Source organism: Chrysoperla carnea, chromosome 2 (assembly GCF_905475395.1).
Source record: "Chrysoperla carnea chromosome 2, inChrCarn1.1, whole genome shotgun sequence".
Lineage (NCBI taxonomy): Eukaryota > Metazoa > Arthropoda > Insecta > Neuroptera > Chrysopidae > Chrysoperla > Chrysoperla carnea.
In genome coordinates, this window is record NC_058338.1 from 74,934,577 (window position 1) to 76,061,659 (window position 1,127,083).

The window sequence follows — 1,127,083 nt, forward strand, 5'->3', positions numbered from 1 at the left end:
TAGTGACTGAATATCACATTTTGATATAAGATAAGTGTGTACATCTCGATTTATAAAAACATTTAATCCTGTAATGTGAATTTAAAAACAGTTAATTATGTTTATGGGAGTCGCATGAATATTTCACACGTATCAGATTCTTATTTTTTTAGTTTATATTTATTTTTTGAAACAATTAAATTAATATTATAATTTCTTTTTCAGATATAAAAGTTTGCGTTCATGTTTTGGAGAAAGTTACACATCTACCGTGATATTAAAAGGTTAGTAGTCACTTTTTATAAAGAAAAACAGAATCTTTTATGCATAAGAGCACTAGAATCACCTAACAAGTGTGATTTATGTAAAGAATATAAATCTTTTTAACAACAATAAATCTTTTTTACTTCTTGAATTATTTGAAAATAATTTAAATTCACTTTTTAAATTAAATTTTCGATAATTTTGAATAAGATTATTTGAGCATTTATTTTAAAGTTCTTGTCTCTCATCTGTACGGATCTAATTTAATACGGTTTTGTTCGAAACATACGCTCATAATTCAAAGAGTATGAGTCAAAAAATAATCATTGTGGCTATTTAAAAACTTATCCTAAGCTAAACATAAAAAACCATCATCAGATCAGATCTGATACGTGTGAAATATTCATCACTCTAGTTAAAAATAATGTAAAAAATGACGTAATTCGTTTTAATTTTACCGCTTTTCAAATTGGTAACCACAAATTTTTGAATGTCTAAAAATTTTATAAAATATAGTTGTTCGAATTCATATAGATTAGAGTTATTAGTTAAACTTAAAATTACTTTGTAATACAAAAACCATTCATGTTTTGTACAATAAAGTACTATAATTTAATATCTGCTATAAAATGGTTTAAAAAAAATTCTTTCTGATATCGAAAAAACTTGGTCAGAAGCTTTTAAATAAAGTTTCGGATAAAAATAACATTAAGAAATTGCTCAAACCATTCCAATGATAATTTGGACTACCCTGTTCTAGAAAAATATTGGTTTTGAGGCATAAAATTGTATGATAAATGCTCCATAAAATTTTGTTTGGGTTATGGAAAATCACCACCTCTTGCTTTATTCTTTAGCTTGACAAATGGCTAAGAAACCTGATCCACTGATATTTAATTTGCGTTTCTCGTATAAACTAACAGTTACTTGCCATAAATTAGAAATCGTAAAGTTAATTTTACGACTAATATTTTGTTTATTCGAATATATTCAATTATTCAATTTTGATTAATTTTTTTCCAGATATTTGCTCAAAAAAATTGGCCTTCTAATTTTAAGATAGTACAAAACACAATCAAATTTAACGAAGAAAAAATCCAGAAGTTCCTTACGTATATATTTCGATAAGACAATAATTATGTTATATATTATAAGAATTTTAATAAAACGAAAATTTCATTAAGAGAAAAACCATAGAAAAATAAAAATTGTGTTCTTTCCACTCACACAAATCAGTGGTGATACGAACACGATCGCCGCTATTGAAAATCACAGCGTGACAACATATCAACAACCTCTATGTCTTTGGCAATGCCATTTATCGATGATGACTTACTGTGGTGTCCGGACAACGATGGCAAAATGGTCGATTTGTCGTCCTGTCTTCAGGTAAGTATCACCTACTTTTAACAATTATTTCACTTTCAGTGTTCAACGTATGCAAGTTTCTAACTAATATGCAAAGGAAGTTGCCTATACACAATAAATTGCTTATATACAAATTCATGTAAATACTGCCATCTATATATGAACTTAGTTATGGTTTGATTCTTAACTTACCATGTTTCTACTTGTTTATCATAGATGGCAGTAAACGATAGTTAATTTTGATAGTAATATGAATTTTGGTTGTGTTCTAGGATTCTGTTGCAGTGGGTCAACAGACCGTGGCGATGGCGAATTTGGGTGAACTTACCCAATCAGACTTAACAAGCCTATCAACAGGCTTATCTGAAGAAAATGAACAAATAAATGACACAGAAGATATATTTAAACAATTGAATGATACTAATTTCGAATTTATATTTAATGATCTCACCAATGGTAACCATTCAAATGGTGTGGAGATAAAGGTAATTCCCATATATTCCTTTATTTTTTTTATTTTAAAAGGAATTATTTGCCGCTAATACAATCAAAAATTATTCATAATATGTGCCTATTTTAAATTTCGTTATAAAATCAAATGAACCGCTTAATCAGCCATAGTATACTTACAAGCAATGTTACTCAAAAAACCGATAGATGTCATCAGTAAAGCTATATTTAAAATATTTGAATTTTAATATCTGCATTAAAAAAATCCTATAAAACTTACTGGGAAATGCTTCTGAAGACCGAATATCCTGAGTAATTTTAAAACAGTGACAGTCAAAAAATTCTGAACATACAAAGGGGTTTATTTTTGACAAAATATGTGCCTAAAGACAAGAATCACTGAAAGGTTTTTTTACTATTTATATTTATTTTATTACTATACTTATTCAATAAAATTCCACTTAATAGGATAAAAGAAAACAACAATTTCCTTTTGTCAGTTTTATGAATAGGATGAAATTCTTTTGCTAATAAAAATAAGAAGCAATTTTCTATTTACACTCCTATTGTGTCAGATTAGAGTTCCCGATAGGGTAAAATTCGAACACTTTTATTTCAATTGAAAATGTTTTTGATTCAGTTTGGGGTGGAATTCTTATCTCCTTCATTATGAACTGGAACTTTAAAATATACTAGTACATATTTAGAAAAATTATTTAGTTGATATTGTAAAAGTTTAGTTAATTTAAATCTTCGACAGCATTTATTAAAAACGAAATAATTCTTGATCTCCAAAACCTTAGCGTCATAATTGCTTTTCGTGCATATCTTGGTCAATATACATTTTCGTTGATAGTAAGTACTGCATGCCTGAAAGAAAATTTTAAATTACAAAAATAAAAAATATATTAATATTAAGAAATATTATTTTCATATTTTTCGCATTCCCTATCACGATATTATTACATTAATTCAATACACGTTATCAACGGAAATGCAATTCCAGAAATTTTAAAATTTCGCAACCACTTTGTGGTAAAACATAAACACTTTGAGATCTGGAACGAAATAATTAATTTTCTGCCCTTTATTAATATATTTATTCAATAATTGATTCAATAATCAAACCAATTTATCAAAATTTTAATAAATTACGTTTTATTCTGATTTCAGCAAGAAGAAAATAACAATAACCTGCCAAATCAACAATATGATCAAAATGTGCCTACATTAAACAATATTAGTGATAATACAAAAAGTTTATTATTAGAAATGCGGACTGTCTCAAAAAAGTTTACAATAGCTGCCGCGAATCCATTATTAGCTGAAAAATTAGCGTCACCTAGTGTACAAATACAACAGCAACATTCACCCATGACACAAACCTACAATAACAGTTGTAGACAACAACCAGATTTAGCATTGTTGGGAGTTAAAATTGAAGCAGGTAGGTGGCACTACTACATATATATATAATTTTATAGAAAAGCTTTTTCCATGATATTGTTTTTTCGAAATACGAAAATCTGAGCTTATTTATAAATTATTTTTTGCAATCTAATATTGTTTTTAATAATTTTTGTGGTTATTTTTCATCGATTTTCAAGAAATTGATATTAAAATCTTGGTGATTAAAGATGATATCCCGTTATTTATATATATTTTTTTATGAGTTTGATATGTCTGGGTTTCTATAATACGAGTCAAGTCTCAGTGTTGTTTGTTTATTGGTTTCTTTACTACACAACCAAACCAAACAAACCAGACATCGCGTTTGTTGCTATTACTTTCGTTTTCATAGAATTCACCAACATTCTGAACCACTATACTAACATTTAATATCGGTCAATAAACCAGACACATTATTATTTGTTATATCATGACTGTAATAATGGTTCTTTTTTATGAATTTTGGTTTTAATATTCTTCTTATAAGCTGCTGTATGTTTGTTAGTAAATACAACTCCTTTATTTGTACTAGTAGACCGTGAGCCCATATAACGAATCAAAATATTCATTATCTTTTTGTCTGTCCTTCTGAGACTTAATTTAAGAAGAGTTTTTCAATTGTTGTTTTTTGTCTTCCGTATATGTTAAAAGAAAATTATTGTTAATAGAATACGTGAAAAAATTACAGAAATCTTACAAGTGATAAGAAGGGTTGGGAAATCGTTTTGTTTTTTCAAACTTTAACTTTTTCTTTTCTTTTTCGGTTCTTTCCTTTATCGTATAGTGCAGAAAAGTACAACAGTCGAAAAACACAGTTCACTTGAGTCATAGCTCAAAATCCCTTATCAAACTTTGCTAACCCTCAAAAACGGCAGAAAAAGATGAATTATGGAAATTTTAATTCATAATGGGCTTACGGCCTATTAGTAAATATAAAATATATATTTATAAAATTGTTTTTTTGGAATTTATTGATTGCAATGTACAGTTAGGAATTGTTTTTGCTTTTGATTGACTTTGAAATGAGAATTTTTTGTATACATTCGTCCAATTATTGTAAAAAATACAAGGGGGTGTATAAGCAAGTATACAGTTTTAAGAGCTTATAGATTTTTTCGATTAGTACGTGTTAATAAGATCATGTAATTAGTCCATTTTCGTGATGGCCGACAGTCCCTCCGCCAGTGAGCGCGATATCTCAAAAACGAGAAGAGTTATCAAGTTGACAGTTTTATTAAAGGCAATATAAGTCACCTGGGTCATGGGTCCTTATATCAAACTTTTAAACCGTAACAGATAGAACAGTGATTCAAAAAAAATTTTCCTTATTTAAAAATAAACTTCCATGGGAAAAAATTGTTTCGTAAATATCTTTGTTTTCCCGTGAGGGTCCAAAATATGGAAAAATTTACTTATCTATTTACTCAAAAACTCTTAAAATGAGTTATTGATTTCAATTTTTATTATATGATACATATATACACCAAAAATCGAAAAAATTCCTAGATAAATTTTAGGGAAAAATTGGTCACGATTTTATTCTACATTAATCTTTTTGTTGTTTTTAAACTTATATATTTTATAGAAATAATATAAGAACTGATATTCAATACTGCCTATATAGGGTATTTCGACCATTAGCTCAGTCAAATATTTATTTTTATTTATTTAATATAAATTGCATTTATAAAAATAATAAACTGCGATTTCAAATTTTTAATAACGATAAAGTCATTTACCAATCGCATCACCAAAAGTTAAGAAAGCTCTCAGTTTATTGGATGATGATATAAATAAAACTGACTTAATTCAAGGTCATTATTTACATTCATATATTTGTTTATCATAGGTTATCTCAGATCATGAAATAATTATAAACATGACGAACCCCCGAGTGTTTCCCTGTTACAAAACTTGACATTAATTAAACTTAAAATTTTGATTTATTCTTTAATCGTTTTAACTGTTTTTGTAGACATAATCTTTACAAAAATTATTTTTTAAGTTTAAACGAAAATTCCAGAATAAATCCGTGTCTATTCGAATAAATAAGTGCGTTTTGGTGTTATTTAATGGAAATTTTTATATGATAACAAAAAACTGCTGATTTCTATAAAAACATGCCGTGAGTAAAGTCTGGTGCTACTCTTGAAGTCCACAAGAATAACTTCCCATCATAATTAAAAGTTATAAAAATGTTATGAAATTCTTTTCGGATCATATTGCCGTTAATACGCTTAGATCGATATCTTAACGAAGCCGATATCTTTGTTGTTCGGGCGATATCGACGACGATAAAAATATCTACGGGCGTACGTACGTACACGCACACACACACACACACACACATACACATCTTCTCCAAATTGGTTCTCTTGTCCTAATTATGAAACGTAAAGATATGATGAAAATTTTGCTTTCGAAAATCGGACCCATTACAATACCTTTCCATATTGTACTTCCTATATTGAAGTTAATGAACAGTATTTTTCTCTAACTAGCAACTTTTTACACTTTTTCTAGCTAACTGGTAACCGGTAATTATACTTTGTATTTTTTGTAACAAGTATAATTTTTCAAAATAAAAAAAAATACAGATTATAATCATTTTGGTGAAAGCGTTCGTTAGATGTTATATTCTTACAATTGGACATGTTATTAAATGCATTGACTTGCGCTCCCACCAAAATGAATAACCAAGCAAAGAAAAAGAAGGTTATCTTTGAGTGGTACTATCTTTATAAATTTTCACGATATGGCTTAATTCCAATATTTCCAAGGAGAATATTCAGCTACGATTTAATTCGATGAAAACGAAGGCTAGTAGAAATCACTCGTGATGCTATTGCAATATTCGTTGTATAATTGGAAAGGATCTTAACGGTTGCTTGCACTTTTCGTCCAACCCACATCCTACATCATATCAAAATAGTTTACTGTCGACATAAGTTCATTATTTAGTTCGTTCTTTGATAACATCTACTAGTCGGTCCGTGCGGAAGTCCGAAGTGTGGTACCGGTGGCTAAAAACAGGCTAGGAAAATAATATATAAGTAATACAAAATATCAATAGTAATTTACTTTCTTTTTATTGTGCATAAAAATTTGTCTCTCCCCATTTTTTTGACTCTTCATAAATCAACTCGGCGATCCTTATGGCACCCTTCTTCTACAAATTTGATCTTTCTCCGGGGCTAATGGTTAACCTGTCATTGAATTCTTTTTTGATGAGTATATCATGATAATTCCTAAATAAAACTGCGGATTTCCTACATTTTCCAAATAAAATATTCCAATTCAAAACATAAAATTGCACATACTTTTTTATTTAAAAAAAATATTCCATATTGTTTTCAATTCTTAGTAACAATTGATGAATTCATAAATTAAAAAAAAATAAAATAAAATTTCATAACTTTTATAACCTCATTAAAATATAATAACATTATTAAAATATTATTAATTTTAATTCATATGTGAAGTCAGTGTTCTTAAATTTATTATCTACGTAACAACAACAATAATAATAATAATAATATATTAATTGAAGTCATCACAATTGTTGTTAAAAAATTATTATTTTTATTATTTAAACTAAATATAATATTAATAATAACACTACCGAAAAATATTTTATAATAATAATAATATGTAAACTTGACCTGGATTAATACTAAAATACTTATTATACAAAATCATTTTATTTTTAATATTAATTATTGTATTTATTTGATAATTATATTTGAATTTATTCAATCAAATATGGAAATAAATTGTATCAATAATATATGTATTATAAAAAATTATAATAAAATTAGAAAAGGTTAATTATAATTTTGATAAAAGTATTCCGTATGGTGTGCCAATTGCTGGATTCCTCAAGTATAAATTTGCATAGACATCAAGTGTGGATCCCGACAAATTTTTGGAGGCTCAAATTTCTTCAAGATATTATCCTTTATATACTATTTAAATATCGGATACTATACGTCCAATTGCCTTTATGTTTCGATTTTCATATTTTTGAAGCCAAAATCAATCTAGATATTTTTAGATTTTTATATATTTTTTAGGCCTTAATTATCGTAAATGATATCGTAATTTTGTAATGGAATGAAAAGTTTCTGAGGAATCAAGTGAAGAAATAAATCGCTCCGAGATATCACGTTTCTGCAACCAATTTATATATCGCTGAACTTTCTCGCCCAATCATTAAAACAACCCTACTTTGTTTTATTTTTGGATAAATATTATTTCTCTGGAATAATATTTATATTCAAATCTCTGATTTTTTAGTATTTCTTAGAAAAAATAGAAGAAAATCACAAACAAATATCTGAGATATTCCATTGATGCTCCGAATAATGGCTAGGAAACAGTAAGTTATTTGTTAATTACTTAAAACAGCAAATTTTTTTACTTCTTGGAGGAAGCAAGGGCTTCAGTTTGAATTCGCGCATCTGTAAAATAGGGCCATGTTTTTCGTTTTAAAAAACAGGTGTGAAGTAATTAACAAAATAAAAATTAAAAATGTTTTATTTATTTTTTTTTTTTTGGTTCGAATTAATTGAAGAAATATTACAATTTATATATATTAAAATCATTTAAATAAAAAATTTATGTTCATGTTTATATTTATTTATATTTGCAAAATTTTTACATCTGTATGGACGCAATTTGTTCTTTTTGTTTCGATGCAGTATACATAGTGTAAGTGGAAAAGAACAGTGATATTTCAGAGCTATACTATCCTTTTTCACTTAAACTCAGTGTAAATAGTTTATCTATACAAAAGGGTACAAAAAGAACATATTTTTAACAATTTATTGTGTATAATGTAATAATACTATAGCAATGTTTTTGTGGCAAAAAAAAAATCAATAAATTAATAATATTTATGATTTACAAAATAATAATAAATATTTTTAATGAATTTTTTTAAATTAATGATTTTAAAAGTTCCCCCTTTGTTGCATTTAAAATATTAATGATTTACTTAAAAAAATGCATTAACTAAATAGTAAGAGCTTTGTTTTAGCATATTGTACCACGGATCACTCCCTAATGTACCCTTAAGCCTTTACCCTCACCGATTATAACTGCAGGTACTTTCTTTGATAAGTAATTTTTACTGTGTTCACTTCACTGTAAGGAGAGCGCCTTAGAAAATATGTGATTGAAAGCCCTATAAGTTTCCTTGAGCGTCCAGTAACACTTTTTCAGTAAGACTAATTTTTTTATTGACTCGAGGGTGAATACAACTTTTTTCAAATTCTAATTTTATTTTACTCTTGAAATAATGAATAGCAAACAACCATTCTCTCGTTTGCTCACCCTTCCATCAGTTAACTTTGTTTTCATCATATACATCAAACCTAGATAAGCGAGAGTTCAATGGAGCACAATCTCACTTTCGCTTATAGAGGTTTCTCACTAACCCGAGTTTCTCGCTAATGCAGGTACATGGGTAGCGTTTCTCTCTTATAGAGCTATGCAGCAATAACAAGTCACAGAAAGTACGAATGTAGAAAAGTATAGCTATAGTTCCTCCTAAATAAAATAAATAAATAAAGCTCGACTGTCGTTTATAGAGTATAAATAAGTAGCAGTCTCACTTACGTAGGGCCATGGGGGAAAAACGACTCTCTCTTACAGAGGTTTATGTTTCTCGCAAATAGAGGTTTTGGGAGCTTAAAATGACGGATCTTGACTATTACTCTCACGTATAGAATTTTCTCATTTATCCAGTTCTCACTTACCCAGGTTTGACTGTAGTCGTATAAATAATGTTTGTCCATGGTACAATATTTTACTCTAATAGGATTATAATTCTTATTACACAATGTATGAATAAAGATATTGATTGTGACACATTATCGATTAAAAACAATAATTTAAATTTAAAAAAATAATATTTGCAATAAAGATGTGTATTACATATACTTGCATACATACATACATCTTATAAATTATGAATATACAGGGCTTTCCATATTTTAGTTTTTAAGATAATCGTCAAAATTATTAAAGAAAAATTAATTATTAATTAAAACATAATTTTAACAAAATTTAAAACAGCTATATCTCTGCTAATCACCGAATTAGAAAACGTGTACTTACTAATTTTGGAATCTATTTCTCGAAAATTGTTATCACTACTTCCCGCTTTGTACGGAAGGTTAAAAGTGCGAAAAATTTTATTTCTAAATTTTATATTTATTTTATAATATGTTATTTCTAAGTTTCTGAACATGCTAAAATTAAAAAAATTATTTTACAACCAATCTGTTGAAATATTAGAACGTTTGTTTATTTTTCTTGACTAAAAGCTACTAAAAATTTCTATATTTTCATTAAAAATCCTGTATTTTCTGATATAATAAGTGCAGTTCAAATTTGTCTTATATCATTCGAAAACTTACTCTATACCACTTTTCGTATTTAAAACATGTCAAAAATCATATATATGGATGTTAAACAAAAACGTAATACGACTTCAAGTGATTAGTTTTATATTTTCTGGAATAAACCACTCGGTTAAGAATGGAATAGTATTTCATTTAAATAATTGCCTCGGCTGGATATGAAATAGTGGCAATCAAACTTTTCGTACGTTTAATTAGAGCCTCTATTTCTCTTAGTCACTGTAATTCTGCCTTTAGAAGCCTTAATTGTTTCTGAATGTATAAATAGCATACAATTTAGTAGTCGGGTAGTCGAGCTAAACTGAGTTTCAGCAGGCGGTTAATACATAAATGTATGTTGAGAAACCAGAGTAATTCACAACAATGCTGTTTAAATATATGAATAAACATTAAAAATAGCCTACTCTCTCGATCTAATCATGACATAGACAACTGTTAATTCTTTTTTTTGTACTGTCAATGATTTTCTCAATAACATGTAAATTTCTGGATCTGAACTTCTTTTGGATCTCAACACTTACTTCAAGAAAATGACTGATTAACAATTAAGTATAGCAATTAGGAAGTAAATATTTTTTTACTTAAAAACGTTTACGTACTATCATGCAACGAACATATTTTCTTACAACTGGTACTGTATACTTTGTTACTGTGCATCCTTTATATATTATATTCTTCATAAAATAAATTATTATATTAAAGTAAATAAAATGCATTTTAATAATAATTATCTTTAATATAAAAAAAAAACAGGTCAATTACTTTGTAAAGATCACTTAACCTTCCTTGTGTTATCAAATATGCCAACCATATACATATACATATAATACATTTTATTATACATTTTTAATTTTTTTTAAATATTATTAATGGGTATTATTAACAAGGAAAAGTATTTAAAATTTAAAAAATATGTTATATAAAAGTTATTATTATATAAACTTTTAATTATTTATATTTATTTATAATTATTATAAAAATTAAGACTTGCCTGAGCTTCAATTAAAAAAGATTTTTAATTGATAATGATCAAATGATCAAATATGCATTAATTATAAAATTAACGCTTTTAAAAGTGTATTTCTGCATTAAAATTTAAGGGTTCTGCAATATAGAAAAAAAATTACAAAAAAATCAGCATTAGGTTTTTTACGGAACTTAATATTACTAACAAAATTATTTGAGATACTCATTCAATCTGATACAAATTTGTAGATATAAAGAAATTAATTTTTTTATTTAATTTTAAATAATTATTAAATTTATTATTGCGTATGCGGTTTTTGAATTAATAACAACTTTTTATATAATAAATTTAAATTTAAATTTCTTTACTTTTTTAAAAATAAATCTGTAGGAAATTTCAATGCCATTTGCTTCTTTTAACTAGTGCATTCATAAATGGAGATTTGGTTACGAAATATAAAATTGTGGGAAATTTTAAAATAATCTGAAATACAAAAAAATCTGTTTAATTAATTTATTAATACTTAATTTCATCTTTTTCTAAGAATTTTAATTTAAAAAAAAATACCTTTTTCTTAGTAAGTTCTTTTATGTTAAAATAGAGTTGAAGTAAAATGGAAAGAATATTATAAGCTTATAATCTGGCAAATAATCAGTCAAAAATTGACTTGTCCAAGTTTATTGTTTATGTAGGATGAGCCATTACGAACGTATTCGGCCAAAATAATGAGATGATTAACTATATTAGCAAAAAAGTGCGCAGAAGTTTTTCGATCGTTTGTATTTCATTGAAAAAGTGAGCTTTTACTTGTATAACTTAGACTTATCCACTATTCAAATAGTGAGTAGTTCCTTCAAATAATATAAGGAATGATGATTTTGGAAAATTTTGGAAAAAAATTGTAAATATTTATAAAATTTGTACGTCATTTGAAGTATTTTCAAAATATTTTAATTCATAAAAAAATGTTTTTTCGATATACAATCAATAATTTTTTTAACTTAGTAACTAAATTATCACTAATAAAAAATATTTTATATAGAAATAAATATCAATTTATTGTAATTAAAAAAAAAATCAATAATTTTAAAATTAAAATAAATTATTATAATCAGGTTTCCATTAAGAGAGTCCAACATTTCAGTTAAATAAGTTGTATGCCTACCATATATTTTTAATTTCTTTTTTATTTGAATGAAGAATATTTCATAGCATTATGTGTTATTTAAAATACCAGATAAATGGTAAGGGCAACATTGCTGGTCAACGTGATGTATAATATCGTAAAAATCATTATGCAACATTACATAAAATGTTTTAGAGAGATTTTTAGCAATTATTAGTTGTTGATGATCAGATTTAAACTACCACGACAGAGAAAAGATATGATGATCTCCAATCAGCTCGACAGATTTTCTTGAAACATATCTAACACACGTGATCAAATTAACTTTTAAAAATAAATTAAATTTACTAAATTTTTAAAAACCCCCGATAACTTTTTCGGATACGGAATCCTAAGTTTGGAGACACTCTTTATGGAAAACCCTAATATTATTTTTAAACATTGTATATGGTAGTATATATTAAGTTAATATGTAAGAATGCATTTAATAACAGGAAAAGCACAGGTTAATAGGTCTTTCATGTTTTTATTCAATTCTGAAAGGTTGTATGACGGACCAGTATGATTGCCCCACCCTGGATAATATTTATCACACTCATATGAATGAATACAGATTATGCATATTTTATTATTAAATTTTTATTACATTTTGTTAATCTAACAAAAGAAACTTATTTCTATAATTAAAAATAATATGATCACAATATTTATGAATATTGTCTCGCTATGGGCATAGTTTCAGAAGTTGTTATTGTTTTTATAACGAACATTTTTTATATTTAAACCTTTGTTCTTCTCTAACGGTTTGCTAGTTCTATCTCTACCGATCCAAACCTAATGGACTTATGTTGCTAACGTAAATTTTTACGTCCGAAGCACGCTATAAAAATTTCAAGTTGATATCTCTTTTCGTTTTTGAGTTATAGTGGTGACAGACGGACAGACGAACAGTCGGTAATAACTAATTAGATGATTTTATAAACACCAATACCAAAATTTTTTTCATAGCATCAATATTTTTAAGCGTTACAAACTTGGGACTAAAATTAGTATACCATATATATTACAAATATATATGGTATATAAATTTGATATAAACCTAAAGCTGGTTTATACCAACCAATTCAAAAAACGAACCACAAAACATTATCATCGTTGACAATAAAGTATGAAACCACAAGTAATAAATATTTTTGTTTTTACAATGTTATTGAAAGTAAAAGTTACCACTCCATTCAAATCGGGCGCACATGTGAATGATGTTGTATGTATGTACATTATGAATGCTAATAATAAAAATATTATGGATGCAGTCTGAATCAATGATGCTAATCAGCACTTGCAGATTATTTAAAAAAAAAGTGTTCCCCACTTCCATGTAGTCAGTTCCACAAAATATTATAATGTAAGAATAATTATTATTCATAAAACCACAGCACAAAGTGATGTACAGTTCAAGACATTCAAAAAGATTATTTCTAAAGTTTTTACTTTAAAATTTTGCACGGAATTCAAATTTATGGTAGTACGATCACCAAGGCAAGTTTAGACTTGTGGTTGAAATTATTTGTACGTTATTTTCAACCTTGATGAAGAATTTTGTTATAATTTCATGAATAAGGACGCAAAATAAGAATACAATTTTTCGATATATGCCTTGGTTTTTGAAATATCGAAAATAATTAAACAAAATTTTCATTTTTAAATATTTTGAAAATTACTCCAGATATCGAAAAATTTTATTTTTACTTTTCGTCTTATATTGCCAAGTTATAACAAATATTGAAAATATATATATTTGAGTCCACACTAACGTGTTCATACATCCTTAATTATTTGGGCACAACGGATAGTTTTGGAGAAATCTATAAAAAAATTTCATCCATCTACCGTTTTCCCATAAAACCAATATTAAATATGCCTACTTGTGAAGTCATATTTATTTAAATAATCAGACAAACCACCCCCGCCCCCTTAAATTTTCAGAATTAATTTAGACTACGTCCAACTCCGTATTAAAAAAATCAAACCTTTTATCCAAAATTGCCCTAGCGCACGTGCATCCTTAAGATCTGTGGCTAACCTTTGCGTACCCTCAGATCAGGTTTTGGCCAAAGAGAGAAATTTTAATAATCACAATAATTACTGTCTATCCTGGCTTGTAATTTCCTTAAAAATACTACTTCTCTATTCTCGGAAAGTAAACGTAGCAATTATAGAACACCCTATAAAGAGACTCCAAGCAAAATTTACTACAATTAAATTTTTGATAAATTGAAAATCTTTAACATAATTTGACAAAGCAGAAAAATTTAATATTTATTCATCATTTGAAGCCATTTATTGAGGTCATAAATGTGGGTCATACAAACCACAAGAGCTAAACATATATATTATTTGAAATAACAATCTAAGAGAGCCTATAAACAGATTCAGCCGCATGTTTATGCTACACCACCAATAGCAACAAGTAATCGCATCTTCTTAGTCAAATAAAAAAGTATATAAGTAATGAAGACCATCAGCCTATAATCAAGCGAAATTTTTGTGATTCATCTTGTATGTCATTTAGAAACAAAAAATTTGATTTTAACCATTACTCGAGTAACAAGTTTATATAGTAATAACATAAATCTGCACCAGCCCATTTCCTGGGCAAAAGCCTCGCTCAGTGTACTCCATTCCTTTTTGTTTTTAGCCAATCTCCTCCACTCCCTACCCATGAAAGCATTGATCTTGTCTCTCCATCTACATGATGTTTGCCTTTTTTTAGCCCCCGAATCAAAAAAAGGGGTGTTAAAACTTATAGACCGCTATGTGTTTGTGTATGTGTCTGTCCGCCTGCCTGTCTGTGGAGTCGTAGAGACTAAACGAAAAACAAGACTTTTGTTGTTGTTACATTTGAAAGGTAATTTAATGGAGAGTGTCCTTAGATATGTTTTAACTGCGAGTTTAGGGTACAGTATTCGAAACATCTAAAAAATAAGCTCTGATGCTAAAAATCGGTTCAATTTGAAGAAGGTTTTAAGGAAAAAGGTAATGTAATGGAGAGTTTTCCTAGGTATGTTTGAAGTGCGAGTTTAGGGTACCGTATCCGAAAAATGGGTCAGAGGTTCTTTAAACTTTGTAAATTCCACTTGTTAGTCAATCTACTTCACTGTCTAAGCGCAAAAGCAGTGGTTGCAAGGTGCCAAAATTATCGAAATGTTCCAAGAAATATATTGACAGTACAATACGTGAAAAAATGGGAGGAAATAATTGCAATTATAAAAAACAAAACCATTTTTCAACCCATTCTATAGATACAAACCGTTTGCCTTTTTTCACGTACTGTGTTGTTGATAACCTTTTAACTTTACTTGGCAGACAAAAATGATTGAGAAAAACACGAAAATTATAATAAATAAAATAACTCACGTTTCATAAATCTGAAACTCGTGTCACGGTTAAATCCTTAATTTTCTTTATTCACAAATTTACCTTTATCATTCCTCAAAACGGTAGACTTAAAGTATGATAGAAATTTTGGCTTCATTATAGGCTTACGATCCAATATTATAATTGCATATTCACATAACATTATTATAATTTTATTATATTACACAGCTTTGATGATGATGAATTCATTAAAAATTTTAAATGGTAATGTTTTAATAAAATGATTTATTCATTCATTCAAAAATTCTGTTTAATATAAACAAAAAAAAAACCGCGTCTATTTACATTTAATTATTTTTTTTACTCAAGCAAGATAAGTGTTCTCTTTCAACACTGTTATCTGTTCGGCAAATAGATAATTTTCCAGTGCATAGAAAAATCTATTTAAACTAGTCCCCAATTCGAAAAGTATAGTGGTTAAAGTCCTTGCCGATTATTTCTTCAGGAAACCAAATTTCAGCTTGTTTCGTCGCAAATAAAAAAACAGTTGATAATATGCAGACGAAATTTCATTAAAAATTTTTTTAACACAACTTATTTCTTTTTTGAATATTATGAAGAATAATTTTTATTATAAAAAAAACAAGTCGCAGTGTTAATTGTTTAAATACCTTACATATGCTTGACTGTCAGTGTGTCAATTATATTATTCATTTTTCAAATCATTAAATTACACAAAATACAATGACTGAAAGTTACTTTTTACGTCATGGATACTCAAATTTCAGGTGGCATTTTCATTTAATTTTTGGAGTTATTACAGAGAAACATGCAGTCAAAACTTTGTGTGTGCCATCAATATTTCTAAACGTTTCAAACCTCAAAATTAATTTTATACTTCTGTTGTAAAATGGGATCGTAATGTATAAACTTCATCAAAACTTAAAAGTTATACAATTTCAGGAAAAGCACTACGCAGCTCCTTCTATTTAGGAAAATTACCATAATGGATTTCTTTACTCAACTAAATCAATATGCGAATCGTGTGAAAGCTATTGAATATTCTATTTTCTGCTGAAAATTGTCTTTAAAATGGAAATTTTTCTTTAGACATTTTACAAAATTGTTTTTACTACTTGGGGTAACATTTTGCTTGGTTTTTTTTCTTATTTTAGTAAGAATTTGCACAGTACTAATATAAACATTAGTAAAAAAACCGATTACGCAAATCTATTTTAAAGAATAGCATAAAATAAAAATTGTAGATGATTTTTTTTTGTAAACCATATAATTAATTTCCATTTAGATTCAACACAAAGTAAAGTATTTAACTATTTATGTCAGTAGTAAATAATATAAACTGACTTAAGTTACTTACTGTAATTTAAGTACCTTTATATTGAATCAATGAGTCTGTACACAAAAACTGTGTATTTCTTAGTTTAGGAAATATACAAGTGTACTTTAATTTATTGTTTATGTATATAACAGTAAAGATCCGAAGATACGAAAATCAGCTAATAATGGATAATGAATGTGTTTCTTAGGTGTCAAATATCATTTGTAACGCATGAGTTAGTGGCGAAAATGTTTCTATTTGTTAATAAATAATAAATTTTTAATTCAATAAAACAATCAATGTTAAAGTTCAATTAAAAATTAGTAATTTGGCAACTTGTATGACGTAAATGTGTCGAAAAATATTACACATGTATGTATAACGTATACGTAATTCAAGTTGCCTATTTATGAATTTTGTAAGTTAACTTTAAGATTAACCGTTCCATTGAATTAACAATTTATTGTTTATTAACAAATAGAATTATTTACGCCATGCGTTACTAACGATATTTGACACCCAAGAAACACATTCCTTGAGGTTTTAGCAAATTGCGAGCGGTTCCTTTCATTTTCCCTTTTTTGTAACATCTTTAACTGTACTAATTATCTGTTTTGCATATTTAGTTTGAATATTCTTTGATCACTCAACACTTGATAGCTTCTCCACTTAATTGGCCTCTGCATGTTCTTTGTTTCATACGTGGTTACTTTTTCCTTCGATAAATAGTTGATTGTTAATTTTTTGATATACCTTGAAGACTTACAAAAAATATTTATTTTTATTAATTTGGTGGAAACGCAAGGAAGTAACTGATTTTACAATTACCAAAATAGAGTTGCTTTCATTTTTTGTTACTATTTTTCAGGAGAGGTTTAACACAACTGGACAAATAGCCACTAAATTCTTAAGCATTGCTAAATCCCTAAAGTCATTGACAAATTAACTAAAAAAATTATGAATATTCTTAAATATATATTTTCATTTATATCCTTGAGTGTTTTTTTTATATTTAAATCCCATCTAATTTTGCTTCGTATTTAAAGCACCTCATTTCTTTAAATCAAACCTCAAAAATTCGCAATAAGATTGGGTGATTCTTTGGGGATCAACTATCTACTATCTATTTTTTTTAAATATTGGTCTTTAAAATGGCTAAATATTATTAATATTTTAAAAATTAACCACAACAGAACCATTAACAGACTCCCAAAATTGAAGTGAAGACACTTAAGTAATTTTTATATAATAACATATTATACTGAGTGTTTTTTTTTTGTTAGTTATTTCAAAATGAAGCAACTATTATAGTTAATTTTATTATTATCATTTAATTGTGTATTATTTTATTGTTCTGTTAAGTCTTTTAGGTGTGATTGTGTAACAATTAACACTAAAAAAATTAAACAAAAATAAAATATATTGCGTTATATAGCTTTAATAAAATAAACATGGCATGTAATATATAAGACAATAATTATTATTTAGTTCCTCTAAAACTAAAACTAAATCATAACAAAAAATTTTGAATAATTGTAATAAATTCTATTTTTTTATTGAAATACTTAGAAGAAAACACTTACTTTGAAGTCAATTGTAAAATGGGAAACTTTTTCTGAAAATAGTTTGAAATAGATCGATATTTAACCCGATAATAGATATCGGTTAGAACTCCTGATGAGCCTTACATAACTTGTAGGGATTCCTTCAAGTAATTTGAATTGGTTGTCTGTAATCCCAATCGCTTTTTATACCAACACAAAATAAGTATTTGATAAATGGTGTAAAAGTTATACAAGTAAGCCAGTTAAATCTACAAAGAGTATTAGTTAACAGTCTGTCTTGCACTAAAATATATTAAAAACGTTTTAAAAATAATATTTTCGGAAGTAATATTGATATGAGTTGCGTCACGATCAGAGTCCCGAATTTTTTTTTATTTTGTATAAATTCCAGTCTAGAGTGAAATTTTAAGTGAAAGACAGATGAATGAAAATTGTAGTAATTTCATGAAAGAAAAGAAAGAGGTGTCGTGGAACACCGAGTAGGAACATTATTCCTATTGTACCCTTGGTACATTATTAATATAGCGGTTACTTTTTTTATTTACAAGATATTTTTCTGAAAATTCAAGGTATTAATTTTAGCAATCAAATACTTGTTTGATTCTTTAAAGAATTTAATTTTATAGTTTTTAATGTATAAATTAATTGTAGTATTATTTAAAAAAAGACATACTTCTGATTTAGTAGTCAACCTAATATGTGCGCACATTACGTTTGGCTTGATCAGGATATTTATAACGAAATACTATTAAAATTTCATTGTACTTACTTTAAATTATCTCTGTTATCTTCACAACTCATTTTTTTAAATAATAAAACATAAAATTTTGACTTGAAATTTATGGCAAGCTGAATCGATTGGAAAAGGTTTAGTTTCCTAGGTAGCCTACTACTACTTTTTGGTTTTGTTTTTTGTTGCCTCCCAACGAGCAAACAAATCATAACGATAACGTGCGATAAGGAACTATGTTCCAAAAATAAAAAGTTAGCCAATTCGAAAATTAATCTATACCTATTATTCAAATCTCAAATATTTTCTCATTCTATAATTATTTGAAAATATTTATTTTGACAAATTTTTTTATAAAATAAATATAAATCAATAGGTTAGGCTCTCCTGACATAAAAACAGATGTTGATCTAAAAAAATGAAAATAAATGCGAATAAATTAAGAATAAATAGCATACCTTGAATGGATATTTGTTTTAATTTCATAAATCACAAACAATTCATATTAGTGTTTTATAATTATGGTTAAAAAAAATTCATTTAATAATAATAATTATATTATTGTCTTTAATAAGAATGTGAAAAACAACTTTTCTTATAGATTTTGATGTAAAACAACAAATTAATATACAATTATATTATATATAGACGTACGTACCTATTAAACGTATCATAAACTGTAGAAAAAATTTTAATTGATTCAGTAGTTGAATTAATAAAATATATATAGATTAATCATATAAATGTTTTTACATGTGATTTTAAAGGTATAACTTGTTTAACGCGATGTTTACAAGCACGAGAGCTTTATATAAATATATAATGTTTAAAAATTACGGCACTATTTTAGGTATTCTCTGCGTCAGAAAATCTGCTCAATCAAGTTAATTATCCATATTTATTAAATCAGTAAAAGTTCTAAGGTTTTGTTGATATGTATATCATATGTATATCACCAAATATATTTTCGCGAAAAAAGTATGGTACCTTTTATACATTTGCTCAGTGTAGATTTTGTGACACAGAGATATGTACTTCAAGCATATAATAAACAAAATATTTCAGTATAAAATTAATTTATTTAACCGATCAGAATCGGTGTTACTGAGGCTTCCACTTTGGGATTTCGACTAAACGGATAAATTCCGGCCTAGCACACAATAGTCTAATGACGATAAATCAGAAGGATAATATCATAAATTTTACTGGTCTAGAGATAAACGAACATTTTTTTGTATATTTTATGCCAGAGAACACACATTCAAAACAATGAATTTGGTTAGATTTAAAAAAACACGGTAACTCAAAAACGAAAAGAGATACCATGCTGAAATTTTTATAGTGTGCTCACGACGTAAAAAGTGCGTATGAGTTCGTAAATGAGCAACATTGGGTCTTGGGTCCGTATCACCCATCTTGTAAAAAGTTGGAGATAGAACAAAAGTTTAAAAGTAAAAAATATTTCTTATAAAAAAATAAACAAATTTTGTTTGAAAAATTGTTTCGTAAACATCAGTTAGGAAACACTGATGTGAGGGCGTAAAATAGGACAAAACTTTGTTGTCCATTTTCTGCAAAACTATAAAGGATAGGGAGTTTTAAAATTTGCAGGTATATTCAAGTAATGGTCTTGTAAAACATTCAGGAAAAACAAAAAAAAATTCTAGAAAACACTTTCGAAAATTTTCAAAAAAGGGTATTTTAACAATTAACTCAGTCAATTGCTTCTTGCTTATTTTTGCAACTGATATCACTAATAAAAGCTAAAATCCAATATAAACTGGCTGAAATGTGAGTCATCAGGGAGACATTTTGTACAACATATGCTACTATTGTTCTTGTCATGTTTTTTATAACTTTGGAGCTAAACATGACAATGATAATAATAATGCCAAATATTTTCCTTCAACTATAATGACAAGGCTATGATATCATGATTTCCAAGTAGAAACAGATATTCGGGTAGATTTGGTAAGTTTGGGGTAGATTTGTTAAATTTGCTCATTCAGCGTTATAGTAAGTTGAGCTGTATATTTGATTCATTTTTAATTTGCATGAAATAAAATTGTATTAATAATTATATATTTACACTTTTATTTTAGAAAATCACATCAATTTATTGATGGATATTCATATAAAAAAGAAAAGTTTTTCTAGTTATTTTACTTTTTATTAACATTTTTTAAATAAAACAGAAATTATCTGGTTGGTAGTAGGAGATAGAACAACTTACTTATGACTTTCTTCTTCAGTGATATTTTTATTAGAACAGAAAATAAAACATTACATTAGATTAATCACTTTTCTTGGTTCATTTCATAAATTTCTTACAATAAACATCTGTAAATAAGAGAAGTCCTGTTATAGCCATTTTTTCACTAGTGAAAACAGTGGCGGTTTTTATGGACACACATTTCCTCTTTCTTATTTTTATCTATACATAATCATTATCCATATGTCAATTAAAGATACCGCATCAATAACAATATGTTAAGATAGTATGAACTTCGGAAATTAAGTTTTTTCCTCACCGTTTACGGTTTTTTCTTACGTTTTTAAAAAAGTACAATCAGTTCGAATAGATTAGATATAAACTTATTTTGCTGGGAGTATTGGTGTCGGGAAGCTAGTAAGACACATTTTAAAACAGTTAATTTACCAAACTTTGTGCTACCTATACAATCTTTTGCTTAAACGTCAATTTTTCTTTTCTCAAATTTCTGTGTTATATAATTTTGTAAATAGCTGAATGTCACTGTTCATTTATGAAATATGTTTTAGCTAATCTGATATGTATTACAATCGTGAAAGTTTGGATGGATGGATAGATGTTTGTTACTCATTCACGCAAAAACTACCGAACGGATTTGGATAAAATTTGGCACAGGGATATATCATAGTCTGGAATAGGTCATAGGCTATTCCAGAGCTATAGGCTTCTTTTTCTTGTCAAATGTATGGTTCTCGTCGGATAGATTTGTTTTAATTTTTCATACAGCAAAGTATCGGCATGATTTTTTGCAAGTAGTGGTAGTTACGAGGTCAGAAAATGACATGTTTAATAATCTTACTTCTATCAAGGAAAAATGCACGGTTCCTATGGGATAGCATACAGTAACTATGTTTTTTAAACGATTTTGTAAAAATTTATGAAATAAATTTTTTACGCATTTTTCTCAGGAAACTTTGGTTAATTTACACAGTAACGATAAAAAATCTAAAAATCTTTTTAATCACGGGTAACAACACTTTCTTTTAATTGCGGGTTATATCGCTTGGTGCAGCTATTAATAAATAAAATAAACTATAATCAGCATTATGGGTCACGAAAAAATATTGTAATTACGACGATATTTTTATTATTTCATTTACAAAAATTTCCTTCAAATGTTTTTAAACTTCCAGCAGGCGAAAAAGAATTGCTTTATATATCTGTCGGCGCCTGAAGCATTATATAAAATTGAAAACATATATATTATTGTATTCCGACACTGATCCCGTAATGGAATGAATATTTATTGTATAATTAATAATAGGTTATGGGCCATGTGTAGTATTTGAAAATCAACTCAAAATAACTGGAAAAAGGGGCTGTTTTCAAGGTCGTGTCTAATAACTCACTAATTAAGCGGGATGATATCCAATAAAGAAGAAAGAATTTTCTATATGATTTGTCTCGCTTTTCTATATCGTCTTGTTGATTAATTTAGCTTTAATAAGGGCAATTTTGTGGAGGAAAAAGTTGTTAGTTACGAGCTTGACAACAGAATCTCAAATCTCTAGCTCTTCTAAAATAACTGCCAAATACCACGCTTGATTTTAGACCTAAAACAATAAATTGTTAATAAAAATAGTGATTTGAAAACTCGATCAATGTCGAACTGTAAAGTGGTGGAACATATGCCTCTATATAAAGTATTATTCATTAATTATGTTGCTGAACAAGTTCTATAATCTAAAAATACTTGTTTTTTTTTTTTTTTTGCAAATATACAAATATAAAACAGAGATTATTGTAAAAACTAAATAGGATTTCCTTTAGTGACTTCCTTAAGTAGAAGTGAAACTGATGCATACAATTCAACTCTCTCTACTACTAAGTCATAAAATTATTATGATTGTTGTTATTATTATTATTATTCACTTGTTACTTTTGAGTTCTGAAGATAAAAGTCAGCAAGTCTGTTTCACTTACTTAGTTACATACTTAAGCTAATAGTAGTTCAACTGAAGCAATGTACACTCTAAGTCAAAATAAACGTAAAAGTTGAACCATTCTAAGTGATATTACTATAACAGTACATGAGTACATGTAATTCACATATAATGTTGTTGCTAATAATATCACTCAGAGTGGTAAAGCACGTTCACTTTTTGTGACACAGAAGTATCTTATTATTTAAAAAAATAAACGAATATCATTAAAAAAAAACAATTTTAAGAAACCACCGGCACAAAATCAGATCTGATCGATTCGTTTGTGACATCGTTGGTCCTAAACGGATGAACCGATTTTGATTTTTTGTTTAAAAGGTGATTTGATGTTGATGGGGGGTGTTCATAGTTATGTTTCAAGAAAATTTCTTTAGACGTTTGAGGATCGTCGTTCTTTTTCTAGTTGTTTCGAGTAAATAATAAGAAATTCTGTACTAGAGACAAAATTTGAATAATTTATCACTGATATAGAAAATACCGAACATTTAACAAAATCGTATGATAGATTCACTAATTTGAGATATGTGGTAGTGTCACTTGGCAATAAAAAGGCATATTTTAAGCCTATTTCTGACGACAAAATGTGTGGCTAGAACAATTCTCTATACCTTCAAACTACTTAGGCAATAATGAGTCATTATTTTTCCACGATAAGAAGCATATCAACGCTACACATCCTGGGAACTTAAAATATACCCGTTTTTTAATAAATTGTTTTAAATTTTAGTCTATCCTGCCAGAAAAGTAATGAATTGTTTCGACGCAATAATTTTCTTGCTTTGCTAAGATAATTATCGTCACAAATATAGGAACGATGGAAAAATCATTCGTATTTCTTCTACTACTAATGTATATAAAAACAGGAGCGAGTAAATTTTCTATAATACTTCAACATCTCGAAATTAATGGTCTAGATGTGATGTAATCAATATTGAAGAGTCGTATTATCTAAAAATCAGGGTTTTTTTCTCACAAATATAACCATCCAAAAGCCTAAATATATTTTATTTTATAAATGGATCTATGTTGTTCTCCCCGTCATGATATCCGATTTTTAACAATATAGGATTAAATCGCATTGATTATTGACGGAGCATTGGAAGTAATAATGATTGTTGGTAAGTAGAAATATGATCCATTAAAATGACTTGCTTGTTTTTTATTGTATACAAACAAACAGACCGTCATGCCATTTGTATTTAATCAAAGTTTAATGTACAGGATGCGCAATAGAAACGTACACATTTAAAATTGGAATGAATTTATAGATACAATTAATTAAGGTTGTTGTCGTGGTACAATATATATATAAATATTATGGAATATGCGCGCTGTAAAAGTATACGAGCTTGTAGCGATCCTAAGTGATCCATAATATTTAAGCAAGCTTGTACTTGTGGAGATGTTACACATACAATATTCATGTGTACGTACACAACACCTATCCTAACACTCTTCTGTCTGACTCGCTACTATGTATACTCGCTACTACTTCTTTCTGTCTGACTCGCTACTATGTATACTTGCTTATAAATTGTTGAAATTTAAACCATTTTAAAAAAATAACTAGACGGCCAAAATTAAAAAAAAATTTTTTTTTAGTATCGAAACAAATCAATTAATAGACTGTTAGGTTTTGGAAAATATCTGACAGTTAGTTTGTTTTTTATAAATTAATAACTGATGCAAAAGTATAAAGAGTGTATACCATACATGTTAAATATCGAACTTTTAATTAAATTTATCTCGGATTTTAGACGGTCAATCAGATTAAAATTTTAAGGGTAATTGTATCATCACGTCTTTAGTAAGTACACAAAAATTTAGAATTTTCTGACGTTACTCAAATATGGCGACAACAACCTTATTTTGAATGTTTTGACTTAAGATTTTTAAGGTATTTCTAACGACATGCAACAAGAAGTAGTTTTGCATGAAAATGTGCAAATAGATAGTTATCACGACATGAAGCTGTAATCAAAAATTATTGAAGCATGAAAGTCTCTATTAGCTGCTATAAATTTTCAGTAAGTTGTCAATATTTATCACGTAACTCCATACTATCCATCCAGAAGACAGATAAAACATTTTTGAACTTTTTTATTCACATTTTGGCTATAATAAGTTAGTCTGCAAATAAACCTAATTAGAGATGCTTTGAGCTTTAATAGAATATAATTGACCATTTAATTTGCGAAAAAACATAAAAAAAAATTACCTTAGGATAGTTTCGTTGAGGCTTTGAAAGATTTCCTTCCCTAATACAACTACTATTTAAAGAACTAAATTTCTAAGACATCGTATTCTCTCTTATGTCGTTAGAAATACCTTAAAGTGTTGGCGTGAAAGACTTTGTTTCGTCCTGAACTACCGTATTTCTGTTTTTCGACTACAAAGGAGGGTTTCCTTTAACCTCTATATTACATTCAAAAACCAGTAAACATGGTGGGAGGGTAATTTGGTCTGCAGAACAGAAATCTAGCAATAAATAAATAAATAAAAAGAGCCATTTTAATGGAACGAGGTATTGAAATCAAATACAAAACTATCCTTTTATAGTCGAATCAAAATAGAAATAAACTATTTTCAGCTAGAAACAAAATCTGCTCGACCTCATGTTTTGAGATTCTTAAATATTAAAATTAATTTATTTGTTAAAAATGATTTCAATAAGTGTTCGCTACTTTTGCGCCACCTTGTACATACATTCAAAGTTTTGATTGAATATATACAAATAAAGTAACTATACTTAACCACTACTCTTATTTCATTTCGATTCCAACTTCTCTTTTTTTTTCTCAATCTTTATAAACCATCTCACTTTTACAACAATCAAATATAATTATGTCATCACATTTTACAATTTTTACTTAATAATATTAATAATATTATTATTATTATTGTTGTAGCCATGACCTGGTTAACAACCAACTAATTTTGTTCTTATAGCTATAGTTTATGTACTGCATACATAAAAAAAGTGAAAAGTAGTAGGATTTTTATTCAGATTGTATGCGTCGATTGTTATACATATACAACAGTTTCACTGTTTGTTGTAAACTGTGATTGTTACCGATTGTATGTATAATTGCATTGTTTGTAAGATGTCCGATGTACGAATGTTTGTTCAACATATCCAAAAATGTCGATAATAGAACTACAATTGGTGCCAAATGCTAATGCAATAGCATATTTGAAAGAGCCATTGGATAAACTTGACATAACTAAAATCACCACTTAAAAAAAAATTCAAATATCTTTTACCTTCGAGTAAAATGGCCTAATCTAGATAATCTACAATCGGGTGTTCTACTATATGTTTGAAAAAATACTTCAAAATGTTGTTTTTCCTAATAAAAAGCCACATAAAAATATATTTCGGCAAAATAAACTTTCTTGCCATAAAATTCAATTAAATTTTAAAACTTGTATTCTCGCAAAAACGTTGTCAGCCATTTTGGTGACGTAATATTGGTACAAACAACAGTCGTGTATGTTATTATTATATGTATAAAAAAAAGTTGATGCTAACATAACCTACAATTACTATGAAAGCCATCAACAAATTAGTAATTAATGCATCATGGCGGCTCGTATTTTTAGCCACGTGACAAACCGAAAAAAAATTACGACTTTTAATTTTAATATAATAAAACAATAATGTGCTTTTATGACTCAAAATAAAAATATTTAAGTATATAATTTCTATCAAATTTCATGATTTATTTTTCATTAAAGAAAGTACATTATTGATTGAAAAGCTTCTTAAAAATTTTATATCGGGAAATTGGCGGTGATCTGAGAAGTGAAGCAATCCAGTTGATGATGAAAATGTACAAACTTAATCTCATATTCTACTATGTTTTAAAACTGTCGAGATCTTTTGAATTTTCGAGAGGGGGTTTTAGAAAACATATACAGCCTTTCTTTAATTTAAGCCAATGTGAATAGCATAATATTTTTGAATTCTTAATCACAGCAATTTGAAGATCAAAAGGGAATATATTCAAAGAGTTAGTTTAAGTCTTTAAGAAAAACATATCAGAAAGTAACTATCTCGTGAAACCCGGGTTCTATATAATAAAAATATTTACAAACCCAATTCTGAAAGTAGTAGTAGCGATTTTCAACGAGTTTCTAATCTCATTTTGTATTTCTTAAAATGATTCATAACAAATGTTCGATGTTTATTTTATTTTAAATAAAATCATTAACTATCCTTCCTTCCGATTGCATTTGTTGCCATTGGCTATTATTTATATAGAAATGGATGTTGTTGTTCTTTTGTCTTACTAGAATATTCTATGATTAATTGTTTGTGTGTTGTTTGCTATGGGATTCGGATATCACGTTCTTTAATACCTACCTTTTCCTGTTTTTATTTTGTAATTAATTAAGCTATACCTTCTGGATAAAGACAGATAATATTTAAAAATTAAATTAAATTAAAAAAAGATAACACCGTATCTTTATTGCGAATATCGAGAGCTTCGAGTGAATTTTATACACCGTCCGGCAATACGTTTTCGGCAAAGTTGAACTTCGTCGACTCAGATGTCACGGGAATCATCGTCCAAAATATTTCATTTTATCGAGAAAGAGGCAAGCTTAATTTGATAAAATATTGCGATGATTAAAAATTCGATCTATAATATATATATTCGAGCGTTCAATCTGTTATGACGCGAACCTTGGCTTCCGCACTTCTATATCCTTTTCATCGCAGATATATCTTCTTTCAAATAAATTTGTTTCGCAGCATCAGTCAGTTCGACATCGTCAAAATCCAGGTTTTCTGTTTGAAGTACTCGATTCAAAGACAAAATTAAAGAATGTACCTAGCTCAAAATATGCATGGTGCATAGATATCTGATTCGTCAGTGAAAATGAGTCTCATAAATGGGTGCATTTACAGGACTATATTGTTAGTTCAAAATTTATGTGAGCAGATTCTCAATCTGAGGGGTTTTAACCCCCAAAACCCCTCCTTTGCGCACGGGCCTGATTTGAACAATTTATGCATAAAAACATTAAATTAACTACACGATAATACTCAATGCTAAGAATTATTATTACACACATAAAATATTTATTTTTGAATACTAAAAAACCAAACTAAGAATCAGTTAAGAATTTTGAAAAAAAAAGAAAATATTTTTTAACATCCTTCTAAATTTGTTTACTAAAAACATTTAGAGATATATGACTTCCCCCATCGACACATCCTTAAAACACACTTGAAATCATCATTATATCTCTAATTTGTTCTTTTTGCGTCGGTATACTTCTTGTATTTATTTGTAACAAATACCGCGTTTTTTTTTTAAAGAAACATATTATAATGTGTACATAACCTAAATTGCATGTGTCAAACATTAAGTAAGGTTAAAATGCCATTAGTTTTCTAATAAATGTTCATTTTTTTAAATGGCTTTAGTTATTTTTTTTCAAACCCCTTTTTGCAATCAAAATAATATGTTGACAATGTCTTCACGAGTTTGTTTTTATTTTACAGGAAATATAAATAATTCAGAATGTTTTTTATGAGGCGTAAATGTTAACAAGTTTAGGTTATGTTCGGTTCAGTGTTAAGTTGACTATTTAAATTACTGATTAGTTTTTTAATGACTTTTTTAAAAAAAAGTTTTAAATGTGCTTCAAGCCTGTTTGGCTATGTCGCGATCGAACTACTAGTATAAATTGTACCTAAATTGTAATTTAAATAACTTATGATGTCGTAACATATGGCTTCTCATTTTCCGGTAATATCGAAATATTAATTAGTTAAAATGTCAATATTTTTATCAGTAGCGCTCATAAAATTGATAACACATATTTATAACAAATTTTGATAAGAAGTATTCCGAATAATTCTTCTATTCTAAAATTTTGGCCTGGTTATGTGAATCATTTTATCGATTTTTTTTTATTTACCTTGCCATAACCATAGATACGAAATGCCAAACATAAAAAATATTATAAATATATGTCAAATAAATATTGTTTTCTAATTTTAGAAAATTCTAGACGTCACTTTTTGAAATTTTTGGACACATAATTAGAAAATTTTTAACACAATACAATTTTGACACCATGGAAACCAAAAATAATACACACTCAAACCGGATGTTTAGCGACGATGTGAGTTCTTTTTAAAAAGGCTAGATAGAGTATCTCTCACCTGGAAAATCCAATAACAACTTTTGAACGGTTATAATTGGCCGATCCATTATCATACCCCGTAATAAAGGATTTAGGGAATTTAAAATTTTGCGTCTTTTTACCTTCAAATACAAATTCTATATAATTTAATAATAATAGAAAATAAAAAGAAATGAAAAAAGAAAGCAAGTGTAAAGCTTTGATTAAATGACATTGTATCCGGATTTCCGCGAATATAATAATTATTTTCCAGATATTTTCCTTGGAGTATTTTTAAATCCCTTTCATATTTAAACCATTTCTAAGTAAATGAAGAGCAACCAACAGTTAACAACTTCTATTTGAGAAATTATTATTAACACATATAGAGAGATTGAAAAATAGCTATGCACTTCATAATAAATAGTTTTATTCGCCGAAAAGATGAGTGATTATAAATCCTCGGGTTATAGAGCCATATAGGTCAAGTAGATCTTGATTTCGTAGGATCCATCTTGTTATTCGTAAGAGATAGAACAAAAGTTTAAAATGAAAGAAATGTTTCTGTTACTAATAAAAGAAGTTTTGTTTGAAACATTTTTACTCAAATAATTTTATATTTCCCAGAGGGTTTAAATTAGGAGAAAACCTAAGTTTCCATTTTCCAGTGAAACATTTTGGCGATAAAGGAGGCTGTTATGACTAATTTGCAATTCCTTACATGTTAATATTATAGAAATGTCAAATTAAAATTATTGAAAAACACTAATTTATTAAACTTAATTCATTAAAAATTGTGAAAATAAGAAATCAAATTGCACAAATATTATTTTTCAAAAGTAAATTATTATAATTACTTTTAAATTTGTGAGACAATAATATCAAATTTTCAATGTAAGTCATAAATGCAATCCATACAATTATATATGTATCCACACTATTCTATAATTAAAGTAGTGTATCGTTACTATGGAAATGCCTCCAATAAAACTCACGCACGGTGCGAATAGACTATTTTAGCTATTAATTGGGTCAATTGCTTATTTTCACTTGTTTTTTCTTTTTTTTTTTTTGGTTTCTTGATTAATGTCAGTTTACTACCAAATACAATGCATGACTCCATTGGAATAAATAGTGGTGGCTTATCAAATCTTACTGGGCGTAAATAAAGGAATGTTTTTAGATAATATATTTATGAATCAACTATATTTATAGACCACGGTACTTGTTATTTGATATATGTATATAAACAATTCACAAAACGTAAGTTTATTAATTGTGTAGGTTGGAACGCTTTGCTGTTGTTGATTGTTCTTAAAGCAGGTATTTCCTAGTTGCTGTTTACAATGTTTTAACATTTATTTTGTGGTAATATACATATATAGTTTAAATATGGGTACATGTACACTACAAACCAGAAAAAATGAATTAACTGTTAATGAAAATGTTATTTTGATATTTGGTGCGTTGAAAAAGATAAATGTGTAACATTGTTATAGCAGGTCAGAGACTTGGTTCTATCGATTTAAAATTGAGTTGGTATTACTGACCTGAATTTTCTTCCCATGCAGGGCTTGTAGAATTAGGCCGGAAAAAACGAGAATAGCCCGGAAATTATATATCAGGATATTTTCGATAATTTCTTTTGATTAAAAAAAATTATAAAATTGCGATCATAATGGATTTTTTATCAAAAGAAATCATCGGAAATATCCTGTTATTTAATCCAGTTTTTCCCGGGAATGTGTTTTCTTTCGTGTTATCAATTTTACATCCAATATGTTAAAATGACCTTTGTTTTATGGCACTTTAGCCCATTTTGGCTCAAAAAAGTCAATTTGAACTATTGCGTCAAATTTTGTTAACAAACTCAAACATGATTCGATTCATGAGACTCAAAACTAGACAATAAAGCTTCCAAAAGTTCATTTTTATTATATATGACTCTTAACACGTTTTTCTAAAAATTACAATTACCCCAGTACAAAAAAGGAGTAGCTTTCTTATTCTTTAGTGCTTAATTTAGTGTTTATTTTTTAGAAGTTTATTGCTTAGTTTTTAATGAATCGAAATCTTTTTGGATTTTAAAGATCGGTTAGCGTAAGTTACGATAATACCTCGTACTAATGTGAAAAACGAGATTTCGAGAAAAACGAATTTAAAACTTTTTTAGTTTAGAAACCGGTTAGAATCATTCGGAAGTATACCATTACTCTGTTACATGGCCATAACTTTTTTTTTCTAGCTCGAATTTCTTCATAAAATTTGTAGGAGAGTATTTCTATAATATTAAAGAACATTTTTATGTTTTTTGAAAATTTTAAATGGCAAACTCTTCTTAAACACGTATCTTTTATCAAATGAGATAGCGAAATGAACACTGACTTGGAACTTGTATCAAGTATAGAAAATAAACTTGTTCAAAATTATTTGAAAAAGAGTTTAGAACACACTTGAATACGAATTTTTTCATGTTGTCTAACTTTTTTTTGAATAAAAAACACCTTAAATACTATTTTTAGTGAGTATGACGACTCAGTATGTACCTACATTATCTGTTTGTATATATAATATGAGTATTGTATATTTAATCCAAAAACAGAGAAAGTGGTATTGGGCACGAGGCTAACCCCTATGTGGTAATCGTTTATACAATTATTATTTAAAGTTTTTATTATATATTTTAAGTACATTACCGTTTTTTTATTTACCAAATACATATTTTATCTTTACAATTAATAACGGACATACTTTTAGTAGTTTTTTTATTTTAATTTTGATTTTTGATTTTGACTAGAAAATTTTGATGAAACAGATGTTTCGCTGTCGAATTTAAATAATTTTAATTGATAATAGAAATACCAAGGCAATTGGAATTTTTATGTGTTTATCTAGTGAGGAACTAAGACGTTCACGAGTTTTAATTGCAGGAATCGTTCAATGAGTTATCAAAGAAGAAAAAACTGCGAAGTGTTATTAAATAAGAATCAGGAATGGAAAACTTGATTTTCTACAAAAAGTTTTATATTAAGTTTCTCGAAATTTTGCGTAGTTTACGAGATATTTGGAAAAAACCAAAAGGATTGCTTATTTACCCCTACCTTTAATTTGCACCCTCTAATTAAATAGCACTTCGCAGTTTTTTCTTCTTTAATAACCCATTGAACTATTACTGCAATAAAAATTTATATAATATTTCCTCAAATATCCCCAAGTTTCAGAACAAATAGTTTGGTTTGGTATTCATATCGCCAATGCCAAAAATTTTATTTCAATCCAGATTGGTTTTGCTTTACTAGCGATGTCGGAGAGTTAATAACCGGTTATTTTTTACTTAAATGCTTGTTTAATTGCGGTGTTCTTTAATTATGTTTTTCATATCGGATCGTGCTTTAGAAATAACTAGCTCTTTTCCTAATTCTTTGAATTGCTAAAAGAATGAAATTCGAATTTCTATATCGACCTTTTAAATTAATAAATCAAACAAAAACCATGCAACAACATGACAATGAAATTTTCTTTTGAAAACTCAAAAACGAATGTTCTTGTCAAGAATGAGTACGGGAATGATATTTCTCTAGAGAATTTTTTTCTCCAAGGAATATTTGTTATAAGTATTATCCCCGACTTCTATATAAGTAAATCTGGTAACAAATAATAGATTTTCATCAGGATCATCTGGTAGGCAAATAATAGATGGGGAAATTTTTTCATAAAGATAGTAGGGTACCGTTTTTGGAGTACCTATACAATTCGACAAATCGTATGTATAATCGCTTTCAATGTATATATTTAAACACCAAAACTCCATTCTATGTATCAACAAGAGGTAATTGAATGTTTATATAAATAAATTAATGCCAGTTAAAAAGTATGCCATATATGGATCGATACGAAGAAAAACCACATTTTGCACAATAGTGGAACTTGCACACAAAAAATAAAGAACGGTTTGCACAGGTTTATATTACTTCGTACATTCAAAATTTCAAAATACACACACATATATATTCACACACAATTTTTAAACTATATTACGAAATTTTATTATATTTTTATAAATAAAAGGTCTAGAGTTAAGCGAGGAAAAGGGACTGGTTTTTAGAGGTCCACATCTTTGAGTTGTAAATACTTTTTTGTTTGATAGCCGATTTGATAGCAGATAGTTGCTTTGTGTTTAGTTCGGTTTGTAATTTCGTAATAATTAAACTCACGCCAGAGGAACGCTCACGAATAATTCAATTTTTTATTTTTATAAAGTATACTAAAATGTTTTTATTGCTTCAAAAGACGTCCGTTATCGATTTCAAACATCGTGTGAAATCATTTTGTGGATAACATCAAGAACTACGATAATAAGAAAGATTTAAAGGTACAAATAGAAAGAAAGGAAAATAACACTTGGTGACGTCATAACCTGCAATTGCCAAAGAGGCTACATATCAATCTATTTTAATTTTGATTTCATATCTTGTCATCTATTCTCGCACATTTTCAAATTTTAACGAAAGATACATTGAAATCGACATCAGGGCCTGTCTAAAAAATTACCAACAGTTTTGAAATGTCTGTTAAATACTATATCTGGTCCTAGACTTAAATATAAATTTTTGAGAATAAAACACGTTTTATTTGTTGGTGTATAATTGAAGTTGTTTTTGTTTCTTGTTGTATGAGATTTTACCTTGGAATCAATACAATTTTTAGGAAATGATTTTTTACTCTTTACAAATTTATTTAGTAGGTAGAGGTATGGTATGAATTAAATGTTGTGTGTACCAAATAAAGTTAACGTATTCATGTTAAAACAACAACGCGCACTCATTGAAATTCAGGGTAAAAGATTGGAACAAGTTATTTCATATAAAGTTTGTTCCTTCAAAATTCAATAAACATTTTTTTTTCAATTTTGATATATATATGAAAAACGGCCATTAAAATACGCTCAAATTTATGGGGTTCAAATATTAGTGGTAGCTCCGAAATTCGAAATCATGAGAATTGAATATTTATTATCTTGAAATGAATGCATTAGACCATTAAATGGATCTGGTATATCTAATTTTTCGGTCAAAGTTACTTTAGAAAATGGTTTTCAATAAAATCGAGAAAAATAATTCTTTTCCTTTCTTTGCAATTTTTCAAAGGCATATACTTTAAAAAAATCACTTGCCTCCGATTTTTATAAAAACAAGATTTTGTACTAATTTATTCCCAACGATACAGTTGATTAAAATACACTTAAATTTTCGGAAATCACTATTATAGTTCTAAAACTCGAATAGGTGAGAATCAAAGATCCTACAATATCTTAAATTAAATAGGTCAGACGATTAATTAAAATTGAGTTTGGTAATTTTTTAAAAAATTATCTTAGAAACAATATTCAATAAAGTAAATAATTTTAAGAGTAAATTTAAATTATACATACAGATATCTGTAATTTAAAATCAAAACATTATTACAGTTTATTTACATTTTTTCCCGTCGCTTCCACCAAATTATAAATTGCTATAATATTTTCAATTTCAAATAGGTATATGCTTTCGAATAGAATAATGTTTCAGTATTAGTTCTCCATTCAAGTAGTTTCATATTGAACGTTTGAAATCATTAAGGAAACTTAAGGTGTTCGATTTGTGTATAAAAATTATGTTCGTAAAGTGTCTACGAAGTTTAAGCTTAATATATCATATATAACCATATATAATTGTCTAACATATTTAACTTGATGTTAAAAATTACATCAATATTAAAATTAATTTAATTTAAAATTAAAATTATTTAAAATTTATTTATCCGATTTTGTAATAATATTAAATCAATTACGCATTAATAATTCTTATAAATTTTTGGTAAAATGTAATTTATGTTTGTATTAATTTATAAATATTAAACTTTAATTAATCATATAAATATATTATTAATTATGTATTCTGGTTAAATTTAAAAATACTTCCCATATTCCGATTCAATAATCACGTATGTTGCGGTATGCTACCGAAAATTTTTTGGACTTTGAAACAAGTCAAAAATTTGTGTAAACGTTGTTCTATTGTGGTAAAATAATAAAGAGCCAGCTGGATATTGGAAAACATTTCTTTTATAAGTTATGGCTCCAACCAATTGTGTGGGACCAAAGTCGACAGTGTCGGGTAATCGACCCTTCTAATCTTTATAATATTCTTCAATCGTTTAATTATCTTCATTTTAACAAGCGGGAATCAAGATTACCTTTTTAAAAAAATAGGAAATGCTTAATATGCTCATTTTATCCGATGATTTTGACTACTTCAAGTTCTCCTTTAAGACTAAAAAACTATATCTGAGAAGAATACTGCGAGAATATTGAATATTCTAATAAGTATTACAAAATTCCCGTGAACTCTCCTAGTTCAATTTCTCTCTAAAAAATTGATACAAATTTACCTAAACCAATAAACCTAAGAAATCGAAAAAATATTGGATTAATGATGGCAAAGATTTTAATTATTGAATAATATACAAAAAACAGAGAAGACAAATTATTTTTTTTCAACTAAATTTATTGAATAAAAATAAAAAGCTTTCAATAAATCAGCTTTATTATTAAAGCTTGGAAATTCATAAGTCTTAGATTTTGCTTGATTAAACACATAAAGAATGCAAATTGAAAACAAGACTGTTTTACAATAAAAAATAATATGAAAAAGTAGGTCGTAGTATGTTTTGAAAGTTAAATCTTTTATAATTATGTCATTGTCAATTTTAATTCATAAATTTTCCAGAATTAAATATATTTTAAATTTATGATTCATTATAATTGAATTACTGGAAATTTTTATTCCGAAGAAATCGTCACACATAGTAAAACGTAAAGTAACTATAGTTAAAGTAAAATATTGTTTATAGCATTTGAGCCCTAATTGCACGTGAAAATCACGTAATTTACAATTAGCTGGTTGGACTGAGAAGATAATGACAAAAAAAGTGTAAGCAATTTGCATTCTCTGGAATGACATGTCGTTCAAAATGTTTAAAGTACGAACAACTTAAATGAAAAACCTTTTACATTTCTTAATTGCAATGTTTTATTTTGGAAAAATTTATATGCAAACTTTTATTATGGAAAATCCTTATCTTATTGATGTCATTGCCGATCCAATTTAAAACTAATAACAAAAAATATAAACAACAATTTGTTTTCAATCGTTTATCGATTGCTTGAAATTGTGAAATACAAAATTTTATTCAAATTCATAAAAAACTATAAAATCGAAATCTATAAAAAAACATCTTTGTTTTTTAATTAAATAAACCACATATTTTTAAAATCTCTGGGGGTAGATTAAAATATGAATTTCGAAAATGTTAAATATTTTTACAATATGGGGGTAATTTTTTGTGTGTTCAGGACGCAGTTGTGTCTCATGATTTTTTGTTGGTTTTAAAATTGTAATTAATCTTAATGTTAATTCTTTTAGAGAATAGCACGTGTTTTGTGGAACGAATTTAAAAAAAAAATAAAGTAAAAATCTCACGAAAACGTAATCAGTTATACAAACAAAATTAATTGAATTTTTGGGGTGATGATTTTTTTTTAAATTATGCATGGTATTTTAGGTCGTTGATAAATCGATTTTACAGATATTTTATTTTAACAACTGTTTATATATTATGCTTAGTTTGGCGTGTTTAATTATGCGGCCTTAATTTGACAAGATTATCAATAAATGTGTTATCAAAGAACCTACCTTATTGGTTTAACATGTTTTAAAATTATGATTGTTGATATTGTCATCGTGATCAAAATTGTCTCTCTTTCTAGGATTGTTAAATGGTAGTACGGTTCTAAAGAAATTTCAAGCTGAAATCATTTCCTGAGTGTTACATTCATCGAAATCGAATTTTCGACGGTATTTTTGCCTGCAAGAGTTGAAAATTGGTTTTAAATTTAACAATTGCACTTTTTCAACCTGTTGGACATTTTAAAATTTTCTGCCTTTGGCCCCGTACGCTCTTATTTATAACGTAGCAGCATTTACAGAAAGCAAACAACAAATATCATCGAAAGATTCGAAAGTCGAAAAGCTACGAACAGTACAAATCACAATTTAAACTTCAAATTTAAGTTTATAAGCAAACTAAGCATAACCAATCCTCTAATTGGCAGACAAAATCATGAAAATTTCGCTTTGTTATGGAATCACATTTTATGAAATATTAATTTGTGAGATGAAATAGGCATTTAAAAAAACATATAATTTCAACGGAAACTGCGTTACTTTCAAGAATATTTAGTAAATAATTTTAATAAAGTAACAAGATATTTGCATTTCCAAAAAAAAATTTCTAATAAAAAATACAAAAACATCCTTAACATATCCGTTTGAAAAACCGGATGCCTTTGAAAGTATTATTAACCCAAATAAAATATTATTTAATCCTTTAAAATAAGATGGTATACCAAAAATTATGTTAAATTATTTAATTGCAAAATTAAGTAAGTAAATATTGAAAAATTTGATTAATTGAAAATATAAAAAAGAATGTTATACCTTAGGCAATCTATACAGATGATTAAAATCTTATACACGAGCGATGAGAACTCAAATTCCCATAATTATCATATAAAAAGCAAAAGTAATATTATGTATTTTGAGATCATAGACTTATTAAGAATGGATTTATTTTGAATATTTTAATTCAAATATCATTGATCTTATATTGAAAAATTAAAGGGAAATCTACAAGTAAACAGGATTGTTTACATCATGTATGAATTGGGTAGTGCCTGACACTTAATTTGTCACATAACTCATCAAACTGGAATGATCTTTCTAGAAGACAACGGAATTAAGTCTGGCATCTAAGGTATCTGTGTGAAAAACAAAAATAGAACATGATTTCCATGCAACCGTGGTGTGGAAATAATCGCTCACTTCCTTACGGACAGTCAATGTGGATGGTTGATACCCCAGTGCAGTTTTAATGAATAGTTTTTAATTATTGTTAAAAAAAGTTGATTGTAAATAAATATATATTTAGAAATTGTACCCTTGTCTTAAAGTATAGTAAAGTCTTCTAAGGATTCACCTAGTTGTGATTAATTGTATCGAACCTACGAGAGCTAGAATGCTACAGTATCATAGAAAATCTTGAAAATCGCCACCTGAAGCGATAAAAAAGTTTCTTATCACTCCTGTTTTTTTTTTTTGGTGGAAGTGCTAATTCAATTTTATTTTTTATATTATTAGCTATTCGCATATGACGGTCAGAGTAATTACATGAACTTTTCAGTTACGAAGCACTCTATACCTCTCGCTTTTTATAATATTTTATGTCACTTTATTTACTATTCAAATTATACTATTTGTATAATTTGGCTTTCCTCGTGATTAATAAACAAACCAAAACCAAGCAAATATAAACTTATTAATTAATACAATTCTATGCTTATTAGTTCAATGGTATTCCGTTCTAATTCCGTATATAGAATTATATAATAAATAATTTATGAATAAATATTTTATTATTACTTATTATTTAATTTTATTTATATTTAATTTGGACCAATACCTACTTAAATGATTAAACATATTGTACCTACTAATGTTAAAGATTTTAGATTCAAACAGGTTATGTGGTGTGGCTTTTACCTGTTCATTTGCTATCATTTATTACCTTCAATAAGACAACTATTGTTTGTAATTTGCACAGTATGAAAAATGAACAGTGTGAATCAAAAATTCTAATTCTAATCTAGACGTGCGAAACTCGAACTAATATTTTAAGCAACTGGGAAATTAAAAATATGAAAATTCTTTAGATACTTTTGCCGAGCCACTTATCCGCATTTTAATACGATGAGAAATATTGATGATACGAACAAAATTTTGGTATTGTTGTTCATAAAATCAACCTAAATAGTCAATTTCCGTCTGTCCCTCTGTCTGTCTGGAAACACGATAACTTAAAAACGAAAAAATATTTAGAACTGAAATATTATAGCTTGTTCAGGACGTAAAAAATTAGTTCGTAATGAGTAACATAGGTCAATTGGGTCTTGGGTTCCCCTTACCCATCTAGTAGGTAAGTCGTAAGAGATAGAACGCTGACCAGAAGCTCATCGTTTTTTAAACTTATATCTGATTGACAAAACAACACACATAACTTCACAAGGTCCAGGAATTCGATCCAGGGTAATCGATACTCTCGATACAGGGTACTTTAACAACAATAAATTTCTAGCTTAAACAATTTAAACGTATTTTACAAAAATTTTCAGATAGTTTTAAATTTGAAAAACGGTAAACTCGAAAATCAATATATTTCATTCCGAAATGGACTCGGTGAAGTCGTGGAGAAAATCTACTTAAACAGCTAAAAATAAACTAATAAATTTTTTAATAGAACATTTACAATAAATTAGATAAATGAATAAAAATTATAGCAAAAATAAATATTATAGACATAATTATTATAAAGCAGCCGCCATAGGCTATGTATACAATCGGACTATAATAAAGGCCATGAACTACATGCATATCAAAAACACATCTTATGTTACCTACCTACAACAGTGAAACAGACCATTTACGTATTAAAATGTTAAGACATACCAAGCAAACCATATGTGCAATAATCTTAATAAAACATTTACTTTATTTTTATTAGTAGGATATTTTATTAAATCAATGGCTCCAGGACCGCACTTTGAACCTCCCCAAGACGCATAAAAAATTTCAAATAAAAAAGTTCGAAAACATTTATTTATCTTCGCAAACATTTATTTATCAATTGCAGTGGAGGGAGATCATTCTCCTAAATGAAACTGATCCAAATTAGATAAGGTACAAGTCTGTCTTATCAGCCTCATGGGTCTGAGCACTACAATTAACATTGTTCGTGATTTTTCTTTTGAAAATGTTATCGATGTGTTTGTTTGAAATACCGTATATTTTTTATCCAGAGTATAATATGGATCTGACGATTTCATTCGACTTTTCACGTTTATTGGGAACAAGTTCTCATTATCAAGTTTAGTTCAGAGCCCTATCAATCTAAATGCGGCTCTGAGTGATTCTCAATCAAAGCATTTAATGAGGTCATATACTTAAAATTGCAGTTGGATATATTTTTACTCAAAATGTTTCCTTTTCATCTTTTTGACCAAAAAGTAAAAAATAAAAGTTGTGTGTGTGTGTGAAGCCTCGACTAATACACTGTTCGACAAAAATTATACCCCATTTTACTTCAAGCTCATTTACTCTTACCATGCATATAATCAAAAACGTTTTGACAATATTGTAACGGAAAGACATCATTTTTTCGACCCCAATTATGATTTTTAACCCCAGAACCAAAAAAGGGGTGTGATAACTTTAACCTCTAGTGTGTCTATTCGTCTGTCTATCTGTCTGTGGCATCGTAGCGCCTAAACGGTAATTTAATGGAAAGTGTGCTTAGTTATCAAGTGTGAGTTTAGGGTTCCGGAACAACTAGAAAAAAAAAGATGATTCTCAAAATCGTTTCAGTCCTATCTCTAAAAAAGCTCCAAGGAAAAAGATAAATTAATGGAGAGTGTTCTTAGATACGTTTTAAGTGCGAATTTAGTGTTCCATACCCGAAAATTTGTCGGGCTTTTTGTAAATTTTGTAAATTTCGCTTGTTAATAAACTTTCCTAATGTAATTTCATTTAAAAAAAGTTATTGACGATTTTAAATTCATTCACACGTTTAAAGTTCTCAAGGATTCCACAATCTAAATCATTTAAATTTTATCATATAGATTATAGATAATTAGATGAAGGATAAACTTGTAAACTATTCTACAAATCCGATAACAATTTTTTTTGTATCTTTACCTCCATCCAAAACCCAACTGATAACAAATCATTTATACGGAGTTCATTACCATATATTCAATATAATTAATTGTATAATAGTATCGTATGTCCGTTCATTGTTCCGTTTTGCATTATTCAATAAGGAAGTATATAATATTTTTATAATAAAAATAATTGAATATTATGACCTCGGAAGTAAATCTACATTTTGGTTATAATATTTGTCCTTTCAACAGTTTATTACACCTGTAAATAAGTATGGTTTCTTCATAAAAGAAATGATCACATGCGATTAAAATCTTTGTACATGCGATTTTTTGTTTGATTAAATTGTGTGTATAATTAAAAAAGGTTTAAACTGTCAAAAAATTTTTTTTGTAAATAAATTATTTATTTATTTATGTTGCATATAATTTATTTATTATGATTATTGTGAAATTATAAAAAAAAGTTTTTAAACTTCTATGAGCTATGCGTCTCTTAGCTTGCTAGTTCGAACCGAATTTTTTTAAATTATGACGATCCTTTTTTGTAATGTTTCAAGGTGTTTCTTCTATTTGGAACAAAACTCTCCGCTGGAGGAATATGAAAAATGTGAACCTAAAGCTTGCTTATTAGTTATTTTCCACTATCATTTCATGAATTTTTCAGGCCTTGCTCTTAAAAGCTCATACAAATATAAGTCATACAAAAATTTACATCAGCGGAAAAGAGGTTTCAGTTTAACACGAGAAAAATGAAACTCGTTTAATATTCATCTTCGAAATCATTAGAGGGCGAAATAAAGTGAATATTTTTTCATGAAATTTTTTTATTATTTTAAGAACGATTTATCAACAGAAAAAAAATGCATGATTACATATTACTTCGACGCTATGGGATACAAATCCTTCACAAGTGTTCAGAAAAACCAAAAGAAACTCGGTCACACACAATAGCAGCAATTAATTAATTATAGAAAAATATAATCTTGAATGAATTTTACACAATATTTTTCGTAGAATTTCAACCTTAAATTACAGTGATTAAAACATGGGCGAGTCGCATTTATTAAAACTAAAATTGCAGTAAATCAAAACATAGTAAAAATATCAATAATAATAGGCCTAAGGTCAGGCATAATATTTGGCATTTCAGAATGACTTGAAATTTGAAAGGTAGTTGTTATGGTCCTTTATAACAACTTTTTCTCTGTTTTCATAGACGTTCCTCTTTTTTTATTACAATAAAATGCAATAATTATTTTGTCTTATACTTGAAAAAAACTATCAAACTTCATAAAAAGAGACGAAATACGAAAATGGCATTAAACAATTATCTAGCAAGAACACTAGTTAAATCCAAAGCCCATAGACATAGAAAATGGAGTGCCTTCTCGATCTAGCTGTCAAAACCTTATCTAAGCAGAGGCTCCAATATCCTCTCTTAGGGTTGAAGGCAGAGCCTCTCTTAGGGTTGAAGACAGAGCCTCTCTTAGGGTTGAAGACAGCCGCGATTTTTATTCAATTATCTTCTGATTTACGAATAGTCCTCAACGAATTACTCATAAACTATAAGCGTGGCACTTCGTTAAAACTTCCCAGGCTTTCTGAAAGAGAAGTCTCAGGCTTTGCAAATTTCAGTAGAGAACAAAGTGGTTTTTCAAGACCTTGACAACAGCGTCTAAATATTCCAATCGTTCTGAAATGACTGTCAAATAATACACCTTGGCTCTAGAGCTATAATAAGCCAATACTATTATAAATAATAAGCATATGATTAATAAATGTTTACATATTAAAAGTTCCCTATTAATAATTTATTATGTATTGAGTTTAAAAAAAATTACGTAAATCTTCTATTGTGACCGAAATATTATTGTCGTTGTTGTATTGCATTTAAATTATTAATTATATTAAAGAAAAAGAATCATGAGCAGCATAGTTCCATCACTAGAGTTATATTTCCCCTTCAGTAGATGAGAGATATTTTTGTATTTACCGCTTTTTTAACGTATTAACGTTAAAAAATATTGCAATGAAGGAACAACAAAGAACGGTAGAGAAACTTGCTCTACACATCTACTCTTTCAACTCCAGTGCCAAGGCAGACCTCTACCAAAAGCAAAAAAAATTATATTTTTGAAAGAGCTCCCGTTGGGAATAAAAACAACTTAAGTCATCTACGGGTCACAAAAATTTTATAGCTCTATTTGAAAGAGCCATAAAGATGAACAAGCTTTAAAAACGTAGAAAAATGTTTTTTTACCGCGTAGATTCCATTTAATTGCTGAAATCAACCGCTACTTTTGTTAACATTGTTCTGCCTAGATAACAAAATATAATCGTGTTCGTATTTATAAAACTCACGTACACCTTCTCGTTGACCTACCTTCAATATAATGCATAAGTATATATTTTCGGGGAAAATATGACTAAAAAGAGTTTTAAAAAAATTATTCCTTTTACGGTGTGACTTTTGTTAGTCACTTATTATAAAATTTTTGTGTATTCTATATAGATTTGCATAACTTATATTGAAAGTGAAGTTTCAGTAATTTCAAATATGGTCTCTTAATTTCGTCATCAAAAATTTAATTTAATAAAAATAAAAATCGATCAATTTTTAATTAATGTGAGAATCGATGAAAATTTACCAAAGAAAATACAAGGCCATAAATAAACTTGAGACATTATTAATTTTTTAATATTATTTTCAAACTAAATTTTTTTTGTTTTTATTTCCAGGTAAGTCGTGCACATTATTTCCTAGCGGAAGAAAATTGTAAGTCTATTAATATTCAATAATATATCATCTGGTGACTCAGATCCAAAATGCTAGCTCGGATAGAATAAAGTATAACTAAGCTTGGAAAGTTTGAGGTCTAAGTCTTATTTTCTATGATACAACTCGGCTTTATCGAACACATCAGCTCCAGTTTTGAAGAAATTTACTATGTAACAGATATCAGAAATAATAATGTAAATTTCAAAAACAACGGTTTATTTAAGAAAACTTATAGAAATTTTAACGAATAGAACGAATTTATAAAAGTAGCTCAAAGAAATCCAATGTTGATCCAAGTTTAAAGAAATTCCAGTTGAAACACACACAATATAGAGGTACTGAAGTAAAATTTTTTTCTAGAAATCCATGAAATCAAAAGATTTATGATTTAATTTACGATAGAGTAATAATTATAGTAATATATCTTAGATAATTTTTATTTAGATATAATTTTAAGCATTTTTGTGTGCTAGTGGATGTTGTAACCGGACATACCAAATAATAAAGACTCTTACTAACTAACTGCTATTTGTACTTAAGTCATGCAAGTATATATGAATTGTATTGTGTGTGTTTAAGATAGTTTATTCGTGAAATGACTCTTCTTAAGAATTCAATATTTAAATGTAAGTCTGTAGAATGAAATATTTTTCAAAATGTAGTTAGTAAACATGGTAGAGGTATACCTAGGTTAGGTTGGATTACATTGGCTGGCCACGTAGGACACACTTAGGCTATAGAGCCCATTGAGATACCAAATATGTTTTTTACCACCATCCTGCTGATAATTTCTTTTATCAGCTCCTCAATTTCAGAGGATGAGTGATCCTCCTTCATGCATATACCATGCACTACACCAGTCCATCACAAATATTAATCGAACCCGCTACCTTAAGCATATCGCGGACGGAATTGGTTACGCCTTAACCAACTGAGCTAATAAAGCGACTAGAGGTATACCTACCGAGAATAAAAAAAAGATACTTTTCTATATATCTCGAAAACGGTTCTTATTTTTGAAACATTAAATTATGACGAATGTTTTGTTATCAAGAAAACGATTGTTGCCCTATTTGTTGAAAAGATAAGCAAAAAAACACAACTTATAAATTTGTAGTTGTGTCTTTCTATTAAGTATATGTATAGATACAATGTATTAGTATTGTACACTGATGTCACAAATATTAAAAGAATATAAGAGCATGTTTTTAGGAGTTTGAATATAACGACTGAACTACCAATAAGTCATAATATTATCATATACTTTATTACAATATCTTACATAGTAAAAGTGAGAAAGGTGTGTTGTTTTATTTTATTATATTTATAGTTAATTAATGTATACAGAGTGACAATTAAAAGACAATTTCTGGGTCAATAACGTTGAATTTTGTAAATGGTGAATTTTTCAAACACTGTTCTACCACGAAAATCTCCGAAAAAATATGATAAATAAGAATGAATCAAAGCGTCAAATTTTATCTTAAAGTTTGAAATACCCGTATCACCTTATTATCGAAGTCATTTTACTCCGATATGTATTTTTATCGTAGTACCCCCTCGATATCAATGTCTAGAAAGAAATTTTATCAACAAAATTCTGTAGTAGATTTTCAAGGTAAACGAATGGTACTTTCGAGTTTTCTGCTTTGAATATAGAGAAAACAGGGCTTTCCATCTTTCCATGTTTAGAATTGTTTTTTCGAAAACGAAGCATACTGCAGAAACAGGTACGTTGTTCTTTCGAGTGTCAAACAAAATGTCTTTTACCTTTTTTCCCTCACTGAACATTCATTAGTTTCAAGATTGCCACGTAATTAAAAATTTTTTGTTTCCCTTTGTTAGAAGTTCCCGATTATGCAACTTTTCGCAAAGAAAAAAGTCATTATGCACGACCTTGACTGAGGTGTCTGAAGACTCTAGACGTTTTGAATGTCTACAACATCATTTCTAGTCTACCTTAAAATATAACACTTAAAAATTTTTATACCATGCATATATGTATCATGCAAGGTTTACTAAGTTTAGTCCCAAGTTTGTAACGCTTCAAAATATTGATGTTATGACCAAAATTTTGGTATAGGTGTTTTTAAAATCACCTAATTAGTACATTTCCCGTTGTCTGTCCGTGTGTCCGTTTGTCCGTCTCTCCGTCAACACGATAATTCAAAAACGAAAAGAGGTATCAAAATGAAATTTTTACAGAGTACTCAGGTAAACAAAGTGAGGTCGAGTTCGTAAATGAGCAGCATAGGTCAATTGGGTCTTGTAAACCGATCTTGTAAACCGTTAGAGATTTTTTAAAAAGTTTAAATGTAAAAAATGTTCCTTATAAAAAACAAAACTTTTGTTTGATACATTTTTTCGTAAACATCACTGTTTACCCGTAACGGGGTAAATAAGGCGTAAATTGTAAAGTATGTATTAAATAAGGAATATTAGTTATATTAGTTATGTATGTGTGACATGTATGTATGTGCAATGTGATAGAGTAATCAACACTGTTTATGCATGGTATTTCTACAATTAACTCAGTCAATTGTTTGTTATCACTTGTGTTTCATAATACTGAGTCGCAGGCTTCTAAGTTTTCTAACTAGGGTTGTGTTTATAAGTTTTGAAACCACAAATCAATACTCTTTTCATTATTGTAGCGTAATACTCTATTGTATAGACTTGCGATTGACACACTGTACTTTCCATAAGAACGTGAGTGTATATAGTAGATTCAATTTATGAATACCGTATATAATGTAAAAGATTTCTGTAAGAATAAAATAAAAATATTATTTCTAGTATATTCATAATCGCTTACAATCGCTTGTAGTAATAACAACATCATAATATATCAAGGGCACTCATAAATATGTGTATTTTTGTCTGTGAATGCAAATATTTCACAGGTACTTTTCATGTTATTTCGTGATTTTTGTAAGTTTAAAAACTACACACACACAACATATAAACAAATATGGTCAGCAATATATTATTCTTTAATGTTTTGAAATATTTGAATCGTATGAAGGCGTGAATATGTGTCATTTCCCAAAAAAATACAAATCAATTTAAATGGTTTTATAAAAACATGTGTTCCTGTATCCTTAGGTGTTATACGACCTAGATTCTATTAAATAACATGCGACAATTGATTCGTGTTAAAAAGGCTGTATGTTCTATTTTTGGCTCGGAAAATTAAAATTTCCTACAATTTTTTGTAGTAAACGCGCAAAATTTTCATTGTTTTTTAGCCTCCTCTCAAAAACAATATAATAAAGCTAGTAAACTTGATGCTTTCGGCATCGGTGTGGTTATTCAAGCCGATGAAGATTAGAAATATTTTTGATACCAAAACTTAATTACGTATTTTATTTTTCAAGAAAATTTTCAATCGTCCGATATCAGTATAAACCATTTCCAAATGACTGAAAACCATAAAACCAAATTTGACCCATTTTAAACCAAAAACAAAAGGTAAAAGACTGAAAAACAATGGTAAAACTAAAATGTTTGAGTATGTCAAAATTTATTCAACAATATGCCGTAGATTTTTCTGCCAAACATCTTTAGAATTTGAATTAGGATATAAAAAAAAATGAGAAAATAAAGTAAGGATAATTCACATATCATGCAGTTATTTGAAATTGCACAAACTAAAATTCCTCCACTTATTCCGTTTATTCAACAATAATTTGCCAATTGTTAAGTTTGAAAAGAATTTTTCTATCAAAAATTACCAGTTTAATTGATTTATGTATGCTACTGAAAAAATAGCCCTGAAGTACATTCTCAATTTGTGGCACCATATGGTTTTTAATTCATTCCTTAAAGCAAATTTTTCTGTTGAAATTATTCCTTCCGTGTGCGAAGATAATATTTTATTATTGCATATTTTATTATTCATATCAAATAAAAAATATTTGAAATTTTTTAATATTTTATCTCATCTTTTGTTACAAAATTCTTTAACACATTTATCTTTGAGAATGCTCAATCTAGAGGCATGTTTAATAAAGTTCTTAATGCAATGTCAAAACTCAATATAGTAAAAATCGGCTCTAACGACGAAAATAAAAAGGACCTGACTGAATTTCTACATAAACATATAAACGATATCGTTTCAAACAACTTAGCGATTGTAGAAACCAATATTCATTGGAAATATAAGTAAATATATCGGCTATAACGACCAACGCATGTAAAAACTGTATCCTGAATCCTGACTGACTTTTACATAGTAATATTTTAAAATAAAGTTATTTTTAAAGAGACATTTTTGTAGGGGTTTTATCGTGATGTGACCTGCATTATGGGAGGTATTTAAGACTATAATTAAAATTGCACTCGATTATTCGTATGCAGTAAATCACTATATTATTATAATATGTAATAAACGCGACATACTCATTACTTCTAATACATACAAACACATATAGAGTATAAACTTATACATATGACTCGTAAAGGTGCTTCCGTCCGTTTATACTGTGATATTGCATCAGTAGTTTATCAATATATGTGCTACTGTCAATGTGTATAATAAAGTATCCTATAGGACGACTAACACATTCAGACAATCTGTTATTACCATTACCTATTTCGTGAAACTATGTTCCTTATCGCACGTCATGATTTGTTTCGTGGTTGGGAGTTAAAATCACAAAAAATACAGCCGAACCTCAAAATCCGACATGTAGGTTATCTAGGAAACTAAAATCGATTATCTACCTTTTTTAATGGATTCAGCTTGCCATGAATTTTGAGAATATGCCAAAACATTTTACAATCTGTCAATTTGTATTTTTTGTCCAAATTTTAGACTTTTTCATTCTAAAAAAAAGAGTTGTGGACTATCAAAAGATAAACATAATAGTGATAATTTAAAGTAAGTACAAGGAATTGTATCTTATGTCATATTAAATATCCTGATTAATTAAATTGTTGTGATTAATTAAATCGCACGATCTTAGAGGCCAATTAACTGGTCCATTGCGTCATAAAAATAAAAAATTCATAAAAACGATTTGCAAGCGTTGCTTTCTGTTGTCAAATCGGTTATTAAATAAAAGTAAGAGTGTTGCCAACTTAAAGACGCGAACCTCTATAAGAATACTTTATTATCTAGATATTTTATACTTTACTCAAAAGAATACGGTAGGCTAGGAACTCTGCATAATCAACTTTACCGGTAACATATACTGTATGTATGTGTTAAGACTCATAAGACTCCACTCATAAACACCAGCAATATAATAATATGATAGTTTATATATGTATTAAATTTATGCAATATAAATAAATAAATATAATGTGTTTATCTTTGTTTTACTGACATAGAATATAAATGCAATAGAATGAGATAGGTGTAATAAATAAATAAATAAATTATTTATAAATATATAGTCAGTGGTCCTTGACCGCATAATCTGAATATAGAAATACTACATGTATATTATAATAATGTTATATATGTTTAAACATTGTTTCAAATATACGGTATGATTATTGAAAATTTATATTGTATAAAGCTAGCGTACATTTTAATAAAGAAAAATTGACAAACATCCACCCATCCGGGGAGTCGAACGCGGGTCTCTGGGACTTATGCCAAGCATTTTAAGCAACTGGACCATATGTGCTCTAGGTACAATATGTAAATTCTTGTAACTCATAATAATTTGTACTTTTTTTTTGGATCTATGTTCCTTTACGCAAAAAGACTGCAACAGACACCAAAAACTGACATCTAGATTACCTAGGAAACTAAAACTTTTTGAATTGATTCACGTTGCTAAGAATTTTGAAAAAATGCCAAAATCTTTTTATAGTTGTCAATTTGTATTTTTTGTCAAAAGTTATGTTTCATCATTTAAACAAATTGAGCTGTGAAAATTATCAAGTTAAAGGATGCAGAGTTAATTTAAAGTGAGTACAAGGAAATGTTTATGTTATGTCATAATAAATATCCTAATCAAACCAATCGTAATGTACTCACACATTGGGTTGACTACTAAATCAGAAGTATGTCTTTTTAAACTAATACAACTATTATTTCATACAGTAAAAACTAAAAGAAGCTATAAAATAAAATTCTTTAATCAAACAAGTATTTGACTTCTAAAATTAATACCTTAAATTCTAAAAAAAGATCTTATAAAGATCCACGACACCTTTATATTTTTTTTTTGATTTGCGTTTGGTTTTGATTTACCTTGCCTTGTTAGAAATAGTTCCAAAAATTGTACACTAGATTTATACCTATTAAAAGGGTTGATGAAAATTGGGAAAAATTATATTTTCTATCACGCTATATAGGCTGAATGTACGTAAAGTCTTCGCTAATCTTGTGAAAATTGACTTAAATTCAATTTCAATTTTCTGCACAAACTTTTGCAAGCTGATTGTTGCAGGGAACTGACGCGAATTTGGAAGCGCTGACCTGTCAAAAAATATACCGTTTTCTGTATTTTTGCAATAATTTTTCACAAAAATGACTTGTTAAATCGGTTCTTTAAAATCTTTTTTTTTCTGACACTACAAGCACTAGATATTATTTCATGAAAATTTAACATTTTCAACACCGTGTTTACATTCACATTTTTGGTCATAGATCATAGATCAGGATAAATCAAATTATTTTTGTTTACATTTGTGATTCGAATTAAATAACACTTGATAAATTTTCCATCATGCTTAACTAGTTTGATTTTCTAAAATTTATGAATGAAATATTTATCAGGTGATTTTTAAAAGATTTTTTTTGTTAAACATTTTTGGATAAATAAAGCCAATTTTGATATTGGCGTTAAAGAATTTCAAGAATGGATTCGCAATAGCTTAAATTATCCAATTATTTTTAAGTCAATCAAAAATTTAAAGTTGTTTCTCGAACAGAAGTGTAATTCAAAAATATTTCTTCATAATTCTTTATAATTTTGCCAATTTACATATTAAAAAATATTTCAAAAAACAGAAGCTAGATTTGCATTTGCTACTGAAAATATTGCCCTGAATCTAAGTATATTTTGCATATAGATGGTACCATATGGTTTTTAACTTGTTCTTAAAGTTAATTTTTTTTCAAAAACAGGTAATTATTCCTTCCGTGTATACTTTATATTTAAAATGAATCATTTTTTGGAATTTTGAACCCATTTAAATATATATGTAAGAATATACGTTCTTAGAAGATAGAAATTGAATTTTTCCGCATTTATTTCACAACATTCGATTGTGCGTGTATTTCATGGAATGTGTTGATCAATGTCTAAGCCCTATAGCTTTGTACCTGGAGGATTTTGTATTTGTCTGTGTATCGAATACCTTTTTAAAATTTTAGTAATCAGTAAACTTATTAACAATTTATTATGTAGAAGAATGGCGACATAAACTGTCGTCAATCAAAAAAATGGATCAAGTGTGTGTATTACACACATTAAAGGGTTCCGTATTATGACCTGTGAGAGGAATGACAAAGAAATATCTTAAATATGTCTCAATAAAATTCCAAATAACTTTGTTTTTCAAGTGAATATTTCACGAAATGTATGCTCTAAAAAAATTTAACTAATTAATATCCCTGCAATAATTAACGTATGCTGAAAATAGTACTGTTATTAATATATTTTTTGAGAATTCTTCATTTATAACTTAAAATTCATAGAGGAAACACATTTGTATTTCTCCGGGAACTTTTATTTCCTAAAATATTCTCTTTATGCAAAAATGTCTCATATCCAATCATAGCAAATACAAAGCTCAAGGATAAAAAAAAAATAGAAGCAAAAATCTTTGACTAATACTTTTCGAAGTATCGCATCATGTTAATACTACTATCGACATTTTTTTTCAGATTTCTATATCGCATGGCGTAAAAGTTAGGGGAAGAGCTGATACAATTTTTGAATTGTTTAGACCTTCGTGTCTGGTGCTATATTTATATCAGAAGAAAAGTTGCAATACAACTATATAGCTGTTTATAAAAGTTAAATAAATGAACAGAAAATGGCGTTTTTTATCTTAGAAAACGGAACCCTAAAAAGAATTCTTTCAAATTCACGATTAAATTTCATCTTAAAATTTTGATTAATAGCATAATATAATGTGTTGAAATCCGAAATAAAAAAAAAATACTATTTATAATAATTCGTTCCAATAAATTTATTGAATGCGTAAACTAATTAAGTGGTAAATAAAATACCATCCGGAAAAACATATATTGAAAATAGTTTTCATAATAACATCCTAACCTAAATTTTTCTTGGAAACATATTTATAAAAATGTCGTCTACATGATGTTGTAATTTGTGTTACACTTTATTATTAAACTAGATGTTATCCATTCAGCTCGCTGATGAAAAGTAATTTTGAAAATTAATGTAAGGAATAGTTGAATATACAAAAGTATACAATATACAAACAGCACCCTCTGCTTTCAATCTTTTGTTTCCAGAAATAGCGAACAATATTTCCCCCTAAACCCTCTAACACCCTCCTTCCCAAATCTTTCTCTTCGGTGGTGGTGTCCTCTGGTTTCGACTTTGAGCCTCAGTGCTCTAATAAAGCTTTAAGTATCCCTCAGAACATGATCATCAGAATATCAGAATATAAACCAGGTCATTTTATAGAATTATTTGTTAGTTTTAAACACTAAACAAACCGAATTTATGTACACGTAATAAATGGCCATACAGAAAATTTACGGAAAATAGATCTGCGCGTGTTCAAATTTTGTATGTAGAGCTCTCAATTTTAGTCGTATCGTAATGGAATTTTTGTGGTAGGTAAATTGAAACAGAGGATCGGATTAAATTTTTTTACTTTAGATGAAGAATTCTCATTTCATGAATAGAAAAGGGAAGTTAGTTTTTAAAAACTAGTATGCTAAATATAAAAGTTTAAAATTCCTAATTAAACAAAGAGGAAGATACCCTCTAGTGATGTCATACGTGTGTAAACTAAAAGGAGATGGGCAACCTTTAAATGCAATCTTCGATTACTCATTACTTCTTTGTTTTTTAATCAATGTTAATTACACTTTCAAATTATGTCATAATATCAAGTCTAGTTTTACATTTTTATAGGTAATATGGCAAATTTGACATCAGGATTATCGCCTGATGGACCAACTGAAGTAAAAAAGGCGTTAGGATACTCACGCGGTTATTCTATCGTGCTCGTAAATTTAACTTTAATTGAATAAGAATTTCAAGTTTTGAGGTGATACTTATATATAATTTTTCAGTACAAAACTTTATCCCAACTCCCAGCACGTTTCACTCCCGTAGGAATTGATTTAAAACAAAATAGCCTGAGTCCATCTTCATAGTTCAAGGTAATCAACATAGTAAATTACATGAAAATCGGGTCGGTTCAATGGTGAAAGCAAAGAAAACTGACAGACAGACATACTTTCTTTCGCATTTATATAGTATTAGTAAGGATTAATTCACCTGACATAAGTTTCAGTGCAGTTAAATTGTTTTGGCTCTAAAATGATATTATTTATTAGTAAATGAAATAGAAAATAAAGATATAAAAAAACAAAACAAACAAACCGATTTACTATTTTCTATTTTACACTACATGTTTTAGAATCTAAAGTTCAAGATTGCAATGGCCTTAATTAATTTATATATACAACAAATTATTTATCTTATGTACTTAAAATTATTACATCATATACTATATAACGATTTGTGTATAAATTAGTGAAGTAAGTGTGTATGTTTTCATATAAAAACTACACACAAAAAAACCGGATTTGGAACGGAATTATATGTTTGGCGTACATTTCTCAACAAAATTTTGTTTCCATTTTTTATCGTTTTAATAATAGTTTTATTACAAAGCCCATCTGTACTTATATCAGGCATGGGAAAATGTTACTCAGAGAAGTCCTTAACACTTCTGTAACTAAATAACGAGCAAGACAGCGACAACCTAACCATTGCCAACCAATAATACGAGTAAGACAGAGAGACAAAATTTTTTTCTACCTATCTCATTACTATTAGAGAAACTGATATAGGTAGTAGAGTCGTATACCTGCCTCGCTTCCTCCTCCATGAGCAATGCGGACTTGCATAAAGAGACACACAATAAAGTTTATGGCACTCAATAAAGTTATAACAATGATGACTTAAAATAACTCGCCCATGCCTGCTTATATACTTTTGAAAGTGAGAAGGCTTGTTTGTGTAGAGAGATATTGTTTGTACCCTTTTTGTTTGATGCACTGAGAAAGTGCGTTTATGAGGAAGAGGCGGTTTTAAAGTATATGGCCCGACAAATTTTTTTCTTTCTGCTCCACCATCTAGAAATTGATGCATATGTTCGTTTTTATTTATCATTTGAATGAGACGATGCATTTATCTAAACATATTTCAGTTAATGGCATCCTTGATATTATTTTTCTTACCTTTAAAAATATATTGACATCAATCACACTGAGAAAATGCAAAGAAGAAAGGTCATCAATTTGTATTTGAATAAAATAATATAATTTCAATATTATTATTTAAATATTTTATTCGAATTTTGACAAGGGGGTGCATTAAGTACGGAGCAAAGGAACGTGTGGCTTAGTTTTGAAAATTGTCTAGAAATTCTTGTTTTCAATGAAAATGTTCGAACAATCTCCCATATTACAACTCAAAATTTTCGCATTTCCGAGATCCACCAAATAAAACTCTATGGTGATCTTTTACAACAAGTTAGAATCATGACAGTTGAAGTCACAGCCTATTTAAAATATTACATTTTAAACTGTCCATTTCTATAACATTTCCGCTCCATTCCCATTGTTTTTCTTGGGAGAGTTTCCGCGTTTCCGCTTTTCTTCATGACCCAGTATGGTTTTACTTTGACGTCTCGAATCTAAAATAAAGTTTCTCGAAAACGCATTCAGACTCGCCCCTTTTCACCTTACATGCTGTAATTCTTATTGCCTAGATTTTCATCCATATTATTCTTCAGCCTGCGCAGCATGATTGATATCTTTATTTCTCTGCCAACCTCTTTTGGTGCCACAGAGCAACCTGTATTTATTGCATTTTCTACTTGTAAAACTACTAAGCTATTTTCCTTGATTTTTACAATTAAATTGCCTACAAATTGAAACAATTTTTTAACAAAATTAGAATAAATTTTTCAATAATTATACGAAGCGTAAAATATTTATTTTATCACAAATAACCTAAATTATTCTATTATCTTTTCAATTAATTGAAAATGTAAAATAATTGTTTGGAAAAAAAGTAATTATAAAAAAAAATTGTCATTTTTAATTGCGTTTCTTTATAAAATAAAAAATTCTTAAACTCATTTTAAATCAAACAGTGCAAAAAAATAAACCAGACATTTTTCTAAACTCCTTTCAAGTAATGGTATCCTTGATACGATTTTTCTTACCTTTTAAAATACATTGACATCAATCACATTGAGAAAATGCATATTATAAAGTTACGTCATCAATAGTTTTATTCGAATTAAATAATAAAATTTGCAATTTTAATTAAAAGACAATTCTGTAAGTAGTAATAAAAATGAGTTTTAATTGTATTTTTATTATCCAGACTTTGTCAATGGTTTTCCATTAGGAGTGTAAGAACTTAAAACTTAATTGAAACAAGTATTTAGGTATCCTTTGTTTTTTTTTTTTTATTTTAAAGATTATATCATGGAAATTCTTGGTGATTCGACCACACAGACCAGATTCGACGGTACCTACTAATTTTAAAGGGCTCTGGATCGGGCCTTACTATTCGATGAAGTTTGTGTGTTGTCTGATTAGTTACTGAATGAGTTGATTTAAAAAATTTTTACAAACCGAATTCTCATTTCAGATCTTTGACGAGAGTTTTAAAGATCTTTACTAGAATGTAAGAAATGAACGTTTAAAATTCCTAATTAAACAATGAAGAAGATACCCACTATTGACGTCATACGTGGGTATTACCATAGAAATTTGATATAATACTTTGTTTTGATAAAAGGAGATGCGCAACCTTTAGATACAATCATTGATTGCTTATAACTTCTTCGTTGTTTAATCAGTTTTAATTTAACTTTTAAATTTTGTTATGGTATGAAGTCTAGTTTTTACATTTTTTAATATGGCCAATTTGACATCAGAATTATTCCTCCCTTAGTCAAGTTAAAACAATGAAATTTCCGGGCTAATTGAACAAAATTTAAAGTATAATTTTTCACGAGAACAGTTGTATATAAATACAATTATTATGGATTAATTAACAAATATGAATTATGCAAAATATATTATTTATAATATTTAGCTCATCAACAATGATCAATCAGTGGAATCGCATTATTTCTTCCTCGTATCAATTGACACAATTAATTTGACCTTTGTTTAAAAAAAAAAATAACAACGTATGATTTTATTATTATTATATAATGTCTCAATGTTTGCTATTCTACATAATAATATGCAATAATTATTATTTATTATAATTATAAATATGGTGTTGAATGTTCGATGTGTGATTATTCATCTCCCGTCTTAGTTTAACAGTTATAGGACGTGATTTTCTGTAACAAACCATTCGGATTTTATAGCACAATAGTGTATGAAATTTCCTATAAATACTACATTTCTCAAGCCGTAAATTTTATATATTGTTCTATATAGATGTCAAACATAAAGCTTGAATACAAACAATTGCTAGGGTTAATGGTTGAAATACTCTGTATATAAAGTGTTGAATATTAGTACTTGTATTATTTTTGTTATAAATTAGAATTTCGAAAATTTTAAAAAGTATTTTATGTATTTTGTTTTCGTTTTTTCGAGAATTTTTGACAAGACCATTAGTTGAAGCCCCTGCAAATTTTCAACTTTCTATCTTTTATAGCTTCGGAAAAAATGGACACCAGAGCTTCGTCCTAATTTGCGCCCTCGCAGGTAAACAGTGATATTTACGAAAAATTATTCAATCATTTTACTCTTTTAAAATGATCATTTTTTATATTTAAACTTTTGTTGTATCTCGAACGACTTACAATACCCAATTACCTAGGATGCTCATTTACGAACAAGACCTCACTTTTTACGTCTTAAGTACTTCTGCGTTTTACGTCCTAAGTAAGTGTTTACAGACAAAAGGACAGATGGATAACCGGAAATGGACTAATTAGGTAATTTCATGAACACTAAAAAAAAAATTTTGGTCGTAGGATCAATATTTTTAAGCGTTACAAACTTGGGATTAAACTTAGTATACTTTAATATATATTACATACATACAGGGTATAAAAATTTGTTATAAATTGGATAATATAACTAATAACTAGTTATAAGTCGAGATTGTGTCACAAATTTGATTGGCTGAACATGATGAAACTCCTTTATAAAGCCAATTTGATTGGTTTATAATGGGTGTGGTAATGAAAATGCTTGCGATAATGAACTGTTTATCCCATGCAAAATGAGTGGCATAAATAGTTCTCATCTCTTAGGCTTTGATAAGTCTTATTTACCGGCGCTCATTTCAAAACATTTTTCCCAACTGTTCGGTAAATATCGCTGCTATTCATCTAATATAGTTGATTTTTCTACAGGTTTCTCATATGATAGTAATCAACGTCTATAATCTATGATATAAACAAATTAACAATCAAATCTATGAAAAAAAAACCTAAACAAACCAGATAAAATAAAAAATAAAAAAACCTATGAATGTATGTGCGAATAGATAAAATTGATGAATAATAATAAAATTAGCCTACATAAAATAGTTGATGTCCATGACTATAAATAATTAATTATTAATTAAATGAAACAGAATTATAATTAATTAAATACATTATATTTATGTGTTCAATCTATTAATAATAATAAAATTATTATTATTCATTGATATAATATTTATTTTTTATAAAGAATTGTATGAATAGAGCTTACAAATAAATCCCAAAGTTTCAGAACTTTTACCGTTTAAAACACGAGATAATTATACCTACCTACGTTTCCAATATTGACCAATTTTACGTCAAAATTAATATCTCGTAAAATTAATATCTAAAATTTTTTTTATTTATTATTGTTATTATTATTAATAATTCTGTATTTAAAGCCTAACGGCTTTAATGTTTTGACCATCGAAATCGCGAACTTTGCAACTTGGATTCTCACAGCTAACATTATTCTGATTCAGTGAAAAAAATAGGCCAAATCTGTTGACAAGTTCACTCATGCTGGAAATACCTTAATAGATAATAATTTCATTACAATTTTATCTTCAGAAAGCTTGTTCTAGTGACGTCAATTTAATTTGAATGTAGTTCATGATTTTGGTATCAATCAAGTTCATTAAGGGATTTGATAAGCGTTTATTTATTAGTAAAGAACCTTGAAGCTTAAGTGGCAAGTGTGGTAAATTTATTGAAGATTGATCGAGCTTTTCAATTCTCGTAGTTTTTTTTTCTTCCGCGAATGTTTACCGATAAAAGGGTTGAACATTTTTTTAACAATTGCATTCTGTATTGCCTGAAAATTCGTTACTTTCAACCCTTTTGTCAGCTGGAAACTGATTACTATTTTTTGCACACCGTGTTTCTTTTGATTAAGCTTCAAGTAAATTCAATACACCACAACCCATGATTAAATCCTCGATGTTTTTTTATTACTAAACATATCTTAACCAATTATCAAAATTAAATATACGTTTTTTAAATTTTGCTAAATTCATATTTCTAAAAATTCTTCATAGATTTGTAAATTGACTATTTCAATATTTGATAAAAATTACTATACTTCTTTTGTGGACAAGCTGTATAAATAATATTTACAAAAAAAAAATATAAAACGGATATGTATATTTTTGCAGATATTTAAATAATCATTCAATATATGTTTTAAATATCTGTGTTGTTTATTTACACACACACACAAAAACACTACAAATTGAAACAGGTAATTGAATTGAATGATTGACTATAGCAAACCAATAAATATTATTGATAGTGAAAGTAATATTTTTGTTGTATTGAGTCCCAAATAATTCACATAATAACTAGGTACTTACAAACTAATATTTGTTTTACAAGTAAAGAGTTTATGGTCGACTATACAATATATCGTATTATATTGTGTAATACTATGTAATTATTAAATCTGTACGTACAATCCTTATCAAAAAAAGTGGTGTAGGGTGATCTAAGGTTAATACCGGATAATTCTGGCGTACAATTGACCATATTACCCATAAAAATGTAAAATTCGACTTGATACCAAGACAAAATTCGAAGGTGAAATTAAGATTGATTAAAAAACGAAGAAGTTATATGCAATCAAAGATTTCATTCAAAGGTTGCGCATCACCATTTAGCAAAATAAAGTTTTATATGTAATCTCTATGGCAATACCCACGTTTGACGTCACTAGAGGGTATCTTCATTGTTTAATTAGTAATTTTGAACTTTCATATCTTACATTCTAGTAAAAATCTTTAAAATCCAACTTCACTTTTTTATTCGTGAAGTGGGAATTCTTCATCTGAAGTAATGAAAAAAATTTAGTCTGATTCCCTACTGGTCAGAGAGTTTTTCTTCAAAGGAGGATTGACAACTTGTTGGTCATAGTGTCATTTCTTGAAGAATGAATGGTAATTGAAAATTCGAAGTTATTAACTGTAATGCCATAATCACTATTATTGAGTTCTGAAAAAGTACAGCCGTCGAACTATTTCAATATTAAATTCTCCCTATCGCCTTGATCCACTCTTCACGAATAAAACCAATGCCAAACTAACTTAGGATATCGAAATCATCTGCCTTCTTTTGGGATATCAAGACCAATTTTAATATAATGTTATCAAAGATAGTGGAAGACGCAAAAACTGTTGAAATGGTCGAATTTCGCAGACCTGTACTTTGTAATATGTAAAGGGTTTTCAACTGAACAGATGATCTAAGAGACGGTATAAGGTCGATCTTCATCCATTTGATAACCAATTTCGATTGGTATCAGAAGAACGATAATTCAATTACGAAAATAATGGTATAGGTTTCCCTAAAAAAACATCGAAAAAATTAATTTAACTTTAAATAGCCATGAACACTTTTCGATAGAAAAACTATGATAGGGGCGTTGCAAAATCAATAAAATTTCATAAAAAATATGTCTCATCTGGTTATCAGATTGGTGAAGATCGACCTTATACCGTCTCTGGTTCTCTGATCACTAATCGACTAACTTAAATCATGTGTAATACTTTTTTTGATTCCGATAGTATTTTAAATTGTGTTAATGTGTTGTTAAAAATGCGTTCATTATTTAATGGTGCCTTTATTACTTACAAAATGTGTTACTACTGATGAAGTCATGATCAATCGAACATGTAATGATTGTTCACAAGAATAATTATTTCTTTTTAAGGAAGAAATTTTTATAATTATAATTTTTGACCTAGTAAATGCAATTTTTTTTTTGATGTTTAATTAATTTAATTTTCGATTATGTCATTCCAAATATTTGTTAAGAATAGAATTCGAACTGTAAAAGAAGAATTTAGAAAAATTCAAAAAATATTTGACGATTTAAGTCGTATATCTGATTGGGTTTTTTATTTAGTGTCAGTTTGAAAATTTAGTAATAGGTATTTTTAGAATATTTCTTATTAAAATTTTTCATTCTTACAAGGAGTAATTAAATAAATTTTATATATTTTTATTATGAAATTTATTATTTATAAATTAGTACCGATATTAAGAAATCCTTTGAAATTTATTTTAAAAATATAAACAAAAGGAAGCCTTTTCATTATATACTTTCACTCATAGATATAGTAACAAAAATCATTTATTACATTATATTGATAATATTCGATTTAAAATAACAACAATTTCCTGTATTTATGTGTTAAAATTACTACTTATAAAGTAATATAAATGTTAATTAGAAATTTGTTTCACTTATTTAAATATGAAGATTATGTTAGGTTAGATATATAGGGGAAAGTCGATTGCCTCAAAAATTTACTTTGTAAAGTTATTTACAGTTTGAATGAATATCTTTTACAGAGATATCATTTTCTTATCAAATTAACAGAGACAAAAAAATAATTTTCCCCAAAGTCTGTCATTAGTTCGATTTAGCCAACGAATGATACCAATAATTTGAAAAATCTATTACATTAAATTATTAAAATTTTACTGTTTTCCCTGCAGCTGGACAATGATACACTTAAGTGAAATATACAAGTGGTACGATTTAAAAACTAGAAAATTTTATTAGCACAGATTAACAAAGAATTTGCAAACTTAAGCACATCTAAAAAATAATTAATAAAAGTTAAGTTAAAATAATTGAAACTGTACATTAGGTATGTTTACATTATACTATTTATTTAAAACATAAGCAGGGCTTTTACAAAACAATATAAAATTTTTTATCAAGTTTCGTTAAAAAGAATTATCTCCCATGAACCAATTTTTAATACATGGAATTTCAAAATTATGAAAAGTCTATCTACTGCTATCCAATTACGACAGTCTAACTATTCTATGAGAAACCTGGAAGTGATACGATTTAAATACCGATTATATATATATCCCACTATCCCCTATATAGTTGTTAATTACCAAACACCAATTTAATGGTGAATATTCTTGTCAAGAATTATTAAAACTAAATTTAATTTATAATGTTATATTAATGTAGTAAAAAATATTTGCTTTATTATTAAATTAGTAATGGTGTGAAGTAATGTTCAAAAGGTAAATGCCGGTAGCGATTATGAAAGATGAATTATTGGAAAGATTATTGAAATGCGGATAAAAATCCACTATAATGTTTCAGCTAAGAAAAACTGTTTTCCTCCAGTGTGTAAATTTGACTAGCGTCACAAGGTCAATACTATTGAAGCAATATTTTTGATTCGAATCCGCTGAAATAAAGAGTAGAGTCTAAGTGAATCATGCCTCCAGTAAATTTGTTGACGAATCTTCAATAAAAATTAAATTGATCTTATTTTTTTTAAATGTTTTTTCTTTCAAAACTATTGTTTCCATATATTCCAAACTATCCATTTATCGTTAGATATCGATACTGACTAAATAATATTGATCATGTGAGTTGCACAGATCGTTTTATTGTTTTTTTCATCAATTTTTTTGTCTCAATATACTAAGGAAACAATTGAAAAATACAGTCGAATCTCGATGAGCGAAAATTTGTGGAACAACACTCTCTTTCACTAAACCAGTTTCTCGCTTTTACCGGTACAGGAGTGGTTTTACATACTCATACAGATTTTAAACAAAAACATTATAAGTTAGTTTCACGAAAGTAATAATGGGTCATAAAGGTTCACAAGAGAAAAAGAGAACTTAAGGAAGTTTTGGGTGGGGGTGAAATGGTGAGACCTGGCAATTTTTCCAGGCCTTACTAAACCAAGTTTGACTGTATTTATTTGACTAAGCCCTTTTTTTTCTCATGATCTTTGATCAGTTGTTGACTTCAAATGCTTTTAATTAATCAAAAAAATAAATAAAAACCAATTTTGCAATTCACACATGCAAAAGAAAACAAACAGTGCAATAACAATATATTTAAATAACCCATCCTTAAAATTACAGAAAAATTCTTAAAAAAACTAACTACTTTTAAAGTCATAAATGATTTTTTAACACCCTACTTAAGTATGTGGTATGGTTCATTACTTAAAGCTAATCATATGTTTTTATTAACTACATGATATGTGTTTAAGTAAAAAATCAAGTAAAATATTTAAATTTGTTTACAAACTATGTTAATGCTATAGTAGCAACATGTGTACAGACGTAATTTGACACAAACCACATACTTAAGTTAAGAATAAGGTCATTATCAATTTATAAGCCCTTATTTACTTATACACATAAAAATATATTAATGCCCTTATATGTGTTGTTGAATCATATGTTATACTGCATAAGCAAAGTGGTCCGTCAAATATGTTGCAGCATACAACAACTACATAACTGATTTAAATAACAAACTTTAAGTGTAGTCCTTAAAAAGTTGAGCAAGGGCGATATTGAGAAAGCTGTGCCTCTTTTTACAAGCTTTTGAAACTATGTTCCTTATCACACGATATTTGTTTGCTGGTTTGGGGTTAAAACCAAAAATAATGCAATAGACACCAAAAACCGACATCTAGATTACCTAGGAAACTAAAACTTATTTAATAAAGGTTGCCATGAGTTTTGAGAAAATGTAAAAATCTTTTTATAACTGTCAGTTTGTATTTTTGTTAAAATTTTATGGCTTACCATTTAAAAAAATTGAGATGTGATAGTTAGCAGAAGTTAAAGAAAACAGAGATAATTTAAAGAAAGTACAAAGCTATTTTTATGTTATGTCATAATCATTACCCTAATCAAACCAAACGTAATGTACTCACACATTGTCTTGACAACTAAATCAGAAGTATGTCTTTTTTAAACTAAATATTATAATTATTCCATACAGTCAATTCATCAACTAAAAAAAGCTATAAAATTAAATTCTTTAAAAAATCAAACAAGTAATTGATTTGACAAAATTGATACCTTAAATTTTCAGAAAAATATCTTGTAAATAAAAAAAAAGCACTACATTTATAATGTACGAAAGGAATATACTTCCTACCGGGTGTGCCTCGATACCTCCCGATCTTTTTTATTTAACTTGCAATGATATACGTATGTATGTAACTATGTATGTTCGGATGGAATCTTGCTTTTCTTTCAAAATTTTGAAGGATAGAAATCAAAATTGTTTTGGATGAAATCTGTCGAAAAGAAAAATTCACAAAATTCCCAAATTATTATGATCCCCAAATAATACCGAAATAAACTTTTTAAAATTTACATATTTTTTCTAAAATATTATATTTTAAGGGTGCAGCCTAAAGTAGATATTATCATTATCGGCATATATGATTGGATGTAATGTTAAAAACATGATGCAAAACATGCCACTTAAACACGCATTAGCGCCATTAAGTACATTCCTTAAATAATTTAGCCAACAAATAACATAATTATAGATAGAATTTTTTGTTTGTTTTGTTTTTGTTCATTTTTTTTCGGGGGTAAACGCATATTAAATAGTGTTTATTAATTGTATTCGCCTGTTAACAATATGGGTAATTTTTTCAAGTACCGCACCTGCTAAAAATATGTACAGGATGTTATAGGTTTGAAACGAAAAATAAAATATCTTAAATGAACATTTGGTCAAATCAATTTTTAGTGGTCCGAAATTTTATTGAAAACCTACTAAAAAAAAAAGGTTGAACAGGCGAAATTTCCGAATTTCAAGATAACCTTGGCGGAAAACAGCAGATATTTTAGTGTCGGGTGTAAATTTTTTTTTATATTTGGCATGATAGCTCTACAAAATAATGAATTTTAAAATTGTCAAGAAATTAAAATTTTTTACCTTTCTCAACATTTCCTACAAAACAAGTTTAATTTTCATCAAATATGATGACGAAACATCTCGATTAAACTAGAACTAAAACAAACAAAAAAAGTGTAAGAATTGATCTGCACATTTGGGTATGACATCTGATTTTGAGCAGATTTGATCTACAACACTCGCATTTCTTATCAAAATTAAAGCTATATATTTTTGTATAATTATTAATTTTGAAAATTTTGAATCTTAAACTTTAAGTTTTGTTCGCTGAAGCAAATTTGAGTGAATATAATTGGCTCATGATTTCACAATAAAATCAGTGACAAAATTATTTATTTTCATATATTAAAAATAAAATCAAACAAAAATTAATTTCGGAATTATTTCTTGAAGCATGCTGTAATTTTTTTTTAACATATGCGTTTAATGGCATTCTTTTGATTCTATTTTTTAACTATATTTTTGCACTATTGGGAATTATAAAATTGTTAAAATTTTGTAAGAAACGTGGGAAATATTTTTTAACTAGTTTTTTTTTTTTTTTTTTTAAGACAAAATAAAGATTTCTGTGATTGAGACATGCATATAAAAATAAATTTTGCATGACAAAAAAAAATTTTTCAACATCATTTAATTTTTCCTGATGTGTGCTCATTAATAAGAAATTTTAATTATTTTACGTAAAACTTTAGAAATTTTATTTCTTTTAGTATATAAAAAATTATTAATTTACAAATTTATTGACTGTTAAATCAATAAATCATCTTTGCTGGCAACTGACTCTACAAAGAATATAATTTCAATGTGAATCGTGTAAAGAATCTTAAGGATGTACGAGTGCCAGGGCAATTTTTTTTATATAAGGCTTACTTTTCTTTATATGAAGTTGGACTAAGTCTTAATCAATTATGAAAATTTTAGGGGGGGGGGGGAGATTGTCCGATTATTTAAATAAATAAAGTCATATTTATCATCGGAAAACGATAGATAAATGGTATAACCTTAATAAATTATTGAAAACAAAAAACTCCCGTTGTCCCCGAATTGAAGATGAATGCATCAGCACGGTAGTGGGAACACAAATTTAAAAAATATATTTTTTCAATTTTGATGGTGAGTTATGTTAGAACTTAAGTCGAAAAGTAAAAATAAAATTTGTCGATATCTGGAGTCAATCTCAAAATATCGAAAATTGAAAATTTTGTTAAATTATTTTGCGTTCGATATTTCGAAAACCAATGCTTTTTATTTTTATTTTTCGTCTACATTCAAGTTATAACAAAATTCATTATCAATGTTGAAAATAAGGTACAAATTATTTCAATCACAAGTCTAATCTTCCCGTAAATAACTATTTAAAAAAAAAATTTAATAAAAAACATTTAAAAAACAAAAATTTACTTAAAAGTACAAAAACCCGAAATCATATTTTTCATTTGGTACACGATACATACAAACGTTAGTTCTAGAAACGATTTCTATCCCTGATACAATAAGTGCGTGATTAGGGCGGGTCAGTGTTTTATTCGATAGAATTTAGTATACGTATATGCGTGTATATATATATATATATATATATAGTATGTAAGTCTGAAGTTTCGGTATGTCGGCAGTATATAAATTTGACCTTGACTTTCGTTCGTTTTTCTACTTCACCCATATTCATATACACACACATAGAAATGTTTTCTAACGTAACCGAATACGAATTTTCAAGTTCAAGATTACATTGCGTATTATTATATATAATATTGATTATACAATCAAACACCAATTTTCGCTATTGCCGGGAAATAATTTTAGATAAAGTAAAGTAATCCATGCTTTTCTATTCTATTAACTTCCCAGAGGAAGATAATCTAATGGAGCCGATTTCGAAAATCTCTACTTTTACATATTTCCGCGGTTTCAAGGTCGCAATATCCGAATCAAACCTTTTCTATGTGATGTCTGTGTGTGTGTGTGCGTACGTATGTGCGTATATTCGTTCGAATTCTCTCGCCTCGATTAACTCGCGAACCAGTTTTGACATTAACCCGTGTCTGGGCTTATTCGACGCGTAATCGAGAGAAGTAATCGCGTATTTAAGAGCTGAAAGAGTTTTCAGCAGATTTAGTTGAGCCGGTTTTTAATGGTAATAGAAAAACTGTAAAAAACTGAATAAACAGAATCTGAAAAGTGGATAAAACATATCATTTATCTATGGAGATAATGATCGTTCGTGATGGATAAGCTGCGGTACATGTTCGAAGAATAATCTATAAAGGCTAACAAGACCATTTTTTTAATGTCTTAATGTTAGTCGTGTGGACTACAGGGGTCGCACTCACACGACTTTAGTACCAACTGACTATGTACTGTCAATTTATTTGTAGCTATATTTCCAGCCATGTAAAAAAATTTGATTAGATTTTTCCAAATAAGGAAAGAATCAAATAATAAGTACATAGCTGCCCAAAATATTAACGTAAAAGGGCATAATATGTCTTTTACTTCAAACCTTTAAAAATCAAAAAAACTTAGCCTAAATGAGAAAAGACACCAATGTGTAGAGTAACATTCGAAAACTATCAAAATTTTTTGTAAGCTGGCTGAACGCTTGCTTGTTATGGGATTACTTAAGGATTAGTACTGTAGCCCTCCGATACAAATCCTCCATCTGTGACTTCGAATCCAAGTTCGTACATCATGTTTTAAAAGTATAAAATTTATGTTTCTTCGGTTCTTGCAATTCTCGTTTGGAAAATTATCCAAAAAAAGGTTTTAGACGGTACAAATATTTTATGCCACCCTTAAAGTATATCAACTTTGGGTAGGCAGACGTAGCAACCGTTCGTTGAACATCAGACATTATAAGGCTATACGAGAGATGTTTATGTGGTACAAACACTTTTACTGTGGCGGTGGTGTATTTGCCACTGTTTCTCGTCTCCAACATAAAACGATTCCAAGGTCGTTACAATGACTACCGCTCCCAACCTTTATATTCTATGTTGAACTTTTATTTAATATAATAAACTTTATCAAATGGCAAATATTAATCAATTTCTTAGAATTTAATCTGGGTATTAATTCTTCGAAATTATTAATCTAGCAATTTAATCAAAATTCGTAGGATTCGTCTTCATTTAGAAAAAAATTTTAACTATACACATTTTTACAAAAAATTTAAAAAAATCTTGGAAAGTGATGTCAGGCATAGGCAATAATAAGAACCAAAAAAGGACCAATTTTCCATATTTTTAAGAATCACGTATTTATAACAGAATTATTTTTTGAGGCATTTACCAATACGAATTGACATCATAGCCTAAGTTTATCTTAAATGTACTGTGTTTTTGATATAATCATGGATAAATAATATTCCAACATATATGATATGGAATTATAATAATAAAAAAAAAAAATATTTGGATATTTTCCAAGAAATGTTTAATAAATACTAAATTATAAAAATCCCATGCTTTAACATGCCGATTTCAGAATTAATCCAGTATCCTTTCAGCAAACAATTTGCTTGTTAAATATTTTGTAGACAAGGCTTTTATGTATTCTTTATTAAAAAAGTTGCTAAACGTCATGGTAAATATATTAAATTTTCATATCGTGAAATGTTATTTATACCAAAGAAAATTTTGTATAAAACTACAGATAAATATTTTATTATATATTATACAAACATATACTTTAATTTTCGATGTAAAGATTTTATATACAGAGTGTGACATCTCGGTTACCCGAATTATTATACCCTGTATATCTTAAATATGTATCATCTTTCAAGATATACTAAATTTAGTGCCAATTTTGTAACGCTAAAATATTGATCCTTCGAACAAAATTTTTATAAAAGCGTGCATAAAATGACTTACTTAGTCCATTTCCGTTTGTCCACCCGTCTGTTAGTGAACACGATAACTGAAAAACGAAAAAGATATGATTATAGCGTGCTCAGGACTTAAAAAATGAGTTTGAGTTTGAAAATGAGCAACATAGGTCAATTGGGCCTTGGATCCGTACGACCCATCTTATAAACCGTTAGAGATTGAACAAAAGGTTAAATTTCGTATAAATAACTGTTTACTCGTCAGGACGCAAATTAGGACAAAACTTAAGTGGCAACTTTATCTAAAACTATAAAAGATAGGGAATTAGAAATTTGCAGGTAGCTTCAACTAGTGAATATCAGTTATGAAATATATGAAAAGCTGAAAATTCTAGAATATACTTTAGAAAATTTTGCGAAAACCAAAACAAATGGCGGTCGAAAGGCTGTCATAACTGTGTTGGTTTTTTAAAGTTTACCAATTTATTAAAAATAATGACACTGACATTCATTATTTTCTACATAGGGTATTTGAACAATTAAATGATTTGAACAATTAACATTTGGTTAAATTGATGCGTTACACTCTGTATTTTTAAAAATTGATTATATTTCAAAGATTTATAAACAGATATTTTTGATACCCCTATATTGTACACATATAACAGGATTGGCTTTGAGTATAAAATTTAAAAATATAAATTTTTATCAGCTCCTGATACAAATGCAAGTAATTATTTTAATATGGTTTGATTTCAACGTTAGGCCATTGAATACGCATGGTAAGAACGTGGGTCTATTATCATTTTTAAAAAGGCACAATATTTTGTAAGCTTTTTTGGTATTCCTACCCCGTTTGAAGTATTAAATAATTTAATATAATATACGCTTTAAATTACTTCAAAATTATTTGTGTAAAGATATCTTTATTGTTTGCTGTCTTTGATGAATAATTAAACAACGTATGAATTAATTAAAGACATACCCACACCGACAAACTATCTGCTATTAATAATTTTGTTTTTAATGAACTGTTTGTTATTTTAAATTAAATATTATGTTTATTAATATTTTTGGGTAGAATGGGGAGACATTTTATGATCTCAGAAACTAAGGGAAAAAATGACGAGTAAATACCTTTCGAAAAGGGGTCGAAAAGGAGGGAGGAGAGGAATGATTAGAGGTGTGAATTTGATATTGATTTTTAGGATATTTCTTTCCTTATAAAAAACCAACAATTTAAAAAAATGCGAATTTGAAAATCGATTTGCTTTGGCAGAAAAAAAAGCTTGGGCTAAAGTTGTTTCATCCATTCGACTTTTGTGGAATCAAGTTGGTTTTCTAATAAAAAATGTTTTTTATTAGAAATAACTTTCGACCAAATTTACCTCTTACTTCCTACATGGGGGAAATTCGATTATTTTTGAAAATACTGATATTATTTTCGAGTAATTAACAAACTTGTTCCTAGCCAAAAAATATGTAAAAATATGAAAAAATAGAAAATTGTGGGATCAATAAAATACACGTAAACCTATGCTTCCAGCTTAAAATGTGGCCAGGTCTTTAAAATACTTTTCCAGGTTCTGTTAAAAATCAGTTTCGTTCAATCACTGCTAAAATTTCAAACGCAGAAGGAAAGTATTTTTGTTGTTGCTAAAACTGAGCGACTTAAGAGTGACAAAAAGAACAAATTTTGAGTGTTTTTAGACAATATCAAAATTATATACTTTTTTTTTTGTAAAATACTTTCATCAAACACTTAAGACAGATTTAAGCCTTACAATGTACTCAAAGGTTTAATCTTATGTTTAATTTGAAATACTTTCTCATGAAAATTTTTCGAGGTGGCAAGTTCAAAAATATTATAGATAAAATTTTATATTAATCAACTTATTATAAAGAAATTTACAGCTCACCATTTTCTTTTAATAAAAAGTGTCTATTCGAATATTCGAAATGGTTCGACGTAGCACAATATATATATATATATATATATATATATATATATGTGTGTGTGTGTGTGTGTGTGTGTGTGTGTGTTATACTACAGTATATCTATATAATAAATGGAGCTATCAAGATGACCTTGGTGTCTCAGAGGCCCTGCCGACAGTGCCTGTAATACATTTATAAGAGCGTCGTGTTTCCCGGCCCGACCTACCTCAATCCGGGCGAAACAATTTAGCTGTACTGCCTACATATTTATTTGTACATGGCTGTGTGAGTGTTCTATCGGTTGTGACTACACAATAAAATCTCCTTTTATTTTCTCATACCTTTTCTATGTCGTTATTTACGCATGATATAGTAAACGTCTAGAACATTCTATATTTTCTTCTTTCTTTGAATCGCTCTATTTTATCGAACAATGTAAAACTCGTTATATTCGTAAGGAAAAAGGCAATTGTTTTTTTAAATCAGAATTATTCTTTATACGCTTATTAAACAATTCTTTATGATTAAGGTAACTAACGTAAAGTTTTTTTTGCAATCTAAATTTTTTTGCACCACAACCTAGCAATATTCTGAATAAATACTATTTAAAAAGTAACAATTTTCGAAAGTTTCCTTTTTCCCTTCTATCAATCTACGCAAACAGTACAGGTCATACAAAGTTGGAAGCTGCACAAAAAAGGCATTGATCGTTCTAATAAATTTAACATCATAAAAATAGTGGAGTAGTATCAATCCAGATGGGAAATTTTGTAAAAGGAAGAATCTTTGCTAAAATGAGAAAGTATTAAACCTTACCATGTATTTTCAATTGGCCGTTTGTAACACAAAGTAATCAAATCTATAACCGAGAATATTTTTTAATAAAACAAATTTTTCACAAAATTTTAAATTTCTCAAAAGGAGACGAAACTTTTCTAAAATAGTTTCTCCATTAAATAAATTTGGCGCCTTATAGTGGTAATTAGGTATTTGCAATTGGTTTTCTTCATTTGCAATTGGGATAAGTTTGTCTTATTTGCAATTGGGTTGATGACTGATAGCGAATTTTCAAAATTACCCATAAAATTGTAAGAAATTATAAGTAATAAAGTTAAATTAAAATTGATTAAAAACTAAGAAGTTACAAGCATTCAAAGGTTGTTGCTCGTCTCTTTTTGCAAAACAGAGTAGAATGTAATCTCCATGGCGATTATCAACAATGACATCACATTTGAATATCTTTCTCTCTGTTTAGTTAGTTGTTTTAATCGTTCATATTTTGCTTATTTCCAAAGATTTTCAAAAGCCAACTTCACTTTTCTGTTCGTATAGTGAGAATACTTAATATGAAGTGAAAAAAATTTTATCACCCCCATTGTACGAACTTTCATGGAGAAAGAAGGAACTAATCCTAAGTACAAAATTTATATACTTAAAAAACATTTCCATCTCGTAATTTTTTATATAAATAATTTTCTATTTTTGTTCCAGGTATGTTTCTTTGGATATTACTTCCCTAAAGTTTTTCAAATTTTTTGAATTGAATGTAAGTTTAATAATAATTTTACCATTATCTATTCTAGAATTTGAAAATTCTGATTTATAGCAAAGGTAAATTTGTCATACCGGAAATTCGGTATACTAGAAAGATCATGAATATCATTATAAATAATATCAAAGATAATAAATGAGAAGATCTCTAAGATATTTAATAATAAGAGTAATTTGTAAAGAAATGGACAAGAAACAATAGACAGGAAAAATAGAAAATATTTTATAAAAAAATTGCACTACAGGCCTCAAAAGCCCATAGAATTAAATTTTCTTATAAATTATTTTCCATTTTTTCCTGTCTATTACCATTTCTTTCCAGTTCCTTAATTCCAATCTGTCGGATGCCATTAATTTTCCATATCACGTATAGTATACAAATTTTTGTCGATATTTACTAATAAAACCAATAATATAAAAAAAAGACATGTTACAACTAGTCACTAAGCAACAACGAAACGAAAAAAGGATTTACGTTGTAAGTTTCACCTTCAAGTGATATTCATACTATAAGTTTGAAAATAATAACGAAAATGAAAATAATAATTTTCATAACAATCTTTCTTCTTTTTTTTTCTGGCTTGCTATCTACTCTAAGCAATCGCAAACTTTTCATATTAATGTTGATTTTATATTAATAAATATATCATCAGTTTCTAGGTTTCTAGGTGAAATTGTTGCTAAAAACAGAAACAATATTATAACATAGAAGACTGTAATGTGTCACTTGTACAGAAGGACATTCTCTGTTGTTTTTTTTTTTTTTAAATTTTTTGTTAGAGAACGGTCAGCACTAAAAGTTAACTTCCGTGACAAAACTTTGAAAGATTTTAATTGATGTCCTGCAATTTTTAGAAACATTTTCGAATTTCACATTGCTGTCAAGACGCAATATCATTTTAAAAATTTGTTAAATGCCTAAAATTTCGACATTGAACAGATCATGATTGACAAATTTTAAACAGTTGAACAGATATTCATCCCACCAAAAAAAACATAAACAAGAACCTTTTCATATAATCATTCTTCAAATTAATTTTGGAAATTGATTAAATGGTTTGGAAGCTATGATGCACAACATTTTTCTGTTAAAGTATCGCCAATTGGTAGCTGTTGGCCTACAAAAGGCACAGCAGTTTTAAACCAAGCGAAACTAAGAATCATTTGAATACGCCTAATTTATTTCGCTACCTTTTTTATCGAAGGCTACACCCTGTTCATTAAATCCTCATTATTTTATTTCAAATTTCTTCTTTATTTATATTAATTTATTTTCTAATTTATTATTCTAGTTTTAAACAAAATTTTCTATATTTGTTGTGCCAAATTTGTGATAATATCAAATTTGTATACTCCGCTATAATTAAACACAAATATATTATGATTTATAAATAATGATGTTGTCAGATAGAACGACTGCAAAAAATATCTAGCAATTGCATATACTTACTTTTCTTTTTATACAACAAATATTTTTTCGGTATCAAAAAGCGCAAGTTCTGTCTTGATCTTCGACAGTATTATAACCTTTAATCTTCGCCTTTCAAGGCTACACTACTTAAATATAATTTTGAAAGCGCAAAGAATTAAGAATTGAAGCTCATTACTAGAGAATCATTCCAAAAACAAAATTTGAAATAAGAAAATACAAAAAAATATGAAATATTTAATAAAAACTAATTTTGGTCCTGACCTACGCCCTCCTTCCTTATTGATTCTTAAATAAGGTAAATATTAGTTACCTCTTAGTAGGGATTTATACAAATCATTTATTATTAATGGACAGATAGGCGTTTGTTTACTTAATAATTTAAAAAAATTGAAACTCTTATGGTATGAAATGATGCATTAAAGCAAAAAAAGGATATAATTTGAATATTAAACTGTAATATTAAAAAAAAAAATAATTTATTTTAATAAAAGACTTTCTAAAGTGATGGGAAATCAATCAAAAATCAATTTTTATAGAATCAAAATATAATTTCAATTTGAAAAGATACAAATTGAAAATTAATCATTTTACAATCTGGATAAATAAGTTTCTAAAAATAAAATTTTGTGGATATATTTAATATACCTGACTAGCAAATAATGAATTGTATATTATAAAATTTTATACTAAAAAAAAAAAAAAAAAAAATGGGTACATTTACCTTCCACTAAGCTAGAGCATATATAGTACATACACAATTTGAAAGGAAAAGTTACATTTTATAATGTTTTATAAAGTACTGAAAGCTTTAAGGAGCTTAAAGTATCATATATTGAAACTGACCGTTTTGTCATAAATGCATGTAAGTACACTAGACAACATTTTACTTTGTATCTAATGAATGGCAAAAATGTAGATGCGCTGGGAAGGTTAATATCATTTTCTATAATAACAATTTAATATTTTTAAACCAAGATCCAATTGCCAGCTGTTTAAGGCGTGTTCCGCTTTAAGCAAAAATTAATTTAATGAATAGTTGTGATGGACTAGTATAAAATACTCAATCTCTCAAAATAACTAAGGAGTAGAAAAAAAAATAGGTAAAAAGCACAAGGGGTAATTCCATGTACCTCAACCTGCCTTTAAGGCAAAATTGGGACGACTGAACTAGCCTTTTAACCGATCTACATTAGGACGTAACACTATTTACAGTTTAGCGAATCTCAATGCAAAGATTCTTCTCATTGGAATTTTGGAGAATTGATGAAAATAACTTTGATAAGAAAGAAAAGTTTTGTAAAAAATCTGTTATTATTGCCATTTTCTTTGACTGTAAGTTTGTATTTTCAGCCGTTCTTCAAAGACTTCCAAATTCTATGCCTGGCCCGTGACCAATTATTTCTATATAAACACATAGACTATTAAAGTAGATTGTCAGTAAACTTACTTTTTTACAGAATAAAATAAAATTTTGAGTAGATGTTAAAAATAAGCTTTGATTTTTTTACTACATTGTTCAAAAACAACTTTATAATACCTTAATTTATGACGAATTTTTTGGAACCAAGAAAACCATTCTTGCACCTCTAAAAGATAATAACAAATAGTGTAAATAGTAGAATGTTTTTATGAACTTAACCATAACGGATATTATACCTTAAAAAATACGCTGTTCTTATTTAAAACGAATCACCCATTACAAATGAGAGTTTCCTTGAACTCTATATAAAATGTAATACATTTGTGTTAGTATTTAACTCATCCCAAAACTGTCTGCTAAAATAATCACAGACACAAACATTCACACATATACAGTATGTCCAATTAAGTTAAGCACCATATGGACAAATTTTCTATAATTTGTTTTATGTAGAAGAGTGATTCTTGGTTAAAGTCCTTCAAAGCCTAGATAGCAATATGAAATAATCAAATATACATTTTTTTAATTCGTAAACGAAGTTTTTCGAAATATGTAAATGTAAAATCAGTTTTTTCATGGTAGATAGATAATATTGAATATCATCTGATCGTATGTTTTCAATTAGATCAACTTTTCTTAGTAAAGATTGTCGATATTGTAAAAAATAAAGGTGAGGAAAATTGACATTTTTCGACAAATCTCGTATACCAATGCAAAAAGTTCATATCGAATTATTTCATTTTGCGTTTTAGACCATGCAGGACTTTTAACCTGGCTTTTTTAAAAATAACCTTCTTCATAAAAAAATAGTATTCAAATTTTTATTCCGGCTGGTGCTGGTTTAATTGGACACACTGTATATAGAAAATTTTAACCATTTTAGGTATAGCGTAGTGGAAACGAACAGACATAGAGGAGAAGCAATAGCAGTAGTAAATATTTTAAAGCTCAAACCAAAATGTAGGAGAGAAAGCTCCATATATACTGAAAACTCACTGACTGGGCATGTTATATACCTCTATATTTGTATGTATATAACGACGCCAGACAGGCGAATCGATTTTTCTGTCGTTTTCACTTTTTAACAAACGAACTCGAAACAGTGTAACACCATATTGGTCTCCTATGCCCTCCTCACCCACTCATTCTTTTTATTTTCTGTCATGAAGTTTTTTGTGTAGGTAAACAATTTTTTTTTCGCAATACATTTGTGTGCTATTTCACGAATTATTTTGTAAGCTTTTAAATTTTATTTTTTCTTGCAAAGCTCTATGAAAACCTTATTGTTTGATGTTCTTTTGGGCTTGCTTTGTAAATATTTTTTTGACAAGTGGATTTGATTGGATTTTAAAATAAATTAAAATAAAAGCTTTTAAGTTTGAATAAATAGCAAAATTGTTCGATGCAAACCTTTCCTGAAATCGCTGAATTTTTTTATTTCGTACTTTTTTCTGCACAAAAATGATGCCAATTATGAAAAACATTTTTTATTTCAAATTTAAGAAAGATAGAAAATAGAGTGAGGGATGTCGTGGACACCCGGTAGGACCTATATTAAATTCGCTAAAATTTATGTATTTTTAATTGAAAAAAAAACTTAATTTTATTTAAATTAAAAATGAAAGGATAGATTTTGTGTGTGAGGAGTAGTCACCGCAATCCCAAGACCACGGCTTCATTGAGAATACTATTAATATTTCAAAATAATAAACTATAAACAAGTGTCGATCGTCTAGTCCCGTCCGACAAACGAGTGAAAAGAAACATGCTTAAAAAAGTTGGCAAAATTCAATACATATTCAAACAGAGTTTAAGATCATTTTAAATTCTGAAAAATAGGAAATTACTGTATCGGTTCACTTCAGCACCGTACAGAGATACTCGGTGTTGGCCAATTTTTAAGTATTTTGGAGTTTGGGTATATATGCATATAAATATGGGAAAGAAATTATGCATCTAGATAGTAAGGTTAATTCCGTAAAACGACAAACTTCATTTTCTATCTTTATTGCCTCCTTTTAACTATCGAAAACATCTGGTCAATTGTTTTTTAAATACAAAAATCACTTGATCAGCGTATTGGTCCAAAAATACCAAGTCTATACTGATTGACTGTCATAGACAGAAACAGATGCATATTCCAAAAACATATAGAAAAGGCTCAAAGCAAAGTAAAAACCTTTGAAAATAAGTGAGGTCCGTCCCCAAAGAATAATAATTACGGTCAGCATATTCGTACTGATGATGACTTAAAAGGGTGAATTCGATAAAGGTATCAATTTATGAAAACTACTGCATAGTTCGAAATTCTAGAAAATTTGTTCTTTTATAGCTTGTTGGTATATTAAAAAGTAAGATATATAAAATCATGAAGTATATAAAACTCTTTAACGAAACATTGACGTCAAAATCCAGACATATCTATCTCACTTCAATCATACAACAACATTAGACAGATCCTTGTCAAACGTATATATGCATTGATTAGTCCGGTGTATGAATATATATTTCATATATAAATACCGCATGTCTAAGGATATGTTGGCATATAACATTTTTGACTCTAAATAAATATGTAGAAATTTACAAATAAATCCAAAACTCAAATATGAACTATAAAAACCTGCGAATTTTTATACCATGTATATATGAAATATACCTAGTATATTAACTTTAGTCCCAAGTTTGTAACGCTTAAAAATATGGATGCTACGAAAAAAATTTTGGTATAGGTGTTCATAGAATCACCTAATTAGTCCAATTCCGTTTGTCTGCCTGTCTGTCCGTCTGTCATCACGATTACTCAAAAACGAAAAGAGATATCAAGCTGAAATTTTTATAGCGTGTTGAGGATGTAAAAAGTAAGGTCAAGTTCGTAAATGAGCAACATAGGTCAATTGGGTCTTGGAACCGTAGGACCCTTTTTGTAAACCGTTAGAGATAGAACAAAAGTTTAAATGTAAAAAATGTTTCTTATAAAAAAATAAACAACTTTTGTTTGAAATATTTTTTCGTAAACATCACTGTTTACCAGTGGGATCGCAAATTATGCGCAAATTGTATAGTATGTATGTTATGGCTATATCAGTTATACATGTGTGACATGTATGTATGTGTAATGTGACAGAGTAATCAACACTGTCTATACATGGTATTTCAACAATTAACTCAGTCAATTGTTTGTTTTCACTTGTTAAAATTTATCTTTGAAACAAAATATGAGTACCAAACGAAAATTATTGCCAACTCTAAAAACAGTCAATTATACGAGAATTTAACTAATAAATAATAACTAGTTTCCTATTTAAATAAGGTCTGCTAGAATTTTTTTCATTATCATTCCTCCCGATTCATCCAGTATAAAAATACTTTTACATGTATTAAAAATATATTTTCATATAAGTAATATATTTGTCAATAGTTTTCCTTGAAAATCATTATTTGAGTTTACTTATCGTCTACATTTAGAAAATAAATTGTTTTCGGCAACGCATTTCATTATCATATCAAGGACTTCTCGGTATAACACATACAAAAAAATGTAAACATAGAAAAAACTTTCTCACGTATGTTGGAATTTCGATGTTTTTCCTGGTATGTATGAAGAGAATAATGAGTGTTAAACACGCTATATCAGTAATTGCGTGATATCTTAAATAGGAAAATTTAATTTTCGATAGCATTGATTTGTAGTAGATACTTATAAAGCATATATGATGATAGCGTTATCAAACGAACGCTTTACAAAAACATTTTTTTAATCATGCTGCTGTTAAACACTACTAACTTTTAATATATTAATGTATAGTTAAATATAGGATGCTTTAAAAACACAGTGACAAAGAGAGGCTACAGGGAACGTTAAAACAATCATTCTTAGCCCTTAAGTGTCATCCCGAGGGTGAAAAGTTTTACTCACCATTATAAATTTTGGTATAAAATTTTGTCACGCTGTATCTCGAAAACGAACCTCTAATACATGTAATTAATCACTGACACATGGGTATACTGTTTGTATTTAAGTTGAACTTGCAAGTTTGACTATTTAATACCGAAATATTTTCATTATTGCATTGGTGTATTTTTTTTTAAACTAGAAGCTGTTTGTATTTGAATAGAGAATTACTCGAAAATACTTTTTTATTAGCTTTTTCTCTGAAAATTATACGGTTTTACTTTTCCTTTGTATAATGACCAAGAAATATACAAATTTTCAGCTATAATATAACCATATCATATGGATAACCCAATAAAAAACGTGAAAAATATCTTTCGGTGCCAATTTTAAGTACTTTACCATGTCACGAATATAATTTTTTATGGACATATTATATTCAAGTTCCTAACTTCCATTTGAAAATGCCATTTCCTTTCTATAAAAAATGTTTTACAATATACTAAATAAAAGTGCTCGAATTGCATGTTTACGATACGTAATACGAATAGCGTATACGAGTGAAAATGACAATTAGGAAAGAAAATACCAAATTTTCCCGAAACTAATTTCATTATTGGGAACCTACATCGTCAAAACGGAACGACTTTGAGCAATGAAAGTATCTTTATTTCGAATTGATTCTGATCACTACATTTCGTTGAACCGGATGTAGTGGTCGTACATCCGGTATACATCCGACCACTATATCTGAGGCATATTCGCATAATGTATTCGTATAATACTTATAAATTTAGCTAATAACACTCGCGGAAGTGGCTTGATGTTATACAAATATATATATCGTTTTGTTTTATTACTTTTTATATAAAATACAGCTTTTTTATAATAGAAAAAAATCCTTATTTCTAGAAAAAATTAATATCGTAAAATAAGAGCTTTTTTTTACTTTATTTTATAAAATTTTTTATATGTAGGTATGTGTATCTCTGTAGTAAAATTTGTCTTATCTAAAGCTCACGAATTTCTTTTTTCTTAGGTAAAAAGAGTATACACTAACAAAAAAATTCGAATGTTTCTTTATCGATGTAGACGGACATTAAACGAAATAGATATCACAGGAAATGAAATTTTGTATACATTATTGTGTTCATCAGACAGGCGTACAATTTTATATAGTAAAGGGGAAATGAATTTCGAAATGAATTATGAATCAAATTAATTAAAATTTATTTTTCTCTAAAATTTAAAAATAATAGATTTCTGCTTTACCAATTAAAATTACTTAATTGGATCGGTGAAAAATAAAAACTTTCTAATAAAAGCTATAATTTTCACCAGATTATTTTGAAATTGATGTAACGTTACTTTAAAATTTGTTTAACAAATACTCAATAATAAATTATATTTAAGCTTGTAAAATGTCATTTTCAGAATTCATTATAAAAAAAAGATTTTTTAATAAGGTCTTACTTTATTTTGTGACTATTTCATTAGATTTAAACGCAAAAGACTACTATGCTTAAACGAATATTTCCATAAAAAATTGAAAGTAAATTTGAAAGATAAACAAAGAAAATTAGCTATTTGTTTATGTGATTAATGCTGGAAAGTTTTTATACTTTTATATTAAATACACAAACATTTAAAGCTTTTATGATTCATACGTAATATAAACTATGAGTGCTTTACTCTTACGTAATCAAACAACAGCTTTGGAGCTTTAGTAGTTTTCACATAAAATGTATTTTCATTAGAATACTCAAGGTATTTTATAATCGTTGTGTACTGAATGTAAAAATATTACATTAGTACATGCTGTCATAAAACATATAAAAGTTAAACTTATTTCAAGAGAAAACGGGACTCTTTTTAAGTTTTAAAAGAACAATTATTTTTTTAAACAGATCTTGATAAAAGTGTCCTTATACTGGTAAAAATTTTTTTGATAGGCAGAAAATGATGAAAGTGCAATCAAAACTAAGCTGCCGTTAATGGATATACTGGTTGTTTAATTTACATCGTTGTATAATACATCTCCCACGAGTATAAAAGGGTACGTTTATATACATTAAGCAATGTGTACAAAAAAGAGGTGTTATAGGTATTTTTTCTTGCTATGTGCTGAATGTAGCTTCGATACGCTTTGAGTTCTACATAGCACACACAGCAGATGTAGAACCATCGTACAGCTTAGAGGGAATCGAAGCTACAACTCTTGCAAGAAACATGTAACATCTATAACACCTCTTTCTTTCACTTATTGCTTAACGCATGTACTCTGTCATACTCGTGGGAGAAGCCTTTGCCAAGATGTAAACTAAACATACTGTATAATTCCCCGACATGTATATAACTTAAAACTAAAATTGATCTAGCTAAATTCAAAGGTTCCGTTTACAAGTTGCTTGATTAATCATACTGTAAGCTGTGCCTAATAGGTCTGTCAAACGCTCTAATCTAGATAGCTCTACCTTAAACATTTGACAAAACTACCGCAAAAGTAGCATTGCGCTTACAAGTCAAACACAGTCAGAGCCTTCTTTACTATCTAAATAGAGATTTTGAAAAAAAATCTGACAATATTTTTAATAGAGACAGCGTGAAAACTTAGCCTCCTGTTACATCAACTCTCGGTAATTTATACCTCAAAACATAAACATTTGATAAATTTTCCAAATATATAATTTACTGACATTTTGATAAAATTTGTACAAGAATAAACATTTAGATAAATTATACTTGAAAATTTTTATCTACTTTCATTTATAATAATGTCACTCATAGATTCATATCTTTGTTTCTCTTTATGTAGAGTTACTCGAAACAGTTGAATATAAAATTCCTCTTTTATTTTCCACCCATTCCACATAATATAAAATTGTATGTAAAATTTGTACACTGTGTTTATGTTAAATTTTATCTAAGGAATGAAATATTATTCAAGCGTTTGTGAAACTTATTATACAAATATATTATTATACCATGTATATGAAATATACCGAGGTACACTAAGTTTAGTCCCAAGTTTGTAACGCTTAAAAATATTGATACTATGAACAAAATTTTGGTATAGGTGTTCATAAAATCACCTAATTGGTCTGTCGTCAGTCTGTCGTCTGTCCGTCTGTCATCACGATTACTCAAAAACGAAAAGAGATAGTTTATAGTTTAAGTGGCATTTCCTTCGAAAGCTAACGATTTTCGAAAAAATGTTTTAAACAAAAATTGTTAGTTTTTTATGAGGATCAACTGTCTAATTTAAAGTGTTATTCTATCTGTTACCGTTTAGGATCTAAATTGGCCCCGAAGAACTAAGCCCAATATCTGAGGTCAGAACATGATGACTCCCATCAAACTTTGATTGGTTTACTACAAATCGAGATATTTAGGCGTATAGATTAAAATGGCCCACCCTGCATATACGCGTTGAATTTAGAACCTCCCTCCTTTTTCGTCGGTTTAAAAGTGTTGTTCGTTGTCTTTCTATATCTTTTTAGAATACTTTACAATAAACAAATAGTATGTATAGTTATTGAAATAAATACCACAATACTCGAAATAAAATTGTATATTATGTAATTCTATTTAAAAAATGCAATTAAAAAACATACAACAGAATTATATATCGCTAAATATCAATATTTCGATTGCAATGCAATCCTCGTCAGTAGCTAAATTTATGCATATAACACATTACAAACATTTTTCACAAAGTTAAAAATAAATATGTAAAATATTACCAACAATTACAGTAGTAACACTTATAAAAAATAAATAAAAACCACCAAATTTTTTGTAACAGCTCACAAACTTAAATTATATACTTACGATGATCGTGTTGCAATCGAAATATCGATATTTAGGGAAATGTAAGCCTGTTGTATGTTTTTAATTGTATTTTTTAACTAGAATTTCTTAATATACAATTTTATTTCGAGTATCGTCGTATTTATTTCAATAACTATGTCTCAACTCAAAGTCAACAAAAATTCATCCTTAAACAGTATGTATATAAATGTGTACGTCTAACATATAGTTATCAATTTATCAGATACCCTTGACAGAGGTGGTTTTCATTTCGATCGATACTAGACGCTTCTCATACATACCGTACAAACAAAACAAGCCCGGAAAGGGAAAGTACCTCTACACAGTTTTATGTTTATGTACATTCAGCTTATGATGCCTACGACGCCACCAAGCTCTCTAAGGTTGAGGTAGGACACAATATATTTTTAGCTAATGCGCATGTGTTAAAATATGTTTTCTCTTCTATAACTACCAAACCAATTCACTTTCTCCATCCTCTAAACAAATATATGTATGTATGTGTGTTTGTTGTGAAAGTGACCGTCTGTGACACCGAATTTATCTACCAAACTCATTCTATCAGCTTTTTTCCCGTGGAAAATACTGAGCTCGTTATATAGAAGTGGGTTGTATTTAGTAAATTTGTCAGTGGTGGGTTTTTACTTTTATTGATGTATATATTCCTCGGATTTTATGACTTTTTTATGATTACTAAAGAATTCTGTTTAAGGGTACCGTTATCTAACAACCAAACACCCTTTTTTTTTAAATTCTAATGCAGTTATTCTCAACCGATTGAGCTGTAGCTTTCTCATACACGTTTAGTTTGGATAACAATACATGGTCAACTAAGTGACGTCATTGTACAAACATGAAAGGGTTTGCTGAGAAGAATACGAAATTGGATGATAATGCATTTTTATCCCTAGTTTCCAATGACTTCCTCCATATTTGTTATGCATTCCTTTTTTAGTTTTAAATTAAAATTTTAGCAAGCAGCTATTGCACTAAAATGTAGAAAATAATTTTTGCTATGGCTATTGTTAAAAGCTTGAGGCGCACCGAATCAAACTCGATATTTTAAATTGAGCAGCTTTTACAAAAAGTCATGTAAGAGTGACTCATAGAAATAATTGCAAAAAAAAATCTTTGCCTTCCATACCAATAAATTACACATAAATTTTCCAAATTTCAAAAACTTTAAGTAGCCTTTTGTATGAAAACTACTTATTATTTAACGAAATTTGTAACAGTACCTCGAAATAAACTAACGGATTCAATCGCTTTCTATTGCACGTGAATGAAAGTAAAATATCTAGTTTTTATGAAAAGGACGTCTTTATGGTCCAGCAGGAGAGTTGTTGTCTAGTAATCTAGCCATCAAATAAAATCGTTAAATCGAATTAGGAGTACTTATATTAGTAGGATTCATTTTCAGGAAAAAGTTGGTTGTTGTTTTTTTTTTTTTTTGTGTGCCGTCTTTGGTTTACAGACAAATATTATCTATTTTTATGGCCAGGACTAAATAGGTATAACTTTCCAGTTTATCAACATGGCTATACTTATTGACAAACAGACTTCATTGTTACGTTCAGTTACCCACTATCGTATCGATTAGAAAACATTACAACACATTTTCTTTATAGTGCCATCTTTAAATCTATCAGAGATGGTGTATCTCCGCGTCTTTATTATATAATCATGAATTGTTTTTCTGTATTTGCTATATACTTGAGATTATTCCTATTTTATGATTATTATTAGAGCAGAATAAATTTTATTTTATTATTATATATGGTGAGTCGCATTTAAGATGAAGACACCATCATAATTTCGTTATATACAGGAATATCGATTTGAAATTTTACACAGCCTTACAAGATGATGGGTCAAATATGGAAAAATACTGATCCGAGATCTTAACTTTGAACTCAGCCCACTACAAATCGACAAATAGGGCCTTGCCGATTCTTAATATTTTGCCTAGCTTCAGAGATGGTTAGAGATATGGAAAAAAATTACTACAAAAAGTTGATTAGAATATTTGTTCATACCCATATACCGATTTTCATGACGAAATAAGCATTTTTAATTTTTTCATTATTTTGGTCCACACTCCTCTCTCTGGTCCAATTATTAATTTTATTGAAATATTTGAATTAAAATGTGGAGGTCACCAGCCATAATTTTCTAAAAGAGTAGAATTAAATGTTCATTTCTGGTGAGAATATTTTATCAGCATAAATTTATTGTGACACTCTATACTTATATTCATGGAATCAAAAGAAAAACCCTTGAAATTAACAGGAGGAGTATTCATTTTAAAGAAAATTATTTTAAAATAGGTATAAATCATTAAAATGGTAAATAATTCGTTCAGTAGTATTAATTTTAGCTTGTAAAACGAGGCGTGCTTGGTATAAGAAGAATAATATCTTTTTGCAAAAATGGCCTAAAACCATCTTTTAGGATGAATTTTAAAACTTGATATCAGTTTTACACCCTATATTATGTATCAAAAAGTATATCTTCTGATTTTAAATATGATTTTAAAAGTTTCAGTTCAAAATAATTAAATTAACGATTCTATTTTATGTTTTGTGTTTTCTAAGTTTTATGTACTTAGAACATATTGTTGTTCTCAAACGTTAATTTTTTTATGGTTTTACCGCTGTTATTATAGAGATGTTAAACAGTTTTTTCGATAAGTCTCTGAAAAAGAAATTAATAATGCGAGGAAATATTTTATGAATAGAATTTATTAACAAAAAGTTGCCACCTCTAAACTGGGAGTTTATAAAAAAATTTCTTTGTAAGTAAAATGTAAAATCAGTTTGTCATTCTATTCGCTGATGAACAGAACAATTTATATTTTCCAAAAGAATAATAAACATTGACCTAAGCAATAAAGTCTCGATCAAAGGAAATGTCTAGTAATCGAAACACTTTTCGACCATCTGCACTGCCTACACCATTCTCTTCCAATCACTCAAAAATGATCTTGTTTATTTGTATATACATCTAATATGATTCCTTGTAATGATTCTAAAACACAATAGCATTATTTTATTTACAAATAAAGTTTCCCATACAATTCCAGTAATTGAAACATATATTCTGTAAACGGAACATACCTGGTTTTTATCGAGTCCCGATTACTTATCTCAGAGTTGGATATACATACAAAAGAATATCAGCTGATAAAATATCGACAAATATATTTGCTACAAATTTGCTTGCGATACTTGAATGGAAATTGCTTCTTTAATAGTGGAAACCGAAAAATTTTGTCGGTCCACTTTAAATTGAAAATATCTAGTTATACTTAGATTGAGAATTGAAAGCTTGAAAAGCAATTTTATAAATTTTCTATGTTCCGAATACTTTCAAATCTTAGTTAGTGACCCGATTTTTATGTCCACGATTATAATTCACCTAGTTGCAGTTCTAATTAAATGATGACTAGAGCAATACATACAAAAACAGTATTATACAATTTGAACATTTGAAAAACAAAAATTTTTACATCAAGGTTAATCTTCAGAAAAAAAAGTAACATGAGATCATATGTAAATAAAATGGGTCGTGTAATAATATTTATTATCAAACCAGTCTTAACAATTAAGAATTAAATGATTTTTCTTGAAGCAGTTCCGTTTTACCTGTAGATACCACCACCTCCAAACATAGGTACATTCCCATACCAAATCAATAAAGAGTTTTTTGAGAGGAAGTTATTATATTCACCTCGAAAATCGAAATCGATAATGAAATGACGTCTTTACGTATGGAGTGCCTGGAAAAGTTTGGCTATCCCCGAAATTTTGATAGGTAGGAGCACTCTATGATTTTTTAACACCAATACGTTCACAGTTAAATTGAGAAAAGAAAAACGCGCTTGCACAAGAAAACAAATTTTAGTAAAATATAAGAAATTTGTTGGAAATATCTCAAAATTATTATCATCAGAGGCTTTTGCAAATCTAATGTTTACGAAAAAATTTACGATTTTTATGAACCCGATTTTTTTTTCAGATCAGCACTTTAATCAATTTAGCTATCAAAATGCTCGAGTCTTGTACAAATCTTCCATATCTTGAAGAGATATTTATTACTTAGATTTGTGTTTGCACTGTTAGGAAATGCTGCACTTTTTTCAATGGAGATAACTAGCGTTTTACTTTGATCTGACATGTCTAATCAATAACAATTTTTACATCAATGCTATCTATATATATGTCGAATATACGCGGAAGCGAAATAATTAAAAAATAAGTGCCAAGTACGAGATATTACTGATCTGAAATCTAAGCATCATACTCAGTACCAATAGTTTACGGGTTACTTTTTTGTAATTCAATAAATAATAATCTATTACATATTATGTATTCAACAACATTAGCGCCGCCATTCGACTTAATTTAGAACGATGTCAAGGTGGTCTACACTTTAAATGGTTTTTTTTTTTTAATATTTAATTTACTTATTACAAGAGGTTTGTTTTAGTAAATTTTTGAATTTTTATTGAACCTGCTTTGCAAATTTAAAAAAAAATTTGTTTAATTCAATATTAGTTTTTGGGAGCTGCGTATTTCGTAATTCGATTTTTTTTATTCATATTTTGTAAACAGGAAATGCAAAATAAAATTAATTTGTTGAGTTTTTTGTTAATTTTTTTTATTTGATTAAGTTTTTATATTCATGATTTTGTTTCGATTAGAAAGTAGACGCTCAAAGTGCAATTTTTTTTAAATTTAAAAACTTTAATGTTTATAATTATGTACTTATGTAATTAATTAAAAAAAACTCAATATCACGACTCATCGTCTGAGCAATAAATCGTCAAAATTATTCTACTAAATTAAAAAATTTGTATTTTTAAATTTATAATCAAATTAGCTGTGAACTATCAGCTTTTCTTGGCAACATCCCCACTTTTACCCCTCCCCCCAATTCCTCTTGCGTAGGGGTTACAGTTTTGTAATGTTCACGTCATGCTCTTTTGATACCCCACTTAGGTAAATTTGAAAATATTTGATAATTACTGGAGTAAATCTAAGCAAAAAAAGGCTGTTATATGGATTAAAAGTTCGAGCAGCGAAACTTTGGGGTTTTACTTTTCACATCAAAATAAGTATTTTTTGAAATTTTTTACTTTCCCGGAGTGGTGCAACATGTTTAAAAAACAAAATGGCGTCAAAAATGAAATTTTTTTTCAGAAATTTTATCATTTTTATTTTATATTCGCAAAAGGAGACATCGGTGCATATCCAAATTTGGTAGGTTTGTAGTCAATGTTAAGAACTACTCCTCATATTTTTTTGGTGGGGTTTCGTCCCTTCCCCTCCCAGTTATATATATATGTATACATACATATGTTAAAACAGTTCATTTGACTGTAACTTGAAAAATATTCGATTGATTTTAATGAAACTAATATCAATAGTAGGTTTTATTACTTACAACTTTCGGTTAAAATTTTAGCGAAATCCGTTAAATAGTTCGGCCAAAATTTCCAATTTAGGGAATTGTTTAAAATGGCTGCCATTTTATGCCATTTTGTCCTACGAGGTTAAATTTTTTTTTAAATTGTAGCATTTTTTATTATCTTTCGATTTTATAATAAGTGACTTACCCGTAAAATGACTCCTTGATCCATATTTTTGCGAAAAACGGAAAATTTAACACTTTCTGGAAATAATTGTTTGGGGGGTGTATGGACTGGCTTTGGGGGGTGTTTTTTGCTTTGGCATGAGAAAACTATTTTTAAAAGAGGTTTATATGGTTTAAAGCAAAATTTTTAACCCCCGCGCTGTAAGGGGGAAGGGGTGTATGAAATAAATGTATCTTAAAAGATTTTAAAAAGAGGTCAAAATAGTTTAAAATGCTAAAGTAACCCAAAATTTTAGCTGTATATATTAATATAGCACTTTTTACAACATCCACCCCTTCCGCTCCCGCTTTCATATTTTTTGCAAATTCAAAATTTTTAGGACGTATAAAGGGGTTTTTGGGGTCGCTGATCTCGAATTTTGCAATAGATTATCAAAAACAATTGTATAATTTTTAGGGGGTGTACTTATTTGGGCCAAAAGTTCGAGATCAGCGACCCCAAAAACCCCTTTATACATCTTAAAAATTTTGAATTTGCAAAAAATATGAAAGCGGGAGGGGAAGGGGTGGATGTTGTAAAAAGTGCTATATTAATAAAAGCATCTAAAATTTTGGGTTACTTTAGCATTTTAAACTATTTTGACCTCTTTTTAAAATCTTTTAAGATACATTTATTTCATACCCCCCTTCCCCCTTACAGCGCGGGGGTTAAAACTTAAAAATTTTGCTTTAAACCATATAGACCTCTTTTAAAAATAGTCTTCTCATGCCAAAGCAAAAAACACCCCCCAAAGCCAGTCCATACACCCCCCAAACAATTATTTCCAGAAAGTGTTAAATTTTCCGTTTTTCGCAAAAATATGGATCAAGAAGTCATTTTACGGGTAAGCCACTTATTATAAAATCGAAAGATAATTAAAAATACTACAATTTAAAAAAAAATTTAACCTCGTAGGACAAAATGGCATAAAATGGCAGCCATTTTAAACAATTCCCTAAATTGGAAATTTTGGCCGAACTATTTAACGGATTTCGCTAGAATTTTAACCGAAAGTTGTAAGTAATAAAACCTACTATTGATATTAGTTTCATTAAAATCAATCGAATATTTTTCAAGTTACAGTCAAATGAACTGTTTTACCATATGTATGTATACATATATATATAACTGGGAGGGGAAGGGACGAAACCCCACCAAAAAAATATGAGGAGTAGTTCTTAACATTGACTACAAACCTACCAAATTTGGATTTCATTTTTGACGCCATTTTGTTTTTTAAACATGTTGCACCACTCCGGGAAAGTAAAAAATTTCAAAAAATACTTATTTTGATGTGAAAAGAAAAATCCCAAAGTTTCACTGCTCGAACTTTTAATCCATACACAAGGCGTAATTTCACTCTACTAAATTCAATTTCTTGCTCCACCTTTCTACCTCCCAAAGGTTAAAAATAGATAAAAACAATCTTTAAACTTGGTTGTATATCTTGTCAATATTTGAGCTTAGTCGATGCGCAACTTTCTAAGTTTTTGAAGCACATTCCTTTCAAGTCCTATTTCAACCCCTTAATTTACTATATTATGCATGTATTATACATAAAAAAAACTTCCTCTTGAATCAATCTATTTATTAGAAAAAACCACATTAAAATCCGTTGCGTAGTTTTAAAGATCTAAGAATACATAGGGTTGAAGGACAGACAGGCGGAGCGATTTTGTTTTATACTAAATACTGATACTTATTTTAGCGCTGGAGATTTCTCCATTTTTGGACTCGATCAATGGATATCGAGTCAATTGCACTTAAAATAAATCCCATTAACATTAAGCTTAAAAGAAACTTTTAACAAAAAGAAAACCGACTTCAAAAGAAAAACTTATCCAATAACGATAATATAATGTAGTTAAAATTATTGTTATTTTTGGAGTCGGTGTCAGCCAAGGAAGCAACTCTGACAGAACAGTTTGCTACATTAGCTTGGCTGACACCGACTCCAAAAATAACAATAATTTCAACTAATCAATTTATTTTGTGATTTTTAGTGAATCTGAAGTACACTAAATAATTTGTCACTTAAAAAAGAATCATCGAAATCCGTTGGAGTGATATTCAGTTATTCGTCCTCTTGTGGTGCATACTTAATGCAAATTTATGACTTTTATGGTTTTCTCATAAATACCGTTGTCAGAACTAGACCAAAATGCAAGCACCAGCTTTCAAATAGATAAAGAATCATCAAAATCGATTAGCCCAGTCGAAAGTTTTGAGGTAACACAAATAATAAAAAAAAAATACAGTCGAATAGAACCTCCTTTTTGTTTGTTTGGAGTCGGTTAAAAATAGGAAACAAATGAATCAGTCAGTAACAATCTCCATTAGAAGCAAATAAAAAAAATCAATACTATATTTATAGATTCGACTTCATCTACTTTATATGTTGGTGATTGTGAGGAAGTAAAGATTATTCTAAAAATATTATGCACAGATTGCAATAAAAATAAAAAAGTTTGATACACAGAAGTGCATTTAAAATAAAAATAAATAAAAAATTGATGCGTCAATGTTGTTTTTTTTACACAACAGGCAGGAAGATAAAATTCTTCATATAGCTGCGAAATGAGGTTATGTGTATACTACATTTTCAATTTTTAAATGTATATGTGATTTAAAAATATCTATCTTGTATGCATTATGGATAAATATTGGGTGGCGCCAATAGAGAATATTCATTAAATTTAAATTTGGTTCAAATATTTTTTTTCCGTAACTTTATTGGCTGCACATTTGAACTAAACCATTATTTTTGTAATTGATATATTTTTAATTACATAAAATTAATTAATAAAAAGTACATATATAGTGAGAGAAATTCATATTTCTAAAACGGAAATTCCAATTTTAAAACGGACGAGATGTCATATTATGTTTCTTATCAGACTTATTGACATACTGTATAGTGTTAATTACTTGTTTGTATGGTATTACCATGGATATATACTAAAATTACTACATCCGTGGGTATTATACCTGTAGTAAACAGTACATTGAACTGTCATCAAATGACAGATCAAATATTATTTCTTCATCAACAGAGAGCGCAAAAAGGACTGCGTTTAAACATTTCAAAATTATTCTCTATTTTAAATATTTTTTTACAATTAATTACAGCATTTTAAACAGTATTTATATTTTTTACTATGTTATAACGGTGTAAACAATGAATTAAAATTATTAAAAAAAACTACATGAATGTTCCCTATTGTAGTAGATAATCCTAATTAAAAACGCAAGTGAACCTAAAATTGTCTTGTACGGTAATTTATAACGAAATAAAAGCTGCCGTAGTGCATGTTGCATTTTCCATACCTATTTACAATGTGCGTATTTTGTTATTCCTCAGCCTATCTATCCTGAAGATAGAATACTTAGACTTCGAAATCCGTATACCATAAGCTTGGAGATACTGAAACAAATTTCCAAACCATTTGATACAGTATGACGTCCCGTGAATAAGTTTAATTACGTAATTCTTGAGAGGAAATGCTATCTGCACTGATCAGGGGAGAATAATCGATAATAGTGCATCTAAGGTATCCGCCCTGGCCCAAATTACTGTCAAAATGTAAACTAAGAGCAAATTATTATTATATTATTAAGTCAAGACAAATTTTAAATCATAATTTTCGTTTTTTTTCGAATTTTAGAGATGTAGATAAAGTTTTGTACGATATAAGTGTGATAACGCCTTATTAACGTACTTCTGCGATTGGCAAACTTGGGCTGAAGCACTCGTAACGAAATTTCACACGCGTATCTACGTTAATAATGCTGTTATCCTACTAGTATCGGACATAACTATTATTCAGTATATTGGTCTTCTGAATTTGGCGTCGCGTCACCCTGTTTTTATTTTATTGGATTGCTAAGATGAAATGATTTTTTTTTCTGCTGTATTTTTACTCAGTTACCGCATGCACGTCTTTTCACCCCCTTATATATCTATCTAAATTGCATACATATATTATTATTTACACTAAAATGTTATATGTATGCAATCTCAATCGGTTCTCGATGCTTATGTCGGTATTAAAAATAAAAATTGGAATAAATAAAAACTAAAAAAGAACGAAGATATATTTGAGATGCTCTATAGAATATTGTGCTACTTACCAGTAACCATCATTTTATGTCGCTTTTTGTTTTTTTGCAAGACAAGACCGCCGTAAATATTTTATGTAACGCGAAGTATCACGAGCTCAATTTACAAAATCATCATTTTAAAATTTAATAATAGAAATCGAATAGATGTATCCATTTGATCAGCGTAATTTTTTTAAAACTTTTTTCAGCCAATTTAATTTATTACGTTTGTAGCTGTAGGCCGTTAGATTGCCGTCCAACAGCATTGAGCATAGCTGTGCTTTTGAAAGACGTCTTGCCCAACTTTAATTCCACAACGATCTTAAATTTGATGTTCTATTGTATTTTGTTATTTAATTAGAAGATAAAACGAAATCCTATAAGAAAAAAATGGATAAAAATTTTATGTTATTCTAAGATAAATCGAAAAATTCCATAAATGTTTTGTTCGACACTCGATAAAATTGGATCTTTGTTGTCCGATATCCGGAAAATTAAAATGTAAGGTTGAGTTTCGAGAAGAAATTTTTACATTCGTTTTTCTTTATATTCTCATTAGATTCGGGTGGCGCCAAAAAATTTTTGACTGCACATGGCCACCTGAATATCCCTCTTGTTCAGTGCAATTGGTCTACCTAAAAGGCCCTCAAAATTTTTTCTTTTTCCAAGAAAAATGTGAAAAAAATTGAATCGCATGGTATAAATATAAAGTTTGCAATACCTAATTAACTAAAATTAGTAGTTGTGTTTGTATATGCAAGTTATGTGAGTCTATCCAAAATATTTTTAATTTTTTTTAAATTTTATTTTGCATACTCATCGATATATTTAGAATTTTTTTCGAAAACGAAAATATCGTATTATTGTGAAATAAATGAATGCAGTTTGCAGTTTTTACAAGAGGAAAAAGCTTTTAAATAAATTAAATTTAAAATTAATTTTCATATAGATTGATGCCAATTGGATTCATTTGATTTGTTATATATGTTTGACAATAATAAAACATTAAATTGAAATAAATTTTACCTTAAGGTGGCTGGTGCCTTAAAAAAAACATCAAAATTCTTTGACACATTTTAAAATAAAAAAATTTAATAATTTAATTAAGATTAATAAAAGACAATTTTACCCTATTTTCCATTTTGTTTAAATAGATTCATACTTTAATTTGTTAAATTCACAATTAATACAAAATTGTTTCAATGAAAAAATCTGACGTTCGCACAAACAGATTTAATAATTATGAAAATATTTACATTTTCCGTTGACGTTTGTGTGAAAAACATTTTTATAATTGTTTACCTAGTGTAGATAGAAACAATTATTACTTTATTAATAAATATGAAGAAAGATAAATTATTATGTTAACATTTCCGGAATCCATACGTCAAAACACTTCATTAACCACTTATACTAATATGTTTATGAATTAGACCATTTTCGATCATCAGATGAGCTGCAATTTAATATAAGCATTTTTGAGTACTGTGGGTGAGCTAATTTTAATTTATAAGATTGTTTTTTGGCTAGTAAATCACCCCAATAAGGCGATTTTTCATAAAGAAACAACAAGAAAGTTTTATTACCATATTGCAAAAGTAAATGTTTAATAGAAACTAAAAAATTGGTCCTGATTTTTCGAATAAAATTAGAAAATTTAAAGTTTTTATAAATTCATATTTACATAAACTTTCATATATAAAAATTTTAAAAAAAATTGAATGCTTTAGCAATAAATAAGTCTATGAAGTGAAAAAAGTGACCTTACATGTTTGATTTTCGATCTAAGAAAATTTTAAACATTATCATCCATTAGTAATTTAATAAATATTCATTTTTTTTGTATCCAAAAACAAATATCGTCAAAGAAGGTAATCTTCCAATAAATAACAGTTTAAAATAAACACACTTTTGCAGCTTGCTGAACTAAAAAGTAAACAATAGTTTCTAGAGGTTCAAAAACAAAAAAAAGATATTCCAATTATTGTAAATATTTAGACAGATTTTAAAAGTAAAGTCTATTTTTGTAAATTCTAGAAATTATTTTCTACTTTTTAGTTCGCATAGTTACAAAAGCGTGGTATTTTAAGTTTTTTTAAACAGTTATTTATTTTCTACTTATTAGTTCAACTAACAACAAAAGCATGTTTTTTAGCTTCTATTATTTATATTTAAGCTTCTAAACTATTATTTATAAATATTATGGAATGTTATCTGCGCTTCTACCATATAATATTTTTTAGTTAATCGTTAATCCTGAACATCCTGATTAGGATAATCGGGCAAACTTATTAAATTATTGTATTGTCATCGGTCCGTAATAAGTGTACGAAGTTTCAATTCAATTCGATATTTTGAAGTCCAAAGATTTCCTTACATAGATATTACCAAGCTAATAAAAGAGTGTTAGAAATAATGGGTCCATTTCAATGATAATTAGCTTTTGATCTCCGTTCATAAATAATTAAGAAAGATACCATTAATCAGAATTTAAAAAACATGGAACATTAATGATTTATATAAAAACTATAATAATAAATTAATGTCATATAAGGAAAATTTTATTTTGAAGGAAAATCCAATTAGTTTTATCTACCTTCCATACATTTACCTAAAAATTAAGAATTTTTAATTTTTAAAAGTGCACGGTGTTGTAATCAAATAGGAAATTCCGTATTGATTTACTGACCCGAAAGCTCAGTTGAATCATAAAAAAAGAAGCAGACAAATATTAATTGTTTATTGAAAACATTTACAAATTCGCAAAATATGAAGTTTTTAAATTCCTAGTTCCGCCGTAAACACTTCATATAAAACTCTTTTCGCATGAAATAGACAAGCAATAATCTTTGGAAGTTGATGGCCTTTCGTTTTTCAGAGTCCATTGAGGCAACTAAAGGGAGTTTCCTCCTCCTCCTCTTAACTGTGATAGCTCCTGAAATAATCGTGATACACTTCTAGGCCCAATCGTTCATCGTGCCTGCTGTATAGCGAGTGACTTGTTATAGCTGAGACAGTTTTGCCTATTAGCTAACATTTGTGGAAAGCAATTATTGAAAAACATCATCCACCGCCAAATCGTTATTTACTAAAGGAAAAAATTCAATTTCATAACGCGACGAAACAAACTCAAAAACAGAGAAATACAAAACATACATCGAAAATATTATTCTAGAATATACCGTCCGTACTCAAGACTTGGTATAGTAACTGAGGTCATGGACAATTTCACCAGACGAAACTACCCCTACGCAATGTACACGCATACAAATATATATGCTGTGCGTATAACAAACACCACACCCATCAGAAGGGGTTTTTTTAAGGGTAGTGGTTGTGAATGTATATAACTATTTGTGTGTGTATATATATGCGTTCATGCTAGACAGACGCATTAGGTGGAAAAAACTTTTGGAAGACAAATAATACAAAATGAATCAGGTTCTTCGAATTATTTCTAAATTACAGATATTTCCAAAATCGCTCAAAAATAAAAGCTTTTGTACTGGATAGGCAATATTTGATCAAATCGCTAAATGAATCCGATTTGTATATTTTGTAGGTCAAAATTACTCGATAAACCAAATTTTATCTAGTTCCGAAGCTACTTTTACCCGACAACTATTTTTGATTCTCAACTTTTAAAAGAGGAATTATCCCTTTAAAAATTTAAAAAAATAGATAATGCTTTTCTGCTTCCCATTAAAGCCAAATTGCAATAGTAGTTTCTGAAGAAGAAGGTGGTATCCCTGAGCAATATCTTACTTAGAATGATATCTCAGAGTCTTGAAATAGTGAAAATAGTGACTATTCAATATTTGCTAGCGAGAAACCACTATTTCAAATAATGGTATACTTTTCACTAGCAAATAGTGAAAGGCGAATAGTCGTCGCCAATTTTGGGTCTTATCCTAAAAACAACTCATCTGATCAATAAATGAACAAAATTTTTGTTTATTTTTGATCAAAATTACGTTATATATAAAGTTTCATAAAAACCGAAACCATTTTTTGTGTGAGTTTCTCAAAATTTTCTTCAAAAAGTTGAAAAAACCGGAAACTTTTTTTTGCCTCCACTTTAACTGCCTCTATTAGTCGAATACTTCGTGAGATATTGACTAGAATGCGAAAGGCGATAGTTTGGAGCAATAAATTACAATCTATATCTATTGCAAAACCAGCAAATTTTCGTGCTTTTTCAAGTAAAAATTCAGTTTTAGGAGGCAACCAAACGAAATAAAAAGAAATCCAATAAAAAGGATATAATTATTCAAAAACCCAACTTGTATCAACTGCTATAAAAAAAACTCTTGGAGCATATTGTCATACATATAATAAGAATTATAATCCAACAACCCCCACAAAAACACCATATTTTCCCTTTCCCCATACTTTCTTTACGTTCTGAATATAAAGGTCATCACATTGAACTAAATATATAAATGTTCTAGTAAAAAAAAACACAACCACCTTATTATCGTTCCTCTTTATTACAACCTCTTATACAGTTTTCGTTTAATGTTTTTCTGTTTATTGAAGCGAAGCGAGGAAAATTTTTAAAGCCTCTCAAGTATAATATAAAATTTTTACACAATTATTATAAACTTGACTAGGGTCAGTACTTGTGATATATTATTAATAGCACATTATGATGCTAGAATATTAAAATAATTTATCTATTTTTGATTTTTATTTGTTTTTGGTTCATTAATACGCTTCCTGTTTTAATGGAAAACGCAAATTATGTAGTACGACATTTGGGAATCACTAGAGGCAAATACTCTGCCAATTTTATTATTATGATTATTTTATTTTTACTGCATATATTGAGTTTCTCCTAATTTTACATTAAGTTTACTAAAAACTACCTTTATTTTCTTAAAAATTTACCAAGAATCCACTAAAGAATCAACATTTTTAAAAAGCGACAAAAAGAATATTTGAAAAAACTAAAAAAACACGCTTTTGTAACTAGCTGAACTAAGAGGTAGAAAAAAATTCTTTAAATTTCAACAAATCATTTTATCGTAAAAAAGCGTGGGGTGCTAAATTTCAATTATTATAAATATTTTATAGAAAGATATTGGTATAAATAAAGTCATTATAAAATATCTTAAAAAGAGCCGATACGATAAAATGATTTTTTTAATTAAAGAGAAAAAAATACTCGAACCAGGACTCGAACCCGGACCTCTTTTTTTGAATTTAAAGAAATTTTTTTACTTCAGCTATTTATATCTTTCTTATCTTTTAGTTCAGCTATTAACAAAAGCGTGTTACTTTGGTTTTTTAGACTATTATTTATTTATCAAAAATGAAGTACAAATATGGTGGGAGCGCAAGTAAATGTATATATTTTCAGATATGAAAATCGTTAATCCCGAAGATCCTGATCAGGATACTCAAATAAGTTATTATTGTATTGTTATCGGTCCTTGATAAATATGCCAAATTTCGAGTTAATTCGACGTTTTAAAGGTGGTCAAAGCATGTTCAAAGTTACTGTTACATACTAACATACTAACATACGTATGTAGCTAATAACAAAAGCGTCTTAAGAAGGCTGATACATCAATTATTTTCTCATTTGAAAACACTCTGATGTTGAGAAAACGTTGTTATACAAAATATTTTGTCTTACAAACATTTTGAATGGCTTCAAGCTGACAACAGTATCAGTTAAACAAGTTTATAAAATAAATCCTTTTTTTCAATTGTTTTCTTCGATATTATCATACACAGATCTAATATTTTTCTTCATGTGTCAATGTGTGTCGTACATAATCCATAACTTTACGAAATTTGGATCGTAGCAACATAATTAGAAAATGATCGAAAAATTATATTAAAATCATCCTTCAATTTTCTATTTATAAAAGACATCGTAATTGAAAAATAATTAATTTTTTTCGGAAAATTGAAACACCAAATCCAGGACTGTGTTCTTTTTTTATTCTTGATATTTGTATAATATATATACTTTTAGTGTGAAAGTCCTGATAACCTTGATGTTGGCTGGGAAAATAGTCTGTATTATGAGCTATATACACACCGTCTGTACATGGAGCTAACTACTCTTTACCATGCAGTAGAATGAGTGCGCCGACATATAGGGTGGCAGTGGTGGTATATTTTCGTATTTGTCCTTCACCCCTGAATATCATGGCAATGTCCTCGATCATGATATTACAACACAGCCTAGAGATGCGTTTTACTGTTGAGGTGGGTTTTTCATTGTGAGATAGAATTGTGAAAACATGTTGTTATATTGACTCGTTAGACAAAGAGTGATTTATACATTTTGTATAACACGCTCTTTATTTTCGGCTTACATTTTCTACATCTTTCGGTAGACTGATGTGAAATGAAATGGGTATAGTATAATTCGTTGCCTTATCACAGACACGAAAGAACTTACGAAGGATAATAAATTGATAAGAATAAGTTTTTATGGTCTAGACATATAAAATTTTCAAAATATTGTGTATTGTTACGACTTTCGACATTTTTGTTATGTAAGGTCGTAATTTTTGATATTTTCGTGTATTATGACAATCAGTTCATTCACTTTGAGGGGTGTATTTGGTATTGATATTGTAATTACGTTAATAAATGATAATAAAAGTCATATTATTTTATGGTTTAAAGCATTATATATTATGGTAGGTCGTAAAATATAAATATATTAATGCTTTCGAGAAAAAAACAAATCGAATTATTTATGACATGATGTTTAAAGTTTAGGTCAAAGTTTAAAACTTTGATGTGCTTAGCAATTTTTATGAGTATTTTGATGCTATTTTTGAAGAATGATCGATCCTCGAAATAGCTAATAGGGCATTTATACATGTCTCGAGTGAGCTGTTTTTTGTTTGATCAAAATTCTAAAGATGAGAGAACAAATTCTCGACTTGCATAAAAAATCTTTTCGTATTGATGGTTATAAAAACATCAATAATAATCGAAAGACTTTGACGTTTAAACTTGTATACAAAATTTAGTAAACAAAGAGATTTGCGATCACAAGACGCATACATTCGTTTCAATATCACATAGTTTATGCTCAATTTTTCACAGAATTTGTTTTTTTGAATTAAAAAAACTATTTAGAAACAGAGGTATGAACACATGTCAATACTTCTATATTCAATGAGTTCACCGTTATATTACGGCCGATAAATAATGAAACCGCTCTCCCAGGACTATACCTAGCCTAACAAACTAACCATCTATAACTTATCTACTCTTAACTTGGCAAAACAGATCCTTGTAAATCTAAATTATGTATTCTTCTTGTGGGTTCACTATAAATCCCCAAAGTAATATAAAGGCTTTCTTGATAAATGATTTATTTTCTTTAATGCTGGATGACCCAGAAGCAAGAAGTATTTCATTTCGAAACATCATCTGCCTTGTTCCAACAGCGCTATTTCATTGAACCATTGAAGCATTTGTTAATGAAATAGGTATATATAATTTTATTAATCGTGTCATTTTATATATCAAAAAGAAGCTTTCGAGTCTTCTTTGAGCAGCATAAATTCTTCATGGAAATCTTAATCCTTGTGAAAAATAAACAATATTATATGCGCTATTTTTTTTTTGTGTACATTTTTAAAATTCAATACAAATAAATTATTATGTTGGAATAACATAATGATTAAAATGAGATAGAAACTGTTATTGTAAGAAATAACTATGTAAAGAATGCAATTTCGTATATTCACTTACTACGGTTGTGTACAAACAATGATGAAAATGAAAATCACTTTTCTCTGTGGTGACCTACAAAAATGGATATCGATGTTTTATTTAATATTGAGAAGCAATAAATTAAATAAAGTTCATATGTTGTATCTTCTGAATAACATCATACTTTTTTACGTTATGTTCTCGATGCTCTTGGTCTGACATATTTAGTCTTGATCTTTCTTCATACATCCAGTCTTGTTCTTGCTTTTACAGAAAGACTCTAGATTCACAATTTGTCGTAAATGCTTACTGTATTACATGCTCCTCCGAAATTTAATCCGAACACATTGACTAATAAACAGAACCAGTAGTCTCGTCGTGGCTTACGAAAAATTTAATTTTTAATATTTCTTAAATGTTTGTATTTCGTATCTGGGAAAGAGTGATAGTTTTTCAATTTAAAACATAGGTTCCAATTATAATAATAAATATTTTGACAGAAATTTTAATACAACTTAATGTAAAAATGGAAAAAAAAAGAAGTCTTCATCTTGGTCGTGGCCTTACAAGTCTTGCAAGACGAAACCAAGACTGAACACCAAAACTGATTTAACCCATCACTATCTCGAATTTAATTCCAATTGACTAATTTTTTGATCACTTCAGTGAAGTTGGTTTTTGAAAATCTTTAGTAGTATACAACTCATGAACATTTGAAATTCCTAATTAAACAAGGAGGAAAATTATTGACAAGAAGTTTATTGACGTCATTGCACGGTAACACCATATAGATTATATATAAAACTTTGTCATGCTAGAAAGAGATGGACAAAAATCTTTGAATGCTCATAATTTCTCTATTTTGTAATCAATTTTAATTTCATTTTCAAATTTTGCTATGGTATCAATTTTAATTTTACATTTTTATGGGTAATATGGCAAATTTGACATCAGGCAACTACCGTATTGAACTTCTAACCGATATTAATATATTTATCGAACATCGGTCAGAGGCAATTTTGATTGAATGAATACATAAAGTGACTTATTTCCAAGTTTATATTCATATGAAGTATATTAAAAAATAAATGAATCTGTTTCAAGAAGAAGATCATTTTAAAACTAGATTTTATATACATATTAGAAGACAATAATAATTATTGAAATAATAAAACTGTTGTTATTAATTAATTTATTGATTGAAATTAATATCTCTTTTCTAATTAATGTGTCAGTTCATTAAATAGATTTCATTTCCATATCATATCCAATTATTATTAAAATACCTACATATCTTTTTTTCTAGATACAAAGGTACAAAAAATATTGATAGTAATTAATTGTTATTAAATAAAGGAGAGTAATATTTTCCTTCTAAGCTTTAATCGTTTCTATATCATTTTTCGAGAGTAAATTCGCTGTATTTTGAAAATTTTTTTGATTATACCATAAAATCAGGAATCTTTTAATTTATTATATAAATGCACTCCAATTTTGTTTTCATAATTGACAAAACAGATTAATTTCGTAAAATGACGTTTATTCTCATTTGAGATTTAAATTTCCATAGTTTAAAAAATTTATAGATAAGAGTAAATAAATTCAAAACTTTTAAGCTGCAATCATGTTGAATTAAGGCAGGAGTTTTCATTTAAGGATGTGCATTTGATCTACTCTCTTTCATGTGATAAATCTAAGTTCTAATTTCTTGCTATCTAGGCTGACCGTTACTTGTAGCGAAAGATATGAGGAAAACACGTACACACTGGGCGACACTGAACCTTTTAGATACCCCATCTTCGAGATTGTTAGGATTACTATTCGATAAACTGCTAACCGCTTGCATCAAAAGAACTGTAAGAGTTTGAAAGTTTTTTTTCCCTTAAATCTTCTTATAAAGTAGAGATTTACAGTTTTGGCAGCGTGCAAAAAGCCCTGTAGAAACGGTGTCACAAATTTTTCTCAGGAAATTTTGGAATTTACCACTCTTTGATCATTTTCGACGTAAAAAAACTTGCTTTTACCTTACATACCATCTAAAAATTATAGTTTCCGTGCATAATTAAATATATTTGGAAATATAACTGGAATACCCATAATACACAATTTGCGCATAATATGCACTCTCACGGGTAAACAGTGATGTTTACGAAAAAATGTTTCAAACAAAAGTTGTTTATTTTTGTATAAGAAACATTTTATATTTAAACTTTTGTTCTATCTCTCTATCTAACGGTTTACAAGATGGGTCCTACGGATCCAAGACCCAATTGACCTATGTTGCTCATTTACGAAGTTGACCTCACTTTTTACGTCCTAAGCACGCTATAAAGCTAAACACGTTAAATTTCAGCTTGATATCTCTTTTCGTTTTTGAATTATTGTGATGATAGATGGACAGACGGCAGACAAACAACCGGAAATGGACTAATTTGGTGATTTTATGACCACCTATACCAAAATTTTGTTCACAGCATCAATATTTTTAAGCGTTACAAACTTGGGACTAAACTTAATATACCTTGGTATATTTCATTTACATGGTATAATAATATTGTTTGTCTCAATAAATATGAATTTTTTACCTTCCATTTAAATTCATTACAATTCTTACAGTTTATTAATTTCGTTTATATTATATGAATCTCTATTTTATAAATACATGCATTTGTGTGCATTTATTTGTAATCTTTCTGTAATTTGTAATAATTTTCCATTTTAATTAATTATTATTAAGTGTTTTTATGTAAAATAAAAAGTTTATGACAGACAACAACAACTATTGGTTTAGCAAGTAAAGAACCAGTCAATGAAAATATAGATCTAGTACTTTCAATTAAAAAACTTTCAATCACTGTTTCGTTTTTATCATCTGTAATATGAATGAATGAATGATGTATCAAAATCGAAACAGAAAACTTTGTGTATGATTGCAAATTATGATGGGGGAAATGCATAGAAGTTGTTCATTTTAACAAACTCTTCTTAAGGATGTACGAGCGCCAGGGCAGTTTTGAATAAATGGCTTGTTTTTCTCTATATGAAGTTGGACTGAAGTCTAAATCAATTCTGAAAACTTAGGGGGTAGGGGATCCCGATTATTTAAATAAATAAATGACTTTAAAGTGGGCATATTTAACATTGGTATTTTGGGAAAACTGCGGTAGATAGATAATATGTTTTCATAAATTTCTCTAAAACTAGGTGGAAATCAAAAAAAAAAAACTATATGTATTAAAGTTAAAACTTTAATAAATTATTGAAAACTTTAGCTTTCAATTATTTATTAATTTAGCTTTCGATATTTCGAAAACCATGGCATATATCGAAAAATTTTATTCTTATTTTTCGTCTACATTCATGAAGTTATAACAAAATTCATTCATCAAAGTTGAAAATAAGATACAAAAAATTTTAACCACAAGTCCAAACTTTCCTTAGCGCTCGTATTTCTTTATGTGTTTAACACTTTCCCACGATTCTTTATTATCGTTGTTTCACAGTAGCTTTTTTTAAATTTTACAGTTATCAATAATAAGGTCTAAAAGCAGGCGCTAGATAGAGTTGAGTGTGCAAAAATAGAGGACCCCATTTTGTCAATTGATTCTTGTTCAGAAAAGCTTATAGATGAATATTCCGGATATCCGAAACCCTAGTGGTCCAATTTTTGTATAACCCTTCCCCTCCATAGAAACAGTCAAATTTTTGAACCAAAGCTATCCAAAGTTATTTTGAGTAATTTTGCGCCCAAAAATCTATTTGTGATTATATCATAAAATTGACCATTTTTGAGTTATTAACAGTTTAATGTTTGGAAAAAATCCAGAAAAGTTATTGTCAAAGATGAAAATTAATGCAAATAAATCTAATTTTTGAGTTAAAGAGAATTGAAAAAAATACACATCAAGTCCTGGTTCGAGTGTATTCTTTTCAATTCCCTTTAATTAAGATTACTAGACAAGATATTTGTCAACATTTAGTTTACGCTGTATGCATCATATTAAAAATCATCAATTATAATCAAGATGATGTAAATAAATATCGTACATGATTAAAAGTAAACAAAAACAAAAAGTAATAAATTTTTTGAGCTGTCCAAAATCTGAAAAGCATTCGTTATAAAGTTCTGATGAGTAATTACGTTGTTTGATTCTAAAGCCACAATATATCCTGCACTATATATCTCTATGAATGGAACTGATAAACAAATTTTTAAGCTGTAAATAAGTAAAAAAGCATTGTATCAGTAAATTATTAAACAAGTTCATTTCATCTCACTCCTGATAGATAAAATTGTTACTTTTCGAATAAGGAGACTCAAGAAAATTGACATATTTCTTAAATTAAAAATATTTCACAACATATTAACAAAAATATCAGTTCTAAAAATACATAGAACACACGATATACACTTCATAATTCTTTATAAAAATATAATATTATCTAATAAAATAATATTTATAATATTTTTGCGTGCATATTTTAAATAAAAGAATGTTTTATTAAAAACCGCAAAGCATTTTTCATTATAAACATCTGATATGTAGTTCGTTATATTATGTATTTGTATTCATCGATAAAAAAATAAACAGTATGGGTACTTATGTTTTTTATATTATTAGGTCAACAACAATTATTTTTATTAGTATTTTGCAATACTTTCGTGTTTAGTTATTTTAAATTTTATCATTACACTTTAAATATTACGGTGATCAAATATATCACAATGAATGATAGAATTATAATGATACAAGTATTATTAAAAAGTTTGACATTTGGTCGTGAAAAAAACGTAAATCTTTATAATTCTTTCAAGCCACTCTGATCCAATGGTTATTTTCATCATTTTTCGCGAGAAATCACAATTTTTTATGAAATGATTGTTTTCTCTTTTTTTGTTAAATACCAATATTTAAAAAATATCTTGGATCACTATGGTTCTACCGTTCTCATATGTTATTTGTTTCTTTTGTCCCGGTGTAGTACAGTAAATGTAAAAAAATACACTAAAAACTGTAAATTAGAGTACCATAAAGAACACCTTGTGAACTGTTTTACACCGTATACACTGAGTTAAAATGTACAAACTGAGATATAATTGTACAAGGATATTTTTAATCGACTTCAAACAAAAAAGGAGGAGGTAATCAATTCGACTCTATTTTTTTTAATGTGTGTTACCTCAGAACTTTTGACTGGGTGGACCGATTTTCATGCTTCATTTCATTTTGGTCCAGTTCTGACAACGGCATCCATGAGAAAACAATAAAAGTCTTTAATTTGCGTTAAGTATGCACGACAAGAGGACGAATAAGTCAATATCACGCCAACCGATTTCGATGATTTTTTTTTTAGAAAAAACTAAACATTTTTAAACTTTTAACAAATAGAAAATCGACTTCAAAAGACAAACTTTTCCAAAACAAATTAATATGCACTAAAAAGTAAAAAAATAACGAATATATAATGTAGTTAAAATTATTGTTATTTTTGGAGTCAGTGTCACCCAAGTTAATGTAGCAACTGTTCTGTCAGAGCTGTTTCCTTGGCTGACACCGACGCCAAAATTAACAATGATTTTAACTACATTATTTTATCGTTCTTTTTTTACTCTTTAGGGCATATTAATTTGTTTTGGAAAAGTTTGTCTTTTGAAGTCGGTTTTCTTTTTGTTAAAGGTTTTTTTTCTTACTTCAAGTAGGGTTTCTCCTACTCCAAGAATATCGCTTACTTACTTCTTATACGCACAAATTTTCCTAGAAGAAATCGTTTATTCTCTGATAGTATTCAAAAAGTTAAACATGCTACGTTAAAGTTAAACATCCTACGCACTAAAACGTTCTTCAACTTTTCCAGAAATGTATTTTAAATATTATAACTAATCCACAATTTTTGTTTGCTCTAGGTAAGTGGTTTATTTCGACCATTGAAATGTTTATTTTGTTTATTTGTAAGTATTTTTATCAATTTAAAATATTTCATTTCGAAATTGTGTTACGATTTTTGCATCAAAAAAAAAAAAAAAAAAAAAATTCGTCAAGGGATGCGTTTTGTGTCTACAGGTCTACAGCAATTTTATACGGGTAATATTAATTTCAAAGTACCGGAAATATATATAATGCATATAAGTTATTTCCTTTCATAATAATACGACCAATATATTTTCAATAAAAAAGTGTGTTAAATATTTTCAACTTAATACAATAAAAATGAATTTAAAACAAAAAAAATCCAACGCCATACAGTAAACGTGACATTCTCAATACACTGCAAATTAGATTCACGCTCGGCAAATATAAAAATCAATTTCATATTTGATTTTGAAATTGAAATATGCAAATTTCTGATTAAATGAAATCTTGTCTGAAATAATTATAACAATTTTTTTTCTTATTTATTCCCAAAAACGTCTTGAAATAAAGAATGCAAATGTTTCTCTTTTTTGTTTTAAGCCATTTCGTCTTCTTTTATTAGGGTATATTTGATTAAAATTTAAAGTTTTTGGGAAATAATATAATAAACCATGTGCTGAAAAAAAATTTTTTATTTCCACTGACAAACTTTAAGATTTATTGGTTGCGGAAACATTTGACATACGATGCGATGTTGTGAGTTTGAAACGGACTAAATATATTAATTCTGAAAATCCCTAAATCCACTTTAACTAGTTTCGACGTGGCGTCTATACATACGGTACCTCACATAACTGAAAATTAACAAAATTTTGGCAAAATAAACAAATAGACGAATTATTAGTAATTTATACAAGAAGATTATATAAGGAAACTTAAAAAAGGGTTTTGAAATTCTAACAAAAGCGATAGTTATATTTAAACAATAATCGGAAATATTTTCAAATTATTAAGTAATTTATTGACCTTAACATACAAAAATAAATCTTTTTATTTTTATGAAATATTTCACAATCCGTTAAGATTTGAAATAGATATTATGGACAAAATATTACGTCAAGATTATGTTAGAACACGAACATCGTATATAAGACAATAATACGATGAACTTTGACATGAATTTTGTTTATTTTTATATAGTATTATATTTCTGTTTTGGTGGAAAACTTTGTCTTTTTTTTTATAAAAACTATGTTTATTTTTAAATTCCAGAAAGTTTAAATTGGAATTTTAACACTACTTCAAAGAATAATTACTGTAGTTTTTTATAATTATATTTTGAAATATATACTACGCACTATACACCTAAAAGTTCGCGAACTTTTGAACATTTCGATAAATTTACTAAGAAAAACTAAGAAGATAAACTCAAAAATAACAAGATATGGCAATATAGAGATTAATAGGCCATTGCGTGGATTGTAAATGTATTGCCAAAGATGATAAGGACATAACCACTTTATCTAAAAAAAGGCAGCCAGATTCAAACTAAAAAACTGGCGAATAACAAATGACAACTTGTACAAGTACTACAAAAAGGGAGAAAAAACAATAAAAAATCTGCAATGCCGATACTCGTCACTAAAACCCGCCTTCTAAATTTATGATACAAAGTCTTCTAAATGATCTGAAATAATAATAATAAGGAGCCCGCTAAGCCCCACTGGCTGGGTAAAGGACTCCACCATGAAGTGCCTTTTTACTATTCTTTTCAATTCTCGATTAGCAACCTCTTGTAAATTTTTCCATATCATCCATCTCTTTTGCTGGTCTCCCTTGTCTAGTCATACGGCATCCAGACAGTGTCCACCGCTCATCAGTCTTTCAAAACACGTTTCCAGACCAATTCCATTTTCCCTGGGTTTTGGCTTGGAGCACGCTGGTCTACATGCATTTTTGGCGGGTTATATTTGTTAAACTTCGTTCCGTGAGCAAGTATAAAATTTATTATATTGATGAGTGAACCGTGTACCGGAAGTACACGGATCTGGAAGGTGGCAAAAAGGGCAAGCGAGAAAACAAGAAGCTTTGCTAACCGCTGGGAACGTGTACTACCATTCAACTTATCCTAACAAAAGCACATGATCTATAAAGCATAAATTTTCTGTTTGTTTGTAATTTACCATAATAAAATTGTAAAATAAAAAATTATAATAGTTTACAATTGAAAATAAAATATGTCAGAACACATATAACAAGTTTTTTTCATTTAATAATACTTTGTTGCAGACTGCTTGTTTGTTTGTATATAAGGAAAATTTCTAATATTTTGCTTTCTATCACTTGAATATATCTCACACACAAATAGAGACAACAAGTGATAAATTTTTTTTTAATGTATTTTACTACACATCGCTTTTATATTCTTTATTAGTTCAAGTCCATCCACTTTCAATTACTTACACATATAATAATAAACAAACAAATAATATTGAAGTGTTTCATCTTCGACAACAGACCGTGAGCCCACAAGGAAGTGAAATTTCCATGATTTTTAAAGTATGTATGATATTTGAAAAAGAAAACAAATTATAGTTAGGTTAGTTGAGGTTAGAGAGGCTGTCCTGGGGTGGGACACACTAAGACCATAGGGTCCGTTGTCATACCGAAAAAGGATTGGCCCATCCCCGGCCACTACTCCATGAATCATTTGAAGTTTAAGAACAGCAAGATAGTTTTGACGTTCACGGACTTTAGTTCGGAGAGGTCGTCAAAGAAAGGCTGGCTCAAGTAAGTCCATCTCCTCATGAAAAGAGCTGGGCAGTGACAGAGAAGATGATACATTGTCTCCTTCTCCTCACCAATGTGACAGCTCCTGCAGTAGTCGTGATACACTTCCAGGCCCAAGCGTTCAGCATGCCTGCCGCCCAACCAGTGTCCTGTAATAGCCGCAGCAACTTTGCGAACAGAGGCCCTTGAAAGTGATGTAAGATTTTTGGAACGCCTGCGATTGTACTCAGACTATGATCCTTTTTAAGATATCCTCTTTGATGAGCAACAATGCAGTTCGCAAATGGAACTCCCGGATATTTATTGATACTTGTGCAGCAGCATTGTGCCATTTCTGGCAAGGCAATTTCCTGGAATGTCCCTGTGTCCCGATACCCATAACAGGTTTACATTCATTTGTTCCGCCAGCTCATTTAAGAACGTAGGGCAGTCCTGTGCTACCTTTGACTTCAAAGATTTTATTACATTGGCAGTTGATTAGTTACAAATGAAGATGATAAAAGCGTGTTAAAAAATTAAGATTTTAGGCAAAGAACACATAAAAATTTCACGTGCATTTCAATTATTTTGTATACATAAAAAATACGTGACTCTTAATCGCGACTTTGGTGTCAAGTTTATATAAATTGAGTTTTTCGGTTATTGATTTTGGCTTATCGTTTAGGTTCGCTGGAAATTCGTAAATGTTGAAAGGCTTGAAAAATCGATTTGTGTTTTACAATGGAACTCCCTTTTCAACTCTTGCAATGTTCTCAAGTTTCTTGTCTTACTATTATTGTGTAGTAAATTACTTCCTTTTAACATACGTGGGAGACAAAATAATTTTTTTTAAATACCAAAAAAACTCTTAATTTTCTGTTACTTTCAAACTTACTTTAATCAATCTTCAAAGAGGCAGAATTTCCTATTTTAAATTTTACACTCGATCCAAAATTAAAATCTCAATTTTCCATTACTTTCAAACTTACTATAATCAATCCTCAAAGAGGCAGAAGAAAAGAATGATGGAAATTCAGTATCATGATGGGTTCACGGTCTATATACAAGAAACTACATTCAATAAATAATGCACAAGTTCTCATGAAATCAAGAACAAATGATATTCTTAACTGTAACAAATGTTTATAGATGTACAATGTACGTATACAGAGTGATCTAGAAAGAACCATAGAAATAATAAATTAAAGACAATGGCTGATATTTCAAGTTTTTATTTAATTTTCAATAAAAATTCAATTTTTATGGCAAGCATTATCTGATTTTCTCATCGCTTTCACCATATTTGATATACTTCTTTTTTTTAGTTTTAAATTGAAAATTTTGATAAAATAGTTTTTAAGCGACAAACTACACTTTTCTTGTACTAAAATGTAGCAAATAATTTTTTTTGTCAATCTGTCATACACGACTATTTGTATAGGTATAGAGAAAATTATTTAACAGTCATTTCAGAGGTGTTGAAAATTTGAAAATAGTTTTCAAGGTCATTCTTAACAAAATATACTTTTTGGAATATAAAGGGTGTCCTAAAATAATGACAAATCAATACATAGTCGAGAAAAAAATAATTGGAAATTTGACACACAATGCTCTAAGCATGTAACATTGCTTAACATTATTGTATTTGAAATAAAATCAGGGATGCTACAGATATTTTTTCGATACGGTGTGATGGTACATCTGTATCTTTGCCGCTGGTTTTCGTTATTTATATATATACCATAATATTTAATAATGAAGGGTCTTTAGTACACACTTTCAAATTTATGGCAATTTTTGGCAATATTCAGAAAAATATCCTTTTTTATATATAATTTCGTTATGTTGTCTCTAGGAAAGAGAGTGTATTGATAATCATTAGGCAAAGGTTATTTACCATTTTATCAAATACTGCTCTTTCAACTTGGACCCGTATAGTTACCAAAAGATTATCTTATTTGCTCATGCAAGCTGCAAATCCAAGATAATTGTCAACTATTATGAAAACACTCTGTATATTTTATGTGACGTTATATATTTGATTTGATGACTTTCTTTGTCGTACAAAACAAACAGTTATTAAAAATTTTCTTTTTATTATTATTAATAAATATTATAAATATTTTAAATCAATTTCTTTTCCTTTCATATAAAAATCAAGTAAATCATATCAATAGTATATTCTATCATACATTTAACGTTTACCTTTACCAATCATTAATATTTCATATTAATAAATTAACTTAATTCAAGCGCAGACCGGATCGGAAAAAAGTAGTAAAAATTTTTTTTTGAGGACGAAAAAATATGAAAATTTTATGAAAATGCTTAGAGCAGAAGTTCATACCTTTTTACTTTTACTGCTATTACTTTTAAGTCTGAAAATTATTCTAGGATATCGTGCGTCTCCGTCATGTAAGGCTTGGACGACATCTCAGAAATTACTCATTTAATCATCAACAATCTTTGTGTTTTTTTTTTTTTTTTTGGTCATAATTACTCTAAAAAATAATTTTTATCTAAGTACAAATCATTCAAAAAATACAATAAACGATACTCATTTAATCGTCCTATCAGTTGATTGAGATGTTTTGTGTGTCACAAATTTACTATAAATAACATGTGAAAACAAACCATTGACTGAGTTAATTGTTGAAATACCATGTATAGACAATGTTGATTACTCTATCAAAGTACATATACATACATGTCACACATATTACTGATATTCCCATATAATACACACTATACAATTTGTGCTCTCACGGGTAAACAGTGATGCTTACGAAAAAATGTTTGAAACAAAAGTTGTTTATTTTTTTATAAGGAACAATTATTTTATTTAAACTTTTATTCTATCTCTAACTGTTTACAAGAAGACCCAATTGACCTATGTTGCTCATTTACGAACTCGCCCTCATTTTTTACATCCTAAGCACGCTATAAAAATTTTAGCTTGATATATCTTTTCGTTTTTGAGTAATAATGACGGACAGACAGACATAACCGGAAATGGACTAATTAGATGATTTTATGAACACCTATACCAAAATTTTGTTCATAGTATCAATATTTTTAAGTGTTACAAACTTGGGACTAAACTTGTATACCTTGATATATGTCTTATACATGGTATAAAAATTTCCCAGTTTTTTTAATTTTCTAAACAAGAAAAATAGATAATTTTGTATCTAATAAGTTACAAAAACAATATAGAACAACTACACTATTGATCAAATTCAATTCCTATAAAGTTGTTTTTATTCATTAAAATTACACATCAAATTTACATAATTTCATATAATTTATATGCTTTAAACCACAAATATGTTGCAATATTTCTTCCAATGATATTTACACAGAAAACAGAAACAAAACAAAAAATTAACAAAAGTTGTAGAATTCTTTGAAATCATAATGAATGTGTAAACCGTTTACTGTTTACTATTGATTAAATCATTACACAGACGGTGAAAAAATTTCCTTTTTTCATAAATTATAGAATACTTTTTCTTATATTTCAATTTTATTGAATTTCTAAGAAATGCCATTTCACAAGTGGCTTTTAGAAATTAATTACAGAACCACATTAAATAAAGATGAGAGCATGAAAATTGAAGACCAAAATTTTCAAATTTCACTCAAATTTGGTCAAAAATATTGAAACTTATATTTGTACCTATAAATATTACACGGAAGATCTAAAAATATTGCAGAAATTTCCTCCGTTTTAGAAAATTGAAAACTACACAAGACTGTATAAAACTCTATGCCATTTGCTGTATTTTTCACCATGCATGATAAGAGAGTATTTACGAAAGACATTTCCCTAGGATTTTTACATGCAATAAAAACAATGATAAACTGCAGTTCAGTTATAATATTTCCGCCCTTTCTTTCTTCTGAAATAGTAAAAATTAATTGAGATTTCCTCAAAGACAGAAGTCTGAATTTTGGTAAAAAAATAGCAATAATGATAGGCCTACATAGTGCATTCATTGTTTTGATGCATTTTAAATGATAATTTAAATGTGCATTAATGTGTATAAAAAAAGGTTTTTCCCATAGGAATATGAATGACAATATTTTTTTGTTTACTTAACTACACAAAAATTAAAATTAATAATTATAAAAATATATCTTTTGTATGCCTTCATAAAGCCATGGCTTTGAAATCATGTGCAGAAAACTATAATTTGTATCAAAAATTTGATAATCTCCGTTTATTGTCATAAAAATTATTATTAAATGCAAAAAAATATTTTGTCATATATTATTATTATTAAGTGGGAAACATAACCACCAAATGCATGGTTCTGTGCATCTCTGTAATAACCTTCGCGGAAGCTTTATGACATCGATTTGATAACATAGCTGATAGAAGCAGATGACTTTAGGTAGCAAATTTAAACTGAATTTAATGTCTATTATATGAGATATAATAACTTTTTCGAAATTAAGATTAAATTTTTAAAAATAGATATAGTAGAATATAATCTATGCAACTTTATTATAATTAAAATGTTAACCACTAGATGTCATGACTAAAATGGTCAGTTGTTAGGTTAGGTTAGGTTGTATTGGCTGTCCACGAAGGACACACTTAGGCTATAGAGCCCATTGTGATACCATGTGTTTTACCACCATTCCGCTGATAATTTCATTTATCAGCTCCTCAATTTCAGAGGCTGAGTGCACCTCCTTCATGCATATACCATGCACTACACCAGTCCATCACAACTATTATTTAAATTTACTTTTGTTGCGACGGCGGGAATCGATACCCTTGGCATACCGTGGACGAAATTGGTTCCTTAACCAACTGAGCTACCAGGATGACCAGGTCAGTTGTTAATTTGTGATAATAATTCAAACAATGGTGGCATTATTATCACAAATTGTGGCATTCACAAGTGCCGTGAAGAATAGGTAAAAGTAGCGTTGGAAAATAAATTTATTTAAAATCACAAGTAAAATAGACCTTCCATGGGCAAGCCTTATTTATTGAATATTTACCCGTGAGTAACTTCTGAGTTTTAGTTGCTTTATAACTTTTGATACTTGATAGTAAGTTTAAATCATAAACTCGAATTTAGCTATGGAACCCCATTTACAAAATTCGTAAAATCATTTTTTTTTATGAACAAAATAAATTATCATAGTGAAATATTTTTTAAACCTTAAAATACAATAATTTTTTTTTTTAATTTTTTGTGAAATGAAATGGGCATTCAACTTGTGTTGTGCATATAGTCCTTTATATTTTAAACAATAGAAATACACATAAAAAACCTTAATTACCTACGCCGAATAATATGTTTTTGATGTTTAAATTAACATGCATTTATCCAATACTCCAGTAAATTTAGAGCAATCGTAATCATTCAAAACGATCGCAATAATTAATGTCTGTAATTAGATGAAAATAAATAAAATAATGTTTTTCTAAAAAATAATTTTTCAATAAAATTTAGACCTTAATAGTGGGTGTAAAATCCATTTCCGAAAGTTGATTAAAAAATAATTGATTAATTAAAAATAAAATTTTTGGCCACTTTGCAATATTCCATTATTTTTCCTGTGAGAAGATTGTATAATAATTATTGTATGATCATAAACGGTCATATTCTTCACTTCCTGTTAGCCGAGAACTGGAACGATCTGAATATAAAGATAAAATCAGAACAAAAAAAATGCTAAAAACTTTAGAAAATTCTGAACATAGCTAGAAAGTGAAAGTGGTTCTAAGAATATTGGAAGATTGAAAAGTTTACATATTTCCACATTATTGCATGATCATGAACGGCCATTCTCTTCACTTCCTGCCAATAAAAGCCAGAGTTAAAAGATTCCAAAAAAACTGCCAAATTTACCCCAAAAGTGGAGTCAATATTTAAGGAATGTTTTGAATTTCCATAGAGTTTTTATTTTTTCTATAGAACTAAAAGCTATCCTCGAGGTTTATTGCTAGATCTAGCATGACTTTAGGTAAATATGAAGTATAAATTTTCGATTTCGATTGTTTTAGCCTGAATAATTTTGAGATCAAGGGTTTTGTATTGCTTTTAGAATAATATAAAGTACCTCGTAGGTTTATTTTATCCCTGAAATTAAATATTATTATTCGTTTAGAAAAGTTTTTTTTAATACTATTTTGATTGTACTAAAAAAATAAAAATAATAATTTGGGAACCTGATCCATCATACATTTAACAACATTGATCATCACGCGACCGTAATAATATGAATACCAGTATAGCACATCACCAAATAAAATAAAAATATTTAAACAATCATATAATGAACAAAACATTAAATTATTGTGGTTCTTTTAGTTTATTGGTCTGTTAGGATGTTTAAAATGCATAAAAGTGTCGAAGCTCATAACATTCAGCTGTTTAAATCATATATCTATTAAAACCAGTAAAAGTGTCATATAGCTATTAAAATTACACTTCTACCTTTAAGTAAACATTCTATACTAAATTTAAGGATGATGATAAGTACAGCTGATTGGCAGGAAGCCTTTATGCTGCTGGAAAGGTCTCATTATAAATAATTTTATTTAAGTTCACATAATATAAGAAACGTACAGCTCTAGTCACTTCAAATTCGAAAGTACAAGACAGAAAATGCCTACATATCCCACCTCAAAACGGAAGAAGATGTTGTATTCAGTATGAATAATACAAGAGATAAAAGCAAATTACAACGGTACATACATTCAGTTAATTGTGTAGCCCATATTTAGAAGATTCTACAATAGTGTCAGTCATATTCAGCTATTATACGATAAAACTTTGATTGTCTACACTTATGCGAATATTTCTGTTAACTCAAAGAAAAAGATATCTTTCTGTATTTTTTTTCTTCACATTTCGAAAAATGGACATTATTTTCTATTTATTTACATCAATTGTTTGACTTTCTATCTAGCTAAATTATAAAATGAGATCAAAAGCTAATTTTCAATGCAATGAAATTTTCCAGTAATTTTTAATGTTTTTTTACTGAAATAAAAAATCGTGAATAGGGAATATTCATGTATTTTTTTTATATTTTTAATTCATTGTTTACATCGTTCTAACAAAGTAAAAAAATATAAATACTGCTTAAAAATGTTGTAATTAAGAATAAAAAAATATTTAACATACATAATAATTCTGAGATATTTAAACGCAGTTTTTTGGCGCTCTCTGTTGATGACGTATAAGTACGTGATCTGTCAATTGGTGACAGTTCAATGTATAATTTACTCTTTAAAAAAATGAATTTACGTCACAGAATTTACACTCGTTATTGTTAAGTTTTCTAATAAAACTCCGTAGAATAGTATAATTTAATGAAATACCATATAAGATGTAAGTAATTAATATCATACAGTACGTCAACAAATTTGACAAGCCCGTACTATGATGTCACGTCCGTGTAAAAATTTGAATTTCCGTTTTAGAAATTTTTAAATGCTCTCACTGAATTTGTACTTTTATTAATTAATTTTAAGTAATTATAAAGGTATTAATTACTAAAGAAATGGTTTAGTTGAAATGTCCAGTCAAAAAATATTTGAAATAAATTTAAATTTCATGAATATTCCTATTTGTAAATTAATTAGGTACAGTCGATTGGCCTAGTGGAGATTACACACAGTTTGGCCTGCCGCATGCCCTGCTCAAAGTCGCAGTAATCAGGATGGGCTTGCTATGAGAATGGCAGGCTCAGGTGAAAGCAGCGGTTGAGACGACCCCTCTCGTGCCAACGAGTCTGCTGCTTCATTCCTTTTAACTATACATTGCCTTAATGTCCGATCATCATTAAACCATTTAAAATATCCCAACATATTTTATCAAAGTACATAAACAATGTCGAATTTTGTACCAGAAATATATGATAAACATTTTTTACGTTTAGTTTGTTTACGTATATTGTTGGGTCCCTCCTACATACAGTTCGATGATATTTAGTCACTGTACAATAATACAATAATATCATTATTATCAAAACATCATCATGGAGTTGAAGATACTCAAATATAAAATAATATAGTATAGTGTAGAGGTACCTCTTTCACAGTATTGAGTATAACATTATGTCTAGACATGCAAACAAATTGTTGATGTGCGAACAACGAACATTGATCACCCAAAAACATTGTATTATTATGTATATACGGATGATTCATAAATTATATTACAGAAACCACACTGACGGGCGGACACGGATCGCCTGTTTTTTTTTATAACAAAACAGTTTTTTAGAAATATACAAAGATATTGTAATAGTATTTTATCTATGGAAATATATCATATCTTTTTTTGGTCTGAAAATTTTTCATTATTCTAAAAGCTATATCAAAATTCATTCAATTCAAAATTCAAAATTTCATGTATAAAAGTATGGAGTAATTGAATCGTGCAGAAAAGTAGATTTCGCTTCGATACATTAAAGTATTTTGGATTTTCAGCCAGTCTTGCAATCAAAATGTGTAAATGTGAAAATATTTAGGTACTTCTTATGCTTTAATTTTTAGGTATTTAAATACTTATTGGCACTATGTTCCTTATTGCACGATATTTGGGAGTTAAAACCAAAAAACTGCAACAGACACCGAAAACCGACATTCTAGGAAAATGCAAAAACCTTTTTATAGCTGTCAATGTATATTTTTTGTCAAAATTTTATATTTTATAATTTAAAAAAATTGAGATGTAAAGTTATCAGAAGTTAAAGAAAATAGAGAGAATTTAAAGTAAGTACAATGCAATTTTATATAATGTTATAATGGATATCCTAATCAAACCAAATGTAATGTACTCAAATATTGGGTTGACTACTAAATCAGAAGTATGTCTTTTTTAAACTAATCCTATAATTATTTCATACAGTTAAAACTTAAAGTAGATAAAAAAATTAAATTCTCAATCAAACAAGTATTTGACTTCTAAAATTAATACCTCAAATTTTCAGAAAAATATCTTGTAATTAAAAAAAGTAAGCGCTACATTTATAATGTACCAAGGTACGAAAGGAATATAGTTCCTAACGGGTGTCCCGCGACATCTCTCGATCTTTTTTAATTGGCGAGAAACATTCATTGATTGGCGTGAAACTTTATAATTTCTATAAGAATTCTTAAATATTCATTAAAATGGTGAAAGAAAAATTGCAACTTTTCTTATTCCACTGTACCTGGATGTGAAAAAGGAAAATTGTACATAACAGTCTTAAAAATTGAGATCGTTTACTTTAATACTGTTTTTTTTTACTGTGAGGAAAAATCGATTTTTTCAAACGTATACGGAAGTAAATACTGATTACTTCTTTTTTAAATCAGAAAATATCAGTATGTTTAATAAGCGAATTGATAACCGCCAATTGTTTTTTAAATATAAATTGTGTTTTCCTAACAAATTTAATTAAAGGAAGTATCAAGAATCGAGAAAGAAATTTATTGTAAATAAGTATTTAAAAGATATTTGCCAAAATTTTAAATTTTTATAAAGCTAAAAAACTAATGAATATTCCAACGCTTGAACTATCTGTATATTCTATATGTCACTTTGACCTTAGATCTATATGGTAATGCTTTTTCGAATTTCATAATACGGACAGATAAAAATGTAAATACATAGTTTGTTCTGTCATCAGTTTTTTAATTATTTACAAATCATATTACTAAAGTTACATGCTAATTTGAATGGAAAACAAAACTAGATTTTTCAAACTCAAAGCAGATTAAAGTAGTTTTTTTAGTATACGATAAGACTTCTACATTTTTTTTTTTGACAAATTAAATCAATCTGGAAATATTTGAGAAATTCATTTATCATAAAAAAGGTTAAAGCAAGAGTTCAATGTCATAATAATTTACTAATTCTTATACCTCAGTTAATACAATTTAATATCCAGACAGGAAATACATTAAGATATCGAGCTTAAATATAAGTCAATTTAATGAATAGTTCAGTAGAATCCTGATGCGGATTACATGTCGAGAGCAACATTCATTACAGTGTTAAAAGCTTCACTTCGGTTTTGAAAAAATAATTGAATTTTCTAGGGCTTTCGCTATTCGATTCACACAAATATTCATGAATCCATCAACCCGATTAACCAGACGGTAGCCCTTAATGTGCAATAAATCTTTGATTATTTTTGTCTGCTCTCTTGGAGGATTGATAAAGATTTTATTTGTTATTCTTATAACACTTTGACAAACTTTTCACAGTTTGACCAATAATACATCAATAATAAAGATCAATTTGGTAATAAAACAATATCACTTCAGATGAAGAATTTTCACTTCACGAATAAAAAAGTGAAGTTGGTTTTTAAAAATATTTACCAGTATGCAAAATATGAACGTTTAAAATTCCTAATTAAACAAAGAGGAAGATATCCACTAGTGACGTATACGTGGATATCGCCCTGGAGATTATATAAAAACTTTGTTTTACTAAAAGAAAAAAGGCAACCTTTGGATGCAATCTTTGATTGCTTATAACTTCTTCGTTTTTAAATCAATTTTAATTTCACTTTAAAATTTAGTCGTGGTATCAAGTCTAGTTTTACATTTTTATGTGTAATATGGTCAATTCGCAATCAGGATTATCCCAGATTGGTCCTTTAACCGCGACTTAAATGGAAAATTAAGTTTTTTCGAATTTCGTGGCTTGACGATTTTTGTTTCTTATGCGGTATACGTGAAAAGAGATTCATTGAAATTTCTGATATTTGTTTTTACTTATTGTGTTGCCAATGATTTTCTCTCAAAGCATACTATAGGCTAGGTTAGGTTAGGTTATATTGGCTGTCCACGAAGGACACGCATAGGTTATAGAGCCAGCCCATTGTGATACCATATGTGTTTTACCACCTTTCCGCTGATAATTTCATTTATCAGCTCCTCAATTTCAGAGGCTGAGTGCACCTCCTTCATGTATAGACCATACACTACACCAGCCCATCACAACTATTAATTAAATTAATTTTTTTGTTGCGACGGCGGGAATTGAACCCGCTACCCTATGCATACCGCGGACGGAATTGGTTACATCCTAACCAACTGAGCTAATAGGGCGACCTAACATACCTATAGTTGTAAACAAAACTCGGTGACTTACTTTTTTACTAAGCTTTATAAAAAGACGGTTATAAAGATTCATCAAAGCTAAACTCTTCATTAAAGGCTCACGACTTTAAATCATGACCCGTGAAATTTTGCATCGAAATTTCTCTAGAGTATTCAAATATTACTACAATTATGTGGATATTAACTACGAAAAGAGTATAAAATTCGCCCAAAAATGAATAAACAAACTTCTTCCAAGAATAACAAATCTAATTGTTATTTATTTTGTAGTAAAATAATGATATTGTTATACGAAGAGAAGCAAAAGAGTAATAAAAAAAAATCACATACCGGAAAATAATGCCACTATGTTGTATATTTTGTCTGAATAGAATGTATGTTTGTATGTACATAATTATTATGCATTTCCGGTTGGGTATTTAGCAAGTACACTCTTGGTACTTACTCACAAACATCAAAATGATAGTTTTTTGTTTGTTTGTGAAGTGGATAAATTATTACTCTGTGCACTAAAACGTCATCCATTACAACCAATTTTATTTTTGTTTTATTTTGAATTGTTTTGTAGACAATTGTTTGGGGTTCCGTATCTAAAAAGTACCTCTTTATACCTTTTAAAGTGAAAAGCATTTGAGGAATTCTTTCGATAGCTTGAATATCTTATAAAATCAAATGATGATATTTTTTAGTTCGAAAATATTTTTTAATCATTATAACTAACAAGTGAAATTTACAAAATTTGAAAAACTGTTGGTAAATTTTTCGCGTACGGATAAACTCGCACTTGAAACATATGTAAGAACACTCTCCATTAAATTTGCTTTTTTCTTAGAGCCCTTTACATACTGAACAGATTTTGAAGATTATCGCCTATTTTTTAGTTGTTTCGTATACGGTACCCTAAACTCGCACTTGAAACATAGCTATAAACTCTCCATTAAATTACTTTTCAAACTTTTTGGTTTTTCGTTTAAAAACACTACGACTGATATTTTTTCCATCTATTCAAAATTTACGAAAAAAATGTTGTCTCGGCCTTTTGATTCTTTTGGGTAGCAAAAATATTTTTCATTCGACATTTGAATGAGTGGTTTTCGAAATATTGTCAGAAATTACTTCAGAAATATTTTCTTTCTAAGTGATTGTTTTGACGTCGATAGAAATATTGTTTGATTGTTATTATCGCCCCGAAAAATCGCATTCTTTTAAAGATTGGACGAACAATTTCAGAGAAATCGCCTGTCAGCCTATTCAAATAACAAACACATCTCAAACTTTTGAATTGCCAAATAAATTGGAATTTTGTTTTTTTTAGGATTTTAATTACCCAGGATGTAATTTTAATTTCTTATTACTAAAATACATTTTTCATTTTATTTTCTATATCTTGTTTTCTCCAATACTTAGAAATTGAAGTTAATAAACTAATTAATTTAACATAAAAGTAGCTTACGCGCAATAATGATTGATAGACAATAATCAATCAATTGAATCAATAGATCTGCATGTCACCGATAAAAACAAACTTATGTGTAAACTGAGGGCAGATGGATGTCTTTGTTTTGACAAACATTATAATTTTATTAACTTTACAAAGACCTTCAATTTCTCGATACTATTTACTATACAATTTAATAATAAAATATTATGATAAATTCTCAAAACGGAAGGAATAAATGTTTATGAAATTAAATTAAATAGAAATGATTAATAATTAATATATTTTATATCAAAGATCGTACTAAGAAATCCTTGAAAGATTTAGAATCAATTAATACAAACGATCTTTGACATCAAATTAAACGAATTAGATTGAATTTATATTGACCCTGAATCAATAATTCGAAAAAAAATAATAATTGAAAATTGTTTCCGATATTTTCGTACTATTTTGTACATCTTTACGAATATTCAAATTATATTTAAATTAGAAATATTCAAATAATAGCTTCTGCCCGTGTTTTTGTCCTTAAATAACTGGCAAAGATCGTTTAAAATTAAATAATGATGTGAGTGGACTCTGTTATAGATGTGATCTGAGAAACGGAGGTTAAACCCCATTATTATTTCTATTATTATTATAGGGGAAATGTTTCTTAGAGCATGGGTAATTTATTTTTTTCCAAAAATGCGAATCAGAATTTCATAAATGGAACAGCTAATAATCAATAACATAAAACACTTTTTTTAAAGTACATATAATAGCTTTTCGCTTAACAGTAACTTACGCAAGCATTATAAGACGACATATAAATATCTGCACCTTTCTTTCTACCCTTTCTGTTACCATTGTATGTAGGAGGACAGCCAGAATGGTATAATAATACAATATGATACCAAAAACCCGTTGAACAGCTAACGATATGTTTTTTTTTTATTAATTCTGGTCAAATGAAGAATGTTGCTTGAGCCAACAACGAGGAAATTGTGACACCAAAGCTCCCAAATAAGTAGCCTCATTTCATTAAGAATTAAAAAAGTACCCAAATAAGTAGCCTCATTTCTTACCGTTTTTAGCAATGATCAGAAGAACTTTTAAAGATGAGTACTTCTAACAGCAATTTTTTTTACAAAATATAATAATTTTTGTTATTGATATTCCAATGGTTATTTGAATTTCTACTTTTATTTCGATATCGTCAAAATCCGCAGATTGTCTATCTATTGGCTGTTTCTATAATTCAATATAATACTGTAGTCAATGAAGTTCAGAATAGTGAAATTTGGTTTTTTTTTTCACTTAAAAAGTGAGACCTTTGTTGCCGTAATCTAAAAATGCTGATGTGTAGCTAGCTGCAATACACATATATTTATATAGAAATTCTTCCATGACTTTATAGCTCTTTTGGAAGACGCTAAGAAAATATGTTGCAAGATATATTTGTAGTGTTTTAATTTAGCGTTGCCTGCCTTAACGATGAAAATTATTTAACAGACGGGTAGTTGCTTCAGTGAATTGATTTTAATTCGTAGCACTTTGTTCTTAGTGTATGACAAGTGAAATTTACAAAATTTATAAAACCCCGACAAATTTTTCGCGTAAAAAAATCTAAACTCCTACTCAAAACATATCTAAGAACACTCTCCATTAAATTATCTTTTTCCTTAGAGTCTCCTCCAAATTAAACCGATTTTGAGGTTCATCACCTATTTTTTAGTTGTTCCAGATACGACACTCTAAACTCGCACTTGAAATATAGCTAAGAACACTCTCCGTTAAAATATCTTTCAATCGAAACAAAAAAATCAAAATCGGGTCATCCGTCTAAGCGATGCCACAGCCAGACAAACAGACATACAGACACACACATATAGCGGTCAAACTTATAACAACCCTTTTTTTTGCTTCGGGGGTTAAAAATGACCATCACACATCAGTCATCGAATTTTTAAAGACAATTGTATTATTTATAGATAATTTATTATTAGCTTAGAAAAAGCTATAATATACGATTCACATCGTGAAGTGACTGAGTGAGTATATACAAAAAACACTTTTCTGAGCATGAGTTTATTTTGTGCATTTTAAAATCATACTCACATACTCGGCATATAAATATATATATACACATTGTTGTTTGTATAATATAATGATGACTCAAGGTCAAACGGGAGTTTGTTGGATGCAATCGTGTAGGAGGTCGCCGATCTGATGCGCGCGAATAACGTTGATCATCATTATTATTTAAAAAACAACATGCACGCCGGAAGATTGTTTGCAACTTAATCATCGCAACACAAATAATATTATAATGTAATAATATGTGCAATGCATATAGCTTTGGTTCGTTTGTTAAAGGCCTCTTTTCAAAATATAATCATTTTGATTTTGTATTGAATCATAAAGATATAAAAAATTAGAAGAATAACTCTATCAAATAATTAATTCATAACGAGAGAGAAAGTGAATAAAAATTTAAAACTCTTTTATTAAATGAGTAACGTTTCGGTAATTTTCTTTAATCTTTTTCAAGCTTTTTACGCGGTTAAAATTTTTGTGTGGATATTACTATCTCAGTATCGGTGTAAACGCCATATTGATTAGACCATTGAGGGATTAGTAACATTAGCAATAGTTATGACGGATGAGTCAATGCAGAATAGGTGTCAGGCCCATACTGGTTGGCGATATCCCAATAATTCTGGTGGATAGCCCTATTCAACGTTTACTTATGCTAACATAGATACTATAGTATCTGTCTCCATACCAGAATTGTAGTAAACGCCATGCATTTTTTACCGAGTACCCTTGTCTATCTTGTCTATCTGTATCTTTCGTGTCTATTTTGTAGTTGAACATTATTAGTTTAATAAATGAGTTTTTAATGTTATCCATGTTTCTGTGAAGTTAGTTGCTTTGAGATGGTAAAGTTGTTCTTACAATCTCGCTACAAACAATAAAATGGCTTCACTCAAATTTCTACTTAACTTCTAGGATAAGGAATATACTTGTATTCCCATACTGCCTGTGTATTTTATGGGTAAGACAATATTGGAAGTGTGGATATAAAATTATCAATATAATCCCTAAAGGCACCTTTCTGTTTCAGCAAAATTTTAAATTCCGCCGACGTCCAATCGCAGTTACTGATACTATGGGAATAAACAGTTATTATATTTTTATGATAAAAACAGGGAAATAACTCGTTTAACATACATATAAATTAAAATACATGTATTTTTCCAAGCAATTGCACGTCACAATGCGATAGCAACTGATGATCTAAAAATGACTCATTGAATATACTGAAATTGGTGTATTCATTCAAGTCAAAGATCTATGATGCCATAGGCACAACAGAAATCTGATAAATACTTCAAATAATAACACCGAGCTTTAATGCTCGATAAGTTTTTGAGAAATCTTATTAAATACAAAAATTTCGTTGCATATAATTTATGTAAGAGAGGTGAAATAAAATTATAATAAATTTTAAAAAGTCCACTTTTAAGTTAGACTACATAAATATTTTAAAACATTTCCCAAATAAATATTATAATATGTTTCGAAAAAGAGAATAAGAATTTAGTGTTACTGTTTTTTTTTTAGTAAAACAAAGAATGCAAAAACAAAAAATTCTGCATATATTCATTCCAAATAGTACTACAAATCATTTTTGTGAAGCCATGATAGAATAAAGTGCCCATCCTTAATTTTAATTCTTTTTTATTTATTATCAAGTTTGTCATAAATTATGGTTTTTGTAGATATATTTTTAAATTCAAATTCAAAATTTTATTTAAATAGTTTTTGGTTTATAAAAATTGCAGAATGGTCAACAATAAGCGTTTGTTGAACTTTAATGAGCAACCCATAAAATAGCCCTTCATGTTAACGGCAAAAAGATATTATTTTAGAAACAGTTTGAATGATTTCAACCATTTCTGAAGATAATTATAATGATTTTTTTACAATTTCATAAAAATCCTCGAGAAAATCAAATCAAATTCGTATTATTAATCTCAGTTTCAATTAGACCCATCATCTCGACAATTAGTAGGCCAGACAAAAGTATCTAAGGGCAGTCATGGAACATGTAACTGTGCGAATGGGTTAGCCTTTTTGGTATTCGATGTGTGAAAATTGAAACATCATTTCGATGAAAGTAGCTAAAACCAGAAGATGATAAGCTCTTTCGCATCTCCTCCACCGACTTGGCAAAGTGTTTAGAAGAATAGAAAATAATGAAGTTCAAAAAACACTCCAATCTTTCATAGACTGTTTTCCAATTAATAAAAAACACACAGTGGAACATAGAAAAAATTTCGAACACTTCAAGTTTTTAATAATTTTTGGTAGCATTTTGAGAAATCCTGGTAATTTTCAAGTATAATTTATTTCTTTATTTTTGTTTAACATAAAATGCAGCTGTAGCCTTTTGTAGCTTGTGTCTATCTAATGCATTTTATAAAGAACACAATCAAGTTTATAGTTTTAATGAACCCAGAGGTGTTTTTGGTTTTTTGATATATAAAACAATGGCCTTGATAATGAAATCAACTAATGACATTTTTTTGCAAACAACTCAAGTCTTAAACTATAAATTATTTTATTCGATTGTATATATAAAAAAATATGTGTATCAATATTATAACCAAGGTATAAAGCTACCATTATTGTTTCGAACTGTAGAAAATTCTAAAAGAAAATTTATTTATTTTTTTAATTCAATAATTGTAACCTGGAAGAGGAAAATTAAAAATTTTCTGGACCCATTACTTAAAAAGGACAGCTCTTGGTGTTGTTAGATATCATAATTTATAAAACCGCCATAGCTTGCCGTTGTTAGACATAACCATAACGTGAGCTCAAATTTTTCGATTTACACAATCGTATTCAAAACTTTTGTGACCTTTTCGATTCTTAATTATTCAGGCATGATGAACATGGCTGATTTAGATTGCAAACCAGTGTTTACAAGGAGTGTTCTTGATTTAGATGTTCCATTTTGGTTTCAAAATGGAGGTGATAAAACGACCAGGATAAATCCGGGCATCTATAAATAAAATTTTGCATTGAAATACATTTTCACCTTGATTATCACAACGATGATTAAATATGAGCTTATCAATAGAGCAATGAAATTTTTATTTTAAAAATTTATCATTTAAAAAAAAAAAAAAAACGTCTAATATATTTTTTATTGGCACAGAAAATTTATGTTTTTTTTTTGTAGATTAATAGAACATTAATTTTAGTTTTTTGTCTTCCGCCTATTAATCAATACACAATAATTTGTTTAATTCAAGGTGAAATAGTCTTTTTTGAAATATATTAATGAATTTTTAAAATTTACAAATAGTATTAAACGAATTAAAACAACAAATGTTATATTTGTATTACTTTATTTATTTTTGCATAATCCACTTTTTTTTTTTTAAATTTTTCAAAAGAAGAGCATTTAACGAAATTTTGCTTTTCCTTAATATTCTGATTCAAAATTAGATTATTATCAAATACATCTCGCAAATGCTCCATCACAACAGAATACATTTGTCTCAATGATTGAGAAGAAGCAGAAGAAACTAAATCCAAATGAATGACCGTGTGGAAAACCCAAACAAACCAAACTTAAACACAACCTGTTCCAAAATTTGTCCCAAAATGATAATAGACTTTTAGAAACTTTATAGAAACTCACTTGGAGGCCTGTGGTCCATTGTGAAAGGATAAGTTTTGTTAGAGTGGCTGCCTCAGAGTTATGATACAAAAAAGGGCTGGCGTGCCTACCGCCTTCAGTGTCCCGTAAAAGCCGCAAAAATTTTGCGAATAGACACCCTTGAAACCGATATAAGATTAACGCCCCATTATGTTGCGTTATTTAAAAATAAAAATCCCTTGACCAATCTTTTTGCTTTGATGCATTTTGCATAGTTCACTTTTCGGTACAAGAAAAAAAAATTCCTCACCCGAAGAAATAAAAAAACCGGAATCATCATCTCTATTCTTGAAACTCTGTCACAATAAATATATACATCTACAAAACTGTCATTTTTAATTAGCATTTAAATTAATTACCATTTTTCTTTCGCTTAAGTCAAGTTAAAAAATGATTCAAAACATGTACCGACTAAAACAAAGATTGAATACTAGATTCGTTTAAAATCTATGCTATATGTATAATAAAACTTCTATTTATAGATCAAATTATATGTAATATATAATTGTAGTTGATTTAAATCTATAGAAAATTCTACAACAGGTGAACCTGATGGTTAAATGTAGCTCTGCTACCCCGATCGTAGAAATTATAATTGCACTGATTCATTAAATTGATTATTAAATCAATGAAGGCTTGAAGTACAAAATTTAAAAAAAAAAAACTCGCTACGTAAGCGTTAAAGTGCAGTGACCGCCCTGTATTTTCTTACGAGTTACCTATTTATTATTAGACTGGGAGATGGCACAGATTTCTCATTCGTTGATTTTCTCGCCTATGTCTCCAAGAACAGTCAAAGCCATTTTATTGGCATGGCTTTAATAATTGTATACTGGTTGGAAATACAAATAAGCAGAATAGAACCTTGAACAAAAAACAATCGAGCACATAACTTTTCTACCTACTTTATTATAAACGATCACTTCACTGGGAAATTTCAACTTTAAAGGCTAATTACACGCATTATAGTCTTCTGTTCACAATTTCGTCGATTCCAATTTTAAAAAAGTTAAATTTCCAAAAATCCTTACTTAGTGATCACTTGCAATGTTCGATGATATGTCTGTCCTTCATTTGCCCGTCAGTTAATTTTGAATATACAGACAGAAGATTTTGTAATTTTAGTTGCTCACGTGTTTATCGGAACTTGAATATATCCAAATAATCCTACCACCAAGTAACCATTAATCTATTATTAGTGCTTTATATGCCTGAAATTAGAAAGAAACTAGCAAAATAATAAACGAATTTCTATAATTTCAAATCAAGTCCAAAGGCATATTTTAGCTTGCACTAGCTGTATAATCGATGACATTACCTATATTATAAGAAAAAAAACAGTAATTATATAAAATACAAACCTGTTACCTTCTCATATTGTAAACCGCAATCACAGATACAGTCATATATAAATAAAAGCTAAGTAAAAATGCATTATATCTACTGTTAGACCACAGTAATTGTACTTGTATTTCTTTTGTATGCTTGAAAATAATTCAATTGTAAATACTCGGCCATCACTTTGTTTCAAGTTTAATTATAAAACTACTTTAGGGTGTTAGTAGATCATATTTTTTCGATACTGATATATTCTTTGCAAGACCACCATAGCGATATCCTTTGCCATACGAACATAAATAAAACTATATGATCTAACAATACAAAGTATGAAATTCATTACTGTCTGAAAAACGTTGATCGGGTTAAAAATAGCATTGCAAAAAAATAAAGAAGTAATATAATAAAATAATGTTATAATAATATTATTATAGATACTTAAAATAATACAATCGTAATAATATTACTGGGTAATCACAAGGTAGCATATTATTTATTTAAAATTCACTCACGCGAATGATGCGATAGCCATATAATCACTATCTATGATCTATCGAATTTTTCCTTTTCTGAAAAGTATGTTTAGTATTTCGTTTACTACATTTATTTGGGAAAAATATATCTGTTCCGAAACGTGGCTTCAAGAATATTTGAAATATATTAGAATAAAGCCAGACCCGTGCACAGGAATTATTCAAGGGCGGAGTTCAAACTATTGTACGCTATGTTAGATCATTAAGTCAATAAAACCGAGAAATTCTTTTTACGAGAAAGAGAACATATAATTAGGTCAAAATGTAATATCAGTCACTATTTTTCAAAAAGTTAATTCTTCAAGGTACAGAAAAAAACTTTTCCAAAACTCTGTGCGCATCGATCTCTACAACGCGTTGTATATTGAGCGAGGCCTAAACCGATCTAAGGTTATTGTTTAAGACGACGCAGGGTTGACAAGAAGCGTTCATTCGTCTCTGTTGTCACACGCAAAACTGCCGGAACGTGAAACATTTGGTAGGCATTCAGAAATGCATCTTTGTTGCAGAGATCGAGTGCTTCAAAAATTGAGAAAATGTTGATTATTCAAAAATCGACCTATAATCTTCAACTGAGTCAGTATATTGGAACGTTGAGTCGTTTTAGACCCGAACCTTAGCTTCCGGAATTCGGAACTTATGGTATTGAAAATTTTTCTGAACTCGCGTTTCCTCAGCCAGTTAGATAACTATGCCAAGATCCAGGCTTTCTGTTTGAACTACTCGACCCAAAAAAAAAAATTAAAGTACTTATGTACCGAGCTCAAAATATAAATGGGTGCATTTTTCAGGATTAAATTGTTAATTTAAAGTTTATGTGGAAAGTTTCTCAATGGGAGGAGTTTTGACTCCTAAAATCCCTCCCGTGCGCACGAACCTAGAATAAACCAGTTAAAAACACCAAATAAAATTCATCAAACTGCTTGGAAGAACGATTTCATGAATCAATTGAAAAGTTTACCCAACGATTACAACTCACGTAATGCACACACAACGCAAGATTGCGCTCTTGGAAAATGCGTAATTGTTTTAAGACACCATCCAATCGACTGACATGCTACTTCAAAGATTTGTTATCATAATGAAAAGAGCTCCTCAGTATAATGTTCTAAAATTCATGATTTAAGTCAAACAAAGCCATCGTGTAAGCAGACTTAAAAGAATAATATTAAAATAATTATTATAAATATGCATAATGCAATACTAGTTTGATATTTTTTATTTTTTTGGTTTTATTACAATACTTATTACACACAGGAAATATAAATTGAATGGATAAATATTTAAAACCTTTTTTGAATAAATCTGTTTGACGATTTTATTATTATATTATGAAGAAAAATATTAGCGCGGCAGTGTTCGTTCATACAATGTACAAAAACAGTGAAATATTTAAAAAGAGGCATTATCAAATGTATACGCAATAATAAGATACTAGCTCGACCCGTAAAGAATTCCGCTGCCGTAGTTACTGTAACCCATACGTACCCTGTACCCGTGCCTAGATTAGGTTAGGTTGGATTACATTGGCTGTCCACGAAGGATACACTTAGGCTATAGAGCCCATTGTGATACCATATATGTGTTTTACCACCTTTTCTGCAAATTATTTCATTTATCAATTCCTCAATCATTTTCAGAGGTTGAGTGCACCTCCTTCATGCACATACTATGCACTACACCAGTCCATTACAACTATTAATTAAAATAATATTTGTTGAAAAGGCAGGAATCGAACCCGCTACCCTAAGCATACTGCGAACGGAATTGGTTACGCCTTAACCAACTGAGCTACTAGAGTTTACCCGTGCCTAAAAACGTAGAAATGTGGTGAAAAAAATATGAATATTAGGAGAACATGTATTAAAAATAGTAATTATATGTCTAGCTCTAGAGTATTAAGAGAGTATCTGTATATACTAACATGTTTGTCTAATAATGTTTTAAGTATTATATGCTTAAAGTGTTGTGAGAGCATCTGTAAAAACTTACATGTTTGCCTAATAAACTTGTTTAAATTTATGATATTTATTCGTTCGAATTATTTGTCTAGCTCCTTTTTTCTTAACTTTTTTATAGACTGTGAGTATATTTTTGGTCAAACCTAGACATAATAAGCTTGAAAATGATGGTGAATAATGGAATTTGATAAAGGAATAAGGAAGATAAGGATAGGACAGAAAAAAACTTGCTAGAATAATAATATATAAGATTTACTTGCTTTGTAGCCACCGTAGTACATCATTTAAACCACGGCGTAAAAACTTAATATTCAATGAATGCTTAGAAATGTTTACGTCGATGTTTCTTCGAATTTGTTTTAATAATATGTATTTTTCTGTGACGGATAATGACTTTAATAGTAAACATGTTCATATTAATTTGTGATCAGTTCATACAATAGTATTTCTTTGATGTATAAATTTCATGATCAAAATATTTTCCTTTTTTTCCTATCTACAAAACAAAATAATAATGTGTTGAGTTAAAAAAATTGCTTCATTTTTCTAGAACAGCCCTAGAATATATATTTTGCTTCCCCAGTTGATTAAGGCTGTTATATACAAATTTTAAACATTCTTTGATTGGCGTGAAACTATATAATTTTTTTAAGGAATTTTAAGAAGAATATATTCATTGATGGGAAAAAAAATGTATAGAGAAAAATGGTTTCCCTGATAAAAATGGTTAAAATAACAATAAAACTTCACTCACGATTGGGAAATGTTATAGGTATTCATATTCTATCAGCCCTGGATACTTTTATTTATCGAAAATCTTGTTAATTTTCACAATTTTCATTTTTACTCTCAGGTACAGTGGAATAAGAAAAATTAGAGGCATGAAAGCTGACATATGATTTCAGGCACATGGCCACAGCGGGTGACTATCCACAAAAAATATTGGCATAAGGGTTGTGAAAATCATTCAATATTTTTACACACAATTTAGTTTTTGCTTAATTCGCTTTTACCTCTCCCGGACATCGAAGCGAGCAAATGGAAAATCCAATTTAATTGAAAAAAGATGTATGAAGCTGCATAAATCAGCAAATAATATGTCTAAATGTTTTCACATACGAACAAATCTTTTTTTAAATACATAAAGTCATAATACCATTATATACATATTATATTATATATTATATTATAATATATATTATATGATACCGGGTGTTTTTTTTTTGATGACATATGCTTGAAACTCGAAGAATAAGTTTTATTGATAATAATGCTTCAAGCAAAAATGTTGGAAGTATAGGCGCACACCTTACGCAGGCATTAAACGTAGGTTTTCAGGCACAATAAAAAGTTCGCTATACTCTATAACTGGTTATATTTCCGCAAACCGTACAGTTTTAGCATAAATAGAATGAATAGTATAATTTTTCTTGCGGAATCTAGACACTCCTAGAAAAGTTCCAATAAAAGTTGTTTGTTTTTATATAAGAACCAGTTTTGTTCAAATTGAATGATGAAACTCGCAAAAAATTGGATTAGAATTTGCTATAAATTAAACCAAATTATACGGTTTATAAAAATATGTTTCAAACAAAAAATGTTAACGTTTTTATAAAGAACAACTTTCTAATTTAAAGAGTTTGTCTATATTTGCCAGTTATGCGTGAGGTTTTAATTGAACCTGAAAACTTAGACCAAATTCAATCAATACTTGTATAGGATATTTTGCAGCAAAGACACCCAGTATATAATACATAATATATGGTATGTATGCCATGTATTTTAATTTAGTAATATTAAAGGGTTACTCTTGAATCGATCTGTGTGCAATTTTATTAAACATCAAGACTTATATTTATACAAACATATGTATGCATGGAAGAATATGTTCTTTTTGTATAATAATACATACACTAATATATAAGTAGAATACGATAGTCTTTTTACACTGTTATATTGCAATTCTTTTCACAGTGTACTACACCAAGCTGAAAAGAACAGATGTTATGTATTTATAAAACTGACAAAATAATTTATATATCGTGTCTTAGAAATAAAAACAATTTTTAAATCATTAATTAAAATTAAATACTCTTTGTTTTCAATTACTTAACAAATATATTTATTAATTTGTAATTTATTTTCTATGGTGAGTAAGTAATAGACGCCATTGTATAAATATGTACGAAGCAAAATCTTTTTCGCACTTTAAAATTATGTTATGACGTTTTTATTAATATTGACTAAAATTTAAACGATAATTGTTTAATGTAATGTATGGTGTAGGAAAGCGTGAAAAATTTTTTTGCTTACGTTCACATAATTATTGTGTCTAGATTTGAGTTAGGAATCTTTTATACTTCGACTAGTTTGATTTAGAGTATCTCCTTTGCTCCTGAAACCCGGTAGCTTTAATTAACTTTAAGATATCCTGTGCGTCTCTTCCATTATTTCTCTTGAGTGGAAATAAGTTCATGCCAAGTGTTAGTATCACTTGGGGGAGAGATCGTCAAATTCACAAAGAACGTATATTCCAGATTTCTCTTCTTCACGACAAAATTTGCAGAAATTTTCCTTCTGAGATTGATTCTCGAATTATTTTTGCTTAGTTGCGAATGCTTTGATGCCTTTTATGAAAGCTTTTACATGATCTAGTTCGTAAGTGGTTGGACCCGAGTACAAAACTCTCTATTACTTACTTTTTACGTCCTAAGCACGCTGTAAAAATTTCAACTTGATATATTTTTTCGTTTTTGAGTAATCGCGATGACAGACGGGCAACCGAAAAGGAACTAATTAGGTGATTTTATGAACACCTATACCAAAATTTTGTCCATGGTATCAATATTTTTAAGCGTTACAAACTTGGGACTAAACTTCGTATATTTCATATACATGGTATAAAAATCATTCAAAATTTTGGAAAATATAATTCTCTGCGAATTTCTCGAACCTTGCAGTGTTATTTATGCACACTACCTCATCAGAATATTGATACTAATTTTTTTTTTTACTTTTTCAGGTAAGTGGTTTGTTTGTTTTTTTGACAATGTTAAGAAATAATCGAGTCAACAAATATTTGTAAGTTTTTATCAATTTAAAGACCCACCCATCTTTAATTTTTATAAGTATTTACTTACTTTTTCAAAAGTACGCTAGAAGTACACGATAAGAAATGCATGCCGTTTATTACAATGCTGATATGATATAGGGACCGATACTCAAAAAGTATCTGAAAATACTATATGTAATATAGCCGTAAGATCCATAGCTAGGGCGTTATTTACAATACTGTATTATAAATAATTATAGAAAATACTAAATTCACTAAAATATCAATTTGGTGGAAGCGCAATGAAATTTAATGATTGTTAGTTTAGAATTATTTTTGTAGTCTCAAACAAATGAAGTAAAAATATTAGCAAACGATTTTGTTTAACAGTTAGTGATGAGCTAGACCAAGATCAAGACAAAAGCCATAGTCGAGTCTTGTAGAGTTGGATCTTGGTCTTGGTAATTCGAGTCTTGTTTTTGATCTTGTATCAAACATGTTTTGAGCTTTTAAGTTTCAATTGAGTCCTATTATATTATTTCAGAATTTTTGGAGTCATACTTTATAATCATTTCCATTATACCGAAAGTTAATAGATTATTTACTGTTTTTTCTTTATTTTCTACTATATTTTGTCTTATATTGTCTTAACCTCTTACAGTGCTTGAAAATGATTTCAAAAGTAAATGCAGATTTATACGAATTCCATATCGTCTTCAGTAACCTCGGACGAATACCAGCATTAAAAATAACAAAATTGTAATCTAAATCGGCATTTGACCAAAACTCTCTTTAAGCCTCGGCTATGAGGGGAGTTGCACGGAACGATTAAGATCTAGCGTCGTTTATTTTTAAAGGATTTAGGAAAAAATAAACCGAAAAAAAATCTGCAATATTGTCCCATTTTTTAATGCAAGGGTTAAAAACTTCAAAAACCAATTAACTCTATAGTCGACAAACGCAACCCAATCAACTTTTAATTACAACAATACTCAGGATCTTTAAAAGTTTCATTCTAATTTTTCCGGGTCTATTTTTCCAATTAACATGTTTAACAGTTTGGTTCGAATACGAGACTGAAGTCTCTTTATCCTTACAGCATAGAAAATAATATTCGATGCCACCATGAAAATTTGCCACGGTTAATTTTCGACAACCGAAACTCCAAAATGAAAAAATCAAGTAGATTGTTTTTATTGGCCACTTAATATAATTAATAACAATTTCAATGTTGCTTAGTTTTTTAATAGTGTATAGAGTTAGTTATAAGTATATAGTTTGCTTGATCGCTCACTACACTGCTGCTCGCCATATAAAATACTCAACACAGTTTTATATATATTTTTGTATATATGTTGTATATTAAATAAAGACTGGTTACTAGTTTTGCTCGATGGTATGCAACGTATAGCCTTGAATGCGTTCGCTGCACTTGCACTTCCCTTGTCGCGTCATTCTAACTAACTACTAATACATACAAACATACATACACACATAATACTTTATATATAATATATCTATCTACTATAATACATCGCATCGGCTAATAAATATATGTTTATCTTTTTTTATTTTACTCATAATAATATTTTAAAATTGTTGGTTCTTTGTTTCAACTTTTATTTTTGCAAATATTATTTTATGAGACACTCTCACTCATATGTGATGTTTCTTTTTTGTTTCATCTTTTTTTTTTGCAATCGTTACTATGTAGAATAATCAAGAAAAATATAGTTAATAGAATTGCTCTTATCTGCAAGTATCACTTACTTTGGAAAGTAATAGTGATAATTGTATTAAAACCTTGTATGTGGTTTCAATACAATTAGTACTGTCTCTTTGAAGACGAGCATGAAACTTTTTCTACTACAGAAAATTCACGAAAAAGCTGCGCTTTCTTTCACAAGGCTTTTTAAAAACTTTTAACTGTGCCATAAGCTTCTGAAGACACACTATCAGATCAATTAATAGAATCATAATCCATTCGATGTTAGGAGAAACCAATTATTCCATTTTTAATTATCTGTAAATAAAAATATGGTACACTTAATAAGCCGGAAAATGTGGAAAGTGATGGAATAGCCCCGATTTCAAAAACTCTAGTTTTGACGTGTTTCTAAGACCTTCAGAAAGACGTAGACGTCTGCGTTACTATGAAAAATTAATTTGTCTAAAAGAAAATTAGGGTAGTTTTCCCACTCCCAAATAACAAACAATGAAAAAAATTTAAATTGTTCAAAATTTCACCTTGGAAATCGTTTTCTGGAAGATTTTGGGGCCGCTGATTATAAATCCATGAGAAACTTATAAGTCAATGAGAAACTAAAAATGGTTGAAATCCCATTAAAAAGACTTCCAAAAGTGACAAAAGTATTTTCCGGATTATTTACTGTATTATTTAGTATTATTGTTCTTTGATAACGTAGATATCGAAGGTACCTGAATGTAAGATATTGTTATCTGTAAAAAATAAGCTTAAAGCAGTATTTTTCTTTTGCTTTAATCGGAATGGATCTCAGATTTAGTTTATGAAAATCGTATAACGTGTTTCTTTCCCTTTTGTATAGTCAATCTTATAAAAAATATAAATTTAGAAGCCCTGGGAAGAGTGTAAGATGTTTTTTTCTACATTAATAATTTCAAGATATATATGTTCTTGTGTTTAGATAGAATATAGCTTTTGAAATTTGTTCCTTCAAATTAAAATAGAATTTTCGAATTCGTAGACATGTTACAGTAAAATCCATAAAACGTATCTCAAAACAGGACTATGAAGATAGACTTAATCTTGGATTCAGCAGGAGTTGAATATATAGATGGATATTAAGAAGCCATAGTAATTTACACCAATAATTTGCAAGCATGTGAAATAACAGTCTAATTAAAATAGCCCACTATTAAAATGGTCTTTAATTTTCCTGCTTTTGATTGTCATAATTGACTGTTTGACGTCATTTTTAATTTTCTCAATATTCGTTTACTGCAGATCTTCCATAGATTAAACAATTTTCAATACTAACACGGATTAAATGGTAGTAAAACAACAATGCAGTCGTCGATCACAAAATTTTTAACCAGTATGAACTTTTAAAAATGCACTTTATTATAAGAACTGCTTAATTTCTTTACGGTATCCAATCTTCACAAATTTTTTAAAGAGTAGCGAATAAATATTTAGAAATGATTTTTTTTTAAATTTGCTCACTAAAATGAATCGTTTACAACAATTTGTTTAGATGTAATATCAAAGCAAAACAAAAAAATAAACAACATATTTATTATAAAACCACAGTTTCTAAGAAATCTGTATACCAAACAAAAATAAATAATTACCTTCATGACTGCATATAACATAATATGCACACACATATTATATACAAATACATTTTAAAATTATTCAACAAAATGCTAATGATTTGATACTTTATATAAAATGTATTAAATAAATACTAAATCTGATAACACAAGAGCTTATTATTTCTGTTTACCAATAAAACTATTCGTTCAATTATATTCAATGCAAATTTAAATTATGATATTTCCTCTTGGCAACCCAATGTTATTTAAGGCAAAATATTCATGTATTTATTTTACAAAATAAAGTTTTTAACATTCTTTTTACAAATAATTTAAACCTATACTAGAAATATTAGTAATACAACAAGTGAAATTTACAAAAATTAAAAAACCTCCGACAGATTCATGTAAACCGATTTTTGGAAACTTAGCTATAAAATGTTCTCGATCAAGTCGGTTCGACCGTTTAGGAGCTATGATGCCACTAAGAAACACATAGACGCACAGATAAACACTTTATAACACTTCTTCTTAAATCAGTATCAAAGTGATGGTCAAGGACATGAGATGATATGAAATGGATACTTAGAGAGCTATCATTTTTGTGCCAATTTTTGGGAACAATTTAATTAAAATTGAAATATTTGAGTTGACTTTGTTCTTTTGAATTATTGTTTTGAATTACCTAATTAGTTTACCATTTCACTTTTCGAAATGAACTGAGTCAGGTTTATTTGGCCATTCGTTTCCATAGTAATTATTTATATGTTAAAATTATATACCATGCCTTTTCGAAACTGAATTGGTTATAAGGTTGCACTTGATACATAGCTAAGTATACTCTCCGTTAAATTACCTTTCAAAAAATGAAAATCGGTTCATCCGTTTAAGTGCTACGATGCCACAGACAGACAAACACACAGACACACACACATGGCGGTCAAACGTATGACACCCCCTTTTATTAGTTCGGGAGTTAAAAAGAATAAAAGCAAGCATTTATTTGCTACACTTTCGTAGTGTATTAAGAGCCAGGAAAAAAATATTATCAGAATTTAATAAAGATGATTCTTTAACGATTGGTTACAGTAGTTGTGTGCACCCACATACTACAGTCAGTCAAGCGAACGGTAGAGCAGGGATCGCATATATGCTATCAAATCGATGATTAAGATTTCCGTGGTACTTAAATGAATTTACTACAGCTGAAAATTGTTATACAGATTGTTTATTACATATACATAACAATTATGTCAGTCAGTCAATTAAATGATAGAACAGAGCTGGTCAGTCATCCCTAATGTATGTACAATAAATAATGCCACCATGGTGCTTAAACTTACTTTTACATATAGGAGCATCTATTCCAACATGATTCCTGGTTGATCATTTCACCCGAAAAAAATATAGCATGGACTTGTAGTTTAAAACATATCTAGATTAGGTTTTGTCGTGCTATAAAACATTTTTAAACCAATAATTATTATTGTGGGATGCAGAAACATTTCCGCGTATTCTTTACAGTGGATCGGGTGACAACTAGGTGTTAATAGTTTTATTTAATCAATTTCCCTAGATACTAGTTTCGAAAACAATAGAAATAAATAATTAAAATTTCTTATTTATTATATGTTTCGGTAAATTCATGTTTATGGTATAATTGTTATATAATTGTAAAAAAAATTCCCATGACACAAAAATTAATTTTTATAAACAATTAATTATTATTTTCAAAAATGTATTATTATGGTGCTATCGAATATATTAAATTAATTTTTAAATATTAGCATACCTTTATATCACTCTTAAAATATTTTTATCGAAATGGTACTGATATTGATATTGAAAATTTGTTATGCATCGTACAAATAGAATGAATTGTTTGAATAATTCTCAAGAATAATCATTACTTTAACAGTAGGTGAGGTTAGCTTATATTGGCTGTCCACGAAGGACACACTTAGGCTATAGAACCATTGTGATACCATATATGTGTTTTACCACCTTTCCGCTGATAATTTCATTTATCAGCTTCTCCTCAATTTCAGAGGCTGAGTGCACCTCCTTCATGCATATACCATGCACTACACTAGCCCATCACAACTATTAATTCAATTAATTTTGTTGCGAGGGCGGGAATCGAATCCGCGACTACTTTAACAGTACAAACAATATGAAATAAAACAGAATATTATTTACGTTAGGAGCTGACTTTGACCCAATACTATTAATAACAAAGTGACAAATACAAATTTAGATTTATTTAAGTAAAGTATGTAACTGTCTAAATACGTTAACAAATTAGGATCCATGCAGGCAGACTGCTAAGGAAAACTAGCTATAATTGCACTTAACTTTAAACAAGATTAAGTTATATGTTCCGGAGCAAAAATTCATTGACACCGTCAATGATTGTCTATTCAATAAAAACTGTAGAAAAAATGAATACAAATTCTTAATAAACATTTTCAGAAACTTTGTATTGGTACCATTTAGGAGACATGGTACAATTTTTATTTAATCAAAATAGCCTGTTTAATTAATTACAATATTGTATGAAATTGATCTTATCAAATAGTAAAATAATCATAATCATATAAAGACGTAAAAAAAAATTTTGTAAAAATGGTCTCCGTCTAAAATATGAACTCATCATAGAAAACGGCAATTTTTTGTCTAGATTATGACAAAACCATTCGGTATGAATTAAGCAGCGTTTAATAGAGCTTAGCAAAAGTGTTTTAATAAGCGCATATAGCTATCGATTAGATGCAAGGAATAAATTTTTTAAACTTCAAAAATTGAACGGTATTTATATTACATATTTTTACATTCATTTTTAATCTATGACCAACAAATTACATAACAAGTGTATAAAATTTCATAATAATAGTTACAGACACGAGCCAAGAAAAAACTGATAATTATTGTCAAAAAAATAACTATTTGCTACAAAAAAAAATAAATATTTCAATTAAATTAAATTTTAAAATACACACAAGTACATTTATAAAAAACTATACGTAAATGAAAGGACATGAGGTCGTTAAACTCATTTGAATATAATAATTTTATTCTTGTTTATAAAAAGTTTTCTAAAAATTACTAAATTCAAGGACAAAATATTATAATTTTACTTAAACTATGTGTGTTATACACACACTTACTTACGCATAGGCATAAGTAAAGTATATACTTTACACATAGAAAGTATAGTAGTATAACTACTATAACATAAGTCTGATTATGTATGTATGTTAGTCTAAAAATTTAAACAGCAGCGTTTATACTCAATTTAACTGTGTATCGTTTTTTCCATCTATTTTGTCAAAACAAAAATCAATTAAGATTACTGTGGCGAACGAAATATGACGTCTGTCGAAATAGAAAATTTTAGAGCCAAATTTTCTAGAGATTTCGAGATGTGTAAACGAATCAAAAAATCGTTGAATGTAACATACAAGAAAATCTAATAACATATAAGCGCTTGTTGAGGAATCACAGTCTTAATAGACGTGTTTTTGAGATGTAAGTTTCAAAGTTCAAACTTTGGCAATTATACATGCATATACGAGTGTATACAGGGTGTTTATTTAAATTGACATTTTTTTCCAATAAAATACGAATCACCTACACAAAATATAGGGTCCCATTTGAAAAAATGAAGTTGCCCACCATTTAACCTAGAACGTATCCACCAACAAATAAACATGAATTCGAAAATGAGCGAGACTTTCAAAACAAAGATCAAACTTTTGTTTGAAACAGTTTTTTGTATTTGACTTATTTCTTTGCAAATGTCAAGTTAAAAAAAACCTATATATGGCGTACAATTCGCCTGAGTAGAAGGAATCTATTGAAAGATTGTATTCTAAAATTAAATCTCTGTTCAGCAGCAATTGCGAACTAAATGTAGCTAGTAATGAAAATCTAGTTCATTTTACTGTTTAACAAATATTTTCCGAGAAATTTCCTTCTTTCGTATACGGTATTTAGGACCACTTCTCAGAAAAAACACAACCAATCATCAAATTAAGCGGATTTTTTATGTTATGGTATAACCCGAAATCCTATACGGAGCCATATATTTTAACATATATTTTAGAGTTTTAACTTATTATTTCACTACTTATCGAGTCGTAAAATTACTTGCATATTAATTTTTTGAAATCTTCTAATTTCCGTAACAATTTCTGATCAATCAGATATCCTCTGATAACTCTCATCTGTTTCGGCTTTTAGGATCAAAAGAAAATCCAAAATACAATAAATGCAAGATTTAAAAATTTTTAAAACTATTTCCTTTATGAAAAATTAGAAAAATGATTGCTAACTTCATAGACATTTATTATATAAAAGTTATTTTAGATTACTGTATAGAAGTATATTTTTAAACGTTTGCAAATATTACGTTTAGTATAATTTAAATATAATAATAATAATGTAATCTGAAGCGTTATTTGAATAAAGTCTTGAAGTATATATATATATGTAAAACAAGTATATAAATACTTAATAAAAATATTTTCCAGGTATTTCCTGTTACCTATTTCTTGTTCTAAAGTCTATTCCACATATGCTTATAAGTTATAACTTAATTTCATATGTTATACACGCTTTTATGAACTAAAAGAGTATGGTTCTGTTCCTATTTGTTTTTAATCAAATTAACATGCGCTTCCACCAAAATTATTTTTAAGCGGTATATTTTCTTAAATGAATGTGTTTGAGTCAAGTAAATCCTTAGAAAGCTTAATATCGTATTGAATTTTTCATACTTTTGTTGTATCTTGCCATAAGTTTGTAGATACGCGTTTCCATCCTAGGCTTTGAGCTTGAAACTGATAGTGATGTCTTCGGTCAAATATCCTGACTCTTGAAATATAAATTATCGAAAGAATAAAGTACAATTGAACAGAATGAATTTTATTAGTCAATCGATAATATATAATTTTGAATATTTATATAATCAATAGTAAATCAAATGTTGTGCGCTTTGCAAGCTATCGGGCTATTAAAACAAATTAACGGCATAATTGGGGATAATTCTGATGTAGAATTGGCTATTTCACCCATAAAATTGTAAAACTAGACTTGATACCATGACACAATTTGAAAATGCCATTAAAATTGATTAAAAAACGAAGAAGTTATCAGCATTCAAAAAAGGTTGCATTCAAAGATTGCCCATTTCTTTTTAGGAAAGCAAAGTTTTATATGTAATCTCTATGACGATACCCTCGTATGACGTCACTAGTGGATATAGTCCTCCTTGTTCAATTAGGAATTTTAAACGTTCCTATCATGCATACTAGTAAAGATTTTCAAATCAACTTCACTTTTCTAATCGGGTTTAGCCCGATCCCCTATTACTAATGCAAAGTAATATATATTTTCTACTCAACTAGCAACGATTATGAACTATAGATAAATCCTGTTTATCCAAACCTTAGAAATCGCTGGTCTCATAATAGTAGAGGCTGTGGTAATAAAAACGGTTTTATCGCGATAGCTTTTGTATTCGGCATTTCAAAAATGAAATTCGTTACAGTAGTAATAACTGTAATTAAAAGTCTATAGATTACACCATAAATTACGGAAATCGGGATGGTAATATTATTGGCATTATTAACAATACATTTGCCATCAGGAGCCTCAAAAAAGATAAATATTCGAAAAAACTCTAAATTGATTTAAGACAGCAAAAATGTAATCTTTCTCTACAGTATTATTGTAATTTTTCCTAATAAAGGTTAGTTTGCTCGAATTATGACCCTGCTCCTGCCAGTCTTAGGGAAAATCACTAATGACATCAAGTAATCAATATGACAACCATAATCTAAACCTTAAGGAAACAGTGGCGGTCAATGAAATCACTAAACCATTAAAATAGTGAATTATTTATTACTGAACAGTTCATTTATACATTTGAACAATATTGTTGTAAACTGCTATAGTTTCTTAATATACATCCTTTTATTAAACGATTGCTGAAACCCATTTAAGCTTGTTATTGTACTACTAGTTTATCCACTAGCTCTAGCATTGCAAAATGATTTTCTAATAAATAGTAACAAATATCACATGAAATTAGCAAGATCTAAAATGATTGCAAGTTAATGAAATTTATATTAAATTTTTCTAATAAATAACGTCATAAAAATGAAAAAGTATACTACAATTTGATCCTCCGCTGTATAAACGATTTAAAATTGACATATCATACATTTCTAGAATAGAACTTCCGCACTTGAAACATTACTTGTAATATAAAATTAGACATACAAATATTTCATGATCAGAGACGGTTTTTATAAATAGAAAACTCGACATCAATAATAATGTATCAGACTTAATTTTTTTTTTTCAATCTACATGTAGAGTGTGTTAGAGGACTTTAATAACGTAGCACATAGTTACTTAAGTAAATGTTACTTAATATATATTATAATATTCGCTTCCTACTTAAATACACAAATAAATAAAGACCACACAACAAAATTTTGGTAAGAATATTATTTCAAGTTCAAAAATAAAATCATTATTAAATTTTAAATAGATTTTGCTATTTCAAGATTTTTATTTAGAATGTCAAGGTAGCTGAATTGATGTATCTCGTCGTTTTCTTCATTCTTATTTTAAATGTGATGTTTATTTGCACGCTGACAACGTATACAATTTCAAAAATTATGTACACGATAAAATGGTTTTTTTTATAAAGGCTCGTGCGTAACAATTCTGTAAAATATTAGTTGGTTTTGCGCCACGATATCCTGTTTACAGTCTGTCAATGGACAGTCTAAGTCTAAGCAATACTGATTGATCGTAAAATTAAAAAACACATATGTCAAATTCTCTGACGTCTTTGGAAATTTTTCAAATAGGTCTTGACTTTTGGAAATAAAGTTCATTTGTTTTTTATCTTCCAGCCATAAATCTTTTTCAATGGTCATTTCGTCCATGTATTAAAAAGCAGGGTTTCGATAAAAACAATGAATCGGGGAAACAATTTCAATTTTTAATTTTAGGAAATCGTTTTGAGAACTAAACCTATTATTTATAAGATGCCAACAAATTCTGTTCCAACAAAATTCCGAATTTTCGCATCAATTTTATGTTCATCATGTTAGTATCAATAATAATAATATTTTCACCGTCTGTGAAATGAGATATTAAGAATCAAAATGTGCATAATTACCATGCTGGTAGTATACTGATAATTAAATAAAAATATAATTTCCTATATATCTCGAAAACGGTTCCCACCATTTTTTTAAACGGTTTTATACATTACTTTATTACGAATTTTTTGGTACCAAGGAAACGGTAATTGTCAAAAAAACAAGTGTGTGTGTGTGTGTATGTGTGTGTGTGTGTGTGTGTGTGTATAAAGTACATGTACAGAGTATATATACAATGTCCTAGTATGGTACACTGTTGTTACAAATAGTCCACGAATAAAACAGCATGTTTCTATGTCAATATCCATAGCATTTTATAAACTACGGAATTTACTATTTTATGTAAGTTTTAATTATTTATTTAAAAAAGTTATTTTGTGAAATTGTTTCTTAAGGTAGTACCTACACGAAAGTGATATTCCAAGAATTTCTCAAAACTCAGAATATAAAATATTTAATTCATAATACACTTGCTGTTAAAATTAGAAGATGATTTACCATGCCATACATGAGATATTAGCAATTAAAAGTGACGCAATTTGTACGTGTACATGGGAGAAGTGTATAAAAATACACAAATTTACAAATATTATATTTATTTACCAATGAATGACGTCCACCATCTCTATGAAAAACTAATATAATGTAGAATACTATATTTAGAAAATATATAAATAAAAATAAAAATTATTTACCATATAGTTTCGATAAAAAACTTAAATAAATAACTCGTTTTAGCGATATTTTTTTATGGAGAGGATATAATAACTAATGGTAAAGTTATATATCATAGTATGTGTGTGTATACGTATAGAAGATTTGTTAGGGAGGAACTACAGTCTTGTGAAAATAATATATGGTATATGTATAATAGTCATAGCACAGTTAATGCACTGAATGATAGTATTAGTCCAAAACTTTTTGACTGGACGGTCGCGGAGGAACTACCTTAAATAAAATTTTCTCTACTGAATATTTTAAAATTAGAATATATCATTTAATTTTTAATAAGTTACAAAAATTTTCTTGATTTTTTTCTTCGAAAATTAAATGATACGATGAAATTACTTAGAAAATATTTTGGCAAATACAAAATAATTCATTACTTAAAAAATTTCGTTAATTTGTTGTTGGAGTCCAATTTAAATCTTTAATTTTTCTGATTATAGAATGGGGATAGAGGATTGTGCGATTTTGAAAAGACTGTAATATAGAAATCATTCAATTTTTCTTTTTCAAGTCCTTTTGTTACCATCTTAAACTACACAAAAAATCATTTTATAAAATTGCATAAATTAAATTTTTAAGTCAATTGTATTTCAAATTTTAAAAAAGTTTCTTAAGAAAATTAGTTGCATATAACACTAACAACTTTCGATCTTTTTTTGTTAGTACCTCAGTTAAAGAGTTATAGAGGAGAAAAAGAAAGAGACGCTGTATAGGTATAACCGAGGTTCAACAGTTGAAGAACGAAACTGAAAGAACGTAGTTTACAATAGGTGATTCAAATCTAACGAAATGTGATAAACAACTTAACCGCCTGGAAGAAGGTTTACACTTGAATGGATGTCATCCTACTGGAGTTATTTTTGGAACTCAGTTACATTTGATCAACTTTCTTGAATACTTTATTTACGTAATTTAACAATTGAAGTTGCTGAAGGTACAATTGACTTATTTTGGTTGAACATACACTTCATTACACTTACATACGACTTTTTCTTACATATATAATTTTCTTTTTGAGAAAGGGACCAAATTATTTTGGAAAAATTTCTTGGTTTTTGTTAAGTTAGGAATTTTTGAGAAAGAAAATACAGGAAATTGATTATTAAAAACATAGTTATAAATTTTTTCCAAAATATTATAACTTAATTTATATTTGCGTGATATTTAATCTCAAAAATTTTGATAAATACAATTTTAGTAATTATTTGTATGTTTGATCTTTGATATAAATGATGCCATGATTAAATTCGTGTAAGCTTACTGACCTGTTAAGGACTTGTTTTCAATTATAAATTTTATTAATATACTTTATCTAATATTTTAAAGTAAAACTAAATCACAAATTTCCTTTAACTTGAACATTTAGAGCAAATTTTTATAAAGATTAGAAATTATTTAAAACCATTTAAGTTACTCTCAGATATTATCAGAATCAGATCAATTCCACACACAAAAATTTATAAGAATGAAAAAAAAAAAAGCATTTTACAATTTTGGAATTTATGTTTTTTAATTGATTTGATTGCTTAATAAATAACACTTATATTCTTTCTTAATATTAAGAAAAAAATATCTTATTTTGTCCTAAGAACATATCAAATACAATTTTAAACTTTAACTTATATTATTATTCTTTCAAAGATAATTTCTAATGCGATATTTATACAATTCTACGATCAATTTAGAATTCAAAATTTAAACGCATTTTTTTGTCTCAATTATATGTCTGATCATATTATACGAAATTTACCACAAAAATTGATTATATATGCTTAAACATTTTATAAATAAACAAATAATAGTGGAAAAATAATATTGTCGAAAAAAAAAATACTCCCTCTTTTTTTTGAAACGTACCCACTACACAAATGTGAATTTCTAATCTCTCTAAACACATAATAAATATTACTTAACTTTTTGGGAGTAAATGTGGTCGTTGGTAATTTACGCATATTTTCAGGTAATAGATAATCGGAGAGTTAAAAAAAGGCAATTAGACATGGCTTATTCCTTCCCTTCTATTACTCTTGGGTTGTTTTAAACGCTTTGTCCGTTTTAATGTCATATGTTTTTGCAGCTCCATATCTGATAAATATTTACTGTAACGTATAAACCACGTAATCAAGAAAATTTTTGTAAAATTTGAAAGCCTTCGAAACATTTTTTTTGCGCCCAATGTCAAAAAGTAAGTGCATTCTAACTATGAAAGCACTGAAAAAATTTAAAAAAAAAAGGTTTTAAATAATTTATCAGATCAGTACAGACAGGCGTTTCAAACTTAAGGCATCTTAAGCCATTATTTGGCTATATTTTAAATGAACGAAAGGTGTCGTGAGATACCCGATAAGAACTATGTTCCTATTGTATCTTCGTACATTATAAATTTAGCGCTTACTTTTTTATTGACAAGTACTTGTTTTTTTTCTTTCAAGAATTTAATTTTGGCTACTTTTAATTTTTACTTTATCAATTAAATGTAATATTAGTTTAAAAAAGACTTACTTCTCATTTAGTGGTCAACCTTATATGTGCGTACCTACATTTGGTTTAATCAGGATATTTATTATGACATAACATAAAATTTCCTTGTACTTACTTTAAGTTATCTCTATTGTCTTTAACTTTTGATAACTCACTTCCAAATTTTTTCAAATGAAAAAACTTAAATTTTGATAAAAAATACAAATTAACAAATTATAAAAATATTTTTGCAAATTCAAAATTCATGGCAAACTACAAACAAATCAGAATGATAACGTGAGATAAGTAACATAGTTCCAAAATTGTGAATGGGAGTGAAATTAAAAACAAATATTAGAATAAGGGATCAAATTATTAATATTACGGGATTAAACAAGAAACAAAAGGAAATTAATGTTTATTTTTGAAGATGGGATTAAACAAGAAACAAAATGAATGTACTTTTATTTTAATTTTTTTTAACATGAATAGTTTGAATCCTGATAAAAAGTGCCATATTTACTTGCTATAGTAATTTTATCTCTCATTTGAAGCATACTTGAGTATTATTAGTGAATTTGATACACATAGATTACGTATTTCTAATACACAATCTAAGTAAACTAGTAAGAACGTTGATATAATTTTAAAAACAATAAATTTATTTTACATAACAAAAAAAAAAAAATATTATCATTTTTTTTCAAATACTACAAAAAATTTTTTTGGCAAAAGTGTATTGAACTATCTCAAGGTTAAGGATATTTTTTATTTAAAATAAAAAAATACCGTGTATTTGTTTAAAAATATAATACTTATACAATTGAAAAACGCGTGTGTTGTGTGATTGATTGTTTAATGAAAAATAACTATTTTCTTTTCATTTCAAACAGACTTCAAAACAAACGAATAGGGAACCTCCTTTTGTATATTTTTTTCTTTCTTATGAATATCATTTTTTGACTAACAGCCTAAAAAATCAACTTCGTTTGCTATGATAAACCATTCATTCTATAGACAAAATCAATAATTTCCTATAAATTATTGTGCTCTTTGATGAATTATTTTTCTTAACAATTTTGCTTATAAAAGATACTTAATCGTCATGAATAGCAAAAATTTTCAAATTGTGTCTTAGTCTACACAATTGCAAATAAAGTCAGTAACAAATAAGTAAAATAGGCGAATGATAGGTTGGGTTATATTGGCTGTCCACGAAGGACACATCTAAGCTATAGAGCCCATTTTGATACCATATATGTGTTATACCACCTTTTCGCTGATAATTTCATTTATCAGCTCCTCAATTTCAGAGGCTGAGTGCACCCTCCTTCATGCATATACCATGCACTACACCAGCCCATCACAACTATTAATTAAATTAATTTTGTTGCGACGGCGGAAATCGAGCCCGCTACCCCAAGCATACCGCGACGGAATTGATTACGCCTTAACCAACTGAGCTAATAGGGCGACTAGGCGAATGATAATGTAAGCAAAAAATTTTAAAACATAAAATTGTTTTTTAAAACGCTTATACTTGAGTTATTTTATCGAGACCAATATTTAAAAAACACATAAACAAACATTTTTAAAGCACATAGTTTAGTTTAAGTATTTCGGTCTTTTAATTCTGATTTAAAGTATCTTATATTTATCAAAAATATAAATTCGAATCAATTAAATTGTACTATTAGGCTCGAAAACACACTTAAAAAATTGTCCTCGATAAAACAACTCAGGTATAAATCAGAAAATTTTTCTTTCAAAATAAGCAAACCTTAAATTCTAAAGAAAATAAAGAAAAGAGAAGAAAGAGCTGAAAAATTCAAAAATTCGTTTGTAACAAACTGTTGTCTACATAAATTCGAAAACGAATTCTCTTATTAGATACCTAAAATATACGTATTTATTGAAATCGGTTATCAATATTGTTAAAAAGTTTCTATATCTTGCTTGTCAGAAACCCACGTGTGTTTTCTACTGCGGAAATTTGTTTTTATGTTGTTTTTTTTTTTTTTAAATGATTTTCTAAAGAAAATTTGTCATTTTGTAAATGTGTAGGTAGATTTAGTTTGAATCAACACGAATATATTAACAAAAAAATTAAATCACTAAAAAAATTAATTTTTAATTATTCATATTTCAATCATTACCAAATAAAGTGGGTGAATATTATTAAGCTTCGCAATTTAAGTAAAACATCCATCTAATTTGTGCTTCTATCGAATTAATCTCAGTAAAAAAAAGAAAACAAGTTCCTATTGTCATTATATTTTGTTTAAAAAGGTTAGCTTCGCGAATTTTCTCTCGTTTAAGAAATCCGACCAACTTCAGAAGTTTTGCTTCCATCAAATGTCATCGGTCACATTACTTTATGTAAAATTTAAGAAATTATCAAAAAAATTTTCAAATTTTAAAATCCATACGAAAAAAATATTTCGAAATTTCCCTCGTAATTTTTTTTAACTTATATAGAATGTTCGATTTACATCTAGGCATATAAATATCACGAGTATGACAGAGTACATGCGTTAAACAATGCATCTAAGTAAGAGGTATTATAAGTGTTATATGAAATTGCAAAAGAGACTTGTATCGTGGCTTATCTGTTGTAGTTCATCCAGTGGCGGATTTAGAGATTTGCCGCCCGTAGGCTATTCAATTTTTGCCGCCTCTAAATTTTGATATCTTAGTTCACAATCATATCAATTATCTATCAATAAAATTGCAACTTTATGATTTGTGCTCCATTATCCTCATTACATCAACTTTTCCCGTATGGTTAGTATCATCGAGAACTATGGTACCGTGTTAGATCCTTGATTATTTTTACAGCAAAGAATTATCAAAAAACAATATTTTATGCAAAAAATATCTCAAACATGTACCAATTTTAAAGTAAGTTAAGGTATGTGTTAAAACTATACAATACTTATGTAATAGGAATAAAGCTTACACAAAAAATCTAGATTTGGCGAACGTTGATAAATATTTATTATTACACTTACAGTTACAAAACAACACAATAAATATATCCTTTCTTAATTATTTGTTAGTATTATAATTCAAGTCAAATTATAAAAGCATTACAATACTATTTTGCGACACTTTGAATTCGCAAAATCATTTATTATATCGTCGAACGAAATCTTGTTTATTAGCTCTGACTCTATGCACAAGAGAGCTAAAGCGTTTAGCTTTTCTTGACTTAAAGTCGATCGGAGGTAGTTCTTTACTCTCTTCAAGTAAGAGAAGCTTCTTTCACCTGAACAATTTGTCGCTGGTGTACAAAGAGCCATACGAAGTACTATATCCAAGTTTGGATAAATGCTTCCTAGATTCTGATCTCGCAGGAATAAAGACAGGCTTTTTAATGATCCAGAAATTGGTTTTATTGAAATTCTTTCAGATGAAAGGTAGCTTTGAAAGTGTACGCATTCCTGAACTAAGTCTGTTTCTAAATCATTAGGATACATTTTTTCTAAAAAACTGGCTTTTTCCGTCAGAACTGATGGTAACAACTCACTTATTTTGGTAAGAAATGAAAATTTCTTCGTTAAATCCGTGATAAGCCTCTTGTCGTTTTGCTAACTCGGATATGAGTCTGTCTATGACAACGAGAAATGTGTTAACCCTGAAGTAATCACTCGCAGCTATTCCAATATCTTCATCGGGTGTATCGATATTTGTATCAAGATTGAATTGTGTAAGGAGATCTCATAATTATTAGGTACACGGAGAAAAAATTATAGTAATTATCAGTGAAGAAAATATGTAAAAATAACTAAATTTCGACTATAATATGGAATCGCTATTGCGATATTCTAAAAATTCATGATCATTACATTATAATCAAAAGCGTTTAGCAATTGTTTATGCAGAGATTTTGAGATATTTATTATTTAGCACTGTATATAGGACTATATTTCGGTTTTTGTTGAATATTTTAATTCCTCTATAATTTTTGAAATTCGTATTTTGTGTGTGTATTATAATTTTTTCTAAATTTTGTCAATCGAAATAAAAAATTTATGAACTAAATTTGCCGCTCCTTAAAATTTGCCGCTCTAGGCTCCAGCCTACTCAGCCTGCTGGTAAATCCGCCACTGAGTTCATCTATTCAACTAAGAAACTCCCACTCTCCAAGAGTCTTACCACTATCTCAACGCATATCGAAGCTTCAACACATGTATATAATACCTCTCACTTATATGATTGCTTAACGCATGTATTTTATCATACTCGTGATATTTATATACCTATAGATGTAAATCGAACATTCTGTATATTGACATGTGTTTAAAATAATCAGATAGTTAAATTGCTCTGGAGTAATTTGAACAGCATTTCGGAAAGCCAGCTTCTCTGCTCAGTATATCTGACGTAAGAAAGTCGAATCATCGAAACACATAAATTCAAAAAATTTAGTTATAAAACAAAACATTATTAAAATAACAGCCATACTAAAATGATTTGTTAATTATAATTTATATTACTAAACGATTTTAAAAAAACGTCTGAAATAATAAATGCCGTCTTGAAAATAACTTTTCCGTGATGACGAGCTTGGCTCTTTAGCCTTCGTCGTATAAAAATATTTTAAAATACTTTTAATATTGAAACTGATTTGTTTATGTTAATTGTCACGAATTAATTAAACGAAGGATGATGCAATCTTGATTTCAATTAATCTGATTAAAACAAATCAATTGAAATTTAAAATATTGAGAACAGGAACATAAAAACGATTAACACGTGTTCGTACTACAACAGTTTAATAAAAAAAACTTTATAGTAATTACAATTGAAAATAAGATAAAAATTGTGTCAATTTATGTTTGTTAATCAATCATTCAATGTGTTTTTATCAAAGAGAATCACTTTTGAATAATTACTAAAAATTTTATTCAAACAAAAATATTTTTTATTAAAGTATTACCCATTGACATCCTTATTTTTTTCTTTTCGTCATAGATTTGATTTTACCTAAACTAGTTATATTTGCGGCTTCAACTGCTATTTTAAATCATTGTTCAAACTTTACGAAAAAATATATAATAATATATTTTGATTAAATAAATAATTTTTATTAATAATTACTAGTTAACACTAATTAACTCAAGTGAAATTTACAAAATTTAAAAAACTCCCGTCAAATTTTTCAGAACTTTTAAATAGTACTTGAAACATATCCAAAAACACTCTCCATTAAATTGCCTTTTTCCTTAAAGCATTATCCAAACTGATCCAATTTTGAAGATCATCGTCAGTTTTTAGTTTTTTCGAGTACGGAAACATAAAATAGCATTTGAAACATAGGTAAAAACACTATCCATTAAATTACCATACAAACGAAACGAAAAAAATCAAAATCGGTTCATGCGTTTAGGTGTTTCGATGGCACAGGCAGACACACACACACACACACAGAGGTCAAACTTATAACACCCGTATTTTTTAGTTCTGGGGTTAAAAATAAATATCTTTACCCAAGAAACATAAAAAAATTGTTATATATTATTACGATAAATTTAAGGATGCCGGGAAGAGTTAAGAAGTTCAATATTAATACCCATTTCTTGTTACCCTGTTATGACTCCACGGGCCCAATTGAGGGTTAAATAAAGTATTGAAATTGAAAATTTTTCAATACTGATTTATCATTATCGCCACTATGTATTGATAACAAAATATGCAAAAAAATTGAAAAGAGATAGAATTTTTAAAGAAATTGCGTAAACCGAATAAATAATTTCTAAGCTATGACCACGCGACCTTTATAAAATTAGCGGCTTAAGAATGAAATTTTCAGGAGTTTTACAGCCTTACTATTTTTACACTATGAAACAGGAATTTTGAGTGTCGTGAAAGCCTTAAAAAAAATGTAAAAACCTAAATTTATTTAATTAATATTTCTAAGGTAAATTAAAATCTTTAAAGGGCTAAAACGTGAATTTTAACTAACGTAAATGTTTCAAAGAGCTACCAAAGTGAATTGCGCACCTCTGTGTTGTTATTGAAGTCGGTTGAAAGAAAAGTACAATAACAAATTTTTATTTATTCTATAGAAAGTTGAATTTATGTTATTATTTAATTAATATGTTTAATTAATTAAATATCCGATATTATTTCGTTAATTTCCTATTTAAATTAATATTAGGAAATGATTTTAAATAAATTGATATATTTTTTATTCATTTTTATACAATATTTTGTTATATTTAATTTGACATTTGAAATTTAGGTAAATAACCTAAATTGACATTTTTTATTAAATTATATATCGCTCATGTTTAAAAAAAAAAAAAAATTGCTAAAAAATTTACTTAAAAACTGAACGTTTTTGTTAGTATTTCGCAATATTAAAAATGCAGTTTAATTAATTTAGACATTTATTGGTAAAAATATTTACTTTTCACAAATACTCTCTAAATTATTAGCTGCTGCTAGTCAACAATTTGTAAATTTTCCGTTGTCTGTGTATACATAGACAATTTTTGAATCAAAGTGTAAAAAAATTTGAACAAGTTAATCATAACCCAAAATAAAATTTATTAAAAAAATATTGATTATTTGAACAGGAACAGTCCCTTACTATTTTCACAAAATTACCTTCAAAATTGTGTATAAAGAATAATTCTCAGAATTTATTTAAAGTATTATTACATAAAATGAAACAATTTTCGGGTAGATTCTACTTATTGTGCTCAGAATATTGGAATGGACGAAAATCTATGAATGTTTTTGCTCAATTCCAGTTCCTACTACGGTTATTACACACAAGAGGCTAAAAATAGCTCATGTTCGTAATTGGTAGGTTAGGTTAGGCTAGGTTATACTGGCTGTCCGCGAAAGACACACTTAGGCAATAGAGCCTATGCATTGTGATACCATATATGTGTTTTACCACCTTTCCGATGATAATTTCATTTATCAGCCTCAATTTCAGAGGCTGAGTGCACCTCTTTCATGCATATACCATGCACTACACCAGACCATTACAACTATTAATTAAATTAATTTTGTTGCGACGGCGGGAATCGAACCCGCTACCCTAAGCGTTCCGCGGACGGAATTGGTTACGCCTTAAAAAACTGAGCTAATAAGGCGACTTCGTAATTAATAAATGATAGAAGAAAATTTATATTATATCATTATTCTTTATAAAAAATGAAACGAGAGATTTCGATTTAAATCGATTTCCGGCGACTTTTTTAAGTTTACGGACAAATTTAAAGTATTAGTACAAGTTGATTTATTTTTTTTTAGACTCTTCTGCCTTCTGGTGGGCCTCTAACCAAATTCTGGTGGTGAATCCTCTAAACATTGAGTTTTCTATAGGTATTAAATTTGTAATAAGTCTATGAAATATATATTTTTTTAAATATAATCATAATCAAACAAATATTCTAATTAAAACAATAAAATTTAAATAATTGCATTTTATTTAAATTTTTTGAACTAGTATACCATTAGGTATTACTAAAATATTATAACAATAAATAAATAAATTTAAATATTTATATTGTATTTATGATTGTTTATTCATTTAATAATAATATCAACTTAATTTTAACTACAAAATTTATTCATATTTATTAAATTAGATAAAATAATTAATAGTTTTAAATTGCATTTTAATTTACACGTGATTTACTTAAATCATTTTAAAAAGACAGACTCACTTAAGGAAGAATGCCAGTAAACCCACTTTCCCGCCTTGTTAATAAGATAAACAAAAAACAATCCATATGGAGCTGCGAGTGTATAATTTGTATATGTATACATTTGAAGTATAAGTATTATATATAGTTACATGTCTGTGGTTATAAATAATGTAAGTATAATATGGCAGCATGCGTTGATGAATTTGTCTCTATAACGGACATTACACCTTAAATAGATTTAATTATATCTATTTAATGAGATTCTTGAAACTTATTTTATTTATTTAGTATACTAAGGTATTGAAAATAGGTTAAGTAAATCAATATAGGTAACTACTATGATAGAAGTGTTTAAAAATCAATAAAATTTAATAAAAAATATGCCTCATCCAGTTATCAGATGGATGAAGATCAACCTTCTACCGTCTTTTATACTATTATGTTTATGATATGACAGATTTTAATGTAATGAAACCGATATTTATTTTTAATTCTTTAAAAAAATGCGTAAAATAACTAAAACTAAATACTTTTTATGGGCTCTTTAAATACAATCTAATAATCTGAGACGGTTCCTTGAAATTAGTCAATTATAATGGTTTAAAAGATAGATTTTTGACCTAACTAATAGAATTTCTTTGTTCGTTTGCTTTTAAAATTTAAGCTTAATACATCTTTGTCATTCTTTAGTTATTGTTCCTACGGATGAACGTTTTTTCATCGGAAAAGTATATAAATTTTTACAAAATTTTCAAGTCCGTATGTCCATTGGAGTATTTACATAAAATAAGTATGACCGTGATAAGTTACGTTTCAAGAATGTTACGCGTAGCCACACATTTTATAGGCACGTGCGAAGGTTAAAATTGAGTAAAAACTAATAAATTATTTACAAAATCCATTTAATAAAACATAAAACAATATTATATAACATTATTTTATTTAGAAATGATTTTAATTTCTGGAAAACAAATCTTATCGATAAGATGTATCTTTTTGAATGAGTGCTCTATCGAATAATCCGTCTTCCTTAAAATAAAAATTTTAATAATTAATTTCGTTTTAAGGACGCTTAAGCGCACGTGGAAGTAATTTTCAGATTGAAGGTGAGCCTATTAGATTAAATACTCGTCGAAACAAAAAATTATCTGAACAATTTTGGAATAAGATTTTATTGTAGAAAGCTAATAAAAAGCACAATATTTGGCCTCTCAAATTTAGAATTGCGATTCCCGAACGGAAACACATGAAAATATTTAAAAATTATCGAAGAGACAAATACTATTTTATATTTATTATTTTACAAACAAATCTATTATAAACTTATTTATTTTAAATTTTACGTTTGATCTAAAACTTGGTATAATTTAAAAGAAGTTTTATAAACGAAAAATAATTATTTGATAGACCCTTAGAGACAAAGCCAGAAAATTAAAATAAATTATCGTATTCTTTGATAAATTATTTTAAAATTTATTTTCTACAATTTTGGTTATGAAAGATGTTTCTTTCAACTTCAATGATAATTTTAAATTTGTAATCAAGAATTGTTTTGAACAGATTTGTTACTTAAAAATTTTTTGGAAAATAATAATTAATAGAAGCTATCTCTCTTCGAAAATTTTCATCGCAAAATGGGTAACTTGTTTCAAGCTAACTGGATGTATAATATTCCCCTTGTGTCAAAATTACATCCTGCGTTCATTTTGAGGCATACTTTATTTCTATGAACACATACACTAACATGAGCGGGCATGGGCGGTTATTTTAAGTCGAAGTCACCATTGTTATAACTTTATTGTGTGTCATAAACTATATAAAACTAAAACTATACTTCAGTTTAGTAGTAGTTAAATATCTGATAACGTAAGTAAACTTATATATCACAATTGTATGATATCAGTTTGGCTATAGTAGCTAGTGTAGGCATTTTATATCTTAATATTTAACATTTATTAAATAATAACATATTTCATGAAAGAAAAACACGTGAAAATTTATAATAGTTTTATTATCTCATAAAATTTATTATCACAAAAACTATTAATAATTTTAATAATAATTGTTTACGAATAATTTCCGTATTTTCTTGTTTTGACAAAAATTTTTATCAAATATTATAATTGTACAACGCAATATATTTCAGTGGTATTCTGTTGGCTATGGAAAGTTCATATGTAGCTGGCGCCCACTACTTACAAAATTTCGGAAATGTTAAGGAAAAAGGAAATTTAATGGAGAGTCGGGGGTATCGTAAATTTTGTAAATTTCACTTGTATAAATTCAATCATTACCTTAAAACAAATTAAAAAAATTGCCTGATAAAGAGTTTTGTAAATACTTTAATTAAAAAGTTAAAAATTCACGAAAATTTTCGTCAGCTAAGATGGACAAAGTCAAAATTATTATTTATTAGTTTTAGTACCTAATTATATAATTTCACAGATCCAACTACTAGCGATGTTAGAAGCTTTCTTAATTGAAATAATTAATTTATACATTCATTAGTGTATACTGTAAAATTGCAGTTTACTATTTGGTAAACCTTAAGAGAATGTTTGAAGTAAATTAGTAGTATTATTTTGAAAAAAAGCATAATTTGAGGAATTTTTCTCGTCTTTCACTTTTACGAAATAAGCAAGACAAACCGAATAAAATAAAATTACTTTTAGAAGTTTCTAGACACTTTGATAAAATATACAATTTTTATGTTAAAATATGGAAATAATTAATTCACAAATAAAATTTATTTTACAATTTATTACGGAAAGATTTTTCTAAATTTCAACAAAAATGATTTCACAATTGATATTTTGGAATAATTATACGGATTATATTCAGTAGTTAATAAATATATTCAAAAATTAATTCTATTAAAATGGTGGAAATACCTGTTAAATTTTTATGTAATCTGTTAAAGATCCTTTTAGTAAATTTTATAAAATTAACAAAATATTTTTTAATTAATATTTCCTGTTATCAATCATACAAAAATGAGCTGATTGAAAAGTTCATGAAGGTTTTATTCACTGAAGTAAATAGACAAAGTTATTATTTGAATTTTCACAGATATTCAACGATAATCTTCCTTTGCTTACTAACTTTTATTCAAATTTTTAAAAGTAATTAAAATTTGCCCTATTACATTGAACCTGTAAACCTGACTTTCTTGTAAAAATCAAAGAAAGATAACAATCAATTTTGCAAACCTATTTTTTTTAAACTCGGTCTAAAAATTAAATATGGCTCCAACTTAAAAATAATATTACATTTTAATCACACCAAAGATATTCCACCATAAACACAATCAAAAGTGAATCTGAGGTTGACTCTGTTTTCTAAATAATATAAAAGTCGTTCGATTTCTCCATTTTAAGGGGTATTTGTTTTTGGGTTCACAACTTTAAGTTAAAATAAAGCAAAGAAAATATCTTAATTGAAAGTGGCTTCATTGGAAATATGAGGCTGCCGCGCAGTTGGGTTTTTTTACAGTAATAGCGATTTTATTTTGCCAATAACTCGTCGAATGTTGTATTCCAAGTGTTTAACCGCCCCTAGCTTATCGGCGTAGAGAAGTGGCGGTTACAGGCGAACGCTTTAATTTTGCAATACCCATCCACTTTTCTGCCGTAAACTAAAATCGCTGTAGTCAAGTTAATATATTGCGTTAGTTAATATTTGGAAAATAGAGTTTTGTATGAGGAAATATAAAAAAACCCTTTTTTGATAATTTAGACTTTTTTATCGAAATTAGTCCCTTTCGCCATTATTGTACCATGCATATATGTTATATGCAAGGTATACTAAGTCCCAAGTTTGTAACGCTTAAAAATATTGATGCTATGAACCAAATTTTGGTAGAGGTGTTTATAAAATCACCTAATTAGTCCATTTTCGATAGACTGTCCGCCTTTATGTCTGTCCGTCCGTCTGTCAACACGATAACTCAAAAACGAAAAAAGATATTAAGCTGAAATTTTTACAGCGTACTCAGGACGTAAAAAGTGAGGTCGAGTTTGTAAATGAGCAACATAGGTCGATTGGGTATCCGTAATCCGTTAAACCCATCTTGTAAGCCGTTAGAGATAGAACAAAAGAAGTTTAAATGTAAAAAATATTACTTATAAAAAAATAACCAACTTTTGTTTGAAACATTTTTTCGTAAACATCGCTGTTTACCCGTGAGGGCACAAATTTTGCGTAAATTGTATCGGTTATGTATGTGTGACATGTTTGTATGTGTAATGTGATAGAGTAAGCAACACTGTCTATGCATGGTATTTCAAAAATTAACTCAGTCAATTGTTTGTTTTCATTAGGTTTTAAATTAATTTCTCAATATTAATTGATTAAGCATTTGGAAAATTATGCCAATTTTCTTTGATTCATTATAGTCGAATATTCTTTAATAAAATAATTTCCAAACACAATAATCTAATTAATTTTCTTTTTTTTCTTTTTCAGGTATGTTTATCAGATTTAGAACTTTACAATAAATTAAACAAAATCTATGTTAATATTACGCATCATGGTAAGTTTAAAATCGTTTTCAATTTGATGGTTTAATTGTCATGAAATTTTTCCGTGTTTTAAAGATTAATAGTAGATATTCACAAATATAGCAAGCGATAATCCACTTAAGTCTAGTTTAAGAGGGAAATTGTGCGTGTAACATATAATGATTGTTGGTAACGCATTTTGAGGTTAAAAGAAAATCTATTTGTTTGAATACATTTATATTTGTTTTTTAATGTATGCATATGTAACGCCCTGATAATCTTAACCACTTTCTTTATAAGTTCTGCATTATGACTTAAATATGTATACTTATACTTATTTATTTATTTTACTCAGCAATTATTACTTAGTTAAATGCAACTATGTGATTTACTATTTGTTCAAATCTAAAATACTTGTATTCTGTCACTGAAATAAAACTACAAAACATTAGAAAAACCACGTTGCGATACACTTACCAGTAACAATTTTATTTAATGCAATTTTTACAATTTACCAGGATCAACGCCAAAAAGATACGTTGGATGCGTAGTCATGGTATGGACAATTATATCGACGACAGCGCTTCCGTTGGATAATTTTGACGTTAAAAAATGCTGTTGTGACTAATTTTCCATTTTTTTCATGTAAATGGTCTAGTAATTGTCCAATTATTTAAAAATATTAAGTAATTAAACTTATTGCATTAGAAGTTATCAAAATAAGATACGAAATGGCACAAATTATATTTTTTGAATGTAAATTAATATAATTTTACTTAGATTGAAATTTGTTAGAAAATAAAATAAAATTGTAAATGTTAGACAATATTCATAAACTTATATTCCCATCCTTACAATTATATTAATAAAGTTGTGTGTCGCTACTATTCGCACTACTTTAATTATAGAATTGTATGGATGCATATATAATTGTATGGAATGCATTTATGACTTACATTGAAAATTTAATATTATTGTCTCACAAATTTAAATCAATAATTATGATAATTTACATTTGAAAAATAATATTTGTGCAATTTGATTTCTGATTAAACTTAATGCTTTAAAAATTTTCACAATTTTTAATGCATTAAGTTTAATTAATTAGTGTTTTCAATAATTTTAATTTGACATTTTCTATAACATTAACATGTAAAGAACTGCAAATTAATCATAACAGCCTCCTTTAACGCCAAAATTTTTCACTGGAAGCGCTAGCATGGATTTTATACTCAACGAATACTAACAAATATAATGATACCTTTTATAACTGTGTATTCACTTATGTACTCACCTGTGTTACTTACTTGAGTAAATCTATTATTAGGATCATTTTGTCCAATATTTGAAATTACCCAATGAATACTATAGAATTTTTTCTCAGTAAATAAAACTATCTAAATAAAAAATATTTATAAAAATATTATACGTCAAATTAAAATGTTTGGTAAATAGGAATAAAGCCTTTATGGCATACTTTTCAATCATCATTTATCTGTGAAATTACTTATTCTCTGAATCGTTAATTTTGAAATGACAATTAATATTGAAACTAATAGTAATAATTGTTTATAAAATATTTCAATTCTGTTTAATATTAAGGTACATGCCAAACACTCATGTTATCAAAATATTTATTGCTCATCAAATAATCAAAATAAAATTTATTTTAAACGACAAAATTCACTAGTCTGAATTTATTCGCGCTAAATTTGTATTTTTATTCTTTGTATATATGAAATATCTCATTGTATATTAAATTTAGTCCCAAGTTTGTAACGCTTAAAAATATTGATACCTACTATGAACAAAATGTTGGTAAAGGTGTTCATAGAATCACTTTCCGTCCATTTCCGGTTGTCTGTCTGTCGTCTGTCTGTGCGTCTGTCATCACGATTACTTAAAAACGAAAACAGATATCAAGCTAAAATTTTTATAGCGTGCTGAGGACAAGTTTTTTAAATTAGAAACATAGGTGAATTGGGTCTTGGTAATAAAGATGAACAAATAATGATGTGGGTGGCCTCTGTGATATGGCGTATGTCAAAAAAATAGAGGTTAAACCCCCATTATAAAATTATAAAAAGATTATATACACCTCTTGGATACACTGTTAAAAAAATACACAGAAATTTATTTCCGGAGTAGACAATTTTCAACAAAAAGAATATTCCTAATATAAAATCGGAATAAATTTCAAGTATGAACAGCGTCATTAGATTATCAGCTGGATCATTTAATATAAAAAGTAAGACAGAAATTTTTTGACGCTACATTTAATGTAATAATCAGACGTGCTTAGGCACTTTATAATAATTTTTTTTTCATTTATCTCTTGATGACTTTAAGAATTAAAATTTTCTAAATAATTTTTAATTTAACAAATATTTTTTGTAATAGCACGCTATAAAACAAACGCATTATAGGTTTTAAACTAACGAACGCATGAAAATAAAATTCTTAAAATAAAAGAGAAAAAAATAATATTTTTTAATCTCACTTTTTAAAAAGTGTAAATAGCAGAAAAATATTTGCTTATATTTTTACTGGAAGAATAAAAATTGTTTTTATTTTCAAATCGTGATAATTTGCTTTCAATATTTTTCACTTTTAATTTTTTAAGCATGCAATTTTACATATTTGTCTATCATTTGCATCAGATAATTCATCTGTTTGTGTACAAATCGTTAATAAGAACACTGAATAAGTAATTTAACATATTACAGGGTGCTGAATTAAGCAAAATTTTTAGTAGATTCTAAGAATAACCATCCCCTTGAGAATTGCTAAAATCCAAATTTTTTATCCTTCAATTAAAAAAGATACTTGCTATCAAAGATGAAAATTTTCGTATGTTTTAAATACACCAGTTAACTAAAACTACAAATTTTAAATCATTTCTCAAAAACTTTAGTACAGATTTATATAAAAAAACTACCTTAATTTTTTAGAACTAACTACGAAGTTTTTGGTATCAAGAAAATCATTCTTTCTCTTCTTGTTAAAACATACACAAAAAACCATTTATAATTATGCAACTGTGTATGTATAACTTGTATATGTATACATACGATGTCTAAGTATTATGTATCGTTACACGTCTGTTGCCGCAATATTTTCCGTTAAAAATCATAAAGTCTTTCAATTCTGATCTAGTACCAAAAAGTGCAAACATAGATGCACTATGCATAGATGTTTTCTACAGCGACTAAATTAAAGAAGAGATCAATAATAATATTCCTTGAAAGCTTTGACCAAAAACAAAAACGAACAAAAATAAACGACGAATTTCGACTTTACTAGGAATATAAAAAACAAGCGAACATCTAGAAAATCTTTGAGTAATGAGGATGATCAGTCCACCTCCTTCATGCTAAGTATTATTTATAAGATATTATGACACAGGCGTATTTAAATTTTGACCCAAGGAAAGGCACAAAATTTTGGGTCTAGAGAGAGTCAAATCAGAAATTCTTCCCCTCAAAATTTCATAAATATTTTCCCATAAAAATTTCAATATTTTGTCACAAACACACACTAAAACCAAGAAAATCAATATTAAATTCAGGACCAGAAAGGCTGCGGCCTGAACATCCTCTTGGTACGCCCATGTATGGCGATTATGAAAATAGTTCATTTATGATTACAAATAGAATTCGAAAAGTAGTTTCAAAATATGTATAATTATGGTGGGAGCGCATTTAAGAATATAAAAATATTCTACAAAAATGGTGGATGATCTTGAATCTTAGTTCGTTTTCAGCCTGAAATGAAAGTAAAATTAAAAAAGAACTTTCTATAGTTCAATTAAGTTCTTATTTTGATAAGTTTTAGTAATAGAATTATAAATAGTATTATAATTGATAAAAAAAAGTAAAAAATTATATATATAACTATTATATTAAATCAAAAATTTTCAAAATTGGTCCTCAAATCGAACATAGGGCCCCCTCCTTTTTTCGAAGTTGGAGGAAATGACCAACCAAAATTATGTTTATTTTAATTGCATTATTTTCTTATTTTAAATTTCATCCTCTAACAATATTCAGTTTTGGGCTTGATATCGAATAACAAAATTTCAGGCTTTATAAAAAAGATGTTCCCAGCTATGAAAATTGGTAAAAAGAAAAAGTTGTTAAGCTTGACATTGACAGCTTCAATCGATCTGAAAGGATTTGTCAAATTCCATGCATAACACTAGATCTTTTCCTCGAAGTTGGTTTTGTTGAAAATTTTTTATATAATTATCATTTTGGAACATAATTATTTATTTTACAATAACCATGAAATATAATTCTTACATATGTTGAACATGAAATTACAAAAAACGTGTAGATTCATCCACACAGATTAATGCTGATATTTAACAAATTTTTTACTTCCTATCTGGTGAAGTACAATGCATAAAATGCTTACTTTAAAACACTACAAAAAAAATTCAAACAAAAAAAATGATGATTTGGAAAATTAAAATGAATATATTATTCACGTGGCCTTTCATGTGAAACAAATAAATTTTCAAAATACTCACATTCAATTCGTATATTTATGAAAATAAAATCAATGAATATACAAAATTTAATTGATTTTTTTCTTTACTATCATTATAATATCTAGTTTTAAGCAGTTTTATGGACCTATGTACGGAAGCCTGAATGGCTCCCAATCAATTTATGAGAAAGTGGCGCTACACTAGTTTATTTTTTAAATGTGTACTACTAAGATGTCAGTCGGTGATGATTATCCTTTAATTAGACACTACCGAAACTGCCTGGAATTATTAAGAATTATTTGTTCGGATTTAATAATAATATGATAATGTTTATGATTTGTCTTATGTAGTTAGTTAAAAATTTTCTTTAGTATTATTTAAATAATATAATGCTTTAATTGTTGATGTTTTTCTTTTGCATCTGCACATTTCTAATTTCTAACCGTTAAGGATTATTTCAAGAGGTTAAATGTCTGTCAAAAGTTAAGTACCTTTCTGTGAAACTTTTTCTAATTCACCCTAAAATGTTCTTTGAATCAATCTGATGAAAAACTCTCGCTGCCACAAAAATATTTTACGAGTAGTTTTCAAGCTATGGTCGATTAAAACTACACGTATATTATATTTATAGTACCTGTATGACTAGGGAAATGGCATTTTCCTATCTAATCTTGCAGAGTACTGTACTGAAACATTTCTAGATTTCTTGGTAAGTAAATCCATAAAATCGACGATGCTTAGTCAACCTAACCATCTCAAATTAAATAGAAAGTTTCGGTATTCATAAAGTATTACCAGAATTTTTCAAAACATTTTTGGGGCGAATATCAATTGAAACGATAGGTTGTAGGAGAGAAACATTTTCTTCAGTAGTAGAAAATAAAAGTAGCCTAGAGTACGGATTTTGCAAAAAATCCGTTTGCAATTATATATAATTATCACAATATATTTAAAATACATTTTTGAATACTAATTATTGATAATACTTATTTTTGATAACGTATTTCGCAAAACGTAAAGGAAATACAATTAACGTAAAAAAATGAAAAAATTCAAGAGAAATAAAAAAATTCCTCCATCTTTAAGTGATCTTGTTGAGTGTAAAATTCATTTTATTTCTATGAGCACTAGAAAGTAATATATTTTGAAATCATCAAAGCAAAAATTAAAATCGTTTGCTTTTCCCTGCGCTTCCACATTTTTATCATCTATCAGATATGTATGCTACTGGAAAAGTACTATAATGTTGATCGTACTGAAGCTCGAACGGATGGTGAGATTTTAATCCCACGCAACTAGTTTGAAATTCGTGGATAAATAAACGAAAGAAGGCTGTTAGACGTTTAAACCTTATAACGCGTGAAAAATAGAATATATCGTCTTTCTCTGCACATTTTTCAACGGACGACAAGTGAAATTAATTTTCACGATACAAATAAATAATAACAATCAACAATAACATTCGATTAAGTCAACCCACAGAAAAGCCAGTAATTATGTTTTTTTTAACCGACCAAAACGTTTAAAACAATAATAGTATAATAATCTGAACCTAACCTAACATAAATGATATTAAAAAGAAAACAAAAACAAAACGTACGAAGAAATATACAGCAAAAAAAAGCTCCAGCATCTATTACATAGGCTATTAGACATACTGTTGAGGGAATGATGGATGATAGAAGCCTCTCATCATGTAACAGCCAACGCATCATCATCATATATATACAACGAAACACACAACCGAAGAAACGAACACAACGGAGACGAGATAAATGTGACGCGTCAACCCAAGAGAAAGGAAAAAGAGACAGTAAATAAGAGTGTTTATATACAAACGATATGTATTAGATTTTCCAAGCAAAGAGTGAACCAGACACCACCACATATTGGTGATAAATTGTGTATACATATATACATACATACACCAAGTCTGTTCACCGAGACATATCACCAATCTGTGTGTATGTATACCTATATCGTATTGGTTTAGGTTGTGTGCTCATAGTCGCAGAAACAAAACTCTAAAAATGATCAAAGTTCCAACAAATTTGAACAATAAATCGCATTTAAATGCGGTTTTCGCCATTCTAGTCGTTAGAATGTCAGAAGAAGAAATTTTGTGACCTAAATTGATTTATAAGAAATTTAAAATATGCAATTTGCATAAATAATATGCATTTTAAATTAACCGTAAATATACTAAATTCACGATTCGGTTAATATAAATGAAAATGATTCCAAACTTGTAACTCGGAGGGTTCTGGGGTCGCTTAAAATATTAAAATAAAAAATCGTTATTTTTAAACTGTATATCACGTGACCTAAAACGCGAGTAAGCTCTGCTGTGGTGTCATAGCGGTATGAGTCATAGACCATCAATTAGTTGTAGACAGCTGGGTATAGTGTATACATAGATAATAAGTATTTATATTTATTATAATCAGATGTCTATGAGTATATCTGTCAAACCCATATTTTTGGGCTTTTTATTAGCAAAATCAACATTTTGAAGTACTTTTTCAAAAATAGTGGAATACCCTATTCTGTATACATATTTTTAAAAATGATTAGCTATTGTTTTATTTGCATGGAATTTTTTTAAAGTAGACATGTATCACTAGTTAGTAATGTTTAATTATTAAATGACAATTATTATGATGTAAATACGCGCCAGGATATTATTTTGTATAGTAAGACATGCTTATTATTAATCATGCTCTTTCATTTATTATCCTTCTTAATCATCTTTGAGAGGAGGTGGTCCTCACTCTGTTACTAGTTCCATAATAAATATATTAAAGGATTGATAGTTCAAATTTTTCAAACTTTATTGCTTCGTTTCTGCGACTCTCAGATGATCGTCAGTCGTCGCTTGTTAACACACATACATATGCATATATGTATATAAACTATATAACACTTCTATATGTATATCTATAACATTCGTTTTTCAAATGAAAGTGAGCTTAAATACGAATATTAACGAAGTATAAAAACCGAAGTACGAATCGTAGTAGTATATGTTATGTATATGTATATAAAATCGTGTGGTGCATGTGCGTACCATAACGCGTATTATAATGTAAGTACTGTTGTATGATGTCTATATGAGTCAGTAGGACATAATTCAAGTCCGCTATATGAACACAACACACATAGAACAACACTGCGAGAGTCTTGTGTTCAGTACTAGTAGTGTAGTAAATTCAGTCCGTGACTGTAACACTACGATTCAAGACGTGTTTTTTAATTTCACTCTCAATATTCAAAAAATAAACAAACAACATTTTTATTCAAAACTCATCAATTCAAGAATATTATTATTAAAAGTGTGCTTAGTTTTTAAACAACAAACTTAAAAACAGTGGACATTGTTGAAACAATATTTTAAAGTGAAAATTAATTTTAATTTTTTTTTTTTTTTTTTGTGAAGTGGTGAAAAATTTTTATAAAAATTTTTTCTTGTGAAATAATGTGTTAAAAAAATATAAAATTTTTGAAAACATGATGATTTTACAACATTCATCAGTGGAATCAAAATTACGTGGTTATTTGGGTACAATGTCACCACCGCGTAGTCTTGTGAATTCACCAACAATTGATGACGATGATGTACCATCACAATCGCCGGGTGTACCGTTAACAACCCCATTAATGATTAAAACTGAATTAGTGAAACAAGATCAAGAAATGATTTTAGTGAAATCGGAAAAGGATTTTGATGAGGAGGATCATGGTGTGGAGAATGAGGATGATGAATTGCCATTAGATTTAAGTGTACATCGAACGTCCTCGTCACCACCGTTGATCATCCGGTATCATTCATCATCAACGCGACGTGCCGGTGATTCTGGTACGGAAAGTGATGATTCGTCCGGTGGACGAATGTCACCATTGGAAAATGGGGATTGTAAAGCATATAAGAAACGTATTATGAAACGTTATTGTAAGTGATTTTTTTTTCTTGGCTCCACTTTCCTTTTTCATTTTGATTTTGAGAAAAAAAAATATATAATAAATTTTTGTTTCTATATTGAGATTATATTTTTAATTTTATGTGTGTCCTTCAAATTTAAAATACATTAAATAAAAATTTTATTTTCAAAGTCAAGATTTTTTCAAAATTTTTTTTTCTTTGTAAAATTATATACAGTATGTTTTTTGTTTATTCAGAATTATAATGAGTCAAAATTTGTATTATGCATAATATGTACCTATAACAACTAAAAGAATTAATTGTTTAAATTCCCATTGTATTCATATTGAGTTCAAAATCAAAGCTTTAATTTTATTCATAATTGTTTAATTCTAGAAAACTCATGAGCTTTTATACAAAAAAATGACTCAGTATATGCATTATACGTATATTTTACTCTTCAAAAACAATTATAATTATGCCGGTACATCACTACATTGCTTTGAGCTTAAATTTTATAATGGCTTTTTACAAAGAAAAGTAAAGGTTCTATGATATAAAAAATCGAATATTTCAGTCTATGTATTTCTTTAGATTTTTGTGGAACTTCTAACCACCTTTCTCTACCACGCTTGTGAAAAAATGTCAATTTGGTATCTCAGTTAATGAGAAACTTTTGTACCAAATTTTATTTCCGCGACTAATATTTGTTTTCTTTCCCGGCTATAACAAGATTGCATTTAGTCATATTTCTACTCCTAGATTTAATAGATGATAAAGTCAAATTTGGGGATTTTGGGGCAAATAATACTTCATTCTAAAAAAAAGTAATCTATTTTTAAAGATTCTAAACTTTTTCGGAATCGGAGATGTGGTAAAACAGAAACCGGCACCTCGAAATTTCCTTAATATACTCAGAAATAATTCAAGTTCAAGGTTTCTATCACACATCGATTACATAATAAACATTAATTCCAATTAATTAAATTCTCAATAGACATACTGTATAAATTTTATAATTTAAATTTACGATAAACGAAAGATAAATATTTTTTTTAATGTCTTATCATCCGGAACTCTTTTAAAATCAAATTGATTCAACAACAGAAAATATTTTCTGTCTACACTGTCTACAGTTATTCAAATTTCCAAAAAAAAAAGTACGGTACATTTTATAACCCATAAAATATACAGTTTTCTAATTTTGTGTAAATTTTGTGTACCCTATCATAAAATATAGGTCATATAATTTTTTTTGGAGAAAAGATAAAATAACAGTAAGTTCTGGTGAAATGTAACTGTACCTTTTGTAAATAACATTATATTATTAAGAGAGTTCAAACATCCCTTAAAAGATCGTCTTCTGGTATGTGTACACAGTATAGCTGTAGATCTGTAGAAGACTATGATAATATTTTAAGGGTAGATTTATAAACGCCCATGTTTGTAACCACGATAACAGCTACCTGTTACTTACTTACTCCTTCAATAAATAAGTAAATAATTTTTTATTACTTTACGGTAGATTTACTTTAAACATTATAATGCCATTCCCACATTATCTGTTTTATAATTATTCTAATGTTGTTATAGAAAACATTCAGAAGATTTCTTTTGATTGGAATCGATAACTTTACCGGCTAAAATTTATTAGCCGATGAAAAAGAAATTGGGTAAATTTCCGAATTACTCATTCCCACATGATATGTAATTGTCTAATATTTGTTATTTTTATGTTGTTGTTATGTAAAACAGTTTTCAAGAGACTATATTTTATTATAATCGATGACTTTGCCGGGTAAATTTTATTAGCCGGTGATAGAAAAGTAGGAGAAAATCTAAATGACTCATTCTCTATGCCTAGGCATATATTCACTGATTTTTTAGTAAATGGTACAATATTTTCCCAAGTAAGAAATATCTTGTAAATTTCATAGAAGTTTTTTTTTTATAGATAGATTTTTCATTTGTGTTTTATAAAATATCGCGAAGTATAAAAATACTTAATTTGGATTTAAAAACACAAATAAATAAATTTGATCGGAGACTTTTTTGTAGCAGTTTGATATAGATAAAATCTACCCATATTCCAAATCTACTGTGTTTCGATAAAAGGTGGTATGCCTAAAAGTTTTTTAGTCTATTTTAGACTCTATATCTTATAGAATACAGTGAGTCAAACCTTTAAGAGTTAAGTTAAGAGATACACCCTTTTAGAGAAAGAAGCCAGAAATGATTTTTTAAATTATCCTTTGAGACTCAGCTTCTTAGAAGAAACAACGAGAGCACTTAACCAATTCTGAAGTGGTAAGATTTCAAATTGAATGGAACCATAATTCAATTTTTGCTCGAACAAAAAGTTATCATAACTATCATAAAATATCCCATTTAAAGTTTTCAAGACCTTGATTTTTATGAATATTACAAAATAGCGTATATTTTTATTTTTAAATAGCTTCTATTTAAAAACCTACGAGTTTTACAACAACAAAAAATCATACAAACTGTAAGCAGTTTTTATTGAGGAAATCATTATTTTGAGAATATAAGAAAATTACTGTAACTTTTTAATTATTGTTGCAAATTTCACTTAGTTTCACTTTTAATTACACCGTAGGATTTAAATAACTGAAGAAAATTTAAAGTTAAACCGTTGAAATTTGCCGGTAATTATTATAAAATTGTAAAAAAAATTTAGAGCTTACTACTCCAGTGGGAAATGCATGTTGTTTATTGCAATGCTGGTATAGTATAGGGACAAATACTCAAAAAATATCTGATAATACTCTAAATAATATATCTGTTAGATCGATAAGTTAACGCTATAGTTATGGATCTAACGGCAATATTACACAGAGTTTTGTTAGTATCCGTCCCTATATCATACCAGTATTGTATAAACGCCATGAATTTCTTACCGTGTACGTACAAAAAATATAAATGTGACCTTAAATTAATCGAAAATTCTCTATGTAAATTTTAGAGGTATTGTATTTGAAAGATTTAGAGGTATTCTTTCGCCTACAAATATTGTCGACGTGACTAAATCAAAAAAACTTATATTCTATCTTCCAGTTTGATTTCCGATGATAGATCGTAAACGGGTCAAATACAGCCATATCTAAAAAGTAAATTTCTAAATTTCCTGTCTGATAATACACAGTTTATTGGAATTGATAACAAAACTTTATTTTTGAATAATTTTAAATACATTACTAATTAAAATAAGTGATTAGAAACCACATAAATTTTATGAAGAAAGATGAAAATATATAAAATCCATAATAAATTACTGTATCGCTCTTCTTTCACTATTAAAAATTTATGTACGACAGATGGGTAAAGATCTACCACTGTAAAGAAGATTTCTTATGTTTTTTATGGTCGAGAAACCCTCTGGAAAAAAAATAACCTGAGTGGATTGTGTACCGTTGTATTTTTTTTTTAATTCAACCCTCATAATATAATAACGGTGCATCCATCTATGCCTTAAACATACCTTTTTTTGAAAAAAAAAAAATAGGTCAGTTGTACATCGAATGATTATAAAAAGATTTTTTTTAAATAAAAAATTCAAACACCCACCCCCTTTACAGAGAGATTTTTTTTTATATTTTAATATTTTTATTACATCAATGCGGATGGGATGATAGATCTTTTGTTGGGTCGTTTTTTTTTTCTTTAATTTAAATAAAAAATGGATCAATTTTTGTTAGTATGTCGGTATATTTCATGTAATTATAGATTTTGGAATCTTTTTATTGCTTTGAACAGTTATTGGCGGAAATTGGGTTTTTTTTATAAAACTAGGTACATATTTGATCAATTTATTGGCGAATTTCCGAAGGGAATAGATCTATTGCTTTTGTACTGATGATGGAATTTTAAAAAATATGTATCTATACGTTTATGTGTCTGTACCCTCTCTAGTGGTCGCAATTTAAGTCTGATTTGAAGAAAATTTGGTAATAAAAAGGGTTTCAGTACTTGAAAGATTAAGTTCGTTAATGAGAAAAATCAACAGATAAACAAGTGGCGATGAGGGGTGCGCAATGAAAAATTCTCGAAATTCGAGTTTTTAATTTTTCAAGAATTCTGTAGCCTCTCGAGCGTCCGAAAGAATTCACTTGGCTAACTCAGCTCCTGCGCTACGAATTTTTTATTGGATTAAAATTGCCACATTTTTTGTAAAATATTTCTATTTCTGTAGATATGCAATTCATCAAATTTCCCATAATCATAAAAAAAATACCATTTTTTAGTTTTTTAAGCATTGTAGATATTTTATATAATAAGATTGATAAATGAGTGGAATCATTAAGTGACGGACGCATGCTCAATGTCTGTACTTATCAAATCAATGTACAAATTAAAGTTGTTATTATTAAATTTCTGGCCATTTTCAAAGTTTGTTTTTAATTGCTAATTGATTTCCATAATTATGTTATTGTACTTCTTTTTTTCTAAATTTTATTTCATAAAAATTGAAATTTTCTTCTATTTTTTTTTTCAATATTTTCTCTTTAAAACGATAAAAATAATGCGTACCAAATCAATGAACAATAAAAATACACTATAATTTGAATGCATAAAAAAGCAAAAGCAAAATTTAAAAATTATTTAGAGCATACATAATTTAACACTGAATTTTTATAATGTATTCATAAAATTGTCATTTTTGATGTGCTGATAATAAATATGTATTTACACATTGATACACAAAAAATTGTACCAGCTATAATATATATACATGATTATTTCTTATAATTTATGGATCGGTTTTGATGGATTGTATTGTACTCAACATAATAATTACCCTTAATCATAATATTGAGCTGTTATCAAATGAATAAATAATTGCATTCTTTTAATCATTTTCAATACAAAGAATATTTATTGGGATCAATATTTATAATAATTATTGATGTGATGTTTTTAATAGAAACAAAAAAGTTTTATTTATGATTTTAAAATTTATATAAACAAAAATATTTATTGAATATTTTTATCAATTTATATCATCATATCCGTGTAACCTTGAAACTGAAAAGATTCAATTTTTATCATTTTTTCATAAAGGTTTAAGATCGTTTAGCGTGGTAACTTATAGAATAATTAAATTGTCTTTCCAAAACGCCTTGAGCATAACTGTTTAACACGATGGTGGAAGCGACGAGAAATCATAAAACAACGAGTAAATGAAATTAAATTATTTTTATACTTTTAGTATAAAGTAATGCTTCATTTTTAATTTCTCTTAAAAAAGAAGTCTCTATGCGTGTAAAATGAATATTCTAAGAAATTTAAGACGAAACCTGACTTAATACGAATCCGAAGAAGTATTCTGAGAGAGAAATACGAACATGATACAGTAACGTCAGCTGGATCTTTTACCGTTACTAATAGAGACACATTTCAAAATTTTAACAAAATCAACAAAAAATCTTTGATTTTAATCATATATGATAATGCGGGCTTCATCTGTGTAACACCTGTCTTCATATTATCGCATTAAATAATCTTTTATAGGTTTTTGGAAACAACCCGATTAAACAGAATGAAAACGGAAAATAATTCCACCATCTGTGATAGTAAAATTTTCGAGTAATGTAAAGATATTCAATTTTTAATTTTCATGCCACCATCCATGTAAGAGATGTACGAACAGTATAGATTTAGGGTTAAAATTATTTAAATAAAGCTTATTGTTAACTTTGTTGTTATCGAAAGCTGAATATTTAAATAAAATTTTCAACTTTTCCCATATTTTGAAAATTACGCCTTATATCGAAAAATTTTATTCTTACTTTTCGTCAAAGCTGAAACAATAACATTTTTAACATTTTTAATTGGAAATTAATTAAACAAAAAATTGAAATATAATCAATTTTAACAATATTACTTTTTACTGAATTCTAAGAACCAGGGCCGTATTTTTACTCACCACAATTTTTATATTAAATCTGTTTTTATTTTTTAATTCAACAATTTTTAAATTAGAAGAGAAAATTTATTTCCCTTTTATACAATAAAATTAGAATATGAAAATAATATTAATAAATTATTTCACATAAATTAATTCTTTAAGGTAGTACCAGCATGAAATCACTTTTCGACAGATTTGGCCGAATTTTTTTTCTCGGGTTTATAATAGCTTTATTTATGAATTCCTAAAATTTCATAATTTTTGACCGTTTAGATCGCGAGATATTTAAAGACAAAGTTCGCGATTTTGAGGGTCATGTCCCATTTAAAGCATGTAAAATGTCCGGTCTCTCCAACTATTTTTTATGATATTATTATATATTGAAGAAAAAGTAGAAAAAAATGTTTATACAATAAAATTCTAAAAAAAAAATTTAGAAATTAATTTTCTCTTTCGAGATATTAATTTTGACGTAAATTGATCGAAATTGGGACGTTGTCATAATTATTTCCCATTTTAAACGGTCAAAATTTCTGAAACTTTGGGAATTAATAGTAAGCATTATTAAATTCTTAAATTTAATTTTTCGTTAAATTCTGTCGAAAAAAAAATTGTACCATTGCTTTAACATAGAAACTGCAAATACCATGCTGGTACTACCTTAATACGAATGAGACAGGTTGTCTACTTTTATACATACATACACACACACAAGCATTTATAAATACCTACCCAATCCATCTATCTATTATTATACTATACAATATATGCACCTATCTTTGTCTATTCATAGTATCAACACATAATTTTTTTCTATTAGATAAAATGAATTAACTACTATCATAGATCAGAAAAACTATTCACAAGAAATACCACAAAACATATATATAAAGTCTCATATATATTTTATTATAAATCATCCATCTCTTTTTAACATCAATTAATTGATATGCATGTTAAATAAAGAGGTATATATTAAATGTCCCTGACCTACTCTCATCTAATGCAATACATACTAATAGGACTGACACAACTATTGCATTTCTAATTCTAATACTATGTTTATATTCTTTGTTTATTTTATAAATATTTTTATCTCTTTTTATATATGTTATTGTTTTGTTTTTTTTTATAGATATTCTTTCTTCTCTATGATATGCATTTTAAGTATTTCTTGTATTTTATTTGTGCCCTCTGCATTGATTTTGACTTTTTGAAAAAAAGTGATGCGTTTTTGTCTTGAGTATATTGTCTCTAAGTAAGGGGTAAGATTTTTTTTTAAATTCACTGTGGGTGGTGTTGAAATACCTTCATTTTTTGTATTGCTTTCTTTTTTTGTTGTTGAAATATTCATCAGCCCTTTAAGGGATTGTTAATTCTGTTTAGTTTTGAATATATTAAAATTATTGTTAATTTTTTCTTGTTTAGTTTGGGACCTTGAAAAACTTCAATTTCTTAGTCAGCCATTTTTTTGTTGGGAAAATCATTTTGTCATACGAAAACCGGTGACTTAAAATAAAACTATGCGATAGTCGACTATATTTGGTTTCAGCATGCGTTAAATAAAAAGATTTTCATTAAAAAAAATCATAGTAATTTACAACAATCCTGTTCAAATGTAAGAATGAACTGTCCAATAAAAAACATCCTATCCTTTTAACGATTTAGTCATTCCATTGACCATTACTGTTTTTGGTAAAGCTTGATCCTGCTTATAACTCTCATGTTGAAAACGTTTCTCAATAACCATTTCTCTTAAAAGATATCGAAAAATGTTAAAGATTCTCAATGGTTCACTTTGGCAAATTGTTAAGAATATCTCTACGAACATATTGAAAATAACCCTTCGGTGTTTATCATTTTATTCTTATTATTGTTTGTTTGTTGATAAAAGGCTGTTGATAAAAAAACTGTTGATAAAAGGCTCAATTTGAAAGCTTCAAGTTTTAGAAAAAATATTTCAAATAAATAATTAAAAATATTTCAAATAAATAAACATTTGACTAAGTCCATATTATAGAAACTACGTGAAACTTCACTTATATTCGGAGAAAATTCGAATTCTATAGAAACCATTTAGTACTGACGTTCGTATTGTATATTATAAAAGGACATTACTGTAAGTAGGTGATGAAAATTTCTCGAAAACCATTAAATCTACCTACATGAAACATATATATATATATATATATATATAATCCTTTTCGAGTATACAATAATTTATTATAACAATTTTCTAGGAAGTCAACTACCGTTCTGTTTTCTCAGTATAACCAAGAGTGCAAGATATTTTCAAACGAATTTGTATAATAACACAAAGTACAACAATACCTAATGTACATATAACTTCTGTTTGTATTTTTAGAAATGGGAACAAAAATTCTATAAACATTTGATGTAAATTGTTAGAAATTTCTGGTAACCTTATTAAACCTTGATAAATTTATTTAAGGTAAAAATTGGATATTACTTAAACTTTATGGTATTAAAATGAAGTAAATTTTAGTAATGTTAAATACACAATTTACAGGCTCTTTTTTCGTCCTTGGAAGTACTCTCTCTTATTTAAAACAACGACGTATAAAAGAACGTAGTAGCTCCTCGTATTATCGAACGTTTTTTGCCTTTAATTTATTTGTGTCCTCCTTTTCATTATAAAAAATTTGTTTTCCTTAATATGCGATTATAAATAGTAAAGATTGAATAGCAATCTTTTTTTTTAAGACTTAATCCACGTTTTTCTATCATACTTGAAGAATTTTCGAACATCCAGGCATATAAACTCATTCATTGCCTTTCAAGTTTATAATTTTAAAAGTATTGTATTTTAAAAGCTTTTATTTAACTTACAATGTATGTATGTATGTTACGGTGGATTCTTTGAACTCAATTTTGAAGTAGATATCTTCAACCGATTGAGCTGAAATTTTGCATGCACATTTAGTTTGGATGATAATGCATGGTAAGGTTGCGCCGTCTTGATTTTCCCATCGCTTCCATCATATTTTATATATTTTTAATTTAAATTAAAAATTCTAATAAAAAATACTTTTTAAGAGACAAGCTTTTATTGTACTAAAAAGTAGAAAATAATTTAACTATAAGTCACTCAACCCGACTATTTGTAAAAGCTTGAAGAGCTTAATATCAAGCATGAATCGAAAAGTAATTAGGCATGTGGAGTAGATTAGGCGTTCCGATACATTTTTGATATTTGAAATTAAACACCTCAAGCTTTTACAAATAGTCGGGTAAGAGTGACTTATAGATAAAATTATTTTCTACTTTTTAGTACAATAAAAGCTTGTCGCTTAAAAAGTATTTTTTATTAAAATTAAGGACTGAAATCGATTCAAGGTACATTAACCGAAATTTATTGAGTAGTCATAGAAAAATTGTTTAAATTTATTGATAAAATAAGAAATATTAATCAAATTTTTTCAAATGTAAAATATTAGTTAATTTCTTCCGTGTTATGAAAATATTTTACATGTAATTTTTTTTCAAGGTTAAAAGGTTAATATTGTTGTCGCTTGTTGTATAATTTAACAAGAAACATGTACAAAATGTATTTATATATACACGTTTCATAAAGAAAATATTATTGTTTAAAAAAAAAACTTTAAAATAAACAAATAGAAATTGTTCGTTTAAATGAATAATTTTTGTGCTTTTAAATATAATTGTATTAAGTAATAAAATATTTATGTTCATATCAGCTGACCATTAAATTAAGTTTTAAGTCACGTTCGTGTATAATATTTCTTTGGTGAAACAGTTTTCAAGAAAGATTTTTATAAAGTCAGGTGGTTTGAAAAATACTATAATAAAATTTTCAACAATTATTTGCAGTAGTATTTTTGTAATATGATTCTTATCAGCCAAAATGTTTAAATAATAACTTTTGGTAATCGTTTTTCGTCGAGGTCATTAAAGAACTATTACAAATTTTAAATTATTCTGGTTTAAATGAAAATTCTATTTAATAAACAAATCTTGGTTCGAAAACTTTCTTGGCTTTGTGATATGATATTGGACAGTCTTCTTTCTAGTAAGTTCCGCTAATCGGTAGTAAACCCACCTTTCATTTTACCGCATACAAATTCTGATTTAGTTTTATGTAAAATATAATACAATAATGCCATAATACGACGATCGCGCGTCATAGTTGAAACAATTCAATCAATATTTTAAAAATAAATTTCCAACACATTTATTTTTAGGTTCATCTAACAACTATAACTATCTACGGACTTCCTTATCTAAAAACGACTTATAGTTTCAAACTAAAGTTCTAAAATAGTTCTAATAATTATAAATAAATTTATATATCCTTCGAAATAGTTTTCTTGAATATTCCATGATCTCTGTTTTCCATTCTAATATTTCTTGAAAATGAATGCTAGATGTAACAACAGTCTTACAAAAAAATGTCCTTGCCATAAATATTTGCTTTTTCAATTGATTGATTATTCCATATAAATTTCGATTTTTTGCCCCAATTTCCTAGATCAGTTATTTGTATTTTATATACGTATTTCGACTACCAAGTAGTCATCATCAGTATGAATTAGCTAATCGTAATTACTCTCTTATGTTAGTCGTTGCTAATTTGGTGGCGGACTGCACACAAAAAATTATTTTGAAGAAATTTATTTCGAAATATCCTAGAGTTCTCATTTATTATCTTTGATAATATTTATATGATTATTCCATGTTTGCCATTGTCTTCTAGCACGACCTCTTTGTCTGGCGTTGGTTAATAATATTTGCCATTTTAAATAGTCCAACTTCATATAAAAAAAAGCCAAGCCTTTTATCAAAAATTTCCCTGGCCCTCGTACATATTTATGGAATAAAATTTAAACATTAAAACTTTTTTCAAGTCATTAAAGAAAACAGTGATAATATTTATTAGTAATTTACAACAAATTTGATAAGCTAATCAAAAATTATATCGTTGAATTTTCAACGAGTTTTACTATTTCGTAATTATAAATAAACATATTGTAATACATATGAACAAATAAAAATGTATGTCTGGGTTAAATATTCCATTATAATATTTTTATTATATGAAATATAATATAATATCTATTATCATCAGTTTTTATATTATTTTAACGTTTGCGCATTCAACACTATTCCAGACTGTGGAACTGAAATATTAAAATAATATAAATGTTTTTATTATCAATGCGTGCGTGTGTGTAGTGTAGATGTTTGTGTGTAGACAATTTCCGGGTATTCTTTTATGTCTGCATCACTGATTTTTATATTTAGGTACTGACTACCATAATAACCAAATTATATAAACAGATTTTACCATGTTTAAGTAGTTGTTTTTTAAATCCTTTTTTTTGTGTGTGGAATATAATTATTAATTCATTTATGGGCTTGTAATTTTTGCCTTTAAAAATTAAGAAAATTTTGTGTTCTATTTAAATTTTATAAAATATCAATCAATGTTGGAGACTTGGAAAACATGCTCTAATAATCTGGGAATCGAAACAGATATATTTATGATGTTAAAAAAAGGTCACCTTTGTCAACCTCTCGAACGCGCCAAAAAAAGGAGTGTTATAAGTTTGACAGCTATGAGTGTGTGTCTGTCCGTCTGTATCCCATCGCAAAAAAGTATGGATTTGAAATTTTGTAAATTTCCCGTTTTTTTATTTATTTTTGTACCAAATTGAGCATTAGTTTTAAAGAGAGGTCACAACGATTCATTGTTTAATAAATGAAATTAAAAAATAAAATAAAATTGTGAAGTCAACTATAAAATAAATTAAATAATATAAGTATAGTTATGTTTTTATGCTGGTCATCGTAAAACGTCATAATACCATTTTCAAAAGCATAATCATGGTATAACCGACCCCCTTTACATAATAACATCTTCCTATGTGAGAAATAAGAGGCATTTACATACATATAAAGTCATTTGTAGGATTCCGTACCTGGAGGGTAACCAACAGGAATTATGATATTAAGTCTCCGCTGCCCGTCCGTCTGTTAGTGCCTGTTATCCTCCTAAAACCGCAATGGTTAGACAGCTGAAATTTTTAACAGAATGTGTATTAAAAATTTCCATTTCAACAAAACAAAATGGCAAGTTAAAAATTGCCGCCGTGCAAAAAAAAAAAACGATCATAATAATATTAACATAATTATATATGGTAGCTTACTTATGATGCATACTTGTAGTCTGTGTTGCATATGAAAACATATACCTACATAATATCTATTTAAGTTGGCTAAATATGAAAAACTTTTTTATTATAAGGTTTACGAAAAAAAAGTTATTCTTTATAAAAATCTCTGCTTTCAAAAATATTAACATTCAGCTATTCACTTTGGACATTGAATGTTCAGGGTGTCCACAAATTGAAATTTCGTTTAGAAATGTAAACCATTTAAAACAGATAATAAGGGAAACGATTCAAGAAATCACTCTCAAGATATGTGGGAGTGTATTTAAAGAATTTTGTAAAAGAACAATAACATGTATGGAACGCGAAGGTGGATACGTTGAGGCAAAAACTTTCGTGTGTGAGTCTGATTCACACTTGACCGTTTTTATTATAATCGTTATTAACTACTTCGTTGAGCCTATAAATATATCCTTTATCCACCCCTGAATTACTACTTAAACCACGTATCTTTATTCAACAACAAGAATTGGATAATATTTTTCTCTGTTTATAATAATCATAAAAATATTTATCTGATATATTCCGTCCGCTTGTTGCTTATTTTTTCTTCTTTCAACCCATGAATACGATTTTATTTGTCTTTTGAATAACAATAATAATTCGAATGAATTATTTCCGTTCACAGGTTATTATTATTCTTGACAATAAGAATCATTTTAAAGTAAAACAATGAATTATTTTGATTAAAAAAAACTTTTTTTTTCTGGAAAATTACTTATTTTTTTGACAAAATAATATTTGTGTTTCCATATGTTGATTTAGAAGTGTCAGGTTCAATAAGTGATACTATTCTAAGAATTTTTATATTGAATTTTAATATATAATTTAATAAATTGATTTTAAATTATTATTATAAATGCGAAAGTAAGCATGTTTGTTTGTTTGTTACGCTTTCACGCTAAAACTAGCGAATGGTTTTTAATGAAACTGTACAGCAAGATAGCTAATACTTCAGAATAACACATGAGCTATAATTTATAAAGATATATTATTTTAAAAAAAATTACATTACCATAAATTACAGATTTCTGTAAAAATAGTCAATATAAAATATTTTACGGCCATCTTTTCTGATATACTCAATGAATAATTACGACTATTATACATTTAAAAAAATAGAAAACCATACATATATTTTACCTGTGTAAAACAATCTCTATTATTTCGAGTGTTATACAGAGGGGATAAGCGAGAACACTCCTTATCATCTTTTCTTTTAAAACCAGCGAAGCGGGTGGGTATCACTCTAGTTCAATATAAAAATACTCGAAATATAGATTCGAAAAATATAATGATCACGATGGGCCATGTTCTATTGATTAATAATAAATACTAATAGTTTAGTCCGGGAGAAAATTTTGTATTCACGAAATTCTGAAAGTATTTCCACAGTTCATATCTCATAAAAAATTGAAAACTTCTTATCTCATAACTTGATGGTGTAATGTGAAAAATAATTCGAATGTTAGGCGACAAAAAAAATATATGAAAAAAGATATTTCACATCATTAAGAACAAAAAAAAAATGTGTTGCTGAAATCACGTGTTCATTCATTTTGATTAAATAATAATTTGAATATCGTTAGCATAATAATATTATGATAAACACACGTGTTTTATAATTGTGAAATATTTTTTTTAAACTGTCTGATGTGAAGTTTTCACATTCCTCTCGAAAGTCGAAATAAAAATTTGATCAAATCTTGTTTTAAGTTTCAATTGAACATTATTGTAAATATACATCTGTCTAAAAATCTACCATTGTGGTTTAAGGAAGTCTCAAGAATTGACTGGAATGGGTCGAATCATAGTCCCTTTTTCAGACTAGCCACCGGTTTATTAGTAAAACGTAATGAATGTCTTGAAAGAACTCAGAATAAGAAAATAATCATTTAGTAGTAGAAAATGAATTTTACTATAATATATCAATGAATACATTACTTGAGTTATTGGTCTTCCCCGTAAAGTTCACATTCACAACAACTTGCTAATTAAACTGTAATATACGCAAATATTAATAAACATTATATTAAATTTTTATTGCATGTAGCATTATCACTTGCATCTGTGAAATATCTCGATATTTTGTTAATAATGCTCAGACGCTCACAGAAATGTTTTGAAACAATGTTTTGTATAAAATATTTAATTTCAGACTACATTTAGGGTCATAATGAAATAAGAAGACTTATCTTTAAAAAGTAGTTTTTATATCATGAACTCGACTAAAAATCGCTTCCACCATAATTTCATATCTAGGAGTCAAAATTTTGGAATAATTTTGCACCGAGCTACGTAAATTTGGCTACAAAGTGTTTTATCGAAATTAATTTTTTGTTCTATAATAAAAATTTTGGATTGCTATGTACATTATTTGTAATAAGTGAAACTAAATAAATGCAACTTTAAAAAAATGTTTAATTACATGCGAGTTATACCAATTGTATTTTAGTTAAAACAATCTGAAATTAATTATTTCTAAAAATAAATACATATTTCATTTTACATATTTTTAAAGCTAATACTGTATTCCATTATTTTTTTGCATTAATTGTGTTATGTGCAACTTGAACGAGTGTCTGTTCATTCAAACACTTCGTATTTAAATTTCAATTACAATAAGTTTTGAAATTATGTAGGAAACACGTTTTTAAGTGTACTATTTCTTTATTAAAATTCATGATAACGCATTTTATGATGAAAAATCAGAATTTTTACTTTTTTGTTGAAAGCGTTTTTTCTTATCCTTATCGAAATAAACTATTTTTGGCAACTTATTGTATTAAAATCACACCTAACAACTTATTTATCTACGAAAATTCTTATCTTTATCAAGATACATGGAATATTTAACTCTGCTACCACATTAAAATTAATGGGACGGCCCTGACCTAAAATTCTATTTATAATAATTTTGTAAATTATTAAAATTTACGTTTAAAAATGTTTATGTTGACAAAACCGATTAAAAAAATGACTCCAGGCCTATTGATTTTTAATTATTAATTATTGACAAAATTAACTCTTTTAAATTAATTTATGAAAAAACTTTACTGTTCAATCAATTAAAATGCGGAAATGATTATAAAAGAAATTTTTTCTCTTTAATTAACTATTTAAAAAAAATAATAAATTTATTATATATTTTAATAAATTAAAACAAAATGAATTCAATTAAATAGCTATTAAATAGAAGAAAAAAAATTTATTCGATTTTTCAAGTTCAAGGGCAGTGACTAAAAATATATTATGATGTATATCGTTCGTTGTATAGGATATTCGAGTTATAAAGTATATACCTATCACACATGGCCGTTTATGTAGAAAATATATATACATTCATGTTGATGATTTCATGGAAAACGGGTAGTCCTACTTATGGTGATTCATACGTAATAGCATTATTATTAGGAAATATTCATGCTGTTAAAAACGAATTAAAGCACTACACTGAACACTAATTGTGGAAAATTTTTTCGTTTATAGTAGTAAAAAATGTTCCTTTTAACCCCCGAACTAAAAAAGGGGTGGCTATTTGTGTGTTTGTGTCTGTCTGTATGTGTCATCGTTCCGCCTAAACGGATAAACCGATTTTAATTTTTTTGCTTCGTTGGAAAGATAATTTAATGGCGAGGGAGTGTTTTTAGCCATGTTTCCAGTGCGAGTTAATGATTCCGTACCCGAAAAAACTAAAAAATTGTTGATGATAATCAAAATCGACTCAGTTTGGAAAAAGCATTAAGGAAAAAGGTAATTTAATTGAGATGGTTCTTAGATATGTTTCAAGTGCGAGTTAAAAACAAAATCCTTTTCAAAAATCTTCACCGGTAAAGAGCTTTTCATAAAAACGAAAAGTCTCGTTTAGAAAACTTATTAAGGTAGTATCTAGTCTATTCAGAGGGTACCTGAAGATACGTTCAGAGGGTTCAATTAAAAGGAATACACGTTTTTGTTTAAAAAAAAAAAGTTGAAATCTTCGATGATTTTAAACCTTAGGTATTCTAATTTCACTTAAATAGTTTCAAAAATGGTTGCGTCCTATATTAGTATTTGAATTTTCAATTGAATTTGTGTATCACCTGCTGTAAACTTTATTTCGTAATATACAACATATGAGTTCATTGTATTTTAAATTACGTATTATTATACACTGTAAAAGCAGGAAATTAAACATAGAAGGAAAACGGAAAAGCATCGATTTTTCTTCTATATATACCTAGGTATTTTATTATACACTTAGAAAACATACATGTAGGCTATATAAATCGAATATATTATGTAAATTATCACCGAGGTCCGTGTACTTTATCGTTTCAAGATAACAGAACTTTGTTACATATAATTGTAACCCAAGGTTAATACAAATATAAAAGATTACGAAACATTTAACAAATATCTAATTAAATTAATCATCAATGATGTGGGAGGGCTTGAATGTTTTGAAAATTTTGTATTGTATTATGTGGTTTTTTGAATAAAAAAAAATGTTTTTTTTTTAAATTTATTTCAAGGTTTCATAATTGTTAAAAATTCAATACAACATAACACTTGTATTTAATAAAGAATATTAAATTCCTTCACATCTATAATACAAAATATTCTTTTTGAAAAACACCCCCTCTTTTGCTATATTCTTTTCTTTGGTTATTTACTTCAAAATGTAGATATAAATTAAACTCAAAAATTTAGGTTAACTTTAATTTATATAATTGCTATTAAATAATATTGTAAATAAAAAATAATTTGTACAAATTATATACAAGAGTGGTCTATTTAAAATATACCACAAAATTATCACAATTATTCATTTTTCCCGACAATTATTTTTTCGGGTCTATGAATTCCATGTCTGTATTATTACACCACTTGTTTCAAAACAGAAAAAATATTTATTATCCAATTTAAAAAATCATGTTCTATTTACAAAATTCACTTCCCATCTGAATCAGCTATTCCTTTGATTGCTGCCTGAAGTTAAACATATCACCATTCGATTTATTAAGAAAAATAGTTTAACTTTTCATAAACACATTCAGTTATTAAATATTTCACTTTAGGGGATGTGAATTACAAAATTTATATATTCATATCCATTTAATTGGCGCAGCCGGTAGGTGAAATACTCTTCATTTTAATCATATGTGATTTTTATTTATTTACAAAAACAAATATTTGTTGTTCAAAGTTTTTGAATATGTTATAAAGAATTTTAAAGATATATCAAAACAAAAATTTCCAAAAAATTGACGTCGAAGACTATTGAATGGATCAAATTCCTGTATAGTATATATGTATCTCTATTGAGTTACATAAAAAGAATTATGCTATGATTATTATTACTACTATATTATTAAAAAACTATGAATAGTTTGTTAATAAAAAAATAATATTGTTTCCTATCTAAGTCAAGGTAACCTGCTTACCTTTGCTATTTACAAATATAAAAAAAAAAATTATAATGTTTTAATATAAAAATTCTATAGTTTATTTTTTTGTCACGGCGTAGTACACTGTGTGTAAGTAGAAAGAGATAGTGGTATTAAAATGCAATAAAATTATGCTTTTCTATTTACACCCTATGTGAAAACTGTATACACTATTGTACAAAAAGAACATATATTATATAATTCAAAATATGTAAACATGTTCTTATTATTTAATAGACGTTTTAAAGTGTATAAACTTTAAAACTTCTTCATCAATGGAGTAAGCTCCAAATATAACAGTTAGTTGACACATGTCAAGGTATTTCGATACCAAAAAAATTAAAATGATCCAAAAAATTAGAAATTTTATTTATCATTTAATCATTATTTTATATGTCTTTTGTGAAAAATTAACTATCAAAGCCAGTGTTTTTACCGAAAAGAGTTTTTCATTTTTATGCTCCGTTCTTAATTTTTGTATGATTTTAAAGCTTAAAACTTTAGAAATATTTATAAAAGTTTTTATGTAAATGGCAGAACATTTTTAAAAGCACTTATTGACTAAAAAAACCAACTTTTATTACGACTTCTTCATACACCACCATGTAAAAAGTGCTGTTTTTAATAATTAATTTATCGTGCTAAAAACTAATTAATTGCCAATCCATAATTCAGTTTTTGGTAACACTTTCGTTTTGATATCGAAATACCTTAAGTTAACTTGTCGCATGCAAATGATGAGTGCAAGTAAATGTTTCTTTGCATAAAAAAAAAAGATTATTTTTACTTTCTTTACAATCGAAAACGAAAATTTATCACAATTTGTCACAGGTATTAGCAATTTTAAATATATTGTTCGTAGAATTTGATGACAAATATTTTTAATATAAATTCTTAAAAATTAGTCAATTTTTATTACGAAATACTTTTTCTACGTAAACAAAAAACCATTTCTAGTGCCAATATTGATAAATAATTTTCCTGTTTTCAACAAGTTTGTCTCTTTTCACAATGTGTGCAAATAGGCACACTTGAAAGGTAGTTTATTCAGGATGAATCTTATATATGTGTTATGTGCTTATATGTGCTAAATGAAATTCATTTTCCTAGCTATGCACAGTTCCAAGAAAAAATACAAATGGAAAGTGCTAGAAAATATAGTAGATGATGTTATTTTTATATAAATATATAATTTTTCAGCGCTTCCATAATAACACTATCATAATTTTTCACTTCCAACTCCAAATATTTACAGTTTTATGACAGATTTTCAAAATTTGAATTTTTATTCATATTCTATAAATTAAGCACCCTCCACACTTGAATGACCCATTTATCTCTTAACAGAAAATTCCAATATAGCGGGTGTGACATTCACAGAGATAGCGTCCACGCTTAGTATTAGATGAACAAGCTCAATATAAATAAAATAGTGAAGTCATATGGTCTTAATAACAGTAAAAGAAATATTATTTTCTATTTCTAATTCAAAACATTATATTAAAACTATAAGTGAATGGTTTTGCTTATAATAGTAAAACTCCCCCCACCATTAAAAAGTAAAAACCATCATAATATTTCTGAACGATAGTCGCGCTTGCTGCTGACGTTCGTTGAGACGACAGCACATGCAGTAAGCGGTAAGCGAAACGGTCTATTACTCTTTACTATGTGATATGAGTGTGTTTAGAAGTGGGATAATAGTAAAATAGTAATACTTGGTCTATGCCTATTATTGTTATTGTGTGTGTGTGTGTGTATTTATGAATGTTTGTTGTGTGTGGTAGGGAGATCCGAATGACCTAGATACCTCATTTCTATAATGTTTACGTAGTACATAATATTTCTACTATTATCTGTTCATAATATCTATTACTATTAATGTGTATGTATATAAATATTTCTTGTACACTGATTAGCATAGAATATGTGACAAATATTTGTGCAAAAATTCTGAATGCAAGTGTATTTATAAGGGTATAGAGGGGGTAGGTCCATAGAATTTGTATATTTTTAAATTTAACGAAAAAAAATTTATTGCCTCTGGTTTAAAAATATTTGATCTGTTAAAGTATGTCAAATTTAAAGGGAAGCGTTAATTTTAATAATTATTGTAGCATGTTTACATTTACAATTTTATCTAAAAATTCGTACCGCAGGAGCTGCGCAAGCCAAACGAATTCCCTCAAAGATAAAAAACACATTTTTCTTAAAATCGAATATTGCATTTTTAGTTTTCCAAGAATTTTTATTTCGAAAACTAAGCGCCTAGAGAAAAAATCACAAAAGTACTTTTTTGCTTAAAACTGATAAAAAAATATAAAAATATTAGAATTAAATTCAAAATTTTGTACTTTGCGCACCCCCTTCCCTTGTTTCGCTGTCCATTTTTCTTATTAACGAACAACCTTTCAAATACCAAACATCAGTACAAAAGCAAAAGCTCCATGTCTTTCAGCCTTTGCCCTGAATACAAAATACTAAACAACTATTTATCGATTTCAATAAATCAAAATAAATTACAAATGTAATGAAAAGTAAAGTTTTTATTATGTTATTCCATTTTCTTGATCACTTAGTATATTATATACAATAAACTGTTATCGTATATTTGTGTACTTTAAACACTTGTAGAGAGAAGGTGTTTTTCACTGTAGTATTATAGATATAGAGGATATAAATATATTTTTACAAATTCGTTGATGTAATAGTTGAGATATAATAACGTTTTGTATTATATCATGGCAATTAATAATAAATTGACCCCAAAAAATTTATATTGCTTTGCGATTAATAGTACTTCAATCGTCTATGTTGAGTTGCTATGCATTAGAATATCATTAAAAAAACCTATGACGTAAAACCACAAATATTTTGCAGCGAGTTTGAAATGATTGTATTTTGCTCTATCGAACGGGTTGGTGATTCTTATTACTTATTGATCGTATGCAAGATCAATTATCATTAGATTTTAAGGGGTCTACGTGTATATTGAAATAAGAAGAGGATTGCATAAAAATTCAAGAATCATTTTCTCCCTCGAAAGAGTGGAGAAAATTCGCTGTCCGCTCTGTTGAGTGTCATCCCCTTATTGAATAATAATGAATTGTAAGCGTACTGGGAAAATAATAAATTTTGAGTCTCCCATTTTCAGGTGTTTAGAAATGACTGTCAAAAACTGTACCTGACTCGAGTCTTATCTTTAGTATATGTGAGGACATAAAAAAGTAATTAAGGTAATTCACTCGTTAGAGCCAAGTCTATAAAACATCCTCTTATTTTCGAGCAGCACTATTTGTGACAACTGAGTGCAATACTAAGGCATACTCAATACACACTCACAACTGCTTTATAAGTTTTTTTTTTTTTATTCTTTTCAATAAATGTAACAGAGTTTGTCATCAATTTATTTTTCAACGGGTTATTTTTAAAATGGTATTCATTTCACAGACGCACGTGGTGAAAACTTGCCTTCTTTTTTATTAAATACAGAATATTTTCATTAATGTCATATTTTAATTTTATTGAACTCCTAAGAAAATCCGTTTCACGTTTTAACTACCTTAAGTACCCAAAAAAAATGTTTGTAAGTAAGTAATTTAGGAACTAATTTTGATGAGTGATTAAAATAATTTTGATAAAATAATTTTTCTTACATGACTAATAAAAATAAATACAACACTTACCTATATAGTAGATATCTACATTATCTACAACTATACAATAGGTATATTGTTTTATTTGGTAATGTTTTTTAATGTTTAACGGTATGATTCGCTGTCATTTATTGTAAATTTTTGTAATGTTTTCCGGTTTCACAAGAAAAAAAAACTATTTTGTAATAATTATAATAATCATTTTATTGTAGGTAGCTAAAAGACTTTTAATTGTTTTATATATTTAATTTTTAGAATTCATTTTGTTTTATAATATATATTTTACACATTTTAATTATTATGTAATATTCTTGTATTTAAATAATTGTCATTTTATATGCACAAAAATCGGTCAAATCAAAGAAACACACGTATACAGGTTTCCTAAGCTTTTGATCTGCAACAAAAGCTCAATATAACTCAAAGATTTTAATAATTTTATAAGCCTTATGTCTCGTTAAAACGATATACTCATCAAATTTCAGGAGTCGTAGTATTAAAATTAAGAAAATAATTTGAAAAATACTGTAAATTTGATTAACACGTAAAAAGCTAGTATGATAAAATGAATAACATTTGAGACCTATCTATTACAGAGCAATGGATGATTACGCTTTTACGCTAAAACTATCGAATGGTTTTTAATGAAACTGTACAGCAATATAGCTCATACTTCAGAATAACACATGAGATATAATTTATAACAATATATTAATAAAAAATAAGTAAAAAAAATTTAAAAATTAATTTATTTTGACATTACCATAAATTACAGATTCCTGTAAAAATAGTCAATATAAAATATTTCACGGCCATCTTTTCTGATATACTCAATGAATAATTACGACTATTATACATTTAAAAAAATAAAAAACCATTCATATAATTTTACCTGTGTAAAACAATCCTTAACATTATTTCGAGTGTTATAGAAAGGGGCTAAGCGAGAGCAATCTTTATCAATCTTTACTTTTAAATAAAGCGGGTGGGTATCACTCTAGTCTATGATAAAAATCTTATCATTCATTTGAATATCATTTTTTGGTGGAAGCGCGGGGAAGAATAAAAAGTACACATATCGATATCAATTACAAATTGTATAAGTACAATTACACTGAAGTTGTAGCAAGTCTACCATATGCATTGGGGCTTTGTGCCTCTTAAAGCTATACAAATTTTACCTGTATAAACATAAATGCTTTCATTAATGGAAATGCACTTTGTGATTACGGAATATCCTGTTTATTTCTGATGTATTTGAATGAAAAATGATGTTAAAAATTAATTAGAATAAATTAATTTAAAAATATTGAAAAATATATGAAATGAAATTAAAAATGATTTTTAAAATAAATAATAATTTATGTATAAAAATAAAAATATAAAAATTAAAAAACTGATGATTGTTTTCATAACCGACATTTATAAATAAATTGCTTACAATTGTAAACAAATTATTACTATTATTATTATTCAAAAAATTTAATGAAATTGTAAAATTAACTGTTGCAAAATTTTATTATTTATAAGTAAGTAGAGTATAATTATTTTAATTAGTTTATGAAATTAAAATTTTACCATACTATTCAGAAATTTTATGGAAAAAAGAACACATTTTACTATTTACTTCTGTTTTGCTAATTGTGTCAAAGTTTATATTGCAATTTCTCGATAAATCGCTGAATTTATATACAAAGGAGTGAGTACATAACTAATTCAGCTCTAAAAAGTAAAAAACTGTTTAGAAAGAGAAAACGGTGTTAAAACTTTACTTCATTTAAGAAAAATATTTCTAAGCGTTTTTGCTTTATATTAAATTCATATATGGTAAATTCACGGCAAAAAGATTGCAAAAAAAATCTTAATCACTGAAAAATATTTACTGACATGACTTGAATAAACTTGATGAACTCAAGTTTATTCAAACACCCTCAAATCTATACAAACACCCTTTTGTATGCAAGAAATCGCCGTTTCAAAAATATATTACAAATTTTTGTATTTCCTAGTATACAAATGATCGAACATCCGGTAAAAATAAAAATTTAAATTCTATTAAAAAAATAAATAAATTTTTATATGAAAAAATATTGGTGTTTATTGTTTACAAAATAATTCACAAATAACGAAAAAAAAAAAATAAATAAATAAATTCAATTATTACATTTATAAAATAATTAATATTAATTGAATTGATATTACCTAAATAAAATATGTGTGTTGCGATTTCAGCAATAAATAATTTATAATTGTATTTTAATAATTTAATAATAATAAAAAATTATTGTATATTATTTATATAGTTCAACTCAATGAGTACATTTTTTTTTGAATATGGAAATATAAAATTATCATGTACAGTTTCATCATTTTAAATAATATCAAACGTAATTTTTTTTAACATTTTAACATTATTTGTTTATTATTTATTAACAAATTTAAATAAATTATTGTTTTTTATTGAATTGATATTTTTTAAGAATAATTATTGTTAATTTCGATTTGTCCAAATCAAAATTAAAAAAAATCGTAGTGCAGGCTGCGTCAGCTAAGCGAAAAAAATCTAAGCGTCTAGATAAAAAATCACAAAAGTACTTGTGAGTATTTGGTAAAAACTAATAAAAAAATACAAAAATATTTTTTATTTTGAAGAAATTCCAAATTTTGTACTTTGCGCACAGATTTTGTACTTTGGTATCATCAATTAGATGATACCACTTAAACGAGAAAGGTGCATTAAATGATGATACAATCCTGTACATTTCTTTCATGTAGCTTCCTGATTGTTGAAACATGATGGGTGCTTTAAATATATAAAAATTAAATATGAATTTTAAAAAAAGTTTATAGAATTCATTTTATTTCAAATAAAGAATATTTTTGTAAATTATTTCATATTTATTAAAAATTAATTCAATATATACAAATAATATAAACGGAAATACACGAATATCAAATAATTTATATTTGAAATTTCCTGAATTGATTGTGCATTTTTGAGGGGAAGTTCATTAAATTTTGTAAATATATACCTAATAATATATTTAATTATACAAATAATTTATTGGAAATATTTCAGGATATATATACTTAAAGTGTAATTAATTTAAAATTAATTTCTACCTACCGTTATTAAGGAGGCCTTTGGGCATGAAAGTCATCTATTGCTATTGATTTGCCAAAGTATTGATAACAATGTTTAAAAAAACTAATGAGTTTTAAGTGAAAAATAAGCCAGTTTCATTTTTTTGGATTAAAATACTTTATTACTATTGATATTTCAAAATTAACTTGCCCATAAAAGAATTGTCTTGTCTTTATTTTGTCAATAAAAAATTGTCGATTATGATACAATCCAATTTGAATATACTAAGACCTTGATCTAAAATTTCGCTTAGTAAGTAGTTAAAATAAATTTTCATTTTATGATTTGCGTTGCAAAATTTTGAATAGTAAATTTAGGTGCACCTTTCAACATAATGTGAATTATGTAGATTAAAACACTAAAAATTACATGTAAATAATGTTTAAAAAAAAAAAATATTTTATTATAAAATTTAGGTCATAAAAATTGATTCCACGCAAATTAAAAACACAAACATTTCTAAGAATTTTCGACGATTTTTCAGTTGATAATTGATAGGGCATGATAGAATGAGGATAAATATCTTTATATAAAAAATACACAAGAAAACTAATTTTTTATCTCTCGTTGATTGACGATTTACTTTACAGATGGGTTCAAAAAAGTAAATAAATAAGGATATCATGTTTATGAACAAACAGCTTTAAAATTATTGTAAAAATTTCATTTGGAGTTATTCCAAAATTTATTATTTTTAAATTAAATTGGTGTCATCCAATTAATGCAAATTTCTTGAATTTCCGTTTTACTTAAATAATAATCTATTCACAATATATTTTAATATACAATGTTATTTTTATGTTTTGGCATTATATAACATTTTCTTCTCAAAAATAAAATATAAGATGTATGTTTTCAAAATGGCTCCCAACCTGGTGCAGTCATTTCATAGTGAAAAGTAGGAAAAGAAAGTAATTTCCACTACAAAATGATATTTGCCTACTGAAAAAAGCAAGTTGAAATAAACAACAATTTTTTTTTTTAAATAAATTTGTTTACTCAAAGTTTTCCGAACTATATAAATTATTTTTTAAATGTATAATTTTTTTGCAAAAAATATTTTTAAATGTTTTTTTGTATAGAAATCAATGACTTTTTAAAATATTTATTTTTGCGTCAGAAGTATTTAGTCTGTAAAAATTATATTTTTGAAAAATAACTGCATACAAAAATATATATATATTTTTTTGGTTTTTTATTTAAAATAAAAATTTTTATAAACATAACTTTTTATTTATTTATTTTTATATATTAATATTTATTAAATACATTTTTCAGTGATGATGAGATTTTAAAAATAAAATTTTTTTTAGGGAAAAACAAAGAAAAATATTTGCTCGGGAATAATCTTGATATTTTATTTTGAAAATAATATTAAAAAGATTTAGGTATTCATAGAAATGAGGATTTGTTATTAGACCATTATTTGGAGTTTTGGTCAAACTATCGAACACTGATGTTGCTTTCTAGTATGAGACATTCTTCAAATAATTCCGGTTATTTTATTATCATTCGAAAGTTTAATATCAGATAAATTTTCCATAATTTATTACAGGAAAATGTTCAATGAACATAATGCTACCAATCTTTCTTCTCAGAAAAAAAAAGACCGAACCATAAATTAAAACGGTTGACAAAAATACAATGTAAGCTTTTTTATTCTTCGTAATCCGTACCTCGTGTGATTATGTACATATATACACTCATACATATATATATATGAAAGCTCTGTCGAGACACCGAACTTATTTACTGCGTCGGTGCGGAAGTAACTGTATTAAACTGAATGTATACATACAGTGAAGCTTATAATACTTGTCATAAATTGTGTTGGAATTATACATGTATGTGTATAAAGATCGGGGTGTTTTAATGTTATGCTTCATCCCACGGGTGTCTCGCCATATCGATCCCTGTGACTATATTATATTCCCTGTGTGTTGGCTGGCAACATGACCTCTCTAGTACCAAACCGAGTGTATGTAATACGAAAGCATAGTAAAATGTGAAGCTATATCATACTAACAAATATATATTTGAATATACATATATACTGTTTGTAAAAACGACAAATTTTATATCGAGCTGAGATCTACTTTTGCTTATATTGATTTTTTCTATTTTGGTATAATCTTGCTGCCTATTTCCAACTAAATTATTTTCAATACAAACATTTCAATTGGATAAGGAAATGGTAAATTTTCAAATTCGACTTTACCACAAAATCTTCAATAAAAAAATTCCAAAACTAAGTTTTATGAAGCTATTATTACAAAATTATAAAAATGAAAATTAACGTCGAGAGTGGTGCTATTTACTTACGACCTAATGTATTGAGGTGATATTTTAATATATTTGCTGAAACTAGACAAAGAAAACATCTATATAGATTATTTTCACTACGACGAAAATGAAAATGAAAGTATCATTTTACTGTACACTTGCTTGTGTTAAATTTATAGAGGGGTACATTTTTACACCCTTGTCTGTTACTATTTTCAGACAAAATAATTCAATAGGTTTAATATCAGGTCATCACTTTTTTCAAATCGATGAATATGCAAATATTTCCAATTTATCATATATCGAATATCGTATATCGAAAAGAGAAAGGCATATTAAACGATTGATATTTTCATTTGGAATGGATGCAATATATTTTATAAACTGCATCCGAGCACAGTGTTTCGTTTAAATGGAGCTAGCGGGACAAAAGTCATAACGCAATTTCAAAAAAATGATAAGAACATTATGTTAACAACCCTTTGTAGGTACCAAATTCGAAGATACCATTGGGCTAAACATCCCACCCAGGTAGGTGTTTGTGTTCAAAGTACAGTGATAACAAAGGTAGTGTAGCATTTGCAAATCGGTTGAATTTTTTTCACACTTTCGATAGCATATCTTAAAATTTGTGGGATAGTGGAAAGTGATTTTCGTTATGGATCATTTAGTTGAAGGTATGTACTCTATTTTTGTGTTTTTTTTATAATTAAATCACTCACATTTTTCGTGTACCATGGCTTAGACTAATATCATAGAAATACTTAATATTTTTTGTGAAATTTAAACTTTAAAGGGTTGCAACTTTTTGTATCCACATGTATCCAGCTAGATTTTTCTGTATATTATACTTCAAACATTTAAGAAAAGATTCATATATATTTTAAGGCCCGAAAACCCCCGCAAGGAAAAATATTGTCCTTTTTTCAGAGCGAGTCGTAACTATGACGAAATCGGATTTTTTCGAAGAATGGCTAAAATATGACAAAAGTGAAAGAATTCATCGCATTTTTGATGTTTTATGTAATAAATATAGCCTGAATAAAATGTCTGAAGAATCTACAAGAAAACTCAAGACGAAAATCTCAAGTTTTTCCGCGAAATTTAGTGAAAAGTGGGCATCATCAAAATGCAATAGGTAAATATTTTTAATGAAACATAAGAACTGGTTGGATGGGTGCGGGATGGAATTAACTGTATGTGTAAACCAGCCGTGCCCTTTAACATCTTCAACGACCTCAGGAGGTCAGAATATAGGCCGACCAAAAAAGTCATTTGATGACTTATCAATGAAAACAAAGAGACGAAGAGTAGTAGACCTGTTGGAAACTCGATCTGCAAAAGAACTAAGTTGCAGCTCAGTCGGAAGTTATCAGAAGTGTGTTACCTCGTTCATCCTACATTTTGATAAGTGAATGGGGCTGTGATGGTAGTTCGGGGCACATTCTATATAAGCAGAGATTCGAGAACAGCAACGCTACAGACGAAGTCTTATAGACAGTACAGAAGTCATTAATCTTGTCTTCTTCCAATTGGGCAGCTATCCAAGGAAGCTCAGGAAGTAAGAAATAAAGATTGCCGTAGATTCAGTGAGCAAAACACCAGAAAGAGGTCACGTGTTGCCTCCAATACAGATCTATTGAGAATGCTTCTGATTACTTCCTATCCTGTAATAAACGCATTTAGAGAGTTACCACGGATGAATTACACTTCTTTGCCAGCGGAGACTCTGCCGTTAATTGCCCCACCTTCAATTTCATCAAAATCCACGTCATTAGTACGCGAAATTAATGAGGAGGATTATTTGTTGTCAGACTCTACAGAATGGGATAGTAATGACGAAGAATCTTATGACGACTATTAACTTAACATTTGTTCTTTATTAACTTTTTTTAATATTTATTTTTTTTTATTTATAATGTAGTATTATATATATTTTTTAATATAGTATATGTTACTTATATAGTATAAGGTTTATATTTCTAGCAACTAACCTACATAGTTTTAAGTTTTTTTATATTTCTAAATAATTTCGTAGTACTTTAGCTTATTTATTTTATTCTTACCATATTTTAGTTAATTTAATATATAAAAATTTGAAAAAATATTGAAACCGAATCAAATATAGTTTTTGACAATTCATATGTTTTCTTTTTTTTTTTTTATGTTAAAATCTACCTGAAGGAAGTATAAATGATGAATTCTACCCAAATTAGGCAGTAAGTAAGATACGTATGTAGGTATATACCCCTAATTACAGCGTGTTTACCTACATTTCACCCCGGGAATGGTAATGACACGTGCGAAATTGTGATATCAATACCGATCTACGGTCTACATACATTAATGTGTACAAATTATGTTTTTTCTTTCTTAAAATAGCATAATATACCTAGAAAATACATAAACAATAAAAATAAGTCAAAAAATAATTTTGTCCCGCTAGCTTGCATTAGACGAAACACTGTGCCGAGGAGAAAAAAGTATGGTACTGCATATTTACCATACTTGAGTATTTAATTTTGTCTCGTCGGGAAAAACGTTTAAAAATTGTTTTTAACTTTATGTTATGTAATAGGAAATTGCGTTTATAAACTTCTTTTAATCTTGAACAGGAAATTATTAATCGAGAAATGGCGTAGTTAAGAAAATCAAATATAAATTATTTTAATTAAATTAATCAAAAGTTTTTTTTCCATTGTTTTAACTCCCATTATTCTATTAAATATTTTGGAAGTATTGGAAGAGCTTTCATGTTAAAGCAAAACCTCCGAGTTTTTCACAAAATAACTATCACAAAACTTCTAGTTTTCTGGCCCTGTCCTTTAACCAAATGAGATATCGAGGTGACAACTATGAATTATTTTCGCATACCTTGTTCATTTCAAGTACTTTGAATTTTACTTTAAAATATATATTGTAAATACTTTTGCTTGATTAATAAAGTTCCACAGCTTGCTCTATTCATTAATTTCACCTACTTTCTTATTCGATTTCTATAAAATACGTCGAAGTAAAACCATTTATAAATTTAAAGTTCATGTTAATATAATTGAGTAATATTAATTATTGATTTCTTAAATATTAATTTAAATTTATGGAAGTAAAATACGATGTAATCTATTTATTCTTAAACATAAATGAAATTTATACATATTTTTTCAAATCATTTGCAATCACATGAGATAGACAAGTCAGACCTTTTTTCACATATTACACAAATAATTAAATTTTGTAGAACAAGGATATTTTATGTTCCAAATAATTTCAATATATATACATATTATTTAATTTAAATAAACAGATAAAATTGATAAATTAATAAACAATTAATAATAATTATTAATAATAAACTTATTACCAGCTATTAAATATAGATTTATAATCATAAAATATGGTGTTTTGTATCTTTTATCTCTAAATGAAATATTTTTAACAGGAAATTCTTATTATTATTTTTTTTATCACATTATAATGTCTGTTTTAAAAAAATTGATATATTGGACTTATTAATTGGTTTTCGATGTGTTTTATCTATTCTCGAATTTGTTTTATAAACTAAATTTTTCTTAAGATGTAGAAGTCGTGCCTAACAAAATATCCAGCACGAAAACTTTCAAAGTCTGGAACTTCTATTCCAGGGAATTTTTAATAACGCGCGGGAATCATTCATAACATTTTCTTAAATTTTCATCCTAAATAAATTTTCACCGTAAAATAATGCCTACAGAAATAATTTTCCACCTTTTCAAATATTGATTATGTAAATCGAGAATATTATTAAATTATTGATCGATAATTATTTATATGTAATAAATTTATATTAAGAAATCCGCATATTTTTTTACACGTGTCGTTCAAACTATACGAATTATAGTTTTTGAAATATTAAATTCAAAAAATACGAACCATATCTATAATGGAGCATAATATAAATATTATATTATTTCTTATCATTTACCGTCAATATAGTTTTAAAATTTTTTGTTATCAATATCTTTAAATATTTATTATTACGTTTATACACAAATATTATATATTATTTATTTAATTATTAATTTTGTATTTCCGGGCTTTTTATATAGACTTTTTTTTGAAAAATAATATTTTAATTAAAAAATTAATAATTTTCTATTAATATTTTGTAACATATTTTAATATGCATTACAATTCCTTGTTCTTTCTTATTAAAACAAATTTTTTCATTCTTTACAAAAATTAAAGGAATATGAATTTTAAAACTATTATTTAATTTTTATGTTTTAAAAAAAATGTCAAAAATACAATAAGTGACCCACTTTAATACCATGTATTACTCAAATCGTTGCTAACTATGCAATAATTTTTTAACAATATTATTAATTAACTTATTAAGTAAGATTCTTTTGTAAGTGTTTAATTAAGTGCCGACTGTTAATCAAATATATCGATTTTTTTTATATACAAATGGTTAAAAAGAATTACGAAATTATAACGACATTGACTCAATTTCCTTATTTTTAAATAATTTAAAAATTAATAATTCACCAAAACAAAATTATAATGAAAATTAAAGTTTTTAGAACAACACAGCGAATTGAAAACACTTTGTCTGCTCGATCTTCAAAAGTGCGTTTTTTCAATAAGTAATGGCGGAAGAAAATTTGTTTTATGAATAAGTGTTGCATCACCCAGTAATGAAAATAATGGAAATCAAATTCTCCTTTTTTTACAAAAACAATCCGCTACTCATTGTAAGTCATTCTCGCATTGTAAGTCACAAAAGAGGAAATTTAAGTTGTGTTTTTCTTTTCCTAATTAAAGATTGTTTTTGGGAAACATTAGAAAATAAACCACTTTTATAAGATTCCTTACTTTTTCTGATAATTTACGCTAAAATTTAATCGAATTTTCACTCTGAATGAGAACTTTAAAGGCTGAAGAATTTATAAGATATACTTTTTTTGATAAAAAAATTTTAATTCATAGTCAAATTTTTTGATCGCACTGTATATAAAATTTGTTTGTTCGCATTTAAAATACAAATAATCAATAATCAATATTTCGTAGAATTTTATGAAATTAATATTTCCATGTATTTTAATTCATGAAATTTAAACAGTTCAATTTTTATAGCCATTTTAAATTGTATATTAATTATTTTATTTTTTTTTACCATGTGTAATTACTTAAGTAATAAGTAATTTTTATAAATTTTTTTCAAGCAATCATAGAAGAGAGATAGTATCGAGAGAGAGTAGAAGTGGACAATTTCTACCCCATGAATTTCGACTGATCATGTTTTTGGCTGACTAAATATATCAATTTATTTTCATGATATTCCAAAAGAATATAAAAAGATGAACTATTAAGCACTTCAACTCTGCTTTTAATTGTTATTTCATTTTCGCAAATGAAAACAATGACCATTTTTGTAGAGGAATGTCAAAAAATTTTGTCAAAATTTTGAAATGGTTAAATAAATTTAAATAAAAATTTTGCAATGTAATTGTGATTGCAGACAAAAAAAATATTTTGGAACCTCATGATAACTTTTCAAGCAAAAAAAAATTAGTTTTTAATTGATAACTTTTCCGTTAATAAAAAATTAAATGACGTTTTTAAATGAATTTCATTAACTATCGGAACAAATTCTAAAATTACAACTTCATATAAAAAAAAATCTGTTTATGAATTTTAATGACTATTCTCTGCACTTCCACCATTTAAATTTCGTCTATTTCATATCAATGTATCGATATTTTTTGTATTAAAACGGAAGTTTTTTGAAAGTTGTATAATTCTTGCCCAAAAAATAAACAAAAATAAATCAGTATGCAAATATTTTTTGCAAAAAAATGACCTTCATAACATTTAGTATGCATACACATCCATACCAACTTCAAAACAAAAAAAAACAACAAAAAACTTATTACGAAATCATTAAATAATCATAAACACAAAAAAATTATTCATCACATGTTATTTACAATTTGTCACAATATTTTTAATGTTACGTAATAAAACAATATTAAAACAACAGGTATTGTGTTTTGAATAAAATAAAGATAAATTGAAGGTAATTATTGTAGGTGGAAGGGAAATGAATAACATAATGGTTTGTGTAAAAATATGCTGTTCCTACTCCAATTTTTAAGTACACAAAAATTTATTGTATGAGTAATTTAATATGTTCTTTTTGTACCTTAGTAGGCACACTAAGTGCAAGTAGAATAGAATACTAGTATTCACTGAATTGGTACTCTCTCTTTCTACTTACACTCAGTTTATTACACCGAGATAAAAATAACAAACTTGGTGAGTTGAATTGTTGAATATATATATATTTTATTTGTTTAAATAAATCGTTTTTTTTTTAATGAAACAACAATATACACTTACTATTTGTAGTGGCATAGCCGGAAGGGAAAGTTCCCTTGACCCAAATGAGATTCACCTAGCTATCCGTCAAGCCACAACAGTATAAACAAATATTTTTTTTTAGTTCTTTTTGTATCATTTAAAAGTAATTTTTTTTTTTTTAATTTTGCGTTTCCTTTTATTATTGCGCTTCGAAGATGATTTTTTGGAGAAACATATGCGACCAATTTGACCTCTCATGAAGTCATGTAATATCCAGTTTAAAGGTTTTAGAAAACAGACAATTTTTGCTTGAAACACTTTTCACAAACTGAAGATCTTTCAGTATTTACAGATAATTTAAATAATTTATGCCAAATTTATAATCTCGACTAAGATGTTATGTCTTAATTTAAATTCAAAATTTAGAACACCAATTACATAATTTGACCTTGATACTAATTAACATACGAAAAAAAAAAATTAAAATGTATTCGACATACACAACAAAAAATAACAGGTGTTTCCACTTTCGATTCTCAATAGACAATGAAATGTGAACTAAATTCATTCGATTTTTAAGATGTGACCTATTTGTTGCACAAACTATTTAATGATTAATTAATTATAACCGAACTACTACGCGTTTTCACTAGTGAAAAGTGTTCTAGTTTTTGTACTACGGTTTACAAATGTCGAAACTTCTAATTCTAAAATGATCACAATTTAATAGACTGATTTGATTGTCTCCAAATATCATGTAAATTTTAGAAAAACAAATAAAAAGTAGGTCTTTGCTATAAAAATTTTCTTAGAAATATAAACAATGACTCTTAAAATTTTTAATGTAAAAATTTATAATCAGGATATAATTTATAATCTTGAGTGTGTGTTTTTGTTGCGATGTCTAAGTACATCCCACACGAAGACAGAAGAATGAAAGTGAGAATTTTGAAAAACATAGTAATAAATATCTATAAATAAAAGTACATATTATTTTTATTATGAAATTACTAAATTATTACAAAGTAAATTGTTTTGATTTGTTTATAATTCTTGTCTTGTTGCATTCACTGTTTTATCTTATTCCAATTTTATTTATCCTATTTATTATGTAATAATTCATAAGTATAATTTTGTTTAGAAATGATGAATATTGTACCAAATCTATCCAGTTTTTGTAAAATATTCGATTAAGCTTTATTTTAATCCGGCAACTAAACTAATTAACAATTTTCAAATCAAAATTGAACTTTAAACTTAAGTTAATATGAGCATTCAATTTTATCGTTCGTATGGGAAGCTGTCTACAAAAATACTTGGGTTAATCGAACTCGAATTACTATTATTTTATTTATACGATCAATTCTTGTATCGCTATATATTATAAATGCGAAAGTAAGTTTGTTTGCTTGTTTTTTACGCTTTCACGCTAAAACTAGCGAATGGTTTTTAATGAAACTGTACAGCAATATAGCTTATACTTCAGAATAACACATGAGATATAATATATAAAGATTAAAAATTTAAAAGAAAAAAATTAAAAATTAATTTAATTTGACATTACCATAAATTACAGATCTCTGTAAAATAAGTCATTTGACATTGCCATAAATTACAGATTTCTGTAAAAATGGTCAATATAAAATATTTCACGGCCATCTTTTCTGATTTACTCAATGAATAATATACGATTATTATACATTTAAAAAATAATAATTACGATTCATATATAATATTGGTAAAATCCGATATACCAATAAAAAAATAATATTGAGCAAAGCTCGATGATCCAGGTACTTATATTTTTGAACAAATTTACGAATATTTTTCTTGTCTTTCTTATACGTCTCAATATCGAATATTATGATTTATTTAAAATTTTCAAAATAGATTATGAATTTTATACGATTTACATTGCCTGGCCTACATTAAAAATATAAAACTTGTATGAAAATCCACAAATATCACACATCAAAAAAAAAATTCCGAAAACATGTGAAAAATATCACACATGTTTTTCCTGAACTAATTTTCACGATACTATCCCCACCCCCCATTTGTAATCAAAGACGATATGTGATAATGTTTGTTTTTTTCTGTTTACTTCTTAAAAAGATTATTAAAAATTCTCGTCAGAGAGTATTCAAAGTATTATGTTATGCTTGTTCGAAGCATTTTTAGGTCAAGTATATATATATTATATTATTATTTATTAAAAGTGTGTATAATGTTGATTTGCGGTACGCAGTGTGTTAACTACTCATGTCTGTCTTAAAAATTTACTGTTTTTTAATTGATTTTTTTATTTATTTTCAGATTAAGATGTTTTTAATTAAGTTAGTTAATTTTTTTAAAACGCCAGTTTTATTTAAATACATAAATTATTTTTTTATTTTTAATTACCACAGACACACAAAATTTCTGATAAACCGATGTTTTTATTGGTTATATTTGTGGATTGACATCAATTTGAATAAAATTTGCCACAACAAGTCGAAATTAAAAACGCTTGGAGCCGAGCATGGCATTTAACAATCATATGTCAACGGTCTGAAATTTAAGAGGCTTTTCTTGAGATCTTGCCTAACAACTTTTTTCTCTAAGCTTGTGCAACAAACTCTATATTTGTGCAGCAAGTTTAAAGTTCACTGTATAAAAAGTATAAAAATAATTTTGCCAAAACGATACACTTAAGAAAATTTTCCTTTTTGACGAATTGCAACCTGTAAAATTTTCAATTTTGCAATTTTAACAAATAAAATTATATTTTGGCTTAAATATTCAAAATATGATTTTTCAATTTTATTTAAAATGCACTTAACACATAAATTTTAAGTAAAAAATACCTTGACCTGATTGGTTTATATATAAAATTTTATGTTTCACAGAAAATATCAACGTCATTTCCTCCTTAATACATTTAAAACAAAATGGATGAAAATGATATAATCAAAAATCTATTTTCACAATAATATATCAAATGGAAACATGTTAACGACACACATTCATTTATTACTATTCTAGAAAATTTTATATATATGTTGACTCTTAAGAATTAAAACACTATTCTTTATTTTCTTTCCTTTAATGATTGGAATTCTGTGGTTTGTGAATTCAATTTTATTTTTATATTAATATTAGAACTATGTTCCTTTATGCACGATAATGGTTTGTTGGTTGGGAGTTGAAGCTGAAAACTACAACTAAAACCAATCGATTCACGTTGCCAGAAATTGCAAAATGCTTTTTATAACTATCAATTTGTAATTTTGGTCAAAATTTTATGTTTTATCATTTAAAAAAATTGAATTGTAAAAGTTATCAGAAGTTAAAGAAAACAGAGATAATTTAAAGTAGGGTAAAATGCAATTTTTGTACATATTGGGTTGACTAATAAATCAAAAGTATGTCTTTTTTAAACTAATACTACAATTATTTCATACAGTAAAAACTAAAAGTAACTATAAAATATTTAAAGAATGACACAAGTATTTGACTTCTAAATTTATAATTTATCAAGGTACGAATCGAATATAGTTCCTACCGAGGGTCACACGACATCTCTCGTTTTTCTTTTTAAATTCGAAAACAAGACAATTTATTAAAAAAATACTAGACAATTACTTTATCGACAAAAAAACATCTTCTAGAAAAATTAAACCATTCAAAAATTAATAATTCCGTCGTTTTCTTTTTCTGTATTAAACTGTTTTAAAAATTTCATTCTACTATTGTCGTTTTTTTAGTACAAGAGCTCTCAACATAAACCTTCGTAAACTATCTGGAGATATATTAAGTTGGAACAATATATTTTTCAATAGGTTTACAACATTTATTGTCTGAAGTAAGGGAATCGCGATTTCTAACGTGACTGTGGTTAAAAATCACCCTGTGAATAATACGTTAACAAAATCATGCCAGGAAATAATGGAATGTTCACAATATTTATAAATTTATTATATGTATATAATATTCATAAACAAATATAAATGATTAGATAGAATTCAGTTGGATACCCGGAAATATAGTTTATACACTTAATAGTTAATATAATTTCTATGACTGACTCGACTCGTATGACTCATGGGAAACCTGACATTAAAACAAAAAGCGTTTTCAACAGTATATAAATATGTGTACAAAAACAGTCTTATAAATTGTAAAATTATTAATAACTTCTTGTTAATTCTGTTATGTATACAAAGCGGTGCGTATTAAGTCCACAAAAATATTGGCATGTTTTCAAATAATCCTGGGCAGAATCCTGGGAAGGGCAAAATAATATCCTATAGAGAACTAGAAAGTCAATATTTGCATATTTTTGTCAAAATGTAAACAAAATGACCCATTCAAAAAACTGTATGAATAGTGGCGACTAAATGTTTTTTTATCATTTCATTAAATCTTTAGAGACACGCAAAGTTTGAACTATACTCCTAACGTCTATAGCTCCATTTCGTAAGACAGATATACGAACAATAATGTTTTAAAGCTTACAATTTCATGGTTTGATGAGTAATGTAGCTAAATAATCTTCCCTATTTAATTTTTGGTTTGCTGATATATTAGTTATATAATTGTTAAAACATTTTCATTTCATCTATGAAAAAAACAAAAGATAATATTTTGAATCATCTTTGTCACGGAATAACCATGGTTCCTTTTTTGATAACCATTCTGTTCTCGAGAATCGTAAATATAATACGTGTTATAATCAAAACTAAATTGATTTCAGTCGTCAACTTGACTTTATCGTACAGGAAATTATTATTATGCTAAATAGTTTTTTTTCTTTGTTTTTAAAAATTTTATTATTTTTAGTATGTATCTGTCTATGTGGCAGGAAAAACCCATTGTTTGCAAAATAAATTTGAGATTTGTAGAAATCTTAAAAAATATCCAAACAAAAATTTGATTTATTGTAAATAACGGTTAAAACAGTTTTGAATAAATAGAAACTTCTAAATTTTATCTCAAGATTTTCATGAAGATTTAAAAGACATTTACTATTTAAAAAAGTGACATGATTCGGATAGTATATTCATTTTTGAACTGTTGAATAATAGCCATTGAAAAAACTGTTTTTTAATAAATTTATTTTCTCTTTTGTTGCAGTAGACACAACTGAACTGCCACCATATCATCATCAACCATCTGGTAATTCACCATCACCACCCCCGGTGGTGGTGGGTGCAACACGTTTAAACGGTACATCAACAATAAATGGACATCATAATTTGACAACGTTAAACAATACTCAGCATTCTTCACATCCACAAAATTTACATTCAAATACAAATGGCAATACCACATCAAATAATAGTTCGAATAGTAACAGTAATAGTAATCAAAAGGCATTATTACATGGTATATTATCTGGAACAGCATCCGTATCCTCAGCATCATCACAATCACATCCTGGATCTCTAAGTCATGTGCATGCGTTAATGACTTCATTTCGTTCGCATGTATATACGACAACCACAAATACTGGTAAGTTTCTTGTTTCTAGTTTTTAGAATTCTATTTTACACAACTTTTATTTGAAACTTCATTTTTTAAGTCTCATTATATGCCTCAGTGTTCAAAAATATTAGGAAATTGTTTCATCTTAGTACTATCTGAAAAATCAATGATGGTATCTTTGTTCAATTTAATTTCGGGGTCTTTTTGAGTTGGTTTCTCCAAAGCAAGCTAGAATTCGTGTCAAAATATCTAGAAGGCCAAATAGTATCATAAGTTGATAATATACCAACATTATCAATTAAAAAAATTGCCAAAATTTTTTTAACAAATCATTATCCTGATAAATTTTTGAATATAAAACGAAACGTTGTTTGAATTATAAAAGTGTTGGTAAAATGTATGAAAAATTTTGAATTATTTTAAACAATTTTTCATTTAAAAAAAATATACAAATGAAAAAGCACAAATAATGAAAATTAAAATGGTAAAAAATTCATACAAAGCGTAATTATGTTTTTTCTCGGATGATTAATCAAAGGTAAAGTCGGAATTAATTTTGTTTTATTCAAAATTTTTTCTCTTCAATTTTCCTTTGAGAATGTAAAATATTTAAAACAATTTTTTCCTAGGAAAAAAATTACATAATTGTATGAATGATTCTGACATCGTTCCTAATATGAGCCAAATATGTAAACGAAACAAATTGATTTGCATACGTGACTTCCGGTATAAAATTTTATGGTATATTTCATAGAACGTGAACTCAATTGTCTTGATTTCTTAAAACTATGACAGTTCTGACTGTGGTTTAAACACAGGAAAATAATAAAACAATATATAAATAGATTAAAAAAAAACTCTTATGTCATTCGGAAAGATGTCTATCTTTAAATATTTATAAAAATGTTTTAATTTATTCTTCGAAAACTAATTTACCACGACCCTACTACGTGCATAAAAACTATCTATTTGAAAATTTTAAAGAAAATAATGGTTGGCTCTAAAACTTACATTTTACTTCTCAACTATTGAGTATATCGTAAAACAGGCATGGGCAAACGTGTCTTAGAGAAGTCCCTCATACTTCTGTATCTAAATTACGAGTAAGAGAGTGAACACCTAACCAGTGTCAACCAGAAATACGAGTAAGACAGAGAGACAACTGAGACAGGTAGAGTCGTATACCCGTCTCGCTTTCACCAGCAATGTGGATTTGGATAAAGAGACACACAATAAAGTTTATGGCACACAATAAAGTTATAACAATTTTGGCTTCGACTTAAAATAACTCGCCCATGCCTGTCTTAAAATATTCAGGGACATATTAGGGAAACTATACTGTACTAAAAAGAAATTTATCTATATAACAATTTAAAAATACTCCTTTTGAAAGAAGTGAAACGTGAAGCATTATTTTTTCCATCGCTTCCACTATTATTATTCCTAAACTACATAGTACTTGGTATTTTGGGTAATAAATATAGTGATCATCTGTCAAAGGTATTTAAATAAACTGTATGCAATAAAAATAAACATATCACAAAATTTTCTTGACATGTGTAAATATGTATTATATATACCCAAAAATAATATTTTTAACCCCATTTTAATGAATTTCTTAAATTCACCCCCTTTTTTTCGACAATGACAAACAAAAATTATGTAAAGAATAAAAATATACACAAATTTTTGCATAATAATATTTTTATGCAATATCATTCAATATTTTAGGTAAAAATGTAATTTTTTTTTCAACCCCTTCTAAATATGATAACAAAAGGGTTGCATGTTGTTATGTCAATAAGAATGTATTATAAGGATGATACTTAAAGGGTTGAAATAATAATTTATATTTTTGGACTTAAACGTATAGAATCACGCAATAGGCGAGAGATTATAAATATTTGAAATAAACAATCCCCAAGTGTATATGAAGCTTATGTCCATCTGTTAAAATATTTCGTGAGGTATTAATTTAATATGTGTAATCCAAAAAATTTTTGGGGGAAATATTTAGATAGGTATATTTCTTTTGTTATTGATCAATCAATATTTGCAATTTTAAGTGGTTATCAATCCAGGATTATTATTTTTTCAATTTATTGTATAAATGTTACATAATTTTATTGTGGGAGGTTAAGTCGAAAGTAATCAGTAGCGTAAAATAATATTTTTTTGAGAAATTGAACGATATTACTGAGGGGTCTTTTTAGTTTTCAAATTGACCACATAATAGATACCAAAAACAACGGTTTTTTTCTCGAATTGTTCTGGGTACGGATTAAATTTTTTAAATTTGTACATAAACAGTTATGATCAGGAGTTAAATCGGTACCTCTTGGATTCATGCCAAGCACCTGTGCCAGTTTTGCCATAGAGGCTCTTGAAATTTATTATTTGAACTTGTTTACTAAACTCTTGTATACAAATTTATTTATCGCCCAAGTCTTGTTATATTCCCGAACTGTCTAAGGCGCTTGGCATGAATCCGGATGCGAGTGTATTTTGTTCAATTCTCTTTAAATATTTCTTATCAGATAATAAAAGTATTGTTTTTCTCCGCTTAAAATTAAATAAAGTTGCGCTCATGTTAAATATACAAAATTGCATGTTTAAAAATATTTTTACATAACAATTTTTTGAAAGGGTTTTTAAATATGGTAACATCTTTTATAAATGCAACTTCAGTTTTATCTGATTGAGATCTCGCAACCGCACCTTTTCAATATAAAATTAACCCCATCTGACAGAAGGGATGAAAGAAAAAAAAAAGGTTTATATGTAAAAACTACCCGTATTTTAAATATTTGTGCGGGTGTAAATTTATTTTTCGTCAGATTATATAAGATTTTGTAAATAAATTTACATCTGCTTTAATATAATAATAAATATCCATATTTAGGATTTATTTGATTGGTTGGCAGTATGACACGTGTACCTTAAATGTTTTTGTCAAAAGTCACAGCTGTATGAAAAAATTTTGATAGATTTATTAAATGGATATTATTTTCTAGTGTCACATAGTATTAATAAATGTAATTATTCTGGAAAAGCGTCTAATCGATTTCAATTATCATTGAAAAGTTATTTCCATTATATCATTTGTAAAATTTTTCAAATTTACACCGCGATTCAAAAAATTGTTTTGTTTTTAATTGGTGGCTAATATACTCTTTGGCGTGCCTTTTATAGGAAAAATATTCGAGAACTCCATCAATAAATATCTTTGGTAAAATCGAAAAATTTATCGTCATTTTGTAATAATAATAATTGATATTTTGTTTAATAGGAACTTTAAGATTAAAAACTTAATCAACCGGGATTCAAAACTACCTCTTTTCTTGTTTTTACTTGGAATCTAAATGTAACTGGGAAGAGCACAAGCTATGGAATATACATACAGTTTTTAATTTCGAAATTATTTGCGATTTTTACATAGGCAATTTTAAGTTTAAACGAAAGAGAGTTAAAACGAACTAGATTTTCATGAAATTTGGAAACAGTAGATTTTTCTGAACTTCTTTTTTTTTTAACTTTTGAAATACTTACAGTACAAGGTAGTAGGTAAAACTTCACTGAAGTTTTGAATTTGAAAATAAGTACTCCCCGTTTTCTTTCATTTTTTGTAAAATTGGTAAGAAATATCTCTTTCCGCATGTATAAAAAATGTATTAATCGTTATAAAACTATTTAAAAACTTTTAATTTTAAAATATTCATTCGTAATAATTACTTTCATTTAATATCAGTTTTCATAAATGGAATTCTTATTATTTATTATGAAAATTTGGTTCATTTTTAATAAATTTTTGTGATTAATAAAAATTATTTGAAATTATATCGATTTTATGTTATATTTAAAATTACAAGAATGAAATAAATGTATATTATAATATTTCTGTGAACTTCATTGATAAATAATTTTTATTTTATCACAAATAATTTATTAGTCAAAATGATATAAATTGTTAATAAATAAATGGTTGCAAAATTTATCAAAAGAAAACATAAATCAAAATGGAAAAAAAAAAATTGTAATATAAATAGTTTTGTTTAAAAGCAAAAAAATTCGGGTATAGGTAATTAATAAGTTTCCGTTTATCTGTTCGTCTGTTCGTCCGTCAATACGATAACCCAAAAACGAAAACAAATATCAAGCTGAAATTTTTATATCGTGCTCAGGGCGTAAAAACTGAGTTTAAATTCGTAAATGGGGCTACATAGGTCAATTGAATCTTGGATACGTAGGGCCCATCTTGTAAACCACCATTAGAGATAGAACAAAAGTTTAAACGTAAAAAATAATCTTTATAAAAAACAAATAATTTAGGTTCAAACATTTTTGCTTACACATCATGATTTACCCATAAGGGTAAATCGTTGCTGGTAGCTTCAACTGGTGGTACAAATTATCGAAAAATGAAGGAAATTTCAGGAATATAATTTGGAAAATTTTCGGAATTTTCTAAAACCAAAACAAATGGTGACATAATTGTGATGGTTTTTTAAACTCTTCTAATTTATTAAAAATAATGCAAACACTGGCATTCAACACTTTCTATACACGGTATTTCAACAAATAACTCAGTCAATTGTTTGTTTTCACTTATTTGAAATATATTATTTTTCTAAAATTGAATATGGTAAAATACGGTTTGTCAAAATATTATCGTTGACATACTTTTTGATTCCAAGTCTTAAAAATCCGTTAGAAGAGCTCTTTGTTTACGAAGGTAAAAATATTTGGACATCAGCTGATTACGAAAAAAAAAATTATTTGCATAAATTAGTACCCAAAATAAAAATTTTTTAAAACCCTTGATTAAACATGACCAAATATAAAATTCTCACGTTCTCGAAAAATTGACCATTACATCCTATCACTACCGTAGAATGAACGGTCGTTTTTAAATTAAACTGACCGGTTCTGAAAGCTATCTATCTTACAAGTGAATCTCAAATTTTGGACTACCCTCCAAAAAAAAAAAAACAGGAGATACCTTTTATCTATTCACTAAAACTGTATTATCTATTTAAAAAAAATAGAAAGACGATTATTTAATGTCCATTTCAACCCTCTTTGTTATTGATTTAATTTTTTTTAACCCCTTTACATATTTAAATAATTCGTGAGAAAATACTTAACTGGACAGTAAATTTGACCACTGTCCAAATATACAAGAAAAGGATTCATCATCACACATTAATCGTAACCATATAACGTACAAGGTTTTTTATTTTTTAATACACCTCCCCTTTTTTGCATAATTTAACTGACCTTCGAACGTATCGATATTGGGTCGTCTTTTTATCTCTTGTCCGGTGTGTGTGACCTTTAATATAAATTTTGACCATTTTATTATTATTACTTTTATTTTGGAGGGACATTAATTAATTTAAATAACGTTTTATTTCGCAAAAAAGGAATGAGGGTTTACATTATTACATTCTGGGAAAAGAAATTTTTGATAGACACCATAGTGAAATTCAGATATGCAAACGGTTTTTAATCCCTTTTTTATCATTAATGTTTGTATTCCGAATTAAAATATACTTTTCCAAATTTTGTTTCCATAACAAAAATAATTATATTTTATTGTGGAATGTTTGGCATGAAATTGAAACGATCTTTACAAACAAAAATATTATTGTATACAAATTTTTGCACGCTTTACGTTCAAAATAAATTTAATTCAATGATAAGTTCGAATTAATCGAACAAAAATTAACTAACCATTTTTTTTCTCAATATTCCTGTTAATTAATTTTGAAACATTTTGAATTACTTTCGGTTACCCGTTAATAAATTATGGATCTACTCCACCATAAAATTTATCCTCGAAAAAATTACTTAAAGGTAGATTAGGTTAGAGTGGCTGTTCTGGGGTGGGACACACTTATACCATGTTGAGATTCCGAAAAAGTGCTGGCCCATTCCCGGCCACTACTCCATCAACCATTTGGAGCTGTTTAGGAACAGCAGGAGAGCTTTGACGTCGACGGATTCCAGGTCAAAGAGGTCGTCAAAGAGAGGCTGGTTCAAGTAAGTCCATTTCCTCATGACAAGGGCTGGGCAGTGACAGAGAAGATGAGATATTGTCTCCTCCTCCTCAACACTGTGAGAACTCCTGCACCTCGAAAAAGTTCCTCTTATATATTTCTATAATATGGCGGAAAATTAAACATATTCCTGTTTTGCTCCCATTAGTAAAATTTTGCGAGGTATACTTTCAAAAAAGTGAAGATATTGAAAAACGGCTCTCTTTTAATATTAGGAAGGAAAATAAGCACACTTAGTTAATTAAAGGTCAATTAATATCACTTGTATTTTATCTGTTATCGAGGTCCATCTGTATGACTGTTGAATTTATCTATGACATACCCGTTAAAATATAATTTATTATAAAATTTTCGCCATAAAAGAACGTTTTGCAAACAAACAAGGAACTCTTCCCCAAAATAAAAAATTTCTCAAATAACGATAATAAATTCTCTCACAAACGTTTCTCATTACACATATTTTTCAAAAAAAAAGTCCCTGAAATAACAAATAAAAATGACAACTTTCTTATATAACAAACATAAATAAAATTTGTGAACAAATAAAAAATAACCAACCGTTATTTGTACTCCCTGATAATAAAGTGACCCATCCACAATACTGATTAATTCCCATTAACTAAATCGCTAACATCCATTAATATGTCCAACTGTATAATATGTTGATTGGGTAAAGTCTTGTACCTTGAATTACCATACTATTACAGTATTACTATGAGACATCAACTGTATGAAGACAAAATTTATTTACTTAAGTGCAAGCAACTAATATAAGAGTTGTACACGTAAATTTATTTTAATACTGTTTAGTGCAAAAAACAAGAATTGCTGCCTTTAAATCTCAGTGTACCTAATATAATACACTGTGAAATTCTGAGAAGGTAACGTTTGAAAAGACTGAATATCAATGTCATGTACTTTGAATCAAAACAACGTCGTGTAGAAATATTTTTTCTACCTTTTAGTTCAGCTAGTTACAAAAGCTCGTTTTTGAGTTGTCTTAAACTATTTTTTATTTTGTGGGCTTTAGTTTTTTTTATTAATATTTATTTATCAAAATTCAGTATAAATATGGTGGGAGCGCAAATAAATGTATATATTGAAATCGTTATTCCTGAAAATCCTGATCAGGATAATCAAATAAACTTATTAAATTATTGTATTGTCATCGGTCTTTGATAAGTATGCCAAATTTCGAGTTAATCCGACGTTTCGAAGAGGGTCAAAATAATGTTTAAAGTTTCCGTTACATACTAACATATTAAAATACGTACGAAGCTAATAAAAACGTGTTAAAAAAGGCTTTAACAATAAATTGTGATACTAGGTACAATACTCTCCCATATCATTGGCCAGTTATGACCTCCATCATATAATAAAGATAATAAATGAACAGTGCGGTCAATAGGTCATTGCGGACATTAAAAAAAAATAAAAAAAGATGAACCGGACATAAGCCTTTATCTCCAACCGGAATTAATAACAGATTGAAGAAGAGTATATGTATGAATTCCCTGTTTATATAATTTTTAGGTAGGTAACTTTTTTTTTGAGAAACAGGTTCCTCGTATGTGGTTCATTGAATAATGATCATCTTTTTTAAAGGAAGGGTATACACAGGATTTTACGTTTTTTTTTTATCTTCCTAACTCTATTGTATCCTGTGACGTATTACCCGATTTTTGTTATGATAATATGAAGATGTATTTTTTCTTCTTATTATTAATGTCGTTTGTTCAAGCAGTAATTCCTAAATAAGACAGGTTAATATTATTTGGTGAATATTTTTATTTTAATGTAAATATTTTTATTATGAATCGAATTTTAACGAATTTTTACGATTGATTCTATCCTATTTATGGGTGATCGGATATTAAAGCAATGTATAGATCAAAATCTAAAAAATTTTGATATGTCAATAATTGTTAACTGAAGCATAAAAAATAATTATTGAATTAAAATCTTACGAAGGATTTCCATGTACTTAAGCAGTAATAATTGCAATAATATCATGTAGTTTATTTCGAAAACTAAGCGCCTGGAGAGAAAATCATATGTGTAAATGTTTGCTAAAAACTAATTAAACAATACAAAAAAATTTTTTGAAAACTTTCTACTTTGCGCCTTTCTCCATTTCCTTCGGAAATTCGTTAAAATTAGTCTGATGAAATGTTTTGTAAATGTTTAATTTAAAAGATAAAAAATTGACGAAAATTTTCACCGGCGTAAATGATGTAAAATAACGTCTTTTTATTATTTTTAGTTGTTAAATTACCAATTAAATACTCCTTTGAGAATAATTTAAATTTTAACATTTCTTTTATTTCTCGTTTGTGTAATCTTTAGCTCTTACACAACTTAAGAATTCCATTTACCTTAAATTTATTTCCAAAAATCTGAAATCTATCACCTAAACATTCATCGTTTATGATCTAAAGTTTAACGTAGCGCTAGCAAACTTTATAAAAAATTATAAAATAATCTATTTAGAAATTAACTCTCAATAAAAAACCCTCTATAAAAATCATGAAAATTGGAATCGATTTTACTTCTACTTTTCGTTTAATCTCATTGAGCTGCTAACGCATTTATCAAAAAAATTGAAAACAAAATGTTCTTTTAAATTTTATTTTTGGGAATCACCTTTAGCCAAATTATTTTGGCTAAGATTAAACAAATACATAAGAAACAAAAAGAAAAACTTTCCTTATTATTTCAATATTATTATTTTAATCAATTTTTATGAACAAGGAATCAATAAAATAAATATTGATTATCGATCAATATTGACAATTTTACTCAACAAAGAACAGTTTTTGTATGAAAAACTTTAGTTAAGTGTTATCACATGACTATTACATATTTAATTTTTATACAGTGTGCTCACTGTTATGATATTCCTTCATCATTATTTTACAGCATTAACAATAATCGTCGAACTCACAATAATAAGTTTTCCTTGGCCAATTATCGATTATATTGGTAATTTATGAAACGTCCTTTAATTTAAAGCTCATGATAGATTAAATATATTTTATATTTCCCTGTTATTAAATCAAAATTCAAAATTATAGCTCTATGGTCATTTTTTTAACATCAATAAAAGATATGTCTTAAAGCGAAATAATGTTGTTGTGTAAAATAGAAATTTCTAGAAATTAATTAAAGAGAAAAGAAAAGATTTTTAAAAATTTGTTTGAATTTTTCAATTTTTTTTAATTTTTCTACCATTTTATAATTAAACTGATAATTGAAGAATGCTACTTTTTTTCCCCTCAACAACGACAAATAGGTTCATTACCACCAAGTCCTGCTGATTCGGGTGTATCTGATGTGGATTCTTCGTCAAGTGGACATACTTCATCTACCGATGAATTAAAAATCCGTTTGGCTGGTGGTCACCATGGTGCTGGACCCCAATCACCGTTAGGATATCCGGGACATCCACCTGGTGGACACCATCCTCAACAGTTCCTAGCACCTTATTATCATCACCATTCACAACAACAAAGTCATCATCAACAGCAGCAACAGTCACAGCAACCTCCAGGAGGTGGGGGTGGTACGCAACAAACGCACCAAATAAGACAGCAACCAACACATCATTCAAATTCCAGTCAACCACCAGCCGGCTTGTATACATCAGTTAGGCAACAAAGTAAGTGGCAAACTTTTATTTCTCTTTTTGTTTTTGATGTAATACATGAATTAAAAATCCGGGATAATGAACAAAATGCAAACAAAAATTTATTACTCAATATTACTCAGACTTAGTAAAAGTTTCAAAAAACATCAATTGTCTGATTTAACTGTCAAAATCAATTGATCTAACTCTGTTAGCTATGATAGATAAGATCATTTAATCGACGCTTATTGGTCAAATAAAACATTTTAGCAATTAGTCAAGAAAAATACGCCTAGTGCTTTACGGTTCTGTTTCGTTTACAGCTGTATTTGTAATCTGTTTCATATATTTTAAAAACGAGCAGGAGATATTGGAAATACAATATTTTAGAAAGAATTATTATAGGCCAAAAACCTGTTAATGTTAAGTCATTGTTTTTTTTTACAATAATGGAAGTAAAATTGATGACTTTAATAATAGATTTTAATAATCGCAATTATAAAATTTTAAGTGTCCGAAATGAACTTGAAAAAAATTTTAATTTTTTTTATAGCATTCAATAACGTAATGTGTAGACAGTAATGTAAATATTCTACGCGAGCGAGATATGTAAATATTTCCGACAGACAGACGAACGGACAAACTAAGTACATACATTGTGCAATTTAAAAATAAAACAAAAAATTTACATAATTTTTTTTCAAAATAAATTTTGTTTCTAAGTACTTGATTGTAATTAGCTTAGAGAATGTTTGCGTTGCATACTGCGCGCGCGTACATATAACAAAAATTTTAATACAGTAATATTTGAGGCAGGTCAACACCGGTAGAAGTAATCTTATTTTTTTTACATGTTCGCAGTTCGTCATCTCTAAATTTAGATTTTTTTCAATTATTTTGTTTTTTTTCTTTGTATATAAAAAAAAAAATTAACATACACTTATTGGCACTAATTTTTTTTCCAAATTATGAAATTTTAATAAATATGAAGAAATTTTCGAAAAATAGAATGTACTAATCATATGATACCTATTTTGATAATAGAAATTATTTTTTATGTACACTGCCAATTTTCGGATTGCTTTTATTTTCAAAATATTATTTTGAGACTTGAAAAAATTCTAAAAGTAACCATTAATAGATAAATCCTCTCGCAATGAAATCTATCTATATATTTCTTAAAAAAACATGGATAGTATATTGATATATATATACTCCAAGACCGAATCACATGGACACGTCTTAGAGATATTTCATGATTTTGTTCTTCTTTAAAGAATTTAATTTTATAGTTCCTTTTAGTTTTTACTGTATGAAATAATTGTAGTAATAATTTTAAAAAGACATACTTCTGATTTAGTAGTCAATCTAATAAGTTAGTAATAATTACTTTTGGTTTGATTGGGATATTTATTATGACATAATATACAAATTGCATTGTACTTACTTTAAATTATCTCTGTTTTCTTTAACTTCTGATAACTTTCACAACTCAATTTTTTTAAATGATAAAATTATGACAAAAAATACAAATTGACAGTTATAAAAAGATTTTTTGTATTTTCTCAAAATTCATGGCAACCTGAATCGAATGAAAAAGTTTTAGTTTCCTAGATAACCTAGATATCGGTTTTTGGTGTCTGTATCAGTTTTTTTGATTTTAATTCCCAACCAGCAAACAAGTATCGTACGATAAGGAACATAGTTCCAAAATCCCACGAATCTATTGTAAATATGCCTTATTTATGTAAAATTGAATTTTGCTACGATTGAAGCATCGGAAATGATAAGCGAAGTTTAGGTGTTGTTTTCTTTTGCCAACTCTGAAATCGATTGCCTCGTCTACCCACCACATATAAATGATGATAAATTATTCCGTTGCGGGAAATATTTAGTACAACATCGCTATAACAATATGTGTAAACAGACTTACGTCCGTCTATCCGCCTGTCCGTCAATGCTAATAATATTTTGACATTGTAATGTATATTGACATTAGTAATATAATAATTACATACACAAATTATATATTAGACAGTCTGGCTTTTTTTATTATTTTTAAACTTCTTTTGTGTAACACCGTGACTAATTTTTTTTTATTAACTACGTTGTGCAAATTTTTTTATTTTTGCGACCTACACCAACTGCAAAATTGTTGAATAAAGATGACAACAGCATGATTTGCTATATTTACACATGCGAATCGATTTATCTTTAAAATAAAAATTATGTCACAAGACAACATAATACAGATTCCTATTTTAGAATATTTTTATATTTTGAACTGCTGGAACATAAAGTGGAATATTTATAATTACCGCAATTATATTTATTTAACAACGTTTTTGAATTAAATCAATTGTGAAACGGAATCCTAAATCTTAATATATACAAAAATAATTTTAGAAAAAAATTAAGAACGATTGCATTTTGAATAATTTTTAATATCATTAAAATGCATCAGACTTTTAAATACTCGTCACATGCAAAATAGTAATTAACGTTCTGTGTTAAAATTTTCTACCAACGAAAATAATACCTTGTATATTGTCATGGTATTTTACAAATTGTCAAACCACTCGTCTCCACCCACAATCGACCCTTCATACGTCTTTCTCATGGTAATCGCATGGTCTAGATCAAATACATTGCCCTTTTCGAAATGCATTCGTGATATTTAAATATTAAGATTATTCATTTTTAAAATTATGTTCAATTTTTTTTTTTTTTTCTCCGAACGAAAAATAATATTTTGTACACCCATGTTATCCTTACAAATACTTTTCATGAATATAAAATGAATTTTTCACATGAAAATTTCAGCTTAAAAATTGTTTCTCATATGTCAAAAATCATAATGTAAATGATTATTGCAAAAAAAACAAATCAAAATTTGATATACTTTTGAAAAAAATAATCTCAATTTGAAAAATATAAAACGTTTTGAAAAATTTTAAAAAAATTGCATTTTTAACATTGAAATAAAATTTGAAGGTTAATCTTAATTTTATTTTTAAATACACCAAAAAAAATAATACATTGGGCGATAAAAGATTACAAAAACAAATATTCAGAATATTATGTTATCAATTTTTATTATAAGTCCACCAAAAAATATATATATATTGCACTCGAAAAAAATAAATTTTCAAATTTTTTTTATGTTCTCTGTATTATAAATTTTTTATACGGTGTTTTATGAAAAATTTCCCTCGAAATGAAATAAATAATTGCTGTTAAATTCTTTCTCAAAACACTAAATAGACCATGATACCAAAATTTCTATTAATTGTGTCTATGCTTTTTAGAGAATTAATAATGTTTGGTTATAACGAAATTTGAATTTTAAATCTCAACTCAAATGCCGAATTTATGGAAATTGAATTTGTCGATTTTCGTCATTTTTGACTTTGTTTTTTGTGACGAAAAAAATGGCAGTTCTTTAATTCTCAACATTTTTCAACCCTCTCGAAAGTCGCAAACTTCCTGTCATTTGTTGCGTATCCTGTTAATTGCTTTCTTTTTTATAGTAGATTAAAAAAAAAGTCGTCGAAAAACGGAAAATCGAAGAAATAAAAGTTTTCTATATATTCGGCGCTTAAATTGGGATCGAAACTTCTAATTTATTATTCAAACTTATCTTGATTAATCCACAGAGTCATCTCTCTTTGTACCTCTGATCCAAATACATATTAAACACTAGGTACATCATAAAATTATTTATTTAACAAAATATAAAAATTAATACATTAATAGCATATAATAATTATAATAACCTACACCAACACTGTACGAGTAAAGTGCACCCGAGCAAATATTTAAAAAAAAAACATCAGAGATATCAAATTTTATCTCTAAGCCATAATTATATTCCTTAATAAATAAATACTTATTATGCATATAATTTATATACAAACTCCTTGCGTTGGTTGAAATATTTTTTTTTTATTGGGTATTCTAGACATAAAAATCTTTTATTACTAAGTACCTAAATAAGTACTCTTCATTCTGCTTTTCTTGCTTCTACAGAGACTAATAATTTATGAGTGCAAAATAATTATATTATATTGGTACTATACTTAATTTTGGGGAATTATAAGCTTTAAAATATTCATAATTTCTAATATTGTGTTCTTGAAAATTTTAAATTAATAGTTTTTGTCAAAAAAGATCTATCTGCGTTATTTTGGGGGGTGCTTTTCTCGAAAACGAAAAGAATGTTATACAACTGAATCTTTTGTTTATCTGTATTTCATCTATTAGTTATTTCAAACGAATGGATCGATTCGAAAGACGATTGTTTATTCGAGAAGTCTATCTGATCTATTATTCGAAAATTATCGACACAAGGAGAATAAAATATTTACTTTAATATTCATTATTCTAAGGAAATGTAATGTTTCCACATTACAAAATATAACTAATCAACAAAATCAACTAATGATCTTTGTTTTTAAATTTTAGAAATAATTAGAAATAAAAAATGAAAATTGTTTTCATGACATTATTAAATTTTTCTTTTTTTTTCCAATTAAATAATAAAAAATTATTCACAATAAGATGGCTAATCAGATTAAACAATCAAGTTATATTTTACATTTTTTTAAAGTTAGTGTAAATGTGCATAGGTAATCACGTTAAGGGTATAATACATATTTAAAGTAGTCAGCCATTTTTAATAGTGATTTATTTTGAAGATTAATACCATAGTACTATTATTTCATAATATTTATAAAAAAATTCATAATGCATTTTTAAAAAAATTTCTTTTGTTTAAAATATCCAAATGTTATAATATTTATGAGTAGTTAATTTCAATTTAAACAAAGAACAATTTTATTATTGTTAAGATATAAAAAAAATATGTTTTTTTTTAAATTTTATATCACTTTTAAGTTCCGCTTAAGGTTGTTGGGGTAATACCGTTTAAATTTTTCAATGATTTAATTAAACAGAATACAAAAAAATTTTAATTAAATTTTTCCGGGGTTTTTTGTACTTTAGATGTATTTTAGATACAGAAATTCGAACTATTTTAAAATTTAGATCCCAATAGAATATTTAGTTCAATTGGTACGGTTTAAGTACATTGTAAAAAAATTTTACAAAATTCTGTTGCTTGCTCTGTCCCAACCATACCTGCGCAGGCTTAAATCTTAAAAATGTAGTTCATGGAATGACTAGACCATTCTTGCACATATTTGATTAGTAATGTTGTAAATTACTATGGTTTCTTGATATCCATTTATTTATTTAACGCCTGTTGAAATTTGAGTAAACCGGTTATCGCAGTTCTATTTTAAAGTGAAGATTATGACGATGTCAATGAGCGGTTTGATATTGGGTTGCATTTCATTAAAAAAAAAATATTACCCTTTCTAAAAACCGACATTAACAGTCGATTTCTTGAATAATAAACCCCAATATATACTTTTTTTCCTCGCAGGGTGAAGTGTTAAATTAAAAAAATAAAATTACGAATTGATAAAATCAATTTTTCTTCAAGTATTTTGTTTTTCATCAAAAAAAAAAGCTTAATTAAAAAAATATTTACCTAAGATAATTATTCAGATTGAAAGATAAATTGATAATTGCATACGGATCACGTGGCGAACTAACCTATCCTAACAAATTTTACAATGGCTATGGAAACTTTTTTTTCTGTTTCGTTTTTGTTCAATGTCCTTGAAATAATATAAATGAACAAAAACTCAGTTAATATGATTTCAGGAAAGTTTACAAGTAATGCATAAATTTTCCTCATTTATTTTAGGAAACAAAAAAAAATTATTGACATCCTGTTAATGAAAAAATTATATTAAAAACAATTGATAAAAAAAAAATGGTATGATTAATTTAATCAATTTTTTTTCATTAAATTTTTTAATTTACGATCAATAGAAATATTAAATATTATAGACCGAGCGATTTTTACAGAAATAATGGTTTCCCATGCCATACAGTCTTGTGCAATTGCATACTCAAAATAGAGCTACAGTCAAAATTAGTTATAACGATCGAACCGGTTATAATGATGAAAAAAGGTCCTGGCTGTATCCCTACATAAAGACATATATGGAGTCTTATTTACTTTATTTGGGAACATAATAACTTATATATAGCTTATAGCGACCATTTGTCGCGGGAATTAATCAACAATACCGACCGATATGTGTACACACACATACTTTTACATAAATATACAAATGTACATATCGCTTATAACGATCGGTTATAACAACGAAATTTGTTGGTCCCTTTTAATGTCCGATTTTGATAATGGATTTTAATGGGAATTGCGAGATTTTATGGAATCATAGATGTTATACATTGCAGAGGGCTAAAAATATCTTATGTTTATAACCGGTTAGAGAGAGAGGAAACTTTATATTATAAAGTTATTTTTTTAACATTGTTTTTGCAATCGATTTCAGTTTTGCACAGAAAGATATTTATCATCTCCGTGCATTAATTGAAACCAACAACCACATAAAATTTCTGATTCCGCGTTAAAGTACAGTTTCAGTTTTCAAAATCTCTCGGTCTATAAAAATCATACACAAATTGAATTTCATATAAAATGAACATTTAAAAAAAAAATTAGTCAAAATACATGAAATTTGCTTTAAAAATTGCATTTTATACGAAAAAAATATTTTATAATTTTAGATTTCAATGACATTGTGTTGACATTGAAATTGAAGTAATCCGATGCCATATAATATATACACGGCACCAGTCTCGCAAAATATAATCTGGCCCAAAGCTGATATACAACTGATAAAAAAAAAAAAAATAGAACCATTTTGAATATTATGTCTTTATCATTGCAAATAAAAATATAAAAAAAATTTATCACAACAGGTTGAAGTACAAATATACTAAAAATGCATTTTGTTATAAATTATTTTTTTAACATTTTTTTAATTGCGCATCTATTTAAAAAATTATATAAAAAAATATTTGTATATAGCATAAAATGTTTTTTCTTTACACATGCAGAGTAAATACTCTCTTTCCGCAATATTTTCCGTGCGACAAATAAAAATTACGTGCAGCTAATTTACTTGTCGATACAAATGGATATTTGAGTAAATTTATCGCTCTTATTGGCAATAAGCGATCTATGATTTCATGGAAAAATAGGATATTATCGTTAGTCAAAAATAAATCATGAAATTTGAAAAAAGTTAAAATATACATAAATATTCTGATTCCGAGTCATAAAAGCACATTTTTCTTTTAAAATATAAAAATTAAAAATCGTAATTTTTAAACTGTATATCACGTGACCTAAAACGCAGGTAATGCGTGTGCATTTTTCAGAAATAAACTTTTGGTGGCTTTTTATTACCAAAATCAACATTTTGAAGTACTTTTTCAAAAATAGTGGAATACCCTATTGATGAGAACGAATATTTAGCTCCACCCTCGTGTATAGTGGACAATCTGTCGCACTTGGTGCATAATAGATCATACCATTTATCTACAATTAAGCGCCAAAATTCCTTTTTAAAAAAATATGCCATTAAAGAAACTGGTTTGTTAACTTTGATAAATTTATGTCACCGCATTAATGGTTTAAATTTGCGAAGTAGTCATTTTAGTCTATTTGAAAATTTGTGTTCAGTTTAAGCCATCCATTCATGGGTTCTCTTTTCAAAGCTTTAATGCTTGCAAACTTTTACAGATAGACCTTTCAGTGTAAAATATAAGATTCAAGCTTGTTCTAAACATTTCAGCTGGCGTTCAATGAATATTCCTTGAAGTATTTGACGAAATTTCTTTCTTAATGTTTTGATAAAAAGTGATGTAAAATTCCAGAAGAAAGTTACAGACTCGTTTAAATGGGCTAGGCTATTGTAATCAAAAATCTTTACGACAAAAAAGCTTTAAAATCTCTGTTTTTTGAGTCTTAAGACTCAAAGATAAAGAAAAAAATATTCATTTTTTATTTCATGGTCTGAAACGAAAACTATTTAATTGAAATCTAAATAGAATATTAAAATGCCATCTAGATTTGATCTAGATTTAGAATTCTAAATTTTTCGATGTAGTCTTTATTTATTCTTTACTTATTTTCTATACTTTATACACGGAGGAGTATAAACTCATCAGGCTATCACGTTTAAAATTAATTTACCCGAAAACCAAGTTTTAAATCTTTGTGGGGTTCTTAACCGACCTCAAAATGTTATTATAAAAATATACTCTCTATTTTCCTGCATTTCAAAACTAAAGGTAAAAACACAATCGTTAAAATAAAATGCTGTTACAAAAATGTTTTCAACAACCCAAAAAAAATAAAAAACGTCGTAAGTAAAAATTATTATGTTCATAAAAATTTGTGTATGTTATTTAAAAAAAAAATATGTTGCGCAAATCCTGACCTCGCCCAATGTCACTCATAATGTCCATTGTCCGTCTCATAGTATGTGTGTGTGTATGTATTAAGTAGCATATAGTCAAGCCATCAGAGCACAAAACAGTAAAATTATATTACGTGTGGTCTGTTCGCCTGTCCCCCCGTTGTTCGGACTAACCAAACTGTGTATTAATAAAAAAAAAAATTACTTTCCCCTCTACACACCGCATATCATCAGTACTGTTACTAGTCCATGATAGCAGCGCAGTCAACGCGTATTCAACACCCGATGTCATTACTTTGTATGAAAAAAAAATTAATTAAACTGACTTTCTGTTTCTATGGCAGTGAAAAACAAAAACGTTTTTTATCATTTTTTTAAAGATAAAAAATAAATAATAATTTTGACTATGCATTTTTTTAATCATACAAACACTTTTAGATACTTGATCAAATTTCAAAAGTAAATAAATTGATCAAAATTGATTGAAATAAGTGAATATATATTGCGCCATAACCTACCTTAATATAAATTTTATGTCAAAACAAAATGTGTTTTTTTCGATGTTTCAGGATTCCGTTTTCTAGACTGGATGCATAATGCACAAAGATTTTTGCATATTTATTAGAAATTTTTCTTGCTACTTATAACATACTTGTGTAAAAAAATTGCCTATCTGTTTAAAGTTTTTGGATGTAAGTAATTGTCTATATCTACAAAATTCTATAGACACTTTTGAAGGAAAAGTCGTGTGTCTACTTGGGGATAAACCGGATATATACCGAGTAATGACTTCTTAAAAATTTTCAGAGGTAGTTCAGCAATGTTCCTATTTGATAATCGTCAAATAATACACATCCATAAATTTTCAACTTGTTGTGCAATCAAAAGTTATTCAAGCCCTATTAAAGAAAAATCCCAGGATTTTAAAAATTTTCGTAAAGGAAAATTTTGTGAGCATGATCTAGGGAGTGGCCGCTCAAATTTCAAGCTATTCAGCAATGACTGAAAAATAATACGCCTGGGCACAAATAAAAATCTATAAAGTTTATTTTGAAATGGCTACGAAGTTTGAATGTACCATATTATATGTCAACCGATCTCTGTTTTGAAAAACGTATGACCTAATTGTTTTATGAATAATGGGTTTCAAAATTTGTACTAAACAAAAATTTTAAAATGAATATTGTCAGCGGGAATCGCCTCAAAACATTAACTCACTCTTTGGCAAACGACAAAATTTATTAACTTGTCCAATGTCCCGGACCTACCTTAAAATAAAATTTCTTTACAACATAATAAAAATAAAATTTAAAAAAAAAAAACATTTCAAGTTCAAATTAAATATAATCGATGTGAAATTTTCGTATAAAAATTGTTTGTACTATTTATTAGCAAATTTTTATATATGGTTCTGACTCGGGCTGACAGACTGACGTAAGTGTCACTTTGTGCAAAAAATATATATTTAAGCTGTAAAAATTTATTGTGCAAGATACCTACCATCATATCCAATAATATATGTTTATATACTTTTTATTATACAATTTTTTGGCAATTAGTATTTTCATGAAAATAAAATTAAAAAAAATATATATGTATTTAAAATTTAATATGAACTTTATAATTGAAATTTTTTTAGTGCAAAATAATTGCCATTAGTTAGGTGTCAATTGGTTCTATTAATTTCACAAAAAAAAACATTTCAAAAAATTACAAAATATTGAAAAGTTATTAAAGTATTTTTCGTATTTGCACAGGTATAAATTTAATCAAAATATACCTGTACAAATATACATATTACGCAAATACTTCATAAAATCATGGTGACGTTTCTACTATACTATGTAGCAAAACTTGTACTTTTAAAAAGAATCGTCACAGAGCTAGAATTGAATCGTAATAGGGAATATTCATGAAATTTAAATTTGGTTCAAATATTTTTCCTCCGTAACTTTATTGACTGGACATTTTAACTAAACCATTATTTTAGTAATTAATTACTTAAAATTAATTAATAAAAGTACAAATTCAGTGAGGGCATTTAAAAATTTCTAAAACGGAAATTCAAATTATTATACGGACGTGACATCAAAGTATGGGCTTGTCAAATTTGTTGACATACATGTATGATATTAATTATTTACATTTTATATGGTATTTCATTAAATTATACTATTCTACGGCTTTTTATTAGAAAACTTAATAATAACGTGTGTAAATTCTGTGTTGTATATTCATTTTTTTTAAGTGTAAATTATATATTGAATTATCACCAAGTGACAGATCACGTACTTATACGTCATCAACAGAGAGCGCCAAAAAACTGCGTTTAAATATCTCAAAATTATAATGTATTTTAAATATTTTTTTACACTTAAATACAGCATTTTTAAGCAGTATTTAGATTGTTTACTTTGTTATGAGTATTTAAAAGTTGTAAGTTAATTGTTTTATGACCTTATAGATTGAAAAAACATACAAATGTTGTTTGTTTTTTTCAAGAGGGACAGTTTTGACCATTAATTTTTCTTCTTTCTTTATTTTCAAAAAAGAAAAGGATGTACTTTGCGCGCCAAGTTTTTTGATACACGTTTAAAACAAACGTGATTTGTAATTTAGACAACTAAAGGATCATCATTTAAAAAATACTCAAAAATGTTAATCAACATGAATTAATTAATAAAAGCAAAATAAAATTCATAAATCAATGCAAAAAAATTATTTACGAAAAAAATATTGATGCATTTTAAAAGTTCTTGAATGTCATGGCCATGAGCGCCAACATAGCAAATAACTTTTTTTTATTATAAAAAATTATTGTTTTTTTTTTTGATTTAAAATATTTTAAGAAGATTATATTGGGTTAGGTCAATATCAATTTTAACTTTTAGCTAAAATTAGATTTCAAACTTTTCTACAAACAGTAACTACGCTGTTTTTATACCATGCATATATGTAATATGCAAGGTATACTAAGTTTAGTCCTAAGTTTGTAACGCTAAAAAATATTGATGCTACGAAAAAAATTTTGGTATAGGTGTTCACGAAAAGAGGCATCAAGCTGAAATTTTTCATCGTGCTGAGGAAGTAAAAAGTAAGGTCAAGTTTGTAAATGAGCAACATAGGTTAATTGGGTCTTGGGTCCGCAGGACCCATCTTGTAAACCGTTAGGGATAGAACAAAAGTTTAAATGTAAAAAATGTTCCTTATAAAAAAATAAACAACTTTTGATTGAAACATTTTTTCGCAAACATCACTATTTACCCGTGATAGCGCAAATTGTATGTTATGTATGTTATTGCTAGGTATATATCAGTTATATATGTGTGACATGTATGTATGTGTAATGTGACAGTGTAATCAACACAGTATATACATGGTATTTCATCAATTAACTCAGTCAATTGTTTGTTATCACTTGTTTTTTTTTTATAAATTGATCAGTAGCAAAATGTGGTAATACGTATATAAACATTAATCTTAGATAAACAATGAAAAATATAATGCAAATTAAATATGAAAAAAACATATAAAAATGAAGGCTTTGTCTAAATTGTAAACTAATTTATCATCTAGAATAAAATGATAATTTTCTTTAGGATTCCGTACCGTATAAAAATACAAGATATTACTACTTATATATTTATATAAAATTATTTCAAAAAAGTGAACATAGTTTGAAATGAAGGAGCTCATTACTTATGGTATTGCATATGGAACCATTAACATACAAGTTTAGTTGCACACTTGAAAAACATTTTTTTTCCATATTATAAAAATGTGTTTACTTAATGAGTATTGTCCAGACCTAGCCTAACGATTATAAATATTTCATCCAATATAGTCATCGTTTAGTATTAACATATTTACGTCACATAATCTATTATAATGTTATTAATCATATACAGTACGATTCATATATTTTATTAAACCTTAAAAAAAGTATAAAGTCTGTAAAAAGTGTTCGAATTACTGAACGGTTCGGATAATCGAGTGTTCGACACATCGAGACTCTACTTTAGATTATTTGTTCTATAAACGAATTGGTTTAGGTTGGCACATATTATAATAAAAAATGAATAGACCTGAAACCGTTTAACAAATATGTGCCAAAATAAATAATTGATTTAATAATTTAAAAACCATACTCTTTCATGTTGAGTAAAACACGAATATTGGGTGAATAAGGGAAGATTTCCTTTTTTAAACACTCATTTGGTATAATTGAATTGTAAAAGGAAAAAAATGAATTCCAAAACTTTATAAGTTAAAAAAAAATAAACACATCTTTTTTCTTTCTAAATCGAGACACCAGACACAGACAATTAATTATAATAATCTAATAAGAATAATATTTTTTTATTATTATTGAGACTGACCAATCTCAATATATTTTACAATAAATCAATATTTAATTATTTAACTTGAAGGTCAAATCAAGCAAGAAAAAATTCATATCATATAAGTATAATACAAATCATCGCGTCTTAAAATTTTTGATTTTTGTTCTAATGAATATTTCAAGAGTTCATTTATTTAAATTTAAGGACGTTCATGTGCCATTATAGAGAATAGGATTTGTAAATTTTAAATGAGTAGAAGATTGAAAAATTTTTGTGATATTATGGAAATTTAGATAATATAATTAATAATCTGTAAACTTTCAAAGTATAGTTTTCGAAATTAATTTTGAAAAATATCGATTTTTGTTGTTCGTTCAGTCTCATGTATATAACCTTGCTTTTTCACATTTTAAAGTTAAAACTCAGCGATGTTAATTCGATAACAGTACATTATTCTTTCTTAAGACATTCAAAATCATTTAGGTTTTTGTATCCTAATTATTTTTATTCGTTTACTAATATCATATCGATGACGCGTTAACGTCCTTAAGTTTAAAGACTTTTATAAAGTTTTGATTAAATTAGTTTATATATGTCTGGTGTAGTAATGTGTCAGATCAACATAAATATAGATCCGAAGATACGGATACAGATCATCGGAATCAAGATCCGCAGATCCATACATACGAATCTTTGATTTATAGCTTCAGATTTCATTTTATGCGTCTTTAAAGTAGATCAAAAAGGAATGAAATAAAAAATTAGGATTTTCTTTTCTGTAAGCAGACTTTATCTTTTCTCTAAGCAGGACTAACTATTGTAAAGTTTGTGTGACTTTAGTTTAGAACTTAATTTACTATCATGGAAAAAATCATGGAAAAAGAAATACGGATTTCTTCTTTATGGCAATTATCCGCGAATATAGATTTCCGGCACATCACTAGTCTTAAATTAAAGAGGTCAAAATGTATAATTTTCAATTAATTTAACTTTTGAATGGAATTAACTTTTATTTTTATTTATTCTACATAAAGCAATAAATAATAGAATCTAGTTTACCGACATGTAAGCACGAAATATTTAAACATATGAATATATCGATGATGTAATTTGTATTTTTTCAATACTCCTACACAGGCATCAACTGCTCAAGAGTAATCTTGAAATACTCTAATAATATTGAATTTTTTTATGAAAATAATTTTTTAATAAGATCATTTCATTGTCAAGGTTTCACTAAAATCATACTTGCGGATGCATAAAATCATATTAATTTTTAATTTATTTTATATTCTCACATTCTCAAACAATGACAATATATAAAATATTCTGATATGATACAGATGATTTAAAATTCTTTTTTGTTTACAAAATCCTCAAATGGATGTAAATATATTTTGTTAACGAGTAGTTAACGAGTAGTTCTAATTTCAGCTTGATATCTCTTTTCGTTTTTGCGTAATCGTGATGACAGACGGACAGACAGACAGGCAGCCGGAAATGGAATAATTAGGTGATTTTATAAACACCTATACCAAAATTTTGTTCACAGTATCAATATTTTTAAGCGTTACAAACTTGGGACTAAACTAAGTATACCTTGATATATTTCATATACATGGTATAAAAATTAAATTTCACAATGTTGAAGTAAAACGTTCGACTTAATAATAAATTATGTAAGGCTATGAAAAACAACAACAACAAAAAAAAACAATTTCCATTAAAAATATGAATTATAAAATCATATAAAAATTTGAATATTTAAATAAATAAGTTTTGGAATTACAAATTAAGATGTGAAATTTTTTAATGTAGTCTAGTCATAATTTTTTTTCGCACCCACATGTAAAAAAAAAACAAATATGATTATGCATTTCATATTTCTGTTTTTATTATGGTAACACACAAAAAGACCTTGGCATCAATTCTACAGCAAAATAAATATGTATATATTTACATACAAAAAGTGATAAAGTGCAATTTTGAAGTAAAATAAAATGAGGATGCGTTTATTTAGGCGTTTAAATATATATGAAATCTATAATCTGTGAGTTTCCAGTCCAGATGAATTTTACGTCATGCGTGTAGAGTGATCTTGACCCAAAAAATTAATATTCATAAAATCAACAAAATATTTTTATGCAATTCATTTACTAATTATGAAATCATTTTATTTCTTGATAAAATCATCGAAATTTTGGTGGAGGCTCCGGGAAAACTTCTGGTGCGTTTGAATAATAATAAAGTTGTATTTTCTATCATAAGCTTTTTACCATGTTCACCATAATTCAAATCAGGCTTGCCAAAACAACTTAAGATTTTCCTTAGTTTTCACAAACAAATGTACGAAATGGAGAGACAACTGAAGCATTGCGTTAATTTTTTCAACGTTTAGAAGTCTGTCAAACCTTGTCCGTAAAACTTCATAGAAAGAACTTTACAATGTGATTTTTCAATGTCATTTTTTACAAACTTTGTGATTTTTCATAAAACATATCTTGCAATAATTTTAGTGAAATTCCTGCGAGACAAATGCAAAAATATTTAAGAATATTTGTTCGAAATTGTTGAATAATTTTTATGCCGAGGCCAAATAAATAACTTATGAAAAATTACATGTCTAATTATTTCGAATTTTAAACCATATCCATTCACTGATTCCAAACAAAAAAAATGTAAAAGGAACAAATCAAAGTTCATTAAAAATTTTCACCCAAATTAACACAAAATAAACCAGAAATAACAAAAAAACAATACTCAATGTCAAGGTTTTAATTTTAAATTCAAATATCAATAATAATTATTCAAAATATTATAAATTAATCAAATAAATTAATCAATTATTATCAACATTCAATAAATAATTTTATTAATTGATTATTTATATAAAAATTAAAAAAAAAAAAAGTTTAATTATAATTAAGAATATAAAATTGATCAATATGTTTGAAACACTGCACATGTGTTGATTAAACGTGAAAATTTTAATTTTTATCACTTTAATATCGATTTTTTAATATAAATGTCATATTAATAAATAAACACATGATACCCATATACAAGGATAATAAAAATCTTATTAAACCTTAAGATTTATTGGTATAAAGTTGGGATAAATTTTTTGGATTTATTTACAAGTTAAAGACTTTTGAAGACATAGTCCAATACTTTGTCAGACTTTGTTGAGTATTGGATTCAAATTGTCAATGTTGACGAGTCGAATATCTTCTTTTAGCATTAGAATAAAAGCATATGTTTTTCATTAAAAGATGGCGGAGTTATTGCAAATTTACCGGGCCCATAACTTTAAAAAAGCCGCTCTCAACAAAAAACAAAAGCAAAGCTCTTATTTATCTCTCTTGCTTAATAACTCACTTCTAAAAATTGCACGTTATTTTTATACCGAACTAATCAGTTAAAGGAGCTGAGCTAATATTTTTATTAAAAACAAAGTTAGGTCAGATTTAATTTTCCAAAAATTGTTCAATGCAACCTTACACAACTTATAGCAGTCACATACATAGAATACAATATTATTTTTAATCCGTTAGTATCTACATTTAATTTTTCGAATAAAGTTTTGAATGATAGTTTTATTTATTTTTGATAATTATTTTTAAATAAAAAAGATTTTTACACGTGAATTAATAAAATAATCTTTATGATTATAATATGAAGGCAAAAATAATTTAAAATTGAAGTTTATCAATTTTTACTTCCTGGTTTGTAGGTTTTGATTGTAAAACCGGATGGCTCGTAAAAAAAAGATACACTACATTCAAGAACTTTTCATTTATAATTTGTGAAAAATTTCTGAAATCTTATTTGTTTAAACTTAAGAAAAGGAACTAATTCCTCAAAAATCGAAGATTGAATATCAATAAAATAGCGTTTAAATTAGAATCGAAAAAGGATGTTTTCTACTGAACCATTTGGTGTAAAACCATAAAAACTATTTTAAGACATAATTTTCCAACTCAATTAAGTATGTCGATAAGATAAATTTTGATAAGTATTGTATTTTAATGGCCAATCTAGATTTTACGCTTATTTTGCAATTTATTTTAATAAAGTAGTTAAAAGTGGATGCAAATCTATTTCCTAGATATGTTTACAAATATACAATTTTACATATATCATTGAAATTAATAATTTGCATAAAAATTTAATTACCTTTTACAATGCGCATGTGCCAATATTTTAAATTGAAAGTGAATTTACACAGCCAAGTTTTTTTTTCATCTCTAAAAAAAATATAAACAAAGACGACAATAGCATAGTAATAGTAGTATACATCGAGGGGGTTGTAGGATATCAGTGGAGGAACTAAGAGAATACGATGGCCGTTGGGGAGAAGGGGGAGTTGACGAGAGCGTAATATTTGCTAAACGACAGTGAAATGAAACAAAACGGTGTAGAAGAAATAGGTTTGTTGTTTTAGTAAAACAAAAAAAAAGTGTTTATCCAAGTTAGTCAGTCACTCAGTTAGTGCATCAACTCAAAAGTAAATGGCGGTCGTGGTAGCAGCCAAACATACACTTTGGTGGTGCAAATATTAGTGGGGGGAAACGAATTTCAGGGAATGTTGATACTGAGTGATCATATTAAAAGCGAGCGCAACAACGGCGCATTATTCTACTAGAGTATATTATTGCACACAAATATACATAGGAGAGACGAGTTGATAGACGGACAACCTAATATATCATTCATATAAGTCCGATGTGTAATATCCCCAAGAAGTATAAAATCTGACTTTACATGATATGTATATAATACGTTTCAGAATCTATTACATATCGAGTCTCTATATAATAGCTCCTCATTTATCGTATTTTACCGGGTAACTACAAACAACAGTATAAATTATAGTTTAGATACAATAAGTGTACACTTAATTTTTCAACAGGTTTTCCGTCTCTTTTGTATATATAGTGAATTGAATAAACTGACCTTCAGCCAGCACGGAAAGTCGACAAGACGTTGAACTGTCTAACTAAACACATACATATACACATTTACAAATTCATTTTATTGCAAGAAAAGTCTGTCTGTCTCATATTTCTGTTCGACGAATATTAGTTGTCAGTCTGTTTAATGTGCATGTATGTGTATTTGAAGCGCAATGCTATTGCTACTGCAAATCAAATGCTATGTTTATATTGAAAAGTATTGTATTTATGTTTAATTCGTCATGATTGTCCATTTTTGTTTTAAATATGATTAATTGTAGAGTAATTAATTAGCAAAATTATTATTGGAAACTACCAGGAAATCAAATTTTGTTTTTGGTTTCAATTTCCACCGAATTAATTAATTTTACGGAAAAATATTTCGAATATATGATACAAAAAGTTGATTTTAACTAAAAAAATCATTAAATCGAAAAAAAACAAAACCTTCTTCAAATCATTTAAGTGGAGCTGTAATTTTAAAATTATTTACTTTTTACAATCGAATAATGTAACTTTAATAGTTACAGAATTATTTTGGATATTTAACGCCAAAAAAAAAATTTTTTTAATTGAACTTTTCATATATTCTTGGAAAAACTTGAAACAGAATCATGAATCTGCATACAGGAATTAAATGTACACTTACTTGTGACAATTTAATTTTATGATATTTCTTAAGTGTTGAAAAATGTCATGGTTTATTTACAAAACGGAAATTTTCAAGGAATTCGTTTCAGAAGTAAAAATAATACATTTTCTAAATATAAAATTGTTTTGCATACAAGACATAAACAAAACTTTTCTTTCACCTTCGATTTTAACCGTAAATACACATTCTTTATCATATTGGCACAATTTTTCTATTCAAATTGAAGGTTGAAAAGGTAATATTTTCCGTTAGACAATATTAAAAGCGTCAAATTTGTCTTTTTGGGTTCTTTATTGTCAAAATACTTGTATTTGGTTAATTTTCACCATCGTAATAAAGTCTGTAAACAAATCTCTAAAGTCGAGTTTCTCTCATTTCTAAATATCGTATCAAATGGTTTTTTATTAATGAATTGATCCACTGAATTACTTAAAATTTTATTTTTTTAACTGTGGACTCTGCTTTTTAAGGTCTAGCGAAATTTTTGCCTTACCTTTTCTTGAAACATTTGAAATATATATAAAAGAGATAGATCGTTAGCTCAATTTTCAAATAAATTTTCAACTTTATAGCAAACAATTTCTGAAATATTTGGCGCAGAAAGCTTTGAAAGAATATTAGTTACAAAAAATGAAAAATGAAGGAAACCGCTTCTTGTTAAAACCTCATGGAACCGGGTCTTGCTAAAACCTCATGGAATGTGTTTCTTGGGTGTCAAATATCATTAATACGGCATGAGTTAGTGGTGCAATAAATTGTTAATCAATGAAACGATTAATGTTAAAGTTGACTTACAAAATTAATAAATAAGCAACTTGAATTACGTATACGTTATACATGTATAATAATTTTTGATTTTTGGACAAACAGTTTACATTTACGCCATACAAGTTACCTATTTTCTAATTTTTTAAGTGAACTTTAACATTGATCGTTTCCGAGAATGAAAAATTTATTGTTTATTAACAAATAGAAACATTTGCACTACTAACTCATACCTTCCTAATGATATTTGACAAATAACAAATACATTCCATGAGGTTTTAGCAAAATGCGAGCGGTTTCTTTCATTTTCCTTTATTAGCCGATTTTTGAAACATCTTTTACTATACTATTAGGTTCAATTAAAATTTCGAATTCTTAACGGAGCAGCAAAACGGAAAAGAGATTGTTCTATTTAATTTAATATATATGTCAGTATGTAGATTGTATAGTAAATCCGATTTCTTGTTTTAGTCGCGTTGGTAATAAAACTTGCCAATATGTGCAACAGCAGCATGCATGTGTGTGTGTGTGTTTAATGTGTATATGTTTTACTTTTTTTTTGCACCAAGCGAAAAAAAAGGGGGAGAGAATCTCTTGCTACTCAGCGGAAGAACTAAGGTGGACGTCCTATCCAAGGTCTCACTTATATATTTATTTCTCTGTTTCGAATAACATAAGCTTATATACAGCCATCATACAACATCATGAACTAAAATAAAATTGCAATAAAAAATTTATAAAAAAATGTGGTGGGAAAACGTCACAGAACCTCTATATCTAACCTAAATGTCTATTGCAACGAAGTTCGAAACAAGTTTAAAGTAACAGAATCGAGCTTCCACTTACTAGAATGCATTTCACCAGATCATTGTGATATAAATGTGATTATTGGTGGAAAATTAAGAAAATAATATCTAAATATTATTGATAAAAACACTAATGTCGTAAGCCAATCATAAATAAACTAAAAAATTATATACCTAGAATTTTTATTTCGAAAACTAAGCGCCTAGAGAAAAAAATTACAAGAGTACTTTTTTACTTAAAACTGATAAAAAATACAAAAATATATTTTATTTTGACAAAATTCAAAATTTTGTACTTTGTGTTTAAACCCATTAAATCAATTAAGAATTTAAAGGCAACGATTAACGTAATAGCTTCACGATTTTCTGCTTTCTAATAAAAGTACTTAAGGTGGTCTTGGACTGTTTGATGGAAATTTCTTTCTTATAAGACGTTATGAAATTTTTCAAAATGTTATCAAATAATCTCATTTATTGTTAAACAAAGTTTTTCATTGGTTGGTAGAAGTTTACAAACGTAAAAAATTGTTTTAGAAAGTTTTGCACATTTTGAGAAACTTCTTGAAATTTGTTTTTTGAAATGTTTTTGAAAAAGATTGGAAACTTTCCTGGGACAGTTCTAACAAAAAAAATCATTTTATGAGTCTACTAAGAATGTATTTCAAAAGAACAACTTTGACTACGCGTCTTGGAATATGATTGACCAATCATAATACATCTATTTTAGCCTAGAGAAAGATGATATTTTGGGCATCAAAAAAGAAAAATAAGCTTCTAAATCACATTTTCTATTCTTTACATAGAGGTAAAGTCGTATCTATACTTTAAAGATGCAGCTATATTATGGTAGCTGCATGCTGTTTTAAGCTATGTATATACGTTTAAACGCCAGAAAGTTGTAATCCATTGGTTTATATTAACGAAAAAAGTGGGGTGTAACCAATCACAGAACGGAATCATATATGTACTATTTTACCCACAACGGAAATATCCGGCAACAGGAAAACATAACGATAGTGCAATAACTTGAAGGATATATTTATATATATACATGTTTAAAGCTTGCAATAATTCGATCGTCGAATAGTTGTTGTTTCAATAAACGTAAAAATAGCGGTCATTTTGCAAATATTTTAATTTCTGGTTTTACTCATTTTTTGTATCATCCAATCTTAAACGGTTGTAAGTCCTAATGAAAATTTTCAGCCGAATTTGGGGAATAGAGAAGTTGTATGCTTTTTTTTTTTTGCTTTTTTTTTTGAAAATTAAGAAAAATATTTAAAAAAATTTTTAATTGATTTTTCATTTAATTCTACAATTGAAAATGGTTTTTCTAAACTATAAATTCAAAAGGCAGTGATGTCAACACCTCACTTTCGTAACGCCATCACACGGAGAAATGATAAAAACACATGAATAATGATAAACGGTTTCTAAGCTGGCTCTCACTATATTATAACGCAAATTTCCATAGAAACTACTACGTCACTACAATTTATTTATTCAAAAATAAAATTATTTTTCATTAATAATTAATTAAATATACTTTAGATGAATTATTCTTTCATTTATATATGAATTTGTGGCAAAAAAAAAAATTAATGCAAGTTATTCCTGATATTAAAAGTTTTGCCTTTGATTTCGGAAACGAATATTTATATCCCTCTGATGTCCTTTCTTTTGAAAAATGTGTACGTTTTCAATCGATTTTAAATAGGGATTATTTGGTTCTCAATCTCAAAGCTTGGTGTTTTTAACAGCTCATATAAACTTATAGTCCAAGAGCCCGCTTCGGCCAGACGCACATCATTTCATAAAACCCTAAAGTTTATCTGCGCACGTCACCAACACAGGTAAGAACGATGAGCGACTATGTAGTTTAGGTAGTGGTTACCTTGGCAGGTAACAGGTAACAAAGGTGTAAAAAACAGCACCTCAAGTACATTAAGACATAAAGCTCTATTTTTTTACATTTTCTTCAGAATAATATTTAAAATGACGTCATCCATTGCCAGACACTTAGTATAGTTTCAACCCCCTGCCAGACACCCCCAAACTCTAAAAAATTGTGATTACACTTACATTATAGTATAAAAGCTGAATTTTATATATGTTTCTTGGGGGGCTATGAAAAGAAGTTACCCCAGTAGCCGGACAGTTTTCAAGGTTTTTTCCATCTTGCCAGAGGCCTTGAGAGTCCGTAGTATGTCTTAATGTACTTGAGGTGCTGTTTTTTACACCTTTGTTACCTGTTACCTGCCAAGGTAACCACTACCTAAACTACATAGTCGCTCATCGTTCTTACCTGTGTTGGTGACGTGCGCAGATAAACTTTGGGGTTTTATGAAATGATGTGCGTCTGGCCGAAGCGGGCTCTTGCTCTATTACCTAGTTTTCTGGCTTATACAGTAAGGTCTATTTTATAATAGCAGGTCTTCATCAAAAGAGTAGATAACGTCTTTTTCTAGACACAGGGTATTAATATTTTACCTTCGGCTGTTTAGTAAACAAAATACGAAGTTTGTAAAAAAAATCAATATAACTTCATCTCCATGTTTTCTAACAATATTACAATTGAAAAAATTTGTCAATAAAACACGAAGAACAATCGTTATAATTACGGTTGTTTCATTTTTTTTTTTTTTTTTTTGTTCCTTGAAATGCAATATGTGGTATTTTTAATGAATAATATAATAAAAAGAAATTCTTTTTATTTGTTTTCTATTTTTACCTCCATATACAAACAAAAGAATTACAACATAGAATGTGATATGGAAGTTAAATTACCTAATTTTAGGGATGTCGTAAAGTGAATTAGTACTCGATTTGTACTAATTAAACCATAAAATCACTTTTGATATATTGAATGAATTACAAAGAATTAAAAAAAGTATTCCCCAAGGTACAATTTTAGGACCAGTAATATAGATTCTAGCATATAATCGTATTATAAAATACAACCGTCGTAAATTATTTAAGCCTTCACTTTTTTTCGCATTATATAGATGTCATGTTGTGCCATTCACACCAGACACTTTTCAATCTGATTTTAAAGCATAAGTGAAAACACATTTTTATTACACCTTCCTCTCATAGAAAATCATTAGTGCAATTCTCCACATGCAATACGATTTTTTTCTCTTATATTATAAATTAATTAATTAAATTCATTTTTTTTTAAATATTTACTATTATTTATTTAATTTAGAAATCAATACTTTGATTAATTGAATATCAACATCTATTTGTTTTTGATTGATAATCAACTATGTTTATATTGATTTTTGCTTAGAATTTTGACACAAATTTTGAAATTTATGCTTTTTTAATATAATTATAGACTGCAAGCCCAAGCTAAAAATTTTCGGGTGTCATTTTTGCGCGATACAGGTGAGTGCAGGTGAAAATATGAATATCACATCCCTTGGTGTCTCACCCCTGCACCAGCAAATATGTACGGCGTTGCTGGATACTAACTCTGCATTAGTATTCGAAGCGAATTACATAAATCTCGTACAGAAATAAATCTTGTAACTGGTACTGGAAGTTAAAGAAAAATCTCCCGTCAATTTTCGAAGCCCTACGTCATTTATTTCTGTACGGCATTTATGTAAATCGTTTCGAATACTTATGAAGAGTTAGTATCCAGCAATGCCGTATATATTTGCTGGTTCTAGGGTGACACATCAAGGGGTGTAAACATATTCACACCTGTACCGCGTAAAACTGACGCCATTATGCTTTAACTTACTTTTACATATAGGAACAATTTTATCAACATGATTCCTAGTGGGTCATTTCCCTAAAATTTTAGCATGGGCTTGTAATCTATTACTAACTTGAATAGAAAAGAAATGGACTTTTTTGATTTACCTTCAAATTTCAATCTATTTCCGTCTTATAAGAATTGTAATGAACTAAATAAACAGCGCTCATGGTGACAGAAGTATGTACTGACTTTACTATATACAAACAACATACATAATAATATGTTAGTTGCACCATAGAAGTTATGTGAACAATAAAACTGATGCATACACATCTATTTTAGCGGTACAAGGACACAATGTCGGCGATCCCGTATACACTTTATATACATATACATATATATAAACCGCTGCACTAGCCCCCCGCATAAATATATATATATATATATATATACAACTCGCTCGCGACTTGTTGAAGGTTGAAACCCGCGCGGCTGTCTGTCCGTCTGTTGCTCATTTCCTGGTCAATGATCGCATTGCACATCGCATATAACATATACAACTTCACTTGTGAATATGGTGCCTGCTGTTGCACATTGATGTTTTCTGTCGTTGTTTTTTTTGTATGTTTTGAACGGCGTTTCTTCGTTCCACGCCGCGCGTCTTTCACTCTTTTTTTTTAACTAATTTTAAAAACTTAGAGATTGTATGTTTCTTTTCTCTTCATTGCATTGGTTTGAGAACATTTGTGCCATTTACAAAAAAACACGGTCAGGATTATTGTTGTTAATCTACTCCAAGCAAATTAGGCATTTGTTTATATATATATGTACTAGCTGCGCCAAAAGGTGTTTTCCATAGAAACCGTGCATTTTTCCGGGATAAAAATTAGCATGCGCCATTTTCATATCCCTAAAGTATCATTAACTTAGCAAAAAATCATGACGATCCTTTGCTTTATGAAAAATTTAAACAAATCTATACCACGAGAGCCAAAAAATCCTACGTGCTATTCCAGACTATAACCCATCTCTATGCTAAATTTCATCCGGATCCGTTCAGACACTTTTTACGTCCTCACCACGGTATAAAAATTTCAGCTTGATATCTTTTTTGATTTTTGAGTTATCGTGATCACGGACAGACAGGCAGACGGTCAGCCTTAAATTGACTAATTAGATGATTTACGAACACCTATACCAAAATTTTGTTCGTAGCATCAATATTTTGAAGCGTTACAAACTTGGGGCTAACAAATTCCCAATTGGCTTGCACTAATCGGAAAACCTCCAAATGGACCGATCTGTTTCACCTATCATGATCGTTTTACGCTATGATCATAGTTTTTCGTGTTTGTATATAATAATTCTGTTCCGTAGTTGACATACTTTTGTTTTTTATTGTACTGAAAATTAGGTTTCTTTTTGAACTGCAAAATAATTACCCAATCGAATAGGAAGAATAACATACTTTGCTAAAATATCAAAACTTCTTGAACTTTAAATGGTGCGCCATCGAGGATTCTATATTCAAAGATACACAGCATAGTTTTTGCGGACTTTCTGGAACGATTAGAAAAGATAGTTAAGACATCTTTGCCGAAATACGTTTACATATTGCATTAAAAAACGTTCACAGTGTCTAGATTTTTTTGTTTACTTGACCATAACTTTAAAATCAACTAAAATCGAATGATTGAAACGAATGGCACCTAGTTGATAGAAACCCAAAATAAAAATTCATGTATTACTTCAAAAATTTATAAATTAAATCTTTTATCTGTTTCTCATTAATTTTAAAAATAATTTCATTGAGAAATGGTACGATTTCATTTAACCTATATTTAATAAACTAATAAAATCTTTTTCTTTGTGTTACAGTACCAGACAGTTACAGTAGCTACCTGAGTACATTACAACACCATCATCACCCACAACAAAACGGAGGTGTGTTAGGTGGTCCTGGATCACATCATCACCATCATCATCACATGAATGGTGTAACACCATCAAATATTGTCCATCCATATCACCATCAAAATATCCATCATCCAACACACTTTGCTACACCTTCTCCACCACGGGGCTCAGCCATCCCAACATCCGTGATACAAGCTGCTACCTCTAGTGTAAATGATGAACTTTCATATATGTTAGAAATTGGTGGTTTTCATCCACGTAAATTGAAGAAAGTCAAGAAAATGAAAACAACTGGTGAACCTGGACCAAATGGTCAAGTAAAACGTAAAAGTCGTGAAGGTTCCACCACATATTTATGGGAATTCTTATTAAAATTATTACAAGATCGTGAATATTGTCCACGATACATAAAATGGACAAATCGTGAGAAAGGTGTATTTAAATTAGTGGATTCTAAAGCGGTTTCACGACTATGGGGTTTACATAAAAATAAACCAGATATGAACTACGAGACAATGGGCAGAGCTTTACGATATTATTATCAGCGTGGAATTTTAGCTAAAGTTGATGGACAACGTTTGGTGTATCAATTTGTGGATGTACCTAAAGATATTGTTGAAATTGATTGCTCCGGGGCGTGACAAACTTTATACGTATAAATTACAAAGTAAAATAATTCCAATGCATTTAAAGATTTAATTAAATGTCATCCTTTATCTATTAATTAATATGCCCTCTCCTGTACACCGTAATTTGACCCAAGCAAATATATTTAAATTCACTTTTTCGGGAATCAATATATTATTTATTTCGATTTTGTACCAAATACAATTAAACTTAAAAAAAAAGAGATTTCCAATCAAATGCTTTTAAATATGTTTCTCCCTCTGAGTCACTAGATGGAACTACTTTGTATTAAATACTCTGATTGTGAGTGTTTATAGATTTCAAATTTGAAATCAAATTGTTAATTAGTTTGATTTTTTTCTGCCGTACATATAATTTTTTTAAATGAAGAAAAAATGTTTGCAATATAATTATTTTTTATTTTATAAATAAATATTTCATAATTTTTACAAGGATTTTCATAAAGTTTTCCACATATCGAATTTATGCATTTTGAATTTAAGAGAAAATTTATTAGGCCGAATATAATTAATACGTAAATTTGTTTTTTTTAAATATACCTTTGAAACGTAGTAATTAAAATAAAATTACATCCATAATTTTTTTTTTTAAATCTAAGAAACAAGCCCATTTTTTATTAACAGTATAGGACTAAATTGAACCTATATCTGGATGTAAAAATTTATAAATAATTGTGTATAGTTAAAATTAATGTTTCTGTTTTTTTAAATGATCTCAGACATGTGAATCAAAACAAAAAAAAAAACAAAAAAAACGATTAAATAAAATTTTCTAAGTCATATAATTTGATTTGTGGAGTCTAAGAAACAGATCTCAGGAAAATGTTGCAAAATGTTGTTATGAAACAAAATGTTGCAAAACGTTGAATAGAGAAAATATTAATAATTAATATCAAAGTGTTAATAATTAAATGAAAAGTTTATCGTTGAATTTGTTAAACAGTTATGTGATTGATATGGTAGTTAGATTATAAATAGGTTTGAGTCGATGATGCAGATAAGAATGCCATCTATCGGATGGAAAAGGATATACATTTTTATATGAACTTGATATATTTTTGTATGAGATTATTAGAAAAGATTGTTACTTACAAAAAATATATATTGAATCGACTGTGTAAATTTTTTTGTAAAACGGACTGACTGAAAAAATATTGTAAAAGATTTAGGTATAGCTTCTGTGCGAACATTTAGCATCTGAATTTTTTTTTGTATAAAATTAATTGTATATAGTTTCTTTTATCAAAAATAGTTTTTAATAAAAATTCAACGCCATTAATTTATTATCATGAATACGACATATTCCACCAAAATTTTTTTAGTATTAATTTTTTAAATTTTAAAAAAACCTTAGAGGAATATGTCACAAATTTTGTTTAAATTTTTAGAAAAAAATTCAATGGTAAAAAAAAAAACAAAAAAAATATTCTTTCTTGTAAAATTTTTTTAAAAACTTTCTGTGATTGTATTTTGTTAAAATATCGTGTTATTAATTTTTTGGTAGTTTTGTAAAAAATCTTAAAAAAAAAAAATTAAAAAAAATATAAAAAAAACCATGTACCTATTAAAAAAATTACGGCGTGTCTTAAATTTAGGAAAAAATTTTAATCTAATCAATGTTAAAATTAAAATAAATTACCATAAATACAAACCATTTTTGTAGAAATATGTTATAATAATTTCTGATACAAAAGAAAACAGAACCAATAATACAAATTTTTGAAAAAACAAACTTCATTCAGGCGAATTTCTCAGAGATAAAAATTTTTTATATTTACAATAAATATATTTATAAAAAAAATATACAGATATTTGCTCTAAATTTTGCGTCCGATTCAAATTGTGATACTTTTTTTGTTTTCTCTAAATTTTTTAATCACAATTCATATTCGAAACAAATATGGCAACTAAAAAAACAAATTGTGTGTGTAATGTTGTAATTGTAATTTTAAAAATAAATTTTACAAGGAGAAAATAGTTTTTGGTTCGTTTCTAAACTAAATACTATTTTTTCAGAGTACTTTAAAAAAAAATTAATATATTCCAAAATCTTGAAAATAGTTAATAAATTTTGAAAAAAAAAATACTCTACCATTTGTGGTGTTTTTTTAAAGTAAAATAGTTATAAAAAATTTAATATATCTGTTGTATAAAACTCCTCTCTGAATGATGGGCGTAAGGGCATAAAAAAATTCTACTTTTTTTTTTCTATTCCAAAATTTTTCGACTAAAAACAACTACTTTTAAATATTTCTACTTTTTAAGAATGGTACTTAAATAAAGTATCTCCTACATAATTACTTCACAAAAACTTATTTTAATATTTTTAAGTATAAATCTTTTAATTAAATTAGAATTATTTTGGAGTAGAAAAATGTTAAAGTAAGTTTTTTGTTCAACTGAATTATCAAGGAGTATTATTTTATTTAAAGTATCATTCTTTAAAAATAGAAATTTATTGGAATAGAAAAGTTATATTTTAAAATAATTTCATATTTAAGTAGAAAAAAGGTGAAGTAGAAAAATAAAAAGTAGAATTGTTTGTATGCCGGTCGAAGAACAATTTACAAAAAAACAAAAAATACAAATATACAAAAAAAAAAAATTAAATATTTACTGTGCTTTAAAAAAAAGTATAAAAAAAATAGAGTTGTACATTTTTAAATACAAAATAAAATATTAAAATAAAGATTTAAAAAACTGCTATTTAAAGATTCGTTAAATAGTACTTAGTTTAATTAATATTATTAATTAATTTACTGATTGTAAATAGCTGGACTATCTTAGTATATTATTATTATTATTATTATTATTATCATGTTACGATAGAATTATTGTAGAAAATATTTCAAAAATATTAAATCTTATTAAAAATAACATTTGTTTGGTTTTATTCATATCTTAATTTTTTTAGTCCTTTATGGTTTTTATTTCAGATTTTATTTATTTTTTATTACTGATTAGAAAGTTATGTTTTAAGTCCGGAAAACTCGAAGTTAGGTAAGTCTTTCAACTGCAGTGAAATGCGGATCCAGATAATGATAATTGAAGCAATTTCTCTTTCTACAGTAAGAAATTCACCTTTTTTTAAGTAATAGTCAATTACCACCAAAGCTCCTGGCCAAAAAATAAGATACAATAGGAGAGCTCGTACATAAATTAGAATATCTCAACAAAAATAAAATCGATATACATAAACAGATATCAGCAAAGAAGAGGTGATGATCTTCAAACGGCTGAGCAAATTTTCTTAAAACATAGCTAAAAACTTTTGACCAAATTAGCCAAAAACAAAAAAAATCGAAATTCATCCGTTTTGAAGTTACGATGCCACAGACAGACAAACAGATACACACTTAAAATACCCCTTTTTATTAGCCAGAGGTAAAAAATTAAATATTTCAGTATAAAAGAAATTAGTATTCTGTATCTGAAATATTTGCAACTGTCGGAGTTCTGTGTTCGGGAAAAAAACAGGTTGAACGTACAGAGGTAAAATTTGTGGATTATTTTTCTAGGTTTCAAATAACTTCTTAGACCCAAATACATTCCTTCAAAATTAAAAAACTAAAGTTAAAAATGTTTTTGATTTCATTTATTTTACACATTTTATACATGCTTGGTCTGAAATAGGATTACCTACTGCCATCTAGGTAACATTGGAATAGTAACAATATTAGCACAAACGATAAATGATAATGAATAGAACTTGGATGTCTCGTTACGATGAAATTTATAGTTCATTCATGATTTCATAGAGTGTATTAGCAAAACCCTCGTTAGTCACCGATCGCTTTGGTTTAATTTCCCAAAGAGTCAGATAAGTTTCACAAATTAATCAAGAGAAATCTTTGAATGAAATAATTTTGAAACATAAATAACGAAAAGAAAAAAAATATGATCCATTTAAATAACTTTAAATCTAGAAAACATTAGAATTTTTGAAATTAATGACAGATTTTTTAAGTTCTGAAAATCCCTTTAAAAAAATTAAGGATGGTTTTACTTCTTAGGCTCCGAAGTATGGAATTTACTTCTTAGGCTCCGAACTCTACCTTGCTTTCTGTGATAGATTCAATTTTCATTTTCTTTTTTTCAAAATTAGTTCACTTCATTTAATACTTTGATTAATTAAGTATTTATTCTTTTGCCAATTTTAATAAAATTAATTTGAAATAGAATTTATTAACATTCGATAGATATCATTGAATAATATAACTTATTGAGTTATCGTAGATACGGTAAAGAAGTCGATTTCTATAAATCTATAATAATATACAAGCATGTATATAGGGTTGTCTATGAATGAGAACTAGTAAATTTATTTGCAATAATGAATTATTATACTCTTTCAAAATTAGCGAACTTAAAGTGCACATTATCTTAGTGATAATTTCTAGAAATTTCATATAAAAGATGTATTGCATCATGTTGCTATTTCATATAAATTTTGTACACTATATTGTACTAAATTATAAAACAACAGTTATGGGAATAGGTCTATAATAAGTTTATGTACAGCCATCTAGATAAGTCCTTAAAACTAAAAATATTTTTTCTCAGATATAAACCATTTAATTAATTTTTTTAAATTTAATATAATAAAGTTTAAAGATTTATTATTCCTGAGTATAGATTTAATTCGGAAGAAAATTATTGAGAATAATATAAATAATATTAAGAGAATAATATAAATAATAATATAAATAAATAAAATCACTTATTCATTGCCATATTTGGTCTAAGCCGTAAACACTTGCTGTATAAGCAGTTTGCTCACGCTCGATTTAAAACAAATATCTTTTATATTTGTGCCAAGTACTTTTAAATGTTTTACCAATAAATTGCAATAGAATGTAAAATATAACTTTTAGCTATATTGTGGATTATACTCAATTAAAGCAAATTATTGAATTTTTGCGAGGGAAGCATACATAATAAACAGAATTAATTATTTAAATTTACATTGTTCTCACAAGTGACATGATACGTTCATGCAAAACAAATACATTCAGTCAACTCCATCTACCGCACTTGTTGCACATGATTCAAACCATTAAATGCTTATTATTATTACTCTTGTCGATTAACTTCATATTGTGAGCGGCTGGTTATGACTATGAAATGATATAAAATTTATTTCCACATACACATATTAAAAAAAAATTAAAATTATAAAAATCTTTTCAGTAGTCAACCAGTGTTGTTGAGTTAGTGAAAACGTTTTAAATTGTAAAAGCAGTATTATTATTACTGTTGTCGATTTACTTCATATTGTGAGCGGTTGGTTATGGCTATGAAATGATGATATAAAATTTATTTCCCTTATATATAGTTAAAAAAAATTAAAATTATAAAAATTTATTCATAAGTCAACCAGTGTGGTTGAGTTAGTGAAAACATATTAAATGCTAAAAGCAGTATTATTATTACTGTTGTCGATTTACTTCATATTGTGAACGGTTGGTTATGACTATGAAATGATATAAAATTTATTTCCCTTATATATAGTAAAAAAAGATTAAAATTATAAAAATGTATTCATTAGTCAACCAGTGTTGTTGAGTTAGTGAAAACATATTAAATGCTAAAAGCAGTATTATTATTACTGTTGTCGATTAATTTCATATTGTGAGCGGTTGGTTATGACGATGAAATGATATAAAATTTATTTCCCTTATATATAGTAAAAAAAGATTAAAATTATAAAAATGTATTCATTAGTCAACCAGTGTTGTTGAGTTAGTGAAAACGTTTTAAATTGTAAAAGTAGTATGATTATTACTGTTGTCGATTTATTTCATATTGTGAGCGGTTGGCTATGACGATGAAATGATATAAAATTTATTTCCCTTATATATAGTAAAAAAAATTAAAATTATAAAAATGTATTCATTAGTCAACCAGTGTTGTTGAGTTAGTGAAAACATATTAAATGCTAAAAGCAGTATGATTATTACTGTTGTCGCTTTATTTCATATTGTGAGCGGTTGGTTATGACGATGAAATGATATAAAATTTATTTCCCTTATATATAGTAAAAAAAATTATAATTATAAAAATGTATTCATTAGTCAACCAGTGTTGTTGAGTTAGTGAAAACATATTAAATGCTAAAAGCAGTATTATTATTACTGTTGTCGATTAATTTCATATTGTGAGCGGTTGGTTATGACGATGAAATGATATAAAATTTATTTCCCTTATATATAGTAAAAAAAGATTAAAATTATAAAAATGTATTCATTAGTCAACCAGTGTTGTTGAGTTAGTGAAAACGTTTTAAATTGTAAAAGTAGTATGATTATTACTGTTGTCGATTTATTTCATATTGTGAGCGGTTGGCTATGACGATGAAATGATATAAAATTTATTTCCCTTATATATAGTAAAAAAAATTAAAATTTTAAAAATGTATTCATTAGTCAACCAGTGTTGTTGAGTTAGTGAAAACATATTAAATGCTAAAAGCAGTATGATTATTACTGTTGTCGATTTATTTCATATTGTGAGCGGTTGGTTATGACGATGAAATGATATAAAATTTATTTCCCTTATATATAGTAAAAAAAATTAAAATTATAAAAATGTATTCATTAGTCAACCAGTGTTGTTGAGTTAGTGAAAACATATTAAATGCTAAAAGCAGTATTATTATTACTGTTGTCGATTTATTTCATATTGTGAGCGGTTGGTTATGACGATGAAATGATATAAAATTTATTTCCCTTATATATAGTAAAAAAAATTAAAATTATAAAAATGAATTCATTAGTCAACCAGTGTTGTTGAGTTAGTGAAAACGTTTTAAATTGTAAAAGCAGTATGATTATTACTGTTGTCGATTTATTTCATATTGTGAGCGGTTGGTTATGACGATGAAATGATATAAAATTTATTTCCCTTATATATAGTAAAAAAAGATTAAAATTATAAAAATGTATTCATTAGTCAACCAGTGTTGTTGAGTTAGTGAAAACGTTTTAAATTGTAAAAGCAGTATGATTATTACTGTTGTCGATTTATTTCATATTGTGAGCGGTTGGTTATGACGATGAAATGATATAAAATTTATTTCCCTTATATATAGTAAAAAAAATTAAAATTATAAAAATGTATTCATTAGTCAACCAGTGTTGTTGAGTTAGTGAAAACATATTAAATGCTAAAAGCAGTATTATTATTACTGTTGTCGATTTACTTCATATTGTGAGCGGTTGGTTATGACGATGAAATGATATAAAATTTATTTCCCTTATATATAGTAAAAAAAATTAAAATTATAAAAATGTATTCATTAGTCAACCAGTGTTGTTGAGTTAGTGAAAACATATTAAATGCTAAAAGCAGTATTATTATTACTGTTGTCGATTTACTTCATATTGTGAGAGGTTGGTTATGACGATGAAATGATATAAAATTTATTTCCCTTATATATAGTAAAAAAAATTAAAATTATAAAAATGTATTCATTAGTCAACCAGTGTTGTTGAGTTAGTGAAAACGTTTTAAATTGTAAAAGCAGTATGATTATTACTGTTGTCGATTTATTTCATATTGTGAGCGGTTGGTTATGACGATGAAATGATATAAAATTTATTTCCCTTATATATAGTAAAAAAAATTAAAATTATAAAAATGTATTCATTAGTCAACCAGTGTTGTTGAGTTAGTGAAAACATATTAAATGCTAAAAGCAGTATGATTATTACTGTTGTCGATTTATTTCATATTGTGAGCGGTTGGTTATGACGATGAAATGATATAAAATTTATTTCCCTTATATATAGTAAAAAAAATTAAAATTATAAAAATGTATTCATTAGTCAACCAGTGTTGTTGAGTTAGTGAAAACATATTAAATGCTAAAAGCAGTATTATTATTACTGTTGTCGATTTACTTCATATTGTGAGAGGTTGGTTATGACGATGAAATGATATAAAATTTATTTCCCTTATATATAGTAAAAAAAATTAAAATTATAAAAATGTATTCATTAGTCAACCAGTGTTGTTGAGTTAGTGAAAACGTTTTAAATTGTAAAAGCAGTATGATTATTACTGTTGTCGATTTATTTCATATTGTGAGCGGTTGGTTATGACGATGAAATGATATAAAATTTATTTCCCTTATATATAGTAAAAAAAATTAAAATTATAAAAATGTATTCATTAGTCAACCAGTGTTGTTGAGTTAGTGAAAACGTTTTAAATTGTAAAAGCAGTATGATTATTACTGTTGTCGATTTATTTCATATTGTGAGCGGTTGGTTATGACGATGAAATGATATAAAATTTATTTCCCTTATATATAGTAAAAAAAGATTAAAATTATAAAAATGTATTCATTAGTCAACCAGTGTTGTTGAGTTAGTGAAAACATATTAAATGCTAAAAGCAGTATTATTATTACTGTTGTCGATTTACTTCATATTGTGAACGGTTGGTTATGACTATGAAATGATATAAAATTTATTTCCCTTATATATAGTAAAAAAAATTAAAATTATAAAAATGTATTCATTAGTCAACCAGTGTTGTTGAGTTAGTGAAAACATATTAAATGCTAAAAGCAGTATTATTATTACTGTTGTCGATTTATTTCATATTGTGAGCGGTTGGTTATGACGATGAAATGATATAAAATTTATTTCCCTTATATATAGTAAAAAAAATTAAAATTATAAAAATGTATTCATTAGTCAACCAGTGTTGTTGAGTTAGTGAAAACGTTTTAAATTGTAAAAGTAGTATGATTATTACTGTTGTCGATTTATTTCATATTGTGAGCGGTTGGTTATGACGATGAAATGATATAAAATTTATTTCCCTTATATATAGTAAAAAAAATTAAAATTATAAAAATGTATTCATTAGTCAACCAGTGTTGTTGAGTTAGTGAAAACGTTTTAAATTGTAAAAGTAGTATGATTATTACTGTTGTCGATTTATTTCATATTGTGAGCGGTTGGTTATGACGATGAAATGATATAAAATTTATTTCCCTTATATATAGTAAAAAAAATTAAAATTATAAAAATGTATTCATTAGTCAACCAGTGTTGTTGAGTTAGTGAAAACATATTAAATGCTAAAAGCAGTATTATTATTACTGTTGTCGATTTACTTCATATTGTGAGCGGTTGGTTATGACGATGAAATGATATAAAATTTATTTCCCTTATATATAGTAAAAAAAATTAAAATTATAAAAATGTATTCATTAGTCAACCAGTGTTGTTGAGTTAGTGAAAACGTTTTAAATTGTAAAAGCAGTATGATTATTACTGTTGTCGATTTATTTCATATTGTGAGCGGTTGGTTATGACGATGAAATGATATAAAATTTATTTCCCTTATATATAGTAAAAAAAATTAAAATTATAAAAATGTATTCATTAGTCAACCAGTGTTGTTGAGTTAGTGAAAACATATTAAATGCTAAAAGCAGTATTATTATTACTGTTGTCGATTTACTTCATATTGTGAGCGGTTGGTTATGACGATGAAATGATATAAAATTTATTTCCCTTATATATAGTAAAAAAAATTAAAATTATAAAAATGTATTCATTAGTCAACCAGTGTTGTTGAGTTAGTGAAAACGTTTTAAATTGTAAAAGTAGTATGATTATTACTGTTGTCGATTTATTTCATATTGTGAGCGGTTGGTTATGACGATGAAATGATATAAAATTTATTTCCCTTATATGTAGTAAAAAAAATTAAAATTATAAAAATGTATTCATTAGTCAACCAGTGTTGTTGAGTTAGTGAAAACGTTTTAAATTGTAAAAGCAGCTTATGATTATTACTGTTGTCGATTTATTTCATATTGTGAGCGGTTGGTTATGACGATGAAATGATATAAAATTTATTTCCCTTATATATAGTTAAAAAAATTAAAATTATAAAAATGTATTCAATAGTCAACCAGTGTTGTTGAGTTAGTGAAAACGTTTTAAATTGTAAAAGCAGTATGATTATTACTGTTGTCGATTTATTTCATATTGTGAGCGGTTGGTTATGACGATGAAATGATATAAAATTTATTTCCCTTATATATAGTAAAAAAAATTAAAATTATAAAAATGTATTCATTAGTCAACCAGTGTTGTTGAGTTAGTGAAAACGTTTTAAATTGTAAAAGCAGTATGATTATTACTGTTGTCGATTTATTTCATATTGTGAGCGGTTGGTTATGACGATGAAATGATATAAAATTTATTTCCCTGATATATAGTAAAAAAAATTAAAATTATAAAAATGTATTCATTAGTCAACCAGTGTTGTTGAGTTAGTGAAAACGTTTTAAATTGTAAAAGCAGTATGATTATTACTGTTGTCGATTTATTTCATATTGTGAGCGGTTGGTTATGACGATGAAATGATATAAAATTTATTTCCCTTATATATAGTAAAAAAAATTAAAATTATAAAAATGTATTCATTAGTCAACCAGTGTTGTTGAGTTAGTGAAAACGTTTTAAATTGTAAAAGCAGTATGATTATTACTGTTGTCGATTTATTTCATATTGTGAGCGGTTGGTTATGACGATGAAATGATATAAAATTTATTTCCCTGATATATAGTAAAAAAAATTAAAATTATAAAAATGTATTCATTAGTCAACCAGTGTTGTTGAGTTAGTGAAAACGTTTTAAATTGTAAAAGCAGTATGATTATTACTGTTGTCGATTTATTTCATATTGTGAGCGGTTGGTTATGACGATGAAATGATATAAAATTTATTTCCCTTATATATAGTAAAAAAAAATTAAAATTATAAAAATGTATTCATTAGTCAACCAGTGTTGTTGAGTTAGTGAAAACGTTTTTAAATTGTAAAAGCAGTATGATTATTACTGTTGTCGATTTATTTCATATTGTGAGCGGTTGGTTATGACGATGAAATGATATAAAATTTATTTCCCTTATATATAGTAAAAAAAATTAAAATTATAAAAATGTATTCATTAGTCAACCAGTGTTGTTGAGTTAGTGAAAACATATTAAATGCTAAAAGCAGTATTATTATTACTGTTGTCAATTTACTTCATATTGTGAGCGGTTGGTTATGGCTATGAAAAGATATAAAATTTATTTCCCTTATATATAGTAAAAAAAATTAAAATTATAAAAATGTATTCATTAGTCAACCAGTGTTGTTGAGTTAGTGAAAACGTTTTAAATTGTAAAAGTAGTATGATTATTACTGTTGTCGATTTATTTCATATTGTGAGCGGTTGGTTATGACGATGAAATGATATAAAATTTATTTCCCTTATATATAGTAAAAAAAATTAAAATTATAAAAATGTATTCATTAGTCAACCAGTGTTGTTGAGTTAGTGAAAACATATTAAATGCTAAAAGCAGTATTATTATTACTGTTGTCGATTTACTTCATATTGTGAGCGGTTGGTTATGGCTATGAAAAGATATAAAATTTATTTCCCTTATATGTAGTAAAAAAAATTAAAATTATAAAAATGTATTCATTAGTCAACCAGTGTTGTTGAGTTAGTGAAAACGTTTTAAATTGTAAAAGCAGCTTATGATTATTACTGTTGTCGATTTATTTCATATTGTGAGCGGTTGGTTATGACGATGAAATGATATAAAATTTATTTCCCTTATATATAGTAAAAAAAGATTAAAATTATAAAAATGTATTCATTAGTCAACCAGTGTTGTTGAGTTAGTGAAAACGTTTTAAATTGTAAAAGCAGTATGATTATTACTGTTGTCGATTTATTTCATATTGTGAGCGGTTGGTTATGACGATGAAATGATATAAAATTTATTTCCCTTATATATAGTAAAAAAAATTAAAATTATAAAAATGTATTCATTAGTCAACCAGTGTTGTTGAGTTAGTGAAAACATATTAAATGCTAAAAGCAGTATTATTATTACTGTTGTCGATTAATTTCATATTGTGAGCGGTTGGTTATGACGATGAAATGATATAAAATTTATTTCCCTTATATATAGTAAAAAAAGATTAAAATTATAAAAATGTATTCATTAGTCAACCAGTGTTGTTGAGTTAGTGAAAACGTTTTAAATTGTAAAAGCAGTATGATTATTACTGTTGTTGATTTATTTCATATTGTGAGCGGTTGGTTATGACGATGAAATGATATAAAATTTATTTCCCTTATATATAGTAAAAAAAATTAAAATTATAAAAATGTATTCATTAGTCAACCAGTGTTGTTGAGTTAGTGAAAACATATTAAATGCTAAAAGCAGTATTATTATTACTGTTGTCGATTTACTTCATATTGTGAGCGGTTGGTTATGACGATGAAATGATATAAAATTTATTTCCCTTATATATAGTAAAAAAAATTAAAATTATAAAAATGTATTCATTAGTCAACCAGTGTTGTTGAGTTAGTGAAAACGTTTTAAATTGTAAAAGTAGTATGATTATTACTGTTGTCGATTTATTTCATATTGTGAGCGGTTGGTTATGACGATGAAATGATATAAAATTTATTTCCCTTATATATAGTAAAAAAAATTAAAATTATAAAAATGTATTCATTAGTCAACCAGTGTTGTTGAGTTAGTGAAAACGTTTTAAATTGTAAAAGCAGTATGATTATTACTGTTGTCGATTTATTTCATATTGTGAGCGGTTGGTTATGACGATGAAATGATATAAAATTTATTTCCCTTATATATAGTAAAAAAAATTAAAATTATAAAAATGTATTCATTAGTCAACCAGTGTTGTTGAGTTAGTGAAAACGTTTTAAATTGTAAAAGCAGTATGATTATTACTGTTGTCGATTTATTTCATATTGTGAGCGGTTGGTTATGACGATGAAATGATATAAAATTTATTTCCCTGATATATAGTAAAAAAAATTAAAATTATAAAAATGTATTCATTAGTCAACCAGTGTTGTTGAGTTAGTGAAAACGTTTTAAATTGTAAAAGCAGTATGATTATTACTGTTGTCGATTTATTTCATATTGTGAGCGGTTGGTTATGACGATGAAATGATATAAAATTTATTTCCCTTATATATAGTAAAAAAAAATTAAAATTATAAAAATGTATTCATTAGTCAACCAGTGTTGTTGAGTTAGTGAAAACATATTAAATGCTAAAAGCAGTATGATTATTACTGTTGTCGCTTTATTTCATATTGTGAGCGGTTGGTTATGACGATGAAATGGTATAAAATTTATTTCCCTTATATATAGTAAAAAAAATTAAAATTATAAAAATGTATTCATTAGTCAACCAGTGTTGTTGAGTTAGTGAAAACGTTTTAAATTGTAAAAGCAGTATGATTATTACTGTTGTCGATTTATTTCATATTGTGAGCGGTTGGTTATGACGATGAAATGATATAAAATTTATTTCCCTTATATATAGTAAAAAAAATTAAAATTATAAAAATGTATTCATTAGTCAACCAGTGTTGTTGAGTTAGTGAAAACATATTAAATGCTAAAAGCAGTATTATTATTACTGTTGTCGATTTACTTCATATTGTGAGCGGTTGGTTATGACGATGAAATGATATAAAATTTATTTCCCTGATATATAGTAAAAAAAATTAAAATTATAAAAATGTATTCATTAGTCAACCAGTGTTGTTGAGTTAGTGAAAACGTTTTAAATTGTAAAAGCAGTATGATTATTACTGTTGTCGAATTATTTCATATTGTGAGCGGTTGGTTATGACGATGAAATGATATAAAATTTATTTCCCTTATATATAGTAAAAAAAATTAAAATTATAAAAATGTATTCATTAGTCAACCAGTGTTGTTGAGTTAGTGAAAACGTTTTAAATTGTAAAAGCAGTATGATTATTACTGTTGTCGATTTATTTCATATTGTGAGCGGTTGGTTATGACGATGAAATGATATAAAATTTATTTCCCTTATATATAGTAAAAAAAATTAAAATTATAAAAATGTATTCATTAGTCAACCAGTGTTGTTGAGTTAGTGAAAACATATTAAATGCTAAAAGCAGTATTATTATTACTGTTGTCGATTTACTTCATATTGTGAGCGGTTGGTTATGACGATGAAATGATATAAAATTTATTTCCCTTATATATAGTAAAAAAAATTAAAATTATAAAAATGTATTCATTAGTCAACCAGTGTTGTTGAGTTAGTGAAAACGTTTTAAATTGTAAAAGCAGTATGATTATTACTGTTGTCGATTTATTTCATATTGTGAGAGGTTGGTTATGACGATGAAATGATATAAAATTTATTTCCCTTATATATAGTAAAAAAAATTAAAATTATAAAAATGTATTCATTAGTCAACCAGTGTTGTTGAGTTAGTGAAAACATATTAAATGCTAAAAGCAGTATTATTATTACTGTTGTCGATTTACTTCATATTGTGAGCGGTTGGTTATGGCTATGAAAAGATATAAAATTTATTTCCCTTATATGTAGTAAAAAAAATTAAAATTATAAAAATGTATTCATTAGTCAACCAGTGTTGTTGAGTAAGTGAAAACGTTTTAAATTGTAAAAGCAGTATGATTATTACTGTTGTCGATTTATTTCATATTGTGAGAGGTTGGTTATGACGATGAAATGATATAAAATTTATTTCCCTTATATATAGTAAAAAAAATTAAAATTATAAAAATGTATTCATTAGTCAACCAGTGTTGTTGAGTTAGTGAAAACATATTAAATGCTAAAAGCAGTATTATTATTACTGTTGTCGATTTATTTCATATTGTGAGCGGTTGGTTATGACGATGAAATGATATAAAATTTATTTCCCTTATATATAGTAAAAAAAATTAAAATTATAAAAATGTATTCATTAGTCAACCAGTGTTGTTGAGTTAGTGAAAACGTTTTAAATTGTAAAAGCAGTATGATTATTACTGTTGTCGATTTATTTCATATTGTGAGCGGTTGGTTATGACGATGAAATGATATAAAATTTATTTCCCTTATATATAGTAAAAAAAATTAAAATTATAAAAATGTATTCATTAGTCAACCAGTGTTGTTGAGTTAGTGAAAACATATTAAATGCTAAAAGCAGTATGATTATTACTGTTGTCGCTTTATTTCATATTGTGAGCGGTTGGTTATGACGATGAAATGATATTAAATTTATTTCCCTTATATATAGTAAAAAAAATTAAAATTATAAAAATGTATTCATTAGTCAACCAGTGTTGTTGAGTTAGTGAAAACGTTTTAAATTGTAAAAGCAGTATGATTATTACTGTTGTCGATTTATTTCATATTGTGAGCGGTTGGTTATGACGATGAAATGATATAAAATTTATTTCCCTTATATATAGTAAAAAAAATTAAAATTATAAAAATGTAATTATTAGTCAACCAGTGTTGTTGAGTTAGTGAAAACATATTAAATGCTAAAAGCAGTATTAATATTACTGTTGTCGATTTACTTCATATTGTGAACGGTTGGTTATGACTATGAAATGATATAAAATTTATTTCCCTTATATATAGTAAAAAAAATTAAAATTATAAAAATGTATTCATTAGTCAACCAGTGTTGTTGAGTTAGTGAAAACGTTTTAAATTGTAAAAGCAGTATGATTATTACTGTTGTCGATTTATTTCATATTGTGAGAGGTTGGTTATGACGATGAAATGATATAAAATTTATTTCCCTTATATATAGTAAAAAAAATTAAAATTATAAAAATGTATTCATTAGTCAACCATTGTTGTTGAGTTAGTGAAAACATATTAAATGCTAAAAGCAGTATTATTATTACTGTTGTCGATTTACTTCATATTGTGAGCGGTTGGTTATGACGATGAAATGATATAAAATTTATTTCCCTTATATATAGTAAAAAAAATTAAAATTATAAAAATGTATTCATTAGTCAACCAGTGTTGTTGAGTTAGTGAAAACGTTTTAAATTGTAAAAGCAGTATGATTATTACTGTTGTCGATTTATTTCATATTGTGAGAGGTTGGTTATGACGATGAAATGATATAAAATTTATTTCCCTTATATATAGTAAAAAAAATTAAAATTATAAAAATGTATTCATTAGTCAACCAGTGTTGTTGAGTTAGTGAAAACATATTAAATGCTAAAAGCAGTATTATTATTACTGTTGTCGATTTACTTCATATTGTGAGCGGTTGGTTATGGCTATGAAAAGATATAAAATTTATTTCCCTTATATGTAGTAAAAAAAATTAAAATTATAAAAATGTATTCATTAGTCAACCAGTGTTGTTGAGTTAGTGAAAACGTTTTAAATTGTAAAAGCAGTATGATTATTACTGTTGTCGATTTATTTCATATTGTGAGCGGTTGGTTATGACGATGAAATGATATAAAATTTATTTCCCTTATATATAGTAAAAAAAATTAAAATTATAAAAATGTATTCATTAGTCAACCAGTGTTGTTGAGTTAGTGAAAACATATTAAATGCTTAAAGCAGTATTATTATTACTGTTGTCGATTTACTTCATATTGTGAGCGGTTGGTTATGGCTATGAAAAGATATAAAATTTATTTCCCTTAAATGTAGTAAAAAAAATTAAAATTATAAAAATGTATTCATTAGTCAACCAGTGTTGTTGAGTTAGTGAAAACGTTTTAAATTGTAAAAGCAGTATGATTATTACTGTTGTCGATTTATTTCATATTGTGAGAGGTTGGTTATGACGATGAAATGATATAAAATTTATTTCCCTTATATATAGTAAAAAAAATTAAAATTATAAAAATGTATTCATTAGTCAACCAGTGTTGTTGAGTTAGTGAAAACATATTAAATGCTAAAAGCAGTATTATTATTACTGTTGTCGATTTACTTCATATTGTGAGCGGTTGGTTATGACGATGAAATGATATAAAATTTATTTCCCTTATATATAGTAAAAAAAATTAAAATTATAAAAATGTATTCATTAGTCAACCAGTGTTGTTGAGTTAGTGAAAACATATTAAATGCTAAAAGCAGTATTATTATTACTGTTGTCGATTTACTTCATATTGTGAGAGGTTGGTTATGACGATGAAATGATATAAAATTTATTTCCCTTATATATAGTAAAAAAAATTAAAATTATAAAAATGTATTCATTAGTCAACCAGTGTTGTTGAGTTAGTGAAAACGTTTTAAATTGTAAAAGCAGTATGATTATTACTGTTGTCGATTTATTTCATATTGTGAGAGGTTGGTTATGACGATGAAATGATATAAAATTTATTTCCCTTATATATAGTAAAAAAAATTAAAATTATAAAAATGTATTCATTAGTCAACCAGTGTTGTTGAGTTAGTGAAAACATATTAAATGCTAAAAGCAGTATTATTATTACTGTTGTCGATTTACTTCATATTGTGAGCGGTTGGTTATGACGATGAAATGATATAAAATTTATTTCCCTTATATATAGTAAAAAAAATTAAAATTATAAAAATGTATTCATTAGTCAACCAGTGTTGTTGAGTTAGTGAAAACGTTTTAAATTGTAAAAGCAGTATGATTATTACTGTTGTCGATTTATTTCATATTGTGAGAGGTTGGTTATGACGATGAAATGATATAAAATTTATTTCCCTTATATATAGTAAAAAAAATTAAAATTATAAAAATGTATTCATTAGTCAACCAGTGTTGTTGAGTTAGTGAAAACATATTAAATGCTAAAAGCAGTATTTTTATTACTGTTGTCGATTTACTTCATATTGTGAGCGGTTGGTTATGGCTATGAAAAGATATAAAATTTATTTCCCTTATATGTAGTAAAAAAAATTAAAATTATAAAAATGTATTCATTAGTCAACCAGTGTTGTTGAGTTAGTGAAAACGTTTTAAATTGTAAAAGCAGTATGATTATTACTGTTGTCGATTTATTTCATATTGTGAGCGGTTGGTTATGACGATGAAATGATATAAAATTTATTTCCCTTATATATAGTAAAAAAAATTAAAATTATAAAAATGTATTCATTAGTCAACCAGTGTTGTTGAGTTAGTGAAAACATATTAAATGCTAAAAGCAGTATTATTATTACTGTTGTCGATTTACTTCATATTGTGAGCGGTTGGTTATGGCTATGAAAAGATATAAAATTTATTTCCCTTATATGTAGTAAAAAAAATTAAAATTATAAAAATATATTCATTAGTCAACCAGTGTTGTTGAGTTAGTGAAAACGTTTTAAATTGTAAAAGCAGTATGATTATTACTGTTGTCGATTTATTTCATATTGTGAGCGGTTGGTTATGACGATGAAATGATATAAAATTTATTTCCCTTATATAGAGTAAAAAAAAACTAAAATTATAAAAATGTATTCATTAGTCAACCAGTGTTGTTGAGTTAGAGAAAACGTTTTAAATTGTAAAAGCATCTTTTTATAGTTTAAAGCATGAAGGTTATAAAGAAGGAGAACGATCGCTACGTGCTAAAGCATTAGCGCAACTGTCCCTGAAAATTTGTAGTATTTATAGTTCATTTTCAGTATATTAGCGCAAAACAGCCTGCATTTAATGAGACAACTTAGCGATCCCAGCACCTCACTTATTTTGTCCATATTTTGGGGACAATAATTTCTATTGCGATCGTTCTCCGTCTTTATAGCCTCCATGGTTTAAATCCTTATTATATATGTATTAATAGTTTTATTAATTAAGTTTTTATTCTTTTGCCAATTTTAATAAAATTAATTTGAAATAGAATTTATTAACATTCGATAGATATCATTGAATAATATAACTTATTGAGTTATCGGAGATACTGTAAAAAAGTCGATTTCTATAAATCTATAATAATATACAAGCATGTATATAGGGTTGTCTATAAATGAGAACTAGAAAGTTTAAAGATTTATTATTCCTGAGTATAGATTTAATTCGGAAGAAAATTATTGAGAATAATATAAATAATATTAAGTAAAAATAAAATCACTTATTCATTGCCATATTTGGGCTAACCCTTAAACACTTGCTGTATTAAGCAGTTTGCTCACGCTCGATTTAAAACAAATACCTTTTATATTTGTGCCAAGTGCTTTTAAATGTTTTACCAAAAAATTGCAGTAGAATGTAAAAGATAATTTTTAGCTATATTGTGGATCATACTCAATTAAAGCAAATTATTGAATTTTTTCGACAGAAGCATAAAATAATAAACAATTAATTATTGAAATTTACATTGTTCTCACAAGTGACATGATGCGTTCATGCAAAACAAATACATTCAGTCAACTCTGTCTAACGCACTTGTTGCACAGAATTCAAACAATTAAATGCTTATGAAAATTTATTACTCATCGAATATATCTATCTTGCATCATTTCTTGTCAATCCAATATGTCAGACAGTAATTATTATTTGCACAGTTTGAAAATCTTACTAAATAAAATCCGCTACAATATTTATTCTCTCTATATTTAGTAATAATAAAAATGCTACTTGCAGTTAGTTAAAAGATTTTCAATTTCGTAGGAAGTATGTTTACTATAGTGGATTCGTTTCCCGTAGTGATCGGTCGGTGTAGTCCCAAAAGATGATGATTTCAATTACTTCTGTATGCATTGTTAGGACATAAATCGTAAAATTTACAATAATATTTATTTATTTCTATAATATAGTAAGAAATTTTAAAATTCTTATAAAGTTATGTACATTAATATACAGAAATTGTTGTATGCAAAACTTGAAATTAAAAAAAAAAAAGTATAATATAGATAAGAAAAAAAAATTATAAATACATTTTAAAAACACACTACATAAAGATAAAAATGCAAGTTTCTGATGAAGATTATGATATAATAGCAAATGCCATTTGCAACCACGCATATGAGAAACATTCCCTAGAATTCACTGATATGTTCAATGGACAGAAGCCTACCACTGACCAGTTTAAACAATTGATTCATAGAACATTAAATCTAGTACCAAATAAGAAAAAATGTTTGAGCAATAACAATAGACGTCTGCGTATTGCACAGCTCTACACAAACGATGAAAATAATATTTGTACAATAATAATAATTAATAGAATTCGTGGCAACTATGGTAACAGTACAATGTACAGGTTACGAAAAAAAGATTTTATTGCATACTTTCAACGATTAACTTAGCCAATTGTTTTTATTTTTTAAATTTTATTGTAGTTCAATTATTCGCACATAGATGCCTGTTTATTGTTGCACAACTATGAGTTTATTTTCTGTCTCACAGATATCTCTGGCTTAAAGCGTTTAGAAATATTTTTTTTTATTATTTAAAAGTAATAAATCGTACAAATATTGTTTTAATCATTTTGACAAACCGGTGTATATTAGATACGTTTATCGTCATTGCTTAAACATTTTTTCTCATTTGCTTCTAATTTTATCGTTTTATGGATAATGATTCAAATTATTGGGAATGTTTTTCATAGGCGTGCTTGCAAATGGCATTTGCTATTTTCACATAATGCCGCAGAGTTGCCAGAATAGGTTTTCTAAAACCCGCCAATGAGCGGCGCTGAAGTAGCCCAATCACGGATAGTAATTAATAGATGAGAATTTCAAATATCTTTTTCAAAGACAAAGACCGATTGGACTATCAATAATATAATATAAAGTCACTTTTCTTATTTTACAGTACGCTTCTCCATACCCAACAAGAATAAGTGTTTCCCGATTCTTACAAAGCCAACCTTTATAATAAACCAAATGAATTTTATGTGTGTCTGTGTCACAAAAAAGGATTACGTACAGTATTATATGTATATAATCGGTGCATTTTTTGTGACACAGAGTTACATAATAGAGTGTTCCACTATTTGTGAAAAAGTACTTCAAAATGTTGATTTTGCCAATAAAAAGCCACCAAAAATTTATTTCGGAAAAATACACACGCTTTCTTGCCAAAAACTTAAATTAAATTTTAAACCTTTTTTAAACTGTCAAAAACGCGGGCATCCAATTTGATGTTGTAATATGGGTATCACTATACGAAATAACACAAATAAGTTTGACAGATATATTCATAGACATCTGATTATAATAAATATAAATACTTATTATCTATGGATATATTATACCCAGCTGTCTACACTGAACTAACTGATGGTCTATGGCTCATACCGCTATGACATCACAGCAGGGCTTACCTGCGATTTAAGTCACGTGATATACAGTTTAAAAATTACTTTTAATATTTTAATAGAAAAATGTGCTTTTATGACTCGAAATCAGAATATTTAAGTATATTTTTATTTTAACTTTTTTCAAATTTCATGATTTATTTTTTACTAACGATAATACCCTATTCTTATTGAATAAAATGTTTTGATCGTTCTAACATGCACTTAAAATCGGATATACCGACATTGAAGGGACCAAAAATTCTGGACGTTATGTGTAGGTATATGCACACATGTTGGTCTTTAGTCTAAAAAAAATACTAATCTATTCGCCAAATGAAGTTAATTTTTATATATTATCGGGCCTCTGTCTATGATTTTAGTTGATATATTCGAAATTACAAGTTACAATCGTCTAATTGATCCAATTTTGTCTCTTTTGGGCCTACGTTAATTTAGAAAATGAGTTTTTTTCCAAATCGAAGAAATATTTCCTTAATTTTTTGCAATTTTCCTTTTTCTCTTAACAAAATTGAGAAAATTGCTAAAAATATTTTGAATCGGAATAGGGAATATTCATGAAATTTAAATTTGGTTCAACTATTTTTTTTCCGTAACTTTGTTGACTGGACATTTCAACTAAACCATTGTTTTAGTAATTAATAACTTTTTAATTACTTAAAATTAATTAATAAAAGTATAAATTCAGTGTGAGAATTTCTAAAACGGAAATTTAAATTTTTAAACGGACGTGATATCATAGTATTGGCTAGTCAAATTTATTAACATACTGAATTATTTTAACTATACCTACATTTTGTATGATAATACATTGAGTTATATTATTCTACGGCTTTTTATTAGAAAACTTAATAATAACGATTCTAATTCTGTGTTGTAAATACATTTTTTTAAAGTTTAAATTATACATTGAACTGTCACCAATTCACAGCTCACATATTATTACGTTATTAACAGAGAGCGCCAAACGATTAATTACAGCATTTTTATACCATGTATATATGAAATATATATAGTATATTAAGTTTAGTCCCAAGTTTGTAACGCTTAAAAATATTGATGCTACGAAAAAAATTTTCGTATAGGTGTGCATAGAATCATCTAATTAGTCCATTTTCGGTTGTCCGTCCGTCTGTGAACACGATAACTCAAAAACGAAAAAATATATTAAGCTGAAATTTTTACAGCGCACTCATCTCAGGCGTAAAAAGTGGGTTCGAGTTTGTAAATGAGCTACAAAGGTCAGTTGGGTCTTGGATCCGTAGGTCCCATCTTGTAAGCCGTTAGAGATAAAACTAAAGTTTAAATGTAAAAAATGTTCCTTATCAAAAAATAAAAAACTTTTGTTTAAAATTTTTTTTTGTATCAGCACTATTTACTAACGAGATCACACATTAGATGCAAATTTTATAGTATTTAATGTATCTCACTGTCAAAAAAAAATGCCACAGTTAAAACATTCTAAGCGTACTCATCATATGTTATGTTATAATAGTAACACTTAGAATGTTTTTAAACGAGCATTTTTTTTGACATTGAGATATGTATGTCATGTATAGGTATATGTGTAATGTGATAGAGTAATCAACACTGTCTATACATGGTATTTCAACACTTAACTCAGTCAATTGTTTGTTTTCACTTTTTAAACAGTATTTATGTTTTTTACTTTGTTATAACGGTGTAAACAATGAATTAAAAATGTAAAAAAAATACAGGAATATTCCTTATTTGATGAAACTTTATATAGGGTAATTTTGACCCATACAATACAAAAATCGAATTCGTTTAAAGATTGAATGAGTATTAAAAAAAACGTCTAAAATTGCGTATGAAAAGGTTTTACTTTGAAGCGATTCTGGTGATTCTTTTTTCATTTTTCGAAATTTTGAAAAATTATTCCAAATATCGAATAATTGTATTCTTACTTCCCATCTTATATTGTCAAGTTATAACATAATTTAGCATCAAAATTGAATGTATATATTTTTTTAAATTTGTGTCCTCAATACCGTGCACATACATCCTTAAATAGCCGGGCAAAAGGGTTTTTTTTTTCAAAAGTTTATGAAGGTTTTAAATTTTATTCAAATAGTTTTTTTTTTAAATTTCCACAGACTATTTTTGGAGAAGTCAACGAAAACTAACCATTCACCTACCGTTTTGCCATAAGACTAATAATGCTAAATATCTGCCTACTTTTGAAGTCATTTATTTATTTAAATAATCGGCCACTACCACCCCCCCCCTCCCCCATTGTATTTTCAGAATTGATTTAGATTTATTCCAACTTCATTTAAAAAGAAAATCTAGTTTTTTTTTATATCCAAAATAGTCCTGGCGCTAATACATCCTTAAATAGATGCACAAAATAAAAATAATAATAATGGGTACTAATAATTTTACAACAATATTTCGCACAGACTCTATCAACTGCGTGCGTGCAAACGAAACATTTTCTGATAATATTGAAGATTATAGAGACGGCCGCGTGTATACGCGCATCAGTTTATTGTCGGCATTTGTAGTGTGCACATGTCGCGTACTATTGTGTGTTGACCTTTACAAAATATTGTATTGCATATATAATCATCTAAGACACGATTTTCACGTGCTTTTTTCATTTCGATTTAAAAACAAAAGTTCAAAGAGTGATATAAAGAGTTTTTTCATCTAAAATGAAGTTCAAATTTCGTAATGAATTAAAGGTAAAATTTAATTTAATTTTTCATGGTAAAAAAATTGGAATATTTTTTTTCAGGCATATAGCTTTTTATATAAGATTTTCATATTTTTCCTGTAGATAATCGATTTATTATTTTAAAAGTAATTTTCTAGACCGAGGCCCCATTATAAAGCAAAATTTATATAATTTTTTGAGTCGTTTGAAGGATTGATTAAGGTAAGTTTCGTTAAAAAAAATATAGAAATTTTAACAATGGCTTGAGTCTCGAACTTATTGAAATCATTTTCTCAATATAATACGTGGAAACAAATAGCAAAAAGTTTGCCTCTTCTGATGAAGTAGAAAAATCGTTTAAATAAGTCGAAAAATTGTACTTCATTTTTAAATCCCTACAGCATTTGTAAAAACTTCCTGCCATTTCTTTGGCAAAAATGGCAGGCATAAAAATTGTTGAATTGAAAATCGTCATCCAAAAATGAATAAATTTAATTTCCTCAAATTCGACACTCGAACTACAGTTAAAACTTTCTATTATAAAACTTACCTATTTAAATTCTAAGAATGGAAGGTAATAAGTCATAGATACTTCGCTTCATTATGGGCTCACGGTCGATTCTTGTTTAAGAATGTTTTTGATACTTCACTAAGCTTTAAAACGAAAATTTATTATTTAAAAAATAATTAAGCTACGGAAAATATAATTAAGTTGTAAATATGTAAATTGTTTTTAAAAGGTAGTTAGGAATTTTTTTGTATTGTTAAAGAGAAGTTTATTATAGGAAAATAATTTCGAACTTATTTATTTATTAACGAATCAGTGATTATTTAGGGCTTTACACGGTATTCCTTTTTTAGATTATTTTATATTTTATTTCCAGTTTATTTTAACAATAAATAAATTGTGAAAATTCAGGACAATGAGAATATGAATAAGAAATTTAATTTTATGGTTTACAGAACTGAAAAATGAGCATAACAGGAGTGAAATTTATTTGAAATCAACCAATTCATTTTAACTCTCTAATTTCTGAAAGAGATTTTTTAGGAGAAAATTATTTATTGTCTTAAATTTATATAATAAAGAAAAATGGAAGAAACCGCTTATATTTTGCTAAAACCTCATGGAATATGTTTACAAAGTAATAATAGCCTTCGATTATTTGACAAACACTTAACATTTAAGTCATACAAGTTGCCTATTTCTTAATTTCTTTAACATTGATCGTTTCATTGAATTAAAAATTTATCGTTTATTAAGAAATAGAAACATTTGCACCACTAGCTTATGCCTTACTAACGATATTTGACACCTAAGAAACCAATTTCGTAGGGTTTTAGCAAAATACGAGCGGTTTCTTTTATTTTCCTTTATTAGCCGATTTTTGTAACATCTTTTATTGTACGAATGAAACGTGTTGATTAGAAACATTATTTAACTATTTTTTTAGCCAATAATATCATTACATACAATTTAGGATCGAAGTTCCTTATCTCACGTTTCACATTTTGTGGATGAGGGCTAGACTGAAAAAGTGTAATATTTTTACATTCACAAGACATTTTTTGAATAAAAAATTTAAGTAACCCCAATAGGATAGGAACTGCAAGATCTTCCAAGCTTGAAATCAAATTCCATGACCGCATTCAGCTATGCGATGACATGCCGAGTTATATCAAGTAATACCTATATACGACATGCTAAGCCCCAGAAAAAAAAATTATGACATAGTTGTGAAAGTAGCCTAGCTAATACCAAACTAAGTTGCAATAAAATAAGCTTCTTACATGTATACCTTTATTTCTAGGCTTATTTCGGGCAAAAAAGTTGCAAATCCCGAGAGACTAATATATTTTACTCCAGAATTCTGAATTAATAAACCTTTGTCTAGTTATTGGCTACAGTTTGCTTATTCAATTATTGTAATAATTGCTGGTAATTTATTTTAATCATTTTGTTATTTATAAATAACATTTTTTTTGTCATAATGAATTCAAAACAATGATTAATAATAATAATAAAAAGAAATCTGTATACCAACATTGAAAGGATTTCCAAAGGGCATTATTGAGGTCAATAAGAATTGATAAGTTTAATAGTTTATTATATTGAGATAAATAATAAATTTATACTAGAATTTTTAAAGGGTGACACAAAATTAACGATAGAAATAATTTGGATAGCAAACACAGATTCTACATCTCTTTTTGTCGAAAGTCTTTATTGTACATTTGTAATTTCTTCTTCAGGGCGTTCATAGTCGCGGGTTTGTTGGTATACACCTAAAATATCTAAGATAAAAAAAATCAATTAAATGTCGATATTTTCCCCAATTTCCTACATCAATTTTATGTATTATATATATACGTATTTCGACTTCCAAGTACTCATCATCAGCAGGAATGAGCTAGTCGTAATTACTCTTATTGTGTATGTTACACGTTGCTAATTTGGTGGCGGACTGCACAAAAAGTTCAACGCTGTTAAATTCACTGATTTAAGTCTTCAATTTTCATCTATCCTCCTTTAATTTTACCTTCAACTTTTTATTTTTATTGATGTTAAATCAGTATTCTACATTTTTAAGAACCCTAAATTTCCAGCCTTCACGTTTCTCCTTTTTAATAAATACTTTTTACAGGAATTGCATAAAATTCAAAACTTGCGCTAATTTTGAGACATCCCTTATTCATAAATTAATAGCAATTAACTATTTTTAGTTTTTTTTTTGCTTTTTATATTGCCAATTGTTTTTAAGTGATTATTAAAATTTTTGATATTTCGTTTTAAATTGTTCTAGAAACATATTTAGAACTCGTGATGGGTATGATCTTTAGAGATTAGACTAAGGATTTTCTGATCACTGAATTTTTTTTATTTATTACAGAAAATTGGGTGTTAGCTTAACTAATGCTAAAGCAGAATTTTTTTAAGTTTTGATGAATATTAAAATCATTTATGTCTTTGTGAATGCAATGCCTCTATCAGATGTAATGCCTCTGCTGATGTGATCGATACTAAGTATAACAATATCGTTTTAGATATGCTATTTGAACTTGAACTTTAATTTCTGTTGAAAAAGATTTTTTAATTTAGGGAAAAACAAGATAAAATTGTGAAATAGCTTCACACAAACTACATAATTTTCCAAATAATAACAAACTTATGGAATCCTTGTACTCATTGCATTAAGTCAAAATATAAAATTGAAAAACCCATCGGGTAAGTGTTGGTTACTGTAACGAAGGTTCCATACGCTTTAAGCTGATCGACTTTGATGATTCTATAATATAGGCGCGCTTTAGTAGAAAATTTAAAAAACTACAAAGCATCTAATTGGTAAAATCTTATTGAACGACCCAGTCTTATATTATAAGTCTGTGTGATATTATCTCTTATCTCGAAATCTTGCATCTTAATCCGTAGCTTTTACAAATTGCATCTCATTTTTTATCTATTTCGATTCTCATAAAATTTTTATGCTTGATTTCAAAATAAATATTGAAAGATTTCAAGATATTGAATCCTAATATTTGTTAATAAATATTAATAAAATATCATTTTTTATAAAAATATTGTAAACAAAAATCATTTTTTATAAAAATATTATTTTATGAATGAAGACAGATATGCCACTAATCAAAAATCATCATTTTAGTTATCAATTGATGGACCTTAGAGTAATATATTCGATATTGAGAATTACTTGTTTATTATATTCTATGTTTAGAATTACTTTTTTTTAAATATTAACATATAACAAGTGAAAACAAACAATTGACTGAGTTAATTGTTGAAATACCATGTATAGACAGTGTTGATTACTCTATCACATTACACATACATACATGTCACACATATATAACTGATAATCCCATATTATTATATACTATAAAATTTGCATCTAATGTGTGCCCTCGTGAGTAAACAGTGATGTTTACAAAAAAAATGTTTCAAACAAAAGTTGTTTATTTTTTGATAAAGAACATTTTTACATTTGTTCTATCTTAAACAACTTTTGTTCAATTGGCCTATGTTGCTCATTTACGAAGTGACCTCACTTTTTACGTTTTTGAGTTATCGTGGTCACAGATGGACGGACGGACACCCGAAAAGGGACTTATTAGATGATTCTATGAACACCTATACCAAAATTTTTTTGCGTAACATCAATGTTTTTAAGCGTTACAAACTTGGGACTAAACTTATTTCATATATACGTATGGTATAAAAATTATTTAAAGCGAAAGCTATACAAACTGATATGCATTTCAATTGTAAAACATAGAAAATAATTTTTTAAATGTATTTATGTGCTCTTAATTAAAAGTAACTTTGTAAAGAAATTTGTTTATAAATTAAGCTTTTAGGTCGATCATTATCAGGATTCTAGAATTTTTATGAAGATGACACTCACCGTTATTAGTAAAGAGGTAAGAAAGATAATTGATTTAAAAAAAATATATTTTTAACAGAGATCCGTAAGGTATAAATATGTTAAAAGCCCGGAATCCAAGGATGGTCAATGAATCTTTATAAAAACTGTTCGAATTTTTTAAAGCTTACTTAAAGAAGTTAAAAACAAAAATTTATGCGATCTTGTCCAGGGGTGGTATAGTTTAGGTTAACAATTATTATTCAAATTAAGATGAGCATTTCTGTGGGCTGTATTATGTATTTTGTTAAAATATATCCCCTTAAGGACCCACAATAAAAATATTTAGCTAGATTATAAAATTATTAATTAGCTAGACCGGTTTCGATTGCTTTGGCAATCCTCTTCAGTAGCATTAAACCTCTTAAAATTAAAAAATCTAAGTTTAATGAATAGTTTTCCATATTTTTCACAATTAATGGCGTATGGGATTGTTTGAATTCTAATATACAGATATACATTTAAATAAAATATTTTATTTTACGCTAATCGTTCGGTAAGATAGAATTCCGAATTAGTAATAGATAATGTGGCGGACACGAAGCAGTTAACTAACTAGTGTTATTATATACAAATAGACAGTAAAATTTTACCCGTGATTTATCCGAAAAAATGTTTTTCATGTCTTTTGTAATCAAACAAAACTAAACTACTCGATCAATTTTTACAATTGAAAGATTTGGTAAATACTGCATTCGAAAGTTTCTGTATTTCATATTACAAAAAAACAGGTGAGAAAATTTTTCTTCCACACAAATTTCATCAAATCAGTGCATTGAAGATCAAAATCGTAGTAAAACATTTAAACGACTTAGAAATTTTACTTTTTAGGGCCTCATTCAATAAATAACAATTTAATTTTGATCATTTATGTATCTATATTTTTCTGAATATATCTAGGATGAAATATAAATGTATATCTTTTTAATATTGATATACATTTTTTTAATAAAATGTTCTTTGGCCAATCACTGAAAATAATCACTCATGGAAAAAATAACCAAAGTGATATAAAATACACATGCTATATTGGCGAATTTCCGAAGGAAATGGAGAGAATTTCTGTCACGAAATACAAAATGTTAGAGCATTTAGTTTTTACCATATATAATTACTATTTGTTTTTGTTTACTTTTAATCATGTATACGATTTATTTACATCATCGTCTATCGATTATAATTGATGATTTTTAATATGATACATACAGCGTAAACTAAATATTGACAAATATCTTGTCTAGTAATATTAATTAAAGAGAATTGAAATAAAGGGTCCGAAACATCGGACAAGACTTTATTATATCATAAAATTGATTATTCTTGTAATATTTTTATTGAAAGCAGCCAATTGTAAGACTTATTTAAAAATAAGTAATGCGGAACAGGCTTAGGGGTGAGGTTAAGCAAAGATTACCAAGTTACAAAAGTTACTTAAAAAGACATTTTAAATAATATTTGATCAATTTTGAGTAGGATTGATTTGGCCACTTTTGACGATTTCATTCTCTCCGGCTCCACGGCTACAGGGAGGGGGTCCCCGAGGGGTGTTATATCAAACCTAGGACCTTGCTGATATAAACTCTGATACTTTCACTTCTGCCCCCTTAGCCTCTCCCTAGAAAATCCCATTATTCTGTATTTGGAAAGTTTTTCCCTAGGGTGTGGGCCTTCTCGAATTTTCCCGTATATGTAGCTTATACCAATTCTAAGAACACCTTTAGATCTAGCCTTGTGCTTAGTTTAATCGAAATCGTTAGAGTCGTTTTAGAGAAAACCCCAAAAATCCTGTTTTGGCCTAGAGGGAAGTACCCTTTAAAAAGGGAAGTTTTGGCCTAGGGAAAAAAAGGAAAAATCGTCTGGAATTATGACCAAACTGAACCTATGTACCGAATTTGAGAAAAATCAGTTGAAAATTGAAGGCACATTTTTGGAATCAGGGACCCTCAAAACGTGTATTTCCGTTGAAACCCCGATATCGATTTATTTTTTCGATCACAATACTTTATTATATTTATAATATAATAAAGTAAAAAAAATACACTCGAATCAGGACTCGAACCCGGACTTCTTGGATTCATGTCAAGCGCCCTACCAATTAGGCCATTCGGGCCATTCGAGTTCTTGACACAGAGTGCAATTTTTCAACTCATTGAATAATTAGATAATTTTTCATTACAGCATTTCGTCTCATTTTTCGTATTTTGATAGAAGGCAAATAGAATTTCATTCAATTTTCAATTGAACCTAATTATATAAAACAAATAAGAGAAACATAATAATATTACTTCGTGAGTTTAGGGATAAAACGAAAATCGCGTGGGCTCCCGTTGATCATGGGGCCTTGGGCACATATTCAGTGTGCCCAGTGGAACACGGAACATAGGCAAAATTGCTCAGAGTGTTTACGTCTGGCTGTAGAGTGTATAAACGAAAATTACCTTTTTGTACCAACTTTTTAACGCTCTGAGCGTTTTCGGGGATTGAACTGAACTGAAATATACATAATATGTATATGATGTAAAAAATAATATGAATGATTATATTTCAGTAATCAATCAACTAAATTATTTTTACTCTTGTCTAAAAAAAGATTTATATATTAATTTTATTATATTAAGCGGAATAACAATTCAATTAAGGATATGGACTATAAATGAACTTTTGCTTTGTATGCTATTATGAATTTAATAATTTAAAGGAATATTAACAGGAAGGAAACCGGGTAAGTTACCGAGTGTGTAAAGTTACTTAGATAGTGTAGATTCTAAAAAAAATAAAAAATTATTTCTAAAAAAATATCAAATAAATGTCATTGTTTTCAAACTTATCGAATTTAGAAAGAAACAGCTGATTCCCGCCCGCTTCGGTGGACAGACTAACCATTTGGATGTGAATCTTTACATCTTTTATTAACGAAATGGTTAATTTCGATTTGATATTTATTGTAAATTTTTCAAACTTTAAAAAGGAAAATATTGTGCCAGTCAGGGAATACGCAGATTTCCACATCACTCATAAGGTACTGTGTATTGGGATGCGTTCCCGTTAATTATTGTGGTGGGATCCCCAGTAGGCCTATACCACTAAAAAATTGCAACCATAAAACTAAGGACAAATTTTGAATTTTTTTTTTGTTTTTATAAAAAATATTTATTCATTTTTTAAATCTATTAAATTAAATTTTGTAATTATTTATATTTTTACGACATTTATTTTTTATGTATGACAATTGTTATAAATAGCAATTACATTTCCATTTTTCATCACATTAATTTATTTATCTTAATTTTAACATTTAATAACATTTCATGTACATGAAACTCATAATAATGGATAAAGATATATAAACCTGTAAAATACTTTTCTTACATTTACAAAACTTCTCTGTAAACAACATTCTTCGTACGTTTATGTGGTTGGAGAACGATGAGATCCTCCGCTACATCACTCTTGAAAACGCTATATAAATTTACCTTGCGAAAAACAGTCCCTTCGTAAGTCTACACCAGCTAATTTAAACTCTGACCTTGTGCTTTATTGATAGTCATCGCAAAGCCACATTTTACTGGAAACTGTAAACGCTTAAATTCAAAATGACAGTCCGATGGAATCAGAGGGATTCTCGGAATTAATACCCTTTCACCCTCATACTTTCCTGTAAAAATTGTTGCTTCGATAATGTTTCTTTGCATGGTTTTTACTCGTACTCCCAAAGGATTTTCTGTAGTCCTAACGGATTTTCTGTAGTTTATAAGTCTTTAGATACAGCCATAGAGGTAGAAGATACTGTTTATTATCCTGTCGAGTTTCTACACACACTCAACCAACCGGGAATATAAACCTCATATTTTTCATCTAAAAATTGGTGCATCAATAATGTTGTTGCGTAATTTAAATCCCCAAAAATTGTGTAATGGCACCAGACTATATATTATGCAAGCATTGATGTTCAACATGGTCTGTATAGGGTATTTCAACACTTATCTCAGTTAGTTGTTTATTTTCACTTGCCCCATACTAATTTGTTTCAAACTATGTTCGATTCTAGATTTTACAATAATAAAACATACTACATAGCCAGTAGGGTATACATATATCGTTTTGTATGGTTTCACATAGTAATTTGATAATTGCTTCAATACAGTTTGTATATATTCATCGATAGAAAAAAATTGCAACACTGTTTCTCTCGTATCAAAAATATGACTGCCAATTTTGCAATTCCGAAAAATGTTTTTATTTCGATTTCTATAGAAATTATAAAAATTGATGAATGGCATGTAGGTTCAGTTGTTAGAAATATAATGCATCTGTTCTAGAAAATGTACCATCGAAAATCTGTGATTTCAAATCTTTAATTAAATGACCCAAATTTAAACAATATAAATTATTTAACTATCAGATTAAACTTAAATCACTTGTTAGTTCGATTTGGGAATAGAAAATAATAGAGATAATTTTCAATTTTGTATGGACTGTCACAAAGTATAATAAGATATACTTTACAAGAGTAAAAAGCTGGAACACGCAGCTAATTCTAAGTATTGTTTATGTCGCAGCCATTAATGGTCTAGCATTTTTACTAAACGGCGCCATTCAAGTAGCGGCCTTGGATCGATAACGTTTAATTAGTTAGCCTAGCCTAGTCATTTTTTAGTTCCACTTTCTGTCATCTGGTTAGACACCTTTAAGTGGCCGCAGATTTAAAAAAAGAAATTGTAAGTATGCTGTGAATCGCAATAATAGATGCGTGTGTTTTAAAGACAAAGTTGTGGATCAAAATGGCATGGAAGTTTCACTTGTGCTAACAACTAATATTTTTACTTCTTACATTTGTGTATTTTGTTATTAGGCTACGCTATTTGGTCTCATGATAATGAAACAACAATCTTATATATTATTACTCTAGCAAGTTTTTTTCTTTTCTACCCTTATCTTTCTCATTTATTTATCAAATTTCATTATTCACCCCTCATTTTCAAGTTTATCTAGGTTTGACGAAAAATATACTCACAGTCAGAAAATGTATTGTTTAAATCTTATATATATAAATCAGGGGTGAATAATGGAATTTGATAAATAAATCATAAAGATAAGGGTAGGGCAGAAAAAAACTTCATCAACAATCTCGGAAATGGATCCAACGATTTTCATGAAAATGGGTATGCAGGGGTTTTTTGGGACAAGGTAGGTTGCGAAAAGTCGAAGGTAGGTTTCATTTTTTAAAAACGTCGTTTTGACCATGTTTTCCGGAAAAACTGAAATGTTGACTGTAAATTGTGACTCTTCTTTACACCTATTGGATGTTTATCGTAGTTAACGAAATAAAGTACATTAGCGGGTATTTGTGTGGCTCCAGATATTATTAAGTTTATTAGGCAAATATGGTAGTTTTTATAGATGTTCTCCTAATACCGACGACATCATTAAGCCGGAACAATAGACGTTTCACATTATTAAGCTATTTTTACATAAAATATTTTTTAAACCTCTTCTTCTAATGCTAATTTAAACAATTAAGTTGTTGTTTTTAGCCACTAGTACAGTGTAGCCACGGGTATCGGTTGCACGATTTCTAATGTCATATATTTCTTTTTTTATTATATTGCCACCCTGTTATTGTATGAATATTAAGTCTATGGCTGAATATCGTTAAGGCCCCTTGTGGAAAGGTGCCATTCAGTAAAAAGTCGAAGCTGTTAACTGAACTGAAAGTAACTGAACGCCTAATTAAGCTAGTTGACTGCAACGTATATGCTAAAAATATCACTTTTTAACGAGCTATAAAAGCTTTAAGGTTTGAAAACGTTGCCAGTTCTATGATTCTACGCAAGATTTCTGTAGATTTTTGAAATCTGTGAGCGTCTAAATAGATACATTAATTTGACAAAGATTATTATTTTTAATAGGAGAATATTACTGCTGTGCTATCATGAGATTTGCCTTCATTTATTTATGACTTTTTTGTTTGGGAAAAACCCTTTATAGGTACTTATAATTCTAGGTAATCAAATTTAATTTAATATAGGGATAGTGATTGGTATGGTGCAAATTAGGCTTTACAAACAAATGTATTATTCTATTATTGAAAATAATCTGTAAAAGCACATAAATTACAAAGTGAATGTTGAATATATGGCTGCTATCTGTTAGCCTATGTTTCCACGTTTGATTACTTATTAGGAAAGTCTGCATTATATTTGGACGAGGCTGTATATGTGCCATTAGCATATATTTATTCACAGTATTATAAATTTCACATAATATCATAGAGTACTTAAAGATCCGCTCAGAAATTTGAAATCTGTTTTCGTATTTAAAAAATAAAATATTAACACAAGCATGTATTGTCTAGTCAACACGTTCAAATTGGTGAAATATTGGTCGTAAAAATACGTGAGATAGCTCGTTGGATTCGAAATGATGTCTAAAAAAATGTACTACAAGCGTTTTTCAGCACATAAAAATTGCAAAGGTTATAAACAATTAAAGATGGAAAAAAGGGTATTTTGTATTCGTTAATAATTCATAAAATATTAAAATTTTTTAAACTCTTTTGCCAAGTATATAAAGATTGTTTCGGTGACAAGTGAATTTTGAATGATCCGTAGGACAATTTAAGATGGGGAACAATTTAGAATCCGTAGTAAAATTTAATCCTTAAATTACGAACATTAAAAAATTTGTTCCAATAAAATTCGCTGGAATAATTATTCGTAGAGAGCACACAGAGAGCACATATGTCGATCATAGCGCTCGATGCGGAAAAAATTTCGTTAAATCATGCTCACGTTCAGAATTAAAATAAATTTTATATTTATATTTTGTGTATAATAAATTCCATTTTCATCTGAAAGATTGAATATGAAAGTAAATATTTAAAAAATTTAAGAATAACAGCTTTTGATTGATGAAATCTATCAATTTGATAATTCACATAATATTTGTTTTCGTTTTTGAGTTTATTCTATTTACTTTTTTCAGCTGATTCAAGGAATGATTTTCTGATGTAATTTTTATACAGGAAGAATAATATTTTTTACTTTAAATTATACTTTTTTAATAGATTATTGGCTTACAACACATATTAACTTATGTTCTAAGAGAATGATTTAATGTTGCTGTCAGATGTCGTTTTCATCGCGCTCTCTATAAGTCGGAGGTAAGTGAATTTCAAGCTACTCTAACTTCCCGTTAGAGTAGCTTGAAATACTACTGAAATATTGCAAACTGACGTCTGAAATATTGAAAAAATCGCGAAGTTAGACAAAATGATGAAGTTTCAACAGCTTTTTCTAGGAAACTATTAGGTCTTTACTGACGATTCTAGTCTCATATTGTAGCAAATTTAGTCTACTTTAAAAACATTTTAAAAAGGTACTTCAAAAACCACGCCTTTAGGGTTTTAATTGCTAAAATCTGAAAAAAACGCGTTTTTTGATTTTAGACAAGGTTGCGTTCGTCGCTCGAGGCTACAAACTTGAATTATTCATTAAAACAACATCATAAACAAGTCTACTTAAAATCAGAACTACCGGATTTCATGCATACTGTAATGTATAAAGTTACTGTAATAATATATTCAATAGTATTTCTATTTATTTGATGTTACATTTGAAATATAATAATTCTAGAACGGCCGATATATATTAATTCTATAGGTAGCCATCGAATACACAAACATTGCTACAAAACTTCCGTTTACTACCATATTTTCTTCCTGGGCGTTCGAAGATCACCGTGGCTTCGTCTTTCGTCCTTCCTCGTGAATTTTGATAAAAAAATTCCATCTCAGAGGTATTGCCATTCCGGTGAAACAGGTCATTTTATTAAATCAGACGTGTAGGATGATTAACTTAGGTTTATTCATTTAAGTTTGTTTGTTTCTTTGTTTGTTACACTTTTACGTAAATATTATGGTTTTTAATGAAACTGTACGGCAATGTAGCTCATACATCAGAATAACTATTCTGACATTTACTATTTTAAATTTTTACAGACATCTTTAATTTATGGTTCAAAATGATGATCACAGATGGAGCAGAATGATCATCATTTTGAACCATTAAAGATTTCTGTAAAAATTGAAAATAGTAAATGTCAAATTGATGGTCACCTTTTCTGATTTACTCAATGGTTGTATAGAAGTTACTCTTGTCCATAATGCACTAAATTACAGGAGTTGTTCTATTATTTAAATAGGTTCAGTATCACGTACTGAATATTTTTGATCTAAAGTGCACGGTTATGGAGATATAGCAAAAAACGGTTTTCCCTAAAATGAAGGGACTTCCCCCGCTCGTTTTCTCGTTTATTCGTTTTTTTCCAATTAAAAAAAATGTAAAAAAAAAACTCTTTTTTAATATTCCTGAATTTAGTGTAGGAATAAGTGAATTTCGTTAATACGAGTGCACATTAAATTTCATATTTCATATAGGGTATAAAAGTGTCAGGATAAACAAAATTTTAAATTATGTAATCATGAACATATGCTGAATTTAATAAACGCACAAACTTGTTTCAAAAACATTTTTAATTATTCCATAAGACCTACAGAAACTCGGGCTCTTTAAAGTTTGGGTTAAAATTTCAATGAACTATTATTTCCCGTTATATAATAACACAATCCTTAAGGACAACACTCGTGTTATGGGTACAATATAAAAACCTTTAAAACATTAAAATTTATGTAAAATAATAAAATATAAATTATCATAAAAGTTAAACGTTCATATAATAATCATAATAACTTCCGTCTTCTATTATTAAATTATGACAATAAAATTTGTAATACGTTTTGTTCGTATTATTTACTACATATTACATTCTATAGTTCATTTTAGCTTCTATATTACTATAGCAGCCACAGTACTAAAACAGCTATACGTGAATCGTTTTACAGATGATTTTGTTCTATATCTTTGTAAAGGATGTTTTTCTTTAGGAGGCCCGACTCAGTAGTCAAGCGAGCTAAAAAGTATTTACTTGCTTTGCCTACTGGCTGAGAGATTACGGATTTGAATCGAGGAAGCGGCAGTATAAACAAAAATGGACGAAGAATTAATTGTATATTCGGATATAGTTTAAAAAATAAATTGCGTTTAAAAATAATAATGTGGGTGGCCCCTGTTGTAGACGTGGTCTGAGAAACGGAGGTTGAACCCCAATATTATTACTTTTTCTAGAGGCTCACATCTTTGAGTTGGCTTTTGTTTGAGAACCGATTTGAAAGCTGAAATTGCTTTTTTGTTTAGTTTGGTTTGTCATAATAAAAAGACTCATTAATTAAGTTAATTAAGACCATATGATCTAACGAAAGACGACTGAATACTTAAAATACAAAATTCGGAAAATTATTGGCGAAAATTGGACATCTAGATTCCACCATCAATCTTCGTCCAGTGAGTCCCTATCCTGGTCGTGGAATGCTTTGAATAATGCTACTGCTGGTAAAATTAAAGCCAGATTAAATGCAATGATAATATTGATTGCTAGTATGTTAGCCATAGTATTTTTTTACCATCTAGCCTTGCCTGTGCAAAATATCATAAAAATCTACAAAATTATTAAATTCTCCTAAGCTTTAAAATCAATATAATAAGTTTGTTATTTGATTTTCAGTAAAATTTTGATCTAAATTTTTGATGCTTTAATTTTAACGTTGAGTGATGTATTAATTTGATGCACTATTTAATTAGATTTTCTTAAAGGTAGCTAAGATATAGAAAATGTTTCGAGCAAAAGTTGTTGGTCTCAAAGGAGGACATCTAATAGGCACATTGGACTGAACCTAATCTAACCTAAAGATCAGTTAAAGGTTTTCGTTTCTGGTGAGAGATAGAAGATCACTTTAAAATAGAGAGATTTTTCTTATTAAAAATGTAATATATTTTCTTTGAACCCTTTTGTTGATTGATAATGATTTTATTGATTAATATTAATAGATATGCCAGAAACTGAATATAAAAAAAACTTATGGCTCTGTTTTTTTCACAAAAAAATTGGAACTAAAATAACAAAAAGTTTTTTTAAGGAACAATTTTCTAGTTTAAAAGAGCGTGCTATCTACTATCTGTAACGAAAAAGATATACCCCTATTTGACGTGAATCTGACCTATCTATAAAGAAAGATCTCATAAAAGGATGGTTTAAGACTTCTGAGACTACAGTATTATATTAAATTCCTTCTTATATCTGGGTTTAATAAAGGATCTGAGTACATTTTATTTTTAATAATACAACAGTTAAGTTCTATAAAACGATTCAACTATATTTAAAGTTATTGCAATTCTTCTTATTAACATGATTCGTAGTACCGAACACTGAGAAAATAGACAGAATATTCGATGTTAGTAGCTTACTTGCACTTCACCCTGTAACTGACTATTACATTTTGATGTTATGTTATATGAAAATGACATAAACATATACTTACTTACTTCATTGTCTGTCGTTGTCTGATAGTCAAGTAAATAAGCGGGAACATAACCAAATGTTCAAATTTTGAAAACTCTTCGGTTAGTATTGATTTCGAAAAATCTATTTTTTCTACGTGTTCCTTAAATCTTTAGGAACATTTATCACCACTAACCTTTGTCTTAATTTGAAAATTGGAGGAGTTTCAATCCTCCTAAGACACGCAGACAACAAACAGTTTAAGCAATAAATTATTTGCCCCTGGAAGAGGATTTTTGATCGCTAATGAAGAATTTTTGCAATTTTTGGAAAATGCATAAATGACGTACTGTAGAAATTCACGCAGCATAATGCTTATATTTCAATTTTCGAATAAAATTGTGAATATTTTGACAAAAAATGAATTGAAATGAATGAAGAATTTGCACCTTGCATTCATTATTAGCGACTTTAATATTAAATTTTGGAGGCGAAATATTCTTTTATAGTCTCTTTCGGGGGGATTGAACCTGCTGAAACTCTTCAAGTGAAGGCTGCGGCTAGTGGTGATGAATGTTTCTACAGGTCTAAGAAATATACAGAAGAAATAATTTTTGAAATTGATGCTGTCCGAGAGGTTGTCGACATTTTCCAGCTTATTAATTCGACTATGATTTTGTTCTTTCATGTTCTGGAATAGCAAATGGTTGAAACACGCTGCAAGCAGAAGATGTTACCATATTGTTCATTTCATGTAAAATTTATTACACAAAGTGACACTTATATTAGTAAAACAAAAACTTTCAATCATTGTAAATAATTATACTTATATAATGCAAGCTTATATCTACGCTTGAAATGTAAGTCCACGGAATTACTTCAAGGTGAACAGAAAATTTTACAATATACAAGACTTTAAATTGACGGATACACGTTTTTTATTAGTATTCCAACAGGGGCAACATAGGGAAAATTTGGAAAAATAAATTTGTCCGACATTCAAAAACAGGGTATACAACAAGTTTCCGGGATCAGTAATGGATAACACCCATTTTGCTACTGAGAATTTTCATATGTTAGAAAAATTCTCAACGGTGGTGCTATCTGTAATGTTATAGCTAAAGATGATCTAAAAATTCGGACGGTAAACAAACAATTCTTAATCTACGCCCTAAAAACATAAATATCAATGGTCTATCCGAGTCAGGTAAGACTTGTATAAAGGGCCTGTACTGGCTTTATGGCCAGTATATAGAGTTTTATTCGCTAGAAAACACTTCAAAGCAATAAAGAGGCAAATGCAATGGGAAGAGTACCTAGTGTCTACAAAACTACAAAAATTTACTTTCTAAAAATTAGCAAAGTTACCGTAATTAGAGCCACTCTATGATAGAAAATATACAAATATGTAAACGGAAGAGGAGAATTAAATTTGCTTTTGTACTTACGTAATCCTTTCTAAGATTGACTCTTATGGGTTGGCATATAATATAGGCAGGTGTACAGTACTGCAGACATATCGGATATCCGTTTTAGGTAATATACCCAGAAGTGTTCAGTCTCTTGATCTGTAGCTGTTAATGTTTTATTATAATTAATATATTTTGTAATGTTTGAAGTTTTTGATAAGATATTGTGGTAAATATTGATCAATGCATTTTAGAGCTTGTATTTTAAATAGATTTCTCCGAAAATTTGCCGTTACTTGGCCGAAGAACACTTTCGAGTGTACCAACCCTCACTACTCGGTGATACTCCCATTATCGTACTCTTTGTGTATTTTACCAAAATTTAAAAGAGCCTGAAGTGTTTTCTAATACAGATCATCCCAACATAAGACTCAGGGCTTCAAGTGAGTGACAGTATTGCTAACCAAACCTTTCAACCTTATCTAGCAAAATATGTAATTGTGCATCTCAGTTTATGCATTATCTTGTGTGTAGCAATATCAAAAACTTTTGATATCTCGACTTGAACTGTAGAATGTTATATTTTTGGGTTTAGGACCTTTGGGACATCTTTATGTGTATTGCTACTTGCATAAAACAATGTGTCACGGCCGATTGTCATTAAAATCTTCTATTTGTTATTTTTAGGAATTAGACAATTGAAGTATTGTTTGTTAAAAAAGTAATTCATTTCTAACACAAAACAATAGTTAAGTTTTAATAAAGAGAAGAAGACCGTTAGTCCATTATGAAGGGTAATGGCTATGATTCTCTTTGAATGAATCTTTGAGGATTGATGAAAGTTTGGTAATACAGAAAAATGAGGCAGAGATTTTAATAGTGGCTCCAGTGTCGAGTTTATATGCAAATCGAGTTTTCTATATACGTGTTCTGCGACGTTAAAAGAAAATAAAATGGCAACAAAATACTTGACTGAAATCGTAATAAGATTACAGCGACAGGAGGATTGATAAATGGAATGAAGCTATGAAAACCAAAACCATTTTTCACCTCTTCAGTTGTAAACTTCTTTGTAACGGTTTTCATTTAACATATATGGCAGATAAAAAATATCGAAAAATACGATTTTCATAAATTCCATAATCTAGCCACAGACTTATGTATTTCTTTACTTAACTTACCCAAAGAGCAGAAAAAAAATCATAAAAATTTCGCTTCATTATAGGCTTACGGTCTAATATACATCTCTGTAAATGAATCTCTTATAATGGACTCAATTTCATTCTCAAGCTTTTCTGTATACAAAGACAGACTTGTTCTTCATATAAAATTTTATTGTGTTTTATGTACTATCGTCAAGAAAAATAACATAAGTTCCTGTTGAAAACATAAGAAGAAGCATCTTTTATTTAATTAGAATTTTATACAATGATTCAATTAAGAATAATGATAATACAAAAAAGTTTGTTTTCACCGAATATATGTAAAAATATACCTAGGTATATTTTTTTTTATATTCTATAAAAAAAATACCTACAGAGATGTAATAATTACATTATGAAATTTAAAAATAATGCCTAAAAATATTTTATTAATGAGAACAAATTTTGACAAAAAAATTTGTTTGTTATAATTTTATATGGGGTGAATTAATTAGATTCCTTGCACGTTAATGAGCAAAACAAATTCATATTAACATAAACTCAAAATTTTTTCATTGTGAAAGATGTGATAGTATAGTTTTGAAAACAAAAATATTATGCCGGAAGTAGGTCCTTATAGTTAGAGAGCTGTCCATATGATTTACTGAAGGCCATGGTTACCGTCTGATGAGCCTTAAATATGATAGTGGATAATGTGATGTGATTTTGAAAAATCGTTTGAGCCCAGCAAGAGATCCATATAGAATTATGCCGAAAAAACCAAAAATGTCGCTACGAGATTTAAAAGTTTGAGGTGATGGTTCTGGAAACTGTGTAAAACTTGTGTGGCTGTGTTACGGATGTCGAAAAGAACAGTAAAAAACGTCTGGCAGACAAGTAAGTAGTCAGAGGTTTTTTTGGTATCCCGAATTTCGACGACCTTCTCGTGGTTTTACTAAAAAATGAAAACTACTCGAATAAAATGTCTGCTTTTATTTTCCTCACTGATATGTATTACAAATTAAAAAAACCGAAACCAGAAATTTTGAGGGAAAAATAACTTTTTTTGATTCCCAAATTATTATAATAATGTGAGCCTATAGTTATGAACCGACTTGCTGGACGAAGGCCTTCCCTTAATTCATCCAAAGTTAAACTTTTAATAATTTCGTTTCTCCATCTTTTACTTTGGCAATCACTACTGTTTCTTCTATTATATGATAATTTTTTGAGTCCATTTACCGTGCCAAATTAACGTAAAATAAATTATTTAATTCTCAGTTTAAGTTTTTTTCGAATTCTTATTCTACCTATATTTAAAAATGAAAAGGTTTGAAAAGAGGTTTATATGAACTTTCGTTCTCTCTTATTACGAAAAATGTAGTTGTATGTTATACTTACATCAAAGAAGCAACACTGGTATTGTGTATATAAAAACCAGAGGACCGACGACGGAAGTTACATTACGTTATTGAACAGTGTTGCAATATCTTTGTTATTACCTTACTGCAATAAAATCACGTGCAAAGTAGCTTGCATCGGAAAATTATTCAAAAAAATATTTACCGCAAAAGGTTTTATGTTATTATAAATATTATTATTATTATTATTTTTTTTTTTGGTAAACTATAATAAAAAATAATTTTTAATTTATTATAACAGTCATTTAAAAATTAATGCAAAATCACGCCCGAAAAACGTTTCGTATTTTTCATATTGTGATCACAAAGATATGAATGAAGAATATTTTCAACATAATTGCTTACATAATTTATTTTTATACCGTGTATATATGAAATATATCAAAGTATATTAAGTTTAGTTCTAAGTTTATAACGTTTAAAAATATTGATGCTATGAATAAAAATTTCGTATAGATGTTCAAAAAATCACCTAAAAACGTAGGGAGATATCAAGCAGAAATTTACATTGTGCTTAAAACGTAAAAAGTGAGTTTGAGATAGTAAATGAGGAACATAGGTCAATCGGGTCTTAGGTCCGTTAGAGATATCCTTGTAAACCGTTAGAGATAGAACAAAAGTTTAAATATAAAAAATGTTCCTCATAAAAAAATTAATAACTTTTGTTTGAAATCTTTTGTCGTAAACCTCACTGTGTACACGTGAGGGCGCAAATTAGGCTAGAACCTTATGTAGTATGAACACATGTATTGTATTGTATCAAATAAACATTTATTGTATATATGTATGTGTTTGTTTATAGCATATATGATATTAGTATCTGTTTGTTATTTTGTCCATTGAGGAACTGAGAAGACAAATACTCTTGTCATATTGGGGGCAAGAGTTACTATCTTTCTTTACTTATATGGCGAAAAAAACAAACGATATATTATTAAAAAAAATTGTGAACTCACGTCACGAAATTTACATGTTTTCGAATGAGGTATGCACAAAGTCTCATCTAGTTTCTATTTAATGCATATTGTGTTTGTACGTAATTTATAATACCAATATTTATACTATTTTATATGTATGTTTAGAAAATGCATCATTTTAAAAAAATAGCTCAAGAAAATAATGATGATTGAATTATAGACATGAAAATCTCGTAAACAAGATTTAAATCTTTCATTCTGTTAAATAAAATTCACTTTCCAATGGCAAATAAAATACCTAAATAATTTTAGTATTTTTTTTGAGCGAATATTATTTTACCTAATTTAAATTCTATTCAGGTATTTTAACAAAACATTCATAAAGTGGTGAAAAATAAAATAAAAATAAGGGAAAATTTTGCTAACTATTGAAAAAACACATAAAATTTCATTATTACAACATAAAATTTTTTGTGCGTAGTCCAGTCGAATGTTGCAAATTATAATAATGATTTATAATCATCCCCTTTAGGTCCGACATAGACGTTTGGGTTTACTTATCAGGTAAACCTGTACAGGTAAACAAGAGTGTTTGTGATACCGCTCTAGTCCAAACTGCACTGGCGTAACAACCAAACCAGAGAAAATCGAAATTCATTATTTCCCTCTTGCGCAAACATGTAGGCCAGGGTGTGTGTGTTAAAAATATGATAACGCTTTAATAAGAGGGTTGAAACTAATTCAAGTTACATACCAATTTTCAATCATCTAACTCAATTGAGAAGGAGGATAAAAGTGTATAAATTCTCAAAAACTGCGAAAAATTTTGTGGTAGGTATAAAAAAGGAGATGTAGGTGCTGGATAATTAGCACTCCCAATAGACACATCCTTGTCACTAACTCAACCAGAGTAAGAATTTCAAACCGTATAGCTCATTTTGGAGGGGCTGCACAGAAGTCAAAAGTCATAAAAACTTCGTAAAAAGCCAAATTTCAGGTCATTTCAACCGCAGAGGTTGTTCCACATATATAGGCTGTTCTTTTTAACTTGACATTCGCAAAAAATAAATCAAATGCAGAAAATTGTTTCAAACAAAAGTTTGATCATTTGAAAGTCCCGATCAATTCCAAATGCATGTTTATTTTTGTTTGGATAGGTTTTAGGTTAAATGATGGCCAACGTTTTTTCAAGTGGAACCCTATATTTTTCTAGTTAATTCGTATTTTATAGGGGAAAAAGACAACTTTTTTTTTGATTTGAGCAAAAAATTACAGATTTTTTCATCGATTTCTAATGGAAGAATTATTGTTTTTTAAGAAAATTCTAAGATTGTAAGAAGTGTTTCTTATTTAAACAAAAAATCATTGAGAATATTTTCAAATTTCTGTGAAACATTTTTTTATTTTTTGAAACTATCAAGATAAAAAAACTGTATACAGATAAGTAAGGTTCAAAAAACAGGTTTAATACTCCAAAAATAATTTGGAAATTTTCTATGCAGATCGTAAGTAGAGACGCAGTATGATAAGGTGGTATGACGTTTGTTTCTGTAGATGATAGCCAGTTTTTATACTAATTCGAGTTGCATCAACTGCACGAAGTGAGAGTGAAAGTTGCAAGAATTACCTCTCATCTCAAATCACCCTAATTCAATAAGCTACGTCTCAACTTGCTTCTGGTACCAGAAGGTATGCGTACAAAATTTTTAAATCTATCGACCAACCTAATATTTGTAAGGAAAACACAATTTTTAACTAAATATTACAGAATGTAACAGATCTGCTGAACATTTGTAACTCAAAATCAGTTTTTTTTTTAACTATATAATTTTGTTTGTGTCAAGTTATTTGTTAAAAACGAAAAAAGCGAAATTCAATTTATTGTCAAAAATGATTTAACAGAAAAATTGAATGAAAATTCTTTAAATCAAACAAGTGTCAAAATATACAATATTGACAGAGGAAAACATTGGTAATATCGAAATTTTAAAATATGTTTGTAGTTTATACATATTGACTTTATCTAGATATATGATTTTTCATCTAACAAATATATGTAACGGATGTCCTTTACCCAAAAAATTTTAAACTACTGAAATATTCTAAACATAGATATTTTAGTAAACATTGGCTGCACCTCTTTCCATTGAAAAAAGAGGAGATAGTAGCGATAATATGGGAAAATTTTAGAATGATGTTGGGGTTGATCACATTTAACGAACTCGGCTCTCAAAAAATTTAAAATTCAATGTTTGGAAGCCAAATAACTGACTTATTAATGAAAAATTTTGTTATAAGCCATTGATCAGCCATTTGATCCAACACATACACCGACTACTGTTGGGTGAATAGGTAAGAATAACCTTCTTTACCCATTAAAAACTTAAGCTATTAATCGTAACAGTTTTGTTTCGACAACAAAGAGCTTGCTGCCGAAAATAATTATGTTTAAAATTCAACCTCTTATTACTGAGGCATTTTTGCTAGGTTTTTTTATACCTAGTATGAATATAGCATAAAATTTACAATTGAACAATTGAAAACAAACAATTGACTGAGTTAATTGTTGAAATACCATGTATAGACAGTGTTGATTACTCTATCACATTACACATACATACATGTCGCACACATATAACTGACATACCCATATAATAGGTACCCACTATACAATTTGCGCATTATTTGCGCTCTCAGGGGTAAACAGTGATATTTACGAAAAAATGTTTCAAACAAAAGTAATTTATTTTTTATAAAGAACATTTTTTACATTTAAACTTTTGTTCTACCTCTAACATTTACAAGATGGGTCCTACGGACTAATGACCTAACTGACCTATGTTGCTCATTTACGAACTTGACCTGACTTTTTACGTCCTCAGCACGCTCTAAAAATTTCAGCTTGATATCTCTTTTCTCTCAGACGGACAGACGACAGACGACAGACAGACAACCGGAAATGCTATACCAAAATTTTGTTCATAGTATCAATATTTTTAAGCGTTATAAACTTGGGACTAAACTTAGTATACCTTGGTATATTTCAGGCACATAGTATAAAAAGCTTAATCTCGATGCGGTAAAGTTCATGAAAATTCTGTTTGAATACTAAAAAGCGTGGTTTAAAAATTTGAGACGGAAATCTTTGAGTGTAATTTTTATTACGAAACACGTATAAAAAGCGTTTATTAACGATTATATGTGTAATAAAAATTTCACTCAAAAAAATACTAAAAGCGTGGTTTAAAAATCTTTGACTGAAATTTTTAATTTTCAATTGTAAATTGAAAAATATTCAAAGATTATTTTGCCTTTAGATCATTTCAAGGATACATGTTGTTTAATAGTACGGCCATCCGTTATACAAATACTGTTTCTGTCAAAACTACATCAAAGTTAGTAGAGTTAACAGTTAAACGAAAATAAAAATTGTTTGAAATATACATTGACAAGACAAGCTTTTAACACATTATTCAGTTTCATATTTTTAAACATTGTATATTGAGAAAAGTTTTCAAAAATGTTTTCTGGATATTAAATTATTTGTTTTTAATTTAAAAAAGTAATTATTCTGAAATATTCTGCATCTAAAAGCACATTTTACATTATGTTTGCAACTGTCGAGAAAAATTGTTGGTTTTTTTTCGCATTCTTCGAATTTCTTTTCTGTTTTTTTTTGCCGTATATTTACATTCCACTCAGGTGCAGTGTTTGAGGTCAATTCAGAACAGCTGGAAATTTAAGATGAAGCCAAGGTCGATATATTTTGCTACAAAAATTTTCAAGGCCGAGAACTTTAATAGTACGGAATGCTTAAAATTGAGCCATATTCATTGAGGCCGTTATTCAAATAGTAAGATATCCCAGGGTTCTGGATCCATTGAATAAATATCATGTTTTGGCCTTTTCACCAATTTTACTCAAGAATTAGTCTTTTGTCATTTTTCGCATTATTCAGAAAATTTTCAACCTCTAAACTCAATAAAAAGGGGTGTTATAAGTTTGACCGCTATGTGTGTGAGTCTGTGTGTTTGTGTGTCTGTGGCATCGTAGCGCCTAAACGAATGAACCGATTTTAATTTTTTGGTTTCATTTGAAAGATAATTTAACGAAGAGTGTTCTTAGCTATCATGATTCAGTTTGGAAAAGGCAAGACATACAATTTTAACATATAAATAATTACTATGGAAAATTAAAATAAATGGTAAAATAATTAGGTAATTCAAAACAATAATTCAAAAGAACAAAGTCAACTCAAATATTTCAATTTCAATTAAAATATTTCCAAAAGTTTGTCCCAAAAACTGATAGTTCTCTAAGTATCCTTTTCATCTCATCTAATGTCCCAGAGCATCACTTTGATATTGATAGGCCTTTTCATCATGTCATAAGCGCAAGTGCAGAGTTTATTTTTTCGTACTGACAGCAATAAGTAGGACTAAGATAGAAGATATTTGTTATTCATTTTATCACATTGGTTATAAATCATTTGGTACGAAACAAATGTGAATCGTGATTTTAAAATGAAAAGCCCTATTAAAGAACGAGTGTTATAAGTTTAAAGTGTTAATCTATGCGTCCTTGTGTTTCTCATTGACATCGTATCCTTTAAATGGTCGAACCGACTTGATTTAGAATATTTTATAGCTAAGTTTCCAAAAATCGGTTTAAAAAAAAAAAACGCATTTGTTGGGGGTTTTTTAAATTTTGTAAATTTCACTTGTTTAATACTATTAGAAATGATCACAAAAATTATCTTGGTACATGTTGTAAACAGTTAATAAAAAAACTCAGATTTCGTTTACATAACACTTTTTTTTTTTTGTCAAAAAGCACTTAAATTTTATTTCGAAGGTGTTTTTCATCACACACATGCATTATAAATTTTTAATGCTTCTATATGCTTTTATTTGTGAATAAAATTTATAGATTTTTTTATATATTCCATTATTTCTAACACTATCATTAATAATTTACGTACAAATTTATTGTTCTTCCCACCGCTTCCATTTGTAATTATTACTGTCGATAGAAGTGAAAACTTAGAACTTTTAGTATAGAAATTTGAAATTTCATAGTATTTGAATTAAAATTATCAACATCAATCTGGTTTTCACATCTATTGACACTCCGAGCAACAATTATATGCATGTTTATATAGTTTTTTGTTATTTAAAGATATTACGGGCTATACAAGATTATGAAAAAATATAATCTAATACAATTCAATTGAAATAACTAATATTAATATACAATCATATGATTTGTGGATAGTATTTGTATTTACATAAATTTCAATGTACTTGCTATATATGCAGCACTAATGTTGCACAATACGTCAGCTGTATGGTAAAAATTGACCAGTTCTTTTCTGTAATAATTATGTATGGGTGGTATAAATTCTTTTAAATTAAGAAGGGTGACTTGCTTGAAGAAAAACATAAATTAGTAGATAATGATTTGAATTTTTAATATATTTTAGTTAACGAATTTTAGTATAATTCCGTCCGCGGTAGCGGGTTCGATTTCCGCCGTCGCAAAAAAATTAATTTAATTATTAGTTGTGATGGGCTGGTGCATGGTATATGCATGAAGAAGCTGAACTCAGCCTTTGAGGAGCTGATATTGAGGAGATGATAAATTAAAAAAAATATTAAAATTAATTATTAATTAGATTAAATGAAATTATCAGCGGAAAGGTGGTAATAAACATATATGGTATCACAATGGGCTCTATAGCCTAAGTTTGTCCTTCGTGGACAGTCAATAAAACCTAACCTAACCTACGCTATATTTCGATTTACTCAAAATAAAATTTAAAAACATCATTTTCGATTGTAATGTCATGCTTCGAAATAATGCATTTATTTATTTTGATGAAAATTAACTTGGATGGAAAACCATTTACTATTTAATGAATAAAAAAATCGTCGTTAGTTATTAATGGATCAATAATAAATATTTTCGTAAAGTACATTAATATTTTGATGATAAAATATTAAAATAGGTTGAGGGCATTTATTATACATAATATGAATAGTTTTTATTCCTCTATCACTGTTTAATTGTTCTAGACCTCCAATTGATTGTAGGTTAGGTTAGGTTAGGTCGCCCTATTAGCTCAGTTTATTAAGGCGTAACCAATTCCGTCCGCGGTATGCTTAGGGTAGCGGGTTCGATTGCCGCCGTCGCAACATAATTAATTTTATTAATAGTTGCGATGGGCTGGTGTAGTGCATAGTATATGCATGAGGTGCACTAAGCCTCTGAAATTGAGGAGCTGATAAATGAAATTATGAGCGGAAAGGTGGTAAAATCACAATGGGCTGTGGACAGTCAATATAACCTAACCTAATTGATTGTAAATCTAATGAAATTGCAACCTGTTACCATAATAATATGAAGCCAAAATAAACCTTAAAAAATCCAAAAATTCAAATATTTTAGTTCAATTAACTCTGACGATTCACACCTCAATTTTCTTTATTGCCAAACTTTAGTCCTTTTATCAATGCTCCAAAAACTAAATACGAAAAATTATAGTAATTCTAGCTAGATATTTCTTTTCGTTTTTGAGTTATCGTGTTCATGAATGGGCGGACGGAGTATATCTTGATATACTTTTTGTTGGCATATACTTGAAACTCGAAAAATAACTTTTATCGCTTCTTTTGAAAAAAATGCTTCAAACGAAAATGTTTGGAGTGTAGGTGCACATATTACGCAGACATTGAACTTGACCTAGGTTTTCAAGTTCAATGAAAAAATCACTTTACTCCATAACTGATAGAAGAACATATTAAATTTGAAAGTTGTTATTGATTAATAAAGTAACATTTATTTTCCGAAACATTTTTCCTCAAACCGTACAGTTTAGGCCCAAACGGACTGAAAATTTTTACACAGAATTGTTTTTGCGTTTCAAAATTGTTATTTCGTATAATTGTTTCTGCGAAATCTAGGCACCCATCGAAAAAAATTTTCCAATAAATCGAATAAAATGGTTTGTTTTTCTATAAATACGATTTTAGTTCAAATTGAGTGAGAAAATGCCCAAAAAGGAAGATTTTTGTTATCAATTACTGTTTAAATTATTCTGCTTACAAAAAAATGTTTGCGTATTTATAAAGAACAACTTTCTAATGTCTTCCACTAATGCTTGTCAGTTATAAATCAGAGTGAGATTTTCATTAAACTGGAAAACCTCGAATTCGAAGACGGTATTAAGATGTGTGCCTTTGAAACTCATATTTTTCGTATGAAGCATTTTTTTCGATTAAATTCATTTGTCGAGTTTCAACTTAAATATACAGAATGTTCGATTTATATTTAGGCATATAAATATCACGAGTATGACAGAATGTATCCGTTAACAAATGCATCTAATTAAGAGGTATTATATACATGTGTTGAAGCTTCGAAATGCGTTGAGATAGTTGTAAGACAGTTGGAGAGTGGAAGTTTCTTAGTTGAATAGATGAACTGCAACAGATAAGCCACGATACAAGTCACTTTTGCAATTTCATTTTTAACACCTATAATATCTATTGCTTAGATGCATTGCTTAACGCATGTACTCTGTCATACTCTTGATATTTATATGCCTAGATGTAAATCGAACATTCTGTATACACTGTACATTACGAGGCACACGAGACATACAAAAAAAAAACAATTTAGATTCCTTGGAAACAAAAACGATTTCCTTTTTCTTTCTTGGAAACAAAAACAACAATTTGTGAAGTCAAATCATAATGGAGTGTATTTCTCGGAAATGTCTAAAAACTACTGATGTGTATTAATGCTGTTGTGAACAACAGGTTGTCTATCATCGATGTGAGCTCTTATCGATACAATATCTCTCAGTTGGAAAACCCAATAAAAAATTTTAATAATTTACATGTTTAAAATTGACATAAAACTCCAAATACAGTGATAGTTATATATATATTATATAAAAATTATTCACCATCAAATCAAGTACTCGTTCACTGTATAGGTGAGTGGTTCTCATAAAAAACATGTAACGATGTAACATCTTTAAAAAAATTTAATGAGAACAATTTTTCATAATTATAGAAAGTTGAATAAAATGATGAAGTGTTGTAAGTTGTAAAGTTAAATATAACATTACTCTCTCAAAATGTATAAACTTTAAACTTATGTGTGAAGTGAAAACGGTCAATATGTTTATATTCAATAAGTTTTCCAACTAACTAAGCTCACTACATAACAAAATAACTATACTTGGTTTTATATTGAATGAGTTTAGTACACGTATACTAAAAAAAATTATTGTGTTCAGCAGATTACACAGGTCTGCGACTAAAAAACTGCGTAGGATTTTTTTACATTTTCTTATAGATTTTGACCTCCCAAAAACAAGAAAAATATTCAAAAAATTCGATCCCATAGGTTTATACAGATATTAGTAACAACATAAACATAAGTCTTAAAGTAGTATTATATATAGTAGTATCACATAAAACTAGTCGTAAAGTAGTATTATTGGTATAAAACCTAATGAAAATAATTAGCTTCGCTTCTAATGCGGTATTCTGTGCATTTAGAAGAATCTATAACAATTTGGCTATTATCCTGGAAATAATCAAATATCAGGATCATCAATGGATGGTTTGTGGGGACTTCAAAATACTCACGATGGACTAAAAGCACTGGACTGGACTTAAAGCGATTGGCCACCCCGAGAAACTTCAAAACCTGGAGAGAAAAATGTTATCAATACTACTTTGGTGCCGTCAGGAAAAGTTTTGTTGCTACCTCTCCAAACAATTTGTAAAATCACTGCAAAAGGATGGAGACTGTTTTAAATATCTATGTACAAAATTCCCGAAGCTGCCAGAAGCAAAGTTGAAAGAGGGAGTTTTCGTTGGTCCCGACATAAGAAGGCTTTTAACCATCACCCTCTTTGTGGAAAGTATGAATGAGAAGCAAAAAGGAGCTTGGGTATCGTTCAAGGATGTAGTGCGAAAGTTTTTGGGAAATACTAAGGATCCTGACTACAAAATCATTGTTCAACGGATGTTAGTAGCATACAAGAGAGTAGCAATCAAGGCTGCAAGATGAGCTTGAAGGTCCATTTTTTCACTCCCACATAGACAATTTTCCTGAAAACCTGGGAGCTTACAGTGAAGAACAGGGAGAACGGTTTCACCAGGTTGTCCGCGATATCGAGAGACGGTATCAAGGAAAATGGGATGTCACTATGCTTACGGGCTACTGTTGGATGCTTAAGCGGAAAGTAACGAAGAAAATTGGAAAAGGACTCCGCAAAGTATCAAGGAAAAGAAGAAAATGTTTCATAAAAAAGATGAAAAAATATATAAGTACATTTATATTATTCAATGGTTTTAAATAATATTATACAAAATATTATTCAAAATTATAATTTTTAATAAATGAGTGCTTTTTCCAACACTTCTGAAATCAGCCCATTTTAAAACATATAATTTAGTAAAAATTAACATGCAGCTGACAAAAAATTTTTTTTGCAGGCTTGTGTTATTGCAGCCCCGGATTTACCAGTTTTTATTTAATCGGGGCGAGATTTTGATAATGTCGCCCCTTCTCTCCAGCTTTTGAGATCAATTGTTTAAAAATATAATAATAGGTGGCATTTTTTATGGGTAAATAAAACCTTTTAATAGACTCTACTTTAATACTTTAATAAAAGTAGCACTCTATATTATCTATTTGCTAACAGTTTTAATTTGTGTGGTTATTTAACATAGGAAACATAACCAGGAAAAACAACTGCCAGTCAAGACATTTCCTTAGTCTTATTTTTCCTCCTCTAATATTGCTACAGTTTTACACGACGTGCTTTTGTCTCTAAAAATGTGCACATCAAGAGAGGTGGAGGCTATAAAGCGGTGTTTTTTACTTTAAAGCCCAGTGAAACGGACGGGTATCAAACAAGTTTTTAATATTTTAATCAAATATGCTCTATGAATTAACATTAACGCTGTACACGAGGACTTGTGCCAATCGAAATTAAATGGAAATATACACGGAAACCGACTAATTTGCAACATAGAAATTGCACTCATGTTACTTATTGCACGGTTTAATAAGTTAGTGAGATAGTCCAAGGGAGGAATTTAGAGAATAGTTCGAGTGCGTTTGATTAACATATAAGCGGATTCCTTGGACCTTCTTAAGTATCTCCACCAAATATTACCTCTCAATGTTAGACCTTAATATAAGCGTTTCAAACTATGGTAATTCGAGTTGGTAAACTGTATAATAATATATTTAGTTTATCAGTACTTATATTGAAAGTGGTGGTACTTGTTATCAAATAGTTGTTGTTTCAGTTTCAACATTTATTCATAGTCCAAGTAAATTAGACATTGGGTTAATTAAATTCTGAAACACACAATTTTTAAGGTAAAATTTTAGGTTCATACTCTCATAACCCCTGACAAATTATATATATTTAAATATAGTTAATTTTTTAATAAGGATCAACTTTCTAATTTTATGTGTTATTCTACGCCTTACCTCTAAGGATCTTAATTAACTATTAAAATAACCCGCAGGGCTCCGTCCACTCTAATGTCAGAAGATGATGTCCTCCATCAAACTCTACAATTTTTGTCTAAGCTAGTCATAATATATTAAAATATTCTATCCTGTATTGAAATTCGCTGATATTTTTGCATTTTGATATTTATATATCTATAAATAAACATAATACATCTAATACGAAAATGACACTAGGGAAAGAAAATAGTATAAGTATATGTAGTTCAAGTATTATTTTAACCACAAAATGCCTGGAAAATCCTTAAAAAGTCTACAGAAAATTTTTTCATCTAATAGTTTTTTAAGTATAGGCAATTTCTTTACACAAACATGTTAAAAGTTGTCTTAAAATTTTAAAGGATGCAAAATTTTTTACAAAGCTATATAAGCTGCAGTAAGAGGTTAAAAAACCCTTGTTGAGGATTTTATTGACATTTTGTGATTAAAATAATACTAAATTAGTAATACGACATATTTGTATTATTTTCTTTCCATAATTTCAATTTTGTATTCGATATTTAAGATATCAATCAATAATATATAAATATACTAAAGTGATATCCATCCGCTTCGCTGGATTTGAAAGTAAAGATTAATAAAGATTGCTCTCGCTTATCCCCCTTCTATAACGCTCGAAATAATGGGATTGTTTTACACAGGTAAAATATATGTATGGTTTTCTATTTTTTTAAATGTATAAAAGTCGTAATTATTCATTGAGTATATCAGAAAAGATGGCCGTGAAATAATTTATATTGACTATTTTTACTGAAATCTGTAATTTATGGTAATGTGAAATGAGTACTTTTACAGAAATCTGTAATTTATGGTAATGTCAAATTAAATAAATTTTTAATTTTTTTTAATTTTTATTATTAATATATCTTTATAAATTGTGTATCTCATGTGTTATTCTGATGTATGAGCTATATTGCTGTACAGTTTCATTAAAAACCATATTCGCTAGTTTTAGCGTGAAAGCGTAACAAACAAACAAACAAACAAACAAACACGCTTCCTTTCGCATTTATAATATATATAGATATTTTTTCCCAGGCGATGTAAGAGTACGGGTCTCGAAAATCGTCAAATAAAATAAAAAACCAACAAATTTACGTTTCGAAACTGCTGGTTTCAGAATTTACACTTACTGCAAATTGCTAATTTGATTGGAGTAACAATAAGTTGTTCGTATATCAAGAAAACCATTAAAATCCTTAAAATGACTTAACACTATTAAGTGAGTTTGTTACTAATACTACAATATTGAGAAACATACTTACTACTTAATAGCTTTGCTATTTTATTGAGTGAAGGGTCTTCCTCTGGTAAATCAATTTTCCTATATTAAGTACTTCTAGTATTCTTACTAGTAATATTTAAATATAAGTTGATTGACCATAATAGAAAAACAAATTTTTGAAAACCTGTGACCACTTCGTTATTTGATTGGAAAAATAAATCGATATAAATATTTCTTAAAGCCAGTTTGTTTAATTTTTTGTTTGCCCTTCTTTCACATCAAAATGGTAATCGACGTCTTTTTTTGTAGAGGTGTCTATGGAGGCACGTAGAGTCAGTAATATAGATTATGCTATTCATTCGAGATCCTTACTAGATTTTGTAAATAACAAATATACATAAAATCCATATTCATTGGCACAACTGAATCGATCGCAGCGCTGTTCAATTTACAATGAATCGTGCGTTTTATTTAAAATATAACTAATTTTCAATTAATTACATGTTATGATTATAGTAAATGTCAAATAAAAATTATTGAATAATAACAATTAATAAATCTTGTTGCATTAGAAATAGTGAAAATAAAAGACAAAATTAGATATAAAATATTATTTAAATGAAATTTAACACAACTTAATTACATTTGTTAGAAAATAATATTAAATTTTCAATTTAAACCATATATACAAACCATAGACTTATGTGTACATCCATAAAATTATATTTATAGGAGTTTGCCATTACCTCTTTAAATAAAACTCATGCACGATGCGTATTTGTCAATGTATTTTTTTCACCAATAAGTAAAAATTAAAATTGATTCGATCAACTTGTATACAAAGGATGCAATTTAATAGCTTGTGAGTGTATTTGTAGGGAGGAAAACGAGATATTTTAATGGTAAATTGTTTCAATTATGTAACGTCCAGTACAAAGTTTAAAGTAATTATTATTATAATCCTACCATTCATGAAACTTATTTCAATGTTTCAGCGGTTTTTCCTATGTAAAAACATAATAATATTTCGATTATTTTTGGGACTATTTTATATTTAATGTGTTCGATATAATTGCAAAACTAAAATTTAAATTATTAATGTGATATATTTTTTATAATTTCTTGAAATTAGATCAGTAATAATAATAAATACCAAAGAACCAAAAAGATTTCGAACGTTTTTTAAAAGATAGCTACCTTCGTATTTGTTTGGAAAAAACGACGTGATAGAAGAAGTATTCATAGATCATTTCGTTTCTCCCAAATTTTTTAAGAATGGAACGTTACACAAAACGTGACAAAGAACATCTATAATTTTTTAAGAAAATAATTTATACACTGTTTAGTTATTGATTTAATAGCTGTGTTGTACTTATTGTTGAGGGTGTTGCATATGTGGTATTTCATTCATGACTTGTAAGTCTTCTTCATTGGAGCTTTATAGTACAATTTATAATAAACTAGCTGACCCGGCAAACTTCGTACCACCTCACAGTCGATTCTTAATTATTCTTTTTTTAATACTTATTCTGCTATTCGGGATACCGGGTCAGCTAGTAAGATAAAAAAAGATAAAGGTAACAAAGTGTATGCATGACGGGGGTGCACTCAGCCTTTGAAATTGAGGAGCTGATAAATGAAATTATCAGCGGAAAGGTGGTAAAACACATATATGATATCACAATGGGCTCTATAGCTTAAGTGTGTCCTTCGTGGACGGCCAATATAACCTAACCTAACCTAACCTACAATAGTATAAATATTGATAAATATTGACATATTTATACGATACTACTTCTTTATGGTATGGTATTAAAGTTCAAATTGACTTTTAATTATATTATTACGTATCTTTCGTATGGGAATAAAAGTGTATTGTTTTTACACTTTTCAGGCAATTTTAAAATTTTGTTCTCCGTAAGAACCATCCTCGTACTTCAAAGAATATTATAAAAACAGAATTAGCGAAATCGGTTCAGCTGCTTTCGAGATTTACCGTTAGCAACACAATCAGCGATTCCTTTTTATATTATAGATTGGAATTATAGGATTTTTGTTTTGAATAAACTAGAAGAAAATATTTTTAAAAATAGTTTAAATATGTGATATTGACTTTTTTTTTAAATTTTGTCCGTCGTAATGAGTTGTAAATTTTTATACTCAAAACTTTTTTTACGAAATAATAATATTGAAAACTATTATGAAAACAATAGAGTGAAAAGAAGACAGATTCAAGTTGGTATCAATATAACCCGACTGTTTTTACTTTACTTTACTTTACTCTGCCAATTACGAATGAATTTTTTGTTTGGAACAATAAATTTTTTTACGAAACTTTTTTATGACACTTTTTTGATATAAAATCAATTTAAAAAAAAAAAACTAAGTAACCCGTTTTCACCAACTTTGGTGGCCATTTCCAATGATTCCCTAATGCCAGTTTATAAAAAAAATTTTGAAATGAATTCCACGGAAAATATAGGGCTTTTTATATGTATAGTTTTTTTGGCTATATAACGTAATTTAATAATAATGTAACATTACTATGTCTATAGTAATATTGGATTTGATCCGAAAATGTAGACAAACGATACTATTAGTCGCTACAAATTATTTCGAGATAGACTTTCCATAATTTTAAACTAACTGTAGATATCATTAAAAAAAATTCCTTATTAGCGGACCATTCTGATATAATATTTCAATAATCCAATAATAACTTTTTTTCGAAATTTCCAATATATATTACAGTTTTTTAGAACAATGCTTCATTTATTATTTCAAGATATATCGTTTTCCATCTAAAATATAATGTTTAAAAAAACATTCTCTTCAATTTTAGAGAGACGTAATTGAATCCATCCATTTTTTTTTTTTTTGTAAAAAATATATATTGGACGTAAGTGAAAAAGATTGTACAATTTTTTTTTTTCGTAATATTATCTCAGTTAAACCACTCATGTGTATAAAAATCTATACATACAAGGTCTTACACAAAACGGTGTGATAAAAGTGTGATCAAAAGAATATATTTTTACCTAATGTGAGCAAACTGTTAAAGTCATCCACACTACTTTTGCCTTTTGTCCATAATAACATTCGTTAAAAGAAAGAACACACATTGTCACTAGGGTTTCAAGAAAAAAGAGAAAATTTGTTAAGGTCAGTTTCAGAAGGTCCATCTTTTGACTTTTGTTATACCCCAGGGAATGAAGGTTTTCACCTCCGAAATCCAAGTAACCGCATCGATTTTGATGAAATTTTGAGAATATGCTCTACTTACCACCCTATTCAAAATCTATATCACGCCGAAGGGCGCTTCCTACCTGGGGGTGGTTGCCACCCCTTCTCGGGGGTGGAAATAGTTTTGGTCAAAATAACTCCTGGAATCGATAGAGTGACCAATTTTGAGCAAAAAATGTCATATACACTTTTTTATTAACCAAATACTTTTTGAGCTATTTGTAGAGCTTAATTACAAAATTTCAAAAAATTCCATGAGTTTTAAGCATTGAATCTTGTGAAAATGTCGAAAAATCGTTTTTTTCATCGTAATTTATGGTAATTATTAAGGGTTGAAACATTCTGAAAATTATACTTGTAATGATAAATCATAGCACAACTCATATTCAACATAATTTATCATTCCCCACTCTTACAAAGTCCTTAAAACACTTTTTATTGCATTTTTGCACTAAGGGGTAGTTTTCACCCCCTTAGGATAAAAAGCGCCCTTCGGCATGATATAGATTTTGAATAGGATGGTAAGTAGAGCTTATTTCCAAAATTTCAACAAAATCGATGCAGTTACTTGGATTTCGGAGGTTGTACCCTATTTTCAGCTTCATTCCCCTGAGTATACTTTTTGACAAACACATGTGTATTGACAATTCTGCTAAGGAAGACTCTGTCTACCGATTTTAATTGGAACCTTTTTCATATTTTTAAATTATGGCTTTTAATAGTTCAAAACTTGGTCAGAATGTTTTAAATTACATTTAGAAATTTTTTTAACCTTCGGAGGGTAGAAAGGTGTAGCGATAAAGTGGGAAGGAAATATCGAATATTTACAAATATACCTAAGTGGGGTATCAAATAAAAGAGCATGACGTGTACATTACAAAACTGTTATCCAACGCAAGGAAATGTGGAGGGAGGGGTGCAAGTGGGGATGTTGCCCAGAAAAGCGGGTATATTTTACGCCACGCAAAGCGGGCGGGAAACAGCTAGTATTGTTGTATAGCTGAATGTAATTCAGTAAATGTTATTTTACATGAATTTCCTAAGACGGAACAAAAAGTAAAAAGGAATGGGAAATTAAGAAACAGAAGGGAAATTTGGATGGCTAAATTGGAAATTTCGCCAACATTAAGAATTAGAATCTGTTCAATCCATCTTGCAAGAAAAACACTTAAATCAAAAAATTACAAATATCAACAACACAAGAAAGCAATCTTTTTCAAGAACGAAAGAAATCAGCTGTCAAAAGCACGCGTTGATTACTTGATGTGGCTATTAACGTCTTTATAGGCATCCGAATCTATAGCTGAACCTATTAGTCGCTTATTCTAAAAAATTTGGATCAAGTAAAAAAAAACAACAATACACAAAACTTTGGAACATTCTGTACAAAAAATGTTATTTAATACGTATATTATCTTATATATGCAAATAGGAATATTTTTAGTGGCACTTTAGGATGATCTTGAATGAGTTGTTGGGTTACATTATCGTAAAAAAAAAGTAAATGGATTTAATGAATAATAATTCTATATAAATTGGTATGTATATTCTGTAATCGGCTGGGGAATCTAAATTGATTTGAATAAATAACAGAAAATTGTTAAAAAAAAAAAAAAACGTTACGATGTTCTAAATTAAACTTTTATCTGATAAATTATTGTTATTTTACGTGATATTCAACAATTTAAAAAAATTTTTGAAGATAATAGTAAACAAAAAAGTGTTGTTATAAGTTTGATCGCTATGTGTATGTATCTGAGAGTGTTCTTTGCAATGTTTCAAGTTCGAGTTTAGGGTTCCGTACCCGGATCAACTAAAAAATAGGCGATGACCGTCAAAATCGGATCAGCTTGGAGAAGGCTCTAAAAAGGAAAAGATAAATTAACGGAGAGTGTTTTTAGTTACGTTTCAAATGCGAGTTTAGGGTCCCGTACTCGAAAAGATAGCCGGGGGTTTTTTAAATTTTGTAAATTTCACTTGTTAATGAATTACATCAGATTTGGCTAATCAAGAAACTTGGAACGAGCACAAAATTCTCTTCGATTTCAAGCTTTTGGTCTTAAACTCCCGGACAACCGGATCACCCATATTGTACCACCGGGTCCGAATTTTCAGTTTCGTTCCATTTTATAACTCCACCTTTGTGTGAAGTGAAAAGTTAACTGTTAATTGCACAATATACTATTCTAGACTAGCACCAATTTTAGATATGTTTTCTGGAACAATAATAAAAAATAGAACCCTATACATAAGTTAGCTAGTAGCACCAAGACAAGTTTAGTTTGTGGTTGAAATTATTTGTACCATATTTTCAACTTTGATGATGAATTTTGTTAAAACTTCATGAATGTAGACGACAAATAAGAATACAATTTTTCGATATCTGCCTTGGTTTTCGAAATATCGAAAGCTAAATAATTAAACAAAATTTTCAATTTTCAATATTTTGAAAATTACTCTAGATATCGATATCGAAATTTTATTCTTACTTTCATCTTATATTGTCAAGTTATAACATAATTCACCATCAAAATTGAAAAAAAAAGAAATTTTAAACTTTAATTAGTCAGGCACAGCGGGTTTCGTTTGTGTTCAATAATTTATTTTAATAGTAACTTTTATTTAAATAGTTTTTTTTTTGTTTAATTTCCACCGACTAGTTTTGTAGAAATCTATGAAAACATATCATTCATCTACCGTTTTCCTATAAGGCCAATGTTAAATATGCCTTTTTATGAAATCATTTATTTATTTAAATAGTCGAGCAAACCCCCTGCTTTTTGTGTGTGCCTATATGCATGCTAGATTAAAATAAAGAATGTCATTTTCCAGAAGAAACTATTTGTATAACAAAGAATATCATTTTCCAGAAGAAACTTTAAGAATTTTGATTAAATTTATTGAAAGGACAAAATATTTGAGTTATTAAGAATGTTAAAATATACATTCAGTAATGTGTTCCTTCTTCTCCCTACCTATCCTTTTTAGTATAAAAAGGATTTATTCGTTACGATGCAATGAATCTTATCCCTGATTACTCTGATATCATAATATATTTTCAACGATGTGACACTACTAACTTGGTAAAGCGCTCCTCTAATTGAAGTAAAAAACTTATAGATGAAAAACTTTCAACTATAATTTGTAATTTATAGTTATTATCTATAAACAGGGTGGCATCAATTTGATTAAGAAAACTTCGAATTTTTGTATATTTGTTCCGAAGAAAAAAGGTAATATTACGAAAGGCATAAAATTTGTTTTAGTTTTCAAATCTGGCTCCTGTAAATATATGAGAGGATAGTATAAATGTAGACTCTTTTTTTGTGTTATGGCTTATTGTACCATAACACAATAAGTACCAGACGTCTAGAAGTCAGGAGGGAATCTCGATAACAAGTGCAATAGATAGTTTGCCATATTTTTGGCATAAAAATGAATCACGTGCTACTAACAGAGGTTATTAGGACTTACTTCTATAATATCATACTTTTAAATTTATTTTCTCGACAAATATATATAAATGGTAAACGAAAAACTATTACGTTGGGGTGGTTCCAAAAAGTTGAGAGTTTTTGGAGAGTGTGTTTTCTTTTTGTTTAAGTGACCTAAAAACTTTCAAACCACAACATGGTTTTCGTCAAAAGAATTATGGCCATACAATTGTCCATGCTAAAATTGCTCACTTTCGAAGATGTCCCCCATTTTTGAAACTCGACTATCTTTTATATAAGTCTCTGTTGAGCCTTGACATTCTTACGAACAATTATTAAACTTGCTACGTTTATATGTCTGACGTCTAGAAGTCAAGATGGGATCTCGATAACAAGAGCCCTAAATAGTTTGCCATATTTTTGGCATAAAAATGAATCACGTGCTAAAAACAGAAGTTATTAGGATTTATTTGCAACAATATCATATTTTTAGATGTATTTTGTTGGAAAATGTAGGTTCACGGTAAACGAAAAATTTAATATAACCTTGGGATGGTTCCAAAAAGTTGATATTTTTTCCTCATAATAGGATCGTTTGTGAGGGTGGATGTATGTATGTTTATCTATATGTATATATGTTTGTTCAGATCAAATCTTTCAATTGATTTTAAAGCAGTTATCGTCAACTGATTTGGATGATAATGCATGGGCTAGCTAGCTGACGTAATTCTAAATCAAGTGTGGCGTACCAGTTATTTTTACATCGAAAGAGAATTCATTTTTTATAGCAAGCATTGCCTAATTTTCTAATCGCTTCCACCATATTTGATATACATATCTTTTTCTACCATGTATATATGAAATATATCAAGGTATACTTATTGTAGGCCCAAGTTTGTAATGCTTAAAAATATTGATGTTACGAATAAAATTTTGGTATAAGTGTGTCTAAAATTATCTAATTAGTCCTTTTCCGACTGTCCGTTTGTCTGTGTGTTCGACTATGACCCCGATAAGTCAAAAACAAAAAGGGATATCAAGCGGAAATTTTTATAACGTGTTAAAGGACGTAAAAAGTGAGGTCGAGCAAAATAGGTCAACTGGGTTTTGTAAACTGTTTTAGATAGAACAGAAGTTGAAATATAAAAAATGTTCCTTATACAATAATATACAGGTATTGTATATATTCTTAATTTATACGTTACATACATGTGTTTGTTCATAGTATACTTTTTGGTGTAAAATCTTTCTTTACTTTCTTAACAGAAACAAACGATTTCGTAATCAACAATATCTATACATGGTATTTCACCATCAACTCAGTTAATTGTTTGTTTTCACTTGTTTAGTTATAAATTAAAAATTTAATATAAATATTTTTGATAGCACCACAAGCTTTTTCTTCATGTATATAGGAGACTCAAAGAAATAAATATTTCATTCATACCTATACTTTAAAAATATCTTACGCCCTATTTTGGTTGCATAACAATGTCCAATAAAGGCGCCACCCATTATATACTATGTTGCTGGCTTAAGAATATAAATGAAAAGTTTTTAGACGAGGTAATATACCGATGCTGGTTATTTGAACCAAGCTAGGTAAGTAATGTCTGGTTTGAAAACTTTGTTGAATGACGATACCTTAGAGGCAAAGTAAGGTATATGATGATTCATTTTCTTTTGATAACTTTTCTTATTTTCTTTTTGACTTTATGAAGAAACTTTTGTAAAACTTATTGATGTCAAAAATATAGGAATTTAAAAAAAATCATTTTTAAATAATTATAAATTATTCTTATTTTTATCCGACTGCACAACGCATAGAAGTGGTAATGTGTTTATCAGCCTATATATGCATGTATTCATGTGTTCTTTTCAGCCACACTAAAAACCAAACGTGTGGGCCGATCTTGATGATTCTAACGTCATAATCGAGTGTCAAGTGTCACTGAAGATATGGCACTCATTAAAAGTTAATATTGCGTTCACTAGACGCCATTTTGTGAAAAAGAAGTCCAGTAGTTTATATAGCGACTTAACAGTCGGGGTCCACTTAAATCTATATCAGCTAGAATTTTCCCAATAATGGATCTGACTGTTAAGAAGCTATATAAACTAATTGTTTTTTTCTATTTGAATTTTTTAATTAATTTTTTTTATTTTAATAAATTGTAAGTTTTATACATTAAAAAAAAATTTTTGATAGAGTTGCATACAGTATGCATAAACGAATGATTCAAAAATTTTCGCCAAATTTCGGGCACAGGGCTTGACTGAGTGCAATCAAAAAAATAATTATAAACTATTCTTATTTTGGAAATGAATTATTTTAGATTTAACGATTATTAACTTTAATTATGAACATAACTTAAGTACTTTTTAATTATGGTTACTCAATTCACTAAATCCAACTACAGTGATTCTGATCACGTCTGAACATAAAAAGTAATTGTAGCTGAAGGTGAGTAGCCGGGTACCCCGGGTTTGCACATGAGGGTTACTTGTGTATGCATGATATGAACTTTAAACTAAAGTTGTATTTGTATAAACAAGTTGAGAATATGGGATATTATAAATAATTTTTTTAATTGAAATTAAATTCTATGACAATTTGTGTGACATTATGATATCAGCCAAATGAAAACAGCGCGCTGGGAGGTGCACCTCCGTATAGATATCATTCGCTTTTTTTTACTGAGTAGGTACAGCCAACACTTTTGCAGAAAACAGAAAAATTTTTATTATTAAATTAACTTTTTTTGTAGAAAAATATCATCATTAGCTAATTTTGTTTCAAAATGTGTAACAGGTTGAAAAAAGTTTAACACCGAAGGTTTTTAACATATTCAGAAATTAAAACGAAAATGAACATTATCAAAAATATTTGTGCATACTATTAAGTTAACTATTTCACATTACACGGCCATGAAAATGAACTCCAATGTGACTAGGGTAGATTGATTCCTTACTTATATTGTAAATGTGAAAGGTACTCTACCTGCTTGGCTGTGTGTCTGTCTGATTTACTTTTTGAACTTTGGATTGCTTTACTTTCTGAAAATCACCACCTAAATACTAATGGGATTTGGTGTACTTGATTATTGATTCCGAATTAAAATGGAAAGTGGTAAAATTGAACTGTTTCCTGTATTTTAATCTATAATATACAGGGTCTATTAAAATTTTCTAGGGTTTTGTACATTTGTTTTTAATATTTTTATTTGGGAGTAAAAGGGTAGATGAAGGAAGGGGTCCGCTTGTCGTATATCAAACCAGAGGGCACAGACGTTCTACCAGTTGAGGGTAGAGGGCACAGTATTTTTATTGTATAGCCTTTTATATATCTATCAAAGCCTTTTTAATAATTACACTGGTAATTATATTTGCAAATTCGAATTGCCCCGCGAGCGAGCGATGAATGACTAATATAATTATACAGGCTGGTCTAAGTTTAAACGGCAGGACTTGACCAAATGGTAGGTAACGTAAGTAATGTGTGAGTAGTGTGTATGTTCTTTTCTGGCACTTAAAATCATTCACGGCCTGAGCCGATTCTGATGATTCTTACGTCAATTAGCCTTGCGAGTGTCATTAAAAGCAGGGCATTAATGAAAAATCACTATGATGAAGTCGTCGCATTATGTTAAGTGGGGTCTCATTTAATAGGCATTTAAAAATCATAACTAAAAAGTGTAAATTAAAAAAATAAATTAAAAAAATCATAAACCCTGACTGCGTAAAAGGTGAAGTAGTCTACATAACTTAAACAGACGGGGCCGATTATTGGGAATATTTGAGCCGGTCTAGGTTTTTAATGGGTCCTGAATGTTAAAGTCGCCATGTTTAATTTATTATTTTTGTTAATTTATAAATTTTATTGAGTTGAATGTGTTCGTTAATTGAATGATGTTATGAAGATAAAGTCTTAAATATTCAGGATTCTTAGCTTTTAGCGACATTGCTATTGCATATACATATACATCATATGTATGTACCTACATTAGATAGAAACGGCATTGCTTTGTAAACAAATATGATCAAAGCAACCCTTGTTGTTTGTACTCCATAAGTGAGTACAAACTCCATAAGTGAGGTTGGTTTTTATTCCTGTATTTTCAGCATTTCATATGTAGGAACGAGATCATACTTTCAAATTTTCAATAATTTTTTTAAGAATGCTTTTTGGTAATAATTCACAAAAATCTTTTTCAAAATGTATAGACCTTGCGTCGAGAAAAGACGCTTTTCCGGATATACGTATACTAGGATTATATTTTAAGGTTATCTACTATTTCATGAAGTTCTGTTGTTAGTTGAACCACTCTGTATATTTAATTAAAAACTTTTTGAAACTATTTTCATAGTTTTAATTAGTTTGTATTACTGAGGAATGACGATGATAATATTTTATTATTATGTTGCTGTAATGACATTTAGAATTTATTTATGCGAAAATAAATGGAGGCATTTTTTATTTTTATGTGCTATTTCTTCTTTTTTTTTAAAATATGTATATATTTAAAATATGTTCATTAAATTATACCTATTTTAAATTCTATGAAGAAATGTAATAACCTACCTCTTCAGGAAATAATGAAAATATTATGTTGAAAAAAATTATTTTTTCAAATTAAATGAGTTACACATGTGACGTAGGTAGTTAAATGTATGTAATATAAACATTTAAGGATGTACGAGCGCGAGGGCAATGTTGGATAAAAGGCATTTTTTTATATGATGTTGGACTTCAAATGGAACTCTAAATCAATTTAGAAAATTTGGGGGGAAGCGGTTGCCTGATTATTTAAATAAATAGATGAGTTCAAAAGGTAGGCATATTTAACATTGGTCGTATGGGAAAACGATATATAGATGATATGTTTTCATAGATTCCTCCAAAACTAGTCGGTGATAATTAAAAAAAAAAAACGATTAAAATTAAAGTTAAAACCTATATAAATTATTGAAAAAAAAAAGTTGCTCCCGACGAATTAAAGATGTATGAGCACAGTAGTGGGGACACAAATTTAAAAAATATATATTTTCAATTTTGATGGTAAATTATGTTATAACTTGACAATATAAGACGAAAGGTAGAAATAAAATTTTTCCATATCTAAAGATATTGAAAACTTCTATTTTTCGTCTACGCATTCATGAAGGTATAACAAAATTCATCATCAAACTTGAAAATGAGGTACAAATAATTTCAAGTGTAAGTCTAAACTTACCTTGGCGCTGGTACTACCTTAACCATGAGTTGGATAAAACTATTCTGTAAAAGGTTCTTTAAGAGAAAGCACAATTATATGTTAGAGAACACACTTTACGGAAAATGATTTTAAAAAAAATTTGAATTTGATGGTAATTTTGAATTTTGTTTAAAACATTTTTTACTACATTTCAATTGTAGGTAGGTATTTATTTTTGGATCAGAGAATTAAGAATCAATGAACCAAAAGGAACGTTTACGTTACCATTTGATTTAATTACGACTACTAACTTTTTATCGTTTTTATCGTGATTAAAAAAATCTAAAAAAATGAAGATATGCACTTTTTAACGAATCTGCAATGGGTTTTCTCTTTTTTGAAAACATGAACGGTTTACAATTATAGCAAAATCGATCAAAACTTTCTTTACACTTTCGTCTCGACATATCCATTCAATTTAATACAAGGTATTTGTTGTTTAAAATGAATAAATCAATATTAATTTCAAATCACCGTGTACGGTAATAGGGGATCGAACTAAATTTTTTTTATCACTTCAGATGAAGAATTCTCACTTTACGAATAGAAAAGTGAAGTTTAAAAATCTTTACTAGTATGCAAGATATGAACGTTTAAAATTCCTAATTAAACAATGAAGAATTACATATAAAACTTTGTTTTGCTAAAAATGGATGGATAATCTTTGAATGCAATCTTTGATTGCTTATAACTTCTTCCTGTTTTAATCAATTTTAATTTCACTTTCAAATTATATCATGGTGTCAAGTCTAGTATTACATTTTTATGGGTAATATGGCCAATTCGACATCAGGGTTAACCCCCATTTAAAAATTATGTGATATATTTCTACTAACACTTTTAAATTTAATAGAGATAGGGTAAATATATTTATATATATTTCTTTCCTTTAAATTTCTTTATATAAACAAAATTTTCAAAAATTGCTGTATTGAATTATTCTACAGGCGTGTTTTAAATTTGCTTTGCAAGCATAAACTTACTTGGCTAAAGTCAGATGCTAGTCATGATATCCGAGCCTTACAATTTTGGTTTTATCTAATTCTTATTACTGGGGTAAGCTTTTAGAAGAACGACATATCAGTACAAATAACTTTTGAAAATAACTCTCTTAAAATACACGGAAATAAAAAGGAAAATGGTCCAATTAAAAGAATATTTTTTAAAATAAAATTGTTCTACATATTTCAAACTTTGTTAAGATTTTACAAAAATAATATGCATATCAAAAAAAAAAAAAAATTACAAAACTTTCTTCTGTCTCTAAACTTTTTAAAATATTCTTCGTTATCTTTGATGCTAAGAAAAAAATAACTTTTTGAATTAAATTATTATTATCATATTATAGGGATAGTGGATGAACACAGCGCACACAAAAATATTATTAGATACTAGTTTTAAATAAATATGTTAAAATAACAACTGACTCTGATTGACTTAGATGTTATCATTTTTCAATCGTCACCATCTTTATGAAAAACAGATATCTACTACAATTACTAAAAAAAAAAGTAAAAAGAAAATTTATAGTTATTCACTACATAGTGAATGAAGAATCAAAAACACAATGAACAATATAAATAAACAACTGACCGAGTTAATTCTTGAAATACCCTGTAGAGTGAATGTCACCGCTTGCATTATTTTTAATAAATTAAAACAGTTAAAAAGCAACACATTGGGGATCGGACTAAATTTTATTTTATAATTTCTGATGAAGAATTCTCACTTCACGGATAGAAAAGTGAAGTTGGTTTTTAAAAATCTGTTCTAGAATGCAATAAACGAACGTTCAATATTTCTTATTAAACAAAGAGAAAGATTCCCACTAGTAACGTAGATATCGCCATAGAGATTACATATAAAATTTTGTTTGCTACAAGGAGATGGGAAACCTTTGAATGCAATCTTTGATTGCTTTGATAAGTTCTTCGTTTTTTAATCAGTATTAATTTTAATTTCAAATTTTGTCACGGTATCAAGTCTTGTCATAATTTTTATGGGTAATTTGATGAGGATTATCCCCTATTCTGGCGGCCTTTAGGACGCCATTTATTTGGTTTACAATATTTTTTTCGTTTTTTGAGAATGTTTCACAAGACCACTTGCTGAAGCTATCTGCAAACTCCCTATCCTTTATAGTTTTGGAGAAAATGAACACTAAAATTTCGTCCTAATTTGCACCCTCACGGGCAATGTGATGTTTACGAAAAATTGTTGCCTTAAAAGTTGTTTATTTTTTTTTAAATGAAACATTTATTACATTTAATTAACGATATGGGTCCTACGGACGGAGCATGCTACTCAAATTCAGCTTGATATCTGTTTTAGTTTTTGGGTTATCGTGATCTTGGCAGACTGACAGAAATGGATTATTTAGTCGATTTTATGAATACTTATATTAAAACTTTGTTCGTATCATCAATATTTCTAAGCGATAAAAACTTGTCGCTGTGGGACTTAAGAATTGTGTGGACAAGAAAATTATAGAACTGTGATTGTAACAGAAATAACTATAGTAGAGTATTGTGAACAACTGATCGCACATTGACAATTGTGTGTGCGGAAGCCTCCGCTGGTAAAGTTTTAGACAAAAATTATACCTCATTTAACTACAATTTACTCTTACCATGCATATAATCCAAAACTTTTTGATAATACTGTAGCGGAGCCACGTTCTTAGTTGAAATATGACTAGAAAAGCTGATGGAAAACATAATTCGGCAATACAATTCTACGAGCTTTCATTTCAAAACGATAATAATATTTTTAAGAAAATTGTAGATGATGATTTTAAAATCAACGTTGTCCTTACCACCACAAAGCAGCTTTATATTATTTAGTTGACAGAAAAAGCTACAGTTTTTCTTATTAAACATTTCTGAGATGGTTTTTATTCTTTTATAAGCATACGAGCGTTTGACAGCAAAATTTTATCCTCTACAACAACATGTACATAAATTCTTGACTATACAATATTATGTTACCATCGTAAAAATTTAAAGTTATGATAATGATTATGATAATGGTAAACTATTTGATGTTGAATTTCTCAGACAAGAGTAAAAAGTTTTTGTTTTACTAGTTTTTTACACAATTGAACTAAGAGCCAATCTATTGGAAAAAAGCTGCATTTCGACTTGTAGCCATTTCAATGGTCAAAATGTAACGATGTTTTCTATTTTAACTATATAATAAAATAAACTTTTAACAAAACGAAATCGACTTCAAAAGGAAAAGTTTTCCAAAACAAATTAATATGCACTAAAAAAAAAGTAAAAAAATAACGAGAATATAATGTAGTTAAAATTATTGTTATTTTAACAAGATTGTATTATCGTTATTTTTTTTACATTTTAGTGCATATTAATTTGTTTTGAAAAAGTTTTTCTTTTGAAGTCGGTTTTCTTTTAGCTAAAATTTTTTTTTATTTTGTGATTTTTAGTGAATTTGAAGTACACTAACTAATTTGTCACAAAAAAAAAATAATCGAAATCGGTTGGCGGGATATTGAATTATTCGTCCTCTTGTCGTGCATACTTAATGCAAGTTTAAGATTTTTATGGTTTTCTCATGGATACCGTTGCCAGAACTGGATTCAAATAAATAAATCAAAATTGGTTCACCCAGTCGAAAGTTCTGAGGTAACACACATAAAAAAAATCGAAGTCGAATTGATAACCTCCTCCTCTTTTGTTTGAAGTCGGTTAAAAAACACTAGCCTTTCTTTGAAGTGCGAAAACAAAATATCATTTTTGGAGTGAAAAATTCTTTAGCTGCTTTGAGCGATTTTTTATAATAGTTTTTTAGTAAGGTGTAAAAATTCTGGTTTGGTGATTTTTAGTTACTCTCCTAATAATTAATATGAGAAGTCCCAGCGAAACGTGGCCCGGTTTAGCTAGTATACTATTATGACAAATAACTAGTCGAGTGAATCTTAATTCATGAGAATTGAAATTAAATGCACATTTACTTTGTTTTGAACTTTTTCCCACTTTCAGCCATTACTAAATAATTAATGTTTGTATGATAAAAACATAGACATTATCACGACTTGGTGATTCTTATTTCTGAATGATCTTATTTAAGATACATATGGCTAAAATATCATATTAACCCATTGACATTGTCATATTTTGATTATTTTATTTGTTCTCCATAGTTTAGTTACATTGTAAGGAGAAATCTTTACCACATCTAGTTTCAATTGTGCAAAATAGTGCATCTGAACTATAGCTATGGTCGGTTTTTTTACTATTTAAAATGGTAGCCGCTCTGGTTTGAAGTTCTTCAGGGTTGAAATTCAATTCATTTCTGCAATCAAATTGCAGAAATTCAGGATAAAATTTCAAAACGTAAAATTAATTTTATGTTTGTTTAAAAACTTCCATGTGCTTGCTCATTTGTAACCTTGCGCCTGTAGGCCCGTGCCTATTTTGCTTTATGGATGAACCACTGCTTTAAATCACAAATAAATTCAAAACAATCATATAAAACCATAGAAGTAATAACATAGAACCGTAATGTGGCCATCAAACAGTTGATCGTTAAAGAGAGACACCCAAAAATTGTACGCGTATAGCTGTCTTCGCCTGTCTTATATTACCTCTATGAAATACACAGACAAGCACGTGTTTACACAATAATTCAAAATATTAATATTCGCGCTTCGATATGCTGCGACACAAAGAAGGAAGGCGGTCCTTTTTTCGGTCTCCTTTTTTAACGGTAAATAGTTCACTTATTCCGTTTCCTATGCTTTTAAGCCTCTATGTTATCTATAACCACTTTGTATAAAACCTACAAACATGTAAAGTTACTTTCAAAATTCAGTTTCAAAAAAATTAGCGGTAAGTAATAACCTCCCAACTTGAGCTTTACGGCTGTAAACCTCCATCTTCGACGGCGCCTAGGTGAAGAAACAGCAATAATTACTTGGCTAAAAGAGAAATTACGAAAAGTTCGAAAAAAAGTTGTTACGTTTTGGTCCTTCAAAGAAAAGACTACAGTCATTTTTTTTTTCATATAAATGGAAATTAATACTCAAATAGCAATACATTTCGATCAACAAAATGATTTTAGGTTGAAACCAAACTTTTTTTTCGTAAGACACTAGCTCTTGGAATAAACATAAATGTTGTGAATGTATGTTACATCTAAGCTAGTAAAATGATTTAGTTTATCCAGTTCTTAGTTTGTAATTTCATCAGCATTATGTTAATCGAGGTAATTTGTGGATTTTATCCATCAAACACGAATATGAAAAATATAGTTTAAACAAGAAAAAACAAACAATTGACTGAGGTAATTATTGAAATACCATGTATAGACAGTGTTGATGACTCTATCACATTACACATACATACATGTCACACATACGACACAATTTGCGCCTGATTTGCACCCACAGGAGTAAACAGTGATGTTTACGAAAAAATGTTTCAAGCAGAAGTTGTTTACTTTTTCATAAGGAACATTTTTAACGTATAAATTTTTGTTCTATCTTTAACGGTTTACAAGATGATCTATGTTGCTCATTTACGAACTCGACCTCACTTTTTTCGTCCTAAGCACGCTATAAAAATATCAGCTAGATATCTTTTTTCGTTTTTGAGTTATCGTGCTGACAGACAGATAGACGACATACCGACGACAGACAGACCGACAGTCAACCGAAAATGGATTAATTCGGGGATTTGAAGAACACCTATACCAAAATTTTGTTCATAGCATCAATATTTTTAAGTGTTACAAACTTGGGACTAAACTTTATACTTTGGTATATTTCATATACATGGTATAAAAACTAAAAAACACGCTTAGGGCTTGTTCTAAGTATATATGTATAGTATGGTAATCGGTAGTATAATAAATGTATATAACTGATGATGTCCTATCATTTGCATGGGTATGATATTAGAGAGTTACATGCAAACATACAAACATACATATATACGTACAGGTGAAGCAAATAAAAGCGTGTTAAAACCCGATTAAAAAGCGAGAAAAATTACGATATTTTGGTAAGTTGGGTTCATTTAACTATTGGCTGTAGTAGTTTTAGAGATATTGCCTAAACTTTCGATAAATCCTCTTTTAATTGTCATACATAAAATGGAAATTAATCAATTCCGAGGTATTGTCTAAATAAATCGCTCGTTCAACCATCATAAAGACATTCCCAGGATCGTACCTTTTACTGTATTACGTATTATAGCCAGAGGCTACAAGTTACTTACTTAAAATTATGAGCTTTCTGACTGTTTTGAAAGAAAATTGCTCTGACACAGTGGCGTACTTTGTCTTGGAGGGGCCCTGTATCAAAATTATTTGGGGGCTCAATTGATGGGTAAAGATTTCTTATAAAGGAAACAAAAATGCTTGCATTAAATTAAATATTTTTTGATTGTAAGTTATCACTTCCTCCTAGAAATATTATTGCGAAATTTTTTCCTGGACTAATAGATAATAGAGATCACCCGGTATATTATTGCATAACTTCTTTAAAAAAATAAGTACTTGTCGTCTATAACATTAGTTATTGCTATCCATTCCAGTTTAAGATAATAAATGTGGTATCTATACTTCAAGTTTAAAAAAAAAAAATAAATAAAACTGTACCATTTTATTAACTTTTTTATTTTATTCAAAGCACGAACAAAACGAAAGCACGAGCAACAGAATCAACCCGTTTTAAAGATAATATTTCACATAATAGAAAAAAAGCAGCACCACTAGCACTGATGATTTAAATGTTAGATTAATGGAGGACAAGCCTTATATATGGAAAATTGGCTTACTGTCAGGAGTAGTATTTGGACCTGATTTTATGTAGACAGATTCTTTATATTTTTATTTTAATATTATTATTTATACAATTTATGAATATCCTTCGATTGATTCAAATAAGAAGAAAAATAAGTTTCGTTTTTTCGAGTGTCGGACAAAATGATTTTTGCATTTTTATCAATTATCTTTCCATTAGAATAAAGCCCTAAATGAATGCTTATCAATTTGAGGGTTGCCAAGATATACGAAAAAACTGCTATGCACGACCTTAGTAACCTCCTATAAAATTTCCAGCCGTTTTAAAATGATTTTCAAACACTTCGACTAGCCCCAGACCTAAAATATAGAAGTATACTTGTGAATAGTAGAACATAACTACTTTTATATTCGTGTGGTAGCCAAGTGTATTAAAGAAAAGTTTTTTGTGTGGAAAAAATATATCTATACAATATGGAAAACCTGTTAAAAACTTTTACTCATTTCGTCATCCAAATTTTGCACTCTCATCATGAAAAACAATTAATTTTCTGTGAGTCAGGGCTTCGTATCGTTAGTAAAGTTATAAATTTTAAGAAATTTTTTTTGAAAATTTGGCTTGGTACAACTTGAAACTTTATTTGCAAAGGCCATTTTAAGTTAAAAGTTATTTTTAACGTACAATTTTTGTATGGCACCAAAAATTGAAAAGCTTACACATTTAATAATGATGTCATTTCAGTTTTTCCGCCATAAGTTTTTACTTTGACTTAAAAAAATTATTTTCTGCTTTTCAGTTCAATAAAAGCTTGTATTTTAAATTTATATTTTAAGCTGAACAGCTTAAGTATATCAACATCTTATACCTAATGGAAGCGATAGGAATACAAAGCGATATATTTCAAATCAAATAAATGCTTTTTAATTGTAGATAATTTTTTTTTTTAAATTTGTTTTATTTTTTTTTTATTTTATTTTGTGAAATTTTATTATCATTGTTTTGATGAAAATAAACTCACTTTACATTCAAGTATTCTATTTATTTACCATTTCCACATGTTACATTTGTAATATGTTGTAACATGTTTCGAACTCCATTTTCACTTGCTTCGGTTTGAAAATGGATTCATGTCGGAAACATACTACAAATGTAACAAATAGAAAAAGAAAATAAAATAAGATTTTTGAAATTAAATTTTTCTTTTCATCATAACAAGTGAAATTTACAAAATTTAGAAAACCCCCAATAAATTTTTCATTTTTCATTAAGTTACTTTTTCCCTTAAAACGTTTTCCAAACTGTGCCGATTTTGAAGATCATTGCCAATTTTGCATTGCCAACTCGCACTTAGCTTACTAACACTTACTTACGAAATATAGCTTATTAACACTCTCTATTAAATTACCTTTCAAACGAAAAAAAAAAATTAAAATTAGTTCAACCGCTTAGGCGTTACGATGATACAGACAGACAGACAGGCAGACACTCACACACACACATAGCGGTCAAACTTATAACACCCATTTTTGTTCTTAAGTTAAAAACCGTAACCGTTTTGTATTATATAATAAATATAATAAAAATAATAATAATAATAGGTGCCATGTTTGTACATTACAAACCTTGACCAACATGCTCTTCCATTTAGATCGATCGTCAGATGCCAGATGAATAATTTGATTGACGTTTGCGTTTTCACATGGCAAGATATCCAGGGACATTAATCGTATTCTCCCTCGTTTTGTACACCCTTCTACTATTCCCGATAGTGCTACAAATTCTACCAACCCCTTCCTAATTACATGTCACGCCAACACCATGTTTCACACGCTTCCAAGGATTTCCAAAAATTGTTATTAACTTGCCAACTTTCACAACCATAAGTTAACACACACACGATTGTAGAACTTTTTGTTTAGTGTTTAAACTGACTTTGTTACATAAAATTCGTTTTAACTTGTTGAAAGTTATTTTCGCTAGAGACATGCGTCTTTTTATTTCGTTTGCAAACTTTCCATCGTTGGTTATCAGAGTTGTTTATCTTTGCAATAAGTTTTATTATTGCAACAAACATGACTACTGTGTTTAAGAACATTCCCAATTCGTCACTCAAAGTGCACACCTTATTTATAATGTCCTTTAATTTTGCGTCGCTGTCTGCTATCAGGATGGTATCATCTGCATATCTGATGTGATTTATGTTCCAACCACCAATCTGAATTCTTTCCATATCCCTCAATCTTTCAAAGATGTTTTCAGTATACATGTTGAATAGGATGGGTGAGAGAATTCAACCCTGCCTGACTCCTTTAGCAAATAAATGGAAAGACGAAAAAAGTGAATTAATAAAAAGCTTGCGATGACAAACGAAACCATTGACCATCGACTATTCATCAAAATGATATATACATGTATGATATTATATTTTCACTCATTTCAATTAAATTAGAGGATTATGTGAATACAAAAAAAAAAGCAAAGAAAAAAAGTAGCATATACAAATTTTTCAAATGGGTTTTTAAATTACATTCACTTAAAATGTACTTAAAAGAAACTTATTCGATATTTTTTTGTTGGTTTCTCTTTTTAGTTAAGATAAAAATCTTAGAATGATTGAGAAAAATGAGTGACTTCCATACATATTCATTTATGAGTTGAAATTATTATTTGCATTTTTTTACAATCGAATTAATAAACCGGCAATCAACTGCACCAAACCTGTCAATTGCATCGATTTCCAAAATTTATTTTTTAAACCCTCAAACCAAAAAAAAAGAGTGTTATAAGTTTGACTACTATGTGTGTATGTGTGTCTGTCTGTCTGCCTGTGGCATCATAGCGCCGAAACGGATGAACCGCTCTTGATTTTGTTTGAAAGGTAATTTAATGGAAAGTGGTCTTAGTTATGTTTCAAGTGTGAGCTTAGGGTTCCGTACGCGAAACAACTAAAAAAATTGGATATGATCTTCAAAATTGGTTCAGCTTGAAGAAGCTCCACGTATTTCAAGCATCCTGGGGATAAGAAAGCTTTTTAAATATTTTGATGTAAAATTTTCTTTTAAAATTTAATAAACTGAGGCAGGTGTAAATGTTTACGGGAGTATTATAATGCGGATCTTTTCATTATAAGTAACAAAAAATTTTTAATTCTAGATGATTAAAATATCGAATTTATGCGTTTTACCTTGCTTGATACCACGTTAATACCTACGATAAAAAATTATAATTTTCTCTGAATTCTTTTTGTTTCACGAATAAATTTTATCTTAGAGATACGAAAAAAAAAGTAAGTAAAAAACGGTAAGTATAAAATAAGCTACATCATTTATTAAATGTAAAGACACAGAAATAAATTCTTGGGTATAATTATACCGATATTTCTTCCTCAATTTAAAACGATAGATAATTCGTTGCAATACATCAAAAGCTTTTTTGTATATTTCTACTTTTTTTTTTTCTTTAAGAAATTGGTTATCTACAAAGACGAAACGTTTTCAATAAAATAAAGGTACAATAAGGAACATATCTAGATACTTTTTAATGTACCAACGTCGGATTTAATTTATATGAACTAGTTTTCTGAAAAAAAAGGATTATAATTTCTGTACTGATTTTAAAGTTCTTTGAAGCCATTTAGATGCAAGAAAAATGTCGAAGAATTTGTCTCTAGTTTTATTTAAACAAGACTTGAAAATTAGCTTTAATCTATTTTATTATCGTTGTGTGCGTAGTCATGGTAGGGACAATTAAATCGATGCCAGCGCTTCCAGTGAAAAATTTTGGCGTTAAAGGAGGCTGTTATGACTAATTTACAATTCTTAACATGTTAATATTATAGAAAATGTCAAATTAAAATTATTGAAAAACACTAATTATCTAAACTTAATTCATTAAAAATTGTGAAAATAAGAAATCAAATTGCACAAATATTATTTTTCAAATGTAAATTATCATAATTATTCATTTAAATGTGTGAGACAATAATATTAAATTTTCAATGTAAATCATAAATGCAATCCATTCAATTATATATGCATCTATACAATTCTATAATTAAAGTAGTGTATCGTTACCATGGAAACTTTGTTTAAAGTTTTTAGAATTAATATTAGACTAAAAATAATTCGTAAATAGTATGTAATATTGAAGAAGAAGATCCAGAAAAAGAATACGTTTTAAAATTATGCATAGATAATTTTGAAGCTTTGACTTCCAGAATTTGTTTAATCCCAGAGTTTTCGGTTTTTTATCAATATGTGGATGAAAAAAGCTGGAGATCTAAAAACCTTATCGATGAAATTGATTCATCGGCTTAGAAGTTACTTAAAATTGGAAAATTTACTTTATTTTTTGGACGTAGGTATATAGATTTACGAAAATTTGACTGAAATTTTGGGCCATCGTTATGTATTCGTTACGGCCATATTTTGGCCAAAAATAATCATTATTATATGCAAAGACCTAGAAGACCTAAAGTTAGGCCTCCAACTGAAAGTTTGGTAACCTACGCCCTAAATTAGAAAAAGCAGTGGTCTCTTTTAGTCAAGTAAAATTTACATATGGGTTTTATAGAAAAAACAAACAAAGAATGGCCATATCTAAAGTAAGAGGGATAAATTCAGCCGAGGGACATAATAAATATCTAAAGTAAGAGGGAATGCGAAAGTAAGCATGTTTGTTTGTTTGTTTGTTTGTTGATTACGCTTTCACGCTAAAACTAGAGAATGGTTTTTAATGAAACTGTACAGCAATAAAGTTCATACTTCAGAATAACACATGAGATATAATTTATAAAGATATATTAATAAAACAAAAAAATATTAGAAATTAATTTAATTTGACATTACCATAAATTGCAGATTTCTGTAAAAGTAGTCATTTGACATTAGCATAAATTACAGATTTATGTAAAAATAGTCAATATAAAATATTTCACGGCCATCTTTTCTGATATACTCAATGAATAATTACGACTATTATACATTTAAAAAAATAGAAAACCATACATATATTTTACCTGTGTAAAACAAACCTTGCCATTATTTCGAGGGTTATAGAAAGGGGATATGCGAGAATCTTTCTTTTTCCATCTTTTCTTTTAAACTCGGTGAAGTGGGTGGGTATCACTCTAGTATTTTAATAATAAACGAGTATCTATTTACTGTACATACATACTATCAATAAAACAATATTTAATCCCCAATCGAATTCAATCATTCCATTATAAAACTATCTAATTACGACGAAAAATAAATTAATTATTACAATGATAATGTAACAATGCTCTCAATAACATCCTAACTTCTATTAAATTGTAATTTAATATTCAATTTATAATTGATATTATAATAATTATAATATAATTAATTAAAATCTATTTATTAATTTAATAGAATGGAATTTGATTTCTCAATTTGATACTCAAATTAACGGTACGATATGTATTGGAAAAAGACTAAGTAACATCTGCTATGGTTGATCTCCAGAAGTTAAACGTTTTCGCCGTAGATCTCCAGAAGTTAAACGTAAACTTTCTAGGGTAAGTCAACTGTTAATGGTTTTTTCAGCAAAAGTTTGTTAAAGCCGAAAAATGTTGAAAGTTATTCAACATGTGCTAATCAGAGTTAACTATAGCTTGGTAAAGTATACTCTCACTATCTTGAGATAGAAAAAATTTACTTTTTGCAAGAAAAAGGTCTACTAGTTAATAAAAAACAAATAAAAAAGGCAGCACCTTTACTTTAATAAATGTACATGGAAAACTTTTTAAAAAAACTAATAAAAGTTACTATAGGTATTAGTAAAAATTACTGTATAACTAGCTCGACCGGAGCATAATTCCGCTCCGATAGTTACTGTAACAAAAGTTCATTCAAAATGATAATTATATGTCTAGACTATTAGGACAGCATCTGTAAAACTAACATGTTTGCCTAATAACTTATAACTTATAACCTAGACATAATAAGCTTGAAAATGAGGGGTGGTGAATCATGGAATTTGATAAAAGTAAGATCATACGGACACTATCGTGTGAATTTCACGTTGACAAAATTTGGAGTGGATGTTTAGCGTGAACAGAATATTATGTAAGTTTTTCAGATTTTTAGAGATTCTCTGAGGATCAGTAAATGAACGTAATCACAAGGTTAGCCAAAAAGTCAAAAAACCCGCAGAGCCGTGCATACTCGACCCCAAAGCATGGCCAACCCGTGGATAAGTAAATGAACGCAATCACAGGGAAAAACTATTAATTATTGCTCTAAAACTTAGTAATATTCTGCCTAGGAAGAGGCAACTATTACTAAGAATATACTTTTCCTACAACATATACAGTGTGTCCCCGGATAGAAAAAAATTGAAATCACTATTTTTTTTTTTTGTAAACTACCCTTCCTTTTTATAAGTTGACAAAATATTATTCAGAAAATTTGCTCGCCTTTAACAACTAAGACTCTATACAAAATATCAAGAACATCCGTGTACTTGAATTATAGCATCATTTTTTATTTGAAGAAAAGTTGTAATTACAAAAAAACGTATCAAAGAAAATAATGATAATGAATTAACATGTACTATTCGATTGTGTGTTTTTTTTTGTGGACTAGGTTAGAAAATTAAAAAGAAAATTTATTTTCTCGGGTAAACATTCACTAAGAATGGAATTGTCAAAGTTGGAAAGATCTTCTTGAAATTCAGTCATGAATTTGGATCTTGAAATTCAGTCATGAATTTGGACCTTGAAATTCAGTCATGAACTTCGAGCAACTTAGCAACTTTTCTTAGTTACATTTTGTCAACTTACATAAAGGTTGGGTAGTTTACCATAACAAAAAAATAGTGATACAAAATTTTTGTCTACCCTGTACATTATTTAGAAGTTTTAAATATTCCTACATATTTTTCAGAATAAGCAAATTTTTTATAAAAAATGACTTTTTTTCTTAAAATGCAAAATAAAAAAATTTAAATGTATAGTTACCTATAGTTACCTCGATCCGGGGACACACTGTATATTTAGTATCTAGATATAACATAATTGTTATAATATCGTTAAATTCATGAATAATAATTACTGGAGACAATAATTACATGCTCACAGTCACAACAGAACAACCATCTCATTGAAATACGTGTTAATGTATTATGAATAAATATATTTATGTGTGTTACTAAAATATTTGTTTTAAGGATGTACGAGCGCCAGAGTAACTATGGATAAAAGGCTGGATTTTTTTAAAATGATGTTGGATTAAGTCTAAATCAATTCTGAAATTTTTAGCGAGGATAAGGAAGCATATTTAATAACATTGGTCTTATGTGAAAACGGTAGATGGATGATATGTTTTCATAGATTTCTCCAAAACTAGTGGCCAGAAATTAAAAAATTAACTATTTAAATTAAAGTTAAATCCTTAATAAATTATTGATAACAAAAAAACGTATTTTGCCCGACTAATTAAGGATGTATGAGCATGGTAGTGGGACACAAATTCAAAGAAATATATATTTTCAATTTTGATGGTTTAATTATGCTATAACTTGACAATTTAAGATAAAAAGTAAGATAAAAATTTTTCAATCTGGAATAATTTTTGTAATATTGAAAATTGAAATTTTGTTTAATTATTTTGCTTTCGATATTTCGAAAACCAAGGCAGATATCGACAATTGTATCCTTATTTTTCTGCATTCATGAAGTTCAAAAATTCATCATCAAAGTAAAAAATAAGGTTCAAAAAATTTTAACCACAAATCTTAACTTACCTTGGCGCCCGTACTACCTTACTAGGTATTTTATAATAAAAATTATATGGAGTGACCTAATTTAAGTTGGGTTTTGTTCGCTGTGAACATAATTCATAATATTTACCCAATAATATACATACCCAATATATAGTTCGTACAAAACCAAGTGGCACCGAACAAGAGAGAGTATAGATATAAGTGCACATACATATACATCATACACTCTCTCTTGCTCGGTGCCACTTGGTTTTGTACGAACTATACATACATGAACAAAACATGTATGTAGCTTACCTATTATAAATATTGTAAATTAAACCTTCTATTGGCATCGTTCCATTCAAAATATGTAAAGGTTTTGAATCTTTGGATTGGAATACATAATGAAAAATATACATACATACGTTTATCACTTTTTAAGTCTCGTATATAGAAAGACGAAAGTTTTTATACCATGTATATGAAATATACCAAAATATACTAAGTTTAGTTCCAAGTTTGTAACGCTTAAAAATATTGATGCTTTTAACAAAATTTTGGTATAGGTGGTCATCACTTAATAAGTCCATTTCCAGTTTTCTGTCTGGAAACTCAAAAACGAAAAGACATATCAAGCTGAAATTTATATAGCGTGCTTAGGATCAAAAAGTGAGGTCAAGTTCGTAAATGAGCAACATAGGTCTAGGGTCTTGGGTCCGTAAGACCCATCTTGTAAACCGTTAGACATAGAACAAAAGTTTATATGTAAAAAATGATTTTAACTGAATATTTTACTGCGGTCAAAAGGTTGTGTTTTGTACAAAGAATTTACAAATTTGTGTGTGTGTAGATAGTGCAATTGTTTTAGCAAATAAGCGAATATTTTTATAAATGATTTGCAGCTTTCCATTCATTTTTTTTCACTTACGAACACCCCATGAGTGGATATATTAATGAAAAGAAAAACTTAAAACTGCGTGCACGTTCCAATAATCAAATGGAATATCTTGGCTCAGAAAATTCGTATCAACATGCAACAGTCGGTAAATAAAAGATAAAGAAAATTAGAACAATTTTAACCCTAGACTGTCCTCAATCCAGATATATTTACATATAAATTAATATTTTTATAAAAAAGAGGTCAGGAAAAATGAAAAATGATGAATGGCTAGAATTGCATCGTACCGTCTCAAACTTGGGGGCAAATTATACCCTCTAAAATACATATCGTCTAAGAAAAATATCGTTCTAAAATTACATATTAATGTCAATTTAAGTTAAATATATCGAAGTATATACATTTTATTTCGATATATAAACAAAGTCGTAAAAAGATAAGCGCAAGAAACATGCAAGCATTGAGCTATGTATGAAGTTTATGAAGGTATTTATTTAGATATTTTTCTAAACATCTAAAATATCGGGAACGAAATACAGTTAAATCTGGCACTGAATAATAATTGATATAGAACTCATTTGGCTACACAGAATCTGTTCTTTCGCCTATTTTTTAGTGAGATAAAGCTTTGAAATTTTGTTTACATTCTTGTCAAAGTCTCACATTAAAATTTTTTGCGATAGTTTTGATACTCTGTATATTTAAAATTTTTATGAAGGTAATTACACAAAGAGGAAGATACCCACTAGTAGCGGCGTACGTGGGGGTATCGCCATAGAGATTACATATAAAACTTTGTTTTGCTAAAAAGAGATGTGCAACCTTTGAATGCAATCTTTGATAAATCTTTATAAGTTCTTCGTTTTTTAATCAATTATAATTCCACTATCAAATTTTGTCATAGTATCAAGTCTAGTTTTACATTTTTATGGGTACATATGGCCAATTAAACATTAGGATTATCTACTATTATAGCTAAAAAAGACATGTATAAAGTAAAGAATGGTGCTGTTAAATTATGTACTCAGAACTGTAGTTTTTAGATTCCCGATCATCTAGTGAATAGAGAATCTAGTAAAAATCACCGAACCTATTAAAGTTTTTTCTTTTAAAATTAAGATATCAGATATATTTATTGATATTTATGAAATACAAAATGAAATCAACTGGAAGCAAAATAATCCTGCCTGAAATCAGCTCGATTTTTTACTATTTTATTTTATCTCATTTATCTGTTTGTTATCTTGCATGCGGCGGATGTGGACTAGACAAAAAAGTATCTGTCCGACACTTTAAAATTTATTATTCACGTCAATAGATTTTTTTTAAATTCTACTGTTTTAAATAACTTCTTATTCTGAGCCACTTTTGCTTATTGTCCACAGATGGCTTTTGACATAAAAGAAAAGCAACTTTTATTTTGATTACCATGAACAGTAATCAAAAGAAAATTATTTAGATCTTTGGTAATTTACCGATAAAATGAAAAGGATACCTACCCATCTATAAAAATAAGAGATTGCAGTCGTGTGATCCCCGTCAGGAACGAAGTTCCTTACGAAGCTGTACAGAAAAAAATGTAAACGTTAAATAAAAACATATAGGTAATCTGCTCAATCTGTAAAGTCAAATAGGTAGGGTTCCAAAACACACTTTATTATCGTACACGAATTTTGACATTTTGGTACTATTTATATCCAAAACTAGTGATGCATATGTATCCATAAGTAATTTTGGATATAAATAGTACAAATATCCAAAATTCGTGTACTATAATAAATAAAAAAAGTACAAAGTACATTCCATGGATATGGGACACACACACACAAAGCATATCTCATTTTGTTACGTGACGGTTTTTTCCAGTCCGGCCACCATGGCAAGCCGCGTTAAGGAACTTCGTTCAAATTATATTTGGATGTGCTGCTCATTGTGCTTCTTATTCAATAATTAATTTATTAACGAAACAAACTTTTTAATTTTTAATTTGGTGTATTAATATTTCAAAATGTTTCAAATATTTTTTTACGAATAAAATTTACACCAATTTTTACGGTGCCTTAAATGACTTCAAAATTATGTATATTACCATTTTTAATAACCTCGCTCCTATTATATATACCCTCTTTGATGTAGTTTCACTGTAAATAGTCAATATAAAACTAATTTCAAATAAAAACATACCTTAGTTTATGTTTTCATATAAATCATTCATGTAAAAATAATTTTATGTGAACATTTTTGAAAAACTTTTATCTTTATGCTATTTTAAGTTCATATTTGAAACTATATATTTAGTTGTATAAATATTTGCTCGCAGTACCTACCTATATATATTTGTATAAAAGTTTTTTTCGTATATTTATCGTATAAGTAATGTGTAGATATTTAACGAATGTAGATACGCTAGAAGTTTTGTATGTAAACACATGTATTTAAAATTAAAATTTTTTGTTTGTGATTGAAAAGTTTTTGCGACCCTTTTTTAAAATTACAACGTGGCACCAAAACGACTAGAATATTTTATCGTGCATTCCTATCCGCAAAGAAATCTTACAAATACTATGTAATAGGGGCGTACGCATAAACAATTTGGTGGGGGGGGGATTGGTGATCCGTTCAAATTTTGCATAAGTTTAAGAAATAAATGAGAAAATAATGCAGCTATCTTCTTCGGGGTAACGTTAACATGATGTCTAAAATTTCTTCACTTGAGACTTCGATATTCCTATGAATATTGAAAAAAGCTAAGCCGTTCAATCTGTTATCGCTTTGCGTAAATAAGTTTTTAATCTGCGAAGAGTTGAAAAGGATCTCTAAGTGGGCAAAACAGACACAGGTACAGTTGCAGCTACTTGACGCAGAGTTGATGAAAAAATGTAACTTACTATTTTTGCCACGACAAACACAAATTTTTTTTTTCACATTTGGGAGGGGGGTTAGTTATAACATTGTGTATCAATAATAAGAATTGGAGATCGGAGTAAGTTATTTCATCACTTCAGATAAACAATCTCACTTCACGAGTAGAAAAGTTGTTGGTTTTTAAAAATCTTTACTAGTATGCAAGATATGAACATTTAAAATTCCTAAATAAACAAAGAGAAAGGTAACCACTAGTGACGTCATACGTGGGTATCGCCATAGAGATTACATATAAAACTTTGTTCTTCTAAAAGGAGATGGGCAACCTTTGAATGCAACCTATGATTGCTTATAACTTCTTCGTTTTTCAATAAAATTCCACTTTAAAATTTTTCGTGGTATCAAGTCTAGTTGTATATTACTTGTGGGTAATATGGCCAATTCGACATCAGGATTAACACCTATTGGTTCAAATTTCTATTACGAATTGGACCTAAATATAGATACGTACCTACTAACTAACAGCAAGGAGAAATTCAATAAATGTTTTTAGAAAATTCTGCTTACGGTCGCTGTTAAATTTATAATTTTCCTCTTCATCGATTTATTGATACATTTTCATGTTAGACATTGAAATTTGTGTTTTAATATATTTTAATAAATATTTATTCACAGCTAAAATCAATAAACTCACTTAAAGAATATTGAAAAAGAAATATAACAAAAAGTTTTTATTTGAAATAAATTGTTTACAATAATGAAATTAAATTTTGAGAAAATTAAGAAGTTATTGTATATATTAAATTTATAACATTTCATTATACCATGTATATGAAATACATCATAGTATATTCAGTTTAGTCCTAAGTTTGTAACGCATAAAGAAATTGATGCTACGAAAAAAATTTTGGTATCGGTGTTCATAGAATCATTTAATTAGTCCATTTTCGGTTGTACGCCCCTCCGCCCGTCTGTGAACACGATAACTCAAAAACGAAAAAAGATATCAAGCTGAAATTTTTACAGTCGGGAAGCAAAAAATGAGATCAAGTTCGTAAATGAGCAACATAGGTTAATTGGGTCTTGTAAACCTTTAGAGATATTACAAAAGTTTAAATGTAAAGGAACGTTTCTTATCAAAAATAAACAACTTTTGTTTGAAAAATTTTTTTGTATACATCACTGCTTACTCACGAGGGCACAAATTAGATGAAAATTGTATAGTATGTATTAATATGGGATTATCAGCTATGTATCTGTGACATGTATGTATGTGTAATGTGATAGAGTAATCAACTGTCTGTACATGGTATTTCAACAATTAAATCAGTCAATTGTTTGTTTTCACTTGTTTATAATTAAGTATGATTTTCTTCATACTAATATACACATTTGAGTGTTTTGTGAATTGACCTGAAATAATAATTGTTAAGTATGAAGAAATATATTAGTAAATAATTAATAAGAATTACGTAAGCTTTTAACCAATAAGCTAGTCAATTCTTACTTCTCTTTTTAAAGCACCACACCTCATTAAAAATATGGTAAAAATTCCGATTTCTATGTTGAAAATTTTAATTTTTATGTTGCAAATTTTATCCTAACAAAGTTATTTAAATCAAAGTACTTCAATTTCGTAAAACTTTTTGTAATTATAGGAAGAATCTCGACAATTACATACAGTGCAACCAGGTTAAGCGAGACATCAAGGGACCTGCTCTCACTTATAGCGATATTCCACTTACCCCGTGTCTCAGGTATCCAATCCAGGTATAAATTAAATATCTGTCTCATTTACCGATTTTTCTATTAATACAGGTTGGAATAAAGGTTATTTCAGTTATAGAAGTGCGATTATTAAATAAAATAACGTATAAAATAATGAGTTTTAATCTTTATTAGGAATGAAAAGATATCATCCATACTTTTTTATTATTTTGGTAATTCGCAGGCAAAGTTTTAATAAAATTCACTCGTTGATTCCATTAAAAAGGTCACTATGACGATAAAATCGGAAGAACGACCCTCAGATATAGAGGGTAGAATCGCCCCACTAACAGAGGTAATTCAGTGCCAAAGTGTTGGCATAGGTCCCACTTATGGGGGTTTTTCACTTATTCAGGTCCCATTTATCCAAGTACCATTGTAATATAAATACCCTAAACGCGTTATTGACTTTTAGCATAGTTTTTTGGAACTTTCATTCTTCGAGTTCTTCGTTAGTTTCAAAATCCTGCTTCACTTTTTTTAATTTATGTTGATTTTCTTGTTTCCATCCTAGATCGCACCGTGCGTGAGTTTTATTGGAGGCGTTTCCATGGTAACGATACACAACTTTAATTATAGAATTGTATGGATGCATATATAATTGTATGGATTGCATTTATGACATTGAAAATTTAATATTATCGTCGCACAAATTTAAATAAATAATTATGATAATTTACATTTGAAAAATATTATTTGTGCAATTTGATTTCTTATTTCCACAATTTTTAATGCATTAAGTTTAATTAATTAGTGTTTTTCTATAATTTTAATTTGACATTTTCTATAACATTAATATGTAAAGAATTGCAAATTAGCCATAACAGCCTCCTTTATCGCCAAAATTTTTCATTGGAAGCGCTGCCATCGATTTTATTGTCCCTACCATGAATACGCACACAACGAATATTGCTAAATCAGCGTGTACAAAATTTTTAAATCATTGATTACTGGTTTGAATAACCATAAATTTTAAAATGATTAGTTATTCTACGAACAAACATATTATCAACCATATAATCACAATATAGATATTTATTACAGTCGATTTCTATTTTGATTGACTTTTACATAAACATATTTTTAGTCATATTTTCCCCGAAAACATAGACTTATTCACTGTAAAGAAGGTTAATGGGGAGTGGACGAGTATATTAAAACTTCGTTTTGTAGCCCCGTGAGCCGATTTATTGGGCCGTGTGGAGCTTTCTTAACTATCTTAAAGAATGTTACAGATGTATGTAAGTAAAGATGGAAACCGCTCGCATTTTGCTAAAATCTCATGGAATGTGTTTCTTAGGTGTCAAATATCTTTAGTAAGGTATGAATTATTGATACGAATGTTTCTATTTGTTAATAAATAATAAATTATTAATTGAATAAAACAATCAATGTTAAAGTGGACTTACAAAATTAATAAATAGGCCACTTGAATTACGTATACGTTATACATGTATAATAGTTTTCGATCATTTGACAAATACTTAACATTTACATCATACAAGTTGCCTGGTTACTTCTTTTTAAGTGAATTTTAACATTGATCGTTTCACTGAATTAAAAATATTTTTTTGTACTATAGTGACATCACAAAAATTCCAATTCAATAACGAATGAATCTAATCATAAGAAGTATTTTATGAGGTGGGAAATGTGACTTTAATTATGAATTTCTCTTGCTCACGAGTTTTTTATTTCAAAATCATATAAATGTACTTACCATATTATTTGTGTTTGCGAATTTGTTAAACATTTCCACTAATGGTATTTTGTTTTTTTATTCCATAACGTAAATAAAATACGATGTCATTTATAAAAAAAAAAAAATGATTGATGACAACGGAATCAGTCAATCAAATATATCAAAGCCATAAATATCATATACAGGAAGTCTCAAGGCAGCGAATTATTCCAAAATAAGCACCCCCATGTAGAAATATTTATAACTTTACACTGTAACTAATAGATGACGTAGGTAGTCAAATTTTAAACAATCATTATTATAAAGATATTTTGGTTATATTTTATGAAAAGTTACTACTTTCTTATTTAAATAGGGATTGTAAGATTTTTTTGCAATGTTTATGGTTTCAATAATTTGTCAGTGATTTTTGAAAACTAAAAAAATTAAACAAACAGAAAAACTTTTTGGTTAGACAAAAAAAAGCAGTAAATTTTATTCAAAAGCCAAAAGGTTGTATAGCTCAGTCAATTATTGAAATATCCGAATGGAAAAAATTTTCTTTTATGCAATTTTTTGGTTGTTTAAGTTAAAAATCAAAAATGAAAAAAGGGCACTTTCATACTGCCACCAGAGAGGCTACTCTCCTAGTGAATACTTTTAAAACTATTCATTCGTAGATTTAAAAAAAACGCATTTTTACTCCGTTTAAATAAAATTTGAAATAGGAAGTTTTTTTAAATATATCTATCTAGAAATTTGAAATACAAAAAGGTTTGCGGGCGTGGGACCCCCCTGTAACGGACGTGGGAACGAAGTTCCTTTACATCAAAAACTAGTTATGCATTTACATATGCATAGGTAGTTTTGCACGTAAATAGTATACAAATACAAAATTCGAATGCTATATTAAAAAAAAAAATAAATAAATAAAATTAAGTAAGTGAACATATCGTGGCTACTATCGATATGACCAAAACACACAAAGTATATCTTACATCGTTACGTGATGAATTCTGCCAGTTTTTCAACCATTGCAAGTCGCGATAAGGAACTACGTTCCAAAATTTTAAAAATTGAATTAAAATTAAAATTAAATATTTTGGAAGCATTGATATGCCCAAAACAATTATAAAAGAAAATAAAATTGAAACATTCTGTAAGTGTGTTGTATATGTGATTACATCAAATATCATTTACAACAACAAGTTAGAATTGATTTTTTTGTCTGCTGTTATCTTAAAGAATTTTCTACTATTGTTGTCAACATGATTATAAATTATTATACTTTTAGCACCGTTTTATTCTTTGTGTTATTTTTAGGGGATGAAGAGTGATTTTACCATGGTCATTGAGATAATAACCCAGTGAATATAGACATTCTTTACCTTCGCACTCAAAGCTTATTCTTGGCGAGGAACCGAGGAAAACCGATTTTTCCGGATAAAAGCAAGATTTTCATAAATTTTAATAAGAAGCTATTACCTTCGCATCGGATTTTCGTATTCGATTAATTAAAGTCCTAGTTTTATATTTTGTAGATATTGAATTTCACGGTTTTCTAACTAAAAATTCCAGGCTAAAATTTTGTTAAGCGTGGTGTAACTTTTTATTTTGTGCAAATTCAAGAGATTGAATTCGGAGCCAAAAAAACTTGATTCAAACAAAATATTTCTAAAGCTTACTATTTAACGAAAATTCATACACGTGGACCCAAAATGTACCTCAAAGGCTACAAAATAGTATAAATCAAATACAAATCTGGTACGAAAGTGGCGTATTCAAGTAAATGAACAAAAATCAGTTCAACATTCTCTTTAAGAATGGAATCTTGTCCAGCTGTAAAAATGAACAATGTTCACAGGCAAACGAAGTGAAATACCTGGGATTTCACTCAGACAGAAGGCTAACTTGGCGTAAACACATCTGGTCTAAGAGAAAACAATTCAATTTAAAATTCTCGAAACTTTACTGGCTGTTAGGCTATAAATCTAAGTTATCATTAGACAATAAAGTGCTAGTGTATAAAACAATTTTAAAATGTTAATGTGTAAACATATGGGATTCAAATATGGGGAACTGCTAGCAACAGTAACATCGAAATTATTCAACGAACTCAATCAAAAGTGTTTCGAGTAATTAGTGAATCGCCCTGGTACGTGCGTAATGACGACATTCACCGTAATCTTCAAGTGCCCACAGTGCGTGAAGAAATTACACGGTTCAGTGAAAGTTAATTGACTCGCCTTGAAAGGCACCCAAATGTTGAAGTAATCAGTCTCTTAGACAATAGTGAAAGAGTAAATAGACAAAGTGTTCTAGATTTAAGATTTAGATTTACGTAAATAGTTTTAATTATAGTTTACATACTATAAACTCGATCAGGTGACTATCAGTGGGTAGTTACCGTTCATGATATCTATTCATCAGACCTATTTATAGTTCCTTTAGAAACTGATAATAGAATATTAGGATACCAAAAAAAAAGTAAGTTTTTGCAACAATCAACTTTGGGCGCGATAGTGTGTGTTTTTTGACTTTTGTTTATTGGTGTATAAAGTGACAAGTTATATATTATATAATTCATGTCCGATAAAAAAAAGCTTATATTTTTACTTTACCCAGAAAGTACATAACACCTACTAAACCACACGATGATATAAATTGAATGATTTATGTTGAAATTTTTATTGTTCGGGATTATTTTTAAATTACGGGTAATCAGTTTAATAAATCGTTTTTATGGTAATGTCACAATTTGAAAAAAGTATATATATTTATGAAAAAAAAAGTTATTATTTATGGAAAAATTTGTGAACAAATTATTTCTTATAACATGAGATAAGCTGATTTTCCCCTAGCTTTTTGTTTGGATTTAAAACGTAATAAATTTAAATATTTTGTGGAAGGAACTTTAATCTTTTTTAGGGTTTTGTATCCAAAGAGTGCTAGTAGTGGGTTCTTGTTTTTGAGCCCTGAATTTTAAACAACCCAAGAAGAAGGATTCAGGCTAACGATTTTAATATTAATGTAAACAAGTAAAAATAAACAATTGAATGAGATAATTGTTGAAATACTATGCATAGACAGTGCTGATTACGCAAGTAAAGAAAGATAGCCACTCTCACACACAACGTATTAAGAGTATTTATCTTCTCACTTACTCAGTGAACATATTATAGGCTATAAACAAACACATACATATATGCAATAAATATATACTTGATACAATACAATATATACATACTATAATAATAATAATAATAAGTGTCATGTTTGTATATTACAAACGTTGACCAACATGCTCTTCCATTTAGATCGATCGTATGCTAGGTCAATTATTTGATTAACGTTTGCGTTTTCACATGGCAAGCTATGTACCTTAATCGTCTTCTCCTTCGTTTTTTACACCCTTCTACCTTTCCCGATAGTGTTACAAATTCTAATTTCCCTTTCTTAATTATATGTCCCAAAAATTTCAGCTGTCTTTTGTGAACACTTTTTAATACTTGTTTTTTCAGTCCATTTTATTTTCATTATTCTACGGCTGTCGAGATTTGACAATAGTCAGACGTGTTTTTTTGGGCTCTTCAAGTTTTAAATTAATTTTTAAAATTTTAGTGATATTTTGAGTTAAAATTATATTAGTACAGGTGTATATATAAATTATCTATTAAATTTTATAAAAACTGAAGTGAATAATTAATATATTTGAGGATAACGAAGTAAAATTATAATTAAATGTTAATTTTTATGGTTAAATAATTAAATCATATATCATAACAGCGCGCGTTGGTATGATAAACATCATTAATAATTTATTAGTGTAACAGAGTGTATATTATAAATTGGTTGAGCATACCTATTCCAAACTTTATTTTGTTTTATTTAAATACAAGTGATAAAACATAAACATTAGATTTGAAATTAATAAATAAGTCTAAAAAAATTTAGTACCGTTTATTCTCATAATCATTACAGTAAATAATACAATGGATGCTGAACTGAGAGAGTTTTTATGTGATTTGAAAAACAATATAAAAAACGTTAACAATAAACGTTAACCTAAATGAAAAATTTTAACTCTTGAAAGCAGACGTTACAAAAAAAAAGAACAAGTAGTCATTCAAGATAAAAAAAAAATATATTGAAAAAGAAATGAAGAAACGAAACTTCATCATTTTCGAGCTACCATATATGGCAGTGAAAAAAAATTATTATGATTTGGAAGATATGATAATAAAACTTCTAAAAGAAAAACTAATGGTAAACATTGTTAACAATGATATAGACTTCAAACACAGAATGGGACACAAATCGAAAATAAACAATCCTGTAATACTAGGTGTGATCTCATTCCGAAAAACATATACATATTAATAATACTTAATTTGCACCCTCAGACAGTGATGTTTACGAAAAAATGTTTCAAACAAAAAGTTGTTTATTGTTTTTATAAGGAACATTTTTACATGTAAATTTTTGTTCTATCTCTAACGGTTTATAAGAAAGGTTCTACGAACTTAAGACCCAATTGACCTATTCATATCTCTTTTCGTTTTTGAGTTATAGTGCTTACGGACGAACAGACTGACAGGCGGATAACCGCAAATAGACTAAGTAAGTGAGTTTATGAACATCTATACCAAAATGTTGTTCATAGTATCAATGTTTTTAAGCGTTACAAGCTTGGGACTAAACCTAGTATACGTTGATATATTTCATATGTACATGGTATAAAAAGCCTAATTTTTATGATGGAAATATAACACAAATTACTAGGTAGTGGTAAGAAGACAATTTTTGTAATTCGTGGTAGTAAATTGGCATAATAGGAATAAATTTGGGATTGCTTGAAAATTACTACGCGGCAAAGTTACAGTAGATAACTTTATTGTTCAATAGTACTGAATTATGAAGTATGTACTTTTTTTCAAAAACAATATTTGAGAAAATAATCACGTAAATTACTTTGTTTTGAATGAGATTGCTTTGATATAAGACTTTGATAATTGTCTCTCAAATTACCAGTCGTTCCGAAGTAACATAAACTTAATTAATTAAATATCGTATAATAAACTATACAAATCAATCAAGAAATGTAAATAGGTAATTAGCATATGGTAAAGTTGAAGCTGATTGATATCAATTACTTATTGATTCTTAGTATAATAAATCATCAATTGAATACATATTCCCGATAATGACTCTTAATGTAAGAACTAATTTGCACATGTTAAATAATTTATTTTAATCTATACTTGTTCATTATTACTATTCGTTGAAAGTACAAAAGAATATAGATTAAAAGAATCTCAGAACTACGCTTTTCGTGGTTCTAAAATTTGTTAGTAAGAAACCAGGATGCAGGATTAGGCAGAGGGGTAACTAGTTAATGAGATTGACAGCATTTATCTATTTAGCTGTGATATAAAATAATAGAATTAAATAATTTTGATTCAGAATATATATATATCAACACTAAATTGATATATGAAAATCGTGAAAAACCCGCTTTAGTGACCAATTCAGGAATTTTTATAATGGTATTTTGTACAGTCCTACAAACTTTGAACTGTAGGGTGCGAACTTTTCGGCCTTTTTTAATTTGACCGTAAAAATGCTAATTAGACAATTGATTACTTTAATTCTGAAAGGAGCAATTTCTCAACGTAAAGTTGTAGGTTTTTAATTTCCCGAAAATTCTTTAAAAAAATTAAAAATCTACAATTTTACACTGCTCGTTTCAGAATTACAGAAGAAAATACAATAGTAAATAAGTTTCAGAAGAAAACAGGCTAATAAATAACCATTTGTTAATTTGCTTGAGATATGAGATTCTCAGTCATTTCAGTGCAGTACATTCATGATTGTTCTATTCCCGATAAGCAAGGAAATTAAGCATTTCACCTCTAAAATTTCTAGAAAGTAAAGTAGAAAGAATTTTTGTGAATATTGCAGAATATTCTGAGATAATTTCCCTCGTTTGTGAATTAAGTTAATTAAATCGCTCTATTATAAAATGTACATATATTACAGTAAATAATGACTTGAATATTAATTTTTTGAAAATTGCAATTTTTTGATGACAGAAATATTTGTTTTTTACGTTTTGATTTTCAATTCAAGATACCTAGGACGAATTTTTTGGACATCGGTTCGTGTCCAGCGACTTCAGAAATCCTGGAGTAGCCATTTTCAACCCATTTGGTACATTATTGACAGGAAAATGATTTTCTTTTCAATTTCTTAAGAAAATCCATTAAAAAATACATTTTTGAATTACAAACGAAGAAAATTATCTCTGAATAATCTTCAATATCCAATTATCCACAAAGTTTATATATACCTTCTAGAACTTAATACAAAAAACCGCATCTCAATTCATCTTACTTCGGAAATTTTAGAGCTAGAAATGTTTCTGTTAAATTTCCTCGTCTAAATGCAAATATAAAGTTTAGTCTCCAGAAATATTTTTAATATAGTTGTCATGTTATAGGATTGATAATAAAGAAGTCAGTCATAATTTGATTTCGCTTGTCATATTCCGTTACTTGTTTCTTCATCCATGTAATAGCAACAGGTATCCAACGTAGTTCATTTTTAATCATCTTCATACCTTTTGATGAAGTTTATTCTTGCAGAGATATTAAACTAAAATTTGTTTATTGTTTTCTCTGAATGAAATTATCAGTGACTGTCGTATTAAAAGACATTCGTTTCATAACAAAATTAAAAGAACTGGTGGAAATAATCACGTCCCTTTAAGTTAAACAAGAGAGTAGGTTGCAGTCATAGATAAAATTTATGGTTGTAGTACCAAGAGTAGAATGTATATGTCGCAGCTGTTTTAAAAAACAGTTACGTTTTGCGTAGCATAAGAACAACGTTCAGCTCGATTCTATTGCGCTACGTTTAACATAACTGCAACCCAAGTTTAGATTTAACACATAATGGCTTATCTGCAATCACAATAAGGTGTAGGGCGACCATGATGATATAAAGAAATAGTAAATAATTACTATTACAATCTAATCTATTGAACTATCAAATAAAACAAATATAAATCAACATAGAAAATAGGTTACAAAACCAAAATAAAATAATAAACAATAATAAAAATATCAGTCTTAACAATTTTTTTTGAAAATATATGCTTAGTATTAAATATTCTTTCATATAAAACAACATGTTTAGAAGGAGTATTTTATTAATACCTTATTTTAATCTTAATTTTTTAATAACCATGATTTTTTGTAATTTTGGTCAAACTTTTATCAGACATTTTATCTGATTATTTCATGTTGTTTTACATAGAGCAAAATTAAAATATTTTGAATTCTGATGACGTCATAAAGATAAAAAATTAGATTAGATTTATCTTATTTGAATTTTTTTAAACCCACTTATTTTGGATCATTCTCTTCAACTGTGATGTCAGTTTTTCGCTAGCTATCACTTATGTTCTTAATTCCAGAACCAGGATTCCACATTTTTGAGCTAGGTTAATTTTGATCACAAATTTGAAAAGTATGGCCAAAATTTATTAAGATTACATACTTGGTTTATCAAAACTGTATAAAATTTGAATATGATAGATCACTTGGAATGTTTTACACAGCCTCTTATCGTTGACCCGCTGCATTGATAATGCAAAATGTCTTTGCAATTTTGCGTGCTAAAAGTTAGTAGCCCTGAAAAAACGCTTTAGGTATTTTAGCTGCTTTACATAATAAAACTCTTTTGTAAAACAACTAACGGTAATGCAAAACAGCTGATTCGACAATCCATCAGCGACATATATACTTTCGTTCCTTTTATGGTATCTTGACAGATATTGCTTTATATGAAGACAAAGCTTAGTTTCTAGAAAGCAAGGAACATAGTGAAGATGTATTTGTTTCCGAGTAATATAAAATAACAATTTTTAGTTTCAAAGTACAAAATTTTTCTATTCATTTGTTTACAAATTGATTATTATCTTTTGTGGTCTGTAATTCCACAAACCATCTTAACACACACATTCCATCTTAAACACTACTTATAAATGGATATTTTGTTATGCCTTATTTCAGCTTTAAGCGTCACGTAAAATGTAGAAAAGTAAAGTTTGAAAAGAAACACCATGATGTAACTCAAATCAAGCAACATGATGTACCACGGATACATGCAAATACATTCACTCTTAATTTTACAATTATTTTCTCTTTTATTGACTGCTACCTACCATTTTAAGGTTAGCATAATAAAATCGAGTAAAAGATCATAAAGCGAAACACAAAGGGTTTTCAATGTTTCAATCACATATCACAGCTGCGTTTTATGGTAATTGAAAAAAACCTGAATCGATCAGAATCATCCTTATTTTTAAGTTCCATTTTAACTTCCACATCTCAAGATTTTACATTTTTGTGATCCATAAAACTTTTGAACTCTACTTGCACTATATTTCTAACTCGCAACATTTTTTTGCAAACGTCATCAATTTGCAACCATTTGTCTAAAATAATTTTCTTCCAAGTAGCGAGTCGGTGACTCCGGCATACCGTGAGCTTTGCAGGAGATGTAACATCCACGATGATAAAGAATGTTTTGCAATATTTTAACATAAAATGTTCCCTTTTCTATTTTGATTGAGTACTTCCCGAACAAAAAAGACTTCATATTTTGATTACGACAAGATACTTGCTTCCTATGCCCTGTCTTGTAATAATGGCTCTCTATATACATATATTGTATGATCCATAAAGTAGTTCTAAGGATAATTCTACCTCAATGGTTAAATAAGTTGTTTTATATTGAATAGGTTGGCCGTTTTATTCTTAGGCACATAAAAACATACTAAAGAGGTAATAAAATTATGAGAAAATTTTTATTACAATTTTCATCTACTTTATTCTTAATAAAATATCAATCAATTTTTTTTATGTGTGGATTCAGATACATTGTTTGAGTTTTTATTGGTCAATATAAAACACGGCATGTCTATTTACAAGGCACCGTGAAAAATGTTTGCTGTTTAACAGTGGCATATAAAGTACCGTGACAAAAACCACCCCCTTTCTAAGAAATATAAAGTAAAGGGCAAGTTAACTCCCAAAAATAGGCCTATGTAGAGGCAAATGAGATAAATAAATAGCTATTTTCTTTACCAAACATTTCGAGAAATGAAGAAGTGAAAACAAAAAAAGATATCAAATGTAATTTCTCAGGGCAAACCTTTTCAGTTCTTCCTCTTTCTCTCTTTTTCCAGTAGGAATTTAAATATTGTAATTGTGAAATCACAATCACAGCTTATGGAATTTTACTTCCATCAACAAAGTGTTGTCATTGTTGTCATTGACGGAACATACGACATGTTGAAGGAAGTATAAAATTTAGTAAGAAGTCATTATGATTTCAAAATTACAACTACTGGAAAAAGGAAGAACTCACGTTTCAGTTGTATAGTGTTACTAGCGGCCCCGACGGACGTTGTCCCGTAAAAACGTAACTCCAATTCATGAATACCTATACTACGTTTAGCCTGTCCGCTAAACCCATCCCGCTAAACCCCAATTTAACTCCTATTTATTGGACTGGCCTGACCTTCGACCTTTGGCCTGACCTTTGATAGTAGAGCTCGCTGCGCTCGCATATGGCTCTAATAAATGCCTATTGACAATACCTGAATACTATTAAAAATACATAGTACACATAGTATACATAATGTGATATGATTTATATGCGCTCCCACCATTTAATGAAATTTCATTTTTTTGGTACGGAGCCCTCAAAAACAGTTGTACTGGACCAAATTGTAAATCTAAACCATTCTCCAATCCCCTTGAACTCACACAAAAAATTTCATCAAAATCGGTCCAGCCGTCTAGGAGGAGTTCAGTCACATACACACGCACACAAGAAATATATATATTAAGATAGTCAGCTGTATAGAAAAAAATTAATAAAGAAAAAAAAACCTCTTCTTTATAGAGAAAAATTGATTTTTTTTTTAATTTTAAGTTTCAAAGATAAATTGCATAATTTTTAAAATAAACAAGTGTAAACAAACAATTCACTGACCTACTTGAACTTACTGAACAAACTTAATTGTCGAAATACCATGTATAGGTAGTGTTGATGATACAATCGTTTGTTTTTTGACGTCACGTAAATAAAGAAAGATATCCACACACACAAATAACTGATATTCCCATATTAATACTCACTATAAAATTTGAACCTATTTAGCGCCCTTGTGGGTAAACAGTGATGTTTACAAAAAAATGTTTTTCAAGACTTGTTTATTTTTTTATAAGGAACAATTTTTACATTTAACATTTGTTCTATCCCTAACGGTTTACAAGTTAGGTCCTACGGACCCAAGACCCAATTGGCATCATTTACGAACTCGACCTCAATTTTTTCGTCCTGAGCACGCTTCAACATTTTCAGCTTGATATCTTTTTTCGTTTTTGAGTTATCGTGTTGACAGACAGACGGACAGACAACCGGAAATGGACTAATTAGATGATTCTATGAACACCTATACCAAATTTTTTTTCGTGGCATCAATATTTTTAAGCGTTACAAACTTAGGACTAAACTAAATATACTATGTATATTTCAAATATACATGGTATAAAAAGTTATTATAAAGCGTGTAAACAGATTAGAGTATTTAATAATTTAATGGACACAGTAACTTTATATGCAGACAAAAAATATATAGAGAAAAATTTTTATTACTTATTCATATGAAAAAATTCAAAGTTTCCATTTTTTAAATTGCGTAAAAATTTAAGTTATTACCTTCCCAATAAATGTTATTGGTTCGCATTTAAAAAGATAATAAAATCCCAGAAAATAAAATCGACTTTATCTTAACAAAATAAGTTTATCTCTTAACAAAAAAAAAAAAAAATTGTGATTATGTACCCTACTCAAAAAATTATTCCCGTAAATTAAGTATGTGTTCTACCATAGAAACTGAGATAATGAGTTTTACCCAATTTGCTTATGATTATAACGAACCTATATTGGTACGAGGGCTGGCAGTTTTTTTGGACGTTAAATTAAAAAATTCCATCTTAAATTATAAAGGAGTGAAGGCACTAAAATTCGCATCCAGCTCCAAATTAGTAGGATTGTTCTAAACACCATCATAAATGAAATATAACAAGTGGTCATCGATCCGATGCCTGGAAAAACAATTACTCGCGGTCAAAGGTCACAAAAACGAGTTTTTCGCGATTTTCCGAAAACGGTAAGTGTTATCATAAAATTAGTTCAGACAAAAATTGTAAATCAGAAAATTAAATATATAGTTTCTTTTTGCTTCAACGTATCTACCTTCATGTTCCATAATTACAACTGTTCTTGTACAAAATTGTTTAAATACACTCCTACATATATCGGGAGAGATTTCTTGAACCGTTTCCCTTATTATCTGTTCAAAATGGACTACAATTCTTAACGTCCATTAACATTCCTATCGAATTTCTTCAATTTGAGGCACCTTATACAATCGTTGTCAAAAGTGAATACCTGAATTTAAATATTTTCCAAAGTAGACATTTTTATATAGAATTATTTATTTTGTAAAACTTATAATAAAATATTTTTCCATATGTAACTTCAGTAGCCCCCTGTAAATGTGGACTATTCTTTCAGATTAAATTTTTTTGGTCGATAAAAAAATAGAATGAAGAGTTAGAAATTTTCCACTTATCAAGTAAAACACGTTCTGTATAAAGTTCTATACCATGCAGATTTATTTTACTATTTTTGATTTCTTTTATTTGTATTCGTTATCCAATTTTTTTATTTTTTTATTTTGTGCTACATAGAAAATAAATATATAAGACAGGTATTTTCAAGTATCGAATGGATCCCTTGAGAATGAAGCTACGTTTTTTTATAAAATATAGTATAATATTTTATTCATAACCTGAAAAGATTTATCGTTGCGTGCGGTGTCGCCTAAAAACATCCATAGTTAATTAAATAACGTTTGTATCGATATCGAAACACATATTGAATATCAATTTTTGCTTACGAAATTTTTTAATACCATAAAAGTGATATTTTTATTAAGTTATACATAAAGAGCGATAAATCTAAACCTGTACTCGTAAAACTTAGATTTTTCGAAACAAAATACTTTTGTTTGAAACTTTTTTAATAAACTGTATAGATTTGACACAAATTTATTTCAAAATCTAAGGAAAATTAAATCCAGAATACTAAAAATTTTCTGTAATAGAATTTTAACACTATTATTAATTTTATACCATATAACTTTAATCTTAGAGTAGTTGAACCTTAGATGGGGAATAATTTAATGAAAATTACATCCAAAATACTAAATATTTTCTGAAATAGATTTTTAACACTTGGAGAAGTACGGAAGCCTGAATGGTTCACAATCAATTTATAAGAAAGTGGTGCTACACTAGCTTATTTTTTAAATGTATACTACCCACAAGTATAGAACCAACTTTTAAAAAGCCACTAGTTCACTTTCAACAAGTGCACTTGTTACTTGTGGTATTATGGAAACGTACCTTTTTGAAGATGTCGATATTTTGTCATGTGCAGATTTCTAATTATAACGTCATAATAAACATTTAATAAAACTTTTAAAGGTTAGAAATTAGAAATGTGTAGATGCAAAAGAAAAACAGCAACAATTAAAGCATTATAACTAACTGAACTAACTACATAAGACAAATTATAAGAGTTTCGGTAGTGTCTAATTAAAGAATAATCATCACCGACTGATATCTTCAAAAAAAGTTCGTTTCCTTCATACCACAAGTCACAAGTGCACTTGTTTAAAGTGAACTAGTGGCTTTTTAAAGTTGGTTTCTCTATTAAAATAACTTCATAGCCGAGAACTTCAATTTCAAAATTGATAAATTTTCAAATGATTTGCTCCAAAACTTGAGAAAGCGGGGCATCCGTTGTCCTGCTTTATTATGCCCTGCTTTATCAAGTTCAACGAAATAAATGTTGACAACAACCTTTCAAATTTCTAGCCATTTTGCCTGCTAGGCCTTACTTTATTTGCTCAAAATTTCTGTATAAAAGTATGTATTTCGACCATAAAATCATGGTACTGAAAGTGTAGAAAGCTCAAAAAATAGGTTGTTGGTACATTGGATATTTAAAAGTTATGCTACGTCCCACAAATGAAATATAGGTATACAGTCAAATGGTACTTATAATTTCAATAAATAAATGAAGAGCCTTTTTAATTTTGTTTAGTGTCATATATACATATAAATGGTCGCAGTTATTATTTTGTTCAAGTTTTAAAAAATTAAACAAACCCATTACAATTGACAATAAAGTTTTATTTATTTTTTTTAATTAAAAAAAGTGGAGCTATTTTATATTGTTTAATGTGTAGAGTGAATTTATTTGAAAATGACACCACATATCTGTGAAACATATTATGTAGGTATATACTAGCAGCTACCCGCCCGTTTTGCTGGAAAATTTCAACTCTAACAACTAAGACTACCGTGTTATAGCCTTCACTTTCCTTGAGCTAACTTATCCTTTTGTTCAAAATTTAATGGATTTTAATTTTTTGGTACGGAACCTTAATTTCTTTGAAAACAAAATTTTGATCATGACACTCACTGATAATGTCATTTTCTATAGGTGAAATAATTTTAAGCTGTCATGGAATTGTTGTTAGTAGCTGTTAAGTATTATAAATTAAGGGAAACGTACTATCGGGGAAAACAGTGCCTGTGTTTCAAATTTCATCCAAATCCGATCAGTAGTTTTTGCGTGAAAGAGTAACAAACATTCATACATCTATACATCCATAAATTTTCATAAGCATTCACGATTATAATATACTAGCTTGAGACTCGCCAGGTTCACTGGGCTTAAAAGTAAAAACAACCGCTTTATTGCCTCCATCTCTCTTGATCTCACTTATCCCCCTTCCATAAAACATTTACTATTTTAAGTTTTTTAAATTTATCTATCTTTAATTTATGGTTCAAAATGATGACCATAGATGGAGCAGTAAAATGCCAGATTAAATTACATTTTTTTAATTTTCTTTTTTTAATATCTCTTTATTAAAATTATTGTTCAGTTTCATTCAAATCCATTCATTAGTTTTTGCGTGAAAGCGTAACAAGCAAACAAACAAACAAACATCTTTACTTTATAATATAATAACATATATAACATAATAATATATAACATAATAATATAACATAATAATATATAACATTTATAATATAGGGATAGGGAAATCAGAAATGCTTTTGTTATTGAACATTATATATTTGGATTTACGCGAGCTTTGCACCCATGAACTGCACTTACTGTAGCTAGCTAGTTTTTCGCTAGCGTTAAATGAATTGGAAAGCGATTTTTCTATGGTAATTCAAGTTAATGCTGACGACAACAAAGATAAATTTCAAAGACAAAGTAGGTAATTTTCGCAAATCCCTAGTATTTACACATAACGTAACGTAAATTAAATATCAATATCATGGATAGTGTTGATTTATCGATAAGGAATCATCTCCTCTTCGTATCAAAATAGAGAATATCGATGATTTTTACAAATTTCTTAACAAAATATAAAAAAACCGTAATAGAGATGACATTAGACGGATATTATACGAAAAAATCTGACGTAGTATTTGACGTCATACTATGTTGCAATAAGAACTCCTTGCAGTCTCTGCTTAATTCTGTTTTGCTAGTGTAGTGTCCGTAACACCAAAGGTTTAATTAAATACATTAGTTAATTGCAATAATTCTTTTATTAATAAAATCACATGTTTATTCCTTAACATTGTTCACACAACACGTGAGTTACACATTATTTTTATAGGTGGTAGCACCAACCTACTACTCGAGGAATTGTATCTACATACATATTCTACAGCTAGAAAGAGATAAAAACAATAAAAAAGTTAGTTACATGACAAAAGTTTAAAGGAAATTGGCAACGAACTATTACTTCACGTTTGTTCTGATACCCAGCTACTGTCTACGTGACTTTTTTATCAAGAACTCCATACCGATACCACCAAATTTCCCATGGGAATCAAAATTGATATCTGCAGGGACGGAGATACGGTTTAACCATCTAATGTGGCTGATATCCGAAACTCAAATAGCGGCATTTTTAAATTCTAGATCACAGCTAATCGAGCTTTTCATCATCTAACCTAATTTTATACAGTGCCTGTTTAAAATAGTATCACTCACCTGTATGGTAAAAATACCACTAACCAGATAAACAATTAAAAGAGGTGATATTATTTCGAGTAGTCACGTGTCCTGGCCACGACTGATGTACATAATAGGAATGGACTCTTTCATCATACATTTATGAAACACATTTCAATTAATTAATAAAATAAATGTTCGTATATTGTAGAATGTTTAAACAAAATACACCAATTTAACAATTCAATTAACATAATTGCAATGTTTTGTTTTGTTTTTTTTTTTTTTTTGCTTTTTTTTGAATTTTATAATTATTTATGTTTTTAGTTGAAAAAACCTGTTGAAAGATCATAGAAACTAAAGAGTTTGTTTAAAGGTTTTAACTTTTAAGGTTGTTGTCTTGCTATAGGCATATCGACAGAAAATTCTAAATTTGTGTATACTTATTAGGAATCGTAGGAATCATATATAGACCGTCGATTGACGGTCTCTAACTCGAGTTAAATACAATTATAGTTCGGATAATTAACATGGGGAGCATAGGAAATGTTTTCAAAAAACTAACTGAACATTCATGAATTTGTGCAAGTGAGTTTAAAAAAAAAACCAAAACTATTGACCGCTTCATTCTTGAGATATAGTCACTCAAAGTTATTTAAATTTTTTGTATAACAGAAACAATTATATTTAGAGTATAAGTAGTGTCTATTATATACAGACTTGCAGATGTTTATTATCATGCTATTATCATACAGAATACGTGATAAATGGATAGTTGAGTTAAAAGCATGTTAAAATTAATACTTATTTGAGGGTGTTAAGCATATCTATACGTACATACCACTGCTGTATAATGTAGTACACTATTTTTTACAATATTGTACAAAGACAACCACCTTAAATCGAAATTAAACACATAATTGTTATATCAATTACTGGGAAATTAATTATTGGGAAAGCTTATTTTGAGCTATTTGTTAACTATCGATAAAAAAGGGGGGGGGGGTTATAATCTTAACGTGTATGTGCATTTGAGTATCTTGTGTATCTGTGTATCTATAACCTATGTATCCGTCTGTGCCATCGTTTCTCCTATACCAATGAAGCGATTTAATTTTCTTTTGTAAGAAAGGCAATTTGACCTAGAGTTAGTGTTTTAAGCTGTGTTTCAAGTGCAAAGCCAAGCTAATTTTCTTAAATTATTTATTTAATACTATATTCAAATACAAATTCGGATCTAAGAACATCGTGGTTAGCGCCATGTTTTTTTTTTTTCATAGTTATTTAATTTTCAATAACCCAACATGTACAGAATATTTATTATCAAATGAATTTTAATTATGTAAATTAGTAGTATAAGTGAATGTTTTTGTTTTATGTGTTTCAGGTGAGCAACCACATAACTTATAGGTAAAGCGAAATAATTTTGGGTAAGAAATCATGCCATTTTTAAATATAGTTTTTTTTATACAGTTGCAGTGATTAATGAATTCAGATTTAAATAATTCAATCATGCTGGATGAAAAAATTTACTGACAATCTGAAAGATAATCAAATCTACTATTTTTGCTCTTACCAACTACATTATCCGATGAATACCTAATACCTGTGTTATCTTGAATTACCTTTCTTGTGATCTTGATTTAAACTTACATAAGCCTGATACTCGATAATGCTAGTTAGTTGTTCACCAGGAATATGACTGAACAAAAGGTATTTCTGACTGATTTCTGGAAACCAACAAACATATTATTAGATAGTATATTGAATCTGTATATGGACAAATATAACTTGTGTTGAATTAAATCTTCCTTAAGCAAAGCTTAACTTTAACATTTAGTTATTTCGTTGCAACGACAAGTAATCCAAACCATTTTCAATTTCGTGATATCTTGAATTTTTGGCATTAATTAGACAATATTTTTCGTTCTGTCAAATAGCCTATTATAACATACTTTATATCTGTTTAGATATCTAGCATTGGATTCAAAACATTTTTTAACAAAAATCTTGTACTTATTAATGCCATAAAGCAAGTAATCCTTTGAAAGAAAAACCCTGTAATTTACTTTGATAGAAAAAATATAAGTTCCCAGAAACTATGTACTAACATTGTATGGGTGAAATATTCATTTAAAACTAAAATGAAAATAATAATGCCTTTTAAGTTTATTTAAAACGACATAAGGCAGTTATTTTTTAAAATATGAAATACGTTTATCAAAATAGTGTATAAAATATAAAGTGAAAATTTCAAGTAAAAATAATGAATATCTTTAAGAAAATATACTACATATTGAATATCTAGGTAAAAATTTATAGAAGTATATTTTATGTTTTACAGTTTAAATAAAAATTTCTCAACTGTCAATATTTTTACTGACATGTAACACAATGGTTCACAAAAAGTATACTTTAAAATATGTGTAAAATGAGTCGAAACTCTTGGAATTCCACCCGAATCAAATTTTGTGTCTCGTTTAAGCAACAATTTTAATGTGCTCCGATAATTACCATTCACATTTCGATACTTTCTGAAATAAAACAACTTTTAAGATAATTAATTAATTTTACATAATTTTTAAGGTAAAATATTTAATCGTGGTGACGTCAACTAACATAAACGAAAATTTACATTCAAAACCATTTTTAACTCACAGCTAAAAAGAAAGGTGTCATAAGTTTACGTGTTGGTGTATCTATGTGTCTGCCAGTCGGCATCGTGGCTCCTAAACGGATAAATCTATTTCGATTTTTGTTTATTGGGAAGGTAACTTGATCGAGAGTGTTCTTAACTATGATTCAAGTACGAGTTGAGATTTACCCTACCAGAAAACAACTAGAATGTGAAGTGTTGATTTTCTAGCGGATGAGCATATTTTTTTGAAACAGGCTAAGAACACTCTCAATCAAATCATCTTTCAAATCAGAATTGTTTCATTCGTTTAGGAGCTTCAATACTACAAATTACGTCTATCCTGATTTTCACTTAAAATGATTTCTAAAACTAAAAATTGATTCGAAATAACGATTTTTATGCTCAAATGTATATCATTGTTGATACCACTCTGAATTTTATCTATTACAAGTATCTGTCGAAATAAGAAGATGAATAATGAGATTTTGATATGCTTGGTTTTTCGATTGGTTTATCTCTTCAAAAAATGTTTGTAAATATTTTACAAACTCTTATATCCCTAGTGTATAAACATACTCCATGAATAAAAATTTATGGGTATTAATCACAAGTTCCAATGTGCAACAACAGCATCAATAGCTACGTTTTGCAAAACAGTAATCGGTGATTGGTTATTAAACATGATGACAAAACACTTAGCAATTATTTACTTCAATTATACAGTTTAAATTGATACGGAGAACTAAATTTATCTCAATTTAAACTTAAGTTTAAAAAAAAAAATCTTATAAAATTTGTAAATTATGCGTTTACTGTCCACTATTTCTCAATAAGAATCCATTAATTCGTAAAAGTTGATTTCTTGTTAACAGTATATTTCTAATTAACTTCCATTTTCGAAGTTCTGCCTCTTATTTTATTTTCGAATTGGTGTAATAAAAAAATATAACTTCATTGCTATAGTGTTCAATAATGTGGACTGGGTCATGTAAAATCAGTAAAAAAAATAAATTTTGCCACTAGAAAGTCTCGTGGCTTATCAATTAATATAACTTACCAATTATCAACGTTAGTACCGCGAAATGATAGATAAAATCAGGACAGTAGTTTTGAGATAAAAAACTCTTGTCCTAATTGTATTTTCTAATCTAAAACTTGCTTTTAGTTTATATTTTTAATGGACAGTCGTATTTTTTATTAAATTATTTATTTTTATTTCTACGTCACACTAGTGAACATTCACCCGTTTTCAAAATATAAGAAAAAAATTGGTTGAGTATAATTTGTATTTTTGAAATTGTATATAAATATCCTTTGTACTTCAGCTTTGATCATCATAACACTAACCCAGTTTTGGTATACGTTCCATTTTAAACAGCTAGAGAGTCAGTGTATAATGGAAGAGCCAGGCTTAAAAAACAAAAAACAAAAAAATGCGTTGAATTTACAATCAGTTAAACGTTAGAACAGGGCTGGCCAGTCAGTCCTTATTTAGGAACAATAAATAGATAAGATTCATTTATTATTTTCGTGGTATTTAAATGAATTTATTAAAGCTCACGTTACCACCGTGGTAGTGGTCTGCCAATTCATTTTTAAGTAGCTATTTAAGTGGCAACTTTCTTGTAATACATTTTTAGTTCGTCAAATTATCACACTTGTCACACCTGAGTGACGCTGAACTCATAGCGACCGCGTCTAGCTAGTCCTCATCTTATGGCCGGTAGGTTTGACAGACTAATTGAGGGAATTTTAGGTTTACTACAATTATTTGCCGTCTGCCGCCCACTAGCTCTCTAACTATTATAGCTATACACAAAAGACCTCAATTCATACAAATGTATACAAATAAATTTTATCCATATAACAACGCGGTCATTTCAAATTGATCCCATGATACCGAAATCAATCCTCAGGCTATATTATAATAGCAATTTGTATATTTATGTTGGATGTTGTCAAATCTAATCGACCATATTTCTATAATAAGTATTAATAGTTACCTAGTTGCCACACTTAGTTTTAATGGGAATTTGTTTTCATTTTTGTAATTATTTGATTTAAAATAAATTTAATATATAATTTATGGTCTAGAAGCCCACGGCCAGTAACTTTATAGTCATAATAAGTCTATCAGAAGAGTGCAAAATCTATATGATTCACATATTCGCCTTCCCAAATGATGAAAGTATCTTTCTAGAACTGCCTTAAACAGTTCAATATTAAGTATTATATTCTAACAGAGTTTGTGGCTTAGAGGTAAAATACGCGATTTTAATTCCAACGTCTCAATTACTTCGCGCCGCTTATAGAAATCTTTTCAGCTCATCCTAAACTTATTACGCAACGATTGGTAAAGATTCAAGGTGGCTACAATCTTCCATTCATGGACGAAAAAATGCCCCTGAATAAATGCGTACACGCAGACTTCCATCTAAAAGTAATGGTAATACATTTCCCTGACCATAAAACGAAGGTATGTTGAAAATTTCAATTTGGATTTTCATACCGATTACAAGAACTTTCGTACACTGGGAAGTTAAGAAACTGAACATATTATTTCATTGTTTCAAACAAAAGTTCATTGATCGCTTAAAGTGTTGGTGCCATTTGGACGTATTTCGGAATAACGTTGAGAGAATAAAGGTAGGAACTAAATTACTGTATAAAAAACTACGTTGAAATTTACTAAATAAAAATGTGTTGTATTGAATTGGATCCTAAGTTTATGTCTTTGATTGCTTCTAGATTGAATTTGTAACATATTATCATAAAAAGAACCTTGACATTTCAATTATACAATAAATAATGTGCAAATAAATTAGCGCCAAGAGTCGCAATAATATTATTGCAATTGTTTTTAATCGAAATAATTAAAAATAATTAAAAGACAAAAAAGAATTAACAAGATATTATGATAGTTTTCAACTTTACTCTCATTAATTTATACCGGATGTTTTTTTAGGTTTTTTTCTTTATGATTTTCGAAAACATCAGATTGGGTGAATTTTATGTTTTTTACGAATAGTTCTTTTTTTATCCTTTAAAATATTCGAAAAATATTTATAAATTTTGCATGGAATTGCAAAGTAGAAAGAATTTTCAACGGTATTTAGTTTCTAACAGAATTTTTTTATGAATTTTATTTACCATAATACTTTTGCAGTGAAACTTTTCGAATGAAATTTTACACCGAAAGCGCATCTCTCAGTATTTTTGAGAGATTTTTTCCCACTTTCGGAGGGTTGTGACGTCATCTTAAAATTTTTTGAAGTTGTAAAAGTCTATGCCCTTTCCTTGGGTCTCAGTTTTCTAAGACTATTTTCGATCATTTTTTCAAATTTTCTCGGTACCTGCGTATCTAAATCAGACTTACCAGACGTCAATCGATAAGTTTTTATGAGATCTAAAACTTTTCTATTTAATTTTTTTTTGTATTGGACGCCAAATTTTATTTATCGCAAGGAAAACAGTTTTTTTTTTTTACTTTTGTAAATTTTTTCGGTTAACTAAGTCATTAATTAGCCGTAAACAAAAAACGTTATGTTTTTTAGCTTGTTTTGTTTTATAACAAGGTAATTTTTGTTTTCTGATTGTAATTCTGTCAAATTTAACATTGGACCTCAGATTAAGTGGATTAAACAGCCTTATTTGATTCTCACTGTTATTAAAAATACGCCTATCTGAATAAAGCATCTGTTATAATATTGACTTATAGACTCTGGTTGTAGATAAGCTCTTGTATAAAGCTCTTGTATATTAAATACCACGTAAACATATGCATATCACGATAGAGTATGAATTTAAACTAATTTAAATTCTGTCTACGCACTTAACAAAAATGGTCATCAAGTATAATGTTGGGCACCATCTGCATGTACAAACATTGGAATAAATGGATAATGTATAACATGGGACACGCACACATAGAAAGTTATCGCACTAGAGCTGGCATCGTTTTTGAGAGTGTATTTCAAGATAACTGAATTTTTTGACTATATTTATTTTTACTGAAATTAGGGATGGAGGTAGCGGCTGCGTTAAACACCGCGGGATTGGTAGAATTGTTCACCATCTCATCGATCTGAGACGTGGATAAAAAATTACAGTCACCTTTACGCCTAAATTGTCCACTAGAAGCGCTGGAGTCGATTTGATTGCCCCTACGCATGCTTTGACCCCGCGCAAATTTTTTCTACGTTTCGGAACAATGAAAGCTTTTTAGATTTAATTTATGATGGGGGTTTGAAAAATTCTACCCAATTTCAGTCGGGTGTGACTTTTTGTACCTTCACAAATTTTTTAATATAATTTGATGGATAAATTTAAAATAAGATTATATTAAAATTACATCCATACTATAATGATTTGAAACACATTTATTATACCATGTGTAGGAAATATATCTTTGGTATAGGTGTTCATAAAATCACCTAATTAGCCCATTTCCGGTTGTCTGCTGTCTGTCGCCTGTCCATCTGTCATCACGATAACTCAAAAATGAAAAAAGGTATCAAGTTGAAATTTATACAGCGTGCTCAGGACATAAAAAGTGAGGTCGTGTTTGTAAATGAACAACATAGGTTAATTGGGTCTTGGGTCCGTAGGACCCATTTTGTAAACCGTTAGAGATAGAACAAAAATTTAAATGTAAAAAATGTTTCTTGTAAAAAAATAAACAACTTTTGCTTGGAACATTTTTTGTAAACATCACTGTTTACCCACAAGGGCGCAAATTAGATACAAATTTTATAATATGTATTATATGGGAATATCAGTTATGAATGTTTGGCTATCTAAAAGGGGATATCTTTCTTTACTTATATTATTTATTTATTATGTATTTATTTATATTATATATTTATTATATATTTATTTATATTATATATTTATTATATATTTATTTATATTATATATTTATTATATATTTATTTATATTATATATTTATTATATATTTATTTATATTATATATTTATTATATATTTATTTATATTATATATTTATTTATTTTAATTATTAGAATATTATCTGGCGCATTGCTCATAATGGCAAATTGTCAGGTAATTATCATTTGTAATTTTTAAAAGCACATGAAAAATTATTTTTTCTATATTGGCTTATAGAGATGGTATGCGTATTATTAAATGCACTAAACCGGTCTCAGATGCCAGACGTATTTCATTCCAAGGCGTCACTGAAATCAACCTTTATTTTTAACGATGCCAGTCCTTACACCATGACATCAGGATATATAATTTGTTTGCTTTGACTTTAATTTAACAATATATGTCACAAGCTAAGTTTTTATTGTTATACTTTCAATTTATTTGGTTTTCATTTTCCTTATGAGTTTTTCCCCTCTTTTGTAAAACAAATTGTTAATCTTTAATTATACTTTGTTATTACATAATAACAAATTACAGAAACGCGGTATGTTTTCTATGGTTTTTCCAACATAATTAGGCGCTAAGACAAATATGATCCCGTGCATTATCCCTTCTGCATCGGAGGTGATAGAAAAGTTTTTCAGTGTGGACTGGAATAAGAATCATTATCATATTGTTCAATTCGTTGTCTGTTTTTCAGGTCAACTATCTTACTAAGCCAATTATTACAATCTTTAAAAAAACTTTCGGGCAGCACAATATCTACTTCCATACTCTTGTCTGGCAGAAACCTAAAACTGTAGAAAATAGCTCTAAAATCACTACAAATGTTTATGGTAATTTTCTTATTATATCCTTAATAAGTATGCAAAAATTAGAATAGCGAGACAACACCTTAAATTATGTTTGTTACTGATTTATCTCTACCTCTATCTCTATCTCTATTCTCTTTCTCTATCTCTATCTCTATCTGTTTATCTTTCTCTATATATCATAAATGCGAGAGTAAGCATGTTTGTTTGTTTGTTTGTTACGCTTTCATCCTAAAACTAGCGAATGGTTTTTAATGAAACTGTACAGCAATAAAGTACAGCTCATACTTCAGAATAACACATGAGATAAAATTTATAAAGATATATTAAAAAAAAAAAATTAAATTAATTTAATTTGACATTACCATAATTTACAGATTTCTGTAAAAATAGTCAATATAAAATATTTCACGGCCATCTTTTCTGATATACTCAATGAGTAATTACGGCTATAATACATTTAAGAAAATAGAAAACCATACATATATTTTACCTGTGAAAAACAATCCTTGTAATAGAAAGGGGATAAGCGAGAGAAATTTTTATCAATCATTACTTCTAAGCGGGTGGGTATTACTCTAGTATTCATATAAATATATATTTACAAATTACACAAACAGAAATAAAATACTGTTCTAGCATCAAAGATAATAATAATTTTAACTAAAATGGAGTTAACTCACCATACATAGACGAATTAAACTCGATACATGAAATACCTTTTGTAATAATGTCCTTTAAACACTAGTTAAAAGGTTACTTACTTACTTAGGTACTTTATTATAATAACAAATATAATATTATAATAATTATTTTACGATGTTATATTATTATATATTATATAACAAAAGTTCTCTTTGGGGATAGGTTGTTCTCCTGTAGAAAAGACTCGAAAAGAAGATCAAAAAGACTAAAATTTCACTCATTATGAAATAAAGGTGAAATATTTCAATTGAAGAGATTGATTTTCCTAACATTTTCTTATTTAGCAAATTCATTGTTAATCCAATAGAGTAAATTTAAGTTTGATTTGCATTAAGTTCATATTCTGATATACTTAACTCTGATTTCAAAAAACCTATATTCGGCTAAGAAAATACCTTTAGAGACTGGCTGGAAGTTTGAGATTGACAATTTTTTTCTTCGCAAATTGTTGGTATTGCTGGTTTATTATTTGAAACTTTTTGAAATTCATCTATCTCTCGGTTTTTATTTTCTAAAATTTTTATCATAAATTCGTAATCATTCGTACATCGACAGAAAATGTGAAACTTCGAGCTTTTAGATTTTTTGATAATTGAAATCCTAAATTGTGAAGTTAATTATATAGAATTACTAGCTGACCCGGCAAACGTTGTTTTGCCATATAAATAATTTCCTAGTAATTCAGCTAGTCTAAAAAAGTATACTTACAACACAAAATCCGTTGTTATTGAAAGCTCGTGTCACGTGTTGAGTACTTTTGAGGTTATAAAATCACTTGATTAAGTAATCGTGAAAAATACACTCAAAATTGATAATTTAATTATTATTATTGATAAAATAGGAATGATTAAAAGTTAATATGAGAGTTACACTGAGAATAATAATTGTCAACGTTACTACTACACTTGATGCATAAACAATAATGATGGCCGACAACTGTGTAGGGAGTAAGAAAGAAAGGGGACCGGCTTCGTTTTCATCCCTACTCCTTGCTGTTTACTGGGTCAGAAGTGACACCTGTAGACATCTGGCGGGGATAACTAATTAAATGACGATTGATCAGTTTTCGACCGGAGAGGAAAAATGATTAAATTACTAAAATGGCTATTAAAAAATAAGGGTTGATCGTAGAAGGGTGAAAATTGAGGATTGTATGTATTTTTGTATGTTGTATCATAAAAAAAGAGAAATTAAAAATTTTGTCTAAAAAATAAAAAAAAAAATTTAGGGGTGGACTACCCCTAACATTTAGGGGGATGAAAAATAGATGTTGGCCGATTCTCAGGCCTACCCAATATGCACACAAAATTTCATCAAAATCGGTCAAGCCGTTTCGGAGGAGTATGGCAACGAAAACTGTGACACGTGAATTTTATATATTAGATATAGCGAAGACAACTGTAATATAGGAGTGACTTATTATCAGGCAGGTTTCAGCAGGTTTAGGCAGGTCTCATAGAGGTGATCTATGAAAATTATTAATGTCTATTATGATAATAATGGGGTTTAACGTCTAGGGTTTAACAGAATTATTTATTTTAAACTACATCCGAATATTAAATTAAATTCATGGAGTGGATGGAGTTGGTTACTTCGTTCTTATCCAAGCTTCGACAGTAGGATCAATTTATCGCCCCATTAATTATAATTGATCAGACTTCCGCTGCCTGGATTCGAACCCGCAACCTCCCAGTTGTAACTATTAGTGTTAATTTGTGTCTGCTAATGCTCTTGTATGCAAGACATTTGCTTAATCATAAATGCTGAATTATTGATATGTTTTACAGGCGATACAAATAGCATTTTGGCCGTTTTTTCGCCGAACTTCATGTAAAAGATCTTCTTAGTCTTTAACAAGACTAAGAATATGGTTTTCGTCTTGATTAAGTAGGTGTTTTAGTCACTCTGTACGTAAAGGTATTAAATATTTGTCAAAATATAATCAGATGAATATTCTATTTCCGTTCTGTTATTATACATCAGAGTGTACAGTTGGTTTCAATTTTAAAACCTTTTTGCTTTGTTTTGTTTATATTTTCTCTTATTCGTTATACGAAAAACTTTTCTAATTACTACATTCCAGTGAATAAAAGAAGGTTTAAAATCATAATAAAGTATCAAATTAAATAAAATCTATTATAAAGCTTTTAATCAGGCATTTTGAACTGTCGAAATAAATTAATTATATAGGAACTATGCATATACCTATTTATTATGATCACATATACAGAGTGGATCATTTTCATCTATAATGACAAATAGCTCGTTTTGTAGCTAACCAATCAAAAAATGACTTGGTCAAAAACTGTGCAGTTTCATGGAGGATATCCTGATCGTATATCAGATTGGACCTTGTTCTTCTGAATAAATAGCCAATTTTGATTCTAAATGGTAAGAGATAGAATAACACTTTAAATTAGAAAGTTGATCCTCATAAAAAAAACCAACAATTTTGGTTCAAAACATTAGCTTTTGGAGGAAATGCGACTTAAAATTATTATTGCATTTAAGTAATCGAAAAAAAATACGATTAAAGTTTTTCGATAATTGCAAGTCATGGACACAGGCGAATGCCACTAATGCATTTTATGTTATGCAAATTTGAATCGAAGAAAAAGACATAGTCTTGACGATACCCGTTAAAATTTTCTATTATGGTCAAAGCGAGTCATTTAATCTAATGAAGCCTCACGTCACAATCATCATGAAATGCCTGAATAGTGTTCGTTTCTCTTTCTAAACAAATAAATATTTACAACTAATTTTCAACTCTATTTGTGGTACATAATATAAATATAAACAATACAAATTAATTGCAAATGAAAAGGTGGTTGGTTTTGTTATATGGGTTAATGGCGAGATTGGTCGTTTTGATGATTTATGAAACATATATGAAGTAGTTCACATACTTTGTTTATTAAACTAGAAGCAGTTTCCTACCCGCTTCGCTGGAAAATTTCAACTTTAGAACTTTTCACTCTTCCAGCCTTCACTTTATGCACAATTTTGTTTACAATTTCAAGGGTTTTAATTTTTAGTGCGGAATACTAATTATTTTTGAAAATAAATTAAGGCCCATGTTATTTGCTGATAATGTAACTTTTTATAGGTGAAAGAGTTTTTAAAATCGGTCCTGTAGTTATTGAGATTATCCTCCTTTACAAACAAACAAACATATAAATCAAATCTTTTATCTTTATAAAATTAGTATAGATAAATAGATGAAACTCATTGAAAAGTATCTCTTTTTTCTGACACTGGAAAAAACATTGTCTGATACCTTTAAAGTTGCAATATTGAAGATACCAGGCGATATTTTGATTTGTTGAGTGTCGGGCAAATTTTTTTAAATTTTTATTTAATTATTTCCTGGTTTTAATATCGACCTCAATGAAAATTCACCAATTGCAGCTTGCCACGTAATAAAAAAATTCCAGACTCTTTTTAATTTCTCTTTCTATGGAAATTTTCGCAGAGGAAAATATGACCTTCACAATAGCTTCTTTAGTGTTTTTCGATACCAAAAAAGTTAAAGTGATCCAAAAAATTTGAAAATTTCATTTATCAATTAATAATCCTTTTATACTTTAATGGAAAAATTCATATCGATTCTCTCTACGGTTTATGAAAAACTATAAAAGTCAGTTTTTTTAACAAAAAAAATTCTATGAACAGTTCTGATTTTAAAGTTGTACACTAGAGAAATATTGATAAAAGTTTTTTCTATAAATCAAAAAATTTTAAAAGCATTTATTGGCTAAAAAACGAATATTTATTACGACTTCTTCATACCTATACCACCTTGTAAAAAGGGCAGTTTTTAATAATAAATTTATCGTACAGAGAATCGATTTGAAATTTATACAGAAGGCGTATTAATATCAGTTTTTAGGTAACACTTTCGTTTTAGCATCAAACCGTCTCAAGCTTTCAGCCATTCTAAAATGATTAAATACTACGCAAGATTCTAGACATAATATTCTAGTTAATAAATTATATTTTATTGAAATTCAATTTATCAGGTAAATTTCTCATACAGCACGATCCGATTTTTTGTTATTGAAAAACCCTCCCTTTCAACTTTATTTCGAAAATACTGGGTAATAAGTACATTTTATTCTCTCTAACTCAATTATAGAAGTTTTATTGAACAAGAATTGGCATTCAAATTAAATATCTGTTGTCACTTATAAAAAACTATGTTAAATGTATGCTGTATATTTTTTATATTCGAAATAATTCAAGTTTTTCTTCGTTAGAGATCGTGTGCTCATAATCACGAAAAATATCCATGAATTATTATAAATGACTTTAGACCGATTGATAAACTTTTATTGATTTTCTTTATCAATACCCCAAAAGGCTGTCAAAAAGAATCGTATCCGTATAATGTTTACTTCTATTAGTCTAATCAGCATAAAGAGAGTTATTTTTCAGATTGAAGCTCACAATTAGCTATGGCATAACATAACCAAAAACAGCCAAAAAATATTATACGCAGTGATGAAAACTGCTTACAGAAGTAAAAACTTAAAACATTGCACTAATTGAAGTTTTAGGAATTTTTAAATTAATTCTAGTATGAACAAGTGAAAACAATTGACTGAGTTAATTGTTGAAATACCATGTATAGACAGCGTTGATTACTCTGTCACATTACGCATACATACATGTCACATATACACATATAACTGATTCACATACAATACATAGTATACAATTTGCGCATAATTTGCGCTCTCACGGGTAAACAGTGATGTTTGCGAAAAAATGTTTCAAACAAAAGTTGTTTATTTTTTTATAAGAAACATTTTTTACATTTAAATTTTTGTTCTATCTCTAACGGTTTACAAAATTGGTCCTACGGACCCAAGACCCAATTGAACTATGTTGCCCATTTACAAACTCGACCTCACTTTTTATGCCCTAAGCTCGCTATAATTTCATATAATTTCAGCTTGATATCTCTTTTCCTTTTTGAGTAATCGTGATGACAGACGGACGGACGATAGACGACAGACGAGAGACAGACAGACAACCGGAAATGGACTAATTAGATGATTTTATGAACACCAATACCAAATTTTTTTTTTTTTTCGTAGCATCAATATTTTTAAGCGTTACAAACTTGGGCTAAACTTAATATGCTATGTATATTTCATATAAACATGGTATAATAATTAAAATTTCTTTATTAATATAAAATTGAAATAATTAACATGCTAGATAAACCTGGTCACATTTCGCAGAGGTTTTGATTCTTATAATCTAGAAACACATTCGAAATTTATATGACTTATATACCTTTTTAAGATATTTTTAAATATTCTTTCGGGAAAATTTCGGGATGCAAAGTATGTACAAACACTCTTGAATGCAACGACCTGTTAAAAGTGCAAGTAAATCCGCAATTGCGGTTATAAACATACAGTGGCTAGAGTATATATATGCCAATGGGCAGAAAAATTATTATAAATAATAAAGGCAACAGCACCTAATATTCTCAAGTGGTATTCCATCCAAGTAAAATTGATCACACCGTCATGGATAAGAACGAAGTAATCGACGCGAACCACATCATAAATTTAATTATATACGGATGTAGTTTAATAAATAAAGATTAAAAAATAATGATGTGGGTGGCCTCTGTTATTTACGCATATGTAAGAGAAACGTGGGTTAAACTCTATTATTACTGACTGTGTCCAATGTTGTTTAACTTCAGTGATCGGTAGTGAATCTGTGTTTTCAACGTGGCATGTATATAACATGTTATGAATGGTGACCACAAAATTTTAATTTTTACTCCTTACTACAAAATTATTATGATAAAATTGCTCAACGCTGATAAAGAAGTTTTTTTCACTTAATAATAAATACAAATTATCCAAATTAATGAATTGTAAAATTTTATTTTAAAATTTTAAAAATCTTAAAAAGTCAGCGGAAGAAGCATGAAACCTTAATAATGAAATCAAATTGAAATGTTTTGAATACAAAAAATTAACTATCTATAAGTGATACTTTGTATATAGATTGTTAAACACAAGGTATATGTGTAGAAAATAGAAAAGGTCTTTTTTGTTGTATTGATGAGAAAATTGAAAATATTTAATTGAGACTGAAGAGGTTTTTGTGAACGCCAGGTAACAACAAACGACATGCCTACTTTTGAAAGAAGTATACGGAATAACAGTTCGAATTTTATTATTAAAATTTCAAACAGGTAAATTGAGTAATTTTTGAAATGAACAGTCTCGATTATCGAAACTCTACTGTCGCTGTTAACATAATTTTTATTAGTTTGTAATACAAAAGTAGCTCCTTCTTATGAAACATAATACGATTACTTTATTGAGTGGATAATGTGGGGATTTTGGAGATGAGTAAATGCTTGAGACTTTCGAATTTATTTGCCTTGGACAAAATTTCGAACCATGAAATCGGTTTATTTCATTTTGTAATAGAAATTGAAGTCGGAAAACAACATTAAAAGTATTAAGCGAACGTTTATTAGTATAAAGTGGATACTAGACGATATTGACACGAAGAAATAAAGGGTCCGAAACATCGGACAAGACTTTATTATATTATAAAAGTGATATATTATTCTTGTAATATTTTTATTGAAAGCAGCCAATTGTAAGAATTATTTAAAAACAAGTAATGAGGAACAGGCTTAGGTATTTATTGGATTTAATATAATATTTAGAAGGGTGTAGTTTGGGAAGGGTGAGGTTAAGCAAAGATTACCAAGTTACAAAAGTAAAGATATTTTAAATAATATTTGATCAATTTGGGTATGGTTGATTTGACCACTTTTGACAATTTGATCCCCTCCAGCTCCACGGCTCCAGAAAGAGGGGTCTCAGAGGGGAGCTTGTTGATATATACCCTGATATGAAGTTTCACTGCTGGTCCCTTAGCCTCTCCCTAGAAAATCACATTTTCCTATATTTGGAAAAATATCCCGGATATGTGGCTTATACCAATCCTAGAAACACCTTAAGATCTAGCCTTGTGCCAAGTTTAATCGAAATCGTTAAAGCCGTTTTTGAGAAAACCCCAAAAATCCTGTTTTGGCCTAGAGGGAAGTACGCTTGCAAAAAGGCCTAGCGAAAAAATAAAAAATTCATCCGGAATTATGACCAAACTGAATCTATGTACCGAGTTGGAAAAAAATCGGTTGAAAATTGAAGGCTCCAGCTTGGTAAAAGACATACCGACATACCGACATACCGACATACCGAAATACTGACATACCGACGGACGCAACATTTTTTAAAAACCAGTTTTTTGGAATCTGGGACCCTCAAAACGTGTATTTCCATTGAAACCCCGATATCGATTTTTTTTTTCGATCGCAATACTTTATTTTGTTTATAATATAAAAGTAAAAATCTGACTGAGCTACGAGAAAAGCTGAAAAAATATATTTTATATTAGAATTGTGATTTTACAAGGATTTTTTACTTTGTTCAATCTTTCAATAGTTCTGATAAAGTTTTACTACGCACAATTTCATTTCCCACAGTGACAATATTGAGAAAGAATAAATAATAATTGAAAATTGTTTTCTAGTTCATTGAATACTGCTTACCAAAAGTATAAAATAATATTTTAGTTCGAGAGTTGACTACTTGATTATATATCCATATTTATTTAGAAGTATAAGATAGATGCATATCGTGCTCCGATTTATTGCTGCCTGACGTTAAATTATAGAAAACCAATGAATAATTCTGAAATGATGCTTTATACAGGCGATTTTGTGTCCTTTAGAAATGGGGGGAAAAGAAAAAGCATGGGTTCATGGCACAATGAATTTATATGTCAAGGTATAGATTTATAAATTAACAATTTTTACCAGGTTTGTTACGGTAATATGCCACTAAAACTTCACTTTTTCTTATCGGAAATCTCCTGCACATTAACTTTATCCAAATTTTACTACAACGAATATTTGTTACTTAAAACATCCTTGATTGTGTATCAATAAGTTGAAATATATCGTGATTAGTTATGTTATTTCGTCCCTTGTGCTAAAATTTACGAAAAATTATTATCCACTCCGCTTCTTATACGTCTGTGAGAGAACAAAAACTTAAAACTGACAAATTTACATATACAAATATCGATGAATTCGAGTCTGAATTATTGAAACTCTACTGTTGTGGAAGGATCGTTGTTTCTCGAACTATTTTAATAATAATAAGTGAAACAATCAATTGACTGAGTTAATTGTTGAAATATCATGTACAGACTGTGTTGATTACACTGTCACATTAAATTTATGTCACACATACATAACTGATATTTCCATGTAATACATACCATAAAATTCTTCTATCTCTAACGTTTTAGAAAATGACCCAATTGACCTATGTTGCCCATTTACGAAGCCGAACTCCTTTCATGTCCTGAGCACGCTGTAAAAATTGAACTTGATATCATTTTTCGTTTTTGAGTTATCGTGTTGACAGATATGGTGGGCAGTCGGACAGACAACCGAAAATGGGTTAATTAGGTGATTTTATGAATACCTATACCAAAATTTTGGTTTTAGCATTAATATTTTTGAGCGTTACAAACTTGGGACTAAATTTAATATACTATGATATATTTCATATATACATGGTATAATAATCAATCTTAATGTATATAAATTGTTTCATATAATTTAAATTGAAATATTTAAAATTATTTATACACGAATTCAAAATTGTTAAATTATATTTCGCTCTTCTTCTGTGTTCAGTCAATTTCATTATTACATAATTAATCCCCAAAAGACGTATATTTAGTAACAAATTTTGTTTGAATTAACAGTAAAAAATATTTTAAATTAAAAGAAAATAATTTATTCTTTCGATACTTATTCTTCCTATTACTTTTGTTTACAATTCTTTAACGTTTTTGTGTGCTATTTTAAAATTTTATGGTAAGAAATGAAAAGCCATCATTATCAAGGATTCGGAAAAGATTAAGAATGGAATGTTAAATATATCGGATATAAAACAAAAAAAGTTTTCCTCAAATTCGACTGCTAAAGATAAAACTTTTATTTAGAATTATTTATACAGGATGCTCATTAATATTTCAGAAAAACTCAACACAAGACTTGGTTCCTTTTCCTTAATTAAGAAAAGAGGTTAATGTCAACTTACGGAAAAATACTTTTCTTTTTCAAGTTACAGAATCATTAAGGTTCAAACCATAGTATTATAAGTATATGCTTTTTGGATTGTATCTGAAATTCTTTAAATAAAAATGTAAAAGAAAGTATGTTTAAACATTAGGTCAAAATCTTTTATTACTTTTTCGATTAACTTTATTTTAATAACCTAATAAATCTAATTGAAATTTTACCATCACATGTATCGAATCTCGTAAACGAAAAGACTTATACATGGCCAAAGGTTTATATGTCCTTTATATTAATGGACATATTCTATTAAACAAAGGTCTGAGTGTTAATCAACATTAAACATAAAATTTAATTTTTTGTTCAAAGATTTAAAGGTAGTACTCTCGGTAATAGACTTTGCATTTAGAATTTAATAAAACTTGGTAAAGTTGTCCATTATTATATCATAATTAACCAGTAAAATTTTTAGGGGTCTTCAGAGAACTGAAAATCTGAACGTCCAGTTTTGTGAAATAAAATAAAATCTGTGATTTCCCATAAGGGTCAATGTTAAAATATCTTTATAATATCTTTTTTTCAGTTCTCTGAAGGCCCCTAAAAATTTAACTGGTTAATTATGATATAATAATGGACAACTACACCAAGTTTCATTAAATTCTGAATGCAAAGTCTAATACCGATAGTACTACCTTAAGCGAAATTTTTATGTTATTTATTATTAAAAATTTTTGTTTTGAAAAAATGTCAGAAATAGGTCTTGTATGAAACTTTTAACTTTTAACCCCCGAACCAAAAAGAGGGGTGTTATAAGTTTAATCGCTATTTGTGTGTCTGTCTGTCTATTTGTTATATCGTAGCTCCTAAACGATGCGATGAACCAATTTTAATTTTTTTTGTATTATTTTAGATATGTTTCAAGTGTGAATTTAGGGTTCCGTACCCTAAACATTTAAGGGGTGATATAAATTTTGAAAGTTTGGTTTTTTTCTGAAACAGTATGCATTTTTTTTATGAAATAGCTACACTCCTTAGTTTTTGAATCTATTAATAAAAGAATGCTGGCATTACTGTTCTTTGTTATTTGAATAATATTCTCTGCATATCTGGTGTTCGTTTTTTTTCTAAATACTCTCTGGCATAAAATTATTAACTTCAATTCGAGCATCAACTTCTTTATTTTCCCTTAAATACAATCACAATAAATTCTTTAATACTATGTATATTTCATGTAAAAGAATTTATTTCAATTGTTGTGTCGAATACAATATGCAGTACACAGAGTGGATGTGGAAAAATTTGCAAATATTTAAAAAAAAGTATTAAAAATAGATAGATAGTTCATATTAGTAATATTAAATTGGAAATGCTTTAATGGGAAGGCGTACTTTTTACTTAATTTCTTTGTGCTGTTCGTATGCGGACATACATCATTAACAAGATTCACTGAAACTACAAAAAAAATTTATTTTGATGGTTTGAATATGATATACATTTGCGGTAATTATCGTACTCGACGAGCTATGATTATAAAAGGATTTGCAAATTTATCTTAAGGTATGACGCCTAGACTGCGGCTCACGTAAGTGCCTGACACGTACTTGACTGTTTCTTCTGCAGCGTCAGTTATGTGTGTTAACTTTCAAAATAAAGGTAACTAAACTGAAGTAAAATGTGTGACCGCGTTATTTAATTACTCCTTTTAATGCTTGAAACAATCGATGAAGAAGAAATTATGTTGGAACAAATGATGCTTGAAACGTCGCTCAGTTAAATTATGTTTTGAGTTTTATAAAGGACGATCTTAGAATAGATTCTTCATACAAATATCAGTACCTTATCACCTCCGAAGAAGTTTTTCGTCAACAACACTTGCAATCACTACTTTGGAAGTCATTTTTATTAACTAGTTAATTAATTGTTTTTGTGTTGTAAAAACAAATTGTTTGTTGTATAAAGGTTTTGATATGGTTGTGTCTGCGTCAATTCGTCACGGCCCCTTCCAACTGCAGCCTACTAGTCGCTCAGCGTAAGACGATTACGTCACACGCACCATAAGAATCATACCTTCAACCGCTATATATAACTTTGTAGTCAATCCCCAAGTAATTTCTCATCAGATTGAAGAATTCCATATCTTGTAATAAACATATTTGGTTGAGTGGTTACAATACTTGCACCGAATGCAAAAAATACAGTTTTCGATTCTTCAACTGTGTGTGCAGTTTTCAATTCACACACGATTAGCACGAAAATACCATCGAAACACATGTGAGTAAATTTAAAAAACAGTCCGCTTTCTCATTTTCTTTTTGTTTGGGAGTAAAGGCCCCAACAGGAATTTTTTATTATTGAAAATGTCACAAAGTGTTCGATCATGAAATATCAATTTTCATTTGATAATACTTGAATATTAATTTCCCCGCCATCCTATACGGTACACAAACACAAACACATACGAACGCATGGTTAGTACGTAAATTAAAAATTTAATTAAATGGAATTAATTATATATGCCATCATTAAATACATTTAAATTAATATTATTTATAGACGTATATAATACGTAACTGTATGAATAGGGTTTTCCATTAAAAGTGTCCGAAATTTAAACTTAAATTAAACTAGTTTGGCATGAGGTATTGTTAAGGATGTTCCAGCATGGTATTTGCAGTTTCTATGTTAAAGCAATGGTACAATTTTTTTTTCGACAGAATTTAACGAAAAATTAAATTTAAGAATTTAATAATGCTTACTATTAATTCCCAAAGTTTCAGAAATTTTGACCGTTTAAAATGGGAAATAATTATGCCAACGTCCCAATTTCGATCAATTTACGTCAAAATTAATATCTCGAAAGTGAAAATTAATTTCTAAATTTTTTCTTTAGAATTGTATTGTATAAACATTTTTTTCTACTTTTTCTTCAATATATAATAATATCATAAAAAATAGTTGGAGAGACCGGACATTTTACATGCTTTAAATGGGACATGACCCTCAAAATCGCGAACTTTGTCTTTAAATATCTCGCGATCTAAACGGTCAAAAATTATGAAATTTTAATAATTCATAAATAAAGCTATTATAAACCCGAGAAAAAAAATTCGGCCAAATCTGTCGAAAAGTGATTTCATGCTGGTACTACCTTAACAGTTATTTCATTTTTTATGTGAATGATCATTTTATGACATTTTTTGTGACAAAATACTATTATTGCACATTTTAAAATTAAAATGAAATGCTTAGTTTGAGAAACTTTGCGCTACAGACTTCATTTTCATGCACGATATATCATCGTTTTGAGTGAACTATTCTTCATTTGGTAAAAAAATTTGATTCCTGCAGAAGCGGAAGCTTTTTTGCTGGTATTTTATATCACAAGATATATGGCAAGAACCAAGAAATAATCTTTCAAATAAATTAACACATTTTTTTAAAATTTATTGTGATTTAAACATAGTTTTTCTATCGAAAATGTTCCTGGATATTTTTAACTTAATTAATTTTAATCAATTTTTTCTATGAACGTTTCTTTTTCAGGCCAGCCTATACCATTATTTTCCAAATTAAAATATCTTTCTTCTGATTCTGATTTCGATTGGTTAACAGATCGATGTAGTTACCTATTTTGACTTACCTGATCATATGGTAAGAACAGATCTCTTAACCAATCGAAATCGGTATCAGAAGAAAGATTATTTAATTACAAAAATAATGGTGTAGGCGTTTTCGTTAAAAAAAGCGTTCATGAAAAAAATTGATTTAAATTCATTTAAGGTAGTTCCTCCGCGACAGTCCAGTCAAAAAGTTTTGGACTAATACTATCATTCAGCGCATTAACTGTGCTATGACTATACCATATATTTTTTTAATTAAAATAGCCATGAATACTTTTATTTTCGATAGAAAAACTATGATAAGAGTGTTTAAAAATCAATAAAACTTCAAAGAAAATATGTCTCATCTGGTTATCAGATGGGTGAAGATCGATCTTATATCATCTCTTAGAACATCCATATACAGTGTGTTTAAGTTTAAATCTCGGTCCGTCTTAATGGAAAACATGTTATAGATATACATTTTTTTTTATTAAGTTACTTTTTTAACTATTGTTCGCGTAATGATTATAAATAAAACCATTCATTATCGATGTTTCGAGGTTTTTTCATTCGTTTCCTGTTTTTGTTTATTAGTTCCAACAGCGAGCGTATATTAAAACTCTTGCTAGATATTCTTTTTTAATGGGTAACACAATTGTGAACGAAAAATTATTACTGCTGGTAAGTAATGAAAATAATATACAGACTGATTTTAAGGTTGTATATTATTACTACTCTTAGTTAATAATTTCAAAAAGTTAAAGCTCGGAATTAAAAGGTTTTAATTATAAGTACCAAGTTACCGCAAATTAGAGAAATAAAATAGACACTTATAACGCTTGCTGTATCATTTAAGCATTGTTTTTCAAAATGCTATTTTTTACGAAAATCAGTAAAAACAAAATTATTTTCCGTTTTTTCCATTTTTAACTCGAAAAATATCCGAATTTGGTAGAGAGAATCCCAGGGTAACGAAAATGGAATTTAATATTTTATCCGAACTATGGTTTTCAAAATATGGTCATAACTACCCTATAGTTCGATAATTTCAAATTTAAGAGCGTATAGGAGAGTGTATCTCAAAAATTCATATCAAACGCTCATTGGACTTAATTTTCGTATTTTTTGGGTGATAATTTATTGGCTTCATGAGAATGTATCTCGAAAACTACATGGCAAATGCCTATTGAACTTGATTTAAGTTTCATAAGAGTATTTTTATTTAAAACTAGATTGATACCCGCCCGCTTCACTGGGATTAAAAGTAAAAACCACCACTTTATAGCATCCTACCTCTCTTGACATACATAGTTTTCAATTTTGTTAAATGTAAAATAGTCATCATTCATGGAGTATATCAAAATAGTTGGCTATGATTTGTTTGACATTTACTATTTTAGATTTTTACAAAATTCTTTCATTTATGGTTCAAAATGATGATCAAAGATCTGCTCCATCTATATTCATCCATATAATTATTTGAACCATAAATTAAAGAGTTCTGTAAAAAATTAAAAAAAATGGTAAACGTCAAATTTAATTAAATTTTTTTATTTTTAAAAACTTTTTTATATATTTTTTCCCAATTATATTTCATGTGTTATTCTGATATATCAGCTATATTGCTTTTCATTAAAAACCATTCGCTAGTTTTAGTGTGAAAGCGTAACAAACAAGCAAACAAACAAACAAACAAACATACTTACTATCACATTTATAATATATAGAAATTTTACAAAATTGTCATTCTACTTTGAAAGTTTTTCCAAGACGGTAGAAGAAATTGTGGAAAGAATATGTGCGCTTGGAATTATTATATTGCATGTTAAATGATTTCTTAGAATCTTGACGCTGTTCCTTCTATCGATAAAGGATGCAAAACTAAAACAAAATAAATATTATCAAGAGTTTCACATAGTTAAGGTGTAGGCAGACTATGAAACATAATTTCAATGTAAATTATCAGCCCTTTTCGAATCAGTTTTAAATATAAGTTAAATAAAACATAAATGAAAAATTTAAAAAAACCACCTACACCAAATCAGGTTAGATCAATTCTTCATCATATGCATCGTAGCTTCTAAACGAATGAGCCGAAATTGATTTATTTTTTTGAACGGTACTTGGATCGAAAGTTGTTTTAACTATGTTTCAAGAAAAACTGCTAAGGCACTTGGAGATCATCAACTCTTTTTTAGTTGTTGCGAGTACGGAACCCTCACACTTGAAACAAAGCTGTTTTTCGGACTAAGTACTTGTTTTTTCAAATCCCATACATACCTTTAAATCAGGCAAAATGTGAAAACTAGCTAGGTATATAATTCTATGTTTATTCATTAACTATTTAAGGGTTTTTGATAGTAAACAAAAACAAACCAAATTGAATATACTAATGAACAAAATTATTTAAGGTATGTACAACCAGGATTTTGTGTACCAAATGGTTTAGACCAGGGCTTCTTAAACTTTTGTAATTCACGACCCCATTTATGATTGCGAGTTTCTTGACGACCCCATACAAATATAAAAGAAAAATAAATTAATATTTTTTGATGATTTATTTATTAGGTAACAATATACATATGAAAATATATAAGTTTAGAATTCGTTTTGAAACATACAAACATCTAAAATTAAAAATTGCACAAAAATTATAAAATTGTATTTATTATAGTTTCAAAAATAAAAGTGGATTCTGACCGTCTTAATTCTCTCGAATATATTCAAGTAGTTGCGTGGTAAGTATTAAATTAAAGTATAAGTTAAAAATTTAATGAGATGGATGTGCCTGTTTTTTATTGCACAACACATCAAATCTTGGTGGAATGTTTGAAACTGCTGGACGTAAGACCTCTTCAACATTTTTTATCTCTGAACGATATTGTGATTTAATATCTGTTAAAGCTGTTTCTTCAGCAATAATACCTAGAAAATTTGTTGATAATTATTTCTCGGGATTATTTCGGCTTTTAGAGATTGACAAAAATAAATTTATATTTTTTATTAATTCCAATAACATTTCATAATTCATAGTAAATGTTATTCAAGTTATTATAATACTCTTAATAGAAATGCAGGTACAAACAATCTTTCCGAACTAGAAGATTTTATGATATATTTATCTACGATAATTGTTATTTTATCTTTATAACAATAATTTTACAAGTTAAAAAACATTTTCTGTTATATTGTATTTTTACCTCTCGCGAACCCAGAATTTTGCTACGCGACCCCAAATGGGGTAGCGACCCATAGTTTAAGAAGCCCTGGTTTAGACTAAGCCCTATATGTGTGTGGGTATGTCCTTAGTGTACAGTAAAAAACAAAAACGGGTATTTATTTACGTTACAATTACATTGTTCAAATAATAAACATTTGTAATTTACACATTACATTTGATAAGCATATATGATTGAATGTATACTGAAAAACAAAGAAATTGATTCACCTTGGTATAAGCCTGAAAAAGGGTAAATATAAAAAAAGGAGCGCTCGCATCAATTGTTTAAATTCCTCCACAAACTTTTCGATAGATAATTTTCATTCACGTTTACATCGAAATATTACGAAAAAAATTTTTTAGAACTATAGTCCTTATTGTACCTGCATTTTTATAGTTTATTATCATGAAATATTATTATTATTCTAAATGAGACCGTAGTCTTATGGTATTTAAATTATACCGTATTGTTTACCGTCCATAGATGGCTTTTGACAAACATTTTGAAAACATGTTTTGTTAAAAATTTTCACGGTAGAATATGATCGTTATATCACTTCAAATTACTTTTCTTTGTAATATAATATTTTTTAATCACAATAAAAAACATATAAGATTAGCGGCGAAAGACACCCCTTAATTTAATATCGGTAAATTACATATAGACATAATAATTTTGTTTTGATTACTGTTCATATAGCATAGTAAACGAACCTTTTTCTTTTGAAAACATTGATTTCTGGGTGTATTGACTTGCGATTTTTTGCATTGGCTTCAGAAAATTATCCTTATTAAAGTCTATATGGTTTAAAGCGAAACTTTTTAGTTTTAACTCCCACGCCATTGGGTTTTTTGGGTTCGAATTTTAAGTCAAAATTTTAAATTTGTTACTTCCCCGACTTTTGAAGCTCACATTAGTATACTCGATATTAGATCGGATTTTATTCAATTTTTATAAACCAAGTATGCAAATTCAATCCCATCTATATTTGAGACATAATTTTCAAATTGGTTTTCAAAATTAACTTAGCTTTCAGGTTTTCCTAGGTTTCAGGAATGTGGAGTCCGGGTCTCAATATATAGCATATAGGTGATAGGTAGCGAAAAACTAGCATTACAGATGAAAAGTTTGGCTCATAATTAGTGGAATATTCCAATAAAATCGCATCAATTTTTACTGTGTTATCAAAAAAATCGAATTTTATAACTTAATGACGTCATAAAAATCTAAAAAATTTAATTTTGCATCATATACAAATTTTATGATTTTATCTAGCATATTCCAAATTTGAAATGATATCACACATCATGATTGTTTTGCTTCATTTTCTAGACCTGTATTTGTATTTAAAGCATGTACATAGTTAATTATGTAAAACTAATGTTTTAGGAAATTCGTACGGATATGATTAATTGTTTTATTTCATAATATAAACAAACATCATTTTTGATGTTTAGATGTTTATAAAATATTAAATGTTTTTATGTTTTAATACTATTTTCGACAAAGAATCCCGTTGAAAATCAATTATGCCATTTATTTTAACCAAACTTCCGGTGCCTTTTTTCTACAGGAAAAGTAACGTACATGATTATTTTCGGACATTCATACAAATACTAATATTGTTTAGCTGTCATAACGAACAATAATAGATGTCCAGAGAATATCATGCATCGAATATTCATCGAAAGTACAAATAGGATGATATTATAATTCATAAATGTTTTTTATATTTATTCATGGTCATAAAATTATAATTTACATTTATCATAATAAAAATTTTAGATACCAATAATAATTTATGCGAAATGATGTATGCGACATCAGTTTTTGAAACAAATATACTGCAGGGTCTCTATAATCCGGTTGTATTAAAACCTTTAGGGTGCCGTATTATTTAATAGGGTTTTCTACTATATTTGAAAAAGTACTTCAAAATGTTGATTTTGCTAATAAAAAGCCACCAAAAATTTATTTCGGAAAAATACACATGTTATCTTGCCAAAAAACTTAAATTAAATTTTAAACCTTTTTTAAACTGTCAAAAACGCGGGCATCCAATTTGGTGACGTAATATCGGTATCATTATACGAAATAACACAGATAAGTTTGACAGACACATTCATAGACAACTAATTATAATAAATATAAATATTTATTATCAATGGATATATTATACCCAGCTGTCTACACTGAAATAACTGATGGTTTATGGTTCATTTCGATGTGACATCACATCAGGGCTTGCCCGCGTGTTAAGTCACGTGATATACAGTTTAAAAATTACGATTTTTAATTTCAATATTATAAAAGAAAAATGTGCTTTTATGATTCGAAATCAGAATATTTAAGTATATTTTTACATAAATTATAAATTTTTCAAATTTCGTAATTTATTTTTCACTACTGAAAGTACTTTATTGTTCAGTTTACTGGATTTTATACAAAAATTCACGATAAATTAAATAAAGCATTTCATAATGTGCTCATTTTAAAGGAAACCAATTAAATGAGGTGACGCAGAGATCAGTCTACTAGACGTATCGAAGCAATAAAGGATCGGATTAACCAGACTTTACTGCATAAATGGGCTTTGACTTTGTTATACTCTTTATGGCTTTTAACAAGAAAGGTACGTTCCGAAGATGTTAAATGTTAAAAATAGTTTCAATAAAATTCCTCCTGTTTAGAATGTAAACAGAAAATAGTTTATTGTTGTCAAAAGGATTAGAAGAGCAATTTTAATTTACGACACACATGCCAATGATAAGGGGATATTGTTTTTGGGAATCATTTTGTTTGGTTATTTATTCATCTCGAATTTCTTCGAGGAAAACTTTGAATTGAAAAATTAAAAGGTAAGTTTTTTTTTAAAGTGATTTTAATAATGGAAAAGACCATTGTTTTTCAGTCTATAAAAATAATTAAATTTATGTTACATTATTATATTTTTTCCCAGATAAATGTTTTAATTTAAAAATAAATAATTTGTAGGATACTCTGTATTTACATTGTAACAAACAAACAAACATGCTTACTTTCACATTTATTATATACAGGGATGTTACCCTCTATACACACCTAAAATACTACCGTTGGATTCTGAAATACCTTGTATTCGTTGTGTGCGTAGTCATGGTAGGGATAATAAAATCGATGCCAGCGCTTTAAGTGAAAAATTTTGGAGATAAAGTGGGCTGTTATGACTAATTTGCAATTATTTACATGTTAATGATATAGAAACTGTCAAATTAAAATGATTGAAAAACACTAATTAATTAAACTTAATGCATTAAAAATTGTGAAAATAAGAAATCAAATTGTACAAATATTATTTTTCAAATGTTAATTATCGTAATTATTTATTTAAATTTGTGAAACAAGAATATTAAATTTTAAATGTAAGTTTTCAATGCAATCCACACAATTATATATGCATCCATTAATTCTATAATTAAAGTAGTGTATCGTTGTCATGGAAACGAAATTCACGCTCGGAGCGAATAGGTATATACAATTTGTATGCGAAAACAATTTATTAAATCGTAATAAATAATTTTATTTCTATTTAAAACAAATGATAACTTTATTTGATATGACACATATCACATAAACACATACTAATAATTTTTTGATAAGCCTTCCTTATGATAATAGAACACATTTTGTTTTCAAACGAAATTTGAAAACAGTTGAAATCGTCCATTGAAGCTAGCGGAAAAAACAGTTTTGTACAAGTAAAGATTGATAAAGATTGCTCTCGCTTATCCCTTTTCTATAACACTCGAAAAAATGGTAAGGATTGTTTTACACAGGTAAAATAAATGAATGGTTTTCTATTATTATGTATAATAGTAGTTATTCATTTAGTATGTCAGAGAAGAGTCTTATTGATTATTTTTACAGAAATCTGTAATGTAATTTATGGCAATGTCAAATGACTACTTTTACAGAAATCTGTAATTTATGGTGATGTCAAATGAAATTAATTTTTAATTTTTTTTACATATATCTTTAAAATTATATCTCATATGTTATTCTGAAATATAAGCTATATTGCTGTACAGTTTCATTAAAAACCATTCGCAAGTTTTAGCGTGAAAGCGTATCAAACAAACAAACAAACAAACATGCCTACTTTCGCTTTTATAATATATAGAGATTTGATTTCATTTTTTAATACTTTTAATACATAAATATTCTTTTCCTTTGTTGTTTATTTTTACATTTTTCAAAAGGTTTCTTATGAAAAATGAGGAGGGGGGGGGGTGAGTGATATATATACATCAATTTTATGGATGAATTGAACATTTGAAAAATGTTCTTAGTTAATAAAAAGTTACTTTGGTAGAATTTCGAAGAAAAATAAATTGACATTATAAAATGTTTTAATATACAAAAAACATTTTTTCTTTTTGTCCATTTATCAAACAAAAAAAGGAAAAAATCGTCAAACAAAACTTCGAGGAGAAATGAAATGAAATGCTTAAATGTTGCTTCAATCATTATGAGTAAAAAGTAAACTTATTCAATTTAAAAATTCATTATACTTTATATATAAGAATATCTTGTATGAAATATATTAACTGTTAAACCATTGAATTATTTATAACATACAGCATAATTTCGTAGCGGATATGATCATCAGATTCCAGACTAACAACACTCTGAAGTGATTTTACTGAATTTCAAATTATAGTAAATACTGTATACATTTTTTGTGACTCTATAGGAATCATTTGTGGGCCCCCATCTCATTAAGACAGAATTAAGAGATGATTTCAGCCAAAAAAATAAGGTTTTTTAAGATGCCGAAAGTAGCTGGCGAAAGTAGCTGGCTGAAGTTTGCTTTAAATTCTACAAAAATACTTTAAAAATCGAAACACCTCAGTTGCCTTTATTAAAATATATTATTGTGAGTTTTAGGTATCCTTTACGAACGGGGTTCTAAGCATTGATTCAAATAAATTTGGTGGAAATATGTCTATACTATTTCCAAAGTGTCTGAGATTTATAGAATTTTTGGTAATCGGGTAGAGCTAGACAAAAACTTTAAATCAAGTTCTTCTTTATAATACTGTGTCCAAAGAATAAGGTGATATTTGAATTTAAAATGCGCGAGCTGTGAGTTTCAAGGGGATGAAACTGATTTGGAAGAATAAATAAAGAAATTTCAAAATAAATACAATGTCACCTTTTCTTTTGGGCACAGTATAAGATTCCTATTTGATGCCTCCAACTAGGTATATTATCTCTGAAACTAAATTCGCTCGTAGATTCTTTACTTTTCGGTTTAGAGAAAAAGTGTAAGATACATTTTTGCCTCAAATTTTTCAAGGAAAAAGCATTTATAGTTTGATCGTTTATTCCTGAGCAACCTATACAAAATATTATCTAAACATCAAAAAGAGACACGTTTAACAAAAGCGGAATACATAATGAATAATAATAATAATAAAAATATAAATTTTGATTATAAAATTTGTTTACAAAGTTGTGTGTGTCATTTATCATTGTTGATTAAAATGATATTAACACAAAATATTATATTATGTATAAAAGGCATATTTTATTTATTAAAGAGTTATAGCGTATAGAGACCGTATATGGGGTAGAGTTGATGGGTTGAGTTAGAGAACGTTTATTTTTAAAACCTTTAGCCATATAATAACGGAGAATGTAGTACCTGGGATCAAAATTTAAATCTATATGTTTTTAAAGTCATTTAAAAAACATAACAAAAGAAACAGTATACAATTTAGAAATTAAACAATATTTAATCGGAGTAAATTTTTGTTATCACTTCAGATGAAAAATTCTCACATCACGAATAGAAATAAGTAACGAGGAAGATACCCACCAGTGACGTCATACGTGAGTATCGCCATAGACATTACATATAAAACTTTGTTTTGCTAAAAGGAATTAGGCAACCTTTAAATAATCTTCGATTGCTTATAACTTTTTCGTTTTTAATCCATTATAATTTTTGGTCTAGTTTTGCATTTTTATGGATAATATAGCTACGTCGACAACAGAATTAACCCTTATTATTAACAAAAACAGTATTTAGGTATATCATTACTAGGAAAAATGTAGGGTGGATTACGGTCACGCCGTGATTTAATTCCGAGAACCAACACCATGAAATAAGAATGAATAGCATGGATTTAAGCCACAGTAAAGTAGGAATATCATCATAGAAAGTATTTATTTGAAACAAGACTCGAAGACCATAAGACTGCTTCTTTACCACTAATATTAAATTAACCTAAGCAATACGTAACCAATAATATTACAAAGGAAAAAATCATTGTAAAATCAATCATTCTCAATAGAGTATGTACCTTCTATTGTTTGATTCAAGATGCCTTTAATGTCTTTTCAAAATTGTAGGAGAAACTTTGTTTTTGACTGTTCATTTATTTAAAAGTTAACCGACTATTGTAATTGTGTTTTAAATATACATGTAATAGTGGATAATCCTGATGTCGAATTGACCATATTATTCATAAAAATGTAAAACTAGACTTGATACTATGATAAAATTTGAAAGTGAAATTAAAATTGATTAAAAAACCAAAAAGTAATAAGCAATGAAAGATTGACTTCAAAGGTCTCCCATCTCCTTTTAGCAAAACAAAGTTTTATATGTAACCTCTATGGCGATACCCCCTAGTGACGTCATACGTGAGTATCTTCCTCTTTGTTTACTATCTTCCTCTTTATTTTAAATTTTAAATCTTGCATACTAGTAAAGATTTTTAAATAACAACTATACTTTTCTATTCGTAAAGTGAGAATTCTTCGTCTGAAATGATAAAAGAAATTTAGTCCGATCCTCTATTGTTCTAACTAAATCACTGCTTTTTGGTAAGTATTTTGTCATGCTATTTTTCATAAAATTTTATATATAAAACTGAAAAATGGCATTACAGATACCCACCAATAAGCAGTGATTTCGGACGAATATGATTTAAAACACAAAATACATTGATCAACTGGTAATAGTTATTTACGATACTAGTGCGATAACGGCCTTATGAACATAGGCCTGCGAAATTTGACAAATTTTCCTCGTTAAAACACTTAAAACTTTTACTTCAATTAAGCTTGAATTTAAATAAACGTGGACAACTATTTTCTCGATTGCTTGCCACCGGTTAAGTTAAATCGGTCTTTTGATAGTTGATGTCATAAATAGTAATATGTTTCAAGAAATTAAGAACAACGTATATACAAACGACTCGAGGTACTTCAACATACCCTACATATATAATATAATTATGTTATTTTTGTAAAGTATCTTTATGATAACGTGGACAACTATTTTCTCGATTGCTTGCCGCCGGTTAAGTTAAATCGGTCTTTTGATAGTTGATGTCATAAATAGTAATATTTTTAAAGAAATTAAGAACAACGTACAAACGACTCGAGGTACTTCAACATACCCTACATATATAATATAATTATGTTATTTTTGTAAAGTATCTTTATGATAATTAAAAATATTTCTCTGCGTATTTTATCGTTAGATAATTCTGAATAATAAATATTCGTAAGAAATTATTATTATTATATTCTACTTTGATCCTAGAATTATCATTTAATCAAAATTGTTTTCCGAAAAACAAAAGAAGATTTATTTTATTTTATATTTTGAGCTAGGATATAAGTGACGAGTTAAAATAAAATCTTGTGTGAAAATTCCTGCTTGGGAAAGTGTAAATTTGATAGTATGGTATATAAAATGAAAACAAGTTAAACAAACACTTGACTGAATTAATTGTTGAAATACCATGTATAGACAGTGTTAATTACTCTCTCACATTATACATACATACATGTCACAATGTCACACATACAAACTGATATTCCCATATAATAAGTACATACTATACAATTTGCGGCCTCGCGGATAAACCGTGATGTTTATGAAAAAATATTTCAAGTTGTCAAAACAAAAGTTGTTTATTTTTTTATAGGGAACATTTTTTTCTTCTTTAAACTTATGTTCAATCTCTAACGGTTTGCAAGACGTGTTCTACGGACCTAAGACCCGATTGGCCTATGTTGCTCATTTATGAACTCAACCTCATTTTTTGCGTCCTGAGTACTCTGTAAAAATTTCAGCTTGATAACTTTTTTCGTTTTTAGTCATCATGTTGACAGACAGGTGGACGGACGGACGGACAGCCGAAAATGGACTAGCTAGTTGATTCCATGATCACCTATGCCAAAATTTTTTTCGTTGCATCAATATTTTTAGCGTTACAAACTTGGGACTAAACTTAATATACTATGTATATTTCATATATACATGGTATAACCAGTGCAGAGGTATCTTCGTTTTGAGAAATGAATCTATAGCGCCACTAGTTTTATTGCAAATACAATAACGTTATGCAATGCATTCGCATATCACGTTTTGTTAAATACCCTACACCTCCCTACAAAAATACACCCTACAATAGTACAGTTTACCGACTATAAGTGTATTAAAATAGTTTCATTATTTTTAACGATCTATTATTTGATGAAGTCCAGCTGTTATAAATTGGATCACACTCTGTATATTTTTTTTAATTACTATATTTATGATCTTTGAATTATTAATTAGAATAAACAATAAATAAATGTTATGTTGTTGGATTGTGGAATTAGAAATATTCATGTAATTGTATTCTTTAAAAAGTATGTATTTACATTTAATATTAAAAACTTTGAAATGAATCTCATTTTACAAAACTGATGATATTATTAGGGTATGAAATTTATTAAAAAATGTTACTAATATCAAAAACAAACTATAAAAGGTATGAAACCTAAACACAAGTGAAATTTACAAAATTAGAAAACTTATTAAAAACATTCTCCATTAAATTACCTTTCAAATGAAACAAAAAATCAAAATAGGTTCATCCGCTTGGGCACTACAAAGCCACAGACAGACAGACCGACAGACATCGTTTGAGAGAAATAAAATGAACGTCAATCGTTATAAAATAAATAAAAGAATGGTAAATAAAATTGTAAGTCATAATAACTTGTTTTTCTAATTATGAAAACACAATTACAAACCAACAGGATTCGCATTAATGATAAATGCAGTAACTCAACGGTTGTCGCACTCGCCGGTTCGGGAATATCACGGTTTGAACCCAGCTGGAGTCAAATTTTTATTTAAAACATAATTTCGTAATGGTAAAAATAAATTTTTGACCTAATCCATCTAATCGTCCAACTACGTTAGGTTAGGTTAGGTTAGGTTGGCTGTCCACAAAGGACACACCTAGGCTAAAGAGCCCATCGTGATACCATATATGTGTTTTACCACCTTTCCGCTGGTCCAACTACGTTAGTTACTTATGTTTTTTAGTCTTTTTGTACCCCTCGACGCACAAAAAGAGGGTTGTTATAATTTTGACCCCTATGTGTGTCTGCCTGTGGCAACATAACTCTCAAACGGGTGAATTTGAATGTTGTATTTTATTTGTTTGAAAGGAAGTTTGATGAGAATTCTTAGCTATGTCTCAAGATAATCTGATTGCGGGGTCGGAGGTTTTTAAATTATATAAAATACACATCTACATAAAACCGAATGAATGGACAATTTCTGTCGAAACACAGGCACTACTCGCCTCATCGTAAAGTTATAATCAAATCATTCAAGAAGCTAAGATCTATACTTACCTTAAAAAATAAAATAAAATTATAAACAGTGGATTTGTAAGAGGATGTATGCTACGATTACCTTCCTGGCTATTTTTAATTTATAAGTACTTACTGACATTTCCTTTTAGAAAGTTACTTTCCAGGCATATATATACTCATAAAACGTTCACATCAAAGTCAAAATACATATCATTAAAAAAATTTCAAGTTTAATATGAATTATAATATAAAAATAAAGATTATTTACAAAAAAATAATCATTTTCTGTGTGTAACTGTAGAAGAAACAGATATTTTTGAGTTGACGGTATTATTATTATATTTATAGACGAAGCTTTATACAAGAAGCTTTGATTGGTGGTTTACGTACATATATAAAAGCTTTGTTATTATGATACATTTGAAAATATAAAATATTATAAAATATATTTAAACGTTATTAATATGTCATGCAGATTTTTTGACCGACTTTATTATAATTTACGCAACTATAAAACTGTTTTCGTAATTATTATTCAGTTCTTTTTAACCGTTAATCGGTTGTCTACCTCACCCAATCGTTATACATCATAAGCAGCAGAAGTTTTAGGATAGAGTTCTAAGTTCGAAAAATCACCCTTCAGGATCAGTTTGACAGTACTTGTTTATACGACTGACCAAACAAAACAAGGTGTGAGAATGTATATAGAGTTCATGTAATAATAATAATGAGGTTTAACCTGCGTTTTCCTGCATACGCCTATAACAGAGGCCAGTCACATCATTATTTGTTAATCTTTATTTATTAAATTACATTCGTATTTTACAATTACATTTATGATGTGGGTGAAATCGGTTACTTCATTCTTATCCAAGCGACGACAATGTGATCAATTCTACCGCCCCCATTGATTATAATTGTTCACACTGCCGCTGCCTGGGTTCGAACCCGCAACCTAAGTAGTCAAATGGTTAAAGACTAACGCCTAAGACCGCTCGGTCATTTAGGCTCTTAAAGTTCAATATGAACCCTAAACTACATGTTATTTTCTTGGTGCCATCATGACTTCTAAATGCCTAAACCTGTATGCCGAGAGGAAATCCAGACCCGGTAGAAAAATTAGTTCGAATCTTGAGAGTATCAAAATTTTTGGGTTATTTTTTTTTTTTAATTATTGTAAATAGAAGGAAAGAAAGTCAATCAATGTTTGGCTGCAACTGTTTAATTCGAACTTTAAAACAATAACACATTAAATATGAAATAATTCATCTCATTCACATTCTAACGCGTTCACATTAGAGATGCACTTTTCTTGCTTTCTGAACTGCAAATTTGTGTATCAAAATTCTACTGTTTGGCTAACTCTTAACAAACATTGCCAATTCTATGCTAAAAGTGCCAATTTTTGTGTGCCTCCGATTTACGAGGCTCTATAAAAAACCCACTTCCGAGGATTTCCCACTCTCGCCGGATATATTTTCAAATGTGTAAAAAACTCTTTTTGAAAAGTTAGTCATCTTTTTATAAATAGTATTATAAATAATAGTATTTTAATTTTCACTTATATATGTATTATTGAAAACTTTATAATAAAATTTCCCTCGCAGTCGGGGGAACCGCTTAGATTAAAAAGTATTCCACAGAATGGTCCTCCGACTGCAATATAAATTTCATTTATCATTCAGCCAGCGAATAAATGAGCGGCCTTTCGCTTTGCATATACAGATAAACTAATATATTTTTTTTACATCTTAGTTTATTTTGGCAAGGTAGTCATGTTTTTTAATATTTTTAATTATAAAATTTTATTTTAATTGCTCTTTAATGAGTTCAATAGTTTGCTCGTTTCTGAGATATTGAATTGAACACGAAAGGTTAAACTCTGGAGCAATATGAAGCGATATCTCTGAAATACGAAACTTATAAAATAATACATTTTTTAATTACGCAAATAATGCTCACAAAAGTTAAATTGGCCCCATTAAAAATTCTTCCTTGAAAATTTATTTGTCCTGAAAATACCACAGTAAATCTTTTAAACTTAATTAACAATACGAATTGAAAATATCTTTATATATCTTCCCATTCGCGTGATAGAAAATATAGAAAATAATCTATCCGGGTATCATGTAAACTGACTTTAGGTATTCTTATTACATTGTAACCGTACGTGCAGAATTACCTATACTAAGAAAGTCATCGTTTCTGAAAGTATTTTGAAAATAATAAGAGAACGTTTTTCCGTTTATGGAAATGTCAATCATATTTGTTAAGATGACATGTAACATGTAATATTTTCAATGATTTTCAAGGATTAAGTTAATTATAATGCTGGTATGTTGTTTTTCCATTCAAATTGAAATCAAGTGAAGTGGGAAGATTGAATAATGGGTTCGCTACATTCTATTCGCTTGAATGGACTCGGCGACATTTTTTATTATAGTACTATTACAATGCTGTGTAGTTTTATTATTTTACTTAGAAATCTAACTTTTTTTTTCCAGGTGAGTTCACAAAAACGTTTTTTCATAGATCGAATTTCTTTGGTAAGCATTAAACTGTATTATTTAATTAAAAAACAAAGAAGTATTTCGAAATACATTTTTTTTAAATTTGTTTTTAAATATTTCAAATAATTTTGCTGTGATTAAAAATCGTAAAATTCTCATTAACTATCTCTTTAATTTTAAGAGGCTCTTTTTCAACTGTGAATACCTAGAGAACCGTAATGCTAAATGGATTTAAGTCGTTGCCATCGTTTCCTTCTGTTTTCAAACAAGTTTTACAATATTTTCGTGAAAATGAAAGAAATAATCATTACGTACACATCAACGTAAAAGTGTTAGCACTCGTGTCAATCGTTTTGCGCGTTATATATTCTTGAACTTCGTAAATCATGATCTCTACATAATTTTATTTTTAATGAACAAGCTAATTAAATATAGTTTGATTACGAGATTATTGAGTGATATTTGAGAGCAATTAGATGAGCAGAGAAATATTCTGAATAATTAAATTCTTTTTCACAAATTTCAACACATTTCTATCGCAAGTTTTTTCATACAAGTTGTAGTCTGCATTTAGAGCATCGATCAAGTTCGAATTCACTACTTTTGAATTTCGGCATTCGATGGGTAATTATTTCTTGGAAATCATCAATTAAGAAAACTAAATACCAAGTAAACTTTCCATAATTCCGAGATATATATTATTTTAAAACTGGGCTCGGTATTTGTTCTCATTTTAGAACGGATGGAAAATTCTTAGGCTGTTTTAAAGACCGTGCCTAAGAAACTTTTCTTGTTCAAATTTTCAAAGCAGTCTACTTCTCTTGCGTGAGACCCAGAAAATTGTTTACTGCATGGTAAGCTAAAATTGAGGAATATGACATTCAAAAAACGACAATTCAAAACACAATAAATTCAAAAATCGAGTACGACTAATATTAAACTAACAAAATTACACGAATAGGCCCGAAAATTTCCGAAGTTAAAATCTTTTTGCTTACATCTTTACTCTTGTGATGAGAGAAAATTGTATAGTTTTTGAAGGACTTGCAAAAAAAATACATTATTAAAAACTGTTGAATAAATCTGAAAAATTCATAATTCGAAGATTGATAAAATTATTTGAAAATGTTCATAACGCAAGTGCTGACGTGCTAATATACTACATTCATTAGTTTCTAAAAAAATATTATACCAAATATATTTTTGATTCGGAGGAAAATTTTTTTAGTTGTGCATCCTTTTTTAATCTTTATTGAATAATTATTCTTTTCGGCTGAAGTCTGATCGATAATAATTTATACTTAGGTTTACAATTGATTGTCTGTTGTGTGTTGGGAATTATATCGTTCGAAAGACACGTAAGCCTGGATTTTTATTTTCAACATTCTGTATAAAAAAAAAAACGATAAAATTGGTTTTTAATTTTATTTAAAATTAATAATGATAAATCATTGAAAAGAAAAATTGAAAAAACAATTATATTATGATTTGAATAAAAGTATTTTATAAAATTATTATAGATATAATAAAAAGAAATTATTAATTATTATTTGAAATGTAAATACAATAAGAATTTTATTAAATTGATTGAATATTATAAAGAAAACTGTTTAATAAAATTTACAAAAGAAAAAAAAAATTAAAACTTTCTAATTATAGAAATTTTCTATTGAAAAAAGTATATGAAAAATTGTTAATTGTTTAAGTTTCAAATAAGTATAGTCAAGTTTTGAATATAATTACTACAAGAAAATAGAAAGAGATGTATTGAATTGGAATCAATTATTATGTATAATAGTTTACATTTCATAGTTCTAAGAAAAACTTATTTTCGTTGAATGTATCTAGATAGATCTAGAGCCAGGCGTAGTAAAATTTGTCTCCGCCGTCTCATTAATCTTTCAAATAATGATATTGAAGATATGTCTACAAATAAATGTAATCGGGTATCGTAACTGAAATCTCGTTTGTCAAATAATAACATGGAACAGACTTTGTTGGACAGCGACTTATCATTTCACAATATAACCTGCTTTACTGCTGATTATGCTAATTCTTTGTATTTGAAGGACGTTGAAAGAGCCCAATCTTCTAGTTACAGCCTCGTTTACGATAATTTTCAATTTCAATGGGATACTCGAGCGTGCTTAATGTAAAACTTGCCAATTTCATTTTTAGCATGGTATGTCAATTGCGTACTTGTGGAAAAAACAGACTCAGGCTGGCACGAAATAAAATCGTATATTTGATTGACACAGAAACTGTTTGTACCGTTTGCATTTTAAACACTAGAGAGGATTAACATCACTTACTACTTGTCTGTCCTGTTTATTCGTACATACGAGAGTGTTTCTTATCTTCGATAAGATGGAAGGCCTGTACATTCAGTCTTCAAACACTAATAGAAATCGATAGCGATTCAACTGTTGCAAATTTTTTTTAATTTTATAAAAACCCTCTTATGTGCAAGAGCATTTATTCCCCATGAATAATTAAGAAAGTTATGAAAATTCACTTTCCCCCAAGCTGCAATATTAGTTATATTGCAGATATCGCTGAAATTAGTTATATTGCTGTAATTATCACAATTCTATTTATTTGTTTACTTATTATTATTATTATTATTTTTATTATTATTATTATTTTTATTATTATTATAACTTTTTGTGTGTGTGTTCATATTATTACTGAGATTATAGTCTTTTGTTTTTCTAATTTTTTTTTCAAAAAATTTTGTTTTGATTTAGCCTTTGTTTTGTTTCCAATCATATGTAAAATTTTTTTTTTTGTTTCAATATAAATCTGTCTTTAGAGAATGACTGACAGATCCTTTGTATAAGATTGTATATCTTAAGGCAAATAAATTTATTATTATTATTGTTATTATTATTATTAAGTATTTGAAACCCATTTCATAACGTCTGAAACTTGATAGAGAAATCTTTCAGGGGGTCCGGCAGATTTCAGTTGCCATATACAAGTTTAAAATTGATGAAAATTCATAGCAGACGATACTAATATGAGAAGATAATTGAATAAAAAAAAAACCATCCGAATAATCTCAAAAAATAGAGTGTCCTTCAATTGGACAAAAGTATCGGAGTGTTGGACATAATGATATTTGAATTTTGCGTGAATTGTCATTTATTATTAATTTAAGACCATGCAGTAAACAATTTTCCAGGTCTCACGAAAGAGAAGTAGACGGCTTTGACTATTTGAATAAGAAAAGCTTCTTAGGCACAATCTTTAAAATAGCTTATAAATTTTCCAGCCTTTCCAAAATGAGGTCAAATACCACGCCAAGTTTTAAAACAATTTATATCTCAGAATTGTGGAAAGTTTTCTTAGTACTTAGCTTTCTGAAGTGATCATTTTGAAGAAATAAGCAACGCATGCTGTTCAAAAGTAGAGAATTAACGAATAGAGTAATTGTTTTGAATACTGAATTTTTGCACTTGGTCGAAGAGCTAAATACAGGCTACGACCTGAAACTTTTGAAAGATTTGTATTTCCAGAGCATCATTACAAATTTTTTTTTCAGAGCATCCCCAAACTTTTAGAAACCTACCCTTTCAGATTTGCTTACTCGTTCATGTAAGAACAAATCTATACATGCAGTGATACTTTTGTTCATACAACTAGTGTTTGATGGCGAATGCTATGCTCCGATAGCGATGTAGTGGAAATAAATTCTAAGTTTATATTAAATTAATTTAAAAGTTTATATTCAATTATATTTATTAAAATAAATTGAACTAATAGTCATGACTTCAATAAGTGATCGTTAAATTATTTTAATTTTAACACTTATTATTACTAGACAATGTAATTAATTGTTTAAAACTTTTGCAAGACTAAATAGACGACAGACGTCGTTAAATTCTGGTCTACAAGATGTTTCATTAGGATGCAAGGGAAATTCAATATTTTCGACATTTACAAACTACCCGCTTTTTTTCCATGCATTTTATTGTCAATAGCTTTCTTTTAACTTATAAAGCAAACAATAGTCCAAAAATGGAAAAATCGAAAAATTTCTCTGGTTGGTTACAGTTTAAATCAAATTTCTTCACTACTAAACTAATATTTTTCAAATCTCAAAACAGGCAGAAAAAATCATGGGAATGCAAACGTTATAATTCGCTATTATTACACGGTCTCATAATCAAAAGATCAGAAATGAATGTTGGTCTTCCATGATTGATTTATTATATTTGCGGCATTTCATATAATATTCAAAACTTCCGAATTTTTTGCCCGTTACACATTGGAGTATTTATAATATATCAAATTTTTGACAAAATATACTGATAGGATTTTTATGCTTAAAATTTGATTCAAAGACTGTTTAGATGCAAAAGTACTTTTTATTTGGCACTAATAATTTTTTTAGTCATAGGCGTCGTCATCATATTTGCCTTCAAATCCAATTACCTCATTTTCTTCTTCAATTTTTTTAAATTTTTTCTGCTTCTGAGCCACTTTTTGTCTATTAAGTATCTATAAGTTACAAAATTTCACTGGAAAGCTTGCTCTTAATTTGCCTCAAGTTATCTTAATCTGTATCCTTATCATAGTCTTAAAAGAAAAGGTACAAGTTCACGCAATATTTTTTTTTCATATACATATGAAAAAATACTTAAACTTTACCATTTTAGAAAAAATTTTGTCCGATAAAACCTGACACATAAACAAAAGTTTTGATAATGATAAATTTAAAAAAAATCCTTCCTTATTGTACTAAGAAGCACAGTAAACGTAAATTGAATGATACGATAAATCGACTTCGACAACTATAATAACATGCATCCGTAAGTGCAGGTAGATTGCGGGTTACAAAACAGGCGAGGAGCAAGGTTGAGGTAACTCAAGTCACCTGTTTGTGATAGAGTTGTTATCTAACTACACCAAAAAACAACTTTCAAAGCTAAATGACAAAGTTGAGTTTTCTGACTTTTATCTAGAACTTTGATAAAAATACTCTACTGGACGTTCGCATTCGCTCATTTGCCAGGTCGATTTTTCATGAAATTATTATGTTTCATGAATTCTTTCTTCTATATATTTATCTACAATTCAACAACGATTTGTTTTTTTTACTTTCTAAATCATCATAAGTTTATTTTTATGACAAATAAAATAAAAACTTTATTATACATAGATGGATAAAATAAAAACAAATATTCCTATTATATTGTAATCAATTAACTAGAAGTTTTTGATAACGACTAATAAGGTTGTCGAAACCATCTGTTACCAACTGTTTGATATTGTAAAAATCAACGAGTATAAGAAAAATGTTTAACATACCACCAATAATGATATTTTTTTCGCATTGTGTACCGAATAAATTATTCATATTTTTAAAGAACCAATTCTAAAGGGTGATCCAATTTCAAAGAGACTGTAAATGCTAGTTATAAAGTAAGGCGTGTGTATAATCGTAACGTGTGTTTTGCCAAGAATACGGTATTGGAATTCTTTTTGTCTGCTCTCTTTCGCAAGTTATATATAAAAATAACCCCTCGAAACTTGCGAAAAGTCATTACCTCGAACCAATAAAATGCTGTTGACGGACCAGAAGCGTCCATTTAACCGTTAACGTTCTTAATATTAAATGGAGTGTAGTTAATATTCGATAAATAAAAATATAAGTTAAGAAACCCAATTTAGATCAGCCTTTACAATAAATTTATTTGAAATTTTATTGTAATCTAGCCAGTAACCGTTCACTTTGCTAAACAATACTTTATCATATCCTCGTTGCCTTCATTATCCTTCAATCTCCATGATATCCATGACTCATTCCAAGCGGTCTCAGAAGCGTGGTTCAATTTTTTTGCTGGTATCCTTATTTCAACTAAAAAATTTCACTTTCAACACCCGACCAAATGGATATTTATTACATACATATAAAATAACTCAAGTATAGTGTTTTTTTTATTGTTTTCTTGGTACCAAAAAATTGTCATAATTAAGGTTTTCTTAAATAGTTTTTTTTTTTTTTTTAATTTTTAAGATATGATTTAAAGTGTGTCAGCTTCAATAAACTGGTACATTTAACTCATGCAAAAGTTCCCCCTTTAAAGTTAGTTATTCTACTGGGGATGGCAACTTTTAATATCTACTCATAACTTTTTTCCATTTCGTAAAACGTGGGTGAGGCTGTTGTGCATCAATATCACGTCAACGGACTTCATGTTGGAGTGGTCGTCAAAGAAAAGTTGGCTCAGTCGAATCCACCTGCTCGTGGCAAGAACTGGGCAGAGAGACGTTCAGTGTGCCTGCCACTTAGCCATTGTCCAGTAAAAGTCCTAACAATTTTGCTATTAAAGGCTCTTGGAAGTGATATAAGATCTTCGAAGGCCTACGATTGTACTCAGACTATATCTGTTTTGTAGGTCCACAAGTACGTTCCGTCCTCCATTTAAGATTTGTCTTTTTTAAGGTTTCATCTTGCAATTCGCAAATGGAACGTCCAGATGTCTATTGATGGCGCATCATTGTACCATTTCTAGCAAGCTCGTCAGCTTCACAATTTCCCGGAATGTCTATGTCCAGGAACCCATACCATCTTTACATCCGTTTGTTCCGCCAGCTTGCCATTACCATTACCATTCACATTCTACCTTAATATTAACCTTAAACTATCACTTCTTGATATGGCAGACATAAATTCTCATCAATTTTTAACTTCTCTTATGGCTGGTTTTTTGAACAATTTAGTGCTGTAACAAAACCTTGTAGTACATACAGTACTCATTAAACTATACTTGATTGTGGTATGTTATATTTATGACAAACAACCATGTTTTTAGTTGTGTGTCAAACATAAATTATGTTGTGTTGTATGTGGGTGTTACATAAACCACACCAACGTTTTTATTAAGTAATTGTATAAGAAAATGTATTAATATGTGACGTAGTAAGAAAATGAAACTAAACTTGAAATACTACAGCAAATAGAGAACACAACTGTTTCTTTATATAGCACTAGTTGGTTCCCGCAAGATTCGCTTGACACATAAACTATTTGGATGTTTTATTTCGACTTGATATTTATTGTAAATTTTTCAAATTTTAAATAGGAAGTATAGTGCCAGTCAGTGAATACACAGATTTCCACATGACCTATGAGGTACTGTGTATTGCGATGCGTTCCCGTTACTTATTGTGGCGGGATCCCCAGTAGACCTACACCACGAAAAAATTGGCACCATAAAACTAAGGACAAATTTTGAAAAATTTTTTTTATAAAAAATATTTTTATTTTTTTTTTTAAATCTATTAAATTAAATTTTGTAATTAATTATATTTTTACGTCCTTTATTTTTTATGTATGACAATTTTTATAAATAAAAACTACATTTCCATTTTTCATCACATTAATTAATTAATCTTAATTTTAACATTTAATAACATTTCATGTACATGAAACTCATAATAATGGATAAAGATATATAAACCTGTAAAATACTTTCCTTACATTTACAAAACTTCTCTGTACACAACATTCTTCGTACGTTTATGTGGTTGGAGAACGATGAGATCCTCAGGTTAACTCACTGTTGAACACGCCACATAAAATTGACCATGAGAAAAACAGTTACTTCTGACCTTGTGCTTTATTGATAGCCATCGCAAAGCAAAATTGTACTGGAAACTGCAAACGCTTAAATTCAAAATGATAATCCGATAGAATCAGAGGGATTCTCGGAATGAATACACTTTCACCCTCATACTTTCCTGTAAAAATTGTTGCTTCGGTAACGTTTCTTTGCATGGTTTTTACACGTAGTCTGGTGCCATTACACAATTTTGGAGGATTTAAATTACGCAACAACATTATTCGTGCGCCAATTTTTAGATGAAGAATATGATATGGTATTTCCGGTGGGTTGAGTGTGTGTAGAAACTCGACAAGATAGTGAACAGTATCTTCTACCTTTATGGCTGTATCTACAGACTTATAAACAGGCTGTATCTCCAGACTTATATACAGAAAATCCGTCGGGATAGGAATTACGTAAAATTCGTCGTGTATGTCACGAAGGAGGTAAGTATGCGAGGCTTGAACTTAATCGGACCGATAGTTTCGTAGATGTCGTGATGAGTCAGTCAGTGATAAATCGCTTATATATATATATATATATATATATATATATATATATATATATATATATATATATATATATATATAAGGGTGTTAAAAGTTCAATAAAATAAACTATTGGTTTCTCTGTAAAACAAAGATTTTAATTAGTATTTTATTTACACTATTTACAATGATTTCGATTACCTGTAAAACAAAGAAACGACAATTAAAGTTTATTATTATCACTTCTCTGTTCACTCCTTTAACACTCTTAAACATCTATATATTAATTATCACTTTTATGTTGTTACAATCTGTTTATTAATTCACCATGACAAATTCATTTGTCATTCTATTGTTCCATCTAGCGGATATTAGTTAAATGCGGCGCGTTGTGTCCGGAGCGCGGCAGGTTCAAATGAAGAAAGTATACTTTCTTTACATCTCCCCCTCCCGCCGTGAAAATTCCGTGAAGGATTTTCAATGCTCATTGCTCTATTGGTAGTAATTTTGTTATGTGGAACAATGATGTTTCTTCGTTTCTTCTCCCGGTTTTTATTCTGTAGATTGAGTTTGATACCTTTTCTATTATTTCAAATGGACCAATTCTGAGTTCATCCAATTTTTTTCTGTTTAGTTTATTTCCGTTTTCAACATATACTAAGTCTCCTTCATTAAATTCATGTTCTTTTCTATTTTTATCAAACAATCTTTTATTATATTCATGTGACTTTATAGTTTTCTGTAAGGCTAATTTTCTATCAGTTTTCCAATCTTCTGCAGTCTTATCTTCTTTGAGTTCGTCTGGTAGTGGACTTGTGTCTGTTCCATCTAATAAATATTTTGGTGTAAAGCTCGTAGTTGAATGTTCTGTTTCGTTATATCTATCTATACACTCTTTTGCTATCGTTGTCCAAGCTTTCTTTTCTGTATTTTCATTAATTCTGCATCTTATTTTGTTAATTATTGTTTGATTTAGTCTTTCATTTAGTCCGTTTGAGAACGGTGCATTTAGGGCTGTGAATATAAGCTTAATGTCTTGGTTCTTGAGATAGTTTTTAAACTCTTTTGAATTAATTCCTGGGTATTGATCTGTCATTATAATTTCTATCTTTCCTACTTCCATAGTGCTTTGCACAAGTTTTATAAAATCATTTGCAGATTGAGTTTTTGATGTTAAAATCCATGCATATCTTGTAAAGTGGTCGACCAGAAGATGGAGATATCGTTTTGTTGATCTTTGGCCACCAAATCCGCCAATTGTATCAACCGATACTATCTCAAATGGTTTTGTAGCTGGGCCTAAGTGTGACATCAATCCATATTTTGTTTGACCTCTAGACTTATTTCTTTTACAAATGTTACATGTTTTACAAATTCTTTGTATGTTATCTAACAGCTTTTGTGATGTGTAATATGGGTATATTCTGTTTATCATTTGTCTAATCCCGATGTGACACCAATCTATATGTATATCTTTTATTAATTTGATACTTAGTTTTTCTGATAGTATTATTTTCTTTTTATTTCTTCTTTGCACATAGATTATACCGTGTTTGTCTATGGTTTTTCTTTTCAAGTCTTTTAAAGCATTATTTTCATTCTGATCTTTCTTTATTTCTTCTATCTTTACCATGTTGACTATCTGTAACACTTCTTGAGTGGTATCTAATGGTTCTAATACTGGGTTTCGGCTAAGGCAGTCTGCTTCAGTATTCAATTTTCCTGGTATATACTTTATGTTAAAATCAAATTGAGATAAATAGTATGTTAAATCGCCCAGTTCCTCGTCTGTTCTCACTTTTATGTTAAGGTTTTCTAAAGGTTTATGGTCTGAGTATATTTCAAATTTTCTTCCAATTAGCCAGTGTTCCCAATATCTTATTGCTTCTTTAATTGCTAGACATTCTAGATAAATAGCCTTCTTTCTTTTTTGTGTCTCATTTAATTTTTTTGAGAAGTAGGCAACTGGTTTTTCTTTTCCATTTTTCTGTATTTGTTTAAGTATTGCACCCATACCTTCTAGTGAAGCATCTGTATATATTTTAATTGGTAAGTTTCTATCAAATATCTCGAGCACTGGTTGGGCACACAATGATTTCTTTATTTCTATAAATGATTTTTCACAATCTTCCGTCCAATTAAATTTTACATCTTTCTTTAATAATCTATGTAATGGGTCCAATTTGAGTGCAATTTTCGGTATGTACTCGTGATAGAAATTTATTTTGCCTAAAAATTGTCTGATGTTTTTTTGTGTTTTTGGTGTCGGAAAATTCTGTATTGATATTAAGTTATCTTTGATTGGCCGTACTGTATTATCTTCTATGATGTGTCCAAGATATTTTATTGATTCTGATGCAAAGGTACATTTTCTTAATTTTAATCTAAATCCTTCTTTTATAATTGCTCTTAATACTTGTTCTATGTGTATGATATGCTCCTCAAATGTTTCTGAAAATACTAGTATATCATCTATATAATTTTCTGTAAAGTCTCTAAGGTTATCCTTTCTTAATATACTGGATAAAATTCTCTGAAATATTGCTGGTGCTGTTTTCAATCCAAATGGTAAACAAGTCCATTGGTAGTGACCTTCCTGAGTTATAAATCCTGTTTTTCTTTTATCTTCTATCCTTAGTGGTATAGACCAAAATGCTGAATTAATATCCAGTGATGTAAAGTATTTACAGTTTCTAGCTTTCAATATTAGATCGTCAATTAGCGGGAACGGTTGGGCTTGTGGAATCACAATTTTGTTTAAATCCCTAAAATCAATACATAACCGAGATTTTTTTCCTTCATCTCTCTTGAATGCTAGAGTTACTGGTGCAGCAAATGGACTGTATGATTCCTCTATCAAGTTTTTCTCTAATAATTTTGCCACTTGTTGCTCTATTTCCTTCTTATCATCTATTGTGCATCGGTATGGTCTTTTGCTACAGAATTTATCGACTAGTAAATCTATTCTTGCTTCATAATTACTTACACTTCCAACATCATATTTGTCTTTGGCAAAGATTGTTTTATATTTTTCTATTAATTCTTTTACTTTGGATTTTTGTTCATTATCCAGGTGTTTTAGGTTTATTTTGAAATCTTCTTCTTTAACATGTTCGTTGAAGTTTACTTTAGCTTCTACCATGTTGTTCTCTATCTCTATCTGTGTTTTATCTTTCTCAATCTTTATGTTCTGGGATATTTTTAATTTTTCATCTTGTGATAGTTTAAATATTTGTATCATATCCAAACCAATCAGAAAATCTATAGTGTTATCACTGTCCATTATGTAGACATCTATTTTTTTCTCTATCTCAAATATTTTTATTTTTATTGAAATTAATCCTTTTGTTTCTGTCACACCATTGATTGTTTTTAATGTTACTTTATTTAAATCTTTTTCCTCTTTTTTTATCTTAATAAATTTTGGATTTATTATGGATATCTGTGATCCTGGGTCATAGATTCCATTTATTTCTAATTTGTCTTCTAATAACATCTTAACTTTGATCAATGGTGTGATTATTCGTTTTTTGTTTCATTTTTCAGATTTACTTCTATGATTTCATTATTGTTTACTATTGTTTGTTTTTCTTTTATTTCGTTTGGTTTTTTCCCGAACCAACACTTATCCTCCGGATGATATCTATCTTTTTTGTTTAAGTTTTCACATATTTTACATGGTTTTTTATTTTCAATTTTATTGTGCCATTTTTGTTGGTTTTCTCTTGTTTTAATATTATTTCTTTTTTCAATCTTTCCTTCTTGTTTCTTTAATTCATTAAATAAGTCTGTTATACTTTTTATTTTTTCTCTATCTATTTTTTCTCTTACATTTTCTGGCAATCCAAATCCAATTCTGTCTATCATTGTATCTACATCCATTTCTTTATTGATTTCCAGTAGTAATCTCTCCTTTTTTATTGCATACTCTAATAGTGATCCATCTTTGTATTTATAATAGTGAGCATATGCTCTACTATTCCATCCTTTATTTGCAAATGTCTCGATAAATTTTCCTTTCCATGCATTCCAATCGGCATCTCTGGATTTTAACATTGCGGAGTTATACCAATTCATACTTGGTTCATCTAAGAAAAATCTAATAATATCAATCATATTTTCTTCTTCAACCACTTGTAGCCGTGTACATTCTTTTTCATAGGTATGTATCCATTGGTGGACGTTTGTCAATTTAGTATTAAATTTTTCTAAAATTAACTTATCTGCAATGTGTTTTAGATTTTTCTCTGTTTTATTTTTTTGGGTAGTTTCCACTAATTTTTCTAATATTTTAACTAAATCTGAACTTTCCATATTTTTCTTATCACTGTCATCTATTTTTTGTAAAAATCTATCTTCAAATTGTAAATTATCTGCTTCATCCATGTAGACATTTTTAAGTTCTTCTGTTAGTGTAAACCATACACTTATTCTATCATGTCTTCTTTTCAAGCTGGTTTTTACTTTGTTGTATGTGTTTGTTTTGATAAGTTCTTTGTGTAAACCAGCGTATATAACCTCTTCTGGTAAAACGTATCTCTTACTATCTTCTGTTGTTATGCCTGTTATAGCTATCACGTTGGTTTTCTCATCTTTAGGAGAAGCTATAACGGCAAATGTAAATTGTAGCTTCATCTTCTTAACAAAATTGTCGTTTTATAAGGGTGTTAAAAGTTCAATAAAATAAACTATTGGTTTCTCTGTAAAACAAAGATTTTAATTAGTATTTTATTTACACTATTTACAATGATTTCGATTACCTGTAAAACAAAGAAACGACAATTAAAGTTTATTATTATCACTTCTCTGTTCACTCCTTTAACACTCTTAAACATCTATATATTAATTATCACTTTTATGTTGTTACAATCTGTTTATTAATTCACCATGACAAATTCATTTGTCATTCTATTGTTCCATCTAGCGGATATTAGTTAAATGCGGCGCGTTGTGTCCGGAGCGCGGCAGGTTCAAATGAAGAAAGTATACTTTCTTTACATATATATATATATATATATATATATATATATATATATACAGTAGTTTAGTTACCATTGTCTTGGATAATAATGGATGGATGAGAATAAGCTAATAGTTAAAGTTCCCATAGTTGTAACTAAAACGTTATAAACCACTTCGAATCTAAAATACGAAAATGATTCTAAATTAATCATTGTAAAAAAAAATAAACGATTTGTTCCGTAATTTGTTGCGCAATTTCAATTAAAGTATGGGATGCTCTCCACATCCATTTTTTAAATTAGCTGATTTGTCAGATATAGATCACCCCACACTTTGAATTTTTCATTACAATTAAATCTATTATCCTCTTTTTAAAACAATAAAGCGTGTTTTGTTAAACTAAAATTTATTTTCTTGTTTTTTAGTCTCGTTAAGTAAAAAATTGTGTATTCTTCGGGTAAAAAAGTAGAATAAAATAAAATTCGAATAACGTGGATATGGTTCGACTTGACGACCTTCGGAATGAAGAGCGGCCACCCTATCCACTACACCATCTCATTGTTGAGATTAGTTTTCAAGGTTTTATTTTTAAAGTAATAAAGATAAGAATATCGATCGTTTCTCCTGATGATCCTGATCCGGCGACTAGGTTTAATAGTGCAATAAATAAGCCGGAAAATGTGGAAAAGTGATGGAACAGCTCCGATTTCAAAAATTTTTTGTGTACGTATTCCTTAGACGTCTAGGAACATTCAGCCTTACTAACCTTGGCATAAGAAAAAAAAATGTGAAAGTTAGGGTAGTTTTCCCATCCCAAAATTGTAACAGTGAAAACAAATCAATATTTCACTTCAAAAATCATTTCAGTTGTTTTTAAACCTTGAATTCATGATCAGCGACCTCGAAAACCCTCGGAAGACGATTTTTGAAGTGAAATATTGATTTGTATTCACTATTACAATTTGGGGATGGGAAAACTACCCTAACTTTCTCAGTTTTTTTTCTTATGCAAAGGTTAGTGCGGCTGAATGTTCCTAGAGGTCTAAGCAACACGTACACAAAAAATTTTTGATACCGGAGCTGTTCCACCACTTTTCCACATTTGATGGTATTTTCCGGCTTATTTACTGTAGTATAAGTTATTAAATTATTTTGTTGTCATCGTATCTTGATAAATATGCAAATTTTCAAGGTAATCGTACAAGTAAAAGCAGGTTAAAATTGACTTCTAAAATTTTATTACATTGTTTGTTTTGTTGTTAAATGAACTGATACTCAGCGTGAATGGCTAGAAATCGGAGAGGTAATTATCAAAACCGTACCTAATCTTTTAACAGGACGTGAAAAATTTATTTGTGTAAGATGTATAAATAATTGAAGATATTTAGATAAAACGGTAAAAATTATGTACATAAAAATTTTCAAGATCATATGACGGAAGTGTACAGGTTTGTTGAGTGACCATTACACAATGCAACTTTAATTATAATTTGGTTGCTATAATTGTTGTAACAAGTTGGATCTGAGCTTAGAGAGTTTGAAATTGCGTTCCGCACATTGGTGGATGGTATTTGTTATGTAACAAATAAATCGAATAATTAATTAATGGTTTCAAATTGATGAATCAATTCATTTATTTTTATATATTTATCGTGGAGAATCTTTTACCTCAGTCCCGCGTAATAGTCACATAAAGTTCATTCTCGTACTTTGTTAATGACCAAACATAGTTCTTAATGAATATTCATCATTTTTAAACTTGTAACTTGTATTAAAGTTAAGCATACATTCAGAGCTTAAACGTATATTAAAAAGACAAAAAGTGTAAATTTGATAGAAATAAAAAATTAAAAAAGTTGTTGTAAATTTTATTTTCTACGACTTTGCTTCTTATCATTATTTCAATTTAACTAATATCTAAAAATGACTAGCTTAAAATGCAAAAAATAAAGATTTATTAGCATTTTTCGTGCCTACTTTTAATGTTTCAGAACGTATTTGTTACTGATAGCGAAGCTTTCGCTAAAAGATGTACAATAAATATGTGTATCCTTTCTAAATGTGATACATTCCGTATATTTTATGACTTCAAAAGGTTTCTTATGTGCTACGCGTGTATATATGCCACGAACAGTAAATAGTATTTATTAGACACAAATACAAACAATTTAAGTGATATTCTAGAAATATATAGATAATTCTTTAACATCGTAACGCTTTTATAGATTAAAATTTATTCTATTACTTTTTCAAGGTTGTCCTAGCTGGGAGAGGAATTTTATATATCAACAAATCGATATTACTTAACAATTATATACGTTTGATATCCCATTTCAATCGGGAGGAAAACTTTTTAGTCCACAGTTCATACGTTAGAGATAGTTTTAACTGACTCCCATATAATGAAGACTATGACTATCGCTTCGAAATTGAATTTTTTATCTCGAAGTCGAATTAACAAATATATATATAAGCAGCCTTGTAAGAGAGTTAAATCATCGAAATATATGGAGAAAAAAGCTCAAGAGAAACTGGCCAGAAAAGTAGCAAACTTGTTAAAGAGCAGTTTCTCTTTCAAATAATCTCATTTTCACTTATAAACCCGTTTTATTCGATACGAAATGATAATAGGAGGAATGTTTATGAAAAAGAAGAAAAACATGTATTAGCGAATCCATATACATATATTTTCTTCCCATCAGTGGTCAGACTCACAGAAGTTTGTTGAATATAAAAATTGAATTTTTTTTCGAATTGACCCTTATCCTAAGAGAACAGCAGTTGGGAAATAATCTGAAGGTTTGGCGAAAAAGAAGGATTGTTTTGAATAATAGGGGATCCTTGATTGATAAAAATAACGCACGTAAAAACGCAAACTTTTAGAAAATTTTCTGGGAGAAATAAAAATTAAATAAATCGACTCAAATAAATTTACCTGAAATTAAAATGACACTTGAGAGTTACGAATTCCGACCTAAATATTGGTGTGTTGTTAAGATTACTTGCTTTGACTACGGGCTGGGAGGTTGCGGGTTCGAATCCAAGCAGCGGTAATGTGACCAAAATAGTTAATGGAGCGGTAAAATGATCACACTTTCGTCGTTTGGGTGAGAACGAAGTAACCGACTCCACCCACATCATAAAATTAATTGTATATTAGATGTAGTTTAACACATAAATAAAGATTAACAATAATGATGTGGGTGACCTCTGTTATAGATGTGGTCAGAGAAACGGACGGAGGTTAAACCTCACTATTCATTATTATTAATGTTGTGTTATCTGTTTCACTTGCGCCAATCTAATCAGAAATTTGACTAATGGAACTTATGAGTAATTATGAATTCAAGCCACCAACGTAAATACCTAATGCATACAGCATCTCATTCGAGGAACCTCTTTTTTGAAGTCAACTGAAGAAAAGAAAAACATTATTTTCTCAGAAATAAAAAAAATTTCCTTACTACGAAATGAAAAAATTATCTTTCTAGTTGAACAAACTAAACTGACACAATGGATGACATCTGATGACATTGGTTCATTCATTCATATGACAACGCCAAGATGTGTTATCATTTAATTAAACAATCTTAAAGTTTTTGCTGATTTAACAATTAAATATGTGTTAAAAGAAAAATAAAAATTATCACGAATCAAAATAAAATATTTATTATATGTAGTAGTGAAGAGTGAAAGATAATGAAAATTGTTTTTGTCTGATAATATAATGTGGTTTTCTTGAATATCCTATGGCTCATGGATTTTCATTTATTTAGATTATCTTCTTCAAGACGATTTGTTCACATTACGAAAATAATGATATATTTTCAAGAAATACCTTTCTTCTTTTATTTTAAAGTCTTCGGATAGAGGAGGGCCATGATATTACGCATTACTTTACATGATATTAGAAATATAATTTTTTATTCCCTGGCGTGAATGGCATAATTCCATTTACTTATAGTTTTTCGAAGTGATTGTAAGATGATAAACTTATGAGAGTTAAAACCAATTTTTTTAACTTTAGTTGGCAATTTTTAAATCTTGTTATTATTTACGTCATACGCCAATCGGTAGCTTAGAATTAGACTACGATAACAGGCTGTATTCGGTTTCAGCAGCCATTGAATATACATATAGATGAATATTTGGTTAGGTTAGGTTATATTGGCTATCCACGAAGGACACGCTTAAGCTATAGAGCCCATTGTGATACCATATATGTGTTTTACCACCTTTCCGCTGATAATTTCAGCTTCTCAATTTCAGAGGCTCAGTGCACCTCCTTCATGCATATATCATGCATTATACCAGCCCATCACAACTATTAATTAAATCTATTTTTGTTGCTGCTAAGCCTACCGCGGATGGAATTGGTTACGCCTTAACCAACTGAGGTAATAGGGCGATTTAAATAGATAAAAACAGTAGTTATATGCAATATACTGTTCAAATGTATGCAAAAATTGTGTAATATTGAATAAGCCAATCTTTTAATGGTCTTGTCATTCCATAGACCATTTAAAAAAAATATTCATGTCAGGTTAAGACTGTCCTAATGAGTGTTTGACGTCATTAGTGATTTTCCCAATATACGCACGAAGGCAGTCTCACCTACACAAATACACACATCTTTAACCGAAAAATACTACCAATAGAGTGTCCTGATGATAAAACGTAAAAATACGATGCAAATTTTAATTTGAATTTCGATAACTTATTTCTACTGCAATGTTAAAAACTGCAACGTTGTATGTAATCACTGAATAGTAATCGCTTACCTGTAAATATCTTGCGTACAATATACTTTGTATTAAAATATAATTATTTAATCGGATATAATTGATTTTTCAACGGGTTTTACTCTTTGCTTTCTATTAATTTTTTTTTTCAATATAATTCGCGTACCACCATCATCCACCTACACAATTTATCAATGAAAAAACCAATTACGTAATTAAACCGTTATTTTCTTGTGCAAAAGTTTAATAAAAATCCTTATACAGGTAGTCTTCCAAATAGATAGAATACTTTAAGGTAGAAAAGTAGCACATTATCCTGGTCTTTTGTCATTTTATTTTCGTCAGGATCCCAGACAAATTTTATCAAAACATTATCACCATTAATTATACTTCTGTAACGAGATACGAGTATATTTTTGTTTAGAGATAATTGATGTTTTCCTTAATCATGTTGCTAAATACTCACTTTTTGCACGGTTTTTCCGTGACGTCAAATGAAAATCGTTCTTTGAATGAGCTAAATTTAATAGCCACGTTTAATCTACCATTTGTTAGTAAATTTATCAAATTCAATCTGCAGGTAGCTTTTTGTGATTTCACGGAACAACGTTGCAAAAGGAGAGTATATATCCTGCATGTGTAAAGAAAACATCAATTATTTTTAGACTAGAAATATACGTAATATAATGACGAAAAATACTAAAACATTTCAAGCGTTCATTATCATAAAATGAATATTTCAAAGTAAAAATTTCAAAAGTACTCTATCCTGCTGCACTTTTATTTAAACAGAGCATCTAGAGCTCTAGTTCTCTCTCTTTTATGTGTTAAAGCACAAAGATAAAACGAAATTATTTTCAACAACCGAAACATAATAATATACGGTTTAATAACAAGAACAATCTTTTATCACTTTACCACTGGCTGTTGGAATACTTTTGATCAAAAAATTGACCTAACCTGGTTAGAAAAATTAAAAAATTATTATATTTTTAATCAAAATATTTGTGCTGTATCGACATAGTACAGGAAAAACTTCTGCCACAATGTCACTTAAGGTTGATCGTAGATTAAGGCAATGTATAGATAAAAATCTAAATTTTTTATTTTTAATTAATTGCAAACTTATACGTATAAAATAAGTTTTGGAAAATCTTACGAAGGATTTTTATGTAAATAATTATGAGAAATTGGAAATTTAACATGATGTTAATAGTAATCACTTTAAAATTAAAAAAAAAGATAGTCAGTCGTAGGGACTGTCGATGGAAATAAAAACTTAAAACTTTAGAATAACTTGCCATTGGCCTGGCTGGAGCCTTCGGCAATGGAACTCGCATACAGCACTTATAAATACCTATTCGCAATACCAACCTGAATAATAATAAATTATACCTAAATACTATTCAAATAGCTGCTCACAATTCTAGATAAATATGGTGGGAGCGCAAAAAAATACATTTGAATAGTTACATGTAATGTAATATATTATTTATATGCGTTTCCACCATTTTTTATGTTTTTTTTTTTTAAAAACCAGAATCTACTACAAAAAGTCTATAGTTCCATTTCAAACGGAGTATTCCCCTGTTTTATCTGGGACGTACCCTCGTAAAATAAAGCAACCATGCACCCATCTTTTGTTTTTCATGAAAATAGAAAACCCGTATATTACAGTTTTTGTATATAAAAGATGCAAAAATATTATATATATATATATATATATATATATATATATATATATATATATATATATATATATATATATATATATATATATATGAAATGCAACAAGGCAATCAGAGTAAAATCTGTTAACACAGAGAGCTTAGTATTAAAACAAACAGATCATTATATTACGATGGTAGAGATAACAAAAATATATATTAAAAATATTATTTTCATTTTCATATAGAGAGTAATAATTTTAGTAATTTAGAGATAATAAATGTGCAAACAATTAATAATTATCAGTAATTTCAGTTTAATGAATGGAATTATTTTCAGTGGTACTATATCTGATAGAGCATTGCACAGACGTTTTTGAGAGATACTGTAAATTCTTTGTTCTTACACAATAGAAACATACACATAATAATTTTATCTTCATAGATATAACGTATATTAATGATTATTTCTGTACATAGACACATCCTACATATGAGAGTGTTAAACATTATTTTGCTCATGAAAATTTAATTCAAATATCATATGTTTGTTTTCAATTTACTAACGTTGGTAACTACTATCTGTTGAGTCTTAGGCCACGATGATTCATCATTATCCTTTTTTTACAACTACATGAGTAATGCAGTGTTTTTATAGTCTAAGTGGTTTTATGTCTTTTGACACAAGGCTATTTAAAAACAAGAGAAATTTACAAAGTCCCCGATAAATTTTTCAGATGCGAAACCCTAAACTCATAAGTGAAACGTATCTAAGAACACTCTCCATTAAATTACTTTTTACCTTAGAGCCTTCAATAAAAGTGATATTTTGGAAAAAAACAGGCAGGCAGACAGACATAGCGGTCCAGGGTTAATAAAAGTGATATTTTGGGGATTTCGATCAGTGATTAAGATGTTGTATATTATGAAAGTAAATAACATTTTTTAACAATGGAAGCATACATGAATGTGCCAAACATTGAACTATTTACGCATCTAGATAAGGATATTTTGGCATTTTATTTTTGATAACCATATTTTTGCCAGATTACGTTAAATTTGGTTCAAATATTTGTTTTCCGTATCTTTATTGGCTCGACATTTCAACTAATCCATTATTTTAGTAATTGATATCTTTTTAATTACTTAAAATTAATTAATTAATTAATTAATCAAATCCAGTAAGAAAAATTAAAATTTCTAAATCGGAAATTCAAATTTTAAAACGGGCGTGACGTCATGGTATGCGGCTTGTCAGATTTGTTGATATACAGTATGGTATTAATCTCTATATCTCTTCTCTTCGCTATCTCTATATATTATAAATGCGAAAGTAAGTATGTTTGTTTGTTTGTTTGTTTGTTACGCTTCCACGGTAAAACTAGCTAATTTTTATTGAAACTGTACAGCAATATAGCTCATACTTCAGAATAACACAAGAGATATAATTTATAAAGACCACAAGAAAGACGGGTCACATATTAATACGTCATCAACAGAGAGCATCAAAAGGACTACGTTTCATCAGCTTAAAATTATTCTCTATTTTAAATATTTTTTTACACTTAATTACAGCATTTTAGAACAGTATTTATATTTTTACTATGTTATAACGGTGTAAACAATGAATTAAAAATATTAAAAAAATACATGAATATTTCCCATTATTTATAATCTTAAACAAGTCACATTTAAAAGTATAATATACAGGGATGTTATGGTTGATCTGTTTACGAAAAATATTGATGTACTGTTTTATGTTTTTCATTAACTTTGAAATCGTCTTAACATATCAAAACCAAATGTTTTTTTCTGTTTATCTTATATATTTATGGAAAGTTTAAAATGAAGTTTGAATAGTTTTAAATAAGATAAAACTTTAATTTATTAAAATTTAGTATAGTTTAAACTTTAAACTTTTGTTTGATTTATTATTATATTGTGAAAATATGTAGTAGTAACTGTATTTCTACTATACCTATATTATTAGCTATTAAGATACTAACTTTTACCAGCAAAAACCATCCACAAACAATAGCTCTAACTATCCATATTTTATATAGTAAACATCTTTATTATGTAAGTACATACAGTAAGTATGGTGAAGATCTGAAATTGGATAATTCAGTCAATGTCTGAGGCTTGTATTGGCTAGAAAAATGGCGATGTTATATATCGAACGGTAAATGCGTTGACGAAAATAGACGTATACCCTCCGGATTAACTTGTATTACGGCCTATACCTTTATAACGACCACTGTTTAAAAAATATGTATTTTTTATCTCTATGTAAGCTACTTTTTCTAGATCGCTTAGAAAATTGCACTCTCTCAGCACTCGTATTCTAATAACAGGCGAAAAAATCTTACTTAAATTACCATACAAATACAGGTAAAACAAGTGAAAACATACAATCGAGTTTGTTATTTGTTGAAATACCATGGATAGACAGTGTTGATGACGCAATTGTTTGTTTTTTGTTGTTTCGTAAATAAAAAAAGATATCCACTTTTAAATAGCCACACACACATAACTGATATTCCTTTATTAATACATACTATAAAATTTGCATCTAATTAGCGTCCTCGTGGGTAAACAGTGATGTTTACAAAAAAAAGTTTTGAACAGAAGTTGTTTATTTTTTTATAAGGAAGATTTTTAAGGTCCTCACTTTTTAGGTCTTGAGTGCGCTGTGAAAATTTCAGGTGATATCCTTTTTCGTTTTTGAGTTATCGTGTTCACAGACGGACCGACGGACAACCGAAAATGGACTAATTAGATAATTCTATGAATACCAATACCAAAATTTTGTTCGTAGCATCAATATTTTTAAGCGTTACAAACTTGGGACTAAACTCAATATACTATGGTATATTTCATATGTACATGGTATAAAAATTTTAGAATTTTAATTCATTCTCATGTTGATTAGACCTCATGACACGAAATGTAGTTACACAATCATGAAACTTTTTACTTTTTCTTCATTATTTTTAAATGTTCTGTATTTATTTAATAAGCAAAATCGTTTTGATTAAACCGTGCTGCTCGTTTCATGTATGCCTGACTGAGAATACTGGCGAATTTCATATTTTCTTGTAACAAATACCGAACTACCTTCAAATAGTGTACAAATAAATTAAAGTTTTATATATTATTATGTAGGTTACTATAGTTCTGTGACATGGGTGAGTTAGCTCGTTGAGTTAGAAGGTTTTTATTTCACCTAAAATTCACAGCACTAGTAAAACTTTGTAAAAGATATGATAACATGTGTAAAACAAATCGATAAACTTTATGATGTTTAACAACTACAAATAGGAAACTTTTTAAAGAACAAAACATGGTTTACCTTTTAAACTATTAAATCATTCGAGAAGAAAGTTATTTATACATCCACAAAAAAATATAGAAACGTACGAATGAGAATTTCTTGTTCAGGGATTTCCATTAAGAATGATCAGACTTATATTTTTAGTAGTATTATTTTATGGCAATTTGTGGGATTATATAATATTAGCCAAATGGCGATTGCAACTTTGCTATCTGTCATGCAATAAACAAGGTATTCTACATTGTTTGAAAAAGTACTTCAAAATGTTGACTTTCCTAATCAAAATCCTATCCTTAAATGTCGATTTTTCGGCAAACTAAATACGTTTGCCATAAAGTCAGCCATTTTGGTGACGTGATATTGGTAAAAACAGCAGTCGTATATGTTATATTATTAAATGTATAAATAAAGTTGATGGTAACATAACATACAATTACTATAAAAGCCTTCAATAAATTAATAATTAAGGCATATTATTTTTGTCTAAATGATATCACATCATGGCGACTCGTTTTTAGGTCACGTGACATACAGATTAAAAATACGACTGTTAATTTTAATAAAATAAAACAATCATGCGCTTTTATGACTCAAATCAGGCTATTTAAGTATATTTCTACATACATTTTTAATATTATTGGGAAAATTAAATCATGGAAATTATTGAACTGTGATGAAAATCATATTAATATGGGCCGACTAGTCGTCTTTTGGTGAGAAATTTTAATCGAACTGATTCAATAGAGTTGGTATCATAGGCATTGGTATCATAAACCACACAAATGCCATAAAATACAAGTTTTTTTTTTAATTAAGCTTAAAGTTCTATTATTCTTAATGAAAAACCTTTTTTATAAGATTGAATTGTTTTTACTTTTTCCACGTGTTTTTTTCAACAAAAAATCGATTTCTTTGAAACAAAATATTATGATCAAATATTTCACTTAAATTTATTTGTAAGTTTAGTTTTTTATCTATCATCCAAAGTATGATTTCAAATTTTTTGGATAGTTGAAACTTTTTTAAAACTTTGATGTTAGCAAATTAAAATCAAAGTTTGGTGATATTTTTTATATCGATGAAAATGCGTGAATATACCAGAGATATCTTTTTAATCTCTCGTCAATAACGTTAGGGGACAAAATTTTAAACCGAAAATAACTTTCTTGAAAGTTGTTGATTTTTTTTTAACTTTCCAATAAAAATATACGTTACTTTCTCATATAAACATCGGCACAGTCAAGTGAAATTGTTTCTCTATTGGTTCTCTGCCCTTATGAATTCATGAATGACCAAATAGTGACTATTGTAGAAATGGACCGGATCTATGACACTTTCTAGATTTTTATTTAAGCTTTTGCTAACATTATTAGCAAGTCAATACGAGAAGGTCGTAAAAGAAAATTTATTTACGTCAGTTTGATTACCATTTTTTATTACGTCGTGGTTAACTCAAATTAGCGAAGTTCAGTTATGCTAAAGTTTAGTACAAAATTTAGCATAAATAAACCAAACATCTATTTTAAAAGTTGTTTAAGCTTGTGGCAGACTTTAAATAGACTTCAAAATTTATTAAATAAACATTACTAACTACTCGAATTTTAAATGACCTTCAACAAACTAATGTTCTGCTTTTCCAATTTTGCTTTGTCATCTTGTCAGGAAAAATGTAAGAATCAATCATTCATTTTTCTTTACAAATGAATAAATGGAGCTTGAATACAAGAAAACTGTTAACTTTTCATTACATGTTCTAATGTATCTTGTGAATGTTTGACTGTATGACATTGAAAATAACAAAATTAAAAAAATACATAAAAGAAATAAGTGGGTAATTTTTTTTTTTAATTCGTTTAACCATCAATCAGTTTCAAACGACTGTTATTTATTTCTTATATAATATTTTTCGAAAATATGTTTTATTATGTTTTATAAAAAAAAGTTCTTCATTTTCAATGTTATGCCAAAAACGTGCTTTTTTGTCGATTCTATCAATAATAATCTATTTTTGAAGTTTTAACGATTGTAAATATAAATTTTTTTGCTGTTTTTAGCGAATTTTCTCTTCAAGGAAAATAAACTCATGCTTTTGTATCGACGTTGAAATTATGCACTTAAGTTTTAAATTTTTGACTTTCTATGAAAACAAAAAATTCATCGACTAAAAGTGGTTTTTTCTCTTCTATTTTCTTGATATTTCCATTTAATTTAATATTAATAAATTTTTAGAATTTGTCAACAAATGATAGATTTATTTTTAATTATCTGTGAAAGGGAAATTTGTTTAGTGCCGCTTCTGCATGGCATGATTTATTGATTTTGTATCATGTTGATTCATATAATAAATGATCGAATATCTCATTAAATACGATACGATATTCTATTTTGCTATTATCCAATTGTAAAACAAACACTATAAATGAACACAAAATTGTTAGGACAAACCAAACCTGAAATTGCATGTTTTTTTAAATTAAAAATCGAAAAAAACTATCTAGTTGATGAACTTGAATGAAACGTTCTGCGTTCGTTTTGTTATTGACCCAAAATTTTATACTTTCATCATAATTTTGAGTTTAAATGGTATAATTATATCTATACAACGTAATAATTTGAAATTGATCCGATGAAGCGAATGGATAGTTAAAAATGTAGGTCAAAAAATTATTGAGTTTTTTGAAACTGGAAAAATTATAGACGTCAGCTAGTGTATGCCTTTCGTATATAAAAGGAGGGCAGTCATGCAATATTTAATAACAACTTGTTGTTGTGAATGTTAAGCTTATGGCCCACACATTCGACTTCCCAGACGATGCAAATATCTTTCTATAACTACCTATTAAACAATTCAATATAAATTATTGTATTGTAACAGAGCTATGTGGAAACTCGCTTTCTATACAAGAGAAAATTTTTTTAATGCCGTACGAGCCCCAAGGCAAGTTAAGACTTTTGGTTGAAATGATTTAGACCTTATTTTCAAGTTTGATGATGAATTTTGTATGACTTGAATGAAGACGAAAAAAAGAATAAAGTTTTTCTATATCTGCCTTGGTTTTCGAAATATTGAAAGCTAAATAATTTAACAAAATTATCAATTTTCGATAATTAGAAAATTACTCCAGATATCATAAAATTTTATTTTTACTTTTCGTCTTATATTTTCAAGTTCTAACATAATTCGCCATCAAAATTTTTATTTTTTTAAATTTGTGTTCCAAATACGGAGCTCATACACCTATAATTAGTCGGACACAACGGTGTTATAAATTAATTTAAATAGTTTTTTTTTTTCAATTTCCACCGACTTGTTTTGGAGAAATCAATGAAAAACTATCATCCGTCTACTGTTTTCCCATAAGACCAATGTTAAATATCCTTTTTTTGAAGTCATTTATTTATTTAAATATACCTCCCCTCCAAAAATTTTCAGAATTGATTCAGACTTGGTCCAACCTCATATAAAAAAGCAAGCCTTTTATCCAGTATTTGCCCTGGCGCTGGTACATCCTTAATATTATAAATTAATATTATTTACCTAATATATTTTCAAATTCTGATATAATAACATTTTCACCAAACCAAATACAATAATATTTATTTGACAGGTAACTTTCTAATATTGAAATTATTTATGAAGTGATAAGCAGACAGGCTAAACAAATACTTTATCTGTGCCATAAAGAACAAAACAATAATATTTTGACAGATGTGGAGAGACCCTTTTCAAATTGAATAGACATGGGCATATATATACTTTTATTTTATTTAAGAGAACCATGTATAAAATACTAGCCGTTACTTGGTTGTTAAGTTGGACGTTTCGAACTTTCTTCAAAAATAACTGCCGATATTATTCAATAACCTAACTTTGTCCTCTTTTCAAAAGTTTTCCCTGGGTTTGTACAAAAGCAAATATATCAGGATAGTTCCTAGCAAAGCCAGCCATAGCAGCATAATTTCCCATTCATTTTATTTTCCCTATCCACTTTATAACAGATTTTGTACAATGTTGATGATGAACTGAATTTCAATTGAGTTTGTTTCTAGAGTATGTCCCTGTACCCATCTTACACCTCTCAATTTACACCTTTGACTTTTCTTAATTTCTGCTAGCTTTGCTCGCTTGTATAGTATATGTGTTTGTGATTTAATCATGTCTTAGAAAATTACGATAAATTAGCGAGCTTTATTCGACAATCTTTATAATGTGAGTAATACGATTTTTAACACTGTTTTATTAGCTTGGTATATATCTGTATATCAATGTATCTATATAACGAAATCTTTGAACGTGATTTTCACCAACTTCAAAACGTCGGATTGAATTAAAATTATACACACTTATCAAAGGCCATTGGCAATAAAATAATTTAATGAGTTTTTATAATTATTCTGATATTCAGGAATAACGATTAACTAAAAAATCTTCGATGGTGGAGAAGATAATATTCCATAATCCATAATATTAATAAATAATAGGTTAAAAAAGCTATTAAAACAAGGTTTTGTAACTAGCTGAACTAAAAAGTAAAAAGTAATTTCTATAAGTTCAAAAAAAAATACAGTGATTAAGAATGTTTTCATCGTAAAAATCGTGGGGCGCCTTTCAAGATATTTTTACCAATGGCTTTTACTTTGACCAATATTTATTGATAAAATATTTACAATAATTGAAATCTGACACTCCAAGTTTTTTTACGATAAAATAGTTTTTTCCTCATCACTCTATTTTTTGCTTTTAAACTTTTTATGTTTTAGTTCAGCTAGCTACAAAAGTGCGTTGTTTTAGTTTTCAAACTACCTTTTTCAATACAAACATTTTTTACTAATTTTTACCCCTTGAAGGTGCAATTTTGTATAAAATTAGGTTCTCTATAATATTTCCTGGTATTAAAGATATCTCCATACCAAACTTAAATACTAAATCGGCTCGGTCTAATTCGTGATATACATACAGACAGACAGAGCATACATTCGAATTTCTCATCTGTTGGATTTATGTTGTTTCGATATTCATGTAATTAATTCACTAAATTGGATTGTCTGGTATTATCTTATATATTTAAACGAGCAATTCTTGTATATATATATATATATATACAAGATCTTGGAAATGGCTCCAACGATTTTCATGAAAATGAGTATGTAGGGGTTTTTTGGGGCGATAAGTCGATCTAGCTAGGTTTCATTTATCAGAAATGTCGTTTTATCCGCCTTTTCATGAAAAATTCATCAGACATCTATTGGTGTATAACGTAGTTAATGAAATACAATGCAAATTATAACATAACAAAAAGGAGGCGTTTGAGTAGTCTAAAGTGAAAAATATGACTCTTGCTGACATCTATTGGCGAATAACCGAGCAAAGCTCGGTCATCCAGATATTTTTATTAAACCATGCATATATGAAATATATCAAGGTATACTAAGTTTAGTCTCAAGTTTGTAACGCTTAAAACTATTGATGCTACGAACAAAATTTTGGTATAAGTATTAAATATAATTTACAAAATCCATTGACGGTTGTATAGATGAGTATCTGTCTGTCTGTTAACCCGATAACTCAAAAACGAAAAGAGATATCAAGCTGAAATTTTATTTGAGCGTGTTCAAGACGTAATATGTGAGTTTGTTACTAATTAAGCAGCATAGGTCAATTTGGTCCGAAAGACCCATTTTGTAAGCCGTTAGAGATAGATTAGAAACGTTTAAATATAATATATGTTCCTTATATGTTATCCTTATATGTTGCTTATTAAAAATTTTTCGTAAACATCATTTTTTACCCGTAAGGCGCAAATTAGGACAAAACTTTGGTGCCCATTTTCTTCAATACTATAAAAAAATAGGATGTGGAAATTTTCAGGCTTTAACTAATAGTCTTGTGAAAGATTCAAAAATTCTAGAAAATGCTTTCGAAAATTTCCGAACACCAATAACAAATGGTAGATGATAGATCGCTATAATTGTGTAAGCAGTGACATTCAACACTTTCTACACAGGTATATTTCAACAATTAACTGGGTAAATTGTTTGTTTTCACTTGTTTTAATTAAGATATTTACAAAACTATTGGACTACTTTTTTTTTTAATTTTAATGTAATGTACAATATTTAATTTATAAAAGTAGCAGTTTTTTACATTTTAAACTGTACAAAGTGAACATACATTATCGAAAATGTATGCATTATTCATTCAACATTTTGCTATTCACAACATGCTAAAATTCTAATTTTTAAAGATTATTTACATAAAAAACATTCGTCAAGTTTTTGTCTAAAACTTATTTTATACGAGTAAGTATTAATAATAATTAATAACATATCAAAAATTGTTTATCCATAGATTTACCCCAATGTCCGATCAGCCTTAATGAGAAATTCGCACAGTTCGATTATCTTTTATTTACTCACATATAATAATGAAACGAGAAAAACTCGATGATATTTTTTTAATTAATTTTTATTGAATAAATACTTCAGGGTAGTGTATATCATTTATTGTTTGCGTAGATTTTTCAATATGCGAAATGCAATGTTTATTTTTAAATTTACTGTGATATGTGTGCTATTTGCTTCGATATAACTAACATACATTGGATATTTCACAACTATCCGTAATACCTATTTCATACTATTCCTTCTAATCTCACAAAATGGTTCATGTACCATTATCGTATCGCTTACTGTCTGAAGTATCGATGCAAAAAATGTTATTTAGTGCGCCATCTTTTATTTCGGTATGGAGACTTTGATTAACTAAAAAAACAACCCATTAATATTTTTATTCCATTTGCTTCTTTGAAATTTTTTAGACTAGTTTTTGAATGCAACATTAATTAAGTGGCCACCTCTTTTGGCGAAAACAAAATGTGAAATTGTTTCTCCGTTTTTGCCCAAGCAGTCCCTTTTTGTGTATACAATGGCGTATCATTTCCTTGCTTATTATTATTGCTAGACAATGTGCAATAGGCCTTGTCAATCATGCAAATTTACTTCCAAAAATCAGGTTCTGTGTCAGCAATCTGAGTTGTCATTGGAGCTGCTGATTGGCGACGATACGACACTTTTGGATTCTTGGCAACACTCTCTCTGATCGCTTTAACCAGTTAACTGGATCGCCTTGGTCGTTGATGAACGGCATGTTGATGATCTCCCACTGTCGCATGATCAAAAAAGTTTGACATCCAACGACGAATAGTGTTGTCTGACGGTTCTGACTTAATTGAACACACTGTATATCGAACCAGAGAGTAGTGTATAAAGCTTATTGTGCCCATGTTTTTAGAAGAGTAGTCCAGTGATTCAGGCGATTATGGGTAATTAGTTCTTTACAAGCATTAGTCGATCAACTTTTCCTTCTTCCATAAATGTTTTCACTACTTTGTAATACAAACCAACCACATTTGTAACATGTGAAAATACTCATTTTATTCAAACATTTCTCACTATATTTCTCTGCCTTAGAAATGTATATTTTCGTACGAAGTGACTAAAACACGTGACATATATGTGAATTTATTTTTACTATGTAACATACAGTGTGTTCAATTCAGTTTGCGCCATGTGGAAAACTTTTTTATTATTAGCTTTTTGAAAAAAGTTATTCTTGATAAATCGTCCTATATGGCTTAGGAAGCACTATGAAACAATTAGATATTAATTTTTAATACTATCAGATCTACCATGACAACACAGAATTTGTCAGTACATTCTGGATTAACTGTCCATCTGTAAACATAAATTATTGAACATAGACAAAGACGTAGACATAAATACCTAGAGTTAGTAAAATTACAAAATATATTGTTTAATAGTTTATGAATAATATTGGATACCTGACCGTTTAACCGTTTGAGTCAATAACTTTAAGTACTCTTGAGCAGAATTTATATTTTCCGACAAATCCCGAATACGGATGCAAAATATCTGTTTATTTCATTTTATATGCTTGGCCATACAGAAATTTTTTCATAAAACAAATAACAAAAAAATTTTCCATATGGTACCGACTTAACTGGACACACTGTGTATGGGAGTTTATAAGTATGGGCATTTATATACTATAGGTTAGTCGTATGTCATACATATAGAAAAATTTCTCTGATGAGTTCTGATAAGAACTTGTCTGGCGGAAACTAGAATTCACAAATTTAAGAATATCTTTATGTTTTCAAATATTTAAAATGAATTCACTCAATTCTCTCAATGTCTGGCAACAGATGGTGAAGAAACGTGAGAATTTTATCCAATATCCATAGAGGAGAGCAGTAAGATTGGAGCGTTGGAGCGACTAGAGTGAAAACTGATCATCTCTCCTGATACTCCTGATAAAGCTAGCTATTGGTTAATATATTAAAATGGTTCACCCAGTAAGTTTTCACAAGTCCCTGAATGGAACATTAGAAATCAGAAATCTATATTAGTATTTTAATGAATTCACGTGATAGTAATAATTTTCAGATCTCTATATTTTAACTTTCAAGGAACCATTCAAATTTTATAAGCCAAACCTTATAAGACAACCAAAATAAGACAAGAAAATTACTTGCTTGGAATTTTTTCGAGTTACTATTTGAAATGATTCCATTATATCTTTTACAACATCGAAGTCTTGTATTTTACCAATCGTAGAATTAGTCGCTACAAATAGTTAGCTAAATAATTTAAATCAATAAACAATATTTGTATGATTCCATTATTATTGTACACAAATAGAACAAATATTTATTCAATTTTTAACAATTTTTTTAAAATTTCGTATGTAATGTTAATTTATACCCAGTGTACGAAAAACGTCCATTCAAAAATACGTTGAGATCAAAAATTTAAAAAAAATCCACCAAAATATCATTTGTACACAAAAAATAAAGAAGGTTGAGTTTATGATGGTTATTTTCCGAAATAGTATTCACGCTGCTACCCATCACGGTTTATCTTTGTCATTTCATTTTTTTATGCGCAGTTTGACAGCTTGTATTTAGGAGCATATCTTGAGACATAACGAGCGAAAAGAGGATCAAGTAGGTTAAAGTCTCGTTAAATTAGAGATTCCAAGTTTTCAAAAGATAAAATTATAATTATTAAAAATGAGATCATCCAAATAGGCATGTAAAATTTTTTTTTATACTTCAGGTGAAGAATTTTTATTGCACGGACAGAAAAGTGAAGTTGAAAATCTTTAGAAGTCCGCAAAATATGCTCGTTAAAAATTTCTAATTAAACAAAGAGGACGATTAAGGTTAGTGACGTCATTGTCCAATACCACCATAAAGATACATATAAAACTTTGTTTTGCTAAAATGGGCTGGGCAACAATCTTTCAATGCTTATAACTTCGTTTTTTAATCAATTTTAATTTCACTTTTAAATTTTGTCATGGTATCAAGTTCTGTTTGACATTTTATGCCTAATATGGCAAATTCGATATCAAGTACCGTATTATTGTCAAATATTTTCAGAGCCAATAATGAACATAGGGTAAAATAAGTACTGATACAATGACGGCCATAAAAAAACTCTTTCAAAATTTTCTTAGAATATACTAAAAATATTGCGGTTGTTTCACTAAGCCTGTTCTTTGTGTTTTACTTACTTGCTTGTTTAGGATCTTCTTCTGATTGTGGATTAACTGCGTTGTTGTACGAATTTTTTCGGCATTTCATCTTCACTCAGAATAAACTGGCATCACAAATAAAAGTTAATTAAACTATAATTAATAACACAGTTTGAGTTAGTAATATAAATCCCTATATAGACTTTGTTAGTAGCATTTAAGTTAAAGTTGAATTTAATTTTCAGTTAATAAACACATCGAATTCTAGATATGGTATAAGTAAAATATGATGTGACAAAGTAGTTTAATTACAATATACAAAAACATTTATTTACGACGTCTAGTAACATGTCGTATGTTAATAATAATAATAATGAAAGAAGTTATGTAAGTTGAGAGCCAAAGCAAAGTTAAGAAAAGCAATCATTTGTCCAAATCAGAAATGAGCAGTCTGAGCAGTAATGTAGAAATCTTTAAACTACAGAGCGTTAATGTAGAAATCTTTCTGATCAAATAAAGGTATTACACAAAAAAAGCAACACAACAGACAGTTTAATAAAATATTCTTTTTGTTGTGTTAATTATTGCCAGGAGAAGGTTTGCATGAAAGAAAACATTGAAGAAGTTTAGCGGAACATCGGAAATTTAAGAAAAATATTAAATGCCATAAATGGTAAAAACGCATATAAACAGTGCATTATATTACATTATTATGTACTTGTATATTTATTTGCGCTCCCACCATAATTTGTCTAGAATTGGAAACCGGTATTTTAATAGTATAGAGGTATTATTTATTATTATTCAGGCATTGGGAATAGGTATTCATTAGAGCTATATGCGAGCGCAACGAGCACCACTTCTGAAGGCTTCAGCCAGGCCGACGGCTGAAAGCCTGTCCACCAGATAGTAGTAAAATTTGTGATTAGCGGACGGGCTAAGCAGGGAGTGGGCATGTGGGTGGGCTTAACAGACATAGCAAGCGGACTTAGCATAGAAGAGGTATTAATATATTGGAGCTACAAGTTAATGAAGATTGAAAATCGCTTATCAATAGTTACAATTAAATAAATTGTAGGTGAACCGTAATTCATTGAGTCGACCGAAATTTACGGTCGAGTCGAATTCAATATCCATAGTTAAGACAGGACAACGTCTATTGGGACAGGAAGGAATAAATAAATTTGAAATATTTCCATACTAATAAGAGTAAAAATATTTTCCAAAATTTTCATTGATATTACGGTTTTGTTTGGAAATAATGTGATTAAAACCTTTGTTTCCATTAAAAAAATAAATATCTAGAAACTTTCAACAATAAGTTGGGGACAGACCTGCGTTTTTTGTCTAAAGTTAATTTATACTTGTTACATGTAAGTGTTAAAACTTAAAACAGGCGTAAATATACCCCCAATGTAACGATAGAAATCAACTCAACTAATTATTTCAGTAGTACCTACTCCAATCAAATAAATCATCATATGAAATTTCATGATTTACTAAAGCTTTGGGCCCGCAATGCCAAGTTTTAGTTTCGCACCTGTAGAATAAAAGCTATAATATACGCAAAAAAACGAAAGGCTGATTTCATGGACACAGGTGAATATAAACTATTGCCCTTGAAAACTTTTGGCTAAAACATTAATCGTAGTTAGCGTGTTTTCTTTCGATTAATTGCAATAATGACATATTTTAAACAAAAATTATTAGTTTTTTTATGAGGCCCAACTTTCTAATTTAAAAAGTTATTTTTTGATTGGCTAACTACAAAACGAGATATTTGGGTGAATAGTTTAAAATGGCCCACCCTGTATATGGATAAACAATTACATAATATATATAAAAATGGATGGGAAATTATACTCAAAATTTTTGGACTTGCCTTGTTCTTCTGTAAAATGCATAATTTTCGACTAAATTGCACAAAATTGTAAAAAAAAGTTGGAAATCGGTGATTTGCCCGAAATCACTTTTTTCTATGCTCATGAAAATTTTCATTGTCACATGTAAAGAGCTAAAAGTTGGTATAGGTGGCGTTACTCTTACCAAAACTTCAGTGAATTTCACCTTATTTGATGGGAGTATAGGTACTCTGTGTGTTAAATATTTATGAAGCTAAAGTAAGTATTCCGTCCTCCCATCAGCATATGTTTGCTATTAATTTTATGAGTGATAAATTTCAAATTATTCTTTAAGGTAATACTAGATATTAGTTTTATCCACGAATGTATTACGTACAGACATATCTACTTTTAATTAAAGAATACAGGAAGGTTCAAGTTATAACAGCAGCACTTCTCAATACAATCATAGCCAAGAAAGTCCCTTAGTCTTGATACGGAGCAGAATATCGATATTTCAATTGCAACGCAGTCATCGTCAGTAGCTAAATTTATTCAAATTACACATTATAAACATTTTTTCCGAAGTTAAAAGTAATTATATAAAACATTACCAACAAATTACAGTAACACTTACAAAAATACAAAAAGTATCACGAATCGAAATCGGAAGATTAAATTATTTCAAGACTACCAAATTTTTTGGAAAGTAAACAACAATTTTGTGGGTTTTATTTATAATTTGACGTGAACTGCTACAAAAAGTTTGGTTACTTTGTAATAATTTTTTTAATTTTGTGTAGTTGTAATTTGTTGGTAATGTTTCACATATTTACTTTTGTAAAGATAGTTATTGATATTTTTATTTTTAATTATATTTTTTAAATAGTATTTCTTAATATACAATTTTATTTCGAGTATCCTTGTGAGTATTCTTACATTTTCAATGAAGTTACTGGCGTAAGAAAGTTTTCAAAACAGGGTTTGACACTTCTAGGTCTCCATCGCTAGTTTTCGTATTTTATCACAATAAGCTTTTAATCATGGATAATCCATCATATTGTGTGCCAAAAATTTTTCTAAACAACTTATTTGCTAATACTTTAAAAAATGTCAATTTTTTCCGAAAATTTTAATATCTGTATCTTTGTCAGCTGTAGGTATATTAAGAAAATATCTTTTTTTAACGTTTTATATCATTTGCTGAAGTCCTGTTTGCATAGCTTGGACCACCCTGCATATTACGTTCATATTTATTATGAATATTGTAAGTTATGAAATATAATTAAAATATTTTACTTAAAAAATGAACGACTTCTCTTGGGACCTCGAGAGAATTGATAAAGAAAGATTTATTTCATTTTAGATCGCAAAATTGGCGATTTCTATTGAAGCAATAGCAACCGTAAAAATTTTAGTTCTAGAGTGATGATGGTTTTGCGGGTGTTTTTATATAATTGAGCACCTTTACTCTTACGACCTTTTTTCCTCTACCAAAGCATTAAAAAACATACATTTGACTTTAGTTATTGTAATAACTATTGGATATTCGAAGTTTAATTTAATTTTGGATATCATGCTACTTATTTCAATAAATATACCCACTTGAAGTGAAAAAAAATTCATTCTTATTTGACATATTATATCGATTAGCCATAGCCAAGGCTTGAGATGAGTTGCCAAATAAGTATTTGTCTCATTAACTTCCTTTGCCAATGGCTGGCAAATAAAGCTTTAACTCAGATTCTCACTTAATAGCTTAATACCGAATTGACCTTAATATTTCCACAAAATATTAAATGTTACGAAACGTTCTTTATATCTTTGAGCCTTATCATTTCCAATCCAACAATCGGTGATTATTGATGGATTGAGGGCTTATGAGGCATACAGTCAGTAACCAAAGCATTTTACAAAATAACCGCATTTTACAAAAATTTATAGCGGCACTCATTTTCTGCCTCCCAAATGGATCAAAAAAAAGTCTGTGTGTGCGTGCGTGTGTGTGTGTGTGTGTGTGTGTGTGTGTGTGTGTGTGTGTGTGTGTGTGTGTGTGTGTGTGTGTGAACGTATGTGCGTATGTTCGTTCGGATTCTTTCGCCTCGATTATCTCGCGAATCAATTATGACATTAACACGTGACTAGGCTTATTCGACGCGGAATCACGTATTTAAGAACTGAGAAAGAATTGGTTGAGCTGGTTTTTAATAGTATTAAAAAAACTGGAAAAAAACTCGATAAAAAGAATTTGAAAAGTGGATGAAAATCAGCATTTATCTATGGAGATAATGATCCTTCCAGCATAAGCTGCAGTACATGTTCGAAGAATAATGTATGAAGGCTAAAGAGACCTTTTTTTTAAGTTTTTCCCCCCCTTGGGAAGTTAGTCGTGTATGTCTACAGGGGTCGCACTCACACGACTTCAGTACCACACCGGCAATGTACTCTCAATTTATTAGTTTTTTATTGAAACTTGTTTAATTAAATTTAATTCTGATATTTGAAAAATTAAAAGTACATTTACTTAAAATGAATTTTGCACATTGAAGATTATTAATATTAAACTAGGATGTTATGTTGGTTGGATGATTATATTATTATAGGATAACAGTCGTGTTTAGTTTTCAAATTAGTATGCAATATAAATATATTTATTTATTATTTTAAAGTTTTATATCTAATGAAAATTCTCAAGTTTTATGTTACAGTTTAATGTTAGTACGGTTTCTTGGATGATAAAATATCCAACCAATCTTATATACATAAAAAGCGGTCTAGGTGTGACCGAAAAGTTCACACGACCAACTTCCCAGTGGAAAGGATAAAAAAACATCATATGTTTTAATATTTTTTATTTTTTGTCTCATTTCAGTCGTTAAAACCATATAAATGATAAGTGAAAATAATGACAATTATAAAATTTTTCATTCGGTACAAAAAATGGCTTGACCGATTTTGCTCAAAATCTAATCAGGTCTAAGTTACATATTTATGCGTTAAATGAAACTGGTCCCATGTGAATAGCATCATTTGTTCTCGAGATACGCGAGACGAAAATTGAATTCGAACATACATAGATACATACATACATACATGTGCACACACGTGCATCCTTTTAAAAACCATGCTATTCGACTCTAAAGGCCTTGAAACGTGGAGATATGTAAAAATTTTCAATTTGAAAATCGGACCCATTACAATAACTATCCCACGGGGAACTTAAAAATATTATGTTGTTTTGTGTATTTCTTATAAACTCGAAAATTTCTGGATCGATTAAGCTTACTTCGAGGATGGATTTTACCAATATTTAACACTCAGGAGATGGAAGAGTGGGTGGTGGAAGTTAGGATGAAATTTTTTATATGGAAAACATGTAAATAATTTTATAGACAAATACAGATCATTAACGTTTGCTCTAAATGTCGTGTTATTAGGATTTTTTGAAATTTTATGTGATTTATAATATTTCCAAAAAATGATTCTAATTATTATTCTCACAAGCAGTATGTTAGGAATGTCTCCTTACTAATCGAAACGTTGTACGAAAAATAGGCAATATTCATGAAATTTAATTTGGGTTCAAATATTTTTTTCCGTAACTTTATTGCCTGGACATTTCAACTAAACCATTATTTTAGTAATTAATATCTTATACTTAAAATTAATTAATAAAAGTGCAAATTCAGTGAGAAAAATTCAAAATTTTAAAACGGATATTTAAATTTTAAAACGGACATAACTTCATAGTATTGACTTGTCAAATTCGTTAACATACTGTATGGTATTAATTATTTATATTTTGTATGGTATTACATTGGGTTATATTATTCTACGACTTTTTATTAGAAAACTTGATGATAATGAGAGTAAATTCTGTGTTGTAAATTCATTTTTTTAAAGTGGAAATTATACATTGAACTGTCACCAATGTTATAACGGTGAAAACAATGAATTAGAAATATAAAAAAATACATGAATATTCCCTATTTTAAACAATGGTTATAAAGCTATATATCTAACCGGTAGAAATTGGTGCACCATTAAAGGTAGAAACTTGATCACAGAATATAGTTTTTAATTTAAAAATAAATTATAATCTGGGTACAGAACTACTAAAAGTTACGTTTCAATAGATTATCTACTAAATTTTTTCTTTTCTTTCACAGGCACGCATGTTCTTTCCATTCATGCACAATTGAATATTTTTGAATATAACCAAGCGGTCATGTATCAAATAAAAGAGCATGACGTATACATTACAAAACTTTTTCCTCGACACAAAGGAATATGACAGAAGGAGTGAAAGTGGAGTATAAAATATATCCAAGTCTGGTACCAAATAAAAGGGCATGTATACATTAAAAAATGACATGAAAATCAGTTCATCCGTTTAAAAGTTATGAACACTTTTATCGGGGGTTTATAAAATTTCATAAAATTTACTAGATACGTTTCATCTATTTCCATGTAACCATAATATCATATATGATGCAGCGGGTTACAGGTAGTTTTAAAAGATCTACCTGCTATTCGCCCTCTTAAATCTGTAGCATCCCATGCCTTTAATTAGGATGTGCTTTACACATAAAACCTTCCAGACAAGTATCAATCGGAATAAAGTACATTGAATAAAGAGATTTATATTGTTTTCCGCTTTGCGGGAATTAATTAAGATATTCCTTTTTTCTTGATGTTCGTTTCCTGGCCTACTTTCGATTTGTGCGTAACCAAAACGATTTTCGTACATAAATAGTTCGAGTTTGTCAAAATGTAACTTCCTAACTGTGTACAGTTTTACTTATGGAACTTTACTATAAATTTAGTAGTTTTTCTATATTACCTACTAGAATAACTAAAAGATGCAATTATTTAAACAAAATAAAAATGAAACTTATCGTTGTAGGATATATAATCGTAAAATGAATAGGATAGTACAACCGTTCATTACTTATTCCTCGTTTTTATATATTTATCTGTCTATCCGTCCGCCTGTCTGTCTGTCTGTCTGTCTATCGTTGTGTGTATACTTTTATACATCACAACAAAATGTAGAACAATAATAATCATAATAATAATAACTAACAATGATCGTAAGAGAAAAAGTAGGTTTGTAAAATAGTCTGACGGCTTAATGTTCAATTGTTAGGATTATTTTAGATTATATTCAATTATTAATACTTAAACACAGCTTATATTAGCTTCCTGTTAGAGACCTAAAGTTTTCACCACAAAAATCGAAATAAAAGCGATCGAAATATGTGAGTTTTTGTCTATGTGGGGATGAATTTTTTCAAATTTTTACCCGTTTTTTATCTCATAATCAATATACCGATTATTAGAATAAATTGACATTATGGATTCGGAATGAAGGTAATTTATAGATTTATTACAAAGTTATTGGTATAATCCCTAAGAGTATTATCCACATGGTTTGTTGTAGTTAACTCTATAGTGGATACTACAACAATTGTCATTACTTGGCTAAGCTTGCAATAGTTTGCTTAGAAACTGAATATTAACATTTATTTGCATTGCTTTAATCCTTTGAGATATACATTCGTTTGAAATCTAATTTCAAATTTTAATCAACAGTATTTTAAATAACATATAAAGAGTTTTCCATTAATAGTGTCCGAACTTAAAACTATGATCAAACAAGTTATACATGAGAATATTAAAAATAAAAATTTTTTTTTTGAAAGATTATTCTAAATGTTAACCACAGCTTTGCTAGGCCAGCTGACTTAATTATTAATGATCAAATCATTTTTTAGTACTCAATTCGAGATACTAGCCGTATGCTACGTGATTTTCAATGACTGCTGGCTCAGTTAATAACCAGATAACAAGCTTACGACATCGAATCAAAGATCCAATACAGGGACCTAAAACTAATAATCGTACTTTTGGCATAAGCGTTGCCCACTGAAGGTACAATTTACAACTGACTGATATTATATACAAACCCAAATTGCATGAAATACTATTTAAAAATTAAAATAAAATTTAATTAAATCATATACACAACTGACTTAAGTGTAAAATTGGTATAATGGGAAATTTTTCAGGAATTTAGCAGACCAAAGTTTCAATGAGGAATTTTCCCTCGTAAATAAAAACCTCTGGTTCTTTTATTTTGCGTTTTGATAGTTTGTGCAATATTATTCAAATTTTAAATAGCTAAATATCATCGCATGGTTTTCTTGTATTAATATGCAGGGTGAGACATTTTAATCTATACACTTAAATATCTCGGAACCAATCAATAATTAATTATACAATGTTGCAGAGTTTTAAAGGTGATAATGTTCGGACATCACATTGGACCTTGTACTTCGGGTTTCTTTAATAGCCAATTTTGATCTCAACAGTAAGAGATTATTGCATTTAATCGAAAGAAAATACGCTTAAAGTTTATTAAAGTAGTAGTTATTGTGTTTTCTTTCAATTAAATGCAATAATGGCATATTTTTAAGTAACATTTCCTCCGAAATCAAACATTTTTCGAACATATGTTTTGAACAAAAATTGTTTTTATGAGGATCAACTTTCTAACTTAAAATATTATTCAATCTCTTACCGTTTATGGTCTAAATTGGCTCTTAAAGAAATTCTAAAAACTAGGTCCAGTCTGATGCCAAAACATGATGTCTACTACCAAACTCTGCAACTTTTGTTAAAGTTATTTTTTGATTGGTTAATTACAAAACTAAATATTTTGGTGTATATATTAAAATGACCCACCCTGTATATCCTCAAGGTAGGGTATATAAACTAATTCTATACGAAACTCTTGAAGAGTGGCTTTGCAAATTACATTGTGTTTTTAATTCTAATTCGGGCTCACTCCAGCTTTGTCGGGCTTACAGTGCATCTTTGAATGAGTCACTCAATTTATCAGACGTCATAAAAGTAACACACGGACTCCATTACTCTCGAAAAAAATCATTTTTTTGAGACCTTATAAAAATGTGATCTTAGAAAGGTCTTAGCATGGTCACGTGTGATCATGTGATCTTGGAGGGATTACCGTGTGCCATTGAGTAAAGCAATCTGAACTGAACACTATGTAATAATAATAATAATAATAATAATAATGGGGGTTTTACCTCCGTTCATCAGACATTTATGTCTCTAACAGAGGCCACCCAAGCGACGACAGTGTGATCAATTTACCACCCCATTAACTATTTTTGTTCACACTGCCACTGCCTAGGTTCGACCCCGCAACCTCCCAGCCAGTGATCATAGCAAGCTAAGACGCCTTAGCGAGCTCGGCCACTGGACCGGTTAACTGAACACTATGTATAAAGCAGGAATTGACTATACCTATGATTCAACAGGAAGTGACCGCTTTCCTTAAGTCTGTTCATGTTTCCCTAATTTGCTTTTCCTAGTAGTCTAGATAGTAGAACCTTGATCTGCCTATTTGCTGAGGGTAGAAAACAAACAAACATGAATTTAGGTCAATAAGGTGACCTGAGTAGTAATCAAAAGTTAAATTTACTTTATCTCCTTCATTGTAAGTTCTCTGTAATCTTATAAACTATAATGATTAATCAAAAGAGCAGTTGTTACATATAAAAATCTTTTATTCGCATGGACTATTTTTTGTATTTACCAAAGTTGTTTTTCGCTTTTTATCTAGAATGTATATTTTACTAGTAATGTGAATGTATGTATGTTTGTTATTCGATGTAAATGGTTAAAATGAAAATAACGTATAAAATTACAAACACTTACATATCGGTGTAAAATTTAGCAAATAAATATTACAAAAACTATTTCATTTTAGGAATATGATATATTTATTTTCCAAGAAGTTATATGCATGTTGCTGGCAAACACCGAGCGAGCGAAGCTTTTAAAATAATTGCAAAAAAAAAAAAAAATTTTTAGAATATGAATCGATCTTTACATCGAGATCATTTCAATTTTCGTATGACAGTGGGTGTAAAAATAGGCAATAAGATTCGAATCTAAGTATAGTATTTTAAACTGCCGAGAGTCTGTATTCAAGAAGGGGTATGTTGGAATAACCATTTTACTACAAAATATTTATATTAGTGGCATTTTTACCTCAATCGGTCCAGTCACTGAGAAGGCAATTATATATGAGTAATTAATATCTTAAAACTCCCATCTTGCTGTTCTTAATAGTAGTAGTTCAATTCTTGCATTAATACAAAAATACCTACGACTTTATTTATTAAGAAAAATCGTAATAATCATTATTTTTCTTATTTCAAAAGGAATGACATTTCTTTCCGCATCTCAAAAAGTACGGCATCTTGAGATTAAATAAGACACTGCAACTAAATACAGTCAAACCTGGATAAGCGAGAGTTCAAGAGAGCACAATCTCCTTCTCTCTTATAGAGGTTTCTCACTAACACGAGTTTCTCGCTAATGCAGGTACATGGGTAGCGTTTCTCTCTTATAGAGGTACGCAGCAATAACAAGTCACAGCAAGTACGAATGTAGTAAATATGTCTCCTAAATAATATAAATAAATAAAGCTGGACTGTCGCTTATAGAGGTATAGATAAGTAGCAGTCTCACTTACGGAGGTCCATGAGGGAAAAACGACTCTCTCTTACGGAGGTTTCTCGCTAATAGAGGTTTTTTTTCTCACTTATCCAGTTCTCACTTACCCAGGTTTGACTGTACATGTAATTTTTTCAGAATTCTCAATCCAACTGTATCACCAATTCCCTTTCAATGATGAAAGGATTAAAATTAATATAAAAAAAATCTAATATCATGCTACTATATAACTTATGGATAAAATTTTATAGTAGGTATAGTAAAACATGTTACAAAAATCGGCTAATAAAAGAAAATGAAAGAAACCGCTCGAATTTTGTTAAAATCTCATGGAATGAGATGCCTATTTACTAATTTTTTAAGTAAACTTTATAAACATTGATCGTTTCATTGAATTAAAATTTTATTTTATTTATAAACAAATAGAAACATTTGCACCACTAACTCATTCGTTCTTTATAATATTTAACACATAAAACACACATTCCATTAGGTTTCACCGAAATACGAGCAGTTTCTTTCATTTTCTTTTATTTGTAACATCTTTAACTGTAAGACATCTATAAGATTCCTGAGAGAACATTTTTTTTAAAGTTTATAAATTATGCAAAAAAAAAAGTATCGACAGGCGAAATACATTTTAAAAAATATATATTATTCTTTATATATATTTAAATATTTATGGCATTTGACTTCACGGTTGTTCCATTATTTTCCCCAAACTGTAATAAACAAACTTATTATTTTTATTACATGCTTCTAAGTATTATGGATTTTTTTAAACCGCATGTGATGAAAGATTAAAAGCATGGCATATTGAAATATATTATGTGTGTCAAGTTGACATTAATTCAAAAAATATAGAAAAGCATTGAAAATATACAACACGAAACATTTTATAAAATAATATTGGTTTTCGTTTCATTGCATACCGTGTTACAATTTGAATCGAAACGTCCTTTATTAGAATTTTTTTCTTGATTTGGAATCTAACTGAACCACCGATTTTAACAGAAACAATAGCATAAAATACAGAATACAATCTACCGTTTTCAATACTCAAAATATAGAAGGCTAAGAAATATTTATATATTAAATATTATTCTTTATTGAGGTACTATGGACATTATGCTTATTTACTTAGGATTTCGATGAAAAACAATCACACGAGAGCTCGACACCCTACTAAACGTAAATAAAAAAATTTCAGAACAATATACTGTACCGTTTTCGAAAAAAAACAAATGGAAAATTTAACATGGCGCAAGGTGTTTTTTCCAAATTTCTCTCATACCACACTTAAAATTATTATGAAAATTTTTCCAATAGCACAGTAATTATAGTACTTGTAAACTGTACGGTCGAACATGCAATGCTACTGCACCGATTTTGCAAAAATAAATAATTAATCAATTTGATTGATGGCAGCTGTTTGATTGACAACATTGTACTCAAATACCAGAGTATATGTTCTATCAGATGGTATAAAAAGGCTGCGTGGGAAATTCAAATACATATTTGTAGACATTATATAATTTAAGTAATCGAACTATTTCGTCCGACATAGCTCCTTTAACATTGGATCATTTTGTTTGATTCAATTCACTGTTATATATTATTTTGCACTAAATGAGTTTATTGTATCAAAATTGTCAAAGTAAGGAAAAACAAAAGTTAGCAATATCAGGTTGGCATTATTATAATTATTTACTACTAGTATGACATATTTCGTGCGATGTTGCCAGACTCGCAACGGCCGAAAACTAGAGTTAGCATAGATTCATTTTTTATTGCACCTAACTTCATTTTGGGTATAATACCTTAATGAAAAAATAATAATTTGTTACCTCATAAACAATAACCATGAAATATAAATTTTCCTCTATATTAGGAATATTGTTTAATACACCTTGTAATTTCAACTTCCGCATTAAGAATTATTTCTATTTTCCGTATTCAACAGCCCTAACTGTCTTTTGTCATAAAATTATTTCCGTTAAAATCTAGCTGGATCAATAATTTAAAAAAAAATGCTATAACAAATATTACCTAAGAAACTTATTATGCAATGTAGTTAGAGAAGATATAAAAAACTACATTGAAGTGAAACAAAATTTTCTAAAATTCCTAACTAACCCTTACAGGAAATGGACCCGAAAATTCAAATTAAAAATTCCCACTTATCTGCCATTATTGTTTTGGTCTGTAGTGTCTATCTGTCTGTACTATCATGAACATAATAGTTGGATTGATGTAGAATATTGTGAAAATATGCAGAAGATTAAAGAAAATTGCTTCTAAGAAATTGTAGGTTTCAAAGGATTTAACACAAAGTTTGGAGTTTCTCCTTTTAACGTTTAGAGGATGCACCTGATAAAACCGGGTGGGCCATAGAAAACAATTTCTTAACCTAATAACTACCTTGCTCAATTGCTCATACGTCTTTAATTAGTCGGACATAACGTGTCTTTTTTGTTAAGGTAACTTTTATTTAAATAGTCTTTTCTTATTTCCACCAACTAGTTTTGGAGAAATCTGTGAAAACATAGCATCCATCTACCGTTTTTCCATAACACCAATGAAATATGCCTTCCTTTGAAGTCATTTATTTATTTAAATAATCGGGCAACCTTCCTCTTAAATTAACAGAATTGACCAAGTCAAACTTTATATTAAAAAAAATCAAGTCTTCTATCCAAAATTGCCCTGGCGCTCGTACATCCTTAAGTTTATAAGCATGTGTGCAACAAAAAACAGTTGACTGTTTGACTTTCAAATTAATTCTCTTTTATCCGTAATTGACAGTCTATATATAATACATTAAAATTGAAAACTGATTTTTTGTTATTTTTCATTCATTTATTTTCTCTAGATATGTTTGTCAGAGTACAACACGAAAACAAACCATCGGAGAGGAACTCCATCAATTCGAATGATGTATTTTCTAATGGTGATTGTAATATTGAATGTGGTAATGCCTGTTTGTTGGGGATTTCGTTGTGATCGTATACCGAAGGGACGTGTACCGCCACAAAGTACTCCCGATGGACGATTTGAAGTCAAAATATCAGGAAATCCAACACTATATGTACCCGGTCAAGTTTATACTGGTAAGTGTATTTATCCTATCTATACTTTATAAATTTTTTATTACTGCAATGCTGCAGATTTATTTCGAATTTTTATTTTATTTTTTATTTGTTGTTCATTTTAAACTAATTTATTGATACCAACTACCAGCTGGTTAATAAAAAACAATCATTACTTTTTGAAACTTTTAAATTAAAACTAGATATATTAAATTTTGTTTTATTTTAGGTACATATAATATAAAAGGCTTTTACGACTTACTTATACGGCCATTCAAATATGGTCTACACAAAAGTTATATCAGTTGTGTAATAATACTGCCTATCATTTTTAACAAATTAGAATTTTCTGCATTTCATAAATTTTTCTACATCCCTACATCCCTATATATATTATAAATGTGGAAATAAGGTTGTTTGTTTGTTTGTTAGTCACGCTTTCACATAAAACTACTGAATGGATTTGAATGAAACTATACAATAACATAGATAATACATCAGACTAATGCATGGGCTATAATTTATATTTATTTATCTAAAAAAAATTAAATTGAATCTGTCATTTCACTACGCAATCTATGAGCATCATTTTGTACCATATATTAAAGATTTCTGTAAAAATGGTGAACAAGATACAATTCATGGCTACATGCTCTGATACACTTAATGAATCGAGAATTGGAGTGTAATGGAAGGGGATAAGTGAGAGCAAGAGAGGTGCAGGCTATAACGCGGTGGTCTTATAATTTTAAGCCCAGGGAAATGGGTGGATTTAAAACTGTTAAATAATAAGTGCTTGTAAGAACGAATACGAATTGAAAGTTACATTTTATTTTGTTAACTACAAAGCAAGGCTCGTGTTTTCTCTAAGGTACTATCGTTGGAACTTCAAAATAAATATAATTTTTACTCTGTCAAACATAACATAACTTTTTATTGCCGCAATTACAGCTTTGTAACAAATTCATTAAAAAAAAAAAAAGAAGTATTCAATTAAAAGTATACCTAAATGAGAAATTAAAATCTTCTTAGATGCAGTAAGTAAATAGTGTAGGAGTAATTAAATTATGCAATATCAATTTTGACTATGCGTTAGGAATGAATTCGCAATCCCATCGTAATTGTGAAACTGACTTGCTTCCAATAAACAAAAGTATTTAATTTTCTAAAATTGATTTAAAGTGGAAAAACTTTTGATCTAACTCATAGAAGTTTTCAATTTCAAATAAAAAATTTTGAATGTGTAAAAGTTATTATTTTTCGTTAACTAGAAGAATCTCATGTATCTCAAAAAGATTTATCTGTACCAACAATCTATAAACACTCCACGGATATTTTAAATGCTCCACAAACTTCCAATTTATTTCATAATGTAGAGATATACTTTTTAATCAAAATGAATTATCGACTATAGAATATGATTGGCAATTTCATTGCATTGAAACTAATGCGAGTCCATAACAGAACAGCGGGATTAAATTTTGAAAAACAAACAAACCTTTTGTATCACTTTCAGTTTGTAAAAATTTATTCATGTGAATTTAAACATGTGATTTGTATGAATGTCCTCGTTTGGAGAAAAAAACTGTGTACAAAACCGTTTTTATTGAATCAATATACCACTTACAAAATGACAGATATACGAGATTAGGTTTTTATATGGATTGTATAGAGTTTGTATAAAATGGGTTGGATACAATACAATTTTCATTATATGTGCTCAAACTTAAATTGTCAATTTTTAATCGACTTCAAACAAAAAAGGAGGAGGTTATCCATTCGACTTTTTTTATGTGTGTTACCTCAGAACTTTCAAATGGGTGAATCGATTTTGATGATTATCTATTATTATCTATTAGCTGGTGCTTCCCGTGTAGTCCCATTTCATTTTGGTCCAGTTCTGACAACGGCATCCATGAGAAAACCAATAAAACCTTAAATTTTAGATTTAGTATGCACGACAAGAGGACGAATAACTCAATATCACGCCACCCGATGTTGATTATTCTATTTTTAAGGACAAATTGGTAAGCGTACTTCAGATTCACCAAAAATCACAAAATAAAAAAAAAACCTTTAACAAAAGGAAAACCGTCAGATTAATATCACAATCAGAAAGAAATGAAAATTTTTGAAGGAAATTATTTCAATAGGTATATTCAATAACAAAAAGATTCAAAAGAAAAACTTTTCCAAAACAAATTATTATGCACTAAAAAGTAAACAACTAACGATAATATAATGTAGTTAAAATTATTGTTATTTTTGGAGTCGGTGTCAGCCAAGCTAATGTTGCAAGCTGTTCTGTTAGAGTTGTTTCCTTGGCTGACACCGACTCCAAAAATAACAATAATTTAAACTATATTATATTGTCGATATTTTTTTACTTTTTAGTGCATATTAATTTGTTTTGGAAAAGTTTTTCTTTGAAGTCGGTTTTCTTTTTGTTAAAAGTTTTTTTTATTGAATATGCCTATTGAAATTATTTCCTTCAAAATTTTCATTTTTTTCTGATTGTGATATTAATATTAAAAATGGTCGAATCTTTCTCTTCTCAATAAAAATTTTTGAAATGGCTAATTGTAATTATTCTGTACGAATATTACTTATTACTGTTTTGGTTCAAGAAAATTTGGAGTCCTTATTTGTTTAAAAGATATTTTATTTTTCTATTTTAGTAATCTTATTTCACTAATTATATCGTCGTATAAAGTAAATTTAAAACTTTTTTTCCTTATTTTTGAAGACTTCAACGTGCGTATGTCTATATTTAACCCCACAAGAGAGAATAATATCCTATCACCACCCTTTGTGTTAAATGATAAATACATACTTGAAAATACGTGAGTGGCTTCTTTTTGTCTACCAATTTACTACTTTAATAATTATGTTATCGAATGGTGTTCGACAAATTCTTTACCGCCTTTTGTCAGATCGATACCTTAAATATGACATTATCATCCTCACTTGAAAACTCAGAACTTTCGAAAAAGGTTGTAAAGAGAAAGTTTGGTAGACTCGACAAAAGGAAATCACTCATAAAGTCCCAAATTTGTTTCCGACCGCGACTGTTTTAAATAAAATCTAAAAAGAAAGAAGAAGTCTAGTAGTTTACATGGCGATTTAGACAGTCGGGGCCCATTATTGGGAAGATTTTAGTCGTTGTAAATTTTATTTGGCCCCGACTGTTAAAATCACTATGTAAAATACTGGACTTGTTTTTTTTTTTTTTTCTGACTTTATTTAACGCAAGGGGGTTTTTGATTTTTTTAAATTATTTATTTTATTTTAGATTTTTTAGGGTCCCAGCATTCTTGTTATACTATATTAAAACTTGAACGACAATTTATATATATTTTTGTTAATTTTTTATTAACTTATTACTATTTCGCTTCAAAAATTCGCCATTTTGATTTGTTTTTTCAAACACCTAACTAAGAACACTTGGGTTTTTGAGACAAATATAATGATACCATAAATGTTGAAATGCATTGAGCCGTTTGGAAGACACCACTGCGGACAATTATATTTGATACTCAATAAATTTAAAATCAACTCTACCTTTATAATCCAATCGTTAGAATATATACGGTTCCTATATTATTATACATAATTCGTATACGTTAATCAAAGAATATATCGTTTATTATTACAAATTTAAATTAAATTCGAACACATGTTGTTAGTATAATGTGCTGAATGTGTTATAAAGAGTTTTCAACGAACTATGGAATAAAACCGTCCACCGTTTACCTTTCCATCAGCCAAGCGTCTACACAGTATCTATGTATACCATGCATTTAATCAAATAAGCCGATGACGTTCTCGCGTGTTAAACGAGTAGAGCGTCCCGTTTCAAATTTGTTTACCAAGTTAAATTTTATTTATAGTTTACTACATTTAGAAAATCTGATTTTAATGACATCAGTTCACACCTTATAACTTAGTCAAAGGATCCCGCAATATTAGATGGCAAAATGGCTTTCTGTAAAACTTTTTCTAGCCCACCCTAAAATGTTCATTGGATCATTTTGATCAAAAGGTTTCACGGTCACAAAAATTTTTTACGAGTAAATTTCGAGCTACGTACGATAAAAGCTACGAATATATTATAGTTTTAGTATATGACTTGCAAAATAGCGTTCTCTGAAACTTTTTCAAGCGGTCCCTAAAACGTTCTTCAGGTTCTTCTGATCAAAAACTCTCTCGGCCAAAAAACTTTTTATTGGATAGTTTTCTAGCAACGGGTTATATAACAATAATGTGTAGCTTTGATTGCCCGAAGCTCGAAAACTAAACGTTAAAAAATTTTGTGGTCGTGAGAGCTTTTGATCAGAATGATCCAAAGAACATTTCAAAGTGGGTTAGAAAAAGTTTCACAGAAAGCCATTTTCCTATATCTAATATTGTGGGGTCTTTTGATAAAAAGGATATTTCTAGTGCTCAAGCAGAAGCTGCAATAAATAGTCTTTAGTCGAAAACTTCAACACCCTACGATGATCGACATTTGAGATACGCGAAACCCATTTTGATCTTACAGAGGTAAAGTAAAAAAAATAAAGTTATTTTCAATGTTTGCAAAGAAACCGTCTCATTGTATAGTACCATGATTACAATATTTCCTTTACTTAGCATAAGACATGACTTTTTGTATCCTTTAAAGCTTTTTTAGTTTATCGTTTTCGAGATACTTACAGTTTTTCCGGTTGGGAAAAAATTATCGTTTTCAAGGTTACAAACAAGGTTTTTCTAAAAATGTCAAACAACAACGACTTTGAAGGAGTATTTTATATGACCAATGAAACAAATAGCAGTACGGTAAAGTACATTTCTCGTGCTGTACTAGAAAAGTAACTAATGTTAAGCAATTTCAGAAATAAAAGATGATTAACGCAGAAAAAGCACATTAACAGCCTCCTATGGCTGCTGGAATTTCATAGACGCTCGAGAATGTATAGCCTTTCCTGCTAAATACAAAAAGTAGTACTTGACATTACTTCTTGAAAATTGCACATATAAATGGGAGATACATTATTTAGATACGAAATCGGAATTGGTACCTTTAATAAATTAATCTCAAGAGGATTGTAAGACTTTGATAATTATATGAAACATTTTATTTTGTAACACTTTGTAGATGTTTTTTTAATAAATATACTTGCTTATCTATACCATTTGAATGGTTTTGTGAAAAGTATTTAAATTCAATTTTATTTGATATCAATATAAAAGCAGTAATACTTTTAATATCATTGCGTCAATACGTACTCCGACAATATAATATTAAAGAATTAATAATACGACTCTGTAAATCGATGTCGCATGGAGTAATAAAAATGTTCATGAAAAGTTTTTTTTAAATATATATTTAAAATAAAACACGACACAAAATGACAATCAATTGGCTAAGTTAATTGTTGAAATACTCTGTATAGAAAGTAATGAATGTCAGTGCTTGCAATATTTTTTTTATAAATAAGAAAAGTTAATAAATCCAACAGAATTTTGGCTGACAAAATTAAATGTACACATACAATTTCCAACAGTCATCTGCTACAACAGTGACCCTTAAACTGTATAAAAACATTTAAAACAAATAAACTGTTTAGTACGGAAGCCTGAATGTCTCCCTGTCAATTTATGAGAAAGTGACAATATACTAGCTTATTATACCATGTATATGAAATATACCAAGGTATACTATGTTTAGTCCCAAGTTTGTAACGCTTAATAATATTGATGCTATGAAACAAATTTTCGTATAAGCGTTTATTAAAGCACCTAATTAGTCAATTTCCGGTTGTCTGTCTGTCTGCCGCCTGTCGTCTGTCGTCTGTCTGCCGTATGTCTGTCGTCTGTCCGTCTGTCATCACGATTACTTAAAAACGAAGCGTTACAGCGTGCTGAGGACGTAAAAAGTGAGGTCGAGTTCGTTAATGAGCAACATAGGTCAATTGGGTCTTTTCTATTTTTGTTTGAAACATTTTTTCGTAAACATCACTGTTTACGAGAAAGAGCGTATATTATGCGCTAATTGTAGTATTATATGGGTATATAAGTTATGAATATATGACATGTATACTCAATGTCACAAAAAATGCTCGTTTTAAAACATTCTAAGTGTTACTATTATAACATAACATATGATGAGTACGCTTAGAATGTTTTAACTGTGGCACTTTTTTTGACAGTGAGTGTACGTATGTGTTATGTGACAAAGTTATCCACACTGTCTTTACATGGTATTTCAACAATTAACTCAGTCAATTGTTTGTTTTCATTTGTTTTTTAAATGTGTACTACCCACAAGTATAAAACCAACTAGTTCATTTTCAACAACTGCACTTGTGACTTGTAGCATTATGGAAACAAGCCTTTGTTGAAGATGTCAGCCGGTAATGACTATCCATTAATTAACCACTACCGAAACTGTCTGGAATTATTAATAATTGTATGTGCGGATTTAATAATAATATGATAATGTTTATAATTTATCTTATGTAGTTATTTAAAAATTTTCCTTAGTATTAAGAAATTTAATGCCTTAATTAACCTTTTTCCTCAGAAGATTAAAAAAGATCCACTAGATGCACCTGTTGAAAATGAACTAGTTGGTTTTATACTTGTGGGTAGTACACATTTAAAAAATAAGCTAGTGTAGTGCCACTATCTCATAAATTGACGGTGAGACATTCAGGCTTCCGTAGTTTAGTACTTTTATTACACATGAGAAAATATTTTTGAATAAACAAATGTGTACAGAGGTGCACAAAAGAAGATGAATAATTAATTAGAGTATTAAGATTAAGTAGAGTGTTAACGTTTTTTCTGTAAGAAATCTTGGTTGTATTTATTTATGAACTTTAATTAATTGAGTATAATCCGATTAATTTGCATAATCAATGGAAGCATAATGGAACTATTATTCCAAATTTTTGCAATCACCCAAAAAATTTATAAAATAAAATTGGATAACAATCTTTTTCAAGAGTAATTTTAACCAAAAAAAATTAATAATAAAATAACTACTTCGATGATTCGGACATATTTTCGTATCGTTGGATTAATAAGGATAATGTAGCACACGCATATGTCCATTGGATTAGTATCTCAAAAACTGCTCACTCATTCGTCATAATTACCATAGATACTGCTTTTAACTCATAAAATAAAAAAATTGGGACTATTTGACAATTCGCCTTATAGTTTTCGAGGCATCGTCCAGAATCGTATAAACAAAGATTGTTATCCCAGACCAAATAAACAAAGAGTTTTAGTTCCATGTAAGTAAGCAAGGGAAATAAAAAGTATGGTGATAAAACCTATTTATAAATGATCATATTAATCCCAAAACATTTTTTTTTGTCATTCTCACTATTTATAATGATTTTTATGAATTCTATCAACAATAACTATAACAAATAATGTACAGTAAATCCACTAATGCGCCCCTTAATATTTTAAAAATATTGAACAACATGGAATATCAGTAAATTATTCATCATTAAATTATTGAATTTTATGTTTATCTTATACAATATTTACTCTTCATATATCAATATCTACAAATCGTTACCGCTCAATTAGATGTAATCAAATTTCAGTAAATATTAACTGCCTGGACGAATTTATACGTCCAGGCTCATTTGTAAATATGTAGAAAGGAATATAATTCATGTAAATATTGTGTGTGGGTATAATCGGGTAAGAAGCGAACCATGATTGAAATCCATATTTCTATTAGAATATTTATTTGGATTTTCTATAATTTCTATTAGAATATTTATACAGGGTGTTCCATAATTGTCTGCAGAGTTTTCTTCACCAAATTTGCATCTGAGGCTTTATTTACAAGATAATTAACTTGCTCTTTTACGTTTCATTGCCCATTTACGTTATATTTACCTTGATTAAAAATATACCTTGAAATGATACTGAAAGCAATGTATTAAATTTGAAATTTCAATAAAAACTTACTATCGTTTAAGACGCGAGCACCAAGGCAATTTTAGATTTAGGGTTGAAATTATTTGTACCTTATTTTCAATTTAGGTGATGAATTTTGTTGTAACTCCATGAATTCAGACGAAAAATAATTATACAATTAAATAATTAAACGAAATTTTCAATTTTCGATATTTTGAAAATTTCTCCAAATATCGAAAAATTTTATTCTTACTTTTCGTCTTATATTGTTTTTTGTTTTTGAGTTATCGTGTCCACAGACGGAGGGACGGACGGACAACCGGAAATGGACTAATTAGATGAATTTATGAACATCTATACCAAAATTTTGTTCGTAGCATCAATATTTTTAAACGTTAAAAACTTGGAACTAACTTGGTATGAAAATAGGTATATTTATTCAATTTTGATGGTGAATTATGTTATAACTTGAGTATTAGACAAAAATAATTAAATTTTCGATATCTGGAGTAATGAAAATTACTCGAAGGTTGAAAATTTAGATGAATTATTTTGCTTTCGAGATTTCGAAAAATTTTTATTTTTTTGCTATATTCATGAAGTGATAAAAATATTCATCATCCAAGTTGAAAATATGGTACAAACCACTCCAACCACAAGTATTAACTTGCCTTGGCGCTCGTACTACCTTAGTTGTAATTATTTCGTTCTGTCTTGAGTTAATCAATTGTTTTGGTATTTATTGAAGTTTGTTATACAGAAAAATTCAACAAACATGGTTTTAAGAAGTGCTATTTTAGATGACACATTTAAAAAACGTGTTTGTTCGACCAAATTGATTCTAGTTTTGCCACTATAGCGCTGAGAATGTAAGTGGGCACATTCAGTGGAATAATAACTATGTCATATCAAACTGAATGTGGCAATCGACAATAAAACTATTTTTAATGCCAACACAACGAATGTTGGTTTGCTCTAAATACCATTTCTGTTTGACAAACAATCCTCTACGTTTAGTAAAGTTAACTGTATGTAGGTTGGAAAGGTACACACAAGAAAAAAAATAAAGGCGCGATACTGCTATCGTTAAATATATATAATTTTAAATTCAAGTAAATTTGGTGTCCTTGGTTAATTTAGGCATTATCAAGAGGTATTTTAGCTGAAGTTGAAGAAAGCACTGTGATTCTTCCTTCAATGTGTAATTTTTCATTGTATGGGTGATTTTGTAAGTGAGAACTATATGTCTATAAACTCAATTATTTTCAAAAATACGAAAAACATTCTACAAAAAATAAGATTTACGGTCGTGGGACCCTCGTTAGGAACGATGTTCCTTACGAAACTGTACAGAAACAAATGTAAACGTTCAATAAATACATATAGGTAATCTGTTCAATCTCTAGTGTCAAGTGCAAGACATTCAAGACGCTCATATAATTAAAGTGCCCGAATTTTGTCATTTTTGTACTATTTACATCCTAAACTAGTTATACATATGTATCCATAGCTAGATTTGGATATAAATAGTACAGAAATGCAAAATTCGTGTACTATAATAAATAAAATTATACAAAGTAGGATAGCATATCGTGATTGCCATGAATATTGCACATACACACACCCAAAGCTTATCTCATTTTGTTACGTGACGGTTTTTGCCAGTTTGTTCACCATGGTAGTCGCGTTAAGGAACTTCAGCTTTCAAAATTTTTCGGAAAATTTTCCAAAATGGACAGAACTGAGTTTTTTAGACTTATATATCTTCAAAGTTACTTCCGTCCCTGGTGGAGCACAAAAACTGTAACAATGTGCCATGCAAGCAAATGTCGTATATTTTGTATGCGAAAAAAGTGTCAGCTGTTTTTTTGTTTAGTGTATGTATAGTTTATATAGCAATGAGAAATAAAACCCATTTCATTCATTTCAATTTCGGGGAAAATGTGTAAAAAAAACAAAATAAAATAACATGAAATACGAGAATTATCACGCTAAAGTACAATTACATGAAATTTTTATGTCGAATTTTTTTATTTTTTTTATTCCGTTTCAAAAGTGAAAATGTTTATTTTAATACGTATGAAGCGTAGTGACTGCCTTCTAAACCGTACAGGATTTAATATCAACATTTATGAAAATATACGATTTTAAATGATGCCATAAAAGTGTAAGATACCGTTTTTTATACAACATAGTTTTTTCAATTTAAAATTGAAATTTCTAAGGTATTTTATTATTTTATGATTTATTATTTTATTTGTTTTCTAATTTTTAAGGATGCGCGAAAACTGTAGCTTCAAAATAATTTAACTTGATATTTTGCTTATAAGTTATTTGATTTGTTAAAAATAAATTTTGACATTTTGAGAAATCTACAAAGTGTTATAATAATTATTTGGAATATTTTTAGTTTACTTGGATTGGAAACGACAAATAAAATATATTTTTGTATAGAAAATAACTATTTTTATTTAACAGATCCATTTTGCCTTTCAAGTTGGTATACATTTAATTTTGATAAATAGGTAAAATAGACCAAGGTGAGGGTATGGGAAATATCTACAATGTGTAGTTATATTCGAGTCTAAACCATATAACCCTTTTTTAGAAATGTTACCACTTTTGAGCAAAAGAGTTATTTTATTAAATTTTAATTTTTGTTTGATCCGTTTTAGTTTCGATTCGCCTATTTTGGAACTTATTGAGTCTAAAGTAACGTTTTTTTGCACCATTTAAAAGTATGTTCAATAATAGGAACGCATATACAAACATTTTTCAGCGAACACTTTAAATATGTTACCTTTTATTAAGGTATTACCAGCAGAGTATTTGCAGTTTCATGCTAAAACCTACTTTTAGACAGAATTTAACGAGACAATTAATGTCTAACTTTGACAACTTACCTATTCCCTACTCTCCATAGCCTTTTTCAATACCGTCACAAGTGAAATTTACAAAATTTAAAAAACCCCCGAGAAATTTTTTGAGTACGGAGCCCTAAACCCACACTTGAAACGTATCTAAGAATATTCTCCATTAAATTACCTTTTTTCTTTAAGCCTTCTCCAAACTGAACCGATTTTGAGGATCATCGCTTTTTTTTCCGGGTACGGAACCCTAAACTTAAATTACTTTTTAAACGAAACAAAAAAAATCAAAATCGGTTTATCTGTTTATTCGCTACGATGCCACAGACAGGCACAAAGACACACAAACAGACAGAAATAGCGGTCAAACTTATAACAACTCTTTTTTTGGGACGGGGGTTAAAAAATAGGTAATCGAAATCGCGAATTTTTCTGCTAATTATGGCGAGATATAAACGGTCAAAAATTCTCAACTTCAGGATCTCAGAGCTAACATTATTCTGAGTCTGTAAAAAAAATAGAACAAATCTGTCGACAAGTGGTTTAATGCTGGTAATACTCTAAAGTTAATGATTTTTTGTACACTTAATGGTATTTTTTAACATGCTTTTATTACCTTGACGTGTATGTATGCTGTTGTGTGCACATATGTATATAAACTTTATGACTGTACAATTATGATTGTACGAGCCTACCGCAAAATTTTTGGTAAAAGTAAAAATTGGAAAAAATTCTATGAAATATTGTGACCTATCACTAAATTTATAGTCACGGAATATTTTACGCATTTGTCGAAAAATTAAACAACAGTTAATTTTATCATAGCTAATTAATTTACTTAACACTTATGGAATTACTTATCATTTATAACAACAATTTGATTGTATTATGGTAGACAGCTTCGCTGCGGCACATTATGATTACATAGAAATAAATGAGAAATTTAACAACTTTTAGATTCCTTTGATAAACTCCCGATAAAAACGTTCACAGCTTTTAAACGTCTGAACTGAATTCATCATAGTTATTGATATAAATACCACGATACTCGAAATAAAATTGTATATTAAGAAATTCTATTTTAAAAATACAATTAAAAAACATACAACGGACTTACATGTCGCTAAATATCGATGTTTCGATAGCAACGCAATCATCGTCAGTAGCAAAATTTATTTATATAACACATTACAAACATTTTACACAAAATTTTTTAAGTTTTTAATTTTGCCTGATGACAAAACACCCGTCTTTTTTGGCGTAGACTAAAATGTTTCGATCGATTTAAAAAAAAATATATATGAATATCTTCTACTTCCTAACTATTTGATTGAATTATGTGAATTTTTATTTTTCGCTATTTCATTTTTGTAATAAAATAAGACTTCGTCAAAATGTACAAAAATAATATAAACTTGATCAAAAATATATAAAATAGAATAAATTTCATAAAAGCATATAATATGTTCTAGCAAAAGTATGCATGAGTACAAAATTGAGTTTTTTTTTATTAAGTGACACTATACACAAGTGGGTTTATCAATAATAAAATGAAAAAGTGTATATGCGATGTCCCAATAATGAATGTCAAATTATATCGAATAAGATGAAATATCTACTAAAAGTTGACTAAAATTTGATAAATGGATTGTTTTTCAATGTAACAATTTTAAAATGTTATTTTCAAATATTCCAATAGACATCTTGAGGTCTAGGTAGATTGTTTGGAAGGTTCGACAGTGCCGACAATCCCTTGGATGCCCATTACGATAACCTGATTGTGTTTTACCACCATTCTCACTGATTACTCCAGCTTCTCAATAGGGTATTATCGTTTGTCAAAAATAAATTATGAAATTTGAAAAAAGTTAAAATTTATGTAAACATATACTTAAATAATCTGATCTAAGACATAAAAGCACATTTTTCTTTTAAAATATTAAAATTAAAAATCGTAATTTTTAAACTGTATATCACGTGACTTAAAACGCGGACATGCCTTGCTGTGATCTCATATCGGTATGAGCCATAGGCCATCAATTAGTTCAGTGTAGACAGTTGAGTATAATATATCCATAGATAATAAGTATTTATATTTATTATAATCAGATGTCTATGAATATATCTGTCAAACTTATCTGTGTTATTTCGTGTAATGATACCGATATTACGTCATCAAATTGGATGCCCGCGTTTTTGACAGTTTTAAAAAAGTTTAAAATTTAATTTTAGTTTTTGGCAAGAAAGCGTGTGTAATTTTCCGAAATAAATTTTTGGTGGCTTTTTATTAGCAAAATCAACATTTTGAAGTACTTTTCTTTTTTTGTTTTGAGCAACGAATTAAAAAGGGTAAGGCTCATTATGGCAAAATTTTTATTGAAAGCATACTGGCTGGTACAAAACGTATAAGTTTATTATTATTCCATATAAAACCGCTATTTTTTAACCCCCGAACTAAAAAAATTCGTATTATAAGTTTGGCTCCTATGTGTGTGTGTCTGTCTGTGTGTCTGCCTGTCTGTTCGTCTAAACGAACGAACTGATTTTGATTTTTGGGTTTTGTTTTAAAGGTTATTTAATGGAGAGTGTTCTTTACTCAGTTTGGAAAAGGCTTTAAGGAAAAAGGCAATTTAATGGAGAGTGTTCTTAGATATGTTTCAAATGCGAGTTTAGGGTTCCATAGCCGAATTTGTCGGGGGTTTCTTTAATTTTGTAAATTTCACTTGTAATAAGCAAAGAATTAGTTTAACAAAATGTTTCCATATAATTAACGAATATTATTATGATTTTTTGTTAAGTTTTTTCTAAAATTATTCCCTTATTTAAATTCGTACTTAGTAAATAAAAGAATATTTAACCCGCGAAATATTTTACTCATGTGCAGAACGCGAAAACAAATCTGGTACTAAAGAATATCGAATGGTTGACGGGAGTGCTGACACGAACTACATTTGAGTTTATAAATGAAAGTCTTTGTTCCGCATACGGTTTTTGGATCACGGTGTAGGTATGTCGCTTAAAAATACAAAAACTTGTACACATATACATCTTGATATATATGCTATTGAAAGAAAAATTGAAAATGTTTAATTTAGGAGCTACTAACCTGAGTAACAAAAGTTTTCTATTTGCTGGTGTGCTTTGACGAAAAAAAGCTTTTTATTTATTGTTTTCTTCATAATATTGCAAACCTTTATATGTGCTTTCACAAAGTAAAAATAAAATATTTTCCTGTTTCAAATAAACTACATTTATTGTTGTTTGCGTCGTTTGACTGACGCAAGCAAGTGGTGAAAATAAAAATATATATTTCAATATTTTTCACGAAACATTTTATAGATTTTTTCATATTATTCAAATTCAAATGTAGATACAGAGTGTAATCGTATAAGAGTTGAGATAATCCACGAAAAATTTTATTTTAACAATACCTCAGACTACAGAGAATTTATTCCTGCATTAAAATTACAGGAGTTGTTTTTTTATTTAAATAAATTCAATATCAAGTATTGAATGTAAATGTACAAAATCCTCCCAAAAATGAGCGGGGGTAGTGCCTCTATTTTAAGGAAAACCGTTTTAGGCTATATTTCCATAACCGCGCAGTTTAGACCAAAAATGGCAATTACCTTAATATAACTTCATATTAAATTTAGAAAAAAACAAGTGAAAACAAACAATTGACTGAGTTAATTTGTTGAAATACCATGTATAGACAGTGTTGATGCGCAATCGTTTGTTTTTTTGACGTCACGTAAATAACAAAAGATATTCACTTTTAAATAGACACACACACAACTGATATTCCTATATTAATACATACTATAAAATTTGCACCTAATTAACGCCCTCGTGAGTAAACAGTGATGTTTCCAAAAAAATGTTTCAAACAAAAGTTTTTTATTTTTTTATAAGGAACATTTTTTACGTTTAAACTTTTGTTCTATCTCTAACGGTTTACAAGATGGGTCCTACGGACCCAAGACCCAATTGACCTATGATGCTCATTTACGAACTTGACCTCACTTTTTACGTCCTGAGTACGCTGTAATTTCAGCTCGATATCTTTTTTCGTTTTTGAGTTATCGTGTCCACAGACGGACGGACGGACAACCGGAAATTGATTAATTAGGTGATTCTATGAACACCTATACCAAAATTTTTTTCGTAGCATCAATATTTTCAAGCGTTACAAACTTGGGACGAAACTTAATATACTATGTATATTTCATATATACATGGTATACAAACTTTAAGTAAATGTTTTAGGATATAAACGGTCAGTGGTACAAAAAAAAAAGTTATTTTACAAACTTTTACCATTTTTGGTCTAAAGTGCGCGGTTATGGAGATATAGCCTAAAATGGAAGCACTTTCCCCGCCTATTTTAGTAAGGATTTTGTGTATTTACTTTCAGTACGTGATACTGAACCTATTTAAATAATAAAATAACTCCTGTAATTTATTGCATTATGGATAAGAGAATAAGTTTCTATATTACCTGTAGTACAAGGCTCAATTATTACACCAAGTGGACCTCATTTTTACTCATCATATCATCTCATCTCTCATTTTATCTTTTCAATCAAATTTTTGAAAGTCGAGTGTTTTTTGGATTTTGTTCCCAGATTCTGAAGAATGCAACTTTTGATGAAATTAGTTGTATGTATGTTAAGAATGCAATGCATTTCATTCTAAATAATGATTCCTTTAAATCTCTCTTTGAAAAGGAAACATCAAATTTGAGGAGGTTTTTTTCAACAAAAACTGTTTGGTACATTATAAAAAAACAAGTGAAAACAAACAATTGACTGAGTTGATTGTTGAAAAAACATGTATAGACAGTGTTGATTACTCTCACATTACACATATACCACCTATACATGTCACACATACATAATTGATAATCCCATATTAATACATACTATAAAATTTGCATCTAATGTGTGCCATCGTGAGCAAACAGTGATGTTGACAAAAAAATTTTCAAACAAAAGTTGTTTATTTTTTTATAAGAAACATTTCTTACACTTAAACTTTTGTTCTATCTTTAAACTTTTACAAGATGGATCCTACGGATCTAAGGCCCAGTTGACCAATGTTGCCATTTACGAACTCGACCTCACTTTTTACGTCCTGAGTGCGCTGTAAAAGCTTGTTCAGCTTGATATCTTTTATCGTTTTGAGTTATCGACGGATGAACGGGCGGACAACCGAAAATGAACTTATTAGATGATTCTATGAACACCTATATCAAATTTTTTTCGTAGAATCAATATTTTTAAGCGTTGCAAACTTGGGACTAAACTTAATATACTATTTATATTTCATATATACATGGTATAAAAATAACGTTTTAATATTAATCTTTTACCAATTACAAACATGAGCTAGTACTTATCCCCCCGTGTTTTGTAACACATCAAATTTAAAAATGTTCGCATTCCATTTAAAACAATCTCTATTTTGAGCATTCATTCCATTATTTCTTTTAAAATTGCTGGGTCTGTAATAATTAAAAAGGCACACCGTATGCTTACATAAACTCTGTTAAATAAATTAAAGAGTAAAATAAATGTTTTATCTATTTTTTAATACATTTTACTTGTGCTTATTTACCTGTAAATAAATATACTTTGAACAGCTTGAAGCAGTTTAATTAAATTGAAACTATTCAGTTTTTTATCTAAAGAAAAATAGGTTAGTGAACATTATAGATGTGAGGACTTCTTCATCGTAGATTGGGAGGTACATATATTCCTTATAGTGTGATATTTATTACATTTTGTATCCTTATATATATTATAAATGTAAAAGTAAGGATGTTTGTTTGTATGTTTGTTACGCTTTCACACCAAAACTAGCGAGTGGTTTTTAATGAAACTGTACCGCTATAAAGCTCATACATCAGAATAACACATGAGCTATAAATTTTAAAGATATAGATATTAAAAAATAAATAAAATTTAATCTGACATTTTCTATTTTAAATTTTTACAGAAATCTTTAATTTATGGTTCAAAATAATGGTCACAGGTGGATCAGAATGATCATCATTTTGAACCATAAATTAAATATTTCTGTAAAAATTTAAAATAGTAAATGTCAAACAAATCATGGCCAACTATTCTGATATACTCAAATAATTTTGAGTATTTTACAAGTTAAAAAATTGAAAACTGTGCATATATTTTAGCTGCGTAAAACAATCCCTTCAAGTGTTATGGAAGGAGGATAATTAAAGTCAAGAGAGGTGGAGGCTATAAAGCGGTGGTTTTTTACTTTTAAGCCCAGTGAAGCGGGCGGGTATAAAGCTAGTACTTACATAAAATTTAATACTGTATTTATCTCTTAAAACGCGTGCAAGTAGTGGAAATGAAGAAAAAATTTACAGTGAAACTTCATTACATTTATTTGTTATAAGTTCTTATTTAACTTACAACGTTTCTTTCAATGTACGAGCACGAAGGTAATTTTGAATAAAACCTTGATTTATTTTTATATGTAGTTGGACTGAAGTCTAAATCAATTCTGAATATATAAAAAAATATATTTTTTCAATTTTGATGGTGAACTATATGCAATTTTGAAGGTGAGTTTAAAATTTTTCGATACTTCAAGTAATTTTCAAAATATCGAAAATTGAAAATTTTGTTTAATAAATTAGCTTTCGATATTTCGAAAACCAAGGCAGATATCGAAATATCGAAGTATTCTTGTTTTTCGTCTACAATCATGAAGTTATAACAAAATTCACCATCAAAATTAAAAATAAGACACAAAAAATTTAAAGCAAGCAAGTCTAAACTAGCCTTGGCGCTCGTACTACCTTAAGCATAAAAAATGAATACCAAATTTTTGTCTATTAATGGAATTTAGTATGTATCAAAACGCGATTCGAGATATATTGGTCAATTCTTACAGAGTAGAAATTCACCAACTTATTTTGAACTTATATTATGTAATAAATATTTGGTATATGCATTGGATTCGATATTCATATCAAATATATAATATTATTATTAAATAAATTGAATTTTTCGTGAATCGAATACTCTAAACGGCTGGTTGGGCTACATACACACGTATAATTTTAAAATCATATAAATATTGGAATTTCAATATTACTTTATTACTTCTATAAACCCCTAAAATAAATATAGTTCTAAAGAATTATTAAATTAAAAATTGTGCCAAATATTGATGAATATATTTGCATGATTTTTTTTTGAAAGTTTCTTCAAATGAGCCATAATTTTTGTCTAAGACTGTGCAAGCGGATTGCTTCTCACACATAATAACACAAACTGAAAAACGAGGCTAAAAATTAAATTTTTGAGCGTAATAAAATCCTAATCTCTGAAGATCCTTTAATGATTGCTGGTTAGTTACTTCATTCTTAATCCGTATAAAATATGTTCGAAGATCATTTTAGGATTTTGATAAACTGAAAAAAAATCTTTTTGGGGTTTTCTAAACATCAAACTGTTAATATTTCAAAAACAGAGAATTTTTACGTAACTTGATCCAATAAAATTATGGTATCTTTGCTCGGTTCAAAAAATTGACTGTTTCTGTGGTGGAGAGGGGTCTATATAAAAAATTGAGCAAAAAGGTTTCTGCAATATCCAAAATATTAATCTATAAAATCTCACTCAGTATGCGCGGTAAAAATAATTCATTACCGCACTAGGGTGGTAATAAATTCATTCACACTTAAAATTACTGCCAAAATATAAACTAATAACTTTTTAATATTCTATTTGCTCAATAAGCCATGACAAATTTTAAATACTAATTATTTATTAAAATATGACTCTTTCTGACATCTATTGGTGTTTATCGTAGTTAACGAAGTGAAATACATTACCGGGACATTCAAATTGGTATTTGTGTGAAGGTTTTTTAAACAGTTTTTATACTAGTGATAAAATTCGTGGCTTTTTAACTCAAAAAGTATCGTGCAAAGCTCGGTCATCCAGGTACTTTTTAAGTTAATCGAGCAATTTGAAGTAGTTAAAATTTACTTGCAACGTTTTATTACATTGTTTGTTGGTTACAACCCCAGTTGATATAAGCGTGTTAAAAATACGGAAAAGGCAAAAGTAGAAAGACAAAAGATTACTTATACAAAACTTAACACAAGATATATCTACCATAGTTTTTATTATAAGAAAACTAGGTCTAAAACTTTTAAACTTTTCCATAAAATATGTAGAAACTTAACCAAAATTATGCATACATAATATTTATGTAGTGTTAAAACAGAGTATTAAATTGAAATGACAAAATATATAAATTCTCAATATTCTCCCTAAAGTGTATCAAAATTTATGTGAAAACTTTAATATACAGAATAACATAATTGTGTATGAAATCTCAACATATTCAAGGGCGGATTCAGAGAGGGGCAATCGTGGTAGTTTACCCACACGAAAAATAGAGAAGTAAATAGGGTATTCTACTATATTTGAAAAAGTACTTCAAAATGTTGACTTTGCTAATAAGAAGCCACCAAAAATTTATTTCGGAAAAATACACACGCTTTCTTGCCAAAAACTTAAATTAAATTTTAAACCTTTTTTAAACTGTCAAAAACGCGGGCACTTGGTGACGTAATATCCAATTTGGTGACGTAATATCGGTATCATTATACGAAATAACACAGATAAGTTTGACAGATATATTCATAGACAACGAATTATAATAAATATAAATATTTATTATCTATGGATATATTATATTCAGCTGTCTACACTGAACTAACTGATTTCTATGGTTCATACCGATATGACATCACATCAGAGCTTGCCCGTGTTTTAGATCACGTGATATACAGTTTAAAAATTACGTTTTTTAATTTTAATATTATAAAAGAAAAATGTGATTTTATGACCCGAAATCAGAATATTTAAGTATATTTTTACATAAATTTTAACTTTTTTCAAATTTTATAATTTATTTTTCACTACCGAGAGTACCCTATTGTTTTAAAATATTGGCAAATAACAGGCAGCTCCTAGCCATAATACAGAATAAAGGGTATTTGTTTTTTTAGAGGCTCACAACTTTAAATCCAAATAAAACAAAGAAAAAACTATTTTATCAGTGAAACTAGCGACGAGATTATGTTTGAATTAAAACCATTATTTAAGAACAAAACCATTATTTAATTAAAAGAGTCTACATCTTAAAAGCGTGATTCTAATCACTATAAATTGAAACAACTGTTTGCTATCAAATCGGTTATCAAACAGAAGAGTGTTAACTCAAAGATGCGAAACTCTAAAAAAATATTTTAAATATCTCCATCTATAATTTTCTTGGCAATTAAAGGGAATTCAAATATCAGAAAATGTTTGTTTGCCTTCGATTTTTACGACAATCCGGCCCCTGTGAAGATTGTACCAATATTTTCTCAGATATCATCTCAAATCGCATTCGAGGGGCGATATTCTGCAGCAATTGCTTGTCGTTCATTATTTGTATACGAGAGGAAACTAAAATTTGGAATGAATTATTTTTGACTATTTGGATCCAAAAAGCTTTTTCATCACAATTTTAGACAATATCCTATAAACTATTTCCCCAATTGTTAAAAAAATGCGAACTTTTACCTGTTTTTTAGTCAAAATTTCTTTTATAAATCGAGTTGCATCAAATTTCAAAAATTGTTTTTTCTCTACATAAAATCGGGTCTATTTGATAATGGGATATGTAGAACAGATGTTGTCTAAAATTGTATACGAAGAAGGATATCTGGGATTATTGTCGCGAAAAAGATTAAATCAAAGGTTTAGTGTTAGTATAGGCAACGTATTTAATTCAAAAGTAAGAAATATAAAATTAGCGGCTCAAATCTGCTCACGGAATATTCTTATTAACCCCCCACCCAGAAAATTTTCTAGAACCGCACTCGCCATTGTATGTTTTTAGAAAATTATTTCAATAATTTCGAATTAATTCCTACATACTGCATACTGAAATTTGTGTTGTTGTTGAATTTATAATAGCTAGGGATACATTTTCTATTACAAAACATGCTAATATCCATTTTATTAGTAAGCACTACTTTACTAGCAATGTAAAGGCGTACTAATTTAGTGTGGAGGAGGAACTAATTTCTACATACTATTTATCTGTTAAGATTATCCCACAATTGTTAAAAAATCTGGACCAAGAAGATCAATTTGCAGGAGATATTACTTCACTTATTTCAATGCAAGTCTTATTATCATTGTATTCTTGGATTACTTTGAATGCAAATAACATTTTTACCACTCCATAGGACTTCAGAATGCTTATATCTTTATTATTTCTATTTAAAAAAAAAAGCCTTTCAATTACGGAGAGTTTGACTTTTGAGTTTGTCAAAAAACTCCATCCTGGATGCTATATTTACTAATGGTAGCATAAATGAAAACATGGGCTTTGAATCTGAGTAGATCAACTCTTGCCACATTTTTTATCACTCTTTACAGTTCCATGTACTTCTAAGAACTTTTCAGGCTGCTTAAGACCGTCGAGCATCTGCTCTCCAGCTCGCATATGTTCAAATCATCTATCGGAAATTTGAGATCAGTGCACGTTTTAGTAGGGAAATTACTTGTAGTTGTTAGGATTTTATTATTAACCCCTGAATCAACAAGGGGTCTGTCTGTCTGGCATCGTAGCATGTAAACGGCAAGACCGATTTTGATTTTTTTGTTTCGTTTGAAAGGTAATTTAATGAGTAGTGTTCTTCGCTATGTTTTACGTGCGAGTTTAGGGTGCGAAACAACTAAAAAATAGACGATGATCTTCAAAATCGATTCAGTTTGAAAGAAAAAAGGTCACATAATAGAGAATAATCTGATAGGTATGTTTCAAGTGCAGGCTAAGGATTAAGTATCCGAAAAATTTGTCGGGGGGTTTTTTAAATTTTGTAAATTTCAATTGCGTTTGTAGTTTATACAAATTTTAATTCGTTTAATTTATAAATTATTGAATTCAATTTAAAATTTTTAATTTCATTATTTCAAATTGTTAAAGTTTAATATCTATAATTAATTTAAAATATATCCCTCCTTAGAAATAAAACAACTTGAAACGTCGGGAATGAGCAGGTAATGCCCTCAATTTCTTGTTCTAAAAATTTCCATATATTAAAAATTTTATATTAAAACTTCTTGAGTAGGACATTTTGTGTAAGCTTTATACCAGAAGAGGTGTTCAAACCAGAAGCATGGAGATTTTTTTTTTTTACCTCGTTTTACTAAGAATATATGAGATAGTATTTTGCGGTACACTGTAGTTATCAATATTTCTACGAAGCGAAGCTCAACAATGCCATTTTATAATAATTATTATTTTTTTAAAGAAGATATTTTTTAATGATTTTTTAAAAATAAATAAAAAAATTTCTAAGAGAAAATAAAATAACAAAAAAATAAATAAAATAATTGTATATGCATAATAAATTAAATAAATAATAATCATTATACAGAGAGACGGTTTGAAATTTTCTATGTAAACTGCTTATTATTTATACCGTGTGTTCAATATAAAGCGTAACGAATTTTTATTACAAACGAAGTTTTTCCTAGAGGATAAAGCTTGAAATAAAGGATAAAAATGTTTGGATAGTACGTATTGGTGGTAGTTTATGACTCAGAAATCGTTTCAACATTAAAGAAAACGAGTTTATACTTGTTCAAAACGCTGATAATTGCAATTTAGAGATCTTCGATAAATATTTTCCATTTAAAGTACTTGACTTTACACTATCTAATTAATTTCTGCAATATTTTTTCGTAGATAAATTGTTAATGTTCGTTAAGTTAGAGCCCTGAAAGGAGCTAGATTGATGCGTATGGCCGATCGTTTCCTGGTAATTTTTTTCTATGGACTTTGGTTATAGGCGTTATATGAAATTTTCATATTTCCCATTGGTGTCATAAATACTAAATATTAATTTTTTTATCTTTTCTTTCATCATAAGTAAATGGAATATTGGAAAATGGAAAAATTGTATTCAATGCAGTTTTACATTTCATTTTTGTTTCCAATACTTAATACACATGGTACACAAAACGAAATTCAAAGAGAATTTTTTAAACAAAGAAAACATCAACTTATTTTATTGACTTATGAATAGGTACATTTTTTATGTCAACATCATAAGCTTTTCCTGGTGAATAATAATAAAAAGTAATTTTAAAAAAAATATTGGTATTAACTTTTATTTATTTCTTGTTTTAAATAATTTGAAAACGAATATTTTGCTCTGAAAATAAAGCAAAAAATATAAAAAAAATTTTTTTTTTAAGATGTAGATTATATTATGTGGAGTGAGTGGTTCAAAAAATGTCAAAAAGGTTTTGTTATGATTTATTTCACTGAATTATATATATTTAAACGAGCAATTCATGTATATTTTTGGGGCGAAAAATCGATCTAGCTAGGTTTCATTTTTAGAAAATTTCGTTTAATCCGTGTTTTCCGGAAAAACTGAAATAAACTGCAAAATACGACTCTTCCTGACATCTATTGGTATTTATCGTAGTTAACTAAGAGAAGTACATTAGCGGGACATTCAAAATGGTATTTATGTGGATATATTTTGAACGGTTTTTATATTAGTGATAAAATTTGTGTCTTATCAAAAAGTAACGAGCAAAGCTCGGCCATCCAGGTACTTATAATATAAACGAACAGTATTTACTGCACAGAATTGTGAAGGGAAACATGCAGGAAGACAAATTGGCAAAGCTTGGAAAAATTCGGATTTATCGTGGATATTTTACTTATCGCTACCACAGATCAAGTCGCTCTAAGGGATCGTATCTGTAAAAGAGATCCGGCAAGATCTCTAACTCTAAAGATGAGCTTAGTCACATACGATAATATCTGTGGGGAATGGGATGAGAATAAAGAAACGATAGAGTGTGCTCCGAGCATCGAGAATATAGGAAATCTTTAAAATCATAATCCAAGGTCGTCTAAATGAGGTAAGAAAACGCATGGAGAAATAATGAGCCTTATTAAAAGTAGAAAACTCTTCAATACAAAAGTTTTGGATAGGTTAAAAAATTTTCAATATATGGTAACACAACAAGTCTCAACCGAAACAGCCAACCAAAAAGAAGTGATTAAACTTCCTTATAAATGATAAAATTTATATTTCAAGTAAAATATTTTTGTATGTCATCAAAACTTTAACCTAGAAATACATTGAAATATGTTATATAACGGATATGATGTGAATAATCATAGAAATCATTTGAATATTGCACGTTTGACCTAGATTTAAAAAAACATTAAAATAAAAGGATTCCCACAGCAAATAAAAACCAAATCACATAATAATAAGCTGTCATTAAAACATGAATTCAAAGATAACGATCTATGATGTTCTTAGCCAAAAAATAACATATTTGACATACATATTATATGACATAGATGATATACCTTTTAAAATGTTTTCATTCAAGTTCACTTCGTACATAAAAGCTTTCATAGAAGGTTGTTGTACTAATAAGTGCTAATAACTTATATAATCTCGGCAAAGAAAGTACGTATCTGTTAATTGGTTCTGATTTTAAAGCATTTGGCATTTGATCTATGATTATAAATTATTTGGTTGGTATAGTAATAAAAATAAATTCGTATCGCAGGAGCTGCGATAGCAAAGCGAATTTCTCGGAGATTGAAAAAAAAACTTTTCGAGACTTTTTATTTCGAAAACTAAGCGTCTAGAGAAAAAAAATCACATGAGTATTTTTTTGCTTAGAACTGAATACAAAAATATCTTTAATTTGAAAAAATTCAAAATTTTTTCCTTTACGCATTCCATCATCAGTACAAATAGCTCCATTTCCTTCGGCAATAAGCTTAAATCAGAAATATTGAGAAATTTGTTTAATAAGAGACCTTTAATTTATTATTCTGGCAATAAAAAGTAAAATTAATAGACCCATTTGTGCAATGAAAAATAGAACTGTCTATCCTCAAATACTTATACGAATTTTTATTGTTAAATCTATTTACTACATACAAAAAATATACAGTTCACAATATTTTATTATGTTATTCTGATGGATGATAAAACTTGACTGTTAACTTGAAGAGTCTGTTTTGTAATCTAACGGTATCGCACATTGTTCTCTGTTTATACAGTTACAATCAATTGTTACCGTAAAGTCTAGCAAGTTCCAGAACTGTCACATATGTTCTATTGCATATATTTCACTTGTATATGTTTTCTCTCTCTGTTTAAGTAATATAAAACGATATTGTTTGTTTCTTTTTAGAATTGTCTAGAGATTATTTACATTGTCGGGTTAGTTGTCAACACCACAATACAAATATTTTGATCTCTACTACCATTTTACAAAAAATATTTTTTACTTTAAATTATCCAATTAGTATACGGGTACTGAATTATTGATGTAATAAATATAGAAATATGATTTTTCGTCAGTATAGGGAATAAAACAGGAATATTATTATTGATCATGGCTAGTAAATATTATATGTACATATTATATATATACTGCGCTATATATTTAAAATTAAAATTTCCCATCAAATCTATATACTTTCTCAATTTTTTATTATTTTTCTCAGGTATTAGGCTGCCATATATTGTTTTAACTTATTTGTAGCAAGTTAAAAATTTGTGGCCTTTAGGAAGTAAACTAACACTGAGAAAGGGTTTCATTTTCAGAGCTGCGCTTTTTAAAGTCGACAAATTTATAATTTTACTCCACTCCTCCACCTTACATGGATTAATATTTCAACTTTCCGATGTTGTAATATTGATATAATTTTGTCCGTGTGTTCGTATTTCACACTATTAAAAATTATATAAAAACTATTGATCCTGTTTAATTTAATTTAATAATTCAGACAATCTTAATGTGAAACCTATTAGTAAACGTTCAACGTCAGATAATTTTAATAAATATTCTTTATGATATAAAATATTTTACTAACAAAGCAAAGAGTATAAAATTCTTTTGTACTATCAAAAGGTAAATATCCAAGCGAGATTAATGTTTTTGAGATGAGTTGTCATTAAAGTAAATTACAATAATGATATGAAACTACAGCATCATACGAACAACATAAATATAAATAAAATGTGTTCTTATTTCTGCATATATTATGTACAAGGTGCCTCATTTTAATCGATACAGTTATAAACGATAAACATTTAATTCAGAAAGAAATTATTGATTTTGAATTGGGACTTCATGACACAATTTTCACCAATCAGTGTCATGACAATTCTACACCCACAGAAAAATAAATTAGACTTGTCAAAGACAATGAAGATTTCATAACTGATATTTTTTAGAAGGGTTTTAAATGCATCGATAATAATGTCGCACTTTGTATATATCTATATCTGTTTTTTATTAAGTATTCGAGCAAGTAATTTACTTTAAAAGATTACATTTTATAAAACTGACAATAGATTCTTTTGGTCTAGGAGCCCACGTGCAAATTAATGGACCTTTTTCCTTAAATTTGCAGCAATTCACTAGAAAAGCTCTAGAGGAAAAAGAGAGTACAATTAAGGTTATAAATTCCACAATAATCAAGAAGAAGAATTTTTTTGGAACTGACTCGGTCATTAAATTTTATTTTTAATTTAGTTTTCAAAACTTTGTATTGTAAAGAATTAATCTGTACGTATTTAAACAGCAATAAAATGTACTCAAGACACTATAAGTATCACTTGAAATTAATTAACGAATGCTTATGAATGCCAAAAAATTTATTGGTTTTCATAGATAAACATCTTATTTACACCGATATTGCCGTTTAGTTATTTATTGGGCGTAGTACTTACCTCAGAAAAAATATCTATTTATGATCAGCAGGCCAATTTAATATAGTCCCTAAGTTGTTGAAAGGTCAAATTCCGTGAAAAGAGTTGGCTGACTTGACTAGGATGCAGAATAAAATTTCGAAATTTTCGTGTAGCTAACATATCGAGAATTCGCTTTGAACCTTTTGAAAAAGTCACCATTTTTGTCATTTTTCTATATTTATGTGTTGATGAATAACGCATTATTATGACATTCTTAAGCATTGTCATAAGTTACCTAATTTACTGCTAAAATTTTAAGGACTAGGTACTATGTAATTTCTTGAGCGGTTTTCTTTAATTGCAAATATATGATAATAAAACACACTCTCGCAGGAGCTACTCGTACACTGTTTATTGAACTGTTCATTTTTGAAAGAACCCCAAATAAAGTTAAAAACCAAATATAAAAATTGTGTTTTTAACCCTCCGAACTAAAAAATGTTATTAGTTTGACCTCTGTGTGTGTGTGTGTCTGCCTGTCTGCCTGTCTGTCTGTCTGTTTGCCTGTCTGTGGCATTGTAGTGCCTAAACGGATGAACCGATTTTGATTTTTTTTTTCGTTTGAAAAGTAGTTAAATGAAGAGTGTTCTTAGCTATGAATCAAGTGCGAGTTTTGGGTTTCGTACACGAAAAAAACGAAAAACGGCTGTTGAACTTCAAAATCGGTTTAGTTTGGAAGAGGCTTTGAGAAAAAGGTAATTTAAAGAGGAGTGTTCTTAGATATACTTCAAGTGCGAGTTAAGGATTCCGTACCCGAAAAATTAGTCGGGGGTTTTTTAAATTTTGTAAATTACACATGTCTGAACTATAGGAGATATATCAAATAGCAAATATAGTTACATAACCATGGTCAAATATATTATGAAGTTTCTTCACAGGCTCTCGAACCGCATGTTCGTTGGCGTTCGGTTCATCCATTCATTCACTGGAAAGAGTAACACATTGTATACTATAAGTACTATAAAAGGGAAGAAAATAAATTACACTATTTTGTACTAAATTGTACGTGATTATTATTGTTCTACATTGATGTTATTCTCTGTAAAACACAGTGATGTATAAAAATTTATGTAAAATAAAATTTATACTAAAAGTATCCTATGTGCGTTGTGCATATTTTACGAACAGTAAAGAGACTCAAATTTTTTAAGACAAAATGAAAGACAAAAGTGTTTGTTTTCGAAATCACTTGAATTGTCTCTTAATTTAAACTCCATTTTCAGTTGTCAATTTCTATCAATGGAAAAAATTCTAATTTCTAATAACTCTATGCTTATCCCTAAGACGAACTTTTTATGATACGAGAACTAGCAACGTTCGCAAGAGTTTATTTCAAGACGACTGAATTTTGTAAATCTTTTTCTATTGATCAAGGTGCGGGATCAAGTACATCAGCACCTGTTGAAGTTAATATTGTATACGACAGGGAAAATGTATTGAATTTTCGCAAAGCCTTTGAAGCATTTAATCTTAAATTGTCTCCTGTTTTTTAATGTATTGCATAATTGAATGAAAGCACGGAAATTAAAATTACGTTATATAATCATAAAACTAAAACATGTTAAAATTACAGCCACACTCAAATTGTTTGAAAAAGTTGTTTTTTCATTTACTATAATAATATCTGGCACTGTTGTAGCAACGGCAAAACTGTCTGGCAATATTAATTCATATTGCTAAAAGGGTATGCAATATCATGAATGCGAACTATTAAACGCAGTAAAGTCGCTCTAAGGCAACAGAGATACTTCTTCACCTACTATCAATTAGAAAAGTTCTTAGAGGTCTTATACTATATAGTCGCAAAACACTGAAAACAGTCAAAGTTAAAAAAATTTGAACAGTAAGACGGATTTGAATGCGGTTTTCTGCATCCGATTCGTTAGAGCGTCAGGAAATTTTGTGACCTAATTTGATAATTGCATTTTGAATTGACTGTAAATATACTAATATAACGAATATCGCGACAGAATTGGGAACCAGATACTTCAGGTATTAATTCTGTCACGAAATTCGTGTTCAGCGACTACGACAACGAGTTTGGACCGTTTATATAACAAATTTTCCGAAAATTCCGAAAGACGACGAGGATACCGTTAACTCGGAGCACCAGATACCTCAGGCACCAGATCCCCGAGCTACAAGTTTGGAATCATTTTCATCACTATTAATCGAATTGTGAATTTAGTACATTTACGGTCAATTTAAAATGCAATTAATATTTTTGAAAATTGCATGTTTTTAATTTCTTATAAATTCAAATAATTTAATAATTTATTTTTTAATAAGCTTTGACTGAGTGTAACTGTTAGTTTGAAATTTAAAATTAACGTTCAACACAAATTGCATAATACATAAGGTTTACATTAGCTTCTGAAATGTAACAGATTAGTTGAATGGCACAACGGCAACAGTAACAGATTAGTTAAACGGCACAAAACATATAAAAACGTAAGCTGAAAATTCAATTTCGTTTCATCGATGTTTTACTGTTGTAGATGATATAAGTATATATTTTAAAAGTTTCAAATTTCTATAATTGGAAACTATGGTTATTTACTCCGTTTGAACGCCTTCCGTCTTAAGAAGGGTATCATGTGATATTTGATTACAAGTTTTCAATAAGATACACAAATACCCTGTCAATCAAAGTTTAGACAAGTAATTCTACCCTAAAATTCCTTGTACTTCATACAGCGAAACGTCGTTAATCTGGTTATTTAGAAATTTTAATTCTAATGACTTTTTGAAAGCAAAAGCGTTTGAAGGATATGTAGCGTTGCCTTATTCAGAATAACCATAAAATGAAAGGATTATATATTCCGTAAAACCAATTATTACAATTAAAAAAGTAAAAAAAGTAAACAAATTGGTCCTTTCTAAAATTCAAGGCTATATAATTTTAGGCTTTATTTTTAAAGCATTCAAAATATGTCGTTTTTTGAGATTTCTCTATGAGATCCAATGTATTTTATATCGATATTCAATGAATTCATGTTTCTTAAAAATTTGCACGGATACCTATGCTGAAATTTTCCACATATTCTTTGAGTAAAAGTCTGCCTAAAAAAAATTTTCAAACTTTAAATTAAACATTGTTGTCATTCTCATACATCCTTAAAAAAATAATTATGATATATTTTTATCTATAATCACCTCAAAACTTATTATGAAGTTTAACTGTTTTATTCGATTATAATTAACCACGACTGTTCACAATTGAGTTGATCTATTATACTATGTTTTACTTGCGGTACATAATTTTAGTATAGAACACGACCAGAAGCTCTAAATATTTGATTACAAAATATAATATTTAAACGCAAGACGTGGTTATTTCTATAGGAATTCTATAGAATATTATGTTTCTCAGATGCAAGTATTACAGATACTAACTGGAGAATCAATAGTTCTACATAACTAATCGATTACAAATCTAGTTTCTACACTCAATTAAAACTATTATTATTGAATTTGTGTATCATATTATTTTAAATATTCACTTAATAAGAACAGATAAAGTTTTTTTTATTTAAATAATTTTTAAATTCCAGCAAGTGATTCTGAATAAAAATTTTTATTATAAAACACTAAGAAGCAAAGGCATTCAAAGTTATTTTTAACTCCCGGAACTTAAAAAAGGGGTGTTATAAGTTTGATCGTTACGTGTGTGTGTGTCCGTCTGCCTATCTGTCTGTCTGTGGCACAGTAGCGCCTAAGTGGATGAACCGATTTAAATTTTTTTTTTTCGATTGAAATTTAATTTAATAGAGTGTTCTTTACTATGTTTCATGCGTGTGGTTAGGGTTCCGTACCTTAAAAATCTAAAAAATTGGCGATGATCTTTAAAATCGGTTCGGTTTGAAAAAAAGCTTTTAGGAAAAAGGTGATATAACAGAGTGTTTTCTTTTTTTCGAAAAATTTGTCGTTTTTTTTTTCAATTTTGTAAATTTTACTTGTTATTGGTTGATTTTTATCCACCAATATACCTACCAAAAAGTATATGGACGAAATTTTGATCAAAACAAATAATTATAAAATTATTGATTAAAAAATACAAAGGAGTGCTTAAGTAGATAAACAGTGTTAATAAATATTAGTTAACTTTAGTATTATTTTCATAAGTATTTAAAAATTTTGACCTAACTAATTGCCGTAATGAAGTACCTACATATTGCAGAAAAATTAATTAAGTATTGCAGTACAAAATAAAAAATTTAATTTTTCTCATGTATTATATTTGTAATTGTTATTTCACAAAAATTTTTAAATATGCTCCTACATATCTCGGGAGTAATTTCTTGAATCTTTTCCCTTATTATTTGCTCTAAATGGTCTACATTTCTAATCGATCAATAATAATGATAACAAGCGAAAACAAACAATTGACTGAGTTAATTGTTGAAAAACCATGTATAGACAGTGTTGATATACCTAAATAACACATACTATACAATTTGCGCTCTCACGGATAAACAGTGATATTTACGCAAAAATGTTTCAAACAAAAGTTGTTTATTTTTTTATAGGACATTTTGTACAATTTTTTTGTTCTATCTCTAACAGTTTACAAGATGAGTCCTACAGACCCAAGGCCCAATTGATCTATGTTGCTCATTTACGAACTCGACCTCACTTTTTACGTCCTCAGCACGCTATACGACAGACGGCAGACAGACAGACCATCGGAAATGGGCTTCTTAGGTGATTTAATAAACACTTATACCAAAATTTTGTTCATAGCATCAATATTTTTAAGCGTTACAAACTTGGGACTAAACTTAGTATACCTTGGTATATTTCATATTCATGGTATAATAATAATAATAAGTGTCATGTTCGTATATTACAAACGTTGACCAACATGCTTTTCCATTTAGATCGATCGTATGACAGATGAATAATTTGATTGGAGTTTGCGTTTTCACATGGCAAGCTATCCAGGTACCCTAATCATCTGCTCTCTCGTACTTGATTATCAAACATAATTTGTAACGAAAGGAATATAGTTCTAGCCGGGTGTCCCACAACAACACTCGTTCTTTTTTGACAATTATTTGTAATGGTTGTTAATTAAAAGGTAATGTTTTAATAAATCTATGCATCAGGCATTACCAAAAAGCAATCATTTCATTTTTACATACAAATTGTAGGCAACGTAATTAATTAATATTACGAGTTTAATTTAATATAAATCGAATCACAGAAGGTATTGGGTCAATGATGAATTTGTAAAAATGTATTTTTATATTACACATGATTTGTACAGAGTAATTCACCTTATACAACACAAGCTCGTTATATTTAAAATTAGTTTAAAATGGCAATAATAAATTTTAATTTTACGTAAAAATAATTGTCTCAACAAGCGAAATTTACAAAAAGAACACTCTTCATTAAATTAGCGGTCAAACTTATAGCACCCCTTTGTTTAGTTCGGGGGTTAAAAAATAACGATTTTATATAAAAACAATCATATAATAATAATTGTAAAACAGTTTTTTAGTCAGTATACTTTCAATAAAAATTTTAGCATAAAGATCTGTACCTTTTTTAATTCGTAATATGCCCCGGCGAAATCAAAGTGGCTCAATTGTTTTGTTGTTCACAACAAAAGTAAATGTGATGGTGTAATTGAGAGGCTGGAGTAATCAGTGAAAAACGTAGTAAAACACATTCAGGTTATCGTATTGGGCAACCGAGGGACTGTCGGCATTGCTGAACCAACCCAACAACCTACCTAGATCTTAAGGTATTTATTGGAATATTGGAAAATAGCATTTTGCAATCGATTTTGAAAAACAATCCACTTATCAAATTTTAGTAAGAAGCTGAGAAAACTGTCCCTCATAATTTGAACTCAGATAAATATATGGCATGGATATCGTAATCCATTTTTACATAAATTCAGTATTTACCAACATTATTATCCTGAGGATTCAAATTCCCTCGGGGAATAAGTTTTCCTCAATGTAAATTGTAATTGTAACAGTTTTTTACACAGTTATTTATTGGGTTTTTTTTCCTTAGTGAAAAACAGTCGTTTCGCTGGATTTTCCTGAATAATGAAAAATGCAACCGTACTTAAATTGTCAATCAAATAAATAATATAGCAGGTGACAGGTATTAATATGGCATAAGTAAAAAAATGTCATATCTAATTTTCATCTAACCGTTTAGAGAGAAATTTTTAATTAAAATTACAAAATATTGCTTATTTGAACGATATGCACTTTTAATTTTTTTTTAATCAATTTTCTCCCATACAGTATTATAATTACTATGTTGGACTTTTGATAAAAATATCAAAATATTGGGCAAACACACTGCATGAAAAAAGTTTTTCATGAAGAAAATTAAATTTTAATTACAATGTCCTTATAGTCAATTTTTTACATATATTCTTTGCTTCTAATTGATGAAAGACGTATTTTTTAACCTACATTTTCTGTTCTATCTCTTGTCGGTAACTTACTTGAATCGATTTTAAAATGACGCCGAAAATCTAGATAAAATAAGAGATCATAATTAAAGTGTTCCCCCTCAAGCTCAATAATTTGATTGAACTATATTGTATTAATAAGAAAGACTTTCAACAAAAAGAAAATCGACTTCAAAAGAAAAACTTTTCCAAAACATATTAATATGCATTAAAAAGTAAAAAAATAACGATAATATAATGTAGTTAAGGTAACAACTCCGACAGAACACTTTGCTACATTAGCTTGGCTGACACCGCGACTCCAAAAATAACAATAATTTTAACCACATTATATTATCGTTATTTTTTTACTTTTTAGTGCATATTAATTTGTTTTAGAAAAGTTTTTATTTTGAAGTCGATTTTCTTTTTGTTAAAAGTCTAATTTGTCACTAAAAAAAGAACCATCGAAATCGGTTGGCGAGATATTGAGTTATTCGTCTTCTTGTCGTGCATACTTAATGCAAATTTAAGACATTTGTGGTTTTCTCATGGATGCTATTGTTAGAACTGTACCAAAATGAAATGGGACCACACGAGAAGCATCAGCTTTCAAAAAGATAAAGAATCATCAAAATCGGTTCACCCCGTCGAAAGTTCTGAGGTAACACACATATTATAATAAATGTTAATACGATTGAAGGCAAAAAAGAACGAGATATTCACAAAAAACTAATTTTCGCGACGTTTGACGTTGAATATCTAAGGACGCGCACGCGTGATCATATGTGACTTTTGAGACAACATTTGTACTATCAAAGGTTTGTACAAAAATTCAGCTTATTCCGTAGATTCCGAGGTGAAACCCTAAGATGATTGGAGTACTTACAATCAACATTAACTGTAACACATATATAAATGTTAATTTTTACCTACATTACCAACTAAGATTTTCGATAACTTCGTTTAATGCACTCACAGACAGCGGTACCATTGTTCGCGATATACCTCAACGAAAAGATCTTCCATTTCTCTCACTGTTGTTACAATTAATCAAATCTGAAAATGATCTTCAAACACTAGATACACTAAGATTTTAAATTGTAGCCTCCATTATTATGTGTTCAGTAAATATATATTGTAGTACAAGATCCGAATTAAGGTCGACCTTCACCCATCTGTTTACCGAATGAAAGTTATGTTTTATGAAATGTAAAATATTTACAAATATCCCTGTTGTGGGTTGCCCTAAAAAATATGGTCCAGACAACTTTTAATAAAAATATCAAAACTTGGAAAGCTTGTAAACTTTATTTTTTGGCTGATATTTTGTGGACAATCATATAGCACCGTATTTGCAATAAAATTATCTTTATTTATATATGCGAGGCAATGAATTAACAGATGAACGTAATTACTATTCACAACTTGTATAAATGCAAAAATAGTGAACGAAAAGAGGCAGACAGCATAGCTGCTGTATATTCTTTATGGCTTTTACTTTCGAATAGATCAGTATTCGTTAGATATGCAAGTCTGAAAAATTTCAAAAAATTTTACTCTTGATATTTTCACTAAAAGTAGTCTTGACCACATTTTTTTAGGCAACCCATTGCAGGGATATTTGTTAACATTTTATATTTCATAAAAAATAACTTTCATTCGGTAAACAGATGGGTGAAGGTCGATCCTAATTGGGATCTTAGACTATTGTGGTTAGTTAGTTAGGTATTACACACCCACCAAAGTGAAGCAATAATGGTAAGGAATAAGATTTAGTTTAACTATATATTATATAACAGCTCATATTATGTATGCAATGCACATTGCAACAAATGTTATTAAATATAACGATAGTAGTAGTGTAACAGATTGACATTTATATAGAGTGTTTATGGAAAGAATATTTGACAAGTACTCAAGTGTTGTAACGTGTTGTAAGTGTTGTATTGATATATGTGGTATAAATATTGACCCTGGAATAAGGTACGTATCACTGAGAAAATGTTTGTCTGGAAGTTTTTTTTATACGTTTGACCGTTTTTGAAATAAAGGGCGCAGAAGATGGAGCGCTGAGCTATTCGTGCCTTAGTGCTGGATTAATATTTATAAATATATGGTATTAAATAATTATTTAAGTAGAATTAAATCGATAATTAAGTGAAAAAACTGTTTAATAGACAGGATCAATCGTGAATCTCAGTGTATTTTAAGCAGAGCGTACCATCTTCTGCCATGTGTAATATGCGTATATTCCCCTCGAACATAAGTGAATTGAATGCCACGAGTTTAAAAAACAAACACAATTATGGCAATCTTTCGGTTGCCAAGTTCCGAAAATTTTCAGAAGTTTTTTCAAGATTTGATTTTGATTTTTCGAACATGTTTTATGAGACAAATAGATGAAGCTACCTACAAATTTTTAACTACCTATCTTATATTGTTTTCGAGAAAATGGATATCAAAGTTTTCATCCTCACGGGTATAAAGTGATGTTTACGAAACAATATTTCAAACAAAAGTTGTTTATGTTTTTGTAAGAAACATTTTTATATTTATTGTTTTTATGGATTCAAGATCTAAATTTATCCTAAACGCGCTATAAAAACTTTAGCTTGATATTGTTTTTCTATTAAAGTTCTCGTGTTTACGGACGGACGGACAACGGGAAATGGACTAATTAAATGATTTTATTCACACCTACACCTACCAAAATTTTGTTTATCATCAATATTTTTAAGCGTTACAAACTTGGGACTAAAATTAATATACCTTTATGTATATTTCATATATACAGGGTATAAAAATTGACAAAATTTTAATAAATGTATTCAACTTATTATCAGTGTATAGTTAAACGCGTTTGTATTTTATTATGTAGATATTCTTCAATTTAACAATCGAATCATTAATAGTGTATTAGTTACGGACACATTAATTGCAAAAATTCATCAATTTAAGAATAATTTCTGATCAATTTTACTTGATTAATAATTTTAAGATCTATGTTTATACTGCAACACAAAATTAGAAATTCTTCTTTTGACATTAATAAAGTCCAATTGTAGCATATTTCATGTATGTCTAATGTTTACGGTGATATTTACATTTTAAATCTTCTTAAAAATACAATTTGTTTTTAACAAAATAGTTTTAACAAAATGGAAATATTTATTATAATTAAAATAATAGAAAATAAATTTTATTATAATTTATCAACATTTAGTTATGTTGATGGACTATGTCAACAGTGCTGACACTGGCAGACACCCTTGGAACATATTTAGCTCACTATTAACTGTTCATTTTTGACGTCTTTTCCAGAGCATTTAGAAAACCTTGCCCCTAGATATAACTAATATGTTTTTAATTTTGTATACCATATGTATTAATTAGTATAGTATAACAAGTTTAGTCCCAAGTTTGTAACGCTTAAAAATATTGATGCTACGAAAAAAATTTTGGTACAGGTGTTCATAGAATCACCTAATTAATCCGTTTCCGGTTGTCTGTCCGTCTGCCCGTCTGTCCGTCTGACAGTCAACACGATAACTCAAAAAAGAATTGAGATATATGATATTCTTGGGTCCGTAGGACGCATCTTGTACACCGTTAGATAACACAAAAGTTTAAATGTAAAAAATGTTTCTTATAAAAAAAAAAAATTTGTTTAAAAAATTTTTTGTAAACATCACTTTTTATCCACGAGGGCGCTAATTAGGTGCAAATTTTATAGTATGTATTAATATGGGAATATCAGGTATGTGTGTGTGGCTATTTAAAAGTGGATATCTTTTTTATTTACAGTACGTTAAAAAACAAACAATTGCGCCATCAACACTGTCTATACATGGTAACTCAACAATTGACTCAGTGAATTGTTTGTTTTCACTTATTTTAATATATTTTTATTAATCTAATCACAAAATATCATATCAATCACCATCAAAGTTCGTTTTTTGATACGTTTGGCGTATTAATCAATCAAATTCTATACATAAATAGAACACAATGTATAAAATTTAAACAAATGTTAGTTACTTTGGTTAGTACAATAGCTACCGCACATTTGTATTAGATGGTAAGGTATTTAAATTAAAACATGAGGTTTATTTTCAAGGAAACTATAACATAATAAATATTATATACACCATATATAACATAACAGAGGAATGGGTTTAGAGTCAGGCCTTAGTATTTGATAGTCATTTCAAAACGACTTATAATTAATTTGAGTATCTATCAGTTTAATTTTCAATTTTTTAAATTTGTTTCTATATAGTTAAAAGCATAATTTAATAAAAACAATCCTGTTGGATCTTAAAACAAATGAAATCGATGAAAATTGATTAACGTGATTAGACACAATAAATTTTGAAAACAAGATGCTGGTTATTTCATTCAATGACATCATCTACAACATTTACCACTCTTCCGACTCACTTGCCACAAAGAGGAGCATCTAGCTTAAGACTGCCCAGAAAACAAAATAAACACCGTATCTGACGTTCCAGCCCTGTTCTGTCAACAAACCCCCCTCTGCCGGCAAGCTGCTCCCCAACAACAATACTTCAACAACAACAAAAAACACAGGCACCGCAAGCTTGAGCAACGCAGCAAGCTCATCGAATGCCTCCCCCTTCTCCACCTGCAGAAAACAAACCACCGAGGCTAGCACAACATCCCTACTCGAAACGTCCCCTCTCCATAACATCTTCTTCTGGCATGACAATAGAGCCGGCCAAGGCCGCAAGAACGGCACTCAGCAACTTGCAAAAAGTCAAATCCAAAAAGATCAAAACCGACAGAGATCGTAGTCCTGCAACAACATCTATAATTCCCCCTATAATTAATGAAGTGATCCTGAAAAACCCGGCAAAATACAAATACGATTTTCGACAAAAGTGTCAACGCAGACTCTCTAGGACGTGTTTGATGAATGCAGTCTCGATCCAATCGTGACCAAGTCCATGCTGACAACAATTTACCAAATGGAGGGTCTAAAACCAAATGTTCTCACCTGTAATTAGTATACCTATAAGTTTAGCCAAATATTGTATTTAAATGCAGTCGGCAAGGCCCTGGGTTGTCAGAGCGACTTTAAATAAACACAATACCGTAAGTGTCCAAAAACTACTGCCGGGTAATGATTGTGAACAAGAGCTTGTTAAGCGATGATGTGGATTGTTGATTGAAGACGATATTCAAATAAGAAAACAATGCTTGTTCTTGCGAGTTTACCGCTCAATTAAACATTTTCGGCAATTTGTGAAAAAGAAGTCCCCCGCAATGAAGATTTTTGAAGGATAATATGTTGTTGAAAACTACTAAAACCTTGACAATAGTTTGTGAAATGTCCGGTCGTTTTGAAATGATCGTATTGAAATGATCGTCAAATACTGCGCAGATCCTAGACCTGGAAGCTATATAGAAGGAAGCTCGTAACTTACTGTTACCTAAGTTACGAATACCTACAGTTACGTATCTTGTGAATGAATTCGTACGTGGATGGATATTTTGTTATTTACTAGTGCATATAACGATTGCATTTAATACATTAAAATTTAACGAGATATTATAAATACAGGAATATATTCCTAGTAGCGGAGAGCTAAGCGTAGTAAACACTCCCCAAGTTATTCTTCATAAATAACTTTCAACTCCTACGGTATAAGAGTCTGAGCAACGTCAGAAAAAATTGATTTTCAAACGGCTTGATTTAGGATATTTCTTGTTGAAATTAGGGACGAAGTACTTCTGGCATCTGAGACCGGTGGCGTTATCTGTTTTTAATAACGATCTCGAAAAAATTGCAATAATAGGCATGTTGACTAAATTTTATTTATCACTTCAGGTGAGGAATTCTCACTTAAAGGGCAGAAAGAAAAGTGAAGTTGGTTTTTGAAAATCTTTAGACGTACGTAAAATATGAACGTTTGAAATTCCTAATTAAATAAAGGGGAAGATATAGGTTAGGGAAGATAATTTTCCTCGTTTGTGCATTAAAAAACACATTTTTTGTGGTGCACTATTTTAGGCAATTGAAGGAGTTTTTCTGGTCGCTGAACACAAATCCGATGCTAAAAAAATTCCTGGGAGTACCTGAGGATTATCTCCCTATAATTTGCAATTTTCACAAAGTTTATAAATACCTGCTAGAATCTAACACAAAAAACCACATCTCGACCCGTCTTACTTTAGAAATTTTCGCAGTAAATTTCCTCGTCTCACCAGTGAAATGAAGAGTTTACTATGGTCTTCTCTGGGACTACTAGCAGAGGAATGCACTTATGTAAAATATATAAGAGATATAATGCATAAATATATTCATTCATTCATTGAATAGATATAGATATCATTAATTTTATGAGGTCATTTATAAGTACTTGCCGTATTTAAGCCAATTATTTCAGGGTAAGAATAGGAGATATTTCTTGTTAAATTCCATTAATACTTAGCTGCCACCAGTACCTGTTGGACACCTTAAATTTCGATGTGCATCGAATTATGAATACCCGCAAGAAAAATATTGATAAATCATAAATAACAAAATTAAAAAAAAAATATTTAAAAAAAAATTCCTAACTATGATAGATATTGAGGTCGTGGTCCCGATAATTAGTTCAAAGGTAAACGGTAACGAAAAACTAACATCAAAACTGAAAAGTTTGACCCAAAATTAGTGGGTTTCAATAAAAATGGAACTCCAATCGAGTATAATTTGGCCAAATTATAAAAAAATAATTTTTTTACTTAATGACGTCATAAAAATTCAAAAAAATAACTTTGCTCTATCACATCTAAATTATTTCCAATTTTGATAAACCAAGTATGGAATTCTCTTAAAATTGGGTCAAACTTTTCAAATTTGTGAATAAATTTTTTCTTACTATGATAGATTTCAAAATTGTGGGATCCTGGTCCCAATATTTAGTTCAAAGGTAAACGGCAGTGAAAACCTGCAAAAAAACTGCAAAATTTGCCCAAAAATTAGTGGGTTCGAAAAAAAAATTCCACTCCAATTAGGTAAAATTTGGACAATTTCTCAAAAAATGACTTTTTTTACTTAATGGCGTCATAAAAATCTCTATAAAAAGTATCTTAGAAAATATGACCCATCACTTTGTATAACTGTACAAAATGTTCGATATTTCTATAACAAACGAAAATATGAGGGTCTTCAGGTCTTCATCTGAAATGCGGCACACTATATAACTGTCATGAGTTATGATAAATTGTCCTGGTGAAATGAAAATTTTTTAAAGCATAATTGTTTTCAGATCAGGCTAATATAAATCGTAATATTTGCAAAAAACCTTTTTGACTATCAATTAAAAACCAAAACAATCCGATCAAAATTAATTTAACTTAAAAAAAGTACAAACGGTTTAAAAATCACACTTTTACACGTTTATTCAGAAGTCGTATTCTCAAATGATTGGACTACATACAAAATGCAGCAATGCATGTAATAGTAATACCAGTAATTATTTAAATAAATAGCCTTCACAATATTATATTCTCCAAGGTATAAATTGTATTAATTATTGATGGTAATGTAATTTTAATGCCTGGAACACATTTGTGGGAGTTATGTGTGTATTTTTAAAGGAAGTTGTCTAAAACAGATCGGTTGGAATAATAATAATGACGCGTTATGTTATACGAACATTTTAACTCAGATCAAAAACTACCCCTAGTTTTTCCACTGCTTTATCACTTAGTTTACGAATTGATTGTCATATTTTCCTCTATGTATTTTAAATATAAGTTTTAATAAAAAATAATTAAATATTAAATTAAAAGTAGATTTTTGAAAATCAACATTCAAAAAAACTACGAATTTTAATTTTAATTAAAAATGCTTTACGTGAATAATAACTAGATCATACTGCAAGTGGTACCGAAATCATTGTAAAAAAAATTTAATCACATTTTGATTTAAATGTTCATTCTACAACGAAACAAATGCTATACATGAATTCATTTTTCCCATTTTCTGAGCTTTATATAAATTAAAAGCTCAAATATTTAACCTACATCAAAACATATTAATTTAAAAAAATACAACATTCAATATAAATGTAATATTTTTAACTACCCAGAGGAATAAATAATGTAATGTAATGTAATGCCGATTTTGAAAATCCCCAGTTTTACATATTTCCGAAGTTTCTAGGCCTTAATATCCGAATCAAATCTTTTCAATGTGTTGTCTGTGTGTGTGTAAGCATATGTTCGTTCGGATTTTTTCGCCTCGATTATCTTGCGAACCAATTATGACATTAACACGTGACTTATTCGACGCGTAATCACGTATTTAAGAACTGAAAAAGTTTTTAGCAGAATTGGTTGAGCCGTTTTTTAATGGTAATAAAAAAACTGGAAAAAAACTCGATAAACAGAATCTGAAAGGTGGATGAAACTCATTATTTATCTATGGAGATAATGATCGATAATGTACTGCATAAACTGCAGTAAATGTTCGAAACATGATCTATAAATTTTAACAAGACCTTTTTTAACTTTTTATTATACTGGGAAGTTTTTCGTGTGGACCTTGAGAGTCGCACCAGAATCAATTTATTAAAATTAATATCCTCGTAATCCAGTTGTAATACAAAAAATAGTTTGTAAAAAGCTTTGTAAAAAGCTCACATCGAGTCGATAGACTAGTCAAAAAGTTCAAATTGATGAAATATAGAAATGCTGATAGTATAAATATGTATGAATCCGACGAACTATAGATTCAGAATGAAGTCTAGAAAAATGTTCCAGAAGCGTTTTTCAGCACATAAAAAATTTCAAAAGTTATAAACAATTAAACAATTAAAGAGTATCGTACAAAATTTCATCTATGGTTCATTATTCCTTCGCAATAACACGTAGGAGCGTATAATGTTATACGGATCAAAAGATTGTAGGACGTTCAAACAATATTTTTATCTTAACTGATTTGTACTACAGATTTTAATTTTTGTTTCAGGTGAGTCTTTCAATTAACATCAATTCTTTTACTTACTGGTAAGTCAAATCGACATTTTGAATGTTTTTGTGGTTGTATTTAGGACAAAATGTACATTATTCGACAAACCTGTTTTTATTAAGAATAACTTTTTTTCATAAAACAAATACTACAAAATTAAGTGAACACACTGTATATAAAAATTTGTAACCGTTAATCTTTCTGAACGCTTTGAATTCTCATGATATAAAAAAATGCATAAATAAAGTATAAAAATGATTTTGAATTAGTAAAGATAAAAAATTTTGACAAGTTTGATACGGACTCTCCATTAAGTTCGGTCTTAGGAATAGTCAGATTTTACACACTTAAATGAAACTAAGAAAATTCTGATCTATTAATTACAATATTTAAACTTTCTTTAATGTATAGTTTTAGGCGTTACTGATGCTTCACTCCCAATTGTATGTGTCAACCTGTCATCTCAATTTCATAATGAAACCAGATGGATGTTGGCATGGTTTATGTTCATCAGCGTCCAATATGTCTACACAATTTTATATCATATCCTTAATTTCTCCCTCCGAATTAAAAGATCAAAGCACTGTTGACTTTAAAAACAATTTGCCTACGGAATTCTAAGAGCAGGAAGTTAAGAATTATTTAGACTATTAAAAACTTACAGTGTGTCTACCGATGGAATTAACAAGGGAACAAAATACAAATACATACTAAATAATTTTACGACATAAATACATTCTTACAAAAATCCTTGCTTGTAAAGTACGATTACTGTTGACAGCTGACATAGAGGCGTGATTTAATAAATATGGCTGACTTTAAGTTGAAAATTTAGCAATAAATGTGCCTTAAATATGGCTATAAAATAATATTTAAAAAATATATTAAATTTATCAAACATTTCAGTTGAACTTCAAAATAGAATTTTTTATTTAGAAAAGACGTCCAATAATTCTTAAATTTTAAAATATTTGATTTTTATTGGTTTTATGATTACCTAATTATTTTTTAACTTCAAAATTGTTATATGTTCTGGTCTGTTCGGGAGGCAGGGGGTCAGCTAAGCAGAGTGTATTTACTTAGTTGGAAATCTTCCCACTTTTATTAAAGTGTTATGGGAAAACTCTCATTCTTTGAAGCACATTATATGATTTGAAAGCACATTTCCATACTTTCAATACTTAAAATAGACCTAATTTTTCAAACTTTGTATTAATTTTTCAATAATGAAATTTGTGTGTTTCACCTGTATGTGCATTTTCTTAGAAAGTGCATAACCAAGTAGTTTTGATTTATAATTTGTAACAAACTCAAAAACTCTGAAATGGATATATTAACTGAACGAATATGTTTCGATCAAATAAGACTTGGACTCATTTTTATCGGATTTCTTTCTGATTATTGGAAAAACACTAAAATACCATACATAACTGAAAGAGTTTTATAGTTATTTGGTTTTCAAAGTGAATTGACTCGTAAATAGAACGGTTTTATAAATATTCCATTCTCAAAAGTGACTTCAAATATTCTTAAAAAGTAAAATGATAGTCTAATATTGAAATAAATTCATAGTTTAGGTACTATGAATAAAGTAGTATGAGTAAAATAATGCGCTAGTATTATTTTACTCGGAAAACTCATAAAATTACCGTTTAGGAGGAAATTTAATGTACGGAAAAAAATGATTAAAAAAAACTATGTCATTTAAAAAAAAAAATCAATTTATGTAAATTATGTTACATTTTGCAAGTACTGTAAAAACAGATTGAATGCTGTTCGAGCAACAGCTAGATCTTCTAACAAAACAAAGAGGTTGTATAAACGCTATATGAATGTGAGGCTGTGATTATATATTTTTTATTTTTTTTATTTAATTTTTTTGATTTTTGTAAAGAATCGAAAATAGAACAAAAAATTGCTTAAAAATTGGGCTCCGGTATTAGAGTCCAATGCGCTGCCACTAAGCTACTTATAGTATGACATGGATGTTGATATGTGTTGAAACGTAACTTCCTCTCTTTCCATCTTCACTAACTTATGTCTCACTCTCAACTTGATCACACTTTTCGTAACAAGCTTGAACACACATTTTCGTAACATTCTGAGCATACATTCTCAAGTTTACTCCCCAAGTAAAGCGTGCCTAAAGAAGTTTTACTGTAATTATAAGTTTCCATCATAAAACATAAAAATTCAAGGGGTACGCGAACGTATTTTACTGAGATACAACAAAAACAACCAATTTCAAATCCTCATAAGTTTTTCCGGGTTTCTTTTTAAATTTATTAAACTGGACTCGTTTTTCAAAACTTGAAATCTTTTTTTCAAAAGTTGAAATACAGCGAATAGAATCAATAATTTTGCAACTTTAAATATGTATAAGCGAAATATCACTACTGATTTGATAGTAATACAAATCCGATTAACTTGAAATTTAGTATAGTTAATCATTTCGCGATGCTAACGCTCCTGTTCTACGAATTTTTGGAAATTTGTATCTCAAAGTGGTGAAAAATGGGATGAAAGTTTATATGAAAATCCGTCATTTTGAATTCAGTTTAATTGCTTATCCAATTAAAAAAATTATTTCAAATATAGACTGCTGCATTGCCTGCTAGTTAAAATTAAACCACAAGCTTTTCGAGGCAATTGTTAAAACGTTTAAGACTGTCCTCGAAAAAATGCGTTGAAAACGATTATCTCGATACATATTTATAGGATCATATACAAGTTACTCGAACATTTTTCCACATTTTAAAACAGCGATGTATAAAAGAATTATGTACACTTCACTAGACAGTTACTGTACCATATATATACACACATGCAAACACATACATCATTCCCGAAACCAATTTCCAATAGTTATTTTCAAAATACCGATGGATACGATCGAGCTATGAGTGAGAATGATGTTCGATGAAACTGCACATTGACAATGATGCATAACAATAAAGTTTACTAGAAAATAAATTTAAAAAAAGGCACCAAGTGCTTGTTCTAAAGCATTTTGCGGGTATTAATATACATGCAAGAACCACATCCGCTGTTCGGTGCTTTTACAACAGGTTCCCTAATCTAGAACAAGTTCCCAATTCCGTATGAAATTTTAACAATATTTATACCATGTTATCTTTAATGTTACACGTCAGATCACTCTGTCATACTGGTTATTTGTTTTTAAAGTTTTCTCTAATATTTCAAGTGCGGAATGGAGAATACATTTTTTTTAATAATATTAAATAAAAAATTTAAGAAATTCTCAACATAAAATCAGGTCTGATCGATTCTTTTGTGGTATCTTTGCTCCTAAACGAATGTATCGATTTTTATTTTTTCCTATGTTTTGTTTAAAAGGTATTCAATCAAGAGTGTTTTTAGTTATGTTTCAAGAAAATTTACTTAGCCGTTAGAAAACCATCGTCTCTTTACTAGAAAAACTTAACTCGCATTTGAAACGGGTCCAAAAATACTCTCGATCAAATTTCTTTTCAAACAAACAAGCCACAAAAATCGTTTCATCCGTTTAGGAAATACGATGCGACAGACAGACACACAGATACACAGAGGCACAAATACACAAATACACAAGCACACAGATACGAATAAATAAGGACTGTCGAAATCACATTTTTTTTCGAATATACAGTTTTGGTCAATATAATTATTTAAACATTTTGAAAATATTTCGCCCGATAGTGGATAGATTAAAATTTTCCTCTCTCTTAAATAAGCAATGTAAATATTAAACTTAGCGAAAAAATAATCTAATGATAAATTATAGTAAACTTAATTTGGTACAACTTTGGTTTTAAAACTTTAAGTATATATTAGCGGAAAAAATTAAAAACGATAATAACGAAGCCTGGATCGTTTGGTCTGGTAATTCTAGACAACGCGTATATGAAAGATAAAATTTCAGTCCTATAAGTTTTGTTGGAACTTTCTCATACCTTCCCTTGCACTTAGATTGTACAATGCACATGCATACATAGTCTATATATCGTCACTACTTACCTATCTGTACTATGATGCACATGTGTAGATAATGTATCATTCGGATTATATATTTTTCTATTTACGTAGAAATTTCTATCTATCCTATTTGACACATTTTCTTCTAAATATAGTTTTGCAAAAACAAAATTATAGCAAATATAATTTATACCAAATCGAGTGTAAAGTAGTAGTTTAAAAAAAATACTAAAAAAACATGTTTTTGTAACTAGCTGAACTAAAAAGTATAAAATAAATTCTATAAGCTCATACTATTTGAGTGATTAGGAAAAAGCCTTTTTAAGATATATTATAATAACTTTACTTTTACCACTAGCAGTCAATAAAATTTTTGCAAAATTTGAAATCTAAAACCCCACGATAAAATTACTTTTTTCTGAATCATTCCATTTTTTAACTTCCCAGAGGAAGTTAATGTAATGGGGACGAAAATCTCCAGTTTTACATATTTCCGCGGTTTTAAGGCCGCAATATCCGTATTAAACCTTTTCAATGTGATGTCTGTTTGTATACGTATGTGCGTATGTTCGTATGTTCGTTCGGATTCTTTCGTCTCGATTATCTCTCGAACCAGCTATGACATTAACACGTGACTGGGCTTTTTCGACGCGTAATTTAAGAAATGAAAGACTCAGCAGAATTAGTTGAGCCGTTTTTTAATGGAAATAAAAAAAACTGGAAAAATCTGAATAAACAAAATCTGAAAAGTGGATGAAACACATCATTTATCTATGGAGATAATGATCGTTCCAACATAAGCTGCAGTACATGTTTGAAGAATTTCTACAAAGGATAACAAAACCTTTTTTTCAAAAGTTTTTCCCCCTTCTGGGAAGTAAGTCGTTTGGACTACAGGGGTCGCACTCACTCGATTTCAGAACCACACCGACTATGTACTGCCAATTTATTTAGTTCTTTTTTTTCAAAAATATATTTTATTTTAGCTAACTATTTATTATAAAAACTTATTATTTATTTACCAAAAATTCAGTACAAATTACACGTTTTAAAGAGGAAGAGAATCAAGTTTAAACATTCCGTTACCTAGATACACAGATACTTTCGCAGATACATAGTCAAGAAAAACGTGTGTTTGAAACAATAGTTTTTCTGTTTCTGGTTTGAAAATGTTCTTAGGGTAATTTATTTACAGCCAAGAATAAAATTAGTATCAAAGTGGATCATTTTATGCTTATGTATCAATCGCAAAGTCATGCCGTTCGGTTGCAAAAGTTATTGCCAGGCAACATAAGCCATAAATATAAAGCCTTTAAAACATCTGGCGTTTGTATGACCTAGTGATTCTTATTTTTTCTTGATCGTATGCAAGATCGATGAGATCCATGGTTGTATATATTACTTTGGTTACCATCTTGTATATATTACTTTGGTTACACAAACAACCAGTTGCCCTCAGAAAGTGGATTTCAAGACGTCATTATTTCATCTCCACATTTCATCATTAAAATGTATGAGCAACCTCGTACATTATGGTTCCGATACCAGGAATCGTACCCGAGCCTCCGGGTTGAAAACCAGGTATCAGGTATCAAGGTGAAAGCCACATTTCAGCATTAATATGTATGAGCAACCGCAATCTCAATCATTAAATTTAAATTGATCCATTTCCAAGAAAATCAACCATATACCTACATATTGATTATATAGTACGTAGTTTATATAGTATTATATATATTTAGTTTATAGAGCATCAATTTCCTAAAAAAGCTTTTTTTTCTAAGTTTATAGAAAAAGGTTCACAAAATCTCTTAATTTAATTCCGCAATAAATTAATCCTATTTGGTAGTTTTGTTTTTTAAAAAAAATCTAACGATTTTTCAGTTAGCTCAGTTTAAGTGAAATATCGTATTCCATGTTTCATCAATTAAACTCGTTAGCAATCATGTAGATGTTTATCGATAAATCTACTTAATATCAACAACTGATGTAATAATTGGTACACAATCCAGTTTCAATACGTATAAATATACTGGTTCGTAGAACAATCAATAGTTACTCCGAATGGGAATATTTTAATCACAATATTTAAATTAATGTTGAAACCCCATGAAGGCAAGATAACCAACTATATATAATTAGTTATTGACATACCATAAGAAAAATATATGTTCAATTAAATAGATGATGTATTTGAAACTGTTCGACTATATTACCTATATGCAAATTAATTAACATGGGAATAGTAGACCACAGATAATTGTTTATAAATTAATTTTGATATCTGAAATTAGATTTAGGATTTTGCTGTATCTGTACTACTTTTTAACGGATATTAAAGCCAAAAATGCCACTTTTTCGGTTATAATTTTTAAATTGCTGTGATTTGTATGTTCAACTATAGTTTAGTTTTTGGCTAAAATTAGAGTATTATCTAATTAAAAGTGTCTCAAATTCGTTCTCATTATTCCACTTTCTATTTTTTTTTTTCAAGAACTAACTTTATTTTGAAAATGAAAAAACCGCTAGCATTTTGCCAAAATCTCATGGAATGTGTTTCTTAGGTATCAAATATCATTAGTTACGTATGAGCTAGTGGTGCAAATGTTTCTATATATTAACAAACAATAAATTGTTAATACAATAGAAGGATTAATGTTAAAGTTGACTTACAAAATTAATAAATATTCAACTTGAATTACGTATACATTATACATGTATAATAGCTTTCGATTATTTGACAAACACTTAACATTTACGTTCTGTAAGTTGCCTAATTACTAATTGTTTAAGTCAACTTTAACATTAATCGTTTCATTGAATTAAAAGTGTATTGTTTATTAACAAATAGAAATATTTGCACCACTAACTCATGCGTTACTTACGACTTTTGACACCTAAGAAACACCATGAGCCTTTAGCAAAATGCTGTTTCTTTTATTTTCCTTTATTAGCCGATTTTTATAACTTCTCTTACTGTACTAACAACTATTGATTAACATACAGAATTTTCGATTTACATCTAGGCATAGAATATCACGAGTCGAGCCAGAGTAAATGCGTTAATCAATGCATCTAAGTAAGAGGTATTAAAGGTATTATATGAAATTCCAAAAGTGACTTGTATCTGTGGCTTTTCTGTTTTAGCTTAACTATCCCAACGCATATCGAAGATTCAACACTTTTATAAAATACCTCTCACTTAAATGCATTGCTTAACGCATGTATTTTGTCATACTCGTGATATTTATATGCCTAGATGTAAATCGAACATTCTGTATAGAAAATGTAAATTATACTTAATAGAAAGTTCAAATAGTTCTAAAGATAACTCTAACAATTGCATCATTCTGTAAAATCCAATGTTACAATTATTCAAAATTTGTTATTATGAAAATGTCTGAAGGTGATTATTTCAAAATTTATTTCTTTAAATTGATTGGCGGTATATTACTGAAACTATTTTATCAAATCGAAAATTAAAGTTTTTTTAATTTCAAAAGCAAAGTATTTCAATTTCAATGAAACGAGTCTTCCGCCCCCATATATTTATCAAAAACTATATAAGAATTCCTTTGTGTACTTAATATAAAATGTCACCTATTTAATAAAATGACAGTCTTTCAAGTTGAATACCTAACTAAAATGTGTTTGTTATTTTCGTTTAGATATAAAATGAGTATAATGTTACAAAAACAAGTTTTATATATCACAGAATTACTCTTAAAACATAGAATGAAAGAGGAGGATTTTTGATACATTATTGAATAATATAAATAATGATATGTATCTTCTTTGTCTCTTCCACCTCTTAAACTAATTATTTTAAATATTCAAGTCATTTAAAATTTAATGAATATTTATTTTGTTAAACAATACACCTACTAACTTATTATATATACTTTAACAACGTTCTTGTGTTCGTTTTAATTCGTATTAATTTTTCAACGTTGTCTCAATGTTTGAATAAACAACATTTTGTGATTAAGTGCTTTTAACATGATATTCTTATTTACTATGTTTAACTTTTGGTTTTAATCGAATTAAAGTAATATTATTAGCGCCAAAAAATAATATATTAAACTTAATTATTATCGATATTCATCAAATAAACTTGTGCTAGGTGATACAAAATTTTTTTGTATTGGTACAGCTAGCACAAATTGTCGTTGATAACAATCGAAATAATCATTGTCATTCGTTTCGAAATGACAAAATTGCAATCTGAAAACAAAAAATGCATTGTTATAGAAGAAAATAAGCCATAAGAAACAGCGTTTTTTTGTTTAAGGATAAATATATATTAAGATAATCAATGGCTAAAATAACCTAATAAATTCGAAAATTCGTCCATAGCAAAATAAGTAAATGTTAAAAATCTCAAAAAACCTATCCATTAATTTCTAATAAGTCTGATTCAAATACGCAGGTGCAGAAAAAATTAGCGAAAACATTCGTTTTAAAATTGTTTAACTTTTTTCCTTTTTATACCATATATATGAAATATACAAAGGTATACTAAGTTTAGTCCTTAGTTTGTAGCGCTTAAAAATATTGATGCTATGAACAAAATTTTGGTATAGGTGTTCATAAAATTACCTAATTAGTCCATTTCCGGTTGTCTGTCTGCCTGACGTCTGTCTGTCCGTCTGTCATCATGATTACTCAAAAATGAAAAGAGATATCTAGCTGAAATTTTTATGGCGTGCTGAGGACGTCAAAAGTGAGGTCAAGTTCGTAAATGATAACATAGGTCAATTGGGTCAACCGTAGGACCCATGTTGTAAACCGTTAGAGATAAAACAAAAGTTTAAATGTAAAAAATGTTCCTTATACAAATATAAACTACTTTTGTTTGAAACATTTTTTCGTAAACGTCACTGTTTACCCGTGAGAGCGCAAATTATGAGCAAAAGTGTATAGTATTATATGGGTATATCAGTTATATGTACATGTGTGACATATGTGTACTGTGACAGTGTTATCAACACTGTCTATACATGGTATTTCAACAATTAACTCAGTCAACTGTTTGTTTTCACTTGTTTAATTTTAAAGTTGGCGTTTCGTTGATGTTATGATTAAAAGGTTGACAAAAATTCAGTTAATCTTTTCGAAAAAAAATTTCAAGAAAATCTTATTATTGTACTTTTGTATGTTAAATGGTCATTATTTTTTTTTTAGTGCTTGAAAAAGTTTTAATTAAAATCGAAACGTAACAGTTTCTAAAAGCAATAGATTAATTATTTTAAATTTATTTTTTTCTGTCCAAATTCCCACGAATAAATTTTCATGTGTGGTTAACTTTTTTTAATCCGAAAAGAATTTCTGGTCCATCCTGTAGATAAGATTAATTCTTGAATAATTTCCTTAAACAGTTTTCATTTTTTTCGTAAATACATCCTTTTGTCATATCATTCATTCACAATAAGAAAGTAAAAAGAGAACGAAAAATTTCTGAAACGTATACAGATTTATTTGATTGTTTTCTTTCTTTGAAATTACACGCATGATTTAATTTTGATAACAAGGAAAAACGTTGACAGATTGTTTACATGGCTAACTTTTTATAGTCTATGTTATCAAAGGTACGGGTATTTAGTTTTGTGTGAAAGATGTGCGTGGAACAACCTACTTCTGTTGCGTAACGATAGAAAAGAAAAAATTGTCAAGTTCCAATTTTATACCACACCACAAGTGGTTCGCAGTGAATACCATATAAATCTCAAATTTCTTTTGTGAAGTTTAGTTTAAAATATTGCAAAAGATTTTCCCATTTGTAATTTGTTTTTGAATCGCCCTATAAGACAATAAATGAAAGACTAGGACAATGTATGCAAATCTTGGATCGCTTTTACCGACTTTGTAAGAATAGTGTTTAAAATGATCCCTTTGAATTTTTTACGAAGCCTATAAGTTCACATAAAATATGGACTGTTCTTTTACACTGCATCAACGATCAGTATGAAAATAAAAATCACTGGTAAAATAATATAAATCAACACATTCAAGACCCGCCACATGATGGGAGATCATTCTATCTATTATAATTTTATTCACAAAATAGGGATCATTTTCACGTATATAAAGGGGATTATTTTACGAGGAACGACATATTTGAATATCGTCATAAAAACTGACCTTAAAATTTATTATACGCCTTTCAAAATGTGTTATAATTATAATAAAAGTCAACAGAAGCCAAGAGTAAAACAACTAGCCGTCGAAAAATAAAACAAAAAGAGAAATTTTTCGTTGAAATTTGTCTTATCATAGATCATAAGCAGTAAAATTCATATTTTTGATACAAAACATAAATTAGCTTATACATCGCCATAAGTTTTTGTTGAACGATTAATTTGATCATGCGGAAGCATTATATTCTATAACAGTCCTATTTTCACTTCTTCTATTTCCCACGATCTAGAAGATAGATTTTAGCAGAGCTGTCATTTCCTATTTCTCACGATGTCGTCACTGAAGTAAAATTTGGTTCTATCACTCCTAGTTAAATTTAAAATTGAAACAATTTGCAATTAACAGTTTGGAGAAAAGATTTGAAAACCTTGTAAATATTTTCACATAAAAATAAGGACTGATTTAATATTTTTCGGTACTCGAACAATCTCCCAATTACGATTTATTAGACATTCCTGTTTAACTAATTTACAATTATTTTTCTTGTTGAAACAGTATTCTAGTCTCTAAAATTCTTGATTGATAAGAATGGTATAAATAAGTCATAATCTATGATTCTTTAAATAGCAATTGATTAACACGTAGGATGATTCTTAACAGCAAGTCTCAAAAAGTGTTGTTAAATCAGGAAGTCTATAATTCGAAAATCTCCGAGGTGAATTTTTTCATAACGTCAGCCAAATGTAACTTTAGTAGGTACTGAACTGGATATATCTAAGTTAACACTACTTAAAATTAGCAAATAAAAAATCGTTCAATTCTGTACTCAAACTTTTAGATCATTTTGAATGTCTGTTTACAATGTTTTGCACACAATTTAGGTTTAAACTATCAATCGTATGAAAAATTTTAACAAAAATTGTTTGTTTATAAAATAATACTTTATGATAATTTTATGGTATTGGATCCTTGTTTTTATCTATAGACCATGCAGAAGCATTATAATAAATAAAGGAAAAACTAAAGAAAAATAACAACCAACAAGAAAATGCAATAAATATAAGAAGAATGAGGTGTGGCAGATAAACACTCTTGAAACGAAAGAAAAAGTAAAGAACTTCTTCATGGCAATAAACCATACTATACCTACACAACAATACTTTGCCACGCATATTTCACACATTCCTTGTGTACGTTATTTATTTTGTGATTCCTTCAACAAAATAACAAAAAAAAACATTCTGTTGACTTCTTCGTTTTGTTCTTTATTTGTTTGTGATTCATTATTATGTCTGAACTTTATTATAATAAAAATGTAATTACATATACACAAAAAATATGATTTTCTTCAAGAAAAATATACCTACATATAAATAAACATAAATAACATAGCCAGGATGTTGCAACCCTTCTTTGTTGAGTATTTTTATACCATGTCTATATGAAATATACATAGTATATTAAGTTTAGTCCCAAGTTTGTATCGCTTAAAAATTAGTCCGTGGGACATAGCAAAGGTGTTTTTTAAAATGATACAAACATACTTGAGATTTCGTGAGTTGTTTCCTTTTGGCGAATTTACCAAACTTCTCTTTACGACTTTTTACGACCTGAAAAAACGCACGAAAGAATTTGTCGGACATCATGACCACATGACCACTTGATAACTTTAATAGCTATTAAGCAATAAAATGTTTTATTCCACAAAATACTGCACTGTTGAGCTTGTGTACGACCTCGAATATTCCGTAGTTAAGTATTTTTGCCTTCCAATACATACGTAGTTCATTTTTGCTGAATTGTTAAATAATTATTAATGCTATCGAGTGATCATAGTATCCGACAAATTCCATGTTGCATTATTTCAGATCGATAGTTTAAATATGACGTCATCATGCTCATTTGAGAACGCAGCCCATTCGAAAAAAGTCGTAAGGAGAAGGAAGCAACTCACAAAATTTCAAGTATGTATGTTTCATTTTAAAAAACACAAATACTGTCCCACGGACTAAATATTAATGCTACGAACAAAATGATGGTATAGATGTTCATAATATCACCTAATTAGTCCATTTTCGGTTGTCCGTCCGTCCGTCTGTCAACACGATAACTCAAAAACGAAAAAAGATATCAAGTGGGTCAATTGGATCTTGTAAACCGTTAGAGATAGAACAAAAGTTTAAATGTAAAATGTTCCTTATCAAAAAATAAACAAATTTTGATTAAAATATTTATTTCTAAACATTACTGTTTACTCACGAGGGCACACATTAGATGGAAATTTTATAGTATGTATTAATATGGGATTATCAGTTATGTATGTTTGACATGTAAAGGTATATGTGTAATGTGATAGGGTAATCAACACTGTCTATACATGGTATTTCAACAAATAACTCAGTCAATTGTTTGTTTTCACTTGTTTATTCTATTATCTCCTATTCGAAAATCAATCTCAATGACTATTCAAGCCATCCGAAAGACACATCTCCAGCTATGAAATTTTGTAAAGGAAAAAGTTACGAATGACGCAAATTTCCAGCCGTTCTAGAGTGATTTAAAAATACACACGTCTGAACGTTGATCTAACAAAAGAATCAATTTCCAGACTTTAAAAAGTTGGCAATCACAATTTTGACATTTAATACAGGATTAAATTATTATGCTTATAGTTGGTATTGTAGTAAACCAATCGCAAAATAACATATAAATTGCCGATTTTGATATCATGTTCTGACTGATATCAGATTGTATTGAAAGCAATTGGATTCTCCGTATTGCTTTGATAGTCAATTTAGATTCTAAAGGTAAGAAATAGAATAACACTTGGAAAAAAAGTTGACGCTCAATAAAAAACTAATAATCTTTTTAAAAAATTTCGCAGAAAATACGACTAAAAATATTTCATTATTGCATTTAATCGAAAATTTTTTTTATTAATTAAATACAAAACGAGCTATTAGCCATAATAGATTAAAATGGCCTACTCTGTTTAATTTTTAGGACGAAAAAGAGAAAGAATCAGTTGTTCCTTACTTGCGTTTTGTTGAAAACAATTTTGTCTACTACATTTGAAAAATTATCCTCCATCACAAAACATTTTACCGATAATCGGTCTTGTTATTCTTTAAAAAACGTCCATATGGGTGAATTGAAACAGTAAACTAAAAAGAGACAAATCTATCGAAAATCCCGATAGATTGAATTGATTATATTCCTACCAAAGATAAAGATAAAGGTGATTCATCGGCAATTCGATATTTTTTTATTTGGTATTTTATTTATCAATTAATAATGCTTTTATACTGTGAAAAATTCATATCGATTTTCCTTACGGTTTACGAAAAATTAAATATCAAAATCAGTTTTTTTATTTTGGTATAATTTTAAAGCTTAAAACTTGAGGAATTTTAATAAATAATATCTCTTATGTAAATGGTAAAACATTTTTAAAAGCACTTGTTGACAGTTTTTAATTATTAATTTATCGTAAGCCGTACAGAGAATCGACTTGAAATTTATACAGAAGACGTATTAATTGTGACACAAAATTTCTTTTTTGGCATCGAAAAACCTTAAGAAATTCTACTACTAAAAAGTAAATAAAAAACATTAAACACATATTTAATTACACACTTTACCAAATCTGAATAAAAAAGGGAAAACCGTTTCAAAAGACGATAAAAAAATTGATCTGTACGAAACAATTTACATCGTGGATGTAAATAAGTTGTGAAGAAGATGTTTAATGGTTTTTTAAATATACCTTCAATATTGCACAAAAATATATTCATTGAAAATCACAGTATGAAATAAGCACTTCCCAAACGTGAATTTTTGAAAGTTTCGTTCCTCTTCGTTTGCTTATATACTGTGATAAATTTTAAAAACCAGTTATAGTAGTAGACCGGGAAACCGCGGTTTTTTTTTAAATGATGGATACATACTTGAAACTTCGTGAGCTTCCTTTTGACGAGTCTACCAAACCTTCTCCTACGATTTTTTTCGAAGGATACGTGTCGGACACTATCACCACTTGACAAGATTAATTACAAAACAATTCAGCAAAAGTGAACCATTTACGTATTCAAATACTTGAGTACGGCATATTCGAGGTGGTATACAAGCTCATCGGTACAGTATTTTTGTCGGACAAAATATTTTCTTGTTAAATAATTATGAATGTTATCAGATGATCGATCATAGTGTCAGACAAATTCCTTGCTGCGTTTTTTCAGATTGAGAACACAAATATGATGTCATCATGCTCATTTGAAGTCGCAACCTTTTCGAAAAATATCGTAGAAAGTTTGATAGGCTCGTCAGAAGCCACCACTCACGAAGTTTCAGGTATGCATTTATCATTTAAAAAAATCCGCGGTGTTCCACGGTCTATAAAAACATTTTACACACAATATGCAAATAGTTTGTGCAATACAGTGTGCTAAAAAAGCCGCACAATGATGGGGTTCTGAGATAGACAATATTAAAATATCGTTAATACGTTTTTTCGGGTGGAATTGACTTTATACAGATAATTTGAAAATCGTCTATTAGGTTAAAGATAAAGTACACATTACACAAATAGTTTATTTACACTCCTTTCTATAAGACCATTAACAACAGATGTAAATTGAAATAAACTGTGTGAGAATTCTGTGTGGATAAATAGAGTTAGTGAACTGTACAGAAATATAAAACTTCATACATATGGTACGCCGTACATAGTTCAGGTGCTTGGAGCTACAGAAAAGCTTTGTTTTGTTTAGCTAAATGAAATTATTCTTCTATCACATGTAGTGACGAGCAAAATTAGTCTCGGTCGATAGCAATCTTGGTCTTGGTCTTACTTGACAAGATCAATATAATTATCACTTTGACAAGACCCATACCAAGACGTAAGTCTGCAAGACCAAGACTTATAACAACACTTTACCAAATTTATTGTTGAAAATAATTAATGAACCGCCTAGGGAATGTTTCTATATGCTTTTTTTATTACACTTCAGTAAATTTTTATTTTGCATTTTAAGTAAAACCAGAGAAATAAAGAAAAGCAATAACTGATCTACTAACTTTCGGTATAACATAGATTCGGCGATAGACTTTGATCATCTGTCCTCATTATTTTTAACCCCGGAACTAAAAAAAGGGGTGTTATAAGTTTCACCGCTATTTATGTGTGGGTGTCTGTGTGTCTATCTGTCCGTGGCGCCTTAACGCCTTTGAGAGGTAATTTAATGACGTGTGTTCAAGCTATGTTTCAAGTGCGAATTTCGGGTTCCGAATTCGAAAAAACTAAAAATTGGCGTTGATCTTCCAAATCGGCTCAATTTTGAAAAGGCTTTAAGGAAAAAGGCAATTTAATGGAGAACGTTCTTAGATATGTTTCAAAAGCGAGTTTAGGGTTCCGTATCCGAAAAATTTGTCGAGAGTTTTTTAAATTTGTAAATTTTATTTGTATATATATATAGTATATATGCAGATAATTGATTAATTTTGTAATGATTATTGAAAGTAAGACTCCAACAATTCTGGAATAACACAATAAGACTTAATCGAAACTTAAAAGTGCAAAACAGGACTGACGGAAGAAACAAGACTTCATTGGCAAAAGATCAAGACTCGATTCTATAAGCCCAAGGCCAAGACCAAGACTAAAACTAATAATGCAAGACCAATACCAAGATACAATGGTCAAAATCAAGACCAAGCTTAAGATAACTGAGGCCTTGGTCAGATGAATTCTGGTTTTCTAAAAAATAACACTAAAAACTGTTTGCGATCGAAGTTCCTTTCAATAAAATTTTAAATTAAAATACGAGCACAATTATCACCGTACACAAATGTTCGCTTTGCGCTTTGAATATCAAAAATTTATAAAACAATTTATTTTATAAACTTTGAAACCAAATACTTTTGTTCCAACATAAAACCGAATTTCTAATTAACTCGAATCTTCGGCATTTTCTCAGCCCAACATAAACAAAAAACAAAAAAACGATATTCCTTGTTAACAGTAGTTAAGTTGTTCATCAAATAAAACTTAAACGAAAGTACATATTTAATCATACATCTCGCTTTGTTAGCGGGGTGGCTCCACTTGACCTTAGATAGATCTTTAAAGATAATGCGTCTGGACAATAAGGATATGGCCGATCACATGAGGCTTTTTTTTTATAAGAGAACAAAAACCTGAATTGTTTTTATGATCACTTACAAGATTGATTCATCTTTTTGCAAATCAAAAACAGAAAAACCTTCAACTCTTCCCAGTATTAAAAATGATGAAATGAATTAACCCACAACATCAGGAATATAGTTCTTATCAAGTTCTTCTGTCTTCTCAAATAAATTTAGCAAAGAACTTGGTTTATCGGTGAAGATTGCAATACATGCATTACAAAGCCCATACGAAATTTTTCTTGCTTATTTATTAATAAAGAATATTCAGAATACGTTCCTGATATTTTTGTTAATGCATTGCTTTTCAATGCCTGGATTGAATGAGCAGTGCTGCAGATAATACGTTTATAAATTGTACGTTTTTCTACGAATTCCTACAAAGATATAGAAAAAAAGTGGGCTATCATACAGAGATCGTATTCTCTGACAAACGGGCGGACTTGCACATATGTGTGGGCTGACATTTTTACCCGTCTCTCTATTTAAGTAGGGTAGTAATGGTTATGAATATGTATTATTATGACGTAGAGTATTGGGGGTGTCAAAAAAGCAGTTACCTAACCCCTATAGTCTGTGCTTGTTCAACGGTATGACATGAGGTAGATTACTTTTATTCAGCATAACACCATAAAAAGTTTATGTTAGAAGATGTATAAAGTTAGCAGCCGCAAAGTTATTGGAAGCATATCTAATATACGTTAATTTTAGCATATTAGCCTAGTATTGCCTGGGTAAGTTTCAAAATTTTTCAAAAAATACTGTTATATTTTTACAAAATTATTAAATTAATCGTTTGCATAATCACTTTAGATCTTCGGGTGTTCTCCCTTTGATTCAGATTTCTTTAAAATGTTTTTCACAATATCGTTTTTATTGGAGGCTTGGATCCTTTTGTATCCACAGAACCCCAGGCTGTTTCCTAAAGTAAATCTGCCCCTCATATTTGCTTCTCCATAAATAAGCCTAATGTAAAATGTTTTGAAAAATTTTTGAATTTATCATAAGAAACCTAAGAAACCTGTTAAGAAGAGATTTCCACCTATCCAAGACCTATCCACGGTTACCTCGTTTGAAAGCAAACGGGCAATTACTCTATGCTCAAAAAAAACAAATTAAAATAAATATTTGCATTATATTTATACTTTCTCGATTTCCCAACAATTCCACCGTTTAGGTAAAAGAAAAGTTTATACTAATATCTAAATCTGTCACTTCTTTTAGCTTTTATTATTAATGGAAAATCACGTAAGCTAAAATTACCATAGATGGAATCGGGAACACTCAGTGGCTTTAAAGCATCCACTCTAACATTTTGACTAATAATATTTAGAAAAATTCGTTAATAGTTTCAAGTTAAACCTAAATCTGTTAAACGCGTAACTAACTTAACTTTTGATAGCTTAATAGATTTGCTGTAATAGTGAACGTATGGTTGGTTATGCGATATGAGTTACTTAAAAGCTGACTGGTACTATGTATTTCATAAATGGATCGACGACTAATCTCAATGAAAAACTATTTGTCCATATTTCTTTTATTCACTAACTTGAATGAAACTGCCTTCACTTAGTGTGTTCATAATTCATTTGATATTCTCGTGGTTCATAAAAAGATTGCTAGAGTTCAAAACAGGTCATGAAAATGATTATAATATTTTGATGCATAATTATATATTTTTTACTCATTCTGGATAAATACATTCTTGCCACACAGTTTTCCGTACGGAAACTAGCTAATTTTCTGTCCCGTGTTACAAATTTACTTGCCGCACTGAAATTTCGCTTTGCGTTCGCCAAGAAAATTTTCCGTACTCATTGGGAACCATTGATATGTGATAGGTAACATTTTTGGAAATTTTTAAAGAACGGAAAGATAGAAACAAATTAACATGTCATACAGAAAAAAGCATAGATAAAACGCCAAAACCTGGATGTTTTATAAGCTATATTTAGACAAGTGAAAACAACCAATTGACTGAGTTCATTGTAGAAATATCATGTATAGAAAGTGTTGATTACTCTGTACGATTACACATACATACATGTCACACATACACAACTGATATTCCCATATAATACATACTATACGATTTGCGCATAATTTGCGCTTTCACGAGTAAACAGTGATGTTTACGAAAAAGTTGTTTATTTTTTTATAGGGAACATTTTTTTTAAGGAACTTTTGTTCTATTTCTAACGGTTTACAAAATGGGTCCTACGGACCCAAGACCTAATTGACCAATGTTGCTCATTTACGAGCAACCTCACTTTTTACGTCCTAAGCATGCTATAAAAAATTCAGCTTGATATCTCTTTTCGTTTTTGAGTAATCGTGATGACAGACGGACAGACGACAGACGACAGGCGACAGACGACAGATGACAGACTCACGACAGACAGACAGACAACCGGAAATGGACTAATTAGGTGATTTTATAACCACCTGTACCAAAATTTTGTTTATAACATCAATATTTTTAAGCGTTACAAACTTGGAACTAAACTTAGTATACCTTGGTATATTTCATATACATGGTATAAAAATGATAAAAGAACACATTTCAATAAATACATATTCTCTTAGTTTTTTCAACAATCCAATTTTGGAGGTTGAATTATTACTTTAACTTATTTTTTCCACCACTTAAAATTTCTTTTTTCGAATGATCTATAGATATTAGTCAGAATGACTAAAATTGTGTTTATTCTCTTCAGAATTATGTGCATTCATTCTTTCAAACCGATACAATAAATAGAAAAAATGTCTACTTGAAATTAGTAAAAAAAAATGCCCAAGTAGGTATAGACGAATAGAAACAGAAGAAATTTACCAAAGACAAATAGCATCGACAAAAGATCTGTATTTAAGTAATTCTTTTTTATGAATTCTAAAAGTCTTGGTAATAATTTATTTATAAAAAGAAAAGTTAAATTTTCCTTTTTTACATTAAAAAAATGCAAACAATAATCTATGTATACATTTCGTAAATCCGAATTTATGTCGAAAGGAAAAGGAAATAACTTAAAATAACTAAAATGGGAAAAAACGAGAGTAAAAAGTATGTAAAATCAACTTGAATAAAAGGAATATTTACATCTTTTAACATTGTAAACAATTTCTGTAAAGTAATTTAGCTTAGTTTGTATTGGCACATATTATGTACCTAATTTAAATCTATGTTGAGCGCCAGTTATTTGTTCCCCATTGATGTACAAGTGTCTGTAAAACTGAAAAATAACGGATATTAGGCAAATACTTGCCTCTTACAAATAGTTTGATGGTATGCTTTTATAAGGCTCAAGCCAAATTTTTAGGAATCATTATATTCTTTGATAGCTAAGACACTACCATATTCTATTCTTCATCTAGATATAACAATATATCCAGGATATGTAATTCAAGAATTCTAAGATGAATTAAAGAATTTAAAGAATAGGAAAAGAAATAAAGGAAGGCAGAATAATAATTACTTTACAATTTGTGAGTAAATATAAGTACTATATAAATTTCGTTATTTGCTACTTAATTTGATTATTTCGACTTAAATCATGGTAAAATATGTAAACTAATGTCTATAATACACTTAACGAGAGTCGAAAAAAGAAGAAATTGGGAATTTTTAATAAGGAGTTGCAATATGGTAAGAAATTTATAGCATTTGCTACAATGCTGGTATAGTATAGAGGCAGATACTGTAGTATCTGCAATATGGTAAGGAGTTGCAATATGGTAAGAAATTTATAGCATTTGCTACAATGCTGGTATAGTATAGAGGCAGATACTGTAGTATCTATGTAAGCATAAGTAATATTACAGTGTTGAATAGGGCTATCCCCCAGAAGTATTGTGATATCGCCAACCAAAATGGGCCTGTTGCCCTCATAACTATTGCTAATGAATGGTACTATTCCCTCAATGATCAAATCAGTATGGCACCGATTCTGATATGGTGATATCCACAGAAAATTTCTTACTGCGTACTTGTTTATAAATACTCGAAATTTGACCTTAAATTAGAGAAATGTCTGTTTTTCAAAGAACTCGATAACATTATGTTTTTCTTTCAATAAACGTCATCAGAAATGAACGATCAAGTACTCAATAAGACAATATCTCCATTTAACGAGAAAAAAAACATCTTTGTCATGTAGCAACACTCGATATTTCAAATGTCTTCGCTAATATTGTTGAATACTTCCACAATTTATTCTTTAAATTTAAATAATCCATTATATTATTAAAGATACGGTATTTGTAAGTAAAATTTGTATCATTTCTTCTTTGATTATTCTATTTGAAAAGCATAAAGAAAATTTTAATCATACAAAATATTTGATTGACGTACGTAAAAAAATAAAAAAAAAAACAATTTTTAATACTATTCAATACTTGATTTATTATATTCTGGTTTTTAAGAAAATATTATTTGAAATATTAATTTAATCGGAACAATTGGTTTTTTCTACCTTTTTATTTAATAATTCACAAATACGCAGGTGATATAATTGGGTGAGGCATCTACCGTTTTATAATAGAATATCATAATTCAAGAGCGTGAAAACTTTTCACTGAAATATTATAACACAAAAATAATTATATTAATAATAAAAACAAGCATTTTGATATAACGAATATGTCTCCCGGAAAGACCTTCAGAGATCTTTAGAGCTACAAACATCAAAACTGTCAAAAAAATATTTCGAACACGAATTGAGAACATTTTTTGGCGGATCATTTTTGTAACTGAACGTTTTACTTTACCAAAAAACTGTTAACTTCAAATAAAGCAAAACTTTCGCAGCATGTAAAAAACTTTGAGGTGCATATAATAAAGCTAAAGGTGTTCTAGTTGGATTAAAATACTACGTTTACACACATGTCTTAAGGATGTACGAGTGCCAAGGATGGGTTAAGGATGCACAATTTTGGATAAAAGGTTTGATTTTATTTGATATGAAGTCTAAATCAATTCCGCAAATTTGAAATTAAATGACGTCAAAAGTCGACATATTCAACATTGGTGTTATAGGAAAACGGTATATGGATGATATGATTTCTCCAAAACTAGAAAATATTTAAATTAAAGTTAAAACCTTAGTAAATTTTTGGCAACAAAAAAAAAAAAAAAAAAAAAAAAAGTTGGGCCTGACTAATAATGAATATTCTTGAAATTTAAATTTGGTTCAAATATTTTTTTTCCGTAACTTTTTTGGCTGGACATTTGAACATAAGTTTTAATAATTTATATCTTTTTAATTACTTAAAATTATATAATAAAAGTACAAATGCAGTGAGAGAAATATAAATTTCTAAAATGGAAATTCAAATTTTAAAACGGACGTGACGTCATAGTATGTGGTTTGTTAGACTTGTTGACATACTGTATTGTATTAATTACTTAATTTTGTATGGTATTACATTGAGTTGGTAGTAACGGCTGTAAATTCTGTGTTGTAAATTCATTTTTTTAAAGTGTAAATTATACATTGAATTGTCACCAATTGACAGATCACATATTAATACGTCATCAACAGAGAGCGCCAAAAGGACTGCGTTTAAACATCTCAAAATTATTCCCTATTTTAAATACTTTTTTAATCTTAATTACAGCATTTTTAAACAGTATTTATATTTTTTACTATGTTATAATGGTGTAAACAATGAATTAAAATTATTTTAAAAAATACATGAATATTCCCTATTAAGAATGTATGAACAAGGTAGTGGGAACACAAATTTAAAAAAATATATTTTTTTTTTCATTTTTGATAGTGAATTATGTAATACCTTGACAATATAAGACGAAAAGTAACAATAAAATGCATCATCAAAGTTAAAAATAAGGTACAAATAATTTCAACTTGCCTTGGCGCTTATACTACCTTTAGGCCAAATTATTAATTTTTTTTATGGGTAAAATTTTAATTTTTGTTGCGAACCAAACATTAAAGATTGCCTTAATTCGAAAAAACATATATTGAAATATAAATGTGTAATGTTGCTTGGGTCTCCCTTAAGGAAACTTTAGATATTTTATTATATGAATTATACTTCAGAGAAAATATTTCATTTTGAAAGTGTGTAATAATATATTATGTGTGACTTAATATCGATATTTAATTTCGAATACACACTATTTATATATCAACAAATACGTAAAAGAAAAGTACTTCTGGGATTCTCTTGTAAAAAAAAAAAAACGTTCTCATATTATACACTGGAACACAATAAATTATAATGAATATATTTTGTTGTTTGGATCAACAACAACTACAGATATACACAAAATATTATTTTACATATAGTATTTCAATCATTCTATTAATAATACAGTAACCTTGTCGCTTTAAAGTACGGAGTAGTCTGCATCAAATCCGGTAGTTTTGATTTTTTGCAGACTTGTTTATGATGTTGGTCTAATGAATAATCCAAATTTGTGACCTCGAGCGCCAAACGCAACTTTGTCAAAAATCGAAAAATCCGTGAAAATTTTGGTTTTTAGAGATTATAACTCTAAAGGACTAGTTTTTTGATGAAAACTTTACAAATCCTTTTTGGAGTAAAACGAACTAAAGTAAACTAAATTAGCCACAATATTAAACGAGAATGGACTCTGTAGACTCAATACTTTCTGAGATAAATCCTTTCAAAGTTTATTATTTTTTCGAATTTTTTGCAATATTATGTCGTTTTGAAATCTTTCGATTTTTTACAAAGTTGTGTTCGTCGCTCCAGGTCACAAACTTGGATTATTTATTGGGATAACATCATAAACAAGTCTGTTTAAAATCAGAACTACCGGATTTGGCATTAGCTCTGATGTATAAAGTTGCGTCTATAAATTTTGAAAGGTTTATCTCATATTGTAGCAAATTTAGTCCACTTTAAAACGTTCTGAAAAGGTTTCATAAAAAAAAAAGTCCTTTAGGGTTATAATTGCCAAAATCTAAAACTTTCGCGGATTTTTCGATTTTTGACAAAGTTGCTTTCAGCGTTCTAGGTCACAAATTTGGATTATTCATTGGAAAACCATAATGAACAAGTCTGCGAAATATCAGAACTACCGGATTTGATGCAGACCATAGATAAAATAATAGTAGTGCAGACTGTAATATATAAAGTTCCTGTTATATAAGGTATTTCTTAAGACATGAGCCTAAAAATATTTTCGCGTGAAAAATAACAAGTAAGTAGTTTTTAACGACATAAAGTTAAACGGCAATTAACAACATGTAAACTATAAGAATTCATACTCTTTTGAAGATATTTTTGAAAATTGTTTGTTCGCGTTTTTGCTATAGAAAATAACTTGACACTGAAACTAGATGTCAGATATAGATGTAAATAAATAACGGGTTCTCACCCTATCACAGTACATTGAGCACACTTAGTTTTATGATGGGTGACCACTCGTTGTTGCTTGTTTTTATTATACCATGTATATGAAATATACCAAGGTATACTAAGTTTAGTCCCAAGTTTGTAACGCTTAAAAATATTGATACCATGAACAAAATTTTGGTATAAGTGTTCATAAAGTCACCTAGTTAGTCCATTTCCGGTTGTTTGTCTGTCTGTCTGTCTGCCTGTCTGTCGTCTGTCGTCTGTCGTCTGTCCGTCTGTCATTACGATAACTCAAAAACGAAAAAATATATCCTGCTAAAATTTTTATAACGTGTTGAGGACGTAAAAAGCGAGGTCGTGTTCGTAAATGAGCAGCATAGGTCAATTGGGTCTTGAGTCCGTAGGAACCATCTTGTAAATCGTTAGAGATAGAACAAAAGTTTAAATTAAAAATTTTCCTTATAAAAAAATTAACAACTTTTGTGTGTAACATTTTTTTTGTAAACATCACTGTTTACCCGTGAGAGCACAAATTATGCGCAATTTGTATATAATGTATTATATGGAAATATCAGTTATGTATGTGTGACATGTGTATATGTGTAATGTGACAGAGTGATCAACACTGTCTTTATATGGTATTTCAACAATTCACTCTGTCAATTGTTTGTTTTCACTTGTGTCTAATAGTTTTTTATACACACGTTAATAATTTCGAGTTACAAATTATGAATATTTAATTATTTATACTATAATTAAAAAAATTAAAAAAAAAAAAAACTCAGTAGTTCCAAAGTTTGGAGTTTCCACTTCCGTCGACAGTTCCCATGACTGACCATCTTTTTTTTAGTCTACGAGTACAAAGTTTAAGAAAAAGTAAATAATAATAATAATAATAATAATAGATACAAAAAACATGTATTCAGATGTAGGTTAAGTGGTACTTGTGACTGAGTGAGTGAAAAAAAAGGGATGATAAAATACAAATCATCAACTTCGTTTGTTATGCAGCCTCTAAGGCTTAGGCTAGGCGTAGTATTTGTCAGATATTTCGGAATGGCTAAAAACTAGAGAGGCTGTTCTCCATGTAGTACCTTACAGAGTATCTTTAAACGAAAAATTGCATAGTTTGAGAATTCTCTTCTAGGAGACCTTGAAAACTTTTAATTACACGACCACCTTCATAAATCCAGCAATATTTGTTTTGGATATTGAAATAAGATATAATTGAATAAAAATATAAAAAAAATTTTTGTCCGCCACTCGAGAGAGATGTCTCTTGCTCGACATCTTAAAAATTTCAATTTATGTCGGACAATTTTTTTTGAATTGAAAACTCATGGCACTCGCGTCATCATCAACGTCACCGTTTTTGTGTGTGCTTTTAATTGAACTCCTCTTAAATGGAGGGACCGATTTTGATGAAATTTTGAGTGTGTGTTCAAATGGATGGAGGGTGTTTTAGATTCACTACAATTCAATCCACTACAAAGTGTTTTTGAAAAAAATCATCAAATAAAATGTATTTATTTGCGCTCCCAAAGTCTGAAGGGCAAGCCAAGGGCCAATTATTCCAAAGTTTTAAGTTTTTCACTTCTGTCGACAGTCCCCATGGCTGACTATCTTTCCTTTTTGAATACATTGCTCCATGGATATTCATTGATTTTAAACTTGCTAGAAGTTCTAAAATGACAAATACATCGTCTGGCCGTATGACTTGATTGATATTTTATACTCTTGTCGTCCAATCTAAGAAAGAAAACTGTAGAGAGTGAATTGGTAAAGTTGTGAGAGAGAGAACTTTTTGAAACAATTTTGTAAATAAATAATAAGAATTTAATATTATGAATCTTTATACCTTGTATATATGAAATATATATCCAAGGTACACTAATTTTAGTCTCATCTTATAAAGCTTAAAAATATTGATAATACAAACATCAGGTATAGTATACGTCTGTCCGTCCGTCAACATGATAACACAAAAACGAAAACAGATATCAAGCTGAAATATTTATAGCGTGCTGAGGACGTAAAAAGTGATTTTGAGTACGTAAATGAGCAAAATAGTTCAATTATGTGACTCGAGTCCGTAGCACGTAGACCAATCTTGTAAATCGTAAGAGATAGATCTGAAGTTTAGATATATCTTTCGATAGATAAAAAATGTTTCTTAGACATCATTCTTTAACTGTAAGGGCTCAAATTAGTGCAACATATTGGTGTCCATTTTCTCCAAAACTGAAACAGATAGAGAGTTGAAAATTTGCGGGTTGCTTTAACTTGTGTATGATAGATTTTTGATCAACGAAAAATTAAATTTTCAGGAAAACTCTTCGAAATTCTTCGACTCTCGCCATAAATGCGTTAGTGTTTTAAACTTTTCTAATTTATTAAAAATGATGCAACACTGATATTAAACATTGTCTATACAGGGTATTTCAGCAATTAACTCAGTCAAATGCTTATTTTCACTTGCTTTTTCCTGTCGTTATATAAAATATGCAACGAATGCTTCAGATAAAAGTTTTTTCATAATCAATTTTTTCAAAAGTCATTGAACTGACATTATGTTTACCTACACTTGTTGGCATGCCTAAATTAGAAAAGTTCGTTCGGAAAATACATTTAAAGTAATAATTAATAAATTATTTATAAAATTCGGTATTTCTCAAAAAATGTTGGAAAATACTTTTTCAATTTTTTTTCACGAGGCTCGACAGTTTTTGATTAATGGCTCAAGCTTTAATTTGTATGAGGAGAAATTGTTTGGAGCGATATTGGACAAAAGTCACTTTTGACTAATAGTCAAATGTGTTGCATTTATATATTTTTAGGTTCTATTATCTTAAAAAATCATTAGTACGGAAATCTATTTGATTTTGGTATGAAGCGACAAGTTTCAGAAGTATCGTCTGACACTCTGCTCCGGAGAATTACCTATAGTATACGATTTTAATCAATATCTCTGAACTTACTCCAATTATTAAGTATACGGCTATCCTTTTTTGTAGGGTTAAAACTATTCTAAAAAAATTTTCTTATTTACATCGTAAGCAAATTTTCAATAAATCGAGAAAATTACAGCTAATTTTTGGTTTCTGAATTTGGCATACTTATATATAAGGCCATTTTGATCCAAAAAAAAAACGGAAGAGCGGTTTTTGAGAAATCAGCTAAATCGTATATGAAACGATTTTATTTTTTAGCGATTTTTGACATATCTCAAAAAATACAGATCTAATCGTCAAACAATCCACATTTTATATTTTCTTCTCTCAAATATTTGGAAACAGCGAGGTTTAGGAAAAAATTCTCGAAGGACAAAAAATACTAAGACTAGTTCAAAATGTGAAATCTACTTGTTTTTTTTTTTCTATTTTCATGATTTTTCAGCAGGATTGAATATTTCAAAGTTGTTAACGCGTCCATGTGACTGAATTTAAAGACCACACTTTCTGCACCCTCATATAAAAAGTTTGAAGTCAGTCCAGTAAAAATCGAAGATTTATTTTTAAATTTCGACACCAAAAATCTTACGTCCTCAACTATAAGGAAACAATTTCTTTGATTGCTTCACTCTGGATTCATGCCTGGATTTACACGTCATATAATATGAAATTTTTTTAATGGCATGTTTAAATAAACATATTACTTATGTATTTAAACGTTGTATACCGGTATATATGCATGTAAATGTCAGTTAATATTATTGTTAAAATCATCAACATAACATGAAATTGATTTGATGTGATGATGGTGTGAGCGGAAGCTACCTTGGGTAAAATGAGAGAGCAATTGGAGCAACACACATTCTACGTCCATATTAACAACATAATTGTGTTTAAGCTTACACATCATTATTCCAAACAACCATTTTGTGTATAATGTGTGTGATAAACCTGTTTGTTTACTAATGTGACCAAACCTATACTCATAATCATGGTATCCTGTATTTGATACGAATTTATATTTATATAGTAGGTAGTAAGGTAGCTGGTAGCGTTTGACTTTATTTTAAACCGGTATATTTTCAGATATGTCTCCTTTATGTAATAATATATACCTAATATAATAATAATAGCCTTTCTTTTCCGAATTGTAGGTCATTTCTTAAAAGTTTATATAGTATCCCTCAATTCGGTGTGCCTTTAAGCATAGGCCTCCTCCAATTGTCTCCACTGTGTTCTGTCTTCTGCCACCCTTGTCCAACAAGGTCCCAAAGTGAGGCGTATTTCATTTTCCCATCTTCTTATTTTGTGACCATGCCTTCTTTTGCTGTCTCTTGGGTACCATAAAGTAGGCTGTTGGCTCCACTTATTTTTATTACACCGTAACATATGGCCGGTCCAACCCCATTTTTGGTAATCAATGTGATAGAGTATATCGGTTACTTTTGTTTTGTTCCTTATTTCAGATTGTCTGATTCTGTCTTTGAGCTTTACTCCAGACATAATTCTCTCCACAGCTCGTTTTCATCTTTCTAGCTTCTGGCGATGTTTTTCGGTGAGTGTCCAAGACTCACGCCCATACGTTTTGCGAGGAAGAATACACGTGTCAATTGTTTTTCTTTTAATTCCGTGGCAATAGGTTTTGCTCTTCATTATTTCCTTAAGTGAGCAAAACTTCCTTCCTTGATGTAAGGTAGGAAGAAAGTACTCACGCACCTGAGAGCGGTTGTGTTGGCTAATGCAGGATACGTGCTAGTTCAGTAATAGTGCTAGTGCAGTTTCTGTCTAGCCGCAGAAACGATGCAATGAAGTTCGAAAAATTTGAACAGAAACTCAGATTTGAATGCGGTTTTCGGCATTTGATTCATTAGAGCGTTAGAAAATTTTGTGACTTGAATTGATTTGTAAGAGATAAAAAATATGCAATTTGTATAAATAATATGCATTTTATAATTTCATTTTAAATTAACCGTCAATATACTAAATTCATAATTCGATTAAAAGTGATGAAAATGATTCCAAACGGGTTAACAGTTGGTTTTATCTCCAAAGTATCTGGTGTACAAGTACTCCAAAGTACCTAATGCATAGATACCTGGTGCCCGATTTTGTCGCGATATTTGTGTTCGACAGTTACAAATATCGCGACAGTGTTCAGAGACAGTTACCCAAAAACACCCAGGTACGTTTTTGGACCGAGTATAAAACGAATATCAGCGACCTAATTTTTTTATGCAAATTGCATATTTTTATGCCGAAAACCGCATTCAAATGCGACTTACTGTTAAAATTTTTCAAACATTGACCGTTTTTTAGTCAGTATTGTATTGTTGTCCTACTTTCGGGTCGCAAAATTATTTTTCAATAGCATCATTTTTTTTAATGCCAAACTTTTAATAAAGCTTTATCAAACGAAAATATCATTAATAAAATGGATTTATAACACACTTATATACACCCCGTTGTCTCTATTTTTAACGGACTTCAAACAAAAAAAGGAGGAGTTTATCAATTCGACTGTATCTTATTTTTTTTTATGTTTGTTACCTCAAAACTTTCGAATGGGTAAACCGATTTTGATAATTATTTATCTATTTAAAAGCTGGTGTTTCCCGTGTGGTCCCGTTTCATTTTGGTCCCAATCTGACAACGGTATGCATGTGAAAACCATAAAAGTCTTTAATTTGCACTAAAATGCGCGACAAGAGGACGAAAAACTCAATATCATGTCAACCGATTTCGATGATTCTTTTTTTAGTTACAAATTAGTTAGTGTACTTCAAATTCACTGATTCACTAAAAATCACAAAATAAAAAAAAAAACTTTTAACAAAAAGAAAACCGACTTCAAAAGAAAAACTTTTCCACAACAAAGTAATATGCACTAAAAAGTAATAAAATAACAATAATATAATATAGTTAAAATTATTGTTATTTTTGGAGTCGGTGTCAGCTAAGCTAATGTAGCAAACTGTTGTGTCAGAGTTGTTTCCTTGGCTGACACCGACTCCAAAAATAACAATAATTTTAACTACATTATACTATCGTTATTTTTTTACTTATTAGTGCATATTAATTTGTTTTGTAAAAGTTTTTCTTTGGAAATCGGTTTTCTTTTTGTTAATTTTTTTTTTATTTAGTGAATATATGACAAATAAATGTACAATTAATAACTGATTCTTTGAATACCTTGAAGGGCTAACAAATATAACGAATACCCAGTAATTAAAATCATTAACATCATTAAACTGAACATTTTATCCATATAGAAATCTATTTTAACATAGTGAACACATGCAAACAATAGTTTTGTATATTGACAACAAAGGTAACGAGATACAATTATTAACCATATTTTGGAAATTTTCATTTTATTGACAAAAGCATTCATAAATTCATATCTACATACGCAATGATAGTGCTTTACGAGGCACGAAGCGGGGTGAAGAAAGGTTTTTTTTTGACAATTCACATTGTTTTGCCATTTATTAGTAGTAAATATTGGTAATAATTTTAATTCAAAATTTAAATGTGTTATAAATTTTTTTCAAGACAAATATTTTTATTTACAAAACCCAATTCTTGAAAAGGTGTTGAATTACAGCGTTGACTTTGCGTAGTGTTTCACCGAGGCTTTCATCACAATTTTAATCCTAGTCATTAACCGGGGCGAGACGAGAAATATTGTACCAAAAACCGAGGCAAAACAAAGTGAATTGTCCCAAATACCTTGCTTCGCCTCGCTGTGTGCCTGGTAAAAAAAAATTTAAATTAAAAAAAATAAAATAAAATATAATATAATAAAAAAAAAAAAATTTAGTAATTTTACTAATTTGAGTAGAAAGTTTTTACGCACCACAGTCTTGGAATAATGAAGTACTGTAATTTTACTACACAGCTTAACCATAAATATACTAAATTAATTATTCAATAGATGATGCAAATGATTCTAAATTTGTTACTCGGGGGTTTTTGGGGTCTCCAAGATACCTGATGTGCAAGGTACCTCGAGTTCCCTGGGTACCTCGATTCTGCCACGATATTCGTGTTAAGCGACCCCAAAATCCCCAGGGTAGCGAGTTTGGATCGATTATATAACGAATTTCTTGAAAACGATGGGGATACCGTTTATCCTGGACACTAGGTACCTCTGAGACCAATTTTCACGTGATTTTCGTGTTATGTGACCCCAAAAATCCTGAGTAACAAGTTTGGATCGATTATACAATAAATTTTCCGAAAACTCCATGAGACGACGGGGATATCGTTTATCCTGGACATATACCTCGGAGGCCAATTCTGACGCGTTATTCATGTTCAGCGTTCAGTGACCCCAAAAACCCCCGAGCAACAAATTAGATATTAACCGAATTGTGAATTTAGTATATTTACTGTAAATTTAAAATGCAATTATAAAATGGATATTAGTTATGCAAATTTCATATTTTTAATTTCGAAACAACTTTCGAAATTCATTAGGAGACAACATGTGTGTTCTATGTAGAAGGCTAGAATCTGGACAACATTTGCTTATAGATTGTGAAGGTATTAGAGGAACAGAAAGAATTTGCAATAGGATTGAATAACCTAACGAACATTTTAAATGTTTCTGATTATGATAAAGCAGCAGTAGTGACGACTTATATAAATTTCATACAATCGAAGAGGAAAAGTTTTTTGTTTTGATGACCAAGTTTCTTGTTTTATACACATTTAAATATGACAGTAAGAACCATTCTTCCTGATTATTTTTAATTATTAAATTATAAAAAATTATTTATTTTATTTTATTTACTTTTATTTTTATTTTTTTGTAACACAAACTGTAATTTTATAATGATTGATTTGCTTTTTGTATATCAATAAAGAACATTTATGTATATAAAAAAACTATTTTTAATTTCTTATAAATTTAATTTAGGTAACAAAATGCCGAAAACCGCATTCAAATCCGACTTTTTGTTCAAATTTATCGAACTTTACCTGTTTGTTCCGATCCTGTGACTATTAGTCCAGGAGCCGGTAACACTGAAAGTCCCGTCATAGCGGAATCAAAAAATATTTATTTAAATAAATAGAACGTAAGTATAGGAATAAATTAAGCTCGGTATGCGTGGATTCCTATTGCCGAAACGATGTGAAAAAAAAAATTATTTAAAAAATGGAAAAATGTTTTACCGTCATCGCGGATATTAATTTTTTTTTATGCATTCGACAGTAAATTTTATTAGCTTTTAGAAAAAAATCACGCAAACCACTTTTTCTTGCCGGAAGAGTCTGGCATACCTATTTGAAGTGTGTGATGAGGGCTAAAATTTCTCCATCATGCCGGAAACTTTTTTTATTTTTTTTATTTTATTCATTTTTATGTAATTTTTAAAAATAGCTTGGTATGCGCGCTCAAAAACTGCCGGAAAAATCCCGCATACCATCTTGAAGTGCATAAACTATATTAGCATCTACTCCAAAATGTACGATGTTCAATACATTTATTTTGGAGTAAATGCTTTTTGTCGAATTACCGTTGTTACATAATTATTATGATCTCGTATATTACATCAATAATAATTATGTTTCTTGTAAAATTATTCTTGTTGATGAATGTTTTTTTACATACATAATAGTTTAGTACAGGAGAATAGACTATATAGTCTCCATGGTTTCTATCTATATATTTATTACTTTTCTCTAGTTCAGGTAGGGTTGTCTTTGGGCATTTTAGAAGGTACAAGCTATTCTGTCCCATCAGTTTGCTTCACCTTTAAGTGTCGAATGTTTCGTCATTTCGTTTTCTATTTTGGATAGAAGTGTTGCATCTTTATATTTTTGAATATTATCAACTCATATGGTTTTTTTTGTACTGTGCCGTATTGACAATTAATTCAGTGTGTTGTAGTTTGTGGTGAAACATTTATATATTTGTGTCAAATTTTACTATTTTCTTATTGTAATTGCAAAATGAAGTGTTTTATTTGCGATACATCTACTAAGGAGAAGATTACTCTGTTCTCCTCGAAAGAAGAATCTTTCAAAAAATGTCAAACTGTGCTACGCTTCAGACGAATGAAGAACTTAAAATATGCGGATTTAAGTTTAAATTTGAATGATTTGAATAATAATAAGAAGAAAGTGAAGAATCAGAAAATGAAAACCGTTATGATATAGATGAAATTGATTTCGATGATTATCAATAAATATACTAAGTTTGAGAATAAACTCCTGTCAATTATTTCAATATTATTTTATTGTTTCACTTATCTAAAATAAAAATTCTCCTATTATTCCTTAAATCATATTAATCCTCATATTCTTTTAAATCTAAACAGAGAAAAAGACATCTTATTCGACAAAAAGCATTTACTCCAAAATAAATGTATTGAACATCGTACATTTTGGAGTAGATGCTAATATAGTTTATGCACTTCAAGATGGTATGCGGGATTTTTCCGGCAGTTTTTGAGCGCGCATACCAAGCTATTTTTAAAAATTACATAAAAATGAATAAAATAAAAAAAATAAAAAAAGTTTCCGGCATGATGGAGAAATTTTAGCCCTCATCACACACTTCAAATAGGTATGCCAGACTCTTCCGGCCAGAAAAAGTGGTTTGCGTGATTTTTTTCTAAAAGCTAATAAAATTTACTGTCGAATGCATAAAAAAAAAATTAATATCCGCGATGACGGTAAAACATTTTTCCATTTTTTAAATAATTTTTTTTTTTCACATCGTTTCGGCAATAGGAATCTACGCATACCGAGCTTAATTTATTCCTATACTTACGTTCTATTTATTTAAATAAATATTTTTTGATTCCGCTATGACGGGACTTTCAGTGTTACCGGCTCCCCGCCTATATACATAGTTGAGCGAAATACACACTGTAGAGATGATACTTCATGTAAAGGTAAAAAACATGAACACAACAAAATATTTTTATGAAAATAATAAAATAGCATACAATGTATAAAATACGCAGACAATATGAACACCCACAAACTATGAAATTTAAAATATGTAAAAATTAAAAAATTAACTTTAGAAAATAAATACAAATAAACACAAAATAAATACAAATAAGCACATCTTCGTGCCGCTAAAATATGAAATTCTAAACAATAAATGAAAATCTTTCATAAATATTTTCTATACAAAGAATTTATTCCATAAAACATGAAGAAAACATCTTATAAAAATTCTATTTAACATTAAAAAAAATTCAAAGAATGTTTTAGTTCATGTTGTGTTTTCTATCTATATTCTATCCATAATTTTAGCTATGTGAACCTGGAAACTAGTTTTTGATGGTGAAGAAGCGTTCAAAGATAGAAGTTTTTTCTTAAAGAAAAATTATTTGCTGGTTGTATTGACTTGCAGTTTTTTGTATTAGCTTCAGAAAGTTAAGTTAAACAAGTGAAAGCAAACAATTGAATTTTTTGAATCACATAATACATGCATACATGTCACACATACATAAATGATATTCCCATATAATACATACTATACAATTTACGCCTAATTTGCGCCCTCACGGGTAAACAGTACTGTTTACGAAAAAATGTTTCAAACATAAGTTGTTTATTTTTTTATGAGGAATATTTTTTACATTTAAACTTTTGTTCTATCTCTAACGGATAACAAGATCCTAATTGATCTATGTTGCTCATTTACGAACTCGACCTCACTTTTTCCGTCCTGAGTACCTACGCTGTAAAATTTTCAGCTTGATATCTTTTTTGTTTTTGAGTTATTGAGTTGACAGATGGACGGACGGACAACCGGAAATGGACTAATTAGGTGATTTTATGAACACCTATACCAAAATTTTGTCCGTAGCATCAGTATTTTTAAGCGTTACAAACTTAGTACTAATCTTAGTATACCATGCATATTACATATATGCATGGTATAAAAGTCTATGTGGTTTAAAGCGGCACGTTTTAGTTTTAACTCCCGCGCCATTGGGTTGAAGGGAGATTATTAAAAGATTTTAAAAAGGTCAAAATGCTAAAGAAACCCGAAATTAAGGATATTTTTATTAAAAAACTTCTTTATGCACCTCCTGCTTCCTTTCGGGGATCTCTCTCTCAAAATGAAAAAACCATTTTTTTCAAATTACAATTATTAACAACGTCGTTGGAGTCGCTGATCTCGACGTTTTTGGAGTTGCTGATTTCGAATTTTCAATCAAATGTTTAATTTGCCCCCCCCCCCTTTGTTTGAACACACATAAACCCCCTAAATAAATAACACCATTTTTTGAAAATTTAAGTCTTTTTAAGGCATGTAAGGGGTTTTTTAAAGTTGCTGATTTTCAATTGATGATTAAAATGATTCAATTTTAATCCCTCCCCCTTTTAAAGCTTTTATAAATAGACCTCCGAAACTAAAAATATCATTTTTTTGAAAATTTAAGCCTTTTTAAGTCATGTAAATGGTATAATTTAAAGGGGTCTACTTATGTAAGTTAAAAGAGGAGGGAGGGTGGAAATTGAATCAATTTGATCATAAATTCGAGATCAGGGACTATAAAAACTCCCTTACGTTCCTTAAAAAGGGTGAAATGTCAAAAAAATGATATTTTTTATTTCGTAGGTCTACTTATGTTGACTAAAAAGGGGGAGGGGGAGTTAAATCTAAACAAAAAATATTTTCGTTTACACATCACGATTAACTGCCCGATCATGTGATTGTAATTATAGTATAGTATAGTACAGACGAAAACTTGTTAATACAATCGAATACGAAAGTTTTGGAATTATGTAAAAATTAATTTTTGTTGACTTCGAGACACAGGTATAGTCTCAGACATACATTTCGCTAAATATCGATATTTTGATTACAACTCATTTGAATTTTTTTGAGGTAGAAAAACGTCTTAACAATGAAGTGCCAGGTTCATACAACTTATAATTTCTACTAAACATTATAATACATAGATACAGTTTTGCTTTTGTTTTATTATTATTCTATTTACATTACATGTTCTCATAAAATATTCATATTTTAATAAATATTTATAGAAAAAATAAAAAGATAATTTATTTTAAAAAAATGCGCTAAATTACACTTAAGATTTTTATTCTTTTTACATTGTTAACATACAAGTAATGATTTTATGCTTTAAATTTATAATAGAAAAGTTTACCACATATACCTACGTATAAAAACGAAAAATTTGGATCTACCCAATGTTTTAAATACAAAACTAAAATATTCAAAAAGCAAGAAAAGTTTAGCAATCTGGAATCAGGATAAACAGTGTTTTTTAAAGATACTTTTTAAAATATCAGAATTGTCTCAATAGTGGTTCGAATTGCAGGTATTTCACTCTAGGACTAACACTCTATCATAACATAATCTATGTGATTGAAATATTGAAAATCTATAAAACATTCATTCCTCTGCTCTGAGCGCTCAGTTACAGCGTAAATCGATATTTTTTTAATCATAGGTGAATGATACTTATATTTTTCCCACTTTTACTACTCTAAACTAAATATAATAACTTATATCAAAGGAGAAAATATAATAAATATAAATAAAGCTCATATTTCCCACTCCAAAAAAACAATTTCTGGATTCCACCTGGAATTAACTTTCTGCAACTACATTACCTTTGAATTGACTTAAAAACACCAAATGGTGTTAAAAGAAGATATTTCAATTCGATTTTGACTTGTCTATTTAACTGAGGCTATAAATAATGCATGTCATGTAATGAAAACTATATTTATTTGATTGGCAAATATCTACCCAGAAAAAGTAGAGGTAGCTCAACGAATAAGTCAAAACATTGTTGGTAAGCATTGTACAAATATTTATACGTTTTTTGATTGCCAGGTGAAGCCTTATATAATTCGATAACTTCTAGAAAATAATTATTAGTTATTAATAAATTATTTGTTAGCTTACCTCTTAAAATTACTTGACTAAATTATTTGTTTACGCTTTTAGTTGCTATATAATAATTTTGCTACTCATCTAAAATTCTAAGCATGTAAAACATTCTTTAGCTTTATAGATGTCTAAAATGTCACTTTGTATAAATTACTTATTAAGTATATTGTTAGGCCCTGGACAGCGTTATCCTTAAAAACGTGGCTCTAACACATTAAATCAATCAAATTATTATTATTAAGTAATAATATTTTAAATAACCTAATTTAAAATATTTATTCATTAAGCTAGTTACTTATGTTAGCAATCATAATAATTGAATTGAGGTCTAAGTTGTAATCCAACGACATGGTTTTGATTATATTACTTGTCAGCAAAAACTCATATTCAATATTCAATTTTTACGTCATAATATTTTATATTTTGACCTAAATGTTTTATATTTAAAGGCAAACTAAAATATTCAAAATTCATACAGTGATTATACAAACTTAGACATCAACTTGATTATACAGTGATTATACAAACTTAGACATCAACTTGATCATACAGTGATTATACAAACTTAGACATCAACTTGATCATACAGTGATTATACAACTTGAACGTCAATTCGATTATACAGTGATTTTTACAACTTGAACGTCAATTCGATTATACAGTGATTTTTACAACTTGAACGTCAACTTGATTATACAGTGATTATACATACAACTTAAAGTTTAAACGTTAATAACATCGATACAAATTATACATACTTAGTAACAATTTACTGTGATTTATTACAAACTAAGTTTTAAAAACTATTAACTTCAACATCAAGTCAAAACAATAAAGTGATATTATCATACATTAAAAAAAAGTCGTTTTCATTCTACAAAGGATTCATAAGGTCTCTCCTTTCCAAATACAAAGACCTTTGGTGGCAGCATCATTCTCTGGACCAACCCAGGTACACGACAATATAGAGAGAGGGTGACAAATATTTTGGTTCGTTTTCGAACGAGCGGCTATTTTACCACTCTGAGGTAAAAGGTGATATTTTAAGTTACAGAAATTCTGGATTATATTCTCGATGAATACAATGAGTCGATATACGCTCAATTGTTAATTAATATTGAAAATATAAAGATTTACACCATCAAAATTTCGTTTCTCAAAATATTAAAAACGTAACATGAAAATGTTTTATATATCGATCTATTATTTGTGGTTAGTCAAGTACAAATTTTATGCTTATCATCCAGAGACTGTCTTTTGAGAGACACAATTAAAGTAACTAACTGAAGCTCCTACCAATCAGAAGCTTAATCAAATAAAAATGTAGAATAGCATATCTATTCCATCCTTGATCGAGAGGTTTACTCTTGAAAATAAAGTATGTCATCATTGGGAAATATTAATTCCATTTTTATTTCTCACCCTATACATATACACGTGTCTTTATAAAAATAATATATTGTTTCCTGTAAGATAAGAAAAAAAACTGTCTTGTATCATAATTTTCAATATAAAAATTCTATTTTTTAAAGCACTATTTACCGTTTCCTGTTAAATTGAATTTTATTTACATTACCTTCTTCTCATAAACACTACCACTACACGAGAGTATTTAGCAAAACAGTGCGGAATATCGTCTTTTCAAATCCTTTTGAATAAAACCATTTACTCTAGCTTCTTTTATCCACATTACAATCTATATTTATCAAAATCAACAATATCCTAGGATTTTTATTTAAAAAAAATAAAGATTGCTGAAAAACTGTTTAAGAAATAACAAAACTTAAAATATCAAAAATGATAAAAAACACTCAAAAAATTCTGCATAAATTCTTTGTTTTTTAACGCCTGTAGCTCCGATGGGAGGCTTTTTTGCACACATGTTCCTGAAGACAAAACTTTTATCTTATATACGTGCAAAATTGGTATAATCGGGTTTCCAAAACATCCTCTCAGAATTTATCTAATTCTTTCGAAAAAATCTCGGAAATGGTCAAAACAGACTTAGCTTGTAAGAACAAAAAAGTTTCCCGTGAATTTTAACCTTTGAGAATATACTAACTGGTTTTGGCAACAGGGTGAGAACCACCTCTCCAAGATGATTGAGAAGGATAGTAAATGACAAAACATGACCATTCATGCGCATGTCATAATATACAATATAATATCTTGGCACTTATTTACATCATAATAAATGCCATTTAATAAACATTATTTAATAATTAAACTTTACTAACCTGTGATACATGTCTACTTTAAAATATTCCTTGAAAATAAAACAATATTTAACCAATTTTTAGAACTTTTATAAAAACTTAATTAAGCAAAAAGTGACTATTGAAGCAGCTAACTTCCTTAACTTCAGCATTGAATACCATGCTCTGGTATTGTGTTTCTCTATCAGCTGTTTAAATATTGTGTTGTTGTCTTTGTTAATCTCTCCTGAGAAGCAAAAATGTACATATTTGGTATACGAAGGGCCTATCTAGTAATAGATTATCTAAGATTTCTCCTGAGCTTCAACTTTATAGTCGCTTTTATCATTGTGATTTAGTGTAAAGTTCTGGCAAGACCAAAAAAGAAGTTTCGAGTTTTAACTTTATAGCCGCGAATATCATTGTAGTTCAGTATAAAGTTCTTGCAAGAATCCCAAATAGTATATAGATTAGAATTTGAATATAATAATATCATTTATTATCCCATCCAAAAAGGAACATACTTGGTACACGATAGGCTTATCTAATAAAATAGATTATCTAAGATGTTGATTCATATTTTGCGAAGAAAAAGATACCAATCCGCAATTGTAAAATCAAAAAAGTGAAGAAGTGCCTCGATTTAATATTAAACTTTAAACAACCTTGTGTGGAACTAAACATCTTTCCCTGAACCATTTTGAACCATTTGGAACTTCTGTCCTTTTTTACTAAATTCACTAGAGTATATAATATCGATATAAATTTTACAATCTTTATAAATTCAACAACATGGTAGTATCAAAACAGGCAATAATAGACTAGCTCATACCTACCCAAATAAGCTATATTCACCTGTTCAAGGATAAAATATAATAATGTTTATGGTGTTTATCCTCTTACTACCAACCAAGTCAAGTAAAACTTGTGTTCAAATATCATAAACAATACGAACATTTATTATGGATAATGTTTGCACCAAATAGAACCTTCAAAAATGCATAAAAAAGTAAACAATAAGTACCAACTCCAATCAATAATTGTGAGAAATTATGTTTTGAAGACGACGCTTACCATATCCTTAGCTAAAAATACCACCTCGAGAGTATATAATTTGAAACAAATTTTTATACCATGTACATATATATGAAATATACCAAGGTATATTCAGTTTAGCCCCAAGTTTGTGCCACTTAAAAACATTGATGCCCAAAATCTTGGAAGATAATTCATAAAATCACCTAATTAGTCAATTTCCGGTTGTCTGTTCGTCTGTCAACACGATAACTCAAAAACAAAACAAGATATCAAGCAGAAATTTTTATAGCGTTTTTGGACGTAAAAAGTGAGGTCGAGTTCGTAAATGAGCAAAACAGGTCAATCGGGTCTTGGGTCCGTAGGACTCATCTTGTAAACCGTTAAACATAGAACAATATTAAAATGTAAAAAATGTTTCATATTAATAAAAACAACTTTTGTTTGAAACAGTTTTTCGTAAACATCACTGTTTATCCGTGAGGTTATAAATTGTTTTAGAAACATTATATAGTATTACAATTATAATTTAAATTTATACGTTACATTATGTTACACATATTATGTATGTGTTTGTTTATAGCATATACTATATCCACTGAGGAAGTGAGAAGACATACTCATGTTACTTTGTGTGTAAGAGTGATTATCTTTCTTTATATTCATTATGTAAAAAAATTGCGTAATCAACACTGTCAATAATGGTATTTCAACAATTACCTCAGTCAATTGTTTATTTCACTTGTTTTTTTCAAAATCGGCCCTCAATTGGCGGAGAAATCGGTTTACAGATGCAAATTCAGTGGTTGAACAATCAATCATTCCCTAATTTTCTACTCTTAGGGACGTTTAATTTTTTTTTCAATAAATATAACACCAACTTTAAAGAAGTATATACTAATAAAACTATTACTAGAATTCGGATAATTCTATAAAAAGTTATGCGTAGTCTAAAAACAGAAAAAAGGTTCGGGAATCTTTCTCCTCTTTCATCGGTTAAAAATGGGAACATAAAGAATACATTTATTATTTTGTGTTGTTAAAAACGGGAACAGAATTTATATAATAAATTTTCAATCGTATTTATTTTATTTATTTGAATGCATGAACTTTTACAAACAATAACATGTTTTGATATTGTGTTGTGAAAGTATATATATCGAATCCCACCAGCGTAGGTGGTATTTATTTGAAATTATTTCCAATAAATACGGTGTTTTTATATTATGAAAAACCATTTATTTTCACTTTGTATTGTGTTCGAAATATGTATGTGAAATTTTATAAAGATATATATTCTTCGACCCACTATTTTGTTTACGATAGTTTGCTTTTACGATACAATACTTTTACGTAACTTTTGCGATTCCAATTTTTATAAACAAGATACAAACGAATCGAATGGTGAAACCCGTCAGCATATGCAGTTATTGATAAATACACCTCTAGATATTAATGAGCTGCTGCATTATGCACGGACTACCAACTTTTTCTTTTTCGTCAATGGAAATTCTTATAAGAACGTTTTCTTTTAAAATTCCTAATAAATTTTAATTAATTGATGCAAAATAAAGTAAATATTTCGTTATTGCATTTAATCAAAGAACACACGCGAACTAAAGAAAAAATCTTTAGCCAAAAGTTGTCAGGGGCATTCCTTTGACCTACAACTATCGATAAACTTGGGACGTATTTACTTTCGATTAAATGCAGTAATGACATGTTATTAAGTCGCATTTCTTCCAAAAGTTTACGAAAAGAACTTTTAAACAAAAATTGTTAGTATTATTTGATCAATCTGATGTGAGAGCAGAACATGTGTTCCTCATCAAATTCTACAATTTTTGTTTAAGTTATTTTTTGATCGTATATCTAATAAACGAGCTATTAGCCATTATACCCCACCATGTTAAAAGAGAAATTTATTTTAATGGATAAATTCAAAAATTGCTAGATAAATTTTGAAAATTCTTTCACCAATATAAAGCTGCATTATCAGCAAGTATGTACATTGGGTCGTTCGTAGTTATTATTCAAAAAATTGGGATTCCAAAATTCAAGTGCTTGAAGTTGTTGAATTTTCCCAGAGCAACGGGTGAGAAACTGACAGTTTTTTTATTAAAAACAACTGCAAAAATCATTTGGTTTATTGAAAAAGCGTTTTTTAAGAAATTTACAACCCAAATTTTTAAATAACAAAACTTTATATAAGCCACAAAAGCTACTGAACTACATAAGTAATCACGAGAAAATGTAGATAAAGCTAACCAACACTCATCTGAGTGTCTAGTGTACTCTTTATTAAACTCGAATACCAAAAAACCGCTTTTTAAGCGAAATCAGGCAAGGCGAGATGAGAACAAGCGAAACACCTCTAGTATCGCTGTCCCATTCTCGAGCTTTGTCCGACTTCGAGCTTCTTCGCTACAGTGTGAAGCAGTTAATAATATTTTCATCTATAGAATCGAAACAAAACGAGACGATGGACATACTACTTTCAATATATAAGAGATGACGGTACTAATCTCGCCTCAACTGGTTTTGCGGAATCGTTACTCATAGTACTTTTTAATTTATAAAGAAATTAAAAAATTAATGATATTACTAGAAAACATACATCAATAGATTCAACAAACTTCTTTTTGAAACTAATTGTATACAATATTAAAATACATGGAGGTATATATGAAATATCAAGCTTTAGTAAATAGCTTAAAACGAAGAAAAATAAACTTAAATGGTTTTTTGCATCTGTGGTGCGAGATAAAACATTTACCTGATCCCAGAGTTTTGAAGAAGAGATTCATTTTAGCGAGACCCTGACATTTATCTTTCAAATATGCGCTACATACTCTATAGACAACCGTTACACAATTAGCGCTTTAATATTATCGGAAGTAAAATATTTTTATTGTAGATTTTATGGCAAAAGTACTCTCCGTGTAAGAATTACCATTTTATATGTTATAAAGAAATAACAAAAAAAAAATATTTCATAGAAAATTTTTCGTTGCATACGACTTTAGTGTGTATAACTAGAAGAAAGAATACATAATATACCTGAGGGTTGACTGTTATGTAATAAACATTTTTAAAGTTGAAATATGTTTTTCATTTTCATATACTGGATGATCCAAGTTATATCATCAGGGCTTCCTGAAATGTTAGAGAACATTAAAATATTACAATTTATACCTATTACGGAAAATTGTCCTTTTCTAGATATAGTGTGTTGAATTTGGAAGAAAAACGATATTTTTTTGAATATTGCAAAAAATGCATTCTTACAAAAATAACCAAAATAAGTATGATTTAAGACTTATGGTGATAAATTACGAAAATCAAAGAGAAACAGCAAAAAGTCTTTAGTACCAAAAACTACCGTTAATAGAATAAAACTATTCAATGCTCCATGTTTGGGGCATTGCTGCCGTTTTGGTAATTATAACAATCATTTTTTCTTAAATTTTTAGTTCCGTTTCTTGAAAATAAAATAATTACCTAAATAATTAAAAAGTTTACATCGGTCGGTCTAGATTTTAATATGCCCCGACTGTCAAAGTTGCTATGTAAACTACTAAACTTGTTTCTTCCATTTCAGATTTTATGTAACGCAGTTGGGTTTTTTATTTTTTTTAATTACTTATTTTATTTTAGACTTTTTAATGTCCCACCACTTAAAAACCCTCTCCTTATACTATTAAAACTTTTAAACCAATTTATTATTCCTAATTAATTTTAAACATATAACTAATATATATTTTTGTAATCCCCATTTAATTTTCTTTATTTAGATACCCTACTCGATAAATTTTGTTACTTCTTTTTACTAACGTAACATTTTGTTTTGTTTTTTCAAAAACTTATCTAAGAATACTTGGGTTTTTAGACAAATGTAATGATACCTTAAATGTTGAAATCCATTGAGCTGTTTGAAAGATATGAGGTAATAAAAAAATTTACAAGCAAATACAAATACACTCCTTGACAGTGCAGTGGAGTGAGAACTAATTTCAATATTAACTACCATTTCTTAAATCCATCTGTTATATCTTGGGCCATCCTGTGAATATACTTACTAGCAACAACAACTACTGAACTAAATTTCCGTTTCATTATTAGAAGAGTTAAGCTATGAAAGCAGTGATGCTTGCTTGCTATACCTTTAAATATATTACATGCAAGCAACATATGGTATTGTATTTAATGCTTTGGGTATAAGTACATATTATATGTATATGTGACAGGGATTTTATAAGAATCCTTAGTTTATAATAAATCTGGTCAGATTGTAAACTGTCGATAAAGCCAACTATCAAGTTTTAAACCAACTATAAGATTTACAATATAATGATTTTATTTTCCTTAGATTATAAACTCGAAATAGCCAACTGTCAGTTTATAAAAAACGTTTTAAGTCGTCAGTTTATAAACAAATATGCAAACTATCGCCCAATCATTGCACAGTCTTATTGATATAGGCAACCCAAATTTGAATCCATAAAGCTACTAATCTAAATACTTAGCCGGAGAGAGCGTTTAGGAAATATGCTTCAAGCGTTTATTAAAAAACAAAAATTAAACAAATTGGTTATTTAGAGATCTCTCGAGGCGAGAACAATTTGATCGCGTCGACCATCACCCGAAGGAATATACCTATATTGTCTGGATTTATACATTTTTAGCTACATGTGAATTTGATCTTAGAAATGACGACAAATTTTATACTTTTGAACTTCACAAACATTCTCAACCAATCGTGTAATTTTTAAATCCTGATGCATACGCTTTGTGAAATAATGACGAATTCTTAAGCGTATAGCGATAAAAAAAGATTGGTGTTTAATTTTTATCTTCAGTTCAAATTATATTTATATTTTACTGTAGCAGAACTAGTGACCCAATGTGTAAATGCAGCCTTGTGTGTTTCCGATAACGAGTATTCGTGAAAATAGAATACAAATTATTATAAAAATATATCTATGTCCTTTTTAGAGCTTTACAATACCTCTAAAATTTAAATGCAAAATACCAATTTGAAAACTAACTTAATGTTGAGAGCATATCGAGACGATCGAATTCCGGGAAATAAATGACCCACATTTTTATACTTGGAAATAAAACACTTAATTATGATAGTTAAAAGTTTAAAAAGAAATTTTTTATGGGGACACCTTTTTTGATCTGCTTCAGAGACTTTTAATTCGAATCTTGCACGAAAAAAATTTCCGAATACAAACTAGCCCTGTTATCGACTAGGATCAGTTCAGTTTTAATGAATGAATATACAAAATAGAACCTGCATTGCAAATCATAAATATGTTAAATAAGCACATACATATATATAAACATGTATTTATGGCGTTTATAAATTACATTGCGACTTAAGGATGTACAAGTGCCACGGCAATTTTGGATTAAGATTTCATTCTTTTTATATGGAGTTGAATTAAGTCTAAACCAATTCTGAAAATTTTAGAGGGGTTGCCCGATTATTTAAAGAAGTAAATCACTTCAAAAGTCGGCATATTTAACATTGGTCTTATGGGAAAACCTAAATAAATTATTAAAACCAAAAAAACAACCATGTGACCGACTTCCTAAGGATGTATGAGCACGGTAGTGGGGGTATTATGATGGTGAACTATGATATAATAATAATAATAATGGGGTTTAACCTCCGTTTCTCTGGCCTATGCGCCTATAACAGAGGCCACTCACATCTTAATTTGTTATTCTTTATTAATTGAATTAAATCTATTTATACAATTACATTTATAATACAATTACATTAATAGATTCGGTTACTTCATTCTTGTTCAAGCGACGACAATGTGATCAATTCTACCGCCCCATTATTTTTTATAATTACTCATACTGCCACTGCCTGGATTCGAACCCGCAACCTAAGTCTAAGTAGACAAACGGTTAATGTCTATCGCCTTAGATCGCTCGGTCACTTAGGCTCTAAGCTATGATATATCTTGACAATGTAAGACGAAGAGTAAGAGTAAAATTTTTCGACATCTGGAACAATTTTCAAAATTACGTAAAATAAAAAATTTGGTTTAATTATTTTGCTTTCCATATTTCGAAAATCAAGCTAGATATCGAAAAATTTTATTCTTATTTTGCGTCTAAATTCATGAAGTTTTAAAAAAATTCATCATCAAAGTTGATAATAAGGTACAAATAATTTCAAAAGTCTAAACTTACCTTGGCGTTCGTACTACCATAAATAAATAAATAAATAAATAATTTTTTCTCCCCATTTAAAAAAAAATTCATAAAGAATCAAAATAGGTAATTGTTTAAAAACCTTTCGCAAATAAGATAGAAAATAGAAATGGTTTACAAATAAAATGTACAGAAGTTGGTAACGATGTTCGCTAGTTATAGCCGACAAACTTCCAGTCCCGACATTCGAATAATTAACCTCCAAGCTCAAACACACAAACTCGTTAACTTACATGGTTTTTCTTTCTATTCTTGTCAAAGTATCTCGACAAACTTACTATTATAGTTCACCTGTGTATGAAAACACACCTTTATACTAAGGTAAAAAAAACAGATCATCATATCGTTATTGTTATTATTATCCAAATATGGCGTTATGCCAAATTTTCAAAACTTGTATATAGTTGAAAATTGTATGTTATATCTCGAGGCACATTCAATTCAACCGTACTATACACCTTTTATAATATACCTAATACAGAACCTTTTTTAATGCTTTTCTAGTTTACCTTCATCACTATTATAAAGAATTCGAATAACGTTAATCTACTAGACTACTTTTCTGGAAAAGAATGGAAATATAATGAAAAGTTGTTTCAAAATCATAAAAATAAACTTTTTTGTTTTTTTGGTAAGTGAATAATGATATTACATTTTTCGAATAACTATTTGAAACAATTTTCGTTGGGAATCTGTAGTTAATGGAATATTGTAAGGTTATACTACATTTTACATTCATAATGTAGACTCACAAAAAAAACTTTATATTCAGACATTATATTTATTTTAAGTGAAATTACAAGTGAAATTTACAAAATTTAGAAAACTATTCATAAATGTGTTTTTTCCATGTAGCTCTTTCCAAACTAAACAGATATTTTTAAAAGATATCTTAAAACACACTCGACTAAGTCATCTTACAAGCAAACATACAATAAATTGAAATTGAGTGAATCAATTTAGGAGCTGCAATGCCACAGGCAGGCACCCCTCTTTTTGTAGGAAGGAGGTGGTTATAAAAGACCTAAAAATCGAAAATTTTCGATAAGGCTTTACACACAAAAAAGTAGATTAATGGTAGATATTTCTTGCTAAATGTGAATCTTCTTCTCTAAAAATTGTCGGAAAATTTCTGTTATTCTCTATATTTCTTTAGAAAATTTAATTTTTATTTCATACTTTTTTAGAATGTACTTTAAACATGTACCTGCCTTTGTTATAAAATATGATCGAATTTCAGTTTCATGTGTTTGAAACTCTGTAGAATGCTTCTAATATTTTCGCATGTCTCAAATCTCAAATGTAAGTTTGAAACATTTCATTTAAACGTTGGATTTATTTCATTTAAACACTGGATTTAACGGTTTAATCAACGCTCAATGCTTTCAATAATAATAACAATTCTGTAATATTATGGCCAATTTAATCTCCCTAGTAAGCGAACAATTCACATCATTGTGCAAAAGTTTGAGGTACTGTAAGCTTTGGAAGAAGGGTAAGACGTGTGGATTATCGTGAGGTCAGCCAAAAATACGTCATTGGATTTCTTCCGGATCGCATCTCAAAATAATCTCTCCCCCCCCAAACTACCGAAGTCATACAAAATTACCTCAAATAAAAACATAACTAAGATAAGAAACTCAATTTGGATCTCCCTTTATTTATAAAATGTTCTTCCAACAAAAACCATGTAGCACCTTAGAGGTTAGACAAAAATGACACCAAGCTGATTTTTTTTAAATTCAACCAATGATTTTTCACCGAATACATACACATAACGAAAACGTATTTTACATAAACCAATAAGCATAATATTATATTACATTTGATGTTTTCATTGTAATACCATAATTTTTCAAAATATATTGAAATAATTTGGAAGGGGAAAATATTATTTTTAGGGCACATTAAACAAAATATAATATACTCGCGACCAAAACATTATTAAATTTTTAGCCAAATTTGTTCAAAAATTTGAAAAAAAAAACTCAAATATAGCAGATTTACATATTTTGTGTTATAAAGTTGGTTGTTCTAATATCTAATTGTGATAGATCGAAAGCTAATTAATTTTTGTGAGCTGTAATTTATGGAAGTTCATATTTAGAAAGTAAAAACTTTTTTAAAATTGTATTTTGTAAAATTTTATTTTATTATATTTTATTTGCAAATTCTACTTGTGTTATTTTTATTAAAACAATGTTTTACATGTTTCGGATAATTAATCCATTGTCGAAAACATTATTTAAGAATATACAGTTAGGTGATAGGCGACTCCTATTTATATCAAAATTTGATCGTACATATTGAAAACAAGTCATGTATAATAAAAATTTTGAAGACAAGTTTTAACCGAAAATCGATTATGTAACATGAAATTCCTTTACTATTCAATAAAACTGTAAAATACACCTTTATTAAATGAGTCATGATTATAAAAATACAAATTTGAAAATATTTATACTAACGTCAATGGATTTACTACAAAAATATAACTGTTTTCAGTATAAAAATTAAGTAAATAATAACAAATAAAAATGAATTTAGATTAGTTTTGCTGGAAAGCAATCAATTTGTTCGTTTAAAAGGATGTTTGGTCCATTTTTATGCTTATGGATTCTCTAAACCCTCCAACACATCAAGTCTATGTCCTTTTTCCACAACGTGAAGTACTTCTTTATTCGGATTTGGTTTGTGGTTATTTTCCAACAAATGGTTAGTATATGCCGAATCTGCCCGTTTCAATCTGACAAAGCGTAAGTGTTCTGATTTTCTGACCTCAAAAGATCTTCCAGATTGCCCCACGTAACTAGAAAGACATTGAGCACACGACAGTTTGTAAACTCAGATTTTTGTTTTTTGTCCAATTTGTCCTTGTTGTTAATAAGGATGTTGCCCAATTTTACCGGGGGTTTGAATGCTGTATTTATGCCTTGTTTTCTCAGGATATTGGAGACCCTTTCGGATGATTCAACAAAAAACGTTATCACCTTGAAATTTTCTATATTAATATTTCTGGACTCTGGAATTAGATTTTTTAAAGTTATAGTTATCCTTCTTCTACGTACTATGTTTTACGTATATATGCTATTTGAATGACACAAATATTATCAAAGATAATAAATGAGAACTACCAAATTTCCTCGATCATGGGATTTTCCCCCAATATCCTCCGATTCCCAATTTCCTCTATCAGTTTTTGTATTATATAAATACGTATTTTACCAAGTAATCTTCATCAGTATGAATTAGCTAATGGTAATAATTATTATTGTATATGTTACTCGTGGCTAATTTGGTGATAGTCTACACGAGATTTTTTTCACGATTTTCTGGGGAGAGGGGTACAATGAAAAATTAAAGTTTTCCAATTTTTTTCATTAGCGTCGATAATATGTAGAGATCAGTCAATGAGTGAGTCAATTTCATTTATAGCGCTATCTCAAAAACGGCTGAGCGCATGAAAATATGTTTTAAATAAAATTTGTTGCAAATTTTATGCTGCACAATTTGTATAAGATGTAAGCATTGGAACAAAAGAAACAGGGATATTAGCGAAAAAAAGATTTTTTTGTTCTTTTATCCTGAATAACTTACGACGGAGGGAGTGGATTTAGGAGACTTTTGAATTTTTGAATTTTTAAAAGAGGCTGTATACGAAAATTCAGCTTATTATCTCTCATTCCGTAGTTGATCTCTAATTAGATTGTGCTACTAACACATTTGAATGAAAAGAGATTCAATTTTTTTGCTCATGAATGTATAATATTTTATAGCAAATATTGTACACTGTACCCAAATAAATGACATAGTATTGAATGTCGGAGGAAATAAGTTCAATTCTGAACGGAAATTGAATACTTTAATACCTGATAAAACTGACATATACTTTCTATATTTATATGAATATTATGACAACAAGTATGTATATACAGTCATTCATTTAGTTGAAGCATTCATTCAATACAAACTAAGAGCGACTGTATAAAGATTTTGACTGATAAAACAGTCCCATTTAACAATACATATTTACACTATTTTTATTTATTAGAAAGACTTGTATGTTTGTAGTAACTTTCTAATAAAGTTTTTCATACATTTTGCCCATCGAAATTATCTTTTTATGACGTAGGTACCATATACAGGATGCTCATGATTCAATGACCATAGGTTAAGAACGTATTCTTTGTACAATTTTAAGTTGGAAGTGTATTTATACTTTTGTTCAAAACCCAATACTTAAGGAGTTATGAGCACTATTAAATTTAACCAGTAAAGAAAAACATTGTTGAGTGAAGTAATTCAATGTTTTATTTATTGAAAATTTTTGTATTGCTAACACAAACATAATTAAAGATTTGCTTCAAAATATACCCCCTCGCTGCCTCAAACATATTATTGCTCTTCCAGTAATTAGATGAGTTCCCTAAAGAGTATCTGGGTCAGTTCGTATAGATGTAGCTGTAGCGGCTACAGTGTAGCCATACACCAGAGATGAGCTATTTAAAATATTATGACCACAGCTGCATCCATACGAAATGGCGCAAATACTCTTTAGAGATCTATGAATCAACTAAGGTTAGGTTAGGCTAGAGGGTCTGGCCTGGAATGGGACATACGTATACCATAAGGTCCGTTGTGATAACAAAAAAGGCTTGGCCCACCCCCAACCACTACTCCATGAACCAGTTGGAGCTGTTGAGGAACTGCAAGAGTGCTTTGACGTCGAGGTACTTCAGGTCGGACAGATCGACAAAGAAAGGCTGGCGCAAGTGAGGCCACCTCTTTGTGGCAAGAGTTGGGCAGTGATTAAGAAGATGAGACATCGTTTCTTCCTCCTCCTCACTGTGACAGCTCCTGTAGTAGTCGTGAAACACTGTCAGGCCCAGGAGATTAGCATGCCTGCCAAGTAGCCTCGACAATTTTGCTAAGAGAGGCCCGTGGAAGTGAATTAAGATCTTTGGAACGCCTACGGCTGTACTCAGACTATATCTGTCTTATATTACCACAAGTGCGCTCATCCCTCCAAATTGGCCATTTTCAAAGTATCCTCTATGAGAATCAACTTGCAGTTCGCAAATGGAACTTTCGGATGTCTATTGATGTTTGTGTCCGTCAACATTGTGCCATTTCTAGCAAGCTCATCGGCACAAATCACTTTAACGAATCCGCCATTTTGTTCATATCTAAGTATTGATTTCTAAAACTAGTTTTTCATTGTGCTTTAAAAACAAGTTTTGAATTATGTTCTATTTATTTCTATCCTCAGAAGAGAAATTATTGTTACCACCCCTAAATATGCAAGAAATATGCCATTAGATCTAAATCTGGTTTTCTTAAGTTAAACCTAACATCTTCTATGTAGGTATATACAAACAACTGCACTTAGTATCCTAAACAAAAACCCTAAATATATTTTAATTACTGATGTCACCAGCATACACCTATTTCAAACATTGTCTGTTGTATACTAGAAATCTTATATCTATGCAAATTAATATAACAAAAAAACTTCATATTGTAATTAAGATACGAACATACTACTTTACATTACAAGACAGAACTGAGGTAAAAATAAAAACACACGTAGAAAAATCAACCAAATCTTATTTACCTGCCAATTGGCTGCGGGAGTAACTTATATTCACGATATTCTAGAACAATTACAAAATGCGACTTCGTTAATTTTCGTTTAAAATTTTATAAATTTTTATTTTAATCAAATTAAATTCTTCCTTATGGTATTTTATCTCTGGAAGTATAATACTGTTAGGTTTATTTTCGATTTTCCAAAGCACAACATTAAAATTTTTTCGTTAAAAAATATCTCTATGAATATTAAAGTTAAGAAAAATTGTTTGCAGGATCCTTTAATAAAACAAATTTATCAAGAAAGTATTATTATTCTGATTGTTTTCAGTCACTTCATACTAGTCTGACCATAAAAAATGTTGAAATTCAAAATTCAATTTTAAGCTACTCGATTTAAATAAATATTTTCAGAAAATATTATTATCCTGGAGGTTTTCGAATTCGCTGAATAATAATCTGAGCTTAAAAAGTTTGAAAACCAACAAAAGTGGCAAAAAAATTCGCCATTTTTTTGGCCAGATTCAAATTTAGCGATTCCAAAAGCCCCTAGAATGTTATTATCATCCTGATTTATGTGTGTTTTTAGGTCGCTGATTACGAATATGTGCGACGATTTTACGTAAAGAAAAGTTATTTACAATTTGATTATTTAAATTGCTGTAGCTCGGAAACGATCGATTGTAGCGGCAAAAGTTATTGTCAAAATTTTCAAATTTTTTTTCACAATTTTTTAAAAATCATTTCTCAAAAAGCATTCCTATCAAGAGACAGAGCACTTTAACTTGCCGTGCGACGCTCGTCAAGTATGGCCTCGCATTAATTACCGGTAATTATCTCAATTATCAGAAATAAAGCAAACTTCATGAAAAGTTTTTAAGGAAATTTTGATTTTGATTTAAGGAAATTAGTTAACAACTCTTATCGTTAAAATTTATAGTTTCTGAGTTACAGCGATTTTAACAATTAAATTTTTAATTACGTTTGTTTGCACCACTTTACGTAAAATCGACGCACATGTTCGTACTCAGCGACCAAAAAACCTACAGAAAACACTGCGTCTCCTCATCCCGGTTTTAGTTAGTCTACAAAAACATAAATGAGGGCGAAAATATCAATCTGGGAGCTAAAAAACCTACACCTAAAAACCTTCAGAAAACACTGTTTCTCCACATGCCGCTTTAATTTCCTAAACGCCCTATCCTGGCTTATAACTATATCTTGGTCTATCCATAATTGAATACATCTGTCTTTCACACTTGAGTTTGTGTTTGATGTTGCATTTACGGATTTTTAAGACCAAACAAGACAAGCCTAATTTTCAATATGCCAAACTTAAAAATATTTATTTGCGAAACTTGAAATATGCTTAACTGTATACTTAGTGTGTTAAACAAAGATAGTAAAATACAGTTTTGTTTTTAGCCATGGTCTTAATCATCCCTAGTAGTAATTAAGAATCGTTGGATTTACATCAGACATTGAACATTGGATATACAATGATATCACGTATACGACACAACACTTTTACTCTGTTTGTAAAAATTCTCTTATCTTACAACGCAAGTGGTAATTGCATTTTAAATAATGTCGCTGCTATCAAGTCTGTATGAATGTTTGTTCTGAAGATGTAACAAACAAATGACGTCAACTCATTGTAATCAATGTCATTTAAATATGTGACATCTGATTCTATGTAAGCACAAATTGTAATAATGATTCTGATTTATATGTTTTTAATGAGCAATTAAAATGGTATTTAAATAAAATGATTAGCACAAATTTTATTTATATAATAACACAGTTGTTACACCGTAAATTGTATTTTCATGTTTTGGGGTTATTTGACACAATTGGGTCACAAACTTGAGGTCCTTGAAATTATGCAGTGTAAAATATTTTAATAAATATTCCAATCGTAATATTGCTTTTCATTTTTTATATTTCCTGTTATAAAAATTTTTTTAGCTTCCCAGTGGGATACTTATTATGATGGGTCCGATTTTGAAAATTGAAAATTTAGACATATCTCCACGTTTCAAGGCTTTTAGAGTCGAATAGTATGCTTTTTAAAAGGCTGTCCGTGTGTACACATGTATGCCTGTATGTATGTATGTTCGGATTTAATTTTCGTCTCGCATATCTCGAGAAAAAATGATGATATTGACATGGGACCAGTTTCATTTAACGCATAATTATGTAACTTAGACTTGATTAGGTTTTGAGCCAAATCGGTCAAGGCGTTTTTTGTGCCGAATGAAATATAATTGTCACTATTATCACTTATCATTTATATAGTTTTAACGTCATGGGAGTGCAGGGGGTGAGCCCCCGCTGGGGGGGGGGATTTTTTTATCCTTTCCACTGGGAAGTTAGCACTGGAAAGTTAGTCGTGTGGACCTTTCGGGTCGCACCTAGACCGCTTTTATTTTTTTTACTTAATATTAAAATTTTGCTGTTATAAAAATACCTATAAGACCCGTAAAGCATTATTTTCTGTTTTTGTCTTTTTTTAACCCTTAAAGGTTTAGATATTTCTTTTTGATATTGGATTTCATTTTCCGGCACGTCTATAAAACTTACTGATTTTCTGAAAAACTTCGAAGTTTGTGTTTAAAAATTCTTAAAATGGTTAATATAAGTTACAGATTCAAAAATCCCCCCTCCCCCCTCCGTAATAAAATCGATCGATAAAGACCTTTTTTGGTCCTTTACTTTACAATTCTTTTTTTTGATTGTTTAAGATCGCATTGGTTGTTTGCGGCACTTTTCTGTTCCGGTCTATCGTTCTTAAATAAGAACGTTTGTGGAAACATTCATCAACAAAGCACTCTCATAAATCACCAGGCTACATCGTTACTAACATACTTGCTCAATTTTGAACTTTTTCACTGTTCAAATTGATGAAATTACTGAAAAACAAAATTTTACTGTAAAAATTGCTGTACAATTCTCACCTCTTTTGAAGTTCTACCATAAGTCTGTCTTTAATTACTAGATATACTGTCACCCTGAATTTCCCGACCAGATAATACAGAAGTAATATCTTCGGAAGATTCATCGACTGTCAGCTTTCTCTAATGTATTTTCTTTGTGTATTTTTCATATTCTTTGACTATTCAGAATTCCAAGGGTTACTGTTCATTTTATTAAAATTTTCTATTTCTACAGAAATTATATGAATTAAACTACTTAAATTTGAATAATTGTACACATTTCAATGTCAATCATCTGTAACCTGCAGATACCTACTTTGTCTTATGGATAATCCACCTCTGGACCGACTCTCGTAGTCTCGATTCCGATCTTAAATAAGGAGATACGCGTGAAGGATATTATAATACTTTATTTTTACCCACCGTGATATTATATCGAATATGATAAGAAACTCTTGCACAAATATCTCTTAGTGCAAAGCTTTAAGCAATTGCAGCTATTATGCACAATTTGATGTTCCTAGAATAACAAGAGGAAGTACTTAGTTCTCGAGTGTAAATTTTGTATATATTATATGCACATACCTACATAGGTATATACACATTGTGTTTAAAATCATTACTAATAAGGAAACAAAGTTAAATTTTACTTACAAAATTAATTATACATTAAGCTTAGTGTATAAGAAAGAAATAAATAAATAAAAATTAAAAGTGGGGTACTCCGTAGCGTCTGCGTATACATACAAAAACATTCGTACACATTAATTTCCAACATAATATAATTAATACAATAGCAGTAGGTACATAAATTTTAATCACTATAAAAAGAATTAAAATTTTTTTAGTTTTTAGCGAATTTCCGATGGAATTGGAGCTGTTGCTTTTGTTCATCGATCCTACCTAATAGATATCAAAAATGACCATCGTTAAAATTTATATATATACATATGTATCTATACGTTTATGTGTCTGTAAACTCTCTAGCGGTCGCAATTTAAGTCCGATTTGAATAAAATTTAGTATGAAGAAGGGTTTTGGTAGTTGAAAGGTCAAGTTCGTTAATAAGTCTAAATTTGTTTTTTGAATTTTCCCAAACACGTATTTTAAGGCTGTTTGCTAGTTTGAATCTGGTGAAAATGATTCCATCGTTAAAAATACTTTCCGAATTATGTTTCTCAAGATATAAGCTACACAGGAATTTAATTTTATAACTTGACTTTGTTATAAAAACAACGAATAAAATAAAGTTGCTTCGGGGGAAAAAATTAGAGCACGACAATTTTAATTTTACATTATTTCGAGGATTTACTTACTACTATTTTGTTTTTTTATTATTATTTATGTCATGTGTGTGTATACATAAAACATGTCAGTATATGTATAAAGTTTATCATGTTATTATTCTCCGCTAGAAATACTTTAGAAAACATACTGTATACATATTAGTACTCAATTGATGTTCTCATTAAGTTTCAAGTAATTTCTAGTGGTATTCGCTTGTAATAATTGGTAATTATTATCTATATTACACTTATGAATCGGTATATCGTCTATGGGTATCTGATATTTTTCCCGAGCCAATGAGGCTAAATTTTAGCAATAATTTGGAAAAACTTCTATTTTCTTAATTTAACAACCCATCACCATCCCTTTAAGATCGCATAATAAACATAAAACTGATATTATAAAAAGATTCAGCGACCCAAAAAAAAACTTAGATATTGATTTTCATCAATTTTTAAATTTTCTTTCTATTTATATCTATTTTAGAATTCGCTTGAAGGATACCCCCCTTTAAATACGAAAAAATTGAATTTGATATTAAATTTGGAGTCAGTGACCCAAAATAAACCTTGGGCACCAATTTTCAGTGATTTTTATGTTTTTTTGGGGAGGTTATATCCCTCCTTCCCAATCCTCTTTAATATGGCTACTTCACAAAACTTAAGGGTAGAGTTTGGTTCCAATATCATTAATTATACAAATCCGAGTTTTGTGTCAATTTATACAGGTTTTTGACCCTATTGTGATTCGGGTATTTACTAGTTACTACTCGATTATTGGAATATTTAATATTGTTTCCAAAGAATTCAGTGTTTGTACAGTTGAATAAAGTGTTTATGTCTAATTATTATTGGATAATATTCATTAATTCTAAATTTTATTCATTAATTCTAACTAGAATTATATTTACCAAATTTGAATAAACCTTATTACAGAAAGATTTCTTAAAGATCCAGTTTTTAATTGTCTGCGTTTAAAAGTAAAAAAAATTGTCATTAATTTGTTTCTAGATTTCGATCAGAATGAAAAATCTGATGAATCTTGGTTAATATATATAATACTGATGAGTTGTGCAAAAATTCTAAGGCAAGAACTTTTACTTTAATATTATTTGCCGAAGATTAATATTAAAATACAACCTAATCATTTTTAATTAAAGAGAATTGAAAAAAATACACTCGAACCAGGACTCGAACCGGTCTTCTTGGATTCATGTCAAGCGCCCTACCAATTAGGCTATTCGAGTTCTAAACACAAATGCAATTTTTTCAACTCAATGAATTTTTTAATTTGTTTATCCACTTATTTATTATTATTACTTATTGTTGTTGTTTACTTTATAATTATGCATACGATATTTACATCATGGTCGATTCGATTATTTCGATTCGATTATTTTTGATGTAATATGCTACAATATTTAGTTTACGCCTGTATGTAAATAATAAATAAGTATGCAAATTTAATAAAAATTTCAAACTTCAAGACTGTATATTTTTTAGCTGAAATGAACTATTCGCACTTGTTTGAGAAAAAAATGATGATTTTAAAATATGGACTCAAATCACTGCAACTGTACCACACTCAAGACTTTCGCACAGGGGATTACAAAAAATTGTATTGCAGATTATAAATTGTATAGTAAATAATGTATCAAAGATATATAACACTTGCAGCAGCTGAGAAACAGAGTAATGAGTCTGTAAACACTATTACAAATTCTATAAATCATATAAAATATTATTTGCAACATTCTGGTAAGAAAGTACAAACCTACAATATACCTATACTACAATACATTGTTGTAGATATTTAAGGATGTTAGGAATTAAATTGCTACAAAGAAGAAATCGTACAGAACCTTCAGTCAAGATTTAAGTTAATCTCGAGATCAAGTTTGCATGGATACGAAAATTAAGTGACAAGATTCTTGCGATTTGTATTTTACAAATCAAAAATTTTATTCCTGACTTTTCGAAAAGTATTTATGTCTTTAAGGATGTACTAGTGCCAAGGCAATTTTGGATCAAAGGCTTAATTTTTTTTATATGAAGTTGGACTAACTCTAAATCAATTCTGAAAATTTTAAAATTTTAGGGGGAGTTGTCCGATTATTTAAATGAAAAAATGAGTTTAAAAGTAGGCATATTTAACATTGCTCTTATGGAAAAACGATAGATGGCGAATATAATTTTCATAAATTTCCTAAACTGGTCGGTGGAAATTAAAAAAAAAAACAAAAAACAAACCGTTGTGCCATGATGGGGACACAAACTTAAACTTAAAAAGTTATATATTTCCAATTTTGAATTATATTGACGATATATTACTTGACAATATAAGACGAAAAGTAAGAATAAAATTTTTCGAAACATGGTGTAAATATCGAAAATTGAATTTTTTTTAAAATGATTTAGCTTTCGATATTTCAAAAACCAAGACAATTTAATCTTGCCTTGACGCTCGTACTTAAGTTTAGTACTAGTACCACTTAGCGTTTCAACAAAGTATAGCTCTAGAAACAATTTTGAATGGCGTAGCTTAAGAACGTACGAAAATTTTCAAAAATAAGGCAAACTAAAAATTGACGCACGCATATCTTTTTTATTGTTATTCTAACAAAAAAATCATTTTATTCGACATTCGAAAAAGTCTGTTTTCCAACAAACTCAAAATTAAGAAAATCGTAAATCGACTCTCCAGCATTCAATAAGGTTGATTGGTTTTAACTAGCACGAATAAGATAGTCACACTCAAAAGCTTTAAAACCGATCATTAGAAAATTTAACATTCTATTTAACTCCTTTTAGACTTCATAGTATGCTTAATATCGTCGAAGGATCTGTAGGGCTTACCAGTTTTTTAAAATATGTGTCAAAACATTGACTTATAAAGTAAAACTCCTAAGTAGAAGAAAATTTTTACTAAATCGATAGATATCACACTTAACATCCTTAAGAACGATTGTAACTTATAGCACCTGAGTGGTTCATAGATTCCAAATGAAAACTAATTATTTATATTCTCACTGACAGTAGAATGTGATAAATTTTAAACTCAAAATATGTAAAAGACTGAGAATACATTAGCTAGTAAGAAGCATGTTAAACAATAAATTCGCATTTCTAGAACACTTCTAGCATAGCTCTATGATAACACTCATTTTAATATATCCAATACAGGCATGGTAATCTTTATACTATGCATATATGTAATATGCAAGGTATACTAAGTTTAGTCCCAAGTTTGTAACGCTTAAAAATATTTATGCTACGAAGAAAATTTTGGAATTGTCCATTTTCGATTGTCCATCCGCCCGTCTGTGGACACTATGACTCAAAAACGTAAAAAGATATCAAGCTAAAATTTTTACAGCGTACTCAGGACGTAAAAAGTGAGGTTGAGTTCGAAAATGAGCAACAACATAGGTCATAGGCAACAGTCAATTGGGTATTGGGTACGGAGGACCCATGTTCTAAACCGTGAAAGATAGAACAAGAGTTTAAATGTAAAAAATGTTCCTTATCAAAAAATAAACAATTTTTGTGTGAAACATTTTTTCGTAAACATCAACGTTTACCCGTGAGGGCTCTAATTAGGCGTAAATTGTATAGTATGTATTATATGGGAATATCAGTTATTTATGTGTGACATCTGTATATATGTGTAATGTGATAGAGTAATCAACACTGTCTATGCATGGTATTTCAACAATTAACTCAGTCAATTGTTTGTTTTCACTTGTTTTATATTAAATTTCTTTAAAAATTATATCAATGAATATGATATAAACAAAAATTGAAATTGTTAAGGTTGTTATAAAGAAAATGGGATTTTGTGACAATTTTTCCAAAAAAATGACAGTAAATTATCCATATATTAAAGAAACCCTAGCCAAAATATGAATTCAAAATTCATTCTTTTTTTTGGTTTTCGTAAACGATGGTGACTTGTTTAAGGCGGGTTATTACATTTTGCTATAACGAAACGACCACAGTTTTTATTCAAGGCTTATAAATAGCTGTGCCCATTTCCAAGACATCACTGATTTTAGTTTTCGAGATAATAAGCAAAAATTGTCACATTAAAATTCATGAAATTTAACATCACAATATTACGCTTGGCAACGTTGCACATGTATTGAAGTTATGTCATTGTATTGTCAAAATAGTACATAACACATCTAGGGAGCAAAAGTAAAGACTATTTGTCGCCCAACAATAAACATGGGACATCTAAGACATTATTTACTTGCTCCCGCGGTCTGTATACTATTTTCATGGTCGGCAGACGCGGAAAGTGGCAACTTCGTTTATAACAGCGGGTCGAAAGATGACGCTTTCAGCCCGAACAAAAAAAGAATGATTTACTTGAAAAGTCGAAAAAAAATTTGCATTCTTATTGAAGATAATGGTAAAAATTTTAATTGAAAAACGCAATACTTACACAAGGTACTCCGATAGAGAATGTACATCGTTGGCCTTATAATTTTAGCAGAAAGTATACAAACTAATTAAAACTAAGTTTCATTTTAGTTAGGAGTAGTTTTATTGAATAAATATCATAAATTAATAACTAGGAAATTTATTTATTATGGGTAGTGACTATTTAAAATGTTTATTAAATTTATTGAAAATGTTAGAATCCCGCAAGTTAAATTGCGAGAAATTAACATGAACGTAATCTCATAACTACAGTATATAGAGTATGATCTTAGGTCATAGAACAAAAACTGTATTTTTATATCATGTTTATTCGAAATTTACATAGTATATTAAGTTTAGTCCTAAGTTTATTACGCTTAAAAATATTGATGCTACGGAGAAAATTTTGGTATAGGTGTTCATAGAATCATCTAATCCATCCATTTTCGGTTGTCCGTCTGTGAATACGATAACTCCAGACCAAAAAAGATATCAGGCTGAATATTTTACAGCGCACTCAGGACGTAAAACGTGAGGTCGAGTTTATAAAAGAGCAACATAGGTTAATTGGGTCTTGAGTCCGTAGGAAAAAAAAAAACTTTTGTTTGAAACATTTTTTCGTAAACATCACGGTTTACCCGTAATAGCGCATATTATGCGCAAATTGTATAGTATCTATTATATGGGAATATCAGTTATATATGTGTGACATGTATGTATGTGTAATGTGACAGAGTAATCAACACTGTCTTTACATGGTATTTCAACAATTAACTCAGTCAATTGTTTTTTTTACTTGTTTTTAGATTGCATTTAAATAATTTTGATTATTAAATAATCGACTAATGAAATCAAAAATGCATTAATAACATATTGAAACTTCGTTTACAAAACTGTGAAACCAAGTTGAAACCAAGTACACTATAAACTGTGAAACCAAGAACACTATAGTTTATTAGTTATATGGTGGGAGCGCAAATAAATGAATAACAAATGATAAATATTAACATTCTCAAATTTAATTAACTTCCACCATTTATTAACTACTTATATTAACACTCGTCTCTCTTCAAACTTTGATTTGTAATTATGTTGTTAATGATGTCGGTAATGCGAGTGTAAAATTTCAGTTCAAAATACTTAACGCGTTAAACGTGGGTAACGAGTAACTTTCGAAACATCGTACACATATATATTCAAATTATACCCCAGCACCTGCATATTCATATATTGTTTTTTGTTTATCTTTTTAACAATACAGGCAAGAACCGTTATATGTATAATATCTCTTTATATCGTTCTGGGTACCAAAAATCTCCTCATAAATTAAGTTATTTTTGAACAATATTTTTCTGATATGATTTAATTTTTGATATAATTTAAGATGATACTTGAATTTGGATAGTTGATATAATATCTCTTTATAGCCATTTACTAAAAGTCGCATACTACCTTTCCCCATTTACAATTCAACCTTCGATAGTTCTGTTACAGATTGAATTTACCCTGAAACAAATGTGTGCAAACGATATCAATCTATACATATAAAATGCATTGTTCTGAATGGCTGACGGATAATTGCACAGCCTAAATCGCTGATCGTAGAGGCCTGAAACTTGAAGAGTGTGTTCTTAGTATAACGTAGGCATCCGATAAGAAAGTTTTGCACGTTTGTCATGTTACTACAATATTTTTTTTCATTCATGTATAATATTTACAGAGAATTTTAATTATTCGTCTCACAAGCGGTATGTAGGAATGCCTATTTATATATTGAAAGTCTGAAACTATATTTTAGCATTGTACGAAATATATGAAAAAATGATACAGATGTATATTTAAAGTTCTGTCTGACAGCAAAAGTCGTGGGCAAAATAATTGAAGATAAAAATTTGAATTATTTTTAAAGATTTCGAAAGGAGAAACAGTATAATAGAATTTGTACAAAATAAAATATCTTAGAAATAATATTTAATACAGAACTACACTTATCGAATTACGTTTCTATAAAATATCTAATAAATTTTTTTCTTTTCTTCATGACTATGTTCCTATTCACATTTTATTATTAAGTATTAAAATTGGTATCTAATTTTCTGTTCATAAAAATAAAAATTATACGCTAATCCAAAAAGGAAAATAAATCACTCCAGTTTTTTAAGCATGGAATAATTATCATCTATAAAAAAAGAAACTGAACTGACTGACAGGACTGATCGATCAGTCATTATCGTTTCTTAAGTTAGTGTGCACTTAGAAGTGGTCTAAGAGACGGTATAAGATCGATCTTGACCCATCTGATAGCCAGATAAGAAATATTTTTTACGAATTTTTTTGATTTTTTAACACTCCTATTATATTTTTTTATATCGAAAAGTGTTCGTGGCTATTTTTAACTAAATTAATTTTTTTCATCAAGGGTTTTTTACAGCCAGGGCTATATTGGCTTACACCTGTTCATATAATATCAACAGATCTACAGCGATCTGTTAACTAATCGAATGTGGTATCAGAAGAAAGATAACTCAGTTACGAAAATAATGTTATTGGCATGAGTTCATGGAAAAAATTTAAAATAGCCATGAACACTTTTCGATAGAATAATTATGATAGAAGTGTTTAAAAGTCGGGAAAACAAGCGGGTTGAAGGGTAGCATTTGGGTCTTCAAAGTTTTATGTTGGATCTCTAAATGAATCAATGATTCACTAAATTAATCATTATTACAAGCAAATGAGAGAAAAGTATACTTTATCACTTTTTTATTCCTTTCTTTAAACATGTGCACAACGAACTCCATGGTCGATGCCGCCCTATTTTCCAAGGGGATGTAAGTAAACTTGATGAAAAATATTTTAAAATAATAGAGAAAAACGCAATGAAAATTTGATTTGTCTTGGAATTGAATGAAACTCGGTGGATGGGGTAATTTTGATCCAAAAAGTATAAAAATCAGGTTAATTTAATTATTGTTTTTAAAGGGAAAATTGTCCAGCAAAGCGGACGGGTATCTGCTAGTATTCCATATAAACTATATTTAATTAAAATAGAATGTTAAAAATCCATTTAATAAAATTATTTTAAATAATAAATTTTATACTATATAATAATCGAATATACAATAGAATATACATTTTGGAAACACAAAATATATATGTACACTCACTGTCAGAAAAAGTGCCACAGTTAAAACATTCTAAGCGTACGCATCATATGTTATGTTATAATAGTAACACTTAGAATGTTTTAAAACGAGCATTTTTTGTGACATTGAGTATATATATTATATAAATTAAATTAATTTTATAATATTTTATTAAATTTGTATTTATTTCCAAAATATCTCTCTTTATCTAGCAGATTTTATTCCATGAATTGTATGTATTATGTTATGTAATTTAATTTTAATTGTTTTCTGATTTTCTGTGTGTTTATTATACACATGTTTTAATATGAAAAAAATATCCCGTTGAAAAATGAATGATACATTAAAGAAAAATTTCCAATTTTATATACAAATAAATACGTTTCAATAAAGCGCCTCTTCTTGGTTTCTTGGAAACGGTAATTAACATTTGTTTTCTTCAATTTTTATTTTATTTAAATCTTTTTTCTAGATTTCAACAATAGTTTTTAACTTTGTGGCTAAAACAAAATGAACGGTCCCGAAATTTATGCCATCCAATTACCTCCCTACAAATTCTGGTTAATTAGTTACCCTGTCGCCGTTTCAAAATTTTCAGATTATTTTTCACACTTTAGGAATAAGATGTAGCTAGAATTGTTTCTTACTCGAAAGTATAAATTCAGTTTACTACCATTGATGGCATTGATTAAGTTCCGGCATTCTTAATGGAAAACCCTTTATGCTTAGAAATTCTGTCTAGTAAAGACTTTACAACACCATTGCATTTAATAAAATACATTATAAAGATATTAGGAGGATATTTTACGTCGGACAAACTTCAAAATTATTTATTTGATATTTCAAATTTACATACAAACAAATTCATTTTAGTATATGTCAGCACTGATTCAGCAAATTCGGTTTTAATGTATAAACAAAATAATACCGAACAGTCTTGATTTAAGTTTCATATTTGTATACTCAACCCATCAGCACTCGCGTAAGGAGCATTTTGCTCATGCTCGATTTAACACAAGCATGTTTTACTTTTCAAATGACATATGTGGTTAAAACTTGTTGGTTGAAGTCGAATAGATTTTGCAAAAATTTAAAGTTTTGTCTTTCATTAATTTATCCTTTAGGTTTTGCGAAATTCACTTGGCTTACGAGAAACTGTTTTCAATAAAAATTATTAGGTTTTTTACACTTTCTCTCTTTCATTCTTTTGTTTCAGACGTTTCGCCTTGGCGTTCTCGTACTTTTTAAAAACTCTGTACATAAATGAAATATTAAAAAAAGAAAAGAACGATTACCACCTCAATACTCTTAATTAAAAATATTTTTAATAAATCTTCGTTAGTTATTAAAATAATTTTTTCCCTGAATTTAAACTATAATTAAAATTACAAAAAAATATAAAACTAAGAATTATGATGACTAATGTGAATAAAATTATTTTATGCTATCTCCCAAAAGTCATTTATTATAAATTATAATAATCTTCCAACATAGTTTTGCACTTTTATGAAAAAAATGTATAATTTTTTTATTCATTACTTTTTTTTCATCACTGTATCAAGCATACAAAATTCCACTAATTACAGTTTAAAATATTATTCTTTTCGTGAATGATAATTTTAATTTGTTATTTTCATGTGTATTTTTCCAGCACATGTGATACTGTATGTACTGTGCTGAGATTTCTTGTCACGTACACAAAGATCCATTTCAAACCGACTTATATCTCGAACAAAATATTTCGATATAAGTCATAAACATACACCTATATACATATATAGGTGTATGTTTATGAGTCTGTAAACTCTCTAGCGGTCGCAATTTTAGTCCGATTTGAATAAAATTTGGTATTAAGAAGGGTTTTAGTATTTGAAAGGTCAAATTCGTTAATGAGACCAATCGACAGATAAACAAGGGGTAGGGGTAGGTCGGTGCACAAAGTACAAAATTTTGAATTTTTTCTAATTAAATAATATTTTTGTATTTCTTGATCAGTTTTCAGCAAAAAAGTATTCTTGCGATTTTTTCTCAAGACGCTTAGTTTTGGAAATAAAAATTCTTGGAAAACTAAAAATTTAATGTCTTCGAAAGCATAAAATTGACATAAAAATGAGAGAATCGGCTGCCAAGTAAACACTATAAGTAAACTCTACTAAAAGGAGGCTTCAGTAGTGCGAAATTACTTAAAACGGGAAAAAGCCTTGATATTACAACACAAACAAGGACAAAGATATCTGGTAAGTTGAATTTCAAAAGGCATTTCCATCCAAAGCCTACATACGAATTTTCAATCCAGTGGCTCAACTTGAGTCTAATACCGGGCATTCAAAAAATACCGTTATTGATGAAATCCTTGATGAATCTTTTAATTGATGAAAAGAGCATTGAAAAGATTTGTTACACTATAATCAACTTTAGGAATGTAAGCAGCCCTGTTAATCACTACTACAGCAAGAAAATGTGGCTACAGGTAAGTGTAGCAGTTATAAACAGTCCAACCCGTTATAATAAGGCTTATAATGTAATATTTATTCTATGGTATGGAAAAATAAAGAAGACTTTTGTTAAGGTTAAACCAAGTAATTTTATTAGTTCATATCGATAAACCGACAGCTTTCCATCGTAATTCAGAAAACATGGAAACACATTGTATAAATTATGACTGCCTGTTGTAAGTAGAAGAGTCAGCCCACTCCTGGCGCAAAAGAATGGTACACTTTTCAAAAAAGGGCAAACCTAGGTGAATGTGGGAAACCTCGGTTGAATGCGAAGTTGGAGGGGATAGATGACGTCATTGACCAATAGTAGCGCTGTAAAAATCAAGATGGCGTTGGGAGGTGTGGTGGGGGTGAGGAATGACATAAACGGGGCTTGACCAATAGTGATGGGCGTGGTTGACAGGAGTGTGTTTCTTGGAAGTGGGGCTTAAAGGGGGCGGGAATTGGACGTTAGATGAGATAATCGAGCCCACTTTCAACCCCAAAGTATGGTACACTTTTCCAAAAAGGGCAAACCTAGGTGAATGTTGGAAACCTCGACATTGACCAATAGTAAATCAAGATGGCGTCGGGAGGTGTGGTGTTGGGGAATAATGGCTGCCTAAGCATTGATGACGTCATTGGCTTTGACCAATAGTAGCACTGTAAAAATCAAGATGGCGTCGGGAGGTGTGGTTGAATTGGTGGGGAGGAATGGCTGCCTAAGCATAAACGGGAAATTACCAGGTGACGTCATTGGCTTTGACCAATAGTGGCGCTTGACGGAGAGTGAACGGGGGGCGGGACGTTGACATTAGTCAGCAATTTTCAAGAATATGTTAATTTGACCTTGAAAAATATTGTAATTTGACACTTTAAATATACATGATAAAATTCAAGATACGTGACCGGATGTTAATATTTTTTTTTTTTATTGAGTCAGCGATGTAATATGACACTTGAAATTTACATAATAAAAATACATGTTCAAACTTGTTTGAATGGACTTTGATCTTAAAATAATTTTACACGTGTCAGCTATTCTCAGGAATATGTTGAAATAGATTTGACCTTGAAAAATATGATATCATCATCCTGCTACAAGTTCAAACTTGTTTGAATAAAAATACATGTTCAAACTTGTTTGAACATGTTTAAACTTGTTTGAATCGCATTAGATCTTAAAATAATTTTACACGTGTTATGAGATTAGATAATAATTTCTGCTGGTGGGGGGGGGGGATTTTTGGAGTGGTGGTAATCATATAAAAAAGGCGCTCGACATTACGGTAATATCAGTTTTCATTAAATATTCATAATATTAATCAAAATGAATAGAGCAGAATTAAAATTATTAGATAGTTGTTTAGTGCGACCATGCATAAAAATGGACGACTTGCCACTGAAAAAAAAATTAAAAATACTAAAAATGGAGCGGATTCTAACGATACATGGGCCATCAATAAAAGTTTTACTGGATATAAGCCTAGATGGTACAGAAAACGAGGGGGTTTTTCTACCATCTAGGTTTGCAGTGTTGACGGACAACATGATTAAATTATTTAACACAAAACCGGGGTATTTGAGGGTGGAGGAGAAAATTGGAAGAAGTCACCAACTGAGACTGCGCCTATTCGAAGACGATGGTGATGATGATGATGATGACTATGTTCAAGAACATCATAATTTTTAACAAATCATTCCTATATTGAATTTTATTACTGCAAGATATATGTATTTTATTGTTATTGTTATAAAAAAATTGTAAAGTTTATGTTTTTGATATTTAAAAAAAAAAAAAAAATAATACTAAATAAATTATGGATATTTTTGTAAAAAATGGTGTTTATTTTAATTCATTACAATTATGGGGTACAATGTCGCTACAAAATCATATTGATCTGTTTCAAAATTCGGAGATGATTTACCCAGAATATTTTAATGTGAGTATTGTTTGATAAGATCTGTTTAGAAAATTGTAGCCAAATATTTTTATAGATGGAATTTTATCAACTTATGGAGGCATGTCGTTGGAGTATACCTACAAAGTTAATCGACACATTACGGTATTCTTATTTAGAAGTTGATGATTGCTTTCATATTGCTGCATTTATAGTAAGAAATTGTTTGGATGCAATCTTATTTGTAAATTATGCGAAAAAGTTCAACTACTTTAAAAGAGATTTCAATCAGTTTGAAATATTACTAAATGAATGTTGTGATGATTTTACTCATGGAAGTAACTTGAGAAAAAATTGGGGTACATACGATATCCGCCGAAAACAATGGATTGGTGATAGTGCTAGACATGATGAGAGAATGTTTTTATGGTATGAACAAATAGATCCTAAAATTCTCTGTAGAATGATATACCAACAAATGGATGGTGGAAATATACCGAAATGGTTCGAGCCATGGATATGTGCTACAAATTGTAATGAAATAGACAGATGTGATTGTGGAAGAAATAGTGATGATCATGATTGTATATAGAAATAAAAACATGAATATAATTGTCTATGATAAGGTTTTTTTTTTAAAAATGTGTTTGTATTTACAATAAAAAACACCTATAATTTAATTAATCATTGTTGTGTTTTATCTATGAAATGACCTCACCACCTTATTTTCAGGTTATAAATACACCTTGTTTGTGATAATTATATTCGCACCATCAAGTAATTTTGAGTAATAAACATGAATCAAAAAACATTTGTATTACAACAATATTTTTATATTGTTTTGTGTTAGTTAAAAATTGCTTCAATAAAATTTCATGAACCTAGTCTAATATATATATTCATATTAAAAAATACATTTTTTAAAACACAAATATGTTCACAAAAGCGGTCCACTATGGCAAAATTTTTTTGTTACAAGTATGTTCACAAAAACTTTCCACTATAAAAGGAGACTTTTTTTATCAATATATGAATCATGTAAAGAGTCGAACCCTAACCACCTGACTTTAACGTTAGATCCATGTTTAGCTAAGACCTTTTCCACTAAATAAATGTTTGGATCGTGAACTTTTTGTAATTCTTCAGCATAGAAACCACCCTTTATATCTTCGTTGTTGTAATCCTTCAATAAATATGTTCTTGGGTTTGTAAGTTTCACCTCGTGAATGGTGAATATTTCTGGTAACTACTCCGATTTTATAAGTTTTTGTTAAAAACTACTCCGATTTTATAAGTTTTTTAACAAAATTGATTTGATAACTGCTTCAATACTCTGATTTTTTCAATTTTTTTAATAAAATTGTTTTTATATCTGCTTTAATACTCTGATTTCTCAGTTCATATCTGGTTCATATCCAAATCTAACGGGACAGGAGAAAGAGAATTCTCAAGAATATGTTGAAATAGATAACATCTAACCTTGAAAAATATTGTAATTTGACACTTTAAATTTACATAATAAAAATACATGTTCAAACTTGTTTGAATGGACTTTGATCTGAAAATAATTTTACACGTGTCAGCAATTTTCAAGAATATGTTGAAATAGATTTGACCTTGAAAAATATGATATCATCATCTTGTTACAAGTTCAAACTTGTTTGAAATAATTTTACATGTGTCAAAACACGTGACCGGATGTTAATATTTTTTTTTTATTGAGTCAGCGATGTAATATGAAACTTGAAATTTACATAATAAAAATACATGTTCAAACTTGTTTGAATGGACTTTGATCTTAAAATAATTTTACACGTGTCAGAAATTTTCAAGAATATGTCGAAATAGATTTGACCTTGAAAAATATGATATCATCATCCTGTTACAAGTTCAAACTTGTTTGAATAAAAATACATGTTTAAACTTGTTTGAACTTGTTTAAACTTGTCTGAATTCCAAGAAAAAATAATTAGTTTGAATTATGATTATAAAAATATCAAATTACAACTTTTTTAGTGGGGGGGGGGGGGGATAATGCTATAAAAAGTGATGTCCGTAGCTGTTGAAGTATCTCTTTTGAAATTCACCTTTGCTTCAGTTAGTTTTTTCTGTATATATTTTTTACATTATTTTTGTTTTTTTTATTATTATTATTATTTTTTTCTGCAGTGTCCCTCCGGAACCAATTGCAAATAGAAATTTAAAACAAAATATATTATGACTTGTTTTGTAGATGTACAAGGATTTAAAAATCAAAAAAAACAAATTTATTATTAAAGAATTTGCTATGGTTTCTACAAATTATGTTGAACATTTTATTTTCAAATCACCGGAACCATTGTCAAGTTTAACTTTAAATATTCAAAAACAAATACGGTTTCTAAGTCAATTTTATCATGGAATAAGTTGGATAGATGGACACTGCGCATACAGTGAACGTAAAAGGATTAGAAAAACTAAAATGGGTTGAAGAATATACTGATGGAGAAATATACAACTTTGAAGATATTAAATGTTATGAAACATTGAAGCAATTAAAAAATAATTACTCAAGTCGAAGATGTACAAATCACAAATATTCCAATACTATGTGTGCTTTAGAAAATGCTAAAAATATGTATAAAAAATTTAACGAAAAAAACATTTGTATATCATTATTACCATTTATTTAAAATAAATATATTTTACATAAAATTTGTATATTTTAATAAAGTTTTTGAAATTTTAATAATTAATTGTTTCATTTATATTTCCTTTTATTGAATTCATTTTGACTTTTTTTTTTTTTTTTTTTTTTTTTTTTTCGAGCTTCATTCGGACTAAGAATTTCACTAGTATCACTAAATGGAAAATAGCCAACCCCTTCCACTAATTTTAAAGTCTCTTCTAGTAATTGATATTTCGGTTGGTAAACAGATTTACTGTACACATAAATGTTTTCAAAGCGTAAACCGTTTTCATCATAAATTAAATTCAACATAACATTGGTTTTACCACAACCACTAGGGCCACATATTATTGTTCATAGTGAATCTGAAAATAGACGACCATGATATGTTTGTGTGTCTGTATTTTCTGGTAATAAACACTCAGAGCAGGTTGTTGTTTATGAAAATGCAATGTAACTAAGACTAAAATTTCAATACAACCCAGAGCACTTTACGATACAGATCTACATGCGTATGCTAAACAATTTAAAATTCCGTATTTTTGTAGTGTTTTTATGTGTGACACCCTACCTAAAAGATCATATAAATATGAAACAGGAATTATCAACCATGATGTATCCAAAAATAGTGTTACACACTGTACGGTATATAAAAAGTATAAACTGCAAGCTTTGGTAACTTAAAGCCATCATAGGAAATAATTAAATATTTTAACTGATGTGACATTCAATATTATTTTGCAATCACAGTTTTAATATTACGATTTGTGGACATCTATGTATTCTAACCTTGAAAAATATTGTAATTTGACACTTTAAGTATAAATAATATTAAAAAATTAGATGATTATGTATTTTGTTTTAATATAAAATTATAATTTTTTTAAATAAAATTTTTTTTATCTAATCTATAGTACAAGTTGATTTATTATATTCCATATAAAGAGTATATTATATGGGTTGATTGATGATGCTTGTTAGATTTGAAAACCTCTTTCTAAACAGACCAGTATTAAACAGGTCAAAACCAGTATTAAACAGATACAGACCAGTATTAAACAGGTCAAAACCAGTATTAAACAGATACAGACCAGTATTAAACAGGTTAAAACCAGTATTAAACAGATACAGACCAGTATTAAACAGGTTAAAACCAGTATTAAACAGGTTAAAACCAGTATTAAACAGATACAGACCAGTATTAAACAGGTTAAAACCAGTATTAAACAGGTCAAAACCAGTATTAAACAGGTTAAAACCAGTATTAAACAGATACAGACCAGTATTAAACAGGTCAAAACCAGTATTAAACAGATACAGACCAGTATTAAACAGATACAGACCAGTATTAAACAGGTCAAAACCAGTATTAAACAGGTCAAAACCAGTATTAAACAGGTTAAAACCAGTATTAAACAGGTCAAAACCAGTATTAAACAGGTTAAAACCAGTATTAAACAGATACAGACCAGTATTAAACAGGTCAAAACCAGTATTAAACAGGTCAAAACCAGTATTAAACAGGTTAAAACCAGTATTAAACAGGTCAAAACCAGTATTAAACAGGTTAAAACCAGTATTAAACAGATACAGACCAGTATTAAACAGGTTAAAACCAGTATTAAACAGATACAGACCAGTATTAAACAGGTTAAAACCAGTATTAAACAGATACAGACCAGTATTAAACAGGTTAAAACTAGTATTAAACAGGTTAAAACCAGTATTAAACAGATACAGACCAGTATTAAACAGGTTAAAACCAGTATTAAACAGGTTAAAACCAGTATTAAACAGATACAGACCAGTATTAAACAGGTTAAAACCAGTATTAAACAGGTCAAAACCAGTATTAAACAGCTACAGACCAGTATTAAACAGATACAGACCAGTATTAAACAGGTTTTCACCGATTTTACTCCGACTTTCGCCGATTTTACTCCGGTTTTACTCCGGCTTTCACCGATTTTACTCCGACTTTCGCCGATTTTACTCCGGTTTTACTCCGACTTTCGCCGATTTTACTCCGGTTTTACTCCGGCTTTTTAATTTTTGATAAAGTTATTATAAACTTGTTATTTAATTATATTTGTTTTCCTCAAGTAATGGATTATAGATAGTATTTCTCTTCCGATGTTTGTAGAATGTAGCCTTCTTAATTTAACAATTAATATATTAGGATCACTATTGAAATCAATATTTTTTTTTTTTCATAAGTTTTCAATACTAGGTTGAAAAAACTGTTTAATACTGGTTTTGACCTGTTAAATACTGGTTTTGACCTGTCTAGAAAGAGACCTGTTTAGAAAGAGACCTGTTTAGAAACAGACCTGTTTAGAAAGAGACCTGTTTAGAAACAGACCTGTTTAGAAAGAGACCTGTTTAGATACAGACCTGTTTAGATACAGACCTGTTTAGATACAGACCTGTTTAGATACAGACCTGTTTAGATACAGACCTGTTTAGAAACAGACCTGTTTAGAAAGAGACCTGTTTAGAAAGAGACCTGTTTAGATACAGGCCTGTTTAGAAACAGACCTGTTTAGAAAGAGACTTGTTTAGAAAGAGACCTGTTTAGAAACAGACCTGTTTAGAAACAGACCTGTTTAGAAACAGACCTGTTTAGAATCAGACCTGTTTAGAAAGAGACCTGTATATTTATTGAAGGATAACAGCAACGAAGATATAAAGGGTGGTTTCTATGCCGAAGAATTACAAAAAGTTCACGATCCAAACATTTATTTAGTGGAAAAGGTCTTAGCTAAACGTGGATCCAACGTTAAAGTCAGGTGGTTAGTGTTCGACTCTTTACATGATTCATATATTGACAAAAAAGTCTTATTTTATAGTGGACCGTTTTTATGAACATACTTGTAACAATAAAAAATTTGTCATAGTGGACCGCTTTTGTGAACATACTTGTGATTTATAAAAAAAAATAAAAAATATCACATTGTAAAAATATTATTTTTATTGTAAAATTTTATCTCTAACATATAAAAACAGAGTTGTATTATAATAATATTTAAAAAATATATATTTATAAATTATCGAAAATACATTATAATTATTATTCTGAAAAGTATAAAAACAGAGTTGTATTATAATAATATTTAAAAAATATATATTTATAAATTATCGAAAATACATTATAATTATTATTCTGAAAAGTGTCCATTGTCATCATCATCATCTTTCTTCATAAGATAATTTTCAGTCATTTCTTTCACTTGAACATAGTCGGATAACTCGTTTGATGTAAATACACTGTAGTAAGATTGTTCAAAAATGGATAGTCCTACAATTCCATCTGTTTGTCCAGAGTGGATATTTTTTAAAATCCAGTTCCAAATTTGTTTGTCTTCATCGTCTGACGATGGGGAAAATTTCACTTCTAAGTCCATTTGTTCTACCTTATCAATAAGGTAGTTTAAAGTTTCCGGTCGACCACATTTAATTGCCATATTAACTAATGTTTTAAAATACTTTGTTAACACATTGTTTATAGTACTTAAACTACAATTATCTTTAATCATATTAACAATACAGTTGTTATCACTATTATGATTACCAAAGTCTTGCATTTTGTATGTTTAAACTAACACTAAATTGTTTTCTATAATAATTCAACCTAACTATCAATTTTTTGACACCCCCACCACTACTCTATCAATTGTTCATGCGCACTACTCTATCAATTGTTTGTACACCTATCACAATACCGAACCACTTTGAGGATCATCACAACAACAGCAGGACACATTTCTGAAACAACAGCAAAAATTAGCTAAATATTAAAAACATAAAATATAAAATACTTACACTCAACAAATAATGCTATAGTGGCCCCATGGTTTTGTTTCACATGAATTGTGAGTAATGTGTCGTTTTTGGTCAAATGGTGATAAGCCCACTTTCTGCTGTTTGATGGTATGTAAGCGGTGTCGCTTGGATTGGATGCTTTGCTGAACACGGTAAAAGTTACGGTTCTCAAGCAAACACCGCTTATAGTCCTCAAAAGTAAGTTTTCGGATAGCTGACTTCTTGAGACCCTTGGATCGTTTAGTCTCTTTTTTATTTTGCACCCGAATATCATACATTTTGCTACGTAATCCGACAAATTCTAGCATAACATCACCATTATTTTCATCGGACATTAAACCCTTGACTTTCTTATTACGTAGTGGTATACCATAGACGTTGTCGGGTGCATAGTCAGCCGTATCAAAACGATTAATATCCTGTTTCATGACCTCATAGACGTCAGTATTTCTCACGCTATAAATTAGACTATCGGTGTCTGTGTATAATAACCTGACATTTGTGGGGTTGTACCGTTGGTACATGTAGTTGTAGTGGAAGTCATACACAAACGTTTTCGATATGTCTAAAATTGTGAAGCCTATGTAGATGGGTTTGTTGAAACGTATCTGTGATTTTTTCATTTCAACAATACTGACGTCATTGTCGAGCACCATCATACTGTGAAAATTGGGTTTGGCAATTAATTTCTTCACACCATGTTTTCCATCCCAATTTTTTCGTATGTACACAACCCGATGTTTCCTCACATTCTCCATGGTTTTACCGAAGATGGCATTAATCATGAGTTTGAATAATGCTTTTTCAAACTCATTTGAGGCGTTCTTGCGCATCTCGGTATTGAACTCAATATATGGTTTCAACCATGCAGATTGATCGAATTGTAACACACGGTGGTATTTTGTTACCTTAACACCGAGTTGTGTATACAGTTTTAAATTCCTGTAGTGCACGACATAGTTGGTCTTATTGTAAAGGGTTGACAGAAGATATTTTTGTTTTGATCCAGGTGGTTTCGTTGTCTCCGGACATGGCGGTAAATCGCTAAAGTTATCATGTAGATGTTGGGGTATTTCAAGGTCTACTTCTAAAATGTACCCGACTGGTGAATCATCTGCAACATCCTCGATGTTTGGTGTGTCGACCCACTTAAAATTTCCTGTTGGTAGGTATCCACACATTGCTGCACCATATAGGTTCACCACATCGTAATACATAAGGTAGACATCTTCTTGAGTTTTATCATACCCCTCTTCCATGTACTTATTGTTTGCCTTAGCATAGCGATTAGAACATTGACTTACACCGCCTCTGATTCCTTTCTCGATATACAACAAGTCATCAATATCCGTGAACAATTCCAATTTGATATTGGTGTATTTCAACATGGCGCTCCACGTATAGCCAGGAAGTGTGTAATAGTGACTAGGATCGAGACTATAGCTATGAATACAAGTGTTACGGAAATTTTCAAAAATATCCGCAAGTAGTAACACATCAGTTTTCATATACAGGTCTGAATAATCACCTAGTGTATGTAAATTGAATGTGTTCCATACCTGTATCGCATGGTTATAATCCTCATCCGTTATGTGTTCATCTGTTAACACACTGTAGAACGCCTCCTTTGGTGGTAATTTTGTCTCTTGGAGACGTCCCCAGCTACTCATGTATTCATATGGAAATACACCTTTTCTCGTTAGCAATTGAAATTGTTAATCATTACTGACCTATAAAAAATTAAAAAACAAATTACAACCCTGTATTAAAAATTAATTATTTTTTATCATTTACCTCTTTATGTAAAATGGATTTTTTATCATTATCTAAATATGAGGCCAGATTTTCCAACTTGTCTGCGAGAAATCGGAAGGAATCAATGAATCTTAATTGAATGTCCGAGACGTGCTTTGTGAAACTGATGTACTTTTCTTTGTTGATGGGCAACACATCAACTTGACCGTCGATTTCCGTCAGCAGAGCTTCAATAATAAAATGCGAATCGTATCCACTTAAGTTGTGCATCACAACAGGTATCACCCTTGAATCTTGATAATGCAGATTACAAAATTGGTGTGCTGCTCCACGGTAGATACCTAAAATAGATTAATATAAAATTAGATGAAATTAAAAAATAATAAATAACCTGCATTACCTGTGCGATGTGAATGGTCGCGAACACGTATGGAATTGGATACGAAATCTTTACCACAAATGTGACACTTCTCTGCTGACATAAAATCCAGTTCTTGTTCGACGGTGAGCGGATACATTGGTTTAACGTGTTTTATTTTTTGCTCTAATGAGTACGCTACTTGTTCCAGTTCATGAACAAACCACTTGACACAATCAGCACCACGGTATGCCTTATAAAACGATTGGTTGGGATCATGGGTACAATGAACATAGTAACCTACACTGTAGGGTACATGTTTTTGAATATTTTTTGTATAAGACCCATGATCCATTTCCATGTCTTCATGATGTTGTGGTACCAATAGTGCCTCAAAGTCAGCGTACACCATATACTCAACACGTTCCTTGCTGTTGAAATCTTTGAACTCAACGAACCGCTCGTCATCAGTTTCAGGCATTCGTACCCGCACCGCTTCTTTTTCACCACAATTTACTGAATGCTGTTGGAGTTTGACTTCTGTAGCAAAATAGTTGAGACATCGATCACATAAATAAATTTTATGCCTATCACTCTTTACACTCGATCGACTCAACTTTGCTAAATTTTTTATCCAGCAAAAGTGGTGACTGTTCCCATTCTCCACAGCCAATAGATGAATTTTCTGCCCCGCAGTATTCAAGCGTTGAGGATCCTTTTCAACCGGGTAAAGTGCTGACATTATCGACCATAAAAAGCAGTGTTGGTCATCATTCCGGACATTAATCACAGCTTTTCTACATTTAATTGCAGATGGTAGTTCGCAAAATGTTCCAGCTGTGATCGGAGAGTACTTATTCATGTGGACTCGAATATTTATGATCATGTCAAGAGCCCAACCGCTATCGCGTTCCTGGAATTCTTCCAATTTTTTCAACAAATAGTTTTTGACATGATCAGTGTACCACTCCTGCATGTCCGTTGTCAGATACATTTCCTTGGCCGGCGTTATAAAAGTTTTCAAATCCTCCTCTTTGGTGATGGGCTTAATAAAATTGCCCGTGAACATAATATACACCTGAAATAAAATCTCATTAGACTATTTAAATTATAAATCTTAAATTTTACTTACCTTGAGGGGATGCTTCACTAGCTCACGCCGAACGTGTCTTCTAAACATTGGAAATGCCCGGTTGAAAAATATATTTGGATCTTTATAATCCAAATTTGTAATCATACCAGTCTTCACCCTGCCCTGATGGTGGGTTTCAATTGTCTCCCAGATTAGATGTCGATTTTGTTTTTTGGTGACTCCACCACCTTGTTTAACTAAATCTAATCGCAGTCGGTGAAGTTGCCGCTGGTATGATTTACAAAGTCCAATATTAGCTTCAAGACGCAGAGGATTTTCTTTCTTTAACATCAACATCTTTTTGAATAAGCGGATGTTCTGCTTATTAAGTATCATCCATCGCTCAGCTTCCTCCACCGTCTTGATGAGCCTCAACGCTCTCTCCACTTTCTTCATCATATCAGTGCTACCACCTTGAGGTACCATGTTTAGCGTCTGCATAACATTTTGTTCGTAGGTGTCCATCTTTCAAAAAAATTATATTTAAGTTTCACAATATTATTTAAAAAATTTATACACTTACCGTTATATTTTCAAATACTAAGCAAAATATACGTTACCGAACGTTCAACACTAAAGTTAACTTACAACTGAGTAATATTTGTTTTTTGTATAAAATATATAGACTAAGTTTAGAATAATAAATATACCAAAAACAAAATAATAATGATAATAATAATAATAATAATAATAATAATAATAATAATAATAATAATAATAATAATAATAACTCCAGGATATCTTATCTAAGACTATGTACGTCATCGAGTTCTCTGCGCCTGCAGAAACGAACATAGTCACGAAGGAGGAGCAAAAGCGGACTAAATATCTTGATCTCTTACAAGAACTACGACAACTACACCCTGGCTACTCAGTCAAAATGGTTGTCCTCATTATCGGTTGCCTAGGCGGAATTCGTCCCACTCTCGAGACGAATCTATCTCAAATTCCGGTCTGCAGGTCTCATCTTCGTCACCTTATCTCTTCTATGCAGAAGGCTGTCATTATAGGCACCCTTCGTACATTGAGATCGCATCAGACTGTCTTCAAGTAACAGCCCTTGAAGTTTCTTTTTTCTTTTCTTTTCTTTCTTTTAGTAGGTTCCACATCGCTGCGGTGCAGGGACGGAGCCTGCTTGACCAGGACATTAGACAGACTTACGTACCACCGACTCGGAAGACAGACGGACCAACGGACGTCGCGTGGACTGACGGACGTACAGACTACACGGCCACAAGTCAGTGAACTTTCTTCAAAAGACGTAGCTGCCTTGTGAAGATTTATGTCTCTCAAGGAGATGGGAGGCTCTGGGGTGTAAATCCTGTATCCTCTCTCCCTCCTTGGCAGGCATGAATTCGTTAATTTCAAATTTTAAATCATAATAATAATAATAATAATAATAATAATAATAATAATAATAAAAATAATGTAAAAAATATATGCAGAAAAACTAACTGAAGCAAAGGTGAATTTCAAAAGAGATACTTCAACAGCTACGTACATCACTTTTTATAGCATTATCCCCCCCACTAAAAAAGTTGTAATTTGATATTTTTATAATCGTAATTCAAACTAATTATTTTTTCTTGGAATTCAGACAAGTTTAAACAAGTTCAAACAAGTTTAAACATGTATTTTTATTATGTAAATTTCAAGTGTCATATTATATTGCTGATTCAATAAAAAAATATTAACATCCGGTCACGTATCTTGAATTTTATCGTGTATACTTAAAGTGTCAAATTACAATATTTTTCAAGGTTAGATGATATCTATTTCAACATATTTTTGAAAATTGCTGACTCATAATATTCTTTTCTTGGAATTCAGATTTGCAAATTATTATCTAACACGTTCAAGTGTCATATTACATTGCTTAATCATAAAAAAATATTAGCATCCGGTCACGTGTTTTGACAGATGTAAAATTATTTCAAACAAGTTTGAACTTGTTACAAGATGATGATATCATATTTTTCAAGGTCAAATTAACATATTCTTGAAAATTGCTGACACGTGTAAAATTATTTTAAGATCAAAGTCCATTCAAACAAGTTTGAACATGTATTTTTATTATGTAAATTTCAAGTGTCATATTACATTGCTTAATCATAAAAAAATATTAACATCCGGTCACGTATCTTGAATTTTATCATGTATATTTAAAGTGTCAAATTACAATATTTTTCAAGGTCAAATTAACATATTCTTGAAAATTGCTGACTAATGTCAACGTCCCGCCCCCCGTTCACTCTCCGCCACTATTGGTCAAAGCCAATGACGTCATCAATGCTTAGGCAGCCATTATTCTCCTCCACCACACCTCCCGACGCCATCTTGATTTACTATTGGTCAATGCCGAGGTTTCCAACATTCACCTAGGTTTGCCCTTACGTCCCGCCCCCTGTTCACTCTCCGCCACTATTGGTTGAAGCCAACCCCCCGTTTAGCCATTCCTCACCCCACCACACCTCCCAACGCCATTTTGATTTTTACAGCGCTACTATTGGTCAATGACGTCATCTATCACCTCCAACTTCCGAGGTTTCCAACATTCACCTAGGTTTGCCCTTTTTTGAAAAGTGTACCATCCAACTGTGCTGAAAGGTACATGACTCTTCTACTGTTGTACTTCATCCACTGGGAAATGGGAAGTAACAATACTAACTATATGATACGATATCCCAGCTAGTGAAATAATTATATTATTTTTAATCTGCCATGAAAAAAACATCCGTTTGACAAATAAACAAGGGATATAACACAGAATACGTCTTAATAATTTAGTAAGTATTTAGAGAGAAAACGGAACAGCTGACAAAACTTCAACCTCTTGCCATAAATATCAATAAAAAACAAAACTTTTGTAGAATAAACTTATTTTTTTTAATTTAAGTTCTACATTCACATGCCAAACCAACCCTTAGTTACAATTTGACTAAAAAAAATACGGATGAACACAGGTGAAAAAAAGTTTCTTAATTATAATTTGATTAAAATATTTTTTCTAAACACTCATCATGATTACACGACGGAAAAAGTTTCTAATTGAGTTTTTACTTGAAAAATAAGCAGCTATACATTTCAGAAAATACAAGTTGTGATGAGTATGACCTATAGAAACCAGCTCAAGAAGCTCCTGATTTAGTAAACAATTCTATTCATTGATAAATAGTAAAATTTATTTTGAACATGTTTTTTTAGGGTAAATACTTTCATTTAGCTTTAATTAAACAGGATTCTAGTTTTCTTATTTTCATACCATGTATATATGTAATAGACAAGGTAAACTTAGTTTAGTCCCAAGTTAGTAGCGCTTACAAATATTGATTCTACCAACAAAATTTTGGTACAGGTGTTCATAAAATCACCTGATTAGTCCATTTTCGCGATAACTCAAAACGAAAAAGATATCAAGCTTAAATTTTTACAGCGTACTCGATCAGGACGTTAAAGTGAAATAGATCAATTGGGTCCGTAGAATACATCTTGTAAACCGTTAGAGATAAAACAAAAGTTTAAATGTAAAAAATTTTCCTTATAAATAAACAACTTTTGTTTGAAACATTTTTTCGTAAACATCACTGTTTACCCGTGAGGGAGCAAATAAGCGCAAATTTTATAGTATGTATTATATGGGAATATCAGTTATGTATGTGTGACATGTATATATGTGTAATGTGATAGTCATCAACTCTGCATATACATGGTATTTCAACAATTAACTCAGTCAATTCTTTGTTTTCACTTATCTAAGTTTGCCACTGTCCCCTTTAAAAGTGTGTACAAATATCTATTATGTAGACATCTTAAAAAATTGTATTTTTATTTCGATTTTTGTTGTGTAAACAATAGCTTTCGTATGAGAAAATAAAAAAGTATTTGTACGATAAATAATGATTGGAATTGAAATAAATGAATTAGATTACAGCATTCATTTTATTTGAGTATAATTGAGAAGAATTTATTATTTGTAAAAAACGTTTTGTAAATGAAAACTTGAGAATGTAACAGAATATAATATTAATGAATTTTAACGTGGTACAAATAATAAAATTTATATTTAAACATTTCAATAAAATGTTTTTAAATATAGGTAGGTTGTTTTCATTTATGGGAGACTGGGGACACTTCATTCTCCCCTTTTGTTTTTCCCTTCTTTCCCATTCCCTGTGGATATATATATATATATTGTAATTTTGTTGGTACTAATAGACGTACAATTTGAATAAGAAACAAGTAACATCGATTTGTAAATATTTCAAAAAGTAAAATACGAAATTTGTATGTTCCACATATACGGAAAGGTTGATGTTAAATGAAATAAAACGTGTTGGAATTATAATTAAACAAGTGAAAACAAACAATTGACTGAGTTAATTGTTTAAATACCATGTATAGAGAGTGTTGATTACTCTGTCACATTACATATACATACATGTATCACATATATAACTGGTATTCCCATATAATATATACTATACAATTTGCGCAAAATTTGCGCTCTCACGGGTAAACAGTCTTGTTTACGAAAAATGTTTCAAACAAAAGTTGTTAATTTTTTTATAAAAAACATTTTTTATATTTAAACTTTTGTTCTATCTCTAACGGTTTACAAGATAAGGACCTTACGGACCCAAGACTCAATTGACCTATGTTGCTCATTTACGAACTCGACCTCACTTTTTACGTCCTAAGCACGTTATAACAATACAATTTATCCGCTTAATTTAATTATTTTATAAACACCTATACCAAAACTTTGTTCATAGTATCAATATTTTTAAGCGTTACAAACTTGGGACTAAACTTAGAATACCTTGGTATATTTCATATACATCGTATAAACATGGACTTAACATCTTAAATTCATGTAATTAGTGTTGGAAATAATGTGGAAGTCCTCATAATTTGAAGTTTTAAGAGAATCACACAGAAGAACAAACGTTTAAATGTAAAAACGTTTGTTCCTTTCCTTTCGTTTAAATTTTGAAATTTTCGAAAGTATTTCTTGAATATTTTTTTGTTTTTCTAGAATTTTTCACGTAACTATTAGTTGAAGTAAACCTGAAAATTTTCAGCACACTTTTTTTTATAGTTTTGTAGAAAATGGAGACCAAAGTTGCGCTCTCACGGTTAATCAGTGATATGTTTACAAAAGAATGATTCAAATAAAAGTTGTTAATTTTTTATAAAAAATAACTTTTATATTTTAACTTTGGTTCTATCTCTAACGGTTTATAAGACGGATACTTTTTCATTTGATTAAATGAGCAAAAAACTTCCATTTTAAAATTTGGATATCTTCGACAATTTTGAAGCTAGAAAGTCGAAAAAACGAAAATGTGCACAAATACTTCAGCTAGAACTCTTTCTAAAAGTTTAATGCACACCTTGTTTTTTTGTTGTAATTTGTAAAAAACTACCCCCCAAAAATGGGGATTAGGTACATCCCCGGAGTTGTCGACTTTTTTTTACGAAGTTTTTACAACAGTTGTTGATTAACTGTGGAAAATTTTCAACATGCATTAATTTTAATACCCTGTATATATGTAATATATATAGCAAGGTATACTTAGTTTAGTCCCACGTTTGTAACGCTTAAAAATAATGATGCCACGAAAAACAATTTGGTATAGGTGTTCATAAAATAACCTAATATTAGTCCATTTCCGGTTGTCTGTCCGTCTGTCTGTCCGTAAGCACGATAACTCAAAAGAGAAAAGAGATATCAAGCTAAAATTTCTATAGCGTGCTTAAGACGTAAAAAATGAGGTCGAGTTAGTGAATGAGCAACATAGGTCAATTGGGTATTGGGTCTGTACGACCCATCTTGTAAACCGTTAGAGATATAACAAAAGTTTAAATGTAAAACATGTTCCTTATAAAAAAATAAACAACTTTTGTTTGAAATATTTTTTAGTAAACATCACTGTTTACCCTTGGGGGCGCTAATTAAGTGCAAATTTTATATTGTGTAGTAATATGGGAACATAAGTTATGGGTGTGTGGCTATTTAAGAGTAAATATCTTTCTTTATTTACGTGTCGTCAAAAAACAAACGATTGCGTCATCGACACTGTCTATACATGGTATTCCAACAATTAACTCAGTCAATTGTTTTTTTTTAAATACTTAATTTAATTGTACTATTTATAAAATACTTTTAATAAAATACTAACAACATGAAATAATATTTAAGACTAAGAAACAATTTCAAAGAATATTTAAGATAGAATTTATTTGTATTTTTTTATATTATTTTATTCAGGTTTTGTTGTTCACTATTGTTTTTGGTTGTTGTTGTTGTTGTCATAAGCTGGTGATTTATTTCGACTTCAATATATTTGTTTGTAACAGTAATTATTTATTTTTTTTATTTTTTCGTGGTAGACCTACACCAAAGACTAAATTCAAAGGCTGTCCTTCCATCTAATCTATTCTGCATTACGATTAAACTTGGGTAGCAGTTTTTTTAAACGTAACGCAATAGCAATCAATTTGAACGTTGTTCAGGTGGATTGCACAACCTAGCTGTTTTGTAAAACAACTAAAGCTTTTGTAAAACAATTAATTCAGCAATACATGTGTGATATACAGAGTGTTCTGTTTTTGACTGCAGATAGCTGGCCTACGGAATAAGCTCATAAAGAGACGAAGGGAAAACTTATTTACCTATTTTCGATCTGAGGCCTACTATGAGAGATAATTAACCAAATAAATTAATATAATATTAATACAAAGTAAATAGTTTTATCGAATCACAATTCACTTAGATAGCAATACCAGCCTTTTACATGAACTAAGTGGCCTGTCTCATATTCTAAATAAACAATAAAGAAAATAATAAAAATATTATTGTTTTTGTTATGTCAATGATTCAGACAAGTTATGGTAGAATATGTATGTATATTTTATACTTAAGGAGACATGTTATTATTTGTACTTTATTATATATATATTTGTACTTTATTGTATCTGTGTATTATTTATACACACATACAATATTTTGTATTTATTGAGAATTTTTATTCTTAACAGACTTCAAACAAAAAAGGAAGAGGTTATCAATTCGATAGTGTTCTTTTTTTATGTGTGTTTCCTCAGAACTTTCGACTGAGTGAACCGATTTTGATGATTCTTTATCTAGTTGAAAATGGTGCTTCCCGTGTGGTCCCATTTTGGTCCAGTTCTGACAACGGTATCCATGAGAAAACCATAAAAGTCTTAAATTTGCATTATATATGCACGACAAGAGGACGAATAACTCAATATCAAGCCCACCGATTTCGATGATTCTTGTTTTAGTGACAAATTAGTTAGTGTACTTCAGATTCACTAAAAATCACAAAATAAAAAAACACTTTTAACAAAAAGAAAACCGGCTTCAAAAGAAAAACTTTTCCAAAACACATTAAGATGCACTAAAAAGAAAAAAAAATAACGATAATATAATGTAGTTAAAATTATTGTTATTTTTTGAGTCTGTGTCAGTCAATTTAATGTAGCAAACTGTTCTGTCAGAGTTGTTTCCTTGGCTGACACCGACTCCAAAAATCACAATAATTTTAACTACATTATATTATCGTTATTTTTTTACTTTTTAGTGCATATTAATTTGTTTTGGAAAAGTTTTTCTTTTGAAGCCGGATTTCTTTTTGTTAAAAGTTTTTTTTTACATGTATGTAAATATGAGACAGCCCACTTAGTTCATGTAATAGGCTGGTATTGCCTTTAATATCTTAGTGAACTGTGGTGTATTTGGTTAATTATCTCTCAAAGTAGGCCTCAGAAAATTGGTAAATAACTTTTCCCTCCGTCTTTATGAGCTTATTCTGTATGCCGAAGGTCTGCAGTCAATAACACAACGCCCTGTACCTATACATAATTACTCTTGCTCGCTTTTCCATGAATAAAGTATGCTTTATTGATTTATGTAAATGGTTTTGCATAAAGGGGTATTAAGTAACTAAATATATCAGTTAATTTATAAATTAAATGGTGTGAAACTGTCAATAAATTTTGTATAAAATTACAATTATAAATAATAAATCATGAGAACCAAAACTATCGATACATAACAATTAATATACGCAGTGTAACAAGTACGGTAATCAATAAATGAGTTTATTATTTATGAACAATGTTCATATAATATGTTGACATAATCAATTTTATGATATTCAGGGTTCTTCAATAATATGTTATAACATATTTATTATTAAGGTAATTCGATACCGTAAAAATGAAAATGATACCAATAAATTGAAATCTAATTTATCAATTAATCATTCTTTTAAACGTCTTTTGTAAAAAGTTCGCATCGATTCCATGTACGGTTTGTGAGAAATTATAAATCAGTGTTTTTACCAAAGGCAAAGGGAAAGAGAATCGATATGAATTTTCACAAAAGATTACAAGGGTAATTAATTGATAAATGAAATTTTAAATTTTTTTGTCATTTTCATTTCAGTCATTAACCCCTGAATCTAAAAGGGAGTGTTATAAGTTTGATCGCTCTGCGTGTGTGGCTCTAAGGAAAAAAGTAAATTAAACGAAAGTGTCCTAAGATATGATTAATAGAGAGTGTCCTTACGTAAGCCCGATTTAATGGTTCTCTACCCGAAAAATTATAATTTTGTAGATTTCACTTGTTTCGTATAAAAATGATTTTACTTAAGTACTATAAACTTATTAAATTGTAGAAAAATGTTTTAATTATAAATTTTAAATGAAAAATAAATAGTATGGCATGAAATTTATTCCATAACTTTTCCAAATGGAATATTTAAAACTGAGAGCAAAGCAAAATTTTGACAAAACAATAAACTTGATGACACAGAACATATGGATAATATTGCTTCATGCCATTCGGAGATTTAGATACCTAGATGAAGGAGCCTAAATTTATATTCGCAAAAACCCCTGAGTAACAAAATTCAGGACTTTTTACACATAATTCGAGAATAATGATTGGATAATTAACGAAAATATATATAAAATTGATCGTTTTGAAAACGGCTAAAGATATCGAAATTGTTCATTCTACAACTTTTTAGGAAAAAAATTTTCCAAGTTTCAAGATATTATTAATTAGCATATAAATATATATATATTTGGACATTTTTGCCAATTTTCGGAAAAATGACTGAAGATATCAAAGGGAAAAAAAATTTCGGACAATTTTTGTTTGAAACTATTTTTCATAAAGTTGATGGAGATATTGACCAAAAGTCGTTTTTTATGTATACATTGCGTTAATTAACGCAACCCTAACACTTTTGAGACTGCGCGTTAGTAGGGTCTTAAATTAGATGCCGAAACCTTCGTTTTTTTTAAATTTTGTGCCTTTGAATAAATTCACGTAAAAACATTATTTTTAGCGGACCAGCAATAAACACAGTATAAAAATTTATATATAAAAAAAAAGTACTATAAACTGAAAAGACATTGTTTTTCAAAAAGCCATGTACAACATATGAGAAATAAAAATGTTATTTTCGAACTACATAGCAAAGTACAAAAATTGTTCAAATTACGAAACTTCTGCATTTTCTTTTTTAACTCGATTTTTATTAAGTTTTTGATATTATTTGGCTATAAATCTTTTCTACTTTTTGACAATAATATACAGAGTGTATCATTATTACCGTACTTAGCGAGAAGTTAAGGCCAATATAAAAAAATACTAAAATGATTTTTATTGCGGTCAATATAAGAAATTCTATATTCTTAAAGAATTTCTTTATAAAATTTCTCATATACTTGAAAAGTGGACAGTAAAATATACTAAAGAATGTTCTACGAATCGTTCGCTATTTCTTAAATAAATCGATCCAATCGGAATGGAATTTGAATCGAGTTGTTTTCTTAATTGGTGGAGTTGTTGTCGAAGTACTTAAAATAACGCCTATACAAATTTTGGAATTCTTTCAAATAAACATGGATGCAACTATCGAGTGCAAACTAGTTTGAAAATAGTTGATTTGTCCCAAATGTCACAATAACTGTCTTTACACACAAAGAACAGTTTTACATCAAGCAATCCGTATAAAAAAATTTTAAGATATTTGAGATACCTAAAATTGTTTTCGAAAAACTTTTCCTATAATGTGATTCATATTTTTACTGTTTTCTTTCAAACTATACTTTCCGTTTTCACATACATACATATAAGCATACAGGGTGGACCATCTTTATCTATTATGGCTAATAGCTCCGGGTTGCATTAATAGTCATTTACATCCTAATAGGTCAAAGATTGAAAAACACTTGGAAATGAGAAAATTGATCCACATAGAACAACTACACTCTTTTATTCGTCAGAAGAAAGTCGTCAGCTTTCGGAGAAAATGCGACCTAAAAGTTGTCAAGCGCAGTAGAATACATTTGCCAGTGTCCATGACTTTGATCTAAAATTCTAATTTCAAGGACATTCGACCTTGATCTTCAAATTATCTAGAAAGTTTTCCTGGGCTTAAAAGTTACTAACACAGACGAATGATCTTCATTGTCCTTTATAATTTTTGTCCTTTATTAGTTTTTTATGAGAATCAACTTTCTAATTTAAAGTACTATTCTGCTTTGAGTAAAAAATGTTAGTTTTTTAATGAGAATCAACTTTCTAATTTAAAGTTTTATTCTCTTTTCTTTTTATATATTCTATCTTTTACTTTCTAAAATCTTAATTGACTATTAAAACAACCCGAAGAAAAATTAAAGTCTAATCGGGTGTCAGAGCTTAATGACGTCCATCAAATTCTGCGACTTTTGTTATTAAATTATTTTGTTATTGGTTTACAACAAAACGAGCTGTTACCCATAATAGACTAAAATGGTCTCCCTGTATAAAGGAACATATAGTTATATACTACTGATGTCACAACGAAAACTTTGTGACGATCGAGATGTGTATACGAGGATTCAGTGGAAACTTACCTTCCCTTACGATAAACATATAGCGCGCGCTTCAAACATTTGCAAAGTGAAGTATCATAAATCTAATAACATTATAGGAGTTTATATTCACGAAAAATAAGTTTTATTATAATAATAAATATGCTTACGAGTATACTTTCATATAGATGATATGATTTACCATTTTTATCATAGAGAAAGAAGTTGGTATCGAAGTAACTTTTTATAAGATCGTAAGTTATGGAACAGTATCGATATATAAGTCAATTTCTGATTTCATAAAATGGTTTTATGATTTTCGAAAATTTAGTATAATCCTATTTCAATAAAAATAAGTTTTTTTTAACCATTTAGCTATCAGAAACTTTATCGTAAGTTTATAACATAGAGCAAAATTATATTGTTATAATATTATTTCATTGGCGGCTATATTGTGCCGCCATTTAAACCGTACGACTTTCTATTATATTTTCTATTAAATTGTTCACTTCTGATCCAACAAGCGTCCTCCGATTATCCAAATAATCATTATTTATTTAAAAGCTTGCTTAGTCTTAAGTCTTAATCGTAGCAAAATTTGGGAAAAACATTTTTTTGGGCTAAGTTGATTGGCTTTTTATAACCTGTTGCGTTTCATAAGATGATTAGGATACTAAACAAAACATTTAAGCGTTACTCAAAATTGGTACCATAAAACCTACTCTCCTCTACATTAAATTTTTATTGTTTTTCGATTTTGTTCAAAAACTCATTTCTAGTTATCATCCATAAACTTTTCTATGAGCACTGAATTTAAAACTTTTAATTTTCTTCAATTAAAGTTATCAATTTTTAGTTATGAATAAAGAGGCAATTTACAAATAACTTCGCAATATTTAGCAAAAAACACTCTCGCAAATATTAATGCTTCCGCAAAAAGAAGAATCATTTGTATTTTTGTCGCATACAATACCACATATTCAAGGTGGGCTATTTTAATCTATGCATCTGAAAAATGTTGGAGTTTGATGTGGGACATCATGTTCTGACATCAGATTGTACCTAGTTCTTGGGGTTGAAAATTTAGATTCTATTAGTAAGAAATAAAATAATACTTAAGATTAGAAAATTGATCCTTTCGGAAGAAATGCGACTTAATATATATCTTTATTGCATTTAATCCAAAGAAAATACGCTTAAAGTTTATCGATAGTTTTAGGTCACAGTCATAGACACAGATCAATGTCCTCTATCGCCTTTGACAACTTTTGTATAAAGCGTTTTTCCGTACTAAGCGTGTTTTCTTTCGATTAAATGAGGATTGACTTTCTAATTTTAGGTCTTATTTATATCTCTCACCGTTTAGGATCTAACTTGGCTATTAAAGAAACCCGTAGAACTAGGTCCAATCTGATGTCAGAACTTAATGTACCCCGTCAAACTCTACAACTTTTGTTGACTTCATTTGTAATATATACCGCGAGATATTCAGATGCATAGATTAAAATAACTCAGTATACAGTGCAAATTATTGAGGATTGGATAATAAAAATGTAGGTACTAAAAAAACCTAATGTTATTAAAAGTTTTTACTGGAAATGTTTCATGCATTATTATTACATTATAGACAATGTTTATTTATTTACAACCGATAAACAAATGAAAGAGCTAGTTTTCACGAAATGATCGAGTTTTCTATGAATGAATGGTACATAAATAGAAAAACCGTATAATATGATGATTATGAACTGTGGATTAAGAGCCAGGCCAAACAAAATTCGTTGAATTTACTAGAGCTGATCATTTGAGGATTGCTTATAGTAGTTGTATACACACACATACTGCGGTCAGTCAAGCGAACGATAGAACAGGGGTCAGATGTGTGCTATCGAAACGGTTGAGTTTTACGGGGTCCTAAAATGACTTTACTAAAGCTGAAAATTGTTATATAGGTTTTATATTTCATATAAATAACAGTAATGATTGGCAGTCAGGTGTTAGAACAGAGCTGGTCAGTCAGCCCTGATTTTTTTAACAATAAATACATAAAATTTATGATTTCCGTGATATTTAAATGAATTTATTAATGCTAAAAATTGTTGTTCAGCTTGTATATTGCTGAAATTCATTTAAATACTACGGAAGCCATAAATGAATCTTATTTATTTATTGTTCACTAGCTTTTGCCCACGGCTTCCATTAATGATTCATTTAATGAATCGTTGATTCATTTAGAGAACCAATTTTGTAAACCACATGAATTTAAAAACAACTATAGTAACATGACAAACATGCATTCGTTGATCTATATTTGTCTATAAAATTATTAACATGGGTTTTCTATAAACAAAATTCGCATCCCCTTTTTACCCCCTTAGGGGGTGAATTTTGGAAAATCCTTTCTTATCGGATGCCTACGTTATACAAAGAACAAACTCTCCGAGTTTTATGTCTCTACGATCAACGGTTTTGGCTGTGCAATGATCCGTAAGTCATTCAGGACAAAGCATTTTATAGATATAGATAAAGAAGGGCTGACTGACCACCGCTGTTCTAACATTGAACTGACTGACTTTCATAACTGTTATCGACATGCAATATAGAAGCTGTATAACAATTTTCAGCTTCAATAAATTAACTTAAATACCACGGAAATCATAAATGAATTTTATGTTTTTATTGTTCATAAATAGGGTAAGACTGCCCAGCCCTGTTCTAACATCTAACGCAGTATGTGTGTGTACACAACTACTTTAACCAATCCTCAAACGATCAGCTTTAGTAAATTCAACAAATTTTTTTGGCCTGGCTCTTCCATTACTGGAATTATAAATAACGGAACAACAAAGTTTATTAACAAAACTATGACTACAAAATCGTATTACATGTGATTATCCTTATTGCAGGTACGTATTTAGAGATACTACGTCATATATCATTTTACCTACAAGGTGTCTCAATCAGCTTGATACCGCTGATAAAGTTTTCGAAAAATTCTTTTCTGGCAGAACTCAAAATACTTACCAACAATCGAATGTAATCATTATATTATTCTCCTTTTCAAGAATGACCAAGAAATACAAATGATACAATCATATGAAACTACTTTTTATACAGATATTAGATAGAGAGATTGAGCATAGTATTTGACGTCTTATACTACATTTGTCCTGACTTTAATGGTTTTTATAGTTCCCTATTAATGAATAATATGGCTTTTGGAGACCTGTATTAAGGTATATTGGGCTATAAGGCAATGTATAGATGAAATCTAAATTTTTGATATGTTATTAATTGCAAACTCATACGTATAAATTAATTTTGTTTTTTAAATTTGCCCAAAGTTAACTGGTTCATCTAGATAATCTACTTTTATAAATTAAATCTCATTAAAATCTCTTTTTTTTTAATATTCTGATCTTAATTAAAAAAAAAAAAAAAAAAAAAAAAACTAAAAATTTCGTCCACCATTATTTATTATTTTAAGTAATTAAAAATATAAGAAGTGTTTCTTTTATTATGACTTGCCGGATACTGTCCGATCAATCTGAAAGTATTTATTTTGAAACAATTCGAAGCTATATCGAAGTTCGCATTTTTGAAAAAAATTTGAGTCTGATTTTTATATTTTTTTGGCTTTTATTAAAACAGAAGATGAAAAAAGAAAAAGTAGAAGAGAAGAATAAAGTGATAATCGAGATTGTTTTGAGATATTTCAAGTTTTCGAATTATTAAAAATACTTTTCCGCTTGTATCGAATTATATTTGTGACAGACTGAGTCAGTGGGTATAAATTCCTTGTCTAAAAACGAAAATATGACTGACTTTTTTACTTAAAACACCCTATATTTCAATGTAGGTTCTATACAATATTATATTGCTAAAATATGTACCACTTAAACAGCGGCCATTCAAAACCATACTGGAATAAAACTACTAGATACGTATTATTTTACTATGAGTATATTATATTATAGTTAGTTATATGAGATATAAATTACAAAACAGTACTTATTTAGATTGTGGGTGTTTTCGAGCCATTATTCTCACAGTTTTCTAAAACAGGTAGCAATCAGTTAATTTCAAGTACGACTTTTTCAGTACATATCGAAAATTTTAGAGATATTTTGGTATTTTTATAAAAACAAGGTGTGTTATAAGTTTGTTAACCCCGAACTAAAGAAAAGGGGTGTTAAAAGTTTGACCGCTATGTGTGTATGTCTGTCTGTCTGTGGCATCGTAGCGCCTAAACAGATGAATCTATTTTGATTTTTTTTTTTCGTTTGAAAGTTAATTTAGTGGCGAGTGTTCTTAGCTAGATTTTAAGAGTGATTTTAGAATACCCCGTACCCCAATAACTAAAAATTGGAGATGATCTTAAAAACGGCTCAGTTATGAAAAGACTTCAAGGAAAAAGGCAATTTAATAGAGAGTGTTCTTAGATATGTTTGAAGTGCAAAATTTGGGTACCGTATCCGAAAAAATTGTCAGGGGTTTTTTAATTTTGTAAATTTTACTTGTATCTGAAAGCAGCTGTTGAGATCTCCCTATTTCTCATTTGAAACACGAAAACTCAAAAATGAAAAGAGAGATAAAGTTGAAATTTTTATAGCGTGGTAAGGACGTAAAAAGTGTGCTTGAATTCGTAAATAAGCAACATAGGTTAATTGGGTCTTGGATTTGTAGGACCCATCTTGAAAACAGTTTGAGATAGAACAAAAGTTTAAAGATAAAAAGTATTCTGTGAGACAATAATAATCTCTGGTGCTTATTTATTATTCAAACTTCTACTCGATCATGTCGTTTGGAATAATTCTATGGGGCTCTAATTACTACGCCAAAAAAGTTTTACTATAAAAAAAAAGGTTATTATAATTATATTTGGCCTAAAAAAGACTGAAAGTTGTGGAGACATATTTCAAGATACGAAAATTTTGACGTTTCACAATGTTTATGCACTTGAATTGTTAAAGTTTTTCCTGAAAAAAAAAATTATTTCAATACGAATAAATATAATTCGTTATACAAGACAGCAGCGCAGTTATGTGAAAATAATTTAAAAGTTGTGAGTCAGTTAATTTTATGATGGAGAAAGATGGATCGGCTTTTATAACTGCAGTCAAAAAGTACTTTTTAACTATTTGTCCATATTCTGTAAACGAAGTGTTGCTATGAGCCTTAGACGAGATTCCTTTTTCATTTGTAATCTATTGATATTAGCACTTTGTTATTAGGTGGCTTACAAGTTGCTTTGCAAATTGTATTATGGATAGATTTATTTATTTTATAAGTATTTTATTTGTAATGATTTATATTCCTTAAATATTTGACTTCTCAGTTTATTTGATAATAATGAGTACATTGAAATTTAAATTATTTTTGTTTCATTTTAAAAGAAAAGAATTTTTTGTTTTTATTATTTATTTATATATTATAACATATCTAGTCAACTGAGAAAATATTTTAATTTGCCTTATGTAATTTACAGTTTAATTTTTCCAAACGGTCTGTCAAAAGTGAAAAGTGGATAAACACATCATTTATCATTCCAGCATAAGCTGCAGTATATGTTCGAAGAATAATCCATTAAGGCTAACAAGGGCTTTTTTAATTTTTTTTTCCTCTCTGGGAAGTTAGTCATGTTGTAAACTACAGGGGTCGCACTCACACGACCACACTGACTGTGTACTGCCAATTTATTTTCTCTAAAAAACTGCAAAGACCCCTCAAGTTTAAAGTTTAATAAATTCTAACGGGAAATCGTTTATTTGATTTGTATTTTATTCACAGATATTTTAATTAGAGATATATTTTACATGAAGGTATTTTAGATGATTTATTAACAAAATAAATGCGGATGTTGAAATGAAGCATAAATATACCAAATCTAGTTTATAGTGATGCATTTGCATTCAAACTCAATGCGTAGGTATGGTGTATTATTTAAAATTCAAAAGTGTTCTTCAATTAAATTTAAAACCGTATACCATATTGTTTGTTTAGAGCATGGGAAAATATATTTAAATTGCAGTTCCGTATTAAAACTTAGTGTTGGTTACTTTCAATAAAATGAATTTTTCATCACATTTTGTGTGTCATAGGAAACCAAGATAATTTCAACCACAATTTCGATCTATTGACCATGACTTATGATTTTAGGTGGCACATATGGTGGTATCGTTATTTTTTTACTTTTTAGTAAATATTAATTTGTTTTGAGAAAGTTTGTTTTTCGAAGTTGGTTTTCTTGTTGTTAGTTTTTTTTTTTTATTTTGTAATTTTTAGTGAATCTGAAGTACACTAAGTAATTGTTCGCTAAAAAAAGAATCATTGAAATAGGTTGTCGTGATATTGAGTTATTCGCCCTCTTGTCGTGCATACTTAATACAAATTTAAGACTTTTATGGTTTTCTCATGGATGTCGTTGTCAGAACTGGACCAAAATGATATAGGATCACACGGGAAGCACCAGCTTTCAAATAGATAAAGAATCATCACAATAGGTTCATCCAAGTTCTGTTCAAATCAAAAGTTCTGAGGTAACACACATAAAAAAAATACAATCGAATTGATAACCTCGTCCTTTTTAGTTTGAAGTCGGTTAAAAATTTTTAAATCAATTTGTTCCGTAAATAGTCAGGAAACATACGTATGTTATACCATGAATGACATCGAACTTGTTTTACGTTGAAAGGCTCGTCAAGAAAATTTTTTAACAAAAAACCCAGCTCAGTGAAACTGCTATTGCCATTCGACTGGTATAGTATATATTACAAAAAATGGCATAAAATACTCTTTCATATTAATGGAAAAAAAACTCTTATTTGTACAAAAAAAATCGAAATATAATCGATTTAGGAATTAAATCTCGGTCAAACTTTTCCGAAATTTGCGAAATGTTCAGTCATTAAAGAAAATAACAAAAATCGTAATGAAGACAATGCTCAAAAGATGATTGTTTTTAACCCCCGACTAAAAAGAGGAGTAGACATGGATTATGAACCAATTTAAATTGATAACCGGTTCAGTGGGCGAGCGGTGTAAGGCGTTAGTCTTTGCCCGTTTGGATACTGACTGGGGGCGGTAGAATTTATCACATTGTCGTCGCTTGGATAAGAACGAAGTAACCGATTCCACCCACTTCATTAAATGATGATGTGGGTGGCTTCTGTTATAGGCATATGTCAGAGAAACGGAGGTTAAACCCAATTATTATCATTATCATAGATTTGTTTTGTTTCTTTGTTTGAAAGATAATTTCATGGAGAGTGTTCTGAGTAATATTTCATGCGTGAGTTTAGAGTTTCGTATCTGATAATACCTAGATCGACAGGCGATGATCTTCAATTAATAGTAGAATTTCTTGAAACATAAGCTAAGAACAGTCTTTATCAAATAACCTTCCCAACAATCAAAAAACAAAATCAGTTCATTCGTTTAGCAAGTACGATACCCCAAACGAATCGTTCAGACCGAAAAATTAGAAGTTATATAGTATGAGTTAAGGATCCTTGATAAATTAAGGCTTATGATGATAAATTACGAAAACCAACGGTATAGATATTGGTGTGCCAATACTCCATTTCAAGAAAAAAATCTCTAGCGCAGCTGACTTTATTGCAAATACACTAACGTTATGCAATACTCCGTGCTTGAGGCATGGTGCGCAAAATATCTAATTTTTCTGTGTAGCCACCTTGGCACCATTTACAAAAATATGCTCTTTTATGACTACCCTGAATATATCCAACCATTTTTCTTTTTTTTTTGTAAAAATTAAAAGTTATTTAAAAAATATAAATAAACTATACAAATAATGACTATAACAATTTCCAATTTACATATTGTAGTTTCACAGGGATGCTGTTTATTATATCAAAACTCATTAATTTTTCATTTATTAAAAAAATAAAATTAGTAATATAGTTATAATTATCATAAAAATATTTTTTATAATGAAAAAATATGTTCAGTTTACATCAACAACAAAAAAAATTTTTGAATAAAATTGCATTTAAAAAAAAAAATAAATAAATAAAAGTATAATAGCCCAAGGTAAGATCGAAATATTATTTCTAAAAGCTTAATTTTTTTTCCAAAATAGTTGATATTCTTTAGAGCAATGAGTACACACAAGAATTACCAATCCTTTAAATTTGGTTACGGTTTTGAAGATTTCAATTTGCGCGAATTAAAATATTTTAAATTGCTTAACAAGATGTTTTCTTAAAGTACCGGCAATCCAACATTTTTGAATTATTTTAGTAGTTACTCGAAAAATTTTTTAGTTTGCAATATAAAAGACAAAAATTTCAGAAAATTTTCTTAATAAACAATGAAGACTTAAAAAAATTAACTTTAAGATAAATTTCCAACGGTAATAAATTCTTAAAGTGTTTAAAATACACCACAAGTTTTTAAATTAATATTTAATATCTTTACAGTTATTTAGTGTGAAATACTCGTTCGTATTTGAGAATATTACAAAAATCTAAAAATGACGCAAAAAGATCTATTATCAGCATTAAATTTAATTAAATAATAAATATTAGATGTGGACTGGCAGTGGGACTTTTTATACCATGTACATATATGTAATATATCATAATATATTAAGTTTAGTCCCAAAATTGTAACGCTTAAACATATAGATGCTACGATCAATATTTTGATATAGGTGTTCATAAAATCATCCTATTAGTCCATTTCCGGTTATCTATCTGTCTGTACGTCTGTTTGTCTGCCCGTCTGTCCGTCTGTCTGTCATCACGATAACTCAAACAAAAAAGATATCAAGCTGAAATTTTTACAGAGTGCTCAGGACATAAAAAGTGGGGTCGAGTTCGTAATAATTAGGACCCATTTTGTAAGCCGTTATAGATAGAACAAAAGTTTAAATATAAAAAATGTTCCTTATATAAAAATAAACAACTTTTGTTTGAAACATTTTTTCGTAAACATCAGTGTTTACCCTTGAGAGCGCAAATTAGGTGCAAATTATATAGTATGTATTATATGGGTATATCAGTTATATATGTGTGACATGTATGTAGGTGTAATGTGACAGTGTAATCAACACAGTCTATACATGGTATTTCAACAATTAACTCAGCCAATTGTTTGTTTTCACTTATTAATTGAAAATTTCCTCCTCTTTAAGAATTTTCCTTTAAATTTTTTAAATATTAATATTTTATACAATATATTTTTTATGTACTGAAAAACGCTTCTAGCATATTTTTCTAGACATCTTTCCGAATGTAACGAACTATTACCCTTATTTTTACGACCGTATTTCTATATTTCACCAACTTGAACTTGTCGACTAGACTATACTGAGTAAGTGTAGAACATTGGTTGTATGTCGGTCTCCCCACATTTTCCCAAGCACAATATATATATAAATTACCTAATAATTATTTATACATTTCTCAAAGTAAATGAAATATTTTTTAATTAAAAATTTTATTTTGTAAATAATGAAATACTATTGTTATTGAACACTCCAAATATCATCAAATTATTTATTTCAAGTATTATATTACGTCATTAACAAGATACTCCTGTAAAAATTATGTTTCCTGTACAACAACAACAACAACAACAATAACAAAAAAACAACTTGGCGAGTATACATTTATAAAAAATAAATAAGTCAATTACTTTTTTCTGTATAATTAATAAAATTTTATTTTAATTAAAATCGTATACAAAGTGGATTGTAAAAAGTGAATCAGATGAAAGATGTAAAGGGTGTCTCAAAATTACGGGTAGAAATTACCACTCTTGGTCAAACACTCATGGTCAAGCCCATGTGAAAGCATTAAAAAAGGCTTTTCATGGAAAAAGATTTCAGATCATTTGCAACTAGGAAAAAATCGTTTGAGGATAGTAGTCTTACTGGTAATTGGAAACGCAGTAAACAAATGCACAAAATCAATCTCACAGAGAACTAGAAGATGGAGGGCATCCAAACTTAATAACTCTTAACTTGATGTGATTATTGTTTTGAGTGAAAACACGTCGACTTAAATATCGACGGGGAAGGTCAGAAATGGTACTCGACGGGGAAGTTCAAAAAAGAATTTTGGGTTTCCTACCTTGTGATACCTAATTTGAATTTAACCATGATAAAAAAAGGAAATCAATCGATAGACTGACTACACAGAAGATGAAATTTATACCTTCCATATTCTGTGTAGTCTATCTTAAGAACCAAGCGAACGATTTAATTTTTTTACGATGGTTAAAGTCAGAATTTGATGCACTTTCTAATGAGGTATCACAAGATAAGGGGTGCCATTTGAAATTGTAAATTGGGGTGGGTGGAGATGAAAGATATCTAAATCGACGTGTTTTCACTCAAAACAATAATCACATCAGATCAAGAGTTATTAAGGGTGGATACTTTTGGAATGGCACGGAACACACTATATATATATAAAGGCACGTGTCGATTTATAGATCAACGCCAAACTTAATCACCAATAATAGAAGTTTGAAATTTTGAGAGGATAGGTGTCATTTAAGAAGGATTTTTCAAAATTCATCCTGTAAAGAGGAGAAATTGGGGTTCAAAAGTTTGTATGAAAATATGTACAAATCGTCATTCGTTAGTTCTCTGCTCAACTAATTTCAAAAAATTTGCTCCTATAGAATACATTATCACAATAGTTATGCAACTGATATAAAATCATTGTTGCGTGATTTTTTTATGCCATGTATATGAAATATGCAAGGTATACTAAGTTTAGTCCCAAGTTTGTAACGCTTAAAAATATTGATACTATGAACAAAATTTTGTTATAGGTGTTCATAAAATCATCCAATTAGGCCATTTCCGGTTGTCTGTCCGTCTGTCTGTCAACACGATAACTCAAAAACGAAAAGAGATATCAAAATGAAATTTTTATAGCGTGCTCAAGACATAAAAAGTGAGGTCGAGTTTTTAAATGAGCAACATAGGTCAATTGAGTCTTGGGCCCCATTTTGTAAACCGTTAGAGATAACATCACTGTTTATACGTGAGAGCGCAAATTAGGCGTTAATTATATAGATAGTTTGTGTTATATGGGAATATCAGTTAAGTGTGTATGTATGTATGTATGTTTGGCTATCTTTGTTTACTAATATGACGCAAAAAATCAAACGATTGCGTAATCAACTGTGTCTTTACATGGTATTTCAACAATTAACTTAGTAAATTGTTTGTTTTCACTTGTTTAACATAAAATTTTTTGCAAAAATACAGTTTCATCCATAAAATGCTTAATTTATCTGTTTTTCGAAGTAAACAAACGTTTCATACAGTTTCCAATATTTATTTGTCATTTAAAGTGTTTTTATCTGATTAAATTATTTGTTTAAAAAAAATTATTTGTAATCTCACCATGTATGGTGGTAAAACTGCCAAAACCTTAAATGAACTACAATATAAACATGCTGCTTCTGTTATAATTGCTGACTACAAAAACAAAGACTATACTTTTTATTGTTTTTAATGAATTTTACTGTTTTGGAAAAAAAAAATTATGTTATATTCGATATTGAAGTTGCAACTTTATTACTACGACTAGAAGAAAATTATTGAGAGATGTATCTTTTCTAAATAAAACAAAAAATTTAATCTTGTTAACATCAAAGTAAAATGTTTCTTTTTAAATTAAATAAATGCAAAGTGAACTATGCAAAGCTCACAATATTTGCTACAACAGTAATACGATATTTCTACTTCCATGAATACGCGTGTATTTTACCTTAGTCATGTATTTTAACATTCTTATTTTTTGAAAATTTTGTGGTTTTATTTGCTTACTTACAAAGAATTTAGAATTCGAAATGGCAAAAAAAAATTTGCCGATGTATACCGCATATAATGCAATTTTAGACCAAATCTATAAAAGATTGAAGGTTGATGAACTTTTTAACAGTGGTTTATTGGGGGTATTGATTCATTTGGAATATTTTCAAATCATTTTTTACAAATAAAAATTTTGGTCGCAGGTAAAAATGTTCAAAATTTTTTTCTAAAAGCCCTTAAAGAAGAAAAAAATCTCTTGCTTGGTTTGGTTTCTAATCTCGTTTCGAAACTAATTTTTACATAAAAATATTTAATACAAAAAAAATTTAAAATAATTACATATATGGGTCGTATATACGGAACGAATAATTTATTAATTATTTTCAGTAAAACTTGAAAATGGAAATTTTTGTTAAATTATATGCAGCAAAGTTTTTTAATTACAGTCAAAATCGGCTATAATTACGAAAAAGAAAAGTTCCAATCAAATTCCTCTATAGACTTCTTATATGAATGTTCGGCCTTAGCAACACCGGTTTTAAAGATATGTCGGCTATAACGACCAATTTTCGGTTGAAATTATTAGTCGGCAATTCAGCTATAGCGAGCAATGCGTGTACAAACACTTTTGTTACATGAATCTACTATTTTAATATCGAAATATTATTTAGAACGTTATACACTTTATTTTGAACCTTATTTACTTTATTCTGGACTTTAATATTAACATATATCGAATTTTTTAAATACTAAACTGAGCTTTTACATTTATTGCCTATTTTTTTTAACTTTATATTAGTCAAAATCTCTCATACATGATATTTTAATAGCTTTTGCTATCTCAGCACGTTAAAATAAATGAGGGTAAGACTGTACACTTCAATGGAAAACGCACATTACTTATTTTAATAGAAAGAATCCAAAAAATTACACAGAAGCCGGGACTCGAACCCGGATTTTCGAACGAAATGTGCGTTTTCTACTCAAGTGTACAGTCTCATCCTCATATGTTTAGTGATATAATGTGTTGAGATTGCAAAAGCTATTTAAAAAAGTATCATTTATGAGGGACTTATATAAAATACACAAAAATTTAAAATAAATATAAATATTTAGTTTTATAATAAATATAATCATTATAATTTCTATGAAATATATAGTACTGGGAAACGTTTGCGTGTTCTGTACACAAAAACATATAAAAAGAATAAAAGCACAAAGAGGTTACATATAATTTATATTGCTCACATAGAACAGGAGTGACGGAGTTATGCCCTATGCCAGATATCTAGAGGAACCGAGTTCCCTACTTTGGTTTAATTTTTTTCGTTTTTTTCTAATTGTTCAAATGAACATTCATCGATTATATCGACCCATGGTCATTGGAATCAGTCAGCAATAATGACCAAAAATACATATTCGCATACTTTCACGTTAATGTAAAAATGTTCATATCGGCTTTAACCACGAAAATAGAAGGTTCCTTCAATATCGTTCTAATAGTTTTTCACTATATTGTGCACTCAAAAATTGTCATAAAATGATAAAATTAATTTGAATTTTGTTAAAATGCAAGTGGAAATAAAATTAGGTAAAAATATGCAGAATAAAAAGACGGTTACAGCGCATAGACGAAATGTTTACATAAATATTTACTACCCAAACTTGTTCGGTTTGTTTTAGATTAAAACAATTCATAATAATCATACGTTATAGCGTGGATTAAATAACTCGAATGCTTTACTATCCTTTCAAATATGTGTGATAACAACTAAAAATATACCGGTTGTTCACTTGAAAAGCTTAACAAGAAGTTATGCATGAACAAAAAAAACTCTCAACTGTAGAAGAAAGTGGTCTATAATGATCCCTCAGGATAAAATAATCCCTCGTTGTTTTAAGTAAACCATTAAAGATTTTTAGTATATTTATCGATAGATGGTTTCCGCGCGATCAAATTAATCGTCCAACAAAGACCAACAACAGTTTTAATCCAATTTTGTTTGTAAAATTCTGTATTATTTACTTTATTTATTACCATTAAAATTTTGATTTTGGAGATTAATGAGTTCCTTACGCAAAATACTCCAGTATCATTTAGAAGGGTAATGAGTTCCTTAAAATATGTTTTGCCCGGAAACGTAGAGGGAAATACTTTAATTTGATACTGATTTTTAAGGTAAAATGATATTATGATGACTCTACCCAATTTTGCCTTTACTCTCTTTACTCTTTACTTTAATTTTACTTGTTAAATACTATCAGTAAACGAATTTTCATCAAAATCGTTACCTAAATACTTGCTACCGGCGCTATGTACCCTCGTTACAGCCCTGAAAAAATTACAAAATAATAAGGTTTTTAATGAAACATCTAGTATATAGAAATGTAAAACGTTCTAACAAATAATATTTTATGTAATAAGAACTTTTGAAACTTGGTTATATAACTTGGTATATCACATACGTCACAATCAAACCAATGTAAAATTTCAGTCGAAATGCACCCAAAGTGTATATTTTGTATGTGAATATTATATATCTCTGGCTGGAATGATATATGATAGAATACAATGATGATATCTCATATTTTTGGTAATGTTACAAGTACTGTTGTCTCATACAGATGTGTGTGTGATGTCCATATATTTGTCACTAAACAACTGAGAATGGTATGTCTGTTATATGCAATTATAAAAACTTATACAGTATGATTCATGGCTATATGGCGATATTAGTACAGCAAAAGATGTTACAAAAACGGCTAGTAAAGGAAAATGGAAGAAACCGCTCGCATTTTGCTAAAACCTCATGGTATGTGTTTCTTAGGTGTCAAATATCAAATATCAGTGAGGCATGAGTTAGTGGTACAAATATTTCTATTTGTTAATAAACAATAAATTTTTAATTCAATGGAAGGATCATTGTTAAAGTTCACTTAAAAATCAGTAAAAAGGCTAAAGTTATAGACACAGGCGAATGTCCTCTATTTTCTTTGACAAATTTTGGCTAAAACATTTTTCTGTAGTCTTCTTTCAATTTTAAGTCGCATTACCTCTGAAAGCCAACGGTTTTCGAAAAAATGTTTTAAATAAAAAAATGTAAGTTTTTTATCAACTTTCTAATTTAAAGTGTTATTCTATCTCTTACCATTCAGGTTCTTAAATGACTTCCAAAGCAACACGTAGAACTGATCCAATCTGATGTTAGAAGGTCCCATTACCAAACTCTGCCCTCTTTTTATACCATGCATATGAAATATACATAGTATATTAAGTTTAGTCCAAAGTTTTTAACGCTTAAAAATATTGATGCTACGAAAAAAAATTTGGTTTAGGTGTTCATAGAATCAACTAACTAGTCCATTTCCGTATGTCTGTCCGTCTGTCCTTCTGTCTGTCAACACGAAAACTCAAAAACGATAAGAGATATCAAGCTGAAATTTTAAAGCGTACTCAGAACGTAAAAAGTGAGGCCGAGTTCGTAAATGAGCAATATAGGTCAATTGGGTCTTGGGTCCGTAGGACCCATCTTGTAAACCGTTAGAGATAGAACAAAAGTTCAAATGTAAAAAATGTTCCTTATATAAAAATTAACAATTTTTGTTTAAATTATTTTTTTGGTAAACATCACTGTTTACCCACGAGGGCGCTAATAAGGTGCAAATTTTATAGTATGTATTTATATGATAATATCAGTTATGTGTGTGTGGCTATTTCAAAGTGGATATCTTTTTTATTTACATGACGTCAAAAAACAAAGGATTGCGTCATCAACACTGTCTATACTTGGTATTTCAACACTTAACTCAGTCAATTGTTTGTTTTCACTTGTTTAATGCTATTATTTGATTGGTTAACTACAAAACGAGCTATTTGCCATAATAGATTTAAAATGGTTATCCCTGTGTGGATAGAAATGGAAAAAGTAGATCACTCTAATAAAAATTATACAGGTTTGTTGATATATATTTTATTAAAAACTTTTGCAGCTGGGCATGGTTTACCATGAGTTTTAAAAATTGTAAATAAATTAGAAGTGATAAAGTTAACAAAAATAAAATGTAAATATAGGTGCTATAGTCAACAAAAGAGGTAAAATAGTTAACTCCTTAAGGTACATAAGATAATTACACCGTAACTAGAGTTTCTCTATAGCTAAATTCAAAGGTGTTAACACGCTATCTTTCTTGAATGCATACAATTGTATTTATTGCTTCATTTTATAACACTTTTACTAATATAATTCTGCTCTATAGCTAGAAGTGTAGAGAAATCTAGCTAATAAATAAAGAGTAATTGCTTTGAATTTCAAGATTTTAAATTTTGGGAGTTGATTCAATTATCGTCAAGTTATTGAAACACCGTATATTATCTTTGAAACTTCAAAATATGTTTATTTCATACAAACTAAACTCTATCTATATATACGTTAGTTATATGCATTTATTCACAATTTCATCTTCATACATAGATGAATGAGAAAAGTGTGGTGCAAAAAGGTATATTACATTACACAATATATTCAGATAACACTTTATATATGGGAAGGTCGTCAAGTTTAGTTATACTCTTCACATATTTCCATTACTTCTTTCACCACTTAGATACAACCGGTGGAAATTAAGAAAATGATTGGAGGCTTAATAGGTTAGGTTAGGTTACCATATACCATGTACTATACCAGTCCACCACAACTATTAATTAAATTAATTTTTGTTACGACGGCAGAAATAGAATCCGCTATCCTAGGAATACCATGGAGGCTTAATGATTATAGTGAAAAATTCAAAGATGTTAAATTTGATTAATTTCTTTACTTTACTGAACAAATATTGCCAGAAATAGGTTCATGGTAGATTTAGCGAACATGTACGGGATTCCACCATCTATAAGGACACAAATGTCATTCACGGAATATATACTCCATCGCTTGTTACAAAACATGTCTTTCCGAAAACACTCTATGCAAATTTCAGCTTTAAAGTTTTTTTTAATTTTTGTATTATCGTGATGATGGATAGACAGACAGACAGGCAGGCTGTCATATAGACAGACAAACGGAAATGGACTATGAAGATGATTTTATGACCGCCTATACCAAATGTTCGTAGCATCAATATTTCGAAGCCCAACAGACTAAAGTGATATACTTTGATATATAGTTCACATATACAGAGCCCGAGATGAAGCTGGGGCTATCAACAGACTAAAGTGGTATACCTTGATATATATTCCACATATACAGTGCCCGAGATGAAGCTGGGGCTATTAAACATGAGATCTGAGACATGTATACTATTTTTCTGCTCGACAGTGGCGGAAAGCAGCAACTTCGTTTTGAAAAACGGGACCAAAGTTGACACTTTCCGCCAGGAGGAAACAAAACAAATTACATGTTTAGTAATAGACAAATTTAAAAATTAAAGTAAGCCGGCCTAGGCAACTTTTCTCCACAGTGTTGGGTAGTTTGGTTACAATGCACCAAAGAAATGGAAACTATAAAAATTGTAGTGCATATGACACAGTAAGATATTTTGTAACTATATGTATAATATGATATATAATTTGTAGCATTATTATTGTGTAATCATGTGTACAATCATTTGAGGATTGTACCATACCACAAAGAACTGAATATTTTGTGTTTTGTTTGAGCTTTTAACGAAAACAATTTAAGGTAGTATATCCGTAAACGTACTTTTTTACACAATAAAATACAATTTTGAGTAGATGTTAAGAATAACCGTCCCTTTTTGCTAAATTCAAAAGTTATTTCCCATCAAATAAATAAGTAAATAATAGTTTAAAAAAAACTAAAAAATTAGCTTTTGTAACTACCTGGAATACAAAATGAAAAATAATTTCTTGAAATTAAAAAAAATCATTTTATCGTAAGAAAGCGTGGGGTGCTAAAGTTCAATTATTGTAAATATTTTATAGACAGATAATGATAAAAGTATAGTCATTATAAAATATTTTAAAAAGCACCCTACGCTTTTTTACAATAAAATGATTTTTGTGGAATTTAAAGAAATTTGTTTCTTCCTGTTAGTTCAGCTAGTTTAAAAAGTGTGTTTTTTAGTTTTTTTAAACTATTAAACTATTATTTATTTTGGGTTTTAGTTTTTTAGACTATTATTTGTTTATCAAAAATTCAGTATAAATATGATGGGAGCGCAAGTAAATACATAATTTTTAGATATAGAAATCGTTATTCCTGAACATAATGATCAGGATAATCAAATAAACTTATTAAATTATTGTATTGTCATCGGTCCTTGATAAGTATAAAGGGGGTCAAAATAATGTTCAAAGTTTCCGTCATATACTAACATACGTATGAAGCTAATAATAAAAGTGTGTTAAAAAGATATTTCCTATCAAGGTTGGAAATTTTTGCATGAGTTACATGTGCCAGTTGGCTAAAACTTACACATTTTAAACCATATCTTAAGAACTTTTCTATAATTATTGTTCAAAAGTACTTTTATTTTACCTCAATTTATGAAGAATTTGTTGAAACTAAGAAAACTGTTATTGCCCGTCTTGTTAAAATGATAAACATAGAAAATAACTTATAAAAGCAGATTTTAGTGTATAATTCTTATATGTATACAAACGATGCCTAAGTATTAAGTACAATAGCACGTCTCATTTCATAAATAAGTAGTAAACGTATATTCGCGCATATTTTTATTAAACTGACTCATACGGACGTTCTTCCTAAAAGTATTTTTATATCAAATTGTATACTATTTGTATATAATGCACTGAAATTTATTGTCAATACATGATCGAAATATTTTTAAAGCTCATTGTAAAATAATGAATCTACTTTTCGTACTAATGAATAAATTTGAAAATTCATCATCATCATTGAAAATTTACATGGCAGCAACATAATTTTGTATTGATACCCATAGAGGAAATGGTAACCGAGCCAATATTAATTCAAAACTTTGGTGGAAATTGTTTAGCATTGCAACTTGGAAAAAAAAACTCTTGCAGTCTTATGCTTATATCGAATAAATACATTATTTCTATCTTGGGTTTAAGATATTAACCCAAGCATGATTTTCGGTCCTAGATGCAAGTAAACAATTTTTTTTAAATTTACTGCTAGTCTTTCATTTGTTGGTGATACTCTTTCGTTTATTTGATGTATTATACGTTTATTTGATGGATTAATCATACTAGTATGATTCGGGCATTTTACTTAATTAACGATGTATATAATCACTTAAAAGTTCGGAATATTTTGTTACGTTCATAACATCAAGAAACGATAATTGATAATGCTTTATTATAAAGGTGTAATTTTAGAAAATATTATATGCAAGTAAATATACAAAACGTTATAAAAGTGGCTATCACTATTACTTAACCAGATAAAATTATTCCGTAAATAAAAATAACCTCATTTCGGGATAATACTTTTTATAGATAGTATAGAAGTAATGTTTTTATCAAGAACATTTGAGAGTTCGATCTTGTTTTAAAGTCCTGATATCAAAATTCTATTTGTAGCCTTTTTATATGTATGTGTGTTGTCAAATTGATAATACCTTAAATCATTTAATTTTAACAAAAGTTATTGTATAAATGATGCCCCCTTTAGTGACTTAGGTAGTCAAAGTTTTGGCTTAACCAATTCCAGACACAATCGAGGGTAGTACGTTCGATTCCCAACGTCACATAAAAAAATTTATAAAGGTTCTTAGCACAATGGGCCTCTGACCTCAGAGTGAGTGTCGAAGTTACCGAGCGGAGCGACCCTTAATCTTACCTATTTATAAGGCAACAGGTATTCAATGAAGTCTTTTGAAACCAATCAAAAATCAATTTTCTATTTACTTGATTGGAACTCCAGTTTGGAGAAATAAATATATAAAAACTTGGGTGAAGGAGAAACTTGTTGAAGGCATCCGAAGTAAAAGTATTTAGTAGTATTTTTTAAGCGCTCTATGCAATTAAATAGGTGTCAATAAATGTAAACAATATTTAATGAATTTCGTGCAATATCTAATAATCATGCAGCTTCAAGAACACACTTCATTGATTTAAGTTTAAAGTAAATTTTCATTATATTTAGTTTGAATATAATAATAAAAGGTGGTTGTGTTGTAGCTTTGTTCAAACTATTATAATAAGTTCTTCTACATAGAATATGCATGTGATGATTCAATTAACATATCATAGATACCTTCTCGTATGCAGACGAGCAACATATAAGTCTAGGCTCAGTGTACATTTTGCAACTAATTGAAGAAAAGTTTGAAACAGAGATCAGGTACTGGTTATGATGCTTACATTACCAGGGCATTCGAATTGGTATTTGTGTGGAGAAATTTTAATTGATTCTTATATTAGTGTTAAATTATTATATTAGGATAAAATTTGTACCTTTTTAACTCAAAAAAATACTGAGTCGGGAAGGTCGGTCATCCAGGTACTATTTTTGAAACGACAATTCAATACAAATTTAACCACGAATCGCTTCACAACGAAATAACGCGACGAAATAGTGACGCTGTACATTGAAAATAATCTTTCAACTGTGTTCACTCAACATGAATATCGTTGAAAATATCGTGGTCAACAGGTAACGCCTGACAACATTATTGGTCGTTTAGTGTCCAATTTTGTTGATCTCGGGAGTGTGGAAGCTCGTCAGAATTTCGTTCATCAGGGACGATAACTTTGCAATAGTGCTTTTATCTAAGTCCAAAAGTGTCGTATCGTCACCAAAAAGCTGCTCGAATGATTGCATGGCTGATTTTTTAAGACAATTTTTATGACCGACCATGAAACCATGAACGATCTATGAAACGTCATTGAATGCCACAAAACTGACTGTTTGAGCCAAAACGCAAGAAAAGAGTACATTTTATTTTAGCTAGTAGGGGCGGGCACTTGAATGATGTTGTATTAAAAAACTAGTCCAAATATGCAAAGGACCAAATTGAATTGAAATACCACATATACAGAAATCTGTTGTTTAATGTTTATATACTGACATTACATATGGCACACCCAATATTTTCCACAATCTGACAAAAAACTTAAAAGATTATTTATTAAAAATACCAAACAAAGGTCGTGGTTGTCTTAGCTTTCCCTTGTTAGTAAATATGTACAGTAGCTTTCCCTAAGTATAGTAAATATGTACATTTTGTGTTCATTACTAGATTGTCACATCATGAGGGCATAAATACATTTATAAAAAAAAAACGGTTTTCATGGGTTGTTTAAACCCATATATGAGAAAATCCATAAAATACTTTTTATGGGCTCTATAAATATCATCTAATATAATCTGAGATTGTTTTCAGAAACCAGTCGAAAACCAAATATATTCTCATTTTAAAATCATTCTCAATGAATATATGAAGCTAAACTTCACTAAAAATTTTTCGCCAAAGTTATTGGAAGTGACAAACAAAGCCTCTCAAATCACTATCCTTTCTAAAAGATAAGTTACTACTAACTTCCCTGGCCCTAGATCTAAAAGTATAGAATAGTATTATGCTTCAGATACGTGTAATATTATTTCTATATGAAGGTGTATGAAACGTAAGTTTAACACGTTGTTTGCATTCATTAATTATGCATTCAAAACAATATTCATAATGCTTTAACACCGTCTCAAATTCAATTAATATGTTCAAAAATTACCATCATTTTATTTTTTGTATTTTTTTTTTTATATTATTATTAATATTTTTTTTGTATAGTTATTAATTAAGGGATTTCCGTTGATAAATTCTATACTTTGATAACTTTTAACTATATAATCGTGCCTGAATGATAAAGCGATATGGGTAATAGGAGTCTCTAGCCATAATACACAATTAAGTTGATAGTCAGATAGATGGAACGAGAATAGAATATTTCTTATGTCAAAGAAATATTAAGAAAAATTGCAAAAACTCGGGATAAATTAATTGTCTTGTTTTGATTAAATTTTAGATTTTAGTGGTTTTGAACTTTGAAATATAAAAATTGGATGCTATTAGCGATTGAGAGAGAGAGAGAGTATAAATTTCTAAACAGTCGCTCCGAAGTAAGACCTTTTCGTGACGCCAATCGTTAATTGAACCCGATTAAAGAAATCTATAATGAAGTAATATTGACCCGAAAACTACAAGTAGTTTCTAAGATACCGACTAATATCACGCGGAAAACTTTTCAGCCGATACACAGAAACACAGAGCCGTCCAATCGTAAATTCAACCAGATTTTCTTATCTATAGATAATCTAGCTCATTTAATGAAAAGATAAGAAATATTCAAGGTTGTGCCACATTTCAAAAGCATTTCGTATCACATGAAAGGCTTTATCTCAAAAAATACTCACCCATTCGTTAAATGATACTAATTAAGAATTAACCTTCAAAATTTGATGTCAATTGACCGTGCCTAGCTCGAGGTAAAGACTCATAGAGAGTATTGGAGAGGTTGTGTTTTTAACAAAATTTTAATTTTAGAACTCTTAATTAAAATACTAACTGTTTATGGAGGTATTTGTTCTGAGTTAAAAAAAGGAAGAAAAATATTGGGCTTTTCATTGTTGAGATATAATAACGCAAAGTTAAAACAATTTATAATGAAATATACTAGCCGACAAGTTTTACAGAAACAGCTATAGGAGAGCATTGTAAACAACTAGAATAATTATAGTTCGTTTCATTACCAGCTCATCTACTCTTACCGCGAATATAAAAACTTTTCGACAATATTGTAGCAAAACAACGACAAAAAAAACATTTTAAAATCGTTTTATGAAAATATTATGTGAATAAACCAATTTTTCTCGAATTTTATGTATGGTAGTGACATCTCATTTTTCCGGAGCTTCTATCTTAATGTAATCATACAAAAAAACACACGCAAACAGTAATTAAAAAAAGTTAATTAATTGATAAAAAAATTTTGTTACATAAAAGGAAAATACGAAATGTAGCTTTTAAAATGTTAAAAGGAAAGCGTGAATGAAAAGTACAAGTTACCATGGCAGTAATAAATACGTTATATATTAAAATGTTGAATATTTTTTAGACAGAAATTTACCGCACAAAAATTTTCGTGTTTTTAAAGACCTGATTTTAATGCCACTCCAATGGAATGCGATTTTACTGGTCTGAAATTAACGATGACACTGGAAAAAGAGGTTTGAATGTCCATGAGATATTTACGAGATAAATTCTCCTTTTAAGCTCGGTTCTGTATTCATACGCGAACTACGTTGTTTTTGTTTGTTAAATTTTAATAATTGTTGCGCATGGTGGCCATTCACACGTTAGCGTGTACTAACGTCTGTTCACACGCTAGCGTGATTTTAATTCAACTTTTTTAATTGAATGATTTTTCTTTGTTTTTATTTTGTGTGTGTGTTTAGATTTAGATAGGGTTTTTTAAATATTTTTTTTTGTGTGCTTCTTTTTTATTTATTTATTTATTTCTATTTTTTTATTTTTCACTTTTGTAAATATTTTTTTTCGTGTTCGTGTTTTTAATGATTATTACTTCTTCTGTCCCAATCCGTATAATGTTTTTGATCGCGCTTATTACTATAATTTAAATGATTTTTAATTACTGTCAACCAAACCTACAATCAAAATACTGTGAACCTTATTGAACGGTTCAACAGTCTTCAAAGAAGTGCACATATATCGAAACGTTGGCTAATTTTGTTGCTATTTTTACAAGCCTAATCCATTGCAAGAACAACTGTCATGTTTAGTTCTTGGTAATTTATTTTACTGTCTTGGAAGCTTGGACTAGAAGGTTCACAGTACTAAATTATTATAAAAAATATGATATATTAATGCACATTTTTATTCAACAGGAAAAAGTTTTTCTATGTAACATAATTTATCACTTACACCTTAATACGTACACCAGACCACTTTCATAAAAATCTCCTTATCAAAGCAAAAATTATTATTATTTTTTAACATGCATTCTTTTGTATTAATAAATTAACTACTACATAAATTTATTTCAATTAAGTTTTTTTAATGGTACAGATTTAAAAAATAATTTACATATTTAAATGATTTAAAAATAAAACAACACATATTTTCTACAGTATCTACACAGATTTTCTTTTTTCTATATTCTCTTTTTCCTATCACGCTTTAAAAATCTCCCGAAATATTTTGAATTCATAATTTCACATTTATCGTGACAAAATGCCATTTCAGATTATTTACACAGCTGTATTATAGCAGAAACTGAGTAAAAACTAATAAATTTTGGTCGAGTATCCGTTAAAAAGTTACAGAAATATTACTAGCCTGAGAATACAAAAGAAAAAAAAATGTATGGGGTGTATAAATTATACAATATATTCGTGTCATAATGCCAGAAATTTGTTTTAATATCCTTGCAAATTATTCACCAAAAATATGGGTTACGTGTTAAAGTAAAATTATGTATATGTTAAAGTTAATTGGGGATAATCCTGATGTCGAATTGGCCATATTATCCATAAAAATATAAAAGTACACTTGATACCATGACAAAATTTTAAAGTGAAATTATAATTAATAAAAAAACAAAGAAGTTATAAGCAATCGAAGATTGCATTCAAAGGTTGTCCATCTACTTTTAGTGGGTATTTTCCTCTTTGTTTAATTAGAAGTTTTAAACGTTCATATCTTGCATACTATTAAGAATTTTAAAAATCAACTTCACTTTTCTTCACATCAAGTCAGAATTCTTCATCTGAAGTGATAAAAAAAATTTTGTCCGATCCCCAATTAGGTGGTAAAATGAGCCACATTTAAGCATTTTCAATGTATATTGATATATACATATAAGCGTTATATGTCAAAGTAAAGATGAATGAAATTTACCGAACGCGATAATATTGACGTTTGAAGGAATCCTGAAAACATGTATCAATGACATTCAAATCACACCACCAATCATGCTAAATACCGGCGAAGAAGAGTTTTAAAAACAATCCAATAGAGAATTTTCCTGTTTTTATAATTCAATTAAACCCAAACCATAATAAAAAGCATTTCATTACGTTGTGCAAAAATAATTTACATACATTAATTTAACAATGCTCTTTTTAAACAATGAATAAATTTATTGATGAATAAATCAATTAACATGTTATTATTTTATGATTTACAGTGAGCATTGAAGGAAAAACCACTGGATTAGCACCAAATCAATTTATTGGATTCATGTTGGTAGCACAACCAAAAGATACTACACCACAAACATATGGCATATCGTTGGGCTCGTTTGAACCAACAGATTCGCTAGCAAAGTATCATGATCGTTGTCAAAATTCTATAATGCATTCAAGTCAAGTGCCAAAAACTAAAGTTCAGGTAAGTTATATTTTAGTTTTAAAATCCATATTTTTAGATGGGTAAGCCTTGGATCCAGTTCGTGCAAAAACTTGCAATTACTTAAGATATTGCCAATTATGATAGTTGTCTTCCACAGGACATGGAAAATTCTGGTCAAACTTGAAATTAATTAAGAGAAAGATAAAAAAATTTTGTAATTTTTAAGCTCAACACTCACCACTTCACACACCAACTCTGCCATGATCTTCCATGATCTTCCACCATCCTCTTAAATATTTGTTTCACCGCCCTCTTGTAATCTTCGAAAAGATGGAGGCTATACAATTGGGTTGTTAAACAAAAAATCAACTTTTGTATTTTATTTCAATTCTTTACCATAAATAATATTAAACTTTGACAAGAAAACTTTTTTAAAAGCTATGTACACTTAAATATAAGTTAATTAAAATAAATAATAAAAAAGAATTCACAGATTACCAACGTTATTTAGTGTGCTATGTTCGTGACGTAGTAAATAAAAAAGCATATGAGTACATCTATGTATATAACTTAAATTATTAAGCCACACGATGTTTTATGAAAATTTTTCCTTCGGGCGTTTTCGTTTCTCTTTTGAAAAGTGTTTTAAAACTGTATGTAACCTTCAAATAATTATGCAAAAATAAAAAACAAATACAGTTTTGTTAAAAAACTTATATGTGATCTTTCCATTTTTGCCCAAAAAAAAATTTGTACAACAACTCAACTGCGCTCCTACAAATATGAAGATTTATTCACATTCTGAAAAATAGATTATCTGTAATCAGTTGAATAGATTTTCACTAAACATAGCTTAAACCCATCTAGATTAAAAACATATTGAAATCGGTTTATACGATTGATAGCAAAGAGGCCATAAACAGCCAGTCTCTACTATAATGTAAGTTTCAATTCATTATATATTCAAAAGATTAAATATTTGAATTATAGTTGATTTCCATCTCTTTTTATTTTCATATTGACTATATTAACAATTTAATTAAACAAAATAATAATGACAATAAATAATAATGTTGTTTTAATCAGAATGATTTTAATCCTACTTTAAATTACACCGCATAAAACATACCATCCAATTTGAATGATCACTATGTTGAAACATCAGATAACAATATTATTATTATTTTATAAATCAACATACCATTTACATATTACATTAAACGGGTTACTGGTCAACAAAATTTGATTTTTAACTTCCCAGAGGGAGTTAATGTAATGGGGCCGATTTTGAAAATCTCCAGTTTTACATATTTCCGTGGTTTCAAGGCCGCAATATCCGAATCAAACCTTTTCATTCTGATGTCTGTGTGTGTGTGTGTGTGTGTGTGTGTGTGTACGTATGTGCGTATATTCGTTCGGATTCTTTCACCTCGATTATCTCGCGAACCAGTTATTACATTAACACGTGACTGGCCTTATTCGATGCGTGATCGCGTATTTAAGAACTGAAATTGTTTTCAGAAGAATTAGTTGAGACGTTTTTTTAATGGTAATAGAAAAACTGGAAAAAACTGAATAAACAGAATCTGGAAAGTGGATAAAACTCATAAATTATCTATGCAGATAATGATCGTTCCAGCATAACCTGTAGTAATGTTCGAAGAATAATCTATGAAGGCTAACAATACCATTTTTTTTTGTTTTTTCCCCCTCTGGGAAGTAAGTCGGACTACAGGGGTCGCACTCACACGGCATTAGTACCACACCGACTATGTACTGCCGATTTATTTTTTTTGTTACATTGATGCGATAGAACTTTTTTTTATAGTTTTTGGGGTGCTGAATTGGGATTTTATCTTCAAAATTTCGCTTATATATAAGGTTTACGAAATATTTTTACCTAAAAAGGGGAAAATCTGTTTTTCGTTTATATTCGAAATTTTGTAGTACCACTAGGTATATATATGATTCTTTTCTCATATGAAAATTTGAAGCCTTCCTTTTCCGTCCCTCTTCCTTCAAAATACCTTTTGAATCCTACCAATATCCTTTATGCTCTTCGAGAAATCATGTGATATTTATTATAGTTAAAATAGGCATGTATTACTACTAATATAATAGTCTAAGATCCCAATTACGATCGACCTTCACCCATCTATTTACCGAATGAAAATCATTTTTTATGAAATATAAAATGTTAAAAAATATCCCTGCAATGGGTTGTACAAAAAAATGTGGTCAAGACTACTTTTAATGAAAATATCAAGAGTAAAATTTTTTGAAATGAATTGCATGTCTAATTATTTTTGATTTACTCGAAAGTAAAAGCCTTATAGTATTTACGTTCCTCTATTAATTCATTGACTCACACATCTTAATAAAGATAATTTTATTGCAAATACGGTGCTATATGATTGTCCACAAAATATCGGTCAAAAAATAAAGTTTACAAGCTTTCCACGTTTTGATATTTTTATTAAAAGTTATCTGGACCATATTTTTTTAGGCAATCCACTACAGGGATATTTGTAATTATTTTACATTTCATAAAAAATAACTTTCATTCGGTAAACAGATTGGTGAAGGTCGACCTTAATTCGAATCTTGTACTATAAATATTTAGATATAATTAATTAATTTTACTTGTAAATTACCTATTTATTCTATTTCGTAGAAAAATTTTTGAAAAAATTCAAAATGGATTTTGCAGAGAAATAAAAATGTTACTCACCGGTGAGACATGACTTCGAATTTAGGGGAAAACAAGTTTTTTACGTATTAAGGGACGAATTTCTCGAAAACGTGGCATGCTGAAATAATTTTGCGCTCAGATTCATATTCAGCACGTAAAAAACTTTTCAAAAAGTAAACTTGCATCTGTGATAAAATTTGTGTTGATCAGTAACTATGGGAAAACTGCGACAAAGCAAAGACCACACCTTATTTCAAATACTTACTTTCATCAAAGTTTATCAAAGAACTTTTTGTCTATTAGTAATGTGAAAAATATGTCAAATCAAACTTGCATTCGCAAGAAAATCAATTGTTTGTCAAAACAAACGTTGACCGGACGGTGGACTATAAATGATATTGTAATTTATTAATCCGAATTTATGTGTGCTGCATGGATTATAATTTTTTTATTTATGATAAAAATGTTATGTCAAATTAATATGCATAAAGGAACGAATGGTTTTGCGATAATACAAGTTTAAACCATAAAGTTATTCGTTCACGCCTTCAAATTCAACGACGTGTTTAGAGAAACAAATTATGAGAATCATGACCCTCCTCAAAAAATTGAATAAAAAATTGTATATAGTTTCCCATTCAAAGCATTATTGAGATGAAAGAATGGCATAAGAAATAATCAAGATTATAAATGGTCTAACCCTGTGGCTACCTCTCAAATTTAGTTCCACGGGTGATGTTCAAATTGTTCAATAGGGTATATCTATGCAAATTTTTCGGTTAAAAAATATGAAAATACCGCAAAAGAGATGAGGAAAAGTGAAATTAAACTTGAAAACGGCCAAGAAATACGGATGATACAAGTATTTTAAACTACTAATTAGACAATTATTAAACACTTGCTCATTCCCGCTCGCTTCGCTGGGCACACTAACCATTTGGATATGAATCTATACTTCTTTCATTAACGAAATGTTTAATTTCGATTTGATATTTATTGTAAATTTTTCAAATTTTAAAAAGGAATATATGTATAGTGGCAGTCAGTGAATACACAGATTTCCACATCACCCATGAGGTACTGTGTATTGGGATGCGTTCCCGTTATTTATTGTGGCGGGATCCCCAATAGGTCTACACCACGAAAAAATTGCCACCATAAAACTAAGGACAAATTTTGAAAATTTTTCATTTTTTTAAATTTATTAAATTAAATTTTGTAATTAATTATATTTTTAAGTCCTTTATTTTTTATGTATGACAATTTTTATACATAACAACTACTTTTCCATTTTTCTTCACATTAATTTATTTCTCTTAATTTTAACATTTAATAACATTTCATGTACATGAAACTCATAATAATGGATAAAGAAATATAAACCTGTAAAATACTTTACTTACATTTACAAAACTTCTCTGTAAACAACATTCTTCGTACGTTTATCTGGTTGGAGAACGATGAGATGATCCTCAGGTGAACTCACTCTTGAACACGTCACATAAAATTGACCATGAGAAAAACAGTTACTTTGTCAGTCTACACCGGCTAATTTTAAACTCTGACCTTGTGCCTTATTTATAGTCATCGCAAGGAAACATTTTACTGAAAACTGTAAACGCTTAAATTCAAAATGATAGTCCGATGGAATCAGAAGGATTCTCGGAATGAATACACTTGCACCCTCATACTTTCGTGTAAAAATTGTGGCTTCGATAACGTTTCTTTGCATTGTTTTTACTCGTAGTCTGGTGCCATTACACAATTTTGGAGGATTTAAATTACGCAACAACATTATTCGTGCACCAATTTTTAGATGAAGAATATGAGGTGGTATTCCCGGTGGGTTGAGTGTGTGTAGAAACTCGACAGGATAGTGAACAATATCTTCTACCTCTATGACTGTATCTACAGACTTATAAACTACAGAAAATCCGTTGGGATAGGAATTCCGTAAAATACGTTCTTAGAGGACGTCTATTTACGAAAGAGCTAAGTATGCGAAATTTGAAGTTAATAAATTAATCGGACCGATAGTTTCGGAGGTTTCGTGATGATTCAGTCATTGGTAAATCGCTTTTATATATATACATATATAATATTTGACGTCATATACTTTATTTGCCATATGAACTCCATGCTAAATTTTGTTTTTCTAGAAACAAATTCAAACAGACCTTTTATGGTTTTTTTCTTGGTTGTTTTTATAATTATTCGAAATATAATTTTTCTCTACAGTTTGTAACATGAATGAGGTATCTACTTGCTACAATTTTGCTCAAACATTATTTTTATATTTTTTGAAACAATACGATGATAGTATAAGCGAAAAATACTCATTTACAAATTTTAAACATTAATATTAAAAAAATAGGAATTGTATCCGAAGTATTTCGAATTAATTATATTAATGGCTTTCTACTTCTCTACATATTCATACGATATGATTAAAATTTAATTTTTTTTTTATATTTTGAAAAAATATTGAAATAAGTTATTTTTATTTTAGCTATTTAAGTATTTTTAGGTTTTTATAATTTTCCGTCCATTGCGGAGGTACTCAAATTCTTACGGTTAACATTATTTTACTGTAATTAAACTGTTAATAGCATATGTTTTTTATTTATGTTTAATTTATGAGTTGACAATTTTGGAATATTAATGCTTGAAGCGTGCAATGGTGTATTATACATTATACTTATATTAAGTTTTTATACCATGTAGGTATATATGAAATATATCAAAGTATACTAAGTTTAGTTCCAAGTTTGTAACGCTTAAAAATATTGATGCTATGAACAAAATTTTGGTGAATATGTTCAAAAATTCGTTGTCCTTTCATCTGCCTGTCCGTCTGCCTGTCTGTCTGTCAACACGATAACTCAAAAAAGAAAAAAGATATCTAGCTGAAAATTTTATTGCGTGTTCAAGGCGTAAAAAGTGAGCTAAATTCGTAAATGAGAAATATTAAAGGTCAATTTATTGGATCTTGTAAACCGTCAGAGATATAGAAAATAAGTTTAAATCTAGAAATAAACACTTTTGTTTCATACATTTTTTCGTTAACATCACTCTTTACCCTTGAGAGCGAAAATAAGGTTAGAGCATTATATATGTATTTTATTGTATCAAGTATAAATTTATTTTATGTACTTAGGTATTTGTTTATTAATATTTCTACTGAGGAAGTGAGAAGAAAGATACTCTTATAACTTTGTGGGTAAGAGTGACTATCTTTCTTTACTTACACGACGTAAAAAGCAAACGATTGCGTAATCAACACTGTCTATACATGGTATTTCAAGAACTAAGTCAATTGTTTGTCTTCACTTGTTTATTTTAGCTTTCTATAAATAGAAAGTACATATATAGGTTGGTCAAAAATAGTGTTAAAAATTGAACTTGACTGTCTGTACATTCGTTATAAATGAAAATTACATATCTTTGTTTGAATATTAGATGCAAGCAGCAGCTTTTTTTAAGTGAAAACTCCTCCGGGCACGTTTTTTTCAAGGTTTTATCAATCTTCTAGCATCAGAATATGAGTTTTCTAGGAGTATCAAACATACAAATAGATATAACCGAAGAGTATAAGATAGAGGAGAAGGCTCCCATTATTTTTAATGAGAGTGGTTTTCTTGGGAAGAAAGGACACAAATAAAGTGTGTTATATTTTTAAATTTTTTATTTGCCGACATTTCGACCTCAATTGGGTCTTCTTAAAGGCTCTAAAAAGATTGTTCACACACTTGGTTTGACCATTAACTTTCAAGAGACTACGTTATTCGTTATTGGTAATGTTAAAAAAGAGTATACGAGTTTCAACGCCTCTAGTGATTGCGTTCAGTCATAAACGCGCTTCACCTCCATAATTTTGTTTAAAAGAAATTCTGTTAGTAGAGCGTAGTTTCGATCTACGGACCTCTGCTCTGTGTAATAATGTCGTAATAACATGTACTGATTCTGTTGTAAATACAGCAGTAGAGTAGTATTCACTGGATAAATACCCAGATGGCATTCATGCCTGTATACGCGACCTTCTCTTCTATCTTAAATTTTTTGGATATATCTTCAAACTCGTGTAGTATTATTAACTTCCCACAATAGGGAGTTATTGTAATGGGTCCGATTTTCGAAAACGAAATTTTCAACACATCTTTACGTTTCATAGTTAGGACAAGGCATTAACGCCAATTTTTTCTTAAATTCTTTCTTGATCGATATCCCGCGAACAAACAATGATATCCACTTTGTTGAGGTGTCGATCGTAACTTATTAACAGGAATATGATACGAAAAGAGTTTCATAATATTCGGTATAGTCTCTTCGATATGATGGTTTTTTTTTTTTTAATTTTTCATGATCAATATCACGGGATCAAAAATGTTATTGACTTTGTTGAGGTTCCGATCGAAGCGTATTAATAATAATAAGATACGAAAAGAATTTCAAAACATTCGGTCGAGTCGGTCAACTTTGTATTTTTTTAAATTTTGTATAACTCTTATTATGTTGAGAAGTTATTTGTGTGGACCTCAAGGGTTACATCAGACAGTATCCACGACTTGTATTTTTATAATGTCTTGATTCTTTTTTACTATTCTTTGTATATTTTTTAAAGCAACCAGCATTATTTTCTTTACCAACCCTGTAAACACACGCTTAACTACTAAATATGATATACAATGAAATAATAATATAATAACAAAGTTTTGTGTAAATTGTAATACCATAAATATCATATAATAACAATATATTATTATTATTTGAATAAATAGTAGATAGAAGTAGTGTGTTCTTGGATATGTAGTTGTTACAGTGATTCTCAAACAGTGGCCAATAATAGCCCAAGAAATGACCATTAAAATAGTTTAAGTCATAAGTGGCTTATGAAATGAAATAGACCCGGTGCCAATGCGTCACTTATAGAATTCATTTCTTATGGCTAATTCATGCTTAGGGCTATTCTCTTGATGGTGGCAACAACAAGTTTTTTATCGCACTCGCAAACTTCAATATGACAAATGGCCTTTTTTGTTATTGTATAACGAAAGCTCTTGAATAGCAAATCCAATAGTTTTGTCCGACACTGAATAAAAGAGGATGTCCATTGTTCGACAACTTAAAGATATTATTGATAAATTGATGAAAATCACTATTTACAAATTGTTGATAATCTCTTTAATTCAGTATCAGGCAAAACACATGTTGAATTTCCTACTCAATTGTCGTCCTAATGGATTAACAAAAACGCAGATATTTGTCAAATATGTAAAAATACTATGGTTATTGTTACCCACCCCTTCGAGAATTGATAAGGTTATTAAGAGAACTGAAATTTTAATTCTATCTTCTTTATTTCTTAAATCAAGAATTCGACTCTATGTTTACGCCAGTAAAGAAACACCAATAAAAGAGCAAGTTAATTAATTCGCGGAAAAATGAAAATGATTTTAGTATCTTTATTTGCATGAAAAATCAATATGTTCAAGTTTGAAACAATTTTCTACCTACACTGTATATGATAAAATCTTAAAATGTTCCGGACTTTTCTCAGTTTTTTCTAAGAAATTTTACTTTTTAACAAATTACAACACATAAAATTCGGCTTAACTTTGTTAAGAAGGTATGTATGTGACCTCAAAAACCATCCAATTATTCAGAAAAAAAAACTTTTTTTTCGCAAAGTGAAATTTATCTACTTTGATGTTAAAAATGAATTTAATGCAAATATTAATGTGAAAAGCATTTGATAATAAAACTCTAAGAAACTTTTATCATTTTAAAATTATGTTTCTTGTTTGGCATTGAAAATGTTTATCCCACATCAGAGAAAACTGTTGTCTAACTAGAAAACGGTTTAAATACTCCAATAAATAGAATAAACTAATATAACTCGCCAACTGGGATAAAAATGACTTAAGGAAATGTTATGAAGCGTAGCCCTTCTCTTTTTGCAGAAAATATTGGACATTGCAATAAAACACTAATTTTTTACTCGATAAATTAAAAAATTATCGTTGAGATTAGTTAGCGGAGATAAAAAAGAATTACAGAAGTAGAACTATCTTGGGTCTAAAGCAACGCTGTAACAAGATGTTCAATTTGAAAATGCCAAAGCTCAGGTCATACAAAACGTGTTATTTTGAAGTAACATATTAATGACCAAAATAACACAGAGAAGATGTATCAGAAGCAAAGAGGTCGTGTGGAAGCAAAAAAAAGTTGTGCTTCACTTGCGTAATAGGTGAAAAACTAAAAAAAAAAATTGAATTTGGAGCACAACTTTTTTTGCTTGCAAAGCGTATTTTTACATTCCCCTAAGAGGTTCAAATAACACACCAAAAAAACAGCATTATTTACAGCGAGTTTTGCGATTTTAATGTAGTATTTTATTGTCGTATGTAGCTAACCTAGAGATTAACAAAATTCGTAGAGCAGAAGCTGCGTAAGCTAAGCGAATTCTCTCAGAGATTGAAAAAATAACACATTTTTCTAAAAATCGAATATTGCATTTTTAATTTTTTTCAAGAATTATGATTTCGAAAACTAAGCGCCTAGAGACAAAATCATGATAGTACTTGTTTGCTTATCGGTCGATTTTTTCTTATTAACGAACTTGATCTTTCAAATACCAAAATTTATTCACATCGGACATAAATTGTATATATATATATATATATATATATATATATATATATATATATATATATGTAATGGAACCATTGTTTTTGTACTGAGTGGAATTTTGGAAAAAATTTTTCAAATGTTCATCGATTCTACCTAATAGATGTCAAAAACCATCGTTAAAATTTAGGTTCCATTACCTCCGGCAATTCGCTAATAGGTTCACCTTTGAAAACTACACTATTTTCGCAATATTTAGTTCAATTAATTTGAAAAAATTAAACAGTTTGATATACACCGAATGAAAACAAGCTGTAAAATGATGAAAATCATAAATAATATCTAAAATTTGTATAGTTTATATACCTATAGTTTATATGCAAAGCAAACCAAGGACTTACAAGAACTTCACTTTTATTAAAAATAAATATACAAACAATTCACAGAATATAAGATATAAATACACTAGCTGTTCCTTGTTATACCAACAATATTTAAATAAATAAAAAAAGTTTTCAAATTTTTAGTGAAAAACACAAACAAATCTACCTTTTACACCCCAACCCTATACAACACATAAAATATTTTTGAAAGGTTCATTCTCATGCTTTATGTACTATTAAAACTTTGTATCAGAAAGTTTTGCCTTTTTGTTGTGATGGTACTTATTAATTGGGAATATTAAAAAACTAACTACACATATAACCAAAAGTTAGGAATATGACGACAAATTGCAACAAAGCGGTTTTTTACAATGAATTCTTATTTTCATAATTGATGTAAAAACAAGTGAAAATAAACAATTGACTGAGTTAACTGTTGAAATACCATGTATAGACAGTGTTGATTACTCTGTCACATAGATATACCCATATAATACATACAATACAATTTGCGCAATATAAACGCTCTCACAAGTAAACAGTAATGTTTACGAAAAAATGTTTCAACCAACAGTTGCTTTTTTATAAGGAACATTTTTTACATTTAAACTTTTGTTATATCTCTAACGGTTTACAAGATGGGTTCTACGGACCCAAGAGCCAATTGACCTATATTGCTCATTTACGAACTCGAACCCAATTTTTACGTCCTCAGGACGCTATAAAAATTTCAACTTGATATCTCTTTTCGTTTTTGAGTAATCGTGATGACAGACGGACAGACGACAGACAGCCAACCGAAAATGGACTAATTAGATGATTCAATGAACACCTATACCAAAATTTTGTTCATAGCATCAATATTTTTAAGCGTTACAAACTTGAGACTAAACTTAGTATACATTGGTATATTTCATATACATGGTATAATCACTTATCTAGTCCTATGGTCAGCCAATTAACTTTGGGTTTGTTTTTGGTGCCTCGGGTTTTTGGTTTGGATGTGAGGTGCATTTTTTGAAGTGTAAGAGATAGATCAAAAGCTTAAATGTAAAAAATGTTCCTTACAAAAAATTTAAAACAACTATTGTTTGAAAAAGTTTTTCGTAAATTTCCCCTTGGAGGTGCAAATGAGGACAAAAAAAATTTTTTGTCTATTTTCTTCAAAATCATAAAAGATAGAGAGTTGAAAATTTGCAGATACAATCAAATAGTGTTCTTGTGAAACATTCTCGAAAAACGAAAAAAAAAATCCTAGGAAATACTTTCAAAAATTTTCCTAAACCAAAAAAATGGGGCACTACCATTCAACACTTTCTTTACAGGGTATTTCAACAATTAACTCAAAAAATTGGTTGTTTTATTTGTATCTAATAGTCAAATGAACTGAACTTTTGCAAATTTTATACTTCAATTTCTTCTGAAAATCCATAAAAACAAGAGTTGGATCAAAAAACCTGCCTCTATGATAGAAAGTTTTCCTACTATACAAAACCATTCTCTTGCTATGGGGAAATCTTAAAAATAAACAGAAAAGCATAAATGTAAAAACTATAGCAACTGACCTCTATTAAAAAGCAGAACAAAACAAAGCAAATATCCATAAATCGCATATAAAATAAATTCAATTATTTTTATTGGAAAATAAAAGTTCATTGTTGTTGATAGTTAGGTTACGATCCATCTGTACAGATACGAAAAGCATTCGCTTACGTTACACTTTTTGCCATTCCGTACCAAAATTGGCAATAAATAACGTGCAGATAAAATGAGATGTAATAGGACGTTCTATTCAGAAAATGAAAGTTCGTCCTCTATCTTAGAAGTAATTATTTTTCTTATTCGAATATTTCGTTCATATTTGTTTAAATGGGTCTATTTTTGTTAGGCGGGTCTATTTCTTGAAAAGACTATTTTAAACTTAAGTTGAAAATATTTCACATCAATTAAGAGTTGCATTTTGAAAAATAACACCAAGCTGTGGGCGATTTAAATACTCGTAAGGTTTCTAAAGTGAAGGCCATAAGAATTGTGAACGATTTTCTAGGAAATGATTTATTATTTGGGCACCTTTTCTGTTATAGGCTTTTGAATTTTATTTGAAAATGAAAAAAAAAATTTTAATTAATGTGCACTAAAAAGAAAAAATAATAACGATAATATAATGTAGTTAAAATTATTGTTTTTTTTTTTTTTTGGAGTCGTTGTCAGCCAAGGAAACAACTCTGACAGAACAGTTTGCTACATTAGCTTGGCCGACTCCAAAAATAACAATAATTTTAACTGCAAATTATTGTTATTTTTTTACTTTTTAGTGCATATTAATTTGTTTTGGAAAAGTTTTTCTTTTGAAGTTGGTTTTCTTTTTGTTAAGTTTTTTTTTATTTTGTGATTTTTAGTGAATCTGAAGTACACTAACTAATTTGTCACTAAAAAAAGAATAATCGAAATCGGTTGATGTGATATTGAGTTATTCGTCCTCCTGTCGTACATATACTTAATACAAATTTAAGCTTTTAATGGTTTTCTCATGGATTCCGTTGTCAGAACTGGACCAAAATGAAATGGGAGCACACAAGCTCGAGCTTTTAAATAGATAAATAATCATCAAAATTGGTTCACCCAGTCGAAAGTTCTGAGGTAACACACATTAAAAAAAATATAGTCAAATTGATAACCCCGTCCTTTTTTGTTTGAAGTCGGTTATAAATTAAAGAACACAAAACTCTGTATCTACACAGTAAAAAAATACATGGCGTTTACTACAATGCTGGTTTGGTATAGAGACAGATACATATAATATCTATGTTAGCATAATTATTTTTACCATAATATTAGCCTACGTAATAGTAGGCCTGTCTCCCATACTCTATTAACTCGACTGCCATAACTATTGCCAATGTTATTATTCCCTCGAGACAGTTTAAAGTAAGCTTTCCTCAAAAAATTTCTCACCTTGTAAAAGTTAATTAAATTATAAACAAATATTTTTATACTTTTAGTAACGAGCACACTTCATTTAACCAACTGAACTATCGATAATCCGTCACATAAAATATTCATACTTAATCGATTATTTTCCATTTATGTGGAATACAACAACAGAAAATTTACCAAGTAATTCACTTGCATTCAATATATAATAAAATAAATATGAGACATTAAGAAATGAAAAACGATTTTATTTATATACCACGTTCTGGTATATACCACGCTACCTGTGAGTATGTACAACGCATATTATGTGCACTTCAACTCAAAAAAAACTTTCCCATCCACAAAATTGTAGATCCATCATTCTTGATTGAGAGAGAGGGAATAAATTTCGCAACAGCTGATTTTGCCTAAGCATTAAATTCAAAAAAAAAAAAATAACTTTTATTATTTACTTATGCCAAGAGCCGGATCTACCAAACATTGATCGTACGTTGGACTTACTGTGCTAATATAATAGGTATTAGCTGATAGTCATTTTTATATATTATTTAGTGGGTTTTAGTCTTATTTTGTGGTTGAAATAATACTTTAACTAAATATTTATATCATTTTCTTTGCATAATTTCAGTTTTGTATTTGATATTTAAGATATAAACATCAAAATCCTAAAATCAAAGAGAATCGATACATAAATGTATATAGATGTATAAATATATATAATTTACCAGGTGTTGTGAGAATACGGGTCTCGAAAATCCGTTTTAAAAATTAGAAACCTACAGCTTTACGTTTAGAAACTGCACGTTTCAAAATTTAAGTAACCAAATATCTTATTTGCTTGGAGTAAGAACAAGTCTGTAATGATAATTTAAACGGTTCTAAATCCAACAATTTTTCTAGTCCTCTTTTTAGTTTTTTCGAATCTCTGTAAAAATATACACCATTTTATGATATTGGAACAATCTTTCAAAATCAAAAAAAAACCCAATGGATGTTCCTCTTTACATTATTCTTGTTTCGGTGTACCCTAACACCATCCTCATAGGTTCAGATAGATTCTAGATATCCTGGTAAACTTTTTACCTTCTGTTATTTCGTGAATAATTTTGATAGAAACACAAATTTTTTTCACAAGTGATATATTGTAAATTTTTTATTGATACATTAAGAATACAATATAAGATTATGCATGGAACATCATTTCAGGAAAAATTTATAGCACATCGGGTTAAACTTCAAATTTTTTGCTAGTACACGGTAAGAAATCTTTTATGGATATCACTATGTCAGTAACGGTGTGAACGCCGTACTGATTTGACCATTGAGGGAAAAGGAACATTAGCAATAGTCATGGCGGACGAGTCAATGCAGTATGAGCATCAGGCCCATACTGGTTGGCGATATCACAATACTTATATTAACATATTTGTCTCTATACCATACTAGCATTGTAGTATACGCCATACATTTCTGACCGTGTATATGAACTTTCTGTTCGAAATTTTTCTTGATCAATTTTCTCCAAATATGACTTAATTTCATTGAAAAAGCTATCCGTTTCCTCCTGCAAGGCTTAAGTGATATTTGCATCTCCATCGTATTGCTGATTACTTTATCATTTTTAGATATATACTATATCTACTGGAAAAAATCCAATACAGAATTATTATTTGGTAAGTCTTCTTCTTGTTCTCGGTTAAATTTCATATAGGTTCATTTCTTTCGAAATGGATTGTACTCTGCACGACTTGTTGGATAATATTTTATAATAAGAGTTGTAGAAGAGACTTACCTATTTTTATGATTTTTATAAATTCTTGATATATTTTCAACATTTATCAAAAAATGGTTTTGTAAAAAATATATAATATAATAATATATAACATATATTATATAAATACTTCAAATGATATAATAAACCTTAATCGTTTATACAATAAATCAGTTGTAAAGTATTTTTGAAACTATTCGATAAGAAGTAAAAACTATTTTTCACAATTGTTGGCTTAATTTAAAAACACAATGTGCTAAATTGTGGTAAATCTTCCAATAAAAATACCATAAATTATAATTTGAACAGATATTTGGATAAATAAAACTTCGGTGTTAGTTCATTCAAAGATTTGAAAGCTTACGTGAGAATGAAATGATATAAAAATCAAACTAAATGGTATTTTTGGAATTGGGGTACCTTAAAACATAAAAATCCGTTGAAAACTCATCATCAAATGTTCCAGAAAAATAATTACCTTTATACACAAATTTTTCTGTGTACCCAAGTTGAGCAAACGGTTCTTTGACACTAACATATTATAAACTAGCGGATACCCGTCCGCTTCGCTAGGCACACTAACCATTTGGATGTTAATCTAATTATACTTCTTTTATTTACGAAATGTTTAATTTCGATTTGATATTTATTGTAAATTTTTCAAATTTTAAATATGAAAATATAGTGCCAGTCAGTGAATACACAGCTTTCCACATCCCCCATGAGAGTTACTGTGTATTGGGATGCGTTCCTGTTATTTATTGTGGCGGATCCCCAGTAGGCCTTACCCCTTAAGCTAGTGGATATCGGAGAGTATTAATCGACCACTTTTAGATCCGCCTCTTTTCGATACGGTCGAAAATTTGTCATCACTTTCTACCTCAAACAGTAATCAGAAAAACTGTTTAAATTTCTTTATCCAACCTAAAAAATTATTTAATTTATAAGAGTAATCTATCTTTTTTGTTTAAATAAACAGAAATTTATACAAACTGGACCTATTAGGACTTTTTTTCATTGTTTATTTTTAACGAATTTTTCTGAAAAAAAGTAAATAAAAATTAAATGACAAATTTGAAAATCCGTTGGGATAGAAATTCCGTAAAATACGTTCTTGGACGTCTATATCACGAAAGAGTTAAGTATGCGAAATTTGAAGTTAATCGGACCGATAGTTTCGGAGATTTCGTGATGAGTCAATTAGTGGTAAATCGCTTATATACCTAAGTATATATAGATTTGTAAAATATTTAATTTTATTCAACTGAACATAGTGCTTAGCGTTTCTCGGATTAGTTACAAAACTTTCTAAACTATTTGCTCACCTTCACTTCTTTCTTCTATACGAATCTATTATTTCAAAGTTTCACCATCGTTGTCTCAGCCTTATTTTTTAAATTCAAACGATGAACAAAATTTTGTAACATAGCTTTCCTTCGCTTCCAACATTTTCCATGTCAGCCGGACCATGACGCATTATTCGGCATGCAAATAAAAAATATCTTTTTTTTTATTTTAACAAATATACATATTTATAAAAATGACTATAAAGATCAATATAAAAAATCAGAAAAATATAACAATATTTAATAAAAGGTTCGAGTTAATAATCCAATAGAAACTGACATGTTTTCTTTAAAATGAGAAGTAATAAATTATAAATGGAATAAATAAGTTAAAAAAAAAAACTTTATTAAATTCTTCCACAATAATAACTTTTATTAATAAAAAAAAAGGACAAAAAAACTGTTTTGTAATATCTGAAAGCATCAACCAAGGTAGGTGTGTTATTTAAGATGTACAGATACAAACTTCAAAAAATTTCCAATATAATCTCATTCAATTTATTAAGCTTTGATTTCTTACGTTACGGCTTTTATAGTTTCGTTTCAATATCTTGTCAATATTCGTTTAATTTTTGCCAACTATTTTTTGTGCAAAGTCCGTTTTGGATGATTCTTAAAACTTTCAACTGTATTCAGATACATCGAACACTGATAGGGAAATAAAGATTTTTAGACAAACAATTCTCGATATATATTTTTAATACGAAATTTATTTCTCGGTCCGAACATTGGTGCAATTGAAAAAGCTCAATAAGCAATTAATTAATTTAAGAATAAATGAGTAATAGTTTCGAAAGATCATTAACATTTATTTTTTATTTTTTAGACGACACGTTGACTTTTTATTACATATATTATTTCTTCCTCCTCCCCACTGTGCTAGTTCCTTTAATAAAAGCGATGTATTCGTAGGCCCTGCAGTCGTTCAGCATGCCGGCCGCCTATCCAGTGTCCTGTAACATCCGCAACGATTTTGCTTTTAAGAGTTCTTTGAAGCTGGATGAGATCTGCGGAACGACCTGACCCTGACCATATCTGTCCTACAATGCCACAAGTGCATTAATCACTCCATCTTACATTGGCTTTTTTTAAGATATACTCATTCTGAATCACTTTACAGTTCGCAAAGGGAACTCTCGAATCAATATTGATTTTAAGCAAGCTCCTTGGCTTCACAATTTCCTCGAATGTCCTTATTTCCCGATACCCATATAAGGCTTACATTCATTTGCTCCGCCAGATCATTTTAGGACGCTTGGCAGTCCTGTGCTACCTTTGAGGTTAGGTTACTTTAGTGGAATTTGTTATGTGTCAAACGTATAAAATAGTACTTGTCGGAAAATTTCACTTTATTAAAAGAACTTAGCAATTTTGAAAGGGGCGACTGTACTAACAGTGTGACCTTTGTTTCATATCAATAGATACTATTTTTAATATCATATATGTTATTATATAATTTCGTTAAATATTTGTTGTCGTATGTCCCAAGATCAAGTTTTTGGACACAACTTTTCGTACAAATAATTATTTAATCAAAGAGGTTGTTTTTAGCTGCTAAACCTCCCACACATATTTAATAAACGAAAGTGTTTGTACTTCTGATGGTACTAAGATCCTGTTTACGATTTAATTTATCGTAAAACTAACTTACCAAGTTGAAAATGGCTTACTTGCTACGGTCATAGTGTCTATTTTTGTATACTTATTAAGGATATTATGATACAATTACCATCAAAAATTAAAGTCGATTGACGTCTCTAACTCGAGATAAGCTTTATAAAAATACAGACCATTAACATGAAGATTTGGACAATTAACATGCGTGAGATTGTGTTATTCATAAGTCGTTTAATTCTACAGTCAAAAATAATAATACAAAAATTATTGACCTTTTCATTGCTGAGATATAATAACGCAAAGCTAAACAATTTATCAAAAAATGTACAAGAAGCCGAATTGAACAGATACAATTATAGTTACAAGAATCGGTTAATAAAAGAAAATGAAAGAAATCCCTCGAATTTTGCTAAAACCCCATAGAATGCGTTTCTTAGCTGTCAAATATCATTAGTAGGGCATGAGTTAGTTGTGAAAATGAGCGATTTTTTGCTTTATTTGCTACATCTATAACTGTACTATAGGTATTGTGTGTGAATTTATCCTCTGGTTCAATATTATACAAAACTATACCTCATTTTACTACAAGCATCTACTCTTACCACGCATATGATCCAAAACTTTTTGACAATATTGTAGTAAGACAAACTACCTTGAATAATATTCTATTTTCTATAATGAATAATTAATTACATGTTCAGTATTAAAAAGAAATTTGTAAGAATTATATAATTATAACTAGCGGCCCCGACAGACGTTGTCCCGTGAAAACGTAACTCCAATTCATTAATACCTATACTACGTTTAGCTTGTCCGCTAAACCCCAATTTAACCAATTTCCTATTTATTGGACTGGCCTTCGACCTTTGGCCTGGCCTTTGATAGTAGAGCTCGCTGCGCTCGCATATGGCTCTAATAGATGCCTATTGACAATACCTGAATACTATTAAAAATACATAGTACACATAGCAAGTTGTAATATAATGTAATATGATTTATATGCGCTCCCACCATTTAATGAAATTTCATTTTTGGGTACGGAACCCTCAAAAACAGTTTTACTGGACCAAATTATGAATCTAAACCATCCTCAAATCCCCTTGAACTCACACAAAAAATTTCATCAAAATCGGTCCAGCCGTCTAGGAGGAGTTCAGTTACATACACACGCACACAAGAAATATATATATAAAGATATGATCGGTATATTTGTTACCGGAGTCTAGCGAATTATATATAATTTTTAAATCCAAAAAGCAAGAAAAACAGAATTTATCAAAATTCAAAAAGATCCATTGTCTTGCTTAAACCAAGTTCATATTTCCAAATTTCAACGAGCCTTTCTTTTTGTACAAATATATATAATATATGAGATTGTTCTGTTGGCTACACGTCCACCTTTTATCAACAGTATCTTGAGTTGTTATAGGTTACAAGAAAGAATTATTTACAGGTATAAAATGGCATGTCATTTGAAATAAAATCGTTCATAATAAAAATATCGAATAAAAAATACTCTAACATTTGTATGTTTCAATCAATTACATCAAATATTCTATAAATCTCAAACAACAATTTATCCGTACAAAAAAATATAATATTTTCACCGAAAAACCTTTATGGATATATTATTATCATCATTGTTTAAATTGCCATCTGTCTGTCTAACTACCCGTCCATCTGTTTTTAACTCTCTGTTAAGGAGTTATTATTTGTTCCCCGAAAAACAAAATAAAAAATTTCACTTAAATTTCTCGGTTAAAATTAATAATAGAAGTAATTATCAATTATGCAATACAAATTTACCGTAGGTCTAATATTTACTAAGATATTTTGAAATATTTACCACAAGCAAGGATGAAGAAATAATATTTCTCATGGTATCATCGATGATTTAAATGCTAATAAATTATAGTATAAAAAAACTAAAAAAATATTTTAATAAAAAATACTTTTTAAGGGACAAGCTTTTGCTGTACTTAAAAGTAGAAAATAATTTTATGTATGAGTCACTCATACCCGACTATTTGTAAAAGCTTGAGGCACTCAATTTAAAATATTAAAAAATATTAAAAATGAATCGGAACGCCTCAACTTTTACAAATAGTCGGGTATGAATGACTCATAGATAAATTTATTTTCTACTTTTTAGTACAATAAAAGCTTCTCCCTTAAAAAGTATTTTTTATTGAAATTTTAAAACTAAATTTAAAAAAAATGTTTATATATCAAATATGGTGGAAGCGATGGGAAAATCAGGACGCCACTACCTTATCATGCATTGTCATTCAAACTAAACGTGCATGCAAAATTACAGCTCAATCTGAAATCGGGAAGTGGATCAAATTTGACTTGCAAGATTTGATTGCGGACGGACAACGGGACAGGTGAAACTAAATAAAAGCTTGTATTAAGAACAGATTATTTACATTCACTCTAAATTCATTTCTAAAATTGATTTGGCTGATATGAAGCACCCGTTTTGAATTTATACCCCTGAATCAACCAGCCGAAGTAGATTAGTTAATGAGAATTTTTTCTTCCGGTTTTCTTGGTATGTACTTGTCTCTCGAAGTGTACAGAAAAGATCCAGGTGATTGGACTGACGAAATCGACCTTTATGAAAGGTTTGAAGTCTCTTAACCTTAAAAAAACCGGTGAAAGTCGACTTTTCTACCTTTCGAGTTAATGGGAATTTTTTTCTTCTGGTTTTCTTGGTATGTTCGTCGAAGTGTACAGAAGAAACCCAAATGATTGGACAGACGGATTCGATCTTAAAAAAGGTCTGGACTCTTTTATCATTGAATAAACCGGGACAAATCGACTTTCCTGCCTATCAAGTTGATAGAACTTTTTCTTTCGAGGTTTCATTAGTCAAGAGAAAAATGTAGATTATCAAATTTTACTACACGAATAAATGAACGGTGTTTAAATAATATTTTCAATTAATTTTGATTTTTCTCTCAATTTTATTAAGAAAAAATTTTGAATTGCTCGCTCAATTGCTTAATTACTAAAAAAATTATTTATGATCAGCTGCATTGTAAAAAACAAATTTTACTACAGGTAATTTTTTTATGAAATCGAAAATTTTGAAATTCACAGTCTTTAATAAAATTGTTATAAAATACGAAATTTGAAATTTTTTTAGCTTTACCGAAATAAAAATATTTTTTAAAGTTGTAATTTGTTGCTTAAAGTTATAATCAAAAAGTTATTGACTTCACCTTTACAGTTCATATTCACCGCGGTTTGTTTTATTCGGTACACTCGGAGTAGTATAACATACCACAGCTTTATAACTTTTTTTTATATACCCATAGGCATAACATCAATATAAATGCGATGGATTAGGTACATGCGTAAAAATTGGATAAAAAATATGTGCAAAAAAATTCTAAAATAAATCTTTTAAGTGCACGCTATATATTCGGATTTAAGGAGCTATTTGAAAGTACCTCATATGATTTATTGAAAAAAAATTATCTCTTAAAAACAGTTAAAAAAAATTTCTAACGATATGCAACTAAAAGTAGTTTTCTACGAAAAATTTCGAAATTTCTACGAATGTAGTTTTGCAAGGGAAAAAAATTGTAAACAAAATTTTAGAGCCATTGAGCTGACCAGTCTCTGTTAGCTGCTATAAATTTTCAAATTTGTCGATATTCACCATGTAAAGGATAGGAATCCATACTATTTAGAAGAGATTTTTGAACACTTTTAGTTCGCGTTTTTACTATAAAAATATGGTACACAGAATTATTTTTGACGAATATTTAGTCTAAACTAGAATGGCAACTTTATTCAATTTACCTTTTGTTTCTGTCACCATTGTGGTGATGCTTAGTATACTGTATACACATTTGAGCAATATGTGTTGTTGCATTGACAGATTAAGTACGTTAATACAACAACTATTTAGGAAACTATATATTTTTTCTCTGTTTAGATATCACGTTTTCTTTTATATTGTTAGAAATACCTTTTTATGTAAATTCATTTATCTAAATTTAAGAAATGTTCGCTACCTCCAAAAATGACAAATGATATTATTTTTTATTTTAGTATCAGGCAGTTAAAGAATAATTACTTAACCTTGATTTTTAACCATGCAAGATCGGTTAAATCGAACAATTGCCTCGCAAATTGTTCCCCAACAACCTCCTAACGCTAAGCAAGAAAATTTTAAAGATATTAAAATTTCCATTCACAAACAAGCAATGTAAAAAAATGAGGTTATAAAACTTTTAAGGCCGAAATTTAAAAGTACCGTCCGATTTTTACGGGACTGTGTAAACAAGAACTGTTCATATGAAAGTGTAGAAATAACTATTCGAAGCGTTTTTTGTTCTTTGACATTGACATTTTGGGTCATTCTTTTCAGCTGTGATGTCAGTTTTTCGCTAGTTATCACTTATGTGCTTAGTTCCGGGACCAGACCTCCACATTCTTGCAACCTCTTAGTGCTAGGTTAATTTTGACCACAAATTTGAAAAGTATGCCCCAAATTTAGTAAAATAACATACTTGGTTTATAAAAATTGGATAAAATTTCAATGTAATAGAGCAAAATTAAATATTTTGAATTTTGATGACGTCATCAAGTTCAAAATTTTCTTTAATAACACAGGCAATTTTGATCCGATCTTATTGGAATTTTTTTTGAAACCCACTAATTTTGGGTCATTCTTTTCAGCTGTGATGTCAGTTTTTCGCTAGTTATCACTAATGTGCTTAATTCCGTGAACCAGGCCTCCACATTCTTGAAACCTAATAGAGCTAGGTTAATTTTGATAATAAATTTGAAAAATATGGCCCAAATTTAGTAGAATTACATACTTGGTTTATCAAAATTGGATAAAATTTGGATGTGATAGAGCAAAATTAAATTTTTTGGATTTTGATGACGTCATCAAGTTCAAAAATTCGATTTTCTTAAATAACACAGACAATTTTGATCCGATCTTATTGGAATTTTTTTTGAAACCAACTAATTTTGGGTCATTCTTTTCAGCTGTGATGTCAGTTTTTCGCTAGTTATCACTTATGTGCTTAATTCCGGGACCAGGCCTCCACATTCTTGAAACCTAATAGAGCTAGGTTAATTTTGATCATAAATTTGAAAAATATGGCCCAAATTTAGTAGAATTACATACTTGGTTTGTCAAAATTGGATAAAATTTCGATGTAATAGAGCAAAATTAAATATTTTGAATTTTGATGACGTCATCAAGTTCAAAAATTCGATTTTCTTAAATAACACAGGCAATTTTGATCTGATTTGATTGCAATTTTTTTTTAAACCCACTAATTTTGGGTCATTCTTTTCAGCTGTGATGTCAGTTTTTCGGTAGTTATCACTTATGTGCTTAATTCCGGGACCAGGCATCCACATTCTTGAAACCTATTAGTGCTAGGATAATTTTGACCACAAATTTGAAAAGTTTGGCCCAAATTTAGTATAATTACATACTTGGTTTGTCAAAATTGGATAAAATTTCGATGTAATAGAGCAAAATAAAATATTTTGAATTTTGATAACGTCATCAAGTTCAAAACTTCGATTTTCTTAAATAACACAGGCAATTTTGATCCGATTTTATTGGAATTTTTTTTGAAACCCACTAATTTTGGGTCATTCTTTTCAGCTGTGATGTCAGTTTTTCGGTAGTTATCACTTATGTGCTTAATTCCGGGACCAGGCATCCACATTGTTGAAAAAAAATAGAGCTAGGTTAATTTTGATCATAAATTTGAAAAATATGACCCAAATTTAGTAAAACAGCAAAAAAAAAAAGAAAAAAACAAGTAGTTATTTTGATGAAAATTTGATATTGACACAATTAACGATTAATGTTTGTTTTTGTTCAAATATTTGATTCAAAACCAATTGGGCATTTCTCATTTCAAATGAAAAAATTTTATGTTTGGAACATGTCTTTTATGTGCCTTTTTTTCCTGTGACTTTTTTTTTTTAATTTCTATTTTAGGAAAAATTTTGTTACAACAAGTTTGAACATTATCGAGTAGTTTTTATCAAATATTTGATTAGTAAACTAACTGATTTTATATTCGATTTTGACCAAAAACATAGGGCTTATCGTTTTATATATCTTACCCCTAAAACACAAAATCCAAAAATTATTTTTTGCAAGATTATTATTCGTTACTTATATAATTTTTTATAAAGTAAAGCACAAATGTTTACTTTAAAAAAATATTTATTTATTTTCAGAATTTCGACTTGATTGAAGTGTTTTATAATAAATATGAATATTTTTCACGTCTTGGTATTTGTATTTTTCAACAGTTTTTTAAGTATAAAAATCACACGTACAATAACTGAAAAATTTAGATAACAAAAAGAATTATCTACCGTTGGAAAAAGAATACAGCAAACCTCATTCATTGTATTTCCATACACAACAAATATATTTCATTCCATTTGAACGTGAAAAGCTTTGTTAGAAAATTTTTTAATTATATATGAATTTATGTTGTTGAATATAAATCAAGATTTTAAATCAAGACAAAAACTTATATATAAAATAGACTAGGCAGTATAGAAACTGGCATGGAGAAAAAACGCAATCATTAGATGCCAGACGAAGTTCAACTTTAAGCAATAGATTTGTACTGACTGCAAGAATTAAGAACTTCCCAAGAACCGCCCATTTTCTGAAAAAGAAAGAGAGCAACTCACATGAAAGAGAGCCTAGAATTAAGTTCATATTTTTCATCAACAAAATTTATGTTCGAATTTATTTGGGAATACTAGCGCCCAAATCACCTAATCTTTATTTAAAAAAAAAAAAGCACACAAAAGCTTGTAACATTGTATGTTTGCAAAATTTATAGTATCAGAGAATAAATATGACAAAAGCAAATTGCCAAATCAATCATCAAGAAATAGTAGTAAGTACCTACTACCTACCTTGTAGTAGAAAATAAATGTAATCAGTTTGTAATGTAATACAATTCCGTCACAGATTTGTTAGCGTAGAATGTAGATGGACAGACAATGTAAATTTGTTTTATGTAAATATTTTACATTACGTGTACTATTTACGTAAAGTAGTAAATTCTTACGACCAAAAAATATCCATAATAATATTATCAATACAAAAGTTTCTCTGTTTGTCTTACTTGCACAGTTAACGGCTAAATCAATTTTGATGGCATTTGGTATAGCTATACGTTGAGCCTTGCAAAATAACAAAGGCATTTTGGTTTTTCTAAAGTTCAAACTCCTTAGAAGTGAAGTGAAACGTTAGAAGTGAAACGTTATTTATAGAAAAATGATATAATTTACATGTAAAAACTTGAGATAAAGAGAACTTGCATTAATTTTTTTTGTCACAAATCAATATATTAAAATAATTGAAAAAATAATTCATCTAAAGTATATTTAAATAACTTTTTAAAAAATTAACATTTCCATTTTTTATTAATTATTAATCAAAAATAGTTATATTTTGTATAAAAAAAAAAGGAAATTCACATTTTTCAGCTTATTTCTATGGTAAATTACGTTATAATATATTGAAAGCAAGTTTAGAAACAAACCAATTATTATTCTGTATGTTATTTTATCATATCTCCGTGCGGTGGCGCTGCTAAAAACGATGTGTTTACGTCATTGCGTTTGAATTTATAGTTGAGAAAATTCATTTTCAATTGTATAATTGCATGAAAACGTAATTTTTTTTAAATTTTTCTTATTACTTTTTAGTAAACTTTCGAAAAAAAAATTAAATTAAACAAGTGAAAACAAACAAATGACTGAATTAATTGTTTAAATACCGTGTATAGATAGTGTTGATTACTCTATCACATTACAAATATACCTATACATGTCACACATACATAACTGATAATCCCATACTAAAACATACTATAAAATTTGCATCTAATGTGTGCTTTCGTGAGTAAACAGTGTTGTTTACAAAAAAATGTTTCAAGCAAAAGTTGTTTATTTTTGTTTTAAGAAATTTTTTTTATATTTAAACTTTTGTTCTATCTCTAACGGTTTACAAGATGGGTCCTACGGATCCAAGACCCATTTGAGTGCGCTGTACAAATTTCAGCTTGATATTTTTTTCGTTTTTGAGTTATCGTGTTCACTAGATGATTCTATGAACACCTATACCAAAATTTTTTCGTAGCATCAATATTTTTAAGCGTTTCCAACTTGGGAATAATCTTAATTTACTATTTATATTTCATATATACATGATATAAAAACATGCAAGTTCTTTATTAAACTTAATTTTAGATTGAATGAAATGTATGTTTGCGATAATCACTCTCTTTAACTTTTTTAACTCGTAAATCGAATCGAAAAAGTTATAGTTTTGCAACAAGCCGCACTAAGCGCATTTGAATTCATGTTTTCTTAGAACTTTACACCCTTTGGAGCTGGTGTCAGATAATATTTAAAGCAAACTGGAAGTGCTGATTTGAACTTTCGTGGAACCAAAAGGCTCCACGATAGCAAACAATCACCTGGAATCTTCTTTAAAATACAAGAGTATCAAAGACGTAAGTTAAGAGACGAGAAACGGTTAAGGAAGGCAAAGATACGGTTAGTTATATGAAGAACCATCAATTTTTATTTCTTAATGGAAATTTAAAAAAAAAGTTATGCCAGTGAAAAAGAAAATTAACTTTAAATTAACTGCGTAATTGCGAGTTGGTTGAGTTGAGTTTGTCGACTATGGAGAAATTACTTCTATTCTGAAGTTTTTATCCCTTACGTTCACTATTACAGATATTTTTTCTGGGTCTATTTTTCCGGGTTTTTTTTTTCTATAATCACAGTTACTAAATAGAAGTTTGTGTGAACTTAGCATTATTATTACAAATATAGTCAAATATATTACCACAATAATTTCCAATGTTATATTTTCGATCTCTCCCTTGGGATTCACGTTGTTGTTACGATTTATTTAACTCAAATATTGTTACATATAACATTGTAATTAATATAAAAAAAAAAAAACAACAACAACAACAACTTCATATCAGTATTATATTATATAACAAAAATATTTATTTATAGATTATATTTTATATTATTTATAGATTATAGATGTATAACAGAATATATATAGAAATTACTAACGAAAAACACATCGCTTTTTTAACGCACACTAGCAAACCACGTAATAAAATTTTAGAAGTTAATTCTTACCTACATCTTATAGTACGATTAACTTGAAAATATGCACATGTATCAATGTCCGATTACAATACAATAATTTAATAACTATTTCCTAGTAACAAGACCAGGATCATCAGAATCGAGAAATATTAATAAATGCGAAAAGTCTTCAGGTCAAAAATCATTCATCTACTAAGAATTGTATTTTATTAGCGAGACTAGAAAATAAGAAAATAAATTATAATTACAGAGAATTGAAAAAAAATACACTCGAAACAGGACTCGAACCTGGTATTCAGTATCCACCATTTTAAAATTGCAATTTTCAGAATGACGGACTATTTATTATTATTAACTATTTTCTTGAATGCCAGTTAATTTTTTTTTTTGTATTTATTATTTAATTACAAATATTCGTCTAACTTTTATTATCCTTTACAAACTAAATATACAATACTGTATTTCATTTTAAATATTTAATCAAATAAAATTTACATAATTAACCGACATGAAAATCACGAAGCACGTAAAGTACTTCACTATCTATCTATACATAAGGTAGTAGGTACTCCACTTTTATCTCGCCAGCTGTGCGTTTCCTCGACAAACCATTTTTTGAATAGGGTATTCTACTATATTTGAAAAAGTACTTCAAAATGTTGATCTTGTTAATAAAAAGCCACCAAAAATTTATTTCGAAAAAATACACACGCTTTCTTGCCAAAAACTTAAAATTAAATTTTAAACCTTTTTTAAAGTATCAAAAAAGCGGGCATCCAATTTGGTGACGTAATTTCGCTACCATTATACGAAATAACACAGATAAGTTTGACAGATATATTCATAGACAACTGATTATAATAAATATAAATATTTATTATCTATGGATATATTATACCCAGCTGTCTACACTGAACTAACTGATGGTCTATGGTTCATACCGATATGGCATCACATCAAGGCTTGCCTGCGTTTTAGGTCATACAGTTTAAGAATTACGATTTTTAATTTTAATATTATAAAAGAAAAATATGCTTTTATGCCTCGAAATCAGAATATTTAAGTATATTTTTACATGAATTTTAACTTTTTTCAAATTTCATAATTTATTTTTCACCACCGAAAATACCCTATTAGATTTTAATAATTTTATCTTTTATTTTCAAGTCGATTCTACTTTGTATATTCTAAATTCTCGTATTTCATTTCAAAAATCATTAATCTATATACGAACGACATGTAACGAAAATAAATCGTTAAGTAATCCTTGAACTCATTCATTCCTAATACGTATAAAATGTCAATAATATAAAAATTGAATTACACATTAGATATTAATAGCTTTCTATTCTATAAAGACGAAGAAGAAGTGAAAACTCGCATTTAATTTTAATCATGATTTTCTTTTTTGTTCATTTCAAGGTTTATTGGACAGCGCCACCATCAGGTAGTGGATGTGTTACAATTAAAGCAACGGTTGTCGAGAACAAAGACTTATGGTATAAGGATGGTATATGGCTAAAAAAGGATTTATGTGAGGATTTAGAGGAATCACCTGATGTTCAACCACCAGTTGTCGATCGGTGTTGCGCTTGTGACGAAGCTAAATATGAAGTATGTATAACATTTATTTTACAATATGGTTCAAAATATAGTACCACATACAAATATGTGTTTCTTAAGAGGTTTAAGTTTAAATTAAAATAAAACAAATACAAATATGTTTGATATCAATGAAACTAACTTTATTGGAAAGATAATTTTATGACATTAATTTTTGTATTGGCATTAATGATTACGATCATATAACTCAACAGATGCATTATTTAAAAAAAAAAAAATTTTCAAGCGTTTCTCTGGCGCAAGTTCATTCATTATGAATAAACGAAACTAAACACAAAGCAACTGTTTGCTATCGATCATTTGGTTATCAAACAGAAGAGTGTTGCTATCTCAAAGATGCGATCCTCTAACAAAATACGGTTATATGTATGACCAAGTGAAAATTGCAATTGATTATACGGTGTGTTCATTTCAAAAGTAGCCTTTGAAATTTCAAATGGCACCCGATACCTTCTGATGCCCTCATTTGAAAGGGCATGCAATTGTCTCTTCAACCATGATAAAAAAAATTAAATCAACCGATTGATTTTTAAGATAGACTACACAGGAGATGGAAGATATAAATTCCACCTTCTGGGTAGGATGAGGTATCACAAGGACACAATTACCTTTCAAATGAGGTATCACAAGGTAAAGGGTGCCATTTGTAAAGTCAGGGTGTGCGGGTGAAACCTAAAATTCACTTAATACCATAAATAAAAAAAACATAAATCGGGCTTTTCAGAATAAACTCCACAACCTACTTAAACCACTAACCTAAATTCGCCAACAAAGTGGAAAAAAATAACGAATTTACTAGACTACTAGAGGATATTATCTCCTGGTCTATTGTCTTTGATGTATTTTCAATATAATAGACATTTGTTTGTAATTGAAACTTCGTTAGCTTTGATAATTCTCTACCTTAGTTCAGAACAAATGAGAGTTTATAGCATTATCATATGGAATTAATGCACTCACTACACAGGGTCCCCCGGATTACTACAGAGTATAGTAATATAATTTGTATTTGACTAATTTTAATCGGTCAATCGTATTACCAGGTTTACTTTCTTCCACAGAATACTGATCTCGAGACTCTAAAGGAAAAGCACAAATGTAGTTTTTTTTTTTTTGTAAATTATGAAAAATTCAGACTTTTCTCATTTGTATAAAAATGATAGTTTTAATTATCATGATATCTATTCTTTGACAGATACGAATAATTTCATGGTATGCAGAACTGACAGAGTGAAGATTATGCATATGTCACAAGAAATGTCTTTTATAAAACTGTCGACATCGTAATTACATAGTTACGAGAAGTCTTAGAGAAATCGTGCATGTTTTTCGCGTTGTTTCTTCAACATTTTTGTCTCAATCAACTGATGATGAAGATTTTTATACTAAATATTAAGAAGACGTTTTAGATCAATTGCCTCACCAATTTTTATCTGTCAAAACTTGCTTTCGAGATTATTTAAAGAATATGAAAACGATTTATCTTCGTGTTGTAGTTTCACAGAATTAATAACTGCATTCCTGTCACAGTAGCAAGACAGAAAAAATCTTTCAAAATATAAATTGATCAAAAACTTTTTGAGCAGTACTAGGATGATTTGCAAAAAAATGTCTTTTTATACCATGCATATATGTAATTTGCAAGGTATACGAAGTTTAGTCCCAAGTTTATAACGCTTAAAAATATTGATGCTGTTCATAGAATCATCTAGTAAGTCCATTTCCGGTTGTCCGTCCGTCCGTCTGTGAACAAGATAACTCAAAAACGAAAAGGAAATCAAGGTGAAATTTTTATAGCGTACTCAGGGAGTAAAAAGTGAGATCGAGTTTGTAAATGAGTAACATAGGTCAATTAGGTCTTGGGTCCGTAGGACCCAATTTGTAAACCATTAAAGATAGAACAAAAAATTAAATGTAAAAAATGTCCCTTATCAAAAAATAAACAACTTTTGTTTGAAACATTTTTTCGTAAACATCACTGTTTACCCGTGAGAGTGCACATGAGGCGTAAATTGTATAAAATGTATTTATTATATAGGAATATGAGTTATGTATGTGCCTATGTGTGACATGTATGAATATGTAATGTGATAGAGTAATCAACACTGTCTATGCAAGGTATTTCAACAATTAACTCAGTCAATTGTTTGTTTTCACTTGTTTTTTTTGCTTTTTGTAAAATTGATAGGGTGGGGGTGGTTCCAATAGAGGATTGGGAACCATTTTCGCGGTGAAACACTTCTAAATCACAATAGTTACACTACTGAGATGAGCCCTGTACCAGGTAAATGGAATCCAAAAGCTGAAGAAAGTTTTCGGATAGAAATTCGGTGTAGAATTGATAGTATTTTGTTAGTAGTTCCCTATGACATCTTGTATAACACTGTACAATGTTAATAATAGTTCGAACTGTATAAATAAATCAAAGCAATAGATTAGAAGTGTATATGTAAAGACATGTTTCTGAGAAATGTTCATTATATCTTATTAATTTATGTTCTATGAATATATAAACTGATGGATTACCTGTATAAAAGGCTATTATTTATTCTTCATCAAATATCAAAAGGCATATACAATGCTGCACTACTGGATTAAACACTATGAGGTAACGTTCTTCAATTTCTCTGGTCAAACATTTATCTTTCAAACATTTCAAACATTATACTCTTGTTTTGTAATCAGCAAGGATTTCTGTCGTTTATCGCAAATATGAATAATAAAGGACTTACTTCAAAACCTAGATTTCTTATAATTTATACCGGGTATTTACATTCATTTTAATTACTACTGCAAGTATTTCCATAAAAAACGTTCCTTATCAAAAAGTGGCCCATATAAAAGATGTTTACCTAGTTCAAAAGTGAAAATCTAAAAATGATACTTATGAACTTTTGCACATCGTAGTGCGAAAGTTCGAGGAAATTTTGAGCATTGGTGATAGGGAACGTCGGCCAAGAATATGTCATTGGATTTTTTTGTGGGGGAGCGCTTAAGAGTCGAGTCTGTATTAATAAACCTGCAATGTAGGTGCACCTAAAAGCTAACATCCGTCAATTTATGTCGAAATAGCCCCAGAAACTTGCGAAAAGTCATAGAAAATTATCTCAAACTGCTATAAAAAGGTTTAATAGCGGTCATTTGGCTGACATCATTTTATACCATATATATATATATATATATATATATATATATATATATATATATATATATATATGAAATATATCAAGGTATACTAAGTTATATCGCTTAAAAATATTGATAATCATCTAATTAGCCCGTTTCCGATTGTCCGTCTGTCTGTCTGTCTGCCAACACGATAACTCAAAAACGAAAAGAGATATCAAGCTGAAACTTTTATAGCAAACTTAGGACGTAAAAAGTGAGGTCGAGTTCGTACATGAGCAACATAGGTTAATTGGGTCTTAAGTCCGTAGGATCTTGTAAACCGTTAGAGATAGAACAAACGTTAAATGTAAAAAATGTTCCTTATAGAAAAATAAACAACTTTTTCGTAAATGTCACTGTTTATCCGTGAGGGCGCAAAAGTACGTTTTAAATGGGAATATCAGTTATATGTGTCATGTATCTGTGGGTGACTATCTAAGAGTGGCTGTCTTTTTACTTACATGACGTAAAAAAACAAACGATTGCGTAATCAACACTGTCTATACATGGTGTTTCAATAATTAACTCAGTCAATTGTTTGTCATTACTTGTTCTGTATTAATTGGAGTGGACTTAATTTTCGTTTTTTTTTTTTTTTTTAAATAAAAGTTTGGAAGCTCAAATTCCAAACAAAATTATGAAAAGTTATTTCCATCATCTACGAAAAGATATATTAAAAACAATTATTTAAGTAATTTTTTTTGTTTTCTAGAAAATTGATGGTGGGATAAGGGTCAAACTTACATGCACTGCTCGTTTTATATAGATTTTATTTCATCATCAACAATATAAAGATGTCTTTACATAACCTAAAATAAACAATATTTCCAAAGTTACGACCAATAAAAACAAAAATACACTATTCATAAATCCCACATCAAATTTAATGAAAAAACACAAAATCCCTGTACGTTATAAAAATGATCCACTATTTAATCATTAATTGTGTTATACATTAAACTTCACCATATTCACTTGCCTGCTCCGTACGTTACAAAAACCTCCTGTTTCTAATTCTATTCTTTTTGGCATTATCAAATCATGTGGATAAAATGAAAAGAAATATAAAAAAGAGAGTGTAGTAAAGATATATAATAATAAAAAAATATTCTAACGAACACATTTTTAACAGGAAATATATGCCCATTGATTAGTTCCCAAAGGACACACTATAGCGGAAAATGAGTAACCAATGACCGTGTTAATACTCTGATGAAAATGTCTGAAAACCATTTCAATGCATGAAGGGTTTTCTATTAAGACTAATAGAAGTTTATTAAGCTTAAATTAAACAACACAACTTGTATGACATAAATAATTTTTAACATGCTTTTATTATTCGCTTGACCTGTAGGTATGAATGTAATGGAATCTTAGAACGTAATTTTCTCAAACTTCTAGACGTCCGAATAATAACTTCATAACTTTATTCTAGTATCCTGATCATGATCACCATTTAATTTTATTACTTTAAATATTAATATAATTTCAACCGATAGATGGTGTAATGGCTAGAGTCCCCACTCCTTATGCAAAAGGCCGTCAGGTCAAAACCCATCCACGTTATTCGAATTTTATTTTATTCTACTTTGTTACCCAAGGAGTACACAATTTTTAGCGAAACTTAGCGAGATTAAATACAAGAAAATAAATTACAGTTTAGGTAAAGCAAGTGGAAACAAACAATTGACTTAGTTAATTATTTAAATACCATGTATAGACAGTGTTGTATTATGCCATCGTTTAGTTTTTTTACGTCACGTATATAAGTAAACAACAATAGTCACTCTTAGTTAGTTACAGTCGTCTATATGTAACACGACTGTGGTGTCAGACACACATAACTGATATTCTTATAAATACATACTATATAATGTTATAAACTTATTTGCGCCCTCACGGGTAAACAGTGATGTTTTCGAATATGTGTTTCAAACAAAAGTTGTTTATTTTTATTTTTTAATATATCTCCAATATTGTTGTGTTTAGGTGAAGGCAACATTCCGATTGAAAGTACAGAGGAAAATTAGGCTACAGGACGTTAATGTTAACGGTTTTTCGTTTTTAAGAGCCTGAGCCCTACCAATAATTTTTTTTCAAATTTTGGCCGCTCTTTTAGCCTTTACTCGCACTGTGGACGTGGCAAAAGATGCTACGGTAGCTCTCTGTTCGTTATAACAAAACTTTTGAACAGCAATACCTATTATATACAAGCCACAATATAGCTATACTGAACTACACAAGTAAGCAGGAGAATGTGGATATAATACTCTTCTGGAGGACAGGCAAGACACCACAAAGTATCACCTGAAAATATCACCTCCACATTCTTGTTCCTCGTCCAACTTCGTGAACTTCGTAAGAGTGTGGAAGAGACAAACTTCTGTCACTCTTAATGAAAACTGCTTAACATATATCTATCTGTATATATCTATTGGAATGTAATATACTTGATAACTTTATTTTATTTATACCTTTCACTATAGCAGAGGTTTATAGAATCAACATTATTATTTCAATCCTATTTTGTTCAAGAATAAAGTCTCTTCGTTATGGTGATTCACCATCTAAACTAATCCACAATATTGGAAATGACCATGTTAATACTTCATAGAAACTTCATCAGGAAATACCGTCATAATAAATAGGAAACCTCACGTTCATCGAAAATATATAAAGTTCTGACTATTTTTACACACTGGTGGGAAAATCTCGAAGTAACTGGATATATATTAAATTCCAGCCGAATAATCACGCTCATTAAATTTTGTGTTTTACTTATCTTCGTTAGAAATAAATGAACGTTCTGTAAACATGATTAAAATCGTCCTGTCGTAATTCGCGCTATCAAATCAGAAATTATAACGAGAACTCATCCTGAATTTTACTAATTTTTTAGTTGGACGCAGAGGGAAATAGACCGTGGGATATCACGAGTTTGATTAAATGATAAATACATTCGTGAAACTTCGGGAGCGGCTTACTTTTGACGAGTCTACCAAACATTCCTCTACAATTTTTTTCAAAAAGGCTGCGTTTTCAAATGATCATGTTGACGCCATATTTGAATTATCTTTTTGAAAAACGCAGCAGGGAATTTGTCGGACACTATGACCACTTATGATAACATTAATAATTATTAAACAATAAAATATTTTATCCGACAAAATTACTGCATCGATGAGCTTGTGTACCACCTCGAACACTGAAGTAAGTTTTTAAATACGTACAAAGTTCACTTTTGCTGAATTGTCTAATCATTATTAATGTTGAAGTGGTCATAGTGTCCGACAAATTCTCTGTTGCGTTTTTTCAAAACGATAACTCAAATATGATGTCATCGTGCTCATTTGAAAATGAAACCTTTTCGAAAAAAAACCGTAGAAAAAAGTTTGGTAGACTCTTCAAAATGAAACCACTCACAAATTTTCAAGTATGTATTCATCATTTAAAAAAAAAACCGTGGTATCCCACAGTCTAAAAAGCTACACATTTATTAACTAAGAGGCACGCCCGTTAGTAGAATGAAGTATGCCACTGTCATCTGTTCTTAAGAATATTAATTACATATAATTAATGTTAAGTAAAAATGCACTTTTTTTAATTAAAAAACTTGACATGCCAATATTATTGTCCCTATGAATGATGAAATATTATCTGTTTCAAGGAAAATCCTGAACACTATTAGTTATTTGACCCGATACAGGCCAAGATTAAAAGGTTAGCTCACTTGGGCTCCAACTCTGGTTTTGGCATGTTGTCGAGTTAATTTATTTCACAAGAAGACACAAAATCATCTTCTAAATCCTTCCGAAGGTGAAAAGAGTTGGATAATGTTGATGAGGCAAATCAAAATGTCTAGACATTATTCTAAATCAAAAACTTATGGCTTTAAGTCGCAAAATGATCTATCAAAAATATTTGTATAAGAATCGACGAATCTTTTTCTAATCGCAGAATACGAACAAACAACATATTGTACATCCGCTTGAGGTGGCTTTCTACATATTGCACAATCAACCTTCACGATTAAACAAGTACCAAGGACACTTGAACTTTATGATAGTTCTTTCTTTGTAAACCGTACAGCTACGTGTAAAGCAAAAGAAACAAGAAAGTATCATAAACGAATAATTTCATAAACAGTCAACGGTTCCTCAGGTAAAGTTCGCTCCCTTTTATATGAAACATCCTGTGAAATAAAAGCAATTGTCATATTTTATACAAATGTACAAGAAATTCGTATGCAAAATGCTTATCTTGCGTAAACATTGCACAATAAATATTGGTACATATTTCAGGATTAAAAGCAGTAAATTTGTACCTTTTGATACCGCTATTTTGCGTATCTGAGAGATTTTCGGAGTAAATACACATATATTTGTAAGCGTATATATTAATTTACATATATTTGCAAATAACTTTATTTAATAGAAAATAGCAGTGTATTATAATATTCTCTATAAATTTTTATGTTAAAATAAAAAACACTTTTAACAAAACAAAAACCGACTTCAAAAGAAAAATTTTTCCAAAACATATAAATATGCACTAAAAAGTAAAAAAATAACGATAATATAATGGTTACTTATTGTTGTTGTTTACTTATACTTATGCATAAGATATTGACATGAATCCAAGAAGTCCGGGTTCGAGTCCTGGTACGAGTGTATTTTTTTCCATTCTCTTTAATTAATAATGGAGTTAAAATTATTGTTATTTTTGGAGTCAGTCGGTGTCAGCCAAGGAAACAACTCTGACAGAAAAGTTTGCTACATTAGCTTGGCTGACACCGACTCCAAAAATAACAATAATTTTAACTACATTATATTATCGTTATTTTTTTACTTTTTAGTGCATATTAATTTGTTTTGGAAAAGTTTTTCTTTTGAAGTCGATTCTTTTTTTGTTAAAAGTGTTTTTTAGTAAATCTGAAGAACACTAACTAATTTGTCACTAAAAAAAGAATAATCGAAATAGGTTAGCCTGATATTCAGTTATTCGTCCTCTTGTCGTGCATATTTAATGCAAATTTAAGATTTTTATTGTCTTCTCATGGATGCCGTTGTCAGAACTAGACCAAAATGAAATGGGATCACTCGGGAAGCACTAACTTTCAAATATATAAAGAGTCATCAAAATCGGTTCACCCAGCCGAAAGTTCTGAGATAACAGAGATTAAAAAAAAATTAAAAAACAGTCGAATTGACAACGTCCACCTTTTTTGTTTGAAGTCGGTTAAAAATATTTCAAAAGGAAAATAGTTTTGGAAAAAGAAAAAGATTGCCAACAGTGTTGCCACATCCTGCCTTTATGAATAATAAAATACCTTTTTGTCCAATTATCTTGCCATGAAAAATAATTATATATTTTGCAATTAAAGTAAAAGTTCCAGTTTATCGACCGATATTTCGATATCAAAATTATTTTTATCTTAAAAATACCTTGTTGGCAAGAGATTTTTAATGCATAAAGTATGATATTTATCTTAGTGCCAATTTTCTCATAAAATTCTGTCCGTTTTTTTCAGATGATATTTGAAGGTTTATGGTCACGACAAACACATCCAAAAAATTTTCCAAATAATAGTTGGGAAGCTAAATTTAGTGATGTTATTGGTGCTTCGCATTCAGCCGAGTATCAATTTTGGCAATACGGGAAATCCGCTGGTGAAGGTCTACATGAAGTTGCAGCAAATGGCACAACGAAAATGCTGGAAAGTGAATTCAAGAATGTGGTACGTATATTTGTTTAATGTTGTTGTTTATTTTCTTTTGCATTCTAGACTAAAATTTCGTACTTGTTAAATATACTTTCACTCAACAATTTTCATTGTTTTTCTTTTACATAACAATTAGTTGTATAAATAAAAAAACTTACCAACCAACAGTTTTTTAACACCAAGGATTGTTTTAACTTTGTCTTGAGTACGATAATCTTGAGCACCTAGTCTTGAGCACGATATAACAATTTCAACTTGATATCTTTTTTCTTTTTTGAGTTATCGTGGTGACGGGCGGATGGACGGACGGATAGGCGGACAAAATTTTCTTCGTATCATCAATATATCTAAGTATAACAAACTTGGGACTAGAATAATTATACTTTGACATATATTTCATATAAAGAACGTTCGATATACATCTAGGCATATAAATATCACGAGTATGACAGAGTACATGCGTAAAGCAATGCATCTAAGTAAGAGGTATTATAGGTGTTACATGAAATTGCAAAAGCGGCTTGTATCGTGACTTATCTGTTGTAGTTCATCTATTTAAACTAAGAAACTCCCACTCTCCAAGCGTCTTACAACTATCTCAACGCATATCGAAGCTTCAAAACATGTATATAATACCTCTCACTTAGATGCATTGCTTAACGCATGTATTCTGTCATACTCGTGGTATTTATATGCCTAGATGTAAATCAAACATTCTGTATACACGGTATAAAAAAGTTAAACTAATTTATAACTTACTTAATTAACTTTATTTTATTTAAAAAAATACATTTAATTGATAATAAAATTTTTGTAAATGTTTTTTTGAAAACGTGTCTGTGAAAACTTCTTTTGGCACGTTGATCACTTTTTGGATGGACAAAAATCATGAAACTCGCGTGTTTGTAATTGAACTCCTCCTAAACGGATGGAACAATTTTGATAAAATTGTGTGTGTGTGTGTTCAAGTGGATGCGAGGATGGCTTAGATTCACAATTCGGTCCACTACAAAATTATTTTAAGGGTTCTACAAAACAAAATTAAAAGACATGAAATAAATGGAGGAAACGCATATAAATTATATATTACATTACATTTATTATTTAAATGAATTTATTTGCGCTCCCACCATATTTATATAGAACTGTGAACAGTTATTTGAATAGTACCTATTGAGGTATTATTTTTTATTATTCAGGTATTGTGAATATGTATTTATTAGAGCTATATGATATATGCGAGCGCAGCGAACTCCCCTGCCGAAGGCTGCAGCCTGGCGGAAGGTCAGACCAAAGGCCATCCAATGACTGACTATCTTTTTATACCATGCATATATGTAATATGCAAAGTATACTAAGTTTAGTCCCAATTGCTGCTACGCACAAAATTTTGGTATAGGTCTTCATAAAATCACCTAATTAGTCCATTTCCAGTTGTACGTCCGTCCGTCTGTCAACTCGATAACTCAAAAACGAAAAAAGATATCAAGCTGAAATTTTTACAGCTTACTCAGGACATAAAAAGTCGAGTTCGTAAATGAGCAACATAGGTCAATTGGGTCTTGGGGTTCCATCTTGTAAACCGTTAGAGATAGAACAAAAGTTTAAATTTGAGAAATGCTTCTTATAAAAAACAAAACAACTTTTGTTTGTAACATTTTTTCGTAAGCATCACTGTTTTTACCCGTGAGAGCGCAAATAAGGCGTAAATTGTATAGTATGTATTATATGGGAATATCAGTTATATTAGTTATGTATGTGTGACATGTTTAGGTATATGTGTAATGTGATAGAGTAATCAACACTGTCTTTGCATGGTATTTCAACAATTAACTCTGTCATTTGTTTGTTTTCATCTGTTTTTTATTTTAGTAAAAAAAAAAATTAATTAGATAAAATTGACAGGGTTTGTTTTACAACGTTTCCAAAATCGCACATTTTACTGGTATATCTTGTATACTTAATAAATAACTAGGCATATCTAATAAAAAGTTTTCAGTATCGATAAAATGTATCAAAACTTTTCTTCGTAGACAAAACAATCATCTTGTTTACAGTCAAATAATTAATTTCATTGAAACATTAAGAGTTAGAAGAACAAAGTAGTATATACAGCAGTTTATCCAACCAACCAATACCAACCAAAGTATAACTAACTAACTAACTATAACTGTATAATAACTAAAAAAGTTACACACTGACTGTTATAATACGATAGAATTAAATACTTCTTCGTTATAACGTATATATTATTATTTTATTGATGATAGAAAATAATTGATGTTCTAAAGATGTGCAAACAAAAAGTAAACTTTTACGAAGGAATTGATTTTTTTTTTCTCATGATTTTATTGAATTGTTACAGAAAAAAAGTTTCAATTAGTGTATCAATCATTTATTTAATGCAATACGTTAGAAATGTGAACGTCTAACAACCTCTATATTGAAGACTTCGAATTATGTTAAGTGGAGTATCATTAAATGAGTATTTAAAAAACTAAAAAGTGTAAAATAAAAAAATTTAAATATAAAAAAAACCAAAAAATCCTACTGCGTTAAATAGAAAAAAAAATGTTAAACTGAATAGAAAAAACATCAGTTTATTAGTTTATTACGGTATTTCCAGCTTGATATTGGCAGTTTTCATGCTAAAACTATGGTAAAATTGTTTTCCGACAGAAATAAACGAGAAATTAACTTTAAGAACTAAATAGTTTAAAACAAGAGATAATTATGCCTAAGCTCCCAATTTTGATCAATTTACGTCAAATTAATATCTCGAAAACAAAACGAAGTGGCGTTTTTCTTTTGTCATTTTTTTGTTATTATATTCCTTTCAACTTTATTTTTTTTTCAATTCTGTCGGTCGATAAAATTTTGTCATATGGTAAAAAATTGCTGAGGAACAGTGAATTTTACATACTTTAAATTGGATAATCGCAGACTTTTCAGCTGATTATTTCATGATGTAAAGGGTCAGAAATTTTACAACTTCGATTCTCACAGCTAATATTATTCTGAGTCACTGAAAAAAATAGGCCAAATCTGTCAACCAATCTATTCATGCGGGAAATACCTTAATGAAAATGGAATAAAAATTGAATAACTTAAGTCCAGCGAATCAGCGTTTACTGTGTATTATCGCTAATAAATGTATAGTTCATTCTGATAATTCATATACTGAAATATTTAATTTCTTTTCCACCATTTATACACTGCATCTAAAATGATATTTATTGATTTAAGTAACATTTCACCGCTCGTCGAAACCCAATACTCTGCTTTGTCGTAAGAGAATTTTTTCTTTGCAAATTTAACGTACGTTGTGTATCTTACTTCTAAGAGAAGACAGGTTATCAATTTATGAGTGCGCTAAGCTTACAGAGAGAGTCCGCTTATGATAAAAAGCATTGATAAGCGGAGTTTTTAACCACTATCATTACAATTTGACAACTGTTAAACATTGTAGGGTAGAAGTTCAAAGCACCGTGAAAACTTTTGTGCCACTCCTTTTGTAATACCTGGGTACAAAATCGAATATATATAATATATATATATTTGGGAGGAGAAAAGCATATGTGAACAGTAAACCTGTGGCCTTAACATCCATATTAAAACATAATTCACTTTAATGTTATAATCTTCTTTCCTCTACAGCTGATGATTTAAACTTTGTATTATAATAATTTTCTAGAATACTTTAAATATAGAGATCGTGTGAGAGTTTTCAAACCAGATTTTTCTTAATACTTCATTGATATTTTCATTTAATTCGTTTTCATTTATTTATTGATATAAATGAAATTAAAAAGCTTGGCACGATATTAATAATGCTTTAAGTGATAATAAACTATTCCAGTTGATATGAAAGAAAGGAGAAACACCATTTATAGATCCTTACCAAAACTATAAATATGAAATTAACTCTGTTTGTCTGTCTGTCTGCTTAGTTTTTATGGCTAAACAGCCGAACTAACTTTGACAAAAGATATGAACAGCTTGAAGCTGAAGGGTTCATTAGGAATTAAGAGTGGATAATTGAATGAATTTAAATAGGTGAATTGAGGGGTTTAAGAGGGTTGAGGAGGGATCAAAATTCGTTTATTGTATCGTTTCTTTATTTACATTCATTACCTTAATTTGAAACTATTTTTATACCATGTATATGAAATATATTAAGGTATACTAAGTTTAGTCCCAAGTTAGTAACGCTTAAAAATATTGATGCTACGAGCAAAAATTTGGTATAGGTGTTCATAAAATGACCTAATTAGTCCCTTTTCGGTTGTCTGTCCGTCTGTCTGCCAACACGATAGCTCAAAAACGAAAAAATATATCAAGCTGAAATTTTTATAGCGTGCTCAGGACATAAAAAGTGAGGTCAAGTTCGTAAATGAGCCACATAGGCCAATTGGATCTTGGATCCGTAGCACCCATCTTGTAAACCGTTAGAGATAGAACAAAAGTTTAAATATAAAAAATGTTTCTTATAAAAAAATAAACAACTTTTATTTGAAACATTTTTTCGTAAACGTCACTGTTTACCCGTGAGAGCGCAAATTAGGCGCGAAATGTATTATGTGTTATGGGAATATCAATTATATGTAATTAGCACTGTCTATCCATGGTATTTGAACAATTAACTCAGTCAATTGTTTGTTTTCACTTGTTGAAGAAAATTTTGAACAAATGAATAGCCCAGCTAAGCGGACGAGTAATGGCTGGTATAAAATAATTATATGAAACTGATGGAAACTGAAATTTATTTATCTTTTTATTTTCAAGAAAATAATTTTTTATTTTTTGTTACGTATATTATTTTCATAAATTTTCACATCATAGAGAAAATAGAGAAAATAATTCGATAATTGATCTTTTATACTCATTTTAATCTAACTTGAATGAAACATCATTATCATACTTGAAAACGACTGCATTTACAAAGTTGAGATTTTTTTTAATTTTTTGTTAGAATTCAGTGATTTTTATACCATATAAATATGAAACATTTATCAAGGTATACTAAGTTTAGACCCATAAGTGTAACGCTTAAAATATTGATGATAAGAACCAATTTTTGGTATAGGTGTTCATAAATTTATGTAATTAGTCCATTCCCGGTTGCCTCTCCGTCTGTCTGTGGACACGATAACTCAAAAACGAAAAAATATGTCAGGCTGAAATTTTTATAGCAAACTCAGGACAAAAAAAATGAGCCACAGGTCAATTGGGTCTTGGGTCCGTAGAACCCATCTAGTAAACCGTTTAGAACAAAGAGTGAGAACAATAGTTAAAAATGTTTTTTTTTTTTTTATTAATTAAAATGTTAAAAATGTTTTATAAAAAAATTTTGTTTGAAACATTTTTTTGTAAACATCACTATTTACCCATGAGGGCGCAAATTAGAACAAAACTTTGGTGTCCATTTTCTCCAAAATCATAAAACATAGGGAGTTGAAAATTTGCAGGTAGCTTTTACTTTTCGAAAAATGCAAAAAAACTAGCAAATACTCTCGAAAATTTTCGAAAACCAAATAAATGGCGACCGAAAGGCTGCCATAATTGTGTGGGTTTTTTAAACTCTTCTAATTTATAACAAATAATCCAAGCACTGACATTCAACACTTTCTATGCAGAGTATTTCAACAATTAACTCAGTCAATTGTTTCTTTTCACTATTTTTTATGTAGGATCAAAATCGGACCACCTTAACTCACTGAAATCTGAATTTGTTTTTGAAAAAATTAATTAATTTTTTTTTTTTATTTATTTGTTTTTATAATTAATTGTACGTGCAATTTTATTACATTTCGTTACTAATTTTTTGATTTATTTATGCACAAAAATTGTTAAATTTGCTAAATATTTTTTTAATACTTATATATGATAATGCACATACCCACAATTATCGGTGCCTGAGGGTGCTTACTAAGAGCTGTGATTATCACATGTGATTTAATTTTGGCCTTTTGTTGTGTTTAGAGAATAATAATTAATAAATTTAATTAAAACTATTAAATTTAATTAAAATATAATCGCCCATTGGTCATTATTTATGACTTAATTATTTGAACGGATGTGGCTAAATTGCGCGAAGATCAATGGTTATAAAATCAAGCCACCGATAAATGAAGAAACTGGAATTTAAAAATTATTACAATTTTTACCTGAAAAAGATAGACTGTATAGTATGATCCAAAATGGTGGCAGTCCATCTTTGAAAAGTTAACAATTTTGGCTAAGTTAATTGTTGAAATACTCTGTGTAGAAAGTAGCGCTGAGTATCAATGTTTGCGTTATTTTTTATAAATTCGATAAGTTTAAAAAACAAAATAAAACATCGATGGAATTGCTAATAAATTTTATGAAATGATTTCAGAGTAGGTAGTAGGATAATCCAATGAAATATTTTATGTTGTCAATTTAAAAAAGAATTAACTGAGAAAGAATAAGCATTGTAACATTAGACTTTTTGAAAAATTTTTGCCAAAAATATTTAAGTATCAACACATGTATTCTTCACAAGTGTATCTTGCAACATAAATAACTGAAAATCTCCTAACATACTATGTTATTTCTGGCCTAATTTGTCCCCTCACGCGTAAAAAATAATGTCTACAAAAAAAAAAAATGTTATTTAAACTTTTGTTCTATCTCTAACGGTTTACAAGAGATCCAGTAGACCTATATTTACGAAAACAAACTCACTTTTTACGTGCTGAACATCAATTTTCAAAACGTTACAAATTTGGGACTAAAATTAGTATACCTTGATATATATTTCATATATACAGAGTATAAAAGTATAGTAATTGTGAATACATTAAATTTATCGAGCTTGCGTCAAACATTAAAACTTATTAACCTTTTCATGTACCCTCTTCCAAAAAATTCTTTTAGGAACGCGTAGTTCAAACTATCTTAAGAATTATTCATAAACGTTTTACATGGATAGAGGTTTCATGAAAATGTGATAATCACATCTTTTTTTTTTCTTTTTTTTATTGTGATTATTTATAGAAAGGGGTGTTTAAAAAGATAAAATTTGGCGTGATATATTTTATGAAAATACAGCTATTAATATTAACGTGCGTCGAAAAAACATTGTTATAAAATCGATGATCGTTACCTAAAGTTTAAAAATTTGCTAACATTACAAAATTTATCAAACCATCTCAGTTATCGTCTAAATCAAGTTAACCTTTTCTGAAATTTACGCTGTAGCGGGCTTAACGTAATCAAATTTGTGTAATGAAAAAATGAACTGTCTATACTCAAATACTTATACGAATTTTATTGTTAAGTTATTTTTTTCTTACATACTTACATACAATATACTTCACAATACTTTTATTTTAATGTTGTTCTGATAGATAAAACTTTTCTAGTTAACTTGAAGAGTCTGTATTGTAATCTGACCGTACCGCACATTGTGCGATATAGTTACAATCAATTTTTAACTTAAAGTCTAGCAAATTCTAGAACTGTCACGTATATTCTATTGCATATATTTTACTTGTAATTGTTACCGTACAGTCTAGCAAATTTTAGAACTGTCACATATGTTCTATTGCATATATTTTACTTGTATAAGTTTTCTATCTCTGTTTATGTAATATAAAACGATATTGTTTGTTTCTTTTTAGAATTGTCTAGAGATTATTTATATTGTCGGGTTAATTGTTAACACCACAACGCATATCGACGGGAATGCAAACAGGCACTTCCATTTTGTTAGTCTAAAAGAAGATAATACATATTCGCGTAATTTTCTCATTCCCATTAGAAAACATACAAATGAATAAAATTTCTATAACTATTATTAGTAAAGGATAAACTGAAACAATATAAAAGGATTATTATTATTTAGTAAGCAGATTTCAGTATGGTTTGAACATAAATTATAATTATTATTTGTTAAATATTATAAATCTCTGTTGGGAAAACATAATATATCTCTTGAAATAATATTATTAGAGGATTGTAGAATTATAATGTATTTTATAGAATATTTCATATGGTCAGTAAAAAACGAGCTTTTAAACCTTTGTTTTTATAAATAGCTCTGAATGATAGGCCTCAGGCGTAGTATTTGATATTCATTTCAGAACGGCTGTTGTCATTTCGAATATTGCAACCAGTGGCGTAGCTATCATAGGAAAAAGTGGTGAAGTGCATCAGAGCCCCTAAGCTTTGAAAAGAAAGGAGGAAGTATATTGCTTCTAATCGTTTCGTTACGTTTGACTTTTTAATTCCAAAAAATTTGCTTATCATGGATGACAAAACTTTACTCACAAAATATTTTTAGTTTAATATAAAATATTCCGATATAATATGACCCAATTTTCCGCTTAAATTCTGAATGCATATCATTTGGTCCTTTCTCAATTGATGGAGACGTTGCCCATTCGCCAATATTGTAAAGAAATGATAACGAATTTTGACGTGCTTAAATATGACTTTACGGAAGATTATACAGCAACGTACTATTTTACGCCATCCCGATTGCTTCCGCGTCAGCAGAAAGATTTTTCATCAAACTGAAGATTATAAGTTATCGACTTCGGCGAAAACAAGGCGGCATCGAACATGGATTTGAGTGAAGCTATAGACGAATTTGCAAAAATTGAAGCGCGAAAAATATTGTGAATTTGACTGGGAATTTTGTTGAAAATTTTTTTCATCCAAATTCACACTTTACATTTGAACTGATTCCCACTAGAAATAAGTTTAAGTACATTCTTTTCTTATCCTTATCTATAAATTGGAGGGCAAATCGGTCAATAAAAGTTCAAGTTACGTGGAAAAACGGGTGGGGGCTCTCTTTTTTCTCTTTGCATCGGGACCCTTGTCCACCAAGCTACGCCAGTGATTGTAGCATTGAAGCAGTTGGGTGTTTAAACCGAACACGAGTGTTCATCCATAACACATTAAATTAGAAGGTTATTTCTTATTTTAAAAAATTAGAAGAGTAACAAGGAGAAAATGTGTAAACTCAATTTCCATAAATGGTCTTTTGAATAAAAAAACTAGCGAGAGATACCGTGGGACAATCGGTAGGAAATATGTTCTCAGGAAATATGCCGCGGCCTCATTGGAAATACTATTAATATTATCAAGATAATAAACTTTATAGAAAAGGTGTCGGCTGGTCGGTGTTGGCCAATTATTCTCATCTAGACTTCTCCACGTGCGATAAGCGATATAGTTCCAAAAACTTGTTCAATAATTTTCAATATCCTTAGTATTAAATCAATTAACTATTTAAGTTGTTATATCTCTGCTAATTTTACATGTATGCTATTATATGTTATCGCTATATATTATCATAAGAAACAAAATTAAACAAACGTCTGCTATATCCCCAATTTGTTCATAAATCCATTGTGCAAGAGATACAAACAAGTAATAGAAATTCTAACCTCAATAGCACACAACTAGCTCTAAGTATTTTCCCAACCACATCGTTTGTTTATTTATCCAACACTATTGTCTGTGTATTTAGTTTATTGTCACAACAAGTAAGTTTCACAGAAATCTTAGGTAGCTTATATACAATTGTATCTATTTCTATTTGTATCTATGCACTCAATATACAGGATGTATTAATTCGTTTTTTTTTTTTAAACAATACAAATATTGAACAGAACATGTCATAAAATGAGACACGGAAAATGAAAGTAAGGGGGAGGTATGCAGCTATAACTGGCTTTGTCAGGAACTATGCCGGTATTTGCCTGGTTTCGAGGTCCTAAATCGGCACATTTACCAAAACAGGGGTACACATATCCACACCGCTGTAAACGGTCTTTGCTAACTTTTGTCCTTGAGGAAAAACTTTAAACATTTCAAGTGCATAAACCCTGTAAATTGTCTAAATTCCCTTATCTTTAAAAATGTTTCTACAATTGTCGATATAAATAACCTAATAACCTTTTTTGTAACAGAACGACTTTTGGTAGAAAATTTCTTCAACAATTTTTGGATTTGATGTACAATAAACGCGAGATATGACCTCATTAGGCTCGTTAATTACACTGGTCGACTGACATTTTATTTTTTTGTCACATTAATGCAAAAGTACATTTCTTATAGTTCTTGGGCTACTGAATTTGAATTCAGCATCGAAATTTCTCTAATACTTAAAGTTTTTGAAACATTTTTATCTAAAAAAGGGAACGATCTCTTCTTGTTTTTTCCATCTCTCTTTTGAATTTTGATTCCAATTTGAGTTTTTCCAATACGTTTCCTCTTACAATAAATCGTATAATATTTATAATAAATAAAGTATATATTATATGCAGATTATATTATTTATTCAATTTTTTAAGAAAATCAAAGAGATTGAAAAAATTTTAGATGTGTTTTGAAGGAGAATGAAAGATGCTGTTTGATGGCGTAAATTGGTTTGAGGGCAAAAACTACTTTCTGCTGTAACATACCTTCAAATATAAGGAAAAAGCGGGCTTTTCCATATTTAGGGTTGAATTTTTCGAAAACGGGACGTGCTGGAGCAATTTTTGATCAGATTCGGATTCATACAACCCAAAACATTCTGAAGAGTAAACTCATGTTTCTGTATCAAATTTATGTGATTTAGTGTCATCATAGTTTAGTTTAGTAGTTTTGAGACAATCCCTATAATGTTAGTTAGAAATGTTACAAACATAATCGTAGAAAATAAAATTTACTACAATTTTCTCTAAGCTTTTTTTTACTACATTACAAAATTTGATTTCTTGACCAAAACTTTACATAATTATTTCCGTAGGTTTATCCTCTATATCGTTCCGCTCTTATTATGGTTGTGGTCTCTTAATGGTGGAAACTTTAAATTGTTTTTTGGTCATCGGTGTCGATAAAATATTTGGATATGGATATTTTAATTTATGCAAATGTCCGATAAGGGGTTATTTTTGCAACATATTTCCAAAAATTGTACTCAAATTTAAGAAAAAATTCACATTCCTAGAGCTTTAAAAATTTACCACAAACAAATTTTTAACTAAACATTAGAAAGATGCCTGACCCAGAATTATTCATAAAAATTTTGAGATATTTGAGAGGTTGTTTTAAAGATCTTATTAAGTTCCTTTTACTTTTAAATCCTATGTTTTTAATGTAGGTATCTAGGATTAATTTTTGTTTATCTAGAAGTAACATTTCCAACTTTTTAAGAAAAAAATATACGGAATATTTTATCCTTAGATCCCAATGTTCAAGAAACAATTTTTCACTTAAAAAAAAATTACTTCTGTCCAAATAAACCATACCCGAAAATCTCAACTGGCAATGGGTTGTTTCTCCTGAAACAACCAGTACATTATTACGCTCACTTTATTGTTACATTTTTATTTTACTTTAAATTGATAAATTATAAGATTTAATGAAAATAGAAAAATACTTTTTTTAAAAGAAAATATTGCATCGAAAAAGAAAATTGAGTTAAAATGAACACAATTTTCTTTTTAGTTTTTCTAATGTGATTGAAGATAGACAATACGATTTCAGCTGTACTCAAAAAAGTCATATTAAGGTCTAATGTCCGTTATAGTCAAATTTTTGAATTTTCATACTATTAGTGACAACAAACTTGTAACTGTATATAATACTTATACATCGTATGTTTACATATACAAATTATACACATAAGTTATTATAATGGGTCTGATTTTCGAAATCGAAATTTGCAACAAATCTTTACGTTTCATGGTCAGGACAATGCATTATCATCAATTTGGAAAAGAAGTACGTACGTTCGAGGGTTATTTTTTTATTTCAAGAACCGTTTTCTTATTAGCAAAAAATTCGTCATTGATTAAAATATTATTAAATTGTTATTAATTTTTCTTTTAATTATTAGACCTTGTCTATTGAAAGAATCAAGATTGCCTCAAGAAACATGAGAACGATAAATAAACGTTATTTTATTCAAACAGCAATAAATCGTGCATTTATTTATACATTTTTTTTGCACTTTTAATTGCATATAAATAACGAATTTTTTTCCTATATTTTAGCAATTTACATTACGCTTCATTAAACAAAATAATTACGCTTGGATAAATATGCAAAACAGATTTAAACTATCTATCAATTTCATATACAAGTATGCAGTTAAGGGTGGGTGAGGTTCCAGGAATATGTCTATATCATTTAATATATTCATTGGCATTCAAATGGATAAAGCAATTTTTTTATACTCTAAAGAATAACACAAAAAGATAATATTATTATGTTTATTTTTCTATAAATATTGTCTATATCATAGCCAAAGTGTGTCGCAAGGCAAAATACAATCTTAGTTGACAGATTTAACTCACTTCCTCAGTTTCCTTGATCTCTAAGATCGTCTTGACAGACATCATATGACAGAAACTTAGTTTTATATTCTCGGTGAACAAAAAGAGTCGATATACACTCAATTTATACAGAGAAATATTCTTGTTGTTGTTAATAATATAATAATATAAAACATGTATTCAAATGTTCAATATTTTATACACCATCAAAACTGCGTTTTTCAAAGTATTAAAAACATAACATTGAAAACTTTTTATCCGTCTGATCGAATTAAGAACAGATGTTACTTACCACCTATCATCTAAAGACAACTAACGCTTTGAAAGACACAATTAAGACAGCTAAGTGAAGCCTGATCCCAACCGAGAATCAATTAAAAATGTACTAAAATTTCGGTAGTAAAATAAGCTACTGCTTATCCAACTGAGACAAGTATGACTCGGCTGGATATGCAGTAGACAAGTTGAATGATCCGAGACAAGTTGAATGGAATAATTCCATTCCTAATCGAAAGGTTTACTTTTGAAAATAAAGTGCTAATCTTTTGGGAAATATACATTTTAAAAACTAAAAGATGGCTCCTCAACAAGCTCACTATAATAATTAGGCTAGTATCATTATAATACTACCGAATTTAATGCTGCGGTTACGACATGCACTATTTTGTTTCTTCCAGTAATTTTGTCACAGAAAAAATTAAACAGTATTTTGAACAATAAGCTTAAATTATTTCTATAACATTTATTTATGTATCTCTATTCAGATTGCATTGAAATCATATTTAATAAAATGTTACTGAAGTTTCTTTGGTATCTGCATTTACACACCATTTGAAAATTACCTTTTCATTGAAACAGAAAAAAAACTTATCGACGACACTAAACAATATTTTTATGTTTTTATATTCTATATATGAAATATATCAGAGTATATTAATTTTAGTACCATGTTTGTAACGCTTAGAAATAATGATACAAAAAAAGAAAATTTTGGTACAGGTGTTTATAAAATAGCCTAATTGGTCTATTTTCGTTTGTTCAGGACTTTAAAATATCACTTCGAATTTGTAAACGAGCAGTAAAAGCCAATTGGGCCATAGATCTAGTCTCTGGAATATCGACTGAAATCAAAAAATATATAAAAAGGGGTGATATATCTTAAGGCACATAAACAAAAAATACAGTATCAGTAGACAACAAACTAAACAGTAAACAAATTATAAGTGTAAAAAAATTGATACTCAAAAAATGTTCATGAAAAATTTACCTTGCTTGTTTTATCCTTTATGATTTCTCTACTTTACTAATAAATCGACGTAACTCCGTAAGAAAATAGATTTGATGAAATTTTTAAAACTTTACGTGCTTAAGGTAATACGCGCACCATAGCAATTTTAGACTTAGGGTTGAAATTATTTGTACCTTATTTTCAACTTTGATGATGAATTTTATTATATCCTCATAAACGATGACGCAAAATACGAATAAAATTTTTCGATATCTGCCTTGGTTTTTCGAAATATCGAAATTTAAATACTTAAACAAAATTTACAATTTTTAATATTTTGAAAATTACTCGGATATCGAAAAATTGTATTCTTACTTTTCGTCTTATATTGTTCAGTTATAACATACTTCACCATCAAAATTGAAACTATATATTTTTTTCAATTTGTGTCCCCACTACCGTGCTCATACCTACATCCTTAATTAGTCGAGCACAACGAGTTTTTTTGTTTCAATAATTTATTAAAGTTTTAATTTTAATTTAATTAGTTTTTTTTTTAATTTCCACCGACTAGTTTTGGAGAAATATATGATAACATATCATCCATCTACCATTTGCCAATAAAACCAAAGTTAAATATGCTTACTTTTAAAGTCATTTATTTATTTAAATAATCGGGAAACCCTCCCTAAAATTAGCATAATTAATTTAAACTTAGTTCAACTTATTATAAAAAAAAATCAAGCCTGTTATCCAATATTACCCTGGCGCTTGTACATCCTTAAAACTAAAGATTATTAAGTATATGCATTATTATTATAATTATTATTAAATAGATAATAACAAAAATTTTTAAACTAAAATTTAGCTGTAAGCAACCCTTAGTTTTGATTGTAGGTATTGTTTTGGGGTATTACAAAATAAATTTACTTAACGTATAAAACTTTTTTTTGTTTTGTCTAAATTATAAAATGTAATAATGACTTATTAAGGAATAACGGCGATAAATACCCAAACTCTTGTGCTGAAAAATGTAATAAATTTAAAATGACGCCATATGCATGCATTTACTGTTTATGCTGACCAAATATATAAGTCACATATGATACGAAGAATAAACGTACCTACAGAATGTACTGGCACATTTTAAAATAGTATCCAATTTTTGTTAAATTACTCCACGACGAAGAATCGAGTAACAGCATTGATTCAAACGAACTCCGTTGAACTGAAGTTTATATTCAGAGCCCAGAAAATTTAAATTTTAACTTTGGATTTAATTAGAACAACATTTCTCTAAATTTCACATCTCGAGTAAATTCGCCGCTCTTTCAAAAGACACATATTCATTTAGACCAGTGTTTCTCAAAGTCGGCGATAACACCCTTGTGGGCGCTAGAAGCTTACAGGGGAGGGGGGCAGTAAGGCTTATTTTATAGAATAAATGTAATAGACTAAGACTGATATAACACGCTTTGGCGCCGCTGAAAAATAACTGATTCTCTAAGTGGGCGGTAGACGAAATAAGTTTGAGAGCCTCAGATTAAGATGAATTGAATGAAGTGTCCCCTAAAGATTTTCTAACTATTATCAAGAATAGTATAAGGCTCCACGAAAACCTAACTGGTGAGATACGTCAAACCTAACTCATCACAGTACAAAATACTGTTTAAAGACTTATTCCTGAATGCAAATCTTAGCCAAGTACTTCGTTTCAAAATCCATCTCGGTCTCAAACTGTTATATAGAGGTAAAATCGATTTTCGCATGGAAAATATTGACAGATCTCATTTAAAAAATGCTCCTGAACGTAAAAGTGCAGGTTGCCGATGGGAACCCGGTAGAATACTGTTTAAACTAATTTTTTTTAAACAAAAAAATAATATTGAGCAAATCGCTTCGAAACAATTTTTATCATATAATTGGGGTCAAAATGAACAAAAAATGTTCTTAGACATTTTTTTGGAAACCCTCCAGTTTTCAAGTAAAAAATTCGTAAAATTTGAAAAAACGTGATTTTTACGATTTTCATCTCTCAAAAAGTATATGAAAAAGTCAGATCTTTAGTATGTATACAATTTTTATTTGCAGTGTAAAGGTTACTCAACAACGTTAAGTGCTTGATTGTTAGTTGTTAAGAGAGCGTGCGAAAAACCACAAAAAATAACGATTTGTTGTTCTATACATTTTAAAAAGATGGAATTTTCACCAATCGACTGCATTATAATTTACAGAATTACAAGCATAGGAAACTGGAATTGGATCACCCTTTATAAGTCTTTTTTCAGCCTTTTGTATATGATTATCGGAGTAACAAATGATTATTAGTGGGGTTTTTGATTCTTAAACACCTTATAGAAATATCAAAATGCCAAGCATGTAGTTTGTGTAAGGTTTTTATGTACCTATATGTGGATGTGGATGTGTGGTAACAAGCAATTTTATAAATGATTGCAATTAATTTTCAGAGTAACCACATACGAACAATAATTAAAGCACGAGGTATTAGTTATCCTAATGTGACAGCAAAAACATTCGCTGTATTCCGTGTGAACAATAAACATCATTTAATATCGTTGGTATCAAAAATAATACCATCACCAGATTGGATTGTGGGCGTATCAAGTTTAGAATTATGTTTGGCAAATTGCAGTTGGGCTGAGAAAAAAGAATTGAGCTTATATCCATGGGATGCTGGTACGGAGGATGGTATATCATATAAGGTATTTACAATTACTCATATTCATGTCTTTATAATTTTTACAACCTTTTATTTGGTAACACCTGTCCGTTGTTTGTAATCAAATCTTGGAAGTTAAATTTGATCCACTTGACCTGGTTTCCGATTGATCTGAAATATAGTCCTGTAAACGCAGCTTTTTATGAAACTCATTCCACTGACTCCCCACTGATTAGTCAGCTCAGTTCAAGCTGTTTCGATATTTGCTGAAATTTATAGATTTTTGATTTTGAGACTGTTGATATTCGTCGTTTTTTGTGTAAAGCAAACCACGCATTCAAATTATTGAAAACGAAAATGTGAGTATCAAATGTGAGGCTCGCTTCAAAACAGACTCAACGCTTGAATGTACAGGCTGATTCAGTTGAAGATTATTTCCGGATCACAAACGCAATGTACAATCGGTTTACAAACATTTTTTCTACAAAACAAACGTGTTTGCATTAACACGTTTGTCATTCCATACACCATATAATTGATTTACACATCCGTTTTTGAATATTTCATTCAGCCCGCAATACTACAAGAGGCGTTAGAACGTTTTTCGGCGTATGAGCTAAAAACATAGGCGCCCCATGCAGTCGGGTCCACGCATTAATCCAGCCTTGCCTATTCACTTTGAGATCTCCGTTTGGTTCTTATTTATATTAAATTGTCCATTTTAAATATTATTTAAGTTTAAAAAAAATTTGTTTCTAGTCAAATCCAATACCAACATATCCACGTGATATAATTCGTAGAATCTCCACAAGTTTTCCAGCCAATCCAGATTCACCATTTTTCGATGATCAAGGTGGTAAAATGCAACCATTAGGCAGATTATACTTAACACGACAACGATTGTATGAAAAAACATGTGATACAGACGTAGGCGAACCAGGTAACTAATAATGTTATCCCTTTTCTAGTTGACTATATTTTTAGTACCACTACTTTTCAAATATCTTGTCTCCATTAGCTCATATAACATGTTAGAACATATCAGTATATTTTATACAACTATTTAGCTGCCAAATTAGCAAAAATTCTATGAAATCGAAGAAATACGGACAATCAATTTATTTATTATAAAAAATTATTAAAAAATTTAAATTTTGTTAATTTTTTTGTATCAAATAATTTAATTTTACATAATTCATAATTATGAAAATTAAAAATTCAAGATCCTATTTTGTCCCTAAATTATTTTACTGTTTTCTTTCATGCATTCTTTTTATAATTTATGCAAAAATTATAAAGTTGTTATTTTTTCGGCTACCGTTAGGAAAGGGTTACAATTATTTTAAATCTCGAATTCCCGAAGGAAGAAGTGGCAAGGAAAATCAACCTTTAGAAAATAATAAATTGCACCGATTTTAGATGGAGACGAGGACTCACTTAATACAGGACCGTGTAAAGTGGGACCCTGGAAGGATATATCATCATGTTCTGTATCATGCGGCCGCGGAACAAAACAACAACGGCGCTTTTATGTTAATGAAATATCATCCAGAATACGTAATTGCAAACGTGTACTATTCAAGGAAGTGAAATGTATACGTCCATGTAATACTGGTATTACAGAAGTCAGTAACGATCCATACTGTCAATTAACTGAGTGGTCTGAATGGTCTTCATGTAGTGCAACATGTGGAGAAGGTACACGAACTAGAGATCGAACTTACGTTCATAGAAACGGGCAAAAACTTTGCACTAAAGGTAAATATAATAGGATACTTTCGGTAGTGAAAAAAAAGTAATGAAATTTGATAAAAATTAAAATTTATGTAGGAATATACTTAAATATTCCGATTTTGAGTCAAAAGCACATTATTATTTTATTATATTAAAATTAAAAGCTGTAATTTTAAATCTGTATATCACTTGACCTAAAACATCAGCCGCCATGATGTTACACTACTAATTTGTTGATGGCTTATTACGTTACCATCGATTTGTTACGTTACCATCAACTTTATTTATACGGATAGATAATAATTACATACACGACTGTTGTTTTTACCAATATTACATCACCAAAATGGTTAACAGCGTTTTGCGAGAATAAAAAATGTTAAAAATTTTATTTTATTTGATGCCAAGAAAGCGTGTGTATTTTGCCGAAATATATTTTTCTGTGGCTTTTTATTCAGAAAATCAACATTTTGAAGTACTTTGTCAAACATAGTAAAATACCCTATTGTGTGTTACCAATATTTTGATTTAAATTGCTAATTTAAATGCAATTTCTAGGAAAATACTTTTTACCAGTCCTTCAAGACAATGAACAATGCACTGGTGAAAAAGGTGAATGTGATGAAAATGAAAATGTAGAAGTCTATGAAAAAGAAGGTTGTGAAATGTCACTGTGGACAAATTGGACACCGTGTTCAAAGTCATGTGGCAAAGGGATCAAAACACGAAGACGAACAAAATTCGAAAGATTTGATAGTTATCCGCATAGGCGATCTCCACATCGTAGGCATACACGGCATCGCAGACAAGACGATGGAGATGATGAAAATGGCAGCGATTACGATGAAGCAGATGCTTGTGATGGCGTCAAAACTTATGAGCAAGTTGAATGTATTGCAACTTCACCATCATGTGATGTCGATGCCGAACAATCAAGAGGTAAATATTTAATAATTTCAAGTCCATTTATCGTTGTAAATGAAGCTTGACTCATATTTATAGAAATATGTGAGCAACAAAGGGATAGTGGCGACTGTGGTGGGGGTGATTTCAGAACTTATGAAAAATGGTACTTTGATTCCCTACTAGCACAATGTCAAGTATTTAACTACACTGGTTGCGGTGGGAATCGAAATAATTTTGATTCAAGAGACGAGTGCGAATCAATATGTTCCACTTATGAATGTAAGCCCTTGGTCAAATTTCTTCTACCACTGCTCTTTATGTACATCATTCAACGTAAATAATTAGACTCCATTAGCGAAACAAATTCGAAATGTTTCTATACTTAGCAATAGTTCTGAATTTTAATATTTGGTATAATTCTTTAAATTGATTGAATTAAGAGGGTTTATTAATGAAAATGGCACTCCATAACTTTAACGTCGTATTTTAAAGATGAGTAAAACCATTATTAACTTCTATTAATATCTTCGCGTGAAGATATCACTGACATAAAATTGCTGCCTTAAATGAGCTTCAAACAAGAGTTTTTTGAAAAAGTACATTTTCCTTTTAAATTCTTATTCTACCTTTAACTTAGAATTAAAGAGGTGGGCTCCAAGAACCAAAACTTCAATTGACTGAATTTGCTAATTTGCAAAATAAAAATCACTGCTAAAACTAGAACACGCTGTACAAATTTCAGCTTGTTATTTCGCTTTTCAGTTACCATATTGACGAACGGGCAGACATATATACTTACTGACAAACGAAATTTGGTCCAATAAAGTGATTCTTTGAGCACCTATACCAAAGTTTTGATGGTACCAACAAAATTTTTAAGGTACTGCAGGAATATTACATATATCAAGGAAATAAAAACGAAGCGTCTGGTGTTCATTTTGTTGCAAAAAACTAAAAAATTTTACTTTATACTTGTAGAGTAACATGATTATTCGAATTTTTTCAAAAAACTCAACATCAAACACTTTGTTTTTAACGAGCTGACATTAACTTTAAATCTCGTTCCAGATCGGGTAATCATGTTTCGCAAAACATTAACAATACGTTAACTACGCATCCATATCCCCTCTTAAATCGGCGTTGAATGATGTCCACCTGTTTTTCACAACATTCCTTAAAATATATATCAATGTTTTTTCTTTCCTGCTGCTTTCTAAATTTTGGACATAAAAAGATAAGCTAAAGTTAAATCGTACAGCACATAAAAAGCAACTGGGAGTTTCACTTTCTAGTGTGTTAACATATAACATGCAAATGCAGGATGAGGGTATGCATAACAAAAAATGTCGTAATAAATTATTATCCAATAATATTATTTCTCAATGTGAGTTTGCATGGTTCGTATTTTTTATTTTTTGTTTCTTGGATTTGGCAAAATGTATATGTATAGTGTCTCAAAATTTCAACCGCATTACAAGAGAAGGATAATATACAAGTATAAAATTCTTAGAAGTATCATTTTTTGAATCCAATGTACAATTAACGAGAAAAGGCTTCGATAATTAATTATCAACGCCGGATTTCTGCCTAGGCCTACAAGGCGCCAGCATAAGGGCCCCGGTGGCGGATGATCCTGGGAATATTATAAAATAACGTAACTATAGTAACATAGACTACATTATTCTTTTTAAAATTTATTTTAAAGTAATTAAAAATTATATAATTTATTTTTAATTCGCTAAATTTTCAAAATGGCAAACGCCAAGTGACTATAGTCCGGGTCAGATATTATCGTTTTATTTTTGATAATTTTTTGATTATTACCTATTTTTCAAATTGAATTTGTTTTTTATAAAAAGCATATTGTAAAAAACAAGATTTACTAGAATTTTATCTTCTAGCATTTATTCTCTTATTTTAATATTTATAGAGACATTTAAGTTTAAAGTTCCGAAAGTATTGTATTTTTAGCCCATGAACGTAAATAATTCCGTAAATGTCAAAATTGCTTAGATAAATTGTAGTAAATTTTAGTTTCTACAACTTTGCTTATTATAAAAATATAATTATTGAAATCCTATCTCGTTAATGGTTATAACACATCGGATCCAAAAACTCCAAAGAGACTTTCTTAGAAGCGTTACTACCTGTAACGCTGCTTTTCTAAAGCGATAGTTTTGAGACACACTGTATTAAGTATCCACAGTAAATCTGGCGTAAAAGATGTTATTATTTACTTTGTTTTAAATGCTAAATAAAACTCCCAAGTAGAATCCCAATCAACAAGCGAAGAACGAGATCCATTTGTTTTCATTTGTTCTTTATAGACCTAAAAACCATCTTGCCAAATAAACCCATCATATTTTATTTTCAGTTAATAAGTACTATTGTTTGCCTTAAAAAGTTTTTATCCCAAAAAGATATAATATTTTTAAATAATAAGTAATAAAAGCATATACTCATTTTACAGCAGATCCAATAGATTCTGGCAAATTCGTAGTGGGAAATCAAATATTAGATAGTTCATTATTTGGAGGGAATAATAATCGCTATGCAACTGTAAGATATCCACAAGAACAAGACACTAATCACATAGATCAAGCTTATCAAGAAACAGATGATTCGGTAAATTCGAATGAAGTAATTGATTGTAAAACATCATTATGGTCAGAATGGAGCGAGTGTAATGCAAACTGTGGAAATGGGTATCAGCATACAGCAAAAGGATACCAGCATAGATATCGAAAAATTGTGGTATATATTTTTGAAATATGATGGTAATCGATAAATAGATAATACTTTTCAATACTTTTAGGAATATCCGGCCAATGGCGGTAAACCATGTCCAAAAAAATTAACCAGAAAGCGTAAATGTGAAATACAATGCAGTAAGTATTTATAATTACCATTACTCAACAACAGCTTTTTGCGATAAGATTTTTTCTGTGAACTTCAAAAAAGCAATCGAGTAAAGACGCTTAGGATTGATAAAAATAGAAATAAAAGATGTTTCAATAAAAATACTAAATTTAATTTTGGCAGCCACAATTCACGTTCTCGCTCGAAAGTTTGTACGGTATATACATCAAGTAGAACGTAGAGCAATATTCGATGTGCCACATTTTCATCAAATCAATAAGAGCGTATCAATTAAATACAGGTAACAAAGGCGGCTTAAGTAATATTGCGCCCCAAAGCAATTTCAAAAATTAGCGCTTCCCGTAATAAAAGTCTAACAACAAAGACCTTTTTGAGTTATTTAGTTTAAAGTTATTTATTTATTAGAACCTGTAAAACCGCGTTGGTTGTTCGAGGCAATTCTTCGACTCGATGTATCGTTGTTTAATATGAGCGTAAATGGTTACATTCATCAACATAGAACTTTTCTAAATCACCAGACTACATCGTTACTAACATACTTGCTCTATTTTGACCTTCTTCAGTGTTCAAATTGATCAAATTGCTTAGAAACGAAAATTTACTGTACAAATTACTATACAATTTCCGACTCTTTTTAAGTTCAACCGCAAGTCTGTCTATAATTACTAGATATACTGTCATTCCGAATGTTTCCCGATCAGATAATGAAGATGTAATATCTTCGGCAGATTCATCTGCAGTGAACTTTCTATTCGGTTTTCGCATCATCTTTGTATCCTTTTCATACCATTTTATTGAGAGTTCCAAGACTTGCTGTTCACTTTTATTAAAAGTTCACCTTTCTATAGAAATTATATGAGTTAAGACTGTCACACATTTGAATCCCTGTACAAAAGTCAATATCAACAGCCTGTAATTTTTTGCATACTTAAAGAATTATATTTATGTTTGTTTAAAAGCTTTTATCCGCGCACTCTCCTTTGCAACCTCGTACCTACTTTGTCTTATGAATAATCCGCCTCTGAGCCGTAGCTATCTTTTTTTTTATAACATTTTGTTCCGAAGAAGCCTCAAAAATAGAGAATATAACAAAATTGTAGATACTTATTCATTATTGATGGCCTTAAATTGAATAAGTTGCACAATTATGTCGTCTTATTTGCAAAAACGCTGTTGAGTAGAGAAAATATTTAAGTGTATACACTTGGAAAAAAGTGATACCGCAGTATTATTGACATTTAAAACTAATTAGATTCTGGTGGAAATTAGACAACGAAGTATATCGAGATCCACTAACGCCGACATGGGGGCCACCATAATTAACGACAATGAATAAAAATACGAGTGTACATGGTGTAAATATTATATACAAGAAGATTTTGAAATACAATTATGTCGATAATAAGTAAATTTTTATAAGAATTAACTATGTTTTCTAAAGCTAATTACAAAATTTTGACTTGGAATTGGACATCAAAGAATTGTAAAATATACACTTAGAAGCCAAATTCGACAATCAATAAGTTACAATAATTATAGAATTCTAGTTAAAAATGAATGTTTTGTCTAGTGGATTAAATTGTCTTGTGGTTAAAAATGGATGTCTAGTTAAAAATGAATGTTTTCAAATCCACATCAAATGAATAACAAAAAATGGCGTACAACAAATCAATGATTTAGTTTACTGCAATTATTTTTACATTTTTCAAATCAAAACATAAGTAATAATTTCCTTATAATAAATTAAATTGTGAATTGACATGTTCTTGAAGATAGTTCGCATGATCATGTTAAAAAGTTTCGAAAAGTTTTGACACCTCTCTTAGCTTTTGGTGCAAAAAACATTTCTATAAAATTTTCAAAAAGAACCCTTTTACCATTTTAATCCCGTTAATTTTTTACATCATACGACATCAAATGGGGGCATGCGAAAATTAACATCAACATTTAGCGTTTAAAAACTTATTTCAGTAGTACAAATAGTTTAAAGATCACTAATGTTCTTATTATCTACTCAAAAATTTCCCTTTCTACTAAATGAAATGCGTATGCATTTGAAAAAGCGAATTATTTTGGTAAAATTAATTATAAAACGCATCCTAATAATATAAAGTCAGAAAATTTCACGGATACCGCACTCCCTGAAAAAATCGAAAAGTTCATTTCAAAAGCAACAACAAATCTTTCAAAATTCATTCAAGCTAAATATTGTAGTTAGCTTTTAAAACAAAAAAACAATTGATAATAATTAAAAATATCATACAAAAATGAAACTCCTTTCAATTGAATGTTTAAAGGAAAAAAATAATTTCAATAAATTTTGCAGAATAAGTATGAAAAAAAAAATAGTTTTTTATAAAAATTTAGATAAGTGTTATGTACTAAGTATCTTTTTATACGTTTTCGTGTTTTTTGAAACGTCAAAGAAAAAAATATTTAAAAAAACAATAAACATATCCACAAAAAATGGACAAAAATAATAAAAACAATTATTTATTTTTAAAACAAATATTTTTAGGTAAATCAATCGAATTATGAATTGTGTATAATTAAAACAAATTTTATTTATGTTAAATTTAGTATGTACAAATTTTTCAAAATAAATTTTAAACGTAGAATTAATATAAATTTGTGATCGATCTTTATTTCTTGCCCAATTTAATTCGTGTCCCTGGTTAGAAAACACTTAGTTGATATTATGCGCCTTTTTAAAATGGATGCTCTGCATCATACCCGCAGACGCGTAAAAATGCATGTTTAATACAAATTAAATTAGATTTTAACCCAAAACTTTTATAATTTTACTAGATTTTCGTTGAAATATTAATTTCTCTTAAATTTCCTGTTTCTATAAAATGGAATCCTGACTAATAAAACGGAAACCTGACTAGAACGAAAAACAAAAATCGATGGCCTTTTGAAACACAAATTCTCTGAATCGAGCAACTTATATGCAATAAAAAATAACATACATCAAAGAATTGTTTCCTTTTTTGGTGGTTAGAATTTCTCCCAAAAGTTGTTCTAACTAGATTACTTGCTACATCTTAAGCCGTGGTTAATAGATAAGTTATAACTCCCGACCAAGAACATATATAATAAAGATATAATACTCCCTATACCGAGCTATAAGCGCCCGTGGCTGAATTTGAGGCGCCTATCTGGGCGGGCTCTAGTCATCGGTCATTGCGTGCTTTGTACCGCGCATCAGGCTGTCTAAGTGATTGAAAACATAATTTCACTTTCAATAAATTGAAAACAAAAGACAGCCTGATGCACAGTAAAAAGTGCGCAACGACCGAGAGGACTAGACCTTGCCCAGATGGGCGCCTTTTTTCCTGCTATCCTCTCCACTCGAGTTTACGTCCTTATTACATACGTTCTCTCTCCCGACTTTGTAAATGCAGCCTTTGAATGCAGTTACGAACCAATCTAGCTATAATAGATGCCCTTAACATATACACTGTGTTAGGTAGAAGCAATCTAGCTAAATTCTTAAGGCCACGTTTACACGCGATTTTCCGTACCACAAGACTTGCTTCATAGCTTCACCTGTAAAACGCAATAATCAGAGCAATAAAAAAACTTTCCGTAGCAAATTCCTCAGTACGTTTAAGTCTTAAGTTTTAACCAAAAAATGCAAAAAAAGACTTAAAAATCTAAAACAAAATTAGCGTATGTTCAGTAAACAAAACAGCAGAAAGCTATAATAATAAGTATTCATTTTTTCGGATAAGGATTGTTCAGGATTCGACGTTTTTAAAAATCGATACCACAAAACATATTTTAAAAGTAATACGCTAGAGCATACTAAACTAAAATTGACGATTTTCTTTAGTTGTCATAAGTTTTTATTATCAGAATTTTTATTACTATTGCTGCTACTACTATCTGAACCTTTATCACGTTTTGGTGGTAAAATTTGAAAGCGTATATCACTGCCCTTTTGTCGTTTTTGTACGAATCGAGCTGTTTGTAACTGTTTTACAAGTTTTTCGTATATCGTTTCCTATAAAAGAAAATCTAATTATATTTTAGGATTTTTATATGCAAGAAATGAAAACTTACAGCAGCGGACATATTACTAGCTTCACCATTAATTACCACCCTAACCTCATAAGGTTTTGCCAACCACTTTTCAATATTCCTTATTCTCGAATTCAAATCATGATCAGATATTTTATGACTAACTGTCAACAATTTTTCACCCTTAATATACGAATCTTGTTTGCTAGCTTTGCGTTCAGCCCGCCGTTTTAAATCTTCGGCTAGATATTCAGCCCCAGTCATTAACTTATACACAGGTCGGTCAGTTTTCGTATCCAAATCAATAATTTTCACTAGTTTTAAATCACGCCTCCTAGATATTTTTGTAGCTTCTTCAATTGTTGTAATCGACACATTGTTTTCAGGTAAGATTAATGTTATTTTAGGAACAGGGACTGTTTTTTTCTTAACTGGTTTATCTGACACTGAAGTTTGATTTATATCAAAAGTAGCAAATTTGTTATTTAATTGTGTAATCAGATTAGGAAATACTGCCAAACTGTATTTATGAATATTTGTAATGTAAAGACGATTTGATAAAGTTCGTAAAAACATTTTTGTAAAAAATAAAAATAGTTACATATTTATCACATGTGATGACATTTGAAGAATAAAAATAAACACACTGCCCACTATGGTAAGGGATACATACTGCATTTCTTATACGGTAGTGCCATCTAACGTTGCGTGATAAATCTACCAGATTTGGTGTATAGCTTTGGTAGATAATTAATAATATTATAGATGTAGATAGCATTAATTCCACGATTTACATGAAATTTTTCCGTTAGATCTCCGAACGCGATTCATTCTAGCACTAAAGATCGTGGGCTAATGACTGCGTCTACGTCTGCGGGTTAATGACTGCAGAATTGAGCGTCTGTTGCGCTCAGTTAGTACCGGTATCCCATGCATCTTAAAAAAAAATAGATTGCCGATGCAGATAAGTAATTGGCTATGTTTATGATGCCACCAGTACTAATAGGGCTTTTCATTTTAAAATCACGATTCACTTTTGTTTCGTACTAAATGATTTATAAACAATGTGATAAAATGAGTAACAAATATCTTCTATCTTAGTCGTACTTATTGCTGTCAGTACGAAAAAATAAACCCTGCACTTGCGCTTATAACATGATGAAAAGGCCTATTGAGCATTATCTAGCAATCTAGCACTCAGTTCTTATTACGGCTAGATGCAGCTAATTATTTATCGAAAATTTTCTATATTTTACGTACAAGGAAGTAAATAAGGGGAGGTGCAAAACTAAATGTTACAACCAAGTTCTAAATCTAAAATTTCAACATTCTAAAATTTTTTTGGTTTTTATACAGTTATGCGAGTTATTATTTTAAGTATTTTTTTAAAAATTAGTCTCGTTCAATTAGGATAAATTTGTTAGGGACAATGAAATTTGCAAAATTTAACAAACCCCCCGACAAATTTTTCGGGTACTAAACTAAACTTGTACTTGAAACACATCTTAGAACACTCTCCATTAAATCACCTTTTTCATAAGAGGCTTCTTCAAACTGAACAGATTTTGAGAATCAGGGTTTATTTTTTAATTGTTCCGGGTACGGAACCCTAAACTCGCACTTGAAACATAGCCAAAAACACTCTCCAATAAATTACCCTTCAAACCACAGATTTTAGTTTTTTATGTAATAAATTATAATCTGTGCTTCAAACGAAACAAAAAATTAAAATCAGTTCATTCGTTTAGGCGCTGCGATGCCACAGACAGACACACACACACATAGTGGACAAACTTATAACACCCCTTTTTTGGTTCGTGGGTTAAAAATAACTGTCAACATTATCATTTGTTGAATTTAGGAATAACTTAAAGCAATGCAAGGATCAAGGAATAAGAACTGAGAAGGTTGCAAACTACTACTTTTTTTTGTACAAGGCATGGTGGGTGCAAGGAAAAAAAAGTTTGTAGATGCAAAAGCCGAATTCGAGTGTAGAGAATCACATATTTTGCACATTATCTGATTAGGGTCTTAACTTTCTTGAAGGTAATTAAGTATAGATAAATATTTATATTGATAAATAATAATTCTGCAAATAATGATACAACTAGCTATTATATACACAATTTTGTCTAAATTGTATCAGATAAAATAAATCTTTTGTAAAGGGTTATAGATGATTAAACATTATTATTTAGTTAATGCTTTGTTTAATTTATTTTTTTCATTGATTAATAATAATACTCTAATAAACATTTTTAAACAATGAACAAAATAATACTATTGTTTTGATGTAATCAGTCGTTTATCCTGTTGGTTTAATAACCACAAGCGTAATTTTAAGTAAAGGTTTATAAATTATATTTTGATATTTTTACAATAATTGTAACTCGGGGTCGTCTTCTAGACTATAAAGAAGACACAAATTTAAAGGCTATTTTATAAAGATAAATTACATTACATAAGAATAAATATCTTCTTACCACTCGAATATGGACAATTGCTTCTTTACTTTAATAAAATACTGATCTGTCTTCCAAAAATTCTCCCCACTACAGCTTGGTCATATTTTATAAGTTCTGCAATTATAAGTCATAATAATTCTTAATCGATTGAAAGTAATAGATCGGAAGATGCACGGGAAAAATCCGTGCGGGATGATCGTATCAGGATTTTAATGCCAAACAAAGATATCGTCCTATCTGTTGTTTTGTGAAGCAAAGCTCGATTTCGTATCTTCAATCAGGGAGGGGATAAAAACCCCAAATTTTAAATAGTTTCGAGGATGCTTTTCCAACATGAATGTAAAGCAAAAATAGACAGATAGGTGACGATAGACCTATCTGCCAATTTGCACCAAATTCTATCCACCTACCTCCAAGATTATCTTTGTATAGTTTCGCTAAATTTGCAAAGTGTGTGACTTTTAAAAAAGAGTGAACGCTGCGGAATATGTTCGAACCTCGACCTATGTGTAATATTAAAACTGTATGATGTCATCAAGTATTAGCTGGCATATTACCACAGTTTCCTTTTATTCCACCAAAGTAGGGTTCATTTATCTATATCGATGTTTGCAAAATATTTGAAATTTTTAAGTTTTGTTCATTTAAGGTGAATACAGCTAGCTAATTTGAGATACTTAACGACAATCCTTATCTTATCCTAGACTTATCAATGCATAGACTTGGTCGTATCAGTAGAAACTAAGTATTCAAAACTATCATTGGAAAAATATAGGTAGGGTAATATGAAATTATTTACAATTTAATTTTTTACAATAGTGCTAGTTTTATTATTTTGTTAATAAAAAGTTTAATTTACGTAATGGATTCAACAAACAAAGACCCCAAAGGATCTTCCAATTATCTGTATAACAATCAAGAGCAAGCAGACATTCATTTTATTGTTGGAAATAAAAAAGTTCGACATCGAATTCCAGCTCATAAATTTGTTTTATCCGTTGACAGTGATGTATTTAATAAAATGTTTTTTGGTAGTTTACGAACAAATTCTAAAGAAATTAAGATATCTGACATAGAACCAGCTTCATTTTTGGCATTACTTGATTTTTTCTATACAAAAGAAGTACAAGTAAATGTAGAAACAGTGATGAGTACTTTTTATGCAGCAAAAAAATATAATGTTACAGAATTAAAAAATCATTGTATCGAGTATTTGAAAAAGAATTTAACCAGCGATAATGTGTTTTTTTTGCTAAAACAAGCTCGTCTATACGATGAACCAGAATTAGCAACATTTTGTTTCGATATGCTTGATAAAAATATATCAGATGCATTGGTTTCTAACAGCTTTACGGATATAGATTTGGATACTTTGATTGCTGTATTAGAACGTGACACACTACAAGTCTTCGAATCGAAATTATTTCAAGCAATTATATATTGGTCAATAGCTGAATGTGTTAGAAAACAATTGCCAGTAAAACCAGAAAATCAACGTTTTGTTTTAGGTTCAGCACTCGATTTAATACGTTTCTCATTAATGACATTTAAAGAATTTACAAGTGGGCCAATGCGGAGTGACATATTAGACTATGATAAAATTAAAAAATTTTCTTTAGATATAGCATCAAATACCAATTCTACGGAGATACCTAGATGCAGTAATAAAAGATCGTTAGAATGTCATTTAAAATTTATTTGTAAACAACACAATTTGCCGCCGAATCAGCAGACATTATTTAAAGATCAGTTTAAGTTTATTCGGCCTGGAGTTATTGTTGGCATCGTGTTCTACGCAAATATGATAAATTATAAATCAAATGTAACGTTAACATTGATAGATGAAAAAGAAGGCACGATATGTTTTCGTTCCGAAAAGTGCTTCGATACTCCTAAGTTATATATTATTTTAGACACATTTTTACCGATTATGTTTAATAGACCAATTATGATCGATCCAGATAATAGTTACAGGATTGAAGTTCAAATTGAGAAACGTGATGTCGTAAGTATTGTTTTTCATCAAATAATAAACATGTTCTTAAATTCATATTTTTATAACCAAACGTTAATTTGTTTCTTTTTTTGTTTTTGTATATTTTATATAAGTTAAAGCCCCTTATGCAGGATATTTTAATAGTTTTTTTCTATATTAATACATTACACCATATAACATATGAAAGCGAGACTCTACACTTCAATAGATTAACGCAACGATTATTTTGGTTTAAACAAATAGAAAGAAGAGAAAAAATTACGTAGTATCTAGCCAGGAAACGAACCTGACTCTTCTAGATATGAGGCCGTTACCTCTTCGTCACTACTGTTATTTGTAACTGACTCAATTATTTGTGGAACCTCTTCGTAATTTATAAAATTCAGATTTGAACAATAACGTAAATAGTTAATTGTTTATCCTGTATTTGCGAGATTTATGCCAATGCTTGAATTTCGGTTTGCAGAAAATCTATTCAATGAAAAATGTTTCGAACAAAAGTTGTTTATCATTCAAAAGTCTGAAGAATGATTTTATTGGGATTAACACAGTATCTACAGGCTACATGTTGCTACACACTTTTCCTACATTTACACACACAAAATATAAAAAATCGACGATTTTGTTTTTGATGTTTTTGTCAAATGTATATTTAAAAAATATTGGACATGATTTTTGGTTTTTTTGATCAGATAATTTCTCGCTAAATTAACCACATGCCTACTTTTTTTTATTTTAGTTGGCATTAAATAAGCGCATGACATCGAATGGTTTCATTTTTGGAAATGATGGAAAATTGTTAAATAATAGGAGACCTGCCGATTATTTCTCATTTAGCAGTTGTTCTGGTATTATTTCAGAAATAATATTTTTCATGTAAAAATAAACTTATGATAAAAAATTATTGGAATTTGTTATTATAATTAAATTATTATAATTAAATGCACTGTTCCTATGGGATAGATATATTTTTTAACGACATTTAAATATATTTTTTAATGGTAAATATGCCGCAAATAAGAAGGTTTGGACGATATATATTTTCCTTAATTTATTTTCCCTTATATGTGTATATCTCCCTAAATTTATTTTCCCCCTATGTATGTATATCTCCCTAAATTGAAAATGAAATGGAAATTCAACCAAAAAATACATTTTTAGTGCTATTTAATACACCAAAATGCTCTTTACTATAGATGAAGGTGCCAATTTTGAATTCATAAACCATTTCCGATAAAATTGAACAAAGATAAAAGCCCGTGTATTTTTGCATAAATTTTAATTAATTATACCCAGTGGCGGATTTAGAGATTTGCCGCCCGTAGGCTATTCAATTTTTGCCGCCTCTAAGTTTTGATATCTTAGTTCACAATCATATCAATTATCTATCAATAAAATTGCAACTTTATGATTTGTGCTCCATTATCCTCATTACATCAACTTTTCCCGTATGGTTAGTATCATCGAGAACTATGGTACCGTGTTAGATCCTTGATTATTTTTACAGCAAAGAATTATCAAAAAACAATATTTTATGCAAAAAATATCTCAAACATGTACCAATTTTAAAGTAAGTTAAGGTATGTGTTAAAACTATACAATACTTATGTAATAGGAATGAAGCTTACACAAAAAATCTAGATTTGGCGAACGTTGATAAATATTTATTATTACACTGACAGTTACAAAACAACACAATAAATATATCCTTTCTTAATTATTTGTTAGTATTATAATTCAAGTCAAATTATAAAAGCATTACAATACTATTTTGCGACACTTTGAATTCGCAAAATCATTTATTATATCGTCGTACGAAATCTTGTTTATTAGCTCTGACTCTATGCACAAGAGAGCTAAAGCGTTTAGCTTTTCTTGACTTAAAGTCGATCGGAGGTAGTTCTTTACTCTCTTCAAGCAAGAGAAGCTTCTTTCACCAGAACAATTTGTCGCTGGTGTACAAAGAGCCATACGAAGTACTATATCCAAGTTTGGATAAATGCTTCCTAGATTCTGATCTCGCAGGAATAAAGACAGACTTTTTAATGATCCAGAAATTGGTTTTATTGAAATTCTTTCAGATGAAAGGTAGCTTTGAAAGTGTACGCATTCCTGAACTAAGTCTGTTTCTAAATCATTAGGATACATTTTTTCTAAAAAACTGGCTTTTTCCGTCAGAACTGATGGTAACAACTCACTTATTTTGGTAAGAAATGAAAATTTCTCGTTAAATCCGTGATAAGCCTCTTGTCGTTTTGCTAACTCGGATATGAGTCTGTCTATGACAACGAGAAATGTGTTAACCCTGAAGTAATCACTCGCAGCTATTCCAATATCTTCATCGGGTGTTTCATCGAATCTTTGTTTTCTTTTTGGTTGTCTTTTTTTCTTCTCTCTTGTATATTCTTTTGATACGATTAACTCGATTACATTATAATCAAAAGCGTTTAGCAATTGTTTATGCAGAGATTTTGAGATATTTATTATTTAGCACTGTATATAGGACTATATTTCGGTTTTTGTTGAATATTTTAATTCCTCTATAATTTTTGAAATTCGTATTTTGTGTGTGTATTATAATTTTTTCTAAATTTTGTCAATCGAAATAAAAAATTTATGAACTAAATTTGCCGCCCCTTAAAATTTGCCGCCCTAGGCTCCAGCCTACTCAGCCTGCTGGTAAATCCGCCACTGATTATACCTCACAGTACTTTGGGCTTTGATATTGCTTTTGTACCTGAAGGTTAGGATAGATAATATTTATAGTACCTATATAATATGTAATTTTCGAAGCAAGGAAAGTTTTTTTAAACTATTTGTACTGTATAGCAAAGTCATAACCTTGAACTTCATATAATGAGAAATGGAATAAATTTAAAACTGGTTAACGTTTTAAATTTTTTCCTTATGAGCACAAAAAGTTAAGGTGACGAAATTATTTGTCGTCACTCGTGCCAACTTTTGATATCTATAAAAATTTTAATTTATTCACATAAAAATACTAAAATCCAAAATATCCATGAAATGATGTTGAATAACCTCCCACTAAGCCGCGAATTCGTTATGTCACCAATGTGTATACCCTTTAAGATTTTATTTTATTCGCTCATTAACTCATAGATAATTTAATGAAGTTGACGATCCAAATAAAATTTATGTCTGATATCATAATATGTAAATACAAGACATATAATATTTGCATATATCTACGTAAATTAATATACAGAATGTTTGTATCCAAATAAAATTTATAAATATTCACCATTTATATTTATTAAAGCCAACCCAGGTTTCTCAATTGGTTTTGATGACTAAATTCTTTTTCTCACCTCCGTGCAAAAAGTGTCAAGTTGCCGCTTTCTGTCTCCGCCGGGGAGAAAAATAGTATACACACCACGGGTGCCAGTATAAAATGTCTCAGATCTCATGTTCATGGTCACCCGAGGCGAATTTGAGGGTGACAAACATGTCTCCGCCGTGTAGAATAATCCGCCGTGCCTCCGCCGAGGAGAAAAATATACACACTATGATAGCAAGTAAAGAATGTAACGTATCTCATTTTTGTCTCCCCCGAAAAAGAACATGAAATCTGAGACATTCTTTACTTTTGCTCCCTAGATGAGTAATATACTATTTATTACTTCAGGTGAAAAATTCTCACCGCACGGACAGAGAAAAGTGAAGTTGGTTTTTTGATAATCTTTAGAAGCATGCAAAATATGAAACTCCTAATTAAACAAAGATGACGTTACTTCAAAAGTGGCGCCATTGTTGAGTATAGCCATATAGATTACATATAAAACTTTGTTTTGTAAGTAAGAAAGGCGCACCAAAAATCTTTGAATGCTTATATCTTCGTTTTTTAATCAATTTTAATTCAACTTTCAAATTTTGGTTATGGTATGAAGTCTACTTACATTTTTATGGGTAATGTGGCATAAATTCAATATCAGTCATCTACCCCATTGCTGTACACGGTATACCTTACTTTGCGGATTCGAATAGAATAACATAAATGACCTTGTATACTGCACTCAGCCTCTAAAATAAATAAGGTGCTGAAATATTGTCAGCGAAAAGTAGGCAAGTGAGCAGTTACTAGCACCAACCCACCATATATATTAAAATGAAAATGAACACCCGCAGTATTTTCATCCAGTGAAAGTTACTGATGACAATTTTATGGGTCACAATAATATGATGCGATTTTGCCCTGTAACTTATAGTCAGATTAATATAATGATTAAAATGGTGTGATTGAGATAAGTTAATGCATGCATTGGGATGATTAATAAAATGTATTGAAACGTTCTGTACATGTTATAAAATGATTAAATGTATGATTGTGTCATATCACTTGTAAAAATTTAAAAGTTCCGTAGGATAATTCCTAATAACCAATTTTAACATCTATGTACAGAACTGCAGGACATCAAACAGGGTGCAAACACGAATCTAAAGTCACGTAATGTAAACATGTCTATGGATTATTTAGGATAATTAGGACAAAAAAACATAAAAAATAAGCTCATTTTCAAGATACCCACAGAATCGCTATGGGAAAAAATTCGTACAGGGTTTTTAGACGATATTTCAAAAAACTACTCATGCAATGATACCTCGATTCCATCAAATTTCAAAACAAAAAAATTATTTTGTTATTGTCTCCATTTTTTTCAAAGAGCTTTAAGAAAATTTTAATAAAAAAACACACAAATTTTTCTGTCTACGACTTGGACATTTTCATTTTGTTGCGTATTATTTACCCAAAATACAAAAATCGCCTACCTTTGACGATTGGACGAATATTTTTACAGATCTCGACAAAAATCGTGTACGATGGGTATCCAAGAGCACTTTCTTCAATCGAAACCTCAGGAACTTATCGTTCAATCGCAAATTCAAACACATTATTTCATATGTAAAATTCAAGACATAAATGCTCATTAGATGAATATTTTCGAAATATCTCCAGAATCGTTCTGAAAAAAGCATTTCGTGCAATACTTTAAACGATATCTCAAAATCTATTCACGTCAGGCCCGTGCGCAAGGGAGGGGTTTTGGCAGTGGAGGATTTACCAGCAGGCTGAGTAGGCTTGAGCCTAGGGCGGCAAAAACGAAAAGTTCGGTGATCCGCACAACGGAAATTATTTCATTACAGACTGATTCAGTTAAAGATTATAGATCGAATTTTGAACCATCGCAATAATTTATCAAGTTTAGCTTGCCTCTTTTTCAATAATATGAAAAATTTTTATTAAAACTCTTGTTCGACTTTTTGAACTAGATTATTCCATTTGGCACGATGATTCTCGTGACATCTGGATAGACGGAAAAATTCACTTAAAACACTCTATATCTGCAATAAGGATGCGTTTTCGTTTTCGATTTGCGTTCTGGCAGTTTTATCAGTGATTATCTTATTGAAAAACATTGACTATGTAGTTTACGTAATCGTTAAATGATCCTGATTTTTTTATTTTTTGGGTAAGTACCATATCCAAATTTTATCAAATTCCGAAACAATAATGTTTTTATGATTATCTCGATTTTTTCAAACCCGAAAATATAAAAAAATCACAAAAATCTGCTCTCTTTGTCGATTGGAAGAATATTTTTTGAGATATCAAATAAAATCTTTTATGAGGGCTGGTATCACAGAGCACTTTCTTTAGTCGATACCTGTCAGGCTCATTTAACTACTAGATGAGTATTTTTCAAGGTATCACTGTAATCGCTCCGAAATAAAAAGTTTTCGTACAATATTTTATGCGATATCTCAAAAGCTATTAACGTAATCGTTATATAAACCAAAATTTCTCTTTAAAAAATATTTTTGTCTTACTTTGGTCATTCTTCGGCCACAAGTATCGAGCAATTGGTACAGCCTGAGTCACCCCTATCGGTCCATAACTCTCCGTGCTTTTTCTTTATATATTCATCAACAAAACAGTCTTTAGCGATTTGATCGATGAGTCTAAAATCTCCCCATACGGTATTTCCGTTTCCTGCTACAAGTCTTGTCAGTCTCATTGAATTTACTTAATGTGTTTGCAAAAAACTTAATGATAACAAAATTGCAAATACTGAACCACTAAAAGACGATGATTTCCCCAATCATAAATAACTCAAATGTTATTAAATATAAATGTTTACAATTTACATTTTATACAATTATTATTGAATGTGTCTCCGTACAATAAATACATGGATGTGTGTAACCAAACAACATACACATACACGCTTTGTATCATGCCACAAAAGTGGGGGTCACACGTATTTTACATGCCATAATAATACATTTACTATTTACAAATATGATTGTATTCATTTCACGCATATATAGATAAAAACCCTGTATATGTGTGTTTTGATAATCGGTAACCGTATTTTGATTAATACAGAATATAGAATTAAATCGATCAAAAACAATAAAACAAAGTAAAACGATAAATTTTTTAACCCCTCGGAAATCTTTACTTTGAAATATTCTTAGTTTTTAGGAAAACTCATTATTTTTCCGATATCTGATTCCACCATTACTTTCAGCTTGTTTAAGAATTTTCTTCCATAATATGAAGATGCGTAGATTCTTCGGTTCAGACGTCTAACAAGTAGAAGATTTATTGTCTCTTCTTTCTCATTGAGCTTCTTTTTTATTAGTTGTATGATTCAATAGTCACTTGGAAACATGACAACACAATGATTCGATATGTACAGGCCCCAATTTACCATACAGGCAGAATAGGCACGTGTTTAGAGTGACAAATTTTGACGGAAACTTTAAAAACTTTTCGATTCTCAGAATCGAAAATAGGAATTTTAAGTGCGTAAAAGTGGTGTAAAAGGAGGTTGCAAAGTTAAATAAAAAAAGCACATTGTGAAGAATTTATTGTTTTTCACTTAAAAAATATAGTAATGACATAAAAATGGCGAAATTAAATGGTGATAAAAGTGAGGTTAGGTAACGAGTAAACAACTGACTTTGACTAAAGCCGTTTCTAGACTAGATAATTATCTTCACTTTTTTAATTTAATGAAGAATAAAATATCAATTTATACATAGTGTACAACATTTTTTAAACTTCTAAATCCACCTGCAACATTTTATCGTATTTACAACTGAGGGGAAGGGACGTAATTTTCAGAATCAGCCTATTGGTGAAAAATTTCTAAATCCGAACGTGGATATGCAAGAGGCTCGATGAATACTAAAAGTTCGATATGATATCATTTTTATCATTTATAAAATCTTTAAGTCCAGTATTTTCTCACTTCTTAGTTGAGTAAAATGAAGAAAAAATGTACAATGTAGATTTTTCGGAAAATATGAAAGATAAGAAAAAGTTTATATATACAAATCGGTTGAGAATTTTACGCCCAGTAACTTTGTGCTAAAAATTTTTTTCTCAAAAATGTATAGTTTTTGAGTAAATTGCAAAAATTTGTGAAAAACGTGAAAAGTTCTTTTTTTCCAAAATGAACCTTTTTTCATCCTTTCCGACACATATGTAAATTTTTATTCTGCAGGTAATAGGTTAAAACTTGGCATAGGTGGAATTGTTGCCTCCAAAACTTCAGTGATCATATGAAATTTCTTCTAAATTGATGGGCATATATATAATTTGTATATTTAGTCAATACTAGTTTAGTCAACATATATAGTGTATTTATGACAAAAAATTGGTATTGGATTATACAATATATATCATGCATATGTATATAAAATTTTAAAATATATTTTTGCTCCCTACTCAAATAAAACCACACTTAACTTTATATCAAAGTGCATTTCATTTCTGTTTACATACAACAAAAACAATAATTCTTGTGAAAATATAGAAATTCTTGTTCAATAGTGTTTTTGGTGGGTTTTAACAATTAACAACAAATATCAATAGTTGATTTTTGTTATAGAAAATCAAACGCTCAGGCACAGGTATGTAAGAAAAAATTTATTTTCTTTTTAATTGTTAATTACATTATTATTATTATTTTTTTTTTTTATTAAATTTCAGAAAATAAACAGAATGACTTTAAAAGTATATTATGATTTATTGTCACAACCATCACGGGCATTGTTGATGTTTTTACAAGTTTCAAAAGTACCATTTGAACATCGACCGATTGCTTTAGCTGCGGGTAAACAAAAATTTATATTTACTTAAAAAAAAATTGTGCGGTCTTTTGTATTATTCCAATATTTACTTCGCAGTAAAATGTCAACAATAGTTTTCCAATAAATACCGATAATAGGTAAAATAGAAAACTTGGATATTTTTCTGCTTAGTCATGATTAACTAGATAAATACATTTTGTAAAAATATTTAAAATTATTTGAAAATATCGCGGTGTTATTTTGTTTATATTATTTATACAAGATACCAAAAATAAAAAGAATGTACCGCGCAATCCTCCTCCTCTTACCCTGCTAAAAATATGTTGAACAACCATAATAATAAAACTTTCAGAAAACTAGTTTTGAATTTCAAGTAGACAAAGACAGATAGTATTTTATTTATGTAATAATATTTAATTAATAGTTTTATAATATTAGAATAATATGGATACAAAAATTTTCTCCATCTACCACAATTTTAAAACTACATAGTGACATATTTTATGACCTTGAAAAATTATAATATAAGGAATATTTTAATTTCAATTAAAATATTAAAAAATTATTTTTTATATTAAAATACAGACTGTGAGCTCATAACGAAGAGAAATTTATTCGATTATTTTTGTCTGCGTTTTCTGGCCCTTGTTGAATTAACAAAAAATAAATTTTTCAATTTTCGTGTTTTTCTAAAAAAATTTTGTCTACCGTATATGTTAAAAGAAAGTTATTGACAATTTGATACGTGGAAATTAATGACATGAAGTTGCAAATGTGTAAAAAGTTGAAAAATAGAGTGAACTTGTAAAAAACAACACCACGTCTTCTGTTGTCAATGACTTTCTTTTGACATATATGGCAGTCAAAAAAGTCGTCGAAAACAAGAAAATTGATAAACTCGATATCAATAAATACGACACTTTAGTAAAGATTGTGACGGCCTTTAATCAATTCTTAATAAAAAATCAGACAAATGGAATCATGGAAATTTCGCTTAATTATGAGCTCACGGTATAATACCTCACTTATTTGATGTTGAATTTTATTATTAGTTAATTAAAAAAAACGTTTTATTTTGTTTTTATAATCATTCAAGGCTATTTCCTGAATTTTATTAAGTAAGAAAATTGTAATTTATGACGTCATATTTGTTTGTAAACAATTCAGTTTATACAAAATACCTATTCACGTTTTGTAACATACAATAGGAGTGTTTGTTAGTCTATCATAAGTCATAACTTTTGCAAATAAAAGAAAAATTAATACCTATTTTATGCAGATATCAGTGGCGGGTTTACGGAAAGGGGCGGGGTTGAACCTGACCCCCTGTATATTAATATGCCATTTTATATCCTCCATCTCCCTGCAGGGCAAAATCCTGGATTCGTGCCTGGCAGATACGATAATATATAAACTGATTTTTCAAATAGGTACACAAAATTCAATTATTGCCAATTTTAGCATATTGTTAGCATTTCTAATATTTTCGAATATTTTATGGATTTTGAACCAAAAAGTTATCAGTTTTATGCATTTTACAAAGAAATTATCGTAAATTAATAAAGATATTATCTAAATATTAAAAAATAATATTTTCTAGATTTTACATTAATATAATAGCGATTTATGGCAAATTCATTTCGTTTTCGAAAATTGTCTACTTAGAACAAAAGTATTTAGAATTTTTATTAGCAAAATCTTTTATTCAAGATATTTTAATAAAAACGAGATGTTGTATGCTTTTTTTTTTAATTAACAAAACTGATTATATCTTATACTAATTACTTTCTGTAGTTAAAAATTCAGGAAAAACAATTAATTTCCATTCCATCGAAAATAGCCACTGCTCAATGCGTACATTCCATAAAAGGACTAAAAAATGGAACACAATGTTATCTACCTCAGAAATTTTCGGGTCACTAAATATTAATATAAATTCGAAAAATTTAAAATAATATAATAATCCAATATGGATGTCGGATAATTTGGCTCTATCTGAGTTTGAGTTTGTTAGCGAAAATCATAGATTAAATTTTTCTAGCATATGGTATTTCTTTCTAAAATCCAATTTAATCTTATCTAATCCAGTCTCCAGTCAGACTGGAACTAAAAGTAAAATTCAGAAATCGAATATTCGGGAAAAAAATTTTTACAAAATCCAACTCCGATCTTGTAGGTACTTGTAGAAAATACGCAAAAAATGATTTAAAAATATTTCGTAACCTTTGTGTCATTGACTATGATTTGATATTAATAGCGGATGTATACTTATTTTTTGTTATGAAACAAAAAACCGGTCATATTATCATCAATCGACGTGCAATATTTCTACTTTTGTAATTATTGTTTGGGCAAAGAAGTTAGGGGCGAAGAAGAGAAGTTTGTAATTTTTGAATCAACGTAAGCGAATTATTTAAGAATTTATATCGTTGCTTTTATCTGAGTTAAAAAACCACCTTCGATTCTATTTTTTTATTCATTTTTTTCTGAAAGTTTATTAACAAGATATTTTTCATGGAATTTTCTTTAAATACGTAATTTTTCAATATTTAAATGAAAGAACGAAGGAAAATTAATGATTTTTCATGTTCAAAACATTTGTTTTTTCATCAATCAAATTAAAATATGTTTGTTTGACTATTTTTACCTTGGAAATTTTTTTTGTTTTCAGCTTAAAAATTAAATAATAGTTAAAATTTAAGTTAACAGTGTAGATACATTAATTGGCAATCAAATCAGTAGTTATTACTACTGGATGAAAAAACAAATGTTTTGTAAAATCATTAATTTTCCTGACTCTTTTATTTAATTGTTAAAAAAATTACGTATTTACAGAAAATTCCATTGAAAATATTTTTTTTGTTCTATTGTTAATTAATTTTATAAAAATAAAAAAAATGTTATCAATAAATTTTTCATGAAAAATTGCATTTAAATTCTAATTATGATAATTCTCAAATTTTTATTATGTTGTTCCAGTTTTTATGAACTGTTATCGATTAGCAATAAAAAAGTGTTAACGATGAAATTTTTATGAAAAATTTGTTAATACACAATTTTTTTTACATTTTATGTAAAAAACTAACCCTCTTTTCCACTCAAAAGTTGAGCTATGCGTTTCGAAGAGTGTAGAAGTCGAAAATTTAAAAAAATCATCATCGGGACTAGATTGTTCTTAGATGATCCTATCTTTTTCGATGTCTAATTCGAACCCATCTTTTAACCATCTTTTAAATTACCATGAATTTTCTCTGAATGTATAAGAACGGTGAATGAAAAAAACAGCAGAAACTGTTGAGACTTTTTCGCCGTTCTAATTAACCCTCTGCGTTAATTCTTTTATAAAACTGAACGAACAGAATGTTTGAAACATCAAAAATAGATTCAACAGGTTTAAAACCCTTACAATAAGACCTGCATCGCCAGTAAGTCTTTCGATGTCCAAAGAAGCCCTGCTAGCAAAATTTTAATCAATTTTTTTAATTTATCGCAATTTATGCAAAAAAATTTAAAAAAACAAAATTTTTACAATAAAAAATTTCTAAAAACTTTCTATTAATGACTTAACATAAAAATAGAGTGACAGACACACCTCCAAGTATAATTACTATAAAATTATTCCTAACTTAATTTGGACCAATAATTTGGTATTAACTGACGTTTGAACTGGCCTTTACATATTAATCACACTGTTAACTATTCTTCCTTATTTGTAAATTTTTTGTGTACCCTTCAAATGTCATTCTATTATTTCAAAAATGCTTTATATTGTCAATAAAATATAAATTGATAAGGTTTTTATCAAAAAACTATTTTATATAAAACAAATTATTAATTAAGAATTTGTTTAACGATTGGAACTTTAAATATGTACAAGGGGCATCATTTCAATCAATACATTCAAAAATCTTCTAAAATACACCAGCTATTAAAATTTAATTCAGTCGACTCAAGCTTAAAATCGATAAGACAAAATCACTCATGACTCAATTTAATCGAGAGATACCTTGAAAATCGAAAATAGGCCGTAGCATGTACAGCCGCAATCTCTGTTGTTCTTGACAACTTTTATCTAAATGATTTTCTGTAATTGTCATATTTTCTTTCAAATAAAAAAAATTTTTTTTTTTGATTATTTAAAGCAAAGTTTCTCAAACTTATTACGTCTATATATATAGTCCACCCCGTGAATCAATTATTTTTCAGCGCCCCAAAGCGTGTTATATCGGTCTTATTCTATTACATTTATTCTATACAAATTTACCATACCGCCATCCTACAGGCCACCAGCGAACCTCCAGGAGGACTTTATCACCCAATTTGAGAAAGACTGATTTTAAGTATTTTTCTATTTCTTGTCAATTACTGTTAGGAACTTAAGTTGACTCTTAAATAACCCCGACGAATTACATTAATTAAGATGCCAGAAAAAGCTGTCCACTCAAATAATTTTTTTCTGAACCGAACTTATAATAGCTGGATATATCGATTAAAATCACACACGTAGTATGTTGCTATGAATAAAAGTATTGAGACTTCGCTTGGCAGGTTACATTGTTTTCTTGCTAATTTGCTACATCCTATGATAAGTTTGTTATCAAAAACTACTTTAAAAATAATTTAGAATTTATTTCATGTTTGGAACTTTATATGGTTGTATAATTGTAGGTAGTCACTTAGCTATTTTCTTGTCATTTTTTCATAAAGGCGTTGTGGCATACTTAACAGTTACTAGAAGCTTGTATGTTAGTCCAAGCGGAAAAGCACAAAATACTATATATTGCATGCAATTTATAAAGCTAATTTTCAAACCAAATTGAAAATGATGTATTTAATAGACGGGACATTTTTTCAGTTCCAAATTGCTTAAAATAATTTTTTTTTTTTAAATCCAAAACTTACATTTTATGATATACTAAATATTATTTTAAAATTAATCTAAATTTTTTTATTGTTGGCTTAGAAGAATTCTTTGTTAAAACGTAATTCGTGACATAACATAAAATATAGTTGTCACAAATGACGATATTACAATTGATTAACAAATGCAAAAATGTTTTGCTCGCCATTCGACAAAACGGTACAAATATCCGATAGCCGACACCCCAATATTCATAAGCCTCATATTTAAAACTTAGGTTGTAAAACTATTGCTAGACAACCTAAGGATTAATAATAATAATAACAAGTGAAAACAAACAATTGACTGAATTAATTGTTGAAATACCATGCATTGTCAGTGTTGATTTCTTTATCACATAACACATACATAAGTGATATTCAAGTATGGTACATACTATAAAATTTCCGTCTAATTGGCGCCCTCACGGGTAAACAGTGGTGTTTACGAAAAAATGTTTCAAGCAAAAGTTGTTTATTTTTTGATAAGGAACATTTTTTACATTTAAACTTTTGTTCTATTTCTAACGGTTTACAAGATGGATCCTACGGACCCACGAACCAATTGACCTATGATGCTCATTTACGAACTCGACCTCACTTTTTACGTCCTGAGTACGCTGTAAAAATTTCAGCTCGATATCTTTTTTCGTTTTTGAGTTATCGTGTCCACAGACGGACGGACGGACGGACTGACAACCGGAAATGGACTAATTAGGTGATTCTATGAACACCTATAGCAAAATTTTGTGCGTGGCATCAATATTTTTAAGCGTTACAAATTTGGGACTAAACTTAGTATACTTTGCATATTACATATATGCATGGTATAAAAATGTTTAAGATTAATAATAATAAAAATGCTCTTAACAATTGTCTCCTGAATTGCTTTTGGTTCTTGGACATGTTGTTATAAAAAGGATCTCAATTCAGCGTGCCTTTTGGCAAAGCCCATCTCGAGCATTTTCCATTGAGCTCTGTCACGAGCCACTTTAACCTAAGGATTACGTTAACACAATTTTTTACTTGTGGCAAATAATTCCAAAAAAACATTAGGTTTTGCGTATAAATAAAAAAGAAATATATTGATTTTATTTAACGTTTTGTCATCTGTTGACAAAAAAGAACCCTTAGAGGTATTATCGTGCATGAATATACTTCGAAACTGAGAAACAATATTTTAGCAGAGACACATATTTAGCTAGCTGAATCAATAGTATATTCTGATCCAATAAGGGCTGCGGCCCTGATCTGCCCTCCCTTCGATACCCCAATGTTCTCGTGCGGGTCTCATTCCTAATCATTTTCAGCTTTCATATCAAATTAAAGGACTCGTTAACAAGAAAAAATATATAAAAAAATTTTTAGTATAATTTTTCTTAACAATGTAGAACTCTAATTCGCACTTGAGCAAGAATTTTAGAACTATTCTAAAAATTATAAGGTTCCGCTTCGCACCTTATGTAAAGAACGAATTAAACTAAATAAAAAACTAGTGTTTCTTTCAAAAAATATCCTAGATTCGCACCTGGAAATACACTTCAGTATAGAAATATGAAAGTTATAACACTTGTAAATACACTATCATACCATACGGTATTATTATGAAGTTTTAATTACATATAACTACACTTGATAAAAAATATTGACTTGTTTACATTTTGTATTTATTTTTAGATTATTATTTTATTGCAGATTTACAGTGTTGTGTTTATTTATTGGCATTTTTATAAAAAAAAAAAATATATATATATATATATATATATATATGAAAAATGATTTTCATAAAACAATAATTAATAGAATTATCGATACTTTAATAATAATAATATATATATATATATAATAATTTTTAATTTTTTTATTATTCAATCAATTGATTATGAAATTTCAAATATTTTTTAATCTCCATTAAAAAAACTATTTTTAGATTTTTCTATTTAAAAAAAAATTTTGTTTATAAAACAAATCATTGCTTATAAATACTTTTATAACAACAACAAAGAAAAGTTTTTCTTTACTTAAAACAAAAATCCTCTTATTAATAGTTGGATAAATCTAACTAATTTCTAACTAATTCGAAAAATTTTTGCAAATGGCTAAAATTTTTTAATTTTGTTTCTTTTGTTGTAAAAAATACAGAACGGAAGTTTTCCGATTCCGGAACGATCCGTGCGACCTTCTGTACGCGTTTTTATCTCTACATTGTTTTTTTGGTCACGTTTTCTTGAATATCTGTGTTTTTATTGATCCAATTGAGACGAATAAAAAAAGAATTGTTTTTCAAAATCTCAAAAAAACCGTTGTAACCTCATATTTTCAACTTTCTCTCAAGATCGATGTAGAAATTCTAAACAAACAATTCTTTTTTTTTATTCGTCTCAATCCGATCAATAGAAGCGGAGATGTTCAGGAAAACTCCTTTTTTGTATTTTTTACACCAAAAGAAACCAATTAAAACAAAACTTAGCCATTTTCAAAAATTTTTCAATTCATTATCAAAGCCCGATAAATTTATTCAACAATAAATAATAAAAGCTTGCATTGAAAGGGTTTTTTCTTTTTTTTACTATTTTTTAAATTAAAATTTTTTTTACATTTTCATTAAAGTATGTTTTTTATCAATTTTTTATCTTTAATTTTCCCGACAAATATTAACTTTTCAACGAGGAATTTGCAATAAATATTTTGAAATTTATTTAATTTATTGAGAAAATCAATTAAAATAGCAAAAATATAAAATGCAAGGCCTTTCGTCTTAGGCAACAGTAGTCTAACATATTAAATTTAAGCTGTATTAGTCGGAATTAATATTTTTCAATTTCGAATTCTTACAGTATTTGTAAAATCAAAACTCCAGATTTTTAGAAGAAGTTAAAAAATGTTTTGGTAATGTTTTTCAAGTAAAGTCCATATAACTTAAGTAAATATTTTCATTGTGCTTCATTTTTTTGTTTTAAATTTAAAGTATGCACTTAAGCTACATAATAAGTATTATTAGTTGGCGAAAAATATCGATTTATATGACAAATCTGAACTTCCTTATACGTTTCGAAGGTTTCCAAAACGTTTCCTATAATAAAATATTATTAAGCTTTACATGTCGATTTTATATCTGGGCAGGGTATCCTTTTTAATATAAAAATTTCTCAAAGTAAATTAAATAATTTAAATATTTTTACATGAGGATATATAAAACATGTTTTATAAAATATTATTATGTCTTCCATTCATACAACAATCACAGAATTAATTTATTTTAATTTTAATTTTAGGTGAACATTTATCTTCGGAATTTAAGGCAATATCACGATTTCAAAAATTACCAGTAATCGATGACAATGGTTTTAAGCTTTCAGAAAGGTAAATTTTTTGGTTATTTTCTAATTCAATATACGGGCTTGTTCAATAAAATGTTACAGCGTAAATGGGAGACGTTTTGTCCAAAAAAACGTTTCCCCTTAAATTGGTGAGACGTGTAGTTTTTGAAACGTCTCACTCATAGTTTTTAACAAGTCTCTCTCATTTAAGTGATAACATCTTTTTACACAAAATATCTCCCATTTACGTTGTAATATCTTATTGAATAATTATGTACTGTTTAAAAAGTGATTTACACTTTAATAAAACGAAACTGTGAACAGTTGATCACTTCAACTCCCCCTCCCTACTTCGTCACGCTACGTCCAATTTTCTGTAACTCATTAGGAAATTAAAAGTCACAAAAGCCGTATATCGCCGGATAAATAATTTAAAATTGAAAGATACTTACAAGTTAACAACAAAATTTTTTTTTAATAGCTAATGACGTCACGTTTTTTCTGTGTCACATTTTAAATTTGAATGACATTTTATGATGCTAAGCCGGAAAAATAATATTTCTCCAATCTATTTGCATAAATATTGCATGCCTTTACCAAGTCACTCCAATTCGTTCGTAAGCATGAAATTGTCTGTTTGGGATACTCTGCTTGAGTATAAACTATAATTGTATGAAAAGACGAATTTGGAAATAATTCCTTCTATTGGCTTTCGACTGGAGAATACCACACATCTAACTAACAATAAATTATCATAGATTAAATATAAGTGAAAATGGTTGAATTAACAATTTATTACAATTATTTTATTTTAAAAAAATAGCCAAAAATTGACAAATCATCAATTTAGTACAATATTGATACTCATTATTTTATAATTAGCTATAATCAATTTAACCTTCTGTTTACGATTTTCTTTATTTTATTTAATACATTCAAAAATTTCCCAATTGTTTATTGAAACAATGGAAATTCTTCATTTTTATTAATATGAAATGGCGATTAAGTTAAGTTTATGAAAACAGTCTCAAAAGCTGATAGTTTTAAAAAAAAAGCATTATTTCTATTATTTTTTCATCTATTTCCTAATGTTTGTAAAGAATACATGTTTAAGGGAAAACACATAAAAAATTTTGTTCGACTATATTTTTAAACCCGCGAAACAAAAAATGGAGTGTATTATAAGTTTTACCGCTATATGTGTCTGTCTGTGGTATCATAGCGCCTAAACGGATGAACTGATTTGGATTTTTTTGTATTGTTTTAAAGGTAATTTAATGGGGAGTGTAGCTATGTTTCAAGGGAGAGTTTAGGGTTCCGTACCCGGGATAACTACAAAATAGACGATGATCCTTAAAATGGGTTCAGTTTGGATAAGGCTTTAAAGAAAAAGGTAATTTACTGGAAATTGTTCTTAGATACATTTCCAAATAACGCGAAAATTTATTTTCAAAAACGTTTTGTTAGACTATAGTATTTTGGTTGTAAAGTACCGAAGGGAAAAATAGTTTTAATCAAATAGAAAATTTCTACATCAGCACCTTTTATTTGTATGAAATTTACCCAAAGCAATGCGCGTATTTCCATTAATTTAAACAAACATGATAAGTTTGGAACAGACAATTGATCAAAATAAAAATGAATTGTACTTTCAATTTATTTCTTAATTTTTTGAAATAATTGGCTGATAAGTATACAGTTTAAGTGTGTATATAGAATAAATTAAATTTGTGATTAAACGATATCAAGTTATTGACATTTCAAGTGTTTCATTGCAGCGGTCCGTTTCAGAAGCTATATTCTTTTGCTATAGCCTTTGGAGATCAAGCGTTAAAGACAACCAGCCCTGGATCTTCGTTTTTTTTAGCTTAATATTAGCGACAAGCGTTTGAGATAAACTGTTAAAAAAAAAACTTACAAATATAATAATCAACGGCATTTTTTGTGGGAAAAAAACCCTTGTGAGAATTTAACTTCCTTTAGATATAATTAGGAAAGACAACTGACAATCAGGACATTAATTTTTAGGACATGGCATTTTTTCCTCTCCAAGCTTAGTAAAATTTTACAAGGCGTGCTAGCTAGCAAGGATAGTTTTATACTCAATGATAAGATTACGAAGCTAAATATATCTTACTAACTTGTTATTGAATGCCTATAGGTCTTAATTATTTTCGGTTTGTTAAAGCGTCGCTCCCATCTTGGAAATGTCGTTATTAATGTGCAACATATATATTCTTAAAGCTATACCAACATTAGGAAACATTTATTGCAAACCATGCTTTCACAGATGTTATGCCAGTTCGAATGCACTTGATTTCTCATTAATTTCGATTACTAGCTCTTTAAATACAAGTTCGTGGCAAAAATTAACTGCATTCAGGTTTTTTAATATTTTTCGTGCTAGATGGGCCCCATTTATCTGCAAATTTTAAGATCCAACATGAACACCACAATTTGAGAATCACCGATAATACCACAAGCAATTGGCATGTATGATCGAATGTGAGTGTGTTGGGTCGCAGTACGTTCTATACTTTCAGCTTCCTCCAATATAATCAGCAAACAGGGCAACGTTATTTCCTAAAAAGGAAGAGTTTTCACCATAATAAGATCTACTATTCTTAGAAATAACGAAAAGTATTCGAAAACTTTGTCAAGTTTTTGGCAAGAGTTTCAATTTATTCCCAAGTCTAGTTTTACGTTTCAAGCTCGTTTTATATGCTCTTCATTTGCATCTTCAAGGAGAAAGAATGAGTCAATCACTGATTCTAAACTGTAGGAATATTATGAGTTACGATCAGAGGATGCTTCTCGTCATGAGATCCATTCATACTTAACTGCTGCAATATAAAAAAATTTTTATTTTAAATGCCTATAGTAATTCGTTTATAAAAACATAACTCTTCATGTTGCTACTTAAAAGATAAGATAATATTTGTAATTTATAATATTTTTACACCTTTTATTAATCATAATAAAACGTTACCACATCAAAATATAATAAATATTTATTGTAAGAAAGTATTTTGACTGATAATTGTATTATGTGTACAGAAGTTATGATAACTATTAGAGCCGAGCAAATTTTGTATGTATATCATATTCATTTGTGGTTGCTAAGAATATATGAATTTAATTCAGTGCAGTCCGCTACCAAATTAGCAACGAGTAACATACATAATAAGAATAATTACGATTAGCTAATTCATAGTGATGATGACCACTTGGTAATCGAAATACATATTTATAAAATACAAAAAACTGATCTAGAAAATTGGGGCAAATATCGAAATTAATATGAAATCAAGGTATACTAAGTTTATTCCCAAGTTTGCAACGCTTAATCATATTGATGCTACGAACAAAATTTTGGTATAGGTGTTCATAAAATCACCTTAATAGTCCATTTCCGGTTGTCCGCCTGCCTGTCTCTCTATCTGTCTGTCTATTTGTCTGTGAACACGATAACTTAAAAACGAGATATCAAGCAACATAGGTCAATGCAACATTGGTCAGTTGGGTCTTGGATCCATTGGACCCGTCTTGTAACTATGCGCTACGGTATCTACAACTTGAGCAAAGTATCTTCAACCTAGTGCATTCCATATTCCAATTTAGATTTTTCCATCTAGATTTTCTAAATATTCGTTCATGTCATTTTAAAATTAGTGAAAATACAAAATTTTGTTATATTCATTTCTCAGCTTTGCAGAAAATAGAACACACCTTAAAAAATTGTTCAAAGTTCAACTTTATTTATAAATCACGCCATTCAGTGTTTTAGTCAGTCATTTAAAAACTTCAAAACATTCACATGTGACCTTCATTTATCTTGAATTTATCAGGCGTACTACATTGGAACCCAAATATAATAACTCTAAAGTTCAAATTTTGATATTAAAAAAAAAAATTGGATCCACATATCTATCATTAAAAAATACTAAGAATTTGGAAAAATTAATCCGTTAATTAAATAATAATAATTTAAAAGTTAGTTAATTGACTACAAAGTATTAAAAACAATTTATAACTCCTTATAATAAATCCTTGGGTAACCATGCAACTCCAAATATATCTAAATTTACCAATAGATATTTTTGATAATTTTTTCTTTTGCTAATAAATTGCGAGTTCATGAAAAATTTTCAAAATTTTTGTAGATGGTCCATCAAAGACACAGCACCCAACCTAAAATTTACTCTATGAAACTTTCCGAAAACGTTTTGCAAAGCGGTGTCGAATTATCGAATTTTTAGGACATTGCCACATGCCTCCTGTAGTCTGGAAATTTTTGAAAAAGAATACCTCGTTATCCGACAAATTACATATCAAAGTGATAAGATTTCAATCATTTTCTAATTTCAGCCACGAAGAATTTACCGTTATAGTTATGTCGGGTTACTAGGAGTGCCGGATTAGACAAGGGCCGGATTATCGTGGGTCTACTGTATTTATGTATAATAATGTTAGCGAAATAATTTAGAACCCTAGAATATTATGATCTTTTCACTAACGCCAATTTTTTTTGTTACAGTATAGCAATTGTAAGATATTTGGTTCGAGAAAAACTTATTCCAGATCATTGGTATTCAAGAAATAGTCAACAACAAGCTAGAATTGACGAATACTTAGAATGGCAACATTTAAACACAAGATTCCATTGTGCTTCGTACTTTACAGTTAAAGTAAGTTCCATTTAAAAATTCTAATTTATTCATAATTATGTTCAAGACGTGAAATGTTTTTTAAATTTATTTTGAGTTTGCTCAAAAATTACTTATACAGTGTGCCGCATTTAAGATGAAGACACCCCCATATTTTCGTCATTTATGGGAATATCGATTTGAAATTTTGCACAGTCATACAGAGTGATGGTCACATTTTTAAAGATACTTAATCGAAATCTGAACTTTAAACCCAGCCTATTACAAATTGGCAAATAGGGTCGATTCTTAATATTTTCAAAGATGGTTAGAGATATCGAAAAAAAGCTATTATAAAAAGTTGCTTAGAATATTTTTTTATACCCATATACTGATTTTCATGACAAAATTCATATTTTTAATTTTGGTCCACTCTCATAATTATTACAAGTTGATTGAAGTATTTGAATACATAATGACTATTAAACTATCAATTTCTAAAGTTTTTACATTCCATAGCACAATATGTTATAACTATAGTTATAACATTACAAAATAAATTTTTTTCCCATTTAGTTATAACATTAAAAAACAAATATTTTAAGTAACTTTTTCTAATAGCTTATTTTTCGATATCTCTAACCTCCCCTGACGTAAAGCAAAATATTACGAATCGGCCCTATTTGTCAATTTGTAGTAGGCTGAGTTTAAAGTTCAGATTTCGGTTAAGTATCTTAAAATATGTGACTCATCACCCTGTATGACTGTGCAAAATTTCAAATCGATATTCCTATAAATGACGAAAATATGAGGATGTCTTCACCTTAAATGCGACACACTGTAGATGTAATTTTTTGCTCACCTATGTAGATACTGTACGTTTAAATGCGTACCGCACGCAAATTTCTATTTCTTATTCTTTGTCTTGTGAATTGAAAGAAATATAATATTCTTTGATATTTTATAATAATTACTTTAATATTACATAATGATGTACGGGTACGCATTTTTTTTTATATAATCTTAATAGTTCACTATTTGGAATTAATATAAATCGACTTTCACCTTTAAAATATTTAATTACTAAACTATTACACTGGTCAAAAAAATTTGTTTTTTTTTTTTCACATGGATGCGATAGATCTTAAGTTTTTTTTCGAATTCAAAATTTCTCTAATACATAAGGTTTTCGAAATATTTTTTAGCTAAAATAGGGAAAAATTCGTTTTTTGGTTATATTCAAAATTCCGTTTTCTTTTTTCATATAAAAATTGGAAAATTTTCTATTCCTTCCCTCTTCCATTAAAATACTTTTTGAATCATTCCGATATCCTTTTTGCTCTTCGAGAAATCATATGACATCTGTATTATACGAACATATTTATTTAAAAAAAAAAGTTAATGATCAGTTTTATTTTCCCAAATACGTTTTAGTCACGAAAAATCCTCAGATTTATACTCCATTTTTCGGATAATAAACAAATTAGCTCTCGCACAAAATTTTTCTTTTAAAAAAAAATTAAACGGTATTTCAAAAATACTTTCATGCACTTGATCATGAAGGTTAGAGAGAAGGAGAACGATCGCTGTAGGAAATAGTGTCCCAGAAATACGGACAAAATAAGTGAGGCGCTGCGATCGCTAAGTTGTCTCAATAAAAGCGGGCTGTTATTAAATTTGTACATTATGCAACTAACTTCACCTACTTATACTCATAAACAGCTAACTTCGCAGATACTACTTCCCGACGAATTTTCAGGTACAGGCGCGCTAATGCTTTAGCGCGTAGCGATCGTTCTCCTTCTCTCTAACCTCCATGCACTTGATGATGGAAACAATTGCCATGTAGCAAAAAAAAGCTAATACAACTCTATTTGTCATGAATAGTTTTTTCAATACAAGAAAAAGTTCAATTTTAATATAATTATAGAGATTTTAATAAATTATAGACATAATTTTAAAAAACTTATTATCATTTTTGAAGGTCGTACTAGTTTTATTTTTATTTGTTATAAGTAAATAATTATTAATTAATAATTGCATTTATTATGTAATATTTTTATCATAAATAAATTTAATTCGATTAAATATATAGACTTTTAGTAATTATTCCACAAAAATATAATTATCTTTCATGTATTACGAATAAGGTATTTTGTAAATATTGCAATCGGACGATACAGTTAGAAAGAAAAGAAAATTTTAAGCAGAAAAATCCCTAGAAGTTTTTTGATCCAAAATGATGGTACATTAAAAGGATAAAAATCATCAATAAAATTAATTGCATTAGTGTTAATTTTTCATAGACCAAAAAATGTTGTCTGTTGAAACGAATATGTGACCATAAATACTTTTCTGCTCATTATTTTATTCTCTATTACCATTTTTTAGTTATTGCTAAACGAGACGATTCAGATATCCGCAAATCAGTAGAAAAGCGCAAAACATTTCTAGAAATTAGTAGCGAATATTGCTAAACGAGACAATTCAGATATCCGTAAAAACTGTAGAAAAGTGCTCATAACATTGCTCTGATTCTAAAAACTCTTTTCATTCGTTTTGCTAACCAACAACAACGTTAGTAATAGGTGATGAAAATTGAGGTATATCATTAGTTTTATTACCGAATATGTTTTATTATGAGACTCTATATTCGTTACAGCTAATACATATTGTAATTACAATGATTTTTTTTAAAAGAAATTTGACCAAATTTGATTCAAGACCCTGAACATCATTATCATTCTTATATTTACTTTTTTAATTACATTAATTAATTAAGATACATTGAAATTCATAGTCTATTTATTGCTTTGGCTAGTTAATCGTTCTTAAATCATTGAAAACTTAAATAGAATTAATTTAATAATTAATCACACGAAACTATTAATTAATTTCAATTATTTTTGAAAATGTCTTTGTTCGGTGTTACAATAAAGAATCTCTTACAATAAAATAACTCAAAAGGGAAACTGTCTCTCTCAGAAAAATTAATAATTTTTTGTAAATTATAATTTTAAACTCGGATTACATCGAGATGAAAGCACCGCATGAGTGAAAATCGCGGTTATAATGTTTTAATTGTCTCAATTTAAGTCTATGATACGGATACGGATCAAAATTTTAGTTCTCTCAACATATCGAACTTACTACTCTAATTACTCGAATTCCTTGATTGCCCGGTTTTTCCAAATCCCCTTCATTGCTCCCACTCCTCCATTCCCAAGAAATTGTCCTCATTGTTTCAGAAAAAAATCTTCCATGTCGTGTTAGAAATATTTGTTAAATAGAGAATATCAGATAGATTCCTGATTCAATTCTGTCTTTTATTAGTAGTTAAGTAATAAAAATCTGTTGAATCGCTTTTATATTTTAATTGTTTTTTTTTCTTTTTTATAGTTCCGAAAACCTTTAGTTACCGGAGCACCACCTAGTCAAGCAACCATAAATAGTTACGAAATGAAATTAAATAAATGTTTAAATGGAATTGAAAATTTATGGTTGAGAGATAACAAGTACCTGGTAGGAAATAAAATTACTGTTGCTGATTTATTTGGAGCAAATGAAATTGAACAAACAAGTAAGTTTCAATTAGCTTCTTTATATTGTTTCAGAACCAATAACCTGTTTTACACTACACGGTACTTTTTAAAAGAAATTGTAAGAAATATAAAGTGAAATTAACTTTTCTTTTAATCAAAAAAGCCTTGCTAATTATGTAAAGCTTCTCATTCACTTTTTGTAAGTTATTTTCCTGATATTGGGCTACATAATATTATTTTATTAAAAACCAAAAATATATATTTGAAAATTCATTTCAAAACATGTATATACGCAGATTCCAAAAAAAAAAAAAAAATCAAAACAATACCAAAAAATCTGAAAAAACATATCTTGACGTTAAGTACGTTTTGAAAAATTCGTTTCTGAACATGTAGACTCCACAAAACACAGAAAAGTTTTCCCTCAGAAGGAGTTGCTTTCGGAAAAAACTACTAAATTGACATCGCTGTATGTAGGGAAATTTTTTTTTGCATTTTCGAATTCTATATTAGAGGAGGTTTTTTGTGGGTCATATTCGCATTACTAAGACGCTTTAATACAACTGAACAAAAACTCAATTTGAAGAACAGAAATTTTTAAAAAAGTGCAGCGGTGCATGTATGAATTTGTATTTGGTCACGTACGTCACTACGTGGAAGGTAAAATAGCCGTCGGCTTCAAAGGATCTCTGCGTATGCACAGATATCTGCAACGACAAATTAACCATGCGTTTATTTTTTTCGTTCAGTGTATGCTCCAGCTATTAAAATAACGCGAACGCTTCAGTAAATTGCCAGCGGAAATTTTGAGTCCAAGTAGTAGGTATAATAATGTTTAGCAAAGAATTAAGGATAGAATAAATTTAAAAAAATAAATTAAATCAATCTTAATAAATTGCTAATTAAAGAAAGATTCGAACAAAGTATTTATAAACAAATAAAATAGAAATTATTTAATAAAAATATCCTTGACCGAAAAAGAGGTTAATAACAATGATATTTATCAATTTTATATTCATGCATCTGTTTGTTTGCTTTTATTATGATACAAGAATTATTTGTATAGCTCGTCCTTGTCCGTGTTGTAAAAGTGAAATATTATAGGTACAATTACATTTAAAAAATCTAAATTTTTTAAATTTCATAAAAAAAAGCTAATATTATGTTCTATTTCTTTCCAAATGATCTTTTGTAAATAACGTGTAAAAGAGCATAAACGAATTATTTTACGAAATTTTCCATTCACCCGTACTTATACTAAATGTGGAAACTATGCTCCTGCATTCTTGAAACTTAAAAGTTTATTTACGAAAAATTTTCAAAATGTGATCCAAGGATTAGTAGGATTCTTCGGTAAAATTTTTACCGAATTTTAAAGTGATAAAGCAAAATCAATTTAAAAAAAATCTGTGGCGTCACTAAGTAAAATACGAATCTATTTTTGTTTGAAACTCACTAATTTCAGGCCTTCATTCCTTACCCCCCCCTCAACCGTATCAATAAAGGATATATGTTAATTGCAATCGACGAGGTAGCCCTAACGAAAATTTACCTTATTCATAAATTCCTAAACAAATGCCTTTCTTAGCAAAATGACATGCTTCTCTCCATTATGATATTTTATTGAAACGTATTTATTGCAAATGAAAATGAAACTACATAGACTAATGTATGAAGTGTTGAGTTCCCAAAGAAGTTCAACTACATTTCCAAAAATCGTTTATTCTCCTCTGTTTATAAAGTTATTAATTAAATTTTTGTTTTTAGGAATAGCGGGATTCGATCCACGAGAAGGTCGACCAATATTATCAGCATGGCTAGAACGTGTACGTAATGATGTAAATCCATATTACGATGAAGTATTAAGTACCTTGAATGAATTAGCTGGAAACAAGGAAGATCTCAAAGCGTCTGCTAAAATTTAAAGATAAAAAACAATTTGTATTAATACCATTTATATAGTTTGTAAGATATTTTATACGGCGCTAACTACAACCATATATCCCTTTCCTTAAAATTCCTTTATAAAACCTGCTCCTGGAATAATTGTGGCATAGGATACATAAATATTTTTATATTTTTGAAGAATATAATTTTTATTTATTATTATGTTTTCTTTTTTGAGAATAATATTGTTTTTGTGTATTTTTATTGTTAGTTTTTAATGTACTGTTAATTTTTTTATCTACTATAATTGTTATTTGTATTCATTTTTATTGGAAAATAAAATGTTTTAAGATTAATGCAATGTAACTTTCATTTAAGCTTATTATACCCAACCCTATTAAACTACCACAAACAAAAATCTAAGATTGGGACGGGGTACCCCACTCATTCAGAGAGCATAGTGATAGTTTTTGTATTCGTTCTACCATTCAAAAGATAGGACTTAGGAATTTTTATTACTGACAATTTCTCGATTAATATTAGTAAATTTGAAAATTTTTTTAAGACTTTTATAAAATGAAATTTACTAAAATTTATCCTTTTGGCTCAGTGAAATAACAAAATTAATATTTTTCATGGATCGCAGAAAAACTTTGCAAATATCTACAGTTATTGTGTGATTATTTTGTTAAAAATTTAATTACAAAAATATTCTCTTAGTATAAAATATAAAATAGACATATTTTTTTTACTTATTGTCGGAAAATGCAAAAAATATGGACATAACAGATAACAGTGTCCGTCAACCAAATTTTTGGAGGGGCATCGACATCTTCAAAAATGACTTCTAACCCACCTGTCTAAAATGAACTTTCACAACCTCCTTAGTATTCTTCAAAAACTCGCCTGAATTATCTTAGCATTTTTCTCTTTATTTTATTTATTATTTATAGATTACAGGGCAACTTTTGTTCGAACATTTTTTCGAAAACGTAACGAATTCGCCACAAATGCGTCAGGGTACGATAAATTTGTATCTTAAAGTCAATTTTTTTGCTAAACAATATTATAATAAGAAATGAAAATGTATAAAATGATGTCAGTTACAACGGTTGTCTGCAACTTTTTTATTTAACGCAGTTTTCATGTTCAAGGGCTCGGAAAAAAATTTCTTCATTTAACTCCTTTAGAGTGATTGGACACATCTCCGTTAGCGTTAAGACAATGTTATAAACGCTCCAAACAACAGATTCCACAATGTGTCATTAAAACTCTTACGTAAAATAAAATATCCTAGGTTTTGGTTTTATCTTGCTTTATAACTATACTAATAGATGCTTCGCTGTCAAATTGACCTTAAAACACACGACACAAATTTTTTTAAACAAGTGAAAACAAACAATTGACTGAGTTAACTGTTGAAATACCATGCATAAATAGTGTTGGTTACTCTATCACATTGCACATACATATACAATTTATATAATTACATATTATACAATTTACAGTTAATTTGCGCCCTCACGGGTAAACAGTGATGTTTACGAAAAAAAGTTTCAAACAAAAGTTGTATATTTTTTTATAAGGAACATTTTTACATTTAAACTTTTGTTCCATCTCTAACGGTTTATAAGATGGGTCCTGCGGACCCATAGATCAAGACCCAATTGAACTATGTTGCTCATTTACGAACTCGACCTCACTTTTTACGTCCTGAGTACGCTGTAAAAATTTCAGCTTGATATCTTTTTTCGTTTTTGAGTTATCGTGCTCACAGGCGGACGGACAACCGGAAATGAACTAATTAGATGATTTTATAAACACCTATACTAAAATTTTGTTCATAGCATCAATATTTTTAAGCGTTACAAACTTGGGACTAAACTTAGTATACCTTGCATATTACATATATGCATGGTATAATATTAAACGTACGGTGTACCTTATTTTTCAAGATTTATAACAAAACTGTTTAACTGTTGCAGAGATGAATGCAAATTAAGTACCCCTGATTACTTTTAAATCTACATAATATATCTTTTAACAATATAAAAACTTTAATTTTGCATCTCTTATTATACCCCATGTACAGACCACGCTCAAAATTTTGAGTAAATTATTAAGTAAATACCTTTATTTTTTAAAATATTTTAATTTATTCAATTTGATAAATACATGGTTCAATTAAATCAAATAAGGGATAAAATTTACAGCAACGTGTAGCAATTTGACGTGGTGATTCTTTGCTGACGTTGAGAACATCGGGTTGTATATCAGGATGAAGCAATAAAACCTGCAATATTTCTTTACAATGACTGTGTGTTCCAGCAATATGCAATGGTGTTTGTCCTGAAAATAAAAATTCCAATTGCAATGTACAATTAATATAAATTAAAAATTTTAAACAATTACCTCCTTCACTTTTTGCATTTACATCAGCCCCATGTTGTAATAATCTGAGTGCACATTCTGCATGGTTCCATTTACACGCGGAATGTAAAGGTTGCCAACCCATATCTGTTTGTGCAGCAATATCGGCTCCATATTCCAATAATATATCGATAGCTTTCAAATTGCCACTGTAACAAGCTCTATAAAATATATTTTATGAGTTACAAATTATACACAATTAAATTTTTGTAAATAATATTAGTCCGTTTATTAAAAAGGTCCAAAAAAAGAGATCTTATCAAATACAAATTGTAATTATATCGATATTGTAAATAAAACCGGAGCTTATATAAAGTAGTACTAGTTTATTTAAAAAAATATTTTTTACCTGTGAAGGGGTGTATATCCATCTTTATCACGTACATTAACCAAAGTTCTATCTTTTTGTAACAAAGTTCTCAATGTATCAAGTTCATCATTTTCAGCAGCCCATAATATTTCTGTAACTGGCGATTCTGGAAAAATCCATAACCTTATTATTTATTATATGACAATTTTTAAAGGGTATTTACTGTGTGGATTTTTTTCCTCTTCAATATCACCATCTTCGGCATCCCAACCACTGACTTGCATTTTCTATTTAAAAATATTTATTATACAACAACAACCAGAGAGCCAGATTATTGTTATTATTTTTAAAATGTTTTCAAATTTGACATTCAGAATTCAGACATATATATCATTACCAGATTGTGGTACCATCTGTATGATTAAAAATTGATTATAAAAAAGAGCGCGTTTTTAAATAATAAAATTAAAGTTCCGACTCCATTCAGTAATTTCCTTGTTAGCGATTCACTGCGTTACACATATTTTATACCCGAAATAAGAGTATAGTTTTTGAAAGCTTTTTGACGTGCTGAATACGAATCTGGGCGCAAAATTGCTCCAGCACGTCACGTTTACGAAAAATTCGCTTCTTAATGTGGGAAAAACTATTTTCCCCTAAATTCGCAGTCCTGTTTCCACCAGGTGAATAATTTTTTCTCACAAAAAAATTTCCGCCTTTAAGAAATACTATTAATTTATCTTCAAAAGCTATTTTGAAATTTTCCAAAATTTTTTCTAGGTATAAAAATGAATAGGTAATATCTAAGTAGAATTAATTAATTATACCTATATATATGTATGTATATGTACCTGTATGTATGTATTTTAACTATAATAAATATCATATGATTTCTCGAAGAGCAAAAGGGATATCGGAAAGATTCAAAAAGTATTTTAAAGGAAGAGGGATAAAAAAGGATGGCTTTCAATTTCCATACGAGCGAAGAATTACATAGTGGTATTATGGAATTTCGAATATAACCAAAAAACAGACTTTTCCATTTCTTAAGTAAAAATATTTTGAAAACCTTATGTGTGTTAGTGTGTTTGAAAGCCGAATTCGAATTCAGCATTCCAAAAACTATACAAAATAATCCATCGCATCAAGGGTATACAAAAAAATTCAAATTTTGTTAACCAGTGATTGATTGGAGTGGATACTTTACAATTATTTTTTAGAATTCTAATATTGTAAAAATACATAGAGTCGAATAATTACTAAATAATCTTTACATTACACACGGATTGTGAGGGTTTTGCATGGGGTGAGGGAGGGGAGGTTTGTTGTATTAAATCAAACCACTTCCACTATTATTTAATTTTCTTTTTAATTTACATTTAATATATACATTTAATTCACAATGTAACTGATGAACACATCCATAGTCGAATGTTTACAATATATTTTTTTTATTGATTTTTAATTTGAGCTCAATGAATAACGTTCACACTCGTAAGGAATTGATAAGAGCAAATAAAAAAAGTTCTTCGTCCTCTTGTTTTTTACCTTCATCTAAACACCATCCATTTTTTTATCATAAGTAATATTGTACTAAATCCTTTACTAAATTTGTTTTGTTTTTTTTTTTATTTACATCATCATTCGTACAAATGTTTCACGTTTTTACGACATACAAATTTAAAACACAAAATAATACTTGACGTTTTGAAAAAGTTAAAGTTTATTTTAACAATTCCTTATGTTAATTTATAGTTGTAGAACATATTAATTTATTTTTTCCAACATCTACATAACAAAAACAATTAAAAACTACTAAAGTAAAATTTTTTTCGTAGACATTAATTTAGAAAGAAGGGAAAACTTAACTTAATAAATGGCTTTCTGAAAGCAATATATGATAATGAACATAGGAAAAAACATTACAGCTTAATTGTCAATAATTAGTGCAATTAGTTTGGGCATAAAGACATTTCTATTCAAAAAAGTGCAAAGATGAGGCTTTATTTACGTGGAAAGTTTATAATGAAAAAAAAAATGACTACTGTCGTAGTTTACGACAAAAAGAATCGATAATTCGTACTCTTTAAAATCCTGCGTTAATGTTATCTGTGTTGCTCTGTGTTTAATTACTATTCTTCAAATGAACGGTATCAATCACGTTGCATCAAATTTAAATTTTGATTGCGCACGGAATTTTATTTCTGATTTGCTAAAAATGTTGAAAAAAAGTTTATGTAATCAAAACACGGGCTTATAAATGGTGCAATTGGTTGGTAAAATAACGTTTTACTCCTTTTTATTCCCAAAATTTAAATTGCCATCCCTTGATACCCATTTTGCGTCAATCGAATCCATAAAACTAAATTCGAGAGCTGATGATTATACCGGAATGTGACTTTAAAGTGTTTTAGAAGACTAGCATTTCACCACCTATTGTGAAGAAAATTTTCGATTCTTGTTTATTTTCCATTATCATATATTGTTTTGAGAGAAATGTAAAATGGCATCATTTTTGTTCAGAAAGATTCGTGAACTGGATATACATCGTTTATGAGACATACATTCTAGTTTTAATATTAGTGTTTCTGTACTTAGTATTTATATTGATTTTTCAACAATTATTTCAATATTTAAGTCTCATTTTCATTAATATTCCATGTATATTTTCATATAAAAAGAATAGTATCATCATTTTTGGATATTAAACTCTGGGGGAGTTTAAATAGTGTGGGCATGTTGGGAACAACGACTTTTATAAACAACGAATCTTTTTTTGTTTGAACAAACAGTTAAAATTGGGATTTTAAAATATGGTTTAATTAAATTTTTAATATTCCACATATTTTTTTAAAAGATCTTATATTTTAAGATATAGGAAATATTTTTTGATGTTAAAAAGTGTACTATTAAGAAATATGGGTGATAGCTTTCTGTCTCTGAAATTTTGTATTCTGTCAATGGAATGTTTTTACTTCCAAGTGCAATACACTTTTGGCAATTCCTTCCATCAACTACCTTAAGTTTCAGGTGTACAATACTACACAATAAAATTATGAAGATATCGGTAAAATAGGATACATAGAAATTCACAGATAAAATCACCCATACATTAACAAACATAACACATAGCTTTATCATGTCCATATTGCTGCATTTTAAAAATAATTTATGGAGTACGTATAGCCCACGTACAAACGATATATATGGATACATTATTTGGGAGTTAGGATATTTGAATCGTGAAACTTTAGACATTTAACAAAATTCGGAATATAAAGATTATGCTTTATACATGGACATAATAAAACAAAATATTAACTCCACGTTATGAATTAAAATTTTTTCTAAACAAAGTTTATGAAATTCTTGTTGAATTTAGTTCTTTTTATAATATTAATTAATTGAAATTACAATAAAACCAAATTTGTAGTAAAAAAAAACTACAGCAACAAAGTGTAAAAAAAAGTTTTTCACTATAAAATGTCTTTTAAAGAAAAATTAATAACAAAAATATTATAAAATTTATACAATCAGTCTTCAAAATCAAAATATAATTTTGTTTTTATTTTTTTTTATTTTTGTATAATTTAATTTACGAAATAGACCTTTAATAGATTTTCACTAGACACAATTATTGGATTCTTTAACAATCTAAACTTAGTACGATAATTCGCTGATGCTTACTTCGAGGAAAAAAACGACTTGAATTTTGGCTTAGTTACTGGAATTATAAAAATCTTTTTAAAATGCTATTTCGTAAATTGTATTGTAAAAAAATTAACAATGAGTATAAAATAGAAAATCACAATTAGTTAAAAAATTTTGAGTATTCATTAAAATCTAAATAATATCTTAAAATAGGAAGACATAATTAATAAAATAAAAATCAATTATATGAAATTTGATAAAATTATGAGCTTGTTAAGTAATTTTATCACGTTCAGTTCAGTTGCAGAACGTCTAAGAATGAATTTAAATTCCTTTGAAATAATTAATTTGTCTGTACATTGATAATTATTCAAAACAAGCTCATTATTTTTAACAAAATAGTAATATCTGTACCCTATTGGAAATGCAAATAAAGGAAAAAATTATAGACCAAGAGCCAGTCTATTGAAAAAAAAAGTATTTTAACTTGTAGTCTTGTTAAACGTATTTCTCGGACATAGAGAGGAAACGTGAGATGCTTTCACTTCAAACGAGGAAAATTATTTTTTAATAGACTGGATCCTATACTATTACTATAATTGTATATACTAATATTTATAATTATACGTAATCAGTCATAAATGTATCTAATAATATAATTATATTAGATAAAATAATTTGTTATATTGATTGGCAAGGATTCTTCAGGATAATGTATTATTTTATTTTTGGTATTTTTAAATGAAAGAATCTTCAATTATCATAAAATCATAGTAAAGCAAATAATTATGTACACATGTATTATCTTAAAAATACGTAAAATTGAGAAATATGTAATATCTTGGATCATAATTCAAAACACTTAAAATCATGGACGTATCCAGGTTTGGATTTTCCGATAAAGATAATAGTTTATTTTTATTATACGTCACAATTTTACTTATTTTGTTAACACAAAATAGTTTAATTTAAATTATTGTTAAAGGAAAATCTTAAAATACCTATTTGAAATGATATTAAGTCACAAATGAACCAACTAAAAATATAGTATATGTGTGACAATAAATTGAAAAAGTATGTTACGGTTTATTGGGGTTCAATTTTGACGGCATTGAAAAAAATCTTGAAAATTGAATGAAAACTTTCTTTTATTTAAAAATTTCCGGGACTTGCTTCCGGAAAGTTTGTTTCTCCATGTGATATTATCTATCCCTCTCATAAAATGTAAGTTAGAAACCCCATAAGTTTTCATAACCAGTTTAAGCACTTGTAATTCTTCAAAATATTAATTCAAATTATGTTTATTATTTTTGTTGTTTTCTTCGGGAAGAAAATTTGCCAGTCATTAATTAAAATTAAAAAATTTTAATTTATACTTTGGTTGTTAAACAGTGCTTGCAATAAAATTTTTAAAAATTATGAGAAAAGTTATTTACGATAAGAAAATTGTATCTTACATTCAGTAGTGTTAATATTTGTGCGCACTGTACTTCACTTTATTCCCATTAATGTAATTAATCTTCTTCGGAACTAGTTGATTCTGGCATACTACTGAACCATGCTTCACGTGCACCATGATTAGAAGGAGTTCCATGCATTGATGTTGATCTAAAATCAAAGAATAGGTTTGTACCATTACATATTTTGTTGTAAACTAGAGACAACTTTCTAACTAAAAGATATCAATGTGCACAGATGCTTCGGTAAATAAAATTTTCCAGGGCATTGTTATTTGGAATCAACATGCTTTGAAAGTAGCACCAAAAATAGGCAATGATAAAATATTGTACTTTTACAAAAAATTAAAAATGTTTCAAAACAATGGGTTAGATCAGTAATTTACAAAGTGGTCCACATGGACCCTACCCCACCCACTCTGGAGTTTACAATAACCTTTAACGGACCCAAATGAAAGAAAAATAATTGAGCGTCTGTGAGATGTAACCGGGTGTCCACGATAGTCGACCTCATTTAAGCAGGATCACATCTTCTTCATCATATCCTAATCCGTTAAATTATTGATGGTGAATAACAGAGCATATGTCAGGAAAAAAATACTTTCATTAGAAATACCCTTCATTACAAATATAGTAAACTAACCTGAGTTTTTTAGTATTCGTCGGTAATGTAAGCGAAGTTCTATAATATGTTGGACCATGACCAAGTGTATCAGTTTGTGATTCAATTGGACGTCTTTGTAAAGTCATTGTTTCATTTGGACTCGATAATTCATCTTCATCATCCTCAGCTAGATAATAACGTGAACCATGAGCTGATTTACAATTTTCACATTCGCTACGATAATCTTCATCATCGAAATTTTGATGTAAGCATTGATACGATCCATCCAAACTACTTTCAATCTCTTGCGATGGTTCTTTTTGTACTTGTTGTTGCGAAGATGATGTATTATTAATAGCATTCGTAGATGTGGATTTAGGTGGTGATACTAATGTTGTAGTTTTTACTTTGTCTTTGGTATCTGATGGTGAAGGTACTACTGGAGTAGTATTATTTCCAAAAACACCAGGTGGTGGCACCGGTGATGTTGGCAATGATATGACAGATGTGGCAGGGTAATGTATTGAGTTTGGTCGTGTTGTTACAGGTACGCTTGATTTGTTGTCTTTATTACTGATTGAAATATTGTATGTGGAATGTGTTTTGTTACAACTAGAATTGTTGCTGTTTGTGGTACTACTTCCACCTCCATTGTTTCCTAGACCAGTTGAGCTTAAATGTCGTGGTATTGTTCGATGCCTATTCATATACATATCAGAATTGCCGGTGTAAATGATGTCACGTGGATTTTGTTGTGGCGTGATGTCTTCGTAGTAAATATCTGGTCTTGTTGAGGTTTTCGTTAATTCACAAACTTTTTCTTTCGATGAACGTTTCTAAAATTTTTTAATACATGATTAATACACCTACTTATTTACCGGCAATAAAATTGTTACGAAATGGAATTAATGACTAGGTGATGGGACGTCGTATGTAAAAAAATGCTCCTCCTCAGGCTGGATGAAAACTGTTTAAATTTGAGATTTAAAAACAAAAATACAACTATTATGTCTTCAATCATCTAGCCCCTTTCGGGGTACACCCAGGCCCAGCCACGTGAGATTTGTCGCATCCTTCACTAATGAATAAATTAAATTTGAGTTATCCTTTAAGTTTTTCAACTCAAGAAATTATTGGTCATTTCAACAAAGATGCCGCTGAGTGTTTACGCTCAAAAAATTGCAAAAAAAATTATTGCCTCTATTTTAGAATTTTCTATGATAATTAGGGGCTGAAAAGAAATTACCTGAAATCGATTCGATGAATCGCTCTTCATATTAAAATTTTAATGATTTCTGAGAAACTATGCATCCAACCATTTAATGATTCCAATTTTTATCTTTTTTGGGTCAAAGAAACTCTTAGAAAATTGCAAAAAATCGACATTTTATGGTCTTCACTTTTCATAAAACTCTGTATACATAGTTTCTGAGAAATCGTTAAAAATCTTACCGATCGATCCGATTAATCCGATCGCCATAATAAGCGAGTTTTCAGATCGACTTCGGCTAACTTTTTAGCAAACATAAACTTAAGTCTTATAGCCAGATAAACTGAATTTTCGGACCAAAAATAGTAAAATCTAGTCAATTTGACGACCAGTAGAGTATTTTTTGCTAGTTAGCCACTCCTAGTTATTATATTTTTTAAGAAAAAAATTCTACTTACTGGTAATGATTTGAATTCAATACTAGGTGTAATTTCCGTATGATTATCACGACGTGAAATACTGGATAATAATGGTTCGGTAGCCGCACATAAGCTTGGATTTGTTGCCAAATTCTTGGGTATTGTTCGATGTGAATTTGTATGTGAAATCATATTCGATGAAGATGATGGTACATTACGTTCGTATCTTGTTTGTCGATTTGACAATGATTCGCTTGTACGTAAAACAGATGTAATTTTTGGTTGTTCAATCGTTTGAACTTTTGGTTGTTGATTCGACGATAATGATGCGGTTTCATTATTTGATAATTCGGCTGTACGTATACTATTAACAATCCGTAGATTTTCCGCTCCTCGTGATGTAGTATTCGTGGATACGTCGGTACGGTTTGTAACAGCTACATTATTGTTACTATTTGTTCTGATGATGGCAGTAACTGGAGTCACTGAACATGTTTGTACAGTTTGTACCATGGTTGTAGTTGGACATGACGATGGTACAACACTACATGTGGTAGTGTTTGGATACTGTGCTGATGGATTTGTTGTACTGTTTACTATAAGTGATGCTTCAGCACGAGCTGCAGCAACAGCTTCTTCATACGGAGGTGGTGCTTCACCACGTGGAAAATAATTTCCAGGTGGCTTCCATAATGGATAATGGGACGGTGGTTCTTCATAATGAAATTCCATATCATTACTTCCATTACCTAAATATCCCATACTACCTTGTAAATACCCAATACTACCAGCAATGTAGCCAATACTTCCTAAACTTCGTTCATCTTCACTTAATTGTCTATTTTGACGTCCTCGAATTTTTCGTTGACGAAGTCGATGTATAAGAAAAAATAATAATGAAAGTGATAATACTGCTGTTACAGCGCTAGCTACTAAACGTAAACCAATATCAGTGTTCCCATCTAAATCTAATACACCATCCGATTTAGATAATGTGTCATCTAAACATATAAATTCGCAACAGGTATTTCCAACACGAAATGATTTGCAATTCTAAAAAAATGTACATGATTTTAATGAACAAAGTTTTTCAACATTCAAAATTATAACTTACTTGAGGAGGTGAACATAAAACCGCTTTGCACCATTTCGGATTACCGCTATCACAAACACAAAGTGTACAAGCGTCTGGTCCAGGTACGTAATGAATACCTTGAGCTATTCTACGTCCATTTAAATCACGACATTCAGCAGACGCTGCACCTAAAAATTTGCAATTCAAATAAATTTAAACGAAAAATAAACAAAATGAGAAAAAGAATACTTTGAATAAAATGGCGAAATGTCACATAAAACTGTCAACGAAAGGAGTGTTATTTTACGTATAAAATGTAATTTTAGGTATTTACCTGTAAATTGCAAATAATATGTTACTCCTAAAATTGCAACTCTTTGTAACATTTTTAATTTAAATAAATTCTAATAATTATTTTGTACTATTTCGGTCGTTTTACTAAATATAGGTCACATCTTACTAAACACCACTGTCACCCAGCCATCGTGTGTGCATATAGCTGCTTTTATTCCTGCTTTTATGATCGATTAGTTAGTAAACACAGGGTCAAATAATGTATAAATGTATGTTCACATGATCAAAAAATAATATAAAACCAATATGTAGGAATAATTACTATTTAAATAATAATTTTTTTTAATAAACTCTTTAAAAATAATATTACGCTGCTGCAAAAATAATTGTCAATAGATTTATAGGTCTCATTAATCTGTTTGTAAACAAATCTAAGAAGCTGATTTTCGCCCATATCGAAGTGCCATATCTTGTTTTCAAATTTTTTTTTTATTGTGTTTATTTAAAATCGCTCTGACAACCCAGGTCCTTGGCGACTGCACTTCAAAACAATGGTTTCCAAATTTTGATTCATGTAATTCTGATGGATCTGATCAAATGATAATGGAGTACCATTAAATTTGATTAGGCTGATTCTTTTATGATATAATTACGCAAATTTCCATAGAAACCGATTGCTCACAGCCTCAACGGAGGTTAATACGCAACTACCGTTTTATTTATTCAAAAACATAATTATTTTTATAATGGCTATTTCTAGCCATTATTCTATGTTCTAACTATGGAGAATAGAGGTAAGGAGTGTCAAAAAGTGTCTGCCCAAAAGCATTTAAAGTAATAAGAGGAGGGCAGAGAAGTAAACAAGTTATTAGAGAAGGATAGAGAAGTTCACATCAATTACTCGTTTGCTACACAAGCGCCATTGCACCATTCTAGCCACTTTATTTAACGCTATTTTGTTGAAACCTTTTTAGGCTAATAACTGTAATAGCCACAAGGACTGTGTTCCTTTACCTCTACACTCCATAGATCTAACCGAACTGATCGCTCAGTATCACTCAGTTAGTAACGGCACTCCACGTACTTTAAAGAAAAAATAGATATCGATCATTTCGGCTGGCGCAGCCAATTTTTTTACAAATAAAAGAGAGTTGAAGTAGCGAGCCTTCAATGAAAATAAATCCATCTAGAGTTTGAATTTGTAACTTATTTTAAATTGGATAACATAAAATAGTAAAAATTATGTTATATGTTATTAATTAATTAAAGTAGCTTTTTAACATCTTGTATAAAAATTATGACTTTGTTTATAGAAAATACGATATCTTGTAATGTATTATGATATTAAAACTTAAAAATTCGAAATATGCTTGATATGAAATATGAAAATCAAAAATTTTAAACGAAATTTTTCGTGAAAACGAAGATCGTTATGACTAAAACCAATACAAAAATATATTTATGATAATATTACAATGCTTAAATTTCCAAAACCAGGTTAATACTTTGAAATCAGTTAATAACAGAGGTAAAGAGGAAATATTCTTTGTTTTGAAAACTTACAGGCAATTGGGACTATTTAGGGAAGTTGGTGGGAAGCAGCTAGTTGATAATAAAATATTTAATAATTATTACAAATAAAATTTATTTTTCATAAAGCTCTTTTACTCTTCCAGCTTAAAAAATTGTAAGAGAAATTCTTTTACATTTTTTAAGTCACATTTTAAAATATAAAAACATTTTACACAAAATACAATTTTATGAATGACATACAATTATTACAGTAAATAAATGCGTTTTCTTATTGATGAAGTTTTAATTTATGGCTTAATTGTTCGATGTAACATACTTATGCAACCTCAGCATATGCACTTCCAATTGAACTTACTCCTCGATACTTATAATTATAAGTTTTAATATTAAACTTCACTCCATTCATTTTAACTGGACATTGAGAATCAGCTCTCAACAAATAGCATACGGTGTATAAAGCGAACTCGAATTCGGGACTTGTACCAATGAATAATGTTTTAGGTATTCTCACCTGGTTGTTATATTTGAAACGGAGTTTAACTACTTGTCCTTTCTGCAAATAAATATAAATACAAATTTATTAACATATCAAACCTAAAAAACTGGCCGTGCCAAACATTCACTAATATTTTGCAGACTGTATTTTCTTCTGTAGACATCGAGGTATGTAAATGATTGCTATTAGCAGAGTTCGACTTTAATTCCCATATACGTCAACTAATCATGCGAACATATATCCGGTTTTTCTAAATAGCAAATGTTAGGCGAGGGTCTAAAAGTTGTCAGTACTTACATCTCCTAAGTTAATATTACGTAAATATCCTAAATAATCAACTTTTTTAGCGGCCTCTTGGTCACTGAAGTAGATCCAATTATGTAAACCCTGCAATTCACCTTTTTTTAGTTCTGACATGAATACATGTTCAAAACCACTTGATCCAATTTTTCCATCACCACGTGAATACAATGTAAACCAAAGTCGTTTTAAATTATCTTTGAAATCATTTGGATCAGCTTTAATCAATCCTTAAAAGAAAAATAAACAGTTTTTGTAAAAAATTTATTTCTATATTCACTATACATTAACTTAATGATTAAAGATTAAAATTTTCGATCCTCAAAATCAAGCCACTATATTGACCCTAAAATCACTCAATGATGGCTTTTACAAACAAATCTACTTTCTGAAGTTATCGTATGAAAACGTGTCAAGATAAAGTCTTGCAATCAGAAATTCAAGTTTTTGTTGAGATAATCGTGGGTTTTCCGAAATTTTTATTTTTCTGATAATTTCAAAAAAAAAAAAAAAGATGTTAAAACATACATAGAATTAATTTGATTAAATAACGACTGATAGGTTTATTATAATTTGACGTTAGTAAATAATTTTTGTATTTTTTGTTGAAATTTTCTTTGCTGCAGAATATATCTGATATGAATAATGATAGCTCTGAATCTCTGATCAAGTTACCGGCAATCATAATTTCAAAAATGATTGATGTTTAAGCTGTTTAAAACAAAGTAATGAATTAAACAGTAAAAAATAAATTTCTTTCCCGAGTTACCTATATTATGCGCAGTAGTCTATAAATAAAAATTTGAGGAATAATTTGACAATCTACTGAATTACCGCTAATTTATTATATAATTTGTCGTAAGGATTAATTGTTCCAAATTTTCCCACCGAATCAAACAATTTGTAGTTTTAGTTGAAGGAAAAAGGCTTAGGAATATTTTTGTATGATTTTTTGTTCTTAATTAATGGTGATTTTATACAATTTGTTTATCTCCCATTGTTTAATGAGATAAATTCTTAGGGAATAATTCATAGGGAATACTTAGGGTTGATTGGGGGGAAGGTGAATTTCAGTACCCATAGAAGTACTAGCATACGGGTGCATTACCTTTTAGTTACATTACCTTTTGACATTAAAAGTTGTCTAGCATGTTGCATTACTGGTGTTGAAATGATTGTGTCCAAGAAGTCATTTTCTTCTTTACGTTCTAAAGGTGTTACTTCTTCAGTTACAGCAGAGTCCATGATATAATTATCAAGAAGAGCACGGAATTTTGTAACAGATGGTACTTTAAATGCTTCTGGTTTCACGGTTAATAATCTATTGTAATTTAAAACATGTTAATAAGAATTGAAATATAATTATTCACAATAGACTTTTTTTGTTAGTTGCATTCATAACGAAATTCCCTTGGAGCAGCACAGTACGGATAAACAATGTCAAAAAATTCTCAAATATAACAAAATGTCACACGGGCAAAGTATTAATATAATAGATTTTATCGAAAAATTATACCCAATATAATAACAGCGTATTAAACAGAGAGATAGCGCCAGGAAAAAGATAACATAAACCCACGGACTTATGGTATTCCGTTTCTTACTTCTTCTTCTTACTGGTATAAACGTGAAAAAGTTGTTTGTTATGATTATTTTGTTAGCATTTGAAATTCGCTGAGTATTTTCTATGGTATATCGCTCGAATTAAAATATGAAGCCTTATATTTTGGAAAGAATTTCGGCAGTATTTTGTAAGCGTCAAATGAACTAAATTTTTGTGCTTTTTAGATCTTCTGTTCCCTACATATTCAACAACAGTAGTCAATCATTTTAACCCGATAAAGTCATAATTCCCGGCTTTCTCGGATTGTGAAGACGTTGCTATTGTAGAAAAAAAATTTACCCCGATAAGGTCATCATAATTCCCGACTTTATCGGATTGTGAACACTTTGCTATTGTAGAAAAAAACTTACGGCAATGGTGATTTATCGGTGGTGTCATTACGTTCAAGTTTAGTTTGTAAATTAATTGTTACATATTTGGCAACATTGTTGACATCTTTGCTTAAAAGTTCTTCTGAAAAAGTTCGAAGTTCTGGATCTGTTATTAGACCTTGTTTTTTCGTTGCAGTTGGCGTTGCCTGTGTTGAAACACCAGATTTTCCAGGTGTAGTTACTCCATTTTGAACGGCAGCAGCACCGGCATACGACTGTTTAGTTGTGCTAGGGGTAACCGAAGCAGGTGTAGCTAAATTTGGTGGTGCTTGTACAGGTTTCACAACAGATGTTGGCCCTATAGGATTTGGCACATATGATAATTTTGCTAAATCTGGATTCGTTTTTCTTGGAGGTGGTGGCACAAATGAAACTGGGCTACCAGAACCAGGCTTTGGAGGTGGCACTTGCTGACCCAGACCTAAAAAATTATAATTTTAAATGTAAAAGATTTAAATAACTTAAAATTGAAATGAAGTGATTCCAAAATGAGAATCAAATGTAAAAATTACTGCTTATTTTGATTGTAATTTTGATATGCAGATAGTTTGGGAAGTTAAAACATGTTATAATTGGTGGTTCTCTAATCTAGCTCCATTTATAAATGCAGTAATCGCAAATTGTCTTCAAAACATTCTATAAAACAGGCAAAGTCGGTTTTGAATGAATCAGATGGGCAGGATTGTGTCCTAATTGCTCTTATAAAGGTTATATTATAATATTTTGGTTGGGGACCCTAAATGAAATGAAACAAAATATACGAGATATTTAGAATAACAGATATTGTGAAAAATGGGATAAAATAATTTCAAAAAAAAAAAAAAAAACAATTACAGAGACTAATAATTTTGAATAAATTCCCAAAAAATTTTGACATAATAAAAGTAACATAATTTTGAATTTTCCACGCCAACTACATTTTATTGAAAATAGTCTCGTCTCCAAAATAATATTAAAACAAACGATTTAATTAAAGAAGGATACCAAAATTTGAGTTAAGGTAAATGTACATTATTACGGGGTAGTACGTTATTTCGGGAATTTTTTATTTTCATAAAAAAATATGAAACATTAAATAAATTTGTAATTTTAAACAATAACACAGCCTCTAGAACTAAAATATGAACAAGTAATCGACTTTTGAAAAAAACTGATTAATTAAATACCCGTGCCGATCGAAAAACACGCGATCGGCACGCGTATTTAAAACAAGCGATCAGTTAACACCTGAATTTATTGTAAATATGTTGTCTGTGTACGTAAGGTGATAGTAGTACATTGTTCAGAATTTACAAGTTTGCTGGTAAGTTTATTATATTTAAATATGTAAAAATATTGGTTGGAATGAATAAATAAATCGTTTTAAAGCTGATAAAAATCATTTTAATTTATTATTTTCTATAACTTATTGTTTTTATGATTCCCGTAATTATATTCTTAAATCAGTGATAGTGAACCATATTACGGGAATACCCAGTGGCGGATTTAGAGATTTGCCGCCCGTAGGCTATTCAATTTTTGCCGCCTCTAAATTTTGATATCTTAGTTCACAATCATATCAATTATCTATCAATAAATTTGCAACTTTATGATTTGTGCTCCATTATCCTCATTACATCAACTTTTCCCGTATGGTTAGTATCATCGAGAACTATGGTACCGTGTTAGATCCTTGATTATTTTTACAGCAAAGAATTATCAAAAAACAATATTTTATGCAAAAAATATCTCAAACATGTACCAATTTTAAAGTAAGTTAAGGTATGTGTTAAAACTATACAATACTTATGTAATAGGAATAAAGCTTACACAAAAAATCTAGATTTGGCGAACGTTGATAAATATTTATTATTACACTTACAGTTACAAAACAACACAATAAATATATCCTTTTTTAATTATTTGTTAGTATTATAATTCAAGTCAAATTATAAAAGCATTACAATACTATTTTGCGACACTTTGAATTCGCAAAATCATTTATTATATCGTCGTACGAAATCTTGTTTATTAGCTCTGACTCTATGCACAAGAGAGCTAAAGCGTTTAGCTTTTCTTGACTTAAAGTCGATCGGAGGTAGTTCTTTACTCTCTTCAAGCAAGAGAAGCTTCTTTCACCTGAAAAATTTGTCGCTGGTGTACAAAGAGCCATACGAAGTACTATATCCAAGTTTGGATAAATGCTTCCTAGATTCTGATCTCGCAGGAATAAAGACAGACTTTTTAATGATCCAGAAATTTATTATTTAGCACTGTATATAGGACTATATTTCGGTTTTTGTTGAATATTTTAATTCCTCTATAATTTTTGAAATTCGTATTTTGTGTGTGTATTATAATTTTTTCTAAATTTTGTCAATCGAAATAAAAAATTTATGAACTAAATTTGCCGCCCCTTAAAATTTGCCGCCCTAGGCTCCAGCCTACTCAGCCTGCTGGTAAATCCGCCACTGGGAATACCGTAATTAGGAAAAATAAGAAGTAATTATGTTTAAATCTTATTGTAAATTGGAGCTATAATTAATAAAATATTTTATACCAGTAGAAGCAGTAAATACGGTTTTTGTTTTATTAAAATTATTTCTAAAATACCTACTTACTTTTTATGATAAGTATGTAATATGTTTTTAACTTTTGGAATAATGAACATAGTTTTTGTTTATGTATGCAATTCCGGAAGTATCACATTGTAAAGGAGAAAATTGAAATTTTTCTTATATGTTGTTATTTAAATTAGTTTTCAATGATGATTATATGATTATGTTAAAATAATTTTAATATTATAAAAAGAATCAGAAAATGACCTCCCAAAAATACCTCAGAAACTCTTGAACAAGCTATGGAAGAAATAAAAAATGGAATGCGTGTGTACAAAACTTCAAAATTCCAAATAAAACGCTTTACGACAAAGTTAATGAAAAATGTAAATAGACTTCGGTAGGAGCTGCAACAATGGTAGCAAGCGATGAACAGATTTTAATTGTTAAATGGATCATAGCTATGGGCAAAATGGATTTTTATGTAACAAAAGATTTACTCCTAAATTCCTTCCAAAAAATTAATTTTAAACCTTGAAGGAGTAAATAAGTTGCATTGTTAAGTTAAATAAGTTGTAAAGAAGCATTGCCAGGTCGGCATTGGTATGAAGGGTTTATAAAAAAACATCCTTCAATCAGTTATGCCTAAACATCTCGTAATATGGTACATTTACTTTAAAGTTTCAAATTGAATTTGTTAGAAACAATTTTTTGGAATTGGACAGATTTTGTTAGAATTGGATGGCAGTAATCCCTTGCCAACTAATGAAGAGCTCCGAGACTTCCTACTCACAATTAAAATTTCGCTTAATTTTAAATGACAATTCTTTTAGACGACATTACTGAGTAATTATGAAATTTTTTTGCCGTACTCCAAATTTTTTCTCCTGTTTGTCCAAATAACATGAGTGCCAAATATTTGCGGCAATATCTAATAATGATTCTTAATTTACGTGTACCGTGGCGACTTGAGACCGAGAGTACGCGTATTTCGTCAAATAATTTGCTCCCAAATTTCATACTAAATTATCCTAAGTTATCTTAAAGGTCATTTAATAATGTAAAAATACTATCAAGCCAAAATTTTTAAGGGAAAATCATTCTGCAATCATCACCAAATTTAAGATATTTGCTACGGCATTTTGAACAGATGACAGAAAGACGTTATTTAATATTTAAAATAAATCTTATTATTTTTTTTAATTCATTCAAGCATCGGAAATTCGAAAATTATAACGAATAAAAATAAAATTATTATAATGTAATAAGTGTAAGAGGAAATATTGTTTTAAAGAGGAATTACTAGTTTTGAAATAAAATTCTGTTTAAGGCAACTGTCTATAATAATGGTTCAAAGACTTGAAGTACGATTACGTTTACAGAATGCATTGAGAGATCTTGATTTTTGTTTATTCAAAATATATGAGCTAATTTTAAAAGACCTCAGAATTCAAAGGCATATAAAAAAAACATAAATAATTCAAATCGCTGAACTTTTTATTAATTTAAATACCAGACAAGAGGTATGAGTCCGTATGACAATTCACTTAAAAAACTTATGCGCAAACGTTATACAGACAATTATCATTTTACCGATATATTTCTGTGTTTATAAACATTTTTTGGTAAGTGATCTTGTGTGATTAGTGAATATAAAGGATTTTTAAGTAATAAAATGTAAGTAAAACAATTAATAAATATTTAAATATTCATTGAATAAGTATAAATATGCATAATTCAATTTTTAGTATCCATGTAACCTATAGTATAATAAAACAATGGCAATCGATGGCTTAAAAAAACGAAGTTCATGTCAGTGTTGCCATATTATAAATTTTAGGTTATTTTATTTTTGTTTTTCATTTGTATTTAGAAAAATATTTATTAAAATTAATGAAAATATAATTAAAAACTTTAAATACGTTATTATTTAACTATTGTACTAAATATTTTGTTAAATCACAACTTTAACGTTATTATGCGAAAATTAATTCGCAATACTAACGAATTTTTTTTCTACAAAAATATTGAAAATAAAAAAAATATATTATTTACTTACATGAACTCAATAAACAAGTTAAAATAACATAAGATTTATACTTCATTTTTATAAAAAAAAACCAGTCTTTCTATGAGATTCTTGGAAGTTATTATTTTTAAAGCTATTTAATACACTTTGCCAAGGCTGTAGTTGCGACTGGAGTGTTCTGATTACTATTGATTGCTATTGCTGTTAGTTAACTAAAATGATTAAAGTATTGAAGAAATTTTAAATAATTGGATTTCTTAGTTTTTTTTTTTTAAAATGACAACATAGGGGGGATTGGTCAGTTGTTCATAGTTTGGTTATTTTTTTAAAACTATGCTAATTACTATTCAAATTTAGTTATTTTTAAAAAAAGGTTGCTTGAGGGCAAATCTTATTGCACGTCGTTAATGAACTGGTTAATTAATGACCGATAAAATGATAACCTTGGTTGAATTTTAAGCCGAATAGAAGATATTGGTTCAATGGATGATATTGACTTCTTTAGCAAGTCAATAAGAAATTTTGGCTTTCTAATATTAAACATCAGGCTATTGTCTGCGATTAAGTAGTGAATTTTTGAATCAAATAGATATCGTGAAAAATAAAACAATTTTTGAAAATTTCAAATCATAAGCGTACAAAAAGGTCATATACCAAGTTTCAACGGTAACCGTTTCAAATAAACAGCTTAATGGTTAATATAATAATCATATCATTTCAACTTTGGCTCCTTAATTATAATTACATATAAAAATAACCAACTTCTGGTTTTTTAATTTTTGAGGAAAAGTTCTTGGAAAATTTAATGATTTCAACTTAATACTCTCGTTGTTGGCAAGTGGTTCTGTGCCATTATTTATAGATAACTTTTTGAATAAAATTTTAAATTTTATTCTATTTTTTGTTTGTACATCGATTTTAAAACGAATTGTACCTGTTGTGGTTAAAAATCTTTCAGAACTTATATTCCAAAATTTTTATTTTAAATTTTTCTAACAATTTCGAAATAAGTATTTGATTTGTTAATGCTTTTCCAAACCAATCTATACATAAGTGATTTTTAGTGTAATAAAAACGCTTTTGGTTTTATCAGCTTCATGTGATATTTTTAACAAATAATGCCGTAAAAATATATTTTTGATAACTTTGGATAATTTAGGTATGAAGGCAGTAAGTGATGCCTGCTTTGATTTCAGTACTTTCTATTTAAAGTTTAGGTGACTTATAGAGATTTTAAAATCCCAATGGGAGAGAGGCATTGTACCTACAATGGGAAGGAGAGGATCTATAAATCCTCAATTTCCTTTAAATAAATTTTCAAACTGGAGTGTATTAACCTTTATAAACAATTTCTATAAAATGTGAAGTATTGTTTCTTAAGGTACGAGCACCAGACAATTTTAGATTTAGGATTGAAATTATTTGTACCTTATTTTCAACTTTGATGATGAATTGTGTTATAACTTCATGAATGTAGACGAAAAATAAGAATAAAATTTTTCAATATCTGCCTTGGTTTTCGAAATATCGAAAGCTAAAAAATTAAATAAAATTTTCAATTTTCGATATTTTGAAAATTACGTAATGTATCGAAAAATTTTATTCATGCTTTTCGTCTTATATTGTCAAGTTATAACATCATCAAAATTGAAAATGTATATTTTTTTAAATTTGTGTGCCCACTGCCTTTCTCATACATCCTTAATTAGTCGGACACAACGGGTTTGCTTGTTTTCAATAATTTATTAAGATTTTAACTTTAATTTAAATAGTTTTTTTAATTTCCACCGACTAGTTTTGGATTAATCTATGAAAACATATCCATCTATCGTTTTATCATAAAACCAATGTTAAATATGCCTTAATAATGACTTTTGAAGTCATTTATTTATTTAAATAATCGAGCAATCAACCCGGCTGTCACGTGACTGGTTAACTAGTCAAGTAGGCAATTTGTGTGGCGTAAATGTAATAAAATGCTCTAAAAATATCGCATAAGCCTCAAAAATCAATATTTTTTTATGTTTTCTTTTTGGAAAGTGTCGTAAGATATTTTTCTTCTGCACAAACTGCAGAACTGAATCTGTGATAAATTTGAAAATGATGAGAACTTTTGAAGTTCAATCACCGATTAATTTTTACACAGTTAATATTATTGTGAGTTCTTCCATAAAGTACTGTGTACTGTGTATTACAATTTTAAAATGAAATAAATCAAAATTTTGATCGGCAAAAAGCCCCACAACTGTGTTTATTGTAATCAAGGGACTTAACTTTAACTGTCATTTACCGCAAAAAAAATATGAACATTCACCGTACTTGCTCAAATAGCCGGACTACCTTAAAATAGCTTTTATTTAGCAAAAATATCAATGCGAATCAATTAAATTGTACTATTAGGCTCGAAAACAAACACTTTGAATTAATAAATTAAGTATAAGTAATATTTCTGAATAATTATTAATGTCTTTTGGTGTGAAGAAATATAATATCACGTGAGCGGAAATTATTAACGTTGCGTTTCAAAATCATGATGTTCAAAATCACTATTATGATTACGTTATCGTTGATAATGTTAAAAATGTGTGAGCGGATTGATAATCTTAGATATGCAGGAATGAAATAGCAAATTATTTCAGCCAACATACTTAAATGTTATATATAACTAGCTTGGTACCCGCCCGCTTCACTTTGCTTAAAAGTTAAAACCACTACTGTATAGCCTCCACCTCTTTTGATCTCACTTATCAACGTTCCATAACACTTGAAGAGACTGTTTTACACAGCTAAAAGATATGCACAGTTTTGAATTTTTTTAATTGTAAAGTATATAATTCATTGAGTATATCAGAAAAGGTAGCCATGAATTGTGACATACTATTTTAAATTTTTACAGAAATCTTTAAAATAGTTAATGTCAGATTAAATTTATTAAAAAAAATTTTGTTTGTTTAGTATCTATATCTTTTTAATTTATAGCTCATGTGTTATTCTGATGTATGCGCTATATTGCTGTACAGTTTCATTAAAAACCATTTCCTACTTTTTGAGTGAAAGCGTAACAAACAAACAAACATCCTTACTTTCTCATTTATAATATATAGGGATTACTATAGCAAAATTTCATGACTCACCCCTCATTTTCAAGCTTATTATGTCTAGGTTTGACGAAAAATCACGGTCTTAAAATGTTCCGCTTAGGAAAAAACACGCTAGACAAATAATTTGAATGAAAAATATCATAAATTTAAATAACAAGTTTATAAAGCAATCATGTTAGTTTTTACAAATGCTCGCTTAATACTTCAGACATATAATACTCAAAATATTATTAGGCAAACATGTTAGTTTTTACAGATACTCTTTTAATATTCTAGACATATAATTACTATTTTTAATGCATGTTCTCCTAATATTAATTTAAGAACTTTTGATTCCTTTTACCACTTTTTTACGAAATTTGTTGTTTGTTATTTTTAGCCACGGGTACAGAGTACCCACGGGTTACGGTAACTAGGGGAGCGGAATTCCGCGCGGGTCGAGTTAATTGTGTTAAGGCTGCAATTTTTAAATAAATAATTTTAAATATTAATAATATCGCTTGCGTGACTCGCAAAAAAAAAAATTAAAATGACGCCTTTGACTTTATCACCGATTCATATACTGTATAAATAAACAAAGATATTTAAAACATATTCTCAATTATTTGCACAATTGTTCAATAAGCCTTGGTTATGCTATGGATGAATTTGTATATGTTTTTTTTCAATAACCTTGAGCATAATACGTGCCAGTGAAATTTATTTGAGATGAATTATACAGGATGCATTTTTAAATAGTTTCCACACTTATATTTCGAAAACGTAGTGGAAAATAAAAAAAATGAAAAAACACGTATCGGCTCATTTTTAGGAGGAATGAAAGAGAATTAATATAGTTTTTTAGACGCCTTTATGGTGCAAAAGGAGGCATTTTCTTTTCGTAAAGATATATGAAATATATTAAGGTATGCTAAGTTTAGTACTAAATTTGTAACGCTTAAAAATATTGATGCTGCGAACAAAATTTTGACATAGGTGTCCATAAAATCTCCTAATTAGTTTATTTCCAGTTGTCTGTCTATCCGTTTGTCTGCCTGTCTGTAAACACGATAACTAAAAAACGAAAAGAGATATCGAGCTGAAATTTTTATAGCGTCCTCAAAACTTAAAAAGTGAGGTTAAATTCGTTAATGAGCAACATAAGTCAATTGGGTCTTGGGTTCATAGGACCTATCTTGTAAACTATTAGAGATATAACAAAAATTTAAATGTAAAAAATGTTCCTTACAAAAAAATAAACAATGGAACATTTTTTCGTAAAAATCACTGTTTACCCGTGAGGGCACCAATCAGGTTAAAACAAATATAAGTACCGTGTATACATGTCTAATATTAAAATATTACATGTTTTGTATATATGTATGTGTTTGTTTATTACGATGTACACGAGGAAGTGAGCAGAGGGATATTCTTATTACTTTGTGTGTGTAACAGTGACTATCTTTCTTTACCTATATGACGTAATACAACTAACGATAATCACCAATGTCTATACATAAGGTGGAATCGACATTGATTAACTCTAATTAACTCAATTGTTTGTTTTCATTTGTTTTAGTAGTTTTTGGTTCTCTATGAAAAACTTTACGCCTGAACAAATTTTTTCCTAGACCTCGTTCCTAGACCCACGTTAATTGTTAGCCAGCAAATTCTCAAAATAATAATTTATTGTTCAGATTCATTATTTACCGAAAAGAAAGTTATTTTTTCCCATAAAATTTGTTTCCCATACTATTCCTACTGACTTCAAACCCCGCAAAATCAGGTACCGAAAATTAAGGCCTAAAAAAATTAGTCTTTTTTAAGCAAGGAATCAGAATCTGCTACAAAAAATAGTTTGTATAATTTAAAAAACAAAGTTAATCATTGTTTGACCCGGAAGACCTCCTCGTAGAAGAAAACTATATACATTTTGATCATCACTACATAGTATAAAACAAAGTCGCTTTCTCTGTCCCTATGTCCCTATGTCCCTTTGTATGCTTAAATCTTTGAAACTACGCAACGGATTTTGATGCGGTTTTTTTTAATAGATAGAGTGATTCAAGAGGAAGGTTTATATGTATAATAACATCCATTAAATAGTGGAGAAGTACTGTTATTTTTGAGGTTTCTAATGTGATGTGTAAAAATAAAATAAATAGTTAAAAATGTAAAAAGTAAATAAGTAAAAATGTAGTGTATGAATTTAGATATTCCAAAGATAGCAGGAAATCTTCATGGTATAGGGAAAGGAGGATTGTTTTACTCCAAATTTAACGCGTGCGGGCCACGGGCAGTAATGAATAAATCAAAACTACTGGATCGATTTTAATCACATAGGCTATATATTTTCTACCCGTGCGAAGCCAGAGCGGGCCGCTATGTTTTTATATACAACGTTCACAGTTTTTCTGTAGTGTATTTAGTATCAGCATTGGACCGGTGCGAAGCCGGGGCGGGTCGCTAGTTCCGCTATAAAATAAGAAGATCTACGTTTTCCCATTTTTGATAATTAAATCCGTTCGTTGAAAAATTACTTGGAAACTTTTAAAAAAATCATTCTGTATAAAAAAAGTCAAGTCATTTAACCTTATCATAGAGGGTTCCATACTTCAAGGTGCAGCACATGCTCGGGATAACAATAAGTTTTCTTGTAACGAGAAAGATCTGGTGTAAGATACGACCTGTGTGGAGGTTAAAAAATTGATTTCTGGGTTTATATTAAATTATTACAAAGGAATATCGATGGTTTGTTTTCGCATTTCTTAACAAATTATGAAAATACCGTAAAAGAGATGACACTAAATAAAATTAAAATTAAATACATATTACTTGACGTCATATACTATGTTTGCCATTAGAATTCCATGCCAAATTCTATTTTGTTAGAAAGATATACAAACTAATCTTCGATGGCTTTTGATTGATTGTTTTTATTTATTATTCGAAAAATAATTATTTTTTGATTGTTTATATTGAAAGATCATATATAAGTTTTCATCCGGGATACCCAACCCCTTCGCATGCTAAGGGTTGATTAAATAATCTAAATGCTTATAAATCCAGACTGCAACACAAAATTTGATAACAAATGAACAAAAGGCTTTCTTATAACATCAATTAACTGAGAAAAATTTTTCATCCGGGATACCCACCCCCTTCACACATTTAAATGTAAATAAAAGCTAGCAACTGGGTTAAAAATCATGAAGAAAAAAAACAGTTTTGTTATAAAACTTATATATGATCTTTCGATTTTTGTCAAAAAGAAAAGAAATGAATTTCGCCCTGTTGTTAACTCCATCGCTTGTTGTGATCAAAAAATTTTGACTTTTATGATTTTCTAGCAAAAAAATCGAGCTTAAACATTGTTGCTCTGGATTTATTTGTGATTTCCTTGTAAAAAAACATAGAAAACTTTTAAAAAACTTTCTACGGACCCTTAAAAAATTAGCATTGTTTCAGACCTCAATTATTACCAATTAAATATCATAATGGTTTTAATTGTTTTGATACAATTACTAATTTAATTATTGTTTATGAATTGAAAGCTATTTTACTTTTAGCAAATATACGTCTTTTAGCAAATAAATTAGCATAAAGAAGCAAGTACAATAGCTTTAATGACTAATCGTTTTTAGTCATGCTTATTTTTGAAGCCTGAACACTAGCGTCTACGTAAGCATTTCTTTTAACTTTAAATTGCTATACAGTATAGAATATTAGGTAACGAAAACAATGAATTGGAGTGCCCGCTTTGAGAAATTGCATCTTAGAGAGTAAGCAAAGTCATTGCCAATAAATTGAAATTGTTGAAATTTCTTTCTAGAAATAATCATTCAACAATCATGAATAACACTGTACAATAACAATATTGTCTAAATTTAGTATATATTGATAAATAATAATATATCGATAAACAATAATATATTTTATTGCGCTAACTTATCACATTTCAAGAAATGCAACCATAAATATGGGAGAAATACTCTCTTCTCATACACCCATTTTCATCGATAAAACTTTTTACGAGTTTCATGCATATGCCAACTTAAAAAAGACACTCTATAGAGATAAATTATGAATAATATATTATTTGATTTATTTGAGAATTAAAAAATATGTTAGGGAAAATTCAAATGGCTTTTGATCAGGAATGAATGGTATTTTATTATGGCGTTTGATTTTATGACTTTGAATATTAGAACAGGCGCTGAATGGAGTTGAGTGTGCAAAATATGAGTACCGCATTTTGTCAATTGATTCTTGATCAGAAACGCTTATAGATTAATATTGTGAATCTTGCCAGAAACCCTATTAGTCCAATTTTTGTATACCCTCCCTCCAAATAAATAGTTAGATAACATTTTTTTGAATCAAGTAAAAGTTGCTCTTGATTCTATGGGTTAGTTAACGTCAAAAAGGCTCTTTGTGATTTTTTCGTAAACTTCTTCGTTTTCGAGATATAAACAGTTTAATGTTTAGAAAAACTCCAAAAAGGCCATTTTAAAAGCACAAAAACGGGTCTTAAAATTATATTTTATAGAGCTTATCAAAATTCTAAAATAATGTTTGAACATCCTTTATGAAGTTCTGAAGAGAAATTACAGATTCTTTAATTTTGAAGCCTCAACTTTTAATTCTTTAAAGATGTTATAATTCTTATTAATAACAGTGTTATAACCTGTATTAGTCTTCAGATCTTTATTAAAGGATGTTCAAACATTATTTAAGAATTTTGATAAACTCAAAAATCTAATTTTATGCCCTGTTTTTTTAGCTTTTTTTTTTTTAGACGTTAAATAACCCATAGAATCAAGAGTAACATTTACTTGATTCAAAAAAATGTTTAACTGTTTATTTGGAGGGGGGGGGGGGATACAAAAATTGGACTAATAGGGTTTCTGGCAAGATTCACAATATTAATCTATAAGCTTTTCTAATCAAGAATCAATTGACAAAATGCGGTACTCATATTTTACTTTAAACGCTTTTTTCTTTCGAGTCGAATTTCTCGTAAAAATGATGCGCAATTTTAAAAAGCTTTCGAAAAGTATGCTCATGTTTCTTGGCGAAAAAAAAACTGTGTTGTAAAGTGTAAAAAATAAAGAAAATTTATACTGTTTTATTAAAACTTTTTAGTATTTAAACTTTTGCTTTTGTCAGCAATTTTAGCAATTTATGATTGTTTATTTTTATTATTTATTATTTTTTTATTTATAAACATAGTCATAATTTAAAATATGTTATAGATATACATTAGAAAATTACTGTTCAAAAATACGCTGGTTTTTCCAAATGACACTATGAATATGATTGGAGATTTTCCCTTCGTAATTAGACGATATTATTATTGTATTGGTCTACGAAAAGTTGTCTATGTAGGCAAATGATTTGCCACTTACGGAAATTTGGAAGAATTTTAATTGAAAGTGGGACTTGTTGTGTAATATACATATTTATATTTCTTACGAGACGGTATGGTTGAGAATCGTCATTTCGGTACATTTTTTAAAATAATCAATAATTATGCAGGGCAAGTAATTATTAAGCGGGATAAAAAATAATGTAATACGTTAATGAAAAAAAATTAAGAAACCTATTAAAAAATTAACCTATTGAGTAGGGTATCAAAATAAAGGACATTAAAAAATATATATAAGTTATAAGTTTTTAATTTAATTAGGAATAATAAATTGGTTTAAAAGTTTTAATAGAGTATAATGAGAGAGTTTTTTAGGGACACTAAAAAGTCTAAAATAAAATAAATAATAAAAAATAAATAAAAAACGCGACTGCGTTAAATGAAATCTGAAAAGGAAGAAACAAGTCCAGTAGTTTGCAAAGCGACTTTAAGGAGATATGCAAGGATTAGATAATACTAGGGATTTCAATAAAATTTTATAAATACATTTTTTTTATTAACAAAGTTTCTAAAAATCACAAAAAATTCCTAGGCCACCGGACTTTTTATACCATGTATATATGAAATATACATAGTAAAGTTTCGTCCCAAGTTTGTAACGCTTAAAAATATTGATGCTACGAAAAATATTTTGGTATAGGTGTTCATAGAATCACCTAATTAGTCCATTTCCGGTTGTTTGTTCGTCTGTCTGCCAACACGATAACTCAAAAACGAAATGAAATATCAAGCTGAAATTTTTATAGCGTACTCAGAACGTAAAAAGTGAGGTCGAGTTCGTAAATGAGCAATATGGGTCAATTGGGTCTTGGGTCCGTAGGACCCATCTTGTATACCGTTAGAGATAGAACAAAAATTTAAAAAAATGTTCTTCGTGAAAAAATAAACAACTTTTGTCTGAAACATTTTTTTTGTAAACATCACAGTTTACCCACGAGGGCGCTAATTAGGTGCAAATTTTATAGTATGTATTAATATGAGAAAATCAGTTATGTGTGTGTGGCCTTTTAAAAGTGGATATTTTTTACGGGACATCAAAAAACAAATGACTACGTCATCAACACTATCTATTCATGGTATTTCAACAATTAACCCAGTCAATTGTTTGTTTTCACTTATTATTATTTTATCGTTCAAAATTGGCTGAAAAAATGATCATTTAAAAAATTGTGTAGTTGATAATAATACCATAAAAATAAGGTTGCCGATGATATAACAACAAAATTTAAATTTAATTATTAAAATTCGAAGATCTATCATTTGATGAACAGAGACGACTATAGTATAAGTATTGATGATTGAAGAACGATATCTATATTATCAAATTTATAAGCATCGTTTGCACACAATATTTTTTTTATTTTTGTAGTTGTATGGTATTGTAAAGCCAAAAATAATTCATTACTTTACTACAAAGCATCTATTTGGTTTATATGTGTGTTCCGTGTAATAAACCAACACTTTTTTTTACAATATTGTAAGTTTACAATCACCTTAACAGCCGAGACCCATTAAATCTAGACCGAATCAAACCTTTCCAATAATGCGCCCTTACTGTTGTTAAGTTGTTATGTAAACTACTGGACTAGTTTCTTCCTTTTCAGATTTTATTTAACGCAGTCGTCGGATTTTTTATTTTTATAATTATTTATTTTTTAATGAGTTTACTTATCAAGTGTATTTAAATCTGAGTTTTTAAAAAGATAAGAAAATTTCTTTTATGAAATAAATAATATATCAGCTATTGTATCATCTAAAGTAACCGAAATATTTTAGATAACTCTTATTACAGTGTCTTTTAAAGTTTTTATTGTAAAACAATTCACAAATTTTACCATAAAATTTTTTTAAATATTTATGAACTGATAACTAATTTCATATTTAAACTTAGATATTGAAAAGTTATCAGACAAATTCTTAATGACCTGCTGTGAAATGTAAATAAAAAAATTAAAATTAAATAGATTTCTCTAAAGTTTTTTTGATTATCAAATTCTTGGCACTCTTGATTTTAGTACTTGAATGACGAATGAATTATACTTATCTTTCTATTGTTTGCAGACAAATATGATCTTATATGTGGCGTTTTCTTATCTTATCGTTCTGTTGAAATGTTTCATCGCAATCAGGCAACATTACAGGCCTTTCAGGCCGTTATTAGTTGCAATTTGAAAAGTATTTTAATGAGCAGTAAAGAAAAATTAATTTTTGTATAATATTTATAGAAGTAGTCCGGCCGTCACGTCACTAGTCAACTATTCAACTAGGCAATTTGTATGACACAAATGTAATAAAATGTTCTAAAAATATCGTAAACTAGACAATTTGTGTGACGTAAATGTAATAAAATACTCTAAAAATACCGTAAAAGCGTCAAAAACCAAAGTTTTTTTATGTTTTCTTTTTGGACAGCCCGTAAGGTAAAGTTTTTTTGCATAAATAGAATCTGTGATAAATTTTATTCATAATGAAACCTTTTTTGAACCTCAATCACTGATTAATTTTTGTACAATTAACATTATCGTGAGTTCTTCCATAAGGTACTGTGTTAAAAATCACTTTTTTAAAATGAAAAAATTCAAAATTTTGCCCCGCAAGAAGCCCCAAACTGCGTTTATTGTGATCAAGGTACTTTGAATTATTATGTACCGCAAAAAAGGAACATTCTTCGTACTTGCTCAAACAGCCGGACTACCTTAACTGATTTATGTTTGAAAGTTAAAATAATTTTAGTTTTGTCTAATTTTAGATATTAGACTAAAATTGTAAATTAATAAAAAATTATTTTGTTTCGGAAATTTTTATCAACAATGAAAATTGCAAAAAGTACATTTTGAATTTTTTCAAAATAAATTTTTTTTTTGTATTTTTTGATCAGTTTTTAGCAAAAAAATATACTCGTAATTTTTTTTTCACAACGCTTTTTTTCGAAATATAAATTTTGGAAAAATTAAAAATGCAATATTCGATTTTAAGAAAAATGTGTTTTTTTTCTTCAATTCTGAGAGATTTCGCTTAGCTAACGCAGCTCCTGCGCATTCTACATTACGTCTAAACTTGGGTAGTAATTTTTTTAACCGTAGCGCAATATCAATCCAACTGAACGTAGTACAGCGGTTATGAAAAGGAACAGGTTTTTTTGTAAAACAACCGACAGTTTTGTAAAACAACTGATTCGGCAATCCATCTTCGACAAATATATACGCATAGACAAATTTGATAATAAGTTCCAGATGCATTTATTTGTTTCAATTATCCTTTTTTGTTAGCAGGAGTTTTATTATTTAAATTACAAAATGAAGATCTTAAAGTAATGCGTTCATATTCTTGCAGAAAAAAATCGTTTTTATTTTGCACCATAGTAAATATCTTGAATTGGTCATGTTTAAGGTAGTACGAGCGCCAAAGCAAGTTTAGACTTGTGGTTGAAATTATTTGTAATTTATTTTCAACTTTGATGGTAAATTTAGTTATAACTTCATGGATGTTGACATAAAATAAGAATACAATTTTTCGATATCTGCCTTGCTTTTCGAAATATCGAAAGGTTACTAATTTTAAAAAAATTTTCAATTTTCGATATTTTGAAAATGACTTCAGGCATCGAAAAGTTGTATTCTTGTTTTTCGTCTTGTCAAGTTATAACATTCACCATCAAAATTGAAAATATATTTGTTTAAATTTGTGTTCAATAATTTATTAAGGTTTTAATTTAGTTTTTTTTCCACCGATTAGTTGTGGAGAAATCTACCCTTACAATTTTCAGAATTGATAAAGACTTAGTCCTTAGTCCAACTTCATATAACAAAAAATCAAGCGTTTTGTCTTTTATACCATGTATGTATGAAATATACATAGTGTATAAAGTTTAGTACCAAGTTTGTAACGCTTAAAAAAATTGATGCTACAAAAAAAATTTGGTATAGGTCCATTTTTGTATAATTAGTCCATTTTCGGTTGTTCGTCCGTCCGTCTGTGAACACGATAACTCAAAAACGAAAAAAGATATCAACCCATCTTGTAAACCGTTAGAGATATAACAAAAGTTTAAATGTAAAAAATGATCATTATAAAAAAATTAACAACTTTTGTTTGAAACATTTTTTTGTAAACATCTATATTTACTCACGGGGGCACACATTAAATGCAAATTTTATAGTATGTATTAATATAGAATTATCAGTTATGTATGTGTGACATGTTAAGGTAATATTGTAATGTGAAAGAGTAATCATCACTGTCTATACATGGTATTTCAACAATTGACTCAGTCAATTGTTTTATTTAAAGTTGCCCTGACGCTCGTACATCCTTAAATGGTTTCTTTTGTTAACATCTATTTTAGAATAGAATGTATGCATTTGATATTCGTTGCCATATTCTTGATAAAAATCGTTTTTATTTTGCATCACAGTAAATATCTTGAATTGGTCATGTTTAAAATAGTTTTTTTTGTTAGAATCTATTTTATAATATAATAATTTTTTGCGCATATTTATTTTATAATATAACAGTAAAAAATACAGCTGCCCAAATCACAAAACATGTGAATAATGTAACCATAGCACCAGTGCGAAATTTATCCCAACCAATTAGAATCATGTGACTTTTGGAAGAGCTGGTTGAGTTCTTTTTTGTTTCATTTTCTGGTGTTATATTGTATATTGCGGATATTGGATCCTGAAACATAGAAATAATTTAAATTTTTTAACAAATATGCTTTTTAAAAATTAAAAAAATTACTATGATTGGTTTGAGGGAATCGGATTAATGTGGATTTTTCAGCTGATAAAAATTGGAAGAAGACCATATAGTACAGGAAATGAATGTAAATTCAGGGTTTTGAATTTTCATATTTTTTATGGTCATATTCGAATTTAGCGATCCCAAAAGCCCCCACATTGGTATTTTCGGGAACTCGGGGGCACAAAATCGGTTAATTAATTTTTTTTTTGTTGCATCTTTATAAATAGTGAAAATATTTTAGCTCGGGAAGATGTAGACTTATCAATATTCTATCATTTGATTAAAAAAAAAAATAAAAATAAATAAATCGGATAAATGCACGGGCTCTTTAAAGCTAAGGGCTACTATCTCCTATTACTACAATCAAATTAACGTTCCTTTGTAGGTGAAACAAGTTTGTATCCGAAATATATTTTGGAATATGATGAGCGAGATTAAATATTTCTAAAAACTTGGGATACCATCCTTGGGAAAACGTACCGTCAACTTGAATTTAACTGTGCATCCAGTTCTTACTGGACTAGTAAGGACGCACCTCGTTCTCTACTAGTTTTAACGAAAACAGTAATAAGATAAAAGTTATGGCAAATTAAATTGTCTACAAAGGTCATGTAACATTTTGCTATGTATTTTTTATTTAACTTAACCTAGAAAATAGAGAAAATAGAGAGAATTTGATAAAATGTTTTTCATAACATTCAGATGTTACTTTTTTACTAATCTTTTGTTTCAATGTTATTTCTGTAGAACGTAAAGTTCTGTTATTGAAGTGTTTCTAACTTTAGTGAAATTAATATATCGGTATAGATAAAAGAAATAAAGATGTTTTTGATGTGTTCGAAATCTGTAGTCCAAAGCAAAGCCGAGGATTCCAATCCAACAAGTGAAACAACTTTTTTTTTCCTAAAAAAAATTTCTTTTTTCTTAAAAGAGTGAGTAAATCGCCGAAAAGCGGTTCTTCATTCACCCGCAAAAAAAAATATACTATCGTAAATAATTTAGGAAACAGGCGTGCCATCTTTAGGACAATCAACGTACATTGGTTACTAAATCCACTGATCCTTACTCAATCTAGAGAAAAGTTTTTCATAGCTGTTTACAGCAGAAGCTGAAGCTGAAAAAATCATTGAACCGGACGGGAATAAAATCTCTACAAAAAAGGCCCTATTTTTTGCTTAAGTACATATTAAATTATCTACCGGAATGTTAGTGCAAAATTTGAAACAAATAATTTTGAAATATCTCACATAGTCACATTGCACTAATTCCATAACCGCAACAAATATATGGGTATTTTACTCTCAAATAGCGTTATTAAAATTTTAGCGACGCATAAGCGGCTTTTAAATAACTCTGTACAGGCTTTGTTCGGGAGTGCGCAACTTTGGCGACCTCTGGCGCGAGAACAACGAGTCACAGTAAACAATTGTTTAGACAAATGTTATTTCCCGTTATATGCTGTCTGTAATTTTCATGGAAACTTTTTTTTCCATTCCTTTCGCCGAAAATGCTTAAATCGCAAAAAGGAAAATTATTTGTCTCTTTTGCACTAACTTTACAGTAGATTTTTTAATATGTGATTTACACAAAAAATCCATGGGGCCTTTTCTAGGATTACCGTAACAAGGCATAATACTTAAACTAAAGGTTAGTAAAAAGTGTCATCTGAATTTTATAAAAAACTTTAACCACAATTTTCTAGGTGAAATAATGCGATAACTTTTTAAATCTCTATATATTATAAATGCGAAAGTAAGCATGTTTGTTTGTTTGTTTGTTATGCTTTCACGCTAAAACTAGTGAATGGTTTTTAATGAAACTGTACAGCAATATAGCTCATATTTTAGAATAACACATGAGATATAATTTAAAAAGATATATTAATAAAAAAAAAAAAAATAAATAAATAAAAATTAATTTAATTTGACATTACCATAAGTTACAGATTTCTGTAAAAGTAGTCAATATAAAATATTTCACAGCCATCTTTTCTGATATACTCAATGAATAATTACAAATATTATACATTTAAAAAATAGAAAACCATACATATATTTTACCTGTGTAAAACAATCCTTACCATTATTTCGAGTTTATTTCATTATTTTTTTCTTTAACTAAACTAGTAGAAAACGAGATACGGTAGAAAAACTGAACGGTATGTCTCCCCAAGGGTATCTTCCCAACTTTTTGAATTTAAGCTCGCCAAAGGTCCCTCCACTATATCCCAAAATATATTTCGGACACAAATATTTTTTTCTATTTCGTTAATTTGATTGGAGTATATATAGTCTTCTTCCACTTCATTACACAATTTAGAATTTTATCTTTCAGCTGTTGTCACTTGCAAACAATGTTAAAATAATTATTAATATATACAAATTATTATCAGTTTCAATTAACAATGCTCTATTGATTAATTATAATATTATATCCATATGCAAACTATCTATTTTTAAACATTGCATTGTATCATTTTTGTATTTTTTATCTGTCCGTATTTAAGATTCCGTATTTAATATACGAATTGAGTCATTGCATGCAAATTTTTAACGCCAGAGTGTACATTGAACCCATTCTCGTCAAATAATAAACAAAAATTTCGATATTTATACCATTATACCAAGGTATACTAAGTTTAGTTCCAAGTTTGTAACGCTTAAAAATATTGATGCTATGAACAAAATTTTGGTATAGGTGGTCATAAAATCACCTAATTAGTCCATTTCCTATTGTCTGTCTGTCGTCTGTCAGCCTTTGATCACGATAACTCAAAAACGAAAAGAGATATCAAGCTGAAATTTTTACAGAGTGCTCAGGACGTAAAAAGTGAGGTCGAGTTCGTAAATAAGCAACATAGGTCAATTGAGTCTTGGGTCCGTAGGACCCATTTTGTAAACCGTTAGAGATAAAACAAAAGTTTAATTGTAAAAAATGTTCCTTATAAAAAAATTAACAACTTTTAAACATTTTTTCGTAAAAGTCACTGTTTACCCGTGAGAGTGCTAATTAGGCGCAACTTATATAGTATATATTATATGGGAATATCAGTTATGTATGTGTTACATGTATGTAGTATATGTGACAGTGTAATCAACACAGTCTTTACATGGTATTTTAACAATTAACTCAGTCAATTGTTTGTTTTCACTTGTTTTTCGCAAATTACAGGTTTTTTAAACAATGAACTATACTCAAAATTTATTTTTTTTTTTGTCTTTTTAAATACCTAACAGAAATTTTTTTCGAAATAACTCATTCGGCCCATTTATAAGTGATTGATAACAGTCTGATAACATTGTTTCAAATGTCAGTTTCAATACAACTTAATATTTATATTTTCAGCATTCATTAAAAATGAATTAATAATTTTTATTCATTTTATTAATTATAAATACTACTTGTTCTCTCCTGAAAATCGTTAAAGGCTTTAAATTTTCCTGGAAAATGTACTTTTTAAGTTGTTTATAATGGATTAAAACATAAATTATTACTCTGATAATAAAACAATTAATAAAATTCTAAAATTCACACGTTCAAAGATCATAAAATTATAAAATATTCATTTATTATTTCCCTCAAAAATGTTAAAAATTTTGTTTAAATATCGTTTATATAATCTGATATTTATCTATAGTCTTGTTTAGCATAAAACTAGCTGTGTTAAAGCACCCTTTAATCTTTCTTTACACAGAAAAAATATATAAAAAGTGCTAAATTCATAGAAAGAACGCCCGAAATTTATTTTCTAATGAAGATATGTTTGCCTTGTGATAATATTAATTAAACGTCAGTAAAATTTCCAACTAAAATTTTAATTTCACGCTTTTTGAAGGAAGAATACTCATTTATTTATTTTTACTCAGCAATTCATTACTGAGTAACTCGTAAAATAGTGCGCAGTTAATTCAATTCTTCTCGAGGTTTCTGAAGAGTCAACTTGAAACTTCGTGAGTATACCAAACTTCTCTCTACAACTTTTCGAAAGTGTTGTGTTTTCAAATGAGCATGATAACGTCATATTTAAACTATCAGTAAGAAAAAACGCAGCAGGGAATTTGTCGGACAATATGACCACTTGAAAACATTAATAATTATTTAACAATAAAATATTTTGTCCGACAAAACTACTACACTGATGAGCTTGTCTACGAGCTCGTACTTAAGTATTTTTCTTTTTGAAAACATACATGGATTCACTTTTGCTGAAGTGTTTAATAATTATTATTGTTATTAAGTGGTCATAGTGTTCAACAAATTCCATGCCGCGTTTTTTCAGACCGATAGCTTAAATATGCCGTTATAATGCACATTTGAAAACGCAACACTTTCGAAAAAAAGTCGTAGCGAGAAGATTTTAGATACACCAAAAGTAAGCCACTCATGAAATTTCAAGTAAGTATAAATTATTTAACAAAGCACCCTTTCTGCCCCACGGTCTAAATTGTCTATTTTTGTATGAAAATATCATAAAAGCGGCATTAGTTAATTTATAACTTTTTGTATGTGCTTGAATATGCACAGATACGAAGACAGGCAGATTTTTTAATAATAGGATAGTTTGTGTATTTAATAGGAAATGCAATAGGTTCCCGGATGACTATGGAATTTAACGTCTATGGAAGATGAAGCAAACAAAAGAATCCGGGAATGTGCTTTTTCTACGAAATGCACACGCTATATTTTACTGAAGTTGTTAAGTAACGACTTTCAAGTAGCATTTTGACGCCAGAAGAGTTGTTTGGTATTTGAAATGGTTACCGGCAATGAACGAAAAATAGTACGAGAAAATTTCTTTTACCATTTAAAATACCAGAAAAATAGGTTTTGTGTCGTCAAGAAGCTATTGTTTGACAAAATCAGAAAAACAAATTATACCATGTATATATGTAATACAGTAGAATCTCGATAAGTTAAAGTCCAAGGGAAACACAAAATATTTTAAGTTATAGAGGTTTTAAGTTATCAAGTGTCTATGTTAGGTAAAGGTTAATATAGAGGTATGTACATGTTTCTATGTAGTTACTGAGGGCCTATACAGAGATTATTTATTTAAGTTATAGAGGTTGCGTCTTTTAAGTTATAGAGGTTTTGGGCTCTGATGGGAAGGGAACATAGTATTTTTTGAAGTAACAGAGGTTTTTATGTTACCGAGGTTTAAGTTATCGAGATTCTACTGTATATATCAAGGTATACTAAGTTTAGTCCCAAGTTTGTAACGCTTAAAAATATTGATGCTACGAACAAAATTTTAGTATAGGCGTTCATAAAACCACCTTATTGGTTCATTTCCAGTTGTCCGTCCGTCCGCCTGTGAACACGATAACTTAAAAACGAAAAAAGATCAGGAGATAAAAAGTGGGGTCGAGTTTGTAAATGAGCAACAAAGGTCAATTGGGTCTTGGGTCCATAGAAACCATCTTGTAAACCATTAGAGATAGAACAAAAGTTTAAATGTAAGAAATGTTCCTTATAAAAAAATTAACAACTTTTATTTGAAACATTTTTTTTTTGTAAATATCACTGTTTATATGTGTGACATGTATGTATGTGTAATGTGAAAGAGTAATCAACACTGTCTATACATGGTATTTCAACAATTAACTCAGCCAATTGTTTGTTTTCACTTGTTTTCCGTTAGATTTAAGATACAAATTAAAAAAAATCTATAAAATTAAATTGTTATTTAATAGTAAAACAAACTCACCTCATTTGGATTCCTTTGTGAACATAATACTTCCGTACTATCAGATTGAGCAATTGTACCCATACTTATGCTTTGTTTCCAAACAAACACACTGATTCTTGTTATAAATCCAAATAAAACTGAACGTAGTCTGAACAAACAATAATAAATAATTCAAGAATAATATGAGTTAAATAAAATGACTTATTTTATTAGATTATTTTATTATTTATATTGTTCGATAATATACAATTACAGCACAAAAAAAAAATTTTAACATTAATTTTAATATAAAATAGTTAAGTTATGATTATTATTTTTGTGATTAAAAATTGTAATAATATGATTTTTAAGTAATCAAAACAATGGTTTACTGTACAAAGTGGCAATCAATTGATGACTGATTAATGAATATATGATTAATATTTGTACAATGATGTATTTTATTTTAAAAATAAATACCTAATTTTAATGTATTTTTTGAGATTATACAAATTGGATGGCTCGAACGTTATCACTAAATGTATGCTATTACTTAATGTAATATAGGTTGATTTTTTTTTTTTTGTTAAACTCACTCAAAGAGTCAGTGATCGGTAAAGGCGTATTCTCATGTAACCACTTTAAAATTTGATTAAAATTAAGGTATTTCTAACGACATGAGATTAAAAGTAGTTTTTCACAATATTGTGCAAAGAGGTAGTTTTCTGGGAAATAGCTATAATAGAGTTTCGAATTATTGTGAAGGGGATAAAATAAATAACGAAAATTGTGTGTTGTACCATGTACCCATATATGAAATATATCAAGGTACTAAATTTAGTCTCAAGTTTGTAACTAGTCTATTTCTGTGGTTGTTTGTCCGTTCGTCCGTCCGCCCGTCTGTCTGACAATACCATAACTCAAAAACGAAAATTGGTATCAAGTTGAAATTTTTACAGCGTGCTCAGGAAGTAAAAAGTGAGGTCGAGTTCATAAATGAGCAACATAGGTCAATTGGGTCTTGGATCCGTATGGCCCATTTTGTAAACCGTCAGAGATAGAACATAAGTTAAAGTTATAAAATGTTCCTTATATTAAATAAACAACTTTTGTTTGAAACATTGTATGTATTTTATTGTATTCGCATCTTTCGTGAGTTTTATTGGAGGCGTTTCCATGGTAACGATACACTACTTTAATTATATAATAGACCTTTTTCACATTTTTTTTTTAATGAAAGTAAAAGTCTTGATAAATGGTCTTATTATTTTCCCCGAAAACAGGCAATGAAAATCATTAAAATTCAAATTGACGAAAACGATACGGAAACACACGAAGTTACACGAAGGTCGGTTTGACGTCATTTAAAGTTAATAATAATGATGTACTAATACGACTGTTGATACTGTTTTATTGCAATTACTTGTCGGATTGACATCACAGATCACGTGTGTGGTGGAGCCAAAAAAAATCGTTTTCACAATTTTTAATGCATTAAGTTTAATTAATTAGTGTTCAATGTCAATAATTTTAATTTGATATTTTTATAACATTAACATGTAAGGAATTGCAAATTAGTCATAACAGCCTCCTTTATCGCCATAATGTTTCACTGAAAGCGCTGGCATCGTTTTCATTGTTTCTACCATGGCTACGCACTCAACGAATAGCTCTATTTACTGTATATTATGTGTTTGTTTATAGCAAATAATATATCCACTAAAGAAGTGAGAAGAAAGATACTGTTTTAATTTGTGTGTAAGAGTGGTTTTCTTTCTTTACTTACATGACGTAAAAAAACCATTTAGAAATCCATCTGCTGTTTTACATTCAATATTCAATTTCAGAATATTCAATTTTACATATTGAAATTTACTATAAATCAGTTTTATCGAATGCAATGCCGAAGGCAACAATAACATCATGATGTTATTAATTACTGGTAGATAGATTAAATAAGTCCATATTATATTATGTTACACGTTTTAGAGTGCTCTATGTTCATTATCAAAACCCTACACAATTGCAACACTGAGAGAAGCTTTTGTTGACCAGTAGAGAAGTTGCATTAATTATATTTTGCCACAAATTTATATGTAAATGAAAAAGTAATTCGTCTTAAGTATATTTAAGTAACTTTTTTTTTTAATTAATAGTTTCAGTTTTTTTATTAATTATTTTTAAGAAAATAGTTATATTCTTGAATTAAAAAAGCCACTTGTTATTGTTAATAACGTATTTAAATCCATTGAGGCTATGAGCCAATCGGAACGACACTAAATTCACATTTTTCGACTTGTTTCTATGGAAAATTACGTTATATTATAATGAAAGCAAGTCGAGAGACAAACCATTTATCATTCTGCATATTATTTTATAATTTCTCCGTGAGGTGACGTTACTAAAGGGATGTGTTGACGTCACTGGTGTTTGAATTTATAGTTTAGAAAAACCATTTTCAATTGTAAAATTACATGAAAAATGAATTTAAAAAAGTTTTTTTTTTTCATTTTTCTTAGTAATTTTTAGTAAACTTTCGAATAAAAATAAATAAATAAAAAAACATGCGACTTCTCTGTTGAATTTTAAAAGTAGTTTTACAAAGATCATAATCATTTTTGTTTGAATTTTAGTAATCCATGAATTTGCTTGAATTTTAATCGAATTTGATTCGTGAGAATGCGTCTTATTATGAATTTCAGTACAATGGCTAAACATTGACTATTGATAAGAGATATTGTTGAATTAAATAACTCATATGAATTGATAAACAGTGATTCTCTTTGTATTGTATAATTTGTATTTGAAGGAATTAGTATTGCCATTAAAGCTCCGAACGTCAATGGACCACATACGAGCGCAATCAAATTTTTTGCCAAATTCCATTCTAAAGGCACCTATTAATAAGGTTAAAGAATTTGTCAGACGAAAATCTGGTCGAAGTTCTTTTTAACAATTTTCTTTTTGACAATTTTCAAAAAACAATTTTTGGAACAAATATAGCTGTTTTAGATATTTTGGGCCATTTAACGGTTATAAAAAGGTCTTTCGTGATTTCTTTAGTAAAGTTCAAAGTTTCCAAGATATTCACAATTTAATGATTAAAAAAATTCCAGAAAGACCATTTACCAAGTTCAATGCTAAAAAAAATTAAAGTTTTGTGCTTACCTAAATCCTAAAATAATCATTATTTGATCTTATCTTGAAAAAAAGAGTAATTACAAATCATTTCATTCTGAAGCTTTTCATTTTTAATTGTTAAAAAGATGCTATAATTTCCATTAACAAAAATGTATAAGACTGATTTAGGTTAGGTTAACGAATTTAGGCTAGGTAACCAATTGAATACGCGGTACGCTTAAGGTTGCAGGTTTAATTTCCGCCGTCACAACAAAAAATTAATTTAATTAATGATTGTGAATGGGCTAGCGTATTGCATACTATATGCATGAAGGAGGTGCACTCAGCTTCTCAAAATAATTTAGGAGCTGATAAATGAAATTATCCGTGGAAAAGGTGGTAAAACAAATATATGGTATCATAATGAGCCCTGAAGGCCCAAGTGTGTCTCTCGCGAACAGCCAATATAACCTAAGACGGATTTACTCCTAACATCTTTTAAACAATTAAAAAGTAAGATATTAGATTGAAATAATTTTTAATAACCCTTCAGGATTTTGTTTGTGGATCTTGATGATTGTGTTAATGGTATTTGTTATATTGATGAAAAAACACGTTTGTAAAAAATAAGCGCATGATTGCCTGTATTTCGGATAACCCCAAGAGAGGAGAAGTAATTTTTATTGCAAAATTCACACACTTTCTTGGTTCATGTGTTATAATGATCAAATCTATGCCAAATTGTAATATGGACAATATAACAGGTATACGTCTTGGACTGACATGATGATTGAAATTGTTTGTTTGAAGTAATAAGCCTTGTACACCCTCCTCCCCAAAGCTGCAAAGGAAAAACGTTAATTGTAAATGATCCAATCAGAAGGCGCTGACATATTTAGTCAAAATACCAAGTAACCTTAAGTGAATGATTTTGTATATCGATAATAACGGGACTTGAAATAATTTTATCTAAATTATGTAGGGTATTTTTTTATCGTAAAGATAAAACAATTAGAGCAGGTGGATTAAAATGGTGGAATAAATTTTTCTTGACATAATTTCTTAAACCGATACAAATAGATTTGAGTGGCAGGCACCTGGGAATTCATGTGTGAGTTAACAACATCTAAACAACATTTTCTGTAATATCAAGAACGCCCCCAAGTGTTATATATGTTTTAAGATAATGATAATATGGATTCAAAATATTATTTCAAAAACCTTACTGCTGGTAACATAGAAACAGTACTCTTGTCCATAATGCACTAAATTACAGGAGTTATTTTATTATTTAAATAAGTTCAGTATCACGTACTGAAAACGTATATTACGTACACAAAATCCTTACAAAAATAGGCGGGGGAAGTGCTTTCATTCTAAGGAAAACCGTTTTAGGCTATATCTCCATAACCGTGCACTTTAGACCAAAAATGGTCATTACCTTTATTGTAGATAATTAAATTATCTACATTTTTTGTAAAATAATTTTTTTTTTGTATCACTATCCTTTTATGACTTATACGACTATGATGATTTACTTTTTGACTATTTGGCCGATATTTCTTCTAATATTTGTTTAAACAAGAAAATGATAATAACTTAACTTTTAAATCTACTAATTTCCTAAAACATTTTCTTTAAACTTTTTTTTCTATGAAGTTAGAACGCGTTCTACAATAAAGGTTATTACCATTTTTGTTCTAAAGTGCGCGGTTATGGAGATATACCCTAAAACGGTTTTAATTAAAATGGAGGCACTTCCCCCACCTATTTTTGTAAGGATTTTGTGCCTTTACATTCAGTTCGTGATACTGAACCTATTTATATAAAAAAACAACTCCTTTAATGCAAAAATAAATTCTCTGTAGTTTGAGGTACCTGTTCCCAAAGAAAATTCCTCAAAATTTAAATTCACATGTAAATTTTTCAAATATTTATTTTCATATTTCACATGTATTACAAATTTCGAAATATACAAAAATTATTTTTACACATAAAAACATCGTATAAATCTTATATGGAAGACTTTGTACAATTTGTTAGATTATTCGGTTTTTTCTAAATATTCGTATATATTTTTCTTACGTTTAACATTTTTCATATATTCCTAATTTTTATTCGAAATTAAATCTAACCGAAATGGTATTAAATACGTCAATCCCCAATATATTTCCAGAATTAGTTATCTCTAGAAAATTGATTGGGTTCATTTATGGATTCATTTCCGAATAAAATAACTCATCTACTAAATCAGTTGATATCTTTGGATTATTCAGATCTTATCATAACTTGTTGGTTTTTTAAATCCTCTAAATATTATCCATTCAGCTGGACGTGGTGGAAAAATTCAGTAATTATTTAAAAAAAAGGTTTTAAAACATTTTAAAGTCGTATGATCTTTCCTATAATGGCGTTTATATAGTTTTATAAAAAAATTATAAGTATAAAAATATTTTTTAAGGTTAAGTTTTTATTTTAAAAGATAGCTTAAGGTAGTTGTCGTGGTACTATATATATATATATATATATATATATATATATATATATATATATATATATATATATATATATATATATAAATATTATGAAATATGCGCGCTGTAAAAGTATACGAGCTTGTAACTAAGTGATCCATAATATTTAAGCAAGCCTGTACTCGTAGAGACGTTACACATACAATATTCATGTGTACGTATACAACACCAATCCTAACACTCTTCTGTCTGACTCGCTACTATGTATACTCGCTTCTAATTCTTTCTGTCTGACTCGCTACTATGTATACTTGCTTATAAATTGTTGAACTTTAAAACATTTTTTAAAAATAACGGTTTTTTTAAATTTTTTTTTGAATCGAAACAAATCAATTAATAGTCTATTAGTTTTTGGAAAATATCTGACAGTTAGTTTGTTTTTTATAAATTAATAACTGATGCAAAAGTATAAGAGTGTATACCATACATGTTAAATATCGAACTTTTAATTAAATTTATCTCGGATTCTAGACGGTCAATCAGATTCAAATTTTAAGAGTAATGGTATAATCATGTCTTTAGTAAGTACACAAAAATTTAGAATTTTCTGGCGCTACTCAAATATTGCGACAACAACCTTAAGATGTTCGTCGTCTTTTTTATCATAAAATGCCATTAACATGTAACGAACTGTAAACTATAACCCATATAATTAATAATGTAATCACTGTAAATAAATAAATTGTTTTTTGTCTATGCCATGGACTTTGGTCTGCGGATTGTGGCCCTTGCGCTAAATATTTTTTACGTGCAGCTAAACATGCTTCTGGTCGGCATGAAGTACCAGCACTTGTTGATGGTGGATTGTGACCATTTAATCGGCTTTTATCCAATGTTATTGAAACATCACGCATTTCGGTTGCACGTGTATCTTGTTCGAAACCAGCATTGTCCATCTGAAATATAGGGAAAAATTATTATTGATTATAAATTAGAAGGAGTTATAGAAAAAAATTATTATTGGTTATAAATTGAAAAAGGTTTGTTTTTAGTAATTTGGCAGGGGAATCTTAAAAAGTGCTATACATATTTTATTTTTCGAAGAATTCTATAAGAATAATTTTTGTATTCTCCGCCGTCAATATATTTGCAACAGTAAGTCACATTCTTAGTGTATTCATCACATGTGATGATGTTACTTAGAAATGGTGTGTTTTACTGGTGCGGTTTTAATCTCATAAACTATGGGAAAATTCTACTAAAGAAGACTCTATATCTCAGGCATGGGCGAGTTATTTCAAGTCGAAGTCACCATTGTTTTAACTTGATTGTGTGTCATAAACTTTACTGTGAACTTTATCTATCTCAGTTTCTATAATAGTAATGAGATAGGTAGAAAAAAAAATGTTGTCTCTCTGTCTTACTCGTATTTTAAGTTGACACTGTCTTACTCGTATGTTAAGTTAGGAGTCCGAGGGACTTCTGTAAGTCACGTTTGTCCATGCCTGCTCTATCTACCGAATTTAATAGAAATAGAAAATTTATAAGAAAATCACAATACGATTAAATACAATATTTATAAGAAAAACACACAACACGATAAAGTACATAATTTGTATAAACAGTATCTGAATACACAAAAAAGTCATATCAAAAGTATTTTTAAAATCACAAAACAATTAAATAACGAAAGAAATCAGCTGTCAAAACTCAAAAGCACGCCTTAAATACAATCATACTAAATTTCAATAAAATAAATAAAAATACGCATTCTATAATCGTTCTTCAATCTTTTTATCCAATGGAAACGATCAGCTGGGTGACTTAATAAAAAGGTCATTTTTTTAGTATCGCGGCGCTAAAGAGTTAAATTACTTGAATAGATAGATTAAAGATGTGAAATATTGATCGTTTCGTTGTAATATTCAAATTTATTTCTTTATTCATCGAATTCTTTTTGCCAAAATGGGTGAACAAACTATTGACTTAGAGTAGTAAATTTGATTTGTAAAAGCACTGAATCTCAATCAATTCTTAAAAAATCGATAGATAAATTCGTTAAAATTTTTCTAAAATATGTCGAAGAACTGTTATTTTAAGGAAATTAACTTATTAACATTTTTACTTTTTTAATATTTCAATAATAACCGTATGAAAGTGATTCTTAGTCAATTTGAGCGGATATGAAAAATTTAAGTTGGATATTTATTTAGATTCACGAGATTATCCATTAAATTTAAAATCAAATAAAGCATAGCCCACATTTATACAAACTAAAAGCGATATAGTCTTTCTCTTTTCAAGAGAATCTGATTTCTTGTTTCGTAACACGCATTTTTTGTAATAATAAATCTTCTTTTATATTAGTTACCACAGTTTTATGACAGTGCTGATCTACAGGTTGCATATTTAAAAAAAATGTGAATACAATTATTTGAGTTTCAGGATCAAGTTACTGTATTTTAATTACAATTTCTTACTTACATAAAATACTAAAGGAATATTATCAGCTTGAGTCATTCTTATAACAAATAATTCATTGTAGAAATAATTCTAGCTTTGAATTATTTCTGCACAAAGAGAAAGCTTTTTTCTAGTTACTCGATATTGTTATAATTATTATCAATAGAATTATCAATGAATTTATGAAAATAGGTTAATTGATACTTAGTTGCTGTCATAAAAATTAATGTAAATATAATACTTTTATCATTTTTAGAATTCAGTAGAAAAAAAAAATGTGGCGCGGTTATTGTCGATCTTCAGAATTTTTATTATTGGGGAAGTATAGATTCGTGTTTTGGATATATTTATTAATTTGTACCTTTTGAACATGAAACATACAATCGAATTGTGAATTGAACAAGATATGCCGTGAACGTCAAGAAGCTTAAGAGTAACATTTTATACTAACCCGATCATCTTCGTTAAAAAAAGTGGTCAACCTCGGAATCTAACGAAATTTTTGCAAAAAAGCAAAAAAGGGCGTAAAAGATGGCGGGTTCAGCTTAAAGTACTTCAGTGCTGGTTCAATATTTAAAAATATAAGGTATTAAATAATTATTCATTAAATACTACTTAAATAATTATTTTATACTGAAGTACGTTAAGCTGAGCGCCACATCTTAGACGCCCTCTATTTCAAAAACGGTTCAGCGTAAAAAAAAAAATTTCAGACAAAATTTGTAGAAAGTTTTATCACAAATTTGATAATAAATGTTAATACGATTGAAGGCTGGCAAAAGAAACGAGATGTTCACAAAAAACTAATGTTCGCGATCCTAGATCTTGAATATCTAAGGATGCGCACGCGTGACCATTTGTGACTTTTGAGACAACATTTGTACTTTCAAAATAAAGATTTGTACAAAAATTCAGCTTGTGATTGTGTTTTTTTTAAGCTCTTCTAATTTATTATAAATAACGGAAGCATTGACATTTAACACTTTCTATACAGGGTATTTCAACAGTTAACTCAGTCAATTGTTTGTTTTCACTTGTTTAATATTTATTCAGTTAATTATGATTGATTAACACAAACGATTATATAAAAAAACGGTATCATCGTATGTTATACGTAATTCGCAAACGTAAATACAAGGTAATAGGGAACTAACAAACCCAATTTCTTCTTCAGTCAAAAATTTTTTTTTTTAATTTTTTAACTCGCAGGTTAATTGTCAATAATTAAACGATTGCCCATGTTTTCAAATAAGCATTCTTAGAACTTGCCCGCGAAGTCTTTTAAATCCAATTAACATGTAAAAACTGTGGAACCTGCTAATATATATATATATATATATATATATATTTATTTAGATGAGTTTGTTACCAATTGAAGTTTGACTTGTAATTTCCCTTCCATTCTGTCAGTATATAGATGTTTGAAAATTGATAATGTATTAAGTAAATATTAACTTATAATTAAAAATTGTTATTTCTCTTCAGGAAAAAAATTTTTAGAAGCAATATTTAACGTCTTTTATTTCTTAGTAGGTGAGTAAAAAACAAATTAATAAGTTGTATGTTTAATATTCACAAAGATAATTTACGATTTAAATATTCTCTATAATTGAATTGTTGAACAAAAATTTTTTTTTACAAAATGAAAAGATCGCATAAAAGTTTTATAAAAAAACTGTTTTTATTTGTTCATAATAGTTTGCAAATTAGAAAAACTTTTCAAAAGAGAAACGAAAACGCCCGAGGAAAAAATTTTCGTTTAACATCGAAATTAACAACTCAATTATAGTTTTAAAAATCTCAATTAGTATAAGTAAAATAAATTTAACTATATAATTTATCTATAAATATAATAATTAACTGAATTACTAAGTTATTGGGCTAGTCCCTAAAGGGCACATTGGACATCAAAGTTTGCCATTGATTTTAAATATACAGAAAAACTTACTGGATTTTAGTAAGCGCGTTTACTCGGCTGTTGATGTTCTCATAACAAGTAAATATTTCTTGAGTCAACGATCTCAGTACACATGTCAAGAAAATCAAATATTTGACTGCTTAATCATTTTCTTGAAACAATAAAATATTTACTTGTTACAAGAAATTATTTACTTGCGAAAAAATTTTCTTGCAACTAATGCTTTTTTCAGTTTATGATTCCCAACGCATCATAAACACAATTTGGAATATTTTTTGTAAAGTCTATGTTAAAACCTACGATTTTCGATGATTGCTGAACAGCACAATGAGGTAATGTAAATGAAATCTCATCAATATTATTCATTTCCGTCGAAACATCATTTCGTAAAAATGTTTCTAAATCATAACAATCGGAACGATTATTTTTTATATTACTGATAACATTATTATCAGTATTGTTATCTTTGCCACATGATGAATCCATATTTAATTGGCCCCAAATAATTTTATATTCACTCACAATTCTTTACAATTATATTTTTAACAACACATTTGTCAATATACTACACTGGCTCCAATCACAATCATTAAAACTGTGTTACGTTTTATAAATAAAAATGACAATAAAAATATATTTTCTTAACACTTTCAACTTATTTTATCTCATTAGTAATAATTTTGATTTATAAAAATATAAAAATAATCGCGTATAATTGTCGACTTAACACATTTACTTGACCCATTCGACAATTAAATTTTGTTGATAAAAATGTGATGTGTTTATAATAAGGATTCGTATAATTAAATTTTGTGCTATCACAGAAGTAAATTCACAATTACAATGTGTAAATATTTAATTTTAATATAGTCGCAGAAACGAAGCAATGGAGCTAGAAAAATTTGAACAGTAAGACGAATTTGAATGCCGTTTTCGGCATTCGATTCGTTAGAATGCCAAGAAATTTTGTAACCCAAATTGATTTATAAGAAATTAAAAAAATGTATGCAATTTGCATAAATAATATGCATTTTAAATTAACCGTAAATATATTAAATTCACAATTCGATTAGGTTAGGTTAGATTATATTGGCTGTCCACGAAGGACACATATAGGCTGTAGATACCATTGTGATATCATATATGTGTTTTACCACCTTTTCCGCTGATAATTTCATTTATCAGCTACTCAATTATTTTCAGAGGCTGAGTGCACCTCCTTCATGCATATACCATGCACTACACCAGCTATCCATGGCATAACGTGGACGAAATTGGTTATGCCTTAACCAACTGAGCTACTTACTCGGGGTCGCTGAACACATATATCGCGTCAGAATTGGTCTCCGAGGTACGTGGTGCCCAGCACCAAGGATAAACTGAATTACCGTCGTCTCCTGGAGTTTTCGGGAAACTTGTTATATTATCGTTCCAAACTCGTTACTCCAAGGTTTTTGGGGTCACTTAGCATGAATATCGCGATATAATTTATCTCCGAGCTCAGGATAAACGGAATCTTCGTCATCTCCTGGAGTTTTCGGGCAATTTGTTATATTATCGTTCCAAACTCATTACTCGAGGGTTTTTGTTGTCACTGAGCACGAATATTGCGATAGAATTGATTTCCGAAGTAACTGCTGCCCGATTTTGTCTGCCATATTAGTGTTCAACGACCCCAAAAATCCTCGAGTAACGAGTTTGGAATCATTTTCATCACTATTAATCGAATTGTGAATATAGTATATTTACGGTTAATTTAAAATACAATTATAAAACTTTTTATAAATTCTTATTTAGGTTACAAAATTTCCTTACGCCTAACGAATCGAATGCCGAAAAGTTTGAACGTTTTTAGTGTTTCGTTTCTGCGACTAATACACAGTATTTTGAACACGGGTGAGAAGAATATTCGTAAATCAGTGTTGTTTTTGTAATTACAATCTTATATGTCTTCAACTATACAGGGTCTCTTTTTTAAGTTTACATATGCTTAAAACTCCAAAAAAAACTTTTATCGGTAAAAATGCTTCAAGCGATAAATGTTGGGTGTGTAAGTGCACATCTTAAGCAGACAATAAACTGGACTTGGGTTTTCAAGCTCAATGAAAAGCTCACTCTATTTCATAATTGGTTAAACTTTAAATTATAAAGTTGTTATTGATTAAAAACGTAACATTTTTTGTTTGAAACTTTTATCCGTAAGCCATACAGTTTATATAAAAACGGACTGAAAATTTTACCTTAAATTGTTTTTTCGTATCCAAATTTTTATTTTGTATAATTATTTCTGCAAAACCTAGGCACTCTTCGAAAGATATTTCGAAGGCAAAATCGAATAAAAGTAGTTTGTTTTTCTATAAAGACCATTTTTGTTCAAATTGAATGAACAAACGCACAAAAATTTTGATTTTTGCTATCAATTATACTGTCTAAACGAATCGGTCTAAAAAATTGTTTCAAACAAAGTTCTAATTAAAAGAGTTCATCCAATGTTTGTCAACTATGAATTAGAGGGAGGTTTTAATTGAATCTGAGAACTTAGGCCAAATTCGATGGCGGTATAAGATGTGTGCCTTTGAAACTAACATTTTTCGTTTTGAGCATTTTACTTATTTATCGAGTTTCAACCCTGTTTTGTATATACAGGGTGGACCACTTTGATATATTATGGCTAATAGTTCGTTTTGTAGTTAACCAATTAAAAAATTACTTGAGTTTGATGGGGTCATCATTTTATGACATCAGATTACAGCTACTTCTCCGGGTAGCTTTAATAGTCAATTTAGATTCTAAAAGATAGAGAAAAAAGGTAGGTAAAAGATATATAGTAACACTTTAAATTAGAAAGTTGGTCCTCATAAAAAAAACTAACATCTTTTATTCAAAACAAGTTTTCAAATCGTTAGCCTTCGGCAAAATATAGAAAACACGCTAGTTACAGAAAAAAAACTTTAGCAAAACGTTGTCAATGAAAATAGAAGACATTCGCAAATTCTGATGTTTGGATAATTTTACTTTTTAGAATGCTTTTTAAACGTTCGTTGTAAAACTGTTTAAAATTTAAAAACATAAAGAATTTTGTTTTATCGATTTTTGTAAATTTTTGAGAAAATTTACAAAGGACGAAAAGGATTAGCATTCTGATAGGAATATTAGAAAAAATCAATAAAAAATTATAAACAAGTCTGAATTTGATTGAAGACGGGGTGGGGTATAAAGTGTGTCACATGTTCTACCAAGAAAAACGGATCTGCTAAAAAATATGAGTTTCCATTAAAAAAAATTATGTTGATCTTTAAAATTTTCTGTACGAAACATTTAAAAAAATATATAAGTAACCCGTTCTTAGAAGATGTAAATCTACTTGTTAGGTTTGATTTATGATTTTAGAACTGAATATCTATACAAAGATCGGTCGTTCTTCTCGTCAAAATTTCTTAGAGGAATTTGACTGTATAATTTATTAATATAAATATGATTTTCTTGATATGCCCAAGTATTAAACATTGTTCGAAAGTTTATAGAATATAAATTATAAATACCAATACCATTATTGTGTCATCAAATGTTTATAATTAAAATTTCCTAATTATATTATTTAATAATATTATATTTCAAAAATAAACTGATTAATTGCATCGCGAAATTTATATTGATTATATAGAGTAATTATTTATCATAAAAATTATTGATTTAAAATTTGAAACAATTTTGTAGGAGGAGTATCATTTATATCATGATAAATACAAAATCTTAATAGACCTTTTTCACATTTTTTGTTCTTTTTTTTAAATGAAAGTAAATGTCTTAATAAATGGGCTAATTTTTTCCCCGATTTTGGAGCCATATGACCGAGAAAACAGCCAATGAAAATCATTAAAATTCAAATTGGCGACAACGGCCCGAAAACACACGAAGCTATACGAATGGCGCTGTGACGTCAGTTCGGCAGTTGACTTTTATTGTCATAAATATACGAATTGCGAATGAAATAAAGCGACAACAACAGATAAATCGGTCAATATATTGACAATGAAAAATCGCGCACAAAAGTATATCGGGTATGTTTTGTGCCTCTGTGCCCAAATACTGCTTCATAACAGCATAATTTTATTAATCACATTTTTTTTCTAGAATGTTACGCAATTTCTTATTAAAATTAATACTCACAAAGTTGCTTCTACTTCACGAATTTCGGGTGCATTGAACCTGTCATCTTACACTAAAAACTCCCATACCATAAAAATCGTTATTTTCGGTATATTTCCTTTGAAAATCCTGGGTCGATTTTGGTGGCGTTTTATTCTTCACTTTCAGAAATGATATAATATAGACAGTACCTCCCTTTAAAGTCGATATTAACGATATATTAATACGACTGTTGACACTGTTTTATTGTCATTGCTTGTCAAATTGACGTCACAGATCACGTGTGCGGTGGAACCAAAAAAATAGTTTTAAATTATTTCAAATATTGTGACTTTTTTACAATTTTTTTCATATTGTTTTAATTGTTAAAAATGCGTAATTGAAATTAAATCAATAGGTATTCTTACTTTTTTACAACGGCCACCACAATGGCTAGCTGGAATCGCTGGTGGAATTTCAAGTATTGTTGATAGAGGAACAACATGTTGAGGCCCATTTTCAGTGATGGCAGTTTCATGAAAAATATTTTTAAATAATCTTCGCATTTTAGGGTTTAATTAAACTATTTTAGATTATGACGATTTCCATTAATTCCAAATTGCTATGAAAAAAATATTGAAACTGCATTACTTTAATTCATAACTCGCATAAGTACACTACGAGTAACCGGTAAGTGATCAAGTTCTGATTAATTCATGGGGTCATTGATTCATTCAAGTATTACGTAAGCAAGCTAAAAGGGTTAATTTTTTCTTATTTTTGCTGGCAAAAGGGGCGGGAGCAATATTTTTAAAATCTAGGTTAGGCTAGGTTATATTGGACACACTTAGGCTATAAAGCCCATTGTGATACCATAAATGTGTTTTACCACCTTTCCGCTGATAATTTCATTTATCAGCTCCTCAATTTCAGAAGTTGAGTGCACCTCCTTCATGTCTATTGTCTATCGATTGTTCTATTTTTAACCCCCGAATTAAAAAATGAGTGTTATAAGTTTGATCACTATGTGTGTGCCTGTCTGCCTGTGACATCGTAGAGCTTAAACGGATGAACCGATTTTGATTTTTTTTGTTTTGTTTGAAAGGATTTAATGTAGAGTGTTCTTAGCTAGATTTCAAGTGCGAGTTTAGGATTCCGTATTCGGAAACAACTAAAAAATAGGCGATGATCTTCAAAATCGGTTCAATTTGGAGAGGGCTCTCAGGGAAAAATTAATTTAATGGAAAGTGTTCTTAGATATTTTTCAAGTGCGAGTTTGTAGGATTTCGTACCCGAAAAATTTGTCGAGGGAAAAACATAGAAAGGCTTACTTTATACTTGAACATCTTCTAATGAATAAATCTAAGAATATTTTATTAAAATGATATGAGAATTAAGCTCTAAGATACATAAAAAAAAAATGGATATTTATTCGATCACTGGATATGGTAGACTTAGATTTCGGAGTTATGCTAAAGCTATTTTCAATTTCAATATCAGACGTTTATAAATACTTTTAATTGAATCCGATAAAATTTGTTTGTGCATCTCCAATTTATAGCGGGGATACAGCAGTTAAAATTGTATTTGACTAGTTAAAATTGGAATGTTAAAACAATTTATACCATTTGATAGTACATGGTCGTTTTTTTTTATAGCTCAAACAAACATAAGTTCAACTACAGTAATTTCAGAATAAAATCAATAGTGAAATAAGCATAAATCAAGTCCCACACCTAAAGGAATCATATGGTTTCGTATAAATGTATTACTTAAATTTTGGAATCAAATACAATGTATATTCTTTCTAATTATACCTAATTTCGAAAATTATCGGCCAAGACACAAGTAACGTTTTTCAGAAAGTAAATTCTTAATTCTTACTTTGTTTTTGTTTACTTCTAATCATGTATACGATATTTATTTACATCATATCATAGTCTCTCGATTATAATTGATGATTAAGGCCTAATTGGATCACGAATGGCCTAATTGGTTGGGCGCTTGACATCAATCCAAGAAGTATGGGTTCGAGTCCTGGTTCGAGTGTATTTTTTCAATTCTCTTTAATTCTTAATTCCATTATTTTACACGGTTAAATGTTTACCTCTCATGAACTCAGTCATATACAAATGTTATTGTTTACAAAAATTCTATTAAAGAGTTTTAAATAAATCTTTATGTTTTAAGGCTCCCGGAATTCAAAAACGTTTTTTTTAGCTATTAACCTTCTGTAAAATGGATATGTGGATGTGCGCAGTTCTAGGTCTACGCACACGAAAAGTTCTAAATCATTAAAATTTCACACATGTGCATATGAGCTTCCCCATCCAATTAGAAACGAGGCTTTGTTTGGATATTTTCGATTTTTTTCTAAATACTTGTATAGTAACCCTCACAAATTTTTTCGATTTGTTGAAAATCGACAAAAACTTTTTTCAATTTTATCATTCGATATGCCTGTATTTTTTAGAACTACATTTTGATAAATAATAAAAATCCTTCATTTTTATTTCTTTACGGGGATAAATATTCTAAAAACCCTCAACTTTACTGGATTCTGGATGGGTTTCTAGTTAAACCAATTCCTTTTTAAGTAGGTGTAGTTTATGAAAATATTTTATGACATTCTTTCCTATTTCTCTCTAAATTGTAACATCCGACATCAACAGTTATTTTCTAACTATTATCCTAGATGATATTCCTAGAACTGTTGCTACGATACAAATTCAATTTCAGGTACATACATTGAAGAGCATAAACTACATATGACGTGCAACAAGATCATTTTATTATTATTAGCAACATATATTTATGTAATTGGTGTGTTTAACTAGAATTCAATTTGTATCCTAGTAACAGTTTCAGGAATCAAGTCGAGTATACTGGACTAGCTAAAAATAAATGTATAATCAATGTTTATAAAATACAGGTGATTCTGAAAATCGAGCTTTTTAGTAAAAATATTCAGTATTCATTATAATTATTCAAATCATTTTATTATTATTAGCAACATATATTTATATTTATTATTATTATAACATAAATTTAGTCATAAAAACATCAATTATAATCGAAAGACAAAAATGAAATTCGTTGAGTTGAAAAAATTACACATCGTGACTACAACACACGTGGTCCAGATTGTAAATTTTTCCTTCGATCGGCAAAGAAGTAACTATATAATTCCGATATCTAATTCAGACAAACTCGGATGAGTTACTCTCAGAAACCGAAAGTATTGTTATTTTGGAGACGGAATAAATACCCAAAAAATTGACACCCAAATTCAACTCCGATAATTTTCATATACAAAGCTCTCACGGCCACAAAATTTTTTAACGAGTAGTTTTCGAGATGCGGGCGATCAAAGCAAAGCATATATAATAGCTATAGTATACGACTAGGAAAATTGATTTTTGTGAAACTTTTTCACTATCCCCAAAACGTTCTTCAGACTGTTCTGACTAAAAGCTCTCATGTCCAGAAAATTTTTAACGAGAAGTTTTCGAGCTACGGGAGATTATAGCTACACATATATTATAGTTATAGTATATGATTACCGTGTATGGTATCCTGCATAGTTGTATTATGTTGTATTGATTTGTTTGTTGGAGTGTTGTACGTTAAATCATTACTATGACGGTAGTCATATTCTATAAATATAATATATTTGTAGCTTTGATCGCCCGTAGCTTGAAAACTACACGTTAAAACAGTTTGTGATCGTTAGAGTTTTTTATTAGAACGACCCAAATAACATTTTAGAGGCGTTTTGAAAAAGTTTCACAGAAAGCCATTTTTCTATTAAATCGAGCGAGGTCCAAATTTATCAAGCATTCAGTTTTGCATTGATATAAATATTGAGAACGCTAAAAAAAATTTCAAATTGACGTTATTTGAAGAAATTCAGAGGCTCCAGATCGTCGAAGTGACGGTTCAATTTTCGGAATAAATATAATTTGGAATACATTTTGGTTTAAGTAATTGTATTACATAGAGCCCGATTTAAATTATAAATTAGAATAATGGAACCATACCTTTACTTTAATTCGTGCATTACAAAATGTGTTACAGCGTTCAAATTGCGTAAAACTATATTCCACAAAGTAAATCATAAAAAATAACCACAATTTCTTAGTACAACCAATTATCACTTTCACAAGTCAGTTGAACGAAATGTTACACAACTTTTACTTAAATCAACTATCTTGGTACTAAACATTTAAGTATTGTAATAATTATTGTTAATAATTCCGTTTAATTATTTTCAATGTTACGAATATTATTGAATCATTATAATAAATTCCATAATAAACATCCAATATATGGTATTTGTTTCAAATTGTATTTTAATTTTAATATTTATTAATAATTGCTTATTATTTTATTTTATATCAATATTAATATTCATAAAATATGGAATGTCCAAAATATTATTTGAGATTATGGTTATAATTTCTACAATGTATAAATTTTGATTGAAAAAAGTGTATAGAAAACATAGCCGTCTTAAATAAATATCTATATTTTGATTCCCTATATATTATAAATGTGAAAGTAAGGATATTTATTTGTTTGTTACGCTTTCACGCCAAAACTAGCGAATAGTTTTTAAATGAAATTGTACAGCAATATAGCTCTTACATCAGAATAACACATGAGCTATAAATTATAAAGATATAGATATTAAACAAAAAAAAATTAAATTTAATCTGACATTTACAATTTTAAATTGTTACAGAAATCTTTAATTTATGGTTCAAAATGATCATTCTGCTCCATCTGTGATCATAATTTTGAACGATAAATTGATTTCTGTAAAAATTTAAAGCAGTAAATGTCACAATTCATGGCCACCTTTCTGATATACTCAATGAATAATGATTATTTTACAATGTAAACAATTGAAAACTGTGCTCTTTTAGTCGCGTAAAACAATCCCTTCAAGTGTTATGGAAGGAGGATAAGTAAGATCAAGAGGCTATAAAGCGGTGGTTTTTACTTTTAAGTCTAGTGAAGTGAGCGGGTATCAAGCTAGTAATTAAATAAAGCCAGTGTACAATTCTGTCTGTCAATTATTTGTAACAAATCAAAAATTTGTATATACATCGTTCTTTTATGGTACGGAAGATGTACGGGAAAAATCGATTCGGGATCACTGGGATTATATCTCCTCTCTCTGATTGAGATTTTATTAGATCGAGCCTGGATACAAAACAATTATCTTTGGCTGATTAAAATTTCCACGCATTCATCTCGGACGGATTTTCCCCGTGTATCTCCAGAATCATTAAGTTGGGACAGGATACGTGAAAAAAATGGCTACTATCAAAAGGGTTGAAAAATTACAGCTGTAAACTTTCGGTTATTCTTTTCCGCTTATCCTGTTGCCAATATATTTCTTCACATATACGTTAAACAAATAAAATCGTCAAAAAACTTGATTTCCATAAGCTTAGAGCTCGCGTTAAGATTAAAACTTCGAATTTCTTTCTTAACAAAATTTTTTCGTTTAATTATCAAGCGGACAAAAGAATCATAGAAATTTCACTTCATTGTGGGTTTATGGTCAAAGAGCTTTGATATGGATTAATGTACATTTTAATGGTAATACTAAATTGTTTGAATTTCAAATTCAATATTACATACAAAAACATTTCTAGTATTTCCTGTAAATAATTAAAGTACTTTAAATTCAAATATGGAATATATTTTCCAATTAATTATATTTTATCAAATTAAAGTGTAAGTAGGTATAATTTAATTTATTCATTTGTCGTTTTCAATTATTGCGAAAAGATAAGAAAAATTATATGATATGTCTAAGATTGATTTATTTCAGTGCAATTGATAAATTTTGGAAGCGTGCTTAACCCCTTAACTACCAAAGCTATTTAAACCTTGACTCCCGATTGGTTTATGCCTAAAACACTGTTGGTAATATAAATTTTTACAACAGACATGTGTAGCTTAGAGGTTTAATACGCGTTCTGAAATTTTTGTAGCATGCTTAGGACGTAAAAAATGAGATTGAGTTCGTAAATAAGCAACATAAATTAACTAGGTCTTGAGTCCTTTGGATCAACCTTGTAAACCATTAGAGATATAACAAAAGTTTAGACGTAAAAAATGATGCTTATAAAAAAATAAACAACTTTTGTTTGAAACATTTTTTCAATAACATTCACTATCGATCCGTGATGGCGCAAATTAGGTTAGAAACATTATATTGTATGTATACAGGTATTGTAAATATTTTAAATTCATATATTATATATATTATGTATGTGTTTGTTTGTTTACAGCATATACTATATCTAATGAGAAAGTGAGAAGATAGATACTTTTATTACTTTATGTGTAAGAGTATTATCAAAACTGTCTATGCATTTTATTTCAACAATTAACTCAGTCAATTGTTTGTATTCGTTTATGTGATTTTCTACAACTTGACCAATTACCAAAATTTCCAGTTACTTGATTACTTTCAAAATTTTCTTCTCTACCCACCTCCCGCCCCAACTTTTATATGCCCGTTTTGGCAGTCTTCAACACATAATCTACATGCGGACAGACAGACATCATTCTAAAAGTGGTTTTAATTCATTATCCTGACCATGAAACGTAGATATATGCAGAAAATTTCGATTTGAAGTTTAGGAAGTTAATAAACCCTTACAAAGGTATACCCTTAAGGTATAAACGGTTACGATTACCAAATAATGCGTCATGTAACCCCGCTGCGGTACCTTTAGGCACTTAAGCTTTCCAATGAAATTTATACCTTTTAAAAAAATACTCGTTATTATTCATTTCCATAAAAATATTGTTGCTATACTATTATTTATAATTAGTAAAACTTCCCGGAAAATCAATCAATTAATGTTTGTTATTACCTTTAATTAAAACTTCAATTATTAAAACACACATACATAGGACGAGTCCTGTCAAAATAAAATTATTTTTCTATCACATCACAAAACAACAAACACATGCATTTATAATATTTTGATTAAATTTCAATACTTTGAATTTGATATGTAGCAACAAAACACACTCAATAATAATACATTGTTATTTAATAATTTTTTTTTGTGATTATTATATTATATTTTTAATAACAAAATCGTTTTATAATAAATATTATTAAATATATTGTTATTGAATTACAAACAAAATATCAGTCATCAGGTTGAAAACATGCAGGGAATTAACAAATACAAATTAATATTTGTAAACTGTTATATGTGAACTAAAACTACCACTTGTTGGATTCATATCAACAGTTTTGACTACAACTTTGAATATAATTTTTTACATTTCCGCCGTCGCAACAAAATTAATTTAATAAATAATTGTGATGGGCTGGTGTAGAGCATGGTATATGCATGAAGGAGGTGCACTCAGCCTCTGAAATTGAGAAGCTGATAAATGAAATTATCAGCACAAAGGTGGTAAAAACATATATGGTATCACAATAGGCTCTATAGCCTAAGTGTGTCCTTCGTGGACAACCAATATAACCTAACCTAACCTTAAGTTAAGTGTTGGACCTAGAACTACTGTTGCTGCAAAATGATCTTATTTCGTTATTCTTTAGCTAATTCGACAAAATTGTACCTCGCTGGACGCAGAGGAAGCTTTTCGCTGCATAGTACATTTTCCAAATACTTGAAAAGCATGTATTCTTGTCATGAGAGTGAAAATTAATGTTCGTAGAAGGTAATTTTTAGCGAATTACCGAAAAAATGTAGCTATTGCATTTGTACTGATGGTGAAATTTTATAAAAATTTCTTCGACCGTATACCTAATAGATGTCAAAAATGACCATCTTTAAAATTTATAAGTATATATATGTATAATACATATATTTATACGTTTATGGGGCTGTAAACTCTATAGCGGTCGCAATTTAAGTCCGGTTTGAATAAAATTTGGTATCAAAGAGGATTTTGGTATTTGAAAGGCCAAATTCGTTAATGAGAAAAATCGATAGATAAAAAAAGTTCAAAATTTTGAATATTTTCAAAATAATAAATATTTTAGCTTAGTTTTCAAAATAAAAATTCTTGAAAAATTAAAAATGCAATATTCGATTTTAAGAAAAATGTATTATTTTTTCAATATCTGGGGGAATTCGCTTAGCTAACGCATCTCTTGCGCTACGAATATTTTTTTAAATTAAAAATTATAATCAGTGAGCGCCATAATATCACAAATATTAACAATCATTTTCGATAAAATATGTGTTAGACCGGTGTGTAAGTTTGTATGTTTATCTTTTCTCTCATAACTTCTAAACTGCTTATCATAATTTGACAAATAAGGTATCGTTCATAGCGCCTTTATCGTCCGCTGGTTATAGGCTATGAGATGTCATTGCCCTTTAGAGAACATAAAGTCATAAACTAAAAACAAACTTCAATTTAATGACACCGTGTTAGGTATCAAATGAAAGGGCGAAATTAGAACAAAAATATAGTGTATTTAATTTCGTCTGTTCCCTCTCAACTTTTAAATTACTTATCATAATTTGATAAATAGGATATCGTTGAAAACATGTTAATTGTCTGCTGGTTATAGGCTATGTGACGTCATATTCCATTAATTATGGCTGGCCCTCTAGGAAATTAAGTCATGAACTAAAAAGAATTTTTTTTTTTTTAATATTACTTTAAAAAACAAATATTACTCTCAAAAATTTCAAAGCAATTTTATCTTAAAAATTTTACATTAAAAATATGGCATAAATTTCCTTTGGTTTATAGCTTATAACATTTTTTAATGGTAGAGAATATTTTAAACAGTTTTAACGAAATCCTTCAAGTTGATTTTAAATTAAATACAATATTTGGATGACCGCTTTACTCGGAATTTTTTGAGTAAAAAAGTTTCGTTAACTACGATAAACACCAACAGATGTCAGCACGAGTCACATTTTCAATATTTCAGTTTATCCGGAAAAAAGGTCAAAACGACGTTTTTTAAAAATGAAACTGCATACCCACTTTCATGAAAATCATTGGAGCCATTTCCAAGATCGTTGATATATATATACAAGACTTGCTCGTTTAAATATATAAGATTCATATAGAATTTTTTTTTTAATTTTTGACAAATAAACGATTGAAGCAGGTAACAAGAGGGTTAAGAGATTTGTTAAGGTAGATTTACATTAAGACAATGTGGTTGCAACACAATCGACAAGTCCGATCGACGATGTTCCGCATCTATAAGAACGTGTGAAAATGAAATTCTTAATATGCATTTTGCATTAAAAGGGTTCTAAAACATTTCTATAGACCCATAAATAAAATAATTCATACAGCTCGTCAAGGACATAAACATATTAAGTTATGAACATTAATTGCACATTAGTAGTAGCCATTCATATAATAATGTTTACAGTAAAATTATTTTCTAGGAAGTATGTTTAGTAAATACCATATTTCTAAATAAACAGCATATTTTTTATGCATACAGTTTTATCGCACGGTTGTATTTTTTGGGATTTTTTTCTTTTTGTAATGTGTAATTGTCTTTACCTGAGAAATGAAAACGTGCATTTTAGTAACTGGCATTTCACCTTGATTCACTTGAAGTCAATAAAATAAAGGAAACAATGATTATTTTGGAAAAACCTTAGGGTCGTGGATTATATGCCGTCTGCGTAATCGAACGATAATAAAACATCATCCGTTTCATTCAAGATTATCCAAAGAAACAGCCTTTATTTTCTAACAAAGTGACTTAATAAAGAACATATGATGCTTTATTTGATTGTGTCATTAAAATTAAACAAGTGAAAACAAACAATTGACTGAGTTGATTGTTGAAATACCATGTATAGACAGTGTTGATTACTCGGTCACATTACACTTACATAAATGCCACAAATATATAACTGATATTCCCATATAATGCATACTATACAATTGGCGCATAATTTGCGCTCTCACGGGTAAACAGTGATGTTTACGAAAAAATGTTTCAAACAAAAGTTGTTTTTAAAAGGAACATTTTTTACATTTAAACTTTTGTTTTATCTCTAACGGTTTACAAGTTGCATCCTACGGACACAAGACCCAATCGACCGATGTTGCTCATTTACGAACTCGACGTCATTTTTTACGTCCTAAGCACGCTATAAAAATTTCAGTTTGATATCTCTTTTCGTTTTTAAGTTATCGTGATAACAGACAGACAGACGACAGACATACAGACAACTGGAAATGGACTAATTAGGTGATTTCATGAACACCTATACCAAAATTTTGTTCATAGTATCAATATTTTTATGCGTTTCAAACTTGAGACTTAACTTAGTATACCTTGGTATATTTCATATACATGCTATAAAAATATAAAAGATTTCTACAAGGTAATAATTACTGTTTTATAAACATTAATTATTTATTTATTTATAGTTCACACGTAAAACTTTTTAAATTGCATCACGATTGTATAATTTATTTTATTAGATAAGTTTTTTCTTTTGTAGCAACTTGCAATTTTCTAAAATTGAATATTAAAAATACTGAAGCTATTTGAAATGAATCATTAACAATTTCATCGTTAACAAGTTATTAGGTACAGAGACGTTTCTAGTCTCATATTGTAGAAAATTTAGTCTACTTTAAAAACATCTTGAAAAGGTACTTCAAAAACTACCCGTCTTTGGATATAATCGCCAAAATCTGAAAAAAATCTGAAATTTCCACGGGTTTTTTCTATTTTGGACAAAGTTGCGTTCGTCGCTCGAGGTCACAAACTTGGATTATTCATTGGGATAACATCATAAACAAGTCTGCTAAAAATCCGAACTACCGGATTTGACGTTAGCTCTGATGTATAAAGTTACGTCGATAAATTTTGAAAGGCTTTATCTCGGAAAGTATTTGGTCTAAAGAGACCATTCTCATCTCATATTGTAGCAAATTTGGTCTACTTTAAAAACGTTCTGAAAAAGTTTCATCAAAAAAACTAGTCCTTAATCCTAGTTAACCGTAAAGTTATAATCGCCAAAACCTAAAATTTTCACGGATTTTTCGATTTTCGACAAAGTTGCGTTCAGCGCTCGAGGTCACAAATTTGAATTATTCATTGGAATACCATCATAAACAAGTCTGCGAAAAATCAGAAGTACCGGATTTGATACAGACTGTAATGTATAAAGTTACTGTAATATGAAAAAATATAGCCTTTTTTAAATTTTTTTTAACTGTTAACAACAATATTAACACAGTAAGAAATCTATAATGACTTGAATATGTTTGAGTGAAAACAAAGTATTTCCTATACTTAAACAATAAAAGAAAATACAAAATGTGTACTTACTTTTGCTTTAATACAATCGAGTGTGATTTCACCTTTCATATTATGATTTGATGAAGTGAAACTTGAGCACAAAAAATAAAAAACTTCCCAAATAAAAATTCACTGTAATAAGTCTAACGCTTTCTTCTTCTTTTCAAAATCGATAAATTTTCTTTGATTTTAAAACATTTAGTGTGTGGTTTTGATGTGGTTGAATAGTTGCCATAATTTTTCTGTAAAACATAAAGATAAAAATAAATTAAATTATTATTTAAAAAAAATGAAATTTAAGTGATTTTTAATTGATGTTGCGTGCTAATATTTTATTATTATTTAAAGGTAATGGGTTTTCCATTAAGAGTATCTGAACTTTAAACTGTTTTTGAGTATCTGAATTTTAAATTTGTTTTTTTAGGAATAGTATAATCATTTTGCAAGGTATGCAGATTACAAACTATTAAATTTGTTTTTTAATCGAAATGAATGATCAGTTCAAGCTATTTACTGTGTTCGACATGTTTTTCATTGGCTCGTATCGTTCTTTTAACTTAATCAAATATTCGTCGTTTAGTAAAAAATTTAAATCAAGTGGCTCATTCAAATAGCCATACAACACATCAACGTCATCGGAAAAAAATAGACCGAAAATTGTATAGACCCGGAGTATTGTTGTAATTACGAGTTGAGTTTGTCGGCTATAGAGAAGTTGATTGATGGTTACTTTCTGAAGTTTTTAGCCCCTGCGTTCAAAAGTGGGATACTATTACAGAAATTTACGGATTATTTTTACCAAGTCTATTTTACCCTAAATCCGAGTTCAGCTTCAGAGCCTTTAAAAATAAACACAAACTAAGCTACGCTATGTTTATTTTTCACACACAAAATGGCATGAAATAATCTAAAATAATAATCTTATAGTTCAGACTCTCTTAATGGTAAACCGTATTTCTTATTAAAAGATTGTTATTGTATAAAAATGCATAATAGCATTATGTTTAAATTCAATTAATTTAATTTAATTTGATAATTCAGTCAATAAATTATTATGTACTGTATTATTTTTCAATTATCAGTATTGAAAACTACAAAATTTTCATAATTTTCACAGGGATAATTTTTATTGAATGAAAAGTATCCCGCAGAACCACTATGAAAAATAGTTCCAGATCAAATTCTCTGAAAAATTGGGAAATGTTAAACTCTTAGAAGAATAGAACTGTATATCCCGAATGGAATTTTAGCTGGAAAGATATACGTAAGAAAATAGAATTTATTTATTAACGAATAATGAATTTTAGTAAATTTTATTTTTAAAAGTTTTATTCAACGCTCGTATGCGATATTTTTAAGGTATTTCGATACCAAAACGAAAGTGTTACCAAAAAACTGAAATTTTGTGTGTCAATTAATGAGTATTTTATACGCGTTCTATATTAATTTCAAGTCAATTTTCTGTATGGTTTACGATAAATTAATTATTAAAAACAGCACTTTTTACATGGTGGTATATGAAGAAGTCGTAATAAATGTTGGTTTTTTAGTCAATAAGTACTTTTAAAAATGTTTTATCATTTACATAAAAAACTGATCAATATTCCTCAAGTTTTAAGCTTTATAATTACTTTGATATTTAATTTCTCCTAAACCGTTCAGAGAATCGATATGAGTTTTTACAAAAAACATATAAAAACATGATTAATTGATAAATAAAATTTCAAATTTGTTTGATCATTTTCATTTTTTAAAAGCTTTTATTTAACTTGCAATGTATGTAAAAATGTAACGGTGGATTCTTTGAACTCAATTTTGAAGTAGATATCTTCAACCGCTTGAGCTGAAATTTTGCATGCACATTTAGTTTGGATGACAGCGCGTGCATGGTAAGGTTGCGCCGTCCTGATTTTCGCATCGCTTCCACCATATTTTATATAAATACATTTTTTTTGTCTTGAATTAAAAATTTTAATAGAAAATACTTTTTAAGGGAAAAACTTTTATTGTACTAAAAAGTAGAAAATAATTTTATTTAATAAGTCACTCATACCCGACTATTTGTAAAAGCTTGAGGCGCTTAATATCAAGGATGAATCGAAAAGTAATTAGGCATGTGGAGTAGATGAGGCGTTCCAATTCATTTTTGATATTTTAAATTAACCGCCTCAAGCTTTTAAAAATTGTGGGGTATGAGTGACTTATAGATAAAATAATTCTTTACTTTTTAGTACAATAAAAGCTTTTCCCTTAAAAAGTATTTTTTATTAAAAATTTTTTTGGTATCAAAATACCTTAATAGTATTTACTATAATATTAACCCATTATACCATGACATACGAAGACGAGATTGTACCCTTCAATGGATTGACGCACGTATCGTTTTTCATTTAAACAAATAGATAAAAGTGAAAAAAATTAAAATTTTAGCCGGAAATCGAACCTGGGTTCTCTAAGTACCCGGACTAGTACCTATAGTCTCTCAGCCAGTATACAATTTTTCTTCTTTTTAACACGCTTTTAATATTTATTAACTTGGCATGCACTTATGAAACGAAAACGTGATTTTCAGCCACTTAACAAGTGAAATTTACAAAATTTAAAAAACCCCCAACAGATTTTTCGGGTACAGAACCCTTAAATCGCACTTGAAACATATATAATAACACTCTCTCCGTTAAATTACGTTTTTCCTTAAATCATTTTAAAGATCGTCGTCAATTGTTTAGTTTTTTTTCGAGTATGAAACCCTAAACTCGCATTTGAAACACAGCTTAGAACACTCCCCGTTAAATTATCTTTCAAACGAAACAAAAAAAATTAAAATCGGTTCATCTGCTTAGGAGCTACGATGCTACAGGCAGACACACACACACATAGCGTTCAAACTTGTAACACCCCTTTTTTGTAGTTCGGGGGTTAAAAATAAAATTTTGTTATTATTTGTTATGATGGTATTTGGACTTAGATTTTAATGGGTTCAACTTTAATAGGAAATTATCATAATAATTGAAACTAAACAGTAAAAATTTCAATGAATATTAAAAATTTTTCCTTTCAATGATATTTTAAAGCAATAAAATTTGTTTATTAGTATTTTTATACCATGTATATGAAATATACCAAGGTATACTAAGTTTAGTCCCAAGTTTGTAACGCTTAAAAATATTTATGCTATGAACAAAATTTTGGTATTCATAAAATCACCTAATTAGTCCATTTCCGGTTGTTTGTCTGTCTGCCCGTCTGTCATCACGATTAAAAAACGAAGAGATATCAAGCTGAAATTTTTATACCGTGCCGAGGACGTAAAAAGTGACGCCGAGTTCGTAAATGAGCGGTCGATTGGGTCTTGGGTCCGTAGGACCCATCTTGTGAACCGTTAGAGATAGAACAAAAGTTTAAACGTAAAAAATGTTCCTTATAAAAAAATTAACTACTTTTGTTTGAAACATCACTGTTTACCCGTGAGGGTGCAAATTAGGCGCAAATTATATAGTATGTATTATATAAAAATCGGTCTTTATTAAAAAATGTGAATGAAATTTTTGAAAAAAAATTTTAAAACTTCAATATCTCGAAAATTACACTCCGTTTTTATACCCTTCTGAAATATATGTCAAGGTGTACTAACTTTAGTCCAAAATTTGTAACGCTTAGAAATAATCGTGATACGAACAAAACTTTGGTATAGGTGTCTATAAAATCACCTTATTAGTCCATTACCGTTTATCCATCTGCTTGTCCGTTCGTCATCTCGATGACTCAAGTGTGTTTGTTTTCGTAAATGAGCCACTTGGGTGTTGAATCTGTAGGACCCATCTTGTAATTAGCTATTAGAAATAGAACAAAAGTTTAAATGTAAAAAATGTTCCTTATAAAAAAATAAACAACTATTGTTTGAAACATTTTTTCGTAAACATCACTGTTTACCCGTGAGAGCGCAAATTGTATAGTTTGTTTTATATGGATATATCAGTTATACGTGTGTGACATGTATACTTATATGTGTAATGTGATAGAGTAATCAAGAATGTCTATACATGGTATTTCAACAATTAACTCAGCCAATTGTTTGTTTTCACTTGTTTATTTAAAATTTTTATTTTTAAAATTCACAAATAATATTTTATAACTTTTTTTTCCTTTTTTGTTAAACTTTTGATCCTGTAATTCCGTTTCTATTTTATATACATTTTCTTTCACAAATTATCATGATGAATAAAAAGATGAAACACATAATCAGTAAAATAAATTCGACTTTACCAGTGTGTAGTTATTGGGATCGAATTGCACTACACTTGTTTCTCCTTTTTAGAATAAAGTAGGTAAGAAACACAAAAAGCTTAAATTTAATACCAACTTAGCCTTCGGCAAGTATTTCCTTTTTCCTATGTTATGTGTTCCTAAATTCCCACCTTAATGGGATAAAAATAAAAATAGCAAAACAATTGCTTAAGGGTTGAATTTACCGTTTGATTTACTATAAAAAACCAAAAACGGTATAAAACAGATGCAACGGTAAAATTGTAATACAAAACATTGAAATGCAGTAAACATTCTTTTTGTTTGAATGTTTCATGAATGTTTATTATAGTATTAAAATTTTACAACTATGAAGGTTGGTTCTCATGTCGACCGAGATGGTTGCACCTTTTTATAGGAAACTTATTATGTAGGACATAGTCTAATTATTCGATGCTGTTCTTGAAGGCGGTGATATTTCAGATAATTTGCCACAAATTTGACCATATGATAAACAAGTGAAAACAAATAATTGAATGAAAACAGTTAATTGTCGAAATACCATGTATAGCAAGTTGTTGAATGTCAGTGTTTGCATTATTTATGATATATTATTAGAAAAGGTCAAAAAACAAACAAAATTATGGCGGCCTTTTGACACTAGTTAGTTGAAGCTAAAATTTTCAACTCCCTATCTTTTACGCTTTGGAGAAAATATACACCAAAGTTTTGTCCTAATTTGTACCCACATGGGTAAACAAACAATTATGCTTACGAAACAATGTTCCAAAGAAAAATATTCCTCAAAAGTTGTTTATTTTTTATTAAAGAATATTTTTACATTTAAACTTTTGTTCTATCTCTTATGATTTCCACATAGGTCCTACAGACCCAAGTTGCTCATTTACGAACACAAACACACTTTACGCATTAAAAATTTCAGCTCTTTTCATTTTTGAGTCATCGAGATGACGAACGGGCGAACAGGCGAACAGGCAAACGGTAATGGACTCATTAAGTGATTTTATAGACACCTATACCAATTTTGTTCGTATCCCGATGATCTCTAAGCGTTACAAATTTAGGACTAAAATTAGTATACCTTGATATATATTTCATAAGGGTATAAAAACGGAGGGTTATTTTGGAGAAATTGAAATTTTAAACTATTTTTAAAAAAATTTTATGCACATTTTTTATTAAAAACCGATTGCAGTTTAAAAAAAATTCTCCTTTTGAAAGAGCGAGATTTCGGATACTTTTCGCCAACTCACAATCATCATTGAATTTTGACTAAACTTTAAATATTTTAAATAAATAAATATAATTTTTTTATATCGAAATTGTAAGCCATTGTTAATAAAATTTTATATTTTATTTAAATAATATTTAATTTATTTATTTACCTTACGTAGAATTATAAACTAAACAATCACTATTTTTTTAACAAACACATTTGAATAATTCATCATAAAATAATTATTCTATCACTAAAAATTCATCAATGTTAAGACAAACAAATAACTAATTCTTGTGGTTTTCAAAGAAACCAAATTTTATCAATAATAATTTTTTTTTATATATGATTTATGTTTTCGATACTATCCCTTGTCACTATCACCAATAATTATCAAAAAGAAGCAACAATATCTTGTTTTTTTGGTTCTTGATTACTTTAAATAACTTTTACAACAAGTTTAATTATACGCCTTGAATATACTTTGTAAATATTCTTTGTTGCTTACAGCGCGGTACGGTTTGTTATGCTCGCACACATGTCCATGGTAGATTTAAAAGAATTTTACTTAAGTTAATGCATGTACACTAACTGATTCACAAAATGAAACAAGCGTAGAAGTTTCAAAACATCACGATCGTTTTGTATTCGATGGACAAATTATTTTTTTTAATTATTTGCAACAAATCAAAAATTTGTGAAGTCATTAGGTAAAAACCCTACAACACTCAGAAACAAGTCTATTTAGAGAGCTTCGTTTTTAAGTATGGTGCTCGGCATGTTTTAAAAAACTTTCCTCATAACTTTATGCATCAATAAAGTTGTTTTGTAACTACTAAAAGTAAAATTTATAAAATTTAAAAAACCCCCGATAAATACGGTTTTTTCTTGTAGCTTTCTAAATATTGAACCGATTTTCTTAAATCATAGCTAAGAACACTCTCCATTAAATTTCGTTTCAAAAAATAAAATCAAAATGGTTCATTCGTTTAGAAGCTACGGTTCCATAGACAGGCATACACACACGTAGCGGTCAAACATCTAACTCTTTTTGCGCCGGGGGTTAATAAATGTTTTCCGAAAGAAAATACAAAAAAAAAATTTTTATCTGTTCGGCTATTTATTTTTTATTGTGCGTACATTCTTAATTTCGTGTAATCTTACAATTTCGAAAATTTTCAGCGTTTAAAAGTACCTATTTCCAATGAAAACCAATGGAAAGAAACAATTGACTGAGTTAACTGTTGAAATATCCTGTATAGATAGTGTTGAATGTCGGCTTGCATTATTTTTTATAAATTAGAATAGTTTAAAAAACCAACACAATTATTTGATTTTCGAACATTTCAAGAATTTTTGAAAGTACTTTCTAGAATTTAATTCACAAGATCACTAGTTGAAGCTATCTGCAAATTTTCAACTCCTTATCTTTTATAGTTTTTAAGAAAATGGATACCAAAGTTTGGTTATAATTTGCGCCCTCACAGGTAAAGAGTATATACAAAAAAATGTTTCAAACAAAAGCTGTTATTTTTTTACAAGGAACATTTTTTATATTTAAACTTTGGTTCTATCCGTAGATATAGATACGTATCTCTATCATCATCCCGGAAACTTGCAGCTTTATTTGTTGTGATATCAATTGTTGGGAGTGATACTTTTTTGGAGCTCATGTTGCTCACATCATAAAAACAGTTGGAGTTGCGCATCTATATTATAGTTAGTTGTCTAACGGTTTACTAGATGGGTCCTACGGATTCAAAACCCAATTAACCTATGTTGCTCATTTACAAACTCAACTTCACTTTTCTTGTCCTGAGTACGCTACAAAAATTTCAGCTTGTATCTCTTTTCGTTTTTGAGCTATCGTGTCCACAGGCAGACGAACAGGTAACGAATGCTTTGTTATTTTATTTACCTGCGCGTGTATATTTTAAATTCAATTTGAAAATAACTAGGTAAGGTATTACATTTTATTATAACCGACGTCATTTAATTATTATGTAATAATGTGTATGTGCATGATGTAGTTTGTTTGTTGATAGTTTTTATTCAGAAAGTGAAAGTAATAGTTATTTTATCAAAAAGATATAAAAATATTGTTTACGAATCAAGTGAAACTATTTTTTACGACTTTTTTCTGGGAAGCTAATGACTTTCTGCGTATTGGAATTCATAAAAATTTTGGTATTCGTCTGTTTTACTAATAAGAAAGAGACAGCTTTCGAAAAATTACATTCGCTATCGTAAATTGTACTTAAAGTTGTAGGTTTCTTAGTTTTAAAAAGGATCTTCGGGACCCGCACAGTCGCCGCAAATTATATATATTAGTACATAAATATGGATCGATTTTCGCTGATTTTTTTAAGATTTTGATGTTTTTATCTTGTGATTATGGAAATAAAATAGATTGGCCCAAAAAAAGCAATTTGTTTTTCGAGTCTCCTATGAAAATATGTTAGTTATTCATTTTCTAAGTCGTTTGTAATTTTTGAAAAGTACTAAATTCTTAAAATTTTTTAAACATAAGTCCATAGGAGTTTTGGCAAAAAACATTGTTTTTTTTTTTGGAGGGGGGGGCTACCTAATATATAACTAAATGTACATATAATTTGGCACGACCTGTGAGACTATGGATCCTGAATTAATATGATATAATCGCTTAAGAATCGTACTTAATAGAATAATAAAAAGCTTTAGAATTTAAAAATTAAAAATCAGTTTTAGGTGATATCCCAAATATATGAATTGGGCAATGTGACTTGGTTTTATTTCCCAGATTTTATTTCAGTACAAAACATAAACCAAGAACAAATACATTAAGGACGTAAAACTGGAGTGGAGAGGGTAGCAGAAAAAAAAGCGCCTATGTGGATGAGGCGATCGTTGCGTACTTTGTACTGCGCATCAGGCTGTCTTTTGTTTTCAATTAATTGAACAATTTTAAATGTTTACAATCACATAGCCAGCTTGATGCGCAGTACAAAATACGCAACGACTGACGACTAGATCCCGCCAAGATAGGTGCCTTAAATTCAGCCACGGGCACTTATAGTTTGGCATATGAGATTTTATGTCCTTAATATGTATATATGTTCTTGCATTAAACATTAAACCATTTATGGTCAATTATTCAATTATGGTTAACTAAAGCTACTTAAAAAATTGTGGTTCTCTCGACAAAACACTAATTTGGTAAACAATTAAAAGTGAGAAGAAAATCTTTATCATGTTATTTACTCGCCTGGAAGCTACAGTTTTCCTGAAACCTTTGTTTCGATGGAATACTGAAGCTTCACTTGAACATACCATTAAGGTTTTGTTTTACTTTCAATCTGGGAATAAAACTGTTCATATTCGTTAAATTAAATGCCTCGTGTAAAATATGTTTTGAACGATGCCAATATCTTCTTATAGAGGCAATAAAATTTAAAAAAAACTTTAAGTTATTAATGTCCTAGAATTAATCAGTAAAAAGTTGAAGAATTTATTGTAGTATTTATTTGCATCGTTTGTCGTTTTAATATTTGTGGGATTTATTTTTTTAAATTTATGTGAATCATCTTAATCGTATTTTTTTTTTATCATTTACATAATGATCGAGTCGTGCAAAATTAACTGTCAATGTCATTAAAAACCAATGTTAAATTTCAACCTTTTTTTTTTAAATATTATCTTTTTGAAAAATTTAAAACTATTATTATTATATAAACTAAAAGCCAGTTCTATCAAATTTCCGTTGCACACTGGCATTATGCGCAATAGTTCAGGCTGCTTTTTTGAAGGAACTTTGTCTACCAAATTTCTCTTTACGACTTTTATCAAAATGTTTCTCAAATGAGCACAATAAGTAATTACGTCATGTTTAAGCTATCGGTCTGAAAAAACGCAGCAGAGAATTTGTCGGACATTTGATCACTTGATAACACTAATAATTATTTAACAATAAAATATTTTGTCTAATGATTACGTACTCAGGTATTTTTGCCTTTCAGTAAATATATAGTCCATTTTAACCCCTGAATCAAAAAAAGGAGTGTTATATGTTTTACCGCTATACCTGTCTGTATGTCTGTGGCATCGTAGCGCTTAAACGGATGAACCGATTTTGATTTGTTTTGTTTCGTTTGAAAGATAATTTAATGGAGAGTGCTTTAGCTACGTTTTAAGTGCGGGTTTAGGGTTTTGTACCCGAAACAACTAAAAAATAAGCGATGATCTTCAAAATCGGTTCAGTTTGGAGAAGGCTTTAAAAAAAAGGGTAATTTAATAGAGAGGATTCTTAGATATGTTTAAAGTGCGAACTTAGGGTTCCTTAAATATTACGTTATCTTGCTCATTTTAGCACGCATCGGTTTCGAAAAAAGTCGTAGGCAGAAGTTTGGTAGCCTCGCCTGAAGAAAGTCACTCACGAAGTTTCAAATATGTGTTAATTATTCTACATAGCACCCTTTCTGTCCCACGATCTACAACACACAACGAAAATTTGGCAAGTTTGGCTCTTAGTCTAATATTGCTTCTTAGTCTTATAAATGCCAATTAAAATGATAACAGGTTTTATCGTAAAACCAATTATTTATTCATAATGATTATACGTGGAACGATGGAATGAATATTAATACCACTTTTACTATTAAATGAATCCAATTTTAATTTAATTAGTTGCAAAAAGCTTTTCATCGCCGTCTTCTTTATATCTTCTTAAGTCTCTTATTAAAATTTATGAGATCAAATTTAAAATGTCGATTTCTCGTGGTAAATTCACTTTAGAGATTAAAAAAAATCCAGTAATTTTAACTTCGAAATTTATAGACAAAGTTAAAATTTCTAAATTTTTTTAATCTCTAAAGTGAAATTACCACGAGAAATTATATTTTTCATTAGAGACGAAAATATTCGGTTTTATATAACCGAACAGTATGTAGAGGGTAGAAATATCGGTAATCCAAAAAAATAGACCGAAAAATTGAATAGAATCGGAGTATTGTTGTAATTACGAGTTGGTTGGGTTGAGTTTGTCGACTACAGACGCTTTGGTTGGGGTCTGAAGTGTTTAGTCTTTGCGTTCCAAAATGGTACACTATTACAGAAGTTTTTTCCTGCTAGACTCAAAAAGTATCCACGAAATAGCATTAAATAAAGTGACAAGAATGGCGCCCGTGTAGCGGAGTGTATGATATGAACCAAACTGTATATATATGGTACTCTGGTACATCAACGCCATCTTAATTAAAAGCTATTAGGGTCCACTTTTTTTTACACAGAAATTTTACTCTTTGTACTATACCCTCTATTGTACAGAAAAACTAATAACATTATTTCGATAAACTGTGGCTACAAAATGTTTGTTTATCTGTGGTTTAATATTTAAACTGAAGTTAAACAAGTGAAAAACAAACAATTGACTGAGTTAATTGTTGAAATACCATGCATAAATAGTGTTGATTACTCTATCACATTGCACATACATATACAATTTATATAATACATACTATACAATTTACGCCTAATTTGCGCCCTCGCGGGTAAACGTTGATGTTTACAAAAAAATGTTTCAAACAAAAATTGTTTATATTTTGATAAGGAACATTTTTTACATTTAAACTTTTGTTCTATCTCTAACGGTTTACAAGATGGGTCCTACGGACTCATAGGTCAAGATCCAATTGACCTACGTTGCTCATTTACGAACTCGACCTCACTTTTTACGTCCTGAGTACGCTGTAAAAATTTCAGCTTGATATTTTTTTCGTTTTTGAGTTATCGTGTCCACAGACGGACGGACGAACGGAAATGGACTAATTAGATGATTCTATGAACACCTATACCAAAATTTTTTTCGTAGCATCAATATTTTTAAGCGTTACAAACTTGGGACTAAACTTAATATACTATGTATATTTCATATATACATGGTATAAAATCGTCAGCCTATATTACCCCTTAAAATCGTTAGTAAAACCATTCAATCCTTGAATTTATACATTTATAAATATATATGTATAATTCCACTTTTATCAATTTTTTAATTAAATGCATAATAAAATTTAAAAAAATAAAAATGCATAAAAAAGTTAATTTATTGTTTCCACTTGAAAAAATTACCAAGCAATTTGTTAATAACAAAAAACGTCGACAATATAATATCCAATAGACGGTAAGAAATGCATGGCGTTTACTACAATGCTGGTTTGGTATAGAGACAGATACTGTAGTACAGGGGTGGCGACCCTTTATATATCAACGTACCATTTTTTGCTTAATGAGGCTATAAACAAGTCGTCAAATAATTTTAACTTCGTGATTATTAGGATTCGCAATTAATTCTTCCTTAATGACGTTTCCTACGCAATAACGAGCAAAAACACATAAACGTGCAGATTTAGTGACGTCGAAAAATAGCGGTAAAAGAAGGGGAGTTTATGTCACTTTTTTTGTTGATATGTTACATTTTCGGCCAAATTTAAAATTCTTTTATTGTGTTTCTACATAGAGGAGTATCTTTAAGGCGCTGGAGTATCTTGAGGCTTCCTTCAAAAGCTCTCCCTTTTGAAAAGGTTTATTATGCCGAAATGTCAATTGTAGTCAATAATGTAACTACAATAATAACAAAATTTCTTTAAAAAAGTCCATTCTGTAGTTTAGTACTACAACGGAATTCGTATCTAATCTAACCAACTCAGTCAAAATTGTTACATTATATAATATCGACGAAGTTTATCCGGACATTTATATGAAAAAATAAAATTGGTTATACATACTCTATTCGCATCTAACAAATGGGAGCATACCATGCTTTTTAACATTAAATTTCACATTATAATTATAATTATTTTGTCCACGTTTCAAGAAAACGTGTTTGCTTAATAATTACGCTATGGGAAAAATTTAAAATAACTCACCACATCAAAATACTACTTTAATCAAGGCTATCAATTAATATTTTTCATATATTTTTCAGTATTTCGTTGCTTCAAAACGGCCGCATCATGTATAATCAAAATATTAAATATTATATTACTGTTACGAGCTATTAATGTTAGTAATTGTTTAAAATAATTCATTATTTAATAAAAATTTGAAAATAAAATTTTTTCGAAAAAGTTCATGTAAGTTAATAATAAAATTATTTTAAAACTCCAAATTATTAATTTTTGTGTTAGATATAGCATTTTTGCTTCTTCAAGCAGAAGTAGCATTTGTTTTTAAAACTAGAGGTGAGATGTTTTACGGTGAGAATTTCTTAAATTTTATAAACAGTTTTAGGAAATTTTAACGAAGATATTCGGCCGCTTCAAAACGGTCATTTTATGTCAAATCTACAACGCACACTCTCGTATATTGCTCATCTGTTCAAACATTTTAACAAGCAATTCACTTCTGGATTAGACTAAATATTCGTCAAAAGTAAATTTTGTTTATTGCTTTTCGGTCAATTACATCCTATTTAGGTTCAAAGGATCCTTAATTTTTTTTATTAACATATACCTAGTGTTGTTTCCAAAGTTACTTTCTGTAACAAAAACGCGAACTAAAAATGTTAAAAAATGTCTTCTAAACAATATCGATTCTTATCCCTTCGTGTTAAATATCGACAACTTTGAAAATTAATAGCAGTTAACAGAGACGGTTACAAATTTTTTTACAATTTTGTATCGTTGAAAACTACCTCCTGCACAATTTCGTACAAAACTACTTTTAGACACATGTCGTTAGAAATTCTTTAAAGTCGTAGACAAGATTTTGGAAATTTTCAGTTTTAGTTATTCATGTAAACATCTTGGTTTCATGGGACAATTTCAATTGAACGAAATTTGTCCAACTTTTTAAATCATTTGCAGCATTAAGCTTTACAAAAATTGGAACCGAGAATAATTAGGCAGCATTAAGCTTTACAAAAATTGAAACCGAGAATAATTAGACTATCTAAGAATTATTCAACAAACGATACTATTTCTGCCACCTAGTAATATAATTAACAACTAATTGCAAATAAAATTTGTATTTTATATGATTAATTTTATTTGCACATAATTTTTTTTTCCAGTAATTTAATCATATGAAAAATAACCATTGAAACTTGACTTATTAATAGTATCATGCTATTTATAAATTTTTAATTGGGAATAAATTTATTCAATTCTAAATGGATATAAAGTGAATTTGATTTGAGTAATTAGTTATAGAAGTAATTTAGGTATTTATTATACAAGTGATACCACGTAATATACTTTATTCTATACAAGTTTTTTAGTATTACTTTCATAAAGTATCATGAGACATTGCTTAAAAGTTTTTAATGTTTAATTTACAAGCTGTTTAAATGTTGTTTTCTTTTTGTTATGTTTATGTTTATAAATACAAGAAATTGAATTGATAACATCTGTCTGGTTAATATTAAAATAATTTTTATTACTGACATAACAACTTAGTACAAGCTTTCATTACCAGATGGTAGATCGACCGTGAACCACAAACAATGTAAGTAACAATATCTATAAATAGTTTAAATCTTATAGTGGTTTGTTGGTTTGTTATCAATGAGATTATCATAAAAGTTCATGATTATTTTTGAAAAAGCTCCATAATATTGGTTATATTTTTATTAATGCGTTTTCTTAGCTTTTTGTTATCAATGAGATTATCATAAAAGTTCATGATTATTTTTGAAAAAGCTCCATAATATTGGTTATATTTTTATTAATGCGTTTTCTTAGCTTGAAATTTATATGATTAACTTTATTTGCATTTAATTTTTTTTCCAGTAATTTAATCATATAAATAGTTAAGTAGCTTACCTCTATTAGTCTAGCCGGCAAGTTCAAATTGGTTAAATATAGAAAATATGGTCATAAAATACGTGAGATCTATCTCCATTATTTATAATTTTAATTTAATTAACGCAGAAAATAGGTCTTTTGCGTAATTTTTAGATTATTGTAATATCGTCAAAATTTGAAAAAAATTATGGTTTAGTCTAAATACTTTAAAGAATTTATTACCGTTGGAAATTTATCTTAAAGATAATTTTTCAGCAAGCTAGACAGTTGTTTATTTAACAAAATTTTCTCAAATTTTCATTTTCAATAAACTAAAAAACAATTTTAAATAAAATGTTTAAGTTAACAAAAAATGCGCTATTTTGCACTTTTAACTATCTTAAAAATATTATTATAAACAAATATTTCAAATTGTTTTAACTCTTTTGACGCAATCTTGTTAAGTATGTATATAAGAAGGGATCCACGAAGCCAAAAAATTTTAGCTTAATTATTTAAACATTTTTTTAAATTTACAATTAAAACGAACATTCGAGATTTTAAGATAAATTTCCAACGGTAATAAATTCTTTAAAGTGTTTAGTCTAAACTATAATTTTTTCATTAATATTTAATACCTTAAACAAATTATTTAGTGTGAGATACTCATTTTGACGATATTACAACAATCTAAAAATGGCACAAAGCCCTATTTTCAGCGTTAAATTAAAATTTTAAATAATGAAGATAGACTTCCGGAAGTGGGGGTCTTTTATTGGAAATTCCCCTCTCTTTTAGAATCTCTTTTTTAAATTTCTTAAATATTAATAAATTATGAGATATTGTGCGTAAAACGAAATACCTTTTCTTTGATTGTTTGTAACTTTTGCAGTTTTTGATGTTCTGAAAAACGCTTCTGGTACATTTTTCTAGACATCTTTTCGAATCCAACGAGCTAGTAAGACCATTATTTCTATATTTCACCAATTTGGACTTCTTGACTAGACTATATAGAATGAAAGTGCATTGTATGTATATTAACTTCATGTATTACTGGCTTTGAATAAATAAATAAATAAGTAAATAAATAAATGCAAGATATATTTTGTAGTCGTGATTGATCGATATAAATTTTTTTTTGAAAAAAATTGAAAAAGAAATGCAATAGATTGTTTTAAATGTTGTTTTAATTTTGATCAAGTATCCTTTTTTTAATCGTTGTTTCTGTCAAATTACAATTATAAATATAAAATAAAAAAGTTTTTTTTGCAAAAATTTCGGTAAGTATTCGCAAAGAAATATATATAAAATCAATAAGAATTATTTTTATCTTATTAACAATAAAGTATTTATTTTATTTCCGTTTATATTTTTTTTTAAAAAGTCGCCGGTCCTCTTAAGATTTACTCTTAGCTACTAGTATTATTTTTTAAATTTTCGATTGTTTTTTATATATCAGGTTAAATTTAGATTGCTTATCTACAAAAACCAATTTTTTGTACTTGGTGACGTCATAAAAATACAAAAGATTGATTTTATCCAATTTGAATAAACCATTGTCCATTGGGCAAGTTATATTGAGTTGACATTTTTAGTAGTTGAGCTATCAAAATTTAGATGATAATATTTTAAAAGTTTTTAACGTCTTTAATCGGTAAATAGTTGCCCTTGAATTTATAAAAATTAAAAAATAACATTTTATATGGACTGCTTACAAACCATTGACATTATGGTACATAGACTGAGCATCGCCTATTTTTCCGTGCAGTGAGAAACTTCCCAACATCTGAGGTAATTGCTTGGGTCAGCTAGGGACATTTATGACCTAAGCAATTACTTCAGATGTTGACACGCTTAAAATCGTTTGACGCTCAGTCTATGTAACTTAACGATCTAAGTTACATAATTTTCCATTGGTTAAGAACTAATTATTTACTCACTTGTTTTGGCAGACATTACATGGATGTCTGTGATAATCTTCTTTTTATGTACTTAAATTATGACCTCAAAGATATGAAGCACATTTGATTAATATAAATTATATAAAATTATCACTCACTGACTCAGATTAGATCAGTACATTCTCGTGAACATTCATTTAGACAACAAACGTTAATATACTTCAATTATTATCTAAGTAGTAAAGTTCTCAGCAGCCACTCTCATTCATTTATAACTGTTATCAATAGACGAATATTTGTTGAATCCTTTTTAAACGTTTTGAGGTTGATCGGACATGATGTTTTTTTTTTATAATAAAACACGATGTTATTTTCAAATTTTTGCTTAATTACAAATCAGACTGATAAATGAGCTCAATTAAATCAAATGGTAAATTTTTAGTTACCATAAATTGCCCTTACTAATTTATAATAAATGAGTCCCTACCATTTCCCAAATTTACAACAGTCTTTAATTAAATGGAAAATAATTAGTAAAATTAAATCAACAAAATTAATAGTACATATAACTATAAAAACTTGGTTTACAAAACAAACTTTTTACAACCAACTAAAACTAAAAATTTAGTACTATTTTTTTAATTTGAGCATAGTATGCCAACTAAAATTCTACCAGTTACCGGCAAAATTATCAACAAAGAAATCAAATTTTAATTCACAGTTATTCCTTATAAAATAGACTTTCAGAAATACAAGAGCATTAACAGCACCTCCTGATCGGTGGTTTGTTATTTTAGTGGCAATATTTCCCAATAACGAGAAAAACGCCCATTCTCAGTCGATGTTGGCTTAATAGTCACTACAGCTTTGTACATTTGTTATAATCGTTCTTTGCCCAGTATACTCAAATAACTGAAAATCTTGTCTTATTAAATTTCTAGTTATGTGAGTGTGTTTTTGTTTGTAGTTTCAGCTGTCTCGACTTTGAGTTCCTCTTCATTATCTTGATTTGCGATGTCGGAAATTGGTTGAAATAAAGATTTAGTTTTTGATATAATCTATTATCTACGTGTTATATGCGGGTTTCATTAAGTTTTTTTTATATAGTTTTATAAATTAAATCTCGTACAATAGGTACGTTAAAAATTTTAAAAAAAATGGTTTGACGAAAAGTTTTGTAAATATTAATTAAAAAAGATAAAAAAATCACCATAATTTAATGTAAAAATTGTAGTGTATTGTGCGATCAACCTTAAGAGTGATTCATTCTATCTATTTCATCAAATACTAGTTTGTATATAACTACTTGCTTATGTGTCTAATAGATTATATTAGAGATTTTTTCCAATAGTATTTGACCAATTTCCAATCGTCAAATGAATTTGATTTTTTGGCCCAAAATTACTACTGTAGTAAATAATTTTTATCCAAATGGATAACCAATTAAATTTCTCGATTATTTTCAATTTTCTTAAGAAATTTACTCTCTTTGAAAAAATAGAAAAATCGTAAAAAAAATTTTTGTATTGGAATTTTGGATTCCTGGCATATAGTCTAGTTGACAAGTTCAAATTGGTGAAATATAAAAATGATGATCGTAAAAATACGTTGTATTCGGAATAAGGTCTAGAAAAATGTGCCAGTAGCATTTTTCAGCAGACCAAAAATGGAAAAAGTTATAAACAATTAAAAATTAAAAAGAAAGGTATTTCGTTTTTCGCCAAAATTTCATAAAATATTAATATTCAAGCAATTTAAAAGATTCTTAAAGAGGATGAATTTTCCAATAAACGCCGAAAATAGATCTTTTTGCTTCATTTTTAGATTATTGTAATATTGTCAAAAACGAGAATCTCAAACTTAATAATTTTTTAAGGTATTAAATATTAATGTAAAAATTTGAAAAAAATATGGTGTATTCTAAATTGTTTAAAGAATTTATTACCGTTGGAAATTTATCTTAAAGTTAATTTTTCAACAAGTTAGATAATTGTTTATTAACAAATTTTCTGGAATTTTCGTTTTCATTGTAAACTAAAAAAAAATGTTTAAATAATTGGCGTACAATTTTTTGGCTTCGTGGAGCCTTTCTTATATAAATACTTTACCGGATCACGTCAACAAAGTTTAGAAAAATTTAATACTTTGTTTATAATAATTTTTTTAAGGTAACCAAAAATGAAAAATCATCCATTTTTGGTTAATTTGTATTCAAAATCACAGACAATTTCGTCTGATTAATAATAAATTCCGAAAATTTTAATTTGTAATTTAATTACTATTTTACTTACCTACCAATAATAAAATTAATTACATTAACTGAAGTCATAAATGTACAAAATACTTTTTAGAAATAAACTTGAAATATATCACAATCAACACCAATTAGTTACAATTCAATTCAAACTAATTTCCGATGCTTTGTTAACTTATAAAATACTTAGTTAGGTACATATTGTTTTCATTATCGATATAATATTTTCAAAATATTATATTATAAGACAATTATTATTCAGACTATTCAGTCATTATTTAAAGAGTGTCCAATAATTCGGAATGATAAGCATCAAGCTTTCACGCGGCTCGGAAACTTTTTACACGCACGCACTAGCTTCACTTTGACGGATATCCGTTGATTTGTGAAAAAACGATTTTTGCATTTAATTATATAATTATTTTAATAGTAGAATAACAAAAACCGAATATCCGTGAAAGTGAAGCTTGTTCGTGCGATTAAAAAGTTTCCAATCCACGTGAAAGAGAATATCCCTGGTGGAAAAAATATTTGAAGTAATAATAAGTCTTATTAAGTCTTAAAAAGTCTGAAAGTCTTAGAAACTCTGAATAACTCTGAAATTCCGTAAAACGTTTAGAAATTCCGAGTTCCTAAGACATTTCCAGAGATTCTAAGACTTTTTAAGAATTTTTAATACTTATTAAGCCTCATTCTTTCTTCAAATATATTTTCCACCAGGGACATTACTTACGAAAACATATTTTCTTGATGCTTATTATCCCGAAAATCCCCTTAGAATGGTTTTAAATAAATACAAGAAATTTTCGATCGCAGACTTTATTGCCATAAGCCTTAGAATTCAAAAAATTTCAAAGCTATTAAAACGTATAGTGCTCCATTTTTAACAACCTTAGAAATTTTCAATATCAATATATTACCGCATGCATAGGAGAATTCAAATTTTGCGTTAATTTTGGGACGGCCTTTATAATATACAAACATATTTATACTCAAATGACAACAATTTTAAATAATTATAATATTTTGATATATATGGAATATAAATTCTATTTATTCAAAATGATAATAAATTACATTAACGTTATGATTCTAAAAATTATTGGTAAAACCAAAAATTCATACTTCGAATGGAATATGTCATTATTTGCGGAAATACAGATATTTAAAAAAATATTATTAAGGAGGGTACATACACTTGAGTCTTGAAGGAAAATACACAGAAAACGATTAAAAGTTCACTGTCCTCTTCTACTCTAAAAAATTCATGTCTTACCATTAATTAACCGTCCAGAAGTTATTCTGTTCTTTTTGTCACAGTTCACGATTCACATTCATACAATAAAACAGGCAATACATAATACTTTAACACCCAAGTTTTTATTCTTTTAGAAAATTTTTTGTTTACCAGTATCGACTTGAATTTATTAAAAACTAACCTCATGCACCTCTTGATCTTACGTACACATCTACCCTCTTCAATTATAACAGCTCCAAGATACACATTTTGGTTCACTTGTTCCACCATGGTGCTATAATTCTTAATTCGTGTTTGATTTCTGTTTGCTTATCACCAAACACTTTCTTACTTGTATCTATTTAGAAATGGTTTGGAAAGCTTTCGAAAACTCGAATTTTTTTAGAGATATTTATATACTTTTTAAGGTAATTATTAAAAACTTCGAAAATCGGTATGCTTTGATCTTTGGTTACGAATATCTTTTAAATGTTTACAGTAATCTCATAAACAAAAGAGAGCATTTTTGTAGATCATCATAATTATAGAGTTATAAAATTAAGAAAAGTTTTTTTCATTTCATCTTATTTTGCCCTTCATTATCTTTTAAATGGTTAGATTAGTGGAAAAAGTGTCAGGCATCTCGTTCAACTTCTTACAAAAAATATGTGTTGAGATTTGTTAAATAAATAGCGAGATATGAATTTTTCATTATGGTTTGAGGTAAAAATGAAAACTTTTATGAGGAGTACCTTTCTATAAATATTTTCATATTTGGAGGTAATTTTTTAGAGGTGCATAACAATCATTTTTTGACCAACCCAACTGTAGATGCTGATGCACCTCCCTGAATGCAATCCTGGCGGCGTCCATGGATACAGCTGAAAAGTTAATGCTTCATATTTAAAATTTAGCCATAGTCGTACTTAGGAGCAAAGTAATAGGCGTATTTAAATGTAAACCTATATAAAGAGGTGTATTATATGAATATATATACCTTTCGGGAGTAGGCGCATTTAGATATAAATATCTAGATATAAATATTAGCCTTGTAATAAATAAATATAGTATTTATTTACTCATGTTCTCGTTAGCCTTTGCAGAGCTTTTTCTAAACCGTTCAGTAAAACATTTAATTAGTGTATTATTTGAACGAAACTGATAACGATTTATATTCTATAAAAATTGTTGGAAATACAACGAATGTTTCAAGTCAATATTTAAAAAAGTGATCGAAATTTGGTAAGCTCTTTTATTTCTTGAAGGCATACGATCCTCTAAAAGTCTAAAACAAACAAATAAAAATAATAATTGAGTAAATTGTTTCCTGTTTTATCGAAATTGGCTAAAACTCTCTGCACCTACATGCCTCATACAGCCGTTCATTACTGCACTTAGAAAATTTGTACATCTAATACAAAGTTCATGTCGATACATTGTTGCAACTGATTGACCTTGCAAACAGGTGGATCGTTCGGCACATGGCAAGGCCGGGACCATCACCATTGTTTGCAAGGTCAATGTATCGACACGAGTTTTGTATTAGATGAAAATATTTCCTAGCTGCACGAGGCGTGTGAATGCAGTACATTGTTAATTTTTCTATTGTTATTTGATTTCATACATTTGTAAACATTTTATATGAAGTATATATAAAGCTCACTTCTAGAGGACATATACAATCCTCTAACAGTCTAAAACAAACAAATCAAAATAATAACTAACTGAGTTAATTGTTTCGTATTACTGAAATTTGATAAAACAAATATCAATCAATTTAAAAAAGATATATTCGAAAGTGAGTGATATCGCTCAGAATCCTATAAAAAGAGCGATATATATCGCTTTCAGGTGATATACCGGCAAATATTCATTTAATCTTCAAATTCACAGAATTTTTTTCATTTTCGAATTCCAATTACAATAAAAATACAGAAACAGTCACAGTTCTGTTATATACAGTGGCACTTGATGTAATTGTTATATAAAAAAATTTACAATATAAATAATTAATTTGAATCCCGGTTTTAAATATTAGGTTATCCCCAAAATTTATTGGTTAAAACATTCCATATTCCACTCTTAACACAGATTAGATATATATAATAATTTATTACATGTTTTTGGATACTTGTAAATTGTAAATTAATCTAAATTTTCTTTTGTTGCAGATTATTATGAAACGAAATCATGCCGGTCAATATACATACTCACAACAAAATAAATCGTACGCAAATAACAATAAATCATATGGATCAAATCAAAATCTATACTCTAGTGGCGGCGGGGGTGGGAATAACTCATCAACAAACTCATATCAAACAAATAAATTGAATACACCACCGCCAATTTTACCAAATACGTATTCGGTACCACCACCGCCAATAACAGATCCAACTCGTCTATATTATTCACATAATTCGCCCAATCGTAATACGTATACAAACATTCCATCGGCCGAACCACCGGGTACACCACCTTCAATTCATAATATACGTAATGGTATTGTTCCAGTCACACATCATCATACTAATTATTATGTGCCACTATCACCATACCATCCACCGCGAATACAATGGGCTCAATCGATTTCACCTATGCGTAAGTAGTTTATGTGTTATAAAACTGTGGTTGTGTTTGCTAACGACCAATTTCAGCACTAAAGATTATTTTTCCTCGGTTACGACAAGCCCGAATCTAGAAACATGCCAACAATATCCTCGGATAGTTAGTAGTTAGAATTAAATTTTTCTAAAAAATCTTTTGAGATCTCTCTGAGAATTTAACGATTTACTTCAAGGAGATTTTTTCTGAAAAAATAAAAAAATCGGACTCTTTGACAATTGCAAGTTTCTGAAATATCGACTAAAATCATATCATCTCAGAAACTTGTTTTTCAATTACAAAGTCAACTTGTTTTAACAAACAAAAATCCAATTCATTTGACGATTAAATCAGTTTTTGGGATATCTTGAGAATCGTTCCAAAATAAAAGCTTTTGGAATAGAATTTTAGACGTTATCTCAAAATCTATTCACTCAATCATTAAATAAATCTTTTTTTTTTTACTCTTAAATTTAGGTGTTTTTTTCGATTTTTCTAAAATAAGAAAATTGCAGAGAAGTGGAGAAATTTTTGTCTCTTATTTGGATAGAACTCATTTTCTAAAGTAATCTTGACCCGAAAGAAAAGCAAAAATCGTGCTAAGTTTACAATTAGACGTGAGATGTCATCTTAAAGGTTCTGAAATGTCATCTAAAATCTTATACGGATCAAACTAAAAAGAACATAAAATATATATAAAGCCAAAAAATTTTTTGGATCCACGCTTGGTTATAACAGCTTTCTTGAACTATTTTTTTTCCAAAAATGGATGTAAAAAACTGAAAGATTGTTCGGCTCTTTTTAAAATAATTTAAAAGTAAATAAATTGATAGCGATTTTTTTTTAATTAGCAGGTGGAATTGACACTAGTACGCCACCACCAAGAAGATGGCCCCCACCGTCGCCCTTGGTAATGGGTGCCAATGTATATGTGCCACGACCGTCACCGCCAATAAGAAAAAAACAACGGAAAAAGACTATTGCACAAAATGTTCCTTCACGTGAAATAAAAATCGAAGATGCTGAAGCTGCCCTAAAATGTGAAATGGAACATACATACACAACGAAGCAATTAATGATACGTTTCCCAGATCCTCCAATTGATCGTGACACAGTATTAAAATTCAATCCAAATATAAAAAAAGTACATTTTCAACAACCATCAACACCACGATATTGCTTTATACAATTAGATGAAGATGCAGATACGGAAAAAGTGATTCAAGAATTACGTGAAGTCAAATTCGGATTAGGTAATTTACGTGTGGAATTAAAACATGATGCGACACGTCGTGCAAAGGCAGAAGATATCGATCCATACGTATTGTTCGTTGGTAATATTAGTCAACATACACCAGCGGAAACAATTAAAACTTTATTTCATCCTGGTCGTGTTGATATTGGCCCATCACAAAAAATTAAAAATTCACGTTATGCGTTAGTGAAATTTAACACTGCACAAGAAGCAATTGAAGTATTTAAGAAAACGCAAGGGATCATGGTCGGTGATCATAGTTTGAATGTTCGATTTAGGTAAGGTGTATTTTATTAGCTTAAACAATTTCGTATGCGGTCTAATTTTTCTCTGGTAAAAAATTCTAGTTCCGATTGAAATAAGTTCATAAATTATCAAGTTAATATTTATATAGTATACATGGTGTCTTTTTTAAGTTGGCATATGATCTTACGCAGACATTAAAATTGACCTAGATTTTCAAGCTCAATGGAAAGCTCATTCTACTCCATAACTTGTAATCGATAGATGAACAATAGTTATTGATTAAAAAGTAACATTTTTTGTTCGAAACATTTTTCCGGAAATCACAGTTGAGGCAAAAACGGACTGAAAAGTTTTAATAAAAATTGTTTTTTCGTAACAAAATTGTTTTATAATTGTTTCTGCGAAATCTAGGCATTCTTCAATAGAAAAATTTCCAATAAATCCAATAAAAGTGGTCTGTTTTTCTATAAAGACCATTTTTGTTCAAATTGAATGAAAAAACGCACAAAAAGCTAGATTTTTGCTATCAATTACTGTCTAAACTATTTGGTTGACAAAAAAATGTTTCAAATAAAAAATGTTTGCGTATTTATAAAGAACAACTTTCTAATTTCCTAAAATTCAAGTCTTTTTTCCTAAAATTCATAATTTGAGAAAGTTAAACTGAAATCCTATGTAGGTTGTAAGGCCCTTTTGTTAATCGAATGTTTTACTAGCATAATCTCATATACTAACATAAATGTTTTTTATTTCCAGGCGTCTAAATGGATCTGTAGGATTCCCAGGTGATAAAGTAATAGTTAAAAAGGCTGCAATCACACCAGCAAATGCAGAAGAAGAAAATAATAAAAATGAAGAAACAAGTAAAGCAAGTACAAGTAAATCCTCGAATCAAAACTTATCAAAAGACGATAACCAAAAAACAGATGGAGAAAATAATCATAACAATGATTTACCTCCAGTGAAAAAAGAAGAAGAATATTTTTATTACGAGCATCCAGAACCCGCGGATGAAATGGATATCAAATTAAAGAATGAATATTTCAATGAACAGAACGAATATTACATGGAACATCCGGAATACGAATACGATTATGATTACTTCTATGAAAGCGGATTTGCCGACAATCAAGACGTCCAATCATCTTCATCAAGTACAACATACACGTCAACAATGACACCCAATGAAAATGATCATTTAGATGCAAATGAATTTGCAGCACAATTAAAATCTCAATTACAACAGAACGAATCATCGTCTACAAGTAGAAATAATGGACAACCATGGTCAGTAGGTAGAAAGAATGATTTAGGTCCGACTGTAAAACAAATTCATTTACCACCTCCACCGAAGACTGCTCCACCAGAAATACCTCCTCCCCCACCTGGACCACCGCCTGGACCTCCTCCAGCTCCTCCAAATAGGTATGACATACCTTCGAATTTAGATGAAATTCGTGTTAAATCTGAACTAGAGAATGATGGATATGAAAATCGCTGTGATCATGACGATGATGATGAGAACGATGAAACTAGACAGTTTTTAAGCGAACTACAAAAACTTAGTGAGAATATTTCAAATGATAGATCATCGTCATCAACGAGCCGGCCCAATGAGGCTGAACATGTACCTAAAAGTGAATGTGATACGCAAGACCATAATAAAAAAAATACGGATCTATTTGTACGAATACCACGTGACAAAATTAAAATTAATTCACTGGCGTCAATAAATAATCGACAAGATGATAAAAATTCAAGTAGTGACTTTTTATCCTTTTCAAATAATCGATAAGCACAGGATTTTATGTATGTGAAATATTTTGTAAACGATCAATAAAAACATCACAATAAAATTATTTTATAATACAATGGAAACTTATTTATTTTTTTATTCAGTATAAACTTTATGATAATGGCTTTGAAAATCATAAACGCACCAGCACTCAGGATCGTTGGTGGTAACCTGTAATATAACCTGTTAATAGCCGCTATCAACTAACCTCTACTGCCCTTGTAATCAAAAATATGGCCGCTGTTGGTAACTGGTTGCCATTAAACTCTCGCAGGTTTAAGTTTATTAGACGCAAAAGAACCACCCAAAAGGCGTGTGACCTACTGGCAATCATTGTTGAACGTTTTTGGAAAGATACTGAAACCAGGAAACTTTTTATAAAATGTTCATGAAAAACAAAGTACAGGCAACCTCTAAATCTAGAACCAAAACTATTTCTACTGTACATAAAAGCGTATTTAGGTATAGGTTACAAATTAAAGCCTTCAAACAATTCAATTGTTTTTTTGTTAGGTTAAGGCAAAAGCTACTGACCTCAGATCTGTAGTAGAAGAATCACACTTCGCCGATCAGATTGTTAGCTACAAGAACATATCTATCAAGGACGTAAAACTAGAGTGGTGAGGGTAGCAGGAAAAAAGGGGTCTATCTGGGCGAGTCGGTCGTTACGTACTTTGTACTACGCTGTCAGGTTGTCTTTTGTTTTCAATTTTTTGTCTTCAAGAATTATATATAATATTATATAATCAATTGAACAATTTCAATTGTTTTCAATCACTTAGACAGCCTGATGTGCAGTACAAAGTACGTAACGACCGATGACTAGAACCCGTCTAGATAGGGTCCTTAAATTCAGCCACGGGCGCTTATAGCTCGGCATAGGAGGTTTCATGTCCTTTATATTTATGTTCTTGGTTAGATTCGGCTGCCTTGTTAAAAGTGAAAATTAAAAAGTTAAAAAAAAAGTCCGATCTTGTTCAGGAAGTGGGGAGAATCCATTCTCGGGGGTGGAAAAATTTATGCTGAAAATGACAATGGGATTCAATTAAGGAATGAATTCTAAGCAAAAAGTGTAATTGAAACATATTTCGAAAAGTCAACACTGTCCTAGCTTTAGGCGATTGAAATTCGGAGTATTTAACGCCAAGTAATTGAAAAATTTGACGATTTTTGAAAAAAGTATATCTTACACTTTTTAAAGTACTATAAAAAACCTTGAAAATGAAAAACGTTTCAAGTCATTTGCACGAAAATTAACAGAGCTATATTGAAAAGAAAGTTGCTCGTACCGTTTTTTTTATTTTTCATTCATCACAAAAACAGATGTATCTACCACGGAAGATAAAATTGAAGCTTGCCGCTTTGCAATTTATTTTATTTTGGTACTGGTAACATGCTCAAAAAGTTCTAAGGATTTTGTTTATTAAATTTTTGAAAAATTGCAATTTAAAAGCAAAAATTTTTTCGGATAAAAAACCAAAAATGTCTGTCGTTAAATAACTGAAAAAATAATAAACTTACAAAAAAAATCTTTAGGACAAAAATTTAGCTCTTTTACCTTCTAGACTTTTTTTGAAAATTAATATTTTTCATGTTATTTAACGATAAAGATATTTATTGTTACTTTTTGCGATTATATTTTTTAAGTTGCAATATTTAAAAAAATATATATCCGAAACTGCAACTTTTTGAGCAATGTTGCCAGTACCTAAATAGAGTAAATTGAAAAGCGGCAAGAATTAATTTTAGTTCCCGTGGTAAATTCATCTTGTTATAGTCAGTCCTTGTGCTGAATATAACATAAAAAGAAAGATACAAAAAAGTTTGTTTTCATTATAACTCCGTTATTTTTCATGCAAATGGTTTGCAACTTTTTCCATTTTCATGGTTTTTTATAGTACTTTAAAAAGTGTACCATGTACTTTCTTCAAATTACTCAGTTATTTGACGTTAAATACTCTGAATTTCAATTGCCAATATAGCTCGGTAAGTATTGACTTTTCGAAATATACTTAAATGACTTTTTTTTCTTAGAATTCATCCTTCTATTGATTAATAGAAAATTTTCCACCCCCAAGAAGAGGTGGCCACCACCCACTGGGCAAGATCGCTTAAATTTTTTAAACTTCTTTAAGTAAGCTTTTAAAAATGCAGTCGAACAGTTTTTATAAAGATTCATTGACTATCCCTGGATTCCGTGCTTATAACATATTTATTATATTATTTATCACTTACGGATCTCTGTTATTGTTTGAAATATTGAAAAAATGAGATGAGATAAATTTACACATTGGTGTAAATTTACTAATGTATTTTTAAAATGTGATCGTTCATCCGAATATAGGGTAGAAAAAAAGAAGCAGATCTTGAAAAATTGTCCTTTTTCTACAATGTTGGAAATTTAAAAAAAAAAAAAAAAAACACCTAAAGACACTTCTTAATCTACGACCTCCAATAATAATACACCTCTTAATCTACGATCTCCTTGACTATAACCGCCAATAATATCCCATTGTGCAAATATATGAATTTTATTCACTGATCTTACGGTCGCCAATCACTGTAACCGCCGATAATATCCCTGTGTGCAAATATATGAATTTCATAATTCATAAAGTACCTTTATTTTCCAAGCGAGTCCTATTATTGCGAAATTTGATCAAAACGAGGAAAACGAAACATCAGCGAGTGTCGATCACAAATATTATAAATTACTCAAGATGATTTTTTTTTTTATTAATGAAGAAAATTTTAAAAGCTGAGATTTTTAGAACAGGTAAATGCTGCAAAAACCAACTCAAATAAATATTAGTAAGCTCAATATCACTCAAACTTTTTGTAGTGAAAATGGGTTTTAGCGGAAAGTGTGAACTGTGGCACACACCAAATTAAAATTTTCCGAGCAGTATATTCGAAGTTAAAATATGTTGTAGCAGACGGACAGACACGAAGGGAATTTTGTAATGCTTCCGTTTTCCCTAAGATGTAAAAAATTACCAAATAAAAACTCAGTAATAAAACACATAGGTCGAAAAAAAAAAACTGCCATACCATTTTTGTTTAATTTAAAGGGTTGTCGTTTTTTGGAATAATATGAAAAATCTAGATTTCTAGACAAACTATCTTTGAATATTTTAATATTTTCATTTAATGACTTCATATACAATTTAACAATGATTAAAACATCATTTTTAATCCTTCTTCATTCTCTGAAAAGATTTTAATATGAAATACGTTCTAGAAAAATTTCATGAAATATTTGTAAAACATTACACTAACGACGTATTTTAAAATCCTTGAAGATTGGAACCAGAACTGTTCTTTCATTCTCAAACTCTGCTCGCTGAATTTTAGACATGGGACTTCCAGTATTTTGTAACCATTTTTTCCTGTAGAAAATTACAATGTTTAAATTTAAACTATATTCTTACTTCAGATAATTAAACTACATACATTTCTTCGATTTTTTCTGGAGCACCTTCTAATTGACCTTTTACCGAACCAATTTCTGTATTCATAATCCAACCGTTTACTCCTAGTTCGTTAGCTTGTTTTTGCGTAAACTTAAAAAATTATTGAATATATCAAATTTTGTTTTCAATTTAGTTATACGAACATTCATTAAATTCGAGGGTAATCGAGTTAAGATCAAGTTTTATTTTCGAATATTACAGTAAAGGGGGTGATTCAATTTGAGTTTCCTAACTTTTTTTTAATACACAATGTGTAATAAAAAAGGCTCCTGCCAAATGGCCTCTTCTATATTAATGATTCGTGCGAAATTATTTTCGATGATTTATAAGGGTGTATGTTCAAATTCCTATGCAAAATGCCCGAAAGCGAGTCATAAGAAAATCCCAAAACTTATGAACGATGGCAAATCGATTTCAGGTATTCCACAACGCTATCACTTACAGAAGCAATGTTCTCGACTGGACGCATGCTAAGATAATCGTGTTTATTGATAAGGGGGCTGTCAGACTTTTACAAGCTAATTAACTTTTATTGGGATTGACTGTCAGATTTAGTAACTTGACAAAAATTAACAGTCGTTTGATTCTTCATAATGTAAATTGACCAATATTTTTTCATGCTTATTATAATTAAATTCCTTATTACGTTCTAATTAAATTTCTTATTACTACGTACTTTTCTGAAAAAAACACCTAGATACAAATAAAAATATTTGTTAGTCGGTGTCCGATTAAATGTTATATTTTATAATACAGATTTAATTACCTTGTACTTTACCAAAGACTTCGAAATCAACTGCAAGTAATTTTCCAGAAACATTTTGTTTCAAATTTGCAGTTTGTATTGTAGCTGTAGTCATTTTTAAACAAGCTTGTGAATCCAACACTTGAAACAATTAGAAATATTTTAATTAATAATATATTTCCAGGTTTACTTTTGACATTGTTTAATATTTAACCTAGTATCGACAAACTGATACCTGGCTTTAATAATTCTGAGGGTAAATTCATAAAAAATTGTAGATAATTATATTTATTTATAAAATTTTTGTACCTTCGCAAGAATGGGTGTAGACAAATAAAATTATTGAAATAAATGTTAATGAAATGTAACTTGGCAACCATCGTAATAAGTATTTTTCCATTTTCGTTGACAATATTTATTAGTTATAGGCAATTGTTAATAGATTTTCGTTAAATTCTTTGCATCATGTAATATAAAATTGTAAACTGAATAACAACAGCTAACAGTGGCGGATTTTGAGTTCAGAATTATAAACATCATTTTTACAAAAATATCTACCACTATCGTTATCTTTTATGTACTTTCCAGATATCCATGTCAAAGTTTCCAATTTTCAAGAGGTGCTATATCATTTGCAATCGCATAATTTAAGCTGAAAAGATGACATGAATGAATCGCTTTCTGCCAAAGTATCAGATGAAGTTACGCAACATCCACAGAGCACCTATCTCTGAATTTTTCCGATTTTTTTTTTTTTTGGAGGATCCGGTTTTGAGTTGTGGCAACCAGCAAGGTCCAAAATGCTCTGAGAATGTTGGGTAACTTCATCTGATACTATAGCAGAAATGAAACCGATTCATTCCTGCTATCGTTTCAGGCTTCAATTATACGAATTGCATATGATATAGTTCTTCTTAAAATTCAATGAAAATCGGGAAGTTTGACATGGAATATTTCGAAAATATTTGACCGAAAGTCATTTTCCATACACAGTCGTCCGAGACCCTTTTTATATCATGCATATATGTAATATGCAAGGTATACTAAGTTTAGTCCCAAGTTTGTAACGCTTAAAAATATTGATGCTACGAACAAAATTTTGGTATAGGTGTTTATAGAATCACCTAATTAGTCCATTTACGGTTGTCTGTCCGTCTGTCTGCCAACACGATAACTAAAAACGAAAGAAGATATCAAGATGAAATTTTTATAACATACTGAGGACGTAAAAAGTGAGGTCGAGTTCGTAAATTTTTACCCTCAAGAGGGCATGTGATATGTATGTGTGGTAATGTGATAGAGTAATCAACACTGTCTATGCATGGTATTTCAACAATTAACTCAGTAAATTGTTTGTTTTCACTTATTGATATTGAAATTTCAATTCAAAGAGAAATGTTATGTAATAGGGTACCTCTATAATAGTATTGGCGCAAAGGCCTCACCAATGGCCAACATATTATGATGGATTTACCCAATTTTTTTTTTTTTTTACTTTGGGTCAGTACTATAAAATATTTTTAGTTTAAATATTAAACTCTACACCATTTTAATGGTTTTCCTTGAAACTTTGGTCTGAAGTCTCAATGGGACCAACGATCAATAATGAACCGTTTTAGGGTTATTTGAGTTACACAACGTATAGTCTTCTAATGTGAATAGCCAAAAAACGGCAAACCCGTATGAAGTAAACGCAATCTTAGCACGGGTCGAGTTGATCTTTGTTAGTAGGCCACGTTAGAAGAATGGTAGTACAAAAATGTTCCAATTATGGTTTACTTGACTAGAAACATACTAATTGCCATTATTTCATTTATTTGCTTCAAATTCGCACTGTAAGAATTAGGGTATCACGACTTTTACAATAAAATAAAACTCTCATAAAAAATTGCAAACAAAATTTATTTAATAAAATCCTGATATTGTTCCAAAGATAACATTTCGTCTTTATATTTATCAATACTAGAAAGTTGTGGCAAAACAATTGCTATGAAACCATCTGATTTTGGTTTTGTTAACAACAGTGATGAATCCGTTGATAAATTATCATTTATTTCCACTAGTTTTCCTTTTATACAACTATAAATATTATAAACACTGCCATCTTCACATTCAATCTTACACAAAATTGAATTCGGTTCTAGATGTTGTCCACCTTTTTTACCTTTTCCTGATACCTTATTATCTAAACGATTCACTTTCGTTGATACTTGGCAATCAATGCTTTTAATTGACTTCTGATGTTTGATAATTGGATGTTCGTCAGCTAAACTAATTAAACAAATACGATTCGAGTGAAACATCACACAATGATGTTCGATGTCTTGTTCGCCAACTTTTGTGCAATATCTTAAAGTAAAATATCTTTCAACAACACTAGGATATTCATTTAACAATTCTATACTATTTTCAATTGATGTATTTATATGCATTTTAATTAGCTTCTTCTTTCGCTGCTTGTTCTTTAAGAAGATTTCGTATCCTTTCTTGTTTTTCCTTTGCGTTTTGTCTATTACGTCTGCTTCGTTCTTGCCTTTCACCTTTTAAACATTTCAGCATAGCAGCATCAATTTCATTACAATAGCCTACAAATTTTCTTAAAGGGTGCTGAAACAGTTGAGAGGTTAATTTTGGAGGTTATGTGTAAAAATTAGATTTTCAAGTTAATTTACATACATTTTCGTGACATTCTTTCAATTTATTTATTAGAACCACACATTGAGATGAATGCAAATGGGGCGACAAATCAGTGTGCATTTTAAAAATTTTGATAAATATTTTTAGTTATCTATGAGGGTTCATTCATACCACTAATATAAAACGCATTTCACGCAATCGCTTAATGAAAACGGAACAAATACAAATAAGATGGGGATAAAATAAACAGTAAATGTTAAAGTCATCAATATCGGATTGATATTATTTAAATTACTGAAATAAAAAACTAAAAGTATTTGAGCATTTTACAAAATGGTAAACAGGTATTGATCGAGGTAATATTATTTCACTGGTCTGAAATTATGAATCCACCGATATATGAGGAAAGAAAATGAAAAAAACGATTATCTCGAAAAGTATTAAATCACCAACCACGATAATCGTTTGTCTTTTCGGAGTATATTATCGATACAAATTCCATTATTTCGATACAGAAATATTTTGGAGCAGAAACGTAAATGATACATAAATTATTTTGAATTATTAATACCCTTAAGTATATAATTATCCTTCAGAAAAAAAAACAATATTGACATGGTATTCATTAATTGGCGACTGTAGTCGCTATCGTTATCATTAGCTGTAATTTTTAATGTAATAACATTGTAAAAGCAAAATAATAATAGTAACTGTTTTCGCCTATATCCTCTACCGATTATAATAGCGAATGTCATCGTAAAGTATTTACCTTACAGAGCCACTAGACTGAACGATTGGTATGTGTATATCGTGAACAAGCCCTTATCCTTTCAAATTCAAACTTTGGCATAGATGCTTAGCTTTTATACGAAGGGTGGTACAAAACATAAATATTATTTTAATAAAAACTATAAAAATTAGCTGAAACAATATTAATAATCGAGGTATTTTATAGTACATAATAAAAAAATAAATAAACTATCCCTGTAGCGTCTACAGCTTGTTACTATTTATTCTTTCAAACAATTTAACGCTAGTAAAAAATAGAAAAATTTGTAAAACCCTACGCCCAAATCATCTTAGTTTATAATCTTGATGAGGATAATTTATGTTGGTAAACAAACCCAGGACAAGGAAATAAACAACTTGTTCTTTGGTGTGAGTAGTGATGCTGCACAGCGGAAAAAATACCTTTCTAATTTCAAGGTTGACATTAGGATAACCAATTGGTTTGTGTTAAAAGTGATTTAACCTAATAATTTTTTTTAAATAAGAACTTAATCAAAAAATTCTAAATGTGAGCTATTTATTGATGAGAATATTATTAAATGTAAGATGATGACACTACAGACTTGCTCAGAACATTAAATCAAAATGTATGTTGTAAACACGGTTGTGTGTAAAATTTGTAATAAAGCTTTTCCAGATCAATTTAGTTTGATACAACATGAAAAAACACATACAGAAATATTATTGAATTCGTTGGTATGTAAAATATGTAACGAAGTATTCGCCGATTTATATAATTTAAATCAACATGAAAAGTCACATATAGTGATTAATTCAGTAGTGTGTAAAATATGTAACAAAGCTTTCCCAGATCAGTATACGTTGAATCAACACGCAAAAACGCATAATAATGATAGTCGACCATATAAGTGTAATATATGTGAGAAAACGTTTGCACAACAAAGTCATTTAAACAATCATAAACGTTTGCACACGGGTGAGAGACCTTTTAAGTGTGATATATGTGATAAGACATTTACGCAACAGAATCACTTAAATAGTCACACAAGATTACATACGGGTGAGAAACCATTTGAATGTTTTATTTGTGATAAATCATTTACACAACGAAGTCATTTAACTAATCATAATCGATTGCACACAGGTGAGCGGCCATATAAATGTGATGTTTGTGAAAAATCATTTACCCAGCAAAATCATCTGACTAGCCATAAAAGACTTCATACTGGTGAAAAACCATATAAATGTAATGTTTGTGAAAAACAATTTACACAACAAAATCATTTAAATAGTCATAAACGATTGCATACTGGGGAAAAACCTTATAAATGTAGTGTTTGTTCGAAAATATTTACGCAACAAAATCATTTAACTACACATAAGAATATGCATGGTGGAGGTAGTGGTGCGAGTTCTGCTACAGTAGGTGCTACGACAGATGAATCATCGTATAAGTGTAAACTATGTGAGAAATCAACATTTCTCACGAATTTGTAATATTTTTTTTTTTTAGATTCAAGTTCGCATTAATGTAATAAATTGTACTTTCAATAATAACATGATTTGTTCAAGTTTTCAATAAATTTTTTTATTACAAATTTTGTTTCACAATTTTATTTAGTCTACTCCAAAACTAAATTGTGATGATCAAAGTAAAAATATTTATCATTGAATTTTCTGGGCAACGATAAAATTTGTACAAACACATGTTTTAGGAAAACTCAATCGCTAAAAATATATAATAAAAAGCGAAGAATTTTTAGTAACTTTAAAGCCTATACCCGATTATAGATTTCGTAACTCTTAATAAGTCGTTTGTCGGTTGCTGGACATTGAACGCATGTGCAATATAACCCATTTGTTACTTTTAAATCCTTTATAGTAAAAAATAGGTCAAATAAATGTAAAAAATGGCCTATATTCCGCATGAAAAGGACAAATGGAATACAACTCTAATTGTAGAATGGGTTTTAGTATATATGTAGTTTTTAACATATATGTAAAACTTTCGTATGGTGAGCTGACAAGAGACAGAACGTTCCAACAATACAGTGTCGACAATCGAGAGACGTTGACCACGATGGGCATGCTTGTCAATTTGACAATTCTCTAAAATAACATTAGCACTTTAGCAGATGCGTAGAATAGGCTTAGTCACTCGGAGATAGAGAACACGAGACACTATCTGTTTCACTTTGTGTGATATTAATCGAGGTATTAAAAAGAGAAAAAGGCCAAAAGCTCGAAATTTTAAATACCTCCCTTTTTTATGGAAACGATCGCAAACTACTCGTATGAGTGTGTAGAAAGTCAGTTTGGTCACAAAGGATTGGATCGCATGTTTGTATCCTGCTGAAATTACGTTACAAGCTTCCAACAATAGTAGCTGTGTTCTTTAGTCACAAAAAAATTCAGCATGCTTCGCACCGTGTAAATAGAATTTTTGTTGTTGCATATAATTATCTGTGGTAATTTCAGAAAAACAGAAACAACTTTTACTACGTATACACGGCAAAACAGGGCGAGTTATAGTTAGTAAACAATCATGACATTATTAGGTCATATTGGGCTTAGAAGCAACCATGATATTGTGTGGCCATATTGGGTTTGTGCAGCAGAAGTAAGCGGTTTAATTTAATATGCATTAAACCATCTATTTGAGTCGTACAAGTCTATTGGCTTTGGTCATGAAAAAGAGAAAAGTTTCATTGGCGTCATTTGGACGAATGCAAATCCTCTGTTGGTTTTATGTATATCACGAGGTTTAAGGACTATAAAAAAAAGAACATCAAAACATTTAAAATACAATATTTATTTTTTTTCCTTTACATTATGTTGGAGGCAACCATAATGTTTAGTTAATAATTATTAATGTAATAATAACTACATTCTGAAAGTACAATATGTGAAGTAAATAATGTTTTTTTCTGTATATTGTACATTTTTTTTCCATTTTATATCCATCATTCTCATTTTATAAATAATTTAAACTTCAAGTAGATTTTAATATAACAAAAAAAATTATAAGAATAATAATACTTATATGTTATAGTATTTTTTTAAGTTTCATTAATTTTTTTGTTAGAAAAAAAGTTATTTCTAAATTAGGCACAGTTTTTTAAGTATTGAGAAATCGATTTGCATTTATAGATCAGTTTCTGAAACGAATTGAGAATGCAAAATATAATGAAGGAGTTTTGTAGGCTGATTTGTACACTTATCTGAGAGCCTCGAAAACCCAAAAATAACTTATGTTGTTAGATTGAAAATGGTCGCAGTTCTATCTGGCTCTTAGGGGGGCGTACAACCCTTCGAGTTCTATAGGGTGATTTTTACATTTAGCGGTGACCCTCGGAAACTCAAAAATAGCCCTGGTTGTCAAATTGTACCAGTTCTCCCTAACGCTTTTAGGGGGAATACAATATCATTCGTCTGATTGGCCTTAGCTCAGGCGTTTTCAAGATGATGCAATCGAAAATTAGAAAAATTGATTTTTGTCTTGCTAATTTTAAGTATTACGCACAAGCTTTCAACTGAAATGAAACACCAATTATTTCTTTTTTTGAGAATATTCTATAAGTCCAGAAAAGTGCAATAATTCGAAAACGGTTCATGTGTGATTAAAAACTTTTGTTTTTCAGAAAAAGATTATACTTAGACAAATTTTGAGGCTGATCAGAAACAAGATGTTTTTACAATCTCTCAAAAGTGGGTGAGTAATCTGCGGAAATTTGCGATCTGGCAATATGAGTTTTTGGTTTCTTGAGAGTCTCGGGTATATGAATCAGACAACAGATTTCGTCCCTAAATATTTTTCTTATCGAATTGCCTCCAAAACTTGCTCTAACATTGTTTTACGGTAAAAAAAAATTTTGCCAGAGAGTCCCTTCAAGTTATCTGAATTCGTCTACTCAACACTTTCAATGTTCGTCGAGTGGGTGATATATGTTGATATAATAACGTACGTGGCATCTGTATCATCTTAGAACACGTAATTCTAGTGAGGTGGCATACTCAAGGAATGGATAGAGGCAGAAAGTTGTAGCTGAGTTCAAGGTTCACCTGAGACAGCCTGGAAAAGAATTAGAAAAAAACTGATTTGGAGAAAAATTGGTAAATGATTTGTATTAAATAAAAAACGTTCTGAATCAAACCCCGGGAGGATGGGGCCTAATTTATATAAGTGATTAATAGAAAGGAGTGGCCATTATTCAGCTTTGAAATCGTTTTAATGTAAGTACTCGAAACAATGTCATGGACGAAATAAAGAACAGGAGAAAAAGTAAAAATTCTATATTAAATAAAAGTTTGTCAATGAATTCGTTGTGTGCAGAATCGAATTTCGCGCGTGTGTGGAAATATTCACAGCTTCTATATCTTTCAATAATATTTTCATACAATGTATTCATTATTTATGTAATAATATTGCCTTTATTTAAAAATAATAATATTATGTATGTCAAGTGGTGAATTGGTAGCCTAAGCGCCGAAAGATGCTCCAATAAAAAAATAGAAAACTTTTTATCCCCCTAATGGATTCTCTGTGCCCCGTGGCGGCGCTTAAGGATCAGTCGGTCTATAATCCATAATGTTTGTGTAGGCTAAGGTCGTACCTCTATTTTAAGTTCTCTGTATAAGATAGAGAATTATACGAGATGAAGGACAATCATACGAGTCTTATGAAAGCAATTATCATTTAGGCCATCCTTTATTTTAGCTCTAATTTAACTACTAAGGAAATAAGGTTCTAGCTCGAAAACTGATATATTTTTTAGTGTATGTAATATTTATAAGAATGATTTTCTCATTTATCAATTTTTTAGTAGGAAAACGACATATTGCTAGTATAAAAAAGCTAGGAATAATTTTTAATTTCTAAGATTTAGTAGCATATGTATACAGGGCATTAAAATTATAATATTATCAATAAACGATTTATACATAAATACCTAATTGAAATAGCCACCAGCGCACCAGTTAGCTAGCAGGTCTTGTATGACCTTTTAGTTTTAAAAATAACCCTTCTCTCTTCGCTACGTTCCAATATACATTGGCAGTGCGGTAAGTATATAATAGTGGGTGTACCAAAACGCGGAAAATCCTTTTATATAAAAAAAATCACTAAATTCAGCATACAATTTTCTTTTTACAATAATAAATATTCGGTTTTAGAATTAAAATTGTAGCGCCATAATGTCACAAATATAACAAATAGCAATTTTTCCTATCCAAATACTTTTTTAACATTATAGAATCAAAGTAACAAACATTATTATTAATTTATGTCAAATAATTGTTTTTAATTTTTGATAGTTTGAAACGTCACTTATGAAATTTGTTGACAAATATTTGGAAAATTAAAAAAAAATACAATTTTGATTCCTTGGAAACCAAAAATATAAGAGTGTATACCACATAAGTGCCAAAACCTTGATAGAACTAGACAAGGTATGCTCGATGTAGGACGAGTTTTGGTTCAGTAGGTGCACTCCATGAGGTGCATGTACCCCATGAAGTACCCAGTCGACGCCATTTTAGCTTTTTCCCGCTTCCTGATTCAAATGTTGTACGTTGTAAACATGAATACGTTTGTGTGAACAATCCTTGTGTGAAAAATAGTTCCTACAATGAATAAATAATTAATGATTAATGAACTTTTTCCGCCTCAGATTTTTTCTATTTTTAATATGTAAACAAAACATTGACCAATTTGACAGCTCAAATGGAATGGTGAAGGCGCCTACAAAAAGATTCTTAAACTAGAACAAATTTGCAATTTTCTCATATATAATTAATCATTAATTTTTTCTTTCGCTAAGGGCTCGCTATCGACTTATAAACTAATAATGGGCCGGAAAAATGATGAAAATTAATACTTACAACCGTGCTAGTTTCGTTGCTATTTCATAAAACGTATTATTATGTGCATAACATTAAAATATAGACTTATACCTTTAAAATAAGTACAAAAATGCTTTTAAATGGCTAATCTATGGCCGTTTCAAACCAAGCGCTTCGCGCCGATCTTATGCATTATCATTTTTGTTTACAATTTTAATCAATCTTCGGTTCTATTGGTCCTATCAAGACGAATAAAAAAACGAAATATTTACTTTTACATGTTTGAATAAAATAATATTTGTATGCTAAATTTTCAATAACTTAGGAGCTATGGCCGCATAAACAATTTATTTGTTTATAACAAATTTTCCCCCACTTAGAGCTATGAAGAAGCTGAAAATTCAGATTCAGCGGGTCAAAATACGTCGATACAAAATAAAATACACTCCTTTTTCGGTAGGACCTGTAAATGTATACAAAACATACTCAGCGCCTACACTATAAATAAATAAGCAATATGGCGCTGACTGGGTACCGTGCAAGAGAGTGAGATAATGTCCACATCCTACTCCTACCTACAAAAGAGCATACCTTGTCTAGTTTTACCAAGGCCAAAACCAAAAAACTGCTGATGTGTATTGATGTTGTTATGAACAATAGGTTGTTAATGAAAGATTTGGGCTCTTATTTGAAACGCTGGAAAACCCCGATGAGGTTTTTTCAACAAATCGCGAGAAATATTAAAACAACGAAATAAAATTACATTAGCTAATATTACAACGTTTTTAATAACTTCACCTGAAGTGATTGAAAAAATGTAGTACTTAGGTAAGTGAGAGGGTAATGCTGCAATTACTCTTACAGTATGCAGTATTTCCAATGTTTATCGGAACGTAATCTAGCTCAATCTTATGTACTGGAGAAGTAACCATAGAGATAATACAGATTGTATTCTTGTATTCATATCGATTGTATGATATAATTGTATTCACATCTCTATGGTAGCAACGGCGAGCTCGTATATGTTAAACTGTAGAACACATTGTAGATAAAACGACCGGCTATTTTTTTATTTTCGGGCAATGAGAGCTTACAATTTCGATAATTTTAACCAATTTTAAGAAATTATTCTATTATGAACCTTTTAATATTACCTACACTCTCATTTTACAATAAATTATTCTTGTTTACTTGTCAGTCGGTATTATATGGTTTTCGATTTTAAAATTTAATCAGGCAGACAAGCAACTGTAAAAAAACAATTATTGAGCTTGTTTAAAGCATGTGAGCTTCCAAAACAAATAAAGTCTGCATTTCAAGGTTTTCAATTTTAAAATTTACTCAGACAGGCGATATTTTTTACAAATAGATAATTTAAAGGTTTTTTTGGGCGGTTTTAAATCCTGAGTTGAAAAACTGAACCTAAGACGAAACAATAAAATTGATAATAAAAATTGATGAAACTGCAAAAAATATTATCTCGATTATTTCAAAAATATCTTATATTCTAACAATTTGTAAAAAAATAATTAAGAAATACGTTGTTTTATTATTGTTTCACAGAACAAAATGTGAAATAAGTTTCCATTTTTATAATAAAAACTACAATATTAATTCATATTTTTTTGTTTTTAATATTTACTTTCTTAAATATTATAATAGGGAAGTTTTTTTTCTTTTTTCTTTAGTTATACATAATAATGTTTAATATTATTTATTTAAATATTATTTTTTACAACTATTTAAAAAATGTTTTTTTTTTTTTGAAAATTTATTATTACATGATTGAGCTCAGATGAGCCAAAGTGAACTCAAACCGGATGTAATAATTTTTTATTCGTATATTAAATCTAATTTTTTTTTATAAATCAAATTGGCCAAATTAGTTCAACTTCTAAAGTTTTTCTCCTAAAATTCAGAGATTGTTTCAATTAAATGTAAAAGTTTTTTATTTTAATATTTTAATACTGATGTTTTTATGTAGAAAATACATTTTATTGTAACAATTTCAGATATATTTTCAAAAATATATTTATTTTATTTATATTAAATATATTTTTAAATTGTGGGAAAAAATTAAGTTGTTAAGAAAATAAAGAATTTTTTTTTTTTTGAAAACTTGTTGTGTATGTAAAATATATAAATTTTCGATCAAATATTAGTTATTGTCATTTGGAAAAATGTTTTTCACTATTAAACATAATTAATTTCTGTTTTTAAATTATACAAAATAATACCTTCCATATCGGAACTCTTTTTTTTTGATGTTCCGTTTTGCTCTCACATCACAAAAATTACCCCTAAAATTCGGATTAAATACATAAAGTGCAATGTACTCAACATCAGAAAAACAATTTATTCGTATTAGTGCGCAAGTACATTAACTAGAATATTTTTTACTTATAAAAAATGAACATACACGACAAGTTTGAACAAGTTTCGTTACTTTTAAATTTTTTAATTTGAACATATATATTTATATATTTATATTTAATTTAGAACAACAGAATGACTTGACTTATGGCAAAAAAAACACGTTCCCTAAAAATCAGTCTTCAAAAAACTTTACACACTCCGATATAAAAAAATAATCTTTTCACACATTTACGCTCAATAAGTTTTCATTTACACTTTAAGAAATAAAAAATTAAGTAAACAGCTGAGCACAGGATGAAATGAAACCAAATATTTCAAAGCTTTTGAAAAAATAATACATAGGCTCGATCCAGTAAATACTTTTAGTTTAAGCGTAATTTAAGTCTGCAACAAATGGTGGGGGCGCAGGATTTTGATGACGATACGATTATTGTTTATAGGTATATTTATGAACCAGATCAAATGATTATGTTTTTTTTATATAATTTTTTAACAGTTTTTTTTATTTTTTTATTTAAACATTGAGGTTTGAACGATTTTTAAATTTTTATTATTCCATGTATAACATGCCTAATTAATTTTTTTCGCGATATGTTGTTAAATTTATAAATCAACGATAATAATATGTGTTTCTTCCAAAAAATTCCATAGTTAAACCTACTTAAATTCTAAAAATATTTTTTAGATTATAAAATTTTATTTTTTATTGTATTGACATCTTTTTTTACAGCAAATACACGTTTTTTTAAATTAACCCGAAATATACTTTAGAATGTTTACAAATGCAACCAGAATTTAGTTTAGTTTATTTTAGGTTTGAAAAATAATTTAATAATATTTGGGGGCATTTGTTGCTCCTTTTACTAGATGAATTCATGTTTTAACTTTATACTGTGAAATTAAGGAACATGTACCGATTTGGAAAAAAATTGTTTTTAATAATGAGTTAATCAAGAATATTTATTTTTTACATGCATTATTATCTTTGGATAACTCATAATAAAATATTATATGGACAATTTTCCAAATTGGATTTGATAATTTCAGCAATAACAATTATTAGTTCAATAATAAATTTTGAAATGAACTTATCTACGATATGTTTTTAACTAGATATTGTTATAAAAAATTAAATTTATTTTAAAATGCAGTATAAAGTTAAAGTTTATATATTTTTTTTATAAATAAAAGTTAACAACATTTCATATTTGGTTAAATTTTTTAAAATAATTATTGTTTTTTCTTTCTTTTTTTTTTTTAAAGTGATATATAATTAAGTTTGATACAGTTAGGTAAGTATCTAGAGAGAGACAGAATGAGAGTTATTCTAAAAAATTTTAACAGGGCAAAAAATTCATTGCTTTTCAATTGTTTTTGTTTTTTTTTTCTTTATTAAAATTGAGCATTTCTATTCGTTAATAAATTATCCAAAACAAAACAAGTTGAATCTTTCGCACATACCTATTTTTATCTTTTTTCAGTGTATCGAATAAGATACATTATAAAAAAATTTTATTAAAAAAGATATTTTTTTTCTACGCCCTGAATGCGTTCTAGTTTTTTTTTTGGCACCTAAAAATGTGCAGATATATCTTACTACCATAATGGCGGATATTTTACTAAAATATTTATTTTATTTGTTGTCAGTTTTTTTTATATTATTGATGCTTTTTGGTTTGTTCTCGATTTTTAGTTCATTTTGTAATATATGACTAGAAATTTATTTTTGATTATCTATTATTTTGATATTGTTCTACTTCAACCTATAGTTTGTAATGGAATGGAATCAATGCGATGAGGCGGCGTTGGGGGTGGACTAAAACTTCTTTCTGGCGTAATACTGCTCGGCCGTAAGACATCTGGTATTAAACTGGCATATTCGGGACTGTTTGATGTTATTTTGTCTTCATAAACACGTTCCTGCAAAAATAATCATTTAAAATGGTTATATAATTTCGCGTTTTTGGTAAGTTTATTTTAAATAATTCATGAGTCATTCTTCATCTCATTGCAACATTTAATTTAAAGATGGAAACGTATTGTAGCGATATTCATTTTATAACAGGTTACCTACTTTTATAGCTTATAAGTAAAATGAAAAAAAAAGTTTTTATACCATAAACAACAAGCAATTGGGTGAGTTAATTACTGAAATATCCTGTATAGAAAATGAAAATATCAGTAAGGTTAGGTTAGGTTAGAGTGGCTGTCCTGGAGTGGGACATACTTAAACCATAGGACTAATAAAAGTGCTTCCATTATTTTTTTGTTTTTATAAATTAGAAGAGTTAAAAAAGAAACACAATTATTGCGGCCATCGGCGCCATTTCCATTTCAATTAGGATTCATTATTGTTTCAGACAGACAGTCATAATTTGGACAAAGATACAAAATATTTGTTATTCCTTTTATCACATTAGTTCTTTGACGTACTGCCCGAAACAAAAGGCAATCACTTTTTAAAATGAAAAGGTCTATTAAAATATACTAAACTGACAACGTCATACCCATAGACAACTAAAGTATAACATAAATATTTATTATCTATGGTCATATCTTGAAACAGACAAACAATACGCTCAAATGAACCCGATTTTCGAAATTATTGTTTAAAATTATGTTAAAGGTGATTTGTTTTCAATAAAATAGGAAAAAACGTAAAAATTCAATAAATTCTTTTCTCATATTTTCACGAAAATATATTAATTATTAGGGTAATTTGAACCTGTCCAAAAATTACCTAAAACTAACTATTTTTAGTAAATTCTTTATTATCTGTAGATTTAAAAATTTAATAAAATCTTACTTGTGATTTATCATATTTTACACGTTTCCAAGAAAACGATTTCTTTTCAACAACTTGTGGTCCATTAAGATTATTGTCAGAAGTCGAATTGAAATAATTTGGATTTGAAAATGTACGTACACTTCGACCCGATATGCATAAACATTTTTTCTTTGTTTTACGTTTATTATACATCATTGTTGCAATAACAGCAATAATACCAAGTAAAATAATTAATAACACTATGATTGTTGTAATTATTATCATTGTTGACATATTTCTATCAGCACGATTGATTTTCATATTTTCATTATCATTAAATGTCTGATTATGTATTGGACCAAACTGATCTAATAGATCATCATAAATAATATCCATTTCACCACCGGGTCGTTGATTTGGCACAACAGTTTTCGGTTCAGTACTACATTTTCGTTTATCCGGTACATCCGGGCATGCGCACGTATAACTATCTTGACGATATAAACATAAGTGTGTACATCCACCATTGTCAATTGCACATGGATTCCAACCTAATTGGCGTTCAGCTGACACCGCTTTAATTTCCATAACACCATCTAAATCGGTTCTAATCACAACTTTATGTTTACCAGTTGCTTTATCTGCACGTATAATCGACTTCTTATACCAATCGGTCCAGTAAATATGATCCAGATACTGAAAAACGTGTAATTAGCCAATTAATTCACTTCAAATGGAGAATCGTTAAATAAAAGGATGACTAAAACTTACTTGGGCTAAGCCAAATGGATGAGTTGCGTCAGGAACCAAATGAATACGATTTTGTCCTTGTAGATCAGATGTCTCAATTCTATCACGCAGTGCATCGGACCAAAACAAACGCCGAGAAGCATAGTCTAATGTTAAACCATTAGGAAATCCTAAATCAGTATTTACTATGATTGTTCGCGAAGAACCATCTAACATTGAGCGTTCTATTTTCGGCCGATGATCACTCCAATCGGTCCAGTACAAGAAACTGAAATTTAATTTGGATAAAGTTTAAGGTGACATTAATAATTAATTATTAAACAATTCAACAAAAGTGAACCATGTATGCATTAAAAAAAAACTAAGCACGCCATGTTTGAGGTGGTATACAAGCTAACCGGTGCAGTATTTTTTTCGGACAAAATATTTTATTAATTAATAACTATTAATGTTATCAAATGGTCATAATGTCCGACAAATTCCCTGCTGCGTTTTTTTAGAACGATAACTCAAATATGACGTCATCATGCTCATTTGAAAACGCAACCTTTTCGAAAAAAAATCGTATAGGAAAGTTTGGTAGACTCGTCAAAAGAAAGCCACTCAATAAGTTTCAATTATGTATTTATCATTTTAAAAAATCTGTGGTGTCCCACGGTCCAAAAGTATTTGAAATCTTGTATGAATGAATGTACTTGACTTACCCTCGTTTTGGATACAAAGCAACTGATCGCGGTTCATCTAAACCATCCTTAATTAATATTTTCCTGCATGTACCATCCAAACGTGCAACTTCCAACACTTTACGCCCAGTATCGGTCCAATACAAATTATTACCAATCCAATCGACCGCTATACCATCTGGTGTTGTTAAATTGGTACCAATAATTATTTGTGTATCCGAATAATTGTGCATATTTACTGAACGTATAATACGTAATTGTACATCAGTGAAATAAATAAGTTTACGCTCCCAATGGAAATCCACAGCAATTGCGTTATGAATATTATCGATCGGTAATGTTACGTCCCATAATTCCCGTGTATCCAGTGATACTCGAGCTAACGATGATCGTGTCGCAAATAGCAAATATGTTGATGGTTGCATTTGACATTCATGAGTGTTATTTGGCTTGTGTAGGATACCCGTTGGACAAGCACAAGTATACGAGATTGGATTTCGTAAACATAAATGCGAACATCCTCCATTATTGGTTCCACAAGCATTTTCAGCAATATTTTCCGCCTGAAAATAAAGAAATGTTTAGCTAAGCAAGACATTTGACAAAGTATGGAAAATACCTGAATTGATCGAATATCCATTAAACCATCCAATTTATCACGAATTGTTGTACGATCTGATCCGTTAATTTTATCCGCTCTGTGTACCGATTCAGTTTGCCAATCCGTCCAGTACATGTGATTACCAACCACAACAAGTCCATATGGATGTTTAACATCTGTTATAATTATCCGTCTGTCATGACCTTCTAAATCACTTGATTCAATTGTTTTTTGATTTGCATCATTCCAATATAATCTTCCTGATGGTCGATCAATTGCCAGACCATTGGGCCAAACTAAACCTTCGGATATAATTGTTTTTCTGCAATAGAAATAAATGATAGTTTAAGAAGTCATCAAAACGCCCAGCTTTTATGCCATTAGCTCAAGGACGGTGTGGAAAGACGAAAGTTTGATGGTTTATAATTTCATCAATTTACGGATGAATTTAGATAGATAGTCTTCTGTAAGACTTTCATTTTGATGGCCATAGAAAAGAAGATATAGTTATATAAGAATCATTCGGTGCTCAAGCTGTTCAATTAGAAACATACTTTGGAGATGAAAATAAACTTAGGAAATGGGAGCAGATTCGTATTCTGTGATTTTACATATTAAGGAAAATATTTTTGCAGAAGTATATGTTTACCTGTTACTGCCATCCATATGGGCACATTCGATTCTGGGAGTAGCACCCCAATCAGACCAAAACATAATACCATGATGATAATGAAGTGTTATTGCTCTGGGACTATCTAGTTCAGACCAAATCAATACTTTTCTATTTGTACCATCTAATTCGGCGACTTCAATACTATTTCGACCAGCATCAGTCCAATACATCTAAAAATATGCATACAAGTCTAGAAATTTATTGTTTAAATAAGGCTGGAAGTTTATACTTTTCGTCCTGTTGAATCAATTGCAATTCCATCTGGTGTTTCAATTGCATCATAGATTATCGTCTCGACAGTTTTACCATTTGGTGTTGCTTTTCGTATTACATCCTCTGCAGTATCAGTCCAATATATTTCTCCAGATTTTCTGTCCACGTCAACAGCTAAAGCATTTTTCATTGAAGGCAAAGGTAAAACTACATCTACAATATATTCCACATCCAACGATATTTGACGAATATCCACACGATGGGCAAAAATTAAATAATTAATAGGACCGTTGGCACAAGATTTTCCATCATCCTAGATTTTAATGAATAATTTAATATTTTGTGCTAAAACAGTTATTAAAGAAAAAATAAATACCCCAAGTTTAATGCCCATTGGACAAGCACACGAATGGCCTTTTGGACGAAGTAAACATAAGTGTGAGCAGCCCCCATTTTTGACGTGACAAGGTGATTTGATTTTTGGGCGCATACGATGAAAAACACAAACATCCATTAAACCTTTTATATCTGAACCCAAAATTGTTCGGTTTGAACCATTTGTTTTATGAGCTGATTGAATACTTGATGTTTCCCAATCTGTCCAATAAATTTTTGTTCCAAAAATATCCAAGCCAAATGGATGTTTTAAATTAGATCCTAAAGAAAAAATTCTACAGTTAATTCCTGAATCATTTTTTACAAGATAAATAATTTACCAATTAATGTTTTTCTGCCAGTTCCATCCAAGTGTGCATACTCGATTGCTTTTGTTCCTCCATCTGCCCAATACAATCGTCCAAGTAAATGATCAATTGCTAAACCATTTGGCCAAGTTAGATTTTTGCTGAATAAAACAGTCCGCATCGAGCCATCCATTGCCGCTTTTTCTATTTTTGGAACTTCACCCCAATCCGACCAATACATGTATCCACCTAAAAAATATAATATGTTTATTTCAATGTGTTATTGAATCAGTTTTTTAAAGATACCATTACCTGAGTTCGTCGGATCTACAACAATATCTCTTGGTTTATCCAATCCTTCCCAAATCAGCAAAGTACGCATTGTCCCATCTGTATTGGAAACTTCAATACGATTTGTTCCAGCATCTGTCCAATACAATTTATTGGTTACCCAGTCCAATGCCAGACCAGCTGGTGAAACTGAAATGAATTACAATAAAATTGACGCTGAACTGTTAAGCACATAGGTATCACTTTTTAGATAATAAAAGCTTAAAGACAGTTTTAGAGGATTAATTTGTTAACTTACTTAGATTTGTTGTAATTATAGCCTTTTGATTTGTTCCATTCAAATGTGCACGGTTGATTGTATCTTTTTCCACATCCGTCCAAAATATCGAATCAGTTGCAGAATCCCAAGCTAAAGCCACTGCTGATTTTACACCTTCTAATGGTATTACCATATCAATTGTTGTTCCTTTACTCTTCTCAAATTGACGTAAACGTAAATCTTTTTTACGTGCAAATAATAATAATTTTTCGGGTGCTTGGCATGATTTCTTATCGGAGTTCAATTTTTGTCCAAGTGGACAGACACAAGTGTATGCTTTTTTATTTGGTAAACACATATGAGAACATCCACCATTGTTTGTTCCACAATGATTGGTTAGATTTGGCTGACGTTGGGAATGATAGCTGAAAATTATAATAATTATTACTCTATTTAAAAAAGACCTACTGAACATTCTAGAACAGTAAAAATGTTTTAACGACAATAGATTTTTAAGTGCTAAATGGTGACATAGAAAGTGAGTCATTCTGGCTTATCGTTTGGCTCCTGCAACACTCTTAGCGTTCTGGAACTGTACCTATCAGTGCCCTGTAATAACTACTAAATGTTGCTTTCGAGTCCCTTCGAAGTAAAAAGGGACTACAAGAACGTTTTTCTTCTCATTCTCATCTACTATTTCATTTTCCTATGATAGTGATTAGACGAGATTTCCTAAACGCATCTTTAATTTTTTTAATATTTTAACTTGAAGATTAATAATGCTAACTTTCCCTGGAAAGTCCTGATAGGCCAAGAGTGGCAAAATTTTATATATCAACGTGTCATTTTATCTAAATATTTAATGAGGCCATAGACGTGTCGTCAAACAATTTTGACTTCGTGATTAATGGGAAAATAACTTTTAGCATAATGCATGCTGAATTGGGAGGCACCTGTCAGACGGTTTCTAAGCGACACCTCTGAAAATAATGACTAACAGGCATAGAGGTAAATGAAAATCTGATTAAAATAACACGAGGCAGCTTCTTCAAACAGTCAAATGAGCCTGATAACGAAATCCATGTTTCTAAAATTTTGTTATTGGCATTTGGACTTATATACTGAACTTTGTGATCGGTGGCGTGCTATCGGTTCGCCATTCACCGTCAACTTATCCAAAGTGTGCAATCCTACAACCCTTTAGGTCTTTCAATTATTGATTTTTTGTTCGGGAACCGTAATCAAATTATTTTAAAAGTTGATTTTCTATTCAGGAACTATAATCAAATTATTTTAAAAGTAATATTTATTTACCTATGGATATCCATTGGAAAATGTAATCCTGAATGAATGGTACGGAATCCTGTACCAGTAGCTTTGTTTGCTGAAGAAATAGCTTTTGTATGCCAATCTGTCCAATAAATAACATCTTCAAAAATGGTAATGGCAAACGGATGGGGTAAACCTTTACTGATAACCTAGTTAACAAAATAAAAAAATAAAATTTATAAGAATAAATAATAAAAAGAAATGGTAAATTTTTAAACCTTTTTCCTGTCTGATCCATCAAACGCACACGATTCAATAACATGGTGCTTCGCATCGGCCCAATATAATCTGTTTGCTGTATAATCCAACGTTAATCCATTTGGCCAGAATATTGCTTCGGTAACAATGGCTTTTCTGTTTGATCCATCCATATCGGCACGTTCAATTTTTGGATTAGGTCCTATAAATAAATTGTTGTTTTTAGAAAGTGAAATTTTTGAAATTTCTATTTTTTATTTACCCCAATCTGTCCAGAAAACAGTTGCTTCACCAGGATGTACTGCAATTGCTCGTGGTTTATCTAAATCATTCGAAATTATAACATATCTATATTTTCCATCTAATGTGGCAACATCGATTCGTTTTGTTCCTGAATCCGTCCAAAATATTAAATCATGAATCCAATCTACAGCAACTCCGCCAGGTGATTCTAAACCCCATTTAATTACATCTAAAAAATAATTCAAAATATAACAAGAATTCATTAGAAAAATTTTTTTGGTATGTGTAACAACCTGTTGAATTTGTTCCATTCATGAATGCTTTACGAATAACATCTTTGGACACATCTGACCAAAACAATGTTTCGTACTTATAATGATAATCTAATGCAATTGCATTATGAAGACCCTTTAGTACCGATATGTATTTGGAATTGCTTAATGAAACCTGCCGAATATCAACACGATTTGCAAATAGTAAAGTTGGTGGAGCACCATCTGCTTTACAACTACGCAAATCGGGACGTAAAATATAACCGGTCATACAACCGCATGTGAAACTACCAATGGTGTTATTGCATGTTTGTGAGCAAACTGGATCCGTTTCAAATAAACATTCGTTGATATCCACACAACTAAAAAGCGAAAATAGCTAAAATTAAAAACATTTTCGACAAAATAAGGAATTTTTTTGCAGTGGATTCAGATTTTAGTATCATTAGATCCCTACTCCAATTAGAAAATGAGCGTCTAATCTTCAAGTGGTTGGTCTAATTTTCCTCAAACATAGCTAAGAATGGGAGGTGATGTGCCAAATGTTACATTATATCATTAATATTGCCAGTATCTACACATTTTTGGGTTGTGGACTAAAACTGATTTGATGATATAAAGTACATTATTCTATCAGTATTGCTACCAGTTCACAAATATTTTTAACTTTGGCAGTATTTCTGACCGTAAAAGAAGTCTTTACAATTTCACAACAAATGCAAGCAACAAAATTTCTACTTAACATTTCTATAAATGAGGAAGTAACTAACAACACTTAAGATATATCCAGCAAAGTATTTGCAGTTCATATACTAAAACTTTGGTAAAACCCACTTTTCGATAGAATTTAACGATTTTTTTTTCACAGGCTAAGAATAGGGCTTAGTATTATATCCCAAAGTTTCAGAAATTTTGACCGTTTAAAACGCATGATAATTAGTGCCTTAGTTCCCAATTTTGACAATTAACATCCAAATTAATATCTCGAAATAAAAACGACGTGGTGCTATTTTTTTCTTTTATTCTAAAAACATTCCTTTCAACTCTCCTACTTTTTCTTCAATTTTGATGAGAGATTTTTTTAATATCGTAAAAATACTTGGGAAGGCAAGAGTTTCACATGCTTTGACCCTCGAAATTGTGAATTTTGCAGCTGCTTATCTCGCGATCGAAACGGCCAAAAATTCTACAATTTCGGGATCTCACAGCTAACATTATTCTGAGCCTGTGAAAAAAATAGGCTAAATCTGTCGACAAGTGCTTTCATGCTGGAAATATCTTAACAATAACAATTTTGTAAAGGTATGATATAACTGTTTAAAGTTAAAATTACCTGAAACCATCTTCTGAAAGTGTATATCCTGGACGACAACTGCAACCATCTTTACCATCAGCAGTTGTAATACAAAATTGTTGACATTTTGAATCTTTTTCACATTCTCGTCGTCGTGGACAGTTCAATTCATCCTCACCCTGTGGACAATCTTTTTGGCCATCACAAACATGTTTACGATTGACACAAAATGGTTGTTGCTGTAATGCCGTTGTTGTATCGTTTGGGGGATGTGTATTCCCACAGGTAAATTGATTTTCATCACAACTGATTTCACACTTTTGTTCATCTTCACCGGATGAACAATCAGGAACGTCATCACATACCCAAGTTTTGAGTATACAATTTCCATTGTTGCATGTAAATTCATCCGGTGAACAGGTTCGTTGTGTTGCGTTAGTCGTACAATGTAATTCGTCTTCACCTCCTTGGCAATCTTGCTCTTTGTCACAGCGTAATTTATCTGGTATACATTTGTCATCACATCTAGGGGAAAAATTTGTTTAATAAATATTATAAGATGAAAATATCAATCCTATTATTCGCCTTATTCGACCTATTCCATCTTCGTTAAAACGAAAGTAATTTTTGTATTTTTGGGTCAAAATTTTCTTTGATTTTTTTAAATAATGTATAAAGTTTCTATAAAAAATCAGAATTAAATTTTCATGAAAACATAACTAAGCTAATTTGAACCCACCGAAACGATGTAATTGGGTAAAAATCGTTATGATTTGATATTTTCGACATTTCAAATTTAGAAAGCTCAAATTCAAAAGCGTTGGAATTTTTCCACTTTAAAACAATCGTTAAGAGATAATTTTTTTGTTTCTACTAATTTGAACCCACCGAAAACGATGCCGTGGGATACAAATGGGTATGATTTATTATTTTTGGGATATTGATTTCAGAGAGCTAAAAATAATCATAGGAAAGAGTAACAAGTGAAATTTGTTTTGAGTGTTTGAAACACTCTCCAATAACAATAAATAAAACCATTTTTTATTTTATTTTATTTTTTTTGCTAAGTCCACTAAATTGTATTATAGAACCCCAAACTCGCACTTGAAACATAGCTAAGAACACTCTCCATTAAATTATCTTTTAAACGAAACAAAAAAACCCAAACCGGTTCATCATTTGAGCGCTACGATGCCACAGACAGACAGACAGGCATAGCGGTCAAACTTATAATACTTCTTTTTTGGTTTGTGGGCGTGGGTTAAAAAAGAGAAAGAACTGATAATCAAATATTTTAGAATAAATTCGTTAAAGGGAACCGAATTTTCTTAAAACTTAGATTTGAATTACCTTAAAAATTTATTGCTATTTTAAACGGGAGCAACTTTTTACCCCTTACAAAAACAAATTCTATACACATTTTTTGAGTTCATTTTTGACGAAAATTTGGTTTCAAGCTTATTTGGAATCAGCGAAAATGATTTTGTCGGGTACAAATTGATAAGATTTTAGGTTTTTGAAATTTTACCCACTAATATACTTTAGATCTGACTGCGAATTAACACAAGCTTTGAGTTCATAAGTACTTACTTGAATTCTCCAGCACCACATTCTCGTGGTTTTTCAGCGCAACCAACTTCATCACTCCAATCACCACAATCATTGTCGCCATCACACCTAAACTTAATTCGGATACATTTTCGATGTGCCGCTACATATGAACATTGAAATTCTCCTTCACTACACGATGGTGGTTCCATATCCGCTGCAGATAAATAAGCAGATTGTATTATTTTATTTTGTAGTTTAATTGAATTTATTCATTATTTAACACATTTTGTTGTTACTTACCACATTCAGTTTCATCAGATCCATCACCACAATCAGGTTCTGAGTCACATTTCCAACTCATGGTAATACATGAACCATCGTTACATTGGAATTCGTGGTTTCGACATCTGAAAAAGAAAAAATTTTTAAAAAACGGATTTTAAAATTATGTATAGGAAAAATAGAAATGCTCGCCAACCTTCCCCACAACCTGTGCGCACAGGCTTGCTCCTGTCTGTAGTTATCTGGGATACCCTGTATATTAGGTATATAAAAAATAAAGATTCATTAAGGCTAGGGTAAAATATCAAAAGAGAGCAGACATGTATATATTTAGTTATATAAAATCTCAATTCTATGAAGACTATCAAGAAAATTTTATAGAATATTGTGGGTGTACTGTTAACTTTCTGATAGAAAGTTAAGTTCTTTTTGCTCCGAAAATAGAAACTAAAAACTTAATCGTGCCCTTAGATTTCGAGGTGCCTATAATGCAAAACACTCAAAATCAATTTTTAAAAGTAGTTTTACATGAAAAATTCCAAAAATGTAGGTATATTAGTTTTCAAAGACAGTTAGTGTAGTTGAGCTTTTATAAAAAGAAAATCATATTCTATTAGAAAAGTGGGCAGAAGTAACCTTTCGAACACCACATTTTCTTGATTTAGAATTTAAAAAAAAATATTTTATTTTATATTATGGACAATTTTAAGCATTTTTAAGCCTTGATATTTTTTACCTAAGCTCAACGCTTTCGAGATATACTTAAGCATTTGCAAAAACGTGGATTTTCGCCGAAAGCTCTTTACTTTCGAAAATAAAGATTATTTTGTGGTTCTGGTAAAAAATTTGATGTGAAAAAAGTATGATATTATATTTTGAACAATTCAAAAACAGTAAGTTTTTGTAAATAATGTCAAGGGTCAAAATATATTGAGAATTATCCAAAATATAATATCATGCGGTTTTCACATCAAATTTTTTACCGGAACCACAAAATAATCTTTGTTTTCATAAATAACAAGTTTTCGGTTCGGTTTTTTCGGTTAGTAATAATGAAATTGAAATATTTATCACAAATTTATATCGAGATTTGTTCTATAATTGATTATTGATTAATACAATAATCAAGTTATTGATCTGGGTCCTAAGGGCTATATCCACCACTTCTTGTTTATATTGTGTTTGGTTTGAAATAAGCAATAATCAGATTGTATTTTTTACAACTGTATGAAGAAAATATGAAAGATTCTCTTTCCACTAATGGATATAAATAAATGAATAATAAATATATAAATACCAAACATGGGCAAAAAATGGGACACAAAAGTATGATTTTTCAAAATATGCATCACAACTTAATTAAGTATTGGTATAACAGTCGTAAATCATATTAAGTTCAAAGTCTAATAGATAGATTTAAAATGTTCATTCTCTTCAGAAAAATATAAAAAAAAACCTGATCTTTTCAATCTCTATCTCTATAAGATATTATAAATGCAAAAGTAAGCATGTTTGTTTGTTTGTTTGTTACGCTTTCACGCTAAAACTAGGGAATGGTTTTTAATGAAACTGTACAGCAATATAGCTCATAAATCAGAATAACACATGAGATAAAATTTATAAAGATATATTAATAAAAAAAAAAAAAAAAAATTAAAAATTAATTTAATTTGACATTAACATAAATTACAGATTTCTGGAAAAGTAGTCATTTGACATTACCATAAATTACAGATTTCTGTAAAAATAGTCAATATAAAATAATTCACGGCTATCTTTTCTGATATACTCAATGAATAATTACGACTATTACACATTTAAAAAATTAGAAATCTATACATATATTTTACCTGTGTAAAACAATCCTTACCATTATTTCGAGTGTTATAGAAAGGGGATATGCGAGAGCAATCTTTATCAATCTTTACTTTTAAGCCCAGCGAAGCGGGCTGATTTCACTCTAGTAAAATATAAAAATACTACACATATCAGAGACATGCTCCCAAAATTATCATACTACCATTTTCGAATGGTAAGAAAACTGATCTGAGTTCTGAATATCACAGGTCGTGCGTGGGTTCAATTTTTGATTTTTTAATCAAAAAATTTTTTTTAGAATTTTTTTTATAAAATTAATTAATTTTTTCATTAGGTATTCATTTCAAATATTTATATTTATTCATATTTATATTTCTACATTTTGGAAAACTATCGTCAGAAAGCCATCGACACGCATTTTCATTATTACATTTATTTTTTTAAAGCGAATATACAGTCATAAAAGATTCAACTCGTATAAATGTGTATATGTATCTGTGCCTATCTTTATCTGTGCATTCATAATAACCAGCAGGGAACTGGGAAAGCTAAAGCTGCTTGTTTCCATGGAGATCACCCAAGCAACATTATTTCCCTTCCGACAAGCTTCGTCTATCGATTCGTATAACATTTTTACAGTGTGTTTCATTAAAATAGTCAATATAATTTATTTATTATATTTGTTCAATATATGAATACTTTTGTATGTAAAAAAATGTAGTCAAAAGTTCAATTTTTGGTTTAAAAGATATAGGTATATTTTAAAAAAAAAGCTCATTAAAAGAATTGCAATTTTCATTTTCTATGATTTATAAGATGTTTTTACAAGATAAAATGCCCAACAGAAATTGTAAGTTCCACTTAAGTGGTTTGATGTTTTAAAACCGCGCTCTGAATGTGCCATAATAACGTTTTTAGCTTATTTTTAACTTGCTGCACGAAGAATTTCTTTTCGGGTGTATGCCTATTTTTTTAGCACGCCCTATAGCTTGACAAGCCTTTTCATAAAATCTGATGGTATAGTTTGATGTATTTTGATAAATGATCAGGTACCAATGATTTCATCGTGGGAGTCCTATTGGTATATGATTTGGTTGAAAATTAATATTTCTTGTAATTTATATTAAACTGCGTTTTAAAGCCGCATCAAACATTCGCTATTTAACAAACACTGGACAATAATTACATGCCCGTCAAATAGCGAATACGAACGAATATTCGCTTACTGCTTACTAAATATTCGCTTATTTTGATGATTTTTCTCGTATTAAAATATGATTATGATCGTCAAGCTGTTTAAATATTTACAATCATGATAAGCGAACATTTGTGACATGGAAATTAACGAATAACCCTCCGCACTACTCTTTTTCATTATTTTGGTGAGAGACATTGTTTATGATATGGATCTTTTTCAATCAAATTAATGCCAGAAGTTGACTTAATCTTGCAAGTGATGCAACAGAAGGCGGTTTGTACGCACGTTTCTTGGGATAGCTTAAATGATGGTTTTTAACAAACTTCAAAAAGTAGGAGAATCTAAATTCGGTTGAATTTTTACTCGTGTGTGCTATGCGAAATCTTCATTGATTCTGAACCGACTTTTATATTTCTATTTTTATACCATGCATATATGTAATATGCAAGGTATAATAAGTTTAGTCCCAAGTTTGTAACGCTTAAAAATATTGATGCTACGCACAAAATTTTGGTATAGGTGTTCATAAAATCATTTAATTAGTCCATTTGCGGTTGTCCATCTATCTGTCTGTCTGTCGTCGGTGTGTCGTTTGTCTGTCGTCTGTCCGCCTGTCATCACGATAACTCAAAAACGAAAAGCCGATATCAAGCTGAAATTATTATAGCGTGCTTAGGACGTTAAAAAATGAGGTCGAGTTCGTAAATGAGCAACATAGGTTAATTGGGTCTTGGATCCGTAGGATCCATCTTGTAAACCGTTAGAGATAGAACAAAAGTTTAAATGTAAAAAATGTTCCTTATCAAAAAACAAACAACTTTTGCTTGAAACATTTTTTCGTAAACATCACTGTTTACCCGTGAGGGCGCCAATTAGGCGGAAATTTTATAGTATGTACCATACTTGAATATCAGTTATGTATGTGTTACATGTATGTATGTGTTATGTGATAAAGAAATCAACACTGACTATGCATGGTATTTCAACAATTAATTGTTTGTTTTCACTTGTTTTTTAATAATTTATTGTCTGGCATATTAAAATTCGAGATTGTTAATTTTAATTTGAGAAATATTATCTTTCTTAATATTAATAAGTTCTATAATGAAAATGAATATTGTATGGAAAGATAATATTTGCCAAAACACTTTGTAGTTCTTAGAAAGAAAGAAATTGTATAGAAAGTTGTGTTTGTTTTCTTAGTGTATCATTTTCGATGATAAGTTTATTTTTATCTTATTGTTATTTGTAAAATAAATTGTTTTTAAGTATTTAATTCTAAACATTTCGTGGAATATGAATATATTATTTATTAAAAGACATTATTTTAAAATGTAACATATTACTAGGTACAACTGCCGTCTGGGTACATCTAGGTACAAGCCGTGTAGATATGGACGGTTTGAAAACGAAATATAAGTGGAAGTATCAAAAAGACATTTGTAGGGTTTCACAATAGAGATTATAAGTTTTTAAAATGCTACATTTTATATAACGGGAAAAAAGTAAAACTATCTCATCAATTCAGATTAAAAAAATCCTTTAAAAACTCTTGAAAAAGGCCAGACATTCCAAGAAATTGGTAGTGATTCTAGGAGTGTTTTACATTTTCCTAGATTTTTCATGTTTTCTATGGTTCTAATTGTTACTTTCACGGTTTTTGTCAGCTAGCAACAATTTTTGCGTAAAATTCTAGAGAAAATTTCAGGTAAGTTTGTAAGGCAGTTTAATGTACTGTATAGCTAAAACTGTAACTGATTGTCTGAATCATCTATACAAATTCTAAGGAAGTTCTAGACATGCTAGAAAGGTACGGCATTCGACGCAAAATTTCTTGAAACCAACGGAATAAATCGAAAAACTCCAACTTTTTCATTGCAACCCACCGGATAATCGGAAAAACAAAATTATGTTTTTCAGTTCTATAAATAGCTAGAAAGATGGAATTTTCACCAATAGACCCCAATTAAAGATCAAGCAAGAGAATACTTCAAAAAATTTCATAAATCACATCGCAACCTCGCAGAAAATCGGAAAAAAACCCAAAATTATATTTTTCAGTTATACATATACATGCTAGAAAGATGCGATTTTTCGAATTCGGTGGGGAATTAATTAGTCTTCTCCCAAAATTTTCCGAATTCATTATCAAATTTTGCTAGAATAATAATAGATATTTTAATTATAATTTTTGATGGCTTTTAATTCTGTGATTTTCTCAGAAATCACCTCTTATTAACTAATAGAGACTATGAGTGGGTTTCAATACTTTCAATCTAAAACAATAGTTCTATTTTTGGATTTATTTCTTAGAAATTCATTCGAATTTTAAATCACTACAGGTGCATTTTTTGCAAAATTCAAAATTTAATGGTTCAACATTAGGATTGATTTTGAATCCTGTTAAGAATTCGATAAACTTTTACATATTTTCTATAGACACGTTATTAATAACACCTTTCCCTTAAATTTGGACTGAATCTATTTTATGAGAAAATATATTTAAAATGTAAAACTAAACATTTGTCACTTACTCGATTTTTGTACAGTTAACTTCATCAGAAAAATCTTTACAGTCATTATCATGGTCACAAACCCATGATTTTTGAATACATAATCCATTGGCACATTCAAATTGGTCATCTGTACAGTTTGCTGTGAATCCTGCAAAGAAAAAAATAAGTAAACAATGTTTTTTATTATTTCTACTCAATCTCAAATCTATTACTTATCTATGAACAAATTAATGACACGGATCTCTTAGAACAGGCGCTGGATGGGGTTGAGTGTGCAAAATATGAGTACCGCATTTTGTCAATTTATTCTTGATCAAAAAAGCTAATAGATTAATATTGTGAATCTTGCCAGAAACTCTATGGGTCCAATTTTTGTATCCCCCCTCCAAAGAAACAGTTAAATGACATTTTTTTGAATCAAGTAAAAAATACTCTTGATTCTATGGGTTATTTAACGTCAAAAAGGTTCTTTGTGATTTTTTCGTAAACTTCTTCGTTTTCGAGATATTAACAGTTTAATGTTTGGAAAAACTCCAAAAAGGCCATTTTAAAAGCTGAAAAACGCGTCTTAAAATTATATTTTAGAGCTTACCAAAATTCTAAAATAATGTTTGAACATCAATTGCAGTTTACCGCAGAAATTTTTTTCGTATTGGAAAATGTTTTGGGGTATCATGCGAGTGTAAATCCAAATTGGCGGTGCGGAGGGGCGCGAGCTTTAGCCGCCATCTTGGAAAACACGTTTTATCTAATACCTCGTGACCCGAGCATCGTACAAAAAAAATAGTATAGGAACCATTTTCATTTAAAATAAAATTTTGTACAATTTTTATCGGAAACTTTTTTCTGTATAATGTATAGGTTTTTATTTAAACCGCTCTAAACTTTTCTTAATATAGTTATTGCCTAATATATAGTTCACGGTTCACGGTATATTAAAAATGGTAATAAACAAATTTGTACAACATATAATTTCCAATAAATTTCATGCTAAACTTTTTGCCGTAACTTTCGAAGTTTAAGAGCTGTAGGCCAATAACTAGGTATTTTTTTTCTGAAATTTACTGCTGAATTTGTTTTTGTGTTGGAATATGTATAGTGGTATCCCCGAATGAAAAAACAAGTTCTCGGGAGTGGGGACAGTCTTCTGCAGCCATTTTGGTAAACACATTTTATCAAATTTCTGGTGATCCGGGCATCGTACGGCAAAAATATTAGAAATCATTTTTGTAGATAAAAACATTTTCTTTAACTTTTATTTAAATTTTTTTGTGTTTAATGCAAGTTTTTATTTATCTATACTTTTCCTAAAATGGTTATTGCTAAATATATAGTTAACGGTTCAAAGCACAATAAAAATGGTAGTAACCAAATTTGTAGATCATGAAATTTCCAGTAAATTTCTTGCAAAACTTTTTGCCGTTACATTCGTAGTTTAAGAGATATAGCTTGATAAAACTTCCACCTCGTAAGTTATCAGTGGCAATTTTGTAAATTATAAGTGAAATAAATTCATTACGCAGGGATTGACGGACCCGCGGATCATTGATTAAATTGATTGGGTTGAATAATAATAATAAATCATAATCATATTAATGAGAGGGAAAAGGTAGAGAAGGGGATAAAAGAGTTCAATATTGATGCAAATTATTTTATTGAAACTAATTAACTGACTATACATTTATTTCATCAACTTTAGTAGCTCAGGTGGTTAAGGCGTAACCAATCCTGTTCGTGGTATGTCTAGAGTAGCGGGTTCAATTCTCGCCGTTACAAAAAAAAATGTTTGCATTAAATTGTAGAAAAGCAAGTGAAAACAAACAATTGACTGAGTTAATTGTTGAAATACCATGTATAGACAGTGTTGATAACACAATCGTTTATTTTTTGACGTCACATATATAAAAAAAGATATCCACTTTAAAATAGCCACGCACACTTAACTGATATTCCCATATTAATTTACATACTATAAAAGTTGTACCTAATTAGCGCCCTCGTGGGTAAACAGTAATGTTTACAAAAAAATGTTTTAAACAAAAGTTGTTTATTTTTTTATAAGGAACATTTTTTACACTTAAACTTTTGTTCTAGATCTAACAGCTTACAAGATGGGTCCTACGGACCCAAAACCCAATTGACCTATATTGCTCATTTACGAACTTTTTACGTCCTGACTACGCTATTAAAATTTCATCTTGATATCTCTTTTCGTTTTTGAGTTATCGTGTTGACAGACAGACGGACAGATAACCGGAAATGGACTAATTAAAATTATATGTTCTACTAAAATGTTCTACAAATTTGGTAATTACGATTTTTCATGAACCATGAACCGTTAACTATATATTTAGTAATAACCATATTAAGAAAAGTTTGGAGCGGTACAAATATAAACTTATGCCTGATACAGAATAAAATTTCTGACAGTAAAAATAAATTAAAGCAGCGGTTTTTGAAATGGGGGTTGATACAGGCGAGCATGATTAATAGTGGAAAGTAAGGAAAAGATAAATTATTACATACCACAATGAGTCTCATCGGAATAATCACCACAATCATCATCTCCATCACATAACCAGTCTTTTGAAATACATTTCCCTGATACGGGACACCTTACATTATTTTCTGATTCATCACATTGCATATTATGATAACCTTCCTCTTCACCACAGCCTAACTCATCTTCAGCATTATCACAGTCCATTTCACCGTTACACCTGTAAATAATATTTTTATTATTAATTAAAGGCAGCGGTAGCGTAAATTGGGAACTTTTACAGTTTATCAAAAATTTTTGGTTTATGATATTAAAATTATTTTTGTAAATACAAAAAAAAAACTTAAAATTATTTATTTATTAAAACCGCAATAAGTAACCACTTCAATTGGGATTTCATGTTCATAAAACTTTAAGATCTATTAATTGAATTTGTATTAGGTTTTTGGTAGTACATACTATACTATAATAAATAATTAAAATAATAAAAAATAATTTTATTATTAGTGTATGACAAGTTTTTTTATTTGATCTCAAAATTTTTTCGAACTTTGCGTTCATTCTCAAGAGATTCAAAAAAACTTGTAGTCATACAATAATAATAAAATTATTTTTTATTATTTTAATTATTTATTTAAGATCTATTTTTATGTTTTCCAGTTTTAATTACAGGCTTTATTTCTCCAGATTTAATTTGGAAAAATAATGAAGGGCGTCGCCAACCAGTAGTGAAAAAGGGGGGGGGAGGAGAGCAGAATGGTGGATAGATAAAATTTATAGTTTTAAAATATAAAATCAAATAATTATAAAAATAAAAAATTTTAAACTTCAACAGACTCACGAAAGCAAAAATTGATGCCAAATCTCCATCGATCTTTTGGGTGGCAATTATAACTCGTAACATAAATGACAAGTAATTGATAAAATTTTTTTTTGAATGTTTAGGGGAGGCGACCGGATTATTTTGATCCCTTTGGCGATGGCCTTGTCTATCGTATTAATCATATATTTAGATAATTAATAATTATTAAGTATCTCACCTTAGCTTTTTTTAAAAGAGTAGGTCTTAATCAATTAAATGATCTCATTTTCTTATATTTTAAAAATATTTATTATAATTTATAGTTTCGGAAAAATGATTTGATTCTTAATTTCATTGTTTTGTAGTGTTTCGGTGATACGTGCGAAATCATTTTAAAGTGCCGACTAATAGTTTCCTGGGAAGCAATTACGTTTTGGAGTCGATGCCAAAAGCGATCTTTTAGCTATAGATATGGTTAAAGACGACTTCAAAGCGTAATTTTTCACAAGAAAATTATTAATTTGAGCCGGTACTTTAAAATTATTATTTATTTTTTGTGGATTTTTGTCAGTGACATTACATTATATAGACTGGTGGTCAAACGATTTTAAACGTGCCAAAATCTGAGGTAATTGCTTAGGTCTAATCCTTTGTAAATTCGTAAGAAAAATGTAAAGTGATACGTGGTTAGTATTTTTTTTAACTCAAAAAGCGAATAAGTCCTGTGAAATCACGATATTTTATGTAAAACATTTTATGATATGAAAATTTAACATTAAATGTACGTTTATTTAATATATGTCCCTAAATTCTTTTAATAAATGTATTTTTTTGATAAATGTCCCTAGCTGACCTAAGCAATTACCTCAGATGTTGGCACGTTTCTCACTGTATGGAAAGATAGGTGATGCTTAGTCTAGGTATAATGTAATGTCAATGATTTTTGTAGGTTTTAGTTTTTGCAAAAATTTTTTTATTATTTATAATACCTTTTTATAGACGGAAACCTACTAATACATAATTTATTTAAATCAAACCTTGTGTGCTCTCCGTAATTTTTAAAATTTGAAAAGTAAAAACAAATCATTGGGTATATAAGACCGTAACTTTGGAACATGGAAATTTTTTGACACGTGAATCGAATTACGTTTGTTTTGTACGCCAATTAGAATAACATTTAAAAAATATAAAACAATGGAAAGATATTAGCCTACGAATTACCTTGATAAATCGACCGTTAAAGTTTTAAGGGTTGGCTTTAAAATTTTAAAAAGGGTCGATTTACATATCGACCTTTTATATTCGTTATCGATGCCATTACATTTCGAAGTAATCGTGAATGAAAATTATCTGAGTAGGCTAGAATGTTTTTTGGAGTAAACAATACGGTAAAATTGATTGAAATACAAAAAAGTTGTTAGCATTTAAAGATTGTTGCCCATCTCCTTTTAGCAAAACAAAGTTTTATTTGTATTTTATATGTATCTCTACGGTGATATCGGACAATAACGTCAGTAACCTATCTCTTGCTCTTTGTGTAATTAGGAATTTTAAACGTTTATGTTTTGCGTACATCTAGAGATTTTCAAAAACCAACTTCACTTTTTTGCCCGTCATCTTCAAGTGATAAAAAAAATTTAGTCAACATGCCTATAGATGCGAGAACGTCCATAACAAAACCAACCCATTTTTTGGGCTTAACATTAGTCTATATATGTATACCAATGATTTTCGACTAACTTATATTTTCAAAGTATTCATTTAGCATACCAAGCGTACGTGGTTCAATTCATTTTGAGACTTTCATAATAAAGTAATACATACCTTAAATCTTGTTTTATACACGTGCAGCTACCAGCACACATATATTCACCCCGGTAACAATTTCCACCGCATAAATGTTCGGCAGCATCCCCCTCTTCCATAATATCCTCATCACGCATATGTTGCGTACGATCGTGTCCAGCCGAATACTGTCCTAAATGCTGTAAACTTCCATAACGGAAATCAATACCTCCACGATCGGGTAAATACCCACCCCCAGCTAATCGCCCCGAATGATCAAATCTTCCAAATTCAGGTCGACTACGCATTCCACCTGGTTTATGATTGAAGCCACTTCGATGTCGTGGTACCTCGTAATGTTGCGGATCGATGTTTGTACTATAATGTGGTGGTATCACAATATGACCGTGGTACGGTATTGGTATTGCTTCCATATCAGGATGTATTGGTATTGATACGGGTAAAAGTGGAGGTTGCATCATTTTTGTTTTGTATAATGGTACGTGTTGTATGGTTCCTGCTGCTAACGGTGATTGAGTTGTTGGTGGATTATTTGTAGTCGTAGTTTGAGTGTTGTAATAAATGATTGGATTTGAACCAGCTTGGCGTAATGATCCGGAACCATACATTTGCCGTGCTGCACCACGATTGATATGAACTGTCGGTTTTGTATCACCACTGAAGTTTGGAAGTTCTGTTGACGCAATTATGGACGTACTACATAGAGCGAAATCTGGAAATAAATTAAACAGCGAAATTAGAATAGATTATTTCAACTGATTGCAATCATATAAAATAAATGTTTTAGATTATGCCCCAGATAAGTGCTTCAATACATAGTATAAAACAAAGTCGCTTCTACCTGTCTACCCCTAATCCTTTTGCATGCTTGGAGCTTTAAACCTATGCAACGCATTTTGATGTGATTTTTTGTTTTAGATAGAGTGATTCAAGAAAGGAGATTTTTGTATAATACATGCATAATATAGTAAAGTTAGGGGTCGAAAGGGATGTCTCAAATATTGAAGATATACAACTAGTTTCAAGGATTGTTTTTATCTATTTTTAGCCTACGGGGGGTGTAAAGGTGGATCCAAAAAGTGGGGATGAATAATCGATTATTTGCATATATTTGAAAGTGGGATATCAAATAAAAGAGTATGACGTGTACATTACAAAACTGTTACCCTGAAAGTGGGGATGTTGCCCAGCAAAGCAGGTAGTTTACAGGTAGTTAAATATAAAACTGTTATATATCTATTTGTTTTTACCGAAAATTGATAGTAGTGATTTCATTGAAAATTCTGAGTGAAAATGAGAGCTTTACGTATTTTCATGACTGAAAAAGTTGCTTTGGTCAAACACTTTTACTGTCATAACTTACATTATTCAAAAAAATAACCATTTAGAGAATGTTTTCTGCTTTTGTGTGAAACACTGCAAAAATTTTCAAAGATTGAGTTAAATTGTAAGTTTATGAAGAATTAAATTTTCCAAAAATAGTTTCTAGTAAGTATTTGTCTAATAATCATTGTTTGGCCGCAAAGGCTATGAAATTCCGACAAGTATAATGGAATCGTATGATGGGCGAATATATGGCTTGATACACAGAAGTAAGACCTCATTGTTATATTATAATATAATAGTTGAGTATATCGTAATTCCAGTGGAAGCGCAAGGAAATTTTCAATTTTTAATATAGAAATATCATAAATGCATTGACTTCCAATTCCATTTTAAAAAACCAGGTTAAGTAGGAAAAAGATTATGTTTTTCAGATCGCTGAACTAATTTTAATCAGAAACAGCAAAGAACCATTCGAATTCACGCAGCTTTCAAATAAAATAATTTGCCACGTAGGAACAAGCTCACTATGTTCGTTTGTGTATTGTTTATGGACTCAAAGAGTTCTGCATCGATTGAGCTTGAAATTTTACACGATATACATACATCCTGCTTCGAGGATGGTTTTTATTTATGTTTATTTATGTTTTATCAGGGGGTGGAAGAGTGACAATGCAAGTGGGGAAGAAATTTTGTATATGGAAATCTCATGTAAATAATTTTATAAACAAATACAGTTCAACGTCATTTCATGTGATTTATAATATTTACAAAAGATAATTCTAATTATTATTCTCACGAGCAGTTTGTTAGGAATGTCTCTTTATTAATCGGAAATCAGAAACTATATTTTATCGTTGTACAAAAAATTTAAAATCATGGTTATAAAGCTATATATGTAAAGTTCGAACTGGCAGAAATTGACAAATCATTGAAGATAGAAATTTGAATTTTTTAACAAATTTTTAAAGGAAATAAAGTATAAAAGATTCTAATTCAATACAATATGTTAAAAGAATGACTAGAAGGTTGTTACGGCAGGCGTGCCACGATTAAAATTTCAATTTTCTTTATTAACAAAGTTTCAAAATTTGTTTGTCTATGAAAATTAGCGCCACTTTTTGTTTGTAAATTACTTCATAATTTATTTCAATTTATGTACAAGTTTAAATTTCTTTTAAACATATGAACATATTTTTGAAAATGAAAATAAACATGATGACACAAAATGAATAGTAAATTGAAGTTTAATTTCTCTTTTGTATAATCATAAAATAACATTCACAAAAACATGTTTTTATGAATGTTTGGTTCTTCTGTGGTATCTTCTGTGTGTACTAAAACTATTTATATACATGAGTTATTTTAAAATGAACTATTTAAATGTGGCTATATATTTTAATACAAACACTTTATACATTTAGAAAATGCCTTTTATACGTGTAATATGTATGTAACTGTAATAGATAAATTAAATTGTTAATATCTTGTACAATCATTCACAAAATTATCAAACTTTTAATTGTTATTAAATAAATGCTACTTCAAATGGAGGTTTGTGGGGAGAAACAGGTTAGCCAACAATTAAACAGCAGATTCGGGAGCAGGCCCGTGCGCTGGAATTATCCAAGAGAGGGGTTCAAACTTTTGTTCGCAATTGTTCATGGTCATGCATTCAATAAAACAAGAAATTATTTTTTCAAGTAAGAGAACATTTAATTAAGTCAAAATGTAAATATATATTATTAATATGTAAAATATTCATTTACTGTTTTTCAACAAGCTAATTCTGCGAGGTACAAAAAAAAACTTTTCCAAAACTCTGTGCACATCGACTTCTGCACCACGATGTATATTGAACTAGGACTAAACCAGTTAGCCGATCTTCAAACGAGACGACGAAAGGTTGAAAAGAAGCGTTCATTCGTCGCTGTTGTCACAGGCAAAACGCGAAGCATTTAGTAAACATGCGGAAACGCATCTTTATTACAAATATCGAGTGCTTCGAGTTTAGAACCCCAACTGGCATGGCGTTTTCGCCAAAGTTGAACTTCGTCGGCCCAGATGATACGGGAATCATCGTGCAAAAAGGAATACATTCTATTTCAAAAAGTCGCGCAAGAGTTTTGATCAAAATTTTTCATTTATTTAGAAAGAGAGAAGCTTAATTTGATAAAATATTGCGATGATTCAAAATGCGATCTATAATCTTCAACTGAATCAGCCTGTTTATTCAAGCGTTATGACGTGAACCTTGGCTTCCGCACTTCTATGCCGTATTCATCGCAGATATCGCACATGATTTTGAAAATTTTCCTGAAGTCTTCTCCAATGTTTCCTCTTATTTCAATCAAAATATGTTTCGCAGGATCAGCTAATCCGATAGCCTCGCCAAGATCCAGTTTTTTTGTTTACTCAGCTCAAATACAAAGTCAAAGAACGTATCGAGCTCAAAATATGCATGGATATTTGATTAGTCAGTGGAAATGCGTCTCATAAATGGGTGCATTTACAGGACTATATTGTTAGTTCAAAAAATATGTGGACGAATTCTCAATGGGAAGGGTTTTGACGCCCAAAACCGTTTCTTTGCATACGAGCCTGCTCGGGATAGAAAATGGAGGTGGTTGGAGTACACTTTGAGAAAACCTGAAGTAGCAGTGGAAAGGGGGACTCTAGATTGAATCCGCAAAGATCCAGAAGAAAAAGAGGACCCGGAGAAACATGGAAGAGGACAATTGAGGGAGAAGCGAAGAAAGTGAACAAGATTAGAGGCGATTTTCAAGATGAACCCTTCACTCAAACATCAGTATTAGAAAATCGTGAGGCTTTATTTGGAGCAAAATTACAGTATCTATCATATCTATCATGCAAATTATTTGAGAAACTATGAACGTAAATATGAATCGTCAAAATCAAATTCACTTAAACGAAGTATTGTCTTGCAATGAGTAACTTAATTAATAGAAGGGCAGTCTGACAGTGATTGTCGTGTTAAGAAAAAAAAATGAAAATCAATGAATGTCTGATAGATTATTTTGCTGGCGGCATATCATTTTCGAATTATAAGAACAACGCGAGTACCGACATTTAACTTCAAAGTATCATATCTCCGGAGAAAAACAAGTTAGAGATGTTTAGTAAAATGGAAAATATTTATAGGAAAATAATATGGCATTCATATTATTATTATTCATATTATTGGTATTTTATTTTTAAGTATAAATAAAAAACGTTTACACAAATTACATGTAATTTTTTCGTAAAATTTCACGACTCTTAACTTCGTTTTAAACAATATTTGGGTATTGCATGGCACTTAAATAAAAATGTCTACAAAAGCGCTATTTTCACGGTTTTCTCACGATATTGCTGAATAATATTTATTCTAATCAATATTTTTGAAAAATTAAATCACGGACTTTTAGCGAATAATATTATCAGTTTTCACAGTTAAAACTGCAAAAAACATTGCCTTACATCATTGGTTGCATTGTTATCCCATGGTACTGCTAATGAAAATAATCATCTGTTCTTGGATAGTGGCATATTAGTTTTGATTCGTTCATTAACACCAATTCATTTCTAGTAGTGCTTGTTTCAACAGAGCGGTAACAGTTTTCTCAAAATGGAATTTTCTTATTTTTCGAGATTTTTAAGGTAAGTTATTGAAATCCCTTATCAAATGTGTAATTTGAAATTGGTTTAAAGAAAAGTAGGAACGAAAATATAACGAAGATAAGAAGAAAAATTGATAACATAAATGAAAACAATATTATTGAAAAAATAATTTGAGCTGATAAAGATTACTATGGAAATTCTATTTTAGAAATATTTTACGAAATTAATAAAATTTCTTTTCGATTTTTTTGATAATACAATGTTTTTTTTTTTAAGTATATTCGGCTAATTATTGGTTTATGGATTATCTGGATTATATTAGCGAGGAAAGGTTATAATATAAGACTTTTTATAAAATACTAATCTGTACAAATACGACAGACAAGTGAAATTTACAAAGTTTTAAAAACCCCCGACAAATGTTATTTTTCCCGTGTAGCTCTTTCCAAATTGAGAGAAATTGAACCGATTCGGTTCATCCGTTTAGGAGCTACGATACTACAAACATACAGACAGACAAACAGACACACACACACACACACATGGTTGTTAAATTTATAAGATACCTCTTTTCGGTTCACGGGTTAAAAAGGATTAATCATTTGACCCTCGACTAAAAAAGGGTGTAATAAGTTTAACGAGTTTGTGTATCTATATATCTGTGTGCCTGCCTGCGGCATCGTAGTTCCTAAACGGATGAACCGATTTTGAATTTTTTAAAGTAATTTAATCGACCGTGCTATGTTTCAAGTGCGACTTTAGGGCTACGTACCCGGTAAAAATTAGAGAAGAAGTGCTGATCTTTAAAAGGAAGAGACTTCTAACGGATTTTCTTCAAGCATACAGAAGAAAATTAAAAAATTACAATTCAATAAAATTACCTTTCAAACAAAATAAAAAAATTTATCCCTTTAATAACTACGATGCTACAATCGTTTCGTTCAGACCTGATTTTATGGGATGATTCTTTAAATTTTTAATTTAAGATTACTCTAACTTAACTTTTGGGAATTAACTTTTTTGCGGTGTGTAAATGCTTATACATTTTTTACTTTCATTTCTATGTACAATAAATACAACATATCGTCTGAATGTCTATCTTCATGAACGCTAGAATCACATGCCTCTCTAAATTCGTGATTTATTTAAGTAAAGAAACAACTTGACCCATAAGTAGACGCGTTAAAATGATTGAGTATTTTGATATTTTGGAACTTAGCAATATTATGTATTATAGTCCGAAAGGTGATGAACAATTTGGAATACATTCTGGAGGCCCAACGGAAAGTTTTGTAATTGTCCTTGAAGGACCCTTAAGTAAGATAATTAAAGTCTAGTTGAAGAGTAGCGGCACCCTACCAACCCTTGAATTTTTTAAGGAAAATAATACATTGAACCTCGATAACTCGAATGTCGTTAAGTCGTAATCCTTATTAAGTTTTAAAAAAAATGCCATTCTCTTCCGCTAAATCTCTAAATCCGCGTTATCAAAGTCGTAAGAAAGTGGCATGAAGAAAACATATGTAACCGATCTGTACGGAATACCAGCAAGAAAAAAGTTGAAATATTGTTAAGATACGAATCAACTAGCAGCTTGTCTTGCAAACGACGATGACAAGTCGAGTTACCTGACGTAGAGAAATGCGATTTCTTTTCTGAGGAACTCATCTGGTTTATACAGTGTCTTGATAAAAACGTAAGTGTATCAGGGCCTATCTTACAGCCGAAGAATTTTTAAAATCACTGGGAGTACACATAAATATGGAAATATGTTTACTTCACTAATATGCAATTTGTTTCAATAAAAATGTATCATATAACTATTTTACATTTACCAGAAAAATTGTGTATTTTATTGAAATCGCGTCTCTATAAGTCGAATTTGAATATGTCAGTGAGTCAGTGGTTTTCACTTTGCAACAGCCTGGCTAACATTTAACCCACCTGATTGGCCTGCCCTTTTGATTTTTTAATGTCTCAGAAAAATTTTTTAACAAAGAAATTTTTCTTAAAAAAACAAAAGTCAGTTGGTGGTGCCGATATCCTTCAGGCAGACTTCGACTGTCTTATTTAGGGGTTCTTCAAGGACAATTAAAAAAATTTTTGTAATGCCTAAAGAATATACTCCAAATTGTTCACCAGCTCTCCTACTATTAGATCAACAGCCTGCCAAATTTGCACAGAGTTTATTTCATTGATATATATATCGCGTGTCTAAAAGCAAGCAGCATATTTATTATATTCACTCTATAGGGATGTTCTTTTTGTTTCTACTTTTAATTTTTTGCACTCGGTGTAAGTAGAAGTGGAAAGTGCTATCTGGTTTATTTAGTACTATCATTTTTTTCTTATTCGCACCGAGCATAAGTTTTATTGGAGGCGTTTCTATGGTAATGATACACTCCTTAATTAATGTAATTGTATGTATGCATATATAATTATTATATGGATAGCATTTATGGCTCTATTAGAAGTTTTAAACAAGTGAAATTTACAAAATTTTAAAAACCCCCTACAAAGTAAGAAACCCTAAACTCGCACTTGAAACATACATAACAATACTCTCCTTTAAATTACCATTTTCTTTAAAGCTTTTTCCAAACAGCATTGATTTTTTGAAGATCATCGCCAATTTTTTAGTATTTTACGGGTACGAAACCCTAAACTTGCACTTGAAACCTAGCTAAGAACACTCACCATTAAATTACCTTTTAAACGGACAGAAAAAAATTCAAAATCGGTTCATCTGCTTTGCCACAGACAAACAGACAGACAGACGAGAGAGAAATGGATTTTATGAATCTTTAAATCAAAATTTTGTTCGTAGAATCAATATTTTAAGCGTTACAAACTTGGGACTAAACTTGATATACTTCATATATACATGGTATAAAAATAATATTTGTGCAATTTGGTCTCTTATTTTCACAATTTTTAATGCAGTTTAATAAATTCTTATTTTCGAATTCTTATTTTAATTTGACATTTACTATAACATTTACATGATCATTTTTTTTTTTGAGGTTTTGACAAATTTTTATATAATATTTTCCATTATATTCCATGACAGGCAGTGGCTGATTAAAAATCGTATTTAATTTGTACCCACTTTCAAGCATTCGGGAGTATTTTGACGCGAAAAGAAATGCAAATATATTTAAAAAGTGTTAAAAATGGTGGCTATTGTTTATTCCTGATAAAATTCTCTGACTTTTACAGGTCTTTCAATTGAATAATTGAAAAATTTGATATTCTTAATACGAAATTATTAAGATGAGAAAACTTTTTTAAGATGAAATCTTGTCAAACCTATTTGATAAACATGTTTGACAAACGCGTTTGTTAACTTTTTTGTAACTCTGATAAAAATGTATGATAAACATGAAATGTTTTTTAGTGTATGGACCCTATTACGAACGCACGTGCCCCATTTTTTAATAGCTTTTATTTAATTTCGCCTGCCCGTTGTTGTAATCAAATCTTGCAACTTAAATTTAATCCATTTCCCAGTTTTCGAAAATAGTAAACGGTAACTTCTACTGCCATAAACTTGAACTTTGTTATTCCAAAACTGTTTTTGTTAACTGCATATTAGAGAAGTTCCATGTTTCTTAATTTTATTTTTTTTCAAAAGTTTAATAAAACTTACTAAAAATTAAAAAAAAAAAGTTTCTTTATGTAATTTTCCAATTTAAAATGGTAAATCTCAATTGGAAATTCAAATGCCAGTGACGCCAACAATCGCTTTAGTATCGCTTCTGAACGGAGAAATGATAAAATAACACCCAGGATGATAAACGGTTTGTCTCTCAACTTGTTTGCACTATATTATAATATAATTTTCATGGAAACAAACCAAAAAATGTGAATTGATTCCGATTATCACCTAGCCTCAACGGATATCAAGATGCCACAACCAATCACTTCAGGGACTTTGTTGTTATTCAAAAATGTAACTAGTTTTTATTAATAATTAATAAAACAAATGAAAACAAACAATTGACTGAATTAATTGTTGAAACACCCTGTATTTTTTATAAATTAGAAGAGTTTTTAAATCCAACCCAATTATGTGGGTCTTTCGATCACCATTTATTTGGTTTTCGAAAATTTTTGAAAGTATTTTCTAGAATTTTTTTTCGTTTTTCGAGAATATTTCACAAGATACCTAATTGAAACTACCTTCAAATTTTCAAATCCCTATCTTTTATAGTTTTGAAAAAAATGGGCACCTAAATAAAAAATGGACGCGTTTTGTCCAAATTTCCCCCTCACGGGTAAACAGTGATGTTTAGGAAAAAATGTTTCAGGTAAAATATTTAATATTTTTGTAGGGAGTATGATATTTAAACTTTTGTTTTATTTCAATACCCAATTGAGGTATGTTGCTCATTTACGAACTTAGCCTCAATTTTTACGTCCTGATCACGATATATAAATTTCTTTGCTTGATATCTCTTTTCGTTTTATCGTGTCCACAGACGGACAGACGGATAGACGGATAGCCAGAAATAGACTCTTGAGCCGGAAATAGGCAATGATTTTATGAACACTTAATATAAAATTTTATTCGTAACATCAATATTTTTAAGCGTTACAAACTTGGGACTAAACTTAGTATTCCTTGATATATATTACATATATACAGGATATAAAAATGAAATTATCTTAGCGGAATATAATTGAAAAAAAATTACTTAAATGTACTTTAGATAAATTATTCTTTCATAATGCAACCTCTTGCTTGTAAAAATTTCAAAAGTGTTGCAAAATTTTATAAGAAATATTTCAATAAATTTTGATTTGAGACATATTTTGATATTCCAAAATCTATAATAAAGCCGCAGGTATATCATTCAACACACATTCAGCTGTCATGTAGTGAGCGAACCCCTTCAATAACAAACAGACTAACCCCAATATCAACATATTTGTAATATCCCTTATTATACAATATTAATTATTTTAACCTAGGCTCTTCATACATCATCTAGTCCAAATAGCATACAAATGTCAATCAAGCCATAACATTTTTAAGGAATAAAATAATTTAACTCAAAAACATGGGTATAAATTATTATATTATTATTGTGTAAGGGTAGTTTTTACAATAAAATACTTACACGATGTAGGGTGATTTTCAACCCTCATATTTATATAACTGTATATGTATACGTATATGTAAAGAGTCTCACCCTGACAGCATACAGGAATGAATGGTCCATTCAGTATACTAGTATCCATCTATACATGCGCAATACTCATGGATCGATATGGTTTTAATGGAGCTACACTACAACATACAATGGTTTTCCATATGTTCTTTTTGTACCTTTGGTGTACACACTATTTACATTTAAGTGTACGGTAAAGAAGGACATCTTTATTACCTTGTAATGGTATTATCATTTTCTTTTTATCTTTAGTGTATTACACCGAGCCAAAAAGAACGATCTGTATACCTTCTTTTCAACATTTTGTTTGGTATATATATATATGGAGTTTCACCATATTTTCATAGTGGGTGTTATTTAGGTCTTACTTTACCCACACAAAAATGGATGATCATCATCAGTTTTCAGTTATTGTAGACAATTTTTGTCTATATAGGCTTTTAACCTATTTTTTTGTTTGTTTGTTTTTCAATTTGAGCTAAAAATAAATCTTTCTACTCCTTCGTACAATTCGTATTTATTTAGGGGGGAAATATAATTTCTTATGAAACCGTAAACATTCTGGCTTAGGTGCTCACGAATATATGCTATAATTGATAAAAATACTTTTAGAATGTCGTGTGTGGGTTAATTATGATTAGTCTCACAATTTTTCTCTCTTAGAAAATAAATGGCATTCTTCGAATATACGAGAAATTATCAATTTGAAAGTAATTTAACCGGATAGTAGCCGAGCTTGTTAAGGCGTCTTAAGTTGCTATGACTACTGGCTGGAAGGCTATGGGTTCGAATCTAGGCAGTGGCAGTGTGAACAAAAAAATTAATAAGGCGGTAAATTGATCACACTGCCGAAGAACGAAGTTAAGCCCACATCATTAAAATTAATGAGGCGGTCTCTGTTATAGACGTGGTCTGAGAAACGGAGGTTAAACCTCATTATCATTATTATTATTATTATAATTTGATAGTAATTTCAGCTTAAATTATTGAATCTCCGTTTTCTTATTCTAATAAGAAGACATATGACTAAATAAGTACCTTTTGTCCGAAAATTGAAATTTTTGGAGATGTCAGAGATTACCTTATCAACAAATCCAGGCTCGCTTTGATATTGTGATTCGTTTATTAATAAAAGTAACGTCTTGAATCTAAAGGACTTCTGAGATATTCGTTGAGCAGTTTGGTGTCAATATATCCTTGCACCGAATGGAGATCGATACAAGTCTCGATACAATGATTTCGCGTAAAGCCAAACAATTCACGCTAAATGAATTGTTCGAGAAAATGGTTCTTACGTTTGTTCTCCAGTTATCTTCTTGTTAAAATGGTCAAAAAATATGTTCTAAGAAGTTTACTATCTCGCTATTTTGATAATGTTCATGGTACCCTGAGCGAAAAGGGAGAAAAGCAACACAAAACCTTCTAGAGACGAGTTTATCTATGAGAGTATATACTGACAAACACCTTATCTTATTCATTACCATATGGTCTGTAAAAATTATCACGTCCCCACAGAAAGCATGTAAAAAAGCATTGCTAGAGGGCAAAGCTACTTGTTTGAGCAAGGATTATTAATTTTATTCGTAGAGCGATTAGTATGACTTGAAAATTAAAAACTTGATCAAAATTGAATATAATGGGTTAAGTTTATAAATATTTATTTTAAAATAAAGGTTGATTATTCTTATTTATAATAATTTCTCCTTTTTATGCTGACGTTTGATAATATACACTTGAATTTGTTTAAGGATTCTATTTTGCTGTCATACTGTACCAATCGGAAAAACATTGTGTACCTTGTCATCATTTTTCGTTCCCAGTAAATGTAGACAATCACTAAGACATCATTTTTCCGACCACTGTAATATATTAAACGCTATACTGATTAAGGACAATGTACGAATATTACCCTAATTTAGCAAAATATGTCACTAAAAGATCAGCAATTTTTCGATTAAAGCATATTCAGATATAATTTTTTTAATTTTTAAGGTTAAGATACTTTTAAGTTTCTCTGATTTAGTTATGTTTTAAAGATTGATTTAAAAAAAGAGCCCACCATGGTATTCGAAGTCAATTGCCGATAATGTAGATAATACGTAAACCTCTCATTTTATGATATAAACAATTAATTCAAAAATTGACAAAAAACACACCCAACCCTTCATATAAGTATAATAGATGTAGGGACAGACGGAATATTTGTCGGCCAAAATTATTTTTGATTGTTTTTGATCATCCTCAATGAATTTTCATCAAGCTTATCGCGCAAGTATAAATTTTTTTCGGTCTTAAAAACAGAAGTTTCCAGCTATGAAAATACCTTTTGATTAAAATATTGTTAAACAAGATCTTAATAGAAGCCTCTCCATTTTACAGCCGTTCTGAAATGACTTTCAAATACTATACTATGGTCCTAGACTGGTAAATATTAAAAAAGAAACATAAAAGTACTCACCATTAATTAAAAATACAATTAAAATTGTCACAAATAAAATAAAATATTCCATCGTTGTTGCTAGCATTTAAATTAATTATTGCGTACACAAAACAAAAAATTAAACGAAACCAACAAAAATTAATTAAAATTAATTAGTAAAAAAAAAAACAAAACAAAACAATAATAAATTATAATTCACAATGGATTATTGAACAATATGCGAACTGTATTAAATAAGTTTGTTTTGTACAAATATTTAAAGATTAAAATCTTTTTAATTACAAGTTCGAGTTAATAAACTCAATCCTTATGTGTCTTCTTTTGTAAACGCGAACCAACATTGTTATTCCTTGTGAGAATATTTTGGCACACCAGAAAACAAAATATAAAGGGGTGTTTTTTTTTGTGTTTAGTGTTTTTGAGAGCCGAATTATCGCAGTTTTTTCTTGGGTTCAGCACATACACGCAACAAACACACACTACATATTTAGACACCAAATTTTCAACAATTTCACGAACATATTTCAACAATCATGTCTCACAACAATAAATTTAAGATATACATTTTTTTAATAAAATAAAAACTATAAAAAAATAAATGGTTGCTCTAATAATGAAACATTTGTAATATAATTTCTATAGAACTATATTTAAATTGAAAGAATAGAGGTTTCTTTTTAAGTGTATTTATTTTTATGTAAAATTTTTATTATAAGTTTGTAATGCCCGAAGCATTTGCTATAACTGATCTGCGTATTCGAAAGATTGTCTTCGGTGCTAGCAACGAACAACTACCGAAATATTTTCACTGTTTGCAGTATTTTCTATTTTTATCCTTTATTATTCTATACAGTACACATATAACACATCTTTGTTTTAGTGGGTGTTGTGTATTACCATTGTACTACATATAATTATATCTGTTTTTCTTTAGAAGCGCGCGCTATATATATTTATTCGTATACAATATAATAAAACAGTAGCTTGTTTTTGCTATGTGCGTAGATTTCTAGTAATCGTGTAATATTAGAAGAAAAAGTATTATTAATCGAGTCTATCTGAGACTCTAATAAAGAAAAAAGAATTTAACAGCTCTAAGTAAAAAATTTTGTTTTGTAATATGTTTCTTAATTTCTTAATAACATTTAACCACTTAAAAATTTTTCAGACTGCATCCCCTATTTTACTATTTTAAAATAACAACCACGGCATGACCACCTGAGAAATCTGTTTTTAAGAAATTCGATAATTTCTCAAAAATTACGTTTTGTTTTTCATGTTTTTGGGGTCGCTGATTACGAATCCGGAAAATTGAGAAAATTCGCCGATTTTTTTAATTTAGGGATAAAAAAAAGTCTGGTGCGACCCTCGAGGTCCACACGAAAAACTTCCCAGTAAAATGAAAAAATATAAAAAGGTCTTGTGAACATTTACAGATCATGTTTCGAACATGTTTTGCAGCTTATGCTAGAACGATCATTATCTCCATAGATAAATGATGAGTTTCATCCACTTTCCAGATTCTGTTTATCGAGTTTTTTCCAGTTTCGATCATTAAAAAACTGCTGAACTAATGCTGCAGCAAACTCTTTCAGTTCTTAAATACGCGATTACGCGTCGAATAAGTCCAGTCACGTGTTAATGTCATAACTAGTTCGCGAGATAATCGAGGCGAAAGAAACCGAACGAACATACGCACATACGTACACACACACAGACATCACATTTAAAAGTTTGGATAAACCGCGGAAATATGTAAAACTGGAAATTTTCAAAATCGGCCCCATTACATTAACTTCCTCTGGGAAGTTAAAAATACTACGAGTTTTATATCGTTTTAACGAATAATAATTTATCGATTAATAATTTAACGAATAACGCTGATAACGAACTTGAATTTTAAAAAAAATCTAGGAAAATGGTGGAAATTAGTTATTGAAATAAATACCACGATACTCGACATAAAATTTTTATTTCGAGTATCGTGGTATTTATTTCAATAGCTATGTCTCAACTCGAAGTCAACAAGAATTCATCCTTATATGGTGGAAATCGTTTAAAATTTTCCAAAAAATTGATTGCTTGATCGTGTGATGTATCGGTTTTATGTATGTGATGTATCGATTATTTTAATTACAATATTTAATTACAAATTTAAAAAATAAATTAAAATGTGTACCAAAAAATTTAAAAATTATAATTTGTAAATAGATAAAGTTATATGAAGATAAAAAAAATTTCAACATGTACCATTTGAAAAATAAAAGTTATGTTTTAAGTTTTTTTTTTATGTTTAGAGCCTTATAAAACACTTAAAAACTGCAATTTGCGTTCAAAGTAACGGGCATCATCTATTACATATTAGGTATATATATAATATTTGATGTGCAACGCGTTCGCGATATTTGATGATTAGCGCCGGCGCTACAAACACGGTCTATAATAATATCGTCAATTCTTCGTCTATAAAGTCATATGCTGTTTTGGTTCCGTGTATCTCTTTCTTATGAATTAATATCAATATATGTATGCAATTTTTTATTATAAATAGAGCAGTCCATTGGTCAATTTAAAATAATAATGACTTTATAGTATTTTTATTGTTGGTGGTGTAATAAATTTTAAATGTTGCAGATTTATTTTTACGATAACATATTTTATTGAGTTGAAGAAAAGGATGCTTTTAAAATACTTAAATAGTTATTAATATCGTCACTGTTTTAATAACGAACAATTCCAAGTATTAAATATTGAATGTTATTTTTAATTTTAGTCAAAAACAAGTGAAAACAAACAATTGACTGAGTTAATTGTTGAAATACCATGTACAGACAGTGTTGATTACTCTATCACATTACACATATACCTATACATGTCACACATACATAACTGATAAACCCATATAATACTACCATTTGCGCATAATATGCGCTCTCACGGGTAAACAGTGATGTTTACGAAAAAATGTTTCAAACAAAAGTTCTTTATTTTTTTATAAGAAATGTTTTTTACATTTAAACTTTTGTTCTATCTCTGATGATTTACAATATGGGTCCTACGGACCCAAGACCCAATTGACCTATGTTGCTCATTTACGAACTCGACCTCACTTTTTACGTCCTCAGCACGCTGTAAATTTCAGCTTGACATCTCCTTTCGTTTTTGAGTAATCGTGATGACAGACGGACAGACGACAGACGACTGACAGACAGACAACCGGAAATGGGCTAATTAGGTGATTTTATGAACACCTATGTACTGCCCGATTAACCTCAAGTAGGAAAGTAACTGTTGAAAAGAATGAAATAATTCAACTTGTTTTTCTTGTTTTCCTTAAAAATGTTTTCCTACTCAATTATTTCTAAAAAATGAACAAATAAAAATTTTTGAAAAATCGTTTATTTATATTCCTCTTTTTCTCTCAAATTTTCTGGTAACAATTTCTTAATAATTTCAAAAGGAAAAAACAGGGATTTTGCCAGAAAATTGACTAAATTTCTGTCGTATTTATTTACAAACTTTCTAACAAAATAACACAGTTAAAATGAGAGGTGTCGTCGGATACCCGGTAAGAACAGTTCCTTTCGTACTTTTGTACATTATAATTGTGGCGCTTACTTTTTTATTTACGATATTTTTCTGAAAGTTTAAGGTATTAATTTTAGAAGTTAAGTACTTCTTTTATCTTTTAAAGACTTTATTTTTATAGCTTACTGTATGAATTAACCGTAATATTATTTAAAAAAGACATACTTCTGATTTAGTAGTCATCTCAATATGTGCGTACATTACCTACATATGGTTTGATCAGGATATTTGTTATGAAATAACATATAATTTTCTTGGACATACTTTATAAAATGTCTATTATCTTCTGATAACTCACTTTAATAACACATTTTTTAGATTGAAAAAACATAAAATTTTGACAAAAAATACAAATTGACAAATTATAAAAATATTTTTGCATGTTCTCAAAATTCATTGCAAGCTTAAAAAAGTTTTAGTTTCCTAGGTGATGTAGGTCAAAATGGTCGGTTTTTTGTGTCGTTTCCTTTGGTACACTTTTTTTAGTTTTATCTCTCAACCTGCAAAGAAATCAGAACGATAACATGCGAAAAGGAATATGGTTCCAATAATAATGACTTTTTGGGGCAATGGGTTTTTAAACGAGTGTGCCACTTTGTCCTGTACTACAAAAAAACTATTAGTTTAAAAATATTGGCACACTTGATAGATGATGATAAGACAATATTTTTATGAGCCTAGGGGAATATTATTTCTATTATCCTAGGAGAATAATAAAAATAACATAGTGCAATAAAATAAATGTAAGTTTCAGACATGCATGTATAATTTGGCTGGGTATGATCCATGAATAGTCACAGTCAATTTAAATTGCAAGGGGAAAATATAGGAAGGGTTGTTGTTTTTTTTACTCAGTTATTAAATTGGTTGTGTGAAACTTCCGCACTCAGTGGCAACAAGTAGTAAATATGAAATTTTATTATCTATCCAGTTCACCAAAAAAATAAATAATTTAAAAAATCAAAAACCCGGTTGCGATAAATAAAATCTGAAAAGAAAGAAACAAGTCCAGTAGTTTTCATAGCAACTTTAACAGTCGGGGTCCATTATGGGGAAGATTTGAGTCGGTCTATATTTTTAAGACGAATATAAATTTACCTTAACAGTCGAAATCCACCGACTCGTTTGGAATATACGTAACCACTTCTTGACAGTCGGGTAAAAAGAAAGAAGATAAAAACTCAACTTGAGTTTAAAATTATGTTTTGAATATTTCAAAGTGTAAGAATTCGAACACTTGCTTTGGCTGAAAACTACTCGAGTTGAATATAAATTTTGATTTTACATCAAATATACTTACTATTCAACAGTGCCGGATTTACTTTTCAAAGGCCTATAGACGGACTTTTTGTCGGGGGATCTACTTGAGAAGAAATTTTTGTTAGAAACGGGAAAATAACTGATTTTTAGTGGAAAATTTTCTATTTACTAATACATAAAATGACCGATACTTCAAGTTGATTAAAAGTATACAAAATATTATTTTTAAATCATTTTCTAACTCTTTTGCTCAGCAAAACTATGTCATCGAAATTTAATTCTCTCAGTAGATTGGATTCCATGTTTATATTCCGTCAAACTCGGTAATCCATCTTCTGTAAATACAAATTTTTTCATTTTGTGGGGACCCAAAGGCGTGGCCATGTCCGCCTATATATGGTAAATTCGGCACTTCTATTCAGGCTGCTTTTGTTAGAGAACAATATAATTGTGTGAAAGGTTTCCCCCACAATGAATAAAATTTCCAATAATTTCTTGCGGCAACCTACACGAAGACTAATAAAATAAATTTGAGAATTCCAATAAGCTTAATTTATTTTTTTTGTTCAAACAATGAAACAATGGAATATAGGAATTACGGCATACTTGAAAAGTCAGTGAAATAAAGTCGGATTCCTTCAAAAAAGCAAAAAATCTGGGAATTTTATTATTTTCGTAACGTAATTCTAAAATAATTTCCATAATAATTTTTATCTTTTCAAATTTATTCTTACAAAAATGACTCCTCAAATTATTTCTTTCCTATAAACTTGCTTTATGAGTCATACCTAGTATATTGTTCTTCTTATCTTTGCAATATTTTCGTCTCTGCTTTTAAAATAATGTCATCTTAACAATTTGATAAGGAAATTTTTTCAATTAGGTATTAAACTGAAAAGCCTGGAAATGTAGAATAATTTATTTTTGCAAAAACTTTGGCTACCAAATAAAACCAACGAAATCGAAAAATATTTCGAATTAATTCGAAAAAATAATATTGCTTTTCTCTCTAGGCCAACGATAACTATTTTGAAAATTAGTAGAAAGCACAATTTGGTGCGGAACTTACATATCGTGATTCAATTAAATGTTCTTTTAAAATGTTATTATTATTAATTTTAAATTAATGCACTTAAATTATATTTTAAGTGAATTGTTTGTTTTGAAAGGGAATTTTATTATTATCCATGTTAATTATCGTAAGATTTATAAATATATCAAGTTGTTTATCATGTTATTAATTTATATAAACGTACAAATCTGAATAACATTTAATTATCATCGTATAAACTTATTCCATTGCACTGGTGCATGAAAGGAAGTCAATTTGATAATAAGTGCAAACTATCAACCATTTCCGAAAAATTTATGTGGGAGAATTATTAATTTCATAATAAATTCAAAATATATCAACTAATGAATTCAAAATATAAAAACTACTCTTTGAGATTATGTATGGCAATTTTCGTGATATAGATACGCTTAAATTGGCCCTTGTTCCAAAGATGGCCCACTTTCAAAATATCATACTTTTAAAGGTTCGAATAAGTGTAATATAACGCGCTAATGTTCGGTTATTGGCATAGATAAAACTGTAATTTCATATCAATGGTAGGGATATGAAATTACAGTTTCGCTGTCTTGGTAATGGTTGATAGTGTGTCAGCCACGTTGCAAATTTTCTACGATTTATAACCTTAGTTATATACACCCAATTTTTATAGTTTTTTAGAAAAACATACTATTTTTGCGTTTTTTTAATACAAGGTTACTTAGGTTCAAGAGCTAAAAGGGTAAGTGTTGTTTTTATCATTTGGTTGGTTTTCATCAAAAAGAAGTTATTGATTTGTGCTTGTTATAGGACTGATCCAACAAAAACGGACCGTATGCGTGCTTAGAGTTCATGCATGTATGTTGAGTTTCTTCAACCCACCATATTTTTTAAATATCTGATTTGGATGCATGGGTTATCGTTACAGGCTGTAAATTTTTGGAAAATTCAATATAGCGGCTATACGGCGCTATTTTCTCAGAGACAAAAAACACTATTTTAAAGATTGACATCTCTATATATTATAAATGTGAAAGTAAGCATGTTTGTTTGTTACGCTTTCACGCTAAAACTAGCGAATGGTTTTTAATGAAACTGTGCAGCAATATAGCTGATATATCAGAATAACGCATGAGATATAATTTATAAAGATATATTAATAAAAAAATACAAAAAATTAAAAAATTAATTTAATTTGACATTACCATAAATTACAGATTTCTGTAAAAATAGTCAATATAAAATATTTCACGGCCATCTTCTCTGATATACTCAACGAATAATTACTATTATACATTTAAAAAAATAGAAAATCATACATATATTTTACCTGTGTAAAGCAATCCTTACCATTATTTCGAGTGTTATAGAAAGCGGATAAGCCCAGCGAAGCGGGTGGGTATCACTCTAGTATTTTTATAAATAGATACGTGCGTATGAAGGAAAAAGGTGACTCAAGTACTCGCTGGTCAAACAGCTAAAAGTAAAATTGTCATTGAAGTAAGGAGATCTCTTAGATTGAAAAGTATTCCACAGAAAGGTCAACGATTGCAATCACAATTTTATTAATCTGTTTCGTTGGTAAGTAAATGAATGTTCTTTTGCTTTGTATATACATATTAACTAATAAAAATTTATTTTAACTTTGTAGTTTGTTTTTTGTCAGGCTTTAAAATTATTTATTTAAGTTTTATGAAAAATTAAACATAAAAAAGTAGAGCTTGTGTTTTTTAAATGACAGGTTTATTTTTATGGATAATAGCCAGTGAGGATAAAATTGATAAAAAATGAAAGCTTGCAATATAAAACAAATTTTTTATTTTCATAGTTTACACACTAAAATTAATTTTTCTTTTTGTTTTTTAAGAATAAAATTATTATTTATTTATATAATTTTCTTTTTTTTTTATACAATATAATATATGTATATGACTCTTTATTTCAATTTTATCGAGTTTAAATTCGAACACTATATTTTTTTTTTTTTCTTTTAATATCAAATTGCTGTGATTTCTATTATTTTTTTTTTTTTTTTAGTAGATAAACATGAACATTTCATAAAGTTTTTTAACACTAAATAGTTTATTATTTTTTTATTTTTTTTATTACAAATTGTTTTTGTTTTTTGAAGCGAAATGATGAAAAATTATTATTTTTTTGAAAAATAATTTTTAATGAAGGAGAGCAAGTTTTGTCTTTTTTTTTGTTACTATTAGAGGGACGGAAAACTATTACTGATTCTTCTGAAATGGGTTGCTAGATTATTGAAAATAATGCCAAGGGATAAGAAGTGTAAAGTGTAAAGATTTTTTTTTAGGTACTATTATTTCAGATAGTATCTAATCAATAAAATAAATAATTAAAAACCTGACTATAAATAAAAATCCCAACTGCGTTAAATAAAATTTGAAAAGAAAGTAACAAGTCCAGTAGTTTACAGAACGACTTTAACAGTCGGGGTCCATTCTTGGCAAGATTTGAGTCGATCTAAATTTTAATGGACCCGACTGTTAAAGTTACTATGTAAAATACTGGACCTGTTTCTTTCTTTTCAGATTTTATTTAACGCAGTCGGAGTTTTAATTTTTTAAATTATTTATTTTATATTAGACTTTTTAGTCTCCCAGCACTAAAAAACTCTTGTGGAATAAAGTGGTCATACAGGTATATATGCAGTGTAGTTGGATTCGAACTTAATTATTATAAGCTTGGAATTTTTTGTTATCGTTTTCTTAAACCCCCGAGCAGCGTTTTTTTACAGGCAAAGAAATCTTGCTGTTATAAGTTTGACCGCTGTAGTTATCTGTCTGTTTGACTGTCTGTGGCATCGTATCTACTAAACGGATGAACCGATTTTTTTTAGTTTTCTTTGAAAGGTTATTTAATCGAGAGTGTTCTTAGATTTGTTCCAAGAAAATTGATTGAGTTTGGAGAGAGATACCTACAAGAGAAAACTGCTTTGTCGGGTTTTTTTTAAATTTTGTAAATTTGTTTGTTTTGATGTCCTGAATATATTTTAAAAAGTAGCCTAAAATGAATCAAGAAATAGCGATTTTTAAGGGGTCAAATACCACTATTTTTGTGGATAATATCAATATTTAATATAAAAGATGAGACAATGCTATAACAACCCTTTCTAAATACTTTTTCTTTGTGCAAAATTTCATAAACTACAAATCAAAAGTGCTTTTTACGTTATATTCAGGATATCAAAATAAAGGTATTCATCAAACTTTAGATCGATTCTTATTAAAAAAACATTGTTGTTACAGCCACGGATTTAGTGAGTATTTCTACAATATTTGAATAATTATACTCGTGTTTGTAACTTACTATATACGCTGATTTGATCCTTTGTTGATGTCAATATAATTGTAAATATATTATCTGTAACGGAGTCAGCCAAATAAAATTTTCAATCTCTAATCATTATAATTTTTAAATCTATAAAATTTACAACATATATTTATAATAAAAAAATATATATTTAAAGTATTTTTTATGATTACCAAGATTCCAGCCTTGGCTTTTATTTTTGTAGAATATTAAAATCCATTTATGATATTTCTTTTATAATTTTAATAATTTTCTATTATGATTTTTGTTTAAGGTATATTGCAAACTATAGTGTCACCACCTGCGAGTACATTAAACGAAGCTATGAGAAAGCTAATTCGGTAATGTAGATAAAATGTGTACGAAAGAATAAGTCTGTATATGTAATTATATTTTCTTTAATTTTTTATCAACAATAGTAGTGCAGTAAATAAGTAAAAAAGTATCTCAGAAAATAGTATCTCAGTAAAAAATACTAGTAGGGAAAAAGTCGGAGTGCGGGAAATTGTGCAAAAAATCAGGTTATTTGAAAAAAAAAGGATTTTAATAAAAATAAAAATAGTGAGTTGCAGTTTGAAACTTTACAAGAAAATACGGTTTTATCGCGAAATTATCGCTTTTCCCGTCTTTTATTATCTCGACTTGTATGACTTGCTCAAATTTTTGTACACAAATTTTCTTTACAAAATAATATATCGTTTCCGTTTAATTTGCGAAATTACAAAAATAGGTGCTTCGAAAAATCCATGCGTGATAGGTAACGAAAATAATTTAAACAAATTTTCTTCGTTTAGATTTGCCCTAAAACCTCTGCATAATTATTAATATCGTAGATGCATTATGAAACCATTAAAACGCAGAGAAAAGCGGTAATTTAAAAACTATATAGTGTATAGCTTGAGGTGCATAGTATATATCACCCAGTGTCGTTCATCAACTTTTACAGTTTGAAAATTCCCGTTTTTCCGATTTTTAAATGTTTTTTTTACTCCTATTTTTGCATTTTCGCAAATTGTGCAGAAACCTTTTATTATTTTGCAATAAAAATTTCATTTAATTTAATAGTATCTTTCTACACAAAGATACCATTAAAGGCTAAAATTTGAGAACCAAAACGGATTTCCTGTGAGTCATATAAGCCGAGGAAGTAAAAGGCAAAAAATTCCAAGTTCTCGGTTTGATTCTACAACCTTGTTCTTTGCTTCTTCTTTCTTAAGCTCCTTTTTTATCAAGATTCTTTTTTTTTTTTTTTAAATACCTTTTTATTACTATTTTTCTCCTAATTATTTCATTAGAAAACAGGACGGGAGAACTATTTTAAAATCTTTTGCTTGTACTATAAAATAGTTTTTTGAAAAAAATCTGTTAATATTTTCCTAAGGAAAAAATTATTAACGACGAGTTTTGACTGTCAAAATTATTCTATTAGTTATATGTAAGAGTAAATAGTAAATTTCTCTTTTGAGTGTGCTTATTAAATAAAAATATATCAAATTTTTATAAAACCATGGTATTCATTTTGTATTATAAACAAATTTTGTAAAAATTATATTGAATCTCTTGAGAATGAACGCAAGTTCGAATCATTTTGAGATCAGATAAAAAAACTTGTAGTTATACACTAATAATAAAAATATCTTATTATATATTTAAACGAGCAATTCTTGTATATATATATATATCAACGATCTTGGAAATGGCTCCAACGATTTTCATGAAAATGAGTATGTAGGGGTCTTTTGGGGCGATAAGTCGATCTAGCAAGGTTTCATTTTTAAAAAACGTCGTTTTATCCGTCTTTTCATGAAAAACTGAAACCGGCAATGCAAATTATAACTCTTCCCGACATCTATGGGTGTATATCGTAGTTAATGAAATACAATGCAAATTATAACTCTTCCTGACATCTATTGGTGTATATCGTAGTTAATGATTCAAATTGGTATTTGTGTGGAGACATTTAAAACGGTCTTCTATTAGTGATAAAATTTGTGTCTTTTTAAGAATACCGAGCAAAGCTCGGTCATCCAGATATTTTTATTTATTTATTATAATATAGTATGTACTACCAAAAACCTAATATAAATTCAATTATTAAAAATATATCATTCTTTAAAATCTGGTGAAAAATTTATTTCTAATATACCTTAAGCTAAAAGGTTTGAATTTAAAGTTATTGGCATAATTTGTTACTTAATTCTAAAATAATAATTTGAACAGGTAAATTTTTGAGTGATTTCGATTTTTCATTAAAATAACTTTTCTATACCTGAAAAATAATAAAGTTTAAACCTGTATTTTGTGCATCCGGTATTTTTATTTAAGAAATATCGTAAATAGAATTTCATATTCTGTTTCCATAGAAATGAATTCTTATAAGTTGACTTTACCCCTTGTATTATACATCGAAAAATATTAAATAAACCACAATTATATTTTTCTTTATAGAATAAAAATATTTGTTCAATTTTTTTTATGTAAATGTAATACTGTAAATATCAAAAAAAAATTTCGTTCGAATAAAATAATTATTTTTCTACAAATCGAGTATTTTATATTTAATTTAGTTATATATTTGGCACAAGTGCTAAATTTCGGAAAATTCTAAAATTATATTAGATTTTTTTATTTAGAAAAATGTCCGTTAATTCATCATATTTAGAATATTTTTTTTGAGATACTATATAATACATTTTTGAATATATTCTGACAAATATTTTATGTTTTTAGGTCAAAAACCTTTTAATTTAATGAGAAATTTGTAAAATTTCGTTTATTTTATTTTGCTCCTTTTTATTTATGACAAAATATTATTTTATGTCTTTTAAACGTTCAAATGTGTAATAACCATTGTTTTAATGACTTTGGAAAGTTTTATTTTTTTTCCTACTTCATCGAATTCTTTTGAATCGAAAACTTTTTACTCATTTTCTGGATTTCAGTTCAGTTAAACTTGTTCTCCTTTATATGCAAAATGATTGATTGTGTGATGGATTTTTTTAATGGAGTGAAATGCTGACACAATTTTTTAATAATAAAATCTTTGTTTATAATAACAATCAATTATCAATCGAAAAAGTAGAATATCCAATAGCCAGCATTGAATAACATAAATGATACTGGAAATATAATTCTCGAATATTTATCTATAACATTGACATCTTTGATTTTTGGCATCGACGCTTTCAACACTGATGCTCCACGACGTAATGCATGAAACATTTTTGGTCTATTTACTTGATTACCTGAAATCAAAATTTGCTCTTTTTATTTATACAATATCGTAAAACACCATGAGCCCATAATAAAGCAAAAACTCTAGAACAGGCATGGGCGAGTTATTTTAAGCCAAATTCACCATTGTTATAATTTTATTGTGTGTCTCTTTATCTAAACCCGCATTGCTCATAGAGGAAGAAGCGAGACGGGTATACGACTCGATTATCTATCTCAGTTTCTCTAATAGTAATGACATAGATAGAAAAAAAAGTTGTGTCTCCTTCTTACTCGTATTTTCGATTGTCACTGTCTTACTCGCATTTAAGGTAAAAAGTTCGAGGGATTTCTGTAAGGCTAGTTTGACCATGCCTGCTCTATAACAATGCTGGGAAGGCTTTGACTTTGGTCTACACTTTACGACTTTTAACAGGAAAGATATGTTCGGAAGTCATGAAAATAGTTTAAATATTGTCTACCTGTTTAGAATCTAAACAGAAAAAAGTTTACTGTTGTTAAACGGATTATAAGATGAATTTTAATTTATTATACACATGTCAATGATAAGGTATGGGGTGGGATAATGTTTTTGGGGATAATTTTGTTTGGTTATTCATTCATCTCTGAATTTCTTTGAGGGTTACTTGAAAGAGTTAAAAGTAATTTTTTGTGTGATTTAAATAATTAAAAAGACCATTGCTTTTCAGTCTATGAAAATAATTAAATTTATATTACATTATATTTTTTAAATATAATGATAAATATTTTAATTTAAAAAAAATAATAATCGGTGGGATACTCTGTATTTACATTGAGTGAGTTTCACCTCAGAACATACCTCTGGTTACTGTCATCGTATGATACAAAAACTACCTGCAGAGTTTACTGAGTAAACAGAGTAACCGGTACCCACGAGTGTTCTAGAGGATTAATAAATGTAATAAAGAAAATTGAGTTTTTAAACGTGGATCATGGTATGAAAATTGAGTTTTTTGCCAAAATTTTTCACGTTCTGTTATTTCTCACGTATTGCGTTGACAATGGCTTTTTATTATTTATGCCTACCACACATAAAAATTGTCGAAACACGAATTCTCAGTTTCCATAAACGAGTCACGATTAAAGTTTCAATTTTCTTTTATATTATTTATCAACCCTCTAAAAGACAAAATTTCCTATTTTATTTTTGATTGGGATATTATTATGGATTCTTTGGGGAAATTTATTTTAAAGGATTTAAAATGTTTCGAATAAAATTAACAAAATTTGCTTGCTTTTGAGTGGAGCTTTAATTGTGTAGAGTTAATGAAATATGGCAACAAAATGGAATTGACACAATTTTGAAAACTTACCCCTAGCACCACGATAACGTAATCCTGGTGGATACCCTCTAGAATTAATACTATAACCACCTGTTCGTGAAATTCTAAAACTAGGTGGAAATTTTGATGGATCAACACTTGTATCATCTATTGTTGTAGCTGAACGTGTTGAATTTTGTCGATTTCGTATCGATGCTATTGGACTCATTCTAACATCTTCTAGTTCAATTATATCTTCGGTTGTTTGATATGCGTCTTTCGATTTGTTATCTGGAAAATTTTTCATTTTTATTTCGTTAAACCAGAAAAATATTATATTTATCAAAACATGTGATATCTTGTCTTATACCCTGGGTTACTACGATTACCAATAGCTTATCCCTCATACTTATTATCCTCGAATACCTCATGAATGAATAAAACTGTTTCTTACTTGTAACTTTTTTTTCTTCCGCTTCTTTAGATTTTTTACTCTTCTTTTTTGCTCGTGCTCCCCAATAAGTATAATTTACCGCTGCATATTCAAGTAACGCTGCGAATACGAATACGAAACACATAACAAGGTAAATATCTATGGCTTTTACATAACTAATTCTTGGTAACGAACTTCTAACACCTGTACTAATTGTTGTCATTGTTAAAACTGTTGTTATACCTAAATTTAAATAAATAAAAAAAGTTAGATGACAATTGATAATTGGAAAGTGCTAATAGAGAAGTTGCATGTTTTTTAATTTTATTTTAATCCGAAAGTTTTCTAAAAATTATTAAGAAAATTTAAAACAAATTTTTTTTTCTAATTGATTTTGCATGTAAATTACAATTGAAAATGGTTTATCTAAATTATAAATTGAAACGCCAGTGACGTCAACACTCCGTTTTATCAACGCCACTGCACAGAGAAATGATAAAATAACATGCAGAATGCAAAACGGTTTGTCCCTCAACTGTTTTCACTATATTACGTAATTCTCGATAGAAACAAACTGAAAAATGTGAATTTAGCGTGATTCCGATTGTCTCACAGCCTCTACGGATGTAAATACGTCACTAACTTTTTTTTATTCAAAAATATAACTATTTTTTATTAATATTTAATAAAAAACGGGGAATTATTAATTTAAAAAAAAATTATTTAAATATACCCAAGATTATTTTTTATTCTTTCATTTATATATGTACTTGTGGCAAAAAAAAAATTAATGTAAGTTCTCTATTGTGCAAATATTTTTATGTTTATGTGTTCTATACTGATTTTGTTTAAATATGAGAAGGAAAGAGCTTTTTTTAACCACGTACGTCATTTGAATTAGGTGATCCACTTATAGTGGCACCCTTCCGTCAATTCCTTTAAGTTTCAGCTTTGCAACCATACTTCCCCCGAAATTCAAAAGCTTTGGTTTCCTGGAAGCTAACTGCCAAGTCATCGGAGAAAATTCGGCGTATCGCCAGTTGGCATCGTTTATGGTTAGAACTAGGGCGGTATCTGATGGCCTTCGAACTTCTAATCTTTGTTCTTGATCAATCAAAACATTTCTGGCAAATGCTTTTGCTTCTGTCCGTCTTGCGACGACCCAATAATCTTACCTCTAACGTACAATACTTAATAAGGGGAAGGCGCAATTGTGCTACTTCGCGAGAATTAAGGAAGCTTTATGGTACAAAGTACCGTTTCATTAATCGGGGTTTCAAATTCTTAATTTGAAAAAAAAACTTCTATGAGGTCCTTAAATTAAATTTTACATTTTCTAGAATATCTTTGGATCTTACCTAATGCCACACGTGCACTAGTTGCTTCATGATTTATCCAAAATGATACCCATGAAAGCATTACAATTAAACAACTTGGTAGATATGTTTGAAATACAAAATAACCAATATTTCGTTGCAATTTAAATGATAATGATAACCGTTGATAAATTCCTGTTGCAAGACTTTCTTTACGATCGTTTGTCTCATAACCAATTATTGTAAATTGAGGAAGTTCTGCTTCCTCAACACCACGTACAGGCGTTTCTTTCCAATACATTAATACATCAAGAACTGTGTAACCATCTAAGAAAGGGGAAAAAATTATAAAAGTATAATACTTTTTTGGTAAACATACTTGAGTGGAAAGTGAACCCTCAGAAAAAAACGTTTTTCAATAATTATTTCGTATTTTGCATATTTTAGAAAATGTTTGCAATATAATATTTTCTACACCGGTTGGCTTTTTTAAGTTGACAAATGCGTGAAACTCGAAAAATAACTTTTATCGATAAAAATGCTTCAAGCGAAAAATATTGGTTGTGTGGGATGGCTCATGCTCAATAAAAACCTCACTCTACTCCATAACTGGACATAGATGAACACTTTAAACTGTTGTTCATTAAAAAAGTAACATTTTCCGTTCGAAACATTTTTTCCGCAAACCGTACAATTTAGGCAAAAACGGACTGAAAATTTTTACCCAAAATTATTTTTTCGTATCAAAATTGTTATTTCGTATAATTGTTTTTGTGAAATCTAGACACTCTTCGAAAAAATTGTTCAATAAATCGAATAAAAGTGGTTTGTTTTCCATAAATTTGTTGACTGATTTGTTTGACCATTTTTGTTGAAATTGAATGAAGAAACGCACAAAAAGCTAAATTTTTGCTATCAATTATTGCCTAAACTATTTGATTAACAAAACGATGTTTCAAACCAAAAATGTTTGCGTATTTATAAAGAACAACTTTCTAATTTAAAGCGTTTATCTAATGTTCAGTTATGAATCAGAGTGAAATTTAATTGTACCTGAAAACTGCATCGAATTCTATGCCGGTATAAGATGTGTGCCATTGAGACTAACATTTTTTGTTTAAAGCATTGTACTCGATTAAATTTATTTATCGAGTTTCAAGCATATTAAGCATTCTGTATATAAAATTTCCAAAACTTTCAAGTTGTAAATGTTTAAAAATATTATCCAAATTGGAATTTGTTTTTAGGAGAAATCTTATATACAATGCCGAAATTATGTAAAGTTAAAAAAGAATTTCGTAATTTCACGAAAATTTCATCTATATAAAAACTCGATTTCGACTAAAAAACTTTCTACTTACAACTTTCAATTTCGACTGTACAATTTTGTGAGTCTAATGGATAATAATGTAAATCCATCATACAAGCTAATGTTGTTGTGAATCGCATTCCATACGTAATACTTCCATCACCATTCAATCGAACAAGTTTATTTCTTTCTGTTACATCATGTAAGAAACTAAAATTTAAAAATAAATCATTAAAAATACTATAAGCGCGTCCAGAATTGATTCTAGACATCTGCAGCAAGTAGATTTAAAGCAAAACATCGATAAATGTTTTGCTGTCAAAACAAGCTTTAATTTTAGGATTATTTAGTTTTCTTTTCTTTTGTTAATTAGCTAACAAGACAAACAATGAGGAGTAGAATGTATGTTTTTATAATTATATACCAACCTATTTTTATCATTAGCAAAAAATGTATCAGGTACCCAAATTTTTTCAGCAAAATCACCCGAAAGTGTTAATACTTCTTCGTCATTACTAAATGCAAGTCGTTCATCCTTCCAATATTGATTTAAATACATTGTGATTGTATAATCCTGTAAAAAGAAATAATGATTAAATTATTAAACAAAGCAATATGTGTACGTTAGGAGCATAATGATGCAAGTGACATTTTTCTGTTTTTCTGTCGCCAGGAAAAAATTCGTGTTTAAAGATGTAAGAAAAAATTATTTTTATACAATTTTGGGAATAGCATCCCCAAATGCGAATGTTCACAAAATGATGTTGAATTCGTTTGTCCATTAATTGTCTACTTTTATTCACAATTTTTTAAAATTTTACATCAATTTTTTCATACAATTTTTATGTTTTAATAATTTTTTTATTAACTAAAATTAATGTTTGGTAATGCTGGAGTAAAATTTTATTTTTATCATAACTTTGCTTGGACGGATTGGCAAACAAATATCTTGGGTGGACAGTCCCAAGTTTGCATTTTAGGAAAATTCACATTTGGTAGTGCTGATATCAAATTTTAATGTACTCAAAATTTAAATTTTATAGTAGGCAAACACAAATTTTGGATGGAAAAAAGTGGATAAACTGTTGACTAATGAATGATATTTGCACTTTGTAAAAATTCGCATTTTGGTTTTGCCAAAACTTTCAATTAGAGTATGGACATACTCTATGAGACAAACGTTTATGAAAATTGGAGTGTGCTATTTTCACAGAGGTTATTTTTATTTAAATGAAGTAAGAAGTTGGGAATTATTAAGGAAATTAATTCCAATCGGTATTTCAATCAGTACCTATCGTAGAATTATGTTTTTCCCCATGCCTGACCCTTGAGAGCGGTTGCGTTAACTAATTCATTGATTTGTCTTGCTAATATACATTTTTATGGCTAAAATGACATGAAAAATGATTTTAAAATGAGTAATTTGGGAACTATGTTCCTCATCGAACGATATTTGTTTGCTGGTTGGGAATTAAAACCAAAAAAAATGCAACAGATACCAAAAACCGACATCTAAATTTCAGGAAACCGAAACTTGTTCAATCGATTCAGGTTGCCATGAGAAAATGCAAAAATCTTTTTATAACTGTCAATTTGTATTTTTTATCCAAATTTTAGGTTTTATCATTTAACAAAATTGAGTTATGAAAGTTATCAAAAGTTAAACAAAACGGAGATAATTTAAATTAAGTGCAATGCAATTTTTATGTTATGTCATAATAAATATCCTGATCAAACCAAACGAAATGTATTCACATATTGGGTTACTAAAACAGAAGTCTTTTTAAACTAATATTACAATTATTTCATACAGTAAAAACTAAAAGTAGCTATAAAAGTAATACTTTAAATTTTTAGAAAAATGTGTTGTAAATAAAAAAAAGTAAGCGCTACATTTATAATGTACCAAGGTACGAAAAAAAGATAGTTCATCTCACGTTCTTTTTTATTTTTGGAGATGGGATGTGCAATATTAAACTTCTCTTATTGAAATTAGCTAGGGATGAAGCAGGTCTAGCCAGTCAGAATGATTGTGTTTACTTTAAACCAGCCATGGGCAAACGTGGCTTAGAGGAGACACTCATACTTCTGTATCTAAAATAAAAGTAAGACAGTGACAACCTAACCAGTGAGAACCAAAAATACGAGTAAGACAGAGAGACAACATTTTTTTACCTATTTCATTACTATAAGAGAAACTGAGATAGGTAGACGAGTCGTATACCGGTCTCTCTTCCTCCTCTATGAGCAATGTGGACTTGGATAAAGAGAAACACAATAAAGTTTATGGCACCCAATAAAGTTATAACAATGGTGACTTCGACTTAAAATAACTCGCCCATGCCTGCTTTAAAAGAAACATTAGGTGCCATACCCACTTAATTCGGTGTCAGGACTTATATGATTGTAGTTGAAATCGTGGCCCCCTGTAAAAATGTTGTATACTCGTTTTCTCATTTGACGGTAACAATTACACATACTTGTTATTCACTTTATAAAGTGACAATAATGATTATAACTATCATGTACCTACCTACACAATACTTACAACTTAAAAGTTATATATACCACCATAGAGAGATATATAGGTGATGTGTTAGGTAATAACTAACCTATATTTTATCGACCATGACCTATAATAATTTACTTGTTAGAAGGGCGTGAATGAATCATCAACCCATCCACAACCAACAACCATCATCCATCTCTCTATCTCTTACATTATTGTTGTATTATCATTTCTTATGTTATATTTTTATATATGCATCAACTATAAAACTGTTGTATAGTTTAAATCGTTCGAAGGTTCATCGTTTAACGATCATAATAATGTAGAAAGTAAGTATCGCATAGAAGAATATTCGTTTATTGTTAGTTAACAGTATATTTAATGCAAATTTTCTGATATGAATTTCGATATAAAAACATTATAAATGATTTTACAAAGATTTATTATTAGGGAGTAATTTTGTAACCTATTTTATCAGCGCACTATATAAAACTAGATTCATACCCACCCGCTTCACTGGGCTTAAAAGTAAAAACCACCGCTTTATAGCCTCCACCCACTCTTGATATACACAGTTATCAATTTTGTTAAATATAAAATAGTCATAATTCATTGAGTATATCAAAAAAGTTGGCAATGATTTGTTGGCATTTACTATTTAAAATTTTTACAGAATTCTTTAATTTAGGGTTCAAAATGATGATCATGGATTTGCTCCATCTATAATAATCATTTTGAACCATAAATTAAAGATTTCTGTATAAATTTAAAAAAGGTAAATGTCAAATTAAATTTTATTTTTTTAAATATATCTTTATAAGTTATAGTTCATGTGTTATTCTGTTATATCAGCCATATTGCTGTACAGTTTCATTAAAAACCATTCGCTAGTTTTAGAGTGACAGCGTAATAAACAAACAAACATGCTTACTTTAACATTTATAATATATAGGAAGGATATGACAGGATAGGATTTCTGGACAAAAGTCAACTGTTATTAACCGACTTCAAACAAAAACGGAGGAGGTTATCAATTCGACTGTATTTTTTTATGTTTATTACTTCAGAACTTTCGACTGGGTGAAGCGATTTTGATGATTCTTTATCTATTTGAAAGCTCGTGCTTCCCGTGTGGTCCCATTTCATTTTGGTCCAGTTCTGACAACGTCATCCATGAGACAACTAAGTAAGAATACAGATTAAGATAGCTTAAGGCACAAGTCGAAAAAAGGAGCAAGCAGTTTTCCAGTGAAATTTTGTTACTTATAAATTAATTCCAAAATCACGTTACGTGGAAACAAAAGCAAGCATAAATAAGACGAATAGTACTACAGAAGCAGAAAAAATTAAACAAAATTGAAGAAGAAAATGAAATAATTAGGTTTGTAGACGAATATGATGGCGACGAATATGACTAAAAACTATTCAACAGGTTTGAATAGTTCTTAATTGGTGGTGTTGTTTGCCTCATAAAATAGTGCTCGCTGAGCATTGTAAATCATTTATCTAAGTTTTATGAACATAAGATTACAATAGTTTATTTATTAAATTTTTCGTTGACAAAAAGTAAAATAGCCAAATCATGCTTTTGTAGTATGACTTTGATGATGACGGGAAATTAGAAAACGCATGACAGTAAAAAACAGTTGATAGTGATGATGATACAGTGTTGATGATGACGACAACAACAACGCTTGTTTACTGACAGGGAAGCAAGAGGGAGACAATGATGTTTGTCAATGCTTGAAATTCTCCTTTTTTTATCAGTTCTCTACAAATCGAAGGTCTATCAAATTTCTATTAACAATATGTTTGTCGATAGGTAATAAATAATGAGTAATGTAATTATCAATTTTTACGTTTTGAGTTCAAATGATTTCAGGCGCTTTGCCATTGATGTTTCAGCTACAATGTCAAATTCATTGTTACATAATTTTAACAGTAAAAAAAAAACTACAAATTTCCTAAAACTTTTACTTCTACTTTTTTTCTCAAATTAATATTTATGACGTTATAACGCTTTTAATGTTGCATTACAGCTACAGATAATTGAGAATCTTTTCTTGCACTGAATTACAGGAGTTATTTTTTTCTAAAAATAGGTTTATTATAACTGAATGTAAATACACAAAATCCTTATAAATTTGGAGGAGTGAAGTGCCGCCATTTTGAGAAAAACAGTTTCGGCCTATAATCCCGCAACCGTACACTTTAAGCCAAAATGGTAATAACCTTTTTTTGTAGATAATTAAATTTCAAATCTTTTAAGTCAACTTTTTTTTTCTTTTTTTTTTTTTAAATTTTAAGCGGTGGTCGCTGCTTTTGCAGGTAGGCAGGCCAATTTTTTATTGCTAATTATGTCACTAACGTTAACATTTTTAATATATTTCTTGAATTTTTATCATTACACTATGTATACTTCTTTTGTATTAATCTTGCACCCGGTGGTTGCAACATTAAACGCGTTGTAACTTCATACATATTCATTTTAGAAAAATAAGTTTAAAATAGAAGTTTAAGGAAAGTTGTAGATTTAAAAGTTAAGTTATTATCATTTTCTTGTTTAAACAAATATTAGAAGAGATATCGGCCAAGTAGTCAAAAAGTAAATCGTCATATTCGTATAAGTCATAAATGGTTAGTGATACAAAAAAAAAATTATTTTACAAAAAGGGAGGTAATTTAATTATCTACAATAAAGGTAATTACCATTTTTGGTCTAAAGTGCACGGTAATGGAGATACATATAGCCTAAAACGGTTTTCCTTAATATGGAGGCACTTTCATCGCCTATTTTTGTATATATATGAAATATACATAGTATATTAAGTTTAGTCTCAAGAATGTAACGCTTGAAAATATTGATGCTACGAAAAAATATTGGTATAGGTATTCATAGAATTATCTAATTAGTCCATTTTCGGTTGTGCGTCCGTCCGCCCGTCCGTCTTTCAACACGATAACTCAAAAACGAAAAAAGATGAAATTTTTACAGCGCACTCAGTGAGGTCGAGTTCGTAAATGAGCAACATAGGTCAATTGGGTCTAGTAAACCGTTAGAGATAGAACAAAAGTTTAAATGTAAAAAATGTCCCTTATCAAAAAATACACAACTTTTGTTTGAAACATTTAAATATCACTGTTTACTCTTGAGGGCACACATTAGATGCATATTTTATAGTATGTATTAATATGGAATTATCAGTTATGTATGTGTGACATGTATAGGTATATGTGTAATGGTACAGAGTAATCAACACAGCCTATACATGGTATTTCAACAATTAACTCAGTCAATTGTTTGTTTTCACTTGTTACTATTATTTTTTGTGTTGTTTACTATTAATCATGTATACGATGTTCTACGAGTATAATTTAACACGAAAATAGGACTACGAAATAGTAATAAAGTGGGAACGGAACGATGAAGAATATTTGAAAATAAAAATAATTGAGCTGATTTAGTATTAATTTAGAATTAAGAAGAGCCTGTTTAGTGTTATTTTCATTTAAAGCAATTTCTGGGAATGTCTACATATTTACATTGAAGTGCGTATATTGTAGTCGAGAATATCCTCCGAAATTATTATTTATTTCTACATAAAAAAATTTCCCTCCCGAGTATAACTTATTTTGATTGACCTGAAGTAACCCAGTTTAAATAGTTTTTTTTTTTGTTAGTAAAGGAAATACAAAAGAAAATTCATAACAAATAAAATAATTTAAGTTTAATAAAAGAAGATAATTTACGTTTCCGTATTACACAAATTACCTTTTATATGGTTTTAAAAATTTGATCACATTTTATATTTCATATCATACAATAATATAAAAATTCATTTTGTTGAAGGAAATAATAAACTGGTCGACCGCCAGTCATATTATTATTATTATTATTATTATTATTATTATTATTATTTGAACAATAATGTAATAATAAAGAGAGTAAATAAAAGAGAGAAATAAATTTTCATTATTAAAAAGTAAAATTACAGAAATATGTATTCACTAATATACTTTTCAATTAGGTTTTTTTTCTTTTTTATCTCTATATTCTTAGTAATAAATAGTATAATAAACTTTCATTGGATCAATAAGGTTCTGTAATATTTTATAGTACTCCAAGATCCATAATAATTCCATAGGTTCTTTCAAATTTTCTCGAAAACTTTTTAATCGACTTCAAACCAAAAAAGGATGAGGATATCAATTCGATTGTATTTTTTTTTATGTGCGTTTCCTGAGAACTTTCGACTGGCTGAACCGATTTTGATGATTCTATATCTATTTGAAAGCTGGTGCTTCCCGATGATCCCATTTCATTTTAGTCCATTTCTGACAAGGGCATACATAAGAAAACCATAAAAGTCTTAAATTTACATTAGGTATGCACGAAAAGAGGACGAATAACTCAATATCACGCCAACTGATTTGGCTGTTTTTTTTTAAGTGACAAATTAGTTAGTGTTCTTCAGATTCACTAAAAATCACAAGATAAAAAAAAAAACAAAACAAAAAGAAAACCGACTTCAAAAGAAAAACTTTTCCAAAACAAATTAATATGCACTAAGAAGGAAAAAAATAACGAATATATAATGTAGTTAAAATTATTGTTATTTTTGGAGTCGGTGTCAGCCAAGCAAATGTAGCAAACTGTTCGTTGAGAGTTGTTTCCTTGGTTGACACCGACTCCAAAAATAACAATAATTTAACTACATTATATTATCGTTAATTTTTTTCTTTTTAGTGCATATTAATTTGTATTGGAAAAGTTTTTCTTTTGAAGTCGGTTATCTTTTTATTTTGTGATTTTTAGTGAATCTTAGTGAAGAAATATCTGTTTTTTTTAGAAAATCGAAAAAAACTGATGAAGTTTTCTTAATCTTTCAAATCTGTTCAGTTTAATGAAAATATGTTTCAAACAGAAACTGTTTTGAAAAAGGGAATACCCTTTATCGCTTTATGTTTCTTCTATCTTTTGGATTAAAAAGAAAAGAAAAAAATTCCAGTTTGTGTCTTATATATTAACTTTGTTTTGAAATGTCGTAGCCGTCAATTTCTGAAGTTGAGCGCTCACACCAAATTCTTTTTATTAAAGTTCTTTTTGCCTGTCTCAATAAGAAATTACTTCCTTGCTATTGAATTTTTTCGATCGCAAATGCGATCACAATACAGCGCCGATTTCTTTGTGGTTTCTAATCAAATGGTGTTTCAGAGCACAAATTAAAATAAATTTGTTTTCTCATAAACTAATTTAAAATGCCTATCTATCGCGATGATATATCAAAAAAAAAAAAATAGAAAAATGGTCCACAAGATTTTATCGGTGTATTTATTGATGGTACCGATGGAAATTGAGTGAATGTTTAGTAAATGTAACCGTTTCCATTCCATTTCGAAAACAAATTGTTTGGATAGCGGAAACAGCAACTTTCCGCTGACTGAAAAAGGATTGTTGTGCAGCATTTTATAATATTTTCACAACGATGATTTTGAGGAAAATGATAAATAAAATAAATGATGAATGTTTTTTCTAATATTTGATGAGTTATTGAATTGTCATAAGAATTTTCCACAAAAGTGAATTTGTGAATCTTTCGAGAGCACATACTATATGAATACATATGCAACGAGTGACCATATATTCGAAGATGGTAGGATGATAGTGATCTAAGTATCATTTTTCTTAAAATAAAAAATTTCCGTGTCCATAAAATAACGTATAACTTAATGAAGAAATGATTTTTTAATGTGTAAAATCGAATATTATTTTTGTTTTTTCATTATTGCAAAAATGATTAATGTTGATTTTTATAAATATTCTCCAATAAATCTCAAAAAATTTTTTAAAATTTAAAAATACATTTATTTCAATTTTTCACAATATATAAAAAATGTTACTTGAGTCAATATGCTCCTACTTTCCCCATTTATTATATTATTTTAAGGTAAAAGTAATAAAAAAATAATTGGGAGTTTAAATTTTACAATATGTGCATATATTGTCTATATATGAATATATCCAATCGAACATAAGCATTCCATTGACCGTTCATTCATTGACCGAAATAAAATGAAATGAGCATTGCAAGAGCTGCGGAAGCAAATTTTCTTACTAACAAGATGTATAACACTAAGAAGACTAAGCACAGCTGTATATGTCCAACTACACAGGTAGATTCGAAACCTGAATAGCTTACAAATTACTTATTAAATTACTATTCGAGTATTGGTCCAACCTGTCAAGTTCCGAAAGTATGTAATAATAAAAGATTGAACGTATATAAAAGAGCTTTTTTGAAAACGGCTTCTACACTCTTAATATATTTGCTTTTTTACCTAATGACATTTTTTCAATTGTTTGATAGGTATTAGTTTTCTAGAAAATATAACGTTCTTGATTTGAGCCTCAAACATTTTTGTTGGTATTTGTTTTGGAATAGAATCAAGACTAAAATCAAGGCCACATCTACGGTAATAAGGCCAAGACTCTAGTACCCAGACCAGGATTACTTTCTCAGTCATAGTGTAGGGGAATTATGACTGAGAGTCAGTCAAGAGTATTGGAGAATAAACAGATTAATAAGAAAAGTGCATGTAACTTGGTTATTATTAATGATCAAAATCAAGAATCTTGCATGCGAGATCAATAAGAAGAATTGTGAACATGACGAAGTAAGCTAAGGCTAATACCACCAGCATAAAAAACAATTTTTTTCTGAGAAGAAAACACACAAAACTTTTGGTGTAACTAATTTTAATGGTTTTCATTTTAATTAGTACAAAACAAAAAAATTGATTTTTAGATGGCTGGATTTTGGATATTTCTTGAAGTTGAAATAAAATGGATGAAGCACACCTAAAAGTTGTCTCATTTACTTCGTTTTCTAGTGCGCATCCTCGAAAAAAGATGCGTAAATTGCTTAAAATTATTTGAAAGAATTCTTTTGCGATATAAGCAATATAAGTTATATTTGCCAGACACTTTTACCGTTGCTAACACCACGCCAAATATTATTTTAATAAAAAGGGAAAACGTTTTCAAATCTTTTATGTGTGGTTGAAATTTGTAGTTTTATAATTATAAAATGTAATTTAAATTTTCCTACCAGACAGAAATTCGGTTGCTTTACTAGCGTGCAACCGCTGTTTTTAACGCCACCACTATCAGATGCAAGTCTTACTTCATCCTTGCTTAAATTCAATAAGGAAAAAAATATTCCCCTTAAAAATAACACTTGGACATGTTGCAAGAACGCGTAATATTCGCATGAAAAAGCAGTGATGAATTATTTGAATCTAATATTTTAGTGACCTACTCTATATTATTATAGGATTATGTTATTGAAACGAAAAATGATTTCTTCATGTTTAGTGTATTGTTAGTACATCTTCTAGAGTAGTATAGCAAAACCTTGAACAAGAAAAACGATAGAATGTATTATGTATACGTTCGAAAAATCTAAGAATGATCGGTTATACACATATGTAATGTGTATGAGTAGTGATGCAAAGTGATTGCTCACTCGTTGAGCACGATCGGCTGACTCTAAAAGCTAGGTATATGTGTATGTCGCAGATGGATTGCATAATTAGATGTTTTGACATAACCGTTAGTTGGTTTACAAAATAATTCCGTCATAATTACTGACTTTTAACAGGCAGAATTGCAGAAAGGTTTTGCATTAATCAAAGCAGCGGGCACAAATTTCACAAATAAAATCACAGTTACTAAAAAATTAAAATTTAACCAAAGTATTATCTAAAAAATACTGGTTTCTATTGTTATAAACTGCTAATTTATACAGGGTATTTCAGCATAGCTAGTCTAAGGGGTTTTTGTAGGAGGAGTCATAACATTGGAATGTGTAAAAAACAAATTTCATGTTAGTACAAGCTCATTATTTTTGTCAATAAAATCATTGTATAAATTTGGTATTGAAAAAAAAAAACATTAGAGAGGGTATAGAAAATATTTTTTTGTGGATGTAAATTATTAAATTGATATTATATCCTCAAGAAAATATTATTTATTCCCTCTTTAATGTCTTTTTTCAACAGTAAATTTATGCAATGATTTCATTGACAACAAAATAATGAACATATATTAACATGATTTATTTTTACACATTTCAATGTAAATTTATTATTAAAAAAAAACTTTTAACAAAAAGAAAACCGACTTCAAAAGAAAAACTTTTCCAAAACAAATAATATACACTAAAAAGTAAAAAATAACGATAATATAATGTAGTTAAAATTATTGTTATTTTTGGAGTCGTTGTAAACCAAGGAAACAACTCTGACAGAACAGTTTGCTACATTAGCTGGGCTGACTCCAAAAATAACAATAATTTTAACTACATTATATTATCGTTATTTTTTTTATTATTTAGTGCATATTATTTGTTTTGGAAAAGTTTTTCTTTTGAAGTCGGTTTTCACTACACTAATTTGTCACTAAAAAAGTTAAAAAAGAGTTATTCGCCCTCTTGTCGTGCATACTTAATGCAAATTTAAGACTTTTATGGTTTTCTCATGGATGCCGTTTTCAGAACTGGATGTTCAATTAAAATGGGACCACACGGAACCACAATGGAACCAATTTTCAAATAGATAAAGAATCGTCAAAATCAGTTCACCTAGTCAAAAGTTCTGAGGTAAGAAACATAAAAAAATAAAATAAAATACAGTCGAATTGATAGGCTCCTCCGTTTTTGTTTGAAGCCGGTTTAAAATATAGTTTTATTTTATCTTATGACTTCTCCTTAAAAAAACGGCTTAGACTATCTATGCTGAAAAATCCTGTATAAATTTCAATATATGGCTTATGTGTGGTTGCACATAAACCATTCTGCATTCCGTCTTAAATTGGGTGGCAGTTTTGTTAATCGTGGCGGAACGGCAATTCGACCGAACTTTATCCATCTATTACGCATATCGTAACTGTTTTTTAAAACAATTTACGGCTTTCTAAAACAATCGATTCGACAATCCAGCTGCGACATATACATAATATGCAAATACAGTTTTCGTATCTATACAAGGTAATCAAAAATATTTTTCTACATAGTTAGAAATAATATTTTACATATTACATGAAATAGCGTTTTATTGTTAGGTGTTCTTTAGGGATATGTATCTAAAAATGAGAACCCCTTTAGAGTATTTCATTAATATGTACGGCAATTTTCTGGCCCCCTTACTTAAAACATGCAACTGCCTCAGTAACGCCCATAGTACTTGTCCGAGTATGATAATTAGCGAGTTATTATTTACAGTCTACCAAACTTTCTCTCTACGACTTTTTTCGGTGGCGATTTCAAATTTCAAAGATGATAACGTGATCTTTAAGCTATTAGTCAGAAAAAAAGGAGCAGGGAACTTGTCGGACACTATGACCACCTGGTGACATTAATACAGTACGACATGCTGGAGGTGGTAGACAAGCTCATCGGAGCAGTATTTTTGCCAAACAAAATATTTTATTGCTTAATAATTACACAGGTCTGCAAAAAAAAATTATGTTCAGCTGCATGAGATATTTTTACTAAATTATATGTTTTAGAATGCGCAGATTTGGCTCAGAAATGATGGCCATTTTTTTCTATCACGTAAGGTTTTTTTTGCAAATTCAAAAACAAAAATTGGTAAAAGCACTCGTTTATTAAAAATAATACAGTAGCCTGCAAGCATAGTCACATCCCATCTTCCTTGGTACCATCTCTCGATATCGCGGACATGAAACAGCTCCCCCTGTTTTTCGCTGTAAACTTCCAGGTTTTCAGGAAAAAAGTCTATGTAGGAGTGCAAAAAATGGACCTTCAGGCTTATCTTGCAGCCTTGAGCTTCGTATATTGCTAGTTGAACAATAGTTTTGTAGTCAGGATCCTTAGTATTTTCCAAAAACTTTCACACTACATCCTTGAACGATACACAAGCTTATTTTTCCTTCTCATTCATACTTTCCACAAAGAGGGTGTCGATTAAAAGACTTCTGATGTTGGGGCCAGTGAAAACTCCCTCTTTCAACTTTGCTTCTGACAGCTTCGGGAATTTTGTACATAGATATTTAAAACTGTCTCCACCCTCTTGCAGGGGTTTTAAAAATTGTTTCATCAACCCAAAATTTATATGGAGAGGTGGTAAACTTTTTCGGGCGGCACCAAAGTAGTATTGATAACATTTTTCTCTCCATGTTTTAAATTTTCGCGGGGTGGCCAATCACTTTTAGTCCAATTCTGCTCTCTGGCTCTACTATCCCACAAGAATAAGAAGCAAGAGTATTTAGTATAGCCTGCCTGCTGACCCAAAAGCATCGTCAGCTGCCTGCTGACCCAAAAGTCCCCACAAACCATTCATTAATGGTCCTGATATTTGATTTTTTCCAGGATAATGGCCAAATTATTACAATTAGTTTTCTTCCATATGCACAGAATACCCCATTGGAAGCGAAGCTAATTTATTTTCATCGTGCAATAATAATATTTTAAGACTAGTTTAATATAATATTACTATAAAACACTATATAATACTACTTAAAGACTAGTTTATGTTGTTGCTAATATCTATAAAAACCTATGTGATAGAATGTTTTGAATATTTTTCCAGTTTTTGGGAGGTCAAAATCTATAAGAAAACGTAAAAAAATCCTATGCAGTTTTTTAGTCGCAGACCTGTGTTATTAATGTTATCAAGGAGTCCAATGCTGCATTTTCCAGACCGATAGCTTAATGACGTTATTATACTCATTTGAAAACACAGAACTTTCGAGAAAGTCGTAGAGAGAAAGTTTGGTGGACCCAAACAGAGCCCACTCACGAAGGCAAATAGAGCCCACTCACGAAGTTTCAAGCATGTATCATTTAACTAAAAGGGTGCTGTTCCGCGAACATGTAAGAATATGTCATAAAGTAGTATATTTCGTTTCTATGCGTATAATTTTAGGAAAAATTGTAATCCATGATCTTTCTCGTTGAATTAAATTAATTGAAACACTTAAAATTAAAAAATCGGAGATTGAGATCTTACCCGAAAAACTTTTATTACAAAGTAGTTCTGGAGATATCTCGAAAAATACTCATTCAATCTTCAAATGACGATTTTTATGATTTTGGTTCTAATTTTCTTCAAATAATAAACCTGTAAATTTGGAGATATTCCTCCTGACTATGAACAAGTCGATTGTCTATTATATAAGTAAGAATTTATTATACTTAAAATGCTTTTTAATGTTTCGCAAATGTGTTGATACATTCAGTGACATGTTCGGTCGATATCATGAAAAGAAAAGGTCCTTTTTATTGTGTTAAAAAGACTTTTTTGTAAAGAAAAATAGCCATAAGCCATTTTAAAGTGATAACCGATAATATTTATAACATAATACTTTTTATAATACTTTGTTAAACATATATGTACATTCACACTGATCATTTCAAATAATTTGATATTTTACGTTTAAAATTCATATTTTTTTACTTTAAACTGAAGCGCCGAGTAATTAAATTGTATTCTGATTGCATAAAATTCATTATTATGAAAGTTGATTCAAGAAGCAAATCGAAATAAATCCCCGATAAAAGATTTTGGTAAAATAACATATTCTATTTTTTTAAGAGGTGTGGTAGTTTTATAAAACCAGGTCGTGGGTCAAAAAGACCTGTGATTCAGAAATGTGTTTGAACTTGATTTTTTAAATCCAAAAATTAAATTTTGTTTTAAATTTTTAAGCCCTTTTAAAGCAGAATTAAAAACAAATTATCAAGACTTTGTCCGTGTTCACCATCGATAGCATTGATCTTGATATTAGATCTTCTATATTATGAAAATATTAAATGGAATCTTATATTTGGGTGTAATTAGAAGAAAATGTTTTTTTGGAAAATCTGCTTTTATTTTTATCATTTATGCTTCGTTTCTTTCATTTTCTAAAAATAACATGGCATATATATATTTCTGATTGTAATGACACACCAATAAATCTTGAAATTTATTAGATTTTTCACGAATGCAGTGAGCAAGAAAATGATTTTGATGAAAAACTACTAAAATTTCTTGACACATCGAAAATATTAAATATACTAAAAATAGGAAAAATATTAATAGAAGAAAATTATGATGAACTGTCTGTTTATTAAATGTAAAAATAATCATAGAAAATATGAAAAAATAAAAACTCACCATATTTACTTCGGATATCGAATCAAAACTGGCAATCGTTAAATCCATGCCCACAAAAAGTGGATCACCTATATAAAATAAAAATAGTTGTAATAAGATAAGTTAATAATGTCATACTATTAGGGATTTAATTACCTACCTCCAAAGTTAGGCCTTAATCTTATATCATATCCTTCCAGTAGCCGTGAAATAGTTTGCGTAACATTTTCAAGTCTGTCGGATATTAAGGTTCGATGCGCTCTATAACATAAAAACATTTAGTGCTGTAGTAGGAAGCATTTTGAGAGAAAGAGTTTCATATGAAAAGCATTTAGCAGGGAGGCCTATACCGTGTCTATATCTTTTACACTAATTATACAGGATGGGCTATTTTAATAAATACATCTAAATATTTCGTTTTGTAGTTACCAATAAAAAAATATCTGAAACAAAAGTTGTAGAGTATGCTGGGGGATATTATGTTATGATATCAGATTGTATTTAGTTCTTTGGATTTCTTTAATAGTCAATTTAGATTCTAAACGGTAAGAGATGGAATAACACTTTAAATTAGAAAGTTGATCCTCATGAAAAAACTAACAATTTTTGTTTAGAACATTTTTTCTAAAAACATTACCTCTCGGAGGAAGTGCGACTTAAAGATATTTTATTATTCCATTTAATCGAAAGAAATTACGCTTAGAGTTTATCGATAATTGTAGGTCAAAGTCATGGACACAGACGAATGTACTCTATCGTACATGACAACTTTTGGCCCAGCATTTTTTTCGTAGTTAGTGTGTTTTCCTTCGATGAAATGAAATAAAATAAAATTAAAGTGGCATTTCCTCGCATGTTTTAGATAAAGGTAGTACGTTTTTTAATGAAAATCAACTTTCTAATTTAAAATATTATTCTATATCTCCTAATTCTTTTGAATTTATAGAATTCGATTGATCTAGGATCTAAACGGGCTATTTAAGATATCCGAGGACCTACGTTCAATCTGATGTCAGAATGAATTATTTATCTACTTTAAACTTTTCGAATTATCTTATACTTTTGAATTATTTATTATCTACAAAACGAGATATTTAGGCGTATAGATTAAAATGACCCATTCTGTATAAAGAGGATATATTTGATTTTAAAGATTCTTTCACTAATGAAAAGTTACATTATTAGCGAATAACATGCACTGTATTTTGTTTTCAAAATATTAGGGATGCTTACAAAAATTACAATAATATAACAACCTAAAGTGTCAAAAATTGGTCTTTAAAAGTCATAGTATATATGGATAAACTACTTCACCAATTTTAATTATTTCACCCATTTTATAGACCTAAATTTCTAGAGAGTAACACGATTTTTATTGAACTTTTAAAAACATTAGGGTTCCGCACCAATCAATTGAGAACAAAAGGGCAGGGGTAGGTGAAGTTGAGGTAAGTGACGGGATTACAACGTGAAAGTCCTTCCAAGGACTTGCAGTTGCTTGGTAACTGGCAGTTACCAAGTCCAGCCAACTGGGTTGGTAACTGCCAGTGTCATATATGAGGGCTACATAAAATTAAGTTTTAGTTTGTAAGGCTTAGAAATCCTATAAATATCAAAAAAGAAAATTCAACATCGTTTTATTAGATAATATATCCCATATAGACATGTAACACGATAATCTCTATTCCTTGTTGCAAATCAGAGCTGGCGCCAAAAGTGTGGCTTAACTATGCGTGGGCCATACTAAATAGCTTCTTTTGTTGCAAGGGGTGAACAATAAGACAATTTTTTCTGGCATGTTCGAAGTTCTGGCATCGTTCGGTATTTTATTTCGTGCCACACACTATATTATTCACATAACTTGTATTCAATCTGTGAGTTTTAATGCCTGTTGAGCCAAACGAAACTAGACAATTTCAGAATACTTGAATGCAGCTTTATTTAGCGGGTAGAAATGGATCGTTTTCTTCCCGGGCTCTAAAAACGATCGGATGCTGTCCATTGAATGAATAAAAGAAGTTGCAATCAATTAATCTGAAATTGTCTGGTTTTGAAAAATTTATGAACTATTTTTGTGTTAATTTATGAGCAGATAGCTCACACCTCAAATTTCACGCGTAATTTATGAATACTGCTAACTATTGAAGAGTTTATAATATTTTACGTTGAAAAGATTATGTCAACTTCGAAGAAATGTAATTTTTGGAATATACTACTCAGTTTTTACATCTGTTCGCTAAATTTCACTCTGCCAATAAAACGAAAGTATTCCAGACAATTTGAAAAAAGCTACCCTTCTTACAAAAATAATCAAAGAGGCAAAATTTTCCCATTCTATAAATTAAATCAGATAAAAATTTTCAGAGGCAACTATCAATCAATTAAAATAATTACTTGAACTAAAAAGTAATTTAATAACGATGATTTTTTACTAACAAATGTTTTATTAATTATGTTTAGTCCGTATAAACTTGCTTATTCATTAAAATATTTTATTCTTATAAAATTTTTAATATCAAAAGCTAGTTTTTAGGAAGTTTCATGATTATTCATAAAAAAAAAAAAAAAAAAAAAAGAATTAAACAAAAAATTACTAATTACTTGTCATAACAATCGTAGATTTCTACTGAAAGATCTGTAATTCGATTCCCGCTTAAAATGTATAGTTTACTTTTAAATTAATTAATTAAAGAACATTAAAATTAATTAATTACACTGTTATTAATAAATGTTTTTATAAAATAATTAAATTTTTCTAATTCAATGATATAAAATATATCATTATGATTATAATTCTTTCTCGGTGATAAAATTTTAGTTTTTTTTTGTTTTCTCCCTTTCAAAAACGTAACAAACATTTCAGAAACACTAAATGAAAAATTTTAATAAAAATTTTAATACTTACAGTGATAATTTCCACGTTGAAGCACCAATAATAATAACAATGATAAAAATATAATGAATTTTCCACATTGTCAGTAAAATTTAGTGCCACCGTTATGTAAATATCACGTTGGCAATTGAAATGAACAATCTATCATAACGAATAATTTAAAATATTTATTAAAATAATTAATTAATAACATTGCCAATAATTGAAATCATGTTGTTTTCCAGTTTTTACGAAAAGATTGGGTTAGAAAATTGTTCGTTCACACTTCGAATTTAGAAAAATCATATTTGATATAATTTGATTTTTAAACGAATAAACATTTTTATTTTATGTTTATTTTTTAAAATAAAATTTAATAAAAAAAAATCAAGATAAAATGGATTTTCACACTATATAAGGTTTTTAATATGCACTTGTTCCTTGAAAAATATACAGATCCACTTGTGTGTTGAATGATGGAACGAGATGTTGTTTGATAATGCGCATGTCTGTACCATTATTATTTATCTGGAACATAGTACTCTACTTCTTCGGTGTTTTGTGACACGCTTTTCCCCATACTGATATGATGCTGTATGTGTGTCGTACATCTGGAATATGATAATGGTATACAAGATTTTCTATGAAATTGAATGAAATACGCATGCGTTTTTGAGATTGACAAACATTTTATTGTGTTATTTAAATTTTTTTTAGTAATATGTTTCTGAAAATTGAAATAAATGACAATCATTAAGACTGAAAAGTGGTTATTTTTCTCGATTTATTACTAATTTTCGGTTTACTGATTAATTGACTTGTTACTTTTTGTTTTTCAAACTCGTTGTTTGTTTAGCCGAAATATTAATAATTGTATTTCGAGAATAATATAATATATAATAATATAATTTATTTTTGCAATAATTTTTTTTCGGGAAAACTTTTAATGGGGTGGTCAGATTTTTCTTACCCTATTGATGGGAGTTTAAAAATGTCTTTTTTCTATTTTTGACCTAATTTTATAATTGCACGATTGTTATTTGCAAATGTATAAAAATACCGTCTAAAATAGTTATTTCGATTCGATGCGAACGATTTTGGCGAAGAAAATGTTTTTCTTACTTGTGGATATAAAAAAAATAAAAGATCAGTAACCGTTCCTTTTTACACTCGATAATTTTTTTGGTCTATTATAACTTATTTTCTATCAATAGAACATAACAGACTTAGCGCTCATATTAAAATATTAATTTTGAGTTTTTCATCGTTATTAACGTGTAGCCCTAATATTTTTGAAAACTGATCGGCGAGTGACTTGTTATAATTAACAAACTTTTATCAGCTTGACTAGTATGCATGTATGTATGATATGTACTAACAGATACCCGCCCTTTTCACTGGGGTTAAAAGTAAAAACCACCGTTTTATAGCCTACACCTCTCTTGATCTCACTTATCTCCCTTCTATACCACTCGAAGGGATTGTTTTACACAGCTAAAATTTTTGCACAGTTTTCAATTTTTTAAAGCGTAAAATAGTCATAATCCATTGAGTATATCAGAAAAGATGGCCATGAATTGATTTACATTTACTATTTAAAATTTATGGTTTAAAATGGTGATCATAGATGGCGCAGTAAAATGTCAGATTAAATTAATTTTTTTAAATAATATAACTTTATAAATAATAGCTCATATGTTATTCTGATGTATGAACTATATTGTTGTAAAGTTTCATTCAATCTATTCGGTAGTTTTTGCGTCAAAGCGTAACAAACAAACAAACAAACATCCTTACTTTCATATTTATAATATATAGAGATCAGATATATCAGATATATGTATGAGAATGTAACGGGATCTTTCAATGTAATTTTCCTCAATTTACGGACATCCGACTGACTTGAAAATATGTATTTAAATCCAGGACTATGGACAATACAATAATTTAATAACTTTATGATAGTATCCTGATCATGATCACCAGGATAAATATTATTTGTATTACTTTAATAATATTATCATAAGAATGGCATTCTCACTAGCCAGATAGCGTAGTGGTGATGGTTTCTCCTTATCATGCAGAAAGTTGAACCCTGTCCAAGTAAATAATTTGAGTTAATTCTGCTTTGCTACTCAATATTTAACTTAGCGGGACTAAAAAATAATAAAATAAATTATAGTTACATATTAAATAAACTATAATTTTAGAAATCATAATTATTTTAATTGTAATGTAAAGTTCAAAGCGTGGGGTGCTCGATATCGCTCAAATTAGCTCAAAAGAAACTTTAAGATCGTATGTAGAGAGAAGAAATCAAGATCCACTTTTTAGCATTAATTAAAATATTACAATTCAGATACAATGTCATTCAAAATTTTAAGAATCTTTTTACCGAAGGAAAATGTTTGAGAATGCACTACTATTTTAGAGAAAAGTGCCCGATTAATCGGATTTAAAGTAATCATTTACACCATACTGTTTCTACGCTTTGGTATCGTAAATTATTTCGTGAAAATTAATCAACTTGAAATATTATGAACAAATATTACATGTTGATTACTTAATAAAATTGTAAAATTATTATTAAATAAATTAAAACAATTTAAAGTAATTTTCGTTGGAGGTATTGGATAAAAGACTAGATTTGCATCCACCAAATGTGGTCCTAACGGTGTTTGAAAATTTCTTGATGAGTCAGTATAATAGTAATATTTGCATTAAAAACATGTATTTGTACACCAAGATATACGTTTAGTAATATTTGCATTTACACCAAGATATGCGATTATTTTATATGTGTTTTAATAAATATTTTATTTCATGTTTACCCATCCATGTAGTTCGATAACAATAATTTATTTAACAAAAATTTTTTCTGAGTTGATATATATGAATTTGACTTCCAAATAGAAAACGGTTTCTATAAAAATTCTAATTTAAATATTTATGTATTTGTTACAGTTAATGACTCCTTAGCAAAATTTATTTCGCCTAAATTAAGGATACGAATCAAATTCTTAAATATTCAACAAACAAAAGTAACAGGACGGTCCATGGATGAATCATGGATGGCCCCATGAAGGTCAGTTTCAAAAAAGTATATCAAAAACATAATTTTCTGTTAGCAGAATAGTTGTGGCAGAAATCGTCTGGAAAATTCTACCAACGAAGTAATAGAATAGATTGATTTCTGTCACATGAGCGTTATTGGAACAAAGTTCGCTAACGCGGTTTGCCATGGTGAGAAAACTCAGCACGTAACGTATGCTTTGTGACGTATGTTTTGTGTGTATGTATGCAATGTCCATGACAACCAAAACTATGTGCATATACCTAACTAGTTTTGGATGTAAATAGTACAAAAATGACAAAATTCGTGAACTATAATTATGTGTCCAAATTCATTTTTATTCTATTAAACGAACATCAATTTATAATTACTAAACAAATTATTATAACCAATTAGTTTATAAATTTATTTAGCTAAGCAATCAAAAACAGGTTATATGTATAGTACAGATTTACAAAAGTAAGTTAATAAAATTGTATATAAGTATTTATTTAACGTATAAATTTGTTTTTGTACAGGTTTTATAAGGAACTTCGTTCTTAACCGACGGGGTCTCACGGCCGCAGCCTTTTTTTATGCGGAATCAAACGGTGACCTTAGCTTTGATCCCTTATGCGCACTTAATAGATTTTTTAACCCTTAAAACTTTCATTTGATATTATTCAGAAAAATACTTTTCTGGAGCGTCCCGTAACTTTTGTTGAGAGTCAACTGAAATTAGCTTGAATTGGATTTGATAATGTTGAGCCAAAATTTTTTTTGCTAATTGGTAAAATCAACTTTAAATGAGTTATATAAAACTTCCAGACTGGAAATTAGGAACTTAATATAAGGATACAAGTGACAAATATCTCCAGTAAGATATTTCGTAGAAATTTTGCGTTAATCGAATGACTAATGAATATTGGCAAACAGAAAATCAAACTCCTAGTATCAATCTTGGTAAGAGGCGTTTATTAGATTTTTTGCTATTTATAGCTGTCTCACATTATAGAGCAAAAACCTCTTTTAGAAAAATAATAAACTTATGTAAAATCATTTACAGTATCTAACACAGTCGTTTTTCCCACAATCAATTCGTAAATAATGTAAATAACGTGTGATTTACGGAAGTAAACACATCGTAAATAATAAAATAATTTTAACAGGATAATATAATATTCAATGAATTGAAAGCTTCTATTGTTACATTTAATACTTTTAATCTAGACATATAAAGCTGCATTCGGACCGTGTAGTGATATTCAGCGATAGATTAGAAGTAGAACATTGCTTAAAAGTTTTCCGATACGATATATCATTAGTGAAATTCAACTTTCAAATTGAAATTTTTATAGTAGGTACCGAGTTTTAATGTATTTGCTACTTTGTTTATTATAAAAATTTTATTTCACTAATATTAATCGAAGTTATTAAAAACGATATCAAAGAAGCCAGGGTGGATGATATATCACCTATTGAATGAGGTGATGCGGGTAAAAAAAATTTATGTTAAAATTCATTCAGCAGTCAGATATTTTGGTGCTCTAGTCTTTATGTATCGAATACTTGCTTTTATATTTCCGCTGAGGAGACAGAGTTGTTTGTAGATCTGCCGACTTTTTTAAATAATGAAAATTTTTAGTTTTGTCACAAAATAAACTAATTTTTTATAGAAATCATTTCTGTCATGTAAAATTTTCATAGAATGGAGCAGCGAAATACGAAAAATCGTGCCTCAACAAATTGAAAAAAATTATTCAATAAAATTATTTTTTGTAGAAAACAAATAAGAAAATGACCACTTATATTTATGGATAGTTATACTTAACAATTTATATTACAAACTTTATGCTTCGAAATTTTGAAGCATTAGGCGAAGAAAAAAACATCTTTTCATCTTTTAAAATTAACATTGGTAACTATTTTGTCCTGATTTCTATAGACGATGAAAACATTTGTAATGCTAAACTGGTTTCGAAAAAAAGAGTCTAAATATAAGAAATATTATTGTTAATCGAGTAGGCTTGAGGCAAAATATACATAAAAAGTTCCAGACATATTTTGAGTACACAATTGAAATTTAGTATAATCTCCAAGTGGAAATTGTTTGATAAAAATTGGTCCTGCATCAGCATGTATTTTATACATGTTTTTTAAACAACTTCAAAAAAGGGAGAAGGTTCTATGTTCGACTGTATGTATTTACCAATTTTTTATGGTAATTTCCAAATAATCCCATAATTTTTTCATCAAAATGGGTTCTGTATTGGTTTTAAAAAATAGGACCGACTCTGATAAATGCACAAAAATAGTAAAAAATTCTTTAAGTACCATCTCTAATCAATAATTTCCTTGTTAGCAACGACGCTTTGAAGTGGAAGTTTGAAGACGCTTAGCTAATTAGCTAAATCGATTCATTGGTGCCGACGTCAAAGCGTAAACAATTCGTAAGGAAATTAATAATTGGTGTGGCACTTTAAAATTATGTTTACTTTTCTGTGCTTCTTTTTGGGAGTCGATTCTATTTTTTGAAAAAAAAAAAGAAAACATTAAATTGAAAATAGTTAAAATTTATCAAAAAATTAAATCCATGAATGACATATTTTTGATTATACATCCGGAATATTTTGGTATAAAACTATAATAAACATATTCGTTTCACTGTTACTCTAATACTAGAGGTTATAATGTGGTTTATTTGATATAAAATAGTTCGAATTTATTTGTAAATTTTATGTATATTTGGGGTCATTTATATGGGATGAGTCAGGTTCAGGATGAATCAGTTAAATTTTCAGCATTTGAATACACAGTGATTGGAAGTAAAAGATGATCAGTTCGAGTGCAGATTCCATCACCATTATTCTAGAAAAACAAGAAAATTGGTTATCCGATAAGTAACTTAAGAAATTTATCATTAATGATGAGTTAATCGTTGTGTGCAAAGTAATTGGTATAGTAAATGTCAAATAAAAATTATTGAATTGAGAGAAGAGAAGCATTAGTAATAGTTATGGCAAACGAATCAATGCGGTATGGATGTCAGGCCCATACTGGTTGACGATAACACAATAGTTTTGGTAAACGATGTATATAGTATCTGTTTCTATACCATACCAGCATTTTAGTAAACGCCATACATTTCTTACTGTGATTTTTCCGTATCCCTTGATTTAAAACTATTGCTATTTGTAAAATTATTAAACTAACATTTGATCCGTCTATTCTGATTCATTCTGTATAGTGTAATACATATTATATTATTTAATCGGTTATATTAAACAGGATGTTGTAGTTTTGCTATGAAAACCTTTAAAATTTCTATCCTTAAAAATCTTAAAAAATTGCTACCAGTTACAATACTCAGGAGATTAATTTATGAATTTTCAACCAGATTTGGAATTTTTGATTTTTCACTTATTGGCGATCCATAAATGAACTGAATAAATGAACATAAGATTGCCGCAGTTTTTGAAAATTTCATTACTAAATCATTACTTGAATAGAACATAAATACTTCCCCATTAGTTTCTAAATTTCATCGTATATAAATTGTTACCGTTTTTTAAAGTTTAGAAGCAATTATAGGTACTACTAATTGATTTTAATTAAAGAGAAAGTTTTCAGAATGATTGACACTTTTGAATATTTTCTAAATTAATATTCAAATACAGCAAATATTTAAATGATTTTTGAAATAAAACTTTTTTTGAAAACGATATAAAAAGAAAATTTATGCCATAATAAATCGAATAATACCATCTGGTATCCAATATAGTACAAATATGTATTTCATTTTTATTTTCTTTTGTTGTGGACTTTTTGAGGGCGTTGTTCGACGCAATAATTTAAATAGTATCATAAAATTTTTTTTGTATAGATATTTATATGTTGTCACAAAAGTTATGAGAACAAGTCATTTTTGCTGCTTAATAAATCAAATCTTAAGTTTATATGTCAAATAGTTTTAAAAAAAATGTAGATTTTTTGTAAAAAATAACTAAAATGTTAGACCAGTATTTAGAAAAATGAGTTAAGGCGGTAATTTTCATTTTCGTTTACTACGAAATAGAATGAATTCAAACTTAAATTTATGTCAATACAAAAGTGGAGTTGCTGTATAAATCGCAAATCCCGTTTAGTTATTTGACACTGATTAGAAAAGGGGAGAATTTAATTAAAACACATCGACTTGTGCATAATGACTTTGTTTTTAACGATAGTAAAAGGCGTCGAAATATAATTTGCAAAAAAAAAAAAATCGTTATGTCGGTATGATTCGAAGTTAACTTGACTGAACATCATCGGAGAATTATTGAAGCTAGCTATAAACGTTTTTTGGAGAAATTCTAATAGTTTTTTAGGCTAGAAACTGGTCTAAATAAGTAACCAAAATTTACATATATATACTTTTGGTGTATTGGAAACAGTTAGTTCTTTTTAATTAAATGAAATAAAAACATAATATCTCTAGATGAAGGCAGTTCGAAGATATATACAGGATGTCTTTTTTAGCTTGACTAAATTCCCAATGAGTTCGTGTTTTAAATAAAAATCATTTCCTCACATTTTACGAATTTTCTTAAAAAACAACAAGTCTCGCATAAAAATCAATAAAAATATCTATTGATTTTTTCTTATGCGAGTTATTTTTTTCTCCCATCACAAAAAATTTGCATTAAACAAATTGTTTTCAAGTAAATGTTATCTTTTCCCCCTATAAATTACGAATCATCTACAGAAAATTTCGTTCAGGCAAAGGTTTATCTGTTTAGGAACTACGATGTCACAGGCAGACACATAGATACACAGATAAACAGACAAGTTAAAATTGCCACAGCCTTCTTTATTGTCTGTGGTTAAAAAGGCATTAAATTTGAATAAACTATAATATACTCAGCACGAAGTTTTTTTCACCTGAAATATCTTTAATAAGTGTAAGTGAGCGTATTATCATCGAGATTATGTGGCGTTCACATCAGTTTTTTCCATTTTTATTCAATTAATTTAGTATTCATAAACAGCTTAGTAAAATTTTAATTTTCCGCTTATTTAGACTGTATAAAATTTAAATAATAGTTTTTTCTTGTTATTATACAGTCTGAAGTGAGATGTGTGTAATAGTTTAAAAAAAAAATATGTTTCAATGAGCGGTTTAAAAATCACTAGACCATTTTTAAATCTGTATATAGGTAATGCTTTAGTAATACGTAAACGTATTGTATTACGTTTTTTGTATTGTTTTTACATTTTACGTTTTTTAATGTTATAGTTTTTTACTTTTAGGATGTAGAAGCAACAGCATAGTAACGATAAGGTTCTTGTTAGTAATAAAATCGATCATTATAAATAAATCTGGAAGCAACAATACGATATTAATCGCAGTTATGATTAAATAAAGAGTGTCGTTTTACATGTTTGGATAAAATAGGTGATTTGAGGAGGCACCCGGAATTTCAAATCCAAATTCATTCCAAAATCCAACGCACTTATTAAGAGAACTTTGAAGTTCGATTAATAAATAAAGAAATCAAAACTTATGAAGCAGGAACAAATAACATAAAAAATTTAAAGAAGTTTCCGACACAAAACAGATCTGGCCGATTCGCCTTTGGCGTGGTAGCTCTTTACGAATAAACCAATTTAAAATTTTTTGATTGTTTGAAAGGTAATTTGATCTAAAATTTTTTTAGCTACGTTTCAAGAAAATCAGTTCAGTCGTTTCTAGACGACCATCACCTCTTTTCTAGCTGTTTCGAGTATGGAATCCTAAACTCACACTTGAAATATAGCTAAGAACACTCTCGATCGAAAAACCTTGTAAGCAGAAAACAAAAATCAAAATTGGCCACAGACAGAAACACAGATACACAGATACAAAGACACATTAAACTATAGCACTCCTCCTTTTAGTCCGGGGGTTCAACATAGAAAAGGGAGTAAGTTACTCTTGGGACCTAGGCTTTTAAATGACGATGGTAGAACTCTGATCCAAGAGCCATTTGGCGTCCTTTTTCACAAGACATCCCAATCTTTTACTTCATGAAAAATTTATTTTGTTTTTTCATTATTTCAGCACTGGTTAATAAAGAATTATTTTTATACTCATTTACCAGTATAAGTCATTAATTTCCTTAATATTTAAAAATACATTTCCTTTATTTTCTCACAATTAAAAAAACGTTACTTGGATCACAAAGGTTCTGACGTCCCCAAGTATTTCACACTTTAAAAAAATGTTAGTGCTGCTTATTTTTTTTTAATAAACTTTTTTTTGATTTTCATTATCAACTTTATAAATTTCTATTACAATAAAACTACTTGATAATATAAAATCGATGGACTTTTATAGCCACAAAAAACTTTGCATAAAGTCATATCCTGTCATCCATCAAATATTTTAAAAAAGAGTCATATTTACTTAATTTCATCAACCTTACACTTTTATGATGGCTATGATGATGATTTCAAATATTATGTGTCTGGAATTCATAAATATTTGGAAAATAAAATAAAACTTGATTGCGTTTTGTTATATTAGTACTTTCTTTTGATATTTTATGAAGATATTTATTTTATTCTAGAATTTTTCTTGAAGGCTTCGTAAAATGGTGTTCAAAGTTATTAGAATGTTAAATTAAGAAAAAAAATTAATATCCACTATGTAATTTTATTTTCAAAATTATTGAAAAAAAAAAACTAAAACTTAAGGGCAAATTAAGTATTTTAAAATTGCAATTTATAAATTGCAGAAAAAAATTTTACTTCATATGAAAAACACATCACTTTAGATTTGATGGTGGTTGGAATATAAAGTGCGCTCAGGTGAAATTGAAATGATGATAATATCCATCACACTTTGTAAAAAAATTCTGATTTCTTAAAGTGTATCACATACAAGGTGTCTCATTTTGTAATGTTTTTTAGAAAACACATTTTGTTGAAAATTAGTACCTACTTGCACGTAAATTATAATTTTTAGCTTTCAAATTAAAAGAAAAATTTATCTAGAAACGTTCCAGCTTTGTATATTAATTCATGTCTAACTGGCTAAACAAGTCAGACACACAGAGCCGCAATCGCAAACACGGAGGAGTATTTGATTCTCCAAATCAATTTAATTAATAATACATAGCCTCGTTTATATTAATTAAATTGATTTGGAGAATGCTTCTCTGCATTTGCGATTGCAAAGGTGGCTCTGTATGTTTGACCTGTCTAGAGCATATTTGATACGTTTGACCTGTTTAGATGGTTTTGCATGTTTGGCGTGCCAGAAAAAATTTGTAACTCATTTTGTTGAAATTATTTGTACCTTATTTTCAACTTAAATTTGATGATGAATTTTGTTATGAGCTTCATGAATGTAGATGAAAAATAAGAATAAAATTTTTCGATTTGTGCTTTGGTTTTCGATATATCGAAAGCTAACAAAATTTTCAATTTTAGATATTTTGAAAATTATTCCCGATATCGAAAATTTGTATTCTTACTTTTCGTTTTATATTATCAATTTATTACATGATTCATCATCAAAATTGAAAATATATTCTTTTTTTTAAATTTGCGTCCCCATTACCGTGCTCATACATCCTTAATCAGTCGAATACAACTTTTTTTTTTTTTTTTTTTTTTTTTTTTTTTTTTTTCAATAATTTATTAAGATTTTAACTTTAACTTAAATAATTTTTTTTTAATTTCCACCGACTAGTTTTGGAAAAATCAACGTAAACATATCATCTACGGTTTTCCTATAAGACCAATGTTAAATATGTCTACCTATGAAGACATTTATATATTTAAAAAATCGGACAACCCCCCTAAAATTTCCAGAATAGATTTAGACTATAGCTTTTGTATAAAAAAATCCAGCCTTTTATTCAACATTGTCCTAGCGCTCGTAAATCGTTAAGACTTCGCACGTTATGACGATAAGTGGGAATGAAGAACGCCTGGTAACCGAGAACGGTTTAGTTTATTGCCTTTGCTAGTGTGCATTTGCTCTGAAAATCAGACAGTTTTGCTGGTGCTGACACCACATAAAATTTTATTCAAATAATTTTAAAAAATATTTTTAATATCATTATTAATATCATTTAAGTTCTAATTAAAGAATACAATGTTTAATTCCCTATATACAGAGGTGCCAACTATCCTACCATTCTTAGGTATAAAAAATATCCTACTATTCAAATATTTTTCAGTTTTTGGTTGGGGTTTTAAGAACAATTTTTTATGGCGGGACTCTCTATTTTTATTACACTTTTCTACTTTGATGACTGACATTATATTTAAGTAACCAACAAATCTTTCTTATGATAACTAACATGAAACTTTTATCTTTTTTTTAATACAGATATCAAAGTGATGGAAATTGTGCGTTCAACTGATGAAAAAACTTAGGTTTGTATTTATTTTTTCTTCATAAAAATAAAAGAAATAGTCAGTGTATCGATTGAAGCGAAAAAGTCTTTTCAATAAATATCGAACCAACCTCAAAAACGTGAAAACGAAATTTAAATATTTTACTTTATAAAGATATTATTTTAAGACATACCTATAGTGTTTCTTTTAAGTCAGTAAAAAATTATTTTGTACTTTTTAGTGCTATTAGAAATTATTATTTAAATACAGTTGAACGTACTAAAACTATAGATTTAACAATCGACTATTATATTCCAATATTCCCATAAGTGAAAAGAATCGGCCTGGAGTGTAAACACATACATAGGAACATTAAAGTCCCATGATACTTTAACACAAAGTACATAGGAAGAATTAATTTCGCAGTACAAGTCTAACCTGAGGCCTTAGATCTTCATAAACAATTAGTTTTTCCATTGTTTTATATTCAAAGAAACATTAAGTAATAAAAAAAACTTTAAACAAAAAGAAAATAAAAAATAATGATAATATTATGTAGTTAAAATTATTGTTATTTTTGGAGTCGGTGTCAGCCAAGGAAACAACTCTCGACAGAACAGTTTGCATTAGCTTGGCTGATATCGACTCCAAAAATAACAATAATTTTAACTACATTATATTATCGTTATTTTTTTACTTTTCATTGCATATTAATATATTTTGGAAAAGTTTTTCTTTTGAAGTCAGTTTTCTTTTCGTTAAAAGTTTTTTTTTATTTTGTGATTTTTAGTGAATCTGAAGTACACTAACTTATTTGTCACTAAAAAAAGAATCATCGAAATCGGTTGGCTTGATATTGAGTTATTCGTCCTCTTGTCGTGCATACTTGCTGCAAATTTAAGACTTTTATGGCTTTCTCATGGATGCTGCTGTCATAACTGAACCTAAATGAAATGGGATTACACGGGAAGCACCAGCTTTCAAACAGATAAAGAATCATCAAAATCGGTTATCCGAGTCAAAAGTTCTGAGGTAACACACATAAAAACAAAAAAAATAGTCGAATTGATAACCTCCTCCGTTTTTGTTTGAAGTCGGTTAAAAAAAAAACGTTTTCATAGGTAACTGAAAAATTACAGCTGATTAATTTATAAAAATGCATTGTTTCTTCCGATTTTGAAGCCGGTTAAAAACAAAGAAAGTAAACAAAATTGATTTGGATCAGTAAATAAAAACATTTTGCAAAGTGGTACGAAATATTGATTGCATGATGTTCATCAAGGTTGAAAAGAAAATAAATTCGAAGTAAAAAAGTATACAACATTCGAATAGAAATAGTTTCATTAAATGATTGTATTTGAAGAATCTTGAATATCAATTTTTAATAAACTCTAACAATAGTGATTTTCTAAAAATATATATTTTTAACAAATTTTTGATGAAGCTAAAATAATAAGAAGTACATAAACAGGGTCGAAACTACAATAGGGCAACCGAAAGAAAATCGATGGTCACACAGAATTCGTCATTGTTGCCCAGTTATCCGATTTTGGTAGATGTGTTCATAAAATCATCTAAGTAGTCCATTTCCGGTTTCCTGTCTGTCAGTCCACCCGTCATCATGATAACTCAAAAATGAAAAGATATACCTAGCTGAAATTTTTATAGCGTGCTAAGGACGTAAAAAGTGAGGTTGAATTCGTAAATGAACAACAAAGGTCAATAGGGGCCTTGAGCACCCATCTTGTAAACCGTTAGAGATAGGACAAAAGTTTTAATCTTAATGTTCCTTATAAAAAAAATTAACAATTTTTGTTGAAAACATTTTTTCGTAAACATCACTGTTTACCCGTGAGGGGAAATTCAGGTAAGAACATTATATAGTATGTATACATATATTGTATTGCATCAAATAGGTATATATTAATTGTACATATGTGTGCCTTTGTTTATTGTAAATAATATGTCCACTGAGAAAGTGAGAAGAAAGATACTCTTATTACTTTGTGTGTAAGAGTGACCATGACGTAAAAAAATCGATTGTGTAATCAACACTGTCTATACATTCAACCAGACGTGTTCTGATTACTGGAATTGTATGGAAAAATTGGAATAGAACCATTTAAGCGAGACTATACACACAGTATTCAAAACGTGGTATTGTGATGTTATTGTGTTTTTAGAATCATAACATTGAGTTATATTTAATGTATATACAAAGAAACAATATTATTTGAGAGCGCTGTAGAAAGTGAGGGCGGACGAAAAATGGTCTGATTACTGGACGTATGCGATTATCGAGTGTTGAGATTATCGAGACTCTACTGTATCAAACTTAAGGAGACAATTCATGTTTTATTTTGCTGTCAGATATTTTTAATTTTATTTTAGTGTCCTATAGATTAAGCTATTGGTTTAATAGCTTTATTTGACAACAAATAAAAAAAAAAATTCTGAAATTTCAAAACATTGTTAGATAGTTAATATGCTTCTCAGTTTACTAATGATATTTAAAAGACAAATATTTATTTAATAAATTATAGGTAGGTAAGTATAAGTTTAATTAATCCTTTTAACTAGTTATAAATTGCTATCATATCTGGGGAAGGGAATAGTACGATGTACTCGTACTATTATATATTCAAAAGTTCATTATCAATATTAGAATTATTAATTTCCTGCTAGAAAGTTATAACTTTCACCTCGAAAAAACGAATAACAAAAATTTTCTAAGGTATTTTCAAATTTAACCTCATGATAACCAGCCACTTAGTTCATTTTTACATCACTTGATAATTTTTGTCAAATATGGGACATTCAGTTTTTATTTTAAATGACAAAAAATCACAAACTATCATATTTTATGTGCCATGTACGGGATATTTTGAAAAACTATTAGGTTAAATTTATTTATATACTTTCAAATTATCGAGTGGTTATAATTCAATTCAAAATTTAAGAAAAACAAAATTAATTTCATCTACCAATTGGGCTCAACGTATCTTTCTGTCCCATATATGTGACAAAATCATTAGGTTAAGACACGAAATTGTTATCGTTACAAGTGGTCTTCAGAAAATACCCAGCCTAAACTTGCTTGCAATCTGTGATCGTGTCGTGATTAAGCACTTAACCACTCCATCATATGAACATTTTATCATAAAAACGAGCAAATATTGATAATCAAGACCAGAAAATGGCTGTTTGTATTCGCGAAGAACAATAGGTGTCACTTTTTAATGGCAGTTGAAGAGGGTATAAACATCTATCTCTATGGTATAAACAAACAAAAAACCATAGACCATATAATTTATCATTGACAACTGTAGTTCGTAAGTGAATGTTCTAAGATAATGCCTACACCCTTCTCCTCATTTCAAAATTAAATCAGTGGAGGTCAGGTCAGTATTTGAGAGTCCCGAATAGAACAAATTCAAATTCATGTTATCTGAAAGTTTAATATTTACATTTTATGGAAACATAAAAATTTTGGAATTCCAACTGTTAACAATATTGAGTACTTTGGCCGGTTCCTAGAAAAAATAATTGTACAGGACTACAAAAAGGCATACAAACAGTCGCTAATTAATTCCTTTAATATTTTGATGCGAAAATTATTCAAAGAATAGAAATTTGATATATACAATCGTTACAAAATGAATTGTAACAAAATTAGATTTACCAGGGGATAATTGATCTGATCTCTAAAATCCATTCCCCCACGGCTTGTTATTATTATTACGGGTGGCGTTGATCATGCAGGATACTTAATACGTATGGAAAATGAATTATTTTACAACAAACTTATATGATATAAATTCATTAAAATTTTCAATAATACAGAATGTTCCATTAATAATAATATTTTGATTATTGCTGGAGGGTTAGACAAAAGTTTTGAAACACGTAAACGCTAACGTTAATGTATCCAGAAGTATAAACTCTTTGTTTTATAATTGAATCATGGAACAACTATAGATTTACATAAGTGTATGTAAGTGTAAGAGCTTCAAACTAATACGCAAATATTTTCGCAATAAAATATTTTGTAAGCTTCTTCAAAATGAAAATTAATTAATAAAAAATAAAAATTTGTATCACGATTATTAAAAAGCACAAAGACTAACCATGATGTCTTTCAGCTCTGTCTGTGTTTAAAAGATTTATCCTGAAAGATTTATCCATAACGATTTATCCAAACGAAGTCCAAGAATTTTGCTTGCAAAAATATTGCTTTTAAACCATATAAAACAAATCCAGGGTTTTCGAATAAGAGAAATTTTCGAATAAGAGTTTGTTTTCGTGAACAAGTGAAAACTTGAAGTATATACACCTGTTATTTGATACATGGAGTAATGGATGTAAGTACACTAAATTTACTCACTTTAACTTTTCCTATTTCCTATTTCTAATTAGAAAAAAATGGTGTCCAGGAAGTATATTGTAGAACTAACTAAAAGTTACACATGTAATGCAATAATTCGTTTATACTACGAGAATATCAGAAATTTTCGTCTTAATGTATACGTAATGTACTTATACTCTGTGAATACTAAATATTTATCAAGGTATGCTAATTTTAGTCCCAAGTTTGTAACGCTTAGAAATATTTATGATACAAACAAAATTTTCAAATAGGTGTTCATAAAATCACTTATTTAATTTATTTCAATTTGTTCGACCGTCCGTCCGTTCATCTGAAAACACGATTACTCAAAAACGAAAATAAATATCGAAGTTAAGTTCGTATACGAGCAACAAAGGTAAATTGGATTTTGAGTCCGTAGAATCGGACAAACGTAGAATCGGGAAACGGAACAAAAGTGGAAAGGTAAAAAATGAACTTATGCAAAACTAAACAACTTTCGTTTGAAACATTTTTTCATAAACATCATTATTTAACCATGAGGGCGCAAATTTGACCCAAAACTTTGGTGTCCAATTTCTCCAAAACTACTTCAACTTGTTAGTCTTGTGATACAAGTATGAAAAACAAAAACCTAGATAGTACATCGAAATTTTCAAAAACTGAAATAAATGGCGGCCGGAGGGTTCGCAATATTTGTCTTGCTTTTCAAAAATATTTTAATTTATTGAAAAATAATGCTAGCACTGATATTCAACATTGTCTATACAGGGTATTTCAACAATTCATTCAGTCAATTATTTTTTTTCTTCTGGTTTTAACAATAGTCGAAAATTTTTGAAAACTATAATAAATGGCTTCCAAAGGGGTCAACATAAATGTCTTGCTTTTCAAGAAATTTTAATTTATTTAAAAATAATGCTAGCACTGATATTGAACATTGTCTATACAGGGTATTTCAACAATCAATTCAGTCAATTATTTATTTTCATCTGTTTTTAACAAAATTTATAGAACTATAGATGGGGTGAACTATAAATTATAATCAGTTTTAATTATAATTAAAGATCGTCGTCCAATTATAGTTAAAAACCACATTTGAAAAAAAAGTTTAATAAAAAAATTAATAAATTTATGATACAACAAACTCAAAACAAAGTGAAATATTTACGTATTATCATTAAAAATAAAATATTGAAAAATTACTGTTTTTTAAAAATAATCATTTTTTCCTTTGAGAAACTTTCATATTACCTCGTTTGCAAAAAGAAAAATAAATAACTTTCATGTACACACATTTTTTTTTTTGGGGAGGATTTTTGAATAAACAAATTAAAGCATACTTGTTAACAAACTAAGCGCTTCTTCTTAAAAGAAAAAAAAAGAAAATTTCTTTGATATATTTTTAGACAAAGATATCCCAAATATGGGGAAGCAAAATAGCCTGCTCAAAATATTCACATACTCTGTCGAAATATGTTATTCTTTGCATTAGAAATACAAGATATTATTCTAACCCAAACGTCTTTGATTTATGGGAACATTAGAATACGAACCAAGCCCTTAATTTTTAGTTTAAAATAAATTAATTTTAATAATTTATTTTTTTGTGTAAGTTAATGAATTCATCAAATCTGGTCCTTGAAATAGCTGTTTATTTCTACTCTTAAAATATTTCATATAATTTAGAAAACAAACCATTGAAATAGTAATTGCAACAAATGGTGGAAACGCAGTTAAATTATGAAGTATATCCTTTTCAATAAACTATTAAATATTTATTTGCGCTCCCACCATATTTGTTAAACTCTTCTTGTTTAAGAATATACATACATAAAATATTGGCTACGAAGGTAATGCGAGTATCTTAATTGATGAAATAAGAAAAGATTTGAAGTGGTAGAAAAAATGCAAGTCATGAAAAACTTTTTAAACAGTATATGAGGAGTATGACTTAATAATACACATTGTCAGCCACAGTTACTTGTACAAGTAACTGCATGGTTCAAAAAAAAGGTTATTTAATTCATTTATTAAAAAAGGAGGTTCATACTTTATAAATCTTAAAAAACTGAATACAGTGTCGGAAAAAAAATCTTTGCAGAAAATTCCTTAAAAGTGTTTCTATATGCCACCAATGTGATATTACTTAATGAAATAATTAAATTATAAATTTATAAGAGTAGTTTAAAAACAAAACACGTAACTTTATATTTATCTCCATAGATCTTCAAAAACTTCAAAAAAAGTGGGGCAAACAAAATAAGCTTCTGTGAATGTGGCATGAAAACTTATGTGCACTCACCGTCTTATATCATTGTCAAAACGAAGAGAAACCTGCACGGAAACTTACACGGCAAAAGAAAAAACAAAAACAATTTTGTTTTATTAATGTTATAATAGTGTTTATGCGTTTATTATAACAGGTGAAATTTCAATTTGTAATTTTTTCTAAATTTTGTCTTTAATAAAAACGAGGATAAATTTTATGAAAATTACATGTATTGAAATGAGATATTTTAATTTTTCTTTTTTAAATTTAATAACTCTTTATAACGATCTTGTTAAAGGATGTTTTAAAGAATTTAAACAAAATAAAAAATGTAAATTTTTAAAATTGAGCTAAAGCCTTATGGATGGAAATATTCGTTTTCAAAAAATCGCATTACAAACATCTTTTCCAACGTTTGTAAATTTATCGTCTTACCCAAATTTTGTGCAATAAAAAGCCCTGCATTCACGAAAAATAAACCCCCCATAAACAAACATTAAAATTATTTCTTTCACATTATGAGGCCATTTTTATAGGTGTTTTAATACCAAATAATTAATATGAATTTATACAGGGTGTTAGAAAAGTACCGGAACAACAAAATAATTTTTCTAAAGTTTAGTTAGTTTTCGAAAAAGGTATTCAACAAACTACATTATTCCTTTATATACAGAACTAACTTTAAAATTTAAAAATTATGTCTACCTTTCTATAATGAGGATGACAATGAAAACTTATTCCATACAAGAATATATCAAATTCTAGAAATAATGTTTCGAATAAAAGTTGCTCGTTTTATTATGTGTAAAAACATTGTAGTTTAAAATTTTATGTTTTACCAGCTAACTTTTCAATGATCTTGAAAACCAAGGTCATATGCAGCTCCAATTCATAAATAGCAATACTATGCTAGGACCTACTTAGTCCGCCCGCTAAACACGTACTTTACTTCCACCTCTTGCTCAATTAGATGGTCTTCGGTCTTGGAGCTCGCTGCGCTCCAATACCGCTACAATTCATTTTAATGCGCCTGCATACAACTGCAATTCATTTCAATTTTTTCGTGTGGAACCTTCATCTCTACTCCATGCTGTTTACCGGGGAGAAGTGACATCTTTAGATGCCTGGCGGGGATAATTAATGAATAATATCGCTATTAAAAAGAGGGATTGGAGGTAGAAGTGTGGAAATTTAGAGGTATAAAAAATAGATTACACAAAATAGAATATACACATAAAATTTCATAAAAATCGGTCAAGAAATTTCGGCGGAGTATGGCAACAAACACTGTGACACGATAATTTTATTTTGATGTATTTGTATAAACTTTTTTTTGGGTAAAATATTAATGAAATTTTAATTAAATAAATGCGGGAAAAACATTTATTCTAAATATATGAGAATAATTTTCAGGTAATTGTTTCTATTATTAATTGCATTCAAACTGAAATAAATTAAATTTCGTTATAGCTAAAAACGAAACCAAAATTATTTGAAACTTTCAAAAATGAATTTATCTATTTACATATCGCATATATTTTTGCTAAAACGAGTGTTTTTGATAATACGCATGCTTGTACAAGTTTTTCACCGAATATTATAGTCTTGTAACACTGTTTGTTTGAAAACTTTTATATACGTTGTTGTTGATTTAGAACTGATCATAGTCAATGTTCGCATATTTTCTTTTTGTTTCCATCATTATCAACATTACGCGATTATTTTCTAGTGAAATTTTATTTAAAGTAGAGGTATTGTTTAATATTTTCACATTCAGTTAAAAACGTTAATAAAAAAAATTTACGAAACATGCAGTTACATACAACTTTATTTTTTTGGTAAGTTTTTTCACTACTTATTTTCCACGGTATTTTTCCATAAACGATGTTGAAAAAAAATATTTTTTGTAAATTTTGTAAAAATCTAATTTGATGCTCTTTTATGAATGTCCAATAAAAATTTTATTGTAATTTGGGTTTTTAATTTACAAGAAAATTTGTTCTTTTGATTTAAATAAGTAGATATTTTTGTATACGAATTTCGAATTTTTGATAGTACAATATTAAAATAATTATAAATAATATAATTTATAATAATTTATAATAATTTTTAGATAATTTTTGTTTTTTATTTATTTATTAAATTTGAAAAATCAATGAAAATCTTAATGTCTCCATAGAGATTTCTTGAAATTTACACACAATTTCTTGAAATTTATACGTAAAAACTATGCAATTTACCTTAGCTATTGAAAGAATTTCTTCCATTCAAAAATGCTCGAAAATGCTGCAGTTTCATATTTGGGGTTCAGAAGTTTTTATTATACTATCATAAAAACGATTTTTATTTATTTAGTTTTTGTTATTGTGATGATATTACTAAACAAATAGGCGATTTTGTCCGAAATTTTTCAAAAAAAGGGTCTGGCATCCTTAAAATTGCAATTTTTGTTTTCTCAGACGGCGGACACCTTGTTTTATAAAAAATAGGGAAAATGACTTTTTTTTAAAATTATTTTATTATTAGAATAAGAGTAATATATAAAGGAATAATAATCAATTTTAATATTGTCACTATTTTCACGTTTCTAAAAGTTTTCGGAGTCAAATTTCCATGAATGGAAGTGCAGCGAGAATTTCCAAAGAATTTTCGAGAACTTCCTTTGCATAATAGGTCCACTGACATAAATAGAGTATGGTTGTTTATAAATCGTTAATACTTACTCGGGAAACGTTAATACTAAATCACGTAATTATTAAAAAAAAAAAAGTAATCTTTTGCTTTTTTAAGTTCGAGTTAAAATTGCTAGTTTGAGAAAGTCTAAATATAAATAAATAAAGGAAATGTTGCAAATTAATTAATTTGTCTTTTATTACTCTACTTTTCTACGAATCTCTAGTAAAATTTGCATTTTAAACTCAAATAACTTATTATTTGTATAATTTCATTAGAAATATCGTTGTCTATTAAAAATAAAAAGTTTTATTTAAAATAATTGCAAAAATGATTGATGTACGCAAATAATATATGAAACAAAAAAAAAACATTAAAATTTATAATTTTTTTTTTTTTTTGGACCTTGAAGTAATTTCATTCACATTTAAATAGAACCCAGCGTGTTTTTTATTTATATTTATTAATATGTTTTGTATTCTTGGTTGACATATGGTGAGGTGGTGATCACCGGTGTGTGTACAACCTTTTTCCTTTAATACTTTTCATATAAGGTTTTTCTTTTTCATATTTTTTGAATTAAATGCAACAATATACTTACAAGCTGTTTACAAATAGCTAAAATATATGAATAAAAATTAGGTTTACTACTATCATCCGTGTTACATCCGTATTATAGAAAGATATTATCATATTAATATTATAAATTCGAGATCATGTTAAAACGGTTCAGTGCATTGAATTGATTGGACATAGTATTGGGTCTACTCCATAGACCTAAGAGTTTACGGAGTGGATATGTAGGGCTTTTTATTCCGACTTTTTTTTAACCCAATGAAAATTTTTGACGTTCAGAAATGTTACTTAAAGCTGATTTTTGGCACAAGTCCGCAGTAAAAAATTACTAGTTTGAAGTAAACACGTTTACTTGAATGTTGATGTGCTTATAACAAGTACTTAAATATTCCTTAAGGCAATGATCTCAATACTTAATTCAAGCAAGAAAGTTTTTGACTGCTTAGAAATTAAAATGTAGCAAGTAAATATTATATTGATCCAAGAAACTATTAAAATATTTATACATTAAGGAAATAGGAAATCATATTTTGACTCCCAATTATAGGTTCATCGATTAAATTGAAATAAATTACGCACTAAGTTACGTTTCGTGTCTTATAACAGTATATATTTTTTGTTTCCGTTGTCTTATATCAATAGATCCAGCTGCTATTTTTTATATAAATACAATAAACATGCTAATTTTATCATTAGAAAAGGATTAACGGAAAATAAAAATAAACAAACGTGAGGGCTTTTGCATTCCTTACAGAAATGGCTTTAAGTAATCACCATAATATTCTAAAAGTTAACGAATATTGGTTTTAGCATGTTTTTCTAATAGAAAAATAGTATTTAATAAGGAGCGTAGATCATTTTGTCCAAGACAAATATAATTTCAAAAGTAAAATGCAAAATTTGCACAAAAATGTAAAACTTTGAGCTTTTTTTTTGGTAGGGGAGTTGGCAATGTTTTCGAGAGTCAATTTTAAGACGGTTCAATTTCCATTTTTTCTTTCCGTATCGAACATAGATAAGAGTGAAGTACGTCTTGCAAAACAACCAAATTTCTTTCTAGCGCAAATTAAGTTGTTATTCTTTAGTTCTAAAACTAAATCATATTAGAATTATAGTATACTCAATTGATTCGAAAAGGTTTTATTTTTTAAATATTAGAATTATATCTGGCACGATGTTAGAAGAGGCGAAATTGTCTGATAATTGGGAATATCTATGTTTTTTTCGCATTTCTTTAACAAAATGTGAAATTACCCTAAAAGAGATGAAAAAACTGAACTCAAAATTATAAACGATTAAGATAATTTGTTTTTATAGTTATTCGATACATAGTTTTTCTTTGATATTTATTATATGAATGAGCTTTTATTAAGCAAAAAATATAAACAGGTGAAATTTAAAAAAACCTTGACAAATTTTTCGGGTAGGGAACCCCAAGCTGGCATTTGAAACGTATCTAAGAACACTTTCCATTAAATTACCTTTTTCCTTAGAGCCTTGTCGAAACTAAACTGATTTTGAAGATCATCGCATTTTTTCAGGTTTTTCGGTTACGTAACCCTAAACTGGCACTTGAAATATAGATAAAAAAGACATAGCTAAATTACCTTTTTTTAGAGTCTTCTCCAAACTGAACCGATTCTTAAGATCATCGACTTTTTTCAGTTTTTTGGGGTACGTAACCCTTAACTGGAACTTGAAACTAAGAACACTTCCCATTAAATTACCTTTCAAACGACTTATAACACACCTTTTCTTGGTTCGGGGGTTTAAAATCATCAATATTTCGTATTATAATTTATTTTCATAAAGAACATTAAAAATGAGTTAAAAAACTTGTCTTAAAATGTTTTATAACCAGAAATTTGGACAGCTTTTTTCGAGAATTCACACTAGTAGTCGCAATAAATGCAGTAAACGGTACGGCTTTCAGATGCCAGACTTACTTTATTCACACCACACTAATTACAATAGACCTTTTCATTTCAATTATGATTCATTATTGTTTCGGACATCCAGTAATAAGTTGAACGAAGATACAATATACAAGCTTAAAAAATAAAAAAAGCTTTTTAGAAATGTCTAAATCCACCCATCTTGATATTAGCTTTTTCGTGGTTTTTTTTTACTCATTATAATTATGGAAGTAAATAATTTTACTATGTTATTCAAATTATTTTATTTACATACTTTCACTGTAAATACCCACATATTTTCGTAATGAAAGTATATTTCACGAATTTTGTGGAGTAAACTTTTCACTTAAATAAATTTATGTTATATTAACTAGTATCCAAATATAAAATGATGTATCTAGATATGTTCGGATAATCTTGAACAGGTCACCTACTAATTTTTTTCAACTATGGTTCTAGTTAGAGAAAAACTCGTTATAATATTTTGAATACACCGTGGTGAATACTGTCTGTTTCATACATATTTTCACCCGACTTTCAAGGGGGGGGGGTTATGTTTTTCACGCGTATCTTGTATGTGTGTATGTATTATGTATTAAGACATTGCATGATTTTAACGTTACCTACCATTTGCCGAAATTCTGCGGTTATAACTTGATATTCCTTGATATTACTCTGATATTCCTACTTCACAAAATACAGATGCTTGGATTTCAAAAAGATTAATTTAAAAATAGAAAAATTAAGGAGGATGAGTTGCCTAAGAATTTTAGTTCGGAAATTGCCTTATAAATCTTAATAAATTTCTCCACATGTTACGAGGAATATAAAAACTTAATTCCCACTAATATTAAAAGTATTAAAAGGGCCCCACTAATATTAAAAAATTTCATCCATTTAGTTAAATTCGTTTAATTTCAGTAGAAATTTTGAAAGTTTCATTTAAGTCAAAAATACCTAGTTCTTGCTAGAACTAAGTTAAATACGGCGAATTTATTAAAGATTGGATACCAAAATATATTTGATTATATTTGAAATTCGATTTTAATATTAAAAATATCATTAATGAATCAAATAATTACTTTTCTCGACTACATTAAACTTTCAATAAAGTTTTACATATATTGAGAAACTTTTTATAAATGTGAATTTTAAAAATAAATATAAGATAAAAATCAAATAATGATATACCTACTTGAAGACAAAAAATTTTATATTTAACAATATAACAAGATTACTTTTTAAAAAAAATATTGTCTGCAACATACCCATATGACCTCTATATATACATGTATATTTTGACAGATATTTCAAAAAAAGTGATGGTAGGGGAGTTGGTGACCGAAATTTTCTTACAATTTGAGCAACTTTGAGAACACATTTTATCGAAAGTGCTAATCCAATAAATAAGTAAGCTATTGGTGTTCCAGTCTGCATTTGTTGCATGGACCAGCAGCAGGGCCCGAAATGCCGCAAAATATTTTTTTATGTACAATTTTGCCAAAGACGAAACTTATTTTTAAAAATTAAAGTCAAACAAATAAGAAAATTTAAATCTTCAATTCGAAAAAAGTAGTGTCTTCTCTTTAAATTACAGATTGATAGAAGAAAGATTCAACCTTTGTCAGTAGATAGCTAGCGTGATAAGTAAACGGAAGATTATCGTCTTCCATTAAATTACATATGCGATTATCGTCTCAACACCGTTTTATCGACTGCCAATTAAAATCATTTTCTCATTTGTTGTTCAAACGTCTTCTTATTAGAATCTTTCAATTTTAAACTTGTCCACATAATCAGAAATCTTTAGGGCATTGCGGTAAGGAACGCCTGACTAATGATAATTTTATAGAGGAAAAGATGTTAATTCTTTTGTTCTAGAGGAGTATTTATCAATGTTGACAGGCACCCTGCTCAGAATATGAATATTTAAAATATAATACGTTCTACAAGTTTGTATATGGGGATAAAAAAATTACGTAAAAATTGCTTATACAGTGTGTCGCATTTAACGGCAAATGAAGGCACCCTAATATTTTCGTTATTTATTGGTCACATTTTTTAAGATACTAAAATAATGGGGTAATGGGTGGTCACATTCTTTAGGATACTTTCGAAATCAGACATTTAAACACTACTAAAAAATGACAAGTAGGGCTGATTCTTAATATTTTGCCTAGCGTTAGATGGTTAGAGATATCGAAAAAAACTATTAGAAAACGTAGCTTAGTATTTTTTTTAGACCCATAAACCGATTTTCATGACAAAATTTGCATTTTTAATTTTTTCATCTTTTGATCTTTACTCAAAATTATTACAAATTTACTGAAGTATTTGAATACATAATACTATTAAATTATCAATTTGTCCAGTTTTTACATTCTATAGCACACTAGTTATAAAAGTTTATTTTTTAATTTTATAACTAATGTGCTATGGCATGAAAAAACTGAATGAATTGATAATCTGGATCTGGACAAACTGGATGACATTAAATGCGACGCTCGGTATAAAAAATATATTTGAGACAAGAATGTAATGTTAAACAAATAATCCCAAACTGAGATTATTTATAATAATAATATGATCAATGATAATCTTTTTAAATTGGTAATTGACATACGATATAAGTTATTTAACCGCAAGCTCTTGTTTGTATTTTGTCTCTCCATTCAAGCAACAAGCTGCAAGCTCGTTTTTACAATCTAATTATTTTTGATTTGGATTTTTTTTTTTGCTATATACAATAAATTATTTATATAAAATACAATTAATTAAGACTGACAGTGTATCTACAAGTAAAGTGTCTTATTTCGTTTCCTTGTATACTGATTTCGTTTGTTAAGTGTATTTATTTTAAAAAATAAAAAAAAGAAAGAAAGATTTTGACAAGCGGGTATTCACTTGAGAATACGAACCATCTTATTAATTTTATATAATGTGTGTATATTTATACGGGGTGTAACAAAAAATACCGAAAAAGAGAAATCATTTTCTGAGATAATATTTTATAGTATGGAAATTAGGAGAGAGTGAAGTACAGTTTTGCAACTGAGAACGGTTGCGTTTACTACGTTTACTAGTATGCATTCACGAAAAAACCTGAGAACATTGGGTTTAGATATTATTCTAATAATTGAAAAAAAACTTGTTTAATCATTTCAGTTTTTCTGTAATTTTAATATGATTATTTTTAAGTTTGCCAGACAGAAATTCGGTTGCTTTACTAGCGCACATCGAGCGTTAGTGAATGCAACCGCTGTCGTATGCGAGATATAGTTAAGCACAGAGGGAAATTTTAATTTAATATTTACTTACAGCACTTTCGACTTGTAAGTAAAAACTTGTTCGATTCGTGCGGAATTCCGCAGTGCAGTAATTTACTTTTTATAGGCAATTTTATTACAGATATAATATACAAATTAAATAATGAACAAAATTGAATGTTAATTTTATTTCTCTAGCCGGTTTTACCTAAGCCGTACATTTTTAAACTGGAAATTCTTTTTTTCGTCAGTACACAAGCACGATAAGCTTGAATTTGATCAAAGAATAATGAAGATATCGCGTGGGCAGGAAAAAAAAGGATAGAGAAACAATAAGATATTTTAAAATTTTTTTGCTAAATCAGTAAATGGATTTATTGTTTCTGAAAAGTTTTAAAAACATGTATGATCAAAATCAATTTTAAAAACAAAGTATTTAGTGAAATATACAGGAACTATTTCAGAGTTTAGAGTGGAACTTGAGACTGAACACAACGAAATTAAATTAATTCATTGTAACAAGAACTAAGTAGGTATATGTGATAAATAAAATAATCGTCAGCAAATATAATTATTGCCATGAAATAAATTAATTGGCGTTACTTTTGACTCATCAAAAGGTTTTCTTTAATTAAGATTTGTATGGTGGCAGCCTTCGTCCTTTTAACCCAATACAAAATAAGAGTACCATTGGGTTCACAATAACATAGATTAATAACCTTTAACTTCAAGTTAAGGAGATATGCAAGGATTGAATAATATTAGGAATTTCAATAAAACTATTTTATCGTTCAAAGTTGGCTGAAAAAATGATGAATCATATAAGTTATCCTGTTCAATTGGATATTTCTATATTAAAAAATCTAGAGAGTGATAAAAAACTATCTAAAATATTTAGACAATCTTTTCGTTTATGATAATAAAGATCCATCATTTGGTGAACAGAGAAACCTATAGTTAGAGTATTGATGATTGAAGAGCGATGTCTATATTATCAAATTTATAAGCATCACTTGCACACAATATATTATATATTTTTGTAGTTGCGAGGTATTGTAATGCTAAAAATAACTCATTACTTGACTACAAAGCATGTATTTGGTTTATAGGTATGTACAATGCAATAAACCAAAAATTTTAACGAAACTGTAGGATTACAATCACCTTAAGGTAATCTTCAGGTTAATAACTAATATCTTTTCAGAAAGTGAAATAGATTAGAATGAAATTTACTGAAATAGTCTACTGACTGTTTTCTGTTTTTTTATTTGATTTTTATAGATTCAATTTATGCTCTAAGTTTATATTTGAATTACGAAAAATTTTGGCTTTATTATAAGTAAAATTCAGAATTCGCCATATCAATTAATTTCTGAATTGACCTTATATAGCCCTGGTAACCAAAAACAAAAAATTAAAGTCTAGTTCCAATCTTTGAAAGCTACTTCAATTTGCTGGTTTTCTCTTAACACACGGTATAATAATTTCATTACTTTTATAAGGAAATAAAATTTGAATAAAAGTTTATTAAGAACAAAATTATTTATTTGTAATGTTTAAGAAATGTCTACGATATAATAATAAGGACTTCTTAAAATATTCTTAAAAATAAAGTCGTTTTCTTCTTTTCTTTTTTTTTTTTTTTTTTTAAATATCTTTTTAGAAATCATTAACTTTATTTTGCAGTTACAGTCAATTTTATTCGGAAAAATACACACGTTTTCTTGCCAAAAACTTAAATTTAATTTTAAACCTTTTTTAAACTGTCAAAAACGGTATCATTATACGAAATAACACAGATAAGTTTGATAGATATATTCATAGACAACAAATTATAATATATATAAATATTGATTATCTATGGATACATTATACCCAGCTGTCTACACTGAACTAACTGATGGTCTATGGTTCATACCGATATGACATCAAATCAGAGCTTGCCCGCGTTTTAGGTCACGTGATATACAGTTTAAAAATTACGATTTTTAATTTTAATACTATAAAAGAAAAATATGCTTTTTGACTCGTAATCAGAATATTTAAGTATATTTTTACGTAAATTTTAACTTTTTTCAAATTTCATAATTTATTTATCACTATCGAAAGTACCCTATTATTATAGGATTTAAAACAATGTATAAAGGTAACAGTATTTTTTAAAAGCGAGCTTTTATCAAATAAAGCACTCTCATTGACCGAAATAAGAAAATTTTCCGACTTTTTTTGTTTTTCAGACTTTATACATTTTTCTATAGAAAGGCAGAATTTTTGAGGTGTTAGCTGAAGAAATGGCTCCGGGATATCACCCTTCGTTTACGATTTTAGTCGATCTCTCAAAATTGCTCTTCCAGTCTCCAATGAGACCTGATTTTTATATTTTTTGGGTTAAAGCTTCTAAAAAATGATTTTTTAAATTTTTCTATACCTTCTCCTGAAGTATAAAAATAAAAAACAACAAAATTTGTTGTTATGAAATTTGATGAAACTTTTTTAATGAGGCTATTTTGATCCCAAAAATACATAAATACAAAAGTGAATACTAAATAAAGAAAAGTACTTACTTTATCGCTAAAATAGCTGAATCCATGAACAAGAAATATTTTACTATTGAACGACATATTTCCGAGAAATCAACTGAAGATGCTTGAAGATATCATTTCCTTTAAAATTATCGAAGGGGTTTTTATATTTTTGGTTCAAAATTAGATGATGTAATTTATAAAAAGTGAATCTTGTTCATGAAATGGTGATCCTGGCCTTTATCGTGACATATTAACTTCAAGCTGTTATCACAAAAAATATGTTTCTGACTTCATAAATCTAATTTGTTATATACTTCTTTACAACTTATCATGTTAAGATAATTTGTAGATATCTTATTTTCTAGGTGAAGACATGTGTGGGTAGATAATTATTATCAGGAATATTATTATGTATGAAAATGTTGCCTAGGTTGACAATTATTTTTTATTCATTTTTATGGCTTTCGTCTAACAAACAATAAAGGAAGTGGAGTATTATTCCAGAAAAGGAAATAAATCATCGTCATATTTCTAATATTTCGACAATTTCGTTCATGATTGGTTTGACTACCTTATCGTGGGTTTTGTAATCCTTTACTGGTATGTACCAAATTTACAGTAATTCGAGGATATATTTGTTTTGCAGACGGGCTAACTTTGCCTTTAAAAATGTTTGACGGCGACCGACATTGTCTCATTAAACCTCATTATAACCGAAAACAATGTTTCAATAGAGAATATTCCTGAAATTTAAATTTGGTTCAAATATTTTTTTTCCGTAACTTTAATGATTGGACATTTCAACTAAACCATTATCTTAGTAATTAATACCTTTTTAATTACTTAAGATTAATTAATAAAAGTACAGATTCAAAGAGAGAAATTCAAAATTTCTAAAACGGAATTTCAAATTCTTAAACGAACGTGACATCATATTATTGACTTGTCAAATTTGTATTTTTCTATTTTATTTACTTACATTTTGTATGGTATGGTATTTTTACTTACATTTTGTATGGTATTACATTGAGTTATATTATTCTACGTTTTTTATTAGAAAACTTAATAACAACGAGTGTAAATTCTGTGTTGTAAATTTATTTTTTTAATATGTAAATTATACAGTGAACTGTCACCAATTGACAAATCACATATTAATACGCCATCAACAGAGAGCTCCAAAAGACTACGTTTAAACATCTCAAAATTATACTGTATTTTAAATATTTTTTTACACTTAATTACAGCATTTTTAAACAGTATTTATATTTTTAACTTTGTTATAACGGTGTAAACAATGAATTAAAAATATAAAAAGAAAACATGAATATTCCCTATTTCATACACGAAAATTGTTGGAAAACTCTTTCTTAACTTGTATGACGTTGGATACAAAACACATGCATTGATAAGACTTTCTCAATTTTTTATGAAAAGAAAATAATGTATTGATCTGTTAGTTAGCCCCCGGGCTGGCTTATGCAACTCTCCTTAACATATTTTGATGAATGAAATATTAAATTCAGTTAGAATTTAATATACTAATATAATAATCTTTTAACAACAAGATCAAAAGATATCTATTTACGCTTCACAAAAACATAGAGATTTAATAAAAATAAATATACATAATTCAAAAAAATACAAATACAAATACAAATACAAATAGGTAATATCTATACAAGAATGGTATAAGCGAATAATAAAATAGAACTAAAATATTCAAATCTCTAATAAAAATGTATAGGTATAGTTATTTGTGTATAATATGCTTTTTATTCCATGTATATGAAATATACCAAGGTATAAATATACCAAGGTATACTTAGTTTAGTCCCAAGTTTGTAATGCTTAAAAATATTGATGCTATGATCAAAATTTTGGGATTCATTGTGTGCGTAGTCATGGTAGGGACAATAAAATCGATGCCAGAGCTTCCAGTGAAAAGTTTTGGTCATAAAGGAGGCTGTTATGACTAATTTGCAATTCTTTTCATGTTAATGTTATAGAAAATGTCAAATTAAAATTATTGAAAACACTAATTAATGTATTAAATTATCATAATTATTAATTTAAATTTGTGAGACAATAATATTAAATTTTCAATGTAAGTCATAAATGCAATCCATACAATTATATATGTATCCATGCAATTCTATAATTAAAGTAGTGTATCGTTACCATGGAAACGCCTCCTATAAAACTCATAAAATCACCTAATTAGTTCATTCCCGGTTGTCTGTCTGTCTGTCTGTCTGACTGTCGTCTGCCCGTCTGTCATCACGATAACTTAAAAACGAAAAGAGATATTGCTGAGGACGTAAAAAGTGAGGTCGAGTTCGTAAACGAGTAAAATAGGTCAATTGGGTCTTGGGTCCGTAGGACCCATCTTGTAAACCATTAGAGATAGAACAAAAGTTTAAATCTAAAAAATGTTTCTTATAAAATAATAAACAACTTTTGTTTGAATAATTTTTTCGTAAACATCATTGTTTACCCGCGATAGCGCAAATTATGCGCAAATTGTATAATATGTATTATATGGGCATATCAGTTATATATGTGTCACATGTATGTATGTGTAATATGACAGAGTAATCAACACTGTCTATTCATGGTATTACAACAATTAACTCAGTCAATTGTTTATTATCACTTGTTCTTCATTCTATATATAATATAGAATTGTAAAAAATAGTGGTTGTACCAATTGTAAGGTTTGGGTGAAATAAATGTTCTTCTAGATTACGCGCTCATGGAGTAGAGCCGTTTTAATAAATAGCTAAATAAGCACTCTTTAGAAAAAGCAGCTTAGTTGTATAAAAACGAAAATTTCCACGAATTGTCTAGAAAATGAGAAAAACTCGTTGAAAATTTCGGAAAAATTACGATGGAATAACTGAAAAAAGTCTTTCAAGAAGAATTGAGTGGTAGCTTTAGCAATTACTTGTCAATAAATGTGACCAAAAGTGTAATGTTAATGACAAGTAGCATTAGTGTTACTTGTTATATGAATAACTCTGTTATATTAATGAAAAGTAGCTTTAGAAGTTACTTGTCATTAAATACGATCAAATATGTAATTTAAATGACACGTAGCTTTAGTTGTTTGTTGTTACTTATGTTACTTATATGCCAAAGTATGTAATCTTTATGATAAGTAACTAGTTAAGTCACCACCCGAAACTTTTTAGGTATTCCAGTTGATAAGGAAGATAAATAAGCAAATTTTATATGATTTTCGGTGCCTAAATTTCAATACTGTTCCAAAAATTTTTGAAAACTGTTCAAGGATATTTTTTGAGAGACCAGATATACTTGAGACCATCAAGATAGAAAACTATGAAGACTGCATTTTCGTACACAAAATTATGTTTGCAGTAAGTGTTTGCTGGTTTATTTGTATGTACATACTAAAGCAAAAGTCTATCTCCTAGCCAAAATTCCATAGGCTTGGCTCTAGATAGACAATATAAATATCATAGTGGATAACATTTTTATAAATACTTACCCTATTTAAATTCACTACATTTGTGTAGAATCATAAAAATATTCTCGCATTCCGTATTAAATATTTGAAAATTGCAATATACTTTTTGTTTATTTTCATTTTTGTAAAACTATTAATGTTTGCGAAATAATTCAAAAACGATATAGGATTGTATAGTGTATTTTTAGTGTAACAATTCAGTTTTTAAAAGTTTTGAAAAGTACGAATTGATAACTTTTTGCTTTTTTTTTTATTTCCCAGTTATTATTTTAGGTAGTTTCATACGTAAAATTTTAATTTATTATGGAAAATTATTTGTTGTGTTATATTGAGTTACCATAACAATGGGCTATGGGCTCGATTGCATAGGGAATTAAATTGACATGAGGGAAGAAGTCACTAGTAGCATATGTCAAAATGCTGCATTGCTTTTATGTTTGATAAGTTTAAAAATCCTATTCATATAGCTACATTCCTAAGAAGTTTCTGTTCCTTGAACGGAGTAGAATAAATCTAATATATATATAAATGTCTCGTGTCACGGTGTTTGTTTTTATACTCCTCCGAAACGGCTTGATCGATTTTAATGAAGTTTATTTTGTACATTAGGTAGGTATGAGAATCGGTAGTAAAGTATTTTTCACCCTCCTACCCCTACCCTCTTAGGTGGTGAAAAAGGAAATGATAGTTTGTGTATGGAAGCCCTATGGACAAATATGGATCAATGTTTGCTAAAATTTCAATGTTACTAGGATTTCCTTAACTTCATGTGGTTTATAATATGTACAAAAGAGAATTCTTATTATTATTCTCACAAGTAGTATGTCAGGAATGTTCATTGTACGAACAATTGGAAACTATGGTTATAATAATATATGTATAAAGTTCAAAACTGGTAGTGTACAGATTCCTTATATCTTGTGTTAGTAACACAGGATATTTTGCAGTTTATAGTTAGTCTGTTATCGTAGCTTTATTTTAAGGCAACGTCTGCTGTATAATAGATCTGGACGCCACTCGCATCGATTATTAGAATTTCTCCTAAAAAACAGTTACCACCGACTCTAATAATTCTCTTTCACGTTTTAAAGCCAATCGATTTAACAACGACTATTATTTTGTAATGCAAATTAGATTGTTTCATCGTTTCTACTAGATGCAAATGTAGATGAATTCTACTAGATGCATAGTGTATGGAAGCCCTATGGACAAATATGGATCAATGTTTGCTAAAATTTCAATGTTACTAGGATTTCCTTAACTTCATGTGGCTTATAATATGTACAAAAGAGAATTCTTATTATTATTCTCACAAGTAGTATGTCAGGAATGTTCATTGTACGAACAATTGGAAACTATGGTTATAATAATATATGTATAAAGTTCGAAACTGGTAGTACAGATTCCTTATGTACATTGTGTTAGTAACACAGGATATTTTGCAGTTTATAGTTAGTCTGTTATCGTAGCTTTATTTTAAGGCAACGTCTGCTGTATTGCAAAATGATTTCCCCAATTTAAGCTGCGGAAGATTCCGTCAAAAATAATGTTCGTATTATTTACGATATTACTTTGTATAAAAATTACATTAAACCTTTTTAAGGATTTATTTTGATGAACATTTTTAAGTTGAGTAATTTTAAAGGTAATATGATTACGTTATTTCCGTTGTGTTAAGTATTTAAGTTATTTTAATTAGATTACTAGTTAGTTATCCTTATACTACCTTTGCTGATAATTAAAAAGGTATTTATTAAATTTTCCTCGCACAAATTGGATAAAATTCATGTGTGGAATACATTTTTTTATAATATTAAATATATAATACAGGTAAAGAAAAGGTAAAATACTTTAAACTAATAATTTCGAAAATGGTTAAAATACTAAATTAGAATTTTAATTTAAAAATATTGTGAAATTTTCAAAAACCAATTTTCCATACATCACCGGCAGATATAATTTATTAAAATTGCAGTCTTACTCACTAGTTGTGGGGAAAATTAGTCTTTGCCTTGTAGTCTTGTTCGTGATCTTACAAATTTTTTAAGATCAAGACCGAGACCAATGTAGTTATCACTTCGACAAAGCCCCCATAATATAGGTATCAAATAAAAGGGTTTGATAAGAATAATACGAGAGACATATGTAAATCGGTTGACAATTAATTTTTATGGTAAGCATTACCTGATTTTCTTTACGCTTCCACCATATTTGTTATACATATCTTATTTAGTTTTTAATCTAATTAAACATAAAAAATACTTTTTAATAGACACGCTTTGTACAAAAAAGTACAAAATAATTATTTCTTTAAGTCGCTCGTATATGACTATTTGTAAAAGCTTGAGGCTCTCCTAATTATTCTTGATATTTTAAATTGACTATCTCAAACTTGTACAAATAGTTATGTATGAGTGGCTATTAAGAAATTTTATTTTCTACTTTTTAGTACAGTAAGAGCCTATCCAAGCATTTTTTATTTAAATTTTGTTATGTTTTGAAACATAAATACTGAAAGCAAAATTAGTGAGCACCATGTTCCATAAATCATCAAAATTTCTAGATTTAAATTGATTAGTTTAGCTATATTTCCAGGTAGGTTAACTTTATAGACTATATTTATTAGCTTTTTGAATAGACTATTTGAATTGTCGAAGCTTCATCAAAGTTTTATGTTTTGACATATTTTTATTTAAAAAAAACTGATGAAATTTTGATTGTTAAAAAATAAATAAAACACAAAACAAAAACATATGCCTCTTTTCTATCGTAAAATAAAGATTTCTCTGTATACGGTTTAACGGTGTGTTGACATTAAAACATATCTTATAAACCAGTTACTTCTATTTTAAACAGCTATAATAATTTAAACAATATAAAACAACCCTTTTGTATTTTATTTGGTACAAAAATAAAAAATTAAATTTTCAATTTGCATAGATTATATTTTTGTTTCAAATAATGAATGCAATTTCGAATGAGGGCTGTTATACATTCTCATTGATCTCGAGTGTCATAAAATGAAACTAAAAAAAGAACAGATGTGTCTAATAACACTGGTCGACAAAATTTGATTTGTTTTATCACATTGATACGATAGAACATTAATTAATAATAATTAATTTATTCTATTTATCTATTTTCGGGAAAGAGATTTTGAAAAAATTCCAAATGGCTTTTGAAGGGGAATGAATGGTATTTCTGATGACGTAAATTTGTTTACGAGAAAAATTATTCACATAGCTTCGAATTTACGGGGGAAAACAAGTTTTTTAATATTAAGGCGCGAATTTCTCGAAGGCTTGAAGTGCTGAAGTAATTTTATGCTCAGATTCGTATTCAGAGCGCTAAAAATCTTTCAAAAAGTAAGTTCATGCTTCTGGAACAAAGTTTGTGTTGACTAGTGTAATCATATGAATTTAATGTAAATGGCACCAACGCATTTTATGTATACGCATTTAGTATTCATTAATAATTTTTATTGGCAGTTAATTTACGCTTGTATATCTCTGTTCCAGATGGGCATTGGAATTATTGTTAGCTATAGTATCCTTCATCAAAATACAAAATTCATAAAATTTTATATATGCATTCACAAAATTTGTAAATTGTATAAACCTATTTATAAATGAAATTCTATAAACGATTTCAAAAGCAAATAGAAGACCAGTTCTTACCCTGGAAAATAGATTTGGATGCCACTCGCATCGATTATTAGAATTTCTTCTAAAAAACAGTTACCGCCGACTCTAATAATTCTCTTTCACGTTTTAAAGCCAATCGATTTAACAACGACTATTATTTTGTAATGCAAATTAGATTGTTTCATCGTTTCTACTAGATGCAAAGCTGTAACAATTCAAACGACCTTTCTGCCGCCATTTGTTTTGGTTTTCTTGATATTTCTTTGTTTTTCGAGAATTTTTCACAATAGGACTATTTTAAGCTAAAAATTTTCAACTGCCTACCTTTTATAGTATTAAAGAAAATGGCCATCAAATTTTTGTCCTAATTTGTCTTCTCACTGGTGATGTGTTCTCTCACAGTGATGTAAACGAAAAAGTATTAATACGTAGGAAGCAACAGAATTTGTACTTTCGAAATGAAAATAATTTTCTTCAGATATTCAATAAAATAATTCAGATGATATTTATTTTAACCTTCATGGTAAGGTTTATTTTTAGTTTAAGTGTATACTTTCGCTAAATTATTTTTGTAACTACATAATTCGTTAGTTATTTTCGAATAATTTTGTAGAAAATGTAAAAACCTACTAATAAAAGCATTGTTTTAAATTTATTTGAAGTCACAAGAGATTTTATATCAATATCAATTATAGCTATATAATTGAAAAATTGGCTTATCTACATACAGATGATAAATCAATCTGTTATATCTCGAAGTTTAATATGAAGATTAAAACTACTCTCTAATAAACAATTATTTAAAAAAAATTGGAAAAAATTTAACCAACTCCAAAGAATTACACAAAAAATAAGAATAAAAAAGCGAATTTTGTCATTAAAATCGATATATGGGTATAAAAAAGAATTTTCTAAGCAACTTTTTCGAATAATTTTTTTTCGATATCTGTTTTTATCTCTTACGTTAGGCAAAATATTAAGAATCGTCCCTATTTGTGAATTTGTAGTAGACTGAGCTTAAAGATCTGATTTCGGATAAGTATCTTAAAAAATGTGGCCCATCACCCTATACGATTATGCAAAATTTTAAATTGATATTCCTCTAAATAACAAACATATGGGAGTGTCTTCATCTTAAATGCGACATACTGTATAAGCGAATAAAAAATCCCTTTTTTTGGTTCGAGGGTTAAAAAACAAAATAGTTCACGGGCTTATTTAAACAACTTTCCTCTACGAATAAAAACTCCACTTTTAGGCAGAATAATCTTATTATATTCAAATCAAATTTGAATAGTAAAATTTTAAATTTAATTTAAATAAAATAATGTAATGTTTATTCATATATTTTGTTCAGATTATTATTATAGTGTGTGGTTTTATGCATATTTAAAAAATTTTTTGAGTCCTATATAAACAATTAAATTGAATAGTCCTTGTGCATATATTCGAAAATTTGTTTTGAAATTAAATAATACAAATATTAAAAGAATAAATATTTTTATTAGATTAAGTTTGTTTATTATAAAAAAAATGTTATGGAAAACTGTTATTTAATTTAAGTAAAAATTTTCTATGAATAGAAAGTAGTGCTTTGTAAATAAATATAATTATATTAAATCTATATTTATTAAATAAATGTTGTAGTATAGTACACAACAAGTCCGAATTATGTTAAATGATAAAAAATTGTATTTGGAATAAATAAACTTTTGAAATAGCGGGAAAAAATCGATAGAGACTGGTAGACCATTCTATTTCTATGTAGAATTTACAATTTTCAAGTTAACAATAAAGTTTCCATACATAGTAGGAGACACAGAAACAATATTTCAAAACATTTTTTACGGCTAGGATTGGTTAATCGAATAACTTTAACTGTACTGTTTGTAAACCATATCGTTAGTTATTTATATTATATGAAGTAAGAAGAGGTCTTATGTATAAAACAAAGAGGGATTGTATATGTGTACATGAACACAGTGTGTCAGACTTATCACTTGAAGTTGTACACATACAATACTAATCATACACAGTAACACATAACCCTAACATACAGTACATATTCCTTCTTTGTTTCATACATAAGAACGTTCATAAAAACTCTCCTTACTTCATATATTTTATAAAGCTAACGAAATAGCTTACAATTGATATAATTTTGACAAAATTTTAGGCGCATTTGTTGTAGATATGGTCGAGAATTGCGAAGTGTTAAGCTAGGCAGAGACAGATTATCCATAAGTCATAGGCACATGCCTAAACGCGCGTGGTTACAAAGATGCGCACGCATGGAAGTTTATTAAACAAACATAACAGTCTTTTTCGTATAATTTCTGCAAAAAGGGAACATTTACATAAAAGTGAACAGTAATCCTTGATGAACTCTCATTAGTAAAAAATTATGAAAAGGACGCAAAGAAGATGCGGAAGAAAAAGCTAACAACAGAAGAATCTGCCGGAGATATTACTTCTTGATTATCTGGCCGGAAAACATTCAGTATATCTTATTTTATTATAAAACTAAATTTTTACATTTATTTACTAAATTTTTGTGTATTTTATATAAGCCAAAGTCCCTCGTTATACCTAGTATTTATAGACAGACTTAAAAGAGGCAAGAATTGTACAGCAATTTTTACATTAAATTTTTGTTTTCCAGAAACAATTTGATCAATTTGAACACTGAAGAAGTACAAAATAGAGCAAGTATGTTAGTAACGATCGCGATGTATTCTGATGATTTAGAAAAGTGTTTTTTGGTGAATGTAACCATTTATGTTCTTATTTAACAACGTCAATCTGTTTACGGACTTTTATGGTAACAGATACTCAAACTGATACTTATGAACGTATAATTTTGTATAAACATTGTGTATATGGAAGTTTTTATTCATAAAATTATGATAATTTGTTAACAGAATAATATGAAAAACTTATCGTCACATCATGAGTTTTACATTAAATTTTGTTAATTATATGAATGTTATATGACTTTATTTTGTTTAAACTTTAATTTTATAATTTATTAATTTAATTATATCTCAGTTACGTAATTGTGCGTGACAAAAGCTTGATAAAGTCCTTTTCCCAAATTTTGTGCCTTTCTTTAAGTTTTTAATAAACTGACAAATTTTTTGCATTAATGAATTGCTAAAAGACGTAAATTGTAACGTAAATAGACGTAAACAGGTGCAAGACTGGGAGGAATAACCCTTATAACTCTTGACATGGTGTGATTATTTATTGTTTTGAGTGAAAACACCTCGATTTAAATATCTATGGGAAGGTTCAAAATGGTACCTAGAGAATTTCATCGTTTCACGCAAAACCCACTCCAACTTTGAAACTGCAAATGGCACCCACTACCTTGTGATAACATAAACTACACAAAAGATGGCAATAATATCTTCCATTTTCTGTGTAGTATATCTTGAGAACCAATCAATATATTGAAATTTTTTTTTCATTTTCATGTCAAAGAGATAATTTTATGCCCTTTGAAAAGAGGTATCACAAGGTAGAGTTTACCATTTGAAATTTCAAAGTTGGGGTGGGTGGTTGTGAAAAGATGAAACCTAAAATTCTCTAGGTACCATTTTTGAATTTCCCCGTCCATATCCAAATCGATGTGTTTCACTAAAAACAATAATCACATCGGGCCAAGAGTTATTAAAGGTGTATACCTTCCATATTCTGTGTAGTCTATCTCAAGAACCAATCGAACGATTTCATTTTAGATCATGGTTGAATTGATAATTTTGTGCCCTTTCAAATGATGCATAACAAGGTAAAGGGTGCCATTTGAAATTTCAAAGTTGGGATGTCTAGAGGGAGGTGAAGGGATGAAACCTGAATTTTTCTAGATATCACTTTTGAAATACTTTTTCGATATCTAAATCGGCCTGTTTTCACTCAATACAATCATCACATCAGGTCAACAGTTATTAAAGGTTGATACTTTTTAAATGAACCTACACACTGTATAAAAATGGAAAAAAGAAAACAAGTAGCGCACATACGTTTTTTTTAATACTAATACATAGTTTTTAGAAACGTCCAAGAAATAAATACTATAAATATATAAAAGTATAGTAATCTTTACAAGTCACACAACATTAACTATAATAATAAAAAAATCGCAGTAAGGAACCTTAAACTTGGCACGACTTTGTCTAGATTTCATTACTTTTTAGAGATAAACAAGCAGCTCCATCGAGACTTGGCTAGTTTTTTACAGAATGTTTTTGGTAAGATTTCACTTCTTTTTTAGAAACGTGGGCATATTGATTTTTTCTGGCAGGGTCACCAGGTACTCCAGATCTTCGATTATCCTAGCTTTTATAGTTTTAACTTTATGTGATCATTAAACCCTAAGTCTGTACCAAATTTCAGCTTTCTGAGTTTATGGAAAGTACTAGTTTTATTCTGATGATCATGAGTGAGTGAGTGTCAGAAATGCGAAACTTTGCTTCCGCTCAACTTCGGAACTAAATAATCTACAGAGTTGAAATTTTGGAATTTAATTATGTGATTATAGCTTACTGGATGACGAAAATTTCTGCGTTCTGGTCTTATCCAGTGATTCTCAAATAGGGGCCTGAAAATGCGGCGAAATGGTTCCACTAAAGGATGTGACGGCAGTGTTTGCTTCTCGCTCGGCTTGTCGGCTTGGCGGGGGCACTACCATGCCCCCGGATACCTTTCATAATCTTTAAACAGGATATTTTTACATGTTTAATTTAATCATTAGGTACTCTTATATTAATCAATAATTTTCAAAAAAGTTGGTATTTCATGATTTTAAATGCAATTATATTTGCATCGTGGTGCAAATAACTAATTATGAATAACGCGTTCATAATTTTAAAATTAAATTGTATTTATTTAATTAGCATGTAAATAAATTTAATTATGATTTTTCATCAGAGAGATGTTGCCAAAAATTCTAAGTAAAAACACATATTTATAATTGAATTACTGATAATTTTTTGTGTCACTACTCCCTAAATAATATATTTTCATAGAAAAAATGTTATGTAAAATGAAAAAAAAAGAGATGATAATTTATGCTTTATTTCAAATAAAATAATATTAATGGCATTCTTTCTTAAAATATTTTGGTATGTGACTTTATTGGTTCTAAAAATAGCCTGCCCGCGGTTTTAAAATGAACAAATACAAAAATTTTTATAGGAAGAATTTAGAAATTACATTACTTTAAAAAATTGCAATTTTGTAAAAGTCTAATTAAGATTCAAGTTGCATGATATTTTTGTTAAAAGTAACATATTACCAGAGGATAATTTTACGATGATACTATTGTCGAGCATAATTTTTAAGGGGGTATTCTGATCTAGAAGCATAAATTTTTCGCATTTATCAAACCATGATTTAAAAAAATAGAAATAATTTTTTTCATATGATATTTTTTGACATTTTAAAAATACAAGAACTTGTTGACACGATTGCAGCCTTTGTAGTGGTCTAACAAAAAAAATTTGAAAATCATCATCTGGACTTTAGTCAAAAAATAAACTCACAAAATAACGTCGACATGAAAAAAAAAACTTTTTTGACGCTTATTTTTTGGCCAAATTGGAGATACAGACGATAGAGAGATTTATAAAGAGGATACCCACCAAATTTCTAAGAAATCGGTTGAGTAGAACGTGAGATATCATGTCAAACACGTCGAAAAATTGAAATATCAAGAAAAACGCGTTTTAAGTTTGAGAGACAATTCTGGCAGTGTCGATCGAATAATAATATTACTCACTTTTTATTAATCGACGGTCCAAGATCCATGCATTGGCCCTTCCTTTACTTCATATACAACGCCTTGCAAAGTTATTTCTGCTAACCGAGCTGTATTGCCTTCTTTTGAAGCAGTACAATCTCACGGTTCAGCTATCAATTCGAATTTCGTTACCAGAAAATCCTTTGTATCTCCGAAAAGAATTCGAATTTTGAAAAATTCGTTTCATGACATATTCTTAAGGGTCTAAACCTTAAAATTTGCAACAACAAAAAAAGTGATTTTTTCAAATTTCTAGATCATAATACTGCGTTAAGGATTTTATCGTTTTTAACTTAAACTCAACTTAAGAACTTAAAACTATGTTTTAGTTTTTTGACCTAGCAGATTTTTGGGATAAATTGAAAAGTTGATAGAACGTTTATTGATTTTTGCCCTAGTTTTGTGGTTTTCACTCATTTTTACTACAATAGGTTTTATATCCATATACAGGTTTCATACAAAAAATCTGTTTCCGAGAAAATTCTCGTGTAAGAAATTTTGCAATTCGAGACTAAAAGTTTGAGCTGCTAAATTTCAGTTTTTGTTCACGTCAAATACGAGTCCATTTTGTTTTAATTTATTTCCCTTATTTTTGTCAATATAATAAATAAACTGATAATAAAAGTTATTTTTACTTTTCATTTTTTATATGACATTAATTTGTTATAAGAGCATTAAAAATGATTGTCGTTAAATTTAATTAGATTTCAAAAATATTGTTACACTAGATATTCGTATATCGTTAAAAAATTATGTTTATATCTGGGTGAAAATAAATTAACAAAAAAAAAAAATCAAAACAAGAATAAACTTCCAGATAAAAATAATTTGAAATATGATACCAATTACGATATCAAATCATATTTGCTTTATTATTCAATTTTAACATAAATATATAAACACGATACATAATATTGGAACTAAATAGGAAAAAATATTTAATGATGTGTTTCTATTATTTATTCAAATAAGTTAACGTCGAAATTCAAGTAAGCTAACGTCAATATTTATTTCATTATTCTAATGTTTCTAATTAGCAACATCCGATTTTTTCAACCTAAATGAATATTATTTTTAAAAAGCTATAAGAAAGCTTGCTTGCTTTATAAAAATTATGAATAGAATGAAAAAATTACTCAAGGGCGTTCATTCGACAACCTGTTTTGAATAATTTTTCCCTAAATGCGATCATAGGGAAATAGTATTTAAATTAATAGAAAATGGGAAAATTTTTTGAAATTCTGTTAAAAGTTGAAATAATTATTAACTGGTAAAAGTTTCAAGTATAGTTATCGATATTGTTTTTGAGAAATATCAATAATATATTTTCCATTTATTACCATGTATTATACCATGCATATATGTAATAAGCAAGGTATACTAAGTTTAGTCCCAAGTTTCGAACGCTTAAAAATATTGATGGTATCAACAAAATTTTGGTATAGCTGTTCATAAAATCACCTAATTAGTGAATTTTCCGTTGTCCGTCCGTCCGCCCGTCTGTCCGTCCGTCTGTCAACTCGATAACTCAAAAACGAAAAAAGATATCAAGTTTTTATAGCGTACTCGCTATTATTTTTAAAGCGTACTCAGGACGTAAAAAGTTAGGTCGAGTTCGTAAATGAACAACATAGGTCAATTCTGCCTTGGGTCTGTAGGATCCGTCTTGTAAATCGTTAGAGATAGAACAAAAGTTTAAATGAAAAAAATGTTACTTATACAAAAAATAACCAACTTTTGATTGAAACATTTCTTCGTAAACATCAATGTTTACCCTTGAGGGTGTAAATTGGATAGTATGTATTATATGGGAATATAAGTTATGTATGTGTGACATGTATGTATGTGTAATGTGATAGAGTACTCAACACTGTCTATTTCACTTGTATATACCTTGCTTTTTGTCACTTTAAACTCCAAGGAAATTAACTTGATAACAGTATTTTTTTTCTTAAATCATTTAAACTTTTATATTAACACAATTTTTTTTTTATTTGTCTAGTAGCAAGTCTCATTCGAAATTTTTATTAATCATCTTTTTATACTTCTTTTGTGGAAAATTCATATCAATTCTCTAATCGATTTATAAGAAATTAACTATAAAAGTCAGTGTTTTTAAAAATAAAGGGCACATTTCTCATAAACCGTACAGAGTTATATGAATTTTTTTCAGAATGATTTGAATTTTTTTCCAAAAGACTTATAAACAGGTGATTATATGATAAATAAAATTATAAATTTTTTATCATTTTCATTTCAACTCTTTAAGGTATTTCGATACCTATCGTAAATTGAAAATAATACCAAAGGCTAGTAATTTTATTTATCAATTAATCATCCTTTTATACGTCTTTTGTGAAAAATTCATATCGATTCTCTGTACGGTTTAGGAGAAATTAACTCTCAAAATCAGTTTTTTACCAAGAAAAGTTTTTCTTTTTCATGCACAGTCCTTAATTTTGGTATGATTTTAAAACTTGAGGAATATTGATAAAAGTTTTTTATGTAAATGGTAAAACATTTTTAAAAGTACTTATTAACTAAAAAACCGACATTTATTGATTAAAAAACCAACATCTACTACGACTTCTTATCATCATGTAAAAAGGGTTGTTTTTAACAATTAATTTATCGTAAACCGTACAGAGAATTGACTTGAAATTTATACAGAAGGCGTTTTAAATACTCATTAATTGACACATAAAATTTCAGTTTTTTGGTAACACTGACGTTTTGCTAAGGTATAATAATTTAAACAAGTGAAAACAAATAACTGACTGAGTTAATTGTTGAAATACCATGTATAGACGGTGTTGATCACTCTGTTACATTACATATACATACATGTCCCACATATATAACTGATATTCCCATATAATACATACTATACAATTTGCGTTCTCACAGGTAAAGTGATGTTTACGAAAAAATTTACATTTACAAACTCGACCTCACTTTGTACGTCCTAGGCACGCTATAAAAATTTCAGCTTAATATCTCTTTTCGTTTATGAGTAATGATGATGACAGACGGACAGACAGACGACAGACAGAAAACCGGAAATTGACTAATTAGGTGATTTAATGAACACCTATACCAAAATTTGGTTCATAGGCGTAGTACCAATATTTTAAGCGTTACAAACTTGGGACTAAGCTTAGTATACCTTTCATGTATACATGGCATAAAAATCATGTTTACACTTAGAAATAAATACTTCTAAAAACATAATGTAGAGGTACGCACTTCCTGTTTTGAGGCACAAATATTTTCGTCAAGCACGGTCATGCGGCTTAATAGATCATCCTTTAGAAACATTGGAACATGAATCGTTATACGACTATATAAGACTTAGAATAGTAAATATTTTACACAATGTTCTGTTTTTTTTATTTAGTAATTTTATTTAATAGAGATTTTGTGTCCTTTAGTTTGGTAATGATATTTATTTGATACTATTATAGTCAAATAAATATTAATTTGTCATCACAATATAAACCATATATAACTGTTTTTACTTGTTCTGGTTAAACTTAGTTTTCTTCTTATAAATAAATAAATTAAACTTAATTCAAAATGTTCACTTTATAATCGATAGAAACTAGTTTTTTTAGAACAAACATGATTGGTAAAGACCGGAGTATAATAGCCCTGAAGCCCGTGACAGTAAAACTGCACTTAGACGGATTTTTAAATTTCGCAAATGAATCAATACTATAGGTACAATATGGACCAGGTGTGCCAGGGTTTGTAAAAATATTTCTGTCAGGATATTTTTTATGTTTTACTGGTGTGGCAGATATTTTGGTCAAGTTTTGAGCTGTCACCATGTTACCGAGATATTACGAAAGTAAAACTCAAAACCAACAAATTTAAAAAAAGAAAATAATTTCCGCGGTAAGGGAAAAATTTATTGACTTTATATATAAAAAATCGGTGTGACACACCTTGCTGCCACACCAAATTTTCCTGAAATTAGATAAAATTAGCAATAAGGTCTCTTACAAATTAATTTACTAATGAAAGTGCAATTATTAAAAAAATAAAAATTTATAAAAAATATTTCTGCTAGGATAAATCCTGACACACCTAGTCCATATTGTACCTATCGTACAATAGCATTGATCTATATGCGAAATTTTGAAATCCTTGTAAGTGCAGTTTTACAATCACGGGCTTTCCGCTAATAAGTCTTGAATTCATCTTGTTACAGAAAAAAATTTAGAAAAAGAATTTAAATATTTACGATATTTTTATAATTTCTCATAAAAAATTTGTTTAATTTCCACGCTATAACTGTTGTAGGATATTCGGATATTATTGCGTTTTTTAACGTGGTTTCTTCTGCAAACCTAATCCTCAATTTTAAATACAAGAGGTGGAGATGGTCAGCCACTCCTTCAAAAAAGATATTTGACAATGCACATTTTTATAGCTAAATATCTCAAAACCATGATATATATCAAAATATTACAAGAGACGAAAAAAGAGTTCAATTTACTGAAAAATCAACTGTATTTTCTTTGTATGTCCGGAGTTTTCAAGAAAATAGTAAATATAAAGTATACAAAAATAGCTTCTTTTTTAAGTAATCTTCACTAATAATGCCTCCTTCAAAAACTTTTTTGATTGTAGTTTTGTATAGGTACTTTTTTTAAACTTGATTCAATATTTTTTAACTCGTGCGAAAATACAAACTTATAACTTATAACGCAAAATATAAAAGGCTTTGTTAGTACCTTGATTGAACTTTTTTTCTCCTAAAGAAATTTTGATTTATGATAAAAAGCATTTTTGGAGTAAAATACCATTTTGGGGTAGTGGGGGTGTTTAAGAAATACTTACTCCTCGCTAAAATCCTATAAAAAATTTCAAAGGACAACATATAAGATCTTATAAAAACCGACATTCAACCTTTGCGAACCATTTAATAGAATTTCAGCACAAACTAAGCTTTAAATTGGATATACTCCATACCACACAAAAAGGGAAAAAAATGACTCAGTTGGAATCGTTAGAGGTTCACAATCATAAAAATGGTCCTAAAAAACTTTTGAATGACCAAACGGACGTGACATATTCTTCCCTTTTTGAAACACTAATTATTGTTGTTACATATCATTATTTTATGCCATTTTACATTTTTGCTATATGATTTTATCCCTAATTATTTTGTCTGTGATGTATTGTATTATGAACCAATTGTTTTTAAAGAATTTGTTTGTCTAGTTCTAATTTGTTTTTAATATATGACAAATCTTTATTATAAATAGAAGCAATACTCAAATATAATTTTTTTGTTTGAAAATGTCTTAAATCAAGACGAAACATATGTAACAATATATTTTTTTTTTTAAATCTTAAATTTTATAGTGGATTACTGCAAAGTAAAATAAAAAAATTAAAAATATATTACGTGTAAATTTCAATTTATTAAAAAATATTTCTGTTACAAATTTTTGAAAGACCATCGTTTTTATTAAATGGCTGATCTATCTATTTTTGTTTATAAAATAATAAATAGTTTAAAAAATTAAACAAATGCGTGACTATAATTTTTGAATATCTTCTTAAAACAAAATAAACTATACTTTTATTGAAAAATATTCAATAATATTTTAATAGTGTTTTCGACAACTTAATTGAAAATAATATTTAATATAAATAAATACTTAAATCATCTATAATATCCGGTCTATAAAACATTTCAATATTGATAATATTTCAATATAATCATCATAATAATAATTTGAAAACTTTATATATTCAACAACAATAACAACAAGTCAGTAGTAGTGATATATTATTTGACATACAAAACCATTTAGAAACAATTATCTATTTTAATATTCATATAAACAATTTTGAATTTAATATTATATTATAGGAGGAAATTGAACAGATTTGTTGAAAGGGTCGTTCTGCTTGATGCACGATGAATTGTAAGAAATATTATTATTCATATATAAAATATGTATAGTAATCGAGGGATACTTTCCATGTCAATGGTGATGCAACGAACCAAATAGTAAGAAATTTTGTTGTAATGTATATTTTACTAGTTGGTACCTGCAGCTTCGATTCGTAAAATAAAATTTGTTTTTTTTAAAATAACTCGTTTCTTTTTCCTTCAAGTATTTATAAGTGAGTAAACCGTATATAATAGACAGGGTCAATCGTGAATCCATGTCTATTATGCGGTTTTTTTCCTTAATTATGCATTGAATAAAACTTATAATAATTGTTTAATACCTTATATTTATAAATAGTGGCCCAGCACTGAAGTACTTAAAGCTGAGCGCACCATCTTCTGCGTCCTCTAGTTCAAAAACGGTTCAACATACAAAAAAAAGTTTCAGACAAAATTTATAGAAAATTTTATCTTCTACAATTTTTATAAGAAATGTTAATACGATTGAAGGCAAAGATTGAGTTATTCACAAAAAACAGCTTTTTGATACCTTTGAGCTTGAATATCTAAGGTCGCGCACGCGTGATTATATGTGACTTTTTAGACAACATTTGTACTATCAAAAGAAAGGTTTGTACAGAAATTCAGCTTATTCCGTTCGATTGTGAGGTTGGCCACTTATTTTGACTAAGATGATCGGGTTAATATTACAATTGTCTAAAAATGACGCAAAAAGATCTATTTTCAGCGTTAAATTAAAATAACGGACATAGAAAAAGTGAAAGTTTTTTATTGGAAGTTTCCTGATCTTAAAGAGTATTTTTGTAAATTTCTAAATTATTAATATTTTATGGAATATAGCCGAAAAACGAAATACCATTTTGTTAGCTTTCAGTCATCTTACATTGTTTATAGCTTTTGCAATTTTTTATGTGCGGAAAAACGCTTCTGGTACACTTTTCTAGACATCATTCCAAATCCTGCGAGCTATCATACGTAGTTTTACGGACAGTATCTCTATATTTACCAATTTGAACTTGTCGACGAGACTAATTTTGTTAAAAATACAATTTACAATTCAACTGAAAATACAATTATTGTAATTTTTTTTATTAAACAAATAATTTTTAATAGTAAATGGGGATTTAGTGGATTTTTGTTTTATAACGATTTTAAAATCGCATATTTTTCTACCTCATCCTGCATATTTGTGATATGGGATCATTTTTAATAGACAATTTGTTAAAGAAAATAAGGTGCATATAATTATAAAAAGGTCTACAACTATAATACAACCAAAGGCATGGTTATATATAAAACCATATATTACGTGTATAATATATAGCATACGATATATATGATTCTTGTCATCCATCTATTATCACTCATTCTTCTGCTTGATATGTACAAAAAACTGCTGATTTAACAAATGTTTTGTCTCAGTTAGCTTCGATGACCTCTTGATTTTTAAATTTATCCTCTAGAAAATTACTTGAAGATTTTATTTAATACAGAAATTCAATCAATTTGTGTAACAAAATTGATAAATTCCATTTTCCAATTGTTTTTTCGATTACAATAAAAATTGGTGTTAAATCCACAAATTAATTTTAAATGTAATTGTTATGAGTTGCAAATTATTTGTAAACAGAGTTCAAAACCAAAGTCTTCTAATCTTTCCTTTTCTGAATATAAATATTTCTTTGTGCTTTAAGAAGCTATCATAAACTATAACATTTCAAAATTTCAGCACTTTCCAGTATTTTATTGGCACAGTTAACCAATTGAGCTGAAAAAAATATATGTTGAAATGACAACGAAAGTCGATAGAGGGATGAATTCTAAGCCAAAATTCTCATTAAAGCATATTTCGTAAAGTCTATACTTTCCGAGTTAAGGCGATCGAAATTCGACGTTTTTCCGAGTTTGAAAAAAGTTTATCTTATTTACTTTTTTTAAAAAACTATAAAAAACCTTGAAAATGAAAATAACAAGGCTGTTGCACGAAAATTAATGGAGTTGTAATGAAAAGAAAATTGTTCGTACCTATATTATTACGTGGTAAATAAAAATCTGAGAGAAACAAACTATCATACTTTTTGCTCTAGAATTATAGTATAGGTTACCCTATTTTAATTTTTTCAACTAAATTTTTCATCAACAAAGCGGCTTCAAAAGTTGTTCTTCTAGGAGATGGAATGTGGCAAACACCTCGAATTTGATCTAGACTTTCAGGATAGTTAAAAACTTAGCTTATGTTTGTAAGTGCTAAGAGATATATTGGAAAATTATTAGCCATTCGAAAAAAATATTTCCATCCCAACAAAAGCTGTTTGTTATTTATAAATAATAATTTTCTTATTAAAACATTTCCTTTATTATAATTTACGACCATGAGTTGGATTTTTAACAATCCTATGGTTTTTGCATAATGCCCCCTCCGATTTGAACAACTTTTACTCGGGCTATTTTTCGGGAAACGCTTTGTTAAAGAAAAATGTACATCTTGAAGTTAAAATCCACCCTTACATATTAAAAACGTGTTAATGGAACATACATTAATATTAAAATATAAACACTAAATCAAATTTTGTCATATTTAACAAAAAATAATCCTTAAATAAAGGAGAAAATTTTTAAAATAAAAATACATATTGTATATATTATTAATTTAATTATATGGGAAATTAATTTATAAATACAATTAAGATTAATATTTTAAGTATACATTTAATATTAAAATCACGTAATTCAAGTAAAAAATTATATAGTTATTATTATTTTTTTAATAAATTCAAATTACATTATTTTATTAAATTAAAGTGCCTATAATGGTCTTAAGACGCCAGCCGTCTTGTTTGACACAATAAATTTATCTTAATATAGTTTTATGAAAAATGTTTTTATTTAGTAATTTTTTGATGAAAATAAAAATCATGTAAGTTGGCTTCGAATAACAACCATAAATCTTTTATCTGTGAATCCATTACGTATTTTCTAAGTCAAGAACATTCAATCAGGTAGTGAAAAGGTTAAACTGGATTGTTTGCGATTTCATGCTATGAATTTCAAGCCACTCGTTGCTTCTTAAACAAGAGAATTAACAAAAACAAAACACTGTATAAAACAAAAAAACATTTACCCCTATACATGGTGGCTTGACCATTTTCTTCTTTATTTATAACACATAATATCAGTATTGCTTCTTAGATGTAAGTACAACTACATGTATGTACAACAATATGTTTAACTAAATAAGGGCATATAATTTTTAGTTCTTGAATAAAATAATAATAGCCATTGGATTTAAATGCATAAGGTCAGAAACTGTTATAAAAAGATCAGTTACTATTCCATCACATGAAGACTATGAGGACTATGTCAAAGCTTTCCCATATCAAAATTCAATAATTTTGTGATTGATCCTTCATGACATAAATGAATCACTCTGTATAATTTGAGATAGAAAATTCCGAATATTGATTAAATTAATAGTTGAATATAAATTTTGTTACAGTTTAATTACACCGTTGCTGTTATTAACACTGTTGTTGAATACTTCATGTACAGTTGCATTTTTCATCGATGAATTACCTGACAAAAGTTTATATCCAGCATTAAACTTTTCATTGATTAATAGACGTGAAATAAGTGATGAAGAAGCTACCGTAATATATAATACAAATCAACAACAGCAAGCACAACAACTTCAACAACGTCATATACCAAGGCATCATCATTATGAAAATGTTAAATTTTATCATAATAAAACTTCATCATCGATAAATGCGTCATTATCTGCATCAAATATTAAAAATAATAATGGCCACGGCTTAAATAAAAGATCACCATTAAATGATGTTGTCAGTCGAAATATATCGATGGTGCTAGAAAATTTATTGAAAAATTATGAAAGTTCACAATTACCAACGCATGGTAAAGGTAAGAATTCTTAATCTGTTATGTATTATTATTTGTAAAAATAAGCAAATTATGTTCGGATATAAAATGAGTGTCGAGACTTCTTACATCCTTTATTTATATGAGATATTGAAAAAAGCAAACCATTTGCCAATTTATAATAAGATCATAATTTTCGTATTTTTTAAAGTTTCCCCAAGTTTTTAGAAAAATATGTTATAAATTAATTTTCAAAATATTTCCATAGAATATTTCAATTCAAAATCAGTTAGTCCTGTGCTGGAATGATGGAGACTATTTAAATAAAGAAAATTGTTGAGTTCTTGTATTGTCTTTGTATTTGTCTTTGACGAATAAAGATGAATTACTTTAAATAATGATTTCTAATCAAAATCGAGATAAAAATAGGTTATAAGTTTTTTGAAAGAGTATCCCTTTTAGTATTCCAAAATATTGGAATAAATCGAAAAAATTAAAATTGGTCTTAGAATTTGGGTTCACTCTATTAAATTAAATGACTATATAAAACAAGTGAAAATAAGTAATTGATTGTTAATTGTTTAAATACCTTATATAACTATTGATTACGCAATCGTTTGTTTTTTAACATCATGTAAGCAAAGATAGGCACTCTTACACACAGAGTAATAAGAGTATCTTTCTTTTTATTTCTTCAGTGTACGTAGTAATAAACAAACACATACATATATACAAAACATGTATACTTGATACAATTCAAAACATATATACAATAAATACTATATTTATGTTCTAACCTAATTTGCGCCCTCGCGGGTAAAAAGAGATGTTTACGAAAAAATGTTTCAAACAAAAGTTGTCTATTAAAAAAAAATATCTCTTACGGTTTACAAGATGGGACCCAAGGTCCAATTGATCTACTTTGGTCATTTAGGAACTCAAACTAACATTTTAAGTCCAGAACACGATATAAAAATTACAGTTTATATCTTATTTCGTTTTTTATTTAACGTGTCGACAGACGGACAGACGAACGGACGAACAGTTGGACGGAAATGGTCTTATTAGGTGTGTTTATGAACACCAGTTCCAAATTTTGTTCGACGCATCAAGATTTTTAAGCGTTAAAAACTTGGGACTAAAGTTAGTATACCATAATATATTTCATATATACATGGTATAACAAACTTGGGACTAAACTTAGTTTACCTTGATATATTTCAGTATATACTTGGTATACAAATTCTCAGAATTTAGTCTATCCTATCTTTTACAACTAGATAGATTTTATTCGTACGGATCATGTAATGTAACCAATTTGAAATATAAATTATTTATTTCAATGCCTTTCAGTGCTTAAAAAAAGGCATACAATCACAATGTTTTTATATTTTTTTATAATTCCCAACAAAATATCTTTGACATAATATTGTTTAACATTTCTAGGAATATCTTGTGCTTTGATGTCGAAAGCATGGATCTATATAAAAAATATCTTCACATCAAATGCGAAAACGAAAAATAACACGATGAAATGATTTCTTACAAAAAAGAGTGCAAATAAAACTGCGTGCGATAACAAATAAGAATTCCAAATGTTTTATTTATATTTTATTCCAAACGTTTATTCCTAATTTATTTAGAATAAAAAATTTTCGGAGTATATTTGTCAAAGAAACATCATATATGTTTCTTACAGAATGCATCAGGATCGTAAGGAACATAATGTTTAATTCAGTTTGAATTCCAAAGTGTTAAGATTAGAGGAGTCTCTACGTAGAGCTGACATTTTAATAGTTCTTTCGAATGAATATACTTGCCCGAATATGACGATAAAGTTTTTTTAAACTAATTTCTATTATAATTTTTTAGAGTTTTAAAAAGTTGGGTGTTTATTTTTAGTCTCTTTCAAACAAGTCAGTAAATGAGAAGATAGAAATAATTTATTTATTACAAAACTTAATTGAACTTTCATTATGGAAACTGTTTGTCTCTTTTCCGCTGATAATTTCATTTATCAGCTCCTCAATTATTTTCAGAAGCTAAGTGCACCTCCTTCATGCATATACCATGCACTACACCAGCCCATCATAACTATTAATTAAATTAATTTTTGTTGTGACGGCGTTTGTATCTGACTAGGAAAGCGGACCGGTAACTGCCGAAAGCCAGATACCAGACAAACAAAGCTTATATTATTTTAATCGGTTTTTTATACCATGCATATATGAAATATACATAGTATATTAAGTTTAGTCCAAAGTTTGTAACGCTTGAAAATAATGATGCTAGGAAAAAAATTTTGTCATAGCTGTTCATAAAATCACCCAATTAGTCCATTTCCGGTTGTCCGTCCGTCCGTCCGTCCGTCCGTCCGTCCGTCCGTCTGTGGACACGATAACTCAAAAACGAAAAAAGATATCGAGCTGAAATTTTTACAGCGTACTCAGGACGTAAAAAGAGAGGTCAAGTTCGTAAATGAGCATCATAGGTCAATTGGGTCTTGGGTCCGTAGGACCCATTTTGTAAACCGTTAGAGATAGAACAAAAGTTTAAATGTAAAAAATGTTCCTTATAAAAAAATAAAAAACTTTTGTTTGAAACTTTTTTTTGTAAACATCACTGTTTACCCACGAGGGCTTTAATTAGGTGCAAATTTTATAATATGTATTATAATATAGGAATATCAGTTGTGGGCGTGTCTAATTAAAAGTGAATATCTTTTGTTATTTACGTGACGTCAAAAAACAAACAATTGCGCATCAACACTGTCTATACATTTTTGTATGTGTTATGTGATAAAGAAATCAACACTGACTATGCATGGTATTTCAACAATTAACTCAGTCAATTGTTTCTTTTCACTTGTTTTTTTTAAAATAAAAACTTGGTTCCATTTCTGCTGAGTCACCCGGTATATAAAGTCACTATAGACTAACGAGTGTAAATATTCAATGTGTGAATTTCTTGAAACATTATTATTTACTGAATCGAATGAAGGAATGTATATTTGTAGTTATTGAAGAAGAAATCTATATAGGATTGTTGTGTTATCATATAATATTTGTATTACTCTTTAAAGATTGTGAAAAAGTCTTGTGAAAATTGTTTGATTTTTCAATTTCCCAATCATATAAAGTTAATATGACAATGTGTTTTTGAATTTTCGAGTCAATATATTATATACATTTAATATAAAATGAACCTTTTATAAAAAAGAAACTAAACTGATTTTTTATTTAGTGTTCTGTATCAAAAAAACCGACACATTTTTTTCTCATTCCATTAGATGTATTTTTATATTTGTATATATAAAATATATATCAAGATTCAAGGTAAACTAAGTTTAGTCCCAAGCTCGTAACACTTAAAAATATTGATGCTACGAAGAAAATTTGAAAAAGGTGTTCATAGAATCATCTAATTAGTCTATTTCCGGTTGTCTGTCCGTCTACCCGTCTGTCATCTCGGTAACTCAAAAACGAAAAGAAACATCAAGCTAAATTTTCTATAACATGCTCAGGACGTAAAAAATGGCTTTGAATTCGTAAATGAGAAACATGGGTCAATTGGGTTTTGGGTCTGTAAGGCCCATGTTGTAAACCGTTAGAGATAGAACAAAAATTTAAATATAAAAAATTTATTTTTATTTTTAAAAAATTAAAAAAGCGGTCTAGGTGCGACCCGAATGGTTCACCGACTAACTTCCCCGTGGAAAGGATAAAAAAATATCATATGTTATAATATTTATAATTTTTCTATTTTCTTCATTTTTTCGTGGCCTCCCAGCGAGGCATTCGCCCCCTGCATCCCCCAGGGACTTCGCCCCTTACACCCCAGTGAGCTTCGCCCTCTGCACCACCCATGACGTTAAAATTATATAAATGATAAGTGATAATAGTGACAATTACACAATTTTTCATTCGGTACAAAAAACGGCTTGACCGATTTTGCTCAAAACCTTATCAGGTCTAAGTTATTTAACTATGCGTTAAATGAAACTGGTCCCATGTCAATATCATCATTTGTTCTCGAGATATGCGAACATACCCGAACATACATACATACATACATACATGTGCACACACCATAAAAACCATACTATTCGATTCTAAAGGCCTTGAATCGTGGAGATCTCAATTTTCAATTTGCAAAATCTTACAATAACTATTACAATAACTATCCTTCAGGGAAGTTAACAACTTGTTATTAAAACGCTTTTTCGTAAACATTACTCTTTACCAGTGAGGGCGCTAATTGTGACAAAACTTTCACTATTAAAGATAGACAGTTGAAAATTTTCAGTTAACTTTAACTGGTGGTCTGTGAAAGATTCTAAAAAACCCAAAGAAAATCTGGAAAATATTTTCGAAATTTAACAAAAACTAATGCTACTGAAAGACAGCCATAACTGTAAAGCATTCACATTCAATACTTTCTACAGAGGGTATTTTAACAATTAACACAACAATTAATGCATGTACAGTTTTATGTCGTTGAAAACTACCTCTTTGCAATGTTGGGTGCAAAACTGCTTTAAGTTTTATGTCGTTAGAAATACCAATATTTTTGTGGGTTCAAAATGTACAATTTCTACGAAAAATTAGCAAAAAATCAAAGTTGAATGTTTACTAACAAAATCAAATCCTATAGTAGTCACATCCAACCTTTATACGAACTAATTTTCTATGGTAGATTTTATCATAGAATTCATTCAGTGCTTATAGTCGAGGTAAGAAAATGAGCGTGCCTGTAATTCCACCAATGCACAAATCTAAGGCTTTCTTCCTTAAAATTGCTGCCGAAAACATACATACCTTCGAACGAGCAATAAAGAAAATTTTCTTTACAATCATACTTTTTTTAAATTCTTTAATATATTGATTCATTTTCAACTGCAATATTTGTCAAATACCAGTGTTGTAATAATTCTGTTACAAAAGAAAATTGTGAACGTGACATTGATGTCATGATAAGACATTCCTTATTGTGCATAATTTTATATATATGCGCTATAGTGTAACAATTTTAATATTATTTATGACAAAAATATTTCAAATTTTTTTAAAACTTAAAATATGAAAATAATGTCGCGTTAAAATATGAAAAAAAATTTATATTTGATAAATTTTCTGTGGATCGTATATACGAAAAATAATAAGAGTAGTTTTTTGATCATGTGAATTTGAAAGATTTTTCATATGAGACAAATTGTTTTTTGAACATGTCTCAATACTTTAAAATCCTTATTTGAAAATGAAAAAAAAAAAACAATTTTTAGGAAAACGAGCATTCATCTTATTCATGTGTAAATGTATATCTATATATAAAGATATTGCAATATTTGTTTCCGTTTAATTATTACAGTGTGGGCCATAAAAAATGATGCCTTATAGCGTAGAAAACTGCTTTTTACTTTGTACAGTGACTAAAATCTTCATTACATTTAATTTTGTCAAAACTTTTTACTTAAATATTTAAACCAAACCGATTTAATGCTATTATGAGCGTTGCTTTACATTGCATGGGTTCTAGAAGTTTTCAAATTTTTGAATGTTGTTTTTTAACGATATTTATTTGAAAGAAAAACACCTATTTAAAAGTAGGAAACGTAGGGAATATTAAATAACCAACCATAAAAATGGTTCGTACAAAAGTTGTAAAGTAACTTCGATTTTGAGACAGTTTAAGGACGTTAAAAATCACTTTTTCTTAAGCTCATCTTTAAATCGTGCATAATCATTCTCATTAATGTCCTTTATGAGAAGGTAAATTTTTTAATACCCAATTGGGTGTTTAATTTTTAGATTTGAGCTGTTAAAGATTTCGTTTTTAACATATAAATCCCAAAATCCTGTAAGTGTTTTTAAAAGTATGCTTTATTATTTAACAAGGCTAATTTTCTTAAGATTAACTTGGAAATCTAATATTCATTAGTTAAATGCATGAAAACATTTTTCCATAATGAAAAACGCTTTTCCATAAAATGCATCGACAGTGATTAAAAATGAATGTCATTTGTGTTAATTTCTTCTAAATCTTTAGGCATCAATATTTCAAAAACTATGGTATATATCGAAAAATTTCTCACTTAATTTTCGTCCAATTTTTCTCATGATCTAACAATATCCACGGCCCTCAAAGTTTGAAACGAAAATCTGAAACATTTTCATACAAAATTTCATTTTTTAGGAACGGCTTCAAGTCAAAGTCATTTAAATCAAAATGAAAATTGCGGGTAATGAGCGGGGAATATCAATTCAAGGTTAAACAAATTCTACATTGAATTTACCGCTTTGAACTCTTTATTATATTTAATTTCCCCCTCCATCCTTTTTAGATAACAGTATGTGTTTCTAAGATTTTGCAGGTTAATGTTTTCTTTAGATTGGTAATTTTCCTTTGCTATAGGCATAGAAATGATGTCGCTGATCGACAAAAATACAATCGTCTAAAACAAATAACTATTTTAGACGATTGCATGTTTGTCGATCACCGACATCATAGATCTTAAATGGTGTTTAATCAGGATCATTATAAGCTACATTTGATGAAATCCCGTTTGCAAATCTTTGCCTCTAAGTTATGCCGATTCGAATTTATATAAGTACTGCTTAATTTATAATGGATTTTTCAGCATTATATTGCAATTTTTAATTTTCGAATTTTATATATTACAGTAAGTAATTTTGTCTCTACCTGTACATCATTTTTTAAATATATTTGTGTGTGTTGAGTATTGTGATGATACACGTGTGAAAGAATACACGTGTCAATGAATATTTTTGTAATATTTAGCTTGATATGTCTAGTATGAATGTGTAGACAATTTTCATACATATATAAATATTAAAAACCGCTATATTAAAGACACAGAAACATATATCAGCTAAGATAAAATGAAGAATTTGTTAATTCTAGCGTTGCTAAAATTTTGTTACATTTTAAACACGGAATTGAAATTGAAAAAAAAAAAATCGTATGGAAAATAAAAAACATTTATACAAAAATCTTTAAATTTATAAAAATGTTCCTTGTTTGTTTCGTAAATAGGATTAAAGTATTTAGAAAGTTATTCCAGAAATAAATCACTACTTAAAATTCATAATATTTATTGAATTTTATTAAAATGTTTTCTATGGTTTGTAATTCGACTTGTTTCGAAATTACCAACAAACATTGCCAAAAGTTTGCACAAAAGAAGTCTTCTGTAGCTGGTCATATACTGGCATGAAAGAGTAAAAAGGTAAATGAAATATCCCTTATTCTCGCACGTGGGAATATTCTGGTGGTGTCATGCATGTCACTTCTTACGCACACAATTTTACCTATGTCAATGTGCAGGCACTCGTGACTTACATGAAAAACACTATTATAGGTATCCCAGTTTATGGCCATCTTTCATACACCCTTTGTTCGAATATTGCTTAGAACTGCCTCGAATATACGAGTTTTCAAACGTTTGGGGGCTACAATGTCCTGAACAGACAGAATAAAATAAAATTAGATAATATTTAAATGATCTTTCAAAAATCTAAATTGTAAAATTGACATTAGAAATTGAGATTAGAAATTCAATGATTGGCAGGCAAGGGGTGTTCCAATTTCACTGGATGTTTCCCATTTTCTGTGAATACTTTCTCTCGTTTCAAACGTCAAAGGTTAATTGGAAGCATTCTATGAAAGTATGAATCGTTTAACTAACTCTCAAATTGTTCACTAAAGAAAAAACAATCTCGTAGAACAGTGTACAAACTTTTACGGGAAGATTATGGCCAATATATCGTCTTAGTGAGCAAATGATTCCCAACATTATACAAAAGTATTAAACTGGGCTAAAAATAAAAACACAATTTTTATTTGCTTAGTTCCGTTTTTTTTAAAATTATTTATTAAAAATAATTGCAATTAATAACAATGTTGTTTTGATAATGTCTTAAAAGAAGTTATTTTACCGAGGCCAACATTTAAAAAAACAAAGTACGTTTTTGAAGCACACAACGAAAACACACTTTAAAGTTTAGAAAGTTCAGGCCTTTTAGTTTAGGCCTCGATAAAATAAATATTACATGTGGTGCGTGTGTGTTTCTAAATTAAAGTAGGAAACTCAATTTGGATCACCTTTTATTAAAATAGACTTTAAAGTTTGGTGCTAAGGCAATAAAATTTCTCTTTCTCTTATGAGTAAATAATGTGAATTATAGTTAGTTTCAACGCAATTACGAAGAATCGAATTAATTGAGAAATGCATTGACGTCTAGCATATTTTTCTTGGAAAATATATTTTAAAATTAGAATTATATCAAAAAAGCAACGGGGAATTCTCATATATACAATAAAATTATTCAAATTAAAATTATTCTAATGAATTACTATAAATAGTCCAAAAAAGACTCTGTCTAGAAAAATCGTATATAATATAATAAATAGTTTTCCATTTAAAATGATAGAACTTTAGAATTAAATAGAACAAGTTGTGTATCAGATACCTATCTGCAAGAAAAGGTACTTTTGAAGTATAGATACACCAGCCAAATGTAATCCACAACTTCTAGACACCGAATCTATGCAGTCGAATAAAAAAATTTAAAGTTCTATCACTTTCGTTGAAAAACCCTTTATTATAACTTAATCTATTTTAGCAATATGATACGACAATATTTATGGTTATATTTTTCTTGAAAATAAATTATAATTATTATTTTAGAAGTTAGTTTTGTTAATTTGAAAAATAAAACATGTAGACGATAATAATTATTAAAGTTAAATTAATGTTCGTAATATATAAGTATAACTTTTAAGTGAGTATTTTCATATAACCCGATTATCTTAGTCAAAATAAGTGGTCAACCTCGGAATCTAACGGAATAAGCTGAATTTTTGTACAAACCTTCCTTTTATTAGTACAAATGTTGTCTCAAAAGTCACATATGATCACGCGTTTGCTTTCTTAGATATTCAAAGTCAAAGGTCTCGAAAATCAGTTTTGAGAAAGCGCAAGATGGTACGCTTACCTTAACGTACTTCGGTGCTGGATCACTATTTATAAATATTAGACATTAAATAATGATTTAAGTAGTATTTAATGAATAATTAAGGAAAAAAACGCATAATAGACTGGTATTTACGATTGACCCTGCCTATTATACGGTTTTTTCACTAAATTATCGATTAAATACTACTTAAATAATTATTTAATACCATATATCTACTAATATTGACCCTACACTGAGGGACGTATAGCTTAGCGCTCCATTTTCTGCGACCTCTATTTCAAAACGATTCAACGTATAAAAAAATCTTTCAGAAAAAAAAATATCTCAGCCATACGTACCTTAGTGCAGGGTTAATATTTATAAATATAAGGTATTAAATAGTTATTTAAGTAGTATTAAATGAATCAATAAAGAAAAAACCCGCATAATAAATTGGGATTCACGATTGACCCTGTCTATTATACGGTTTGTTCACTTAATTATCGATTAAATACCATTTAAACAATTATTTAATACCTTATATTTATAAATATTGACCATGCACTAAGGTACGTATCGCTGAGATAATGTTTGTCTGAAAGCTTTTTCTATACGTTTTACCGTTTTGGAAATACAAAGTGCAGAAGATGGAGCACTGAGCTATACGTACCTTAGCGCAGGGTCAATATTTATAAATATAAGGTATTAAATAATTATTTAAGTAGTATTTAATCGATAATTAAGCGAAAAAACCGTATAATAGACAGGGTCAATCATGAATCCCAGTCTATTTTGCGGTTATTTTCATAATTATTTATTAAATATTACTTAAATAATTAACGATTAAACGTACAAAAAAAGTTTCAGACAAAATTAGTAGAAAATTTTATCTTCTACAACTTTTAAATGTTCATACGATTTAAGGCAAAATAAACGAGATATTCACATAAAACTTATTTGCGAGACCTTTGATTTTGAATATCTCAAGGACCCGGACGTCTGATCATATGTGACTCTTGAGACAAAATTTGTACTATGAAAATAAAGGTTTGCACAAAAATTCAGCTTATTCCGTTTGATTCCGAGGTGAAATCCTAAGATGATTGGATTAATATATTAGTTTCACACATGCTAAAATTGTATTTTATTCGATGTAATTAATATTTATACAATGTGTAATACCAGCCCCGGATCTTCTTTTTTGTTTAAATCAGATCAAGAACTTGATAATAGCGTATGGCAGCAAATGGGTGATATTTTTCATGGGGAAATAAAAACCCTTTAATAAATTATAACTATTTATCTGTATCTTTTTCTCTCTTTAGAAGACATTTGCTTAATCTTCAGAAACCCGCATTTTTTTCTTTTTAATTTTACTGCAACACGACGTGCTCCGTCTCAAAGGTACTTTTGTAAAGGTACTTTGAGTATTACAAAGGTACTTTTATATACAAAGTTTAGGGTCACGAAGCAAGATAGACGTTCCTGACTTATTCTAAAATGTAGATGAGTTTTAATTGTTTCAGTTTGCTGAAACATCACTTAAAGCTTGCGTTCAAAACCCACTAGGTGTTTTATAATATTTTTGTCACATTATATTATGATTTCCGGAGCGGAAAAATCGGTGCTCCGATTTTTTTCACATTTAAACAGATTTTTTTAATTTTAATTTAATTTTAATTTTTTAAAACCCAAGGGAATAAGGTTTTAAAACATCAAATATTTTTAAAAGTTTTAAATTTTACAGCATTTTATTTTCTTTGCATTATATAACAAAATTTTTAAACTATACAGAAAGTATATTTTGTCTCCCTAATTCTAACTATATGCCTTTTATGGCATTGTTAGTTAGGAGGCCCTTTAATGCCGCAGGTACCTTACTTATTTCGAATATACAAATGAAAATTTTTAATCGAAACAATTTTGATGAAAACATTCAAAAAAGGTACATTTAATTTATCGAATAACAGTGGTTAAATTCCCATCTTACAAATAAAATACACCATATATAAGATACCTTTTTTATAAAATTAATTATATAATTCATTCGAAAATGATAATTTACAAACAAGTTCTGTATCTGTACAGTGTGTCGCGTCAACAATAGTTAAGAAGTCAAACGTAAGTAAAGCCATACACAGAGTTAACGTTAACTTCCCTTGCTAAGGTAAACATGTGGTTGAAATTATTTGCACCTTATTTTTAACTTTTATGATGAATTTTGTTATAACTTCATGAATGTAAACGAAAAATAATAATCACATTTTCGATATCTGCCTTGGTTTTCGAAATATCGAAAGCTAAATAATTAAAAAAAATTTCAGCAAATCAATTTTTCGATATTGTAAAAATTATTCCAGATATCGAAAAATTTTAATCTTACTTTTCGTCTTATATTGTCAAGTTTCACCATCAAAATCGTAAATATTCTTTTTTTTAACTTGTATCCTCACTACCATGCTCATACATCCTTAATTAGTCGGGCACAACGGTTTTTTATTTCAATAATTTATTAAGTTTTTAACTTTGAATAGTTCTTTTTAATTACCACCGATTGATTAGTTTTGGAGAAATCAATGAAAACATATCATCCATCTACCATTTTCCCATAAGACCAATGTTAAATACGCCCACTTTTGAAGTCATTTATTTATTTAAATAATCAAGCCTTTTATCCAAAATTGCCCTGACGTTTGTACATCCTTTAAAAATTTTTTCCATTTATTAATAATTATTACAATTTAAATATTTTTTTATTTGTTCAAAATTTGCTCTCGATTACCTCTTTTTTATCAAGAACGCATTCCTGTTTCCTTCCAGCGGAAGGGTCATAATTTCAATATATATATTTATAGTTTTTAGTCTTATGCAGCAACAAATTGAAATATCTATGGAATAATTTCCCGATAACGAATAATTTCGTGTATTTACCAACTTAGGGAAAATTTTTTGGTTATATAAACATAAATTGAATTTTTATCTACTTGCGGCGTACTTTGAATATAAAAATATTAATTTTTCGGTTTTTATACGATATTTTTCTCACACAAAGTTAGGACTCTACAGTCTCGATAGCAAGAAAGGAGTACAAAATGATTTTGTTCATAGTTTCATATATATTGAATTTTGGTCAAAAGTAGAGATCTTTTTTTTCCAAAAAATTGCATAAGGAATATCCTCTCCAGATTGACGTATCCAATCAGGGGGGACAGTCTATCTTAAAGAAATAAGGTACCTGAATATAAATATATTTAAATACATCCGAAAATGTGTGGTTGAAATGGTTTTCTAATAACACAGTTAACATTTTCACAAGTTTATAATAATTATTATTATTTGTAAATAATGTTATTAAACATCTATAAACTATGTAAACAATTTGATAAAAGGAATGTGTAGTTATTATGTGGTTTTTGAAAAAGTATATATGAAAGGGTGTTGCGTTTACCTATATAACATGATGAGGGAGAGTTGTTTACCCTTTTGTATTTATTACATGTATATTATATACATCGTGTTTATCATGAGTGTTTCAAAATTTATCAAGATGAAAAAGCAGTCAACAAAGCAGAAATACTATGTATAGACAGTGTTGATTACACTGTCACATTACACATACATAACTGATATTTCCCATATAATTGTTATTTCTAAATGATATTTCCCATATAATTGTTTGTATATTTGATTCGAAACTTTTTTCGATTTTTCTTTATTTTATAAACAAAAATAAAATCTTCGGAATGCTTTGTATAAAAAAATTAACTAAACATAATTTTGATTCGAAACTTTTTTTGATAACTGGGAGCAGTGTGTGTTTTGATAGATTGTCTCGAATATCACACAAAAATAAAATATTCGGAATGCTTTGAACGAAAAAAAAAATTAACTCTACATTTACGATCTATAAAAGATTACAATATTAAATATAAGTTGTCAAAAGTTCAAAGTAATACCAAAATTCATTTTTTGTGTATGTATCAATGAAGAAATATTTCCCTTTTATAAACACGAAACATAGTAAGAGCAACACAGCTCGTATAATATTGTCTAAAATATTTATGTTTAAAAGTTTTACGATATCTTAAATAGTTTGGGGTTTATCTTTGTGATAGGTTTTAAATATATTATGGTGACACATTTTATATACTTATATCAGATAAATTTGGTTTAGGGAAACTTACGTTACAAAAGAATTTCTTTAATTTTTTTGTTATGCTACTTAGAAAATTTATTCTGAAAAGAATTATTTTCGCGTTATCACAAGAGTATATCAAATGATAAAAAATGTATTTTTGAATTATTTTTTTCAGGTGAACCTACAATTGTTCAAACGAATATATTAATACGAAGTATGGGTCCAGTTTCTGAACTCGATATGGTAAGATTTCTTAAGGTTTTTATAGATAGAATGAAAAGAGATTGAAAACCGAAAAAATTGAATTAGATCCTCAGCACATAAAGAAACGAAAATTTTACCACGATTGTTTTAATCTGTCTTTTGGAGTACGAAAAAAGATAGATTTTGCAAAAAAAGACAGCCGTTAAAAAAGATAGTCGTGCTCAAGTGTAGGATTTATAGATATTGTGTTTTTCACTTTTCGTGTTGTGACGAAAAGACTTTCTCGATTTCTCGGTGTCATGTTCCTGCTACTGGAAGATTTTCTTCAGAAAACAATATTTGTAACTATTTCTTGACTGCTAAATACTGTGGTCGATAAGTTAAAATTTTACTACTTAGGCTACTCGTGCATTGAAAATGTGGTATGCGCTTTAAACAGAGCTCAAAGCTAGGCTTCCATGAGATTGGCTCTCTATTTTGAGAATATCCTACCCCAAGTTCAGTCTGGGTCTATTTGTACTCCTCATGTCTATGAAAAAGTCGATCTATCAAAATTTACCAACTCCTATGCTTTATTACAAAAAAATTTACTAATCTGAATTTATAAAATGAATTTTCTTTTATTTATAGGAATATTCAATGGATTGTTATTTCCGTCAATATTGGCGAGATCAACGTTTGTCCTTTCTTGGTCCAATTAAATCATTATCATTGTCAATTAAAATGTTAGAACGTATTTGGCGACCAGATACCTATTTTTATAATGGAAAAAATTCTTATGTACATACAATTACCGTGCCAAATAAATTATTACGAATTTCTCAAGAAGGTGATATTTTATACTCAATGAGGTGAGTATTACAATTGTTTTTTTAGATTTTGGAAAAAATTATACTAATTTAAAAATAATAGTTAATTTACAAGACTGGCTTTGGAAAATTTTAGAAAAGTACTATATTTTTTGAATAACTAATCATTTACCAGTCATCATGCTCTTATTTTCTAGTTTGTTTCAGTCTCTTCTGAGGCCTGGTCTCTAATTCTGAGAAAATTCGAAAAATTGTATAAACTTAATTTTATGTTTTTTTTTGCCCTCAATTGGCCTTAATTGACCAAACACGAATATATGAAGCACACAAAAAATATCAAAGTGGTTTCATTTAACGATTGGATGATCAATTTTTGAAATATTGACTAAAGTTCTATTCGAAAACCTTTATTTCGGAGCGAATTTAGAAATATTTTCTAAAATTAGGTTTTTATATTTCTAGTATCCTAATTGCCTTTAATTATTATTATTAGACACGAAAATCTGGTTGAGGGAATTGCTCCTTGATCTCACAAAAACAAGGGATGTTCCGACAAAAATAAGAGATGTTCCGACTAATTTCAAATTAATTAATAATAAAATAAAGCATTGTTTTAAGCGAGACTGTACACACAGAATCATAACAATGAATCATATTGAATGTATATATATATATATATTCTTTATTGATATACAAAAAGCAAATCAATCATTACAAACTTACATTTTGTGTTACAATATATGAAAAATAAAATAAAACTAAATAAAATAACATAAAATTCTTTATATTTAAAATCTTAATTCTCATATTTTTAATGTGTGTAAAGCATCAAACCTGGCCATCAAAACAACAAACTTTTCCTCTTCGATAGAATGAAATTAATATAAGTCGTCACTACTATTGCTTTATCATACTCAGAAACATTTAAAATGTTCGTTAGGTTATTCAATCCCATTGCAGAAACCCTATCTCTTTCTGTTCCTCTGGTACCTTCACAATCCATAAGTAAATGTTGTCCAGACTCTAGCCCACCACATAGAACACACATCTTGTCTCCTAATGAATTTCGTACATAGTTCCAGGCGTAAGTGTTTAGTCTGAACGAAGCTAGGATTCTCCTCTGGTCTCTATTTAATATATTTAGATATGGTGCGCCAGTTTCGAAATGGGGTATGCATGAAAACATCTGCATGTATATACAAACAAACAATATCATTTTTGAGTGATTGTAGGGAGCGGTGTAGAAAGTTGGGGTGGGCGAAAATTCCGATTACTGGATGTTTCCGATTATGGAGACTCTAGAAAGAAAATTTTGACTGTAAAATAAAGCCTATACCATATAAGAAATTTGCTATTAAAACTTATACATCTTATCTACAGTAAATTTTATTACCAACCGGATTTAAGATAATTATATGATTAAGATTTATATAAATTAGGTTTATAATTACTAACCTTTTATAGTTTGCCACATTATAAATTTATTAACTCAAAGCGAGGATAGTTTTTTTTTTTAATACAACCATATATTTCAATTATATTTCTGACATGTCTATGTTCTTGTGTAAAAAAAGAGTGTGTAGTCTCTTGTGTGGAAAAAGTTGTTTGTGTGTTTTTATATACAACTTGCAAGTTATCATCGCTGTAACTATTTAGCTGTAAGATAAATGAAGACATTCGGTAAAGGATATTTAGTCCTACAAAAAAAGTTTTACTATTTTACTGCATGAAGTAACTTGTTTGAATTAGTAATTTAAAAAAAAAATATATCAAAAGTTAATATATCAAATTGTAGGTATAGTAAAAACAGTGATGACAAGCGGTTTATTTTTTAAGTCTCGAAACTGTCGGAGTGTAACTTGTAATGGAATCAATTTAAATTCGAGCGTATGTCCAAATGCATCGATATTGCTGGAGATGTAGGAAAGATTTTAAAGTTCGAATATTTGTACCTAAAAGTTCATGTTTTTATCTCCTTTTTTTGTATCTTCACTAATAAAATTAAATTTTTTTAAACTAATGACTAACTATTTCAGTTGATAGAGCGCTGTCCCCATTTAGTTTTTGTATCATATGAGTTGTACATGATTTTCGAAATACCATAAAATTTTACACACAGGGTTATGGTTCAAGAAGCCTAGGCAGATTTTTTCTAATCGTTGTTATTTGCAGCACAAACAATATTATCAAAATCATTTAGAATCATCTAAAATAAATCACACTGTACGTTGAATTATTTTTTAATGTGGGTACAGTGAAATGTTTTTTGAAATACGTACTTGAAATATCCATTTATTTCCCCTTAAATACATTCTTCTTTTAAAAACCAACAATTATCTTCTTTTCGATTGTTCTAGATTAACAATAAAAGCAAAATGTCCAATGGAATTGCGTAATTTTCCAATGGATCGACAATCCTGTCCACTTATTTTAGGAAGTTGTAAGTAAAGCTTTGATGTAAAAAAAAATTTGTTATAGATATTTCCAAATGATCTTTATTGCAATATATGCATAAAAACATACCCATTTAATTTATAATACAGTGAATAAGTCGGAAAAATGCGCAGAAACAGCACCGATTTTAATGAAACTTTTTGTAACGGGTTTATAGTACCCCAAGGAACAATCAGTCAATTTAAGCAAGCTATAAGGTGGCATTGTGCCTAAGTGGGGGCCCTCAGCATTTGGCTTAAAATTTTCATTTAGTATTTTTGTTCGCTAAATACGAATTCGATGTCAGATTACAAGGGCTTAATTTTCACGTACTCTAAAAATCGTGCGATTTTTGGCCAAGAATTTCACTTTAAAGGCACAAAACAAACTCACAATATTATTTTGGTACAAAAAAACACAATTTTTTGGCACAAATACAAAATTTTACATTTAGTTATACAATTATATCAAGGCATTAGTAGATTCTAGAGTCTATGTTCAGAAAAAAATATTTATTGTTTAGTTACGATTTTCGAAACACGTTACAGAATCCGAGTAATGTGACATCAGAATCACAATCAGCGACCAAAAACAACCCCTAGAGCGCAGTTTAGACAATACTTATTTTGCCGTTTTTGTGCCAAAAAGTGAAAAATTGCATGATTTTCGGAAATTCGTGAAATTTTACATTGAATTCGTATTCAGCGAACAAAAATACCTGGCAAAATAAGTATTTTAAAAAGATTTTGGGCTACATATGCCACTCGCTGGTGCCCTATGTCCTCCTACGACTTAGTTAAGTTGGCAGAATGTTCCTCGGGATCCTATAAACACGACACAAAAATTTTCATTAAAATCGGTACTGTTTCCCAACTTTTCTATGCATCTCGGCTTATTTACGGTACTGTTTTTTTTTTTTTTACAATATCAAATTGAATTTTCGTGGCGGATTTCTCTAGAACATAATTTTAAATTAAATAAAAATCATAATCCAAGTGGCATTTTTTAAATAACTAACTTTTAAAAAAATTTTTTTAGACGCATACACATCACGCCAGTTAGTATACCAATGGCAAAATGACGCTAGCGTAAGTTTTATACCTGGGATGGCCTTATCCCAATTCGATTTGATGAGTTATCCTTACCGGAATTTTACATTTAAACGACGTGAAGGTTATTGCAATAATAAGCTTATTTCAGTTGAAAAAAAAATTTTAACTTTTTTCTCGATATTTTCAGGTTTATTTTCGGTATTACAAGTTTCTTTTAATCTTCAACGACATACTGGATACTTTTTAATTCAAGTATATGTACCATGTATTTTAATTGTAGTACTTTCCTGGGTATCGTTTTGGATACATCGTGAAGCAACAAGCGATCGTGTTGGCTTAGGTATTACGACTGTACTAACATTATCCACAATCAGCTTAGATTCACGAACTGATTTACCAAAAGTACGATATGCAACAGCATTAGATTGGTTTCTACTAATGAGTTTTGGATATTGTATTGCTACATTACTGGAATTTGCTGGTGTACATTATTTTACAAAGGTATGTAGAGATATTAAGTTCGAGCAGAGACATATTAAGCTGAGCTAACTAAGGAATGACTTCGAAAATTATCACGTACAAATAAAATGAGAGTGACTCACTTAGATTCTAGAGTACTAATAAACCATTAAAAAACACAAAATTTTTATTCAAACGATAAGTGCCTCAAAATACGCTCGAATATTGATAATTAATTGTTATGTGGTCATGACGTCAGTTGGCTGTGTAAACAAATACGCTGCTTATCTTTATTTTACCATCTTCCAATAATTTATTTTATGTAATTTGGTCCCAGATACAATTTAAAATCATATCTCCTGCATAGAGGAATATATTCGAAGTTTTAAAAAACTCTCGAACGCGACTACTTTTTATATGTAGTGTCAGTCACGTTTGCATTTTGTTAAATAAATTATAAATCATAAAATTTTCTGAGCACATATTCTACTACAGAGGAATAAATTTAGAATCAACCGTAAAACTATACTAAAACTAAAATCGTTAACTTAATAATAGTATTCATAATATGACGCAAAATAAAACACATTCAGTCGAATGTAGTGTCAATCACATGTGTAATTAAAGAAACTCAAGCATAATAAAAAAATACTACCATATAGTTTTTACAAAATATCATAAACTACCTATTTTTTAATTGAGACTAAAACGTTTCTTTATCAGTAATTTATATACCCAGAAAATGATTTATATACTCCGTTTCTTTGTGCCCATTAAGACATTTAGCCAGAATGATAAGAGTTACAATTAATCAAAAATTTAGACAATTTAGCTGGGAGCCACATTATCCATAAGATTTGTGCGCCATCAATAATAAGAAGATTAATTGTCAAATTAATATTTTCTTAATTTTATAAGTCTGCAAAATATTAACCGTGAGCCCATGGTGTGGCAAAATTTCGATTTATCATTTCACCTGCCTTTTGAGGGATAGGTAGAAAGCTTAAGTTTAGTTTTTAAGAAAATTAAGGTTTTAAGTCATGACTTGGGTAACTATTTGAAAACTCTGAACAACAAAATACGTGAACAAATACTGCACCCATTTTCTTTAACAGCAAACTTAATCTTGCCAATACCAAAGAATAGGTAAAGGGAATCAATTTCTGTATTCATAATAAGTATTAAACTAGTAAGATTTGGAAAAAGATTAAATAACATGTAGTTTTCAGATTTTAGTTTTAGTTTTTAACATTAAATTTTTAAGGTTGGTAGTGGTGAAATACCTGTTGACGAAGAAGAATGGGAAGATTGCGGTGATTGTGTTGAACAAATTGGGGGTTCTCTTTCACCACCTGTTGATTTTATCATGAATACACCACATGATTTTAGTAATGTTGCCAGTCCATCTTCAGGTTGTCGCCAAATTGTCGGCCGCAGACGTAGTTCTTTAATTTGTCCCATCTATAATGTACGAAATGTGATATATATGAATTGTTTCTTGAATTTATTTCAAAGGAGAATATTTTTCAGGATCCTACATCATTGAGTTACTCTGGACGACTTCAACGTGGATCATTAACTAATCAAAACATTTCACCACCCCCAACACATATGCATCAAATACCGGGTGTTCGAACTACAATGGAACGTACTACACAAACAGATAATTTTGTTCCACGTTGGAAACAATTCTTTTATTGTTTGATCGGTGATGATCAATATAGAAAACAACGCCAACGTGAAGCTGCAGGTAATAAAAATTCAATTAGATAGGTCAAGATACAACAGCAATATTTAGAACAATTCGAGATGACTTAGCAGATTAGCAGATAGCTACTAAACGGATGAACCGATTTTGATTTGTTTTGTTTTCTTGTTTTTTTGTTTGTTTGTTTGTTTGTTTGTTTGTTTTTTTTTGTTTTTTTTTGGTTTCATAGGTAATTTAATCAAAAGTGTTCTTAGCTATGATTCAAGAAAATCGGTTCAGTCTTATATAAGCTACAAGGAAAAAATCGTATTTAATAGGTATTTTTTGAATTTCACTTTACGTGATTCATAATTTTGATACTTAAAGTAAAACTGTACGTTGGCATAAAATACTTTAGTCGGGCTTACCTTAAACTGCTATTAAAGACGTAGGTAGATATTTCCTATACCCATGAATCGGAAATCAATCGAAATGATATGGTATTTCAGTTTCTGATTCAATTCTATTCCAAATTTCAAGATATCGGAATAGATTTGAATTGAAATGATCTTTTCTACCCGCTCCTATTCAATTTTATAAAGTTTGAATCAGATATGAATAGAAAAATAATTGTTTTCTGATTCATTACCAAATCAAAATTTTGAGTGTGTTTCAATTGGAATGATTGATTGGGAAATTCGATCCATATGTAAAATAAACTATTCAGTTTTTAACAAGTGTTTATTGTTGTTGTAAATTGATTTAATTTTTTTTAAATTTTATTATAGATTGTTCTTAATTTTTTTTAAAAATATTTCAGGACGGAATAGCCATGAACATGGTGTAAGCAGACATGTGAATAGCGTATCATATATTGATAGAACTGCTCGAATTATCTTTCCGGGATCATTTACGATACTAAATATTCTTTATTGGGTGGTTTATGTTAGTTATCAAGATGATTTTAAATGGTATGATCCGCCCAAATATAGTCATTAAGAGCGAGTTCAAATAAAGGGTGAAAAAACGATATTGTAATTTCTTATTGTGATTTATAGCTAATGAGCATAATTTTAGTGGCACGCACCACAGGTAGCATCAGAATTATAAAAAAAGGAAAATCGCATTTATAACAATTTAAAAAAAAAATTAAATAACGTTTGCCAGCGCTAGATTTATACATGCACATGGGGCTAGGGACAAATTTACACTCACTACCAAATTCGGGGGATCAGAAAAAAAATTTCTCCGCGTTATCGAAACTGTTTGGGAAAGTTCAATCGTGTTGGAAACATCTTCAAATTAAAAATTATAATATTTAACTTTTTCATTTTCCAAAAAATGAATAATTAAAAAAAAAATTTAATTATCAAATATATAAGCAATTACAGATATGAATATGAGTTTACGTTTCTGAATTAATTCAGGAAAAATTCTCGGTTATTACTGAATTTGGAAATTTGTATAGTACAGAAATTCAAAGGCAATCTGTATTAACGTTTAAGAAATATTTATTTCTCAGATCTCGAGTCTTTATTGGATAAAGAATTTGTTCACTTTCACTCGTTTTGAACTGAAAAAGTGATAGAATGGGCTGCATACGAATGAGATTTACACTGAGTTTCCGAACGTGAGCATATCGAATGTTTATCACATTAGCTGTAAGAAACTGTAGCGCAAAACGCTCGTTTTTACGTTTGAAAAGAGTTAAAAATTACTAAGGTTCTACAATGAAGGGGACTATAAATAGCTTAACTATTCTATGCATCGAATCAGATGTACTTGAACGGTTAGATAGTGAAGATTTAATTGACCAATTTGCAAATCGAAAACATATGAAAAAATTAAATTTATATTTCAATCATAATGTTTAGCACCAAATAAAAATTGATTACAATAAATTTCCTCCTATGAATGAGTCATTTTATTTATTTAATAAATGTCTATAAAACTAACTTTTTTTAAGTAAAATTTCGGGATAGAGCGACATTTTCCACTTTGCCCAGAGGCGACGCTAAGGTTCAATTCATCTCTGACGTTTGTGGAGTTTTCAATTGCATTATTTGCATATGATTGAACAAATTTACACTTTTTGCCAATTTTTTTTAAAAACTGTGCTGGATTCTTATAAAGACCATTTTATCTTTCGAGGAAACAAATCGTGTAGTAAATTCGTAATAATCAGAATTAAATACCAGAAAAATGTATCAACAAAAAAGAAATAATCATAGCTCTAAAAAGAGCTTTTCTAATTTGAATTTTAATCAATTACTTAATTTAGAAAAGCTACCTAAAAAGCTACTACCTTGGAACTTCAATGGGACATAAACAAAACCCGATTTATCAAAACCAGTAGAAACAGTCCATGTTTAATCCATGATTACAATGAATTAACATGCATTGTCGTTTTGTCATTTTCCAAAAAATTTCCGATTATTTTACAAACATTTATAAATTTTATTTATGAAGTTGTTGCTTTGGGCATATCACAATCAACTTAACTTAATTAAACCATTTTATCTTTTGATCGATTAATTAAAAAAAGAAGCACAAATCATATTTTTTCTCTTTCAATTTCACAACAATGAAATCACACCTTCTAAATGGTTGTGAAGAAAGGACAATTAATATCTTAACTACTGTTTACTACTGTTTAGGGATATACACGACTTCCTTGTTTAGAAAAAATTCAGTTTCTTAAAATATCCATCCAAAACTATCGTTTTAGTTTCTAAGGTAAAACCACTCACTTGACTAGTCCAAGATCTGAAATAACAAAAATAGGAAAAATTTAAGGTCATTTTAAAGATAAAGATCCGATATGAATATAAAGCATATAGCGCATTGTAAGTAACTTTTTATTTTTTAGTAATGACAAAAAGTAAACTTAAAAAGTGTTTTAAATTAGTACAGTGTTAATTTATTTAAGTGTATATGAACCGGGCGATTTTAACAAAAAAAAAAAAATTGAATTGCACAATATAGCCTGCCTTTTTGAATATTCGAAATAAAGAACGTAAGTTTTAATCTGGAATGCAAAATTGTATGCGGCCGTAAGTGTTACATTACGTAGGGGACTAAAAAAGCTCATGTTTGTAGCTTTTACACGGTAGAGGAAATTTTATATTACAGCGGTATCTTTTATAAGGTACTAGCGAGTTAATGCAGTTTCGCACGGATACAATTTAAGATTTATAAATTGCGAACTTCCTGATAATTCTGTCGTCCCGCTGCGCTAAATGCATCTGTCGCGTTCGAACAGAAATATAGTAAGTATATAACCACAGAAGCAAGTAAAGAAGGTGTGAAGTGTACTATTTTTGATAAATTTTTAAATTTTTTGGCGACTTTGATTCTAAATATCTTTATTATTTATACACGAAATAAATTTTTCGTGTATAAATATAGTATTGGAGTATACTATATGATGGAGCAAACCGTTTCATAATTCGTTGCGTGATTCGTTGGAAGTCTTAATATAAATTTATCTCTACCTCTTCTCAAAATACTGTTGTTGCTTTCTGTATTATGTAACACTCGTAGAAAATTTCGTATTCTGCATTAAAAGTTATCTTTATTTTGAGTAAAATGACAGACAATATTCTGGCATTGCTCTAATTGTTCGGTTTATTTATAAGAAAACTTTATAATGTATGGTTTATGTTAATGTTATTGTTAAAACAAATGTTAATGAATTTAATAAATTATATTTATTCCATTACATATTTAAATGTTTAAATTCCTTCATTTACTCCCCAGGTAACGAAAGTTTGATTTATTTATATGTGCAAATATTAAATACGTAAGTTTTGGAAGATACAATCCATTAGAATCTAACTAACAATTTTATTAAAAAATGTAGTGGATCATAATTTTAAACATTCCGCAATTAAAGAGTTAATTTTTTTTATTTGTATTCACTTGATGTGTAATTTATTCACTTCAAATGTAAGGTTGTGAGTTGAGTCCGATATATCTCATTCTGTATTGCAGATAAAAAAAGCTATAGTTTAATCAGTTCCTCAACCTAATTGTATCAGCTTGATTAGTTTGCTGTGCCAGAGTACAACTAGATCCGACTAAAACGATAGATGTTTTAAATTTAACGTGTCTGTGTAACTATGTACATGTCTGGCACTTCGTAGCTTTTAAAACAATGAACCAATTTAGTTTTTTGTTTGTTTGTTTAAAAGGTAAATTGATTGAGAGTTTTCTTAGCTATCTTTCAATAAAATAAAAATTCAGTTTGAAGATGATCACATCTTTTTCTAGTTGTTATAAACCTTCATCAAGCAAAAACGGTTGAGGATCTTCATATGGCTGAGCAGATTTTCTTAAAACATTGCTTAAAGTACTCTCGATCAAATTACCGTTTAAAAAAAATTAAAATCGATTCTGTGAAGGCGTTACTATGCCACATGCGAATCGATCGGATCTGATTTTGTGTTGGAGGTTTCATAAAATTTTTAATTTATGTGTAATTGTATAATTTAATATACTTACAACAGCTTCTATAAATCTTCAATACTACTATACTTTTCCAGGATTTTATTTTGAATTCTGTATTTATCTTTCGTCCAAATTTTCCAATACTCTTTACTAAGTTACCATTTTTCAGTAAATACATATAGTTGTTTCAAGCACCATGTACTTTATTCATAATTTTGAGGATAAACGATAGTAAATCAAAAAAGAATGTGGATATGTTTCGAATGTAGGTAATTAATTATTTTTCAATTTTTTTTAGATTGTTAATTTTTTAGTCCAACTTTAAATCTTTATATCAGCTTTCTAAAAATTTTGTAACACCATATTATTTTGCTACTCTTTTTAACATAATTTCGATCATTTCATATTTCGAAAAACCTAAAACAGCACAATTAATGCAAATTATCTAGTATTAATAAAATTGAAAAATTGAGAACAAGTTGTATATCTTATATATTTAAACGAGCAATTCTTGTATATATATATATATATATATATGTGGTGCATCAGATTTCCAACACAGATTCCCATAAACTGAATATTTGAGAATCGCTGACTAAGCAGACTCCCATAATAAATTCATTTCTTCTTTTTTGCAGGATTGCATTATTTTCATTATAAATAAAAATATTTTTCTAATTTTAATTAGTCTTTGATAATCTTTGAAAAAATAAAATTTTTAAGTTAATTTCGAATTGTTAATATGTTCAAAATAGTTTACATCATATTAATTGTTATAATCATTGTTGTAATGTAAAGTTATTTTTATTAATTAAATACAAAATATCTCAATTTAATTAAAAATTAATAAAGTGTTATAATTTGAAAAACATCCTAAATACGAAGTAATCAACATTCAACAAAATAAAAGTGAACATCGAAAGCATCGAGAAGTTAACACAACAATAGATCAAAGCTCCGTTTCTTGAATTTAACGAAAAAATCAAGTGGCGATCCCGTTAAACTGAACTGAAGGATTTCCAGTCGAATCCATTTCATAGGAGAACAACTAACAATTTTCGGACCAAATTGGTTTTCCTAAAAGTGAAATTGGAGGTCACGACAAAATTGGCGATCCTGCCAGGATTCTACTACGTATTAGTTAGAGTTGAAAAACTTAAAAAATTGTGATTTACGAACATTACCAGCTTGGAAAAATACCAGGTCAAGACGGTGCTTGTATAATTACATTCAATAGTGGTTCAACAATAACAAAAACAACAAAAGCCTAAGCAGTTCCAAACCAGTGCAGGTCTAGACGCAGCAAAGCCGAGCTTGTATCAAGGTAAGCGAATTGTTTATTTTGCTTCTGCTGTTAAAATTTTAAATAATTTTTATCCCATTCACAATTCACAATGTCCTCTCACCCATCACGAAATAATTCTCCTGAACCAGAAATCTCTGAAGATGAGGGTTCATTTGTCGATAGCGAAAAAATTCCAATATCATTTCTCGCACAAATGATTACACCATATAATGGCAATCCAGCCGAACTTCAAAATTTTTTACAAAATGCCGAAAATGCTTTAAGTCTTTCACAAGATTCTCAAAAAAGAGCTTTAACAGCATTAATATTTTCTAAAGTATCTGCCGATGTAAAAAATAAACTAAACGCTACAAATATTACAACTTTTGCAAATTTAAAACAAAAATTAGAACAAATTTTTCAAATTACGGAAAGTTTAACATTTTTACAAGAACAATTGGAAACATGTAAACAAAAACCGAATGAATCAATAAAAGAATTTTACTCTCGCATTGAACGTCTAAATTCTCGCATTATTCAAAAAGTAAAAGAAAAAACTACTTCGAAATCCATGTTAATTGGAAAATTAGCATTAATCGAAGATATGGCACTAAGAAGGTTTACACACCATTGTAAACCGGAAATATCCAATATTCTACGTCACAAAAATTGCAACTCAATGAATGAAGCGTTATCAATAGCAAGCGAAGAAGAAGCGTTCATTAGCATGCAAAACCAACTTAGAAATACAAGCTTAAATAATATTCATTCAAGTAATTCGCGAAAGTATTGTAAAATTTGTAGAAAAAATAATCATAATACTAAAGACTGTCGAAATAAAAATAATAGTTCACAATTTAATAATTCTAATTCTGGAGAGGCATCACGCTCAGATAATCGAAATTATAATTTTAAACAATGTACTTATTGTAAATTTAAAGGGCATACAATTGACGAATGCCGGAAAAAACGTTTTAACGAAAATTTGAATAATTCTAATCCCAAAGTAGCCCACGCAAATAGTGGCTCAAATAATCCCAGTACTTCAAGGCAACCAAATAATCCCAATAATGATGTAAATCATTTAAACTACAAATCGCTCGGGTTAATGGAAGCCCCAACTACGAGCAAGTCAACAGAGTGGGCTTCACTAAACTTCCAAATGCAATAATAAATGATAAAAAACTTTTATTTAATTCCAAACACTCTCGAAACAATCAATTTAATTTTTTAATTGACACAGGTGCTAGTGTTAGTTTATTAAAAGTTAACAATCTAAACCCCAATCATAAAACGGAAATAAATAGTAACATTAGAATATCAATTAAAGGTATAACTGATGGAACAATTTCATCATTTGGACTTGTATCAGTCTACATGACTAAAAACGATCACAAATTTCATCATTTTTTTCATTTAGTGGATAGTGACACTGTACCATATGACGGAATTTTAGGTACAGATTTTCTAACGAAACATAATGCTGTAATTAACTATAAAACTAATTCAATTTCTTTAGATCCCGCGAAAATTTTTAATACAAAAATCGAACCATCTAGGAAAGATGAAATTTTAAAACTATTACGTACGGACACATTAAATGAAGAAGAAAAATCTAAGTTAACCGAAGTAATTATTGAATACAACCAAATTGTAAAATTAGAAAACGATATTCCAGGGTGCACAAATAAAATTGAACATGAAATTAAATTGATTGATGAGAGTTGTGCAATTAAAAATAAAATTTATCCTTTACCCAAACACTTACGTGAAGAAGCACAAAAACAAATTGACGAATTACTTAAAAATAATATTATTCGTAAAAGTAAAAGTCCATACAATTCTCCTGTTTGGATTGTAGATAAAAAACTAGACGCTTCAAACATAAAAAAATATCGTATGGTAATTGACTATAGAATGCTTAACCAAAAAACCATACCAAATAATTACCCAATTCCACGAATTGATGAAATATTATCAAATTTAGGGGGAAACAAGTACTTTTCGGCTCTTGATTTGGCGAGTGGGTTCCACCAAATTCCGATCAAATCCGAGGATATTCCCAAGACGGCCTTCACCGTTGGTCACGGTCATTTCGAATTCCTTCGAATGCCATTTGGTTTGGTAAACGCTCCAGCGACTTTCCAAACCCTTATGAATGAAATATTTCATGACCAAATTTTACAACAAAAATGTATGTGTTATCTAGATGACTTAATTATTCTTGGAAAAAGTCTAGACGAACACATCGCATACTTAAAAGAAATTTTACAAATATTAAAAAACAATAATCTAAAAATAAACATGGACAAATGCGAATTTCTTCAACAAGAATTAAAGTATTTAGGCCATACAATAACTTTATCTGGTATAAAACCTCAAAAAGAAAAAATTGAAAAAATTCTCAATTTAAACGAACCAAAAAATATTAAACAGATTCAAAGTTTCCTAGGTATCACTGGATACTATCGAAAATTTATAAAAAATTACGGTGAAATAGCCAAGCCTCTAACCAAACTATTGAAGAAAAATCAAAAATTCATATTTGACGAAAAATGTAAAAATTCTTTTGAAACTTTAAAATCAAAAATTACTTCAGCACCAATTCTACAATACCCCGATGATAATAAAATGTTTTCAATCACTACAGATGCTTCAAATCTGGCTATAGGTGGGGTACTAACACAATCGTATGACGGAGTAGATTTACCTATCGCATACTACTCTTACACACTAAACAAAGCCGAACAAAATTACTCTACTATAGAGAAGGAATGCCTTGCTATTTTAAAAACTATTAAAAATTTCCATCATTTTCTCTATGGCCGCGAGTTTTTGGTAAAAACGGATCACCGCCCATTAGTATGGCTGAATTCGGTTAAGGACCCTACTAGCAGACTCGTACGTTGGAGACTAAAACTTATGAACTACCAGTACAAGATAAATTACACACCGGGAAAAACAAACTATACTGCAGACACTTTAAGTCGCCCAATATTTGTTGCAATGATAAACAAAGAAAAATCCTATGAAGATTTTCAAAAATTCAACAAAAAATCAAACCCAATAATAAGATTCAACCCCGGTTGCGATATAGCAACAATTAAAAATTTAATAATACCATGTGCAAAAAATTTAAATATTAACGAAAATTTAAAAACATTTATTCTAAACAATTTTACCTTAAATGAAATTAAAAATGCAAATCTTGGTCAAGTTCTGAGAAAAGAAAACGCTAACCAAAATATAATTTTACTAATTCTAAAACAACACGAAAATTATAAAATAAACCCAAAACTTTTATATGAAGTAGTGGACGAAGTAGCACTTACATCACCTGACTTCAACACCTTCATTGACTTAGCATTTATAGATAAATCAATTCAAACAAAATATCTAAATAACCTACTGTTATATCATTTTAATAATAATATCGAAAAGATAAACGTCGAAAATATAAACTACAGTACGCTTCTAACTGAGGATGAAATACAGAATATATTAGAAAACGAACTAAATATATCAAATGAAGAACCCGAACAAATTCCATCTACTTCCAAAGAAAATGACAACGAAATCATCGAAATACCAGATGATATAGACACAGACAACATAGAACCAGGCGAGGTAGAACCACCAAATGAAACACAACCAAATAATGCAGAACCAAACGAGAATACTGTATCTGAGGAAGGAACAACCACTACCATTATCCGTACAGACGAAGAAAAGAAGAGACTTTTACAAGAATATCACGATTCCCCACTTAGAGGACACCCAGGCGTCTCAAGAACGTATAGTGAACTTCGAGAAAAATACTTTTGGAAGGGAATGAAAACATACGTTGAAAACTATATAAAGAAATGTCCTACATGTCAAAAAGCAAAATCTTCTAATCTAAATAAAGCGCCCATGGTTATCACCACCACTGCGGAAAATTTCAACGATGAAATTTCAATGGACTTTGTAGGTCCCCTACCGGTCACATCAAATGGAAATAAATTCATCTTAACCATACAAGATCACCTTACGAAACATCTGCAAGCTTTTCCAATGTCAGATAGAAAAGCTGAAACAACAGCTATCTATTTTTTGAAATATGCTTGTACATTCGGATTTCCTAAGGCCATCCTCACGGATCAAGATCCGGTCTTCACCAGCGCACTAATAAAAGAAGTAAACAAATTATTCGACATAAAACAAAAATTGACATCACCATATCATCCACAAACCAATGGATCTTTAGAAAGGACGCATTCTTATATTGAAAATTATCTTCGAGCATACATTAACGCCGAAATGGATAATTGGGATGAAATGCTCTACCTAGCAACATTCTCATACAACAGTCATAAAAATCGTTCCACAAACGAAACTCCATACACATTGGTATTCGGAATAGATCCACACATTCCCACTTCATTCGAGAAAAACACAACAAGGAAAACCTATCAAAATTTATCAAAGGAAGTTCAGGACAAATTAAAACGTATTCGGACAGTTGCAAGAGAAAATTTAACCAAAAGTAAAGAAGTTAATAAAGCCCAATATGACAAAAAACAAACCAAACCACGCACATTTAACGTAGGAGACTATGTATTAATCAAGGAAGGCCAAGCAGCCCCAGGAAAACTAAAAAACCGATTCAGAGGTCCTTTCAAAATCATTTCAGTCCATCCTGAATCACACACCGTCACTATAAAAATGAAAAAATCAAACAAAACGTACCATGAAAATAATCTGAAACATTATATTTCAGATGATGATCAGATTGTTCGTACTGCTATTACTTCGCCAGGCGACAACAGAACTACAGGTGGAACAAATTGATAAATCACCTGGTTTATTTTTCAAACGCCTCGGAGAAGCAAAAATATGTAACCAACATCTAACTTTACTTCACTTTATAAATACTACTACCTTCAATGAAAACTTAAACACAGCAACACGCTTTTACCATAAATCTTATACGTTATGTTCACTGATACCAAGTAATCACTCCAACGCAGCAGCTTGTAAACTTCAACAAAAATTATTAGTGCAACAATTAACTGAAATTAAATCATTAATTAATACCGTTCAATCCCACAATTTACAATTAGACAAACCGACTACAACAAAAACTCTTTTAAGAAAACGTCGAGGTCTCATAAATGCAGGATCTAAAATCCTGAAATGGCTAGTAGGTACACCCGATTCAGACGACTCTGAATTCTACTCAAATTCTATTAATTCTCTTATCGATGATCGGAAAACCACCCACTTAATGATGAAAGACCAAATAAAAATACTTTCAGACACCATGAATACACTAAATAAAACCTTAGAAACAATACAAGACGCTGAACAGGAGTTAAACGCGAATATTAAATCTTTTAATAAATTTATAAATAAATCATCTGCAGCAATTAACGAAAACTCTCTAGAAATAGAAATATTAGATCATTTATTATTAATAAAACAAATAAACGATATAAATATTAGACAGCTACAATCCTATAGCATGACTCTAACGCTCATTCGTCATGGAATTGTAGATTATAATATAATTAATCCTACCACACTTTATAATGAATTAAAACAAATCACTTCATTATCATTACCAATTAAAATAGAACCAGAAAATATTGAATACTATTATCAAATTATGGATGTTAAAGCTTTCATAAAAGAATCTACACTAGTAATATTAATTAAAATCCCAATAGCACAAATCTCAGAATTTAACCTATTTCAAGTATTTCCTTTACCAACTCCACATAAAAATTCAAGCCAAATTTCCTATATCACAATTGATTATCCATATTTAATATCTAGCAGAAGTAAATCTCAATTCGCATTACTTAAACAGCTTGACAAATGCATTCGCCTAAATGACTTGTACATTTGTAAGCACATCGACACAATGGAACGACGTTCAACCGATATATGTGAATTGGAAATGTTCGATTTGGAAAACCAAATTATACCAAAATCATGTAAAACTACCACCATCATTGCCCAACCTGAAATATGGCAACAAGTATCAAAAAATCAATGGCTGTTTATCCTTTCCAAATTAACAAAAGGAACTCTACTTTGCAATACTGGAGCAGACCAAGAATCAACATTAAACGGAATGGGTTTACTAAAAATTACTGGAGATTGTCGCTTTATAACAAACAATATTATTCTACAACCAGAAATAACAATTCGAAATGTAACTACGTACCTACAAATTCCACAAGTAAACATTTTAGAAGATGATTGTTGTAAATATCTTTTTAAAGAAGAAAAACTTAGTCCAGAACAATTAAAACCAATAAAATTAAGAAATCTGGATTTAAATGAAATCAAATACACACAACATCAACTGAAGAAAATGGATGAAAACCTGCAAACACAATTAAATAAACCATTCATAATCAAATACGAAAATACAATTTATAAATGGTTATGTTATATTGGAAGCGCTATGGCATCAATAGTTATTCTTTATTACACATACAAATATGGAATCTTCAAAGTCCTCGCAACCCTTTTGTCAAAAACCATCAACTGCTTACTACCATGCAAAAAGAAAAATGGAGATACGTTTAACTTTTATAACTGCCTATTCGGAGAAAACAGGAACAATCAAGTTCAACCATACGAAACCAAAATCATATACGAACCAGATCAAGAAACTGTTCTTCTACAAAACAGAAGACGGGCACCTTCAGAATCATCAAGCATTTCTGGCCGGCGTCCAATCCGTCAAGTAAAACTTTAAGAATTTCCTCGTTCAAGAAACTGCGTAAATTCTTTTAATAGGGGAGGATTGTGGTGCATCAGATTTCCAACACAGATTCCCATAAACTGAATATTTGAGAATCGCTGACTAAGCAGACTCCCATAATAAATTCATTTCTTCTTTTTTGCAGGATTGCATTATTTTCATTATAAATAAAAATATTTTTCTAATTTTAATTAGTCTTTGATAATCTTTGAAAAAATAAAATTTTTAAGTTAATTTCGAATTGTTAATATGTTCAAAATAGTTTACATCATATTAATTGTTATAATCATTGTTGTAATGTAAAGTTATTTTTATTAATTAAATACAAAATATCTCAATTTAATTAAAAATTAATAAAGTGTTATAATTTGAAAAACATCCTAAATACGAAGTAATCAACATTCAACAAAATAAAAGTGAACATCGAAAGCATCGAGAAGTTAACACAACAATAGATCAAAGCTCCGTTTCTTGAATTTAACGAAAAAATCAAGTGGCGATCCCGTTAAACTGAACTGAAGGATTTCCAGTCGAATCCATTTCATAGGAGAACAACTAACAATTTTCGGACCAAATTGGTTTTCCTAAAAGTGAAATTGGAGGTCACGACATATATATATATATATATATATATATATATATATATATATATATATATATATATATATACAAGATCTTGGAAATGGCTCCAAAGATTTTCATGAAAATGAGTATGTAGGGGTTTTTTGGGGCGATAAGTCGATCTAGCTAGGTTTCATTTATCAGAAATGTCGTTTTATCCGTCTTTTCATGAAAAATTCATCAGACATCTTGGATTTTTTCTTGGAAATTTAATCTAGGAGTGTTTTTAGCAATGCTTCTAGTTTCTAAATGTTTCGGGAATACGAAATCCTAAACTCGTACTTGAAACATAGCTAAGAACACTTTCGTTCAAATTATCTTTCAAACAAAAAACAAACACAAATTCATAATTCAAAATCGGCTCATCTGCCTAAGAGCTGAGATATCACAGACAGACCTTTTTAAAACCTTTTTGAATTCTGTTTAATCTGATATTTTTTCATAATCATGCATTGTCAAAGTTAATGATATCTAGCCAAAACTGTGAAGCTAGAGTGTAGTTTTAGAACAATAGACACCAAAATAATAAGGGAAAATCAAAACTTTCCTAGAATGGCCACCATATCGCGTGATAAAACAGCTATGACCATTTGCTCGTGGCGAAATGGAACTTCATTTTGTTTTTTTACTCCAAACTCAACTATTATCGACATTCCCCATTTTTATGATTCTGAAGTAAATGATTGGGATAAAATCTACAAAAGTTTTGATCAAACCATTGTGATCAAGCACCCAAAAACATATGGAATTTTCGATTATACTTTGGGCAAAAAAATAGTATCAGAAATGCTTGTCATAATATAAAAATTTGACATGACTTAAAAATTATAGTATAGCTCGCGATAAAAAGTTACGACTTATCCAAACAAGTTTTTATGATATTTTTCGAAAATTCTTTCACAGAGAATGCAAAATCCTTGATGGCGCTACATAAACTTGAGTAATATTCTCCTTATATTTATTCTAGCCGACAGAAAATTAAAAGCATATCATGTGATGAAAAATAAAACATATATACGTGAAGGCTCTATAAAAAGGATACATTTTGTCCCTTCTATCTATCTTTAACCAATTTCTTTTTAGTTACAAATTATACGATACGATATTATCGCACATACCAATTAATCGGGGTTGTCAAATTTACATGGAAATATAAATAATAAACAAATTGAATGAATCATATAGGATATTTTCCAACCAACAAATGAATAAAAAATTTTCCAATGAAACTATTAACTTAATACCGTTGCTATAAAAAATAACGTTCAATCAACATTTGACACCATAAAGAAACATGCAAAATTCATTCATCCGATCGTAAAATTATACAAAATGTTTGTTTTTGAAAAAAAATGAAAAATTCTAATGCGTGGAAACCGAAATTAAAATATTAAACATTAAAACAAACAAATAAGATCCAGTTTGTTTGGATAAGTTAAAATTTACAAGTATATTGAAAATAATCATTTAGTATAAATTAAAAACTCTAATAAAAATGGCTTTTCGGACTGGTGTCAAAATTTTTCGTCATTATTTTCAACAAGTAAGAGCAAAAATATTTTCTATAATTATTTCTTCTACATAGAGATTTTTTTCCAGAATGTTTCACTACGTACTTTAAACAATTATCGGAATACCGCCACTCTTATCAAACCATTCCCTTCGACAAGTCATTCAAAGGATCAAAAAAATAGTATAAATGAAGATAAAAAGAATTTGCATAGCGGCAATGCAAATACATCAAAAATATGTGCGGAAACCCCTAATGGGTGTGGTGCTGTAACTGCCAAAACAGGTATTTTTGAAATAAAAAAAAATTTATTAAACACTCATAAAAATAAGATGGCAATCGTAAGTTTAAAACCTGGCATAAGACATTTTCACACAAATCGTGCTTCGTTACAAGTGGGTGCTAATAAAATCAGAAAATTATTGAATACAGAAATGAGTATCCGAAAAACATTAACAATAATACAAAAAAGATTTATTCATCCAATCTACGAATGTCCACCACCTCCACCACCAAAAGAACCTTGTGGATATTTATATCCACCACCCGAACCTGAATTATATTGTCCACAGCCTTGTGCACGTACGCCAGCAGAAAAACGTTTGTGGAGTCAATGTGGCAGAATGTGTATAAGAGGTTGTCCACTTCGTCGACAACAAGAATATTGTTTTGATGAAGAGTTAGTACAGCCATGCTACGAAAAAATGTTACCACCAACACCTTCATTTTCAGAATGTCGATGTAACCCAATACCCAAACCAATTTTATGCCCCGAATGTTATCCAAAATTTCCTTCTTGTCCAAAACCACCCAAGTATTCAGTTTTATGTCAAGCGTTACCTTTGCCAAGACGTCTAGATTGTATACCTAGACCAAAACCTCGACAAAAACCGTGGTCGGAAATTGAAAGATGTAATATACCACAACGTTGTTATAACCCATGGAGGGCGGATGATCACTATCCTCCAAAGCAATGGAAACCCCTACCTCCAGTATTTCCATCATTTCCACCACCAACCAAAGAATTCATATTTAGTAAACCTGGACCTGCGAACATTGGTGGCCCGCCAATGGGCTGCAGTATACGAGCATTCAGTACATTTTCGAGACAATCACAAAAACGAGCCTACAGTACATCTTCTCCTAGACAAATACAAAAACCAATTCATGTAATATCTACCATTATTCGAAAAATGAGTTTATGGCCACCACCACCTTGTCGCACAATGTACCCAAGAAATTGTAGAGTTGCTGAAAAAGAATATGATCCATGTATTCGTGAATTAAGACGTCGTACCGAAGGGCTTGGCTGTATGAAAGAAGTACGACCAGCAACCGGTAACTGTTATCGTTGGCATAAACGTGTAAATAAGATCGTTGGGAATATATCACAATATGATGGACGCGCGAAACCAGATTCACCTTTCTTTCCAAAATTCAGACGTGCCTTTTCTACCATGCATTCACCTTTTGCTATACAAATGAGAAATTACGCTACGGGACATCATATGCATGATACATTTTCTACTTTTTTACCGATGTATCAAACGAGATTAATAAAATGTCGTGCAAAATGTGTCGTTTTAAAAGATGATATTCAAAAATTGAGAAACCAAACGGAAGGATGTTGCATTGTCCCCGAACCATGTTCAATACCGAAAAAAATAATGGAACGTATTGACCCATTAGAAGTACAGTATGATCCAGTTTGTAATATACCAAGATTATGGCATCGACCAATTAGTTTAAAATTATTTGCAGAAAAAAATTGTATAGATATACGTAAACAAACCGAAGGTGAATGTAGACCAAAATGCCTAACAACATTTAAATTACCAGGTTGCACGCAACGATTCCGAATTGATTGTGCTAGTGCCTTAGCATATTTCCCTTGCAGGAAAAATGAATGTCCGCATCCATCTTACTCAGAATGTAAAGAAGATGATCCGTATAGAGACATACATGAATGTACATTCTGTCAAGATTCGATAACGCCACCGAATTTCTATCAAAAAGATCCGGATTGTTCTTGTGCCAAAGGGCCATGTAAACGTACATGGTCAGCATCGTGTGAAGACAAAGAAAAAGAATACATTGACCCTAGAACATTCCGTAGAATTCGTTGTTTCACTACTTACGATATAACATCAAGAGCTTTACCACCAAGTCATGGTCTGAAACGATGCGAAGAGTTGAAACGTCTTCATGCACCCAAAACGGATGCACAAAGAGGGTTTAAATATTCTGTAAAAGGACCATCCGATATGGGAACAATAATATATGGTAGATATAAACGTTCTTATTCTACTTACACTAGATCCAGAGGAATTAGTCAAAGTGCCAGTAAATTAGACAAATTGGTTGATGTAACGAGAACAGAACTTATAATGGATCCATCCATAGGCGAAAAGTGTTGTAAAGAAAAATGTGAAGAGTTGTGCTATGATTGCGAAATTGATACTCCAGAAAATAGAAAAAAATACTGCATTTCTCAAAGACGTGATACATACTCCTGTGGATGTCCCCCAGAACGCACGGATGCACATTGTATAAAACAAAATAATTGCCCACAAAATAATTGCAACCCAACTCGTAATTATAGTACATTTCGACCTGGTGACGGTATTATAAGAAGTTTGAACGCCAAATCTTCAGCTGATATTGATGTAACACCGTCATATGATCTTCCAACTGATACAATGAGGGCTGAATCTACAAAAAATCGTATGAAGATGGCCGATGAAATCGGTAATTTTGGAATAGATAGTCATGAACACTCCAGAAGAATAACTACAAGACGGCAACAGGCATTGGTTTCATACACGAATTCGTTACGTCACATGTCATCTGCACCATCAATGTCTTTATCGATCAAATCAGATGATGCTTTTAACGGGTTTGTTAAAATTTCAAAAAAAAAATTACTATCATCCCCGGTCATTTGTGTAAATTCATTAAAAGATTCGCACGGACCAAATTCGCATTTCCAATTATCATTGCGGTACTCTACATTAGGTTCAATGTCTGCCATGTCCACATTAAATCGAATGCAAAGTTCTGTTAAAAATGATGAAATCAAGGAAAATGTGGAATATGCAAAAATTATAACAGCTCGAAGATTGTTATTATCATTTCCTACATTAAAACGAAAATACAAAGCTAGCAACGATCGATTTTTATTGGGTAAACTTGTAGATGTGGAAACAATAGATCCATTGATTAGTGAAAAATGTTTTGCGAGAAAATGTAAGCAATTGGAGCACACAAATGAACAAAGGGGTCTTCCACCTGTTTGTCCAAACAAACCTGAATGCTTAACTAATGAGAATCGTATACGATATTGTCATCGACAACACCGTGATACGTACACCTGTAGAATACCACCAGAAAAAACTGAAAACATTTGTAGTACTCAAATTGACTGTTGGCCAGACAATCCTTTGAAAACTGTACCTGTAGAATGTTCAACAGACTGTGCACACTTTAGACGTGCACATCCACAACGACGGCGCTTTTCAACTGCAGCCCTCAAGGAAGAAATGGAAGAGGTTAAAGATATTCATAGTGACGATATAATCGAAGGTGCTAAAGAAACGGACGCTGTTATGCAATCGATGTACAAATTTGATGTAAAGAAGATTGATAGTTGGGACGATTTACCAACAGTAAATATCCAACAAAATTATAATAAACATATGAATAAAAAATTTAACGATTTTCGGGATGGACATGTACGAAAACATTTTTTATCGAAACGAATGCCAAAATTTTCTGAAACACAAGAGAGAGATTATTCGACAGGTATAATTAACGATACAAATTTTGATAATTTTGCTAATGTATTAACTAACAACGTAACGCAAATTTTTAAAGCTCAACCGTATTCCCCAGATTTGATTGAATTAAAAAAACAACAAATAATTGGGAAAGTGATGTCAGCAGTAAAATCAAGTGGTATGGGATTATTTGAGCAAACTGTGAAATGTATGAATCCATGTAATGAAAATAGAATTGCTGATAATATATCCTGTCATCCACCCGATCCCAGACCATTGCCTGTACAGTGTGAAAAACCGCAAGTATGTTATAAAAATCCATGCAATGATAAATGCCAAGAGAGAACAATGAAACAAAAGAAACGATTTTGCGATAAAGTATGTTTACCTGGCTGTAAACCAATTACTGCACGGGAGTATTGTAATATGGAAAAACCACTACCTCCATGTCATATTAAAGAAGCACCATACCCATCGTTTGCCGAAAAAAAAACTTTTGATTTTGCTCGACGAAAAATTAATGAATGTAACAAAGCCAATTATGAATTGTATCTACGTCAAGTGAAATCTGCACAATTCGCTCCACTTCCTAATGATGGCCGAGCACCAACAATGGCAAATGACTGCAAGGAATATTCAACGTATGCACCTGCACATCACTCAGACGCAATTGCAAGTAGTGTAAATGCAAACGCTACCGTAATTACAACTGAAATAAATCAAAGTCAGACGAATCAAATAGATCAAAATCAAAACTACTATGCACAAATGTCAAAGACGGTTCAAGTAAGTAAACAACTTGAACAAAAGATTTAATGATTAATATTTTCTACAGAGAAATGTTATCACTTCATTTACTAGGAAGTAAAACAGGAGAAACGGCCATGTTGCTGTTGTTGTTGTCCACCTCAGCAACCACCAGAACCCGAGTGTTGTATTATAGAATCACCATGTAAACCAGAACCGGAATGTATTAAGGAGCCCGAACCAGAAAGGCCCCTTGAATTAGGAGCAGAATGTCGTTGTATGCCATTTCAACCTCCATGCATTGAATTGAAACCAGGTTGTAAAAAACCGTGTACACCATATGTGTTACCTCCACCACCTCCGCCAAGACAAAGAAAGCCGTGCCCACCACCACCACCACCTCCAGTGACAGTTACTCCATGTATTAGACCACCCCGTCCACCATATGTGTTAGTCGACAGGTGCAAGAGATGGCGTGAATGCTGCAGGGAACCTCCTCCACCAAAAATATGCCCCTGCGAGGAACCATGCGATAATACACCTGTCAATGAATGTTGTAAATAAATGTTCAAACTGAAATAAATAATTGTGTGAAACATTTAAAAATAATTTAGTCTTTTCTTCATTTTTGGATTTTCAGCTTTCTTTTTTCAGAGTGACGATTTACATAAATGAGTCTTCCGTTGTATAGCCTGATATTATGCAGGTTTCGTCGACAACGAACCTTCATAATTCAAACGGACCGTCTGTCGCGAAACCCGAAACATATTAGGCCAGATTGTTTAACGGTTACTTTTAAGACAAATATTAGAATGTTAATAATTCATTTTTGTAAAAGTTGGTTTGTAAAACATATTGGGAACTTATGATTACTATTAAAATTCTAAATCTATAAATTGATATCTTTTCGGTTAAAAAATACTGTTAGCGTCGAATTACAAACTTTTCATTACTAAATTGAGTTGGGTTCCTAAACCAAAATTACGTTTTTATTGATGTGATTCGATTTACATTTTTAATGAAATGTAAAATATCTGAATTGGCTTCGAGAATTTTAATGTAAGGGTGAACGAATGTATTGAGTATTGATGAGGATTATTTTTTTTTTTAATGTCATGGCAGGTAAAATCGAATTCATCGAATTACAAAGCTAATCATGGACACCGTGCACACCAAATGTACAGGGTGGGTCATTTTAATCTATAAAGGCTACTAGCTCGTTATGTAGTTAACCAAAACAAAATTTGTAGAGTTTGATGGGGACATCATGTTCTGACATCAGATTGGATATAGTTCTTCGGGTTTCTTTAATAACCAATTTAGATCCTAAACTGTAAGAGATAGGATAGGACACTTTAAATTAAAAAGTTTTTCTAAACTATTTTTTCGAAAATCGCGAGCTTTTGGAGAAAATGAGACCTAAAAATATGTTATTATTGCAATTAATGAAAAGAAAACACGCTAACAGCGGAAAAATGCTTAGGCTAAAATTTGCCATGGACGATAGAGGGTTGCCATGGATACAATTATTGACAAACTTAAAGCTTTTTTTCTGTCGATTAATTGCAAAAATGACACATTTTTAAGTCGAATTTTCTCCGAAAGCGTTTTTCAAAAAATTGTTAGTTTTTTTATGAGAATCTACTTTTTTATTTCAAGTGTTATTTTATCTCTTACCGTTTAGAATCAAAATTTCAATTAAAGCATCCCGGAGAACTAGTTCAAACTCATGCCAAAATATGTCCCCCATCAAACTCTGCAACTTTTGCCTAAATGATGTTTTGATTGGTTAACTACAAAACGAGCTATCTCCTATTATACATTTAAATGACTCACCTTGTATATTGAAGAAATATACAGCGATACAACATCCAATTTTACATATAGTGGTAGACCTTTGCGGTATAATTTAAACTAATTTTTTTTAAAAGAAAATTTAGTTACAACGATTCACTAGCCTATGCGTTTGCTAGTTGTATGATTTGCTTCATTACATACGTAGCACGAAAAAATACCTTAAATCATAAAAATGCTGAATTTGGTGTTAAGAATCTTAAATTAAAAAATTAAAATTTCTTGTTAGAAGTTATTCCATTTTCAAGTCATTTTGACTTTTGAGCCATAGCATGGCCACGGATATTTTGAAAAGAAAATCCGCTGAAATATTTATTAAAAAATAAAATATTTATATTGTTCACAAGCTGCGCCCATATTATCATTTTTTCTAAAAAAGGTTTTCCATTCAATTATCTCATTCTTTATTTTATATTCAACTCCAATAATCTTCATAGCCGATGATACACATATTTCAATTTTCTTTTTAACTAAAGTATGATTATCTGAAAATGAAATATAAAAATGAGTAGGTAAGTTACAGTAAAAAAATTATGTTTAATCTAATTTCAAAAGTTTGTTTTTGGGAAAAAATTGCCAGATTTGCAGTTAGCCTTAATATCCCTTAAAAAAAATTGAAAAAAGGAAAAAGTTCTGGAATAAAAAGTAATTTCACAGAATAATACAGTATGTTTACTAAGGTGACCCAAAAAAAGCAATATTTTTTTTCGATTCTCCTATGGAGTCTCCTTTGTTAGTTTACTTCGATTAAAATTTGAAAAATTCTAAATGATTTTATTAAATAAAAAACATTTCTTACATTCCAAGAATTTTCTTAAAAAAACATCATTCTCGCATAAGGAATCAATGAAAATATACGTTATTTTTAACTTTAGGGGAATGTGTTGCAAAATGATCCCTGAAGGTAAAATGATCCCTCGTTGTTTTAAATGAACCATCAAATACCATCTATTATAATTATCGATGGATGGCTTCCACGTTATCAAATTAATCATTGAACAAGAACTTGTGGCGATGTAAAATTTATTCGTTTCGCATCAAAAATATTAATTTTCACTGCTTTTGATCTATGGTGAGATAAATTCCAACGTAAAATTTCTTTTTTTGTGTTAGTTCTCGCCGGCTAGTTGTTTTACCCTTGGCTTCTGTTAACTTGTAATATTATACCACATTTTGATAGGCGTGTAATGATTTTTAAAGTTAGTTTTGATGATCAGTGATTTTTGTGATTATACTAAGCGTTGATGCAATGTAAAAAACAATTAATATTTTATGAGAACAGTTTGGTAAAAAACGCAATGCTAATTTTGCCATCTATTCTTACAAGGTCGGTAAAACGATTCCTTTTGAGAAATATTGACTATTTCCAAAAACTTGAACAAATTGAAAAAAATTTTCATGACAATATTGCAACCATTGAAGAAAGAAACAAAACATATTTCTCTGGAATAGTGTCTATAAATTACATTTTTAGGGGGATTATTTTAGGATACCTTTCCTTATATACCCCCTCCCCTTCCCATGAAATACCATTCATCTACAAAAAAAGGGTTCCAGTTAAAAAATGAAGTTGACCATCATTTAAACTAGAACCTATTCACCTTAAAATAAACATGTATTTAGAATTGGTCGAGACTTGCAACTGATCAAACTTTTGTTTGAAATAGTTTTTTTGTACTTGATTTATTTTTTCTGCAAATGTCAATTTAAATAACATTCTATATTGTGATAGTTAGATAATTACGTCCAATAGTCGAACTGTAATATAATCACGTATTAATTAATTTAAACGTGATTATTGGTTGTAATTAGGTAATGATTATTATCTTCCTTCGATGATTACTAATTTTACAGTTACACCATAACACGACAAATACTAAAGCACGCATCAGAATAGCATCGATAAATATGGTTCCTTTTACACATAATAAGCATAATAATAATTATTCTGCCATTTAGTAATTGAAATATTAACCAAATTTTTATCTCAATACAAAATTGAACTCCAACTGAATTAAAAAGGCGATCGATACTGTATAATATATTTATTCAAGTGTTGCAAATGTGGAAACCATGATAGTTAAATTTTGAAAAATATTGCAGTAACGTCAAATTTGACCAGAAATTTGAATAGTATGGCCCAAAATATGTGCGATTACACACTAATTGGTTTGTTTTATTAAAATAGGATAAAATTTGAGTGTGGTAGAGCAAAATAAAATTTTTTGGATTTAAATGACGTCATAGAGTATAAAAAAACAATTTTTTGGATATCTTGACCAAACTTTATTTGATTTGAATAAAAAATTTTTGAATCATACTAACTTTGGGTCGTTTTTTCTATTTTCGTACGTCGCTTATACCACTCTTTGGGTCCAATGTAGAAACCACGATAGTTAAATTTTGAAAAATATTGCAATAACGTGAAATTTGACCAGAAATTTGAAATTTAATTAAAATAGGATAAAATTTAGGTGTGATAGAGGAAAACCCATGTTTTTGGATTTTAATGGCGTCACAGAGATAAAAAATCAATTTTTCGATATTTTTTCTCCAAATTTTGTTCAATTTGAATGAACTTAATGATAAATTTGACCCAAAATTTTTTTATGAACAAAACCGATTTTTTCCCAAGTAAGTTTCCTTAAAACTTAAATTTTCTCCTTAGTATTCCTTTATTACCCCTTTGTAATTCTTTATAGAAAAGGCGTATACGAGTATTTTTTTAAATTTTAAACTCTTGCTTGAATTAAATGGCTAAATGGCAGTGAAAGAGAAAGATATATAATATACTAATACTAATATATTTTTACTTTACTAACCTTTTAGTAGTTTAAAATGTTAAGTGATAAACGCTTATTCTGCTATAATGTTATATTTTTTCCACAATTGTACCACTTTTATAAGCCTTTGGTATTTAGCTTGACCATTGAGTGTTGTTTGCAATGGCAACAAACTGTTTTCCATAAGTTTATATTCCTACAGAGTGCATTTTTCTTCATTGTTTGTTTATTGTAAAAGTTTTTGTGAAAATCTGAAAAATATTAAAACAATTGATTATAAGTGTAAGAGACACGGTATAAGGCCGATCTTCACTCATCTGATGAAAACCATATGAGACATATTTTTTATGAAATTTAATTTATTTTTAAACACTCACAAATTTTCTATCGAAAAGTGTTCATGACTACTTTTAGCTCCCGAATCAAAAAAGGGGTGTTATTTATTAGTTTGACCGCTATGTGTTTGTGCGTGTGTGTGTACGAGTGTGCCTGTTTGTCAGCCTGCCTGTCTGTCTGTGTGCCTGCCTGTCTGCCTGTCTGGGTGCCATCGTAGCGAAGAAACGAATGCTCAGATTTTGATTCTTTTATTTTTCTTCGTTTGAACGGTAATTTAATGGAGAGTGTTCTAGCTTTTTTCAGGTAAGCCTCTACCCGTATCTTCTTAATTAAATTATCCTTCTTCTGATACCAATTTCAATTGGTTTACAGATAGGTAAAGGCTTGCTTGAAAAAAGACCTTCATTTTGTAACCCCTCCCCCCGTAAGTTTGATATGCGAGAATCCAATGTTTTAAAATAGGTACAAATTGTTTAAGTATATAATATATGCATAGATATAAAATAGTAAACATAATATAAATGTCATTATGAATAAAATATTAATGTCCATTTGGTCTCGCTAAAATTGTATTGTTACGAGGTTTAATTACCACAGACAGAGGCAGAACATACCTACCCAAACAATAATATACCTACCAGAGATTTTATACAAATGTGTCACCACAAATAATGTTTATACATTAATGTTTATAATTTGTATTGTATTTATGATAAACACGAGACACACAACCCGTTGAAAAATATACGATTATCTCTTCCTTGATCAAACGAAAATAATAAATGTATTTGACTCTCATTGTAGTAACCAATTCTGTCCGCGGTACGATTAGGGTAGCGGGTTCGATTCCCGCCGTCGCAACAAAATTAATTTAATTAATAGTTGTGATGGGCTGGTGTAGTGTATGGTATATGCATGAAGACCTGCACTCAGCCTCTGAAATTGAGGTTCTGATAAATGAAATTATAAGCGGAAAGGTGGTAAAACACATATATTGTATCACAATGGGCTCAATTGAAAATTGAAGTCATTCAAAATTTTGAATTAAAACAAATGGGAGTGAGTAGGGCAAACTTTTCTTTAATTTCTGATTTTTTTAAACTAATACCTATTAACAATTAGGAATCGAAATGACTATATATTGGGTTTTTCTCTTATTATAACCATTGAATTCAATTTTCCAATTCTCTTTAATAAATTTAAAAACCCTCCGACAATACTTTCGGGTACGGAACCCTAAACTCGCGCTTTAAACATAGCTAACAACACTCTCCATTAAATTTTTTTTCAAATGTTACAAAAAAAAAAATCGGTTCATCCGTTTTGTCACTACGATGCCACAGACAGACAGACAGACAAACACACACACACATTGCGGTCAAACTTATAAAACCTATTTGTTTTTTTGTTTGGGGGTTAAAAAGAAGTAGTTTTCAAAATCTAGTAAACAAAACATAACAAAGAAATAAATAGAAAATCATTTGAGAACCAGAAATTTCCAATTGATCATCAATCCTGTTATGATAATAACATAACAGACTTACATTAATTTCACGTTCGTGAGGGCAATCAAAAATTTGCTAATCTTCGGGATAGAAAATGTCTAGATTTGTTTATGGTTAACTAATCAAAAGTCTCAATATTGAAGTAATCACCAAGATCTTTAAGTGTAGGCTTGTGGTTTACTATGGTTTCTGTAATAAAAGTATATGTATAAGACAGAAAACTTCTGACAGAGGATATTTAATAACATTATATAACCAGTATGTGTAATATCTATTAAATTACGATTAAAAATAAATTGAGACATAATATTTTGTGTAATAATTACAATTATAATATGTAATATTAGTGAAAAGTACGTACTTAATCTTTTCGGATTAGATAGAATTGAATGGAGAGTTTAAACACATTTTTGATGTTGAATAACCAACTCCGAAAACTCAATAGATTACAGTTAAAGCTTAAGTTAGGTATTTTTAACTACATGAAATTAAGATTGGTTTCTAAGAAATTGTGCAAAGAGGTAGTTTTCAACGATCTAAAGATGTAGAAAATATTGAAAAGGTGCTCAAAGATTAACGCAAAATTTGAATGCTTGCTCATTTAAGTGGTAAAGTGTTAACAAATGAAAAAGCAAAGACAGTGTGATAGCTGGCAATTTAGAGTTTTTTTTTTTTTTTTTTAACTTTCTTTAGGTTTTAAAAATAATAAAATTTAAGCAGCTACAAATCTCAATTTCCGTATTAATACTATGTACATATTACAGTAACTTTATACATTACAGTATGCATCAAATCCGGCAGTTCTGATTTTTTGCAGACTTGTTTATGATGTTATTCCAATAAATAATCCAAGTTTGTGATCTCGAGCGCCGAACGCAACCTTGTCAAAAATCAAAAAACGCGAAAAATCCTTTTTTTTTTTTCATATTTTGGCAATTATCACCCTAAAAGGGTAGTTTCTGAAATGCTTTTTTAAGATTTTTTTTAAATAAGACTACATTTGCTACAATATGAGACTAGAATCGTCATTAAAGACTCAATAGTTTCCGAGAAAAAGCTGTTGAAAAATCATAATTTTTTCTAATTTCGCAATTTTTTGCAATATTTTAGAAGTCAGTATGCAATATTTCAGTAGTATTTCAAGCTACTCTAGGGGGAAGTAGTTCCACTAACCTCCGACGTAGTCTGCTAGGCTCAAAATTCATTCAAAACGACAATTTTGAAAGGATTTATCTAGGATACAATTGGGTCTACAGAGACGATTCTAGTTTCAAATTGAAGCTTTAGTTTGCTTTAAAAATATGTTGAAAAGGTAATTCAAAAATTACCCCTTTGGGGTTAAAATTGCCAAAATCCAAAATTTTCACGAATTTTTCGATTTTAGACAAAGTTGCGTTCAGCGCTCGAGGTCACAAACTTGAATTATTCATTAGACATCAAAAACAAGTCTGCAAAAAATCGGAACTACCGGAGTTGATGCAGACTACCCCATACATTCGAACGACAAAGTTACTGTATTATTAGAAGTATTGACCGTCTCTGTTAGCTACAAAAAATTTTCCAAGTTGTGCTTAACTAATCCATACTATTAGATGACATTTTTGAACATTTTTAGTCCGCGTTTTTGCTCCAGAAAATAATTTTGAAAACAAAACTATTTCATTCAGAATTACGTTCGCGTTCACTCCAATAGAAATACCTTAACTTTAATGACCATTGAAATCTTCTAGATTGTGTAAAAATTAATATGGAAATAACTTTTCTAGGATTAAGAACGAGTTTCAGCAATATACACGCTATTTACAATTTTTATAATATATTATATGTAAAAATGTTTTTTTCAATTATATTTCTCTTTAAATATTGATTAATGTAGTGTAGAGGTATATTTCTATAGTAATCTCGAATTTACCTATTTGTTAGTATCTAATATTTTCGTCAAGTATAACAAATATCTTACACATTTAAGCATTCTGTAAAATACATCACTGTAGTGAATTTTTTTGTTCTCCGTATTCGTTGTATGCGTAGTCATGGTAGGGACAATAAAATCGATGCCAGAGCTTCCAGTGAAATTTTGGCGATAAAGGAAGCTGTTATGACTAATTTGTAATTCTTTATATGTTATTGTTATAGAATATGTCAAATTAAAATGATTGAAAAACACTAATTAATGAAACTTAAAACAAGTAACAAATTGCACAAATATTTTTTTTCAAATGTAAATTATCATATTTATTTATTTAAATTTGTGAGACAATAATATTAAATTTTCAATGTAAGTCATAAATGCAATCCATACAATTATATAATTAAAGTAGTGTATCGTTAGCATAGAAACGCCTCCAATAAAACTCACGCACTATGAATATGAACTTGTAGCTCGGGGAATGGGCATTTCCAAACATTTTTTAACAACCGCTAATTAATCTTTCTTGATTAATCTGATTCGTTTTTACTACTCATGTGGCCAATGTGGAACCTTCCATTTACGAATGGCAGTATAGATATAGGAGGTTGGATAGTTTTCCATTCTCGAAAGAGTTAGATCATCCATATGGTTTTGAAGATCATGCTTTCCCCCAACTCCACGGGGGGTAGATATATTTTGATTCTACAGTGACCAAGATCAGTATGCACCTCTAATATGAGGTTTGCCTTCGGATATATGCTAATGAGAAAGGTTTAACTTGCAGATTTAGAGACATTTGTTTATGGCTGGTTTCAAGAAAACCTCTCTCTAGGCTACTTTATTCTTTTCTAGTAATTTCTGACGTCTGGACCTTCGTTAGCCGCTTTGTTTCCGAAGAATCTGTATTGGGGATAAATGCATTCAGTTGTAAAATTTTGTGGTTTAAAAATTTCAAGGAATGTGAAAAATTTCCTGAAAAATAGCTAATTTTTATAGGATAATTCGACAAACGCTATTACTGACAAAACGCGAACCACAACAAGCCGCTATCGGGAGCGTTTTTCTCAACTAAAATAGGAAAAAAGTTGAGATTGAATTTTCGATTCTCTTCTCGAATTTTAAAACATTTTACCGATTTTTAATAAAATAATCTTGTTATAAATATTTGCATTCAATAAGATTCTTGGGTAAGAAATTATTTGGCTACGGAATACTATTAAAAACGTATGTAGGTTAGAATATTCTTTATACATATCTATTACCAATGTTAGTTACGTAAATGAGTTTCTTCTTCCATGTAGATAAATTTCCCATCGCTTTCAACAAATACCATGGGGAAGTCTTTCTGAAAAGAGAGTATTGTGTAATTATTATATATACAATCATTCGATATCACTGAACTAAATATAGTTCGAAAGAAATAATATAGTAGAACAAAATTGTTCCCATTAGTAACAGTAGTTTTCATTTTTCGAAAACATCTTATGTTTTTTGACTTTGTTCTTGGATTCATATTATATCCAAGGGCCAATTACTCCATACGTGCTCTAGGCACAATGTGTAATTTTATCAACTCAACGAATTTTGTGTATGATCTGCCTACTAAATTTTGAATACAAATTTAAACATCAAAGTCTTTCGATTATTATTGATGCTTTTTAGGATATAATAGCGTAGCCCACCTAGAAATAATTAGTGTCACTAAAAAGTGATAACTTTTCAAAAAATTGCATCCCCAAAAATTTGAATTTCCTCTCCCCCGTCTTAGTATTGAAATTTTTTGTTCAATAAATTAATAACAATTTTTTTCAATAAAAAATTTTATTGTATTCAAAGTAATAAGAAAATGCAGTTGAATTGATAACTTCCTCTTTCCGTTGGTTAAAGAATAAATATCTGTAATGTGACTTTGTAACAATTTAAGCGGTTATATAATCCATGCTTATGGAGGCTGGCTAACTTGTGCCACTAATATGTGAGAAAATAACAGGAATACGAAACTATTTGTCGACTGAGGAATCAGAAATGTAATTCTATGCTAATGTTCGATAAATCTTATATGTATAACCCGCAAATTTTCAACTCCCCATCTTTTATAGTTTTGGAAAAAATTGACACCAAAGTTTGTCCTAATTTGCACCCTTGCGGAAAAACAATGATGTTAAAGTGTTTCAAACAAAAGTTGTCTGTTCAACTTTTGTGCTGTCCTTAATGGTTTACAAGATGGGTCCTACGAACCCAAGACTCAATTCACTTATTTTGCACCTTTACGAACTTAGCCGAACTTGGTATCTGTTTCCGCTTTTAAGTTATCTAGATCACAGTCGGACAGACAGACAGACAGGCCGATAACCAGAAATGGACTCTTTAGGTGATTTTATGAACACCTATACAAAAATTTTCTTCGTAGTAATAATATTTTAAGCGTTACAAACTTGAGACTAAACTTAGTTTACCTCGATATATATTACATGTATCTAGGGTATAAAAAGTGCTGTGGTTTATTAAGTACATAAAGACAAAGTACTTTGCCAACTAAGTTCTTTTTAGAGACACTCTCTATATTATAAAGTTTGCCAGTTCGTTACTAAACTGTACTTACTATATGTAACACAAGTAAAATACAAGCTGTACTGTTTCTACTATAATAGTTATTATTCGAGATAGATCTATATACCTATTATTTTATGTGAAGACAACGTGATGACAGATGGTATAGAGGTTGTCCTTGTTTTTCGTTACACAAAAACCACAACATTTATTCACTATACAACAGAACAGTCAGTTTAGTGTAGTATACAACCATGAGGTACTTTACTGATAAAGTTCCTATTGTGTTTACATTTCCTATAACACAAAGCTATCTACCCTGTTGGATGACAACCGAGCTTTACATTTTCACAGAAATGAAAGAAATGTGTTACATCATTATTATATATGTATATAGTAGAAGATATATTATATACATATATATTATTGGGTGTCCCAGAATCCAGACAGGGTTAGAAAAATTTTGTGAAGTATAACTTTTTGGCTGAAAGAAAAACTACAAAAATGGAAATATCACATATAAGTTTTACAAAACTGTTTTTATTTTGTATTTTTTCATAATAATTTGAAAGTTAAATACAATTTTAAAAAACTTTTCAAAAGAGAAACGGAAACGCCTGAAGAAAAATTTTGTTAAAACATCGTGCGACGTAATAATTATAATTATGTATGTATATTTTACACATAGGTATTGTATTTTAACATTTCTACATCATTGGCATAGCACTATGTCTAAATAACGTTTGTAATCTGTGAATTCTTTTTATATTTTATTTATTTGAATTAATTTATATTTAATTATACATAGATTGAAAAAAAATTTCTTGGCGAACAACAACCCAACTAAAAATGATGAAACGAACTACAAACATACAGTATGTTCTGTTCACTCCAAATGACTATACTTTGAAAATAAAAACACAGCTTTGAAAATGGGTCTATGTGGCTTCTTTACGAACTGAGTCACGTTTTACGTCATTTTTGAACGTTTTCGATTTTGACTTATCGTGTTTAGGATCAGATTTTCGTCTCAAAGGAACTCAGGAACCCCGAGACAAGTCTTCTTAGAAAGATCCAAGCTACGATGAACGAATAATGTTATTTCAAATTTTCCTCGAATGGAAACTGAGAACTGGAAGGGCAAAGCCTAGGGGTTAATAATGTGGAGAATGTTTTTGAAATAATATACCTACTTTATTAGTCGAAGAGGTAAGGAAATATCCATTATGATAAAGAAAAAAATGTTTCCTCTCTCTAACCTACCCGTTTTCAAAGAGATAAGAAATATTTTAATTGATCTCTTATGTAAGAACTGCTGATTTTTAAGAAAATTCGTGTGAAGAAAATGTAAAGAAAAGTTTTTTATTTAAACACGAAATCAATGAGAATTTTTCAAATTTCTATCACAGATTTTTTGCAAATGCCCAGTTAAAAAAGATGTATATTGCATCTTTGCAGCCTGTATATTGATGATAACCAAATAAAAATTTAACTTAAGATATAAGCAAGACTGGAATTAACTGCGTTTTGCATGTCCAGTTTAAACAATTCAAATATTTACATTTGATTTTATTTTTTTAATCATTTTAGACAGGAATAATATGCATTAAAATGATTTTGTACCATCTTACAGAAGTAATTAAAAATTTTCGTGTTTTGCTTTGGTATGTAGAAAAACATTAAATACAGAATTTCTATGAATTTTTCGTCAAATATGTACTGAGACACCTTATAAAGGTAACCATATTTAATACGTGTATTGTATTTGTTGAGGTATTTTACATTGTATGATTTCTTACAGTTTTATTATTTTCATTTAGGAAAATATAATATTTTGTAGTATTTTCATAACTTTTATATTTTTTGTTCCTTTTTTTATTTTTGTTCATACATGTCCAAATGTTCGTTGGTGAACCTTGTGGAGATGATTCAACCTATCATACATTCCATGAAGTATTGAAATTAACTTTTAAAAATATGTATTAAGCGAGTTTATTTTCAACTTGATTTTATTTACCCAGTTTTTTTTTATCTACACTGAAGAGCCAAAAAATTAGACACAAATTTTAAATAAAAATCAAAAAAATTTTGAAATTCAATTTAATTTTTTAATTTCATTACTCACCCTTTTACAAAAACGGCTGATCTAAAACGTCATGAACTAATAATACATGTTTTAATCCCGGAACCAAATAAAGAGGTGTTTAAGTTTGAACGCTAAGTGTGTCTATCTGTCTGTCTAAACGGATATCTAAACAGACGAACCGATTTGATATTTTTTTATTTCGTTTGGAAGGTAATTAAATGGGGAGTGTTCCGTACCCAGAACAACTAAAAAATAAGCGATGATCCTCAAAATCGGTTCATTTTGGAGAAGGCTCTAACGAAAAAGGTAATTTAATGTGTGTTCTTAGATACGTTTCAGGTTGAATTTAAAGGTTCCGTACCCGAAAAATATCTCGGGTTACACTTGTTATCGTCTTTGTGTAAAATTAGGTACTTTTTGGAAATCATTTTGCCATGCAAAACCGGAGCCATGAAATGGAACTACCAAAATAAACTTAAACTGGGTTTAAGAAGGTGTTCAATAAATAGATGGATATTCGAAAACCATAGTACTATACAACAATACTGATAAATGTAAGAATAAACTATCTCATACAAAATACCCACTCTTTTAATAGGAGCTAGTGATTCCACAGGTCACTGTTGTTTTTTTAAAGATTTAATCCTGCTAATAGCTGCCATACTGGCCGCTTGATGTAATTAGCGATTCTTAATAAAATAGGCTCAGAAGATTCAATAACCGTGTTTCAAAATTTTGTTTTGGCTTTACATATGCTATCAAATTTGCCATTAATGATTACGTGGCGTTAAATTTTGCTCCATATATTTCAAATATCTTGCCTCGCTTCGATAAAACAATACATAGTTATCTTTTAAGATGCATTAGTAGGAGATAATACTTTATACCTATGGATCGTTTGAAAAATGTAAATTTGAAAATATCTGAAAAACCGTTTTGTATAATATGGTAGATTCTAAGCAGATTCAACAGATGGTAAATTAAAATTATTTTCAAACATTAAGAAGAATAAAAAGCATGCATAATAAAAATAAAACCACTTGGTCTAATGATTAAAAAAAAGTTTACATACACAGTTTAAATTAAAAATTCACAGTACAGCTTTATACTTACTCAAGTTAGTTGGAGAAATGATTAATGGTACTTCCTATGTTTTGAGTACTTTGTAATTTTTCAACTAGCATAAGACACATTTAGAATGTGGAAAATTTATTTTATATAGAATAAAAGTTACAACAGTAAGTGTTGTTGAGTAAAATTTTTATATTCAATATATAAAAAATATACCTAGTACATTAAGTTTAATTCCAAGTTTGTCACGCTTAGAAATATTAATGCTAAAAACTAAATTTTGAAAAAATGTTATAAAATAACCTAAATAGCCCATTTTCGTTTTGTCCGCCTGTCCATCTATTCGTTCCTGAGCACGATAACTCAAAAATTAATACAGATATAGAGTTAAAGTTCGTAAATGCACCATAGGTCAATTTGATCCGTAATAGATAAAATACGAGTTAAAATATAAAAAATAGTTTCCAATAGCAAATCTATTGATTCTAATTAATACAAAGCCCCCCATCCAATAATAAAAAAGCGGCAATTGTTTATGGACACTTTTTTTGCTTGCAAATTCGTTTCATAACATGTAGGTTTAAGAAATGAAGAAAGAATTTCTAGAAATATATTCGAAATTTTCTGGAAATGGTCTGATTTTATCCAATATGAATCTTTTTTTAAATATATACCCAAATAATTCAACAACTAACTCAGTTAATGGCTTATTTTCACTTGTTATTTACTAGATTGAAACGCCTACGAAAGTGCATATCTACCGTAATGTCGTCAAGGAAAAAGAAAAAAGCCACTGGAAGATTTTTATTCTATATTTAAATATCTATAAAAAAAAAGCGCCTCATATCCTTAAGTTTAATTAACAGGAAAGAATAAATGCTAAAATTTTTAGATGAAAATTAATATAATTAAAATTAATAATAATTAAAAATTTTGTTTTATTAAAATTCATCGAGAAATTTTCAAATTTGAAATTCTTAACGAATACCCATCTCGTAAATAGTACATTTTCTTACATTAATCCTAGGCAAGTTCGAATTTACCAAACAAATAGAGTATTTAATTGCTTAAGGCGGTAAGATTCGTAAAGGGAGGATAAATGATGGCGGAAAGTATTTATTCATGAAAATCTCGAACTTTGCAGAAGGAAAATTAACGAAGGTCAAAAAATAGAGGTAAAATACTCATTCACAAAAAAAGGTAAACGATGATGACAAGTTTTGCCAAAAAACATCTTCATTTATATTATTTTATTACGCGGGGCAGTAAATTTTGGCACTGCCCCCGGACGCAAAATTTCTTTATTCATGCCTGATTACCTTTAGCTTAATCCTGTTAATTTTTCGCCTGCTTTTGGAATAGTTATCGAAATCCAAGAGTGTTACTATTATAGTATTTCGTTAACGTATTATCCTGTCGTCTCATATTTCTCAAAATACAAATGCAACATAAAGATTTTCAAAGATTTTGGTGTTTTTTTAGACCCTATATATAAATAAAATACATATAATATAAATATGATATAATATAAAGCGTCTGTTTGGTAACAAAACGAATATATGAGTAAAACCACACTTCCACATTAGAATATCAATTCATTTTAGTTCGAAATATACCAAATCTATCTATCTTCATACATGTATTCATTGTATAGATATATTGTTTATTCATTTTATATGTTCATAAATATAATACCGTTTCATTTCTCATCATATTATAAACAATATAATACATTGAAATAAATGACATTCAATTGAACACAAAATGTACCAGCAGCCAGCATGTCTAAATTTATAGGATGTTTTAAAACAGAACATATGACGATATAAACGTCTTTATAGATCTTCCATATCATACTCATACAAATTGCTCTTTGTTATCATTTTTTACAAGAAATATCAATCTCTTATTTCATGAAGAAAAACGATTATTATCTTTATACCATGTATATGAAATATACCAAGGTATACTAAGTTTAGTCCCAAGTTTGTAAAGCTTAAAAATATTAATACTATGAACAAAAGTTTGGTATAGGTGTTCATAAAATCACCTAATTAGTCTATTTCTGGTTGTCTGTTTGTCTGTCGCCTGGCTGTCTGTCTATCATCACGATTACTCAAAAACGAAAAGAGATATCAAGCTGAAATTTTTATAGCGTGCTTAAGGCGTAAAAAGTGAGGTCGCGTTCGTAAATGAGTAACATAGGCCAATTGAGTCTTGGGTCTGAAGGACTAATCAGGTAAACCGTTAAAGATAGAACAAAAATTTAAATTTAAAAAATGTTCCTTATAAAACAATAAGCAACTTTTCTTTGAAACATTTTTTCGTAAACATCACTGTTTACCCGTGAGAGCGCAAATTAGGCGCAAATTGTATAGTATGTATTACATGGGAATAGCAGTTATGTATTTGTGACATGTATGTATCTGTGATATGATAGAATAATCAACACTTGTCTATGCATGGAATTTCAACAGATAACTCAATTGTTTGTTTTCAGTTATTTTAAATAAAAATTTTGAGATCAAATAAAAATACTTGTCGTCAATCACTAATAATAAAATTTTTTTTTTTTATTTTAATTATTATAATATAGTATGTACTACCAAAAACCTAATATAAATTCAATTAATAAAATAATTTAATGGATTGTTTTTCATTTCAACATAATACTTATTATTTACTTTATAAGTATAAGTAATTAATTTTCTTAAAATATAAAAATATTTGTTCTTTATTTTATCGCATATATAAAAATGTCACTAGGGTCACTATGGTTCTAGTTTTACCATAAGTCTTGAAGACCAGGACAATGTTTTAGTTATAATCATGTAAAGTTTTTTTTTAAATAAAAAAAATTCTCGGTGCTAAATATTTAATATTTATCCAGAGTATTAAAATATAATTACATTTTTATTATGGAAGCACAAAGAAATGTTATAAATAATATATTATGCAGGAATTACAATTTATCTATGGTAGATAAGGTAGATCAGATTTTCATAAAAAGCAAGTGAAAACAAACAATTGACTGAGTTAATTGTTGAAATACCATGTATAGACAGTGTTGATGACGAAGTCATTTGTTTTTTGACGTCACACAAATAAAAAAAGATATCTACTTTTAAATGGCCACACACATATAACTGGTTTTCTCATATTAATACATACTATAAAATTTGCACCTAATTAGCGCCCTCGTGGGTAAACAGTGATGTTAACAAAAAAATGTTTCAGACAAAAGTTGTTTATTTTTTCATGAGGAACATATTACCGTTGCAAATCTTAAAGCTACAACAACTTATACAATTGTTTATTTTTAATTTTCTTAAACGTCAAAAAAGTTGTACTTTACAATACATTAATTTTTTTAAGTTAACCAATAGTACATGATTTTTCATGCATTTTTGGAAGGAAATTATCATAAACAAAGTATTAAAACTTTTTTGACGTGATCTACTTAAGTATGTACGTATGTATATAAGAAGGGCTCCACGTAGCCAAAAAATTATTTAGTGTGTCAATCTATAAATCTTAATATGACGACGCAAAAAGACCTAGTTCAGCGTTAAATTAAAATTATAAATAATGGGGCTAGACTTCCGGGAGCTAGAGTTATTTTTAAGAATATTTTTTAAAAATTAAGAAAAATTTCATAAATATTAATAGTTAATGAAATAAATATTGACAAAAAACAAAATACCTTTCTTTTTCATCTTTAATTGTTTATAACTTTTTTAACTTTTGCCATTTTTATGTGAAGAAAAACGCTTCTGGCACGTTTTTCTAGACATCATTCCGAATCCAACGAGTTATCGCACATATTTTTACGACCATTATTTCTATATTACACCAATTTGAAGTTGTTGACCAGACTAATACAATAATTGTTAATTTTTTCAGTACTTTGTCGTCCTATTAGCTCAGTTGGTTAAGGCGTAACCAATTCCGTTCGCGGTATGCTTAGGGGGGCGGGTTCGATTCGCGCCGTCGCAACAAAAATAATTTAAGTAACAGATGTGATGGGCTGATGTAGTGCATGGTATAAACATGAAGGAGTTGCACTCAGCCTCTGAAATTGAGGAGCTGATAAATGAAATTATCAGCGGAAAGGTGGTAAAACACATATATGGTATCACATTGGGCTCTATAGCCTAAGTGTGTCCTTCGTGGACAGCCAATATAACCTAATCTAACCTATCAGTATCAATTTTCATTAATATAACTCGTTATTGAACGTTTGCATGTAGAAAACGGTGAGATTTAGGGACACGAACAAAAATGCTTAGAATGGTTCATAATCTGTCATTAAATGGTATTTTTTTTGATTTTCATGATTTTTTTACTATTCTTGTAAGTACCCGCGTAAAAAAGACCAAAGTTTCTGATCAAACTGTCTACATCCGTAAATGGTTAGTTTGCGCCCAGACCCATAGAAAACGGAAGTGTACTTTTAAATTCTGAAATTTTGGTCATTTGAGTATATTATGTTCAAATTTAGTTTAAAAGTAAAGTACTAGATGGTGACTGCATACATACATACAAACATTTTCACATCGTCATTGGTGGTTGATGGTTGGTGGTGGACTTGTCATCAAATAAGTAATAGTAATACTAACAGCTATATATAACATAACACGCTGTTTCACCAAAGTAAAATGCTCCATCATCATTATACGAGTAGCTTGTTGCTTAGTGTAATATCGTATGTATCAGAATATTAAAAACATAATTCGTTATTTGAAAAATTAATGGGCAGCGAGCAGCTTCCAAATTTTTAGAGCCTTTTCATCAAGTCATCGATAAAACAATTGTTTCCAGAGTTATTCGATGTTCTGAACATATTATACTTAAGGATGTACGAGCACTAGGGCAATTTTGGATAAACGACTTGATTTGTATTTTATATGTAGTTGGACTAAGTACAAATCAATTCTGAAAATTTTAGGCGGTTGCCCGATAGTTAATAATAGTTAATAAATAAATAAATTACTTCAAAAATAGGCATATTTAACATTGGTCTTTATGGAAAACGGTAGATGGATTATATGTTTCCATAGATTTCTCCAAAACTCGTCGGTGGAAATTATTAAAAAAAAAATTAAATTAAAGTTTTAACCTTGATAAATTATTGGAAACAAAAAGCCGTTGTGCCCGAATAATTGAAGATGTATGAGCACGGTAATGAGGACACAAATATAAAAAATTTTTCAATTTTGATGGTGAACTATTTTATAACTTGGCAATTCAAGACGAAAAGAAAGAATAAAATTGTTTGATATTTGGTGTAATTTTCAAAATTACGGAAAATGAAAATTTCGTTTAATATTTAGCTTTCAATATTTCGAAAACCAAGGCAGATATTAAAAAATTTTATTCTTATTTTTCGTCTACATTCATGAAATTGAACACCTATACCAAAATTTTGTTCGTAGGATCAGTATTTTTAAGCGTTAGAAACTTTTGATTAAAATTATTACACCATGATATATTTCATTTATACATGGTATAATAGTATAATAGAGCGACGTACTTATAATTAAAGAATATTCGTATGTAATGTAAGCTGCAGTGTTCTTTTCAGCCGGTGTAGTTTATGCTATTAATTAAACGTTTTTGCATCAAGGTTTATTTTAGGGTTTCACTTTCAATATTTTATTTCACGGAAGAATGTCTGCAGCACAACTTGTACTGCATATATACGTATTTTTTCTGAAATAGAGTGATAGATTTTACTTCTATTAAACCCAAATGCCAAGGGTAAATTTTCTAGACCTTGCAAATCTCTAAAAAAATATTTAACTTCTATGTTATTGACTTCCTTGGAAATTTGATGAACGCTACCGGTTGGTTGAAACAATGTGTGATCTAGAAGTCAAACGTATTGCATTGAACGAATTAGTTTACCTAAAATAAATACAATTCATAGATTCTACTCATCATCTTTAAGAATTTCGTAAAATACGGTAGTGGCCTGGTGTCGAATTTGCCATATTCCGCATAAAAATGTTAAACTAGACTTGATACCATATCAAAATTTGAAATTAAAACTAAAATTGAACAAAACATAAAAAAGTTATAAACATTCAAAGATTGTTGCCCATCTCCTTTTAGCAAAATAAAGTTTTATATGTATTTTACATGTATCTCTATGGTGATATCGGATAATGACGTCAATAATCCATATCTTCTTCTTTGTTTATTTAGGAATTTTAAACGTTCATATTTTGCGAACTTTCTAAAGATTTTCATAAACTAACTCTACTTTTCTGCCGGTGCGGTGAAAAATCTTCACCTGAAGACAAAATTTAGTCAAGGTTCCTATTGGTGTTGATCCCATCATAGAAACTTCTAGCAAAATCTAATTGGAGGTACAAAATTGATTTTTCAAAATATGCATGGCTTTGATTCCGAAAAAAGTAAAGGCCATACATATTAAACAAATACTTTTTACATTACAAATTGGTTAACTTCAGTAACGTAAGGGATGAACATACTAACAAAATTAAGTTTATGTCTATTCCTGATAGAAAAATGAAATGACCACTGGAACTGATTGCTTTCTGAATTGAATAATTGATTAACAGCCAGACCAAAAAAAATTCGTTGAATCTACTAAAGCTGGTAATTTGTGCATTGGTTACAGTAGTTGTGTACACATACATACTGCGGTCAGACAAGCGAACGATATAACAAGGGTCAGATATATGATATCGAAACGGTTAAGCTTTACGTGGTACTTAAATGGATTTACTAAAGCTGAAAATTCATTTAAATACCACGGAAATCATAAATGAATCTGATGTATTAATTGTTTTATAAGGGCTGACTGAACAGTCATGTTCTAACACCTAACTGGGTGGCAATCATAACTGTTATTTATATGCAATATAAAATCTGTGTAACAATTTTCAGCTTTAGTAAATTCATTTTAGTAACACGTAAAACTTAGCCGTTTCGATAGCATATATCTGACCCCTGTTCTATCGTTTGCTTTACTGATCGCAGTATGTGTGTGTACACAACAGTATACCTAAACTTCAAACGATCAGCTTTAGTAAATTCAACTAATTTTTTTGGCCTGGCTCTTCCATTATAAGCTTTTAACAACCATAAAAATTTAATTTTTAAATCAAGAATTCCATTTTTCATTTTCCTTAAAATTATTATCCCTAATTCATTCTGTACAACATATTTTTTCTTCTACTCTGAGATGATACTGATAATAATGGTGATGATATTTTCTCTTGTCTCCCACATTTAACTCATACTAATATTTTATAACAGAGTTGGATATTCAGTTATATTTCTAGGAGAAGTAAGAGATCCATTCACTCATTTATTCATAAAATATACTAACTATTGTTTTTATCATTTAATGTAGTAGGTATACTAACGTTTGTCTATTGTAGTTGTAGAGAGATGTATGTTTTGTGTTAAAATACAAAAACCACACCACTAACTACATATCAACAATATAATGCCTACAATATTACCTACGACATGTCTTCTGTAGTCTACGTTTTCCTCTACGTTCTATCTCTATTATTATAAATCAAGGGCCAAGCGTATCATTGGACATTGATTTCAGACGGGTGGAAAAAAATTGAGTTATAGAGTTCGTGTTTAAATTTTTTTTCCTCTGATTGGTAAAAGTGAATATAAAATATCTTAAAAAGAACATCACGCTTTTTTAAGATAAATATTTTTTTGAACTTATAGAAATTATTTTTTAAATTTTAGTTAATTACAAAAGCGTGTTCTTTTAGTTTTTAACCCCCGAACTGGATATGTGTGTTTGTCTGTCTGTGGCATTGTAGCGCCTAAACGGATGAAACGATTTCTATTTTTTTGGTTTCATTTGAAAAGTAATTTAACGGAGAGTGTTCATAGGTATGATTCAAGTGCGAGCTTAGAGTTATGTTAAAAAAAAAATTGCGATGACCTTCAAAAGCTATTCAGTTTGGAAAAGGCATGATATATAATTTTTACATATAAATAATTACCATGGAAATGAATGGTAAAATAATTAGGTAGGTAATTCAAAATAATTATTCAAAAGAACAAAGTTAATTCAAATATTTCAATTTCAATTAAAATATTTCCAAAAATTTGTCAAAAAAATGATAGCTCTCTAAATATCCTTTTCGTCTCATCTAATGTCCTTGGCCATCATTTTGATATTGATTTAAGAAGGAGTGTTATAAGTTTAAAGTGTGTATCTGTGCGTCTGTGTGTTTCTCAGTGGCATCGTAGCCCCTAAACGGTCAAACCGCCTTGATTGAGAATAAATCGCATTTGTCGGGAGTTTTTTAAATTTTGTAAATTTCACTTATTTAATCTATAATTTATTAATGTTATAGAGTTTTATCTGCGCTTCCATCATCAAGCTTTTTAGTTAATTGTTTATCCTGAAGATCCTGATCAGCATAATCGGACAAACTTATTTAATTATTGTATTGTCATCGATTCTTGATCAGAGTGTTTCAATTGAAAGTTTCAATCAAATCCGGCGTTTTGAAGTAGATGAAAATCACATTTAATGATTTCATTACGTAGAAACATTTTGTTTGACACTCAACAAAGCAAAGAATTTCCTTCGTTCTACACCTTGAAATTGCAATTTTCATAATGTCTGATAAAGAACGCGTTTTTTCTCGAATATTCTACCAATTCCAAAGAAAAGTCCCCGATTGTCAAAATTTAAATATAGAATATGTAAATTTTTGTATTGCAGATTTTTTCATAAAGAGGAGAAAACCAGAATACTCATAAGGTATGACTAAGAACGTCTTCTGTCGCTCAAACGATACCATCCCTTGAGACAGACTGATATCCGTCCAATTGAATTAAATGAAGCTTTGCTCCAAAATATATTAGAGTTTATTATAGCTGTAGGATTTCTAGAGCATTTTTGAAGCAAGAGAGGTAAATTATGCCAAACTGACCACAGTAGAAAATATCTTTTAAGACTTACTCCTACCTCAAATATAATTTGATACAAGTAAAAAAACAATTAACTGAGTTACTTGTTGAAATACCATGTACATAATGTGTTAAATGATAGTGCTTGCTTTATTTTTTATAAATATGAAGAGTTCAAGAAGCCGAAGCACTTATGATGGCCTTTCGACCGCCATTTGTTTTGATATCGGAAGATTCCAAAAATTTTCGAAATTATTTCGACAAATGGAATTGAAATGATCTCATGAACACCTATACCAAAATTTTTTTACCATCATCAATTTAAGCATTATAAACTTGGTACTTAAATAATTATACCATGATATATATAAAGGGTATAATAATCTAAACTACACCTGGCCCTAGAACTATGTTGAAAGTATATTTCCTACTATGGCGTTTGTTAACCATTCGTTTTGTATTTGTTAAAATAAATGCTTTGCGTTGATTGTAATTAGTACTGTATATTATTATATTTATTGTATTTAGATATAATAGATGTTACCCGCGGCTTCATCTACCTACTTTTATTTTTCACGTTTGAAATAATTTATTTTCTTAGATTAACAATAGTGAATATCTGGGATTCATAATTAGGTCCGCCAAGATAAAAGTTTTATCATAAAACCCTGGCCCGACAGATTAATAAGTTCGCGCTCATACCTCCAATCGTTTGATAAAAACACTAAGTATATAACACAATAATAGTTTCTTATTTTATGAGGGGCACGGTCATTAAAAATTTGTATACTTTTTGTCAGGTTGCTATATGATTTCACTGTACGCACCCGGTACAGTTACGTAGCTACAGTACCAACAAAATAAGCCCTAAATCTTGGGGAAAAATCGATTTTATTTATAATCTTTATCACTGCACCTACGTGGAAACTTTTTTTAAGGGCGGCATGAGCAGAACGGTAAAATAAGCGTGCAAAATTCGGGAAAAAGTTTCAGAAAAGGTGTGTGACTTTCAACTTTGAACTAACTATGCGTTAGGAACTAATTTTTTTGGAAAAAATTTGGCTAACTACTTTTATAGTAAAAGAACAAAAAAATTTTTTCGTGGCTCCGATTTACGGGCCTTTTTGTACAGCCCGAACTCAGGGCTTTCCTTCCTAATCGTTAGACCTGTTCATAATGAAGCTGCATTTCTTCATTTTCTATGTCAAAGTATTATGTAGTAGAAATAAGATCACAAGATTTGAAATTATTGAATAGGACATTACACATTATACACGCCAAAAAAAACTGAGAATGCATTTTGAGAAGTTGACGTTGCAATTAACATTAATTACACTGACTCTCATCAAGCGACCGTACCATTTTAAACCAATCACAGCTCATTCTATCAAATCAGTCTCTTGACAGCCTTACCTCCGTGTAGTTTTGGCTGCTTTTTCATGAACAAGAGGGTCACAATGGCAGGCTCTTTTTAAAAACGTCTTGACTACTTAGTACCATTTTTTGACTATCTCTTGTACTTATATCTGCCAACGTCAAATCTACTGCTTTGCTATTATAAAATTGCTTTGAATGGCTCTTGGAGTAAAATTGAAGTTGTTTACCCTTCTGTTTAACTCTCAAATTTGAAATAATTAATAAAATTATTTAGTTAAATAATCGAGCAACCTTGGCCCTCCCCCCTTAAACTTTCGGAATTGATTTACACTTATAAAAAATAGTCCAACATATAAAAAATAATCAAGCCTTTTATCTAAAATTGCTCGAAAAGTGTACTTAAATGTACGATTGTTAGAAGAGTACAGATGACTCAGTAATATTTACTTGTCTTGAATACTAGATGCATAAAAAAGTCGATAGATAACTAACACCATAGCATTACAATATTTAAGTCGTATTTATTGTTGGCATGTTTATTTAAATGTGTAGATTACAACCAACCGTGTATTTTCGTATTGTTGTGAAGACGGAAAGTGCCTGATTTTGTACCTCTATCTAATACAGTAAGGGGAAAGACTTCGTTTTGTATTGACAAGAATATTTCTCCATTTTTTTTTGCGTCGATAGAGTTTTTTTTATTTTTTTAATTAAAACTTGTGAACAATAGCTTTTATAAAATATTGATAGAAAAATATTTTCATTATGTATGTTTTTAGAAATTTTTCTATAACTTGTTATGTAGCCAGTTCATTGGTACAGGTTGCTCTAGAAAAGCGATAGCCAGTGAAGTATTTCAGAAAAAAGACCCAGTGGGCAAAATCTTTAAATAGGGCCTTTTTTTATTTGTTATTTTAAACCCTTAATAACCTAGGTGCCCTCCTTGTCATGCTCTTTCCCACAAATTTATCTCTTTATCCCTTCTTCTTAGTCTTCCTTAATGAATTTCGTGCCCCCTTGAAGCGCCCTTTAATACAAATTTTGCAATTTTCCCTCTTTTTTTTCAGTCTTCGTAAATGCACTTCGGATTCCCTAGTGGTGTTCTTCTTCTATGTCCAGACTGTTCCTTTGCACCACTTAAATTCGCCACTGGAGATAGCACTGACATGAATATATTTTGTGAAAAAACAATGAATTAAGAAGCGTAATATCTCGAAATATTTTTGAGACTTCCTTGATTTTTTTCTAGGAAATTGAATGGAATCCTCAAAAAAATTTTCGAAATTTAGATAAAAATTTGCTAGACCCAGTTTGACCCAGAAAATAGAAATCGAATCTGTTTAACGATTTTAAAAATAGTTTCTGAGATACCGATCTAAATACGCATTTGAGTTGTGTTATAGTGAATTATTATTAATTTAAAAAAAAAAAAAACTCGTAAAGATCTAATTACCTCCTTCAAAAGATTTTCTGAATTCGCTCTTAGTACAATCTGACGCGAGCTCATACATCAGATAAATTCTGCTTAGATATTGAAGTTTTGTTGTGAACAAAACGTCTTGAAAATGACGACAACGATTCCTTTAAGGTAGTACTATCGCTAATGACTTTGCATTCAGATTTTATTGAAACTTGGCATAGTTGTCCATTATTATTATTATATCATAATTAACCCGTTAAATTCGTGTCAATTATAATTTTTTTGGTTGGTAATTTTTGTATCGGGAAAATTGTACTAATTTGGCATTTGTCTTTGAATTTATCTTAAAAGTAAATAAGATGTGAATAATTTATAAACAACTGAAAACCAAAAAATCAATATTTCGTTATAATTAAAGTCATAGAATTTTTTGTCTATAACATTACTTCATTATCTAAGCTACAAATTTAAACAAGTATCACTCTCATTGAAATATCCGGTATTCCAAGAAATTTTCAATTTAATTTTCTGTTACTATTTTTGTTTTGAGCTGTAAACTAACTGAAAGAAAAGAAGATATAAATGTAAACCCATTTTTCTGGCAGTCAAATTGTAAAAGTTATTTCTGTATTCATCTTAAAAACCCGCCGATGAAATATATAATTGGGGTTTGCTTCAATAAATTAATAAAAAAATGACGAAAGAAATGTATAATAATTTATTTTTATATTTTTAAATTGCCATAATTTTTCTTTCCCTTGACAGAATGAAGCAAAGAGGCATTTAAGTGTCTGGATACGTGTGAAGAACTATGCATATAATATGCCATTAAAAGTTTTTTCTAAATTGTTTTTAAGTACTTTTTATATGACTTTTTACAGCATAAAAACGTGAAAACTTTTTCGTTTTGTTAACAATATCACAAATGGTATATTGACTAAAATTTATTTAGAGCAAAATGTTTTAAGGTATTATGTCCATTATAGTCAACTTATACTCCTGTATCAAAAACATGCACTTTTTATGACAGCAGTCCTGTTACTGTACATTATTCTTAGATTTTTGCTTATTTAAAAGGACACGTTTTTTGTAATCGACATAAGTCTTGACTATTTTTTAGTTTATTAAGTCGTAAATTAAGTCAAATAACCAGATAATATTTTTATGATTTAAAAGTACAGCACTCCTACTTACATAATAAAATAATTGGATTGAACATTCTTGGATTTTTAGCTGTTTTAATAACATGTAAATAATTATTTAGTCAACGATCTCAATAGTTTATTAAGGAAAATAAGTATTTGACAGCTTAAAAATTAAAGAATGGAAAGAAAATATTTTCTAGAATATAAGAAAATACCTACTTACGCGAACAATAAATTATAAATTATTTATGTGAAAACAAACAATTGACTGAGTTTATTGTTGAAATACCATGTATAGACAGTGTTAATTACGATATCGTTTGTTTTTTTACGACTCGTAAGTAAAGAAATATATCCACTCTTAGATAGCCACTCACATGTGACTGATATTCCCATGTAATACATACTATAAAATTTGCACCTAATTTGCGCTCTCGTTAGTAAACAGTTATGTTTACAAACAAATGTTTCAAACAAAAGTTGTTTATTTTTATATAACATTTTTTACATTTGAACTTTTGTTCTATGTCTAATGGCTTACAAGATGCGATATTGACCTATGTTTCTCAAATCGACCAAATTGATTTACGTTTGTCATTTACGAATTTGACCTAACTTTTTATGTCCTAAGCACGCTGTAAAAATTTCAGATTAATATCATTTTTTGTTTTTGAGTAATCGTGTTGACAGACAGACGGACAGACGGGCAGACAACCGAAAATGGACTAATTAGGTGATTTTATGTACACCTATACCAAAATTTTTCTCGTAACATCAATATTTTTAAGCGTTACAAACTTGGGACTTAATATACTATGATATATTTCATATATACATGGTATCAAAATTGTAATTACCTAGGTTTTGTTAGTCATTTTTCAGAATATGGACACCATTTTCCACAGCTGAGCATAATTAATGGTACACTTTCTTGCAATTAATACAGCTTTATAATCTGTAAAGAAAAATAAAATATTAAAAATACTAGTTGCTTGCAGATGTTTTCAAGAATAATGAAATACAACAAAATTTTGTTTAACTTTGAAGTATAAAGCTGAATTCGGGGCTACGAAGATAACAGTGTCCTGTTAACGTGACTATTTAGTAGTGATTTTTAATAATCCGATCTTCTCTTAAGGTAATTGCCGTGCTTCACTAATGTCTACAAGTTTTGGATTATATGCTCGGTAAGAGTAGATACGTTTGTGAGTTTGTGAGTGAAATGAGCCATGATTTTTGCTTAAAATTCTACCCGCGTTCTATAATTCATTCTGTTTAACTTGTCCACTTGTACTTTTTTTCATAAATTGTATGACTCTGTGTTATTATAAAATATAACTCGACAATGAAAAAGTAAATTTTTTTTTTTCACTTTGTAACTACATCAAAAAACAGTTTTTTTGAAAAAATCTGACAATTTTTTGTCTAGAGTTAAAAAACTTGTTAAAAACACATTATTTCCAATGCTTTTAGTATTAATGAGATTAACTTTAATCAGGTTTATCTAGAGTGAAAGACGTATCAAATTTTGATCGTATTTCTATTATAATATTCTTAAGTACAATAGGGCACTTTTGGTAGTTGAAAATAAATTATGAAATTTGATAAAAATTAAAATTTATGTAGAAAAATACTTAAATAATCTGATTTTGAGTCATAAAAGCACATTTTTATTTTATTATATTAAACATAAAAGTAATTTTTAATCTGTTTATCACATCAACTAAAACACGAGCCACCATGATGTGACCATCATATAGGCAAAAATAATATGCATTAATTACTAATTTGTTGATGGCTTTCATAATAATTGTAGGTTCTGTTACTATCAACTTTATTTATACACATAATTACATACACGACTCTTGTAAATAGCAATAGTACGTCACCAAAAAGTCTGCCAGCGTTTTTGCGAGAATAAAAAAGGTTTAGGATTTAATTTAATTTTATGGTAAAAAACGTGTTTATTTTGATGATATACATTTTTTTGTGGCTGTTAATTAGGAAAATCAACATTTTGAAGTACTTTTTCAAACATAGTAGAATACTCTATCTTATATATTTAAACGAGCAATTCTTGTATATATATATATATATATATATATATATATATATATATATATATATATATATATATATATATAAGATATATATATATATATATATATATATATATATATATATCAACGATACTGGAAATGGCTCCAACGATTTTCATGAAAATGAGTATGTAGGGGTTTTTTGGGGCGATAAGTCGATCTAGCTAGGTTTCATTTATCAGAAATGTCCTTTTATCCGTCTTTTCATGAAAAATTCATCAGACATCTATTGGTGTATAACGTAGTTAATGAAATACAATGCAAATTATAACATAACAAAAAGGAGGCGTTTGAGTAGTCTAAAGTGAAAAATATGATTCTTGCTGACATCTATTGGCGAATAACCGAGCGAAGCTCGGTCATCCAGATGGCTCCAACGATTTTCATGAAAATGAGTATGTAGGGGTTTTTTGGGGCGATAAGTCGATCTAGCTAGGTTTCATTTATCAGAAATGTCGTTTTATCCGTCTGTTCATGAAAAATTCATCAGACATCTATTGGTGTATAACGTAGTTAATGAAATACAATGCAAATTATAACATAACAAAAGGAGGCGTTTGAGTAGTCTAAAGTGAAAAATATGATTCTTGCTGACATCTATTGGCGAATAACCGAGCGAAGCTCGGTCATCCAGATATTTAATATAATACGTAATTTAACACTAAGCACATGGCACAACAACTACCATAATTTACTATTTTAAGTGGAGTAGCTAATTTTGATGGATTATGGTTAGCTTCCTAAATCAGAGTTGTCCAACGTAACAATATCATTTTCATTGAATTACTTACTTATATGTAAGGCAATAATTCCATTAATATTCAAAACCAAATTATATTGTGAACTTACTCATACACACACACACACACTATAATACCATCTAATATTATATAAAGTTCATATAACGTAATAATAATAACAATAATAATAATAATATTACATTATTATTGTTCATATAAATATATTATAGGGGAAGGTGTAGAACCGAGAATAAAATTTACATTTACGTTGTTTTTTAACCCCCGAATTAAAAAAAGGGTTGTTATAAGTTTGACCGCTATGTGTTTTTGCCTGTCTGTTGTATCGTAGCACCTACGTTTCAAGTGCAAGCTTAGAGTTCTGTTCTTGAAAAAACTAGAAAATTGGCGATGATCTTCGAAATCGATTCAGTTTGGAAAAAGCATGACCTATAATTTTAACATATAAATAATTACTATGAAAATGAATAGTTAAATAACCTATCTCAATTCATTTTGAAAAGTGAAATGGTAAAATAATTAGGTAATTCAAAACAGTAATTCAAAAGAACAAGCTCAAGGCAGATATTTCAATTTCAATTAAAATATTTCCAAAAATTTGTACCAAAAAAAGATAGCTCTTTAAGTATCCTTTTCATCTCATCTGTGGCATCTTAGCACTGTAGCATAACACTGTTATAAATCAACACTATGATTTTAATATTAAATAACCATTGTTAAATAGTGTGATACGTGGAAGAAAATATTATGTGATCCCTGAGACAAGAGCATAATGTACCATTGTTCACGCCTTTATTTATTTACATAAAATTGCTTTCATTGATTGTACTTGAAAGCATTGTCTACAAAATGTAATTCTTACAATTCAATCTAAGAAATAGAGCGAACCAAAGTATTAAAAGAAAATTATTTTTATAAAAAATTTTAAACAGCTTTATCTCTGACAAATATAATCGAATTTCGAATCGCAATTGTTTGTTTGAAAACTTGCACCTTCTGGTTTTAGAAGATACTACTCAAAAATCACTCTTATCTTATCACTCTTTGCCGCTTTGCACAGAGATTTGAAAGTATGAGAAATGTTATCCCTAAATTTTATATGAAATTTAGAAGCGTACCAAAGTTTTAAAAATTGTTTTACAACAAATTTGTTCAGCCCATTCGAAAGATTGTTTGTTTTTCTTAAAAATGACGTATGAAAATTATCCTTACGAGTATTTTCCACCAAGATATTAGCTTTCCAAGCAAAATTGCCACTTCTGGATTTAAAATCCAGTATCTTTTGAAATTATCATCGCACTGAAATTTTCTTCAAATCATTCGAAAACATAAACTGCTCTTTTTAAGCCCTGGCATATTGTTTTGTAAAAACATTTATCATTATTCAATTTTCGCTTTTATAATGTTCACAAATATAATTTCTCCATATTTTAGGCGTTTTTTCAACTAGTCGCCATTTTATAAAAACAGTGCGTTATCAAAAATCTTTTTAAAACTTGTACATTCTAGTTTTAAAGGGTGAGGGTTAATGGCAAATATTGAAATTTTAATTAAAATCGTTCAAGAAATACGGATGATACAAGCACTTGGAACTAGTAATTAGACAGAGAGATCGGTCATAGTATTGGACGTCACATACTATGTTTGTACTGTTGACTGTCAAGTAACAGCTTCAATTGTTATTTTTATTGACTGAGGATCTTAAAATCTATGAATACGTGATAATCTACAACAAAAGAACAAACATTTGGAAAAGTTAGTATGTACGTGGTCCGGAACGTTACTTGATCCGTATATGGCAGTGCTTCTTTTCTAATTTCATCTCAACATTTTACCGGTACGTAATTGTTACCCACCAATAATCAGTGATTTAAAACTTAGTAAAAAAAAAACACCACATTGAACTTGTAAATAAATGTATAGTAAAAACAAATTTTTTGCTTGGCAACACTAAAAACTGTTGTCTCAATTTTACTTGAAAACACATATGGACCAGACATTCTATGAGTTCCTTCGCTTTGAGTAAGTAAAGGTTGTATTCATAAATAGTGATATCTGTTGAGAAACTATAGAGTGATTCAAGGTAACATATTTCCGGGGTACTATACCTTATCCTTCATAGAGGCTAATATCATGCTATGATGATGATATGACGGTACAATGGCTATGTGTCATGTCTATGCTGTGCTGCCATCACATGTCTTTTGTGTGCTGTAACGTATTTATTATGTGTATGCTAAATTACTATGAAAGTCCGTATAGATGTTAAAACTAAAAAGTAAACATTGAAAGCTTTTTTTAATTCCTTTAAACACTAAATTCCGTAAATTTTTTTTACGTATGATGGATACCGACATCATTCAATAATGATACAACATGATCCCCAAATATGCAATTTTATTTAAATTAAAATTTTCAATTGAAAGTTTGTGATGCAAGAGGTGAGGTAAAATATATATAATCTTAATTAAAAAAAAAAAAGAAAGAAAAGAAAATAAACAATTGACTGAGTAAAATGTTGAAATACCTCATATACACAGTGTCGATTATCACGTCTTGTATTGTTTTATAAATTAGACATGTTTAAAAAAAGAACATTTTTATAGAATAAAATGTCAACCTTCTGGTCGCCGTTTCGGAATTTCGAAAATTTTTCAATTTAATTCCCTTAAATAACTCTCCGATAGATTTGGTATAAAATTTGAATCCAGAACTATTCGAAGCTTCCTAAAAATTTCAATTCCCTATATTATATTATTTTGGAGAAAATTGAAACTTAAATTTCGCCTGCGCGCGGCGCATTTCGATCAAATTTTCGCCTGCGCGCACAGTGGAGTATTTATACCAAATTTCCGGTCCAAAATCACAAAACTTAACTCTTTTGTTTTGTATTGAAAGTTGTTTTATGGTGTAGTTGGATAACTCAATAACAAACAGGTCACTTGAAGTATCATAATCTCTCCCACGCCTATTTTATAAGCCAAAATCTACCTACTGTTACAGATGAATATAATTATAGTTTTTGTTTCGATTTACCGTGTCATTCAATTTACGTTTACTCTGTTTATTAGTGCAATTAATGATTTTTATATTGAAGACGGAAGGTTTGTGCTTTATTTATTAGTATTAATGTTTCCGTTCATACAATTAAATATTGGTGATTCATACTTGCTGTTAAAAATGTAATTTTTTTCATTAAATTTATCATACTCAATGCTTTTTGTTTATTTGTCACGTTTTGCCCGACAAATTTTTTCTAACAACGCAAAATTTTGGAGCTGGCTTTGCACGTTTTCTTTTAAAAATAAGATAAGGATAGAGATTAAGATAGCTTATCTAAGGGAAAAGTCAAAAAAGGAACAAGCAGTTTTCCAGTGAAACTTTGTAACTTATAATTCCAAAATCACCTTACGTGGTAATTAATTTTGCATCTTAATAGTAAGGTAATTTTGCATCTTAATAGTTTTTTGAATCAATATTTAGCATTAAATCCCTTCATTATATTTTGTCCGGAAAGGTATAAATACTCCACTGTGTCACGGGTAAACAAATATATCCAAGAAAAAATGATTCCAAATATTTTTTATAAGGAACATTTCTTATATTCTTATTCAAACTTTTGTTCTATTTCATTCGGTTTTCAAGAATGATCCTACAAAGTCAAGACCTAATTGACCTATGCTCCTCATTTTTAAGCCCCGAACTAAAAAAAAGAGGTGTTATAAGTTTGACCGCTATGTGTGTGTGTCTATCTGTCTGTGGCATCGTAGCGCCTAAACAGATGAATCGATTTTGTTTTTTTGGTTTTATTAGAAAGGTAATTTAATGGAAAGTGAATTAGTTATGTTTCAAATGCGAGTTTAGAGTTCCGTAGCCGAAAAATTTGTAGGAGATTTTTTAAATTTTGTAAATTTTATTTGTTAGTTGTTTTTATTATTTACTTTATTTAGTTATGTGTAAACATATTTTCGGACCTGACTAGTAATATAATATAAACATATTAATCTAATATATAGTGAATAACGATTATATTTATAGCCACTTAACTGAGGTAGACGTGTATAATAGATACTGTTAGTTTAATGTTTTCTCATCTTTATTCAAGTTCTAGTTTAAAGCAATGCTTTTAACAGTATATATTACATAATTTAATGAACATCATTTTATAGATTTCTATTGTAAATAAATATAACTACGTATGACGTATATATTATGTATGGGTATGCTTTTCATACAACCACTACCCAACCAATACCTACACATCTATTGTGTACGGTTGAAATGAAATTATATAATATTGTTTTACAAAAAGATACAACAAACTGTCATAATAATAAAGTCTTAAATGTATACAGAATGTTCGATTTACATCTAGACATAAATATCACGAGTATGACAGAATACATGCGTTAAGCAATGCATTTAAGTGAGAGGTATTATATATATGTGGTGAAGCTTCAATATGCGTTGAGATAGTTGTAAGACGCTTGGATAGTGAGAGTTTCTTAGTTGAATAGATCAACTACAATATATAAAGTACGATACAAGGCACTTTTGCAATTTCATATAACACCTATAATACTTCTTACTTAGATGCATTGCTTAACGCATGTACTCTGTCATACTCATGATATTTATATGCCTAGATATAAATCGAACATTCTGTATAAGTTGGAAGAGTTCAGTGATTGAGACCCGTTGGAATAATTTAATAGTAAGCAAATTTTATAGTATGTATTAATATGGAATGATCAGTTATGTATGTGTGACATGTATGTATTTCAACAATTAACTCAGTCAATTGTTTTCACTTGTTTTTAAGTTAGTTTTCTACCAATATTAAAATAAATATATATTTTTTTAAGTATGAAATAAAATAAAAAATTTTTTATATTCTGATTCTATTTTATTGAATTCCAAACAATTTTATTTTAATTAATTAAATATACGCACATCATGGCATGAACAAATAAATTGATACTAATGTTGCAGAAAAAAAAAGTGTGGCATAAAATAAATAATGGGTACGAATGTACAATGTTTTCTGCATCATCAAAGTTATGTATTAAAATATCCGTGTACTTAAAGGAAGTGTTACTTAAAGTCAATATTTATTTGGATTATTACTTTTTATTCTCTTTCTTTGTACTCACGTAGTGTCTACTTGCCAAAAACTGTGGATTGATTTTTAACCCCTTTCCCGTGATCCAATCGAGCTAAAATCTTCCAGATAGACTCGTGGCCATGATAAAATGTTAAAAAAATTTTAACAAAGAAAGGAAGTATAATAAAAATTTGTAACAAGTTTGTAATATTGATGCTACGATCAAAATTTTCGGATGGCTCTATCTTCTGGTTGTCTGCCCGTTTGTCCGACTGTCTGTGGACACGATAACTCAAAAAGATATCAATCTGAAATTTTTATAGCGTGCTTAGGACGTAAAAAGTGAGGTCGAATTCTTAAATGAGCTTTACTCAATTCACCCAATTGTGTGACCTATACCTAATTGACCGTAAGACTCATCTTGTAAACCGATCAAGATAGAACAAAAGTTTAAATTTAAAAAATGTCCCTTATAACAAATAAAGCAACTCTTGTAAGAAACATTTTCTGGTAAACATCACTGTGTATCCGAGGGCGCAAATTAGGTTAGAACATTATAGTGTATATATACAAGTATTGTATTGTATCAAGTATACATTTATTGTATATGTGTACCCATGTGTTAGTTTAAAGCATATAGTATGCTCACTGAGGAAATGAGAAAAAAGATATTCGAATTACTTTGTGTATAAGAAAGATTTACTTACTGAACCTAAAAAAACAAACGATTGCGTAATCAACACTGTCTATACATGATATTTCATCAATTAACTTAGTCACTTGTTTGTTTTCATTTTTAATTATTTTATTAAAAAATGTTATCCATGTCGATGCGATATACGCTTACACTTATTTTAGCAAAGTAAAATCATTAACTTATTTCTGACATACCTGAATTAATGCCTGCTGGCATTTTGACGATTTGCTTTATTCGTTGTGTGCGTAGTCATAGTAGGGACAATAAAATCGATGCCAGCGCTTTAAGTGAAAAATTTTGGAGTTAAAGGGGGCTGTTATGACTAATTTGCAATTCTTTACATGTTAATGTAATAGAAATGTCAAATTAAAATTATTGAAAAACACGAATTAATTAAACTTAATGCAATAAAAATTGTGAAAATAAGAAATCAAATTGAACAAATATTATTATTCAAATGTAAATTATCATAATTATTTATTTAAATTTGTCAGACAAGCATATAAAATTTTAAATGTAAGTCTTAAATGCAATCCATACAATTATATATGCATCCATACAATTCTATAATTAAAGTAGTGTATCGTTACCATGGAAACGAAACTCACGCACGGAGCGAATAACGTACAAATTATAACATTATTAAAACTAAATATCTTTTCTTTGAAGATGAATGTTTTAAAATAAAGTATCTTATATACTTAAACATCATATTAAAATAGTTTGGGAAACTTGAGGGTTACATACTGGCGGGTTTTGGAAAAAACTTTGAAAAATATGTGGAAAATGAAAAGACATAAAAAATAGTTTTTGTTATAAAATATGTCCGGCATTTAGCTGTGATTCAAATATACCCATAGTCAAATGATTATTTAAGATTTTATTTTCGTAAGATCAGAATCTCTGATCCTACATTGTCTCCGAATAGTGGGTTGTGTTACGTAAATTAACGTTTGCTTCTGAAATAATAGTCATAGAGCTTCTAAAATTAATTTTTTAATAGTTTTGCTATTTATTTTTTTAGGTAGATACTAAATTTTTTTATATTTAATTATATAAAATTTTGTTATGCTATTTCTACGGTTATTAAGTTATTAAAATGTATATACACCATCAAATATGATAATAGAAAATCCATTGAAAATGAGTTCAATCAATTTATAATTAAATGTCGACCAGAGAGTTTTCTATCAACGTTATGGTGCTGTGTATATAATAAGTTTAATTTACAGGGTATGTTCAATTAACGATAGCAAACTGTTATCTACATACTGAAATACTATTCGCTACTAAAATGTACTTTACGTAAGGTAGGATAGTAATAACGAGGGTCATAGTTACCTACTTTTTTTTTATATTCATTTAAAAATCTAAGTTCTTCCCTAGGTAAAGAGAGAAATTTGGGCAAAACATTGGTGTCCATTTTCTCCAAAAATAAAAAAGGCAGAGAGATGAGAATTTGTAGGTACCTTCAACTAGTGAGCCTTATAAAAAGCTTTTGAAAACAACAACAGCAAATAATTTTTTAGGGAATACTTCCAAAAATTTTCTAATTTGTGGTCAAATTTAACCTACTTATAAAAGTTGTTGGAGATATTGCGGTCCTGGTACCAATATTTCGCAAGGTGTGACTAAGCTAAAAAATTACATGAAAGAGAATGTAAAGTTTATCCCAAAATTAGTGGGTTTAAAAAATTTCAAACAAAAACAATGAATTGTGCTCTATATCCTGATAATATCCAATTTTAATCAACCCAGTATGGAATTATATCAAATTTGGGTCATAATTTTCAAACTTGTGGTCAAATTTATGCTAAATATAAAAGTTTTGAAGATAGTGTGGTCCTGGTACTGATATTTTGCACATAGGTGTTAGTTAGATAAATAACAATATTAAAGTTTATCCCAAAACTAGTGGGTTTCAAAAAATTTCATTCCAATCGGATTAAAATTGGGTGTATCATGAAAATAATCGATTTTTTGAACTATACGAAGTCATCAAAATTGAATTTTGCTCTATCCCATTCTAATTATATCCAATTTTAATCAATTTGTGGTCAAATTTAACCTTCAAATATAAGTTTTGAAGGTAGTGGGATCCTATTACCGATATTTCACACAAAGAAGAGAATAACCTAGAAAATAACATAAAAAATGAATAGTTTATCACAAAATGACCAGATTTCAAAAGAAAAAAAATTAATCTGATCGGAGAAAATTCGGTGTAATGAACTTTTGATGAACTTTTACGTTATGCTTTTTAGAGAGGATTCCTTTTTTGAGACACCATGTATGTCAATAAATACTAAACATGTATTTATATACGATATAAACATACGCCTTTACGTAGCGAGTGAAAGAGAGACAAAAATAGAATTGGTACGTTTATTAAATTACGTACAAAACCACTCTCAACAGTTCACTCACTGTTTGATTGTGATCACCAAACAACCGAACGTTTTATTTCCTATAACCAAACTCTTATTACTCTAAAAACATTTAACCAAACCAGTCCCATTCTACACGCCGTATTTATTGGTTTATGTATGATTGGAGGGATGTTTGGGGGGGGGGAGGAGGTTGGTTGAATGTAATATTTTATTTATAGAGTTGGTTTGGTTTGATGTAGCTCTGTGTATACCTATGTTATTGTAACATACATTTTCTTCACCTTGCATATAAATATTCAAAAACATTGAAAGTTGCTTTCAAACTTCGTTAGCTCATTTTTTTTAAATGAAAAAACTTGAATTGCAAGATAACTCAATCCCTTAAAATATATTTTAACATGGTACTTCTTTATAGGCTGGATCTCAAAAAATTTGGGTACAGTAAGTGTACCTATTACTGAAATTCCGTTGCTAAATGACACAAGTCAAATTTTCAAAATTTTAAAACCCCCGAGAAAGTTGTCGGGTACGGAACTCTAAACTTGAAACGCTTCTTAGAACATTTTCTATTAAATTTCCTTTTTCCTTAGGGCCTTCTCCAAACCGAACCGATTTTGAGGATCATCGCCTATTTTTTGGTTGTTCCGGGTTGTTCCAAACTCGCACTTGAAACATGAATAAGAACACTTCCCATTAAATTAACATTTCCCATTAATTTAATCATTTCTAACTGTATGCCATATTATCTATATCAAACAATAGTTGCATGCAAATTTAATCAGGGCACCCCTCCTTATCCCATTATTTTTGAATTCTGTGGGCGGATGGCTGGTGCAATATTCAATGAAAAAAGTTAGTAAAGATTATTTATTTAATTTTCCTTTCTTTAAGTCCTTTTCAAAGATATTCATATAAATAAAATAAAATTTGCAGAAATAATAAAAAATTAATAGAAATTTATTTTTTGGTAAAAAATTTTAGGTGACTTATCTTTGTAGTTTTTAATTTTTTCTGTGAAATACGACAAAATTCAACAATTTCGACCGTAAATCGGGCTTTAGTATTCAAAGTCGAGCTACGTTAATAACATTAAAGTTTACTTTTTTTCTTATCGAATTCCAAAAAATTGGTAAGTTTTATGGATCTGTTCAAAATTGATTTTTTATAATTAATTTTTTTATACTCGTATTTCATACTTTTAAAAAATTGTTTCAATTTTTCCAAATTTATTTTTGAAATATCATTACAAATTAAATTATAACTGAGCAAAAAACTATTTTTGTGCATGTTGTAAATAAATAGAGGAAATGTAGATAATTAAATAATGGACGGGCTTTACTAAGTCTTATAATGACTAGGAAATTATCTACGTTTTCCATCATTTATTAAACTTTTTTTGTTAAAGAGTAAATGTTAAACAAATTTCGAGTATAAAACACTTTTAATTCAGGTGTTAACTGCGGAAGTGGATAGCGTGTTAAAGTTTTTACACTCAATATACGTATTAAAGATATAAAACAGAACTCACTTTTCAAAACTTGTATAAAAAAAAAACAACTTTTTATTCAAAATAAAATAGGTCGTCACACAACTATATTTTTACCAGACGTCATATCCTCCCAATTTATTTATGTAAACTGAATTAAGTTTTCTTCCACATTTCACAGTGAGCTTGTGAATGGCGAAATTTCGTGGATACTTGTGGTTTATGAAGCATTGATAAAGGTAAGTTTAACAATAAAGAAAAATGCCTTTTTAACTATGTCTGGAATTAGAGCATAACAATAATGAAAAATGACTTTTTAACTGTGTCTGGAGCTAGATCGGGTTCTATAGATAGAGTTGAGTGTGCAAAAATCGAGGACCGCAATTTGGTCAAATGATTCTTTCAATTAAAAATTGAGGCGTTTTCCTCAAATAATCTGTAATTATTTTTCAGAACTTCTGCAATAGTTTTCAGCTTTAAAAATAACCTTTCTGGAGTTTTTCCCAACGTTAAACTGTTAATAACTCAAAATCGGCGAACTTTAGGAAAAAATCACATAAAGCATTTTTGATGTAAAATTAAAAACTCGGATAGCTTTATTTGTGTCAAAACATTTGACTGTTTCTGTGCTGGGAGAGGGATATACAAAAATTGGACCAATAGGCTTTCAAGCAACATCTGAAATATTAAGCTATAAACTTTTTTGAACAAGAATATCAATTGAAAATATTCGGTCCTCGATTTTTGCACATTTAACTATTAACATTTTGCACTTTTTTCCTAAGTTTTTTCAACGATTGCGGTTGTATGGTTACTATTTGGTAATATCAGGAAAGTAAAGGATCATCATGGATTCGAGAAAAAAAAAACAAATAGACCAAGAATAAAATAATAACAAATTTTAATATTAGTAATTCTACTTAATAATTTACAATTATTTATTTTTCAAAATAATGTTTTTTTTTCATTAAAAGATATTAATTTAAGTAATCGAAATTTCTTTTACATAAATCAAATAAATTTTCTGTCAGAGTTTTGAAAAAAAAAGAAAAGGGAAAAGTACAAAAAGGAAAATTTGAAAAAAGGAAATCTATTATATCAAATGTGTATCGTTAACAAATTTACTTGTACCATTCGTTGTGTGTAAAATTGGAAAAAAAAGCAAAATCTATTTTTCATTTTTATAAAATCAGTTTTAAATCATATTATATGCTAATCTTCATTCGTATTTACAGCGACATTCACCCTCATTTTTCAAAAAATGTTACTAACAATGTTACATACAGGATGATTGGTCACAAAGTAATTATATCTTACGTAAACTTTTTTAACTCGACTTTCATGAAAATATCACGATAAAAGTTAATAAAATTTTAAGTAAAAAGCTTAATTTTAAGTCTAAATAAATTCTTAAAATTTTAGAGGGGGTTGCCCGCAAGGGCGTATTTACGGGGGGGGGGTAATAGGGGTAACTACCCCCCCCCCCAGAAATCAGGAAACAAAAACGAAAATCGGGTTTCAAATAAAATTTGAAGTTTGACAAAAACAATGGAATAGATGAATCTTAAAGAGAAAACAAAATCAAATCTTCGGTAGTAGTTAGTTCCCAGAGTCATAATTCAATTATTGTATCGAAAATCAGATTTAAATATCCTTCCAAGTCTGTTACGAGAATTCCGACTTTCCCATTCCGCGCATTTAATTTTCCAAAATTCAGAGAACTTGGTATACCGGAAGCAAGTTTTTTTGACTCAAAAACGTTTTCTCACAAAATTTTTTAGTCATAAAATTTGTCTTAGTTCTCGTTATGAAATATCTGTTTTGGTGCAGGAAATCTAATAAAACAGGTTTATTCTGGACCATTCTAGAGAAAATGGAATTTTAGATTCGTAAATATCGTTGGATCTTGCGGAAAATGTTAGATTTATTTCAATCAATTATTTTTTAACAATAAGAATTATACATTTATTTGAATCTCCGTTTTAAAATGGGAATTTATCACCGAAATTTGAAGAGAACGAACTTTTTGTTTACACTTAACCTTACAGGAGGTTCTACTTTACCGTCGTATTGTGTTATAACCAGGGTAACGGTCAGACAAAACGACCGCGCACGATGGAAAAGTGTTTGTTTTAATTTTTTTCCCTTTAACCCTCTCTTACAGTTACAAGGCGACTTCTTGAAGTTATTACCCCCCCTAAGAAAATGTCATAAAGACGCCACTGGTTGCCCGATTAGTGAAATAAATAAATGACTCCAAAAGAAGGCATATTTAATTTAAATATGCCTTCTTTTGGAGTCATTTATTTCAAATCATTTATTTCAAAATCAATGTTAAATAATTTAACATTGATTTTATGTAAAAACGGTACATGGAAGATATTTTTTCATAGATTTGACTCTAAAACTAGTATGTGGAAATTTAAAAAAATATTTAAATCAAAAGAAATCCCTTGTGCCCGACTAATTAAGGAGGTATGAGTACGGTAGTGGGGACACAAATTTAAAAAATATAAATTTTCAATTTTAATAGTGAATTATTTTTTATCTTGACAATATACGACGAAAAGTAAGAATACAATTTTCGATATCTTTAGCAATTTTCAAAATAACGAAAATTGAAATTTTTATTCTTATTTTTTGTCAAAATTCACCATCAAAGTTGAAAATAACGTACAAAGAATTTCAACCCTAAATCTAAAATTGGCTTGGCGCTCCTACTACCCTAACTTCCAGTAAGTTTTATATTACATAGTTCTTTTCTCTATGAAGCACATTTTAAGGTAGTATGACCAAGTTACATCTTAAGGTAAGTACGACACCCAATCTTGATCTGGGGAAATGATGAGTCCAGTATACTATTTTGGTTTAACCCCTTACATTCCAAAAAAAAGTGGCCATCATCTTGCATTATGTATATATGTAAATCATCTTGAGTTTTAAAAACGATTATGATAAAAAACCTTGCAAGCAATATTTTCAACAACTTTTGTTTGAGACTTATATTTTGAATATTAAATAGTCATATAACTTTCTAAAATTTAAATAATAAAAATAAAAACAACTGTTAGTTTAGAATCACCCTCTATAAAGATTCAGTACATATAAATACACTCTATTGCCCCATTCAACTATTCAATAAATTCATTCATGCAGGGTTTATAATCCCTGTTCCAGTTTCCATATACATGCCAACCAAATACATCCAAAATAATTTCTGCCTTTACCCCAATTTTTAAGTCTTGATAATATCCTTTCACATCCCTTACGTACACAGGATGTTCCTGTTCTTGTCATTAAATGTGATGATCTATCTGAAATATCATCAGAAAATTTTTGTCAGGCATTTATCGACATTTTTCCCATGTCTTACCACAAGGATTGTGAAAACATAAGCCTTTAAAAAATGGAAATTTGGAAATTTCTTCAATTCGTTTCCAATGTTCTTAGTTTTGATTTTAAAATTCGATATAAAATTATGCAGAGGTTGTAACACGAACCAATATAACAAGGACATGCAACTCTTATGCCGAACTATTAGCCTCCGTGACTGAATTTGCGACGTCTATCATGGCCGGGTCTAGTCATTGATAGTTGCGTACCTTGTGCTGCACATCACACTGTATTTCTCTCGAACGAGAGAGAAAGCGATGTTTACACAATTGAAGCAATTGGAATTGTATTCAATCACTTTCAATGATTGATTTGGTGAAAACAAAAGACAGCCTGATGCACAGTGCAAAATACACAACGACCGAAGACTAGACCCGCCCCGATATCCTTTTTATATGGGTTTGGGGTTGTGATTTACAAAGGTAAATAATATTTCACGCGCGAAATATTGGATCCATGTGCAGAAGACGTGACCAAATTTCTCATCACGCGACTAAAGCTTACCGAACGGTTGACGCGAGTGCTGACGGTTTAAAATTTACATGTTCTATTATCGAATATATTGTAATTATCGTTGTCATAATCGCTAATTATAGAAAAAGGCGTATGTTTTATGAAACCTTCAACTCAAAATAGTATCAGAAAATTCGAATACAAAAAATTTTGATTCGATTAAAAAAAATTTACTTCTTTCAATATAATAAAAAAAAAAAAATCTATATTATATGTACCTATATCAGTATGTATTGAACCGAATGGATGTTGAAGAAAAATTTTCAAGAGTTGTTCTTCAATAGATTTTTGAACTGGCTTAAAGATTATATGCGAATGAAAGGATTCTCAAAGGAGTTTACGATATGTGTATACTTTACAATACTCTATATACCTATATATTCCCAATGAATTCTTTTTTAATACGTGATGAAAAATATGTGTATAGATTGTTATGGCTTGTATATATTATAGGCTTTTATTGAATACAGTATGTTTTAAGGGGTTATATCCAGTCGCTTGTGCAAAAAAAAAACAAGTTTATTATGAGTTTTTTTTGGGAAGATCATTTATTCTACATAAATAGGACAATTCTTTAATTTTAAGATCCTCATGTCCGATTTCAAAAATTTGATATGGTACTCCTTCTGTTGGCAGTCTCCTGGAGGTCCTTCAAAAAAAGGTGTCCGACGATGAGCACCATATCTCTGGTTTGGATTATTTAAAATGAAAAAATCCAGAAAATTTCTTAGTCGATAGATGTATACAGGTATTAATCGAAAGAACAGATTGATTGTTGACAAAATGGCGGCATACAAAAAAAATATTATAGGAAATAAATAATTTTCAGAAATCTTATTCCTACGATTAACAGCTTGGGAAAATATGAAAGAAGAAGTGTAAAAATTCGAAATCTAACGGTCGATCCGTTTCAGAGAAATCTTGCTTATCCATTTTGAAAACGCTGTTTCGAGAAAAACGCGTTTATAGCTTCAAAAAAAGTTAGCACTCAGTTAAATTTTTTTTAAATGTTTATATTTGTGAATATTTCTCGAATCAACTTGAAATTTTTAGAGATTACACTTAAATATTTGGTAATTCCGAAAATGAAACAAAAACATCAATGCTTTGAAAATGCTCACTGGATGATAACTCCTTAAGGTATAAAGTTCGTAAACACACATATTTACAGAACTAAATACAATTTTGAGTACATGTTCTGAATTATCGCTCCTTTGAGAATTCTCACAATCACATTGTGGTCAAACTTATAGCCCCCGTTCTTTTGGTTCGGGAGTTAAAGAGACAGAGCATTTTGGTTAGATTGTATTCGTATCAGATGACCAAGAAAACTACAATAAAAGCAGTTTTGCTACCTACCTAAAAATGTGTACCAGCTCTCGGGTAAAACGTCATTGTCATATATTACAAGTGGAATTAAATAATGATTTAAAATTCAATAAAATGAGTAAAATACGATCGAATCGAAAGTGTTGTTTTCTTTACTCTGAAAAACACCCAGTGTTAATCCAGAATTGCAATTTTATCGTTTTCCTTGATATTTTTATGAATTGGATAGAGAAAATAATGTGGGTTATAGCAGTACGTGAGGGTAAGTCAAGTTAATTTTTATGTCTGCAATCGTCATTGAGTTTATATATAAATTAATAATAATAACCACTATTTACAAAATAAAACACGAGATGGCGTTCCAATTTAATAGCGTATATAATTGAATAATAATAATACTGGGGTTTAATCTCCGTTTTTCAGACCACGTCTATAACAGAGGCCACCCACATCATTATTATTAATCTTTATTTATTTGTTAAACTACATCGAATCTACAATGCATCTTATGATGTGAATGGAGTTGGTTACTTCGTACTTATCCAAGCGATAACAGTGTGATCAATTTACCGCCCGATTAATTAAATTAATTAATTCAAACCCGGAATCTCCCAACCAGTAGTCATAGCAATTAAAGACCCCTTATCTCACTCGGCTTTAGAGTTGGTTAAATTCATAATAGAATAATAAATGTGAAAATCATTTCTTGACAGCCTACAAGACTTGTCCGCTATTCGACATCCAAGCAATTGAAATTTTTAGGGAATTGGTTAATATTTACAAATTTTTTAAAAGTACTCTGTAAATTTTAAGCTTGTCGTGCATTAAGAAATACCCTCGGCTGTGTACTCTCGATGGTATATCATCTTTTATCATCCGGTACTCACATCTATAATACCTCCATATAATGTACACAATAATAACTTATAGCTATAATGAAACATACTGAGAAGGAAGGTTTTGCTTCTATTCATAACATATGACATATATATTAATACATATATCTTTATCTATTGGTTGACTGGTGACTGCTTATTTGGTGAATGATAACGTAATATTACTTGTGTGGATTATTATTGAAAACCTATCAATAAAATATGTAAGCTGTGTAACTGTTAATCATATAAAAAAATTTCTTTTTATGTATGATAAAATAATACCGTATCTATCACGAAGATTTTTCAATTCAAAATGAGTGTATTCATTATTTTATAGGTCTGATTATTTTATTAGGGCCTGGGTACATTTTGGAAACTGATTTATTCTCTACGAAGTGTCAGATGACCGGCAAGTCTATTAAAGCGACGGACAAGATAAGTTTTGCAAATTTTTTATATGTTTTAATCGGCAAGAACGCAAAGTATTTCTACAATCATTTGCAGTTTTTCCTTTGAGATCGTTAGACAAGATGAGTATTACAGAATTTTTATATTTTTTATTAGGCATGAATGCAAATTATTCACACAAAATCCAATAATTTGTTTTTAATTCTTAATCCAAAACTGAAATGGGGACACACTTCTGCACAATGAATGAATACACAGGGATCAACATGGTTTTTTTTTTAATCAAACTACGTACTTTTTGTAGTACTTTTGTAATACAAATTTGTACCGAACAGAAAAGTATTATACTTTTAAACCGTGGTATGTTCGAATGTTCACGCTTCCTGCGATTCTCAACTACCGTACCTGATTTGGAAACTGCTTTAATTTTCAAATATTTGTCTATGATAAATATTCAAAGCTTTCAAATTTATTTACATTTGTTTAATATGCTATCACTAACTTTATTAAATATGTCTACAAAATTAGTAACATTTTAAATTAATAAACATTTACACGTGTTTTTGTAAATAATTGTTAAAATTTTTATGAAAGTATTAATTGCATACCTGTAGAAAGTTTTAATGCAATTTATTTTTTGTCTTGGTCTACGTGCCTGTCAGTTAATAAGACCTGTATGAAAAGACTTTAAATAATTATTAAAATTTTTATTAAAATTAAAAAGTTAAAATTTTTATTTGCTATAATTTGAATATGATTTAGTTTTTTAATGAAATAATGTTTTTGGCCTGCATCCAGTGTTACATAATACAGTCGCCCTATCAGCTTAGTTTGTTAAGGCGTAACCAATTCCGCCCACGGTATGCTTAGGGTAGCAGGTTCGATTCCCGCCGTCGCAACAAAATTAATTTAATTAATAATTATGATGGGCTAGTGTAGTGCATGGTATATGCATGAAAACGGTGTACTCAGCCTCTGAAATTGACGAGCTAATAAATGAAATTAACAGCGGAAAGGTGGTAAACCACATATATGGTATCACAATACACTAAATATGTCCTTCGTGGACAGCCAATATAACCTAACCTAGCCTAGATAATGCAGCCGTTCTAAGTTTAATAAGGAAATAAATTTCCAAATTTAGTTGACCTAAAATAAACTCTCAAAAAAGTTACCATCTACCGTACCAATGATTTTAATGGGAGCACCATTTATTACTTTTTAAATGAAAATTACGAGCGTAAATATTTCCATTCTAATTATCTTAAAATTTTAGAGGTGTCACATATTTATATTAAGTGAAACGTTTACAAATTATTATTTTATTTTTAAATACATATTAAGTTGGGGGAAAAAATCTTGACGTTTCTATTTCCTTTACTAATTTTGCTAGTGGCAACATACAAAAGACTTTTTTAAAAACTCCCCATTTATTAATTAATGAAATGTCCTGAATCTTCATCAAATCTTTTTCCTTGAATTGTTTCTCACGAATGATGGTAGGCTTTTCTTGTCTTTTTGGTTACACATTTTTTTTAATTTTCTTTATTTTAATTAATTTGCTTTGATAGAGATTAACTTTGGAAAAAATAATTAATCCTGCTATGGAAAATTTTAAGTAGGATTATCAATGTATTATTAACATTCCTTTATATTAGTTCTTGGGGTTAATAACCAATTTAAATCGTAAACGGTAAGAGATAAAATAAATATTTAAATTAGAAAGTTGATCCTCATTTAAAAAACAAAATTTTCATCGAAACCTTTTTTTCGAAAATCGCAGCTTTCGCAGTAAATGCGGCTTAAAAATAAACCATTATTGCATTTAATCGAAAGAAAATATACGCTTAATCCGGAAAAAATTCTTTAACCAAAAGTTGTAATATAGGACATTCCTCTGAGTCCATGACTCTGACCTACAATTATCGAAAATTTTTTGGCGTATTTTCTTTCGATTGAATGTAATAACAACATATTTTTAAATCGCATTTCCTCCGAAAGTTGACGATTTTCGAATAAATAGTTTAGATGAAAAATTTTATATTTTACGAGGATCAACTTTCTAGTTTAAAGTGTTTTTTTATCTCTTACCGCTTAGGATCTAAATTGACTTTTAAGGAAACCTGAAGAACTAGGTCCAATTTTATATCGAAATAATATGCCCCCCATCAAATTTAGCAACTTTTGTTTCAATTATTTTTTTATTGATTTACTACAAAACGAGCCATTTAAGATTAAAATGACCCACCCTGTATAACTAAATTTTTTATAACGTGCAAATTTTGTAGATCCAGGGAACCTGAGATAGTTAGACAAATGTGAATTTTCATTACCAGAATTACTGCTTCGTATATGTCTCAATTCACATAATTTTCGTCCGCTGAAATTGAGTTGGATTCTGACCAATGTTATCTATTCTTTTGACTCTAAATTGCTGAAAGAGACTACAAAAAGATAAGTACAAGTGAAAACAAACAATTGACTGAGTGAATTGTTTAAATACCATGTATAGACAGGCAGTGTTGATTACTCTGCCACATTAAACAAACATACATGTCACACATATAACTGATATTCTTATATAGGTAATACATACTATACAATTTGCGCATAACTTGCTCTCGCACGGGTAAACAATGATGTTTACGAAAAAAAGTTTCAAATAAAAGTTGTTTATTTTTTTAAGGAACATTTTTTACATTTAAACTTCTGTTCAATCTCTAACAGCTTAAAAGGTAGGTCCTACCGACCTAAGACCCAATTGACCTATGTTGCTAATTGACCTCACTTGTTACGTCCTCAGCACGCTATAAATTCCAGGTTGATTACTCTTTTCGTTTTTGAGTAATCGTGATGACAGACGTACAAACGACAGATAGACAGACAACCGGAAATGGACTAATTAGGTGATTTTATGAACACCTATACCAAAAGTTTGTGCATAGTATCAATATTTTTAAGCGTTACAAACTTAGGACTAAACTTTGTATACCTTGGTATATTTCGTATACATGGTATAAAAACTGGAAAAGTTAAGAAGTAAACACGAATTTGTTGTTTTCTATATATCTTAAAAAAAATTAAATTTAAGCGTTACACCTTTTTTATCGTTTTTTTGATAGTAGGTATAGGGTAAGTAATGTTTTATTGTAGGTATAGGTAAGTAAAAAAAAAGTGAATATAAACATTTTTAAATCAAATTATCTGTTTAAATATATTTACAATTTATTTGAACATTCCTAATTCAATAAATTTCGTTTATAACAAGAAACACAAAAATAAATATTTATATATAAAAAAATAAAATATGTATAAAATTGACAACCAATTTAATAATCATTTTTTGTTTCTTTAAGCATTCGATACTTGTTGAAAACCAACAATTTAATTTGAAAAAAAGTTTATTAAATTATTTTTTTATTTTTGTGTTATTGCTTTCCGTGTACCTATAATTTTTTTTATGTATATTTTCGTTCCAAATGATAAATGATGATAAATTTAAAAATAATTTTATTAAGGTAATTTTTTTTTCGCATTCCGTATCATAAATAAATTAATTTTTTTCCCATGTACCTATTCGCACCGTGCGTGAGTTTTGTCGAAGGCGTTTCCATGGTAACGATACACTTCTTTAATTATATAACATGCATATATGTATGAATGCATATATAATCGTATGGATTACATTTATGACTTACATTGAAAATTTAATTTGATTGTCACACATTTTAAATAAATACTTTACATAAATAATTTACATTTGAAAAATAATTATGTTTGTGCAATTTGATTTCTTATTTTCACAATTTTGAATGCATTAACTTTAATTAATTAGTGTTTTTCAATAATTTTAATTTGACATTTTTTATAACATTAACATGTAAAGAATTGCAAATTAGTCATAACAGCCTCATTACCGCCTCATTAAATTTTTCACTGGAAGCGCTGGCATCGATCGGAAGTTAAGTAAAGTGAACATGAAAAAAATAGTTCATTCTATTAAGTTTCAAACATGAATTCAAATTCTTTCCTTTAGCTGATATTTGCATCCCTTACCAAAATTTCATACTAATGTTTACCTGCTGCTTCTACCATGGTTGATGAACAATAAAGAAATCAACAGACTAAGACCAACGATCAAGGCAAAACATAGCACTCAGTACTTCTTTTAAAGTAAACATTTTATTGAAGAATTGAATTTTTTTTTTCAGGACAAAAAGTAGTGCTCAAAAACTTCTTCAATTGGTTGAAGATGAGAAAATGAGATACTGACATTGACCAATATTTTGGATATTTAGATAGTTAAAATTATAGATGGATAGACACAAATATACTTAGAACCATAGCGTATTATTAATTAATAGCATTTTAGTGGAGATGCTATAAGTAGTGGGTTTTGAATACAGTTTACGAAAAAGAAGAATTATTGGTTTTTAAAGGTAATAAAAAAGTAATAAAGGTCTTTCAAGAACTTATTTAAAATGATCTTAATAGAACAATATATCCAGTTAAATTATAGTAATTATTGTATTAGAGCACCAACGTAATTCCATATTGCACAGGCTGAGAATTTTGATTAAAAAAAAAAAAAACGAAAAATAGGAGTTATTGGAGAAATATACCACGGCACTCGAAAAAATAGCAAGATGTAAGTGTGCTGTGTCTTTTAATTATATTTTTTAAATAAAATTTTTTTATATTCAATCTTGTTTCGAGTATCGTGGTATTTATTAAATATTCTTATAAAAAACAGGACGTTGTAGCGCTAAAAAAACAAAACAATGAGACTTGCAAGTCAAATCTGTTGGACACATCGTTTTATGGCAAAAATATCTTGTTTTTCGCTATTTATTTTCTCGGTTTGTCACGCTTAAAAAAAAATTGATGATACGAACAAAATTTTGGTTTAGGTTATCATAAACTCATTTGATTGTTCGTATAGCCGAATTTTATGAGGCACTTGGCATGTATCCAAGAGGTTGGAGTTTGAGTCCCGATGCGAGTGTATTTTTTTAATTCTTTTTAATTAATTGTATGGGTTTGTAAGCCTATGGTTTGTAATATATGGCTTACATTGAAAACTTAATACTATTTGTTAAGAAATTTAAAAAAGTAATAATTTACATTTAAAAAATTTGACATTTACCATACCATTTACATGGAAACTTGTCATGTTTTAAATAAAAGACATAATTTATTGTAAATTTTATAAGATAACGATGGTGCGATCGATTCGGTTGCACTCTTGACCTACTACGCACCCAACGAATAGGTTTGCCTGCAACAAACCGTTCAAGGAAAAAACTAATAAAAATTAATTTAATTAAAAATAGCCATGAAAACTTTTCGATTGATAATAAGCCATCATTGGAGTGTTTAGAAATCAATAAAATTTCATAAAGAGTATGTCTCATCTGGTTATCAGGCATCTCTTGTACTATATTACAGTAACTTTATACTTTACAGTCTGCACCAAATCCGGTAGTTCTGATTTTTAGCAGACTTGTTCATGATGTTGGTCTAACGAATAATTCAAGTTTGTGACGTCGAGCGACGAACGCAATTTTGGCCAAAATTGAAAAATCCGTGAAAATTTCGGATTTTAGCGATTATAGCCCTAAAGGACTAGTTTTTTTGACAAAACCTATCAGAACGTTTTGAAAGTAGACTGAATTTGGTACAATGCGAGACGAGAATGGACTCAATACTTTCCAAGATAAAGCCTTTCAAAATTTATCGAGGTAACTTTATACATCAGAGCTAACGACAAATCCGGTACTTCTGATATTTAGCAGACTTGTTTATGATGTTGCCTCAATGATTAATTCAAGATTGTGACCTCAAGCGGCAAACGCAACTTTGTCAAAAATCGAAATAACCCGTAAAAATTTCAGCTTTTTCAGATTTTGGCGATTATAACCCTAAAGGAGTGGTTTTTGAAGTTTTGAATTTGAGACTAGAATCGTCACTAAAGACCCAATAGTTTTCTTCGCAATTTCTTTAAATATTTCAGACGTCACTCGAACTACTCTAGCGAGAGGTAATTTCATTTACTTCCGACGGAGTGGGCTAATGTTGTTCAAAATCTGAAAAAAAGCTGAAATTTTCACGCATTTTTTCGATTTTTGACAAAGTTGCGTTTGGCGCTCGAGGTCACAAACTTGGATTATTTATAAGACAAACATCATAAACAAGTTTGAAAAAAATCGGAACTACCGGATGTAATGCAGACTACCCCGTACCTCAAACGACCAGGTTACTGTATTACTATAATTATGACAATATTTTCCGTACTGGCAAATAGTCCACCGGGTCACCTAACTATTTGATGTCATTAAAAAAAAAATTGAGTCACATAAATTGTGGACATTAAATATTATTGTTAATAAAATACATGCATACACACACATATATGCATGTGTCTGAATAAATTTTGAATAATACAACGTAATTGATTTGAAAAGTTTAGTTTAAAATTTTATAATTCCATCATACATGGGATAGCAACTATGTAGACTACATATGCATTCTCATTCTCAAAATAATGTGTATATATCTACTCGGATGGTTCGTTCATTCGAGTTTTAAAGTATTAAATGGGTTTCACTGGTATCAAATGGACGTTCGACTATTTTAGTAACTACATACACTACCGAACATCATCGTTGGTAGAAAAAGTATTTCTAAAATATTGAAGGCAGAATTTGTTTATTTATTTCATCTAGCCTCCAATGTGGCAATAAACTCTTTTCATGTAGTATTTAAAAATTTGAAATTTTTCAGAAATACATGCGTTTTGCAATCAGATAATTTTTGTTCGAAAATACTTATGTCAGCGTAGTTTAAAAACTATCAGTTTCGATATTCAGGGAAGAAGTATCGAAAGAAGATACAAATTCAATGATATTTGCAAATTTTTCGTAAATTTCCTTAAAATTTTCCAAATATAAGTTTTTTATAAATGTTCACAATCTATGGCGGAATTGTCTTAATTTTTTTATCAGCTACCGTGAAGTTTGTTTATTTTATTTTCGTAGTGGTACTGAACCCTTGTCGAATAATTACAAAATTTCGAAAGTTTTAGAAGTATAAGTGTTTTGCATATAAAAGACATGCCTAGTTGTTGTTATGTTGGGGTTTCTGGTTTTAAAATATGTCGAGGGGATAATCAAATTTCATAACTTGTTTTGGTAGCTTTTGAAGCAAAAATCCAATAGCTGTAATACTTTATTTTTGTAATGTACCACTATTTATTATTAGCTATCATTTAGTTTCACCTGTCATTGTTTGTAATCAAATCTTGCATGTTAAATTTTACCGACTTTTCGGTTTACGATTGAGCCGAAATTTTACATGCATATGTAAATTGGATGGCCATGTATTTTTTTAGTAAGTAGGATCTGATTTTCCCATCGCTTCCTCCATATTTGTTATACATACATTTTTAAGTTTAAAATTTTAAATTGAAATAAAAAACAAATGAAAACAACCAATTGAGTGAGTAAATTGTTGAAATATCATGTATAGAAAGTGTTGATTACGCAATAGTTTGTTTTTTACGTCATGCAAAGAAAGAAAGGTTGCCACTCTTAGGTAGCCATAGTCGTGTATATACATCACGACTGTAGGGTCACACATACGTAACTGATATTCTTATATTAGTTACGCAGAAATCAGTTTGGGAGATATTGATTAATTGGGTTATTTTATGAACATCTAAACCAAAATTTTGTTTGTAGCATCAATATTTTTAAGCGTTACAAACTTGGGACTAAACTTACCTTGATATATTTCATAAATATATACAAGTATACCTTGATATATTTCATATATATACATGTATACGGTATAATAATACAATTTTAGGGACAAGCTTTTATTGTGCCAAAAAATAAATAAAAAATTTTGTTACTCATAAATTGAATGCGCCTAGCTTTTACTGTAATAGTCATGAAAGCTAGAACTACATCTTTCTGAAATATAAGCTTTTTCCAATAAACATTGCTTCTTTTTCTACTAGTAACAGTGTGATTCTTGGGAAATGAAATATTGAGGTAATCAATAATGTAGTTCCTAATTAGAATTTTTGTCACGAAATTTTCATATTCAAAGTCAAAAAATTGCTACTGTTGAATATTTAAGGACTTTTTGTACTTACCTACATATGAACGAACACAATTCAATAGCTGCAACGGTAATTACGATAAACGTTCATGATGTAATGACTTACTCTCGTTCGTCGACTTTTCGAACAGTATGTATACCTACTATAGTATATCGTTAGTGTATAATATGTGTAGAGTATGGTAGTTACGATATAATATTTGCCAATTTTTTTTGTGTTTTTTGTTTTGTGAGAGCATTCAAACAAAATCGATAATTACTGTTCCTTTTTAATATTTTTTTATATACTTTTTAAAACATATTTTCTTATTCAGAACATTTTATATCTATATGTGATCTGTTAAGGTTGATCGAACAATACCTTGAAAAAATAAACACTTTTTTTAAATAGAAATTAAAAATTCTAATCTGAAAATCAATTGTTTAAATTTCTAAACACAATAAATAATGTTTATTAGGTTTCACTTGTTTTGTATTTTTTAAGTATGAAGGATGAAACGATTTTTTTTTTTTAATTAACATATTTACAAAACTTCTCGAAAGACAGCAGTTTTTTTTTTTTGGTCAGTTTTAACATAATGTACGAGATGTAATTTGTAAAAGTAGAAGTCTTTTACTTTCTAATCCATAAAAGTAGAGCATTATTTACGAAAATGTATGAGTTTATTCAACATTTCCTATTCACAACATTAAAATTCCAATTTTTTTATTATTAATAGACTTTTTTCATATTTTTTTTTTTTTTTAAATGAAAGTAAATGTCTCGATAAATGGGCTAATTCCTCCCCCCCCCATTTTTGAGCCTTATGACCTAGAAAACAATGAAAATCATTAAAATTCAAGTTGGCGAAAAATATCCGGAAACTCACAAAGCTATACGAATGGCAGCTGTGACGTCAATTTATAAGAATTACATATTATCAAATATTGTTTTGATATAGTTTGCATTTTTGTTGATTGAATAACTCGTCTATTTTAATTTTACACGAAAAATGGTTAGTACCAAATTTATTTGAAATTAAATTTCCTATTTTGGTTCACATTAATTTTTCCTAGTTTGTAGCATAACTCGTTTATTTTTAATTTTACACGAAAAATGCAATTTCTCAAGTTATTGAAAATGAAATTTCCTACAATTTTGGTCCTAATAAATCTTTTCTTAGGATCAATATTTTTCGATTTAAACATGAAAAGAGGTGGTCGTGAATTTTTATTTGTTGCATTATCTATTTGTTTATTTTTAATTTTACGTGAAAAATTAGCTATCACCAAAGTTGTTTTCTAACAATATTTAATTTCTTACAATTTTGATTCTTATCAATTTTTTCTTAGGATCGACATTTTTCGATTTACATCCGAAAAAAGGTGGGGTGAGTTTTTGTTTATTGAAGAACTCATTTATGTTTATAAGTATGCACAATACGGTGAGAGAATATTGGCGAATATGTTATAAAATGAAACAAACTTTCATCTTTATATATAAAAATGAACCCCAGTGGTCATCGAACCACGCGTGATCGGATTGAACAGTTTTGGAAGTTTCTCTTTGTTATACCATGTATATATGAAATATACATAGTGTTATAAGTTTAGTCCCAAGTTTGTAACGCTTAGAAATAATGATGCTAGGAAAAAAATTTTGTCATAGGTGTTCATAGAATCACCTAATTAGTCCATTTCCGGTTGTCCGTCCGTCCGTCCGTCCGTAGGTCAATTGGGTCTTGGGTCCGTAGGACCCATCTTATAAACCGTTAGAGATAGAAAAAAAGTTTAAATGTAAAAAATGTTCCTTATCAAAAATTAAACAACTTTTGTTTGAAACATTTTTTCGTAAACATCACTGTTTACCCGTGAGGGCGCCAATTAGGCGGAAATTTTATAATATGTGTACAAACTATACACTAAATGTCGGTCGGTAATGCAGAACACTATAAAGTCATTTACATATGTACTATACTTGATTTTCAGTTATGTATGTGTCACATGTTTGTATGTGTAATAAAGAAATCAACACTGACTATGCATGGTATTTCAACAATTAACTCAGTCAATTGTTTGTTTTCACTTGTGTTTTTATTATCAGAAGAAGGTTTGTATAAAAGAAAAAATTAAGGAAGTTGAGCATATGCATATGAATAGTATATCTTACTATATACCTATGTATTTATTTGCGCTTCCACCAAATTCATCCAGAATTGTGAACAGGTGTTTGAATATAATCGAGGTATTATTTATTATTATTCAAGTATTTTGAATAAGTATTTATAAGAGCTATATGCGAGTGCAGCGAGCTCCACTACCGAAAGCTTCAACCAAGTTGAAGGCCGAAAAACTGTCCAGGAGATAGTAGTAAAATTTGTATTTAGCGAGCGGGCTTGTGGGTGGGCTTAACGAATTTAGCGGGCGAGCTAAGCATAGTATTGTTCATAATAAATTGGATCTGTGAGTTAAAATTAAGGTAAATAATCGCTAATCAATAGTTGCAAATAAATATCTAGCAGCTTTTAATTTTAGATTTGCCAATTTTAAGTTTGTACAACGTGGTATTCCTGAAAAGTTTGATTCTTTTTTTGAATCGAGACTTATATTATAAATAAGATAAGATAAAACAATGTCTGATAGGAACTGTGAAAATATGAATTTTTTCCCGTGTGTATGGAAAAAGGAAAAAAACAGTGGAGAAAGAATACGGTCTTAAACTGTATGAAAAGTTTCAATTAGTGCTTGAAAAATAAAAGTGTCACCTACATATTTCGAAATCTGCATTATTAAAACAAAGTTTAAAAGGACATTTTCCTTTAGTCCCGGTAAACATTACGAAAATATAATAGATTGAATACAGTATTCTAATAGATGCCGTTAGCACATTATACGGACGATATAAAAAAAAAAACCAAATGAAAGTTCCATTTTAATTAGGTACAGCAAACATATCTACATAAATAACGATAATGATATTCAATATTGATTACAATTGCAGTGTGTGTTTATGAAAAAATAAAATGAATTTAAAAAAGACAAAAGAAATATAGTCTTTTACTCACGATGCGATACTGCAACAAGGAAAGACGATAAATAAACATAAGATAAAAAATAATTACAAAATAATTATATTGTTTTTTACTCTGTGTATAAAAGTATGTGATGTGAACGCCACACAACCTCTATGTATTGTACTACTAAATGTGTAACCAGATCACTCCGTTAAATCAACTCTTTGACTTAGTCCAATTATACGTGAAAAGGGTGTGAGCCTTGCATCAAATCAGGTATTTGTGTCTTTTTGATATGTTGTTTGCAACGTAAAGGTAATGTTAAATCCAAGTTTTCGACCTCGGTAAACGACCGGATCATGCTGACAAATAAGATAAACCTCCAAAATGCTAACCTTATTTCAGTTTTGGCCGATTTTGACCTGGAAAGACTGGTTTTCAATCAAAAATTGAGAAAATTATTTTTAAAGCAGGTTAAATTTGTAACAATTTGAAATAAAAACGAACTTTTATAGGACCGATAGCTTCGAAGATACAGCTTTTCAAAGTTTGTCTATTTTGTCAAGTTATACGATTTTACGCAAATCTTGTAACCCGTTGGAGATAGAACAAAAGTTTAAATGTAAGAAATAACATAAACAACTTTGGATTGGATCATTTTTTCGATAACATCACTGGTTTGGATTGAATAAAAATTTTGAAAAATTATTTTCAAAAATTTTGCTTCGTTTTTCCAGAATGTTTCACGAGACCACTAGTTGAAGCTACCTGCAAACTTTCAACTCCCTATTTTTTATAGTTTTGGAGAAAAGGGACATCAAAATCATGGGTAAACAGTGATGTTTACAAAAAATGTTTCACATAAAATTTGTTTATTTTATAGGAAAATTTTTGTTTTATTTCTTTTAAACTTTTGTTTTATCTCTAACGGTTACAAGATGCAATTTTTCAAAAAATCGTGTAAGTTGACAAAATAGACAAACTTTGAAAAGCTGTATCTCCAAAACTGCTGTATTTGAAGTGAAACCCACTTACAAATGTAACTGCTGGCAGTGAATAGTTAATCAAAAAACAAGTTATAAAGCGGTGTTATAAAGTTATAAATTGTCACACCTTCAGACTAATAGCTAGAGCTATTTACTATTAGTCTGAACGAACTATTTTAAGAAGCAATTTGTATTGTAGTGCAAGTATGGTATCCTAAGCACACGGCTAATTCCAAAAATTAGAAATTTTATCTATTAATCAAATTGATGCTTAAAGAAAATATAATTTATAGAATATCCAAATAAAAGTATGCTTTTCGAAGAGGTTAACGAAATAAGAAAGAATATACCATTTCATTCTAAAGTACTCCAAAAACTACATATTTAGTTTAAGAAACATAGAGTGTTCATAGCTACTCTAAAAATCAAACTACATTTTATTAAAGTTTTGATTTTCTTGGTTTGTTTCTGACATTTAGACTAATAATTTCCATATACAACGCCAGATATTTATTGAAACAAAATCTATGTATATTAGATAGTGAATTTTTTCGGGAAGATTTTTTATCTGATTTTTAATCTCGTCTAACCTCTTAATGTCAAATCCGCTCTTACTGTTTTCCTAAGGCTGGGGTTTCGCCGAAGAGCACTTTTATTTGGTTGCTGAAATATGACGATGCTTCATTAAATGTATGAGTTAACAAATGTATTGCGTTGACAAATATATTTGTTGTAGATTGTAATTAATAAGAAAAATACTTCTTTGTTTACTTCTATATTCACTGAGTTATATGACACCATTCTCCGACAAACCAAAGCTTTAACTTGTTTAGTATATAGAGGTAGAGGTATTTATATATACGTAGATACCTATGTATATACTTTTAAAACAAAACATGATAAAAAACAAAATAAAGTAACTAAGACACACTTGAGATAAATTAATTTCAAATCAAATTTTATGTAAATAAGTTGTTATCAATTGAGTCAGAAAAACTTTTCAATTTTGTTGAAAATAGTGTAAGTAGGTATTATGCTAGTTTATTTCGGAAATGAATTACCTGTCGAGGATAACAAACTTTTAACGACATTTTACAGGATATTCAACACTCAAGCAACAAGCTTATATCAAGTAATAAGTAGTAAATTGAAAATACATATTCGTTTTCTTAAATCAAAGTACACCCAACACCAAAATTAACACAATAAAAATGTTTATAAAAATTACACTCAATTTAAAAAAATTGTAAAAGGTCACCCAAGTTTCAAATGTTTGCAACACTGTAAATTAGAAAGCTGTAAATAATATCTATCGGTTGTTTTAAACGTTAAATGTTAGTTTGAATCATTCCATTTACGACTTTAATCGTATAAGGCTGTAATGTACAAATTTTTGATTGGTGGGAAACAATCTTTGATTCGCGAAAATTTTTTTTAAAATCCTCTTAATTATTTACTGGTGTAAAAAAAATTAAAAAGAAAAGCGGTTTTCCAGATAAGAATGGTTAAAGTTACAATTGAATTTCAAGCACGGCGACTATACCCTTTACACTACCGATTTGAAATTTGGATATGTTATAGGTATTTACTTTCTTCAAGTCTTATATTTTACTTTAATTTTTCGAAAATACTGTTAGTTTTTATTTTTACCTTCAGGTAAAGGGGAACAAGGACACTCTCTGTAGCGCCAGCGTATGTAAAAATACCCTCACATTAAAATGGTGAAAGAAAAACTGCAAAATTTCAGTGTAGTTTCGTTTGAAAGTATTCAAGACAAGTATATATCCAAGTTTAAAATCCCAAGAATAAAGTATACAATCGTTGTGCTTGAAATTTAAATGTAAGCTTAACCGTTCTTATCTGAAAAACCGCTCTTCTTTATGATTTTTTTTTTTTTCACCAATGAATATTTAAGCGGGTTCTCAAAAAAATTATAAAGTTTCACACCAATCAAAGAATGTTTGATTACATAACAGTTGATGTTGCTCATTTACGAACTCATTTCAATTTTTTTGTCCTCAGCACGCTTTGAGAATTTTAGCATGATATTTTTTTCTGTTTTTAAGTTATCGTGTTTACGGATGGACATACGAATGGTTGATTTCAGCACCCGTACCAAATTTTTGTTTTTAACATCAATATTGGGAGTTCCATTTGCAAACTGCAAATTGCTCCTCAAAGAGGATATCTTAAAAAGGTCAATCTTAAATGGAGGGAAGAACGTACTTGTGGTACTACAAGACAGATATGGGAGTACAATCGTAGACGTTCCGAAGATCTTTTATCACTTCCAAGGGCCTCTATTAGCAAAGTTGTTGCGGCTATTACAGGACACTGTTTGGGTGGCAGGCATGCTGAACGCCTGGGTGTTGCAGTGTATCACGACTACTACAGAAGCTGTCACAGTGGTGAGGAGGAGGAGACAATGTCTCATTTTCTCTGTCACTACTCAGCTCTTGCCATGAGAAGATGGAATTACTTGAGCCAGCCTCTCTTTGACGACCTCTCCGACTAAAGTCCGCCAAACAGCTCCAAATGGTTTATGGAGTAGTGGTCGGGGATGGGCCAACTCTTTTTCGGTATCACAACGGACCCTATGGTCTAAGTGTGTCCCACCCCAGGACAGCCACTCTAACGTAACCTAACCTAACATCAATATTTTTTCTAAGCGTTACGTTATATATTTATTTATACATCAACAAAAAGAAAGTGTATTCAAAGCATAAATGTCTCTTGAATCATTTATTTTGAAGTTTGCTTAGCTTTATTTATTTAATTAATTTTCAATAAGAATTATTATAAAAATACAAATGGCGAAAAGCTTATTGGAATATTAATTTATTTAGTAACATCGTCGATAATGTGATGAAAAAAAAATTATTTCAATAAAAAAAATAATATGCTTTCTTTTATTGTTTATTAATTATTGTGTTTAATTAATATTTCAAAGTGGAAATCCTTATTTGAAAAATATACAGGATGTATCAGAAGTTACGATTAATCTCTGGGCGAAGTATTAAAGGTTTAGTTCGATGAATAACTAACTAGATGTTGACTCGCAAATTATAGTTTGGGCAAAATTTCTCGAATGATATTATAATACAGTAACCTTGTCGTTTGTAAGTACGGAGTAGTCTGCATCAAATCCGGTAGTTTCGATTTTTTGCAGACTTGTTTATGATGTAGATCTAATAAATAATGAAAGTTTGTGACCTCGAGCGCTTAACGCAACTTTGTTAAAAATCGAAAAATTCGCGAAAATTTTGGTTTTGGCGATTATAACCCTCAAGGACTAGTTTTTTTATAATTTTTAAAATAGTCTAAATTTGCTACAATATCAGATTAGAATCGTCTCTGTAGACATAATAGTTTCCGAGATAAATCCTTTCAAAGTTAAAATTTTTTTCTAATTTTTTTGCAATATTATGTCGTTTTGAATGAATTTTGACCCTGAACGACACTAGCACACTTCGTCGGAGGTAAGTGAAACTACCTGCTGCTAGAGTAGTTCGAGTGACGTCTGGAATATTGTTAAAAATTGCGAAGTTAGAAAAAATGCTGTGAATTGAACAGCGTTTTTCTCGGAAAGTATTGGGTCTTCAGTGACGCTTCTAGTTTGCTTATTATTGAAGCAAATTTAGACTACTTTAAAAACATTTTAAAAAGGTTCTTCAAAAACTACCCCTTTAGGATTATAATCGCCAAAATCCGAAATTTTCACGGATTTTTCGATTTTTGGCAAAGCAGCCTTTGGCGATCCAGGTCACAGACTTGGATTATACATTGGAATAACATAACATCATAAACAAGTCTGCGAAAAATCAGAACTACCGATTTGATGCAGACTGTAATTTATAAGGTTACTGTAGGTAATATTAGAACAATTGAAATATTTGTAAAAAGTTGGAAAATTTTACAATTTTTTTTTAAATTTATCTTCACATATTTAAAACACACAATTTGAAATATATCGAAAAATTTTATATTTGACGCACTTAAATTTGTCTGTAAATTTTAGGCTTAGAGAAAATTGGTAAGGTTCAACAAAATTGGTCAGGTTATTCTCCTTTGTCTCTTTAATCGAGAAATTGACAAAATTCATGGCTCGTGGTATGTAAAAACTTTTAAGAATTCTTATTTTGATATGGCGAATTTAGTTTGCTTGATATTCTTCGTGGCTCATGATACATCTTGTATAAGTAAATAAAAATATGTTTATTATAAAATAATGTTATGGAAGAAAAAAATGTGGCTACCTTTTTATTATTAGAATTATTGTGAAAAAATATATACAGATAAATGAATAAAGGTGTATTTATTGGCGCTTGGTATGAGGAAAATAAATATCCCACGCAGTAATTATTAATTAGTTTTTATATCGATTGTCTATTCAAATTCTAGATAGATATGCTATTGATTTACAATAAAAAGAAATCATGTAAAATGTTGTTTTATCACACAATTTCTGTATGAACAAAACGAAACCTTAGAGATTTCGTTTGTTTTTGGGTTTGTAGGAATTGATTTGGGAAAGTTTGCTTCTTACAGTCATCCTCGACTTTTAAATCGAATTTTTGGGAGGAAGCCTAAAAATGGCTTGGTAGGTTACGGTTATGGTGGTCAAAGATATGTTTAAATTTCAAAGTCGAGATGCTGCCCTTTGGGAGAAGGTCGCCATCTTGGTTTAAAAGGGTGAGTTTGTTTCTTTGCAATAACTATTGATTTTAGCGAAAAAAGTGTTAAGAGAATTTTTGTAGAGAATAAAATTTTCTATATTTTCTAAAAAAAAGTTCCTATGCATTTTTTGCGTAAGTCACATATATACTAAACAATCAACTCGAAAGTTAGTGCAAAATTTGAAACAAATAATTTTGAAATTTTACGTTGCTTACATTGCCATAATTTCATAACAGCAATATATATGTGTATTTTTACTCTCAAATAGCGTTATAATGTTTTTGAGGTGCTCAAGCTGCTTTTAAATAACTCTGTATGCGCTATGTTTTGCGAAAGTTCGTCGACCTCTGACGCGAGAATAACGAGTCATAGTATAAAATTGTTTGGACAAATATTATTGCCCGTTATACTGTCTATAACTTTCATTGAGACATTTTTTTATTCCTTTCGCCGAGAATGCTTAAAACGCAAAAAGGAAAGTTTTGCACTAACTTTTCATTAGATTGTTTAATAGGAGACTTACGCATTGCACAATTTTTGTAGAGAATGCTGTTCTTTACGAAAAATTTTCCCACATTTTTTTCGCTAAAATCAATAGTGTATAGCAGTTATTGCAAGAAAAAAAAAACAAACTCAGACCTTCAAATCAAGATGGCAACCTTCCCTCGAGGGGTAGCATCCCGCCTTTTCGAAATTAAACTTATCTTTGACAATCTTTATTTTAACCAAAAAGTCGGATTTCCCCCAAAAATTCGATTTACTATATAGCATTTCGGCTAGGATTACTGTAATATGTAGAATTTATATTTAAAAAAATGATAGTCATGGACTACAACTTTAGAATAAGTCTTTTTGATTATTTTAATTGATTATAATATGAATATTTAAATTTCATAATTTGTAAATTGAAATTATTAATATGGGTCAAAAAAACTATTTTAAAACAATGGTTTGCCTTGTCCAACAGAGACACCAGTAGTTCAAACAGGTTGAATTTAGATTGAATTTTAAGCGATCAACGAATCTAAAGAAATTTTCACTTCAAAAATTGTCAAAAATAAAAGAGAACGAAAATAGTTAGAGGTTAGGAGGTCATAAATTATTTTAATTTATTCAAAAACTGTCTAATTGATAATTGATGAAGTGCTGTAGGGCTCAGTTTTTTTTTTTTCATTCTGAAAATTTGCCGATTACTCAAATAGAAATTTTAAAAAGTAGTAAAATATTTTTTTGAAAAACAAAATTTATTACAGTTTATCATATAAAAATTTGTTTCTTCCTTAAATGAATCCTTTCTTATCAATTAAATTTGAATTTGAAAATAAGTAATTTAAACAAAAAATACACGAATAAAATAACTAATTACCATTGGCTGTTAAGCATTTACCATTGGAATACATTTATTTGGAGTGTTTATCTAACGAATAAAATTAATAGCTTAGTAAATTTATACAAATTTTTTTAACAAGGAATATTTCTCAATTGCTAATACACAGAGTGTCTATACAAAAAAATTGGTTTGACCCTTTAAATATGTTTAGGAAATTGGAAACGTTGTTTTCCACTTATCCATTCTATTGTTCTGATTGATTTTCAAGAAGATAAATCAGGAACAAAATTCCTGCCTTATTTTTAAATTGAAATAATTATTTTTTCAATTGAAATAACTTTTAATTTACGTCAAAAACGGTTAAATCGATTATTTCACCTTTTCATTTATTTGTTTTATTTTAGCGAACCATGAAAATTTAGCAGTTTTTGGTATAGAAGGTATTATTGTATTCACCGTAAATCGTGGGAACATAATATTATTAAAATTAAGTTTCTTTACTTTTCTGTGTTTCAAAGGATTGATACAGGAAAGTTTGTTCATTCAAAAAAGTTGGGCTGTAAACAATGGCCACGAAAGTTGCCAAATTGTGTAAGCAATCATTTTCTTTCAACATAAGAGAAAGAAAAAAAATCATTAAATAAATCGATTTTCATGAAGGAAAAACTTCGATCATGGCTGATATATAATTTTATTTTATTACTAAACTTGCCTCATGACTCTTTGATATTCCATTTTAATGCTTAGATGCCAGCGCCACGACTAACAACAATTTCAACCATTCTTTAAACACTCATTGAATAGAAAGACTAAGGATGCCTACTTCATTATACATCCAAATGTGCTTTTTGCTCCCCCACGTCTTGCATATGAGCATGATATGTTTGTATGATTTACTAGTATCTATTGGCGTTGTAAACTATAGTTCTTTTTATTATCGCTAGATAAAAAAAAGGACTTAATTTTTTTGACAATATGTTTTACAAGTTTAGATGACAATCTGTACTCATTACAAATAAAATAACTCGTGAGCAGCAGGGTTCCGTCATTAATATCATATTTCTACCTAATTATATATTTTTTATAAAATATTATTTTTATTGAAATGGAAATTTCCAATCTTTTACAGTTTCCGAAAACATAAAATTTCTTCATTAAAGAGCCACAAGTGGAGCTGGAAAGTTGAAAAGTGCCAAAAGGCACATCCCTGCTACTAACACATATAAGTTTCATATTAAGTTGAGAAGGCTCTACAAAAGTTTCAAGTCGGTTGAGAATCCTCTTAAGTTACCAAATTTGGCCTATTTTTTACAGCATTTGTGTACCTTGCAAAAAAACCTACATACTGAATTATTTGAATAAATGGCGGCTGTTGGCTTGCCTAAAAGTAGCGGGAAAAAAGTCTATTCGTACTTACACGAGTTTTATTAGACGCGTTTTCATGGTAACGATACCCTACTTTTTGAATATAATTGTATGAATGGACATATAATTATATGGATTGCATATGTGTATTTTCTAACAATTTTAAATAATTAATTATGTTCATTTACATTTAAAAATATTGTTTATGGAATTTCGTCTATTATTTTCATAATTTCTAATGCAACAAATTTAATTAATTTTGGTTTTTCTTTAATTTTACATAACACCGCCATTTAACGCCGGAATTATTTATTGGAACCGCTGGCGTCGATTTGATTGTCCCTACCATGACTACGCACGGAGTCAATATCAGGTATATCTAAAAATTCATTCATTTTGGGTGTCGTGTAACAGAAGTATTACACACGGTCGTCCTCTCCTTTGACATCCGATGCAGTGAAAAAGTCTATATTTTCGGAGGAAATATGACTAAAAACGTAGGCTTTATTCCTACACTGTTTTTGACATATAAAAGGGTTGTGTTACATTTTCTTACTATGAAATGTATATAAGATATAATACAAAGTGGAATGGGAAAGATAAATAAACGCAATTTGTTCTTTTGAAATGTGTAATAAATACCTCATTCGTATTATAAAATAAGTCTCTTAGAATATTCTAATGTTTGAAATGTTTTGTGTATAGGACTTGGTACGGTTAAATGTACAAAGCTAATAATACACTACCAAAGAAAAATTAAAACAAACAAAAATTTGTTCTATAAAATCGGGAAAATTCTAAACTTTGTTCATGATTTTTGTTTATGAACATTTATACATGAATTGATCTGGTAAGTGATCATTAGCATCGATAAAATATCGAAGCGTTGTGTGAAGTTAATAAATGGAAATAATTTAAAATTGCCAAAAATTCTACGAGATGAACTGAAACTTCATGCAAAATGCGAAATTTTATGTAATTGCAGTTGTGTACAATTTTTGTTCTTTCGTTTGTTTGTTTGTTTTTTTGTTTGTTTGTTTTTTGTAACGCTTTCACGCTAAAACTAGCGGATGGTTTTTAATGAAACTGTACAGCAATATAGCTCATACAACAATCAGAATAGCACATGAGCTATAAATTATAAAAATATAGATATTAAAAAAAAAAAATCAAAAAATTAAATTTAATCACAGATAAAGCAAAATGATCATCATTTTGAACAATAAATTAAAGATTTCCGTAAAAATTTAAAGCAGAAAATGTCACAATTCATGGCCACCTTTCAGATATACTCAATGAATTATGACTATTTTACAATTAAAAAAATTGAAAATTGAAGGCTATAAAGCGGTGGTTTTTACTTCAAGCTAGTAAATATATAAATATCTCGATATATTTATAGCTGTTCGTTGAATGGAATACATCAAAAAACGTTTAAATTGTTTGAAAAAAAGAGGCGATCATGTATTTTTTATGTATTTTGTTGAAAAAACTGTTTAAATTTAACGTGATCTTCTAAGAAAAGGAATAGTTTTTGTTTGAACACATCTGTCATTTCCATCACCCGTTACTCAATATTTCATGGTCAAACAATAAATACTTAGACAAGTTTTCTGTTTAGTGATCTTTTTTTTAATAACAAGTGAAAACAAGCAATTGACTGAGTAAATTGTTGAAATACCATGCATAGTCAGTGTTGATTTCTTTATCATATTACACATACAAACATGTGACACATACATAACTGATAATCAAGTATAGTACATAGTATAAAATTTCCCCCTAATTGGCGCCCTCACGGGTAAACCCAATGATGTTTACGAAAAAATGTTTCAAACAAAAGTTGTTTAATTTTTGATAAGGAACATTTTTTACATTTAAACTTTTGTTCTATCTCTAACGGTTTACAAGACCCAATTGACCTATGATGCTCATTTACGAATTTGACCACACTTTTTACGTTCTGAGTACGCTGTAAAAATTTCAGCTCGATATCTTTTTTCGTTTTTGAGTTATCGTGTCCACAGACGGACGGACGGGCATCCGGAAATGGACTAATTAGGTGATTATATGAACACCTATGACAAAATTTTTTTCCTAGCATCATTATTTTTAAGCGTTACAAACTTAGGACTAAAATTAATATACTATGTATATTTCATATATACATGGTATAAAAACTATTTGTTTATTTTAGAATTCAGTCTATGGATGATTTTATAGTAATCACCGTTAAGAAATGTATTGTTATGGTTTAGTCCGGCTTAATCTCTAAAGTATAGTGAAGAGTTTCACGACTATTAGTGAACCTCAAATATGACACTCTGATTCTGACAATAGCCAGACTCTGGAGCTAAACGTGAATCGTGAATGATAAAATGAAGTGAATTCCCTTCAAGTTGCCTTAACTAGAAGAGTAAGTACCTAATGGTTATGTATTCTATGGATTTGGATTACTCTCAAATATTTCAGCTATTTCATTACTCGTCAGGATTCTTTAACATGATTGGTTGGCGCACCATAATAGAGTGTCAGGATCTTACTCGAGGGACTCTGGGTTTATATCAACCCTTTTCAATCGCCATGACAATAGGGAATATTCATGTATTTTTAAAATATTTGTAATTCATTGTTTAAACCGCTATAACATATAAATACTGTTAAAAAATGCTGTAATTAAGTGTAAAAAGATAGTTAAATAAAGAATAATTTTGAGATGTTTAAACGCAGTCCTTTGTGATTAATATGTGACCTATCAGTTGTTGACAGTTCAATTTACTGTTTACTACAGGTGTAATATCCACGTATGTAGTAACTATAGAATATATCCATGATAATACCATACAAAATATAAGTAATTAATACCATACAGTTTGTAAACAAGTCCGACAAGCCACATACTATGACATCACGTCCGTTTTAAAATTTGAATTTCCGTTTTAGAAAATTTGAATTTCTCTCACTGAATTTTGTACTATTATTAATTAATTTTAAATAATTAAAAATTTATTAATTACTAAAATAATGGTTTGGTTAAAATGTCCAGCCAATAAAATTACGACCAACAAATATTTGAACCAAATTTAAATTTCATGAATATTTTCTATTCGTTCATCGTGCCATTTATAGGATATTAGTGTCACGAATTATACCTCCTGGTTGATTAAAGCTGTACATTTTTTGAACAGTAGTGTAGTTTTTAATAGGACCAATGTACACGTAGTTTAGTGAATACTACCTAAACTAACCTTCTACGATGTGAAGTATATTTACATATACACTTAGAGACAGTATATGTAGTATCTTTAGTATAAATTCAAAGTATATTAGATAAGTAGTACAACAGTATAGCACAGTATTATATGTGTATGTATACATATTAAATGCAAGGTCTATACTATCAATTTAAACGTTAATTAAACTAATTTATATGTAATTAATACAAATAAATTAATATTTTATTATATATTATACAATATATGTATTATATTTAGAAACAATCAACACTATTCTTTGATCAATTTGTATTCAAGTGAATATACTTTGTAGTTTCGTATTGTTTATATATGCTATGATAAGAAATTTTCGCGAAATTAAAAACTAGTTTTCTATGTTCGACAATTGTCTACGTGGCTTTCATATAAAGTACGCTAAACAGAGGTTATCTACTTTGAATTGAGAAAATTTTATTGGTGATACGATATAATTTACTAGAGATTTCAATTTAACATGTAGATGTTCCAATTGGGTAGATAACTGATACTCAATTTGCCACATTACACAACACTTATTAAAACTTTACTCAATACTATATGATAATACTATATGATAAAGCTTAAAAATTTAATTAAAATTTATTAAAAATCAAAGAAGATATATAAGCTTTCAAAAATTATATTTCGATTCTTTTTCCTTCTTGAAAAGAGGAGTTTTATAGGAAGTCTCTATAAGGATTCCTAAAAGTGACGTCACTTTTGTTATATCAAGAGAGATTTGCTCACGGGCTCTGCATATGCGTCAAATAATTCGCTTTAACTTTATAAATCATACCCTCTATATGATTTTATATAAATTTATATTTTAATGTACTAGCTAATAAAAAATAGTTTGATTACGTGATTATTGAATGATGTTTGAGAGTGAAAATATTAGAGCAAATAAATAATCTAAATAAATAAATTCCTTTTAACTAATTTTACCATATTTCTGTCACAAGTTTTTTTAGTTTACTGAGTACGACTTTCATTAAACAAACGAAAGTACACGAACAGACCCTTATTAATATTTTTTGGTTACACGTTAACTCTCGCGATGAGAGAAATTCTAACAATTTCTAAAGAACTTAAAGAGAAAAAAATATATATTTAAAGAAGTTTCAACCACATATCCCATTTGAAAAATAAATGTTTTATGTTTTATATCGAGCGTGAACATAATGTTCACAACGTGAGTGCTGACGGGCTAAATATTATTTTTTTCAAATTAGCGGAGTAGTTCAGAATCCTGTTGAAGGAATCTCAACAATTGGTACAAGAAAATTGCTGGCCATTTTTTCGAATATCAGGTTGAATGAAAACAGTTATAAAAGTACGAGAGATTTAGCACTTCTTTTAAAGCACGCACTAAAAAAAAATCAAATAAGATTTACACGGTAGATTTAATATACTTTAGGATAAAATTGAATATCTAATTTTATATAAAAACTCCCCACAGATTTAATATTTCGCAATCACGAAAGAAAATGACAGAGTAAAAGAGTACAAAATAGAGTTAAAAACCATTCTTATTCATAGTCCAGGGAAATTATTATTCAATATAAAGGTTCTGCTGTCCTTCTAAATAAATTTAAGGCAATGTTAAGCAATTTATGCTATCTGTGTTGATTATTTGGAAAATTTTAGCAAAAAAGCGTATTAAAGCGATTAGATACATTTACAGTCGTTAATTAATATAGTTAATTAAGATGAATTTTTGCAAGTGCGACTCTAAATATATAAAAATAAACTTTTCCATTTTCTAAACCGTGACAAATACCTAACTTTATAACACATTTTATCTGAAAGCTATTTTTTCTTCACAATAAACGTCATCGTTTAATGAAATATAATAATCTTTTTTGAAGATTAAAGAGAAACCTGAAAATAAATTATTCAAGATTTGAGCATTTCATAACTAAGAAATTAAACAGTATAAGATTAAAATACAGAATGATTTAAAAGTATAACAAAATTTTTTTTGATTTAACAATCATTTGGAAAATTGTTTTCTATGTGAAAATATGTAAATATGCTACAGTAAATTTCCAGACGGGCCAAAGAAAAAATTAGCTTTTTTGTTTTCTTAGTTCGCGTGTCAGTCATATTTTTTTCAAATTATTTAAAATTATGTTTGTATATTATTATTAAAACTCTCCCCATTAAATTACGGTTTTCCTTAAAGCATTTTGATGATCGTCGCCAATTTTTTATTTTTTTTCGGGTACGGAACACTAAACTCGTAATTGAAGCTAAGAAGCACTCCTCGTTAAATTACCTTTCAAACGAAACCAAAAAAATTAAAATCGGTTCATCCGTTTAGGTGCTAAGATACCACAGACAGACACATACACACACAGACACACACATATAGCGGTCAAACTTATAACACCCTTTTTTTAATTTCGGGGGCTAGGTTCGGTTAGGTTATATTGGCTGTCCACAACGGACACGCTTAGGCTATAGAGCCCATTGTGATACCATATATGTGTTTTACCACCTTTCCGCTGATAATTTCATTTATCAGATTCTCAGTTTCAGAGGCTAAGTGCACCTCAGATGCATATCCCATGCATATCCCATGCACTACACCAGCCCATCACAACTATTAATTAAATTAATTTTGTTGCGACTGCGGGATTCGAACCCGCTATCCTAACGGAATTGGTTACGCCTTAACCAACTGAGCTTATAGGGCGACCTAATTCGGGGGTTAAAAAATAAGAAGGTTTACTATACTTTTCACTACCAGCTACCACCCAAAAATAGGTAGTGCCACCAAACCTTGCATTTATTAACGGAAAGTTAAAGGTTGTCTTGTGCCACAACCGTTAGTTAGGGCAATGAATCCATTTGTGACTTTTATGCTATATGCATGTAAATATATTGAAAACAAAAGTAACGGCCTTTTTTACCTATGGTAAAATTTTCTATTTGTAACAAAAACAGACACTTTAAAATCATCTGATCATAACAGCCAATTTTTATAAATAATATTTTACACTAAAATTAAAAGCATGAAGATATACACAGAAAATCGTAATGCGCATGATACCGTACTAATACGAATTTAAACCAAGCATTATAATTGTTGAAATTAACGTAGATTTAATTAATTTTGTAACGAACATAATTCAATTTTGTAAATAAATTTTATTTTCAAGATATATTATAATATTCAACTACATATATTTGTAATATACATTTTGAAAAACGAAAAAAAAAAATTAAATTCGAAGAAGAAAAAAATGATAATGAATAATAAACATACAAGTACAAGTGATAATATTTACGAAAGACTCTCTTAAACAGATTTGGAAGGTTAAAAAATTAATTATGATGCGATAATTTTAATTTTTTATTATCTTAATGAAAATCATTAATACCATCAAATTTTAGAAGATTAATTTCATATGGAGCCCTTCTTTAAACATAACGAGATTATGAACAAGAGGTAAAAGCGTCGTTATACATTTAAGATGAAGACACATCATATTTTTGTAATCTATAGGAATATTAATTTGAAATTTAGCACAGTCATACAGTGTGATAGGTAACATTTTTTAACATTCTTAATCGATATCAGTTCTTTAACTCAGTCTACTAAAAATTTACAAACAGCGCCGATTCTAAATATTTTGCTAGATGGTTAGAGATGACGAAAAAATATTCTATGTCTTTCTATATCTCTAACCAACTCTGACCCTAGGTTAAATATTAAGAATAAGCCCCATTTGCCAATTTGTGCAGGCTGAGTTACAAGTTCTAATTTGGGTTAAGTATCTTAAAAATGCATAACACCAGTTACATGCATAACACCAGTTTTAACGTATGGATGTCATGGGCTCTAACACACATGATTAGCAATAAACTGTATATCTGCCAGAGAAGAATGGAACGCTGTATACTCAATATTACCCGGAGAGATAAAATAAGAAATAAGGTGATACGCTCAAAAACACAAATTCGCCCAGCAAAGTTTATTGCTAAAAAGCTTAAGTGGACCTGGACAGGACGCATTCTACGATCAAAAACCGATCGATGGGCAAACCGAATTATATTCTGGACACCAAGAATGAATAGTAGAAATTGTGGGAGACAGCGTAAAAGATGGTCGGATGAGTTCAGAAACTACGGTAGATATACATGGTCGAGAATTACTACGGACAGACAAGCGTGGAGAAACGCATAAGACATTTTACCCTTATTGTGATAACATTCACATTTGTGAAAGGAGAGGCCGTTGCCCATTTACTGGGATCAAGGCTTATTATTATTATTATTTATATTAAAAAATGTGACCTATCAACCTGTATAATTGTTCAAAATTTCAAATAGATATTTCTATAAATAAAGAAAATACAAGGGTATCTTCATCTTAAATGTGACACATTGTATGTATAGTGATCAAGAATATGTTCGTATATTACGTTTAGATATTTCATTTAGAAGATTTGCCGTGCGAGCAACATATACGCAGAGGTCAGAGTAGTTTTAACTGAGCTATTCTTAACAATTTCTCGAATAGTTTTTTTAGGAAGAATCTCTTTAAAATATTTTTTTAACTTATGCGAACAACTTTATAAGAATTACACTGAATTACAAATAACAAATTTCGCCGTTTGTACTTTATTATTTTTTGTCTTTAAGAGCTTATTGTCACTGAATCCAGCTTGAAAGGATCATTGAGCCAGTATAAAAAATGAATGCCACATATCGATAAAAATAATCCAACATTATTAAAAAGAGGTTGAAGATGATATTAATAAATACAATACAACATATATACATGGTTTAATTTGGATATCATGACAAATTTAATTAATTAAAAATTAATTTAAAAAGTTGGATAAAATATAAAGCTACGAATATATTATAGTTTAAGTATATGACTAGAAAATGGCTTTCTATGAAACTTTTTCAAACCGTCCCCAAAATGTTCGCTCTGATCAAAAACTCGCACGACCACAAAACTTCTTAACGAGTAGTTTTTGAACTACAGGCGATGAAAGCTACACATACATTATATTCATATTGTATTTTTCGAGCTGTTAAACTTATAATATATTCATAGTTTTGATCACCCGAAAACTACTCATTAAAATTTTTTGTGAATTTAGAGAATGTTAGAAAAAGTTTCACACACAGCCATTTTCCCATCTTATCTTGCGGGACTCTTTTGGCATTAATCTCAAAAAAAATTTATAGACCCGGTATTGAAATAGGGAATATTCATGTATTTTTTTTTTTTGTATTTTTAATTCATTGTTTACACCGTTATAACGAAATAAAAAAAATAAATACTGCTTTAAAATGCTATAATAAAGTGTAAAAAACTTTTTAAAATACAGAATAATTTTGAGACATTTAAACGCAGTTTTTTGGCGCTCTCTGTTGATCACGTATAAGTTCGTGATCTGTCAATTGGTGACAGTTCAATGTATAATAATTTACACTTAAAAAAAATGAATTTACAACACAGAATTTACACTCGTTATCATTAAGTTTTCTAATAAAAAGCCGTAGAATAATATAATACTTGGTAATATCATGCAAAATGTAAGTAATTAATACCACACAGTATGTCAACAAATTTGACAAGCCAATACTATGATGTCATGTCCGTTTAAAAATTTGAATTTCCCGTTTTAGAAATTTTGAATCTTTCTCACCAAATTTGTACTTTTATTAATTAATTTTAAGTAATTAATTACTAAAATAATGGTTTAGTTGAAATGTCCAGCCAATAAAGTTACGGAAAAAAAAAATTTGAACCATATTTAAATTTCATGAATATTTCCTATTAGCTCTAGAAGAGATTTTCATGCAGTTATTTAGGAAATAAACACCCGGTATAAAACTATCTATAACTAACTTTATCTACATATATGATTTTTAAAAGTCAACAAAAGAAAAACTTGAAAGTTGATTGAATTCCACTGAATATTTTATTAAAATGAATAATTCATAAACAATTTTGTTTTCATATTATTCATATAAAAATCTTAAAAGATTCGTATTCTTTTATTTCACAGGCACATTGTTGCCAAATTTTTTTTGCATATATTTTTCAGAATAATTTACACATATTTCTGTCATCAGCTTTTTAAACAGATGTTTTTGTGAACTTAAAAATAGCCATGCTCTGATAGATCATTTTATCTTGATCAATCGGGTTTCTCGTGAAAGAAAGAATAAATTTATCCAGGAAGTTAAACTACTGCAAGAATTAAATGTTTCTAGAGGGTCAATAATGAAACGTCAGCATAATTCCAGAATTATTCTAGCTATTAAGAGCAATATTATGCGTGGCTTATGACACAAAGTTAGCGTAGGATTTAGCGAATAACTATGATCTATAATTTAGAAACGAATAGTTATATTAAATAAGCCCGTTAAACAGGTGCATAATTTTTCACAAAATTCAATTTACCTAACGCTTTATCATAAGCAAACCAATTTCATTTGCCGCTTTAATCAATGGCTGAATCAATAATTTTTAGAACAGTTTTTATTTGAAAGATGGATAAACTAGAATTATTATTCTAGGTATTTAATAAAAAAGATTTTGCATAAATTGCAACATTTACTAAGGACAGTCACCACTAACAAGTGGTAACAAGGAGTTAAAGTATATATAAAATGAACAAACAAAAGTTTACAAATTTATAGAATTAGACACGAGAGACATACACTTTGTGCGCTCAAAAAATTTATAAACTCTTACGTGAATCTTGACTTTTAGCATCAAAGAGGACAAGATGTAAATTTTTCTCAAACCAAAAGAAATCCATTAGCACATTCTTGGCTTAATGCACGCTTCAAAGATACACACGCCCACACGCCTTCCCCTATCACTAGTACTTACAATTTCCTCGAAATTTTGCACAATGATGCGAATTGTTGGCTTAATAGAACGATTAAATTGGCCATGATCATCCTGTAAAAGTCTATACATCGTTCTTATAGAATTGTAGAATTGTTTTTTTTTTTTTTTTTTTTTTTTTTTTTTTTTTGTAAAATATGTGAAACATTTGAGCGTTGACCTTTTTTGAGCGTAAGTTGAAGGATTCATATCGTAAATGGAATGTTTCAAACTAACATTTGGCATTGGCATACAGCGAAAGTCTACACAATATTCTGATTTACAGAGTTGCAAACACATGAAACTGAATTTTGATCACCTTTATGGATATATTTTTAGGTATTAGAATAACTGACATATCTATATAGATTTCTTGCTTTTAGAACTGTCTCATGTCTTGAAGCTTCATCAAAATAGGTGCTTTAAAAGCTATGTATAAATAAAAAATTTTGCATTAAATAAAAACATGAAAACAAAATTTCAAAAAACAAATTAAATAAATCCTATTTTCAAACACTGAAACAATTAAAAAAGTTATAAAACTAAATGGTTGGAAAACAAAAATTAGTGCCATGATATCAATATATAAACATAATATTCCAGCAAGTCAAGTCGACGGTGTAGGTATAGTTTTATTATTAACAGAGTAAATTTTATATTAAAGCAAAAAGGTATATTCTACTACATGTATACTTTTCTAGTGGTATAAGATAAGCGAACAGAGATAAGCAGTTAAAATGTTGCTCGTTCTTTCCTTGTGCTTGCTTCTATATAGCATACTAGACCGTGAGCCTACAATAGAGCAAAATTATGCCATTATTAATTCGGTTTTAATCGTAGCTCAAGCATCAAATCTGTGGGAATCAAGCTTTTAGATGTTTGTGCTTTTCGACGATTATTTTTTGTCTACTTTTGATTACAATATACGTGGAAGAGGAAACTATCAGTTTGCAGCTATCGAAATGCTTGAAATATGGTTTTATTTTTAACTCCCGACAAACATAAAGGAGTGTTATAAGTTTAATGAATCTGATGTTCTTAGCTTCGTTTCAAGTGTGAGATTAGAGTTTTCTACCCGATGACAACTAAAAAAGAGATGCTAATTTTCAAACGGCTGAACAATTTCCCTCAAATAAAGCTATTAATACTTTCGATCATATTACCTTAAAAAAAGACAAAATCGATTAAACCGTTTAATAGCTACGATGCCACGAATCGATTAGATCTGATTTTGTATTGGGGGCTTCTTTGAATTTTTAGCTTTCTATTTTTCAACTCTTTTGGAAACTAGAAATATTCTGCCATTTTATACATGAACGTTCCTGAAATCGAAACCGCGTTTTAATCAACTTAATGAGTCTTTAGGGTTGGGCTCTTGTGGATACCTTCTTTTTCTAAACGTAGTTACCGAACAAATAGTGCTAAACAAGAAGAAGTCATCGAAAAATCGATAAACACAGTTTTCATGAATTCGAAGTGCGAGTCAAAAAGCAATACTCAAAAAGCCAAATAAAGAGAACCTTTTAGAGAGAAGAATTGAGCTTCATTATGGGCTCATGGTCTATTTGTATCATATATTGTATAAAACTTTTTAGATGAATATTTTTGTATAAATATGAAATGGGAGTGGAATACCTAACCATTAGATACATAACTTGACTGTTTCAGATAGTAAGTAAACGTAATGAATATTTGTGTTGTGTAGGTATATATTTGTTAAGGCCCCAAGCATTGTTTGCAGATTTTTTCTCATCTTGTTAGTGACAAAATTAATTATTTTCAATTTCTAGTTAAAATAAAAATTTTGTGAAACTTTTTTTTTTTTTATAAATAACATTTCTAGATAATTCACTTATGAAGTTACAAAACAAAAATGTTTACAATGTTTGTTTAGGGTGGTGATTTAGTGATTTTTCCTGTTTGAACTTAAACCAATTTTAGGGATAATTTTAAGGGTAAGTATTGCAAAAAAGATCACTATATTTGCAATCTCTCCCTATCATAAAAATTTATAAAAGTTTAGTTTTATAATTTTTGGATTAGAAATATTGGATATCAAAGTACATAAATATTGTGCAAATTAGTGTGATGATGGATTGACCTAATCCAAAATAACATATATTTGAAGTTCCAAACCATTTTAAGTCATCTAATTCAGAAAGAGAAACCTAAATTAAGAAAATAATAATAAAAAATAAGTAAATAAACAAAGTAATAATACAAATTCGATGGGTTGAAAAAATTACACTCTGTGTCAAGAGCTCGAATGGCCCAATTGGTAGGGCGCTTGGCATGAATCCAAGAAGTGCGGGTTCGTGGTTCGAGTGTATTTTTTTCAATTCACTTTAATTAAGATTACTAGACAAGATGTTTGTCATTATTTAATTTACGTTGTTTGTATCATATTAAAATCGGCAATTATAATCGAGAGACTTAAATGTTAATAAATATCGTATACATAATTAAAAGTAAACAACCCAAAAAGAGCTTGCTTGAGCTAGAGCTTGAATGGCCCAATTGGTAAGGCGCTTGGCATGAATCCAAGAAGTCCAGGTTCGAGTGTATTTTTTTCGATTCATTTTAACTAAATTAAGAATTTTTAGCTATTGGTATAATTTAAATCGCGAAATGCTACTATGTATAAAATTACTTTAATAGTATTTCTGAAAGTTAGTACCTCTGAAAGTAGTTGTATTTTTGTTTTTACATTCTAAATTTTCTCTGGTGAATATATGTATGTATATGTAGATATTTTTTTACGAGTATCTTGTGGCATTATTTTAATAATTTTTCATTCTTGTTCATCAAAAATTCATAAAAAAATAAAAAAACCGAATAATATTTTTTTCAAACATTCAATTTTATATTAAAATATATTCTTTTTTATTACCAAAACAAGTATGATACCTAAAGTTAAAAATTGTCACAAGAAGTCTATAAAACAAAATTTATTTATAACAACTATCCGATACAAAACAAAAAGACACAAAAGCGTTGTTTTTTATGACGATCATAAAATTGTACCCGTAAATTGGTTCGAGTTTATATCAATGTTATTTTTCGCACATATTTCCTTCAATATTATGTGACAAATATATATTATATATTGTTATAAATTGTTAAACTTTATTTAGTATACCGGTGATTTCGTAATAGCAAGTCGGCAATTTAGGTAATTATTTATAGTCTCTTACTTGACCTATTCGATGTTATTTCGGAACTCTTTATATTTTTACTAAAATAATTATACAATACTAGCTTGATATCCGCCCGTTTCACCGGACTTAAAAGTAAAAAACACCGCTTTATAGCCTCCATCTCTCTTGATGTGCAGAGTTTTAAATTTTGTTAAATGTAAAATAGTCGTCATTATTCATTGAGTATATCAGAAAAGTTGGTCATGAATGGTTTGACATTCACTATTTTAAATTTTTACAGAATACTTGAATTTATGGCTCAAAATGATGATTATAGATCTGCTCCATCTATAATCATCATTTTGAACCATAAATTAAAGATTTCTGTAAAAATTTAAAATAGTAAATGTCAGATTAATATTATTATATTTTTTTTTTAAATATATCTTTATAAATTATAGCTCATGTGTTATTCTGAAGTATCAGCTATATTGCTGTACAGTTTTCTTTAAAAAAATTCGCTAGTTTTATCGGGAAAGCGTAACAAACAAACAAACAAACAAGCATGCTTACTTTCGCATTTATAATATATGGTGGATGTAATATTATCTCAATTTGAAATTGTTTTTATTGAAAAGTTACTTATTCTTGGAAGATAGATATTCTTGGAAGTTATTTTTTCTGAAATTGTTAATCAATAGCGACTTTCTGATTTTCTGGTGCCGTACGGAAACGGAAATTCAGTACGAAATAATTTACTTTCCCGTACTTTTAGTAGTTTCTTTTCCCCCATTCATTTTAAATACCAGGAAGGATTTCTTACGGAAAAGTCCTACTCAAAAGAGAGGGACGTTTCCGCAAGAAAAGTTCTACTTATTTTACAAAATTTCAAAAAAATAGCTTGTACACTTCGTAAAAAAGTACATTTTTGGGCTCTTATGGTTCCTGATCAAATTTTATAGATATAACGACTTTGAAGTAGGGTTTTGATGCCAGAAAACCGGCCAGTTAGGTTAAAATTAGCTTCTGAGATTTTATGACATTGTTATTTAGTTGCTTAGTTATAAATGAAGCTCAAACAAGTGAAAACAAACAATTGACTGAATTAATTGTTGAAATACTATGTATAGACAGTGTTGGTTACTCTATCACATTACACATATACCTATACATGTCACACATACATAACTAATCATCCCATATTAATACCTATTATAAAATTTGCATCTAATGTGTGCCCTGGTGAGTAAACAGTGGTGTGTACAAAAAATGTTTCAAACAAAACTTGTTTATTTTTATAAGGAACATTTTTTACATTTAAAATTTTGTTCTATCTCAAACGGTTTACAAGATTCTTCAAGACCCAATTGGCCTATGTTGCTCATTTACGAACTCGGCCTCACTTTTTACGTCTTGGGTGCGCTGTAAAAATTACAGCTTGATATTTTTTTTCCTTTTTGAGTTATCGTGTTCACAGACGGACGGACAACCGAAAATGGACTAATTAGATGATTCTATGAACACCTATACCAAAATTTTGTTCGTAGCATCAATATTTTTAAGCGTTACAAACTTAATATACTATATATATGTTATAAAAAGCGTGTAAAAAACTGCCAGAATTTATAATTTAACATATTTTGACTGAAATATTATTTATTTTCTTCTTGGTACTCACATAATTAGAATGTGTACAAAGTTATCCAATGTATTATAAATATGTGTCTACCTACATATTGAATGGTAGGTAAATTTGGTTGTTTTCATTGCCGTAAAGCCAATGCTATAAATTATTATACTAATTACCTCACTAATAAACTTATTACTACAAATCACATAGTAAATTAAATTCGTTTAAGTAGGTATGATAAACCCATTAGTATTATTCGACTAAATAAATTTCGATATCATTCAATTAGGTAAATCTATCTGATTTTGTCATTGTGGAAAATTTTGTAGTAATTTATCATTTGGTGGTAATCATATTGGTACAAACTAAATAAATATAAGAATCTAATAATACATCAAAAAAAGTCATTTTAAGATTCAATGTGAAGAGATGTTTTCATTTTTTCCGTTTTATAGCAAAAAAATTAACGGTAATTTCGTAATTTATTGGCGGAATCGAGTAAGTATTAATATGACAAATTCTCGAGGTACTGGTTTTGTTTTCTACCAAAACCATATCCCATTATAAGATATGGTATACTTATTTTTGTGCAGTATTTCAGATTATTATGGTACATTGGCTCAAATTTTACCGTTTCCCTGGGATTGCATTTATAATGGAAATATTTCAAATATATTTTTATTTTTAGTAAAATTCAAGTACTGAAAATTTAAAAGCATTGGGTTGTCGATATCTATCAAATCAGCTAATTTAAAGAATAAGCGGAGCGAGCACTCCACGCTTTCACTTTTACATTACAATTAATATTACTGCCCACCTTGTTCCATATTTTTTAATCTCGCTAAAGGCGATTTAGACACTTTCAGTGAGTGTAATAATAACGTGCATTGGTTTCCATTTTCCTGACAAATTTTCGCATAGGATAAAATATTAAATTACTCTATTGTCATCGGGAAATATTTCAACTACGATTAATATGATTAATTTTAATCATATTACACTGATAGTCAACACATTTTGATTTTTGAGAGTGATCTAATGCTAGTTTTTTAACACGTTTATATTTGCTTCATCTGGTTGAATGTATGAATGTTTGTATGTTTGAATGTAGCTCTCTAATATCATACCCATGTATAGGACATCATCAGTTATATACATTTATTATTATTCATAATAAAATAATAATATTACTACCGATAACCATACTATACATATGTACTTAGAACAAGCAACAAGCGTGTTTTTTAGTTTTCTAAACTATATTTATTTATTTTATTTACTTTTAAAAATTTATTTTTAGTTAAATATAAATTTTTAGTCAAATTTATTGCACAAGTGGAACAGAAGTGTCGTTAATTTTAGAAAAATTAGAAATAAAGTATTCTGACCTATGGTTTTAAGGATATTATGGTTTTATTATTTAAGAATTTCTTCTTGAGGAGGAAATATTGCAACTGTCGAAAAAATTCCCCTTTGCTCAAATAATTATTGGAGGGGACTTTAATGCTAGGACCGCCAGAATGAAAGAACTTGAAATAGAAGAAATTGACACTTATGGCTTGACTTTAAATGACAGATTAAGCAAAGACGATAAAGTCAATAAGTATGGCAAGCATTTACTTCAGCTTTGTGAACGTACGCAATTATATTTAGCCAACGGGAGAGTAAACGGTGATTTACATGGAGAATGGACATATGTTAGCTCACTAGGTTCTAGTGTTATTGATTATATAATTTTGTCACAAGAGCTGTTTCAACATGTTGACAAGATGAATGTTGGTGAAGAATGTCTTTCCTATCATTTTCCGATGGAGCTTTCAATTATCAGCAATGGTAATGTAAGGAAGAATTTGGATTGTGGGGTACGATTATTTTCGATTAAAGGATATAAATGGTCAACGGAAAGTGAAAAGTTAGTTGAAAATAGACTTTCGTCATCGGAATCCGAATTTTTCAAAATTGGAATTGAATACTTTACTGAACAAAACGAGTTAGATTCGGCTGTTAAAGTGTTTGATTTGTGGATAGAATATCTATTATCCGATTCCAGAAAACATAATATGGCGTGTCATAACCCAATTGGCAAATGTGAATGGTTCGATAGTGAATGCTTAGCTAAAAGAAAGTTTATGAAAAAATGCTTAAGGGAAATGAGAAAGATGAAATCTGTAAATAATATTCAACTCTTTTTAAATAGCAAGCGTGAATACAAACTACTTTGTAGTCATAAAAAAAAATGCTTGGAAAAAAAGAAAATTGAAAGCATAAAAAACGCTCTAGAGACAAACGACACACAAAAACTATGGCAACAAATAAAAACGCGAAACATATATGACAGCAAGCAAATACCTATAAGAAATTGGATCAAGCATTACAAAGATTTATTTAATCATAATGATGCGTCTGTAAATAATATTAATTCAAACAACAGAACAACAGTTCCAGGTCTCGAATGGAGTGTAGAGGATGTACAGTGGTCGCTAATGAATGTCAAAAAGGGCAAAGCACCTGGAAAGGATGGCATTCTGAATGAATTCATTTTATGTCTTAGCACTCATCATAGCTTTGTAAGTGTGTTAACGGGACTCTTTCAAAAAATGGGGCAAAATACATATCTTCCGTCAGCATGGTCGACAGGTGTCATATGTAACCTCTATAAAGGGAAGGGGAACAAAAAGGATGCTAATAATTATAGGGGTCTGTCTCTGTTGCCTAACATAAGTAAAGTATACACGGGAATGCTTGCGAACAAAATCACGAAATGGGTTGAAGATAACAGTATTATATCTGAATATCAATCTGGTTTTAGGAAAGGATATGGAGTGCAGGACAATATTATTGTCCTTAAAGGCCTTATTGACAGAAGCATCCGTATGAAACGGAGTAAACTCTATTGTTGTTTTCTTGATTTTACCAAGGCTTTCGACTTGGTAAACAGAGACATGCTTTGGGAAAAACTATATAATATGGGCATACCAAACGATTTAATTGAAGCAGTTAAGTCGATTTACGTTAATGCATCATGGTGCATTAAATACGATAGTAATGCAGTAACTGAGACCTTTAGTAGTGATAGAGGTGTTCGTCAAGGATGCCAATTATCCGCTCTTCTTTTCATTCTATTTATAAATGATCTGCCCAAGTATTTGAATTCTTTGGACACTGTTGGACCTTGCTTTGGATCTCATGAGATAAAACTACTGATGTATGCAGATGACGTGGTTCTGCTTTCACAAAGTATAGGAGGAATGAGAAGAGCTTTGGCTAATGTAAATGAGTATTGCAATCGATGGCATTTAAATTTAAATACAGAAAAAACAAAAATGCTTATAATTAGTAAAGGCTCTAAGCATAGTGTGAAGGAGCAGTGGTCTATTAGTGGAAAAATTATTGAGAATGTGAAAGTATTTAAATATTTGGGAACATACATCAACTATAATGGGCAGTGGAAGACACACCATGAAAATATGATAGTTAAAGCAAGGAGTGTGTGGATGTCCATTCGTAAACAAATGTATGGATACAATGAATTTCCTTTTAAGGTAATAATCCAAATGGTTAAAGCTTTGATAATTCCATTACTCACATTTGCTTGCCAAGTATGGGGTTTAGAGCATTCTGTGGAATTAACAAAATTCTTAAACTTAATCTATAAAGAAATTCTGGGCGTAGCTAAGTGTACGCCGAGCGATGCAGTATTGCTAGAAATTGGTGAATTTCCGCTGGAAGCATATTCAACTCTGCAATCTCTCTCTTACATGTTTAGAGTTTTGAACAATGAAGGTAGGCTGATACAAAAAGAAAGCGCTAAAAATTGTATTAATTACATACAAATGAATGACTGTGCTAGAAAGTTAGTGGATGAAGGCATACTTCACGTTGGGAGCAATGTGGATTATATCCAATGGAAAAAACACGTAAAAGCTCGTGTGGAAGATTTTTATAGAGATAATATGCTGAAAAGTGTTGCAAGCAAAAGGTCTCTACAAACCTTTAATATAATAGGAAAATTTGATAATGGAGCCCCATATTTAAAAATGTTAGATGATAGGAATTTGAGAAGAGTATTAACAAATTTTAGACTCGGAAGATTTGCTTGGGAAAACAAGGCGAAGAGAGATGGAGAACGTGTGTGTGTTTTGTGCAATGGGTGCGAGTCAGGTCATCATCTTCTCTTAGACTGTGCGGGAGTTGACTTAGTAATGCGAGACCATATTATACGTGTATTGGGTGATACAGTTGACAATATTTTAAATGTGAGAGATCCGTCTATGTGTGTGAAAGTTTGTAAATTTATAAGTGGGTTTTTGGAAAAAAGAAAAAATTTTCTTGTGTAAACTGTTTACTTTGCATCTTTGTATTTTTTCTAACTTTTTAGTTATACGATTATTATATTATTATTTCTGTTATTATTACTAGTATTATTGCTTTCTTAATTTTTTTTTTTTTCTTTACCTTTTTGTCAGGATTTGTTATTTAAGTTTGAACTTTGTTTGATTCAAATTTTATTAATTTATATCAATAAAGCTTATTATTATTAATTTAATTTAAGAATTTATATATTCGTTTTTTTATTTTAGAAACAAAAATATAGACCTTATTTTTTGAGACATGGTTGTATTCAATTTATATATATATATATATTTATATATATATATATATATATATATATATATATATATATATATATATATATATATATATATATATTCAATGAAGGATATTACCAATTAACCAATATTAATCGATTTGTAAATCGAATAATTTCCTCTATTCTGAATATCCATTATCCTATTGCTACATGATTTACCTAGTAGACCATATATCTAGAATAATAATCTGAATATGTTGTTTACTCTAGAGACATTATACAAACTTAAAAATTTTTAAAATTCTACTTGATCTCTATTTATGAATATTACTGTAACAAATTAGTAAAAATACATTTTTCAGAAATACCCTGGTGAACGTATAATCTAAAGATAAGAAACTATACGTAGCTATTAAATATAGAAATAAATTGATATAGCAACTATTCTATGATTAAAGAAAGAGCATGATAATATTTATTTTTAACAAAAAGTTGTTTTTAAGCATTCTTCCTTTAATTGATAATTGTTAAGCAATATTATTGAAAATGATCTAAGAATATTTTTAAGTTTAAACAATATAAAAATTATTATTAATTGAATTTATATTAGATTTTTGGTAGTACATACTATATTATAATAAATAATTAAAATAATAAAAAATTATTTTATTATTAGTGTATGACTACAAATTTTTTTATTCGATCTCAAACGCAAGTTCGAAAAATTATGAGATCAAATAAAAAACTTGTGGTCATGCACTTATAATAAAATTATAAAAAAAATAGGTATCAAAAAGTCTATTTCTTAGCAATTAGAATAGAATTAAGAATTTGTTCTCTGCATTACGTATAAATAATAAAATTTATTTAGACTTACACTCTATTGCAAAATAATCGCACCAATCAACAAAACATTCTACAGTTATTTAATTATTACTTGTTCTATTTTGTGGAATTGTACTTTTTTTTTTTTTACAACGGAGTTCAGTAGAAGTAGAATTTAAGAAAATTGATAGAGTATGAAAAATAAATAAAAGTATTTATAACTTCTAACTCATGAATTTGTAATAAATTTACCAAACACAAATAAAAAAAAAATAATTTGGATGATTCAAAAACGCATTTTTTTTAAAATTTTCTGTTAATGAAAAAAATGTTTGAAACATTAATTAAACAATGTAAAAACACAATGAAATAAATTAATTATTTATATGTATTTATCTAACAAATAAATATGTAATAAACAAAAACAAGAACTCACCTACGGGTAGATTACATTTTCACAACTGTTGTAAAATACAATTTTACATAAAATATTCTTAACAATTAATCACTGAAAACTTGACAATGTTATTGTAAAAATAAATTAAAACATCAGCGTGAAAATAGTTAAAGTATATACAAAATATATATATATATATATACATATATAAAAAAAATATATACATGTATATACTGGATATACTCAGAGCTTTCTTGGAGACCCTAAGCGCATCATGACGACAGTTAAAAACAGTAGGAGTTAAGAATATGTATATACAAACTAAGCTCTGATAATGTCATCATCAGAGCTATGTATATGTATACACACAACGTGGAAAAACTTTTTAAGTAATATGTTTTCAAAAATAGGTATACTTATATATTGAAAGTTGTTGGTACGTTTTATAATAATAATATATATTTTATATATGAAAAGCAAGAGAAATATAACGTCCAAGCGCCACGGCGCTTAGAGTCTAACTGAATAGAATTTTTCATTGTACAAGTGAATATACCGCTGTAGGGTGAAAACACATATAGAATACCCCTAGGATGCAACAAGCGATGGTGATGACGATGGTGTGCGCACCACCAATGTAATAGCTATATACATATATATGTACATACAGCATTCCTAATATTCCTCTTTATTCCCGTCTCACTCCCGCCTTCTTTTACTCAAATGGTGACAACGTTCTCAGGTGATGTGCATGCTACTGGTATAGATATTACTGTAAGAAATAAAGCCGGAAAAAGGCCAAAAGTTTGCAATTCTATGGAATAATATTATTTTTAATGGGACTCGGGTCAAAATGTTCATATGAGTATATAGAATAAAGTCATATTGATTAGAAAGTGTGCTTTTACTATCTGAGTGAGTCTCGAGACATTTTTCCCTAAAACTTTTTTGAGATACAAGTGATTAAAAAAAAAAAAATTAAATTTTGGTTGAAATTTAAAATTGTCGTGTTACGATTTTTGCGGAGTTTCAATCTAATATTGGACTTGAAACTACTTGTATGTCATGTTTTGAATGATTTTAAATAATTTTTTTTTCATGATCCACGTTTCATTTCACCTCTCCTCATCGTTTTTGAGATACAGGCGTTATAAAGAAAAATTCACATTTTTCAGCTAAAATTTTGTCTTCAACAAAATGGACGATTATCGTGTGACTGTGATCAAATATTTGATATAAAGACAATTTAATTATATATTTGGACCATTCTAAGAACTTTTTGTGATTTAAGCCCTTTTTTTTTAACGAAATATCTCGAAAATGAAAACTTAAGGAGAAAAATTACAGGACACAAAAAATTCTTAGAATAGTCCAAAATATAAATTTTAATCGATTTTAAATCATGTATTTGATAAGAATCATATGATAATCGTCAATTTTGTTGATGATAAAATGTGAATTTTTTTAAACTAATGTATTTCGATGAGGATAGGCGAAAATAGCCAAAAATTGTTTAAAATCATCCAAAATATGAGGTACACAAGTTTTAAATCCAATATTAGATCGAAACTCCACAAAAATCGTTAATTTCTACAATATTAAATTTTCATCAAAATTAGTTTTTTTTCAATCACTTGTATCCCAAAAACGATGAATTTAAAAAAAAATGCCGTGAGACAAAAAATGCTAAGAGTACCCCAAATATATAAGGTCTAATGGCTGTTTTCTCAAATTTTATGATTTTTCAGTAGAATTAGCTTGGGCGAATTTCTAAGCGTGCGCATAGTAATAGCACATTTTTTAATCAATATGACTTTGTCCCTAAACACTCATACGAACATTTTGAGCCGGGACCCATAAAAAGTCATACTGTTCCACAGAATTGCAACCTTAAATGCTTTATTTCCTACAGTATATCTATATATGTATGTATAAAGGTTCCTATATTATAAATGTATTGTGTGTATATTTATATAAGTGTGTGAATTCATAGTTCTCCCCACCATAAACCCCTCCACTGTAATCATTATTAGTGTGCCAGTCGCATTGAGTCACTCACTTATTTGTATTGTGTGCCGCTGTAACACAATATATATAATATATATGTATATAGCGTACATGTATATAGTATGGATGTATATGAAAGTTTTTATGGAGGTTTTCTACATTACCAACTATACTACTGCCTTAAACTTTTCTATTCTGTTCATGTATCTATAGAAGTACTGGATGTACTTATTTCAGTAAGTTTATGGGGCAGTTTATAGGAATAAATTGAGGATTAATTTTCATAAAAAGAGTCAAGAGTTTTGTTTTTTGGAAAATGGTCTTGCTCGAACATATTTAACGATAAGTTTTTGTGTTACTCATATTGAATTCTGGATCGAAAATTGAAATCATTGAGTGAGAAAAACGCTTGGAGTAGAGGATTACTCATAAACATGTAAGACTAGACTTGGTACCATGACAAAATTTGACAGTGAAATTAAAATTGATTAAAAAACGAAAAAGTTATTAGCCATCAAAAATTGCATTCCAATGTTGCCCATCTCGTTTTAGCAAAACAACTAAAGCGAAATCGCACTACAACAAGTTTTTTACCTAATATTTAATCGAAATAACATTTTTTTATTACTTTAGATAAATAATTCTTACTTCAAAAATAGAAAAGTTAATTTTTTTTTTAAATTTTACAAGTATGCAAGATATGAACGTTTAAAATTCCCAATTAAACAAAGAGGAGGATACCCACTAGTGACGTCATACATGGGTATTGCCATAGCGATAACATATATATGTGGGTATCTTCCTCTTTGTTTAATTGGGAATTTAAACGTTCATATCTTGCATACTTGTAAAATGTTAAGAAAAATTAACTTTTCTATTTTTGTAGTAAGAATTCTTTATCTAAAGTGATAAAAAAAAGTTATTTCGATTCAAAATTAGGTAAAAAAACTTGTTGTAGTGCGATTTCGCTTTAGTGAACAAACCAATCTCATTTATTGGAATAGGTAAATAAACGAAATAATTTAAAGATACACATAGCTTTATAATAATCAAAATTTATCCTTATTACATATTTGTATCCAATTATATGTTTCATTTTAGTTTAAAAGCAAAATAAAAGATTAATACGAACATATAAGCACACATACATACATTTTATTGTTTTCTCGGTTTAAAAAGGGGAAAGAATAAGTAGGCCAGAAAGACAGGAATTTTCTTAGAAAGTTTCTAAAAACGAAGAGTAATTAACCATTGAAAAGGTACAAAAATCTATTTCAATTTGTGTCTTTGTTTTTATTTATCTATGCTTATAAAATATTTTCGAAAGACAGATAAATATCAATCGCTGTGTATCTCATTTACAACTTAAATTTGTGTTTTACACGAATAAATTTCGATTGTACATACATTAGTTCTTCACATGGCAAAACAAAAAAATGCATAACCTTTCTATATATTTTTAAATGCTAAAGTCAGCATGTTTGTTTGTTTGTTTGTTTGTTTGTTTGTTACGCTTTCACGCAAAAACTAGCGAATGGTTTTTAATGAAACTGTACAGCAATATAGCTTATACTTCAGTATAACACATGAGATATAATTTATAAAGATAAATTTATATTTATAAGCAAGTGAGTAAAATTTATATTAATAAAAAAAAAAAAATTTAAAATAAATTTATTTGACATTACCATAAATTACAGATTTCTGTAAAAATAGTCAATATAAAATATTTTACAGCCGTCTTTTCTGATATACTCAATGAATAATTACGATTATTATACATTTAAAAAAATAGAAACCTATACATATATTTTACCTGTGTAAAACAATGCTTACCATTATTTCGAGTGTTATAGAAAGAGGATAAGCGAAGGCAATCTTTATCAATCTTTAGTATAATATAAATGCATAACCTCTGTAGAATATATCAACTATATGAAGCCACCATGATAATTCATTTTCATCAATAGGCAATGTGCAAATTGATTTTATTCTGCAAGATCCAAATTTCGTTTCTCAAGACGCGAGTATCATAAGAATATTATTTTAGCTGATATTTTGTTTGAAGCGCTTTTAATTTGCCATGTTATTTTTGGCAGTTTAAAAAAAGTACGCTTCAGTCCATATTTTTGCCAGTAATATTATTGTAATATTTGGGACTAAGAGTATGATATTTTAACGTAGCAATTGTCTAAAATGATTTTCGGGAAAACACTCCGGGAAATATCATATAGATTCTATAAACAATAGTGTTCACCTCAAAAGTCAATACATTTTTTGATTGTATGTGACGCACTATATATGAGTGAACAAACTATCTCAATACAATTACAATCCGTTCACTGTAGGCTATATTTATTATTCATACCATATAAATAAAACCATTCCTATCATACCATGTGAGATATTCAATATTCAATGTATAAAAGCCAATTAGAATATTGTATTTAATCGTTTTCAGATTTTTATTTACATTTTAACTTTTTTTTTCTGTCATTGTAATTTTCTGTCGTTTTTTTTTTTTTAATATTATTTTTCTTTTTAATTTAAAACTAAAATAAATGTTTTGGTTTAGTCATTAAATTTATTATTTATATATGTATATATTTTTTTAATTGTCCTATTAATTCTACATTGTCAGTGAATTGTGTTAATGGTTTCAGATTAACGTACTTTTTATATTTTTTAAATTAAAAATAGCCATAGGTTATTCTTTCATTACCCATGTAAAATTGGACAATCTCGTCTCTCATTTAAGCCAATTTGGTTTTTTTAACATATCTTTAACGCCGTTCTGCTGCTATCGAAAATTATTAATTCGTCTATCTTAACTAGCGATGTTTGAGAGATGTTCTTTAGGGATAAAATCAAAATAATTTACTGCCAACTTTGTTTGTACTAAATATGAGTATCAAAAGGTATTTATAGATGTACCTCAATTCTAAGATATTTTCTTACTAATATTTTTGGTAAAAGAACGATGCCTATCAAGAAATAATGCATTTTCTTCGAAGATCAAGTATAAGTTGGTCACAAAATTGACAAAATGTTTAATCAGTGTGTGATTGCAATGTTTTATAAAAGGAGTTTTGTATAATCATGGTTGAGTCATTACCTTCAATGAGCCAACAGCTTATTAATTAATATATTGTTTTAAGATTTTTTTTAGAATGTTGCAAAGACGTATATAAATTAAAAGGAAAAAGTCAAATTAAACGGCTATATTTTTTTGGTACCACAACAGACCCTTTGGTCTAACTGGGTCTGACCCCCCATCGCAGCAACTCTAATCTAAGCTACCTTAGAATTACATTAAAATATATCTGTTCGTTTAAAAATTAAATTAATAATTTGAGGGGAAAAATTTCGCATTCACTTGGATGTGGATTTTATGCTCTTCGCGGCTAAAAATGCAGAGCGATTAGATTTTGGATTCTGTATTGTTTTATCTAGAATACAAAATAATGAATCAAATAAGCTATGTAATCAATAACTCAACTCAGTTTTTCTTGGTTAAATAATTTTTGTTATAACAATAATAATAATCGTCCACGATTTGGCATAATAGAAGGGGTGAGTTGAAATAGTAAAAAGGTTGTTATTTTCAAAACAGATATACAAACATTTTTTAAAAATTATTTGGTTGATTGCATAATCATTCAAAATAATGTCAATAAAAAAAGATACTGAATTTTATTTTGCACATATTTATTTTTTATCTGAAATATCAAATATAACAACATAAGAATATTACTTATGCATCGTTTAAAATACATATCACTTTAGGAAGATACAGAATGGATTATAGCTCGTAAGACGGTGCAGAGTAAGAAAAATTACTGAATTGAGTTGTTGAAAAATTTTTTTTTGAAAAATGGAAAGATTGCCTAAGTTTTACAACAGAACTATTCTTACTTTTTATTTTTTCATAATAATTTGAAAGTTACATATGGTTTTAAAAACTTCTCAAAAGAGAAACGAAATGAACATAGTACCTACACTGTGCTTAAATAACCTTTGTAATCTGTGAATTTTTCTGTATATTTTTCTTCTGTCCACGAAGGACACAGTTCGGCTATAGAGCCCATTGTACATAGCTTTTAAAAGAATTGTCGAAGAATTATTCATGATGAAGAATTGGAATAAAATACAAAACTTGAATTTATTTTTATTCAACAAATTGGTTCGACTGAAATACGTTTACTTAGCTCCTGATGTTTTTATTTGTCTTATACATAATAAATCAAAAATTTTGGTTTCCATTTTTCAGGCTCTTGATCTTATTCGTTTATTGACAGACCCCTCATCAATATTTTCTAAGTGGCTTATGGTATCCAGTTTCAAACTTCGAATTAGTATATTCAAATCATTCCTTCACTTGAAACCTTTCTGTTTTTTCCACAATGTTTTCTTGTTTAAAAAGTTATTATCACCTTAACTTTCAATATTTCGAAAACCAAAGTAGATGTCGAAAAAATATAGTCTTATTTTTCGTTTACATTCATGAAATTATAACAAATTTCATCATCAAAGTACTACGTATTACCTTAAGAAAACTATAATTTCTTTTAATTTTAAGCTAGAAGAATTCGTCTCTCATACGCAAGTGAAATAACTCATATCGTACGTGAAATAAAAATATTTAAAAAGATATTCAAATAAAAACTAATGTAACTCTAGCCTATTTTGTTTTCAATTATATTTTCATATTTTCTTCCAATTTTACCCACTCAATATTTCTTAGAAATGTATTTACAATACATATACCTCCTATACACACATTTCCCTGAAGTTGTTATAATGCCTACATAATAGTGACTCTCAACACTACCAGAAGTGTATAATGTAGAATTTTCTGCAAACACGGCTATAACAATTTTGTGTGACAACATTGACGATTTGAAAATAACATTTTCTGTGAGTTGATAAAATAGAATTATTGTTGATGTTTGGTATGTTATGGTTTTGGTATTGAAACTGACAATTTTATTTATTCATTGATATTATGTCGTCAATTTTTTTATTCCTTTTCTAACAAAATTTTCTGAAATAACATATAGCTGTTGCTTGGTAAATGCTCTATAAGGCTAAGATGTCATACTTGCAGTCCAATATACCTTTGAATCATTCTACAATTTCTCGTCAGATATCGCTATGTATACTGGACAGCACTTATATTTAAATAGGGCTATTTTATCATAATGCAGGTAGGCAAAACTACTTACAAGTGACCAATAGGGGATCGGACTAAATTTTTTATCACTTCGGATGAAGAATTCTCACTCGAGGAAAAGAAAAGTGAAGTTAGTTTTTGAAAACAATTACCAGTATGCAAGATATGAATGTTTAAAATTTCTAATTAAATAAAGAGGAAGATACCAACTAGTGACGTCATACTTGAGTATCGCCATAGAGATTACATATAAAACTTTGTTTTGCTAAAAGGAAATGGAAAACCTTTATATGCAATATTTGATTGCTTATAACTTCTTCGTTTTTTAATCAATTGTAATTTCACTTTCAAATTTCGTCATGGTATCAAGTCTAGTTTTACATTTTTATGGAAAATAGGGCCAATTCGACATCAAGATTATCCCCTATTGCTTGCATATTGTTTTATGAATCACGGCCAACGTAAATCAGCGTGTAGGCCATTCAATTTACCATACTTTGTCACAGGATAAACTATTCAATAATTCAGATATTTGCATAAACACTTAATTTTTTCTTTAGTAAGTATAGTGGAATAATGAGATATAGTGTTATTGTACAATTTGTGCAAGAAAATTCGTTAAAGTTTCGCAGCATCTACGTGGTTAATTTTTGTAATCGTATTCCTATTACTATTTTCTTGAAGTGTTCAATATATACAAACTTGTTTTTTCAGTATTCGATGGTTTTTAAAATTTATTTAAACTTGCCGCTTTTAGGTAAAATAGGCCTATACGTGCTGTGTGTCAAAGAGAAGAACTTGAATATTAAATTTTGCTGAAGTTTTGAAAGCAAGGCTTTTATAAATTTGTTCTTCTATTTCAGGCAGAAATGTTTAAAAATTTAAAGTTTTCTTTATTTTCTCTGACGATATCTACGCAAAATAACGTTGAACATATTAATGAGTTTACCATGCCTGAGTTGATAGAATCAAGGCATTTTTCTAGTTCAATACACATTCAGCTATTGGGATATGATATATAATTAATGAAATAAAAGTGTTTGAAATAATAATTAGAATACAACATTCTTACCTTGAATTTTCTTTATCATTTCTTATATGTCTAGTCAAGTTATACGGCTGAAACAAAAAGAAGGCAAATGTTACTCTTTTCTAAATAACTTAAAATAAAATATCAAAGCTAACATGAGAAAAGCTTGTAAGTAATAATAAAGATTATTCAACAATTATGATTTATTCTAAATTAAAAGATGACTCCTTTTTTAGACAATTTAAACCATTCTATGAACTATAAAAATACACATTTTAAAATTAATGATTTTTGCATCGCTTACATGAAACATATCCTACTAAAATACTTTCATATATGCACTTATACAGTGATGTGCAAAAGTTTAGCAAGAACAAAATTTAAGATTGATTAAAGAGGATTTTTGGCAGTTCACGAAGACTATAGTACGGTCACAAAACCTTTTTAGGCAGGCTGTTAAATGGAACGGTTGAATGTGTCATGGCCCGTTTGAAAGATTTATTAAGATGAATGCAACATATTTTTTAGACGGATCTACAATGATTTAAAAATAGTAAGTTTAAAGAGGGGTTTTTGTTACATCAAGCTCAACAAAAACAAACAAACACACCAGAAGCGGTTTAAAGTCAACCAAAAACGTTGCGTTTCCATCATTTATTTATTGCATCGTTTCAAAAACATTAAATCATAATTTAATATTTCCTTTGTAATTGAAATAAAAAGCAGGAAAACCTTTTTTAAAAGGCAGTCACAATTTGTACCTCATTTTCAACTTTGATGATGAATTTTGTTAAAACTTCATGAATGTAGACGAAAAATAGGAATACAATTTTTCATAATATTAACTTCCTCTGGGAAGTTAATAATCGCACAACCCCCCCCCCTTAAAATTTTCAAAATTGATTTAGACTTTTTCCACCTAGTATAAAAAACAATCAAGCCTTTTATCCAAAATTGCCCTGGCGCTCGTACATCCTTAACTAACAATAAGAATAATTTTAACTATTAAACTTGTATCAATAGTGTATATCTTTAAAGTTTCACCCCGAATTCAATTATTTATTACAGAAGTGTTGGATTTAAATTACTAATTTTTCATATTTGAGTGAAATTAATGTATTTACACAAAAGCAACATGACCAATATTAAACTCGAAGAAGAAAAAGTTGTGTTAACAAGTAACTAATATTTAGTAGACGTTATTATTAAAAGTTATGAGATAATTATGTTAACCCTAAACGATGCCACCGAAACTATTTTAACTATGTTGTATAATCTTAATGATGTTCCTTGGAAATTTATTATACAAACTACTACTGTAAAATGATTTAGTAAAACATAAGACAATTTTAGGTATAAAGCTACCGTAATTTTTATGTTATTTGCAATTAGTTAAAAATCAAGTGCGATATTAATCAACTGCCTTTTTTTGAGTACTATAAGTATTTCATTTTAATTGCCCACTCTGGTTATAATACTCCGACTCTTCGAAATGTGAAATTTTCAAAGTTATAGAGGACAGACGCCATTTGGTAGTGTTTGCCATTTGGTAGTGGTAGTGTCTTCGGAAAGTCACGTAGATCATTGGCAAAGGGTCGATTGTCTTCCCATTAAAAATGAAAAAAATAGCCAATATTCATTAATTATTACCTGGGGAGAGCGGGGGTTCATTTAAAAATTTACCGGTGTCACTAAAAATAACTTAAACAAAAAAGCTTTTAACAAAAAACCCGACTTCAAAATGTAAAAAAATAAAAATGCTCTAAAAAGTAAAAAAAATAACGATAATATAATGTAGTTATAATTATTGGTATTTTTGGAGTGGATGTCAGCCAACTTAATGGAGCAAACTATTCTGAAACAGTTGTTTCCGTGGATGACACCGACTCCAAAAATAACAATAATTATAACTACATTATATTATCGTTATTTTTTAGTGCATTTTTATATTTTACTGTTTGAAGTCGGTTTTTTTTTGTTAAAAGTTTATTAATTTTTTTATTTCTAGTGAATCTGAAGTACAGTAAGTAATTTGTCACTAAAAAATGAAGCAATCTCAACATCACCCTTACTCGATGATGTAAGATTACTAAAAGGCTGCAGCCAAATGAATTTTTGTCTTGTTGCATTAAATCTAAAAATTGTACAATAGCTTTATACCTGTTTATTTCACTGAAACAAATGAAAATTATCATTTTTAATTTCTTCTCAAAAATTATAATTTAAAAATTATGTATTTTAAAACATAATTTCTTCTTAAAAATTATGTATTTTAAAACATAACAGCATGTGCTAATATAAATTTAGCCTTATAATTTCTACTTAAAGATAAAATGTTGTCTAAAACGTCTAAAAAATAAGTTTAAACGATAATATTTGATCGAATTATGCTACTTTTGAAGATGAGTCCTTCTTCGTTCTAATTTTATACGTAGACCATTTTTTTTTTTTTTTTTTTTTTTTTTTTTTTTTTTAAACTAAGTACTTTAACGTTAGTTTTATAAAACCATTGAAAAAAAGAAACAGAAAGCTTAAACGATAAACATTATTGAAACCTAATAAATATTCTTATAACTATACATACAATAATATTAAAAGAATAAAAAAGACAAAATATTAAAGTTGAGTTAGAGAAAATAATATTTATTAATAATATTTTTATCTTCTAAAATAGGACAATGTCCGTGTTACAATGTTATTGCGCTTATATGTTATGGCTAATGTTTTATTTAAAGCTTTTATAAAAAATACAGAAAAGGAACTTTCCGGAATGATCCGCGCGACGTGACCTTCTGCACGCGGTTTTTATCTCTACAATGTTTTCTTTGGTGAATATTTCTGCTTCTATTGATCGAACTGAGACGAAAAATTATTTGTTAAGAATTTCTGCATTGATATTGCCTGCTATCGAACCTTGAACATAGCAAACTAATATCAAAATCTCAAGAAAACCGCAATAACCTCATATTTTAAACTTTTTCTGATAGATTTCCGAAAAATGAAGGAATAAAGGTTGGTAAATTAAGTTCGACATTAAAGCCCTATACATAACATTATTATTGTAGGTTTTTTTAAGGACTATCGGATACAACGGTTTTTTTCAGAACTTGACTATAAAACCTCTTTTTTTTTTCTTTTTTAATATTTCCCATTCACGTGGGTATTTCGGGATACAAAGTATAAGCACTCTTACCCATCGACTACTTTTCGAGTTAAGACGCTGAATTTTTATATATAATAGTCCTTGTTAGTATTTTAAATTTTTGACTGTCTCTAGTTTTATCAACATAAGTTGTACTTTACCGGGTACCATGAACGCTGGTCTTCTAACGACAAACATTATTAATTCACAAAAACAAAACCAATCAAACGGTTATTTTGACATTTTGACAATATTTTGGATAAAAAACTTCATCAGATATCAATCAATCACCTTTTTGGGAAAGTTCCTTATCGATTTTGACTTCTTTTCTTTGCTACGCTATAATTCATTTAGTGTGTGAATAGACGTATAAATACTTTAATAAAAATAAGCTTTTAAGCACAATAGTCTTTATAATAATACTTTTTTTTTTCAAACAATAAATGTACTTGCACTTTTTTTTTCAAACATTAAAATACGTAAAGTTGCGTTTTTTAGTTACCTACATTTATAGTTACAATATTTTTTTTATAATTCATTGAGTATATCAGAATAGTCGGCCATGATTTGTTTGACATTTACTATTTTCAATTATACAGAATTCTTTAATTTATGGTTCAAAATGATTATCATAGACCTGCTCCATCTATAATCATTTTGAACCATAAATTAAAGATTTCTGTAAAAATTTAAAAAATGGTAAATGTCTAATTAAATTTAATTATTTTATTTTTTTAATTTTTTAAAAATATATCTTTATAAATTATAGTTCATGTGTTATTCTGATATATCAGCTATATTTCTGAACAGTTTCATTAAAAACCATTGGTAGTTTTAGCGTGAAAGCGTAACAAACAAACAAAAATGCTTACTTTCACATTTATAATATACTTTAATCATACCCACCCGCTTCGCTGGGTTTAAAAGTAAGGATTGATCTCGCTTATCTGCTTTCTATGACACTCGAAATAATGTTAAGGGTTGTTTTAAATAGGTAAAATATATGTATGGTTTTCTATTTTTTTAAATGTATAATAGTCGTAATTATTCATAGAGTATATCAGAAAAGATGGCCGTGAAATATTTTATATTGACTATTTTTACAGAAATCTGTAATTTATGGTAATGTCAAATGACTACTTTTACAGAAATCTGTAATTTATGGTAATGTCAAATTAAATTAATTTTTAAATTTTTATTAATATATCCTTATCTTTTTTGTTATTCTGAAGTATGAGCTAAAAAAGCGTGACAAACAAACAAACAAACAAACATGCTTACTTTTGCATTTATAATATACAGAGATAGAAAAGAGATAGGGATACTATATCAATCAAACGAAACTTATGCACAATAGTGTAAAGCTATTTGTAGACACACGAACTCCTTATTGACTAACTTGAATACAAAATTTATATCTATACACCACCAATGATGATTTAAATACACGAAGTTTGAATGATCCTCTTTGAGAATTTGGGGAATCGGTACTTACTCATATTATATATCTAGTTCACATTAAAGTGAGACAAACAAATACTTCCCGATTATATGATCTAGATATACTTAAATAGTACGTATATAAAAAAAACCAAGAATAGGAAGAAAAACCATGCTTTTTTTTGAACCGTTCTCGTTTTCGATATGAAAAGAGCTGAACAATTAGGTTTCTACAATTTTTTAATTTTTTACAAATAACACTGATTAAATTTTGCTTGATTAACACGAGTGTACATATATTAGTAAGATAAATTTTCAAAAATTAAACATTTGACATACAACGGAACGGCTTACAGAAGATTTTAACTACTTATAGATTGTTGCCGTGGTACAATTAAATACAACACATGCGAATTAATATTCGAAACATTTACAAATAATTTTATTTACAAATTAATTTTAAATAATCTTTTTTAGTCAACATCGAGAGGAGAGACAGATAAATGATGTCTGTATAAATACCTGACCGGATTCAACAATCTTAATTGAGAACATGATGGTGACCTTAGATGTGATCATATTAAGGCTTTAATTCATATCCCTTTTCTATTTGCATTAAACCCAACATAAGTAGATATACCTACTATACTACCTTCTAAATACAACTAATACATATGTACCTACGTAGGGTAAGATGTAGTTCCTCAGGTAAAATATCCTTTGACAAATTTTATAATTCCCCGGAAGATATCACTGCCTATGATATAGCAATTATAAGTACACGAACAAGTCCGATAATTTCTGACGGTAATATTGTTTGCTTACATCTTTAATCTTGTGTGAAGAGAAATTCCCACAATTTACGAAGGGTTGGAAAAAAGTATTTTTTCCATCAAAATCATGGCTTCATGGTTATTAGTTTATTTTAACATATTTCAGCTTCAAACGTAACGAAGAATGTCGAGTAGGTAAATTTGGGAAAAGTTGTCATCACGTTAACTGAATCTTACTGATTTTACATCAAATCTCTCCTTTGTAATAGATTGCCAAGCAGGAACTTTTCGAGAAACTTGAAGGGTTGTTAGTGTTTTAATTACGCACGCTTCGCACGTTTGTATCGAGTGTTGTTTAATTTGTCAATTCTAAAAAGTTAAAAATAAAAATTACGTGTAGAAATAATGAAAGAATGAGTACAAATCCTGATGTCGAATTGTCCATATTACCCATAAAAATGTAAAGATGGACTTGAAACCATGACAAAATTTAAAGCGAAACTAAAATTGATTAAAAAACAGAGAAGTTAAAAGCAATCAAAGATTGAATTCACAGGTTGTCCATTTCTTTTTAGTAAAACAAAGTTATGTTCCTCTTTGTTTAATTAGGAATTTTAAACGTTCATATCTTGCATACTAGTAGAGATTTTTAAAAGAGATTTTTCACTTTTATATTCGAGGATTGAAAATTCTTCATCTGAAGTGATAAAAAAAATTTAGTTCGATCCCCTCTTGTTTAAAAATTGCTTTAAAAAGAACATAAATGAAGATTTGGCACAACGTTCTCGCCTATATTGTATAGTGAGAGTGGTATGTATATCTCTAACTATACATTTTATATTATACACATAATAATCTTATATTATAGATAGATGAAATGGTTAGGTATACGATATCTACATGAAGGATTTTGATACTTATACTTGTATCATTTGTCTGTGGAAGGGACACAATATATCATTCATAGTATTGCTCAAAGTATAGTCTTTGGTCAAAGATTTATCATTCGTGTAACAGAATTAAAACTATCATACCCGCCAAAATTTTTAAAATTATAGATGGCTTGACTATACTTTTCATTAATGCAAAAGAATAACTTAAAAGTGTTGATGTACGAGCGTCAGGATAAAAGGCTTGATTTCTTTTTATATGAAGTTGGAAAAAGTCTAAATCAAGTCTAGAGGGGTTGCTCGATTATTTAAATAAATAAATAACATCAAAAGTAGGCATATTTAACATTGGTGTTAGATGGATGGATTAGATTGGAAAATGGTAGATGGATGATATGCTTTCATAGATTTCTCCAAAACTAGGAGGAAATTCATAAAAAAAAAACCATTTAAATGAAAACTTACTTTCAAACAATCGCCTAATGTTGGGAACAAGTACAGCTTAATATTTGTTTTTACAATAGAATGGGATTGAATTTAATATATGAATTCATTGATACAAAATCACAGAAGTTAAAAAAACAAAATCATTACTTATAAGAAAGAGATTGATTTCAGTTTAAAGTCATGCATTTTATTGATGAAAAATAAAATTTTACTTAGTTGGAATATATAATCGTGTAAATAAAGCGAATAGATGAATTAAAAGGAAGTTTCTTTGCGTTTCTTTTGCGGTTGATATTAAGAATTTTTTTTCAATGCATTTTCACCCACAAGAAAAAACAAAAATGTAAGAATGAGAACACTATTCTATGAATATGAGGGGAAAAAAAGTATCAAACTGAGTTTGATACTATGAATATGAAATGTTCAAGGTATTTTACGTTTATATATATGTAATATAATGTGTAATACTTTATGGTAAATACATTTAATTTCAACTAAATTTAATTTTTAATTGGTGAAGCACCCATGTCTAAAAAATAATTTGAAGATTATAAATTTTATAAAAACGATCATTTTTTCTGAAAATATATATCCGTTTGGATAAGTTGGAATTAGCTTTTTAATTGAGTGTTCTTAAAATATCTTTTGAGTTATAAAAGAGCAAGGTAACATATAAAGCATATGTAAAAAATTTTAAGAGGAAGTTAAATTAAAAATTCCTTCTGAAATAGAGAGCTATTTTTATTAAGAGTTATTGTTGCTGCCCTAGTACTTACCAATTTTTAGAATACAAAATTAAGTCCTATGAGTTTCACTTGAAAAGCCTTACCAAAATATTGAAAGAGAATAAACGGTACTTATCCATAACAATATTACAAAATTCAATATTTCATTAAAATATGTGCTTAAAACGCTATTTGATAGCTCTATGCCATATTTTGAGGCTTTCGTTAGGAAAAAAAAATCAATAATCACTCAGATTACGGGACGTGTAATGAAGAGATAATATGTACACACAGTTACAATGAGTACAGGATGCACCTCCTAATTTTAACTGAAATGAGATAGTTTTCATCACTCTTCCATCAATTTATTGGCCTTCTTTAAGACTTTTGTTAATCCCTGAATATTATAAATTTGAAAGTGGATTTGTTTGCTTGTTACGTATTTACGCAAAAACTACTCAATGGAGTTTAATGAAACTTTATAATAATATAGCTCATACATAATAATTTATGAAGGAAAAAATAAAATAAACTATTTTTTTCACATCTAACTGTGCCATCATCATTGTAAAGCACAAATTAAAGAATCTTTAAAAAAGACGAACGAGATACAATTTATGGCCATCAGCTCAATCAAGGTTTTCTGTTATTGTTTTACCTATTATTTCAAGTATTATTGAATAGGGATAAGTGATAGCAACGGAAATGAAGGTTATAAGGTGGTGCTCTTTATTTTTAAACCAAATGAAGCATGCGGGTATCATGCTAGTTTTGTACATATCACAAAAAACTAGGTACAGTACACATTTTGGAAATTCATGTTAACGAGAACCGAATTTGGTATACACTTAAGGCCAAATTCCTATTTATTCAACTATAAAGTGGAGGATACCTTCAAATTTCAAACAACTAATATCCTATCATGTATAAAAGAGGCATTTTGGTGGCGGGCACCTGTTTTCAAATCTAAAAATAGCTCTACGGTTAAACACGTGACTTCCCCAAGTCTCAAATAATGATAACGCAAAGCAAAGAATTGCAAAAATTATATTTTTTTGGGCAATTAGATTCTTTAAAAACTTGTTTGAAAGTAGTAACATATTTCAATACTTAACAAATTTCTGAGATAATTAAGAAAAAATTTAACGGGCTGTTTAAAAATTTACTAGAAATAGTTTAGTTTTAGGACTTAGTATTTTTGAAATTTTTGCCTCTTAGTGTAAGCCAAAATCTATTCATTTAAAGAAAGTGAATTCATTGTGTTATCAGAAAAAGTTTAATACGATCAGGTCTTTGAGCATTAAACGATTATCAAATACTGTTTGTAGATAGAAATATATTCGTTAAAAAAGTAAAACCATGGTTTTTTCAGAAAAAGTCCAATATGACCATTAGAGCGTCACGATTACCGTATTACGTTTTGTAGGTAGAAAGTAGTGAAATAGCAGTTACTACAGGAATATTGAACGGTGATATAATCTGTATTGTAGCACCATACTCTATGTATAGTATGTTTAGTCTCATCAACATCGTCGGTGGTTGGTCATCTCATATCTTTGAATAGAGGGATTTGTGAATAGAATGATATCACGAATACACTTCTTCTATATGACGAGGGGAATTGTAATTGTTTTGTTCTGGTGAATATATAGATGAACGGTATGTCCCAGAAGCAAACAACCCGCTTTTATTGAGCTCTCTCTTTTAAGTTTAGGTATCGAAGGAAAGCCTATCATAGGCATTGATCTTTAACTGACCATCAAGGTCAGATTAGTATTTGGCGTTATTGAGAAAATATAGAAGAACTCCTTAAATAAGAAAGTTGATTTTTTTATAAAAAGAGTTTTTCGACTTCTTCGAAATATCAAAATCAGCATTTCTGAAGTGAAACCTTCTATAGGTGCGTTAGACAATATTAATATGTATAAAAATAATATTTGGGAGGGTAAAATCTTAGAGTTTCGCGTCAGCAACATGCTATGAATATAGCTACGGATACAACAGCGTAACTTAGGAAACTAAAACTTTTTTCAATCGAAAAAACTACACCTATGTAATAATAGTTAAAGCTGTAGAATTAAAAATTCACTAAATCATTCTGATCTTTGGTAACTTCTGATTACTGTTCATAGATGGTGATTGGATATAAAATTTGAAAAACATGATTAATTTTATTATTTGTTTCTATTTTTATAATAATAATTATCATAATAGTTTTTGAAACATACGTTAATAATTTCAATTAACAAATTATGAAATCATTCATACTATATCTAATGAATTTTTTTTTTTAAAAACACAGCTATTCCAAACTTATCAGTAATCATTTCCGTCGACAATCCCCATGACTGACTTTCTTATAATATTTATTTAGATATGGATGATAAAATAACTTCAATAAAAATAAAAGTATTTTATTAGAGCACCAAAATTATACATTTTGGTGTCTTTTAAATGTCATCGCTATACGCTTAGTTCTTATAGGCCTAAATCTCACTCAGAGAAGAAATCTTAGTTAACGATAAAAATTAAACTGCACATTTTTTTGAAACATCAAGTAAAACAGTGAGTTCTATTCTTTTGCTACGCTTTAGTGAGCATAACATGTTTATAATTATATACTTAAACTTTAGTATATGTAAGACCACAAATACATTTAAGGTATATTTGGTTTATATAGATTCAAAGGCATCGATTACACATCATCTGTTTTATAGATGTTAATAAACCAATTTATTAACATCCGCCTAAAACTAAGCAACTGAACGAAACCTTTGAGTCCACATAATTTATCAAATCTAGCAACATATTTGTGCCATAAATGCGGATCGTTTGCTACTGATATAACTAAATCGATTAAATAATACTACGAAAAGCATGTTTTGTGACCTTAGTGCTGTTTAGTAAACCATTAAAACTTGAAAAAGCTAGGAGGGCCCCAATAAGTTTTAAATAACGCCATCTGAATAAAATTAAAAATAAATACTCGGTTTTGTTTTTGTTATTCCTAATAACACGATCAATTACAAGCAAATGTAAAATGTGATTTTAGTAAATTTCTGTATCGAAATTTATTTTTTTATCATCCGACAACTAGAAAAATCAAAATTGATCTTTTTAAAACTTGCCGGGTTAGTTTTAAAAAGATAAAAGTTTTTATTCAGTTTTTGAGAGCTTTCGAGATACTTCAACTCTACGCCTTCATACATTATTTACCTGTTTTTATACCTAAGCTTAACTGCATTGACAATCAATTCGTCTGTATAATAAAATACATTAAACAACTAATAATAAAATACTACCTATATAATTTTCAAAAATAATTATTCGATTATTAATAATTTAATTTTAATGTAAAATATTAAAAATTGAAATAAGCCGGAAATGTCATCATAATGAATTTATAATATTGAAAACATTATGTTGATGTAAAATAGTATAAATTAATTGACGTATACATAAATATGTTCCAATAGGATTTTTTGATAATTAATAAATTCAATCCCTCCCTTCATTAAAAACCTTCATACTTTCATAATTTTTCAATGAAACATTCAATTTAAACAAAATAGAACCAACTCAAAAATTTAGAAATCTCCAAAAATATAAAAAATCAACTCCAATGAATAGATTTTTAGCTTAGATTATGAATAAGGAGTTAATTTTTACTTTTTTAGCTGAAGTTCAGGTCTACCTTGGTAATTTTCTACTCTCGTGACAAGTAATTTTGATTAAACAATTATGGGATTTCCCGAAAAGTATAGTACCTATATAAATTGGATAAAGTGATTTTAACATTAAGCTTTGATTTATCTTTTAATTAGGATAACAAAAAAAAATGGTTTTCAAAAACATAGAGAAGTTGCATGCTTTATAATTTTATTTTTTTCGAAAATTTCTAAGAAAAGTTTAAAAAAAGATGTTTTTTTAAACTGATTTTTTATGTATATTTACAATTGAAAATGATTTTCAAATCTACATAATTTACCATAGAAACAAATTGAAAAATGTAAATTTAGTGTGATTCCATGGGCTTATAAGATCATCTGTTGTAAATACGTCACTACTGTTTTTTATATTCAAAACTATAATTATTTTGTATAAATAATTAAGTAAAAAAAATGAAATTAATAATTTTAATAAAAATTACTTCAATATACTTAAGATGAATTATTTTTTCATTTAGGTATGTATGAATTTGTGGTAAAAGAACACTAACTAAAATTTGTAGTTCAGTCTAGGTTATATTGGCTGTCCACGAAAAACAGAGCCCATTGTGGAACCATACTGTAATACTATTGAATTTTACCACCCTTTGCACTGATAATTTCATTTGTCAGTTACTTAATTATTTTGAGTAGCAAACTAGCTTTTTTTTTTTTTTTTGTAGATAAAAGGTGTGATTTTCCAACAGAATTACGGTTGTCGGACTATTTAAGGACTACGCCTAAATAAATGATTGAATTTGGAAGCTTTTTCAATAATTTTTTTAATATTATTTTATGCATTATTTTTTATGTTAGATTATGTATTTGTCGCTCTTCTTGCCAAATCGTGCGCCTTCTTTATCTTTGCTGTATTTTACTCAGAAATGATAATTGGAAAATATGGTCATAGCTAACTAAGGTTTGGAAATGCGAGGACCGAAAATGTCTGGAAGACGCAACTTCTGAAGTAACAATTTAGTTATTGATAAAAAGCCATAAGTTGGATACATTACTTCTATAAAACTTTATTTAGACTAGACCTTAGACAAACCTAATTTTTTTAGTTTTATATTATATTTTGCTTGTGGTAAAATAAACCATAAACCGATTTCGGTCATTTAAATTTATACAATGGAAAAACGGAGCATTAAGAATCCAACCACAAATGTGTATTTTTTAAAATGTAATGAAAGCACGTAGCAAATTTGTGAACATGTGAATGGCTGCTGTTCTGTACTAGAAAATAATATTATTAGTATAATAATATAATGATAAAAAATTTGACATTAAATTCATTATGATTATTATTATAAGTTGAAATAATAAGATTTTCATGCACTTTTCTAACATTTTAAATATGTTGCCAAACTCTTATATAATTTGTGACACTTTCTACTGTTAAAATAGGCTACTCCTTTTAAAAAATTCGATAACAATTTTTGTTTAAAATTTTCATAAAAGTAACTGATTAAACATTTGATTCAAAAAAAAAAAAATTAAAAAAATGAACAACCCGGCTGAAATTAAATAATCCGCTTAAAAGAGCGAAACAAGATTGAGAATAAAAAACCAAATTCAAATAAACTATAACATAACTGAACTGAAAGATATTGTCAAGTTTGCGAATAAAATTCACGGCAGTATTCATCCAGCGAATAACAATTGTTCTTTTCTTATTTTAGATGACGAAATGACCAAAAAAATTTTTATAAATACTCAAATAAAATTGACTGACCAGATAGTTAAAATATTAGAAATCATCTTGTTAATGGTGAGTGTCCCAGGTTTATTAAAAATCCACTTTCTGAGGATATTTGATTGTTAATGTAACCTAAATAATACATGCGAGATGGTAACCATAACCAGGATCTCATTGATCTGGCATACGATCAATAAGAAATAAAGATCACCAGGTCGTTTCAATATCATAGGAACTGAACCATCATTGGTTCCACTATCTTATTACAAACAACTCTTAAGTTTTGTTAATGATTGAGGTGTGTTATTATACCATGTATATATGAAATATACATAGTATTATAAGTTTAGTCCCAAGTTTGTAACGCCTTAAAATATTGATGCTACAAAAAAAAATTGGTATAGGTGTTCATAAAATCACCTAATTTCCGGTTGTCCGTCCGTCCGTCCGTCCGGCCGTCCGTCCGTCCGTCCGTCTGTGGTCACGATTACTCAAAAACGAAAAGAGATATCAAGCTGAAATTTTTACAGCGTGCTTAGGACGTAAAAAGTGAGGTCAAGTTCGTAAATGAGCAATATGGGTCAATTGGGTCTTGGGTCCGTAGTACCCATCTTGTAAACCGTTAGAGATAGAATAAAAGTGTAAATGTAAAAAATGTTCCTTACAAAAAAATAAACAACTTTTGTTTGAAACATTTTTTTGTAAACATCACTGTTTACCCACGAGGGCGTTAATTAGGTACAAATTTTATAGTATGTATTAATATAGGAATATCAAAGTGAATATCTTTTGTTATTTACATGACGTCAAAAAAAACAAACGATTGCGCATCAACACTTGCGCATTATATGAGAATATCAGTTAAATATGTCAGATATGTATGTATGTGAAATGTGACAGAGTTATCAACACTGCCTATACATGGTATTTCAACAATTAACTCAGTCAATTGTTTGTTTTCACTTGTTATAGTATTATATATAGTATTAATTCGATTTTAAATATTGTAGTTTTAAGAAAACGTTTTTGGAATGGAGAAGAAGATTCATAAGACATTATGATAGGAAAAACAAAATGTACATCGGAATTTTAATCTATACCAATTATATGGAAACTTTGTAAACAAGTTTTCTAAGATCTATGCGTCTAATCATAGATTATTCAAGTTTATTATAGACTGTTTTTGTTTTATAAATAATGGAGAACTTTTTATATGACTTAAATTTGAAAGAAAAGCATCCTACATGATACTACTACTAACGATGTCTAAAAATTTTTTTAGAATTTCCCATTCGGGTATTTAAGGTTTATCGGATAGTATACTGCAATTTTACAGTACAGAAGTTAATCTTTTTAAACAGAAATGAAAATTTATTTAATCTGTAAATTATTTATTTTTAAATTTAGATAGCATCTAACATCACAAGTTAGCTAAGATAGCATCTAACATCAGATTTATGTATATCAAATTTATTTTATTTCTAAAAATAATGAAGATCTTATTTTCGAATCTGACCGTCTTGGCGAAGATTTTTAGGAACTTTTAATTATCGATATTTACAAAACTGTTGGTCCGACTATACTAAGATTAGTCCCAAGTTTGTGACGCTTAAAACTATTGATGTTAAAATCAAAATTTTGGTATATGTGTTCATAAAATCACCTAATTAGTCCATTTCCGGTTGTCCGTATGTTATCACGATAACTCAAAAACAGCAACATTGATCAAGTGGATCTTGTAAACCGTTAGAGGAAGAACAAAAGTTTAAGTGTAGAAACTGTTCTTTATGAAAAATTAAACAACTTTTGTTTGAAATATTTTTTCGTAAACATCACTGTTTACCCGTGAGGACGCAAATTGCGTAGGTAGTATGTATTATATGGAAATATCAGTTATGTATGTGTGGCATGTATATGCGTGTGTAATGTGACAGTGTAATCAACACTGTCTATACATGGTATTTCAACAATTAACTCAGTCAATTGTTTGTTTTCACTTGTTTTTATTAATTTTAACTTATGGTACGTGAATTAATTTATATATTTAGACGTTTTCATTAATTACATGAAAATCCTTTGTCAGATTTTTTCAAAAATTTTTTTTTATGTGCTTATGTGTTTTATAAAAAACTAATTCTCAAATATAGTAAAAAAGTAATCTATCCAGAACTTATACTTTTGCTATATCTCACATACACTTGATCATAAAAACTCTATTTCCACATCTAGATTTTGTTCGAAAGAAGTAGCGTCGTTGTTCGCGTTAGTTTCATCATCGTTGTGTACAGTCGATGTTTGTGTAAAATAAGAAAGAATAGAATTGTAAAAGTGTAGAACATCTACTGTGTATGTATGTGTATGCATGTATTATACATATATTCGCAAAGAACAACTTGACTTGTTGCCACGTCTTAATATTCACTGATTCGCTAGATATGAGGACGACGTTCAACTTTGTATATTTTGTAAAATATCAGTGGCATGTAAAACGAACTTCACATCTATTCATATATACATAACACATTTTGATATTTGTTGCAAGCGAAAATCGTAAGTTGTCTGCATTAGTTATAAACGCACCTGGAATTATTTAGAACAATAAATCAATAAATTGTAGCAACTTAATTCCAACAAAACACGAAAGCACTGACCAGAGGTCTATTGAAAAAACCATGCTTATTAATTAAGAGGCTTGGCAAATTTATGGAGCTATTGGAACTATGTTCCTTTTCGCACGTTATCACACGTTCTGATTTGTTTGCTGGTTGAGAGGTAAAATCAAAAAAAGTGCAACAAAAAAAAACGACGCCAAAAATCGACATGCAGGTTACCTAGGAAACTAAAACTTTTTCAATCAATTCAGTTTGCCATGAATTTTGATGTAAGAATATTTTTATATCTGTCAATTTGTATAATTTGTCAAAATTTTATGTTCTTTCAGTTAAAAAAATTGAGTTGTTAAAGTTATCAGAAGTTAAAACTAACAGAAATAATTTAAAGTAAGTACAAATGATTTGTATGTTATGTCATAATAAATATTCTGTTCAAACCAAACGTAATGTACGCACATATTGGGTTGACTACAAAATCAGAAGTATGTCTTTTTTAAACTAATACTACAATTAATTCATACAGTAAAAACCAAAATAAGTTATAAAATTAAATTCTTTAAAGAATCAAAGACAAGTATTTGATTTCTAAAATTAAGTACTATTAACTAAGTATTGGGAAATATATTCTGTAAATAAAGTAAGCACTACTTTTATAATGAACCAAGATAAGAAAGGAATACAGTTCCTACCTGGTGCCCCATGACACCTCTCGTTCTTTTTTTAATTCGTCCACAGATTAAAACAAATTACTTAATATACTTTATTTGTTATTCTTTAAAAAAAAATAGTTTTTTCCTTTATCTAGAATTTAAAAAACAAAATTATTCATCAATTTCAATGCTGGTCGGTGCCGAACTTTTTTCTGATTTGTTGTAAATATTTCGAAAAAAGTACAAAAACAAAAGTGTTCGAATGGTTTGGTAATCATATAATTTAACAAATTATAACCAGGTTGTATAGCGAATGTATTTAAGGTAGCATAGCGTCCCGACATAAGTGAAATTTTGACCTATAGCAAATAAAAGTAGGTAAATCCAAAATATCACTAAAGATCCTTTTTCGCGGGTATTTTTTAGCAATCTATAGTCTCAAAATGGCTTTCAAAAATTCAAATTTATATAATTTCAAGGAAACCATCTCGCAGAAACAGCTGCCAATTAAAAAAATTGTTTAACCTAACCCTTCATAAAACCACAACTTTCTAATTTTGTCTACAAAAAGTTTTTAATTTCCGAACATCCAAAAGAAAAAGAAAACATTGACCCTATGCTTTAGTATCAAATGTAATAGAGTATCGTTCTATTTTCTAAGTTACGCCATTGTGAAAAATTTTAAGACAAAGATCAGATTTCAACTTGTATAAAAGTTCAGAAATATATATAACTTAATTTTTCGAGATATTTTATTAAGTGAGACAGACATACCATTAAATTACAATGTATAAGAATAAGATAGAAATATAATATTATGAAGATACCATTTTATAGTTGGTTGAACTCGTTACCTGCAAGTTAATTAGTTGGTGCTTAATCCATGGTGCTGTGTACCATCATGGTGTTACCGCCTACAGCGTTCCCATTTACTCGAATACTCTAAATGTTCCCCGATGACTAGTAAATGCATTTTGTCTTCGTTTAACATAAATGTTTTATCTGTATAACAAAAAGAGATAAAATATTATTATATAATGTAGATTTTCAACAGTGATTCATTTTTATAAAATATGTAGGTATATAGATAGATACAAATGATGTAGACTTAAAAGGATATTGATTTTAAATTGATGTCTGTATCTTCATTTTTAATTTTGGATAAATTTTAGTCAAGTATAAAATTAATTAAAAAACTTGGGTATAAAGCTTGCGTACAATTTTTTGAAACAAGTCAAAGTCTGTGTGGTCATAGTCTATGACCAGTCTAACAAGACTAGGCAATGGACATATTGAAAGAGCTGTTCTTTATGTTATGGATTCGCCAAATTTTTATTCATATACTCTTCAACACTTCTGATTTTGGATCGACACTCAACAAAATGGAGCATCCGTATCCTGGCACTTTGAAATTTCAACTGGTGATTAATTAATTCGATTTCGGAACTTATAAAGGAAAGTTGTATCAATATCGTCCTTGTTCACTGTAGCAAGACTATCGAACTGTACCTTATAACTAACTAGCTGACCCACGCACTTTGCCAGTACCCAGCGACGCGGGTGGGTTACTGCAGTCTCTATAAATTATAGCCCACGTGTTCTTCTGATATAATGAGCTATAACTATACTATTTTAAAGTTTCTTAAAATCTATTCCGCAGTTTCGAATCGACCAACGTACTGGTCGGGTATCTGCAAGCGTGTGCTGTTATAATGAAGCGCGTAAAGGCAAAATAGCGTATAGCCTTCTCTGATAAATCCGACAGAAGAATTTTTCAATTCGAACCAGTAGTTCCTGAGATTAACGTGTTCAGCTAAACAAACAAATACTTCATCTTTATATATTAGCGTTCAAGATTTTTAAGCAACACAAACTTGGATCTAGTCTTAGTATACCTTGGTATTTTTCATATATTTCATATATACATGATATAATAATTTTATATTTATTAGGGTGAGTGTTAAAAAAAATGAATCATGTTATGCATTTAATTAAGCTAATTTCATTACAATATATGCAGTTAAAGAATATTGATTAATTTGAATTTTTATACCCTGTATATGTGAAATAATATCAATGTATACTAGGTTTAGTTCTAAGTTTATAACATTTAGAAATATTAATGCTACGAACAAAACTTTGTTCGTAAAATCACTTACTTAATTATTCAATTTCCAGTTGTTTGTCCGTCCGCCTGACCGTCATCACCATCATTGAAAAACGAAAACAGATATCAAGCTGAAATTTTTATAGCGTACTCAGGAAAAAAAAGTGAGATTGAGTTCGTAAATGAGCAACATAGTCTATTGGGCCTTGGGTTCGTAGAACCCATCTTGTTTATTTATTTTATTTTAAAACACATCCAATATACAATTAAAGTTTCATGATGTGGGTGAAGCCGGTTACTTCGTTCTTATCCAAGCGACGACAGTGTGACCAATTTATCCGCCCCATTAATTATTATTGATCACACTGCCGCTGCTTGGATTCGAACCCTCAAACTCTCAGTCAGTAGCCGATGTAATAGAAAAATACAATAAGATATTAATACCGATCTCTTCTAGTATAAATACTTTTGGATTTACTGATCTTATTTAATAAATATGAGTTATTTAAATCCGAATTTTGGATGGTTAATCCTAATGTACGTTTGCTAATACTTTTCTTTCTACTATTCTCTTCGTTGTAAAGCCTTAAGCCCACAAATCTCAGAGACTTGAAGAGTTTACATATATGATATCTTTTACACAAAGTTATGTCCATGTCGTAACTGAAACATATTCTTGTTCTTGATTACATATACTACATATACTAATATGTTTACTGGCCCTCATATTTCAATGACATAATACGAACAACTTTATTGTAGACGTCGGTCGTTGTAAGGAGTTATGCTAAGGTTTATAATATATATTTAAAGGTACATAAACAGTACAGCTTGCGAAATATCAAGCAATCCAATTACATTTTATTTATGAAAGTTATTGGAAAATTCTCTCAGAGTGATTTGAAGGTAAAGCCTCTGTCTATTAAGGAGTTTCGATACCAAAACGACAGTGTTACCAAAAATCTGATATTGACAATGTGTCAATTAAGGAAATAACAGAATATTTTATATGGAGAAGTCGTAATAAATGTTGGTTTTTAGCCCTTAAGTGCTTTTGAAAATGTTATCATTTACATAAAAATTTTATTAATATTCCTCAAGCATTAGGCTTCATATCATACCAAAACAAGAACTTTAAACAAGAAGTTAGCTCAGAAGTCGAGGTATTGATCAACATTACAATGGGTGGTATTTTCAGGTTATAATGGCCTTAATATACAAGATCCATTTTGATTTATTTTAATACATGTATTTTTGAGACTACAAATTCAATTTTACTATTTTCCGGAAATGGTTGATTTTGGAGCCGAAAGCGGCGATATTCAAAAGATCAAAAGCGAGGTGAAACAACATAAAAACCGCTATCTTTCCCAGCATACATTTTATTTTTAGAGTCTACCTCGAACTAAAAAAAGCATTAAAAAAACGGTAAAAATCAGTATAGGGGGCCATATCTGGGGCCCATGACCTTGAAATGATCTAAAGTGGGCATGAACTTGTGTGTATGTACTTTATGTACAGCTTTTGCCCGAAACCTTTTTTGATCTGACTCCTCTGTTCAAAGCTAGATTCAAGAAAACCGAAATTTCCATGTTCAATTCAAATTTCGAGCTTGCAAATGGCCAAATTTTTTTTTTCTTAACTCGGGGAACAAAATGGCCAAAAATACGTGACCAGCGCATGAAATTACTTCTTAGACAAGTACTTTCAACCATTCGCAATTTTTTTTTGAAACGGGCCCGAGTTTGACTACTAGGACACGGGCTTATTTTAGTGAAATACTTTTTAAATCCTTCGGTTGGACCTTCCTGAAAACAAAGTGTATTTGTATTTTTAGATTGAAACATATTTGCTTCATGGGATCTGTACGAAATGAATCACACTAGTATATCTTGAACGCCGCGCTGGCTGCTTTGATTCTGTTGTAAGTTATACATATTCATCTTTGCAACATGAATGTGTGGCATGTATCCACTTGGAAGATATACTTATAGCTTACATCTAGTAGTAGTTTATTACATGTTGAATGCGGGCTGACTATGACACTCTACCAACTAACCAATATATGAGATATAGAGACGACTTTGAAAGTAATAATAAGAGAGATATAGCTAAAGGGAAAAATTGCCACTTAATTTCTTTTAAAAGAAAATTTATCGTTGTGTAAGGATTAAATATATCTACAGGTAATTTATATTGTTTTCTTATAGTTATAATAAAAATATTATAAAAATATTTTCATTTTTTTCCTGTTAAACATTTTCTTATCCCAACTTTAAAGACTTATTTATGGATGGGATCTCTAGGATTTTTGTTCAATCATTAATGTTTATTTTTTTGCCTCCAAGAAATGTATTATTTTCAGTGGCAGATTTAGAACTAAGCCCGTGAAACCTAGGCCCAGTACTGTAATAATTATAGGGCCCAAATCTAAAAATTTTTAGATATTTTTAGTTTATTTATTCTTATAAATCATTATATAAACTATATAAACTTGTCATGTCGGTTTATATTTTTATGTATATTTCGTTACAAAAAAACACCATCAAATCCACTTCTGATGAAATAAATAGTTTTAAAATTATACTATATTAACACTAATTAGGTTAAGTTGAAAGGCTCTGCTAAGTCTTATTTGGTGCCATGAGTTCGTTCCTGAAGTTATTTTCAGTACGTACTCTATTATCAATATCACAAACTCATTAACTTCTCTCAGAATTCCGCTTGGAGACATTTATACTTTCAAGCAAAGATCATTAAAATCCAGAGCTGATTTCTACCTATATACATTATCTTCCAGAAAAAATCAGCATAATTCATTACTCGACATTTCAGACAAATTTTGCTCGGCATACACTTCAATACGTCAAAGATTATTTTATGTTTATCTAAACTTAAGGAGCATGAAACATAACACAACAATCATAACAGATTAATAACGCAATATTGCGTATCGATTTCGACCGAAAAATCAAGTTTCCAAAAAATTCCAGATTGATGGTTGTATAAAGTTCGGCTTTTACCAGATTTGCTAACTTTCCAGATAATGGAAAATAAATCAGCTCAACATATGTGTGCGAAAAAAAATTTTGGTTTCAACTTTTGAAAAAAAAAAGTGGTACAACGTTGAAGCGTTTTTCGTATCATGTTTGCAAAATTTCTTGGCTATGTTTTGAGATTATTAGATAGCCGGTTGCCAAATATTTAGTTCTTTTTCTTGATACGTCACAAACTGAAAAGAAAAATGATCAAAATGTAATAAAAACAGCTTTTCATTAAATAATTGTTACCTGAGGTTCTACCTGTTTACAGTTCCTTCTACAAAGAGAAGGAACTGTAAACTTAAGTGCTTTTTAAATTTGCTAACAAACCGATTTTGCTTTTTTAGCCTATATTAAGCCTATTTTCTTCTTTCTAGGAGCCCATTTTTTAGAAGTTACAACAATAGATTATTAATTATTTTTATCAAATTTTCCATGAACCATAGTGATAGTTAAAAATAATTTTGTATATGAAAGAGTAATAGAAAATATCAATATATTAATATATATATATATATATATATATATATATATATATATATATATATATATATATATATATATTACATTTCAAAACTCTGTGGTTTTTAGAAGACGATTTAAATCTCAAGCGTTATGACGTAATAGTTACAAAATATTCTCTTAGTGATTCTTATAACCGTCATATAACCCGAATAAAATATAATCGAATAATATAATATAATAGAACTCTCCGATATATATATACCTCTTGGTGAAGAAATTCAGCTCTTCCAGAACAAATAGATTCATTGATTCAAAATAGATTCTTCGATGGTATTTACAATTGTAGAGAGATTATTGATAAAATAAACTGATTAATAAAATAATATTACATCATATAAGTTTTACAATGTTATGATATATGAGATGTTTCAAAAATACCATGATAAAAGAGCAGAGTGGGATGGAATTCTAAGAAAGGCAAAATTTTAAAGAAATTTTTGGATATTAAATTTACTGCATACTTATTCTCTTCATATAATTTAATTTTTCTTCTAAGAATTGAATAATCATGGAAATATTTATGAACTAAAATTAAAAGTTTCAGCAAACATTAAACCTACTAAGAGAAAATACGAGAGATAAATAAGAAGATAAATTGTTGTTGATTGTAGTAAATTTGATTTTCTTTATTATAAAAATTTCGAATTGACTAATATTAAACGGGATGTACTCAAAAGTTGGAACAAATTAAACAGTAAGTCGAATTTAAATTCGGCATTCGATTCGTTAGAGCGTCAGTAAATTTTATGACCTAAATTGATTTATAAGAAATTAAAAATATGCAATTTACATAAATAATAAAATATACTAAATTCACAATTCGGTTAATAGTGAAAAAGTGATTTCAAACTTGTTACTTAAGGGTTTTTTGCTGAACAAAAATATCGAGGCAGAATTGGTCTCTGAGGTACTTCGTGCCTAAGGTGAGCGTATCTCCGTCGTAATTTATTAGATAATCAGTCCAAACTCGTTACTTAGGATTTTTGGGAGTCGCTGAATACGAATATCGTGCCAGAATCTAGCTCCAGATACCTGGTTGTACTCAGATTAACCAAGGTAGCCTAGCACTTAGTATCTCAGAGATCAAGTCGCGATATTCGTGCTCATTGACCTCAAAAACCCCCGAGCAAAAAGTTTGGACCGATTTTATACCGAATTTCCCGAAAACTCCAGAAGAGGACGGGGATAACGTTTACCCTCGGCCCCATGTACCTTGGATACCAATTTTGACGCAATATTCGTGTTTAAGGGTTTTTGAAACCCCAAGAACCCTTGGGTAACAATTTTGGAATCATTTTCATCACCACTAACCGAATAGTGAATTTAGTATATTTACGCTTAATTTGTCGAAAACTGTATTCAAATCCGACTTACTGTTCAAATTTTCTTCACTGCATCGTTTCTGCGACTAGTTTGTCAGATTAAAAAACTGCAAAGGAACTGTTAACACGATAGTTTTAGGAGCACCCCGTATTCCTTAGACACATAGTGATATATATGATACCCTAGGAGGGCTTTATTTGAGAACATAATGTGGTGTCTGTAAATGATAACTAGGTCAAACTATTAGAATCAATGTAGACAGTAGTCTTCAGCCAACATATGTATTCTACATGAACAAGTTGTAGGTGAATGAAAATGTTACAATTGTCTCACATTTATTAATGTCTGTAATGTATTACAACTTCATTTGACACTCGTCAGGTTTTCCTTGATCGCTTAATTTAATAAAATGTGATAATATCCGAAAAAATGTCTTATTGAATCAATGTAATGTGATGTCAGGTTATGCGTCCACTATAACCACATATTGACTAATCATGCGGAGTAACATGTAATGACCTCATTGCAACACTATTTAATCCGAACGGGTTTCTAAGAGTGCACAGAAAAATTCCAAAAAGAATAAAAAAATTTAATCAAACTGTAATGGAATTAATAAAACAGTTGTTAATACTTAGTAGCTCTGTAGTGCTACAGTAGCTTGGCTGACACCTACTCCAAAAATAACAACAATTCTAACACCATTATATTATCGTTATTTTTTACTTTTTAGTGCATATTAATTTGTTTTGGAAAAGTTTTTCCTTTGAAGTCGGTTTTCTTTTTGTTAAAAGTTTCTTTTTATTTTGTGATTTTTAATGAATCTGAAGTACAGTAACTAATTTGTCACTAAAAAAGAATCATCGACATCGGTTGGTGTGATATTAAGTCATTCGTCGTTCTCTTGTCGTTCATAGTTATTGCAAATTTAAGACTTTTATGGTTTTCTCATGAATGCCGTTGTCAGAACTGTACCAAAATGAAATGGACCACACGGGAAGCACCAGTATAGTAAATAGATAAAGAATCATCAAATCGGTTCACCCAGTCGAAAGTTCTGGGGTAACACACATTAAAAAAAAAATACAGTCAGAATTGATAGCCTCCTCTTTTTTTGTTTGAAGTCGGTTAAAAAGAAGAAATTTTATAAAGCTACAGGTTTTGTAGCCATGCCAATCGTTAGCATTCTCGAAAACATAAATTTTGTAAATACATAAATTTTTGCCTACACTGTAAATTTTCAATCAAATTTATTTCTGTTTGCCATTCAAATTAACACATAATTTAACGTGTGATGAGTTTACACTGTGGCTAATAGAGTTTGTTTGTCACTTTATCTTAAAGAAAGTAATTTTAGCAAGTGCAAAGGCGAAAAAAAAAAACAATATACTGAGTTATATGTTGAAATACCCTTTACAAAAAGTGTTGAATGTCAGTGTTAGAAATATTTTTAATTTGTAAAAAGTTTTAAAAACCAAAGCAATTATGGCAGCCATTTGTTTTGATTTTCGAAATTTTTCGAAAAGATATTTTCAAAGACTTTTTTGTCGTGTTTCGAGAATCTTTTACAAGACCACTAGCTGCCTGCAAATTTTCAACTACTTAACTTTTATTGTTTTGGAGAAAAAAGACACTAAAGTTTCTCTTATTGGCGCCCTCGTGAGCAATGATGTTTACGAACAAATGTTTCAACCAAAAGTTGTTTATTTTTTTAGAAGGAAATTTATTTATTTACAACCTTTTTTTCTTTCTCCAACGCTTTACAAGATGAGTTCTACGAATCCAAGACCTTGTATATTACATTTACGAACCCAAGACCTTATATGCTCATTTTCGAACTCCATTTCAGCTTAATATCTCTTTTTATATTAGGGCTATCGAGTTTACAGATGGGCAGATGGACAAGCAACCGGAAATTGATTAATTAAGTGATTTATTGAACACGATTACCAGAATTTTGTTCGTATCATCAACATTTCTAAGCGTTACAAACTTGGAACTAAACTGAGAATACCTTGATATATTTCATATATACCTACCCATACAAGGTATGAAAACAATCTGTTCTGTGTCGACTTTTGTATACCAGTGTGTCTGTCCCTAAAATATATAAATTTATGAGCCATTTATCTATTTTTTCTATTTCAATTTTGTATTCTTTTTCGTCGAGAACATCAGCGATCATTTTGCTTGATATGAGTGACATATTTATGAGTTCCTGCACATTTTTTAGGCAAAATAGTGACCTGTAAAAATTTTTTTTTTTGTTGAGTTTTGTGAAATAAAAATCAATGTTATTTTCAAAACTTGCTCCAAACTAAAAATAAATTATAATTGAAACGTTATGTTGAAACATATTGTGAAATTACAACACACCTTGGGTCAAACCAAGGATCCAATTCCGGACGACCAGAAATCGGGTATCTACCAAATTTCTTGCTCGAGTTGTCCTAAAATTTATTTGGGGCAAACCAAGCGACAGATGTCAATCCGCGAAAAAGAACATATAACCGATGTCCAGAATTATCGAATCAAGAAATCTTGCATTGCGGACCATGTTTTAAATACAGAACACAAAATTATACCTGCCAAGTTATTTAAATCTGTTAGACATCACAATAGTTTAGATGCTTACGAAAGCATTTTAATCCATAAAGCAGGCAAGAAGACTCTGAACTGGGATAAAGGTCCTATACCTGACTCTGAATTGATAAAATGGACAACTGTTAAAAGTCAAGCCATAAAACAATTCTCGTGAGTTCTAGCGAATTTGGATACACCCATCTCACAAACGATACCAAATTTTAGGTATAAATTAAGGTCCATAAAATAATTTTTCAAACCCACTAAATAATTTGTTGTGAAATGTTTACAAAATGTTTGGTGGTATTGAGAAATTTTTTCTTCAAATTTGTGATAATTTTTGTATTTTTATTTTTGTAAATCGTTACTGTATTGTTGGTAATGTTTTGCTTATTTATTTTTAATTTTGTGTATAATGTTTGTAATGTGTTATATGAATAAATTTTGCTACTGACGATGATTGCATTGCAATCAAAATATCGATATTTAGCGACATGTAATTCTGTTGTGTGTTTTTTATTGTATTTTTTAAATAGAATTTCTTAATATACCATTTTATTTCAATTATCGTGGTATTTATTTCAAAAACTATATTGCTTTTATTATTGAATTGTATTTACTTATTTATTAAAAACCCGTTTCGCATTTTAATTCGAAATTTATCATATACGAAACTTTATTTTAGAGTAGAAATTTTTTAACAAAAAATCCTTTAAACATTTGCCCCCGATCTTTTAATGTTCAACTGTTAAAACGATGAAATACAGTCATCACAAAATGAAAAAAAAGAAGCTTTTTTCTAATAAAAAGTTTTAAAATCAATTGAACAGTTCCTAAGTATGCAGTTGGAGACAATCGATTTGGTCATTTTGTTATCTTTCCAATATTATGTAGAGATATAGTATTTTCTTCAATTTTATTTTATTTTTTTTATCAAATATATACTTGACATAAAATATATTACATCAACAACACGAAGAAGACGAGCACAATAACTTGATTAGGATTTCAAAATGTGTACTAGCCTAGTGCTCTTGCTACAGGTGTGAAAAAAGGAAATGTGTTTTCTTTTTTTTTTTCAATTCCCTCTATTTTGAAATACTTAACTAGAAATAAAAAAAAACAACAAATGTATAGTTACACTTTTCTTTTCGTTTTTCCATCTTTTCATTTTTTTCTTTTTCGTAAAATACACTGATCTATTCTTCAATGGTATACAATGTCACCGTCCTCTTACATAGTGTTTTTTTTAACAGAGTCCCCATCATTGGAACAGAAAAATGATCTTCTTTTACAGTTTTTATCATCTTCTTTAAACATCGTAATGCGTTATAATGTACTTTGTATTATTTGTAAGACAGACACTTCCAAAAAATATTTTTTCCGTTTTTTTCTTTCTTAAAAGTTAGTTAAAGTCCAAAAAATGCCATCTAAGCTATCGAAACCGTCTTTTTATCGGTTATTTTAATAAAAATTTATTTTTAAAATTTAAATTTTCGCAAGATAATATTAACATCTTGTGTGAATGGTTTTGAATCCAAAGAGTTTATTATATACATAGAGAACGCGATGGGTTTGTTAGCCTGAAAGTGGATGCGATATAATGACTTAGGCTTAGGCCTACCAGTACATAAAAACTATTATAGGAGCTTCCACATTAAAGAAGAAAAGGCTAAGACTTCCTTCGCTTGTAGAAATTATACTTTGAGAATCTCTCCAAAGCTGTGGCATACCCTACGATATAGCCTAATATAGACTAATTTTCTGTTTTAAATACGCTCACGGGTTTAAATTATTATTTATAAAAAAAATTTATTCCGTTAAAAATCATGTTTCATTTTGCTCCCGTTAATAAAATTAATATTGTTAATTTTATAAAATTATTTTAATAGAGTTAGTGTTTATATACAATATACAAACACTAGTATTTACTTACCACTTTCGAAAATAATGAATTTTGATGTGCGAATTTATAAATGTTTTTGATAGTTAATTTTCAATATTATAATTAATTTAATAAATAGCATTTTATTAAATTTTATTATATATTAAATTTAAAAATAATTATTATTATGATACTACTGATATGCCTATAAATATTGATAATATTTTTGTTAACTATAATTAAATTTTTATTCATCCCCAACCAATCAATGTTTACCTCTTTCATAAATTAGAGCTCATAAGATGCATCCTATACAACCAGTCCTTTTTGTCCAAAGCCTAGAAAAATTTCAATTTTAGCCAGATATTACCGAAAATGAATATATGTATAGTCCAAAGAAAATGAATACATATTCTTAAAGCAGGCGTCTGCCTTGAAGATATCAACTAAGTGCAGTTTAAAAGAATGGAGTTTTCATTATCAAGAATTGTGAGCTTTGCCTTCATTTCGATAGTTTGTGAATCTTCTCAAGCAAACATTTAAAAAGCTTTTAAATTCTCCAATATAGACGAGACACTCAAAAAAAGTTTACAAAGAAGCTAGCCTAAGAACCATATTATTATAGTAGAATCTCAATAAACCGAATTTCAATAACTCGAATTCATTCGTGAGTGAAACATTATTCTTTTAGTACTAGGAAAATCACTAATGTCGTCAAGCCGTTAATGTGGCAATTATAAGTCTTTTTAACAAATAGTAATGGTCTATGGTTGGAATCATATTGAACATTATTGTTGTAAATTACTATAGTTTCATTATATGCTTTATATAGTCTCATTATATGCTTTATATAGTCTCATTATATGCTATTTATTCATCGTCTCCTTAAACCCAGTTTATGCATGTATGGTAGTTCTAATTTAAGGAACCGCTTGTCACATTGCAAAATGATTTTACCAATAAACCGTGTTTAAAAACCATTTTTTATTTTGAGAAACTTTGAAAAATATTTTTAAATTAATTATTAATGTATCAACGCTATAGCTCGAAGTAAATGATTCAAGATAATTCAAATTTTAGTTTGAGATTCGCGTTGTAGAGATAAATTCCACAAATTGTCACTATAACTATTTTAGTTTACAAAAATTTCGGATAATTTATTAAATAACCGAATTAATAGTGAAAAGATATTACAGTAGAATCACTTTAATTTGGACTCATTAAAAGCAAGGGGTATCATATTACTGGATTTGTTCGGATTACTGTGATTGTATAGCAAAGTTCTAAATAAATTAAATAAAGCATTTAACAATATACTAATTTTATAATGTTTATGTTTTACACGGCGGACGAACAGTCTTCGAACGGACGAAAATATTGGACGTGTCGGGGGATTGAGCGTTCGGCTTACTGAGACTGTATTTGTGTAATGAATATTAAATTATTTATATAACATCAAGCAAAATTATTTTACTATGATTTACTATTTTGTATAAAAAAAAATTAAATTCCATAATAGGTATCAAAAATTGTTTATAATCATTTTAAAATACTGTAAAAATAGTTAACCGCTTCATAATGCATAAATTATCAGAGACTAAATATTATAACAATAAAAAAGTTGTTTAGCACATTAGTCGTTTTTTTATTTTAGACAAAAAAAAAAAAAAAAAAACAAAACAAAACAAACAAAACTGAAAACGTTACCAAATGGTAACATTGTAAAGTGCCATTATACACTTTGAATGCACAAAAACCATAAATAAATATATAAATAAAAAAATTGTTTGTTCTAGTATGTATCATAAATTCGTGGTCGAAACGATTCAAGGCGACGAATGGTTCGTTTGGATTGTATACAGATTAGTGATTTTTGTAAAATTTGAAAAATTTTGAATGAAAGACACTATTTGAGCTTATTCAATCAGGCGACAATATATAATTCTTATAATTTTACAACTGATGGCGTGGTGTTTGACAGTCAATTTAGAACGCTTAATTTCAGACGCATTGAGAGGGAATAAAATATTTGTTATTGCGCGGACAATGTCATTTTTTCACTGTTGCGTAGATTAAAGGCTCGTGATAGAAAAATTTGATATGAACGACATTTAAAAGAAACTGCCTCCTAGCTGTTCTGAAATGATACAAAGACACTGATGTTTGATTCCTTTTTTAACCCCCGAACTAAACAAGTGAATTTTATAAAATTTAAAAAACCCCCAACAAATGCGATTTATTCCTTGTAAACCGATTTTTGGAAACCTTGCTATAAAATGTTCTCAGTCGAGCCAGTTCGACCTTTTAGGGGCTATGATGCCACTGAGAAACACACAGACGCACAGATGAAAACTTTAAATTTATGACACTCCTTAAATCAATATCAAAATGATGGTCAAGGACAATTGTTGGGACAAACTTTTGGAAATATTTTAATTGAAATTGAAATATTCGAGTTGATTTTGTTCTTTTAAATTATTGTTTTAAATTTCCTAATTGTTTTACCATTTCACTTTTCCAAATGAATTGAACCAGGTTTATTTGACCATTCATTTACATAGTAATTATTTGTATGTCATGCCTTTTCCAAACTGAATCGATTTTGATGAACATCGCCAATTTTTTTAGTTTTTTCGGGTACGGAAACCTAAAAGTTGGACTGAAAAAATTGAAATATAAAAAACTGAAAAATCCAGCAATACTTAAGCAGAGATCCAGCTAGAAAGTGATTAAAATCACAAGACAATATCAATTGAAGTGGTTTTCATACGAGGGTGATACGAGGGTGAGAATTCTTTAAAAACGGAACGCTAAAATCACATCCTAATATAGAAAAAAGTAACCCTTTTTCGGCGATAGTCAAATATAATACTTGTTTTTGTTTTTTATTGTATCGATATCGTATTAATTGATGTTTTCGATAAATACTTTTTTATATTTTATTAAACAGAAAATAATATTTGAATAGTATAGTTACAAAGTTTAAATCTCTTTATAGTTTATACCCTCAAATAATCATTTATAAAGAATAAATCAACAATAAATATGATGCTACACAGTAGCGAACATTACCGAGAACAGTTTATGCTTGTGTATTCATTAGGTGACAAATAATCGTTTTAAGTATATACCTTTCAACATATATCTATCTACCTACCTACATATATTATATAATGTTTAAATCATCTATTCATCATGTTATACTCTTTGTAAATTATATGATGCTAAATGATCATTGTAACATAACCTGAAAATGTGCATTCTACCTAAATTAATATGCATTTGAAAATTATTCATTCAGGAATAAACATTTTCTCACACAACAAATATGAAATAAACCAAACCTCTGACTAACATTTTCATCGCAGCCACATATATTGGGTGAGATGTGGTACCTCATGCAATTTTTATTTTGAGTCTTAATTTTTATACCATGTATATGAAATATACCAAGGTATACTAAGTTTAGTCAAAAGTTTGAAACGCTTAAAAATATTGATGCTATAAACAAAATTTTGGTAAAGGTGTTCACAAAATCACCGAATTAGTCCATTTTCGGTTGTCCGCCCGTCCATCTGCCAACACGATAACTAAAAAACGAAAAAAGATGTCAAGCTGAAATTTACAGTGTACTCAGGCGTAAAATGATAGGTCGAGTTCGTAAATGAGCAACATAGGTCAATTGGGTCTTGGGCCCGTAAATAACTTTTGTTTGAAACATTTTTTTGTAAACATCACTGTTTACTCACAAGGGCACACATTAGATGCAAATTTTATAGTAATGTGATAGAGTAATCACACTGTCTATCCATGGTATTTCAACAAATAACTCAGTTAATTGTTTGTTTTCATTTGTTATTTTCAATCTTAATTTTTTGAATGATATTTCTCTCTATGAGACAGCAACTATATTAATGTTGTTGTCTCGTTCTGGGCATATCGACAGATAATTTTAATTAAGAGTATACTTATTATGAATATTATCATACGTTTACCATAAAAATTTGAAGTCAATTGACCGTCTCTTACTCGAGAAGATGGAGCATTTGAAACCCAGAAGTGTCAATTTTGATTGGGAAGCAAATATCTTGGTCCAAAAAGCTCGTACGTTTTTAATTTTTGTACAGCCCATTTTAAAGAAAAATCGCTATCAATCCATTGGTTTAACCAATGACCAAACAAATTTGTTGTACAAGTGAAATTTACAAAATTAAAAAAAAAAACTCGACAAATTTTTCGGGTACGGAATCCTAAACCTGCACTTCAAACATTGTTAAGAACATTGTTAAGAACTATCTTAAATCAAACTATCAAAAATTCAAAAACGGTTCGTCCGTTTAGGCGCCACGATGCCACAGACAGACAGACAGATCAACACATAGGGGTCCAACTTATCACACCCCTTTTTTTAGTTGGGGGGTTCAAAATAATTTTTAAAATTTTTGTACGCTTCCAAACATTATATAAAATTTAGGGAAAACATTTCTCACCCTCTCAACCTCCGTACAAAGCGGCAAGGGGTGATTTCAACATTTTTGACCAATAGATGCCAAAACTAAAAAGTACAAGTTTTAAAATGAGCTTTTGAAATTCCAAAGTCGATGATTTTTCGCGGAGATACAGTTGTATGAAATTTAGGTAAAATTTTCTGTAAAAATTGTGTTCGCTTAATAAATTGGCGGAGTGTGTGATTTTAGGAGAATACTTCAATGATCAAGAAATGTGTTTATGTAAAAAAAAATTTTTTTTTTTAAAAATAGGTAGTGCCTGTAAAACAAAGCTTACCTACTAGAAGAAAGCAACCGAAAGACTGATGAGACATGTATATTTGTTTTAAATGGGGATAATTGAGGACAGGAGAAATGAAGGATATATATCGTGATAGTGTTTTTTTTAAGTTGAAGTTTCTCAGCGATATGGGCTTGTAACTGCTAGTAACGATATAAAGACGGACTATTTCGATTTCCTTATTTTGAAAAATTAGTTCTTAAAATCACAAGAATATAGCTTTTGATATCAGGTACTACAGCCTCCCATATATATACAAAAAGAGTAAAGGAAAACCGTTGTGTCACCGTTTTATCCATGTAATATATAGTGAAGACCGACCCGTTGTTACATTAGATCGTCTGTATATTTATGTATAGTGTTTTGTAGTCTTCACTTGAAAACCGTTTTTAATGTGGCTACATAGAATGTATGTAAAAGAGAAAATATCTCGCGTACTCTATCCACGTTTGTGTTAAAATTTATTTATGTTATGATTTTCTATATAAATTATAGGATAGTTAATAATCTAAATATAACGATTTTATTTGTTATCTTAATTTTCATCATTAACTTCCAGAAACCCGACGGTCTAAAAACAACTTAATAAAAAGAAGTTTGAAGAATGAAGCAGCAGAAATTATGCCTATTTTATGCAAATTAAATACTATCATATGTTTTAAGTAAAAATTAATTACCTTATGTGAGCTTGAAATAGAAATTGATGTCCGGTAAGTCGGACTTTTTGGGTTAACTTTCATTTCTTTTATTTATCATAAATAAAGGTCAAATATTTATTGAAGCGTCAATTAGACCTTCGTTGAAGTGTTAATAATATTCCAAAAAAAATTAATGAAGCTAACAAGACAGGGAATATATTGACAATTATGAATTGGGGATTATCATTCTGTTGACAATGTTAGGTTTCCCGGTCATTACTCCATCAACCATTTGGAGCTGGTTAAGACCATATGGAGTGGTTTGGCGTCAACGAGCTTATAGTTGGAGAGGTCGTCAAGGAAAGGCAAGCTCAAGTGAGCCCACCTCTTCATGACAAGGGCTCATCTACTCATAAGAGTGGTAGAGAAAATGAGGCATGTTTCTTTTCTCCTTCCCAATGTAACAGTTCCTGCAATAGTTGTGATACACTGTCAGATACAGGTGTTCAGCAGGAATGTCGTCTAGCCCTGTGCCCTGTAATAGCCGCAACAACTTTACTAATAAAGGCCCTTGGAAGAGATATATGATCTTCGAAACGCCTTCCATTGTACTTAGACTATTATCTGTCTAGTAGTATCACATGTACGTTCCAGCCTTCTTCTAAGGTTGGCCATTTTAATCCTCTTTAAGGAGCATTTTCTCTCCTCTAGAATTTCGCAAACGAAACTCCCCGATGCCTATTGATGCTTGTATCTGGCAGCCTTGTGGCATTTCTAGCAAGCTCTACTCCACAAAATCCCTCTGTCCCGATAGCCATACCAGAGTTACACTCAATTGTTCTGCCAGCTCATTCAAGTACGTTTGGCAGTTCTGTGATACCAAAGACCAGAGTTGGAGTACCAGCGTCCTAGAACTCTGCTGTCTGGCTATGAAGAAAATTCAACAAAGATGTTTTTTATATAGAAATTATTTATTTCGTTCCGGGCAACATATGTCTGTCATTCATGTTTTCTGCTCGAAGAGATACTTTTTAAGAGTATAATGAGAATTCGTAGCTTATTTTTAATAAATCTATTTGTTGAAAATATTTACACATTTCATTTTAAACTTAATTGCATTTTATAGTTTAAAGGAACACTGTGTGGGAAATTTCATTTCGTATTGATTTCAAGACTAAAAAATCTTTTTAAAACTGTCAAATAGCATTTAATTCAATTTATTTAAGAACAACGTGTTAAAGAATTTAGTTGAAGGTCAAAATTGATTTTTATATTTATGTTTAATGCTCATCTAGTTGAATAGTAATGATCAGAGCATCATTTTACTATCTATAAATAGAAAAAATTATTTTTACCTGAATAAATCAATATTTATTTTTTTCGAAAAAGTATAAAAATTATATTATAGCATAATATAAATTATAATGTAGCATAACAGGGACATTCCAGGAAATTGTGAAGCCGACGAACTTGCCAGAAATGGTACAATGCTGCCGGACACAAGCATCAATAAATACCCGAGAGTTCCAAGTTGGTCCTCAAAGAGGATATCTTAAAAAAGGCCAATCTTAGATGGAGGGAGGAACGTACTTGTGGTACTACTAGACAGATATGGTTCGCCAGCCTCTCTTTGATGACCTCTCCGACCTAAAGTCCGTCAACGTCAAAGCTCTCCTGCCGTTCTTAAACCGCTCCAAATGATTCATAGAGTAGTGGCCGGGGATGGGCCCATTCCCTTTTTCGGTATCACAACGGACTCTATGGTCTAAGGATGTCCCACCCCAGGACAGTCACTCTTACCTTACCTAACCATATTATAGCATAAACTGTGTAGTTACCACGTGTTTGAGAAAACGAAAATTTGTATTTTAACTAAGATTTCCTATAGAGGGGGCGTAAAAATTAGTTCGATAATTGCAGATCTGAAAGTTTGGGATTTATTTATACCATTAATGAAAAATTTAAATAAAATCTACAAAACCGCATGATTATCCAAATACATAGGTTCATTTTTGTATAATTTGATGGTAGTATTTAAACTAGACGAATAAATCTTTTCCTAGAGAAACGTAAGTAATGGCTGTATAAACTTAAGATATGGCTGCATAAGTTCCATCGAAATATAAAAGAAATACTTCCGATTTGTGTTCCATAGATATAAAACAGACTCAAGTACTAAGCTATGAACTTGGACCTGATACTTGGTCAATACTACTTATGCCAATAACGCTTATCTGGTGAACGAATTTTACAAAAATAGTCCTTACTATATTAGATATTTAGGCAAACATATTTTACATGTTATATTTCGAAAAGTAGTCTTTGTTATTAATCCCCGTACTAAAAAAAGGGGTGTTATAAATTTGACCTCTATGTGTGTGTGTGTCTGTGTATTTGACTGTCTGTGACATCGTAGCGCCTAAACGGATGAACCAATTTCAATTTTTTTTTATTTCATTTCAAAGGTAATTTAACGGAGAGTGTTTTTAGTTATGTTTCATGTACCCGAAAAAACTAAAAACTTGGCGATGATCTTCAAAATCGATTCAATTTTGAAAAGGCATGGCATATAAATAATTACTATGAAAATGAGCATAGCTCAATTCAATTCGAAAAGTGAAATGGTAAAATAATTAGGTAATTCAAAACAATAATTCAAAAGAACAAATTCAATTCAAATATTTCAATTTCAATTAAAATATTTCCAAAAATTTGTCCCAAAAAATGATACCTCTCTAAGTATCCTTTTCATCTCATCTGATGTCCTTGATTATCACTTTCATATTGAAAAGAAGGAGTGTTATAAGTTTAAAGTGTTTATCTGTGAATGTGTTTTTCAGTAACATCACAACCCTTAAACGGTCTAACCGACTTGATTGAGAACATTTTATAGCTAAGTTTCCAAAAATTGGTTTACACAAAAAAAATCGCATATGTCGGAGGTTTTTTAAATTTTGTAAATTTCACTTGTATGAAGTATTTATGATGTTATATCAGATTTTTTAATCGCATGGTTGTACAACAAAATGCAAAAATGTCTAAAAAATCCACTCGGATGTTTAGATACCCACCCGCTGTACTTAGTTATTTGGTACGAAAATTATAAATGAATAAATAAATAAAAATGTAAATTAAATATGCATACACTTGTTTTAACATACTTAGACACAACGAATTAATTCTTTTAATTGACACTTCATTGAATTTTTCGGACGTTTAATTTTGTATAAGAAAAATTCGCTGGAGCACACAAATTCAAATCATCATAAATGGCAGAAAATGTAAGTAATTTTTTACATGTGTTTGATTTTGGTTAAAGTATTATTGTTAAAAATACAGAACTGATATCTTTTATAGATAACTAAATATTTAAATATACGTATGTTCGAATAACATATTAAATTAGGCAAAAAATGTATTTAAAAAATATAAATGATATTCTTTATAATTCAGACAATTAAACAGGCACAAAGGTAATATTGATAAGAATTACTGTGTGTAATAAGGCTAATAAAAACATAGATGTTTTTCTTTTCTTAAGATTATTTTCTCTAGTTTTTTACTAATTATATTGATATCGAATCTCACTAAAGGGGGGGGGGATATATTTTGCTATTTTTATTTTTGGTAAAAAACAATATATAATAAGATCAAATAGAAATGTGTTAATTTTAGTAACTTAAACCGTGGGATTTTGCATTTCATAGCAAGAGTGTGTTAGAGATTTTCTCCACAATAAAATTCTCGAATATCGAGGATTTTTTAAAATAAGTAGAAAGTGCTTTTGGGGATATTTTTTTGGAATCTTTATGTTTTGACGTGAATTTTACGTAGCGTAAACTATTGGACTTATTTGCAACATGTCAAAAGTTTTTGTTTCGTAATTTTTAGATTGTCCTGCTGTTCTGAGCAAGAACGATATGAACAGTGAGATCCTTTTTAAGTTCTGGGTTTGAAAAATATTATTCTCCCTCCAGCTTAAGGATATTGTAAACCTACAGTATTGTAAACAAGTTTTGGTTTATTGCACGGTACATACATATAAATCAAATACAAGCTTTGTAGTCCAATAATGTGTTACTTTTAACTTTACAATGTCACTCAACTACAAAAATATATAATATATTGTGTGCAAGTGCGGCTTAAAAATTTGATAAAATAGATATCTCTCTCCAATCATCAATACCCTAACTATAGTTCATCAAATGATGGATCCTCGATGAACTCATAATTAAATTAAAATTTTGTTTTTATATCATTGACAAACTTATATTTTTATGGTATTATTATGATTATTTATTTATTTAAAGTCGCATTTTATCATCGAGGTCATTAACGACTACTATTTACAAAACTTTTATGGTATTATTATATGAAATATCCAATTAAAAAGGATAACCTATATGATTCATCATTTTTTCAGCCAACTTTGAACGATAAAATAATAATAAAAAGCCCGATGACCTAGGAATTTTTTATGATTTTTGGAAACTTTGTTTATCAAAAAATGTATTAATAAAGTTTTATTGAAATACCTAGTATTATTAAATCCTTGCATATCTCCTTAAATTGATGAATTGAAGCTTTTTTCTCTTATTTTAATAAGATGATAAAAGTTTCAAGTACAGTTATCGAAGTTATTTTTGAGAAATATCGACTTATATTGTACCTCTGTTTAGTTCCATGTATTTTCGCCATTTTTGAAACTTAAGGACGTTCATGCGTCAACCTGTTTTGCTATGTGCGTTCATAGGGAAATAGTATGTAAATTTTAAAGAATTTTAAATTAATAGAAAATAGAAAATTTTTTTGAAATTCTATTAAAAGTTTAAATAATTATTAACTGGTTAAAGTTTCAAGTATGGTTATCGATATAATTTTTGAAAAATATCGATTTATATTTTTCATTTAGTCATTTTTTAAACTTTAAAAAAAATTTAAATTAATTCGATAACAGGTTATTTTTCCTGTCTTAAATCATAGAAAATCATTTAAATTATCGCATTATCATATAGTTTTTTATTTCTCTACTAATATTGTTGACGCATGAACGTCCTTAAAAATCAACGAATTTCATTTCTTTCTGAAATAATTCAAAATCAATTAAACTATTGTCATACAATAATTTATTTTATTTCTCCATTTGTATCGTTATTGCATGAATGTCCTTAATTCAGGCATGGGCCAATGCGACTCGGACTTCTCACTTAAAATACGAGTAAGACAGTGACAATTTAGCCAGCGGTAACCTAAAATACGAGTAAGACAGAGAAACAACTTTTTTTTCTACCTTTCTCATTACAATTAGAGAAACTGAGATAGGTAGAAGATTCGTATACCCGTCTCGCTTTCTCCTCTATGAGCTATGCGATCTTGGATAAAGGCACATACAATATAGTTTATGACACACAATAAAGCTATAACAATGGTGACTTCGACTTAATTTAACTCGCCCATGCCTGGCCTTAAGTATTAGTAAATAAGCTAACTAATATCATAAGTATCGAATATAAATCACATTTCACTATTATTACATCCACTATCATATGTAGAATATGTTTACATTCTTGATGGTTTTACATTCAACTTTATATACAGGTATTTTATATTCATAGGTATAGGTTTTAGGATGATACAATAATATTAACCAAATGTATTTAACAACCATTAATAAGCATCCTTTAGTATTATTATTATTATGTTTTCATCAAACAATAGATTGATACATAATAATATGATTGTTGTTACACACTGTATATAATTATGTTTAACTACATTAGATTACTATTAAACTGTTCATTGACAATATTATATAATATTGATAAAACAATCTGTAATCCTTTATTATTATACAAACAAAATTTATGGTGAGTATGATTTTTTATTCATGCAACTTCTAAAAAATAATGGATTTAATCGTCTGTTTTAAGGAGATATGCAAGGATTGGATAATACTAGGAATTTTAATAAAACTTTATAAATACATTTTTTGATTAACAAAGTTTCCAAAAATCACAAAAAATTCCTAGGTCATCGGGCTTTTTATTATTTAGAATACTCTCCATTCAATTTCCTTTTTCCTTAGAGTCTTCTGCAAATTGAAACGATTTAGAATATCATCACCTATTTTTTAGTTGTTCCGGGTACGAAACTCTAAACTCGCACTTCAAACATAGCTAAGAACACTCTCCATTAAATCACCTTTCAAATAAAACAACAAAATCGAAATCGGTTCATCCGTTTGGGTGATACGATGCCACAGGCAGACAGACAGACAGGCAAACAGCCACACACACACACACACACATAGGGGTAAACTAATAGCACCCCTTTTTGGTACGGGGGTTGATAAAATATTCATCATTATATTCAGGACTTAGTAGAGCCAAAGGCACTCGAATTAATGTTTTAGCTCGAATTTTCAATAAATATTTTGAAATTTCAAATGCGAGTTTAAAGTTTCGTACTCGAAATATTTGTCGGAGCTTTAAAAATTTGGTAAATTTTATTTAACCTTGATGTAGCCAGGAAATAAGGAAAACTCAAATAGTTTCTACAGCTTAGGTACTTAAAGTTATTATCTGCGCTTTTACCATATTTATCACACTTAGCCTCAACACACACTGATGCAGTAAAACCTGAACTGAAATATATATCATTCGGAACGTGCAAATTGATAAAAAAAAATCGGTTTATGAAGTAATAAACGTCAATAAACTAATTTGTATAAAGATATTGTTTAATCTTAATATATATATTTCTTGTGTGCGTGTGTATGTGACTGAACTCCTCCTAGACGGCTGGCCCGATTTCGATGAAATTTTTTGTGTGAGTTCAAGGGGATTGGAGAATGGTTTAGATTTACAATTTGGTCCAGTACAACTGTTTTTGAGGGCTCCGTACCAAAAAAATGAAATTTCATTAAATGGTGGGAGCGCATATAAATTATATCACATTATGTATACTATGTGTACTATGTATTTTTAATAGTATTCAGGTATTGTCAATAGGCATTTATTAGAGCCATATGCGAGCGCAGCGAGCTCTACTATCAAAGGTCAGGCCAAAGGTCGAAGGTCAGGCCACTCCAATAAATAGGAGTTAAATTGGGGTTTAGCGGGATGGGTTTAGCGGACAGGCTAAGCGTAGTATAGGTATTCATGAATTGGAGTTACGTTTTTACGGGACAACGTCCGTCGGGGCCGCTAGTAAGCTTATATAATTAATAATTTACATGTAATAGCAACAATATTTCTTTAAAGAAACAACAGTCTTATATTTTTTTGTTGCTTAAAACTCTTGTTCTTGCAACAAAGCATGTTGCTGATTCAAAACATTGAACATGATATAATATCGAATTGTTTAGAATAACTATGTTTTTTCATGATTAGTGTGCATTTGTCCGAAGAAGTTATGCATTAGTGAAAAAACAAAAAAGTGTGTGAATACATAATCACTATAAAAAAAAATCCAGACAGTGACTGCTTCAAATATTTATCTATAATCCGATCCAGACAATCTCATTTTCTTTCGTAACACATTGTCGTAACGCTCATCAATTTCAACAACAAACTTGTCAAATTAAAGTGAATCATCTATATATTATTTTGTATTTGTAAAATATAACCATAAAACGTGCTTTAACAATATATACAACATATATGTATGTGTGTTAAAGTATAACATATATGTATGTTTATGTTTAGCTGAGCTGAGAGCTACTATATGTACAACATAAATGGAGAGCTATAGGTAAAACATAACTAGACAGCTAGCTCTGTGTGATACATACATATACAGGGTGGCTAATTAAGTTGACTACATATGGAAAACTTTTTTATTATAAGGTTTACAAAATAAAGTTATTCTTTATAAAAATCTCTGCTTTCGAAAATATTCAGCTATTCACTTTTGTCATCGATCGTACAGGGAGTCCACAAATTGAGAAAGTTCGATAGGAATGTTAATGGTCGTTTAGAAATGTAGACCATTTTGAACGAACAGATAATAAGGGAAACAGTGCAAAAAATTATTGGAAAGCTGAAAGTTATCAGCGGAAAAATCATTTCACAATAGGCATATGGGGTTGTGTGTTTCTTGTCGATAGCCTATGTTATAACCTAACATTACTTGTATAAAACCATTGAAGATTTTTTGTTGAAAATGTGCAAATTCGTTTAAGATCAGTTTAAGAAACCGAACCGGATGTTTTTACCGTTTGAATCCTAACTCTAAATGGTAAGCTCACGCGGGTCCTCAAGTGGTCAATAACAGACTTTCAAAGAAAACTACTGTTAAGAAATGGAATATTATTTCCTCAAATTGAACAAACAGATAATAAGGTAAACAGTGCAAGAAATCAGTACCGAGATATGTACAAAGGTATTTAAACAATTTTGTAAAAAAACAATTACATGTATGGAACGCAAAAATGGATACGTTGAGACAAAAACGAACTGAAGATAGCTGTTTAGGAAAGAATTATTAACGAAGGAAATGTTTTGAACACTTCTATTTTAAATTAAATTTTGCAAATCCTACTGATGAAACACGTTATCTGTTATCCAAATTAAGCGGTCATCGTAAGTAAAATGCTTATTGGCCAATTTGAAAAATTTATAACAAAACAATTAATACAGAACATTTATTTTTCGTACATTGCGTTACAATTATTATTGTTGACGTAAGTAAAAACTATTATCTTCAGTTCGTTTTGTCTCAACGTCCACCATCGTGTTCCATAGATATAATTGTTCTTTTACAGAATTCTTTAAATAGTCTCCTACATATCTCGGGAGTGATTTCTTCAACCGTTTTGTTTATTATCTGTTCAAAATGGTCTACAATTCTAAACGACCATTAACATTCCTATCGAACTTTTTCAATTTGTGTAACACTGTACATTCAATGCCAAAAGTGAATGCTGGAATGTTGAGTGAATGCCTTAATTGAACATTTTTGAAAGAAAATATTTTACAAAGAATTTTTTTTTCGTAAACACTTATTATAAAAAAGTTTTCGATATATGTATAGCCAACTTAAATTGACACCCTGTATATACATACAAAGATATAATCAGTTTGTTATCGAGATGCACTGATACGCTTCAAAGATCATAGTCAACATACGATGTACATGTATTTTATACATATACTTGTTTTATGTATACCTGTAGACGGACAGGACACTACATAATATGTTTATGTATGCTAGATTGTTATGTATACATACATTACAATACCTGTACTGGATGTCCCAATCGATAGACGAGTAAAGCTCTTAACATAAGTATTAATTATAAAGGATGGTTCAGTAACCATTATTTTTATTATTAAGTATGTACGAGCGCCAGAACAATTTTGGATAAACAGCTTAATTTTTGTTTTACTGTGAAGTTGGACTAAGTCTAAATCAATTTCGAAAATTTTCTAGAGGTTACCCAGAAAAGGGAGGTTCTGGGAGGTTGTTCAGGTTGGCGATTATTTAAATATGTTAGCATATGTTAGCATTGGTCTTATTATGGGAAAACGGTTGATGGATGATATGTTTTCATACATTTCTCTAAAGTTGGTCGGTGGAAATTAAAAAAAAAACTATTTAAATTAAAGTTAAATCCTTAATAAACTATTCAAAACACAAAAAAAACTAGTTGTGCTCTACTAATAAAGGATATATGGACACGGTAGTGGGGACAAAAATTAAAAAATATATATTTTTTTAATTTTGAATTATTTTATAACTTGACAATATATGACGAAAAGTAATAATAAAATACTACCTCAATATGCATCAGTTTCATCTTTATCCGAACATTAACATATTGAAAGTTTTGATTTCGAACACGGAACTAGAGAACTTCAAAACGATCAGTCCGATCATTTTTAGACACTTAAGTATTTTAGTACATTTATAAGATTAAATAAAAAATATAATAAGGTTATTTGATCGATAGTGTTCAAGATAATCTACATAGTCGTGATGAAATTACCTTTTAAACGTTTCACAGGCATGTTAAACTCATTAAAACCCTCTTTTTATTTGGGGGTTATGAAATAGCATAGGTATATTTTTATACCATGTATATATGAAATATATCAAGGTATATGTAGTTTATTCCAGAGTTAAAAAAATTGATGTTACCAAAAACATTTTAGTATAGGAGTTCATAAAATCACCTAATTAGTCCATTTCCGGTTGTCTGTCTGCCGTCTGTCAACACGATAACTAAAAACGAAAAAAGATATCAAGTTGAAGTTTTTATAGCGTGCTGAGGACGTAAAAAGTGAGTCACGTAGGTCAATTGAGTCTCTGTCGGACCCATCTTGTAAACCGTTAGAGATAAAACAAAAGTTTGAATGTAAAAAATTTTCTTTATAAAAAAATAAACAACTTTTGCACGAGGGTGTAAATTTTATAGTATGTGTTATTCGCTCCGAGCGTGAATTTCGTTTCCATGACAACGATACACTACTTTAATTATAGAATTAATGGATGCATATATAATTGTGTGGATTGCATTGAAAACTTACATTTAAAATTTAATATTCTTGTTTCACAAATTTAAATAAATAATTACGATAATTAACATTTGAAAAATAATATTTGTACAATTTGATTTCTTATTTTCACAATTTTTAATGCATTAAGTTTAATTAATTAGTGTTTTTCAATCATTTTAATTTGACAGTTTCTATATCATTAACATGTAAATAATTGCAAATTAGTCATAACAGCCCACTTTATCTCCAAAATTTTTCACTTAAAGCGCTGGCATCGATTTTATTATCCCTACCATGACTACGCACACAACGAATATAGGAATATCAGTTATGAATGGGTGGCTATCTAACAGTGGCTATTTTTCTTTACTTATGTGACGTCAAAAAACAAATGATTGCGTCTTCAAAACTGTCTATACATGGTATTTCAACAATTAACTTAGTCAATTGTTTGTTTTCACTTGTTTTTATCTCAAAAATGAAATCACTTAAACATTTGCCATATTATTTTAAAAATGGTGGCTTTAAAATTGAAAATCTCCAGCATTAGAACTGGTTCGCACCAAAAATAAAACACTTAGTGCACTTAACTATTAAATGTCCGTTGTCCACTTTTGCATGATAATATACCGTACAATGAGAGAATATTATATATTGAAATGTTTTATAGTATAACGCTTATTTAAATGTGTTATAGAACACACTTCGAATTGAATACACATTCAGATAATAATATGCCATAAGTTCTACTATCAACATACAGTGCTAGCATAACAAATAAATAAACAATAATTATGTAGAAATTGCAACATGAGCAATAGTGAGGTCCATTAAGTTAGCTTAGTAATTTTATCTATAATTGCATAAAACAAAACAACCCTAATGACACAGTTGGATAAAGCGTAACAAGTACGAGGTATTTCTAGGGTAGCGAGTTCGATTCCCGCCGTCGCAATAAAATTAATTTAATAATATTGTCTAGTCAAGTGTATGTATTCATTAAGCAGGTATACTCAGTATGTCAAAACTATTGAGAAGCTGTAAGTTTTCAGCGGAAAAATCATATCACAATGAGCTGATGGGGTAGTGTGAATCGAAAAGGGGCTATTCGATTATAAAAATCATATCACATTGCCTACCCATAAAAATCCAAAACAAGACTTGATACCATGACAAAATTTGAAAGTGAAATTAAAATTGATTAAAAAACGAAGAAGTTGTAAGCAATCAATGATTGCATTCAATGATTTCTCATCTTCTTTTAGCAAAACAAATTTTATATGTAATCTCTATAGCAATGCCTACGTATGACGTCACTATTTCGTATCTTCCTCTTTGCTTAATTACTAATTTTATCCGTTCCTATCTTGCATACTAGTAAAGATTTTTAAAAATCAACTTTTCTACACATGAACTGATCGAAAAAATTTCGTCCAATCGTTTCTGCTATTCTTAGACCCTTCTTCATAATAGGAGTAATAGTCGAAGTGAGTCCCCACGCGGATACCAGCTCCAACCTAGCCTACTATAATCAGTTATCCTACCAGATGTGTATGTACTATCTCAATAGCATGTACAACTGCAAAATAACAACTGCTATTCTAGGAGGCATATGTAGGTACTTACTAAACAAATGTGTGTCTATTAATTGTTTGTTACATAAATTGACATTATACACATGATAAATATTTTTATTTAAAACATAAAAAAGGTGTTTTTTATTTTTTTCTATGTGCATAATTTTAAACAGCTTTATAAAAAGCCATTCATTACATTCTCATACTGCACAAACGAGCAAATTATACAAAACTAATAGACTTTTTTTGGATAAAAAGTTTATTTTTATACTCTGTATATATGTAATATATATCCAGGAATACTAAGTTTAGTCCCAAGTTTGTAACTCCTAAAAATATTGATACTACGAACAATATTTTGGTATACGGGTTTATCAAATCATCTAATTAGTCCATTTCTGGTAGTCCTGCTGTCTTAATTAAAAAGTGTAAAAAAAAAGGATCCTTTTAAAAAAATAAACAGCTTTTGCTTGAGATATTTTTTCGTAAACATTACTGTTTACCCGTGAGGGCGCAAATAAGGACAAAACTTTGGTGTCCATTTTTTCCAAACCTATAAAAGATAGGGAGTTGAAAATTTGCAGGTAGCTTAAACTAGTAGTCTTGTAAAAAACGAAAAACAAAAAAAAATTTAGAAAATTTTCGAAAACCAAGTAATAGCGGCCTTTTGGTTTTTCTGATGGTTTTTTAAACTCTTCTAATTTATAAAAAAATAATGCAAGCACTGAAATTCAACACTTTTTATACAAGGTATTCCAACCATTTACTCAGTCAATTGTGTGTTTTCACTTGTATTTTTTATAAGAATTCAACTTTTTTAAATGAAAATTACAAAAAAAGAAGAAATTACGTATCATGTACGTTTTCATAGTTTTTTACCAATAGTGTTTTGACATAAAAAAAGGTAAGAACGCAATATGATTGATAAAAAATTTTCATTACTTAGTAATTAGTATAGCTCTTAAAAACTCTAGTATCTACAGTTTCGATGTTTCATAACATTTTCGTTAGAAAATATTTTCTCCAAAAATTTATAAATAATAAAAATACTATATTTTAAAATATTTATGAGAAATATTTGTGAAAGGTTGATTGAAAAGCTCTTGAAATTTCAGAATTTTTTATTTGGATTTCAGAACTATTTATTTGGATTGTCCATTTTGTTCCCAAAACTTAAAACAAGAATCAAAAATATGGTCATAGTAGCTAAGCAAATCAGCTTACAACTATCATTTTCACCAGATCAAAGATTGGTTTTTCTTAACAAAAAATGAAAATATGGTAAAAGTAAATTGTTAATAGACAAAAAAATTGTGATAATATAAAAGTTTAAATGATTTTGAATGATTTAAGAGAGAAAAAATATACTGTTATCGATTTAATTTCGTTGAAACTTAAGTTTAAATAGTGACAAAAAGCAAGGTTTAACATGAAACTAAATATTTGAAAAAATAAATCGATTCCTAAAAAATAATATCGATAACTGTACTTGAAACTTTTACCAGTTAATATTTATTTAAACTTTTAATTTTTTTGACATTTTTTTCCTATCCAAAACATGTTGGTGAATGAAAAAAGGTTAAATTAAAAAAAAATACATTTTCATAGTTCCGCTAAAAAATTCAAAATTTTGTTTTCAGAAATATATTTTATCGATGAAAAAGCGCACCTACGTCATACGTAAATGTTTACATATTGTATTTAGGTACACAGCGAATTTTTTTGATTTGAGTACCCACCGATTATATTTGATTTTAGAACAATCTTTTGTTGAATAATACAAACAAATAAATTCCAAAATATTTACTTATATAGATAATACTAACCGTTATCTATCTGCTTCGCTGTACAATTACATTTTTAGAAATAAACATCACCACTTGGAATTAGTATTCCGGCTTTCTCTCTTGATTCCCATGATTTCTTAGACATCACATAGGCATTTAGCTTGAATCGGTTGTTCGGGATTAGAGCTTGCTGCGTTCGAAATATAAAATAGTATAGATATTTAGGCTTTAATCTTTAAAAGAGAAGTAGCAGAAGTCAATATGTCTATACTTCCCTATACAAGTTTCAACGAGGAGAATGATAAAAGAGGCCTTCGGTCTGGTGATTTACCCTAGTCATTAATTCGGACTTTGGCTACTGACCTCGTTTTGATAGCAAGGTTAATCAACTTGGCAAAACAAATACATTGGAAGAATTTAACCTCAATCGATCTTATTCATATACAGACGCACCAAGGATTATAAATGTAGGGATTTATTAAATTTCCAAAATTATCTCACATGAAAATAATAAATAATATATTGTTTATATGATGTACCTTATATTATATATTGTACCTATCCTATATATTATATCAAATCATATTAAATATTATTTTAATAGTTGAAATAATATGTCGAATAACTAAACCATTGAACAAGAAACAATTTTAACAGTTCATCTATGAAATTAAATGATTATATTACTGATGAACTATTTTATTTCGAAACAACAAAACCATCTAAACAAATATATAACGAGCTTTTGTCAAATATCTAACGTGCTATAAATCAAATTTGTTATAGACTAGCAAAATTTTTAAAATTCCCGACAAAATTGTTTATATTTATATTCTAATGAAATTTGAAAATCGCCAAAACAATGTGAAAATATAAGATTTGGTGGAAAAAGTATATAAATTACAAAAGTATAAACAAAAGTATAAATTACATTTATAAGTGGAGGCGTAGACAAATAAAGTTTTAAACACTCGGAATTTCAGCAGTGATTTTATTTGGTTTACATTAGGGTTTTTTCATTTGATAGTCCAAAAGATAATCAATAAGATAAGTGGTGGAGGAATTACAGATCTTACAAATCTATAAAATAATATATATAACTTTTTTACTTTCCCTAGATATATTTTTTGGAGGATTTTTCTAGAGAAATACAGATAATAATAGCCCACGATCAGAGGCGTAGCAAGCTGGCCAAGATCCCCCGGTGCATATTTGCAATGGAAACTTAAGGTAGCTCTAGCTTAAGGTTGCTAAACTGTAGGTAGCTTCAAATAGTGAAATTTTGATTTTGGTTTAATGGTATCTCCATCCGATAATAATAAGGAGATGAAATATGTCAATTTTCGGGGAAACATTTTTTTGTTTAGAAATTTGTTTTAAAATGTTTAGATTCCAAAAAATAAAATACATTTTTCATTTTATCTGATGTGAATCTTTTTATTTTGTTAAACTTGTTTCTAAAAATAATACAATATTTGGTATTCAACACTGTCTATATATAAGATGCTTTAAGCTATCCAGTATAGGAAATTCTTGAAATGGATCCAATTTTCGAAATCGAAATGATTCATAAGATACAAAGTTTTGATAACAATATTTTTTGTATCTTTTGATCAGTTTTAAGCAAAAAAGTACTCTTGTGGAATAGTGATTTTTTCTCTAGGCGCTTAGTTTTCGAAATAAAAATTCTTGAAAAATTAAAAATGCAATATTTGTTTTTTTTTTAATGTATTATTTTTTGGTCTACGAATTTTTATTTTTGTTTTGTTTTCTTGGTTAGTTAAAGTTGAATACACCGTTATAACATAGTAAAAAGTATAAATACTGTTTAAAAATGCTGTAATTAAGTGTTAAAAAATATTTAAAATAGAGAATAATTTTGAGATGTTTAAACGCAGTCCTTTTGGCGCTAATTCCATCCTTTGGGAATAATTTTGACGACGTATTAATTTCCACTTTAAAAAAATGAATTTACAACACAGAATTTACACGCATTATTATTAAGAGTTCTAATAAAAAGCCGTAGAATAATATAACTTTAATGTAATACCATACAAAATATAAGTAATTAATACCATACAGTATATCAACAAATCTGAAAAGCCACATACCATGAACGTAACGTCCGTTTTAAAATTTGAATTTTCGTATTAGAAATTTGAATTTCTCTCACTGAATTTGTACTGTTATTAAATAATTTTAAGTAATTAAAAAGATATTAACTACTAAAATAATGGTCAATTCAAATGTTCAACCAATAAAGTTATGGAAAATTAATATTTGAACAAAATTTAAATTTCATGAATATTCCCTATTGTTTCGATCACCTTCAATATTTTTAAAACACCCAGTACACATGTTTGTGGAAACAAAATTGAATTCACATTTATATGGCAAATAAATATACTAAATATTATAAAATAATATCTTGTGTATCATCTATTCATATTATTTAATCGGTAGATATCAAACGGTTTTCTATTTTAGTTAAATAAATAATTATTATGCCCCATATATATGTATATATATCGATAGGTATTTGTTGTAATTTATTTCATAACTAATAATTTTGGGGATTTTATATTATATATTATTTTGTTTCAAAATATTTCAATCATATCTAATCACTATATAATATTTTCTGATAATTTCCCCCAAATTAAGTTTTGTTTCACACACAGAATATTAATATTTTGTTAATGACCTAAAAACCAAGAATAACAATTGATTAAATCATCACCCCCACAATGTGATTTTAATAATAGTGTGTGTATTTGAAAATATAAATATTTGCTACAAAATCATTCACTCAAATTAAATGACTAATTTCATTACTGTTAAAGTCGGTGATAATGATCATATTGATAACCAATGTATTTCATTCGATTATTGTTTTTTTATTATGTGTAGTAGAAACTTTTTTTTATGTTGTTAAGGTCGGGATCCTAATACAAAACATATTTAAATACTCTATAATTTATAGATGTCATTGCACAATAGGCTTTTGTCCTTAATTTGAAATGTTGGTTTATATGTTACATTAGTATTTAATTTACTTTCACCAAGAAAGTTTTAATTAACAAATACTATTTACCTTATGTATTTTGCATTTTAAAAAAACAATTCAACTTTACTTCTAAAACATTGTAGAGTGTCATGGCTTCTTGAATATCATCAAACCGTGATATACATTTTTGTATTGGATTTTAATGCTAAGAAAGACTCTACCTAGCGATAGAAAAAAGAACTATTGCCAGAACGCCAAATATAGCACAGCACATTAAAATGTATAGCAAAGCATATATCTCCTGAATCTTTAATCATTGAAATAATCAGCTGATTGTATCGAGAATGGTTTACATTTTTTTTTCTTTTGGCGCACACATCTTAGCGTTAAAATCCACGCAAGTTTGAAAGTACTTGCAAGTCTTTCGAATGGTGTGACGTAGTACCGTCAAAGTATATCTGCTTGGGGTTTGCTGCCACGTGACCGGATGTATAAGTTTAAAGAATTTATTTAAAAAAATCATAATAATTCTTGTATTTTATAAAAATTAATTTTGTGTTATGTTATCTATATATATATATCATGATTAATCCATAGAAACTGATATTAAGGTAGTACGATTGCCAAGGAAATTTTAGGTTTGTAATTGAAATTATACAAATAATTTCAACCACAAGCCTCATTTTCAACTTTGATGATGAACTTTGTTATAACTTCATGAATGTAGACGAAAAATAAGAATAAAATGTTTCTATATCTATCTTGGTTTTCTAAATATCGAAGCTAAATACTTACTGAAAATTACTCCAGATATCGAAAAGTTGTATTCTTACTTTTCCTTTTATATTGTCAAGTTATAACATAATTCATCATAGAAATTGAAAATATATATTTTTTTACATTTGTGTCCCCACCATCGTGTTCACGCATCCTTTGAGCACCAATGGCTCAACAGGTTTGTTCCGTTTTCAATAATTTATTAAGGGTTTAATTTTAATTTAAATAGTTTCTTTTAATAACCAACTGCAAGTTTTGGAGAAATCGAGGAAAATGATACCAATGTTAAATATGCCAACTTTTGAAGTCATTTACTTATTTAAATAATTGATAATCCCCTCCCCCCTCTAAAATTTTTAGAATTGATCTAGACTTAATCCAACTTCATATATAAAACTATGGAGCCTGTTATTCAAAATTGTCCTAGACCTCGTACATTCTTAAAACTCACTTCTAATAATATCTGATTGATCAAAATTTGCAGAGAATCTACCGAGGTATTCCTTTAGAAAGCTTTTAAAAAATTTATTTATTTTCATCGATTTCTTAGGTTTTCTGTGAGTTTATTAGAGAAAATACTATAAAATAATATAATAAACTAGTGAGTCTATTAGAATTTAGAAGTGAGGAAATCGCTAAAAAACAGTAGGGCAAAACTTCGTGTAACAACAGTAGACCGGAATGCGGCACAATAAAAAATATTATTCTGTTTCTATTACGCCTTTTATAATATTTCATGGTCAATATGAATTATTTCAACCGCAAAATTGAGTTAAAAAAGTATATTAACTTATTGTTTGGCTCAAATTGGGAATTTTTTTTGCAGATCCAATTAGAATGTCTTTGCCAATTGCAAATCATTGTCAATTCATCTGGTTTTATAGAACCAATTTTTCAATAGTTCGTAATTGGGAATTAGATAAGCAACCGCGGTAGATCAATTTCAAAATAATATAATAACTAACAAGAGAAAACAAACTATTGACTGAGTTAATTGTTGAAATACCATGTATAGATAGTGTACTCTATCGCATAGCACATACATACCTGTCACACATATATAACTGATATTTCCATATAATACATACTATACAATTTGCGCATAATTTGCGCTCTCACGGGTAAACAGTAATGCTTACGAAAAAAAGTTTCAAACAAAAGTTGATTATTTTTTTAAAAGGAACATTTTTTTACAATTAAACTTGTCGTCTATCTCTAACGGTTTACAAGATGGGTCCTACGGACCCAAGATCCAATTGTCCTATACTGCTCCTTTATGAACTCGACCTCACTTTGTACGTACTCACTAAGTACGCTTTGAAAATTTCAGCTTGATATCTCTTTTCGTTTTGGAGTTATCGTGATGACAGACGACAGACAGACGACAGGTAGACAGACAGACAACCGGAAATGGACTAATTAGATGATTTTAGGAACACCTATACCAAAATTTTGTTCATAGCATCAATATTTTTAAGTGTTCCTTACTTGGGACTAAACTTAGTATACCTTGGTATATTTTATATACATGGTATAAAAATTGACTAAGAATTTAAAGATGTTTAAGTTTCAAAATGACTGAAAAAGTTTTAATCGGTCTCAAGAGAGAGAAAATAACGAATTTAATGATTTTCCTCACTATATCAGTTCATTTTTGAATATATGCATACGACTACAAAAAATATTCTCATTGTCTTCAAAATCCAGTAAAACTTAATCACTGTTTTAGTGAAACTATTTTTTGCATACAAAAAATTGCATTGGTTTAAAATGAAAATCAAACCGAAGTGGAGGAACAATATTTATTTATTGAATAAAAGCTTTTCATGAATTGTAAAAATATTCGTATATTGAATTTTCATATGCATTTATTTTAGTGATAGAAAAATGCAATCTTAAATTTATTTCAGATAAATCAGATTCAAAAAATAAAACAATCAATAATGTCTATACCTTCCGATATAAGAGTTTGCTGAAAACAAAAAATTTTGTGTTCAATTTGAAAATATAAGTTTTATTTCAAAAGTTTGCAGACGCAAAAACTATATTTTCTAGCGTAAAAAATCTTTTTATAGCATCAAAAAAAACGGCAAAAATTCCTAGAAATTGGCAGCCGTTTTATATCAATGGATTTTCCAATTTTTAATGTTATCTGTCGCTCTAACAGTTTCACAGTTATTGCTAGCTAACATCAACTACAGCAATGGGTGAAGTTTTTCATATTTTATGTCCTTGACATTGTGGAAAGATTCATGAACTTTATTTTTATTAATAAAAGCTCAATCATGTTAAAAACAACAGAGAAACATTATTTTTCAAATAACTTTAAAAACAACTTAAATAAAGACCATCACATATTTGTTTGTATCCTTTTCTAGCAAATTAGAATTTAATATCGAGTTCTTATAGCAAACATAGTAAATGACGTCAAAAACTATGCAAATTAGAATTTAATATCGAGTTCTTATAGCAAACATAGTATATGATGTCAAAAACTATGCCTGATCTCTCCGCCTAATATCTGTTTAATTAGTAGTTAAAAATGCTAATATAAAGCGTAATTCTTGAATTTTAATTTCACTTTTTGTGAACTTATTTACCGTATTTACCGTATTTTCATATTTTGTTAAGAAATGCGAAAAAAATTGAATGAACTGAATGGATTACATAATAATTACAAATACACACATAATAGGATTGATTGGCATATTTAATTAATATTGTTTGTGGATCTAGTTTTCTTACGCTTGTGATTTAATTTTTCTAAAGAATTTTAATAATACTGTCGCAATAAAATGAACACTTTGTGGCATTTCTGTATACAAAGCGTAAATTCGGGTATTATACAAAATAAACGATGATGAACGCTTCGAATATTGATGAGTTTAAGCTATTTCTTTCCTTATTGTAATGAGATACCTACTTTTTTTCACCTGAGAGCGGCTGCGTTTACTAATGCGATGTGCGAGTAAATCATATAAAAATCAGTCCCAGTAAAACTATGTTATTTTAAAAATTATTTTTTACCTGACTGCGCGACGCAAAGGAGAAGTAATGTGTTTATAAGTAAGTCTATATTTTATGTATTTATGTACATATGTGTCTTCCTTTCAGGCACACTAGAGACCCCAGACGTGGGCCAGTCTTCGTAGTTCTAGTCAAGCTGTTTTATTAATATTGCGAGTATCACTGAATATATGGCACTAATGAAAATTCAATACGGCGATCGCAAAAAAAAAAATTGACATTTGACGAAATGGGCTTTGTTCCTCAAGGGAATAACTCAAAGCTTTCAATATAATTTTCCAATATTCATTTTGTTTTGAAATTATTTTCACTGGTAGATATAATTTTTTTCAAAATATACATAAATATTTATTGAATGTCTGTTAAATACGGAAATAAGACATTTTATAATGAATACAGTAAGTACATAGAAGAATATGACTTAATTTAATGTAAAACTTTTATAGTGTGACTCAAAAGTTTTTAAATACTACAAAATATGTTTTTATGAAATTGTTAAATAACAGCGACTTTCAATTTTTCCGGTATTTTAAATGCTTACCGCGCAATGAAACAAATGACAGTATGGGAAAGAAAAATTTCCTTTCTTAAGAGAAAAGTTATTTTCCCTTAAAGTTTACTATATTTGATTATTAACTGGTTATATTTTCAACGAAATTGGTTATTTCTAATATAAAACAAAGTAATATGCATCAAAAACTTAAAAAAGTATAATTATAAAATTCTAACATTGTTCTGTAACAGGTATCAAAAACTTATAAAGGTTTTATTAAGTTGTTTTTGAACAAGATTTGTAAAAAAAAAATTTTAAGATGTGATTTCAAATGTGTCAGCGTTAGCCAACGAACATCTTTTTTAATTGACGGATCAAAAATTTTGGACTTAGCAAATTCTCAAGGGGATCGTTATTTTTCACATCCACTTAAAATTTTATTTAATTCTATAAAAAAAGTGAATTTACGGACATTCCATCTTAAATACAACCAGGAGGCACAAGAAAACAAAAACAATATGAGTTTAGTTAAAGCCACGGTTGTACCAAAGTATAATAGACTGTCATTATGTAAAAATTTATTTTTCTAGTTAAAAACAATAGCTTCATAAGAGAAACATAATAAAAAGAAATTGTAATATACATATAAATCATCCTATGTATTAATCGGTTATGAAAGAATTAAATTCAATGTATATGTCGCAAATAGATATCCGAATTAGTTATTTTACAAAACGACGTGAAAGCAAGGCATCTGAATAACCATTGCTCTTAACAAAATTTAAGTTTAACAAAAATGGTAAATTTCCTAATAATAATACGATTATTTGTAATTTTTGGAAAACTTTTATCTGACATATCATTTTACGTTATTTTACATAACCTTTAATCTAACCTCATATTATTTTAAATGTTTTACATAACCCCCAATCGTTGACTCGCTGCATAGACAAACAGGAAACGTATATAAAATTTTGCGCCTTAAAGTTCAGTAATTTTGAAAAACCACTAAATGTCTATCAGCTGTTGGAACTATGTTCCTTATCGCACGATATTTGTTTGCTTGCTGGGAGTTAAAACCAAAAAAACTGCATCAGACTTTCAAAACCGACCTGTTAGGAAAATAAAACTTTTTCAATCGGTACAGGTTGCAATGAATTTTGAGAAAATGCAAAAATCTTTTTATAACTGTCAATTTGTCTTTTTTGTCAAAATTTTATGTTTTATCCTTTAAAAAAATTGAGTTGTGAAAGTTATCAAAAGATAAAGATAACAGAGGTAATTTAAGTAAATACCTTGCAATTTTTATGTTATGTCATAATAAATATCTGTCCTAATCAAACCAAACATAGTGTACTCACATATTCGATTGACTACTAAATCAGAAGCATGACTTTTTTAAACAATGCTACAATTTTCTCATACAATAAAAATTAAAAGTAGCTGTAATATAGAATATAGTTCCTACCGGCTGTCTCACGACACCTCTTGATCTTTTTTTTGCATAACGGAACTGTTTTGTAAACAACTAACGATTATGTAAAATAGTTGATTTGGCACTCTATCTGGGACATATATCCATATGTATACAATTTCTTTACAATGTTAATATTAATAGAGTTTTCAACAAATATTATTTAATTAAATAAATACAATAGTTAAAAATTCTAGATAACAATTACATGTTACTATGTTTTACTTACTTAAATAATATGCTAAAATCTTCTACCTTAACTCTAAATGTTGTATCTTGTGCATTTTATTTGAATACAATTTTATGTGGAAGAAGAAATATCATGAATATGAGATAATACAGAATGTATTAAGAATTGAAAGAAAATTAAACTTTTTAAAGGAAATTAGAAATATTGTTTTTAAAAATTATATAAATTTTTATTTACAATAAATTCTTTTAGATCTGAGGTTTTGTACACAGTTATTAAAAGAATGGTATGTAGCAGAATTTTACTTCTTCAAATTAAATTATTACAATTATACATGCTTGCTTGTATCAAGGTTGTTTTACAAAAAAACAAATGAAAACAAACAATTGACTGAATAAATTGTTGAAATACCATGTATAGACAATGTTGATTACTTTATCACATTACACATACATACATGTCACACACACATAACTGATATTCCCATATAATACAGTGATGCTTACGAAAAAATGTCTCAACCAAAGTTGTTTATTTTTTTTATAAGGAACATTTTTTACACTTAATTTTTTGTTCTATCTCTAACAGTTTACAAGATGGGTCCTACGGACCCAGGACCCACATAACCTATGTTGTTCATTTACGAACAGGACCCCACTTTTTACGTCGTAAGCACGCTATAAAAATTTCATCTTGATATCTTTTTTCGGTTTTGAGTAATCGTGATAACGGACGGGCAGACGACATACGACAGACAGACAGGCAGACAACCGGAAATTGACTACTTAGGTTATTTTATGAACAACTAAACGAAAATTTTGTTCATAGTATCAATATGTTTAAGCGTTGCAAACTTAGGACTAAACTTAGTATACCTTGGTATATTTCATAAACATGGTATAAAAATGTATCAAGGTTGATTTAAAAAATTGATTATGCCTACTAATAATCAAATTTTTTCTGTACCGAATATTTCATCAACCGGTCATATATCTATCTGGTGGTAGACGACTTTTATTATAGGGGTACAAATCTGTAAATAGCCCCGATTTGGGCTGGTATAGGTATCTATTCTTTCATGATCGATGGTCGAAACATAGATGGACTGAAGAGAAAATAATAAACGAAAAAAAAGAAAATTTAAAAAAAAAGCAAGAATGGCAGTATTTACCCAGATATAGAGGCTACAATCAAATGCGTAGATGGTTCTATCAAAACGGTAACGTCATAGACGGTTTGTTGTCGAAAAGCACTACATATAAACACAAAAACAAAATCTAACTTCGCTAAAAATTATATTAATAAAAAAACAACAAATTTTGGTCTGATTTCAGAACGAATGCTTTGAATCACAACAAAATGTCATCCTAACTAAATAACCTAAATCCTCGATAAAACAGTTCACACAGGTGCATTCAGAAGACGATTCTAAATTGTGGAGTAATTTTCAATTCAAATTTACATGGAAAACAATTGGTTTTCTTTTTGCCTGTAAATAAAAGTAATAAAGTATCATGTTATAGTATTGTAGTATCGATATGATATGATCGCCGTGTATAGACATGTCAGTATCTCTATTAGAAAACCTACCCTTTGAATCGAAGTTATGATGAATATGACTTACGAAACAAAAACCTTAAAATCAACTGTGTTTTGTTGTTACTTCCTTTAATATTCCTTTATAATGAATCACCTACTCCAGAAGATATTCATAAATGTAAATTGTTTATATAAAGTTATTGTTTGATCCCAGGCACATGGTTTACTTCATGCAAACGTCTTATTGTCAACAAAGTTTTGATTCCTTGTTTCAATTGTCAGTTACATATTCATCACCTTAGATTATAAAGGTGTTTTTTTCGAATGCATCCATATTATAGGAGCAAATATCAACGAGATGTATCGATTTTTCTTAAAAAGAAATTTATACGGCTCTTTGGTCGATAAAATCAAAGCTTAAATTCAAAAACTTCATTAAAAGTTGGAAAATAAAATTAATCAAACATATAGTGATAGGAAAATGTTCGACTAACTATAATATTAATCATTTAACGACAATTCGAAAATACTTCGAGCTACGAATTATTCCCCACGTTTAATAAGAAAGCTTACTAGGCCTCATTCTGAGAGGCTACATCATAACCATTATCCATCAACGAACCGAATTATCTAATATTGGACAATCTTTGTTAAATATAACCTGTCGTAATGATGAAGTTGAAGTTCCGATCATAATCTTATATATTTAAACGAGCAATTCTTGTATATATATATATATATATATATATATATATACATATATATATATATATATATATATATATATATGTATATCAACGATCTTGGAAATGGCTCCAACGATTTTTATGAAAATGAGTATGCAGGGGTTTGTTGGGGTGAAAAGTCGATCTAGCAAGGTTTCATTTTTAAAAAACGTCGTTTTGTTCGTCTTTTCATGAAAAACTGAAACCGGCAATGCAAATTATAACTCTTCCTGACATCTATTGGTGTATATCGTAGTTAATGAAATAAAATACATTACCGGGACATTCAAATTGGTATTTGTGTGGAGACATTTAAAACGGTCTTCTATTAGTGATAAAATTTGTGTCTTTTTAAGAACACCGAGCAAAGCTCGGTCATCCAGATATTATAGTTGAAGTTCCGACTAGTTAATAACTAAAAATTTTTAAAAAAATTCTCCGTGTACTTAATGAAGTATTAAAAAAGTTTATGTAATTTTACTTTGAAATACAAAAATTTCACATAATATTATCGTTAAGGGTGCACTAAAGAAATATCTAGAAGGAAATTTCGATTGGTCGATTGGAACGCAGAAAATGTCGACTTCGAAAAAATTTTGTATAATTGAAAATTTACTGAACCTTATAAGTAGCCTGATCCCGCGAATTTTGAAAGAAATGTATTCCTTATTATGCACTTATTGAATAACTATAAGACCTATTTTCGATTAGTCCATCAATTCATTGGTTTCAGATTTCACAGTTAAAAAAGTGATCAATTTTTCCTAAGTGGAATCAGAAAGTTAATAAATTTAATAGCTCTAAGAATTTATTTATCTAGTGGTTAGATAAATACCATTTTATCCAACTTTTTTTTTATTCATTTTAAATTTTTACCATTTTTTTTCTAATGTCATAAAATGGTTTTCTATCTATATTTGAAATTTTTCGTCAACCAGTATTTTGTTTTTATCTCAATAATATTTTTGTGTTAAAGGTATAAAACCAACCCTCATATAAAATAACGTATATTTCTGTAGGACAACTAAGTGTAATATCCGTTGAAAAAAAAGAACACCCCCAAAAAATTCAATATACCCTTTTCAGTATATAATTTTATCACCTAACCCTCGTAGTTTTAAGAAACACATTTAAAATAAATGTTAAAATGTGTTTTTATATTTCCAAGTAATCTTTGTTTCATTAATAACATTACTTTATTTCAATTTGATTTAACCAATTGAAAATTTTAAATAAATTTCAATTTTATTTCAATTAGAAGTGTTTTATTACTAAAATGTGAATTCTGAGCTTATTCACGCAAGTTTTACCGAGACAATTTTATTCAAGACAACTCTTGTAGAAATAATTCTGTTCTGGAACTCAGAAAACGTAGTTTGAAATGCAGAAAAAGAATATGTGAAGTAAAACTATCTCTGAAAAAGTCAGAAAAATTCTGAAAACATTAAATAAATTATGAATCATCTATCAATCAATTTAATGACAGAAATTGGTAATAGAGTGGGATTCTTTCGTAAGAAATATTCTTAGAGTTACTAAAACATTTTTCAGAAAAGTAGTAACTCAGAAAAGTAATAACAAAGTAGTAGAAGAATATTTCTTCCGAAAGAGTCCCAATCTATTACCATTTTCAGTCATTAAATGATTGATTAATAATTTATTTAATATTTTCAGACTACTTTCTACCTTTAGGTACTTCACACATCCTTTTTCGGAATTTCAAACTAAGTATTCTGATTTCCAGAACATAATTATTTTTACACAAGGGAGGGTACAAAAATTCAGACAAAACTACACAGAAAAGCGGCCTCGCATTACATTCGGGTGCTAGACAAACTTTTTGTCTCTTAAAGATACAGTCTAAGGACTATTTGAAATCTCAAAGTGGAGAAATTATTAGGGCTTTGTTTTGATCTATTCTGTCCTTTTCTTAATTCATTCCGATAATTATATATGATAATGTTTTGGATAAAAAAAATATACATTTCCTATACAACGCGAGTAATATTCTGGAATATGTTTTTTTACTGTAATTTAATATCCTTTGTCTCAGGAGGTTTTTGCGAGATCGTTCATTATTAGTAAAATCTTGTAAAATGGATTTCAGTTTAAATTTTTTATGTATTTTAAAAATATTTGAAAGTAACAAGAGATTCGAGATGTAATATGTATATTTGGATAATTTATCAAATTTTCAAAAATAAATGCCATAAACATTGATAATAATATTTATGTTATGTTTTATTTAAATAATAGCGTAGGATATAGTGGCGAGGTAGCTTTAATATGTTCTGAGAATAAAGTCTACGATCTTTTCACGTTAGACCTCATGGTCTAAAAGCTTTGGTAAAGCAAAGATCCATTGATGATGTGAAGAATATTCAAACAAAAACTCATGTTAAGAAGCATTTATTTTTGTAACACTTTTCTTGACAGATGTGAGAATAGGGGTTACTGTCGAAAAAACAGTTTTCTCAAAGGTTGACGCCGCTTTATTCTGTTATATAAGAAAATATTGATTTTATAACAGAAGTACAACAAGTATTGTTGTATAAATCTGACGGTCATGAAAATGAATGGGTTTGTGTGTTTGTAAAGAAGATCGGATTATATATTTCTCTTTTTCTGACCGGAATAAAAATGTATAGAAAATCTTTGAATACATCTTTAAAACAAAATCCGTGATAGTAGACAATGTAAATAATGTTTAAATTCAGTTTTTGGGGGAAATCAAACCCAACATCGGCTTATCTATTTGCAATAGTGAGACATTTTATATAATCGCCTAAAAAAAGACTTATAATTTAAATATTCAATCCCATATATTTGATACGACTCTGATTAAAGGTGTTGACATAGAATTGTTTTTTTCTTTGTTATTTATAAAGTTAAAAATTTCTGAAACAAATTTGAATTTTCGTAAACCATTAGAGCCATCTTGTATATTTATCGTAAGATGCCATCCAAGTGATCAAATTTATCGTTCAACAAAGACTTATGCCGATTTATAAGCTATTTTGTGTTTGGTAGCAAAAATATTAATTTTACTGTTTATGATCTCTGGTAAGACCAATTTCAATGAAAAATTTCTTCTTTTTTGTGTTAGTTTTCGCCGACTGATTGTTTTACTCTTTCTTTACGAACATTTCAATTTACATCTATAACGGTATGGAAATATGAAATTCCAAACAAGGAGAAAAAGCTTTTTTTGCTAGGTTTCATATTTCAATATGTAAAATATTAGGAAATATATCTAAGCAAGTAGGAAAATATACCTACACCGTTTGTCTATCGCATATACACCGTTTGTCTATCGCATGAGACAAAATCAAATTTATATTTCTAACCCAATAGTAGAATATTTCTACATCGGTCGAATTTATCTAAAATATTGATGATATATATTCATGTAAACATTCATATTTTATTTTACATGTTTTTATAGTTGACAAAAACAAATGCATTTGGTTAATAGTGTGGTAACTGGGTATTTGCGTTTGTGTTAAACCACAATGCGTGTTGGGTGAATAATTTCTTAAGGTATTTCCAGAATGGTATTTGCAGTTCCTATGCTAAAACTATGATAAAACCCACTTTTCGACCGAATTTAACATATTTGTTTTGAAAAACTAAGAATAATGCTTACTACTTAGTTTCAAAGTTTCAAAAATTTTTGCTGTTTAAAAACGAGATAATTAATGCCTAAGCTACCAATTTTGACAATTTACATCAAAATAATATCTCGAAAACAAAACGACGTGGTGCTATTTTTTTTTTTTAATTCTAAAACATCCCTTTCAACTCTCTTCTATTTTTTGTTTCAATTCTGTCGAGAGAATTTTGTAAAATCGTAAAACGTAGCTGGGACGACAGTGAGGTTTACATGCTTTGACCCTTAAAATCGCGAACTTTGTAGCTGATTATCTCGTAATCTAAACGACAAAAAATTCTCCAACTTCAGGATCTCACAGATAACATGATCCTGTGAAAAAAATAGACCGAATCTGATATTACGAGATCTTCTTTATTCCTTGATTAACCCCTCATTTTAAAGCTTATTGTGCTGGCTGAGGAAAAGAAGGCTCACGGTCAGTACCACTTATCAAAAACAGGCAAGAGAAATAATATTAAGATTTAATTTTGTTCAATAAAATTGCCTTAAATAAAAAAAGGTTAATTACTGTTGATATTTATCACTTATTAATCACTTATATTATATATTTATTCACTTATATTTTATATTATTTCTCTATTGCCAGTTTTTAGCCACTGGTACCGAGGAATTCCCAACGGGTCGAGCTAGTAATATTGTATTGAATATTAGTAATATCATTCACAATTAGATTTGTGCGAGGATCAATTTCTCAGATTTGTCCAACTTACAAACCAAATAATTGTGACCATCACCTTATAGAATTGTAGTTCACAAAAGTTTTTTTTTTTTAATTCTAATTTTCTATTATCAGTTCTTAAAAGAACTATAAATAGATATAGTGACTAAAGGTTAACTTGAACGGTAATTTACCCACTGGTGATCACCTTAATATGCTTAAATTAAGTATATGAATTGCCTTAATCTAATGATAATGTTAAATAAAGCTAAATTTTAAATCTAGCACATTTTGTCTGTTTATTAGTCTGTTCAACAAAAAAACTTTTAACAAAAAGAAAACCGACTTAAAAAAAAAAACTTAATATGCACTAAAAAGTGAGAAAATACCGATAATATAGTGTTAAAACTATTGGAGTCGGTGTCAGCCAAGGAAACAACTCTGACAGAACAGTTTGCTACACTAGCTAATCTAGAAGACCAACTCCAAAAATAACAATAATTTTCACTACATTATATTATCGTTATTTTTTTACTTTTTAGTGCATATTAATTTGTTCTGGAAAAGTTTTTCTTTTGAAGTCGGTTGTTTTGTTGTTGAAAGTTTTTTTTTTATTTTTTTATTTTTAGTGAATCTGAAGTACACTAACTAATTTATCACTAAAAAAAGAATAATCAAAATCGGCGTGATATAGAGTGATTCGTCCTCTTGTCGTGCATACTTAATGCAAATTTAATACTTTTATGGTTTTCTCTCTTCTATGGATGCCGTTGTCATAACCAAAATAAAATGGCACCACACGGGAAGCACCAGCTTTTAAATATATAAAGAAACATCAAAATCGGTTCACTCAGTCAAAAGTTCTGAAGTAACAAACATAAAAAAATACAATCGAATTGATAACCTCCTCCTTTTTTGTTTGAAGTCGGTTAAAAATAAAAACAACTGCTAGACTAACTCATATAATAAATGAATTTTTGTCTGTCGAAATATCGGTCAAATTATTATTTAATTGCTTTTGAAGAATAGTACTCTTTAATCAATAAAAAAAAATTTTTTTTAATATAATACAGATGATAAAAATTTGTTAGATAAACAAACATTTATACACTTACCAAATTGATGATTTGTTAAATCTTTGATTAAAAACTGCCTTTTCTTTGACAGAAATTATGAATTTAAGTCACAATTTAATAAAATATTAAAAATTAATCACATTAATTAAAAATTTTTATTGGTCCACAATTTAAAAAGAATATTATGAAAATTTAAATCAAAAAAATTATTAGCTGATATTTTTGGCACATATTTAGAAACTTTAACTGTTATAAACTTCCTCACTTGTTCCATGGAACTTTAATGCATTAATTTTTTTCAGTATGAGTGCCCGCTTAACACTAAAAACTGAATTAGTGAAATATAGTTAGTGTGTCTGTTTTTTTTTTGTCGTTGTTATAAATTAATATTTATGTATTTTTTTTTTTTTAATTCAATGGATGATTTTTCATTGTATGAGTTGCTAGGGAATTTATTTATTACTGATCTATTGTCAGAAGTCAACCAATGAATGTTGTTTGTTAAAAAAAAAATAAATATAAATATTCGATATGAAGTTTTTAACTAATAACTATTATGTACCAACAATGTCATCATCATGTATAAGTTATACCTACTGAAACCTACGGAAATCAACATTTAATTTAATTTGTTTGAATTTCTTTTGACCAGAGAATTAAAAAACAACTGAAAACTTGACGCAAAATGATCGCGAGGATATAAATCAAATCATGAAAAACTTGAGCATGATCATACAATTAGGCTCACAAGTCATTCTAGTATTCGAAAATAGTGCTTCAAGGAAGCATTCATTAGATCCTGATTAAAAATTACCTTTATTAGTAAGTGTTCTTTTTTGGTGCGTTTTTTATTCAAACCACTTCATTCTATCGAATATTCTCACACAAAAATAAAAAAGTGAAACTTCCACAAGTTTATCCTTCTTCCAGTAAAGGTGGTATGGTTAAAGTACTTCCAGTAAAGGTGGTATGGTTAATAACAAGTGAAATTTACAAAATTTTAAAAACCCACCGACAAATTTTTCGGGTACGGAACACTCTATATTAAATTACCTTTTTCTTTAAAACCTTTTCCAAACTGAACCGATTTTGAAGAATATCGAGAAATTTATAGTTTTGTCGGGTACGGAACAATGAACTCGAACTTGAAACACAACTAAGAACACTTTCCTTTAAATTACTTTTCGAACGAAATGGTAGCGGTCAAACTTATAACACCCCTTTTTCAGTTCAGGGGTTAATAATAAGTGAAATTATCAAGGCGCCTTCTGCCTACACCAACAATCTGTATGTTTTCATATTTTCACAGCGTTTTAAAACGTTATAAAAGCTTTTTCAATTTTGTTAAGGGTCGCCTTTGTGAGATACAATTACACGATATTTGTTAACTAATCAACATTTAACGATTATCGTTAAGACACTGATTTATATGTTTCCTGGACAGTGTTATATGGATTGTCAACAGGCGACTGAGAAATACACATTAATACACGGTAAGCAATACTTGGCGTTTACTACAATACTGGTATGGTATAGAGACAGACGCATGTAGTATCTATGTCAGCAGCCATATTACAGTATTATATAGAGCTACGTACCATAATTATTAAGGGTATCGCCAACTAATATGGGCCTGCACTAACTCGTCCGCCATAGCTATTTCATAGTCATATCCACAAAATTGTTTTACCGAGCAGTAATAGTAAATAGTTTGAAGTTACCTAATAGAATCGTTTTCTTCCCGAAAGAAAGGTGGTGATGAGAATAGGTAAAGTTGATTATAATCTTTACTGAAGATTTAGCGCTATCATTGTTCTTGTCATTGAAAAAAAGATCATTTTTTATCTTTTTGTATTGTTTCAATCTTCAATACTTTCAATAAAGTTGTACATGCTGGATATCAATCCTCAAAATTTCAGAAAATTAAACTCCCACAAATTCCCTAACGTTCATTTTTCTATGTAGCTGCAGTATTTGTATACAAACAACCGTAAAATATACTTTTAACATAATATCAACTGGTAATAAAATAATGATATAACGTATAAGGGAATGGTTAGATTAGCTTTGAGTTGCTATCCTGCGGGGGGACACTGTTAGACCATAGGGTCCCCTTGTGATACCGGAAAAGGGTTGGCCTATCACCGACCACTACTCCATGAACCATTTGGAGCTGTTTAAGAACAGCAGTAGTGCTTTAGCGTCAACGGAGTTTAGGTCGGAGAGATCGTCAAAGAAAGGCTGACTCAAGTGGATCCATCTCCTCGAGGCAAGAGCTGGGCAGTGACAGAGAAGATGAGAAATCGTTTCCTCCTCCTCGTCCTCACTTTGACAGCTCTTGCGATAATCATGATTCACTGTCTGACCCAGGCGTTCATAATAATAATAAAGATAGTAAATAATAAAAAAGTGTTTAAAAATAATCGTTATAGGATTAAATATCCTGAATCATTCTGTAAAAAATGAAACAATGTAATGATATTTAGGGTGAAAACAATCATTAAACTATATTAACATGAAGGTAGCATATCTGTTTTATGCTTACCTACTGTTAACATGTGAGTAATCTAAAATATATCTCTCTCATGTATGTATGTATGTATGTATACCGGAAATAAATACAATTTGAATACTAGGTACACACACATATATACAGTAATGTTAATAATTGTCATTCACAATTTTAATAATAATAAAATATCTATACAGATGCAATGCAATTCAAAATATAATTATGAAATGGTTTGAAATATTTTTTAATACATATTAAAAACTATTAAACTATAATTCATATAAATATTTTTACCCATATGTTCATTTTATTTATTTTTATTTTCATTAGTTAGAAAGTGGATATCAAAAAGAAATTTTAAACAAAAAAATAATTAATTGAAGCAATATTTATTGTAAGAGATTTTCATGCACAATTTAATCTTGCTATGTCACATCGGCCGCCCTTTTTACATTTTCTACTGTAAAATCTTACAGCCGTGTGTCCCATCTCCAAGTGCTTAACGTTTATTTGGTGATAGTTTGTCAAATTCACTATTTGCATCTGACGGAATACCAACTAGACTGGGGATCTTTATGAAGATATTTGGTTGTATTATCGTTTAGCAAAGGTCGTAGATTTCATTCGTTTAGAAATAGAAAATACTTGCCAAACAAATTTAATAAAATGTGATAAATTGAAAGCCATTTTTTGTAAAATCTGTAAAAATTTCAATCTTTATTTATAGCTGATCATCTAAGGACAAGCCAGGAAGAAAATTTGTTATTGCTGTTATTTAAACTTTGGATTTTAATTAAAGATTGTAAAATGATTAAAGTCTTTCGCGAAATATTTAAAAAAATAATTTTCCTAATACAGGCAACCATGAAATGGAAACCTCGTCTAAAATACACTATTTACTTTCTCCACTGCTAGATTCATACGTTCTTTTGTAATCAACATCATAAATTTTCCACATAGAAAGAAATCGTTATAACTTGAAACTTAACGATAAATCGAAAAATTCGAAAACAGAAACTTAAAAAAATTAACTCGTTTACGTGAATATAAATAGAAACTTTTTTTTGCTTGTCATATTTAATCATTTAAAGGGTTATAATTCCGAAAGAAAGTCACTTTGGTTGGAAAGTTTCTAAAAAGATGGTTAGCCTATAAATATCATATTTGAAAATTAACGTCAATTTCTTCGGCGAGAATTCAATAAACTCATATGGTCAACTTGACTTAAAGTATTCGATTAGATTAGAATAGAAAACAAAATGTTACAGTTAAGTGTTAAACTTAAGGATGTACGAGCACAAAGGCAATATTAAAAAAACTTTTTACATGAAGTTAGACTAAGGCTAAATCAATACTGAAAATTGATCAATTTAGGGAGGGTTGTCCGATTATTTAAATAAATAATGATTCAAAAGTAGGCATATTTAAAATTGGTCTTATGGGAAAACGGTTGATAGATGATATGTTCTCATACATTTCTTCAGAACTAGTCGGTGGAAATTAAAAAACGAAAATCAAGAAACTATTTAAATTAAAGTTAAATCCTTAGCAAATTATTGAAAGCAAAAAAAATAAATAAAAATTATAGCTTGACAGTATTATACGAAAAGTAAGAATAAAGGAGTAATTTTCAAAAATTTGAAAATTTTTTTTTAATATTTAGTTTTCGATATTTTAAAAACCAAGGATGATATCGAAAAATTTTATTCTGATTTTTCGTCTACATTCATGAAGTTGTAACAAAATTCACCATCAAAATTGAAAATAAGTACAAATAATTTCAACCCTTAATCTAACATTGCCATGGTGCTTGTAGCAGCAACTTAAATTCAAGACTCTTGTCTTATACCAAAAACAATATTACAAAACACGATATTATAAGTTTCAGTGGTCACTATTTATCCCGCAATATAATTTCCGTTTTGAATTCGAAATACTGTATAGATTTCCTAAATAAATTAATATTTTATATGAAGGAATTAATGTTATTATTTTTGAAAAAATTATTATTGAGTTTAAAAATGGAGATTCGGATCAGTGAAGCCTTTGAATTAAAAAAAAAAAGAACCATACACTCATATATACATAAACAATATATAATTTTTAATACTATATGTATTAAACATATATAAAACCTATATATGATAATACAATAGCGAAACCAACATTATGCTGACGAGAATGTACCAACCTTATTTATTATATTCGTACCTACGTAAATGTACTGAATGTTCAAAAATACCTCAGTTTTTATCCCAAAAATTCAAATTCAAATTGCTAAACACTATGTTATTTCATTTCTGAAAGTGAATTATGAAATGTCTACAAAAATCGATCCGGGATTTGCAAAGGCAGATCAAGGAAATCTACCAAAAATAAATATTTTTATGGTATGGGAGTTTTAAGTGCAAGATGAAAGGCTAATGCACTCGAAATTCGTGGAGTAAAAGCAACTTTGTGAGTATTAATTTTAATAAGAAAATACGTTCTAGAAAAAAAAAAATGTGAATAATCAAATTTTATAAAAAAATTGTTAAGTCTTCGAGGGAGAGCTATGGGGACACTGCAATTGGATGGGTTTCTGTCAAACGACAAAATCACCTTTGCTCAGTACGAGATAAAATGTGCCCTGAACATCGAATTCGCAATAAAAATTTTACGGTTGACGATAAGAAAAAGTTGTCGATGTCAAATGTTTTGATTATTTAATTATTTTGGCTGTTTTATGTCAAAGTCAACTGACGAACTGACGTCACAGCGCCATGCGTATAACTTCGTGAGATTCCGGATCGTTTTCGCAAATTTGAATTATAATGGTTTTAAATACACTGTCACATTACACATACATACATGTCAAACATACATAACTGATATTCGCATATAATACATACTATAAAATTTGCGCCATCATGGGTTAACAGTGATGTTTCAAACAAAAGTTGTTAATTTTTTTATCAGGAACATTTTTTACATTTAAGTTTTTGTTCTATCTCTAACAAGATGGGTCTTACGGGCCCAACACCTTGACCTTTCTTGCTCATTTACGAACTCGGTCCTTATGTCCTTTCTTGTCCTTAGCACGCTGTAAAAATTTCAGCTAGATATCTCTTTTCGGTTTTGAGTTATCGTATTGTAAGGCGGGCAGGTGGACAGACGGACAACCGAAAATGAACTAATTAAGTGATTTTATGACCACCTATACCAAAATTTTTTTCGTAACATCAATATTTTTAAACGTTACAAACTTGGGATTAAACTTAGTATACCTTGATATATATTACATATATACATGGTATAAAGATGATTATCTGCCATCAAAATTTTATGGCACAATAAGTCTTGAAAAATGAATCAATCAATTAAAAATTTTAATTTAGGTCCTCAACTAGGAACTACAGGCATATCAGAGCATATAATCACACACCTTGAAAACTAATATTTCTGTAAACGATATATGATATTCTTATTATTCTCTCGAGAACAATTTCTTATTAACAAGTTTTATTTTAAATTTATCCTCCTTGGATTAAATTTTCAGTTTCTGCGAAGAGAAAATTTTATGTTTTGTAGCAATTTTGAGTTTTAATAGTCTGAAAATGGCCTCTTAGGATAATGATTATGTTTTAAAGAACAGGGCAATATGGAACTAAGACGTTCACGGATTTTAATTGCAAGAATTCATTCAATGGGTTATTAAAGAAGAAAAATCCGCCAAGTGTTATGAAATTAGAAGGTGGAAATTGAAGATAGGGTTGAAAAAGTATCCCTTATAGTTATTTCCAAATAAGTGGACCTTATTTGGCGCCTGTACTTTATTTATAGAAGATAAAAATTGGGCTCATTAAAACAAACTTTTGGTCATCCGGTATATATTGGCATTTTGTACATGCTTAGTTAATTCTATGTATTTATCAATCCATCTATGGCTAGGAGTGTCAATGGTGCCGAGCCTATCTTCCTGTTTTCAATATGTAACAACAATAAAAAGAATGGACAATAAAAATAGATTTATCAATGTATTTTTTATTTATTGGTTTTGTGCTATTAAGAAATAATCGGTTATCCAGTAAATCATTTTGGATGTCTGATGTGAAATTTCTTTTTGGTATTATTCAATTAAAACAGAAAGAAAACCACAGAATTGAAAAAATGGAATTTAAAAAAACCAATAATGACTTGGTAATCTAAACCTAACAATTCAATTGATTATATAATTAGGAAGGATATGTCTAATGTATTTGCCACAATACAAATATTTTTATAATTAGAGGTATCTGAATAAGTTTATGGATTTTAAAATCAATTTTCGTAATCTAACAAGAAAAAATAATATTTGTTTTAAAAAAGTACCGAAAAATTTGGTTAGCTGTTATCACGTGATTGAAAACGGTTTGCATTTCCTGAATTTTGTGCCGAAGTAAGAAATCATCTTTTATACTGCCATAGATACTAAACCTACCCACGAGGGACATACCTAGGTCATATGGCCCTTTGTGATACCATATATGTGCTTTACCACTAATTATTTCGAGAGGCTGAGTGCACCTCCTTCATACATATACCATGACAACTATTAATGAAATTAATATTTTGTTATGACGGCAAGAATCGAATCCGCTACCCTAGCCAAACCGAAATGGTTACGCCTTAACCAACTGAGTTACTAGGTCGACGAGCTAAAAGCTATGTAAATATTATCTATTATTTTTCACAAAATTTTTGCAAAATTTCTAAATAATAGGAAAGACAAAAGACAAAAGTCAAGTCAATTGATTGTCAAATAAGAAACAGTGTAAGTAGATCATCAACGACATAAGCACAAAAACTAAATAAAATTTCAATAAGTAAAATTGTCAAAGTGAGGCTATGTATTAAAAGTTAACACTCCACTTATTACTAGAACTTTTCAACTCTAAAAAATATTTCCCCTAAAATTTACAATCAATTCAAGAGCAAAATAAAAGTTAACAAAACGGTGATTAAAAAACACAATAAAACTTTTGAATTTCTTTTCTTTTGAATAGATCATGTCAAAAAATTGTATATTATGGTAATAAAACAATATCATTCATTTACAAACGAATCACAGAACATTTTTTTTTTTTATATATTTTCCTTCAAATAAAGAAAAATCTTGAAAAAAAAGAAAAAAAAAAAGAAAGAAAAACGTGCCAAAGAAAATCTTTAAATAAGGAATAACAAAATAGAAAATACTATTGTATATAAATATATATATAAAACATATCTTGTTTTCGTCCCTTCTAAAACGTGTTGAAATAAGCGGGTAAGGTTTATACACTAATGTTATAAAGTTTGGAAAGAATTGAAAAATGTAATTATTTGAAAATAATGAAACTAAATCTTAAGGTAGTTCACTTGTGAAATGGCTTAACTTAATAAAATTGAAATATCATATTGAATAAAAAAAAGAAATTTTTTTATCGTTTATATAGAATGAGACATTATTATCAAACTGCGTATAATTAACATGTTAAAGTTGTACCCAGTGTAAAGAAAATGGATACTATTCTATATATATCGAAAACGGTTCGTATCATTTTCTTCAGAAACAACTTATGGTCAAATTAATTTATGAAACATTTTTTGGTACCAAGAAAACCTTACCACAGAAATCAATTTATAAATATGCAGGTATGTGTGTAGCTTATTATTGTACATTGTTGTCACAAATTTTTTTATGGACTTGACTATAATAGTTGTCATAGACTAAATCATGATGAAAAAACAGTCTGAGTCTGGAATCGACTTCTCTACAGATTATTTTTATGAGAGCCGATGGAAAAATGTTTGTCTGGGTGTAATCAACAAAATCATATTCCTGTGAACCTATACTTTTTCAATTTACCCCCATAATGTGAGACAGAAATACCCTACTTCCGGACGCTACATTATCTTTATTTTACATTGAAAAATACTAATTTTTATATTTTGGACTTTTTTAAGCATTTTTTGAGCCTTGACTTTTTTTACCTTACCTCACCGTGGTCGCGATATCAACATTTGAAAAAAAATTTGTATTTTTACCAAAAACTAGCTCTGATGATAATAAAGATTATTTTGTGGTTCCGGTTATAAATTTTCTTTCAAATCCATTAAATGTTATATTTTCACGAATCGTCTCAGGCAACACTTGATGCATCGTTAGAGAAGGAAGACCCACCTTTGAAGGCAAAGTAAAAGATGAATATCATTTCACAATAAAAAATCAGACTATTAAATACGCTGGTCGAGATTTAGGGAAAGATAAAAAAAACAGGAGTGGCTGAAAGACCATGAAAAGACGAAGCAATTAGAAAAGTAATTTCTGGTTCTTTTGAATTTGTAATTTTGTAACGATAGTGTATTTGTGGGTAAGATAAAAGGGGTATTACCTTATTTTTCATTCCCGCGCGCTCCGACAATCTCATCCATATAGTACCTAGTTGTTGTTAGTATAATGAAAGCTAACTGAACTGACATCGTCAGAGAGCAATTAACGGTTGTGTAGATACACCAAAGTCAGTTTTGTCAGTCTTTCGTTCCTACCAAAGTCAGTTTTGTCAGTCTTTCGTTCCTTCTCTTTTATTCCCTATTTTTTACCTATCCTTCATATAGTGAGTGCATGGATGTTGTTCACCATTAAATAATATTTAGAGTACTTATACTGTACTGAAAGTTCAAAAAAGTTTTATAAATGATAGAGAACTAATTTCATTTCAATATCCGGCAATACCTTTATGCCTCAAAATATGAAGTATTCAGGATCATTTTTCTTTAATCTTATATTTTGCATAAAAGTTATCGAATTGATTCGGCACACTGGAATGGTTTTTCACGTCAATATGATCTTTAATTATACAAGTATTTTATTCCTTTTATTTAGGAAAAATTTATTTTATACAAAATGAAAAAGGACTTTCTACCATTGGCATTGTAGGTTTCAAACGAATGAAACGATTTCAAACGAATGAAACGAAAAGTTGAATTTTTTTGTTTGCCGCAGAAAGATTTGAACAGTAAGATGGATTTGAATTCGGCACCCCGTCTCTTGAAGCTTTCGGATAATTCTATATATAATCCGTCCAAACTCGTTACTCGGAGGTGTTTGAGGACGCTGAACACGAATATCGCGACAGCATTGGTGCCCTGGACACCAGATATCTGGTGCCGATTCTATCACGATATTTGTGTTCAGCGACCTCAAAAGCCCCCGAGTAACGGAGCATAGACCGATTATATAACAAATTTTCCCAAAAACTCCAAGAGACGGTGAGGATACAATTCATCCGTGACACCAGGTAAGTACTTCGGAGACCAATTCTGACTCGGCGACATTCGTGTTCAGCGGCCTAAAAACAGCCGGGTAACACGTTTGGTATCATTTTCATCACTATCAACTTTGTGAATTTAGTATATTTACGGTTAATTTAAAATGCAATTATAAAATGCATGATTTTTATGCAAATTGCATATTTTTAGTTTCTTATAAATCAATTTAGATTAAAAATTTCCTGATGCCCTAACGAATCGAATGCAGAAAGCCGTGTTATATAATATTGTTATGTGTGTTATATATATAAGTTATATTTCATTTTTTGAAGCCATAATAGAATATAATCATTTCGAACATAAGATGCAAAAATTTTTCTATTTTACTACAGAAATTTTGTAGTGTTGTAAACTTCACCTAAAAAACAGATACTAAGAGCTCTATGTCATCAGGTGATTGTAAACAGTATTGTAAAAAAAGTTTTGGTTTATTGCACGGTACATACATATAAATCAAATACATGCTTTGTAGCCAAGTAATGAGTTATGTTTAACTACAAAAATATATAATATATTGTGTGAAAGTGATGCTTATAAATTTGATAATATAGATATTGCTCTTCAAACATCAATACTCTACCTATAGTCATCTCTGTTCATCAAATAATGGATCTTCGATGAACTCATAATTAAATTAAAATTTTGTTTTTATATCATCGGCAACCTTATATTTTTATGGGTTTATTATAATCTACAAGATTGTCTAAATATTTTAGATAGTTTTTTATCACATTGTCTAGATTTTTTGAAATTGAAATATCCAATTAAAAAGGATAACCCCTATGATTCATCGTATTTTTACAGCCAACTTTGAACGATAAAATATTAATAATAAACCCGATAAACTAGGAATTTTTGGTGATTTTTGGAAAATTTTTTAATCAAAAATTGTATTTATAAAGTTTTATTAAAATCCCCGGTATTATTCAATCCTTGCATATCTCCTTAAATTAGTACTCATATTCAAACGAATGTGTAGTTTCTATTCAATATTTTTATTTATATTTGCTATCATTTGGCCAGTGGTATTGGAATGGCTTTGTTGATCTCTTACTTCACGTTTTCCAAACTTTCTGTAGAAACATACATCTATACTTTCTGTGGTATGGGGATATATATTGATGCTTCAAAGCTCTATCTACATTTTGTTACATTGATCGTGGTTCTATTACTAAAATGTAACTTGTAATGTTGATGAAGCATAACCATAAGATGACATGGTTCAAAACATATACAATAATGTTTTTTGAGAAAATTTCAAGTGAATAGAAGAACCCTCTCTATTTCGATCACTGTTATTAGTTTAAGGTTAATCGGATAGTAAGAACATTTTGCAATTTTTAGTACTTACACTTTTAATTTTATTTATTAGAAATTAAAAATTTTAATCTGTAAACTTTTTATTAAAATCTAGATACCAACAAATAACAAGTAATCGGATTTTTGTAATTTTTAATTTCTCAAACTCTCTATCTCTATTTATTATAAATGCCAAAGTAAGCATGTTTGTTTGTTTGTTTGTTACGCTTTCACGCTTAAACTAGCAATTGGTTTTTAATGAAACTGTACATCTATATAGCTGATATATCAGAATAACACATGAACTATAATTAAAAAGATAATATAAGATATATTTAAAAAAAATAAAAAAAATAAAAAAATTTAATTTAATTTGACTTTAGAAATTACCATAAATTACAGATTTCTGTAAAAATAGTCAATATAAAATATTTCAAAGCCATCTTCTCTGATATACTCAATGAATAATAACTATTATACCTACATTTAAAAAAATAATATATTTTACCTGTGTAAAACAATCCCCACCATTATTTCGAATGTAGAAAAGGAATAAGAGCAATCTTTATCAATCTTTACTTTTAAACCCAGGGAAGCGGGTGGGTATCACTCTAATAATAAATAATCGTCCCATGAAAATTTGCGTAAATTTTTATCTTTTTAATTAACATATTTATAAACGTAGGACTTTTTTCTTCTTGAATTTTACGTAATGTACGAATTTTACCAATTTAGGAAAATTTTCCAAAGCTAAAAGACACTAAATAGTATTATAGATTTTTAATTGAGCGGTATGCGATGTCAGTATCATTTTTATACCATGTATATGAAATATATGAAGATAAACTAAGTTTAGTCCCAAGTTTGTAACGATTAAAAATATTGATGCCACTAATTAGTCCATTTCCGGTTGTCTGTCTGTCTATCTGTCTGTCCTCTGTCTATCGTCTGTTCGTCTGTCATCACGATAACTCAATAATGAAAAAAATATCAAGTTGAAGTTTTAGAGCGTGCTCAGGACGTAAAAAGTGAGGTCGAGTTCGTAAATGAGCCAAATTTGTCAATTGGGTCTTGGGTCCGTACGACCCATCTTGTAAACCGTTAGAACAAAAGGGAGATAGAGATAGAGATAGAGATAGAGATAAATGTAAAATGTTCCTTATAAAAACATAAACAATTTTTGTTTAAAATTTTTTTTGTTAACATCACTGTTTACCCACGAAGGTCAAATTAGAAGCAAATTTTATAGTATGTATTATATGGGAATATCAGTTATGAATGTATCTAAAAGTGGATATCTTTCTTTACTTACGTGCCGTCAAAAAACTAACGCTCGTGTCATCAACACTGTCTATATATGGTTTTTCAATAATTAACCCAGTCAATTGTTTGTTTTCACTTATTATTTTATAATTTTAGATATTTAGTATTGTAATTTACTTAACTCTTTGTATTCATTTTAACTAACTCTCAATACACTTTTACCAGTTTTTAAGCATACAAGGAAGTGATATGGAATCCACATCAGATCTTTATATTTCGCTCTATATTTTCTCATATTTTTCTATTTCGTTGTAATTTATAAACATTTTTGTCAATAATTTGCTATTAACACCTCCCAGCACTCTCGTCCGCCGTTTGGTAATTTTTAGCCGCGTGATAAGAAATCTTTTCACGCGCGCCAAATACTTCGCGCGTCTGCTATTCCTTAAATTTGTAAATCATAACCTCTAAATAATTTTATATAAATTTAGAGCAGAGAAATAATCTAAATATTTAAAATTTTAACTCATTTCAACATTTCTATTACAAGTTTTTTTTTATTGACAGAGTACGACTTATAGTTATAGTTTAATATTCTTAGTCAGTATATTAAACTACTGAAATTAAGTACTTTTTGCTTTTTGTTAACACCTTTGCTCACTTCTTATAATTACAATATTCCCAGATTATAATTCATTACATAAGTAGATAGACAACTCCACATACATGAAATTTTGTCCAAAAAGCCCCCTGGAGTAAGGCACTTACAATGAACTATTTTTTTTTTTAAAGGCGGGAATTAGGTACTATTTAAAATATTTTATTCAGTTTTTATTTTTTTTTAAATTTTTTTGTATTTATTTGTCTTCTAATAAAATTAAGTGAAGTTTTTTAAATAAAATAACAAATATTAATAAAATAATAACTTATTGCAATATTTGAAACAAATTAGCATTTATTTTAATATTAACATTATTATTAACAATAAATTATTAGTTTGATGTAAGTTAAATGCAATGCCTAAGCATTTTATTTCGTTAATAGTCAATAATAATCACAAATAAACACTACCTAAAGGTAATCAACATGATTAACAAGACCTAAGCGCTAAAATAAACTCAGTACTTACCATAAAAAATCGGAAAATAATAAACACACCTAAAACGACTAAATTACACTAATGAGTTGATGAACATGGGCACAATGAAAACAGCCAAAATACTTAAATAATGTCACTATACAAATAATCCACAAAATGTGAATAAAGACAATGAATTGAGAATACACTCAAAGAAACTTTAATTACATGCAAACGAATTTTGAAAGACGTAATGTTTATTTATTTAACACAGCAACCATTGAAATAGGTAAAATATTATCCAAACTTATAGATGGCCTTACACGATTATAAAGTGTAAAGCCACCTAGAGTAAGGCACCTTCAAAGAACTAAAATAGTAAAAATTTTACAGGGAGTTGCAGATCTGTTTTAAATTAAAAACTATAATCTGTGAACTCATTACAATTTCTGAAAAATATATGACGTGATAAAATATATTTTTAACAACTGTAGATAGATTGAAAAAATTTGAATAATTCATAATTCGAAAATTGATAAAATTATTTGTACTTCAAAAAAGTTTCAGTCGGTTATACCATAAGCAAAATGCTGATAACGCGAGTGCTGACGGCATACAGAAACGAAAAACCTATTCTGTATTCATTAAAAGACAAAAAAGGTTCCTTTCGTATAAAAATTCATCAGCAACCATCATGATTTCTGTATCAATGTAATACATTAGATACTTACATGTAGAGTTGAGTTGTATTTTACCCCAGTTATGCTTTGATGTCCTATTAATCAAATTACGGTACCTATATATATATATACATATATATATACAGTTCACTATATTAAATTCAATTTTGTATATTAATTGTTTATTGTACATACTATACCTATACAAAAACAACAACAACAACAACAACAACAACAACAGAACATTATCATGAATCGAAGGTTAAAAGGTTCTTAGAATACTTATTTATTGTTGTTTTCATGATAGATTGATTCGAACCCACAATCAAAGTATACCCTATCTACTCAGTTTATAACCTTTGTGAAGTTGACTCCTTCAAATACTTTGCACAAATTTAGCAATTTAACATCCTGACCTAGATTAACCTAACCTCAACGAATTGTCTGATGAAATGAATATTTTACACAATAGTTATTTCCGATACAAGTGGGATAACACCATTATTTACGTACGAAATTTGCACAACGCCTGCGAAATTTGCTCAACGAGTGCGTAGCACAATACCTATATCCTATATCGTACAAAACTTTATCTACGCCTCTAAAATGTGAAAATAAACGATAACAAGTAACTGAGTTAACTGTTGAAATACCATGTATAGACAGTGTGAATTACTCATCACATTACATCACATTACACATATACCTTTACATGTAACACTTAAATAACTGATAATCCCATATTAATACATACTATAAAATTTGCATCTAATATGTGCCCTCGTGAGTAAAAAGTGATGTTTACAAAAACATGTTTCAAACAAGAGTTGTTTTGATAAGGAACATTTTTTACATTTAATCTCTTCTAACGGTTTACAAGATGGGTCCTACGGACCCAAGACCCAATTGACCTTTGTTGCTCGTTTACGTATTCGACCTCACTTTTTACGTTCTGCGTGCGCTGTAAAAATTTCAGCTTGATATCTTTTTTGCGTTTTTGAGTTATCGTGTTGACAGATGGTATAATTATTATTTAAAATTAGTCATGGCTTATTGAGAAAAATAGAAGATTAAAAAGTTACTATAGTAACTGAATTCGTTTTGAATTTGTTTTACTTGGTACAACTTTTGTTTTAATTGGTACGAATTATTATCGGCAGTTGGCGAGTTGTAACTCCCATTTATAAATAGCAGAACTATCATTTTCTTCAAAGAATAAAATATTATGAAATCACTATTATATTAGAAAATTTTCAGGATTCTATGCCCCCTCAAGTTATTTTAAAATATCATGGTTACAAAGAATTGCACGAAATAATTTTATAGAAACGACAATTTATAAAAGGATTTACGTAGTAAATTTTAAACGGCTAAAAAATTTTATAAAATGAAAACACAGGGTGAAAACTTGCTCTGACGCTCTTAAAGTATGATTGCCAGCCCAACAAAATATCTAAGGAAATAGTTAAAAATTTTCAAAACTACCGTGAGTAAAATTCATTAAATTCGTTTTATCAAACTTTGTGGAAAATTTTAGAAGAGATTGACGTTCAAATATAGCGAAACATTAAAAGTTATGGGGAAGGGACAACTGAACAAAGTTACTTTTATCTAATAAATAATGATATGTATATACATTGTTTAAAATTATTACATCACTTATGATGGTGATGACAGCATGGAAATGTTATGGAATCAACCACCGGCATTCATTGTTTCTCGTGTATGCAATACAAGGAAAATAGTATACAGAGAGTATTCAATCCCAAGAACATAATTTTCTTTACAAGAGTAAAATATCTGTTTTTTTTTTTAACCAATTCGAAACAATCGATATTTATTGATAATATACTTTTATATTGTAGATTAACAGAGAAATAGGAGACACCATGCTGTTTAATAAGATCAACATAATATTTTCAACTTTCAGTAAAGTCTAGCGTGACCGTGATAACAAGAGAAAAATGATAGATAGCCAAGTATACCAGCAAATAAGTGACCGGATATCTTTTTTAAACTCATTACCTACTAAATTATATAATTTAAATTATTAACGAGCGTTAGAGAGTACATACATATGTATTCATTAAGCAATGCGCATAATAAAGAGATACTCTTATGGTATGTTTTTTGCATATGATGCACCTTCGATACCCGACTCTTCAAAGTCGATACAGACACACAGAATAGCAGTGAACAATCGTACAACTCAAAGCGGGCCAAACCTCCACGGACCGAAGATACAACATATGCAAGAAAACATACCTCTAATAGTATCTCTTTCTTTTATACATGTTTGTACTCTCTCAGATTCGTGGAATGCACTATGCGAAAATTTGAATAAAAATGTCTGCCATCATTGTTTTACGTTTGAGCAGTTATTTGGCAAACGGTAGAAATTTTTTTCAGCTTTTACTGACTTTATACTGTTTTACGGCAGTTTCCGAATTCTCCCACATTAATTTAAGCTACCATGTATTTTTCCAAATTTAAAAATTGATTCTTTGATTTACCAGACTCTTAGGATCCACTTTTTTCTCCAGATTTCTACACGTTCTTCTTCTCGAAAATGGCCGTTCTTTGATTTTATGCCCTATGAGAGGAATACTCCACATCGAATCAGGAGCTTATTTACAACGCGGCAGAAAGTTAAGGTTCATATCCTAGAGTAATAAGAGGCAAGAACTGATGTAGTAGCTCTCTGGGCATTATAACAAAACTTTTGAACAACAATATAGTATACAAGCCACAATATTTGCTGAACTACACAATAAATCGCGAGAATTTGTTGATGATCCTCAGGGAAGCAAAGACAAACAAGACACCTCAAATATCATTTTTACAATCTCGATTTTGTAAGATAAATTGCTATAATAATTTATTGCCAAAACTACAAAGCTTTGTTTCGTAACAAAGTATATTAAACAGAGGTTTTTATATTATTTTACTTAACTCTAATTTCATTCAATCTGTATATTGAATATAAAAAATGTAATCGAGTTTCATACTCTCTTACGTCTTCCGTATAAATTGTATCGTTTCATACATACATTTTCTGAATATTTAATTAGACTGTAAAATAATTTTAATGTTATATAAATAATTATTTAAAAAAAGTTAATAATCATAATAATCATCAAAATCAGCAACTGGACCCACTTAGTAGGGGGCATACCCTAGTAGTATAGTAGGGTATGCGCCTCTCCTCCACTTTTTTAAGTATATTTTAGTTTAGTTTGAGTATATTTTAGCTAAGTTTTTTAAATATATTATAGTTATATTACAAAATTGTAATTTTAACCGTTTTTTTTTTTTTTTAAATATTAATTTTAAATTGCTGGTAAAATTTTAATGGCATTTTTCCACGCACGTCTGTCTCTTGAAATTTAGGCCACTCCTTATTAGCATAACACTTAAATTCGTCCATCCATCTTAGGTTCTGCTTTCTTTGCCTTCTTTTGAAATAGTTAGTTTGCAATTTCTTTTTTATTTCATATTAAGTAATTCGGGCCACAAATATGTTCAATTCATTTCTAAAAAAACTTTACGGAAATTAATATTTTGGATAAATTAAATTCAAAGAAGTTTTTTCTTCTTCTACTACACGAGTCCAGCAAAAAGTATACTCTATTTACAAGGTTACTTTTACACTGTGAAATTATTTCACGGATAGAAGATAATAAAAATAAGTATATTTCCATAGCCAAATTTTGCAATAATTATAATACACATATTAACAAGTGAAAACAAACAAGTGACTGAGTTAATTGTTGAAATACCATGTATAGACAGTGCCGATTACTACACAGTGTTGATTACATGTCACACATACATAACTGATAATCCAATACATTCTATAAAATTTGCTCTTATTAGTTTAATACATAAATCTAATGTGTGCCCTCGTGAGTAAACAGTGATGTTTACAAAAAAATGTTTGAAAATAAAAGTTGTTTATTTTTTCATAAGGAACATTTGTTACATTTAAACTTTTTTTCTATCTGTAACGGTTTACAAGATGGGTCCTACGGACCCAAGACTCATTTGACATATGTTGCTCATTTACGGATTCGACCTCAGCTTAATATCTTTTTTCGTTTTTGAGTTGTCGTATTCCCTGACTGACGGACGGATGGACAACCGAAAATGGACTAATTAGATGATATTATGAACATCTATACCAAAATTTTTTTCGTAACATCAATATTTTTAAACGTTACGAACTTGGGACTAAACTTAATATACTATGTATATTTCATATATACATGGTATAAAAACTATAGAGATTATGAGCGATTAGAGTGAATAAAAAAAAAAGCTTTAATTTAAGTACTTTTTAATCCCGCAAATATTTCAAAACAAAACGATTTAAAATTCAATATTTTCATTTTCTTAAAGCAAACTTAATTTTGTTTAACAATTTCTTTATTAATTCATCCGATTTAAATCATAAAATTAACCTATATGTGAAAACCCAAAAAGCAACTTTATAGTTTGAAGCTTCATTTTGCTGAACATTTTTTAATGAAAAAGTATTTAATTTTTGTTTCGCTAGAATTTTTGTTTTATTTTTTTGTTTCCAAAAAAGCAACCTTAATAAAAAATTTTGTTATTAAGTAATACAGTAATAACAATATCAATATCAAGTAAAAATTTAGTATCAAGTAGAAATTGAATCTCTTGAGAATGAATGCAAGTTCGGAAAATTTGAGTTCAAATAAAAAACTTGTAGTCATACACTAATAATAAAATTATTTTTTATTATTTTCATTATTTATTATAATATAGTAAAAATAATTGCTCCGTAAATTAATTTTTCTTAATGGAAATTTTTAGAAAAACTTCCCCTTCTCATAGCTACGTTTTCAATTAATTATTTTGTTGGTTACACGAATTTTTGTATGTTGACATTGGAAAGATAATTTTTTGGTGTAAAATATTTTGTATTTTCCATTTTATATCCGGAATAAATAAAAAACATCCGTTATTGATACTGGAATTGCAATAAATAAATTACTGAAAATAATATCATTTACCTGTACCTGAAGCATTGATTTTTGAATCGTACCTATTTATTTCAGATATAAATGAAAAATTAGATTTTACAAAAATTTGGGATCCAATAAGTCAAGGGGCTAATTTATAATATATCTTCCTCATAATCTACTAATGTTGTTTTAAATATTAATATTTCGCGTATTTCTAAAGATTTTCAACATTAAAGATTATCCAAATGAAGTGATACAAAATATTTAACTACCATGTCTATTTTAAGTAAACCACCAACTTAGTTTTAATTCAAATTTGATATTTTTTATGAAGTTTGTTTCCTGTTAACAATGCATTTTTTATTATTTTTTCGCCGGTACTTTCTTTGTAATGCCAAATAAACAAAGTTACTGATATTTTTTTTTACTAATCAAATAAAAGCCTATCTCTATTTGATTCCAACCTATTCAAGATAGTCAACGAACTCATGTAAGGGTGATACAAAATTTGAAGTAAATCGATGTTAATTAACTTCCCTTAATAATGCGTGTAGATGATGGAGGATCAAACCAAAATTCTGATATATTTGAATAAACACGTAACAATGTATATTTTTTAAATTTATTTCTGGAAGATCAACTTTTTCTCTTTGTAAATCATCGGTTATGCAACAAAAATATACTACGCGTTTTTAACAACCAATTTACGAAATTATTTTAGTATATTACGACTTTGGTGTAAAATACTCACACAACTATGATATACATAAATATGGATAAAATGATCTATCTTCCAAATTGAGCTAAGTACGCAAAACAATATACAAGTGAAATTTTGAAAAAATTAAAAAAACCCTTTTGCTATTTATTCCTTGTAAACCGATTTTTGGAAACTTTGCTATAAAATGTTCTTAATAGAGTCGGCTCGACCGTTTAGGGGCTACGATGTCACTGAGAAACACACAGACGAACAGATAAACTTTTAAACTTAACACTCCTTCTTAAATCAATATCCAAGTGATGGTCAAGAATATCAGATGAGATGAAACGGATACTTAGAGAGCTATAATTTTTCGGGACAAATTTTTGGAAATATTTTAATTGAAATTGAAATATTTGAGTTGAGTTTGTTCTTTTGAATTATTGTTTTGAGTTATCTAATTTTTTTACCATTTCAATTTTCGTAATGAATTAAACCAGGTTTATTTGACCATTCATTTCCATAGTAATTATTTACATGTAATACCTTTTCCAAACTGAATCGATTTTTACAGAAACCTAAGCTCGCACTTCAAACATAGCTAAGAACACTCTCCGTTAAATTACCTTTCAATGAAACCAAAAAAATTAAAATCGGTTCATCCGTTCATGCGCTACGATGCCACAGACAGACAAACACACAGACACACACACATAGCGGTCAAACTTATAACACCACTTTTTTGTAGTTCGGGGGTTAAAAATAAAAGAAACTCTCACATTAATGCCATCCTTCCGAACATAAATTTGTTACAAATTTTAATTTTGAAAAATTGAAAGAAAAAGTTGCCAACGATTTATTTACTATTGTAATAGAACTACTGAAGCCATTGTTTTCTAATTTAATTTTAATCGCGTGTGGATTCAATGAGAAGAATAGGTATAGTTGTCTCTTCATAAAAGTAATGGAGATCACCAATCATAATTCATTAGCAAATAACTTATTAGACATCCAATAGTTAAATTATCCCGATTTTGAGGTACTTGTACGAATCATATAAGTGCCGTACAGAAATAAATCTGGTTACTTCGATACCGGACGTTAAACAAAATTTTAATAACCCATCAATTTCCGAAGCTTTACGTGATTAATTTTTGTATGGCATTTAGTAGAGTTAGTACCCAGCAACGCCGTACATAATTGCTGGTGCAGGGGTGAGACACCAAGGGATATACCATTCAATTCTCGCCTGAACACGGTTGATGATTATGATTCCTGGTGAGTATTAAACCCGAAATTTTTTGCGGAGCAATTTTTGAGAATCAGTGCAACATCAAAGCGATGGCAAGAGTGATGTTAAAGCATTTTATTAAATAGTACAGTGAATTTTTTTATTAAACATAGAGGTTAAATATAGAGGTTAAATAACCAAACAAAAAAAATGCCGATATTTTTGGTAGCAACTACACAATTTACATTTAAATTGGGCAATGTAATATTATTTATTCTGAATATGTGGATTGAGCCACTTTAGGACTCCTATACACAAATAGCTTTCATCTCATGATACATAACAATATTTAGGGACCTTCTACACAATTAACGAATGCAACACTAGTTATCAGTGGCGTAACTTTTAGATTTAATAATTCAAATGAAATTCGATTTTTATTTTATTTTATCCCTGAATGATAATTAATGGAAAAACCGCTCTTTATATATCCATTTATACTCTCATGAAATGCAATACGCTCTTTTGGCTTTCAGTAACACCTTTTCTATACGATCAACGCTAAGGAACAAATAGTAAGATGTTTAGTGATAATCAACCTCTTTTATATATTTAACTAATCTTTCGCAAGTTAACTCAACTCATAATGGATAGTAACGAGATTGAGAAAGAAATTCCGTCAGGTCTACTTTTCATATAAAACTATACCTAAGTAGCATTCCATTTAATCGAAATTCATTTCTCCTAATTCCTATTTCTTCAGTTCAGTTCAGTTGGTAACCAATTCTGTCCGCGGTATGCATAGGGTAGCGGGTTCGATTCCCGCCGTCGCAACAAAATTAATTTAATTAATAGTTGTGATGGACTGGTGTAGTGCATGGTATATGCATGAAAGAGGTGCACTCAGCTTCTGAAATTGAGGAACTGATAAATGAAATTATCAGTGGAAAGGTGGTAAAAAACATATATGGTATCACAATGGGCTCTAGCCTAAGTGTGTCCTTCGTAGACAGCCAAAATAATCTAGCCTAACCTAACCTACTATTCCTATTTAAAGCTCAATTAAAAAAATGAGCTTTCTTTTTCAGTGCTTTTAAATAGAATCTGAAGTTGATCTAAAATCTATATTTTTCGCAGTATTTAGGAGAATTTTTTTTAAGTTTCGAAAGTATATTAACTTCTACTTATAAGACCACAGATCAAAGGTCTATAAGCACTTTTGAAGCTTGAAATACATAAAACTTAGACGTGCATATTTATAAGAATTAGTTTGACAATATTATAAATAAAAATCGATTTTCAAAACTAAAAATCGAATATGAATAATCGATTATTATAACGAAGGCTTCAATAGAGGATAATCCTAATGTCAAATTGGCCAAATTACCCAAAAAAATGTAAAAATAGACTTTTGAAAGTGAAATAATAAATGATTAAAAAACGAAAAAGTTATAAGCAATCAAAGATTACATTCAAAGGTTTCCCATCTCCTTTTAGAGAATAAAATTTTATATATAATCTCTATAGCGACACCAACGTATGACGTCACTAGTGGGCATCTTCCTCTTTGCTTAATTTGGAATTTTAAACGTTCATATCTTGCATACTAGTAAAGATTTTTAAAAACCAACTTCACTTTTCTGCATATTCAGTAAGAATTCTTCACCTAAAGTGAAGAAAAAATTTTGTCTGATCCTCTATTCTTGATAGGTTTCAATTATTATAATAGCGATTAATTCACTAATCGAGAAGTTAGTCGATCTTAATTTAAAGATGGATCTAGGCAAAAAATATTAGAAAAATCTATTATTAAAATTATTACAGATAATTTTTAGTATTTTTTATGTATTCTATGGTTTTAAAAGCTATCTTCTTGGTTATTGCTCAAGCAATCAAAGGGTGAAGAAAAGCTAGCTTTGCGGGACTAAAAGATTTTTTATGATCTTTCTAAATACGGCGCTGAAATATTCACAAATAGATACATTGCAGAATACATTTTGTAACATAAATGCATATAGAAAAAAATATCACCGCCCAATGATCGATAGACAAGCATAATATACAGTACCTACAGACCGACAGACAAAATAACAGAGCAACCAAACACCACTATTAAAATAATAGAGTCAACTAACTCTGAATTGAATGACAAACGAATAGGTAACAACTAAAAGTACCTTTCTATAATAGTGTTGTTACAACCTGTTTCATGTCACTAAACACACATATAAACTATGTACATAGAATAGGTACATACTATATGTAGTCGGGCAAGAGAAGTGTGCGATTTTGAAAGCATTCATTAATTTTTCAAATTATTTTTGATCATCTAAAAATACATTGCAAATTATTTCAGTAAAGTACATAAATTGCATTTTAAGCAAATTTTAAACTGTTCATTGTAAAACATGGAAACTATTTTGTACAGAAAATATGCATACGGGTTGGTTTATTAAAAAAAAGCGTCGGAAAGGAGCCGTTTCCATGGTAACGATACACAACTTTAATTATAGAATTGTATGGATGCATATATAATTGTATGGATTGCATTTATCACTTACATTGAAAATTTAATAATATTGTCTCACAAATTTAAATAAATAATTATGATAATTAACATTGAAAAATAATATTTGTGCAATTTGATTTCTCATTTTCACAATTTTTAATGCATTAAGTTTAATTAATTAGTGTTTTTCCATAATTTTAATTTGACATTTACTATAACTTTAACATGTAAAGAATTGCAAATTAGTCATAGCAGCCTCCTTTAACGCCCAAATTTTTCACTGAAAGCGCTGGCATCGATTTTATTGCCCCTACCATGACTACGCACACAACGAATAATCATAACCAAAACAGATAAATTAAATACCAAATAAAGAACCAAGCGTCATAATATTTAGAACACATATACAGAGTGTTCCGTCATTCTTTGTCCATGCGAAAGTGTCTGATATACTTTTGTCCAAAACCCAACAGTTAAGAATGTGCACTATTAAATTTAAGGATATACGAGCACCAGGGCAGCTTTGGATAAAAGGCTTGATTTTCTTTTAAATAGAAAATTTTTCGATATCTAGATTAATTTTCAAAATATCGAAAATGGAAAAATTTTGATGAATTATTTAGCTTTCGATATTTCGAAAACCAAGGCAGATATCGAAAAATTTTATTCTTATTTTTCGCCTACATTCATTAACTATAAATATAAATATAACAAATTCATCATCAAAGTTGAAAATAAGGTATAAAAATTTTCTCCCACAAGTCTTAGCTTGCCATGGCGCTGGTACCACCTTTAGAAGTTATGAGCACTATGAAATTTAACCAAAAAGTATAAACATTGTTGAGTAAAGTAGTTAAAGTAATTCTATACAATTTTTTTTGAT

The 1,127,083-nt window shown here is 28.8% G+C and overlaps 18 protein-coding genes across 28 annotated transcripts; 8 read left to right on the plus strand and 10 right to left on the minus strand.

Annotated features, from left to right (window-relative positions):
- Positions 1-224: 224 nt before the first annotated feature.
- On the plus strand, positions 225-242,191 carry LOC123292186 (ecdysone-induced protein 74EF). 2 transcript variants are annotated; one of them, XM_044872748.1, is made up of 7 exons: positions 225-263; positions 1,267-1,632; positions 1,884-2,096; positions 3,235-3,508; positions 205,828-206,205; positions 215,530-215,895; positions 241,340-242,191. In XM_044872748.1, the coding sequence occupies exons 2-7, from the start codon at positions 1,543-1,545 to the stop codon at positions 242,017-242,019; spliced, it is 2,001 nt and encodes a 666-aa protein (XP_044728683.1). In that variant the 5' UTR covers positions 225-263; positions 1,267-1,542; the 3' UTR covers positions 242,020-242,191. The 2 variants fall into 2 exon arrangements, with proteins under 2 accessions (XP_044728683.1, XP_044728684.1); XM_044872749.1 differs by lacking the exons at positions 225-263; positions 1,267-1,632; positions 1,884-2,096; positions 3,235-3,508 and adding an exon at positions 167,284-167,749.
- A 23,496-nt stretch (positions 242,192-265,687) lies between these two features.
- Positions 265,688-645,101, plus strand: LOC123293931 (spondin-1-like). 3 transcript variants are annotated; one of them, XM_044874928.1, is made up of 14 exons: positions 265,688-265,866; positions 428,987-429,224; positions 584,560-584,762; positions 612,681-612,872; positions 621,580-621,786; positions 637,770-638,024; positions 638,741-638,921; positions 639,401-639,739; positions 640,274-640,654; positions 640,718-640,900; positions 641,856-641,948; positions 643,092-643,375; positions 643,437-643,509; positions 644,771-645,101. In XM_044874928.1, the coding sequence occupies exons 1-14, from the start codon at positions 265,837-265,839 to the stop codon at positions 644,818-644,820; spliced, it is 2,709 nt and encodes a 902-aa protein (XP_044730863.1). In that variant the 5' UTR covers positions 265,688-265,836; the 3' UTR covers positions 644,821-645,101. The 3 variants fall into 3 exon arrangements, with proteins under 3 accessions (XP_044730863.1, XP_044730864.1, XP_044730866.1); XM_044874929.1 differs by having other exon boundaries at positions 644,754-645,100; XM_044874931.1 differs by lacking the exons at positions 640,718-640,900; positions 641,856-641,948 and having other exon boundaries at positions 644,771-645,097.
- Positions 645,102-646,084: 983 nt separating this feature from the next.
- On the minus strand, positions 646,085-648,161 carry LOC123291983 (translation initiation factor IF-3). Its single transcript, XM_044872478.1, has 2 exons — positions 647,570-648,161; positions 646,085-647,510 (listed from the first exon to the last, which is right to left on the minus strand). Exons 1-2 carry the CDS (start codon positions 648,101-648,103, stop codon positions 647,343-647,345), a joined length of 702 nt encoding a protein of 233 aa, XP_044728413.1. The 5' UTR covers positions 648,104-648,161; the 3' UTR covers positions 646,085-647,342.
- A 2,656-nt stretch (positions 648,162-650,817) lies between these two features.
- Positions 650,818-652,868, plus strand: LOC123292927 (BTB/POZ domain-containing protein 2-like). The gene is made up of 2 exons (XM_044873641.1): positions 650,818-651,997; positions 652,728-652,868. The coding sequence occupies exons 1-2, from the start codon at positions 650,855-650,857 to the stop codon at positions 652,866-652,868; spliced, it is 1,284 nt and encodes a 427-aa protein (XP_044729576.1). The 5' UTR covers positions 650,818-650,854.
- A 6,906-nt stretch (positions 652,869-659,774) lies between these two features.
- LOC123294158 (glutathione S-transferase theta-1-like) lies at positions 659,775-678,599 on the plus strand. Its single transcript, XM_044875262.1, has 6 exons — positions 659,775-659,929; positions 660,009-660,132; positions 668,284-668,371; positions 672,866-673,016; positions 676,374-676,554; positions 678,284-678,599. The coding sequence occupies exons 2-6, from the start codon at positions 660,021-660,023 to the stop codon at positions 678,439-678,441; spliced, it is 690 nt and encodes a 229-aa protein (XP_044731197.1). The 5' UTR covers positions 659,775-659,929; positions 660,009-660,020; the 3' UTR covers positions 678,442-678,599.
- A 1,959-nt stretch (positions 678,600-680,558) lies between these two features.
- On the minus strand, positions 680,559-681,518 carry LOC123292228 (ankyrin repeat domain-containing protein 49). The gene is made up of 4 exons (XM_044872802.1): positions 681,367-681,518; positions 681,183-681,309; positions 680,816-680,994; positions 680,559-680,752 (listed from the first exon to the last, which is right to left on the minus strand). Exons 1-4 carry the CDS (start codon positions 681,425-681,427, stop codon positions 680,559-680,561), a joined length of 561 nt encoding a protein of 186 aa, XP_044728737.1. The 5' UTR covers positions 681,428-681,518.
- Positions 681,519-685,785: 4,267 nt separating this feature from the next.
- On the minus strand, positions 685,786-690,057 carry LOC123291550 (flocculation protein FLO11-like). The gene is made up of 5 exons (XM_044871870.1): positions 689,894-690,057; positions 689,599-689,747; positions 688,524-689,537; positions 686,895-687,691; positions 685,786-686,402 (listed from the first exon to the last, which is right to left on the minus strand). Exons 1-5 carry the CDS (start codon positions 689,943-689,945, stop codon positions 686,309-686,311), a joined length of 2,106 nt encoding a protein of 701 aa, XP_044727805.1. The 5' UTR covers positions 689,946-690,057; the 3' UTR covers positions 685,786-686,308.
- A 1,506-nt stretch (positions 690,058-691,563) lies between these two features.
- On the minus strand, positions 691,564-698,966 carry LOC123293327 (poly(U)-specific endoribonuclease homolog). Its single transcript, XM_044874107.1, has 5 exons — positions 698,774-698,966; positions 694,157-694,598; positions 693,307-693,503; positions 692,180-692,412; positions 691,564-691,939 (listed from the first exon to the last, which is right to left on the minus strand). The coding sequence occupies exons 1-5, from the start codon at positions 698,817-698,819 to the stop codon at positions 691,703-691,705; spliced, it is 1,155 nt and encodes a 384-aa protein (XP_044730042.1). The 5' UTR covers positions 698,820-698,966; the 3' UTR covers positions 691,564-691,702.
- Positions 698,265-768,658, plus strand: LOC123293326. 4 transcript variants are annotated; one of them, XM_044874104.1, is made up of 5 exons: positions 698,305-698,391; positions 744,197-744,343; positions 764,884-765,313; positions 766,168-766,849; positions 767,574-768,658. In XM_044874104.1, the coding sequence occupies exons 3-5, from the start codon at positions 764,890-764,892 to the stop codon at positions 768,610-768,612; spliced, it is 2,145 nt and encodes a 714-aa protein (XP_044730039.1). In that variant the 5' UTR covers positions 698,305-698,391; positions 744,197-744,343; positions 764,884-764,889; the 3' UTR covers positions 768,613-768,658. The 4 variants fall into 4 exon arrangements, with proteins under 4 accessions (XP_044730041.1, XP_044730039.1, XP_044730038.1 ...); XM_044874106.1 differs by lacking the exon at positions 744,197-744,343 and having other exon boundaries at positions 698,265-698,391; XM_044874103.1 differs by lacking the exons at positions 698,305-698,391; positions 744,197-744,343 and adding an exon at positions 750,641-750,748.
- LOC123293331 lies at positions 723,725-749,100 on the minus strand. 3 transcript variants are annotated; one of them, XM_044874113.1, is made up of 3 exons: positions 748,731-749,100; positions 743,110-743,321; positions 723,731-724,215 (listed from the first exon to the last, which is right to left on the minus strand). In XM_044874113.1, the coding sequence occupies exons 2-3, from the start codon at positions 743,146-743,148 to the stop codon at positions 723,922-723,924; spliced, it is 333 nt and encodes a 110-aa protein (XP_044730048.1). In that variant the 5' UTR covers positions 743,149-743,321; positions 748,731-749,100; the 3' UTR covers positions 723,731-723,921. The 3 variants fall into 3 exon arrangements, with proteins under 3 accessions (XP_044730045.1, XP_044730047.1, XP_044730048.1); XM_044874110.1 differs by lacking the exons at positions 743,110-743,321; positions 748,731-749,100 and adding an exon at positions 727,941-728,180 and having other exon boundaries at positions 723,725-724,215; XM_044874112.1 differs by lacking the exons at positions 743,110-743,321; positions 748,731-749,100 and adding an exon at positions 732,197-732,390 and having other exon boundaries at positions 723,726-724,215.
- A 3,071-nt stretch (positions 768,659-771,729) lies between the features above and the next one.
- Positions 771,730-773,252, minus strand: LOC123293332 (acylphosphatase-1-like). Of its 2 annotated transcripts, none has more exons than XM_044874114.1 (5): positions 773,140-773,252; positions 772,852-772,971; positions 772,762-772,778; positions 772,066-772,175; positions 771,730-772,001 (listed from the first exon to the last, which is right to left on the minus strand). In XM_044874114.1, exons 1-5 carry the CDS (start codon positions 773,228-773,230, stop codon positions 771,887-771,889), a joined length of 453 nt encoding a protein of 150 aa, XP_044730049.1. In that variant the 5' UTR covers positions 773,231-773,252; the 3' UTR covers positions 771,730-771,886. The 2 variants fall into 2 exon arrangements, with proteins under 2 accessions (XP_044730049.1, XP_044730050.1); XM_044874115.1 differs by lacking the exon at positions 773,140-773,252 and adding an exon at positions 773,066-773,089.
- A 1,461-nt stretch (positions 773,253-774,713) lies between these two features.
- On the minus strand, positions 774,714-775,262 carry LOC123293330 (protein Abitram). The gene has a single exon (XM_044874109.1). The coding sequence runs from the start codon at positions 775,260-775,262 to the stop codon at positions 774,732-774,734; it is 531 nt and encodes a 176-aa protein (XP_044730044.1). The 3' UTR covers positions 774,714-774,731.
- A 1-nt stretch (position 775,263) lies between these two features.
- Positions 775,264-775,676, minus strand: LOC123293333 (COX assembly mitochondrial protein 2 homolog). Its single transcript, XM_044874116.1, has 2 exons — positions 775,507-775,676; positions 775,264-775,437 (listed from the first exon to the last, which is right to left on the minus strand). The coding sequence occupies exons 1-2, from the start codon at positions 775,585-775,587 to the stop codon at positions 775,264-775,266; spliced, it is 255 nt and encodes an 84-aa protein (XP_044730051.1). The 5' UTR covers positions 775,588-775,676.
- An 829-nt stretch (positions 775,677-776,505) lies between these two features.
- Positions 776,506-777,815, plus strand: LOC123293329 (gastrula zinc finger protein XlCGF49.1-like). The gene is made up of 2 exons (XM_044874108.1): positions 776,506-777,277; positions 777,362-777,815. Exons 1-2 carry the CDS (start codon positions 776,842-776,844, stop codon positions 777,712-777,714), a joined length of 789 nt encoding a protein of 262 aa, XP_044730043.1. The 5' UTR covers positions 776,506-776,841; the 3' UTR covers positions 777,715-777,815.
- Positions 777,816-785,980: 8,165 nt separating this feature from the next.
- On the minus strand, positions 785,981-819,760 carry LOC123292184 (low-density lipoprotein receptor-related protein 4). Its single transcript, XM_044872745.1, has 22 exons — positions 819,740-819,760; positions 807,182-807,875; positions 804,582-804,775; positions 802,074-802,203; positions 796,542-796,648; positions 796,281-796,455; positions 794,730-795,215; positions 793,418-793,758; positions 793,144-793,353; positions 792,902-793,083; positions 792,669-792,832; positions 791,394-791,779; positions 791,117-791,284; positions 790,838-791,053; positions 790,498-790,778; positions 790,138-790,434; positions 789,885-790,078; positions 789,254-789,557; positions 788,656-789,197; positions 787,973-788,219; positions 787,241-787,897; positions 785,981-786,354 (listed from the first exon to the last, which is right to left on the minus strand). The coding sequence occupies exons 2-22, from the start codon at positions 807,769-807,771 to the stop codon at positions 786,193-786,195; spliced, it is 6,033 nt and encodes a 2,010-aa protein (XP_044728680.1). The 5' UTR covers positions 807,772-807,875; positions 819,740-819,760; the 3' UTR covers positions 785,981-786,192.
- Positions 819,761-832,022: 12,262 nt separating this feature from the next.
- LOC123292273 (gamma-aminobutyric acid receptor subunit beta-like) lies at positions 832,023-854,192 on the minus strand. Its single transcript, XM_044872860.1, has 9 exons — positions 854,105-854,192; positions 851,360-851,460; positions 851,221-851,288; positions 836,960-837,105; positions 836,584-836,741; positions 835,265-835,549; positions 833,928-834,149; positions 833,525-833,764; positions 832,023-832,201 (listed from the first exon to the last, which is right to left on the minus strand). Exons 1-9 carry the CDS (start codon positions 854,170-854,172, stop codon positions 832,023-832,025), a joined length of 1,467 nt encoding a protein of 488 aa, XP_044728795.1. The 5' UTR covers positions 854,173-854,192.
- A 51,579-nt stretch (positions 854,193-905,771) lies between these two features.
- LOC123293147 (gamma-aminobutyric acid receptor alpha-like) lies at positions 905,772-926,585 on the plus strand. Its single transcript, XM_044873863.1, has 9 exons — positions 905,772-905,871; positions 919,118-919,185; positions 919,777-919,997; positions 922,313-922,395; positions 923,427-923,561; positions 923,628-923,941; positions 925,164-925,367; positions 925,430-925,649; positions 926,407-926,585. The coding sequence occupies exons 1-9, from the start codon at positions 905,811-905,813 to the stop codon at positions 926,583-926,585; spliced, it is 1,485 nt and encodes a 494-aa protein (XP_044729798.1). The 5' UTR covers positions 905,772-905,810.
- A 13,509-nt stretch (positions 926,586-940,094) lies between these two features.
- Positions 940,095-945,331, plus strand: LOC123292007. Of its 2 annotated transcripts, XM_044872504.1 has the most exons (4): positions 940,095-940,241; positions 940,298-944,009; positions 944,100-944,770; positions 944,846-945,331. In XM_044872504.1, exons 1-4 carry the CDS (start codon positions 940,194-940,196, stop codon positions 945,293-945,295), a joined length of 4,881 nt encoding a protein of 1,626 aa, XP_044728439.1. In that variant the 5' UTR covers positions 940,095-940,193; the 3' UTR covers positions 945,296-945,331. The 2 variants fall into 2 exon arrangements, with proteins under 2 accessions (XP_044728439.1, XP_044728438.1); XM_044872503.1 differs by having other exon boundaries at positions 940,298-944,770.
- Positions 945,332-1,127,083: the final 181,752 nt, after the last annotated feature.

What these genes read in the sequence shown, in the direction of transcription:
- LOC123292186 (XM_044872748.1), top strand. Translation starts at nt 1,543, where the DNA reads ATGTCTTTGGCAATGCCATTTATCGATGATGACTTACTGTGGTGTCCG. An exon ending in GGGAGTTAAAATTGAAGCAG is followed by an intron (nt 3,509 to 205,827) that starts GTAGGTGGCACT and finishes CTTTTGTTGCAG; the next exon opens with TAGACACAACTGAACTGCCA. An exon ending in TACATCAGTTAGGCAACAAA is followed by an intron (nt 215,896 to 241,339) that starts GTAAGTGGCAAA and finishes TTTGTGTTACAG; the next exon opens with TACCAGACAGTTACAGTAGC.
- LOC123293931 (XM_044874928.1), top strand. Translation starts at nt 265,837, where the DNA reads ATGAAGTTCAAATTTCGTAATGAATTAAAG. An exon ending in GTGACGAAGCTAAATATGAA is followed by an intron (nt 612,873 to 621,579) that starts GTATGTATAACA and finishes CGTTTTTTTCAG; the next exon opens with ATGATATTTGAAGGTTTATG. An exon ending in TAAATGTGAAATACAATGCA is followed by an intron (nt 643,510 to 644,770) that starts GTAAGTATTTAT and finishes GGTGGAAATTAG; the next exon opens with ACAACGAAGTATATCGAGAT.
- LOC123291983 (XM_044872478.1), bottom strand. Translation starts at nt 648,103, where the DNA reads ATGTTTTTACGAACTTTATCAAATCGTCTTTACATTACAAATATTCAT. An exon ending in CTAGTAATATGTCCGCTGCT is followed by an intron (nt 647,511 to 647,569) that starts GTAAGTTTTCAT and finishes TTTCTTTTATAG; the next exon opens with GAAACGATATACGAAAAACT.
- LOC123292927 (XM_044873641.1), top strand. Translation starts at nt 650,855, where the DNA reads ATGGATTCAACAAACAAAGACCCCAAAGGATCTTCCAATTATCTGTAT. An exon ending in AAATTGAGAAACGTGATGTC is followed by an intron (nt 651,998 to 652,727) that starts GTAAGTATTGTT and finishes TTTTTATTTTAG; the next exon opens with TTGGCATTAAATAAGCGCAT.
- LOC123294158 (XM_044875262.1), top strand. Translation starts at nt 660,021, where the DNA reads ATGACTTTAAAAGTATATTATGATTTATTGTCACAACCATCACGGGCA. An exon ending in ACCGATTGCTTTAGCTGCGG is followed by an intron (nt 660,133 to 668,283) that starts GTAAACAAAAAT and finishes TTTTAATTTTAG; the next exon opens with GTGAACATTTATCTTCGGAA. An exon ending in CTTCGTACTTTACAGTTAAA is followed by an intron (nt 673,017 to 676,373) that starts GTAAGTTCCATT and finishes TCTTTTTTATAG; the next exon opens with TTCCGAAAACCTTTAGTTAC.
- LOC123292228 (XM_044872802.1), bottom strand. Translation starts at nt 681,427, where the DNA reads ATGCAAGTCAGTGGTTGGGATGCCGAAGATGGTGATATTGAAGAGGAA. An exon ending in AGAGGAAAAAAATCCACACA is followed by an intron (nt 681,310 to 681,366) that starts GTAAATACCCTT and finishes GGATTTTTCCAG; the next exon opens with AATCGCCAGTTACAGAAATA. An exon ending in AAATGCAAAAAGTGAAGGAG is followed by an intron (nt 680,753 to 680,815) that starts GTAATTGTTTAA and finishes TTTTATTTTCAG; the next exon opens with GACAAACACCATTGCATATT.
- LOC123291550 (XM_044871870.1), bottom strand. Translation starts at nt 689,945, where the DNA reads ATGTTACAAAGAGTTGCAATTTTAGGAGTAACATATTATTTGCAATTT. An exon ending in TTTTATGTTCACCTCCTCAA is followed by an intron (nt 689,538 to 689,598) that starts GTAAGTTATAAT and finishes ACATTTTTTTAG; the next exon opens with AATTGCAAATCATTTCGTGT. An exon ending in TTGAATTCAAATCATTACCA is followed by an intron (nt 687,692 to 688,523) that starts GTAAGTAGAATT and finishes AAAAAATTTTAG; the next exon opens with AAACGTTCATCGAAAGAAAA.
- LOC123293327 (XM_044874107.1), bottom strand. Translation starts at nt 698,819, where the DNA reads ATGAAGTATAAATCTTATGTTATTTTAACTTGTTTATTGAGTTCAT. An exon ending in AACTTGTTTATTGAGTTCAT is followed by an intron (nt 694,599 to 698,773) that starts GTAAGTAAATAA and finishes ATAATTTTTTAG; the next exon opens with GTCTGGGTCAGCAAGTGCCA. An exon ending in GTAATATTAACTTAGGAGAT is followed by an intron (nt 691,940 to 692,179) that starts GTAAGTACTGAC and finishes ATTTATTTGCAG; the next exon opens with AAAGGACAAGTAGTTAAACT.
- LOC123293331 (XM_044874110.1), bottom strand. Translation starts at nt 728,126, where the DNA reads ATGGATTCATCATGTGGCAAAGATAACAATACTGATAATAATGTTATC. An exon ending in TTCAGCAATCATCGAAAATC is followed by an intron (nt 724,216 to 727,940) that starts GTAGGTTTTAAC and finishes CCTATATTTCAG; the next exon opens with ATGGACAATGCTGGTTTCGA.
- LOC123293326 (XM_044874103.1), top strand. Translation starts at nt 750,713, where the DNA reads ATGACTTTCTGCGTATTGGAATTCATAAAAATTTTG. An exon ending in TCAATCGATTTCACCTATGC is followed by an intron (nt 765,314 to 766,167) that starts GTAAGTAGTTTA and finishes TTTTTTAATTAG; the next exon opens with CAGGTGGAATTGACACTAGT. An exon ending in AGTTTGAATGTTCGATTTAG is followed by an intron (nt 766,850 to 767,573) that starts GTAAGGTGTATT and finishes TTTTATTTCCAG; the next exon opens with GCGTCTAAATGGATCTGTAG.
- LOC123293332 (XM_044874114.1), bottom strand. Translation starts at nt 773,230, where the DNA reads ATGGAAAAATACTTATTACGATGGTTGCCAAGTTACATTTCATTAACA. An exon ending in CTACACCCATTCTTGCGAAG is followed by an intron (nt 772,972 to 773,139) that starts GTACAAAAATTT and finishes AATTGTTTCAAG; the next exon opens with TGTTGGATTCACAAGCTTGT. An exon ending in CCAGAAAAAATCGAAGAAAT is followed by an intron (nt 772,002 to 772,065) that starts GTATGTAGTTTA and finishes AATTTTCTACAG; the next exon opens with GAAAAAATGGTTACAAAATA.
- LOC123293330 (XM_044874109.1), bottom strand. Translation starts at nt 775,262, where the DNA reads ATGCATATAAATACATCAATTGAAAATAGTATAGAATTGTTAAATGAA.
- LOC123293333 (XM_044874116.1), bottom strand. Translation starts at nt 775,587, where the DNA reads ATGCACACTGATTTGTCGCCCCATTTGCATTCATCTCAATGTGTGGTT. An exon ending in TGAAAGAATGTCACGAAAAT is followed by an intron (nt 775,438 to 775,506) that starts GTATGTAAATTA and finishes CAACTGTTTCAG; the next exon opens with CACCCTTTAAGAAAATTTGT.
- LOC123293329 (XM_044874108.1), top strand. Translation starts at nt 776,842, where the DNA reads ATGTATGTTGTAAACACGGTTGTGTGTAAAATTTGTAATAAAGCTTTT. An exon ending in TCACACAAGATTACATACGG is followed by an intron (nt 777,278 to 777,361) that starts GTGAGAAACCAT and finishes GATTGCACACAG; the next exon opens with GTGAGCGGCCATATAAATGT.
- LOC123292184 (XM_044872745.1), bottom strand. Translation starts at nt 807,771, where the DNA reads ATGTATGGTTCCGGATCATTACGCCAAGCTGGTTCAAATCCAATCATT. An exon ending in ATGGATCAGACAGGAAAAAG is followed by an intron (nt 792,833 to 792,901) that starts GTTTAAAAATTT and finishes TTTGTTAACTAG; the next exon opens with GTTATCAGTAAAGGTTTACC. An exon ending in TTGATTCAACAGGACGAAAA is followed by an intron (nt 790,079 to 790,137) that starts GTATAAACTTCC and finishes GCATATTTTTAG; the next exon opens with ATGTATTGGACTGATGCTGG.
- LOC123292273 (XM_044872860.1), bottom strand. Translation starts at nt 854,172, where the DNA reads ATGTGGAAAATTCATTATATTTTTATCATTGTTATTATTATTGGTGCT. An exon ending in ATTAAGGCCTAACTTTGGAG is followed by an intron (nt 851,289 to 851,359) that starts GTAGGTAATTAA and finishes TATTTTATATAG; the next exon opens with GTGATCCACTTTTTGTGGGC. An exon ending in TAGTGCACGTGTGGCATTAG is followed by an intron (nt 834,150 to 835,264) that starts GTAAGATCCAAA and finishes ATTTAAATTTAG; the next exon opens with GTATAACAACAGTTTTAACA.
- LOC123293147 (XM_044873863.1), top strand. Translation starts at nt 905,811, where the DNA reads ATGGTGCTAGAAAATTTATTGAAAAATTATGAAAGTTCACAATTACCA. An exon ending in GTGTACATTATTTTACAAAG is followed by an intron (nt 923,942 to 925,163) that starts GTATGTAGAGAT and finishes TAAATTTTTAAG; the next exon opens with GTTGGTAGTGGTGAAATACC. An exon ending in TAATTTGTCCCATCTATAAT is followed by an intron (nt 925,368 to 925,429) that starts GTACGAAATGTG and finishes AATATTTTTCAG; the next exon opens with GATCCTACATCATTGAGTTA.
- LOC123292007 (XM_044872503.1), top strand. Translation starts at nt 940,194, where the DNA reads ATGGCTTTTCGGACTGGTGTCAAAATTTTTCGTCATTATTTTCAACAA. An exon ending in TTCGTCATTATTTTCAACAA is followed by an intron (nt 940,242 to 940,297) that starts GTAAGAGCAAAA and finishes ATTTTTTTCCAG; the next exon opens with AATGTTTCACTACGTACTTT. An exon ending in AAATGTCAAAGACGGTTCAA is followed by an intron (nt 944,771 to 944,845) that starts GTAAGTAAACAA and finishes TTCATTTACTAG; the next exon opens with GAAGTAAAACAGGAGAAACG.